This window comes from Eptesicus fuscus, chromosome 17 (assembly GCF_027574615.1).
Source record: "Eptesicus fuscus isolate TK198812 chromosome 17, DD_ASM_mEF_20220401, whole genome shotgun sequence".
Classification (NCBI taxonomy): Eukaryota; Metazoa; Chordata; class Mammalia; order Chiroptera; family Vespertilionidae; genus Eptesicus; species Eptesicus fuscus.
In genome coordinates this window covers 12,872,804-13,932,500 of record NC_072489.1, presented here as the reverse complement: position 1 = coordinate 13,932,500, position 1,059,697 = coordinate 12,872,804, and the positions used below count along the sequence as shown (strand labels likewise).

The 1,059,697-nt window shown below is 47.6% G+C and overlaps 2 protein-coding genes, 2 long non-coding RNA genes, 1 other non-coding gene and 1 pseudogene across 27 annotated transcripts; 3 read left to right on the top strand and 3 right to left on the bottom strand.

Moving 5' to 3' along the window:
- Window positions 1-69,567: 69,567 nt before the first annotated feature.
- On the top strand, window positions 69,568-70,248 carry LOC103289575 (60S ribosomal protein L4-like; annotated as a pseudogene).
- A 39,427-nt stretch (window positions 70,249-109,675) lies between these two features.
- KCNMA1 (potassium calcium-activated channel subfamily M alpha 1) lies at window positions 109,676-799,498 on the bottom strand. 22 transcript variants are annotated; one of them, XM_054729031.1, is made up of 32 exons: window positions 799,121-799,498; window positions 597,200-597,361; window positions 453,169-453,230; window positions 396,145-396,238; window positions 395,253-395,364; window positions 340,877-340,952; window positions 329,518-329,593; window positions 326,730-326,900; window positions 324,830-324,921; window positions 307,567-307,677; window positions 304,899-305,004; window positions 302,927-303,009; window positions 299,359-299,428; window positions 293,214-293,369; window positions 259,437-259,546; window positions 246,743-246,811; window positions 237,686-237,772; window positions 231,608-231,684; window positions 227,954-227,962; window positions 221,239-221,412; window positions 190,567-190,660; window positions 176,791-176,914; window positions 173,229-173,453; window positions 168,630-168,822; window positions 138,221-138,334; window positions 137,401-137,481; window positions 133,387-133,517; window positions 122,845-123,039; window positions 120,884-121,002; window positions 119,107-119,331; window positions 116,766-116,794; window positions 109,676-109,915 (listed from the first exon to the last, which is right to left on the bottom strand). In XM_054729031.1, the coding sequence occupies exons 1-32, from the start codon at window positions 799,496-799,498 to the stop codon at window positions 109,761-109,763; spliced, it is 3,960 nt and encodes a 1,319-aa protein (XP_054585006.1). In that variant the 3' UTR covers window positions 109,676-109,760. The 22 variants fall into 22 exon arrangements, with proteins under 22 accessions (XP_054585006.1, XP_008143528.1, XP_008143529.1 ...); XM_008145306.3 differs by lacking the exon at window positions 221,239-221,412; XM_008145307.3 differs by lacking the exon at window positions 221,239-221,412 and having other exon boundaries at window positions 109,676-109,912.
- On the bottom strand, window positions 548,529-549,171 carry LOC129152031 (uncharacterized). Its single transcript, XR_008558753.1, has 2 exons — window positions 549,084-549,171; window positions 548,529-548,819 (listed from the first exon to the last, which is right to left on the bottom strand). It is a non-coding gene; the product is annotated as an uncharacterized LOC129152031 (long non-coding RNA).
- Window positions 626,824-628,724, top strand: LOC129152030 (uncharacterized). 2 transcript variants are annotated; one of them, XR_008558751.1, is made up of 3 exons: window positions 626,824-626,968; window positions 628,318-628,476; window positions 628,559-628,724. It is a non-coding gene; the product is annotated as an uncharacterized LOC129152030 (long non-coding RNA). The 2 variants fall into 2 exon arrangements; XR_008558752.1 differs by lacking the exon at window positions 626,824-626,968 and adding an exon at window positions 627,451-627,594.
- Window positions 799,499-920,928: 121,430 nt separating the features above from the next.
- On the top strand, window positions 920,929-921,008 carry MIR9223B-2 (microRNA mir-9223b-2). The gene has a single exon (NR_130517.2). It is a non-coding gene; the product is annotated as a microRNA mir-9223b-2 (primary transcript).
- Window positions 921,009-929,543: 8,535 nt separating this feature from the next.
- On the bottom strand, window positions 929,544-1,041,770 carry DLG5 (discs large MAGUK scaffold protein 5). The gene is made up of 32 exons (XM_008145304.3): window positions 1,041,300-1,041,770; window positions 993,665-993,733; window positions 981,906-982,068; window positions 980,204-980,347; window positions 979,353-979,536; window positions 967,549-967,808; window positions 966,092-966,404; window positions 961,607-961,791; window positions 959,978-960,103; window positions 956,594-956,726; window positions 956,027-956,154; window positions 955,296-955,471; window positions 954,879-954,982; window positions 952,232-952,324; window positions 949,855-950,874; window positions 949,056-949,179; window positions 948,604-948,748; window positions 947,135-947,247; window positions 946,438-946,527; window positions 945,992-946,142; window positions 943,898-944,060; window positions 943,679-943,812; window positions 943,053-943,199; window positions 941,762-941,945; window positions 941,029-941,177; window positions 940,052-940,222; window positions 939,024-939,220; window positions 935,925-936,068; window positions 935,573-935,700; window positions 933,722-933,831; window positions 932,599-932,708; window positions 929,544-931,241 (listed from the first exon to the last, which is right to left on the bottom strand). Exons 1-32 carry the CDS (start codon window positions 1,041,601-1,041,603, stop codon window positions 931,138-931,140), a joined length of 5,766 nt encoding a protein of 1,921 aa, XP_008143526.2. The 5' UTR covers window positions 1,041,604-1,041,770; the 3' UTR covers window positions 929,544-931,137.
- Window positions 1,041,771-1,059,697: the final 17,927 nt, after the last annotated feature.

Here is a 1,059,697-nt window from a genome sequence, read left to right as displayed (position 1 = left end):
TAATAATAATAATAATAATAATAATAATAACAATAATAGACAGCTTTTATTGAGTACTATGTGCCCACTGGGCTAAATGCTTTGTGTTCATTTCTGATTTTATTTATTTGGGTCCTCTCTCTTTCTTTTTTGATGGGTCTGGTTAAAGGTTTGTCAATCATGTTTCTCTTTTTAAGAAACTAGCTCTTGGTTTCATTGATCTTTCGTATTGTTTTTTATTTGTTTTGGTCTATATGTAATATATTTCCACTCTAATTTTTATTCTTTATTTTTTCTACTTACTCTGGGGGCCTTTTTTTGTTGTTCTTTTAGGTGTAGGGATAGATTGTTTATTTGATATTTTTCTTGCTTCTTGAGGTAAGGCCTGCAACGCTATGAATTTTCCTCTTAGGACTGCTTTCATTGTGTCCCATCGATTTTGCTTTGTTGTGTGTTCATTTTCATTTCTCTCAAGGTAAGTTTTTATTTATTCCTTGACCTCATTGTTAATACATTCATTGTTATTTAGCCTTCATGTGTTTGACGGTTTTTCAGGGTTTTTTTTATTTATTGTAATTGGTTTCTAGTTTCATACCATTGTGATCAGAGAAGATGCTTGATATGATTTCAATCTTCTTGAATTTATTAAGACTTCTTATATATCAACATGTGGTCTGTCCTAGAGAATGTTTCATGAAAAGAATATATACACTGCTGTGTTTGTTCTGTTTGGTTTTAACTATTTTCATTTCCTTGTAGCATTTGCTGCTAACCATACTATCCCCACTCCCATCTCCACTCCAAAAATATTCTCCCTTGGTTTTCCTTTCAGTTCTCTGACCAGCTTTTATCTCTTTTGGTGAGTTAGCTTTCTCAGTCTTCTCTATAAGTGTTTTTCATAAAATTCTCTTTGTCTCCCTGTTCTCTTCAGACACATTCTTTTTGGGTGTTCTCACCCATTATATGGTTTCAATCACAGCTACATACTAATTAGTCTCAAATTATTATATCCAGTTCTAAGCCCTACATTATTACATTCAACAAGCCACCCATTTGCATGTAGTGTTTCTAATTCATCATACCCCAAATAAATTCAATATCACTCTGTCTACATCATCTTCTGTCTTCACTACCTCTATTGACATCACTTTGCTTTAAATTGCCCATCTAGAATTCTTGGAATAATTCCTGGTGTTATTGATTGTATCTGAGGCTATAAGAGCTTATATATTATTAAATCCCCTACACTGGCACCTCAGCAAAGTGAAGAACCATCTCCTGCTCACCTCAGTTCTGAATAATTTGCCCTTCCATATTGTCAGCTCTGCATTCTGACCCAAACTACCTCTCCTGAGTTTGTAAACTCAGTGATCCAATACCTTTCCCTTAACTTTGGATCGTCTTCTATATTTGGTCTTATAGATGGTGGCCAGGCTGATATTCTTGGTTATCCTCTTAGACTACATTTCTCAGTTGGCTGTGCTCCCTTAGCTGGCCCGATGCAAATTCTTCTCAAGGTCCTACATTTCCCTAAGACCAACTTTCTTGGAACAGATGTCAGGGTAACCATTCAGCCATATTTGCCCTATCCCAAAGCATGGGTGCTTTATAGAGTCTACTTATAAATTTCTCATATATTTGTCCTCTTCTCTCTATTCCCTGTGCAACAGTAATCCAGGATTTTATTATTTTTGCCTGGAACTATTATAATAGTCTCTGCCTAGATTTTCTTTGTCTCTACCCAACCATCTGATTGCATTATTCCTCTGCTTCAAGCTATCAATTGCTCTTTATTGCCTATAGAAGAATGAATATACATTTCTTAACTTGTCATATACATGCCTTAATATGGTCCCTGTTTCTAGTCTTTTCTGCAACCAATTTGTTCCCAGAGTTGTTTTCTTTTTTCCTATTCCTGGTTCTTCTCATTTGATCTGTCCTGTCTTACTTGTTTCCTTCTCTCCTCTCCTCTCCTCTCCTCTCCTCTCCTCTCCTCTCCTCTCCTCTCCTCTCCTCTCCTCTCCTCTCCTCTCCTCTCTCTCTCTCCTCTCCTCTCCTCTCCGCTCCTCTCCTCTCTTCTCCTTTCCTCTCCTCTCCTCTCTTCTGCATTCTTCTCCAATTCTCTTCTCTCCCTTTCTTTCTCTCTCTTTCTATTTCTTCTCTCTCTCCCCTGAATCTGTAATGCCCTTTCTTCCTTACCCACCTAGAATTTATTGAATGGTTATACCCAAAGCCTCCTGTTTTCTGTTATTTTCTCTGACATATTTTGCCCTAGAATAATTTATCACTTTTATTTGTGTTTCTTTAACAGAATGTATTATATTCATGCCCTCAAATAACTGTCTTCTCTATTATACTACAAGTTTTTCAAATGCAGGGACTGTGTCTGTTTTACTTTTTTTTTCTAACTGCTAATTCTGTGCCTAATACAAAACATTCCTTGATTATTAGTTGGTTGAATGGAATTACTACAGTCTTTTTGATCAGTGGCCTGCAAATTGCAGCTAACAGGCCAGATCTGGTCCACTGCCTATTATTGCAAATAAAGGTTTTCTTGGCAAAAAATTGTTCCTACTCATTTACATATTGTCTATGATTCTATTCATGCTACATAGTAGAGTACAGTAGTTACAACAGAAACTATAAGATCCACAAAGGCTAAAGTATATACTATCTGGCCTTTAAATTTGATGACTATTAATTTTGGCCATTGAAGAGTATTCTTAGTAAATGTTAAATATAACTCTCTCTCTCTCTCTCTCTCTCTCTCTCTCTCTATATATATATATATATATATATATATATATATATATATATATATATATATATATATATATATATATACACACACACATATATATGTAAAATTTTCACACTTGACATTATTATTTCAATTTGTTTTAATTTGTTCATGCTAGATCCCCTGCCTTTAACTTTATCACAAAGAGAATGTTCCAGTAAGTGAGAAAAATATAATTTCTGTCTGAGAATCTCTCCAACTTCTCATTTTTTTTTCCTTGGGACTTTTGTTCTTTTATTTTGCTGAACCATTGGATGGTTTGGAAAAAGATTGCTGTGAAACCATGAGCTTAGAAGATTTAAAATCAGGCAAAAGATTTCACCAGGGAAATATATTAAAAACTGTATTTGTGGCCCAGATCTATAAGCCTAAAATAATAAGCCAGCACCACTGGGAAGAGTAGGCTTCCCAGCTGATGAGGAAGGAGGTGTATTCGGTGAATGCCTTGTGTCCCGCCACGTTGCTTTGGCAGGATGTTAATGGGATTACCCACGCTTCATTTGGAGAAGGCTTGGCCAGAATATATATCTGGATCGCACCTGAATGCCAAAGGAGAGCTTCCTACATCATAAACATCCCTGAGCCTTTGCATAGATGTTAAAACCTTGGGTGCCTTTGTTGTGGTCCTTAATTCTGTTAATCGCCCTAGGTAAAGATTAGCTGCTCTTGTCAATTTAATTCAGCTTCAAACAAAGCAACAAGGTCACTATTTCCCCCCTTCTCCCTCTCTCTCCTTCTCTCGCTTTGCCAGCAAACAGGATTGAGTTGTCATGTAGCTCTAATAGGCAGCGCAGGGAATCGTTAGTCCACCTCAACGCCCTGACTGATGGGCACTTCACTTCAATCATCTGCCTGAGCAGTAGTGGCCCAGTACTATTGACACTGTGTCAGCTGCGAGAGAAGATGCCTTAATCGGCCTCGACACCCTCTGCATTGATTTGACAAGTTGCTGTAATGACCTTCTTGTTTTTCTGAAGGATTACTGTTTACTCGGGAGGTGCTGCTGACTAAATGTACTGCATCGTCATGGAAACGCTGATGGTGGAGGCTGCCTCTCCACCGGGCCTGGGTGGAGGGTGATGGTAATAGGAGACTGAATATTTCAATGAACTGGTCTTTTCCAATAGTGCTAATTCCAGCCTATTAATTAGACCTACTCTGAAGAGCCAACTGGAATTAGAAATCAGCTCTGTAAGGTCCCCTGTAAAAGACAGTTTGCTACAAAGCACATTATTTTCCCAAAATTCATGCCTGGGCTTAACTTGTGGTGAGGAAGCTCTGCTCATTGCAACCACCTCCTGAAGGCACCTGGAAATTAATATCATTTACATATCATTGCAGGAGGCTGCCTCTTCCTGAGCAGACACGCCCTTTCATTAGAAAAGGGATAAAAATGTCCAGAAAGAAAACAACACTTTGAGCACTTGCCAAGTAACTGGCGATGTGTTAGCACTGTTCCATTTACTAATGAGAATTACTCTATAAATGTTATCTATTATTATTAGTATTAGTAATAGTATTTTTTTTATTGATTCTAAGATCCATGATTTGCCCATCTTAACATTTCTGAAACCAAGGATACTAATAAATCAATCTCAGTGTATGTGTTATCAGCCAGGTGGCAGTTGTGACATAGCTAGGAAAAAACGTTTCATTGACAAATAACAAAAACACAGTATCAGAGTGCCTTAGATTCTATAATACAGAACTTTGTAATGAGTGCTGTGAACAGATTAGTTCCTTGAATCCTTATAAAATCTTGTACAACTATATATTGCATTTGGCCACAAGTAGCATAGACCTACTTTCAGAAGATTGAACATGAAAGGATTTTTTTTTAATCTCAGATAACAAGAAGTCTAGAAGGAAGAGCTTGCTGGCATTGTTTCAGCAACTTAGGGATGTTAAAGCCAAGGTCTCAGCAATTCTCTTTGTCTTTTCGTCATGGACCAAGATAGCTGCTGAATCTGAAGACATCACATCCTAAGTGTAGATAAAAAGAAGAAATAAAGGCAACAGAGCATAGCTCTCAGCTGTATCAGCCTCCTTTAGAAGGATTTCTCTATGTCACTCTTGACAATTTTCACTGATAACTCATTGACCATACCTATCTGCAAGGGAGGGTGGGTCTTTTTAAAATCATGGCATATTGCCACACCTACCAAAGCTTGGGTTATGTTACTAAGAAGGAAGAGCAGAATGAATAGAGTGTAGACAATTCTGACTTGCCCTATGAGCAAGGTATTACCGTATGCCCATTGTGCATGCAATGAAATTGAAGCTTAAAGAGGTTAAGTGATTGAACTAGCACATGAAATAAATATTCTCTTTCCCAGGCTCCAGATAAAAGATAGGCCAAGCTTATAGAGATGAGATAAATTGCCCTCATTGCTACAAGTCTATCTTACCCTAGAATTTTAGCACCATGTCCTACACCACAAGTCATTCTAGGGAAAGCTTACATTCAGTGGCAAGATCATTTTGAAATGGAAGGAAGAACTGGGCTAGCAAATACAAATGGGAGTATTGTTTTCTTCTTCCAGGGACCCACCAGTGGCCATGAACAGAACCCATCTTTGTGGGGTCTGTGATTTGTTTGATGTTTATTGAGCATTCATAGAACATCTGGCCACTTTCCCAAGACTTGAATGGAGACCATCTGCCCAAGTTTCACTGCCTATTTTAAAGCTTATTGGCCAGGCAAGTGTTTTATCTCTTGGGCTCTTGTTGACTCCTGACTTCCCTGGGAAAGTCCTGAGCAACTCCAGCTGTGGTTTAGAAGATGCTTAGGAAAAAAGTAGTGGAGGCCTAGGTGGAAGGTAAGGGCTTAGAATCCCAAGGGTGGTAAAATAGGGCGAGCTGATTATCTGCGGTGATTGGAGTCTAGGCACCTGGTAGGTAAGAAGGAGGATGGTTTCTATTTTTAATTCACCTTTTCTATGGGAGCTGTTTTCCCTGCTCCTCATCCCTAATACACACACCATTCCATGTGGTTCTGATGGGGCTGCTAATCATGGGAGCCCTGGCCCTAAGTTGGACTCAAGTCACCAAGCTAGATGCAAAGTATAAAACGGTCCATGATTAGTCCAGTAACAGGGGGGTGATCCAAGTAGAGCCAATCAGAAACCTCCCTGAGATTCTGCATTTTGATACTGAAATAATGTTTCTCTTTAGACCATGAGCCATTAGTGTAAAGGCTTGGGGATGCTAACAACCATCTTTCTCACCACCTGGAGCTTATCGAGAATGACCCAATCATGCAGTGGGAAGTGAATCCGGACATGGCAAGACAGCCAGAGCCCTGACGACATCATCAGAGCACCTGAATCCAACAATGTCTAAAGCTGTATATCCTATAACCCATTTCAAACCTGATTAAACAAAGCAACAGCAACAGGATGAAGCACCACTGCTACAGCCAAGAGCTATCCAACTGGAAAGTTGAAGGTAACATAAACAAGGCGTTTACCCAGACTGCTTGAAAGACAAATAAGGAGTGAGTTGAGAAAAGAATGGTTCAGAATTGAGTTTAAGAACATGGAAGATGAGATATAACTTTTCTTCACACAGTGACTGTATATACACATATATATTATAGACATATGCACACACATACAATTATATACTGTATTATCACGTGGGTATATGTATGTCTGTACATATGAGTGCATGTGTGTATACTGTTATTTCTCAGATCCATTTAAGTGCTATGTGATTGAATTAATAGAGATTGCAAACAAATCTGAACTTTCTCAAAGGTCCTTTTTATCATTTTCTAAAGCAGTGAATAGGGAAAAAAGGTTGCCATCACAATCAGGAAAAAAGTCAATGGATATGTTCCTAACTGGTGGCTAACTGAAAACTCTCCCATCTCTTCTCCCAGATGGAGCTTCAGAAACACAAAGCAGATGCAGGTCCATAGTTCTTAAGGCTTATTCTTCAGACTGCTTCCTTTAATGAGTTAAAAATTCAATAAGAGCTGTGCATGTTGGAGCAGAATCAATTGTGTCAGCATTGTTTAAGTTTTTCACACTTACCATGTGTTTATACATGTGTTTATATATGTCTTCATGGGAGGACACGCGTATTCCTATGCCATGGTGGATGTGCTTTCTACATATATTATCAGGAAGAAAAATACAGGCACAGAGGAAATGCTCAACTCACTCATGCAACTCAGTTAAATAAATAATAAGATGACAGTCCCTAACAGTGATTCACTGTAAAACTGCTAATAGGCTGTATATCGTCTGTTATGCCCGTATTGTGTTACCACTGAGTCAAATTAAAGAGTGAGGAAAGTTAGATTTGTGTGTCACTTTAAATGGAAGCATGCTTCAATATGCTGCTTGAGCATAATAAAAGAATACCCATAGACCATCCTATGTTGGCGTGGTAATGTATTAAGCCAAGATAAATGGGGCAGTCGTCTGAAGCAGGAACTAATGATTGCCAAGTCAGCAGTTAATAAGCCAGGGGCCTGACACATACCAGGTTTTGAAAGAGAGAAAGAGAACAAGACATTAACAGTCTTACTGATCAACATCTGATGAGAATGGGAGAAAGGCTCATTGGGTCTTGCTAACCCTTACCTAAGTGAAGAGTCACTTCTTGTATTAGAGGTTGCACTGGTTGAGAGGATTAGAACTCCTTCCCTCCACACCTCCTCTCTATGGATGTCATTCTGGGATAGCCGCCAGAGCCTTAAGGTACTCAATGAAACATTCTTGGCAGCGGAAAAAAATTCAAAGCGTAATTCATGTTAGAGCTTAAATTATGTATTTTTATTTCCTTTGGTGTTTGGGGGATTTTTTTTTTTTTAATCTTGAAAGGTTTGTGCTTCTCTGCTATTCCAGATCAGAATATAATCTCATTTCGAGAGCAGGATAGCAACTTCGCACCTTTGCTGGGCCCACAGACCACTCCTTCCACACCAGAGTCTTTAGCCATGAGCTTGGTAGAAAAGAGTTTTGTATTTTGGTACCATTATGCTACCCCATCTATTGTCTTCTCTATCTTCTTATCTCCCATTCCACTTGAGTTTACTTCACCATTCTCTCACTCTCTCTCTCTCTCTCTTTGGTGTGTGATGTAGTTTCAATTATTTCTTTTTATAAATATACTAGAGGCCCAGTGCATGAAATTCGTGTATGGGGGATGTGTATCCTTCAGCCCAGCCTGCACCCTCTCCAATCAGTCCAGGACTGCTGGCTCCCAACTGCTCACCTGCCTGCCTTCCTGATTGCCCCTAACCGCTTCTACCTACCAGCATGATCACCCCCTAACCACTCCCCTGCCAGCCTGATTGATGCCTAACTGCTCCCCTGCCAGCCTGTTTGCCCCTAACTGCCCTCCTCTGTAGGCCTGGTTACCCCTAACTGCCCTCCTCTGCAGGCCTGGCCCCCCCGCAAATGCTCTCCCCTGCAGGCCTGGGTCCCCCTCAACTGCCCTCCCCTGCTGGCCATCTTTTGGTGGCTATCTTGTGTCCACATGGGGGCAGCCATCTTGTGTGTTGGAGTGATGGTCAATTTGCATATTACTCTTTTATTATATAGGACTAGAGGCCCAGTGCACAAAATTCATGCACTCGAGGGGGGGTTCCCCCAGCCTGGCCTGTGCCCTGTCACAGTGTGGGAGCCCTGCAATAGATTGCCCCAAAGAGGTAGGCCCTGCCCACCCATCCAGGGCTCCTCGAAGGATTGCCCCAAAGAGGTAGGCCGGAGTTGGGGGTCCTACATCCATGCGCATGGAGCCAGGAGGCAGGACCCCCCAGAACCCCCAGGCAGGCCTTGCCACGTGGAGCCGGGGGACCCCCAGGCAGGCCTCACCTCGTGGAGCTGGGGGACCCACCTCCTCCTGGCTCCGTGTGCAGAACTGGGAGGAGGTGGGACTCCCAGGCAGGCTCCATGCCACACATGCAGCATCAAGCCCAGCCCTGCCCACCTGCACATGCCTGCTGTGCGCACAGCCATCTTGTGACGGCGTGAGGGCATCACAGCGTGACAACCACTTAGGCTTTTATTAGTAAGGACTAGAGGCCCAGTGCATGAAATTTGTGCACAGGTAGGGTCCCTAGGCCTGGCTAGTGATCAGGGCCAATCAGGGCCTTCCTTTGTTCCATGCTGTCCCCTGGTGGTCAGCACATATCATAGCATGCAATTGAACTCCTGGTCTCCTGGTCAAACTCCCAAGGGGACACTTTGCATATTAGCCATATATATATTGATTTCAATAGAGGAAGGGAAAGGGATAGAGACATAGAAACATCAATGACACATTTGTGTTGACAGAGGATTTCACTGTATTTCCTCAAAGTATACTTGGAATTAGTATCTGGAATCTATCTTGATTCTATATCCTATTTGTTGGCACTTTTCAACACAGTGTCAAGAGAAGAGCTTCTTTTCCTGATGTTTTCCACCCAATTAACAGTGTGAATGTTAACATGTTAACAATGAATGCCCAAAATGTCAAACCTTTGTCCTTGAGTTTTGGCTAAGAAAGAATTTAGAGCCAAGACTCAAATGCAAGTGAAAGTTCATTGAGAAAGTCACAGAGGTAAAAGAAGTGAGTCGTAGAATAAATGGGCTCACAGAACAAATTACAGAGGCAAAAAAAATAAAAAAAGAAAGAAAGAAAAAGAAAAGAAAAAAAGGCCTTTAGAGCTTAAGAGAAGAAAAGCAAAGGTAAGCACTTTGAAGGAAGAAAGGGGGAGAAAAGATGTGGGCATGCTCCAGAGAGAAAGAGCCAGGTACTGGGTCCTCCATGTTAAGTGGTTTTATCTGTTGGGGATTTTAGGGAAGGTCTCCAGGGAAGATCTCCATGCAATATCCAAGGTGCATCCTTTCAGGGTCATGGTATCTACTGATTGGCTGGCGTCAGGGCAGGGGATCATTAGTCAATGCAGCTGGTCCTTATGTAAGTGGTGGTGGTGGTGTTACCCCATCTGATTTTGCTGCTTTTCTGGGCCTGGAGCTGAAATACAACTGAGGCCTAGATGCTATCTCTAGTTTGACCAAAACTCTCTCTATAGTCAACAGACCCACGGCTGTTCCTAAGATTATTTGGGCTTAATGTTTAAGGGAGTGGTCTTGCAAAGGTTTGTATGGAGTCATATGAGGTGGTTCTCAAGCTCCCTTGTTCCCCCTCTAAAAGGGTCTACCACATGACTACCAACATACCAATGGAGGAAAGGGCAGTGGAGGGTCCAAACCAAATGACCAGCGATATGAGAGGTTGAGGGGTCTAAACTTCATGCCCAGCGATATGCTAGGGAATAAAAAGGTCACTCTGGATGAGAGCAGCGATTTGCTGAAGTCTCTTTCTCACTCTTCCACTTCTCACCTCTCCTGTTGCTCAGCCCCCTCTTCTTTTTTCTTTTTCCACTTATTTTTCATTTCCACCTTTCCTCTCTTTTCTTTCTTGTCTATCTCTGTCCTCTCTTAACCCGCCATCCTCTCCACTCCCACAAGGACGACTTCCTCCGGTCTTCCCTCTCCTTTTCCTAGATGTTTCTGGAGTTATCACAACTGTTTCTGCCACAGAGTCTGAGATAGCCAAGATTTAGAAATGACTCTTAACTGCCACAGTTTTCAGCCCAAATAAAAATGCTAGGAAAGTGTTGAAGAAAATGAGAAATTAGTGCAAGTGAAGCCTTCAATGTTACTGTATATTGTTCACCAAACCTTAAACTGAGCTTCTTTGCTTGCTTCCAGCTGAGGAATCTTGTTACAAAGCTGTTCATGAAGCAGAGGCTGAGGGGCTGCCCAGGGGCGGTCTTTGGAGTTGCTGATATCTCAGTCGATCCCAGAGGGCCAGTCTCACAGGCATGCAGAGCAGACAGACCAGTTAGCGGAGCTGCTGCCTCGGGTCAGATGCTTCAGCCACGCTGGCAGCATGAGGGCCTTCATGGAGAGCTAGTAACCTCCTTGTGCCCGGAGGCTGGGTCAGCCCCTCACAGGTACTGATGGGATGATTCTGATGTTTGGTGGGAGGCTGGACAGGACTTCAGACATTTCCTTCAAAGTGGAAATTCTGTGATTGTGTTACCTCTTGACTTCACTGGGAATGTGCTGTACTCTAGGTCACCTCACCTTAGCCTCTAACCTCGAGGCCTTTCTCTCTGCCTTTTGGCAGACAAACCACGCCTCCTCTGGGTTTTGCCTTAGCCTGCACTCCTTCTCAAGTACTAACAATAAACCAAATTCCCTTCTTCTGATGTGGTCGTGATGGTGGGGGCACTGCCCACCCAGGCCTGTTGATGGTGACTTATAGGTTCAGATGGGGGTGAGGCTTGACTTGGGAGGGAAGTTATGGTGACAATGGACTGTGTCCTTCCTTGCCTCTCCTTTCATCAGAGAGCCCTCTGTTCCTCCCAGGAATGCTTCCTCCTCCCTCCTTAAAAACCAAACCCAATTCTCCCCCCACCCCCACATCCCCCAGCCAAACAGGTGACTCCTGCCAGGGCAGGAAGAGGAAAAGGGCATTGTCTGCTTCTACCCCTGGCTCTCCTTCATTTCATTGAGCTCACACGTTCCCTCTTCATGTCACTGAAAATGTTATTTATCGATCCCGCTGACAGCGGCAGTAAATAGAGCCTAGGCTGTTTTACATCGCTGATGAGAAGGCAGGCTCCATAACTCATCAGGCCCAATCTGATTCCACATCAGTCCTCTCCCCTTTTTCTCTTCGGTATCTCATTACAGAAATGGGAATTAACACACATGGACAGAAGAGAAATGAGTTCAGCTGCTCTCAGGGCTTGGTGGGAAGGCAAGCATCCTCAGTGGCTCCTTAAGAAAAATTGACGGACGAGTCAGCCCTCATCGAGGCCCATTAGCTGTGCCCTGATGACAACAGAGTGGGGTTATCACACATTCAGGCTTGTGCTGAGACTTGGGGATTAGAGCTAGAGAGCACCCCAACCACTTTTCTGAATCTCAGTGTAAAGCTGCGGGCCATGAGTTGCTCCGAATGGAAGATAAAATGGTGCATTTTCATGGAATGCCTATTTAAGTCAATATTTAAGAAGAAACTGTGTATCAAAACAAACACATGTATTTTAACGTGGAATTGACTCAAATGGACTTTTAATGGGAAATTTCAAAGAAATTTGACATCAGTCTCCCCTGAGGGTAGGGTATTGGTGGAGCCCATGCTGCATGGAGGCTGGGAGACCTAAGAGGATGTCCCAGGCCTTTGTTGCAGGACTTCAGGACATAGCTCCCTTCTCCCCAAACCTCACTCTCCTCCTTCATTAAATGGGGTGTGGGACCTGCCAGCCTGGGTCCTGGTGTGTATTGACAAGAGGGGAACTTTGCTTGTTGACATTCTTGTAAGTGGGATTTTCTGCAGAATTAAAGCAGAGGCTCTGCAGTGATTTCAGAAGGCAGAGGGCACAGGAGAAGGCAGCACGTTATAAATGGCCTCACCCTGTAAATCACAATTGGTACTATTATTGAGCACCTGCTGCTTGATTAAGGCCAGGCAGTGGGGGATGCTAAGGGAGTAAAAGAAAGCTCTGCTCTAAGGAACTCCATGTCTAACCAAGAAAATCAAACAAATGTCACCAACGTGGGACAACTGGCAAGGGACAGCAAGAATGTGCAGGTGGGCTGTGTGTTCAGGCTTTATAACAAAAAATAAGACAATCACAGCCAACCTTTATGGAGGTTGAGCATATGCCAGGAATTGTCCTCAGGGCTTCTATACTTCCTAACAAACATCTGAAACATAGCTTCAATTTATAATTCAAGAATTGAGCCCTGGCTGGTATGGCTCAGTTGGTTGAGTGTAGTCTCATGTACTGAAAGGTTGGCTGGTTGTATTCCTGATGGGGCACATGCCTGGGTTGCTGGCTCAATCCCCAGCAAGGGGCAGCTGATAGATGTTCCTCTCATTGATGTTTCTCTCCCTCTCCCTTTCGCTCTCTAAAATCAATTTAAAAAAATAATTGTGGCATAACAAGATGAAGAAGTTTGCCCAAGGTCCAATTATGTTTGCACCCAGATTTGCTAGAATTCAAAGCCCCTCAGTAAGAGGCTTTCCCAAGGAGTTGTGGTCATTCAGGGAGGAAGTTGCATGAACATTGTCAAGGAAGCCCAATTTTCTCCATCTCTCATTCTCTGAGCACTAGAGATCCCAGATCTCACATTGTACATGTTTTTTTATTTACAAACTAGAGGCCTGGTGCACAAAATTTGTGCACTCGGAGGGGGGGGGGGGGGCGGTCCCCTCAGCCTGGCCTGCACCCTCTCACAGTTTGGGAGCCCTTGGAAGTGTCCAACTGACGGCTTAGGCCCGCTCCCCCCAGGAAGCAGGCCTAAGCTGTCAGTCAGACATCCTCAGTGCTGCCACAGAGACGGGAGAGGCTCCCACCACTGCTGCTGTGGCCAGCTGTGAGCCTGGCTCAGGGCTTCTGGCTGAGCGGCACTCCCCCTGTGGGAGCACACTGACCACCAGGGGGCAGATCCTGCATTGAGCATCTGCCCCCTGGTGGGCAGTGCACATCATAGCGACCAGTCATTCTGCCGTTTGGTCAATTTGCATATTAGCCTTTTATTATATAGGATTAAGGGATTAAATTTTATTATCTCGTTTCTGGGCTTCTAGATACACTTGCAAAAAGGGAAACGAGGCATACTTGCCTCATTCTACAGAGGCTTCTGGAAGTTTTTGAAGTCTTTAATTTAAATGGAATAGAGAAGGGCATGCTAGAACCCTAAACTAGGCCTCATTTAGCTCTCAGGAGATTATGCCTTTTGTTTTGGAAAAGTAGAGGTAGGAAAAAAAATCCCCACAACTCATTCATTGCTTTGAAATAAATTTTAAATATATGTGCATATATACTCAAATGTAAAATATAGATTATTTACATATATAAGTCCAAGTATATGCATACAAGCACTTATCATTACTATCATTGTAATTTGAATGAACCTGCTTGAATTTTAGGATGACTTTCCCTTTCCTCTACTCAGAGTTCTGAGTGTTGAGAGGTCTGAAAATCCTACCTCTTTCTCTTTTCTTGGCCATCTTTAGAAGTTGCTGATGCCAGTTTCCCCTCTATTTCATAGCTCCTAACATTGCTTAAAAGCATTTCTAATTCCTTACATTGAAAAGTGGATTGCAAATGAAGTTTAATACAAAATGTTTTGTACCAAGAAATCTAATGCCCCGTTTTTCCCCCCTAATGAATGCCAAAATCATCACAGACCCAAGGCTCATGAATAATGTATATTGTCCAATTAAGTGCAAATGCTTTTCAGTTCTTGCAACTGGTATGTGATGCCAGTTCTGGCCTTAGAATGGGCACTGAGGTTTGGATGGAAAAAGGGTTGGGGAGGGTGAGTGGCTGTGTGCGTGTGTCTGACAGCTAAGCCCCCACAACATGTAGCATACTCATTACATCCTGGGAATTAAACTTCCCATGCTGCAGTCCACATAGGGATGTTTTCTGCAAACACAAATGGAACTTATCTTAAATTTCTAAATCTCCAATCCTTAATAGCCCGGGAGCTCTTGCTGGGTCGTGCTGTCCTCCACCTGTAAAACATCAACTCTAATTGGCCAGCAGACTCCTCTCCCCAGTTCGGTGCTTCAGAAGGTCAGCCTCTGGAGGCCTCCTCTCCAAGGAAGTGACAGCCGTGACCCTGTGGGCAGCTCATTTCATCCTTTTGGCTCCTGATCAAGAAGTCTTTCTTCACTAAGAGATCCAGGCAACCCTCTGAGGCTACTGAAGTGGGCGTGTTCTCGATCTTTCCACTGCCCAGAACACAGAGCCAGGGAAACAATGACATCAAGTCACTGCTTTCACACACCCAAGAAAGGTGGTCATCTCACATATCTGAGCTTCAGTTTCCTCATCAGAAATGGAAGATGGTAAATAACTGTTGTTGTGTCCCGGGTGGGCATATAGACTAGAAGTGGTGTTACCTGTAAATCCTGAAGCCTTGTGCGAATGTTTTGTAAGTCCCCTCTTTACTTTGAATGTCTAGACATCCTCACTTACAGTTTCATGACTGGACTTGACAAATCCCCAGGACTCGGGCTGGCCCTAGTCTGATTAATGTTGTTCATAAAAATATGCATCTATCAGGGTTTCCATTTGTAGCATTTAGTTGTGCCAAATAACAGAGCCAGTCAGTGGTTTCTTAAAATTACATGGTCTAATCATGGACGCTAGAGACAGAGTTTTTTTTTTTAATCTGAAATCTCTTCTTATAACTCAGGGCTGATGAGTGCTGCCCTACATTTCTCGATGGATCCAATTTAACACTAGACGAAGCAGTGACTCAGACTAACTTAAATATCTCAAGACGAGTTTCACCTTTTCCTCTGAGGCCGTATCAGTTCAATTGCATAAGTGCAAATTTATTGAAAGTGGTTTGGTGCTTAGCTTTTCTCTATTGGCAGTAATGGAGTTTAAATTTATAGCAGGCTGATGAATTTCAGATAAGAGAACCATTACCTTACAACAACATTAAGGAAAAATATATAACTCCGGTTGCTGAACCTTGAATGTGTATTGTTTGAATGAGGCGAGATGAATGAGGTAGGCTGACATGTGCAAATGCAATTCCTTTCCATCCTCGTGGTGCTAGCCCAGAGTTTGAAAGCATGGCATATTCCAGAGAGGGCTTGGGAGAGTTATGCATTACAAGTGCATTATAATAAAATAGCAGGAGTAGGATATAACCTAGAGGTGAGGATTCTCCTTCTCTTTAGTAATATAATTGGAGGTGTCTCCTGGCAATACACCAAGGCGGTTACAGGGCTTAGGTCATTCATTTGGTGCTTGTAATGTGCCTCTCCCATTTGTTAGTTTCCTTTCACTACACGACTCTGGCACTGAAACGGAGGATGCCCAGGCACATGCGCAAGGCCTTGGAGAGGTTGAAAGAGGCCTGGGCGTCTCCATTTTCTTGAGGTTCCTGGTATATTTAAAAAATACTAAAACAGGATTATAAAGATCATGTTAAAGCTTTTAAATTGTTATGCTGAATTAATGAAGTCTTAAAGATAAAAATGCAGTATTATTGAGCTACACTGAGATAATCACAGATCTGATAAAATAGGGGTTATGGATAATATTTTTCTATAGTGGAATACAATATCTGGTTGTGTGATAAACTTTATTTTTTCCCAGTTCAGTCACGAATCTCAGCAGTTGTATGAATAGCCTCATTTGGAGATAAAGTCTGAATGTGAGGTCTTTGTGGGTCTGGTTGTCAAATAGCCTTTCTGTTTTCCCATTCCATCCCATTCTCCTGTAGGCCAGTTACTTCTTTTTTTCTGGCTCATCTATAAATTGTGTGTGTGTGTGTGTGTGTGTGTGTGTGTGTGTGTGTGTGTGTGTGGCAGCGGTACAGGTGGGGGACTCTCAGTGCCACAATGGTCTGAAGTGAAACCCCAAGCCCCAGGGGCCACTGGTCCCTTTTCCCAGAATGAGAGGCATCCTAGCTGCTTTCAAAGAGAAGAGCAGCCCAGGCCAGCCTCCAGGAAGACCGCTGAAGGGGTGCTTTTTCTGTGGTCCGGCTTCTCTGTGGTCCTTTCTCTGGCCAAGGCCCCTTCTCTGCAGCTTGCACTGTGGAGGGCAAACCAGCCGCAGTTCGCCCTGAGGATGAGATGAAATGGAGGAAAAAGACATTTCATTTCTATGAATCCCCCTGACTTTCCTGAGCCAAAAGTGCCTGAGGGATGCAGCCAGGCAAACTGTCACTGTCATTTTAGACCCCGCACCTCTGGCCAGCAATCAAGAGATGAGAGTCCTGTCCCCCCGCCCACCCGCCAGCTTACCCCCCGACCCTCCCCAACCCTCCCCTGAGCTGGGTGGGTAGGGTTTTTTTCTGTGAGGCTTTCACTCTCTGTTCCAGAACACTTAAAATGCAATTAACTTTAAGAGAAAAACCTTAGTTTTCTGTAAATAATACCAGAGGGATTTATTTAGAATAAGACATTCTTTCTGTGGTTATATACACAGCAAGTTTGCAAGCAAAGGGGCTGAATCCAGTTGGCTAGTCATTTATTTTGAAAAGAACTGGCTATTAATTGAACTCAGCAAAGTTTGAATGAAATTAAATAGGCAAACAATGGGAAGCTTTGCCAGAACTTTTCCCAGCTCACAAACATCTTGTTGTGGCCCCGTCTTGGAAAGGTTGACGACTGTGGTCCCGTCTTATAATAGTCCGATAGAAAAGATCAGACTAATGTGGGCTTTAGTGGAAAACTAGTATTTCAAATGCAAATTGCAGAACAGTGTCCAATGCTGTTCTGAGAATGTCAATCAATTTTAATTTGAAGTCTTTGAGGCTCTGTCAATAACCACAAGTTGTTTGTTTGCTTGTCTTTTAATGTAAAGACAATGACAATAAAAGTAACAAAAACAATCATATTACATTTTGATTCATAGACAATTTTAAAAGTGAGCAAAAAATGTGAGATTATTCAGTTCAATTTATTTTATTTTATTTTATTTTACAGATGAAGAAACCGAGGCCTGTAGAAATGCCCCTCATGGCTTCCTGGGATGTAGATCCCACCCCATCACCTCCTTTCAGCATCTTGGCTCACAGAAATTTACATCATGGAGCTTCTGAATTAGGAGAGACATTACTTTTTTGGTTCCTTTTTAATTTTTCTTAAAACTCGTAAAATGTCATTCGAGTGCTTTTTAATTTTTCTGAAAAGCAGGAAATCGTAAGATTGATAAATAGTTGAATGTGAACCTGATGGCTTGATTAATTAATCCCCAAGATGAGGAACCACTACAATTCACATGTCAATTCAGACTATTTTCGGGAAATGATTTGAGTCAATTGCTAATAAAATTGAGAAATTTAGGAGCCGCTTTCTGACTTCCAAATGACAGGACTCATATTTAACTCAAGAGAAGTGACAGTTCATGACAACATAAAAAGTGCCATGAATTATTTTCCAGATCATGGGAAAATTACACATCTCCCCATTGAAGCAGCTCTCAGCTCATCAGCATAAAAATAAACAGCCTTCATCACACGCTAAGAAATCTTTGATGCTGTTTAAAATCTAGACTCTTTTTGAAATAAACAAAGAACATAATCCTCAAGAATAATTGTAATGATTTCATAACCTCATCCTTAATATAGAGTGATAAATGAACCTAGTGTAAATGATATTAGAGCTGACAGCCTATGGGGAAAAAACTGCATTGTCGTTCTTTGATCTAATTTTGTTACACCCTTAAGTTAGGTAGAGTTTAATTTTTCTTTTCTGCTTTAATTCACAGGCTGAGCTTTCCAATCATGTTCATATTTAAAAGAGCTTGTTTTGTATATCTTTACATAACTTTTCATTTCCAGTCAAACTCTTTAATAAATTTAAAGTTACATCTGGATATAACAAGACAGTTATTGTGTTAATGGAATACCAATGAAATTGCACTGATCAATATTTAATCTAATTAAGGTTGATACAAGGCAATATCATTATGTAATTAACTCAAAAACAGCATAAGTAATACAAGCATGTTTAAATTTTTATTAATATATTTGTTAAGAATTTTTAGATCATGTGGTTTTATGGGTTTACTTGAGAGATATAAAATTAAAATGTTTGTCAAGATGCTACTGGAGCAACTATTAAATGTGGCACTTAATCATCATAACGGTCCTTAAGATTCCGTGCAGTTCTAATAGGCTCACTAAGGATGAAAGATGGTTTTGCCACCAAGAGTCCGCATGTAAAATATTTCTGGAATGGTGTTTTAATTCTTTTTAAGTTCCCATGCCACTTTGCAAGGGTGGCGTATAACAGGGTTGGTACATGTAAGAAAGTGTGGGAAATGTTCAGTATTTTTAAGAACATTTCTTGAAGAGCTCTATATGTTGCTGGAGAGAAAAATATATTGAATAGTGAATATCATTGGCTTACTCTACATATACCTTATGGGATTTTAATATCTCAGCTTCACAACTTCCTGTAGAATTGTGACTTGGGGATTCATCTTTGGTGGAACACTAATTATCTCATACCAAGACCAGAATCGATTATTATGTTTTTCAGAGCTCCAAACTTACAAAGTCACAATATGGGAAAACAATTAAATGAGGACATTGAAGCCAATTCCAGGGACGGGCCATTGACACGGTGGTGAGTTTGGAATGCACATTTGTTCTGAGGAAGGTAAAGAATGAGTTCAAGGTTCTAAACTCACACACTCTTTTTTAAGGGTTGTGGCTCAGAAACTTCAGCGTTTCATCGTTCTCTAAATCCCACACCCAAATCTAGCGTCAAATCAGTGCCCCGTCTTCTTGAGTCTTCTCATTCTGTATACAAGTAGATGTGTTTAGAGACTCTTTGGCCCCTGTAACTGCTGGAACACCCAAAACACTGGGAGATGTTTTTATCCAAATAAATACAAAGATTGAATTTGGTAAAACAGTGGTTTTATTTCAAAAGCTTCCATGGCTTATCCCAAGCCTACCATTTTATTGTGGAAAGAATATAGAAGTTACTGGGACAGTTGATTTTTCTCTACCATTCCTAGTATGTAGATCTTGCCAAAATCTTAAAATGGCGTTACTATGTTTTTATCTCTGAATGAGGGAGAGTGGGATAACTAATACCTTAGGACTTTTCATCTGTCCTGTGAGTGATAACAAGTTGGTTGAGTCATCCTATATTATACACACAGCATATTTTACTTCCTCTCTCTTGAGAAGGGCTGCAAATGCTGAAGATGACAGTTATGGAAGATGAGAAAGTCATAAAAGTTGTGGGATAAAGATGTTCCAAATAGAAGTACACTTTTAAATACTTCTGTGTGACTGTGTTGGTAATGAAGCCATTAATAGGTGGTCCATGGCAAGCTAACAAGAATGGCTAAAAATGATTACTTTCTCTTCTGGTTTTTGTTTTGTTTTGTTTTGTTTCACCATAGTTAGAACTATCTTGAGTCTACAATTCTACAATTCTGGTTCTGTTATAAAACTTTTATAGCTAGACAGTTTTTAGGCCTAAGCAGTTGTAAAGGCAAGTGAGGGAAAGATTCACAACGTCCTTGGCTGTACTGAACCCAGTCTGATGGCCAAAGCTAAGGGTTCTGCAGTCAGTCTTGTACCTACAGGCAGCAAGCACCCCTGTGTAATGGTGGGGGGGAGGCAGGTATGGTGGGGAGGTGTCAGGGGAAACAGGAGCAGCACTTTACCAGCCCGACCACAAACTCCCCCTCCCCCCAGAGTATTGTGTCCTCAAAGAAATAGAGAATACCGGCATTTGTTTACCCTTTCAAATCAAATCTGACATTTTGAAGGTTCTTTGCCAATATAGGAACAATTAATCTTTATTTTCAAGGAAAAGGAAACAAAAGTTGCCAGCAAGAAAATGAGGAGAACTTTGGTGTGGAGCAAAGAACACAGCTAGACTCTTCAGGAGAGTTTCTGGGAGAGTCACCTCTGAATGTGATGGAATGAAAGTATTCTAACTGGTCTGTTACATTACCCTCAGCTTGTTCTCCCCAATGGAAAATGGGTCTGTATTTTCTCTAGCATTTCTGAGCCTTTCTTTATGTTTATCAGCTTTTGTGAAGTAAACTTTACATACAAAAAAATCAATTTTAAATGTACAATGTCATGACTTGGGCACACACGTATATATACTGTATAAAGTCATGGAACAACAACAATCAGGATATAAAATAATTCCATCACCCCCACAATTTCCCTTCTGCCTCCTTACAGTCAATCCCCTCCTGTGTCAGCCAGAGGCAACCACTGAGTTGCTTGCTATTACTATAGTTTTGTCTTTTCTAGAATTTTATTCCAATGAAATAATGCAATATGCAGTCTTTTGTATCAGGCTTCTTTGCCTTAGCATAATGTTTTTACAATTTATTATGTAGTTGATTATTTCAGGAGTTTGTACTTTCATGCTGCTGAGTGGTATTCCTTGAATGGATATGCTTCAGTATGTTTATCATTTCACAAATGAATACACCTTTGGTTTGTTTCCAATTTTTAGATATTAAAAACAAAGTTGATATAAACATTTGATTACAACTGTTTTGGCACACACGTGTTTCCATGTCCCTTGAATAAATAACTAAGAAGTGGAAATGCTGAATTGAATGGTAAAGGTATGTTTAACTTTACTAGAAACTGCCAATGTCTTTTTTAATTTTTGTATTACTTATTCTGATTTATTGATTTATGTATTTGTTTATTTATTTAATTATTTATTTATTTGTTTATTTATTTATTTATTTATTTATTTTCAATCACCATCTATGCTCTCTATGATCCTTCAGGATTCACCCACCCCCTCGCCCCCCGCAATCGCCACACTGTCGTCCAACATATTTTTGTTAAGTAGCTTTATATTCACATCCTCACTAGCGCTTAGGCTGAAAGTCTTTTTACTTTAACATTCTACTGGCTATGAAATAGTTTTTCATCTAGCTTTATTTTCTGTTTAAATTTTTTAGAGATGTTTGGCATCTTTTCAATACTTACCTAGTCATATATACCCTCTGGTGAAATATCGGTTCAAATCATTGGCCTTTTTTAAAAAAATGTATTTTCTTAATATTTAATTGTAAGAGTTCTTTATTCTGAATACAAGTCCTTCTGCCAGTGTATTACTTGCTTTTACATTTTCAAAACAGTGTATTTTAGAATTTTGATAAAACCACTTTATTTTTTGTTATGGTTAGTGCTTTTTCATGTGCCTTATCAAGCAAGTTTTGCTTAACTCAAGGTCACAAAGATTTTCTCCATTACATTTTTCTAAATATTGCATATTGGTTTAGCTCTTAATTTTAGTTCTGTGATCTAAAGTTTGGTGAGTTCTTTATTAAATCCTAGTGGCCCTGTGCATGAAATTCTGCATGGGTATGGTCCCTAGGCCTGGCCTGCGATCAGGGCCCGGGAAGAGACTGAGATGTGGTCAGCGTGCCTCATAGTGACTGGTCGAGCGGTCGTTCTGGTTGTTCTGCCGTTAGGGTCAATTTGCATATTACCCTTTTATTATATAGGATAGGGTGAGATAAGGTTCATTTTTTCAATATGAGGTCCAGTTTGTTCAGCACCATTTGTTGGAAAAAAAATGTGTGCTCTCTCCATTGAATTATTTTCAAACACCCTATCTTGGTAGGGTGTTTGAAAATAAGTTAATCACATAGTGGGAGACTGTTTCTAAACTGTCTATTCCACTAACTTATATGTCTGTCACACTGTTCTAATTATTGTAGCTTAATAATAAGTCTTGCTAACAGGTTACATACTCCAGTGATCCAATGATCTTCACTTTCAAAAATCGTCTTGAGCATTCTGGACTGTGCATTTCTATAAAATTTAGAAGCAAATTGTTAACATCTTTTGAAATCCTGCTGTGACTGTGGTTGAGATTGAGATTGCATTGAATCTCTAGATTAATTTCATAAAATTTGACATTAAAACATTCAATCTCCAGATGTATAACAAGGTACATTTCTTGTAATATTTTTGCAATTTTCAACATGTAGCTCTGTATTTATCTATAATATTACACATTTATGATTTTGAAAATAGTGTTTTTTCATTGCAATTTTCTATCGTTGATTGCTAGTGCATAGAAATACAATTAGTTTTGTATATTGACATTGTATCCTGCCATCTTTCTAAAACCACTCACCAGTTTGCATAGCTTTTTGCAGATTTCTAGGACTTTTCTACTTACATGATCATGTTGTCTTCAAATAAGTAGAGTGTTCCATATTCCTTTTAAATCTGTTCACTTTTACTTCTTTTTCTTGCCATATTGCACTAGATAGGATCCTCCATATGACATTAAATACATGTGGTGATAAGAGCAGACATTCTTATTTGTTTCCTAGCACACATAGGCATAAAGCATTCAGTCTAATGGATGACGTCAACTGCGGGATTTTGATCAAGTTGAGAAATTTTCCTTCCTATAGCTGAGAGAAGGTTTAAGAAGACATACCTAATTGGAGTAAGATATTATATTCATGGTTCTGAAGACTCAATTATTTATATTTTAATTCTTTCCAAATGGAATCACAGATTCAATGAAATTCCAATCAAATTTCCAAAAGGCTTTTTGGTAGATATTGAAGAGTTTTTTTCTAAAATTTTTACAGAAATGGGAAGGACCTAGAAATGCTAAAACAACTTTGAAAAAATTTGCTTAAAAAGTTGGAGGAATTATACTACCTGACTTCAAGATTTATAATAAAACTGTAGTAATCAAAAAAAGTGTGATATAAAAGTCAAGATAGATAGACAATGAACCAGAATAAACTAGAAATAGATGCCCACAGATATGATTAGTTGACTTTCAAAAAGAGCAAAAGTTATTTGGTGGAGAAAAACAGCCATTTCCACAAATGGTACGAAAAAGAGTTGATATAAATATGAAAAAAAGAACTTTAATTCATATCTTGCAATATTTATAGAAATTAACGCAAAAGTAGATTATAGATCTAAATACAACACCTAAAACTATAAAACTTCTAGAAGAAAATGTAGGAGAAAAGCTTCTTAGATACAATACTAAAAGAAGAAACCATAAAAAATGATGAATTGGCCTTTATCCAAATTAAGAATGTCTGCTCTTTGAATGATACTATTAAGAAAATGAAAAGACAAGCCACAGATTGGGTGAAAATATTTGCAAATCGCATATATCATAAAGGAAGTGAATCCAGCATGTACAAAGAATTCCAAATAGTTTCTCATAAGAAACAATCCAATTTTAAATATTTTTGAACTGTTATTACAGGGACAGAACAGAAGTCCCAATATATATGTAACAATGTTTTGGAGGAAGGAATAAAGAGAATGAATATCCCAAACATATTCCAAAAATAACTGATAATTTCTAAGAACTAAAGAAAGACGTACATCTTTAGATTAAAAGGGAAGACAGAGCAGGACTAGAGTACACACTAGTATTTGCAATGACACCATTGCTATATTGACATGTTGTGAGTACACCTCTGGGCATCAACAGTAAAGAGAAAACTTACTTATTCTCAAATCTTTGCCTCAGAACCAGCTTCAAGAATTCAGGTAACACTAGAGTTGCCATTAACAATATTGAATACAAAATCACAGTGGAGCAACTGAAAGTACAGGGGGAAAAAACATTTGGATTCTAGAATTCTATGCCTATACATACTGTCATTTAAGGGTAAGTCTGTAACTTCTAGACTGTGTCTGAAAATAACTACTTATTAGAGGATGAACTACATCAGGAGTGAGAATTAATGCAGACAGAAGCAGAAATATGTGTGAAGATATCATTAATAGAGAAATGAGAACAACATGTTAAGTCTAACTAAGTATTTAGTATGAAAAGAAAATAATTTTAACAACACTAATATTAACTAAAATTCCTGACGTTTTCCACATGGGCAGTGGAGGAGGCTTGGGGGAACAATTGAAGAAGATGAAAGTTTGCTATGCTTTTTACATTGCTCTGTTAGTTGCTAATTAACTGATTCCAAACTTTAAAAAAATACAACTATAATTAGTTATAGAATAGCTCAGTTAATGCTGTTTTGCCAAAACAGCTCTTGAAAAAGTATACCATTTTGGGGACACAACCCTATCCCACTCACCCCCCTTATTTTTTTATTATTATTATTTTTTTGTATAATGACTTTTCACATGAAAAAAAAAACACTAAGTAAATGCACTAAGATGTGGTATTCCAAAGTTACATTTCCAAGCAAAGACACATTTACCTATTTACTTGACACATTTTCTAGTCAGAAAATATCATAGGGAACAAATTTAAACTGCAGGTCGTGGTTCAATGAACCCAAACACTTTTATTGGTGAATATAGGCCATGTGGGAAGGATAAAGCGGAGCTGCGTCTTCATCTCTGCAGTCTGTTGGGTACATGCATTTTCCCACATGTTTCAGCATGCTTTTGGAGTTAGCCTGTATTTTCTTAGATTTTTTTTATTCTTTGATTTTCTTTTATAAGATTGAGTGCAAGATAAAACATGAGCTCCAAAATGTTAACAAGAGGTACAGAATGGTGAATGCACCTTCTAAAGTATGACCCCTTACAATTGTCCTTCACACACAGCACCCACTCTAAAATGTGCTCATCATCCTATGGTTAGTACAATAAATCTGCATTACATTATGTAGCCATTTTTTCAAATGGAAAATTATATGTGTTCAGAAACTTGGATCTACATAAAGAAAAAGAGTGTCAGAAAAAGAAAATATAAAGTAAAAATAAATATTTTATTTTATTATTTTTAATTTATCTAAACACCTGTTTGCTCAAAGCAATAAAATAACAATGTTTTGGGTAATTAAAACATATGATAAGTGAAATATATTACAGAAATTTCACAAAGGATGATTGGAGGAATTGGGAATACTCTAAGGTCCCTGCACTATATATGAAGTGTTGCAGTGTTACTTTAAAATAAATTTAGATTGTTTTTCATATATATATTTTGAACCCTCAGGCAATCACTACAACACTATTTGATTTGCCTTTTAAAAACATTTTAAAAGGAAGTATAAATGACATGCCAAGTGGAGATAAAAGAGACTCATAAAATACTCAATTCAAATCAGAGAAGAAAGAAAAAAAAAAACCCACAGAAGATAACAAGAAGCAAAAAAACAAATGTAATTTTTAGAAAACAGTTACAAAGATGGTCTGTTTTATCCATTTATATAAATAATCAATTTAAATGTAAAGGGTATAAGCACAACAGTTATAAGTCAGAAATTGTTAAATTGGAGAAAAAAAGCATAATTAGGTGTTTTCTAGAAGAAAGGCAGTTTAAATATGAATATTTGCACTAACGTAAAGAGATGGAAAAGGATATAACATGCTAACCAAAATAAGTCTGGAGTAACTGTTTTAAAGATAAAGAAAATTGCAGAACAAGAAAGATTATCATGGATAAAAAGAGATATTACATAATACTAGAATGTGGTCAATTTTTCAAGAACACATAAAAAATCATAAACATGTATGTACCTAACAAAAGAGCACCAAAGTACATGAGGCAATAACTAATAGGACAGAAGGGAGAACAGACAAGTATACTATTAAACTTGGAGCCTTCAATAAATCTCTGTCAGTAACTGATAGATCAAGCTGACCAAAAATCAGTAAAGATAGAGTAACCTGAGCAGCACTATAAATCAATTTGATCAAACTGACATATATAGAACATTCCATCAAAGAACAGCCGGATACACATTGTTCTTAAGTATACATAGAATATTCACCAAGATAGGTAATATCTGGGTCATAAAACACATCTCAATTTTTTTTTAAATAATAAAAATCCTATCATACAAAATATACTCTCAGATTACCACAGAATTAAACTAGCTGTCAATAACAAAAAGATAGCTGGAAAATGACCAAAATTTGAACATTAAACAATAATTACCAGTAGGTCAAATAAGAAGTTTCCAAAAAATTACTTTAAACTAAATGAAAATATAACATAAAAACTTGCAAGATGCAGAAAAAGGAGTGCTTAGAAGGAAATTTAAGGTGATAAATACACGTGTTAGAACAAGATTTAAAGTCAATAATCTAAATATTCATTTAAGAAAGGTAGAGAAAAACCAATTACACCTAAAGCAAGCAGAGGCAAGAAAATTATAAAAACTAGAACAGAATTTACCAAAATTTAAATGAGGAGAATAATAGAGAAAACAAATGAAACCAAAACATACTCCTTTGAAAAGATTAATAAAGATTGGTAAAACTCTAGATAACCTAAACCTGTAAGAGAGAAAGAAGAAACAAATTGCAAATATCAGGAATAAGAGAAGGTTCATTACTGCTATCCCCAAGTACATTAAAAGGATAACAAGAAAGAACTATGAACAACTCTATGCCCACAAATTTGATAACTTAGATGAAATGGGCCAGTATCTTATATTATATAAATTACTACATTTCCCTTAAGAAGAAACAGATAATCTGAGTAGTACTGAAACTATTAAATACTAGTAAATTGAATTCATTATTTAAAACCTTTCAAAAATGAAATCACCAGGTCCAGGTGGTTTTACTGGTGAATTCTACCAAACATTTATGGAAAAAAGAATGCCAATTCTGCAACTCATTTTATGAGGCAAGAACTATCCTAATACAAAAACCAGGTAAAGAAACTACAAGGAAGGAAACTACAAGCCAATATATCTCATAAACATAGACAAAATATTTTTTTAAATACAAGTGAATTGACTCCAGCAATATGTCAAAAGGATAATACAGTATACGAGGTGGGTTTCATTCCAGGAAGTCAAGGACGGTCTATGACACAGACATCACAACTTACACAAAAATTTATTCAAAATGGATACAGACCTAAATGTTAAATGCAAAACTATAAAACTTATAGAAGAAAACTTGTATACTATTGGTTTTGATGATGACCTTTTAGATATAAAACAGAATCATCTATGAAAGAAAAAAAAAATAACTTGTATATTATTAAAATTGAAAACTTGTTCTCAGAAATACATTGTTAAGAGAATGAAAAGACAAACCACACACTGGGAGAAAATATTTGCAAATCACATTCCTGATAATGGACTTGTATATAGAATATACAAGAACTCTTCAAACTCACCAATATGAAAAAAATACAATCCAATTAAAAAGAAGCACAATATCGCCCTAGCTGGTTTGGCTCAGGACAGAGAGTTGGCCTGCAGACTGAAGGGTCCAGGGTTTGATTCCAGTCAAGGGCACATGTCCGGGTTGCTGACTCAATCGCCAGCAGGGGGCATGCAGGAGGCAGCCGATCAGTGATTCTCTCTCCCTCTCCCTTCCTCTCTGAAATCAATAAAATTTAAAAATGAATAAAAATAAATAAAAATGAAAAGGAGCACAAGATCAAACTCATCAGCAAAGAAATATGCAGATGTCACATGAGTATATGAGATAACGCCCAACATCATATTATTTGGAAAATACAAATTAAAACAATAATGAGCTGTCACTACACAACTGTTAGGATAGCTAACAATAAAACAAAACTGACAACTGAATGCTGGTAAGAGAACATGGAGCAGCAGGAACTCTCATTCAAGATTGGTGGGAATGCAAAATGGTACAACTATTTTGGAAACCATTTGGCAAGTCTGGTGTTTTATTAGAGAAAACATTTTTAGCTTGTGTTAAAATATACATAACATAAAATTTACCATTTTAACCTTTTAAGTGTATAGTTCAATGGCATAAACTCAGTACATTCACATTATCATGTAGCCATCACCACTATCTCCAGAAAGTTTTTTTTTTAACTTTTCAAACTATAATTCTGTATCCATTAAAAAATAACCCCCATTCCTCCCTTCCTCAATTACCATTCACCAATAAGAGGAACTAGGCATTCTGGGAGAATGGCAGTTTTAAGGATTGAGGCAAGGACATACAGGATGAGCCTAAAGCATCTTGTAGTGTCAGAGAGTAAGGACGTGCTTAACAAAACAGAAAACCAAGAGGGCTACCTCGGAGGGACACAGGAGCCAACTAAAGAGCGTCCAATGGCCAAAGCCAAAGAACCTGAGCAACAAAAATAAATGACATGTATCAGAATATAACCCACGGTATAAATACAAATATCTATGAGTCTACATTAATATAAAAATTAATATAAAGAATAAATTAATTAATAAGAATAGAAAAGTTACAAGCAATACAGCAGTTACTCTCCCCTCAAGGAGGCAGATCATAATTCCCCACTCCCATAAGTGTGCGAGGGACTGACTTCCTTCTAAATAGTATAGTATGGAAAAGGGGGAGTAACTTTACAGTGGAGAAACTTGAAAAACACTACCTCAGCCATGTGATCAAGTTCAATATCTTCAGTGATAAGTCATATCAATAGCATACACACTGATATGATGTGATAAGAATGGCACTTTACAAACTCTGTGCTCTCCCAGGCACCCGTAACTCCAGTTTAATCATGAGAAAAATCACCAGACAAACCCAAATTGAGAAGCATGCTGTTGAGTACCTGATCAGAACTCTTCTACAGCGCCTAAGTTGTCAAAAAAAAAAAAAAACACACACACACAAAAAAAAACAAGGAATATTTAAGAAATTGTTGTAGTATGTAAAGTTCTAAGGAGTCATGATGGCCAGAGATAATGTTCTATTCTTGATGAAATCCTCAAACAGAAAAAGGACATTAGGTAAAAACTAATAAATCTGAATAAAGTTTGGACTTTAACAATAGTGAATCGATATTGGTTAATTAGTTTTGACAAATATATCACACTAATATAAGATGACTGTTTATCTCTGCTCTAGAACATGAATTATTTATTAAGCTCTATAAAATCCATGATATATTAATATTAAGCCTCCATATTAAACCCCTCGGAAATTTACTAAATACAGTAAGCAATAAAAAATATTTGATCTTTTGTTTCTTTCAAAGTCTGTTTCTCATGCTCCAATCTTCACAAGCCAGGACCGTTAAAGAACGCTCCAAACTCATTGTAGTGTGGCTGGGTAAGCTGAGCTATTGGTTTCAGACGAATCTTCCTTTTGTAGGTCATTGTGGAAGCTTGAGGAATCAGTTTTGTGAAATGGCTCTAGTCCTTCACTGTCTCTGTAAGCTGCCCAACAAAGAGATGTAGTCCTGGAGTGCTGATTCTAGAACCCATTTCAAAAATTAAGGAAGAGAGAGAGAAAACATCTCCAAGCAAAATGTCCCTGAGTTTTCTTCACAGCAAACTCCCTAAAGAGGGGAAGAAAAGTCCATTCCCAAGAGGATATTTTTATTATAAGAAGGAATCATAGATTATTGTATTTGGAAATATCTATGGACAATACTTGGACAAGATGTGAAGACCAAGCCCCAAGAGAGATTACGTGACTTTCTGAAGCTTATAGTTGTTAGATTCCAAAAAGAACTAACATATTTTTCTAAAATAGCATGCTTATGTTAGTCTTTTTCTGCCTTAGCAAATTTAACTTTTTCCACATAGCTGTTAAGATAACCTACTGATCACAGAAGCTAAATCAACACAAGGGCCATATCTCAGAAAATACCCCCAAACTGCCTCTCTTTTCATTATTGAAAACCACGAGATGAAAGTCTTTAATAACTCACTGCACAAGAGGGCCATTACTGTCAGCATATACCACTCAGCCCTATATTACAGCTTTTTGCTTCTCCACACAAAATAGCTTTGGAATTTACATTTGCTATAAAGGATTCAAGTCCATCACTATTAATTTTCTTCTACAAATTATGTTTAATTATCACCTCTTTCCACCTAGAAAGAAACTCCTCTTGTACTCTTGTCTCCATATAACTCTCCAGAAGAGTTTCGTAGGCATGAATCTTTTATGGTGATTTTACATCCTTTACCTGCCCTTCTCCCTGAAGCTCACACAGACACTCAGAGATATGGAATAAACAATATCCCATGCCGGGCTCCACATTTCCTGCATACATATGAAATTTGGTCTCTTTAAGCAGAAAAAAATAAAAAAGGGTATAACATTTTCCAGATTTAGCCTATGGACAATTAGGCTAGAAACATTCCACTTTCAGATTCAAAGCAGCTTTGAAAGTCAATCCATGATTGATTGCTTAACAGCTTATGCATTGTATCTACTAAAGAAACTTCTTGAGATTCAGCTATCTATAAGACGCTGAAAAAAGTAATCTTCATCCTTTCCCTCAGTTTTGGAGCCTTATAAAAACAAGTTTAAAGAAATAAAGAGAGCGAAATCCAAAAATTATATATATATATTTTTTCATTTAATTTCTATGCCCCCTTAGCACATGGTATCACGTAAATGACATGTCTTTGGAGTCAGAAACATCAGTAGTCAAATGATAATTCTACCAAATATTTATGAAACTTCAGGCAAATCACTTACCTCTGAGTCCCTGTTCTCTCAACTTTAAACATTAGCTGTTTTAAGTTTAACTAAGATTAGCTTGTATTATGCTTGGCATTCAAGGAATTCATATGTTAATTGTCTTCCACTTATAGATTCAATGAAGTAATATTTTTGTCTACAATCTTTTGTCTGCAACTGATCAAAACTCAACTCAAACTAGCTTATGCAGAAAGGGTATTTGCTGACTCAGGTAACTAGGAAGTCCTGGCATGTGTCTGGCTTTAGAGGTAACTGGATTAAACTTCCCAAACCATGTTATCATGGCATTGATTCTATCTCTGCTTGGAGTTGTTCTGAACATAAGCACTGACCAAATGCTTGGCAAAATAGCCAGTTGAATAAAGTTCTAGATTTTCAGCCCCCTCTCTTAGTAGTCATTCAGTAGAAAAACAAACAAACAAATAAAACAAACAAAAACCCTGCCTCCTACAACCTATATATCAAGTTCACGAAAGAGTCTAATTGTCTTTGCTTGAGTCGTTCACCCACCTCTAACTCAATCACTATGACCATGGGAAAGGACTACTCAGTTTGGCCAACCTGGGTCAGGACCTACCATTCTGGTAGAGAGCAAAGTAACATGATTTATAGTCTTATCAGGATTATATGATGAAATCAGAAGAATGACTATCCTATATAATAAAAAGCTAATATGCAAATCTACCAAAAGGCAGAACCACTGGTTGCTATGATGCACAATGACCACCAGGAGGCAGACGCTCAATGCAGGAGCTGCCCCCTGGTGGTCAGTGCGCTCCCACAGGGGGAGAGCTGCTCAGCCAGAAGCCGGGCTCATGACTGGCAAGTGCAGCAGCGGTGGCGGAAGCCTCTCCTGCCTCCATGGCAGTAGGACATTCCCCGAGGGCTCCCAGACTGCGAAAGGGCACAGGCTGGGCTGAGGGACTGCCCCCCCCTCCAGTGCACAAGTTTTGTGCACTGGGCCTCTAGTTTAAAATAATACTGAGGGGGGAATAAAAATAAGTACATGAAAAATTTAGCTTCCACCGTGCATTGTTGTCAATCAACAAATAAGCATTTGGTTTTTTCATAACCAGATCTTCTTTCTTCCCTTCTAAATGTTCTTAGTTAAGGATCTATAGTCTATGTGAGGGGTCAGCAAAATACAGCCCACAGACCAAATGTGGCCCAATGCCTGTTTTGTAAATTAAATTTTTATTGAAACATGCATTTCTTAATGAATTATCCATGGTTGTTTTCACACTACAACATCGGGGTTGAGTAGTTGCAACAGAGTTCTGATAGACTGCAAAGCCTAAAATAATTACTATCTGGCTCTTTTCAGAAAAAGTTTGCCAACTCCTGATCTATGTTACAATAACAAAGATAATGAGAGAGACAGAAAAAAATGCTTACTAAGAATATTTGTTTGAAATAAAATGGAAATATTGATGACAGATTTTCATGTAATTTGCATCCACCGTCTGTTAGTAATAGAAGTATTTTAGAAGTTAGAAAAATATATCTTGCCAAAAAAGTGTCCTCCACACAGTACATGCTCAATACATATTTTTAATACATATTTAACAGTAAAGCCATCCACTAAATTCACTCAAGCTCCCAAATTAGGAGCCATCTTATTCTTCCTTTTCCCTCGCAACCCACTTCATCCATACCTTCAAATCCACTTAGCTCTACCTACAAAATATACTCTGAATGCCTCTACTTCTCTTCATCTTTCAGCCTTCTTTCTAGTGCAAGCCAATATAATTTCTTTTCTAGACTGATGTAATGGTTTTCTAATGGGTCTCCCTGCTTACATTCTTACTCATTTACACTCCATAATTCCCCTCAACAGCCAAGAGGGGCCCTTTTAAAAACAAGTCAGATAATGTTGCGTCCTTCCCTAAAGCCCCCTGCTGGCTTCCCACTTTGCTTAGACTGAAATCTAACTTCTTGTCATTGGACTGCTAGTTACTACCTGAACTGGCCCTTGCCCCCTTCTCCCCAGCTAGCAATGAAAGCCACCTTTAGTTCCTAAAATATGCCATGCTCATCGCCACTTTAGGATTTATCCCCTTCCCTCCCTCTGCCTACAACTTTCTGCTCCCATCCTCACATGGCTAGCTAATTTTGCCTAGTACTTCAGGAATCAATTTAAAGGTCACCTCTTCAGTGGATTAAAATGTATTTCCCATAACTTTTATAGAATACATAATATTGTGCTATTAAAATGGATACTCTATGTTCTATCTGGTTACCATATGCATAAGAAGATTTATGTTATATGTGCCTACATAGTAATTGACATCCATAACATTGTTGTTTATAGCATCATCTATTTGTTAACAGCCTGACTTCCTAACATGGTCTAGGTGTTGATTGGAGTGATATGAACACAATAATATATTCTAGGTGAATGACATGTAAAAATGAGATATACAGTACACTATATATTTCTTATTTTCATAGACTTTGACTAACTGTTTCATAATTAGCTCCATCTCATTTATTTACCTCAATTACTAACGAGTTTTTTGAACTTGTGTTGAACTTAACAAGCATTGGCTACAATAGATTCCACACAAATAAGTACTAAGAAAATAAGATACTCAATATTCTGTTTAGATAACTCAATGAAGGTATATATTTTCATCTAGGAGCTGTTCAGGTAAATCAGATAAAAATCATCATCAAAACATCAAATCTCATGATTTTTTTTGAAAGATTGTAATACAAGAGGCATTAATTGATTTTCTGTTGCAGACCATACAGAGTTTTAATTAACCCTGACTATGACTTTGGTCCATCAGGGTGTTAGCACTATATAATATAAGCTTTTATTACACTACTAGAGGCCCGGTGCACGAAATTCGTGCACAGGGGGGGGGGGGAAGGGTGTCCCTCAGCCCACCCTCTTCAATCTGGGACCCCTTGAAGGATGTCCGACTGCCTGTTTCGGCCCAATCCCAGGATCAGGCCTAAACGGGCAGTCGGACATTCCTCTCACAATCCAGGACTGCTGGCTCCCAACTGCTCGCCTGCCTGCCTTCCTGATTGCCCCTAACCACTTCTGTCTGCCAGCCTGATCACCCCCTATCCACTCCCCTGCCAGCCTGATTGATGCCTAACTGCTCCCCTGCCAGCCTGATTGCCCCAACTGCCCTCCCCTGCAGGCCTTGTCACCCCTAACTACCCTCCCCTGCAGGCCTGGTCCCCCCCAACTGCCCTTCCATGCAGGCCCGGTCACCCTAAACTCCCCTACTCTGCCAGTCTGGTTACCCCTAACTGTCCTCCCCTGCAGGCTTGATCGCCCCCAACTGCCCTCCCTTGCAGGCCTGGTTCCTCCCAACTGCCCTCTCCTGCTGGCCTGATCGCCCACAACTGCCCTCCCTTAAAGGCCTGGTCCCTCCCAACTGCTCTCCCCTGCTGGCCATTTTGTTGTGGCCATCTTGTGTCCACATGGGGGCAGGATCTTTGACCACATGGGGGCAGCCATCTTGTGTGTTGAAGTGGTGGTCAATCTGCATATTACTCTTTTATTAGATAAGATAGAGGCCTGGTGCATGGGTGGGGGCCAGCTGGTTTGCCCTGAAGGGTGACCCAGATCAGGGTGGGGGTTCCCTTGGGGTGTGGGGTGGTCTGGGCGAGGGGCCTGTGGTGGTTTGCAGGCTGGCCACGCCCCTTGGCGACCCAAGTGGAGGCCCTGGTATCTGGGGTTTATTTATCTTCTACAATTGAAACTTTGTAGCCTGGAGCGGAGCCAAGCCTCCTGCTCGCTCCGTGGCAGCAGCCATTTCTGTTGGGGTTTATGTATCTTCTATAATTGAAACTTTGTAGCTTTGAGTGGAGGCCTAGGCCAGCAAGGGCAGGCGGAAAGCTTGGCTTCCTCCATTGCCAGGGAAACCCAAGCCTCCTTCCTGCTCTCTGTGGCTGTAGCCATCTTGGTTGGGTTTATTTGCATATTCACTCCTGATTGGCTGGTGGGCATGGCTTGTGGGTGTAGTGGAGTGATGGTTAATTTGCATATTACTATTTTATTAGATAGGATCACTGACCCCTGCTGATTCATAGTTATTCTGAATATCCATAAGTCCAAACCAATATATTAATGCAGGTAGTAACTAATATATTAATTCATAACCTTTAGGTATAGTTCTTCAGCCAAGTACTAGCCACTGTACTGATTATTTTAACCTTATATTTTTCCACAAAGATAGTTTGAGGATTTGGTCAAATACCATCAAAAAAGTCCAGGTACAATATGTATACATTCTTGATCTGTCACTGTAGGTTCCCCCTTACTGCTGTAAGTTTAATAAAGTTAGCTTTGCCTAGGCCACAGTTTTACTAGTGGTCCTTTGGGAAGTCAGCAGCCAAAACATCCAACTCAATAGGTATCAACCCTCTCATTTTCTGGCACCTTGCTGTATAAGTATACTAGGGATTTAATGGTGACTAAAGATGGCATTGTCCATGTAATTCTGTGAGGGAGAAGTATATTAATCAAACCACAGATACATAAATTTAAATTGTTATAAAGGAAAATAACAAGGTGTTGTGAGCACACATAGCCAGATAATGTGACACCTTTAGGGAGAATAAGGAGGCTCTATTTAGTAAGTAATGTTTGATCTGAGATTTTAAGGCTGAGTAAGTCTTAACTAGGTGACTTGGAGAAGAAAAGGGAAAGAGGAAAAAATAAAGGAAGGGGAAAGGAATAAATAAGGAAGAAGTGTTGAAGCAAGAAAAAGGGAGAGGGGGCAGTCTGAGGAAGAAGGGAAGAGGAAAGAGGATGGAAAGAGGAGGGGAATGAAACAGAGGCAAAGGAAGTGAGAGGGAGGGAAGAGCAGAGAAGTCTGAGAGCTTTCTAGGCATATAGAATATCTGCGTGATGACAACTGGAAAAAAATTTCCTTATGCTGTAATAGAGAACAAAGAAGAAGCAATACCAGATAAGACTGGAGAGGTCAGTAAGGGCAACATATAGGCATAATGGCCAGAAATGTTGTGCAATTTAACCTTTATCATTAGTGTATTCGAATGTATGTTTTATCATATCATCACTAACATTTAGTATTATTATGTTTTCATCTTTGTTAATTTGATAGATGAAAATTATCCCATTATTTCCATTTTTAATCCTTTGTTTACTGAACTTAAAAAAAGGCAATTTAATGTTTTCATTTTCTTCATTATAACTTATCTCTTCATATTCTTGGCCTCAATATATCTGTGGAGACTCCTGTTTTCTTATCCATTTAAAGAAGATATTGTATATTAACTGATATTAGTCCTTCAGCATAATTCTTACAAAAAGTCTTCCTAGTTTGTTATTGGCTTTTAATCTTTGTATTGTTTTGCAGATATAGAGAAAAACATTATGTTTATGAATCAAAGCCACAAATATTTTCTTTTTTTAACCTTCATCCAATGTTGTTTATTGATTTTAGAGAGAGAGAGAAAGAAAGAGAGGGAGAGAGAGAAATGTTGATTGGTCGCCTCCGTACATGCCCTGACTGGGGACAAATCCTGCCACCGAGGTATGCACCCTGACTGGGAATAGAACCTGCAGCCTTTTGGTGTAAGGGATGCCCGTCCCACCAGCTGAACCACCCAGCCAGGGCAAAGCCATGAATTTCTTCATTTGTGATTTCTGCTTTGCTTTTCTGCTTTAAGTCTTAATCCAGAGACTCAATAAAGACCTAAATGTTTTGAAGATTTTTATGATTTGGATTTCTACATTTAAATATTGAAATGTATAGTATTGATTTTGGAGCATGGCATTGGTTGAGGATATAACTATACTTTTCCCCCTTAATAATTTTCAAAATTTCTGCAGAGCCGTTTGTTGACTAATCTTGCCCATCCTCTCCCTACGGTTTTGATACCTCATTATTACATTTTCCTTTTTCAAATGCTAGAATCTGTTACAATGCCACCTATTCTATTTTATTTGTCTGTTTGTTTACCCCTGGGGCCACATTGATTTAATTATGACACCTTTACACTACGTTTTAGTATCTGGAGGCAGCCAGTTCCAGCTCTCACCTGGTTATTCCTTGAGCATAACAGTATCAACTTTTGAAGAAACAAATCTTTTTGAAGTGTTAATTTGGAGTGTGTTAACAGATTCACTTTTTAATATTGGAATGCCATCCCAGACACTTCACAATGCACATAAAGTATTTAGCTGCTAATTCAGGCTTCCAGAACTGGACCTGGAAATACTCAATTCCATAGGCCTGCCTTGGGCATCAGGTCTCAGCACTCTCAGCATCTGCTTGAGGATGTCTTTTGATTTCTGCTTTCTCAGATAAGAGGTGGAGGTTCCTGTGCATCCCATGAACCCATTTCAAGGATAAGATAACTCATGAGAAAGCTTTGTGGGCAAGAGGCCAAGCTTGGTCCTAGAGTTGGAGCTAGGCTAGGCCTTCCTGTGGGTGGCCATGGCTGGGCCACAGTTACAGCACTGCCCACTTTATCTTCATTGTCCTCCACACCTTACCTGGCCTCTTCAGCCTAGAACCTCCTAATTTTCAGGGTCAAGTTTTGTAAATAATATTGTGAAAGCAAATAATTCAATTCTCAGTGGTAGAGTGTTGGCCTGCGAACTGCAGGGTCCTGGGTTCCATTCTGGTCAAGGGCACATGTCTGGGTTGCAGGCTCGATCCCCAGTAGGGGGCATGCAGGAGGCAGCCGACCAATGATTCTCTCTCATCGTTGATGTTTCTATCTCTCTCTCCCTCTCCTTCCTCTCTGAAATCAATTTTTAAAAAGCCAAGACAAAATAATAGTCCTCCTCACCTTAAAGAGCTTAGATGAGCGGATCTTGAGTTTCTTCAAGAGCAGAGAAGGAAAAATAAATTTGGCACCGGTGTGTTCATCCTAGGTGAAAATAAGGAAGAGGGATGGGTGGGCTATGGGGTCAAATAGCTAACTTAAAAAAAGACAAAAGGAACAGGAGTGGACCCTTTAAAATGCAGCTGCCTCTCACTGTGTTTCATTGAGGATGAAAATCCTCACACTTTCTCAGATGAGATTCTTTTCCTCCAGCCGGGGTGCTGTGTGCCCAGGTCCAGCCTGATGGGAAAGGCAGACCCCAGAAAGGCCGCCCTGAAGGCACAGCCACCCTCCCCTCCTCTGAGGGTGGCTCCAGGTTGTCACACACCCCAGCAAACCCCAACAAGTTAATTTGTAATCTCAGGGGAAAATGACGGTGGCGCGTGCCTGTCACTGAGCGCTCTCCCTGCCAGTTTAAACAGCTGATTAGTTAGCGCCACTGGAATCGATCCGCATCAGTTCCACCTGCATGCACCCACCAGGAACCACTTTATTGTAAATCAATCATTCTGAAAACATCTCACAAAGGGGCCAGGCTTTGCTAACAAGCCATCAATCCCTGCTGCCTGTTGGCAGCACCCAGCAAATGAGGAGTGCAGCCAACATTTACTCAAAAACTATCTCTTCAGGTTCTTTTGAGCCTGGGCAGGGGGTGGAGAAGCCAGAATAGGTCAAGGCTCCCTAACGAAGCACGTGCTCAAGGCTGTGGATCTGTTTCCCCATGGAGGCCAACCTGTAACCAGGCCCTCCATTAAAAAATGGGCAAAAGAGGGTGGGAAGAGATTAACCAAAGAACATATATCCATATACACTGAGTGGCCAGATTATTATGATCTCTGAATGCATAATAATCTGGCCACTCAGCGTATATGTAGAGGCCTGGTGCATGAATTCGTGCATGGGTGGGGTCCGGCCAGCCTGGCCAGGGGGAGGGAACATGGGCAGTTGGCTGGCCTGCCTGCTGGTTGAACTCCTGGTCGAGGGGACAATTTGCATTTTAGCCTTTTATTATGTAGGATATATACTGAGTGGCCAGATTATTATGCATTCAGAGATCATAATAATCTGGCCACTCAGTATATGCATAAGTCATGGACACAGACAATAGGCCTGGGGTGGGGGGTGCAAGTGGGGAGGAGGGGGTCAATAGGGGAAAAAAGGAGGGAATTCTGTAATACTTTCAACAGTAAAGATAAAATTTTTAAAAATAAGCAAACTCCTTAAATGTTTGATATTGCAATAATTAACCTCTGCTCCCCCCTCTTCCTCCCCCAAAAATCGGCAAAGGGTTTGAATGGACATTTCACAAAGGACTATCAATAGATGGATGATCAAGGCACATGGAAAAGTGCTCAGCGTCATTCCTTGTCTTGGAAATGTAAATGAATACCTCAGCAAGGTACCTGCACCACCACCAGAATCACTCATATTACACGACTTTCAACACCCAATGTGGGTGATGACATGGAGCGTGGAGCAAACTGAACTTGCCCATGCTGGCAAGTGTGTAAAATGAGGTAAATACTTTGGGAAAAAGGATTTGCAATTTCTTAAAAAAACTAAACATATACCTTCCCTCTCACCAGCAATTCCACTCCTATATATTTACAAGAGAGAAATGAAAACATTTATCCACACAAAGATATTCATAGAGCTTTACTTAAAATAGCCACAATGTGGAAACACCTCAAAAGTTCATCAGCAGGTATGTGGATAAACAAAGTGTGGTACATCCATACATCGGGAGTACTACTCAGCAATAAAAAGGCATGACTTACTGATAATGAACATGGGCGAATCTCAAAAACAATATGCTGAGGGAAGAAACCTTCCAGGAATGAGGACCTTCTCTATGATTCCATGTGTATGACATTCTAGAGCAAACGGAACTGATCTACAGTGGGGAAAACAGTCATAATCGTGTTTGCCTCTGGCGGGGGGAGGGGATGATGTACAGGATTGCTTGGAATGTGGCGTGAGAGAGCTTGCTGGAGTGATGGTCATGTTGTATAACTTGATAGGGGTTTGGATAACACAGGTGTGTACATACATCAAAATTTATTCTCTCTCTCTCTCTCTCCCTCTCTTTCTCTCTCCTCCCTCCCTTTCAGTCTCTGAAAATCAATGGAAAAAATATCCTCGGGTGAGGATTAACAACAACAACAACAAAAAAGTAATGAAGGGTCCAGTTAATGTTTTTACATTGAATTGTGTGCAAACTTTCCATCAAAGCTAAAAGGTAAGAGTGGGTTGTAAATAAATGCTAAATTTAATTAATGATATGTGTGCTGAAGTATTGGGGGTGAAGTGTATCAAGGTCTGCAATTTACTTTAAAATGCACTTAAAGTTAAAATGAATCAATAACTGAACGAAAAGATAGATGGATAGATATGGCATAAAGCAAGTATAATAAAACCTAAGTGGGGGTGGGAAGGTGGTTCATTGTAAAATCCTGTCAACTTTTCTGAATGTTGGAAATTTCCCATAATACAGTGTTGAGTGTGGAATGAGGGGAAGAGTGATGAGAAAAAGGGTCATCCTTACCTGCTCAGGGGCTTTGTGTCCCGCCTGAGTGCCCTACCCATTGACCAGATCGGATGGTTACATTTTGACTATCCGGAAGACAAACCTGCCAGGTAGCACCAGGAACACATTCCTCGATGAAAAGATGTGCAGGGAATATTAAAATTGGTTTTTAGGAGACTTGTACAAAACACCTTCAACTCCTTTTAGCCAAAGAGATGGGACAAAGGCATTTTGTCTTGAGATATTTTCCTGCTACCTTGGTGGCTTCTATCTGAATCTCAGTATGTGGACAGGAAAGCTGGAGAGAAGCGCTCCCCTTCTGGGTCATGGAGAGCCCCACTGTTTGTGTTTGGTTCGAAGGCACAGGGGTAACAACCTGATTTTGCAGAATATGGTCCAGACAGCCTCATGCAGGCACAGCTCAGCTCATTTGCTGACAGATGATTGCATTGTCAGCGCCGCGTGGCTGAGGGTAATTGTGTCATGATGACTCCCTTGTAAACCCTGCATCAGAAGGCAAAACTCCAGGAGTAGTTAGAGCAGTGGGGAGGAGTCGATTTGGACTGCGCGGGGAAGCAGCTGAATGCCTGTGGCCCATCGACTTCAGTGGGGGCGTATGGAGGCACAGATGGGAGAACCTGCTTAAAGTCACTGGGGAGACAGTTATGGTAATGAAACTTCACAAGGTAATGGTTACAAGGTAACATGGTTAGAAGGAATGGTGGATTGATGAGGACTTGGCAACTGAGGGGAAACAGGATTTAAGGAGGCAGTAGGTGTATTGAAACTACAAATACTGATGTAGGAGTTAAGTGCCCAGCTGCTAAATTTAGCTTTGCCTGGGTTCAAGTCCCAGCTGGCCACTAACTTGCTCTGTGGCAAGGGGCAAATTACTCAAACTCTCTAGGCCTCTGTTTTACCCTCCCTGCAAAATGATTTGAATAACTGTAGCCCACATATGGTTGTTGTGAGGCTTGTGAGCAAGGTAAAAAGATGAGAATAATGCAGGGTGTGTGCTGGCGTCATGCAAATGTTTATTGTGACTCCAAGCCAACTTCCCCTCCTCTGGGCCTCGGATGGTCTTAGTTACAGTAATACAGAGTTAGGCTCCAAATACTACTCTCTGTTGTTTGGCTACTGTCTGCCTCCATTCTTGGAGATTCCTGTTCTGGGCAAGGGTCGTCACTTATCACAGTGAGCAGTGGAAGTGCAAGACACGAGCAAGTCTGTTTCAGGCTGAGCGAGTACTTCCTGAGGATTCTTTCAGGGAATTAAGATCTAGGGTCCCTATACTGCTGGGTGGTTATCTAACATTTCTAGGCCTTATCTTCCTCTTCTTAGAGTAGTAAGTTCACGTGTGTGTGCACATACTCCTAAACATGCATAAATGCCTGTGTGTGTTTGTGCATGTACACAAGCACATAACATGATGAAATTCATGAGAATATTTATGCCTTCTTTTTGGAACCATGATCTCATTCGTACTTTTAACCCCCCCTCTTACCCCCCAATAAATGTCTGTGCTTGAAGCAGAAACTCTAGACAGGCAGTAGGAAGTACATGGTAACCCCATAAGAATGAAAAAAGAGATGGAAAATCGACAAAGACAGACATCTGGGGTCCTGAATGGAAGCTAGAGCTAGGACAGCCCATTGCCTGAAGCTGGACTCATACGAGGCAAATGTGGAGAGAAATGTGCAAAGAGAGAGATGGTGGGAGCCATCAGAGCACTTGGGGATCTTCCCCCTGAAGCACCCATTCCTAAGCTCTGGCTGCCCTTTCTCAGACTTCAGATGCTTTCTCAGTCCTACCCTGCAAGCCGCTGGGGCTCAGTAAGTATGTGTTGAATAGATGAATGAATCAAAGGGGCTGATTTAACTGGGAACACACTTCAGTGTTGACCGTAGAAAAAGGACATGCGTTTACATACTCGCCCACAGTAGAGAAAGCAATTCCGTTACTAACACTAACAGACAATAAACTCAGGCTAAAACATGGCCATTTTATGAGACACTTGGCTGAGCAACTTGGCCTTTTCTTTTGTTGTTTTCTCCTTTCCCTTTCTACCCCCTACTGACTATTTGTAAGCACCACAGCATGGAATCCGGGCTTTTTTCTTTTTCCCTGAATCTCCTGGTCACTGTGTGGGCTATGGGAAGCCTAGGTTGGCTGATTAGTCATTTGTTTTTCTTTCCCTTTCCCATACAGTTGAATAACTCACTGGTCTGCAGGCTGAAGAATCTGGCATGTGCAAACGCTGCGTGCACAATGAATGGGAGTCTTCCTTGTCTGGAAAGGGGAAACAGAGTCGGGAATGGGGTTTAAAGCACTGAAAAGGCCAGAATTTGTCCTGACTCCCTGGTGGCCCAGTAGGTCAGAGAATAAATGTAACCTTGACATTTCTGGGTCCCTGCAAACAGGGCAGAGGTATTCAGGCCAGAGGATTAGTCAGTCTGTTCATTAAAACACATGAAAATGCCTTCACAATTTTCCCCGCAGGAGGCTGGAGAAGGGATAGCGAAGAGGGATTTGTTGAGAGGAAAAAGAGCATGCTGAAAGAAAGATGATGATTTTTGGAAGCAAAGAGAGAGGACAAAGTCAGATGCACGTTGGAATCTGTCTTTCGGATGACAGAGGGTAGGATGGGGGTTTGATCTATATTTAGTCTCCAAAGCTCAGAGCTGCATGGCAACCTTTGTTACTGCCAGCGAGACTCATGTTGGACACCAAACAAGGGCAAGCGAGGACAAGGACAGGACGGTGGGAGAGAAGAAACACAGAAGAGGGATGAGGGCACACAGGCAAGGGCTGCTTTGGGGGAAGGGAGCTCTCTCTGTCCCTCTTTTGTGAATATAAAGACAAGTCCATCACCCCGTGGCAGGCTGCAGTGATGAGAAAGATACATAATATGATGGAGCTTGGTAGCAGGCATGTGTGATTGAACAGACCAATGAAGAGATAACATTTGAAAGCTTTACTGCTCGGAAAGCTGTTAGCAAGCTGGTGTCCCCTTCATCATGTTTAATTTTACTTTTACTACCCTTCATTTGCTTTGACGGGTTGATGTTGCCATGGTGCAGTTGGAATTCTCATAAAAGTGCTGTTACCCTTTCAAGATGGCCATTTTTTTCTAGGGTTTATACCACATTTTATAGTTATGTCAGAAGGTTTACTTGGTTTATGAATTCTCCAAGCTCTAAGATTGCTCTCAGAAAACTCCGGGTCGCCTTCAGTTCTTGCCGTTTAATTTGTGCTCTTTTAACAACAGTCACATCTTGGGATGATGTCCCGACTTAATTAGAAATGCATCTGAGGGCTCATGCAAGTAAACAAAGGGCACACAGAGAAACCAAACCCCCTTTTCTTAGGTTATAAGCCCCTAAATATATGTAACTGTCTATATGCTACTGAATATTGCACTTGGTGCATAAAATTGTCATAAATAACATAACTATGACCAACTCTGAAATCTAATGATTAATATGCAACCATATAACTTGATGACTCCTTTATTTGCTTTCTAACAATCTAAGGCTGGCAAACTGTGTAAGAGGAAACCACTCTTCATTACATCCTATTGAGGAGCCCAGGCTACAGACTATGAGTAAGCCTTTGAGTAGGTCCTCAGCCTCATCAGTTATTAGTTAATTCACTTATTGAAGGTGATTTAATTAACCACCATATCTATGTCTAAGAAATTTAAGGAAGCAGAGAAATTCAAGGCACTGTGTACCACCACATGTGAGAGATAACCCAAACTGAAGTGGCCAAAAACAGCATGTAATTGCAAGAAATTTGTACCAAGATGCGTTATAAAACGTAATTTAAATAAATCAGAATGTGTTTTTGTGCAAAGATTTGAGGCGAGACATCAGAAGTGTATTTCAAAATCTACCTTTCAGGTTTATCCGAGTCAATAAAAATTTAGTTCACTCCTCCACGCTGCCTTGAAAGATTTAAAATGTGGGTGCAGTTTTGAGAAGTGGCTAGCTACCCATCTGTGTTAGTTTGCTTTGGTTGCTCCGACTAGCTGCCATAAACTCAATGGCTTAAACAATACAAATTGATTACCAGCTTCTGGAGGTCAGAGGTTGGAAATGGGTCTCACCGGACTACAACCACAGTGTCAGCAGGACAGCAGTCCTCCGAGACTCGGAGGAGAAATGTCTCCTCACCTTTTCCAGCTTCTCCAGGCTGCCTTCATTCCTTGGTTCATGGCCCCTTCCCTCCATCTTCAAAGCCAGCAACATCACATCCATTTTTCCAGCCACATCTCCGTTTCTCTTCTGCTCCCCTCTTTCACTTTTAGGGACCCTTATGATTCCATTGTACCCACCCAGATACTCCAGATAATCTCCGTATTTTAAGGCCAGCTGATTAGCAACGTCAATCCCATCTGCAGACTTCATTGCTCTTTGCCAGGTAAAATGACCTATTTACAGGTTCCATGCATTAGGATGTGGACATGTTTGAGGGGCCTTTCTTCCACCTACCCCACCATACATTAGAGGAGGCAAGCATGTCAGAGGACCCCAGGGAACAGTATGGAGAAGACTCTCACAGTAAATTGCAGTTGGATTGACCAGAGGTCTACTTTCCAATGCAAAGATTGTATAACACTTTAACACTGAATAAGGAACCGGATTTCTCTAACTTTAGCTTCCCAACTGGTAAAATGGGTGTGTAACATTTTCCTAGAGTTGTAAAGGCCTCGGAGTATTTAATTACATATACATAAATTAATTATTTAACTTTTCTCTATTTTACATTTTAATAGCTCTGAATTTTGCTACTAAAAATGACACTGCATTATAGATCCCCACACAGTGATAATTTCTGAACTGCAGTCATACTGAGTCCAATGGTGTGAACATCTTTAAGGATCTTGATACTTTCCAAAAAGGCAGCATAGATGCAAGTGTATATCCTGGAGGGAGCACAAGATGGGACAAATGAACCTGCTTGTGCTTAGTCTTCCTCAGTTCCTGGGGCCTGTTGTGATATGTTTAATGACACACTAAATGCAAAGGATTCACTTTTTATGGTATTCAACCAAAGAAACTTCAGAAAGGAAAAAAAAAAAAAAACACAAAGCCCTGTTGGAATTATATAGAAAAATGGTCTAAAATGTCAAAGTTCAGTGCAGGTTACAAAGTCCCCCATGATATTCATCATATGGTCATTTTTATGTTACACAGCCTCCCCTATTCAACTGATGTTAAAATCTAACCTCTATATGAAATACTAGAGGCCCAGTGCATGAAATTTGTGCACGAGTGCGGTCCCTAGGCCTGGCTGGCAATCAAAGTGTGAACGTCTGGCATGAAAGGGCAGGTCCCAGCTGACCTCTGGGCCCTGGGAAGCACCTGGGCCCCCAGGCCCCATACGCCCCCTTCTGCCTAAGTCATCAGGCCCCTGCCCAACTCCCTCAGCACCTGGGAGCTGGATGGCAGCCCTGTCCCTTGCCAAGGCCACTGGTCGCCATCTGTGGAGCAATCAGCGAGGCAATCTGGCCCTGCTCGCACCCGCCTTAGCCTGGTGCCACCCGCTCACCTGCTCCACCATCCCACCACGGTCCTGCTCTCATTGGGGTCCATTGGGGCTGGCAGCACCTCCACTGCTGCTCCACAGTGCCACGTCGCCAATGCCCACCATGTTCCATGCTGCCCCCTGGTGGTCAGCGCACATCAAAGCAAGCAGTCAAACTCCCAGTCGATAGTACAATTTGCATATTAGGTTTTTATTATATAGAATTAGAGGTTGGGCACACGAAATTCGTGCACAGGTACGGTCCCTAGGCCTGGCCTGCGATCAGGGCCATCTTCCCTGGCTGCCCACAGCCAGTCCCGCCCTCCACCGCCACTCATCCCAGGTTCTCCGTTTGCCTTCGGGAGATCAGAGCTTGTCGCCCTCTGTGTGTGGGGCAACTGGCGGGGTGGGGCCTTGGCCTGGTGCCATCCGCATCCCCTGCCACCCACCCCCCCAGTTCCCTGTTCACCATCAGGTGATTGGAGCCTGACAGCCAGAGGGAGGCACAGAGTGCTCTTCATAGTGACTGCTCAAGTGGTCGTTCTGGTCGTTCCGCTGTTAGGGTGAATTTGCATATTACCCTTTTATTATATAGGATGGTTCACTTGTACCAATACACATTTATGCCAGCAATGTACATTTAATGCATTTATTAACCAGTATTTATTGATTGATTACTGAATAAGTCAACTAAGTGCCATGCCCTGTTCTAAGAACTTGTGATATGTCACTGAAGGAAAATTTTCTCCCCTCATGGGGCTTCAGTCTAATCTATAATAATAAAAGCATAATATGCTAATTAGACTGAACACCCTCCTGGATGTCCTTCTGGACAATCTTCCAGAAGAAGCCGAGGCTGCGAGGACCGAGGTGGCTGCCACAGCTGGCGGGAACTGAGGCAGAGGCAGCCACTACAGTGGGTGGGGACCAAGGCAGAGGAGGCGGCCAATGCCATGGCGGGGGCTGAGCCCCTTGCACAAATTTCATGCATCAGGCCTCTAGTAGAATATATGTGGCTACTATTCAGATAAAGGCATTTTTAGAACAATGCTAATTTCACTAACCTTGATATTTTCTGCGGCCTAACTTGACCCATAAATATGGCTGGAGAACCTAAGTGGATCATATATTCTTAAATTACCTCCTACCAATGTCCATTGTCCCAACCATCCCTCTAGCTCAGTGGTTCTCAACCTTTTTAATGCCGAGACCCTTTAGTACAGTTCCTCATGTTGTGGTGACCCCCAACCATAAAATTATTTTCGTTGCTACTTCATAACTGTAATTTTGCTACTGTTATGAATCGTAATGTAAATATCTGTGTTTTCCTGTGGTCTTAGGCAACCCTGCTAGAGGTTCTCAACCTGTGGGTCGCGACCCACAGGTTGAGAACCGCTGCTGTAGAGGGGGTCACAACAACATGAATCTCTCACCACAACTGCTGCTGTATGGTTGGGGGTCACCACAACATGAATCTCTCTCCTAGAGATTTAAATACTGGCTTAATCATAGAAGACATACAGGAATGTAAGATGCTTGGTGCCAGGCTGCAGTATGGAGGGACCCACTGCTGTCCCAGAGTGATGGACCCACTGCTGCAGGCCCTGGGAGGGCCTTGGTTCCTTTTCTTCAAGTGGCCTAGTTATTTTCCTCTTCCTTGTAGTCTGTGAGCCCCATTATTCTTCTAAGTACCTTCTTCCTCAGACCATTGTTTTGAGCTTGAGCTTAGAACAGAGAACTCCAACAGATAGAAACTGGATTCAACCAGCTGTCCATATTGATTATAAGAAATCCAGTGAGGTGTTGATTAGTACTTCTTTTGATGACCCCAAAATAAAACCATGTTATGACAAAGAATAGGGTGCTTAGTCCCCATCTAATGAAACTTCTTATTTCTCATGTAAGGAAATTCAGGCCCAAAGTGGAAAAGAGACTTGCCCAAGTTGCCACAGAGGTTTATTGGTAAATTCAGAACAGTTTTATATACTTAGGTCACACTAACAGCAACATAATTTAGTTTATCAACAGAACTATCAGAGTTATTAGTGTACATTATGAGAAAAATAATATAACTGTGTGATTTTAACTATTTATAGGAAAGATTCTGTTTTTAAGTAATAATTATGAAGAACCCACATGTGTAGGTAGCAGAAGTGAGGGGGGAACCTATAACTGATGATCATATTCTTCCTAGGATCATAATTTTGCTGTAAATATTGGAAGAAGGCTACTTAATTAAATCCTGCTCTCTAATAATCATATTGGAATTGGTCAAGCCTTGGAACCTCATTGTCCTATGGTACATGACTTCTAAAATGCCCCCCAAGGCCCTAACCAGTTTGGCTCAGTGGATACAGCGTCAGCCTGCGGACTGAAGGGTCCCAGGTTTGATTCCAGGTCAAGGGCATGTACCTTGGTTGCGGGCACATCCCCAGTAGGGGGTGTGCAGGAGGCATCCGATCAATGATTCTCTCTCATTGATGTTTCTAACTCTCTATCCCTCTCCCTTCCTCTCTGTAAAAATCAATAGAATATATTTTTTTTAAAAATGCCCCCCAAGGATCCCCAGGCCCTAGTATTTACACCCTTGTAAAATCTCCCTGTGAGTGTCAACAGATTGATTTAGTGACTTATCTTTAACCGATGGGATGTGATAAGGTGATGTGATGAAATGCTATGATTAAAATTACAAAAGATTATGACTTTATCTTGCTAACAGACTCCCTGTCTGGCTGGCCTGGATAAAATAAGCTGCCATATTGGGGAAGCCATGTGGCCTACAGCCAACTGCCAGCAAGATCCTGAGGCCCTCAGTCCAACAGTTGTCAAGGCACTAAAGACTGAGGACAACCATTGAATGAATTAGGAAGCAGATCCTATTCCAGTAAAATCTTGATTGCAGTCCAATCAATGACCCAGCTAAGCCATATACAGATTCCTGACCCAAACATCTGTGAGATAATAATTCTGTATTGTTTTCAGCCACTACATTTTGTTGTACTTTGTCACACAGCAACAGTCCTTGACAGAGTGCAATATTTTGGCCTTTTGGAAGATTAAGACTTTTTTTTTTTAAATATCTTTTATTGATTTTTTCACAGAGAGGAAGGGAGAGAGATAGAGAGTTACAAACATTGATGAGAGAGAAACATCAGATCAGCTGCCTCCTGTACACCCCCCACTGGGGATGTGGCTGCAACCGAGGTACATGCCCTTGACAGGAATCGAACCTAGGACCCTTCAGTCCACAGGCCGACGCTCTATCCACTGGGCCAAACCAGTCAGGGCAAGACTTTTTTTTTTTTTTTTTTTTTTTTTACCATGGTTGCATAGAAAGTATGCAACCCATGGGCTATAGGTTTTGAACACTCTCAGGTTAACAGCCCTGTACAAACTGGCAAAAAGTGTCTTATGTCCTTTGGGTCCAACCAACTTTAAAGTAAAGGGTTGTAAATGGAGAATTGAGATATGCAACCTTTCTGTTGTTCACATGCAGAGTTTACTACCACTTAGAAACAATTCTGGAAGAAAGAAAGTTACGAATCAGTAGCACTAGTAAGAAAGAGGTTTGTTGAGGTATAGTTGGTCTCACTGGTGTCCTAATTGCACATTTTTATTTAGCTTTAGCCAACTAGCAGTTAAACACCATTTTAATTATGTTAGCATTGGAAAAAGAAGAGTATTTAGTTTGAGTTTCTTGTTCCAACTTCCTTTCTTAATTGCCTTTTCATTCAAGCCGAAGACTTATGGTGGCAGCCACAGCCCAGTTGAAAAACAATTCATTGTATCAGTGACTGGGCCTCATAACAGAGCACCTTAATAAGACCTAGTTCTGTACTTCCTGACTCCCCAAGATGGATTATGTTCATAGTCCATTATTTGAACGAGGGTACCTGAATTATGGCAAATCTATCTGAAACAGCATTGTAGAACTGTATTTTATCTTTAAGAAATGTATTTGATAAAAGTAAGATATTTACTTCTGTTGCAGAAAGGAATTTAAGCAGAAAAATTTCTCTCTAATGTTTGTTGAATCATATGAGAATGATGAGGGGAACAAGGTGATACATCAACCAACTAACTTGAAAAACTCACTTGTATTTTTATTTCAGGATGAAAGGCTGAGCTAAGGGTGCCCTATGGTATTGCATGAAATACTTTTCTTCTTTTTCCAAGTCATGCATATCACCCAGGAATTCACAAGGGTAGCATCTAGATTCTCTATTACTTAAATTTGCACAAGCATGCAATCAATTCTTCTTTCCTTTCCTTCCTCTTTAGGGCTTGTGAACAGAGTTGAAATTTACAGTCTTTGAGGATGGCAATATTTGTTTGGAATTATAGAATCATAGACTGTAAGAACCAGAAGGGACCTCTGAGATTATCTGGTCTGACCCTCTTATTTTTTAAGTGAGCTAACCAAGGCCCTTTGGTGAAAGATCCTATCTAGGACTGATGTGTTTTTTGTGTGTTTTGTTTTTGTTGTTTTTGTTTTTTAAATTGAATTTAGAAAAATAGAGGAAGGGAGAGGGAGAGAGAGATAGAAATATCAATGAGAGAGAGACATCATTTGACTGCCTCTTGCATGCCCCCTACTGGGGATCAAGTCTGCAACCTGGGTATGCGCCCGGGCCAGGAATAGAACCCATGACCTCTTGGTACATGGGAGCACAGTCAACCAACTGAGCCACTCAGGCAGGGCAGGATTGATGCTTTTAATGACCCTTGGAGCCCTGAACCAAAAGAGACCAGGGTCAGATTTCATAAAAAGCAAGGGAATCAGGGATCCAGGTAAGGAGTTTTAATTTCATTTTAGTTTATTTTTTCTTCTTAGTTGAAGGAAGTTAGAATAAGAATAGCGGGCTAAAGGACCACAGACTATGGTGGCAGAGCCCTGGGTTCTCAGCATGGCTCTCTAACTCTGTGACCTTGAGAAGGTCGCCTCATCTCTCAATTTCTGCATTGGTGCACATGGAGAAAAACAATAGGACCAGCCTCTTGGGTTGTTGTGAGGGGTGACATGATCTACTCCATGTAAAGCTCTTAGCACAGTGTCTGACTCTTCACAAGTGCTGAAATTCATTATTTGTAATTCATTATTATTTGTTCTTATTAGTATACCATCCTGACTCTGCTGATCCTTGCCAATAGCAAATTGCCTTGGGCCTCAGTCTGGGCACGTATAAATTCAAAGGATTTCAGCATTAGGAAACTCTTGATCTTGGCTCCTACTTCCTGCTGACCTCAGTTTGGAAACTATCTCCTCAGCCTTGAATGGCCTCTTTCACCAGCTTCCACTTTGGCCACCTACGCACTTCTGGACCAGATGTGTTGTGAGAGTCAAGCTTATAGTTGACCCTTCTCTGCTTTTCTCTAAGACCTAATACAGTGCCTGCAACTGATAGTAAATCAACAGTTTGCTACTGATTTATTTTTTTTTACTTCTAGAGACAAAGCAAGTTTGATGGATTCATGCACAAATAGAAGATCCTAGCTAAACAACAGCTGAGGATAATATACCATAAAGCTCTCTAGAGAGGTCATGATTAGTGCCAGTAGCTCAAGGAATACTGGGTATCAGTGCAAATGAAGCTGTGGGAAAGCTGGTAGGAGGAATATGAAACAAGAATTGGACCAAGACATCAATTAAAAAGGGGTTGAATGGGGAGATGAGTTTTAATGGAGGGGGAATCTATAGTGAGGGATTAGGTTAGGTCTACTGGTGGAAAGGAATTCACAAATATTTATTAGTCATTTTTAGTCATTTATCCCTGAGATAAAAGAACTGATGCCTTAGTTGATTTTTTAAAAGTATTTGACTTGTAGTTTTAAGCATGAATCTCTTTAGTTCCCAAGCATAGTGTGCTCCAGGGAGCGGCCCTGGGATTATTCCTCATCCTTCTTTTTCACCTTCCACAGGGCTTCCATGACAGGCAAAGGCTCTGGAGCAAACAAAGTGCAGTGCTTTGCTCACTCAGATAGACTGTCCCCTGTTGTCAGGGCTTAAATTTTAAATCATTCTGGCTGCTCAATGTGGAACCCAGCAAAGAACCTTTGTCAGGAAAAGGTCAGCTGCAGTTATTAACACAGAGTGACAACTGTACTTCAGAAAACAATTGCCCTCGCCTGTCCCTGCAACCTTCACAGAAGTCTTTGCTGACAATCTCTTTGTTCCTATATATTGTCAGCAAGATATTTAACAGCACTTTGTCGTCCATCTTGGCTCTCTCAGGAGTGTGGGTTGAGAGAGTGCCATGGAACTGGGGAGAAGAAAGGAAACAAAGAACATCTTAATCTCCAGCCGGATCAATTCAATACCACTTCAGTGAACATTTATTTATATTCTTATTTTTATTTTTCTAACAAGACTGATGCAACGCTGAGTCAGAACCAGGGAGTTTTAGAGCTAGTAGGTGTTCTACCCACACCCTAGGAACCTTGAAGAACCCTAAGATTCTTTGATCCTGTGGCAAATACTGGGCTCTAAATGGGGTCTATTCTTCATCATCCTATCTCCCTGAGGTCTCAGGCACTAAGGGGAGCTCATGGTTTCTGATGACCTCAGGTCAGGTCAACCAATGCCCTGCTGTGATATCGCAACATTTGGCATCCTGGCACTGCTTGGTGTCCATCATCATTGGATTCAACTGTGCCTATCTTGAATGGACAAAATAATGAATTTCTCTAGAATTGCAGAACCAGGTCAAAATGAGCAAAGCTGAGAGGATATTTTGTTTTATAGATGATGGGGAATGACAGGGTTAACACTTCCTGAACAATCCAGGTGGAGGAGAAAGGCAGTAATGCCAAATCCTTCCATGATTATGAGTTTTGTGTCTTACCCTAGCTAAGCAGGATTTCAAAAGCAGAGTGTCAAACTGTGTTCAACTTCTAAATGTGTACCTGTGGGGAGGGGGGGGTGGGGGGGGTGGTGCGGGATGGGTATTTGAGCAGGTGAACACGCTCATGTCTCCAAAGCAGTCATAGCTATGCACATAGAGGGAAGAAGAAGACCAAAAGCAATGAAAGGGGAATGACACTTAGGCTGTTGATAGCCAGTATTGTTTCATCTAAGTCCCCAATTCAAGTAATCACCATGAATTACCAATTGTTGATCTGGATGTTAGGATGAGTCAAGTCACTGCCCTCAGATTGGTGGAGGGCTTCTGTAGCGCTGGACATGTTTTCTTGGTGTTTTATACTACCACAGCCCCTGAACCAAGCCAGCCCTATATTGGGTAGATTTTATAGAAAGCTCTTTCCCCGGAATGGTGGTGAGAAGGGGGTCAGCTCCGGAGAGCATGTTGAGACTGGGAGAAGCTGTGACATGTGATAAAAAGATGAGCTCCCCGGGGAAATCTCCATAGGCCTGGCGCTAGCTCCGCCATTAGTCTTGTCCTCATTGGGGATGCACATTGCCTTTTTTCCAACCTCTTGGAAGGAATAATATATGATTTGGATATTACTCTGCTATTGACATGCTGGCATTTCTGCTTTTAACTATTTTTAAAGAAACAAGTAGGAGTTTACAGAGCTAAGTACTTAATAATCCTGGAAGACAGCTGAGGGTGGTTGTAGGAATGCATATTACATTTTATCCCAGTCTTTTCTCGGTCATTCAATGTACACCAAGCATCAAGTTTAGGGATTTGTACCCTATCTATACTCACAGAATAATTGCTAATAATATGGATTTTTTAATAGATGGGATTAGGAATTCCAAGTTAAAATCCACCCTTCTCTTCCCAACCCCCTGTTTCCTCCTGAAGGTGGGACATTTTTATTGCTCTAGTGAGGTACACAGGGCTGATCTGCTTCATAGTGGTTCAGTGTCAGGGACCATCATTTAACCTGAGTTTTCTCCAAATCTGTGCAATAATATGTCTTGCCAAAAATGGGTTCCCCTCTGTTTCATCCATTTGAATTTAGACACAAGTAACAAAGGCTGAGCTCATGTTTAAACCACTTTTTGGAGACGTCCTCAGTCATCACCTCTAACAATGTGCTCATTCTCTAGATGAGTCTGTACCACTTCAGGTCAATGACATGAATTTGTTTTCATTCCCAGTGCACAAGAGTGCTGAATCACGTTGAGGTAGAATAGAAAACTGTTCAGCTAGATTCAAAACAAAGATGTTCTTATTTACAATATTTGTAGTATTGTGATAGGATCATTTTAATTGGCTTTTTTAGAAAAACGAACTTGCCCATGTTTATAGAGTTTATATTCTTACTTCTTACACACTAATGATTATTTGCTTGCTTTTGTCATACATAAAGACTGAGACAAAAGAAATAAACACCTTACAGGGAGACTCACATAAGATAGAAAGTACAGAATAAACCTGCAGTATGATCCATTGCTCTCTATACTGTGCACGTGGCATGGTTGATTTTGCGGGGCGGGGGGTAGTCTGAAGTGTTTTAAGTTAATGTTTCAAAGAAAGAAAGGTTCTAGGAGGTACCCAGTATGGGACCAAGGTGTTTGGGGTTTGGGTTGGGGATAGACATGGGATGCTGAAAAGGGATGCCCATGTGTATATATGACTTGGCTTCCTAGGAGGAGGAGACAGACAAGCTTGAGCTGATGATTACATCAGGCCTGGGACCCTGAACATGAGAGAAGATGAAAAGGTGGGAAAATATCACATGCGCGTACACACACACACACACACACACACACACACACACACACACATAGTTATGGGCTGAATTGTGTTCCTCCCAAAATTGTAGGTTGAAGACCTAATCCCCAGTACCTCGGAATGTGACTGTTTTTGGAGATAAGGTCTTTAAAGAGGTTAAATGAGGTCATTAGGATGGACTCTAATTCAATACAACTGGTTTCCTTATAGGAAGAGGAGCCTAGCACACAGACACACACGGAGAAAAAATATATGAAAATACAGGGAGATGGCCACTGACAAGGCAAGGAGAAAGGCCTCAGAAGAAACAAACTCGGCTAATATATTGAGCTCAGACCTCTAGCGTCCAGAGCTGTGTGAAAAGAAATTTGCATAGTTTAAGTGACTCCATCTATAGTACTTACTAGGGGAGCCCTTTCAAACTAACACATACACGTGCACACACAGAGAGAGAGACACTTTTTAAAACTTTATACAAAAGAGGATCAGAATATAGTTTTGCAACTCATCTTTGTTTTTTATATGTTTTTTTTTTTTAAATTCCAAACCCACAGAAAAGAAGAAAGGTAGTATAATAACATTTATGTTCCTACTGTCAATATTTAACAAATCTTAACAGGTTGCTGATTTTGCTTTAAAACTTTCTTGAGGGCATAAAACATTTCAGTACAATTGAAACTCCTTTGATACTTCACCCAAATCCTAGTTTCTTTCCGAACTTCGAGATTATAGTTAGGAAGTTTTGTATATCTGTCCCATGTATATTTTTGAGAATTTAATGCATATATATGAATCCATAAAATTCATACTACTGTTTTATGTTTTAAATTTTTATATTAATGTCATCCCACTGTGTGGATACTTCTGTAACCTTTCCTTTAAGAACCTACTTTTATGCCATAATCACACAGTTGTCTGTAGTTGATTCATTTCATCTGCTGTATAAGGTTCCATTGAGGGATGCACCAAGTTTAGTCTTGTTTACTTGCTGATGGACTTTTGGGACATCTTCAATTTGTTGTTATTACAGATAGGCTTCAATAATTATTTTTGGACATGTCTCCCTGTGCACATGTGTAAGAGTTTATCTGGTGAATAGACTTATAGTGGAATTGCCAAAATATTTTTCAAAGTCATTAAACTAATTTGGCTCCCACTAACAGTGCACGTGAAATACTTATTCCTTTACTTCTTGCCAACACTTCTTTTTGTCAAACTTTCAGGTCTGATGATTACAAAATATCTAAATTTTAAAATTTGTCATTTTCCTGATTACTCATAAAGTTGCCTATCTTTTCATAGCTATTAGTCACCTTGCTTCCTCCTTTTTAAATGGCCCATTGTCACCTCAGAGCTCTTACTGATTGGTGTGCAAACTGTGTCAGTCATGTATGTGGCAAATATCTTCTTCCTGTTTGTGGCTTGTCTTTTCACTTTTTATGGAGACTTTGGTCAAGCAGAAGAGTTTCATGTAATCAACTCTTTTTCTTCATGACTTGTGCTTTTGGCGCCTTATTTAGGGGATCCTGCCACAGTCCTGTAAAGATATTCTTCTGTACTTTTACTGAAAAAAAAATTAAAGCTTTGATTGTCATACCTTTAATCTTTGGGGAAAAAATAAGAAGTGTGAGGTAAAAACCTAAATTTTTATTTGTGTCCATCTGACTAATCTGACTAACCAGTTATCTCAACCTCATTTACTTAGTATTGAAATCTTGCCCTGTTGATCAGTTCTGGCACACCGGTCACACACCAAGTTCCTATATAATTTGTGGCTCTAATGCTGGGCTACGCTGACCTATTGGTTAATTTTTTTTAATCTATGCATGAATATTGTGATTTCTTAAGAAGTATCACTTAGATAAAACATTACTCAATAGGCAAGTTCCCCCTCATTTTATTTTCAAAATTGGCTTCATTATTGTTATAATTTTTACCTTTCCATATGAATTTGAGAGCCACCTTGTTGAGTTTCATCAAAGATCACTGCTGCAATTTTGCATTCTTTCTAATAGGTCACACATTGAGGGAGGAAGGGAAACAAAACACGCTATTATTCCCTGATTTGTTTACACAAAAAAGTAGAAAATTAACAGAAGTTGGTGGCTATCAGCATACAGCACTAACCCAATGGCTCTGAGGAAGGGTGCAATTGTGGGTGTTACAGAATCTGAAAAACACAAACTTCCTGTTGCACTTCCATTCCTTTATACTTAAGGATGTTCTCATATGCCATGGAAGCCGTGCTCTATCCGGGGCAGTATTTGCTGACACTGTCTGTTGGTGGGTTTGGCATTTGAAAGCAGCCAAAAGGCAAGCATTCTTGGTCATTTTATTTGCCATCTGTGTGCTGGCATTAATAGTTGTTTTTCCTTGCACATTTTATTGAAATTGCATGTAATTTATGCACAAATTTAGAGAAAATAAAAATTTGAGAATATTGAAACATCACAAATAAACATAATATATCTCTCTATCGACTTAGATATGGTTCATGTCCATTAATAAAATGTATTTCTTTTATTCATGATCTTCTAATGGTGTTCTTACTGTTGGGAATTATATTTTGTAAATTGTAGTTTTGAATTGGTTGTTGCTGGCATATAGAAATACCAGTATTACTAAATTTTTATGTTGAACAATCTTATTATTTCTAACACTTTGTAGATTCTCTTGGATTTTTTAATGTAGAAAATAATATTCTTGCAACAAAGTTTGCCTCATTATTTTCAATACTTACAATTTTTGTTTCTTTTTCTTTCTTATTATGTTGGTTAGGAACTCCAATAAAATGTTAAATAGAAGCAGTGATGGCAAGAATCCTAAATTTGCCTCTAACTTGAAAGTTTTTTAAAGTTGCACCACTAAGTAAGCTGCTCTCAGTAAGTTTTTGAGAATATTTAATCCAATGGCGAAAGGATTCCTGTAAGGTTTGAGGCGCAGGAAACTGGAGTCGGGGACCACCAAGGCATATTAAAGGAAGGCTTATTCCACAGGAGGGAAAGGAGCAGGGACCCAACTGAGCTGCCTCCGCAGATGGAGGGGGGATGGAGAGAGAGGAGAGCAGTGCACGTGGGAGTGTGGAGCGGCCTTTTAAGGGAACTGGAAGGGGTGGGCCCCAGGGCACTCGGCACGCGCTGATTGGTGGATCAATGTCTTGGGGATGTCTTGGCAACAGATGCCAGTAATGTCATAACTCCGCCTTGTGGATGCATGCATGGGCTCTGGACTTCCCCCCCTGCCTCGACCTAACATCCCGGCCTTTTGGTGATAGGGGGGTGCCGAAATCGTCCTGGCTACTTCCTGCTGACCAGGGGCAAAGAGGGTGGGGGATGTTAAAGGCCAGGGTCAGGCAGAGGCGGGTTGAGGGGCAGCCAAGTGTAGGGATGGAGCAGGAGCTGGTTTACAGTCACCGGAGACATTTCCGTGATCCGGGAGCGGATGAATTTGAGGAGGCAGGGAGCTAGGGAAAAAAAAAGACACAGATGAGAATTAGGGGCCCTATCAGGGGTAGGATCCAGGTAGCTAAAGGGCTTTGGAGCCAGCCAAAAAGAGAGTTGTCCCAGGAGTGTCTTGCATGTAATTCTTCACTCAGCTTAGTCAGGGTCTGCACGTTCTGTTCCATCACTCCGGACTCGTTGATGTAGCAGCAGCATTCTTCTTGAAGGAACATGCAGGTTCCTCCTCTTTCCACAGTAAGAAGGTCTAGGGCCCTTCGGTTCTGCAGGGCTATTTGGGCTACCGATGTTACTTGCCGCTGCAGGGAGGCTAAGGAGGTAGTAGTAGACTCCAGGGCTATCTGGAGTTTGCCATTGAAATCCTGAGCAGAGATTATGCTGTTCCCGAGGGCCCCCCCACAGCTAGGCCTACAGAGGCAGCGATACTTACCCCCAACATGACAGGGAGGAAGGCGGCCCAGCTGGCCCGGGGGTGGGATGAAGGGAGCAACCAGGCAAGCTCCGACTCTCCATACAAGGTTAGTTGGGGAACTACTGTGACCCCGAAGCAAGGCCCGGGGTCAGAGGAGTTTATGCAGTTGCTTAAGGTGCCGTTGCACCAAAAGAAGGTACCCAGGCTGGCCTTGGTGGGACTGGTTGCAGTGTGGTTTTGGGTCTAGTTCCAAGTGACCCGTCCCACAGTTACCGGGTTGCTGGTCTGGTAGCATATCCGCGGGGGCAAGGTGGGTTCTGGAGTTTCGGGTTCCCTACACTCGGCTGCCCCTCAACCTGCCTCTGCCTGAACCTGACCTTTAACATCCCCCACCCTCTTCGCCCCTGGTCAGCAGGAAGTAGCCAGGATGATTTCGGCGCCCCCTATCACCAAAAGGCCGGGATGTTAGGTCAAGGCAGGGGGGGAAGTCCAGAGCCCATGCATGCATCCACAAGGCGGAGTCATGACATTACTGGCATCTGTCGCCAAGACATCCCCAAGACATTGAACCACCAATCAGCGCTTGCCGAGTGCCCTGGGGCCCACCCCTCCAGTTCTGCCCTGGGGCCCACCCCTTCCAGTTCCACCCTGGACCCAACCCCTTCCTGTTCCCTTAAAAGGCCGCTCCACACTCCCACGTGCGCTGCTCTCCTCTCTCTCCATCCCCCCTCCATCTGCAGAGGCAGCCCAGTTGGGTACCTGCTCCTTTCCCTCCTGTGGAATAAGCCTTCCTTTAATATGCCTTGGTGGTCCCCGACTCCAGTTTCCTGCGCCTCAAACCTTACAATTCCTTTGTTTTGCATTTTGATCTTTCCCTTTTTTATGTGGACTCTGAAAAAGAAGATACCTAACAGAAGGATTCCTGATGGCTTAACTCGGCTCAAATTAAACAAACAAACAAACAAACAGTCCAATAGCCTTTTCTACACAGGGCCCTCATATGCATACTATACTTCGGGGAGAAGTCTGCAATGAATTACCTGCCTTCTGCACTGAACTACCTGTCTGCACTGTGTTCCTGCCTTGCCTGATACAGGAGTTCAGGAGTTCCTGAAATCTTATTCAAATCAACAAGACTGAGGCTTTCCCCATCCAATTGGAGCTGCACAGATATATCCTCATCAGCTTCTTCACCAACCAAAAGAGAAGCTCCATTCTGACCAATCAGAACAATGCCTTTTGGACCAATCAAACTGTGATGAGTTGAAGTCCATATTAACATGAGGAAGGACCAATCAGAGACCAGAGGAGGGGACTTTTGTCTCTATAAATCATCTCCCCTGTGGCTCTGGAAGCTCACTTTCCCTTCCCACTGAAGACTGTGTTTCCCCAGCTGGTGCTGAAACCCCAGACATGTCTTGCCAGAGCAGAAGGAAGCAGACCAGAGCAGGTGAGAGCAGAGCTGTCTAGCTGGAGAAGGGCCTGGCCCCAGGACCACCTGGCCCCAGGGCTGCCTCACAGCATGCTGTTTTCACAGCTGTGCTGTATCACATTGAGCTGTTTTGCACTGAGTAAATTTTGCTTCTTCCTTGCACCCAAAATTGGGGATTCCTGTTGACCTTGGATTGGTGCAAGCAACCATCCAACCATCCGACCATCCATTGACATTTAAAATCCACAATGAGCATTAAATTTTATTAAATTCTTTTCTGTTTAGGAACATGACCGTATGCCCTTCTCTTTACTCTTTTAACCTGATGACCTACATAAAGAGATTTCCCGATATTAAATTATCTTTGCTTGGTTCTATCATACATAATATACATAATATAATATACATAATGTAATATACATAATGAATTTCTTAACATATGTATTGATTTAATTTAACAAATATGACAGTATATATTATAAATTTAATACCTAAATGCAATATTTAGATACTTAATATATTCAATGGCAATATGGTAGAATACATAGTTTTCTTAATAATGAACTAGGCTTGCATAGTTTTCAAAACCAAATAAGCAGGTAAACCATATACATCATATATATATATATATATATATATATATATATATATATATATGGAGAGAGAGAGAGAGAGAGAGAGATTTTCTATAGAAATATATATTTCTATTTATACTTTGGTGCCTGGGGCAGAATTGCAAATTTTATTTCTTGTTACCCAGACACAAGATGCCCTTAGGAAGCTGAGTTATTGAAATAGTTAGATTAAGAGCACATGTTGCTTCTAACTACAGGTGGGTAAGTGAGTATGTTAATGAACAGTTAAAGCATGACCATTTGATTTAGGAGAAAGATATAAAATAATTTAGAATTGTATTTCCATTCTTAAAATGTTAGAGATTGTGGCTATTTGTTACTGTAGATAAAATATATTATCAATGTAATATTTTAGCTGCATCTCACAAGCTTTTACATGCAATATTTCTACTAGGATTCTAAATGTGTCATAATTTTCTTTGTGGTTTCTTCTCTAATTCAAATGTTAAAGATAAGAATAGTCTTTTCCAAACTCATTTATTATCTTTCATTTTTTTATATCTAACTTTATTTTACTGTCAGTAGTAAAGGTTAATATAAATAATTTTAGAGGTATTGAGCTTTTCTTTTTGTGCTTTAGAGTTCTATTAGATCAAATAGAGTTTGAGAGGAGGTGGGTAGTTGAATATGTTAATGAACAGTTAAAGCATGACCATTTGATTTAGGAAAAAGATATAAAATAATTTAGAATTGTGTTTCCATTCTTAAAATGTTAGAGATTGTGGCTATTTGTTACTGTAGCAATAGGAAGCTAATACTGGCACTTTGGTGTCTGGGGCAGAATTGCAAATTTTATTTCTTGTTAGCCAGGCACAAGATGCCCTTAGAAAGCTGAGTTATTGAAATAGTTAGATTAAGAGCACATGTTGCTTCTAACTACAGGACAAACCTGAAGTATGCGGAGGCCTCCTGAATTCTAAGTTCCATTCCCCCGTGGGTGGTGCTTTGTAACGTTGCATAAAGACTGAGCATCACTTTGGTATTATGTCTGGCTGCAAATATCAAGCCTCCCATTTGTATTAGCCAAGCAACTGTAGGGAAGTTACCTATTTTTATTTATGTATAAAAAGGGGAACATTATCTATCTTTCAGATTTGTTTCAGGATTAAATGAAATTATTTAAAATTTAGAAACCTTTCAGTCAGTACCTGTTATGCAGAAACTGGTTTTTAAAGTATAGCCGCTAGACAGTTAAGAATTAAATAATTAATGACAAAATGGTGACATTTAGATGCATGATGAAGTCAATTTGTAAGTGTTTATTGAGCATTTATTCTGTGCTCAAGATGGTCTTAGATGCTGCAGTGGGTTTAAAAATATTTGCCCTGGAGGTGGTTACCAGGGAGACTTAGACCTTCTGTGGATAAGTACTGAGCAGCCCCTGTCAGCCCAGTTAGGCGAGATGTCTCGCTGATTCCAGAAGATACAGTGTCCTGGTGGAGGGTAGTTAGCTTTGAAATGTCAGTTTCCTTTCATGGTAAGAAATAAGTTCCTGCAGCATATGAAATATATTTAGTAGTGCTATTGAGGAATAAATCTTAAAAGACGCACACTTGAAAGGTTAATATTGACATCCTGTAAGACATAACTTTATACGCAGCACCACTATTGATCAGACCGTGACGGCTGGAGAGCGCCAGTGCAGGTCATTTACAGGAGGGCAGGCGAGAGCTCAGGTAACTCAGGAGCTTAGAGAAGGTAGGCCTTCCTCATTCCTTTCTGGCTGTGAACATCAATGAGATTACAATTAAAAGAAGATTCTCCAATTAAAAGTGATGTTTACTTCATTAATAAGTTGTGGGGAAAATCAGTGAATAGCCAAAACGTATCCCGGATAGAGGATGAGAAGGGGATATTCAGCTTGGAGAGCTGAATATCCAAAGGGAACTTTTCATTTCTTTTCTCTGCTGCATCTCAAGAGAACATCGAAGGAACCAGTGACTAGATCTGGCTGTTTTTTGCATAATTACACAAAGAAAAAGAAAACGATGTTATTGTGCACATCATTTAGGCATATGCCACAATACACAATAGAGAAATTAGATTATTAGGCTTGTTTTTCTTTAATTTTTCATTTCAAAATAATTTCAAAGTTATAAAAAAATGTAAAAATGGTGCAGAGAATTTCTGTATGAACTTCAGCCAGATTGTGTAAATATGAAGAACATAATTATCATAATCAAGAAATTAATATTGATACAATTTTATTATCTAAACCATCAATGGCCCACCAATGTCCATTTTTTGGTCAGGGGTCCAATCTGGTATTGTACATTACATTTAATTATTATGTCTCCTTAGTAACCATTAATCAAGAACAGTTCCTCAGCCTGTCGTTCATGACTTGGCACATTTAAAGGACCCTGGCCAGCTATTTTCTAGACTGTTCCTCAATATAGGTTTGTTTGGTAGTTCTTTAGGATTAAATTGAAGTTATGCCTTTTGGGGAAGAATATAACAAAAATGATGTTGCGTTCTCATTGGTGCATAATTCAGAAGTTTTACCCTTCTCTACCAATTCTTAGTGGCCAGTTCGTCCCACAGTTGGCCATGTTAACTTTGATCACTTTGGAAAGGTGATGTGCCAGTTATCTCCACTTGTTCTAACCCATTGCATCTTCCGAGAAGTTACTCTGAGACTACGGAATAGTCTCGCTTCTCATCCCACATTTGTTCCCACCCCCTGTTTTAATGTTCATTGATGAAACATACCTGAAAGGATCGTTACTGTGGTGATTTTCTATTTCCACCATTCCTTCTGTGTTTATTACTTCAACTGGAAGAAATAGCAACCCATTTCTCCCCCAGTTTGAAAACAATTTATTCAATTCATTATTAATAATAAAATGGACTAGTGAATTCTTATTTTATTCTTTATATTGTAGACAAGTTTCTGACCTATCCTTGCTGAACTCCCTGTGTTTAACATGTATATTTTGCTATTTTTGTCTCATTTCTCATACAGATGATAACATAATATAGAAATTCTTTGGATCTAAATTTTCGATATAAGTAAATGCTTGGGAGTTGTTTTTTTGTATGATGTGAGATGCAGATCTAATTTGATCTTTCTTTAAATTGGTTACCCAGTTGTCCCAGCACCATTTATTAAAAATCCACCTTAGCCCTGTTTATTTGAGATACCACTGTTACAATATACTAAATGTTCATATGTTCGGGGGTCTGTTTTTTTATTCTTTTATTCTAGCCCACTAGCCTGTTTGCCTATTCATGAGCCTGCCTGGTGCTCTATTAATTATAGTGGCTTTAGGATATATTTTAAAATGTAGTACGGCTAATTGCCCCTCCACATCCCCCCTACATGTTTTTCTTTTTTCTTGACTGTTCCATCATGTCTAATTTTCCACAATAACTTTAGAATAAACTCATCTAGTTTCAAATAAAACACGTGTAATGTTAATTGAGATGGTGCTAAAGTTATATATTAGTTTAGGGAGTGCTGACATTTGTATAAAATTTATTCAATCCAGTAACAGGGAATATCTTTCTATTTGTTCAAGTTTACATTGTCTCTTTCAGAAGTTGGAGGCATTTTCTTATAGAGGTTTTGCCATTTTCCTGTTGAGCTTACTCTTAACAATTTTATCTTCTTTGCTTCTATTGTAAATGGTGTCTCTCTACCATTGTCTTCTAACTGGTTATTGCTTGTGGGTCTAAGGGCCATTCTTTTCAGTATATTAATTTTATATCCTGTGACCTTCCTGAATTGTTATTTTTTACGTTAGTTCTGTTATTGATTCCAAGGTATATTATCATATCATTTGCAAGTTGAGGAAATTTTACCTTTTTAGTAACACATTCTGAGGTAGGGAGGTTAGGATCTCAATATATATTTATTTTGACTAACATAATTCAACCCATAACAGCATATAAATTTTAATATATATTCATAAGTTATACTTTAAGAAAAACTTTTTAGGTCTTTTATATTCTTATTCACTATTTTTTGCCCAATTGATATTTCTTGTACTCAAAATGATGTTTTAAAGTCCTTATTAGAGTGTATCCTTGCATTTCCTATAGATTTTGCTTCTTAAAGGTGATTGCTATAGTATTAAATGCATAGATCTCTATGAAATATCTTTATTGGGAATTGTGGCACTTAGTCTTTCTGCACTTCATTTAATGTGGTCTTTTTAACTTAAATTCTACTTTGTCTGCTATCTGATGTTTTTCTTTTACCTACTTTCATTTTTATTACAATGGTGTACCTTTGTCCAACTGTGCCTTTTTTAATGCATTTCTAATCACTTCATTTAGGTATGTCTCTTGTATATGACACATATAGTTAGGTCACATGAGACATTTTTTTTTTTATTTAATCCTCACCCAAGGATATTTTTCCATTGATTTTTAGACAGAGTGGAAGAGTGAAGGAAAGACAGACAGAAATATTGATGTGAGAGAAAAACATCGATTGGTTGCCTCCTGCATGAGCCCTGGCAAAGGCCATGTCCAGGGAGGAGCCTGCAACTGAGGTATGTGCCCTTGACCAGAATCGAACCCAGGACCCTTCAATCTGCAGGCCAACGCTCTATCCACTGAGCAAAACTGGCTAAGGCACATGAGACTATACATATATTTATATATAGTACTGATGTTTATGTATATTTATTTATTTAATAAAGTGTTCACTATCAGTTCTTTTTTATGTTTTCCCAATAACTCTTGGATGAATGAAGCCTTTCCTTTAGAAAATTCCACAGAAGAGCTATGGGTATAAAATTCTAAGTATTACTATGCTTAAAACATTTTATATAACTTTTGATGCTTCATAGATAGATTGAAAATTCTTAGTACACACTATTTTACTGAGTTGTTTTTTTTTTGTTTTTTGTTTTAACTACTGCTCTATTTTTGCCTTGCTTTTTATGTTGTGCTTGAGAAGTGTGATGCCAGTCTACTTATTTTACTATTGTAAGTTGTTTTACCTTTTTGCCAGGTTGCTATAAGATTTTTTTTTCTTATATTTGAAGTCTAATAATCCTACTGGGATATATTTTGGAGTTGATGTATTCAGATTCATTTTCCTAGGTACCAAATGTAAACTTTCCATATGTAAATACAGACTTTTTTTGAAAGTTTTCTTGGATTATATTTCTGAAATTATTTATGTTACTTTGTTTTGTTTTGACCTACTCAGACCCCAGTTATACATACATTATTCCTTCCTTTCCTCTTGCATTTTTACCACTTTCTTCTGGCTCTTTATTTATTTCTTCATATCACTTTTATTTTATTGGCTAGTTTCCTGAATCTTCTCAATGCCCTATTAAATGTTTACTTGCTACCATTCCTTTGGGCACCTTGTAATTCAGTGTTCATTTCTGAGCTGATTTGTTTTCTTTTTCTTCCATTTACTTTTTGAATTTAATCAATTTATTTCTTCCACTTTTTGTTTATTTCTGTTCTTAGTTATTCAATTTCTGAATCAGTGTACCTTTTTACATTCCCAAGTTCTTATTAATGTTATTTAAGAAATACGGAGCATTGGTCAGAATTTTTCTGTTTTATAGGGTTTTTTCTTTTGGGGGCAGTTTGATCAAATAAAATGATGCTTTCTTGTTTTATATAGTTTTTGTACTAACTTCTCATAGACTTGGTGTCTTTATTCTTCAATTTATTTTCTAGTTTGGGGATAGATTATAACATTCTTAGTTCAATGCCATTCTCTTAGTGAAGTAAAGCTTGGTTTGTTCAGTGGATGTCTATTTATGAAGGAGGTTTGTGTGTGTCTGATTATTTTGAGGTTTTGGGTTTTTTTTTATTTTTTGTCTTTCAGGAGTATACATTTTTACCACCCAATTGCCGAAAATAACTTCTGCTTTTTTTTTTTTTTTTGCTTTTTTTGTCCTTCAAAAGCTGTGCCTTTCAAAATCTGTTTCTTTTAAGTATACATTTTAAACTCTTCCTCTCTAGTAAGTGCTCTCATTTAGCAGGAAATGTTTTTTACATTTTCACACTTAGGGTGGGTTTCGCATTGTGGTGGTTCTGTTAGAGCAATTTTAGACTGGCTGCTAGCTCCTCTCTTCCATGTTTTCAGATGATCCCTGCTGACCTCAAAGGCCTGTGGTGGGAGTGTGAAGCTCTGCTCACTGGTATTTGATGTTTTCCCTTTTAAAAAATTATAATTGTTTGGAAGTTTGAGCATTCTCTGTTCTATATATGCTGAGGGTATGGTTTGCAGGGACAAGAAAGAGTGAGCGAGAGACAGAGAGAGAGAGAAGAGAAAAAAGGAGGAGGTGGAGGAGAAGGGAGGAGGTAGAACAGATACAGAAATAGATACATGGGAAACAGTGGCCTAGGCAGCAGTCATTGTGTTTGGCTTCCTGGAAACCATAGGTTTGCTTTTAATAATTCAATTGCCCTTGTTTTTCTAGAGAAAAAATGTTGTTTTGTCATAAAGAGGATTTCCTCAGCTGATTGCATTTGGGCTTTTCCTAATGATTCTTTTCATCATGTGTCTAGAAAAAAACATAAAAATGTACATCTTGATTATGTGAAGATATTGTCTTAAATTTGAATGCCAAGTAGCCGGGTTTTTGTTTAAGCTCAAATTTCCTTGCCTCTAACTTTTTTAAAAAATATATTTTTTATGGATTTCAGAGAGGAAGGGAGAAGAAGAGAGAGAGAGAAACATCAATGAGAGGGAACCATTGATTGGCTGCCTTTTGCACAACCCCTACTGGGGATTGAGCCCGCAACCTGGGTATGTGCCCTTGACCAGAATCAAACCCAGGACCCTTCAGTCCGCAGGCCGACGCTCTATCCACTTAGCCAAACCGGCTGGGACCCAAGTAGCCTCTTAAAATTACTTCAAAGTGTGTGTGTTTATAAATTTATTTATGTGTATATATGCAGATTATATGTGCACATGTTTCATATATGTGTGATACATCTGCTTGTATAACACTTTACTTCTCCCTTCCTGAGCTATCTACTCCCAGTGTCACACTCCTTAACTTGTAATATTAGTCTCTTAGTTTAAGAATCCTGAGTTCTAATATTCCATTTTTAAGAGAACTTCCTATATTTACAGGTCTTACTTTAATAGTCCTTAGATCTCATCTGATCTCATCAAAATTTTGGTCTCCAATTCATGAATACTTCTCTCATAATCCTTTTTCTCTCTGTCTTTACAGTATTTCTTTATGCAAGTGAGTCTATCATATATTGCTATAAGCCAGTGCTTGCAATCTCAAAAGCTTCCAGGGTCTGGCAGGAAGCATAAACAAGACAAACAGGCAAGACAGAACACAGCAAACACGAGTGGGGAAGCGAGGAACCAAACTGTCTCCATCCAAAGGCATCCAAATGGTTAGTTTTAAAACGATGTGTGAACCAAGCAAAATCTGTCTCCAGGCTAAATTTGCCCATTCACCTTTCACCTTATTTCCATTTATTGCTCTCTTCTAAAACCTCAACTTTTGTTGAACTCACTGTCTGCTTCCCCCATGTCTGCATCCAAGTTACTTTCCCTTTCAGCTCACTATCACATCCAGAGGCGCGTGCTCTGCACTGAGAGACCATCTTTCTGAACTTCCTAGAAAGCTCTCCATTCCTCTCTCTGAGAGATGACAATTCCATAGCTCCTCTCTATATACTTTCTTATTAGAATGCTTTTAGCTTTGATAATAGGGTTCCCAACTAAAATAGCTTATATTTATATATTTATATAAATCTACTTTCTAACCTTGGCTACTTGTTATCCTAGTTCTTTCATTCTTTCTTTCTTTCTTTCTTTCTCTTTCTTTTTTTATATGTTTTTTATTGATTTTCAGAGTAAGGGAGAGGGAGAGAGAGATAAAAACATCAATGATGAGAATTGTGACCTCCTGGTTCCTGGATCAAAGCTCAACCACTGAGCCTCACCAGCCAGGCCCTAGTTCTTTCTTTCATAGCAGTCACTACAGCCTACAATCACTTGGTTTTTGCTTACTTTTTTTTTTTCCATTTCACTCTACCAGAACATAAACTCTCTGAGGGGAAGGGCCACATCTCTTTTATTCACTAAGTAGTTCCAGGGTCTAGAACAATGTCTGCCATATATTAGGCATGTGTTAAATTAAGGAATTAATCAAGACAAATATTCAACATCTTTGAAATTCCAAGGAATCCAGGATAAAACGGGCTGTTGCAGGTAAAATCTAAAACAGGACTTGGCCAACTTTTTTTCTGTCAAGAACCAGAAAATAAGTATTTCAGCTTTGCAGGCCATCCAGTCCCTGTCACAGCTATTCAGTTCTGCTAGTACAGCATGAAAGCAGCCATGGGTAATGCACAAGGAATGGCAGTGTCCCCAATTGGACCACAGTCCTAGTTTACAGACCCCTGGTCTAGCTGAGCAGTCTTTGTATAAACCAAAATCCTGGGCTCACACTGCTGCTGATGGATGCTCAATAAATTACATATGATGCATGGCCTCTACCGGGAGGACATACATCAGAGTGGTTGAGAGTCTGGACTCTAGAGCCAGATTGCTCTGTTCAAGTCCGGGCCTTCCATGTACGTGCTATGTGACCATGGACAAGACACTGCCTTCTCTGCACTCCCGTTCCCTCATCCTTTAGTAGGAATAATTACAGTGTCTATGTTGTTAAGGGTAAATGAGGATTAAATGAGGCAATCTTTGTGAAACAGGTAAAACAAAGCTTGGCACATAACTGCTAGACATTTGTGTTGAATAAACGTGGAACAAGTCCTTTCAAAGCACTTTGCATACATTCCCTCATCTCCTTCTCACAGAAGCCCAGTAAGGTAGGTATTAGATGGTAGAAGAAGCGAGGTATTCTGTTTTAAAGACATGGAGACATAGGATTCAGAGATTCCAGGGTCACAGTTAACAGGTGATAGTATTAGGGCCACATAAATAGAATGTTTTAAATTTTGAGATTAAAAACTTCTGAAAATAAAGTATAATGCATTTTTCTACCCAATATCTATTTAAAACAAAGGTAACTGATAAAGATTGGCTTCTGCAGTGATTTCAAAGATGGCTACAAATATTCTAATACTCTTCTCATTAATTGGAAGTTCCTTCTCCTGAGTCTAGTTGAATTTGAGACTGCTTCAACCAATAGGATGTGGTGACCATAACTGGCCTTTTTCCTATGGGAGCCACTGGGTTGAGGGGAGCATGGCCCTCTCCTCTCCCTGCCATGGTGTATGCTCATCCACTGCCAGTGTGCTCCGAAAGGGAACATCATCTGACAAAAATGTCACTGTACCTGCTGTGTTCAAGGCTCCCAATGTGTGGGAGGCAACTGATCTATGTTTCTCTCTCACATCAATGTCTCTCTCTCTCTCTCTCTCTCTTTCTCCCTCTCTCTAAAGGCAATAAAAACATATACTCAGGTGAGCATTAAACAATTTTTAAAAAAGAAACTTAAGGCCTGGAATGATATCCAAAAGTCCATGCCTGTCATCGAATGGACCTGGCAAGGCAAAATGAGAACCCGTCATCATATCCAGCACAGGGGCCCTTGCATCATCAATAATGAGGACAAAGGTATCATCAAAGCCTTCAGAGGCATCCCTGCAATTACTCTGCTTAATGTAAGTGAACTGAACATCTTGAAACTTGCTCCTGGGGGGCATGTGGGCTGTGTCTGCATTTGGACTGAAAGTGCTTCCCGCAAGTTAGGTGATCTGTTTGACGCCTGGAGTCAAGCTGCCTCCCTCAAGAGTAACTACAACCTTCCCATGCACACGATGCTCAATACAGAACCTTGAAAAGCCCAGCCATCTGAAGAGCCCTCTGAGCACCACGCAAGAAGATTCCCTGAAGAGGAATCCACTGCAAAACCTGAAAATCATGTTGAAGCTAAACCCTTATGCAAAGACCATGAGCTGGAACACCATTCTCTACCAGGCCGAGAAACAGAAGCCCTGGGTGAACAAAGCAGCAGAATGCTAGAAGTCAAATCAGATAAGGAGGCGGTTCCAGGCAAGAAGCCTGTGGGAGAGAAGAAAGGGAAGAAGGCTGTTGGCAGAAAAAGCCTTTGGTGAAAAAAGGCTGCAGCTACCAAGAAATCAGCAGCTGAGAAGCCCACAGAAAATAAGCCCACCACAGAAGAAAAAAAGCCTATGGCATAAAGTTAAATTTCTTTATTCTGTAAAGGCCAAATCAGTTTGGACAGCTAATTTTGAATGAAAACCTGATCAAAGGCAGTGAGAAGGGAGGGGGGAGGCGGGGGGGGTGTCGCTATGTGATTCACAAAGGGACACTCAGCTCATGCCTTGCTCACTGGAGCACAGTCTCTTAGAAGAACTCTGAGCAGCAGTTGAAAAGGCCAATTACCCTGAGGCTGCCATGTTGTGAGGAAGCCCAAGCCACTTGGAGAGGCCACGCATAGGTGCTTACGTCAGTAGTCCTGTCTGAGTCCAGCTCTAAAGTCATCTCAGCCCACAAGCCAGACATGTAATGAGTCTTCAATCAGTTCCAGGCCTCAGGCTTGGAGTAACCCACACACAGCCCCTTAATTCTTCCCAGCTGAGGGCCCAGACATCACGGAGCAAACAAACTATTCCCTCTGGGATTTGTCTGAGTTCTTAAACCACAGAATCCATGAGCATAATAAAGTAGTTGATGTTGTGTGGGACTAAGTTTTGGGGTGCTTTGTTAGCATAGAAATATATAGAACAGCTTCTTTCCATATTTTCCTAAACTATAATTATAGTTCAGTGATCAATGCTGTTCTTCCTTTATTTCTCAGTGGCCTTGCTTTACTTCTACCCCAAAAGTCTTTTGAGTCATCCAACATTAGAAGGAGCAAGGATTTGAACCCAAAAGTCTTCCTTTAGAGCAAAGCTGCAGAACCCCACACTCTACTAGGTGGTCATAAGCAAATGATTTCATTTATTTAGGTCAGTTTTGTCTTCTAAAATGGTGAGCAGAGCCTACTTTGCAGGATTGCCATGAGAATCAAATAATATCACGGGTGTAAAACGGCTTTAAAGGAATTTAGGCTTCAGACCTTTGGCAAGAGACCTGGAGCAGAGGGCAGTTTTAATCTTCCTGGAGTTCCAGTCTTTCAAAAAAGCATTTGCCCAAACAAATCAATAGTGTTGATGCCACAGTGATGAGAAGAGCAAGCACACTTCTCACCGTACACTGGGGGCTCCTAAAACATCTCTGTGTGTGCAAGTGTCTGTAATTTAATAGTGGGCCAGCCTGGTGATTTTGAAACAACTCAAGTGTCTGACATGAGAGCGAGTGACAGTTCTTGGAACGAGGGCCATGAAATGCAAGTACATTGCAAATCACTCAGTCGTGCTGTCGGGGGAATCATCGTCACCATATATATTTTCTTCCAAGTAGTTTCCCAGCAAACCTTTCATAAAATTCATGGCTGTGACTGACCTCTGCTACATGCTTGCCTCCACAACTTCCCCTGCCCCCCTCAGATATAACCCAGGCTTATAATGCACTTGTGGCAAACACTGCTGATTGGATGTTGAGTGGCCATTCCCAGCCCCCTTCTCCCTTTCTGACACCTTCTATAGAGTCCAGAAAACCAATACTTGCCATCCCAGCTTCCATGCAGGTCGGGGTAGCCCGTGTCCATGAGGAATAGGCAGAAGTCTTCTGGGAGAGGTCGTTTATAAAATACTTCTCTTTCCTGACATAAGGACACATATTGGTGGCACAGCCTTTCCCACTTACTCTTTCTATTGCCTTGAGTGCATAATGGATGGAGGTGCAGCAGCCATCTTGTGACAACGATGAACATGTCAAAGTGGAACATCTTTGAATCAACCACCTCTCTCTGTAAGAAATAGGTTCAAGTTTGTGTAAGCCACTGCGGTTATATTTTTTTCACTTGCAGATGCAGAAAATTCTGATATAAAATTTGTGCCACAGGCAATGAACCATTGTCCTAAGTGAGCAGGTAACTTTTACTTTCCTGCCCCTTATGAGGATGATAGACACAAAAAACTTTGAGTGTAAAGTCACTTAGAAGCCACATACTTCTCTCCCCTGGAGGCTGGCCCATGGCTTCCTAGACAGTCCCTCCACATACCCCCATAGCTTTGCCACTTGGCTGGTTCAGACCACTGCCACAGCCTCCCTGATTTTCTTCTGTTCCCCATGGTGGCATCCTCCCATTCTCCACCCTGAAGCCATGGGGCTCTTTCTAAAAGCAAATGTCCACCCATGTATTCCTGCTGAAAGCAGCATTCCAGTGCTCACCCATGAAAGTCTGAATTTCTTCACTCTGTTGAGAAGGCCTTCCATGATGTGGCCCCTGTGTCCCTCTCCAGCTCTCCTGAGCCAGTTCTTTTACACTGGTGCCCCTCTACTATGTTCTCAGCTCCTCAAACTCTTAGCTGCAGTCATACGTATCTTAAAAATCTCCTCTCCCATTATTTTAACCCGTCTTACTCCCTCTCACCACAGATTTCTCTGACATAGATGTGCACAAGTGCACACACACACACACACACACACACACACATATACTCCACTCTAGATTTGTTATTCCTGTCATGTGTCCCCACAGCACTCTACTCCAGTAATTGGAGAAGCAAACACAATAAAGGCAAATATCTTTTTGACTAGATGGTCAGTCACCTCAGGGCAAGGCCTAAGTCTCTCTTGGTCACTGTTGTAAGGTCAGTGTCTAGAAAAGTGCCTGATAGTAGGCCTGGAACGAAGGAAGATGGAAGGATATTTTGATTACCTCCTATTCACTATAGGAAATGGAGGGATCCTCCACCCTAAATAGTAGATGGCCAAACACAAGACAGCAGACACCAGACATATGAAATAGACAACAGTACATTAGTCATTAATGCTCACAGCCCAGGGGAGGAGGACACCTCAGGTCATGCAGGACCACACAGAAATTGCACATGGGAGGGAATCAGCAGGGGCTGTGGGAGTCAGGTTTTGGTGGTGACAAGAGGCTGAGGAGACCCTGAGATCACACGGGAGATGTGAATGGCTTTCTTATATAATTTTACAATCTGACAGGGATTAAGTTGAACACCAGGTGGGGTGCAGCTGACCTGGCTGCTAGGGGGAAGCCTTTCTTGTTGGAAAGGGGGTATTTTGGCAAGAACAGGGAATCCATAGCCAGGTCCTTGGGGCCCTGTGAGGCCCAAAGCTATCTAGGCAGCCTTGAAAATTTAGGTCTTACAATACAAAGGGGAGAAGAAAGGATGGGGCCAAGGAGGAAGACAGGGAGGAAGAGGAAATTTCTCTTCATATTCTGGTCTTACTAAATTCAGTGGTTACTGTAGCAGACTACTTCAAGCCCGAAATTAGACAGGGCCACTCTTCAGTTACCAGCTGGGGCACTCGTTCATTGGTTGACCCAATCCCCATTTCCAAACTTCTTTCTTTATCTACTTTTCAGCGAGGCCTGGTCAAAGCGCTCGCTGCCCACGGGAAATAAGTGTAACTGTTCCGTGGGACTTCTGGAAAAGCTTCTGCTTCTTTTCAGTATCCTTTTCTCAGTATCCCTCCCACTTTGTGCCCACTGTGCAGCCATCCTATAAGCATCCTACATGATAAAAGCCCAATATGCAAATTGTCCCCTCTGGAGGTTGTTCGACCAGAAGTTCGATCAGGAGTTCAACCGCTTTCTATGGTGTGCACTGACCACCAGGGGGCAGCACAGAACATGGCAGGCGTCAGTGATGTGGTGCTGGCAGCAGGCAGCAGTGGAGGCACTGCCGGCCCCAATGGGCCCTGGCAAGAGCTGGACTGCAGGATGGTGGAGCAGGTGAGAGGGCAGCACCAGGCCAAGGTGGGTGCGAGTGGGAGCCCAATCGCCCTGCTGATCACCCACAGACAGCAACCAGTGGCGGTGGCAGCGGGGGCGGGGGGAGGGGGCGGTGTTTGGGGGTGGGGCCGCCACCCGGCTCCCAGGTGCTGAGGGAGCCAGGCGGGGTACCCGGCCACAATCAATCGCCCTGAAGGCGGTAGAGCAGGTGAGGGGGTGGCACCAGGCCAAGACAGGGTGCCAGATGGGGCTGCAGGGCTATGAGGCTGGGGGCACAAGCTGGGTCTGCAAAGCTGGGGGCGTGAGCTGGGGCCCGATCTCCGCAGGCCACCCAGAGGGACCCCACCCGTGCATGAATTTGTGCACTGGGCCTCTAGTCAGAAATAACCAGGAGAATCACAACGATCTGCACATCTCAAATAATCTGCATTTTATTCATCACTTCACAGGAAGATTTTGTATAATTGGATTTTACTTTTGCTGTATTCATTTAGGATTTAATCGTGAATATTTTTCACAAGTATCAGTTTGCTTGTCCACCTAGTATTACATTGGGTGAATATGCCGTAGTATATTTGACCAGTTTCATGTTGTTGTGAATATAAGCTTTTTTTGTTTTCTGTATTATTCAAACTTGCAGGCATTGCAGGCAGCGGAGCACGATGACGAGCTGCAATTGTGGTTGGGCGCTGATACGAATGCCCTCTGGGTTTCAGAAGACATGATGAATGGGTATGGAGCTTGAAGGGCTTGTATCTAGATAGTGGTTATATTTTCTAAGAAATGGTGGATATCGATATCCAAATATGCCTATAGGGCCCAGGACCCAAGTGAGCCGGGTGGACAGTCCACCTGTATGATAGGAATCAGGCCTGGTGAGAGCTGGGCTGGACGGAAATGGGAGAAGTATTACCTAAAGAGAGCCCATGCAGCATAGCTGGTGTGGAGAAAATAGAACCACCATGGGAGGTCAGGATGGCTGCCAGAAATTAAATAAATGAAAAATATATATATGGACATAGCAAGAATATAAAGAGGAAAATGAGAAATGAAAAATTACTAGTAAAAAAAAAGGATAAAGTATATTGTGTGGTTCCAGTCCAGGGCTGAAGCCACAGACACCCTGTAGACACTGGTCACCCCGGCACAAGATGCCTGGCTACAAGAGTGAAGGTGGATGTGAGAGCTAAAGGACCACTTCAATGAGGTAACCCTACTCTTATATTTGCATGTTTATTTCTCCAGCTTTTTAATGGAGTAAAACTATTTCAATGTGAAAAAAAATAAATGACTGTGCTTACTGAAGTGGGAAGGGAGGAGGGGAGCTTGGCCCTGCATTCGCTGTCTTCTTCTCCTGCCCCTGGTGGCAGCCCTTGGGAATGTTCAATGGATGTCAAGGGAGCATAGACAGCTCTGTGTCATTCCTTGGAGCAAAGCAGGACAGGATCAATTTGTAGTTTACTTGGAGTATCTTAGGAAATCTACTGACCCTCTCCTTAGTGAAAAAAAAAAAAAATGCCCATAAGCACATATTCATAAAATTTGGCTCACAATTTCAGAAAGTTAAGAATCCCACTTTAACAGCCGGAAACTGAGATTCAGGGGCCATTCTGCCTCTTCTCACCTCTCGGCTATTTATTATTCTATTCTTTAAAATTATGTTTTTGGATCCCAGCCTATGCCTAGACATCCAGATATGCGAAGGGGCCCAGTAAGTACAGGGGTAGAATCACTGAGGTACATTCTTTTCTCACCAATGAGACTAACATTGCTATAGCCAACAAGAGTTAAAGATCAAAGATGAAATAATAGGGTAATCATGACTATTATAGGCCCCCAACTATGTTGATTGCCCCATAATTTACCTGGAAATCTCCCATTTCCCCATCCAGGTATTATGAACCACTATCCTCACACAACTTCTTCCGTGGAATCCCTGTGCTCTAGGGGACTTCCCACACTACAAAATATGCCCCACTGCCTGCGGGATAGCCATCAGGTACTCATCCATGCTTCTCCTTTCTGAGCCTCATCGTGCTTTTCCCTATAGGGAATCTACTCATCTTCCCTGCCGCCTCACTCTATGTTTGTGAAGATGAGCTTCCTCCTGCACTGTCTTCATATGGACTCAGTCCCCACTCCCAGTTTTCTCATAAGCTGGACTCCTTTGCAATTGTGTTTCAACATGGCACAAGCCACAGGTAAAGCTTATTGGAATAGCAGGTCAAGGAAGAAAGACTACCAAGTAAATTAAAAAGTCAAAAAACAAACTTGATAGAACAGATACAAATACTAATGAAGATCAGGGAAAGACAAAAATAACAAGGGCCGTGTAAGTTAGGGTAGGGTCATAGTGATGCCTGGCTTTAGGTGAGGCCTTGAAGCCACTACATTTATAGAGCTTACCATGTGTTAAGCTCGGCTAAATATCTCACTACACAAGCTGTTTTAACCATAACAATAACCCAGCGGAGGCATTATTATTATGCTCACTTTGCAGACGAGGAGATTGAAGTTTAGAGATATTAAGGAACTTACTCAATATCACAGAATTAGGATTCAAACCCAGATCCATCTGATGTCAAACCTATTACCACACTCCAGAACATGTGATTGATAGTGTCTAGTACGTAGTAACTGCTCTATCACTATTTGTGAAGAGTGAATGCAAGCATGCATGAATGAATGAATGAAGTAGTGATGTGTGAATAAGAAAGTTCCTGGATGTTGTCATGTGGATTATACATCCATAGTGGAAGGTGGAAGCTTCAATGAAGAATCTGACTGTTGCAGATACTGAATCACTGATATTTATTGAATGTTTACTATGTGCAAAGTGCTTTAACACTTCAGGGCAATCTTCTTGAAGACAACAGAAATATACTGAGCACTAGACACTGGCTGGCACTGTTGGGCCTTCAGGATGGCAAATTATCCTCAAATGTTCACAGCCCAATTGCAGAAGAAAGGCCTGTAAGGTACTTCACGCCATGGAGAGGGCTATCTGGGGGGTTAATTTACCTACTCTCTACTCACCGTCTACAAGCATGAACAATCCATCAGGAGTTAGAGTTCTTTGGCTCTGGGGATTTTGTAGTGATCGATGGGCTCTGAATATAGTAGGAATCTACCTGCCCCCCTTCCCCAGTTCTCACAAACTCTGGGTAATAGACTCCCATATAGTGTGAGCAATTTACAGTATAATGAATTTGTTTTATTCTGGTTCAGTCTGGGCACCATGGCCCCTGCTTGCCTTCCCGTTGTTTTATTTACTCCTCCGTCATTCTCGTTTTGTAGCTATTCCCGTTAGCTCTTCTTTTCTGTAAGGTCATTCTGAGGACAGGATGTTGCAATGGCCAAGATGAGTTGTGAACAAGTGCAAGCCAGGTGTGTGTTGGTGATTCTCTCTCTTCTTAGGGGCTCTCTGAAATCTGGCCCATAAAGAAAAAAATATCACACGCTCAAGATTTAGAGCCCAAATTCCGATTTTGAGGTTGGTGTCATTCAAATGAATGCCCTGAGCCAGGCACAACAGAGCAGTTACTGGGAGAGATAAGGTGATTCAGTGTCATACCTTAGTGAGCTGTAACTCACAGGGGGTGGGGGGAGACATTTTTGTAACCACTGAAATGTGTAAGGCCAGCCTCAGCCCTATATATTGCTGTTTTCCACAATGGCTGTTTCCTAGAACATCCATCTCTTTCACCACGGGATGCTAGGGGCATTGAGAATTAGTCAGTTTGCTATACTGGCCTTGTTAACACTAGTGGCAGGACATTAATACAGGATAATAGTAATCACATTGGTGTTAAATATTTTCAGTACCAGGGCAATAGCTTTGAACCTCAATCTACTCCGTTTGATTAATAGCAATGCTGATGGTGGCACCAGGGAAGATGGGCTCCCCAGCTTTCTTGTCTGGATAGTATGAACACTCCAGTGCTAAATGCTTCATTTACTAGTATATGTGAATACAATTAAGACTAGCTTCTAATTATTTCTGACACATGCCCTTTAATGCTGAAGGCATTTTAAGTTACAGTGGCCAAAGGGTAATGCACCATAACAGGTTACAACCTCCCCAAAGATTACTTGATTGACAAAAAAAATATTTTTTTTTCTCCAACTGATTGACACAATGGCAGGTGTGAAATGATGGCCCAGCTTCTAGCTGTCCATTAGATCTTAAGTCGAGCAGGATTTGGCTTTAACAATGAGCTGGACAGTGGATAGTGTTCTTTGGGGGGCTAGAGTACCTAATGGGTCATAGGACAATTTTTCAGTCGAGTCTCTTAGTGCAAAAACTTGAGAAACTGTTTTTCAAAATTTCTTGAGTTTTTGGTTGTTGCTTTTTTCGTTGAAGGATATAACTGGAAGATATAGGTGTGCAATGAATTCAAAGGATGATCTCTAGCTAGAAGTAGAAAATTTGCCAGGGAGAAGTTTGTCTTTGCCAAAACCTTGGGCAAAGAGGTGGGGAAATGTGTTTACCTTCAAAAATTGGACCGTATATTTCAGCCATTCAATGGGATAGGGAGCCGATGTGTCTCAAGAACTATGATGTACTGTAACCAATGGCTATGCTTGGGAAAGGTTGCAGAATGGGCATCCCATGGTGCTCTCCAGTGCCGTGTGCCAGGAGGACAAGATTTCCTAGACCTTCCATGACTCATCTCCCACACTCCTGCCACTTGCTCTCTATCACTGCTTTAGTTTGGACAGAAAGTCTTCACATGCATGTTTGTTTACTGCAGCGTTGGAAGATTTGGAGGCAAGAAAACCATGGATTTGTAGTCTGCTGGCTCCTCAGGAGCTCTTAGGGAGCAATGACCTGGATTTTCTCTGTGTGTAGGCCTGATGAGCCAACAGGAGAAAGGAAATATTATTAGGTAAAGATGATTCTAACATTCCAAAAAGGCAAACCATTGTTTTTGCTTAAAAATAAACCCAAAGTGTACCTGTTCATTGTGTGAAGTTGAGTCAACAGCTCTTAGTCTTCCGGCCTTCAAGTTTTCCACCAAACAAAACCAAATAAAAATTCCCAGAATGTCTGCTGTGCATGATGATGCCAAAATTCAAAGAAGAATTCTTTGAATAAGTTGTAATACATATTCCATAGTGCTAAAGCATTTGAAATTGCATTCATCAAATGGTGCCGAAGTACAAAGAAGGGAATGATTGATTTCTCTGGGAAGGGAAAGATGACCTAGAGTGTCAAGGAAGGCTTACCGGAGGAGGTGATATTTGAGCTGAGGTTGAAAAATTAGTGTGATGGTGCCAGGTGAAAAACAAGGTGGCTTGGGTGGGAAAGGGGCAATGCCAGCCACTGTGCACCTAAGGAAGTGGTATCATGTGACCTTCATCTATCAAGAGTGTCCCAGCCAGGTGGAGAAGAGGGCAGCACCAGCAAAGCCTCCATGGGTACATTTATTACTCAGGAATTGTTTCTTGAGAATCTACTATGTTCCAAGCACTGGATTATGCAATAAATACCACGATGATGTGGATAGATTATTGATGTTTAGCCTCTTTTTTTCCTTTTCTTATTTTCGCTATTATGAATGTGATTAATATTATAGGAAAGGACTACTCTATGTAACATATACTGTTATATGTAACTTCTAAGAAAGTTAAAAGAATTTTTTATTTTATAGTAATTTTTGTTGTTGCCAAGTAGAAGGGGTCTGCTGAAGTATGGAATGAAAGGATTGATGTATTTTAAGATATATACATTTTTCCCCAAACTTCTAATTGTTGGTTAGTAATAAATTTCTTGTGTCAAATCACAATTGGCCACCCCTTCAGGTTATTTTTATAACTCTCTGCTGAGCACTGATTTGGGATATGAGTGAAGAACAGAGGAGAAGGGAAAAAAACTGAGGGTTAATGATGGACATGAAGATTGCGCTAGATAGCCAACACCTTTAAATACCATTACTTATAAGAAATGAAGTACCATTGCCAATACTTAAACTGGGGAGTGCCATTATCTCATGTAACTATTAGAAATACAATATTGGCAGAGGATAGCCAAAGGGGAGACAACACTGGGTGCTGTTCTGGGCAAGATGAATGTGAAGTGTCTGTAGGTGTTCAGGAGGGTCATAAAAGGTAGAACATTTTGAGAGGGAAATACATAAAAAGTAAGGAACCGCTATATTTTGAAGAAAAGGCAAGGGAAGGAAAGCCATTGAGGAAAAGACAAATGGTCGGAAAGGCAGAAGAAAGTAATGGAAGGGAACTAATATTTATCTAAGATCTGTTTCAAATCAGAAACTGCTATGAACTTAACCTGTGTGACAGCATTGAACCTTCATGGTAAACCTAAAAATAGTCTTATCCTACTTTGTGCATGTGGTTGAGATGTTTGGAAATATTAACTGACATTTTTTCCTGTAATTTCTTTGTACCCATTAGCCTTTTCCCATGTGACACTCATTTCTCATAGACTCATAAATGACTGCTAAAAAATAAAGTAGAAGAAAAAGGCTTTTGATTTTAAAGAGCCTAAGATTTTAATTTTCAAAAATAAATAGCTTTAAAGAATCTGAATGCCAAGAGGGTTGTGCCTCTGATTCTCGGGTACAGCCCTGGGAAGAAGGAGGCCTCAGGTAGAAATGGCACACTGTGTGTCCAGGGTAATGATCTATAGGTGGCCTCACAGAGTTCCTCAAGTCTAAACTAAGTGCAAGATCAGTAGGCAAATTCAAGTTGACACTGGCATGGACATTGGAACGCTTACAAGTTTCTTACAACCTGATAAAGCCAGGAAGCAGCACTGGAATCAGTACAGCCAAGAAGGGCATGAAACCAATTGAGATAGAGTTAAGCATGACAAGGCCTTGGTTTCAGGAATGAGGCATGAGTCAGGGGCAACCTGCATGAATTGACAATAAAAGACCAGATGGGATTGTGCATCTCAGCAGATGTCAGTATGGATAGATCCTGCCTAACCCAGGATCAGAAATCCTCAACAAAGAGCCTTGGGGGAAAAAAAAAAGAGAAGGCTTTAAATGAGTATCTGCTCCCTAGCTGCATTAGGGCTTTAAACATTGGAGAAAAATAAAGGAAGTTATATTTCTTGTACTCTTAAGCTTATGATCAAAGATTCATATCTACGATAATCAGTAAAACTGCTTTTAAGAGAAGAGGTTAAGGTGATTTCCAATGGTAGACAATGATGAGCTTGTATATAAGGTTAGGTCTGCCTGGATCCAGAATCCTTGCTCATGCTACTATTCCCCTTGTATTGCACATTCCCATTTTCTAGTCAAGAGAAAACTGGTCAGCTGTGTCAGAATTCTGGGGCTGACCAGGGGAAAGTCCCTTTCCCACATTTATTTCCCCCTGGTGCTGAGAGCAGATGATGAGTAAGTCAACTGAAGATCAGACCCAGGCCTTCATCCATAAACCTCCCATTGTCCCACCTACTTCAATAAGCCAGCAACAAAGTCACTCCTTCCACACATGAAGGGAAAGGTCCGAATTGGGTAAACATATAAGCTGAGGGAAAGAGATGTTAAAAAGAGTTTGCATTTTGCAGTAATTTTTGTGTTGCCATGTAGATGAGGTCAGCTGCAGTGGAGAAAGGAACAAATTAAAGTTTTGGTTTTGTTTGTTTGTTTTCTCTCTGCCCCTTCTCTCCTCCCCCTCACCTCTCTTTTTTTTCTTCTTTTTTATTTTATTTTTCAATTACAGTTGACAGTCAATATTTTTACATTAGTTTCAGGTATACTGCATAGTGTTTAGACATTTAACACATACTTAGCACCATACATAATTATTACAATATTATTGACTATATTTCCTACGCTGTACTTCACATCCCCATAACTATTTTTGTACTTCTTAATCCCTTTACCTTTTTTACCTAGCCCCAATTCCACCCCCCTCCCTCAAAAAATAAGTGAGTGGATAAAGAAGAAAGTAGCACACATATACAATGGAATATAACTCAGTCATAAAAAAGAATGAATTCTCACCATTTGCAACAACATGGGTGGACCTAGAGGGTATTATACTAAGTGAAATACATCAGACAAAGACAAATACCATATGATTTCACTTACATGTGGAATCCAAAGAACAAAGAATTAAGGTTTTTAAAGTGTTTATATAATGAAAATTTACTATATGCAAGAGCTGTATGTTAGTGGTGCTGAAAATGCAGCCCATGGACTAATATCACTAATATCACCTGCAAGTTTGTTAGAGCTACATGTTTTTAGGCTCCACCCCAATTCTATTCAATCAGAATCTTTTTAAAGGGGGCCCAGATATATATGTTTTAATAACCTCCTAATTAGCTATATGCATATTGAACTTTGTGAAAAGCTGCTATAGAAATATGAAAAGCATTTGACTAGAGATGAAGAAATAGATTATGGAGAAATATGGACCCAGGTGAGGTTGGAAATCACAAGCATGTAAAGTAGCCCATCATCGTGGTTATCACATTCCCAGTGTGTGCTCTTGATGGACAGCTTGGAGACAGATTTAAAGAGAAGGGTGGGATGTGTTGATGTAAGATACATGAAATATGAAGGATACGTTAGCAAAAAATCAAGAAGTTGAACCTGAGGAGTCTAAGAGAGTGTGGTTGATTTGTTTGAGCCACACTAACCACACGGGTAGGGTAGAAATGGCCCTAGAATCGTTAGATGAGGATCCTTAAAGTTGCCAGGTCTAAATGTCACTTGCCTGCAGTAAATGACAAGAAGGGTGGAAGGAAATGGTCAGATGAAAGTATGGTAGGATAAGTAGGAGGTAAAAGACAATGGAAGTCTTTGTGCTCTTATTCACAATTGATTCCATGAATTTTCTGATCCCACTAGGAGATCTGGTCACCTGCAACATGGAAACAAATTACTGGGAAAACCAGAAAAATAATCCCCTTTCTATAATCTCTGCATTGCCTTTATTCCTCTGTATCTCATCTCCCCTCACCTTCCTCAAATTCTCATTGTTTCCTGAGGATGACAAAATCTGCAGCCAGTTCCAGCTCCCCAGTTGTGAATTAAAATGGGGTATCAGGGTGTGCACATACAAGCCTGGCTTCTCCATGAGAGATTTTTTTCCTTTTGCCTATCTAGAGAAATCACTTGACTTCTGTGTGTTGCGTTAGCCCACTGTCATTAACAACAGTGGTGTCATTTTGATGTGCTCTGTGAGGCAGTGGGCGCTTTGAAGTTGAAAGCTAGAACAGACACAGATAAATAGCACTCTGAGCAGACTGCCATTGCACCTTTATTGCCAGCAATTATTTCACCGAGTGACACATCTGATAAAAAGTCAGCCACCTTCCTCCAGGAAGCATCCCAGTAGCTACAGCTAGGGACTCCTGCCTGATTTCTTTCTTTCTTTCTTTTCTTTCTTTTTTTTTTTTTTAATCAGGTAGAACTTGCTAATTTTCTGGCTGGAGCCTTGTGCTTCCTCCTCTGTGGTTTTGTCTGTTTCTAAGTCAGGGTCAAGTTCTCAACACTGGCCTTATGGGAGCTAGCACGGGTTCAAGGCTATTTCCTGGGATGGGCTATGTAGTCACCTTTTGATTGGTCCTTGCCAGGTTTTTCTTTGCTCAGTACCTCCTCAGCCTGTCATTATCCTTGACAGATTTCCTTTTTGGCTTTGGAAATGCAGATGTAATGTCTTAGAAACTGAACAGCTATGTCTAAGGAAGGCAGCATTTGATGAGCTGTTATCTTGATCACCACATACAACACTACGTCCATGGCATTGTCTGGGACAGCCACCAATATTAACTCACTCAATCTTCATAATCATGGTTGTAGGAACTATTAATAGTCCCATTTTTTCTACCAGGGAAACTGAGGAACTGAGGTGAAACAGCAGCCACACGGCTCATGGTAGGCAGAGCAGGATTCAGGCGCAGGCAGGTTACTACAGAGGTTACCCAGCTGCCTTGCTGGCTGCACTGTGCTGTGTGGAGGGTGTGGCCTGGCATCAGTACTGGGGGAATTGTGGGGAGGCTGGTGGTGTACCCAGTGATGAGTTAGAGGAGACGGAGTCAGGCTTTCTGAGGTTTGCGCTGAGATTTGTCCCTCTGTGTTTGTTCTGCTGGGATAGTTGTCTCAAGTGACTAACACTGGGACCCTCACTGCTTGAATAGTGACTTCCAATCACACGAGACCCACAGTGTTTTGGGGCCACTGCAACCCGAACCAGAACAGCTAACTTCTGGTTAGAAAATTGGACATGGGCAGGACTAGTTATACCCATCAATGGGGAGGTATCAGTGGCAGTGATGGAGTCATAGTCCACATGTGACTGAGCTTAAGCAGCTGAGAGAGGCTCAGGGACATGGAGGGTGTGAGGTAAAGATTGGAGCGGTGTGTCAGGGGCTGAGAAGATTATTGCTGGAAGATGTTCTTTGGAGTTGGCTGCCTATGGGTTGATTCTGTAGCCCTGACTTTAGTCTGGCTCAGATCAAAGGGTATTAGGAGCAAAAATAGAATATTGGGAACTGGCTATGGTTATGGGAAATGTGAACAAAAGGGGCCACATGCTGACCTGACAAGCTCAGGGAAGGCCTGCATGCAGTCTTGCAAACTCAGAGACCTAAAGTAACCACAAATGATGGTCTGAAATTAAACTTTAACTAAAAGCAGTTATGGTGGGTAGTCACCTCCTAGGCCGGTATCTTCCTTTTACCTTAACGGAGCATATTTTCTTTTTGCATCTATGATAACATATCATTGAAATGTCAGGGTCACTTGTAACTTTGCTTTTTCCCAGACCCCTCAGGGCACAACCAAATGCTCTGGGCACCAGGACAGATACCACAAATTCTTTCATTGTTATTGTTATTATGTTAATTGTTGACTGTTAACTAACCTGTGCCTAGTTAAGTAAAAGAAGCATGTGTCTATCATTTTACTTTTTATCCAATCCCAGAGGTTTCCTGCCTTGCTTTCTCCCGCCTCTCTAATCTATCACCAATGGATTTCATGTAACCCACCTATATCTCCTCTTTTGATTATAATGTATAAAAATAGGTTAAAAAACAAACAAACACCATTCTCTGGAGCATTACCCCAATCTGTTGAGATTCTGCTTCCCGGCAATTGTCGACAGTTTGGCTCAAATAAACTCACAAAAATTCTTTTTTTTTTTTCCAATTTTTTTTATTAAGGTATTATATGTGTACATATCTTACCATTGCCACCCCCCACCCCACTCCCATATATGCCCTCACCCCCCAGAGTTTTGCATCCGTTGGTTATGCTTATATGCATGCATACAAGTCCTTTGATTGATCTCTTATCTCCCCCACCTCTCCCTAACTTTCCCCCTGTAATTTGACAGACTGTTTGATGCTTTACTGTCTCTGTATCTATCCTCACAAAAATTCTTTACAGGTTTGAATGTTTTTTACACTGACAGAAATATAATCATGTTCTGTTAACTGTGATTGCCTTGTTCTGGTTTAAGAAAGGATGTTCTAACCTGGCTGGGAGTTGTAAGACCCTGGGACCTGGGAGTCAACCTTGGACCTGGGAGTCAATCTTGGAATGTGGTCCATTCACATTCAAGAACTGCCTATTATCATGGAAAGATTAACAATTTTGTTGCCCAAACAATGGAGTCTCACCCCAGCCTTCCTAGCCTACTTCCCCATGCCTGTAATCCCTACCTCCCCATGTAATGTAATCCTTGTCCTACCCTATATAGGCAGCTGTGTATGGGAGGTTGCAAAGCAGGTTTTTGTGGATGACCTGCTGCTCTTCCATACTGCCAGCATTATTGGAATAAACACTCATATATGATTCAGTTGGCTAAAGTAGTGACAGGCAGCCTGGAACCATTGGTTGTCTGATTTCAAGGGGAACATTTTCTAAAATCTCTACATCTCTGTCTCCAAACTTGATGTCTAATATATGGGAAATCCATAGCTGTGTACATTTTATATTTTTCCCACAAAACTTATTATTTGGGTACAATTCCTGATTAAGCTAAGGTATCAGGACCTGAAAGTTTTGCCCATGCCTGATGCCTGGCATGATCTAAGGACTATGTGTGAATTAAATGGCAACTTGATGATAATAACTAAGGTTTTTTCTGTTATCTAGAATTGAGGAAGTGTGTCTTTAGCCAGCTTCTCACTATAAATATGGCAAAATATTATTACTCCTCACCTCTTACTTTTCTTTTCCCATTCCTATTCCTAGTTGGAAACTGGGCTCTGGTAAAACTAGCTGAAGAAGTAGATTGCCATCCTAATATGTTTTAATTATGTTGAAAATATGGTAAGGCAAAAGTTTATTTTCCATGTAGATGTTTCAAATGTCAGTTAATTGTTGGCTTTAGGCACGTGCCAAAATTCCCACTAATTTCTAATATGGATTAAAAAAGGAACTATCTAAGGAGATGAATTTTCACAAGTGTTGAGAAACCAAAGAAAAGAAGTCATTGAGTTACAAGGAGATGGAGAATGTGAATTCAAAGCTACATACTGAAACCAAAACAGAGGTAACCCAAACATTTGGTACCTCCCAAAGTGAGCAGACTAAATAGGAAGTAGAGAAGAATGTATTATACCCAAAGATCTGGGGAGAGTCAGTATATCAGCCTTGGGATCTTGAGGCAGGGGTGGGAGTAAAGATGAAATAGTTGTTAGGTAAACAAAAACAGTGTCTGCCATCAATTGTTTAGGGGACATTTGTATCCATTCTTCCTTTTGTGTCTTACTAGAGGCCCGATGCATGAAATTCATGCAAAGGGCTCAGCCCCCCTCCACACACACACACACACACACACACACACACACACACACACAAACACACACACACAAACACACACACACACACACACACACACACACTTACACACACACACACACCCCGCCCTGCCATGGCAGCCAGGGCCCTCGCAGCACCGGCTTTGTCTGGAAGGATGTACTGTTTAATTAGCATATTACACTTTTATTATTATAGATTCTTTTCCTCCAGGAAAATTACTTCCTACACTTTGGGGACATATTTTCCAAGGATATATATTATAATACCATCCCCACATCCAAGGGTGGACATTTGATCCAGGATAAGGAATATATACCCTCAGACTTTTTCTAAAATAATCGTGAATGGCAGGTTGCCCAGCCGGTCAGTTGGAAGCCTGGAGCTGCTCTTGGCCATCACAGTGTGGGGGGGGTGGGGGGGGGCCTTGCCTGAGAAGGCAGCCAGCACAGAGGAAGCAGAGTCTAGGTAACAGAGACACAATTCTTACATCATTCCAGCACCTGGGTCCTGTTGCACCTGAAACCATCACCATGGGCTTTCAGACTCACAAGCAAGCAATTCACACCTTTTGTTTCAGTTAGTTTTAGTTATGTTTCTGTCCTTTGCTACTGACTAATATAAAACTGCACTTACTCCTTGGAGGCCCTGATCAGTTTTATAACTCAAAGTCTTTTTGTTTCCCAGCATCTAGAAGATACACACAGCATCACTAGGAAACAAGCATGTAAAGCACCAGCAATCAGCAAACATTTTCTTAAAATTCCAGAGTAAATATTTTAGGTTTGCAGACCAAGAGGGAAAACTGACCAATCACACCTACCACCATTTAAAATGTAGCCATTTAAAAAATGTAAAAGCCATTCTTAGCTCCTTGACCACAGAAAAAGTCAGCTGCCTCTCTTTGCCCTGCAGGCCCAACAACAACAACAACACAAACCAACCAACGAAAACAAGGGCATAGTTTGAACAGTCTTAGAGTCTTCCTGTTTCTGCTCGAACTAGAAAAAAAACATTCAATTCATTCTTATCCTTCAGGACTCAGCACCAGTTTCCTCCTTCCAGGAAGCTGTCTGTGACTGACCGGGCTGGGTCTACGTCCCTCTCTTGTGCTCATACCTCATCGTGCTCATAGCCTTTATTTTGTCCCTTCAGACATTTTGACTGTTAAAATCTGTGAAGTGGCAGACATGAAAACTGATGTAAGAATATTAAGATAAACACTCATGAAACGTGTACTAAACATAACAGTTAATGCATCACCAACACATTTGAGGCCCATTCTGCACCCTTCCCAAAACATGTCTGCTCCCTCCTCTCCTGGTGCCTATTACCCAGGATTTCGCACCAGCCATTCTTTGGCGTATTTTTATAAGTTTACGCTATCTACAGTAATTCTTGTGTACCTGGGGATAACATGGCTAAATAAGTTTAAAACTTGGTATAAAATATATGAGTTCTAAAATTTGCTTTTTTCCTTTTTCCTTTCTTGCTTTTTATTTTTTATTTTTACCTCAGGACTGTGTCTGCGTGAGCCATCAAGATTGATTTATGTGGCTATAGTTCATTAACTTTTACTGCTCTATTGAAATACATTTGCCGAATATACCACAATCTGTTTTTCTGTTGATGGACATCTAGTTTACTTCCAATTTTTTTTTTTTTCACCTGCAAAACTGTGCTTCTCTGAAAATACTTTGCCTGCCTCTTTCTGCACATCTGGCCGGGTCCTCTGTAGTACCTACGCAGGAGGAAAAATGGTTGGTTGTAGGTTATGTACATCTTCCAATATACTGGAGATGATGGGGTGAAAACCCCACTGTGGTTTTTTTGCATTAACAGATCATTACTTAAGTTGAATGTTTGTATGAATACTTTGACCATTTGAGTTTCTACTTCCATAAATTTTAAATTCATATCTATTTTTCATTTTCTTTCATTGGATTGTGGTCTCTCTTATTGATTTGGGGGAAATTATTTGTATATTCAACATACCTGTTCTTATTGACTATATTTGTTTTGTTTTTTGTTTTTTTCTTGTTGACTATATTTGTTTAAAAAAAAAAACTTCTCTTAATACATGACCTATATTTTTACTGTTGCTATACTTTTTTTCAGCTAAGATAATTTCTTAATATATTAAGGCAGTTACATGCATTTTTTTTTCTTTTCTCTTTGTTTTATACTTTTTTGTGTCTGAACTTTTTAAAGACCTTCCCAGAAAGACAGTGTCCCAAATGGCAGCATGAGGAATTATGCAGAACCTCTTCTGAGTGAAATAAGTATAACTGGCAAAATTTATTAAAAAGAAAAAAACATTTAAAGTCTCTTGACTTTGTTCTAGGGGCATATGGTAAATGAAGCAACATTTCTTTAAGAAAGTCTACCAAATTTCAGTTAAGACCAGTGAGGGTCTGTGGCACCAGACCCATGACCCATTCTCTCCTCCCCTTGCCCAGCTCAGCATGATGGAAGCACTACTCTGATTGGGTGTGTTCACAAAGCTGAGTCTCCCTCTCCAGCCAGTTCTCAAAGGCTACTGCATGTCAGCCTCCTAGTCCCATGTAGTGGAGGCTAAATTTCAGGTGAGTGTGGCCAAGAGATTAGGGCTCCCTTCCTCCCACCAGGCCCGACTTGTAGGGCCTCTAGATCATGTGTAACACACTAAGAATACTAGGGTCCTGCTTGCTGTTGGCTCAGCTTGGGTGTAAAGCAGAAGTTCCATGCTGGGGGAAGTCAGAAGCTGCCAGAGGCACGGCACCACCTGCACCAGGCTCATAAAGCAGGTGTTTCATTCAACAGAAGCCTGCCACTGCCCCCAACCCCATCCCCAAGAACAAAGAGCTGGCTCCAAAGTTCCCCAAGGGAACTCTATTTGGAACAGAGTATGGGAAAGCTCAGGACTAAGAGTACTCTTGAAAACAATGGAGATTCTGATGGCAAGTGGCACAAAAGAGGCTAGTATCTCCATGAGAGCACCAGCTAACCTGTATGGCAGCTAGTTTACTAGAAAGAACCAGGGAGAGACAAGCTAAGAAGATACTTCCTAGGGTTAAGACAAACCCCAACAACTTGCTTCTAAAACAATTCCTACAAAGTAGCTTTAGTTTAATTGGGTCAAACTATGGAGCAGTTTAAGCCCCAGGGTAATGTAAGCAAACAATAGAACAATCAGTGTGTAGTTCATGAAACCTGAAATGCTAGGTGTGATACCAAGAGAGGTCTTAACAAAAATAAATAAATAAATAAAAACATAATAACTGAAAATAAACACTAACACTGCTATTGTTGGCAGACATAATTGTGTCTGTAGCATATACAAAGGAATAAAGCCTTATCTTTTAACTCCTCACCACCTGTGTTTCACTACTGCCTTGAGCAGATACTTTGTCTTTAAAAAAAAAAATTTTAATAGTGTTCCTAGTTGATCTCAGTGGAACATTGGGAACCATTTACCAGTTTGTGATTATCAGAAATAAAAATAGCATCTCTGTCTTTTGACATATGAGTTTATGATATTATATATTAAATTTTATTTTTATAGAAATACTTTTAAAAATATTTAGTTGTTTACAGCAATGTTTTAATTTATGCCTTTTGAATATTGTGTCATACTTAAAATACCTTCCTCAATCTGATGGTTACTTTTCATGTCTGGTATGTTTGTTATTTACTATTTCTTTTTAATCCTTTAGTTAGTTAGCTTATTTAATGTGATTAGAAAACTTCACATGAGATTTACCTTTTAATAATTTTATATATATAATATAATATTCTTTACTATAGACACAACGTTGTACAGCAAATATAGAATTTATTCAGCTTTCAATTAATTTATTTTTTTTGCATAGAGTTAAATAGGCCATATATTAATCTTTATAACAAGTAATACTAAACAACAAAAATGTGTTGTCTCATAATTATGAAGGCTGGAAGTCCTAAATCAAGGTATCAGTAGGACCAGGGTCCCTCTGAGACTCTAGAGAGAATTCTTTCTTGCCTCTTCTTAGCTTCTTGGTGGTGGCCAACAATCTGTAGTATTTCTTGCCTTGTATATTTCATCATTCCATTCTCTGCCTCCATCATCACATGGCCTTCTTACATCTGTGTCTTCTTACATATATTTCTTCTTATAAGGACACCAGTCATATTGGATTAGGGACCCCCTATTCCAATATGGCCTCATCTTAACAAATTATGTCTCCAATGACACTTTCCCAAATAAGGTCACATTCTGAGGTATTTGAGTTAAGACTGCAACATTTCTTTTAAGGGAACATAATCTATATATATAAAATCCAAGTGACCCAAACGGCGAATGACCAGAATGACCAGTCACTATGACGCGCACTGCGGCAGCCAACTGGCCCAATGGGGGCCCTGATCGACCGCCCCCAACCTCCTGCCCGCCCCCCCCCCCCGGCTATCTCAGCCCCCGATTGTCCCCCCATCAGGGGCAGGGCCAGCTGGCCAACCTCCTGTGGCCCCTCCCCCTTGCCAGCCCTGCCCTGATCGGCCCCCATTGGGGCGGGCCAGCAGACCCCACCTGTGCACGAATTTGTGCACTGGGCCTCTAGTTTAATTTATAACAGGCATGAAGTTTTATCCCTCCTCCCCCATGACTACTCTATTATCTCAGTAGCAGTTGAATCACCACCTTTTCTCCACTAAGTAATGCCATCTTTATCTAATTTAAGTTACCAGGTATTTGGGGGAAATTTATGGTCCCTCTATTCTATTTTTTTAATCAGTCTGTTAAGTCAAAGCTGGTACTATAGTTTTGATTATTGTCACTTTATAATATGTCTTTTCCTTTCTTAATTAAATTTATTGAGGAATAGTTTACATACCATAAAATGGACTGATTTTTAACTGTGCTCTCTGTTAATTGTGCCAAATTTATATAATCACGTAACCCTCACTACAATTCAGATACAGAACATTTCTAGGTCACTCCAGGTTCCCCTCATATCACATCCCAGTCAATCCTCTCCTCCTATGTTTGTCCCCAAACAAATGCAGACGTGCTTTCTGTAGCTATAGATGTGTTTATATCTAAAGTTTCACATAAGTGAACTCATACAACATATATTTTTGCGTGTGTGCTGCTTCTTTGGTTCAGCATAATATTTGAAACCATCTATCTTCTTGCGTACATTACTAGTTCATTCCATTTCATTGTTGTGTAGTAATCCAATGCACGGGTACATTACAATTCTCTTTTACATTTGCCTTTTGATGGACTTTGAGTTGTTTCCAGTTGGCGTTATTATGAATTATAGTACTTGTATGAATATATGTTTTTATTTTTAGAAATCGGATTGCTGGGATTTACTGGAAGTGCATGTATAACTTCAGTGGGCATTGTCAAACTTTTCCAAAATAGCATTCTCACCAGCAATGTACATTTCTGGTTTCTCCACATCCTCGCAGCCCATGGTATTGTTGGTCTTTTGAATTCTAGCCATCCTAGTGGAAGTGGACCGGTATCTCACTCTAGTTTTAATTTGTCTTTCTCAGATGACTAATGGTATTAAGTGAGCATCTTTTCATGACATATTTTTAAGCTTATTATTAATATTTTATTTTAATTGCTTTTATATATTGCTATTTTTCCATTTAATATTTTTTACATTATATTTTACATGTATATCTTTTGTAATTGTACTTAGGAAGCTATTGACTTTTGTAGTTTTTTTTTTTTTACCTGGCCACATTATTTAATTCTTTTATAATTTGTTCTTGTTTTTCCGTTGATTCTCTTGGGTTTTGCATAGACATACATAATCTGCAAATTATAAAAACCTTACCTCCATTGCAAATTTGAAGACATTTCACTTATTTTTGTTGTCTGATAAAACAAGGTAGACGGAATAAATAAACTTAAATATTATTAGGTGTTCTTTCTTGAATTGTTCTTTAAATGGAAGACTTCTAGAGTTCTCTCATTATGTGCAATGCTGGTTTTTAGAATGTTGAGAGTGGCCTGATAAGAAATCAAGAGGCTTTGGGTCAGAAGCTGTTCTATCTTAAATCTCTCTTCTGTGTAGAGTGAAATCAAAATTTGAACTGAAACACACAGGACAACATCACAGTTCTTATTTGAAAAAAAACAAACCAAAACACAGAATCATTGATACCTAATTTATTATGTTTCAACCAAAGATAGATATTGAATTTTATCAAGTCTCTTTCACTCCCTACAGAAATATCATGATTTTTGCCTCAGATTCATTGGTATGGAGGGATACATTATTATAATTCCTAATATTAAAACATGCATTTTATATATATACTACAGGGTTTATTTTTATAATGTTTACTATATTTGAAGCAATATTATAAGTGAAATTTGTCTACATATTTTGTATGTAATTGGCAGTTTTATAAACAATGATTTGAACATTTCATAAAATAGTTGGAAGTATTCATTCTTTTTCTATGCTTTGCTGTAGCATTGAACATTTCTGTTCTATAAATTTTTGGTAGAATTCATCTGCAAAATTTTAGGCCTAACAAGTTGTTTCTTAGGAGTGACTGTTTCAACAATATACTCTTTTATTTTCATGGAAATAAGTAAATTTCTATTTATATCTCTTATAGTTTCTTATATTTTTCTAAGATTTCCATTTCATCTTAATTTTCAAATTTATTTTAACTGAGTAGAGCACACTAGAGATTAATATTATCTGTATTTGTAGTTATTTCCCATTCATATTTTTTATTTTATGAATTTGTTTTTCTCTTTTGTTATTTTGTTCTTAAAGCATTGCTTTCCTATCATTAGTTCTACAACTTTTTCATTGTCTAATTCATTGTTAATTTATTTTGCTTCTCTAGAGTTGATTTTATTTTCTTTCTCTTTGAATTGTATGCTGGATTTATTTCATTCCCTTCATATGTGTGTGTGTTTGTATGTGTGTGTGTGTATTATATATATTTTATATATATATATATATGTTATATATATATTAAATTAAAGGAATGAATTTCTCTTTGAGCAGAGTTTAAGCAGCATTCCTTAGATGTTATTTGCTAGATAATTTCTCAATTTGGTTTTAATATTTGCTTTAAAATTTAATTTTTAGTTGGGTTATTTTTCTTTCTGATGTTATTAATTATTAATAATCTTGCAATAAATAATGTATATAATTTCTACTTCTGCCATTATTTTCATCCTCACCCAAGGATATGTTTCTATTGATTTGAGAGAGAGAGAGAAAGAGAGAGAGAGAGAAATATTGATTGGCTACCTCCCATACACACCTGGACCAAGGATTGAACCCTCAACTGCAACCTCGTGTATGCACCCTGATGTGAACTTGAACCCACAACCTTTTTGGTATAAGGAACAACATTCCAACTATTGAGGAATCTGACCGAGGCTATGGAATTTATTGTGGGGTAATGTATACTATAATTTTTAATGTTTTTATTAATCCTGTTATTATTTTTATAGCCCTGCTTATTTTTGTCCACTTGGTAGTTCATGAAATGAGAGAATGAATTAATATCTCATACTAATTTGTTTCTAAATATTTATACTTACATTTTCTGTACTTTTGCTTTATGAAATTTGATGATGTGATATTCAAGTCTGATATCTGATTGTGAGATGTACTAGTATGATTGCATTGTACCTTTATTATAAAAAGTGCCATGATATTTTTCATTTAATGATATTTGTTCTGATGTAAAATTAAACATTCTCTGATATTAAGAATCTACTGTCTTCTGTTTAAAAAAAAAAAAATAAATCTAAATTGCCCAAAATGCCATTGCACACACATGCTTTTACTTTCAACTATTCTAAATCCTTTTTTTGTTAACATTTTTATACAGCATACGTGCAGGTTTTACTTTTCCATCATAAGTCTTTTTCAAAAATAAAGTTAGCCCATTTTATTTATTTATACGATATGTTCAGTCTTATATTTGCCATTTTCTATCTTTTTTATTTTTATTTTTTCTTTATTTTTCCCCATCACCATTTTTCTCCCCATACCCTTCTCTACCTCCCCATCCCCCGCCCCACAATCAGCACACTCCTGCCTGTGTCCATAAGTTCTTTGCTGTCTCTTTTGTTAATTTTCCATGATATGCGTATGTTTGCTTCGCTTTATGTAGTGTTTCACTCATGAAATTTCAGTATGTATGTGTGTGTGTGTGTGTGTGTGTATATATATATATATATATATATATATTCCATTTTTATTTATACCAATGGTTATCCTTTGAAAGCATATTTTTTTCTTTGATATAGTCAAGGGTTGTTTGCTTTTTTGTGAACAAGGGGAAAACTCTAATCGACAGACCACAATCCTTAAGACTCTTAGTTTTGGCCTCTCTCTTGATTCCATCCACTTTCTCAATGATGTCTCCTCAGGACAGCATCGCCTGTTCCATCAGAAGGAAGGAAACTCCAGATTGGGGAAAAAGGAAATAAGTTGAATGTCATAAAAGTGAGTGGCTTCTTAACTTAGGTATATGCATAACACAGAATAATAATATCCTGTATCTTTTTATCACTATAAATTAATATTTAAAAGGATAAGTTAAATTTATGTCTATTAATTATTTCTATATTTTACTAAAGAAAAGCAGGTTGCATATTAATATTTATAGTATGAGGCCTGTTTTGCAAAAAAAATATATTAAACATTTCTCTAGATAATTTTACATCTTTCTATATCTTAACACTGCTTTCACAATTGAGGGGGTTGAGAGGATAAAATAGTGTGAAAAAATTACTTCATTCCCTTGTCATTGTTTGTGGTGAGCATGTACTATTTTTTGAAATTTAAAAGAAAAATTTAATGAACAAATTAAAGAAATATATAACTTTAAAATAAATTATATAGGAAAGTCAACAAGAAAAAAACATAAATGAAAATGTTGGCAGTAAAAATATGAAAAGATACTTCAACTTTGTTCATAATTTACAAATTCAGCTCTCAGACTGGCCCACTCTCTGGTGGCTGCTCTGTAATCACTTCTGTTGTTTATTTGCTTGATCTCCAACCCAACTAATGAAAGAGGTGGTCCCACTCCCAGTCTGACCCAGGTAAACCAGGACGGCTCTAAGTCAAACACATAATTTTCAGGCCCTTTTCTGGTTATTATTTGGGGAGATGGGTGCAGGACCCCATTCTGGTCAATGGGACCTGAAGGAAAGTATACCGGGTGCCTTACAAAACGTCTCCTCTGAAGGTCCCATAGAGAAAATGCCCCGTTTTTCACAGGACACTGTCATGCCTGATGTGAATGCAAAAGTAACTGCAGTGACTGACCATGAGCACAGACATCATGAACTTGCTGAAGCAGCGGAGCACAAAAACGTAGAGCACCGAGACTCCTGGTAAAGAGGGCACATTCCCGCATCCAGCCCCGTGCCGAGTCCCCACTGAGCTTCGCACTTTATCAGATGATAGACACGCATGCCTTAGCCACTCTTAGCTGGGTATGCTGGTACTTGCAGTCAAAAGCGTCCTGGTTAATATAATATCCCCTGGTGAAGAGGGTATGGAAAACCAGAGACTCCGTGATAGATGGTAGAATTATGATTTAAGACACCCTCTGGGGGAGATAATTTGCCAGTATCAAATAAATTAAAGTGTTTTTAAAAGTGACAGAACAATTCCAGTTCTGGGAATTTATCCTACTGTTATACTCACATCTGTGCACCAAGATATATGCACAGAATGTTCACTGAGGCCGTGGGTGAAAGAGAAGACTGAGGAACAACCTAAATGTGAGTAGGTAAGAGAAAGGCTAAATAAATTACTTTTTCCCCCTTTAAAAAAATTTTAGAGAGGAAGGGAGACGGAGAGAGAATATGTAACACTTAGAAAGACTGATGGATAGATAAAAACAATCTGAACATTGTATTGTTTTTACAAAGCCATACAAAGTGTATATAAAGTGTACAGCACGCTATGCTTGGATCCTGCTTGAATATACATCAACTACTTCTGGAAGGTGCAAAAGTAACGTGAAACGTGATTGTCTACAAGGAGTGGAGCTCAGTGACTGAGACAGAATAGGAAGGAGGTTTACTTTTATTGTTTACTAAATTTATACTTCTTAAATGTGTGCCACTAGTAGGCATGACCTATTTTAATTCATTCATTTGTTTTTGTTTTAATGAATGAATGAATAAAGACCTTTGAAAGGCATATCCTTTCTTGAGAAGATCCCTTGATAAAAAGACTGGAACAGAATAAGGTCATGATCCAGACAGGCGCAGCCCAGTGGAGCCTGTGGGAGCGCAGGGCCTTGGAGCTTGGAGTTTGGCAGCACAGAGCTGCAGGCTCCTCCTGCGGGAGCACAGAGGGTGCTGCATTTGCTGGATATGCAGTTACAGGAAGAACAGTTGTGGTGGAATAAGACACATGCTTGCTAGCCTGGCAGGTCCAGAGCTCAACAACTGCAGCAAACACAGGACCGTAGAGAAAACGTCCCTGTGTCTCCTGCTTGCCTGCTGTGTACAACTCGTGGAAATAGGGAACCCTGAGATGCCGAGCGCTGGATGGGCTATGGATAAGGTGACCAGACGTCCCGCTTTTGGTGGGACAATCCCGATTTTTAACAATTTGTCCCGCGTCCCGCGGCATTTTAAAAAAGTCCCGATTTTTGGAAAGAATGCACGGCAAGCTAGGGAACGGCAGGAGAACAGGAAGGGAATATACGGTTTTCGGCGGCCATGTGGCTATATAGCCAGGATATGAGTTTTATATTATTTTTGTTAATTTTATAATGTTAAACTTTAATAATAACAAATAATTGTTGAGAACTGATTATCGAGAACTGCTTATCAAAGTTCACATTGTTGATCAGTTGTTAGAATTCGACCACCATTGTTTGGACTTAATGAACAATGGCATGTTTTGGGATTGGTAACGACGAAAACATTTTGTAACTGTCTCTCAGACGATACACATCGTACTGCGTGCTAGTAAGCTAGTTAAACAAGTGATGTCATTACAAATCAGCTATTCAGATAATTTAGGTAAGTAATTTATTTATTTATTTCATAAATACATAAATTTTCTTGAATTTAGCAGACAGTACTCGTATTATTTATATTTTACTAGAGGCCCGGTGCACGAAATTCGTGCACAGGGGTGGGAGGGTTGGGAGGATGTTGTCCCTCAGCCCAGCCTGCAGTCTCTCCAATCTGGGACCCCTCAAGGGACCTTCATTTTTTTCTCCAGGAGTGTGGTGGAAAAACCCTAGATCACCTTCTTGGATTCTTATAACCCAAATTACCAAGAACACTGCAAGTGGCAGCCTACAGGTAGCTTAGCCAAAGAGCGGTCAGAAAAGGTGTTTACTCTCAAACTGGTTTGGCTCAGTGGATAGAGCATGGGCCTGCAGACTGAAGGGTCCCAGGTTTGATTCCTGTTAAGGGCATGTACCTTGGTTGGAGGCACATCCCCAGTGGGGAGTGTGCAGGAGGCAGCTAATCTATGTTTCTCTCTCATTGATATTTCCGACTGTCTATCCCTCTCCCCTCTTCTCTGTAAAAAAAAATCAATAAAATATTTTTTAAAATTGCTCATGCAGCCCCTGGGTTGTGTCCACTGGGCTAGGGGCGTGTCCCTGCCACCCAGTGGTGGCTGCCAGGGTCTCTGCACACCCCAGAGGCCAGCAGCCATCCCCCTGTGGAGGGCTCTGGGCTGGGGGTGTGGACACAAACTGCCACTTGGTACTGGAGCTTGGAAAGCCTCTGGGGCAGGGCGGGAACATCCCCATATTCAAACGCCCTGAGGCCAGCAGCCAGCCCCACCATGGGCCCCAGGCTGGGGGCATGCAGGGACCCTGGGCAGCATGCAGCGGTGGCTGCCAGAGTCTTGGCACATCCCAGAGGCCAGCAGCCAGCCCCTAGTCATGGGCGCCTGGCTGGGGGCATGGCCCCAAACCGCTGCTTCATGCTCGAGCCTTTGCAAGACACTGGGGGTGGGGCGGGAACATCCCCTCCCGCCCTCCAGGCAGCTTGGCACCTGCACCCATAGGCTTTGAGTGGCCAGGGGGCATTCTGGGACTCTTGCCGCTCAGGACCTAAGCGCGGGCCTACAGGCTAGGAGGATGTTTCCGGGACCCAGGCCGAACAGCGCCCGCATATGCAAATTAACCGCCATCTTGTTCGCTCTGATTGGCTGTGGGCGTAGTGAAGGTACGGTCAATTTGCATGTTTCTCTTTTATTAAGTAGGATAGTGGCGGCAAAAAGTCTAGCGCCGGCCTTGAAAGTGACACTTACGACTTACGTTACGGCAAATTCAGAGGAAAAATAATACAAGTTAGTATTGTTATTATTTAGAAAGAAATATAGGTTTAAAATTAAAATAATTTTTAAAATATAGTTACTTTATAACAATCAAATTAACTTAATTTATAAACTAACAATAAAATATGTTCATGTAATTATGTACCTACTTACTGTGTTTTTAAGCAATATGTATATAATAATTTATAATATAATTTTAAATTATTTTTTTTAGATTTTTAACATAATGAGTAAGAAAAGAGGATGCAAATTCAATGATGATCTAAGAAGTGAATTTCCTTTTATTAAAAAAACCAAAAGCGATACAATATAGACCAAATTTTTAATCAAGAAACCCCGGCCCCGGGGCCGAAACCAGTTTGGCTCAGTGGATAGAGTGTCGGCCTGCGGACTCAAGGGTCCCAGGTTCGATTCCGGTCAAGGACATGTACCTTGGTTGTGGGCACATCCCCAGTAGGGGGTGTGCAAGAGGCAGCTGATCGATGTTTCTCTCTCATCGATGTTTCTAACTCTCTATCCCTCTCTCTTCCTCTCTGTAAAAAATCAATAAAATATATTAAAAAAAAGAACCCCCCCTCCCCCGGTCAATGGTGTCCCACTTTACCAATGTTAAAATCTGGTCACCTTAGCTATGGAGTGAGCAGACCTTCTTTCCCATTCTGGTAAAGTTCCTCACATCCTCTGTGGCCCTGGGCCCTTATTTATTTATGTTTCCTAAAAAGAAGTAATTTAATCCTTTTTTTTCTGATGATAATTAATTATTCATATTTAATCTACATAAATTTGAACAAAACAGAAGTGTCTAAGTGAAAAGCACAAACCCCTTACTTGTCTCTTAAGTTTCCCCCTTGCCAATCACTGTTTATGGCTTGATCTTTTTTTCTTCCAAATTTTAATAAATGCATAAGCTATACTTAATCATTTAACAGAAATGGGATCCTACTATACATTATGTTTTCTCCCTGTATGCAGAGTAGGCCAGGAGTCAGCCAACATTTTCTGTGAAAAGTAAACTAGTCAATGTTTTAGGCTTTGCCTGTCATACAGGCCCAGTTGCAATTACTCATCTCCACTGTTACAGCAGGAAATCAGCTATAGTTGATATATAATGAATGGGCACAGCTGTGTTCCAACAAAACTCTCCTTACAAAACAGTCAGCAGGCCGCATTTGGCCTATGAGACATAGTTTGTCAACCCCTTTATACATAAATCTACCTGATCCATTTTACTGGATGCCTAGTACTCCATTGAACGGATGAATAAATTCACTTAACTCATCCTCCGCTGATGGATATTTCTAGTTGTTTCCTTTAGAACCCCTCTTCCTCAAGCATTACTTACCAGTTAGCTGGCTGAGCTGATGCTCTCTCTGTCCCCTGCGGACACCCTCCCTGCTCTCCGTGGTGCACTGACATTTTATGTCCTGTGGTTTGCTCCTCACTCCACCTGCCTTCCTGTGCTTTCACCACCTGAGGGTACCAGCAGGCCCAGGCTTGTCTGAGGATGTGTACTTGCTATTGGCGCATGCAATTTAATTAAATAGCAATGGAAGTGTAAGAGAGTGTTGATTCTATAAAAACAAAGTTGGTTGATTTGCAAAGACCATATTAAACTAAATTGCTTTGAAAAAAATCTGTCAAATTAGGAATGGGTGAGATAATTATAAAGGACTGACACCAAAGAGCCTAAGGTGGGCAGTGGGTGTGAAGCGCCTACGTTAGCTCTTTGGACAGAGCAGGCCGAGCTGCCAGGGTGGGTCTGGGCGCAGGCATTGGTCTGCTTCCTCCACAGTTTTCAGAGGCTGCTCTGGACAGGGAACTGTCTTTGGCTCCAAGACTCCCCATGCTCCCGCCTTGCTCAGCCATCTTTTCCAGGTCTCTGTGTCTTTCTTGATGCTTTGAATCTCTGATTTTTAGCCTCTATTTTCAGACTCTGAATGTGGAAGGTTAGTAGGCATGAGACCCTGTTTCTTCTCTCCAAGGCCTGGTCCATTACCATTTAAAATAGCGGTGAGCCCGTATTTACATTTTGATGTTTCATGCTTTATTTACTTTGCACACTGTCTATTCTGTCCCCCACCCCCCCCGCCCCCAGTTTTTCTCCCAGGCAGAATCTATCTTATCTGACATTGCAAAGCAGTTAACATTGATTCTGGTGAATGGTCTACTTTGATTTTTGCTACAGGGAGATTTTAGCACAAATTCACATATATTGTTTTCTCAACAAATAGAAAAATATGTTCCACATTCATTGTGCTGCAGATGCCGAGCCTGCTATTTTGTAACTCACTGTCTCATCTCTTTTATTTGCTTTCTCTGTCACTGTCGATCTTTCCCTAATACTTCATCCTTTATGCAGACTCCTTCCTTGGAGCCGAATTTGGCAGTGGAGTTTGCCTAACTAATGGGGACCATATGCTCTGCAATTACATTCCCCAACAACATTCAGATTTGTTAGCAAATATTGGAAAAGGCAAGTTGAGAGACCGGAGTGCAAAGACTGTCAGGAATTGGCACATTCTGACAGGTAAGCCTGCTTTTGCTGACCCCTGTGAATGAATGAGTTCTGGTTTGGGCCGGTATTGGCTTAGGTAGAACAGGGGTTTGTTTTCGAAAGTATCAATCAATTGGTAGATTGTTCTTCAAATGGCTAAGTGCCTGTCTTATGTGTCCCCAATGGTATACTGTACTCACCCCATAGATCAATTTTTAATACATGACAATAACCTGTTTATTTTTAGGTTCCATTTCTCCCCAGACCGGAGATGGCGATCATGATGTTGTTCACTACTGTGTTCCCAGCTCCTGGGAGAGAAATGTAAACGCAATAGCTGTTCAGTAAATACTTGGCTGATGAACGAATGAGAATCTCTAGAATACATGGTGTCACTACATGTTAAGCATCGCCTACAAAGAACTCGGAAGTCTTTTCTCCTTTCCTTCAGGATAAACCAGCCTTAACCTGGGGAGCCAGCCTCCCTGAAAGAGTTCAAATTCATAGGATTCTGGAGAAGATTTAAATCATGGCCCTGAACTGGCAGCAGTCATTTTTAAGAGGTCCCATTTTTGCCTTGAGATGACGTTTGTCCATCGCTCTGTTGGGGATGATCGGGGGGGGGGGGGTGGAGGGGGGGGCAGGAGGAGTCAACCTTTTGCAGGCTGTCCTGATTTGCATGAGCTAAATGCGGGGGAAGGATGCCACTGTGCGGATGTCAAGAAGGGTAAGTAGCTTGGAAGCAGGTGGCTGAGGAGAGAAACGTTCTAGCTCTTCAAGAGCCTACCCGAAGGCTGCCCATTTGTCTAGAGGCCCGAATGCTGGAGTGTCTGCAGGAGCCTGTGGTGCCCACTCCGTAGGGAATCTCAGGCATCACAGCTAATGACTGACTCTGTTCTCCCCACTGCCCACTCCGGTCCTGGGCTGGCACCCCTGACACAGTCTTTAGAGAGGTGGGGGTCTACTTGTAATCAAAGCTGGAAAGGCAAGCCCACTGATCCTATGAGTCCCCAACTTTGCCTTTATCCTAGAGAGCATAGCAACCTGTGGGGAACTCAGGGACTTTGTCACTCTCACCCCCTACCGCCCCCCATGGCCATGTGGGTGCCACAGAGACACAAGAAACACTCCTTTTAGAACACAAATACATAAATTTTTAATCTGCGAAAAATACAAAATGAAACCATGTACAAGTTATGTACAAACCCTTTTTACAAGACAAGAGAGTGATCACTGGTTGTTACAGATGACGGTTGGGTAGATCATTTCAGAGCACCAGCACTTATCCTTCCCCCCAGTTCCCGCCCGGTCACAGCCGTTGCTTTATCATCACAATCATAATGCCAACCAGCGAAAGTTTGAAACACAGATGAATAAGCCACGCTCCTTTTCCTTAATGAACATGTCGGCTGACCTCGGTGTAAGCGTACCGTTTTTCCTTTGTCCCCTGAAGAAATGTTGAGTGCAGGTTTGGGTGTGAAGTGGGGAATTTCTTGACTTTGGGTGTGAAGTGGTGGGCAGTGGGCCAGAAGTTTTAGGCAGGTATGATCCTGCTGCCTCGAAATGGAACATTTTTAATTAGGATTTTCAGGCAGATCTCGGTTTATGTCTGAAATATTGCAGTTCTCGTCAAACGTGTCTCTGGCTGTACTCAGCGGTAGGAGGGGAGGGGAGCAGGCCTCTCTGGGGCCGTCAGGGGATCAGGGTGGAAGTGAGGGGCCACCACCTTGCTGGCGGGGCTCCCTTACTTGCTGGCTGCCCTCTCACACTGACCCTGAGTCCCCTGTGAGGACAGTTCTGGTTGCCTCTGGCAGGCCTGTGCCGGGGGCCACGTCTGCATTGCTAAGATCCTGAGCAGTGGGCCCAGAACTGCTGCCTGAGGCCGACACACTGAAGAGCTTTGGTGACACTTTCATCCCTGCTCTGGGGAAAAGCGAGGTGGAGGAGAAGAAACACAGACATCCTCAGGGGGCTAAATAGACCAAAGGAAACTTAAAAATACTTAAATCTACTTAGAAATTAAGGTCAGTTTCACCTGGTCAGAAAAAAACTCTTGCTTCTTGCTGCCTGTGAAGAAAAGCCACCAAAGCGAAGTGAGTATAACGTTTAAGAACCCTGACACCAAAGTTGCCCTGAAACCAGTGCTTCCGGCGGTGTATGGGGGTGAGAAACAATGGGGTGACAAGAACAGGGAAGTGAAAGAAGAGGCCCACCTCGAGATCCCTCTCTTTTGACTTCTTCTCCAGGAAGAATGCCAGTGACCTTGCAGAGCATCTGACTTCCACTGCCATGGAGCCCAAAGCTACACACAGCGGCTGCCTGTCTACCCTGAGCCAGGCCTCATGAATGCTCTGGGGATAAAGACAGCTTAACAAGGTTCCTGGCCTTGTCAAGTGAGTCCTTTTGCTACTGAATCTCCATCTCCGATACCCTTCACCTCCAACCATATAGATGACTCATCCTCTCAATCTAAAAGTTTCCCTCTCACGTTTCCCATTTTTCTGAATCTGGAGTACCCTAGATCTCTTACCCCAGGAGTGTCTACTTATTTTGTTCCTTTTAGCCTCTAAAATCATTGGTGTGGCCCCCTAACAGTCTTCTGCCAGTTGATTTTTCATATTTCCTCTTTTGGAGAACTCAGCCATTCTCCCTACTTTACAATCACTGCTGTGGACCCAACGTGCCAGTCCCCAGGGCCTTCCCTAATCCTCTCCTCAGCTCCTCACTCCTCATGCCTGTAAGACCTTCTCTTATTTATAGCTCTCATCTTCTTCCACTCTGGGCGAATCCAACATTTCTTCACTCTTCCACATGGTTCTTCCCTTGAGGTCCAAATTCAGTGTTCCTTTCACAAAGAACCTCTTCTAGAACTATAGTCATTGTCCCGACCCCCAGCCCACACACGAGCCCCTACAACTCCAGCTAAGCTGCCATCTCTATCAGGATGCCTAACACATATTGGAGGAAGAGAGTAGCTTCATAATGTTGAGATTTGACTTGGCGCATGCACCCTGAGAACTCAACACCACTGAGAACAGGTTCAGCCCTGGGCACACTCTCATTATGACTTCCAGGAAGAACTGACATCTCAGAACTTCCTACCTGACAACACACAGGCACTAGTGCTTATCGTTCTCTGTTTGGAACTTTTAGTGGCTTCCCATGACTTTTTAAACCAAGACTCAACCTCTTTGCTTGCCCCTTAAAACTGTTTACTCTCTAGCCCCTTCCCGAAGATCTCATCCTAGTTTTCCTCAGTTCCCCTATGTGAACTTGTCACTGTAGTAAAAATGGACTATATATTGAAATCACATTTTTATCAATAAGCTATGGCCATTAAGCCCCCTCACCCTGGAAAACCCTCACACTCCACATTTCTCAAGTCACTTATCGCCTATTGAAATACCTCCCAAAGCCATCAAGCACTATATTCCTTTGTATCTTCTCAACCCACATAGGTCAATGCAACCTCGCCCTCCTTTCAACCCAAAGCACTATCTCTTGCCATGACATAGGTGCTCTTGGCTGGCACTTTAAAATGCTGTTTATACCCTTACGTTTTGGTTCTTTCTTCCTAGCTCCTTGATGAATGTCTTGAGTTTGGCCTATCTCTAGATATGGAAGTCTCAGGCCAATTTTCTTGCTTAAAAAAAAAAAAGGCAAAAAAAGGAAGGTCTGGTACAGATAGTCTAACTGACAATGGCCTCTCAGTCTAACCATGTGAGGCTGTGATATCAGGGAGCCTTTGACTGTTGTAGGGACAAAGGGCTGCTGCTACGGGCACGTGGCCTGCTTTCTCTCTGTACATGTTCCAAGCAAGCTTACCATAGGATTGGCAAATTAGGCTTAGGCTCGGCAGTTCCTTGGGAAATAAGATTAAAGTATTCTTTGAATTGTTGTATGGCGATTTTTAAAATATTAACAACTAGTACAGCAAGGGGAACTACCAATCAAAACAGACTTCACTTAAACAACCAATATGGCCACACCAATACAAACCAGCTAGAAATCATTTCTAATTACTACTTTCTCATAAATAAACCCAAAGGGCTACCTCGCCTCCAATTAACATGGGATCTAAATGTTAAGTCATCTGTTCTAAATGAAAAAAAAAAAAAAAAATGCCCTTCAGGAACATGGGCCGAGTGAAAAGAGGGCACAAAGGTAATTTACCAGGTGAGCTGTTAAGTGAATTTTCAGTTCCTTCTGTATTTAAAAGAGGATGAGACAAACCCTAAATAGTAAAGGCCCTTTCGTGAGCTCTGGTGATTGGTGACTTTACCACCACTGCAAAGGCAGCAAATAAGAACAGAATATAACATAGACAGACGAGAAAGTGAGCAGATTCTGCCCTGGAACTCCATGTCCAAGTTGAATGGATTTCAACTCCTATGAGTAAGGTAGTTCACATCTCAGTCAATTGGTTTGGTATTCTTTTTGTTTTCTCTCTCTTTCTAATCTCTTCTTCCTTTTACCCCTTCCTTTCTTGCTTCCTTTACTGAGGTTCTCTTTCACAATGAAGAATGATATATCAAAATTAGACCTATTAATACAAGTAGCAAAGAGATAGCTAGTGTACTAATGGAAGAAAAAAAATCAAATAAACAGAGAATATGGAGTAAAGTGAGAAGTAAGACTGATTACTTCCTAAAGCCCAGATACCCACGTAGAAATAAAAAATGAAGAAAACTTCAGAAGTCCAGTATTCATGAGCCTCTAACTACATATTGGAAATTGGAGATATGGGTTAGAGGTGGAGGGATTGACCAAAACTGAACCTTGAGCCAAGAAAGAAGGCAGGCAGGAATGAGATTGCAAAGAAAACCATGGAACACACAGAAAAATCCAACCGATGTGTTCCAGGAGAATTTGAATTTTGAAATTTGTGTTTTGAGCCTAAAGAGACTCCAAAGTGTGAAGCATGACCCTAACTGCTGTGTGCCCAGAGCGGAAAGTGCACACTGCCCTCAGGAGTGCCGCCCGGGAGATGCAGCAAGGAGGACCATCCTGGCAGCCCAGGACAAGTTGTCCCCAAAGGCTGGGTCCCACGCTGCCACTCCTAACTCGGACCCTGTTCCCTCAGCTCTGAAAGGGACATTAGAGTCATCGAGATGAATCACTCTCATTTACAGAGCGGTCACTGAGACTCGGAGAGTTCAAGGACATTTTCATAACCCGTAGCTAGGTATTTGCAGATGTAGCTCTAGAATCCTCAATTAAACCATTAGTAGGAAAGTTGTTTCACATGAAAATATGCCCAATATTCTTATGCTTTTTCACGTCCCCCCTTTCCAATCTTAAACAGTTTGAATTTCCAGTTAATTTCAAGTCTTCAGTTACATTTTGTACAAAGTACATCATTAGCTGTCCCAACCTTTCAAAGGAAAGAGGTCTGCGTGCTCCCCCAACACGCCTTAGTCACAATCACTTTTATTTAAGATGTTTTCTATTGGTTCAAGGTGATGTTTTAAAGTAAAAAATTTCTCAGACCAAAGTGAAAACATTCTTAGAAAGAAAGATGATGAAGGTGATGATGCCTTTATAAGTAGGTGCTTCCTGTTTTTTAAATAGCCTGTTGGTGAGTCTTTGATTCCCAAAGCATCCAAGAATCTTTAGTTTGGTAAAACAGCGTTTCTGAACCGCAAGCTGGGATGGCAGATCAGACAGAGCCTTATGACCCTGACTGTACCAATGATGACCATCATTGCTCTACACTGAATTTATCCAGAAAGATGAGTTTGTCCTGGGGGTGGAATGAGCACGCCCTCAGGGCCAGAGAGTTCAAGGAACAGAAACAAACCGGGAAGCTCTGGCGTTCCTGGAGCCCTTCAGGGACCTTACAGTCTTGCTTCTGTTTCCTTTTCACTTTCAGCCTACCAGGAAGCAGCTTTTGTCTAAGGAGCGACCAACCGATCATTTGCACACCTCCTCAAACACATGCCTGCTTTTCTTTTCTGGCCAGTTCATTATTACAAAGGCAAACAGCATGAGCTTCCTGCTCCACCTTAGAAGCAAATGGATTCCCACTAATTGGTGTTTGGGGGGATGCCTTTGCTGTAGAAAACCATCTTAGCTTTTTAGTTTTTTTTTTAAAAAAAAGTTCAGATTCCAGTCTCCAGCAATGATGGGCAGGGAGTTTACTGCTTTCAGACTGACTGGTGTGGCCAGAGGAGGAGGAGAGGGCAGCGGGCAGGGGACTCAGTGGCCTAAGTTCCTCTAAGGTCATTTAGGTGGCCACCATCACCCGCCGGAGGAGACCAAACAGGACAAATTCAGAAATGATTGTCAGGAACACGAGTGGGGAAGAGTCCGCCAGGGTTCATGAAGGAAAGAAGAGCGTGGCTTGGTGTGAATGTGCTGAGAGAGCCCAATGCAAAATCATATGTAAAAGGAGGCCCGGCTCCCGGGGAAGCTGTCAAATCCCAGCCAGAGATCCGCCCCACAATGGAAACCAGGAGATGCCTAGAAGCCTGAATAGGGACTGCTGACGTCATTTTAGTCTGCTGAGTAGGCTAGCGATTGGTTATAAGTAGTTTTTAAACAACCCAATTGGACATACATTATATTCACAATACTTTGATAGAGCTAAGGCTACAGAATGTGACGACACAGTCTGACAAGTCACTTCAGGACGGCGCCTACAAGCACGAGGACGTTGGCTCCGCAGGGAGTGGACAGAGGCGGAAGCTCATTTTGCCTACGTTGTAATTGGAGGACTTAGTGGGCATATGTTTCCATGGTGATTGCATGGCTTGCCTCTGATCTGATTTGCACTAACGTACTAGTACCACAGGGTCATGGCCTAAAGAATTAATGGAATAGATATTATGGGACTTTGCGGGAGTATTTTGGTAAGTTTGGTTTCTTCAAGTGTCCACAGTTTACATTTTTAAAGAAAAAATAAATCACTATCACATCCATGCTTCTCCAGAGACCCTGCTGACTGTATCAAAGATGGATAATTTTGAAATTAAAAGACTTGCTCAGTCGTTTGGAATATAACAGCTGCCGGGACCACTGTACACTGGGCATGCAAGCGACAGCAGGGCTCTGAGACGTGGGAATTGTGTCTGGTGGCTAGAATGAATTTTGACCACAGTTTGAAGTGGCTGATACGTTTGATTTCATTGCTGGTAAGTTTCAAAGGCCTTTCCTAACAGTCTGTTTTCAGTGCATTCATTGCTTTCCCTTTGTTATTAATTTTTACATTGCTGTAGCAAGTTTGTGGGTTTTTGTCCCAGCGACTGAAAGAAAGCCCGAAGAGCTAAAATCTGGCAAAAGTCATCTCCTTGATTATAGAAAATGTCTGGCTTTCAAACAAAAATTCAGTGAAAAGAATGAATGTAGTATCACATCCTATTGTTACGCAAAAACGATTCATTGGTGTTTACAAACTTTCAGGCTAAAATCTCTGAGACTTGGGGCATGGGGAAAGCCCCCCCAGACCCTTTCATGGTTGAAATCACTTGCGAGGGTGGTTCAGAGCTATGAAGTGAGAAGCTAACAGCTGAGGAGTCCCCACCACTAGGACAATAGGCAGAGTCACGTCTCCTGTGCATCTGGTCCTCAGTGTCCACATGCCAGCGTGCTCACCACGCTCCGGGGCTGCCAGTGGCTGGCTGAACCTGACCTGGCAATTGTAGAAAAGCTGCGAGAAGGTCTTCCCTTTAAGTATATGAACGAAGGGATAAGAAATACAGAATGAAAACTAAAACTACAAAAATATGACTTTCAACTGTGAAAATAAATGTTTCCATTTATTAAGAGCTGGTGTCAGTGCAGCCAAAATACACACCCATCCAGGGAATTCACCTGCCCCCTTTCGTCTTCTTTTTTTGAATTTACTAAAATACATGTTTACATCATTGAACCATTAAAAGTTTTTTTTTAATAATCCATTTCCTTTCGTTATAATTAATTGTGGTGGTGACCATCATTCTCCCCAAAGAAAAAGAGAGAAAGAAGAGAAATACACATTAAGGAGTCTGGCCACATATTCATTTTGATTTTGCATTGTATAGATCTAGGGAAGATATTTGACAATGAAAAAAAAAAAGAAAAAATATATTTTCTTTCTAATAAATAAAAATAATTTAAAATGCTAGAGGCTATACATGACTATTTTAGTATATTCATTTATAAAGGAAATCATTTTCTTCTCCAAAATACATGGAAGCAATATTCAAGGCAGACAAAGAGAAAGATCTGTCTACTTTATCCTTCTTGCAAATCTCGCTTATCCTAAGGTTTCCACCAGTGATTCAGTGTGTAAGAGGAAGAAAAGTCACATCACCATTTATGAAGTTTGTCAGGCTTTAAAAAAATAGTTCTGGTCTCCTGGGAGTCAACATTCATCTTCAACTTCTCTGATTGGTGGAATCAAGCTGCTTGTGGATTTATATTGGTTGATCTGGTTAGCCATGTGGGTACTCATGGGCTTGATTTGAATGTTTCTGGGGTAGGCATTATCCGGTTCATCTGTAAACCATTTCTTTTCTGCTAAAGGGCAAAATGGATAGAGAACAAGAAGGAGAAATGAGAAGCTTAATTAGTTCTAGGGTAAAGCTTTTGGAAAGTTCATAGAAAAATGCAAAAAGGCAATAGATAGAAGCTGACAATGAAGTCGTTGCTAAGAGAGACAGTGCAATGTAGGGAGAACCCCAGAACCTGAAACATACCTCTGTTGCCATAGCAAGTGATGACCAAGGGGCCATGAGGACTTGAGGTACTGGGGGGAACCTCATAGAATACGGAAGGGTTGGAAAACAAATGCTGGTAATGTTCTCTGGGGTTCCTTTAGTGACCGGAAAAGCTTTGGTGGGAAGAAGATGCTAAATATATCAAATACTGGGTATAGTCATGGTACCAGAGGAGAGATTTGGGCGTCCATCGATCTGAGTGGAACGTAAGGGGCACTGTCTCTGCCGCAGAGTGAGTGATGTAGAATCTCACGCAGGGTCTCGGTCTCTCAGCCTGCACTTAGCTTTGCTAGTAAAAAGCATACTTCAACTTGTATCTCAACTGTTCCATCCTTCTATTTTGTTTGCAAGCCACTTTTGAGGGTCTTAAGTTAAACCCACAGATTTTGCTGGCCAATGAGATTATAAAGTAGAATAGCAACCAATGTTTTCAGAGGATTTTGAAATTTCAAGAAAAAAAAACTTGGTGTTGGTATAAAGTTATGAAAAGAATTCCTAGTGGCACCGTCTGAACTGACTATACTAACCCAAGCTGTTGACAAGGGGGGTCAAGGAAGACTTGGCATTTCATTTCCACCCTGGATGCAGAGATGGCAGAGGAAGAATGCTGAGTTGGCGTGTTCAGGGTCTGGCTGCAAGGCAATGGCCTGGCATCCTCTTAGCAATTCAATGCTAGTTTCTAAGACTTAGCCTTCACCCCGCCTCTTTCTAGGATAGAAATTTTCTGGAAAAGAGGCCATGTGTATGTTCTGGGCAAATAGGACAGTCTAACTTGGGAATCATATGCCTCCTTTTAGTGGCTTAGGATAAGAAAAGAAAAAAGGAGAAGCTTTCAAGCTCACCCATTGCTGTAGAGACAGTAACCTCTCCAGCCGCCTTTTCTGCTTCTCAGAGCAATTCATAACTGCCTTGTCGGTGGTCCTAAACTGCTATGTTAATAAACATTGCTCACCTGGCGTGACAGAGGGGGCTGTGTGTGCGAGCGCATGTGTGTCCAGCATCTACACTTAGCTGATGGCCACTTGGCTTATTTCTCCTTGGTCCATACTTTGTCTCACCGTGTCAAGTACACCAAGCCCTCGATGTCAACACTATGGCTGGAGGTGGGGGGTGCCTTGGTGCAAGCTTACTCACTACCCTTTGTTCAGCAGCTCGCTTTACCCCCCAGAAAACTTCCTGCCTCGTGGATCCTTCTCTCTTACCCCCCTCTCTCCTGCTCCGGCTCTCTCACCTATTATAATTAAGTTCACTTTGATTTGAACAGATTGGACGATAGGAATTCATAATGCTACATCCTCACAGCGAAGCTAACTGATTAAGTGCTTTAAATTATTCCCCCTGACAGAATGATAAAGTTACAATCTGTTCTGAGATGATCTACAGCTTGCCAGACTCCTACAGCTTCTTTCTACATTCATTTATCTTTTTGTCAAGCGGAGTTTTTTTTTTTTTTTTTCTTTCTTTCTTCCTGAGCTTCAATTCCATAGATCTTTTAAAGTCATCAGCACATCTGAATTATTAATGAGGCTTTCGAGGCAAGGTTCCTGATGGGCTGGTTAAAAAAGGTTGTATAGAAACCCGGGACTGTGTACACATCAAAATAATTTCAGCTCCATTTAAAAAACCATTTAGTTCAAGTGTGACATAGATGAACCATTATGCATTTGTGGAAACCAATTTTTTGTGATCTACGATTAAACTAACCTTTCAGAGAGGAGTAAAGTGTGATGGTTATCATGTTTTAAAAGCATTGCCAGGCCGCTGAAACAATTTCAAACTATGACTTTTTCCAGCGGTTTATGTGTAAAGATGATGTGAGAAGCGCTGCTTGCCTGGGCCTCCCTTGTGTTGGCCTCGCCACCATGTGGACTGGTTTGGCAAAGGGATTTAGTGCTAGGTTGCTCACGCCAGGCTGGAAGGGAGAGTGAACTCTGCACAAGAAAACGAGTAGGTCTTCTGGGTGAAAGACCTAAGACAGCTGCAATTTGCTGAAATTTTTACAGCTGCCGCCGACAATAATTGTTCAGAATTTAGTCTTTACAGTTCAATTCAAAGTTGGCATTTTGACCTTTCACGGCGGCAGAGAATATCAATTTCCTTCTGCTGCCTGTAAGAAAGAGAGAATTATTTCCCCATGTAATCCGCTCTCTCCTTCCTTTTAAATGTCTTGCCCTAGGAGCATTCTAAGCAGAGTAGCCCCTGTGTTTCGACCATTCGGCTGTGACACAAGTTGTGTTAACGCCCATCCGGGAGGCAAGCTGAGGTCTCCTTGTGCCTGAGACACAGGCTTTTCAATTTGGGAGGAGACTTGGTGAGCTAGGATGTGGAGGAAGTGGAAATATGTCAACGCTCTGAGCATTGTACTGGACTGTCTGGGGCGGGGCACTGCATGAGGAGCTTCTCCCAAAGGCTTCAGTGGCACACACACTTGATCGCCAGCCTTTCTGCTTCAGTGGAGAGAGTTTCAAGTATGACAATGACACCTTGGTTTAGTGACTCTTGCCTTCCAAAAAAGAAACCGTGACCATGGGTGGCTACAAAATTGGCCATAAGGAAGGGTGTTCAGGGAAGAAATTCAAAAGCGTGCTGAAGTAGGGGTCTAGGATAAATTCAAATCCCTGAGTGTATCTCCTGTCCTTGCCTCGGCCCACATGCCAGAAAGGTTTCCGGAACTGTATTTCACCCCTAAGATGAGAAGGGCGATAGGTCTGACTGAGAGGGCCTCCTCGCTGCCAGAGAAGAACAGCCCCGCTTGCTAATCAGCTTCCTGAGGATGAGTGCTGGCGTCCTCCCTGGGAGTACACAGGTGGCCTGCTGGAGTTAGGACGGGAGTGGCATTGCACAGTCTGTGGCAAGTGGCCCAGTAGAGCAAGATGAAACCTGGAAGTAACTGCAGAGAGATGCTGGTAAGGGAGCTGCACTGCCATTGGCAGATGCCCCTCTCCAGACCAGCCATGCCATGATGTGTCGGCATGGACAAGCAATGCGGTGTAGGCCAAGGAGACGGCCTGGGGCAGTAGGTTAAGCACTCATGGACCTGGCTCGCTCACATCCTAGTTACATGGCTCTGAGCAAGTTATTAGAAAATGTATCTTAGCTTTAGTTTCTCTTCCGTAAAATGGGGCCTACTATAGGATTGTCCTAATGCTGTGGCTTGGATAAAAGGGACTGGGGTCCATGAGTCACTTACTACAAGTCCAGATACAGGGTAAGTCAGTGTGAGCTGTTAAGGTTATTAGCAATTATTAGTAACATTAGCAAGGCATTAGACCATAGCAGCACAATTTATAGACTTAAGTTTTACATTCCACTCTGCTGCTTCCTAGTTAGGTGACAATGAATAAATCTATCCCTCAGATTCTGCATCTTTCACACAAGGATACCAACAGCATCTACATCTCTGCTACATAAGGGTGGGAAGTATCTTTCAGTATGACTGCAAATGAGCTGGGAGTAGAGAACTGAGGTATATAAATTGGCGGGGCGGGGGGGCGGGGGCGGTGACCTGAAGAATCAGAATTGCGGCAATAGAGACGACTACAGAGGAGGGTTTAGTTGGGTAGTCTTCATATGGAAGGTGAGGAGCAGGGGTGAACTGTCTGGGGAGGTCAGGGCTCCTACCCTCCTCTGGTACCTACATCTTTGAAATATTGGCTTTCGCTCCACAGGCACCCCACCCCACCCGCAAATCATCCCCATCTTCCCCTGCTACTTTCATCACTGAGACTGAAGGGTCCAGAATAGGGTCAGCATTTCCTCCAGCCACCAGAATATTAGGCAACGGTGGGGAAGGCCCCGATTTGGGCTGACATTACTGCTGGGGACCCAGAAGCAGAGAGACAGGCTGCACTGTGAAAATTGAGTCTCTTTGCTGGCTCCGTGGGTTGTCAGCACTGTGGGATTTAGCCTTTTCACATAACTACTCCCCAGAGGAGAATGCATTAAAGGGGAGACGATGATACAGGGAAGGCATTTGGAATAATTGCCCCACTTCTCGCCGTGTCACAAGCTGAGGTTTAGAGAGGAAGGGATTGAAAGAAAAAGATTCCATCCGGATAGACATAGCAGTTGAGGACAGAAAGAGCTAACAAGGAGTGCAGCCTTCGAAGGTGATGCTGTGTGGTTTCACATCGCCCGTTTCCGAGGGGCGGTCTGGCATTCACCCTCTGTCCTACAGACCCCCAGGCTCCCAGGGGACCCCACTCACACACAGTCACACAGTCTCCTTTCCTCTTCCTGGGCAGAGTGTGGCTATTTTATAGAAATGAAAGTCATTTTGTACCAGCACCAGAGCAATTTGTTTATGAAAACTATCTCACTTTGCAATTGTCCACTATGACTGCATTTGCCTCCTCTTCCTGAAAATTTAATGCTGCCTTTGCCAGGGCAGAGCAAACTGCCCCCTCCTGGCCCTCCATGCCTGGAGGGCGGAATTCACACTCTTCCCTTTCAGGTGGCAGGTGGCTGAGATAATCCCTCTCACTTCCCCAAGGAATGAATGTGCAGCCTCCTGGTGGGAGACAGGCAACCAGGTTAGTGACAGGTGCCCACAGCTACTTCTTTATCATGTTTTGACAAAGCAGGATGGGCTGCAAGGAGCTGGCTGAGACATTGATTTTACCCTGTCTGGACTTCCACAGGCCCTGAGTTTCTGTGCTCTTCTTTCTCCTTCAGGAGCCTGTTGCTATAGGAACCGGGCAGGTTGATTTAATTGTCTCTATTGGGATGCAGACACCTTTAGGCTTTTCCCATGCTGAAGAAGAACCAGGCTAAAGGTTTTCCTGGTCACCTGGGATCTTGGCTACGCTGGCAGAAGACACAGTCCATCTCCACTCACTGAGCTCGCAGGACTGTTCCCCTTTCCCAGGCACTGGGCACCCAGCCCAAGAAAGTGCCAACAGCACAGCAGCATCCTGAGAGCACCTACCGGCATCTGTTGTGTTTTTTAAGATAAGCCAATGGGGTAGAGATGGTTTATAAAATAATGAAAGATATAAAAATGTCTAAGGTCAGTGTATTTCAAAGTATGTAATGAGCACCTATTGTGAGTTAAGTTCTGGGGCACAATCTTTAGAGTTTATAATAGAATTTGAGACATTTCTGGACTGCGGTATAAATATAAATATACACACAGGGGTCCAGCTTTCTCTTTAGCCATTTGAACTGGCTTCAGGAAGGATCCCAAGTAAAATCATTAGGGATGTTGATGATTTCATTATCATCCGAGTTTTGAGGCTGTAGAGGCCTCCTGGTCTACCCACTTACTTTTAAGGTTTACCCCTTTTGAAGCCGAAAGCAAATTGGCCTGAATGGCTTACAAATTGCTTCCCTTCTAGAATGGAGCAGATAATTGAGCTTCTACCTGTTGCTCTGTTCAAATGCACATATGTTCTCTTCAAATAACTCACTTTCTACCCTTACCTACTCGATTCTTTTTTAGCGGGAAGAGGGGAGAAGAGAGACATAAAACTTGTATGCCTCCTCCCTAAGAGAATCTGAAGGAGGAATGGGAAGTTTGGGGTCACACAGAAAACTATGGAAGAGACTCTTTGTCCTATCAAGGAAAGTATAGTATAGTCGTTTTGGCTAATAAAATAGAAGTAATAATAATAATACCTTTTTCATCACTGAATATATTCATTACCCAAGTATAGTCAACTCTCAATTGTGTGCCCAAGTCCAGGGAAAACCCCCAATGTCATCTCACGTCACAGTCTGGTTCCACTCCATTCCCGTCACAATATCATCTCATCAGAGCTGCTAACAGATTGCATATAAAAGGCATTTTAGATCTACTTCTCTCTATCTGCCCAATCTCTGGTTGGAATTTAACAAATGTCTGAAAGGCAGGTGGCAGGAGAGACCTAGGTAATATAGAGACTGAATCGTTAGCCCCCAGATAACTGGGTTTGAGCTACTGAATTGCTACATACAGTTGAACAGTTTTAATTTTGGATCACACTGATCAAACATAAAGGAGACCAATGCTTTTGCCATCGATAACCCTCCTGGTTTCAATCGCAAGGAGGATGAAATATTACCCGAGAAGCAGGTTTGCCAAATGGAGTACTGCAAATTATTTTCCAGAAAAGTTTATCGCCTGGCATCATCACTCGATTTAGTAGGTCTTGCCAAGATAAACACAGAGATGTGGACAGACTGATGGGGGGCTGGGTTGGGGTGGTGGTAATGGGGGGAGGAGTGGAGGAAGCTGGGTTTTTTAATGGGAAAATGCTTTTGAACTTGGAGCAAGGTACCAAGGTGGGCAGGGAGGCCACGTGCAGATTTAAAGGCAAGCCAGATGGAGAGAAGTTCCCCCCAAATTACCCAACCCCAAACCCAAGAACACCAAAACAAACTCTAAAGGGTCTAGCAGTAGCAGCAGCACAGCCTCATTGCGCTGAGCAATTTAGAAAGTGGAGGGAGGAAGAGGAGGAAGGGAGAGGGAAGGAGGGAAAATGGGAGGGGGGAAAAAGCAAAACAAAAGAAATAAAACCACAAACAGAACAATATAAATAAAAATAAACCAATAACAGAATAAAATTTGTAACTCCTTTTTTTTTAATTTCACAAAAGTTTTCACAAGGACAACGGTATAGAAGAAAACCCCCAGCAGTGGCTAGGTCATGCAGAACCATTAATTGTCATACCTTGGCCCATTCTATTCATCCTTGTTGCACTTTAGAGAGAGAAGTAAGCTATGTGAGTTTTACAATGCTTTTAAACTGTCATATTTCCTGTTGAGCACTTTAACTGGCACATTCTTATAGTTATAAATGTTCTGAGGGCATTACTTGATAACCTCCTTTGCAAAGAAGGCATGAAGAGATCTTCATGATCCAAAACTAGGGCGTGTGTGTGTGTGTGTGTGTGTGTGTGTGTGTGTATACACATATATATATATACATATGTGTATATAGAAAGAAATATTTATATAGTTATATATAAAAAGATAGGTAGTTATACATAATATATAAATCAATATCTAGGGACAAAAATAATTTGGAAAAGAAAACCTTCCACTCATAGGGCTTTTAAATATACATGTATACAATTATTCCCCACCCCTTCACTGGTTTGAATACTGCACGGCCCTGCCTTTGGAGTGGGGATCAAGGTTCTGACTGAGCCTCACCATTTTGTCAGTAAAAGTGCTTGTCAATTCACACAGCAAGCAAATCTCCAAAACTACCATGCTTGGGGGAACAGGGCATCCAAAATCTAAACCCAAACCATTCACCATAAAAACACCTTTTCAGAGATGGTACAGCTCTGACATTTTCCTCCTCCCCTCCACCCTCTTCTGTTGGATGGGATTTTTTTAAAGTAAACATGTTAAATATGTATTTACCAGCCCAGGGCTAGCCCATCTGTATAAGACTTTGGTTAAGGTGGGGTGGGCCAGTTTTTAACAACTACTGCACTGCCTAAAGCGTGATCTGCATGCATAAAACATCTGACAACTGTATACTGAAAAGAGGGTATTTGTCTACCTTTCCTCTCATGCTTACTAACTGACAAAAAGGAAGAAAGAAAACAAAAGAAAAAAATAATTATACCAAAATGTGTTTGGCTCACTGTTGTACTCTCCTCCTCCTCCCCAGCTCAAAGTGACAAGGAGCAGTTGTCTATGACTGCCCTTCACCGGCCTACGTGAATTGGCTATGATTAAGAAATTGATGAGGAGGAATTTTTCCCACCAGCTTTCGGCTGTGGGACAGCCAGCGTCATGCAGCTGTACCAACAGTTGAAGGTGGTAGCTGGCTTTTGTCTCTGTTGAGTCAACTGTGCCTTGATCCTCCTACATTCCGATTTATTTAGCATGTTGGCTCCTAAGAAACAATGATCTGCTGCTGGCTTTATCTTCCTCTCTCGGCACCGTGGCCCCAGCCCTCGCTCCTACCAGGCATGGGGGCCCTAGCTAATCAAACAGAGGGGAGTAAAAAGGTCCCCTGAGAATGTGTGGAAAAATACTTGCTCTTTCCGGAGCATTATTTATTCTGTACATAAGGTAAGTAATTCACCTTTGAAAAGATGTAAAAGTCCCAGGAAGGCAGTTTTTAATGACTTACATCTGATATTTATGATACATATGGCTTTTCATCCCAAATGTCAAAAGTGAAAGAAAAAAAATAACTATTCATATGGCAGCGTAAGGAGACAGAATAACAATTTAATATGCAATCAAACCTCTTTGCACTTAAATTAAATGACTAGAATTTGATAGATCCACAAATGGAATACGATTCTTTCCTCCACTGTGAGGGTAGAAATGTTCATCTGAACTCCCCAAGGGAGCCAGCTCTGGGACTGAAGCCCTGGGTTAGTAGCTAAAAAACCTCAGATGTGCTCTTACAACAAGCAGAGACTTAACCATCTTGTACACAAATGGAGAAAGCTTTTCAAAAGCTTTGCGATCCTTCGGCCCAGAGAGTGGAAACATTCTATATGTTTTGGTTCCTTTTTGGTTGCTTGTTTCAAATAAACATGTGTGTATATATGACTGTGTATATATAAGAAAGAAAGGAAGGAAGGAAAACAAGAACAAAATCAAAACCCAGAGCACCCTGATAATCCCGATAAGTCAGACTGAACTTTTCTCCTACATCACCTTCCCTGACTAGTTCACTTGCTTTGCCTAAGTGACGGGGATCGCAAGCGCTCCGCTAATCTGCGACCTCGTTCCCACAGTGAGCTGTTTAGGTCTGGAGCATGCCTTTGGGTTATTGTCCCCCTAGAATCATTAATAACTTTTGGTCCTTCTGCTTTGTTGCTGTTGTGCTCAAGGGTTTTATGGTGGTGAAATAAAAATGACAACCACATGCACACTATCATACATATGCAAATATGTGTAAAAAAAAGGGGGGGGACTACAGGGGGAAATGGGGAGAGTTACTGTTGGAAACACCCACTGGGGAAATGAGTGGCAGATACAGTTTCACACACGGTGGCAGTGGATACACATATCAGAGCCGCTCTTCCTGCACGTACTTCTGTTTGTCTCGGGACTCCCGGGACTTGGGCCGGTTCGGTCGGTTTGCTGTGGACGGGATGGAGTGAACGGAGGAGCTCTTCTTGCTGGAGGACTGGGACGAGTGGGAGGAATGGGAGAGGCTGGCCCGGGACTGGCCGGCGTTGTGGTCAAACTGCATTAAGCAGAAGATCAGGTCCGTCGGCACGAGCTCAAACTCGTACGGGGGGTTGGTGATGACATACCTGGCCGGGGAGAACAGAGAGGTCACAGGGTGAGGACTGGGTGGAGATGTCACCTGACTCTGCATCAAAAGGAACTGCCTGGCTTCTCAGGTCTACCAGACCACCTGGAAGGTGGACTGATGATTGGTCCAAAGCCTTAAACGTTATCTTCCGAGTTGAACTAAATCTTCCTTTATTTAGCTCAACAGAGGAGACCAGCCGTGAGTCCTGACATCCCAAGAAGCCGAATCAATGCCGGTAATGGAAAAACCAAACTGTGCTCCCTGTGATCTAAGGGCCCCTGTCAACAATGTCAAGTTTGCTTCCCATCCTGAGTAGCCCAAGTGCACGCAGGAGGTTGCATGGACTGCACTGTGTCTTTCATTCTAGAACGTTCTGACAGTCCTAGACACACATCACAGGATCTTTGCTTACCAGAATGTAGCATCTTCTTAGTCCTTCCTCACTCTTTATCTTTTAAAAATCTACTTTGGTGGGGATTTGACTAAATGAAGAACATAAAACACCTCCTTGCCCATGAGTCCTGCTTTACCTGTGCTCCTCGGTGTGATCAGGCTTTCTCTGCTTCACACCAGACATGACTTTAAAAAAAATAACTGTTTCATTGACAGCAGTGGATCGCAAAGTGTGGTCCTCAGGCCAGAGATAACCGCATTGCCTGGGAACTTAAAAATGCCAATTCTTAAGCAACTGCACCCCAAACCTACTGAATCAGACTCACTGGGCATGAGGTCCAGCAATTTGTGGATTAGCAAGCTTTGCAGGTGATTCTCATGCTCAGTGAACTTTGAGAACCTACTGGCTACAGCAATCATTCTCAACCCTGCCTATACACAGTAATCCCTGGGCATTAAACAATTTTATTTTCAGTCCAGACAGGTTAAGTCAGACTAATCTGAGTACTGTTTTTAAAGGTACCCCCAGTGATTCTAATATGCAAGCTAGGCTGAGAAACACTCAACTCTATAGCACTGTTACCTGGGGTATATGTACACACACTGATTTTGATCATTCTAGGATGTCCTTTTAATTTGGGGCTGCTACGAATTTATCTTAATGCATATTAGAAAAATATAACTCGCATACATTTTTCTGCTTGTGGTGATAAGTATATAATTTTCTTAAAGTAAATATATAAAAGAAAATGAGTGAGTCAATTAAAAATATATTAAGTAAAAATGTAAGTGTCTAAGAGATGACGAAGGATTCATTTACCTTAAATACTAGCAGTATGAAATATCTCTACATTAGGCACCAACAGAATTATCCCAATGGCTGGAGTTTGGAGGAGATGCTCCTATCCAAATGTTTGTAATTAGGGGATAGAACTCTCCTATAAAACCTGAGTTCTTCCCACAATGTCTTCACATCTGCGATTAGTAATGAAAGAAAAAAAGCTTCCCATAACCTCCAAACTCAGTGCTGGATCCAATGTGAGCAGAGTGATTTGCTTGCTGAGAGCATGTATACAGGCCTCTGCCTTCCTAAGGGGACAGGCGGGTCATGTATGTCGCTGCATTTCGGTGGGAGAGCAGAGTAGAAGTATACTCACCTCTTCGTGCACTGGCTGGGGGTGCTGAGGTGAGCATCTCTCAGCCGGTAAATTCCAAAACAAAGCATATTATACGTTTTCAGAGCTTTGCAGAACAGATCACCATAACAACCACCATCCTGGGAGACAACAGACAATGGAGAGAAGCATCATTTTTATTGGCTTGCAGGGAGAGGTCCAGGGGGGAAGGGCCTTTTCAGGAATGCTTGTTTTGGTGTCTCCTGAGTTGGAGGGTCTGTGTCAAGGGACGGTGGCTGTAAAGGGAAATGTGGTTAACAGCCTACACCCCAAATTGGTGATTTTTTGGGATGCTGATAATAATGAGGTTTTCCCTCGGTTCTCTCTAGCTTTCCACTGTAAGCAGCGAGAGCTCTAAGGAGAAGGCACCTCTCCCTCACTTGGAGGGTGTGAAGCTTGAGGGTTGCAGATGCACGTTAGCTGGGGAGAAGAAACCAGCCCGGCAAATTGGTGATTATGTGTAGCCGCAGCGTGGCTGCAGTCACTGTGATCTGACCGTGGCGTCAAAGCCGCTCGAGTGATAATTAAAATCCCTGCAAGAAGAAAAGACCCCACCAGGTACTATGGCGACAGACTCCTTCAGGTAAGGACTGTGTGAAAAGCACAATTTACAGACCTCAGAGACGGCAAGAGTGGAAGGGAAAATGTTTCCCCAGGGGCTGGCGGTCTGCAGGCTGAATAACCGGGATTCACAGGCCTAATCAGTTCACAGCCACCTTCCCAGGGTCTGGAGCCCCATGTGGAATGTTAAAGCACATTCGTTCACTTGGCAATGCTGGCTTCAGGCAGCCAGGTGGCCGCAGGTTGGTGTTATCATTATAGGAAGGGCACTGAAGAATGACTTCCCTGGGGATAAAGTGACTGCCGTTGTCCTTCCTGTCACTGGGATTTCCATGGAGGCATATCAGAGAACACACACAGAGCCCAATTTTACCATTATTTAAAGTCTTGGTCCTTTTAAAATACCAGTAAGTATCTGATGATAGTTAAAAGAGCCACTAACTGCGGAAACTGCCTTTCAATAAAGCCCAGTCTAATAGGTCCCTGCCCATAAGCGAACTAGTATATGGTGCAAGTCGGTAGCAGGGTTTCAGAAGAAATGGAGAAAGTGACCCTCTCCTTGAGCGGTACTATGGTGTGTGCAGAGGGTTTATTGGTTCTCAAGACTTGTGGCTCCTCCCCTTGAACGCATCCTGGAGTAGGCTGGGAATAAGAGTCAAGACTGTATACTTCTGCCCAAGTGCTGGCACCGGTCCCCTCTGCAGCAGGGAGGGAGTGGAGGAGAGTGGCTGAGTCCAGCCTCAGATATTAGAAGACCTGCATCTGGAATTAGAGTCATTAAATGGTCCACAGGAAATGCTATTTGTTTGGCCTGTAGTCGTGGATGCACATAATTAGTGGTGGCGTTTTGAAATCCACCAGTGCCTGGGTCCTATGCAGACACCAAAACTCAGAAACCTGACGGCTGGGCATGGCCAGGAGTAATTTATAAAAGCTCCTCAGGGGCTATTCATGTATAGCTGGGCTTAAGTAGCCCTGAGCTATGCCAAGGTCCTTTGAAAGTGTTCCCAGAATTGACTGAAGGTTGGCATCACCTACTGTCTTCTCTCTCTTGGGAGGCGATACCTAAGGGATATGAGTAAGCCACTGGCTCTGGAGCCAGGGTTCCTGATGCAAATTCCTGATAGGACCAATCTTCCGTCTCTCCGAGCCTCAGTTTCCTTAGAGTGTCTGATAATAGAACCTACATCTAAGGGCTGCCATGAGAGTCAAAATGAATGATTACATGTAAAGCATAGCGCCCCACATACAGTAAACTGTAAACATTACTTCCTACTTACTTTAGAAGGTAGGAAAAAACAGATGCTTAGCTTGCCACAGTTCATTCGGACCAAGCGACTACCAGACAGCAGGCTGAGGTGACCTCTGCACAGTACACTCACCCCCAAGTCCGCAAAGGGCCCGTCCAGCAGCGCTAGCTGGGCCACGCGGCAGCGGTCCCTGTTGGCCAGCGTCTGGGGGGTGCTGTAGCCCCCTCGAAGAGCATTCTCCTCCGCAATCAGGGCCTCGAGCTCCGGCGTGGCTCCTCCTGTCACCAGGGTCCGGATCAGGGTGAGGATATTGTCATTGAAGTATGTCTGCAAGAGACAGAGAGAGGCGGGGGAAGTCCTTTAAGCACACCCCCCAAAGTCATGACAACTGGCATCCAAATTACAACTTTTCTTGGCATTCCTGTTTAAAGTTCTGGCCTGTCTCTTCAAATAATTTTATGTGGGAAGTGAAAAGACAGCAGCCTCCAATTATTCCATTATTTTCTCTCCTACTTGGTTCTGCCAAGAGAGCCTGACTTAAAAACCAATTCAGAGGATTTTTATTAAAGGGCTAAAGTCGAAATGATTGGTGTTTCCCATCATTGGTGTTGCCAGGGCTGTACATACCGCTTACCTGTGTAACGAAATGCACCTGGCCCAAGCTAACCCAAGCAGGGCTGCCCCTGAGGCCCTGTTGCCCATGTGCCTAGAAGCTGCCTCCCCCAACAATGGCAAAACTTCCATGTTGGTTGGCTCTGGCTGGGTAGCTCAGTTGGTTAGAGCATCATTGTACCAATATGCCAATGTTGGGGGTTCAATCACCAGTCAGGGCACACACAAGAAGCAATCTATGAATGCATGGAACAGCATTCAATGCTTTTCTCTCTATCTAAAAAATACCAAACAAACAAACAAAAAAACCCACACAAAACAACTTCTGTGTTGGAAGGAGATACCAAGGGCATCATTAAGGCCACATGCTCAACAAATCACACGCTTTGATACAGTCTAACCCAGAAATCAATTAAATATGCTAGAGAAGTTTATGGTGAGGTGCGTGTCCTGGTGTGTGCACTTTTGGTTTTTACATAACCTCAGGAGTCTGAGGCAAATACAGCTGATTAGAGAAGCTTCCTCTACGTGTACATTTGTCTCACATCTGACACAGAACAGATCTGTCAAGAGTAAAACAATGGGTATTTTAAAAGAATTAGTAGGATGTCAAATAAAAGCTCAAAAGAAGACATTTGTCACCCAGCCTAATTAGAAAAAAGAAAAAAAAAAAAAAAAACCTCAGTTAAGGGTCTGTACTCTATTCTCCCATGTAAGAAGAAATCAAACAGGCTAAATAAAATCCAACCAAATATTGCCGGTGGCTTTTGAGGATGTACGGGCCTTCGGGAGCAGGTTAGGAAAGACAGCTGCATTTTCACTTCAGCAGTTCCTCAAACAGGTTACCAGGCTACACGTAGTGGGGAACAAACCCAGTAAGGACAGGTTCTCATCCTGCTTGGCCACCACTAGGTCTATGTCTAGGGGAAGTTGCCTAGTCATTTTGGGCTTTTCTCATCAGTAAAATAAGCATAGTCATAAGACCAAGTGTTCATGCAATGAATTCTATGAGGGCTTCTGAGTTCAGATGAGAGCTAGTGGGGCTGAGTTCATTTTCCTCATGGAAATATTCACAAAAATACCCAAGTGATACAAAATTCCAAGATCGAAGGAAACTAGGAGTGTTATTCAGAACCAGTCAGACCCCTAGGAGAATGTATCCTCTACCAGAGCTCAGCTGGGCAGGGCAGAACAAGGATGAGTAAAGGAGGACATGATGCTAGGGTGTGCGTGTGCATGTGCATGTATATGTGTATATAATGGTGTATGTCTATTATCTGTCTGGATAGATTGGTAGGTAGATGGATTGATAGACAGATAGATGAATAGATAGATGGATGGATGAATGGGTGGGTAGATGGGTGGATAGATGGATAGACAGATAACATAGAGTGGTTAAAGGAGGAGAGTCAGGCTGTGGGTTCGATGCTGACCTCACCTCTCAGTAGCTGGGTGACCTTAGAAAGTTACTTATCACTTTTGTGCCTCATTTCATGATCTGTAAAATGTAATAATAGAGTGGTTGTAAGGACTGTATAACTGAAACATGTGAGGCACCTAGACAAGTGTGTACAGGAAGCTCTGATAAATACTTTGACCTGATAACAGAGACTCGGGGCCGTTATAATGACAGAAATAGTCAGCTCATTCCTTTTTAAAAAATCTTTTACATTTTTTGTATGGGAGGAGAGAAAGGCCATTCATTTCATCCTTGAATCCACACTTCTTAATCTGCCTTTATTCTAAGACCCAGTTTAGATCCCATTTAGGCCCAGGAGTGGCACCGTGAGGGTTGGAGTGGGAGCGGGAGGGGGGGGGGGCGGGGAACTGCATCCTAGGACATGGCTGCAGCAATGGGAGACAGGCCACCACATGGCTCAGGGCACATGTACAAACATTTCCAAAGTTTTCCAAGGTACATACTTGTCCCCACTGCCAGATAGCCTCGCATTAGAAGCAGGAGACCCCGCCTTATCCCTGCAGCACATTACATGGATGAGTGCTGGACACAGAACTTCAGCAAGAGCATCTGCATTATAATCACCCTTCCAGAACAAGGCCAATGGGGGAGTGTAATAGCACACATGGTGGACAACAGCACACCATGATCTTGTATACTGAAAAAGGGACCTCTCCTGGCTCAGATGTAGAGAGAGGGGGAAAAAGAGCCAATGTAAGTATTTTTAAAAAGGAACCACAGTATTTCAGATGTAAAGGAAAAGCATTCTGTTGACTGGTTAAATCAGTCAATGTTGTAAGAAGAAAAAGAAAAAAATTGTTTTGGAATCATAGTAAGTTATTTTAAAACTAGAGAGTATCTAATACTAACAAGTCAAAGTTGAGATCATCAGAATGTTTACTTCATATAACGTAATCAATATTTTATGTAAGGTCTTGGGATCAAACCTGCAACCCTGGCATGTGCCCTGGCCAGGGTGGCTCAGTCTGTTGAGTATCATCCCATGTACCAGAAGGTCACTGGTTCGATTCCTTGTCAGGGCAAATACCCATGTTCTGGGCTTGATTCCCAGTAGGGGGTGTACAGAAGGCAGCCATGGATGTTTTCCTCTCACATCAGTTTCTCTCCCTCTCCCTCTCCCTTCATGTCTTTCTAAAATTAATAAAAATATGTATATTTTTAAAAAAACAATCCTACTTAGAAAAGCATTATAAATAATATAATAGTAATAGGTATTAACCAAGGAAGTACAAGACTGGGACTCAGAACACTGTAAAATATTGCTGAAGGAAATTAAAGAAGATCTAAATAAATGGAAAGATATCCCATGCTCATGAATTGGGGGACTTAATCTAGTTAAGATGGCAGTACTCCTCAAAACAAGCTACATATTCAATGTAATCTCTATCAAAATCTGAAAGACCATTTTTTTTCCAGAAATGGATAAACTTATTGTAAAACTCATATGAAATAATAAACAACCACAAAGCCAAGACAATCATGAAAAAAAAAGTTGGAGGCCTCACACTTTCCAATTTTAAAACACACTAATCAAGACAGTGTGGTATTGGCATAAAGATAGGCATATAGATCATTGGAATAGAATTGAGTCCAGAAATAAACTCATACAGGTGTGGTCAATTGATTTTGAACAAGGGTATCAAGACCATTCTGGAGAAAGAATATAGCCTCTTAAACAAATGGTGCTACAACAACTGGGGCAGAAGAATAAAGTTGGACCTTACCTCACATCATAAGCAAAAATTAACTCAAAGTGGATCAAAGACCTAAATATAAGAGCTAAAACTATAAAATACTTAGAAGAAAACACAGGAGTATATATTTATCACCTCTGATTTGAAAATGGGTTCTTTGATATTACACCTGAAACACAATAAAAAAAAGAAAGAAAAAAAGATAAATTGAAGTTCATAAAAATTAAAGGTATTTTGTGTATCAAAGAACACTATCCAGAAAGTTCAAAGAAAACCTATAGAATAAGAGAAAATATTTGTAAATCATATATCTGATAGGGGTCCAGTATCCAGAATATATTTTAAAAATCTTATAATTCATCAACATAAATACAAATTATCCTTTTCTTAATGGACAAAAAAACTTAAATAAGCCTTTATCTCTCTTCCCAAAAGAAATACAAATAGTCAACAAACAAATGAAAATTGGATATAACACTGGATGATTTCATATTTACCTACTCATCTGGAAGGAGATATATCAAAATATTAACCACGCTTATCTTTGGGTTTTGGGGAATTTGGTTCATTTAAATTTTCTTCTTTATATGTTTCTCTGCTTTCCAAATTTTCCACACTAAGTACGAATAACTTTTCTAATAAAAATACAGTCAATGATGTTTAAACAAAGAGCACTGTAAGTTCTGCTTTGCAACGATACATCTAGAAGGTCAACATGGAAGGTGATTGTGTTGTCTGATCTTTAGGACTTGTTTTCCCTTCTGTGCTGAAATCAGTTACACTGAAACAATGTCATCTTTTTTTATCAATCAGTCGCTGACATTTATTGAGCATCTACTGATCCCTGGGTCTTGGTTTGGCCTGTAATTGTGTGCTATTCTAAGAGTGTGTCACTTTCAAAATTATCACTGAGTATAATCTCAGGGTGGGTTGCAGGGTTTTATGGGTGTCTGATCAGCTCTGTAAGACAACTCTGGACACAATTCTCTGCCCTCTGAGCTGGCACTGTGTCTGTTCCAGATCTCTGTCCTTGACTTCTCCATGCAGGCATCAAGGAGCAGCGCAGCGGGCAGCACCGCCTGCTATGGCAGAGGATAATGATGCCTTTCTGTGGCAGAGCACTCTGGCTCCTATTGCGATGCCTCTGTACTCACCTGCAGGAAGTACTTTGAGCATTGTATGTGGGTGTGCTCTGAGTATGCATCAAGGTCTCTGTGATGTGAGTAACTTGGTGGGAAGACAGTGCTTTCCCAGGAAAAGGATGTCCAGTTGGTTCAACTGGAAGTCACAAAAACTTTTATGTGACCATTCACAGAGCATACAACGGTCTTTCTGCACAGAAAGTGGCTATCTCAGCATCATGCAGTGAACCTGGTGCTAGGACCTCAAATGCCAATTGTCTAAGACTTTATTCTTGTGGATGTGCCAGCTGAAACAACCTCTCTACGGTCGCCTGACCCAGAAGGCACAATTCTCTTCCGGGTTAACAGAAATGCTAGAATTGACAAAACAATTCTAAAGGGAGGACTGTAACGTGTGTGTGTGATGCTTTGCCTCCCAGGCTTTGGTCCTGGTGGTCTTCTCTGGGCCTTACCATGGCCATGTCCACAACACCTGTCCTCGGAGCCTTAGGAGGGATCTTGCCCAGAACCTCCAGCCTGGCCTGACTAGTCCCCAGGGATGCTTTGGGCAGAGGTCTCTGCTATGACATATCCTGTGTCACATGGACATCAGGGAGCTTCTGAAAACTGAGGAATTGGGGTCCTGCTCAGTGCCTGGAATCAGGAGAGCTATGGAGTCTAAGGAACATGGGAGTCCTTCTTCCCACTACCATGGTCAGGCAACGTGGCACCCCTGATGTACAGACTGCAGAATTCATCTAGTATGGTTTTAATTCCTTGCTTTGCCATTCAATAACTATAACAATGGATTTTTTTCTTAACTTTTTGTTCTTTTTTGTGTGTGTGCCTTGTATTTCTCATCCATATAAAAGGATTTTTTTTTTTAAAAAAAGGACCAAAACCACACACACACACAAAAAGGAAACAAACCCAGCTTATAGGATAATGTTAAATAAGATAATTTGTGTAACTTCTAATGCACAATGAAAACTCAATAAAAGGTAGTTCATAAAAAGAACAACCAACAATCAATCCCCTTCTCTGTGCCTCTGTGTTCTCCTCTCTGATACCAGAGCTGGGCCACAGCATATGTGTGGCCCCTTGGCCTCTAAATGTTGATGGTTCTCAGATCCTGTAAGTAGACCGAGTAGTTGGCATTGAGGAAACCAACAAATGCTGGGGAAGGGCCATTGATTGCAACCTGGAACTCTGAGCCCGCAGCGCCATCTAGCCGCTCTGTGGACGCCCCTCTGCCAGCGTGTCTTCAATGCGCCTGAGCATCTTCCTCTTTTTATTTTTTTACAGTATAATTACCAGAGCTTATGTTTCACAGTTAATGCTGTCAAGGCTTTTAAACTAATTGGTCTTTTATAGAAAATTTAACTGAAAATTAACACATCTTTTAATAACATTGCCTTAACTTTAATGGCACTTTGCCTTTCGTTTATAATTGCTCTAAAATTGTCATTTTCCATGTCATAGCTGCCATTTTTTATATTTCCTAGTTTTCATGGTGTGGATTTTATTTTTAGTATTTTTCTTTCATGAGGGATGAGAACTATTTTATTTTTTTTCCAACCCTGGCCCTGCCTGGTCCAATGTGACAGAGTGGCATGTTCTGAGCCCAACAGAACGTACTACTGTTCGCCACGCTGACAACTCCCCAGCTTTGCTGCCCAGCTTGGAGGAGTAATTTGTTAGTGGACCTTACTTCACACGGCACTGGGTTAGCTTGGGCTCACTGAGAACTTGGTCTTCTCCATGACACCGTTCAGAGGTTCCGCCCTTAATGCAAGTACAACTAAGAGAGTCAATCATGTGCGTCCAGCTTCCCAAGGTATAATTCTACGGCTGCGAGGGTATCCAAAGGGAGCATCCTCTAACCAAGACTGAAGTGTCTAAGCCCAGACTTAAAACTTGACTGGACGTGGCCTTTTGTACTCAGCCTGTGTGGTGTGGCCGATGGCCTGGCCTGTCTGACTGCGTCCTGGTATCCCCCTCCCAGGTCTACCACATTCCAACCATGATGCTCTTCACCCACCCCCTCAGACAAACAAAGCCCAGCTCATCACTGCTCTTCAACCTTCGCCTTTCCTTTGCCTGGGAAAACGAGGCTCCCCCGTCTCTTCTGATTTTTCAGTGTCAGTGTCAAAGTTACTGCCTGAGGCAGCATGATTCTGACCACTTTGGCTAAAACAGGTCTCCATACCCACTGAAACTCTTTCATGTGCTTCAAATCAGCCATCCCTGCCTGATGGTACTCATGTCCTACGTGGTGACTGCTGCTTGAACTAGAATGAAGGTTGGGACAGTGTGAGGGCTGGGTCTTCATCTTTCTTCTTTACTGCCTGGCATTCAGTAAGCCCCAACGTACTGCTTAATAACAACAAGCACATATAGAGCTTGTCATGTGCTAGGTTCTGCACTAATCACTTTACAACCTTATCTCATTGAGTCACCTCAACAGTCCCATGACATAGATACTTTATCACCCCACTTTAAAGATAAGAAAACTGAGGCACAGAGAGGTTAAGGGAACAGAGACGGTAAATTGGGGTGCTGGGAACAGCATCCAAGCAGTTTGGCTTTTGAGTTCATGACTTTTCTTTCTAGGGAGACTCCCGGTGGAACTCAAATCCAGGATGAGGATGGGGGAAGTGGTAGCAGTGGGGAAAAGAAATCTGAATACCCATGTGCCCATTTCACCTCTAACTACAGAGAAGCTTATTTTCATGCGTGTGTGTGTGTGTGTGTGTGTGTGTGTGTGTGAGAGAGAGAGAGAGAGAGAGAGAGAGAGAGCACAGCAAGCTGGTGTTCTGAAAAATACAGTTTTTAGTCATGATCTTCTTAGAGGCATGAGCCCATAAGCATAATTATTCCCTCTTGCCACGTGTTTCTGCTGTTGATTTGTAGTAGAAAGCCATGAGGCCATGTCTGCAACATCCCTATCTGTTCCAGGATTGCCTGTGATGAATCAAAACATTATTCTTTTAACAAATGAAGCAGTAAGCAGCAGGAGTGGAGTTATAAAGGACAATATTCAGGGGATGTTTAGACACGTGATTAAATGGCAATTCTGGGAGGTGTGCTAGGAAAGGGAGAGCATCATCTAAAGAGACACGTGTGGATGTCCTGACGCTGTCTGTAAGCGAATGCCTGTGATGGACGCTTACCTCTGGCTCCTGCTGCTTGGAGGAGCCTCACTTTCTCAATTTATATTTCTGTCCACCCTGTCTTGGTCCTTGACACACTTGCGCTTTCTCTCTCTCTCTCTCTCTCTCTCTCTCTCTCTCTCTCTCTCTCTCCTTTTAATTAATTAAGGTTGGAGTGGAATGCAAAGAAATCACAGATAAGATTTTATCAGAAGGTGTAGATCCAGTGCCCCCACCCCCACCCCATGGCCAACATGTGTCTCCTTGGCTGTGTAGAGCTGAAGTTCTCTGAGGCTCAAAACCAGTTTTATTCCTTGGATCCAGGGCTGGTTTCATGGGTGTGTGGCCTGTGTTGTCACCCAAGGTCCATGCTCAGAAGGGCCCCTCACTTGATTTAATACCCTGCTGCCACCATTTTGAAATTCTTAATAATTTATGAAAAAGTGGCCTTGAAAATTATGTAAGCTAGTCCTGCCTGGCATATACTGAATGTCTGGTATGACAAAACATAAATAATTTTATAAATTTGAATTAAAAATATTTAATAATATATTTGCAATTCTGAAAACAAAAATAAACAGTTTAATCATCTCCTAGTGAGAACAGCCTTCTATAATCTCTCTAATTAGGATCAGAAGTAAAATGACATTTTCAAAGAGACAAATTACAGAAATCTGCTGGAAACGGAATGTGGAGACTAGAAGAACCAGTGCAGAGAATACCGTAGTGTAACAAGCTTGTCCTCCAGCTTCTGTCATTCGTTCCAGCGTGCTGAAGGAGGCTGCCCCAACTGAGCCCCACATCACCAGCAGGTGGTAAGGCTGGGCTCAGTATCCTCAGGCCATCAGGACGATCACAGCCTGGGAAACCAAGAGAGCCCCTCCCTGGGGACCACTTTCTTTCCTTCTTGGCTTGGAAAGCGGTGGTGTGGCTTGGAGCCCAGTCAGCCTTAATTCAGATGAATGCTGTTTTATAATTATTTTTAAATCTATAATTCTGATTTTTAACTCAGATATACTTGCAGTTGGACCACATTCAGCAATAGACAATAACCTAAATAAGTCTTAAAAAGCTTTATATTTTTTTCTTTCTTCAAATAGAGGTCCTTCTGGGATAGTCTTTGATGAATAGATGAGAATAACGCATATTAGCATATCAGTTGTATAACTTGTTCAGGAGAATAGCCTTCTTAAGCTCTTTAAGAAATGTATGTGTATAAAACCTCTCTGAGTTATGTTTATGATCTTAATGTGTTCAATAAAACTCTTTTTCATGGATTCTCCAAAGGTCAGTGTTTATCCAGCCTATGTCTGCATTTTCAAAAATTGCGAACTTGAGAATTCCAAAATATAGAGCCTTTTCTATATAATAAATTAAGACACTCAGTGGGAACATGTCACAGTCCGCAGGTTATGATCCATTCAAATGTCTGCTTTTATAGTTCAGGATGGCTCCATTAGCTGGGACCTATTTTTCAACTGTTCTTTACTTTTAGTCTCAAAAGTGAATAAAACACTGCACATCAAGTTATAGAGAAACTAAAGATGCTTTTGGTCCCTCCGCTCTCTGCCACCACTCCAGTCCTTCCCTGCCACAAAGAACAATTGGGGTCTGGCCCTCATGCCAGGTCCTCACGCCTGGTCCTCACGCACAACTTATGTCTCAGTGACTGGCACTGACCTAGGAGTCACCCTTGACACTTTGTTCTCTTCATATTCAACCTATTCCCAAGTCCTTTCAATTTACCAACAAACACCACTGAAATCTACACAACTCCCTCCTCTCCACAGTCCTATCCTAGTCTAAGCTATGGGAACCTCCTACTCAGACTTCCTGCTGCCACCCTGCCTCCTGAACCATCCTCCACACCCCAGCCCAGGCAGTCCCCTTAGAATGTAAACCTGATCACAACACTTTCCAGCTCCAAACCCTTCGATGCCTCCTCATCGCTCTTTAAATAAAAAGGCCATCAGGCTTGGTGGCTCAGTTGGTTGAGCATCATCCCTTGCTCCCAAAGGTTGCTGGTTCAATTCCTGTTCGGGGCACATACCTGGGTTGCAGTTTTGATCCCCAGTTGGGGCACATACGGAAGACAGCCGATGGATGTGTCTCATCTCTCTCTCTCTCTCTCTCTCTCTCTCTCTCTCTCTCTCTCTCTCTCTTTCTCTCTCAGCATGTCCTAGGATGAGGATAAAAAAAACACAAAACAACCTTGCCATGTCCCCCCATCCCTCTCTCACTGTGGTTCACCCACACAGGCTTTCTCTGGCTTCCTTGAGATTGTCAGGTTCAACTACCCCAAGGCCTTTGCATTTGCTTTCCTCTTTAGGGGGATACTGTTCCCCACAAAATCTCCCCTCTTTATTGCTCAGATTTTGATATAAAATGTGTATTATTTCTTTATGGAATCTCTCTCCAACCCTGAGACCAGGTCAAGTGCTCACCTATATTTATTCTTAGCCTTACTTGAACCTTCAAGAATTTGAATCAACATTTATGTGCTTGATAATATGATGAACGTCGGGATCCCCTTCCAGGCTCCACGGCCGCTCATGCTCCAGCCCCGCACCCCCTCATCCGGAAGGTCTCCACTCCTGGATCCCGCACCCACTCACCGCACTCATGAGAGAGTCCAGGACGCTGACGGCAAATGCTGTCCCACAGGCAAATGGCTGCGTGAGGTACAGTTCTGTGTCGGGGTCATCGTCATCGTCTTGGTCCAGAAACTGAACATTAGTATCGTTCACTAGAAAAAGCATAAATAAGAATTAGCTCAAAAAACTCCACACGGTCAGCGAAACCAGAGGAAGAGCAGGCTAGTGGCTTAGAAACAGCGAGGTCACTGGAAAGGAAAGCATGGGAGAAGCTGTGGATGGTCTGGGGGTGGGGCCGTGGGACTCAAGGGACTGCTCCTCCTGACTGTTCCAGTTTTCCAGGCCCGGAGGGCAATGCATTCAAGCAGGCTTGCCCCATGGCAGGCTGCGGGAGGACTAGCGGACAGTGCTGGTCAGTCCTTTGGTATAGTTTTAGAATCATGACCGAAAAACACCCTGCCGTGTTTTTTGGTAGCCAAGCCCTTTGAGAGACGGACATATTTCAAGGATGAGTAGCCAGGATTAGCCATGCTGGATGGTAAGTTTAGCCACAAGGAAAAGAAAGCAACCTATTAAGAGTGAAGAGCAATTGGCTGGGAGCACAGCAGAGGCAAAGAGCAAAGAATTCACCCGCAGGCAGGCACAGCCCACGCCCTGCCCCGAGATCCGCCTGGGTAGTGGCTGGTGCCCCCAGCCCTGAATCTGGGGGACACCCCACAAGCCATGCTAATACAAAGGCGACCCCACGTGGGGTGTTTGCCGGCTGCCTCCAGCAAGCAGCTGACAGAGACTGGCTGTGCATCCGAGGCGCCTGGGATGCCCACGTTTCTCCCTTGCCTCTCCTGAACAGCTGTCCTTCCTGCGCTCCAGCTTCTGCAGCCCTGGGTGCTGTGTTTTATTCCGTCTGAGGATTCCTCAAGGACTCCTCCAGCGTGTGCGTGCAGACTGATTGGCTGTGTCACTGAGATGCCTTTAACTTATTAAAAATTGAATGACAAATTCATTTCCATTGCCATCTTGACTTCAATGATCAGTTTTGCAGAGCAAGTAACAGTGGGGGAAAGACTGTGGTGGGGGAAGAGAGCACTCGTGATTTCTAGAATAATTGTTGTGCTTTTAGAAAAAGAATAGATTCGATTTCCTTTTTCGGATTCCTTTCTAAAGTATCAGTAGCTAATTCTCTTTCCTAGAGTAGTTTTTCCCCAAAAGTAACATTTTGGGTAACAATTTTTTTTCTAATTTTTGTTTATGTATTGTATGAATCAGAATAAATGATAATAGGATCAAAAGCTAGGCACGGAATTATGTTTACATGACACTTTCCCTAGAGAAAGATTCTAAGGGGGAGAAATCTTGACTCTGGTCTTCCTCAGTTTATCACATCCGGGTCCACATGGTTTCAGCAGCACTGAGTCACAGGCTCGTGGGTGAAAGTGCAAGACGCAGGGTCTGACAAGCAGGCTTTGGGTTCAGGCTCTGCACTAACTCCCTCTGTAGATCATCGCTGCACACCTCAGTTTCTCCCTCCGCAGATGGGGCATGACAGCCCCTCTTGTGAGGTTGTCAGGACACCACTATGCTTGGCCCAGCATCTTGACAGATGTCAGCTGCTCTAAGAATCACCTTTCTGACACTAAACCTTCAGTCCACCCCTTACGTCTGGAAATCCTCAGGGTTCAGAAGCCCATAAGGTCTACTCAGAGATTCTACCATGGTCAACTCATAGCTCCGCTCCTCCCTCCATGTACCCACAAGCATGCTGTGGGTTGGCCACTGTTGAGTCTTTCTACTTTGTAAATCAGAAAATGTGACCTGGGACAACATGCAGAGGACGTGGTTTTAATTACTTGTAATAGCTCAGGAGGGAGTGTGTATGGACACCTCAAAAGGAGAAGCGTCGATTACCTCTTTTCATGATGATGAGGAAGGGCTGGTACTAGACTTAGAGGGGAAGTAGCCAAAGCAGGGAGAGGTAAGTCTAAATTTTCAGTGAGCTGGGGTTAGAGTCACCGGTAACAGACTTTAGGGTGTGAGCCAGGGTTCAGTGAAAATCCTGTGCACTGTTCTGGGGTACCCAGTCTCAGGAGGAGGATAGCCAGTATGACCCTCATCCTATGTTACAGAACAGTCATTATGCAGGTGCTAAGAGGTGATTAAAACAATCACCCCAATAGGTACAAGGTCAAATACAACTGGGAAACAGGCAGGTTGAACAGCTTTAAAGTGGTCCTTCCTGTGGGACTTCTACGGGACTTTGACTCACCACCATCAATTGGAACTCTCCAAATGGGTGACGACTGGAATATACTACACAATTTTAAAAGTTTGTTTGACCTTGGCATCCTCTATGATTCTCAAATTGCATTTTGCTGGCTTGGAGTATGCAGAATACATCTCAAAACATGTAGTAGGCAAATAGTAAATATTTGTGGGGACTGGGGAGGTGAGGTGGTCAGAGAATGACTGTATGATTGCCCAAGGTGGTCTGACCACTAGAAAAATCGGGCTTAAAGTCGAAGGCACAGGCAATGGGCATCATGGGAACATGGGAAGTTCTCTGAGCTAATGGAAGACATCTGGTGAGGACAAAGTCCTCAGGAGACTCAATGATGCTCACTGAAGGCCTGAATTGTTGCCTCAGATTTGGGGCACCAAGCTGTTTCTTTTCTCTTCTACTAATCACAGAGCAAGGTGACCTAGCTAGCTGGCAGCACATGAGTTCCAAATGGGAAAAGCAATTCCTAAGGGAGAATTCTGAAATGCTCCGAAGGCTTCTGAGATGGACACGTTTGCATGGATTTTCCAACCAGAGGTCGTGCCTGCAGGAGCTCCTTGGCTCTCTGACAACACTAAGATTTGGGGCAGAGCATTCCCGAAACCGAGGCTCTCAGCCAACTTCTCTAAACATGAAAAGATACCTCTTCCACTGGGGGAAACAAAAAATAGTGTGATACTCCTCGACCCGAGCGAATTTGTCCTGATAAATAGCCACATCTACAATAATGTGGTGCTGAGTGGTGGACAATTTATTCCTTAGTTCCTAGACACCTTGCAAGCAAGATTACTGTGTTAAAAGCTGCTCTTTTATTTTGAAATATATTTGGGGGCCAAGAAAATGGCATGTTAGTTTCACTTGTGAGTCATTTGAAGGCAGGTGCTCCCACCTCTCTGTCCAGCCCTCCGCCGAGCGGCACTTTCGCTGTCTCTATTTAGAAGATCAATCCCCAGTTCTGAGACCTGCTGCTGATGGGCGCCTTTCAGAGGAATTAACCAAGTCATGGGCACCCGTGGAAGGGCTTGACAAATGCAGTCATGACCCGGCCCTTCGTCTTCCTGGTGAGTCAGTCCACTCTGAATCTCCTAGAGCAGGTTCTGGGCCAGCAGGGAGGGGTCAGGCTGTGCCCCCCGTGCTGCTAACCTCATCCTTGGCACCCTTCCTGAAATCTGCTTTGGAAAGAAAAGGTCTCCTAGGAGCCTGTTGCTTTTATAGCTTCAGAACCAGAGCTTCTGAGAAAGGGCCTAGTACGAAAAAAAGGCAAATAAAGTCAGAATAAAGGAAAATAAACAGCTGGAGGGAAGGCACTATCTTAGGTTTCTTATCTTAAAATTTTTATATTTTCCCTTTGACTTCCTCCGAGAGCTGTGAAGACATGTCAGTCAAGCTGACAGTGTGTTGGAAGAGGAGTATAAGGGAGAAGGCGGGAGAGCAGGGAGACACGTGGAAAAGAAAAAGAAAAAAAACACAAGGCCCAGGCCAAAGAAAATGCATTAGAGCAAAGATGCTTTGAAAACAACTGCCAGGTCAGATGGGTGTGATCAAAGGTTCCCTGGTGCCGTGTGGGGGGAAATCATTAAGAAAGGCCAGAACAAGACAGTCGATTCCAACCAGAGCCACAAATAAAACGCATTCAAAGCAGTGCCATGGGGTAGCCTTTCTGTTACAGCCGGCGAAATAAAAAACAAGCTGATGATGGCTGGGAACACCAACAACAGAACAAAAGAGATACTGATGTAAAGGAAAACAGTGCTTCTTACCCAGTTCAGTTATCATTAGAATGTGCGTCCCACTGTTTTTTTCCTGATTGACTGATACCAAAGGCAACTTGCCAGGTTTAGCTAATTGGATACAGCATTTAAGGGTTGGGGAAAGGGAGTGGAGGAAAGTACAGAAAAAGAAGAGAGTGAGGGAATAACAGAGGAAACATTCTAAAGTAAAGGGACCCGGGACCTGGACCATAGGTAGGTAACATTGATAGTGGAAGCAGGGAGTGACATGGCCAGGTGAAAAGTGGGATTCCACTGGCCAACAATCGTGGCCCTCAAAACCCCATCACTTTTGGACCCGAGTGGCATTCACTGAAAATGGCCTTTGTCTGAGAAGTCCAGTTAGGACAGATTTAATGTAGCGTTATGAAACATTAGGCCAACACTTCTCCCCAGTTTTCCAAATGGGATTTGTTTAGAGCTGGAACTTTGTGCCTCGGTGGAGGGTTCTGACTATAGGAGCTGTCCAGAGGTGCTTTCCATGAACATTACCATGAGTCCATGGGCTATGCCTTTCCTTCCTTCTTCTCCTTGCCCTGATTTATGTCCCAATTTAAAAGCCATCATCACATATTCCTTTGAAAACAGTGCCCAGATGAAGGAAACTGTCTATTCATCTCAGAGGAAACATAGATCAGTTTTGCCTTTTGCTAATCTGATATTTCTACACATGCTTTCTTCAATCTCCTCTAAACAAATCCCACTAGAGCCTACTATCTTGAAGGAGCTAAAAAAAACAGGCCAACCTCTTATCTGACATGGTTGGAAGAGAGAACCAAAAAGTCTGCCCACGGCTGCCGTTCACCCCTACCTAGTTCAGTGATGATGGGGATGTTGACCCCAGTTGTGATGGATGGCTGACGCAACATCCCGTGCACTGGGCTGTTGTCTGGCGAGGTTCTGTCCATTCCCGGAGGTGTGAACCCTGGTGGGATGTAAAAAGAGAAGGGAGAAAATTCAGTTTTGTGAAAAATTTAGAAATAATGAGAGTTCAGGGTATATACACAATAAAAAAAATGTAGCATATGCATTATTTATAGGTCAACAATTAGCACTCCCAGGATAAACTCTGATGAATTGATTTTAGAAGAACAAAGTAGGAGACTATTGGAAATAATTGTAGCCCACTTTGATAGTTCTCTAAAAACCGGTCTCTACAACAATTGTTGATCTTGCTCACAGAGTTTTGTTCCCCTCTCCATGCAGGCACACGTGAGAATTATACCCAAGGGCCTCCTTGAAGTTAGATGTGACCAGGCAACATAGGAAATGTTCTGACCCACGAAAAGTGAACAGAACCATGCATATCATCACCTCTGGTACAAATCCACCCACCGCCTGTCCTCCCAGACCATGGCAACCGTAGAGATGGCTGGGAAGCAGCCCTGGACAGCAGCCCAGACCCACAAAGCATTCTGAGTGAGGGAACAAGCAATCTGTATTGCTTTAAGACACTGAGATTTGTTTGTTGTCAGCACAGCATGATCTAACCTATCTTGTTATCATAAACCCATTGATTGCTTATTCTCTTGCCAGCGAGGCTTACCTAGGTTTTTGACACAGTTCTGGCCAAGGGGAAGCAGTTGACAATATGCTTGGGGGTTTTTAGGGGGTGTTTCCTTGCTTTTAAAAAGAATCACATAGGAAGAGAGATTCTCTTTTAATCCACTGGACATTGCTTTTGTGCCTGCAGTGCCTGGAACTGTGGCAGCCAACTCATAACTAGGATGGGCACCAGCTGAGGACAAAGTCAGATTAATGATATCGGCCGAACTGAATGATGAAAGACAGAACAGGAAGAGCAGTCCTTGAGTTCCTGACGAACCAGCCCTGGAACCCAAAACCAACTGACCTCAGGATTTCTTCCTACAGGAGATTCCATATATATATATATATATGGTTATATGTATAGAATAATAAGATTTCATATAAATTAATTATATATAAATTTTATATAAATAAATTATATATGTAAACTATATATGATTATATGTATATAAGATTTTATATAATTTTATATAAGTAAATTACATATATAAATTTTATATAAATAAATTATATATAAGCTATATACATACCTATATATCTATATATCTACATATCTATATATGAAATCTCCTGTAGGAAGAAATCCTGAGGTAAGATGGTTTTATACACACACACACACACACACACACACACACACATCCCTTTTGTTTAAGCCAAAATTAGTTGCTTTTTAAAATTAGTTGGGTTTTGTTTTTATACTTACAACTAAAACCATCCTGACTGATGCCTATGCCACTTGCTCAGAGTGGACCGTGAACTTCCCAGTGTGCCTAACACAGATCTCCTAACATAGAAGTGGGCACAGTGAACCGGAAAGTAGCCCACTTGGTTTATGATTTCTGTGGTCTGGGTTTCTTTGGGTCTCAGACCCAAATCCCAAGTACATATTAGGATGAGCTTAACCCAGCCACAATTTCAAGATTAGTGAGGGTGAGAAATCGTCCCAGCTAGGCTGAACAGCTTCCTCTTTAAGGATGTGCACAGATACATATGAACATGAGACATTAATTTACCTCACACATTCATGCAGTGAAAATTAATTTAACCGAGAGAAGCACGTGGCAAGTGGTGCATCAGCTCTGTGCTGGCTGCAAGGCCCCATCCGCTCCTCTACCTGAGAGGACAGGCAGACACCTCCACGCTGGTTTTTCTTCTTTGCCCTTGAAGGAGTGCTATGTGGGCTCATCAATGAATTCGGTGTTTACAGACACAAAGTCACTTGTTAAGTTCCCGAGGACAAAATTCCAAGTAGGTTGCGTGACCAGTCTCCCCACTTACTCTGCAGTAATGTGACACGATGGGCTTGACTCTGGCATGATGGTGTGTGCGACTCCCTCTCAGGAAGGAAATGACAGGTGCTCAATAACTGCCTGTTTGGGAGGTGCATGATGCACGAAATGCCAGAAAAAGATAAAAGTGTTTGCCTATTTTCTGCTCTTCCATATATAAATTTCATGCTATTGAATGCCATACTGTCAGAAAGAAAAAAAAAGTTTTATTTACTTTTCATTCCCTGGTTGCACTTAATGTTATTCTTTATATTGACATACTATGTACAGGGTAAGCAATTTTCAATTACAGCGTAGTGTCCACCTTTCTGAACTTTGGAATGCGTGTGTCTCAGCCAACCACATAACCAAGAACATGCATGTTGAATGCCAGCTGTTTCCTTGCCCCAGAATAGTGAAGGGGAAACTAAACTGTTTTCATCAGAAGTTTCGTTCAAAAGCGTGAAAAACTGCAAGTGACAGCTGCGCAGATTCAGTGGATGTGACGTTTTTGAATTTCTTCAACTTGACAAGTAAACACCTTAAATCGGCAATGCTATATGCATAATACATGGCCTGTATTTTGACATCCATCATCAAATGCTGACTTGAGAAAATACGGGTTTGTACGTCAAGGAATAGCACCGTAAAACAGGGAGAAATGCGGGTCCCATGGTATTAGGAAAACTGTATTTCATTACAGAACCTGCAACGAGCCAAAGTGTCCTTTTATTTCATCTTATTTAAAAATCCCATTTGCAGCTGTGAAAAGACTCAATCCCTTTGCATGAAACCTTCATTTAGAAATGACATGCTTGCTTCAAGGGCCTCTTTCATTTTGCTTTCATATTCCATTTTCCCCTTCAGTCACCAAGCCTGGTTCCATTAGCATCTGCAAACTGACAAACTATGGTGGGTGTCCAAAGACACCTCTCCATTAAAGGTCCCTCTCTCTCCTACGCATGACCCCAAGGACAGGGTGCTCTGGTTGGCAAGAAAACATCAGCAACTTTAATGTCTCTTTCTCTTTGGATACTTTTCAAGTCACACATTTTTAAGAGCAAAAAGAAAGACGAAAGACATAGACTCCGTCCTCCCCTTCCCCCCCTCGGATGTAGAGTTGTGTTAAAGATGAACAGAATTTATTAGCATTGTTTCTCTCACACAGGTCCTAATATGGGAACACTGTGGTTGAAATGGCAGATTCCTTAAGTGATCTTGGAGAGAAGAGAATTTGGCCACCTTCCATCTGAAGGGATGAGGCAAGCCCGCCTTTGATGCCACTAGATGTCATTTACCCCATTCGTCAGAGCAGCAGTTGATAAAGGGACAGGTCCAAATTGTGTCCAGGTCTCTGAATGCCTTCCTCCCATTGTTGTTTGCTGCAGTGGACACATCTTTGGTTGAACTTTAATTCTCTCTCCGCAGGGACACGGAGTAAGCTATAGGGATTCTATACAACTAGAGAAAGTGAAGCTGGGAAACACTCCTTTCATTAATTAAACTAACACTTGGGAAACTAATTTTAGAAACAACAATTTATTTCCCCAGAATAGGTGAGTAAATGACATTAGAAAGATGAAGTGAAAAATTCTCAGTCAGGAAAAGATTCAAGTTCAGTGATCTACAGCCCTGGCTCTTCCTGAGATGGTCTCCGGATTCTTTAAATGTGTCTCCATTGCTCTCTGCTGGTCATGGACAAGGGAGGCAAGCTTTGAGCTAAATGTGGCCTCCAAAGAAAACCTGATTTCCTTAAATTGAAGACCCCTCCCCTTTCCAATCCTCAGGGCAGATGTGGCCAGCTTAGGTTATCTGTTCTATTCTTTTGGCAGAGGCATAAATGGGCCCAAGCGGGCCCCTTGCCAAGCATGGTCGCTCCCTATGCTGTATGAGAACTTTAGGCCAGAGACTGGGTTTTCTATTTCTTTAAACTTCCCAGGTTGTCTACAGAAGGCCTGGCCAATAGAGAAGAAACAGAGTAGGCTTTATAGTCATACGCCATGAGTTCAAACTCTGCCTCATTCACTAATTAGCCACATAACTGTAACCATAGCACAAATTTTCTCCAAGCACCTGATTCTTTGTCTATAAACTGAAAGTATCTCCTACATAGGGTAGTTGTGAAGATAACATCAAATAGTGTGCTCAAAACATTTAGTGCAGCCCTGGCCAGTGTTCTCAGTGGTTAGAGCGTCAGCCCGAGCACCGAAGAGTCTCGGGTTCAATTCCTGGTCAAGGGCACATACCTACATACCTGGGTTCACTCCCGGCCCCCTGTCAGGGTATGTTCAGGAGGCAACCAGTCAATGTGTCTCTCTCACATCAGTGTTTCTCTCTTTCTCTTCGGCTCTCTCTTCCCCCTCCCTCCCTTCCATTCTCTCTGAAAAGCAATGGAAAAAATATCCTCATGTAAGGATTAACAAAAAATAAAAAAGTAAAAACATTTAGTGCAATGCTTGCTATAAAGCAAGTACTCAAAAATGTTGACTACTGATGTTAATATTTTACTAGGTACACGATAAATATTTGTGGATAGGCACAGCATCTATCACCACCCCTTCTCTATAGATAAGAAACCGAGGTAGCTTTTGGTAGCTTTTGTTTTTAAGGACAAGGATGCTCAGTCAACTTTATTAGAGAGGGGAAACCTCTAGCCAAAGAGCCATACAGCATCAAGCATGTAGTTCTCATCGGTTTTTGTTTTGTATTTTATTCATTTATTTATTTACTTATTTATTTTTTTTTTGAGAGAGAGAGAGAGAGAGAGAGAGAGAGAGAGAGAGAGAGAGAGAGACATCCATCAGCCACCTTCAGCATGCCCCCTACTAGAGATAGAGCCTGCAACTTGACCTGTGCCCTGACCGGGAATCAAACCGGCAACATTTTGGTGCATGGGGCAAAGCCCAACCAACTGAGCCACACAGGCCAGCGCGGATAGATTTTTTTATAAGGAATTTTCACATAGAGAAAATCATGGGAAATTAATGGAAATGCAATAAGCAATGTGATAAAAATATAGCCCAAAATATGTAAGAAAGGAGGATTTCAGAAACGAGGACAGCTAGGATTTTCTTTAAGTATTTTGAAGAATGTATGAAAAGTTCTTACTTTCTTATAGCAGCCACAGCACCTCTCTGGAGTGTTTTATTTTAGACCTAATCTTCCACTTCCCATTTCCACATGGGCTATGCCAGGGCTAGATGCACTCAGCCTCTGCCAGGGAAATTACTGGAAGGTTAAGTGACCTTTAGTTAAATTAGACAAGGAAGTTTCAGGATGGCTTTGAATTAAAGAATTCAATACAAACACTTGATCTGTTCCTAAGAAGTGCAAGGAGAAGAGACACTGGAATAAGGAGATCATCAAGGTTTCATTTTTATTAATTGTTTTGGGTACTTGCTGCACCCATGCACACAGGCACAGCATCTACCCGGCACCATGTGGGTGCAAGCAGAAAAAGACAAGATCTATTGCAGAATGGTTAGAAAAGGGTGCTGGGGAAATGTAGGCATGAGTGCACTAGAAAAGGAGAAGACTCGATGTCAAGGAAAGACAACAATGTTCTAGATCTAGATGAAGATAATTGAGAATGAAGAAGGTGGGCCTAAATATAAGCTCGAGAAAAAAAAATAGCTAACATTTATTGAGTGATCACTATGTACTAAATTCTGCTCATATAATAACTTTAGTTCACAAAACCATCCCATGTAGATAATACTATTTTACAGATGAGGAAACTGAAGCACAGAGAAGGTAAGCAATTTGCTCCAGGGCAAATGCAGAGATGAGCAGATCTCAGATTTAAACCCAGGTACCTTGTCTTCAGAGACTCCTCTCAGCCTCCACACCAATGTTCTTTCTTATTAAGGGACAGAGCTGTACTAAGAGATTTTTCATGAGCCAAGCTCATTTATTCCTAACAACCCTATGAGTGTAGGGATTGAAAATATCCCCACTTTGTAGATAAGAAAAATAAAATTCCGAGCAGTCTGATAACTTCATCCAGCATACCCAGGTGGTAAGTAGCTGTTGTCCAACGTCAGAGCCCACATATAACGGCGCTCCATGCTCCCTGCCCTCTGCGTGGGATGGTCTCCATCTCCACCCTGGCAGGCAGGTTTGAGGCCAAAGCTAGTGTTACTCTTATATTGTTTTCACTTTTAAAGAATAAATAGATCACAACAGGGACCCACTGTAGTTATGCTGAACTTGCTTTGGTATCATAGCACTCACAACTCAGCACATATAATAAATGCTTTATTACAGTACTTCTCCATAGAGGAAAACACAAAGTACTTTCTAAATCTTCCCTAGTTAAGTCCCCAAGCCCTTCCAGGGAGAGAGAGATGAACATTCTTATCAATCATGTCCCCTAGAATAGATGGAGAAATAAAGGTAAGTGCCTCCCCCACCCCCAAAGATTTAACATAAAGGAATTGGTTCAAAGGGTGGGCCGAATTATCTTTTATCGTGTGCATATAAATGATGGTTAGAAATCCATATGCTATGTTAAACTAGGGAAATAAATTAAGCCCAGTCATCTAGGTTTGCTGAGACAGGTATTCAATATGACGTTGTAAAAGGGAAAGATCACCGTTAAAAATGATCTATAAAGACATCTTAAAATCAAGAGAAACATCTCATATTACATCATCTATGAGATGAATTAAATTTCCTCTTAATGCCAGGGAAAGCCAAATGTCAGATGAAGTGAAGATCAATAAAAATATTTTGATAAGTAAATGCAACAATACTATTTAACACATGATTGGCAACTGCTAAAACATAAATTATCCAAATTTCCCATTGCTGCTTATGGGAAAATTATGCAGATTAGAACTTGATTAGGCTTATATCATGAGACTAAATTTGGACTTTTAATCTATTAAGCTCCAATAAATGAGGCATTTGAATAGCTCCCCTGAGCAAGCACAGTAATAGCCACAGCAGTCATTCTGCTGTACGTATGCCAACACATTCTTCAACGCCTGAAGTAAAGAAAATGCCATGTATACAAGCACAACCGCTTCCTAACTTGTTGGGGGAACTCCATGTGCACAGGATCGGTCTGGGAAGTAGATTCATGGAAAAGTCTGCAAGAGAAACCTGGCAAAGGGAAGAACTCAGTTGAACCTTCAGTGTGTTTTCAGTGGCTTTGCTGTTTGGAGTGCTGAGTCATGAAGGTCAGGCAGCTGACCAGTATTGACTCAATAAAAAACGATTATTTACCAAGGAAGCAGCTTCTCCTGACACTGCCCAACTGACCACTTTCCACTTGGAGCCCAAGGTGGAAGGAGCCCCCGACAGGGTGACAGAAGTCAATGTCAGGGAGGCAAGAAGGGGGAACTCCTCTGCCTATTTCAGCTGTGTTTTCTGCTTTATTCAAAGTAACTCATGTGCCTGGAGCTGACAACTGTCCCCACCCAGAGCCTAAAGTCAGTGCCTCTTTGCCAATCACTCATGTTAGAAATTAAGAGATTCGGGAATCCTCGAATCAACGGCTCCATTTTAGAGATGAAGAAACTGGAGCTCAGAGCAGAGAAGTGATAGTATCCAAGGTCACAGAACCGGAATGGGCTCACTGGCTGTTATCTGTTCCTCTTCAACTCCTTCCACAGTGTTCGGTGGTAGTGACGGTGGGGGCACAACCCTGTGCCGCCCTGGCCACAGAATGGTAACATGAAGCCAGAGAGCCTGACTTCACAGAGCCAGCAAGATGGTCCCCAGTATCCTGGCTGCATGACTCAGCACAGTTTAGAGATGGGCCTCACCCCAAGCTGGGGCCAATCTGTGTTCTCCCCAGGACACTATGCAAAAGATGCTTTGGATGCAAAGCCCGAAGGATGTAAGAATGGGGCTAGTGGTGACCATGGATGGGGCAAGTAATTCAAGAGGGGAAGAGAATGGCACAGATTTCTGATACCATCCAACCTCCTGGGCCAAATGTGCCCGCTTTTGATTTAAGCCTTGTTGAGTTGGATTTCTATCACTTGCAACCAAATTCCCTCAGTAATACAGTAACTGAGAAAAATCTCCGTTCTTGGTGAAATGGCGCATGCAGATCTTATTTTCTGCTGAAACAAGTGACTGACTGGCTGTATCTTCAGCCAAGGATTTTGTTCATTTCCCATGACCAGTGACAAGATGTGGGTCAATACCCCGGCCTTCAATTTCTTCTATTTACAATAAGTAACATTGATATTTTTTAATAGTTCTTTATTTTAGAGACTATATTTGAGGAATGCTTTGGAAAGATGGCTCTGCCTACTAAGTAAAGTACCTCATCTTTTTTAGAATTTGCATTTGGGGTCTGAGCTAAACTAAACAACGTTCTCTATAGCTATTTGCTCATTAAATTTCGTAAGATACATTCAGCACTTAGACAAGTCTCACACACATGGAACAAATATATTTGCAAGAGTCTCCAAGCAGACAGTCTCTTTCCTTATGATAAGCTTAAAGGGCTTACTGTATCTCAGAGGGGTCAGAGGAAGGAAAGAGGAAGGAAGGAAGGAAGGAAGGAAGGAAGGAAGGAAGGAAGGAAGGAAGGAAGGAAGGGAAGGAAGAAGGGAAGGAAGGAAGAAGGGAAGGAAGGAAGGAGGGAAGAAAGAAGGGAGGAAGGAAGGAAGGAAAGGAAGGAAGGAAGGAAGGAAGGAAGGAAGGAAGGAAGGAAGGAAGGGGGAAATCACAACTTAAACACAACTAAGACTACAGATTTGGAAAAAATATGAAAACTAATATTCACCTGGTCTAATGTCTTCCCCAGGGTGTCAGAGTGAATCTTCCACAGCTTCTCAATTGCTTTCTACCCCTCCTAATTGATCTTACAACTTTATTTATTTTTTTTTTAATATATTTTATTGATTTTTTACAGAGAGGAAGGGAGAGGGATAGAGAGCTAGAAACATCGATGAGAGAGAAACATCGACCAGCTGCCTCCTACACACCCCCTACGGGGGATGTGCCCACAACCAATGTACATGCCCTTGACCGGTATTGAACCTGGGACCTTTCAGTCCGCAGACCGACGCTCTATCCACTGAGCCTAACCGGTTTCGGCTGATCTTACAACTTTAAAATAAGACGCACTTTGACAATATGAATCAAATAACTTAAAATTTTACATACCCTTTGGCTTAATCAATTTCACATCTGAAAATATATGTATAGCCATAATTTCCCTCTATTAAAGATCTGATTACTGTGTTCATTTGTGCTTATTAAATAACAATGTTAAATTGAAAACACATGAATGTTTAGTTTTAGGAAACTAATTGTTAAGTATGCATCCACTAAAAACACAAAAAAACATTTAATGACATGGATAAATGGTCATAATAAACTATTTGTGGAAACACACAGGTCACATACTCATATGAATGATTCATTTTGAGGGGGAAAGTGTCTAAATATACAGAAACAAAACTATTGTGTCAACTTCTCATGTCTAAATGATAAAATGATAGGGAATACAAATTTTCTAAAATTAATGTTTTATTTGTGCAATTAGAAAAAAATATCAAAATTATCCTATATAATAAAAGCCTAATATGCTAAGTATCTGACTGTTGGACCGTTCAACAAGTCGCTATGATGTGCACTGACCACCAGGGGGCAGACACTCCAACCGGTAGGTTGGCTTGCTGCTGGGGTCCCGCTGATCAGGACTGGGCGAGATGGGCTGGACACACCCTGAATCTCTCCTGTAGTCCCTCCCTGGGGCCCTGATCATGCACCAGTGGAATCCCATGGCCTGGCCTGCACCCTCTCTCAATCTGGGACCCCTCAGGGGATGCTGGAGAGCAGTTTCGGCCTATCCCCACAGGCCAGGCTGAGGGACCCCACCAGTGCACAAACCCATGCACCAGGCCTCTAGTAAACTAATAAAGGAAAAAACCTAAAACTTTAAAGCCTCGTGTTATCTTCACGGCCGACAGCAGCAGGTTGACATGGTGGATGGGCTCACCTTGTTGAGCTGTCAAAATCCTAAAGGTCATTAGAGAACCACTTTCTTTGGGAGTTGGGGAAACTGAGGTTCTAGGATGGAAGTGAGCAGCCAAAGGTTACAGATTAAGAGACATTAGAAGAACAGGGCAAGCCCTAGTTAGTTTGGCTCAGTGGATAGAGCATCAGCCTGTGGACTGAAGGGTTCTGGGTTCGATTCCAGTCAAGGACACATACCTCAATTGTAGGCTTGGTCGCATGAGGGAGGCAACCAGTTGATATGTCTCTCTCACATCGATGTTTCTCTCTTTCTGTCTCTCCCCCTCCTTTCCACTCTGTCTAAAAATCAATGGAAAAAATATCCTTGGGTGAAGATTTAAAAAAAGAAAAGAAGAACAAGGCTATAAGAAAGTTTACAGGGTTCCCAGTTCTCTACTACTGCAATTTCCCACCACATCATAAGAGCTGCTCAATCTCGGAGCAAAGGTGCCAAGTGCTCATGTGGCTTTAAAGATCCCCGGAAACCCACAGTGCTCCACGCACATGGCTGAGGAGGGGGAAATAAGAACTGGGTTCCAACACAGGAGAGTGGCCCTTGCTGACTCTCATCCCTACTCCCACCACGCCTTACCCACTCTTCCCCTCTCTCCCCTCTTCCCTCTCAACCCAGCTCCTATACTCCTTCACCTCTTCCAGGAAGACCGCCTGGTCTAACCTGTCCCCTATTAGTTACTCATGATGATGTTATCCTCTGCACTTTCCCATTCCCGTTATTCACTATTTTAAACAGTATGGATAACTACTAATGACATAGTAATTACTAGATACCAATTTTAATGTTTTCAAAGCATTTTTAATGTCCTTTCTTTTAAAATCTGCATACCTGTTGGATTCTTAATTTCAATATGGCATGGAGTATGTCTTTTCTTTATTATTATTATTAACTACTCATTCCTGTCCTGGACTCTCCCTCCTTGCTGGCAGCACAAAAGGACAAAGGCCTCTAATGCCGGGTCTCTTCTTTTATGCTGGATCACATTTCCAGTAAACTAGGGGCGCACTGTGCCAGGGAAAAGGTAGACATACACAGCGCAAGACAGTGATATGAAGTGGATGCTAATAAAACACATAGAAACCTCCCTCGTGCTGCCAAGACTATATACCATTTTGTTTCCATTACATCAATTTTTTTCTCCCCCTTTTGTGAGCATTAATCAAAGAAATGCAAAGAGCTCATTAAAGTGATAGATTGACTGAAAATGTAACCACCTTTACATTATAAACAGTTTCTTTATGTTCTCGGTGCCATGGGCTTTGTTTTTCGGCATTTGTCATGTACTTCAAATGTCCTTTTACATCTGAAACACTCAATGCCAAATGGGCCCCAGTTGTTTGGTTTAGTACGGACCAATGGCCAGTGTAGCAAGAAGGAGAGCTATGAAATCACAAGCAAAGGAAAACATCCATATCTTAAGTGCACAGAAAATTAAGTAGTTGCAAAAGATGGATTTGCCAAGTGATCCAAGGCATTGCTGTGCAGGTCAGGAAAGCAGATTCCATCACCGGCAGCATTGGGCCAGCTGTCTCTGAAATGCTCTCAGACAGCGCCTCGCAGAAATAGCAGCCCAGCTTCCAAACATGTGATAGTCCTTTAAAATAGAGCACTAAATTTTCTCTTTTAAGTTTTAAAGGCTTTCTTGCATATATGTTTATGCTGGCAGATGACTATATAACTAGAATCTTGGATCTTGGGGGTCAGGCAGTCACACACACACACACACACACCCGCACACACACACACACACACACACACACAAACACACTCACACACACATACTTTTATTTTTTTTTTTTATTTTTTTTAAAATATATTTTATTGATTTTTTGCAGAGAGGAAGGGAGAGGGATAGAGAGTTAAAAACATCGATGAGAGAGAAACATCGATCAGCTGCCTCCTGCACACCCCCAACTGGGGATGTGCCTGCAACCAAGGTCCATGCCCTTGACCGGAATCGAACCCGGGACCCTTCCGTCCGCAGGCCGACGCTCTATCCACTGAGCCACACCGGTTAGGGCGCACACACATACTTTTATTAAAAGAAGAGGCTGATCGGTGCTAGCTTGATTTTGAGCAACTCTGTTTACTCCATGATCAATATCTGCGGACCACAACCTGAAATGAGCCATAATTTTACGGTTAAGAACTCCAATGCTGGAGCTAGACTCCCCGAGATTGAGTGCTGCTTTTTTCAGTTGCTAGTGTTGTGAACCGGGGCAATTTACTTAAATTCTGTGTCTCCATCTCCTCATCTGTAAAATGGAAGAGTAACATGTCATGAAAATTAAGTAATAATACAGGTAAACTGCTTACAGCAATGTCTGGCACTTTATTTTTTAAATATATTTTATTGATTTTCTACAGAGAGGAAGAGAGAGGGATAGAGAGTTAGAAACATCGATGAGAGAGAAACATCGATCAGCTGCCTCTTGCACATCCCCTACTGGGGATGTGCCCGCAACCAAGGTACATGCCCTTGACCAGAATTGAACCTGGGATCCTTGAGTCCGCAGGCCGACGCTCTATCCACTGAGCCAAACCGGTTTGGGCATGTCTGGCACTTTAAAAGTAACTTATTTACAATGATGAAGACAATGACAATGATGAGGATGATCATGATGATGATTACAATAGACTTGTAATGCTGACAGAGAAACAGAGAATCAAAAGACATGGGTTTTAGCACTAATTCCTTGTGAAAATTTAGGGGGAATCACTGTCTTATTCAAACTCAGTCTTCTCATCTGTAAAATTGAGGCAGACAAGGCAATGCCCCAATCCCTTCTGGATCCAAAAACTTTATCATCCCAATTCTGGGGCATCATATATAATATTGCAACCATAATAACTCTGGGTTTCATCACTCAATATTCAGGAATGACCTCATGTCACCCATGGGATTGTGTGTTTGTTTGTTTTTAAAGAAATGAAAGACACAAGCCCTCTCTTGCAGTACCCTGGCACACAGTCTGCATCAACAAACACACCAATATATGTACATATATGTACGTGAGCGACACACACTAATGCCCTGCACCATGACAACCCTGCAGCTTACGTATTACAACTCAAGGCATGACATCATATCCACTCTCAGGAGTAGCCCATAACACGTGCTCCTCCCTCCAGGGGCCCTCATCCACTCCACTCACTAACAGACAGTTTGGGTTCAAATCCTGCTGGGTGAACATAGTCCTGGCAACTGCTCTAGTCCTCGGTTTCTTCATCTGTAAAATGGGGATGACTCTAAGGTCCATTTCGGCTCTGAAATGTATGTCCCCTTGATGACGCCAAGTTTTTAAAAGTAAGCTGGTACAGAATAAAGTAGCAAGGAGAATCAAGAGGGTCTCTTCAGAGGCTCTACTGCAGACCTTGCCTTTCAATTCAATTTTATACCTTTGCCCAGAGAATGAATGAGATTTCAGTGCCCAAACCAATGAGAAGGATGTACTTTCTCCAAAGTTGCTATAATGGCTGAAAAGGCCATACATAACCATTTATTAAACAAACAGTATGGGCTAAAGGAAGAGAAACTGCCACAATGAGGCCCCTGGGGCCTGTAGGCGCGTACATAACAGTGGGACTCTCTCATAATCCCGGCAATACATCACCAGTTGTTCCATTTCCTTGAAGTTATCTTCATAATCAAGATGCTATCCCAGCCATTGTGGGCTTGAGAACTATTTTTAATTTTAATTTAAAGAGCAATTAAAGAAAGACAATGGATATGCAGGATAATAAAGTAAGTGATTAGCAGCATGCAAATGACAAAGGCTTAATGATTATAAGGTTCTAGTCTCTGAAGGGCTTGTGGAGAGAAAGCCCTTTCTACATGTGGTTGTTCAGCTAATGTGTCTCAACCCACAATTACAACATTGCTGACACCATTAGCCAGTGAAACAACATCACTTCGAGAAATCCTTGTTGCCTCATTAAAATGGAAAGGGTCAGGTAATTTACCAGCATTGTATGTCTAGTTTCCTTGTTGGTAATTAGCAAACATTACCCAGCACGGACTCCCGCTGGGAGCTGGAGAAACTCTGTGAAATATTAAAGAGGAGAGTCTTTATATTTCACTGGAACATTGAAACGAGGTGCAGGCATATTCTCCCTGTCACCCCCTTGCCTTTGGGAACATGGTTAAGAAGCTGGAACTCAGTCTTAGAGAGAAATATACAGAACGCACTGGGACATCACTGTCCAAATCGATACCGAGATTCCGGCTCTATCCTGGCAAAAAAGGTCTGTGTCCCCGTTTACAAAAGGGGGTGGGGTGGGGAGGACAGGAAAATTACAAACCACATGTTTATTGTTCTTACTTAGGTTTTTGTGAATTAATCTCCTTGAAATAGAGGAAAGAAGCTATAAAAAGTTTTCTCTTTGGAACGCTTTATGATTTAAATAAGCACCAGAATTGTTTATTCGAAAGTTATTTATATGTATTTTTAAATGTAGGGATTAAGGAAATATATCCCAGGGCCCTGACTTCCTGCTCCCCTGACTCCTAATGAAAGCTTCTATAGACATCGGAACCCAGACCCCGCCTGCAACGCCAGCCAACACTTAGTGTGTTGTCAGAAAGCAGAATGGGATCTTATTCTTTAAATGGAACTTTTGGAACATAAAACACATTCCAATAAATGTGAACAGAAAATTATGAATTCATTAAACTACTTTGGTATCTTGTGCTATATATAATATTTATATTCCGACTACTGTAAAATATGCTTTAATATCTTCAGGCAACTATAAGGACTTAAATATTTATAAAATGGCTAAAGATAAAGTATGGCCCTCTTATTCCTACATACAGATGATGTAAGGCGTGCAATCAAAGACAATAACGCTCTCTGCCCATTTGTCATCTTAAAGGAGCCGATCAACGCGCCATCCCTCGTGTGCCATCTACATAAGAGTTGTTGCCGACACAGGCAACTCCAGAGGACTTTGCGCCTTAAAAACTACCCAGAGTGCTATACTTCACAGAAAACGGAGCTTTCCGAAAATGGAGACAAAACAATAAATTTGCAGGCAAAACAGCTCCAAGAGGGGCTTCAAAATCCTGCCGTATTTATCTGTGGGACATGTGGGAGTGGGAAGCATTTTGATTTAATATTTCATAACATATAGGCCATTGCTTGCTTGCATGGTGTATAATTAATGCTCATAAAAAGGCGGGTTTCCTTTAAAAATTCCTCAGTATCCTTTATGCAAATAAATAAGAAAGAGACACGCCTGGACTTCCTTTAGAAACGTGGAAGAGCTTCATATAATCCCAATAAATAGAAAGCCACCATGAATGTATAATCATCTGGGGCCTATTAGGAGTAGGTTTATAGATTAAGTGTGAAACTTCAACCCTGACATGCTCATTATTTATCAACCTTGCTTGTCCTTAGACCCCGGGTCTGATTGATTTTCAAAAATTTTCCATTTCCTAAGCCCATTAGCATCCAGAGAACCACCTGCACCACCTGCCTTGATCCCTCCCCTGCGCACCCTGGTTTGTTTTCCCCACTCCTTCTCGATCAGGATGGTGTAAGACTGGGAACCACCTGGAAGTTCATGAGTCAAAGTTCATTTCTCCGATGCCCTGCATTTTCACAACACCCATTCTATGCTTTCCAATTAGTATTCTCAGTGAGGGAACCGAGAGACAAAGGGTATCAATAGTTGTCACAAGCCTAGTAGGTGGCATTGCTGGCACTCAAACCCAGGCTGCCAGTTCCAGAGCCCCCATGTGCTGTGATTTCAACTTGACTGGAAAGTGCTCATTCTACCTTGATGTTTTATCAACCCGTCCATGGCCATCACTTCTGGATTCTCACACAATCCTTCAGGGTATCTGTGTGGGGCCACTGTAACAAGCTCCACTTTACAGAGGGAGAAATAAAATCATAGAGTGCCTATCCAAAGTCAAATAACACATGACTTGACAAAAGCAGGATTTAAAACCTGCTTCCTTGACCCTACACAATTGTGGGGTCACTCTGACAGCCTGCTGCGATTCACCACAATAACTAGAGCAGCAAGGCCATCACTGAAGTCCCTCCGCCCAGGCACGGGAGCGCCATTGGCCAGCCTGTTGCTACAAAGCGTGTCCACCTCCGCGTGGCCAGGAAAGCTCTCCGGAGCCATTCAAAGCTTCCTGGAGCAGAAATAGAGATGTTTTCCTCCCTTTATAGAACTACTGTAGGTCTCAGTCCTACAGCATCCTGAGGCCCTGGGCTGGTATATGCAATAGGACCTGCAATGAGGCCAGGAGCGATCTAAAGGAATGAGATGAGTTACACTAGAGAATGCTTGGACAAATCTGACCACAGCTCCTACTGACAAGTTCAATGTCTTCGGTCTTTGTAACACTGTCCCAGTGCTCAGCTGTCAAGTGAGTGGAGAGTGAATGAAGACTGCAAGGAAAGGATGGGATATTTAATAAAGACATCAAGCTGCTTGATCTCATTTGAAGGCAAACTAAGAGAGAGCAGGCTGCAAACAACAGATAGCAGGATTAAATCATTTATTTGCTCACTCCACAAACCTCTACTAAGCATCCACGAGGTGCGAGGTGCTGTGTGAAGTGTTTAAATATATTTCTGACCGTTGGTGAAAGGGGGAGGTCAGTACGACACAGAACAGGCTGTTGCTTTGACGGCCTACCCAGTTAGCAGTGACTGCCCCTTGTGGTCATTTCCTTTGACACCCGAGAGTCATAAGCCCCCTCAGTTATGTCATTAGTAGATGCATAACCAAGTGCCCTTCCGTGAGTACACTTGGTCTTGCCTTCTCTCGGGCCTTGGCCTCTTCCGTCTGCCCCTTTACACGGGATAATCTTGGCTATTTTCAAATTCAACTCCACTTACTCTGGAGCTCACACCACAAACCACCCTCAACCCAAAGCAACCTCTGCCTTCTCATAACATATCGTGATCGTGGGGTGACACAATATTTGGTAGAAAATCCTTACAGGGTCCTCAATGACTACTATACTGATCTTCTAGAATTTGGAGACTAACTTCTTCCAGAACATTCCATGGAATTTGGAGACTAACTTCTTCCAGAACATTCCATTTATCCTTTAATATTCTATAAATCCATAACTAAGGACATTTATAAATCAGTTGGTTTATTTGCAAGGCAATTTTTAAGAAAAAAAAATGGTTTTAGGAGTTCACATGAGTTTTTGTCTATAAAAGAATGGATGAAGACAAAAACGCATGGGGTAGATGGCTGGGCTCGGTTGTTAGCTTCAGGCATGCACACTGTCCTAACAACATGTGAATTAAATGCATGTCTCAAAAAATTACAAATGATTCACATCAGGCATTTTACACAGTACTTCAAAATGTTTAGACTGTATATTGTTAAACATGTACACTCAAGTTGTACCATACTACTTATTCTGAGTGTCTGTCACATCTGCCTATACACTGAATGGCCAGATTATTATGATCTCTGAATACATAATAATCTGGCCACTCAGTATATATATTAGAGGCCCGGTGCAGGAATTTGTGCATGGGTGGGGTCCAGCCAGCCTGCCCAGGGGGAGGGGACATGGGCGGTTGGCCAGCCTGCCTGCTGGTCAAACTCCTGGTCGAGGGGACAATTTGCATATTAACCTTTTATTATATAGGATATACACTGAGTGGCCAGATTATTATGATCTCAGAACGCATAATAATCTGGCCACTCAGTGTAGATCCCATTAGCATCAAGAAAGCAGAGACCATGGGAAGGACAGGGACACTAATCTCAGGCACAGGTCCTAAGCCAAGCTGAAGCTCAGGACAAGAACTGTTGATCAACCCACCCTTATCGGGATCTCATCAGGGGCCTCAAAGTGTCCATGGGTTACAGGACTTCTTTTACAGCTGCACTTTCCTCCCTCAGGACAATTCTTTTGGATAACTTTCTGAGTGTAACATACCACCTGCAATCCTAGGCTTGGGGGTTGGACTGGTCTGTCCACTCTTATCTTCTGTTTTCCATGGAAACTACTGCTTGGAGAGTGGGATAAGGAAATAAAACCTGGAAATACTGTATAAGTTTTTAGACAAAATAAAACAAAACCAAAACCACACACAACACAACATCTGAGTTTCAAACTTTCCACTGTCTTTCTGACAGCTCCAAAATAAAAGCCTTATTAACAGGGGAGGAAAGCTCAAACAATTATACTATTCACAGAAACAGGCTATGCAGAGCTCTTCATACGTCTCCCAACTCTACTCCTGTTCTTCTGGGTGTTGTATCAAGAAAGACTGGGGTCAGGAGAGCTTTAGTGTCTCTGATGGTTGGAATGGGGAGGGCCAGGGACCCACACAATGGGGATGCATGGAGACAAGAACATTTAAAACAAACTCCAGCTCTTGGGTGCAAGGAGCAGTTTAAGAGTTGAAATGGCATGACTTGAGTTCCTCCATGTCCCTGGATGTTTGTCCCCAAGTGTCCTCCCTTGACCTTGAAAAGCACATACAGATTTAGACACGTGTTCTCTTTTGGGAGGCAGACTGATGTGGTGGGAAAAGCTCAGGCTTTGGGACCAGTTTGGAGATCAACTCCATGTCCTCTTGACTAGTTATGAGACTCTGGGCAAGTTGTGGAATTTTCCTGAGCCTCAGTGTTCTCATCTGTAAAATGGAGATAAATAACCTCTGTCTCAGCAGGTTAACAGGAAGATTAAATTTGATATTGCGTATGAATGTGCCTGTGCACAACTCACCTGAAAAACAAAAGGAATTTTAATTGTTTTAAAGGAGCATTAACTAGGCACCCAAGGTGTAAGGAAGAAATCAGCTCATGAAAGCCTGATGTTAGGAGTGCAGCCCAACCCCAACACCAGGCGACATCTGTTTTCTGTCTCTGAAGCTAAGATTTCCTTTCATTGCAGTTGTCCCAAGCTGGGCACAGTGTGGGGACGAGACTCCGCTCTGTATACAATTGGAAAGAAAGGGTTGTTTGGACCATTTTCACTGTTTCTTCCCACATCCACTCCCTAAGGGAGACCGTCAAGCACAGAGGGCCTCCAACCCTCACAGGCTCACAAAGTGGCCAGGCTTCTCCATCTCTCACTAGAGCTACTGTTGTCCTTGCTGTTGTTTTTCTTGCTCCCTTCCCTGGGACTCTCTTACCGGAATAGTAAATGGCTGTCTTCCGAAGATCTCTCAGGTGCTGAGAGATGCTGTGCAGGGAAAAGCTGAAGTCGTTTAGAAAACAGCTGCCATTGCTGCTTTTCCGAGACACATCCTCAGCACCGCTCTGAGGTTCGCTGGCGATGTCCACAGAAGAAATGGGACAGGGCAGCCCTCTTGGCCCCTGAGACCTGCTCAGAGCCCTGAGCCAGATTTGCTTTATTGTTTAGTAAGCTCTTTTAATGAAATGTACCACTCTTATTATAGAGGACTCAAAATAAGATCTAAATCACAAACCAATAAAAGAAAATTATTGGGCTGGGTATCTAAAGTTACTACCTACGGGCTACTCCAGTGTGGTATTTATAAATCTCTAAACAGTTAAGTATAATTGTCTTTCTGGTTTTTGCGACTGGAGCCAACAGCAGTTTCAGTTACAAGTGAAGAAAAATATTTTAGGGCTGAGCTTGGTTCGCTGGGCGGGTATAAAGAGGCACGGCTTCTCCCCCGCCACCGTTCCAGAACTGAGAGCGAAGACTGTGGGAATGAAATGCTACATGGGAGCAGCTGAAAAACAGTGCTTCTCTGATTTCAGGGAGGGAGAATGTGTGTGAGGACGTGTGTATAGGTATGTTGGCAAGAGAGCGGGCGTACAGGAAGCGAGGCTTTGGGCAGGGGGGAGGGGGCGCGGGCGGGAAGGTGGAAGAAGGGAGAAAACTGGGAAGGGCAGGTGTTGAAGGGTGACATGGGAGTTGAAGATGGGGGTGGTCTGTCACATGAATGGCAAAGCCAGATGTGCAGCTGCTCACTGCAGTGCCGGCCACTCCCGCCTCCAACACAAAAGCAGTGCCATTTGAGAAGGATGTGAAAGCTCCACTAAAAGACTCATTGTGACCCCACTCCCAGCAAACGCCCTGCTCTCCCAAGGGAGTAAGAATGTAGATCATTGAAAACACAGATCCCCATGTCATAAAAATCAAAATAAAAACACCAGAGACCCTCGTTACAAAGGACCACAGAACTCATCTCATCCAATTTCCTTCCCATCACAAAGATCATGTTAGTGACTTTCCTTTGGCAAATGGACATGTGGTGATAGGACCCTCGCTACACTTTTAGGCAGCCCTTTCGGTTCTGGAAATGTCTTCCTTATGTGGAACTAAAATCTGCTTCTCCTTTATCATTAGCCATCCGTCCTGATTTTGTGCAATGGAGCAGATGATAAATTGGCCCTTACAGCCCGCTAGCCCCGCTCTCTTAGCTGCTTGGCAAGTGACATGTTGCCCAAGCCATTCCCCATTCTGATCACCCCCTTGGCAACATTCTGGTGTTTGTCAATTCCTCCCTTCAGATCTTCATAGCTCTTGACATACCCCCTCTCAGACCCACCAGGACGAAACAATCACTGCTCAAAATAAATTATATTTTCATCAGTGAGGTTTATGCAGGCTGTCTTCAGTGATCATTTGAAACTTAATGCTCAGGGGTCCTCATTCCATCCCATCCCGTGGGTTTCGTCTGAAAGTTCCAGTTTAGGAAGGGCCCATTCAATCCTGATTTCTGTCATCCAATAATTCAGAGATTCTAATCCACATGGTCTTCCCCAAAGATGAACTAGAAGGCGCATTTCTCCTCTGGGACAGTAAAAGCAACCTCAGACTTTAGGTGCCCCCAATCAATGCCATTGCTCAAGAACCACAGCCATATCTCCAAGGACAAGGTCATTCCCTGCTTGAGGCTCTCACCCTCAGGCAAAGCAGAGCACCCATTTACATGTGGACATCATACATGCTTGTGTGCCTGTTGATGCATGTGTGTAAGCCACGGTGAATCTTTTTAACTTGGTGGCTATAATGAGGCATAGATTATAGAAAAATAAATTTAAGGAAGGCAAGGAAAACCACATAGTGGACATACGTCCTGAGTTGGGGCATGTGGCTCAGCTGTGGGTCCAGCTTCTATCAATGATCTCCTCTGCCCACTGCCAAGGTGCTCCTCACGCTTCTGTCCTTCCACCCTCCTTTCTCATTCACTCCCCTGAAGCTCTCCTCTGCGCCTAGAGCATGAGCAATGGAACGGCTCTCTAGCTCTGCCCGCTCCTGGCATGGGAACTTCATTCCCACCCTGTTTTCATGCCCACCTGCACTTTCCACCAACTCCACATGGAGATGAACCAGGCTAACACCCCACGCTACTGACACTACTCTCCCCACTGCCAGTCCCTCCACTCCTCAGGCCACCTCCTGTGATGGGCGTCACTGTCCCACATCACTGAGCAGGAAGCTCACATTCACAGTCTGTTTTACATTTACCACGTGTAACGCTAGAACCTCCCGTTCCTTCTCCAGTTCAAGGCCCCTATTCTCCTCTGGATAACTAGTCCTCACCCAGTGTCCCTGCATCCTCTTCTTTCCAACCTGGATCGATGCTTCATGGGGCTGCCAGATCAATCTCCCTAAAGCTCGGGTCCAATCCCATCACTCTCTTGCTTTGCAACCTTCCATAACTCCCCAGTGCCTACTGAATTATTTACAGCTTCCTAACGCAGAAATTCATAAAAAGTTATTTACAGCTTCCTAACTCAAAAAGAGAAAAAAATCCCCAATGCCCAACCCACATTTCAGCCTCATGTGTCCCTGCTGTCTTATACACACACTGGATTGCAGCCAAATTATACTCACTGCTGTCCTTCAAACAGTCCCCATGTACTGCTGCCCCCCGACTGCTATTCTTCTCTCTGACTGCAGCCAGATCTATATGTTTCCACCTGCTGAAATCCTATGCATTTCTTCAGTGTTTCTCAAACCCACTCTCTCTCTTCATGTCCCCAATGTTAGCCTCCACTGATTGTAATTCTCACAGTAATACACCAGCACTCTGAGGCAGAGTGATGCGTTTGCATAGGGCGTTGCAAGGACAAGGAGTGTCCTTTATGACCGCTGTCTCGCCAGCAATGCACAGCCTGGGAACACAACAGGTGCTTAGACGTGTTTGTGGAACTGGACAGACACCTTCAGGACAGGTTGCATGAATCAGGTGAATGCAGAGCATATAACAGGAAAGGGAACGATAGAGGAACCTGAACACCAACATCCAAATACAGCAGCGACACTGAAATACACGCGCTCAATTTCTCAAAGAGACTCTGAATGGAGGCTCTGAATGGAGCACACAGTGGCTCCGGGGTGAGCCATGCTGCTGTATAATAGCAGCGTAGTGTTGGACCTCAGCTCCACCACCTTTCAAAAGCTGTGGTCAGGAAGAAGGCTAGTGCACTGGGCAACCAGTAGCCTTTACTTATCACCTTGAGACATAGGACAAGGACAAGACTGACAAAAACAGTTAGCAGAAAACAGTTAGAGCCTGGCATTCTCACCACATTCCCCCACCTCTTTTTCCTCCACTTCAGGGTTTTCAGTCTTGGGAAAGCTAAAGCCTATCCAAAAATATGAAAGGAAGCCCTGGCCAGTGTTTCTCAGTGGTTAGAGCATTGCCTCATGCACCAAAGGGTCTCAGGTTTGATTCCTGTCAGAGCACATACCTGGGCTGCGGGTTCCATCTCTGGTCGGAGCCCATGTGAGAGGCAATCAATCTATGTTTCTCTCTTACATCAATGTTTCTCTCTCTCCCCCACTCCCTTTCCTCTCTCTCTCTCTCTCTCTCTCTCTCTCTCTCTCTCTCTCTCTCTCTCATCAATTAAAAAATAGATAGCCTTGGATGACGATTAAAAATATATACTATAAAAATGATGAAAGGAAGAAGGCAGATCAGTAAGTTGAGCCAACAGAGTTGTCCTAAAGAATCAAAATGGTTTAAAACTTAGGATTGCCAGGAGACCAGGTTAAAAATTATTACTTAACCTCTCTAAGTCTCCGTTTCCTCCTCTTTGAAATCACAATGGCAACCTCCTTACCTAGTACACTTCCTCTGAGGAGCACCCAGGGCAGCGTTGTCAGCCCTGGCTGCACAGGGGACTCACCTGGGAGCTTGTCAGACTCCCGATGCCCAGGTTGTACCCAGACCAGTTACATGACAACTGCAGAGGTGCACCTCAGGCCTCAATATTTTTTAGTTTCTCAAGTGACTGTAATGTGCAGCCACGTGTGAAAATTAATGATCTAAGAAATGCATATTGTCTTGGTTGCCAAAACACCTATAACAGCAGCGGACATCCATGAAGCATGAGCATTACGGTTGGTGTTGGTGATGGTGGTGGTGGTGGTGGTGCTCGTGGTGTTCAGAGGGCCTCTGCTTTAGGTTCGGAGTTCTCATGGAGAGGAACTGTTTCCAGTGAAACATCACCAATCTCTGCGGCAGCTCCGTATTTCCTTCTCTGAGGCCATCAAGTACGCCTCTCACTGATCAACCCCCCACCCTTCAGCTCTCCCACCCCTTGACTCCACACCTTTGTTCTTTGACCTCACAGGGGTGTAATTCTTGTTCCATTTTTGGCCTATTGGTCTATAAGCCCCAACTCTGATTTGACTTCTTCCTCTTCCATCTTGGACTAGGTGGCCCCTCATTTCAATATTCTCTCAACAGCACCATGGGATCTCTTGCCTCCTCTGAATCTATACCCCAAGCTAAAGCCAAGTTCTCCTTTATCTGCCCTTTCTGCCAAGCACTGAACAGAAAATTACACCTTCATGGCCCCACCCTCAGTTGGTGCTCACTAATACTCACCTGTGCTTTCCCCTACCTCCAGTCCTCCCTCCCCCTTCCATGTTTCCTGCGGTGTCTGCTCTCATCAGTTTCCTGTCCCAGCTGTCTACTCCCTTAACTCCTCAAGGAAAACAAAGCTGGTTGCTCTCTCTAGTTTCGTCTTTCCCATCCAGCCTTCTCCCTTTGAAGGCCACATCATCTTCTGCTTCTCTCTGTCGCGCTCACTATTATTTAACAACTCTCTCCTAGAGCTTCAAACTTTCCCTCTTTGGGATTTAACTCAGTCTACTGCAGCCAACAAATAAACCATAAAACAAACAAACAAACAAACTAAAACACACACAAAAAAACATTTTCTCTGACAAGATCTTCTGAAATATCCTATTTCTCCCCCTATCAGCACAAAAAGCAATATACAGTCTCCAATTCTCATCTTATTTGAATTAACACTCAGACCCCTGAAGACCGGTTTCTCCTGGCCACAGGCTATTCAGCTGTTCTTGCTTAAGGTCATCAACAACTTCCTGAAGGACACATGTACCGTTGCCAGCCCTCATCTACTTGACTTTTCTACAGTTTCTGACAGTGCTAAACACCATTTCCTTCCCAATCTCTTCAGCCCAACAAATTCTCATTGCATGTTAACTGTCAGGTCCTGTGCTGGAGGCACTAGGGATATGAAGATGAACAAGATGAGGAGGAATCCTCACCTCTTAAAGGGGTCACAGTCTACTCAGGAAAACACACATATCAAGACATAATTAAGATACACTCTAGTTTGCTAATCTGGAATTTCTTCAGCTCTTTCCTTTACCTTTCATATCACGCAGGTACACTCCTCTAAGTCTCTACCCTCAGCTCTTTTCACTGGATTCTCTCCATGTTTGTCCGTTCAGTGTTGATGTTCCCCATGTTTATCCCTTTTTAATTAGTTGGTGGAGCTTATCTCCCTCTCCAATGACTTCCAAGTCTATAGCTTCTAACCTAACTTTATCCCTATAGCCTCAATGACTTCCAAGTCTAAAGCTTCTAACCTAACTTTATCCCTATAGCCTCATGTTCTAATTTCCTGTTGGATAGCCCACAGATACTTGCAACTCAAATGGACCAGGACCCAATTCTTTATCTTCTGCCCCAATCCTGTTTCTACCCCTGGGTCCTCTGCTTAATCAGTTTTACATCCACCTCGTAGCAAACCTTGAAGCAAACTTATTCCCAATATCTCATCCTTACCCATCCCCACCTCCTTCCCGTCTGACTGGTCTTCAGTGGCTACTTTTTTGTTTCAGTTTCATCTCAGTTGCTGTTTTCTCCTAGATACTGACATCACTAAATCTGTACTGTAAGCCCTCATCCCACCCCTTGCAGTGCATAGCAGTAGTCTTCTTATGTAGTTCATGCCACCATCTCCTTCCACTTCTAAACCATGCTCATTTTTTGCCTGTTATCTTTTAAAAAGATGGATTTAATCATCATCTTCCTATAAATCCAGACCCGAGAAAAGCAACAAGCCTAGACCTGTGATGTCCAATGTGGTAACCACTGATCTCATAAAACCATTTAAATTTAATTTTTTTTAAATTAAAGGAAAGTTTAGTTCCTCAGTCACACTAGCCACATGTTTTCAACTCACTTTCAAATGTCAGCTCTTCGTGGCAACCTTCTCCACTCCTTGAAATGTATAAAACGAGGATGTGCTCCTGCATTCTAGCCTGGCCCTGGTCTCACTGCGCTACACCTGTTCATGGGGGTGCCTCCTCCACTCTCCTGAGCCCCTCAAGGACAGCGAGTGGCTGAATCCATGTCATCTCCGTGTCCTGACACGTTAGGGCCTGACACATAATGGACATTCCCTTTATTCCTCATTCTTTCCCTTGAGGGTTGAGCAGGAAGAAACAGTAGGATGCTCCTTTCATAACAATATGGAAGCGTAACAGGAAGCTCAAGCACGGGCTCCCTCTTCTCAGGTGCTGACTCCAGCGGCTCTCTGAGAATGGCCTTCCTCCCCTGCTCACCCTCCCTTCCAAGACCCGACTCAGTTCCTGTCCTTTAGAACCACAGGGAAAACGTCTGGCAAGAGCCACTGTTGTACCAGCTGATTTAAATTGAAATGTTTTCCCCAGATAAATGTGTGCTAAATAATACACCAGCTCTCCAGCCAGAGGGAAGTGACAGGCGCTCTGTAAATAAAGGCACTTAGTTGCTGGTAAAGAGCCGTAAAGTGGTTCTGAGCTGATGTTTGCTGACCAGCAAGAAGCGGCTTCACCTGCTTTATGTAATTGTCACTGCAGTCTTGCCTGCTGTATATTAAAACTGCATCTCATAGACCCAACTGTCACATCGGATAGACCATCCGCATGGGGTGTGCCATCTTCTCTGTAATTGTTTTCGACAACCAGCCATCACATCTCAGATCATTTTAGAAAGTGTCTGGGCTAGAATCCCCAGGCTGGGTCAGCTCTGACACCATGTGGGCTCAGATACTGACACCACAAGGGATGTGAAAAGAGAAGAGGGGAGATGAAGTTTTGTTTGTCTAGGAGACCATGCGGCATGCAGTGCCAAGTGTCTGAACATGAATCCCAATGAGGACTCTCCCTTCGCATTGTTAAGACACATTTTCATGTTACCTTGTATCAGGACAGAAAAACTCTCCATAGGAAAGTTGCACAGGGACTCGTGACTAAGCTGGTCCAAGAGCACACACGTCTTTCCTGAGTCCACATTTCTGTCCCACTGCCTTCTGGAGAGGTGGTGATGTAGCTCTCAGGACCAAGCAAACTATGGGGTTTTACAAGGACTACAGAAGAAATAGCAAGGACAATCGGGTGGCAGTGGCCAGAAATCTATGTAGTTAACACTTGGATGGAGGGGTTACACTTGATTCCCAAAGTGAAAGAGGAACAGGAATCCATTCTGTGCTCTGTAACTCCAATCCACTGGGACCTCCCAATGCCCGGGGGAATGGCAGTAAACATATCTGAGCCCCATGAGCATTGCAGTTGGTGAAAAGGGTCTCGAAGGGGGACAGTGTCAGGGACACTCAGCTCATCCACCAGGCCCCACAGGTTGGGATGGACCCCAGGAGTGGGTGCATTTATAGAGCCTGCCCCTCGGGGAGGAAGCCACTTTCCTCATGAATGCCCACTGCCAAGCGACTGTCTTTGGGAAGGTCAGAGTGTCACCAGAGAAGAGTATTAGAAACCAAGCACCAAGAATGAGAAGAGCAGTCGCAGCAAGAAAGGAGGGAAATACGGGCTTGGGGTGTCCACAGCTCCCGAGGTCTCTCACTGAGCAGATCCAACTGCTTGCTGGTGACTGGGGGACACACCCTCCATTCTACTGCTGCCTGGGAGCCTGGAAGGATCTCCAGAGCACATCCTCTGCCTTCCTGTGAGCATGGGTGCACCTCTCTGTACATATATTCATGTGTACATGTGTACGTGTGTGCTGGTACAAAAGAAGTTTCTCTCTCTCTCTCTCTCTCTCTCTCTCTCTCTCTCTCTCTCTCTCTTTTCCTTCAGGAAAAATGAACTCCATTCTCCTTTCCTCCTTATCTCCCATCAAAACCTATTTTTCTTGCTTATTTCTGTGCTAAAAACAGTAAAGTAGGTTTTTGAGCTTTGCGTGGGTATCTGAGAAGAGGATGATATTTTACCCATTTGGCCATTAGAGAGGATCTAAGAGACCAGGATAACGTTTGCGGGAGCTGGAAGGAACACCTATTTCAGATGCATATACAGTTGGATCTTGAACAATTCAGGGGTTAAGGTTGCTGACCTCCCATGCAGTTGAAAATCTACATATAACTTGTGACTCCCCCAAAACTTAACTACTAATAGTCTACCACTGACCAGAAGCCTTACCAACAACATCTACAGTTAATTAAAACATTATGCATGTTATATGTATTATATACTACTAGTGACCTGGTGCACGGATTCGTGCACATTGAAAGAAAATTAATTAGAAGATGGCTGGCGGGGTGGGACTGGGTGAAACGGGCCAGACATGCCCTGGAGCCAACCTCCCGCATCCCTCCCCAGCATTTGCAAAGTGAGTGGGGGTCCCTCTGGCAGGTGGGGGTCCCTCAGCCTGGCCTGCAGGGATCGGGTTAAACCTGGCTTTCCGACATCCCCCGAGGGGTCCCAGAGTGGGAGAGGGCACTCTGCATAGTTGCTGTCATACAGGATGTGGAACACAAACGCAAGTGTGCAGTAAACCAGATTTGGGGCCGACAGTGCCCCAGCAACAACATAACCCACAGCCAAAGGTAAAATCACATGGCCCCGTGAGGAATCGGGTTCCCTTCTCTCTGGTTTTGGGGTGCATCACCCGAGAACCACTGCTGCTCGGCAGCTCCTGCGTTGAATGTCTGCCCCCTGGTGGTCAGTGTGCATTATAGCGACCAGTTGGATGATCAGACACAATATATTAGCCTTTTATATATATAGATATATTATTACAATAAAGTAAGCTAGAGAAAAGAAAATGTTATTAAGACAATCATAAGGAAGAGAAAATACATTTACAGCACTGTATGTATTTATTGAAAAAAAATCATGTATACGTGGACCATTACAGCACAAACCTCTCTGTTCAAGGGCCAACTATATAACTAAGTTGTACATGAAGACTTTGATCCATGGACCTGAAAAATCCCAATGACTGGATTGGGAGGAAGTGGGCATCCTGGGGGGACAGGGGTGCTCTCCTGTCCCTTCTGCTCAGCCCCCTCCATCCACAGGGAGCACTTCTGGCTCCACTTCCTTCCCTTCCCCCTGCTGGTCCTGCCCGGAGAGGAGGAGCGCCTGGCCAGGTGGTCAGCATGTTCACTGGACCTGGATTCCTTAGTGTGAAGATTGATTGTGCCTTAAAGCCGTGCACATGAGTTACCTGGAACCCTTAGAATTCAGCTTCCAACCCAGAAGGTCTGGGCTAGGCATGAGATTCTACATTTTTTACAAGGTCCCTGGTGGTGCCCCGGCTGGAGTTGGAGGACCCATACGGAAGTACTAGTACTTAAAGGCACCTCGTAGGCCAGCTTGCTGTCTGCTCACAGCCTTGTCACCTCTGCTCTCTGCCTTCCCAGCATGCAGCTGGGTGGTAAGAGCTGTCCTCAAAGCCTGGCATGTTGCCCTGCCCTGTGGGTACCGCTGAGTTAGTGGACACCAAGATTAAGATGTGCAGGAGAGGCAGAGGATGAGAGAGGGGAGAAGTCTAAACTGGGCTTCCAGCTGTCCCCATCAGGGTTCAGAAAAGAATCCACTCTATTCCGAGTATAAGGAGGCTGACACCACCATTGGGAAGGCTGCGGGAGCAAGTCAAATGGGCCACCATTCGCCATTTCATTTGCAACACCAAGTGGAAGGTTCTCCAGAGCTTCACAGAAGATGCCGTGAGACTCAGATGCCCAGAGAAGCCCGCTCTCCCAACCTACTCCCCAGCACCAAAGCCGTGGTTCTTAGCAGGCTGCCCTGAGATCTGCTTGGAACCTCACGTCTGCGCAGGGTTTGGCTGCAGCGGCCTCCCTTTCTCTCCCCGTTCCAGGTCTCTCTCAGGCCCCGCTCTCACTGGCAGACTCCAGCCCAGACCACATAAGGAAGAGGATTCGAGGAACTACTGGCCCTGGCCTCACACCAGATGTCAGAAGGAGGTGGTGGTGATGCAGAATTGGCACAGGTCTACGCTGCGTGGAGCCGGGCTTTATCTCGTCACTGCGATGGTATCTACGCCCCAGCAGCTCGGGTTCCCATGGGCTGTGCTCCCTCTACCTTGGCTCCTGGAATGATGGGAATCAGGTCCTTCTCAGGCCCCCAGTGCCACCCATCCAGTAGACCACACATGACAATATCCTACAGCTCAGGGCAAGCCTACTCAGTGGTGCTTTGGGGAGAAAAATGCCTCCCAGCCTGTCCTGCTGAGGCCCTAATTAGAAAGGCTGTTACGGGGTTTTTGCTGTGCTGCCTGCCTGCGACTCCTCGGTGACATCTTTGCTTGTAGCTACCTGCCCAGGATCCCAGGGAAAATGACAGGGGAGATTGGGGCAGAGCCGAGGTGGCATTTAGCTCTACTGTGCTCCCTGTAGAGAATGCATGGGCTGATGAGCACCACCTCTTGCTAAAAGACTTTCGGTGCCCACACAGCCCCCTCTCTCCGGGGGCCACATCCCTTGGTTGGCATCTAATCACATAAAGCTTAACACCCCCGAGCAGCGACAACAATAGCAAAGCGTCGTAGAGGTCAATGGCAATGACATATTCTGGGGAGAAACGCTGTGAATTGCTCAGCCAGCGTCTTCCGGTGCTCTGACATTTAGTTGGTGACCCTGGTCACAAAACCACCGTTTGGGAAGGCTGAGGGGTGGCGATGTAAAGGCTGGTTCATTCCCCAGGGAGGCAGCGTGCTCTGAGCGTGGGTCTTCCTGCCTGGGTCCTGGGATGGCCAGGAGAGCCAGCGCCTGCCCCTTTGAGCGCCACTGCAGCGACCGCGGGTTCCACTGCCTGGCAGGCCGACGTGAGCCTCTGTGAATTACTGAGTGAAGGATATCCCTCTTGCCAGCCCTGTCCCCTGCAGGCAGAGGAGAGGACTATTACAGGCTGTCCTTACCTTGGGAATTCGCCTGCAAGACCCCGATGCTGTCATCAAACTGCATAGATTTGATGTTGAGTGACGCCAAGATGCATTCCTTGTCCTGCAGCGAAGTATCATCAATATTATTCTGATTGGCTGACAGGATAACGCACATGTCACAGAGGTTGATGTTGACGGCCCTTAAATCAGCCCGACTTAATGGCGTACCCTTTGGCAGAGAGGAAAGAAAAAAAATAGGAGAAGCAAAAGTGAGACCGAGGGACGAGAAGGAAAGAGAAAAAAAAAAAAAAAAAAAAAACAAATTAAAGATCGTGCTGGAGCTTTGGGAAATTATTTAACAAGTATCTTCTTTATGCCTTGACATTAAGCTGGCCTAACTGCATTCAGGGGAATAGGAGCTGTGTGCTAATCTAAAGGGTAGTCGGTGCTGATGGCAGCATTTTAGGCTCGCTCTCAATACTCAATCAAGCTATTACTAACAAACGAGGGAGGAATAATGCCAGGGTTCTACATCTCCTTCTTGCTGGAAATTGTCTTGATTTAAGGAACTGTCCTGTGGCAACCTCAGGCTTTCAGAACGTAACGAGGGGGTGGGTTTCAAGTGCCTGTTTATTTAATAGCAGGTCACTTCTGTCACAAGCAAAAGACAGCAGCTCCAAGGAGAATTTCGGATGCAGGCAAGGGGAATGGCCAATGAGCAGTCGTGAGGAGTTGGGGCTGAGACAAGGCTGCCCTCGGAGGATGTGGGAGGGGGGGCAGCTACATGCATCTTGCAAAGGGGAGAGGGAAAGGAGTGAAGTTTCAGGTCATAGAATTTTATTGCATATTTTCAGCAGAAAAAAAAATAAGGAAATCTCCTAATGGTCCAACAATATAGGAAAGACTAAACACGCCATGGGGCCTACATAGCATGGGAGTCTACGCAGCCAGGAAAGGGGCTGAAACCACTCTCCACGCGGGAATCGCCTCGGAAGAATCTCGCACAGAGGGATACATGGGAAAAGGGAAAAACAAGTTCTACACAATTTGAAAAGTATGACATCATTTATGTGAAAAGAATTCCACAAAATGAAACTATATGTTTATGAATCTATTTATAAAGATACGTACATTCAAAGAGAAAGTTCAGGAAAAATTCATACTACACTAATAACAGTAATTACCTCTGGGGAGGAGAATAAGATTGGGGTGAAGGGAAAAGTTTGGTTTGGATTTTACATACTTCTGTATTGCTTGATATTTTATAACATGAATGTGTTTGTACATTCTTAGTGTAATTAAAAATAAACAAAGCAGAAAACAGAATTTTTTAAAATCCTGAAACAACAAAATAGTGGGGAGGGGAGGACAGATCAGGGAGGTGATGACAGAGAGGCCAGGAAGGCAACCATGGTGAGGGGCGTGAACCCACTTGCTCTGTGTCCTCAGGAAGAGTCCCAGCAGGCCTCAGCAGGCCATCCGTGGCTGAGCGCTCAGGGACACCCCTCTGGAGTCCACACCCAGCCCCAGTCTCTTTGGTCCTCCAGCTGCCATCCAGCCTCTGCTTTGCCTGCATGGAGACCCGAGTAGCCTTCACCTACTGACTGTGCAGGGCCAGGGTTTGCCAGCCTCTGGGTACCTTTCTCTAGTTCTCCAGGAAAGGGGCCTTGAGAAGGTTGGACTTGGCTGTGGACATCAAGGCCATCAACCCTCTTTTATGACTTAGTGTCATTCATGATTCTCTCCTCAGCCCCCAGGATATTGCCACAAGGCAGAGCAAAGGAGGGAGAGGGTTCAGTACTGAGGGGCTGAGGAGCTACTCATTCCAGACTCTGGAGCATCATCTTTTGAGAGAAGGGGAAGGGTCCCCTCTCCTCCTGGGATCTCTTGGTACAAAAGAAGTTAGACCAACTTCCTGAGTCACTGTGTCAGTGCATAAGCCTCAACTGCCTGCATCCATATTCCTTTAATTTTCACCGTGTGGGGAATCAGCAGTAAATTGTGACATAAGACAATCCCTGCACAGCTGTATACGCGTGATTTCAAAAATTCAAAAAATACAAATGGCATACATAAAAACCCTCTGTGTTTCTGGGGGCTGGCCCTCCCTGTGAGGCACTGTTTAAACAGTGAAATATATGCAGACAGAGAAGGGCCATTTTGTACAAATATGTGGTATTTGAGTATGCTAAATTGTGGAGTGTCTGAAAAGGACCTGCAAATATAAAAGCTCATTCATATAAATGCAGGCAGGTGGGTGGATGTGTACAAGGGCGCGCAAAAGGAAACACACACACACACACACACACACACACACACACACACACCAAATATTACATACACACAGACTCATATAACCCAGCAACATAATAAACTCCTCACAAGGTACTTTCAGACCCTAGTCCATGTACTCCCAGGGGCCTACATGTAAGAGCCCACAGAGGAAGATAGTCATGGAAAAACAGAATCTAATCAACGTCTGAAATTCGCAAGCTGTGTATCTGTTTACACACTTCAGCGTGCATGACTGGTTTTCTGCAGGTGACTATTTTTAATTACCCGTGTTTATTAAGTCAGTGAGTTTTGGGCCCAGCATCCAAAAGATATCTGTCTATATTTTTCTCCTGTCTTTAAATATTTATGGAATACCTATCGTGCCAGGCATATGTAAGGATAAATGGTGGCTGCTAGTGCATATTACTTGTGGGTAGTTTATTACATATTTATTGAATTATATTTCTTCATTTTTTTTGTTTTTTCTATTTTTGAGGTTCTGGAAGCTGATAATAGAAATAATGAATTTCAGCTCCATAAGTGGGAAAAAAACCTAGCTTCCTAAAATGTAGCATCAAACTCATGTTCTTCAATTCCAGGGATGTGAACTTCCAAGAAAAATGTGTGGCAAACAAGTGATATTTGCATGGATGCGTGACACAGAGAACTGTATCAAATGTTGAAATGTACAACAATTTTTTGACATTTATGGCAAATATATTGATTAATAATTAGGAAGTAGTTGCAGGACTCACAGATCATGTATACCCTATCCTCACACTAAGTTGTAAAGTAGCAAATTTTCCTTTGATTTGGGTAGCAGTGTTTCATAATCAAGACTATCACAGGTTGCCCGGCCTGTGTGGCTCAGTGGTTTAGAGCATCGTTCCCGTGCACCACAAGTTCTTGGGTTCGATTCCAGTCAGGGCATGTACTTGGGTTGCAGGTTCCATCTCCAGCCCCAGTCAGGGTGTGAGCAGGAGGCAATCAATTGATGTTTCTCTCTCACATTGATGGTTTTTTTTTTTCTCTCTCTCCCTCCCTTCCTTCCACTCTGTCTGAAATCAATGGAAGAAGATCTCTTCAGGTGAGGATAAAATCCTATATAATAAAAGCCTGATATGTAAGTGTCCGGTCATCCAGTGACTGGTCGACTGCTCAACCAATCAAAGCATAATATGCTAATGATATGCTAAGACACTCAACTGCTCGCTATAACATGCACTGACCACCAGGGGGCAGATGCTCCGACCGGGAGGTTAGCTTGCTGCTGGGATCCGGACAATGGGGACTGAATGAGATGGGCTGGACACACCCTGGAGCACTCCCATAGTCCCTCTCTGGCTGGCCAACCTCCCGCATCCCTCCCAGCCAGCCCAACAGGGACTGGGAGAGACAGGGCTGGACACACCCTAGAGCCCTCCCGCGATCCTTCCCCTGCCCGATTGTGCAGCGGTGGGGTCCCTCAGCCTGGCCTGCACCCTCTCCCAATCCAGGACCCCTTGGGGGATGTTCGAGAGCCGATTTCAGCCCAATCCTGCAGGCTACTCCCCTCAGGAGGGCGCCAGATGCAGGGTGAGCTCTGCTGCAGCACCAGGAGGCTCTCCCGATTGGGAATGATTGGGCGAGAGTCCACAGCAGGCACAGTGGGGCTGGGATGAGTGGGAGCAGCAGATAGGAGCTGTAGGTGGCGTTGGACTGCGGGTTTCAGCCTGATCCCCGCAGGCCACCCAGAGGGGTCCCACCCCATGCATAAATTCATGCACCGGGCCTCTAGTAAATAAATAAACAAAAAAACAAACAAAAAAAGAATATCACAGTAACACATGTGCGGGCACACACACAAACCCAGGGAAACACACTGGGCTGCTAAATGAGTGACGCGGAGAGGCTGATCAGCAGAAGGGGTCGGCCTTCATAGAGCAAAAATAAATAAAGAGCTCTGTTAAATACATTTAGCTAAGAACAGAATGTGGTACAATCAAGATTCCCCCATAAATAAAATGATATAAATAGTTCCATAAGTAAAGTCTGCTCTAAGCATCATGCTATCGAACAGCACTGGGATTGGGTAGGCATGAGAGAGTGTTTAGACACTGACATGGTTAATACATTTGATACCAGCTAAACTTCATGTCTGAGGAGCGACTGAACTGGGCTGCAAATTCCTTTTAATAAGGTCCCCCAGGGTTTGGATATTCCTAGATGGAGCGTAGAGGAAGGGCTGAGTCCTCAGGCCCATAACCAGATAAAGAAGCAGAGGCGTGATCAAAGCTCCAACTATTATATCCATCTGGGATTTTTTGTGTATGAAAGGAATTTAAAAAAACCCCACCATCAATAATGTGACCTTGGACTTACAGGCAATATGGACACTTTGGGGAAGTTGTGAAGCGTCTCCCATTCCCGCTTGAGGTACTCAATGGAGCCCACGAACACGATGTGCTTGAGCTCGTGGTAATGAAAGTTGCTGGCACGGAGTGGCATCACCAGGTTCCGGAGGCCAATCAGGGCTGAGCTGACATCGCCAAAGATGCAGACCACCACGTGGCCACTCAGGACGGTCATGGCGGCTTCACTTCGAGTCTGCAGCAGGGAGAAGTGCATGAGCATCCAAGAGGAGACCTCCTCGGGTTGTGGTAAGAACTAAAAGAATCGCCTGGTTGGCATGGCTGGTGGTTGAGCATCAACCTATGAACCAGGAGGTCATGGTTCAATTCCCAGTCAGGGCACATGCCCAAGTTGTGAGCTCGATCCCCAGTGTGGGACATGCAGAAGGCAGCCAATCAATGATTTTCTCTCATAGCTGATGTTTCTATCTCTCTCTCCCTCTCCTCTCTCTTCCTCTCTGAAATCAATAAAAACATATTTTAAAAATAACTAAAAAATCATGAATATAAAGGATAGAGTAAACACACATAGCAAGCACTTGTTGAGTGCTTACTATGTGATATTATATGCTATAATTTTTATCTCAACAATGTTATACACATGCTATATATATTTATAATTTGAGTGTGTGTGTATCTATCACACTGGGTGTACTAAATATATTGAAACATATACCCGCACATACCACTACATTTTTTATAATGATTTTAAAAAGCCATGCCTATGAGCAGATCTTTCTTAATGGTTTTCAGGGGGAAAGTCAGAGGAAACAGCGATATTTATGTTATTTGGAAAGGGAAGACTTAGTTTCTACTAAGTTGTTGATAAAATGAGCTGTGTTTTTGCCCTGGCCAGGTGGATCAATTGGTTGGAGGGTCAGTCTGTACACCAAAAGGTTGCAGGTTCGATTTCTGGTCAGGGCATATACTTAGGTTGTGGATTTGATCTCTGGTCTGGCGTGTGTGGGAGGCAACAGATCAATGTTGGGGGTTTTTTTGTGTGTCTTTCTCTCTCTCTCTCTCAAAATCAATTTAAAAAATCATATCCTCTGGTGAGGATTTAAAAAAGAGAGAGAGAGAAGAGAGAGAGAGAGAGCTGTGTTTTCTGCCTCTCTTGCTGAGATGAGGATAAAATGGTCAAATCCTATGTTGGTCTCAAGAAATGTGAGTTCTCAGTTCTAGACTCATCCGTGAGATGTTAAGTACATCATTGCATCAATAGGTGGAACAGAATATCCTAAGCCAGGGATTAGCAAACTATGGCCCACAGGCCAAATCTGGCCCACCACCAACTTTTGTATGGCCATGGCTCGTGAGCTAAGATTGATTTCTATATTTTAAAATGGTTGGAAAAAACAAAAAGGAGAATATTTCACAATCTGTGAAAACTATATAAAATTCAAATTCCAATAAAATTTTATTACAACACAGCAGATTTTATTCATCTAGGTCTTGCCAATGGTTGTTTTTACATTGTAATGGCAAAGTTGATTAGCTGTGACAGAGAACGTACGTATGCCCAACAAAACCTAAATTATTTATTATATGACCCTTTACAACTGACCCCTGTCCACTGCAACCTTGGGGTCTCCAGCAGCATGCCTGGAGTGGCTCACCTGTGTAGTTAGTTACCAGAGGAAGATTCCCCAAAATCATTAAAAAGATCTAGAGCAAGATTGACAAGAGAAACGGCAGCCTGTGTCTTTCCCAACCCCTGTCCTGAATCTACAAAGGAGACAAATAAAAGAATCAAATGACCCCCATCAGAAGAGGACATCAGCTTCCCAGGAAATGCCATGTTAGCCACTGCTGGTGGTTTCGCTCACTGTTGGTAAAGGGAACAACACACGAAGGCCAGGTGTGGGCCTTTGTCTGCCTCTCCTTCTGGCCCAATACCTCCCATCTTGCCTGCCTGCCTGTCCACCCACTGAATGCCTGAGTAGCCCCACGTGGCTTATAATGCTTTGGGGGAGGCATATTAATGTCCACTGCACATATCAAACTCTGCTCCACTTAATCCCTAGAACTGACCCGTGTATTGATTGTTTAAATGCCAATATTGCAATTCATGACAATGTCAGGGTTATTATAGTAACCCCCAAGGAGGGGAAGAAGCTAGCTTTTACTCCCTGATCGTTAGACTAAAATAGGAGAAGTTGCCATTATTGGTTTCCCTCTGTAATAGCACAGGAACACCTAAGACACCAGCTGTAAGAAATGTTTCATAAACTGTGGCCAAGGGGGACCCACTGGGAGTCACAGCACACATCACCACCTCATGGAGTAGACCTGGAGTTGATTATCTTGGCTGCAAGAAAGTGTGTGTGCCTGGGTACCACCAGCAGAGGGTCAACTAGACTGTAAGGTGCTGTGATGGGGCTCCTAATTATTTTGAATTGCCAGACCACCTGGGAGCTAGCTCCCTTCAACAAGCCCGAGGAATCCAAACTGGGTCCGGAGGAGGGAGCAGAGCATTTAGAATAGGGAGGTGGGGAAGGCACCAGTTAGCAGAGTGACTGAGGGACAGAGGCTGACCCTAGAAACTTAGATCAGCCACAACCCCACCTGGAGTACCTTGTAAAAGTACTCAGCCCTAGAGAATCTGATTCTGCCAGTTTTAAGACCCACTGGAGAAATGATTCACACGTGCATCCTGTGTCTGCCTCGCATGCTTCAAGGCCCTACTCAAGCTGGGCCTTAATGGCCTCAAACCCGTGGAAGCACAACCTGTTTATATCCAATAAGACTTCCTGGACACTGAAATGCATGCCAGGCTTCTCCCTGAAATTTGAATAGCACTTTGTGCCTCTAAACATGTAGCTTTAAATGTATTGTTTCATGGTTATATTTTATGTTTCCTCTCCAGTTAGATTATAACTTCCTTAAGATTGAGGCCATCTCATTAGTAGCACTATTTGTCATCTTCAGCACTCCACCTGTCTACACTCTGTGCTAAGAAGGATCACAAATATGCGGAGCTATTGTCTAAATGCACACAAACTACTGTTATATACACATAACAATACAGGCAGTATTCAGATTTTTTCATGGCATTTAACGGTAATAATGATAGCAATAGGAAGCTTTGTTGAGTTATATATTGGGCTTTAATTTTCACTACAACCCTATGAGTTATGGTCATTCTCATCTCATTTTCTTACAGATAAGAGAACTGAAGTGCAAGGTCAAGTGACTTGTCCATGTCGGTGCAGCTGCTAAAAAGCACAGGCAGGCTCTGGCCCCAGAGCCACACCCACAGAAGTGAGGGTACCTATGTCTTCCCATGATGCCTTTCATAAGCATGTGATCCTATTGTAATGACTCCATAAATATTCAGAGATAGGAAATTCTACTCTTGGTTCATGTTCTTATGAGAGTCCTAGCTGCTTCAATATGTGTTCTGAATTTTAATTATTAAAAGTAATTAGCACCAGGGGCTGAATTATCCCACTTTGCAGTCAGAGAAACCACTGCCCTAGTGAACATAGCTTGGGACAGAAGCGGGCGGCATCGATTTGCGGCCTGTCACTCACCAGGATGACTTTCTCTATCTCCTTGGGTGCGCACCAGTGAAACATCCCAGTAGAGTCGTACTTCTTCACGTTGGAGTCCATGTTGTCAATCTGATCATTGCCGGGAATTAACAAGGGGTCATGCCTGGGGAGAAAAGGGCAGGAAAGCCGAAGTGGAAAATGTGATAAATTATAAATGAAAAGTGCCCCCCGAGTTCCATGGTGGAGATGAAGGATGCAGAGAATGTGGTTGTCACTGAAAGACATTCTTGTACTTGCAAACCCATCCTTTGAAAGACAACTGCCTCAAACCACCAGCACCTGGAAGTGCAGGAGACCTTTGTCAGGTAATAATTCTGCCATTCTCTCCTACTCCCCTTTGCTACAATGACCTTCACGTTATTTTGTGGATTTGGTCTCCCTTTTTATGAAGAGGTCACTCTTGGTCCTCCTCTCATTTGACCAGCTATCCAATTTCTCCAGTGCACACACACGCGCACAGTTCGTTGTTAGCATTGGCAATGAAGAGGAAGGAATAGGAACAGGGTTTCAATGCTGACTGACTGGCATGAGGATGGAAAGCCAATTACTCGCTCTTTCTGACTACAACTTCTGACGTGATTCTCTTCGCAGTAAAAGCTTTAACAGGCTGCACTTTAAATATTTTAGCAATTTGCCCAATCAGATTTTGCTCTCCCCGGCTGAAGCCCTTTAAAGATTCAGCAGCATGTCACTTCAGAGCAGACTGACTACCAAACGCCCACATCTGGAATACATAATTGCAATACTAAGCAACACTCTCTCTCCTTGCCTTGACAACTGCATTTGCACTAACTGTCCAATGGTGCTCCCCCCACCCACCTTCGCCTCCCAACTGCAGCATCCCTGCATGAGAGCCTCAAGCTCAGACACATCTTAATACACTTGTCTTGAATTCTCAGGGCTGCATTCACCCTCTCTCGCCTTGTTACTAGGGGAAAAGGAGGAGGCTTATACAGAGTCCTCCCCTCCAATGGATTGGCAGAGCCACACCGACATCCTTAAGCATTGCAATAGAACCAGGCAGGTCTAACGAGTTTGCAGCATAAGAAACATACTCCTGCGTGTTGGGCGATATCTGTGTCCAGATTCTGTCTCCAATAGTGGTTCTGTGCCTCAGGTTTGGGCTGGGTCATTTGGGTTGCCAAAACAATGACCACTATAATTGGAACAATGTCCCAGGCATCCCTGCAGTGGAGCTATTTTTCCTGAACAGTATTGTCCATTCAAGATCTAAAATATAAGTAGGTTTAAATTCCAGATATTTACTGTAAAGTGATTTTACTTAAGTAATCTACTTCAAACATCAAAAGGTGACCTTTATTTAGTTGACATTATTTCTCCCTCTGAACTTTTCCTGACACTTCTCACTTATATGTTCACAATGCAGACAGTGGGGCAGCCAACCTTCCTAGATGGTCCACAGACCTAGAGTTACACTTTCAGGATGTCTACCATGACCATCTCAGCCTCCCACCCCAACTTAGGATGAGAAAGCTCTTACTGTATTTATTTATTCCTGAGAATTTGTTTCCAGGCTGTGCCAAATGACACCAACCATGTGAAGCAACCCTGCAAAGTTATCTCCAATGAACATACTAAATTATGATAGGAATTGTCATGCAGGGTCTAAAGGAGAAGAATACCAACCCCCCCTCCCTTGGAATAGCATCTCAGTGGCTGGGTATTTGAGAGGTCTTGAGGTGTTATAAACCACCTGGCCACCTTTCAGATACTGAACTCAGTCAAAAATGATAAAATAAAAAGGCAGTTTCTGATAAAAACTGGTGTCAGATTAGGGCAAGAGCAAAGTTTGAATTTTTTGTCCTTGAAGAATATGTAATCTACACTAATAAAAGAGAAACATGCAAATTAACCATCACTCTGTATGCCCACCAGCCAATCAGGAGGGAATATGCAAATTAGAAGGACAAAGATGGCAGCCGCCCAGCTGCTCCAGGGGCTGAGTGGCAGGGCGGGACAGGACACCTGCTATGAGAAGGAGGGCGGGGGCGAAGGGATCTACAGGAGTGGCACTCCAGTTGCAGTGAAGACAAAGATGGCAGACTCTGGCCGGAGCAAAGCCCTGGGTCCCGGGTGCCAGAGGAAAACCGATGCTGGAAGCCAAAGGAAGGAAAGCCTATTGCACAAATCTCTTTGTGCAACGGGCCTCTAGTTGTTCTATATTTATCTATTCTCTTGGACAAGTAGATGGGCAGAGACCACCATAGCGAAAAGGCTTGAGAAAATGAGCAGAATGAACTCTTGAAAGAGGATCTTAATAAAGTTGACCTGAACATAAAGAGTCCTGTTTACTGGTTGGAGAAGGAAGATTATCTCAGGAAAGTTTAAGACCCGCCCCCAATGCATTCAGGAATTAAAAGATACCCAACAAGCACGCCAATGATAAATTCCTTTTAGACAATATGTGTCTTAGGAGAGAGGACACACATCATGTTTCTTTTTCTTTCTGGGAAGAAATCATTCCTTGGTAACACTGGCCTCCAACCCCCATCTTAGAAAAGTAAATAAACAAGATTTATGATCAATTACTCCTCAATGAGAGGAAAAAAGACAGCTTTTTAATGGCATGACTCACTAACGGGAGTGAGGATTTGGGGACACCAGGTAAAATTTGACACCAGGGCTGCGATCTGGATGGCACTGGGACATCAGAAACACCTGGGAGGTCTCAGCAGAGTGCCATGCTGCACACTGTCTCCCTACATGTCTTTCGGCTGGCCTAGCTCATTTAAGGATAAGCATCCAGAATTTTCCTCAAAGGGTCAGATCCGAGAACCAACAAAAAACTCCCAGAACAAATGTATTTCATTTTATGACCAGCCATGGCACCTGGAATCTGAACTTTGGTTTCTTGACTCAGCAAAGCAACCAATAAACATAAATCCCCTGTTCTGAGCCAGGAATCTAAGACACTGTAATGGCAGGACACAGTCCCTTATCAAAGACAGGGTCTCTCATAACAGAGAAAATGCCAATCAATAGTGTGACACACTGTGGTAAGTGTCATAGCAAAGCAATGTACAAGGTGGTATGAGAACACCAAGAGCAAAGCTGTTAATTGCCTGGCATTTGAATAACATTAAGGAAGGCTTCATGGGAAAGGTAACATTTGACCTAAGCCCTGGAAGGTGGAAGGAATCTCAGGGTATTTTAATTGTTGATCTATTAGTAGCCATTAAGACCATCTCAGAGAATTGAGGCCCAAATTAAAAAAAAAAAAAATGGCACCTAAAACCATGGTGGCAGATGTCAGCTATGGTATTACTTAACCTGGGGTATAGCAGACTCGGCCAGGCACACTAGCTGCCCACAGATGTGAATGACGATCCAGTGGGAGATGGATCGACTGATTGAGTATGACTGACCGAGAGCAGACGAGGAACAATGCATGCTATGTAGGTAGAACAAACACCAAGTTTCCGAAAAGGAGAAATGTTATAAAAATTGAAGCTTTTTCAAAAGCGAAATGAGATGCTTCCCAAGCCAGTGGATTTCTCACCACTTGAGACATTCCAGAGGAGCTGGTGATATAGAGTGTTTTATGACAGGTCGGGTAAGCCCAGAAGACCTTAAAGGTGTGAAGCAGTGTGCTCTCGTTAGGGAAAGAAGTGGCTAGGAGTATTTTGAAATATTGAACCATTCTTGGGCATCGCCAAAGCAAAGGGCATTGAACAAGCGAAGAAAAGTTGTTGATGTAAAGATGAGCACTAAGAACGTGGAAGACTGACAACTGTCATGGTGCCATTAAGGCTAGAGCTGGTCCTCACACACAGAATTCCACAGTTGGGAGGAAGCTTGGAGCGTGGTTCATTCCAGCAACACGAGACGCTGAACTACATTGGTCCAGACAGGATACATTTCTTTACCATGTCTTTCCCATAGCGATTTCAAGTGTTATGTTGGCTTATGCTGGGAAGAGAGCTTTGACATTGGTGAAGACTGAAGAATCAGTTGTCCACGGAACTTCTATATCTAAATTGAGGTTTTGGAAGTGTATCCATGGAAGCAAGTCCAAGCATTTGCCACTGAGCACAGCCAACATTGACAAGGTCAGGACCAGGAGAGGAACAGGGAGTTTGTTGCACATGGAAAAGAGGACCAAGAGAAGCATCCCCGAACCAAGCATCCAGCATCATGGGTTAACAAAATGGCGAAGAGAACAACTCCCACAGGCTCTCAGACAACTCCGCAATTAACACTTAGCTGGATGGAACCCAGAACGAGTAAAAGACACTGCCTTTCACATCCTAATTATTTTATGTATTTTCTCAACTCACAAGGTAATCCCCAATTCCCTACAATGCATGAACTCATGTCTCATCGGTTACTTACTACTTAGTCAATGCATATGCCTTATTTTAGGGTAATAGAAACCCCATGAGGTGAGGTATATCTGCTGCTGTATAGGGCTGAATTGTTAAGGGCTGAATTGCTTCCCCCACAAAGCCTGTATGTTCAATTCCTAACCCCAGCACCTCAGAATGTGAAGGCATTTTGAGGTGTGGTCTTTAAAGAGGTAGTTAAATTAAAAGGAGGTCATTAGGGTAGGTCTGAATCCCATATAACTGGTGTCCTTCTAAGAAGAGGAAATTTTGACACAGACACCTACAAAGGGAAGACGATTTGAAGACTTGGGGATAAGAGAGCTGTCTATGAGCCGAGAGCTACCTGGCACAGATCCTTTGTCCATGGCCTGAAGGAACCAACACAGCCAACATCTCAACTGAGGGCTTCCAGATTCCAGAACCATGAGAAAATATTTTGTTGTGGTACCCAGTCTGTGATACGTCGCTATGGCAGCCCTAGAAAACGCCAATGTGTACAGTATCACCCCACTGACGGCCCTGGCTGCCCTTCTTGCACCTTAGTCTCACCTGTTCCGTTAAGGGAGAAGAGCATCCTATCATCAGTTTACGAATGGAAAGATACACAATATCTTACTCAAAGAGCTTGGGCCTGTGTCCTTGTCCTCACCACAATAATCCACCATCCCCACCATTCATACATACTTAGGTCTACTCTACCCGAGTGGGAACTTCTCTCTGGTCTTTAACTTACACCCGAATTTGAGGAGCAATACCTATGAGAGCCCAACTCAACAAAAAAGAGGAAGCCCAGACTCTTGCCAGTTTATTTGTTCAGTAGAACCAAGAGTCTCTCTCCAAAGGGAGTGGTTTGGGGATCGATACCCTGCAGGACAGGAAAACACTTATTTCCTCAGTGACAATGTAACATAATGGCTCCAGCCCCAAAATGTCTGTCTTCCAGTCTTAGCTCATCTCCTACTTGCTACAGTGTGCCTTGCCTCAGTTTCTTCACCTGTAAAATGGGAGTATCAATCACCGTCATTACTTAGTGGGTTCAGCTTGAGGATTATACGAGTAAAGTCCTGTCATGCACGTGTGTATGCGTGAGAAACAGAGGGTAAGTATTGTGGCTAAGGTGGCACAGGGAGTGAGTGGGCGGACAGGCAAGGCTTTGGACTGAGAGGTCTCCTGACGGAAAGCCAGTGTGCCCCCATCCCGCCCCTCCCGCTTGCAGGAGGCAGCTGGACCTTGTTCGCTCTCCTTGGCAGTGTCTGAGGCCACTGTGCCCTAAGCTGCGAAGACAGGGAGACCAGCACCGTGAGAATTTATGAAACGCACAGCTGGCACGAAAAATTGGTGGGGAATGGCCCCATGAGCCCTGGTCGGGATGCTGTGCTCAGGGGAGCCTCAATCATCAGTCAGGAAGGGGGAGCTTTTGCCTGCCCCAACGTCTGAAGGCTCCCTTTAGGAATACTGCATTTTATTTTAAGCAAATAAGGAGGCCCAGTACCTTAAATGTTTCGTATCTATACTTGAATCTCTGCTCACACGTTCAAAGTTCACAGCTAAAATTAAGCAAATAAATAAATAAATAAATAAATAATAACATTAAGCATGCCTGACTTCAAATAAAGAAGAAGGGATTATTGTTTTGAGGTTTTTGCGGAGCAAGGAATGCCACTTGCCATCAATTAATCTCAGGAAGTGAACTAAATGCCCGGCTATAGCAGAAACCCCAGAAAGCCTGCCTCGGAGACAACAGCCTAAAGCAAACCCACAAATCCCTTTTCTAGCAAACCTGCTGTGAGGACGCTGTTATATTTTAAAGTTCCCCTTGCAGGCAAATAAAGCAAAGCCCAGGTTATTTTTTTCTGTGGCAGTGGGTTCAACGCTGGATTTCAGAAATTTACATTAAAGTAAGAGAAATCAAACAAACAAAAAGTTATGAAAGAGAAAAACAACCAGATTGTTTTAAAATTGTATCCTATCTCTCACTTGAGTTTCTGGACCTCATTTCTCATCACATAAGACCACTCCTGTCATCACAAGCATCCCATTTGGACTGGGGCCCACGCGGTGGTGGTCTACCTGGGAAATGCAGGCTTGGGAAAAGGGCAAGTTTCTCATCCGTCTACAGGCTTTTCATCCAAATGGCAAATACTAGCTTTTTGTTTGTTTGTTTTAAATATATTTTTATTTCAGAGAAGAAGGGAGAGGGAGAGAGATAGAAACATCAATGATGAGAGAGAATCGTTGACTGGCTGCCTCCTACACACCCACCACTGGGGATTGAGCCTGCAACCTGGGCATGTGCCCTGACTGGGAATCGAACTGTGACCTCCAGGTTCACAGGTCGATGCTCAACCACTGAGCCACACTGGCCAGGCACAAATACTAGTTTGATTGAGTATGTATTATGTCAGGCACTATAAGGACATTTCTGAGGCCTCAAAATTTGCTTCAAATGTTCTACTTGAAGCTGCCCTCCTAGTTGTCTCCCTTCCTGTAGCTCCTGAAAAAGTGAGCCACCCTCTTCTGGCGATAATGTTTGCATATCGGCCTCACCCCTTAGGTGGTGCCCCTTTGAAGGCAGCAAACTCCTATTTCACTGTTTGATGTATTTCCAGAGCCCAGCAGAAGACACAGTAGATGCTCAATAAATAACCAACTGACAAGAGGAGCTAATAAATAATTTCTACCCTCTGAACACTTTTTAACGAGTCAATGGAAACTCATCTGGCTTTTTATGGAGATGAGAAAATGTGCCCAGTGAGCTCCCACTCACCTTTGATATCTTGCGACAATTCTTTTCGAGAACAACAAGGATCTTGCACTATTTTTCCCTTTACAGGGACAGTATCTGAAGTAGGGCTTCGTGATCTGAAGGGAGACTCTGAATTGTCTGTAACAAGTCAGGCTGCCTGGAGTGTGCCTGGAGCCAGCGGCTGTGACTGTCAGCAGGGAGGACTCGCGTCTGATGTCCAACAGTGGTCAAGACAGGTGTTCTTAATTAAGTAACTATTTAGTGCTCCAATGCCAAGTCTGGACACTCCTGGGAGGAGGCCCCTGTCACTGCAGGCTGCTCTCGCTGTCCTGACTCACGTAAGCGGTGGTTCTCGAGGTGTCTCCCCACACCAGCCGCATCAGCATCGCTTGGGAGCTTGAGAGAAATGCCAATTCCCCGGCCCAGCCCAGACTGACTGGCTGAAGCTCTGCTTTAACAAGGTGCTCCATGATCCCGACACACGCTCAAGCTTGAGAGCCATTGCTATAAAGCTTTGCCCAGACGGAGAAATTACGTGGTGAGTCAGTCCTACCAAGATTGGCCACTGTTGGCAATATGCAGACTGGAAGTCCATGGTTCTATTCAGCAAGGCCAGGGCTCGAGTGAAGCAAGCGAGGGCCTAGGTGCACAATTTAAGGAGGAGCCACATATATCTCACTTCAGTCCTGACCCTCCTACTCAAGTGCAAATGATAGGACTGGTGACCAAAGCAGCTCCAGGTGGCCTACCCTGTGACTCTCCAGAACTGGAAAGTTTGTGTCAACACTTGATGGGGATCGCTACCCAGGATACCGCACAAATGACTCTCTCTTGCTGACCTCCATACCAATGAGCCAATCAGCAAATAAACATAAAAAGCAAATAAAATATTAGCTCTTGTAAAATACAATGCTTTTGTTTGCTCACCCTCCCTTCTTCCACTCCATAGAAGGCAACACAGCAGTTAGTAACTGAGTCCTCGAATGGAATGTTCCGGAGTCTCTGGTTGTGCTGGCTACAGGAGACTGGAGAAGATCTCAGGTGTCACCTCAAAGGGGCTCATATTGGGTTTTCAGCAGCATAAATGATCTGCCTCATTCTGGGGAGCATTTTGTTTCTGGGTGTATAGTATTTGCTACTATGTTGCAAGGATCCTCCTTCAATCATCTCTCCTGAGTGGTGGCTGCCCACTATCTCTGCCCTCATCTCCCACCAAGTGACCATCTCTGGAGTCACCTTGAAAACACCTTCACGCCAGGCTCTAGCCACTCTGCCAAAACTAGAGTCCTTTTCACCCTAGTTACATTATTTTTTCTGCCTAACAGGTAACCAATCAAGAACTACGGCCACCTAATGTGTCACCTCTTGTTAGGCAGCCACCATTCTCCGAGGGAGAAGGGAATTACTGCCTTTGTGTTGGGGAGACATCTGGGGGGACTGACGTGTCCTCAGTCCTAGAGGAGTGTGTACAAGATGCTCTGGGAGAGAGAGGACAGGATGACCACCTCCGCTGAGTGTGCCACATGCCCAGGTCCTGTGTCACATCCACCAAGTCTTGCATGATGAGACCCACTATTTCTTTCTTCTCCAGCCCCACGGAGGGCTGTCAATTTCCTATTTGTCTGTGCGTTAAGAGGTAAATTTACTTAGCCCCCCTATCCCTGCATTCCTTCTTTATTCTGCCCCCAACTCTGGCTGGGCTCAGGCCACTCTGCCATCTTCTCTTACTAAACCCGTCAAGCTGCCAGTCCTAACAGAGAGACCCCATGGAAGGTAAGAGTCAAAGGAGAGAGAATTAGCAAGCAGATGAGTTTATTTCACTTAATGATCAGTAAATGCCCAAGAGGATGATCTGTTTCCCTCAAATCACAGTTCTCCTCCCATTCAGGAAATGAATGTCTAGTATTTTCTCAGTCTCATGACGTGAAGCTCCCTCACAGTATTCAATTTTTCTGTTTTTGGGGTCGTTCATAATCCTTACCGGCCCAGCTGGGGACTATGACTTTGGCCAACCCATGGTGCATAAATCCTCACAACCCAGGCTTCTCGGTCTTTCTCAAAATCCCCTAGCTCCTGGGGAAATGGGAGTAACGTGAGCTGACGTCAGGGATGCTCATGTTATGTGGGTCCTTGGAAGACCCCGTAGCCACTTCCAGTCTGCTGTTCTACAGCAGGCTCTGGTGGTCTGGTGCCCCAAGGACCTTGGCAGAGGCTGGGTGGGCTGGGCCTTCCCTTCACACCTCCGTGTTCATGTACCACGTGTCCCTGTGGTCTCTTTGGGAGGCCACCAGCGATCCTCCCAAACACAAGTTAGGGCACTGCCTCCTCAAACACCTGCGAGGCTTCCCCAGCACCTACGAGGGGAGTGAGAGCTCCAGGGTTCACAAGCCACTTCCTGGGCCTGAGCACTTTCCCTCTGCCCTCCATTGGGACCAACAGTGAAGGAGTTAATGACACGGACGTGGCAGTTAATAATATGGGTTCAACTCTTCCTCATTAGCTACGACTTACTGGATTTTACTAGACCTTACGGCTGTGACTCGGCTTCCCCATCTATAAAGGGGAGGGCCGGGGAGAGTAATTCCTCCTCCTGCAGCTGTAGTTGGGATTCAGGGAGTTCACAGGCATGATGCTCTTGGAAGGATGCGTGGCCCCGGGTAAGCAGTGCACAGGGTAGGCAATATCATCAATAGAGAGTTCTCCTCCTCACTCAGGACCCGGTTAAATGGAACCTTCACACACACACAGGCTCAGAGGTGACGTCAGCTCTCTGTCCTCGGGGCCCGTGCCGGGAGCTCTCCAAACTGCTCCTCCTCTATTTTGCTGTATAGGCTGGTCTGTCTCCTCCATGAAACTAGCGTTTTCAGATGGACACCTGCCCTAACCCATGTTCCTTTCCTCCTCACAGACCCTCCGCACACCTGAATGCAGCAGGCTTTCGCTGAGCACCGGCTGGATGGAAAGGAATCTGAGAAAAGGCTAGAAGCAGTCGGCCGGAATGCGCAGCCTGGGTGGGTTCCATCTGAGGACAGGGCGTGAGAGCCCAGGCAGGGCCTCTGTGCTGTCCGCCCACACGAGAGAAGTATTCTCAGCCCAAGAAGCATCTGAGAAGCAATGACGGGGAAAGACTGCGTGTGGCTGTAACCTGGGCACGGATGTCGGGAATCCGTGAAGCCGCTGCAGCCGTAGGCAAAATGGTGCCCCACACCCCTTCTTTCTCCCTGGGGAGACCTGCTGGAGGGTTTTCATTGGCTGTTCAGTGGGGCTTGTGAGACCCCCAAATTAAGAATCCCGGACTTCGTTATTTAGAGACAAAGTTCTTGCCCGGAAGGCCTTACAATTGAGGAATCCCAGCTATCCTTACAGGCACAGCCCACCAGCGAGGAGGCCTGAGAAGTGGAGGGTGCTTGGCGAGTGCAGGGAAGCCAGAGCAGCTCCTAAAATCCGTCCATGTTGAGAGACCAGCAAGGACGGAGAGTACCAGGGTCCTGGGAACCTCTATGGCCCTCTCCCCCGGGGGCTGTGAAGCCAAAGGTCGCCTGTGATGACGCCCCTGGCTGGGAGCACAGACACTGGCCATTCGGCTCAGTCTGACTGCGAGAGTTGTTTTCTGTCAGGATGACTCAAAAACATCCTGTCTGATCCAGACACACAAACAAGGCTGTTCACCTAATGATTGCACAGAGCGATAAGTGACCCTTAGAAATCAGGGTGGGCCTGATACCAGGACAAAGGGAGACGGAGACCCATTAGTGCGGAGGCCCAGCCGGGAGCCTGTTTTATTCGCAGGAGCCACGGTGGTGAATTAAATCCCACCCTCGCCCGTCTGGACTCTGCGGCTTCTCCTGGAGCTACTGCTGTCCTGGCCCGTCGGCCCCTGAAACCTGCCCACACGCACAGTGAGTGACTCTGCTCAGACGGCAAGCCCCAAACGCATGTCTAAAAGCCCACTTCAGTACGCCCTTAGCTTCCTGAATGGGTTTTTCAGGATCAAAAGGAACAGGACTGGAAGTCCGGTCTTCTGTAAAGCAGAAAGGGAGAGTTTGGAGAGATTGGGGTGGGGGTGGAGGGGGGGGGGGGGGGGAGACTGGCGAAGCCACAAGGTGCTGCATGAGCCTCTGTTTCTCTCGATCAACAGGAAGGATGAAGCGACCACCAGCCCTGGCAGCCTCATCGCCAGGGCCAGATACCCCAACCCGAGCAAGCCCGTGGTCTCCACGGAGTGACGGGAATCGGAGCGGGGTTAGCACCTGTCCTTGCCCCCACAGCAGGGTCTGGAGAGCACCTGGCACTCAGCAAGTAACGGACGGGTGTCTGAGACTTTCTGGCTGGTCATGGGACGTGTTCCAGCTGAGCCGTGATTGGGACCCCAGTGGCGGTGGGGAACAGCACCGGGGTGACAGGAGCCCTGGCCATCGCCGCAGCCCACGGGCACCAACACCGGAAACGTGAGCTCTGCACCGTGGCAAGCCTCAGCTCACGTCTGACCACGGCGAGCAGCCCTGACGCAGCGCGGAACAGACAGCGCCGGCCCGGGCTGACTGCCTCCCCCGGCCCCTCGCCGACAGGCAATGAAAGCAAACCCCACTTTGAAAATCCTCCCCCATCATGCAAACTGACAGAGGCATGCTTTTCAAAAACCCACAGCCAATCTGTTGATCATTACTTATTTACAAAGGCCTTCGGGCAGAAAGTCCTGTAAAAACCGTACTTGATCCGGTATACACTGGCTTTTTCTACTGGTGGAAAAAAAGTCCCCTCCAGGCTACCTCAAGCCATCACTTTCTATTGCACATAAAATGTAGCGTGGAACACTAAAGTATTTAATATATATGGTATAATATATCTACAGGAAAGGCATTTGTGTAGAAGTATGTTACCCTGGATTTGGTAATTTCATGTTTTGCTGAAGGCTACGACTTAAAAAAGCTTCCACGCCGTACAGAGGACCTGTCATCTCGGCACCCAAGAGCCAGCAGAATAAAGAAGGACCCTTAAGCAGCAAAACTTTGACACAGCTTTGAAGCATATGAAAACAGTATAACTCCTCAGAATTATTATTACTCAAGATCAAAGAAATAAGCCGTCCTTTACATAGCAAACAGGGACAGGGAATTTGGCTCCAAAGGTTTCAGATTTTTTCAGACACTTCTCTTTATTTATTTATCATTTGCTTCTCTAAATTTAGGCAAAAGAGAACGCCTGAGCTTTTCTCTACTTTAAATGGATAAAACTATTAGCATTAGATAAGGCGATTACCTAAAGGTGAGGGGCTAGGAAATGAATGCCAGCAGGACATATGGCTTCACAAGGATGAGAAGCTTGGCGGTTGGCGCATTTCATTCCTCCTCATAAACTGCAAACCAACATGTAGATCAGTGAGACGCCAGCAAGACTGAGCGGAGGGGAAGGCAGAGGACTAGTGAGGAAACATCTCACAGGAAGAGATGGTGGCAATGGGAAGGACATGCGGCCGGCGAGTCCTCCATGGGACCTTGTGTCCTCAAGGGCATGGAGGAGACTGCCCAACTCTGTCCCAGAAAGGTGCTGGGGGCGGGCCCGGAAGATGTGAATGTGGTGGGTAAGGGGGGAAGGAGAGAAAAATCACCATCCATGTCCAATAACCAAAGGGAGAAGAGTGGTCAAGGCAAATGGAAAGAAGAAAGTAACTTAGCAATGGTGGGTGTCTCCATGCCGTGACCACTTGGGGAGAGCAGTGCCAGCCTGAGACCACCCCTGCGGCTCTGAGAGGCGAGAGAGTGAGGGCATTGTGGGGAATAAGCAGAGATTGGCAGAAGAAGACAGAAAAGGGAAGATAAAAGACAGAGGCCAAGAAGAGGAACAGGCTGAAATTTGGTTTTACTTTCTATTTCCATAGTCAAGATAGGAAGAAAGGAAAGGGAAGGGAGGGGAGGGGAGGGGAGGGGAGGGGAGGAGAGGGGGAGAGAGGAACGAAGGGACAGAGGGAGGGAAAGAGGAAAAGAGGGGAAAGAGGGAGAGAAGGAGAGAGAGAGGGTGGGGGGGGAGGGAGAGAGATAGAGAGAGAGAGAAAGCATACACTGTATTTCATAATTAATACTGCTTTTGGTCTGAGCTGAACAGGATTACTTTTGAACTTTGCTTTGGCAAGTCCACAGATTATTGGACTTTTTTTATCAGTCAAAATCAATTAACAGAAATTTGATTTCAGGCGACAGGATGAAAGGGGGGTAATCTTCAGGTTCCTTTTTGATTGTGATGATACATCGCACATATGGCCCTCAGTACAGACAGCCGCCCTCACAGGGGCCCAGCAGCAAGACTAGCCGGAGGCGAGCTGGCCCACGCGTTCCCGGATTGGTTGCCACCGTCATTAGTGCCACTGCTGGTTAGGAGCGACACGTGGACAGGACATGGTGACAGCTCCGCCTTTAAAGCCTGTGTATCTTTCAAACAGCTTTTCCAACTGTTTTTCATGACAGGATTTTTTCAGCTCTATCATTAACTGCTGACAAGCTGAGGGAACAAATATTCCAGCCTTTGAGAAGCCGTCTAAGACCCCATCCCTCCCTGACTCCGGCCTGCTGGGAAGGGGCGTGCTGGGCCTGGGCTGGTGGGGAGCGGGTGAGAAAGGGAGGGGAGGAGCTAGAGGGGACCCCCCAGGCCTGGGGCCCCTCTCCTTACCTCATCAGCTTGGGCGAGGAGCCGGGGGAGTTCCGCATGCCTCCATTCCGCTGCTTTTTTTTTGGTGACAGCGTCGAGGGCTGCTCATCTTCAACTGGAAATACAGGCAGCTCATGAGATTACGGACAGTGTGAGGGCAGACTGCGCAACACAGGCAAGATAGCAAAGGACACACACGCACAGCTCAGTCACGCACTAGGAACTCAGGGCTGCCTTTTGGACCCAGTGACAAAGACCCCTGTGTTAGTCCGAGAAGCCAGCTGAGAGGAGGCGAGAGCCACCTCTTTACACTCCAGTGTTTGAACATGCACTTGAAACAGACTACAACAGTTTGTACGCACCCTGCCGTAAAAAAAGAAAGGAAGTCGTGATTTATCCGCATACAAAATATAGTGCTCCAGATGGGGGCACGCAATCATTACTCTCAAGAGATCCTTGCGGTTACTTTGCTTTGCTGGGTAATCGAATGGGTTTTCTCGTAACCAAAATCAGAAATCAAGTTGTTTGGAAATAGCAGCACCCTAGCTGCCAGCGACCTCTGCTTCCGCAAAGGCACCGGCTTCCCTGGTCCCTGGTCCCTGCGCCAGAGGAAGAGTCTGGAGAGAGGCTCGGATTGGAGGCCTCCGCAGCCAACGTCTCAGTCACTCAGGACTGGGGCCATGGGCGCGTGCTGGCTCAGGAATCCGCAGCCCGCTCAGCCCTTGTCCCTCCACCTCCCCAAAAGGGGGGCTGCACACACGGGAAACTTTCCTAATTTATCAGGACAGTTGGACGGGGCTGCAAGGCTGGAGAACCGGGCAGGAGAAGGGCACCCAAACGGAGGAGGAGGAGGCCATTGAATGATGTCTCTGATGACGTGGTGAGGGGCAGGGAAGCGGGGCAGCACAGGAGGGTGGAAACCAAAGGCTGTTTCCCGAATGTCTAAGCTACACAGAGCGCTAAGCAATGTGAAGCTTGGCTCACACACAGCACAGCACACTCCACTGCCTCTGCCCAAAGACACCCAATCACAAGCTTTGCAGAGGTATCAGCCTGCACCATGCTTCTTTTTCAGAGAGTTGCTTGATAAATTAGCAGATGCACACCCGGCCCGGCCCCCAAGGGCATCGGCGGGAAAATTCTAGTTCCCCTCACCCCACCCCCACAATTCAGGCTAAAGCTGTAATGGCAAGAAGGAAAAGTAGGATCCTCGGGTTTGCATAGTTGACTGCAACACAGAGGGGGAGGAAGCACCCCGAAACCCGGAGTGCACAGCAGTTACCTTAAAGCTAAGAAGAGAAATATTAGCAGGGACGACATCGAAAGATGCTTGACGTATGTTAATGGCGTACAAGTCATGGGTTGGAAAGAAACTGTCACCTCAGCTACTTGATCTTATCCAGAATAGACCCATCTCAGCACATGCATTACATGGCACTTCCCTGAAGACCCTGAGTACATTTAGTGTGTCATGTATGACACGTGGTTCCATAAGGGATTACGGTCATCCAACGACCTTCTGGACCTGCCTCAAGGTATCACACTTGGCACCCGTCCCCATTCCACTGCCAGCCTAAGGTTGTCTAAATTCTGGCTGACACAGGGTAAGGGAACAAGAACGTGGTTCCAATTGAGAGCTACTCCAGAAGAAACAAAGGCAAGGAAGCACCTGTAAATGCCCACAGAACCACTCGCTCTGCCCCCCGCCCCTTCCCCCCAGAGGCCCGTGCTCAGGCTGCGACCGTATCAGTCACTTAGGGCTCCAGGCTGGAACCATGTGCCTGGGAGGATATCGCATCTTATCGGAAGTGAGTATCCACAGCAAATCACACCGAGACTAAACAGCACTTAAAAGATTAAAGGAAAGAAATACCAGCCACATAAATGGTATAGAAAAAAATCACTTAGGGTTGATATGCATCTCTCGGCGAGCAAACAGGCACTCTGAGCTTGACCTGAATTCATCTTGCTTTCACAGGACAGGGCCAGGCATCCCAGGCAATAATGGGGCAGAAAGGCAAGGAGACTGAGATTGAGAGAGAGAATGTGTGTGTGTGTGTGTGTGTGTGTGTGTGCGCGCGCATTTTTGCACTTTCCCCATCTTAGAATGGGGCAGAAAGTCTTACGCCGACTCCACTGGTAATACAAGGTCACCCTTTAATGTGGACCACTTACGGGGGACCTAGATTAGTTGAGTAGCATGCCAGACGAAATAATGTGTGTGCGTGGCCGTGGGACTCGTGGGGATGAAAGTTCTTTTCTTCTCTATCACATGAGCCTTTCAATGGTTCGAATGAAATATCCAAAAGGCTCTCGGACCTAGTCCACTGTGGCTAACTTGACTCAAAGCCGCCAGAGGTTGCCATGGTTTTGTCCATATTAGTTAGGCCCTGAACAGAAGTCACACTCGCTGGCATTTCTGTTGGATTCTTTTGCTTAATGTTTGTCTTCCCGGTTGCACTGGGCCCACAGTAAATAGCCCTCTTTGGTGAAGAGCCCATTCCCCTTGCACCTTGTCGCTGTCTGTTTACCTGCAGTGATGTTCAGAGGGAAGGAAGACTTGGCAAGTTGATACCTGTTAGCCAGCTCCAGGGAGACACCCCATTCTGCTGCTAAAGTTATGCCTCCTTCTATGCAAGGAAACTATTTATTTTCATTGCAAGTCAGAAAGATCATCCATCATATTCAGACTGCATTTAAAGTGGGATTTGTTCTCTTCAACGAAACCCATGTTCAAAGGTTTCCTCCTGCGCTCACGGCCTGGAAATGCAGATCCGCTCCCTGAAGAGACGGGGAAAGGTCCCCAGCTTAAACATGAACGCTGTGCAACGGAGACTATTACGATGGCTTAGATCCCACAAGAGCAGCAGTGATCCCTTCTTTCTCGTAAGCAGGGTATAAACCATATTTAATTATTATCCTTGACTGCCGGTTTCTGCATATTTAAAGAAAGCAAATCTAGGAAAACTTTCAGGTAAGCTATAAAATAAAATTTTCATTTCATGGCTTCTGTGACTACATGAGAGGAATAAAAACTGATTAAAGGGGAGACTGAAATTTACATACTTTCAGGAAAGGCACGTGGATTGACCTCATGCCGACACATTCACAGGTTCCTGGTTAGCCTGCTTTCTGGCTAATTACGGTACACCTCGGTCTCTGGCTCTCCCTGCTTCAAGCTGTGGAAGCCTCATGAAGATACGATCTGTTAAAGGAACCTGAGTTACCAGCTCCTTTAAAACACAAACAAGTTGAGGAATCCAAGGTGGAATTTTTATAGGGGCTGAACTCCCTCCAGTCTCCGCGTCCTCATAAAATCCGAGGGCTCGTTTGTGCACATCCCTAAGTATAACACTTAATGTGCTGCCGTAACTTCCCAGCGCCCGCCCGTCTAACAGGCCCTGCATCCAACAGTTTTACAGTCGGGAAGACTCAGTGCTAGAAAAATGTCAGGCAAGTCTAATGAGGCCAGAATCCCTCGGTTGGCGCTAGACTTTAATTTAAAGTTACAAGGATGTTTTAACATGTTTGCTTATACTTGACTAAAGAGGATTCATTATTTCGGTGACATAACCTCCAGACAACGTTCTGGGAATTGATTGAGGACGTGGTGGTAATTCCAACAGCCTTAATGCAGAGTCGAACATCTGTAACAACATTTTGCTCGACTTTTCATCGTCATTCTGTTTTCAAGCAAAAAGCAAGGCAATATCTTCCAGAAACACTGGCCAGGACTCTGGGCTTAGTTCAAAATGATCATATATTTTACTGGATTTTTTCTTAAAAGAAATCCTTTTTTTTTTATTGGCCTAGCCAGCTTGCAAACAGTGTATCAAGGTTCACCGATGCCTTTGTGGGCCCTTTGAGTCAAATGGGCAATGATTTCAACTTTCAGCTTTCCCAAATAATCTGGGGCCCCAATATACGATGAACCCGTTGCTCAGCTCCAGCCTAGGGCACATTCCTTCTTCCCTGTTTCCTCAACAGGGTTTAGGGGGGATGATGCCCTCTGAGACTTAAAGGTGAGTTTGTTGGCTGGAGTTAAGAAATAGTTCAAAGCAAATAAACTCAGAAATGTAATAAAAGGCAAACGACCCATAAACATGAGTTGACTGGCTATCTCCACATTACATTATTAGTCACCACATCTGGAGAAACCCACATCTGCACACACTTAGCAGGTCATTAGTAATGTCATATTCACACTGGAATCACTCAGAGTAAGAGGCATGCAAAGTGGCTTGAACGTAAAAGGCATCTAGCTAACAGGGCTCCCGACTGAAATCTTGAGCGAGCTGCGAGTTGGCGGGAGGGTAGTTTTAATTATTATTTATTGTTCTTTATGGTTTTCCTCTTTGGTATTTTGCTGCCCAGAATGCTCAATGCATGCTGAAATCCACGGTACTGCATCTTTCTTCTTCAACTGAGCTCAGCATGCTAAGGGGAAGCATGAGGGGTGCAGGGCAGTTGCTACACATTGGGGTGGGTTCCAGGACTCCTTCACCTGGCTTGGTCACAAGCTGAGAATTGTGAGTTGTGTTCTTGCACTCAAATGGGTCTTTGGGGTAGCGCGATCTAGCTTCCACCTTGACTGCCAAACAATAACGAGAAAAGAAAACGGAAATTAATCCTCCGTGCAGTTCTTCATTGGAAAAGTTGAAAACCAGCTTTAACATGAACTAGAATGATAGCTTTGAATTAAAATGGAAGTTCCTTCCTCACAGCTACATTGAGAGTTTTCTTTACTTTTACCCTGATGACTTCTGGAAATTCTTTTTGCTGTGTTATTGCCATCGGTGTCAGAAGGGATAATGTATCCAAAGATAATTTTATTTGTGCAATAATTTCCAAGCGCATGGAGTTCCACCCTGCCTTCCACATACACAGACTTGGAAAACTTAGTTCAGCAGAGAGATGCAAGCCCCCTCTCCCGAAGCCTGCTAAAACGCACCCCCTGACGGATCATTACATTCTGAGTCATCAGCCACAAGGTTAGACTACAGTTTTCATCTCAAACCACTGTCTTGGCCAGCCCCTTGGTTGCAATATCACTGCCTAACTTGCATTAAATGCCAGGGGTTTGCCAGTCCTAAGAAAGGGGGGTGTCCTTTATCCTTGTGTCACGAGGGACATCAGTGAAGAGTGGGTGTGTGTTTTCAGTCTTTCAGGACGTGAATGAGGGTACAGAGAGGGCAAAACTGCTGGCCTACAGATTGAACTGTGTGCTTCTTGATTTCTGTGGGTTTATCAGACTTTGTCCCCAAGAAAAATCCTACCAGTCACAGTATTACAGTCAATATGTAATTCACAATAGACAGAACTTCCAGGCTGACCTGTCCTCCCTCTGATACAGACGCCTAAGACTTTCGCCAGGGAGTCTGGGCTACTTAACCTGAAGGTCTTACAGCGCAGCCACGTTAGAGCGATCCCTGCACTGGAGCTCAGGACGGCACCTGCTTTACGGGGGGACATTTCCTGCCTCACAATCACAGACCCCCAGAACCCTGGCTGCCTGGCACACATACCAGGCTAGAGAGAGGGTGAGGGTGTCTCCTCTAGCCACGTAGCAAAATCAACAGCAACAAGAAACACAAATGCCAGATAAGTGACCCATTCGGTGTGCTGGGTCCTATACTTCCTGTGAAGGAGCACTTGACTGCTGTTTCAGGATGAGTCCCCTCGGAGGACGTGCACCTGCCCCTCAGTGAGGTTGGGCAGCCAAGCACAGCGAGAATAAGGTAAGACAGCCACGTTCTATGCCTAGAGGCTCAGTGGGCAGCTCGGTATCTGAACCTGGGGAGCTAGCGTGGGTGATGTCCTTGCATCGACAGTTTCTGCTCTGACAACCTTGGGATAACACCTATCACCAAGAACTTTGGTAAACACGTTGCAGTATTATTGATAAGATCAAGCCATAAAGCTATTTTTGAAAGATCACGGTGACTATTAACACAGTTAATGAAAAGATGAAAAGATGCTGCTTCTCAAAAGCAATGCCAGCCGAAACCGGTTTGGCTCAGTGGATAGAGCGTCGGTCTGCGGACTGAAGGGTCCCAGGTTCGATTCCGGTCAAGGGCATGTACATTGGTTGCGGGCACATCCCTGGTGGGGGGTGTGCAGGAGGCAGCTGGTCGATGTTTCTCTCTCATCGATGTTTCTAGCTTCTATCCCTCTCCCTTCCTCTCTGTAAAAAATCAATAAAATATATTTAAAAAATAAAATAAAATAAAAGCAATGCCAACAATAATATCTCCAACATAGAGCATATATGACCCCCTACAAGTGAGCCATGGCGTTATCACATACATTATCAGGCAAGATAATTTCACAGCTTCTACCTGAGAAGTAGACAATACATTTATATGGAAAACCTAGAGGGTGTAAGTTAAAGAAAAAACAACAACCTGCCATTATGTACAATGAGGACAGAAATCATCTGTAAGTACCCCACCTGCCCTGGAGTAGGCACAGGGAGCACCCGCCTGCCCACAGCGGGCTGAGGGGCAGGAAGGGGAAGGGGCAGGGAAGGGGAGGGGGCAGAGGAGGGGAGGCCTGTTGGAGCTTTTACATCTCTGGCTTTTGTGGAGCTAATACGAGAATGAGAAGGGAGGCTTTAAGGAACAATAGGTTATGTAGAAGTTAATCACAGGGTATATTTCTGGCTTTATTCACTGCCTAGGAAACCTGAATTGTGTAACTTTGAGTCCATCAACACAGAGTAATGAAAGAATTCAGCTCCCACATGGGAGAGAGAAAAACAGTATATAAGTGTGTTGACAGAATCTACATGACTTGCACTGCAATGTTCTCTACAGAAACATTGTGGGCCCAACGAATCTTCTAGAATCAAAGGGAAATGCCAGACTCACATTCCTGCATCCCATCGCAGACCACAAGCCTGTTCTATATGTATCTCGGTCAGAGTCCAACATTCATCAAAGTCTCTGTATCTAGAATCTCAGCCCATATATCTTCACTAAGAACTTGACCTGCTGTAATAACTTGCCCAATGCTCGGTTCTGCTCAGCATTTGGTAGAAAATTCCATCTGGTTGCCTGGCTTTTTTCTTTCTTTTTTTCTCAGAACAGACTGTCTCCATCAGCTCAAAGGCAAAGAAAAGGCTCACACAAAGATCACTCGGTATCTCAGAGATGAGATAGAGATGAATAAGCAAATATGCAACTAAAATGCACAATGCAAGAATTTTCCTTGAATTATGGCTATGGAGCTTGGAGACTGGGAAGGTAGGAGATGAAAGATAACTGTTACTTTGAATTAAACTGGGAAAAATACACAGGAGTCCAATAAAAACAGCCTCTTTACAACTTTCCTTTCCTTCTCTGACTACTCCCAACACCAACAAGTTAGTAAAGATTTTGAGGCCAAAGAGTGTACCAGACTCCTTCATGTAGCCCTGGCAGGGGCAGTGCGTGCTTGCGGGGGTTAGGGTTTCAGAACAGGGATGAAATGTGCCAAGCCCTTGGCACTAAAAGCTGCCTTCTTTCTTATATTTCTCAAGTTCAGGAATTAGTAAACTGTTGTCTTAAATGTGTTTTTGTATGGCTATGGGCTAAAAATAATTTTTACATTCTTATTTATTTTTTTAAGATTTTTTTTAAGAGAGAGAGGAGGGGAGAGGGAGAGAGAGAATGAAACATCAATGTGAGAGCAAAACATCGATCAGCTGTGCCTCCTGCACACCCCTATTGGGAATCAAGTCTGCAACCCTAGCCTGTGCCCTCACAGAATTGAACCAGCAACCTTACTATGCACAAGACGATACTCAACCAACTGAGCCACACCAGCCAAGATAGTTTTTACATTTTCAAATGGTTGGGGGACAAAATCTAAGAAGAAAAATATTTAATAACACATTAAAATTATACAAAATTCAAAATTTTATTGGGACATGGCCAGTCATTTGTTTACCTATTGTTTATATCTGTTTTCCCTTTACAATGAGAGAGTCAAGTGGTTGCAATAGAGACTGCATGGCCAAAGAGCCTAAGATATTTATTAGCTGGCCTTTGATAGAAAAGGTTTGCTGACACCCCCCCCCCCCCCGCCATTTACCTTCTCACAATTTTCTAATTTCCTGTCTTCTCAAAGGACTTTTTTTTTCAATCTTCCAGGATGACTAAACAATAAAGGACACATGCATGGAGCCCCTCTAAGTGAACAAACTTGGTGACGTTGGGAGGGACAGAGATAGTTTGGTGACTGGAATGTCCCTACCACCCAGCCTACTATTAGTCTTGCAGGTGCCCTTGCATTTGGGGAAACCAGTCAGGTGAGTTTCCCCTTTTCTTTCCTTTTAAATATTTTTGTTGATTTTGAGAGAGAGAGGAAGGGAGAAGGAGAGAGAAAGAGAAACAGTGATGTGGATGTGTGTGGCGAGTATCAACCAGCTGCCTCCTGCACACCCCCTACCAGGGATTCAGCTGCAACCTGGTCATGTGCCCTGACTGGGAATCAAACCTTCAACCTTTCGGTGCAGGGGAGGATGCCCAACCAATTGAGCCACACCGGCCAGGGCGAGTTTCCCCTTTTCCAACTCAAGCTAAGTTACAGCCATCCACCCTGCTCTTTGAGAATCAGGCGAACCACATCTACCAGGAGCAGTTCCTTGAAGCTGTCAGTGTGGGCTGCAAGTCCACCCTGCACGAGCCCCGACAGGACAACAGATTAACCATTAGGCTAGATATGTTGAAAATATACAGCTTCAACCTTTCCCCGGCTCGCTCAGAGCGATATATAGATGATTATTTCAAGCGTCAGCTGCCGCACAGATTTAAACCCCAGCACAATAACTCCTGGATTCATCTGCCCCTTGTCAAACTTGCACAGCATTCGTTGCAGGATACGCGGTGTGGCAGTTTCACTGTGAATCCAGAATGATCCAGACGGCTGCTGTCTCTTTGTTAACAGGAAGCCAAACTGATGAGTTTGTAATGCATTTCTTATCAAAGGTAGTTTCAGAAAGGGAAATGTGTCCCATCAGTTTGGCTGGATTTCACATAGACTAGATTATGGGCTTAATCAGAACATCTCTGTTATTTTCGTGAGGAAACAGATAATTCTGCATCCATCCCATTAAAATCACTTTATGCCAATGAATTATGTATTTATGAATTTATAATTATCCTTGATTTTTTCCCCTCCTGCAGTATACTTAATAAAACCATCAGCTGGAGCCTACGAAGCAATAGGGCTTAATAGATACAAGCATGCTGATATATTTTTCTCAGTGAATGCTGATCTTCCTGAGCTGTGTGTCTAAATTGATCATTGTGAAAAAAACGGGGTAGTAATTTCCAACTCACACATTTAACAAAGACAAAATGGACTGTGATGGAATTTATGGAGCCTGTAAAGGAACTCTTTTTCTGATATGGTTTATTATCAAGTAGATTCGGGCTTACTGTAGGACAAATCAGGTCCCTCTGAAATGCACCCAGAGAAAATGCCTGTGCGTTCAGGGCACCGTTCCTGGCACAGCGGAAGTGCCCATATGAGTGCTGGCAGCTGCCAGTCTTCTGTTGGGCTGACTGTTATACCTGCTACTGACATGAAATTCAGTGCTTAGATCCCAGCATTAAAAACGCTATTTATCCTCTCTTTATTTAAAATTCTGACCTTTTATTCATCATGGCGTTTCCCTGCCCCCCTTTTGAATGAAAAAAAATATTGCATTAAACTATCATCTATCTTAATTACTGAGGTTTTTGCTGGCCCCTTACACGGGGCGTCCACAGTAAACGCCTCCCTCCAGCCCCGGCCCTGCCTGTCCATCGCCCAGGGAGCTCTGCTGCTGGACCTGCCATCCCGCCTGTCTTCGCGCAGAAGGTCTCTTATTCCGTATCTGCCTGTGTGTCTGTTCGCTCCCCTGTGCCCAGCCGGGCTAGACAAAGACAAAACAAGCGTTATTCTTTTGATCGCTTCATGCTGCTTGCATGAGATTGGTAAGGAAGACCCTTGCCAGGAAGGCTGCCTTGGGGATTTACAAATTGTCAGACATCCAGAGGAGCGGAGGAAAGATCCTGCTGCCTCGGGCATCGGAGCTTTGCCACCTGCCCAGGGTGAGAAACAGAACGGAGCGCGGCGCAGGCCTCTCCTGGACCTTATGTCGCACCTCCCATCACACCCCTGGCGACCGCCGGGCCGATTTACAGTCCCGCTTTGGGTACAGGTTTTTATTCGCTTGTATGTTTTGACTCAGATGCTATGCTTCTTCTCTTTTTGTTTTTCCTCCCCTTAGACCGCTTCAAGTAAACATAAGGGGCAGAACATGTCAATCACATGTTCATTCCCATTTTCACTTTGTTACTTGCATCTTTTTAGTTAATGCTTGCCCCAATGATTCACGATTGAGACCAGCCTAGAACCTAATTGTGTATATGTGAAATGGTTCTCTAAACCATCAGCTGTTAGACAGGTAAGGGCCGTTATTGTTATTAATATCATTATTACTATCGGCTCATTCATAAACACCGTGTTTTCCATTGAGCCAGTCATATCAAAAGCCCCCGAGAATTCTAATATGTATTCCAGATGGCTGCCCCGATACTTTCTCTGAAACGCAGATAAAGGTAAAATGCATGAGATTTTAGTGCAACCCAGGTACACCACATGGCCCGATGAAGAATGTTCTGCCAGAACACTTTAGAAATGCTGAATGCTTTTAACCTTGGGAGGTAAGACCAGTCCCAGATTGTGATTTTACACTAAACACAGCATTTAGTATATTTCTTAAGGGCATAGTCACCTTCTAAAGGTGTTCTTGAACTACAAAATCATGATCTGTATTCCACTATAATTTATCCTCAGATGCATCCCGAGCAACATTCTAAAATGCTCGTCCGTCTATTTGGCCTGGGCCGCTTTCTGCTCATCACAGAGAACAAGGTGTGGAATGCAGGAGCGGGGCTGGCGGGGGTTCAGGGATGCTCTGGCCGCACCCTCTTTGGGCTACACTAAGATGACACTGACACCAGGGCCCAGGTCTGCTGACTTCCAATCCAATCACTTGCTGTCAGAATTCTGCCCATGAGAACAGCATGAGGGTACCAGCTTCCAGATTTGGGCCACCTGCCCTGGTCCCTCTGACCCTCACTAGAATTCTGATCTCAGATAAGTTACTCAACTCCGCAGTGTCACCAGATCTGTTGTTATCCCCACGGACAGATGCGGACGCCAGGATCCGGAAGGCTGTGGGGTGGAAGGAGATGACCGGAGGCCACATGCTGACAGCCCGGGACTGTGCGGTGTGCTCCGCCCGGAACTCCCCAGCTGGTACACAGGATCTAAGTCTGAAGATGTCCATAAAACAGTGACTTCTAACTTCTGCTTTAAGATCTTGCATAAGACTGGACTTCCGTTTCAGGAACTGTCTCATGGGGCACGGAGCTTACCAGCTGGTCAAATCCCCAACATTGCTTACTGCAGGCCAGCCATATGGTAGGCACCCCTCTTACACCTCTGGCCCTGGCTCCAGCAACACTCAGTGACATCAAGATTTTAAGATACGGGCGATCCCTCCACAAATGTCAACTCAGAATGAGCTGCAGGAAGTTAACAGCTAGGCACACAGGCCCCGAAGTTACACCGCAGGGTCCAAACCTGGCTTTGTGGCAAATTACCAACTTCGGTTTTCTCACCTATAAAATGGAAATAACCAGAGAACGTTCTTCATAGGGCTATTGTGAAATGGATTGAAAACATGAGCAATGCTTGTGAGAGTTTCTGGCAAGCTCTTGGTAAACGTTACCTATCATGATTATCTGGGCTTTGCAAAATCAACGAAACTGGAGCTCTCTGCCAGTGGGCCCTCACCACAATGTGCCTGCTGCCTTCTGGCTTTGCACCCACTCTCTCACCACTGCTCCAAACAGCTGGTCTGGTGTCCAAGCACAGAACAGGGTGAGACTCGCCACCTCCCGCACCGCCGCCCCCCCCCCCGCCCCCTTGCCCCACTCGCTGCATCCTGTTCAACTGTCACCTTTGTCCCATATTTCATATGGCCCCAATGAACTGCTCAGGTCAAAATAATTAGGCTATGCCAAGTGTCATAAAAACAAGAAAAGCCAGAAAATGTTTAAACGACCCTCAATTGGAGAAGGCTGGGACCATTCAGGGCAATGACAAATGAAAATCAGATGGAAACGTGGAGAAACCCTACCATTCCCTCTAAATTACAGGAAATCCATGCTGCCTGCTTGTGATGGGCTCTTTCCCTTGAATTTCTGGTGGGAGGTCATGGAATTGGGGCATGCACATGGGAGATGGGGGAGGGGCAGGGGAATGATGGGGTAAAGGGGTACTGACTCCTCCACTATTCCCGCCTCTTCCTTTCACCTACCTATTCTACTCACTCTTCAAAAAATAGGTTAGGCTGCCTCCTCCAGGTAGCCTTCCCAGATTACTATAACAAGACAGAATCCCTCCTTTCTTGGCATCCCATCTCACACCCCTCTGTTACCTATTTCTTTTGCATTAGACTATGTTTTCCATTTCATGTGTCCTACTTCCCAACTAGACTTATAAGCTCCTCTCTGGTAGTTTACAAATCTCTGAATACCTCATACTGCTGAGCCTCTGGTGATGTTCCTGATGAATATCTCTGAGTTGCTAGAGAGGCAGCACTGCAGGGGAGAGTCACAGCCCCGTGGTGAGGAGCCTGGTTCTAGTCCTGGCCTGGGTCAACTGTGAGGTCTTGCCCGGACACCGCCCCTCCAGGACTGGCATTCTTTATGTATAAAGACTTTTGCAACTCTGATCTGGAATGGTTCTGGGCTTAATGCTCTATTCTGCTACCTGCCGGATATCACAGGAGCCAGCCAAGGACCAGAGGCCCCCTAGCTCTCCAGGTTCACATAGTTATCCAGCACTTCCTACCAGACTCAACCCCAGAGCGCACTACAGAGCAGGAAAGCAGGTGCCTGAATCCCACTCAGACCCATTTGACAGACATCTCGAGGGTGGGAGCTGGGCAGTGCTTTTTCTTTTCCTATTTTCAAAAAATCTTTTAAAAGATACACAATAAGAGAGCACAAGTCTAGCTGTAGAAATGAGATAATATATGTATCCTATATAATAAAAGAGTAATATGCAAAATGACCCTAACGTCGAAATGTCCGGTCGCTATGATGCACACTGACCACCAGGAGTCAGACGCTCAACCTAGGAGCTGCTCCCTGGTGGTCAGTGCGCTCCCACAGTGGGAGCTCTGCTCAGCCACAAGCTGGGATGATGGCCGTGAGCTCAGTGGCAGGATCCTCTCCTGCCTCCTCTGCAGTGCTAAGGATGTCCAACTGTGGCTTAGGCTTGCTCCCCTGGGGAGTGGGCCTAAGCTGGCAGGTTGACATCCCCCAAGGGTTCCCGGACTGAGAGAGGGCACAGGCCGGGCTGAGGGGCCACCCCCCAAGTGCACGAATTTTTGTGCATCGGGCCTCTAGTGTGGAGATATATATATATATATATTGCCCTCCAAAAATGTATACACACACTTTGAATAATTATAAAGGCAGAGTTTATTAAAATACACTTCATTTTCAAAATTGAGCTATCAGCTGTTAAGGTGTGTATATATTTTGGGGACACCCTGTATATATATAATAATTCACAAGTGATACAGAATAACAGTTTAAAAGGTGTTATAGGATAGTGTCAGGTGAAGGCTAAATGAACTGCCTTAGTAAGTGCTACGAGGTCTGGGGTGGCCAGGGGGAAATTCTAACACTTGAAACAAGCGTGTGAGGGATAAAGATGTCAGCCATGCCCACCTGTGTATCCCCAGAATCAAACACAGGGCCTAGCACACTGGAGGCACTCAAACCATGATGCTGAGTCAACTAGGGAAGGGGTGCTAGGTGGAGGGAACAGCCTGAACTAAAGCAAGGAGGTGGGGAGTACTAATCTAGGGAACTGTAAGGAATTCAATGTGGCTGGAACAGGAAGATATATTTAAGAGTATAGACAGGGGTATAAGGGACAGATAGTGTAAGGCTTTAAACTCCAAATGACAGAATTGGAAAATAATGGGTAATAATCTGAGTCCTCTGAAAGTTGTGTGGTTGTTTTTTTTGTTTTTTTTGTTTTTTTTCTATTTAAATACTCAAGTTCAAAGAGGGCAGTGGGTGGTTTGCATCTTGGTAGAGTCTACCTTCCCCACCCCCCAAATCTGCCTCCTTTCTTTTGGGCCACTTAAAAGTTATAAGGGTCTCAGATAAGACACACACACATGTGTGTGAAACTGAAAACCAGGAGGCCCCTGGCAGTGGTCCAGTTCCACTGGAGGTCTCACTTTTATTCTGGAGAGTGTATTTGACAGGGAAATAAAGTTATTTAGGGCCTTGGAAAGGGGTCCTGTGAAATTCACAGGGCTGCTGCCTCGCAGCTCAGCCTGGTACATCCACTCTTGGCTGTGGACGGTTATTTCCTGTTTCAACACTCGAGTGGATCCCGTCCCCCTATAAAGGGAACTGGGAGGAAAGCCGTCAGGGTTTGACTTTAACAAGAAAAGTGATTGCAACCCATAGTTTGGAAAAAAAAATTTTTTTCAACAAAATGAGGGCTTTCAAATGAACTCACTGAGAAGGAAATGTTCCCTGATCCTCTACTCATTGGTTTTACCAAATCAATAGCACTTCAGGATTTTCTCTGTCAAAAGCAAGTGAGTGAATAAAGTAAGGATGTCCATTATACCAGTATTATCTGGATCCTTGACCTGCACTGTAGTGTGTCTAAAAGAAGTTTAAAAATTCAAAAGAGGAAATTCCAATTAGAGTATCAAAAAGAATGGTTTCAAATTCTTAAGTTACAAAAAGTGTAAAATATTTGCATTCAAAGTTCTTTATGATCTGGTAGGTCATACTTAGTAAAGAAAATAAATAAATGAGTCATCTCGGAAGTCTTTTCATTCTCCCCTTCCATCACCTCAATAAATCCACTGTCTCCCATACAGGCACACATTTACACCCAACACCCTGTATAAGAGGAATAGTGTAGCTTTTATAAAAACAAGAGTTAGTAAAAAGGCAGAGTTGTGTCTTTAAAATATAAAGTAAAAAGAATGAAAAAGAGGTGTGAAAAAGGGAACCACATTAACAGTATTTTTTTCCTCATTGATGCCCAAATTGATGAGCTGATTATCTTTTGTGTAGACAATCTTATTAAAACGAAAAACTAAACAAAACGAAACAACCCTCTGATTCTGTTTGTCAGAAAGTTAGTTCTGACCCAGGGAGCAAAGCAACATTCTTCCGTTAACCTGGATTCTAAAGTAAATCTTGATGAAAGAGCATCACATTAGAATTATTTTTCTATGGCACATTAATCCAGTGCATAACCCAACTTTATAAAACTGTCTCTCATTCTGTTGTAGAACGAAGCCTAAGGAATTAACTTGTATAAATAACTATTAGATAAAAATGGGGACTTTCCTCATAGTAATCAGATGGTGGGGGTAATGCAATCTTAGGGGTGAGAATCTTGTTTTGTGTATTTCCCTTTTAAAAACATAGTAACATTTAGCCCCACTGGAATGGCTCAATGGTTGAACGTCGACCTATGAACCAGGAGATCTCAGTTTGATTCCAGGTCAGGGTACATGCCTGGGTTGCGGGCTCTATCCCCAATAGGGGTGTACAGGAGGCAGTGGATCAATGATTCTCTCTCATCACTGATGTTTCTATCTCTCTCTCCCTCCCCCTACCTCTCTGAAGTCAATATAAATATATTTTTTAAAAAACACATAGTAACATTTATTTAACTAGGACTTGTACCAAATGAGTATTAAGGGAAGCAAGTTGGATTTAAAGAACCTTAGCAATTGAGAGGTATTGTCTTAGTAGAGGTGTATCTCCTCAAAATAGCAAGTAAACAAACAAACAGAAAAAAACCCTCAGTTTTAGACGTTCATTTTAGAGAAATAAAGGACAGAGAATCTGGAAAAGAAAAGCAGAAAGGGGGGCAATGGTAGTAGTCCCTAGAATACAGCCAGGTGGAGATTTTCATTTGTAGAAAAGCAGCGCCACCTGCTGGCGACCTGCAAGCCCTTCTGGTTTGTGGGCCATCTATCTTGCAATCTATGCATAAATATACAGCAGTATTTCTCAGCTGCTGTTATACATAAGAATTTTATTACCAGTCGGCAGATTTCTAACACACTGGTTGCAGTTTAATAATCCTCTATTACCTGAAGTATGGGTTATATAAAAACCTAGAATGTTAATTGTTGACAAACCAATTCTAATATGTAAAGCACTGTAAGTCAACCAGTAAATATCCAAATAAATCAAAAGGGACCGCTCTTTTGCTGCTAACAACGTGTTATTAAATACCACAATTTGATCACTTACATAAAAATAATTTTCATACATTTCAATGGACTAAAAAAGTCAGGAAAATGCATTATAATAGTACTGAGAGCTTTTCCTTCTTTACAATTTTGAGAAAAATATTTTTGCAAAGAATATTTTCCCTTTCTTTAAAAAAAAATGTACCTAAGCCAATGAATCATTTAGGAAATTTTCCCATATAACAAAACCTGAGTTATAAATAACTAAGATTACATCTATAAAATGTTATATTTTTAAAATGGCAATAGAGAAGTGTTGGAGAATATAAGTCACTGAAACAGTGAGCAGAGAAACACTCCCTGTCATTTGCAGAAAAAGATCACACAAACGAGATAGCAAAGGAACACAATAAAAGGAAGAAACAGGAATGTGATAGGTGACTCTGATTATATCTGCAAAGGAAACTGTGAAATAAATTAACACCCAGGCGCCCACGAAAGTCATATTATAGCTCCACTGCGAGGGATCGTTATGCAACACAGGAGGTTGGCGACTTTGTAAGAACAGAAATAAAGTGTAGGCTGTGAAGTCTGGTGGTGATAACTAATGACCACACTACTTACAACTCTGATTTGATCTCTAACAGAAAAAAATAAAAAAGTACTCTTCAGGATAGATGTATGCAATAGGGCTCCTATTTCTCACTTGAAACAAATAAACCCCAAATGGGATCAAAGGGCCCCAGTAAATGAAAAATGACAGTTTCTATGTTGCCCTGATTTGATCGCAAGCAAAACTACATGCTGATACCATTCCAGAGCCAGGAGGAAGGGGAGGGGAAGGGTGAGCGCCACTGCCCACTAAGCTGATGAGAAGCCCACTCTAATTTCAGAAAGTTATTGAGATTTAATCTCTAACAACAATAAAGATTGCTCATGCAGCAACCTAAAGGGTATCCCTTACACACACACACACACACACACACACACACACACACACACGATCAATCTTGCTATTTCCGATGGAAACTCTTTACATTCAGCTCTCCCGCGTGTCTACGTTGGGTGACACATATGTATAAAGAGCCCCAAATGCTGAGGCGCCTCCTTTGAGCCCAGTGTCTCTAGTAAGGACCCCCAGGAACTAGACTGCACGGGTCTCAAGTATAGAGCTGCTCATCTCCCACATCGACTGGTCACCACTTGCTGTAGAGAGCCAGTTGCCAGGAGTGGGCAGATGTGGAGGGAGTGGGGAATCTGGTGGAACTTAGGGTTGCCAAGATTTGAGCTGGGGGCTTGCCCTGCCTAGATCTAACTCCCAGAGTATCATCCAGTGCATTAGCAGAGCAAGAGCAGGTCCCTGAAGATGGCTGGGGCCTGGGGGATTACAGGCGAAGCCCCGCCTCCAGAGCAGTGGGGATGAATTCACGTGGATGAGGAAGCACAGGTGGATGAGAGAGCTGGTTGGAGTCGGAAGAGCACTGCAGACCTGAGAGGCAGATGTGGTGAGACAATGGGTTAGCCGTGCCTTCCCAGCGTGCTCCTCTGCCCATCGGACTCAAACACCCAACGACATATGGAAGGGGAATACATTTGCATCCCAGACCCACTATAGTGTCCAAATCCTGTGCCTGTCAGCAGAAGCGGTGGAAGAAACGTGTCACCTTCTAAAGAAGTGGTGATCAATTCTAGATCAAGCTACTCAAAACTGCTCCCGCCGCCACAGGGAGCAGCTGTTCAGAAACACATGTTTCGTTCAAGATGGTAGAAGCAAACAAGAAGAAAGATCGCTGGACTCAAGACACACTTTCCCCCTAAAATACATGCCTAATGAACTGTGGAAACACATTCTCAACTCAGTGTCTAGTATTTGGCAAATGTCTGTTGAATTCCTACTGTGTGCCTTGGTCACTGGGTGCAATACACTGAGAATCCGAAGACCATTGAAAGCCGTCTGTTGTTGACTTCTAAAAAGCTCCACATGGAAACCGCTCTGCACAGGGTTTACAGGAAGTGTTATAGGATTACAGGAAAGGGACCCATCAATTCTGATATGAGGTGGGCAGAAGGGCAGTAAAAGGCCTTCACAGAGATGACAACATCCAAGCTGTGTTTCAAGCAGAGTCAGCAAGCTTTTTCTGTAAACATCAGGTCGTAACTCTTTGGGGCTTTGTGAACCATATGCTTTCATTTGCAACTTCTCAGCTTTGCTGTTTTCACTTGAAAGCAGCTCTGGACAATATGCAAATGAGTGGCCATGACTGTTGTACAATAAAACTTTATTTACTAAAACAGGCAGTAGGCCAGGTTTGGTTTGCAGGCCACAGTGTGCTGACTCCTACTTTAAAAGATGGGTAGGCTGCCGAGACCGGTTTGGCTCAGTGGATAGAGCGTCGGCCTGCGGACTCAAGGGTCCCAGGTTCGATTCTGATCAGGGGCATGTACCTTGGTTGCGGGCACATCCTCAGTGGGGGGTGTGCAGGAGGCAGCTGGTCAATGTTTCTCTCTCATCGATGTTTCTAGCTCTCTATCCCTCTCTCCTCCTCTCTGTAAAAAATCAATAAAATATATTAAAAAAAAAAAAAAAAAAAAGATGGGTAGGCTCCCATCAGCCAGAGGAGGACAGGGACAAAATCCAGGCACAGGAAAACGTTATAGAAATACGTTAAATAATAAAAACAAGACATTTGAAGAGATTCACTATATGAAGGATACTTACATGGAAAACAGAACTAGACACATAGGTTGAGGCCAAACTGTGGAGGGCCTTGAAATGTCATGGTTGGAGGTTGTCCTACTGAAAACAAGGAGCCATCCAAAATTGTGTGTGTTTTTTTCCCTCTTTAGAACAGGATGATAACATGATCCAATATGTGTTTTAAAATAATAAACGTGGTGGAGGTTTGGTGGCAAGGGAGAATAATTAACTGGAGGGTAGCAGTGCTAGAGCAGGTGAGAAGAAATGAGTGCCTGAACTCGGCAGCGCACTGAGAATGTGAATAGGTGTGAAAGGTCATCCAGAGGACTCTGCCCTCAGTAGGGAGGAAGAGAGAGCAGGAGAGCAGAATCCTTATCAATACTCTCTCAGCCCATCTCTAGATTGTTCTCACATCAAGTCTAGGGGCCCACTCTTGGCCCGCCTCGTAGATCGAATCTCGCTAATGAGAAAATCAACAAGAAGCAGCGCCCAACTCTTCATAAAGCAATTTAGGACAGGTGATGATGGGAAGTCCCAACACCAACCAGACCTCAAGGATGGGTTGAGATCAAGACCACCATCAAAAAATTGTAATAGAATTTTTAAAAATGTCATCTCTCGCCACCATCTGTTCCCCTCTTGCTTGCTCTCCAAGCTTCCTGCCCTCTTCCAAGAACACAGGAAACTCACTGAGTATCTGTCTCCATGTCCCTTTTAGAGATGGAAAAGTCGTAGGGGCAATTTCAGTAAGCTGTGGAATGAGACCCTAAGTCACAGTTGCAACCACTCTCTGAGACAGGTCCTGTTGTTATCTCCATTTTACACATGGGGAAACTAAGGAATAGAGGACTTCTCAAACTTGCCCAAAGCGCTACGGTAGGAAGGCAAGAAGATGTCTATTCTGGGTTTGCCTAGATAATGTGAGAAGATGTCAGTGCTGTGAGAAGTGTGAAGATTAGTCAGTGCATGATGAAGGCATTACTCTTATAGCACTGGGCATTCACTGAGCATCCTTTGGTGAACATACCAAAGCATACCTATACTAGGCATGATTTCCAAAGCCCCCAAACATACACAAACCCACCCCTTCTCTGGCTTTCCTTGTTCTGACGTTTCCTACCATTTCAGGATTTAATTCCCTAATTTATATCAGAGAAAAGACAGGAATGTCTGCCTAACAGACACCCATCTTCCTCTAAGCAGAAGAAATCTGTGAAGCAGCCCTTCCAATTTCACATTTCAATCCACATCCAAAGACTTCCAGGCCACTTGACCCAACACCCTCCCTCGCAGTCTGCATTCCTGGCAAGTTGCATCCTGCCATTGTCACCGTGCACCTCTCCTCTCTGCAGGTCATTGTACCTCCTTTTTCAGTAACACCTGTTCAGGGCTTTGGCTTTGAAGCATCCCTGCTGGATGTGTTCTCTCAGTTGGATGTGTTACAAGCCATATGTGGAAATTTACTCATCTGCACTGAAGAAAAGGCCAGACCAAGCTTGGCAAAATACAGAGAGCAATTCAAACCCACTCATAAACAAGAGAACGCTTGGTGCAGCCTGAGGTCTCTGCGAGCAATTGAGAAAGCTCCTTGCCCTCTCCTCTCAAGCAGAATAAACAGAATAACGACTCTTCATAGCAATGAGACACTGAGCCTTTGGACACCGCCAGGTGGGAGGAATGTGGCACGGGTGCTGTTGGATCTGATCTGCGTACCTCAAGTGAGAGTCAATGGGCCTAATAGTCAGGAGTGGACTTGATGTTTCTCCACATTTGGGCATGCGATGTGGCCACCTGCACGTGGTGACAGCTCTCGACAAATGGGCCCCTTTGCTCATATTGGCTTCACCTGATGCATTAATATTTCTGTGCCACCCTGACTCACAGGAAAACGATCAGGTTTATCAAAATTAGTAAAACTGAATGCAAATGTCACTAGTCCTTGCTTTTCTAGGACAAATGCTGTACATACACATGTACCCTTGTCTCTCTTCACCTGAAATGTTGGTGAATTTTTGCCTGTGACTTTTTTCTGTCTTTGTCTTCTTTTCTTCTTCCCCAGTATTTACCTTCACAAAGAATACGAATTGTACCCACTAGTTGATAATTTTCAAGATCCTTCAGTTATGTTCTTGATTTTCTTGCCACATTTTCCCACCTAATCTTCTTTTATCCTAATATATTAGAGATATAGGTGTATTGTAAGCCACTTAGAGAGTTTTAGGAAATGTCACAGATCCGGGCCATCCTACTTCTGACATACCACCTTTCCTTTAACTGATGGTTGAGAATCCCTTCATTTACTCATCCTTTTACTCATCAAATATTTACTGACCTTCAGGCCATTTCCTATTCAAGTACTCTTGCCAACACATGAAGCCCAACCCAGGATGCCAGCATGCTACATTTCTGACCTTGGAGGGAAGGAAGGCAGAAAGCCTGCAGAGGCCAAAATGGAGAGGACTTTAATGCCAGCTGCCAGCTCCACTCCCAGGAGACGGCCACGCCGTCTCTACAGATGCCCCTCTCTGCACTGTCTGTCCATGTTGCGAGGCACGGGTCTTATGAGCAGTCTTTGTCACTTCACTGAAAGTCTCTCAGTGCTGTTGGCCATCAGTGCAGACAAGCCTTCACAGCTTCCACACTGAGCTCAGAGCAGAGGTTGCCAACCAGTGGTCCGCAGACCACTGGTGGTCCATGAGGTCCAAAAGGTTGGCGACTGCTGGCTTAGAGCTTTTCTCTGTAGCTACAAGATGTGGTGAGAGTCACCCCCCCACCCCTGTATTTAAGGGGGTGGAGTGGGGGCTTTCAGGATTACTAGGAGAGGCCAGGGGCGTTTTTCTCTTGCAGTTTCCTAGATTGCAGGACAGCTCCTCAGGAGGAGGACTGCATGAGCTGCTCAGAGAGGAAAGGCCACTGGGGGCTCTCCAAATCCTTCGCCTAGCTTGTTGAGCTGGACATCAGAATGCCTCCTCAAAGCCAGAGTCTACGGGCATGTCTAGAACCTCCCTCCACACGAGGCCTGTCTAGTTATTTACAAAAGGGACCTTCTCACTGAGATTTCAACTATGTGGGCCCAGCAATGCTGCTCCTCTTCGCCCATTTAGAGTCCTCCTGGGGAAGTGGTTGGCTGGGAAGACAGAACTCTCGTAAGCAAATGCAGGGACGGCTGAGTCCCTGATTATCTAGGTCAGTGGTCGGCAAACTCATTACTCAACAGAGCGGCAAACCGCGGCTCACGAGCCGCATGTGGCTCACGAGCCGCAGTTTGCCGACCACTGATCTAGGTGATTCAACATGCTGGTTTGGGAGAAAGCTGTGCCATGGACGTGAAATGCCACACGACTTCCCTGAACTCTGTGTGGCAGCGCCTCACAGGAAATGTGTTTTGGATTTCCTCTGGAGAAGGATAAGTGGTTGAAAACTACAGTGGATTTCAAAGAATGAGATGCAAAGTACTTTATATTTTTCCCTCTCTAGATGTAGAGTGACTTGATGTCTCCCTGAGAAAGCGGAGAGAAAAAGGGTCTTGTTGGCATACACAGGGATTTCAAAAGATAATTCCCATGAGCTCTAACTGAAGCTACCGAATGCGGCTTGAGCCAAGACCCTCAGGGCTGGTCACATATCCCAGCTGCTGGCCCCCACTTGCTTTGACTGTGCCACCCAGCCTGGGCCAATGGCATTCATGCCAGCAACAGAGCTGCTGCCTCTCTCGCCTTCAACACACTGAAGAAGTGAATCTTACTGGAAATGAGGAGAATGGTGATGGAGGAAGAAGGAATACTAATTAGAAGAAGGAAATAGATGGAACAGATCCACAGGACCAGGGGCGGGGGATGCAACCCTGCAGGTCTTCAGTTCCACCGAGACTTCAGGAAATTCTCCTCCACTAAGGAGGAGCCCAGGCAGGTATCGCAATGACTGCTAGGCCAGCTGGGGAGAATTATGCTCAAGAAATTTACCTAATGGCATTCAACGGCTTCAGAGCTATTAATTAAACATTATTTACAAAGATTTTAACTTCTTGGCTTATTGTGTGGATAATGTGCTTCAGCTGTAGAGTCCTAGTCTGCCGATCACGTCTTGGCCTTCCTCCCCAAGGCTTGTCGGAGCCGCTGGGTGTTGCCTCCTTCTGCCACAGCCTCCCTTCTGCTGGTCCTCACCCTCACGCGGGGTGTCTCCCAACTGGCCCCTGGGCTCCAGTCCCTTCTTCCACAGCTGCCAGACATCCTCCCAAAACACAGCCCCAGGCATCACTTCCCTGAGCAAACACCTTGAGTGTTTTCTGTTGTATTTCAGATGAAGAACAAAACCCTCACAGTCTCGCCCCTGTCCATACAGGCCCTGCTTACCCTTGAGGGCGCCACTCCCTGAAATCTGCTGCACGTGACTCAAGCACCAGCCAAACTGGGCGACGAGCTGTTTGGCCGGGGGCTCCCGACCTCCCCACTGGGATGCTTTTCTTGTGCTGTGAGGCAGAATACTCTTTCCTGTTCTCCAAGGCACATCTGGAATGTCACAGCCTATGGGACCCTCCCCTGCCTGACCAACAGGAGGTGATCTCTGGGCCTTTGCACGGCCAAGCACTTTGCAACTTTCTCTCCCAGCACTGCCCTCATTGTCTTGAGTCTTCATTACTGAAATGCTCATCTTGTTCTCCTTCCTTGGAAACAGACAAACCTCTGGGCCATTTTCAGCTGTGTAACTCAACCTACTCCACAGCCTGTGGCGCCACCCAGCTTGTTTCCAAATCCCAGCCCAGCACTGACTTGCTGCGTGGCCCTTGGCAGGTCACTTAACTTCTTTGTGCCTCGGTTGCCTCATCTGTACATCGCTCAGTTTACAGGTGCCTCAGCTGCTCATGATAAGGATTCAATTAATATTTGAAAACAACATAGAACAGTGCCTGCAATGCAGCAAATGCTCTGCGCATTAAATTTAACAGCATGCACACATGTCTCCATGTACACATGTACACACACAGGTACACACACAGCCTCGGTGTACTGGCAGAGTGCCTTACATCACATAGAGTGAAGAACACAGATTCCACTGAGTCTACTCTGAGCTGGAATCCAAGTTCAGCAGTTATCCCATTTCCTAGTATCCCCCGTTAACATGCCTGGGCTCCTGGGAGATGGAATGCATGGACAATAACAGCAGAGCTCTCTAAAGAGTAGCCTAAACTCAGACCAGGCAAAAACATCAGCCTAGCCTCAAAAGGGGGAAGCAGGTTCAGCAGGTCTCAGTAGGCCTCTCTCCTCACCAGTGACTACGATCCGTTTATAATCGCTGCATCGACTCCATGTGAAAGTGGTTCCCAGGAGCCTGCACTGAGCTCACTGCTTCTAGGCTTAAATGCAAGTCGGAGCCCCACACTCTAAGACCTTTCCTAGGAGCATGCTGGCACATGTCCTGAAATGGATGAGCCAGATGACAGACATGCATCTCAGACGAAGGAAGCATCCAGCCGACATGACGGGCACCACAGGAGAAGGGAGAATGCGGCCAAAGGTGCTGTGTTTGAGCCCCTCACGTCTGGGACCAGGAGGCGGGCAGTGAGGCCTGCGCCCCGCCCCCAAGCCTCTCTCCAGTGGCTTTACATCATTACTGGCCTGACACTCATTTGAGACAATGCCCAGTCACATCACAACAAATTAGCTACAGACACGGGATTGCAATCAACTCCGGGGCTATCCTGAGTGCGGGCTGGGGGATTCCCTGTCTCCGGGAGCCACACGCTCCCACAGATGTTTCTAAAAGCCTCTTCCCAGAGGCCCATTTAGAGAGAAATTAAATGCAACTTTGACTTAATTAACGTTTTAAATGATAATGAATACAATGTAGATTCATAGGAGGCATTTACATTGTGTTGTAAAATTGATAAAAATTTAATAACTCTTTGTTAATAAGTTATGTCTCCCCAGACCCATAAAGCCTAAGGCACTGCAGACTCCAGACTGGGTCTACTCCAGGCTCCTGGCACAGGTGGAGGAGGGAGCAGAGATGGACTTGACATTTGCTCTGAGCCGCTCTGATTCAAACCTCTGCTTGTTCATCAGGACTTCATTTCATTCAGTAAAGGTCAGGATCGGGCTCAAGGCAGAGCCTTGACAAGAGGGCGCGATGAAAGGCAGGCTGGCCCTGGCACCTGTCGCCCAAGATGGTGGAGGAGGGGAAGATGGAGAGCTAACTGGCCACCTGTCCCCCACCGTGGAGGTAAGACAGAATCCGCTGCCTGGTGGTAGGAGCTGTCAGGGTGAGTATTGTGACAACCGGCCACTGTCCTGAATAAAAACACAAACCTCATTTCCACGTCACCTTGCGTAGGGACCCTGATCGGCGTACTGGTGGCACGCCACCGTCTCTCCTAGTTTGTCCTTGAAGAGCCGAGTCACCTGTGAAAGCACGTCCCTGAAAGGGCGGTGCCCAAGTGCCGGGGGACACACCACGGACCCTCTCCTCTGTCTTCATCTGACCTTTCCTCTTCTTGTCTCCCAAGTGTTTCAAAGGATTTCTTTTGAAAAATTGGCTGCCATTTGCCTACCATTCCCTTTCTCTTTGATCTATACATGGTGCCACTTCACAGCATATTAATATTAAAGAATTCCACAAAACTACCGGGGGAGGGGGAGGGGAGTGGAGGGAGGCACAAGGTCCCAAAATACAAGTCCACTGCATCACCGGATGCGAAACGAAAAACAACAACAAAACTCATCTGTTCATTAAGAACGAAAACCTGGTTTGTTTGGAGTTCATCAGAGATGGGCAATTCAAGGGGTTCCTTTCACAGGAGGTGTCGCCTAAGCCTGGCTGCTGACTTACAATGCTGACTTAAAGAGCGCGTAGGAAGGCAGATCTCCAGTCGGCTCATTGCTAGACGCGGCCACCACAAAAGCAAGTGAGAGGCACTGGCTTCTGTAGCCTCGTCTGCTACCAACAAAGGTGCCCTAAGAGGCCATTCCCGGTACGTCATCAGTCTCCGGGGAGGGTTACATGGCTGCCCAGGCCGATTGCCTTGTGTTCACCTCACGAAACAAACCGTAAATGGCCAAATCAGGACATGGGCCATGGCTAGCTCAAGAACTAGAGTATGATCCAAAGGGTATCATGGGGGGTGAGGGAGAGGGAGAGAGGGGGGGGGGGCGGGGAGAAGAAGGGATGGGGGGAGGGAGAAAGACTAAAAGTAAAATAAACAAAGGAAATTTAGGATTGGGGAGCTGGAGGAAATCACCCAAAACTATACATAAAAGGAATGAGATAATGATAGGCTGTTGATGTTTAAATGCATAAATTAGATCTCCCTTTAGCAGGCATTGGAGACTGTCAGCACAGGGTGTGTCCTATTATGGACATTTTCCTTCCTAGAGCTATTCCCAACCTCTGCCCCAGTATCTGATGTCATGCACTTCAAAATGCCATTAGTTCACTCAAGTGGCTTCAGTTCTATTGATGATGTTAATTCTCTGCCTGTACAAACCAAAGGCTGCTCGGGATAAGCTGATTGTTGTTTATTATCTGACAAGACTCAAGATTACACGGAACTGGTTTGGGTATGTCTCCCTTCAACCCAATTGTATCGGACTTCTCGTCCCAAACTAACCCCTGGAGTCGAATGTCTCCTTGCATTAAATTTCTAGCTGAAGTAAAAGTCATGCACCATTTAAAATTAGCTACAGTGCTTTGGAAAGGGGCTTAAGCAATTGTGCAGGTTTAAACTATTAGCAAATGCAAAGGTTGGTGTGAGCGATCACACATGTACTTTAACTAAAACTATTTCCAAGCCCAAGTCTAAGACCTGTTTCTCTCCCAGCACATGATTCATTTGTCCATGCCACTGTCACTGACGGTGCGGCCAGCATCCTGTCAGGCAGGTCTCAGCAGGTTTGAATCAATAGGCCCTGTGTTGTCACTGCGTCATAATTTTAATTGTCCCTTTCTGTTAGACTTAGCAATCAGATCGCAGGCAAGACAAATAAGAAGAATAAATTCCGAACAGAGAACAAGGACCATTTTACAAAATTTTATTGAGGGGAAGTGGAACTGATTGGAACCTAAATCTATATTTATATGTGTGTCTGTTGCTAGACATATATTTTTATATTTGATGGTACTAGAACACAGCTGCTTGTAAAAAGATTTTTATGAGTGGTTTCAAGAGAGCTGGTACTCCCGCCGAGAATCCTCTGAAGTGGGAACAAAGTCGGAATAACCAGTCAGGGACGCTAGGTGCACCCCGCCCAGCCTACCTACCACCCCGAGCAACGCAGTCTTGCCCCAGGCGGGACAGCCTGGTGCGGAACCCTCATTGGTCACTCTGCCTTCCTTTTCTGACACTGTCTTTTAAGTCTTCGTAAAGGACTCCTTCCTCTTGGCAGATCTTTTTATCATCACAGTCTGGCACATCTCTGGTGAGATGAATAGAAGGAGACGCCCGTGAGAGCAGCCCCTGACTTAACGGAAGCCGATGGCGGTAATGGGCCACACCTCGGAGGAGAGGTGAGCGGAGCAGGCAGGTCCTGCTGTTGGCAGGCAGATTTCTAAAACTGTGTGAACACTTTAATACGTTACCACTCCTCTGGGAGCCGGCTACTTCTCTTCCCACTTCAGAAAACACATAATGGGACTTTGTGTTTCAATTTAATGTCCCTTGAAAACGGAAATCTTTCCCCTTATAAGAAAAAAAAAAAAGGAGTAAAGAGGGAGACGAAAGGCAAGAGAGAAACGAATTAGGCAGCCTCGGGAGCACGCTGGCTCAACGGGGAAACTGCGACCAAAGCGGGCTCCGTAATCGTATAATGACCTTTAATGAGTGTCTTGGGAAACAATACAGCCCCAGCATAAAAGACAAAGGGCAAAGCCCATCATGGCTCCGCTGACACTAATTCAAAATGATTTTCAGAACAACCAAAGAATGTAAGAGAAGTAATCTGATCCGCCCATCTGACCTCACTCTGATTCAAGGGCCCTTCTCCTGCCATTTCTAATTGTCAAACCCTCCACATTTCACATCTGCTCATATTTAATGAAAAGCCCGCTCTCACCACTGCTCTTTGAGTCAACCAGCTCTGTCACACGGGCACCACCCAACCCACCAGCCTCGCGGGAAGGCCGGGTTGCTGTTGGAGCTCTGCCAGGAGAATTCCACATAGAGATAGACGTTGTTTAATTGGAGAAGAAGGGCTTATGTGGGCGCATCAAGGGGCTCAAATTGGAATGGGTTTTCCTAACTTATTATTAATGGTCAAAGGTGAGTGATCTCACACAGGCATGGATGAAATCTGCTTTTGTTTGATGGAGTGACGACGGCAGAAAGACTGATGAAACAGGGGAGGCAACCCCCCCCCTAACCCCGAGCTGTCAGTACCAGTTAAGGCTTCCACACGCAGCCCGAAGCCCCATGATTTCCACGGTGGGGCTGATTTCAGAGGGGCAGGAAGGACAACAAGCTCCCTCACAGGATGTTTCTGAGAGCACAGGGCAATCCCAACCCAAGCTATTCTTCTCCTGGCCTCCATCAACACTTAAGATTAAATTGCAGAGCCGAGAAATCCCTCCAATTATGGCTTCTCCTGGAAAAATGGAAATTACACACACTGGGTATGATGGGCCTCACCCAGGTTTTGCTGTGACTGGAATGGGTGACCCTGGCCAAGACATGACCACAAAGCCCTAGCTCAGAGCCCGAGTGGCTCCTTCCTTTCCTCCACTGAACCTCTGGCCAAGGTTTGAGAGCCCAGCAATTATCTGGAAACAGCAGTTATGCCGTGGGCAGAAGGGTAGCCCAGTGGCTGACGGTTACATTCTCCACAGTCAGTCAAAGCCAAGTGGCCAACTGGTGCCACCACAGCTCACCCCGCCGCTCCTCCTCCCCAGCTCATGTCTCTGAAGCTGGCATCTTGCCACACTTAACAGACACACAAATTCTTTGTGTGGCAGTGACGGAGTACACCTTGGTAGTATCACAGGACGAGAGAGAACTCTTACGATGAGAATAAGGGGTAAGAATTCATACTGTGGCATCTGTAAGACACATTTTAAAGCGGACCTTCTTTCTAAAAGTTCCTTTTTAGCAACGTCAAGACAAGACTTAGACAGTCCCAAATCCCTCTCAGTGCAGCCTCCATTAGCTATCACTTTTACAAATGAGTCTTGTTCCTTGGCTCTGTGCTGGGGAGGCAGTGAATCATCAGTTTGAGAGGATGATTCTCAGTCCTAGATCTAACTTTTCCAGATGACGCTAAGACAGCTCAATGCACACATCACGCCTCAGACCTGAGCTGCAGGTACGGACACCAGCACCTGGCCTGGGGCCCTTCTCCACTGCACACGGTGAAGTTAGGACTCTCTCAGCCCTCAGGGCCTCGGTGTCACTGTCACCCAAGCACACCGGGCTGGGACCACCTTCCATGTCAGCACAGGTGAGTGGGGCCAGTTTTCTATGTGAGAAAATGCTCAAGAGCAGAGGGCCCTTCTCCATCCTTGTTGCCAGGGGGAATGAACCCAGCAGGTGGAAGTTTAATCCCACCGGCTTTGCGCACTTAGGGGAGACACTGGATGGCAATATGGTCACCGATAAATGTGTTAGTTGCTTTTAAGAGGAAGGGATGAAGCACAAAAGGATTGTCTTCTACCCCCCCCCCCCATGCTACCAAACATGTGAAGATAAGGTTGCAGCTACATTTATGGCATCCAGGTCCTCATGCAGAACCGCCGTCAGAGGAGCACCCCCTTCCCAGCGTCGCTCTGTACAAGCGGGAGCTTTCAGGGACATCACCTAGGAATCATGTCAACAATCGCCAGCAAAGCCGCGGCTGGGGACGGAGATGAGGGCTGTCTCAGGAACCTGGCACAGCTCAGCTCCGTCAGCTGCCAGCTCAGGACCTCCACGGGCCCTTTAACGGCCCTGAGCGTGCAGGCAACCAAGAAGGCTGACCCCAAGGGCCCGTGTGACACACTCAAGGAGCTCATGGAGGTTCGCTGCTTATGGTTTTGGTTATTCGGAATCACAACGGCTATACGATGCCTTAAACAGGGGGCTACATTTTTGGAAAAATAAAAGGTAAATTTGGAACGATGCTTTGAATTAGTCATCGTTCTGAGGGGGAGCTCCAGACTCCATCAGCTTATTTACTAAGAGGTTGGGAGAACCCTTTTTTTCAGCGCACAGGACACAATTTGGCGCTGGGGGGACGAGATACAGATTAGGGGGACACAGTCAAAAAATCCTCCTGCATTGAAATCCTGCTGTATTTTGGCAACTATCTAAACTCATTAAAAAGAATGTACAGTTAGAGCTGGCCTGTTCTCGCTACACCATTTTCCTTCCTCCCCTTCGACCCAATCCAATGGCTCAGCTTTCCCCAAATAGTAAGATAGGCATTTCCACACATCTCTATATTAATATTGAATTTGATTTGCTGTCACCTTCATTTCCATCTATATTTATTAAAGGGGAGAGGGAGACTGTCACCAGACTGTAACATCACAGTCCCACACGCTATTCCAAGAAGCACGCGTTAGCAGACGGCAAGGGAGGCACGTACACAGTGACACAGGCAACTGGGGCGACATATCACCACATACGAGGTCACACGGGGAAGGAGACTGACTGACAGAACCACAGGGCACGACACAAGACGGGGATGATACCACAGACAGCACAGACACCGAACTGTGTGTGTGGGGTTAAACTTACAGGCACGGAAACTGGTGGAGCAATCATTAACAGAGACAGAAGAAAGTGGGAAGGCTCGCTCACGGGTGTCCACGTCACCACGCACACGGCCTGACATGCATGAGCAGTCACGCTCAGAACGTCCGCAATCAAAACAACATGCCCGTCTCATTCTCTTGTAGATGGACATCTTGGCTATAACCGCGTGGTGGATGAGAGGAGAGGAAGAGCGGTAGTTAATGGCAAGGTCACACAGCAGGGCGGCTGGAAGGGAGCTGAAGGGATTGAACACAGGTCTTAGTTCACATTAACAGTCTTGACCCAGAAAAAAAATGCACAGTGACTGTTGGCAACAGTTTGGTTGTACAATGAAAAGAAAGCAGTGAGACTATAAATTGCCTTCATAATCCCCCAAGGCTGTTGTGTATGCTTTCTCTCCCCTCGGTGCAGGACAAGGGCAGGGGTGATTACAATCGGCGTCTTGGATGAGAGGAAGAGCACATTATAGACAGCAAAGATGTAACCGACATTTTTCCCCCGGCACAATTAATACAGGAGGACAAAATATACACACGGCCAATCAATGAACTGCTGACAGGGTACAGTAAATGGCTTTTTGCAAGATGCAAAACCAGCTAATATGTAGGCTTTCTAATTCCCATCCATTCTTAGGCACTAGGCAGAGCCCGGGCCAGGCTTTCATCAAATTAGATGTGAAACGATTACGTGTTAATATAGGATTCCAGGACACCTCTGCCGAACTTCCCCAGAGTGGGTTGACGTGATGCCTACAGGAATTTAAGTTTACTCTTGACAGAACAAATATCCAAATCTGTCCACATAAGAAATGCAGCTACTCAAGGCTAACGCTGCGTGGTTGACATGAAAGGCAGTTCAAAAATAAAACATCACCCAGAGCACAGGAGGGGCTGGTCTATTGGAATGTGTTCAGCTACTCATGGGCGTATTTTCCTCTCAAAGCTGGGAGGATCTGAAAATCCTATCGCCTTTTCTCTCCTTGCTCACCCCGAATTCAGAAAGCAATCGGGCTGTTGGTTAATCATTATTTTTTCTTATGCAGAAAATAGTGGCCAAAATAGATGAAAAATTATGAAACATGAAATAAAAAAAGAGCTCCCACGTAAGAGATTAAGACTCGCCCAAGCTAGTATTATTGGTTCTGCTGCGTGGGGACCCAACTCAAGCGCTCGCCTACAAAAAGGTGGCTGGACCTCACTGCAGTGGCTCTCAATGTCCTTCACCTTTACCCTCCACGCCAGTGTACAGGTAAGTACAATGAGAAGCTTCTGTACCTCCGTCTGAAGCTACAACAGACAAAAACGTTTGCTCACCACGGAGCCTGAACTGGCCTGCTTCCCTCCCTGGTCGGGGGGCGGGGAGAAGAATTCATATTTATCCGAAGCATCACAGCCAAAGAGTAACCGGGACTAAAGGGAGGTGTTATTCCCTGCGTCCACACCTTCCATTTGGAAATACGTATTTCCCCCCTTTCTTTTTCTTTGTGGAGCATGGTTGCACCCTCACTTTAAAATATGGCTTGTGGTTTTGCCCTCTTTGAATGTTCGCAGTCACCAGGAAGAGGGGTTTAAATCTCTCAAATGGGTCAAGTCCTGTTCTAAGACCTTTATGACTTGCCATCCAGTATATTTGTCAAGCAGGGGTCACGTTATGATTGTGAGGAACAGGCACTGGGGGAGATGAATGAGAGATCTCTTCAGCAGCAACTCCATTCCTGTGGATGCGGCTCACGTTTAAGTGACGCGTGCTTTTAGCATCCTGGCTAGTCAGTTGCTCAGACCATCGTCATGCAGCCCCAGCCCTGTTCAGTGTGTGGTCGACATCATTCCTGGGCTTGGTTTCTAGGGAGGCGGGGGGGTTCTACTATAGCATTTGAATCAGAATGGTGTGAATGCCCAGGCACCCCCAAGCAGCAGTTACTGAAATCAAGAGAGGGAAAAAGTCTTCAGCGGAAGACAGGAAAATAAAGTTATTTTAAATGCATCCAGATCTGGTATACAACTTGGAGACCCCTCGCTTGTTTTTTCTTTCCTTGTTCTCTTACTGGAAATATTGATTTGTTATTTACACAGAAGAGGGAAACAAAGATGATTTTTTGTTTCGCTGTAGATAAATTGTTTTGAAAAAAATTTTAATCAAATGCTGTAGCAGAAGAGAAGCCCATCAAACTCTGAAATGCTATGCTTCTCATTAGCAACAGTCCCTGGTTTTCATTTTCATCCTGCCATTTTGGGTTCATATTCAATAATAGAATCTGACACATTTATAGGGAAGGAAAGTTCTTATATATATACCATCTTGAAGGACAAGAGGAGGGAGGGTGGGGGTGGGATGTTTTGAGACGGTTTTGTCAGAGGTATGCCCGTCATAATGGGTGATTTAAACCTCCTACTTGATAAGGGTTCAGGAGGAGACAGCTTAAACCAGCGCCTCTCAGGGACTGTTTGCAACTGTTCTGCTGGCTCCTCTGGAGACCATGCATTGTTCTAAAATCTCATATTGTTAGCATGCAGGAACAGGCTGAAACTGGTCATCAAAGCAGCAGAAAACCATTTGCTATAAGAAGATTAAATGTTAATTATAAGCAGTCACATTCCAAAGCAGCATATGCATAAAAAGGAAAACATGCTATTACTCGCCATTGCTTCCAGTCATCGCTTTCACACTCACTCCAAATACAAAATAGAAATCTCAGGAGACAAACAAGCACCACACACACATACAAAAAAGAAAAAAAAAATCAGCAAGAATGATCAATGAGAGGCTCAAAGACAAGACAGAAACAGTTAAAAAAGATAGAGCTCCAGACGCTGACAAGCCTTTGCCAGTGACAATGTCTAGACCCAGGGGCCCCGCCTGCACGGGTGGCCCTTTTGTTCTGCTCTGCACGGACCCCCTGTCAGGTGTCTTCACCTATGCACTTCCAGGTCCACTTTCTTAAAAGGTCAGGCCCATCTGGTGGCACATCCACAGGCTCACAGGGTGTCCCAGCAGCAGAGCCTTCCTCTGGAAACTTTAGGCTCCTGAACAAGCTTTTGAACTAAAAACGGATGAGGGTATGGCTCCCTGGTGGTAGCTGTTCCAGGAGATGTGGACACTCTGGGTATAAAGTTAGACTCTTCGGTTGTAAAATAAAATTACATCAAAATTAAGTCATGGATCTTCGAATTTGGAAAATACTGCCCCTCGTCTCCCTCAACTCTCTCTCTCAGGCTTCCTAATCCTTTGGTTTTGTTTTAGAGAATAGTGGATTTTCAGAATCATCACTGGTATTTTATTTCCATTTCTCTGGGATTGTTTCCCTTTCTAGAGCTGATATAGGTTATAAGGTTAATTTCAGATAACAGAGTGCCATTTAAAATTCCCAAGGTTAGGTTTCAAAGAGCAACTTTGAAAGTTTCAGTATTTATTTAAAACAGAAGTAAATTTCATATCTACTCCCTGGCCACGAAAAGTGCCCTCTCTCCTTTGGTGTTTGCTCATTTTCTTTATTACGTAGTCACCCAATGCTCTTTCCTAAATCCCAGGCCTCAGAAGAGGGAGTTTTCCCCAGGATTTCAATGGTAATACAAAGTAGAGCTCTGAGGACATCTAGTGGACATGTGCAGAAGGGCAGCCAGTTAACATCCTCCCCGAACTCCCTGGCCCTTCTCTGCAAGGGAGCAGAAAGAGGACCCTGCAGGCCTCTAAGAACTGAAATGTGAGCAGTGGCATTTTAATTCAGCAGCTTCTCACGAGAGATGTTGAGGAAGCAGCAGGGTCAAAGGGCTGAGAGGAGCTAGGAGATGTTCCTAGAGTGGTCAAAAGTGGCACACTGCCCCCTGCAGCCATAGGCCCACTGCAGCCCTGGCTGGCAGGGTCTCCTCAAAGCCCCGAGGCAGCTTCCTGAAACGGGGAACAGACAAGAGCGCATCTGGTGGGTGTATAACACTGCAGCTTCTTGTCATTCCATCTTAGGGCTCTGGGAACTTTATGCTCAATGAGCCGCCCCCGTAGGCCAGCTGAGCTGTGGGAGAGCAGAAATATCAGCCCCTGGGGACCTGCTTTTCTCCTTGGCCCACATCAGAAGGTTCTTGTTCTTGGGCTGGTGCCACAGGTTCACAGAGGTTATGTGGTTGCCAAGAAATAGACCCTAGGTCTCACCTCCCGCCTAAGAACTCTGTCCTCATCGCTTTGTGGTTGGAGAGGAAAAAGCTTTTATGTGCTTTCCTCCACCACAAGGAAGTGAATAGTCTTCCAATATTTCCATTATGACTTCCTCATGCTATTTATAGAGCCAACATGTAAGTATGTCCCTAATGGCCACCATCAAAGGTTGACTCCTTCCTCGGGTGTAAAACTGGAAGATTTCTCAGACGTACTCTTGGACGACTTTTCCTGTATCCTCAAAGGTCGTGATTGTGAGGAAGGAAGCCTGTGGAGACGTGGCTGCTGTAGATGGGCTTTAGTTACTGCTCTTTCCTTGCATCAAACTGACAATGAGCTGTCAAACCCGGGCCTCTGCTGGCTTGCCCTTCCCAGCCAAGCCTGGCATGGAAGAGGGACGTGGAGGCCATCCTGTTCTCAGCACCATCTGCCTCCTGCATCCGCAACCAAATTGTCAGCCAATTTCCAATTGCACACCCTTAATTTCCAGGGTGGGCTGGAAGGGGCAGGAGAAGCAGTGCTGGGCTGAGAGGCTCAGATGGAGTTTTCCAACTCCTGGGGCCGGGGGAGGGGGATAGTTTAGGTTTTAAATGGAGCAATTCAAGGGGAAACTGTGGCAGGCAAGAAAAAAATCTGCCATTCAATTCATAGACACTTGTCAGATCACAACCTCATGTTTAAAATCAATCCAATGCGGGAAGGATTACTTCCAAGCCTCCACCCTGGAGCTGCGCCTCATATGCTCTTGCAACTAAAATTACAGGGAAAACATCCAGGGAAGAAAAAGTTCGCCGAGGTGTAAGGCGGAGGCGTTTGCTTGACGTGACACTGGGAATCAGAGGGCATTCTTTCAAGTCCTATAAATGAGCAAAATTCCTCCTATTAGCTTCTGGAGGGAGAAGAAAGGTCTTGCAGGTGTGTTTTTTTTTTTTTTTCCCAAAACGAAAGAGAGGGAAGGAAAAGCTAGTTAATGTCAGCAGCTCAGAGCCCTCCGAGCTGGTCGATCCTGCCCTCTCAACACCACATTGTGGCAGGAGAAGGCAGAGGGATTTGGCACTAGAGTTGTTTGTTGATTGACTGACATCAAGACTCCCCTCGGATTCTGAAGGATCACTAGATTCTGTCAGCGCTCTGCGGGTATAAAAATGGCCCTCAAGCCACCCTTGGGGGTGTTCTGCAGGTAAAGGGAGCCCGCAGAGTCGCTTCTGGCAGAATCGGGCATAGGACTGCGGAAGGTCACTGCTCTCTTTCGTCTGTACCCTGAGCATTCTACCCCTTCAGCCTCTGAAGACAAGCCAAAACCAGACGGCCAACCTGCCTCTTGCTGCAAAGGAGTCGGAGAGGACCAAGTGCTGACCTGTCTTCTCCACATCCCAGGGCCACTGGCCTGAACGGGGCTGCAGGCTGGCCCTCGTCTTCAGTGGTCTCAGGTACACGAGGGAAACCCCACGCTCATTTCTGGTGCCACCGAGAGCAGCATCGCTCTAAGCCACATGGAGACGCTGGCCCTGAGAGGCGCACCTCTGGGTGGGAGGGCCCTACTCCTCCAGTGAGTCAGGGCGCTCGGGGCCTCACATCCACGTGCTCAGACTTCTGCAGAGCTCATGGGTGAAACGGAACATTCTCCTCGAGCCACCTTTTCCGCCTTCAACAAGTAGATGTTTGCTAAACCAGTAAGCATCTCCCAAGATATCTGACTAACACCCGCAGAGGAACTGGGGATGTCCTAGTGGGTCCTGATTGAAGGAGGAACCTGAGTTTAAAGCAAGGGAACTTCATAGACTCATAGATTGTCGGAAATAATTACCACTGCGGGAGTACTTGTCTCCATTAAGGTCGTTTAGATACTTACAGTCGCAAAGCTGGGGTGTCCAATTAACTCTCTAGCCCGCGCTTTCTCATATAGAGAGGCACATATATTGTAATAAATACATCACTCTCTCTATAAAGTAGCTCCACACTTATATATAAAAATGTACATTTTTACATATAAAGTACTGTGGTACATATAGTAAATATATATATATATATATATATATATATATATATATATATCACAACACAGGAATAAATATATATGTAGTATATGTGTTTGCTTCAGGATAGGAATTCGAGCTCGAGAGTCGAGGAGACCAAGTGTAATTTATCAAAGGCAAGCGTGACAATGACCCCCAATCGATGAGGTGTCTGGAGCTACAGTGGTAATTACCTCAGCCTACTCAGTGTCCCCTCAAGGTTCTGAGACAGGCCCTCACGAGAAACACTGTTGTCAAGGTCTTATTTTCAAATAGAAAAATAAGACAGTGCCAGAGGCTGGCTAGAAGCTGGGGGTGGGGGGCGGACAGAGGGGGTCCTGCTCTCAGGTTCTCCAGCTCCAGGCTGCTCTGCAGACTGTTGGGTGAGGGAGTTGGGGCATGGGTCACTGCTACATGCAACATAAATACCACAAGGAAAAAAGAGACTGAAACTGTACAGAAAATAAAAGAAGAGTCTCTTCTAGAGAAAGACAGGGGGACTGGACTCCGGGCTGCTGGGAACCCGTGTTACTCACAATATATCACTACCAGTGTGCGGTTAAAATAGAGTAGGGGCCGTATTCCAAGGCAGCAAAGAGAAAAATAAATCAAAAATATGTCAATGATTAGAAGTTCAAGAAAATTCCTTCAAACACATCGATTTAGACATGACTTGTCCCCGAGGAGTCTACCCTTTGGCCAACTTTTAGAGGCTGGGGGAGAAAATGTCAATCATTAGACCAGGTTCGTTATACAGAAAAAGAAAATGGGTAAATGGATTCTGAGAGCTTGCTCCTTGGCCAGACACCAAAGGTGGCCCTCTTCCTTGATGGAGAGCTATGAAGAAATGGAAAGAAATGCAAGAGTTAAACTGTACTCCCACAGAATTGCCAGGCATGGAATGGCCACACTCGGTATTTCTCCAGAGAGTATGACATGAAACGTTCAACGTTATTGAACAAAAGTGAACAGGGGGATGGAGGCGGGGAGGACAGGGGAGAGCGGGGTTGGGAGAGGAGGGGTGGGAAGCTGTGAATGAGGACCAGTGACTGTCACCAGCTCTGCCCTTGTGGAGATGTATCACCCAGGGTGGATTATTAACACCTGGCCTAACAGATTTGGACAAATGACTCTGTGGGTCGGCTGCCCTCTCCAACTTAGGGCATCGGGCAGTGTGCATTCAATTCATTATTGACAATTCCAGCTCCTTCTAAGGCAAGTTTCTTTGCAACCAAAACCTAGCTCCCCCCATTTCCTAACCTGCCTGGTATGCCTCATGTTTAATAGCTCATTTATTCTAACCACCACTTACACCTACACACCTGCATCCTGCCCTCTGGGGCACAGGCTGCTGTGGCCTTTTAATTGGGAAGAACAATATTTGGGAAATTCTGATTGTTGTCCAACATGAACCTCACAGCTGAGGGCTGCCGTGAGATGGAGCCCACGTGGGGAGGAGGGTGCAGAGCGAAGGGAGTAAGACCCTGGCCGCACCGGCTTGGCGTTGGAGAGGCAGTCCTTCCGTGGCAATCTGTGCTGTGCATGATGGGAGCTCATCCGCCCCTCTAGCTGAGCCAATGTGAATGGAAATGAAGAGAATAAAATTATTTCAAACAATTATGCGCCTCTCTGTCCAGGATGATGTTAAAGGCCGCTGCTGTTTACGTGCCTAGAACCAAGATGGGAAAATGTCCTAGAGGCCAAATCCTCATTTCTAGGGACTTAAAATTCATCTGCTGGGTCCCACTACAGTCCCTCTGAGGAAGAGCTCAGCGGGAGTCCGACAGCTTTCTCTCCTCCCTCTGTTCCACTCCTGCCCACGACTCCGCTCTCTGTCCAGTCACCAAGGAGATCGACAGGAATGGATGATGTCATTTCCTTGCTTAAAAACGGCTATATTTATTGTAGGACTAAAGCCCACTTTTCTTACCATGGCACCCGCCTTCCTCTGATCTCATCTCGCACCCCGCTCTCCAATCCCACCAGCTCCCCTGCCAGGCTTCCTTCCCTCAAACACTGCAAACTGACTTCTACTTCTGGCCTTTGTCCCCCTCTTCTGCCTCCCTGGACTGGGCCTCGGGGTCAGGGCCACCTCCCAAGGGAGGCCTTCCAGATCTTTCTAGCTAAAGCAGCATCTCTGCAGGGTTCCTCACACCCTCAGGCAGTCTCCAATCTCTTCACAGCCCCTGTCTCTACCTGAATGGATTTCATTGTTTCTATGATCACTGTTCTATGATCATTCACTAGAGTGAAGGATTGGGGGCGGGGAGGGGGGCAGGGGCCCTGTCTTGTTCATCACTCCATCCCTAGCATCAAGAATAGCGCCTTGCACAAACAAGGTACTCAAACTCTAGGAGTGATGAATCAATAGTGCGCTTCACTGATGCCCCATGCGACCCAGTTCTCTGTGAATTATTGGCCTCAAGGCTCTCCTGCGTCTCCCCTCTCACGCCACTGCGAGACTCTCCTTACAAAGGGGTTCAGCCTCCTGCACTTGTCACTGTCTTACTTCCCCCTCCGATGGGGTGTTGCTTCTGATGGAAATGATCTGGGAGATGCCTGGTCTGCTGGGCTGAGCTTTGCTTTGAGCTCACAGCCAGTGAGGCAAGGCTGGGGTGGACCTCCTGTTGAGAAGGGCCTTTTGATTCAGGGACTGGGTTCGTTCTGTGTCTTAGCAACCTCAGACACTCTTCCCGATCTGTTGTCAGAACAGAAGAATGCTCAGCCCCCAAGAAGCCAGAGGCTCTTGTTCTGAGATTTCCATAAATATCCCTCTTGGTGGGTATCAGCGTTGAGAGGAGGGGGCTCTGTGTGTTAAGTCCATGAAGAAGGGGGAGCAAACCGTGGGCCCAGCTGCCCCAGACTCGGGAAGCAGGGAGCAGATTTCTAGACACCGCTCCAGACCCAGTGCCCCGCACAGGGATCTGCCCGAGGCTGCGTGTCTCTGAGCCCTAGCAGGGGCACCAGCCTCTCACTGGGTTGGCTTTTACTGTGCCCCTCCCCTAGGGGTGCAGTAATAAACCCTGTGTCCGCCAGTCGGTATGTCCCGGGAATGGGGTTCTCGGCTTGGTTCCTGCTCTGAAAAAGCACTTTGTGGGACGATCCTTTATAACTGCACTCCTACTCATCAGACCCACGGTCACCCACTTTGCCCTGTCTCCTGACCCAAACGTCACCGAGAGAGGCCTCGGGCAGGCCCGAACCTGACTGCTGGGTCTGTGTCACTCTCAGCCACCTCATCCTGTCAGTGACCTGGAAGCCTTAATTTCTTCTTTTTGTGAAACGGGATTAATAACACCCCCTGCCAAGTATGCAGGGTTATGGTGAGGAGCAAAGCAAATAATGATCCTAAGGCGCTTTGAAAAGACTAAACATAGGAAGGCAGGCGTCATCACCGTTTCCTCTAGGGTCGTGAGAGATCTCTATTAGGCAAGGCAACGTGATCACCGCCAACAGCACGGCCTTCTCCAGGCAAAGCCCGCTCCAGGCCCACTGTCACAACCACATCCCTGACGTCCTCTCAAGAGGCCCCACTGGCAGGCAGAAGGGGTTTGAGGTAGGCCGTGCCAGAAGCCACCGAGCCCAGTCTCGTGGACCCCAAAAGATCATTGGTGTCTGACGTTGGTCCCTGGGACAATGAGAAAATCCACTGGCCATGGCCAAGTTCTTTCCTTGGGCCAATCTGAAGGTATTGCAGTTGGAAGCTCGGGCCTTTGGTACCGAAACCTGCAGCCATCCAATGGGAAGAGTCAGCCCCATTCGGGAGACTGAGTCCTCACCCTCGGTTTCCTCTCTGCCCTAGTCCAGCCGTCTGTACCCTGGGCATTCCCAGACCCACTGGGAACCACGGTGCAGAAACGCCCTCCTCCACGGCCTTAGCTGCCCTCCTCTCCGCACACCATACTCACTGTGTTCGCCTGGACACCCCCCGAGGCGTCCTGTTAGAGACGGAGTGGGACAGGGCACTAGGTCTACGCCTAGGTGTTGGCGGTGGTGATTGTTCAACCTCTGCTCTAATAAAGCGAGGACAGGTATTTATTTCATGTCTCTTTAAACTGCTGGGTGAAACATAAACATATTCAAGAAAGCTCTTGATGTTTAGTGTTTCTTTAATCGGAAAAGGAGAAGGGAAATGAATTCGGGGCAAAGGAAGGAGAGAGGGAGGGATGGGGGAAAGAAACGCTACTTACGCCGTTTGCAGCCGCATTTTTTTATTCTTTTGGGATCTGTGATGTCATCATGACAGGCCTTGCAGTAAAAAAATGCCCTGGAGAAAGAGAATGGAAAAACTGACATGTTTCATAATCCGCCCAAATGAAATGAGCGCCACATTTCCTCCACCGTGGTGCCAAATTAATGAAACACGCCGGCCCTCGCTGCCTTTCATCTTTTGAGAGGTTTAGACGTTTACAGACGGAAATGTTTGTCGCAAGACCATTTATTTCAAACACAGGTCTCTGTGATTTGAGTTAGTGCTTCTTTTAATAAACTTTCATTTGAGAAGGAACTGGGGGAAAGGTTGCTGATGTGACCGTGAGTCTGCTCGCCCGTCTTTCACTCGGAGCGCAGCCTTCAGGGCTGCTCCTCGGAACCCGGGGCAGGCAGCCCGGGCCTCGGTGGGAAGGGAAATCCATCTCGGAAATCCTCCGTCTGGTTAACTGTAGATTAAAGGGGCACAAGGATGGCGTTCCTCAGTCAAATACAAATATCCGCCCTGTCACTCTGAGAGCGTCCTTGCATTTCAGGAGATTAGAAAGGGGAAATCAAAAGTGATGGGTCGAGGGGCTCCTGTCAATTTCCTTCTGGGATCGCATCACCCATTTTTACTGCAAAGTTGGCTGCACCAAGTCCCATAATCTCCGGCCTCGAGATCATATAATAACTGAAGGCTTTCTTCTCACCGAGGGGCCCAGCTCAGCTGACCACTGGAATGGGGTGGGCAGAGGGTATTACAGGGTTGGGGTGAGTAGAAAGAGGTCCAGAGACAGCAATCAATCAATGGGAATATCCCCTCATCTGACTTAAGTGTCAATATGTGATGATAAAGTGCACTGGCCATGTCCACGTTAATTTGGATGAGGCAGAATAAAGCCGAGCGCTATTTTAAATGCTCAGGGTCTAGAAAAACAGCCCCGGCCGGAGGCCTCTGTCCTCTCAGTACTGGGAGGTGCTAAAATTCACTGGAACAACTTCACAACCTTCTGAGTCTGGGGACTAACAAAACTCCTGGCCTAGCACCTTCCCCACTCCCACCACGAAGGTGAATGCCAGGGATAAACATGGCCGTTCCTTGACCAGCGCTATAAAGAAATAAACACAGTTCTTGACTACCTTATTATTCCCAGGTTCCTTTTCATGTTTTTCGAAGGACTGGCATATTTGGAAACCACTGCTAAGACTTTTGATCTGGAAGAGATCTGAGATCTTGCAGCCCAAATCCCTGGGTCTCGGTGTCCTCATTGAGAAATGGAGGAGGTGTCCTAACTGCCTAAAGCCATCCTGTACTGGAACCTGGCCAGCCCAAGCCTTCTAGATTCAAGCCCCGTGCTCCTTCCACCCTAATAGCTCATCCACTCTTTCCTCAAATGCCAGGTTTCTTCTATTTCACAAAAAATTAAAAGGAAGCTGACTGTTTGCCCTCAGTGGAAATGTGGCTAAAAACCCAATCAATGATGACCTGCCTCAAAAGAGGAAGTGTAGGACAGGAGGAAGCAATTGTGCTTCCATGTCCTTTGCCCATTTTCTCCCCCACATTTGATGTTCCTACTCATATTAATGATAGTTAACATTTACGGAGCACAGACTTTAGGCCAGGTGCTCTTCTAAGCATTTAATAAGCATTAATGTATTTTATCCTCAAACAATCCTTTGAAGGAGGTGTGATTTTTATCTCTGTTTTACAGGCAAGAAAACTGAAGAACAGAGAAGTTAAGCCACCTGCCCAAGGTCACACAGCTGAGTGGCAGAACCAGGATTCAAATCCACACAGTCTATTCCCAGTGCCCAAGGTCTTAAACACATCTCTACTAAAGAGATGATGAGGTGTGGTGACAAGCCTGAATAGACCTTTGAAAAGATAAAGCACAACTAGTTCATAAATCAAAGCTAGATTCTGAAAGTAAAATCCCCACAGGGACCAGACAGGTAAAGTTAGTGAGTGAAATGGGGTGAAGGTGTGGGTCTGTGGTGACCTAGAGACACATCCCCCAACTGGAGAGGGCAGGGTATGTAAGCTCCAGCTGATTTTTGCCATGTGGCACTTCCTTGCAAGCACCCTTGTTTTCCCCATCCACCTGTGCCTCTCTCTTGCCCACCTGGCACAGCCCCCACCTTACTGCACACCTGCATTGAGCAGCTGAGTGTTGCTGGGGAAACAACCTTGCTGACTGATCTCACTTTAAATCCATGAGTGTGGATTCCAGGAGCCTTTGTACACTTCTCAGGATCTACGCCCTATCTCCTCCTCCCACCTCAACCCTCTCTGCTCTCCTCTCCACGACCTCTCCCGCTCTCCTACCCCTTCCTCAAGTAGCCTTAGCTGGGGGCCTTGCCACTGACATCACCAACACCAGATCTGTGGTCTGCAAGGCTGGTGTTTAGGGTCCTCTTGTCCTCTGTTTTCTCATTGTGCTTGTCTAATGGGGGAGCCAGCAGGAGGCTGAAGGGTGAGAAGAGTCATTCCCCTCGCTACCAGCTTATAAAATGGTAGTAGCACCATCTCCCTCCAGAAGAACACAGCTCCTGGGAGGCAGCCTTTCCTACAGCACACCCTCTGCCTCGTTCTAACAACCCTCCTTCCCCTTGACTAGGCCTGGGAGTGGCTCCCCACTGCTATGAACTCTGGGTAATTTGCCATCCTTTGTGGGTTTTCCTTAACTCTTCCCACAACTTTATACATTTCCCTTTTTCCTTTTAAGTGTGTCATCTGTTTCTTGCTAGACCCTCACTGATACAGCATACAAATTTCTATCTCCAGTCCTCCTCTTTACCCAGAACTCCAGAATCTTAGAGGCAACTGCCTTTGTGACATCTCCATATACCCTACTTAACACGGCCCAATTAGAATTCTTCAATTCCTTCCACCCCAACTTGTTCCTCCTCCCGTTGCCCCATCATCCACCCAATTGTGGAAAGCTGGAATCTAGGCTCCATTCTTTATCCTTCTTGTTTCCTCACTTCTATGTCCAGTTCATCAGTGAGTCCTACGAACTCTCCAAAATGTATCCTGAACTGCTCTTACTTCTCACCACCTCCACTCACCCGTCTAGCCAAGGACATCACCTCTCACCTAATCTACCCAGTAGTCTCTGAGTCTCCTGGCCTCCCCTCCTGCTCCACTACATCTGACTCTCTCAGAGCACGTGCAAAGGCCTTTTAGTAATATAAATCAGACTACGTCACTGCCAGCAAAAAACCTCCCATGACTCCATTTGATAACAAATTCAACCTCTGAATATAGTCCTTCGGGGACTAGCCCTACCGTTCTAACTTCACCTCACCACTCTACTCCCCCAGACACCCTCTTTTTCCTTCAGTTCCCTGAACACAACAAACTTATTCCCATCATGTCTCCTCCTCCCTTCAGATCTCTGCATGATGGGTTCTTCCCCATCACCCCAATCTCTGCTCTATCGTCACTTGCTCCCAGCCACCTTCACTTACACTCAATCTAAATCAGTGACCAGCTGCATGAATGCTTTGCACCAAGAATAAACACAGCTGCACTTCTCCCTCCCTGGAAGGGAGCCCATGAGAGCAGGGACTTCTTTCCATCGTTTCCCTGGCACCTAGTACAGTGTCCCTGGAAGTGAGTGCCCTATTGACGTTTGATGGATGAATGAATGCTGCTCAGTAATGTTGGATCTGCATGTTTTTCAGGAGACTCCAACAAATAGGGATTTTTATATAAGATTAGTACTTCTTCAGCTTGGAAACTATTTGTGTGTGTGTTTTTTAATTGTGGCTCAAATCATGTCTATAAGCCAAACTGAGCCAATGAGGCACCCTTCTGTGACTCCCACATTAAATACTATGGGAAGGTTACTTAAAAAGCAAAATGCTTAGTGGCCAGGAGTAAAGGACAAGGGCCCAAATGCTTCTCCCAGAGTGACCTCGTTAAAACTGGAATCAGATGGTTTCATCCTCTTTTTTTCTCCCCTAAAATACTACATCCGAAAGTTTAAACCAGAATCCGTTAACTTCTTTTGTTGCTTTTTTGCAGCAGAGGGTGCAACCTCAATACGAGAGCATCATAATCTACTTTTCCATCTGCACAAAACTTGTTTAGTTTCATTCAGATCTCCCAAGCCCTTCTGTGGCTTTCTGCAGTCTTCATCTATTTGCAGTCCCCTAACTGACAGCTTCTGCTCTGACACATCACGCAGCCCGGGAATTACAGGCCGGCGCAGCTGATTGTGTCAGCATGTATTTGTGAAGACCATAAAGCACTGAAATGAGACACACTGCGCTCCCCAATAGAGGAGGTGATTTGTTTTTTGGACGGCCTGGTATTTGTGACATTCATTAGTGAGAGATGCAACAGGAAATAGAATTACACAAATGGGAGCCTCATGTTCTACCTGCTGTGCTCCTCAGCCCCCTGCCCTGAGACGCCGCTTCGGGCGTTGTATCTCCGTCTGGCCGTGAGCACAACCTTCTCTTGCAGAGGACGAAAAGGGTGTTCAGTCCCATTCCCCCGCCCAAGGTTCCTCTCAGGTGGACCCAGTTCTTGGGGTACTCCTAAGACAGTGGGGACCCTGAATCGGATAAAGAGGTTTTCCTCCCTCACGCCTGCGTAATGGGAATTTTGCAGAAGTAAATTTAAGCCATTAGATAGCTCGGTTTAAATTCTCATTGTTGTTGTTGCTTTTCCACCGCATTTTCCACGCTGAAAGCTGTTATGACTGGTGGCTAGTTTGCAAGAGTGCATGATGAGTAAGCACCAGCTGTCAAACATCATAGTTCTGTGCTCAGCATGTCAGGCTCAGTCTTGGCAAATAATTAAGAACGTAAGACTTCCTGGTTTTAAATCCTGGCTTTAAATGAGCAGTGTGGCTTAGGCAAGTTAGTTAACCAACCTGTGCCTCAGTTTCCTCATATGTAAAATAGGAATAGTAATGCTGTCTCATAAGGTTGTTGAAAGGAGGAAATGAGTTCATCAATGCCTGGTGCCTGGTACTCAGAACAGGGCTGCCACATATTAAACTCAATAGGTCTAGTAAATGCATGCGTTCACCAGTCACTGAGAGTCAACAAATGTACACGGCTGGGGGTTGGGGTGTGGCTTAGCGCACATAGGAACATGGGCTGACATGTGTTAAAACTGCTGCAGAAAGTCATACCATGCGACAACAGAACCAATTACCCCTCGTGAGGTGGTGTGATCATGTGCTAATCATTCGCCGAACGTTGTTTAGGAGCTGCAACTATTGGATTTAAATATAGTGGTCAATATGTAATTTTTATTTATGTTGACAAAATTACTACAGTGTTTTTCTCCAATATATGGCTTATTTGGTAAAATATGTTAAAAAATAACAATGAATTAATAACAAAAATATAACCTGCTAATTAAATTATAAGCTACTCTAGATTAAAAGCATTTTAAAATTAGCAGGGTGTTAACTTTCACATATGACATACAGACCGGAAATTTTGTTCATTAAATCCAAAGTCCATTAAATCGAGGTCCGAAAAATCGAGGGTTTACTGTACTAATAAAGGTGTCATAAACCATTGAGGCCAATGAAATCCTGGCTATCCCTGACTTCAGCCACTTACCTAGAAGGCCACAAATAGAAATATGGCCAGTTCAGTATTTCATCTGAAATTAATTCAAACCTTTAGAGATTCCATTTGGCACTTAAAGTAAAAAACTGATAATTCTCAAGTAAAGAGCGGTGGACGAGGAGTCAGTTGTCCTATGCTATGTTGTTCTGGGTCATTAAGCATCGGGGGCCTGCAACAATCAATTGAGCTCTCTGGAACTCTGGTTCCTTCCTTAGGAAATGAAGGAGGAGCTAACCAGGCCTTCCTAGCTCTGAAATGTTATTCTAAGTCAAAGATGTGGAACTAGTTATGTGAAGAGGAGCCCAGGGAAACATTTGAAAGCACAATCCCTCCTTCCTAAGATTTGTTAGGAAGATGCCCAAAGGCCTGTTAGGACGTTCTGGGGTTCAGGCCCTGTACATATGGAAGCAGGGCCACCTCAGGGGGTCAAGATGTTTAAGCTGGAATGAAAAGGAAGGCAGGCGAAAATAAACTCTTACCTTTTAACTTCTTTGGCATCACTTGCGATGAAAAATCCTAAAGTACCTTCTTGGATCTTAAGATGGTTTCCAGGATTAATTAATATACTGCTCAGTGAACAAAAACAAACAAAGAAGACGCATTTGTCAGGTCATGTTCTGTGCAAAATCTTGAAGGCTATACGGTATTGTTAACTGTATAGGGGGCCCACTAGTCTAATGCTGTCCCCAAAGATTTCGTCTAGAGCTTGAGGTTCACTGTCCCACACACTTAACTGGATAACGCCATCATAAAGCTTGGCTGTTCAAGTCCTAGGTTGGCATACTCCCAGTTGCAGAAATCAAAGCAAATCTAGGTTTCAGGGCCAGGTTTTTATAATGGGGTTGCCATCATGGGTTTCTGGTTTGAAGCAAAATTCCCAATAATGTACCCCTTAGAAAATGCTGTTGATGGTCAACACTGAGTGTTATTAGTCTAATAAAGCTATTGCTACACCGATTTTCAGTTAGATGACAGAGCATTAATGGGACCCCTATATGCATACAGAAACAGACATGTATACACACCACATACCACTGCAGGGAATGGTACAAGACACCCATACCAATGCAGAAGCAAGAACATCTGCATGACATGATAAGGACATGGAAGTGGATTCCATGTGCAGTCTGTGTGGATAGAACTGGGTCCACCACTGATAGAACAGTGAAAAAACAAAAACAAAATGCAAGCAATCAGAAATACTTAATGATTCCAGCCTGCTGTTTACAAAAAGGTAAGAGAGTCTTTGAATAAGGTGCATGTCTAGCACATACTGATTGGGGCAAACTGTAATTAGAAAACAAATGCAAATTACCACAAAAAGACTTCCCCTGCAGGGAAATATGAACCTAAATATACACTGTCCTATTTCAAAGTGGTATAAATAGATGAGCTGACCAAGTTGTGTCTGGACTGACAGAAGAGATAAATGTATCTAATCTAATAAATGGATGAAACAAACAAATTTCATTTTCTGCAGATCAAAAGCAGAATCCAGGAATGCCATACACAGAGACTGAGATGAGACTCTGGGCTCAATGGATATGGAATTTAGGGACTCTAAATTCAGCAACAGATACAATGGAAGGAGTTTGATCTGAAAATCAGGTGTTTCATGTAATAGATGTTTGGAATAAGGCTAAAGGAAGTCTTAAACTGCCTAAAACAATCAAAATGGAGGATGGCAATTAACATGTAATCCTTTTCTGCTGGTAAAATCATTGCAGAAAAGTGCTGTAACAGGGCGATGTGCCTGTAGCAATACAGGAAGGACCCAGGTGAACTTTTGTTCTGTTGGGAGAACGGAGTAGATCGTTATTGCAAAATAATGGTTTGTGGTCACAAGAACACCCCCTATTACCCATAACAAGGCCTGACAGAAGGAAACCAATCCCGTGTCACTGCTCTTATGAACACTAAATAATAGCAAGAGTCCACGAAGACCTGACTGTTCTTCCCTGGAACCCCAGGCAACAGTGAGGCAACAGCAGGCCACCCAGGGCAGCGCTGGAGCGGTCCCTCCCAATCACCCTCCACCAACGCTTCACGTTTGTCGCCCACCCTCTGACTTTTCATGATCGTGAGGAGAAAGGGGCCCAACTGATACAGGCTAGCCAGATTCCCCATTAAATGCAACGTTTTAGACGGACAGCATTCCGGACTTGGCATACTTTCTTACCCTGCTCCTCAAGGCAGTTCTTCTAGGCCCTGGCTCTGCAACCAGAAATTGGGTCCGAGCTCCAGCATGGCCTTTCAGTAGCTGTCTGACCTTGGGCAAGTTATAGCACAACTCTAGGACTCAATTTCCTCACCCACAAGATGGGGATGATGACCATCATAGTCTTCAGGGACATAATGCACCGAAGGCTCTATGTCTACTGGTTATTGTTCCTTTTATTATTTATTATTGAAAAAAAAAAAAAAGCCAAAAGGATGTTCCATTCTCAATGGAATCATCAGCTTTTCCTCAGTTGGCCCCATGACATGGAACACATCCTGCCCATGATTTGGTGAAGTTACAGGGTGAAGAACTAACTGTGCACTTTAGAAAAATGGACAAGGACATAATGAAAAATTCCAGGTACTTCTGGGCTCTAAAGGAGCTACTTCCTCAAAATTGGAAAGTTCTACCAATAGACATGTATTCATTTAAGAGTGTTAAAAAGCTTCCCTGGTGAAAAACAAATCCTATCATGATTTCAGCAACACAATTCAAAGAGGAAAATTGACAGGCATCAATGTCTTGGTGATATATATGCACAACACAGCCTCACACAGAACCTGCTTCCCCTTTTTTACATCACATGCTTCAGAAATTGCACTTCGATGGTCAACCCCACTATGCCATGGCGGTGATAGCAAGGTTCCTGACAATGAAAAGTCTCTTTCCATTGCCTCTGTTCTCTAACAGCTGGCCCACAGTAAGAATATGGGATTGTTACTCCACAGATGGCAGGCTGAGATAATTTATTACGCCTTCCGCTTGTCCTAGTCAAGTTTGAGGGTGGAGAGGAACGATTCAGGTATGGAACTAAGGCAGATCTGTGTTCAGATCTCAGTGTTGCTGCTGCTAGTGGTTGAATACCAGTACTCAGGTGCACGTGTCAGGCCTATAGCCTCAGGTCCCGGCCTTGAGCATGTGGATGGTGCTTAGCCTCACTCTCCTCATCTGAAAAATGGGGTACTGCTAAGAAAATTAAAGCACATACTACGTGCTCAGTGACTGTTACATAGTAAATCCTTAATACACAGTCACGATTAATAGTAGCAAGGTGATTACAGCACCTGAGAAGCAAATCATCTCTCACAACCTCACAGCTCCCATTTTGTCCTTGGTGCTAAGAAATGACCTATGGGCACTGAAAGACCATTGCACTGACAATAGTATCTGAGAGATTGTATTCCTGTGCAGTCCCTGTAGATGGGCTAATTTGGGCTGGCTTTTGGCTACACAGTAGAGTAGCTCTCTGTTCCTTAAACGGTATGGCTGATTGTATAAGACACTGGAAGGACCTCCAAGGACATCACTGACCAGGTGACTCCAGAATGTCCTCTTGTTCTCTGCTGGTCAGGGCTGAGAGGCTTTAAATCATCTCAACATGGTGCGTGAGGCTGAAAGGGTGTGTCCAGCTCTTGAGATAATGAAGGAAAGACATCTAGACACATAAAGAGGCTCTCTGGGTTGGATTGCATGCCTATTTAAGGGTTTGGTAGAGAAGCACGCTAGCCTGACCCAGGGACCACTGTATACACTACTCCCTGTGTAAGGGCACAGGGTTTCAAAGACTCTTTGAGGAAATATATTACTCTGTTTTTGATATTTCAGACATTAAGTCTTCTATACACATTCCAAATCTAGAAAGTTGGAAGTACCGATCCTCATCTTCTTGAAAATATAAAAAGATAAGCATCTGAAACAGAAGTAACTTTTTTTTGCTCCTACAAAGGGCCTGCTATCCTTAGAATGTGTTGTTGAGCTCCTAATGGGAATATGTAAATCTTTCCAAAGATCGTTGATGTCTTAAAATATCCAATGTTAGGTTTGTGTGTCCTGATGATGGCCAAAAGTCTCACTCCCTGGGCATCACTTTAAATCAGTCTCTGGCTCCAATTCTGTCTAATTCACTAGCTTATCAGACAGAGATAAACTTCAAGATGTGTCATGTGAAGAATCAAGAAAATCTCTAAGAAAAAAAGTCCATCTATCAATTAGCAGAATTCCAATAGGGACATATTCTTGGCGGGATGGACGTGCCCTGATTTCCAAGGACCCTATAAATTATCCTCTTCCTTCTATGATTTGTTAATTTCCACTGAAAAGATTCAGTGATAGATGGAGGCCAAGGGTTGGTGTGGTCCCTTCCCCAAGGATTCTTATTCTTTTTCTTTTGCTCTCAGACTAGTTTTGAATCTAGACTTATTCTTCAGCTCCTCGCTCACTATATGGAATAAATAGATATCTTTTGTAGGGAACTCATAGGTGTGTAAAGGAGTGAAAAGCATGATCATATTTTATTTACTTTTATAAATTAGTTTCTTATAGCAGCCAGCTTAGAACCCTGCATGGAATAGGCACTTTTCATAGTAATGAGTAAAAAAAAAACCTAAGTCATTGGTCTTAGTTCCAAAAGTGTGGCTTTCCCTCTCTACTAAGGAGAAAAGGAGTCACAGCTGATCTTTCAAAGGCCCACCTGCAGTTCCCACCAGGCCTATGGGAGGAACGACCACACTTCTTCTAGGGGGGTGGCAAGTGAGCTAACAATATCCCAGAGACATTAAGCATAAATATGCAAATATACAAATATAATAAATAGCTAGGTACACGGGGAGTTGAAGCAATTGATTTCAATATTGAAAACACCACTCACTTAGATCTGAAATATGTTCTTAAACGTAAGACACATTCCCCTGAAACTGGCTAGCAGGGCTCAGTGCACTGGGAAACACTGCTTGCCGGGTGCCCTCGGGAGGGGAGGGAGAGCCAGGTCTCAAGCTGCAGTGCATTTCACTGTGCATCTCTTGCTGAACTTGGGTTAGGGAGAAGATTTGGGGCTTGATAGGGTAAAACGATGTCTTCCCTTTCTCCACCACTTATGTATAACAACTGGGAAGCATCTTGTTATTTCTCCTCCAATTACCATGAACTTCACTTGTTTGCTGATTTGAGAGACAACCCATGATTAGTAATTCAACTGAAAGAGATATTTTTAAAGGAAACTCTTCTCCATTATGGATAAATATGACAGGTGTAAGTCTCTTTCCTCCCCACTTAGTTTCTGGTAGGTGTAATGTACCATTCCCTGAGCAATTACAAACATATCACATTCATGAGAGCATACTTTGTATTTGGTAACACTGCAATTATATCTGAATCTAGAAAGCTAATGGGACTTCATTACCTAGAACAAGAGAATAAGAACCATGTAGGACTTCATTTCATGCCGAGCCCAAAGGGATCATGCCACTGAAAGTGGCCTCTTTGACCACACAAGGCCATGTGCGATTGCTGTTGGGTGGGACTTTGTTTGAACCAACTGGTTCCCATCTCAGGGAGTACAGCTGCCTGGCAGTTTAGGGGCTGTGTTAGGGCACAGCCTCCAGAAATCCCAATTCTCAACTCTTGCTGCCTTTTTGGAACTTTTCATTTCTTCTGGGTGTTAAAATATATGCTGCCGGAGTCCCACACAACTAGACACACACACATTCCACAGTGTGGATTCCATGCTCAGCACACTGGAGCCCAGGGCACTTACACAGAGACAGCATCATAAAGATTGCTCCCAGTCGGTCAGACTCAAGTGACCTCCACTGAGGTCCACCAATGACATGTTTATCCTGATTCCATCCCAATAATTTTAGAAATGGCATTTCCAAATAGATTTTGCACATAAGGAAAATAGTGGCCGAATGGAAGGGAGAAGAAATAGTTCATTTGGCAAGGACAATGCTGGATATTTGGTCTGGGAACAACCCAAGTGGCTTTCTAGTACACTTTAGAACAAGTCATGCCTACATCACAACATGCCTTCACCACATGATAAAAGGACTCCAAGGCCAAAGCCAACAGCACAGGTGCAACCACTGTGGCCCTTTGGCGATGCAAAGTGTTGCAGTAACTTCTCGCAGTTGGATCATGTCAATAATACCGAACTGACAGGAAGCCACCTCTATTTTCACACATCTACTCACAAAACCACAGAGAACCTGACTTCGGAAAGAGTCACACACACACACACACACACACACACACACACACACACACTACAAAACAAACATGTGACAGTGATTACAACCACAGAGAAAAACAACTCTTGAGAAGATGAATAAGGAGGCATCTCAACAGTATGTTTTCAACAACACGCCCTTAGATAGAGAACACATTGAAGAAGCTGCACTGGAAATATTAACCCAAAAAGGTAAAAAACAAAAAAACTATCGATGAGGATCTGGTCATGCTTCATGCAACATATAACAGCAGCAAAACAGGTGAGGTCACACGGTGAATGTTGCGATACTTCATATTAAGAAATATGCCCAAATACACTCAGAAAAACAGAAGCCCTGAGTTCATCTCAATAGACAGTACTCATCGGAGTACTGCCCAAGAAATACATATGCAAAATCTGATAATCTAAATAAGTGTAAGGAAAAAGAGGTAAGTGTAAGGGCTTGGTCTCTGTTTTGTGGATAAAAGGACACGAATTCTGCTCTACCAACTGGGAAGTGGACACAAGGAGGCGGGGGTCACTGGGAATGTGGGTGTGGGATGCAGACAAATGGAACCAGAGTCTGGTGGACACCACGACACATCAGGACAGGACAGAAACAGACACCGAGGGCTGGAGAGAAGCGTCCTCCTTTTCAACTTGAATAGATTTGTTCCCATCATTGGTGCCATGACAAAACAGGATTGTGTCTTTTGGGTTTTTTTTTTAAGGTTTCCTGCAAAGAAGTTAGTGCGTCATCCAAAAGAATCAACAAATCAAACAAGAAAAGCAATGTGCTACTTTCAATTTTTATGTCCCCTAGTTGGAGAGGGATTTATATATAAATATACATATATAATTATATATAAATATATATCTATATATATACTGACAAGGGAGTGAGATTATATACACATATATATAATCTCTATCTTCCTGAATTCTTGACAAATAGTTAGTCCTGTGGTTAGAAGTGAAGATAGAGGGTGGAGGTTGGGAGGAAAGTTAACGAAGAGTGCATACCGCTTTCGGCTTCTGCAAAACGACAAGAAAAGAATTTAAAATCAAACAATTTGATAGTAAATTGATTGACACCAGAAGGAAAAGAAGGAATAAAACCTTTGTTTCAAGTTATTTGAAGGGTACATGTGAAAACAAGGTTTTTCAGCAAAGCATGAGAACAGTGTCATGGGGTGGAAGGACAAGATATTCAGGACAGGCTGGGGCGCTGGGGTGGACAGAGGAGCAGGGCTCTCGGATTTTAACACCTGGTCACTTCAAAAGTGTGAGAGGAAAGCAAATGGGACATGTTTTAATGCAGGGGGAAAAAATCCAAGTTATCATCTCAGGAGGGTCAAACACTCGATTCTTGGAGACATGGGTACTGTGTTTGATAAGCCCTGTGTTTTCTCACAGGCATGATCTACATTCCTTCAAACACACCTTTTTCCACAAGAACCAATGAGCTTCACACTGAGACCAAGCTGCATCTGAGAATTCAAGCTGGCAACGGCACACAGAAAGCCAAAACAAAGCCAGACAAGTTCTTTTCTCCCTTTTCTTAAAAAAAAAAAAAAAAAAAAATCTACAAAACTCTATCTGTAAATGTGGCTTTGTTGAAAACATCTCTGATTCGCGAATTAACTGGAGGGTCCATCAAAGGAAAGATGGTTTCTTCCAGGAAAGCTCTGATTTCTTTTTCTTAGAGTGGGGGCAGGGCTTCACCAGGGACCATTAGCAGCTGTTTCTCTCCCTCCTTGGGACCAAAGAGTGGCAGGTGGGAGAGGACTGGTCAAGGTTCAGAGTACAGTCTCTTGCTAGGAAATGACTCCAGAATGCTTGAGAAAGGCTATTCAGCATCACCCACATCAGGACACTTTGATGAGAGATGCACAAATAAGAGAGAACACTGAATTGTACAAAGATTTACTGAGTTGGCAACACAAAGAATATCATTTGCAACCCTCCTCCCCAATCCCCCAGGTACAGGTGAGCATCGCCAACAACATGGACAAGCAGCAGTCCCAGGAACATCCATGTCATCAGTTGAACAGCAAATAGCCAGGACTCCCAGTGGATTTTGCAAATAATATTCTTCACTTGCCAACAGGAAAAATATGTGTGTCTACGTACATATTTGCTAACTGCTACAGCCATGTTCTACACGTGGCTACCAAATCTACCGCTTTTTCTTCCTTTTGGTTGATTTGGATTTTCCTAATAGCTGAACGTTTGATCAGATTGACGTGGAGCAATCTGATCTGGGGTTGAGGTAACAGAGAACATTGGATTGACTTGCTTGCAATCCAGCGTTTTTTGTCATGGAGACACAGACTGAACATTTGGAGGTCTGGCTTTATTGGGTCATTCATCCAAATAATGGAAACTCCTTAAATGATCATAGCAGGAACCTTCTAGCCTTGCCCTGCACTCTGCGCGGTCATTCAGGTGTGTGTCCGAGGGTGTCTGCCCTACAGGAAGACTAACTGACTACAACTAGGAACAAACCAGGGATGTCATTTCAGAGGACAAAAGCCTGAACATGTCTCAATGAGTTATCTTTCTCCCAAAATGATTGATAAAAGTGGGGGAGAGGAGTGGCAGAAATCATCTCTATTTTATCTGTAACGCATACAGTGCTCCATCCACAGAATTCCTTGTTAATGTGACGCCTCCTTCTTCCAGTGTGAACTCATCTATTGACTGGGGTGTTATCTGTTTCAGCCAGACCCAGTGCCTCATCGGTCTCATTTGCACGTAATTACGTGCAAAATAAATAAATAAAGAGGGCTCCTGCCTCTGCGCCTTGCTCTCCCGGCTAATTTACATGAAGCTGATATGCTGCCACCTGGATTTCGGTTGCACCGGGAGAAGCACATATGGTCCACAATAGACTGCTTGTAATCCGGCTACCAAGAGAGCTCGTATCTCCCATCATGGCCCTGCCCCCTGCCTGCTGGCAATGAGGTCAGGTCCACCTGCTTTGTGCTCACAACCGTAAAAGGGGGTAAGAGGACAGTGTCTGACCCCACTTTTATGCAGAGCTGAAAAGGAAAAGTTGGCACCATCGGCTGGAGGGCTGGTCTCATCCCTTTCCCTGGAGGAACACTCTCAAGGCCCTGGGGCTCCAGATGCCCGGCGGGTCTGGGATAGAGACGCCAGTGCCTGGTCGAACACATGCCTTGAGATGTGTCCTAGGGTCTGAGAGGTGTTGCCTCAGGGTCCCAAGCAAGTAAATAATACCCAAGACAGAGAAGTGGACTGAACGCTCCCAGGATGCATGCTCACCATCATCAATGTGAGCTGGCCGCGGCGTCGCAGCAAACTTACCGGCTCTCTCGGTTGGCGGACTTGTACTCAATGGCTATCATTAGGAGCTTGAGCTTCACAAAACACAGCCTGCAATGAGATGGAGACACCTCCCAGTCAGTGCTTCTGAAGGACCAGGGCCACACAGCCAACACTATTATGACCCTTTCATCTCCTAATCCAGTCGTTATCCAAGGGAGCCTCATTCTACAGTCGCTGTGCCAAATGGACGGGGCTGGGAGTGACGCCTCCCGCTTCCCCATTAAAGCTGATTTCTTGCAAGCGATAAGGCGCTGAATGTTCAAAGTGCAAATTGCACTCAGGTCTAGATGTCTAGACACAGACCCAAGCAGGAATTGGTGTCTGGGGATCTGTGCTGGGCCAGATTCATTATTTTCTCGGTTGGGTAGTAAAATGTTAACTGCAGGGGGAGGGAGGTTTTTGGAGCAGCTGGACCTGTTATTTGGATTCCATTTTGGTCTTTTGTATAAATGGCTTATATTGTTGTTCCGAGCAGACCCCTGTGTGCTCGGAATGATGGTAATAATCCTTAGCTTCCGTGTAACTGCCCGGCACATGACTGCGGCACCGTCACTCCTGGCTCCAGCCAAGCTGTCCCACCTCATCTGCCTGCGGCTCTTGCCTGCCGCTCGGGCTGCTTTGAGGCCAGCTTCCTCCTCCCTTGGTGCCTTCACTGATGCAGATCCTGCCCCCAGAACATCTCCTCTCTCCTCACCACACTCCCATGCCCACATCCAATCAATCCCACCTTCCCTGTAGGTCTTCTGTGGCTACCGCTGCCCTCTGATTTTCCTTGTATTCTCAGAACTCCTCCAGCACCTTGTCTGCAACCACATCATCCAGCCCTTAGTCAACCTAACACTGGCTGTGCCTTCATGTATCTCAATTTTGTCTCCTCAACCAGCAGAAGTTCTGTAAGAGATCTGGACTGGTTTGGAATTCTCCACAGTACTGCACATGGAACCACCAATATAGACAAGCTCAATAAGTGATTTCCACTTACTGGGGTTCAATTCTAAGAAAATAATAAATGGTTCTATAAAATATTTTCTGCGTAAAGATGTTCAAGGTAGTAGTATTTATACACAGCAAAAAGAATTGAAAACAACCTAAATATGCAGTAACAAGGCAAAATGTATGATGCAATATGGAATGCATTAGCATTCAAAATGACATTTTAAAATATTTTTATTGATTTTATTTTTAGAGAGAGAATAACGGAGAGGGACACAGAGAGAGAAACATTGATGCGAGAGCGAGCATTGGTCAGCTGCCTCCTACATGCCCCCTACTGGAAATTAAGCCTGAAACCTGAGCATGTGCCTGACAGGGAATTGAACCAGTAACTTTTCGGTGTATAGGACAATGCCCAACCAACTGAACCACACTGGTCAGGGCCAAAGTGACATTTTGAAGACCATCTTAAGGTATAAGATCAACAAATAATATTATATGGATACAAATATGTAAATAACATGATACAATTAGGTGACAACATATTTATATACTCAGAGAAATGAAAGCTCACATAAATAAAAAAAAATTATTCTGTATAATTGTGTTTCTACAATGGGCATTATCACTTATGTTCCAAATACATTTGTATAATAAAGCAATGGTTTCCTGATAGGCGGGGAAGTGACTTGATGGTGATTTGGCTCCAGCATTGTAAGGGGGAGGATATGCTGGGTCACAGGGCATGGCCTTTCTCGGTGCTTTTTCATTTAGTCCCCACAATATCCCCAAGAGGGAGATATCAGCCCAGTTACTCAGACTTCGATGGATATCTCTACTTTACAGGTGATGAAACCAAGGCTCAAAAAGCTCATGTAACTTGCCAAGGTCCCCACCTACTACTTGCCAGATATACATCTTCATCCCTAGAAAAATGTGTGTTGGCAGAGAGAGGCAATAAGCAAATATATAAGTGAATTAATAATAAATTCCCAGATGAAGACAAGGACTCTGCAGAAAATAAAACCCCTAAGCAAACGAAGAGTAACTGGAAGAGTGTGTTATCTGTGATGGTCCAGGAGGACCATTCTGAAGACGTGCCACTAGATCACAGGGCCCTGGAGCATGATGGGAAGAAGCAGGCAATGAGAGGATTTGGGAAAGAGCATCCTAGGGAGTAGGAACAGCAAATGCAAGGGCCCTTGAGGCAGGAAGGAACTTGGGGTATCTGAGGACCAGCGATACAACTGTGATAATGACTGGGTCAGGAAGCCAGGCGGGAGCAAGGTTAGAAGACTTTGTTGACAAGCAGTCTGCAGCTTATTCCAAGTGGCATTTTGGGAAGCCTTGGGTTGGTTTTAAATAGCAAGGTGCCCTAATCAGATGCGCTGGATGTGTTACTTACAGGTAAAGTACCGATAAAGGCCTCATGCTCTCTGGTGGAATAAGACCAATTGCTCATTCATGCTTGTGAGGTCATGGTCCTCCATATGGCTTTCAACAGACAGTCAGATTTCAAAGGACCACTTCCAGGCAGGCGTGCCGGGGCTCTCAGTGATTTGCAGGTTTTCTGATTCCTGCCAGCAGACTCTAATGTCTGCTGATTACAGTTTGCTGAAACACCAGCCCAAGTACAGCTGGAAAAATGCTCTTCTTAATTTACGTCCCATAGAGCACCACTAACGTGTACCTTTTATGGGGCTGTTACTTCTGGAGCTTAAGCTGTTTAAAATATCAGATGGCTTATGCAGTATTTGTTGAACCAAATTACTAAGATTAAGTAACCATTTTCTAATGTAAATATCAGCTAAGTGCCAAAAGCTCAAGAAGTCTGATCTTAACTTAGCACAATCATGAAGAGGCCAATTTGCTGATATACTATGAGCAAAGACCACTCTGATTTGGGACTCTGGTAGTTCATGAGATCAAAGATCCTTATTGCTTTAACAGCCTGATCCTACAGGTGAGAAGGGAAGAAATGGTTCATAGTGATAATAAATAATATCTTTAAGCTACTATGATATCATTTACCAACTAGATATACGAAGAAAGGAGCTTTCTAATGCAGAAAAGTTGATAAAACCTATGTAGCCTTGAGCACCTTCGTAGCCTAGCAGATCTCTGAGTCCTCTTTCATAACTTACCAATCCCTATCTCAGATAATCCTATACTACTTTATAGAAGCCTCTCTTTAAGAAGCCCTTTGACCCAAGACATGCCTTTGCTCACTGGCCAAAGGGACAAAGAGGAGAGGGACAGAGTGATGTAAATGAAGTGATTACATACAAACAGTGCCAAAACCACAGATTTTGAAGCCCTTTTGAGAGTGCTGATCCCCCTCTCCTCGTATAGATGACAAACTGAGGTCCAAAGACAGGAAAGCAACTTGCTCAAGGTCCAATGGCCTTTACATAGAAAAGCTGAAAGTGGACATTAAGCAATTTGTTCAAGGTTAAACAACTTTGATATAGAAATGTCAAAAGTGGAAATCAAGTCTCAACGCAGAGTGCTGCACAGATGTTTCTCATCAAAGCAGAGGAAATGAAGGGGTGGCCAGAAGCCCAATGTGCAGACATGCTCTGTTTGGTCAGCACATCATTTTTTGTTTTTTAACTGGCATTAGATACCAACAGGTGATTTCATATAAAAACCATTTTTTGGCTTTCCTGGACAAATAAGATATGGCCACACTGACACTACATTTCCTATGACTACAGAGATTGGAGCTTCAAAGCACTTGCCCCTTTGGATGGGACATATGCTCTCCAATGTGCCACAGTCCCCACCACTCCCTATTGTCTCAGACCTCACTGTTCACTCTTTGCTGCTCACTGTCCCCTACAGGCATCAAAGATTTTAACCCCCACTCGAAAAGCATCACCTGGATGTTTGCAAAATATCAACACTGGGTAACCTACTATTTACACTGCTAGCAGAACTGTGTCTCCCTTGTTAAAATCACAGTTTTTCATTAGACACTGCCACAGAGAGCCGGCCAATGTCAGGATACTAGGCTGAAGGCTCAGCAGAGGTGCAGCCCCTGTTGGAGGTCCAGTGGGGAAAAGCAGATGAAGGCCAATAAACAGGGGAATGGGTGTGGTTTGGTGTGGTAATCCTTGATTTATACATCTCTCTGCCCTCTAGACTGAGTTTTTTCTGTGTGAGACGCAAGCTTTATCTCCCTGGCATTTTGCAAAGTGCAAAGCATAAGCCTCCCATAAATGCCGATTAAATAAATGTATGAAAGAATGGGGAGCAGAACCTCACGAGTGGCTGGAATAACACAGGAGAGATAAAGTGGTAAACTGGGAAAGTCTCGTTTAGGCAGAGAAGGCTTGGAAGTGAGTACAGAATCATGAAACAAGATGCTTCTTAACGTGTCTTATTCTTTAAAAGCACACAGATCGGGGTGGGGGTGTGCAGAAGGAAATAACAGCAGCGATGTGCTCTGGGAATCTAATTTTTGCCTTCTACCCACCATGCCCTGCTGTAAGCACAAATCTAAGATACGGACAGCAATTTCTCCTTGGGACCCTCTACAAACTATCACAAGGGGTTCGCTCCTAAGAATGTGCCTGCAGACTCCCCAAAATTGATGTCCTGAGATTAAATGTTTTACTTGCATCATTCGACACCATTATTTTTGGTAAAGCAAAATGGGCTTTGCCCATCTAATCCTTAGTCACTCCCTTGGCCTTACTCAGGCTTCCGTGTTTAAATGTACCCCTGACAGCGTGTTGAGAAAGGAGGCTGAGGGTGAGGGTGAGGCAGGGTAGGAGAGAAGTACGAAAGCTCTCCCAGAGTGATAAACAGGATGGAATCAGCCTTAAGTTAGCAAGAATTCAACTCTTGACTTCCAAAATAAAATGTCTCAATGTGTCCAATGCAGGAAGTTGTCCCTGGCTGCAAAAGTAATTACAGGGGAATAGAAACGACTCTTTTTTTTTTTTTTTTTTTAGAAAAAAATGCCACTGACACGAAAGGTTTTAAACCAGCAATCTGCAATAAAACTGTTGTAATAACTAGTTAGATTGCTTTCTTGGTAATTATTAAGTAGAGGTCTGTCCAACTTGACAATGACATTATACAAAGCCCCCCTTCTTTTTACTGCCAACATCGTCTGTTAACTATAGTAGTTTCAACCCAGATGTTCCTGAGCAAAGGCTCTTAAGAATTAGAGTCCAACTGTTTCTACCTACCCAGAGGGAAATGGATTGTTCTTGCCACTAAATCAGCCCCCTGGACTAGAAAGATTGCTGCTAGTGTGAATTAAGCATGGAAACCTGTCCTAGTGTGTGCACCTTCTACTTTGCTCAGGAAGAATATGCAAATGCATGGCCTGGGGCCAGGAGTGAGGTGGGCGAGGCCAGAGAGGCAGGGCTCAGTGTGCCTTCCATACCCAGCCCCCCAAAGCGCCCACCTCTCTTCAGTTACCCAGAGCCACCCTTGTAATCAGAGTAGATGCAGATGTAAACACTGGGCTTTGGGAAACCAGACCTTTAGGATGGAGGGGCTAGGATGAAAAAGATTCACATTTAGGAGCCTTGATTTAAAAATGCTAGGCTCCAGAGCCCTGATTGTTGTGGCTCAGTGGTTTAGAGCATCGGCCCGCATACCGAAGGGTCTCAGGTTTGATTCCTGGTCAAGGACACGTACTTGGGTTGCAGGTTTCAGTAGGGGCATGTGTGGGAGGCAACCAATCAATGTGTCTCTCTCACATCGATGTTTCTCTCTCTCTCCCTTCTTCCCTCCATTTCTCCCTTCCACTCTCTCCAAATACCAATAGAAAAAAATATATTGGGGTGAGGATTAACAAAAACAACAGCAACAAACAAACAAACATACAAAATGATAGGCTCTCAAAATGGAAACATCTAGTTTAAAAAAATGAAAGGGGGGGATCTGTACGGCTGAGCAACAAGGAAATGGACATCATTTGTGATTAACCCTCATGGAGCTGTTATTCAGATTCCAGTTCTGACAGGTGGAGTGAGAAGGCTTCAGAACAGCCAACCCTCAAATACTCACACTCACAATGATCTCCACTAGCACTCCCACTGAAGACACCTGAACTTAAAAATAATTACATTCTTTGATATGGGCAATCGACATTGGTCTAAAAGGTGAATGAATGCATTTGAGAAAGCTTTAATATTACTAATCAGAAACGTAAGCTCTGTGTTTGCTGTGAGTACACAGCATCAAGTCAAGCCGTAGCATAGCATCCATCCCATTTCCAACTGGACTGCCTCCCTGACCTTCCTGCCTCTGTAGCCTTCAGCGAAGGGGGTTCATAGCTCAAGATCACTGGTTTATTCACTAGCATGCACAAGGGTTACTCATGAGTACTGCTCATATATGTTTAGTCCTGATAACAACACCCCAAATAATTAGGTCAACAGGGCCAGGAGAGATAATTTTTTTCAAGCTCAGTCTTGAGCCTTTCCATAAATTCACATAAAATGCTCATTTCTGCAGTCTGGCTAAATACATCTATCCTATAACAATGGGGCCTCCTGGCTGCTTTCTGCTCATGTTCAAACGTGGGCATCTTTCGCTGAAGCCTGCTGCTGTCACAGACTCAGTGCACGCGGCTGTAGCTCCCACTGGGCAGGAGACCCAGCTTCCTCCAGGCGGTCTGACACGTTAGGCTTCCCCAAGTGGCTTCCCTGGGAAGACCTGCCTGCGCAGAACAACACAGGGTAAGAGCATGACGCCTGAAGGTTAGGACGCTGGCTGCAGGTGGAAGCATCGCCCCAGCCTCCAAGCTGTCTGAACCCAGCTCAGGAGCATCCGTGCTTGAGCCGGGCGTGAGGGCACAGCTCCCACCCGTTAGCACAGCGGAGACCTGATCAGAGCTCCCCGAGTTACCCAGGCACTAAATGCTCCGCATCACACCTGAATCTTAGCTGCTGCACAGCCGCAGGGGGACGGAGAGAGGCACGCGATATTGTAAATCCGTCTTTGGTCCTAATCCCCTCTGAACTGTAAAGCCTGATACAATTAAGCTTTTACGTTTTGTAAGTGATGAATGACGGACTACTATGCTCACAGTGAGGTTGGAACTGGAACACGGTGTTCTTGAGGCCAAGCCTCGCACCTATGGCTTCCTCGGGGCCCTCCTTCTCTCCCCGCCGCCCTCCTCTCCCCTGGGCCCTCACTCTCCTCCCTGGAGTCAGGGGTGTATCCTCCTATTTGCTAGTTCTCATGAGAAAAACACTATCACAGTTTCCCCCTGAAAACATCACATGTCAAAACATATCTGCTTTGCCCGGTCAGAGTGGCTCAGAGGTTGAGCATCGACCCAGAAACCAGGAGGTTGCTGGTTTGATTCCCAGTCTGGGCACATGATCGGTTTGCAGACTCGGGATGTGAAGAGGTAGCCAATTGATAATGTTGCTCTCTCACTGATGTTTCTATCTCTCTATCCCTCTCTCTCTCTAAAAATCAATAAAAACATATTTTTTAAAGAAAAGATCTCTGCTTCCTCTCCTCCTCTCATCTAAAGGGGAAACCAATTTGCTCTCATGGGGAAATCTCAAAAGCCCAGAGTGTTGAGGGAGTTCTGTGTGGTACTGGGTGGCTCCCAGCTTCCCGATCCCATGCCACTTAGCATCCCCTCTTCCCTCTTTCTTCCCTCTCCGAATCCATCCTCCTCACAAGGCACAGATCAAGTGCCATCGCTTCCAGGAAGCTTATCCTGGTCAGCCCAGCCTTCAGGAAGCTCTGTCTCCCTGTAACTCAGCATCTGCCCCCTTCGTGTAGATCCATCATACAAACACTCATCAATAGATGCTCAGCTGTCTCTGGGGATGGGATTAGTTTCTTAACCAGACTGCAAACTCTCAGAAGGCAGCCGCTATAGGGAAATAGAATCCTTTAGTTGGCATTTATAACTAGTGTTATTAATCTTTTACTGTGCATATATTTGATCAAATCTAATTGCAGGTTCCTCTAGAGATGGCACCAGGCCTGGCACACTGGCACTAACATCCCACATTCATAAATTATCTACTCAGTTGATTGGCTGATGACTGATGGCAGAGTTTTCTAAAGGGTAGGAGTAGATGTAACCTGAAAATGCCAGTGTAATTCTTTCCTTCCTCTGTGCTTCCATCATCTTTGATGGGGCAGGACGGAGCAGGTGGGGGTGGGGGGAGACAAAGAGAGGTGGAAGAGGGGAAAAGGACATTAGCTGGTTTTGAGAGGTAAGTAATGTCATTCCTCTTTCAGAGATGAGGAAACTGGGGGTAAGCACCGAGTCCAAGGTCAGCTGGTAACGGTCAAAGGGAGGAGGTACGCAGAAATCAAATAGTTTGTCCCAAATCATGTATCCAGCAACTCCATAGCTCGCACTGCATGACATCACACAGCATCTTATTATGTAAACTGCTCAAGGGCAGGGCACTTCCCTAGGAAAGATGGCCTCATACCCTAGCCCCTTGCTTTCATACCCTAGTCACCTGCACCCTCCAGTCACCTGCTGAGGAAGGTGGGGCGTGGGAGGGAAAGAAAGTGAGTGGTTTTCTGGTGTTCAGACAACAATAGATGGCATCCTCTCCTTCAGATCCCCAAGCTCCTTGGCCTTGATCTTGCTGCCACATGGGCCCAGGAACAAGCCAGCTATGCAGAACCAAGGGGGAACGCTCAGGAGTTGCTGGCCCCTAAAAGGACCATCTGAAAGGCATTCTGGGGAAGGTCCGGGACATGCCCACCATGACCTCCAACGAGGCCAAAAGGAGTGTTGCAACCTGAACTTCCCTTGGGCTTCTCTGCATTTAGTGTGTATCTGTTCTCACCAGCCTGAAATTGCAGTTATGATCCCTGGTGGAAATATAATCAAGATCATTATGGTTTTGGTGCCCCACATTGTTTTGCTGATCTGGGGATAGGGAGTGGGGAGAGCAGTCGGTGGTCTGGTTGTCTGCCTGGCGTGCAAGAGTGCAGTCTCCTTCCCATGTGGCTGGGGAGTGCAGGACACCCTACTCGGAGAAGGAAGGATGGCAAGGAGGCACACACAAAGGCCTGAATCTTAGCTTCAAGATGACGCCCACCCATGCCCCTATGCTTGGGCTAAAATCAGACAGAAACATTCCAGTGTCTGAGCCCAAAGTGGGGAATAAGAGAGGTTACCCCAGTCTGTGCTGTGGAGGGGTGGGGACTATGAGGGTTCCCAGCCATCAAACTTTGAATCAGAATCACCTGATTTGTTGGTAAAAAAATGCAAATGTGGGGGCCTTACCCCACAAACTACAATCTGAAGACATAGCCTAGAAACATCTCCATCTAATATGCTCCCAGGAGATTCCTAATTAGCCAGCCCTCATCTAGCAACTACTCGAAGCTGCTCCCAATCGCACAACGTCGGAATATTGGCTCTGCAACTTGTCTGCGAGGTGGCTTGGGAAGGGGCACCACTGTGTTCAGTGTATAAACCAGTGTCCTCATGTATAAACCAGGGATCATGCCACTAAGTCACAGAACCGTTATGAGGATTCAAGAAAATGTAACTGAAATATTTAGAAATGATACTGCATTGTATCTTAAATCAGTTACTGTTTTTGGAACAAAGCTGAGGCCCAGAAGTCAACGTCTACAGCTGCACCTCCCTAGGCCAAGAGAGAGCATCTCTCCACTTGAGATTTTTGAAAAGCTTGCCTTGGGGGGCCTTCTGCCCTGCCTGCCTCTCTTCCTCCCGCATTCTGTTCTCTTGGGAAAAGACCTTGAATTTCACCCCTTTATCCTGCCCCCTTGTCTTTCCCCAGAATGGCTCTCTCAGCTTCTAAGACAGCAGCGATATCTCCTGTGTTGCGATCCCACCCTGCGGAGGGGCATGCTGCCAGCCCGCAGGGAGAGCGCATTTATTTCTTTTATGCTTTAAGATGTTATGTGCTGCCTATTGTTTTAATGTGGTGCATAATTACAGAAACCGCTCTGAAAATCTGTGTATTTGATCTGTGCTTTATTACACCCAGAATATCCCCCAATTCTTTTTCGTCTACAGGAAGCAGCTTAAAATATACTTTGGCATCCTTTATGTCATCTTGAAATTGAGTAGCCAATTCTTACTGTAATGAAAATACGTATGCGCCTGCCCGGTGATATACAACACTACACTCTAATTACGGCTGTGCTTTAATTAACCTGAATTGAAGAGTGTTATCATTAAACTGCTGGTAACTTTGAATTATGGCTTTTCTTTAATTTAAAGTAGAAAACACAGATAATTAAGCCTCTAGATAATCAAATGCTTGAGGAGAGCTTCAATGTTTTGGGATGTTCCTAAATCTCATTAAATGTCCTTCCTTTATTGATTATTTCTACCTCTGCCGTATCGTTGTGTTAAACGAATAATGGCACTAAGTTGAACACATTCTCATTCACATCAGACGGTTTTTGTTTTATTGTGTTCCAGACGCCGTACCGAAAAAAGACTAAATTCTCTGACAACAAGGTGTGTCTGAGGGATTCGCTCCTCCTCGGGACATGTTCTAAACTTAAAAATCAACCAAGGGAAGGATTTTCAGCAGCCACCAGTGTCCGGCTCTCGAGCTGGCTCCGCAGGGCAGTGAGGTTTCACACTGCCCCGTGGGTCGGCGATGCAGGCTCCGGTGTCCGCAGGCCAGGACTGGGCTGGAAATGCAGACCTGGCCTGGGTTAGGTGGCCAGGGAGGGGAGGGCCTGCGCGAAACCTTCTCTACAGCAAACTACAGCCAGTAGCACTCAGGGGAAATGCAAGTCCTGTGTTGGATCATCAGATTTTCAGAAGAGGCCAAAAACTACTTTTTATGTAAAATACTTCTATTTTGAAATTCTGGCAATTGACTTTTAAAAAAATGAAATACTGTGGTGGGCAAATTCCTGGTCACATTTAGCCCGTGGGTATCCCAGTTGCTGATTCCAGGGCGAGCAGCCCTAACCCTACAAGTCAGCATGCCTGTGCTCTGATTTGGTTCCCAGGAGCAGTAGAGAGGCAGGGGGCGGCAGGCTTTCAAGGGCGCACTCATGTTCGATGTCAACACAGGTCAAGCCAGGGAACATTAACAACCAAGGAAAGGGCTTGGAAGACTCCCTGCCAATGCCTCCCACGCCATAGGAGCCCTGGGCTCTGCGGTGTGCCCACACTACCCCTCCTCCAGGCACAGGAGGCCACAGCTGCTGTTTGTGAGGCAGCTCCTGTTAGAAGTCCCGAATTCTCAGCGCTTCCCGTGCTAGGCGGGCCAGGCTCCAAGGTGGAGCAAGTCCCCGGAGCCGGCCTCAGTGCTGCAGGGTGCAGTGCCTCTGAATGGTTAATGTTTTTCTGTTTCAGAAAGAGAAATCGCTCTCAGAGACAGGAGACCATGGGAGTTACAATAGGGCATCCATTCTCAGAAAATAACTTCTTCCAAATCAATTACCTATTCACTTTTCCAGTCCATTTAGCATTTAAACTTTCGCATAGAGACAGGGTGAGAAATTTCAGTCAACAGCCAAACCACTCTGGATTGCTCAGGGTCTGGGCCAGGGACAGACCGAGCGCACCTGCTGTGCTCACTGACAGGCGTCTCCAGGTAAACCCCAAGCCCAGCCCCTCCCCACAGTGCACAGAACCGGACTGAGCCAGGGGAAGCCGAGAGCCCCGGGACCACCCTCCTCAGACCTCCCTTTCCAGAGGACTGGTGTGGTATGTAGACAGGCAGACAGCTCAGGGGAACAGCTTTTCTTCCAACGGCTCCCCAGATTCCCCTGTTTCTTCCCAGTTGGTATCAGTGAGGTTATCGAATCCCTTGCTAAGGGGTCAATGGATCAGGCTGAATGTTTCAATGCTTCCAGGGAGTTGGTGTCTTCACAGGGAACAAAGCCCCTGTTTGACTTAAACCCAGCATCTGAGATCCTAAGGGGCAGGGGGGAGGAATTTGAGGCATCGTCCTGGTGGTGGAAGTTTCTTGGGGTCCAGGACACCTGAAGCTCCTGAGGTCATACCCCTTCAGTGACACCTGTTCTATCTATGGCTGGGGCTGCCCTTGTCAAATCCGTCCTGCTGAGCCAGGGTCAAGAGAAGTTGAGCCTTCCTACTATCCTATAAAATAAAGAGCTAATATGCTAATTAGACCGAACAGCAGAACAACCATCCAGATGACCTTCTGGACGAAGCTGGGGCTGGGAGGGCCAGCCAAGGCAGCCGAGGCTGCGAGGGTCAAGTTCCTTGCATGAATTTTGTGCATCGGGCCTCTAGTTGTAACATAACAGTTGTCCATGTTGGGGACTTTTTTAAGCTCTCTTTCTGGTACCTGTGGCTCTGCATTTCCTTGGCAAATCACGAAGGCACTCAGTGCCTTCTCTGATGTCTCTATGACCTGACTTAATTGAAAGAGATTAAAAATCCTTTCATCAAGGGGCTAGCGAGATTTGCTAGTAAAATCAGAGAGACACGGGTTCACGCCTCCCCTTCATAAATATGTCTGCATCACAGAAGCATAATTCAAGATCTTCAGGAAAATGCAGTTCCTAATTTAGTACAAATGATGGACCACGCCTGAGGTTCTCAGGACTGGAGGGAAAAGTATGGCCAGCAGAAATCCCCCAGGCAGAGACCACTCAGCGACCCACCTTCCCATTCACTGCCCACGGCTGAGCCCGCAGGACACAGTCCTGCACTGTCCAGTGCCCCCACTGTGCCGGGCAAAGGTGGGCATCTTTCCTGAGGGGAACCCAGTAAATTTCCCTGAGGCCCGAGGGGCATATGGGCGTGGTCACTTACTCACAAACAGTAGGGAAGGACAGACCCACGAAGGCACTGGAGAGATATTCTGTGTACATTTCATTGGAGACTCCTTCCAAGTAGTATTTCTGCCACGTGTCTTCCTCAATCTGAAGGAGAGCAAGAGGAGGGTTTGAGATATTGCCAGAAGGCTATACAAGGAAAACTCGAGTTCTACCATTCTGGAAACAAAGGAATGCACTGGGTATGCGATGGTGACCTTCCTCAACAGCCAGGAACACAAGCACATCGCCCAGGTGAAGCTTTCCATGGCCCCGAATTCACGGGCGAGAAGTATGTCCCCCCTAAAGCACCCCTTCTTTTTAAGCCTGTCGATTCCCCAGGGTGTAGAGGCATGAGTGCTCACTGCCATACTGGTGGGAAGGTAAACCGATTGTTATCAATATTTATAAAAGTCCACATTCTCTTACACAATTCCATTTTAAGTATTCATAGCAAAGATACACGGAGGCAAGTATATAAAGACATATGTATAAGAAGCTCCTTTCTACTCATAAAAAATTGGAAATAACCACAAATGGTACATGTATACAATGAAATACAACGAATTAAAAGTTATGATGAAAATGTATATGTTAATATAGAAATTATGTAAAAGGGCACATTGCTAAATAGTGTGTATAGCCTGATCCTGTTTTTTTTTTTAATATTTTATAATTATCTGAATGCTTGTAAAGCCATGGAAAAATGTAGAAAGCTTTATACCAAAACACTAACGGTGGTTATATCTGAGATATACAATGACACTTTTTCTCTATAGATTTCCCTATTGTCTGAAGGCCTTTACAATGAGCATATTTATATTACAATGAAACAATGAACCTATTTCTACTTTGGAGGCGGGGAGGGGAATTTTCCCAAGCCCATATTGAATACCACAAAACATAAAATGTAGTTTCAGAGAGGTCTTACCCCAATTTTCATTAAAATGTGGGGGGGTTGCCTGATTAATCAAGATCAACTGGTTTTCCCAACAACCTTCTTCATGCTAAGAATTTCTGAATTTTTTTTTACCTTGCAATCAATCTTTAAAAATTATAAAGTGAATAACAACAAGAATGCTTAGCCACTCTGGGAGTTTGGGGATCTCATTGCTCCCCTTGCAATGCAGGCAGGCAGGCTGTGTCCTTGGGTATCTGTGAGATGCTGCCTCCCAAGTTCATTGCCACTGGAGGTTCAATAAGGGGAAGGATGAGAGGGACTTCCCAGCCAACGGGAAGTGGTTCTTAATAATTTCTGGTGCAGATATTGAATTAAAAGGCATCTTGCCGGTGGTCCAACGGTAAGTTAACTGGGTAACTTCAATGTTTGAAATTGAAAGAGACTTGTGAAGAGTGGGAAATGAAAACCTACTACATACTTGGTGACACTGTGGAATACAAAAAAAAACAACACAGAAATAATTTAGAAATAAATTGAATGCTCCCTGCTTCTAGGCTGTTTGCCTGCTTTGTGCTCAGTCTGGGTGATTAGATTGTGTTGGTTAACCTCATTAGTGGGAGCTGCTTCTAACCTACTCCCACACGTTTCACATTAGCCATGCTCCGCTGCTGGGTGCCGGCTGTTTATCTCCAAATCGGTCTTCCCCAGAGTGGGGTCTTTAAAAAACAAGGCACTCAACCATTTCTACTGCTAAACTGTATGATTTTAAAAATTAGCTGCAGTGTGTTGAGCCTAAGCACAAACTTCCTAATTTCCTCAAATCATAAGATTTCAACTTTTTTTTCTCAAATAAAAGGTATGCTGATTTTAAAAGCAAACATCATTAATTCTAACTAACCTGAAGAAAACCTAGTCTTTAGTAAATAATTTGAAATATAGAACATTTTGGGCACTATACCATCAAAACCTTTTATTGGTAAATAAGAGAGCATATGAGGGAATGCCAATGATAAGTCCTCATAGAACTATGAGAGCAAATTGTATTCTAATAAGAATTTGGCTAGTTCTTTCAGCAGGGACATTCAATTTATTTATTTATGTATGTATGTATGTATGTATTTATGTATGTATGTATGTATGTGTGTATGTATGTATTTATTTATTTAATCCTCACCCGAGGATATGTTGATTGGTTTGAGAGAGAGAAATTTCAGTGTGAGAGAGAAACATCTATCCTTTGCCTCCCATATGCACCTCCTGAATGCACCCCCAATGATTGAACCTGAAGCCTAGGTGTGTGCCCTGACTGGGAATGGAACCCATAACCTTTTTGGTGTAGAGAATAACATTCTAACCAACTGAGCCATCCGGCCAGGGCAGGGACATTCCTTTTATAATGTGTTCCACATGTTGCTAATTTAAATATTACAGGGATTTTCAAAAATAATGAAATGATCCTTTGTCTCAGTCATTTTTTATTATTGGTGGTATTCCTCAATTAATGTGGTTTCCATATTGTCCGTTTAGGTATGGTCAGGATTTTCATGCCTCTTTGTCCTAATGGAACTACTCTTTAGACCAAATTTTATTGTAGGTTAGTCACTAAACTTTTGAAAGTAGAAATAGATTCTTTGTGCAACAATAGTATTATGAATGTTTGTTTTGAACTTAGCAAAAATCATTTGTTTCACTGATTTGTTCATTCAGCAAATATTTGTTGAGCATATTAAGTATCTTAGAACCTGTTCTAGTTACTGATAAAATCAATTTAAACCAGTATTTATTTCCTCATATTTTTTCTCTTTGCCAGAAAAAGCACCAGCAATATCCAGCTATGACATATTTGACCAGAAACATCTGACTTTTACTGACTTTCTCCACATTTCTTTTTCTGCAAGTCTGCCTTTGTGGCTGATTTGAAATGCTTAAGGACCAAAAGTCAAAAAAGCTGGGAAAAAAATATACCTAACTTTCTGGAAAGCAAAATGCCTCTTGCACATCCATATGCAGACTCTCAGGCTGTATCTACAGTGAGGATATGGTAGCAGTGAATTCTCCGTATACATGCTGAGGAGTATAAATTCATAAACCAGGTTTCCACATCTTTAACACTGTTTCCATATGAATGAGTCAACATGTTTTCTGGTTTCTGAGAAATGTTTCACACACACACACAAAAGAAACAACAGCCCCCCCCCCCAAAAAAAAAACACAAACTCACTTAAAATGGTTAAGATGGTAAATTTTATGTTATATATTCTTATCACAATTAAATTTGTTTAAAAATCATATGTACCACATAAGAGCAGAAGAATCAGTAATTCACTACTATTGAGATGCCTTAATCCTTAGGGGGTAAGAATGACAAGTTGTGATGGAATAAGGACAGTCCCATCAGGAGAGTCAGGTGCAAGCACCCAGCCTATGACACTGCAGTGGTCACCAACCCAGTCAGCAGAACCTCACTCTCCATCCTCAGGCCAGGGTACCAATGGTGACTTCTTATTCAGGTTTACCTTTCTGTCTCAAGCATGGCATCTCTGACTTGGTGTGGAAAAGCGAAAGTGCAGGTTCCTTTTAGCTTTGTCAGCAGCAATGAGATGCATTCTCAGGAAGGGAAAAATAAGTGTAAAATATGTCCAGTTTAAGACACTGTGGTGAACACAGAGGAAAGGCCAGTGTACAAAGAGATCTAGAGAGGGTACAGTGAGTTTGGTCATTATGATTCACCTTTCACAGAAGACAACACTGGGGCACAGAGAGGTTAAGTAACCCACTGAAGGTCACAAAGCAATGAGTGGGACAAACAGGATTCAGAGTTCATGTTTTTTCTTTTTTGTTGTTGTTGTTGTTTTATATATATACATATTATTGATTTCAGAAAGAAAAGGAGAGGGAAAGAGAGATAGAAACATCAATGATGAGAGAGAATCATTGATTGGCTGCTTCCTGCACACCCCCTACTAGGGATTGAGCCCACAACCCCGGGCATGTGCCCTTGACCGGAATTGAACCCAAGACCCTTCGGTCCGCAGGCTGATGCTCTAACCACTGAGCAAAACCAGGTAGGGCCAGAGTTCATGTTCTTAATCACCTACCATATGACCTCTTGCTAGAAATGACAGGTCAATATAGGAAAGCAGTGATGCTAAAGTTTGGGGTCCAGGAAAGACTTTCTGTATATAAGCACCTAAGAGGGAAATATCGGATCAGAACACCCTCAAGGATTCAAAATCCTAACCCCTTGAGCCCATGACTTTGTGAGAGGCCAGCAGGAGTAACAATGATTTCGCATCAAGCTGAAAGACTTCAGGCCTCCTCGCAGAGCATGACAGCATCAATTCTATTCCATACAATGGAACCATCCGAGCCTCCAGTTTTTTCCTAAAATAGTACATGCTATTCTCCACATCTGTGTTGTCAACGTATTTTTAACTGTAATGTGAACACTTCCCTGCAGAAAAATGAAGGAATGGGACCAAAATGACTGAGGGAAAGGTGCCAGAATTAATTTGCCAGTCATTCAGCAATCTGTCAAAGGCAAAACATTGCCTGAGGCAGCACGTTGTCCTCCGCCTGTCCCATCAAACTCCAGCTGTTCCAGAAAAGCACCTAGAAAGATGCGCGGGTGACCTGTGCATCAAAAACCCACAGAATCCTCAGGAAGAAAAGGAATCGAGCCACTGGCCAGCTCGTCTACACTTCTCATGGTCTTATTCATGGGCCCTTCATTGTCTAATTTTTCAACCAGGGAGTTCCACCCCCCAGAAAATGGCTGTCTACCAATCCATGGGCTGATGGCTCTGTCATCAAAGGCACCTTCCAACTAGAACCATCCGCCTTGGCTCTGGGGGAAGGCACACCTTCTTGATTCCAATTCTGCACGTGTTACTAATGATCGGTCGGTAATGACACCTTTTCTATTTTATGCTTTCCCTGATGAGCGTGAAACTGTGTTTCTCTAATGCTAACAGCCCGGTGAATGTGGAGAATCAACCATCCTGACTGGGCTGCGTTACAAGCATCGCGAATTCTGTTCCAGCAATGAGTCAGGATAACCATGCTGATTGCAGCCAAATAATTTTGTAAAAGTCTATCCCTACCTCCAGAGTCATCTAAATAATTCCAAAGATGATCACATTCCAATCCTTATTTAATTGAAAACAAGTACACTATTTTAATCCAAATATATGTTATATTGCGTACATCAAAAATAATGAACTGAAAGGAAATTATGAAAACCAATGACAGTTATTTTAACAGCTGCAATAAGAAGAGGTGAGTCGTAACACACACACGAACATTGCCCAAAAATGGTCGTAGGAGGCCAGTCTAATAGCAGGTTGTTGTTACATTTATAATTTTTTAAAAAAAAGTATCGGAATTCTCAGCTAATATCCTGCCTCTAATAATGTGACAGTCTTTATAATGTGACCGTCTAAAACAGTGCACTGACATCAACTGGCCAATGTACCTTAGATCCCATCAAGACATATTTATTCTTACAAAAAAGAGAGAGTCCACAGAACGTGTCAGGCCCCTGATTACAATTACAAAGGGAAGCAGCATTTACAGGCTCTGGGCGGATGGAGGTGTGGCTGGTGATTAAAATGAGGGGGGTCACTGTCCCCTCCTTCAACAGCACAAGCACGCTCTGTCCCTGGGAAACATCTGCTTTCACGCTGTGTCTAAGGGTCTCTTGCTGGAAAGAACGATGTTGAGGACAACTGAATGTTGAGAAGACTTCATCCCTGGGCACCTGGGTTCTGTCTCTCCTCCGTTTCCTTCTAAGTTCCCACGTTAACAAACGTGCCCCAGTTGTTATCCATGGGCGTGTGGCTCTCATTCTCTCTCACTTCCTGGCCTCTACATTCTTCAGTATAATTACAACCCCCCAAACCAACTCCCAGAACTAAAAACAACACGTTTGAATCTTGCTCGCTTAGGTCCTCACAGGTGGCAGGACAGGGACTGCCTCCGTGCACAGCTTTCTGGGGGTGGGGAAACTGGCCATCCAGTTGAAACCGAAGGAAAGATGCAGAAGAGCTGGGGAACGAGTGATACTGTGCACCTTTCAGAATATGTTTCTTTCTTGTGCCACATTGCCTACCATGGCTGTCCTTGGACGTGGACGTGGGTCGGCGGCCCTTCTGATAGCAGCATTGCACGTTGGGGACTCCATAACCATTTGGCATCCCTCAATGATAGCCCATTTCAGACTGCATTGTCCAGAATGTGAGGGCAGGAAAAAAGGATCTCAGATTTTTCCAAAGGCTTCAGGACAATGTCAATTAAAACAAATTATTTGAGATCTGATGGAATGCCAGATAACTGGTTGCTTAAGCGCTGGACGAATAAATAAACAACTCCAAAGACACATTTCGGGGTAGACTTGAGCCAAGTCTCTTATTCCCAGACTAGTGGGCTGCAGACTATCAAATAAGATTTCTCCCATCACACATTATGAAAAAAATGAATCCATATGAGGTATTTAGAGAGAGAACAGACCACACCACAAAGCATTAGCGTACATGGCATTTCCCCACTATGTTCCCCCAGCCCAGATTATTTCAGAAGAAACAAAAAGTGCCAGAGGGACTGGAGGTAAAAGAATGGTTAGCAGAAAGCGTGATAGGAGAACTTTTAAAAAGAATAATTATTGCCCAGCCAGCATGGCTCAGTGGTTGAGCATCCACCTATGAACCAGGAGATCATGATTTGATTCCTAGTCAGGGCACATGCCCAGGTTTGGGACTTGATCCCCAGTAGGGGGTGTGCAGGAGATGGCTGATCCATGATTCTCTCTCATCATTGATGTTTCTCTATCTCTATTTCTCTCCCTCTCCCTTCCTCTTTAAAATCAATAAAAAAAATTTTAAGAATAATTATTTAGAAACTAGAGACCTGGTGCACGAAATTCATGCATGGGTGGGTGTCCCTCAGCCCAGCCTGCACCCTCTCCAATCTGGGACCCCTCGAGGGATGTCCGACTTCCCGTTTAGGCTTGATCCCGGTAGGATCAGGCCTAAACGGGCAGTCAGACATCCCTCTCACAATCCAGGACTGCTGGCTCCCAACTGCTCGCCTGCCTGCTTTCCTGATTGCCCCTAACTGCTTCTGCCTGCCAGCCTGATCACTCCCTAACCACTCCCCTGCCAGCCTAACTGATGCCTAACTGCTCCCCTGCCAGCCTGACTGCCCCTAACTGCCCTCCCCTGCAGGCTTGGTTACCCCTAACTGCCCTCCCCTGCAGGCCTGGGTCCCCCTCAACTGCCCTTCCCTGCAGGCCCAGTCACCCCCAACTTCCTTCTTCTGCCAGCCTGGTCACCCCTAACTGCCCTCCCCTGCTGGCCATCTTGTGGTGGCCATCTTGTGTCCACATGGGGGCAGCCATCTTGTGTGTTGGAGTGACAATCAATTTGCATATTACTCTTTTATTAGATAGAATAGAGGCCTGGTGCACCAGTGGGGGCTGGCTGGTTTGCCCTGAAGGGTGTTCCGGATCAGGGTGGGGGTTCCCTTAGGGTGTGGGGCAGCCTGGGCGAGGGGCCTGTGGTGGTTTGCAGGCAGGCCACGCCCCCCAGCGACCAAGCAGAGGCGTTGGTATCTGAGATTTATTTATCTTCCAAAATTGAAACTTTGTAGCCTTGAGCGGAGGCCAGGGCTGGACAGGAAGCTTGACTTCCTCCATTGCCAGGGGCAACCTAAGCCTCCTGCTCTCTCCAGCTCCATGGATGCTGCCATTTTTGTTGGGATTTACTTATAATCTATAATTGAAACTTTGTAGCCTTGAGTGGAGGCCAGGGTTGATCAGAGAGGGCGGGAAGCCTCCTGCTCCCTCTGTGGCTGCAGCCATCTTGGTTGGGTTAATTTGCATACTCGCTCCTGATTGGCTTGTGGGTGTGGCTTGTGGGCATAGCAGAGGTGCGGTCAATTTGCATGTTTCTCTTTTATTAGTGTAGATTATTTAAGAAAGTGTTACCTATATGGCAGAAAATGGGTGTGTTTTTTTCAATACATAGAAGACCTTCTACTCTCTTCTTATTTTTTCTCTAATCTAGCAAAGGTGTTTATGCTTAAGAGATGTCAGACTTTTTTTAAAGATTGGTCTAATTACTGTCTATCCAAATATGACTTTGTTTTTGCAATCTTGCTAATAGTTAATAGCATCCTCATTTTCACTTCAAATAATAAGGTTCTTAAAATACCCCTAAAACAATTCTAATCTGGTAGAGGGAGCAGGAAGTACATGCTCTCCCATAGGCTGAGCAACCTTCCTGGGAAACACTTCAGTCCCCCACACAGGATTTCCCAGGACAGAGCTCCTCAGCCCACGTGAGGTGAGGGACCAGGCTTTTATTTTTATTTCTAATATCTATTCTTCTGCAGACAAAAACTTATGAAAACTCTTTCAAAAACGAATTCCAAAACAAGAAGAAAAAAGAAATGAAAAGCAAGACATGCAAAGTACAACATTTTTATCATGAGATTCAACCAATATAAAATCAATCTGCCAATTGCTTTAAAAGTTCCAAAGCACTTCCTCCTGTGTTCTTCCTTATCTCTGGGTGGATGGGCGGCAAACAGTTCACAGGACCCTCCATGGATGGCGCCTGTGGTTGTGCTAGCCACACTCTACCTCACAAACCTTCCTTCTCCCAGTTTCCCCAGGTGTCTGTGAAGCTGAATTATTCTCAAGTAAGATTTTCCAAAGTAAGTGACTAATGGGTACTACTGTGAACATAAGAGAGAGAAGAGCAGGTTCTAGGGTATCCCCATTAAAACGGGGGTCATTTTGAAGGCAGACAATTTTGTCTGGATCTCCAGTGCCTGGAACAATGCAGGGATCATAGTAGTAGCTCAATGATATGGTTGAATGGATGAAATAAATTTGGGAAGCACTGGATTTAACAAAGCCAAATGGGACTTTTTAGGGCAATACTTGGAGTATTTAACACATTAGGATGAACTGTAAGTCTCCTGGGAGAAACTTGGTGTTTAGTCACAGAACCCACTATTCTAAGGAGCAGCTCGTGGAGATGGGCAGTGCTGATCTAAACCTTGCTCTCCCTTACTTCCTGCCTCGGGGTTTCCCTTGATCCTTCAGCACAAACAGCTCTCTCTATGGCCATTTCCAGTGGTCAAAGTCCAGCTTCCTTAAAGTTCACAGTGTGCGCCTCCTCACTGGCAAGGCTGCTCTGCATTTCCCCAGCTGATGTGCTCCGCCTCGCGTTAATGGGAACACTGATGGTGCCCACCTCCAGGGATGCTGGGAGGCTAGACAGATGACCCACATAGAATGCACAGAACACTGCCTGGCCCATAGGAAGCAGCCAGTACCTACCATAAGCTACCATCACAGCATCTGAGTCTCCTAACAGCTCACAAGAACTACAAGAAAGCAGAATTGGGAACATGAGCCCCTCCTTTGTGCACTGAACTTTGCATCTTCTAGAACAAGCAGCACGGGCCCTTGTGAGAGGTGCTTAGTTAATATTTGTTGAACTGAACTGAGCATGACAAAACTGGAGGAAGACACAAAATGACACCCACCATTTTCCCAGGCATCTAATCACAAACTATATCTCTTCATAGCATTTAGTGTCAGATGGTGGAATGAACCTACTCTGCCTCCAAATGCTGAAAAATTCTTCATTCTTGAGATCTAATAGGGAGCACGTGCAATTGGATCCTTTTTAAACTTCCCAGAAAACTTCTTACTATAAGCAATAGTCTTCTGAGAAATTTTGTCATCACAGAGCATCTTGGGCTACTCATTAGCAAGTGGCTTACAGTTCCCTAAATTCAAAACCCAATAACATGGAGGCTTGGATTTGAAAGAAGAAACTCTCAGAAGCTGGTGCATCACCAGTAACCGCACCGAAGTCCTTCCTCCTGCTGGCGAGGAGTCCCACCGCCACCCCTAAGGAGAGGAGCCCCCTTTCTCAGGCCCACGCTATCTTCCTCATGGGACTTCGCCCTTCATTTGTCCCTTGTCTTCATTTTATGGATTCCAATGTTTCCAATGAATCAACATTGGAATCGCACAACAATGCAACAGCAAATAGACTGAGCCCATTAAAGACTGTATTTGGCAATGCCATTACTTCTAAATTCTCAAATTGAGGCCAAAAATAACCCGTTGGCTGCTTATTTATTTATATATTTAGAACTTGGAGGAGATGAAACAAGTTAGAAAAGCATATGAGTCGGTACAGGAATTATGAGCTTGCTTTGGATGAGACAAACCACTAGAGCAGCTTATACTTCTGCAGAACCTTCAGAATTTTAGACAGTTTGGCGAGAATCCCACTGCATCCACTGATGTTAACACTTGGGGTGATTTCTCACCAGTGGGCACATCTAAGAGCTTATTTAACTAGTCTTCCGAGGCTCTGGGTCCAGTGATTGCGCATGGGAATCACCCAAGGTCTTAGACAAATGCAGTTTCTGATGCTGTGGTCCCGGGGTGGGGTCTAAAATTGCATTTCTGACAAGCTCCCTAAACAACACTGATGCTGCCCAAACAAGGACCACACCTGAGTACCAGGATCTATTCCCAAAGACAGTGAAGGAGAGCGAACAAGTATTTTCCATCATGTCCTTATGGACCAGAGATTAAGGACAATCAATCACAGCCAAAGGATTTGAGTTAGAGATGAAAAGGAATGTTTTCCAAGAGTATCACTAAATACTGGAGCCAGATAGAGCAAGATTGTAGCTAATTAAGTACAAGATGGGTATCCAAGTGTTTGGGTTGCTGTGGTAATTAGTCAAAACAATATTTCAAGGATCCAGATTTATCAGCATAGTCTCTCTCCATTGATCCAGTGACCCCACTGATAGCTTAGTCTCCATTTCAATGTGGGCTGTGTAAAGGGGGAACAATAATGTGGCTATATTTAATTCAATTAAAAATAAAGTTTCAGAAAATGGCCCTAATTTGTATCCCTAATTTCTATTCAACTTTCCCATTTTAGGACACAGTGCTGAGTGTGAGGATGAAAGCACTTGCCAACTCAGTCCCATTTTAGTGACAGCAGATTCTGAATACTTATGTCTCCTATCGCTGTACAATACGGCCTAATAAAGGCGAGCCAAAGAGACTAGATTTCATTTCAGAGCAAAGGGTTCGCCCATAAACTTTTGCTTTCTGGCTGAACAGAGCCATTCCGGCCGCGAGCATAAATTGTGCTAGCTGTAGGTATCAGGGCGATGGGGGAGCCAAATGGCTTATTTGTGAGCCAGGTATCCAAGGCAGAGGCACCGCTTTATTGTGTATTCATTGTTATCTGGAAAATCTCTTGCCAGCTAGAGAATATTTTTGCAGGAAGTTAGAAATGACTTCAGAAATCCCCCTCTGCCGCTTCCTAGAGTGGATGTTAGGCCTCATCAAAAAGACATTTGGTGCAGAAATTGAAAATGGGCAGCCTATAAATTGCTGAGGTATTTAGCTGGGTTTAGCAGTTTCCTTGTAAGAGGGACCATGGTCCTGCGTGCAGGAGCAATATACAAAGTACAGAAGCACATTCAGGTTCTGGGTTCAAATCCCAACCTCACCGAGTGCCTCTGGGCAACCTGTGTAACCCCTCCAAACCTCAATCCCCTCACCTGCAAAATGAGGACGACAGTGGTACCTACCTCCTAGGAAGGCAGCTGAAATGAAGTGAGACATGGAAAGTGCTTAACATAGTGCCAGATGCCAGGTGTCTTGAGGTGGGATCACACTAAACCATGAAAATTATTGAATATGCACCCTATTGATGTTCTATAAATGTCAGCTATCGTTTTAAGTAATAATGATTGATGATGATGGGGATGGGGATGGGGATAATGATGATGATGGTGAAGGTGATGGTAATGATGGTGGTGATGGTGATGGTGACAATGATGACATCCCTACTGCTCACACAAAGGAACACAGGCCAGTTAGAGGTTGGGCTTGTGATTCATGGCTTCCTGTTGTTTAGCTAATTCTAGAAAAGCCTGGAACATCACTGATTACCAGGTGATCCTCTGGCCTGAAGAGAAACACTAAGCAGCTTGAATCTGTCTCCTAAACAAAGCAGTGTTCTGGGATGTCTTCCCTCCTCTCCACCTCTCCCAGTGGCCAGCAAGTTCACTCTGAATAGGTACGATGACAAGAGATAGGTTAAATATTTGGAGGAAATGATGGTCTCCCAAAACGGAAGAAGGGCCATATGTGGACAGCAACTTTGAAGTGAGGCAGAAAGACTCAGCCTGGCTTTCTGAAAGGAGCTCCGACTGGATTAGCTCCTTCTGGTTCCTGGACTTGACTCTTGCCCACGTCCTTAAACTGGGGGCTCTCTACACTCTATTCTTATCTCTCATCCTCCTTCCCAGAAAATGGTTTTGCTCCTGGTTTCCAGCCTCATCTCGAGACTGATTTTGATGCCTGGAGCATCCTTGGTCCACAGGACAGGCATGCTAATAAACCGGTGCTTGTTCAAACATTATCGCTAAAAATACCTGTTCAAATTGTATTTGGAGGAGAGGCTGAGCACTGGATGGGGAGATAACCGAGAAGATTGGCCACTGGTAAGAGACCTCAGCCTCTCCTGGCTGCAGCAGTTCAGTTGGGCCCCCCTTCTGCATACTCCCTGCACCCACATGAAAGCCTGGGGTTATGTGGATTCATCCTTTTAGGAGGCAAGTTAGATAATACCTGTTGTTGCCTCAACATGCCTCTTGGGAGAAAGGACCCCATCCCTCTGACCCCAAAGAATTCACCAAAGCATTCCTTTCAACCACGAATTGTATGCCTCCTCAGAACAGTCCTGGAGGGCCCACTTTTCTCCTTGTTGGGTTTCTGGAATCAGTTTAGCACTTGTTATAGCTCAGTATCGCCAGAAAGCTGCCAGCCTAGCCCTCACCCTGCAGGTGTTATGAGGCAAGAAGAAAGAGAGGACTTGTGATGGTCCCGTTTGGGCAGGGAGAGGCCTCTCTGCCCCTATGCTCACTGGTCATGAGCAGTTTCGGTCCTTCAGGCAGGGCCCAGGGGATTGCTGCCCTCTGAGTTCTCACAAGTAACTCATTCCAGCACACAGTCTCCTCTCAGTTAATGCCAGCACAGGCTCTGTCCCGGGCAAGGCTGCACTTGTTAGATGGGCTTTCATTACATATAGGAAAGAATAGAGCGTCTCCATTCACTGCAGAGGCCTGGGAAAAGCCAGACAGATGCACCCAGCATCCCAGCTTTCTCTTGTCTGAGCAGAGAGAATCTTCCAGCCCCCAGGGCGGGGGTGGGTTCTGACAGAGGGGTTGGCTGAGTTGAAAGGGGAGTTGAAAGGACTGGAGTCACTTAGGCTGATGAACAATGTCTCTGCCCTAGAAAATGTATTCAAGCAGAAAATTCTGCTAACTCTATCTCACCACAAAGAGTTCCAGGGACCTCCCCCAACATTAGTCATTTACAAAGATGTCGGCAACACAGAAGTGTAAGCAATATAGGGAAGGATGCTTTTATGACACCCCAGAGGATAACTTTATATTAGGTTCATCCTTCTTTCTTCTCCCATTAGTGACCCAAGAAAAACCCAGTCCCAAGTCTCATCACAAACAGAAACCCAAATAGTACCACCCTCTCCTAAGAAGGAAGAAGGAGGTTAGGTGCACTGATACACTGATGATGTCTCCAACCACTTTGCACAGTGGATGAAGATAAAGCTCAGAAAGGTTGAGTGATCAGTCCAAGGTCTTGCTACAAATCATGTGCTCAATCAGTCTTACCACTCTTCTCCTACCCATTCCTTGGCCCACTGCACAACTACACAATTGTCCTCACACTATACAAGGGAGGGAGGGCTGTGCTGGCAAATTTAGATAACACAGTGGTCCATGGGGATATCTGAATAGGGAAATACATCCCAAGATCTCTGGATGATCAAGTCTAATACCTAATCTGAATTCTGAAAGGAGCACCAAAAATTCCCCCTCTCACTCGTTTTTTCCTCACTAGTCTATTCAAGGAGAAGAAAAAAAAATAACCAACCACAAAAATAAATGGCCATCTCACTACCAAACTTTAGCTAAAACAAGAAATGCATAGAAACTCCTTAAGAAATGATACTTCCCTTGTCACATATACACAAAGGAAAGACTTGATTCAATCCACTGTCCTAAAAAGCAATGCCATAAATATGGAGGCTAGGATGAAATACAGACTTCCGTTGTCAGACTGACAGCAAAGAGCTTTTGCAAACCAAGGTCATGGGCATAGAGATATCTGTTACTTCTCAGTGGGCAGAGATACCCTACCTACTGACACAGTATGGGGAAAAGGGAGGAAGTGATATCTCTCACTCACACGTCAATTAATGCCATCCACTTCCATCCTACTCCCCATTGCCTAGTGCATACAAAGCCCAGTGTCCAGGCAGGGCACCTGTATTTCTTTGAACTTAAAACCCTTATCAGTGGGACTGTATCATTCTTGTTACTGTGAAATACATGTGGCAGTTAATGATAAAAACTACAAAAATTATACCCAGCTGAAAGGTTTTATCTCATGCCATTTTTTAAGATGGCAGATAGATGCCTAAATTGATCTCGGCATCATTTGACGGGTGTCCCAAAGTTTCTCTAAATCAGCCAGATGAGTCGGAAGTTGAAACAGCGACCTCACATTGTTCTACCGGGAGAGGTGCTGGATTCCCCTGCCCCACGGTTTGCCACACCATTAGCCTGTGATGTAAAGGCGGACTACCTCAAACTCATCCCAAAGGGAATGATTATTAAATATGCTAAAGGACATGATGACAATGGCAGTACCTTGGAGGCAATAATCTCCCCGGTCCGGCTGTAAAGGACAAACATGGAATATGGCGTCTATGGTGCTCTCTGGGCTTCTGTTCTGGATGAGATGGAGTAAGCACACTCCCCCTGTATCTTCCACTAAATGCATCTATCACATTTGGACAGAATGCATGGAGCAGCTATTTGAAAGCTCTGAGAAGTAAAAAGCAGCTGGCAGATTAGGGGAAATGACCAGAACAGGAAGGACCACCAAATCAGCAGTGAGTTTACCATTGTTTTTCCTTTGGTATCCCTTGCCATGACCTTAAGGCAGCCCAAACCTCCTAAGTGAGCACCAGGATGTGAGCAGAGCAAGATCCAAGAAAAGCTCTAGTTTTGCCTCAAAAAGCAGTGCAGGGAATTCCTAACACTTAGAGAAAATGGAGAAAAACAATGTTTATTTTTTTAAATTATTTTCTCACACTCCACCCCTGTCCAAGCCATCCAGTGGTAATGGTAGCAGCAGCAGCAGCAGCAGCAGCAGCAATGGGAGCTGGAAGGAGGTAGGAGAACCTTCTCTGGCTAGAGGATTTGAGGTCCCAAGCGAGTGGGGCAAAGCCCTGTTATTTTCTTTTTAAAAATATGCTATTACTTTAATAGAGAGAGGAAGGGAGAGAAAGAGAGAGAGAGAGAAACAAAGATGTGAAAGAGATACATGGATCCGTTGCCTCCCATCGACCGGAGATTGAACCCGCAAGCTGGGCATGGGCCCTTACCGGGAACTGAACCTGCGACTTTTTGATGCATGGGACAATGTTCAACCAACTTAGCCACACCGGCCAGGGCAGTCTTGTTGCTTGTTATCTCTCTTTGTCCTCCCATTGGCTGTCCCCCGTCACTGAAATAGCAAAGCAACATTTTTTAAAGCCCCAGATTTTTGGTCAGAATATCAAAAAGGAAAACCCCATGAAATTGAAAGTTCCCTGGAGATCACAGAGAAAGAGGACTTGGGAAAGTAGCCCCTTGTAATTGTTTATGAATTTTTGGACCCACCCTGAGCTGTGTGCATGGATGGAACTGACCTTACACAGCATATAGAAATTTTGAGAACTAAACTCTAACATAGTCTATGGCCCAGTCTGAGGTGGATATGGGACAGATTCTAAGAGCAATGCCGATGCTTTGAAAACTCAACTACCATTGGAATCACATGCCATAGAAGCTTGGTCAGAACTTGCAGCCTAAAATCAAACAGGTCAATTTTGTGCCAAAATAAAATTATCAACATTTTTGTAAGATTTATACAAGTCTTAGAGTTGCATAATAAAATAATCAAGATGTTCAGGATATAATAAAAAATAACTTGGCATATGAATAACCAGAAAATATCTCAACTTGCATCTAAAGTCTAGATGGCACAGATATTAGAATTGTCTAAATAAGGGCCTTAAAGCTATTATAAAAGCATTTCAATAACTAAATGAGAACACATTTATAAAAAATTGAAAGATTGAAAGCCTTAGTAAAGAAACAAGATAAAATGAAGAATCATATGTAAATTCTCAATTTGAAAATACAATAATATATTATAGATGGGCTAAATAACGGAATGGAGATGGTAGAGAAGGGAATCAATAAACTTAAGTCAACAAAAATGGTACAATTTGAACAACAGAGAAGATTTAAAAAATGAATAGAGCCTGAGGGTCCTGTGGAATACTAGAAAAAGGCCCAGCTTTTGTCTTATAGGAAACGCAGGAGAGTAGAAATTGTGTGGTACAGAAAAAAATATTTGAAGAAATAATGAATAAAAACTTCCCAAATTCCACCAAAGATAAACCTAGCGCTTCAAGAATCTTAGTTAGCCCCAACAGGGTAACCCAAAGAATGCTCAACCAATCAGATGACAGGAAACCAAGGACAAAAGGAAAACATTAAAAGCAACCACAGAAAAACAACTCATTACTTATAGGTGAATGGTAATTCAAATAGCTATGGGTTTCTCATCAGAAATAATGAAGCCAAGAAGGACGTAAAACAACATTTTTTAGAAAATGGATTTTGAGAGAGAGAGAAAGGAGAAAAGAGAGAAACATCAATATGAGAGGGAAACATTGATTGGCTGCCTCCTCATGCCCCTCAGCAGGAATGGAACCCGCAACCTTTCTGTGCCCAGGAAGATGCCCAACCAACTGAGACACACCAGCCAGGGAAAAACAACACTTTTAAAGTATTAAAAGAAGAAGATTTGTTAACCCAGAATTTTTTATTCATAAAAAATGTCCTCCAGGAATGATGGTGAAATAAAGACATTCTCAAATGAAGAAAAAAAGTATTTGCCAGCAGACTGCTCTAAAAGAATTGGGGGTGGGGTAGAGATTTTGTTCAGACAGAATAGAATGATACCAAAAGAAAAGTTGAAATATCAGGAATGAAGAGAGAAAAATAGAAAAGGGAAATATCAGAATAAATATAAAATACTATACTTCTGTTGATTCTTTGAAATATGTTTGATGGTTGAAAGCTGAAGTAATAGTACTGTCTGATGGGTTTTCAATGTATGAAGATGTAATAATGCATAACACAACAAAAACCAACAAAAAAATGTGGAAGGTAAAGAGACCTGTAAATAGCGTTGCTATGAACACTGGGATGCATATATCCTTTCTGATTGGGAAAAAGTAGACATATGTAATACTTTCAACAATAAAGATTAAATATATATACTAGAGGCCTGGTGCATGAAATTCATGCACAGGGGAGGAGGGTCCCTCAGCCTGGCCTGTACCTTCTCGCAATCTGGGACACCTCGGGGGATGTCCAACTGCCAGTTTAGGCCCAATCCCACAGGCAGTCGGACATCCCTCTCACAATCCAGGACTGCTGGCTCCTAACTACTCACCTGCCTGATCACCCCTAACCACTCTGCCTGCCTGCCTGATCACACCTAACCACTCTGTCTGCCTGATTGCCCCTAACTGCTCGCCTGCTTGCCTGATTACCCCTAACTGCTCGCCTGCCTGCCTGATCGCCCCTAACTGCTTGCCTGCTTGCCTGATTGTCCCTAACTGCCTCTGCCTCAGCCCCCACCACCATGACTTCATCCCGAAAGACATCCAAAATGTCGTCTGGAAGGTCATTCGACTATCCGGTCTAATTGGCCTATTACATTTTTAATATACACTGAGTGGCCAGATTATTATGATCTCTGAATGCATAATAATCTGGCCACTCAGTATGAATTCATGCATGGGTGGGGTCCAGCCAGCCTGGCCAGGGGGAGGGACATGGGCAGTTGGCCAGCGTGCCTGCTGGTCGAACTCCTGGTCGAGGGGACAATTTGCATATTAGTCTTTTAATATATAGGATATACACTGAGTGGCCAGATTATTATGCGTTCAGAGATCATAATAATCTGGCCACTCAGTGTGTGTGTGTGTGTGTGTGTGTGTGTGTGTGTGTGTGTGTGTGTATTTAAAGAACAAAATTAAAAGCTGATTCATTGAAAAGATAAGCAAAATTTGTATGTAGTAAGACAGACAAAAAAAGAAAGACACACATTACAAAACCAGGAATGAGGGAGAGGTTATCACTTCATATCATGCAGACATTAAATGGACAATAATGGGAAATTATGAACAACTTTACGTACATAAATTGAGCAACTCAGTTAAATTAAACTAATTCCTCAAACCCCTTAAACTGCCACAACTCACCCAAGATTACATAAATAACCTGAATAGACCTATAACTATTAAAGAAATTGAATTACTCTTTAAAAACCTTTGGGAAAAGAAATTCAGGTCCAGATGGTTTCATTAGTGAATTCTATTAAACACTTGAAGAAAAAATAGCATCAAATTCTACACAATCCCTTCCAGAGAATAGAAGGGAAAACACTTTCCTACTCATTTTCTGAAGCCAACTAAAATCAGACATGGACAGTATAAGAAATATCCACTTGAAAACATATACAAAAAAATCTTCATAAAAACATTAGCAAATTAAATCCACCCACATATCAATACATATATACACACCTATACATGCGTATATACACATATGTACACATTTGTGTGCCTGAGTGTGTGTATCACATTTTGAGCAATTGGGATTTATCCTGGAATGCATAGTGGCTGGTTCACTATTCTCAAATCAGTCAATGCAATTCACCATATTAACAGTCTAAAGAATGAAAACAACATGATTATATCAACTGATGTACAAAAAGCACTTGGTAAAATTCAATATCGAAAATGGGACTACATCAAAATAAAAAGCTTCTGCACAGCAAAAGAAATCATCGACAAAACAATAAGAAAGCCCCTGCATGGGAGAACATATTTGCCAATGTTAGCTCCGATAAGGATTTAATCTCCAACATTTACAGGGAACTCATACAACTTAACAAAAGGAAGATAAACAACCCAATCAAAAAATGGGCAATGAACCTAAATAGATACTTTTCGAAAGATGACATAAGGAAGGCCAAGAGTCATATCAAAACATGCTCAAAGTCACTAATCATACCAGAGATGCAAATCAAAATGACAATGAGGTACCATCTCACACCTGTCAGAATGGCTATCATCAACAAATCAACAAATGACAAGTGTTGGCAAGGATGCGGAGAAAAAGGAACCCTCGTGCACTGCTGGTGGGAATGCAGACTGGTGCAGCCACTGTGGAAAACAGTATGGAGTTTCCTAAAAAAAACTAAAAATGGAACTCCCATTTGACCCAGTGATCCCACTTCTAGGACTATAGCCCAAGAAATCAGAAACACCAATCAGAAAGGATATATGCACCCCTATGTACATAGCAGCACAACTTACAATAGCTAAGATTTGGAAACAGCCTAAATGCCCATCAGCAGATGAGTGGATTAAAAACTGTGGCACATCTACACAATGGAATACTATGCTGCTATAAAAAGGAAGGAACTCCTACCATTTGCAACAGCATGGATGGACCTAGAGAGCATTATGCTAAGTGAAATAAGCCAGTCAGAGAAAGATAAATATCACATGATCTCTCATTTGTGGAATATAATGAACAACATAAACTGATGAACAAAAACAGATCCAGAGACAGAGAAGCATCGATCAGACTGTCAAACCTCAGAGGGAATGCAGTGGAGGGTGGGGGAATTGGGAGAGAGCAACCAAAGGACTTGTATGCATGCATATACTAGTAAGCATAACCAATGGACACAGACACCAAGGGGGTGAAGGTGTGAGTGGGGGGAGGGGACAGACAATAAGGGGATAAGGACACATATGCAATACCTTAATAAAGAAAATTTAAAAAATAAAATTTTTTTAAAAATTCAATATCCATTCATGGTAAAACTCTCATCAAATTAATAAAAAAGAATTTCCTCAACCTCAAAAGAAGGGCTAACCTTATATACCTATAGCTGACATGATACTTAATGGTGAAACACTGAATTTGGTCCCTCTTAAGAGTGGAGACAAATCAAAGACATGCTCCTTCACTCCTTCTATTCAACATCCTGCAAGAAGTGCAAGCCAGCACAATATGGTGGCAGAATACAAGGTCAATACAGGAAAATAATGTGTATTTCCACATACTACCAATGAACAACTAGACACTGAATTTCTTAAAGATGCCATTAAAAACAGGTCCCCAAAAGGTAATATTCATGTATAAACCTAACAAAAATGTAAGGGAATCTCTTTGCTGGAAACTACAAAACACTGATGAAAGAAGTTAAAAATTATCTAAATAAATAGACCATTTTCATAGATTGGAATCCATGTGGATGCTGATGCTCCCCCAAACTGGTCTACACGTTTAACACAATTCAAATAAAAATGTCAGTAGGATTTTTTGCAGATACAGACAATCTGATCCTAAAATTCATATGAAAAGCAAAAACACTAGACTAGCCAAAACAATTTGAAAAAGAATACACTTTGGATGGATCACATTACCTAATGGCAATTTTAAGCCACAGAGGATTCATTTCCAGATCTTGAAACCTAATGGAATTTTCTCATTAAATTTTGAAGGTTCTTGGGGCTGGTAGCTCCTTTCTCCCTTCTGTTTTCTTTCCTTTGGGATGAGAATGCTCATCACTGTTATCCTATGGCTGTCTTACCATGGTGCTTTAGAGGAATTCTGATTTTACAATTCCACTGATGGAAGGAATTTTGCCCCAGCATGCATTATACCAGAGTGTTGCCCATAAAGTGATTTAGATGATGAAACTTAGGACTTTAGAGTTGATGATATTTACATGAGGCTTTGAATTTGAATCCGTGCTGTAGGACTGAAACATTTAAGGATGTTAGGATGGGATGAATGTATTTTGCGTGAGGATCAATATGAATCTTTGAGGACCAGAAAAATGGTAGGCTAAATAATGACCCCCAAAGATAACCACGCCCTAATCCTTGGAACCTGGGACTGTTACCTTATATGACGAAAGGGACTCAGCAGATGTGATTCCGCTTAAGGATTTGTGGGTGTGAGATTATTCTGTACAGGCATACCTTGTCTTATTGTGCTTTGCTTTCCTGCCCTTCACGGCTATTGCGTTTTTTACAAGTTGAAGGCAAGATCCTCCACCAGCAAAAAAGATTATGACTTGCTTTATTGTAAAACTCATTTTATTATGGGGGTCTGGAACCAAACCCGCAGTATCTCTGAGGTTTGCCTGTATTATCCAAGTGGGCCCTAATTGTAATCTCAACTACGCTTATAAGGAGGCAGGTGGAGATTTGACAAATTAGGAGGAAATAGGAGATGTGACATCTAAGCAAAAGGTGAGAGTGATGTGAGGAAGGAGTCACGAGCCAAGGAATGCAGGCAGCCTCCAGAAGCTAGAATGTGCAGGGAAACAGCTTTCAGAGGAACCAGCCTTGCCAACACCTTGATTTCTGTCCAGTAAAACTGATTTCACGGGGAAAATACGTGTGTTATTACAAGCAGCTAGATTTGTGGTAATGTATTATAGCAGCCCTGGGACATTAATGCATACGCTTTCATTTCTCTTGGGTAGATATCTGTGAGGGCAATTGTCGGGTCACATAGATACTTTACATTTAACATGTTGAGAAAACTTCCTAATGTTTCAAAATTAAGAACTTTGATTCAGGAGAGACAGTATCAAGAAAATAAAAACACGGGCTACAGACTGGGAGAAAGTATTTGCAAAGCCCATCTCCAACCAGATATCCAGAATATGTAAGACACTTTTAAACCCGAAGTTAAAAACCAGACAGCATAATTTAAAAAACGGTCCCAACACTGATCACACTAAATGCTGGTGAAGATGTGGAACTACAGCAGCTCATTTATTGCTGGTGGAACTGCAATGTCGTACAGTCATTTAGGAAGACAGTTTGGTGGTTTCTTCCAAAACTAAACAGAGTTTTACCATATGATCCAGCAATCAAACTCCTTGGTGTTTACCCAAAAGGTTTGAAAACATGTCCACACAAAAACCTGCACACGGAGGTTTATAGCAGTTTTATTCATTATAGCCCAAATGTGGAAGCACCTAAGATGTCCTTCAATAGGGGAACTGATGAAAAAACTGTGGTTCATCCGGACAACAGAATATTATTAAGTGCTAAAAAATGAACTATCAAGCCATAAAAAGACATGGAAGAACCTGAAAACCATATTACTACGTGAAAGAAACCAATCTAATAAGGCTACATATGATTGATTATATATATATATATATATATATAAATATATATATATATATATAAATCATACATATGTATAATTTCAAGTATATGAAACTCTGGAAAAGACAAAACTTATGGAGAGAATAAAAAGATCAGTATTTTCCAGGCATTAAGGGAAAGAGGGTTCATCAATTGCTCAGTGGTTAAACAATGTTGATGTTGATAATGGAGAAGCTATGCCAGTGTGAGTGCAGGGGGTTATGGGAAATCTCTGTACCTCCACTTAATTTTCTTCTGAACCTAAAACTGCTTAAAAAACAAAGCCAATGACAAAAATAGGCCATACACTTCACAAAAGGATACACAGATGACAAATAAGCATAAGATGAGATGCTCAACATCATTAGCTATTAGGGGAATATATATTAAAAAACAATGAATTACCACTACACACACATTTGAATGACTAAAATTAAAGATACTGACAATACCAAGTGTTGACAAGAATGCAGAGCAACAAGAATTCTCATACATTGTTGATGCAAATCATAAATGGCATGGCCATTTCTCAAAAAACGTTTGTGGCTTCTTTTAAAATTAAACATTTATCCTACAATCCAACGATTCTACTTCTAGTTATTTGCTTTGGAGAAATGAAAACTTTTGTCCATATAAATTTCTATACAAATGTTTTATCAGCTCTATTCATAATCACCCCAAACTGAAAGCAACCTCAAAGCCATTAAAAGAATGCAAGTAAACAAACCAAGGCCCATCCATAAAATGCCATCATTTTCAGCAGTAGAAAGAGTGAAATATTGATACACACAATAACCTGGATGGATGTCAAGGGAATTATACTAACTGAAAAAGCCAGTCTCAAAGGTTAGATATTGTATGATTCCATTTGCAAGACATTTGCAAAAAGACAAAAGTATATTGAGAGAGAATAAATAGTGATTATCAGGGGATAGGGGTTAGGGGTGCAGCAAAGCTATGACTACAAAGTGGGGTTACTGAGACTGATTTATGTTATGAGTTTGATAGAGGTCACATGACTATACATGTGTTAAAATGCAGAGAACTTTGTGCCCACACATAAACTTTAATATAAGGTAAAATTAAAGAAGGAGGTACAGTATCTGGACAATTAAAATTACTTCTGAATCTCAGCGGGACTACCTACTTTAAGCACTTTCTATAAAGAAAAATGGCCAGAAGAAATGCTAGGTGAATGGAACTGGATTTCTCTACTAATCTCCAGAGGACATCAGTTCAGTGCCCCACTACCTGTGCCCAAATCCTTTGAGTTACTATACTTTATAATGGTCGGAAGATGCCTGCAAAGACTAAGGTTAGCTCTACCTTCCCTCTGAGAAGTGTTCCTTTCTTCCCTTTATCATCACTGTTTAACCCTCTAGATCTCACACCTTCTTTACTGAGACCTCCCTGTGTTGGAAATCCACCATCCTGCATTCTGACCCCCTTGTTCCTTCCTTCAGATGGTCAGTACTAAGTTCTTTTAGCTTTCTTACATTCATCTTCAACAAATAGGTCATCACCCTCTCCCTGCTCAGTGGCAGCACTGACTGGAGCAGCAAATTCTCCCACGTGGCAAGGCGTTGTGGTCTAGGGAAGACAGGCGAGGCAGCCTGGTCCTTTTCAGATTAAGGCACCACGAAGGGAATGGACCATTTTCCACCTTTGCAATGCTTCTTCATTTTTATATCATGTAGTTTGATGTGGTTGGGTAAACTGAGGACGCCACACTGACAGATATTGAAAAGTGATTTCTAGTCTTAGAAGCTTTGAATACAAAACCAAGCAGTGTTTCTATATGAAGCATTCCTCTAGAGGAAGCAAAGTGTAATAGCGGGGAAAGCGCTGAGCTAAGAGCATAGTGGATTCTGGCCCTGGCACTACCATTTCCCATACAGCTGTGCAACGAGAAGCCAGTCATCCTCCCCTTTCCTCCTCTCCCATTTCTTCTGCTCTACAGTCCCAACTGCTCGCCTGCCTGATTGCCCCTAACTGCTTCTGCCTGCCAGCCTGATCACCCCCTAACCACTCCCCTGCCAGCCTGATTGATGCCTAACTGCTCCCCTGCCAGCCTTATTGCCCCTAACTGCCCTCCCCTGCAGGCCTGGTCACCCCTCAACTGTCCTCCCCTGCAGGCCTGGGTCCCCCACAACTGCCCTTTCCTGCAGGCCCAGTTGCCCCCAACTTCCCTCCTCTGCTGGCCTGGTCACCCCTAACTGCCCTCCCCTGCAGGCTTGATCACCCCCAACTGCCCTCCCTTGCAGGCCTGGTCTCTCCCAACTGCCCTCCCCTGCTGGCCTGATTGCTACCAACTGCCCTCCCTTGCAGGCCTGGTCCCTCCCAACTGCCCTCCCCTGCTGGCCATTTTGTGGTGGCCATCTTGTGTCCACATGGGGGCAGCCATCTTGTGTGTTGGAGTGACAGTCAATTTGCATATTACTCTTTTATTAGGTAGAATAGAGGCCTGGTGCACGGGTGGAGGCCGGCTGGTTTTCCCTGAAGGGTGTCCCGGAGCAGGGTGGGGGTTCCCTTAGGGTGTGTGGCGGCCTGGGCGAGGGGCCTGTGGTGGTTTGCAGGCTGGCCATGCCCCCCAGTGACCCAAGCAGAGGCCTTGGTATCTGGGATTTATTTATCTTCCATAATTGAAACTTTGTAGCCTTGAGCGGAGGCCAGGGCCGGCCAGGAAGTTTGGCTATTAGATAGGATAACGTGATATACACACTTAGGTACTAGTATCATTTGAAAGTTCTTGACAAAATACCCACTATATCAAATCAGTGGTGGTTCCTTGCTTGGCATCCCCTAGGGATGTAGAATAATCACCTCAAAGGAACTCAAAGGTTCCTCATCCTTGTTGTGGGCATAGGTTACACTTGGTATCCTTTGGAGCATGATAACCAATAGATAAAATAAGGGAACCTGAGATTTTATTCCTAATGGTTTAATAGCATTTTGAGACTTGGCTTGAAAAATCACAGACGGTGGGTGGCACCTATAATACCTAAGTTAGAAATAGGAAGTGGGGAGGCCAGGAGGACTCGGCCTGTGGACAGGCAGGTGTGCTCAGAAATGCAGGCAATTAGTTAAAGGCCGATAATCTCTGAAAGAGCTCATTTTGATGTTTGACCAGAGGCTTAGCCAAGAGGGCCTCAAGCCACATGAATAACAATATCCTGGCAGCTGACAGGGGCCGGGTGAATGGCAGCCTCTAGATTTCATGGTGCGTGCTGGTCATTGTGGCGTCGGCTCCGTCCTCATGGGCACCGGCTGTTGTAAGTTATGCAATCTTTCTGGCTGCCCTCCCCTTTGTTCAGTCCATGCCAAGTGCCAAATAAAAGAATCCATATGTGATTACAGCTATAAAACCGAAAGGAAAATATTAGACAAATATATAACATTTTGGGGTTTCTAAGTTTGTTTTACCTTTAATGCTAGGCAGACAGTTTACACAAATCATTTTGCTGCAAAGTAAAGAATAATGAGTTAAATGTGTTCCCTGTCACCATCAATCATGTACATTTGCCTTTGATTGACCAAACACATAAGACACATGAAATGACTTTCTAATCATGTTAGGGGGAGAGAGAGAGGAAGGGAGGGAGGGAGGGAAACAGGGAGGGAGGGAGAGAGTGGGGGGGGGGGGAAAGATGGGGAGGAGGAGTTTCACCCTTTTTTGTTTTATCCAGAAAACCCATTGACATTTTCTGGCAATCTTCTAACATGCTGTATGGGCTTCTCTTTGCTAATAATGTTTGCCTTGAGAATTTGTAAAGGTCTGAGAACTGTTTAATTCAATGTTCTAGAAATTACCAGGGCCAGAGGGGAACGGAATCCCTGTTAATAGTTCATGGATTAAGACTCACTTCATTTGAAACCGTGTTCAGGGGAGTGATTTCCCTTCAGTGGGCGTTAGTCATTAGGGCAGAGCGGGCGGCACAGGGGAGGCCAGAGAGCCACTGAGAGGAGATTCAAGGGGAAGAAAAGATGCTCAATGATGTCCACCCGAATGGGACACTGAGGTTTAGCAGGTTCGTTTTAATGCAAGGGTTTCTATTATGAATTGTAAACTCCAACAGCACACTGACTGGACTCTCTGCCAGTCAGAACGGTTTATAACCAACTCTAACCAGCCTCCACACATCCTCGCCAAGGATTAGAACGCTTTGAATTCCAAGTTTCATGGAGTCAAAGTTTCATGGAGCCAAGTTTCATATAAATCTACAGGGAGTCAAAGCTCCTCAGTCTGGCAAGAGAACCACGTACGGTAGCAAAAGAAGACATTTCAGCACCCAAATCACCCCCAAGTGGAAGTTGCTGGTCCGGGCCGCACCCAGCTGTCTATATCAAAGACAGGCCAGGCTACGCTGAGGCCAATGTATTCCTTTGTTCAACAGCACTGAGGCCCTGGCATGAGTCAGGGGCTGTTCTAGATGCTGGGGCTTCACAGTGCTTACACAGTTTCACAGAAAAGAGGCAGTGACAGAAAGTGCCATGGAGTGCAAAGCCTGTGGGAGTGTAGCTAAGGATGTGGATGTATGTGGTGTGGAGGGGAGAGTGATGCAACTTTTAAAAATGCAGTTCTGATATTTTTCACAGGGAAACTTCATTCGCCCCATGAAACAAAGAACATCTAGGTCCTTCTAGAGAATGTGAAGTAGTACATTCCTCCCTGTGGGGGCCTCAGTAGCCCCAGAGCAGAGCGTATTCACTTTCTTCTTGATTCTCCTGCACTTGCCAGGAGAACTGTTGAATCATAAAGCAGCCCCTTATTAGAGGAGTGCCATCTTCATAAACCGGAGAACTCGGCACTGCGGAGATGCCAATTCTCCCCACACAGCCCCGAGCAGACCCACGCACACTGGCGCCTGACACGAAAAGGGGCTCCTGGGGTCCCAATGATGTGCTTTTTTTTAAAAAAATGTATTTTATTGATTTTTTACAGAGAGGAAGAGAAAGGGTTAGAGAGTTAGAAACATCGGTGAGAGAGAAACATCGATCAGCTGCCTCTTACACACCGCCTACTGGGGATGTGCCTGCAACCAAGGTACATGCCCTTGACCGGAATCGAACCTGGGACCCTTCAGTCCGAAGGCCGACGCTCTATCCACTGAGCCAAACCGGTTTCGGCTGATGTGCTGTTTCTTACTCTAGGTCCTGGTTCTCTAGGTGTTGGCTTTGTGGCTATTTAACCACATTTATTGGATGCACACTTTATGTTTGTATCTTATGGCTTTGTGGCTATTTAACCACATTTATTAGATGCACACTTTATGTTTGTATCTTAGGTGTCCATTAAAAGTTTGTTTTCAATCCCTTTTCTAAAATGTATTTCTAATGTTTTAGAGAGAGATCTCACCGAGAACTTAACACTGAGCAGACCTGAGGGTTTGATGGCGGGAAGCCATGCGGCTCCTAGGGGAAGCGCATTCCAGCCAGAGGGAGAAGCCAGCACAAAGCCCTGGTCCAGCCAAAGGGAGACCCACTGAGGAGTAGGAGAGGCCAACGAGGCCACCGAAACCTCGAGGCCTTTGCAAGGACTTTGTTCTGGTAAGTGGGATGCCTGGAGAGGTGTATGTGGGGATGACAGGGTCTGATTCATGCGTCAGAAGGCTGTTCTGCGTGCTTTATTGGAGACAGACTGGAGGGCAGGAAGGGGTAAGGTCCGAGCATGGAGACCAGTTACAAGGCTGATGCCATAGGAGATGGAGGATGGTGGTTTGGAGCTGATAGTGAGTATGTAGGTGATGAGAAGTGCTCAGCTTCTGGGCATATTTTGAAAGTTGAACCAAGAGGACTTCCTGCTGAAGAGAATGTCACACAGGAGAAAAAGAAAGGAGTCAAGGGTGACTGCGAAGTTTTTAGTCTGAGCAATGGGATGACGGCATAGCCAACGGTGCAATGGGAGGAAGCAGGTTTATAGTCAACAGGAATTCTATTCTGGATGAAGTAAGTCTGAGAGATGAGACATTCAAATAGAGATGTTGAGTAGCAGGTGAATAGATGATATTGGGTTCAAGAGAGAGATCTGGATGGGGATATAAATGTAGGTTTCATCTATATATCTAGAAGCTAAGAGAATAAACGAGATTATGAAGGAAGTGAGTATAATTGTATTGGGAGCCACTTTCCACTGATGAGGATATTTGTAGAGGTCCATTGTTGGGACACGATCTGTGATTAGGGTGACATTGTCCATGTGTGTGGAATAAGCAACAACTGTGTCTCCTATCTAACTCCCATCATGTGTGTTTACTTTGCCACACAAACCCTCTATCCTGGTATTAGTGTTCTCTCCTGGAAGGTGAAAGCCACCTTGGTCCCCATCTTATCGGAGCCCTGATCCCATTTCAGAGAGCCTTCACCAGCCTCCCCACTTCCACACAGAGTGGAGCCCTGCTTCTAGCAGGCCTCCCTCACCTGGATAAGTGCATCTGGTCAGCAGAGCTTATACCCACCAGCCAATAGGAATTGCTTATTGTCTCCAAGAAGCACCCACCTAAGCCAGTTAGCTTTACCCCCAAGTACAGCAGTGCCTGATGTCAGTTCCATCTTGGGAGCCTAATTCATTTCCCCACCCTGACTCATCCCACCCTAGGCTAACCCCTCATCTGCCTTGATACCGTGACCTCTGTCCTTGCAGAGGTGCCAGAGAGAAAGGCCAACAAGAGCCACAGGATGGGACTGGGAAAACATGTGCCCACACATCCCAGTCTGAACAGAAGCTTCTCAGCACCTCGTAGCCAGTCTGACAGTCCGATTAGCACACTGCCTGGAGTGTGGTAGGTGCCCAGGGAATCTCTACTGAATCCACAGTTTCCATAAAGTAAACTACAGAAAGCTAAGATTCGTGCCAAGATGAGAGCAGTAGCTAAGTTCCCTTTTATCGCCGATCCTATTTCCTCTTGGTCCTGGAACCCATTTGCCTGGGTTCGAACAACTGATTTGCTCATTCCAACTTTATGCCCTCACACAGGCCACTCAACTTGTCTTAACCCACAGTGTCTGCCACTTTAAAGCGGAATTAGTAACAGTGCCAAGTTTGGGTAGGGTCATTGTAATAATTGAGTGAGATAATGCACATAAATCATAGCGGAGGGCTTGGCACATTGTTAGGACCTAGTATACTTCAGCTATTATTAAAGATTCTTGATTTATATATCCAGCTCCTAAACCATGTTTTTATATACGCATATATTCAAACACATACACGCACATAAACATAACCCAAAATAAAAGTATTAAAAATGATTCCTTTGGCTACAATTATTGCTAGGATTATGTATTGCTGAAAGTTTATCTCAACATGGTAATAACAATAATGAACAAATGGTTTTATGTCCAGCAAAGCCACCTCAGCCAACATACAAGCTGAATAATAAGGGTCTGATTTTCTTAGTGCTTGCTCATTCACAAATAGGAAATATGACGGAGGAGACTGCATTGTGATCAATATTAAGTAAATTTCACTACAATTCCAAATCTTATAAAATAGGGAAAAATTTAAAAGGCATATTACATAATTTCTCCATTTTTGTAACTGATTTATCCACCCAAGAAATAATTACAGAATGCCTGCCATGTTCCAGGCTGTGTGAAAGTGTGTGTGTGTGTGTGTGTGTGTGTGTGTGTGTGTGTATAAAATGGTAGATTAGTGGAGTTAAAATAGTTGGCAATCCTGGAAACAATTTAAATGTGCTCAATTTCAAGACTTAGCGTAGACCAAAAAGAAATTCTAAGAATTAATCACCCTCTAAACACACACAACACCCCCATACACAATTTATCATGTCCAAGGACGGCTAATCCTAGTAAGAATAATAGCACAATTCACAAAAATAGCAGGTCAAGCCCTGATTTGTAACCAGATATGTTGGAAAGTTAACTATTACATGGTAAGACTCTAAAACCAAAATAAAATAAATCAATGAATCTTATGTTATATTCCAGTGAGGAAGCCAAATAGAGGAGAAGAGTGGCCAATTCTTCAGGGAAGAGGCGGGGGAAGATAGGCTACCTCGGCTCCTTGTCCTGGTCTTTACGGAAGACACTAGGGAGAGTCTCCCTGGAGCCTGAAGGCAGGAGGTGGGAGATCAGATAGTGGTAAATGAGCAGGACATTCCAGGCCTGGTGGACAATGGAGATGTTGATAAGTCACAGGAACTAGAACATTTGCCTTCACTCCTTAAAGGAACTCTAGGTAGAGACTGGGTGTCATGGACAAAATGCTTAACCTGTCACTAGCAACAAGGCACTGCACCGGAGGTCCCCCTGAGTGGCCAACCTGAGCCTCCTTCATAAAGGTATTGGCTATAAAGTTAGCATAGATTTATTAAACAAATCCCAGCACATCAGAAACTGTAGAAAGCATGCCTCAAGTGGAACAAGTTAAGTGCAAACTTAAAAAAAAAAATCATTACCCCAAAGATGTGGGCTAAAAACAAACAGATTTCCAAAATTTAGATCTATTCAGAGAGAACATATCCAATATGAGAGCTAGGTTTTCAGGGGCAATGACTTGGGGCCCTGGGGTGAGGATCTTTGAAAGGGACGTTGCTGAGGGGATAAGAGAGTGCTCCCCCATATTTCCTGCTGCCTCTGGGCTGTCTCTTTAGTGACTGCTCCATACCAGTAGCCCTATCTCTTTTGTTGAGCTTTCACACCTTCACTTTCAGTCCTGGCTTAAAAAGCCTGGAGGTGAGTCACTGTGCCTGTGATACATCATCACTGTTTCAGTCTCCTTCCTCTCCCTTCTCACTTCAGGAGGGACTGAACACAGTAGGTGCTGCCGAACCAAGAAACAGACGCTGTACCTGCCCCAGGCAAGGGAGAGGTGAGCTCACACCCCACCTTTGGCTTCCAGAACCGCAAAGTGTGCTCAAGGGATCAAGTGGTGCCAAGCCCCATCCGGTCCCCCTCCACCCTAATAGGACGGCCTGTCCCTGTGGAAGTGCTGATGGATTCTCTGAGTAGGACAAGGGGGGCATTGGGGAAGGAAGCAATTTCTGGAAACAATAATCCGCTTATAGATTTCCTTTTCCATCTGCCCCCTAATAAAACAAGTGAAGGCTTTGCACCCCTGGAATGGGAGATAATACATACAACTTTCTAAGGAGAGCTTCGCTGCGGTGTTTGTTATGAACTAAAGGAGACAGAAGAGGACCTGGGACTTGAGGGCAAGTGCATAGAGATGATGCTGCAGAACGGTGGGCATGCGCTTAAGGCCGTCCTATTGTTAATGAGAGAAATAGATGACTGGAGGCCTCGCTCTTTCTAGGTCATGCACTTAGCAAATTGACCTAGACCACCTGAATGACACAGGGCCAAATGCAGAGAGCTACCCCCAAACACAGAGGCCTGGCCGTGGACAGAAGCAGCACAGAAACATAACCCCGGGAGGGAAATGTGTTTTCAGTTACACCAGGGCCGGGCCGGGCCTCTCCCACAGGCTCTTCCTAAATAGGAACTTGGCAGTGGGCTGAGTTGGGCTGGAGGGACGTCCTTGGTGCAGAGGTAAGGCCCTCCAGGGTCTTGCGGGAAGCTGGACAGAAGTTCCTTCTCCCCGCTGGTAACAGCCCTGCAGAATCAGCGTCACCTCCACTTTACTCATGTTCCTGACAGGTGGCTCTAGTTTCACGCAGGCACCGCAAAATCAAAACATGCGCATGTCAACAGCCCATGTGCAGCGGGGCCCTGCCAAGGCCGGGTTACATCAGCACCAGGGAGCGGAGGCCAGGCCTTCGGGCCTCAAGCCTGGGCCTGTGGGAAACTCCCTACAGAAGAAACTACCAGAGCTGGAGGGACAAGCCAGAGGAGCTCTCCTGGTGACCACCCTGGGCCTGGGCTCCTGGTGCTGAATGGAAGAGCCTGGGAGACACAATCTTACCTCTGGCGGGGGCTGGCCACACAGCCCACCCTGCCGCCTCCATTTCGCCGCATTCTGCTTCCTCCAGGCAGCGGACTAGCAGCCTGGACTGAAGGAGCCACTTAAAGGAAAGCGATGTCCTTGCTTGTGAGCTGGGTCTGAGCCAGGACATCAGTGAAGTGCAGGTCTTTGGGCACATAGAGGCTAGAAGAATTTCTTTAATCAAAGCTCCCATTTGCTAAAGTGATTGAAGGGACTCCAAGGCAAGTTGTTCTTATCCATAGAGGAATGTTAACTATAAAGTGGCTAAATAAAGCCAATGAGGTAAGAACAGTAGGTTCGGGCCTAGAAAAATATCCTGTTCTAAGTCAAACAACCCGTGGAGGCCGGAGATGAGAACTGATACAGACTTTTAGTCCATCACCTGCATGCCCATCCTCACCACCCATCCCTCTCACCGCATCCAGGTCCGCCTCCTCAACTCCACCCAGACCTTCTCTCTGGTAGCGGGTGCGGCAGCAATGGCAGCGAAGGCTGGAGGGCTCATCACACCTCTGATTTTCAGAGCTTTTGGCCTCCTTTGTGGGACCTCCTGGTGACTCACTAACTTCCCGCCTCAACCACTACCAACTCAGGAAGGTGAATGTGAAGAAATGAGTAACAGGCAGGGCAATGTAAGGCCAGATCTTGAGCTAACGGGTACCAATGCCAAATCAGAGGGACCCAAACTAGACAAGTTTCACTGAACCGGTCCGGCCACCTTGCCTGTTGAGGCTGAGAACAATCCAAGGATAAGGACTGATGTTCTCATTATCCTGAGCTCAAAGGACCCTCTAAGTAGGAGCCTGGAACCTCAACCAATGTCCTAGAAACATGCCTGGCCTGGCCTGAGAGGACAGATCAGGTCCAGCAGGCAGGGGCCACGAGAGGGCTGCCCAGGGAGCTCTGTGGAGTGAACGGCTGACAAGGAGATGAGCATATCCAGGCGGCCTATCTCACGGCGGAAAGGGCACCACTGCTGAGGACTCAGTTCAGCGTTTCACTCGCCATTCAAATAACCGTGGCATGTCAGCCCCGCTGGCCTCCTTGATTGTGCAGAAATAAATAAATGAATTATGTTGTTGGGGTTTGGGCTTCAGCACAAACACATGGTCTACATTTATCCGCACAGTGAGAGGTCCACCCGCCACTTGATGTAAAAGAGGAAAATGATAATTCTTTTCTTTAGGCGCTCTGGTGCCATATGGAATGTATATAAATCATATTTTTGTTTTAACAGCGGAGGCTTTGTTGATAGATAAACATGTGGTTTATCTAAAAAAAGAGAGGATTGTGCTTTGAACAATCATTTAATGGCCGTGGATGTGCCAAATAAAAATAAAAACATAATTCTGAAAGAAGTTGGCCCCTTGCCCAAATCTGTAACAAGGAATTTCTCCTCAACCGAAGCGGTTGAAGCCCGTCGATCTGGTTTGAGTTTAAGCTGTGCTCTCTACTCAACCCCACGACAAATTGAATCCGGGGCTAATGTGCTCTAATAGGACAAGACGTTACCTTTATGAATGACCTCATGGAGAAGAGGTTGGCGAGCATGGTGGAGAGGCCCTGGGCCAGGCAGCTCTGGGCTATGAACCCCAGCTTCAGCTCCGCGAGGCAGATTGCATCATCACCCTCTTTCCAGTTCCAGCTTGGGATGTTTAGCAGATGGGCCTGTGGAAAGAAAACAGTTATGAGACCTTCCTTTGTGAAACGTTCAATTGTTTAAAGTCTCCCCCGGGAAACGCAGCGTTGCCCAGCTGCAGGGTGATCCAGACTCGTCCTTTCTTCCCTGGGCCTGGGTCGGGTGCTTGGTGTTTTACTAAAATCTCTTCATCAGACTCCGATCGCCCTGGAAATTGCTTCTGTACCTACCAAGCCAGAGGCCTCCCCTAGGGTTTGTCCTTTAGCCAAATAGAGTCCAGAGGCAAATCCCACTTGTGACATAGGCCTATGCTACTAGGATGAAGGACTAGATTGCTCATAAATTGGCTCCTCAAATAGACTCTGATACTATCCAATGCCTATGTATTATTTTATCTGCCTTCCAAATACTCCAGATCAGTGGCTCCCACGCTTGAGTGGCCATCAGAACCACTTGGAGGGTTTGAACAAGCACGTTGCTGGCCCCTTCCCCACTGTTCTCGATCCCCTGTGTGTAGGGTGAGGCTGGAGAATCTGCATTTCTAAAAGGGCCAGGTGATGCCGAGCTGCTGAGCTGGGGACCACACTTTGAGAAGCACTGCCCTAAATCATCAAGCAAATCACAGCGTGGACATGTCACCATCTGTTGCAGGTGGACGGATCCTCTTCAACAGTTAGGTCAGCACTGAGATCAGGGCCCAGAGCATGCTCAGCCAGTTATGTTTAAGTGGCATGAAGCACAGTCGTAGGTGACACACTGGATGAAAGAAACAAGATTCAAAAGTTCTCCAGAGTTGGAAAAATGGGGAGGAGGGGAACAACCAGAAAAGATTCTAAAGGCCTTAATGTCAAGTAGAGCATTTAGGCTGAGAAAAATCAGTTCTATAAGTTCAAAATGAGAAGACCTAACTTGGCAGCAGACATGAGGAAACAGAAAAGAAAAAACTTAAGTGTGTGGGTAACTAAACCCCAAAGAGAGGCCAACTGTGTGAGAAATTGCAATGAACGCCAATGCCTGCTTGTTAGAAATGGTCTCCAGATCGAGGAAAACGAAGGTTCCATTCTGATGTGAACGGGTCAGGCTGGTTCCAGAAAACCTGATTCAGCCTAACCGTCAGATTTAAGCGGGGAAGCTGACCACTTGCATCACTTACAGAGAACACATGACAAGCACGAGCAGAGGTGTCGGTTCTGGACAACCCCTTCTGAAGAACAACAGAGAGAGGCAGCAGCGCGGGGCCTGAAGGTCTCGCCATCACGGAGCTGCTGCTGTGATGAAGAGATTAGGCTTGTCTTGCTTTGTCCCAGGAGCCAGAATTGGGACTGAAAGCAGTAATTTTGGCTTGTTTTATAAAGGAACTTTCTGAGGATGCAATTTGTCTAAGAGATGGAGAAGGCTGCCTTCATTGCAAGGTTTCTCTCCCTAAAAACTCAGTAAGTGTCCAAGTCCCAGCAGAAAGACCTCTTGCTCTGCATGGAGAGAACCCCTAGTGCCGTAAGCCAATTCCAGCATGTCAGCGGGGTTGAATCATCTGGGATGGCTAAAAAGCACCTCCCCCAAACCTGAATAGTATAATCACTTGCTGCCAGACAGCTCAGGGCACTTTATTGCCTCCTGTTGGCCAAACACCTGAACAGCTATAGGCTCTTCCCCCAAACTGACAATGCTTCTCTGCCCTACCCTTTGAAACCTGACCCTTTGAAGTGTATGTCTCCACCTTGCCTTAGGACAAATTGTGTTAATAAAAGCAAGGGTCCTAGATAAGGAGGCAGTCTTCAGTTCCTTTAGCTGAAGCTCCTCTGACCCCCAATGCCTTTCAAATTATCTTTCGTCCTTGGACTCCTTCTTGAATCTACGCATCAGCTCCTTTCTCCAGATTGCTGAACCCTTCGTAAGGCTGGGACAAGAACCCCGGCACCATAGGTCTTCCAATGCCAGACTTCATGGCCCTGAAATGACGATTTCTCTCCAAACAGGAGGAGCACCAACAAGGCTTCCCTTCACTCTCTGGACAATATAGGCAGTTGTATTAGAAGGGGATAGAAGACTCCATCGTGGAAACAAAGGGTGGGCCCTAAGGCTCCAGGCTCTGCTTTCAGAAATACCACTCTTGTGAAATTCCTTCTTGCAAAATCCAGTTCTATGGCAATCGCGTGCATCCTAAGCCAGCAGGAGTCTATTCCTGGGAGAGATGACTGTATCCGTCCTGATGACAGCACTGTTAAGACAGCCCCATGTGTGGGCCACAGAAGATGGCAATTTCCCTCAGGCTGAGTATCAGAGATTGTCCACACATCGTATCCTGGATCCATAACTAGCCCTGCCCTTTATCCCATTTCTCTCCCTACTCTTCATTGTCCAGATAAGGCCACCTTCCCCTCGACTTCCCTGGCGTCATAGAGAATAACATATGGGTCTAAGAGAAAAAAATATTAATTTGCATTAATATCATCTGAAAAGAATGAGGAAAATTAAATCTAACTCATGAACAATCAAGTCATCAAGCCCCAGACACTAGAAAACCTTCATGGGACCTTCAAAGAAACACACAGAAAGTTTTCAAGAGGGTTTCTCACATCCCCAGGTGCCATCCAGGGTATGAAGTCCAGGCTTTGGGTCCCTCATGTGCCCATCTGTTTTAAGTTCCTTAGACATAGTTTACATGTTTACAGAGGAAAGGCATTAATCTCAGGCTTCCTTTCTTGGCCCCAGTATCTTCTGCAATTGCAGGGCAGGGAGCCACAAGGGATGTGCCAAAGCCTGGGACCAGGGATTTCTGTGTGCATGAAGCAAAGACAGGAGATTGACCCAGGAATTAGAATTCTTGGTGTCTGGCAACTCTGTCCTTTTTCATTTGAGGGCAGTGGGGCCCAGGGGAAAGACCATCATTGTACATGGGAGTCCAGAGGCAAATCCTTCCAACCTAGAGAAGTAGACCTGCTGGGCAGGGTCACTGGGCCACTCATTATCTCAAGAAGAAGGAACTTAAGACAGTTCGTCCTGGGAAACCAGGAGAGATGAATTCCAGCCCCAGTCCCACCTCTCACTGTACATAAAATACAACTGGGGAAGCCACCATGAGGAGCAAAGAGGTCACATCAGAGGAAGCACTGTAGCACTACTGCCCAAGTATAAGGGTTTACAGGAGGAAGCTCAAAGAACTTGCATGTCCATCAGGCCAGCAGGACTCGGCTTCAAGTTCAGAAAAGAACTCGTTCACTACAGTCTGCTGGGGGAGAAAATCCAGTAAGAGCTAGATCATCAGGAGTAACACCTTTCCAAGATGTCATAAACCATTCTTTCCTTCAAGAGATTCAAGCCACTTACACTCAAATTAGAAAATTTCCTGGTCCATAGTCTTTCCATGTTCAGAAATGGCTAGGCTGTGAGTGTTTCCCTCCATGGAGTCTAGTGATATTAGACAGACCCACTTTGGAGAATATCAACCCTTCTATGAGTCCTACTCTACGGAGCCACAGTTTGGTTCAGTGGGCGGTGGCTCTATGTAAAGAGAAGGTGGTAGTTGGCAGCTCTGTCTCTTAGTTCGCTGGCTGCCAAGTGACCATTATTTGTACCCTCCAGAGTGGCTCTGAGTCAGAGCTCAGAGCCCCAGTCCGAAGTCACATTGAATGCTGAAATGCACAGATGGTCAAATGAGGACTCAATGACAGAATGGATGTCAAAGCTCTTCTAAAACCATAAAATATGACACAAATGTCTGATATTATTATGATAACAAACTCAGGGGTAGATTTACATGGAGAAAAAGCAGGCAGTTTCCCTATGTCCCTCTAGATCCTAGAATACCAGAATCATTTGGTCACAGGGGATTGAGATCCTTTATATTTTATACATGGCATCCAATTATGAAACCAACTATCCCTTGGAATATATTGACAGTGACATAAGTTTATACACACATACCATGTTCTTTCTGAAAGCAAGTTTTCATGGGTGGAGATCTCTGGTGAAGAGAAAGTGCCAAAAGAGGAAGAAAAATAATATTGAATGGAAGGTGGAGAAAAACATGTTGAAAGGGTAGGTAGGAGGACCTTAGGAAACAAGAGCAAAATTATAAAGCAAGGGGAAGAATGTCTGTTTGCAATTCTTCAAGGAATAAGATAACTAATAATGAACAGTGGTCTTTCTATTCTTTCTCTGGAAGAGAGAAAGGCAATGAGAGAGGAAAGGCCCTGTGTCCAGTCGCTCCGTCCCCAGCACCCTTACTGATCTTCCAGGGCAGAATCTTATAGTGATGTTTGCCCAACTCTAAACCCACACAGATGGGTGGCTCTAAACAAAGTGTGTTTAAAGCAAATAATCACAGATTGGCTGACGTCTTCACCGTTGTTCCTGAAGAGCCACAGTGCAGAGTCTGTGGGAGACCCTGAGCTCGCCGTGGCCATGTGAACACTGACCAGGTGCCATCTGGACCCTGGGTCTATGGAGCCGCTTGGAGTTTGACAGGAATCACAGCTGAAATCCTCCTTAATGTCTTGAAGATGCTCTATCAGCACTCACTGGAAGCAGGAGGGAAGGAACTGACATCCCTTTGTAAACATACAACATTAATTTTCCTATTCAATCTGAATTCAGCCCAAAATCTAAACAACGGCTTCAAGCACTCCCACACGAAATACAATTTCAAATCTCAAATGGAAGAAGGGAGTTCGTTACCCCAGGAGCTGTCACCAGCCATGGCCTTGCTAAGAAAATCCACCTCCACCTACAGGGGCTGCTGTCAGAAAACTTCTCTAAAGTGATGCTTGTGAGTTACCAATATCCTCACTGTGTCTCTTCAGTGTCCTTGGGTTTTCCAGAGACAAACAGGACACTGTGACCTTGGGTGCCCACCACCAAGCCCTCTGGCTGCAGCACAACACCTTCTGCAGTGGAACCACCTGCCGAGGGTTGGGCAACGGTTGGCAGGGGGAGCAGCGCCAAGGGTAGCTAGTCACCGACAGCAGGCCCCACTCAGCGACAGCCTCTGATGGGCTTCCACACAGCAAAATGGGGCAGCCCTTGCCAGCAATTAAGAAATAATGGCGTGGCACTGGCACATTTGGCAGAGCGGGGTCTTGTCTGGGTCACCTGACTGCCTATTTTGTAGGGAATATGGCCTGTAAGATGGGTCACACACTCACTCAAAACCCAGCAGGGAGTTATTCTGTTCACACAGGACACCTGGTTCCAGGTACTGCACAGCCTCGTTTCTAAGCCTCATTAAGGGGATAACTGGTTCCATATCAAACAGACACAAGTGCCACCTTCCCTCCCCCAAAGCTGTTTTCCTGGGAGTTTAGTGACCATTCGAGTGGAGGAGTCAACGCAGACTCCAGCATTTGTTTTCTTCCCCACCCCCCTGGTAAGCTCTAACACTAGGAAGATTCCATTATGTTTACTCTAATTTTCCTGAATTCAACCATGCAATTCTCATCTTGAATTTGAGAATGCCATGTTCCACATTCACCACCCAACATGTGTTCTGTTCACCCAGGTTCACCTGGTCTCAGATAGAAGAGTCCTATTTGGGACACTCTCTGCACCTTGAGGACTAAATCCTTGAGAGCACAAAACAGGACTTCTCTTTTGCTATATCCACTTGGGGATAGGGCGTCAGGCAGAGTGTTGACCATCTCGTAGGTGTTCAGTAAACACAAACTGAAGGAATTAGGACAGCACATAAAAATGGAAGTGTTGCAATGGGATCTGAGTGCAGCAATAATCTGAACCTGGAGGTCCCACAGATGCTTCCTGAATGAATGAATCGGTACCTGAAGGAGATTCCTTCCAGTGACCAACTGCAGACAAGGTGTTTGGACTGAAGAAATGTCCCAAAGAGGGTTTACCCACCACCCACTTTGTTCAGGCCTGTGGATTGCTTTGTTGTGTGTGTGTGTGTGTGTGTGTGTGTGTGTGTGTGCGTGTGTATGCACATGTGTTTGGCTGAATGGCAAGGGAGAAGAGACTAGACCCCCATATGCATCTCTGAGCCCCAGTAGGCTCTCACTGTCCTACCTTGTTGTGATACTGCAGCATCTGAGTGATGATTCTTATCTTCGGGTGGTAGTTCTTTATGGAGATTACTCTGAAAAAGAAAACATGAAAGCTGAGGCAGGGTTTACCTTAACTTTGGAGTCTGATGGGAAGATTAATTTGAACACAACCAAATGGAGTGAACGTGGGGCTAGCATCTAGGGCCATCCTGAGGGGTTGCAGGCATGGGGCCAAGTTAAATTGTGTTTCCACTACCGTATCCGTGGTAGTGTGAAAAAGAAACCACAAAACTGCCACAGAAGTGTCCTGGGCATAAAAGAAGAGAGAGGCCTGAGGTATGTGAGCATGTGTGTCCTGGGGGTAGGGGGTTCTGGGGCCAGGGTCAAGGTGTGTTGTCTATAGAGGCATCTGAAGAAAGCAATCTCAATTTATGGGGCCAAAGGAGGTTTGCAATCTCATACCCTGGGGAAGAGCCTAGAAACAATTTGCTGTGGATCCAATGCTCCAAGTAATAATTTGAGACAACAGTGACAAAGCAAACAAGCAACCCGACAAATGATTCTAATTGTCATACACATGACCACTCACAAAAATGATTTCTAAGTTGGGCTCCCAGGACGGGATTCTTGGCTCAGCCTTCAATGGCTAATAGCATCTAAATGATGACTTTGACCCTGGTTAGAATAAGGGGCAAGGCCTTTCGGAGTTCTAGTACAAAATCCTTCCAAACTGCCCTCAGTCCATACTCAGTATAGCTCCTGCCTGGGCCTCCCCATGATCCCCCTGACAATTATGTGCTAACAGGGGAGGGGCAGGGAGCAGAGGAATATAAACACCTGGCCTCCAGTCCCAGCTAGTGCCCTGGCGAACTGGTGACCTTCAGGAAATCCCTGGTCTCTCTGTGACCGTTTCCTCATCTGGACATCAGGGGCAACAGTACCTGCTTTATTTATTTCACAGGCTTGGTCTGAGCAGCAAAATGAAAGACCAGATGTGAAAATGCTTTGAAATCATTAAAAGCTCTCTCCACGTGTAAGTTATGGTTTTTGTCATTACGGACTCTGTCAGAGGTGACACTGTACATTTCCTTCTGTGACAAGGAAGGCTCAAGAATGGAATTCCATGGAACGGCCCACCGCCTGAGCCTAATCAGAAATGCAAGTGCATTTATTGTGACACCCCCCACAAACTTCCCACCCAGAAACCCTGCACTTCATCCCTGTGTCGTGCAAAGATGGAGAGAGGCCGCCAGGAGCAGCTGTGTCTGGAAAGCTCCAACTTGTGCACTTAGGAAATGGATCACACATAAGCCTCTCCTGCACAAATTCACCCTGGGCTTCTGCACTTGAAGGATTTCATTTTATTGTTGAAAAAGTCTTGTGTTGGCCCAAGCTTATAACTCAAGGACTTGGAGCCTCTGTCAACCCTCTGAATTCAGTTCACAGCCTCAGCCAGTTTTCTGCATTAGCTCATTTCAAATGGATCTTTGACATTTTAATTTCAAACAGGGCAGATTGGTCTCATTAAATTAAGGAGGAAGGAGGATTATACAAATAAGGGAAAGACAGAACCCATTTTTAACCCCGAGCCTCCCATTTCCTTGTGCTGCCTGGGCCTTAGTTCTGATTCTGGCTAATGGATGGCTCAGTTACATTTCTGATACTACCTTTGCCCAGTAATCTCTATGCCTTGGCATCATGCCCTGGTAACCTATATGTCTTCACATTAACCCTACCACAGGCAAGGCTTTTATGAGATATTGTGATGAAGAAAAATGTCCATTTCAAAGCTATTATCATTTCAATTGAAGGCAAAAAAAAAAAAAAAAAAAAGGTAGTGCCACCCTCAAACTTGTCTGTGGGGTCAACACATTAAGCTTCATCTTCTTTTGATATTTTGGATGAAATTTTGAAGATAAAGCCTAGTGCCTTAAAGTCTACATCTGTGTCACTTCATATGATGCAAAAACATGGTGAAGGAGTGAAATCCTAGTTCAAAGAAAGGGCAGACTGAGGCACCTTAACCGAGCTTGCTGTAGTCACTCTCCAGCTGTGACTAGTGAGGGGATGGACCCAGGTGTGGGAGCATGTCCTCACCCCACCATCTCCTGAAGCCTGGCAAGCCCGGTGCTTACAAGAGCTCATGCATCAACTTCCTTAAAACAACTGCACTAATCATATTGCCAAAGAAAAGCGAGTGGAAAGAGAACAATGCTCCAGATGTTGCTTGCCAGACACTAGGACCAGATGCTGAGGGGAGGCCTCTCTCATCCGAAAAGCATGGAGGAATCCCCCCACTTCATCGATGGGGAAGCACGTGTCACGTGGGGCCACTGATTAAAGGCACAGAAAGGAGGTTCCAGCATTGTGATGATGCAAAGGCAACTTCCCCAGCCCCCATCTTGGGACAGTCAGGGCAAATTCCCAGGACACAGTAAACTAAGGTGCAGGGAGGGAATCTTTGTCTAGACCCAAAAGATGGCTGTTCACAATTAGATAAGAGTTCCTGGGAATACAGTGGGAGTGACATGTTTTCTCTTAGGTCATCTCTTCTCCAGAAGGTTCTTTTTACCCCTCCCAGCTGTCTTAACTACTCTGCAGTTTATGCTACAGGAGGTAAGATTTCAAAAGGGCTTTAACTATCTGGAGCAAAATACCTTAACCTTTTAGGCATCTCATAGTAACAATATGTCTGGATATGGGTCTATGAAAAGAACAAAAAGAGAACAACAGTTTTCTTCTGAAATAGTGAGGGGTAGGAGTTGGGCAGAAATGGCCTCTGATAGGCTCAGCCTATTCGCAGGAAGCGTACTGGGAAGTGTTCTCCAAAGAGCGGCCCCCCAGATGCTCTGTAAAAATGGGGGTGGGGACTTGTAGTCAAATAGGTTTGAGAAATTCTCTAGAGCACATTATTTTTATCATTCATATTAGTATTAAAAGCACTGAGAAAGTTTTCAGTAAACAAAACTATTTCATTCAGGGAGATTGGTTGAAACAAACTAATTGGAGAACAAACTCCTCTTTGTGGGTGAAATGAATCCATGTGCTATAGACACACTTGGAAAGCTCTAAGATGGGGCTTCATCCCAGGCACTATTGAAATTTGGAGCCAGACCAATTCTCTGCTGTGTGCAGCTGGCCTTTGCATTATAGGATGTTGGGCAGCATTACTGGTCTCTCTACCTGCCAGGCATGCGCAGGACGACAACCCTAGTTATGACAACCAAGAACATCTACAGATGTTTCGAAAGGTCCCCTGAGACGAAACCACCCACATCCCCATTTAGGTATCTCAGGTTCATTCCCTCTTAGGAAATATGGTCACGCCCAGGTCATGCCCATCTAAATTTACCTTTCCTTTTGGTCCTGTCTAAACGATCTCAAACTCAAGATCCAGAGCTCCCATCTTCTCAGGACAAACCTCCTATGGACTATGCCTTGTGTCACTGCCCTCCACACCCAGCACAGCCTCAGCTCCCCCCAGGCCTAGGCAGGTAGCTTATGGAGGAGATGGTGTAGAGGACCCAAAGGGGAGCAAGTGGGCCACAGAGCCCTGAGCCCAGAGCCTTCCCCCCACCCGCAGAGGTTACCTCATGATGTTGGAGGCATCTTCAGCGTCGGGGTCTGCGCAGTACTTATTGGCAAGGATGAGGCACGCATCTGCTGACTCTATCTAAGACACCGAAAGGAAAACCACAGGCACAAACACATAAATAGCCAGGCTCGGTGGCAGTCTCTCACTATTGGCAACTCTTGAGGAACCTGGTGCTTTGCAAGGAAATTTTTAAAAAGAATCCTGAGAGATTATAGTTTGTGTCAAAAGTGTAGGTTGCAAAGTCTTATTATGATATAAACAATTCATCTTGCTGTTGGAGGGAACAGCACGTACCTTAGTAATTATACTGTTCATTTTGTATAGTCTTATGTGTGAGCTTCTCAGATTTCTTTAAAGAACAATGAACTAAGCCTTTTAGTACCCCCACCCCCGCCCCACCTCCTTTCCCCACCACGATCCTAATTTTTCCAGTGGGAAATGGAGTGAGGTGGGCTAAGCCCATCCACTCAGGTTACCAAGATAACTGAGGAGTTGGAGATTCAGTCATTTAGACTCCAACACTCTTCCTCTAACCCTTTTCACATCTTATCTGGCAAATAAAAGGAAATGAGAGTCCTGAACCAGTGTTGTTTAGTATTCAATTAGCATTCAGATACTTAAAAGACTACACATCTGTATCTATGAAATGATGTGTAACAGATGATCTCAAATTATAACTTACTAACTTATCTGAACATGAGCCCCAAATAGTTTATTCCTTTGAGGGGTTCGTGAGTAGTGCTAATAATTGCCTACGTCAAAATTAGGTCCAAGAACAATAACCATTTTCTTGAAGTTCTCATGAGCTTCCACAATAGCCATAACTTGGACCATGTCTGGGGAAAATTAAGATGAACTGGACTCCGTAAGAATTCTTATGCTGGCGAAGGCCTGCAGCCTGTCCCACTTGGCATGTTGTTCTTAGCAGACCCTCCTGCATATGGAGGGAGGGCGTGGTCTCCCCCATCGTACGTCACAGTGTCTCTGGTTTTCTTTAACAGTCCAGAGAATTTACTCAAGTCCTTTTGCCTTATTCATGTTTGTCCATTACATGTTTACTGAATGGTGTGGTGGTTGCAGTTAACATTAGATGTCAGTGGCTTCACAATTTCAATATACACTTAGTGTTGTGCAAACTCAGAGAGTGCTTACAAAATCGGTATGCAATGAGTAGAGTGGCAGAGGCCATTTTGTTGTACCCCATCCCCTTATAAGCCTCGAGTGTGCTTTCTAAGAAGATTCTACCTTAGCAGGTGCTGGAAAGAAAAATTAGCCCATTACAAAGTGATATCAGATACCTATCTGTTTAGTTCCACACCTTAGTCTTTTGGTGGGGGGAGAAGGAAGCTCAAAATGTTTTATGGCTTGATAAAATTTTTAACTAGAGGCACGGTGCACAAAATTCGTGTACTCAGGGTGGTCCTTCAGCCCGGCCTGAGCCCTTGGGGGATGTCCTACTGACAGCTTAGGCCTGCTCCCCGCAGGGTGGTCAGTGAATGACATAGCGACCAGTCATTCCTCCATTCAGTCAATTTGCATATTAGCCTTTTATTATATAGGATTTTACCCTTAATGTTCCTTTCTTATATAAATAATTGATTTCAGAGCTACATTGAGTCCTACTTAAGTATTCAAGATGGTAACAACTTGATTATTATGTTGTATGGGAGACTATTGAGTCCACACAACTAGTCTGCTTCCTTTAGCAGTGCTGATACTGAGGGAATCAGCAAAGGAAGTTCCATGCTCCAAGAGGTTCAAGTGTGGAATGCTCACAGGTGGTCTAGAAGGTGCCAGCAGAACCAATCCCTGGGGCCTATGCAAGAGTGATGCCAAGGTGGTGGTATCTAACTTCCCTCATTAGGGGTTGGGGGGTGACTCTTAGCCATCCTGGGAGGCATGTCCCTTACACTGAGGTGCCCTCCTCTTAGGTGGAGGAAAAGCAGAGGTCGCTTCTTCCTTCTTACCTTGACTCTTGCAAGATCATGTGGGTTGAGGACTGAACCCTGATAAAATTCCACCTGAGTAAAATGTCGTTTGAATAGAGCTTCCAGCTCCAGGTTGGGGGAAATGCTGTGCAGGGAGAGAAGAAACAGCCATTAATATGACAGACGCAGGCATTGCAGCCTCCAGGCCCCCTTCTCTTGACTTCCACAGAGGGAGACCTGGGAAAGGGCTTTCTCCTTCAAAGCAGCTCCCAAGCTTGTCATAAATAAAAGGCTTGCACTCAAGAGAGATAAAACCTACCTGAACCAAACCGAATACCAAGGCAAAATAAACAGGCCCAGACTTTCACCAAGTCTGAGGCATATGGGGTGAAATGTCTTCGACTTCATTATGAATGGAATCCCTATTTTATAAATAGAGAAACTGAGGTTGTGACATCAGGGTTAGCCACAGGTTCCCTTGGCAGTGCTGTTCCTTCCACCAAAAGCCTTTTCCCTGCTTCTCCACCTCATGGACTCCTCATCCCCAAAAATGTCACCTCTGTGCAGCCACACCCAGAGTTCGTTTACTCGCACTACTGTTCTTGATTCACAGGGTGTACACTATTCATCATTCTTAGGACTGAGCTGTAAGGACATCTTTCCACTGGAGGACAAAGATTAAAACACTGACTGACCAATTCATTCATTCATTCATTCATTCATTCGTTCGTTCATTCATTCTGCAGAAATGAACAAACCTACTCTGTATGGTACTATACTAGGCACTGGGAGGTCATATTTAGTTAGAACCTACTTGGTGCCGGGGATAGTGTTAATCAACACGACTAACATTTACTAAGTACCTAGTCTTAATAATTTTTAATGTTTTGAGCATTTACTGCATGGCAGATACCATTCTAAACACTTGCAAGTATTAACTCATTTAAACCTCAGAACGACACTAGAGAAAGATATGTTATTAACACAAAGCTTCAAGAGGTTAATTAACTGGGCCATCTACTATGATGCTGACAAGAATCGATGCTGGGGACACAGGGGAACCCTGATACTGGAAGCATTAGCAGCCAACGTGATTCTGACTGAAGCCCTGGGTGAGAGAAGAGGAGCTGCCTATGCAAATCTTTCCAGTCCCCCAGATCCAGTACGGTCATGCTTCATTCCTGAAGCTCCCCGGGTAATGCACGAAGCGGTGGACACTTCCTGGTACAGATGCCCCAGGCCACTCTGCCACCTGGTTAAACTGACTTCAGTCAGTTCAGGTGAGATCAGTGTTGTGCTCTGATGTCGCACATGTGCTCATCTTGAAATGTTCAGCCAACAGGAGGGCCAGACCTACTAGTACACATTACACTTCTCTTGAACCTTCTAATAGGCTCAGCAGAAGACGGGCCCCACAACTGGGGATCAGCAGTGAGCTCTGAACTGTTCTGTGGGTTCTGCTCCTGGGCCCATGGCCTGGCCAGTCTTTTCAGAACTTGGAGAAGTGGGTGCTGAGAAGAAAAATGCCGGTGCTCAAACCTGGTGACCAGTTTGGTATTGGTGAACAAATGCCCGAAGGAGGAAGGTGCACAGAATGGGAGCTTGTAGGGAGATCAACCTGAGTGGGCTCTTGGAGCAGGACTGAGTCCTGAGTGGTCAACCCCATACCGAGCCAACACCGACATGTAAGCTTTGTCCCTCTGGCAACTTTTGGCTAGGGCTGGTCCCTTGATGGCCCGTCTCTAAAAGAAAACGGAGCAATGCATGTCAACATGCTTGAGCCCCGCAACTCTCCATCCCTGTGCAGACTACCTTTTACTTAAAGGGGATGAGGCAAAGCTTAAAATCTCAACAACATTGAGCAGAGGGGAGCTACCTTGCTTTCCTCACCTGTAAATCAAATCTAATAAGACATAACTTCTAAATCGACTATGTGACCTAATATATTTTATATTTCACAATAATAGCTACCATTGATTGAGCAGCTACTGCATGCCTGATTCTGCTCTGTGTACATTACATGGGTTACTTCTTTTCATTCTCACAACAGCCCAAGGATGTAGGTAGAAACCACGATGATCTCCCCATCTTATGGATGTGGAAACTGAGGCCCAGAGAGGTTCAGCAAGTAATTGGTTGACGCAAGATTCAGATCGGGTATTCGGAATCCAGAGCATGTACTCTGCTCCCTCGGTTGATTAAAGAAGGGACTGTATGCACGGTGACCAGGGAGCACAGTGTCCCCCACTGAGGGTTTCTGGGAACCACAGTTACTGTGGTTATTAGTACCTTACATCCTGCTTCCTGTTATATTTTCCTTGGTCGCTATGTCACCCCTGCACTCATAAGGTATCCACACCATACCACTCATCATTCAGTACCAGACACTGGGGACACACATGGATCACAGAGATCCAGAAGTTGAGGGGACAGTAATGACATGTGTGACCCATAATAAACTCCTCTGTTATTTGCCAGAATCACCTTCACAGAGGCAGGTGCTGCTCTCACTGAACTAGTGTGTCACTGCCTTTCCACTGGTTCAGATCTTCCTCTGCAATGAGGCCAGCAGGGATCGTGTCTCATTCAACCCTGCCCTGCCCGTCCCCCCATGCTGCCCCCACAACACCACTCCTGCAGACACTCAGGGTGCCCCCTCGGGGTGTCTTGTTGGGTGGAGGGTCTCAAAACCACAGGGGCCTCTTACTTGTGAAGAAAGACGATCTCCACGTTGACATCGTCCCGGTCCTTGTGCAGGAAGTCCTTCAGGAAATTGGAGACACTCTCCAGAGTGATGTGTCCACAGACCACAATGTGCCTGAACGGGAGAGGCTGGTTAGATGAAGTGGCCCAGCGCGACCCAGGCACCCATGCCCAGCAGGACAGAGGAAGCGCAGGCGCAGGAAAGCATCGTCCCGGGGGGCTCCATGAGCCCAGCTCCCCTCCCCAGAGGCTGCGAGGCAAAGCGGCGGTGCTGGCAGGTGCTCTTCAGCAGAAAAGGCATATGGCGTCTCACCTGATGCTGCACAAAATCCTATTAAAGCCCAACCGTTTGGCCAAGTGGTTTTATGCATTTAACAATAAGTGACATTATGCTCGCGCTTAAACGCTGCATTATCAAGTCCCTTGCAGATTCCTATCGCTCCCTTTCTGCCCACAAAGCGTCCTCCCAGGAGATTTACTGAATGAGTCTTGGTTTATGACATAGAGCTTATCAGGTAATGAGATAACAAATCTTGCTGAAACGATGATTTTGTGTGTAAGGAAGCGAACTTTTATCAGGGTGGCTAATGTGCGGCTTGACACATTATGGGCTCTGTTGGCCATAAGCAGTAAAAAGGAAAATTTTGCATTTTTCTGCCATAACTCCTCCAACAATGGGGGCACGTAACACTTTACAGTAAGTGAGCATTACTCAGGGCTAAATGGGGACAGGATGCCTCTGGAATGGGAGATGAGCCGCAGACCTGTGTCCCCAGGCAGCTGCTTCCTTAGGGTGTCTCTGCGAGCCAAAGGAATCAGCCTCCAGATGGGGAGAAGCCAAGAAGAGAGGGTGCAGGCACTGTCTGCCTTGTCCCAGGGGGCGGGGACTTCTGTTCTGGAGATGGTGGCTGGCCTGGGGGAGAGGAGCCCCTCTTCCAGAACTGTGGGAACAAGAGTTCCCCCAACATCTCTGGGCTCCTGGACACCAGGCTATACTATGGCCACTTACTAGTACAGTCACTAGAAGGTGCTCGATCGCTCAGGACTAAGCACTTTGGTGTAGAGTTAGTGCCAGGCCCCAATGTCGGGACTGATAGATGAAACACGCTGGCTTAGAGTAGAGAGGTTGTCGCAAGGGACTCAGCCCAGATCCCTGTGCGCCTCGGGCCGCGGGGGACAGAGGCTGAATCCCTGGCTGGGCCATGAGGCATGGGCACATGGTGAACAAGAAGCACAGTAATGCTGTGGGAAAATGTAAAATGGCCAGGCCCCTTGCACTCCATAACTGCTCTGTGCACACTGCAATAGGCGGAAAGCGCATTGGCTGGAGGCGGCTCGTAATAGGAGGCATGATGATCACTTATGCAATGTTCCATTAGATGCCATTACAAAGCCTGCCCTTTCCTTGTAATTTGGTGCTTGACTAAGTATGTGAGAATAATGCAGTAAACTCATTGGTGAAAGGATAATGATGCAGAACAAAGAGTAAATCAATAATACGCGCGGTGCAGTTCATAATATCACCATTATGGACTGTTATTGTTACGGAGCTGCACTTAGCGATCGGCAAGCAGAGGCCACCGGGGAGGGAGGCGTCAGTGACTTCCTCAGAGGAGCCGTGTGAGCAAGATCACTGAGCTCGAGTCCGTGCCTGCCGGGTTGAGGGAGGTCCTGTGACCACCCATCCAAATTCTACGCTCAAAACTCATACACCCAGCACCTTCCTAAAATACACAGTATGCCTGAGTACATGATGTGAATGAAACACTTGGATTATATGCATTTTTATCACGTCATACCTTAACATGCTTGTTGTCACACATGTGCATCTATATGGACAAAACAGGCTGCACGTGAATTTGCGTGATCTCAATAAGATTTCTAATTGTGAACTTGACCTCTCCACAAATGACAGTGGGGCAGCGTGGGGACAATGTTGATACTTTCTGCCCACAAACTTCCCTGGTGGAGACCAAGGCCAGCATGGTCCAAGGTAAGGGCCCCTCTACAGGGATGTGAAAGGAAGCCAGATTTGATTCCCTGCTCTGCCCCGAGGACGTGTGATCCAGGGCAAGCTTCTTATCCCTGTTCAGCAGATGAGGGAACTGAGAGGTTAAAACCCCAGCCAGCTCCTGCCCCAGGCATTGCAAAGCCTACAGTTCTATACCAGTATAAGCCTGGTTATTATTCAAAGCTGGACTCAAATCAATGAGAGGGCCAGAGAGATGCCTGAACATCCATCCTTCCTATCCTGTGCGCAAAGAACTGAATGAACATCTGCCAGCATCCCCGCTTCCTCTTCCAAAACCATTCATCTCTAGGACAGCTGTATGAGAAGTGGAAGGGGAGGGGATGAGTTCACCCTCTCACCCTTGAATCAAAGGCTCAGCCAGCTGATTTATTCAGCCTTAGAGTCAGGGTTCTCTTAGTTGAAAATGTGCTGGGTACATATAAAATATATTCCAATGCAATCAATATTATCCCTTAAGCCTTTAATTAGCTTTCACTTCTCTTAAGAAGTAAGACAAATGCTGGCAGGAGACAGAAGGAAAAAAAAAAGGATTGACTTTTCTCATTTGGTGTTAGCTGTCCAATACCATTCTCGACGATTTAAAATATATGTCTGTTCACTACAGCATGCCTTCTGGGGTAGAGAGCAGTCTTTATCAAAAAGGGAGGGGAAAAAAATCTTCCTTCAACATAATTGGTATTTTTGCTCAGAAAAAGCGAGATTGATTGAAAGCAGATTGCCGCCCTGCCCGCGGAGAGGTATTAGGTACATTATGGTGGCAACCTTGGAGGACCCATATTGTTCCAATCTGTCCCGTATCTGATTTGAAGATTTACCGCGTCCCTGTTTTGTGCCAATAATCATTTCCCTCTATTTTGTTTTCCATACAGTGAACGCGATCAAGGAACCCACATATTGAAAAGGTTTGAATGCAGTTAGGATTGATGGATGGGAGAAGCTGCCTCTCCAACTCAGCATCTGCGTCAGGAGGCCGGCTCCCACCAGCCCGTCACCCAGGGAGCACGAGGGCCCTGCGGGAGTGCCGGGGTGGATGGTGAAAGGGGCACATTTATTTCCCAGAAGTATTTTCAGGAGTTGACAATTCCAGGGGCAGTCGTCTTGGGAAGGATGTCATCGAGGGGAGAAGAGAAGCAGCATTTCCTGTTAGTTGACAATGTAATTGAAATGCTCTAAGACTGAGAGCAGGGCGTGTCATCCCTGGACACAGAGTGACGGTCGTTCGCAGTGCATGGTTCAGAGAACGCCAAAAAAGACCCTCATCCAAAATTATCTCTGTCAGATCTGTGACACCCGCAAATCTACCATGTGAGATTCATTTAGATAGCCCTGTGTTAGCTCCGACACCAAGGAACGGAATAGTCCTAGGTAAGGGGCCAATTCTGCATTTCACAATTATGAAGTCAGAATCTCTGAGTGGCTGGTCCGAGCGCCTGGTCCATGAGGTTATCTTGAAAATTTATTTAAATAGAGATAATACATGAAAAGGGCCTAGGAAAAGGTCTGGCCCTTCTAAGCATTAAATGGCAAGATTCACGGGATACCCGTAAATCAATACGTAACATAAAAAGCTCCGAGGCCCATATAATCTCACCTAATCCTCACATAACCCCGTGTTCCTCTTATCTGCATATTTTCGGGTAACTTCTCTGAACCTCAACCTCCTTAAGTTATGTGTCCGAGATCCCCCAGCAAGTGAAAGGGACTTGCCCAGGCTGTGACCCTGTTCTCGGACCCAGTTCTCGCTGAGAGGAAAGGGGTGATGTGAAAAGGGCAGAGGCTGCGATATTGCAGCTCTGCTGGCTCCTGACGGGCTGGGCTGAACCAAGAGGAGATCCTCCTGGACACACAGAGGAAGGGGTGTCGGCGAGTCTTCGCTGGGCCAGGAGAGAGGCTTAGTGGGGGGCCTGCAGCAGGCAGAGATAAACCCCACCTAAAGCACCACAGAGATGCAGGGTCACTGGATTCTGGCTGCCCCTGGTCAGCTGGACCAGAAGGCCCAAGACAGCCAAGGCTGAGAGGCAGCACGAACTCTGAACCAAGTTTCAAGTTAAGCCACACAATTTGGCCACCCAGGGGCTGCGGCGCAATGCAGACGTCCATCTTTAGATGCTATAGGCTGTATCCGGCTCAGGACTTCCTCAGCCTGAGCACCCAGAGGAAGACAGAAATCTTGTGGCTCATTGACGCTGGAGAGTTTACAAAGGCAGCTGCTGCGGACCCAGAGCTGGACATGTTTAGACTGCTGCCATGGCAACCGCTGACTTCTAGCAGGCCCGGCCCCCTGGTTTGCGAAGATGGCCAGCCAACCTAACTCAGTAACCATTTTTTCTCTGATGTACTTTTTTGGTTTTTAAAGTTTTTAGTTCTGGGAACAAATCTTTATTGAGATAAATTAATGTTAGTAGCTAGGATTAAAAGGTCCATCTCAGATGCAGGAGGAAGTATCTGAAATGCCAAAATGGCATCTTGGGGAGAGCAGTTACTCACACAGTGTCTGGCCTGGGGAGAGTGTCCACAAACGCGGGCTGGATGAACCAGAGGTGGTAACGCTGGTGGGTCATGGAGCAGGCATGGCATGGAGGGGTGGAGGGTGACTTAGTCAGAATAATGTTTGACTGTTGTGATCGCTATCAGGGCTCACCAGAAAACTACCAGTTGCTTATTTCACGGGCGCCTCTTCACTCAATAAGTATCGCTGTCAATAACCATCTTCACCTCCCACACACTGTCCTCCATCACTCCGCTTGGAAGAGGGTCAGGAACGCTGGACGCCCGAGAGCTCAATGCCACTGTGCCTTTCAGAGTGGATAGCTCAGGGGCACTGCCTCAGGGCTGGAGGCGTAAGAGGAGAGGAGAGAGGGGAGCCACCAGACACAGCTTTTCAAGGCTCTGGGGAACGAGGCACCCAGAGCCCCTGAGGGTGAGCTTCCCTCAATGAGAGAAAACAAATCTACACACTTTTCAAAAGACTCAGGCAGTGTTGCTGAGAGCCGGCAGCCTTTGCAAAGGGCCGTGAGCATGGTGGGCTCCCTTGCACGTTCTCCCGTGTATCTTTGTGTCAGAACTGCCCTTGGCGAGTGTACAGTCTAGTGCCTGCATCGTTCTGCTGTGGACACTGCGGTCCAGAGACTCAGTGCCCAGTGAATGCCAGAGCAAGGGCAGGCCTGCCTGTGGTGTGATGCCCCCTAAGCCAAGGAAGCAACTGGTGCCGCTAGAAGAAGCTGGTCCTGGGTGACCTGGGACCAGTAGAGCCCTAGCACAGGGTCCCAGTTCTCTGGACCTGCCCCCGTTCATGCCATCCGTCCATCTTGTCTAGACATCTGCAACAGCCTCCTAATTCCGTTCATGTTTACTCTCCCCACAGCTCCCAACCCCCTCCCCCGCTCCAAAAAAGCTAAAACGAGAGGATGGAGGCAGATCCGACTGCATCGGGCCCCACGGGCCAGGGAGGTCCTACATCTCCCTTAAGCAGAGCCTCACTGAGGAAGATGATGTAAAATGCACAGCTCTGGGCTGTTTATTTTTAAAGATACTATATCCATTTTTACTGGAACAAGTATAAAGAACTTAAAAAACCCATAGCTATCCTGTCACAATAAATCATACGGAGTAAATTGAAAATCCTATACAGCTTTTCCTGAATACACTGTGCTCACTTTGTCAAAGAGCTAGATGAAATGTGGCATATATTGATCTCGATGTCTCTGTAAAACTATAATATTTATATCAAATACATATGCTAGAAGCTCTTGTCTTTCTGCTGAGCCTTCTAATCATGTTTCTCTGGTCCCACCTCCCCCCACACCTCCTGCCATTGGTAGCTGCTGCCTTGATGGGAACGCATTTTAAGAAGGACTTGTCCAAGGAATTCATCAGCGTTTTATCACGTAGAAAGCAGGGTGGGGTGGCAAGAGACCCCGAAACCCACATCACAGAGGTCAGTATTCAAAGTACTGCCCTAAAGGAAGAAGGCTAAACTAGCTCCTGCCTTCACACGTCCTCCTAAAAGACTGTCCCAAAGGATGTCCATGCCGGAGATCGTCTTCTGTAAACAAGGTAAACCCAGGTGAGTGGGCCCCCTCTTTCCACCGCACCCTGGGACCCAGCTCAGGACCCCCAAACTGGCTGGGCTTTCAAGAACTATATGTTGATCAATGGACTTGATGGCGGAGCATATGTGGCTAGATGACCCTGGGCCATAGTAAGTGTAGAAGAATTGAACAGTCAGATGCAAGCCTGTCAGAGCAGTGCCTGATTCTACCAGCTCAGGTCTACTACCCTGTTTCAAGTATGTGAGAGAACAGCACGTGTAAAAAGGACAAAAATGAAGCCAAAACAACTGTGAGCACGCAGCACTCCAAGCCCTGTTTTAACCACTTTCTGTTTAAAACAAATGAAAACACAAACACAAACAAACAACAACCAAAACAGCCCAAGGAGGTTAGGAGATGAAGTCATTTCCTAGCCAGGGCTACATCTAGGATTTTGCTAATCACAAAGGAAGGAAATGCCTTCTCCCTCCAAGTGAGGAAGAGAATGAAGTAATCATCTGATCCAGCTGTCAACAGAGCTGTTCTGGGGAGGCAGGCTGCTTGGCTGTTTCTCTAAATGGGGCAGAAGGTTGAGCAACTACATCCCAGCATCGCAGCAAAGGCACCTCTGGAAAACACCCCAAGGTCGGAAGACAGACTACTGGTCGACCCAATGGGAAACACTGGATATCCTGACCAGACCAGACCTTTCTGCAGGAAGGAGGTGCATCTTACCATCGGTAAGTGGTCAGCACCTGAGCCAGCCCAGAGGGATCTGTGACTGCACCTCCACCGTCCCAAGTCGGACCTCCATAATTGGACCGTGCACGAGGATTGATCCCCGTCTTTGTGGCTGGCTGCCTAAAGAGTGTTTCAGTCCAAGTCTTAAAACTAAATGCCGGGAACCTCAGTGTGGGAGACATTGGTTGCTTTTGCCTGTTCAGCAGGCATCCTCCTTCTGTCAACAGCACCTCATTTTTTTAATGCTTTATTGTTGAAAGTTTTACATATGTCTCCTTTTTCCCCCCTTGACCTCTCCCAGCCCGCCCCCGCCCCCAGCACATGCTCCCACCCCCTATTGTCTGTGTCCATGGTCATGCTCATATGCATGAATACAAGTCCTTTGGTTGATCTCTTACCCCCTGGGTAAGCACCTCATTTTTAATTGGAGAATCACTCCTCCCCAACCACGTACAGTCCTGGGCCCTTTAATCAACGTTCCCTGACCAAGCTCTGCCAATCCTGCTTTTCAGTTTCTCATTTAATTCTCACAATAACCTAGGATGCAGATATTACCACCACCGTTTTGGTTTCTTTCTCTCTATTCCTTCCTTCCTTCCTTCCTTCCTTCCTTCCTTCCTTCCTTCCTTCCTTCCTTCCTTCCTCCCTTCCTCCCTCCTTCCTTCCCTCCTTCCTTCCTTCCTTCCTGTCTCCTTCCTTCCTTCCTTCCTTCCCTCCCTCCCTCCCTCCCTCCCTCCCTCCTTCCCTCCTTCCTCTCTCCCTCCCTCCCTCCCTCCTTCCCTCCCTTCCTCCCTCAAGGAAGCAATAATATAATGGCCAGACTCTCACAAACTGCACTTCCTTGTCTCTCTCCCCAACCCCTCACTCCTCTGCATTTTATTCATCCCATAACTACAGACTTAATGGCCTTTGGCTATTTTTTAAATAAGCCAGTCTTCCCCTGACCTGACTCTTCCAATCCTGGCCGGCTCTCTGCGCTTACAGAAGGATCATCACACTGAACCACACTCTCCTCGACTCAGATCTCTCTCCACTTGGTAATGCTGCTTCTGAACAGGAGGGACTAAGAGAAGAGAGGATTAAGCAAAAGTCAGCTACCTCTTTGGGAAGAAGGTGAAATAGAGAATGAGTCCAAAAGAAATGGTTCTCGCCCTAGAGAGGAGACATACAGCTTTGATTTGCAAATTGAGCCCTCCCTCTCTCCCTAACCCCTCTAGGAAATCATGCCTCATGGCTTGAGAGCATGTGCTATTGGACTTGACCTTCCCATAATGACAATCAAGTTGACACACCCTGGCCTTGCTCCCCAGCCACACCCAAGGGTGTTGCCCCAGGTTTGCACACTCAGTTAGCCAGCCTGGCTGAGTAGATGCAACACACTTGCACAGGCCTCCGAGGCCTCCGGCATGTTACCCACAAAATAACTGGGAGCTGTCCACAGCTTCCAGGTCTCCGTGAGGCACAGAACTCCTCCCCAAGAGGGAAGGCAGGGAATGGAGCAGACCTCAGGGTGGCATCAGCCGCTCCCCATCCTTCCAAATCTCTCTGCACCCCTGTTACTGGGTCCATCATTAGATCCGTAGGCTTTTGGTGCTCAAGTCACCTGCCCTTACCTTTGCCCTAACTGCTCCAATGGGTACATTTAACAATTGGGAATTAGCGAATGCTTTTAGGAGCATTCCTTCTAAAATGCTTGCAGCCTTCATGTTGCTTTATAATTTCATGATTTTATTGAATAAAATTGTTGCCAAAATAGCATCTCACTGGGATGATACTCCTACATTTTCAAGCTTCTGTTTAGCTGCCACTGGCTTCTTAAATGATTCTGATTGCTCAATGTCCCAGGTACACTCCAGGAGAGCAATAATCACACTTTCTAGCTCATCCTTTTATTTATTTATTTATTTTACAATGTTTTTTAAAATATATTTTTATTGGTTTCAGAGAGGAAGGGAGAGATAGAAACATCAATGAGTGAGAGTCATAGATCCGCTGCCTCCTGCATGCCCCTTACTAGGGATTGAGACACCTGGGCAAGTGCCCTGACCTGGAATCAAACCATGACCTGCCGGTTCATAGGTCGATGCTCACCACTGAGACACACCGGCTGGGCTCTAGCTCATCCTTTTAAACACAGCACATAGCATGGTGCCAGGAACACGGCAGGGGCTCAAATACTTGTTAGTGGAGCAAATATGCTGAATGAGAGCTTTCCTAGATTTGCTCTAGATGCTAGCTGACATTGGGCTTCATGGTCAGTGGCCAGGGTCAGAAACCTGTCACAGAGATGGGCGTGTATGCATCTCTGAACTGCCTCTGTGTCCCCTTATTGAAAAGGTATAGAGAGGGGACCGAAGGTTCCTTTACTGACGATTGCCACCCACATCTGGAGCAGCCCTGTGGTTCCGGAGATGGGAACAGCCATTGCCATGCAATGCCAGTACTAGATGTGGAGGCTGGCTCCCTGCGCGTCACAGGATGAGGCTTCCAGGAGTTTCACATCGCATTAGCCCCTACAGATTTTTAATAAAAGGAGACACCAGACTTGGCCAGTTAGAAAGTTTCCTGGTTTGTTTTCAATGTATGATGGCAGCATCTGTGGGATGAACCCCAAATCTACTAAGAACTGCTGTACACAGATCTGGAAAGCCTTCCATCAAAATGAATGACATCGTCAGAAACAGAAAACAACACCACTTAGTCTCCGAGGGCCACGTGCATCTTTTGAATTTGAAATCTACCCAGCAAGGATTCTCCAATCAAATGTGAGGTTAAAGAGAAAGAATCTTCAGGGATTGTAATTAGAAAATACATATTCAGACTTCTTTTTTTAATGGAAGAATATTTAAGAGCAAAATCTAGGCTTACATATGACTTTGTGGGGTTTTTTTAGCCATGCAATTCATCTCCCACCTACATTTCTATTCTTGTTTTCAGAACAATAGCTGGAACATTTTGATAAGTGTGTGGAAGGGAAGAGAGAGACAGCAGGAAAGTGTGTCTGTGTGTGTGTGTGTGTGTGTGGGGGGGGTGCTTTCATTTCATTAGTATTATCAGGAAATTGATTTAATATGCATTCGAGTCTCTTTAAATCGAGCTTCAAGTTTGAAAGGGATTGAAGATGTGGCTTATAACAATCCAAAGCAGATGCAAAGAAAGAAGCACCCACATCCACACCCACCAAGACCCCTCTCGCTGCAAAGGAATACCTGGCATATTACATTATACGATACAGCATCTAATTGACACTTGCTTTTGGTATCTGTCCCTCGGTACTGAATTTCAGAAGTAGTCAAGGGGTCATTGTTCCAAAGTATTAGGGCAATCTCATTTTTTCCTCCCCTAAAAGTTTAATGCTAATCAAAGCAGAATGCCTAATCAGTCCAAGCTGGCCTGTCAGCATGAATTATCTGTTTGTCTTCTTATTTACTGTATCTGTCTGTCTACGGTTCTTCATATCTTTGTGAAGATCGGTTATTGGGGCCTGTGTTTCCTTCTGACTCGAATGGCTACCAGATGATCCTTCCTGGTGATATGTTGATGATTTGCTAATTTATGGTTTTTAAAATCTAGGAATCTGAAGACATTGCTGGGAGTTCAAGTTGGGGCTCGCATGGGCCTTGCAAGGAGAGGGCTGAAGGGCTCACTTGTCAAGGGATGGAAGTTTGTGTAAAAAGCAAAGCTTCAGTCACATTTCAACCAGAGCGGTGTCTGTGGGACAGAAATCGTAAATGACATCTCACAGGGAACCTCACTCACAAGAGCAGTCCCCCCACGCAGGCCGTGGGGGGCAAGAGTGAGTGCTGCCTAAGCTCCATGGAGACGGGAAAGGGAAGAAGGCCCCGGTGCTCAGCCCAACACACCAAGGGAAGGACCCTGCGTCATAGTCCAAACGCTGGGTCAGGCCTTCCCAGGAAGCTCAGCCACGGCCATGCAGCCCGCAGGAAGGCCATCACCTCTGGGAACCAGCAGGGGAAGCCTAAATAAGCTCTGACTTTGAACTGCCAACCACATTGGTGGTCAAATAATATATGATGTGCAGCTCAAGACAGATGTGACCTATTTGGAGGTTTTTATGGGTGTGTGGAAATACATCTATCCCCAGTGCCTGGCGTGTATCGAGCACTCAATAAACACATGTGGAATGGATGACAATGAGGAACTCATGTGAGCTCTCGTTTAGGTGGGGGTGGGCTACCAAGGGCAGATGAAATGAACCTTTGTAAGGAAATAATCTCTGTTCCTCCACAGCCGGTCATTGCAATTCCAATTTTTAAAAATGGTCGAGAACCACGGCGGGCAAAGCTCTGAGTGTGGCGAAGACGGTGAGATGGAATTCCATGTTGACACAAAAAATGTAGCAAAAGGGACGAGAAAGTGGAATCAGAAATGAACAAAGAATGCAGAGGCAGATGAGGAGCCTATTTCTGATAAGAGGGAAGGCAGAGTCTGATAAGGGCCCCCTAATCAGAACCGGGGCAGGTACGAGGATGCCTCACCTGGCGGGTCACAGGAGAGCACGGTCAGGCATCTGGACCCCAGAGAGACAGAGTTTAAGACTTAGTCCCATGGAGGGACAAACAAAGACCTCACAAAATATGAATTTTAAAACTAGGGTGCTCACTTCTTTTGGGGATAATGAAAGCTGGGTTCAGTGGCCACTGAACGACTGTAACATCTCCTCCCAGGTTTGTGCTCCTCCCTGGACCACCTGATGGAAGGTGAAGAATCCCTGTTTTGCTCTACAACAGAATCTTGGGTCTTGTCTCTGCTTTTAAAATGTGTGCCTGGTAGCTCCCTTGGCCACAGCCTTGCTCATTGCCTGTGACCTCCTGGAGACTGGGACCTCCCCCAGGACAGGTTCCCTGGGCAGCTTGCTCACCACCCATCCCGATCCGGTTCGCACACAACCCAGCAGTGTGCCTGGCACAGAGGTCCTCAGCAAACCTCCAGAACTGAATGAATGAACCAGTGGAGATAACAGGAGCGGACGGTAACTAACTGCTCTCTAGCGGTTCTTAGAGCTTGACATTTTGTTCCAAATTACTGAATACTCTTCAAAATGTAAGCATTTACATGAAAAATCACAAATCACCCTGTTTTAATTTTTTAATGGAAAAGCATAATAGGGTCTCCCCACCTCTGTGCCTTTGAGGCTCCTTCTTACAACCCTGAAAACACACGTGAGGTTGAAGGCAGATGGCCCTCCCTCCCTCCAGAGGGACACAACCCAAGGGCTGATATTCCCGCTCAGAGCTGATGTCCCCGGAGCCAGAGACCCAGAGGTGTGCTCTCAGGAGCTGAAGGGAGCAGGTAGATACCTCTGCCAGGGCAGAGAGGGCTCTTCCTAAGACAGAATGCAGGTGGGCTCTGCCCAGGAGTGGTCTAGGCGATCACTACCACCTACCATGGCTGGTCACCTAGGAAATGAACCCACAGAAAGGATGGAGCCTGACAGTGTTGAAACCCACAAATACTAGTAAGACACAAATCACACGTCGATCAATGATCTGCCTGCCCATTCTTGAGAGCTCCTCATTGTTAGAGGTGTTCAAAAGGTCAATTTCTTGTCTAACCGAATGAGCGGGGCTAATAGTTGTGTCCCCTCTCCCTGGAGCCAGGATCCTGAGAGGTAACAAATGATCAGAAGGAGGAGACAGGCCCAAGGTGACACCCCACTTATGGACAGTGGTGGAGAAACACGTACAATGATCAGATCCCTGAGTGTAGAGCAGATCGAACAGGGTCTCGAGAGATGATCTAGAGAGGCAATGTGACCCAGGGGCGCATACTGCCCCAGGTTAAATCCCTGGTTGAAGATCTGCCCTTCAGTAGCTATGGGACATCAGGCAAATCACTTAACCTCTGCGGTCCTCAGTCTCCTCACCCACTGCAAATGGAGATGACAACATTACCTCCCTCACAGGCTGCTGGGAGAATTGGAAAATAGGCAAGTGTGTGTAGTTATTACTATTGTCATGGAAGGCGGCCCTAGGGCTTTGTTCTACAGTGATTCACGTTCTCACTTCTGGAAGTCCAGAAGGAAGCGCTCTACATTTAAGTTTCACAGGCACCTTTCATGCATTGGAGCTAGACCCGGTTAGTCAGCGACCACTGCTCCCCCAGCCAGAAGGGGGCCCAGATTTCTCATCCAGCTGGCAACATTTCCTCCCAGTACATTATATTCACTTTCCTATTCCCTTTGCCTACTCCTTGTCCTGTTATTCGTCTCTCTCTGTGTGTCTTCTCAGTATTTGGCTACCAGGAATCCATGGAATAACCAACCCATCCCATTCTCCTCTGTCCCAAACACCTGGCCAAAGACACTGCCTCTGTCTCGGGCCCCAGAAGCCCAGCCTGGGAAATACAAGGTCTGGATGGCTCCCTGTCCAGGCCGCCTCTAACAAGGGGCTTAGCAGATGGATTCCTCTCTGTGGCCGATTATTTTCCATGGCCCTTGGCCATGTGACCTTAGACCATGATCTTGTCAGTTCTCATAAACTAACCAGGAGTGGGCTGAGTCACACACAGAGAGGAAACCTCTGGGGGAAACGGCAGGGGCTGTGGGAGGAAGGAGAGCAGGCTGGGATCCTAAAGGCCATGGGAGCCTCACCCCTGTGCTCCCCGCCTCGGAGCGGCTTTGGCATCACACGAAAGAAAGGAGGAGAGGCAGCGAGCATCCTAAGGAGGACGGCTGGGCTGCAGGCGGGCTACTCTTTTGAATAAAATCTGGGGACTCAGCCCAAGGGGCTAACTGTCCCCAAGACCTCCAACTTGGAAAAACTGCCTTCCTGGGTCATTCACTGGAACCCCTGGTTGTTGACACCCAAATCCCTATTCTCAGGAGCCCCAATACATCACCACAAGATACATTAGAGAAAAGCTGACACACAGAACACACTGCCCACACCCACTGCTGGCTCGGGCTGCGCTGTGGGAGGTCAGGTGTGGAATATGGAGGAGAGCGCTGGGCGACGCCTTGATACAGTGTTGACGGGGAAGGTGTTCTGGGGATGTGAAGGGAAATGTTTACATCCTGCCAAACACACACTGAAAATGAGGTGCCGAGGAAATCTTCATATGCTCAGATACTCTAAAATGGGGTGTTACCTAAACAAACCCCCAAGCTTCTCGGCCTAGTTTTCTTTTACTCTAAATAATCTTTGGAATTCAAAGTTGTGTGTCTCCGTGGTTTTGGGTCGCAAGTTACCTTGAGTTCTCCAAGGATGCGTTTTTAAAAGGGAGGTTATTCCTGAGTAAAATGCTCACCCATAAACCAATCCCTTAACTGTGTATATGTTTTAATTACTTTCTGGGCACTCGCTTGACTAAATCCTTGGGAGCAGTGTGCATGTAAGTGGGTCCATGAGTACAGCACATACATTCATGCATACACACAAACATGGGCGAAGCATGCTATTTTCAGAGTCTGAACTCTATCTTTCAACAAAGTTTAGCTGCTTTCCTTTTGCAAATGCATTTAATTTTATCTGGAAACTTTTTGACGTTAGAAATAGAACAACTGTAGTTTCTCATTATGTTTGCTGCCAGAACCCATGCTTGGTTGCTCAACTAAAGACCTTATATTGCTAATTACTACCACATGCCCGTATCCCAAGCGCAAGGGAACTTATTGATTCTGACAGCCCATTCTCTCAACACTGAATTCCAAATGAAAACTCAAATTTTGGCCAAACATAACATTTCATCAATCTTGTTCTACTGACTGGAAAAACAACATCAAACAAAGGGTGCTAATGGCCCTCTATTACCGTGCCTTTCCCAAGCTTATATTTTCTGATGAAAGATCTAAGTGACCAAAGGGCTTCTTTAAACTACTTAGTAATTAGCTTTTGAACCAGGAAACAATGCGCAAAGTGCACAGTCCCCGTGCTGATGACAGAACCTGCTCTCTGTCCGTAGGGTCGGCGACACTGGAGACCCAGCGAGAACATTAAAAGCCAAGTGCGCATTTTCATAAAGGGGATAGGAAAAAAGAGAGGGGGCGGGCATAAGCAGGCTAGCAGCGGTGATAAAAGATTACCGAGACGGAGGCAGAACAAAAGCCGCAGGAGCCTGTGATCTGAAGTCATCACCGCGAGGGGGTTGGAGTGGAAATGCCAAGGCAGAAAGCGCCGGATCAGACCAGGCCGGGGGTAGGCGCTGGTCTGAGGGCCTGAGCCGGTCACTGGCCATCAAAAGCTGTCAGCCACCAGGCCCACCCACACTGGGGTCGGGAAACTAATTGGGGGTGAAGGGGATTTTACGTGGAGCGAGAGTCAAGATATATTTTCAACCTGGACTTCAGGGAAATTGACTTCGGGGACAGTGATACGACAGGCTGGCTGGGACAGCGGGTGGGAGGCCAACATGGCCCTGGCCGTCGGAAGGCCGTCTGCTTTAAGGCGACCTGCCCACACTTTAAGGCAGAACTGAGAGAGAAGCTGTTTTCCTCTTGGCATGGAGCACATGACCGATGGAATCTCCAGACATATTTGGCCTTTTGGATGCAACCAGTGGCCCAGAAATCAGAGCAGCTTGGTTCTAATCTCATTCGGGCTGTCAGGGAAACAGGAGAGCAGGGCTCCATCAGAGGGGAGGTGGAGGCACGGGCTGGCTCCACAAGAAGGTGCCAACTGGCTCTCTCTCAGCCACTGTCCTTTGTTCCTTTGAAAGGAAACGGGTGTCCTGTGGGTAGTTCAAGAGAGTGAGCCCTGTTTTTCCCGCCTCCTCATCTTCTGAAGGGAGGACGGGCCACCCGAGTGTGGGGTGTGCTGGAACCGTCTCAGAGAGGAAGTCCGCGCATCTAACGGGACCGCCAGGCGAGGAGGAGGCGGTGAGGATGGAGGGGACACCATGGTGCTGGTTTGATTTTCTCTTAAAAAACAGAATCGGCTATTTAAGAGTTTACCTGAAAATGAATGAAAGAAGCCTAGTTCCAGTGCAGGAACTTCTGTAATAGGGAAGGGGCAAGAGTGATGGAAATATTCCGCGTCTAGATCAGGTGGGAGTGACTGGCTGGGCACACAGGTGCAAATGTCCTGAGCTGAATGATAAAGATGCGTGTGTACCTCTTACTCCATGAAAGTTAAAACAAAACACAAAACCTCAGAAACAAAGCTGTGCCCAAGAAAAGTCCTTTTTAAAAAAGGGACGGATGGTTGCTGCCTGCCCGGCCTCCCTCCAGCAGTGGCCGGAGAGATGGCGGCTGGCAGAGCACAGCGAGCTGAGGGCCGGCCACGTACTCGGGGGAAAATCGCTGGTGGGTCATGGACCTACATATTGATAACATGATGAGCACAAGTTGAAAGAGAGCCCATGGAGAAAGCATTCGTGTATGGAAAGCCAAACAAGACACTTCGGCCTTAGCATGTGGTGTCCTGACATATCAGAAACATATTATTTCTTGCCCACAAGGAATTGCAAGTGAGTAACGAGTCCCTGTGAGGATAAGCTCTGTGCCTCCTGGCTAAAGAGAACTGGTTCCCCGGTAGCCATGCCTTATAGTAGGCAAGGTGACCTTGACCTTGCCTCCCTGAGAATTCCTTGCTGGAGTAAGATCTCACATTACTGCTGCACAGATAACCCATAAAATGGCATCATCTTAGTGTGGGGGACCCGAGTGTAACCACCAAACCAGTTGGTGTGAGGAATGAATGAGCATGGTTTACTTGTTAGGGACCAGAACAGAAAATATGGGCCCAGTGATATCTACTGGGTTTATACCTGTGACATCTACTCCTAAATCTAGTCCTAGCCAATCTTTTGACCTAAAGGCTGAAATATCCAAGTCATTCAAGTTATCTATAACCAGTAACTTAACTGGGTAAGCATGATCCGGATTGTACACCTTTCCCCAGCCCACATTGTAAGCCCCTGCAATTTGCCAGATCCATAAAGCAAATAGAGCCCAATACATGATGGTTATTAAGTCAGCTCACAGTTTTTAGTGTCAGTTTCAAGAGGATATGTCCTGGTATGGCTGTTCAAGTTGAGGTGTGTCCACCTTACCCCGTGTGTGATGGGTCTAACCTCGCACCCCTTCCAGGATAAACCCATGTCTCTTGGAAAGATGCGTGGGGGGAAGTGGTGAATGAGCACAGGGCTGGGCAGTTGGTCCCGGTGTGACAACCTGGGTAACATCACACCCCACCCAGAGTGTGGCCCTTCCCTCAGAGAGAGGCCCGGGTGGGTAGGAGAGGGCAGGACTCAGGTGCCACCACCACAGGGACTCCTGGAAGCCACTCAACCACATCTTTTCTGGTGCAACCGACTTACTTTCTGCCTCCATGTTTGTTAAAAGTCCCGCCGAATTTATTCCGATTCAGGATGAGAGCAGCAATTTCGGGCACGTAGCGGGCAAACATTGCCTACATGCATGAAACAAAGAAACAAGAGCCAAAAAAAACAATGGCATGCAGAGAGGACCCCGCAGCGGAGGCAGCAGACCTCTGGATACTTACTTTCTTCCACTAACCGCACTATAGGAGCCCCCGTATTTCTTGCGGTTTCCTATTAACTCTATGATTTCAGGGACGTAGCTGGCAAACATGGCCTGAGGAGAAGATAGGAGACAGAAGAGAGACTAAAAAGACAGGCCAAAGAAAGGGGTGACCTTTCCAGAAGGGGGAGGGGGGGTGCTAAGGTCTGAAAACACAAAAGGATTAGAACTGCGAAGGTATACACTAATACGTTGGATTATAAAAAAGGCACAAAAAGGGTAAGCTCCTGAAAACACACAAGGCAAAACAAACATCAGCCAGCCTAGACAACTAAAAAGATCACAGTTGCTACTGATATTGCCCAAAAGGCAAATACAAAGAGAAAAATACAAAGGAGACGGGAATAAATAAGTTGACATCTAGCTCTTCTTCCTGAAGAAAAATAAGTAGGGGGGATGCATGCTGGGGAAATTACCCACTTACACAGGCGCGCGCGCGCACACACACACACACACACACACACACACACACACACGTGCACGCACACGCACGCACGCACACTCAGATTACTGCAGGGAAAGACCTTTCTAGTTAAAATCCAAAGGAGAACCAATGCCTATGAATGATTCAAGATAATAAACACCAAAGGAAGATTAAAATAATACAAACTTTTGCATTTTAAAAAAATCACTAAAAAGCACACAAGTAAACTGAGGAAATCACATGGGAGGAAAGGATAGCGAGGAGAAACACAAATCTGCCATGTTTTGTCCAACAAACAATGCGCCTGTGGCTGGATAAACCGGACCTCACAGACGCTGCGGAAACACTTGTGTTGATGTACACACACACACTCGTACATTTACATACATTTTTAAATGTATATGTCCTATGCATACAAAACAGAGAGATGTGTATGCATAGTGTAAATGCGTGTGTGGTGTACATATGTGGAAGCTGTGTGTGAAGTAGGATTTTAATCATTTACCTCACACGCAGCAAAAATTGAATCTGAGCCCGGCCAGTGTGGCTCAGTAGTTGAGAGTCGACCTATGAACCAGGAGGTCACGGTTTGATTCCCGGTCAGGGCACATGCCCGGGTTTCGGGCTCAATCCCCAGTGGGAGGCGACTGATCAATGATTCTCTCTCATCACTAATGTTTCTTCTATCTCTCTCTCCCTCTCCCTTCCTCTCTAAAATAAATAAAAATATTTTTTTTTAAATAAAAAGGTACAGTGAGCTGCTTTGAGAGACAAAATGCAGTCACTGCCACTGTATTGCCAAATGTCCCTTGAAAACGACAGCATAACCAGCCATTCTGATCTGCATAGAGCAGAAAAGCAAACAGTGAAACTTTCTGACTTACAAGGGGAAGAAACAACATCCCAGGTGCCACACTTGGTGACAGCCACCCGGACAAGACCAGTGGGCCTCCATCTCCCACATGGGGACCCCACTCCTTAGGGCAGGCCCCAGCCACAGTGTTTGTTGGAAGTTTGGGGAGGACCGTCAAGGGGCGGAGAACTCTCGAAACCGCAAACTGTCTATGGAGTTAGTTACCAGGGTCAGGGGACAGCAAGTGACCTTGCAGAATGTCAGATACTGAGTTACATTACTAAGGGACAGACACTCACTTAATAAGTGGGCAGCACTTTCTTAAGACAATTAAGTTTGCTCCTGGCTAAATGGCTGGCCCTGACAAGGGCAACACGCCTGGGTCTCTGGGAAACAAGTTAATACACCAGAGAAATATGCAGAAAAGTCCCCCTCACGCTCGGACCGACTTAGCCTGATTGTAACACTAAGGCAATCGCTTGCTTCTAGCACAGAAACACACTATCAAAATACACAGCTTTCAGGAATGGATAATAGGAGATATTAATGACCATAAAAACCAGCATCATAACAAAGAGCTTTTACCAGTCCCCCGAGGATGAAGAAGACCATGAAGAGGCGCCCGAGCGTGGTTTTCGCATAAACATCCCCGTAGCCAACAGTGGACATGGTGACCATGAGCAAGTAGACACATTCCCAGTAGGTAAGCGCCTGGTTGTTTTGGAAATTTTCCCATGGGTCCCCTGAATTCTCCACCTAGAAAAGGGTACAGGGGAGAAGAGGGGAATATTATGCTAGAGATATATATCCTATATAGCAAAAGCCTAATATGCTAAGTATCCGGTCGTCCGTTCAACCAACCAAATATAATATGCTAATGATATGCTAAGGCTGCTCAACTCCTCGCTATGGTGTGCACTGACCACCAGGGGGCAGACGCTCCAACTGGTAGGTTAGCTTGCTGCTGGGGTCCAGCCGATCAGCCTGAGCAAGACGGGCTGGACACGCCCTGGAGCCCTCCCATGGTCCCTCCCTGGCTGGCCAACCTCCCACATCCCTCCCCAGCCCCGATGGTGCACCAGTGGGGTCCCTCGACCTGGCCTGCACCCTCTCGCAATCCAGGCTGAGGGATCCCTCCCCAGCCCCCGAGTGCACAAATTTTGTTCCCCGGGCCTCTAGTGCTCTAGTGTGTAAATATATATATATAATTAGCCAGGTGCACAAAAGCTCCAGCAGGATGTTTTGGAGGGGCGGCCCCTCAACCCCAGTGCTGGCTGCTTGGGCTGGGTTCTGTGTGGGGCAACTGAGCAGGGAACAGGGAGTGGTAGGAACACAATTATGCACCGGAAGTAAACGGCCCTGGTCTGTTTTCCCTTCACATTGTTGAAGATCTGACACCAGCTGCATGTTAGGGCCTTGCTCTGGCCTTGCTTTATGGCATTCCCATCAAGGAAGGGGCCAGAGAGCCCTGCCCTGCCCTTTCTCAGCAAGTTCCTGCTCAGTCTCCCAGCGCCCCACTCACAGGCTCCCAGAGAAATCTAGGGCCTCCCGCAGAGGGTTCCTCCTTTCATCATCCCGCCACGGGCCTGGCTCCTCCAGATCTCACGCCCAAACCCCCAGCAGCATCTCCTGGGGCCTGGCTCGGCTCCCTGCTTTGCAGATCCTCAGCAACGGCTCCACCCTGAGAACCGCAGGCGGTTCCTGAGAGCACGAAAGGGGGCCCATGAGAACAGTTTGGTTTTGCACGACTCTTTAGGCCCAGGGTAGCCAACATTTTCTGTAAAAGGCCAGAGAGTAAATGCTTTTAGCTTTGCGGGCCATGCAGTGTCTGATCTCCATAGGGACAACTCAGCTCTGTATTGGTGGGTGAAATCGGCCAGAGGTAATACTGAAACTGAGGGAGCAGGTCAGGTTTAGAGACCTGTGGTCCAGGCTGCAGTAATACTGAAACTGAGGGAGCAGGTCAGGTTTGGAGACCTGTGGTCCAGGCTGCAGTAATACTGAAACTGAGGGAGCAGGTCAGGTTTGGAGACCTGTGGTCCAGGCTGCAGTGTGCGCGTCTCTGCTTTAAATGTCACAAACACTTTCAGTCCTCTCATCATATCTGATCTGCCAACAAAGCCGTGAGGCAGGTAGGAGAGGTACAGTAGATACTCTCAGGAGAGAGGGAGAGACGGCGGTTGGTTCTCCCTGACCAGTGCCTGTGATCCCTCAGTGTGGCCAGTGCAAGGGCACCCCAGGCCCACAGGCCCACGGGCCCCAGACCTCCACCTCTGCCTCTCCAGAAAGCTCCCAGAACCTGCCTGGTCCACCAGCTCACACATCACCTGTCCTCAGCTCACCATCACCCATCCTCAGAGCACATCTCACCCATCCTTCGAGCACACATCACCCACCCTCAGCGTGCCCTTTCTATGGAAGGTCCTGGTGCTGCTCACAGCAGGAAGGTGAGGTCACTGGCTATTGAAAATGACGAACCCGTCCCTATCTGTGATGCAGGCACTCGGCAGAATTAGGGTGATCATCAAAGGGTGATTTCGGCCAAGAATCCCAGCAGCATAAAAAAGTCTAGGTGGGGAACTTTCAGATCTAGTGACTGAATGAGAGCCTGGCTTCCCTTGGGCTGTGCTCCATGGGGTGAAAATCACATAAGTCCCTATGGTAGGCAGCTAAATGCCAGCTTCCACCCGAGGCAGAGAGGGGCTCCACTGGGGAGGGGCACCCCTACTCAAAGCTTCAGAGTCAGATAAGGTTCTCTCAGGGGTAACAGTTTGCGTTTGTCTGAAACAGGCTCCCTACAATCGCTGTGTTCCCTACAAGCAGGAAAAGTCTGCCCTGAGGAGGTGAGAACAGCTTCACTTCTAATACAAGGCTTTTAAAGAACCGCTCATCCATAAGAATTAACATTTTTTGAGATTCAGAATAACTTGACAAGTCATCAGGCAAGAGAATCAAAGGTGGCTTTTTGTAAGGGGGAAGTGAAAAGAAATTGAGGGATCTGAATGTGTTGTTTACAAAGATGTGGGGCAAACTTCCAACCTGGTCCCCAAGACATTTTCAGGCGTTTGCTGAGGGAGCATTGCCATCTTGTGGCTCCTTGCGGGTATTGCAGACAGAGTGAAAATGTACCCAAGTCCCAGGGCACAACTTGTGAGCTGGAAAACGCAGGATACTAGTGCAAACTTGACTCACCACTGGAACCAGTTTGGGGTAGAGGGTTGGAAACCCAGACAACGGTGCGGTTGCTTCCTCTTTTCTTACGCCGGATGGCTGGGCTTAAGTTTCTCCACAGTGAGAAACAATGCAGGTAACAAAAAGACTCAGAGGCTTGTTCCAGGGAAGCCAGAGCTAAGGCACCTGCGAGGCTACTTACCAAATGGATGAACCCGGCTGCGGTGAGCCACGTGCTGATAAAGATGGAGAGCAGATTCACCAGCTTGATGGAATTACTGTGCGGAGACAACAAGCAAAACCCCGGGTTACAACACAAGTTCCTGCTGGGGCTGCCTCTTCAGCGGACAGGAAGCTCACCCCTGGCTCCCAGCGCTTCCCTCACTGCCAAGGGAATGCCCCGAAGGTGGCATAAGTGGGCCATAAGGTCACATCAGGGCTACTGAAAGGTGCCCCTAAATTAACCCTCCAGTTGTGCACAAGGTTTTATTAATTATTGTTAACTTTTATTTTGAAAGTCTTTCAATCAACAGGAATAATCAAAGAACAGTATAACGAACCTTGTATGCCCTTCACCTAGATTGACTAATTAACATTTTGTCACCTCATTTGCTTTTCTTCTTTCTTTCTTCCTTTTCTATCTATCTATCTATCTATCTATCTATCTATCTATCTATTTATTATTTTATTTTTTGACTGAACCACTTGCAAGTAGACTGCAGACATCATGATTCAACCCCCTAAGTACTTCAGCATTCAACAGCCAAGACGGACATTGTGCAGCACAATCCCAATATAACAGCCGTGCCTCAGGGAGTTAACAGGAAGTCGTAAGGTCCTGGAATACGCACTCCCTGTTTAAGTTTCCCCATGTATTGATGTTTGCATTTTTTTCATCCTGATCCAGGAACTAACCAAGGTTCATGCGTTGTGTTTGGTTAATATGTTGCTTTAATCCAGGGGTCAGGAAAGTTTCTGTAAAGGGTCAGGCAGTAAATATCTTGGGCGTTGCGGGTCATAGAGTCTCCGTTACAACTCCTCAGAGCTGCACTGTAGGATTAGAGCAGCCTGAGACACATGGAAAGGAATGGATGTGGATGGGTGCCAATAAAACTTTATTTACAAAGCTGGCATGGGCTGCCATGGGCTATATAATTTGCTAATCCCTGCTTTATCCTCCTTTCACCTATAATTTACTTCCTTTTTTGTTTGTTTTTACTGACATTTAATTTCTGTGCACTAGTTCAGCTGTCTTATAGAACACCCCATATTGTGGATTCGTCTGATTGGTTCCCCGTGATTAGATCCTGTTTTAGTTCTTCTGTTAAGAGTATCTGCCTCCGATGGCATCACATCAGGAAATCCCAACTCAGTCACACAGGTGTAGTCACTTGGTTACCATAGGAACGTCAGATCTCTCCAGGAAAGGTGCCCTTTGTAATTCATCTGCAATCTATGCCCTGAGACTCTGAGACCATAAGAATATCCTGCTGCCCAACAACCTTATATCTAACTAAAGGCCCAGGGATGAAATTCGTGCACTGATAGGGTCCCTAGCAGCTGGCAGCTGCTGGCTGGGGCCTCCCTCCCTTCCCCCGGCCAGCCCCGCCCCCTGGTCAAACTCCCAGACAAACTCCTGGTCGAGGGAACAATTTGCATACTGCGCTTTTATTATATAGGACTAGAGGCCCAGTGCATGAAATTCGTGCATGGGAGGAGGGGGAGGAGTTTGTCCCTCAGCCCAGCCTGCACCCTCTCCAATCTGGGACCTCTTGAGGGATGTCCGACTGCCCCTTTAGGCCCGATCCCACAGGGCGGTCAGACATCCCTCTCATAATCCAGGACTGCTGGCTCCCAACTGCTCGCCTGCCTCTACCTGATTGCCCCTAACCACTTCTGCCTGCCAGCCTGATCACCCCCTAACCACGCCCCTGCCAGCCTGATCAACACCTAACTGCTCCCCTTCTGGCCCTGTCACCCCTAACTGCCCTCTCCTGCAGGCCTGGTCACCCCTAAATGCCCTCCCTTGCCAGCCTGGTCACCCCCAACTGCCCTCCCCTGCAGGCCTGGTCCCCTCCCCCCCCCCACAACTGCCCACCCCTGCAGCCTGGTCCCCCCCAACTGCCCTCCCCTGCAGACCTGGTCTCCCCCAACTGCCCTCCCCTCCCAGCCCAGTCACCCCTAGCTGCCCTCCCTGCTGGCCTGATCACCCACAACTGCCCTCCCCTGCAGGCCTGGGTCCCCCTTAACTGCCCTCCATTGCTGGCCTGGTCACCCCTAACTGCCCACAACTGCGCTCCCCTGCAGGCCATCTTGTGGTGGCCATTTTGTGTCCACATGGGGGCAGCCATTTTTGACCACATGGGAGCAGCCATCTTGTGTCTTGGAGTGATGGTCAATTTGCATATTACTTTTATTAGATAGGATAATGTCAGCACTCACCCGTGTTCCCTGAGTGGGTCAACTGGAACTCACTACATTTTAAGCTCCCTGAGAGGAGTCTTGTCTGTCTGGGTCCCAGGAGCAGTGAGCCCCTGGCACACAGTAGGGCTTCTATGAATATGTGTACTGAATTTCCTCTGCCATCTCTACTCCACTAAGCGTAAGGGTCACCCTGTCCACTCCCACTGAAAAAGAGCTCCTTGAATGCTGCTACCGGCAGGCCACTTCCTGCCCACAGGCTCCCTGCTGAGTGAAATGCTGCGCCCCAGCTCTGTCCTCCCATCTCCAGCACCGTCTGAGGCTCTAGGCTCTTCTTCCACACGATGCCTTCCTGCTCACTATGCCGCTGTTTATTACTTGGTAGGAACGTCCTCCCCCTCTACCCAAGTCTTTTGTTCAAAATCTGGTTCAATCCACCTCCCTCTGCACACAAAGTGGCTCCTCCTCTTGGCTCTTACCATTCAGACACTTGGTCATTGAACCCACTGGCTTAGACATCCTTTGCAATGTGGTTGTGGATGGCTATTTGACTCTGATCCCTAACAGCATCCTGTAGAAAAGAACTCTATTTTTATCTCTTTCAGTCCCCCTTACTGGTCCAATACCACCCCCCGGTGGTTCACCCATCATTCTGATCTCTGCCTCTTCCCTACTCTCTCTCTCAAGGGGAACCAACATTTAAATTCTAAGTGTTTAAGATCATAGTAATAGTAACGGCTAACACTTTTTGATTGTGCACCCCACCATTCTAAGTGCTTCACATATATTAACTCATCTAATCTTCATAATGACTCTATGAGGTCATCCAGAGGTCAGGAAACTGACCCAGGTTCACACAGCAAGCAGGAGAGTTGGAATCTGGACCCAGGCCGTGTGGCTGCAGGGTCTGCCCTCTTGGCCACACACTACAGAGCACCAGTCACCTTAGAAAGTCTCCCAGATTGCTAACAAAACTGTGCTTCACCCACACTCTGAGCACAGGAGATGCAAAAAGGTCGGAGAGTCCTGCCCCATGGGGGAGTCTGTCTCAACATATTGATTAACCTCTACACCTGTCACAGAAAAGGATGGAGAGGAAAATTCTGGTGACCACATCTCTCCAGGGGCCCCACATGGAGGAATGTTGATGGGGCTGTGGCCCATGGGATAGCCAGGGTTACAGGGGGAGCCCGCCCTGGAGGTCGTTGCCAGGATGGGCATGATGCCAGTGCCCAACTTTCCTTTTCCCTCAATCTCTTTCCTTTTACGTAACTGAGCAGAGGATCATGGTCTTAGTTTTCTAGAGTTGGTTCTGACAGTTCAGGAAAAGAATGAGCGTATATTTTCACTTTTGTGGGCAAGACTGATCTTTTGAAGTATGTACAACAACTTCCTTATGGTTCAAAACCAGACTAGAAAAACAACAAAGCCCACTATATCTTTCTTGGTCATTTCTAGCATGCCGGATTACAATAATGGCCTACAATAATGGCCAACTTTTACTGAGACATTATTATGTGCTAGGCACTGTGTTGAGTTCTTCATTTTCTTCAGAGTTTTCCATCTATACAGGGTTTCCCTTTGATGCAGGTGCTATCACTGCACCCACTACCCAGGTAAGGAAGCTGAGGCTTGGTGAGTAAGCAGCTTCCTGAGGAAACATGGTAGTAAGTGGTGGGGTCAGTATTCAAACCCAGGACTGCCTGACCCAGAGCTGCTGACCTAAGCAACTTGGAGGGACAGTGCAGAGTGTCCCCGTGGATCTCTTTCCTTGACGCTTTGCTTACCCCACATCTCTTCCTCTAGGGAAGCCCTGTGGATGGGCTGGGTGTCAATCAAAGGCCCCCACCTGTCCCTCCACTTGAGTGGCCTGAGCCAGGCTGACCAATGGAGGAACTCCCAGCTCTAAGAGCGATGAGGTAGAGACTATTAGAAGCAGTTTTCAGAAGCTAAGCAGGAAAGAATCTTTCTCCTGAGACATGGGTATGCTCTAGCGGCCACCTGCCTGGGCAAACGCCTGCCTTGGAATGAAATCTGAAAGACATGGAGATAGAAAAAGAACCCTGACAAGAGCAACTGAACCCCTGAATCAGACATGCCCAGTTCCCTCTTGGACCCACAGTCAGCCAAGGCTAGTGCGAGGTGGACTCTGTCACTTGCAGCTAAAAGCCATGTGCCTACAATAGAAGGGTTGATATCCAAAATGCTCTTGGAAAACCCAAAATCAGGTCTGGGACTGTCCATCTGTGGAAAGAGGGTGGATCCTGTACCACCCACTAGTGTGCTAACCAATTAATTCCGTGGCCCTGGAAGTTCTGCTATGAGTCTAGCACCGATCTGCCAAATCCTGGCCTTCATCTCCTTTTCTAGACACTAGCTACCAGGGGTCACGCCTCACCTCTAAGTAGCTGCTGTAGCTGTGAAGGAAGACCCCCAACTGGCCCTCACAATGTGTAAAATCTCCCTTCTAAGCCTCTCCCTAGGGCTGGCAGATGCTGCAGCTCCTGCCTTTTGTTCCCCAGAGCAGCCGGCCAGCTTCCTCACTGACCTTGCAGAGGCTTCTCGCTCTGGAAGAACTGCCACCCCACCCAGATATCTGCAGAGTGGAAATAAGGCAAACGCAGAGAAGGCACCCACCCAGCGAGCCACAGCAGGGGAGGCAACCCCGGCAACCAGTGTGCTGAGCACACCGCAGCAAAGTCACACCTCAGCCCGTCCCCCGTCCGTCCGCTTCTCAATGGGAAGCCAAACCAGACAGAGCCCTCCCGCCTCTGCCTGGTGAGCCCTGTAGGGTGCACTCCAGCGGTGGAGAGTGAGAAACCTGTGAACGGGTAGCCAGTGGCAAAGGGAGAGATCTCAGGGAAGCAGGGATAGTGCACTTTCTCAGAGGATAACTAAGCACCAAGTTGATGCACGTCCAGACTCCCAGGCCCTGAGGGCCGAAACAAAGCAGTGTCCCACCAACAACCGGGTAGAGCCTCTTGAGATATTAAAACTCTTGGAGTCTCTGAGCCTCTTGGTGCTTTGGAAAAAAACAAAACCAACAACCTAAATACGGTGATAATCAATCTTTAACTGATTAGTCACTGCAATATTAATAGTGCTTCAGGGGGCTCTTGCTGTGCATAGAACATTTCATCATTGTTGCTGAGAGAGTCCATACTCAGCACTGAAATCTGATTCCTTTTAGTATCAGCATCATTACAGATGCCCGGTCTTCGGGATTTGTTTTCCAAGTTAAAGTCCACGGCCAGGCAATCATCTAGAAGCTCTGTGTGAAAGACGCAAGGTTAACTCGTGGTGACGCTCTCCATCCTGTGAAACGGAACCTCACCAGATTGCACAGGGCTCCTTGGAAAAGGGGCTGGGGGTGGGGAGGGGGGCGGGTAGCAGAGATGGGGCTGTGTGCCCTGCATGGCCAAAGAGGCCACTGGAGGTAGTCACAGCCTCCATGGCCAAGCCCAGGGCTCTGATCCAAACACGGAGTTCCCAATGGTTAGAACAGCCGGCACTATTCAGATCCCAGCCCACTTCCATACCTCGAGGGAGGAATGGATTGCGATCTTATTATGAGAACCTGACACATCTGAGGAAAATCGGTTTCTGGGTTTTCCACGATCATTTCTGGGTCTCTCCAGTTCTCAGGAGCAATTAGAGAAATTCTCACCGGGGGGATGCAGCAAATCATCAAGGGCAGGCACGAGGCCTCTCTGTTCTTGTGATCAGTGTATCTGGTCCTCTTTGCCTTCAGTGTACGAAACAAGATGTGTTTTGGTTGACACTGAAAATGCCATCCAATCTCCATAAAAAAGGTGCAGATTTGTCCCTGCTCTGCCTGTCCACTATCCCCCTCTCTATTCCTGGCTGAGGGCGCCAATGCCCTTATTTTGTCTTATTGTGACCTTTGCTGCACGGATGTAAGATACCGCCCCGGAAAGTCCACCGGACAGCACCACTCAGGTGAACGTTCTGAACATGGAATGATGCAAAATCAAGTCTGTCCTTCTACCCCTTCAGCATCTCGAGCTCCCTCCTCTGCTCCGCCCGGCTCGCACGGCCTAAGGCCATTCGCTAACACTCTTGCCTGGACAGCTGCTCCCAGACTGGTCTCATCCTCTGTGGTCTTAGATGCTTCAAACCCTCTCTTTATACAGTTGGTGCAATAGTGGATCTTCCTAAAACGTAACTCTGATCACATTCTTCTGCTGAACACCATTCAACCACTCTCCCTGCCCTCTGAGTCAAATCCATGACATTTGCAATTTGGCCTCTACCTGCACAACCCTTAGACTCCCTATGGGATACTCTTTTTAAAGGACTTAACTTTAGAACTATTTCTGAGGTTATATACGTAATACAGTGCTTTCAGATCTCAAAATAGCCCCCTGATGTGTTTTGAGGTAAAAGATGGTACATGTATATCATGGAATGCTATGTGCAAAAGAAAAGCGATATGATAGAATATTAGTAATGTTACCTCAACCATCGGTGGTGTTGGAAAATTTTATTTTATCCTTTATGCTTTTCTATATTGTTGAGATATTTACAATAAGCATGTATTACTTAGAGAAAACAGGCAGTTTTCCTTTTAAAAGTTGCTAGGTGAGCCCTGGTCAGATAGCTCAGTTGGTTAGAACATTATCCTGATACTCCAAGGTTGCAGGTTTGATCCCCAGTCAGGGCACATACAAGAAACCAATGAATGCCTAAATAAGTAGAACAATAAATCTCTCTCTCTCTCTCTCTCTCTCTCTCTCTCTCTCTCTCTCCCGCCCTCCCTCCCTCCCTCTCAAAAAAAAAAAAATTAATTGCTAGCCAAGCCATGGTGTATGTGTGTGTGTGTGTTCTATCCTTTTTTAAAATATATTTTTTTATTGATTTCAGAGAGGAAGGGAGAGGGAGAGAGAGAGAGAGAGAAAGAAAGAGAGAGAGAGAGAGAGAAACATCAATGATGAAAGAGAACCACCGATCAGCTGCCTCCTGGAGGCCCCCTACTGGGGATGGAGCCTACAACCCGGGCATGTGCCCTTGACCAGAATCGAGCCTGGGGCCTTTCAGTCCGCAGGCAGATGCTCCATCCACTGAGCCAAACCAGCTAGGGCAAGTGTGTTCTATGCTTAGACAGTTCCTTACAGGCAGTGGACTAGGTTCCCTTGCCAGTCCCCCATCTACATACTGTCCCACAGGAAGTTCCTGAAATGGGCTGGCTTGCACTTTCCTCATCTGTCACTACCTTTATCACAGGGTTGTGGAGCTTTTGGTGAGTGTGTGAATATTAAAGAACGTGCTGTGTTTCAAATGTAACAGGCTGTTTTTAAGCCCTAAAGCTTTGCTGTTCTCCCATGCTTCCTTCCACCTCTCCCTTCCCTCGCCCCAGGCTGAGCTCTGAGCACTGCTCCTGGCTGTGGGGAGAGCGGCAGGAGAGCCCATGAGAGGACTTGACTACCCAGAACAAAGGCCTTTTTACGTTGAGTACATGACCAAGGCCTTGAAATCCTGACTTTCATTTGCAAGGCGAGGCCCTCGGCTGACCACAGCCATCCGCCAGTAACGCCCGCCTAGACCGGACCCACACAGCTGACCAGAGAGTCATCAGAAATCTTTAAAAAGTGATCGTTATTTTGAGCCACTGAGTTTTAAGGTCACTCATCGACAAGTAACAGATATGAGACATCCGGGTTTTTAATAAATAATTTTCCCCATCAAGTCTACCGCATGAGTGATAAATTTACTTAGGATACTGACATAGTTTTGTTTTGATTTTAAATATAACCTTTGAAATTACATTGTATAAAGGTTTGCTGTACAGGATGCAGTTGATTTGGGGACTTTGAACCTTGCTACATCTGTTAAGTCTAACAATTTGTCTGGATTTTCTCTTGGGTTTCCTCTGGAGAAAATCATTATTTGCAAAGTGATCCGTGTGTTAATGGTCAATATCTACTGCACTAACTGAGGTGCGGGCGGCAGCCCCAACCGGAGCTGCTTACTGAGTTCTCACCGCAGAGTCAGTGCCCTCTCGCCGGTCCGGACGGCGACACGGGGACTCCCTGTGCCCCTCAATAGGCCCGTTCAGTTCCGGGGCATGCTGGGTTCCCCTATGGGCTGGCAGTTTGGGGAAAGGGGGAAGGGCCCTGACGCTGTCATATTACTGATCGTTTCTTTCATCTGTTCTTTGTCTGCCATCCTGTTCACTCTGGTTTCCTTCTGCTACCATCTTAATCCTTCCTCCTTCTCTCTCTCTCTCTCTCTCTCTCTGTCTCTCTCTCTCTCTCTCTGCCCCACACCCACACTAATTCTCTGCCCTGTTTCTTCCAGTTCTGGGCCAAGCAAGGCACCCGAAGAACAGAAAATGAAACTGTAATTTCAAATCATCACTTCAAATCACACTTGCGAAGTCCCCATCCCTACCTAATGCCACAGACTGGCAGGGATTTGGCAGCAGAAAAAGCCAGACGAAATCCCCCTAAAGATGATTATGGGCCTCCACCCTCCTGGAAGGTCCCCGTGAAAGCAGCAGAGCGTAGAGGTGTCACTAGTAAACGCCCACAGCCCTACAAAAACCAAGGTGTCCCTTCTGTGTCAGATCTGCGCTTGGGGTGCATGGAAGCAAGGAGCCAGGTCAGGCGGGCACCCGGAGAACAGGCCCAGAGGGCCATTCTAAGTCCCCAGATTTCTAACGATTACATGAAGTTTTAGCCTGCGGCTGGTGATCTGGCCCTGGCTGCCTCCCTAACCTCTGCTTTCCTTGTCTCCACCAAAGAACCCCAGTCTCGGGAGCAGAAATCCCTCCAAGTCACCCCAAGGGCCATGTTCTCCCACCTGCGTGCTTTCTGCAGCTTCCTGGCTGGAAGCCAGCCCCTCCCTGCCTCTCACCCCTCCCTCTCACCGCCCCCTCCCCAGTGGCCCCAGAATGGCACCTGGCTTTCTGCAAGGCTTACCTAGACAGGCCTTTGCCTTGAAAAGGCGTTTGCCTGCCCCACACTCATGCTCAGCCCAGCTTACCTACCCTGAGCACCCACCACACCGCCAGCGGCCGGGCCGGCTCTCCCTCCCCACTGAGCTCTCTGACCCGGGACGCCAGCCTCACCCTACCTGCTGCAGGCACAGACGGCGCTCAATTCAGGCTTGAATGACTCTGTCACCTGCCTGTGACCAAAGCAATAGGAACTGGGAAAATCCAAGCTGTGAGGTTGTGAGGACAAGCACCCTTGACACTAGGGGTTTCATTCAGTGGGAAGTGAGGGTGCAGTTCTGGGAAACATGCTTTGGGTTCAGCGTGGCTGACCCCCCAACAGCCTGCCACCTCGTAACCCCGGCCTGGGGCCGCTCTGTCCTGATCCACAGTCACCTCTCTCCCCAGCCGCTGTCTCGCGCTCCTCTGGGCACCGGGAGAATGGACCGCCCACACTGGAGGGTTATCAGCTGACTGTTCACCAGAGATGCCAACCCCGTGGTCAAAGGAAAGGACTCTGCTCTAGGGATGGGAAATTGGGGGGCGGGGTCTCTGGGCAGGAGATATTTTATTCAGATGGCTCATCCGTCCTCCACATCCAGAAAAGGAGCCGCTGCTACAAGGATGGTGAGAACACAACTCTCCCCACGGTATGGTCTCCCTCGGGGTAATGACACCATCTCAAAATGCTGGTGTCAGAGGGTTAAAACTGCCAAACGGATGAGGTAGTTGTAAGACAAGGAGAGGAGACACTGTGCCGTGTTAGAGTGTGGATGGCTCCACCCGACACCGACCCCTCTAGGAAAAACAGCCCTCTCCACATACAGCCCCTGTGATCAGCACCGATTCCCCCTAAAAGGCAGTCCAGTGGAGCAAGCCCGGTGTAGGTGCACAGTGGGGACTGCTGGAGATGTTCATAATTTCAATTTCAAGAGGCATTAGTGTCCATTGCATAGAAGAGCCAGAAGAAGGTGCAAATCAGGGTTATTGTTCCTCCGAGGAATTACGACGATGGGCGATATTCACTCTAAGTCAGTAATATTCCATCCTCTTCACTAGAGGGCGGAGTGTGGGGTATGAAGTGTAGGATGGTGGGACGCACTATGGGAGACTTCTAAGGCGTTAGATTAGATGCTCACTCTAGCTTGGCTGAGAGGAAGTGGATTGACCTCGCATTCCCACAGAAGAATATGGAGGGAGGGGAAATCAGTGTGGACTTAAACCAAAATAAACAAACAAGACCCAAAAAGAAAGCTAGTAGTCTGGCACATTTGTTGGACGTGACAAATGTGGAAGTTGAGACCCAGAAAACGCTGCCAAATCCAAGGCCCCCCAAATGCAGGTGTGTTCATTACACATCACAGAGGGGCCCTGTGTCTAATCGTTCATCAAACACGTTAAGAGGAAATGGAACATTGGCAGTGAGCTTCTTAAAGTGTAATTTCCTCTAAGAGAAATTTATGGCCTGCACTTACTCTCCATTAGAGTACGTCTAACTTCTTTTATTCGTTTATTCATCAAGACAGCCCTGGGTTCAGGCCAGCCCTGGGAACGTGCAGGTCATCAGGAAAGGGACCTCGGGGGATGTTTCCTCCTGGTCCAGTGGAGTTTCCCAGATCATAACAGGAGCAGCCGTGGTGCATTTGCAGGAGGTGTTCAGGTATTCCCCAAAAGGCAATTCACAGCGCCAGCCCCAGGGGCTACGCTGGCTATAAAATGAACATCTGAAATGTACTTGGAAATGAAATGATTTTCTGTTTGCCATATGAGGTTTGTGATTGCCTCTCCAAAAGCATTGCTTCTATTGCTTTTACGGCCAGGTTCAATTTCTTATGTAGTGATGTAATAAAGGGGTGATTTAGAGCTGGGAGCGAGGACTTCCGAATCAATGAGCAGATGCATCTCTCACCTGCTGCGCCCCTCTCCCCATGATGCTGGGCTCATTTCCTGATTTTCAAGCCACCCGCGAAGTCCCAAAACTGGGGACACAGGCACAGCTGTTCCTCTCTTTACCATGGAGTCCCTGGCCCTGCTGAAGAGAGCACCCCAAGCCCTACTCCAGATCTCTGGGGCACGTCACTCTTGCTGTGAATAATGGAACTTTAACATTATCATGATGAAAGCGAAACACACCTGATATTTACAACTTCCCTTTGGGGACTGGAGTGAGGAAAGAACATCTTACCTTGTCTTAAGGATATTCAGAAACTGCAAAATTTCTGAAAACTGGATCAGTCTGAGAGCTCTTAAAAATCTCAAACCTAGAAAGAGAAATGAAATAGAGATGCATTATTTTCAGTGGGCGGTAATGTTCGCACCGTGTGATTTACAGCTGTCAGGGGTGAAGGGAGATGAAGTCCTTGCAGAAGATTCAACTGCCTGTACTTTGGACATAGTCCTTCATCCCGATTCTTCACTGGTTTAATCTCAGCTGCTGAACTGACTCATTAAAAGAAGCTGTTTGGAGCCACTGCGAAGGAAGGTCCAGCGGGGAGAGCCCGTTTAAGGAGGTCTCTCGCGTGTCCATCTGAGGCAGTGTTTCAAAGTTACCTCGTTGCCGGAGAGGATTTTTGTCTCTGAAAATGACTGGGAATAGCTCAGCGTAACCCTCGGAACCCTTATGCTAAGAGCAAATTAGGAACAAATCTGATAACCTGATGTCTTTGATGGATTTCTAAAGTCTTCGTCCTGATAAAATGAAGAATACTGCCCACTGCATTGTCGGTTTTCTAAGCTTGCACACCCCATAACTTCAGGATTCAAAAGTCTATAATTCAACTTCTACCAAGTATCAAGATAAACGTTCCTCCTTTCTAAATCAGCAACCTTTCTTGGATGGAGAAAGAGCCAGTGTTTCCAGGTGGCAGAAGAGAGAGGAGACAGGGGAAAGAAATACAACCAAGGATTAAAGAAAATTCAAATTGCTGTTGTGTTTTGCTGGCCAAGGGTGAATATATATTTCCACTGAGATCAGACTTGTGAGTCAGAAACATTCTGAGTCCCTGATGGGTTTTAATGCTTGGCCTACGTGCAAGAGACTGGCTTACTGGTGGCCAAGGGTTTGAGACACTTTCAAGGTCACATCCTCTCCCAAGAGGGTTTTCTTTAGCAGATTTCCCTAAAGCATTTTATTCAGTGCCTTGAAGTGCCGTGTGCTGCTGAACGCCGAGTGAGCTAAGCTGTTGACAGTGGGAGGCTTTTTCTGCCCCATATGTGAGGCAGTAAGGGGGCATCTAATGCACAGTGATGGGAAGGAGTGGTAGTGAGTCGCTAGACACCCAGGATGAATCAAAGAAAGAGGACAGACAGGAAGTTCCCCCTAAACAGCTCCCATTGGGCCCAGTTAGATTATTCCTTGTTCAGGCAAAGGTGCCAAGGAAAAGCTCATTTAAAGTCCATGGGCGTGGAGGGGTTCCTACTGCACAAAAGGGAAGAAAGGACAATAGCTCAAAGGGAAAATTTCTCATCTGACTAGGATTCCCCTTCACGAACAAAAGATTTTTTCAGAAAAAAATCGCCTCCTATTTTAAACTAGAGGCCCGGTGCACGAAATTTGTGCATGGGGGGGTGTTCCCCTCAGCCCAGCCTGCACCCTCTCCAATCTGGGACCCTTCAGGGAATGTCTGACTGCTGGTTTAGGTCCAACCCCTCTCACAATCTGGGACTGCTGGCTCCTAACCGCTTGCCTGCCTGATCACCCCTAACTGTCCCCCCTGCCAGCCTGATCATCCCTAACTGCTTCTGCCTGCTGGCCTGATCACCCCTAACTGCCCCCCCTGCCGGCCTTGTCACCCCACACAGTCTGTGTTCGGTTGTCCGTCCGGTTGTTTCAGTCACGATGGCCCCTGGCTTTTTATATATCAAGATGATGTTTATATTGTTTTTTTAACAAGAAAGTGCAGAGATGAGAAGGGTGTTGATGAAATGAAGACTTGGGAGTCCAAAGCGGAGTCCGAGCCACACTGATGAAAGGCTGGCATAACTCTGCTGAGAACTGAGCTCGACACTGAGGACAAAACCGAGACGTCATCCCAGAAACAGGGACAATGGGGACGGGGAGGAAAAACATGACACTTAAGAAAAGATAAATGGAGAGAAGATCACAGAGATCCAACCTGTGAATAAAATGTGTTCCAGAGGGAAGTGCAGGTGAGATCATCAGTTCGGCCAGGACATAATAGGAACGTACTTTCTAGATATGAAAAAAATGACGCGGGCTTCAAAGGGAAAACGGGTGGCCAGCTCTTAGAAACCAATGCTGTGAAGTATGACTTTGTTTCCTGTAAATATCAAGTATTAAAATAAAGCAAAAAATGAAGTGTCAGGGTGGGCAGAGGGTTACCATTAATGCAACTAAAATTACGTTGTGCACTGTAAGCCTTAAATGACACTCAAGCAGCACTCAGAATTTTAGGACCAGAAGCGTCAGACCCGGATGTGTACCCCCAACAAAGTAGTTGTTCAACAGTAAAGGCAACAAAAAGATATTTTCAAATACCCAAGGTCTCAGAAAATATACTGTTTGTGCAGAAGTATTTTCAAAGAAGTTTTCAACCCTTACTTAGTCAGAATGAGTCGCGGGGGCTAGAAAGTGTATTTTTATCAAATTGTCCTGTTGGTCCTAATGACTGACCTCACTACAGCACCACTGACGTGTGTTGCTGGGAGATAAAATAATAAATTTAGAAACTCTGGGTAGAGATCGACTGGCAACACTGAAACCAGTCAAGGACATAAGGATTCTTCAGTAATGCATTAGCCACTGTTGGTTTCATTCTGAAAATCCTGTGTGTGCATGCATATATATTTTTCCACTCATGGAAACAAAAATAGAATACAGATGACATAAACTTCAAACTAGATTTCTTTCTTCTTATCTTCAAGTGATGCATTTGCATCCTGTATTGCTTGTTTGTAGCTCACCACTCTATAAAGTGACTCACAAAAGTAAACGAGAATAAAAGCTTTCCTTTTCGATGAGGTATATGAAAAGAAGGGTAGGAACAAATGGATGCAGAAGCCACATGGCCCTGTACTCTTGCTAGAGGTAAACGGTTTGCCAACAAAAGCAAGCAGGGAGACACAATAAGATGAATAATGCATAAAAGAGGAAAACAAGCTGGCTCTCAGGAGAACAGTCATCCCAGGAAGGAAACCGGAGAGCAATGTCCCTGCAGAGGGACCGGGGAGGGCAGGAGCAGCGTCCTCAGGGATGGGACAGCAGTGGGCTGTGCCTATTTGAAGGCCTGTGCTGATCACATCCATGGCATAGGGTTTCATGAACACAAATGAGTTAACAACGTTCAAAATTAGGTTTTAGTCTGTGTTTTAGCCCTGAGGAAGCCAGACTCTCAGGAGAAGTGGTGGTCTTAAGCGTGTATCTTTCAGGCACAGTTCACAACAGCCCCTTGCTGCTTCCTGTCCTGGAGCCCTGGAGGTCTGTTCCCAGCACAGCAGCCAGAGTGGGCTGTGAGAAGGTGGAATGTATGATGTCACGCCTCCACTCCAAATCCTCCAATGCCCCGTTTCACGCAAAGTCCAAGTCCTTCCAGGACCTAAAGCAAGGCACCCCATTTGCGTTTGGCCTCCTTGTCCTCCTCCCACTTTCACTCTGGTCTGGTGTCTTCTTAGGTGACCTTGGCTGTGCAGCATGCTCCTGCCTCAGGGCCTCTGCACACGCTGTCCTCTCTGCCTGACCACTCTTGCCCAGATGGGCGCACGATGTGCCCCCTCACCTCCTGCAGGTGTTCACTCGTGTCACTGTCTCAGTGAGAACTTCCCTGGTCACTGTGTCCAGAACTGGAGCTCTCCCCTCGCTCTCCCTCCTGTCAGAGTCGACAGTTAGTTATTAAGGAAAGAAGAGAGCAAACTAAGTCTGATAAAGTCAGGAAATAGCAGTTTCACAGTCTCCCTGGCGAGTCACCAGCATCTTTTAGGACAACATCCTCTCTTGTCAACTAGGCAGGGCAGACAGCTTTATAGCCATTGGGGGGTTGGGGTGATGGCAGGTAAATGGCATCTTTCTGCTGGATGAATGGGGGAGGGGGAGATGGGGAGGGGAAATTCCTTTTATAAAGCACATGCGCAGTAGAAGCCAAATGGTGACCGAGAAGGAGCAGGGCACTGGCCTGGGAAAGTCTGGGGAAGGATGGAGCGGAGAGGAACACAGCCCCCAGGAAATCCAGGAAAGAGACCAGGTGCGGGAAAGCACCAGCACAGGCCGTGAAAAGCCAGGAAGGAGACCGGATAGTTTGAAAGAAAGCCTGCTCTTTCGCAAGCCCAAGGAAATGAATGGAGGCTTCGGGACCTCGGGGCAGCTGCTACCCTGCAGCCTGCCCACTCTCTCTGCCTCCCAGAAAGTGTTCTGTGGCCCGTCACTTGCGCTCTAATAAATCTTGCCAGTAAGGCTAAACTCCTCCTACGTGAGTGTCCCTGAAATTCTCTGCCCAGGAAACCGTACAAGAGCCCACTTCCTCTAGCAACACCCTATTACTTTACTCCTCTCGCCTGCTGTTCTTCTCTCCTCAGTATAAAGCACGTGCATCTTTTCATGTAATTTGCATCCTTTCCACTTGGCTCCAGCATCAGCTCCGCGAGGGGAGTGACATGTCTGGTTTGTTTGTGACTGTACGTCACATGCCTAAAATAGTGCCTGGCGTGAGGTGGGTGCTCAACAAACACCAGCTTGACTTGAATGAATACATCAGACTCGAGGATGAGTTAGATGTCAGAGCTAAAGGTTACATACTCTGCATCCGGAGCTACACCTTGCTTACTGAAGGGGAAAGCCAAGAGCTCAAGGTCAGGGCCGTGCTCTTAGGAAATATAAAGCAGCCTAACCAACAAGAGCCTTAACCACTGGTCACTCCTCGGCACCCAGAGAGGGTCCGGAGGGGTAGGGACAGCAACTCCGATTGCATACAGGAGGTCAGGAGAAGAGAGGGGTAGGATGGTCAATGCCTCAGTAACAAATTGTTCATCTTCTCTGCTCTATAGAACTATATTCTTATTCTTGATCCCATATAATTCAAAACCTCTGAAATACGATGACCTTCCAGGGAAACAGAAAATGGCTATTACAGAGTGGTGAACAAAATGCGTTTCTACCAAAAAAGATGAAGTATGGCTCCACCTTCATCAAATGCACCAGATTCAGATGGTTTTACAAGTGAGTTCTTTCAATCAGTCAAGAAATAGAGTTAAGAAATAGTGAACTTCCTTACATGGTCTTTGATTCCATAATCAATTTTTATTATCCTACCTAATAAAAAGGTAATATGCAAATTGACCGTACCATCGACCAGCACACAAGCCACGCCCACAAGCCAATCAGAGCAAGTATGCAAATTAACCCAGTCAAGATGGCTACAGCCACAGAGAGCAAGGTTTCCCAGGTAACAGAGGAAGCCAAGCTTTCCGCTAGCTGTTGCAGGCCTAAACCTTCACTCCAGCTACAAAGTTTCAATTATAGAAGGTAAACAAATTCAAACAGAAATGGCGGCAGAATGGAGCTTGAGAGAGCAGGCCAGGGTTGCCAGCGGCAACAGGGGAAGCAAAGCTTTCCACACACCCTGTCCGGGCCCAGCCTCTGCTTAAGGCTACAAAGTTTCAATTATAGAAGGTGAATTAACTGCCACAGAAATAGCTGCTGGTGGCGGAGGGAGCAGCAGGCTTGGCTCCGCTGCAGGCTACAAAGTTTCAATTGTAGAAGGAAAATAAATTCCAGATACCAGGGCCTCCGCTTGGGCTGCCAGGGGGCGTGGATGGCATGCAAACCACCACAGGCCCCTCGCTCAGGCCGCCCCATGCCCCAAGGGAACCCCCACCTTGATCTGGGACACCCTTCAGGGCAAACCAGCTGGCCCCCACTCCTGCACCAGGCCTCTATCCTATCTAATAAAAAAGTAATATGCAGATTGACCATCACTCCAACACACAATATGTCTGCCCCCATGTGGTCAAAGATCCTGCCCCCATGTGGACACAAGATGGCCACTACAAGATGGCCAGCAGGAGAGGGCAGTTGGGAGGCACCCGGCCTGCAAGGGAGGGCAGTTGAGAGGGACCAGGCTTGCAAGGGAGGGCAGTTGAAGGTGATCAAACCTGCAGGAGAGGGCAGTTAGGGGTGACCAGGCTGGCAGAGGAGGGAAGTTGGGGGCAAATAGGCTGGCAGGGGAGCAGTTAAGCATCAACCAGGCTGGCAGTGGAGTGGTTAGGGGTGATCAGGCTGGCAGGCAGAAGCGGTTAGGGGCAATCAGAAAGGCAGGCAGGCAAGCAGTTGGGAGCCAGCAGTCCTGGATTGTGAGAGGGATGTTCCCCCGAGTCGAACATCCCTCCAGGGGGTCCCAGATTGGAGAGGGTACAGGCTGGGCTGAGGGACAACCCCCCTCCGTGCACGAATTTCGTGCACCGGGCTTCTAGTATAGTAATAAAAATGGATTTTTCTATACTCTAGATTGGTTTAGGAAGCTGGTATTAATTAGCTGAACATAGGTAGCCCACACATGTAAAAAAATTAAAAAAAGACACCTCCATTACACTGACTAAGTATAAGAATCCTAAGCGAAACACTAGTATCTCATGAGCGAGACGATGTTAAATGAACAGCGCTCAGGAGCTATGGCTCAGGAGCTGTTGTAGGGTATAGAGCAGAGAAGATCCTTCTTCAGGCATCTTTATTCATCCTAGCTCCTGAAGAGTGATCTAGCCCAAGGTTATACCCCTGCCAGAGGTGGCCCCCAAAATGGTAAATGTGGGGACAAAGGCCTGCTGCCTTGCCTCAAATTGGGGCAACTCTGAGAGCCATGGAGCTGCAGAGCTCCCCCTGGGAGGGGCTGAGGCCTCTGGTGCAGCCGGGCTCCATATCTAGTTTCCTTCTTCTCTCATGGCTACAGATGACCATTAAAACCTACCCTGAAGCCCTGGCCGGTGTTGCTCAGTGGTTGGAGCATCGGCCTGCACACCCAAGGGTCCTGGGTTCGATTGCCAGTGAAGGGTTACAGTTTTGATCCCCGGCCCAGGCAGGGCATGTGTGGGAGGCAACCAAACAATGTGTTTCTCTCATCACATCAATGTTTCTCTCTCTTGCTCTCCACTTCCTTCCCTGCCTTCTACTCGCTCTAAACATCAATGGGAAAAATATCCTTGGGTGAGGATTAACAACAAAAAAGAAACTACTCTGGAGATTATATATCAGAAACTAAGTATTCTCAATATACAGGAGGGCACATTGGCAGTACTCAGTAAATGGTAATGTCATCATATGAATCTACATAACTAAAACAGAAAAGCCAACAAGAAGAATAGAAACACACATACACGGTATATAGTGTTATTGTAATTTTAAATTATTGGTGAAATGATGATGTTGACAATCAATTACGACTGAAGTGTACTATTATTAATTATTCCCCACACGCCAAACCTTTAACTGTATCTTATTTAACCCATAGGACAGAAGAAGACAATAGTTAAAGATAAACAGACTAGAGTGTCCAGAACAGAATTTGTAAGCAACAGAGCCCGATTTCAACCCAAATCTGTCTCCACAAACCCAAGCTTGTAATCAACTGCCCTGGCACAGACACTGGCCAACTGCCCATCATCAAGCACTTCAAACTCTCCTAACACTTCGCATTTCTCTCAGTATATAAATGCCCTTGCCCACATCCCACTGTATTTACTATTGTGGTTTACACACAAAAAAAAAAGGAAGGACGGAGGGAATATAAGAGTCCCTGTTTGATAAGCTCCAACCCCAAATAGGGGCTCATTGCTATTTTATTTTGCTCTCCTATATTAATAAATTTAATTATTTTTCATGTAATTATTAGGTCATTGTATCTTATTTTTAAAATAAAGTGGCTTTTGCCAGTGTACCTGTGTGTCCTTCTTTTCTTATTAATATATTTGAGCTCTTTTAAAATGAGGATATTATATGTTATATATCATCTCCCACGGGTTGTCATTCTTTTAATTTTGCTTAGGTGTGTGTTTTTTTAAGTCTAAAAGTTTGCTTAAAGTGAGTTTTTCTTTTCAAATTCTAAAGTTTACTGATGGTCAAATATAGTATATCTTTCCATCATTGTTTTATTTTTATTCAGTATTCAAAAATGGCTGCTTCCAACATGAAAAGGGATTTTTTATAAAAATACATCTACATTTTCTCTTTGAACGTTTAGGGCAGAGGTGCTAACCCTTGGTTGGACATTTAAATCACCTGGGAAACTCTAAGAATTACTGGTGCCTGGTCTCAAGTCAGCCTCCCCTCTTCTGACTCCATAGGCCTGGGCTCCCAGGCCCAGGGTGTGAAGGCTCTGAGGTGATTCTAATGAGCCATGGAGGGTGAAAAGCTTTGCAAAGTTTTTCAGTAAATGAGCAGATAGTACATACTTTAGGTGGCCTCACAACTACCCCCTCCGCTGTAAAAGATATGAACGCATGGCTACGGCTGTATTACGGTAAAATGTTACTCAAACAAGTAGACTGAGGGCCTAGTTTGCTACACTTGCTTTAGAGACCTTCGCCTGGGATTTGTTTACATTAGATGATGACTCCGTGGGGCTAGGGGGGCCTGAGATTCTGCATTTCTCACCAGCTCCAAGAAGTCACTGTTGGTCAGAGACCACACTTTGAAAACACAAGGCTGCAGGGCAGTGGGTCCCAGACTTTGTTGCCATGGCAACCACCTGGGGAATATAAGACGGTACTGATGCCTTCCACCCCCAGATACTGTGATGTAATTGGTCTGGGGTGCAACCTGGGCATCGGAATTTTTATAGCTCCCCAGATGATGCCAATGTGTAGCCAAGTTTGGGAACTACTGCATTAAGGTATCTTTTCTCCTTAACCTCCAGCTTGTTAATAAAAAAAATTAACCAAACTTAATGTATCCATTTATCGTGGTTAACATTGTGCCAAAGGGACCACGTTTTAATATTCTCCCCACACAACAAATTTCCCTCTCCCTGAGTAATCATTTGAGTAATCTGAAACTGGATCTTTACTTTTATTAATTTAAAAAATATGCTAGCTAACTGTAAGTTAGAAGAAATCAGTATATTGAGAGTCTATAAAGCAATGCAGTCAGTTTAAGATTTTAGTGAAAAGGTGATTTTAACAACACTAAGAGAAATATGATTTCTACTTTAGGGTTTATAATTGATAAAAAGTTTCAAATTATTTTATGGGGTAAACAATAACAATAACAAGGCAAACAAACAAGATAAAGTCTTGACAGATCCAATAAAAAACAAATAGAAAAAAGTCATGCACAATTATATACTAATTAAACCTGAAAAACTCAGTGAGGGGGGATGACTTCCCGAAAAATGCAAACTTTGAAAGTTGATCCACATATAAAAGAAAACCACCATAGAATAATAATCCTATCTAATAAAAGAGTAATATGTAAATTGACTGTCACTCCAACACACAAGATGGCTGCCCCCATGTGGTCAAAGATGGCTGCCCCCATGTGGACACAGATGGCCACCACAAGATAGCCAGCAGGGGAGGGCAGTTGGGAGGGATCAGGCCTGCAAGGGAGGGCAGTTGGGGGCGATCAAGCCTGTAGGGGAGGGCAATTAGGGATGACCAGGCTGGCAGAGGAGGGAGTTGGGGGGGGGAATCATGCTTGCAGGGGAGAGCAGTTGGGGGGACCAGGCCTGCAGGACGGGGCAGTTGGGGGGAATCAGGCCTGCAGGGGAGAGCAGTTGGGGGAGACCAGGCCTGCAGGGGAGGGCAGTTAGGGGCAATCAGGCTGGCAGGGGAACAGTTAGGCATCAATCAGGCTGGCAGGGGAGTGGTTAGGAGATGATCAGGCTGGCTGGCAGAAGTGGTTAGGGGCAATCAGGAAGGCAGGCAGGCGAGCAGTTGGGAGCCAGCAGTCCTGGATTGTGAGAGGGATGTCCGACTGCCTAAACGGGCAGTCGGACATCCCTCAAGGAGTCCCAGATTGGAGAAGGTGCAGGCTGGGCTGAGGGACACACATGAATTTCGTGTACCGGGCCTCTAGTTGAAATATAAATTGAGAAATGTATTAATAGCTTCCCCTCAAGGATTTTGCACCTATATACTTTCTTTTTAAATTCTTTAAAACATTTACATATGATTGAAATGCCAAACCATTATAATACAAAAATAGATGGAAAGCTATACACTTGTATTGTATAGTAAACATAAACCTGATACCCAAACTGACTTTCAAAACATAAAAGTAAAATACAGTGGAACCTCTGTTCTTGAACTTAATTCATTGTGGGAGGCTGTTTGAAAACCAAATCATTTTTTCCCATTAGAGATAATGTAATGAATTAATCCATTCCTGACCACCAAATGATTCCCTGTTTTAACCTTACTATATACAGTACATATCTTATGTACTATTTAATTATAAATACTTTAAAAACAAAAAGGGCATGAAATGTAAATGAAAATTTAACAAAAAGGAAATGAAATGTACAATAAAAACTTAAAATTTGTCCATGTAATATCATTAAAAGAGCTCAAAATAAGCAGCAAAAACAACATGAAAATATTCACAGCACAATATCTTGAGATGTTAACAGCAGTAAACTGACTCATACTCTGAATTCTCTGCTTTGTTTGTCGCCTGAGAGATGTGTGACTGATCATAGAGGCATCGGCATGGAAGAGTTGTTGGGTGGAGAAGCAAATTGTTCAACATGGGAGAGAACAGAGAACCGAGGTTTAAGTGTAATCTCACTAGGATTTGAGATGCTAAAATTCTACATAAAGTATCAACACATGTAATTAATAAATGGATTAAAATAATGATCAGAGCATTCTGATTAAACATAGCATATTGAACAGAATGGTTTGTATCTGCCTCCTCTCAAAACCTCACTAAAGTAATACTAAAGGGGAAAAATCTCAGTAAAATCCCATAATGACAAAAATACATAAGAGAAAATCATGTGTTGATAGATAAAAATTGGTTATCCTGTTAGAAATTCACTTGGCAGAGCTGAGAAACCGAACTTCATGTTTATTCAACATATATATTAAGACTACATGTATATACATATACAAAGTATATGTATATTTCCATGATAACAGAATATCAGAAATATCCTTGGTCAATAAATTTCAATAAGGAATTCCACAAGATTGAGGTGAGAGGAGGTAGTCATCATGAAGAAGAAAATAAATGTCCAAAAGATGACATGGAGTGACTGGTACTGGAAAGTGAGAGCCTGGGACAATGACTGACAGATCGGGGTGCCAAACAAGACCACCCAGTGTATAGCAGTTAGTGTGGGCATTTTAGTGGGTAAAGCAATTCCTAAGTGAACTGGGAACTCCTAAAAGAAAGAGGTGGCCTCCTGAGCTGCAAGACCAGCTATTGGACCAAATTGCTCTATGGCACACACACCCCAGAGCTCCTCAGACAAGCAAGGACAGCACCCACATATAGGCTAACAGAAACATCTCAAATTCAGAGAACAGCACAAAATCAAAAATCACCAAACATCTGCGGAAAATCAAATTTTCTTTGAAGACAGACACATATTCTATCAAACTGCCACTTGAGAATACAACATTAACAATTGTTAATTGTCTATTGACAACGTTTAATTGAAAAACATGAAGAGTTTGTGAGAAAATATATCAACTCAACAAAAATCGACTATTTATTTTAGAATTTAAAATTCTAAACATCAAAACTTTAAAAGACCAACTGAACACAAGAATGGACATAGCTACATGAAAACTAGAGGGCTGGACCATCAAACAGTGATCTCTTCACAAAGAAACAGAAGGATGGAAAGTACAAAAGTAAAGTTAAGACACATGGAAGAAAGGTGTAGAATTTTCAACATTATATAAGTGAGTTTCCAGAAGGAGGAAATCAAGGCAATGGAAACCAGGAAAACTTTAAAATAACGTGAGAAGAAAGTTTCCTAGAACAAAAGGATAACCTGCATTCTCAGATATGCCTAGATGTGGGCCTTCTTAAATTTTAACTGGTGTCATTTCAGAACATCAATGTGAGGATATAAAGCCCTCAAAGCAACGAAAATCAAGTACTGTCATAATTCTCTTGGATGCACTGAAGACAAGAAAACAAAAGAAGGAGAAATTACTTACTTTGAGGAAATATTTACTTAGCCTGGTGGAAGAAAAATAAATTCAAAAAAGGTGAGATCCAAGAATCAAAGTAGGAAAAGAGTAAAAGTAACTGATGTGTTAGCAAAATATTATAAAAAATAAATAATAACCATGATCTAAAATTAAAATCTCTAGATGATATTACATGGAAAATAAAGGTGTGGAGGAGAGAGGGCAGAGGAGGTATAAAAAAATGTGCAAAAGTTCTTGTCTTGCTTCAGGGAGATACTAATACATATCTTAACAGGAAATTAAAAGGATATATTTTTAATTATAAATTCCAAATCTCAGGTGGGGAAAATGAACAAAAAATTATCAACCAACTAAAGAATAAGAATTGTGAAAAACAATAACAATAAAAGCATATTAATTGGGAAATACTATTGCAACAACAAAAAGAGCCCAGACAGACCAGTAAACACAACAAAACTGAATGGATTAAATTCATCTATTAAAAGACAAAGACTCTCACTCAGATAATATAAAAACAGCAATAATGCATTCCAGATGCATGCTGTTTGTCAGAGACAACACCAAAAGCAAAACACAAAGGAAAGTTGGAAATGAAAGGCTGAAAATCTGTGCCAGAAAAATGCTTAACAAAAACAGGCAAACAAAGCAATAATGATACCAAATAAAGTAGCAGCTACTGTGAAAATGTACCAAAGGAAAAGAGCCACACTTCATATTGATAAAGGAACAATTCACAAAGAAAATGTCACAGTGAAAAAACTGTATACACCTAAGAATATACCTTTGAGATACATATAAAACAAAATCTGACAAGAATGCAGCAAAAACAAAAAGTTGACAATGTCACATCACAGTGAGACGCCAATGTTCATTTTCCAGAAACTAAGCAAAAAATAAGCAAATCTATAGAATATTTACATAACATTTAATTCTGTGTGCTATATTCATAGATATCTATCTGAATGGATGGACGGAAAAACACATATATTGCTCAGGAAACTAGGAACACTAGTTTAACAACGCTAGTCTTTATGGTACTTGTCTTTCTCTTCATATGTGGAATTTAATGAACAAATGGAAGTACCAAGCAAAATAGAGACAGACTCACTGACAGACAGCAAGTAGGCAAGCAGCTCTGGTGGGGGTGGAGGAATTGAGCAAAAAAGAAAAAAAGAGAGAGAGAACTCATAGACGGACAACAGTGTGGTGACTGGGGGTGAGGGGTAGAGGTAGAAGAGGGAATAGAGGGGATAAATGGTGATGGAAAAAATAAAATTTAATTTAATTTAAAAATAAATAAAATTAGAAAAATAATATCACTAGTTTTTAACAACTTTAATAACAGCTATTGAACAGTCACAAAAACTGAGTATGTAATAGTCCACAAAGAAATTTCATAAAATTCCAAAATGCAGAAATCATATAGGCCACATTTACCACAAAGCAAGAGAATAAGAAAATCACAGAAGGATAGGCAAAATCGACTGTATTATATAGAGAAGAATTTAATATATGATACAGAAGTCACACCATAAATCAAAAGTAAGAGGAACATTATGCACAATGATGGAATGACTGATTAACAATGGGGATCAATTTAAACTGTCACCTCACACTATAATTAAAATTAAATATAAATAATATACCATAGAAGAACTGAAAAAAATGTAATTACATATTTACTTGCCCTCTGAGGAATTTCTAAATGTGAAAGGAATCATAAAAACCTTTTAAAATAACTCACATGGCTCCCATCTCTCATCAGCCATCATAAAAAAAATCAAAATCCTACATGTCAAAAAAGTAATGAAGATAATAACCTACTAGCAAAATAATTTCATCAAATATGATATGGTTAGGATAAATTGCTATATCAAAAACGTGTCCATAAAATATTATACCAGTAGTTCATGATTAGGCAAAAAAAAAAATCATAAACAGGCACATCATTAAATAGGAAAAATAAATAAGTAGTAAACAATCATTAGAAATTATTATACTTGGTTGAAATAAAATGCATACTAAACAAAATTACAGTAACAATGTGTTTATTCAACTTAACTAGCAATGTATTTGAGTTTTGCTTGCTAGAGATGACTCTGCAATGAAATAGTCTTATAATTTGATGGTGGAATTGTGAATTGATACAGCATTTTCAGAAAGTGATTCCATATTATAAATCAAATTAATTCCATCTCTGGGAATACAGCCTAAGAAAATATAACAAAATATGGGGGGGAAAGCTGCAGGAACAAAGACATTTATTGCAAAATTATTCATTAAACGGGAAAAATTGAAAGCAACTTAATATCTAAAAAATAGGTCTTCTTAAATATAGTCCATCTTCTTTATGGGATATTATACATGTTGGAAAAATAATGTAAAATGAGAAAATGCTTATGATATGATGTTAAGTTAAAGAAAAGATGCAGAGAATAGAATGGCGGTTAACAGAGGCAGAGAGGTGGGGGGAAGGGAGCCATTTACTGGGTAAAGAGCTTCAGAATTGCAAGGTGAAAAGGTTCTGGAGATCTACTTCACCATAGGGTGACTATACTGACACCACTGAACTGTGCACCTAAAAATGCGGAAGATATAAAATTGTATGCGATGTGTCTTTTACAACAATAAAAAAGAGCAGATTGGAAACATTGAAAATAAAAAAAAGTTGCATATGAAATTCTCTATGATAAAACTATAAAAAATATAACTATATGAAAAATAAATAAAAAACTAGAAGAAAAGCATAAAATGTTAAAAATGGTTTGTTATAGAGGCAGGATTTTTTTTATTTCGTTAATTTTCCCTAGTTTTAAAATTTTCTTATATTAAAATTTCTATTTACATTCGCAATTTTGGGTCGCTATAGTTATAAAGGCAGGACTGGTTTGTGGGTCTTCTGGCTCTGAGCCCTGAGCCCATATCAAAGATTCGGCAACCTGAGGCCAGCAGAAGTTGTCCCCTCAGAGGGTCAAACGTGGCACCTGGGGCCTGAGTAACCAGGTTAGTGTCATCCTGAGAACCAAGGCCATGCAATTTTAGCAGTGGCGCTAGACAGGTTAAGGGATTTGGGACATTCTCAGATGGAAGCAGAATTGCCGCATTGACAGAGACTGAGGGATACACAGGTGAATGATAAGCCATTCACTGCTCAGGGTCCCATTATCCCAGGAAGAAAGGACCCAGGAGATTCCTGCAAGCAAAGCCCCATTGGAGACTGAGAAACACCACAAAAGTAAAAACACATCGCAGCCTGTGGTGGGAAGCCTGCCAGGGTTTTCCAATTTGCCGTTTTCCATTCCCTTTCACTCCTTAATCTTTAAATCCGAAGAGCTGAAAGGTTCAAATAAACCTCTGTCATTTCCAATCCCTCCAAATTATTATTGTGATGTCTGACAAGGTCAAGGTCATCTGGCCTTGCAGCCTGAGAGCTCAAACCCAGGACAGGAGACAGACACAGCACAAGGGGGTATCCCAGAGTGTCCCCTGCAGCCAGCTGCCACCCCAGGACCCCACCTTCCATGCCCAGCTCAGTCACTGGCAGGCGTCTCAGCCTCAGCACAGAGTGAATCGGGGCCTCCCGACTTGTCCCCCACCTGATCCCAGCCCCGCTTCCTGTCTGATGCATACTAAACATCAGTTGATAGTCAAACTGGGATTGTGACTTATTCATTCATTCATTCATTCATTCATTCATTCATTTATGTCATACATGTGCAGTGAGTCTGCACCACTCACTCACTGTTCCATACATGAAGGCACAGGGTGATGCTCCTGCTTCAAGACCTTTATTTGAATAGGGGGACCAGAAAGTAGAAAAACATTTTTTTAATAAACGAAGAAGCCTTATTGATTTTACCTCTTACATATATATGAAATAACTCACCCTTTCCCTCTTCACTGCCAGACCCAGGTCCGAGCCCCTGCTCCCCTAGTTTGCCCAGGAGCTTCCAAGCTGGTCTTCCTGCACCACTTAATCCCCCTTCCCCACCTGCCCTGCCGTCCCTTCTCCACAAAGCAGCCGGCATGCTCTCTGCACAGATCACATGGCTCCCAGCTGAAAGCCTCACCTGGCTCCCATCTCTCTAAAAGTGAAATTCAGATTCCTCGCCTTTTCTGGAACGCTGTACATGACCTAGTTTCTACTCATTCATGTCCATTCTCCTGGTCCTCATGCCCTCCACACTACCTCTGCTCCTCACACACTTCCCAGCTGCTTCTCAGCTCAAGGCCGTCCCTTCCATTCCTTTCTGGGATGTGCTTCCCCTAGTTCCGTGGTCGGCAAACTGCGGCTCGCGAGCCACATGCGGCTCTTTGGCCCCTTGAGTGTGGCTCTTCCACAAAATACCACGGCCTGGGCGAGTCTATTTTGAAGAAGTGGCGTTAGAAGAAGTTTAAGTTTTAAAAATTTGGCTCTCAAAGAAATTTCAATCGTTGTACTGTTGATATTTGGCTCTGTTGACTAATGAGTTTGCCGACCACTGCCCTAGTTCACTGCAAGGCTGACTCAACTGATGGAGCTCAGAGAGATCGCCCCGGGCCACCCACTGCCCTCTCCTTCCGTGTGGTCTGGATTGCTCCCTACAGTGACCTGATGTGCTTGTTGAGATGATCCCCGCCTGTATTCCTCAGCGGAACATCAGCGCCACGGTGGCCAGCTCCTCACATCCTACTCTCCCCTGCGAACACATCCTCTAGAGCAGGGATGACGGGCACACAATGACATTCGCTTTGGAAAACGAGTGGATAAATTTACAAGAAACCCTTTCAGATGAAAGGTAAAAAGGAAACCGTACAGTAAGTTAAACCTCTGGTTTTAGTCATTGCTCAACTCTTTCTCAGGAAATGGTCTTTTTCTCTTAGCTTAATAATGCCATCACCCTTGCTCAGCTCTCTCACTGCTTTAGCGCTGGGCCTCGTCGATGCTGGATGGCATCAAGCACGAGGCAGCTGGTTGGTGAAGTGAAGAAAGAGGGAAGATAACAATCCGACCAGCACACCTAAGGCCGTGGACACGGGGCCTGAAAATGTATATTCCAGACCAAGTCCTTGCGGATGCTTCAGCCCAAGGAAGAAGACTGACTAGGACTCGCCTGCCACGTGTGATACATGATTTTGCTACACGTGACCATACGACGCAGCAGTAGCTGGAGTTGCACTTGCCCACATCACAACCCTAAGCTGATTCCGCAATAGTCACACTTCACTCTAAAGAAGCTACTGCTGCATTAACCTTTCTGGAAGTAAGACTTCCTGAGGTTGGGGCTTTAGGTACAGAAATGCACATGGAAACCATTTATTGCAAACGCCTGTACATTGTGGATGCCCAAATAAAACCAAATGCCTATGGAGAGCAGTTGAGACAAGAAAATCCTCCCTGAGGAGTCTCCTGTGGTCTTCGCTGGGTGAGAAGAATGAAGCGCCACCCAAGACAGGCTGGGCAACCTGTGCCTGGGCCCTCTGAGGACAGGGAAGGCGAACTGAAGGGGCATTGCTGTCCCCGGAAAGAACAGATACAGCCGCTAGCTCTAAATGCCTCTTCTGAAAACGGTGACTCACTGGGAACGATGACCACTTAATAAAGGAGGCTGCTCCCGTCATCGGCCACGCTTTCCCCTACGTTCCTGAAATATATTCTTTAATATCTCAAAAACATCCAGGAGCCCCAGAGACCAGTTACACTCATCTAAAGAGGAAGCAGAGCGGTTCTGCCTGGCGCAGCACCTCCCAGCTCAGGGGCTGGCCACGCACAGGGGGTGGAGGAGGCTGTCACCCACCCACTGACTCCCCGAAATCCAGCCCGTAGGGAGGACACTTCCTCCCAGGGCAGCCTCCCGGAATGTGGGATATTAGGGGGGGTAAGTGCTGGGTTAGGGGGGTCCTTACCCCAAGAAGCGCAAACCCTGCAGCCAGACACCACGGACCGCCAGCCGTTCTGCGGTCCCTCCTCAGGAGCGGCGGGCCCCGACCTCACCCGGTAGCCCTTATGGAACAAGTCGCCCAGGGACTTCTTGCGACGCCTGGTGGGCCTGTAAACCTCGGCGCTGGTGCTGCTGGGTGGGTGATGGTAGACCAGAATCTTACTGGGGATCATGGCGGAAGCAGAGAGCTGGGCTGGGCTGCAGGTTCCTTCACATCACTTGTCGCACCAGGGGACACAGCGAGGCCCGGGAGGAGCCGGTGTCCCTCTGGCCAAGCTGCAGACAGGCCCTCCCGCCCGGCAGTGCGGCTCACCAGCACCTACGTCCTGGTGGAGCGAAGAGAGACTCTCTCCTCCCGCACCCGCACCCTCCAGCACACGTGCAAGAACCCAGCAGGCGCTGGGCATCAGCTGTAGCAAGGCGGGTGGAGGGAGGGGGCAGCACTCTGAGCCTTTATGTCCGACAAGCGGATCACTCGGCTGCACTCTGGAAATCACCACATAAGCTTCTTGGAACACGGTTTAGGGGGACGGAAGGAGAAAAGGCTCTCATTCCTCAAATCGGGGGGTATGGAATAGAACGTGACAGGCTGAGGTTTAGGGCCACTGGGCCATTTCTTTTACTTTAGTGACCCCGTGTGAAGATTGGGGGCTCATAGGGAGGACTCTATTATAGGACTAGGACATGATACCCAGCGAGGGAGAAAAACTGAATGGCTCCAACTCCTCCTGACCCCCTCCCGCCACAGCATAACCCCAATACACAGTCCTCTGCTAATCCTACATGTAGGACATGGAGGAGGGACTCTGGGCTTTCCAGAGGAAGAAGGGAGGGGACACTCTTGTTAGAGCTCCTCATCCGCCCCCCCCCACACACACACACCCACACTCTCCTGCCTGGTCATTCTCAGCATCTCCTCTCATTACCAACGCCAGTCTCCTCTTTCCCCCAGGCAGTGAGTGTGAACAACACTATAGCAGGGACAGGGAGAGGGAAAGGGTAAAAATATAAACTTCACTGTGGGCAGGTCACAGCCCTACTTTTAGCTGACAAAGAAGTCATCCAATGCCTGATATTTGAAGTGGGGAAAGCGATGTCAAGGATGGATCTATGTACTCAATTCACCCCCCAAATCCCAGACCATTTCAATCCAGTGCCTCCTCACACACTCCTACTCTTCTTAAAATCGGAGCGACCTCAAGTTGCAAGGGAAATGGAGGTTTTGGTCTGAGGTTTGAATATTTAAGAGAATTTTGCCTAATCTGTAGTTAATATAACTCCCCATCCCTGCCCATCTCATCTTCCTTCCCCCCTCCCTCCCATCCTTGCCTTTGTCCTCCTTTCTTTCCTCCTTTCTTCTTAAGCACTAACCATGGGGGGGGGGGGGGGGGAAGGCGGGGCAGAGCAGTCTGTAATTTGGCCCCTCCTTCCTTCCTCCCCCTACCCAACCCCCCATCACCAGCTAGCACTGCAGGGAATGTCACCAACATCTCCCTCCCTGTAGCCTCCTCTCATGTCCAGGGTAGCAGCCTCCGTCTGTCCTGCACAGCACGCGGGGCACCGGAGACCAATGAGGCACCCTGGCCCAGCACCCCCTCCTCTTCCCCAAAGTGAGAACCTGAGCTCAGCGACCAGAACTGGAATAATCCTCCCTAATCCTACTTCCCAGGCGGAGCCCCCACTGGGAAGCTGACGCATGTCCCGAGCTTCCCTCCTGCCTGCCATTTGGACCCACAGGGGACAGATGGCAGTCTCTGGTCGCTGAGGTGCCCACAGGGTTGATTCTGAGATGTGTACCCCTATGGACTGCAGGGAGGCCCTGAGCCAGTGTACTGTCCATGGCCCAAAGAAAAATAAAAGCGAAACCCCGAGTGTTCTATTGGAGCAAACCAGGAGAGGGCCCACCATCTGGAAGTCCGGAGGATGGGTGTGCCCAGGCCCCTGCAACTATGAGGCAAGCGAGGCACCGCGGGCACCAAAATCAAGGAGGCACCTGTTTTAAGGCCGGCCCTGCCTTTGCCAAGCCCCTGAAGGGAGCTCCCCTTAAACTGTGTACCCTGTATCTTTCCCTTGCCTCGCCCTCGCCCCAGCCCTGGCACCTGCAGTGAACCCACTATGAAGTTCTTTCTGAAATGGGCGCTGCATTTTCTGTCACCTATGGCAACAGATAAACACACGGGGTGATGATTTCTGCGAACAGGGAAGATCCATACAGTCGATTCCGAGATCGACGTTATCCTAACATTAAACTGCAGCAGGATTTCTGTGCCGGCGGCTTGGAGTAGAGACTGAGGAACACGGTGAATTATGTCTTCAATTACAGTTTACGAAGAACAGAGGCCGTCCTCCAAAGGGGCGCTCCTGATTGAGCGCTCTGTAAAGGCGGATGCGGAGCCCTGAGTCTGTGTCAGAGAAAACATTTTCACAGGGGCCTCCGGGGCCACGCAGTTAGCTGGGTTTAATTCTGATGCCCAAAATTAATTTAAGGTCAACCCAGAGGATGGAAATGAAGAGTGGGTTTGGGGGTTAATTTGCCACCAGGTGCCCCTCAGCTGTGCTTTGTTCTGATGCTCTATTAACACCAGGATAAACTTGGATAATCGGAGTCAGGGGTCAGCGCTTCCGTTTTCCGTAAAGAGCCAACCATAAACATCTCGGGCTTTGCAAGCCACACAGTCTTTGTCGAAACTGCTGGCCTTGGCCATTGCAGCATGAAAACTGGCCAGAGACAATATGTAAGCACATGACCTTGGCCATGTTCCACTAGAACATGATTTCCAAAAATAGGTGGCAGACCAGGTTTAGCCTGCAGGCTATGGCTTAATTACCTCACATTTGTTGACATTTCGGAGGGAGGATGGAAACGTTAATTTTGCAAGTTAGTGACAATCAGTGGTTCCTTCTGATCCCTGTAACACTCCTGTTAGCAGCTGATTGTATGGTACTTATATATTTTCCTAGCTTAGTTCAGGTATTTTTAAATAATTTCAGACAATGAACTCCTCGAGGGAGGTTAAGGTCTCCCTCTGTCTTCCTTGTGTATAATCTGTCATGCCTGAGGCAGCCATTAAGTTATAAAATCATGTGATCCCCTTACTGAAGGAGGTGAGTCAGATCTTTGGTGTTGGTATGGGAGGACTTGCAGACCTTTCTAACCTAAGTGGAGAAAAAGTCCCTCCAAAAGGATGGATTGCCACCTACCATGTGCTTCTAAGAAACCCTGACTAAAGCTCTATTAGAGCATCAACCTTGTTCGAACCAGTTAGCAGGTCCCGCTTTGGGATTCCAAAGTCCTTGGCTCACGTGCTATTTCAGCATTTTCCCTATACTAGTAAATAAATGGCTATACAACTTCAGTCTCCTTCTGTTCATACCCCCAATGCCCAGCAGAAGGTAGCATTCAATCACTATGTGTTGAAGGAATGAGGAAATGAATAGAAGTCGGGCTTAGCTCATAAACCCTTTGATATGCTAACGGCCTTTGCCAACTGGTTCAGGCAGTTTCCATGCTGTGTCAGGCAAGGATTTGTGCTGTCTGGCTCCTATGTCAGACCCACATTGGCACTACCTAGTGAAATAGAGTCTCCAATCTCAGCCTGCATCCCTAACTCCAAGCTGCCCCTGCGTACAGGAGGTCACGAATCCGACTGTAAATGGCAGGCCGACTGACATGCTGGTCTCACCGGTGCTACACACGGACTCTGAGTGACAGGGGATGAGGACTGAAACCTCCATCCTATCCCAGAAGCAGTGTGGAAGGCACAACGCCATCTGCTTAATGGCCACGTGGTAACAGCTGACGTCTGGGAAGTCCTTGCAGCATATTACTTCCCGGGTGAAGATGGATTACAGTTAGCGGCGACTCCTGACCCCCAGGAGACAGCTCAGACGCACAGGAACAACCTCACAGATAAGCCAAACCTCCGTGCGTTGGTCTCAGATGAGGAAAACGCCTGCCCAGACATGATTTATGTGAAAGTAAGTAAGGTCAGTCACTGCTTTATCAGCAGCAGGAGTGGGCGCTTTGCTCCTGCCACAGAGGAACTGAGGATGCATATGAACAGCACTCGTGTGGTTGCTCATGCTGTCTTCCTTTACCCGCCTGAGACGAGGCCTGAGAGTCCAGTTAGGGGGGAAAGGCCAGCCCTGACCTCGCCTACCCTCAAACGCCTTCCTTGAGACCATTTCACTGAGTGCACGAGGGGACAAGAGAAGAAATAAATGGGCACAAGTTGCAAACCCAGGAAACAGAGAGGAAAAATACAGATAAGAGAAATGGTCAGCAAGAAGTGACTGCATCCCTATCACACGCGTGGTCTTTTTCTGGGAGCTGTTAGGGCCAGGCACGCTATAAAACATGGTCTCCACTCTAAAGCAGCAGGAACAATAACGAAAAATAAGAGCAAAGATGAAAAACAGCATATCAATTATCACAATCATTTATTGGGACAGACTATGAATATCTTAAGAGTGGGGAGAGCAGGCAAGGCCCGTGAGGCAGAAATCCGCGGGTAACGCAAAACCTCACCTTGGTTAACAAGTTAAACTTCCTTTCATGGTCATTCTTATGTCAGAACTGCAGAGAGAATCAAAGGACACAATAAAAAAAAATGCCTTACGATTTCTGGTGGCTCAGGAAAGAACATCTGTGTGACACTTTAAAGAACCAGGGGGTTCCAGTCTCAGGAGCCCCCCAACACTATGTTGTCTCAAACAAGTCCATGACTTAGGTTTTAATGACTTAGGTTTCTCATCGAAAGGAAGGAAGGAAGGGGTAGAGAGAAAGGAACTGGGAGTATAAGTAATAGATAATCTCTAATGTCTCCATCAAATCAAATTTCTATGATTGTGTCTCTGTGCTTCTAGAGGTCACTTGTGAACAACGAAATGGTATTTTTTAAATAGCTCAAAGAGGAAAAGTGAGAATCATTCTTATGAAGCCGCAGTGTCTCTAGCCCCTCTGGAACCAGGAAGAAATGCTGCTGCGGAGCCCTGCCTCACTCCGTAAACTTCCCCGTGCGGCCGCACCCGCCTGCCCAGCCGGACCTGGGGCACTGGAGTGCTGGGCACACGGCTTATTAAGGTGCCTAATTTCTAAATGATCCCACTCACCCCGGAGGACAGATTTGGGCAAGATGTTATATCTCAGTGGCCTCACCTTGGTGAAGGATTTCTTTTTAGAAATGCTAATTGCAACTCATTAAGAGAGATGGTACACTGGGCAGGGAAGCCATTGAGTCAGCGAATCTTGCCGCATTTATCACAAACCACAGTCCTGGGTCCGGTGCATTTTTGGGTGGCGTGGAGGGCAGTATGGGAGCTGACTCAGAGGTCTGAGTGGAAAGGGTCTCCCAGGTTAGAAGGGGTCCGGAGTCCACCCTCGGAGAATTCGTGGGATAGTGTGGTTAAGGGCAGAGACTCTGAAGACAGGCCTGGACTGATTTATTGTTCAAAACTGAGTTCTTTTTCATCAGGTGATAGCAGCATGTAGGACAGTGCCAGGCACACAGTGCGTGCTCCACAAATGTGTGATTAGATTTAAATCCTGGCTTTCCCGTTTATTACTGTGATACAGGGTGTCTCCTATAACCTCTTGGAGACTCTGGGTGTTTGTGTTTTATTTAGTTTTTAACTTTTTTTAAAATATATTTTTATTGATTTCAGAGAGGAAGGGAGAGGGGGAGAGATAGAAACATCAATGATGAGACAGAATCATTGATTGGCTGCCTCCTGCACGCTCCCTACTGGGGATCAAGCCCACAACCTGGGCATGTGCTCTTGACCAGGAATCAAACCCAGGACCCTTCAGTCCGCAGGTGGACACTCTATCCACTGAGCTGAACGAGCTAGGGCTTCACCATTTTTTTTTTTTAATGGGATATCTCAGTTTGGGTTCCCCAGCAGCAGAACCTGAGCAAAGAATTCAACTGCGAAGAATTTATTTGGGAAATGATGCCATGAAACACCAGCAGGGAGTAGGGACATGACAAAGGGATGGGAAAGAAGTCAGCAATAGAGAGTTGATCAGGCAAGTCTCCTGGAAAACGGGAGTGGAAGCCTGCTGGCTGGGGGCTAGGCACAGCGGAGAAGGTTCTGGCAGAGCTCTCTCCCTGAGGGTGAGGGTGGAGCATCCTGCAGCCCCCACAGTCATCGCTGGCTGAGGGGACAACTAATGCCCAACTGCTTATGGAGCAGGCCAACAGGCAAGCCTCCGAGACTGGAGAAAACCCTCAGACAAAGACATGCTGACGCAGGAATTCAAAACCCAGCCACGTGCACGGCGGGGGGAGGACAGGGGATGTGGGGGAGCATCCGCATGGTCCGCCTCCTGGAGCAATAAAACTCTCTTAGGGCAGTGGTCGGCAAACTGCGGCTTGCGAGCCACATGCGGCTCTTTGGCCCCTTGAGTGTGGCTCTTGCACAAAATACCACGGCCTGGGCGAGTCTATTTTGAAGAAGTGGCATTAGAAGAAGTTTAAGTTTAAAAAATTTGGTTCTCAAAAGAAATTTCAATCGTTGTACTGTTGATATTTGGCTCTGTTGACTAATGAGTTTGCTGACCACTGCACTTAGGGTCTAGGAGGCTTAAGTGAAACAGTATATGGAAAGGACTTATGATTACTATTCTCTGCACTGTGCCTCCATGTCCTGAGGGCTCCCTGCTGGGAGGCCACGCCCGGTAGGAAAACCTGTCCCAGGGTGTCTTCAGACACCAGGAGGTCCAGAGAGATGCCACAGCCTGGCCTTGGGAACTGACTGCACCAGCACATAAAGGCTGAGAGTCCTTGCCGCTAAGAAACTCTAATTAAATGATGATTTCCCGTGCCCACTTGACCACGGAACTCTCTTTCCATAATGCCTGCCACCTTTCAGGCTAATCCAGAACCCCGTGAGAAACAGTCAGGAGAGAAGACTGCTGCATTTACCCACTCCATAACTTCCAGCTCACCCCCAAATTCCGTGGACAGCACATTCCCTTTGCTACGGGGACCCTCTGATTTCACCTCCTGTCTCGTTGAACTCCAATCCACACTAAAGCTCCCTCCTTTTCATTCCTCAGTTCATCCAAAAGAAAGGGCTGCCTGCAAGGTGCCTGGAGTTGGTCAGCAGCTGCCGTGGCCTGCTTGCTGCATAGGCAGCACTGCCTAATGGGCGGGAGGCTCTGCTCCCAGCTATGCCACTTACTAACTTTAAGGAATTAATAACTTTCCCAGCGTCACTTGTAAGATGGGAAAATGAGCCTAGTTCCCAGCTTGCTGCAAAGATTGCGAAGAGCCCAAAGCCTCACTCTGCAGCACCCAGCTGACCCTCAGTGAACCTCACCTGCCTTTCAACTCTCCTCTTCTAACCCTCCCATGGGAATCCCAATCTACGTGCCTAATGACAGATCCTTGTCATGTGAAGAAAAAAATGGGAGGATGAGAGGGTAGGAATGTTGAAATAATTCAAGCCACTCAGTGAATATCTACATTTATATCTGTAAAAAGTCCGGCTGCTACTTTCTGATCTCCAAAGTGTGTGTGTGTGTGTGTGTGTGTGTGTGTGTGTGTGTGTGTGTATTTACCTATTTATGTATCTACAGATAGGTAGCTACACAGAGAGAGAGAGAGAGAGAGAGAGAGAGGTAGGGAGGGAGGCCCCTGTGTACTACCTATCTATAGGTACATAGATAGATAAATATAAATATTTACAGTGCCTGGTATTGTGCTATGTACTGAGAATACAGCTCTGAATAAGACAGACACGATCCCAGGTTTCAAGGAGCTACAGTCTAGAGGGGCAGACAGACTACACACAGAAATAATCAAACTAACAGTGACAAATTGCTTCAGGTGATCCCAGAGTAAACACCCTTCCCTGGGGGCACTGTAGCCTGAGTGGTCAGACCACGCCTTTCTAATAAGGTGGCAGATCAGCTGAGAACTGACCTTGAGAATGGACAGAGGAGCAGGAACAGGTGCCACCCACCAGAGGGAGCAGGATGCGGCCTTCTGGGGCCAGGAAAGGGCGAGGGGTCAGCCTGCAGTAGAAGGGGCGGAGGAGGCCCCAGGGAGGCCGCAGGAGAAGGCAGGAGCCCATCAGGGTAGGCCCTGTATGCTGCAAGGAGCAGACTGGGTTTTAGTCTAAGAAAAGGCATAAAAGAGCTTAAAGCAGGTCTGTGTCACGATGGGACTGAAAAGATCCCTGCAAACGATTCAGGGATGAGTGTGAGCTTCTCAGAGCCCGCTTCCCGCCTGCTCCTTACTGCTTCCAAAAAGCATGATTCCATAGAAGCAAACAATGGGGCAGGTACCTTGCTGAGCAGGTTTAAATAACACATTTCACCCCACAAGCCCTATGAGCTGGCTGCAGTTGTCCCCATTCTGCAGACGCAGCAATTGAGGCACAAAGAGGTTCAACAGCTCGCCCAAGCTCACCCAGAGGTTAGGCGAGGGAGCAGGGCTTGCTGGCCTGGGAGGCAGTTTCTCCACCATTACTCTCTGAACGGAATCTGTATGAAGAGAAAGGGCCTGGGGGGAGGACCTCACACTTTAAAAGACTCAACTAAGGCTAAATATAAATGGGAACTCTAGTTCCAGCGGAGCGTGTTATAAAACCTTGACAAAATGAAAATAATGTAACTAATTAGTGAGGAGAAAAGCTGTGGGAGGAAATGTAAGTGTAGTAATTTTCTCTCCTTTCACAGCAGAAAGCTCATCCGTATTACATCAAATTAAAAAATAGAGTTAAAAGAAAACACGACTCCCCCTTCATTATTTTTCCAAATTGCCTTCTTGTAGTCATTACCAGCATGTCTTTGAAACCAAAAGGTACCAAAGTTTAGCAATTCCTCTATTTTTCTTCCTTTTTTCCCCTATGTTCAAATCAACTTAAATTGAACATTTTTATTTTTAAAACCGAATGTATAATTGAAACTCATTTTATGTAAGTTTTTGTTGATCTAACATTTACTTATCTAACATATAGAAAGATGTCTAAAATTATTTTCACCCAGTTATCAAAATGCTTGTTGTTGGCTTTAATTTATTTAATATCTTCTTCTTTGTATTTCCTGTGTTGCTTCCATTTCTTTATAAAATTTATAAAATAATTACTTTGAAAATGTATCACTAAGATGTCCAGACTCCTTTGACTCAATCACGTAAAATAAAATCTTCATGTTGGAATAAAATAAGAGCCTCTTTATCTTGAAGGGATTGGAAGCAGTGTTATGATTTCTGGGATGCCATGTACTGTGCCTTGAGCTAAACCAAGGTCTCCGGTCAGGGCAGCGTCTGGAAGGTCTACACACGAAACCGCAGTGTCCTCCAAGCCCCAGTGCCTTTAATGGGCACCGAGTCCTGGCACCTTCTCTAGGACCAATTCAGTGAGCCCTGGGCTCAGTCACCTGCATCACAAACGCTCCAGCAAGGTCCTTCTGCTCAGCGATGGGCTGCCTCTGTTCTTGCTGCTTCTGGAGCCCTGTGAGTCAGGGGGAGGCAGGAGAGGAGCCAGGAAAGTGTAAGGTCTGACCTAGAGAAGCATGTGATCATGCCAGGAAGCATAAACAGGTCCTCTACAGGGTCGTGATCAGATTTCTAAGGGGCTCAGAGAAAACGATCAGGAATAACTGGAATGAGACAGTACACAAGGAAATCATTCAGGGGGAAGGAAGTCGGGTCCCTCAAGAATCTTCTTTGAGGTGGAAGGACTGGATGCCTGAGGGGAAAATCAAAATGAAATAGGCAGAGCAAGAGAAACATATCGACCCTGGTCATTGGTTTAGGATTAAAAGATGTATGCCCTTTGATCTTCATAATAACTCCCTTAAATAGCAAAGGCAAGAGCTCACCTCCTTTTTTATAGGTGAGTTGCTCAAGGTCAACCAGAATGGACCACATCCAGGCCTCTAGATTCACATCCATGACTTTTTTCACCTGTTCACTGAGCTGGGAGGTCTCCTGTCTCTCTCCCACCACTTCTCATGTTAGTGAGATCTGTGTGAATCTGACATTCTCCATAGTCCTTCCATGGGTCCTAGCCTGCCCCTAGTTCCTTCTCTCTCTGGTTCCATAACAGGGTCGAGGGCCAAGCTTACTTAAAAAGCTTGCTAGAAATCCCATATATCGCTGAGCTGTCCAGCATAGCCCAGGGGAGGTTAAGTTTCTTGCTCAGGTTCAACGCAATTCAAGGTCAAGGGTTTGATAGATGCCAGGTATAATTTAAAGGAAAAAAGTGGGTCAAGGTGACAGCTCTCTTTTAGGTGAGGGGAATAGGGAGGAAGGGAGGACTGTGTATTCTGAATATTGCAGACTGGCCAGCCAATGTGTAAGTATAAGTAATCCTCATACCCCCACCCACCCTGCAAGAACTGTGCCAATAACCTTGACTAACAGCACACCACCCCTCCCATTAGTGCAGGTTTAGGGAAAAGACATTATACATAAAAATAACAACACTTTATAAACCTTCTGTTGTGTGAGTTTTTCCCCCATTCTTTCTCAAGGCAACTGGCTTGTATATAAATCACACTGTGTGCTAGAAAATATATGACACAGCTGTGAATTACAAGGTCATAATTTTGCCAGCAATTTCAGATGCTGCCATAAACCATTCAAGGTCTGAAGAGAGCTCTAATACATTTTTATTTTTTTCTAAGCCCCCAGAATGGCATTCTAGGCCAGCTATTAAAAGATACTTCATTACTCTACCAAAACCGTGAGATGTATCAGCTCTACCTAATACATAAAAACAAACACAGGGAGGCAGTAAAAATGAGGAGACAAAGAACATGTCCCAAATGAAAGAATAGAACAAAACTCCAGAAAAAATCTAAATAAAATGGAGACAATCCATCTACCAGATGCAGAGTTCAAAACATTGGTTATAAGGATACTCAATGATCTCACAGAGAACTTTAATGAAGAGAAGAAACATAAAAATGGAGACAGAACATAAATAATATGATAACTGAAATTAAGACTATATCAGCGAGAATCAACAGTAGATTAGATGAAGCAGAGGCTCAAATCAGCAATTTGATAGCTAGGTAGAAAATAGTCAATCAAAACAGTAAAAAGTAAAAAATCCGAAAAAATGAGGATAGTTTTACTGGGACAACATCAAGTGTACCAATATTTGTTTCCATCATAGGGGTACCAGAGTTAGAAGAGTGGGGCATTAAAAACCTATGTGAAGAAATAAAGATGGAAAACACCTAACCTGGTGAAGAAAATAGACAAGCTCAGGAAGCACAGAGAATCCCAAACAAGATGAAACCAAAGAGGCCCCTACCAAGACATTATTACAACTAAAATGCCATATGTTAAAAATAAAGAGCCAATCATAAAAGCAGCAAGTGAAAGACTACAAGGGAGCTCCCATAAGACTGTGAGCTGATTTCCCAGCAGAAAATTTTCAGGCCGGAAGGAATTGGCACAAAATATTCAAAGTGATGAAAAGCAAGAACCTACAACCAAGATTACTCTACTGAGCAAAGCTATCATTTGGAATCAAAGGTCAGATAAAGAGCTCTCCTGACCAAAAAAAAAAAAAAAGATAAGGGAGTCCACCATCAAACAGGTATTACAAGAAATGTTAAAGGGACTTCTTCAAGAAGAAGAAGAAAAAATAAGATCAAATGTAAATGACTTAAATATGCCAATCAAAAGACATAAGGTGGTTGAATGGATAAGAAAACAAGACCCTTACATATGCTGCCAGCAAGAGGCTTCAGATCAAAAGAAACACACAGGCAGAAAAGAAAGGGATGAAAAAAATATGTTTCATGACAACAAAAACAAAAAATGCTTATACTAGAAAAAAAAAATAGACTTTAAAACAAAGGCTATAACAAGAGACAAGAAAGGACCTAGCAATTCTGCTTCTGAATATTTATACAAAGAAATCCATAACACTAGTCTGAAGAGACATGTGCATCCATGGGCTCACTGCAGCATTACTCACAATAGCTGAACGAAGCAACCTAAGTGTCTATCAACAGATGAATGGATAAAGAAGTGGTTCATCTATACAATGGAATGTTACTGGGCTATAAAAAAGAATGACATCTTACCAACATGAATGGACCTAGAGGGTACTCTACTGAGTGAAATAAGTCAGAGAAATATAAATGCCATATAATTTCACTTACATGTGGAATCTAAAGAGCAAAATAAATAAACAAGCAGGCCAGAGCAGGCTCACAGATACAGAGAACATTTTGATTATTGCCAAATGGGAGGGGAGTTAGGCGGGTGGGTGAAAAGGTAAAGGGATTAAGAAGTACAAATTTATAGTTACATAGTAGTCATGTGGATGTCAAGTATAGCGTAGGGAATATAGTCAATAATATCATAATAACTATGTATGGTGTCAGATGGGTATAAGATGTATTTGGGTGATCATTCATAAGTCATATGTCTAAACACTATGTTGTATACATGAAACTAATATAATATTGTCCTAGAGGCCCGGTGCACAAAATTCGTGCACAGGGGAGGAGGGTGTCCCTCAGCCCAGCCCTGCACCCTCTCCAATATGGGACCCCTTCAGGGATGTCCGACTGCCTGTTTAGGCCCAATCCCACAGTCGGACATCCCTCTCACAATCCAGGACTGCTGGCTCCCAACCACTCGCCTGCCTGCCTGCCTGATTGCCCCTAACCACTTCTGCCTGCCAGCCTGATCACCCCTAACCACTCCCCTGCCAGCCTGATTGACACCTAACTGCTCCCCTGATGGCCTGACTGCCCCTAACTGCCCTCCCCTGCTCGCCTGGTCACCCCTCGCCTGCCAGCCCGATCGCACCCAACTGTCCTCCCTTGCAGGTCTAGTCACCCCTAACTGCCCTTGCCTGCCAGCCCAGTTGCCCCTAACTGCCCTCCCTTGACAGCCTGGTTGCCCCTAACTGCCCTCCCCTGCAGGCCTGGTCACCCACAACTGCTCTCACCTGCAGGCCTGGTTGCCCCTAACTGCTCTCCCCTGCTGGCCTGGTCACCCCTAACTACTGCCCTCCCCTGCAGGCCCAGTCACCCCCAACTGCCCTTCCATGCAGGCCTGGTCACCCCTAACTGCCCTCTCCTGCAGGCCTGATCCCTCCCAACTGCCCTTCCCTGCTGGCCATCTTGTGGTGGCCATCTTGTGTCCACATGGGGGTGGCCATCTTTGACCACACGGGGGTGGCCATCTTGTGTGTTGGAGTGATGGTCTATTTGCATATTAGCTCTTTATTATATAGGATGTTAACTGTAATTAAAAATAAAAATACTTTTTTAAATGGATACTTCATTGCTTGCTTTTGTTTTAGAAGAGAAAGTCCATATCACCATCCCCTCCTTCCTTTTCTTCCATGCCATATCATTGCCTTCTTTCTTCTTAAAGTACTGGGCATCAGCCTCAGATAGATGTTCCCTCAGGCTTATTAAGAGGAAAATGAGCTTAGCGTTGGGCTGTGAATTAGAAAACTCCCCAGAGAAGCACCATTTGTGCCCAGGAAGGGATGTAGGCATGACCTTGGACCAGGTGGTCCTGTTAAGTCTGACATTGAAACTTTTTTCCTGAATCTTCTGTCGTTGCCTTCCTCCTTCTTCATCTTGAGTTATACCTACTTTCTTGCCTCCCCACTCCGCCCCCCCCTTCCCCATTTTCAAGCCTCTGTTCATTTGCAAACACCAACCCTCATTTTGACTTTCCTATCCTCCCCTTTCCTAGCTGGCAAAGTCCTACTTCAGACGCCAAGAACCACCCAAAGTGGCACCTCTTTTGGAAAGCCTTCCATGGCATCTGGAGTTGTCTCTTCTCTGCTTCTTCCCAGAGCAGGGCAGTGCTATACTCAGCCCCATGCCCTGGAATTCTTTACTTACTTATCTCTTCCCATGAATGAGCTCACAAGCCATGCCCCTTTCTTTTGTCCACTCATCCATGCATTAGTCCACCAAACACTGTAACTTCACTAAGACTTAACACAAAATAGGTGCATAACAAATGCCTGTTGAAAGAAACAAAGTGAAGTGAAATGAAGAAATGGGCAGATGGATAGGTGGGTGAATTCCATTACTGTGGGTCCATAGGAGGTGGTCAAAGAGAAGGACCATAAGGGGCTAACAGGGAAGGTCTCCTCCAGTCAGTTCCCCAATCTTCCCCAGGGGCTTCCGCTGCCTGCCCTCCTGGGAGTAAAACCCCCCGTTATTTGCACCACCGATTCATCAGCTGCCTCCAACACAAACACTCAGAAATATGCAGAGCAGTCTACTCACTGGCTCCCCAAAGCAGCGTACAAATCCCTCCCCCTGCTTATCTCTTTCTCTTGCCTGGAATGCCCTTTCCCCTCCACTCCATTTACGCAAAATCTACCCATGCTTCAAGTCTGACTCTCCTAGCCAGTTCCCATTGAACAGGCAACATCTCCCTGCTTTCTACTCATGGCACTGTGTGTACCATACATGTGGCTCCTAACCACAGAGCACTGCCCCCATCTGAACATACACCTAAACTCAGTCAGCACTGAGAAGGCAGGGGTGTGCTACAGCTCTCACATCACAGTGGGAATGCGATTGGGGAGAGGCCCCGGATTCTAGCCCTGGCCCAGCCACTCACTAGCTGTGGGACACTGGACCAACCACAGACCTCTTGGAACATTGCTGACCACATCTGCCAAAGAGGGAGTACAGTAACAACTACTTCACAGTTGATGAAATAAAACTGGGTTGGCAAAATGTTTTTTTTACAAAGTTAGCAGCTACAGAAATGTTGTATGTCTTACACGTAGATAAACCCATGCCGTCCCAACAGGCCCCAGCTTCTGTTGGTCACCAAGACCACTCCCTTCCTATGTCACACTCCTTTGGCACCGAGCTTCCTTTCAGATTAAGAAATGAACATTCAGACAGGAGACTCTCCAGCACCTTATTTAGGTCTACGTTCACTCTCAGCATGAAAATACACACAGGGAGTGTCGCTCTTGACTTACAAGCCTATTATTTTTAGGAGGCCCAGTCCCTCCAAGGCACTTGTATCCACTTGGTATGGTCAGCCACTGGCTTGGTTTGCGCTGCCCATTGATGGAAACACCGTCTGCCCACTCCAGGGTCCTTGCTCAGGTGATTGCCTCCAAGGACAGATGTGAGGAGGGAAATGAGAGCTTTTTACTGATGTGTGCCTTCATTCATTCAGGGCAAGGTGAGCAGGACAGGGGAGATTTTCCATTTGGACCCATTGGTATATTCCACTGGCTTTAATATTAGTTACAACATCTTGCCAACAAGATACTTGATCTGAGAAGGTCAAGAATACTAGATTCTATCATCCAATAACTACCCTACTACCTTGAACTCAATTATGTGTATGTGTAGGTATGTGTGTATATCCTATAATCAATACATGGATAAATGTTAATTATATTCAGTAAAGAGTGCATTTTTATGCATTTCACTGTCTATCTTCTCGTGTTGACTGTTGTATTATTATTTAACTGTTCATTCATTCCTCTGTTATGTTTGCTCATCAAAGACTTTAAACTCCCATCGTAGACAAGATCTTTTGAGCTCCCATATCCATAACTAGAGTAAGCTACTGTAGGCTGAAACTGTATCTTACATTCCACAGTGTGCCCGGCATGACAAGAATGGTGTTACAATCAATCTGTTAATGACACATTCATTAATCTTAAATTGGATCCCCAAATCCTGCTCTTATCTCCTTCTGCCTTCTTTTTTTCCAGGCTTCAAGAGGCAGGCTGACTCTACTCAAATTGTTATTACTTTGGGCCCAGTCAAAAGCCCCTAAAATTGGCAGTCTGGGTGGCCCCGTTCCAAGCATCCTTTTATGTAAAAAGAACTATAATTTGATGAGCAAGGAACACTGAAACTGACTGCAGCTAAGGCAATTATTCTCCCACTAGAGGCCTGGTGCATGAAAATTCATGCACGGGAGTGGGGGGGTCCCTCAGCCCAGCCTGCCCCCTCTCACAGTCCAGGATCCCTCAGGGGCAGGAGGCAACCAGGTGATCAGGGGAAGGTGACGCCCCCATCACACCTCTGCTGCTGCCACTGCCAGCAGTGCAAGCCTCAGCCGGCCCTGGTTATCTGAGCCTCGGGTGGCCCTGGGCAGCTGGGCAGCCACCATCCAAGGCTTGCCTGCACCTCGGGTCCACCCTGGGCGGCTGAGCAGCCAATATCTGAGGCTTGCCTGTGCGTCGGGCCGGCCCTGGGCTGCTGGGGGGCTGAGGGTGGGTCCAGCCGCACCATGTGCCTGCCACCACCCTTCCCCTGGTGGGGCTGAAAGGACTGGGGGACTCAGGCGGGGCCGAGGGGACTGGGTGCTGCCATCTTGTGGCAAGTGGCACTGCCATCTTTGTGGTGGTGTGACAGTCAATTTGCATATTCCCTCTTTATTAGATAGGATGCAGATAGTGTTGAGGACCAACAGTTCTAATAAGCAAACTCTCTCAGACAATTAAGTTGCTGCGTAAGGACATTTACTCAGGAATCCCCGAAAGTATCCTGAAAGATAGCAAAATTGTTGGTGATGAAGAAGAAATAAACTACTAGCTGAAGTATAATAGATTCCTAAATTAATACTAGCCAGAACTAGACAAATAAGAAAAGTGTTATACAAAACCTTTTAAGGATCTAATTTCACCTTCCATTTTTACTAATATTTTCCTGGATCACTTTCCATCATTAGGAAATAAAACAAGAGAGGGAGTTTTATGGTTTTCTGAGTACAATGTAGAGATAACATCTTTGCCTCTGGTTTTGATCAAGATGAAGACTGGGAAGATCAAGCTAAATGAGAGGAAGTTGGAATGTGTTTTGCTTTTCCTACGTCCTCCTCTCTAACCTCTAAGGAAGTTCTCTAAGAACCAGCACTCTACAACAGGCACAGGATGAGCAAGAGAGCTGGCAGAAAGTTTCTGAGCATCAGACAAGCAAACTGACGTAGAGACAGTGGGAAAATCACTCCATCCACATTGATTTTTCCAACCTGTAAATAGGGAACATTTGAAAGATGCTTGTGACGTCTGGAGACTGTAGTCCAGAAATTCCCAATTGATTGTAGAGTGCTTGGTATACATGCACTAACTGGACTGGGGTCTTATTCACTTCCCAATCATGACTCATCCTTCAAAGATCTGACCTGCTGAGGACAATGACTGTGCCTTTATGCCGGTGACTAATCATCATGACGACTGCCAAGAGAGGCTGGTCTACCGATTCTGTCTCCCTTAAGAAATACAGAATTAATTATACCTGTTCTACAAATATAAGAATTAAACTTCATGCGGAGAAATCCTTAAAAATCACCAAAGACTGTCTGGCTGGCATGGCTCAGTGGTTGAGCATCGACCCCACACACTCTCCACAGGCTTTCCTCTGACTCTAGAGGACTTTCAGGAGATGTTTTCCAGATCAGACTTGCATATTCAACCTCCTCACATACTACTCAAACTCTTGGCCGATGGGGCCCCTGGCTCCCGGGGCTGCCTTTCCAGGGCCTTGTCCCCATCACTTTCAGGTCCCTTAAAAGAAACTGCTTCCAGCCTCTCCCCTGGCCACTCCCAGCCGCCATGTACTCATCACTCAGACTTTGATGCAGACAACACCACCTCCATGAAGCTCTCCTGTCCTTCCAGAAGAATACTGATGACTCCCTCAGATTCTGAGCCATCTGAGGACCAACACTGTCTTACTTCTGTTGCATGTCCAGTGCCTGGTACAAAGCCTGGCACAGAGCAGGTACCTAATAAATGCTTGCACAGATGAATGAATCAATCCATCAAAATCCCATAAAACCTTCACTGTAACAATTAGTCTACACCAGGCGTCCTCAAACTACGGCCCGCGGGCCACATGCGGGTGTTTTTGCCATTTTTTTGTTTTTTTTACTTCAAAATAAGATATGTGCAGTGTGCATAGGAATTTGTTCATAGTTGTTTTTTTTTAAACTATAGTCCGGCCCTCCAACGGTCTGAGGGACAGTGAACTGGCCCTCTGTTTAAAAAGTTTGAGGACCCCTGGTCTACACCTACAGCAAGGGTTGTCAGCTACAGCCTGGAGGCCACACCTGGCCTATCACCTCTGTCTGTCCAGCCTGCAAGCTGAGAATGCTTTCTTTTCCTTTACATTTTTATATAGTTAAAAAATATGACAATAATATTTCATGAAAATTGTATGAAAGTAACATTTCAGTGTCTGTGAATGACGTTTTGTTGGAATACAGCCATGCCCATTCTTTCACAGACTGTCTATGGCTGCTTTCACACGACGAGGGCAGAGCTGAGTAGCTGCAACAGAGACTGGGTGGCCCCCAACGCCTCAATCACTTAGCATCTGGCCCTCTGCTGAAGCTTGCTGATGCCTGCCCTGTAGAACGGGACACGGGCACCCTTATCCCTTGGTCATTCGCTCCATGGTTCACTCAAGTGTTTCACTGGGTTCTGGGGATAAAACAGATCTGAGAAAGGCACCTGCATTGACAGGCTGGGTCTGCAGCAGGAGAAAAAGACCTTTGCAATTACAAGTCTGATGACTGCAAACAAGTGGTACCTGGAGTGACCTTCCATCGGACACTGGGAGTTACTCCAGTTGTGAAAGATGGTCGAATCAGTGCCCGAACTCTATTATGCTAAAGCGGCCCTCTCTTCTCCTTCCCTCTTTCTGCCCGAGACTCTTCATTCTCAGTTGTGTCTCTCTTTTAGATTGACAAACTTCTGCTCCCCGTGTGACCCTCATTTTCTTATGACTCCAGCACCTAGGCCAATGCCAGACACATGGGAGACACTCGGCATCATTGTTGAATAAATGAAAGAATCAATTAGTGGAAGAAATGTGGGCAAATTCATTGGCATCCCTGAGCCTCGGTTTTCTCATCAGTGGAATGAAGGACACGATGTTCCCCAAGTCCTTCCAGTTCTGCGCTCTGCAGTGCCTCGTGTCCTTAGAGCTGGCCCCCATCTGCTGTCTGATTCACTCATTTCCATGGACAGACGGCAGCCTCCTCTGCCTCTGCAGCCTGATGCGCCGTCTCCTGAATGACACATGAACCCGGCCCAAGGCAATGCAGCCCACACCAATCCATTCCACAGATCACTGCCGGCAGGGAACAGGGAGTGCACCTTGGGGTTTCAGCCAAGGTCTGCTCAAGGTCTTTGGCAGAAAGGGTGGCCAGGCAGAACACACACCAGCAGAGAGGAGAAATGACACTGACTTCATAAACTGGCCATTCGAGCTAAGAACCATGAAGGTTTCCTTCCCACGCCCATTTTTAAGTTGCTACTCCAGGACGGGTGGCTGCGTTCAACAACATACAAATCACCCCTTTGCTGCCCCCACCTCCACATACAAGTCCCTGATCTGTTTTTGTTTGTTTGTGTGTGTGTGTTTTGTTAATCCTCACTGGAGGATATTTTTCCCATTGATTTTTAGAGAGAGTGGAAGGTAGGAAGAGAGAGAGAGAGAAACATCAATATGAGAAGGACACATCCATTGATCATCTCCCCCACATGTCCCAACTGGGGCTGGGAATGGAACCCACAACCCAGCTACCTGCTGTTGACTGGGAATTGAACCCGATACCCTTTGGTGAGCGGGCCAGTGCTCTAACCACTGAGCAACACCAGCCAGGGCATTCTGATCATTTTTAAAGGTCATGGAAACATAAGCAACTCTGCAAACCTGATTCCTGGGTTACTTTGTAGCCCGTGTAGACTCTGGAATCAGTTGTTTTCCTTCGCTATCTAGACCCATGCAAGTAGTTTGGACAAAAGGACATTTGTACCACGGGTCGTTTGTTAATTTCACCCTGTTCACTGCCTGGCTCTACAGCTCCTGCAGCCAGATAAGCGGTGCTCCTGGACCAACCACAAACGCTTCCAGGGTTCCTGTCAGCCCTGCAGAAACAGAGCCAAACTTGGAGCGCATTTCCTCCTTACAAACCCTGACCTCCCTCGGGCAGCAGGGCATCCGGTCTCTCCCTCCTGGAGCACAGCTCTTACCTCTCTCCCAGATTCCAGCTCATCTTTTTTACCATCTGAAATACGTGTTTTCAACTTCGGTGAGATGAAGTCCACCCGAAAAGTCAAAGGTAACGACAGAAATGTCACAACAGGAACACATAGCTTTGTCTTCCCTATCGATACAAGCAAGGACAGCTCAGGACAAAAATAGTCACTACTTTTTTGGGCCTTGTTTCATATTATTCTGCGTCCGCTATGCGGCTAGGAGTGAATCGTATGGAAAGCTCTATGACCTTCCGCAGAAGTGGCCCGTGGGACCCACCCAATGGTAGCCAATGGTTATTTTATGCTAACTCACCTCTCAGAAAACAGAAGGAAACAGTGAGGCTAACACAGTGCGGTCCTCATTAAAATCTCCGTTCTGCTTCACGGACCAGTGCCGCCTCACTGGGGTGCACAGAGTATGACCACGCTCAAGTGCACGAACAAAGCTCCCGTTTCTGTTTAGGTTTCACAAACATCTATTCAGAATCTGTGCGCCCTTTCATTGTTCAAAGCAGACAGTCTGACATGTGAAAAGGAAAGGGACAGAGCCTTCAATATTTCTGTCAAATCGAAAGCCAATTCAGTCCAAAGACAGAAGGAAAATAGCCTATTGGATCTGGAAAAACTATGCCAGCAGCAGTAGACAGTCCTTTGGGGAGTGAGCCCGGTAAGGTCCTCACTCTTGGGCCAGGCAGGACCTTCCCTTCCCCCCTCCCCCCCTCCACCCCCCGCCTTGGACCTGCACTGAGACTGGGTTGTGTATGGGGAGCGGTTCTGCACACCCGGCCTGACCGCATAGGCCTCCTTTTCAGAATCCTAGCTCTTGGCCCTGACATTTGTCTTTTTCCAGATTTTACACGTAGTCTGGGAACCTTTTGAGGGATAGGTTATCTTCTAAGAGTAAAAACTTAGGGCCTATGTCATCGGAGGTCAATTAACCAGGATTCAAAAAGAGAGAATTCTGAGCCTCTATGTTTTTCATTGCTCCTTTCTCCCACTAGGTGGCAGAACTGCACAACAAATCACTCAGAGCAGTAGCCTGGGACCAGGCAGTGTGGAAGTGGGGGAATTCAGGGAGTCTCTGGGGGCTTTGCCAAGAGGACAGACACCTGGGCAGGTGAGTGCAGGGAAAGCCTGGGACATCTGCATTCCCCACAGGTCCCCTTGTGCTTACAACGGAGCCTGGGTCCCCCCTCCCCACTTGACCAGGCGCATTTTTACTGAAGGGAGGCAAGCAAAGGCTATTGCCCAAAATGAGTTTTTTAAAAACAGAAAGAGTAAGTCCTCAGATAATGCACAATTGCTCCACATGCCATCTGAAAGAAAGACTTCTGACCGAATTTGCAAATTCAAGCTAGAGTGTTTTAAGTGTCCTGAGATAGTCACCTACCATGTTAAGAATTTGTATTTGTTTTTCTGTTACCAGCAGACAGCAAGTCATGGGCCCTTCCTTGGATCACAGAGGGGTAGGAATGAAAACAGTCCAAGATGACCATTTCCTGTAGTGAAGACACCGGAAGCCCTGTGTCCTAAGCAGAGAATTAATGCTGCGACCTATATCGGTTTCCAAGGGGCAAGTGACTGTGGCCAAAAAGAATTAATCAGAGGAGTCAGGGGAAGAAGGCGAGGAGGGAGGAGAGGGGGAGAAAAGTGGAGGAGAGGCGCTGCTGGACAGTGAGGTGTCAACAAGGCAAGAACAGCCAAAGGTCAATGCTACCCTGTAAGGTGGGTATTCACCTTACAGCTGGCATCTGGGTTTGCAACCTGGGGTTTATACACTTGCCTTTCCCACCACTGGGGCAAGATATCTTATTTAAGTTTTAAACTCTAAGCTCAGTAGAGCAACCAACACATTACATTTGTTTTGTTTGCTAAGTGAATGAATGAAGATAATCATCATCATGACAATGGCAATATTTAATAGGGTTTCTTAATCAGGGCTGGAATCAGGGTAAGGCAATGAGGCGTGCAAGGAACAAAACTTAAGGGGGCGCTGCTCACTTTTAGGACACGGCCTCCTCCGAGTTCCCTTTATACCATTTGTCAGTTTGGTTTGCAGGCCTCATCTCAGGTATAGGGTTTCTAAGGATTTCTGTCTCTGATCACATAAAAGAGCTAGCGCGGTTAACAGCTCAGGCTCTGAGGTCACAAAGACCCGAGTTCAAATCCTCGTTGCATCAGTTGCTGGACTCACACAGCTCAACTGAGATCACTCAACTCTCTCAGGTCCCAGTTTTTCTATCATCTTATAGAGCCGTTAAGAAGATTAAATGAGATAGGTATATAAAGAGCTTAGTCTCATACGTGCCACATAACACATGGTACCTCTAATAATAATAACAGCAAAAATAAGACTTCATTTTATTACTATCACATTTGTAACTGGTTTCAGAAAATTGTTCATGTCCAGTTTATCAAGACCGATTAGGAACTAGTATGTGCAAAACACTGTGTTAGGTATTTAGAGGAATTTAAAGGAATGTAACATGTAGCTACTAACCTAGAGCAGGAAGCAGATCACACACTTTTGTAAAGAGCCAGATACCGATGGCTTTGGGCTTGTGGGCCCTGGGTCTCTGTCTCAGTGTCACAGACAATATCTAAGTGAATGGGCATGGCTGCGCTCTAATACAACGTTACTTACAAAAACAGGCAGTGGGCCAGATTTGCCAATTCCTGATCTGACTGATGAGCCATGACATGTACATATTACTTACAAAAATACAGCCAACATCAGAAGACCACCCCTGAGAGATTTAGGTGGTAACGGTTTTAAAAGAGGCACAGTCATAACTGGTTGAGTTCAGGTGGGTAGGTAGAGAGGATGGGCGAGCACCTGCTAGACAGGGGACCCACCAAAGTCACGGAGATGGAATGTGTTTGTGCTTGGGGTGAAGTGGCGGGTGGGTAGGCTGGTTGGAGGAAAAAGGGGAGAAACTCACATAGAGGCAGACAACAGGAGCAGGAAGGAAGGCTGAGTGAGAAAATAAAGGGCTGTGAGACTGAGCAGGGTTGACTGTGCCCCAAATCTGACCAGGGGGACATTTTTAGATCCACTCAGGAAATAAGTGAATCCCTTTGTGAGGTGGGTGGCGAATTTCTTACTTAGCCTTAAAGAGAGAAGATGGATTTGGTGATATGAGAGCAAAGTGGCACTATAGTGGTATTCAGTATTTATTTCGAGTAATATGATGTATTCCATCAGAAATGCAGCTCTTCTTGTCACCCATCACTTGCCCTCACTGTGGTGAGCAGGTGCAGGTCCAGACCTGGGCACTTCAGTGTCTCCAGGTAGGATGAATGGGAAACAATGTTTGTTAAGATAAATGATCCCGGGGGTGGAGAGGGGTCAGGCCCCAAGAGAATCTTCCTTGGGGGGAGGGCACAGAGGACTCTGTCCTGGGGGTGGGAGGAGGTTCAGCTTCACCCCAAGATTAGACCCCTGGTTCTCCATGTGTGGCTCAGACCAGCAGCAGCAGCCATCGCTGGGGAACCTGGTAGCGATGCAAATCCTCAGGCCCTACCCTAGAACTTCTGAATCAAGAACTCTTGATACAGGGCCAGCAACCTGCACTTCAGCCCGCCCTCCAGGTGACCCTGATATAGGCTGAAGGTGGAGAGCTGCTCCTCTCGCTGGAAGGGGCAGTGTCCATGTTCCATCCATGAACAGAGAGTGGGACTCAGCAGGCCTGGGAAGGAGCTTACGTGTTTCCTGCATTGCTCCTTTAGTTGCCCAGGTACTCAGGTGTGCCCCTGAGTTAAGACCCACCCCTGTGCAGGGCTTCTTGACCCTGGCTGCGTGTTGGAATTACCCAGAAGACTTGGAAACATTCTAATGGCCGAGCTCCACCCCAGCGGTTCTGATGGCCTATCTGGCTGGGACGAGGGGAAGTTCAAAGCTCCCCAGGTGACTCTAATATACTGTGCATATACTTACACTTCATGTGTAAGAACCACCTGGGGAATGTATTATACCAAGCCCCCTAAAGTCTACAGGTTCGGGCCTGGGCCCAAGAATTTTTATTTCTAATGAGTTTCTAGGCAACGCCTTGGGCTGCCCACCACACCTCCGTGGCTTTGCTCTCGGGGGAATATGCATACTTTCTAGATACCTGAAGTCTACTTTGGGTTGGGATGGCCAAATCTCCTGCCTCTGTTCCGCCTCTGAATTTCTATACATTTATTATTGTTCCTTATAAAATACCCATCCGGTTAAATCAACATCTTAAAGGCAAGATTTTCGTCTTCCCCATCTGAGGGCCACTCCTAGGAGACAGTGGCTTGCACACAGTAGGTATTCAGTTGGATAAGTGCAGCGGTGTCTCAGAGCTGCCTCCTGTGCTCGTGTTCTCCCCACCTGCTCCGCCAGCCCGGTCAACCCAAAACAGTCCTGAGCCCTGGAGAAGAAGCAAGGCATCTCTCTTTGAAAATGACGTGGAGGTAAATACTCGCCAGTCCTAGAGGTTTAGATTGCTCGGGGAGGCTGTTCCAGTAACACCCAGATGAAGTACAGCCATCTGGAGAGGTTCTGGCATTTACGAAAACCGACTGCTGAATTTGCTCCTTGAAGACATTCGTTTTGGGATGTAATTTCCAATTTGGCATAGAACAGAGCTGTGCAACTCAACGAGGATTTAGAGTTCTGCTATCCACAGAGGGCATCTTATTTAAAGCATGTCCCTGACGAAGCGACATCAAGGGGACGGAACGGGAAATCTCTTCTAGGGGAGTCATTTCTCTCAAAGCCGTTTCAGCTACAACAGCTACAGAACCGCCATCAGCTCCCTGACAAGGTCTGAACTTGGAGCCCACCGCCTCGCCGGGGCGGTCATCTCTCAGAGCCCAGCCACGGGGACAGAACCAAATGCGTTTATTTCTCGGGCAGCCCTACAACAATCCATCCCAGAGTTATTCCCAAGATGCACGGTGCCATTGCATTTCCTCCTCCAAAATAATAATAATAATAATAATAATTATCTCAGGCAAAGAATAGAGCCCATGATCTCGAACATACTGTTTCAGGACGGACCAACCATAGTGACATGGATTGTTTTTTATTTATTTCACCCCTTGTGTACAATAAACCAAGCAGCTCAGAAAAGGAGGCTGGTAGAAAAGAGAAAACATGTTTTTTAAAATGTTTTAAAATTTAAAAACAAGTAGGGTGGAGGCTGGTGAGTTACAGAAATTGTATTAACTCACCCCCCCTCCCCGAAATGGACTGATTGACTTTTCTTCTCAATTGACTTTCTCACCTGGGGGGACCAAAGAAATTCTGTGAGGGAGCCTCTGCTTTTTGTCAGGAGACTGGGGGAAGGAGGGAGCTGCATTCAGTACTTACTCTGATTGAACAAGACCACTGACTAATTCTTTGAAGTGTAATTCTTAGGGCTAATTAATATTATAGTTTGAGAGTCGGCATAATATAGCATTGAGAAATGTGGACCTTGGAGGTAGACTGCCGGGTCCAAAGCCTGGCTCTGCCACTTACTATGTGACCCTTGGCAAGTTACTGAACCACCCGTAGAACCACCTGTGCCTCAGTTTCACCATCTATAAAATGGGGTTAAAATGACCCAATTTCGTAGTATTGTTTGGAACATTCCCTGGGATAATTATGCATTGCATATGTCAATGCACATATATACGTATACATATCACATACACATTTACATATACTATGAACCCATGCACCACTACTCCGATTCTAGAAGCACTTTCTTCTCTTTTAGAATGTTCTCTCTCTGTCTCCCTCCCTCTCCCTACCCCCAAAGACATCTGGGCCCCAAAAGAAAAGCCACACTTTTTGTTACTATTTTAAATAAAACTACTAACTATCGGGAGAGGGTTATCAGGGGCTTTAGAGAATCTAGATGTCCAGATGCCTGAGGTTTGGGAGCAGGTGACCGCCCGGCTCTCAAAGGCCCTTCCTTTCAGACCTGGGCCTTGGGGGGAGGGGAGGAGGCGGGGAGTTCATGGTTGTAGTGTTGGTCCGGCCATCAGATATATCCCATGGGGGTGCACAGTGGGCCGCCGCCCACCTCTGCCAAGCACAAGCTGCCCTTTGAGTTTGAGCCAGTTTGTCCTCCTTTTCCTCCATCCCATTAATCCCACATAATCTAGAAAACTCCAAGTAGGCCTGTAGGGGGAGCCAGAGGCCTCTCCTTTCAGAGCTCAGAAGTCCATTTCAGCAGCTGCTAGCTCTGGGGAAGAACTGGGACTGGAGGCCGCCCAGGGCCTCTTTTGTGCCCCCGCTGCCCCCCCCCCCCCACCCCCCCTACAGTAATTTAATTTGGGTAAGGTGATGAGGAGTTTCATTTTGGTAGTATACTAATGATTATTCTACACCCGCTCAAGAAAGTTATTTACTTCTTTTAGACATTGGTACTTTCAATAAAAATCACTTCCATAAACTTTTGTCCAGCTACTAGTGTTTGAAGACTGTCCTGGGAGCACAAAAGGAAAAACTGTGGTGTGTTCCATCACAGGCTCACGGCCTGGGCCTTCCTGGGCGATGGAGACGCTCGGTGCTGTGCAACAGCACAGCCTCGAGCCACGTGGAGCTCTCAGCTCTTGCAACAGGATGACTGAGCGTCAGAGCTGGGGTTTAATTTTGATTAGTGTACAACCAAATAGCTAAATGCGGCCAGTGCCCACCACAGTGGACAGCACAGTGCAGAGTGGGAAGCCGTGCTGTTTCAAGCACAGTCCCCTGACCACTGGGCATCTCCTCGGGCTACAGAAATGCAGAGTCCCGGCCCCCACCCCGCCTCCTGAGTCAGAAAGGGCACTCTAGCAAGATCAGGCGCTTCACATGCCCACCCAAGTGCAGGAAGCATCTTCTAGGGAGGCATTCCCTCACACTCATAGTTAGGAGACATACACCCTTAGTGCATGCAAATGCAATTGGGGACCATTCCCACACGCTGAGCCTAGGTCACCCCGCCACCAACCCAGAGACTTCGACTTAACTGGCTGGAGGTTTGGTCTAATATCCTGAGTTTTCAAAGCTCTTCGGGGTGGGTGGAGTAACAGACAGACAAAGGACAGTGGTTCTCAAAACTGGGTGAACAGCAGGATCACCAGGAGGCTGTTGGATCAAACTCGGAGAGTTCCCGACCCACTGGGTCTAGGCTGGGTTCTAAGAATCTGCATTTCTAACAAGATTTCCAGAGCTGCTGCTGGTCTGGCAATCACACTCTCAGAACCACTGGCTAATACTTTTAAAAGCATGGGCTCCAGAGCCAGACTGACCTGGGCTGAGCCCTGGATCCATTTACCACCTGGGAGAGTTCCCTTAACCCCAAACCTGGCTCCCCAAATTGTAAAACAGCCTCAAAGTATTTAATCTCTGGCTTGGCTGTGAATATTAACTGAGATAATGCCCAGGAGATGCTGAGCCCAGTGTCTGCTCTTAATAAGCGATCAACAATGGTTCATTATCATCATTATTGTAAGACTCATTCATTCATTCAACAAGCGCAGATTATGTGCCGGGAACTGTTCAAGACACCGGGGACACAGCAAAAAACAAGCCGGCCACGGTCCCTGACACACTGAGCCGTGGACGTGCATCCTAACTGCTTATCCCGCTCTCTCAGCGCCAATCATAAAAGCACAGGGAACAAAGGTCAGGGAGGAACTCACTCCAGCGGGAGACTGGAAAGCTGCACAGGAGGCAGAGTGAGGGCTGAGCTCAGCGGGGAAAGGGCTGTAACCAGAGAGGCAGGCGGGGCAGAAACTCACTCCTGACTGGGTACCAGGAAAGGTGCAGCTGGCAAATGCCCCCCAGCAGCTGGATGCAGCGGTGTGTGTGTGGGGGGTGGAGGGGGGTGAGTGAGGGGGAGGGGAGGCTGGGAGTTAGGCCTGCCTGTCTGGCTGGGCTGCCCAAAAGGGGCTGCCTCCACTCTCTGTTTTTGTTTTGTTTTGTTTTGTTTTGTTAAATCTCAACACACTGAAAATAACCGCTGTCCGAAAACAGAAACCAAGGCTTCCACTCTCAATTATTCTCACCAAGTGCCGGGCTGGTTAAGGTCAGGTCCAGGTATTAACCTCACCTCACCTGGGGTTCTTCAAGCCAGGGAGTGGCCCTGGGCCAGACCCCTTCTGAAGTGGACGAGCATCAGTGAGACCCGAGACTGCAGACGAGCCCCTGAAAATGCCCGCTCAAGGGGAGAGTGAGGTTCAGACCCCATTCACCGCTTCCCCTGGGAACATGGTGGCATGCCACCAAAGCTCGTTCACCTCTTGGCACTCCAAAATTCTGGCCTCTCTCTGCTCTTTTACATGAACTCAGAAAGGCAGAAAGCAGGAGTTCTGAGAAAGGAGGGCTTTTAAGCAGGGGATATGCAGACCTAACTCGTGCCCTCAGTGGCTGCAGCCACACAGAACGGGGTGCCAAAGCTGGGTGTAACTTGCTTAAGAACCATGGATAGAAAACAGGCATGTCTGTCTAGACAATTAAAACACAAACAATGCCCTAGCTGGTTTGGCTCAGTGGATAGAGCGTTGGCCTGTGGACTGAAGGGTCCCAGGTTCAATTCCTGTCAAGGGCACATGCCTGGGTTGTGGGCTTGATCCCCAGTAGGGGGTGTGCAGGAGGCAGCTGATCAATGATTCTCTCTCATCATTGATGTTTCTATCTCTCTCCATCTCCCTTCCTCTCTGAAATCAATAACAATATATTTAAAGATAAATAAATACATAAATAAAACACAAACAAAAAACCCTACATGCAGTGAGGATATAGGGAAGGTCTCAGGCGTGCTCACACAGCAGGCTGGGACAGTACAGGTGACAAGGGTGCCGCAGCCCTGAGCGCCTGCCAGAGCTTCTGGCCTCCACGCTGTGCGGAGCCGCTCCTGCAAGGGTCCCAGCTCTGGGCTCCCGGGCTCTATGCCTTTGGGCAAGTTACTTAACCCCTCTGAATCTGTGTCCTCTTTGGCAAAATAGGCAGAGTAATGCAACCCCCCCCAAAAAAAAAAATGTTCGTGTCAATCCTTAGAACCTGTAACTATGGTAACTTACAGGGCAGAAGGCAATCAAAGTAGCAGGTAAATTAAGGTTGCTAACCAGCTGACTTGAAGATGGGGGACGGCGCTGGATTATCCAGGTGAGCACCTGGTGTAATCACCAGGGTCTTTAGAAGGGGAAAATGGAGGCAGAAAAGAGAGTCAAGAGGGGATGACAGAGAGCAAGAGAAGAGTGAAGCCCGTGAGGAGACTCAGCCCACCATGGCTGGCTCTGACGATGGAGGAGGGGGCCGTGAGCCAAGGATGTGGGTGGCCTGCGGGAGCTGGAAAAGGCAAGGGAATGGAACCTTCCTCAGAGCTCCAGGAAAAGAGCACATTGTTACCTTAGCCCAGAGAGAGCTGTGTTAACTTCCAACCTACAGAATGAAAGACAATCAATGTGTGTTGTTTTAAGACCCGACGTTTGTGGCAGTTTTACTGCAACGAGAACAAACTCACCCCTCGCCTTGCAAGGTCGTGAGGCTGATGCCTGGCACACGGAAAGGACACCTCTTACCTAGGATGGTGTCCTCCGTGGCCACTTGCTGTCCTCCACGCTGGAGACTGGCTCTGTTTCCCACTGAGGGCTCCCCAGCCACAGCCTCAGCCGGCGCCCCGCCCCGAGGCCGCCTCGCCTCCCCCGCCCACAGCAGCTCTGTCTCCTCTGAACGCCCAGGGCCCTGACAGGCTGTACCTGGCAATTTGGGACTTAATTACAGAGCGGGCAGTGTTACCTGCTGTTGCTGCCTGTGTGTTTATTTTGGTTCCACAACTAGATTGAAGCCTTCGTCTCAAACAGGAACGATGTTTTGTCCTTTTGTTGCTGTTGTTTTTAAGAACCTGTACTTTTTTTTACAAACCTGTTTTTATCACCTTATGACACAAACACGGACTGCCCAGGCATATATTTATAAGCAGAGAGCCTAAGTCGTTTTAATTGCCCTATGGCTGGGCATTAACTCTTTTTTTATTTTTTAAAGGAATTTTCTAGTCTGTAGCAGAGTTTGCTGAAGGTTCTACAGTCTAAGGGCCAAGGCCAAGTCTAACATGGACCAGGGTCCATGACTGTGGCCCCTCACTAGCCTCTGATTTGCTCCGTCAGACAAGAGGGGCCCGAGGATGTTGAGAATCACAGTAAAGCAAGGCCAGAGCGGCCAAGCAGGTGGCCCTCCTCCCGGTGCTGAGCACACAGTAGGTGCTCCGGAAAAACGGTTTCACTGACTGGCCAGGAAGTGCATCATATTTTCTCTCCTTTCTTCTTTTAACCACACAAGATGCCCCTCGACAAAAATATGTAAACACACAAAGGAGCCACAGCCCACTGGCCTTCCTTAGGGATACAGTTCCCAAAAGCATGAGACACACAGAGAAAAGGGTTCTCCCCAGAGCATATCATTCACGTCTCAAAATAAGACACATCTCTCATTTCCAGGCCCACTTATTTTAAGGAGGTAGGAGAAAAATTTTGTGAAAGAAACAGAAATGAAAAAGCTGGTGTGTGGGAACAGGAATTAAAAAAAGCAGCGACGCGCTGCCTGTGGACGTGCATGTCCTCACGTCCTGCTGCCTTATTTTGGTTCCTAGTCTGGTTTGTTTTCTTCTCTGGTGCTCTGTTTTTTATTTTTTATCCCTCTTAATCTTCACCCGAGGATGTGTATTTTAGAGTGAGGAAGGAAGGGAGAGAGGGAGAGAGAGAGAAACGTTGATGTGAGAGAGAAACATCCAACAGCTGCCTCTTGTACCTGCCCCGACCAGGGATGGAACCCACAATCCAAGTATGTGCCCTGACCGGAAATTGAACCTGCCACCTTTTGGTGTACGGGACAACACTCCAGCCAACTGAGCCACCCGGCCAGGGCTCTTCCCTGGGGCTTCCAGGTCTGCCAGGTAGGTGAGGAAGAAAGAGAGGCCCGGAGTGATCATTAAGTTCGTCCTATGTACCTAGTACTTTCCTCACATTACCTCACTGAATCCCCACTTCAGCCTCATGAGCTGAGTGCTAATACCCCTATTGTGCAGGTGAGAAGGCGGAGTGTAAACAGGTACAATGACCTTGCTCAGAGTGACCCAGCAGCAAGTGGCTGAGCCACGATGTGAATGGAGGGGGTGGAGCCAGCACTCATCTTAGATCCTCTCTGCTGGGAGGCAGCCCCAGTCTCCCTCAGGTGAGGCAGAACTGATCCTCCAGTGGCTAAGGTGCCCCAGGACTCAGGAGACACCTGCGTTTCCCTGGTCCGAGTGGCCACTCTAGAAACTGGGCGTGGGAAAGGACATGCGGGAAGAAGCCATGAGGGTGTGTGTTCTTTTTTGTTTTCTTTTTAAATATATCTTTACTGATTTCAGAGAGGAAGGGAGAGGGATAGAGAGTTAGAAACATCAATAAGAGAGAAACATCAATCAGCTGCCTCCCGCACCCCCCCCCCACTGGGGATGGGGATGTGCCCTCAACCAAGGTACATGGCCTTGACCAGAATCGAACCTGGGACCCTTCAGTCCGCAGGCTGACTGACACTCTATCCACTGAGCCAAACCGGCCAGGGTGAGGGTATGTGTTCTTAAATAAGATCTGTTCCCTGCCTGCCCGCAGTGAAGCCCTCAGTGAGTGAGAAGAGATGGAAGGTGCAACAGCTGGATCATCCCCAACCCAGTTCCCCAAACCCCAAAACTCTCCAGGGCAGGACAGAGGGGAAAGAGCGCAGCCTGAGGATGGGCATAAAGGCAGACCAAATCTGGGACAAAGCACCTCTTTCATCACGCCCTGGCAATGTGACCGTGGACCAGCCAGTTAACCTCTCTGAGCCTCAGTTTCCTTACCTGCAAAATGGGGAACATAGTAGAACCAGAATAAATGTTAGCTTTTATTAGTAATAGACTATCAAAGGCACGAAGAATATGCACAAAAAAGGAAGTAAATACCACACTATCTATAATAATAAAAGTGCAATATGCTGATGCCTGCCGGTGGCCAGAGGGAAGCCTGGGTCCCAGGTGCCAGCAGGAAGCGGTGCCGGCAGCCGGGGGAAGGCAGGCCTACTCTTGTACAAATTTTGTGCATCGGGCCTCTAGGACTATATGATAGGCAACCATATATTAACAATAAGAAATCAAACGTGGTGAGGGTTACGCTGTGGGAAAGACAGTGTGGGGCGTCACCGCCCTCCCTGTGTTTTAGCCCTCAAGTGCCAGCTGCAGCCCAGACCTCTGTCGGGGGAGGGCACGGAGGTGTGAGCGGGAGAACCAGGAGACGCACTTTCCTGCAGCTCAGCCCAAACCTCAGCCAGTGAAGGCAGCACCTTTTCATTTCCCGAGAGGAAGGCGGCACCTCCTGAAATGCCCCATTTAATGAGGTTATTCCTTCTGCTTTACATGCCATAGCGCATGGGAATGCTCATTTCACCTCTGGCAGCTCGCTGGTACAATACTTGTCTCTCGGTGTAATAACCCATGTATTAAGTCAGACACGAGGCCCGCCTTGAAATATTATCACACTGCATGCCCTTCCGCAACAGGCAGACCAGTGCTCAATCTCACCCAGGGGCTTGGTTACCGAAGAACAAGAAGTGTTGTTATTCGAGGTGTTTTCTCCTACAAGAGGAGAAAGGTTATTTGTTTATTGTTATTACTAATTATCATTACCATTATTTCAGGGCCCAAAATGTCATTGGGCTATGTTTTTTCAGGAAAAGTGCCTGACACATGGTAGATGCTTAATAAATATTGTTCAATTAATGAACAAATTGAAGCACATTTAGAACATTTTTTGAAGCGCAACCAGAATAGGTGCAAAATGTATCTCATGTTCTTCCCTGTCCTTTTTCTTCCCCCTTTTCTGTTTGCTCTGATAGATTTCATTAGATCAGAACACACCTCCAAAAATCAGGACTAAGCCCTCCACAAGAAGGCATGGATTCTTAAAACACCCAAGGTCTCCTGGCAGTAAGACACTCTAGAGCACATTTCACTCACAAGGCGGAGGCTTGGAGCCATGCCCTTACCCGGGTGAGACCTGCTGGCTGCAGAAGCGTCTCCACCACGGTCAGGAAGGCGTCTCCTCTTCATCTAGGACCACAAGGCCCCAGGTAGCATGGACCCTTACATAAAATTCAAATTCAGGAACTATGAGGACTGAAAGTAATTATGCCAACCCTCCCATTTTTCAGATGGGAAAACTGAGGGTCCAGAAAAGAAAAGTGGTTGTTAAGTGCACAGAGCATAGCCAAGAAGAGAAGGCACATTCCTTTTCTTCCATCCTTCTTCCTTTCCTTCCTCTTTCTCACTCTTCCCCCTCTCTCCCTTATCCTTCCTCTCTTCTTCCTTCTCTCCCTTCCCTCATTATTTGTTTCTTTGTTTAAGTGTGTGTGTGTGTGTGTGTGTGTGTGTGTGTGTGTGTGTGTACTCTTTGCAATGGGATGGTTAGAAAAAGCCCTGGTTAGCAGGAAATGTTGGTGATTTAATTTCACTAACTTCCCAGTCCTCCCCAACAACCTACATCCCAAATTTCCTATCAATACAAGCATCTCAGAGACTTTCTGAGCTAAAAGATCCATAGAGATTGCCTAGCCCAACCTTTAGTATATAGATGAAAAACAATAGGTCAAGTGATGAACAGTGAGTCGCTGGGTCACAAAGCCATCTAACAGCTAAGCTGAGGTGTCTGGAACCCTTGGCTGCAGAGCACATCTGGGTCATACAGAAGCATCTCTCAGATTTGCGTGTAGCTCAACGGGCTCATTGTGTTGGCTGGAACACCCAATCTGAGCAAAAACATCTCAAATCAAGCATGAGGAAAGTGGTAGAAAATATACCCTTATAGGACACACACACGTGTGTGCATGTGATTATTACATATACTACATATAAAAGATGCTTATTTTTAAAAGTAGAGACCCGGTGCATGACATTCTTGCACTGGAGAGGGCAGGGGGTATCAGGCCTAAGCCAGCAGTCGGACATCCCTCTCGCAGTTTGGGAACCCTCGCTCCTTACTGCCTGCCTGCTCGCTGCTCCTTACCACTCAGCTTGCTGCTCCTTAGTGCTGCCACGGAGGCAGGAGAGTCTCCTGCCACTGTCGCTGTGCTCGCCAGCCATGAGCCCAGCTTCTGGCTGAGCAGCGCTCCCCCAGTGGGAGCACACTGACCACCAGGGGGCAGCTGCCACATTGAGCATCTGCCCCCTGGTGGTCAGTGCACATCATAGCGACTGGTCATTCTGGTCGTTCTGCCGTAATGGTCATTTAGGCTTTTATTTTATAGATATATGATACTATGTATATAATAAATTCACAGTGCTAGCAAGAACATCACAATATATTGCTAGTAGAAGCATATCTTGCCACAATATTTTTGAAATGTTATCCATCAACATCTGTACAAAGTAAAATACACATATTCAAGTCCTCTCCCAGGAACCTGGAACTACCTATGCAAATAGAATTGTACAAATTCTATTGGATGAGCGTGTTTATTAGACCATTGCATATAGTAGAAGAAGAAAACAATCACATGGTCCATCATTAGGGTTATGGCTGAATAAACTGGGACACAACAATATATGGATTTTTGTGCTGAAGGGATGTCCATAATTTATTAGTAAGAAAACCAAATTTTTGTACAATGTGATTCACACAATTATCTTGTACAAAGACCACCACTTCTAACACACTATCGTGTGAACATTCATGCTTTCTGTGGTGGAATAAATGTGAAGGAAAGTTTTGGTGTCCGTTAATACTGAGAAGCCCAGAGAGCAGGCAGGGAGGGGGGCAGGAGGATAATATGATTAATATTTTCTTTATGTAAGCATTTTTGAATGTTTATAATGACTATAATATACATATACTAGAGGCCCGGTACACAGATTCGTGCACCGGTGGGGTCCCTCGACCTGGCCTGTAGGGATTGAGCCAAAACCAGCTCTCTGACATCCCCCGAGGGGTCCTGGATTGCAAGAGGGTGGTTCTCGGGTGACACACCCAGAATCGGGCTTCCTCCTCCCTGGTTCCAGGTGCATCACCTGAGAACCACAGCTGCCAAGTCACCACAGCTCGGCAGCTCCTGCATTGAGCGTCTGCCCCCTGGTGGTCATTGCGTGTCATAGCTACTGGTAGGATGGTCAGATGATCAGACGGTTGCTTAGGCATATATATATCAGGGGCCCAGTGCACGAATTCGTGCACCTTGAAAGGAACTGTGGGCTGCGAGGCTGCTGTGGGCACAGGGACAGGTCTCAGCCCATCCTCCGTGCCCCTGCCCGGCCCCTCCTGCCATCACGTGGGAGCAATGAATTTTCAGTAATCACCAGAGGCTTGCCCCAATGACAGCGATGGGTGCCCTGCCTTGGTCTGGTGCCCCCACTCACTTGCTCCACCATCCCACCACAGCCAGCATCAGCCATGTTCTGTGCTCTGGTGCCTGCTGCCAATGCCCGCCATGTTCTTCACGCGCCTCCTGGTGGTCAGTGCACTTCATAGCAACTGGTTGTTCCACCATTATATATATATAATAAAAGACTAATGTGCAAATTTGGGGAGAGGAATCAAGTTAAGATAAAAAATTCTGAGAATAAAAACAGATGGAACCCACAAATTGTCCTCCAAGTCCTGCTTCAGCCTTTCTTCTTCCCCTGTAGACCCCTGGCAGCAGAACATTATTCAGTGAAGCAAAGAGAACCCTAAAGCTGTTTCTCTAAGCCCTGCCACAGTCATCCTCTGAGCTGCCCTAGTCCTGATACAGGAGGTGACATGGAGAGTAGAGACAGAAGGTGACATGGAGAGTGGAGACAGGAAGTGAATAATATACATAGTATTGATTTCAGAGAGGAAGGGAGAAGGAACGAGAGATAGAAACATCAGTGATGACAGAGAATCATTGATCGGCTGCCTCCTGCACGTCCATATTGGGGATCAAGCCTGCAACCCAGGCACGTGCCCTGACTTGGAATCAAACCATGACCTCCTGGTTCGCAGGTCGATGCTCAACCACTGAGCCACACAGGCCAGGCAGAAGTTCTTCTTTTAACACAGGAAGGAAGCTCAGTCTTCTTCAAGGCAAGGAGTGACTCAAGATGCTTTACCTTATCCTGCCCACAAAGGCACTATTGCTATAAATAAACCACGCAGGTCCCACTCTTTATAAAACTGAGAGGTATGTAGAAGCTGACTCCAGCAGGCTGGCCTTCTAGGCACCTGAACCAGCTACTTGGAAAGCTGGCCTTGTCCCCATGGGCTTATTTGCCCAGCACTAACTCCAAGTCGAATACAAAGTGACAGACCCATGCACGCAGAGATCCAGCTGTGACAGTGATGGCCACTAGGCTTCCACAATGACAAAACCGCATCACCTGAAGCACAGGCTATGCAAATCCTGTGGTCTGGTGCTCCAAGGAGAACGGCCCCCATCAGCTTCTAACACTCCAGGAGTTGTACACATTAACACACACAACTTCCTTTCCACAGAAGCAGCCCAGCCCTCCGACCCGCCCTGGAGTCTCTATTTCAGCTACGGCCCGGGAAGCAGGAGGAAGAAGGGAAGAGGGGCTCACTTACCAAGCCAACTTCTGTTTAAGTACACAGACACAAACACCGGGGGGACCGTGAAGAAATCCACCACAGAGTTCACTTCCAGCCAGAACCACAGCTTGTCGTTGGCTGCAATAAACTGGGGGAAAGAAAAGAGAGGAAAAATGAGAAGCTTGGTGCCCGCGATCAAAATATACTCTGCCAAAGGCTATGTTTTGGTTTCTTGTGGGGATCTGGAGTGAGATGTTATATTCTTCTCATATCTACACCAATTACATGCTATTTTTTTGTCTTAGAATTCAGACAGCCATTTCTATAGGCTGTTCTTTTATTGCTTGCTCTGTTGGCTTTGGAGAAGCTCAGGCAGTATATTTTTCTGTGGTTTTCAACTGCATCAGAGGGAAGACTCTCTAATGTAAATAAAGCATATATGGACGCATTCATTCACACACACACACACACCTCTGTAATCCACCTCTGTACCACTCTTGTCATAAACACTCCCAAGCCCCAAATTCTGCTGCCACCCCCCTCCAATTCCACTGCTCTCTCAGGATTCAGCTAAGTGAGCCCTGATAAACAAAAATTTGAAGGTAAAAAGCACTTTTATAAGTTCTGTTTAAGGGAACAATGCCCTCCTGTGTGAATAGAGGGAAGAGAAGCAGTTGGCCAGTGGAGGCATAATCGTTACTTCAATCCCCATTTCTCCCCCTGTGAACACAATTAACATGTACTTCAGAAAATGCTGCTCTAAGGAAAAGGCTCTCCCACAGACTGAAACTCGGGGCGCAGGGCTGCTGTGTCCCCTGGGAACGCTGGGCTTTGTCTGCCTGCGAGAGCAGACGCTGGTGGGGGATGGCCCTTGGGACCAAGACTTGCACCCCCCATGGTGATACCAAGCAGTGTTGCTCAAACTTACCCGCAAGCCAAAGTAGAGAAGGAAGAACACGTTGAAAGCCATGTCGATCTGTAATGTGAAATCTTTGTAGAAATTCTGGCAGGATTCTATTGGGCTATTAGACAGGAAGAAGAAAGAGCATGGGGTAAATGAGAGGCACCATCCGGTCTCCCGCAGGCTGCACAGTGGCGGTGCTGGGGTAGAGGACGCAGTGAACGTTCATTAAATAAAGCACTTGGTCTTCCTACCCCCTGTGATAATCAAGCAAGCACTGCCAAGGGGTCTTTCCATTCAACCATTCAGTCTTTTGTTCTGTTATTTATCGTTGTAGTTTTCTATCTCTATATATTATTTTTATCACCATTCAACACTTGAACTAAAATTTTAAAGAAGGTCATGCAGACACCTTGGAGGAAGGACAAGCAAGAGACACTACCAAATTCCTTAATTTCACATTAACCCTTAAAGGACTGACTTCTTTCCTTTGAAGGACACGTCCCACGGCTGAATACAGTCCCTCACAGCCTTCAGCACGTTGGCAGTGGGCCCCATTTCCAATTAAACACGGTGGCCGTGTTTGGAACCTTTTTAAAGCCATCAGCTGATGAACAGAAAAGGACCCAGGAGCGTCTCAGGAAAGCTGTGGAGGAGAGGATCCTGGCTGAGGGTCTGGGGAGACTAAGTGTGGGTTCCTGTGCGGCATTCTGATCCGGGGAGAAGCATCGCCTAACTGGCAAAAGTCGAGGCCATTAAACCAAAACGTTGAGGCAGTACTCTAAGGGTTAATTTCATTTTTCTTTTCGGCATGCAGGTTAATTGGCTCTGTGTGTGTCAAGCAGCGAATGCGAACCCCAGCACACTCTACTTTGCTCAGGAGTAGGCAGATCAAGAGTGTACTACTATACAAACTGGTACGCGGCTTCCGCGTGCCTTCCCGCGTCACACTGATCCGAGGATCAGTGTGTGGTAAGTCCCAAGTCTGGGGCTGGGTGGAAAGCAGGAAAGACTCATAAGCATCTCAGAGCTGTGAATGAAAATTCGTAGTATACTGTTATCAGTAAGCAAATGGTAACACTCAGGCCAGGAGCATAACGAAGGTGAGGTGAGCAAAAGGGGGGAGTGTGGGGAGAAGTAAAATACTTTCCCCAGATGGAAAGCAACCTGGACCTCCAGGCCAGGAGAGGGGGAGCTTGAGAAATGCGGGATGGAGGATTTCCGAGTATTGCCACTTTGGAAGTCGCTGTATGCAATACCAGTTAGTATAGTTGCACTTCTGTAAGGACAATGCTTAGTTGTTCAACAGGCAGGAATCTGTGCAGTACGGGAATGCAGGGCCCACCTAGAGCCAGGGCGGGTCAGTCTGTGGGATCATATCACATGCACTGGATTTATCCATTCTTATCTCTAGCACAGGTCAAACATGCCCTTTGTCACCTCCCAAGTCACAAACAGGAGGAGAAAACCTCCAGCAAAGCATGAGGAGAAATCTACATTTGCATTTACAAACTAAGGAGACTGAACAGAAAACAAACACTGAAAAAAATGGCTCTTTTATAAAGGAAACAACTACTGGGTTTTCACTAAGGTAAGGGATTTGGAGGAAAGACAATGAATTTGCTTAGTCCAATCCTGAAAGGAGACAGGAGAAAAAGCCAGACATCACAGCCTCGCTCTTTGCCTGCTCTCCTCCATCGGTATCAATTTAAACAGAAAAAGGAAAATGCAGATCTAGACTTAATGTGACATTGCTGCAATTCCCAAGCCACGATGGCATTTTGTTTTGTTTCAAGAACAAAGCCAGCAAGGTTCCCAGGTGCCAGAGTCCTTAGCTACTCTAGCTGCAGAGAAAGAAGGCACAGGAAGTCGGCTGACCAGAAATCCACCACAGATCCCAAGGCATGAAGAGACCATGCATCCCTTTGCTACTAAAAAGCAAAGGTGTGTGTATGTGAAAGAGGTGAGCAAGGGAGTGAGGCCTGGGAGCTCTGTTGGTAAATATCACACTCACGTCTTCATGTGTGCCAACAGCAACTTAGCTGTGCGTTATACATTCATATTCATCAAGACTGATGGGTATAAATTCATATTCATCAAGACTGATGGGGACAGAGAAAATCTTGGTGCCTAAGTCTATTATGGGAAACCCACCATCACTTCACCAAGGACAAATGATAACCTTACTATTACCCTCACAATAGCTATTGGAGTTACGGATGGCAGATTTGGGGGTCCTGTGAGTTCCCTAGCTCCTCTTATTCCCATGGCTCCTGTGGATAATTTGGTAATTACCTTGAAATACATATTGTAGGGAACGTGCTTGCTTGGCTGTGGAGAGGACAGAACAGTGTGGGAAGAGATGTCAGCTCAATGCCATTGAGGATGTTTTGGTTCAACAGAAATGGAAGCAGATGTTCAAAAAAGTATAAGGAATCAGGCTGCAGCAGCTTCTTCCCACCGTTCCATGCCCCTTGCCATTTCTGCTGCTCCCTCCTATGCTGCCCATTTCCAAAGGCAACCATGAGAGAGGGCTGATGCTAAAGGACATGGTGTTGAAAAATATACCTCTGCAGCACCTCTGATTTACAGAGAACAATGTTGAAACCATAATAGACCTTTTTTTCTGTCAGATTTAGAGCCGATTTAATCATTGTTTCATATCATTCCTCGAGTCCTAGACTTTGAGCTGAAATAATAAAGGGAGTAAATTATGTGCTGGTGCTGGCAGTCCTTCCTCGCTGGAGCTCACCAGTAAATGAGCACACTCTGCCGAGATGAAGGAGTGGGAGGGAAGCAGGAAATTGGGGGACAAAAGAGGGCGAGCCCCTGGGGCCCAGGTAGGACCAGAGTAACGAGGAAGTCAGTTTTCTACCCCTTTTAGCTCTTTAACTTGCCGAAGAGTGCAAGGAGGAATGTCCTGCTGAATTTTCTCAAGTGGCAACGGAACTGTTGACCAGGATCCCCTCCGAGATCAGTCCTCCCAGGGCCTCTGGTCCATGGACTCACACAGTCAGAGACCAGGAGGGGAAGTTCTACGTTCCCCAGATGGAAACGACTCAAGGAGAAGTTCATGGATCTCACAAGAAGAAACTACAAACATAATTCAACAAACGGAAGGGTTGGTTGGCCATATCAGCCAGGGTTTCTTTTCCTCCCGAAGAGATTTTATCTTAATGATTAACGTTCATTGTAGGATGGGACAATTACATAGAAACTCCTCTTCCTTCTTGTGTAAAGTAGGAGAGTTCCTTGTCTAGACACACAGAAATTCCAAGAGCTAGAAAATAAATCACTTTTTTAACAATTAAGGAAAGGACTCGGTTACACACTTAAATTTAAGTCGCCATTCTGATGAGCATGCCCACGGAAGAACCGGCTTTTTATGGACCTGTGTTACCAATTAAAAAAAAAAAGTGGAGTTTTAAGAATTGAAATAAGGACACTAGTTTTAATCCTGGCAGTAGAAAATGGACTTTCCTTAAATTGTCCTTGGTTAATTAATGACAATAATTAGAGGACACAAGATACTTGGTAAGCTGATGAACTATTTATTCCTCAGTTCTTAGAGTCCATGGATCAAGACTGATACTAAAACCTTAGGCAAATGTTGGTTTTCACCTGGACCCCTGGGGGCACGTTCAAGAAAGGCCTGCCTCCTATGGGATGAATATTCAGTGTTAGATAGAGGTTGAAATACTAACTCCCATTTCCTCCTAACCATCAACAATCATATCTCAGAATTTAGCTCTCTCTATAAAGGAAAAGAAGATTCACGCAAAGTGGGAAATATATCTCTTTCTTCATCAATTTAACAACACAATGTCCAATGAGGCCCATGAGTAGGAACAGTCTTTCCTGAAGACGGACTTAAGGACGTGTCTTTCCCAAGCACAAGGCAAGCCATAGTGTCCCAGGTCCTCTTTCAAAGGGCAAAGGGGGGAAGACAAAAATCTCACTTCCAGCCGTTATTCCTCTGGACATCTGCATCATCTCCAAGAGGGAAGTAACTGCCCTCTCTTCTCAGCCTCTAAACTTCCCTGTGGTTCTCTGAAGTCCGTTTGCCCTCCCTGGGTCTGGCTGTCCAACCCTGTGAAGATACCTGTTCAGGACAATGGTTCTCAAACTTTAGCGTGCACTGGAGGGCTTGTTAAAATGTTGTGGGCCCACCTCCCAGGGCTTCTGAGTTGGTAGATCTGAGAGAAGGTCCTGAGAACTTGCATTTCTAACGATTCCAGAGGCTGCTGCTCATGTGGGGACCACCCTTTGCGAACCACTGCTCAGACCTTTCTTGCGACTACACACTAATTACAGGGGCTGCTGCTTGAGAAGATCTGCATTCAGACCTGAACGAGATGATCAGGCATGGAGACCACCCTCAGATAACCAGCTGCATACCACCTGACGAACTGCTGAGACCTAAGGGTTGGACAGATATTTTCAGTTTCAGATGTGGACGCCGGGGAAAAAATTAAGACGATTCAGGGAAGTAATTACAACACTGCTATGCAAGCTTCACCAATGACATTCCAATTAACCACCAGAGCGTGCCCGGGCAGCACATGTGTAGTTTATTTAAAGGAAAAATAATGATGGGGAGGTTATCAAGAGCATTATCTGTAAGAGGTAAAGAAATGTTAAGGCAGCTTAGGCACAACAACAGCAAACATCGGAGATGATTTAATAAATAACCACAAGAGAGGAAAGGGACTAGTGAGGCACTTTCTGAAATAATTTTCAATATTTAAATTCTCCTCACTCTTGTGGCTAGTACCTTTTTACATTGAATGGAGCCTTTTCAATTTCCACCTGGGAAATTGGACTACCAGAGTTCAGGCCTACAGCACCAGAGACAGGGATCAATACAAAAAGCTTAATGATTCCAGACTCTTCTCCTAGTCCTACCTCTGCAATGTGGCCAGATTAATTTAATTAAAATATGTCATTCATCCACCATCATGGCTCCCTCCTGCCTCATATATCTACTCAGCCTGGCTGGGAAGAAGCTCTAAAACCCGGCCTCTCCCTGCATCTCCCATTTTATACTCTGCTACGCTCTAGCCAAGCCCTCTGCTACTATGAACTGGTGCCTTCGTTATTTCCTGAGTGTGACCCACATGTTCCTAATTCTAAAGCTATGCTTTTGCTGTGGTCTCACCAAATGCTCCTCCCTCTCTGTGCTCAAACCTTAGGCAGCCTTCAAAGCTACTGAAAAGCATGGCTCGGCAAATTACTCATGCCTCACTGATCTCTCCCACCTCTGAATTCCTATAGCATTAGGAGCAAGGAATTCTAAACTGTCGTATAATGTTGATTATTATTTAATTCAATGTAATAATGCCTGGCAATGGTATAGAGTTTACATATACTCTTCCACTTGGTCCTCCTAACTTGGCAAAATACACTGAGTGGCCAGATTATTATGATCTCTGAATTAATCTGGCCACACACAGTGTGTGTGTGTGTGTGTGTGTGTGTGTGTGTGTGTGTGTGTGTGTGTGTGTGTGTGTGTGTATACACAGAGATTAGAGGCCCGGTGCATGAATTTGTGCATGGGTGGGTCCGGACAGCCTGGCCAGGGGGAGGGGACATGGGTGGTTGGCCGGCCTGCCTATTGGTCGAACTCTTGGTCAAGGGGACAATTTGCATATTAGCCTTTTATTATATAGGATATACACTGAGTGGCCAGATTATTATGCATTCAGAGATCATAATAATCTGGCCACTCAGTCTAGTACTGTGTTATCATCCCTCTTCTGCAGAGGTTCAGCAGAGAAGCAGAGGTTCAGCACCCCTCACCCAAGGTCACGAAGCTAAGTGGTACAGAGACTCAACATCCTTTCTGCCATACCACCTCCTCCAGATGAACTGCAAGATCCTTGGAGATAAAAAAGAACATAAGACATTGTATCTGCTATCCACAGATCCTGGTATTGAGCGTATGCAAAAATGATGGGATTGACTGATTTATGGAGGAGGTAAAACTGTTCTATAAAAAATTCATTCATTTGTTGAATAGTCTGGGAAAGTCTAGAGGGAGCTGAGCTATCCAGCCTACATCTAACCCTTCTCTGTCAAGACTGTCCTGTGGAACATTACAAATCCTCAGAAGTCCTTCCTGGGATCCTGAGTAGTAGTGGCATCATGAAGGCTAATCCCATCAGCTGAGGGCAAGTTCCTTCACTTACAGCAAAGTAATTCCCAGTTATCCAGATGTTTAAAGATGGATGACCCTCAACATGTCCCAATTTTCTCTCACCCTCTCCTATCCTACAACAAGAATGAACATAGTCATGGATGATGATATTTAGATACTTTGAACACTTCTAATTATGGACTAGACAATCAATAAGCATTGCATCACATTCCATTCTATAAAATTTTTTAAAATTATGAAATCATATAGTCATGGATATTATGGAACAGGGGGAGAAAATCAATGCTTATTGATTGTCTGCAACAGGGGAAGAAAATCGAAGTGATTTGAGGGTTAGTAATTTTGAAATTTAATAACATCTGTATTTATTGGGTAAGTTAAGTGCCTCAGTTTTCCTGCTCACTAAATAGGAATAAAAGCACCTAACTAAGCTGAATATTATAAGACCAAGAAATTCTAAAAGGGAAGCAAGTCTTTGCAATGTACAGTGGGCCCTTGAACAACAAGGGTTTGAATTGCACAGATCCACTTATACGTGGATATTTTTCAATAAATATGCACAGTACTATACATGTATTTTCCTTATTACTTCCTTAATAACATTTTATTTTCTCTAGCTTACTACTAGTATATTGTAAGAATACAGTATATAATACATATATACAAACTGAGTATTAACTGACGTGTGTTATTGCTAAGGCTTCCAGTCAACAGTGTAGGCTATCAGCAGTTAAAATTTGGGGAGTCAAAAGTTATAAGTGGATTTTTGAGTATGTGGGGATTAGAGTTCCTAACCTCTGCATAGTTCAAAGGCCAACTGTACTCCAAATTAGAAATCAATATTTTCACTCATATAATTTTAAGTCTCAGAAAACTATCTTGCAAGCTAGTAACAATAGTGAATTCAGTGTGAATGAAATGATACTAAGTAATCATTGAGAAAATAATAATCTGTTTATAAAACATTATCTTCTAAACTGGCCAGTACCCCAGGACTGTCCAGGTCTTGAATAGATCAAAGTTGAAAGCTTCCTATCTTTTTGCTTCTCTCAGTGCCCCCATTTCAATGACCTTGTCAGAGCTTTGGAATTAAAAGTTTATATTTTTAATGTTGGTGCTTTTGGTGTTTATCCTGGATGGGGCCAATATTCAATAAATTGATTTTTATTAATTTTAACCAACAGAATCAACCCTGTTCTGTTGATCAGCATTGTGACTTTATCTCAGAATGTATGGTAGTAGTTATTGTCTAAGATGTTATCACTGATGGGTAAGTTTGTGTTCAATCAGTAATCAATACTGATGATAGTAACATCAAAATGAGCCCTTGGTTCTATCTTAAAACATGTTGTTGTTTTTTTATCTTTCAATGGTTCTAATGTGAATAGAAAATACTTTTTGTTACTTGCAGGATTGATCTATCATGATCCCAAGCCAGATGGTTAAGTGGCTTTGCTGGGAAATGTTCAGTTATGGGTGTGTATCAATAGGTCTATTAATCACTTCTGACAGCACCAGGCTTCTAATTATGCCTCTGCTCAATTGTGATCCAACAGCCACAAACATATGCCTCATTAGGGTCATGCTGAAATTAATCGGAACAAATGGGTAAGTGGTATATGGACCCTCACTACTCTTTGTATACTATGTCTTCTTGAGCTTTGATTGATATGGAGACTCCTGGATCAGTAGCAATAGACTTCAGAGCAGTTGTTTGGCTCAGGGTGTCTCCCTGAGTAATTCGTTGCAATAATTGAGCATTCTTCTCAGAGACAAAGAAAATTACATAGATGGCTGATGGAGAGAACAAAATATGTCAGCTCCTTATGCATTGGATTTCTCAATGAAGCACACAGATAATTTGTTTTCATGAAACTCAGATGATTAAATCCCTTTCACTTTCTCATGGAGCTCTTCTAAACGTGGGCACAAGACTTCAGTATGCTATCTGAGCTTAGGTTCTCCTTCTCATCTTCATTCCATATCATATCTTTTCATCCACTGATGCAGCCAAATAAGCAAATCAAAAGCAAAGTGTGGGCCTTATAAGTTAACTTCAAAAGTAATTAGCAGATAGGTAGTTTTGGAGTTCAGTGGAAGAATTAAAATCCCAGACCTATCAGTTATCAGCTGTTCAATTGTGGACAAATAATTTGACCTCTCCAAGCTGTGGTTTTCTCATCTGTAAATTGGAGATACAGATACACACCTCAAAGGCTGTGATGAAGATGAAATTGAATAATGAGCAAAAACCAAACTCTGAACAAGTGGTAGTTATTTTAAAAACTAAGTTAGTAATTATAGTGACAATAACTGTTTATAGAAAAATGCCAAAAAAAAATCTCCAAGTGAACAAAAAACTGATAGAGAAATCAATCATTTCACACTTTACTTTTCCATCTGTATTTGCTTTATCGCCTACTTCTCAGGTGTCGCAACATAATTCAAATGCCCAATAGAATGTGCAGTGAGCTTTGGTGTGATTGTATATATTGGAGCATTAACTTTGGGTAATATTAAGGAAGAAACACCAGGAAAATTACATTTCCATGAAGGCAGCCATAAATACTAAATAACTAACCAAAATTTCATGAGAGAGAAGCCATGAGTCACTTTCACGCGTGGCCCAGGGAGATTGTGTGCTCTCCTTTCTGTGGTCTTCAGCAGAGGAGAGAGTTCCGTGTGCCTGGCTGGCGTAGGTGGATCTGAAGGAGACCAGGGGAGGGACCAGTCGTCAAGATACCTCTTCCAATTCTCGTCCACAGATATGTATTTTTTCACTGTTGGACTCTTGGAATGATGTCCAAGACAACCTTCCCTCTAATGCTTGTTTTCTCCAGCTTGTCTACAGACTACAATTATTGCAATCACAGTTGTTACCAGAGTAGAATTAGTGTTCACACTTGCCAGCAACTTTTATGTAATAAATCAGAGTTAAGCTACTACATAGAACAGTCTTGCCAAATGAGTGCTGCTTTGGTTTACACTAAACTGTCTGAGGAGTCCTGACTGCCTCCTCCTCTCTCTCATGTCCCTGCCTCCACTGAGCTAGCCATCTCTCCTTCAGTAAAACTTGTTTAGTAAAGACGTGATGAGTAGAGGGTTCAAATAGTACTCAGTGCACTCACGCTCAAGCACAAAGACTAAGAGCTCTTCAAGGGCAGGCTCAATAGCCATGTATAGATGTGGGGTGGTGCATGTGGGTAGGGGTGTACCCACATGCATGCGCGCACATGCCCCCCCCCCCCACCCACACACACACAGGCACAACCCAAGGCCCTCTGGCTCAAACATACACTCTCTATCAAACCCCACTCTGGGACCACCCACAAAATAGGACAGCCTGGGTGAAGTGATTAGAATTGGAGGGAAGAAGGGAGAGGAGAAGTCCCAAGTCTGAAAGGAAAGCAAGGAAGCCAGACACATGCCTGGCACGGGAGCAGGCCCTCTGAGCCTGGAGCCACCCTCCTCTCAGGCCTAGAGACCTGAGGAAACAAGAACAGGGGTTCATCCTGCTGCGCCTCTGCCTCCAGGGCCTTGTTCTCGGATATGAAATGTCATGCATGTGTGAAGAAGCCCATGCACAATAATCTCTAAACTGTAACAGCCAAGAGTCAGCTCCTGGACGCTGGGGAGCAACTGCCTGGTGTCCTCCTTTCTTAAGGAGAGAGCAGCCATGAGGAAGAGCCTGGGACAAGGTTTCAAGGGGTTTGGGCCTCGAGCCTTCCCGGAGAAGAAACGCTCCTAATTGCACAGAGAAGGGCAGAGGCTCCTAAGGTGAAGCCTGAGCCCTCTGTTTACAAAGGCCGTGCAATCGGAGCAAGGCTGAGCTTGTGTACTGGGACTCCCACAGCATAACGGGTTCAGGTCACTGTGGGTCCTCTCCGGCCTTTATTGGGTACAGACTTCACGATTCTTCTGCCTGAGCCTCATCTCCAAATGTTTGCCTTGGACTCATCTGGGCATTCCCTGGTCACTCATTCCCTACATCCCCTACTTAGCTTGCACCCTACGCTTTCATCCTTGCCTTCCTCCCTGACTTTGACATAATCCTAACATACCTGGATAACCTGACCTTGACAATGCCTTTGGCTATGGGTCATCCTGCAAGGACTTAGAGTGGAGAAGCCAAAACTACTGACTCCACCACCAGACCCAGCTGGTTCTGGGTCCCAGACTGGCAGGATAATCAGATGGGGGTAATGAGGATGCCTTAGACAGATGCCTTTCCTATTCTCTTCCATGGACTTCAACTTTGGCCAACAGCCTAAGAGACCTACTTACTACAGTTTCAACCTGCTCTCTCCCAGCCACACCTGGACACAACCTGAATGGCACACAGTCCCCTCAGTGGTCTCATTCAAATGGCCACACTTACGAAGAGTGCTAACACCAAAGGCCTGCCAGGTATTGATTTCGGGAGGCCCGAGAGCATTGGGAAACAATCATTACGTAAGGCAACAGTCACTCCATCTATCTGTGCTTCACTTTGAAGAATAGAAAACACAGTAACAAAACAGCTGCATAGATTCACCACAAGGACACGGCCATCAGGAAGAGTTACACATGAAGCCATACGTGAAGCCAAAGGATAATTATGATAGCTCTGTTTCAGACATCCTGGGGTGTTTTTGTGTTTTGTTTGTTTTCTTTTACTAAGACACCGAGAAAGACCTGGTACAAGTCTTCCTGACAACTGGCGTAGAAAACAATTATACCTTTATTACACAATGCAATGAAATAGCTGTGTCTTAGCTCTGTCTTTGGCTGACAGCTGAGGCAGGGACGTTTTGTATGAATTCCTATTTAGGAGCTTTGTTGAGAGCCCAGCAGCCTCGCAGCCAAAAAAGAGAGCCGAGATGTTGCTGATTGGAGCCCTGAGCCCCTGAGCACGAGCAGGAGTCACACTTTAGGAATGCCGTAAAGCGACTGGGCAGTGCAGCCCAGCATCGCCCCGGAAAATCAGAGGTGACAGTCACCTTCAGAAACAAACTGTCATCATTAACAAGGAAAATGGGAAGGACTTCTTAAATCCTATGATGATGCAAGCAGACCTTCAAGTATACACTTAACTTCCTTCTCAACTACTTTGTGAAAATAACTCATCCCCTGGAACCTTTCTTTGCCTTCATTCTTCTCTCTCCCACTTGCTTCTGGTTAGCATTGGAAATCACTTATTTATCAAACTTCTCCTGATCATGCCACAGAAATAAGAGCTCTTCCCACCCTAGAGTGCTGTCCACTTGATTCCAGGATCCAAATTTGGAAAAGAACATCATGAATGACACGCTCGCTAACCTGCAGTTCCCCTTTTAATTCTGTCGCCATACCTTTGATTTTCTCTAGCGCTATTTTCCCCATCACCTTAAAACATCTCTCTGAGGGACCCAGGAGGCCCGTAGGAAGCTGATTTCTTATGACTTTCTCCTTTGTCTGCACGAATGGACCCACTAATGCCCTCTCTAGGTTGGGATTTCAGACACTCGTTCATTTTATCCGGAAGCACTGTTTTGCTGAGAAGGAGGAATGGGTCCTCTACTGAAGCACCTCGCAAAGGAGAACCAGTTGTTTCCTTTAGCCGCCCTCCCCACTCCAAGCCGGAAGCTCTGGCAAGCGAGAGCATTTCAACCCGCTGGTCAGGACCTCCAGCTCTTTACAGGGCTGCACTAGAATCCCTCCCAGCTCCTCTGGAAAAGGGCAACGCTCCCATCCCAAGGACCTTTAAACTGGCGAGCAAAAGAACATGTGATGACACTGTAAGCAAAGTGTTGCTACAGGTGATAGCATGTGTTTAATAGAACAGAGACAGGGGAGTATGGAAACAGCTACCAGCTACTAAATCCCCCTGACAGGAGGGAATCACGATTCTTGAGGAAAAATCAAAACAAGATAGGAAGCCTTCATTTTTGTGTCATTATGATTGCTTCCTGCAGAGTGTCAATCTGAGGGCCCTGGCAAGCTAGTACCTCCAGGATTTCTCTAAGAAGTTTATTCCTACCCGAGGATTATCAGAGTTGGGCAATGCCCACCTCTCATCTTCTTTGAGTTGCAGCCAAGGTATGTCTAAAATGTAAGGCATCTATTATATGAAACAGCAAAAATTGCAGTAAGAAAACAGATCCTGACCATCATGTTTATAAAAGTGCATTCTGAGAATAAAAGAAGGAACCAACACATGTTTAAAAAGAAAAGCAGTTTTAAAGAAAGTCATTAGGCAGCCCTAAGGCAAAACTGTATTTCAAGGAGAGAAAATTATCACAATTTCTATTCAGTAATGCTGAAAGCAGAGCCAATATTTTACATCTATCAAATTTGAATTAGTGACACCTCTGTTTATACAATAAACTAAGACAAAGACCAATGATTGTATTTTCCTGGGCATTTAGCTTAAGAGGTGTTTTTTTAAGTATAAACATTTGAACACTTATTAGATCTAAACAAAACCCAACTAGGTGCCTGGCCAGTGTGGGTCAGTTGGATGGGCATCATCCCTTGCCCGGAAAGGTTGTCAGTTCGATTCCCGGACAGGAGGTCAGGACACATGCCCTGGTTGCGGGCTTGACCCCAGGTAGGGAGCCTGCAGGGGGCAGCCGATCAATGTTTCCTTCTCACACTGATGTTTCTCCCTTCCTCTCTCTCTAAATATCTATCTATACACACACACACACACACACACACACACACACACACACACACACATATACTTTTATTGATTTCAGAGAGGAAGGGAGAGGGAGAGATAGAAACATCAATGATGAGAGGGAATTATTGATCAGTTGCCTCCTGCACACCCCCCATTGGGGATCAAGCCTGCAACCTGGGCATTGCCCTGACCAGGAATCGAACCCGTGACCTTCTGGTTCATAGGTTAACACTCAACCACTGAGCCATGCCAGCTGGGCTAAAAATATATTTTTTAAAGCCTAGGTAACATTGTTCAGGAAGATGTGAAAAGTATCACAATACCGGTCCCCTTTGGGCACATATCACTAGTTAAGTTGTTACTTGGAAAACTGACCCTCACTTCTAAATTCCTTGTTGTTCACCTCTGCTCAGCACATGCCTAAAAACAGATTTATTTCTCTTTCCCAACATTCTAGTCTTGAATTTTCAAGGGACAAGGTGGCCTTTGTGGTGTCACAGCAAACTGGGGACCCACAAGGACGTCCAAAGAGAACCCTAAGTCTCAGTGCTTCAGTCGTCAGAATGCTCGCTGTCCATTCCATGCATGCGCCCAGTGCTCACACGTGTGGTCCAGGCCCTGGGGGAAAGCACGAGGCATGCACGGGCCGTGCAGGAAAAGGCTCTGGTTAACCTGGAGCAACAACCGAAAGGGTGAGGTTGCAGCATGCAATGGAAACCACAGCTTGGCCTCAGCTGCCATGCAGAAAAGACCTACATCAAAGAGTCTGCAGTGCGGCTCCTGGGTGAGAGTCGACATGAGAGAGGTGAGTTACTTCAGCGATGAAAGACACGGGCACAATGTTCAAACCACTATCAATAGGACACTGTTCAGAGTGCCGCATTACACGTGAGAAGGGGCAGCTTAGGGACAAGGAGGGAGACACAGGGAGGCAAGGGAGGCCAGAGCTGGCCACTGCTCTGATGAGATGGTGTCGCTGCCCACCCTCGGACGCGTGTCTTTGTATCATGTGTGCTGCTGTGACAAATAACCTCATTAGAGTCCTTAACATCAACCCCAATTTTTAAGGCATCAGTTACATCAAGAGGCACACCATGATTTCCTGTGGGTACAGTTCATTCAGAAGCAGGGCTGGGCGGATGAACAGGAGACAGGAAAGTGCCAACATCCTGCACACTTTGGGTACAGAGTTCATGGTGACACCTGAGGCACAGTCTGGCGCCGAAGGGACCCCCCAGTCAGAAAGCTCAGGGTGGTACAAGGGTAGGTAACTCAATGCAGCTAAGACCCCCTGAAAGCCTCCTATCACCCCGAATTTGAACCCCCTCCCCAGGGAGCCATCTGTTCTTCATCTCAGCATCATGGCAGGCCAGCAGAGAGTTCCCCACACATACCTTGACCATTTCATGGAACCTTAGTTACAGGTGAGATTCCCCAAAGGTTTTTTTTTTTTTTTATCAAAATCAACTGATCAGAGAAAAAAACACATTTTAAAGTTCTTCTTAGTGGAATAAAAATACTGCTGACTCAGAAAGGGGCCATGGAGCTGCCCTCTGAGGCCACACGGGACATCTGAGAACTGCTTTTCTAGGAACTGCCCGCTTACCATGACCGCTGTCTTCTCCCCCAGCCCACACCCCACTCCGCCTCGTGATCCCTCACACCCTCAGCACAAGTGAAAGGATGGTGTGGCGTAGCCCTCACGCACAACCTCCTGGTTCTGACTGGAAATGATGAGAGAAGAGCAGATTTTCCTCTTCAAACGTTCTCCTTCTCATCCCCTGTACGGTGAGCAAAGCTCTGAGAGGGAGCTCGGCCCGGGCGCAGGAGCAGGGCGCTATCTCAGCCCTACATGCCCAGCGAGAGCTGGACGCGCCCCGACTCCAGCAGCCCTGGGCGGGCAAGGGCAGGCGGCGCTGCACGGAGCTCCGGCTTCCTCCCGCACCGCCCTCCGCATGCCTTGAGACGCAGCTGTTGCCACTGATCACAATTTATTCCCTCTGATGGATTAAAAACTTAAAAGCCGAAGTTGAACGACACATTTTCCAAACAATGATGGTTTTGAATGAAAATAGAATAGTCTGTACATTCATTCAACACACATCTCCAAGGCTCCTCTGTGACAGGCGCTATGCTAGTTCTAGGGACATACCATCCAATCAGAGCTGGTTTCTGCTCTTGAGTCATGTCCCATGGAGCAGAGGAGCCTGCCCGGATTCTGATGTTTGAAAGCGTGACGCAAGAGTGGCTTTTCTAAGTCCCGCTAGCTATCCTGGATGACCTTGGGCATTCCCCTAACCTCTGCGTACCTCAGTCTCCTCGTCTGTAAATGCAAATACCTATCTCCGCAGGTTGTTGAAAGGAATAAGCGAGTTACTAACTGCTGCTGCGTTAGTGGCTGGCACATGGTGAATGTATGCCACTTTTATCTGTTATGATCACTGGCACTCAAGTACCAGTGAGAATCAGGGCTCTGGACACAGAAGGCGGGCTCTGCCTAACTGTTCAGGGTCTCGGTGGGTGATGAGTAGAAATCTGTCAGGGAAGGAAGGCAAGGCAAGGTATTGAAGCAGAGGATGGGGGTGGGACGAAACCCAGAGGCACAAGAGGACACAGTGCATTGTGGGAGTGGAGAGGGCGCCCACATGACTGGAGCCTAAGAAACCCAGAGGACTGGCGAGACTGAAGCCGACGGGAGACCCTGGGGCACCTGAGAGCCTCAGCAGCATGTCTAGTCTTTATCCCACAGAAAACGGGGCATGGATCCAAGTTTACTGTACATGGAGGAGAATGGTGCCATTCAGTATCTCTGTGTTGTAGGAAGTTAATGCTGGTGATGCTACAGAGAAGGAATTGGAAGCAGGAGAACGTGGAGGAAAAGAGGTCAATTAGTCAAAATAAATTCCGAAGGAAAAACATCACTTATGCAAATACTCAGATGAAAACTGTTACTGCAGCACAAAGTATCCTACATCCTGGGACATGCCCCTTCTTCAGGGCAGGATGCTGCCAGGACTTCTTCAGGGAGAGGGATTAGACCTCTGGCATCTCTGAGCAGTGACCCCAACCACGTGTTCCTTCTCCTACCACAGACCTGCACATCTAGTAAGTTTTTGTGTCAAAAGTATGTTTCCTCATATTTTGAAAGGACCGAGCCTATTAAGAAGCCTTTCTCTCAGTTATTTAGAGAGCAGAGTCAAAACTATAATTAGAATCTACATGTAATGAACAAATTTCAGTACCTTGAATGGGGGGTACCTGTACATACCAAACACATGGCAACAATTACAGACAAATTACATGTAAACACACAGAGTCATGCAGAAGAGTCATAGTTGATACCCTCTTCCATGCCTCTACTTTCTCTGCTAATTTTCTAAAGATCTTAGTTCTTAGTTAGCAATGCCACCATGCCATCACACTCAGCTGCCTTTGAACTATTGTCCATCAAATGCTTTGTCCACCTGGGCTTCTATGAGCATGAAGAACTGGCTTTCCCTCAGAGTCCTGCCCTCAGGGGTGTAGGCCTCCTCAGCTCACAGAGGGTGCCTGAGAATGTGAATTGTGGGGGCTGTAGTTTTCCTTTGGTTGGAGTTAAAACGGCAAGAGGGAAAGTACCATTTCTGATAACATGCTTTCACTTTCAAGCATCTTCAATGCCCACTTACTAGTAGCTCAGCAAGTGCGGCGGGAACTCTGCCCTCAGCTGATGAAGCAGAAATAGGAACGTTTTGTTTATATACAGCTACGACCATGTGCTCATTTGGTGAATTTTCACGTGTTCCCAGTCCATTCTAAGTTGGAGTTTCCACGAAGCCAGGACGAGAGCACAAGTGCTGACACGGGGGACAAGGACCCCTGCACTCAGGCCTGTGCAGAAGAGAACGTGGGGAACTGAACTCACAGGAGGGACACAGGCTGCTATTCTGCAAAGTGACTGCCCCTGTGCTGTTCGCATGCGCTCAAGGAAATGGTCCTCTGAGCAGGAGGCTTTTTTGTGGGACAGCCACTGGCTCAAGTTCAAAGAAGAGTGCCCTAGGTCTTAACTGAAGTGAAAAAAAAAAAAAAAGAGCCAATCCAGGCAGATGTTATCTCTGGAGAATGGAGGAAGAAGAATGTCTGTCATGGGGTGGTGGGGGCGGGGGGGGGGGGGGGGATGGGGGTGGAGTGTGACTTTTTCTCAACTACCTATTGTCTCTCCCTTTCTCTCCCAACTGGGTAAAAAGATGGACACCCCACAAAAGCCGTTTTTTCCCCTACCGCTGCCCCAGTAGGTGAGCAAACACAGACTCCCAGAACTCGGAAGACTTAACGATATAAAGTAGCATCTGGGCCTCCTGAGCTTCCTCAGGCTACTCTCCTGGTACTTGTTGGAGGGGAGCCAAGTGGGAAATGGCAAGAGCCAAGGTTCCCGCCCATCTTTCCCAGCGACACAGCCAGCAGGTTCAGCTGCTCCTACCCAAACCTGCCTCCCGCCAGGAAGCAATGAGGACTGCGTGCCTTCACGTGTGCACCTGTGTGTGACAGGCGAGCACCGCCACGTGGAAGAACTTGTCAGTAGACAGCAAGTTTGCATTTTGGTCCACAGAACCGACCAAGGTTTGAGGATGCTTTTATTTGGAAACTGGTGATTCTTTACAAACTCACACTCTATTTGCAGGTAATCAACTAAATAACAATTTCTCTTTGGTTGATTTTAAACCTCAAAGTCATTTTAAATTAATATCATTTTAAAAGTCATTAATGGGAACTTATTAAAATGTTGGTGTCTATTTTTCAATTTGTTTATTTCTTTTAAAAATTTAGTTTCTCACAAGGGAGACTTTTATGCCGATAGAAGAGTTCTATATTCTGATAAGGGAGGAAAAACACAAATCTACATGTGATAAAATGTCCTCAAACTATTCCCAAAAAAGTGCTCCAGCAACTGGCAAACACCCAAAAATGGTCTGTACCTGAGCACAGTATTGGGCCAATGTCAATTCCTGGTTTTGACAATATACTGTGGCTGTGTAATATACAGTGCTAACATTGGAGGAAGGGTACACGGAAACTCTGTATTTTTTTTTTTTTTGCAATGTCTTGTGAATCTTAAACTATTAAATAAAGTTATAACAAAATAATCAATCATTTTGCCTGCTTGGTTTTACCTTAGCCTGGTGGCAGGCAAGTGCTGTATTGGGGGTGATATAAGCCTCAAAAAACATACAAATGGATTTCTTTCGCAAGCATTGATTTGGCATCCGTTATATGTATAGTATTATGTTCAATTCCAATAGATTCAAAAGCGTTATAAGAAAGACTGGCCATACCAATCAATATTAATGAGCTCACTCCCTTTCTCTGGAATACTAATAGAGGCAGAGATGTTATTATCTAACATGCAAATTCTCACAATCTCCCAAGACAGAACCAAGGTCAATAAATATCGATCATTAAGGTGACAAGGAAGCTTCTGGAAGGAAGCCACAGTGATCTCAGGTGAGCAGGGGTCAGGCAGCAAGCTGTGTTGAATAAGCCGTCAGGACCTCCCCACTTAACATGAGGCCGGTCCTGGACCAGCTCTCCTGTAGCTTGTTTTCCAGCCTCTCTCTCCCTCCCGGAGCTCAAAGCTTGCTTCGTTAAGGTACAAGCTGATCACAAGAACTACTTAAATTGTTATAAACAACGAAAAGGCTTCAAGAACGAATGTGCAATTGTAGAATTACAGGTAAACTGCAAGTTTGAAGAAGAGATATTTTGGAGTATGGAGGGGTGGTCTTTGAAACAACCCCAATCACCCAGGGGTGGCCCTCTGCTCTACCTGCTGGAATAATGCAAGTCTCTGGGAGTGAAGCCAAGGCCAAATGCGGCAGTAAAGATGGAGCCTCAGAATGCCAACGACTTCACAAAACACGTGTCAACCGTTTTATCTTTTTGAGAAGCTACTACCTCTAATAGAAACAGAAGAAAAATAAAGAAATGTGCAAAGAGTAAAATCTCCTGGAACTAAAATCTCAGCAAATCAATATCCAGGAAGGGCCAGTTCTGACTCAAGCATTTAAATCATTTAACAGTGACTTTCCCTTTAATTTGCCCATTCAAACCAGCATATATGTTGATGGCTAACTCCTAGTCATCACTCTCCCTAAATATTAAATTGATTAAAAAAAAAAAAAAGGATTTTTTTCTTAAACAGTAGTTAACTGTAAAAACATTTAAAATCACTAGCTACTGAAACATCATACTCTGTGTAAGCAGTTCTAAAATGACTATCCGTAGGCCGGCCGGCATGGCTCAGTAGTTGAGCGTCGACCTATGGACCAGGAGGTCTTGGTTCAATTCCCAGTCAGGCAATATGCCCGGGTTATGGGCTCAGTCTCCATTGTGGGGCCTGCAGGAAACAGCTGATCAATGATTCTCTTATCATTGATGTTTCTATCTCTCTCCGTCTCCCTTCCTCTCTGAAATCAGTAAAAATATATTTTTAAAAGTGCTTTAAAAAAAGCTTAAAAAATAAAAAGACGATTCATAGTTATGTACTAGCTAACAAATAGTAGAGAAGCAAAAACCTAATAATATCCATTTATGATGAGTAGCAACAAAATTGTATAAATCAAAATACCCCTTTTGCTCAGCTGAAACTATGAATATGATATCATAGTGTGAACAAAGCAAAATAAAGCCGTTCAGTGGATCCATTTGCCCAAGAGCCAGTTTCAGCAGAAGGGAGAACACTTGCTTACCTTAAAGCTTAAAAGCAATCCCATTAAATATACAATACTTTTGCTCAGCTAAAAAAGTGCCTACTAGTGCTAAGACAGTGAAGTGCGGACAGCATTGTCACTGTTTGAAATGAGAAAAAATAATTTAATGTGACTGTGTACTAATTCACTATTAAGTCAACAAAAGAGTTTTTCAAACTATCAATCTGACATGGAAGTCATTGCTTTTCCACTTGGTAGAGATGTTTTAAAATCCACTCGGTAGAGATGACTTAAAATCCGTTGAGTGGAGTTGTGAAGTTTTGATGAGTTAAAATAGGGCAAGTGCTTAGACAGTGGCTTGCACACAGTAAGGAAGGCTCATTAACTGTTACAGGCCACACTGTTAAGTGTAAAGCCGCAAACCAAGCCCCTGTCTGTTGTTGGGTAGATCTCACTGCAAACTGGACCTCTTTTGCTTCCATATAAGTTTCCTTCACCGCCCATCACTCTCCCCATCTGCACTCAGCTCAAACCACACTCACCTCCTCCAAATCCCCACCTTTCTGTCCATGCCCCCTGTAAGGTAATGTCCACAAAAGCTGAACACTGTGTCCTGTTCCCTCCTTCACCAGGGCCTCAACTCGTTCCTGGAATATGGGAAGTACTTCAGAAATGTTGCTAAATGAATAAATAAGTAAATGGAGAACCAACGGAAGAAATAAAAGAATGGGAGAGAGGAAGAGAAGGATGGATGGAGGGAGGATTAAAGTCCTAGCTCAACCTTGTTAAGATTAACTTCAGGGTCAACAATAGTTTGCTAGTGTTTTCCTTATCATGAGGTGGATCACACCTCAGTTCCCCATCATATATATGACTTGGTACCCACATCAAAGGATTTTCATCTCTATTATTCCAACATAAGGAGTCACTTGAGAATTTAATATTCTATAATACATCACTTGGGAAGATGTTTAACATCTAATATTTTGACTTACACTTGACCACATACTTCCAATCTCACTTGAAGGCAAAATAGAACATTAGCTTGTCAACTGCCTTTCTAAATTATGTGAAAAAGGAATTTACAGCCTGCCCCATGTTAATCCAAAGCTCTTCTTACCATGTGCATTAGTAAAGATGCATTCCTAAACACACTTGAGATCACCTATGCAAGTCTCCCACACATAGAGTGTGCTTACAACAATGAAGTTGTCCGGGATTCATTAGATACTGGCATGTAACAGGATGTATAATTTTGGAGTGAAAAAAAAAAAAAAAGGACTCTGGATTCAGACCAGGGGCTCAAATTCTAGTCCCAATTAGCAAACATGTGACATCAGGCAAGGTATTTAACCTTTCTGAGGCTCCCTTTCCCCATCAATCAAATGGAGAAAATCACAGGTGTGCTACCAAGCAGAGTAATGAGGTAAGTTTGTAGAGGGCTTATCTTTGCACATAGCAAGTTCTCAATAAATATGGAAACTGCTAATAGGCCGAGAGAGAGCAAACTGCAACTAAAGTCAGAATCCCTTAAAGACACTTAGCTAAGCCAGAGTGTGACCGCGTGAACACGGTAAATACCGGCTGAATGAATGGCTGGTTCCTGGTGACTGGCCACCCAGGAGGCGGCCCTCCCTCCCTTCCTTGCAGATGTCTGTTATGTAGAATCTCTTTCCTTGAGCCTATTCTAGCCAGAATCGCATGTGTACCATAGATGCTTACTGAGGGAAGTGCCTCCATAAGACAGTGATGCTAGCCCCCGCCCATGCCTTCATGCACCAATACACCGCCCTTCAATCTCTGCACTGGCGTTTCTGTTTAGAAGAGCCAGCCAGGAATGACCAGCTCTGGGCTAAAGACTCTAGAATGCAGATTATCACAGCTCAGCGGGTTGACTTGTGTGTGTAAACTGCTTATGCACCTTCTGCTCTCGTTAGGAAATAGCTGCGGCTGCTTAGTACCAGCACATCTGCTTGCCATGCTCCTGGTTTCTGACAAGGAAGTCAGAGGATGGCATGCCACACTGTTGCAAATTTGCTGATAATATCGGGTTAACCTTATCTGATCTGGTGGATTTCTGGAGATGAGGAAACAGATATACGGGCTGCAAAATCCCAGCCTGACTCCCCTCTCTTAGTTCCAATTTCAGTGGATTCGCTTGCTCAAATTTCCAACATAACTGGACTGCCCTCTCCTGGGTACCACCTGCCCCAGCTGCAGTTTGACCTCAACAGGGGTTAAACCTCCAGGCAGGAATGAATGCCCATCATAGCAGAGCAATAACTGAAACACAATCCTGGGGCTCTGGAAAATCCGAAGGGCCGATGTATAGGTCTAGGTCAAACTCCCTTAGCTTGACTGTCCATATCAAGGACTCCCATAGACAAACCCATCGCATTAGCAGGCCTTTGTTTTAGATTTAAAAGCACATCTCCCTCCTCATTTGTATTATTGCAGCTATGCAGTCTGTTCATTTTTAAAGTGCAGGCAAGAGCTAACCAAGTACACTGAACCCCAGTCTGACCCTCAATAGCATCAACATGTATTTTTATAGTGTCAGTAATGCACCAGCCATTATGTGCACTTTCGAAGTAATTCTTGTCCTGTCAACCGCTGTGAGAGCCCAGGGCAGATGCTAAGCAATCCAGGCGCTCAGTGGTTATGCAGTACTTGGCCAGCCCAGCAGGTAATTTTCCCTAAGTATGTGTGTACTTAAATGGCACCTTCCAATTATATCTCTTTGTGAGGGTGCAAATGCGGCAGCCCACACTCTCCAGATGTGCGCACGCTCCCAGCTCCCCCACCCACAGGGTGCTCTCCGCCTCCCTCTTGGGGAAGCATTGTCGAGTCCTCCTGGGCACAGAGGCTGAGAAGGCTGACAGGTGTGGCCTCCACTGTCCTCTGCTCTGGCTCTAGACTCAGGCAGACAAGACCACCCTCTGAGATGCCTCCAAAGGAACAAAATGGGCACCTGTGACACAGCCCTGCACCTTCAAGTGTTTTATAGGCTCCCAGCTCACCACTACCCACCACTCGAGACAATTCAAGTGGAAAACTATAAATACTAGTTATTTCGTGTACCAAATACTGGGTTTGTCTCCCGTTCATGTTTGGTCTCACACATTTAGCCTTGAAAAGAACATGACATCACGGGCTCCTGGCCTTAAAGTTCTAGTTTCAGAGAACAAGCTCAGAAGGAGTTTGGGGAACTAGGACCATGGGTGAAGGAAAGAAAAAGTCAGAAATACTGCAATGGGTTAGGTAAGTAGTGAGATTCAGATCGTAAATCTGAATCTTCTCAGTACTAATTCTGTCTCCACACTAAGTCATACTGTACTATATTCAATTACTAAATGTCAAACTTCTCTCTCCTCCCTCTCCCCTGCCCCCCTTCCCTCTGTCTCTCTCCACCCCCTCTCATCAATCTCTCTTTCCTCACTCTTGCTCTCTCTCCTTCCCCATTTCCTGTAAGGAAATGACAGCAATATGCTCTTCAAGGCATGCCGAAGTCCCATCAGTATTCTTTATTTTTATTTTTTTAATAAATATATTTTATTGATTTTTTTACAGAGAGGAAGGGAGAGAGATAGAAAGTTAGAAATATCGATGAGAGAGAAACATCGATCAGCTGCCTCCTGCACACCTCCTACTGGGGATGTGCCGGCAACCAAGGTACATGCCCTTGACCAGAATTGAACCTGGGACCTTTCAGTCCGCAAGCCGAAGCTCTATCCACTGAGCCAAATCAGTTAGGGCTGATCAGTATTCTTGACTTCACTCACAATTCTTAACAACACACTTTGTGGCAGAAAAAAAGATGAGAAACTTCCAGACGAGGATCCCTGCATGACCCTCACAGATCTGTCCAATTCGCTGCTTTCCTTTCACTGGCTCACTGGTCTCATGAGCCTTCTTCCTTTTCTTGTTGTCTATTCTCGTTTTCAGGGCAACTGACGGCGTATGCAGTTCTGAATTTTATTTTAAGTAATTAGTAGTTGACTATCGTTTGTGCAATTGGTGTAATTAAATCTAATTATATAATTGATGGAAGACTGAGTAACCACATAATTAGAATGTGCAATAATGACTGTTGCAACCCCATCGTTGTGACGCGCAATGACACAATTATGATGTGTAACAACTGGTCTAATTCACAGGGTTCCCTGCAAAGAGTGACAACAGTGCGAGTCCTGCACGGTGGAATGCAGGTGAGGCCGGAGACCTGCAGAGTAGCTTTCAGCTTCTAGACCTGGGCTTCCTATTCATCTTCATCTCACTAACCTCATCCTTGTGGTCGGCGCTCTGTGCAAATCTAAGGCAGCAGCTTAGGAGGCCTGAAAAAGGTACTCATGAGGGCAAAAGCAACCACCCTTAAAACATAAATGCAAGGGATGAACTTGAATTTCTGAAATGTGCGTTCCTGCATGTCAATTTTACATTCAAGTTGTAATCGGGGTTCAAGAAACAGGGTGTCCAATGTCTGCAGACCACACGCACAATTACCAGTGGGCCTGATGATTAGGACGGGGGACTGAGCTCCTGGCTCTCAGTCTTCCCCCCACTCACCTCCTGCCATCTTCCTGATGACTGCGACAGGTGAACCATGGAAATGCGGCCTCTCGCTGTGGCCTCTCCCTTTACCGCACGCCACCCGCCCACGTCCATGGTTATTCTCTAGGCCAGCAGTATCAGCAGCAACTGCAACACATCTGGAATCTTGATCCCAAACGCCCCATTCTTCAACCACAGCTCCTTACTCCTTAGGCTCACCTGCTCAGAAATCCCACACTGGCATTTTCCTTCAACCTCAGAGACATCTCCAAATCCCCAACCCCGGCCAGTCACTTGCTCCCTGCCACACCTCCTTGTCCAGCCCAATTCCCACAGTCCTGCACCTCACCCCTATGCAGCCATTCTCCATCCCTGACAAAAGTCCTCCCGATGACGGACTTAACTCTTCCTCAGTTCCACACGGACCCCTGAGCATCGGAAAATCCCTGGATAAAACCACGTAGCTGAAATGACCGCTTTCCCTCTAAACTCATGGTCTCACACAGCAATTGACACTCTATACTGACTGCAAACTGCTATTTTTCTGAATTGGTTTGCTCTCCAATTTCCCAAGGCCACTATTCATGGTTTCTCTCCTCTCCTCTAACCTCCCAGGTCCCATCGTGCTCAGCTGGTGGCCTCACTGCACAGTTCATTACAAATAATAAGCGAAATCACTCTTTTTCCTCCCCGCAGCCCTCCAGCCTGCACGTGCACACACCTCGTGCTTCCTGTTTGCCTGCTAACGGCCACGCCCTCCCAGGCCCTTGTTTCAGCTTTTCAGGGTCTGTGAGGCTCTAGCCATCTCTCCCTCACTACCTGGGTGCTGGCTGCTAAATGTTAACCTTGCCCAGCATGAAACAAAACCCTCCTGACCCCACATCCCACTCAAATACTCGACTTTCACTGTCTGTACTGCAGTCAGATTTCCAAAAGAGCCCATCACTGTCACCCCTCTTGGCCCACCCCCACCATGCGCTGGCAGCACCTGTCAGGGACACCAGCACCCAGGCCGCAAACTTACCAAGGACTCTGGGCTCCTGTCCTCCCTGATGTCTCAGCAGGATGGGGCAGGAGACCACTTCCTCCTCCTGGAAACACTGCCTTCCGCAAGCTTCCACTATCCTCCCGCCCCCGCCAGGTTCTGATACTTCTCAGTTTCCCAGGCAGGCTGCTCTGTGGTACCCGGACTCTAAATGTTGGGACACTCCTCCCTTCACCCTGGGCCACTTTCACCTCTTTCCCTAGATCAGGGGCGGGGAACTTTTTTTTCTGCCAAGGGCCATTTGGATATTTATAATATCATTGGAGGGCCACACAAAATCATCAACTTAAAAATTAGCCTGCTATATTGGGTCAAACATTTAACGTACTCACTCGTGATGCCTTGCCAGGACCAGACCAAATGATTTCTCGGGCCTTATATGGCCCGCGGGCCAGACGTTCCCCACTCCTGCCCTAGATGACTGCACTCATTCGAAATTCCTCTCTACGATCCTGAAAGGTTAAGTCCAGGCCAGGCTTTCTTCTAAGCACTGGAGTCTGATATTTAACTTCCTCCTTGACATTGACTCCTCCCTGTCTCACAGCCTTCTCAAACTTAACATGTTCATGATGGTGGTCCTAATTGGTCCCCAAACATCCTATCCCCTCCCCACAATGCAATGCTTCCCTTCTCAGTAAATGGCACCACCTCCACCTGTTATTCAAGACAAACACCAAGAAGGCCCTTGATCCCTCCTTTCGTTCACTCCATAAGCCAACCCACCAGTGGGTTCTGTCCAAAATGTCTCTCTCCTCTTGGACGTCCCTCCTTTCCCGCCTCACCAGGTCAGGTGCAGCCACCTTCTGTTTGACTGGTCTCCTCTTTTAGCTCCACGGCATGATTACAGATTGCAATTGGTTTTTTATATTTGTCTGTTTTATTGTTTGTTTCCTGCCTATCTCTCCCACTAGATGATAAATGGTCCTTGATTGTGTTCACTGGTTTTCTGGCTCAGAGCACCCAGAACGGGATTAACCAGGTCATCAAGTTTCCATGGAATGGACAAATGAATGACAATGGTGTTGGCACCAGTAAGCTGCAGAGTATGCACCTCATGTAAACTCCTAAGGGTCACTATGGACGCTGGAGACAGAACAGAGCTCATAAGAAAAGAAGCTAAATGTTCTTCAAAAGTTAAACAAAGAGATACCATATGCTAAAAGATACCGTATAAATTGTGTCTCCCCAAAATGTATACAGGGAAGCCCTAAACTCCTATGTGATGGTACTTGGAGATGGACCTTTGGGAAATATTTAGGCTTAGATGAGACCAGGAAAGTGGGGCCCTCATGACAGGCTAGTGCTCTTATAAGAAGAGACACCAGAGGTGGCTGGCTGGCTGGAGCTCTCTCTGTCCCTCCTTGGACATTTATGTGAAATGTCCAAAATAGGTAAATCCATAAAGTCGGAAAACAGATCAGCAGGGTAGGGAAGATTGGTAGTGGGGAATGGGGGTGACTAATAATAGTTTCTTTTGGGGGTGTTGAGAATGCTGTAGAATTACATTGCGGCGATGGATGTACAACTGTGAATATATCGAAAATCAATGAACCATTTTAAGTGGGTAAATTTTATAATATATGAGATAGATCTCAAAATAGCTGTTAAAAAAGAAAAACAGGAAGAAGAAGGAGGAGATTATACATTATACATATTCAATACTCAATTTCCTTGAATCTAAGTTGTCATCAATAAGAAGATGGGCCACTATTTTATGTACCACTAAGAAGAAAAAGACCTGCCAATTATAGCCCTAGAAGCTATTAATTGTAAAGATATTTCTTGTTTTCTGGAAAAATGTATCTTTAAATTAATGAAATGTGGTAGCTCTCTTCAATTCTAGGAATCAGTTCCTGAAGTCTTCTAAATAGGAATAAATTCTTTCAGCAGAAATTCATTAACCATTAACTCATTCATAAGAAGAAAAAAAGAACATTTATGAAATGAGTATTATAAGCTGAACATTAGCTTTGCATATGACTTTGACTTGGACCCTCACAAGTACCCTTCCAGATAAGCATTATGTACTCATTTTACAGACGAGGAAATGGGCTACAGATGGGTGAATAATTAGTGCATAGCAGGGCTAGGCCTGGAAGCCATGTCTCTAAGTCTCCACTCGGCCACCACATTATGAATGAAAAGCTCAAATGAGTAAAACTTGTTTTTTTAATGAACACTATCTTTTCCTGTATTAACTATGGAGATGTAGATTCCAAGTCAATCCCCATCACTCATCCCTCACTTTCTCTTGGTCACCTCCCACCATCAACTCAGATACATTAAAGAAATGGGATTATGATCTAAAAACAGCAAGAGTGGTTTTGGCCACCGTCAAGCTCTCTACCTTCAGGATTTGGGTTTGCTATGAAGTCTCCAAGAGCTGCAAGAATGAAAACACAGAGCAATTAAAGATGACACTGACAGAACAAAGTGGAAAAATCTTTTAAATGAGAAAAAAAGTAGTATGAAATGCAAGTGAACCTCAATTTATGGTGCAGATGTTTTGCTGAAAATTATGTATAAACCAAATTGATTTATAAACAATCTTGTTGTAAATTCAACAAGAACACTGTGATGAAATCTTGGGATGGAAACTTTGATAATGAGAAAAATTTGTACTAAGAATAGTTAATTCCCAATCTCTGTTTTGAGTTTCTTTTCTTTTCTTAACTTTTCTTTTTCTTTTCAAGTGGTGCCCACCTATAGAAAAATATTCCCTATCCGCTTTAGACATTTAGTGGGCAGAAATGTCATGGGACCAAAAGATTTTTAAGATTTTTAAAATGTGCCTATTTACACTATTTATGAGTCATTTCCATAATGTTTTAAATATACAGTTGACCCTTGAATAAAATGGAGGTTAAGGGTGGTGACCCTTTAAGCAGTCAAGAATCCATGTATAACTTTTGACTCCCCAACTTTAACTACTAATCGTCTACTGTTGACCAAATGCCTTACCAATTACATAAAGTCTATTAATGCATATTTTGCATGTTATATGTATCATGTACTGTATTCTTACAATAAAATAAGCTAGAGAAAAGAAAATGTTATAAGAAAATCATAAGGGAAACACATTTACAGCATTTATTTTAAAAAATCCAAGTATAAATGGACCCAAGTATGAATAACCCCCATGTTATTAAAGGATCAACTGTATATATCAACACAGTGGAAGAGCAGAAGGAAGAGAAAGAGGAAGGGTAAACCCTGGAAACAAATTCCAGGACCAAAACTGGAGGGAGGGGGTGAGGGGAGTGGGCTCAGAGGGGAAAAGTATCTCCCTCGGGTCCCCCAAAGCTCTGAGCCACTCTCTCCACAGCACCTCGTTCCCAGGGGAGCCCTATGGCCTCCCTGCACTTACAAAGCACTATGTCTCTGGTCTTCTTCTGCGGTCAAAGGTCATAAAATGGCCTTTACACAGTACTTTAATCAGAACTGTTGCATTAAAAACAACAACAACTGGATTTCCAGAAGCAACTGACTGAACAGGAGAGCTGAAAGACCTGCTTCCTGCTTCCTGTTCCCACCACCGTTGAGTAGGTGTCCCCTGCACACAGGTCTCCCAGGCCCAGGACGCCTTCCGGCACCGGGTCCAGCAGATTCCCCTGGCATGTTCACCTTGGCCCAGGAGAAGGCGCTTCAGAGCTGAGCCCACCACGTGCTTCCACCGCCTCACAGATAGGCAGTGCCACCTCCCCCAAACCTACCACAGGCCTCAAAAAGCCAGAATTCTAAGAAGGTCCTTTCCCTACTGTAGCTCAGATGTAGCCTGTATGAGACTGTCTTTTGTCCTGAAGTTACATATTTTAAGGGCTCTGAGCCCCTTCACGGTTTCTCAGCACTCTCATCTCTTAATCCAGAGGAAAGTGACAAGATGACCCCTGGCCTGTCACTTGTCACCAGAGCTCTGACCCACTGCTGCCGAACACTGAGCCAAATGCCCCGCCCAGCACTGTGCTGAGCACATTCACTACCTTATCTCCTCATCCCTGTGACCACTCCACTACCATCAGCTCCTTGCTACAGGTGCAGAACCTGAAACCTGGAGAGTTCAAAAAAGAATAACAATAACTAAAGTCCCTTAAGACAGCGGTCGGCAAACTGCGGCTCGCGAGCCACATGCAGCGCTTTGGCCCCTTGAGTGTGGCTCTTCCACAAAATACCACGGCCTGGGTGAGTCTATTTTGAAGAAGTGGCATTAGAAAAAGTTTAAGTTTAAAAAATTTGGCTCTCAAAAGAAATGTCAATCGTTGTACTGTTGATATTTGGCTCTGTTGACTAATGAGTTTGCCGACCACTGCCTTAAGAGCACTGTTCTAAGTATTTTCATATGTTGACTCAATTACTCCTCATAGCAACCTTATTTGTGTTATGATTTATGTTATTGTATTCATATTACAGAAGAGGAAACTGAGGCCCAGAGAGGAGGTTAAGCAACATGCCCAAGTTCACCCAGCTCACAAGTGATTAGGCAAAATTTAAATTCAGGCAATTTGACACCAAAGATGTGCTTTAGCCTCTAGGCTGGCTTGTCAAGGTCATAGCAATGGTCAGGGCTAGAGCCAAAAACGCCCTGTTCCACATGGTCAGGATCTAGAGACACAGGACTAGCTACGTGCTCTATAGTCTCCAGGTCACTGGGGAGCCAGATCTCCTCCGTAGCATCTCCAACGACTGGCCCACAGGGTCTGCAATGAATGCCTGGCCTTCCTCAGAGCCAGGCTGGAAAAACATTTGATGATCTTGTTTCTTTCTGAATTTTCAGGAGATTAGAAACTTCCAGCAGAGGTAATAAGCTGTATGACGACATTCTGGGTCCTTCTGGTGTGTGTAAAGGAGCCACTCTCACAATGGTGTCCAGGGGGCATCTCTAAACACAAGGAACAGGAGCTTACACCAGGTAGCCTTCCTGGTGGGCTGGAAACTCTAGCTAGGTTTGAAATCGAAAACTTCTCAAGCTCTGGGGTCTCATCCTCTTTACCCCTGAGCCATATATTTTAGTTTCTGCTAAAAGGTCTGCCTGTAGACATAAATGACACCCAAACTCATGAGTTGACCTGTTTTCCCTTTCCATAAAAACTAGACATTCTGGGAAGTCTCTAGCAGGCACTGACCCAGCCACCAGCATCTTGGTTCTACAAACAATGGCCCCAGGGAACACAAAATCAGCACTTCCTCACCCCCACTGATCTTAATAGAGAGTGGGTAGGCAGAAGGTTTATAAATCAGATGAGTCATTTGGTTCACCAAGGGAGAAGATAAATAAACCAACACTCCAATTAATTTTAACCTGCAAAGAAAGTGCTTGTGAGTGGTGCTTCAGCCAAGTCCGCAGGGTCTGAACAACCTTAATTATTCACAATGCAAATTGCTCTCACTGCTTGCTGGATAATTCCTCAATACCTTCCATCCTGCTTCCACTGTCCTTCACTCATCCTCCCATCCTCCGTTCTCAGCATCCTGCTCTTTATTCCAGAAGAGCCAGAAGGAAATTGCTGGAAAGGGCCTTCCAATCACTCAGTCATTCTCTTTAAAAAATCTTGATGAATTGTTTACTTTTAATGAATCTTCCAGGACCCTAATTAGATTAACCTAGGATCCTAGGGCCTGGCTCAGTGGTTGAGCACCAACCTATGATCCAGGAGGTCACGATTTGATTCCTGGTCAGGGCACATGCCCGGGTTGCGGGCTCAATACCCAGTGGGCAGCGTGCAAGAGGCAGCCAGTCAATGATTCTGTCATCATCCTCTCTCTCTCTCTCTCTCTCTCTCTCTCTCTCTCTCTCTCTCTCTCCCTTTCTCTCTGAAATCAATAAAAATATATTTTTTAAATAAAGAGGTTCTCACTCTCTGCATTTCTGCTTCCCAAGGCAAAGCTGCTCTGCCCTTCAGAAAAACAAACTAACAAACCAAAGCTTTAGCCTCATGAGCTGAGATTAGGTCAGAGATTGGAGCCCACCACTCTCTGGCCGAGGTTGCATTATGAATTGGATTGTGGGGTGCTAATGCAGGTGAAGGTGTATTTAAATGATCACGCCATTTCTCGTTGGCTGTGAAGAGAAATTTGGAAGACATAGTGGTCATAGTTTTTCCCATCAGACCGTGCTGTCACAGAGTATGTTTGGTTTTCCAATGACACTGACCCAGCCATTTGTTCATCTTGGCATGACTCTGGTGATCCCTGCCCATCTGTGCTGTCATCTTTAAAGTCCTTATTATCAGCCTCACTCCCCAGCTAGAGAAGCTATCTGTCCCCAAAACAAATTTAAAAGGAGGTGAGAGGATGAGGTAGGACCTGTCGATGATGAACCAAAAATGAGAGCCAGGGAATGGGGGGCGGGGGGGGCAGGGGGGGGCCTCTTTGGATACCTTCTTAATTGGCCATGCAGACATAACGACAGGAAACTCCAGAGGGAGGAGAATCAGGCCCACCGCAGGGCTAACAAAGCTCATGAGTCCATTTCTCAAAGGCAAGTGGTCTGCCCTCTCTCCTGGCTCTGACTGATCGCCCTGCCGCCTTCCTCTCCTCAGTCTGGGGGTGGTTTCTTAACAAGATCCCTTCACTGGGCAGCGTAGTTTCAGAGAGCACAGCTTCAGTGAGCACTCCCAGGCACAGTCATGGTCACCTGGCAGAGGTTCTGCGCAGAGTGAAGAAGGAGGTGGGGAGTCTTGCTGGTGCTGGCGCACGTGCAGAACCAAATGGCCCACAGGACGAGATCTAGGTCAGTACTCAAGTGAGTGGGAGTCCTCACAGCTTGGAGCATCGCCTGACACCAGAGAAGCTGCAGAATGGATGAGTCCAGGAGCCAACTGTGCCACTCCCAGCAGGAGCCGGTGGCTGCAGGGGGTGTGGACTGATTTCCACACCAGGCCTCTGCTCCTGACCTGCTGTGAGGCGGGGGCACGGGGAGGGGTGCTTCCCATGAGTCAGTCGATCTCAGTCTCGGCCTGTCTCTCTCCTTTTGCCATATTTGCTGCCTATCCGGAATGTTACAGTTCCATGGACCCAGACACACCTGGGGTTTGGCTGATCTAATTAGCCACAGATGAGTCTGTTCCCAAAATAGGGAGTCAATTATTCTAATTTCTGTTCTAACCAACAAGGCATGACGTAGGCCCAAGGCGCATAACCCCAGATTGGGAGAGGAGACGCATGCCTTCTGAAGGGTCCTCAAGGCTTTCGATCCTGCATGACTGTGACTCTGAAAGTCGTGTCCTGAAGATGGAGCTGAGCGCAGGGACAGACAAACCTTCCCTTGCACATAGCTCCCAAGTCCCTGAATCTGAATGGAGGGCACTGGTGAACCGGTCTCCTTTGGGATGGTCCTCACACTGCAGGAAAGGGCTGTGGGGTAATCCCAGCATCTACAGCCGAGCCCACAAAATCAGGGACCACTTCCTTCTGACACCGAAGACCAAGACCCTGTGGGAAGACACAGGGCACAGCCCAAGCATGAGCTCCCCAGAGCTGCTTCCCCTGACCCCAAGGAGGTGCTGACACTCCCTCCCCTCACATCACCCTGCCCTAGGCCCACCCCTGCAGGGCATCTACACCTAGAGCTGGAGTTTGGGGATTTGGATCATAGTGGCGCTGCCCATTACCTATGTGATGTCGGGAGCGCCTTAATTTCTCTAAACCCGTTTTCTCATCTATGACATGAGAGTGATGAAAGCACCCACCTCAGGAGCTTGTGGTAAGGCTTAGATGAGTTAATAAGAAGAAAAGGGCCCTAGCCGGTTTGGCTCAGTGGATAGAGCGTCGGCCTTCGGACTGAAGGGTCCCAGGTTCGATTCCGGTCAAGGGCATGTACCTTGGTTGCGGGCACATCCCCAGTGGGAGGTATGCAGGAGGCAGCTGATCAATGTTTCTCTCTCATCGATGTTTCTAACTATCCCTCTCCCTTCCTCTCTGTAAAAAATCAATAAAATATAAAATAAAAAGAAGAAGAAAAGGGTTAGAACATAGGAATCACTCTGTACACTTTCACTGTTGTTTTGCTGCCAGTACTACCAGTTGTCAAATTCCATGTCAGACTATGAAGCCCTTAAGGGTAGGAAACTTTTCCTATTCCCTTCCAGCACCCGGCACAGAACATGATGCAGAAGAAAGTTCAATGACTGTCTGATAGATGAATGAATGTTGTCAATCCAATGGACAGTGCTGGACCGCTGACCTCAGCTTCATTGAGGGGTGATTGCCTGAGACCTTCCCTGCAGGATGCTGACAGAGGGGAGAATTCAGTGAGCCACCAGGCAGAGAGGCACTGAGCAAGGACAGAGAGAGGGGCATGGAGTTCTAGCAAAACAGACTGGCACTGACTTTGACCAACGGGCTGTGCCTGGGCATCTACATTTCTTCTCAGTCCATCTATTCATACATCTAAACAGAAGCTGAAACTATTGGGAAGACAGGGTATCATTTCCAGAAGAACAAGGTCAGAGGGAGCATGACCCATCTTTCTCCACCTGCCCCACAAGGCTCCACCAGGACCAGAGAAACCAGCAAGCTCTCCGCTGGCTCTGCTTCTGAATCACGGCAGAAGCCAACTGGTATTCCCAGTCGTTCCCCGGGCTGTGCTGTTGCTTCACACCCACCTGGGAGCCAGTCCTCCTTCGCATGGGCCCCAGCCGGCCGTGTCTCCCATGCCTCTCTGAACCCATGAGGCAGGAAGCTTGTGACTCTCCCGAAGCTAGCCACAGGAAGCTCCACGGCTGGCCATTGTGTAACCATCACTGGAGAGACATCTGTGGCCTTCGTCCTGTGGCCTCTGGAGGAGGCAAGATGGGACCCGGCAGGCAGCCAGGGAGCCATGGAGGCCATGTGCCCAAGTGAAGGAGGGTAACTACACCCATTGAACTGGAACTGCTCTGAGTGTCCTTTGTGTTTTAGACAGGGTATTTCGTTGTCTTTGAAATGCCAAATAATACTGAAGAAGGCCATGTTATTTTTTTAATATATATTTTTATTGATTTCAGAGAGGAAGGGAGAGGGAGAGAGAGAGAGAAACATCAATGATGAGAGAGAATCACTGATTGGCTGCCTCCTGCACAACCCCCACTGGGGATGGAGCCCGAAACCCGAGCATATGGCCTGATGGGGAATTGAATCATGACCTCCTCATTCATAGGTCAATGTTCAACCACTGAGCCATGCTAGCCAGGCGGAGGACATGCTATTTTTATGAATTTTCAGAAAAGGTCATGGACTAATAAGAGGTTGAGAACATGCCTGGAGGCTTCTTGCCCTGCTGTGTGTCCTGTCACTGTTCTATTTATAGCTGACGTCAGTTGCCTTACTCCCGACAGTTACACGCGGAAACAACATAGCAATCCAGAACTGACGGATGTATATGTCCCTTCAGCCTACCTACCTCTCTCAGATCTAGAATAGTCGGGATTTTCAGCCACTGTTAAAAGAAAGGAACTGACCAAATGCACAGTCCAGACACCAAGATCCTCATCCCTCTTTGTCCAAGAAACACCGTGTTTGCCCCACCTTAGCTGAGCGCCCAGCCTGCCACTCCCCCAGGCATGAAACAGCACCCAGAAGGGCCCCGCCACCACCAACATCTATCAGGGTGATTTGGTGAGGATCAGCACTGAGAGCGATTTCTTGCTCATTCATCATGGGCAGTCTGTCGAAAACAATCTCATTTCAAACCCGTCCCAGAGAGAAAAGAAGTGACAAGTGGCACTAAGTAATCTACATCAGGGCTGCTGGGAGTCATTTATCTTTCCTTCGCCCCGCCCAGGACCTGATGCTCTGAGGAGAGAGGAGGAATAAATCAAATGGGCTCTGAGAGAACCTGTTCACCCACAGGAGGGGCTTCAGATAAAACAGAGGCTATGGGATGGCCACACACTCCCGGCGGTTCAACTCGTTTTGGTCCCTGTTTTACGATCACCGTCCAGAGGAATGATTGCAGCATCTCAGAGGGGCGTGCCTCCCTCATGACCAAATCTGCTCTCTGCCTACTTTTAGTTAAGCTTAAAAGCCAGAATTCTCCTTCTTCGGGAGTAATTAAGGGGAAAGCTTATTGCTTTTTATATAACCCAGCCTCCCCTTTGTCTGGGGCAGCGTTTCCTTTGCCAGACTGTAGCATGGAGTCTGTGGCATATTAGCTAACAATTCTGTGCATGCCGTTTCCACTGACGTCAACGCCCTGGAAACAGCCAGACTATCAAGCAATTTGTGGTCCACAGTGAAAAGCAGGAGATGGAAAATTTTTCCTAAGTTCCTGGCTTTTTTTTTTTTTTGGTAATTAGTTGCAGATAGGAAAAGCGATCAATCACTCTTCTTACAGAGCCTCTGACTAAACCCAGGTTCTGGTCCTGAGGTTGGCCAGCCCTCAGAAGGTGCCTGTGAACTTGAGTCCCATCTTTCTAAAGCTCTGTCAGTCTATGGCTTGGAAGGTACAGCAAAATGCAAATTATGGCATAAATGCTCTACCTCCTAGGAACCAATTTAAACAGAACCACCTTTTAGAGGGTAGCCCCCGCCAGTTCTCACAAAGACTTACACTATGGCTAATTATACTTCATGACTGTAATAGTTCTGTTTCCAAAATAAATCACTAGGTTTTATGTGTATGACATTTTAGGATCAACTTATCCCCAAACTGCTTTCATTTGCTGTCAAGGGGTCTGAAAACCTGGCTTGGAAAGAAATAATACATGATTTTGCCCAAGACAAATGTAGGAATCAAAGTTAAAGATCTGGATTCAAATCTTCCTTGTGCACTTCAAGCAAGCCACTCTGACCTCTCTGTGCCTTGGTTTCCTCATCCGTACAATAAGGTTAATATTGGTACCTACCTTGTAGGCTGCTATGTGGATGAATTGAGGTGATACTTACAAGGGGCTTAGCACATTGCCTGGCACAGAATAAACATTAAATTAAATATTTTCAGAAAACTCTCAACCAGAGATGAATTAGGGGGTGGGCCAACTGGTCAGTTTCCTGAAAGGGGGAGCGGTATCAATGTATAAGGTGCCCAAGAAATGTAACAAGATGGGAAACTGGGATTCTCGGCAAGAGTACTTACTACACATGATCAGGAAGACTACTTGGGAAACCCCTGTGAGGAGCTAAGACTCTGTAGGGACAAATTCAAAGACCAATAGAGGGTCTCTGAATGGCTAAGGCAGGGGCCAAGGCCTCCGAGGTACCTCTGGAATTGTTCTCTTCCTTCTCCTTCTCTTCCCCCACAAAAGCTGTCTCCACCCTGAATAAGTGTTTAATAAATACGTAGAGGATGTCAATGTGAAGGCATGGGAAATCAGTAGTCCAGGCATCTCCTTGTCTATCACACTGAGCTAACTGGGCATTGGACCTAAACACCCTCGTTGCTTTTTTCATTCTCTCCCACTATTCAGCCACCTCCAGTGATGAGAAACTCCAACTGGGGCCACCGTGGTCATGTGGCACCTCCCTCCTCACGAGGCACGGGTCCAAAACCCTCACAACCACCAGAGCCAAACCCCAAGGGGGGAGTAGCCTTCAGCCCTCACTGTGTGGGAACCTTCAGTTCTGGAAACCAAGAAAAGAACAATCCACCATGCACACTCTATCACCAGGGCTTATCAACGAGTGTTACCTGGGAGATGTGGCTGAAAAGTGTCTGTGGGGATGCATGTTTATATCATAGTAATATAAATAGTTGTCGACTCCTCTAAAGTTAATGAAGCATCTTGTGGCCAACAATTTTTCTTTTTTCTTTTTTTTAAAGAATGATAAGAAGGCCGTGTTCTGGAAGGAACAGGAAGATCAATAACCATTCCAAGCCCATCCGGACCATGGACATAATGGAAAATAAACAAAGGTGATTCATGTCCCTGAGGAATCTCAAGGTTGCGAGTTAACCCAGTTTACCTTCCCAATTTTGTCAGGCCACTTCATCTCCCTCTCCCCCATCAAGGGGTATACAGAAACAGAATAAATATATTAATCTAATGCTTTGGCAGAAAATCCAATGCAAAGAAAACAGTCTATGATAAGGCCCAATACCAAAAAGAAGAAGAAGAAAAATGTAAAAGCACTGTGTTTAAAATCCATCTCTTTCCCTCTACTGGTGCTCATCACTGAGAAGGAAATCATTTATTCAGCCCACTGTCTGCCAGGCATGTGCTAGAAAGTTATACACATCTTGACCCTGGGTTGAGGGGGGCAGTATCATGGCCATTACCCAGATGGAATGACCAGACTTACAGAGATGTTAACTTGCCCGAGGTTATACTCCTAGAAAGAGGCAGGCCTGGATGTGAGTCCCAACTTGGAGTCCAACCCCTGAGCTCTTCCCGTGTTGCTCTGTTGACCCGCCCCTAAAGCTGTGGTGGGAGGTGGCACACCCCCCCCCCGAGATGAACTAGGGTGGGATTCAAATGCTGACCAGGAGCTACTTTTACTCTAGAAATCAAAAACAAACTGCAGTGGCTCTAAGCGAAACAACAAAAGCTAAAAAAAAAAAGAAAAGAACAAATATGGGTGAGGATGTGGACAAATTGCAATCCTCGTAGATTGTTGGCGGGAATGTAAGTGATGCAGCTACTGTGGAAAAGAGTTTAGTGGTTCCTCAAGAGTTAAACACAGAATTATCGGATGACCCAGCAATTCCACTCTTCGGTATATAAGAATTGAATTAAAAACAAAAATTCAAACAAATACTTGGGCACAGATTTTCACAATAGCCTAAAGGTAGAGACAAATTTTCACAAAGGCCCATCAATTGATGAATGGATGAACAAAATGTGATAAATCCATACAATGGAGTATTATTCAGCCACAAAAAGGAGTTACATACTGATACATGCTACCACGTGGATGTTCACATGAAAAATAATATAATAATTAATAAAAAATAATGAATAAACTCTGTGTTTTGCACACTCACAACTATAACCTTACTTTTGCCCCACTCTGAATTATGCTCAGTGAGGGAAGCCAGACACAGAAAGTCACATGTGTGATTCCATTTATATGAAACATCCAGAAGAGGTAGATCCATTGAGACAGAAGCAGATCATTGCTTGCCAGGGGCAGGGAGAGTGGGGGGATGGGAAGTGACTACTTAAAGAGTATGGGGTTTCCTTTTGGGGTAATAAAATGTCTTGGAGTTAAACAGAGGTGATGGTTGCATAACATCGTGAATATACTAAATGCTCCTGAATCATACACTCTGGTATGGTTAATGGTTAATTTTATGCTATGTGAATTTCACCTCAATTAAAAGCACAGCCAAGAGTGCTACAGTGAAGAAGACTATTTCACAAATTGTCTAATCCACTCTGTTCTCTGTGGACTGGGAAAGTGAGCCACGGAGTTCTAGCTGCCTCACCTAGAGTTACACTGGTAAAGTTGGCACCATCAGGATTAGAAATGGACCCTCTGTCAACTAATTTAACGGAACTAGTGTTAAATTAGTTTCTCCAAGGTCACTAGAGGAAAAGGAGAAAAATGCTGAGGGAAACATATCTTCGCCAAGCACCCCTGAGTGCATCAACTCCTGCCCCTCTGGCTCAAGGTTAAGGTTCCTGGGAAGGCTTCCTCCACCCCCACCCCAGGGAACAGGGCCTTGAGCGTCTATGTGCACACAAGCCACAGAGAGTTCCACATCATGGAACAGCCCCGACTCCCCTCAACAGAGCTATTTACATGTTCAGGGAGAGTCCACTTCATTTGCTTCTGCTTGAGGTGAAGCAGGTAACCTCAATTAACAATCAGATTACTTCTTGAGTTTCCAGAGCTTGCTCATTACCGAAGCCACTGTCTCCCAGAAGGTCCCTAAGTAACTCAGATTTTAATATGCCTGGACTGACAATTTTCTTAGCCTGGGCTTCAGTTGGGACCAAGTGACTGGAGAAATGATGGTTAATTTGGCCATAATCTTGCTGACTTAATCAAAATTTGGTAATACTCAAGACTCTGAAATGACATTTTCCCTTCTTTAACTACTTTTACACGTGACTGGGAGAAGGTTATGTTTGATGGACATGTTTAAGATACATAAATTCTTGAATAGATTCTTCCCTACTTACTCTAATCACTGATCTCTTTTCACTGAACAAATTTAGCATCGGCATGAGAAATCATGAAGCTAAGGGTTCATTCTTCCTCCTCTGGCTTGGCTTTCTGAAATGTGGGGTTTGAATGTTGCTTCACATGCAAAAGAATGCATGTGAAGGTGTGGTGAGTGTGTGTGTGTATAATGAATATTTTTCCTTGTTAAAAGGCACGACGAAATTGATAACACCTTGCAATCCAACTCTCCAAAGAGTTTGTAGCTCTTAGATCTACCACCAATCCTTCTCAACGTTTCTACAAACTGTAACTGAAACTCAGGTCTTCTGGGAGGAAAATGCCTGCTATTAAGGTCGACAACCTAGAAGTCACCCTCGATTTCTCTGTTTTCAACTGAACAGCCCACTGTGCCTATGCCACCTCCCACATGTGCTCACCGCCTCCACTGCCTCCATCCCCGCCCCAGGCATCATCCTCTCAACTGGGACTAATGAAGCGGGCTCCTGAATATTCTCCTTGCTTTTATCTTGCAACCCACACTTAATTCTCCACATCACAGTCAGAAGGACTTTTTTGGTAACACTTCTATTGAATGACAATTAAAATACCATTCAATTCACCCATGTAAAGGTTACAATTCAATGGCTTTTAGTATATTCACAGATTTGTACAGCCATCACTATAATCGATTTTAGAACACTTTTATTACCACAAAAAGAAACTCTATACCCTTTAGCTATCAATGCCCCATCTTCCCACCCCTGTAAACCCCAAGCAACCACTAATCTATTCTCTATCTCCCTATATTTGCCTATTCTGGACATTTCATATGAACAGAGTAATAAATATTCCTGTGTGACTGGCTTCTTTCACTTAGCAAAAATTTTCAAGGTTCATAAATGTTGTGGCATGTGTCAGTATTGCATTCCTTTTCATGGCCAAATAATATTCCATTGCATGAATATACCACATTTTGTTAATCTAATTGTCCATTGTTTCCACTTTGGGGCTATTATGAATAATGCTGCTATGAACATTTGAGCACAAGTTTTAAGTGGACATATGCTTTCATTTCTCTTGAGTATACTTGGGAGTGGAACAGCTGTGTCCAGGGTAATTCCATGTTTAACTTTTGAAGAAGTTGTCAGTTGGCCTTCTAAATCTGCTGCATCCTTTTTTACCTTCCCACCAGCAACATACAAGGCTTACAAATTGTCCACATCCTCATCCTTGCCAAGCCTTATGAGCTGTCATTTCTATAATAGCCATACTAGTGAGTGTGAAGTAGTATTTCATTGTAGTTTTTATTTGCACTCACCTGATAACTAATGTGTTGATGACTATTTATCCTTTGCTCGGTTTTTAATTGGCTGTCTTTTTGTTACTGAGCTGTAAGAGCTCTTTATATATTCTAGATATGACTCTTATCTGACACAGGATGTGCAAACATTTTCTCCCATTCTGTGGATTTTCTTTTCACTACTTTGATAGTGCCCTTTCAAATACAAAAGTTTTAAATTTTGATGAGGTCCAATTGACCTATTTTTTTGCGTTGCTAATGCTTCTGATATCACACTGAGAATTAATGCCCAAATCCAATGTCACAAAGGTTTACCCCTAAAAGGTTTTCTCCTAAAAGTTTAAAAGTTTCTGCTCTTACACTTAGGTCTTTGATCCATTTTGAGTTAATTTTGTATGTGGTATGAGTTAAGGGTCCACCTTCTTTCTTTTGCTTGTGGCTATCCAGTTGTCTCAGAACCATTAAAAAAAAATACTGTTCTTTCCCCATTAAGTGATCTTGGCATCCTAGCCCAAAACCAGTCACCTATGATATATGGATTTATTTCTGGACTCTCAAGCCTATTCTGTTAATCTAAATACCCAGATTGGCTTTTTAAAAGCAGAAATCACATTATTCATCTCTGAAAAACAGCTCAACCCCCAGCCAAAATCACTTTCTTTTCCAAGGGTTCCTACCCAGAGACTACAGACTCCAAAGAGGTCCTTGGGGAATATTAAGAATCTATGAGCTTGGATGAGAAAAATTACATTTTTATTTTTATTAACCTCTAACTCAAATGTAGCATTCCTTTCACCATAAATGTGGGCAAGAAACTAGAATATTATTAATGATACCTCTGACTTTTTTAGTAACAAAAATCCCAGCTATTTACATATAAGACTATCATTGATATGGATTATCTCAAAATATCGTTTACACTAATCCTATTTTAGAATTATAGGGTTGTATTAGAACTTGTACTTGATCTTGGTGATAATGCATTAGTCAATAGGCACATGTACATTCTGAAAACTGTATTTCAATATAATTGGCTTTCTTATAATTCAATGTTTTTATATTATGCATTTATAGATATTCTGAAAAGGGAGTCATGGTCTTCACTAGACTACCAAAGGAGCTCTCAGCACAAAAAAAGTTAAGAAATCCTGCTTTTCCCATTAGTGTCTTAATTTTCTTCCCAGCACTGATCATCAACTGAAATTAGCTTATTTATCTGCCAACGTGTCTCCCTCTGACACTACAATTGGAAGTGCCTAGCGCTTAAAACAGTGCCCGGCACATAATAGCCATTCAATAAATATTTATTGAGTTAATTACTGAATCATCAGTAATTCTCTAAGCAAGAGCTAAATCATCAGCTTAATGAAAATAAAAACTCCTGATACCAAGGTAGTGATGCATAATTCATCCTGAAAGTAATTTCCCATTTATAACATCAACCAGATTTAATCAGCGCTAATATGTCCTATGTCCTGTACTATGTGCTTTACATGCAGTATCTCATTGACTGTTCTTAGTACCAAGGAACAGGAATTATTATTATCCATATTTACAGTAGTGGGAACTAAGGCTCAGAGAGGTTAAGTTCTCTTTAAGGTCACACAGCTGGTAAGTAAGAGAGGAAAGATTTATCACCAGGTCAACCTGCCTCCAGAGTATCAATCTTTAACTCCAAAAGATAAGCCACTTGGAGGGACAAAAATAGTAATTTCAGAGAAATATGTTTCTTGCTCTTCAATTGAGAAAACCGAGATGCCGGGGAAAAAATCTGCCCTAGGACGGGGAGTTCGGCAGAGATTTCCAGTAAAATGTTCCTTCCACTGTCCTGTTTATGAGCCACAGCAGGAAAAATCCATAGCAAAAACACAGCAGGACTGGGCCTCACATGAAGGATGAATTTCTGAAAAGGTTTCATTTGCAAGCACAATTAATACTAACAGGCATTAACCGAGGTCCGTTCTTGTCTTTCCTGGAGACCAGCTTGCTTCTCTAAATATTAGGGCTCAGCCTCATTCAGGACATTAAGCACTTCATTAAGCCGAAATCCACGTTAATTTGATTGCACAATTACCAACTGTCTCTGGCTGGAGATGGTCTCATCTGTCAGGTGGCAAGGGGGCAGCGTGGCCGGATGGCGTGCCGGACCTGCGTTTTATCCCCAGCTTGCGGTCTCTCTGTTTTCTGGGTGTGACCTCCTCAGGCCTTACAGCAGGAAGTTAAATTGGAGCAGGGAGACAGATGTTCTCCTTACCAAAGTGGCCAAGGGCACCTGTAGGCCCATCTATCTGGTCTGCAAAGGAACAGGGCACAGGAAGTGTCCTGGCCACCTGGAGATGGAAGCAAATGGGGTTAAATGGAAGGCCCGCAGTGCCCAGGGCAGCTCACCCACACGAGGAGCAGACATCCGGGTGGCTTACTTCCTGTCCCCTGTGCCCAGTTTCATTTTACCAGCTGCTGGCTCACCTGACGAGCTATCCAGCCTGAGTGTACGCAGGGGCCGAGGAGATGGATAATCACGTTGTTTTCCACAGTGATTCTGCTGACATTGACACACCCTGGAAACCCCAGACTCGGTGAAGTAGCTTTCCCCTCTCCTCTGAGACTCAAGCCTGTGCTCACAGGACCCCCCACCCTCCTCACTGACTCGGCTGTAAAGATGTGAGCTTTGCCCAGAGACAGGTGTGATCTTGACCCGCACTTCTGGAAGGCAATCTCTAAGCCCTTGGGATGTCATGTCTGATAAAGGTCTTTGCCTGGGTGTCTTGGGTCAGGGAGATAGTAACAATGTGAAGGGGTGTGTGTGCGGCGGGGGGGGGGGGGGGGGGGGGGGGGGGAGGGCCTGGGGTAACCACACCAGGAAGTCTAACAACGTGATAAATGGTGAAGGGCTTGGAGCCATGTGGTATCTGTCAACCTCCAAGATGACTAAAAACTGAGGGCAGACTCCAAGTCTAAGTGATTGAACCCCAAGAAAAACTCTGAACACTGAGGCTCAGTGGGCTTCCCTGGCCTTATTCCTCAACTTTAGTGTGTTTACACCTTGTCTCTCTAAAGACCTGATGAAAAGCTTCAAAACCCACCTCCAAAGGACAACAACATCTAATACTTTTGTGGCCACTTCCATGCCGGGCACTGCACTAAGAGCTTTTACATACATCGCCTCATCCTTTCCACCCAGGACCCCAGCTAGGTATTATCCTTGTCCCTCCTCACCATCTTCACCCATGTCACAAAGTGAAGACCTCACACCTGGGCAAGGTTAGCTCACTTGCCTGGGGACACGCAGCTATAACGCTCAGGCAGAGCAGGACCAAGCCCAGGAAGGCCTGGCTCCAAATCCAGCTGCTAAGTGCTCGGCGCCACTGCCTTTCCTTCGCACCCACTGCCATCCAGGCCTCAGCCTCCAGCCCATCTCACGGTCCCTCAGTGCCCAGCGCACACACTGGCTGGGGAAGGAGGAAGCCGGGGAAGGAGGCAGTTGGAGCAGCTGGAGCAGCTGGAGATGGTTTCTCTTCAGCCAGCCAGCGCTCTTTAGCAAGCCTGGGTCAGGACCTGCCTCTGCGCAGCCTCTCAGCCCGTCTGTCATGTTCTCCTCGCTCATCTCAGGGGAGTCTCCTTCTTCCTGGTGGGAGTCTCCTTCTTTCCCGGTGCCACTCACCCCTGCCTGCTTCTCCCTGCCCCGCCTTCCGCTCACCAATTAAACTGTCACAGCCGGCTGGCTTGGAGACAGGTGCGGACAGGAAGACATCTAAGGGACAGGGCTTCCTCCGAAGCCGCTCTTCTGTTTTCTGTCAAGCTGGTGTGAAGCCTGGCGGGAGGAGCCCACAGAGGTCCCCAGCGACTCTCCAGCTGTGGGTAAGGCACAGCCCTCGGGAGAAGTGGCAGCTGCCGGCACCTGTCTGGGCAGCCCGATAGTGCCCGGGTCCTGGTGCCCCAGATGGAGCTTGGATGGGATCTCGGCTGGAGATGATGGCCTCCCTGATTTGCAGCCTAAGGAAGGAAATCTTCCCTTAAAAACAAGAGCTGACCCACAGTGTTAGGAGAAGCAACCAAAGTGTGTCCAGGCTCCGCCCTAGGGACCCCTCTCACCCCACATTCGTTCAGTGTTGCCTGGAACTAAGCATGGGGCCACCCTTCCCTAGATTCATCAGCACCGTCCCCACATGTTCAAGGTTGCAAATGCAGTTGGGAAAGGGGGCACCTGCTCAAGGAGAGAAAACACACCGCAGTGATTTGTAGCAGGAGGGGGTTGGCTCCTGGCCCTGTGGAGACTGCCCTCTGTCTGCCATGTGACCTTCATGGCAAAAGAAACAGGAAGGAGCAGGTGAACCAACCGTACCCAGCAGGAATCCTTGGCTTGGGGTCCACGGACAATATCAGGCTCCCTGACCAGCAAAATCCCTACAGCCTCATCCAATTCCCAAAGGGGTGCTGGCCCCACAAAAGAAGCACCACCATTGCACGTGCGATCCACACTCATCGCCTGCTCCAGTTTTCCTTCTGTAGCTTCCAACTCTCACTCACTGGTGCCTCAGCCAAGCATGCGCACACTGGCAGCCACCAAATGCCCTCCTGGCCCACCCCCCAACCTCCCCCGACACTGGATAACGGAGTGTTCTCCAAGGCACTGATGGGCCGCCCGGAGCACGTCTGTTATTAATGCCGCTCCTTCAGACCTTGACTTCTGACACCTGTTCACACCATTCTGACGAGGGAAAATCCTTAGTGCGCTCCTCACCCACTTCCTTGTGCTGCTGCAGGAAAAAGCAGTGCCGGGTGGAGTCCTCTAAGAGTATCTGCGTGTTCCCCTTTCTCTCCATCCCGTCCCGGCAATTCCCTCCGGGGCTCCAACATCACATGCAGTGGGTCTCACACTGGATGCTGAGCATCTTCGGTGTGCGTGGCGGGGGGAGAGGTGAAAACACCAGCTCTCGAGGGAAGAGATGGGCTCTCTGTCTGGGCGTGAAGAGGAACATGGGGCAGAAGGACATGTGCCTTCAGTAGATCCCAGCATCTAGCAGGCAGGCAGGCCCTGGAGCCACGCCCACAGTTTCTTCCTGAGAGAATCATGACAGCTGAAAGGGGGATGAGTGTTTTCCATTCAGAAACCAGATGATGAAACAGCTGGGACCTGGGGCATTCTGGGTTGTCTTAATGAAGCCATCATCTTTTTCCCAGCTCTGAAAATACCTACGCTCTAGACCAGTGGTTCTCAACCTTTCTAATGCCGCGACCCTTTAATACAGTTCCTCATGTTGTGGTGACCCCCAACCATAAAATTATTTTTGTTGCTACTTCATAACTGTAATTTTTCTACTGTTAATGAATCGTAGTGTAAATATCTGTGTTGTATGTAATCGTAATGTAAATATCTACAGCAGCGGTTCTCAACCTGTGGGTCGCGAAGACGATCAGAAAACACAGAGTCGCCTAAGACCATCGGAAAACACAGATATTTACATTACGATTCATAACAGTAGCAAAATTACAGTTATGAAGTAGCAACGAAAATAATTTTATGGTTGGGGGTCACCACAACACGAGGAACTGTGTTAAAGGGTCGCGGCATTAGGAAGGTTGAGAACCACTGCTCTAGACTCTGTACCCAAGCACAGCGAACGCTGCTCTAACATGAACCACCAAGTTTCCATGCAAAAAGTGAAAGGCTGGGAGGTGTGGGTGGAGCTGAGATTTGGGACCACATCTGGGAAGAAAGGTCCAGAGGTGCTTCCAATTTTGTTTTGAAGGGGCCACAGCATGAGAATCGAATAAGTAAGTGTTGACCTCAAGGCCCAGCAAACTGCAAACTTTAAGGTTGACGAAGTCTACAGTCAGGCTTTATCTGTGTTAGCCCATGTCTTCACAGCCACACATGCCAGAAAATAAACCAAGTTTCACATCATGTGTCCGTATAGCCACGTAAGTCAGAAGATAATCTTGAGCAATTGTCAACGCTTATACGCTTAGTGTCACAACTCTGTTTTGGTCAAGTCAACACAATGGCAAAGCAGACAGCTTTGGGCCTCTTTTCTCAAAAAGAATCTGACAATTTAAGGGGGTTATGTTCGCTTCCATTTATGTCCTGGAAAATACACTCTTGTGCACCTAGCAACCATGTTTAAAAAGCGCTTGCAGCTCTTAAACAAACAGAGTGTATGTTTATGAGGTCCTCGCGCCGTTATTTTCAGGGATGACGTAGAGTTCGTGCTATGCAGCTTTGGGGATTTACAGTAAGTTGTGGGTGATTTATTGCTGTGACATACAGTATTTGCCTAGAGAAAAGTGGGCACCGACTTAAGCAGCCTTTGTAAGTGTGTTCCACTGGAAACAAGCTGGAGCAACTAGAGGCTAAGGTCCCTCATCCTGGAGAGAGAAGGGGCCCTCTGGGGGAGATAGAAGACTAAGAACTAAGGCCATTTTCTGGCACCCAGGGAGCAGAACTAATTCAAGACCAGAAAGAGACACAGATTAAAACAGAGGCTGCAAACGGGAGGCCCAAATGTGGACCACGGCGGTGTTTGGGTTGGCTTGAGAGTGCTTTAAAAGTTTCAGCATCCTGGGTAATATTTTAGAACTGGAGATTCGACATACAGCCCAGCCTCCTCTCTTTTCTTTGGATCAGGTGCAGATCTGGTTGCAAGAGTCTGCATTACTGCTGGACACAATCCCCTGGCCCTGGGGGGCATCAGGGGACACTGAGCTCTCCGCTCACCCCAGGCCTCCCTGGACCTGCTCCCCTCTTTCTCACATCCGTCTGCCTCTGCCTCCTGGAGTGTGCAAACCTCAGAAATAGGAAATGCTGTTTTTACAGTGGTATTCTCAAGGAACTGATCTCCTAAGGAGACCAGGTTCATTTTCAGGGTTAAGAATGGCCAAAGCACACGTTTCTTAAAAACTCAGCAGAAAGGCAACATGATTAAGTGTTTGTTTCTTCATTGTGGACATATCCACAGGTGCCATTATGGAAAATGTTGGGTTGCAGAAGCTAATATTCCCCAAAGCCGAGGCATAAGGCGTGGTTTGCTATGAAACGTTTGTCTTTATTTTTGTACGATGGCACGGGCAGGGGTGTGGTGGGAGGCATCTATCTCTGGCGTGTTTTCTCATCTGTGAAAACTTCCAGACGGATGGGGCTGACAGGCAAGGAGGGGACAGCACCAACTTCTCCACCAGGCACGGCGGGCTCGGTGCCGGTCCCACCCAGGAAAATGTCTTCATTTTAATTTGTTTAAAGTCAGAAGAGAAAAGTCACTGTAACAATAATGAATATGTAATAATGAATCCAGCCCGGATTATATTCATCTTTATCCAAACACAGCCATAAGATAAACTGTTGATATTCTTTATGAGAAAGGAACCCAGAAGGCACACAGAGCTCATGAAAATCCCAGTGGGCCCTCCAGGCTCACGCCGGCTCCAGACAAACAGCTCCGGCCGGGCTGTGGGCTTTGTGGACGGCTTTCCTCCCTCCACATCCCTGGATGCTCTGCGTGTGGCGAGCTCATAAGCAAGGCCCCTGAAAGGCATAGTGCCTGCTGGCCGAAGTATCAAAAAGATGGAGTGGATTTCTTCCACTCGGCCACTCCTGGACATTTCCAAAGCTTTTCATCACGTGCACATGGAGAAGAGGAGCATCGCCACCAGAGACAGTCTGCTTCTCTGACTGCTTTGCTGTCCTCGAAGCATTCTCAATCCTTAACCTCAGTAGGGCTTCCGGTCAGGGCTCCTTCTGGACTCAGCACACACCAAAAATATAAGCCAAGAGGCCGAGTGCAGGTTGTCATGACAGCCCCACTGTGGAGCCTAGACCCGGGGAGACTGTTTTCTGTCTCCTCAACTCAAAACCTCCCCAGAGCAAAGCTCCCCATAAACATCCAGCTATCTATTCAGCTTCTCAACCTCCAGCACTTATCATTAGCAATGCTCCTATTAGTAATTGATTATATATTTCGCTTGTTACCTTGTTTTATTATCTTATTTTTCCTATATTTTTGTCGGGACATTCCTGATCCTTGTAAATTATATATAATAGCAAACATCTCAATGGAAAAGAGCCAGTCTTCTGCATCGTATATAAAATCCCCCAAACCTAGCAACATGCCTTGCACACAAGTCTGTACCTAATGGAGTCTGTTACCTGCTACTGAGAGCACATGTACAGGGCTCTCAGTGTCATCCCTGTTGTGATGATGAGACAGGTTGCCAGTCCCTTCATGCTAAGCTTTCCCATCGGTTTATAGGTGGGACAGGATTGCACCTGCGCGCGCACGCGCACACACACACACACACACACACACACACACTCCCACCTCCCAAGTTCTGGGAACAGTGACACATGCATCAAAAAGTCCCAAGGGCATCCTTGCTGCAAGGGACTCTATTTCTAAACCACGAATGACTCATCACTGACCAGGGTCTCCCCAAAGTGGCAGCTTGTCAGGCTGACAGAAGGAAAGACAAGGGGATAAAAGCAGAGACAGAGGTCACAGTTCCACTCCTGTCTGCAGCCCATAAATCCCATGTGGAAGCCATAATAGTTGCACCCATACCTCAGCACCGCCATGGCTGTGTTAAGCATGAGCTCTGCCCTTGTGTTTCCATTAAAGGACTCTGAGCTCCTGTCACTCCAGCTGGCTCCCACCCTGCTCTCTCAGCAGATGCTGAAGGCTCGCCTGGTGTGACTTCAGGTAAAGGACTGGGCTGTGCCATGGGGAGAAGCTGCAGCCCTCTCATACCACTTGTGGGTTAAGCACACACTAGTTTAGAAAAGACAACTAGCTGGGTCTGTAAGGGGATGCATTCTCTTCATTTGCCCTGAAGTAATCATTCTTTTATTTTTAATTTTTTTTTATATTGTTGGTTTTTGTTTTTTTCACACAGAGAGGGGAAGGGAAGGAGAAAAGGGAGGGAAAGAGAGAGAGAGAGACATGGGTGGCCTGTCTCCTGCACACACCCTACTGGGGATGGAGCCTGCAACCTGGGCATGTGCCCTGACCTGGAATCTAACCTGTGACCTTTTGGTGCATGGGACCATGCTCAACCAACTGAGCCATACCAGCCAGGGCGGAAGTAATCATTTTTTAAAAGAAACAAGAGGCTAAGACAATGTCCGCTCATTTAAAGCTTTCTTTTTAAATTCTGGAGATGATGAGGAGAAAGAATTCATTTTGATTTTCGAAAGTACAGTAGATACCATTTATATTTATCAGATAGTGTTTTTACAAGATAAACAAATAAGCAATTGGGCAAAAATCCTCAAAGGTTTTGCATAGCAAATTCCAAACAGGCCACACGAATGTGTTCAGCCTTGTTAGCCTTCCACAACAGAGTTCGTGAACTCTTACTTCTCCCTCTGAAGTAGTACGGGGGAGGGGGGAGGAAGGAGTAGCAGAGTCATGAAATCAGGGAATCCAAGGCCCCTTGCCAAGGGGGGTGAACTAAAGTTTTCCCAAGCAGCCACCTGGCCGGGTTTGATTTATTCCACCTGAGAAGATCACTATTCTCCATGGCCCCAAAGTTCCCCCACGATAACACCGTGAAACCCCAGAACTGTCATAAAAGGTCATGATTTCCTTCACTATTCAATGGATAATACTCCTTGTCACATCTTTGTTCATTATTTATTTTGTAGAGAGAAAACAACAACAAGAAGAAGAAGAGATGAAGTAGAAAGGGGCCTGGCTGACAGGGCAGTGCTCTGACTCTGACTTCCGGCTCTAACCCTGCCCCTGGCTACTGGGGTGACCTTGAGCAGGTCACTTAGTCCTCATCATGCAGGAGAGGAGGCTGAGCCAGAGAATGGTCCCAGGTGGACTCTGACACCTCTTCCAGTTCTAACATTTTATCCTAAAGTTGCCTTTTGCAGCAAACCTGGGAGGTCCATCTCCATCCTTTCTCTTTCCTAACAGAGCCCCTGATTTTTTTCCAAGGAAACGTCAAAGATAAGCAGTTCCCTCCTACACACAGTTGCAGGGGATACTCTACCACAAGGTGAAAGAAGTGAGGAAGCAGAGGCCCTTCAAAGTGTGGAGGGGAAGGAGGGAGAGTGCTTACCCTCTTGGCATATTCTCCACCCACCTTCTCTTTATGTTTATTTGGAAAACTAGACGAGGTAGAACAGCTGGGTGAGGGTCTCTCCCAGGTCAGAGGATCAATTGTTGCCATTAGAGGTTAAATTCTGAAAGGGAACAAGGACCTCCCGATGGGAGTTATTTACAGCCTCTTTGCCCCTAAGGCGTCTCCCCCTCTGCCTCCCTCCAGCATGCTCAGCTCCTCCACCACCTGACACCCCATTCTTTCAACAGCTGCTGGCTCTCCTGTTGTGTTCCCTTCACAGATGTGCATGGCTGCTCTGCACATCCTGCCCTTGAACTTTCCCTACCCGTAATTTTCCAAACCAAAGCCCAGCAATAAAAATGTCAGGGAGAGAGGAAGAAAATTGGGGGGCGTATTTTAAAAGGAAAAAAAGAATAGGGAGATGTTTTACACATACACTGATTCGTGTTGATTTCCTCGACAAAGGTTAAACACTGGCCATGGCTTCTCAAAAAAGAGAAGGCGGAGAGCTGAAGCGCATTTCTCAGAATCCCACCTCGAAGGGCCCGGTTCCGCAAAGGAGCTGGGCACAGAGCCTCCTCTCTGCCTGGGCTGCCCAGCTGTTCATGCTGCGGGGCAAGGGGTGTGCGAAGGGGGACAGTTACAGGAGCGTTCACTGTACTTTACGGTCTACAATACATTGGCATGGAGGTGGCCTACGCTGACCTCCCAGCTCTGCCGGGTGCCTGCCAGGAGGGTGGGCATGTGGGAGGCGCCGTGTCAACCCGTGTGCACAGTTACTAAGAACAAGCCTGGAGGAGGAAGCCAGCCAACTAAAAATCATTGTAAAGAACTCCATGGAAACATCTTTGGGCCACACTTTCCTAGAGCCCATTGGTTTGACAACACTAACTTTCTAGGCACACAATGAAGAACTACCTAAATTCTGCAACTCTCTCGTGAGATACAATAACCTATCTAATGGGACGCAGGGCCTCTGCCGTTATCTCCGTTAGCGTGGCAATTACTGGCACAGAGAACTAGGTAAGCGGGGAGGGCAAAGGGTCTTTCTGCTGAGGAAGAATCCCTTCAGCGAGAAGAGCCCTGGAGAAACATCTTTCCTTGTTCTCTGCTCCCCTGACCCCAGTCCATCACAAAATGCTGCTACTCCCTGAGATAGAAGAGAAAATAGTCTTAGTAAACCAAATTCGGAAGAAACGGATCAGGGTCCAAAGAGACATCAGACAGCACATGTCCGAGGGATCTGTCCCACACGTTCCATGCCGTAGGGAGAAAGCTGTCATAGGACCCTCATCAGCACTGCTGACTTTCAAACGTGGCCCCAAAGGTGAGAAGTGGGGAGATGGAGAACGAGAGGACAAACAAGACAGGTGACTGGGGGGAGAGGAGGTGTGAGGCTAAGGGGCCTCTCATTCTTGCAATTCCTCAGTAAACCCATTTAGTCCCTTCCACAGCCTGGAATTTCACTTCTTGACATGGAAGAGCGATGCTTTGAGACATGCTGGACTCAAACCCCGGCTCCACAATTTCTTAGCTACGTGGTTTGGGGCAAACGTTGCAGCTTCAGCCTCACCTGTAAGTGGGAATGCTGTACTACCTGCTCTACGATGCAGTTTGAAGACTTTAATAGGACTGCTTGTGTTATTTATCTTAAAGTGCTTAGCACTATACTCCATACCAGGCATGTGATCAGCGAATGTAGTTCCCTCCAACCCCAGCCCCTCCCTTCCCTCTTGAGGAGAAAGTCTTGGCTGAGGGAATGAGAGGCCTGGCCTGTGAAGACTGGGGCAGGTTAAGCAGTTGGGTGACTGGCCATTTCTGCTAAAGCTCTGGGTATCCTTATTACATCAGTGGGGCCAGTTTTATTTCCAGAGACCATAAAAACAGTCTGGTCATTTTCTATTGCAATCTTAAAAACAGTTTTCCTTGACCGTAACTAAACATAGCAATTTTAGCGTGTGGAAAATACTCAGCATTATCACTCTGAAGATGCTTCAAGTGAATGAATGGATACAAAATGAATGAATTACTGAACACAAACGTAAACTTTTCAAGACTAGGGCAAGGCCATTTTCACATCATAATCCCGCTGTTACCTTGGCGTCCAGCCCTTAAATGAGATCGCTCTCCAAACCCGGTGCTGCTGTTCGCTCCCCTCTCCTTACGGCCACATCCCAAATGGCTGCCTGTACCAGAAGCCAAGAGAAGATACCAGAAGCCAAGAGAAGATACCAGAAGCCAACAGAAGAACCAGAAAGTAGCCCCCCACTGCGGACCAGCCATTCTGGAGTAAATGAAGTCATTAAGGAAATTTTTAACAATGTGTGACCTTTCAGCTTTACTCTGCTAACAGCAGGTAGCTTGCCTTGCATAGACAGGAGTCTGCATTGAAGTCACGTAAGCAGGATTTGACCTTCATTTTCAGTATATGCAATATTAAATATTCATAATCCACATAACTACAGCCTAAAAAGTAGCAGAGTTTAAACATGAATCAAAGCAATAAATATATTCACAGGTGAGTCATCCTTTCCCAGAATGCTCCTGGAAAAGGGCAAATTCCCAGGGCCCTGAGCCTCTCTCTCTTCCAACTTCCTCTTGAAATTCTAGAAGCAGCAGGAACTGCTGCATTATGCAAGCCATGAATCCTGCACTCACACTGGCATCGTGGGGCTTTCTGTTCCCTTATCTATTAGGGAAGAATCACTGTTCCTATGTCAAAGGGAGGAAACTGACAGGGTTGGGTCAGCCATGATGACATCATCATCTACAGGACATCCAAGGGCACTTTTATTTTTTAAATTGTTTTTGACTTACTGTACATTTTTCAAAAAATCTTTGCTTCTCCGAATAGCAGAGTGTGTGAGAAGAAAGTGTTGGCATAAACAATGAGAGACATCAGAATTAGGAGTTGGAGTGAGGCGTGCCTTAAACGGGGCACAGCACCTTTAAAAAGAATGGAAAAAAAATGGAGTTCCTGCCCAGCTGGTGTGGCTCAGTGGTTGAGCATCGACCTATGAACCAGGAGGTCATGGTTTGATTCCCGGTCAGGGCATATGCCTGGGTTTCAGGCTTGATCCCCAGGGGGGTGCTTGCAGGAGGCAGCCAATCAATGATTCTCTCTCATTGATGTTTCTGTCTCTCCCTCTCCTTTCCTCTCTGAAATCAATAAAAATATAGTTTTTTTAAAAAAGAAATGGAGTTATTTTCTTTTGGACTGTAACTGTCTCCTGTGGCTAACTGATGGGTACCTTCTGGGGGATGGGATTGCTGTGTGTGGCGGGCTTAATGCATCTCTGAGTCTGTTAAGGAATTGACACTGATGTCTGTCCAAAGATTTGGTGGAACAGGCTCCTCTCCTATGTGGGAGCATAATTTTAACACAGTTTAAGGTAATTCTCATTGGCTCTCAACTCCAGGAGTCGTGAGGACAGTCTTTCTTAGCTCATAGCAACCACTGGAAGCTGTGATTCCTCTCTGGTGATCACCGGGAAAAGTAATACCCAAGGAAGGGCTTCTCAAAGCCTTAAGTGCAAAAAAACTGCTCAGGGATCACCTTGGCCTAACAACGGAAAATAAAAAAAAATGTGTAGTTGAGAATATATATCTGGAAATAACGTACCCACCGCCTCTTGATAGCAAATAAGCAGCGAAAGGTTAAAAAGATCATGTGCCCTTCAACTATGGCACTTTTCAGAAGTGCCGGCCTCACCTGCTGCCACACAGAAGTAGAATAACCACCCAGCCCACCTGTCCTCTCGCACAACCTGAACTGGCCTGTCTTGACACTGAACCCGCACAGCCTCACACCTTGAACTTGTGTTGCCATGGTATTCCCCACCATCTGGGGGAGGCCAGCTCTGGTTAAAATTCACCAAAACACGTTATTTGACTGACAATGTCTGACCAGTTAGGTTCACGCAAGGGAAGGCCTATAGATTGTCTTTTAAGTTATTCATTCATTTGAAGGGTATAAATACCAACTAAAATTCATCTGAAGAATACTGTACACTTCTTTTTTCCAGGATAATGATTTCATATAAATTCTAAGAGAAGTTTAAAGATTTATTTCCAAGATGCTCATTTCTTTCCAATAGCCAGCAAAACCACGAGAGGGTAAAACTGATGACAGTTTTGAATGAAAAAGATGGATATTAAGAAATTATAGCCTGGTTACCTAGATTCCATTAGCTTTTTATGTGTGGATAGAATCTCACTTTATCTTGTTCACTTTTCTTGATTATAGTTATTTTAAGAGATTACTTTTTTATTCCTGAACCTTTAGACTTATCATAACAGTTATCTTATAGAGTCTGTTTTAATTCCTCTCCTTACTTAACTGAGCATGCTTGCCAGCTGTCCCCAGAAAGATGGCAGACTCCCTGGTACTGACTATGCCGATCAGGTCACCCCTGGGACAGAACCTTGGGGTATGGTTCCAGAACCAAAGGAAGAAATACAAATGAACATTGGAAAGGGCGACATAAACATCAGGTCTTCCCATGTACAGAGTCTCTCTCTGCCAAACCACACAGTCTGGTGACAGAGAGGAAAGACCGAGTTTAGGAGGACGCCACAACAGTCCCCAGGGAGAGGGAGGACAGTCTTGGTTCTAGGATTGTTGGCACTTTGCTGGGAAAAGCTGAGAACAGAATGGAAGGTCCATTCTTGGAGTAGACTCTCTGCAGAACCAGAACCAGAGACGACCCCCAATGCCAGCTCCCCAAGGCTTAGCAGAGCCAGAACAAAGTCCAAAGGGCCCTGCGGTCGTGCGCGGTGCCCAAGGAGAGGGTCTTGCCTGTGGTACTCCACCAGGATCTAAGTACAAACGGCTGCCTCACAGTAGACACTGTAAAAAAAGACACAATTCAGACCCATCCAACAAGAGCATTTTATTTTAACAGAAATACAGAGGAGCAAGAAGAGAGGCAAAGGAAAGAAGGGGCCGAGGCATCTGTCCTTCTAACGATAGCCACACGCACCTCCACGTCAGGGCTTGCTCTGTCTGGGGCACACAGACTGCATGCCCAAACCCATTTCCTGAGCCCTGGCATGGAAACTGGCAGGGGATGCACCCCCCAGGATGTGCCTGGGGAGAGAATGGAGAAATAAGACCGAGGGCTTTAGAGTTCTTTGCTTCAATTCAATTATGGTCAGAATGATGAAGAGGAGATATTTGGAAGGGGCTTACCTTCAATGACATACCACTTGGAGTTTTCCAGACTGAAAAGCTCGTCTTCTCTTTCTTGGCCAGGGCGAGCTGGTGGAGGAGCGTGTGGAATCTCCTCTCCTGAGAAAGTTTAAAGGACCCTCGCCCTGCGCTGGGCCAAGGCAGCCCCCGCTGGTGCGTGGGGAAGGCTGAACGACCTCAGATTGTCAGACGTGGCTGATTCCCAGAGACAGGTGATTGGAGCTGGTGTTTTCTTTATCTTCCCTAACATGATATTTTGGCCTTGGCATCCAAGTCACAAAATCCTCTGGCTGGTGACCAGATGCCTCTGAGACATTCAGAGGTTAGGCGGACATGAAATAGTACCATCCCGAGACACAGCGAAAGAACGCTAAGCTCAGAATTCAGACACACATTGAGGGTCTGCCAACAGGGGCATCGAGCCGGTTTCCTGGGGCCAGATGCTCATATGCAGCCCCACCAGGGACAGAGTTCAAGGAGCTACAAACACTCTCACAGTGAAAAACACAGGCAAAGAGCTCAAGGCCGCTGTCCAGTGTCCAGCTCATGTCACCACAGACAGGCCGGCCAGACCCGCTCAGCTCCAGTTTCCCAGATGCTGTCAGCATCAAGATTGCAACAGAATCCCTGGAACAGATGATGCACCCGGGTGACGCCTGCAGGGACCAGGGCCGATCTGGCCACCACCCGGCAGCTCCGCTCAGCGACCTCTCCTGCCTCCTACAAAGCCTTTGCCCTCTGTGGCACAGGCCCCACCCCAGGCTCACCCTGAAGCACCAGTTCACTCAGCTGGCACCCGAGGGTCTGTGTGAGTGTCCACTCTAGGAATTCTCAGATGGCCATGGTCTCCACCTCTGGGAGTCATCAAGAACTCTGTCCCATCTCCTTCCTCCCGAGTCAAGAAGCACCAGCGAGCGATGCTTCAGCTGAGTATTTACTTGGCAGGTACGAAGGACAGTATCACGCTTTCTAACCGACCTCAGGTAAGATTAAAGCATTGAAACCCTAATGAGCAAAGAGCCCTACCGCCATGGCAAGTATGGCTCAGACCCTGGCCAGCTGGACACTTAAACTTCCCAGAGTTTGCAAATGCACAAAACTCTCTGACCCTCTTGGCCTCTTCAGTGCAAATACTCAGGAAACAGTTATTTACACATAAACAATACCCAGCACTCAGATACCCCTCCCTCCCTGTCGTAGCCAGCAGAGTCCTTCCTTGGGAGAACTTGCTTCCCATTCAGAAAATCAGCACCAATAGCCCCACCTGCCTCTAAAAGTCTTCCATGCTCAGGGGGCTCTTGCGAAGGTTGATGCTAAAGCAACGCATTGATCGATGTTAATAAGGACTCACAATTGTGTCAGAAAAACAGGGCAAGACAACGGATTTGAATACTCACTTTGACGAATCTATGAAGTATATTACAAGTGCACCAATGCTGAGAGCAAAGACTAAGACAACCTGCAAAACAAGAGAGAAATGCGTAACTTAAGGGCGGAACAACACTGGGATTTTATTTTTTAACTTTATGACACATGTAGCCGCAGCTCAGAAATTTGGTGCCAGGTGCTTTCTGGGACCAGCCTGGAAATTTCCATCCTTTTGCTCCCCTTATGTTGGCTCCTTCCTTACCTGGCAGTGGGCAGCAACCTCGCTGCTGGCCAACAGGGGTCAGGGCAGACTCTTATATCCTAACGCTTGGGGGGTTTTTACCTGGCCCCGTAATCTCAGGGTGGATCTTCTCTGCCACCAAAGTTAAGACACTTCAGTGGGAAAAGAGCAGGGAAAAATTTGGGGTGATGCAATGTTTCATATTATATGCAAGTTAGGCCCCAAGAGAACGTAAATACAGGAATATCAATTTTCAGCAGCTTTAATGAGGTGTAATTTACATACTACCATAAAATTCACCCATTTTAAATGTACAATTCAACCAATGACTTTGAATAATTACACCAAGTTCTGCAACCATCACCATAGTCTCACTAAGATGCCTCGTGCCTGTCAATCCTCCTTTGCTAGCGGAGCCCTAGACAACCACGAATTCGCTTTCTGTTTCTGTACAAGAAATAGCAATTGAAAACCAGAAAGTTGGACTTGGCTTTGGGTGGCGAACACACAATACAATATACAGATGATGTCTTACAGAACTGAAACCCATATAATTCCACTAACCAATGTCACCCCAATAAATTCAATACAATTTTTTAAAAAGGTCAAATTATTTCTAGGACCATACACATCTTCTCTTTCCCACTCATTCCTAGAAGCCAGGAACATCTAGCTATAGCTTTGTCTTTTCAGAACCTAACTGCTCATCTGGGCAAAGTAGTCAATCCTTTTAGGTAGAGATGATCTTACAATGTTGCTCTCAAGTTGTACTTATTTCAATAAACTCATAATAAGATGTGGGAAGGGCACAAATTTGCTGCTTGTACAGATATCGACGGGGGTGGTAGAGGGGGGCCAGTTCTAAGCATTTTGGAAAGCGATTAAGTGCAGAAAACCAGATAAGGTAGCACGTGAGGCCAGCGACATGGCAATCCTTGTTCTCCTTCACACTCTTCACTCAAAGGTAATCACCTCTGTTAGAAAAGACAGCGCAGCATTCCCTTCCGAGGATACCTGTCACACCAAAGTCCATCAAATGAATATGTAGCAGATCGGGCCGATACTGACACCTCTCTGCTCACTCCACATTCTTATTTGTTTATTTGATCTTTCACGGAGGAGAGCCCTGGTCCAACCGGAAGGATGTTCAAAGAGAAAACAGACGCTAATCTTGAGAACAAAAAGTAAACACCACCACCCCATAAGATGCCAGGGGCAACAGCTACCTTTCAGACCTGCTAATCTCCTACCGGAACTGCAGGGTGAAAAGGGTTAGAAGTGTCAGTCTCCGCGGAGCATCTAGGAACATCCCTCTGGCATTGGCTGGTGCAAAGAGATAAACCTCAATTTATGTAAAGACTATGTAAGAATCAAGCCATGTTTGTGTGTGTGTGTGTGTGTGTGTGTGTGTGTGTGTGTGTGTGTAAGAGACAGAGAGAGAGACTCGCTCACACATTTCTGTACTTGTGTGTGCACCACAGTGGCTGACAGAAATGAAATCTGCATATTCATTTAGAACACTGCAAAACTCCATGGAGCTACAGGGAGGGAGGGCGAGCTCCATATTTAAAAGCTGATGGTTGAAACAACTGGACCCTGTAAAGGGACTATGTGATTCTACAGCACCTGATAAATCCTCCTCATGAGAGGAAGTGTTAAGACACCACTGGGGCCTATTTTATTTTTCCATTTTGTTTTAAAAACTAAAACATGTCCCGGTTGAATCCAAGGAAACTCCTGCAGTCTGTCAGTAATTACCATGGAGCCGGTGCAAACACCCTGGCAGCCACCTGAGCCGCTCCCCTCACACTCACTCATTCACTCATTCCTTGCAAAGGTATGCACAAAAACAAAACAAAAACCGTGAACAACCCTCTGCTTTTCCCTCTATTAGCTGAATGAGGCCGCAAAGCAAACAGCTGAAGATTAATTCTGACCTGTGCTGCTATTTCTGAGACACAAGCCTTAGAGCCTGGCTCTGACCTCATTCTCAGAATGCCTCAAAGAGAAGGGGCGTGGCCAGGACAGAGGGAAAGGACCTCTGCTTCATTCATGAAGCTGATTCAAGATTCATCCCTGACAATCTGGCTGCATGTGTGTGTGCCTATGCGTGTGAATGCTGAGCACTGGCCAAGCTGGAGACATGGGCTCATTCCATTAAAAGCTGGAGAAGAAAGGAGAGGAAAGGCAAGGTGGGGCGGGGGGAGGGGGAAGGGGGAAAGAAGGGAGGAGGAGAAACAGGAAAGGGGAAAGAAAAGGAAAGACTGTCCTTGCAAAAGGCATCTACATCGTTCCGAAATGAGCTCAGCATCGCTCTCCTGCAATGGGGATGACTCCCCAGGCTTGAGTGGCCAAAGCAGCTAACACTACTTTCTCCCAGCTCCCCTCCGCCGGCCTCTGCTGTGGGAAACCCTGTGCAGCTTATTTAAGCAAATCAGCCAGTGGCAGGAGGGAAGGACTCCTGCTCTCCTCTTAAGATGCAAACTCACATATCAGCCTCTCTCTAACAGGCAAGAAGGGAAGAAGTCCAGGAGGTACGCGGCCTCCAAGTCTCCAGGGACTGAGGCTGCTGCTGAGGGGACCTGAGCTCAGCTCCTAAAGCTCAGCTGGAAGGCTCCCTCTCCAGGAGGTCCCAGTTCCCACCCACCGCCGGCCCCCAGGCATGAAACCATAGATGGGCAGAGGGTCTGTTCTCTGTACTGAAACAACTGTGCATGTGATTATGTTTGTTTGTTTGTGAATCCTCACCCGAGGATATTTTCCCATTGACTTTTAGAGAGAGTGGAAGAGAGACGGGGAGGGGAAGAGAGAGAGAAACATGGAAGAGAGAGAGGCACATCGATTGGTTGCCTTCCACATGCGCCCCGACCCGGGATCAAACCCGTGCCATTTTGGTGTACGGAACAATGCTCCAACCAACTGAGCCACCCAGCCAGGGGCTGTGCGTGTGATTTTTAAACCTGATAAATGCCTCTTGATCATGTCAGCCTGGATCCAAGTGCTGCAGAAAATACATTAACCCTATGGATTTGGCCATGAAGACAGGAAACCAATAGAGATTCATCTTCTACAGGCCTAGCAAAGGACCTCTCTCTCTCAGTCTTTCTCTCTCTCTCACACACACACATATTTCTCTCTTTGACAAATCCTCCATTGGCTGAGAAGCCTACTCTAAATATAAAAAAAAAAATCTATTTCATCACACAACGTGATTCTATTTTAGCCTAAATGGTAATAGTTATGGTATAGTGCACCCCCAAATAGTCATCCAAGTATTGGTTTCACATCTGCTATGCATAAAGCCCTAGGACAAACAAAGAAAACAGTCCACTTGGAGTCATAAAATATACCCCTTCTGCAGTCCTCTTTACACAGATGAATCCTATGCTACAGCTAGTCAACCATCTGATCAATGCATATGCTATGATTTGGTGGAACACACCCAAATGGAGAAGAACGAGGAGGGAGGGGGAGAAACAGGGCTCTGGTCTCAATATCCTCCTTGTTCTCAAAGTGTCCCTTCTTCCTACGTATCCTCTCCTCTCGTGCCCCTTCAGTAAGGAGGATGGCCATGGGGAGTCCCTCCATGCGCTTCCGCAGTCCCAGGGATAAGGGACACGGAAGCCTGTGACATAAGATGAGGCCAAGAGAAGCATAAAAGCTGAGACAGGAAGACACTCGCCCTCCAGCAGCTGAGTCACAGAATAAGCTTACACTGACCAAGCGCTTCCCAAAGCACCGTCAGCAAACAAGAGCTTGTGAACAGTCAGACGGAGGGGATAAGGTGAGCGTGCCCTCTCAGGCCCCGGTGCCAGCCTTCACTAGAGCCCGTCCAGCCTTCCTCACCTTTCATAGTCCAGTTTCACCAAATCACCTTGGCTACCTGCCTGGTGCTCATTGCCATGTGCTTAGATTTACTGGAAACACTGCATGCTGTATGGTGATACTCAGCACTGAGTGATGTTTACAGAGTGTGAGATACCTGTGTGAGATACCTGAACACAAGTGATTGGATAGAGATGTCTTTAAAACAATGGTGCTTTTGAGTAATCTATTTTCAAAACCCCAAGACCAAACATAACATGTGTTTGCACAGAATGCCAAGAAAGCACACACACACACACACACACACACACACACACACACACACACACACACACACACTGTACTAGAAGAATGCCTGTCCCTAACACCTGACACCAGCCGCCTGAGAGAGAATATTCACAGCCACCTTCATGATGGAAATTCCAGCAGGCTCTGAAGATTTTCCAAATGTCCCAGAAAGTCCATGAAAGTGGAAAACAGCAAGGCCAGGGCCGGAATATCCGCCCTCGGGGCACTGGAGCTCTTCAAGGAAAAACAGACCCAGTGATGAGAATAGGGAGGGGAATGGATCAGGAACAGAGATTCTTCCGAGATGCTGCCCATTCTAGAGCCTGGTTTCAAGTGTCAGGTTTGGGCGCTTTCAATCAACATATGAGGCTCCTTGGGCTTCAGACAAGCATTTAAAGCAGGGGCTCACAGAGGTGACTGCGACCAGGTGTGTGATCACCTCAAGAGCTTTCCTTGAAAAACAGAGATGCCCTCCTCCATCCTGAGACCAGAAAATCTCGAACCTGAGGGAGGGGAGGGAGCTGGACACCTCTTATTTTTAACAAGCTCCTCCAGTGAATCTGACGTGTGGCCAAGAATGGGAGTCACTGAATTAAAGCCATTAGGGGAAATCACTTAGCTCAAGTCAGAGATTAATTTACAAATGTCTCCTTAGCAATTAGCCCATCAGAACATATGCATGAGGCCTGCAGGCTTGGAGAATCGTGCTAGGAGTACTCTACAAAGTACAGAGAGGAAGATGAATTAATTCTCTCCCAAGCAGGACTTATACATTCTGCTCAGCTCTCAGCAGAACAAATGGCCCTAATTAATGATTCTGCATGTTTGATCGGGGCCTAACCAGCTACTGGCAGCAGCCACCCCTCAGAACATGGACAATTTCCTATATATGATCCCGAAGGCACATGACTTTTTAATTGAGGGATAATTTATATTCAATTAAAGCCACTATCTTAAAAAAAATAGGCATGAGAGCTCCTAAGGCAAAACAATCTGGGGACACTTTGTTTATGGGGGACAACATCATTCCAACACCCAGCTCGTGCCGTCTGGTCTGGTGAGTCTAACAACTCCAGCGAACGGGCAGCCAACGCCTAGGCACGGGCCTCGAGGGGGAGAGAGGAAAACAGAAAACTAAAAGAGCCTCCCAGGCCTCATCTTCGCCTTCAGCGAGCATGGGATCCAGAAGCTTGAATGATTCAGGAGGCGCCTGTGAAATCGGTAAATGCTACACATACAGACAGACACCGGGAGATGCCTACGGGGACCGAGAAGTGACACCATCACTGCACAATCAGACGGGGAAGGGGAGAAGGGGAGACCAAGGAGGAGGAGAGGGCTCCTGACACTCCCGGTCCACCTGGCTGTCCCAGGGGAGGACGACACCAGGGCACCCTGTGACTGACACACCCCGTGACTGACGCACCCCGTGACTGACGCACCCCGTGACTGACAGGGGAGAGCACAGACTCCCATCCGGAGGCGGCCTGGCTCTGAATCTCAGCTCTGCCCCACGAAGCAGTTCGCTCTTGAGCACATCACTTCATGTCTCTGGGGCTCAGCTTCCCAGTCTGTGAAATGGTGGGACTGGGACAGATGGTTATCAAATGGGGACCTGGACAGGTCATTGCTTACAGGGAAAGAACTACAAACTTTTGGCTTAACAAGGCAGCCTCTTTTACGCCAACTGAAAGCCATTTTTGCATAATTATAATAATTCAGTATGATGGCAATGATGTGTTACTAATCTGTGTCAGAGTTGCTGTTTCTTTCATAAATCACAAGTGGGAACTCCATGGACACTCCCGTTCATTGGTGTTTCCAGTGGGCAATCAATTGCTCACACAGTTTGACATCCTGCACAGCAAACACAAAACCAGAGGGGTCACTGTGCCTCAGCCCTGACGAGGTTGAAGGAAAAGGAGGGCGCTCTGACAAAGCACCCTCACCTCCTGCCTCTGTGATCTCTGAAAACCCCACATCTTTGTAGGTTTCACCCTGAAAGCTCATACTCTGAGTTCAGCGGTTTCTTCAAGGGATAAAGGCAAACATAGTAACATGTTTTTCTCATCCCTAAACCCTTAATGGTTCCCAACAGTATATATAATCTTGCTACCAAAAAAGGTATTTTTGTCATCGTAAGTAACAAAAGATTTGTAAAGCATAAAAGCAATGTTTTGACAGCGCCACTTAGATATACAAGGGTCCCCTAAGTTCCCAACCTAACATCGTGGTGCATTTCATTTGACTTATGCAAGTGTTTACACAAAAATGCTGTAAATGGATTCCCCGGAAACCAAGACTCCAAACAATAGCATAGTATAGATGTATTCAAGACGAAATAAAGGAAAAAGAAAGTGATTTCAGGAGTCAGTATTTAGAATGACAGCATTAAAATAAAATACGTGGGATTTCCAGATAAGAGTGAGACTATGTAAGGAAGCCGAGATAAAGTGCCTGTGAATTGTGGGCATTTAAATCTGGTGCCTCCGAAAGTGTAATATATAAAATGCAATACTAGTTAGTGTAGAATGGACTGGATTTTTAGGACACAAGACATTACTAGAGAGAATCCCTTCAATTGCTTCAAATAATGTCTGTGGCTTTTGGTATGAAAAAAATAAACAACATCCTTGACAAGCTCACAAAACCCTGGAAAGCTGGCCCTTTTCTTTCCCTCTGGCTTTATCTTACACACTCTCTCTCTATACTCCAGTTAATGGAACTTTCAGTTTTTCTTATTCACCACATGGCCAGCACCAAAAAAGAATCCTACCGCAGGGCCTTTGCATAAGCACGCCCCTCCTCCTAGAAGACTTACCTCCCCTCACAGACTAGTCATCCTTCAGATTTCAGTTATACTGTCACTTCCCAGCCCACCTAACTTGGGAAAGTCCCCTATGAGCATAGTCTATACCTTGTAGCACCTGGCACCCCAGAGGCTTTATATTTCTTTGTGCAGTCATTTGATTAATTCCTCTATCCTCTGCTGGGCTGCAAATTCTATAAAGACAGGGTACATGTCGTTTTTGACTCATCACTACATTCCCAGAGCTAGCAGTGCCTCCATGTTTGTTACACGAGTATTTGGAGGAAGGACTGAAGATTGAGTTTGGAGACTGGGTGCAGTGAAAGTATAGGAGAACTGGAAGGATATGGACGCTCAGATGTGAGGAGTAGTTCCCTGTGTGGGGACCCAAGGGACGGCTGGCTGAAGTGCATCGTCCTTGAGAAGGTCAAGGGTCTGGGACACTCAGGGGATAGATAGAAGATTCGTGTGCACAGGCTCAGGCAATGGCTGGAGCTGAGGTTGACAGCAGGAAACCATCCTGAGCAATGGAGTGCAGGCAGGTAGATGGCAGCATCAGGAGGGTGGGCGGAGTGAGGACTCAGTGGATGGAGGATGCTCAAGAGTAAAGGTCTCGCACCAGGATGGCAGGGGCGATGGAGGGCCGGGGTGGCCAATGGTCCCTGGACTATAAAGAAATAAGCAACCTCCACAGAGAGAAGTGGGGAAGCTGCGTCTCTAGGAAAAACAGGTTCAATTAAAGTGATGCACGTCAGAAGCCTTAGGTGAAGAAGATTGGGATCAGGACCAGGAATCTGTGGAAATGGAGTAAAACACATGTCTGTCCTGAGGAGGTGAATTCATGTATAAATAATGCATTAACATATACATATGCATATATGTGTGTGTGTGTGTGTGTGTGTGTATACACACACATACATATATATGTATATGTATAGATACACACACACAGGTTGCAAGGGACACAGAGATAATAAACTAATACTCTACTAATCAATCACAAAGTTGGGTCTCTACCAATATATATTAACCACTACATTCCCAGCAAATGTATTTCTGTCCATTTTCAAATTAGGTAATTTCAAAATTACTACAGATAAAAAGGAAGCCTAGAAAATAATAGGGCTCTTAATATATATATATATATATATATATATATATATATATGATATTTAGTGAGAGAGAGGAAGAGGGAAGGAGAAAGAGAAACATCGACTGGCTGCCTCCTGCACACCCCAACAGGGATCAAGCCCGAAACCTGGGCATATGCTCTGACTGGGAATCGAACCCATAACCTTTCCGTGCACAGGACAAAGCCCAACCAACTGAGCACACCGGCAATGGCAATAGGGTTCATTTTGAATATAACTTACAAAGAACAAGATTATTAGAAATCACACATTTGCTGGAATACGTACAAAATTAAGTGCAATAAATGGTCTTTTTGGAGAGGGAAGAGGAGAATGTAGCTAATAAAGATGGGTATAAAGGGTCTGAAGCTTGTTTTTTTCTGTTCCCCACAGAAGAATCTGCAGCATAAATCAGGGCCCTGGTTGACATACTCTAGGGCCCGAGCTGTGTGCACTTCTGCAGCACAGTGTTCCCTGACTGTCACAGGAGGGTCACCTGTCCTACACCCTGGATTTTACTGACCATGCCCATCTCATTTTTGCACAACCTAAAAATACAGAAGAGTTGAATGTGTTCCTTCAAGGCCTTAATGTAGTATAACTGAAATGAGAAACTGAAAAAGTGGACAGCAATTGTAACATTAAGTCTGAAAAAAATTCCCTAAAACCTGTGTTCCTCCTGAGAGTTGAGGTTTAGTGACACTGAAATCTTACATCACTGCATCATAAAACTCAACAGGTTGGTTTCTGTATATTTTTGCCAAGGGCATTAAAACTACATTGGCAAGCAAGATGAAATCTTCCACTTGCGGTCTAAAGTGTGAAAGGCCTTTCCTGTCTAATCACTGAAAAATCCGGGGGAAAAACTTGCATCTGCTGGTAGAGTTCCCAAGTTTGCAGCTAATGAGCTTTTGGAACAATTATCTGGCTTAAACGCATGTGGGTTTGGACAACTGGGTTTCAATTTAATTAGGTTTATAGGACAAGAAAAATTCTAAAGCACTGTCAGGTTGCCAGTTGCCACTTACTGTCACCAAGGACTAAATTTATGGTCATCTTTGTCCTGTTTCTCGAGTCTTGGCAGTTTTTATAGTACACTAAACAAAAGCATGGGATTGAAAGCAGGGACTCAAACAGACACTTGTATACCCTCATAACAACTTTATTCACAATGGACTAAAAGTGGAAGCGACCCAGTGTCCATTCACAGAAGAATAAATAAACAACATGTAATATATAGATAGATATAGATACAGATATAGATGTATCTGTATCTATCTATATATTACATGTTCAATCCCATGCTTTTGTTTAGTGTACTATATAGATATATAGATATATAAACATATCTATAGCTATCTATATCTATATCTATATCTATATCTATATCTATATCTATATCTATATATCCATCCAATGTAATATTATTCAGCCTTAAAAAGGAAGGAAATTCTTATATACTAGAGGCCCGATGCACGAAATTCGTGCAAGAGTAGGCCATCCTTCCCCTGCACCAGCTTCCCTCCAGCCAACGGCAGGCACCTGGGACCCGGGCTTTCCTCGCAGTCCCAGTTTCCTCCAGAAGGTCGGCCGGAAGGATGTCCGGTCCAGTCTAATTAGTATGTTACGCTTTTATTATTATAGATGTTCCCATATGAATGAACCTTGAAGGTATTATACTAATTAAAATAAGCCATACACAAAAGGACAAATATTATATGATTCCACTTATAAGAGGTACCTGGAATAGTCAAATTCATAGACACAGAAAGTAGAATGGTGGTTGCCGGGGGTAGGGGGAGTTACTGTTTCATGGGTATAAAGTTTCTGTCTCGGTTGATGGAAAAGGTCCAGAAATGCATAGTGGTGACAGTTGTACAACATTGTGGATGTACTTAATGCCACTGAATTCTACACTTACAAATGGCTAAATGAGTAAATCTAATGCATGTCTTATCACAATAAGGAAATGGAAGAAAAACTTTTGAGAACCTGCAAGTAGAATCCAGCAGTATATTTACATCTCAAAACTCAAAACAGAGTCACTCGCTCAGAGGGATGCTGATGTCTCTCCTTTCGAAGGCAGCAGGCCCCTCCAAGAACGCTGTTACACGCCGTTACACAGAAGGGCCTCTGCCCCTCTGAGATGTTGGATCTTGACCCTTAGTCAGCTGGCATTTCTTTTTTAGTTTCCAGAATCCATTTCCATTTAGCCAGAGACTTTCCATGGGTCTCCACCTTCCCCACCACCACCCATCCTTGTCTATTACTGATGCACAAAGTGAGCTATAAATTTCTTAGGGATCAGAGATGCTAACTGGAGCCAGAGCCTACTTTGTCTTTTGGCAACTCTGGCTAAAGTCCCAGATATGATTGGGAGTTTTAAAAGAGTGTACCTTTTACCACAATACAAAAAAAGATAAACTAAAATTTAAAAAAGGACTGTGTCCTTGGCTTATAACCACTTTAAAAACAAAACAAACTTCTCTAGAAGATGATGGAAGAGACACAGGGCATCTGCTCTCCAAGTCTAAACCTCAAGGCCAAGCTGCAGTAATGACTTGGCCACAGCCCCTCAAGGGCTTGGTGAAACCTTGAACTAACAGGCTCTTTGTTGTTGTTGTTTTAAGGTTACAGAGGGTTGAAATCCAGGTCTCTAAAGAGAAGGAACTAGCCAACATGTCTCCTCTCCTCTTATTTATTATTATTTACTCTTGAATTTTTATAGATAAGCTACCCTTTCTGAAGGAAGTAGAAAGCTCCAAAGCATCCCCCCATGTTCACAAATCCCCACTCCCAAAGCCTGGAAAATCAGAAGGCAGGGCCAATCAGCAGCACAAACCTCAACACATGCAATTATGTTGCCCTAAGAGAGGGCTAGGATGCCCCATCAACCCCTGCATCACTGTTAATTTAGAAGGTTGGGCCACAGCCCCAGCTCCTACAACGTCCCGCAGATCTCCCTGTGGCCCAGTGAGGATCGGATGCTAAGGATGCCGCACAGGGTAACGGGAGTTCTAGCTTACTGAAGACTAACACTCAGAAAACCCCACGCTCCACTTCATGGGCACATGCTGGGGTAAGTGGGAGATGGCAGTGAGCATGATCAGCTAACACAAGCTTTCCTGCCTCTGTGTAAGCCTCAACTTACTTCAGAAACAAAAGAAGAGAAAAGCCCATTGTCTGGAATGCCCCGTGTTTTTTCAAGGTCATTGAAAAAGATGAAGAGCATGTGTCTGCTTCGTACTTGAGCATATCTGACAGACAGACCGGAAACACGGTTAGCACGTCAGCAGTGTAGGGGCCAAAAGATGTAGGAAGAACTTTTTATTTCCTATTTTTATGAGCTTCAACATAGTTGTCAAAGAGAAATCAGAGACCTAACTGGTTTGGCTTAGGGGATAGAGCATCAGCCTGCAGACTGATCCCAAGTGGGTTTGATTCAGGTCAAGGGCACATGCCCGGGTTGCGAGCTCGATCCCCAGTAGGGGGCATGCAGGAGGCAGCCAATCAATGATTCCCTCTCATCATTGATGTTTCTATCTCTCCCCTCTCCTTTTCTCTCTGAAATCAATAAAAATATGTGTTTTGTTTTGTTTTAATAAATCTGAACTTGGGTGGAGTCCTTAAGTCTTTTGTTTGAGTTTTCCAGATTTTCAATTTCTATGTGTGTGTTGGGGTGGGGGGGCGCATCACCTTCTCAGGTCAGGGTTTAAGGGCTCTCTTGTCATAATCCACCCGTGCATTTCATCACAGCCTCAGCCTGATCACCAAGTTCCCTTCCTCGTCCACTCCATTAAAGGATCTTTAGGCACAAGAATTCACTCCTAAGAACACCCCTCATTCATTCCACTCCATTGCTGGGTGTCCACTATGGACTCAGGGCTGAGCTGGCAGGGAATACAGAGTTGTAGAACGCCCCTGCTTTATTGAACTCAAACTCTAGTTTTCATTCTTACCCAAAACAGGATGACAGAGGCAAAAATGAATTTCCCAGCATCAAAAGACTTTCAAGACATTTATGCCCTAGCCTAACAGTGGTTTGCAAACTGGAATGTGCATCAGAATTATTCACAGGGTCTCTGAAAACACAGGTGCTGAACCCATCCCAGAGAATCTGGTTCCGGAAGTCTGGGGGAGACTGGGAATTTGTATCTCTAATAAGTTCCAAGTGATGGCGATCCTGCTGGTTCAGGGACCATATCTTGACAACCACTGTTGTAAACCATCATAAAATGAAAAATAAATTATCCTTTCTTTCTGAATATGGATGGAAAATCAGTTTAAATTAGTTATTTTAGATTTGTGCTATTCAGACAAAATTTCCTTCAAATGTCTATAAAAAGATACTTCTGAAGCCACTTTTGATAGGAAAGAAGGCTTTTGATAAGGAAAAAAAATTGGTTAGAATTCTTTATCTTGAGATGTTATACCAAATCACTTTCACACTCTAGTTCGATGGGCTAGAGCAGCGATTTTCAACCTTTTGGATCTCCTGGCACACATAAACCAACTACTAAAATTCTGCTGGATGCCAGCTGCAAAGCGCTGGTGACAAGATGTTGTGTTTTTGTTTTTAATTAAGTTGATGTATCGTCGCCACAGAAAGCTAGCTCATAAATTTAGATATGATGTCACCGTTACTAATAAAACTAGCGAACCCCCACTTCCAACAGACTTAGATTTCTGAAGCCCTACTTCCACCCAGGATTGTAAGGCTTGCCCAGGTGTGTGGCTGAGGAGACTCTGGTCTCCAAAGAGTAATCGGAAAGCACCATAAGTAGAAAAGGTGAGCTCATCCATAAACTAGGTCCTTTGTTTTTGGAAAGAAACAGTGTTGAAGAAGAATAGCTGCCCCTGTGGCTTCCAAAGCAAAGAACCGAAGGCCAGGCCTCCGCACGTTTTGCCAGATGTGTGTAAGAGGGAAGGCAGACAAGACCCTGGTCCAGGCTCCATCCCTGCAGGAGCCTCTGGCAGGACCTGGCCTCCCTGTGTGCCCAGTGCTCACAGACCTTCCTAAGGACACAGGAATGCCTGGCACGTCTCTCCAGCAGCAGCCCCGTTTGCCTGGTGAAGTTGCCTTTCTAGATTTTTCTTGAATGCGATTTCAACTAAACAGGGTGGTTGGACTTAAGTCTTATATCTTTTTCTTTTCCTTTTTGTTTCTTCCACTGAAACATCAAGCCATTCAGACCCAAATGAGGTGAAAATTCTTCCCCTTCCCTAATCCCCCTCCACCTGCCGCTCCGCTGAGGGGCCTGCAGAAAGGTCCTGAGAGGACATTAATCAAAGCACTTCCCACATTCTCTACTGCCGACACCAGTTTCCTTCTCAGTCTCTGGCCTGTGGTTTCTTTGAGGGGTGAAAGTGTGTCCCCACCATTCACTATTCTTTCCACAAATATTTACTGAGCAACTACTGCATGCCAAGCTTTGTGCTAGGCCTAGATAACAGCAGAGAACCAAAGAGGGCCTTGCCCTCATCAACCTACAGTCTAGAAGAGAGCCAGACACTCAACCAATGGTCACACTAGAGAATAAAAACTGTATGTGGTGCCCGGCCGGCATGGCTCAGTGGTTGAGCATCGAGTTATGAACCAGGAGGTCATGGTTCGATTCCCAGTCAGGGAACATGCCCGTGTTGCAGGCTTGATCCCCAATGTGGGGCATGCAGGAGGCAGCCGATCAATGATTCTCTCTCATCATTGATGTTTGTCTCTCTCCCTCTCCCTTCCTCTCTGAAATCAATAAAAATGTATTTTTTTAAAAACTGTATGTGGTAAGGAGGACTCTGAAGAGAGGAGAGGAGAGTTTCATGGACTGTGGGGTCCAAAGAGACTTCCTTGAGGAAGAGGATGAGGAGTTAACAAGACAAGCATTTCACACAGGGGAAAAAAAATACAGCACGTCCAAGGCTTCTTACCACTGGCCCATTCATATTTTCTGAGTGAACAGAGGGACCAAGATGGTGTTGTACCCTCACCATAACAGGGCAGGGTGAGGGCAGGGTGAGGGTGGGTGAAACTAAGCAGAATTGAACGAAGACCCACTGTGCTCCAGGAGGAAGCGATATCCCCATTCTGAGTGAAGAAATGGAGGCATGGGGAGCTTGTGCAAGAGGCAGAGCTGGGCAACAGATCCAGGTTTGACTCTCTGCCTTTGTTCTTTTAATGTATGACACCAAAGCTACTCCCCAAATTAGGGCCTCTGAGACCTCCAATGTCCCAGAAGCCGTCCCCATCACACTGCCCCTTTGAAAGCTCTGTGGACTTGCACTGCTGTCTCCAAGTTCCTTAGTGAAGACAGGCCCGGCTGGGAGGCTTTCTCGGATGGTCCTGATGGCATGACCAAAATGAGGACACAAAGGGTAGGCACTGACCCCTCTTTCCCCCCAAACTACAAGCAACCCTCTCTCCCATCTCTGAGGAGATTATGTTTCCTGCTTTGTGGTAAACATCATCTTTGTTAGTAGCATATGTACTTGTCTTATACCTCACACTGAAAAATTCTTCTACAAAATCCCAATCTAAGAGGGAGGATCACCCAACAATGGAATGGGCTGCTACAGGTGGTACTGGGCTCTCTGTCCCTGAGGATATTCAAGTAGATTCAGATCACCAACCAGGAATACCACAGAAGGAATTCATTTGTTATATCAGCTGCTGATGCCACTTTAATAAGCCAAAGTCGGAAGCCACCCTGACAATAGTCTGCATGCCTATGGTGATTATTCTTCCCAGGTTTCCTGATGCCCTGGAATAATTATTAAGAACACCCCATTTCACTCTCAAGGTGTTCTGTGTAGATGACAAAGAATCTGGCCATCCAATTTAAGACACACTTGGACCTTGGAGAGGCCCAATGCATCCTGACCCAGGTGCTGCTAAATATTCAGAAGACAGCAAAGGAAGGTTTGGAATTTGTAGTGTTGTCATAGCCACGTTAGGAGAACTTCCTGTTCTCTGCAACTGACATACCATGATCTGAATGACAACAGCTAAAATTCCATTATTTCTTACATAATGATGGCTGGTAATTTAACCAACGACTAATGAAAATGTATACTTAAACAATACTGGAAGACAAAACCTATTCATCATATAACTGAGAGTTGGCACCCTTTGACCAACAGCTACCCATTTCCCCATCCTCCCAGCCTCTGGCAACCACCATTTTACTCTTTGCTTTTCATAGTTCAACTTTTTTAGGTTCCATATACAAGTGAGAGCAGATAGTATGTCTTTATGTGTCTAGCTTTTTTCACTTATCACACTGTCCTCCAGGTTCATCATGTTGTCACAAATAAGAGAACTTCTCTCTTTTTGTGGCTGAATAATACATATATATATATATATATATATATATATATATATATATTTTTTTATCTATTCATCCATACATGGACACTTAGGTTGTTTGCATAAATCATATATATATGCATTTTCTTTATCCATTCATTCATACATGGACACTTAGGTTGTTTGCATATCTTGGTTATTGTGAATAATTCTGCAGTGAATATTGAAGTGCAGATATCTCTTTGAGATACCTATTTCATTTCCTTTGGCTATGTAGTCAGAAGTAGTATTTCTGGATCATATGGTAGTTCTATTTTTAATTTTTTGAGAAACCTCCATACTATTTTCCATAATGGCTACACCAATTTATAATCCCACCAACAATGCGCCAGGGTTTCATATAGTGGGCCACAAATAAGTCTTAACAAATTTAAGAAGACTGAAATCATATCATCTATCTTTTCCTACCACATGGTATGAAACTAAAAATCCATAAGAAAAAAATTTGAAAGTTCACAAATCTGTGTAAATTAAACAACAAGTCATGAACAACTAATGAGTCAAAAAATAAATCAAAAGGAAAATAAAAAAAGTATCTTAAGACAAAAATGTGAACACAACATAAAACTTATGGGATGCAGCAAAAGTAGCTCTAAGAGGGAAGATTACAGCAATAAATGCCTACACGTTTATAAAAACAGCTCAAATAACCTAACTATACTTCTCAAGAAAATAGAAAAAGAAAAGCAAACAGCCCAAAACTTAGCCAAAGGAAGAAAATAATAAATATTACAGTGGAAATAAGTGAAACAGAGACTATAAAGACAATACAACAGATGAATGAAACTGAGTTTGAGGACTTTTCCACTCCAGATGGCAGAGTAGGTAAATGCTGGGTTCACCTCCTCCCACAATCACGTCAAAATTACAACTAAATTACAGAACAAACACCCTTGAGAACCACCTGAAGAATAGCTGAACAGAGCTCTTATAACCAAGAATATAAAAAAGAAGCCACATTGAGACTGGTAGAAGGGACAGATATGTGGAACAGGCAGGCCCCACACTAATGGTGTGGTGGTTAAGAAACGAGAAGGAAATGTCAGCTGTGAAGGTCACCCATGAAGAGTAAGGGGTCCCAGCCCCACACCGGGATTCCCAGTACAGGGTGCCAATGCTAGAAAGAGAGGTCCCCATAACTTCCGGGTGTGAAAACCAGCAAGGATTGGGGCTGAGTGAGATGGAATCCAGGCATTCCTCTTAAAGGGCCCAGGCATGAACTTACTCTCTGACAGACTCACTCACTCTAAGCTCCAGAGTTGGGGCAGCAGCTTGAAAGGCACCAGGGACATAAGAGAAACTTAACTGAAGGGGCAAAGGTCAGGGCAGCTCACTCCTGGGACAAAAGTGCTGGTGGACACTATTGTTCCTTTGTTGGGCCCTCCCACCATCCAGCTGAGAGGATAAGGCAAGCGCCAAATCTGAGTCTCCATTAACTAAGGCTATCACTATCCTGGTGATGCTCTGACATCCCATCCCACCCAAGTTGAGTGCCCGAACTGAACCTCTTCAGCTCATGCAGCAAACTTTCCTAAAATCTCTCAAAGGTGCACAAACCCCAAGCAGGCAGCATCTGGCCTTGGCATGCCCCAAAGCTCTTGCTAAACAGCTCCAAACCCAGCACTAGTGGCAACCAGCCTCAGTTCACAGCTTAGCCTCTCCCAGGTACCTCCAAGGCCAGCACAGGCAGCAATCACCTGCAGATCATTTTGTATTCCCACCAAATGGCTCCAGGCTGAGCATAGGCAGCAGCTGACCTTAGCCTGCACCAGGGCTTTTCCCAAGAGGCCCAGAATGAACACAGCCAGTGGTTGGCTTCAGACCATAACGGAAAATCATGCAACCAGGTCCACAAATAACACACCCAAAGGCACAAATAACACTCTGCAGGAACCAGAGCCCTGAGAGCAAATCTCACCTCATAAGGTCAGCTCCAGCACGATGTTTTGTCCACTGTAGTCATGGCCATTTCTCACAGCCACTCAACCTGAGGGTCAATCCCTCCCGCTGACATGCCAACAGCAATCAAGGCTCAACTACAACATCAGGGCACAGACCACCCACACAATGGACACCTGTGGGAGCACCCAGCTCAGGTGACCAGGAAGACTGCTCCACTGGGCCCCACAGGACACCTACTACATAAAGCCACTCTGCCAAAACTGGGAGACATAGGAAAGCTACATAACACAGAGAAAGAAACACATGGAGTCAGCTAAAATGAGGAGACAAAGGAGCACGTTCCAAATGAAAGCACAGGATAAAATTCCAGAGAAAGAGCTAAACAAAACGGAGACGAGCAATCTACCAGATGCATAGTTCAAAACACTGGTCATAAGGATGCCCAGTGAACAAGGGGAAAAGTAGATGAACTCAATGAGAATGTTAACAAATAAATTTAAAAAAAAACATAAAAATGGAGATAGAAATAATAAAAACAAACATACAGAATACAATAACTGAAATGAAGACTACATTAGAGGGAATCAACAGATTAGTGGAAGCAGAGGATCAAATCTGCGATTAGATGGACAAAGTAATGAAAAACACCCAATCAGAAGAGAAAAAAAATATTATATTTAAAAAGAGGATAGTTTAAGGGATATCTGAAACAATATCAAAGATACCAACATTTACATTATAGGGGTACTAGAAAGAGAGGAGCGAGAGCAAGGGTTAGAAAACCTATCTGAAGAAATAATGATGAAAAATTTCCCTAACCTGGCAAAATAAATAGACATACAAGTTCAGGAAACACAGTCACAAACAAGATGAACCCAAAGAGGACCACAGCAAGACGCATCACAATTAAAATGCCAAAGGTTAAAGATAAAAAGACAATCTTAAAAGTAGCAAGAGAAAATAAGTTAGTTACCTATAAAGGAGTTCACAAAAGAATTTCAACTGACTTCGTAACTGAAACTTCACAGACCAGAAGGGATTAGCACAAAATATTTAAAGTGATGAAAATCAAGAACCTACAACCAAGATTATTCTACCCAGCAAGGCTTTTGTTTAGAATCAAGGAGAGATAAAGAGCTTCTAAGACAAGAAAAAGCTAAAAAGAGTTCATGACCACAAAACTAGTATTTCAAAGAAAATGTTAAAGGAACTTCTTTAGGAAGAAAAATAAATAAAAACATGAATAATATAATGGCAATAACTACATACCTATCAATCACTACTTTAAATGTAAACAAATTAAATGCTCTAATCAAAAGATATAAGGTTCCTAAATAGATAAGAAAAGAAGACCCTTACATATGCTATAAGAGAACAACTTCAGACTAAAAAAACAAACCCACAAAATGAAAGTAAAGGAATAAAAAAAAAATATTTCATTAAAACAGAAAAAAAAACTGGGGTAGCAATACTTTTATCAGAAAAAATAGACTTTAAAACAGGCTATAAAAAAAGATAAAGAAAAACACTTCATAATGATAAAAGAATCAATCCAACAGGATGATATAACCACTGTGAACATTTATATGCCTAAAATAGGAGCACCTAAATATAAAAAATTGGCAGACATAAAGTGAGAGATGGACAGTAATATAGTCAGAGTATGACACCTCACTGACATCAATAGATAGATTATCCAAACAGAAAATGAACAAGAGACAGTGGCCTTAAATGACACATTAGACCAGATGGACTTAATTGACATTTTTAGAGAATTCACCCCAAAGCAGCAGGATAAATATTATTATTTTCAAGCACTGGAACATATTCCAGTACAGACCACATGTTAAGCCACAAAACAAGTCTCAACTACTTTAAGATGATTAAAATCATATCAAGTATCTTCTCTAATCATAATGGCATCAAACTAGAAATCAACTACAAGAAGAAAACTGAAAAATACAGATACAGGTAGAAGCTAAATAAGATGTTACTAAACCATGAATTGGTAAACAACTAAATCAAGGAAGAAATTAAAAGATATCTTGAGACATATAAATGAAAACACAATAAGTCAAAAGCTACTGGACACAGATAAAGGAGTTCTAAGCGGGAAATTTATAGTAATACAGGCCTACCTCAAGAAATAAGAAAAATCTCAAATAAGCAATGTATCCTTACATCTAAATTAAGTAGTAAAAGAACAACAAGCAAAACTCAAAAGTGATTAGAAGGAAATAATAAATACCAGAGCAAAAATAAACAAAATAATCCTTTAAAAAACAAAAATCCATAAATCCAAGAGCTGGTATTTTTTTAAAGGTAAACAATATTGATAAACCTTTAACTAGACTCATCAAGAAAAAAAGAGAAAGAAATATAATTAGAAATGAAAGATGAGAAGTGACAACTCACTACAAAGGATTATAAGAAAATAATACAAACAATGATATGCCAACAAATTGGACAACCTGGAAGAAATGAATAAATTCCTAAAAACATACAATCTCCCAAGACTGAATAAAAAAGAAACAGAAAATCTGAACGGAACAATAACTACTAACAAAATCGAATCAGTTATAAAAAAAAACACACAAAAAAAACAACTCCCAACAAACAAAAGCCCTGAACCGGATGGCTTAGCAGGTTAATTTAACCAAACACTCAAAGAAGAATTATCACATATCTTTCTCAAACTATTTCAAAAAACTGAAGAGGAGGGAAGGCTCCAATGCTCATGTTATAAAGCTAACATTACCCTTATTCCAAAACCAGACAAAGAAATTACAAAAAAAATGATAGGCTAATATCCATGATGGTCATAGATGCAAAAATCTCAGCAAAATATTATCAAACCCAATTCAGCAATACATTGAAAAGATCATATACCATGATCAAGTGAAATTTATTCTGGCATGCAAGGTTTGTTCAATATCCATAAATCAATTAACATGACACACCACATAAACAAACTGAAGGATAAAAATCATAGAACCATATCAGTAGATGCATAAAAAGCATTTTACAAAATCTAGCATCCATTAACGATAAAAACTCTGAGCAAAGAAGGAATAGAGAGAACATGTTTCAACATTATAAAGGCCACATATGGCAAACCAACAACTAACATTCTACTTAATGATGAAAAGCTAAAAGTGTTCTTCTTAAGATCAGAAACATGACAAGAATGTCCACTTTCACCACTTTAAGTCAATATAGGATTGGAAATCTTAGCCACCGCAATCAGACAAGAAACAATAAATAAAAGGCATCCAAATTGGAAGGAAAGGGGTAAAACTGTCATTTTTGCAGATAATATATTATATAGAGAGAACCCTAAAAATTCCACCAAAAATATAAGAACTAATAAATAAAGTCAGTAAAGTAACAATGTACAAAATTAATATTCAGAAACTGGTTGCATTATTGACACCACTAACAAGCTATCAGAAAGCAAAATTAAGAAAACAATCCCACCTACAACTATAAACACACTAAAGAAAGAAATTAAAGAAGATACAAATGTGCTCATAGATAGGAAGAATTAACATTATTAAAATGTCCATTCTACCTAAAGCAATCTGTATATTCAATGCAATCCCTATCAAAATACCAATGATATTTTTCTCAGAACTAGAACAAATAAGCCTAAAATTTAGATAGAACCACAAAAGACCCTGAATAGTCAAAGCAATCTTGAAAAAGAAGAACAAAGTTGGAGGTATCATGCTACCTGATATCAAACTATCAAAACAGAATGGCACTGACATAAAAACAGATACATAGAACACATAGATATATAGAATAAAGTATCCAAAAATAAACCCATGCCTGTATGGTCTATTAACCTATGACAAAGGGGGCAAGAATATACAAGGAGGTAAAGACAGTCTCTTCAACAAATGATGTTGGGAAATTTGGGAGACACATGCAAAAGAATAAAACTGGATCACTTTCTTATAACACATGCAAGAATAAACTTAAAATGTATAAAAAAATTAGATGTAAGACGTAAAACCACAAAACTCTTAGAGGAAAACATAAGCAATAAACTATTTGACATCACCCTTAGCAATATTTTTTGGATATGTCTCCTCGAACAAAGAAAATATAAACAAATGGCACTACATCAAACTAAAAAGTTTTGCACTGCAAAGGAAACCATCAACAAAAAGAAAAGACAACCTGCTGAATGAGAGAAGTGCTCTCAAATAATATATACAATAAAAGGTTAATACTTGAAACATATAAGGAATTCATACAATTTAACACCAAAGGAAAAAAATCCAATTTAAAAATGGGCAGAGGACCTCAATAAAAATTTCTCCAAAGAAGACATACAGATTGCCAATAGACATATGAAATAATGCTTAACACCACTAATTGTCAAGGAAATGTAAATTAAAGTCACAATGAGATATCACTCACATCTGTCAGAATGGCTACCATCAAAAAAATCAGCAAACAGCAAGTGTTGCTGAGGATGTGGAGAAAATGGAGCCCTCATGCACTGTTGGTGGGATTGCAAATTGGTGCAACCATTATGAAAAACAGTATGGAGGTTTCTCAAAAAAATTAAAAATAAAACTACCATATGACCCAGCAAATCCACATCTGAGTATTTATTCGAAGAAACCCAAAACACTAATTCAAGAAGACATATGCATCCCTATGTTCATTACAACATTGTTTACAATAGCCAAGATATGAAAGCAACGTACGTGTCCACCGACAGAAGAATGGGTAAAGAAGATGTGGTACATATAAACAATAGGATATTTCTCAGCCAAAAAAAAAAAAAAAATTGAAATCTTGCCATTTTCAACAATATGGTTGGACCTAGAGGATATTACACTAAGTGAAATATGTCTAACAGATTTCACTCATATGTAGGATCTAAAAAACAAACATACAAAATAGAAACAAACTCATAGATACAGAGAACATTTTGATGGTTACTAGATGGGAAGGGCAGGGGGGGATGGGTGAAAGAGGGGAATGGCGTAAGATGTACAAATTGCCAGTTATAAAAATAGTATTGGAGATATAAAGTATAGCACAGAGAATACAGTCAATAGTATTGTAATAACTATGCATAGTGTCAGATGGTACTAAACTTATTGGTGTGATCACTTCACACGTTATATAAATTTCTAATCACTATGTTGTACCCTGAAACAAATAATAATATTGAATGTCAACAATAATTGAGAAAAAATTTAATTATAAAGAAAGAAACTGAGTTGTTGTTTTTTAATAGATAAACCATGGACAACCTGAGCTAGACTACCCCAGGAAAAAAAGAGTAGACAAAAAATAATAAAATTAGAAATAAAATAAAAGGGTAATGCCAGAGGGAAGCTGGTGCCGGCAGCTGGGGGAAAGAAGGCCTACTCTTGCACAAATTTACGTCCATTGGGCCTCTAGTTAGAAATAAAATAGAAAACATTACAAGTAATAACATAAATATTTAGGGTCGTAAGAGACTACTATTAACAATTATATGCCAACAAAGTGGATAACCTAGAAGAAATGGATAAATTCCTAGAAACATACAAGTTTCCAAGAATGAATCATGAAGAAATAGAAAATCCGAATAGACCAATAACAAGTAAAAAGACTCAATCAAAATAAAAATCTCTCAACAAATAAAAGCCCAGGACCAGACAGCTCCACAGTTGAATTCCACCGAACATTTAAAGAACAATGAACACCAATCTTCTAAAACTCTTCCAAAAAATTGAAAAGGAGGGAATACTTCCAAAGTCATTTTATGAGACCATTATTGCCCTGATACCAAAGCCAGATAAGGACACTCCAAGAAAAAAAATTTACAGGACATTATCCCTACTGAACACAGATGCAAAAATCCGCAACAAAATGCTAGCCAACCAGATTAAAGAGCGGGTGCTATTTCTAAGGAACACATTAGATGGCATAGGATGGGCTGGAGCATAAGGACACACATGGGTGGCTCAGTTTCGGCAGAGAGGGTGGCTCTGGTCTGCTGCCGCGTAAGCAGAGAGATTCCCGGAACACAAGCCCCAGTAATTACTAACCATAAAGTGACCCCCAGGAGACACTGCACAATGCAGAGAAACACAAGCCACATTTTAAAAAGTAAAAATTTTAAAAGTGATATTCATGTTTAGAATATGTTATATTGAACACAACATAGACAAAATATTTTTACTTCAACATGGAATTAATGTTGAAAACGAGTCATGAGATACTAGAAACAATCTATACACCCAACATGTCCACTACAATACAACACAACAGTGTCCCGTGTGATGCAGTGGCTGCTGCACTCAGTAAAAATGAGTCCTACTGAAACAACGGAGCTGTTCAACAGGAAAATGTTACACTGCTGCAGTTTTGAAGTTTACATTGAAATTAGTTCAAGTTAAATAAAATGTGAACACTCATTTCCTCAGTCCCACTACCCACATTTCAAGTGCTCAACAGACACATGCCAGTGGCTGTTTTATTGGACAGAGCTTGCAGGAAGTTCCTGTGGGCGGCACAGCTCTGGACCCCTTAGCCAACGAACAGATCCCTATTCTCTTTCTGCCAGGCCAGGAAGAGGACACTCACCTATGTTCTGAGTGACGCGGTGCTCACCTTCCCATGGAAAGGAAGCACAGTGGTGAGTGTCAGAACTGCACCCAGACACCTGCCAGTCATGTGACCTGGAGTAGCCCACCCTTTGTGCCTTGGTTCCCTCATCTGCCAGAGGAGAGTAAGAAGACAATCTACCTGCAATAGTTATACAGATTAAGTAAGTTAATGTTTGTGAAGCACTCAAGACAGTGTCTGCCTGGTCAGAAGTGCTCTTTAAGTCAATGTTAAATAAATACATATCCAGGACATCGGCAGCCGACTGGGCACTGAGCACGCTGGTATCCTTCATCCCAGAATGATCTGACTGGAAGATGGAAAAGAATCTCTCGCCTGAAAACACCTACCAACCTTCTGGCTGCCACTGTCAATCACTGATTCACTCAGGAAATATTTACTGACTTCTTGCCTTGTGCAAAGCACCACGACCTCAGGCCTTGTGGGGAAAGGAGCTCAGGTAGGAGATGTTCTCAAATGTCTGTCCCTTTCCCATCCTCCACACCATGCCTTCCTGGTCCTCGGAGGCAGGGATAGCACACCACCCCTCTGCAGGCTCTGTCTGCTTGGGATCTGAGCTCAGGCCAGCTGCCCTGAGGAGCCCCTCCTGGCTCCCCTTTCTAAAGCTGCGTCCCGAGTGTGTGAGCGAGCATGCACGCAGGCCCCGCACACTGCTTCGCTTCCTCCTGAGCTCAGCACGCCCTGAAATCAGCTTGTCTGCTTATTTCCTTGCTGTTCATTGTTTGTTTTACCTCAAGAGATCAACGCTATAAGGTCCTTGCTATAACCCCAACACCCAGATCAGAGGCTGCAACAAAATAGGTGCTTTACGTAGAATTACTGAATTAATCCTATATAATAAAAGCCTGATATGCTAAGTGTCTGGTCGACCGGTCAGCCGTTCAACCAATCAAAGTGTAATATGCTAATGATATGCTAAGGCCACGCAACCACTCACTATGATGTGCACTGACCACCAGGGGGCAGACGCTCTGACCAGTAGGTCAGCTTGCTGCTGGGGCCCGGCCGATCCAGACTAAGCAAGATGAGCTGGACACGCCCTGGAGCCCTCCCACGGTCCCTCTCTAGCTGGCCAACCTCCCATGTCCCTCCCCGGCCCCGATCCTGCACAGGTGGGGTCCCTCAGCCTGGCCTGCGCCCTCTCACAATCTGGGACCCCTCAGGGGATGTTGAAGCACCAGTTTCGGCCCGATCCCACAGGCCAGGCTGAGGGACCCCACCGGTGCACGAATTCGTGCACTGGGCCTCTAGTAAATAAATAAATGTATGAATGAATAAATCCCCTCCTTGAGGTATACATTCCACAGCCTATCCTTGCTTGACACTCCAAAGCACATTTCATTTTTCACATTTTGAGGACATTCCATTCCATTCCATTCCATTCTACTTGATCTATATGCTTAACTACTCTTGTGTATGTGTCTTGTCTCTCCAGCTAGATGACAAGCCCCTTGAGGCTGTGTTACCTTCTTCATGCCCAGCAAAGGCACATCCTCGATGAACACTTGTTGATGAACACGTGGGATGTATAAAGCAGAGTCCTTACACTGATGTTCTTGGTCACACTCAGTGCACTATTCCCACAAATAACAATTTGTAAAATGACGTATATATTGCCTATGTTATATATGTAAATAAGTTATATTTCTCATTGTAACCGAATGAAGCTATTTTTTAACTATTTTCCAGTCCAAGAGTAAAACTGTAAAGAAGAATGTTAAATGTTAGATCATTAAGTTGGTTTTCTTTAATTAGATGGCAGTGTTTCAAAAAAGCTTTGAGTCATCTGTAAGATCCTTTGCTGGGAGCACACTACAGAGGCACTTATCTTAGCAAACACATTTCTACTGCAAATGATTTGTTCCAATAAAGCTAATCCTTGGCAAAGACCTGCCATTTCTTCTACACCAAGAACAATACATGGAAACATGAGCTCCGGAGAGGAGAAGGCTTGAAAGGCCCTTTATAAGAAATCACCAAGATATATTCCCCGAGGCAGAGGAAGCATCGATCCTTCTCCCTCTTCTCCAGTTTCAAGTCCAATGGCACTTTCAGTAAATATTTTCTAAGATAGCTATAAATAAGTCCTCAAAACGTATAATAAAGTAAGCTATGGACATGAATATACACCCATATTTTCTCTCTCTCTCTCTCTCTCTCTCTCTCTCTCTCTCTCTTGTATTTTCTTCCTTCCTCACCCCCACCCCAATCTTCTTAAAATCAGGAGGTTGGTCAGATGCAAACATAAATTCAATTTCTATGAAAGCTGAATTCTTGAGTGATTAAGCGTACAGACCAACCATCTGAAGCGGGGAACATCCATAAAGGCTAAATTATTTTCGGATGCACTTCCTACATGAAGGGTCTATTATGAAAAGCTGTTGTACTTGCAAGACGAATTCACATTTATGCAACTCATCTATTCCTAGGGAAACGCAGATGAAATTTTTATAACAACTTGAAAAGGTTTATGGAATGGACATAAAAAAAAAAAGATCAATACTCTAAGATTTTAATGTCAAATGGAGACAATGGAGAAGATGGTCCAAAGCAAGGAGTCAATTTCTAATAAAATGTTTAAAAGGGAAGAGTTCATCAGTGGAGCAGGGAGAGACCAGTCATTCGGGTGAGGGCAGTCGCAGCCGCGGGAGGGGCTGCTGGAAGTGTGGCTAAGCTGTGAAGGAACAGTGGGCAGAATCTGAAGGCTGGAATACAGTCCACTTATAATCCCATCGATCCACACCTACTGATCTCCTTCCATACGCTGGGCAGCAGCCCCAGCACAAGGAGTATTGCAGAGAACAAGGGACAAAGGCCCCTTATACAGCTGAGCTGGTGGGGAGAGGGCCCTTTCTAGAAATTAGCTGTGACAAGACATGAGCAATCTGAGGTGTATGCGTACATCCAGGGGAGGGAGGGGTTTGTGTTTCCTTTTCTATGCCTTCCCCTTGAGCCTTGAAGGTTTTCTTTTAGAGGACATCTAGAATTTCTCCCGGCTTTGTGTCATTTGCCCTGCAAATAAGGATTTCCTTCTCACAGAGTCTGTCTTTTCCTTTCTCCTTCCCTCTCCCCATTATTAACCTTGGGATGCAGTTAATGACCATGACCCATCATCAAAGATTTCTCCTAACTCCTTCAAGTGTGACTGTCCTCATTGTTGCCTGCAGGTACAGCCAGCTGGGAACCTCACGTTTTGTATAGGTAAAACCCAGGCTGAATACATATTGCCCATGACGAAAATGTATGCCTCTCCCAGGACCTGGGACCCTAAGCCACTCTCCTCCTCCCCAAACCCTCCGAGGCAGTGAACTGCCCACACAGTTCATCCCAGAGATGTGTTTACTAGTAATCAGGGTGCCCTCTCTCCACCCCAATCAAGGAACCTACACAATTACTGAGCTAATCATTTAAATGATGCTACTGAGAAACAAAGCCATTTTCCTTGTTAGAAATGTATTTGCTGTCTTATCCATTTATTTCTTTCCTTGGCAGTGCTCTGTATTAATTTATTGCCCAATAAAGCACAGACACTAGGGAGTTGCTGAGCCATGCCTAGTGCAAGGCCCACTATATTTCATCCCAGCAAAGCCAGCCCGGGCCAAAAACTAACATAAGCACACTGGGCAGCACAAACCTTGGCTGGCTAACCCTGCCTCCATCTGCTGTCCCAGAGACGCACACGGGAGGCAGCTGTACAGCTTTTGGGAGAATGCAGGTGATGGATAATCATGGGTTGTCAGAGGAAATGGAGTATGTTTGGTCTGTTAGCCAACTGCCCTTGGGTTTCCTTTCTATTGGATGGTAAACCTCACTGCCACAAGTGACCGGAGGGGGGGGGGGGTTCTGGAGGGAGAGAAGCTGGGACAGGAAATGATAAAGGTGGAGATGGGGTGGGACTCGGCTTGCCAGGGTGTTGGCCATCCCTGGATATTTTCTCCATCTAGAAATGATGCTTGTTGCTTCCTTTGCAGTTCACATCCAGTGCATAATCATGTGCCCGTTCAGATCTGTGCTTTAGTGCAAAACCTTGGCAATGATTATCTTGTGTATGAAAGGACTTACCGCCTGAGAATCTTGTTCATGGATGGTCACCAGGTGGTCATGGATGGTCAACTACATAGACAGCAGGTTCTTCCTATTCGGGTGGCTTTGACCTCAGGGAGCCTTTACCAATGGAAAGTTCATGAGCAAAGGCTTGGGGGGCTGTCGGGACTCCCTTCTTGACTTTTTGACTAGCTCCAGCCTTGCAGGAGGCTCAAAGAGGAATGAAGACAGGAAATGTGAGCCCTTGCTCAGCTACCTGATAGTGAAGGAGGAAGTCTTCTCAAGGAGAAGGATTCAAAGGAGTCATTGAGCCAGGCTGGTGTTGCTCAGTGGTTGAGCATCAACCATGAACCAAGAGGTCAGCGGTTAGATTCCAGGTCAGGACACATGCCCAAGTTGCGGGGCTTGTGGGAGGCAGCAGATTGATGTTTCTCTCTCATCAATGTTTCTATCTTTCCGATCACTCTCCCTCCCTCTCTTTCTAAAATCAATAAAAATATATTTAAAAAAAAAAAGAGTCACTAAGTGTTACTCTGAGAAGGAATCGTCAAAGTCATCTAGCCCTGGACCTGCATCTTAGTGGAGAAAACTGGGCCCCCATGAGGAATCGTCTGCCCAAGGACCACTGTGAGTCAGAGGCAAAAGCAACATTAGATGGATGGAAAGGGCAAAGCCCTCGGGTCTGCCTTCAATTTGCCACGTCCCAATGGTTTTCCCCCAGAGCGGGTACACCTGGCCAAACTACTCACAAACACAGGGCTTATAACACCACAACACACCCTACAAAACAGATGGCCACCATTCACTTCTGCAGGAAGTTCTCAGCGGGGCTACCCTGGGCTGCCCTTATTACTCAGCAGAGGGTGCAAGGAGCATGCAACCCTGCCACCAGGAGACAGAGAACGGCGAGGGAGGCCCAGCACTCTCTGAGGTCCAACCATTCATGCAATCCCCTGTCTTCCACTGGTATCATCAAATGATGAGCTTATGCCGCCTTCCATCTCTCCTCCCAGGGTCCCGGGTGCACACGGAGGAGGCAATGTGGAAAAGCCGCTCATTTTGCAGAAAGGTCCTCAATTTCCTGGAGAAAGCGAGGACATGTGCCTGTGGGAGTCCTTGCTATCCCTGCCACATTCCACATTCCTGCACCTCTTGTGCACTGCCCTCACCCCTCTTCTCCACAGGCTCAGATCCTCCCTTGTGAGGCTCTATTCGTGAAGTTCCTCCTGCCACTCCTGTGCCCCCACACTGTCCTTCTCTGAGCATGGACACGTGTATGTATCATGGACCTAGGCTGCTTCTCGGACCAGGCATAGCCCGCACGCACAGAAGAGGTGCCTGCCATCCACTTCTATTTAATTTTATGATCACCTCCAAAACTAGACCCTCGGGAGCCAGGGCCATCCTTTGAGTACCTTCCACCAATGCGGTGAAGCACCCCTGAGGCCACCTGCGCTGGAAGCTCCCAGAGGCCCCTGCGAACATGCAGAGATCTAGGCCCAACCCCAGACTGGCAACCTCAGAACCTTGATCCAGGTGGGGGATAACTGCCGTGGGGTGCCTTGCACAGCACCGGGCAGACGTGGACATGAAGGAACGCTGGCTGGCCTGGCTCTGTAAGCACTGGTCATGGAGAAGGGGCTGGTCTGGAGTCAGGGACCTGATTTCAACCCCACCTGAGTGGCCAACAGTTTCTGGGCTTTGGTTTCTTCACCTCTAAAACAGACTCTGTGGGTTGGTGGCTCATGGGTATGAAGTTCCCACACAGATGCAGGCATAGTGGGGACTCAGTTCCAGGTGTTTGCATTATGCGTGGGGTCTGTGCAGGATTCACACAGGTCAATCCAGTAACTAACCGAGCCAAACCCACAGGGAGTAGGTATCAAATGGCTAGTGACAAGGCCTGGTTTTGGAGTATACTAATAATAGAATAACCATAGAGTAACTTGTATAATAAATATAGCATAATAAATTCATATCATATTAACAGCAGCAAACAGATATATGATACATAGTTTGTGCCAGAAACTATGCTAAATATTTTACTTATATTAACTCATTTAATCCCCACAACACATTTCCGAAGATAAGTATTATTGTTATTATTATCATCCCAATTTTTATAGCTGAGGAACCTAAAACCCAGGCTGCCAGGTCATTTGCCCCACATCCCGCAGCAGTAAATGGTGCAGAGCTGGGGTCCCTATAACCACCACTGCTTCCTGAGCTGTCTGCTGCCTGCAGGTTCAGCCCTTCTCTTTGTAGTCTCTGCCCTGGGAGCTGTGGAGTTTCGCTCAGCAGGTTGTCTTTGCCTTGTAGAGAGCTTTGCTTTGCCCTGGGAAAAGCCCTCCTCCCCCAGGAAGGAGAGGAGGAGTTGAGGAGCTGCCAACTTGGCCTTACCACCCCCTGGCAGTGTTTGCTCAGGGTGCTCCCGGCCAGGCCCTAACAAGAAGGAGCATCCCCTGGACCTCCACTCCTAGGAGCTCAGATTCCAGGCCTCTCTCAATAAAGAGGTCAACTAATGCAAAATGCAGACACTGCCCTGAGAGCTTTCCATGATGCAGTGGGGCCCTGGACGGGGTGACTGTCCAGCTAGATGATGCATTTTTTAAAACTTCTAAATGATTGATGCTGCCTCCCGAGGGACGGGAACTAGCTGAGAGGATTGCATGGTCCACATGGCAACCCGTCAGAGAAGCTGCCTGACCACAGCACAGGCACCGGCACCCAAGATCTGCCCCTGACGACTCACTCCAGGGGCAAGGAGCGTCTCCTAACTGGGAGTGGCATTCCTTCTGGGCTTCATCCTCTGGGCTTTTAGAATCATTAGAAGGGCCCTGGTCATGTATCCGTGGAACTGGCTCTACCTTCTAAATAAGTTTAGATCTCAGGTCTCACCACACCCACTGAAACAACCAACTCCCAGGCACCATCATCTTCACCAGATTCTTACACTAATCTCCTAACTGGTCTCCCTGCTTCTACAATTGACCCCAAGCACCAGGGTTCAAAGGGAGGCTGCCCATTTGCAGTGCTGCCTGAGAAGTCTACAGTTAGACCCATGGATTTGGGTTATTGAAATCTTTATGTTTCTAATAGTTCATCCAAGGAAAAAACAAAAAAGAATAATAGAGATGTTTCCTTACCATCCAAACAATTAAAGGGTTTTACCCTTCCATTAATCAATGCCAGGAGCTGCCCATTCAGCTAAATCACATCATGCCCCCACCCATGCAAAAATAAGCCTGCCTTATTTCTCAAGTCAGTCCTGCTGATCACATGTATGTAATCAGTGTGCTCTGTTGCGACAAACTACACAACTTAGTCCAAGTCTAGCCCATGACACTATCATTTAGGAAACTGGAAAGAATTTGCTCAACTCCTATGGAGACTCTAGCTACTTTCTGGGTGCTTTAGAGGACAAAAGAGAAATATAAAATATGATTCTCTGTCTTAACAAATATACATGTCTCACGGGGAGACAAAATGTATACCCAACAAATAGACTGACAATATATTGTGTGTATGGTTAAATGGAACCATCCGTGGGAGAGAGAATTAAAAATCTTAGGAATTGAAAAGTAGATGATCAGTGTGGCAAAAATAACTGTCAAAATAATTTATCAAAAGTAAGTAAAGTGCCCTGGCTGGTGTGGCTCAGTTGCTTGGGCATCATCCCATGCATCAAAAGGTTGCTGGTTCGATTCCCAATTAGGGCACATGCCTGGGTTTACCTGGACTCCAGGTTGGGGGAGTGCCATGTGGGAGGTGGCTCATCGATGTTTTGTTCTCACATCGATGATTCTTTCCCCCACTCCCTCTCCCTCTCTCTAAAATCCAATTTAAAATAAGTAAGTAAAGTGATAACTGTGTGAAGTAATTGAGTCCCAGCACAGCTTCCCAAAAAGCAACAGATACTTAGTGCACTGGATTGAAATGCTGCAGCTGTTCCCCGATCCTGCATTTGTCTGGAAATAACAAAGCAGGCTCCAAAACCCAGCCTCATCCAAGTGCGATGGAAACTCGTCATGACAATGAAGACAAAAATAGTGTTCCCTGCCATGCTTGACCACTCAAAGCAAGTTAACAATTGAAGTAAGATACGTGGGATTTGGTGCAGTAAAAGTTAAAAACCACATGACTTAATTTATAAAAATAACATTACCTCGGTCCAGGGGAAACTGAGGGACAGTGAAGTTATTAAAGTGTCACAGCTAAAGGAAAAATACTCTTCCTGCCGCTGCTAGTCAGTGTTGTGAAGTGAAGCTGAGTTGACACATAACATACTACGGTGCAAATGTTATAGACATTCCTACATGAATGGCTTTTCCTCATAGAGTGAAAATGTGGTATGCAGTTAGACAGATATGAGCAGAGAACAAGGACGATGAGGCAGGTACACAAGGTCACCAGGGCAGAAAGCCCAGGGTGCCTAGCAAAGGGCAAAACTGGGCAAACAAGGACCTCACACCATGGGTGACCTTTCCTCCCCTAGCATATCGCTGGTCATGTGGTTTACATGCCCTGACCTTTCATATCGCTGGTCATGTGGTTTACAACCCCTGACCTTTCATATTCCTGGTCATGTGGTTTACACCCCCTGACCTTTCATATTGCTGGTCATGTGGTTCAGACCCTCCCTAACGTTTCCTCCCCTGGTATGTCTTGCTAGACATGCGGATTAGACCCCCTTAGAGGGGGAATGGACAAGGAGGCCAGAGAATAGCCCTTGAGCATTAAATCCCCAAGACAATGAGGTTCTGATCTGCATCAAATACATCTAGGCCTCAGTTGTTTCAGTTCCAGGCCCAGAAAAGCAGCAAAACCAGACAAGCGATGCCATGGCTGACCTCAGGACCAGCTGCACTGAATAATGACTCCCTGTCCTGGCGCCAACCGATCAGTGGAGACCAGGACCCTGAAAGGACACACCTGGGAAGCTGATGAATATTCTGTTGAGATCCTCCTCTGAGGCCTCCCCTAAAATCCTCACCCTTAAAAGCCCTTAGGACTGAGGACTGTTTCCTTCCCACTTGGGAGCACGCCCCTGCCTTTCCCTTTCTCCTCTTCTCCCCACCTCCTCCCTAGGTGATTACCTCTACCCCTCTCTCTCCTAAGCTCCAAGGGCCCTTCTTCGGCCTCTGTAACTTGGTTCCTGAGCCCATTTCTTCTATGGCTCACTTCTTCCACGTCTGTGACTTTCTAAATAAGCCTTCTCTTACAGTTTGAGTCTTGGCTCAGAATTCTTTCGTAGCCAGAACTCAAGTACCGAGGTATTTGGTCTGGTGTGACGCCACTGGTATAACACCTGGTGCCATTCTCACCACCAACAAAAATATACCTGAAGACCCATCGTGATTAACAAGAACAGTTCATTCTAGACACGGATCTCGAAAGCATTCACACACTTTTTTTTTTTTTTTTTTTGCGGGGTGGGGGGGCGGGGGTAGGGAGGGGGCGTTCCAGCATTTTGTTTCCACCACCTTGGCGCTAGGCCAACCGAGCTGCGCCTGGCAGAGCGGGAGAATTCCATTAAGTTCTGACAAGACTAATTTTGAATTTATAGCAAGTTTTAAAAAACAACGTGACACTCTACTACATTTAGAATAATTATCCCATCAGCAATTGACTTAAACATTTTAAAGGAAAGGAAAGAAACTGGGGTGGCTGTTTTAGGCTTTTTTATAACGAAAATGTTAAGAGCAAATTCCAAAGCAGCCATTGAAAATACGTAATCCCACGCTGGGGTCCCCACCTGCTGCCCTGGAAATGAATGGTGGGAAGAGACAGGAGATGGACCACACATCTACCCAGAGTAGGAATACAAAGGGCAAGGATGAACAAATTAATAACACCACTTTGCAGTTAACCGGTACCTTTCATCAGGCAATCTCCTTGTACTTACAAATAATACTTATTTTCCTGTCTCAAAGAGGCAGGGAGATAAATGGCAAATCCAAAGGTCACAGAGGAAGTGCGTAATGATTTTAAGAATAAAATCCAGACCTTGTTCTCTGGTCTCTGTTCTAATAGGTTCCTCCCTCCAAGCCCCTCACTGCATCTCACCCTTGCTCTTCAACCACCTACACAGGTGTCTTTTTTGGTAAAATACATTTTTATTGATTTCAGAGAGGAAGGAGAGAGAGAGAGGGAGAAATAGAAGCATTAATGTTGAGAGAGAATTATTGATGGGCTGCCTCCTGCACGCACCCAACTGGGGGGTCGAGCCAGCAACCCGGGCATGTGCCCTGAGGGAATCTAACCGTGACCTCCTTGTTCACAGGTCCATGATCAACCTCTGAGCCACACTGGCCAGGCACATTGTCATTGAAAATGTCCAGAGTCTTGTTCCTCCATAGAGAGCACCAAATACCAAAAACTACTTGGAACCTAAGGGAAATCTTGTCACCCTGAAATCTCAACTGGAACAACAAAGCTTATCTAAATTCACCAGTGTGCCAGAGGCGCCCCAATCACCAGTGCAGGAGAAACTCGTGGTTTCATAGAAAAAGATGCATTGTCAGACTAGAGAATACCCCTTTGGTTTTCTCTTCCCGATTGCAGGAAGCTATTTTACAATTCTGTAAATTGTAGATAAATGATAGCAAAGCAAATAAGTCTTGTCTGTAGACATGTAAATTCTGTCCTTTCCCAGAGAGGCTCATTTGACTTCCCCTCCCCCTGCGGAAAACACAGCTTTGCCTCCATGGCACAGTCATTCTAATATTCCCGATGGATAAACGTGTCTGCTCTTTTCAACTGCTTATCATACCTGCCTGGTTCCCTCACTGAGTAAGACGTAGAATAAAAATGTTAACATAGTTTCATTTCAGTATCTGACAGTCATGATTTTACCCTTTTTGTGAAAATTATTTTTTAACACCAATTCCACCTTGGAAATGCTCTACCCCAAAGTTAGAAACACAGATGGGAACAGCCAGAGATGTTAGAAGAAAATTGGTGGAGAAAATAGAGGCTGAAAATTCCCCTCGCTCAGGGTAGAGCTGTAAATATCTGAATGCAAAGTAGGGACATATTTTTTCTTATGGGAACAAACTCATAAATTAGAAAATATCTGTAATTGTATCTGCTATCTTGTCACGGCCTACATCTTGTTAACTCAAATATAAAACAGGCTACCTATATCTCAGCTCTGACAGATGCCAGAGGCGGGGCCGAGTGCCATCGGAAGAAGCGACGACAGTCCTGACAAAGCTAATGGGAGTCAGGAAAAGGCGATGGACACAGCCTCATTCTGGGGCTGATGGCTTGACAAGAGGGATGCAGATTCTATTTGAGCCCTTTCTTGTGCCTTTACTCAGGCACCCTTGGGCAGAGTTCAACCTACCCAACTGTGTGCAGGTGGTGGCCCTGGATAGATGACACTCATAGCTCAAGACCCTGAACCATAAGAGGAACGTGCAGCTAGAGGGCAGCTGCTACCGAGCAGGGCAAAGGGAACCTAAGAGGCTGAGCTGATCTTCATCACCGAGGTCCACCAGGATTGAAGACACTCGCTAACTCTGTGCTTCCTGCTCCCATCACCCATAGGATCTGGTGACTGCCCATGACTGGGTCAAGAAGTTAGCAGCAATAAAAAGAAATGAGGTACGGATACATGCCACAACATGGGCATGCTTTGAAATCAGTATGCTAAGTGAAAGAAGCCAGACATGAAAGATCACTTATCATATAACTCAATTTATATGAAATGTCCAGAATAGGCAAATGTGGAGGGCTGGAGTGATGCCGATGACTTATTAATAAAGGGACCAGGAGCTCAAGGAAGGAAGACCCAGGGTAGGTTAACAGGAAGGTCAGCCTCATGGTTGTGCTTGATTCTCCCCACCCTGATTGCTGGCTAGGTCTGCCACTGACTTTAAAATAGACTCTTAGAAACTCTCTTTTTGGTTACTTTCACAGCCTTTCTTCCCAACCTTTTCCCACTTTCATTCTATTGCTTGGATCTTATCCCTCCTCCCTCGTTCTTTCTCCGACAGAACAGGGAACAACCTCATAACGGAACACAATTCTAGGAGGAGTACCCTGCTCCGCAGGAGAACAAAGCCTGTGCATTGCCCTGACCCTGGCATCTGGCTTCCTCCCCTCCACAAACCCCACCACATTGGCCTTTCCTCCATGACCCAGGTGTGCCTTCCTCCAGCCTCCCACTTGGCTTTTGCTCTGTCTGGAACGTTCTCTCTGACTCTCCTTCATCCACACCTCCTTCATCAGATGACCTTAATTCATCCTGCAGAACTCAAGCCTTGCCGCTCTAGAAAGCTTTTCCCAAATTTTAATCCACTGACTCTCACAGCAACATTTCCCGTGTGCGCAGGCACACAGGGCAGACGTATCTGAATCCTGTGAGTTAAATCCACATACTAGGACTCGGTTGACCAGATGATGCCCAGGTAATCCGAGGAGAACCGACTTTTCCTGTGGAATAGTTTTTCATCCACTCTGCCCTTGCCGCAGTCAAGACCATCTCCCTGCCTCCCAGCCTCCAGTCCACAATAACAAGAGCTAGATGGTCTGATAAGAAACACCAGTGGCCCCGAGGACCTGCCCCTAACGCAAAACACACTCCCGCCTCTGGCAGGATGAGCTTCCCTGCTTTTGGGGTCAGAACAGGCAAGGCCAAAGCTCCCTTTGTGGAAACATGTAGTAGTGGAAAACACGGGCTTTGGAACCAAACAGACTGAGGTTATATACCAGCCCTTGCTCCACGTGTTGGTATTCCAGCCCCCTGATTGGTGATAATGGGTGAATGAAAGACGACCCTGGGAATGTAGACTAGCACGCCTGCCACACAACAAGTAGTCGGAAAATGTCCACTTTTCTTCTTTTTTTTTTTTTTTTAATATATTTTATTGATTTTTTACAGAGAGGAAGGGAGAGGGATAGAGAGCTAGAAACATCGATGAGAGAGAAACATCGACCAGCTGCCTCCTGCACACCCCCTACTGGGGATGTGCCCGCAACCAATGTACATGCCCTTGACCGAAATCAAACCTGGGACCTTTCAGTCCGCAGACCGATGCTCTATCCACTGAGCCAAACCGGTTTCGGAAAATGTCCACTTTTCTTACTTCATCTGCAACTTCTCTCTTTCTCATTTCAACCAGACTTTGTCTTTCCCCTTCTTTCAACCTCTGGCTATCTGGACAGAACTTAAAACCACCTTTCTCTGGCTTGAGGAGGCTGAAAGAGGTAACATTGCAGGACAGCCATCCACCGCAGCCCGTGGCCCTGCTGCCGGAAAGAGCCCGAATGTCCACACAGCCAGCAGGTGTGCTTGTCAGGACAGTGACACTCAGACTGACAGCTCAACAGGGGCGACACTCTCTGCATCAGGTTCTTGATAAAACCCAGCGAATGCCAGGAATTCTCTCACCCCTTCCTATACGTGTCCCTGTAGGTGAAAATGAGTCGGTGGGAACTCAAGGAGGATGGAAGCATGCTGGACCCTGGCATGGAGGGCAGGCCGAGGAGCACAGTAATTAGTGAGCAGCTCTGTCCACTTAGGTTTTCCTCAGATACTTAACTCAGAGCCTACTATGCTCAGGGTGCAGAGGCAGGTGCTGGGGATACAACTGGAGCAAAGCAAAACAGTGGCTACTTTTAGGACACTCAGTTTACTGGGGGAGGTAGACACTCACCCAACAGTCACCCCCCTGGAGCCAGTGAACCCACCCTGAGATAAGAGCGTGAAAAGACGGAACACAATTCTAGGAGAGCTGCTTTCAAAGGAGCAGGGTGAGGGGAAGTGTCCCCAAAAAGAAGCACTGGAGGTGGCATTTGAAGGAGCAGGTGCTGTCCAGGTAAGAGATGTGTGATGCCGGGAAGGGAGATGAGGAGAAGAGAAATTCACTAAACGGAAGGGCAGTATATGCAAGGACCAGTGACAAGAAAGAGTCTGAATATCCTGCCCTGGCCAGTGTGGCTCAGTTGGTTGGGTGTTGTTCAGTGCACCAAAGGGTGCTAGTTCGATTCCTGCTCAGGGCACATGCTTGGGTTGCAGACTCAATCCCCAGTACGAATCGTGCAGGAGGCAGCTGATCAATGTTTCCCTCTCACAGTGATGTTTCTCTCTCTCTTACTCTCCCGTATGCTCTCTAAAAATCAATAAAATATTCTGTAAAAAGAAGAGTATGAATACATTGGAAAATTGGGCAAAGCCAGAACCCAAACACTGAGGAGGAGAGGGAAATGGGTGGCCTGGGAAGAGGAGGAGGATTCCTAGTGGTTTGGAAGTGGTGACCGGGTTACAGTGTGTGATGAGAGGAGGGGGCACACTGGAGGATTCTTTGCTGGAAATACGACCGCACACCAAGCAGCTAGAACTAAAATACCTAGGACTAAATCCCCCAGGCCTCTTGGAGAGCAGACTAAATGCAACTGAACAGAGGTTGAGACTGATCATTGATTATTATTTTTACTTCTTAAAATGGCTGTGATACAGGCACAGTCAAATGTTTAAATTAGAGCAGAACCAACTCTGTCTCGGCTGTTTTGTACTCTTTCAGGGGAAACGCTATTAGGCTGAAAACACTGAACTAAAATAAACGGCAGCATTATTTCTGTGTAAACGTATGTAATTGCCTTTTAAAGAATTCTCAAATTAAGGTTATAACAGCTAATGATAAACAGTCATTTATTTCTCACCATCTCAGAGAATGCGGCCAGCTCTAACAAACTGCCTTTTTCAGTTTTCTCATAAAATGATCTAAATGGACTCATTGATCACGAGTTTCTATAAGCATTAACAATTTGTAAAATGAGTTAATTATGTTCTTGGAGGTTTAATAACACCTACCAAGTTAAGTAATATCCTTAATGGTCTTGAAATTTATCCAGAAACTTATAAAAAGGAGTAAATGCATTCAGCAGAGTCGAACATCATGTATATTTATAGAAAGCATATATTATCCTACAATGGTCGTGCTAAATATGTAAAAGCACTGCTGATGGACTCTAAATCAACTCCACTTGCAAAAGGATCCTCCTTTAAAGTTTAAAAGAACCTTCATATTAATGTATAAATATTGACATATAGTCACACTGAGCATTCCAAATCCAAAGGCGTTGGCCATCCAGACTTTGAGAGAAAGAATAATGAAATCTAATCGTCAATGAGCCAAGTAGAGATTTCAGAACATCCATGGATTTTCTGTGGTCGCCAGCATGAAGCACAGAACAGACAGTAAAACAGGTGAAAATGAAGATGTCACCTGCGGATGACATATGGGTCTCAACTACCTAAATTTAGGTTAGGGCAGTGGTCGGCAAACTCATTAGTCAACAGAGCCAAATATCAACAGTACAAAGATTGAAATTACTTTTGAGAGCCAAAGTTTTTAAACTTAAACTTCTTCTAACACCACTTCTTCAAAATAGACTCGCCCAGGCCGTGGTATTTTGTGAAAGAGCCACACTCAAGGGGCCAAAGAGCCGCATGTGACTCGCGAACCGCAGTTTGCCGACCACGGGGTTAGGGTTTTCTCTCCCCTTGTCTTACATGTTTTTCTTTTTGCTCACTACAAATTCAATTTGCCACCAAGTAGTAAACTGGAATGACCAGAGTTTTCTCTTATTCTACTTCCCTGGTTGCCTGCCCGGGGGTGTTATTAGGTGTGCAATGGGATGTAGCAGAAGAATGAAGTGCCAGGCTTCGGGGTGAAATTGTTCAAATGCTGGCTCCGCCCCTAACCATCATATGTCCTTGTAAATGCCAGTCATCATCTCTAAGCTCCAGCTTCCACGTCTTTAAAACAAAGGGATTGTAATAATACACACCTCACAGAGTTGTTTGAATGATTCAACGTAATCCATGAAAGGAACTTGCTTAGCCTCTGTAAGGGTTAGCCATCGTCCATGTTTACAAAGAGAGAGGAGCCATCTCCACTGCCTGCCCTGAGTAAGCGCTCATCGTCCCCGCACCAGGCTCTCCGGACCTCGGCCACTCATGTCCAGTCCCCACAGACAGCATGTTACAACTGGGCTCCACCTGGACAATTGGTTATGTAAAGTGTTTTTCTTTAAACTGCATTCTTCCAAATTTACCTCTTAAATGGAACTCTGTTACTACCAAAAAAACGGAAAGCCTATCTCACTTACCATAACTAGAAAGGAGCCTTAAATACACAGCAAAAAAGAACCCCTAGATAATTTAGATTCTGTCCTGATACTATTACCCCAGCAAAGACTCCCAGCCTGAGGCCTGCGGTGGCTACACAGTTCATAGAGGCGTTGAGACACAAGAGGACCAAGGGGAGACCTTCTCCCTGTGGTAAACGGAACACGTGAGCGTATCATGGTTCTGGGCCAGCACATCATCCAAAAAATATCCTGGTGACACCGTCTGTCACAATGTCATCTAGTGACTTCCATCGCAATTTGTGGGGTTTTATGGATAAACAAGCGTGCTCCGGGGCAGCAAGGAGCACTTCCAATAGTCCCTTGGAGGGAAGGATCCCCATTCCCTGTAGCCCATTCACTTCTAACATTGCGGAGGGAGGCACTGGAACTCATCACATGTACAGACCTGTACATCCCCTGGTTGCAGGAACATCACTGGCTTATCAGTAAGTCTGCAAATTAGATGGGGGTTGATGTGTATGTATATGAGGGGGGGGTCTACTTAAACTCTATGCTTCCTCAGTCAGACCCCCATTTCTCCTGAGGTTAAGTTTCTAAGCTAATGGTTCAGACCTTTCATCGCTGTCTACAAATGCCTTTGACCCAAATATTGTGTGAGTCCACTGTACACGCGTCTTTTAAAAGACCCGAAGTGGAAAGCACTGCCTGTTGAGGATTAGAGTAGACATGTAATCACGTTTCATACTGAGCTACGGCTTCATCCAATACAAACGCCACATTCACTTAGGAAGGGTGTCTGCGCAGCAAGAACAGGAAGGGACTGGAGGACGGTGTCCTGAGTCAATCTGCTCAGCAAATCCGAACTCGTGCAGCCACAGCTCAGGGTTTGCACCGCTCCAATAGGATGAATGGAAAGGCAGAGACAGACACGTGGAGGGAGTCCCTTTCCTGTGTGTGCAATCCACTCCCGCTTCTCCACACTCAAAGTGGGGGGACATGCTACACAAATCGTCAGAAATAACCCCCCCCTCCCAAGCAGCCCTCGCATTCAGGGAGCCTGCGCCAGGAAAGCCGAGACTGCACACCTGCACAGAGAGGCTCTGATCGGGCTGTGCCTCCCCCCTGCCTGTCACAGTCACTGTAGCAACGCGAGATGATGCTGCCTGCTCCAGAAACTCCATCTGGGCCAGAACATCCCAATCTGAGACCCCACATTAGACTACAGATGGCTCTATGTGGACAGTGGGAGTGCTCTGATTTGTGGACTGAGCAAGAGCCAAAACTCTGAACACCTGTGTGTCTAAGAAGATGTATTTCTAAGTCAAGGGCATTTATTTTTTGGATGGGAGTTGGCATGAGATGGTGTGCAAGGAAAGCGAGGCTTCCTGGAAGGGGTGAGTGCTGGCGGCTGAGCGCTGAGCGCGGAGACACCGCGAGCTAAAAGCACAGCCAGTGCCCGGCCCCACTGCCAGCACCTTACTCGGCAACTCCAAGGGCTGACAGGTCCCGGATCACTCAGCAGGCAGGCACACTCTCGGGCAGAGGAGTCCATGGTGCCTTATCTTGAGCTCTACTATTAACAGACTTGTCATCACTAAGCCCAGTTGTTAGTCACTGGAACAATTTGATGGAAAGAGAGAACACTAGAGACAAACAAGCTGACCTAGATGGGCTGGCAAAGGGGATCAAGTGGCAATAAACTCTGTTATCTCTGCTACTCAGCGAACAAAAAGTCCTTGCTAAGCAAACATCCCGGTTCACTATGAGCTACTCCACGTACCATATACGGCGATCGTTACGCAGATACGTACTAGTAAGCACCACAAAAATATGCTTCGCACTAAAACTCTACTGAAGGCAGTAATGTCTCTCTCCAGTGACTGGGGTTTGTTGATCTAAAAAGCACTGACTATTTTCTTGACGAGGCATGAGAATCCAAGAGATTTCCGTGAACCACGTGCCCAAGAGCAAATGTGTGCACAGATCATCTGGTTTCTGCGTTGTCGTGTCCAGTCCTGCATCTACCACAGGGCACATCACGAAGCCTTTGTAAACCGCAGCTTTCTTCTCCGTGAAGAGAGACTACTGGACTGCTCAGCACTTCTCGGCCTGAACGTGGAAACACTGGGGAGGAGTCCAGCTATGGAGTCCCCAAAATTAACTTACAACCAAAGGCTGGTGTTTGGTGTTTGGTAGCTGCTTTATATAAATTGACTAACGTAATCTTCACACCAATCCTGACTGAATCCTCTTGTCATCCCATTTTACAGATGGGGAAGCCAAGGTTCCGAAAGACTGACAATTGCCCCAAGGGTCACCCAGCCAGCAAGACCGAGATAAGACATGGAACCCGCATGGTCTGGCTCCAGAGCTCTGCTCTTAATTGTTCCACCTTAATGTCTCTCAGTGACAATTAAGAGCAGCCATCAGTTACAGCCAATTGGCTGACTGTCAATTAGAGGAGAGCTGAGGCTTAAGGTAAAAGGCTACTCGCACCCTCATTTCAACATGTTTTCTCTTACTTTTTTTTTTGAGAGACCAAAAAAAAAAAAAAAAGGAATTCCATAGCACAGCCTGAGGCTTGTGTCTCAAAAGTGAACCCACTGGCTGGACCAGAAGAGAGGCTGACAGGCATCTGCTGGCCAGAGGACATGGTTGGCTCCATCCAGCTTAGCCAGCCACAGGGTCTGCGACTCCTGGGTGCTTTGAGCTGCAACTTGCTCACTCCCCTTTTGGGCAGCCCGACACCCTGCCTTGCAGCCCTGACAATCCTGGGCCCAGCCTCCCAGGAAGGATCCTGACAGGCTTATCTCCTCCAGCGCCCGGGAAGTCTCCTCTTGGCTGTCAGATCGAAATCACCAAACCAATTCACCCAATTACCTCCTTGGCAGCAGCACACGGGGGCGGCTCCTTTTCCTCCCGGAGCCCAGCAGTCTCTTGCCCCCATGCAGACACCCCCATCCTCCTGGCAGAGCCCAGCCTAGAGGCCTGGGGACCCGAGGGCATTAATGCGATGCCTGCCACCACCACAAGCGTGTGCGGTCCGTGTTCTCGAGGCCCCGTGGCGCCAGCACACTTGGCTAAAAGGATAATATTCTGATCATCAGCAGGCATCCCGAATTCCAGCCGGCCTTCCTGCCCGCACACAGCCTACACCTGCACTCATGCAAGAGGAATGCACAGCAGCCAGAAGGTACCAAGGCCCCACTAGGTGTCAGTGTCTGGGACAGAAAGGAAGGTCTCCAAGCCGCCCTGTAGTTCCTGTCACCACCTTCCCAGCTAAGTTCTCTTTTAAGCAACGCTTCACCTCTTCCAAGCTTGCACAAAAGGAGCAGATAATGAAATAATACAGATGACCCCAAGGGTGAATAGCTGCTTCAATCAAAAGAGGCTCAGAAAAGAAGCCAGTCCCAAAGGTCACCCACTGCAGATTCTACTGCTCTGGCATTCTCAAAAAGACAAAATTAACAGAGACGGGAAGCAGGCCATGGTGGCCAGGGGTTACGGGTGGAGGGCAGGTGCTTTACGGGGTGAGGGAGCAGTCTGCATCCTGATTATGACGGCGGCTGCATGCATCTCTGCTGAAATTCACAGAACTGGACACAATGAAAAAGTCCACTGTACTGCATGATACATCATAAAATAAAAATGTTTAAAAGGCCCATGAGTAGGTTTTTCTCCAGAAGATGGCTTTTTCTCGTATTTTTAAAGATTGGATCACATTTAAAGTATTATTGGTTATCTAACAAGAACTTTAAATGGCTATGGTTGCAGTGGAGATTAAGTGAAATAATACGTTAAAGTGTTTTTCAAATAAAAAGGTCGTGGAAGAAGTCGTAAGAGCGGTAATGGGTGGAAAAAGAAATCAAATTGGACCCTACAACCTCCCACAGGCTGAGGATCTGGGGCTCCCACCCCTGCTGCCCAGGCCACTGCCCCTTAGAATTCACCGTCCTCATGTGGGAAACGGGCCCCTGTGGGGACTGTCCCTCCACGTACTTACGTTCTATTGCACAATCACTAGTGCACAGACCCAGCAGTGGGAGTTAGATGCTTCCCTTCAACACTCAAAAGGAGGGTCTTGTCCTTTCAATCGGAAAGTTCTGAGGTCAGGAATGAAGGCTGATGAAACTGTGGTCTGTGGGGAGTTGCACTTTCTGGCACCCTGGCGGGCCTCTGCGAAGGAAAGCGCGGGACTCCCCGCCTGAAGGGCAGGCACCTTCAGAGCAAGCAGAGCCCTGTGTCCCGCCTGCCTGACTACCCCTCCGGCTCTGTGCACGGATCGGGGAGAGTCGCTGCTGTGACAGCCGTGGGACAGTGTTCACCAGTGTCTCATGAGGCTAAGAGCGGCCGTAGGAGAAGACCGAGGTTCAGCACACAGGATGTTCCCCAGACATATGGCCTCCTTTTTTTCCCTTTTAATCCTCACTGAGGATATGTTTTTACTGATTTCTAGAGAGTGAGGAAGAAGAAAGGGGGGGGGGGGGGAAAGAGAGGAGAGAGAGAGAGAGAGAGAGAAGAGAGAGAGAGAGATTGCATACACGCCTTGACCAGAGATTGAATCCAAAACCTTTTGCTGTACTGGGGTGGGGAGGAGGATGGGGGGTGATGGACACTCCAACCAACTGAGCCACCTGGCCAGGGCAACAGCATTCTTTAAAGGGGCCCTTCACCTGCCGACACACAAAGCACTCAGACAGAAACCCGGGAAAGTCGGCAGCACATGCAGGCCACACCACGTTCCTCCTGACCCACAGCCTCCTGTGCCTTTATTTCCCATGAACTGAGCACCAGCCCCCACGGGCTTTTACCTTCCTTGCTGCAATTCAATTAAATTAACTTCCAGAAATGCCTTAATTGCAGGTCAGTGTCCTTGTTACATTAGAGGTTTAAATGGATGTCCCTGCCTCGAACCTGCTGAGATGTCCAACACTCAAAAGGACTTACAGAGCTTGGTGAAGCCCCAGTGGACCTGCACATTTCAACGGGGAAAGCCGCTGCAGAAAAGCACGCGCCCCCTAAAGCCGTCTGGGCAGACAACTGTTATTTTATTGTAATGCAGACAACCCTTAAAGGACAAGTCCTGGGAAACCCACGATTACTCCTGTAGCAGGGCAACGTGTCACAACAAGGAGATGGACTAATCAGTGGCCAGCCACTGCCCTTGTTCCAACCACATTCTTCCGCGGAGGGTAGTCAGCAGGCGGAAGAACACTGCAGAGACTGGGATGAGCCAGGGGTGGGGCCTGGAATAGGGACCTCTCAGCCACCTCCCCATGTCCGGGAAAAGGAACGGGACGGAGCCACAGATTTGCCAGCGCTGTGCTCGGGCTGTTTATCTCACTGTTTCACGCTCCCTCCGAGGTGTTCTTAGCCCCACCTTACACACAAGCAGGGGCTCCAATGGGAGGATCAACTCCCCAGTCATGGAGAGAGATCACAAGGAATGTGGTGTGGAACTCAGCTCAGTCCCTGAACACCCTGAGGCCATGAGTAAATCCAGGGCCCCGGGAAGGGTCCCAAATGCAACCAATTTTAAAACTGAACAAAGGAGTGAAAGTTCAAAATGGTCTTCAAAGGAACTCCTCAAGTAACATAACACTGCACATACAGAAGCGTCCTCGGGCTCAGATTAAAGGGCTCACGAAAGAGTGTTATTTCCAGAAACAACCCTTCTCCCTTCCCCCGGCTAGGGCAGCGGAGAGAAGACACACCAGGCTCAGGACCTGTCGGGGTCACAGGGAGCAACAGGCATGCCCAGGCCTCAGAACCCCTCCCTTTTAGGTTCCGCATTTTCACAGGGATCGGCCCCATCAGAACGGATCCGTGTGGAATGCTGTATTCCATTCATCCATGGGTTCAACACAGAGCAAAGCACCAGTAATTTGCTATTCTCACAGGGATTCCCCCGGACTGTCTCTTGCTCTGTTCCGGGTGACAGGGGCTGACCCCCAGACCACTTCCCTGGGGCTCGCTTGCCAGCAGGTTCAATGCTGGGAGCGCTTGGGGAGCCTGGCAGGTAGGAGGAAGGGGGAAGCTGAGTGGGCCGACCCCTCCTCCCTCTCCTCTCTCTCTGCTTCAGGTGGTGCCTCCACATCACCACCTCTTCCCTTTGTCCCACCTGGCTCAGGTCTGTCTCTTCCTAACCCCAGGTGGCCCTGTGGCGGCCGGCCCATTTGGCCTTTCCCCTCTTCCTAACCCTGGGTACGTTCCTGCTCTTGAACCACCTGTTTTCCTGACTGGCTGCTGACTTCTGCAGGAGTCAAAGATGACTAACCAGATCCCTGCCCTCTCAGAAGTTGCATCCTGGTGGGGAGAAACCCACAGGGCAAGAAAATAATCAACGACACCAATAAGTAATAGCTCCTGGTTGAGTTAGGGTCATGAAGGAAATTAGGAGCAAGGTGGCAGGAGTCAGGGGTGGATCAGATGGCGAAGGGACATTTCCCCCAACAGCTGAAGAATGCAGTGGAACCCACCGATGCAAGGCCAAGGAAGAGCAGACAGAGGAAACAGCGTGACAAAGGTCCCGGTGCAAACCCTAGCTCAGTGTGCTGACCGCGCCAGTCACTCTGGCCAGTGTACAAGGAGCTTCCTTATTGTCCATAGAGAGATTCATAAGTGCCCCTCCCCCAAAGTGCTTCCCCGTCCAGGTACAATGCCCATGTAAGACATAACTAACCAGCCCCTTAATGAGGGACAGAGCGACAACCACAGCTCCTGAACCATGGTTTTGGGGGCTCCACCTGCTCTGAGGCCGAAGGAGAAGAGAGGTGACCACTGTGTGCTGACAGACTCAAAGGCACCGGTGGCCCCTCCTCTGCCATTCTGGAAGGTTCCTCGTGTACCCCAGCATGGCTCTGCATTCTGACACGGTCCAGGCAGCTGTCCAGACACCCATTCCAGGACTCGGGGCTCAGGATACTTCACCTGCCTCCTCGGGCTCCAACAGCTCCAGTTCTTTCTGTTACACCAGCTGGAGTCTCTCTCATTTTCCCACACTGACAGGCCGAGGCTGCCAAGCAAGGTGGATGAAAGGGGAAACTAACTGCAGTTGCCACTGTCCATTTTCCCCCCGAAATGCTACTAATCTGGCATTTAGGTTGTTTGCTCCTTTCATCAGAATGCCATTAAGAAATCTCCGCCGGGTTTCTGTACACAGTTTTTCTCTAATGAAGCATCAAATCTCTTTAACAAACAATAGCTGTGTCACAACCAGGCAGCCTGGCCCCAGCCAGCGCGGCTGCAATCTCGGGCACATGCAGCGCACGTTGCAGGTCTGTTCCTCCCAAAACAGCGACTCCAGTCAGTCTCCACACTGTGTGGCTCCTGTGACTGCCGTGACAAGAGACACAGTGCAGCATCCCCAGCATTTGCCACAATATCTTACAATGTGATGCTTTCTGAATCTCCCTGTGAATGCACAGGTCCGTCCTGGTTGCAACTCTGGGTCGGGGTCTGCAGTGTCACTCACTGAGCAGGGCACTGCCAAGCATATTACTTGGCGACCAGGCACCAGGGTCTCTGAGTGCATGCTGATACATCCTCTTGGGAGGCAATGTGACAATAACTATCAAAGTTTAAGATGAATGCAACCTGGCACCCAACAAGGCCACGCATAAGAGTTTACCCCATAGTGTACGGGCACATGTGTGCAGAGACAAATATAAGAAGGCATTTTCTGATGTTTTGTTCTTCATAGCAAAAATTAGGAACAACCATGAGGTCTCTGAATAGGGCTGGTTACGTATATTCTGATACATGGACGCAATGGAAAGCTGTGTAGTTGTTAAAAAGGGCAGGTAGCCCTGACTGGGTAGCTCATTTGGTTAGAGCGTGGTCCGGATACACCAAGGCTGCAGGGTCGATCCTCGGTCAGGGCACATACAAGAAGCAACCAATGAATGCATAAATACTGGAACAACAAATTGATCTCTCTCTCTCTTTCTCAAAATCAATTAAAGAAAAGAAAAAAATGGCAGGTATATAAATCCTGATATGAAGAGATCACGAAGAAATATAGTAGTGTGGAAATGAGCTGTCAATTGCTTTTAAAACATGGGCCAATTGCCCTAGCTGGTTTGGCTCAGTGGATAGAGCGTGGGCCTATGGACTGAAGGGTCCTGGGTTCGGTTCCAGTCAAGGGGTACATGCCTGGGTTGCAGGCTCGATCCCCAGTGGGGAGGGGGGCGTGCAGGAGGCAGCCAATCAATGATTCTCTCTCATCATTGATGTTTCTATCTCTTTCTCCCTCTCCCTTCCTCTCTGAAATCAATAAAAATATATTTTTAAAAATGCATGAGCCAGTTACATATATACACACGTATGTAAGCAAGCGTCAATGCTTGTATATGCATAGATTCTTACTGGAAGATACTCTAGAAATTGATAATATACCCAGTTCTCATCTCTGAGAAGCAGAAATGGAGCACTAGAAACCAGAGGCAAAAAAGACATTTTTAAATACATCTGTTTCTGTACTGTTCCTTTCTTTCTTTCTTTCTTTCTTTCTTTCTTTCTTTCTTTTTTTTTTTTTTTCCAAGTACATATTTTATCTTTTAAAAGAGCAAATACAATATTCCCTAAGGCTTTGGTGAATGAAACAGAGAAATCACTGACTAGAAGTTGTAGTAGACCGAATAATGGCCCTGAAAAGAGGCCACATCTTAATCCTCAGAACCTGTGAATGTCACCTTACTTGTCAAAAGGGACTTTGCTGGTGTGATTAGGTTAAGGATTTCGAGTTGGGGAGATTATCCTGGATTATCCAGGGGGATGATAAATGTCATCACAGGGTCCTATAAGAGGGGGGCAGGAGGTCAGAGCAGAGAGGATGTGACAATGGAAGCAGAGGTCAGAGTGATGTGCAGAAGGGGCCATGGGTCAAGGAATGCAGGCAGCCTCTCGGAGCTGGAAAAAGTCCAGGAAGCAGATCCTCCCCTCGAGCTCCGAGTCCTGCCCACACCTTCATTTTAACCCAGGGAGACTGCTGGTAGACGTCCAACTGCCAGAACAGGAAGGTAATATTTGTGATGTTTTAAGACACTAAATGTGTGGTGATTTGTTAGAGCAGCAACTGGAAATTAACATAGGAATACTTAAAAAGAGTCTAATCCATGCATCAGAAGGGGGACATTCACACAGGCTTGCCCCAAATGGTGACTATCAACCCTGATCGATCTTTCTGCTGCAGACACGACAGGTTATCCATAACTCCGCTGGCTACATGAAGTCTAATGAATAATAAGCATCTCCCTTAGTCTGATCCAGCCGCCGTCCCCATGCTCACACCAGGGTGAACTCAGCATCTATCTGGCAGCATTGCTACTCCCTAAAGAATGGCATCTCCACCCTAGCATGTGTCAGTCCCACTTGTCAGGCAGGTGACTATTGGGAGCAAACAGATGGGAGGTCCTACCTACCAACCGACTTAAAGGGGGCTATGAAATGTCAGAGGAATGTGCAGGGGGCTAACGTGGAGAGAAATAAAGCTTTTTCTGGGAATAGGAAAAAGCCCATTGTGACCTTGAACTGCCCCTCTGCCTTGAACCATTCACCTGATTGGTACCCAAGACATCTAAGGAGGATGCAGACTGGGCTCATTGCTCCAGAAGTTAAAACCACCCCCCACAATGAAGACTGAGGACCTACTGTGAGGAGGACTTTACTGAGACACAGAGGAAACTGTGAAGTGAGGTTTATAATCACTGCCTCCCCCTGGTGTCCGGAGGACTACATAACCAAGACAGGTTCCCACTGTCTCTTGTCCCAAGAACAGAGCCAAACCAGGTGTCCCTATCACACCCAACATCATACAAGGTGAAGCCCACCATCGCAGCCTTCATTTCATCTACAGTATGTTGTTGCCAAAGATCTTAGGTGTCTGACACATGAGATTATTAAAGAGCTAAAAATACAATAGCAGGAACCTCAACGGAAACTTACAGCTATTTTCTTTTTCTGTTTGGGGAACATTTTCTTTCATTCAAATGACAGCTTCACCCAAGCTCCGTGGTTGTCGTGCCTGGTGCTGGTGTGGCTTTGGTGATTTACAACCGGTTGGGTCATCTCATTAAGTCAAAGGAGATTAGTGTGTGAACCCATTTTGTAAACTATCAGGCACATGTCTGGTGGCAAGGCTAGTAAAACTCTAAGTACACTTATAATGAATTTGTGCTCTAAGACAGATGGTACAGCACGGGCAGCCTTTGCCTATGAGAGGAAGAGAAATATAAAACACACTTCCTTCTTCAGCCAGATTTATGTGCTCTCCCCTTCCTCAGCCGCTTTGTTCCCGAGATCGGCACATCGCAGGCCCGGAGAAAGGAAGATGCTCGTCCTCCGCCGGTTCATTTCTCCTGCCTGGGCTCCAAGAGGGAAGCTCAAATGAAGAGATCTGTGCATGAACTGGCCCCCAAATGAGTACACAGAGCAGCCCCACTAGCAACGCCAAACAGCGAGGATGGACACTCACGGCAGCAAATGGTACCCATTCCAAAGGCCTTCAGCAGGCCCTTGCAGTTGTCAAGAAACTAGCAACCTCTACTCCTATATCCAAACCAGCTTCATGAATTCAACAACACAAGAATTCAACAGCAGTTGCAACCTAGTACGCTCCGCTAAACCGGAGAAAGCAGGTCAACCAAGAGAACCGAGTGGCCACAAATGCCCCTCTAAAGACAGGGGAAGAGGTATTATTTATTGGAAAAACAAACAAACAAACAAACAGCTGACTCTAATATCCAGAAGAGTTTAGGTCCTACCACATCACGTATCTCCCCAAAGTCCCCTCATCTAAAGGTTCCTGCCACTCCCTGCCTGGGCGACAGCAGGGCGAGACAGAAACAGCCCCGGCATCTGTGCTCTTCCCAGTGCCCCCTGGAGTGATGCCACCACACCCACAGCAGGCGGGGCACCTGCACTGGGCGGGGCAGGGCGGGTGGGGGAGAGGCTACAGGAGGTCTGCACAGTGCCCAGCGGGGGCAGGCTGGCCCGGGCAGAGGGGATCCTGCACACCTGCCCTGCAGGCACCCCAGGGATCTGCACTAAGTGTCACGGGGCCCCCCTGTTTACAGTAAGTCACACTTTGGAACAACCGATTGCTGTTGCTTCTCTCTACATTCATGTTCACCAGCGCTGCTCTACAGTCATGCAGTGCACGGCACAAAGGAGCTTGGGGCTTTCTGAGTGTGTATTGGCAGAGCCAGCTGACTATTTTAATTGAGACTGAATGCTGAAATGGGACTTCGGAGATGTGATAGAGACCACACCTCCAACACCCCCAGCCACCCCAGCCCACGCACCCGACTTACTGCCGCACCATGTCCCTCTTTTAGACAACCATCATCCCAACCCCAGCTCAATGCCGCAAATACTGATTAAACCAACCTAAAACTGTCCCCGTGAAACAGCATTTTAAGGCACGTGGGAAGGGTCCTATGGAGGCTGCTATTTGACAGCCCAAATGAGCAGCAAAAAGGACCTCACCAATCAGGCAGCAGTCTGGATTCCCATCTGGCCCAGGCCCGGAGCTGCGCAACCCTCTGGCCCTCCTCCAATGAGCTGTGAAATGTTTTTTCAAATTCTAAGTCCAAATGGACGCTTTCTGGAAGTCACTGGAAGCCGTCAAGCTTTGGGAACAAGTGTAAGTTGCTCTTGAACTTTCCATTACCCAGGTTGCTCTGGAATGCAGCTCCGGGGAGGTGCAGCTCCCTTCGCGTCAAGGAGCTTGAGAAAAGGAGAAAACAAAGGAGGCGAAAGCTGGGCCAGGAGGACCCAGGCAGGAACTCCGAGCTGCAGTTTTTTGCGGGTCCAGGTCAGCCTGCAGCCCACCCTCCATCATTCCCAGCAGGCTTGTGGAGCAGACTGCCACGGAGAGCGGAGACTTGTGTCCTGGAAGCTCAGCATCAAAGGCCCCAGAGCTAGAAGGACCTCCTCCATCAAACAGACCCGGGTCAACGACTCTTCATGACGCTTGGACGCAGGTGGAAGAAGCACCAGGGAGTGGCGGGGAGGCCGCTCACTGCGCAGGGCATTCTCTCTGGCCTGCATGTCCACTCCTCTCCCTTGTGCACAGCACCTGGTGAGGGACCTCGAGCTGGATTCCAACCCTATTCATCCCTCCGCCGCACTCTCGTACAGGGGTACAGGGCCAGGAGGAGCGATTGTGTGGGATGTCCCTGCGACGGGGCATTCAGGGCCCCAGGTAGGGGAAAGCCATCTCCACAGGCTTTGGGGCAGGGAAAACATGAGCAAATGCAGGGTTGGCTCTGACCACATTTTCTGAGCTACCTCTGAAAACCTAGCTTCAAATTCCAGTGCCATCATTGCCTGCTCTGTGACTATAGACAAATTACTTAACCTCTCTGTGCCTTATCTTCCTCCCCCATAAAACAGGGAGAATAGGAGCACTTGCTTGGTAAGGTTGTTGGGAGCATTAAATGAGCACATTTTTGCAAAGCACTATGTCACTGTTATTAGATCAATCCCAGGAGTCACATTCTCTAAGATCTATCTCATAATATCAGTGCATATTTTAATACATACTTAATATAGAGTTTTCTCCTATCCCTATCTTCCAAAAAGGCAATTATTAAATTCAGCAGTGCATCGTTATTTTGAGATGGGAATAAGACCTTGAAGGCAATTTTAAGCTGGAAATGAAGAAATCTACCTCAAAATTACCCTTTCTTCCTAGCCAGCTAAGCTCAGATACCAGGATAGTAACCCATTTTAAATTTTGCGGAAATCTTTTGACTTACAAATGATTTAATTCTCTAAAGCAACCATGCTGAGAATGCGAGATAAGGTTTATGCTGGCTTAGGCATGGTGAACAGTGGGGAGGAGCTTCAGAAGCAAGTTTCTCCTAACTCGTTAGGTAAATCTGCTTCTAGGTAAAGTAGATTCACTTTTGAGGAATTTCTTCCCCTTGCTTTTCCCTCTTGCATCCAGGCCAAGCTTCTCTCTGTTTTGCAGACCTTGTTTCCACTCCATCTTTTCTTTTCAGAGCCACATCCAGCAAATTATAAACATGACTCATTTCACCAACCACAAGGAGAATTAGTGTGAGCTGGCTCCAACACCCCTTTAATTGACCCCCTAGAGAGGATGCGCACACATTTCCATGTGCATTTAGCATTGGAAACCATCTGATTGGGCACTAAATGTTTTTTAAAAAGCTATAGTAGGCATCTAAGATGGTATTAAATCACAACAAGGGAACATTTTACAAGGGGTTAATGTTTTGAATCCATCCAAAAGCAGAGTCCCTGAGAGTCTGGGCTGCATGGTGGCAAATCCAAGCCAATTAAAGCCAAGCCAGTAACCTCTGGTCCCAGATGCCCGGTGGGAGGACCCGCCACATCCTGAGGGCGCCCTGTGAGCAGGAGTTGGGCTGGGTCCTCTACATGTACTCCCTCATTCCTCCTCAGAGTCACTGGGAGGTAGGGTTATATTCAAGCTCCCACAGGTCACAGAGAAAATAAACAGCAGACCTGGGTTCCAACCGTGGTCCCCCTGACTTCCACTCCTCTTCACACCAACCCACAGATCCAGACCCAGGGAACGGGTGCTCCTCTGAATTCCCCATGCTCTGGTCCAGAATTCTGGTTTTTGCATAATTGTATTGTTCTCCCTTTAAACCTCTTCTAAAACACTAAACTAATGCTGTCCTGGGACCAACCCTGGGTTCAGATCCCCAGTCCACCACTTACAAGCTATGTAGCCTTGGGCAAGTTACCTAACCTAGCTGGCCTCAGTTTCTCCACCTTTCATATGGAATAATAATACCCACTATGTATGAGTTAGATAGTGGGTATTATTCGAATTACTAGAAGCCCAGGGCATGAATTTGTGCACCAGCTGGGTCCCTCGGCCTGGCCTCTGGGATCAGGCTGAAACTGGCTCTATGACATCCCCTGAGGGGTCCCGGATTGCGAGAGGGCACAGGCCAGGCCAAGGGACCCCACTGGTGCATAATCGGGGCCAGAGAGGGATGCGGGAGGTTGGCCAGCCGGGAAGAACCATAGGAGGGCTCCAAGGTGTGTGCAGCCTGTCTCACTCAGTCCTGATCAGCCAGACCCCAGCAGCAAGCTAACCTACCGGTTGGAGCGTCTGCCCCCTGGTGGTCAGTGCGCATCATAGCAAGTAGTTGAGTTGCCTTAGCATATCATTAGCATATTATGCTTAGATTGGTTGAATGGCCAACTGGACATCTGAACACTTAGCATATTAGGCTTTTATTATATAGGACTAGAGTCCCAGTGCATAAAATTCGTACACGGGTAGGGTCCCTAGGCCTGGCCGGCGCTGATCGGAGCCTGCCTTCCCTGGCTGCCAGCTGCTGGCTGCTGGCTGCTGGCTGCGGGACGCCGGTCAGGGCCTTCCTTCATTCCATGCCGCCCCATGGTGGTCAGCACACGTCATAGTGAGCAATCGAACTCCCAGTCTCCCGGTGGAACTCCCGAGGGGACACTTTGCATAATAGCCTTTTATATATATAGATGAGAATATCAGATGAGTTCATTTATGATGGCGTATAGAAGAGTGAACAAGAATTGGCTGTTCCTTCTCACCGTTACTACTATTCTCTCCAGCCTCACTGTCTAAGTAGCTCCATTATTGCCTTTTCAAGGGTGTGTGTCTTACAGACCTCTTCAGGGCATGTCCCATTCTTCTTTTATCAGCTCAGGGCCTAGCTCACTGCAGGTGCTTAATGATCAGAGTCTCATAATGGAGCCTGAAGACTACTGAGGGCATTTTCCTAAACTGAAGATACTTCTGACAAACTTCTACCACTTAACCCAGCCATCCAGTTCCCCACCCATAGCCTCCATTCTAGAAAAATCCGTAAGTGATGTAAGGCTAAATCCCTTGTTGCCCCTGGACCTCCACACCCTTCTAGTGTGGACCAAAGGTAGCTCGTTCCTCTGTGCTATGCTCTAACCTTGCCACTCAGTGTGGCCTGCAGACCAGCGGGACTGACACCCCGCCCCCCCGACCCTGAGAGCTGCCTGGCAATGCCATTCATGGCCCCACCTCAGGCATCAGAATAGCTGGAGCTAAGGTGCAGGAGCTATTTTAGCAAGATTACAAGGTAATTTTCATAAGAACTGTGAGGCTGTAGGCCACTTGTCTGACTCCCTAACTGCACATGAAAATAATCTGGGAGAGATTTTAAAAACACTAAGGAGCAGACCCCACTCCCAGAGAGTCTGATTTAATTGATATGGGGGAAGGGTGACCCATGCATTGGGATTTTAAAAAGTTCTGAGTGTTATGCCCTGGCCAGGTGGCTCAATTGGTTGGGGCATTGTCCTGTACACAAAAAGGTTTCAGGTTTGATTCCTGGTCAGGGTCCATACAAGGTTATGGTTTCAATCCCTAGTGGGGCTGCATATGGGAGGCAACCAATCAATGTTTCTCTCTTACATCAATGTTTCTCTCTCCCTCTTCCTCTCTCTCTAAAAACCAATAAGTTTAAGTGGTAGAAATTTGTCAGCATGCTCTTATTGGTTTTTAGAGAGAGAGGAAGGGGGAGAGAGATTATAAAAATAAAGGTTCCCAGTGTTCTAATATGCACTGATAGAGACTTTCTCACTAGCCCTCCTTGGTCCTCAGCACCCCATCAAAAAGTGTTGGTCATACTCCCTTGTATTTAAGTGACTGGCTTCTTAAAATCCATTTGGTCCTGGGAAAAAACACAGTTTTTCCAGTTTTAGGTCTTCAGAGACAAGCTGTGTAACCTTAGGCAGTAAGAATTTTAGCAATCACTTATTCCAGGATGTGTTCTAAGTACATGTTAACCTAAAAGTTGTATCTATTAACAATCTTAATATATAAGTTCTACTATTGTCCACATTTTATACATAAAAACACTAAAGAAAAAGAGGCTAAGTAACTTTTCCAATCTAGCAAATTCCATATGTTGAGCTCTTGAAGTCTTAATGGTTACTATACTGTTTCTCTTTATCAGTAATAAAATTGAGGGTTATGTTCATTGAATCTACTCATTTCCAATCCCATGTATTGACTTGAAAACATTATCAGCTTTTCATATTAAATTAGTTTATCATCCTGATATCTGAGATACGACTGACAGTGTGACCGATGTCTTCACACCTTGACCCAAAGGAGTAATAAACATACTAAGAAATGCTAAGACCAATACTAATGAATCATTGGGACATGTTAATGGGCCACAGGACCATACAAGTCCCTCAAATCACACCTTAGCTGCCTGATTTTCTGGCTCATGTAGCTGGACTACCTCACCCTCCAGAAATATGGAAAAAAAATGGTAGAAGTGAAAATGGGAAAGAGGAAGTATGAGGCCACAATCTTCACCCTGCAGGCATCTTCCTCAACTAAGGCGGTCTTTAAAAAGAGTGAATGTTATTAGCAAGGCACTGGGGGAAAAAATATTATCTTGCCATCTGTGATCACTTAGCAATGCCCAATAAGCATCACTCAGAAACTCTGAGGTTTCCAGAGATGATTCCACTCAAGTCCCCCATCCACTCTGAGTCACACTTCCTCCAGCTCCACAGCAGAGCGACCCTGAGACCAGGTCTCCACACTCCACGCCCTGGTCCTTCAGCCGGAGCAGGGAACCCGGAGCCACCTAGAGGAGGCCCCTCTTCCTGTTGGCTTAATTCTGGAGAATGAGTATTCCAGACAGGGCCAACACGTGCTGAGATGGTAAAACGATGATGTGGGGGTCAAAGACATATTTGTTTTTGTCTTACAACACCCAGACGTGGCTCACTGGTCACTAGCTGCCTGATCTTGGTCCTTCCTGAGTAACTTGGCCCCTGAGTAACTCAGTACCGAAATCCAGTGCAGCCCCAAGCAACCAGCTAGCATTTGTCCAAAGGGCAGAACTGACTGCTGCTACTTAAAGATACTACTGCTCTTCTGGCTCTAAAATGTATAACAAGACAATTTCCAGAAATACCAACTAACATCTGTCCTCCCCATTGGCTGTTCATATCCAGTAGGCCCTGGAGGCCAACCGGAGGCCAGGAGAGACTTTCTCCAGACTAAAGAGAAGCAGGTAACAGGGGGAGCAAGAGATTCACATCCTCCTAGTGGCAGTGAGAGGACGGGACCTCAGAGGGGTGGCTGCAAGGTACCCTGGGACACACCACCAGTGCAGGTTCCCAGGGACCCAGGCTCCGTGTGCAGCACAGACACAGCGAAGACAGTGCCCACAGCAGATGCTCGCTAAGCTCCAGGTGGACAGAGGAGCAGACCACTGCTCAGAGCACAGAGCACGGACCTGAATCAGAAGGAGCTCTTTGGAAGTGAGCTCCGGGGACTGGTGGTATGGCTGCAGCTCAATGACGACATCAGTGTAAGTGGCATGGCCTTACTCCTCTCATTTCCCAGGGAGTTAAAGCACAGGCAGACATCATCTGCATATAGTCAGGTTGTGGGCAAGGCCAAGTGCAACTTCCATGGTAAATATTTAAAGTAGCTTCTCAAAGACAAAGCCCACCAACACACCCCTGAAGACCCTGCTCTGCCTCCCCCTCCCTCTCCACAGCTCCAGCCTCCAGTCCGATGCAAAGACCACAGATGCACCTAATGCACCAATGCACCCAACTGAGGCTCCAAAGAAACCTCCAAGTCAGAGCACCTGCAGGAAGAGAATAAAACTCCAAAAAAGAGCTGCAAAAGGAAGAGGTCACCTCCAAATCAGCTTTCTGAGGGATTCCTCCAACGACTGCCCAACCACGGAGGGGGAGCCCTGGAGTGGGGAACACAGCAGTCTGTTGGGGAGCAGGTACACCCGCCTCTGGCACTTAGTGCCATCCAGGTAAGGCTCCTCCTCCTGGCTCTCTAAGGGGCCTACTGGGGCCTGACTCCCGGGAATCGATCCCTGAAGCACTCCACGAGGACGACCAAGGATGTTTAACATGCTGTGCGTCTGCAGTGGTAAAATGATCACTAACAGCTAGGACAGGCTTTCTCATTACATCTCATCCAATCCCACTCGGACCCCAGGGCTCACAGAAAGCAGGCAGAGTGAGGGCAGGGACCACACCTGCCTTCTTCATGCATCACCCGCAGGGCCTGGCCCCGTGTTGGCACTTGATCGACCCTCAATAAATAGCAGTGAAAAAGGAAACATTCCCATTGAGAAGCGAGGACATTTTAACTCATTAAATGTAAATGACCTGTTGACGGTCACAGAGCAAATTAGAACACTTGAGTTCTGGTCCCTTATCTTCCACTTGACCCCCAGTGCCATGTGGTTATATCCTTGAAGCCGTGATGAATGAGAAGGACATCGATGGTGAGGTTGGCAGCGAACATGCTCAGCACTGCTTAGGTGCAGGCCCCCGTGGGCACTTTCTCATGTAACTCATGTAATTTAGGTGCTAGAATCCTCCCCCTATTTCAGATGAGGAAAAGGGGCCCCATGGGCTTGAGCCAAGCTCACTAGGCCAAGTTCACTAGGCTAGGAAGAGGCAGAGGCCGTAACACTGCAGTGGCCGCACACAGACGCTGCATCAGGAGGCCTGGGTTCAAATCCTCACAGGGTCTTGATTTAGGATCCTGTGCTCTGTCTCATCCTCTACTCTGTTCTCCTCTTTCCGAAGACCACCTGGTTTAAGATCCCCAGGAGGAAGGGTCCAGGGGTGGCCACTGCTTGGGGGGCCCACGTTGAACATGATGTGAGAGCGGTGGACACGATGTGTCAGCACCGGACGTTACCATAGAGTAATCTTCCCAGACTTCTCTGGCCCACCCACCAGCTGGAGAACTGGTTAAAACACAGGTGGTGGCCCCACCCCAGGTTTCTGAGCCACAGAGGCTGGGGCCACGCCTGGAAATCTGAATTTCTAACAAATCCCCAGGTGATACTGCTCCACAGACCACATTCTGAGTAGTACCACCATCTCTGAGAGTTTTTGAGCCAAACCTCTCATTTCACTAATGCAGAATCTGGGACCAGAGAGGCTGACTAATTGGCCCAGAGCCCCCAGCATGTCAGTAACAGAGCCAGGGCCAAAAGCGTCATGACTCTTAGTTCTCACTTTGTTCCCACTGTACCAGGCTAACCCTAAAACAGCAATCATAACCACTGTGTTACTTACAACTCTGTTGGAGTACCAAGTGCCTTTCCTATTCCATTTCCTTTACCTTCACAATCGCCCTATGAGGTTGTGGGCAGTGGTCACGATGTGTAGAGGGAGGAAGGGAGGGTCAAAAAATTAACAACAACAAAGGTTGGCTGAAGACCACAAGCTGTGGGTAGAGCTGGAGTGCACCCAGTTCTGCCCAGCTCAGGGCTGCCCCGTTGGCCTCTTCAGCTTCAGAAGGGAACTCTCTCTGCCAAGTGTTGAATGCAAAACGCACATACCTCTTAGCTTCCAGGAAGGAGAGGCCTGGAGACTAGGGCAGAATTAAGATAACAGAACAGTGAGCAAATAATTTCAAGATTGTGTCCAGGGGGATGGCTAGCAGAAAGGCTCTGAGTCCTAACCACTCAAACTCCTCTTCCCCTTCTCTTTCCCACGTGTTTGACACCGCAGCCCTGTAATTCTGTCCCCAAGAGTCCTGGCCCTCTGCAAACAAAATTAATAGCCTGCAAACTCTAAATGGGTGATTACAATCTATAAAGCAGCCTATAAAACGACATCCTGGGGATTGATATTTTGTCTCTCCCACTGATTTCCACTACAAATTTGCTCAGTTTATGAGTTGAAATAGTTTCTTCTGCTACGCACTTGGGCATAAAGCTCATCTAAAGATGGAAACATCTGGCCGAGTTGCCTGGAGCTCATTTCACCCCCAGCGGTCAGAGGGACCCAGCAGGAACCTGTGAGGAAGTGCTAGAAACCCAAGGGACCCACAACCTCTACAAACACACCCCGATTGCGGCTGAGTTGTAGGCTCTGTGCTAGGTCTTGAGCAGAAGCCAACAAGCTCGCCATGGTGAGTGGCTGGAAGGAGGACAGAAGAGGAAAGACAAACATTAAACATCAAGCAACCGCAACAAAACCTCCCCGGAGAACATATGGTAACTCCTAAGGTGCTACCAAGGAAATGTGCAGCAAGCGGTGAGGTATGGAATGGGAGCAGCCATCCTGGTCGGCTAAGAGATGATCCAGGAAGGATGAATAGGAGGGAACCAGGCGAAAGGTGGGGACATCCCCAGCAGAGCGATCCACATGGGTAGAAACCAGCTGTTTTTTGGTTTTCAGTTACTTTATGAGTAGCACCTGGAGAATGAGGAAAGTTCAGGAGCAGACAACCCTGATAAGGAAACTGGATTTTCTTCTAAGTACAATGGGGACATGTAAAGAATTTTTAAAGAGAATTGACATAATCAGAAAACCATTTTTAAAAAGTCCTCCAGGCCACTGTCTGAAGAATGGATTTGATAGGGAGGGGGTGCCTAGGAGGGAGTGTGAGCAGATTTTCAGGTTATGATTTCCGTTGTATGCTCAAGAAGTAATGGTGGCCTGAACTAGGTGGCAAATGAATGGGCCGCAGTGAGATCTAGGGGCTTAACTGGTACTCAGCACAACTCAGGGCACAAGAGATACATGGTGATCATTCCCTGACTCAGCCCTGAATCCAGTCTCATTAGCCAGGTTCACAGCTGGAAGTCACGAAGCAGCCAGTGTCGGTACGAAGTCAAGTGAGCATCTAGCCAGGCCACCATGGGACATGTATGGCAACCCCAGGCAGTAACCAAGCCATATAGGACTCTTGGCTTGTATAAGGACACAGAAGGCAAACCCTTCTTCTTTCTATTTAACCCAGGCCCTGCTATTGCCTCAGGCTCCAAGTGCATCACACACGGGGTCAGCAGAGGCGGCATGACCCCTACCACGAGGCTTTTCCTATTGGCTATGCAGGGCTCTAGTTCTATATGGCTCATCCAAAGCTAATCTCTGCCAGAAGTTTCTCCCTTTATGCTCCAAGGACATTTATATCAGCCCTATCCTGCTTAGATCCAATTTGTAACAGTAATTTGTACTATCTTTATTGTTGTCTAATAATTGCATGTTCATTAATCACATTTCCCAAGAAGACTCTAAACCGCTAGAAGATAAGCAGAGAACACCCAGCAGTGTGATGCCACAGGGGAGTGCAAATTAAATACCAGGAAACAGAGTTGGTTGGCTTGAGAGAAGAACATCTGAACTTGGAAGAGAGGGAGATACCAATGCGACCATGGTGATGCCAGATAAACAGGGAAAAGTGAGTAGGGGGATGGGCTCAGAGCCCTGTGCCATCCACAGTTGTCCCCATGTACTGGCCAAGATAGCTGTCACTCCCCAAGTGCTTAGGGATGGTGGCTTCTTTGAGCATTTGTTCTGGAAAGAAGTCCTCCATCAATCAGATCCTCTCATTCATTTTCACACACTGTGCACCCCCAGTGCCATGCTGAGTACAACCCACATAAAAGTACCACTGTGTTTACAGCACAATCACGGGCCAGTCCTTTCCGTGTCTCCCCCGAGACGGAAGGAGAGACCCCGCTCTCTTACTCTCAAACATTAGCTTGGCTTACAGAAACGCATTCCCATTCCTTAATGCCTGCTGTGATTCCAGGTAATTCCTCTAAGTGCACTATTAAATCCCAGCAGCTGTTCCAGATACCAGCAAAGAAGACAGCTCCGGCTGCTGCCTCGTCAGAACTCAGGAATGAAGCAAGCCAGCTGGTGCTTCCCTAACACTGCGTTGTGGCCAAAATGGCAGCCAAAGGGTGGTTTATGTGGGGGTCTCTCACCACCACACATACCCTTGTCCTGCCCTGAGTTCACTCTGATGTCTCTGGCTGGAAGGCTTAAAACTATGAGCCATTTTCCAGACATACTCAGCTGTGTTTATCCTTGAGAGCCCATGAGAAGGAACCCGAATTTACCTTGAGCCCCTACCCACAAAGCAGCCCCCACGTGTTGGAGTGCTGCCTAAGGCCTCTCAGCTAGAAGGCAGCAATGTCAGGATTTGAACTCTGGTCCTATGAGCTCCAAGCTCCATGCTTCCCTACCCTGCAGTGTCCCTACCGCTCTGGGAGCTACTCTATGTCCCTTACCCTGAGGAGCCTGACCATCTCAACAGTATGTTCCCCATCTGGGCCAAGCACGTGCCAACCCAGTGCATAAATATCATTTGATGACCAAATCTGGGTTTCTTTGCTGGACCCAACATCAGCATCTTTGCACCTGCTCCTTTCCCAAGGAAGAATTTTTCCATGGTGCAATGACAAAATGTGCAGCCAGCAAAGGGGACCATAGACCCGCGTGCACACACAAACTTCTGTCTTCTAGCCCCTTGGACTGAACAACCCCCTGCAGATGTTTCTGTAACCCAGGTGCTTCAGAGGCTGGCAGCACCGCGCTGACAGCAAAACACATCTGTCTGAGGAATTTCCATTTAAAGGCAAGTTCTACAAAAGCTAAGCCAAGCAAGGTATCCAATCAACAATAAAGGTACTCCCAGCATGAGGCTTAAAGTCAGCCTCCCTTCCCAGGTGGGTAAGAAATAGACGGATACTTTTCATTCCCCAGCACTCCAGACTGTGCAGCTCCAGTTTTCCCAACAGGTGCGTGCATTCTCTCCAAAAAGTGTGTTTTTTCCCTACCCACCTCTCCTCTGAGTGACTCAGCAGCATGTGCAGGGAGGGGTGCTGTGCGGGAGGGGTGGGGGGCTGCCTCTGTTCTAATTCCAGGCTAAGGAACAGCCTCAGTCAGGACAAGAAGCCTAGGCAGGGAGTTAGGAGACTGGGGTTCTAGACCTGTTGTTGATGACGGGATGGCCTGGGTAGAGTCCCTACCCCTCTTTAGCCTCAGTTTACTCATCTGTGATTTGGGGGCTGAATCGTCTCTGATGTGTCAACTCAGCCATGACTCAATTGGCCATACAGAAACAACCTTTCCTCCCCGTTCCACCTTCCTGGACAGAGAACACAGGACATGAGCTTTATGGGTTTGGAGTTGTACGAGGTTGGATTTCAGCTAGTTCTCCACTGATGGGTGGGATTCAAAAGTCGTTGAAGGCATGGGGGGTGCAGGTGGTACAAACAAAGGTGTGGAGGGAGGGCTGTGCATGGCAACTATAAAGGAATTGCCAGGGCCGATACTCTAGACAGTGTGCACTGTGTACGTACAGCCCAACAGGCCTGTAAAACAGTGAAACCTCTTCTACTGGTTGGCAAACAGCCAATGACCAATCCCCAGGAACGCTCCCTCAGGTGCCCCTGCAGTTCCATCCCCCATCCACCCCACCAACCCCAAGATCCAACAACAAAAAGGTTAACCCCTGAGGTCTAGATCCAAAAGGCGCCCATACCATAGCACCCCCAGGCCAACCCAGAGCAGCATGGCACATTTGTTGAGCATCACCAAATGTCAGGTACCCTGTTAGACAAATTTTCATGCATTACTTTCCATAAGCTTCACAGGAACCTCTGCAGAGTAAGAAACTCAGCTCTGGAACTGTTAAGTGGCTTGTCCAAGGTCATGTTGCCTATGAGTGGAAGTGGCAAGACTTGAACATCGACGCAGGCCTGAGTCCCGGCTCGTATCATAAAATCCTAGTTGCCTCCAAGCAGTTTTGGCCCATGAACGGACAAGATGAGGAGGCAGCAGGAGGGCACCCCAGGAATGTGTGTGATGGGCCCACTGAGGTATCTAAAACCTGATACAAGAATGATGGTAGATAGCGGAACAAATTATTATGGGAGCATATGAAATCACTTCACCAGACAGTCTTATAAACAAGGGCAATGAGAATAGGCCCAAGGCAGAGGGATAGATGAGGTGACTGGATAAGACCCTTCCCACCTGGTCCCACATGAGCAGGAAGCCTGTTGATTTTTAAGGCCCCAATTTAAAGCAATTTAGGAGACTTAAATATGTCTGAAAGCAAAATACATTTCCTCATCCCCCCAACTCCAACTCTCCATCTGAGGTTTCCCTCTGGCAGGTCCGACAACCAACCTTTCCAGCCAGAGCTGCTGTCAGCTCAAAAGTTTAGTTCTGGCACCTAAGGCTCAAGGCTGGTCTTTTCTCAAAAAAGCTTCTTAAATCCTGCAGGGATCTCTGGCAGAGGAGAAACTGGTCTAAGAAAGGGGAAAGATCAGCCATGATGCACATCCTGGGCCACTTTGCCAAGCCTGTGCCATTTCTGTGGGCAAATGTCTGCTCCTCCTCCAGCTCCCCCTCCTAGCAAACAAGGTGCCTGATCCCAGTGCCCCCATCAGGGCCCCACAGCAGAGCCAGCAGCAGCCCCTGTGGGAGGAGCCAGTCAGTGGGGAGAGTAGCCTGTTCTCTGGTTTCCATGGCAATAGATGCTCCTTCCTCCCACTCTCCTGGCTCCAGGGAAAGACAAGGACACCCAAGAGAAGACAGTAGCAACCAAGGGGAGAGAAGAAGCAGCAGGCCCCTCCTCTTGGAGCCCAGACAGCTGACTCCCGACAAGTTGGCAGTTACAGCTCTCACTGACCTTGGGCAGCCAGGCCCCAGGTCTGGACCTTGGCTTGCTCATGTGGAAAAGGAGAGAGCTGGACTAGAGATGATCCCGCAAAACCTTGCCAGCTCCAAAGCCCCAGGGTCCAGCGGCTTGTCTAACAAGACCAGTCACTGGAATGGCCTGGCCTCGTCTGCAAACCTTGGTAAGAGACATCACTAAGCACGGGAATCTGTTTGCCTTATTCGTTCCCCCAGCTCACAATGGTCTGTCCTCCAGGAGATCACCTCAGTGGGCCCATCACACACATTCCTGGGGTTCCCAGTGCCCAGGTCTGCTGGGGTTCACTCAAGCCTCAGTATAGCAGGTGAGCTGGAATGTCATGCTACCCCACCCAGCCGTGTGCATTCTACCCCGCTGGAGTCATTTGGGTTCAACCCTCAAGTTTCGGTGTGCACAACTCTCCAGGTACTGGTCCTTATCATGACTGCTCCACTGAAGAAACCCAAAAGAGAAGAACCCGGAAAGAGGTTATTCCACTTGGTGAGGAGCATGCTGGGGTGAGATGGCTACGGGGATTGAGCGACATTCCCCAGGCAAAGGTTAACCCTGAGCAAAGGCAGGGAGCTGTGGATTCCCACTGTCCCTCGGGTTTGGGGAAGCATTTGTAATTGTGGTTGATTGGCCTAAAGTGGAATGAGGGGTGCAGCATGAGATGAGGGTAGAGCGGAAGGACAGAAATGTGGATGAAGAATACCAGGTTTATTGACATGCTGGGATTCCCAAGGCTGCACTGAGAGGGGAAAAGGGAGTTCAGGGACTGGAAGTACAAGCTATGTGCCCATGCTGGCTTTCTGGGAAGTGGTGAGGGGACTGGAGGGAGAGGGGACTGGCCCTTACTCAGGGCAGATTGTCACTCAGCCTCCCCAGGAGCCTGCTGTGGGGCATGCTTGCTCCCATTTTATGCACGAAGAAGGAGCAACTCAGGGCCACGGAGTGACTGCACCTAGCCAGCCAGCTTCTCCTTTCCAGGAGTGTATAGTCTTGCTGGGCAATAAAATCAAGAATCATGAAAAAATTAGCCCCCGATTCTAAAATGATGTGTGGCTGTCCTCCCCGCTGACCTGAGGGGTCCAGAGGCTCAGAAAGGTCAATACTGAATGGGACAGCTTAGGACAGGATTCTCGATGTAGGGGAGCCTTCAGGGACGCCCAGCCCCACTCCCCGCCCTGGCCCAGCATACTCTAACTCATCTGGGAAATGGTGAAGCAGAGCATGTCCAGGCCTCAAGTCAGGAGCTTCCTTAAACCCTGGCGCAGAGCTGGTCTAAACATAAGAAATCTGATTAGCTCCCAACACTGAGCAATCTCATTGTATTAGTCCCTGCAACTTGGTCCACAGGATGAATGCTCTATATAGGAAGCTAATTGGGGCTCCTGATAACTGTGCAAGGGCCCAAGAGGGGCCAGGGCCTCCCACTCTGACAGCCTTTGTTTTCAATTGTATGCTCATTTTGAGTTGGTTTTTATTAACATGTTAAACTCTCCATTTTGGACTAACACTTTAGGCCAACTAGCCAAGGAACATCACAGAGAATGTGCTGGAGATGAAGTCTAAGGGTCCTCCTTCCCAAGGGGAACCCAGGGCAAGCAGCTGCTGGGACCCTCACAACCCAAAGACACCTAATCAGTGTCTCTCTCCCTAGGAACTCCTGGAGATAGGACTGTGTTGTATTACATTACATAATACGGCCTAGCACAGCGCCCAATCCATGGCAAGTAATGAATGGAATAAATGAGCTATTGGATCAGTGGATGATTAATAACATAGTTTTCAGTCAGCCAACAACGTTATCAGCCTGCTGCACATAGAATTTTGCACCCTAATACTATAGTAGTGATTTACATTGGATTCACAGAATTTGGGGTTTAAAAGAGAATTTGAATTAAGCTAATCCGGTGGGGCTTTTTAAATTGTAACCTATTCATGGATCATGAAATTAATCTATTTAATGAGTCCTGACCATCATTTTATAAATGAAATTAGAATGGAATGAAGCGGAGGGGAGGGGAAGGAGGACAGGGGAGGAGATCAGGATGCATCACATGTAGTAAGGGTAAGTACAGATGAGCCAGGCTTGTACTGGTGGAGTACTGGTGTGTATATTAGGTGTACCATGTCTTAATACATCCAAAAGCCACCGATTCCACTACTTTAGAGTCCACATCTGGAACAAGTGATTTTCCAGCCTTTCTGAGAGCCTCTTGTTATAGAAAATGAATTTCATCCAGAAGCAACCTGTTCACTTATAGACGGTCTGCGGGAATTACACGGTTCAGAACACACCACATCACGCAAACACATGCAAACCAAAATAGTTTTATGAAGCAATACTTACTCTTACTATATATAATGACATATACTATGATATTTTATTTTCTTTCTTTTTGTTATTGTTGTTCATCTTCACCCTAGGATATTTTTTCTATTGATTTTTTTTTTTTTTAGAGAGAATGGAAGGGAGGAAGGGAGGGAGGGGGGAAAGAAATATCGATATGAGAGAGACATATGGATTGGTTGCCTCCTGTACACACACCAACTGTGCTGGGGATCGAGCCTGCAACCCAGTTACATGCCCTTGACTGGGAATCAAACCCAAGACCCTCCAGTGTGTGGGCCCACCTTCTAACCACTGACCCACACCAGCCAGGGCCTCTATCTTATTTTTTTTAAGGATGTGGTGATGACCTATTAAATAGATTTCACAAGCTACTGATGCACTGAACTAGATGCTGTCTAATACTCTGAAAATAGCAGGCTGGGGTTCTGGGAAGAGTTTCACATCAATCCCATTCCTTTTCATTATGTTCAGCTGCATGTCCACATTTGGCTGTGTGCAAAGGAAGATAACCGCCTGGTGAGCTGGAGCCCGGCTCACGGAGGAGTGGTCACAGTCTCTGCCTGTCCGTTATTGACGCCATGGGCAAGCTGGCTGAGAGGAGAGTGTGAGCCTTGCACAGAGCATGCTAACAGCTCCTGCAAATACGTAACTATTCTTGGTTCTCCTGCTGATAACACAGTGGCCATCATGTGTTTCCTCTTCAGGTTTGAAGGCAAAAGCATTGGAAGATTAAAAGTTAGAAGCAAAGTTTGAATGGTGATTTTTTTATTCCCCAACCCAACATGGGAGATGTCTTTGGAGAGCCAACCTAATCAAATAAAGTAGAATCAATTTACTGGAGACATAATCCAACTTGCATAATTGTCCTGGCTGGTTTTCACCACAGCTGTTCACAAAGACATGGTTCATTAAATAATGAAGTCTTCATCACTCTCCTTCACTGGGCTGCAATTCTTTTACCCCACACCATCAAACAAGTGCCGCCTTCATTCGGACGCGGTGCCGCGAAGCGCCACTGCGGTAATCGGGGGATTTATTTTTACGACACTTGATTAACTAGACATCATCAATTGCATCTACTAAAAGCCACTGTATCTTCCCCAATGGAGAAGCCCTTACTATGTAATCACACTAGGCTGTGGGCTCCCTCTGGACAAGGACCACATCCCTTGATCTTTTTATTTCCAGTCCTAAGCAAAGTGCCTGGCATTTGTTGGGAGCAGAAAAAATGTGCATGGAATCCAGAGGAAAACATCTCCAGTTCGGATGCCTCAGGGCCCCACAAGAGCAAGTCTGGCAGCCCTGCTTGCAATGAACATTTGGTCTCGAATCGTGTCCCCCTTCTTTTCCAGTTTGTTAATTTTCCACTTGACTGGACCAAATTGTCCAAGTTTGCAGGAAAGCAGACAGGACTCTCAAAATCTCCTCTGGCCAACAGGAGGTACAGCAATGCCAATTTTGCTGTCTTCATGCTCAGAGGCACACTTAACCCCTCTGGGTGGCGGGGAACCTGTGCCAATCTCAGGCTTCCAAAAGAATGCCACTGCTCAAAAGAGGCCACTGGAAGCTGGGCTGCCTAGAGGTAGCAACGACCTTGTCCATTTTCTGAGGTGTGAGAAGTCAGCCAGTTGGTTTACAAGCATGGGAAGGAAGACATTATACAACGGGCAGATTTATGGTTTAGACCAACTCACACTCATTCAAACAAAGATGGGTAGCCCCACCTCCAGAACTTCTGACTCAGGAATTTGCTTCTCTAACAAGTTCCCAGGTTGATGCTGCTTCTCTGGGCACCCCACTTTGAGAAGCACTAGTTTAGACTGCTGATTACAAGCAAGGCTCTGGAGCCAGCTAGCTAGATTGGAGTCCTAAATCCGCCATTTGCTAGTCTGTAATTTCAGGCAAGTCATTTAAGTCCTCCCAGCCCCATGACGCCAAGTGTCAAACCAAGGCTCCAAGAGCAAATTTCTCCCAAGGTGGTTTTGAAGGTCAACAGAGAACATCCATTGGTTACCAGAGTGCTTGGCAGGCAGAAAGGGCTCACAGTTAACCACATAAGGGAGAAAGTAGGAACATGCCCTGCCACCTTTGCTGCATGAACCTGGCCAAGCTCTCTCTGTGCTTTGTGTTTTCATTAGTAAATCAGGGCATGGACATTTTATAATGGCTGATGGGGCCTTTCCCCTAGAAGCTTCCAAAGCCCTTTGCTCCTTCACCTACCACTCAGCACGATCCATCAGTTCAGCCTTCCCAAACACACCCCATCACTCAGGCTTCCCACCACCAGGTCTGCAGCCAGGCAACTCAAGACTGCCTTGAAAGCATGGCCTGACTCCTTTGCCCTGAAGGTCTTCCCCTTTGGCTGTACCCACCTGATTCAGCTAACTGAAGCTACGGGCCCTCTTCCTCGGCAGGACAACCTTGGATCCGTCTTGCCGAATCCCTCCTGCACGCTGCCACAATTTTGTTGTCTCATTTGCAACCAGCTCCACTCATGCCATTCACTGGCATTCTTCTGTGGTTGCACTCTAGCCTGGAAGATGAGTGGAGCTCATGGAAGTGTCTGGAGGGGACAAGTATGATTCCATGGGGACTGTGTGTTCAGATCGGCATCGGAGGATGTGGCACACCCTCTCAGAGTCCAGTTGGGGAGAGGGGGACCTTTGGAGGAGGTCTGAAGTTCAAATTCTGCACTGAATATACAAAACTCACTGCCCCCCCCATAGTTTCATTAGCCCCATCGCAGTCCCCCGCACCAGCTTTCTGCTGACAGCTGATGACAGGAAGAGCGCGCCTGTTGGCACACGGCTGCTGTGCATTTTACTTTTATCAGATGTTGGCAAAATTTCCCCATCAAGGAAGATAAATTTGAGGTGATATTAATAAACATCCAAATGCGGAGATCAGATCTGGCTGTGCTCTCAGTGATCCAGCAGCAGTAAGCCGTTCCCAGCCAGGGAGCCTGGAGCTGAAGGTTCTGCCGAAAGCGTTCTGAGGGCTAGACTCTCCTAAGGTATTGGGGAGGGTGGGTCCCTGACAAAAAGAGCCCTGAGTAAATGTCACTCACCATTGTTTTGTACCCAGAAAGTGCTGTTTTGTACCAATCACCTCATTCAATGACCACAAGCTCAGAGAGGGAGGTGCTAGTTTTAGGCGAGGACACTCCATCTTGGAGAGGTTATCCACCTGCCACATCGGCCTCATCACATCGGCGAACACTGAGTGCTTTCGGGTGATGGAGCTTAGGATTTTTGCCTGCATTTTCACAAGCCCATTAGTTCAGCACTATTACTATCCCCATTTTGGAGTTGGAACTTGAGGCTTAAATGCGTTGCTCGAGGTTACACAGCAAAGATGCTTAGCTGGTATTAAAGTCCGTGTCTGTTGGACTCCGAAACCCGTGCTACCATGTGCTGCCCTCACTATGGGGGTGTCGCAGGGGACACCACAGAGAAGCCCACTCCCCATTATACTCCACGCTGTGGCATCTGGTTCACCTGTGGTCCTACCTTCCCATAAGAAAGCAGCGTGCAGGTATGTGGGCCACGTCTCATTGGAGGTGCAGCCCCAGCTTTCAGTGTGGGCTCTTTAAATTCTGATACATAAATGCAGTGACGGGCAGGCCCTACTCACATTCTAGAAAACTTTACAAATGGGTCTCACTCCACATTCCTTTGGGAGAGTTAAATTAGGCACATCAAAAAGGTGAGTTTAGCCCAGCAGGTGTGACATGGTGGTTGAGCGTCGACCTATGAACCAGGAGGTCAGGGCACATGCCGGGGTTGTGGGCTCGATCTGCAGTGGGAGGTGTGCAGGAGGCAGCCAATAGGTGATTGGCTCTCTTCATTGATATTTCTGTCTCTCTCTCCCTCTCCCTTCCTCTCTGAAATCAATCAAAATATACATATTTTTTAAAAGTGAGTTTAAAGTTCTCTAAGAGAGCTTGGAGCAAGGCAGTGTAGTCACTGAAGAAGCAAGAACTCAGGAAGTCCTGCAGAGGGGAGAGCTGGGCACCCAGGCGGCCATCAGCAGGCGACTTGTAATGATCGTAACAGCAAATACTTCCTTACACAGCATGGCCAAGTCTAAGCCTTTAAGTCCTTTACAGATGTTAACATATTTAATCTTCATATCAACCCATTTTAAAGGTATAAAAGTGAGGCACAGCAAGGTTGAACTACTTGCTCAAGTGCCCAGGAGTCATGAGTGGTAGAGCTGTGTTTGAACCCAAGCCAGCTAGCTGCGAGTCTCCCCGCTCACTGCCTCCCAGGCGTGGGCTGTGTGCAGAGATGGGACACCTCCCTGAGAGTTCGAGACACCAGGTCTCGAGCTCGGGCTGAGAGGAGAAAGCTCTGAAAAGCAGCAGCTGGAGGTTAAATTCTGAGTAATTAACATGTTTATCCATCATTGAGGAATTGTTCCCCAGAGAATTCAAGTGTCATTTCACTGCGCGTTTAATTCAGGAACGCTTTTACGGTGGCTTGCCAGCTAACGCTAAGGGGGAAGGGGCTGGCAGCTCCCTGACAGTAATGGGGGCGGGGGGAGCGAAGCTTCTGCCTGGGCCAGCAGAGTGTTACTGCCCAGACTGCCCCCAGGATGCGCAGGGCTGCTCTCAGCACCCCAAGACTTGGCGCAAACAGCCGGCAGCACCTGATAAGAATCATGGTGGGTGGGAAAGGAGAGACCACACAGTCACTAGAGAAAGAGGCGCTGGGCCCAGGCCAGATTCGGTCCTGGCTGCACCACTTACCAACTGCGTCACCTTGGCAAGTGACTTCCTCCACTGCACGTGTGAAATGGGGATAATGATATGCATCTTCGGCTGGAGCTCCTCCCAAAAGCGGCCCTGAAGGCCCAGATGTGGAGCAGGTGATTCATTAGGAAGATGACCCAGGGAAGCACCAGGCGGAGTAAGGAAGTGAGACAAGGAAAGGGGGAAACCAACACCCAAGGCAGTGATGAGCGCGGTGATCCTGCTGCGGGCAACTCCAAGAGGCTGTCCCCCCAAAGGTGAGGAAGTCGGGCCATCTACTCCACCAACACCCATCACTACTAGAGGTCGCTGCTGGGGGTTCACTCCCTGGCTCCTCAGACTTGCCCCTCACAGAGAGAGAACAGCCTCCGGCAGGAGATGCAGGGAGCCATCCGTGTGCAGGAGGTCCATGCCCAGGCCCACCCTCCAGAGACCTCTGGGACAAGCAGGAAAGCTGGACACATCCAGGAGAGTGAGAGCAAGGTCCTCCTCTCCCAGCGGCTCAGCCCCACCTGCCACCACTGTCTGCAGTGACTCCAAGGGTGACCTGCTGAGGACAGACCTGCCTCCCGTCTGTGTCTGGGGGAGGCTCAGAGGGAAGTCCAACAGCTGAAGGTCGGTGATGGGATGACATGCAGTAGGCGGGAAGCTGGGGAATGTAAGGATTTCTAGGCTGCCAGCCTCCTCAGGTCCCCTTGTGGGACCTGGAGGTCAGAGGTCAGTTCCTGAATAGAACTGCATTAAGTCTAGTGACACTGATTGGTCTGTTGAATGATGTTTGCACACCATCTCTCTCCCTGGTGCTATGCTGGGCACTGGGGGTGCAGAGGTGAATCAGATACTGCAGAGAGCCAAGGAGACAGTGAAGGAGAGCTGGGCAGCAGGAGGAGGGAGAAGGACAGGAATGAATGGAGGAAACCAAGTGTCTCCTTGGGAAGGGCACCGAGCAGGCTCTTGTCTATCCCTAATCTTTGGTGCAATTCAGGGCTCTCCTCTATGTGGTCAACCACACCTTCCCATATCCTCCACACCCCCACACACACTTTGATTTGTGGATCATGTGATCATACAACAAACTTGTATGTAGTGGTTATGTGTTCCTTGTAGTCTCCAAGAGCTTTACAAAATATTAACTCACACCAGCCTTAAGCGGTTCTACAGAGGAGGACAAGGAGCACAGAGAGGTTAGGGAACTTGCCCGCAGTCACACAGCTGGTAAAGAGCAGAGCAGACTGCAATCACAATCCTCCCGTCCACCATCATCCTCTCTCTGGAGCCTTCCCTGCCAGAGCGTGAGGCCCGCTCTAAGCACTCCCTCACTCTGGGTCTGCCCAGGGGCCCCACACAGGCTGCCCTATTGTGTTTTATATCCACACACATGTGTTTTGTCTCTCACTAGTTTTTAATCTCCCTGAAGAGTGAGACCATATTGCCAATTTCTATGAATTCCCAGAGCATCATAAATACTTCTGAGTAATGGTAAGTCCCGAGTACCTCACCCTATATGTCATTCTGAATATCACATATGACAAACAAGCCTCCGGCACACAACTTCAGTAAATTCACAGCCATTCTCAAATGTGTGCCTTTTGCTAGAGGAGAAAGGATCAAGTTGGATAGCTGTGCTTAGTGGTGAAATTCCCCTGAAGACGAGCTACTTCTCCCACAGACAGGAGAGCAGCTCTAAGAAGCCGGAGTCTTGAGGATATTGTCAGTGAGAACACCGGCAGCAGCTTGTTATTAATTAATTAATTCTCAGCTAGCTTTATCCCAAGTCATCCAGCAGAAGCAATGAGAAGAGATTTACAAGCTGTGTGCATTTAAATTAATATTTTTAAATGACATGAGTGTATAATTAATACTTTCAAAGAACACATCCACCGGATCAGGCAGTGTTGTTTTAGCCCCTGTCCATATGCCTCTGTTTTTAATTCCTTTCTGGGAGGAAGACAACAGTCCTAAGTACGTTTTGTTTTCTTCTTCTGTGGCTCAATATAACCATGTTCTTTCTGCTTCAGTAAATCATTACTAAAGCTTCAAAGAATTCTTGGAAAGTTCTAATTCCATTCAGTCTTTAGGAGGAGAAGCAACCTACAAATGCCAAGAACTGGAGGCTTCATCCACAAGGATGTTTGCCTCAGGAGAGCAGCAACCACATGGATCAGGATAGGCAAGGTTATGCTGCAGTAAGGAAGAACCCCTAAAGCTCCAAAGACTTAACATTTCATCATGTATTGCTCAGGCATGCAAAGTCACTTAGGGTCTGGTGGCTCTCCAAAGTCACTTCTTTTAAAGAGATGACTCGGGGACTCAGGTTGGTTTTATCTCATGGTTCTACCATCTCAACACCAGAGCTCAGTGATCACTGTAAGAGGGTAAAGGAGAGCATGGGGAAGCAGGCAAGAGCTTTTCCCTCACCCAGAGTAGAAGAGACACACGTCATTTATGCCCACAGTGCACCCAACTGCAAGGGTCCTTGGAAGGAGAGGCCATGGCTATCTGGCCATCATTAAATGTCTGTCCACGGCGGTTCTCACTTAGCAGCATTGGGACACTTCATGATGTTGTCATCTACGTAACAACTCTGGAATTCCAACCCTTAAAGTCTGTGCTCCAAGTTCATCATAAAATTATCACAAGATGACAAGGGGATCCAGAATACTGCACAGAGCTCACAAGCAATGTGGCACACATGTGCTTATTAGAACCCCAAGGTTTCTTCTCTTTGTCCTCTGAATATCCCCAAAGTGCCACATGGAACCATTTCCTGTGCTTTGGCAAGAGAATAGACTCAAGGAGGGTCACCCTGAGCTTTTGATTACAGCCCTGCTCCTCAAAAGCAGAATAAAAGTTGTCAGGGCAGGAGAGGGAGTAAGGACTGGCCGAGATCACCTACACAGGGAGGATTTCACTGCAAAGTTTCCCTCTGCCTGGAAGCTGAAAGAACAATGGGATCATTGTTCTCACACACTGGAAGGAAGACCGATTGTTAAAAACATACATAGACTCTGGAAATCCTAATCCAGTCTACTTGGTGTGGAGCCCAGAAATCTGCATATTAATAAACAACCCCAGGTAATCCTGATAAACAACCATATTTAGCACCCACTGCACTGGAGGAAAATACAAGGTCCCGCTAGCACTAGGATTGACTTACTCAGTTTTGAAATAAGAGCCAAGACCAAGTAACTGATGTGGACCAAACCACCATCCCACTAGGTCAGCATACCACTAGGCTCCCATCAACATTGATGGAGGGCACAGCGGCTCAGGCGGGTCTTCATATTGAGAACAGATTGGCACCACAAAGGAATGACTGGCCCCTCACCTGGAAACAAAGCTCCCAGGAGTTGGGTATTCCCCTTTAATGACAAGTGGAAAGCCCTAGAGAGATGTTTATAGGATTGGGAGAATAGGTTTGAGGTGGGAATGAATTCTAATGAACAAAGCCATTGCCAATAGTAGGCACTGGCCTTTCCATCCCATGCCAGTTTGGGAACCCACCAGAACACAGGCATATGGATGGGTCTAGAAGAGGAAGACTTTGGTCCAGATTTGTGTGTTTGCCCTCCCCAACTGTGATTAGGCCCATCATTTCACAAGAGCATAATTTTGCATCAAGAGATTTGCCATGCCTACTGAACTGTGAGAGGGATGATATGAATGTGTAGATGGCTTAGGAGAGCTGAGAGTACTAGTTAGTGATTAAAGAAGGGTTGCATAATATATAGCAGATATATTTATATGTTTTCCAGTTCTCTCCTACCTCATATATCACTGTAAAACTTTAATGGTCAAGTATCATATCAGACCTGGGGAACTCCCTCTTACTATGGAATAAGAGACTTAGGGCAGGAGGACTCAAGGGTAAGGGTTTCCCAAAGTTGGGACTAGGCTTGAAGCGGTAGAGCCACCCACTGGCCCAGCGCCGGTCATGGGTGAGTCTTGGATACAATCTCTGGAGAAAAAATTCTAGGGGCTTCTCAGTGGTCCTGAGGCTAGGTTCAGAAGTTGAGTGACCAGATCAAGTCTGGGCAAGATGAGGGTAAGAAGCAATATCTCTTCTGAGGCTCCTGGGGACAGAGTAGGCACTGAAGCAAAAGGAATGTTTCCTCCTTCTCCAGCACACCCTCAACTCCACCAGGGACCACAGCAGACTCCTGGAGTGGATGAAGACCAGACAGTGCTGTACCCACTGGGCACTGCCCTCTCTCCAGCAGCGCAGCAGCTTCAGGGTCAGGCAGACATGGCATCTCTGCCACTTCCCAGCTGAGAAAATTCTCAAATTCTTCCCGTTTCCTTGCCTATAAAATGGGACCACTAGGGTCCTGAAAATTAAATGAGTAATGCAATGAAAGAATCCAGTACCCAGTACCAAGCCTGGCACATTACAAGCATCCAAGAGCCCAAGGTCTTAGCTTCGTCACCTAGAAGAGCACCTGCCCTGCCCATGTCACGGAGCCACTGGGATATGATCAAAGGGAAAAAGCCCCGAAACTATGAAAGTCCTTGTGCGGCAATATTGGCGGTTTCCATCATGGCCTCAGCGGTCCTGAATGTACATAGCAGAAGTGCAATCCATGCCCCATCCTGCCTGGCAATGCTGTTTGTTAGTAGCTGGAAAGCTAGGCCTAGGTGGCAGCATTTCAAAGCATCCAAGTCGTCTGGGCTGAAGCTGCAATTTTAGGGTTACCAAGGAAGCATCCAGGGAGAAGCAGACTTCTGAACAATCAGTCTAGTTCTGGGGAATGTGTGTGTGTGTGTGTGTGTGTGTGTGTGTGTGTGTGTGTGTGTGTGAGAGAGAGAGAGAGAGAGAGAGAGAGAGAGAGAGAGAGAGAGAGACTTTGAACTGACTAGGAGCCTTCCCTTCATTATCATGCTGATTTAAACTGCCAAGATTGCAGCCTGGCCAGGTCACTGATGAGGAAAAATAGAAAAACAGAAGGCAACTCAGGATGCAAACACCTCATTTTTGCAGGGCACTAAATGAATTCACCCTTTTGCTAAATGTCAAGTTAATATTTCTCTTGGCACCAGCTGTGTCCCTCTCTGCCTCCCCTATGGTGAGCCTGGCCTCCCAGGAGCCCTCCCTTGGGCAGCCACCCAGCCTCAGCCCTGGGACTTGAGAAGAGGAGGAGTGGCTGGCACAGGAGGCACTGCCACACCCAGTTCAGCGTTGGCGGGGAAACAGCCCTTGTGTGGAGTGCGAGCCCCTGACAGCCCTGAGCTCTGGCAGTGGGAGCTCTGGGCTTCTAGCCACAGTTCAGGCAGCTGACCCAGAAGCATGGCATCAACAGAAGTTCTCTCCATCCTACTCACAGTCAGGAGAGAGACAGGCATGGAGAGAGACTATCCACCTTCCAAGCCAGGTACCAGTTGGGACCTTGTGCTCGCCTACACAGCACCAATAAGTCTCCTGTCTCCAGGCCACTCTGGCAAAATATCAGCAGCGTCTCCCTAATGGATAACCAGCCCAGGTCACTCCCTCTGGCTTTCAATACAAAGCCCAGCCCTTAGCCGGCCATTGTGAATTGAGGTTGACCCTATTCCTCTGAATTCACATGGTCCCTTGAGTTTGCCCACTGCCCAGCCCTTATCACCCAGAATGATCATTCTCTAATTTGGGGTCTTCTCCCCCATTCCTCGGTGCAGGGTCTGTGTCTCTGACCTCTGCATGCCCAGTGCCACCTTGCACAGGGCCTGGAACAGGGAAAGTGCTCAGGAGCAGTTGGGAGGTAGTTTATGCATTCCTCAGACCACTCTCCACTTTGCTCCCTGGTCTAACCTCTTGCCCTCTCCACCCCAAAACCCATTCAAGTGCTCCTACTCTCTAGACTGTCCTCCCTAGCCTGCTTGTTTTCACTGTCACGGCTTAGTTCAAGGTCCCTGCAGGTCTCAGCTTCTCTAGGAAGCCTCTTCCTGTTTTGTTTTTTTCTAAGCTTCTGTTGTAACTGCACCCCCCCCCCATGTGGAGCTTCATAATGAAGGGCTTTGTAATAGTTACATAATGCCTCTGAACCTAATTTGTATGTTTTCAATTAAGACACAATATAGATCAAGCACATAGCACAGTGCCTGGCACATAGTAAATGCTCAAAATAGTGATCTCTGACAATGATGATAATGATGGTTATGATAGTGGTGATGGTGATATCCCTTTATTTTATATCTCAGACTTCAAATTACCAATCCCCACTTTGAGGGAAAGGACCACTACTTACTTTGTATTGATAAGCTTCAGGACATATAACATAGTGCTTTATTCCTGATGGAAGCTTTACTGACAATAGTAATAATATTGATAATTTATGTCATTGATATTAATGATGTTTTTAGGGTCAACAAAGAGATGGGGTGGGGATTGAGCTCTCACTGTGGGCCTTGGATTCTTTTGCTGTAAATAAATTAGTTTCTAGAAGGATCTGAGTTTCCATCTAGTGATGATATTGCAATTCTGTGGTTATTAATGAGACTAGTCAACACCAAAGTGAACCTGCCCTCCATCCATACAGGCAGTCCCTACTCAGTATGCCTGGGCACACAAACGCAAGCGTGCCAGTGGGGACATGGCAGGGAACTGAGATTTATGTTGTCCTAAGACATCAGTTTTCACTGCAACATGCAAATGTTTTCTGTTTTCAGGATGACTACAGGCAGCATCACGGTTGACATTCTCTCTTGCAACAGCGGGCTAGCAGCAAATGGTGCAGCAAAACGATCCACACTGAAGGTGCTTAGTAACCCTTCTGCCTGGCACACCCATGGTGTGCTCCTGGGGCCATGTTGGATGACCCCTGAGGCAACTTTACCAGCCACCCCTGGCTTCTGGAGTATCACTACCCTCTTGTGTGGGCAAGACTGGATCAGAAACAGAACATGGCACTGAGAATAAAATCCTATCAAACACCAACCACATCTCTTACATCTCTGCTTGGAAATTGTTATCTCCCCTTTCCACCCTGAGGACCCCATGAGAGTAGACATGGGATGACCCCGAGGTTCAGAGTGTAAGCTCTGTTCTACTACTTCGACCTGACTGGGTTACCTTGAGCAATTTACTTTTCCTCTCCATGTCTCATTTTCTTCATCTGTAAAACTGCAATAGTTATCCACATCCCTGAGTACTGCTGTGGTTGTGGTGATTAAGTAAAATAATACATGCAAAGCCGTCAGAGCCGTGCCTGCTCACAATAAGCACTCAGTGGATATGTACTGTCAGCAACAGCATTTAATGTTATTGAATAAAAGGTAAGCACTTATTCATTTCTCTGATTTTGGCAACAACTACATTGAAGGACCAAAATCTCAGGCAGGCAAATCATACTGTAAGGCAAAGGGTCAAGCCTGTCTAGTCCCATTAAGTCCAGAGAGGGAAGAAAAGGGTCAGTTGCTGACTGCAGCTTATCCTTGGAAAATGTTTAAAGCATTATACACTCTGCTGTCACCATGTGTGTGCTCAGACCATGCTAGTGCGACTTTCTATAAGGCTTAGAAAAATGTCCTATGGAAGGTACACTGAGCCAAGAACATGGCTGTAGACTAACATAGTCTACTAAACTAAGACCCAGACCCCTGTCCAAGGTCCTGAAAAAGAGACAAGTGGACAAAGGCTGATGGGAAGACATCATTTCTGAGAGACTGCCAAACATGAGACAGACTCTTTAAAATTATGTTCAAATAAACATAATTATTGAGAATAGATGTGTTTGGCTTAGTAAATGGGCTTCCCCACCTATTGTGCTCCTGATTCTAAACTTGTCACCGAAAAGAACGGCATAATGCGTACCAGAGCTAACATAAATTACTTGGAGAATCATTGGCTCCCCTCTGCTGACCTGGATAATAAGAAATTGAAAAACATGAATCTCCTATCCTGAAGTGAGTAAATTCTTCTATTGTCTAATTTACCTACTGCAAAGAGGTGGCAGGGAATATTTATTGAGTTAAGACTGTAGAGTCAAACAGCTTGGATTCCAATCCTTACTCCTCACTTATCAAGAGAACATTCTGGTCAGGTTCCTTCACTTCTTCATGTTTCTGCTCATTAATCTATACAAATAATCATAGGAACAGTACACAACTTATGAGGTTATGTTAAAAATTATAAGTAAGATAATAAACTTAAATCACTTAGAAAGTGCATGCATCAAAGTAAGAACTCAGTAAGTATAAATATATTCTTAATAATGTTATAGTTGTCTTTGTTGTTGTTATTATTCCAAATAAGGCTTAACAAAGAAGAAACCTTTTCCCCCTCCTACATCTTGGTTTGCACAGATGCCCTTCCTCTCTCTGCTCCAATTATCTGCTCCCTTCTATCCTCCTCCTGAGCAAAATGTAAAGACAGACCAAATAAGAGAGGAAGTTTATTTACTCACCCACCCACTGAACTGAACATAAAAGGAACTCAGAAATGTCTTTAAACGGGAGAGAGTAAAAACTCAAAGGCCACAATTCCCCTAAAAGCCATGAAGAACCTAAGTGCCCTCTGTTCACATCACAGCAGAGGCCCTCTTCCCTTCGCTCAGCCATGCTCGAGGCCACCCCCATGTGCTTCTTTCTACATCACTCCATCAGCCTTGAGAGGAGCCCAGCAGGCTCTCAAGGCTGACACAGGCTGTGCAGGTCACCAACGCCAAGGCCCCAATTGATTGGCTCCTTTGAAAAATGCTCAATGTTTCTGACCCACAACCCAGAAACTCCAGCAGTCAGAATGGAAAACAGGCAATGATAATGACCCCATCTGATCTTGAACTCACAATACTTTCCTAAACACTGCTGTGTACCGTATTCCCTCAATCTTCTTATCATTCCTCCCAAGCAGGCAGTTAGTGGCACCCACATTATACAGAAAAGGCAGTTGAGGCCCAGAGATTGATGTGACTTTCTAAAAGTCACACAGATACCTGGGAATGCCAAAGCTACACAATGAATGCCAAATTCAGGGCGGCCCAGGCTGGCTCATTGGCAGCAAGGTTTAGTGGGGAAAGCATGGATAGCAGCCAGGGAGAACTCTGTTTGAATCCCAGTTCGAACACTTACTAGCTGCATGACTTTGAGAAAGTGACTTAACCTGTGAGGACTCAGTTTCTCATCTATCAAGTGGAAATAGTATCTTCCATTCAGGATGTTGGAGGGTGAACAATAATGTGGGCAAAGAACTGAATCTGTTGTCTGGCACAGAGGTGGGATTAAATAAGAAGACACTATTGTCATCATTGCCACTGTCAGGACAGCCCAGTCCTCTCGCCAATGTGTAAAGCCACATGGAATCTATACTAAGGGAGGAGTAGCATACACTGGCTTCAAACAAATGCCATGGTTCCACTATCTCCTTCCCCTCCACCCGCTCTGATGTACCCATCAGTCATATGCCTGAATGACAGAGAGTTCAGTTATCACATGTGGCTTATCTGGGAAACTTTTCAATCCTATACTGGCCTGACCCAACCCACTTGGCATACTCCCAGCTCCTGACTCTGACTGGCAGCAGGTCTGAGCATGAGGGATGTAATAGCTAATATCTTAGAAAATCCTGTTCATCCGTACGTTCAATTTATACAATAGAGCTTTATGATATATGTCATCGTGGTAACAATGGATCAATGAAACAATCCATTTCCATAAACAATCCTTCCCATCTTGGCTAGCAAGAACCAATAAGGATGAAACAATGCTGAAGAGGTACGCAGTGAAGGGCATTTTATAATCATTGATATTCAAACACCAACAAAGTCCTCATTTTTATTTAATAAATATGGCAACAATCAAAAAGATAAGCTGCCCCCTTCCACAAAATCGTCCAATGGAGCACTGCAGAGCCTTAAAGAATTAACTTCGGATTATCTGCTCTTCTGGATGTTCCAGGCTGCTACTTCCTTTCATTGAGTGAATAACCAAGAGATGTCTGTAATTAATTCAATTAATCCACTCAAGGCTACAACTATTCACAGCACCAGGGCCCTAAAAATACCATGAGGGACAAGCCACCAGTGTGCGAGACAGATTACAGAGGCAATGACAAAGCAGAGGCGGGCCAAGTGCTCGGGGCTGGGGAGCACAGAGGAGGGGGGCTTTCCCTGAACTCTGGACATGCAGCTCAAAGCTGAGACCTAAAAGGTACAGAGGAGCTGGCCAGAGGAGGAGGCGGGGAACGAGAGGAAGTGCCTTGGGTCAAGGAAACACTTGGGCAAAAACCATGTCACAGAAGGACCTCAGGGAAGCCACTGCAAAGACATGAGGTGGTGAGCAGCGAGTGATAGCCTGCCAATGGAGCAACTCCCAGCCACCCACTCAGGAGCTGGAGCCTCCCCAGCTGCCGCCACCTTCTGCTGGAGGTGCTGGTTCCAGATGCGCGGTTCTGCCCAGGGTGGTGGATGATTGGGTGTCTCCTGCAGGCTCAGCCCTGAACCCCACCTCCCCACCTGCTACTGTAACCCTAGCAGCCCCTCCACCTGCTTCCCCAGGTGGCAAAATGGCCTGCCCTGCCATCTGCTTGCCTTCCCAGAGCACCAGATATGGGACAATGGGGATTCGTGGGGTCACCAGGCAGAGCCAGGTTGGGAGCAACAGCAAGCTGAACACATCTGTGGGACAGCAGCAAGGAAGGCGGAAGAAGACATGTTAGGGATTGAAAGGAGGGAAATGGAAACCACAGGAGCGCAGGGCTCTCAGAAGCAAGTCGTTTAATCAGCCTCATCCCAGCTTCCGAATCTCAGGCAAACACAGAGAGATACTAGACTCACTGAGCCATGAGCCTGATTAGATGAGCCTTTCACACACTGTGCAAGGTCCAAATTGTAGAGATTTTTAGCTCTTTCATTCACTGCTGTGGCCTCCTTCCATTCAGTACTGGTCCATGGAAACAGCTCACTAAACATTTTGGACGTCTTAATCGTAAGACGCTTAAAAAATTGCTCCTTCTCTAAATACAAATGACTGAAGATATTTCTGTTCTACGTACCAAGGATCTTTACAGTGTAAATTACTCGGGCAATTACGATGTATTTAAGGATCCTTATTCTAAAGTTATTAACATTTCATCGTCCCTGGTTTTTCAAAAATCTTTGCAATCTGGCCCCAAAGTAATAGTTGACCTTCGTTACTTCTTCATCATTTTCTTCATCACCACCATCAACAACAATTATAGGAAACACTTATCACTGCCTGCTGAATACCATGGACTTCAATAATAGGTGTTTGGGGGCATAAAACCAATAGGATGCCGAGGTGCCTGTCCTCACACTGCCTGTCTGATGGAAGCATTCAGATACACTCACGTATGAAACATAGACTGTGTCTATTGCGAGGTTAAACCAGTGATGTCTGATAGAAATGTAATAATGCAAGCTACATAGGCAACTGAAATTTTTCTCCTAGCCACATTGAAATTAAAAAGAAGCAGGTGAAATTAATTTTAGTAATATTTTACACAAACCAATATATCCAAGACATTGTCATTTCAATATGTACCCAATATTTTTTAAATTTTACCAATGGAATATTTTGCACTCATTTTTTATACTTAGCCTTTGCCTATGTACATGACAAAGCATATCTCAATTCAGACCGGCCATAGTGGTCACCATATTGGGCAATTCAAGGTTACGCCAAAGGGCTTTCAGAGAGCAGAGGAGAGGAGTACCTTGCTGGGCAGCAAAGTCAGGAGAAGGCTCCATGAGAGTCACCCCTCCTCCCTCCTTTCTCCTCTTCTTTCCTCCCCTCCCTATATCTTCCCCTTGGAAGCCACGGTGATGGTTGCAGGGATGAATAGTGCCTTATTCTTTTAGGCATAGTGGGAAAAGGTCCAACCCTATTCCACTAAGGAGAGATCTGGGTCTTTGCCCATGAGCACTAAAATAAGACTCCTCTGATCTCAAAAGCAAAGTATATTCAGGCCTTAGGCAACCCTGGGGACTCAGAGTTGTTCCCAGCCCTTGTGCGCGTCACTTACCTGGGAACTTTGCAAAGGAAAGATGCCACTAGCACACTCCCCCAGAATCTGGTCTAGAATAAAGCCTGGGGATTCTAGCACCTTTTAATGGCTTCTAGGTGGTTCTCATGTGTGTCTAGAACTGCAAGCTGCTGGGCTGGAAGGTAGGCAGTGCCACGTGGGGAGAGGAAAGAATGACCTGTTACTACAGAGGCTGCTGTCCTCAGTGCTGAGCATTGAGCTGCATGTTCATTTCCTCACTGGCCCATTCTATACCCCTGTGAGAGAGGGGTCACCAACCCCACTTTACAGGTGAGGAAACGGAGGCTCCGAACGCCAAATGGCTTTTCCAGGGTCACACAATTAGCAATTGGCAAAGAAAGAAATTCAAACCTGGTCTAACTAACTCTAAATCCCACATTCATCCCTCCTAATCAACCCTTGTCCCTCCCTCATTATGAATCCTGCCCCCCAGATTGCCCACTCCAATCTTGGTTCATGGTTAAAAACTGGGATGAGAATGAGAGAATGCAGATAACCAGGCAGGCAGGAGCTCAGGGGAGAGTTGGGAAAGAAAAATGATAGTGATGCATCAGGGAAGGAGAGGTATCCTTCATAAAGGGCCAGCATTTCCTGGGAGACTTTTGTAAGAATTGAAGAGAATTATCGTAAGAGCACAAGGGAAGGGAACCAATACTGATCACAAAACTTACTTGGGAGTTATGAGAATGAGGTAGTGATGGGAAAAGCTTCCCCAGAAAAAGTAACCATCATCTAGCTTCCTGTCTCCTCTCATCAATGGATACACTGGAAAGAAGGCCGAAGAATACAAGAAAAAATAAAAGGGGCATAAACAAAGATTTGCTCTCTTTCTTAGAGCTCTTACCCTGTGAACTCACCAATTAGTAAAAAATTAACTCAGCACTTAAAATGAAAATGGAAGAAAGAGAGAGAGAGAGAAGAGAGAGAGAGAGAGAGCAGAGGAAAGAGAGAGGAGATCTGGTAATAATAGAAGAGAAATCAGTCTTGCCTGACAGTATTTAAATTGAATGTCTGTGAGCATGTCTCATAATTTTCAGGGAAAGTAGAAGCTATTAAAAAGTCAATGCACAAGATTAAAATTTAGAATGCTATTTTAATAACACTGAATTCTACTCAATTTCAAATGGCTGTCATTTTTAAGCTCCACCAATTTGAGAACATTTGATTGATGGCGCTGGGAGCTGAGTGATGGGAAGCCTGAATTTGGCAGGTCAACTGGCACAGCCAGAGAGAGAGGAGCTCTCGTCCTCAAGGAACTAAGCTGGCCAGGTGGATGAGCCAACTCCAAGACTGTTTACCCATCTGTCAAACAGGACTAAGGCTGTCCTACCTAAAGGAAGAAGTGGGATACGGGGACAAAAGAACCACTGTCAAAAGCAAAGTACTGTGAAAACCAAGAACACATCCCACACCTGCCTTGCATGGGACCTATGCTGGGTCACTGGTTCAGATCCACCCCCTTCTGGAAGTTCCCTCCACCACACTTCCTATTGCTACCTTAGAGAGTACATCACCACACCACTGAACTAGTCAGTGCCAGGATAAAGGCATGCCCAGAATGCTCCGGAAGTCAGAGCCAACTCATCGGGCACCTTCACTAGACCTGCCAGCGAGAGCCTGAAATTTGGTTCTGTGTACCAGCACTATGCCTGATAAGACAGTGTGCAATTCTTCAGTAGGTATCTGTGGGTCTCTCCTTGCCCTTAGGAGTAGTGACCTTAGAGCAACAAATACATATTTACCAAACACATAATATGAGGTGCTCGAGAATTGTGAGACTCCCCCAGCTCTCCTCCACTACAAGAAGCTCTAAGCTTAGAGGGTGGAGCTAGCTCTTCCCCTCCTCAAGGAAGCTCAGATGTGCCCCCCTCCCCCAGAGACCTGTCTAATGCATGTATTGTCAATGGTGGTGGCACCTCCTCCAAGGGGGCAAAATTAGTATTGAGGGGAGGGTGCAAAAAGCCCTACTTCCTTTATGCATAAGCATGGGTGCACATACAGTACATAAACAGATATATAGTATATCCAAGACACTGAAATTTCACTGGGGGGATGATTACGGAAAAAGGGTTTTTTACAAGTCTCTGTAGGCAGGCAGTAATGAATTGGTTGAGAAACACTTGTCTGATGTTACTACCAATCAAAACAAACATGTGGCCTCTCTCATGCCCATCTCAGCTGAGCCTCTTATCACCCGTCTCTTACATTTCCTCTCTCATGTCTCTTCCAAATCAATAATATGGTATTTTTAAAAATTCTGTCAAATCCACATTCATTCTTCCTAAACTCCCTTCCCGGCCTCTTCACTGATCTAATCTGCTGCCTCTCCTGGGATGTGAGTGGTGCAGCTGGCTGCAGAGAAAGCAGGCACTGGAGAGCTGAGAGACGCCAGTCTCGGTTTTCCAGACACGACAGATTGTGCCCATAGCCATCTCCAGTGGCAGCAAGGCAGGAAGGAGCTGAGCCAAGTACCCAGCCTCCATCCATCGCCCCCCAACTCCATTCAGAATGGTGCAAGTCAAGGCTTGCCTGCAACTTCCATGAGAACTAAATGAGACACACACACACACACACACACACACACACACACACACACACACACACACCAGGGAGAATAATCACCTTCTCGCCTCTCTTGCAGCTATGGATGGGTATGTCAAATACTGTGCATGGTACGAAGCCTGATAAGAAGGAGGAGGAAAGAGCTTAGCTTGATGTGGCCCTTCCTCTTTTCTTCCTACCTTAAAATACAACTCTGAAGCTTCCCATCTGTCTTGTAACCTTGAGGGCAAAGTCAAGAGAATCTTAACATCCTAGAGAGGTCGACCTTGACATGACTTAACAGCTGAACTAGCACCAGCAACTATCTATGTCTAGACTTCATTTTGTATAGAAAAATGCTTTTCTCTGTTGTTACCTAAAGCATCCTAAGTAACATAGGGATCAAGGGTAAAATGCATAATACTCACCAATCTGCCCTCCCTCATTACAAACACATCTCTACTACAAAAGAGGATGCCTTAAGCCTCTCAATGTCTGGGCATGCAGGGGGTAGGGGGTGTCAGGGAGACTTTGCCACATTGACCCACACTCCTGAGTTCATGGTGCCTCTGCAGTCAAGTGGGCCTGGGTTCTAATCCTGACTTCTCACCCCCCTCTAAAATCTGTGTAACCTTAGATAAGATACCTGACCTTCCTTAATGTCCTTTTATTTTTTTTACTATAAAATGAAGTTGAAATGGGTGATTACATCATAGTATTGTTGCCTTTAAAGATTAAATGAAATATAATATGCAAAGTGCTATTTCAGTGCCCGGTACATACTATGTTGTCAGTGTGTCAGTACTTGATCCCTATCATGATGATTTCTATCCTCCCTTTGTGGGTCTGCATAATTATGAGTTTCTGTGTCTAATTCCTCAACTCTTTTTCTAAGAGTTTTCTGGTTTCCGGTCTCACTCTAATTCTCTCATCTCTATTTCCCTGTGGGTGTCTCTACCTCTATCTGGCTTCTCCTCCCTCGGACCTACTCCCATTCATTGCCCCTGTGGAGGGACACAGAAATGTGCCCAGCCTGCTCAAGTTTCTGAAAATCTCCATGCAGGCCCAGTCGCGGTCTCCGAACACGGGCCCAGGGTCCTCTGAAAATAGGGGTTCTTGCTGCAGCTACCAGGTTTACTGAGGCCGTGAGCTCAGGGGGTGAGTAGAATCCATGAACCTTGAGCCCCAAATGCAGAGAGTGGAACTTCCCAGATGTGCCTCATGTCCTGAGAGGCCCAGTAAGGGCAGCCCTGAAGGTCAAGAAAGGACCCAGAGATTGTGCCCTGCTCAGCCTCTGTACCTCCGATCAGAGCAAAATGCCAGAGCGAGCTTTCTGGGACCTCACAGCCCAGTGCACACAGGGCTCTCCCAGGCAAGCTGCCACTGCCGCTGGGGATTCACTGGGAACGGGAAATGTGTAGACTTTAAAAATCAAGCAGCAAATAACTCCAAGGACATGGTTGGGGAAAGGTTGGCTTGTTTATTTTTCAGAAGACAGGCTGATAGAAGCTGTCCTCTCTCGGGTCAAAGGAAAGCCCTTCCCCAGCTCTCAGTCAGACCCCCTTGTGTTCCTTAGTGACTGTGAGGGGGACTGGTGGGGAGGGGGGGCAGGGACAGTGTGCTGAAGAGTCAGGGGTTTTAATGCCCCTTCACCAGGACTCATGTTGCCTCCATGGCTGCATTTATCAGCTGACTGCCCAGATGGAAAGCAGTACCTGTGTACACAAACCCCCCACCATGCAGGGGCCCTTCTCCCGCTTGCCTCTCTAGGCTTCCACAGCACCCCAACTTCTCCCTTTGGTGAAGGAGGCAACTCACCTTTAGTAATGAACAAGGGCTAATGTTCACTCAGCAGGCATCTGTGCAGGCACTGTTGGTTCTAAATGCTTTCCAGGTACCAGCCACTGAAATCCTCCCAGCATCATGAGAGACCACTACCCTTTTCTCATTTACAACCAGGGCCGAGGGCCCACAGGGGACATGTCCGAGGTCACACAGCTACTAAATGGCAGAGACATGTTTGAAAGCTGGGGTCTGCCTCTTTCATAAGAGCATCAACAATAACAAGAGCAAAATACTTTTAAATTAATTTTTAATTAAAAATATCTACATAGCATTTACTACATGCCAAGCACCACTGTAAGTGCTTTACATAGATTAGGTCATTTGCTCTCACACCAACGGCCTGGGGTAACTTCTATCACTATTACCCCCCTTTACAAATGGAAGTGGAGGCCCAGGGAGAGGCGATGACTTGACTCAGTGGCCTGAGTGCTCCAAGGTCTGAAGACTGTGAGTTCAGGGTTCTGCTCACCGCAGTGCCAGCTCCCTACAAGCCTGGGGACCAGCCGCAAGCAAACATCCCAGGAACCAGCTCCAACCTGCTCCGGGTCTGAGCACGCAGACCTCAGTGGTCTGAGGACGGACCACCCAGCCAACGTGTCCTCCTCGGACTCACCAAGTGTGAAAGGTGCTATTATCATAGAAGTCAGGCCGCTTGCAAACTACAGAGGTGACACGAGGTAAATTCATTTTCTTCCTGTCAAGAGAAGCTCAACCAGGGCATAATCAAAAGCTAATGTGTGCGCCTGTGACTGGCCCATCACAGGGGTGGCACATAATTGAACAAGCCCTCCGTGCCCAGAGGAGCAGAGCACAGCCCCGTCGCTGGGAAGTGTCACTCATCTGGCCAGCAGACATCAGTGTTTAATGACATTATGGAAATGTGCAGAAGGGCTGAGGACAGGACAGAGCTGGGGGAGGGGCCGCGCGACCTCAGAGAGCTTCAACCTTGAGAAGAGGACCATCTGGCCTCATCCAAACCGGCAGCTTTTCTCGGGGACACCTCCTCTGGGCTGGGCCCATTCCTGCCTCCTGGACATAGGGCTGCAGTGTGCTGTGGCTGCACCTTCTGGCTGAATGGACCCCGGGAGGACCCCAGGTGAGCAGTGAGGCCAGGTCTGCAGGTTACTGAAAAGCGTGTCTAGGGGCCGGACAGCGGTCAGGCCCTCTCCTCCCTTACAATCGATACCAACGGCGATTCTCACATGCCCCTTACTAGGAGCCAGGCACTTTTCTAAGTGTTTTACATCTAATAATTTGTTTAATCGGAACAACAATCCTATGTGATAGGTACTGCTACTCTGTGGGTTTTACAGATGAGGAAACAGAGGCGCAGATACACCTGTCCAGGTTCACACGGGTGGTATCTTGTATTTAAATCCGTGCACTCTGGCTCGGAAGTCCTCTGCCCCAACCATACATTCTACTGCCTCAGCCAAACCCTGAAGTGGGGCCAAGGGGATGGGAGATGTGACCGGGTAGCAGGGGAGGTGCCTCCCTGGCAGCTGGCATTCATTCACTCACATTCTTATCAGGCATCTTCTCTGGACCAGATACTGTTCCAGGCACTGAGGATACTGTTCCAGGCACTGAGGATACTGTTCCAGGCACTGAGGTTACAGTGGAGCATAAACAGATGGGAGAACACAGTCCAGTAAGAGGACACAGATACTGTATAAACAGATAAACAGCATCATGTCATAGAACGGCAACTATGATAAAGAAGTCAAAACAGGGACGGAAGTCAGAGTGACTAGGGCAGGAAGAGGAACAGAAGTTACAGGGGTGAAAGTGAATTTTAATAGAAGCAGGCCTAGCCAAGGCTGAAGAGTTCATGTGGCTTTCAGCTGCCTACAGAATATAGGGAGTAAGCAGTCCCGAGACCCTCGAGAAACCGGAAGTTAGAGACCCAGGAAGACAAAGGGGGCGGGACTGGCTGCACCCACCCATTGCAGGGCCCAGACTGACCAGGCTCTGCTGCCTTGCCCAGCACCCTCAGAAGCACCCAGTCTCCCTGGGTGCCATCTTAGGGAAAGGATCACCTGCCTCAGCCCAGAGTGATACCCATGTCCTGGTTCCATATCCTGCCGAACCACAAGAGCCAGAAGCGTACCGGCGCAAAAGGAATATTTGGTGAGTCTTACCACCCAGCCCCAGGCCCCAAGGGGACACTAGTGGAGACAGCAGAACCGCATGAGGGCGCAAGCCCTTGAGGTGGAGCCCTGCCAGGCCAAGAGGCCAGTGAGCCTCGAGGAAGAGAGTTAATAGGTTTTTCCAAATGAATGGCCCTTTAATTTCAATTCAACGAGGTGAGGGGATCGCAAAAGAAGTCAGGTGAAAAGAAGGATTAATCCATCCATCAAGGACCTTTGGTGCTGAAAACATCAAAAGATGAATTCATTTGTGAGCCATAATAATTCACTACCGGGAAAAATAATTATCTTGAAGCTTGTTTGGCCCAGAGTCAATCTTTATTTAAGTACTTATTTTTGGCTGCTCATCCTGCTTGCCTCTCTCAGAAACGTAGAGTGCTTTCTCTCTCCCTCTTTTCTTTTTCTTTCTTTTTTTGGTAAATTCTAAAGACTTGCTTATTTCAGAACCATTTTTATGTGGAGTGCCTGTTTTCCCTCTCCCTTGTCCCTCTGTGTGTTATTTATTGGTCCTCACCTAATCACTCACTTCCTAGTATTCTCTCTCGTTCCCTTCTTAGCACTTATCACTGTCTTAAAATATATCATTTATTAGCTGATTGGCTTTTTTGATCATCTGACTCTTCCACTGAAATGGGTAAAGCGGGACCTTGCCTGATACCACTGGCTAGATCCTGACACCAGACAATGAAGAGCCTTGAATCAATGAATAAAAATAGACTTACAATGACCACATGGAGCTCTTAGTCTTTCTTAGTCCTCATAGAACATCCATGTTCTGTTTCCGGTTATTCCCATTTACAAGTGAAGAAAGTGAGGCATAAATAATAATTAACTTGCCCAAGGATACAAAGATAGTAAACAGAATAGCCAGCATTTGAACCCAGGCAGTCTGGCTCCAGAACCCATGTTCTTTTTACTTCGGTATTTAAGAAATATTTGTATATTGAATGAATAGCTGCCTTCCTCTTTCCTTCCCAGAGTTATGTGTTTTCAGCTTTTGCTGGATCCCCTGTGTCAGGCATGGTCCTAAATGCTCTACTCACACCATTCAGGTGAACCCCACATCCTCCTGCTCTCCCTGGCACCTCATTACCCAGCTGAGGCCTCCCAGCTCCCATGGCAGACGGTGCCATCCGGACCTGAACTCATGGACCCGGCTCCTTCAGAGCAAACACGCACAAAGATTCCAGAGGAGGTGCTTCCCCTGAGAAGCCAGTGGCTGACACCAGTGGGGCCAGAGGACCCCCTCCCTCCGTCCAGAAACTGAATCCCAGAGAGAAGTTATGGATTTCATGCCTGTGTCCAACCTTCCACCCAAAGGAACGTATAATAAACAGCCTGGAGCACCAATTGCTAGGATGGGAGGGAGGAGAGATAGAAAGTAAACTGCTTTTCCTACTAAACTGGCTCTGAGAGGGGAGAACAACCAAGTGGGTTAACATGGAAGCTTCACCATATAACACGGGTCGCTGACTCTCCATCAAGCACCGCCTCCTCGCCCACGCTGCTCCCATGGCTCACTGTCTGTGACGTGACTGCATGGTTCTGCCCGACCTCATGCTCTATGCCCAGGCCCTGAACCACACCTGGCACACAGCGGGGGCTCAGTGAGTGCTGACTGGATGAATGAATGAAGGATCCGCTCTCTCTCTGACTGGCTTTACCTTCATCCCCATCCCCACCACAGCACAGCTGCAACTTGGCTTCATCCCCCTGGACCCAAGTCTTGGACACAGTCATGGACTGACCAACCTTGGATATGTTTTCCCCTCCCCAGCAGGGATGCTTACAGGCCCCTGAGCCAAGGAAGATAAAACAGGGCTATTCTGGGGAAAGTGCTTAAATTGAGCAGTAAAACTTTCTATTCCACATGACCCACCCTGGCATGCACGAAGGCTTCAGTCTGAGACTTCACAGACTCGGGCCAGCACCAGGGAGGGACCGCTGAGCAATTCAAAACCCAGTCATGCAAACCAAGTGAGCTTTCATGTCAGGGAAGCAAACACATCCTAACTGCTCAGCACATCCAAATCAATACTCCTTTAACAACCCGCCCGGTTCTTCCTCGGACTCTGAAAGCCAGCTGAGTAGGAAAAACCTGGAGGCAAACTTGGCTCTCCCTTGCTTTCCTTCCCTGCCCCCATCCTAGCACCCTGCATCTGGTTCCTCCTGGCATTTTGTTTTCTCTTGTCCCTCAGGCTGAAGGGCGTCCACAGTTTTGAAACTGTTAATTAGAATCTGTCTGGAGAATTGAGATTAGGAACGCACTCTAACCCTCCGTCATCCTGCAGTGCATGGAGTTTCTACCCGGTCAGCTGGAAGACTGGCTGGGCGCTTCTTCAGGTCATCTTGCAGGAAAGTGTCTCTCTGGGCACCTGGACTGTTCCATAGGTAACAGACTCTTTGGTCACTCCCTTGGCACAAGCTCTAGCCCCAGCCACGCATGCCTGTACAAATGGGCCATCATATCTGATGGAACTGCTAGACCCAAGACACATTGGTGCATCCCTGCTGGAAAATCAACACTAAATTTCTGCCTTGCTCTGCTGGTTCATAACCAGTGTCCTCCAGCCCAAATGACAGAACTGCCCCACATATGATTAAAATGTCCACTGCTGGACTCCCTGCGGACCAAGGAACATATCCATGCCCAAACCCTGCATGCATCCTACCTAGCACGTGGCTCTACAGGAGAGGGATGAGAAAGGTATTTCCAAGGGGTAAGGCTGCCAGGGTTTGAACCTCAACTTTACAATCTGTAGCTTTAGGACCTTGGATAAGTCACTGAATTGCAAAGAGCCTCAATTTCCCCATCTGAAAAATGGAAACTATAGATCTCCCAGTGCTACTACTATAAGGATGACATGAGGTCACACATGTAAAGCAGCCTAGTACAAAGCCTGACACAGTAACACTATGCGCTGAGATTTACTGAGCACTAATTATATGCCCAGCCTTGTGCTTGACCCTCACATACATTGTCATTAGCCCCACTGCACCCATAAGACGTGGGTATTACCATCTCTATTTTATACCAGAGAAGAGTGAAGCCCACTGAAGTCAAGCAACCTGCACAAAGACAAGCAGCTAGGGAGGGGTAGAATTAGGATTTGAACCCAGGGTCCACGTAGAGGGTGCCTCCTACAGAGCTAACAGCACGCCCATGTCTCAGGTCCCCATCAGGAGCTGGTTGAGACGCAGCTCTACGGATCCGGAGCATGGGTATGGTGACAGCAGGCCTGGGTTTGAGTCCTCTTTGTGTTGTGTGACTTCGGACAAGTCTCTTTACCACTGAGGTATGCTCTCCTTCCTCCACCATAAAGCAGGGACCACTGCAATTTCCTTGTGGGTCTGTTGTGAGGCTTAAATGAAACAAGGGTGCTTTGCAATCTTTTACCCAAGGTGAGATCCTTATGCTCCATGCTCCACAACACCAAGAGAGGCCATTAACAACACTTGGCACCACGTTAGAAGCTTTCAGTGATTAATAATTAGTGATAATAATCATAGCTAACGCATACAGGACATAGAACATTTCAGGAACTGGCTAAGAGCTATGAAGTAGGTACTTTTATTATCCCTTGAGCTGGCCCCGGTGAGTAACGCATCTACACTGCACCCTGCAGGTCACCAGCATCCTGCTCTCACTGGGAACCACTGGGATAAACAGAGGCGAGTTTGCCAGGTCATGTTCCTACAGGACTTTAATAGGGAAATGTGCTTGGAAAACATCAAGAGGGAGATAGTATGCAGCCTTCCCCGAACTCCAGGGGCACCGGTATATCCTGAAATATCTTGTCATAAATACCATCTCTGAGTCATTTCCTCTACATACAACAGCCTCCCTTTGGCTGCTGGGCACATCAGGTAGAAGCAAAAGGACAGAGAAGGGACAGCAAGTAGCCAATGGCCTTCATCCTGTCTTTAGTCCTCTGGTCCAGATCCACAGAGGTGTGTCCGCCTGCAGACTTGGCCACCCACAAGCCACCGTCTGAATGACAGGCCTCCAGAGGCCCCCGCGAGGGTTGAGACCGGGAAAAAAGGTCAGCCCGGCACGGTGCTGGGCAGCAGAGGCCCTCGTCAGAGTCTGCTGAGAATCAACGGCCTTTTTAACACAGGTGTGACATTCACCTGGGCTGTTGGGATCCCTCTGGTGGGAAAGAAGGAGGTTTTTCTATCCCTGCTCTTATTCCCAGCAGGCTCCGGAAAAATATTCCTCTATAGCTGATTAAGTTTGAAAAAGAGAATATTGAATGTTCCTGTAGGGATCTGACAGAACAGGGGCACGTTCATTAGCTGCTGAATTTCCCAGTGACTCCTAGAAACTGCCACAATTAAACCAAATTAAGTGCTGCCGTTCGTTCCACGGATAGGCTGCCACTGTGCTCGGGAGTGTATCTCTGCATCGTGGCCTTGCAGAGGAAGGCACTGGAATTCCACACAAAAGCAGCATCTCCCTCCCTCTCGCTCGCTCTCTCTGCAAATCCAAAATCTGGTGCCAAATGCCTTGGAGCTAATTCTAAAACCGGGAAGAGGTTTCGTAAGGTTACTAAGACGGTATTGGCCTTTGAGGAGGAGTTTCTTTGCTCTGCGACTCACTTTCTTAATGCAATCCTTGGAATTCTCCCCTATCCTCCCAGTGACTGGGCCAAAGTAAGCATCACCCCCATCTCCAGGGGGTACAGGGAGACTCAGAAAGTGGCTCCCAGCCCACTAGGTGAGTCAGCAGGGAAACCAAGTTCAGAAAATTAGCTCAACACCTTCCCTCCCCATCATCTGATTTCCCCTATGAGAACCTGATCAGCAGTTCTTGTGCATATAGAGTCCATCTGAAAATCATTAGCAAGGGTTAGACAAGAAGCTACAGCTCTGGATTCTTTGATTCCAGGAAGAGTGATGACATTTTATTGAGTGTGGCAGTAACTGTCCCTGAGATAGAGGCCAGCCATTCCAACTCTCTGAGCCTACAATCAACATTTATTTGGGAAATTTTGCTGTTAAGCAAAAATTTTAAAGATCTTTAATCTTCCAGTGAGTCTTTACATAGATTTATTTATGTGCCCATTTCACTGACAAGAACACTAAGGCACTGGGCACATGGAATGCCACTGAGTCAGGAGTCCTGCAGGGCAACTGTGCATTCATCCTTGGGCAGGAACCGAATGCATCCGCTGACGCTGTAAATGCAGTCTTTTCTTTCAGGTGACAGGGTGAGAGGCCGAATGAGCAAGAGGAGTCTCATGAACCTGAAACAGAGATCACAGCAGGTGTTTCCAGCTGCTCATACCTGAGTTTGCAAAGCAAACCAGGGCAGCCTTGAGCACGCAAGGTACGCAAGCCTCCTAAGGGTCTTCACAGCAGAATCCCTGAGGGGAGCACAAGCGACTGTGAAGACAGGTGACATGGAGGCCAGTGCTCAAGAACTCTGACTCTGCCTGGAAACTGTGAGACAAGTTCTGTTAGGATGCGCTCTACTCTAGAAAAGGGCCTGGGAAGAATCCAGTACCCACCCCACACATGACCTGGGAAAGTCCCTTCCTCTGCGTTCCTGTAACTACAAACCCTCCTTGAATTGGGCCAAGCAGTGCGAGGGCCGCTCTCTCTACTTAGGTTGCCTCCATAATTCCAGGGGCAGAACTGAGTCACCATGGTGACCGGAGGACACAATACCCAGGCTGGTGCCTGTGAGGGCAGAGTGGATGATGTTCCTGGACACTCATGGAGACTCGGGCCAACTCGAAGGTTACAGGAGGGTTTGGGGACAGAGATTCAGTGATCTGTGTTCCACTCTTCTTTCAAGCACACTCCACTTTTATCTGTATTATATGTTGGGTCCTATTCAAGGTGTCACTTAAACAAATAATTTGAAAGATTAAAAAAAAGTTTGGAACCCATTAGGATAATGCTCTGGGGGGGCTTTATTCAAAAGGCTGAAAATATACCGATATTTTTATATTTATTAATGTGACGTATTTAAGGTATTGCCAATTTTTCAAGAGCTTTGTCAATGACAGGAGACGAGAAATTTCCATCTCAATGATCTGTGAGGGAACTAAAGGTCAAAGGGCACCAAAACAATGACCCCTAACATAGATTGAAAGTCCTAGGAAGTCACAATTAACTCAAGACGACAAGGACATTTGGGGAAGATTGCCCTCTTGTCCTGAGATTTCTGGGCCCTGGGAAATTCTACAGATATTCTCCACCCAATTCTAGCCTGTTTGGTAAGCCAGCCACAGAGATGTGGAGCATAAAGACCCGGTACTCACCGGAGGCTCTGGGCACTGCTGAATACACTCATCTCTGGAGGCACATCAGCTCTTCCCGGCACCAGCTCTACCACTCAGATCTCTGACCTCAGGGCAGCTGCAGACCCTCCCTGTTGCTTTGTTGTTAGCCCAGTCAGCCAATGCCAACCAGCTTTTCCTTACTCCCAAGGACAGAAGGATTCAGAACCCTGCTCAAGCATGTGAATTAAACTCTGCAAACTCATTAAAATTAGGCATTTTCAGAACTAGGTCTGGAGGGTCCCCAGGAGGTCCAAAATCCATGCAATGATGTTCATCTCCCTGGACCTGGTACTATTGAGTAAGATATTGATATTTAGCAACAAAACAAACAGCAAACACCATCCTCATATTATCAAAAGGAAGTCTGTTCTTCCAGACATTTCTGATGCCTGCTTTTGGGAGACAAATGAGTAGGCTGAGTCGTTCTTAAGTAAATTTGCCCATCAGAGTGGTCCACAGCCAGAAATGTTCAAGTACAGATTGGACACGAATATTTAGGTGTTTGACCAGTGTTTGACCTGCCTGGCAAGGTCGGTGGATAGTCTTCCCGGATCCCTTTTCCTATAAGACAGTGATGGCGAACCTATGACACGCGTGTCAGCACTGACACGCGTAGCCATTTCTGATGACACGCAGCCGCATGCCGAGGATGAAACATTTGCTGCTCCTGAGGATGAAACATTTGCGAAATAAATGTTTTTTCCTCAAAGTGACACACTACCCGAGTTATGCTCAGTTTTTTGGCGAAGTTTGACACACCAAGCTCAAAAGGTTGCCCATCACTGCTATAAGATAAACAAGATACTACACTGGCTCTCTGGCCACGCCCATGCCAGTCACCAACAGGAAGAAACACATGCCATCCAAGTTCACGGTCCATATTACCTAACAAAATGTGCATTTGTATTTCTTTATAAGATAAAAAAATCCTATGTTTATTGACTATTCATGCTAGATCAGGGAACAACAGTCTCTCATTTCTTCTGGTATTCAGGTCCTCGGGAAATGCAGGAACAATGCATGCACAGGGTTAAAAGGAATCTTTCATCTGTTTGCAGTACCATTTAGCTAATGCTAATACTCTTGTGCCCGGTCCCCCTCCCTTTCTCCTTAGGCTAAATGCTATCCAGCACAACTTTCTGCACCTACCCAGGTGCTCTCCACCTGTGCTGTGCAGTGCGGTAGCCACTGACCACATGTGGCTGTTGAGCACTTGAAAAGGGCTAGAGTGACGGTGGAGCTGAACTTGTCATTTCAATGAAATTTAAATAGCCACACGTGGCTAGTGGCTACCATATGAGAGAGAGAGAAAGAGGGAGAGGGAGAGGGAGAGAGAGAGAGAGAGAGAGAGAGAGAGAGAGAGAGAGAGAGAGAGAGAGAGAGAGAGAAACATGGCTACATGGCTCTTTCTGTAGTGAGCACTGCTTGTGGTCAGGGACTCGGGAATACACACAAGGAGGTTACTAGAAGTTTGAGTCTTCTTGCTGCTCTAAGGTCTCAACAGAAACTCCTTAGCTCTCCCTCTAACATCCATTAGGGAGAAGAGCACGTGCACATAGAGCAGCGACAAAAGGTGCAGACACATTAGAGGCGAAATACAGATGCAACCTGGAAAACTGGTTGATAATTCAGAAGGCGACAGCTCTCCCTGGCTTAGATGGGGAGCCAAATGCCAACTGGGAAACATCAGTCTCTTCACGTCCATGGGAAACAACTCCCTGAATGCAAAATTAGAACTTGGTAACTATTTCCTGATCCAGCCCTTTGTATTTTTCATGAAGCTTAAAGGAGATTAATGGCACAATCAGGATATTACCAATGAGAAACACATGCATTTCAAAAGAGGCTGACAAATGGCCTCCAAGCCTCCAGGATGGGGAGGGGGGAGTGTGTGGAATGAGCCCTGGACTGGGAAGCTCCTTGTCATGGGCCTTGCCTGGTCCTGAAAGTGACCACCTGCCAGGACACCCTGGGAAGGCATTCATTCAACCCTCCCTGAGACACCCCCCCCCCCAGGTAGAAGAAGGAGCCCCATCCTGAGGAGCTGTGCGGTACAAGGGGGACAATATTGGCAGCAGGCACTCCAGAAATGATAGAGCTCTGCTCAAATGACTCACATTATTATTAAGCAGTTCAATCAGCATAATAATCATTAATAATGGCCAACATTTATCAGGTGTCTGCTATGTGCCAGATAATATATATGCAATGTCTTAAAGTTACAGCAACCCCACAAGCTCTATCTAATTATTATACTGTCAGTGCTTACTAGACATGTCAAGTGTTTACTGCACATTAACTCATTTAATCCTCACAATAGCCCTACAATGTGAACATTATTCTCATCCATATTTTACAGATGAAACAGTGGAGGCCAAAGAGGTCAAGTGACAGTTATCACCCTCCTAACAAAATTGGCTGAAAGGCCAAATGGCTGGAGGAAACCAGAAAACAGCCGAACCAATACAAGACTTGGTGACAGCTTCCTGATCTGGATCTAGTGAACGATAGAGCTGGAGATGAACCCAGGCACAGCTTGTGACCAACAGAGCCAGGATTCAGACTCGGGCAGTCTGACTACAGTCTGTGTTCTTCCCCCTGGCACACTGCCTCTTAACAGTGTCAGCAACAGGGCTTGAAATCCAGGCTACCGACCCTCAACCACTCTCCCAGGGCCACCCTACCTCTGTGATCATCCATACACAGTTTGCCAGCTCTGGCTAATGGCCTTGCATATTTCTTCCTCTCATCAGTGTAGAGGAAAAAAGAAAAAGAAAGGAAAGCCACCTTTCTCTGCCATTCATGACTGAGAAGAAACTGAGCCACTTCAGTGGGAAGGGGAAAGTGTGGCCTTGGAGTTTAGGAAGCATTCTAGAAAATGCTGTATCGGGTTTTTACCCTCTTTGATAAAAGCAGCTCTGTAACAGACCTAAGAGACCCATTGCTATAAAGTTCTAGAGCATCTTGTGTGGTACTTATGCCTTCGTGCCCAAAGCACCCTGGTCTGTCCACAACATTCACCATATACTAGTACTAGTAGAGAGTGGTGTCCTAAGGCAAAGGGCAAAGTAAGTTGTCCAGAGGATAAGTTAGGAGGAGACAGCAGAGTCAAAAAGGTAGTTCAATGGCTGAATGCCCAAAATCAAGCCTAGAGTTTGAGGTGCCACAGAATGAGCATTAAAGGTTATGAGTGGTGGGTATGTGCCACCTTTACGGCTCCACAGAGAGAGAGTATACAAGCTCAAATGCTGTTGTGAACATTTCTTCGATGTCTACCCAGCATCCGTTGTCCACTTCCTCCTTCCATCTGTCTCCAAAATTCTATTTGTGGGTCCAGGTGGCTCCAGGAAATTGACTCCATCAATGTACTTGGTCCCTTAGCAACAATGACTGGCTCAAGGCTGGCCATGTGACCTAAGCAGGGTTACTCTCAGATCTCTGGCTGGGAATGCTAGAATAAAGCTACCTTTGCTTCCTAATGGGCATGCTCCAGGGGCTTGGTCAGCCATCCTAGGGCCCTAACAGGAGCCAGCCTTTGCTGTAATATCATTGCATAAGAGAGATGGAAAGAAACAGGCCCTTGGTGGTATTGCTGAGCCAATGGATTAAGCCTTACCCTCAGATAGCCCTAATTCTGTGCTTTTCAATTAGATGAAACAATAAATCCCCTTTATTGCTTAAGCCAGTTTGTGTTGGGGTTTCTGTTCTTTGCAAGGAAAGCATCTGAACCAATACAAATGTATCACTTTGGCCATCCCATAATATGAGAAGTCAGATTCCAGGTGACATTAGATCCCCTGAAACTGGCAGCTCCATCTCATATACAACTCATGAATTCAAGGTGGGGGGCAGGGAGAGAAGTGGGAGACATCTGTTATACTGTCAACAATAATAATAAATTTTTAAAAAAAACAACTCTTAGTTAAAAGAACAAATTCCTTCTGTACCACACCCACATGGGAAACTCCTACTCACTCTACTCACTCATCAAGGCCTAGCTCAAATGTCCCTTTCTGCCTCCTAGACTACACTCAGGCAAAATTAATCACTTCCTTCTGTTTTATTTTTTATTCCCATTGAAGCACATTGCTTATTCTTTTACATAACTATAAACACACACCAACTGCATACTGCTCAAGGGCAGAGAACATGGCCCAGGCATCTTGTATGCACCAAACTCAGTACATGCACCAAACCCAGGCTGCCTGACCTCTGAAAAGTCACACAACACTCTGACCCTGTTTTCTCTCGTGGAAAATAGGGCTGATCATATGTCTCATATGGCATAACAGACAGCTATAGGGATGGCATAAAAACTAGTATAATTACTAAATAGTTCAGGTAGTAAAATTAGATAGATAGGTAATTTTTAAAATATTCAGCAGCTAATAGCTCTCAATTGATGGCCAAAAACTACTATTAAGCCCAGAGGGTGGAAGTGACTGTGGGTGGAGACACTGAGCACAGAGCTTGCCCTGCCTTCCAGATCAGGTCTGAGTTGGTAAATCAGGTTCTGCATGCCCTTCCAATGTCCAGGAGCAAGATGGCAGGAGGACCATGCCAACAACTGAGGTACTTTACAGGAAACCAAACCGGAAGAAATCACCTAAGAGGATCAGCTGACAATCATGGGTTAGCCCCAGATGGGCCCCTCAAATCCACTTGGCCAAACCACATCACAGCGAACAGTTATTGTCTTCACCTCCCGAGCATCCGTTGCCCTTTCTGCTAAGAACACTCTCCCTTCACTCTCAGTCCCTGTGGTCCACTTCCACCCTCCAGCTCCAGGGCTGGGTGTCCACCAGGCTTGCCCAGGAAGAGCACTAGACTCATCTTCCTAGCCATGGTGATTGGTTCAGAAATGAGCATGGGAACCAATCTGTTCCAATGAGAGTCAGTTCTGGGACTTTTGCTGGAACGTGTGAATGCAACACAGAATGTACCTTCCCGCTGAGAGCTCAGGGTAGGCAATGAGTATTGCATGCATTTGATTCCATTGCACAACCCCACGTGGAGAAAGCTTGCCCTGAGTATGAAATTGACACAGAAGAAAGCAGAGGCATGAGATGGAGGAGAAATGGAGTGAAAGAGTGAGAGCAAGAGAACTAAGGACATCATCCAAGTGTCTGGAATGAGCTAACTCTGAAGCCAAACCCAACGTCTAGGCTTTTCCATTATTGGAATGATCAAATACACACACACACACACACACACACACACACACACACACACACACACCACACACATCCTTTTTTTTTATTTTCTTAAGCACTTGAACCAGAGTTCGTTCACTTGCATACAGAACATCCTGGGTCATCCATGCAGTTACCCTGGTGAGGTTTTCTTTCAGTTTAACGGGTCCTGGCTTTGCCCCCTGACACTCATGGGCTTTGGGACAGTCGTTCTGGCAGCACCCTCTGCTGTCCTCAGAAGAGGGCCTGCTTAGCTCTGCTTATGCAGAGCCCACCGAAAAGGAGAGACGATGGGTTTCAGCTTGATTGCAAAATCTGGCCTGATAGATTCCACCCACTAGTTTTCTCTTCCCCGTCCCCCTGGCTCCTCTCTAGCTGGAAAGAGAAGCATTTCTGAGCAAACATCTTCATTGTTTATCTAGCAGAGCTTTTTTATTGGAATATGTGCTTTATTTTTAAAATTAAATTTCCCAGGAGATGCAATCATTTAAATTAAGTCAAAAGCTAGTATTTCTTAAACTTCTGTTTCCTGTATACAAACTGGTGTGTTATACATTCCAGAAACTTCCACAGTTATGGAAAAGGCCCTCAGTTTTAGATTCATTACCTAAAACAACATGAGAAGGATTAGTCACAAACATAATCTGGGAAAATGCAGAAAGAGCAGCCTAGGAACTCAAATGTCAGCTGAGGAAAGAGTACCTTAAAAATAAAAAGCAAGGTGAGTAAGGTGGGCTGGGCCCCGGAACACCAGCATGGCGTCATGGCGAGCTTGCAGCTGATCACATTCAGGATATACAAGCAAAGACGTGTTCGTTTCTGATGCCTTTTTCCAAATACAACATTTAGGCACAAGCACAATATAGACACAACATGAAAGTAGAAGGGCTCTTTCGAAGAGGGGGCATTAAGGAGGAGCACTGCGGATCAGCTGAGACCTGCCCGCCCCAGGACTCCCTGCAGCCCAGCTGAGAGCCACAAAGCCGGTCGGGTCCTCCCTCCATGCTGTTCTCTCCAGCATCCCAGAGCTGCGCACCTGGCTCAGTTGTGGCTGCACTCATCCGAAATCCTTCCAGGAAGCTTTCAGGATTAGACCAGTCTTTCCCAACTCGTGGTCTTTTATAAGCAGACATGGTAAAAAGCAGGACTTACCGTATTGGCTTGTCTGTAGTAGATCTGGTTAAATATATTTACCAGTCTCCTTCCCCACTTTCCCATGCCCAGCCACCAGAGCAGGAATTATCTACAGGCCAATGTAGATGAGGTCTGGAGCCTTGATTCTGGGGCAGCCACGGAAGGCTTCCCAGAGGAGGTGACAGTGAGTGCAAGGGAGGGAGACTGGGAAGAAGCAGAATAGGCTTTACAGATAGGGAGGGAGGCTTCCTAGAACTGTCCCCTCTGTGGGCCTCCTGGGATGGGGAGGCCCAGCCCCTGGAGGAGCATGTGTACATCCATCCCTGAAAGCCCTCCTTGTTTTGGTCTCTGATTGTCTCAAGGAAGGAGAGAGTCAAGGCTAGCAGGTCCCTCCATCTTGACCTCTGCGGTGCTGGGGTGGGTACTCTCCCTTTACGCCACCCTAAAGAGAGTGCTTCCCTGAGCACCCGGGAGATGGGCACCCTCTGCACACTGGAGGTCTTTGGGTTCTTTTTCCCATTTTGCTTGCTGCTGCTCATCTTCCCATCGCTTCCCAGAGGTGTCTCTCAGGCCTCCAGAGGAAACTCGGGGGACGGTGGGTCAAGCTGCTTCCGTTCCTTCATGCTGCAGCACTCTCCAGCACACCCAGCCCCGCTGAGGCACACAGAGGGTGGGAGGGAGGGACTAGGGAGCCAGGGCGCTGGTGCACCAGGGCCCCAGCCTGCTTACTGCCAGAGCCAGGAAGCTGGAATGATCTGGGGCCCCACCAGCTTGGGGGATTTCTGAACGAGTAGCCCTAGAGCTCTCTGAAGTCCTGCGCCAAGGTGCTCCGGAGGACGAGCTGGGGTCAGAGTCACTGAGATGTGGGCACAGACCTTAGCTCAGTAACATTCCAGCTATTTGACTCTGGGCAAGTCATTCAACCTCTCTGGGCATTAAATCTCTCATCTGTAAAGTGACTACAATGCCTGTGTTGCAGGGATGTCCTTAAGATCTAATGTAATGAAGTCTAAATTGATTTTGGTACAAAATAGTCAATTGGCACATGATAGCTATTCGAATTGATATTAGTATTACTATCATCATCATCATCATCATCATCATCATCACCATCATCTTTGGGGAAATGACCTCAGCCATCTCTAGATTATTCAACCCTGTTGACATGCTGGAATTGGCTTCCAGCACCTGAAAAGGATGCATAAAATGATTGCTTGCTGCCAGACAGCTCAGGGTATTTCAATCTACATATTTTTGCCTCCTACTGGCCAAACACCTGAACAGCCGTAGGCAATTCCCCAATCTGACAATGGATTGTGTATACAAAATCCTACCCTTTGATGTGTATATCTCCACCTTGTCTTAGGACAATTTGTGTTAATAAAAAGCAAAGGGTCCTGAGACAAGGAGAACTTAGTTCCTTTAGCTTAGTCTTCTCTGACTCCCCAATATGCCTTACAAAATTATGTTTCATCTCTGGACTCTTAATTTACACACAGTGCCTTCTTCAGGTTCCTGAACCCTTCTAGATGCCAGATCAAGACCACCAGCAATCATCATCATCACCATCACCACACCAGGCCCCAAGCTTCCCAACCCTGAATCCAAAGCCCTTTGGTCTAGTGGACAAGAATGGGAAGGTAGAGAGGCCTAGAGAAGTCCCAGTGTGTGATCCCAGCATGGACCTGCCTCCTGGTTGGGTTTTCATCTCCCCCGAGCAGCAGGTGTCTGGCCAGCCCTGGACTGACTTTCAGTAGAGACCAGGAGGGCAGACCAGGAGAACAAGACTAACGAGAGGCCGAGAGCTCGGTGATCAGAGGCAATAGGAAGGATGTTCCCCCTAGCACCACCACCTCACATGCCACAGCAGAGGAATTGCAGAGAGGAGGGACAGCAGTCAGAGGAGAGCTGAGGGGCTGCTGGTCAGCACACTGGCCATCAGCAGTAGCAATGGCTCCAGTGGGAGTGGCTCAGGACTGTCTGCCACCAGGCAGGACACGGTGACCACTGCCCCTGGCTGTGGGGGGAGGGAGGATACACTGAAGAAAGAATGGATTGGGAGAGTCCCAGTGTTGCCACTGGCCTATCAGCGGGCTGTCATTTTCTCCTCTGTGAGGTGGGGTCAGTGCGCCCTCCTTGCCCGCCTGCCCTCTGCCAGCCTGCCAGGAGCCTGCCTGAGATAATGATGTGAAAGGTCTTTGGGGAGGAGAGAGCACAGGGGAGGAGGCCGAGGTGCTAATGGGCAGCCAGGACTGCCAGCAGCCAGCTGTGGAGACCCAGCTCAGCTATGAGTGGGCTCAGCTCCAAGGGAACAGAGAATGGGCAGCCTGGTTGGGTCAGAAACGGCGTTTCCCAAGCCCATGTGGCAGCTTCTGTGTGCAGAGTTGAGGGAAGTGCTTGGGTCCCGCCTGGCTGTAAGTAGGCCCTCCAATCCCTGCTTCTGAGAGCCCAGCAGTACCCAAAGGCAGCTCAGCTCCAGGACACATGCTTGGGAGCCGGGCATGGCCAGCCCTCTCCCCCACAGGCACGCATGCACAGGGAGTTGGCGCAGGTTGTGAGACAATGTGGAAAGATGTAGAACGCTTTGTGTTCAAATCCAGGCCATACCTGTGTCTTAGTCCATCCAGGCTGTGATAACAAAATCCCAGAGCCCAGTGGCTTAAACAACGCCCACTTATTTCTCACAGCTCTGGGGGCTGGGAAGTTCAAGGTCAAGGCACCGGCACATTATGACTGGTTCACACATGGCTGCCTGCTGTGTCCTCACATGGTGGGAAGGGCAAGAGAACTTTCTGGGGCCCCTTGTATGAGGGCACTAGTCTCATGAGGGTTCTGCCCTCAAGACCTAATCACCTCTAAAAGGCATACCTCCTAATACTATCACCGCATGGATTAGGATTCAACATGAGCATTTGGGAGGGAGGACACACACATCCAGTTTCTATCCACCCCGTATTGCCCATGTGCCTTTCAGAGTTGCATGTAACCCCTCGGAGCCTCAATTGCTCCTCTGTGCAATGGAGCACCACTGGGAAGGACACATGGGCTGGCATGAGGAAAGGGCAGAGCCGCAAAGATAGCAGACGCGCAGTAAATGCATGATAGTCTTTGGATGGACCCTGCCTGACATCCTGCCTCACACCCAGCTCACAGGGCACCTGCAGCCTTGCAGGACACAGGTGCTAAGGCTGCCTCCCTCAGTTTCCCTTCTCTTTCTCTGCCATTGCCCCTCTTCTTATAAAAAGACATGCATCGGTCAAATGTGCATCTGACCCATCTCTCCAGGGCGACTCCTCCTATAAAGAGGAACACCGCAAAGAGCCCTGCTGGTCTCTGGGCTAAGCCATTTACCGCTGAGGCTGGAGTTGGGATTGGGGCCACGTCGCCTTTCCCAGTGCTTGGGGTCCTCCTGTAGGTAGGAGAGATGCACAGCTGGCTTAGTGCGAAGGATCATTCAGTGGGGACGGGTACGAAGAAGCATCCAGCTCACTAGGCCAACAGGCTGACAATTTTAATCCTGACACTGCCAAGGTGACTCACAACATTGAGAGTAGTGTTTCTTAAGATTTTTTTTTTTTCTGAACAATATATGGGCCTCCTAAACACAATTTACTCCAGCTGACAGCACACCTGCACTGTTCCTCTTCCAACCAATAATGGAATTAAATCATCAATTTGGAATTCTGGTTCAGGCCCCCCAGCTGGCACTTCCCAGATTCCCACTGCCAGGGTTCCTCACACCCAGAAGCGTGATGGGCCTGGGCCATGGAAAGTCAGTGACTTTGGACCAGCAGGTCCTCATGGAGCCCAGAGGTTGTAACACCCATGAGCCTGTCCCCAGCTCCACAGCAGGGACCAGAGTCAAGGAGAACCAAAGACGATCGGCAAGGCCACCCTTGCCTTATGCCAGCCCCCGCAGGGGTGAGTGCACAAGCTCTTCCCATAAAAATGGCACTTGTATTCTTAGTAACCTTTTATTCAATTAAACTTCACCTGGTCCTAATAAACAGATTTACATTACTTCTGGCTAAAACCTTCCTATGGCTTCCAGTGGTGCCCAGGATAAGATGCGAAGTACTCCCTATGGCCTTCAAGGACCACGAGCTCTTGTCCTTCCCTCCAGCCCCCTTTCAGGCAGGCTCCTACTCGCTCACCAGACTCGGTCTTCCAGGCCTTATTCCTCCTTCCTCGAATATATGCAGCTGTTTCTTGCCTACATATATAGGACTAGACACATGCTCTTCCACCTTTTTGTCCAGCGAATCCCCGCCCCCACTTCTGGTCTCAGCTCAAATGCTGCCTCCTCCAAGAAAACTCCCCTGAATTCTCCCCAAAGCAAGTTATTCCCATTTTCCTCTTTCCTCCAGGTCTTTGAGAAACAGACCTATCAATACGCATGTGTATATACTTCTGAGTTGAATGTCTTCTCCTTGCCCACCACGTCCTAAGCTCAGTGAAACCATGGACCATCTCTGAATTTCTCCAACCATTTGCAGACTGTCCAACCCTAGGAGATTCTCAGCAAATCTTCACTGAACAAATATGTTCATTTATTCACTCGATTCTGCAAAGTCTGCCTTCATTCATTCAAAGAGCTTCCATGAACCATGAACTAAAAAAACACCATCAGCTGGTTGCTCAGTGGTTAGAGCACCAGCATACCAAAGGGTCTCAGGTTCAATTCCTGGTCAAGGGTGCATACCTAGATCCCCGCCCCAGTTGGGGCATGTGTGGGAGGCAACCAATCAATGTGTCTTTGTCTCCCTCTCCCTCTCCTCTTTCCCCCTACCTCCCTCCCTTGCACTCCTCTCTAAAAACTCAATGGAAAAAATATCCTTGGGTGAGGATTAACAACATCAGAAAAAGAAACCACCGTCTACCGAGCACTGTACTGGAGGCTGACATTAGCTCATTTATATTTGTAGTTAGTAATGCTGCCATATTTAAATGAGTAAATCCTAACTCCAGAAACTAAGTAACTTTTATAAGTGATGGAGCCAGCAAATGGCCAAACCAGAATTGGAACCTCTGGCTCCTAAGTTCTTGCTGTTTCCACCAAACAACACAGGTGACAGTAGCTTGAGTGCCAGGCCTGAATAGGGGAGCAAGTCCTCACTGTGCTGGCCCCGCCCCCAGCAGCAGGAGCAGATCTGAGTGGCATCACCCTCCACACCTCAGCAGAGGCTGCTTGGGCAGCAGCGAAATGGAACTGGCATATTTACCTGCCTCGGACGAAATAGAGTTTTTACTTAACAGCAGTTGCTGAAATAACTTGGACTATAAATAAACAGGAACTGGGCTAGAATCTGAACCTGCTCTCAAGCTGACTCCTTTTCCAATGAAGCTGCACAAAATCCAATCTGCTCCAGCGGAAGGAAAGGGAACAAAGGAAAAAGGCTCTCAGCCTCCGTGGCATTTTAACCAAGGATTAATTGAGGTTGTATACTGCACAAAAGGTACTGTTGGGGAGGTATGTGCCAAGAAAACTGAGGCGCAAGAGCCCAGTGCACAGAAGGATCCATTAAGGTTATTAAGCAAAGCAAACTGAGGGCAAGGGCACCTGAGCACATGACAGAGGCCTCACAACTTCATTCCCCAACCTCGGAAACAGATGCCCCTTGTCCCAGAGGGGCGCTGGCTCCTCTCACTGCCTCCCTCAAAGGTACCACAACCCACTCCAGGGCAAGCAATGGAAATTCCTGGATATCTTCCACTCCCAAACCTTCAGCGACCCAGATACCCTTTCCAGGGACCTTCCAGAGATGAGGCTTTAATTGACTTGTTCAAGATCCCTCAACAAGGCAGCTGTCAGCTGAATGAAGCCCAGATGTTCTGGCTCTAAAGAGCCTCTCATTCAACAGAACTTTCCTCCACAGCCTCCTCTGGTTGGGGGCGGAGGAAGGGCAACTAGGAGCAGGTGGTAGTTGGGCTTCCCGCAGACTGGCCACTTGACAAAGATGCACCCTTCAGTCCTTCACAGTGTATCTGAACCGACACTTGACAGCCACATTGTGTTCCCTCTCTCCTTCCCTGCCCCTTCCCTTCACCTCCATCCAGCCTTTTTGAGTGCTATCCTCACCCTGGGGTGTGAACTTACAGCCAACTCCCCAAAGCATCCTGAGACTCTATTCCTGTGCTTTGCGCTCTGGGACAGTGTAGGCCACCCCACATGTCTCTCTCAGGATGGGTAAGAAACTCTGGTGGGTAAGAAACCAGCTTCCTCCTTGCTTTTCCACTGACAAAGTCTATAACCTTAACTCCCAGGGCTTCAGTGATATTACCTGCAAGATGGGGAGAAGAATCCCTGCCCAGTGCCTAACAGAGAGTATCTAAAGAAAATAGTGCAAAAGAGCTTTAAGAAAAGAATAAAACTCTGACAGAATTTGCTGAGGCGAAGAATTCAATGTATCTTCCTTAGGAACTCCTAATTTCTAGGGTTAGTTCCAAGGAAACGGTTTGCTAATTGTCAACAGTGACAATTGATGAAGTATTTGTTGAAGTCTTTTGCCCATTTTTCAATTGAGTTGCTTTTTCTGATAAATTTTGAGAGTTCTTTATACAGCCAGGCTACATGAGGTCCTTCGTGAGATATGTGGTCTCCAAGTACTTTCTTGCACTATGCAGCTATTCTTTCCCATTCTCAAAACAGTGTCTTTCACAGAGCAAAAGGTTTCAATTCTGATGAAGTCCAATTGGTCCACTGTTCTTTCATTGATCATCTTTTTGGTGTCATTTCTAAGAACTCTTTGCCTAACCACAGGTCACAAAGATTTTCTCCTATGCTTTCTTCTACAAGTTTTATTGTTTTATACTTATATCTGTTGTACATTTTGAGTAAATTTTTGTATGAGTGTAGAGTTTAGGTCAAAGTTTATTTTTTTGCCTTCAGAATTCCTATATCAATTCCATTTATAGAAAAGACTTAATTCAGCCATATTATTTTTGTTGGGTCTATTTCTAGACTCTCTATTCTGCTCCACTGAGCTACGTGTTTATTTTTTTACCAACATCACATTGGCTTGATACTATAGCTTTATAATAAGTCTTAAAGTCAGGTATTATTTTTTAAATATATTTTATTCATTTCAGAGAGGAAGGGAGAAGGAGAGAAAGATAGAAACATCAATGATGAGAGAGAATCATTGATTGGCTACCTCCTGCATACCCCCTACTGGAGATCGAGCCCACAACTCAGGCATATGCCCTAACTCAGAATGGAACCATGACCTCCTGGTTCATAGGTCGACGATGCTCAACCACTGAGTCACTGTGGCCAGACATAATTTTAAATGTGATTCCTCCAAATATATTATTTTTCAGAATTTTTTAGCTACTTTAGTTATTTTGCCTTTCCACATAAATGTTAGAAATTGGATTATTTATATCTATAAAAAAGTCTTGCCTAGATTTTGTTTGGAATTGTGTTAAATCTATATGGAAATTACAGGAGAAATTACATCTTTACTGATGAGTCTTCCATTCCATGAACATGGTATATTTTGCCATTTATTTCAGTCTTCAGAATCTTCATTTTAACAAGATCCCCACATCAGCGTTTAAGAAGCACACTACTCTAGTGTAGGAAGCACAGTGCAACCATCTGAGAAGAGAGACATAATATGGATGCCTGGGTCCCACCCAGGCCAACTGAATAAGAATCTCTGAAAGTGGGCGTAGGCACTGGAACTTTTCTAAGTTCTCCTGATGATTCTGAGCAGCAGCCAGGTGTGAGCCCCTACTCCAGATGCAGAAAAGGCTTATGAGAATCTGGGTTCCCATGGCTCTGGCCCCATGCTTATTAAACCAGTCTGACTGAGGCCATCAATTCATTCCTTCCCAACCCATTTGACATGATCACCTGGGGATAAGGGTGTTAGCTTACTGAGAATTTTCAAGGAGCAATTTTGATTGGTGAATGGACCAAACTCCCTCTGTTGGTCCAACACATCTCCTATACTTAAAAAGTGCCTTTCCCCATCCAACGCATGAACTCGAGCAAGACTCCAGAATTCCATCTTCTGGCTGACACCTCTCCAGAAGTCTCTCTGGAAGTTACTGAGGCAGCAGGAGGCAGAGGAGAGAGAGAGTGTGTGCATGTGCAATTGCATAAGTCTAATCAATAAGATCTGTGACCCAAAATACTTGCTTCATAGCTTTCAAATCCACCTCCTTCCCTTGCTGAGTCAGAGCAACAGACTGGTATTTAAGAGAAAAACCCTTCTCTAATCTCTAAGGGCAAAGGGAAGTTTTTCAGTGTCTTTTTCTGCAGCTCCTCGGAAATACTAAATGCACATCTGGATGGAGGGCATGATCCACTGGCCCCCAAAATATAAACCTACTGAATGCTGTCTGAAGACAGCTTTGATTCTGTTATTTTTTTAATGGATTTGGGCGAGAGAGGAGCTGGTGCAGATAAAAATGGATGTAAAACTTAATGCTTCCGTTTGGGATGTGCACCAACCCCAGCCAGACAAAAATAGACTCAACACATCAATAATATTTCTCTTTGAAGCTGCAGGTCCTTTGGGGGGGGATTATAAACACTCACAGAGGACAGAAGGACAGAAAGATATGAAAACAGCAAAAACCGCATTCCAGGCTTCCGGGTTGGGGCCTCAGTGACAGCCATGCTGGAATGCCTATTTTGTAGACATTCATGCACCTATTTCCCACAAAAAGCCCTTCCAAGAATGACGAGAACACATCCTTTCCTGCAGGGCTGCCAAGTTCACAATCAGCACTTCTGCCACTGCCTGAGGATGACATATCTCGGATTTCTAGTTCTGTGTTTGAAGCTAAGCAAAGCCCTTTAGAATCATAAAATCCCAACACACAAATGCCTCCATTGCAGAACCACGGCATGCTGAGGTTGCACCAGGCAAGCCCTGAGGTTTCCTCTCTCGCTGTTCTCTAAGAAGGTGGAAGTGACCTACCCAAGGTCACACCGTGGGTTAATAGAGAGCACAGGGAGGGACTCAGTACGAACCAAAACAGTAGTGGGGTCCATGTGAAGGACTTGGCCTTTGGAGTCTGACTAACCAGGGATCCAATACCAGCCTTGCCATTGACCAGTTCTGTGACCTTGACCTCAAACAAGCAGAATATAGTAATCTCTAGATTACTTGGTACCTTAGAGAATTAGAATTAGTAAGAATATGCTTGAAGGATCTGGCACACAGCGGGCACTCACTGAACAGCTGTGACATCTACAACCCTGATCTCCCAACTCCCAGTCCAGTGCTCTTTTCACAGGCCCCACCATATGAAGACCCAGAGCCATTCCAAAAGCCCACTTAGGTCAAGGTTCGGTCCCCTGCCCTCCTCACAAGAACAGGCCAGCACCAGCCAAGCTTCCTTAAAGACAGTAAGGAAAAGAAACTGGAATCCTACTGTCCTCCCGACCCTGAACCAGACCCTCCCTCCCTTTCCTTTACTTCCCCTTCTGTTCTGCGGCTGCGGTTCCAGGTTAGGGTGAGCCCTGATCAGCATTAATTGTAACCCCAGGCCACAATGCGCATGACCCTGACCCTGATGCTGAGGCTCCTTGACAAGTTCTCCCGGTCAGCACCCCCATCTTCCCTCCACCCAAGCACCCAAGCCTGGAAGGACTTTCAATGACCACACTGTCCACAGAGAAGTCACACACTGGAACCCCACAGGTCACATTTTCTTGACCCATGAAGTGATTTTAATTTTTTTACTTAGTTGACAACATATAAAGAAATAAAAAACGGCACACTTCCCAAAAACGTAGATTTCTGACTTCCCTTAAAAAATCACAAACTGGCCACAAACTGTCAGCCAGATCTCTGAGACAGCTGCTCCCTCAGCTGGGAGACTCTCACTCTGCTGACCAAGGCCCCCAGCAGGCCCTCTTCCCTCAGTGCATGACCTTCCGAGGTCAGCATCTGAGTCTCCAACCCTGACACAATCTGGGCACCCAGTTGCCCAGCTGGACACGCAGGTGCTTCGCCACCTGGCACGCCGCACCTATTCAAAGTCTCCTCCCAGGGTCCCTGGGAGATCTCCCTGCTTAGAATGCCTCTCTATTCTGCTTACTCAACCCAATCGACAGTATCTCCTCTCCAGAGACTGCCAGGCTACAGAGCGCTCTCCTTCCCCCAAAGACTTGAGCAGTCATCTTACCCGCTATGCACACTGATGGTTTTTCCTGAGTGTGCCCTGTTTCCCCAGCTAAATGTAATCTTCTTGAGCAGTTCATCAGGCCAGAGGGCAGCCAAAGGCTTTGCACAGAGAAGGTTCTGGACAAAGCTGAATTGTTTGGTCAATGTTGTCATCACTGCTCAGCCACAGGCGGGGCTCACCCACCTCTCCAGCCTGTGTGTCTCCATTCCATCCATCCCCATTTCCTCCCCCAGATGCTCCTAGAACCCCAATCTCCTGAAAACACTCCGGTAAGACTAGGACTTGTTTTATGCTCCACTGATGAGTGTTCTATCTCTTCTCCCTACCTGCACCCCAGGGTCAAACACAGAACTTTCCACATGTTAGAAGCTCAACAAATCTGCTTTAAATAAAAAGCATCTGCCCTGGCCGGTGGCTCAGCTGATTGGAGCATTGTCTCATACACCAAAAGGTTGCAGGTTCGATTCCCAGTCAGACCACATACCTAGGTTGCAGGTTTGATCCCAGGTCAGAGCGCGTATGAGAGGCAACCCATCGATGTTTCTCTCTCACGTTGATGTTCATTTCTACCTCTCTCTCTGTCCCCTTCCTCTCGCTCTCTCATATCAATAAACATATCCTCAGATAAGAAAATAAATAAACAAACAAACAAACGAGCAGCACCTCACTTTTTATTCCCTGCACCTTTGGGCATGCTATTTACCTGGCCAAGCATGTCCTTCCTCTTCACCACCCACCCACTGTGGGCGCTTGGAAATCCCGTATCTAATGTTTCTGTCTTGGTCCTTTTCCCTTCCCTTACTCTTCAAGACCCCTCACTCTAGGCTCCTTCGTACTTTGCTCTTGCCTGTCACAGCTGTTACCAAATAGTGGTGCAATTATCTGCTCCAAACTGCCTCTCCCATGGAGGTCAAGTTCCTCCAGGGCCAGGACTATGTAACCTCCTCCCATGTTCCTGTCCAGGGCTGACCAGCCCACGAGGGAGGTCCTATGATCCTCATTTTGCCCATGAGGAAATGGAAGCAAGAACCAGGCTCCAGGCATGAATGGAGAGTGCAGAAAGAGGAAGGAGGGGGAGAGGGTGTGGTGGCAAGACTGGGTTCTACTATCAGGAGGAAGGCACAGGAAGGCAGCACGCTGTAACCGCCGCCCAAGGAATATTCATCATCTGGGAACGCGCCTATGTTTGCTGTTTACTATCAATTAGAGGCTCAGAGTCTGTGAAGTCGCATGTTCGTGTGTGTGCGCAGTTTGGCTCAGTAGGAATACAAACGATTTCTGTTCAGTAGAAAGGATAATCCTGAGTTTATTATTTTATTGCCTTGTAAGACATGAACTGGTTTTCTATTGAATCTAGCAGTCTTATTCCAATGTTCTTGAAAATAATAATTTCCTCATAGAGTTGAGCACCTTATGGAGTTATTTCCAAAAGTTAAGAACAATGACAACAGCCAACACTTATCCAGCCCTAGGTATCAAGCTCTATTGCACTTAATTCTCACATAATGAGGTATTGTTACTAGTCCCATATTGATACTAGATCATTTACAGATGAGGTTTCAAAAGCTAAAAGTGTTTTTTAATCAGGAGACACTACATTCATGCCTCCATCCATTTTTTTCCTCACCTGTCTACTCAACCATCTCCCCATCCATCCACCCAGCTAATACAAAACAATGGTGGTCCTCACTTCCCCTGTGGATCTATCGAGCTGACTGAAATGGCATTTCAAAGAGGCAGGGATTGCTTCTAGCTGGCGGGCCCACGAAGACTTTCTGGAAGACATGCCATTCTGAGCTTGTCCCTAAAGGTTCAAGCAGGTTTAGAGAGGGGTTACTTGAGCAGCCTCAGCTGAAGGCTGTGGGTGGCAGAAAGGACTGGAGGCAGGAGGAGGGGGACATGCACAATGACCAGTGACAATGTGGCAGGCTGCGTGAAGGGTGAATGGCGGCCGGTAGAGACTGAGAGAGAGATTGATCGGTCTTGATGATGTCAATACCTCATTGAGAAAATGATACATTTCCCTGATCGGATGCTTCTCCACACTCACTCAGACCTTGTATGTTGGTAAATCAGCAGACACCTTTTCCTGGGTGCTGTGATCGGCTAGGGCTGTGCGCTCCAGCTACCAGTGTCCTGACCTCTTAGATGGTAGAGTTACAACAATCATGGAAGGAATCTACGCCAACCTCTAGCCTCCCTTTCCCAGCACGTGGCCCTGAGCTAATCTGAGCCAGTCTGAGCTCACTTTGCAAGCAGCTGTCACAAGGCGCTACATCAAAAGACTCTCGGGGCCCAAATATTTAACAACCAGAACACTCCCTCCATCCATCAGTTTGGTAATTCTATCCAAGAAAGAAAGAAAAGCTATCAGGGTTTCTTTTCTGGCCCACTCGTTTCTTATAAACATGCCAGGGCCATTTACAGCTCGCAACTCCCTGCTCTCTAAACATTTACACATTTCTCCCGCTTAACACGTCCTTGGCCGTTTGATTAAGTGGTAGGTCACAGGGGCTGAAATTCAAGGCCTTGGAACTGTTGGGTTTCATCCAAACATGCTTTCGAATGGCATCCATGCCAGCCACCCCCTCAATAAACACGGGATCAATTACTCCGTCAGACTTGCTGAGGCCTTGCTCTCCCTACACCTCCTCCCAGAGGTACAGGAGGTAGGGGACGCTCAGACCTGAGGGCACTGTACCAGCTGGGCTCCCCGTAGGCCAGCCGGCAGGTTTCCTCACGACCGCGAGGGCTGAGTGGGTGCCAGCGTTTCACAAGACCCCGAATCCCGGAGAAGTGGGGTCGAACACTATGTCTATCAGGGGAAGGAAGCTGCCCAAACAGAGCTTCCTGGACTAGGACCTATGAATCTCACCCCAGGCCCGAACCAGGCACCTATAGCACCCTGCCCTGCGGGAGTGTGCCGTCTCGTAGGACCGGTGCAGCCTCTGGAGACATCACAATGGCCAGCTGAGAAAAGTCTCGGCCGGGAGGGAGCCATGTGGGTGAAGAAGGGGAGGCTTCCTGGAGGAAGCGTGGGGAACTGGCTCAGAGGCACGGAAGGGCTGCAGCGAAGGCCCAGAGCTCCCACAGCGCATCTCTCCGGTTGCCGGCCTCCCATTTCGGAGGCCACTTTGAGGAAAGGGAAGCGCACAGCCTTCAGGGTAGGGCCCCCGTGCCTCCCCTACCGGCAGTATGACCCGCAAGTTTCTCCACCTCTCAGAGCCTCTTTCCTCCCCAGCAAATGGGGTGCTGGGACATACCTCACAGGGTACCACGGGGAGGACTGGCTGTGGAGGCCCAGGTGTGCTCCTGGGGTTCTGAGCAGCACCTGGCACAGCCCTCTGTGCCCGCATCTATCACGCCAGAGTCTGGGCCACTTAGTGTGAGCACTTTAAACGGAGACCAAGCCTCCGACTCTAACTGCGGCGCCTCAACCCAGTACCTCAGCCACGAGGAAACGGTGATGGACACAGGCCCCTGCCAGGACGGACTCGCTGCCCAGGTGCTGCAGGGCCAGCGGCAGCCTCTTCGGGGCTTGCTCAGCGGCACAGAGCCGCCTGGCCCAAGGTCACGCCCTTCGGGGGCAGCCCGCCCCCTGTGACTGACTGGGTGAGGGGATGTCAGCCGGGCCCACGCTGGCAGGTCAGCTAGGCTCCGCTCTCCCCTTGGGCGGCTGAGCTGCAGCAGGCCCACAGCACACCTGACCTCAGAGCGGCCCGGCCCCTCGCCCTCCCCCAGGGCATTGGTCCCGTGGCCGCTCCCTGATAAACATCCTGCGCACTCCACTCTGTAACAAGCCCCGCACATGCTGACTGAATCAATGTCGGAAGCAAGGCCCCTGCTAAACCCAGCGTTTCCCAGACCCCGTGTGCCCAGCCAGGGGTCTGCCCCACACCTGACCCCTCTAGGTCCTAGGTGTTGTTGCTTCTGGCATTGCCAAGAGTCCAGGGCAAGCCAAATGTCACGTGGCAGTGCTCTGACCTCCCCAAGGGCCGCACTTCCACCCGGGAAACTCCCCCACCCAGGAAAGTCAGGGACACTGTTGGCTCGCACCCGGGCTGAGAAAGTTCAGGCAGAGTCTGGGCTCTGTAGACATTCTGCACCGCAAAGCCGCCAGGTTACAGTTCCCCGTGGAGCTGGGAGAGCCAGGCCTGGGCGGGAGACGGATGGAGCAGCAGAACACACAAGAGGGAACCCCACAATGGGACAGCCACTTCCTTTATCACCGGACGATTCATAGAAACATGCAGGTGAAGAATGGTCACCTGAGGCCATTGCTTGGAAAGTCACTGAAGGAGAAGCAAAGCTCCCACCAATATGAGAAGAACCAGAAACAAGTTACTTTTTTTCCCCCATTGATTTTAGAGAGAAAGGAAGTGAGAGTGAGAGCGAGAGAAACATCAATTTGTTGTTCCACTCATTTATGCGTTCATTGGTTGATTCTTGTATGTGCCTGACCGGAAATGGATGATGGTCTAACCAACAGAGCTCCCCGGCCAAGGCCCAGAAACTTTTTTTTCCCCTAGAAGATAAATGGCTAATTGCAAAATAAGCATTTTATCAACTGCCACATACTTTTTTTAATTCAAAACACACACACACACACACACACACACACACACACACACACACACACGAAACGCTTCACTTTTTAAATGAAAAATTGGAACGTTTAGATTCAAAATGCCAGTAGTGAGGTGAGGAAGAGGAGCCTGGGCATAGCTGCCTGGCACAGAAGGGGCAGCTGAAACAGAAGGGGGTGCTAGTGAGAGCTTGACAGGTGTGTCCACGGCAGGAGCCGAGCCCGAGCAGCCTCCTGGGCTCACTGTGTCAGAACCAGCCTGCCTTAGAAGGCCCAGCGCACCTCTCCAGCCTGCAGCCGCCGCCCCACACCGGCTTCCTCCTGAAGCCAGGGGCTGGCTGAGACGGACCCCTTTCTCCAGCTCCCATCATGTCCTCACAGAGAGGGCCCGCTCCCTGTCACATTCCCCAGGAAAAGATGGCCGCTCCACAATTTCTGCTGGCAGGTTGGCACGATAAAAGAAGTAGGCCAAAGAGAATCAGCTGCTGGGTCTTCCTGCCAGAGGAGGGGACTCTGATTTTACAGGAGAAAGTGCAGACCTGACAGGCAGTATCCACCGAGATGGGCCCTCCTGGGCATGGTGGAAATGACCTCCCTTTCAAAGGGCTTGCAGAGCCCTAGCTGGTTTAGCTCAGTGGAGAGAGCACCGGCCTGCGGACCAAAGGGTTCCGGGTTCAATTCTGGTCAAGGGCACGTACTTCGGTTGCAGGCTTCTCCCTGGCTCAGGCCCTGGTAGGGGCTCGTGCAGGAGGCAACCAATCTGTGTGTTTCTCTCACATCGATGTTTCTCTCTGTCTTTCCCTCTCTTTTCTACTCTCCCTAAAAATCAATGGAAAAATATCCTCGGGTGAGGATTAACAACACACACACACCACCACCACCACCACCAACCAACACCAACAACAACAACAACAAAGGGCTTTCAGAGAAGGCTGGCATCAGATCATGGGCACACTGCTCTATGGGATACCCCTGGCATTCCACAGAACTCCTGCAAGGCCCGTGGGGGGGCATGAGTGGAGCTCCAGCATCCCCCCCTCCCCACCACATAACTAAAGCAGCTAGGTTTTTGTCAGTTTACAGAGAGCCAAGGGCCTTTAAAGGTGTGGAGGCCATGGCCTCAGATCTCCCTGGAGATCCTGGGGAGCAGAGGCCATGTGTCAGACGCTTAGTGGCTGTGCAGCCCTCAGCACGTCACTCAAGCACCCTGCGCCCAAGTTCCTTGTGCAAAACAGACATTACAACAGTGCCTACCTCCTGGTCTGGATGCGAGGTTGAAACGAGACACGTCCCACTAAGTGCTCCGTTCTGTGCCTGGCTCATAGTGAGTCCTCAATAACTGTGAGAGCCACTGGGGAACATGATACCTCTTTACGTGAGCATCTGCCCTTTCCAGTGCCTGGAGCTGGAGATGAGCTGCGAATTCTAGGGATACCAAGGTGGAGGGGCTTTATTTCTCTACTGAGTCAAAAAGTGCCCAACATTTAAAGTGCTTAAAACCTGAGCAAACAGGTCATAGCTCTGCCAATGTTCAGTCTTTACCCAGTGGTCATCGAGTCCTGGTCCCAGGGTGCCCTGGAGCCAATGGGCCATGAAAATAAGATGCATTGTCCCCCCTGCCAGGTGAAAGGGTTTCACGGGGACCCAGCAAGGTGGTGAGAATGGTGCTTTTCTGTAGATCAGGTGTGTCTACGCCTCCTGCCTCCTCATCGCCACCCATCTCACAAGTGCCTGAGTTTTGGGGAAAAGGCTTAACAAGGAAAAGTTGAAGCCATTTGCTTTTGTCTTGACTCTTCATGGAGAGGAAGGAGAATCTGTCTCTGCTAAGCAGGTGCACTGACTCGGCCCAGTTCCCCATTCTCCAGCTTCAGCGCAATGGGGAGTGTGAGCCTCCTCCCGCCACGTGCACTCAGGAGCTACCCTGGCTCCGGAGCCTGGAGAGCTGGATTAGGTCCACTGCCATTGCCGACTTGATGTACATCAGAAGACAAGTGACATAAGCTCTCTGATCCCCCGCTTCCACACTGTAAAGAGTGATCTTCGCTCCCGGGCTCCTTACTTTCAGGACATCTATGATGTTCGAGTGTCAAATGAGATAGCGTAGAAGACAGCACCTTGACAAGTGAAAAGCAGTGTATGCAAATATAATACACTACTATCTTTCTAAACCAACTAATCTAGGGTGATCACTTGGCAGGAAGAATGTAAGGAAGTGATTTCAACACAGAATTAGTATTCGCTGTAGGACTCTCTGTAGTGCTGTGAATGACAGCTCTTCGCCCCATCCTCTGCTACCAGCTGAAAGCTTCACTCCATGGCCCCTCCACATACCCTGGTTTCCATTGTTCAACTGCGAACACCAGGATGAGATGCTGATAACACCCTGGGTAATTGTCTGGTTTCTATTCACAAGTTCTCAGTTTGCGAGCATTGTTTCATTTGATGTTTGAGGAATAACAAGGCATTCCCTTGACACTGTAGAAAATGGTGTCTGTTTAAATATTTCCATTGTAAATTGAGTCATTAATAACCAAGAAAGACAATCGACAAAGTAGGAACTTCTGGACACAACTGGTTAACAGAGAATTGTAAGCATTAGCCCCATGCCCATCAGGGGTCACTGTACAATAGGGGATTGGAAACATTTTCTGTTACTAATTAAATAAGAAAGCAACTTCATGTTATTACATTTTAAAGAGAGAAGAATTAAAATCATCAAAAAAACTTTAAATTAAAGCATAAAACTCTTCTACGCAACAGGCAATAAGAGCATACTTGAATTCTTTTTCATGGGCATTGAAGGGATATTAAGAGGTACGGAGAGGGAAAAGTAAAGAAAAGAAAACAATCAGATAAATATTTAGGAGGAGAAACAAGAATGATAGAAAAGAAACAGAGGAGTGATTGAGAAAGGCCTCTGGGATGCAGACCGCAGAAGCAAATCAGACATAGGTAAGAGAAAACCATCAACCAACCAAACAACAACAATAAAATAAGAAATGCAGAGCAACTTTCATAAAGCAACCTCTAATTTTGGAAGCTTATCACTAAAAGCTTTGAAAGCTATAGATTTACAATTTCAGGAGTTGAAGAGTATGTAACCTTTTGCTAACTGCTTCCTGAATGAGGTGAAATCACATCAAGACTACATCCAGCTCCTGGGGCAGCAGGTCCTCATCCCGTCTCATAACGCCAAGCTGTATTATTTCTCAGTGTAAACATTTCATGTCTGCATGGGCCAGCATTTCCATCAGGGCTGCCACTGTCTAAGGCAAGCTCCTCTCCTGCCCATGCCACAGTTTTCTCACCTGTAGGTCCATAGGATGCAGATGAACGTGGTACCCACCTCATCACAGGGATGCGAAGATTAAACAGAAAACATAAGGAAAGCACCTGGCATCATCGGTGCCATTTAGTAACACCTTAATAAATATTAGCATTTGTTATTAGCTGGGGTTACAATTCACCTCAAAGGTAGAAAAATCAATGTGTGTATATAGATTAAACACAAATATTTGGGAAATTTTTATCTCCTTATCTATAAGTGCTTCCTTTATCAGGTTGAAGGCGTCATATTTGGCATCCTCCTCCTCTCATAGCCATCACAAGGATGTTCATCAATTTCTACCGAAGACACACATTGCATCTCCCTCCTGCCTCTGGGCTTCCGCACTGAGCCCTCCAACTCCGCTTGATGGGTCCCGGGAGTCTCCCGTAGGAATCCCAGTCTGGACTCGAATTTTTTAAAATATATTTTATTGATTTCAGAAAGGAATGGAGAGGGAGAGAAAGAGATAGAAACATCAATGATGAGAGAGAATCATTGACCGGTTGCCTCCTGCACACCCCACACTAGGGATGGAACCCGCAACCTGAGCATGTGCCTTGACCAGGAATCGAACCATGATCTCCTGGTTCATAGGTTCAACCACTGAGCCACAACAGCCGGGCTCAGCCTTTCCTAGGCCGGGCTGGACTCGAATTTTGAGAAGCATTTCCCTTGTTTCGGGTCTTCCTTCAGCCATGGTTCAACCACAGAAGCACTCTGGTTTCCTTCTTGCATTTTCCTCTCAAAGGAGCCCTTTCATCTGGAGTCCCTGGCAACGCTCCTTTGAAGAGACTCTGCATTACTTTCCTGCTCAGCCTCCCTCAGGGAAGAGTGAAGGCACATTTCAGCAACCTGGCGGAAAATGTTCATCCTCAGTGCCTCGGTACCCTAGTCATGAACACGTATGCCCTTAAATGCACCCACACACAAGCTGCAGGTCCACATCCAGCTGCGATCTGAGCACACAGTAGGTGCTCAGAGGAATGCTCAATGAAGGATCATGTCGCCTTCACAGCTTGGCTCTGGCAGTCCCTTCCTTCGGCACCCCCGCTGCCCTCCCCTTAACCTAGTGAAACCAAATGCTACTTAGTAAGAAAGACGCCTTCCGCTTTGAAGAAATGATGCCTGAACAGCCACCCTGCCTGCTGTTTACAAGTGGCGTAGTGGGCATCATGATGTGAAATGACTTTCCTACTTCAAAAGAGAAAAAGCAAAATGTCCCAAAACTTATGACCTCATAGAAAGTAAATATTTATAGCTTAGTCCTGGGCAACTGTATGCCTTTCTGACCTTAGAGTCCCATATAGGGTGGAAATGGCTTTCCTATTTCTTTCCAAGGAACTCTGAATTAGACCCACTATGCTGTCATCCATTCATTCAGCAGATTCTTTCATTCATATATTCCAGGAACTAGATGCTAGTGATACAGCAGTGACCCAAACAGACAAAAATCCCTACTTTTATGGGCTTAGTGTGGATTCTAGTGGGAGCAATGGATGATAAATGATAAGTAAGCAACTGGTGTGCTATATAAAGTGTTATAAAGAAATTGAAGAGATGGACAGGAAATAGAAGTTATTTCAAATAGGGGAAATTTATCAAAACTAAAAGTTAGAGGAAATATAAGGAAAACTCAAGAAAATGGGATGCTTGACACTAATATGCTGTGAAAATATGTGTACATCCCTCCGAGCTTCCGTTTCTTCTCTGCAGGACCCTCTATAGAACCTCCTGGCCTTGAAATTCTCTGTTTCTAACAATGGGTAGCAAACTTTTTTTTTACTCACCCAAGGATATTTTCCCACTGATTTTTTAGAGAGAGTGGAAGCGAGAGAGAAAGACAGAGAGAAACATAGATGTGAGAGAAACACACCAATTGGTTGCCTCCTGCACTTGCCCCGACCAGGGCCTGGGCCGGGGAAGAGCCTGCAAACAAAGTGTGTGCCCTTGACCGGAATGGAACCCAGGACCCTTTAGTCCGCAGGCCAACGATCTATCCACTGAGCCAAACTGGCTAGGGTACAATCCGTAGCACTTTGAGCTGTGACTAGAATTTGCCAAGATCTAAGGTTCCTAAAGAATATCCCACATTCCATGGAGATCCCAACAAACCCTCCCTGTCTGCCCTTGGCCTCAAATAACTAATAACTGTGAGGACAATAACAGATTCACTTGTTTTATTATTTTAGAGGTTGACTTGAAAACTTTAAACCCAGGTCCTTCTCCCCCTCAGACACCTCAGCAAACCCTTCTGATAGGCATGAACCCCTAGAAAGGCCATAACGTGGGGCTCTGAAAGCAAGGATGCTGCGTGACCCGGCTTCAAACTCCCGCTTATCCGGAGCCATACACGTGAGCACAGCGGGCTGCGGTTCAATTCCCTCAGACCTGGCCAGGTGCCCTGGCACCCAGCAAAGGGTTTCCTCTTGGTGGATCTTTTCTCCCTCTTTCCTTCCCAGGGAGCAGATGCAATGCTCAGGAGGAGGCCCTTCGTCTAGGAAAAGCCACCTTGGGACCATCCAGAAAAGGAAGGTGATCTGTCAGCACTCATCCCCACATCTGATTAAAAGCTCCCCTCGGGGTGATTCCTCTGGGTCTTGGCATCAGCACTCTGCCTGCCGGAGGAGCTGGGGTGTGCAGGTTGGGGGGACCTGGAGACTCAGAGAACAGCTACTTGCCCCACACAGTCCCTGACGAGAGCTGGGCTTCATTCCGTTCGCTCTATGTGCCAAACACAGTTCTAAGGGCTCTACATGAATTAACTCAACTCACAATGCTAGGGAGCAGGTGTTCCAATGATTCCCATCATACAGAGGAGGCAAAGGAGACACAGTACTGCAGCTCGTCCAAGGTTACAGAGTTTGTAAATCGGGGGATACCCCAGACCCTGTGTTTAACCACTAATGGTACAGAGAACCCTGGTTTTGTTCAGACCCTGGCCTCACTCCTGGGTCGACCTAGTTAGTCTGAGCCAGAAACATGTCCTGGGGGCTTCTGGGAAAGTGGTCCAGACTCATAAGAACGGGGCCTGGAAGAGATGGTTCCTTTCCCATCAGACTTTATTTTTCTTTTCACTTTTTTTTAATTGTGGTAAAATATACAGAATGTAAGACTGATCATTTAACCTTTTGAAAAAGTATGTTTTTATTTATTTGAGAGAGAGAGAGATGGATGCGAGAGAGAAACATTGACCCATTGCCTCCGGTATGCACCCTGACTGGGGACCAAACCCACAACTTGGTTACGTGCCCTGACCAGGAATCGAACCACCAACCTTTCTGTGCCTGGGACAACTCTCAACCAACTGGCCAGGGTGATCATTTAACCATTTTTAAGTAACAGTTCAATGGCATTAAATACAGTCACATTATTGTTCAACCATCAACACGATCCATCTAGGAGATACAATTTTAAAAAGTAAAAAGAAACAGGTAAAATAAATTTTAATATGACAACTCACTTAACTTAGATTAGGTTCTGGATAGATTGTCTAAAATATTATCATTTTGAGATGTGATAAATATGAAAATTGTGAATCAGTATTAATAATATTTTGGAGCCTTTGTACTAAATTTTTATACTAAATTTTACACTGACAGCACATCTTAATTTGGACAGGCCATAGTTCAAATGCTCAATAGCCACCTTGGGTGAGGGCTCCCGTTGGAACAGCCCAGGTCTGGAGCTTCTCAGGCCCGTGCACCCTCAGCCAGCCCAGGGGGATCCCCAGGAGACAACAACAAGCCATCTGTTTGTGAAAGGAATGCGCATCACCGTCAGCTCCCCGGGGCAGTGCGTGATTCACTGCAGGACCCTACATGGTATCTGCCGCTAAGGAGAGCTGTTCCTGGAGGGGCAAATCTTGTGCCTCCGGCCACCCACCTGCAGGTCCATCTCCAAAAGGAAGGAGTGACCTCAGCAGTGGAGGTAGAGACGGTACCTACGTAGCCGCTCAGGCACTTCCAGATTGAGCCAATAATAAATAAGCACACGCCTACGTGGATAGGAAGAAGTGTGTGTGCAGGGCTGAGGCAAGCAGTGGTTGCTATGGAAACCAACCAGCCTCACTCCAGACTTTTCCCTGCTGCCTTGCTCATTCCGTGGTGATGAAGCCCAGTGGAAAGGCATTGTCCCGGTACCTATGGAAACCTTCCAAATGGGCCCATTATAAAAAAAGTAGACCAAAGAGGAAATGGTTACATACCTTTTCCACCTATCATCACATCCACTTGCTGTTACCCAAAGGAGAAGAAAATAAAACCACCTCTGCCTCAGAGAGAAATGGCTGGGAGGGGGAGGCATTGAGGTATGACAACAGGGGTGAGGTGGCCCCAAAAGAGGGAAGCAAAAAAACTGCCCCAACTATCCACCAAAGTAAATGCTTGACTGGACAAATGGTTATGGCTTCCGGGGCTTACCACCTGCCCAACCTGATTCAGAACTGCTACTTCCTCTACAGCAGATGCCTGATTTGATCTCTCCCTGGAGCCACACGTCTTTGGGATCTTCCAACTCATTCTTTCACTCATTCATTCGTGCCTTCCCTCGTTCGTGAATGAGAAGCAGCATGTACAGTGGAGAGCACTGGGCCATCAAGTCACAAGAAGCAGGTTTAAGTTCTAATTCTGATGCTTATGGGCTGTGTGGTCTTACCTGGGTTATTAAAAAATCTCTGAGCCTTGGTTTTCTCATCTGTAACATGGGGTGAGAACAGAATGTTTGTCACTTGTCTTCCATACAGTTACGGTCAACATGTTAAGCTATTGACATATATCTCTCTCTTTTCTCCTAGACTGTGAGTTCTTTGAACATCGAAACCATATCTCATTCCATTAACAACTGCTCATTAACACCTGCTGAGCAGAGAATCTGGTACTTCCGGATACTCAACAATAGCAGTTGAATGAAGAAATGACAAAGTGCTTTCACGTGTATTCCCATCCTCCCTCTCCCTCTCCGAACTTCTCTTTTTAAATTTCATTCTCCCAGCAATCTGGTTCAGGACTGTTTCAGCCCAGTACAAGATAAAGGGATGATAACACAAAAATACATGATTCCTATTCTCAAGGAAGTTACAGTTTACTGTATTTGTTTAACAAACAGTTTATATAATATTTAGTCTGTGCCAGCTACTGTTCTAAGCACTTTATAAATATTAGCTCATTGAATCCTCATCATAACCCTACAAGGGCGGTACTATGATTGTCCCCGGACACTGTCCCAAGGTCACACTAGTACATGGCAAAGCAAAAGTTAAATTTAGCCAGGCTGGCTCTACATCCAGTGCTCTAACCATTGAGCAGCCACCCTTAATAGGGCACATAGGTCCCCTGCACAAGTGCACATGAGCAGTGTACAGGGGTGTGACTTACAGAGGAGGAGACAACCCCATACTGCGGCTTCCGGTTGAGTAGAATTTGAAGACAGGCAGTGTATGGAAGAGAAGAGAAGAGAAGAGAAGAGAAGAGAAGAGAAGAGAAGAGAAGAGAAGAGAAGAGAAGAGAAGAGAAGAGAAGAGAAGAGAAGAGAAGAGAAGAGAAGAGAAGAGAAGAGAAGAGAAGAGAAGAGAGGGAAGGCCGCCTGGAAGGAGGGCGGAGCCACGTGAGAATGAGCCTGACCCCTGCACAAGGAGTCTGGCTCTAGGCCATGGGAAGCTGCTGAAGGTCCCTGAGCCATGGAAGAACTTCAGCTGATTTGGGGGGAAATCCACCTGGCAGTGGTATGCACAGTGGACGTAAGGGACGAGATGGGACAAATGGGAGTGATGTAGCAGCTGGGACAGCAGATGAAGGAAGAGGTCACAGGACCTAAACCAGCACAGCGAGGCAGGAGCATAAAGGGGAAGATCGAAATCAGTTTCCCACCAAATCATTCGAATCAGAAACGAGTTCCAGAAGCACTCCCCGGGCCCTTGCTTGGCCACCAGTGGCTCGCGGGCTCTGTTAGCACTGGTTTCCGGAGAAGGTGAAGGACGCAAGGGGCTCCCTTGAGCAGGGCGTGGCAACGCAGGCTGAGCCTTCCCTGTTGTGTGCGGCTGGTTACTGAAGCCAAGATGGCAAATTCGATCCTGACAAAGAACAAAGAATCAGGCCACCTAAACGTGAAGGATAGCCTGGAACACAAACTGCACACAGTCCTGTCTGTTATATTGCCCCATGAGTCACAGGCCCAAAATCCACCCAGCCTGGGCCTCATCGCCAATGGCGCTTTCTACTGCAATTCCCATGGCACTGGACGGGGGAGCAAGGCTTAAGGGATGGATGAGGAGTTGGGGAGTAAGTTATGGCTCAAGAACACGATTTGTTGGCCTTTTTCCAAGCCCTACCAATTGTTTCAATCCTCTCTCCAGCTGCAGTTTTGCAGAAATTCCTGAGAAGGCTCTGTCTGACATCAGAATGAAATAGATGCTAGGGTGTGGACACAATAGGTAAACACATAAAATTGGAAAAATAAACTTTGCTTTGACAAAAGTAAAGTTTTCCTTATCGATCATATTTAAAGCCTTAGAATCCCATTTTCATCTTGATGGAGGCAATAAAATCTTCGCAACTTTTATGGCTCCCAGGATGAGGCTGAGGACGCTACCCGGCTCCGACCCTGCAACTCTTGCAGACTTTTAAATTCAAGTCAGGGCAGAAATGCTTCTGGTCAGAGGCAGAATGTATTTTTATCTTTGTAAGCACAGCCATTAAGATGTGAGCATGAATACCTGAAGAGATCAGACATTAAGGGAGAAAACAGGAAGAAATAGAAGGTGAGGCTTCTGAAGCAAGAGAGGGAGTGATGACACATCAACCCCTACTGAAAGCTTTTTGCAGCGACAGGGGAGTGGGCTGAGGGGAAGGCATCTGCAGGGACTGGGAGGATGGGACCCGGGAGTGGGCTGAGGGATGCTCTGCAGTGGGAGGGCAGTGAGCAGAGTGTCCTCTGTGCTGGCAGTGGCGTCAGGGTGGCCCTAACAAAGGGGGAAATGGTGCTTGGGTTTCTGTTTGTCTAGAATCTCCGCAGACCTGAAATCCACCCCCTCGGCTTCTCCAAACGCTGAAGAAAATCTCCAGAAGGGAAAAATCTGAAGCCAGGATACAGCATGGAAAAAAAGAAAAAGAAAAGAAAAGAAAGGCTCATACCGGAAGCTGACAAATCCCTGCTCCTCTGAGATCTAACCTATGGTGCTGGAGTATCAAATACTAGACAGAGTCAGGAAACATGGGTTCTTGTCCACATGCTGCTTGGGACCAACTGGGTATCCTAGGACAAGCCTGACTTTAATCCCACATGAAGCAAGCTTTAGGGAAAGTGATCTAGAACAAAGGAAAAAAGGGCACAATAAGGCATAAATAACACTGGTCCTGCCACCCTCCAATCCATTCCTCTTGGCAGAAATCACTCATCAGGCACAGCATCCTGCAGAGCAGAGTCCCAGTTACTCTTTGTTGCTGAGCCTTGAATCTTCAGCAAAGCATTCTGGGTAACCACCACCAATTGATTCCTCAGAATGGGCCCAGGAGATGCGACTTGCTCACCATCCCTGGACTAGATTCCTGCTAATCCTTGGACACCAAAGCTATAACATGCTACATGTCACCCCCTCGGCTTCTCCAAACACTGGGCTCTTTAATAATTTTCAAATGTTTCTCCTTACAAATACAGGGTGGGGAGGGCAGAGATTAATCAAAGAACTTACATGCATATGTGCATAATCTATGGACACAGACAATAGTGTAGGGAAGACCTGAGGTGGGGTGGGAAGCAGGTGGAGGGGATCAATGGGAGAAAAATAGGGGACATCTGTAATTTTTAGATGTCCTCTAAAAATAGGGGACATCTCAACAATAAAGGTAATTTTTTACCCTTAACAACATTCTACTTCTCTTTCGTCCTTGCCTTTTTGCCAAATCTTAGCAGCCAAGCTATGAAGGAAAAAAATAACAGTTTGAAGGCCCTTCACTCAACTGTGAGTCGGAAGCTGCAAAAGTGACCTTGGACTTTTTCCTTGAGCCTCTTTACCTTACGTTCCCTCTTCCTATTAAAAAGCTCCTACTGGGCCCAATGCCCCCTCTACCCTCCTAAGGAATTCATCAAGGGAGAGAATTCTATTCCTTTTCAAATGTTTTAAGAACAAGGAATAGAAGGCAGCCTGGGGAAGTTCAAAGGCATTCGATTATTACCCTCAGTTCTTTTGAAAATTATTAAAGAGCCCAGAATTAGAAATTCAGATTTCCTCCAGATCCCTGAGAACAAACAGCTCACTTGTAAGTGGCTTAATGTGTCTGTTTAATGTACACAAAATTATCTTTCAGGAAGGCGGATGGTTTCTCATGTCATTTTGCACCTCTAAAATATACCACCTATGGCAAAAAGATGGGGAATCAAGGTCTGATAAAATCTACAGCAGAAATAATTAGCACCAAAGGCTGTGTCTGGGGGGAGAGTGAAATGAAAGAGAACCTGGTTACTTATTTGTTCCCTCTCTCGAGATTTCTCCACCGCCATTGGAAGACTGGGCGGGTGGCTTGCAGAATCGCCTCTGGTTTGTTTGCTGGAGGTGACCCTGCTCCCACAACACAGCAACCTCCTCTAGGCCAGGGTGCTATGGAAACCTGCTTTGGTGCTGGAAGTTTTGGGGGAAAACAGCCAGATAACCTCATTGGTTTGCAAAGTGGGCACAGGTCAGAGGAACAGTGACGTTTTGTAATTTAGCATCCCAGGATATGGACAGTCTTTGCTTAAATCTTGGTAATTAAGTTGAAAATACTTGAAATAGCCAATTGAGGGTTTGTTGAAGTTGGGTTTTTTTAAACATTTTTACTTATTTTTAGAGGGAGAGGGAAAGGGGGGGGGAGAGAGAGAGAGAGAGGGGAGAGATCGACATGAGAGATTGATCCACTGCCTCCTGCACGCCCCTTACCCAGGATCAAGCCCTCAACCTTTTGATGCATGGTGGGACAGGGTGATGCCCAACCAATTGAGCCACACCTGCCAGGGCTGTTGTGGTTGCTTTTTAAGTTCATCTAAGAAGTTCGCCTAAAATGAAACTGGATTTGGGGAACATAAGCAGAGCCAAACCCACTCGTCACGCACAGCATTCACACTCTTGCTATAAATTCAGGGGTTCTCCTGGCATCTCCCACCGGCCCCCTGGGTACCTTGCTCCAGAAATAAAACCCAGCTTCCATCACAGAAGTGTTCCCTTCCCTCCGCCCCTCCTGGGTGCCACTGCCCGTCATGATTTTAAAGAAATGGGCCTCTTATGACCTGTTCGCAGGTACACAGAGAAGAAGCCACTTCTGCCTCCGGGAGAGCGTGGACTTTTAGGGATGAGACAACTTGCTTCAGCGGCCGTCCTGACAGAGCAATGCAGACAGCCAAGGACAGGCATCTCTCCCCCAGGGCTCCCCAGGCAGAGGCTGCCCAATCAAAGGGGGCTCCTAAGGTTATGTCGGTGCTAGTGGGGTTACCAATGTGACTTCTTCAAAGATCCTCAACTGTTTGGAGATGGCTCAAGGAGGGAATTCAAGACTGGCATGGGTTAGAAGAAACAGCTCCTCCCGGGAGGACCTGGCCCCTCCTCCCAAGGCATCCTTCCTCCCACCCCACTCTAAGGTCACAGGCCCTACTCCCACTACCTGACGCTTCCCTTCTCTGTAGATTGTAGTCCGCTTGGAAATGAGTCTGGAAGGAAAAGAATAGTAGGAGGGGAGTGAGCGGCAGGGGTCCTATCACACAGGGAGAATTTGAGATTGTATTCCGAATGGAATGCTACGCCATGGGAGGCCAGGCAAGGCACCCCTGAGCTCCAGCAGCTGAAAAAAAAAAAAGACTATTCTTTCCCCTTTGCAGCTTTCCTAGTGCCTAGCACAGTGCCAAGTGCACGGTCGGTCTGCGCTAACCCCTTGCTGCCAGTACAGGGAATGAGACAACATAGAAACATTTGGGGCTACAGAGAAACACTGGCAGGCTACTGCTCTCCCCTCATTTATCCATGGCGACACCACGGCCTTGAAAGAGAACTGACTTGTCCCAAGTCACCAGAAAGGTTATGGCAGAACCACGATTAGAACCCAGTTTTCTGCCCTGGCCGGTGTGGCTCAGTTGGTTGAGCATCACCCCATGCACCAAATGGCCGCCGGTTCCATTCATGGTCAGGGCACACACCCAGGTTTCCGGTTCTATCCCCAGTTGGGGTGCGTGTAGGAGGACTGATGTTTCTCCCTCTCTCTCTCTTTCTCTCTCTCCCTTCCTCTCTCTCTAAAATAAATAAATAATAAATGTTTTTTTTTTAAAAAGAACCCAGTTTTCTAATGACCATCGTCCCTCAGATGACAGTGACTGGCATTTCTATTCTCACATCCCAAGTCGACCTCAAAAGCCGTCACCAATCCCCAAGGCCAAGAGAGGCACGTGGCATGAACCCAGGTGAGCAAGCTGTTTTCCTCTTCCTGGGGATCTAAGCTTTCTTCTGGAGATCTAAGGTGGCCAAGAGACCAAGCTGCCTACCTCGTGGCTCAGAGGGAGGCAACAGCCTCCTGGCAGCTGCCCTGGGTGCCCACGCAGGTGCCCGTGGGATTAAGCAGTTCCTGAAAACAGCAGCTTTCCTTTGCGGGAAGTTATTTTTCACTCCTGGCGCGTAAGCCCAGGCACCAGCTGCGGGAGTGCCCAGCTGATGTAATTAACTCCAGAGAGACCCAGCAGGCCACAGAGAGGGTGGTCCGGGCCCCTCCTGCCGGGACCCCTAGCCCCACACCTTCCTGCACCAGTCGGGCTCAGAGGCTAAAGGCCCCTTGGCAGCCAGGGGGCCAGCCGCCGCTGCCTCTGAAACTGCCTTTTTGTGATGCGGCCTCCGTTTCAAGCTATTTTTAGTGTAAGCAAAGCCTGAGTTTGAGGACGGGCGGGCGGTGTGCAAACAGGGTCCTTTTTTTCCTCTCTCCTTTTCAATGAGCTGTTCCCCGTTTCCCTTAGGAAATCGCTTCACCAACAGCCACAGAAAGAAACGAACAGAAAAAGGAGACTAAAAAGAGAAACGGGAAAAGGTCAGAATTCGGCATCTCTGCTAAAGCAGCCTGGGAACAGTAGCCTGGGAGGTGAAAGCAGGAAACCATCCGGATTAATCCACTGGATCCTGGATTCTTCCCCAGTGCACGAAATCAGTGCACCCCGTCCATTCACTTTCTGGATTAACCACCTTCAATAAGCAAGGAAGGCCCACAGGTCTGCTGGCCCAGGGAGCAGGCCCGCGCCGCCTAAGGGGAACCTGCAATGCCCTAGCCCAGTGGTCGGCAAACTCATTAGTCAACAGAGCCAAATAGCAACAGTACAACGATTGAAATTTCTTCTGAGAGCCAAGTTTTTTAAACTTAAACTATATACGTAGGTACATGGTTATTAACTTAATTAGGGTACGTGGTATTTTGTAGAAGAGCCACACTCAAGGGGTCAAAGAGCCGCATGTGGCTCGCGAGCCGCGGTTTGCCGACCACGGCCCTAGAGAAAGATGTGTGTCCCCTCAGGCCTGTCAGCTGGCTTCCCAGCACTGCCATACCTTCCATGCTAGCGCCAGGCCAATTTTCTGCACTAAAATTAACTGGATGGACAAAAAGATGGCCTGGTGCTTAAGAGGCTGGGTGCCTCTAATTGAGCCTCCGAGTGCCCTAATTCCTTAAGAGAGGCAGAGCGGCAACTGCCCTGTCCTAGTTTCCTCACCAAGCAAACACTAGAGAACATTTTTTGCAATAAAATTTTTAGGTCAAAGGGTAGATTTCTGTTGTTGTCATTCCCCTGAAGTAGTCTTTTTTCTGAAGAAAAAGGAGGAGGAGGAGGAGGAGGAGGAGGAGGAGGAGGAGGAGGAGGAGGAGGAGGAGGAGGAGGAGGAGGAGGAGGAGGAGGAGGAGGAGGAGGAGGAGGAGGAGGAGAAGAAGAAGAAGAAGAAGAAGAAGAAGAAGAAGAAGAAGAAGAAGAAGAAGAAGAAGAAGAAGAAGAAAAGCCTCTTTCTGGCCCAAGACCCTAAAAATGGGGCTCCCTGTGCTCCAGACTGGGCTGTTTGGGGCTGCAGGCACGAGGCAGCCTGCCTGCTCCTAAACATAGCCCACTGAACTAAACTGGGAAGCGCAGCTTGCGTGTGGTCCCAAGCGTGACTTTCCGAGCACGTGCTCCGGTGCCGACAATGGCTGGCGACTTTGTCATCATCGTCATGGCTATTTTTGAGTCTCCCTGCTAAACAAACTTCCTCGCGGCTGAGATGCAGGCCCTGAGGAGAGTCTCAATCCACCAGGCTATGTTCTGGCAAACAGGGGCTAAACCATTGCATCCTCTGAAGGCTGTGGGGGGAAAGCTGGGTAAGAAAACTCTCCCAGCCAATGATGGCAGGCTCCAATTCCTGCAGAGTCTCCAGGGGGCGCCAGCTTTTACTGCCTGGGAAGGGAGGGAGGAAGGGAGGGGTTTAACCTTAGTTATATAAACACATTAGCACAGACCGGGTCCAGAATATGAGATCAGGACTGGAAGAGTCGACTCCCAGCACCATCCAAGGACTGAGGGACAGGCCACTTCAAATATCTTGCCACCCAAGAGCATTGTAGCAAAATACAAGCATAACATTTTTGCTGTCAACTCTTCATGCAGATTTCGCTGGAAGGACCAACATGTGTCCAATGCCTTGACTAGCACCTGACACCAAGCAGGTACCTCAGAAATGTTTGAAGGGATGATGAACGGCTCAGAAATGCCTTGCACGGGCAGTAGGATCTCTGTCCTTATCTTGTAGTGACGTAACACACTTCCTTGCATCCATCAGCTGGGTCTGAGGTTGCTGCCAGCCAAAACGAATGCTAAAGACACCTCCCCACGTAGTCTTATGACAAGCCTTCTGACACCAGCCCTGTGTTTGTCCGCCTCGCCCCACACCCAGGGAGGACAGGACACGGGGACCACAGTGAGCGCACTTGACCCTCTTTCCGCACACTCATCTGTCATCCTGCCAAGGCGTTTCCTGTGACACGCCGCCTACAATGCACAGCTCCCAGGGAGACTCCAGCCCTCCGCTGGCCCCCTGCCAGCTGGGAAAGGCTATACGAAGTGAGAATTTCCTGGCCGACTTGACAATGGTGAGTCAGGCTGCCATGAGCCAGCTGCAGAAGGGACAGGGCCTGAATTGTGTGCCTGGAGCAAAGATCAACAGCTGGCTAGACCCAAAGCAGGGCCTGGGATACTCGGACCCCTTTCCAGCGGCCATGCCAGAGCCAGCTGGCCATCTGAGGGGATGTCTGAGTCTGGTGAGGCCTGGGGGCGGTTCCATCTCTGTAGCAGGAAAGGATGTATGCTCCACTCATCCTGCATCCCCAGACCAGCTCATTTCCTCCATGACATGGTGACTGGGCCCGCACAACTATACGAAAATAGTAATAACTAATGCTTATTCAGCACTAACCATGAAAGAGGCACTATTCTAGACATTTTACATCCATTGATGCTGCAAATCCTCAAAGCAACACTAAGAGGCTGGTACTGTTATTAAGCTCATTGAACAGACAAGGAAACTGAGGCACCAAAATATGCAGCGACCAGCCCAGGGTAAAAGCCCTAGAGAGTGGTGGAGCTGGGGCGATTGCAGAAGCTGGGTTCAAACCGCCCTATTGCCCCACACATAGCAGCCCTCCATGTCCCAAGACCATGGCATCCCAAGGACACATGTCCCAGAGAGAGAGAAAAGGCAGGAGCTGGAGACTTGGGATGCTAAGTGCTTTTTTTTTTTTGGGGGGGGGGGGGGATGCTAAGTGCTTGACCTAGCCTCCTCGTGGTCCCAATCAAATGAGAAAGAGACACAAATCAAAAGAGAGTAAGAGTCCAGCTCAAAAGGGGCTGGATCTGGGTCAGCAAAAGGGCGGGACTCCTAAGTCCCAGCCCCAACAGAGAAGCTGAACCAGAGGGGACAGAGGCAAGGCGCATGGCTAGGGACAGCAGATACCAAAGTGCCCTGCCTTACCTATCGGCACCCACTGACTGGGCGCTACATTCAATCTGCGTGCTGGGGAACAGCAACAAAAGTCTGTGGACTGGATGGATGGATGCATGGATACAAGTGGGTGAACAGACAGGGGGGTGAGGTGGAAGGACAATCCCCCCACCCCGAAACCCCAGAGAAGGGAGGCAACAAGCGGCTCTTCCTCTCTCCAGAGCTGTCGAGGACTGATTATTGAAACTGTCCTTCATTTTTGCAGGGGAGGTCAGAGAAGCCAAAGCACCAGCTAGTAAATTAACAGCTGCTCTTTACAGAAAGCTCTGGAGAGGCCAGCACACAGCACGTGACCTGCAGGCCAGCGCAAAACAACAGCCAGAGCAGCTGACGCCCGCCTGCAGGCCTACAGTGGGTGCTCGCCGTGGTAGGGACTAGACGCTGGGCTGCCAGGTGGGGCTTGGGGTGCACTGAATGCTGGGGATGCAGGCGGCAGAGGGGGAGACTTAGGGAGAGGCCTGCTACAGAATTTCCACACACATTCCACTGACCATGGGAGGGGAAATCTATGCAGAGCCAGCGGAGAACCTGCTGTGGAACCCGGGGGCCCCCTCCCTGCCTCTGGGCTCTGTCTCCCCATCTCTCTGCATCATTTAGTTGAGCTTATGGAGGTCTCTATGAAAAGAGGGTAGATGGTACATCTTACTTAGCCTTTCCTTGCGCCATGAGGAACTGTGGAGCAGTCCCACTGACCGCTCAGAGAGGGAGAGTGGCAGTCACAGAGCAGAACTTGCTGACTTAGTTCGGGGGTTGGCAAACTTCTGTACAGGGCCAGACAGTACCTATTTCAGGCTGGTGGATATTTCAGACTCTACTCCATTCTGCTGTTGCAGTGCATTGCAAAGGCAGCTACCGAAATATGTGAGTGAGCATGGCCGCCTCCCAATAAAACTCTGTTTATGAACGCTGAGATTTGAATTGAATTTCAAATAATTTTCACAGGTCAGAAAATATTCTTCTTCTGATTCTTTTAAAAAACGATTTTAAAATGTAAAGCCCGTCCTTAGCCGTGGGCCCTACAAAAGAGGCAGGCAGCCAGCACTGGGCCCCGGGCCCCCGTTGGCGATCCCTGGTCCAAAGCTTCCCCAAGTGTGTCCTCTGTGATGCCCACGGGTATTTCACGGGGAAAGAGCTCCAGGGAGAAACAGGCCTGGGGAATGCTGGGGAAAGGACGCCCTTCTGCTTCTTTCCTGCAGGGCTCCTTCGAGCCCGACGTGCTGATACACACTGGCAATCGCGAACAGGCGATGAGAAATAGTCTGTCCGAGTTCCAGGGAACCACTCCTATCCTGGAACATCTCCTAGATCTAGTTCCTGTAGAACCTAATGAGAGCAAGAGGAGGAAGTCTGACCAACAGTGCCACCCAAGGGGACCCTGCCCCTCTCTGACCCTCTCCAGGGACAGGCAGCTCACGACCGATCGTGGTGCCTGCTGGATCCAGGGACTTCTCCAACTCGTGTTCTCTCACCCGGTGATGGTGGCTCACAAGTAACAAATGTAGTGCCTCTTTCATCAGATGGAGACAAAATCTCATGTTTAATAATTTTATAAAGAAAGCATACCTTCTTTGTCTTATTGATTCATATAAGCTCTATTTATGAACTCTATTTATGCACAGGATAAAATTAAGATATGAAGTTTATATCAAAATATAAACTCTATTTATGCACAGGATAAAATTAAGATATTATTAAGTACTGGAAGAGAATAACCCTATGTTTCCTTCAAAAGAAGTCTTACTTAGGGGAGTTAAAAAAAAACACACAACACTCAAGCAAAATCTCAATTTACTCCCAACTGTGCAGAGAGCGGGATCTACCTGTTCATTATGGGGCATCACTATGGGGCATTCACAGTAGAAATACATGCCTGTGAGGCCGCTAGTCTTTCTGCCACATAGGGCTTTGTAGGTGATATAAAAAGTTCATGCAGATTTGTCTGAAATGTAAAAAAAAAAAAAAAAAGTGGAGCCTGGATGAGAGGACGAGAGAGGAAGATGGGAGGTGAGCTGTGTGTGAACGGGCCACCAGGCACCATGAAGCAGAAAAGCAGGGGGTGCTGATGAGAAACGTCCCGGGCACCATCAGCCACCCAAAGGGAGAAACGATGGCGATGGATGTCACCTATTCGATTAAGCGTATGCCCCTGTGCACCTCCACTTTGCCGGACTGCTCCAGTTTCAGGGGCAAACAGCACAGCAGTGAGCGCCTCTGGTTAACTCTGTGAAACCAACAGGATTATCTCTATTTGAAAGGTGTATTTGATACATATTTTCTTTGGGGCCTGGGAGATAAGGTAAAATAGCCAGGCTACGTATATAACATTAATGTGAAACGCCACACCTGCGGCATCTTTAGGAAGATAAAGGAAAAGACTGGCATTTTTCTTCCTCCTTACTTCAGCTAGTCATCCTGCACAAGGTAGAGCAAGGAGCATATGTTTTCAGTTCACGGATTACATGTGGATGCATCCTGGAGAAATATTCAAATGTAGTATAGTACCATGGGAATGTGGGGAAAATAACCCAAAGAACAATCCTAACGTCTCCATCTTTGCTTAGGTTTTAGCAAGACCAGTCTTGGAAGAGAAGGACAAAACACCAAATCAGGAGGGAGCGGGGCCGAGTGCAGCCCAGGCAGCGTAGACACTGCCTACACCTCGAGGGGAAGTCATGAGTTTCCCTAGGGAGACAGTCACTCTGAGATCCGCGTGGAATTAATATGAATATTCAGAAGCAACGTACTAACGTGGATGGTGTGAGTGTGTGTATCCGTGTGTCTATAACATCCCCCATCACAAATGGGCTCTCTGGTACTATCACTCTTGTGCTATCTTATCATAGAAAATTTCTTCCTAAGGACTTTCTTTCAATTTCTCCCTTTCAATTCCTCCCTTTCAATTTCTTTTTAAAAAATAATACAATGTTACTTTATTTTATTTTTTAAAATATAGTTTTATTGATTTCAGAGAGGAAGGGAGAGGGGGAGAGAGATAGAAACATCAATGATGAAAGAAAACCACTGATCAGCGGCCTCCTGCATGCCCCCCACTGGGGATTGAGCCTACAATCCAGGCATGTGGCCTGATCAAGAATTGAACCGGGATGTCCTGGTTCATAGGTCAATGCTCAACCATCGAGCCACGCTGGTCAGGCTCAATTTCTTTATTTATAAAATAAGGAGATGAACTAGACCAAATGTCAGCAAACTCTGGCCCATGAAATAACTCTCTGGCCTGCCACCTGTTTTTGTGAATAAGCCTGAATTGGATCACAGTCCTGCCCATGTATTATCGGTGGCTGCTTTCAAAACACAAAGGCAGAGTTGAGTAGTTGTGTCAGAATCCCTACAGTGTGCAAAGCCTAAAATACTCACTATCCGGCCCTTTTACAGAAAAACTTCCCAACCACGAACCACGCTATCACTAACACTGGTTTCGGCTTATGTTTCTCTAAAGTACAACCAAACAGGCAGGCTGACTCGGTGTGTTTCTTGCCTCCTTTATCTATATGCACCGCCTTACTCCTAGGAGGATTTCCATTTGCTCGCAGACTGTATGGAGCACATACCCACATACATGGAAAGTTCAATAGAAGAGTGAGGAAATCAGGACAAAGGGAAACTGAGAGGAAAAACACAGAGATGAAGCCAGGACTTGTGAATACACAGAAAGCAAACCCTGAAACTATTTTAAATGGGCCACTAACTTGACTCCAAGCAGCCAGGACAGAGAGAGAGCCATGATCCCTCTCCCAATTTAAACCGTTCACTCGAGGCTCGTCAGGAGGACCACAGCAAACCCTGGCAGAAAGCGCTACCTATCCCTAGTCTGCGCACACAGTGGATGATGTGCCGTGTAGTGAACAAGTCCTCAACCATGCCCAAGCGGCCGGGAGGCATCCTGACTTCACTCTCGGCTACCGGGAAAGGCCCACAGTGCAGGCCTCCTCAAATCCCAGTGGGGACTGTATCAGCAATTCTTCCAGGATGTTGCAATAGTTTGAAATAAGCATGTGCCACTTTTAGATTCAGAAAATAATTTAGAAAATAAATATTTTTAATTAAAGAAACAATAAAGCAAGCAGTAACCTTTGCAGCCTGGTGTTCACTTGGATGCGGACCCTCAGCTCCAAGAGAAGGCTCTGCCCAGTCTTGCTGTTTTTGTGAGACTGGAGCGTGAGTATGGAGGGAGAGACAAGGCAAAGACAGGCTATTCGGAGACCTGGTCAAGGACTTTGTACCACTTTGATGGTGAAGCTCTAGGTGTTCACTCTAAAAAGCACTGGTGAGCCCTGGCTGGTGTGACTCAGTTGGTCGAGCATCATCCCATGCACCAAGAAATTGCTGGTTCAATTCCCAGTCAGGGCACATGCCCAGTTAGGGGCTCAATTCCCAATGGGGGAACATACAGGGGGCAGTTGATGGATGGTTCCCTCTCATCAATGTTTCTCTCTCTCTCCCTCTGTCTCTCTCTCTAAAATCAATAAAAACGTATTTTTAAGTCTATATCCTATCTAATAAAAGAGTAATATGCAGATTGACCATCACTCCAACACACAATATGGCTGCCCCCATGTGGTCAAAGATCCTGCCCCCATGTGAACACAAGATGGCCACCACAAGATGGCCAGCAGGGGAGGGCAGTTGGGAGGCACCAGGCTGCAAGGGAGGGCAGTTGGAGGTGATCAACCCTGCAGGGGAGGGCAGTTAGGGGTGACCAGGCCAGCAGAGGAGGAAAGTTGGGGGCAAACAGGCTGGCAGGTTAGCAGTTAGGCATCAATCAGGCTGGCAGGGGAGTGGTTAGGGGGTGATCAGGCTGGCAGGCAGAAGCGGTTAGGGGTAATCAGGAAGGCAGGCAGGTGTGTGGTTAGGAGCCAGCAGTCCTGGATTTTGAGAGGCATGTCCGACCCCGGTGGGATCGGGCCTAAACAAGCAGTCGGACATCCCTCGAAGGGTCCCAGATTGCAGAGGGTGCAGGCTGGGCTGAGGGACACCCCCCCCTCCTCCATGCACGAATTTCGTGCACCAGGCCTCTAGTCTTAAATAAATAAGAATAAAAAGCATTGGTGAATGGAGATGCTCATTAGTCATTTTGCACATTGAGCTCTACAACTTTACATCTAGTTTATCATTATAAATAATTCGCACCCTCATCTCTTGCTCCATACTTTATGCCCAGTGCCTAGAACAGTGTCTGGTGAGAAACAAGTACTTACTGAATAAACGATGTGCTCCCCTGAGATCCCGGACAAAATGGGAGTCTACAGATATGCTGAGGTTGTCCTGTCAAATCCTTCCCCAGCTGGGCCTTACCCACAATGCCCCAGCTTTGAGACTTTCTCACCTGTGACAATGAGACAGGTGAAAAAAGGGCCCAGATGTGGAGGCTAAGCCCCTCAGCCATGCATCAAGAAACACAAAATAAAAATTGAAAAGGGAGCCCAGCCCGTGCTGCTCAGTGGATTGAGCATCGTCCCATGCACCAAGAGGTCACCGGTTCGATTCCGGGTCAGGGCACATGCCTGGGTTGCAGGCTCAATCTCCAGTAGGGGACATGCAGGAGGCAAACAATAGATGTTTCTATCTCTCCCTTCTCCTTTCTCTCTGAAGAAAAAAACACAATAAAAACGAATCTTTTTTTAAATTTGAAAAGGGAAACTGAACAGCCGGTGTCTAGTCTTGCTTTAGCCCTGTTGTTGGAAGGATAACATGCAGACAGCTCAAGACAAACACAGCCTGGGTTCCGAATGGGCAGAGCTGCTTTCTCTGCGCACTGAGGCTTCCGTGTGAATTTCCTTGCTCAGAGCAAGGACATGCCTCTCCCAGAGGGCAGGCCTCCTCTGGACTGAGGTGCCAGCTCTCGGTGCGGGGACCTGCTCGCTCTCAGGGCACCTGGACAGGGTTTTCTCCAAGGAGACCTTCGGAGAGCAGCTGGCTTCCTGGGCAAGGAGGCCTGGGCAGACTGTGCATGGCCACGCAAATGTGCAGAGAATCCGGCCAAGTAGCCTTAGGACCTAATTGGCTCAGAGACAGGAAAGTCAAAATGTCACAGCCAAAGCGACAGCTGGCAGAGGCTTAGAGAAGAAGAGGCATTATCTTCAACTCGGAAGTAATGACACGGAAAGGGCACCGCACAGGGAGTCCGAGACCTGTGCGCACCGGCCGGGAGGCTGGTATTCTCGGCAGGTCGTGGCCTTTCCTGGGCCTTGCTTTTCTCCTCTATAAAATGGAAATAAATTCACTGCTAAGCCTGGCTTGCTTGCTTCCTTGTAATGAGCCCGGACAACACCACAAAACGGGAGACACAAAAACTACCACAAGGTCCTTACCCTTCAATCTGATCATAACGTACAGGGTCTCGCATTTGCCCAGCTCACAAGTCGCTCCTGTGACTGTCAGTGGTAGTATCCAGGTGGATGCTGGGTGCACTTGGCTTGTGACTCCCCTTCTACAATGTCCCCCACACCCTCCTTCCTGCCTCCACGGGTTTGTGTCAGTTCAGGCCTTGCCTCTCCAGGTCCGTCCGCTGAGTCCAGTCACAGTGTCGGGAGCTCACCATCCCAACTGACCCCCCACCTCTGAGCTCCTGCCTCCCCAATTCCGTCTCCATTTGTCCACTAGCTCTCTCTGCACAACCACCAACCAGGATACCCTTCCCTCAAAATCTCCTTTCCTACAAAATTCCGTCCAAATTCTTCTGCTTGGCATTTGAAGTGTGGACAAGCTGTCCCAGCCCACCTCCCAGGCTCACTTCCCCTTGGGGGCCTTTGTGTTCACAGCCCAAAGGGCCTCCTCTCACCAATGCAGCCCCCTTCCCTGCTCCTGCGCTCCTCCTCTCTGCTTAGACGTTCAAGATCCTGACTCGCATTTCAAAGCTCAGCTCAAATGCTCTCTGTTTTATTCGGTATTCTCAGGTATTCTCAGCTTCAGGCCCACTAAGCGGCCCCTTCTTGTTTTCAAGCTCACATACATTTTTATTTTTCCTATCACAAGTATGTGCTTGGTGCATCTTGAAGTGGAAGTTTCAGCTCAAAGGTTTCCCTCCCTATGACAGCCTTCTTGATCCTCCCAATTCTCCATACTTGGCTCCCCGACCCCAACTCGCACTCCCGCAACCCTCCTAGCATGTCTCCTCCAGACATGCCATCAGTAACTTCCATCCACAATGGGAGCCGAATCAGTCCTTGCTCTCCACGGGGCTGAAAGGAACACCCAGAGTCCATGCTCCGTAACTCCTGGCAGATGCTGATGAAGATCACCAGAGCCGTCTGCAAGGGCACCTGGAGCCGTGGGTGCTGCACATCTGTGTGACCGAACTGCCTGCTGCGCCTCATCCACCATCAGCACCAGACACCTAGAAGGCACTGCCTCCACGTCGTCCCACATCCGTGCCCAGACCCAGAATTCAACGTCTGTACGTTTCACCCGTAGAATCCACTCACATACAAGCATGAGAGCAATGGAGACAACTGGAAAGTTGGGCAGGGGTCGGGGGGAGACAAGGGTGGTGGTTACAGAGCACAGCCCACAGCCATGCCACCATCAGGACCTCATCAGACACCCAGTGCGGCCAGTTTTTCCTGGACTGTGCCCTCTCTATCTTCCTCCACGCAGCAACTGCCTCGCTCGTTTCTCTCTCCTCTTTCCTCCAAAATCCCAGCTTTAAATCTCTCTCCTTTTTGTTTTGCTACCAATTGACATCAGCCAGACCCTTAGAAGGCTCAGCTCATGAGGGGTCCCTCAGATAGCAGAGCCCCGTCCTCCCTGAAGGCTGCTTGGCCACCACCTTTGTCACTCAGGCATGGCATTCAGTGTCTCACTCCTTCCCTCAAGCTGTGTGCAAGCAGAGTTCTCAAACATGAAGTAGCGTTCTCCCCAAGAAGGATTCGACGGGTGACATGTTCACAGCCTCCCTACATCTGCAGTCACCTCCTCGCTGAGTTTTTGCCATGAAATGTCAGGGGAGATTCCGTCCACCTTCCAGCATCCCTGCCTGATCTTCCATCCACACGGCCGTCGACATCCCCACTCACTCTGCCTAGGAGCCAAGTGACTTGTGACCAAGCCCCAGTCTCAGGGCCAGGAAGGGCAGCCCATATAAAACAGCTTCCAGAATTATAAGAAGAAATTATTTGGAATGCAAGCCTTCTCAGCGGAACTCCTGACCAGAGCAGACCCAGAAAAGCCAGTGGGCAGGGCTACCCCAGGGAAGGGCCCACATGTGTCTGGAGCATGGCCTGGCCAGTGACCAATTTGTGTTTATTTATCTGGCCTTTTCTTGCCTTTGCCCTGAAAGATCCATGTCCACGGTCCCCCTCATTCCCAGGCAAACTGGGCTGCTGGTCACTACAGGCTTGTTAAGAACCAGAGGTCATGAGGCCAGTCAGTGAAGCCAAGCTCCATACATGCAGATCAGAGAGAAAGCAGGAAATGCGGGGAGAGGGGGCAGGATGGGCCCTGGCTGCAGACGGGGCAGGAGACGGCCTCGTCAGGAAACGGTCACAGGAGCAATGATCCAGGAGGCTGCCAGTGAGTTTCATCAGCGTGAGTGAGGGTCTCCCCCGTGGGCAGGACCCAGATACCACAGGGCAGGAAGGCAGAAACTCCTAGCAGTCGGAGGACAACAACAACATCCCCAGGAGGCCAGCAAACACACGCGTGTGCACACACACACACAAACACACACACACTCAGAACACCCTGAATCCCTCCCCAACAGGCCCTCTGTGCCCCCAGTCAATGGCCCACTCTGCAGACCACGGGCTCAGATGTGCATGAACCCAGCCTCTCCTCCAGGACCAGAAACAAGCACTCGCTGTTCACCCCACCTCCCCATAGCCAGGGGCCTGGAGATGACCCTGGGAAACATCACATCCCTGTCAACAAAGGGACCATGGGCCAGGCAGCAGGTCTCCTCGCGTGAGGAGGGGGTTGAGGACTCACCAGGACTCGGCCGGTCAGTGTCTGGGCGGAGATCATCACCCCCGCCCAGTCCTTCACGGAGGTCATCCAGCCGACCTCGGCTGCCACCACCTCCTCTTTCTCGTCCGCGGGCTTGAGAGTGCCATCAGCCTGGCTGGAGCCATTGTTAATCTTCTGGGCCTCCTGGCAACAGAGAGAACAAGGGTTGAGACATGTTAAAAAGATGGCCGACCTCAAAAGGTCAAAGGGTCCTCAGTTCAGGTAGGAACTGGATTGGAGGTTCAGGGGTAGGGAGAAAGGAATGGGTTGTGGTTTTAATCAGTTTTTTAAATCTTTTTTTTTAAGAATCTTTTATTTATTCTTAAAGTATATTTGTGAAAGAAAGAATGACAGGACAGCTCAGGAGGAAAGGCGTTTTGACTGGGGTCTCTCTCCACCCGCCCAACCTCGGTGCCCTTCTTACGAGAGTGCCCAGTAGGAAACCCTCGTTTCCTCATCTCCATCTGTGTGGCTCCAAAGGGGCTGACAGACCCACATTGGCTCCAAGAACTGGGACTGGTCAATCACATCATCCCATCCCCCCAGCAACAGTGACTGGGCCACGGATGGTCACAGGATCCACACAAGCCCAATTCAACTCCAGCCCAGGACTTTTGCTGGGAAAAGCAGGAAAGGTAATCCTTCCCTGAGAATGAAGGCAGCGCAGAAAAGTGATAAAATACTGATGTCACCATTTGAACACCTGAATCCAGCTGTGCCTGAAATCCACCCCAGACCTTTTCCCTTACAGGAGACAACAAATTCCCCTTCATGTCCTCAAGTGTGCTTGAGGAAACAAGGCTGGCACCCTCAGACAACGGAGCCCCGCCCTGGGCCCTAAACTGAACTCTTGTGCATGCAATGTGTCCTCTCTCCCCACAAATACTCTTCTCCCACAAAGGGTCACAACTTGCTCCCTCAAGTCTTTGCTTAAATATCACCTTTTCAATAAAGGTCTTCTCTGGCTACCCTTTTAAAATTACAACCCTGCCTTGCCCTACAGCACAGCCGTTCTGCTTTATTTTTCTCCACAGCGTCAAAACCTCTAATACACTCTATAATTCACTTACTTACTTCATTTACTGTCTGCCTCCCCCAACTGCTGTACCATGAATGCCTAAATGAGTGCCTGGCAAACAGTTGGCTCAATAAACATGGAAGGAAGGAAGGAAGGAAGGAAGGAAGGAAGGAAGGAAGGAAGGAAGGAAGGAAGGAAGGGAGGGAGGGAGAGAGGGAGGGAGGGAGGGAGGGAGGGAGGGAGGGAGGGAGCAAGGAAGGAAGGAAGGAAGGAAGGAAGGGAGGGAGGGAGGGAGGGAGGGAGGGAGGGAGGGAGGGAGGGAGGAGTTATGAGTATCAGCCCCTCACTGACTATGGAACCTGTGCTTAGGGTTGCCAAATAAAATACAAGACACCAAAAAAAATTTGAGCTTCAGATAAACAACAAATAAATGTTCAGCATACATATGTCCCCAAATATTGCATGGACATACTTACACTAAAATGTATCCGTTCTTTATTTAAAATGTAACTGAGCTGAGCCCCTTACTCAAATACCCACTGAAATTATTTTTGTAGATACAGATATTTTGAAAAATGCCCCTGGAAACCATTGTGAATTGGAGTGAGGGGGAAAACCAAAAGGCAGAGGTGAAAGTCTTTGTCTGCAGTGAGCAAGGGTGGGGCAGAGTGAGGAGAGGAGAGCTGGGAGCACCGCTGAGTCATCCTCCTGGGGACCCGCAGGCTGGCAGGAAGCTGCTCCAAGGCCTGCTCTCCCCACCCTGGCTGGGGAGCTGGGAAGACAGAAACAGCGCCAGCAACACAGGGTGCTCATGTTTTATTTCCAAGTGAGCTGGGCCCCACGGAGCTAGAACAGTCCAAGAGGGGAGCAGAAGTGGCTGTGGTATATTTGGGGGCCACCTGCTGACATCTGTGGAGCCCAGTGCCAGAGCCACCTAGGGCCAGGCTCAGTGGCCAGTAGGACCCCAAGTGTCAGCCATGTGCAGACTCTGCACAGATGGGTGTCCTGGAGGAGGAAGCCCTAGATTCAGGGACAACCTTAGTAACTGAGGGTGCAGATTCAGCTCCCCCACCCCTGTGGGACCTGCCCTGCAAGATGGGGCAATATTGATGGGGATGAAACAGCACCTTCGGGCCTTAATACACGTTCAATTAATTAGTCCCACAGCCTCCTGCTTCTCCTCCAGCCACTGACACTCCAGCTGTGGCTCTCAAACTTGAGGGGGCTCAGAACCACTTGGAGGACTTGTTAACCCCATGCTGGGGGCCCCACCCCGCACCTGTATTTCTGACAAGTTCCCAGGTGATCCTGATGCTGTGGTCTGGGCGCCCCACTTTGAGAACCCCCGCTCCTGTTCATCCTGGCATGGCTTGATCAACCCTGCTCTGATCTGAACTAGGACCTGCATCTGAACACCCAGCCCTTTCCCAGCCCCTCCCTGCACCCGGCACAGAACCAGAGAGCCTGGGTGGACAGGGAGGAGCTGGGCAGGGAGAAGGCCCTCAAATCAGAGGCTTTTGTGTTTCCTCTTGAGCAGTGTCTCCCAGGGACATTTCTGACCTTGTGGGGGAGGCGGGGTGACTGAAGGGCTAGCTCTCTGCTCCTCAACCCATGGGGGTAGGATTCCAGCCACCAGGCCGACCCTGGAGGAGGGAGTCTGCAAGAAAAGGGCCGGGAGAAGGGGAGGGGGGGCAGGAAGTCCTCTCCAGTCACAGCGGTTTCAGCCCCTTAATAATTCACAGCACAAGCCTATATGGCAGATATGGCTCTCTGGCCAGCCCTCTCACCTATTGTTTCACAGGCATTCATTACCTAATTACTTCACCATAGGCAAAGAAAAGCACAGACCAAAGGGAGATAATGCCCTTGTTATTATTTGCTTACACTGGGTGCTGTGAGCTTAATTGCACGGGTGGGAGGCAGGTCTGGGGGAGTGGCAGGGAGAGGGAGCCAGGAGGCCTGAGCCCCACAAAGCCTGGTGCCAGCGGGCCAGGCTGTGCTCCTGGCCTGGAGGAGAGGGCCTCTGCACTCTGACCTCGCTCTGGCCCAAGCATCCCTTTACAGGGAGCAGGGACTGTAACCCCATGCTCAGGAGAGGGGGGCTGGGACACACAGGGGGCGGAGAGGTAAGGCGCAGAGCCCACTGTAATGGTGACTGGCCACCACTCGTCAAGCCAGGCTGGGTGTCAGCAGCTACCAATTAGACGCTTTCTATGCGTGATCCTGATGGGAGCTTCTAATAAATCCAACAGGAGGCGGCATGAGCCCCATTTTACAGAGAGGGCAACTGAGGGCAGGTATCTCAGGGGAAGCAGAGAGCCCACCCACCACGGACAAGCAGACTGCCGTGGGCACGTTAGCTCCGGAGCCTCGGCCTCCTCCGTGTAAAGGGGACAGGCATGCCGGCCCTTTAAGGTGGTGGCCCAGCTTATGTGAGATAAGCAATGCCCAGCGCTTGCCATGGTGTCTGGCACGTGGCAGTCAGAGCTGCCGAGAGGGAGTGCCCACTGCCCACTGATGGGACTGGTTGCCCCTGAGGGTACAGTGGAAGCTGCATTCCTACAGGTTTCACTGGCCCAGAGTGAAACCGTAATAAACACTTACAGAGTGGAGGGTAAACGGTGTAGGTTCTAACGGCTTTGACCCTTCACTAGGTAATGGGCCCCTGGGATGTAAGGTCCCCGACTTCTAGAGGGGTTCCAGCAGGAGCTGTGTGGCACTCCCAGGTCAGCCCTGGACCGAGTGACCCATGAGATCCCTCCTAACTCCACGCTCCACTGGGGACGAGGAGACAGGACCAGAGAGAGGTGGCCTGCTGGGCCCCAGGACACTGCCTCAGGGGGACAGCGCTTGGTCCCAAACCTCCACTTCCCACTGCACAGGAAAGAGGCGACGGGGGAGAGGGGCAGGGTGACATCCCGGAATGTGAGGGTCCTGCTGTAGCTACGCCCTGAGAAAGGGGCTCAGTCTTGCTTTGGAGGCCACTCCTCCCTCCAGCCGTGCCCTCTCTCCCACCAGAGTCTGTGTGAAACGAGCCACAGCTGCCTCCGGGGACAACATGGGACAGCATCTCATCTCAGTGCCCAGACAGTGAGGAGGGCAGCAGGGCAAGGTGACAGAGCAGGAGCCGGGGATCTTGGGGAGCAGGCTGGCCGGCAGTTCCCTCACTCCAGTCCACATGGGCCGCCTCTCACATGGCTGGGCCCAGGCACATGGTTTCACCCACTTTTTTGCCTTCTCCCCATTCTTTTCAGTAGCATTTGCCCTAGGGACTTCCTGTTGACATGGCCACAGAGGTCCTCACCTGTCCTGTCACTTGTGGCCAAGGGCCTGACCGACCACATCACCGGTACTCACTATAGGAAGCGCCTATCTGTTGGATGTTTGGACATTTCCTCTGAGTCACCAGGTCAAAGACTAAAGCTGGAGAAGGGACCTCAGCAACACCTTCAGATGCCAACCCTCCCTCACTGTAGAGATGAGACCACTGAGGGCCGGAGGCAGAGAGTGTGGGGAAGCCACATGCTCGGGGTCCCCCACCCAGCCAGGCAACCCTCAAGCCAAGACGGAGACCCCCAGCTGACTCTGTCCCTTAGCTCTTGTTGCCTCCCTAGCAAGAAGCCTCCTCCAAGTCTAGCCAAGAGAAGCCCTCACTCCCAACCAGCTCCCGCCTGCAGCCTGCAGCCTGGCATTCCCAGGACTGCCAGAGGCTGCCCCCTGGCCGGGCCCCAGGTTTGGGTGCAGGGGCCACAGCAGGAGCAGCCTTTCTTGTTCTCGAAGGACTAGCTTTTCCCAGCAGTAGGAGCGGCCCTGACCCAGCACCAGAGAGCCAGCCCATTGTAATCCCAGGACCCCACAGCCCCACCCTCAGACCTGGGCCTTGTCTACCCCTATCCTTCCTGAATTAGACCCAGTACGCAGGAACTTGGGGTTTGTGGGGTGGAGGAGGAGCTCTGAGGACGGAAGGATACCCACTCCAGGCCCAGCTTCTCTGCATGTCCGTGGACCAGTCACTTCATTTCGCAAAGCCTCTTCTGTGGACAGTGCTGAGGGCAGCCTTGTAAGCTGGACGGGGGAACCCAGCACTTTCTGAAGTGCCCACTGCCTGGTGAAGGTGGGCAACGCTGGCATTGCCGCCCCCTGGCTCTGAGCAGGAAGCAGTGCTGCTCTGGAGAAAGGGGTCCCGGACCCCAAAACCAGGCCTCACACAGCATATGGTTCAACAGACTCCCACCCATCTGTTTACTGCCCTGCACCCCAACAAGATGCTGGGATTGCCAATCCTGCCAGGTGGCCACCATGCTGGCCACACCCTCCCTGTGAGCAGCCACCATACCTGCTCCTGCCCAGCTGGACTCACTCACCCCGGGCAAGCTCCTACCCACATCTGTGAGGCCAAGCCAGGTGCCAAGGCCTCCCTGGGCATCACACCTGCTGAGTGACTGCAGCGGGGGGTCGGGGCCAGCAGCCAGGAGGATTCCAGAGCCCCCTCGCTGCTCCCTCCTGAGGCTGCCCCCAGACAGGAAGTCTGTCCCAGGTTTAATTGTCTCGGCTCTTCAAACACCGGCTCCTCATCCCAGGTCTGGGAAGTTGCTTCCGCACTGATCATCCGGGAGGGAAGCTACTCCTAAAAATGTAAATCAGATCCTATCACTACGGTGCCGACACCCTCCTGGGCCTTCTCGTCCCAATCGCAGCGCGTCATCGACTTCACTCCGTGCACCCCTCCCAACCCAACCTGTCCCACTCCTGCCATCATCCCACGAGGCTCCCACTCCCTCCCTCTCTCCAGCCACACCAGCCTCCCTGCGCTGCCAGAACGCGCCAGGCCCACCCGTCCAGGGCTGATGGCATTGGCTGCTCCCCCTGCCCAGATGGCCACGTGGCTGCCCCCTCGCCTTGCTCGGGCATTGATACCATATTAGTGAGTGCTTCCCTGCCCGCCCCATTGAAAATGACAGCCACCCCACCCTGATCACTCCCCATCCGTGCTCTGTGCCTCCTCGGAGCATTTATACCACCATCTGGAAGCTGCATACTTTAACTATCGTTTACTGCCTGTAAACTCAATGAGAGAAAACAACTGTCTCCTGTCCTCAACACTGACAGGTTAGGAGCTCAGAGTAAGCACTTGACAAAAATCTTAGTGAAAGTCAGGGAGAGAGGGAAGAAGGGAGGAAGGGAGGGAGGGAGGGAGGGGAAGAAGGAGACCTGCAGCCAATAGGAAGTCAACTCTTGGCAGGCACAACACCTAGAATAGAGTGATTATTAATAAGTAGCGATGATAACAGCACTGGCTGCCGTTTCTGAGTAGCATCACAGTAACTGTGAGGCAGGTAAGAGCTCACTCAATGGCCGTGAGGGTTAAGTAGCTGGCTCAGGAGGGCTCAGCCGGAATTTAAACCCAGCTGTCTGACACCAAGAAGAGACAAGTACCTGTCCTGACATCCTCCCGGGGACAGCAGGAGGAGCAAACGGGATAATGTGTGCGGAGGACGGGCTGCTGTAAGTGCCCATGAAGGGTTAGTACCATAAACCCTGAGCACTCAATTCACCCCACGCAGTCTGGGTACCTCATGTACCACAAAGGCCCTTCTTCAAGGTCCCCGGGCCTTGAGAGGGCGGTTACATCAAGGACAGAGAATCACTGTTTCTTTCTCCGCCAAGAACCAGCTCAGAACCATAAATCACCCTTCCTGGAGCAGAGCATCGAACTGGAAATGAACGTGGCCGAGTAGACAGGCCGTGAAGCCCTCTTGCTGAGCACGGAGGTTCCCCATGCGGATGCCAGCCGAGAAGAGGCAGCCCCCCTGGGTGCTGCCCACATCCCAGGGGCTGTATCGCCTGCCCTCTCGGCCCAGCGCCCTGAGGGTCTGCTAGGAACAGCCTCCCCTGATCCCTCTGGGGCAGAGCAGAGCCCACCAGGGACACTTCCATCTCTGGAAGCCCATGCCTGGACCCTCCACTTTATGGCCTCGGTACCACGGAACATTCCGGGGTGCTGGATTTCCAGGGGGCTGTTGGGGAAAAAAGGACCCAGGAAATCTCCACCTGTCCTCTTCTTGTGTCTTACTTTGTCCTGGTTGACATCCGAAAGACATTTCCCCTGAGTCTGCACTGACAGGTTCTGCTTCTGAGTTATTTCTCCTTTCTGCCTGGAACCCCCATCCTCATTCCATCCCCCTCTCCCTGCGCTCTCTCATCTGTCAAAACTGACCCAGCAGCCCCGCATGCGGCTGCCCAGAGCTCAGTACCAAGCAGAAGAGCCTTGCTCTCCTATCAGAGGGATGGCGGAGGTGGAGAGCTCTGGGCTGACTTGTCCCGGTTCTTCAAACACTGGCTCCTCATCCCGGGTCTGGGAGGCTGCCCCGCACTGATCTCCACTGCGCAGTTCCCACCTATTGAAGGTTTGTGCTAAACCACTTCTCTGTGAAGGGGTTTTCTGTGGGAGGGGAAAAAACGAGTTTGAAATCCATTCAGTACAAATCCATAGGCCCAGTTCAGCTTTGAGAAGATGCTTTATTTCCTGGCAATGGTTATGACATTCCGTGGCACAGCTGGCCTAAGACAGAAATGCCTGAACTTCAATACCCACAAACCACTGGGGCTTCCAGTGCCTCCATGCGGGCCATTGTCCTGGTCCCGCTGCCCCGGGTCTTCACTGGGCCTAAACGCTAGAGCCACCCCCACTCCTGCCAAACAGGCCAAGAGGAAATGCCCTGGCAGCCCCTTGCACATCCTGGCCGGGTGGCCCAGCCAGGGGATCCTCCCAGCTACCGAAAATCCTGCATATTAGGGATTAGTCCGATTACCTTAAGCGGCTCAAGCAAATAAAGCATAATGTGGGCACCACCAGCTGGGATTTTCATGAGAGAGTTCTGCAAAGGGAGAGGAGGGAGGAGGTGGTGGCTCTGACACCCAGGGGCGGGGCAAGCAGGGCAGCGGAGGAGTCGGGCTCCACCCAGAGTCTTCCTAAGGTTCTCGCTGCTAGGAGCTCCCTGAGCCATGTGAACAACTGCCCTTCATCAGTCTTTGTGGGAGGAAAAAGGTGACAGCAGAAAAGGCCAGCTGACCTTTAACAAGTCGCTTACCATCGCTGTGCCTCAGGTTTCCCTGTCTCAAATTCAAGGGGCTGTGCAAACACTCCCCAAGGTTCTGTCCGGCCTGACCTTGAGGTCTGAAGTGTAAGTCCCTCACTAACGCGTGTCTGGCGGTGTGAAATGCTCGGGGAGGGCAGTGCACCGATGGGCCACCTTCTCTACTTGGTGCTTTAGCACCATCTTACACGTCTGAAAGGCAGGACTGCTATGAGGCCCACAGACGTCTGGTAATTTCCAAGGTCACTCATCTTGTTAGTGGCAGAGCTGAAATTGAAACCCAGTCTATTCTGAGACTGAAGGCCATGTTTTTCTTCTGTCCCTTACTGCCTTGGGATAGGCAAAAAGTACAAGAAGAGAAGGGATCTCCTTATGAAATGCTGCTTCTTACTGCCACTGAGGCAGTCACCCTATGGGCTTCTAAATAACTCTGCACTACAGACACCTCAATCTGGATAGCCATGAATGGACAGGGAGCTGGAGAAATGGCCGAGGGTGGAGGTTCCAACCTGGGAATGGAATGACCCATTAGACATAATATCCATGGGAAGTGTTCACCAATGGCCACATGTGCTGCTCAAAATTAATGTCAACCCCACACTTTCAGAACCAAGACATACATCTCAGTTAATACCTCACATCTGCCCAGCCTGTGTGGCTCAGTGGTTGAGCATCAACCTATGAACCAGGAGGTCACTGTTCAATTTCCGGTTGGGGCATATGTCCAGGTTGCGGTCTTAATCCCCAGTGTGGGGCGTGCAGGAGGCAGCCAATCAATGACTCTCAGAAGGCAGCCAATCAATTATTCTCTCTCCTTATTGATGTTTCTATCTCTCCCTCTCCCTTCCTCTCTGAAATCAGTAAAAATATATTTTAAAAAAATACCTCACCTCTGCAAAATTATTATTTCCTTTTCCTTCAATCAGCTTAATGAAACGGGAACATAAAATGACAATCCAGAGTTCATGTCAGGGCCTTAGAGACTTAGAAGGGGACTAGCAGAGACCTCAGCGCTGCTCCCTCAGCCAGAGTGACCTGGGCTGGGCGCGTGTCAGCCTGCTCACCGGCAAAGATGCCGTGGCTCTGCTGCCAGTCTGCAGGGCAGCCTGACCTGCCCGGGGAGAGCAGCTCAGGCACCGCCCAGGCAAGAAAACCATCACAGCGGCCCGGTGGGAAGACAAACAGCACATTTGTTTTCCAGCAGAGCAATAACTTGTAATCGCACCAGGCAAGTCTGAGGCAGGGCCGGAAGTTCAGATGGATTACTAATGGGTATACTTTTCTGAATGCCCTGTGTTATCTTGGTTAATCCTGTTCACAATACTGCACATTAGGCTCCATTATCCCCATTCTGAAGATGAACAACTGAGGCACGAAGGCTTTCTGAAGATCCATGGTTAGCACCGTGGCTTTATTGAGGCCCAGTAAGCTCCATCCCAGTCCCTTTCCTTGTCCGAAAAGTCTTATGTTTCATGGAAAGGCGATTTAGTACAACTTCTGGTTTCACGGAGAGCACTCAAGGCCCTTCAAAAAAAAAGTTTTTAAAAAAGGAAATGAATCTCAGAGTCACAGATATGTTGAGGTCAGAGCTGTGAGAGGCCTTAGAACTTGTGTGGCCGGTTCCCTTCCTTCGTTAAGGAAGAGCCCAAGGCCGCACAGGGCAGAAGCACAAGAAGCTGTGGAGAGCCCCACGAGGCCGAGAGATGGCCCGAGAGGAGTGGGAAGCAAGTCACTCCTTCCTCGCCTCAGTTTCCTTCCTCCACGAGCATCTGTAAGAATCCACCATGATGATGCAGGAATGCAAAGCCCTTTGGTGGGGCGCAGTTATTATCAGCTAAGCGCCAGGCAATGCACTTGTATGACCTTGGACAACGACTTCCCCAGTTCTGATCAGCTAATAACAAACTGATCAGGCTGTGAATCCATATTTTCCAAACAGCAAACTTGATCTCTGTCCACTTCACCCAAGGGGAGGCCTAATCTGGTTTCTAGTCAAGACGGACTGGATATGGATAACTAAGGAAACTTAGTTATGAAATGGGTAACTCGAGGAAACCCACCCTCATTTTCATAAAAGAAGGCAGACATTTCCATGCCATGGCCACGTTAGCTTTTATGACTCAAGTTAGTGGAGAAAAAGGCAAACTGAATCAAAACAAGGGTGTGAACATGGTTGAGGAATGCTCGAATGCTACCCAAAGATGCCGAGTTTAAATCCTCAAGCGACCAGCTCATCTTATCAGAGGCGATGGGCCCTCCCCTCCCTCTGTCCCACCTTCTCCTGGCTCCTGAAAAGCAGCCCAGGACAATTGGGAAATGTTCCCACTTCCAGAAAGGGCTTGCTAGAGAGGGAGACAGTGGACGGGTCAAGAGGGGAGAAGCAGGAGGAGGAGGGAAGCCCGTGGCCACCTGTGAATCGGGAAGCGGATCCGGTTCGGGTGCGAGGATGGTTCACTGGCCTCTGGTCCTGTGGTCCCTGAGGGGTGGGCCACGGCTCCAGGCAGCAGTCTGAAAATAGATGCGGCAGCACAACGTAATGGATGTGCCAGGGAAAGCCGCCCACACTCCTCTCCAGGGGAAAACTGTCCTTTTCTGTAACGCGGTGCCATCGCTCTTTGTTGGGTGAGAATATGCCCTTTTAATGAAACGACGCTGATGACAGAGCTGGGATTTGACAGCTTCTTTTTCATGCCCTTGCTTGTCAAAATAAAAAGCTGGCCACCCGGTGCTGGTCTCTATGCTTTTTAAAGTTTAATTTAGGATCTCAGGGGAAGCCTAGGAACCATTCACTGAGTCGTCACTCTGCAGATGGGAAATTAAGGCCCAGAGAGGCCATGCTCATAGGCCCCAGTGTATGTCTGTCACACCCATTAGGGACAGCCTCAGGGTCAGGAAAGGTGGGGCCTAAGGAACAGAGACAAGGTCCCTAGGGGTTCCAAGTGCTGGCCTGGAGAGCAGGAGAGAAAGGAATGCATCAGTTTTCAGGGCTCAGGGCCATTCCAAAGGGTCCTGAGCTCCTGGACTCACTGCTGGGTCCTGAGGCCCTCCCTGCCATCTCAGCAGAGAACCTAAACCACCTCCCTGGAAACAGTGCAATTGTTGCCAGGGCCCCAAACCATCGTTCAAGGGTAGGTGGAGAGAGAATGTACCAGCAGACAACAGATGGGGTGAATTGCTTGTGGGTGAATGCTGCCCTCCAAGTCAACAGGCAGAAGCAACATGGAGTGAAAAGGTGACTTGTGAGCCATCTAAGCTACAGCCCAATGCCCAAACGGAACAGGTCACTTCATCCCTCGTGGCTGCAATTTCCTCAGCACGCTTCCCACCACGGACCTCACATGGGCTGTGCTCTTCTCCTCCAGGCTCCACTGCAGTGCGACGCATGCTCCAGGGGCATGTGGCCCAGCTGCTCACTGCACAGCCTCAGAGCTGGAGCAGTGCCTCGCACAGAGTGGGAAGCTGATAGTGCGTTACAGAATGACTGAACCAATGCTGGGTGCTGGTTGTCTTCTGCTTTATTTTCACTCTGTTCATATTTTCTGGAATCTCACAAATCCTCCCCAGTTCCCACCGTCCAGACAGCACAGAACTCCAACTCCTCCCAGCCTGGCCTTGGGGCCCGCAGCCTGCCCGCCCCCTCTCCTCACAGCCTGCTTGCCCACCAGAGTTCTCTGATGGGGCTCGGTCCTCCTGACCTCCACACCTTTGTTGCCTGCTTCTCCTGTTCCTGGGACGCCCTCTCCATCGCTCTCCACCCATCTTCATCTCCTTAATCAAATCCCAGGGGCCCACTAAAGTCCTCTCCCTGCCCCAACTCCAGTGTCGGAACCTGTCCCCTCGCTCAGCATGTCTTTTTAGCCCTCACCGATTGGACGTTTTTCAGCCTCTTCCATCTGCTGGACTTAGATGGGGTTTGGCTTCAGGTCAAAAGAGCTGTCAAAATTAGGTCGTCCCACTGCCTTTGCCAATGACCGCCATTCAGGAAATCAATGCCTAGCAAGTCAGAGACGTGAGGAGGCAGACGGATGGCTGGGTTACCAGGCTCACTGATACCCTCAGGAGGAGCCGTGTCAATGGCCACGCCCTGTGGTGGCCCAGGCTCCGATCTCCAGGGCTCCACACGGCTGCCTGTCTCCCCCTGCTCGGGTTCTGCACCCCCCGCCCAGGAGGCCTGGCTGAGCTCCGAAACCTCAGCCTCCTATGTGCCTGGTTCCCACTCTAGTCTGTATCTAGTTTTCCAACACAGCAGCCAAATGCAAGAGTCCAGGCTGGCTGTTAATGTGAAATAATAACAATAATTCAACAAATAGCCCGGGAAGAGGGAGGGGACTTCTATTTCTATCGGGTTCAGATGGCTGCTTCTTCTCTTTCTAGATCCCTGAGGGGAGTGAGGAACAGAGCCCCCCGGTACTGCAGAGCCTCAGCCCTTTTCTTGGCACCCCTAGACCCATCAATCTCCTCCTTGTGGCCTGGGACCGCCCCCAACCCTGAATGTCAGGAGAGGCTAAGCAGCTGTGAGAACCTTCTTTCTCGAAGGTTTTTCCAAAATTATATCAGGTTTCTTTCTACCCCAGCTCGTCAGCGGGGACTCTTTTGCCTAACATGGTTGAGGAATGTCTTAGAAACCGGTGTAATTCGGCCTGGCTTCAGATGCGGTTTTCCACCCAGACAGCACACACCGAGCGTCTGGACGTGCTGGCTCCTACCTCTGGGGCACCCACACCCTTTCCCAGTCTCCGTACCTCGGTCAGGAGGGCCCACTTCACAAAGCGGCGGGTGCAGCCCAAGGAAGTCAGATACAGAAAACAAGCCAACGGGAAGCCTAAAGGTGCATACACAGGGCCTCTCTTCCCCCCAATTTTCTGAATTTGCAAATCTACTTGTGATGCACCAATAATTAAAGAGCAACAATGCACATAAATTTCGGAGGGCACACGCCGTTCTCCTGGAAGAGAGGGCAAAGCCTTCCAGCCTGCTCTTCCAATGCAGATTACTTCTCCCCTCGTGCCTGTGCAGACTGGCCTCCTTCCACAAATACAGACTCTCACCAAAGGGGTCCAAAGATAATTGTTAGAACATGCAGTTTCCGAAAGATTACTGAATGTCAAGATTACTGCTGAATTATTTCTGAACTGTTGTTCGTCCTGCTACACCCTTGCCTGAGGACCCACAACCTCCCCCTGGACAAAAAGACACATTTTCTTCCGCCTTAGTGCTCTGTCTCCTGGGCTGAGAGGGCCACACCAGGTGGGCAAGGGAGGAAGGTAACTTCTAAATCTCCAAAGTCTCCGACTATGAAGATCGAGCAACTGCAGTGAGATAAGGGCACTGTGGTCATCACCTGAGCCCGTACCTACACGCCCCAGGTTTCCATGACAACTATCAGTCTGCCCCAAGCACTCATGAAGGTGGGATCTCCTCTGTGTGGGATGCTCTAGGTCTAGGAGAAAGGTCAGAGTGTCACCTGAATCCCCAGTCTTTGCTCTTCTTCATCTTCTGCAGCTGTTTTTCTGACCCGAAGCTGGACAGAGATGGTTGTTACTAAGATTTCTTAGCACAGATACATCGAATGTGAGCAATAAGCCGAGGAGAAGGGACACATGGGAAAGCTCCTGGGGACACTGGCAATGCTCTGCTTCTTGATGCCGTGGGTGGTTACATGGATTCTCACATGATTATTCACCATTTTGTACTTTTATATGTATGTGCCTTTCTGTATATTTGTTTTATTTCACTTTTTTTTAAAAGACTTTAAAAAATGAGTCAGCCAAACTGTTCTTCAGGGACCCATCATGGTCGCCCACATTTGTTAAGTATCCTCTGGCACAGGACGGCGGAAATAACCCTGTGTCAGAGCCTGAACAACAGGACCAGGAACCAGAAAAGCCCCACTGAAGTGACTGGTCTCCAGACAGCCAGGAGCCAGGCACCAGCCAGAAAGGGAAGTCAAAGCAGAAGTGAAAGGCGATGAGACAGTCACAGGCTCAATGGGCTAGAAAACCCAAGAGCAGCTGCTCTTGCCCTGAGGTCATGAAGTGAGGGAGGCAGGGCCCTGGCCATCAGAGAAACAGTGAGCCTGCTTCACACGGCCCTGCCAGCCCCCTCCTTAGAGGTGCTCACGGCCTCAGCACAACCTCGGCACGGCCTCGGCCCGGCCTGGATTACAGCGTCAGGCACATTAAGCAATCCGGATGTGAGACAAGTCTCCAAACCAGCTCTCCACCCTCCATGAGCCTCCACTTACCACTCATTCCGGCCACACTGCTCCCCTGGTCCTTCCCTGCACACACCTCACACTGTCACCACCATCCATCGTTATGTCCATATTGGAAATCTGACACGCCCTTCACGATGAAATTTAAAAGCCACCTCCACCATGAAGCCTCTACAGATCTCTTAATTGGAATGGACATCTCCCAGTGGTGTTCACGCAACACTTCCTCTGTCCCCTCAGAGTGTTCTTTTTTCTTCTAGTTATTAGCCTCATTCCATGTAACCACTATGGATACATCCATCATCCCCCAGCTAAGAGTCTTAAAGTCAGAAACTGGATCTTATTAGTTCTCATATCTGTAGAATATGTATATGTATATGTATATGTATATGTATATGTGTATGTATATGTATATGTATGTGTGTGTGTGTTTGTTTTATTTCACTATTATATATATATATGTGTGTGTGTGTATATATATATATTTTAATGTCTACATCTAGCACGGTGCCTAATGAATATGCAGCAAGCACTCAATGTTTACTAAGAAAGCAGAGTCCAAGAGCATGCAGGCCAAGCACTTAGGCTGCCAAGGAGCACACAGGGCCTGGAGGGAGGGAGGGTGAGCATCACAGGGAACCTTTACACCTCACAGCCATGCACTTCTCTCCACCCTCTCTCCCCTAGTTCACGGCTAAGCTTCCTAATTACTAGCACGTTAACCACTCTGGCTCCAGCCCCCATCCATTCTCCACACTGAAGCCAGAGAATTCTCCCAAAGTGTAGACCAGTCAAATCATTATTCCTGTGCCTAAACTCTTCAATGAGTCCCCATTGCTCTAGGGGTCAAGTTCAAAGTCCTAGGCATGGCCTTCCAAGGTGTTCTTGCATAGCTGGCCTCTGCCTGGCGTCTGGCCACGTGTGGGGCCACTCCTGGCCTCACCTTCTTTATGCTCCAGCCATACTGGACTTTCTTCCCTCCCTTCAATGAGTGGTCCTCTTTTCTGACCCAAGGATTTACATGTACTACCTCCTTTGCCTGTAACAACCTCTCCATCCAATCACATTCCAGACTTCTAACTCATCCTTAAGATCCTTCTCCAGAAGCCTTCCCTAAAGCCCCTGACCCTCCCCTGCCACCCCCCCTGCACCACCACCAGGTAGAGCCCCAGAACCATGGTCCTTGCACTCTTCCCCCATAACACTCAAGGCACCTGCAAAGACTTGTTCAGCCCCTCTTTGCTTCAAACCGTTTGCAAACTGTTTCTGTAAAGGGTCAGAGAGATTATATTCTGGGCTCTATGGCCTATACGCCGTATGGTCTCTATAGCAACGACTCAATTCTGTCGTAGAGCAAAGTGGCCGTAGACGATATGTAAACACATGAGAGTGGTTATGTTCCAATAAAATGTTATTTATGGACACCGAAATTTGAATTTTATATAAGGTTCACATTTCATGAAATATATTTCATTTAAATTGTTTTCTAACTATTTAAAAAATGTAAAAACCATTCTTAGCTCACAGGGTATACAGAAACAGATGGCAGGCCCGACTTGGCCCGCGGCCTGCAGTTTGCCGCTCCTGCATGAGGCTGTAAGTTCCACGGAGAGAAACTCTGTCTTGCTCGCTGATGTATTCCCCTAGCACCAGGCCTGCTTCTTAGAAGGTGATTCATAAAAATTTACTGAATGCCTTGCAGTGTGGACAAGAGCAGTGTTTGTGATGTGTACTCTGCAGAACGCCAGTCCAATGGGATACTTGCACAAGAGGGACAGCTCTTTCTTCAACGAAATTTGGAAATGCTACTGTCCCCTTCCCAAAATTGTCAATATCAAGGGCAGAAAGCATATCAAAAGAAACTTGTTTGATTCAGATCAACACAGTGCTTCCCAAACTCATTGTATCAAAGAACTTTCTACTTTAACCCAAAACATCTACCAGTAACCATGGGCAACCGCATTAGAAAGTACTGCTGTGAGGAAAAAAGGCAATGACTTAGAAGAATGGTTCTCAAACTATAATGAGCATCAGAATCACCCGGAAGACCTGTTAAAACAGACTGCTGGGCCCCAGCCCAGAATTTCTGATCCAGTAGGTCTGGGGTGTGGCCTAAGAATTTACATTCCTCACAAGTTTCCAGCTGATACTGATGCTGCTGGTCTGGGGACCCCACTTTGAGAAACACTGATCTGAAAAAAAGGACCTTCCAGGCATAGGTCCTTCACCTGAGGATTCCTCCTGCTTCCAGTGCCTGAATCCCAGGAGAAACCCAACTGACCACTTCCTCACACCAGCTGAAGAAACCTTGACCCACCTCTCCAGCATTAGGGCAAGGCAAGGGAATGGGTTACACTGTGTCCCCCCAAATTATGTTTAAGTTTTAACTCCAAGTACCTGTGAATGTGCCTTTAATTGTAAATAGAGTCTTTACAGACATAATCAAGTGAGCCCTTAACCCAATATCCCTGATGTCCTTACAAGAGGAGGAGAGAGGGACACAGGGAAGAGGATGCCATCTGAAGACAGACATAGGAAGAAGGCCATGAGGCGGCAGAGGAAGAGACTGGTGTGATCAGCTACAAGCCAAGGAACGCCAAGCGTGGGCCGCCAAGCATGGACCACAAAGGGTAGACGGCCAAGGGTGGACCACCACCACCAGAAGCTACAAAAAGGCAAAAATGGATTCTCTACACAGGTTTCGGAGGGAGATGTCCCTGCAAATCCTTGATTCTTGACTTCTGGCCTCCAGAACTGTGAAAGAATAAATGTCTGTTGTTTTAAGCCACCTAGTGTAGCACCTTTTCCCCCAGACAGAGTGCCCCTTCATCATCACAGTGCTCTCTCTCTCTCTCTCTCTCTCTCTCTCTCTCTCTCTCTCACACACACACACACACACACACACACACACACACACAGAACCAAGATGAAGCTCTGGCCAAGCCTTAACTTTGGTGGGTGTCCATATGAAATGCAAGAGGACAACTTGCTCAGCTCTCTGATCCTTTGTCACCTCTAGCTGGTGGGTGTTTGAGCTGGGGTCTCTCAGGAAATTAGATGACCTAATGAGTATGATGTTTTGTTGGACTCCTGTCCTGGGGCTGGTTTTGGCAAAAAGCATGTGATTTACTTTTTAGTTTAAGAAAGTCAATAAGGCCCTGGCCAGGTAGCTCGGTTGGTTAGGGCATCATCCCGATACGCCAAGGCTGAGAGTCCAATCCCTGGTCAGGGCACATAAAAGAAGCAACCAATGAATGCATAAATAAGTGGAACAACAAAGCAATGTTTCTCTGTCTATCACTAAAAATCAATCAATAAAAAAAATTAATAACTTCTTAAGAAGTCAATGAATAAGTTAAGGAGACTTGGCTTTCCACCATCCTGGCTCCACAGGTCCCATTTCTCACCCGGAGATGCTCACAAGGGCTTCCCAGTCACATGTAAAGAATGTTTACTCCTCTGGTCTGAGCTAGAAATGCCTTCTCTAATTGATACGGAAACAGATTAGCAGTATGTATTTTCACAGTCTGAGTACCCTGGTTTTAGTCCCAAATTATACCCCTCTCCTTTGGAAATAAAAGGGTTATAATTTTTATTCTCAAAAGAGGCAGGCATAGTTATGTGCCCAATACCTTAGGAAGGCGCCAAGAAGGGAATATGGACACAGCTTGTCATTGTTGATGGACAGAAAGGGGACACCAGGAAGTGAAGAGTCTATATTCTCAAGCTCAGAGGCCACAGAATGAAAAATCAGAACCAAACAAATGCCTTCCTTGCCTCTCCAATCCATGCCAACCCAGGCTGGCAGCTCACAGGAGCTGGTGTGAACCTGAACCGCTTCAGGTGTTTTATAGATGGGCCAAGCCATGTTTTCTACTCTATCATGGGATTTTCAGGAGGTTTCTCCCACTCCAAGGCCCTTGAAAATAAGAGAGGGTTCTGGTTCTTTGAGATGGCCAGGGCAGAGACACACCATCCCCCCGGACATTAAGAACTGTCCCCTTATCTCTTCTAAGGCCAGTATCCAGTTTCCAAATGTCCAGTTGATCATGAACAGCACGTTAGCCTTCAGCCAGGAGAGTGCACTTCCAGAACACTCACATCTCGATGGAGTGGAGAGCTAATCTCGCCAGAGCAATGGTGTGCTGCCACAGGGCACAAGGAAGGAAGGAAGGAAGGAAGGAAGGAAGGAAGGAAGGAAGGAAGGAAGGAAGGAAGGAAGGAAGGAAGGAAGGTCTTCATTGCTAATCCCCGAGGCCACCTATGGGGATGCAGCCGATCTCTTTGAGGAGAGCAAGGCTCCACAACCATCTGCCTAGGCTCGAGTCCTGGGCTTGCAGATTTGTCTCACTTCGTTTGTTTTGTTTGCATTGAAATCGAATTTGCCATGCAAACCGCAGCAGGTTAGCCACCCTCTGCAGGGTTTTGTGAGGATTCTGTGAGCTGTGTCTGGTACATTACCACCAACTCATCCATCACTTACTATGGCCAGTACAAATCTAAGTAACGCACATGCACTAATCCTTTTCCTCCTTATAACCCTTATTAAGATCCCCCACTCTGCAGATGAGGACGCAGGCACTGAGAAGTCAAGGCACTTGCCCATGGTCACACGGCTCCAAAGCTGACGAGCTGAGCCTAGGCAGACGGCTGTGAAGCCTTGCTCTCCTCAAAGAGACTGGCTGCATCCCCATAGGGGGCCTCGGGGGTTAGGAATGAAGATCTGTATTCCTTCCTTCCTTCCTTCCTTCCTTCCTTCCTTCCTTCCTTCCTTCCTTCAACAATGTCCTTGTGTGTCACTCAGAGAGGGAGTGCTCACAGTAGCTTCTCAGACAATAAAATACAACCTCTCCTTCCAGGAGTTGAAGATCTATTAGGGCAAATAAGACAAGTGCTCAAAACTAAATAAAGGTAGGTATGACCTGGGAGAGGAAGGACGAGCGTGGAGGAGGCTGTTAAAAGGCAGGAGACAATCTGTGGAACAGGCTGATTTCATGAAGGAGGCGAGAGGAGGTGGGATTTCTGCCGAGCCCTGAAGGATGGGCACGGTTTCGGCAGATGCACACAGCACGGCTCAGTCTAAATTAGGGCCCCTTTGTTCTCTTTCTCCCAGGAACCCATTTGTTTCCTTTGTTGGGCTCTGCAGCTACAAATTCACGGATATGTGGGGATTTATTTGTTTAATGCTGGTGTCCTCACTAGACCGTGTACCCAGGAGGAGAGGCAGTGTGCTACCGTGTTCGCGTTATCTTACACACCCTGGGCTTCGAACCCCCTGGGCCTGGGTCAGAGTAGGCACGTGAGAGGTATTCCTTGAATGAAGGAATAAAGCCATAAATGGATGAACAAGGAGGCAAGAGTTGGAGGGCTAGTGGTTGCTTCCAGGAATGACACATATGTGTCGAGACAATGCCCAGAGCCACCGCTGCAGTAATCCCAATCCTGTTCCCTCACCTGAGTTTTCTCTCCTGTGGGAATCTTTTCACGACCACTCCACCTCCCCTAAGCTTCCCCCCCACCCCATTCCTAGGATACTGCTGTTCAGGATCCTCCGTCATGTTTGTCCACAGTGCTTGGGGGAGACGCGGGGTGCTGAGTGCAAGTCTACAAAGGCCTGCCTTCTCACTGTCCTCATTTGCTCCCCCTGGGCAACTGCCAATCACCCACACCCACCCTGGAAGCATGGGTCAGGGTGGGTCCCCCTGGAGGGGCCCAGGACCCCCTTGCTATGGAGAAGGCTGAGATCCTTAGTTTCCCTGTGCTGAGCTGGATGACTGAGAGCCCTGAGGATTCCTAGTTTTCGAGGACTTTCTTCCAAAGACAGGAGGGCATTTACCAGTAAAAATGCCTGGCTCTCTGCTGGGCTGTGCAGCCAGTTTAGAAGCCTCTTTAACAGCATTTCGAGGAAGGGCCGGCGTTTGTCATGAGCTCTCAGTCCAGGCAGGGCCTTGGCTTCTGAGCCTGAGAGAGGGTGAGCCAGGCCGGGGCCAGAGCAGGCTGCTAACACATCTCAGACCTCAGCAACACCGACCAGGCCTGCAGGAGCCATCAGGAAACGGGTCTCCGTAGCGGACGCCTGAGTCACGCCTCGGGTGAGCCCGGGGCGTCACAGAGCTGGTGTGCTTCAAAACCCTCCCTCCGCCCAGTGGGGAGGACAGTCCCTTTCTCAGGACAAGGAAACGACTGAAGCAGCCACATCTTAAAAGAAAACAGTGGCAGCAGGCCAAGGACACAATGTGTCCACTGGGTCAAGAGCACAGGCTTCAGCCAGACCAACTGGGTCTGGGGCCTCGCTGGACCCCTCCTTCAGTATCTATTTCCCCATCTGTAAAATGGGCATGATGTTCCTCACGTCACCGGACTGTAGGACATACGTCGAAGACTTTACACAGTGGCTGGAATATATTTACAGCAAGAAAAGAGTTGTCAATAATCATGATGAGAAGAATTTAAGTGGAGTAATTTTCAAGGCCTGCTTCTAGTCTTGCCTTGGGAAAGCTTTCTGTTAGGCAAATAAAGCTCCGACGACTCGTTTTTATATAACAAACAAGTATCTATAGTGGCTCTGTGCCAGGCATTGTTCTCACCATTCAGTAAACACCAACTCAATCCTCAGAACAACCTTATGCAGTGTGTACTATTATTGTGCCCATTTTACAGATGAGGAAACCCAGCCACAGAGGTTAGGTGGTCTACCCAAGGTCACAAAGGTGCAAAAGGATGAGTCAAGCTGAGATTTAAACCCAGGCAGATTTAAACCCTGGAATCCATGCTGTTAATAATGGCTACATTACACCGCTCCATTCTTGTTCGTGTACATGTTACAGCCTCTTGTCTTGTTGGGCAACCATGGGCTCTCTGACGGAAAAGGAAGAATCTTGAGGACCAGTAGGAGCCTCCTCTCTAACATTTTGGAACTCCCTGAAGTACCTAAAAGTATCCAGCTCAGAGCAGGTACACAGCCACCCCTTGCTGACTAACCTGCCCAGTCCTGCTGTGCCACTTGCCGCCTTCCACCCATCCGCCAGCTGAGACGCAAAGAGCCGAGCCTGCATGCCTCTCTCTGGAGCGTCTGCTGCATGCCAAGCTTCCCTCCGGGGCAGTGCTGTCCAACTGTGACCACCACCCAAAGTAAGAAAGAGGTTTTACATCATGACCCGTACACATCTAGCACATGAGTAATTGCAGCAGAGGACTCACGGAACAATGCCTAACCTTATTACAAGAGATGCACTTTCCTATCTTCCTTTTCTTTAGCATTGGTTGCAACCCGCTAAATTGATTTTATAATCCACTTAATGGGTTGAGGCCATGACTTGAAAAGTAATTCTTCGGGGGGTTCATTTCTAACATGAGGCACGTGCAATTTCTGAGCGCAATGCATAGCAACTCTCCCCCAAGGAAGAGCTAGACAGCCCTGCCTACTGAGGGTGAGCACCATGGTGCTGCCACAGCCTGGATGCGCCCTGGGACCCTCCCCCGAGCCCTGCACCTGGCTGGAGTGCTGAGCCTTGGAGACTGGGTACAAGCTGGGAGCTAAAAACTGGGAGCTAAAGGCTGGATTCAAGCCAGCACAGAATTAAAAGCGTGGCTTTAGAATCTGCTGGAAATGAGTTCGAATCCTAGCTCTGCTATAGTTACGAACTTCGGCGGGTTCTTAACCTCCCTTGAGCCTCACTTCCCTCACCTGGAAATGGGGGTTGTTAAATCCCCCGCCTCCCCCCTCCCGCCGAGGGTGAGTGTGTGGATTAGCTGAGATGCAGAAAGCCCTCAGAAGACTGCCAGGGCTCGTAAGACTGAATGGTGCTGATCACTGGTGGTCTTTGCAGCCCCCTTAACCGGCTCACACACCTTACAAGGGACTTCCCACCCTTCTCTGAGTCTCCACATTTACAGACCCTGCAACATGCAGAAGAAATAGCAGCCCCCCCCCCCCGCCCCCCCCCCCAAGCACATGTTCACACTCAAATGGCTGAACCAACTAAGCAAGGGCTCAGGGCTTCACCCATTAAGTCACCCATCACTGAGTATCCTTTTAAAAAAGGTGTTTCCTACACTTTCCTCCAGGGCCAGGGAACAACACAGCTTGTTGCATGAATTTCACTCATTCCATCCCATCTGATACCTCTGGACACAGGACAAAGCTCCCTCCTCCACGAATGGGGAAGACGGAGATGGGAACGCCCAGTAAGGCTCCCCCGGGGCCCTCCTAAAGGTTCCGTCCCCGGCAGCCGGACTGTGAGCCTGCCATCACTGCCCAGGCTGCCTCCCGAGGGAGGAGCAAGCTTCTCGGGGAATAGCTCAGACCCCTGAGGATAGCCAGGCCCCTGCGATGAGAACAGGCACAGCACTGATGGGTGCAGGGCAGGCAGGCAGTGACTTTCCACCTTGGGTGGGACACTCAGGTGGCCCAGTGGTAGCAGAGAATCCTTAGACAAAGTGACTTCTGAGGCCGGGAGGAAGCCGGGAGGCCTCCGGAGTGCACCCTGAGACACAGCGGGCTGGTTTCCCTGGAGCCGCCCGCAGGAAAATGCGTTTCTGTGAGAGGCTAATCAGTCATGACAGCGCCTGCTTCAGGTATAATTGCGCAGGGCCCCTGTGGGTCTCTGGGTCAGCCCGCGATGGAATTTCCATCACCTGTTGTGTTTTGGCCACTGGAGGAAATGCGTGCTGGGAGAAGGAGGAAAGGGGGGAGCAGGAAAAGCTGAGTAGCCATAAAAACCACGTGTGATTTGAAAACTTCAAAAGGATGAGGAAATCTGGGAGCTGGAGATTCTTCCTGGAATCAGCTCCGTCTGCGGGAGCAGCGTCTGGCAGGCTGTGGGCTTTGAAGTCCAAGTTTCTCAGGCAATAGAGCAAAGTGAGCGGCGCAGCTTGGCCACTGAGGATGGAAACAGGACCCAGGGAAGGGAGATTTCGTGTTCTTCTCACCTAGACACCAGCCCATGAGCCGCCATAAACGCCAGACCATGCTTGCTGACCATATGGCTATGTGGACATGTGGGCCTTGAGCCAGGAGTAGGCAGGTATCTACAGGAGGAGACAGAATCGCCTCTCCTGCCCTCCAGAGAGCAATGCCATTCAAGAGCCAGAGATCCCACAGGGTACACTGGTGTACCAAGTTAGGGAATATCACCAAACCACCCAATCCCCCAAGTATTAGAGCTGGGGGCGGAGGCTTCAGGGACTACACAGTCCAGGGTTTCTCAACCTCGGCACTATGGACATTTTGGCCAGATAAGCCTTTGTTGTGGGCATCTGCCCTGTGTTGGAGGATGTTCGCAGCATCCCCAGCCTCTACCACTGGATGCCAGTAGCACCCCACCCCCCTTCCCAGTTGTCCACAGTCTAGGCAACTGATATGTCACCAGGCACTGCCAATGTCCCGTAGGGGACAAAATCACCACCGGTTGAGAACCACGGATCGGGACTAGTAATTCCACAAGTGTTCCGTGGTCCACTAAGTTTGGGAATCACTGAATACTGCACCCCCTTAGCTATTCTCCACACTAGTGTGTTAAAGGCCCTAAAAGTTCTCTGCAAGAAGAAGAAACCAATTTAGCAACTTGGTTTAAGCTCATATTTTAACCTAGTATTTTGCATACTTTCTCAAATAAAACCTCTTTTTGTTATCTATTTACAACTTTCAGAGCTAATGTCCCAAAGAACACATTGTGAGATTTCGATACATGTGTGTACGCGCAGGTGCGTGCGTGCAACATACCAGGCAACCCATCCTTCCCCCAGCCAGCTGAAGCAATAAGCCAGTCACATTTCTAAGCCCTATTCACAGGTGAGTGGCAGTGCCACGTCTGGATTCCTGATTCCCAGCCTACCTTCCCCTGCACAGATTGTTGGCATGTTACCCACAGCAAGATACAGGGGTCAATCCTCCCTGGGCTGTGTCACAGTTTGGTTCTACCAACACCATCAGAACATCCACCTAGGAAGCCAGGGCTGGTGAAATAGGAGCATGAATATTCCTCAGGAGAGCAAGCCAGGCTGCACTCCCTGCAGGCAGGTCGGGAAGACCTCACAGTGGTGATCACCCAAACTGCGGGCGGATGCAGGGAGGTGCCACTGTCTCAGCATCACATCCACGCACCCCTCACCAGCCCTTCTAAGTGCAATTCCCACCAGAGTCGATCCACCTAACTCTCCTGTGTACTGATACAGTGCACCTTTGTATAGTGGCTGCTACAGAGTGGGCTGGAAGGGGTATGTCAGTCACCAGAGGCCAAGGCCTTGCCCATCAACACGCTTGACTAAAATTCACAGATCAATTAACACAATCAGTCTCCCCTGTCCCGTCTGTCTCTTCATGGTTTCCTTGGGTCACAGTCCACCACGGCTCTCCCAGGCTCCGAACAACTACATTTTGGGAGATGACAGCTCTTCCTTCCTGGAAGTGTCCCCCGTCCATCTCTGCATTTCCACTATTTCCAAGAGATAAGAGATTAATTTCCAGCTCAGATCAGCTGGCCCAGTGACCCTCCTGAAGGCGGCACACCCAGGTGCCAGCTTCCTGTGCCTCTGGGCCGCACCACATGCAGTGGCTGATGGTCTCCAAGAGCAGGCACTGGAGGGCCACCGAGGGGCTCCCATTCTCAGGCTGCAAAACAAAAACATGATACGGAGAGGGAAACTGTCGACGGTGTGACGTGCTGCAGTTGTGCATGGGGGTGAAATGTAATCGTTACCGCGAGGCCTCCGGTGCCAACACCCACGCGGCGCCGGGGAGCGGAGGAGGATGCCAGGGATTGCTCTGGTCCTTTGTGATTTGCCAAACAGAAGGGTGTAGGGACAGAAAATGGGGAAGGGTCTAAGCGCAGGGCAGGCTGGGCCCCCATCCTGGTTTACCAAGGCTCCAGCGGGTCTGAAGGATACAGAGGTGACCGCAGGAGAGGCTGCGCGCTCAGCCCGGGGCAGCTGCAGCCAGCGGGTGCCTCAACAGCTGCAATCGGAAATCCAGCAGCAACTGCTGGAGTCTGTGCTTCTAGGGCACTGACAGCGAAGACCTGGAGGCTAGGCCCCTCCGATGGGAAAGGCATGCCTCTCACGCTGGCAGGATCCCAGACTCAGGCCCGCATCTTCACTCCCCTTTCTCCTTCCCTTCCCCTTTGCCGCACCTTTGAGGTGCTGGGACGAGGGCATGCTCAAAGATAAGCCAAAGGGACTTTGCCTCCTTAAGCTCCTTTATTGCTTTGCACAAATCTCACACAATCACCCAGTGTTCCTTCACTCCATCAGCCCATTTTTATTGGCACTATTCTAGGTGCTGGGCATATGGTGCCAAGCACGACAGAGGGACGCCCTGCGCGCTTGTTGATCGGATTCCATTATGGCGCCTTCTTCATAAAACCTATCTAAACAGCGGTTGTCCTGATTTTACTTCCTCGTTTCGCAACTGCGGAAGCTAAGGACAGCCATCGAGTGTCAGACCCAGGGAACGTCCAATGGGAAGAGGCCTTGGAGATGAGCGTTGGTGTCACCCTCACATCAAGGACCAGACTGACACCCAGAAATAAAGAGACTCATTCATCTGACCCCAACCCCTCGATGGCCAATGAGAACACAGAGTCCTGGAAAAGTGACAGGCCCACGTAGCATCACACGGGAAGGTGGTGGCTGAGTCAGGCCCAGAAGGCAGAGAACCCAAAAGGACCCAGCTTTTCGCCTCCACTGTCAGTGTAAAGGGGGGACCTTATGGTACAACTTAAAAAAATGAAAGTGTTGAACTTTCAACATTGTTTTTAATTATCATAAAGACCCAAAACAGACTTTGCTCCTATACCTGGGCAGGAGAGATCGCCAGAGGGGCCCCAGGGGTGGATGAGGAAGAGGGGTGAGGTAAGGGACCGAGTGAGGGTCAAGGAGGGGTCAAGGTCAGGGATAGAGTAGGAGCGGGGAGGACAGGCTAGGGGGGTCTGTTCATAATAAGAAGAAGTACTGACTTCATACTTCAAACTGAGGAAGGTCAGGGGCTCTGGAATCAGGCAACCATCATGATGTCTGCTTTAATTTTTCAAAACAAGTGATGTCCGTTTTTGACAGGTCATTTTGACATCATCAGTCCCCACAGCGGCATCAAGCCTGAGTGCAGCACAATGTCCTATTGTCCCAAGCCGGCCCCAGGCTACACAGGTAACAGTGACGCAATCAGAGCCACATCCGGCCACAGAAAGCCTCCCCCTGGGAAGCTCAGCAAAATATTTTATGTAATCTCACTCCCCAGCACAAGCCCTAGCTGCCTGCCTCTTTGCAGTAACACTCGAGGCTGGCCTCAGAGCGTGGGAACCCCGGGTGGGGTCTTAGGCACATTCTCCGACATCTGTGGGTCAGGCTCTCCTTCGGGGCCACGCTCCCCATGGCAGAACCGACTGCTGGGATGTCAGAGGCACCAGAAGAGTAGGCTTCCTGCCAGGCTGGGGAAGAATGCTGGGTCCTGGGCAAGGATCCTGGTCTGGATCGTGTGGAATAGAGCTGGAGGCAACCATGGTCTGGAGGAGCAGCCATTACCACGAAGCCCCTTCCCTCCACTTCTCAAAGCCCAGGAGGGATGCCAGCTCCACGGTCCACCCAGTGTGAGGCCGCCTGCCTGTGTGCAGTGTGGCAGGGGCACGGGAACCCAGTGCCAATTCTTCTGCATGAAGACATGCCACAGTGTCCTCAGAGCCCCCAGAGCCCGGGCGTGGTGGCTCTCACTCCCGAACCCCCAGGCCCAGCAAAGATGCTGGAAAACCCGAGGCCCGCTGACGTGTGTTTAATCGATGAATAACACGCCGAGGTCCTTGTGCAAGACGAAAAAGATGCTGCCCTGCCTTCCAGGAACTTTCTGGCTGCCCGATGTGTTGTCAATGGTGAGATCAGAGATGGAGTCCAAATCAGTGGCTTTTAGACTAACCCAGAAGGGCTCAGTCCTAACCGTGCTGGTCACCACCGCCCCGAGCCATGTGTCGCCTGAGCTATCAACTATACTGACGCTGTTTCCCTAAGTGAACGTATATTGTTGAATCGGTGAATGTGTTTTAATGAAACTTTGTAAGACTACCACATGTAAAACACAAGGATTACTTGTGGGGGGAAAAGAGAAGGAAACCTTAAGATAAGCACAATGCAAAGCAAAACCAGATCACGAAACTCCAGTGAGACGCTGGCAGAGGCTCCCGACCTCGGCGGCTGCAGGGACAGGCGAGCACTGAGACGTATTCAGGCTCAGCCTGAGACTTTCTCCTTGATCAGCAGGCTGCAGGGAAAGTGCAAGGGCCTCTTCCTCCCGCTGAGTCAGGTCCTGCCCTTGTAGCCGGCACGCCCACTCCCCATGCTGTGCTCCCTGCGCGTGGGGAACCCTGAAGCCTAACCAACTCTCCAATTTCTGTTAACACTGGGCCGCTGGCTGAACTGGGCTTCCAAAGTTCCTGCCCGCCTCGCCTCCTGAACACCCTGCAATCATTAGGATACAATGAGGACACAAAGAGAGGGCGAGAGGGTGCCCAGTTCACCAGCTGGCAGTGACAGAGGGAAGACTTCTCAGTCTTCAGTGATACCATGGAACCCACATCCTGAGGCAGGGGAGGGCTTTTAAAACGCTTGCATTCCCAATCTTAGACCACGAGTAGAATTCACCAAATTACCCCCCAAGACATGGAGGCTGTGAATCAGTGTTGGCAGGTGCAGAGAGTGTCTGAACCGGGAAGGGAAGACCGAACTAGGGCCGGGCGTCCTTAAGAAGCTGCTGGAGGCGGCGTGCGCAACTGGCCACTCCAACGCCCATTCCTAAGGAAATCGTGAAGGCCACAGCCACGCGGGCCTTCACGGGCCAGTACCTGGGCCTGCTTCTCAATCAAGACCCAACTGGGATAGAGTTCCCAGAATCCCAGGCAGAACTTGGCAAAAGGAAACTTACCAGGTAAAACTAGAGGCGTACCAAAGCGAAGACTTACGTAAATCGGAGTTGACTATTTACAGTACAAGAAAATTCTCCACTGTCCAAAAGCCATCCTTTGTAGTCCAGCTTCCCAGGAACACAGAAGTGTTTGTTAACAGGTTATTAACTCTTTGGCAGGTTCTCTAGCTCCAAAGAAAACGTGTAGGGAGAGGAGGGGGACAGAACTGAATCCCTGCTCTGTCTGTCTGCCAAGCTTCCAGTAAAGGGCTTTCCATACAGTATCTGTTAATTAACCCTCCCAGAAGGTGAGGAGTGATCATCTGTCCTTTGCAGAAAAGGAAACAGCACAGAGAAGTACAGTAACTTACCCAAGGTCACACAGCTACTGTGGCACCAAAAGCACGGGCTGTTTCCAGCAGCACACAGCACGGCCTTCCCAGGGAAGTGCCATTTGCATTATTGTCACAGTGTACGGAATACGCCCTACAGTCACTGAATTGAGTGACTGTAGGGCGTATTCAGTCACACAATTCAGTGACTGTTTGAAATGAACATAAATAAATGCTAGGAATGCCATACACAGTAAAGATGACTCAATGGAGCTTAAAACTTACTAAAAACGTATATGGATCAGAGGCGTCAAATACAAATTATCTGACTATGCTAGGCTAGAAAGAGAAGAGATTCCTCGTGTCTAAAACCCTACCATTCCAGTCCTAATTCTTCACACACACACACACACACACACACACACACACACACACACGATCCTTCAGCCAAAATGTCCCATTTGAGTAGACTGAAAGGCAAGGACTAGGGAAGTGTTCCTAGCTTTCCATGATGCCCCGCCCCCACCACCCCACCTCCCACTGCCCCCAGGATCTGGAACTTGTCTGGCTGACCAGAGGGCAGAGCAGAGCGCTTGTTACCAAGGATGAGCCTGGGCTGCTCTGAGTGGGAGCGTGACTTATCCTCCTTCAGGAGGCAAACTCTGGACGTAGGATGGAAGCATTGATTACCCAGCGGTTATCAGGTGGGGCAGGATGGGGGGAAAGAGAAAGGAAAAGACAGGGAGGGGAGGGAGGAGGATAGGGTAGAACGCAGGAAGCTCAGTTAAAATATACTGTCAGTAGCACAAGATAAAAATAAAAATAGGTTTTTCAGTAATTTAAAGCATTTTTAAAAATAAAAGACATGCTGGTGGGATTGTGACTAGTTTTTAAATGACTTTTAGAGTTATTATTACATCATCTTTACGACTTTAAAATTCTAGAGTGGAAAGGTGTAAAACATTCATGGATAGGAAATTCAGAGGGACTGCCAAGGGGAGCGTGGTCTGTGATGGTTTTATAAAACAGTATTACATGCAGTGCCTAGCATCCTCCTGGGAGGCAGAGCCAAGGCCCATTGGACCAGGCCTGAAGGATTTCATAGAGCTTGAATGGGCCCTCTGATGGCAGGGCCTAGATACCCCCAGAAAGAGAAAGGGGTACAGAGGGGAGATCTGCACTGGGCGCCAGGACCGACCTGTCAGGTGGGATTTGAACGCACCACTCGACTCTGATGCTGGTGTGCTTTCCATCACCAGGCCCAGGAATGAGGAGGGAGGACTGTCGGGGGACTTTCTCATCCGGGGCCTCGTGGCACACCTCAAGGGAATGTCATTTCCATAGACAACTATGCAGATGGCCCCCCTGGGGCCCTGCAGAGTGGTGGCATCCTGGCCAACCCCAGTCCATCGGCTCCGGGGCAAAGGTGTTCAACCATGAAGAACCCAGCTTTCGCTCGGTGCCCCTTGCAAAGTAAAGACCCTCGGTGGACTGCGTGTGAAAAGCAAGGCCTTGGGGCCAGGCTGCTCAGCACTGGGGTCTCAGTCCTGCCACCCTAGGCTCCAGTACTTCCTGCTGTGTGACTCTAGGAAACGCCCCTACCCTCTCTGGGTCAGAGCTTTCTCATCTGTACCAATGACGCTGCACCAAAACCAAAGAACACGCGACCTGTGTGCTGTGTCCACGGCCGGGCAAAGGGGAAGCAGGCCCACTGAGGCTCGCAGCAGACGCCACGCAGCCCTGTTCTAAGCCTGCCCTTTGCACAGGTTCATTCACTGAGTCCTTCCAGTAACTCCGTGAGGCCTGTGCAATTTTTATCCACATTTTATAGGTAAGGAAACTGAGGCACAGAGAAGTTCCGTTTCCTACGGTCACATGGTTAGTAAAAGGCAGAGCAAGATGCCCCTCAGCAGCAGGCTCTGGAGTCTGCCCAGGCCATTGCCATACAACGCCGCCTGCTACAGAGGCCTAAGGCCCTCTCTGCCCGCCAATAAGACTCAGCCCAACCGAGGTGGCAGGACAAATATGAAGATTTAAATGTTGATGAAATATTTAAATAACCCTTTGAGATAACAGTGGAAAGATATGGCCTGGCAGAGCATGATTAACTGCCAAATGCAGCCAACCAGACAGAATGGCTCTAAAGGTCCTGGAACAAAACGGTGAGGTCATCCTGAGATTGCAGGAAGCCCAGGAGACTGAATAGGAACTGGCTTTTGCAGGGTGAGCAGGATCTGAACAGGCGAAGAAGTGAGAGAGCATTCTAACAAGAAGTAAAATTCATAGAGGGAGCCCCATATCTGAAGAGGTAGGGGACCCCAAATGACTAAAGGTGCTTAGAAGAGCAGGACACATAGCTGAAAGGGTAGGCTGAGGCTGGGCCTCGGGGTAACGTGGACTAAGCCAGGCCAAGGAGTCTGAGCCTTACCCTGTAGGGAATAGGGAGCCACGGAGGAGCTGGAGTGTGGGGGGAGAAGTATCATGGCCAGCTCTGCAGGTGATTAACTGGACTCACGAGGGGGTGCCAAGGAGGAAACATGATGCATTATTACAGGTGTTCGGCAAAGAGCTTTGGGGTTTTGACAAAGAAAAGTAAGAGATTGAGGTCATGATACGCCTCAGAAACCAACTAGGGAGGAGACACCTGAAATCTTCCGTTGGGCGTCTTCTTCCCAGGACTCTTTAGAACTTGGCATTCTGTGCCATCGGGGAGGTAAGCGAATAGGACCCCAAGAGTCCCCCAGGGTCATATCCAGTGAGCAGGACTTTAATGCTATTTTTATCCTTCTGACCAGAAACACACTGGGAAGAAATGAAGCGTGAACATCCACAAGAGGCTCCAAACATCCTTCTCCTATTAGCCATGAGGCGACCCTGCAGACTCACCATATGGCCCAGCAGCCAGTGGCCCCTTGGGATCCTGGACAGGTTCATCCACTTAATTATTTGGTGACTATAAATAGAAAGGCTGGACAATAGGCTGAGATTCCTCTGTCTTGCAAACAAAGGCAGGGTCCCCAGTTGGCAGAATGAGGAGCATGGGGTTCCCCTCAGCCCAGCCAGGCCATTCCCTCAGGGTGAACCAGAGCCTGAGGCAGCGTCAGAAGAGTGGGGATCACCTGGGGCCTCTCCTCTCCCCGCGGAGTGGGCAGAGGGGAAAGGGGGCCGGGGAGGGGGGGGGGGGGGGGTGTCAGGAAAGAGGTCACCCAGGAGACTGGAAAGGTCCATTTGCTTTGAGGTCAAGATCTAGCTCTGGTCACCCCAGACCTTTCCCACCTTCCCACCCATGTGCCATGTTCAGCCATTGCTCTGGCCCCATCTCACTCCCAGGTTATCAACTGCCCTAAGTTGACCCAGAACCAGGAGGCGAGCTCAGTAACATTCAAGGGCAGGAACAGCTGTCCTAGATTCCTGGTGCCACAAGGAGAAGCTTGACCCGGGGACCCCCTTCCCCTCTCCTCCTGGACCTGTGCCACCCCACACCTCCATCCCCAGCCGTCACTCCTGCCCCTCTGGTCTCCTCGCCCTCCGAGACGGGCTTTTGGCATGTGCACCTTAGCCCTCCCTTGCCCCAGCTCCCAGGTTCTCCTCGCAGACCCCACAACCCCAGGGGGAACCAGGTTTGCGGTGACATAAACCTGGCTTTGCCTTCTGGTTCTGCTGCTTTACTGGGCACATGGCTGAATGGTTCAGTGCCTCAGTCCCTTCAACTGTGTGATGGGCACAATAATGGTACTGACCTCTGGGATATTATGAGGACAGGAGAGAGAGAGAGAGAGAGAGAGAGAGAGAGAGAGAGAGAGAGAGAGAGAGAAAGAGAGAGAGAGAGAGAGAGAGAGAGAGAGAGAGCACATAAGGGTTTCTCCTGGAGCCTGGCACGTGGCACCGCCCCTAAGGCGTGTCACTGGCAGCTCTCAGCTACATCCGCCCCCACCCCGGAATACACAGGGCTCAGCACTGTTCTAGGACGGGCTGGTTCTCCCCACCCCTTCCCCTTCCCGCCCCAGCAGAAGCCAGGTGGCACATTGGGCATGTCCTTGAGACTCCCGATCGTGTCAAGTGGGAATCTGAACACACTTCCCTAAGTGTCTGACACCTGCTGTTTACCCTGCCTAGGCCTTCCTCCTCCTGTCCTGGCTCAGGGGCCACCCTCGCCACAGGTGGCCGGTGGGCAGGAGAGCTCTCCTTCCCAGCTCATGTTTGCTTTTCAGCTAATGTGTTTACCCAGCGACAGGATACCAGGGACCAGCCGGGATCGCTGGGATCCAGGAGGGGTTGGGTACACACGCAGAGATGGGCACCAGGTGAGAGAAAAAGCCCTTACGGGCACTCGTCTCCGGCTGAGGTCCCTGCCTCCACACACGTTTTCCGAAAAGGAATGTCTTCTGTGGTCGCAGCAGGCTCCGGCCACTCTTGCCTGCAGAGGCGCAGTTTCTCTTCGTCTGGAAGCCCTTGCCTTCATGGAGTCCGCCACAGACACCTGCCCACCTCAGAGCCATCTCCGAGCCCCCTGTGGGCATGTTTAGAGCCATGTCTGGGTTGTAGTTGTGGCTCGGACAATTCTTAGGGGAGTTCATTCAAGCTGGTCTTCATGGGGCCAGGGACCTGGGAGAGATGTCTGCCATCAGAGAGACTGACAGCCGTGTGAAGTGCAGAGGCCTGAGCACACGAGGAACCAGGTCTGTCTGGCCCGGCACCGGCTCCCAGGTGGAACAGAAAAGAATCAGGCTTTGCAATCAGAGGCCAGAGTCACATCTGAGCTGGCCACTTCCTGGCCCCGTGAATGCTGCTGACCCATTGAACCTCTCTGAGTCTCCATCTCCTCATCTGAGAAACGGAATGAAAAACTGCCTTCCGCAAGGGGCTGTTCTGAGAATACGAGGATGTAATTTAGAAAAATGACAAGCACATAGTAGGAGCTTGCTTAACAGGGCTGAGATTTGCCAGGATGCAGGAGTATTGTGTGATCTATCCAGACTCCTGCTCTGGGGAGACTGGAGTCCTGAGAATCATCACTGTTTCCCCCAAAGTAAGTTCTCCAAGGATGGGCAGCAGCGAAGAGGAGGAGACCTCTCCTCTCTTTTCTTCGAAAGCTGCTGGTAGCCAGATGAAGGGTGGTGTAGGCGGCCAAGCAGCTAGATCCTTAAACAGCAACGGAGGTCTTTGATTGGAATTAATAATGACATGGCACCTGTGAGCTGACTTGGAGCCACTTTACTTTGCCACATGGCAATTATATTCACTGTCCTGTCTGCTGGTTTGTGAGATATAAAACGCCATGCAAACGCCTCGGTTGTCTCCATGCTCAGAGGGGGAGGCTGTCCCAGAGTGGCTGTCAGCCCCGTGTTCCAGCCTCTCCAGAGGTGATCCTGGGGCTCCCCAGGCAGTCCTAGAGGCCCGAGGACTCCCTGCCCAGTGGTATCTGCTGAGCCTGGAGGGACAGCTGGGCAGCCTGTCCAAAGGTGAAGGCTCCCTCTGAGCAGGCGCTACCAGGGTCAGGGCCTTGAAAAGCCTCGCTGGACAGCACAGGGGATTCCCAACACAGGTCATCAGCAAGAGTGTCACCAGCGCCGCTTTTTCCCAGGTGAGGAGCAGGACATGAGGCACTATAAACAGGCCCCGTGCCACACCGGGAGATTTGGTTTCCATAGCAACCCAAGGACAGCTGCACAAGGAACTATAAGATGTCCAAGGCTTGTCCCCGACAGAACCAGAGTGCTGGGATCCCAATAGCGAAGACCCCCAGCAGTGCTGGGAGATGGAAAACATCTGTTTCTGTCCGTTTCAGGAACGCCCAGGGAAGCCATACAGGGAAGAAAGAAAAGAAAAAAAAAGGCTATCTCAGCTTTCTATGAAGGCAAGCTCCAAGAGCACCCTGTGTGCTGAGCTGATGCAGGCCCGGTGAGCTGAGCACTGCAGGGAGTTTAAAGGAAAATAGCTGTGCCCTCCTCCCCCAAACCCTCCCCCCCAACACACACACACAATGCAAGCACACACAGGAAAATAAAAACATACACAGGTTCCTATGGTAGATTTGTACATCAGAAAAATAGCAATGAATGACCAATTTCAACAAGATCCTTTAATAAAAATGTGTACTTAACATTACCTTTGGACAGTTCTATTACTATACTAGTATTGATTTTTAGAGAGATAGAGGAAGTGGAGGGGAGGGGAGGGGAGGGGAGGAGAGAAACATCGATTTGTTATTCCACTTATTTATGAATTCATTGGTTGATTCTTGTGTATAGCCTGAAGGGGGATCAAACCTGAAACCTTGGTGTATTCCAACAACACTCTAACCAACTGAGCTCCCCAGTCAGGGCCTATAGGTGTTCCTTTAACTAAGCAATTATTTCCTAAGAGAATTCAGCACGGAATGTGAGGGAGGGAGGCGGGGAGAGAGGAAGGGACCTGAAACCCAAACCCCGCACCAGGTAGAAGCTGCACAATTAGCAGCCAGCGATCTGATATGGAATAACTCGGGAAACTTAATCACACGGCATGGCACCCGGGGCCTGCTCCCTGTCCACAGATGTCACCACAGTCATCCGTCAAGGCCAAGGGGTGGTGAGCCACAAACAGGCCATGGGGCCGCTCTGTCTCTGCTCGTTCGTCAAATCCCAAAATACCGTGATGACACCCAAGCCAGAGCTTCTGAGGACACGCGAGGGGAACTCGGACTTCATGGGACAGGGACCCAAGGCATGGCCCCAGAAGCCAAGCAACAGCATGAGCAGTAGAGCCAGAGGACGGATGGCAGGAGGCAGAGAGGAGCGGGCGCCTGTGAGAGGAAGATGCTGAGCGGGAAGCACCTGCCAGATGATGTGGTTTCCCTGTTCTTCTCAAACACCTGCTAAGGAGACCAGTGACGTGAACACGGCAACTGCCTACGGAAATCCCTCCCCCCGCCCAGGGCTGTCTGAGGAGTCAAAACTGCAGGCTGTCAGGCCCAAGACCGGCCTGTCTTCAGCTGAGGGCCCAGGCCATATGGATGCTGGCTGCCAGCTTCTCCCGGATGCCAATGAGGACAGCCCCTCCACACTGGGAGGTGGGCGCCCTAGCCGGATCTCTGCCACCACCTCAGAGGAGTCTGTGAATGAAACGGGCGACCAGGCTCAAGGAGGTTCTCGAGGCCCCAGGAGTCCCCCCAGCCCCCAGTCCCAGGCTCTGCAGGAAGAAGCAGGTCATCTCCCCAGGCGCCAGGCAAACTGGCTGGAGGACACCGAGCAAGGTCACCCCAGGTCACTTGGGGAGACACAAGCCAAGACTGGCTTGGCTTTCACTAAGGTGATCGCTAAGAAAGCAAACCACCGGGAAGTCATACGCAGGCCCCGTGGGCTTTCTTGTGGTGACAGGGCCTCTGCCTGCACATCCAAGCTGCGAAGGTTTCCAACCGGCCTTGGCTGTGCCGTGCTCGGTCCCACCTCCACACCTGGGCTCCTGCTGCTCTGCTCACCTGGACGCGCTGCTCGCCCAGCTCTGCCTGCGGCTCCGGGACACCCAAGCCTGAGGTCTCCTCCAGCCCCTTCGTCAAGCTGCTCCTGCCCGTGGCAGTGCCCTGGCCTGACCCCCTGCGGACGGCCTCCACCTGGGGCTCCATCAGGTCAGCCTTGGCGACAGGAAAGGGCTTTACCCAGGGCCACAGGGACAGTCCTGGGGACTACCTGCGGCAAGCAGCCCTTCTGGCCAGAAAGGGTGGACACTGTTGGGCACTGACAGGATCAAACCCAAAACCTTGGCGTGTGCCCTTGGAGCTCCCTGCCAGGCTGGCCGAGGCCTGGTGGGGCCTGCATCACCTCCACTTGTCTCTCTGGCCCCCTCCTGCCCTCTCACAGGCACTGATCCCCATTAAACATCCTGTGTCTGTTTCTAGGGAACCCAGTCTGCACCAGTGTCCATTCCTCTCAATGGTCAATGGTTGGCCATTATTATTATAATCCGGGTTTCTCCCGCAGAAGATGCTCGATAAATATTTGAGAATCGTTTGGAATAATTTAATGTTTCTACTTGTGGTTCGAGCTCAGGCAGAGCTGCCTCCCTCCCAGGCACTCAGAGCAGCTGCCCACCGGGTAGACCCCAAGACAACGGGGCCCTGGAATGGACCGCCATGAAGGGCACGCCTTCCCCTGGCTCCCTGGCAACCACCCAGCACACGTCTCCTTCATTTCGGACGAGTAGCCCGAGGACCAGGTGGAGATGATTCACCTGGGATGTTTGGATCCTGGGACCCAGAACAGTGGTCGCTGGGTCCTCGGCGTTCTAAGCGATGGCCCCGCCCTTTTTCCTGGAAGGTGGCGCCATCTCATAGGCAACGCCACCAACAAGTGCAGCCTCGCTCACCGGGCACTTGAGTCAGGATGGCCTGGCGGCGCAATCATGTTAAAAAGGTTACAATTAGAGACGCTGTTAAAACAGCCCTTTTGGCGTCACTGAAGATATTTGCCGAGTTTAGTGCGATATAAATAGCAGGATTTACGGTGCCATGCCTATCATTTTGAGCAGGCTGACATGCCAAGGGGACACTCAGTGAATGCCCATCCAAGCTGGGGCTTTTCTGGCCTGGTTTTTCTCTCCTTAATGTTAACGTTCTCAGGAACAGTAATCCAGGGTGTGTCCATCCTAATAAAGGGACGATGGTATCCTGCTACTCAGAGGGCCTGGACAACCACACCAGAACGTAAGCCGAGGGCGGGCGGGGGAACATCCTCTGCTCCCCAAGCTGCTGGAAACACTGCTTCCTGCTTGGGGAGTGCATAGTATTGTGCATCTCTCAGCTCAGGTGGAAAGCAACCTTGCAGAGAAGGGCCGGCATTCATCAGAATGAGGGGACTGCTTTCTAGCCGGATTTCAGCCTGAACAACAAAGATGAGCATTGTAATAGCACCCCCCATTGGCCAGGTGCTCTGCGCACACCCATTTCATCCTCTCACGATCCAACAGGGCGTTGATTGGCGCACCCATTTTACAGGTAAAGCAACCAAGGCCCGGGGACCGCATAACTGATCTACATCACCGAGCTATTCGGCAGCAACAGCCAAATGGTTTGGCTCTAACGGGGCTTATTTCTGAACAGAGGAGGCAGGTTGAGGAGGGGCACTTTTTACTTTTCATTCCATGTGCTTCTGTTTTATTTAAATTTGTTATAAACAGCAAGTCTTCTTGTCTTACTTTTTAAATCTTCAAAACATCAGAAAGAACTTATGGGCAAGAGAAATGGTCCTACTTCTATAGAAAGAAAGAAGTATCATAATTTGACAGTGTCTACCAACAGCCATACACGTTTCTGTCCTTTGCTACAATAATGCCATTTCCGGGAATCTATCCTGAAAAACTGAGCAAAGACAGACACATTTATATGCAAAAAAAAAAATGTTTTTATTATGAACTGTTACTTTTAATAAGCAGAAAGAAACTAAACGTCCAACAACAGAGAAGACTGGATGGACTTCCTTGTGATGGACTGGCGGGTGCCATTAAAAATATTCTTGAAATAGCAGTAGCAACAGAAAGGAATGCTTATTACATATTTTTAGGTTTAAGAAGTAACAAGTAAGTCTAACTACCAATGCAGATAAAAACCTAAAATATGCACCCCCTCCGACATGGAGGGTGACAAAGGCTCTTAGAAGAGTAGGTAACCGTGCAGAGAAGTTTCAAGGATGAAGGTGGGTGGGTGGGCAAACAACTCTTACTTTTTATTTTATATCTTTATGAATTACTTGAATGTTTTCCATGTGTTGCTTTTATTTTAAAAAATAAACATATGTAAAGCTTTACATATATTATGATCCAATCATGTTTTCAGAATAACATTTTGTTATAATAATAAAAGACACCAAAACATGACCTCTGAATTGCAGAATTATAGGTAAGATTGCTTTCTCTTTATATTTTTGTGTGTGTTTCCCAACTTTTCTACCAGAGACATGAATTTTACCATAAAATGCCTGTTTTAGACTTTAAAACATCCTCCTAGTAAGAGGATGTGCTACTTCTAATGAGGACCTTAGAAATTTCCGGTTTCAGCCGTCATGTCTTGCCTCAGACCCACCCCAAGGGTCACACTGTCCTGAGTCCAGCGGAAGAAAGGGCCACCTGAGACCCTTACAAGAAGCCAGCTAGCACAGTGGCCCCCAACTCACACCGGCTTAGCCTCACATGCCAGCTGAGGCCACTCCCCACCAGCCCTGGGCACCTGGTACAGAGGCCCCCAGAATTAAACAGGGAAGAATCTTTCTCTGATTTCCACCCTGAGCAACACAGTGGCTGGAGGACATGAAACAGGTTTTTAAAAGGAACCTCTCCGCCCTGAAGGTGACCTGTCCACCCATGGGAGGTCACATCTGCGCTGTGCAAAGCACTGAGGGGTCACAGAGATGACCCAGACGTGGACCTGGCCCTCAGAGGAGGGTGCAGTCCAGGAGAGGAGGCGAGGTGTGTCACCCACTCAAATCCTAGACAGGAAGTGACCAGAGCCCTAGAGGCAGAGGGGAGGATGAAGGGAGTGGGGTTCGGAGGAGGAACGCTCACGTTCAGCCTGGGGGACAGGGTGGCTTCCGGAAGAGGTGGAACGGAAACTGGCTAGAAGTCTAGGTGTCCTCAACAGAGGCCAGGTGCTCACCTGCCAGGTGAGGGCAGCCTCGGCAGTGTGTGGGCCACACGGGTCTGAGGACTGCCCCTCAGCTGCCAGGCATCACCTCGTCCAGTCACCTATATTTCCAAAGACCTACGTGCCTGTTTTTATCTCCCCGGGCACACAGCTCAGTCACAAATCGGCAGTAAACAAATCTATGGATATTTACTAGATTTTTTTGAAATTCACGCGTCTTTTCACCACAGGAAACTAGACCTAACAACTGTTTTCTGTGAAGCACTCCTGGCTCTGGCTAATTCCCCACTCGATGGCTCCCTCCCACCAAACTCTGCTAACAGCAGTGAAAAGGAAAGCACCGGTCCTGTATCTGCTCACTGCTTGGACAAGAGCGGGCCTTGCCAGACAGCAAAGGGCTCTTTCGGTAAAAGACGGCAAGACTCTCCCTTCTTCCCTTTGGCCCCCTACCTGGCCACCAGGAGGAAGGTACCAGCCTGATCCTCTCCCCGCCTGCCCTGCTGCCATTCAGTAGGGTCAGCCACACAGCCAAGTAAGACTAGTCATGCCTCATGTGGTCACCCAGACACACGGGGACCGTAGATCAAGGGTGGTGATCACACTGAAGGGGTGAGTGAGGTGAGTTCGCAGGAGAGCAAAGCACGTAGACATCTAACCAGGGTTTTTCCCTAGAGGAAGTCAGTCTGGGGCGGGGGTGAGGCGGGGGAGGGGAAAGGGGTTTGTGGTGGGGGGGCTAAGTTCTATAAAAGTTATTGGAGAATGAAGTGAGTTAATGTAATTGGAGCGAGAAAGACATTTTGATGGTGATGAGGAGGCGAGGGGATGATTTATTTGTAATGGACAAGGCTGTACCCACCCGCCCGGTGGGACATTATACACACTGTAGACATGCACAAGGTTAAGCACCTTCACTGGCAGACACAGTGAAGGGACAATCCTGCCAGGGCCACTTCCTGTCTGCCCACATGTATGGCACTGCCACAGAGCTACTGGCCCTCGACTGCCACTAACCTCACCTGCACACTGGGGACTGCATAATCTCTAAGTTCCCTTCTAGAAACGAGGTCTTTTCCGGGAATAAATATTCACCCTCCATCTGCTTTGAGGGTTGGATGGCGTCTTTTTTCAATGCAGGGACCAAGAAGGATCGTTGTCTCGCGTACGCGCTGTTTTTGTTTTGCTGGTTTGAGCTGAAGTTCCAGCTCCGGGACCCTCTCGGGTCAAGATGCTCATCAAGGTGCTGGAGAATGTGCCGTCTCCTTTAAGGGCCAGCAGACCTTAGCTCAAACTTAGATTTGGGGAATTTCCTTCATCTCGCTGTAGTTTGCTCATGGGGAAACCTGGGATAAGGGCACCTGCCTAGCAGGGTTGCTGTGCAGACAAAGGAAATCCTGGTACGTAGTGAAAACTTACTGCCATGACTTAGGCTGAGCCATGGTAAAGGAAGCCCCACAGTTGGCATCAGTTCCTTAAAACCTGGTGGTGCCAGCTCGACCTGCTAATCTGGGGTCCAGGTTGGCTCCTGTGACCACCACCCGATTCCCTAAGGGCTCACAGTACCCGCCTTCACAAGCCAATCAAATATTCCCCCAGGGATAAGCCCAGCCCCATTAGAATGGCGATTCTAACGCCCACTGAGAAACGCTTGCAAGAACGAGAAGTTCCAGAACACTAGGCTGTTCCCCACTATCTAGAGGAAGAGCAGGAGCTGGATTGACTCCCCTCCTGAAACAACTAAAAACCCAGGTTTGCACCCACTGGTGCTCAGGAGGGCAGGGCAGGGACCCCTGAGAAACAGAGGTGCCTCACAACTGCCCAGCCTCCAGCCTAGAGCGTGTCCAGACCCCAGCACAGAGAAGGGGGGCCCCTGAGCAGCAGGGGTCTCGCCGAGCTGGGAGACAGAGCTGGATGCCAGAGGAGCCCAGGCGGCTGGAATCCACAGGGCAGGGCACCCGAGGGGAGAGCCGCGCAGACAGCACTGCAGAGGCCAGCAGGGCGGCCCGAGCGTCTCCAGCCAAGGACTGGTCAGCACAAGCATGGAGGAAACTGCCAGAGCGGGAGAGAAGCCCCCTGAGGAGCACAGAGAGCACCCCGGCCTCACATGGAGCAGGAACAGGTCACCCCCAGAGCAGAAAACCTCAGAATTCATGGGCACTGGCCAGTACAGTTATGGGTTGAGCTGTGTCTCCTTGAAAGTCCTATGTTGAGGGCCTAACCCCAGTGCTTCTGAAAGTGACTATATTTGGAGATGGTCTTTAATGAGATAATTAAACCAAATGTGGTCATTAGCGTGGGCCTTAATCCAATATGACCGGTGTCCCGGGGAGAGGAGATAAGGATCAGACAGCACAGGCGGAGGGATGACCATGTGAGGACACAAACCAGGCAGCGGCCATCTGCAAGCGGAGCGGACAAGCCCCAGAAGGAGCATCCCTGACTGCACCCCCATCTCCCAATCCAGCCTCCAGCACTGGGGGGAAATCGAGTCACACTGCTTAAGCTCCCGGCCTGTGGTATTCTGTATGGCAGCCCTCGCACACTAACACAGGTACTCAGGAGGCTCTTGCCTCTGAACGGGGAAAACTTAGTCCTGGATGAAGGCAGCTCTGGTCCCACCTCACAAGCTTAAGAAGCGACGCCCAAAAGGGTCATAGTTTCCATGTAATGTAACCATGTCCCGGAACAACAGGAGAATATGTACAGAGCACTAACATATCCAGCACCCAACAAGGTAAGATGGACTGTGTCTGACATCCGTTGGCAAATTATCAGGCATGCGAGGCAAAGGAGTAGAAAAACACAGGCCATCATGAAGAGAACAATCAAAAGATGCCCCAAGCAATTCTGCAGTCACATCCACCGTGCACGTCAAGACCCTGCCACAGAACCCACCTGGGCCCACAATGCCTTGTGAAGTGATTCTCCAGGTCCCTGCTAGAGACCTGCGCTATCTTTTTAATTCTAAAGAGGGTCAATCTACGCGGAAAGGACAGAGAGAAAACGCTATTCTATCCTGTTTCTCTGTCTGCTAACAGTGTCACCTTCCCGGCGGCGTTACCAGCCCGGCTCGTTCATCTTCTCACTCTGGCCTATCACCTTACAGAGTCTGTGGCTATCTTCCTCTGTTTTCACCAGTTTCCGTTCGTCCTGTGTGTCAGCCTTCCCGAACGGCCCTCGGTTAGGTGGTGCTGCAGTCCTCATTCATCGGGGCTCTTAAAATCAGAGTTTGTCCCTACTCACTGCATCTGAACCTGTCGGCTTCTTTTCATGCCTGCGCCCACTCCTGCTTCACTTGGGGTTAATGATGTGACTATTAACGAGTGGCACATACGTCACATGCCGTGTGTAGAGCCTTCCACCGCTCGTGGGCTCTACTCTCTGTCGAGGCCCTCCCATGAACAGCTGTCTGCAGCAATCTAGAGGGACAAGAAGTACAGAACCGGCCCACGCACCCCAGGCTCGTGCTTCACAGTTCCCCATGTGTGCGCAGGACCATCTGCAATTTGTCCAGAGACTGAGCTTCCTGCCAGGAGGGCACGGGAGAGAGCTGGCCACGCCCCTGGGAGGGGGATCTCCTCTACCTTGCAGCCGTCCACCCTAACTTACCCCCTCTCACTCCACATTAATCCTTGTCCCTTCTGAGTTGTAAAGTTCCAGACTAACATACCAGCATCGGTCTCTCTCAGGTATTCATGCATTCTCTCATTTAAGTAAGGAAATATTGATTGGGCACCTACTATATGCCTGGCAACACGCTTCAACCCTGTATCCTTTTGACCCTCACAGCAACCCTGAGATGTAAGATAGACAGGAGCCATTGCCCCCATTTTAGAGGTGAGAAAGCTGAGGCCTCTAGAAGAGAACAAGTAACCTGTTCGAGGTTACGCAGGGAACGAAATGTGGAGCCGGGAACGTGAACCCAGGACTCCTAGAGCCACACTTCACATGGACACGACTTGTTCACTAGAGTCCCAGCACTGAACTGGTTACAGCCATGTCGGAATGCCCCCTGCCCTCCCTGCCCAGCCTGCTCCAGACCTCCTCAGCACCCCCTGTTTTGAGTGCTCCTTTGCAATCCAGAGAAGCAGTAACTTTTTCCTCCCAATTCATTCACATTTGATGAGGTCACAAAAAATTAAGGTGACCTTCACTTAATCTACACCTGCCCTCTCTGCTAGGGTGATGGGGTAGCATCAGGCAGGCCTGAAGGATCCAACATAAACTCCGGCAGGGCACAAGGCCACTCCCTGCATGCTGTGACCCTCCCCCTTCCTCATGAGCCACCTTCAAGGACACGTCCGTCAAACCTGACTTGCACAGAAGGCCCGACCCCCACGAAAGGACAGGCTGGAGAAGCGCCGGCCCCTGGGTCAGTGCAGAGAGCCGGAAAGCAATCCCCTCCCCCATCACTGCCGTGCAGAGTGGAAACTGGGTCAGAGCTGGCCAGCCCATTCATTTAATCCAAACTCCCCCTGTCCATTCAGCTTTTAGTCTTCGGAGCTTTCAGTCCAAGGATGCACTATTTCCTCTACAAAATAAATTAAGCCCTTGCTCTTTGATCTCAGGGCTTTTGTGCAACTGATGGACAGGACAGAAACAATCTGCCGTCCTGCTGGCATCTCAGACACACACACACACACACACACACACACACACACACATAGTGCAGCCACTGCTTCAGGAAGCAGAAAGCCAGCTTCTGGCCACCTGGCAGACATCCTGTTGAGAATGGAGCATGGCTAGGAAGGAGAGCTGCCACCCATTCACCCACTAAAGCAAGAAAGTCTGCACGAGGCGCTCCAAGCCCAGCCACGGAGTCAAAAACTGTGAGGCACGAGCTCTCATTTGGCCACGTAGACCCATTTTGTGGAGTTTTTGTCCTCATTCCCACCCCAGGACCTTTGCACGGGCTTAGATCCCCATCTAAGATGATTTCTCTCCGCATCTTGGAAAGCTAACTCAGCCCTTACGTCGCAGCTTAAATATGAACTCTCCGGAGAACCCTTCCTCGTCAAAAGCAGCTCGCATACACCACCCTCACTGGTCTATCCCATCGCCCTGTTCTGTTATCTCCTCGGCATGCATCACAATCAGAAATGATCTTGTTTGTGTTTTGTTCTCTTGTTTATTTTCTGACTCTACCTCTACCACCATGACAGCAGGGTGTCATCCATCCTGATCCCCACTGTCTCCACAGCAGTTAGCAAAATGCCTGGCCCCTGGGAGGTGCCATGTAACTGTTCAGTACAGCAGGGAGACTGAGTGAAGGAGAGAGAGTCCTATTTCCAGTGCCAGCTCTGCCTGCCTCGCGCTGAGCGAGGACCAGCTTAGTGGCACGGCCGCCACGGGGTGCAGGATCCGCTGAGGGGGCAGTCTGTGTGCCGGAGATCAGGAAGGCTGCCCGAGAGCAGGAGGCACACGGCTGGCTCTGGGGAGGCACAGAGCGTCGAGGGAACTTTCCCACAGGCTTGCTCAGCCCGGACAACGGAAGGACCATGGCCGGTTTGCAGAAAGGACCCTAGAGCAAGAGGACAGGCGCTTATGGGTGTTTCTCTGAGCCCTTGGGTTTCCCCTGAGTGACACAAGGTGGCTACAATATTTACTATGTCAAACCTTTCAGTGGGTACAGAGCAACTTCAGAATCTGAAGAAAGATAGCGACTCTTTCTTCTAGTGAAACGCATGCACATGCAAACCGACAAAAGGGTGCCTCCGTTTCCTGGAGGTGCGTGGACTCCCGGCAGCTCATCCACAGGCCCCGGGAGGAGAACGTCTCAGCTAAGGGCTCGCTCGGGCCCCATGTGGGCCATTTGCCCCTGACCCCTCCTCTGCAGACTACGCGCCCCAGCTCCCTTCCTCCGCCTGCTGGTGGGTCTGGCCAACGGGAACACAGGCAGAGCCTGGGCGGCAGGAGGGGAGCATCCGGGGTACTTCTCCCATCAAGTGGGTGGTGTCCACTGTAGCTCCACCACCTCTGGGTCTCCGGCTCTCCCAGAGTCCCTTCTGTGGCCCTGCCCACCCAGCAGGCCCCCCAAGTCCCAGTATCCCCGGGTTCTGCTGGATCCCGGCCTCTCGACACCAGGCCCCTGTGCCTCCAGCCCCAAGGATGCCAGCAGCTTCCTGCAGTTGCTATTCTCAGGGCTGCTTCTCCCTTTCCTGCTTGCTTTTGATCTCCTCCCACACCTCATACCTCTCTCCCCATGTCAACTCCTACTGCTTTCTGGTTTCCTGAGTGGCCATTCTGGGAGGCTCTGAGCTTCTGAGAAACGCAGGTCTGACGTGAGGAACAAACCCCTAGGAAGTTGGAGGAGACTAGGAGAACTATTTGCCTACAAGGGCAATGCCCCCAGCCTGTCCAGTTCCCTTCCAAGAAAGAGCTAAAAATGGAAAGCCTCGAAATCACCACCTCGTTAAGCTGTTTACTGCCTTTCCTTGGATGTGCAGCCCTGAGCAGCCATCCGCTAAATCACGCTCCGATCAAGGGCAGCCGGGGTGAGTTTTCCCAGCGTCCCGGCCGGGAGCTCGAGCTGGCTGCGGAGTGTGCCCTGCCAAAAAGGCCCAAGAATGCAGGACAGCTCCAGGGACACGCATCGGGAGCCTGCCCAGCCAGGAGCGCCTGTCCTGTAGCATCAGACACACAATCTGGATTCCGTCAGCCACGAACAGGATCCTTCCACCCAGGGAGGGCGTGCAGGGGGGCACGGAACCCTAGAATGGCATCTTCTCATTGTGCTCGCTTTTTTTATGAAAGCCCTGTCTATGCTCCCTTAGTCCTCTGAACCATTCGGCAAGGCGAGTAGGGGGGCACGGAGCCGGGAGTGGTGGCGGGGGGGTCATAGTGCCCCCTGGACCATCCTCACTGAAGACTGAGGCACAGGCACAGGGAGGTTCGGGTGGCGGGCCCCAGGCCACACAGCCACGCACGCAGAGGCAAAGCCAGGATCAGAACCAGCCAGGGCAGGGAAGGGCTTTACCCCCTCCCCCCCACCTCCCACGACTTTCACACACAAACCTCAACATCCTATGAGTTTGGGCCCCACCCAGCTGCAGACCCGAGGTGGAAATTTCAGTGCAAAGTGAATCATATGAAAGTACTGATATTCAACCATTTTTTTTGCTTTAAAAAAAAATGGTAATTTCCTGTGGCCCCAGTGAGTAGTTTGAGGGGTGACTCCAGGGATGAAGCAGTCAGGGGGTGTGTGTGAACCGTCAGGACACCACTGCAGACCACCGAGGCCCAGTCCTGCTGGGGACCTCGGGAGGAGGGCCAAAGCGCCCTGCTCTGCCTGGCAGACACCAGCCATGTCCACTGCTCACACTGAAACGACCTAAAACTGAACACTCAGCTCCTCAGTCTTACTAGCCACAGTTTAAGAGCTCAGTGGCCACAGGTGGCTGGTGGCTGCCACGTTGCCCAGCACAGATGTAGGCCGTTTCCACCCGCACAGAAAGTTCTGTGGGCGGTGCTGGTGTAGAACATGAATCCGAGCTGTGCCGTCCGAGAGGCCAGAACCTGGGCTGTTTATACTCCCATCGGGGTCTGGGATGGGGCTGCTTGGAGGGTGTTGAGTCTGGCACTTCCGGCTGTCCTGGCTCACTCTGGCTCCAGGCAGCCAGGGCTGGGGAGGGTGCAGGCGGTGGGAGCAGCTGGGTGGGATGGGAATGGAGAGTGCTGGGGACACAGGCAGGGCGCTTACGGTGTCTGCCACATTCAGCAGTGCCCCCTGCACATACCTCTCCACTCCCGCCGAAGCCCCTATGGGTAGAGGTGTTTTCACAGCTCCTTCCCGATAGGACTGGGGCCCTGAAATCCTCTGCCTGGAGAAGCCGCTCTGCCCTAGACAACATACTCAGAAAGACACAACCCAGGCCTGGCAAGCATGTACGATCTACAGCAGACGGCTAGGACACCGACCACAGCACGTGGCAACTGACGGAGAACACTGACGGAGAAACTCAGTTAGGCAACCGGCATGAAGCAGCCCTCCGGGCAGTGCCGGGAGTGGCACGTGTCACCTCCAATGATAACCTAGAGCTTAACCAATACAGTCTGGAGACCAAGTGCCTCCATTAGGCAGGCTGGTCCCCGAATAACCATATTATGGCAATTTCTAAGTACAGCTCTCAGACATCACAGGCCTGATCAAATGCCTGGTAGACTCTGAAGACCAGCACTCACAATCTCCCTCTCTGCCGGTCCTCCCTCCCAGGGGCCTGCTCTCCGCACAGCATAGGGGCCGGAGCTCAGGCCTCCTGGAGCCTGACCGCCTGGGCTCACATCCCATCTCCTTCCTACTCCTGTGGGGCCTTAAGTACATTTCTGATATCTCCGAGTTAGAGTTTTCTCATCTGTAAGGCACACACAAGAATAATAATAACAATAATAACAATAATAATACCTTCGAAATAGGGCTATTAGGAATAAATGAGTCAATATTTGCAAAGGACTTAGAACAAAGGGTCAAATTTGTTCTGTAAAGGGCCAGGTAGTATTTCAGGCTTTGTGGGCCATGTGGTCTCTGTAGCAATTTCTCAACTGTGCCCAGGAGCCCAAAGTAGCCATAGGCAATACGTAAATGAATGGGCATGGATGTTCCAATAAAACTTTATTTATAAAGTCAGGGGGTGGGCCAGTTTTCCCTGCAGGCCATTTCTTAGAATAATACCAACCCCTAGCTTAGAGCAATACCTGCCCTATAATAAGTGACATATTAATGTTTGTTAAGTAAGTAATTAAAGTATGCTGTGCTCTCCTGCCTCTCAGATTCTTCCTGCATTGTTTCCTCTGCCCACCCACCCCCCTTCAGCTATTTTTTGGGGCAAAGCGCAAAAAGCCTCCCTCTTTTTTCAGCCTCATCCCCAGAACACTGTGCTTGCTCTTCTATCCGGACACTTGTCCCAGACTGCCATTCGTGGAGTGACTTGCTCAGCTGTAGAATGTAATGGTTCCAGTAGATGAGAAGATGACCCAGTGTCTTCATTTTATAGATAGGAAGCAGGGTCCAGAGAGGCCAAGTGACTTCCTCAAGGTCACACAGCAAGGGTCACCACCAGACACTGGGTGTCATGAGTCTCAAGTCAGTTTGGTCTTAGGGGGCTACGATATTGGGGGGAGGAGGCACAGAGTGCCCGGCAGTAGAAGCTTCACTGCCGACCATGAGCTCTTCATTTCCAGGGGCCATTCCAGCCTGGATCCAGGGCTGGGCCAGGCCCCCTCCCCAGAGGCTCTCACCTTCTCTCTGGGCACAGTATGTTGGAGATTTGTCCCCACACGAGGCAAGTCGGGCGTGCTTTTGAGTTTCTGGTGCACCCAGTGTGGGACGGGCAGATGCTGAAAGAAGAGGAGTTGGTCCTGTTTGCTGTTTCTTCCTCTTCCTTCACCTGAGAGTAATACCCAGTGCCCTCCGTGCAGAGGGGATGCACAGGATAGAGACCACCCACAGGACACATGCCCCTGTCCCTTCGCTGTCCTGGGCATCGGGGGCAGACCCCAGAGCAGCCTGGACCTGGGGCTGTTTGGCTGCCCAGCACTGAGGGGGGCCAAGAGTCACAGCCCAAAGCAGGGTCGCAGACACACAAAGTCAGACACATACACACAGGAATGTGCACACACACACTCGTACACATACTCTCATAGGCATACACACTACACATGTGTATACACACAGACACAGATACATGTACACACAAGCATGCATATTCACACAGACACACACATGCTGACATTGACACATAACACATATACACATGAGCACACAGATACACAAACATACAAGTACATGCACACGCTGACACATAAGCACACACAAACATGTACACAGAGACATACACACATATACATGCACAGTAACACATACACATGCTCACACATATACCTAAACATGGCCATGTACTCACACAGATCCACATAAGCAGGTACACATGGGCACACACATACGCACACACTGCCTGTCGCTGTAGCTTTTCCTCGTACAGATGTGCACAGCGTGCTTTCCCAGGAAGGTGTGTAAGGTTGCTGAGAAAGGGACTGTGTCCTGGTCACTCCCTCCCCACTGAAGGCGCTTTCACGCCCACAGCATCCTGCCTGGGGCCCTGAGCACTGCTGGTGCTCATGCTTAACTGGTGGAAGAATGAATGAAGCTGTCACACCCATGGGCCTAAGTCCATGGGCAGAGCTTGGTTCAGAAGTGCTGCCCCCCGACCATGCCTTCACCAGCCTGCCCAGCGTGGGAACCAGTCTGCCCCTTGCCAGCCTCTTGGGGGCGTGCTGCTCCGTCACACCACTGCCAGAGGTGGGAGAACCCGGATGAAACCCAAGCCAAGTCGGTGGCAAGACTTGTCTAGGGTGTAGTCAAAGGTCCCCCTGGGGTGGGAAGGGCGTGGTAGAAACCATGGCTAACGTGGCCCTGGCAGCCTGGTCCCAGCAGGCGGGTTTCCAGCTGAACTTCATAAATAAAACCCAGAGCCCAGAGCTCACTCTGCCTGAGGGAGACAGGGACATGGCCCCCACGTGGCTTCCCTCCAGGCCACCGTCATGCAAAACAGTGGCTCAGAGGGAGAGTCCCGGCCCTGCTCGACCTGGAAGGTGTCCCTTTTTCATGGCCCCTCCCAGGAGGGACGTGAAGGGCTCCTGTTCTTGGCCCCGCCACACTGCACTGCCAGAGCCTGACCTGTCACCTGCTCTGGGCCCCAGCGTTCCTGCCGCATCTACCAACTGGGTGAATAAACGCTCCATCCTAAACGCTAAGGATGCGTGCCAAGGAGAAAGGACTCTGCTCAGGAGCGATGGGAGCGAGGTGGGGGCACCTCACAAAGCCTGCGGAGGAACATGCCTTACCCGCACCTCCCCGATGAGCAGAGGAGCGCTCTGCAAGTTAAGTAATTGATGGAGCTCGGTCTAAAAATACAAACTAGGTTGGCACTCAGGGTGGTTTATTGCTCCAAGAGGGAGTTAATTCAGGCACTCGGATCTCCGTGGGACGGGGACTGCGTGCCTAAAGCAGGAGCCTCGTGAAGGAGGCTCGTGAGCCAGGGGACCTCGCAGAAACTGGGTAAGACGGGGCGTTTACTTCAACCCTGAGCAAGATGAAACCAGAGAAAACGGGCCGGGGAGCAGGGATGGCAGCCCAGGCCTTCGCAGCCCAAGGAAAGAAAAGTCCGGAAAGAGTTGGGGGCACAGCAATCAGTAAGGAGGTGCGGGTGGTCCCACACAAGACGGCGTTCTCGCTCCCACCGATTGGGCTGCAAGACCCAGCCTTGGAGCTTTACCGAGCCCCTTGCTACTCCAAGCGAGGTCCCAGGCCAGCGGCGTCAGCACCACCTGGGCCCTCGTCTGGAATGCTGACTCTCAGGCGACCTTGGGTGGACCTGAGCATCCGAATCCCCACAAGATCCCCAGGACATTCCTGTGCACACTAAAGCTTGAGAGGCACTGGATAGGGAGTCAAAACCCCTGAATTCTGCCCAGCTGCTGCCTTCAAACTGCCCTGTGATTGGGTGGGAACCCCTTGACCTCTCTGGGTGCTGGAGTTTCCTCATCTCCTCATTGGGGCAATGATGCGAGTGAGCCTTGTTTCTCTCCCCTGGGTTCCGTCCAGGAGGCTCAGGTCAGACCCTCCATCTGCAATCCTTGGAGAGGTGGGAGGGCCTTTGCAGAGAAATGATCTCACACCCTACCAGGCTGCTCCCTTCCCCCTTCCTACGTCATCAGTGCCAGGGAGGAAGGCAGGGAGATGATCCTTGAAGGCCACACTGAGACCAAGAAGATGGCCTCCTAATTTCATTTTAAACCTTAATTGCTCTCAATTTAGGGGGGAAAAAATGAGAGACAGCTTTGCTAATGCAAATCCGAGACGAGACATGCTAAGTAAGGCAGGGCATCCCATCTAAAAATTCCAGGTCTCACACTGTCCTTTGCTTTCAAGAATATCAGGTCTCAATACTGAATTCCCATTTAACAAATAGGCTTTCAGGGCTCAGAGAGGTTAAGTGAGTGGGTCAAAGTCACTCAGCCAGTGAGAGGCAGGGTCAGCTCAAGAATCCAGCTCCCTGCCTTCTAAAGCAAACACTCCTACGGACTTCAGGGCACCCGTGTTCTTGACAGACAACCCAGACTGGTGTGTGGACAGTAAAGGAAAAGCCATGCTAATTTTGGTCTGAGCTGAACAGAATTGAGAAGATAAATCTACCATGGGAGGAAATGACATCACAGAGCTTAGATAAAAAGCTTCTAAAGTATTGCTTATCTTGTTTCATCAAATTCATGCTTCCCTCCATTAGCTCCAGGTGCTGAGTGGACCAAGCACCTGTGCTCCACACAGGACTGTAATTGGGTGTAAATCTATCTAGGGAGAAAAAAAAGGAATATGGTCCAAATTCTAAACCAAAAACAGGAGAGAGGCTTAAGTACACTCAAAATGGAACACATTAGTAATTCAGATGCTAAGTTCTGAAAAAGCCAGACCTGAGTCTTCTGGTCCCCACCTGAGTGCCCAACATCGTCTCTGAGGATGCTGGGAGTAGCGGTGAGACCTCAGCAGAAGCCGGCTCCTAGCCCACGGCTGGTTCCGAGAGTGCTGCGAGCAAACTGCTTGGCCTTCCCAGGCTCTGGGATAAGTGCAAAGCCAGATGGCAAATGGAAAGGCATCTGTGATGGGCCGCCCTTCTGCCCCAGGACGGCACCTCTGTCGCAGAGCCACCTGGCTTCCCCCAGACCTGAGAAAGCATTATGGTGTCCATGGAAATGCTTGGGAATTTGGGGTTGGAGGAGCCTGAGTTTCAATCCGGACTCTGCTATTTACTAGCTGTGCCCACTCTGAATGAGCCACGTAAACTCATCGAACCTCAGTTTTCTTATCTGTCAAATGGGAATAACCATGGGACAGTATCAGCCTCAAAGGGCTGTATGGAGGATGAAATAGATACCATATACAAAGCACCTCATTGAAGCCTGGCAAACAGCAGGCATCCAAGGAGTGTTGGCTCCCCACTCTTCCTGGGAATGATCTCTTCCTTCACAGATTAGATTAGGTTAGAAAGTGGGCCAGTCCCTGCCACATTCCCTGTTCCATCCCTCAGCCCAGGGCTGCTCCATTGCACAACTGCAGGGAGCACTGCCCACACTGTGGTCTTAATGCACATTCCACCTCGCCAAGGCTGAGCAGTCCACACCCTGCCTCCGCCTATGTAGATGCTGGAAGGAAAGGACAGACCCAGATCGGTCCTGGCAGGAACGAGACCACCCCAGGAATTACTCCTGGCAGGGGCTCGGCTGGCAGCAAGTGTAAGCCCAGGAAAGGCACACCCTTGGCAAGAGCATCAGGGGCCGACCAGCTGCTAAAAGCAGAGGCAAAGACGGGCATGTGGCTCAGGGCTGATCTGCCCATCCCCAAGCCAGATCTCCTTGCCCCTCTGAAGCCTGGCTGCTCAGACCTCACCCCTCACACTGCCTAGCACAGGCTCCCCCTTCCCCTGTCTCCCCAACTAGGCAGTAAGGTCCCCATGGGTAGGGGAGTGACCAGTGTCACTGTGGCCCCTTTAAACTGAGTGCAATGAGAGAGCCAGGGTCTGGGTCCTCTGCTTTGGGCAAGCCATCTAGCTACTTGCACCTGTTTCTGCAGCTCCAAAGGAAGACTGGCTTCCCCTTACCTACTCACCTACCTCACAGGGTGCTTAGAAAGCCCCCGAGCCCACTTCCACTCACAAACGATACTTGAAGGCCACACTGAGACCAGGAAGATGGCAAACGTACATTGAAAACCTACTGTAAGCCACAGGCTGTGCAAAACTCTGGGCGAGCGGTAGTGGAAAGGGCAGAGAGGACGATCCCCGTCCTCAAAGAGCGTATAGTCTAGTGAGAGACAAAGACCGGTCAACACACAAACGTATATGTCATGTGTTAAACTGTGACAACCTTCAAGAAGGCTGCAATAATCATAGGAAGAATACTGCACGAAGAGAAGCTAAAGATAGCTCTAGCCAAAGAGTAAAGGGCCAGAAAGGTGAGAGAGGCCAAAGGACATGAGCAAACAGCCCTTCTATGCAAGAGACTTCTGTACAGTTTGACGTCCATGCACAGAACTGAGGCCATGCAAATTATGTCGTATGGATGGTGGCGCCCACAGGGAGGCAAGTTATCACCTTTGATTTGGAAACCCTGGAGAAAATGAAGCCTAACTCACATCAACAGTCCTTAAAAGAAAAGGGGGAGGAAGAAAGGAGAGGGGGTGGAGGAGATAGGAAGAAAAGGATGGGAAGATGAAAGAAAAAAGAGAAGAGAGAAAAGATAGAAGCTTGTGCCAGGGAAAACCAGCTGGAAGAATACAGAGGCTCTTCCAAGATCTCAGGGTGACCCCTGGACCTGCATGGGAAGGACACCACTTTACAAAGCCATTGCCACTTCTATCTGACAGGCATCAGCACCTGCCGTGGCTCCTGGCCCTACATATCCATCCGCTAAAACAAATCTTACACTGCACAGGCTACTGCTATGCTGCTGGTAGGCCAGGACAGGCTCACATCAAATAACTACCCTTTAATCAGCCCCTCTCCTGACTGCATGTTTTATGGTGGGAAGCTCATCCACTGTGCAGTCATCTGTGATGATGTTGGCTGAGTGCCCGATGTAATGCTGGGCTATTAGAAGACCCCAAGGGGTTCTGGGCGCCCTTGGGACAATCCAATAAGGTTTCAGACATTACAATGTAGTTTGGCTTAATATTCAGCCATATAATCAGATGATAGCACTCTAGGTCACAGCAGCCAAGTTGTGGGGCCGTTTGGAGATGCTGGAGACCATAAAAGTCACCTTCTACTCCAACGCCTCCATTGGCACATAGGGAAGGTAAGCTTGAGGCATTTGACCTTCCCAAGGTCACCGTTGCTTCCTTGAAGAGTTGAGACCAGTAACCACATTTTCAGACTTGGGAGGAAGCAGAGCACAAGTGGTCCAAGACCCTCAGAGACTGGGGAGTCCTGAAGACTCAGGAAGGCTGCCCACAGGGGCAGGAAGGTGCAAGAGACCACTAGCCAAGTTCTACATTCACAGAGGGCCTCAACTTTAGACCTCCAAGCCACCCTGATGAGGTGATACGTACATCCAGGGAGATGAGCTCCTGGAATGGGAGAAAGATACCTTTGCCCATCAAGTTTAGACTTTTATCCTGTTATCAGATCTCATCCCTGGCGGTAAAATCGGAATTGATGTTAAGTTTACATATTAAGTAATAGTCCTTTCAATAGCATAATCATATTGAATTTGGTTTATTTTCTTTTTAAAAGACCTTCTATATTTAATGCACTTAAATATTTAAAATAGACCACCCTGAGCATAATCCTGTTTTGAAATTTCTTCATTTTTATTTTCAATAAGCACAGAACTTGGGGATTCTGGAGTCAGAATGCCTGACTCATGGTCTGTAACTATGTGACCTCGGGCAACTTACCTAGCCTCTCTGTGCCTGCTATGGGATGAACTGTGTCCCCTTCAAAAAATTCCTGTCGAAGTCCTAACCTCCATCCAGTACCTCAGAATATGACCGCATCTGGAGATAAGGTCTTTAAAGAGATGATTCTGTTAAAACGGGGCCGTTAGACGGGCTCTAATGCAGCAGGACTGAGATCCTTCTCAGAAGAGGACATCTGGACACAGACAGGGCAGAGGGGAGATGCCATGAAGACACAGGGAGAAGATGGCATCTACAAGCCAAGGAGAGAGGCCCAGAGCAGCTCCTTCCTAAGAAAGGACCAAACCAGCCGACACCTTGGTCTCAGAGGTCTGGCCTCCGGAGCTGTAAAAGATCAATTTCTGTGGAGTAAGCCGCCCAGTCCGTGGATTTGTTATGGCAACTGGAACAAAAGAACACAGAGCCGGCCCGCCTCATCGGGAAAATGCAGAGCAATAGTCCCTTCCTCACAGTCCTGCTGAGCAGTTCCTGGAATTTAATGTTTCTTTTTTGTTGTTGTTTTCTTTTTTATTGATTTCAGAGAGGAAAGGAGAGGGAGAGAGAGAAACATCAATGATGAGAGAGAATCATTGATCAGCTGCCTCCTGCACAACCCCCACTGGAGACTGAGCCTGCAACCAGGCATATGCCCTGACCCAGGAATTTAACCATGACCTCCTGGTTCATAGGTCAATGTTCAACCATGCCAGTTGGGCTACTACCTGTTCCTTACACTTCTTACTAGCAAGCAGCCTTAACCCAGCCTGGTCTTGGCAAACTGTTTGATCTCACTCTTCAGTGGGAGCAGAGACTTACAGATGAAGCAGAGAACATTACATGCTTCAGGCAAGCCCAAACGCCTCAGGATTGATTCTCCTTCACCCCAGTACCTCAGAGCAAAACAGTTTGATTCCCAGACCTGCCCTCAGGGGACTGTCCTTCTGCCCCTCCCACTCATCTGTCACTCCCACAGACCACTGCTCTAGGGCCCGCCCACAACACCCCCTGCCTCCCACTTCTCCCACCCAGCACTTTCCAAGGCCCAGATAGGAACACTGACTCCTCCAGTTCCTCAGAGTTAGACAACACAGGATGCTGCTACAGGCCATCCAAATCCCCAAACTATGGGAATCGAAAGCCTCCTCTTCCAGTTTATTGGCGGGGGAGGATTTCTGGTCAATACGGTTTACTTTGCAGTGAGCTGGAGAGTGACATGGCTCTGGACAGCGCTCCTGGCCACCCAACGATAACGCAGCCTGTTGGTGGAAGCGTGAGAGCTGTGTCTTACTTGCAATTTGTCTAACCAAGGGCCCCTGATGGAAACAGTTACCAGAGGGGACTCCTGGGAGCTGATTACAAAAGAACGTCCACCCTAAGAAAAAGTCTTATAAGAGGGTACTTGAGCCAAAATGCAATAACTGCTGGGAAGCAAATATCAATGGACTGAGATACTGCTCCAGAGAACGGCAATTCTGCCGCTTATTTTACACATTAGAATCAACGGGAGAGATGTAAGAAGGGTTACACGGAATCCACTGGTGATAGATTAGGGAGGTGGGAGAAAGCAAAGTGGAGAAACCTCTGGGATCGGATAAAAAGTAAAACGAAGAGACACACTGTACCTTGGTGGGTACAGGAAGTTAACATTTCCAGCACAGAGATGGCAGGTGGTGAAACACGGTAACCGTGAGGGGCTCTGTCTCACGCTCTGGCCTGGAGGGTCTGGAAAAGGAGCTTACTCCGACATTCCAAAGGGTTGTTATCTTAGATGCTCAAAGACAACAGACAACTTCACAGTTAACGATGGACCTCTGTCAAGGAAGCTACAGGCCTAAGACATGACTAAGGCACCGTGACCCACATTTAGTTAGGAATCTTTAAGTTCAAACCTCCCTGTGTGGTTGGTTACTTTCGTCTCTGGGTTTGTCAGGCCCACCTCCCCTGAGCTTATCAGGTTGAATATGTGGCCCCTTTCTCATCCACAGAGCCTAGAACAATATAATCGGAGGTGATGGAAAACTTCCCACGGGCGTGTGAGCTTATCAAACGCTGCCGGAGAAAATGCTTAAGACAGGCCGATGAAGAGAGGAGCACAAAGACCTTCAGAAACCAGCAAGGCTTCCAGCGGGATCACCATGAACCCAGAAGCTTGGCCAAAATGTGAAAACCCCAGCCAGCCCTTTGCTGCCTCAGCAAACAAGAGCTTCAGTGACTGGGGCTGCCTCCAAACCTGGATGGCATTGGTGATTAAAACTAAGGTCATTTAGAAACCCAGAAACGAAAGCCCTTCTGACTCCGGAGGGAATTTTCATTTGTTAATGGATTTTCCTGCTGACGCTTAGTGGAAGGATAGCAATTCACCATGGGTTCGAGGCCAAATATAGGGCCACGTAAGCCAGGAAGTGGCTGATATCCCCTCTGTCTTTCTTCAACGGCATCAAGGGCGGGCTGTCTGGGGATGCAGTTAAAAGAAATTAATCAGCTAATAGCTGATGAAGACTAAGGATGCTGCCAAGATCATATTAATCCCATCAGTCACCATGAGCAAGGTGGCATAGGTCAGATGCCTCCTTGTGCCTCTGGCTCTCTGGGCCTCTTTAGGAGGGACATGGGATTTGGGGCCTGGGGCAGAAACCCCAGGGCCATCTTCTCCGCGGGTCTGTGCCAACTGTGTGGAGGGGTCTAAGAGAAAGAAGCGGGTGGAATTCTCTGTTCCTGGGCCAATTCTGGAGGCCTTAGCAATGGAAATATATTCACTTAGCCCACACATGATAATGACTGCCTACAGGATGCCATGGCCACAGTGAAAACTAACCAGGACTCAGTTTCTGCCCTCATTAAGTTTATGGTCCAGGAAAAATTCTGGTTGAGCAAACCAAAGAGGTGATGGCACAGGATTCTGTCACACTGGTTGTTGTAAAGGGAAGATTGGGGATGTGTGATATTGTGATTTATAACAAGAAATATACAGGGTGTCCAAAAATGTATACACACACTTTGAATCATTATAAAGGCAATGTTTATTAAAATATATTTAATTTTCAAAATTGAGCTATCAGCTATTAAAGTGTATATACATTTTGGGGGGATACCCTGTATATTTGGCCTCTAACCCCATTCCTGGCACGGGGCTCCTAGGAATTTCCTAAATGCTGAGCACCTAATCAAGTTTTTTTGATATTATGCTAATGAGATGACCTCTGGGATGCCCCCTGTCACCTAAGGATGGGGCTGGTTGCCAGGGTAACCAACCATTCTAATTAGAGGATTGGAAATTTCAGTCCCACCCCAGCCCCCACCTCAGGAGTAGGAAAAGAGGCTGATTGAGTTTAAGTACCAACAGCCAATGACGTAATAACTGTGCCTGTGTAATGAAGTCTCCATAAAACCCAAAGGACCGGTTGGTTCAAGGACATCCAGGTTGGTGAACATGTGGAGACTGGGGGGAGAGGGGTGCACTGGGAGAGAGCATATGTCCTGAGCATGGGAGCATCCCCAAAAGCAGTCACTCACACAGGTTTGTGTCTTTCCACAATGCGAGGTTTATTAGGAGAGACCTCCCCAATAAGCCAATCAAGTCACTGGCAGGATACACTCAGAGGGGGAACATAGCAATAGAAGCGACCAGAGCATCTGGCTGCTCCTGAGTGATATTCTTGTATAATAAACCAGTAATCTAATAAGTAAAATGTTCGTTAGTTCTATGAACCATCCTACAAACTAACCATACCCAAGGATAGCCACAGGTATCACGTGGACTTGCAACTAGTGTCTATGATGGGAGGCGGGGGAGTCTGTGGGCTGGGCCCTTAACCTGTGGGATCTGACACTGTCTCCCGGTAAATAGTGTAAGAATTGAGTTGAACTGTAGGGCACCCAGCTGGTGTCTCTGAGTATTGCTTGGTGGGGGGAAACCCCACACATTGTAATTGGTGCCCACAACCATAGCTGATCAAAATCAGGATTAGTGTCAGAACTGCGGGATGGTGCCCCAGATGAAGCTCCCACTTGGAGGAAGGGCATGTCAGAAGGACCCACACCTTATCCTGAGCACCCACAGCTGCAGAGAAGTCGGTGGCCATCCAAGGCCTCTGGGCAGGCACTCCCCTTTAGAAAGCGCCTGTGCTCACAAAGGTTGCTCTTTGCTGAGGACAAAGAGAAAAATCTAATGCCTGGATCTTATTTTTAGCTTCAAGCGAGGAGAAGATTAGAAACAAGCCACTTGGACTATAATCCTGATCAGCCTGAAGGAGTTATTTAATCACTTTAAAGCCTGCCCCCAAGACCTGCCATCTTGCCAGGGTCTAACCTGGGAAACTCACGTTTCATTTCAAGCGACAAGGACTTCTCTAGAAGAGCCACCAAAAGCTTTTTCCCCAAGAAGTGAAATTTCCAGGCATTTGTTGGCCCTGACACTTGGACTATCCTGTGGTGTCCTTTAGGTACTGTGAGCACAGCTGTGCCAGCTGAGGAGGTAAGAAGGCTGAAACTGGGTGGGAGTGGGAGTGGGTTTGAGGGCTATACTGCCCACAGAAACACACGCACATACATGCACACTACATACACACACTTCATACATATTGACAAAACACACACATACATGCACACCCTTCATACACACACTTCATACATATAGACAAAACACACACATACATGCACACTACATACACACACTTCATACATATAGACAAAACACACACATACATGCACACACTTCGTACACACACTTCATACATATGGACACATCACACACAATCCATATCCATACACTACATAGTTTGCTTTCTTGCTTTTAATAGAAAATAGAGAATTTTAAGAAGAAACAAAAATGGTGTTTAGACAATTAGCCAATCCTACCGAGGGCTCCCATGCAATATCTTCTAAAGTCTGATTTTCCTACATCTGAAAACGAATTGATTTCTTTTTGTTCTGTTATTATTGTTAGGCACTAAAATATTAATATCTGTGCACACAAAGGCAGCTTCCAACGCTTTCATCCGTGACATTTTGGAGAACTTTGGCTCTTGAGTGTATCCACAGGCATCGCCCGTTTCATCTTAGAACAACTAAGGGGGCAGGAAGCACTCAAGGATCCGAAGAGTGAGGGCAGCACTCACGGTCTCACAAAGACTAGGTCAGGTGCAGAGCTGGGTCTTGAGAGCACATGACCCTTCGGTGACACTGATGGTGTTCACTGTGAGCCCGGGGACACTGCCTTGTACAGGGTGCACCCCACACACACACACACTCTCCCTGTCAGGGGCCCCTACAAATGGGGCTGAAGGAATCCCACATCCTCAGGCTGGGCAGGAGATGGGGCTGGGGAGTACAAACCAAAGCTGCCCAGAAGCTCATTTCCCAGAGAAAGCACCCATATTGAAGCTCTAGGACCTAGAGTCCCCACGGGGCATGCCACTGCCCCTCACATGGGGCAAACCCCCCCTATCAGTACTCCGCCTACACCTTTCTCCTTGCCAAGCCTATAGCACAGGTGCCTAAGGAGTGATTTCTTTTTAGAAGTAGCCCGTTTTCCCCAAAGTTCCTCAATGAAGGTCAGTTGACTACTACTGGCCAAATCTCATTTGGACCCGGAATTGCAGCTGTCCCCGGGAGTCAGGCATTGAAGGAGGTCCTGGACCCTGGGACAGAACATTCGAATCCCTCAAAAACCGGGGTGGAGCTCTATCCTGAGAGGAGCTGCTGCAGGGTCAACAGGCTCTTAGCCTGAGGCAGCAAAGGCCAAGGAGCCCTTTAGCTCTGTGTTCACGGTCTCTGAAGACCTGCCAAGTGCTTAGACTGTCTGTCTATCCCAAGGGTGGAACCAGACCAGAGATGGAAGATTCAGAAAGAAGACTGCTCCTCTGACTTTCCTAGGACAGGATGGACCTCCGTGAACGGAAGCGTGCTCCCTGGCGCTGGAGGCATTGAGAGGAGGTGGGATGGTCCCTCGCTGGGGACACTGGAGCAGTGATACAAGCACCAGGTGGGAAAATGGGTTGAGAGCACCTTTCTCCAACCTTGAGAGTCTCTAATTCAGCAGACTGAACACAAAGCTGCTGGAGGCCTCCTGGTCACCTACCTGCAGGGCTCTCCTCTGGGCCTAAAAGTAGAATTCCCAGAGTCCTGTTCCAAATTAGATCCTTAATAACATGTCACCATGGCTATAAATATGTCTCTTTGAGGGCCAGTTAATATGATTATTTTAATCAGCTACACTCCCTAGACGGGCTGCCATCTCCCCCCTCAGTCCTAACTGCCTTCTGAGCAGGCTGGGATCGCTGTCCTCACTCCAAGCAGGTCCAAAGAGCAGCGAGGTGAAGGTGGGGGTGGCCACAGGCAGCCCCTTCCGCTGCCCCTTCTCTAGCTTCCCTGGGACATTCGGTGCATTCTGGGGATCTCTCTTGATCATTGACCAAGACTCCCAGTAGAAGACAGAGTTGAAAACAGGAGTGCCCACAGCGGCCAAACAGCAGAAGGGTGTAAGTCACACACAAGGTCATGGGAGAGGGAGTGTTAGAGACTGAATTATACACCCAAAGTCCATATTTTGGAACTCTTAACTTGCAGTAACTCAGAATTCAATTGTTCTCGGAGACAGGGTCTTTAAAGAGGTGATTAAGTGAAAAGGAGGTGATGAGGGTGGGTGGGCCTTAAGCCAACCTGACTGGTATAAGAAGAGATCCGTGCACAGAGGGAAGACACAGGGAGAAGACGGCCATCTGTAAGCCGGGCTCAGAAGAAGGAAGCCCTGCCGGCACCTTGAGCTGACCTCCAGCCTCCAGAACTGAAACACGAATGCTTGTCTAGCCATCCAGTCTTGGGTTTTGTGACAGCAGCCCAACCAGGAAGTTTGGTGCATGTCCTGTCTAGAGGCTTGACATTTTTATCGTTCCCTCTTTCTTAAAGACTCGCCCAGCCAAACAAAGCAGGGACCTGGACCTCGCTTGTACCAGTGTGTGAGCCCCGAAAGGGATTCAAGGAAATAAGGGCAGGAGGGTGTGTAGGAGGAAGGGCCCCCGGCCATTGGGCAGAAGGGCTGCTCATCCCAGGCTATTCTAACGATGTGGCCATGAGCTATTCCATCATATCAGTCCCCTTCCATCATCAGTTAACTGAAACAACTGGACCACATGACCAATGACATCCAACACTGACACTCATTCAGGGTCTAAGGCTTGAGGACTGGAGCTAGCAAGATCAGCTGTGGGGCACAGCCCAGACGGGAGAGGTCCTGGGGGACAGAGTGGGATGACCTCCGGAGCAGCACACAGAGGTGGAGGGGTGAGTGGTGGGGCTGTTGGACTGTTTCTTGGAGCTAGAAGCTTCAGTGCATGATCTGCCCTGTCTCATTCCTCGGTTTCCGGGCGGCATGGCCTTGGGCACCGCCCCCCCCCCCACACACACACACACACAGCACCCATAAAGGAGACAGTAGAAGCCTTTGTGGTATGTACCAGTACAGTATCGACCACATCAAGCCAGCTCGGCATTATTCAGGGACAAGAAGGAAGGGTGGGCACCTCGCCATAGCTTCTCAGCACTGATGGCCACATCTCTCAGAGTCCCCACAAGGCAACTCCCCAGCAAGGCCACGTGAGTCCTCAGTCAGAGGTGGGGCTGGAGTGCCCAGCTCTCTCCACCACAGTCCTGCACACCAAACTGCTGCGAGGCCCTAATGACACTTCATGAGTGTGACCCTAAGTGAGATGAGGCAGGGAACGGACTGCAATGTGCCTCTTCCGACGGACCCTACAAGGCGAGACTGACAGTATGAAGATGGCTTGTGGATGCCTCCCTGAGACTATCTATCCCCCAAGCATTATCATTCCCATCTTACTGATGAAGAAACTAAGGCTAGGGGAAGTGAAGGAAGACACAGGGCTTGACCTTGAACAAGTTTAATATCTTACCAAATTACATGCAAATGAAGTTGTGTAGCTGGCTTTCAGAGTCGCTGTGTGTTCTGAAGGCTCCAATTCAGAACACACTATCACCACATTTCACAGATTCAAATACTCTCAGACGGGGAAGGGCCCTGGGCAACCACAGATCTGATTCCCCTGGTCTATAGGCAAGAAACTGAGGTGGGGAGCATCCCTTGACCAGGGTCTCACAGTGAGGCTCTGGCCAGGCTAGAACCAGAGCCCAGGATGTATTCCTTAGACCACCCTGCCCTGCCCATTTGCCTTGAAAATATTCCTCCATAAAAATGAGCGAACCACCAAGAGCAGGTCTTCCAGGACATGTATTGGGGTGGCAAGAAGTTTCCATCCCTACTCCCCAAATCTGGGTCCTTCCCTCCCCACCTCCCCCACCACCGCTGCACCATGCAGGCCTCCTACAGTGACTTTGAGCAAAAAAGCAAATTTGTGGAGTGTTCCTCTTGCAGAATAAAGCTGCTGGGAGAAGCTCGGAGGACCGGAATTAGAAATTCTAATTATTAGAACTCTCTGAACACGCGGAAGGACAATTTATAATTAGCACATGTCAAAAGGCCATCCCCAAAGGAGATGGATTATAAATTAGAAAACAAAGACTTTGAGAGAGGGACTGGGGAGCTGGGCTCCTCAGCCTCCCAGTCTCCCTACAGCTCCTAATCCAATCTGCTTCCCATCCCTCCATGCCCCACCCCTCCTGCCTCTAGACAGGACATGCACCCTGGCCTCTCCCCTGCTGCCTCGCCTGAGTGCCTACCTGCTGGGGGCTCCTGATCCCCAGCCCTCCGCCCTTTGTACCAGAGGTCCTGCCACTCCCCTGGAAGTCCTTCTGCACAGGGACCCCTCTATTGGGGACTCAAGCAGCTTTAAGCCCAAGTCTTGAGCTGGTTAGAGGCTTGTCGCTCCTGCCGTCGGGAGCTGCAAATAAGGATTGAAGGACTGGTCCCTTTATGAGAAGAAAGCCTCCCAAGGACTGATAATGTCATTATCTGCTGCACAGGTGCCTGGGCCAGGGTGGCCTCTCTGCCAGAGCTGCTTTTGCAATGAAAGCTCCGGGCACTCCCCTCCCCACAAAAGGGACCAGGAAAGGCCAGCGTGGAAGGGAAGGGGATCCCCCTGTTCTTACTTGAATGAATGAATGAATGAATGAATGAATGATGAATGATGAATGATGAATTGTATGCTGACTTACATGCCATAAATATTTTTGAGCGCTTCCTGTGTTTTAGTCACAGCATTTGAGACCGCAAGGGGAAAGTAGTCAAAGATACAGAAATAAATAATGTAAGACCCTGCCTTAGAGGAATTCACATTAGCACAAACTCACTGGACAGGTTAAAAAAAATTTTTTTAAAGGAACACCAAGAGAACTGGCACCTCGAGGCAGCGACACCTGGTTTTCCGGGAAAAGCCCTGAGCTGCGTAACTTGCCTCATGCGGGTCATTAATCTTCCTTGAGCCTCCATCACCTATTCCATGGAGATAATCCCTACCTTGCTCATCCCACAGGTGTTGCTATGGAGACACATGATAAAACACAGCAACAAGCCCTTTAGGAAATGTCTATAACACAGACATGAACCAATCTTTCATAACATGAACCAATCTTCATTCTGATGACTGATAATAAAAAGAATATCCTGTTTTCCCACATTCCCTGGTCTTACTCAAGATGGCACCCAGTTCCTTGGACAAACATCCCTAGAGAAAGACAATTTATCAGGCCTCATGTGACTGTGCTTACCAAGGAACCTTGTAGACATTGATATATTTCCCAGATAGTGTTGCCCGTAGGAGAAAGAATGCATTTATGTGTAGGAATGATTAGAAGGTTTTGCTCCAGGAGCAAATGAACTCCATTTGTTTGGTAGTGGCTGCTTGGAGCACTGTGTTAGGATTCTGAGCCTGCTTCTAGGCTTAGCTGGAAAAAGTGTCCTGACAGATTAATGATGTGTGTTATGAATAAGGGACAGGAGGTAGCACTCTGTCATTTATGACTTAGGCAGATGATACTCCCACTCAACCACACTCATTGTATGCATTTATAGTTGTATCCTCCAGGCATTCAAGAGTTAGCTGAATTTTGATCAATCCCCTGAATCTAATTCTTCTACATGAACTGTTAAAATTAAGTTCTCTCAGCCAGTAAAGCTAAAGGCGTGACCTCAGCAGGAAATGGTTACCCTTAGGAAATCAGCTAGTCTCTCGGTCCCTGTTTAAATGTCCTAGCATGTCTCCATCATGTTTTCATAAACTGAGAACACGTCTCACATATCTGGGTGCCATCATCTGGGGTCTGAGGAACGTGGGCACTGCCACATAAAATCACCCAGGTAAAACACCCTGCAGGGACCAGACACCTCTGGCCTTTCATTCTATGGCATTTTTAAAAGTCTTTGCAACTTTCTGCCTTCACCACTTCTCAGGAAAATGAGTTCTCTGAGTTTATCATGGGCTCAGTGCAGTGGGAATTCCTCCCATTTGTCCAAGATTCACCTGCTCAAGTTTTAAAGGGGACCTCTCCCTTGGCATGCCAGCATGTGGTGAAGCCTTACTTCCTTGGTGGCTCTGCTCACATTTTATAAAACTCTCTGAGTCTGTGCTGATTTCAAACAGAGCTGGGCTGCAGTCAAGACCTGAGCTACTTACGAAAAGGAGAGCTGAGCAAGCGAGCGCTGGGATCGGGCCGCGAGGGGAAGAGAACTGGCTGGTCCAGGCCCAGCAGCCGCACCAGGAATACTCCTAACACAAAGGGCCTCAGTGAGTCCTGGGGAGGAGGGGCCCTGGGTGATCTTACATTTGCAGGTAGGACCACAGATTGCTGAGGGAGGAGGCAGCTTAGAACCCACTGTGGTTACAGGTGTAGAAACTCGGGCCTCCAAACTTAACCTGCCCACAGTCCTGGTACAAGCCAGGGATAGCAACTAGAGGTAACAGCATCACAGAGTGCATGTTCTTAAGTATTTCATACACATGAAATACTTAAGTGCATGTTCTTAAGTATTTCATACACGTGCCTGTTTGCTGCTGCAGGTGGTTCCTGCCTCCGTCTTCCCATAGTGTCCTCAGTGCCCAGTCTGCGTCTATAAAAGTCCTCTCCCTCTCAGAGCTAAAAGCACATTGTCTCGAAATCTGCAGATAGTCAAAGTTTTTAAAATAAACGAACAAATGAAGTGATGTATATAATTCTGCAGAAAGATGTTCAGTGCAGTTCTATTTATAATAGAAAAAAAAAAGGAATACCTAAATGAAGAATATAAGGAAAAGCGGTGAGTATCCATATCATGAGATATTAGTCATTTTAAAATATGTTTACAGAGTCTCAATCTCACGTGAAAATGCTGGTAAAAAGATGATGTTAATGAAAAAAGCAGAACACTAAACTGCACATGCTCTATGATCTTGGCATCATAAAGAAAAAGGGTGGTAATGTTGTTGGGAGAAGATAAAGAAAAACGTCAGTCGCATGTGATCACTGGTGATTTTATTTCTGCTGCTTTGCACACTTCTGTTCTTTGTAGATACTTTACAATGTGCCTGTAGGACTTTCGCAGGCTGTGGGAGGGGACTAAGAAATGGAAACGAATGTCCACAGCTAGGATTGGTCCTTGTTGGGATTCGGAAAGAGACAGAGCGTGTCTCTTTTCATGTAGAGAAGTTGATGAAACAAAGAGACACAGGTGCTGACCGAGGAGGCAGACGCTCCCCGGGGCCCAGCTGGCCAGGCCCGCGCTGGCCGTTTTCAGCGCTGAGCACCCTGCTTGAGGACATCTAAACTGTGGCTCTGGGTCTAGTCTTTGAGGCTGGACAGTTGTTTGACTTTCATGTGTTATCTCTCTCTTGCTGCCCTCGGCTGAACTGAGAGCTCTTTGGGCAGAGGGGGTACCTCCAGAGCTAAGCCTAGAGACTGTTTCCGTAATTGACACCTCGGGTCTCGGGAAATACTTGCCCATAGAATGACTGACGGAATAGGTTAAAGCGGGGAGTGGTCCCATGGGGCACCTTGGCCTTTAATGAAGACAGAAGCCGGATGGACTCCTTCAGGACCCACTGACCTTGCCAACCAGGATGCCGATGTATGGCAACTGTGATGTTGGCGTTAGTCCCTGGCAGGACTGAGCACCAGCCAATAACCACAGGGCACTCAGACACCAGGATGTGTGCCTCACTTCTCACGAGACCTGGGCTGGCTGCAGGCCAGTGACAGGGAAGGGCTGGCCCTGCCCGCCTCCCATCTGGCCACGAGGATCCAATTCCAGTTTCTGACCTGCGGTTGGTCTGGCACAGTGACCCAGGGTTCCAGCCGGCAAATCCCAGTCATAAAACTCGGGTCTGATCCGCTGCGACCCACGAGGCGCCCTCCTACACTGCAGCAGAGCGGATCTTCCTCCCGCCAAGCCAGAGGCACTCAGACGGGCATGCTGACTCTGCTGCACCATTAAAGCGCCAGGCAAACAGGGAAGCAGTGCCCCTCTCCGGCCAGGACACTCAGCAAATGCAGGCCGGGGAGGAAGCCTTTAACTTATCCTTTAAGCCTAAGCCTGCCCCCAAGATGCTCCGCATGTGCAGACAGTGGGCTGCAGCTCCCACTCCGAATTCTTTGGAAACCACCGGACTGCTGCGGGCTTCACCCAAGTGCTGGCCCCGCCCCCTGCCCTGCACGGGTTTCACTCCCTGACAACCCCACGCACAGTAACCCAAGTTTTATGAACCTCTTCTCTCCCTGTATGATGAACATATTAAGGCACACACACCACACACATACATACATAGTGAATGCATATTTTCCTTAGGGGCTGAGGTCCAAGGACTTACATTTTCTGCATCTAGCGGAAGAATGAACCCCACAGCCTTGAATTAATGAGTAAATGAAAAGTGTGCTTGTTAATGGGCTGCTCAGTTGATAAATCTAAGGAACTGGAGGCAGCAACCTACAGAGAATCATCTTCCTCCAAACCACGCCTTTCCAAATCCAAGAAGATACTCACCTCAGGCACAATGTTACAGAAATAAAGTAATACAGAAAGTAATCATTTCTTTGAACCTACTAGGTGCTAGGTACGAAGCACTGGCTATACACTAAGTGGACAGATTATTATGATGTCTGAACGCATAATAATCTGGCCACTCAGTGTATTTGTATCTCAAATGGGTACCAAAAGTATTCTAGGCTTTTGCTGGAGATCAACCACCTGTTTGCCCTGAGCTTTCTATCAGCCAGTGCAAAGGGGAAAAGTGATCAGGTGCACGATTTATAGTATCTTGGATATCAAATAATTGAGGTACTCAAGAGAAGTACACTGAGTGGCCAGATTATTATGCATTCAAAGATCATAATAATCTGGCCACTCGGTGTATATATCTCACACAACAGTTGTAGAACCAAGATATTATTCCCATTTTATTGGTAAGGAAAATGAAGATCAGAGACCATCCAAGGTTGAGAATACTGGAGATGGGATCTGTTGGGATAACGCTTCATACACTGTCAAGGGCTGCTGGTCTTAGAACCGCCCTTGTGGACCACAGCCTGGCCAAAGTCCAACCCTCCGGGGCAGAGAGTCAGGGACGGCACCCGGAGCAGGTGGGCTCTGCAGGACTCGGGCTGTTCCCGGGGACCAGGTCCCAGGCAGAAAGTGACCGCCCTCACTCGCCGTTTGCTCAAGTGCTCAGGAGACAGTTCCCATCCTTCAATTTTATTTAATCAAAGCAAAGAATTCATAAGAACTTGCAAGCATTCATTCATCAGGCAGATTAAATATTTGATAACCCTGCAGTTTAATTTTTTATGGCCCGGTGTGTTCCAGGGACCGCTCCCAGGGAGGCCACACTGTCCCGGGGTCGGAGCAGCAGCTGGAGGAGGCAGCAGGAGCCTGCCCTGACCGCAATGAGACACTCCTCCCGGACCCCGGGGCCAAAGAGCCACAGCTGCTGTTCTCCAAACTCTTAAAGAGATGCTATCAAAAAGAGAGGTTGTGGGAAGGGCAGGCTGAGGACCCTCACAAGGTCAGGGAGGAGCCCGGTGACCCAAAATGCCCCGTCTCAGAGAGGGGAGACAGCCTCCTCCTCCTGTCTCTTCCCCACACATGGGATAAAGCTTCCAGACAAACGTATGACCTGAAACAAGGGCAAATCACCCTGTTCATCTTCCTGCCAACTAACAGCACCACGGACCGTCCTTGACATTCACTCGGCCCTTCCAGCCACACTCACAGGCATAGAGGTCCTCCTTAGGGCGCATTAGAGTCTACAGAGAAGGAAGAACATGGAGGCAAGAGCGCTTCCCAGCCTCAAACTCTTTCCTCCAGGCCTAGGTCTCTCCCAGACCTCTGATGACCTTCGAGACGAAATTCCAGCAGATTTTGTCTCATCCACCCCAAAATGCTCCAATCTCATGCAGCATGCTTTCAACCCTGAACTGCCCCCAACTCACTCTTATGCCCCCCAGTGCCCTTCCTTCCTCCTCCCCCAGCATCCCCTCTCTTCCTCTCTGCCCATCACAGTAAAAGCCGGCAACTAAGCATTCAGCTGACACCCGGTCAACACCATCCAGTGAATTTCCTCAAGGGTGCGGAGGGGCCAGGAGAAGAAACTGTGGCACGACGCAGCCAGCAGAGATTTGTTTTAGTTTCTTGTTCATTGGCTATGCCACTAACAGCATATCAGAAATCTCCCTGCTCCAACTCTTCTCCCATCCGCTCCCTTCCACCCTTCCAGGGGAAGGACGTCCTGGCATTTGCTGGAAAAGTAGAGAAATGCCACAGCAGAGCTCAACTCATTTTTCCTGCTGTCCCTATTCATCATGGGCCTAATGAGGAGCGTGGCTGTGACACGGTTCTCACTTTATCAACGTGCGGCTCATTGAGGCCGGGGAGGAAAGTGATGGGCCTCTCCCCCCGGAGAGAAGAGCGATGGCCTGCTGGGAAATACCAGGGTGGAGGGCTCTCTCCCCCTCCCCCAGGATCTTCGGCTCTATCTCTGCTCTGCAGACACTCTCACGGGCCCGCCATACTCTCAAGGGGAGACAGGAACCTTCCAGCAACCCATGCGGCCAGCTCCAGCAGCTCTGGTGATGGATGTGGTCACTGGACACAGACAGGGGAAAAGTGGGAATGCGTGGGAAGGGAAAGCTGCTTGCCCCTTTTCCTCACGTAAAAACCTGGTGAGATTATAAGCAAAGCTCATCTCCACAAGAGGTGACACATTGCAAAACAGCACGGAGACCCTGAAGGGGAGTAGGCAGATCCTCTGATGTCTTGGGACAGCCACGGGAGCCATTAGCACCATGACAAAAGGACACGCTGGACAGTCCCCCACCCTGCCTTCCTCCAGGAAACCACAGAGTTTTCATGACTTGCAGGTGACATTTTAGTCAAGGATCAACCTCAGGACACAGGGGGAAGGAGTTGAGGACAGGACTTGGGGGGTAGGATCCAGGTGGGAGGGAAGATAAATGGCTCAGAGAGCAAACAAAATGGTCCTTGAGGCAGAAAAGCCCTCTGGGACCAGTGTGGTGGGACTTCTGACTTTCTTTCATCATTTGGGAGGAGGGGAAGTATTTTCCAAGAGGGACAAAGTATGAGCCACCTCAGTAACTAATTATCTAGAAATTTCTCATATTTGATTATTTTACAAACTAGCAGCCCGGTGCATGAATTCATGCACAAGTGGGGTCCGGCCAGCCGACCCAGATGGGGGCCCATCAAGGTGGGCCAGCAAGGGGGAGGAGCCGCGGGTGGTTAGCCAGCCAGGGAGGGACCGCAGGCGGGCTCCAGGGCATGTCTGGCCCGTCTCACTCAGTCCCAGTTGGCCGGACCCCAACAGCAAGCTAACCAAGCGGTCAGAGCGTCTGCCCCCTGGTGGTCAGTGCATGTCATAGTGACTGGCTGACCGGTTGACTGTCTGCCCCCTGGTGGTCAGTGCATGTCATAGCGAGCAGTTGAGCGGCCTTAGCATATCATTAGCATATTACGCTTTGATTGGTTGAATGGACAACGGGACACTTAGCATATTAGCCTTTTATTATATAGGATTACAAAGCACATTAGGCACTTTATCTCATCTGATCCTGTTAGACGGGGGTTGTTATCCACATTTTACAGACAAAGAGACCGGGTAACAGACCTAGGAGTAAAGGAAGTAGGAGCCAGACGTCTCTGGGCCTCGTTCTTATGGAAGTTGCTACCACCCCAGGTCAATTTAAATTAATGACCAAAATAATAACTGATGCTGGATATGGAGCCTTCTATGAGCTCCGTGTGGTGCTAAGCACTTTGAATCAGTCATCTCCTATTTCAGTCCTCATACTAAAGTTGGGAGAGAGGTGCTACAACCCTCACTAGTCAGATGAGAAAACCAAGACCCTGGGCCATCAGTAACTTACCCAAGGCCACAGAACCAACAGGAGCCGAACCAGGACTCAAACTCAAGCTCCTGCCAGTGTATCTCTGCCTATGCATCAGAATCACCTGAAGGGCTGGTGACGGCGTGCTGGGCCCCACCCCCAGGCTGATTTTGGGGTCTGAGGCAAGGCCTAGAATTTGCATTTCCCAAAGTTCCCAGGTGATTCTCACGCTACAGATCTGGGGACCCCACTTTGAGAACCACTGCTTTCTCTAACACTGCCTCCTGTCACCCACCAGCTAACAGGGTCATCCTGGCAGAGATGTGATGAAACAAGGTGTGCAAACAAGGCGTGACTGCAGGAAGCGACCTGCCCGTGTACAGAAAGCTTTCTTGAGACTCGTCGCCATAAATGGAGCACACATCCCCCACTGAGTGAGACACGTAAGCACCATCTGCATCACTTACACATCAACTGAGGGATGTTCTACGCCATTTACACTAACACTCACTCTGCTCCTCATCTGGACCACCCCTGCTGAAAGAGATTCTGACATCTAACCCCCCAGCCATCAAAGATGCCTTCTTCATTAGCACGGAGAGCATTGCAGACGAGCATCTCCCATCGGTGCACACCCTGACATGTGTCTGCATGAGCATCAGGTGCCTTCTGCCCTAGCATTGCATACAGAGAAGTATACACAGAAATAGTCACTTTAAAGGATAATAAAAGTAAGTAGAAAAAGATGTTTTAACGTTTTCTTCCCATCTTCCCAAGAGTAGCTTTGGGCGCCCCACTTTGGAGACTGCTGGTCTAGAATTCAGTGTTCCCGCTGCACAATGAACCGGTCCCCACCTCCAGGTCACCCGTGAGGACTTGTTCATCGACCCTCGCCCCTGCTGAAGAATCGCTGTGCTCTGTGGTTCAGAAAAAGTGAGCTCCGTTTTGCTGACTATAAGCCCTGAGAGTGCACATCCTGCCCCCAGCCCATCACAAGTGCCCTGTAAAGACCTTTTAGCCAAAGCTTCTCCGCTTCTCTGAAAGAGGACGAGGAGCCCAAAGAGAAGACAGCAGCTGCCTACACAAGTTGTGTCTTAAAGGCGGAGAGCAGGAGATCACCGCCTCGCTTGTTCAGGCACTGGGAGGAGAGAGCAGTGGACTGGCACCAGGCACCAGGGAGCAGGCCCAGGGATCGGCCTCCACCAATAACTATGGATGGGCTTGGGCATGCTGTGTCTCCCCCGACACCACGTCCTTGCCTATCAAATGAGGTATAAGGTGACCAACCGTATCCTGGTTTCTGGTGTGACTAGGGTTTCCCAGAATGCTAGGCTGGCGGGGCTAAACTGCAATGATTTGTCACCCCAGATGTGAACCAGGTACCAGCCCTGGGTGCTTGTCATCCCCACCCTGACCTCTGATAGAAGGTGTCCCAGGAGAGCAGGAGGGAGCCTGAGGCCAATCCCTGCTGTCAAGGGCTTTGCAATTCTACCAAGGTAGAGATGATAATAATAATAATAATAATAATAATAATAATAATAATAATTCAAACCAAATTAAACATCCATATCAGATCAGAATAGAGAGTGAGAAGAGGAGCTAACGCAGGCTGCAGTAGCCAGGACAGACTCTATGGGGAAACCAAGGTCTAGGAGTTGGCAGATTGAGCACAAATCAAAACAGGCCCTTCTGTCTCCCTCACCTTCATCTTTCTCTCCCCCTCCCCACCCCCACCCCCCAAGGCCACTACCCTCAGGAGCAGAACAGAGAGAAAATCCAGGTTTCGAGTCTCACTGAATCCAAGCCTGATGCTACCCTTCTGTTTTTGGAGAGATCTTGAGATAGTTACTCAAATTCCCACAGCCTCAATATTCTTTTATTTAAAATGGGGTCAATTACACCCCACTTTTGAGGGTTGTTTTAAAGACTGAATGCAGGGAAATACGCAGAGAACCGTCTGCGAGCATGCGCTCCATCAATATTGACTGAGCCTAATCTCTCTTGAGCCTTCCCGGTCTGCAATGAATGGAAGGTATTTCCTACAAACAGTGCTCGGCACACAGTAAGTGCTCCGCGAGTATGAGCTACTGTGAATATCTGTGTTATTAACGATGGGATGGCAGGCCCAGTTCTGCTCCTGTCTGCCACTCCGGAAGCTGGAGAAGAGGAGAGCAGGGTGTGTGGAGAGAAAGTCACAGGGAAGCCAGCCCAGGCCCCGGGCAGAGCCCGAGGGTTCCTCCTGACCCTGTTCAAGAAAAGGAGCACTTTTCCTTTGATTTCAAGTTGGAACTCACAGATAGCCCTGAGCTGTCCCCATGGAGCAGCTTCCCTCACGCCTCTGGTTCTGAAGAAAGGTACCCAGGCCTCTGCCCCCTGCTGTGAGGGCATGTTCCCTGGGGCATGACAGGCCCAGTGCCCAGGCTAAGCAAGCATCAGCTCAGGGCCTCTTAAGGCTCTTGGAAATGAGCTTTCTAAGAGCTCGGCAGGTGAAATGTCAGCTGCATTAGAGAGGGTGCGCTCCTGCTTGAGCAGGTCTCCATTCTGGTCAGCCCCAGAAGGAGGCATATATAATAGAATACAAGTCAGTGAGTCCACATACACCTGGGCCTGAAATCCCGCCATTAGGGATTCGCTTTTTTGATACTGACATCTTTTCTTGGGTAATAAATTGCATAGTTGTTGTTGTTGTTGCCTACCATGTCCCTAAAACACACTTAATGAAAGTAACATTGAGATGCAAATTATTTGAGAAGGGCGATAATCTAAGCCCTCACCTGCAGCATCACCATCACCAGGGAACTTGTTAGAGACGCAGAGTCTTGGTTCCTACCCCAGCCCTACGAAGCCAGGACTCCTGAGGATGGAGCAGGTTCTTGTTTGAACAAGGCTCCAGATGCTGCAGATGATGCTCAACTTTGCGAACCAGCGACTTCATCAGAGCCTTGTGCCATATGCAGCGACTGTGTTCTCTTCTGTGTACTTGCTCAACATGCGCTTATTGAGCACCTGCACAGCACAGGCCAGGTGTCTCCACGGGTCCTCAGGTGGCCCACGGGTGTGCACAGGCGGCAGGAAACGTGGTGACTCCCCTAAGTAGTTATCCTCGAAGACCTTCAAAGTTCGTTCTCAGTCAACATGAAGAAAGGCCACTGCACGGAGGTGTGGCCAGCTGACTGTCCTTCAGGGGCTGTCCTATGCATTGTAGGATGCTTAGCCTCCACCCACCAGATACCAGTAACATGCCACCCAGTGATGCCAAATGTCCCATAGTGGGTGGGGGAGGAGAGGTAAAATAATGCCTGATCAAGAATTGGTGGGTTAGAGGTCTAAGGTTCCTACCTGATGTCTAAGGTTCCTACCAACTTTAAAAGTCAACAATTTTGGCTTTACGTGTGGATTTGTAGAAAAGATTCCTCTCAGCCCTAGCTGGTTTGGCTCAATGGATAGAGTGTCGGCCTTTGGACTGAAGGGCCCTGGGTTCGATTCCAGCTAAGGGCACGTGCCTGGGATGTGGGCTCGATCCCCAGTGGAGGGCGTGCAGGAGGCAGCCGATCAATGATCTCTCTCATCATTGATGTTTCTATCCTACTGTTCCTCTCCTTTCCTATCTGAAATCAGTAAAAATATATTTTTTAAAAAAAGAAAAGATTCCTCTTAAATATCCAGGTCTATCAAGAATCCAAGATAGGATGTGAGCTACCAATGTTTGATCACGTGTAAACTTTTGTAAACGTGCCCCCACCTTTTCCACCCCAGCATTCAGAAACCGGCGTGACCATATTCCAGTGACTCCAGCTTGCGATGGGCTTACAGACAGCAATGATTTGATAGCGCCCCAAAATGAAATCACCCTCACCCCGACTGAAAGTGATGATTATTAGAACTTCTCAGGCAAACACAGTTTTTATTAGCTTACCACTAATATAACTACATCTACAAATACCTGTAATGTGTGGAGTGCCTACTACACCCCAGGAGCTGACTCAGCACTGTGCATGCATTATGTGGTTTAATCCTCACACTAGCCCTGGAGGCTATGCTTAGTCACATTTAGTAGTTGAAAAAGTAGGTTCAGAGAGGTGAAGCCATATGCCCAAGGTTACAGAGCCCACCTGCCTCCCTAGCCTGTTTTCTTTCCACTATGGAAACGCCCCATCACACACAGCTCCCACAGGGAGAGGAAGTCCCTTCTCCCTGGGCCTCCATTTAGGGTAAAACACTCAGAGGCTTTCCTGTCCAGGACCCAGATCTCTGGGGACCGTCCAAGGCCAGCAGGCCCAGCGCTGCAGCCAGGGTGTTGGGGATGCATTCCCTCCTGGGGCCACACAGAACCCCAGGCCTTAGGAGGCCACATACACACTGCACACTACCTTGTACCTGTTTCCTGACCTTGCTTTAACCTTGAAACACTCTTTGTAACTCCAGTGCATGCGTGTGTGTGTGTGTGTGTGTGTGTGTGTGTGTGTGTATTTAGCAAGCACTGCTAATTCCCTTTGTTCTGTAGCTTGCTCTAAGGGAACCCACATTCCCTGTTGTATTATCAGCGAATGGAGAAATGATTGGTTTGAGTTGCCTGGTAGCCCGGCCTGGAGCAAGGGCCTGGCACATCGTGCCCGTGCCCTGGGTCTGGGGCACCTTGAGCGGGGCTGCCTTGCTGTTCTGCGGCCCACTTTCCCCCTTGGACAGCGTGCTGAGCGAGATGCCCCCATGGTGTGATATTATTACCTGGCACACCAAGGAATCAGGCCACTGCTACAATGAGGCCACCCTGCCCCCCAAGATTCTTAAAAATTCTGCTCCTCGGGGCAGGACACCAGGCAATGTAGGGCAGCCACCGCTCCAGTTTGCGGAGGGATGGAGATGGAAGAGGGCATCGGGGGGTAAGCAGGTAATCACGTCTCTGGGACACCCAGCAATGACAGAGGAACCACAGAGACAGAAGGCGCAAACTGTGGGGGAAATGGGTGTAAATGCGCGCGCACACACACACACATGCGCACGCACGCACGCACACACACACACGCACGCACACGCCAGGTCGTCTAATTTTAGTAGCCAATCACCCCAGCAGAGCACTTTACAAGCAGTTATTTTGAGAAATGCTATTAGCCACTGGGTTATTTTTAATGCCCCTTGTGGGATAGGCATTTGTGACACAAACAGCAGCTGAAAGGCAGTAAACTCAGAGCCTCGGATATACACAGGGCGTAGGGCCACCCTCCGGGGACAGCAGACGGAGGGGATGGGTGAGCACCCCGTGCCCTGCTTTGTGACAGCGCTTGGCTCCCCAGGGACGGGCGCCAGGACTTGAATGAATGAGACATCTGTACAAGCCAAGCTGGTAACGGCCACGACTCAGAAATGATCCCCATGAGCACGACTCCCTCAGGATCTCCTCACAGCCCACAGGCCACGATCCAGACCCGAAGTCCAACCTCACTTCCTCAACTCAGCGTTCCCAGAGACCTGCTCCTGCCCCCCCCCCCCCCACCTGACGCCCCTCACTCTCTGCTTCCCCCTCCTCCTGGTGCCCATGATGACCCCTCACCTGAACGCCTCCTCCCACCCCCCTAATCCAGCCCACTCTGAGCTCGCTCTGTGAACACTTACAATGGAAGCTGCCTCACCTTCGGGGCACTCCACACCCAAGCCTCCTGCGGTCACCCGCGCACTCATTCCACGTGGAGAGAGCTGTGCCGGTTACTGAGTGCTTACGAAAGCCAGGCACCTGCCAGCCCTTTGCAAAGCTCGAGGAGTTCTCCTAACGGTCCTAGTTGTAAAGATGAGGAAACTAAGGTATAGAGGCATCAAACCCCAGCTCCACCCGCACCTTGGAATCTCAGACAGCTCCTTACAACACTCTGTGCCCAGTCTTTCCCGGGGTTCCCATGAGGATGAAAGGGGTGAACGAACCCTTTAAAGGTGCCTGGTGCACAGCGGGCACAGTCTATGGGTCAGCTCTCTGCACTGCAGTGGAGGGAAGGGGCCAGAGTGTTTTAGCCTAACATTCACCGATGCCTGCAATGCTTTGCGTGCTATGCTGATGCTCACAAAAACCTTGCAAAAGTTTACAAAGAAATTGAGTTAAGAGATGTGAAGCCATTCCCCTAAGGTCAAAGCCAATCGATGGAGCTTTGAACCGATGGTTGAACACAAGTCTGAGTGAGTTTTAACTAGAATCTTCTGCTGCCTGTCTTGTCTCTCTGGAAGCAGTGATGTGACATGCCCCTCAGCTCCTGGCACGGGGGCAGGCCCTGTAAAGGAACTCGATATCCAGTCTAGGTTTCTGGCAAGGCTTTCTAAATGAGGGACCCTGGCTGCAGGCCCTCCCAGGGCACCCCTGGCTTATCGCCCCCTTCTGCGCCCGTGTCCGGGCTGGCACAGTGCTCCGAAGGCAGAGGGAAGGGGGCAGAGCTCTCAGGAAGCCTCCCGGAGGGCCAGGCCTGGTGTTCCAATGGCAACAAGCTGCCCAGGGGGACGCAAAGCCTGAAGGTCAGGAATTTGGGACAGGCCGGACATGCCACCGTGTGCTGGAGAAGCCCAAATTGTAAGGCGTCAAGTGTTAGCTGGAGACAGGATGACAGAGAGAGTGTAAGCCCCATCGCGCAAGTACGTGTGAGTGAATGGAGTGTGTGGTGGCTCCATTTCAGGCACCAGGCAGATTTATAAAGCTCATCGCCCTCCTCAAGTTGCCGGCAAGAGGCCACGTGTTTAACGCCATGCCGGTCAATCAGCACAGGAGGGGAGGTGTGCCCGAGCGGGGGGGCGGGGGGGAGCCCGGGGTGGCAGCGAAGAAGTTGTCCCTGTCCCTGGTGGCTCGTGGTCCTAGCCGAGGGCACAAGACTGACACCTATGAAACGCTGAGGGCACCATCAAACACAGAACTCTGATATGGTGCCAATCAAGGTACCACATTTGTTGTGAACCTACTATGTGCCAGGGACCCCTGTGTCTAGCTCTGCTTGTGAAACACTGAGCTGATCACTCCACCCAGAGTCTGGGTGTCCTCCCTTGCATAGTGAGGTCACTGGTAAAACATCCCACAGGCTGGTTGAATGAGGCAGGAGGTAAGCCCGGTGCAAATGTTGGCTGACCCCGAGCAAGGGTGACCAAGACAGAGAGAGGTCTTTGCCCTCTTGGAGCTTGTCAGTCTATAAAGGAGATGAAATCTAACTTGAGAAGGCAATAAACACAGCCGAGGGCTGGCGGATGAAATACACGGCTGGCAGTACCCCTCAGCAGAATGGGATGGAGGGCTGTGAATTCCAAAGAAACTCACCGCATGGCATCTGACTTTCAAAGGCAACCTCTGTTCAGTCTCAGTATCTCACCAGCCAGACCGGGAGCTCCCCAGCAACCACGTCCCAGGCTTCACTCCCCAGCCCCTCCTGAGCCTCCTCTGCCTCGTTCCCTGTGGGCTCTCCCCCAAAGCTGCCGATCTCGAGAAATCTCCCTGCCCGGGAAGCTCCAGGCACCAAGGCTGGCGAGGCCATCTGCTGAGATTCTCAGCGAGCATCAGACCGATGCAGAAGCAGCGCCCTCCTTTCAGGCCTAGAAGCCCAGCTGCAGAAGGTGGCACATGAATCACCTCCCATGCAGCTGTGCCCGCCTGACCACACGGCCTGGCCAGCCTCGGTACCATCCTGGACCCCAGACTCTTCCCTGCCACCTCAGTGCCAACAAAACCCTATCGATCCTCCTCACCAGGGGACAGGACTTCCAGTTAAGAGAGCACCTCATGGCTGTTCTAGAGAATATTCCAGAAAAAGCACCCTTCAAAGAAGAGATCTGAGCTCTTTGTCAGGCCAGTGGCACAGAGCAACACCACGTACTGAGGACTTGATTTCACAACCGCGCTGTGAGGTGCAAGGAACACTCCTATTTTACAGGAAGGTGACCGAAGTTCAAAACCATCAAGGGGGTGTCACAACACACAAAGGTGAATAGGAGCGCGGTGCCACCCTCTCTGCCCCACCAGGGGCACATTTCCCCCTCCTGCTGTCTACTGGCTGTCGTACCTGGTGCCCCGTGGGTACCTCAAAGTCAACCTCGCCAAAGTTCACCTCACTGGCTTCCCCTCCTCAGGTTTCCCGCTCTCCTCACCAGCCCTGCCCCCTGCGCTTGCTCTTCCCGTATTCTTTCTCCTCACTAGGTCATTGCCATCTACTCTGCTGGCCAGACAAACAAAAGGTCTGTGCAGAGGCCCAAGCATGGCGGCGAGCAGCATCAGAGAGCAAACCTCACACTGGCCTGGGGAGTTAAGTACTGATCTGTACACGTCCTCCTGCTGGTTTCTGTCCTCTCAACTGGAAAAACCCTGCAACCTCCTTTCCTGAACTTTCTCAAGCAGCCAGTGCTGTAGGATCAACTGTCATCTACGAATAATCAAGTCCAAGGGGGAAAGAGCATCCTTTCTTAGCCTGGGAACGAAGGCCATTTGCATATCACATTTGATGGCCCTGGCGTGTCAGGTACCTTGGTGAAAATGACTGTCCATCAAGTAAACCTAAAGGACGCGACTGTGCCTAATGCCAGACACAGGTGGATAGAAGTGATACACCAAGCTTGTGACCCTGAGGCTGAGTGAGGCACACTCAGTGTATTCCTGACACTGCTCCTCTCACCTCCTGATGATGACCCAACGCCACAATGAATCAATGACACTGCATACCCTGGCCTGAGTTCCAGAAAACCCCAGCCAGGCTTCTAAAACCCAAGTTCCCAGCATGAGGACCATGTGGGAGATCTCCTGAAGACCCACGCTTCATGCTCAAGTATCTTGATCTCCTGAAAGAGAGCACAGTCCACCCTGACCTACACTCCCAGGACCAATGCCACCGAGCCACAGAATGTGAGGCTGCAATGGCCTCATTCAACTCAGTGTCAAATCCAGAGGCCCCAGTCTCCTCCTGCTAAGTAAGAGCTGAGATCTGAGTCGGGGAGAAAGGAAGAAAGAGGGAGATGCACCTCGTAGGTGAGTGGAGGAGAAGTCAGGAGGAAGTGGGCACTTGTCTCCCATCCCCGCACTCACAAGCATGGGCAGTAGGGGGAGAAAGGCTTTGGAGGGAACTGTCCCTTTATGAGTCGCCATGGCAACATGAGCAGAGGCTTGCAATGCCTTTCTGCCCAGATTCCTATTGACATGACCAAATGAGCTCCGCAAGCCTGGGAAACGTGCAACAGCTCCAAAACCTAGGAATGGGCGCCATCACTGTGTCGGAATCCTAAAAGAAGCTCTTTTCTTCTTACGTGATGAAGGGAGGAGGCAGTGAGGCCCCTTGGGCAGCCTTACTTTGTGCAGAATGCTTACGAAACAAGGAGCACAGGCCGCTGAAGAAGCACACATCAGAGCTGCCTAGATGGGGAGGACTGACCGGAACAGAGAGCCGGGCATGGGGAGGTGAAGCTGCACACCAGGCTCCTCCTGTCACTGAGCATCCACAGCGGCATTTGTCAGCAGCAGCCCTGGGAGGGCCAGGAATCACATGGCAGGAGCACCAAGGAGTAAACTAGCTGGGGGCAGGGACTTGTCCCTGACGTGGCAGGTGGCAGCTCCAGTAGAAGGACAAGTTCAAGCACAGTTTGTACCTGGCATGGTGGCCAGGTCAAACAGCAAGCCAGATGCAAACAGTTGGCTCATGGTGTAATGGGTTCACCAAATGCAGAGAAGAAATAACACGGGGATTAAGTTTCCCTTCTGGAACTACTCGTGGCTCGAGGTCACCGGCCCCGCCTTACAGTTCGCTGGGTCCTGTAAGTCTTCACTCCATCAGCCAGCGCTCTGGCGTAACAGCCGGAGGAGCATTCTACCAGCGGGAGGTGCCCAGCAAAGGGACCCAGGGGAATCAAAACTCCCTATTCACAGGCCAACACAGTCCGAGTTCATGGATGAAAATCACAAAATTCTCCCACCGGTCAAAGACCTGTCAAATCATTCTTAAACACAAAAGCAGACAACACAGTCCTCAAAAATAGAGATTTGAAAAAGCGTTACTGGTTAGAAAGACATTTTGTCATCACGGCTAACGGCACAGGCTCTGCGGTGAAACCAGCCAGCCCTGAATCCTGGCCCCAGCACGCTCTACCTGGGAGAGGCGAGCAGGGCTCCACCTCTGCACATCTGTTCCCCAGTCTACAGAGTGGGGACACTCACAGCATTGCCTCTCAGACGTGTTCTAAGGATTATATGGGGTAATGCAAGCAAACAGCTTAGCACAGAGCCCACAGCATAGCAAGTGTTCAGTGAACAACTCTTAAGATAATTGAAACATCGAGAAGCCATCTACTCCGTGTCTGCAATAAAAGTCAAGAGAACTTCTCCCTGAAAAAGGATGTGCCGTGAAGGACAAATTTTAAAAGCACTCCCAAAATGTAGAGGAAGGAAGAAAAAAGCAGAAACACAGTGAGGTTTAAGGTGGCAGGTTAAAGATGACAGACATCAAGGCAGTCAGTTCAGAATGAACTGAACTGAAAAATCATGAAAATACAAGAAAACTTTCTAACACTAAAGACAGACCTAGGTCCGAAGGTCCAAAGGCCCGCTGATTACTATATGGTTTATGTATTTATGTCACGATGAAGTATAAGCAATCACACCGAAGATGGCAGGTTACCTATGAAAGGAAACCTCAAGCCAGACTCTGACTTCTCCCCTGCAAACCTCAACAACAGGGCCAAGCTGTGGTTCCTGCTGGAAGAGACAAAGTGCAGTAAATCAGAATGAATTTTCCAGGAATGCTATCTAGGTGTGGAGCTCTATAACCTTTGCCGACAAAGACTAATCAAAACAAGGAAGTCACTGATAGGGATGGCCATGGTGACAAAGGTCTGGCAATGAACACTACGATTCATTTGGTCTAGATAATTGTGGTAACTGTGATATATTACAAATCAAAATGAAAACTAAAATAAAACTTTTTAAAAAGAAGATAAAAATGTAAAAAATTTAAATGTAAGAATAATACAATAGAGATTTAAAATATCCAACTATACAATAAAGGCATCAATGTAACATTATAGGGGTAGGGAATGAAAAGAAAGAAAAACCGTTATTACCCTACAGCAGTGGTCGGCAAACTCATTAGTCAACAGAGCCAAATATCAACAGTACAACAATTGAAATTTCTTTTGAGAGCCAAATTTTTTAAACTTAAACTTCTTCTAACGCCACTTCTTCAAAATAGACTCGCTCAGGCCGTGGTATTTTGTGGAAGAGCCACACTCAAGGGGCCAACGAGCCGCATGTGGCTCGCGAGCCGCAGTTTGCCGACCACTGCCCTACAGGGTCGGGAGTCAAAAGATGCTGTTTCATTCTGCACATTATCCATGAGCAAAATATGGTTGAAGAAAATTTTAAAACCAAAAGTCCAATTTACTAGAGAAAAGTGAAAAATTAAATTTTGAATGGTTCATTATAGCAAGACAAAGGGAACAGAAAAAAAGACATTAAAAACAGAATCAAAAAGCCAAATTATATTCACTTTTAGAATGAAGATTTTAAAATATGTGTATATACTATCTAATAACAAGGGAATATGCTAATTGACCATCACGCCCTCACAAGATGGTGGTGTCCACAGCCAATAAAGAGGGAATATGCTAATTGACTGCCATGCCCTCACAAGATAGCGGCACCCACAGCCACAAGATGGTGGCCCCCAGTCTCCTCAGCCCCGCCTCATCCAGCCTCAGTTTCTCAGTTCCCTCAGGCCCACCTCATCCAGCTGGAGTCCCCCAGTCCCCTCAGCCCTGCCTCATCCAGCCAGAGTGCCCCAGTCCCCTTAGCCCTACCTCATCCAGCCTCAGTCCCCCAGTCTCCTCAACCCTGCAGGGGAAGGCAGTTGGGGGCAATCAGGTCAGCAGGGGAGGGCAGTTGGGCACGATCATGCTGGCAGGGGAGTAGTTAGGCATCAATCAGGCGGGCAGGGGAGCGGTTAGGGGGTGATCAGGCTGGCAGGCAGAGTGGTTAGGGGCAATCAGGCAGCCAGGCAGGCAAGTGGTTAGGAGCCAGCAGTCCCAGATTGTGAGAGGGATGTCCGACTGCCGGTTTAGGCCTGATCCCTCGGACATCCTCCAAGGGGTCCCAAATTGGAGAGGATGCAGGCTGGGCTGTGGGACAACACCCCACCCCCGTGCATGAAGATACACACACACACACACACACACACACACACACACACACACACACACATCAAATATATGGATAATATATGGTGAATAAATATATACAACTAGAGGCCCAGTGCATGATTAAATCATGCACGTGTAGGGTCCCCTAGGCCTAACCTGCCATCCTGGTGCCAGAGTGGACAGGCACCCAGCTCCCCCACTTTCGCTTTCAATCGCAGGGGAGCTGGGTGCCTGTCCGCTGGTGCACCAGGCCTTTCAGAAGCCTCTGGCGCGGCGGAGGCTTCTGAAAGGCCTGGTGCCGGAGCAGACCGGCACCCAGCTCCCCCGCTTTTGATGGTCCGCGGCGGGACGTGGGCTCGCTGCCTCAGAGGCCCCTTCTGTGCCACAGCACAGCCATGGTGCAGACGCTGAGCTCACGCCCCTGCTGGCAACGCGAGCTCAGCGTCCTGCCAGCCCAATCAGCCACCCCGGCCACCCCGAGTCCTGCCCCCCCCGCGCCTCCTGGCCAATCGTGGGCATAGCAAAGGTACGGTCAATTTGCATATTTGTCTATTATTAGGTAGGATTATATACATTTTATTTTAAAAATACCCTAAATAAAGTGATAAATTATAGCTATTGTGAATAGACAAAAATACGTCAGCAGAAATCAAGTAAAAGCAATGATGCCAGGATGGAGGCACTGATATCCAGATCAAAAAAAATTTCAAGTTAGCCCTGGTTAGAGAGAGTGTTGACCCACAGACTGAAAAGGTCATGGATATGATTCCCTGTCAAGGGCACACACCTGGGTTGCAGGTTCAGTCCCTGGCTAAGGTCAGGGAGCATGGAGGAGGCAACCAATCAGTATGTCTCCCTCACATCAATGTTTTTTCTCTCTCTCTCTCTCTCTTCCCCTCCTTCCCTCCTGGAGGCCTGAGGTGGGAGGCAGGACAGGCTATAAGGGGTCAAGAGGAGAAAAAAGGGGACATATCTAATACTTTCAACAATAAAGATTTAAAAATAATAAATAAATATACAGGGGGGGGAAATATTCTCAGGTGAGGATTAACAAAACAAAACAAAAAAAATTCCCCAAGACATAAAACATTAAGTTAGACAATTCAAGAGGCTTTATGTTGATAAAGACTATGATCCAGAGTGTCTAAACATCACAGACTTTATGTACTGATCAAGAACGCATTCAAACACGTAACAGCGAATTGTCAAAAATAAAAGGAGACAAGTGAGAGGAACACAGCCGTAGTAGGAAGAGTTTATCAAACTGCTACTGCTCTTTCATAAATTAAATTGGCCAAGATGAAACACAATTATGAGTGATCAGAAGGATGGCATTTGTGATAGGAGACGCCAATGCGCTCATTTCACAGGTGAGGAGACTGCGATGGGGAAGAGGAGTAGAATAGAGAATAGTGGTTCTCAAAGTGTGGTCCCAACCCACAGCATCAGCATCACCTGCAAACTTATCAAAAATTCATGTTCTCGGGACCATCCCAGGCCCAATCAGAATCAGAAAGTATGGGGTGGGGCCCAGCCCTCTGGGTGGTTCTGATGCAGGTTCAAAGCTGAGAATCACTAATGCAGTGATTACGCCCATAGGCTCCCAATGCCAAGAGCAATCCGACCCCATTTAGTCATTGCTGGGTTACTTCAGACAAGATGCTCAACCTCTCTGTGCCTCAGGTTCATCATCCACAAACTGAGAAAAGTAACAGTGGCCCCTCCCCTGCCCCACCGCCTTTGGTCTGGCTGTGAGGATGGCACGAGGTCACGCCTGTAAAGCACTCGTGGTCCCTGCAGTGGGAGCACGCACTAACACTCTAACTCCAGTCAGGATGCGCGGCAGAGCCTGCCTCGAACCCCCTGCTCTCCTGCCTCCCGGTTCAGTGAACCTTCTTCTGCGCCCACTCCTCCTGCCTGTGCCCAGGGAGGATGTGCCGCCCCCTGACAATGAATCCATGCCATCTCATGGTTGGTTCCTCGCCTGCTGCATGAGGCAGCACCAATACCCCTCACAGGCTCTCTCCAACAGGCTCTTTCCAGCAGGAGCTGACGCTGAGTGACTCACTGAGCTTGTCATTTCAGGACTCCTTCCCCTGCCCACACACTGCCCTCCATCCCTGCCTCCCAGCCCGTTCCTCCTCCCTGGCAAGTCTGCGGAGCTGGGCAGCGACACACCCAGACCCCGAGCCCTGGTCCCTACAGAGGAGACAAAGACAGCACACGGGAGCCCCAGGCACATGGCACACGGCAAATTCTGTGTCTGTAAGCAGACCAGAGTCAGTGTGTCCTAAATGAAAATGTTCCAGAGACAGGAGACGGTTTTTCTCCTCATGCAAATGTAATTCCAACCTGCCATGTGGCAGGGATGTCACTGCTGCTAACTGTGGCAGCCTGATTAGATCAGGTGCTCAAGCCTTTTAGAGCTACAGGTGCCCAAGGAAATCCCCCCCGTCTGGCAGGTGAGACATCGGAGGCACAGCAAAGCTCTGAGGCAACCCCCAGGCCACACAGCAGAGCAATCTAGCTTCGAGGACTAACAGACATCTGAGGACTCCACTACATCAGGTTGCCATGGAACACAACAGCTGCGGCGCCTGGGGAGAGAGAAAAAGTCACGAGAAGAGAACTTTCTACCTGGCACTCCCACTGATCATCGTGCTCCTGTCACAGGAAATGCTTTTCTTTACAGCACTTTTCTTACAGGGAAAATGCCTCCTGTGCTGCTTCTCTCGCAGTTCAGTGTGCCTAGGAGCTGGGAGACTGAGGCCAGAACACTGAGCAGCCGCCTCGGAGTCCTTCCTCAGGCTACTTCCTCCATTCGAAAGCCTGCCCCTCCTCCTACCTGCCCCAAATCTCCCGCATTTCAGAGCCTTAGCGCCCTCTCCTCCAGGCAGCCCTCTCTGCACACTTCATCTTGCTCTGCCCTCTTCCACCACGATGCCCTGGAGGAACCAGAGCTGGGGTTTAACCATGTACCTACCATTGCTTATCCTCAGACTTCGGCTGTGTCAACTACAGAAGGAGCAAGCATGGCCCCTACCGCTCTGACACCCCACGGACACCAAGCAAAGGACTAGGTCTGTCTGATGGCGAAGCCTGAACTCTCACCTCCCCACGTTCAAATTTCACCTCCATCACTTACCCACCCTGTGTGATTGGGAAAGCCCCTGAAACTCTCTGAGCCTCAGTTTTCCCACCTGGAAAATGGCAATACCACCTCCTCCTAGGTTGCCATAGAGCTTCAAGCGCCCTAATAGATACTGAGCTGAAGTCACTATAATAAAAATGACAACGATGCTGATAAAAGTAAGTACAGCACACGTATTTTTAAGTGCGGTTTGATTTGTCCATGACCACTTGGCAACTCTATTAAAGAAGCGTAGACAGGGAAGACCTTTTTTGGCTAAAATGTTGCAGATACATAAACTCCAAACCCTCTAGGTCAGGGAAGGAGACTGGATGATAACAGACTTCTTGGCTGAAAAATGTAATCATGAAATCCATCTTCCAAGCAAAAATTAACTTAGCCACCTCAAGAAACTCAGGGAGCCCTGGCAGGTGTTGCTAAGTGGTTAGGATATCATCCCACACACTGAAGTGTGGCAGGTTGGATTCCCGGTCAAGAGCACATACCTGGGTTGCAGGTTTGATCCCTAGTCCAGGTCCAGGCATGTGGGGGAGGCAATCAATCAATGTGTCTCTCTCACATCGATGTTTCTCTCTCTCTCTCTCTCTCTCTCTCAAAATCAATGGAAATAAGTGTCCTCAGGTGATGGTTAACAACAACAACAAAAAAGAATATCAGGGAAGTATACAAAGAATAGTTCATAGGGGAAATTATCATCTTTTCATCTTAGAGATCAATATGGGTTTTTTTTTTAGTAATGAATATATAGAATATATTTAGTAATGAATATACAAAGGCACCAAAGACTCACCCTATCTGGGCTGTCAAGTTTGTTGGAGAAAGAGGCCCAATTCATAGGAGAAAAATACATCAATAAACACCTGAGCGTGGCAGCACTTTACTAGTACAGCAACCGCCCCCTTATCTGCAGAATGTGCTCCAAGGCAAACATAACCTTTCACTTAAAGCAATTTACGGCTTCTCTTTGGCAAATCCGAACTGCCAGCATCATTAGTCTTGCGCCTTGGGACCATCATTAAGTAAAATAACGGTGACTTGAACACAAGCACCGTGATGCTGCAACAGTGATCGCTGCTGTGAGTAACGGGTGGGGAACCTATGGAGACGCTGGGCAAAGGGATGACTCACCGTCCAGGCCGCCGAGCGGGACAGCAAGACTTCATCACCCGACTCGGGACAACGCGCAACTAAAAACTTAGGAGTTGTTTATTTCTGGAATTTTCCACTTAATTTTTTCAGATCACGGTTGACCACATGTAACTGAAACCACAAAGTGAAACCACGGGGAAGGAGGGACTATTGTAAATAGCTGACCTCATATCTCAGAGTCAATACTGGCCCAGCTGAAGCAACTACCTGGAGCAGAATCCTGGCAGCCTTCCCAAAGGCCGATTTCTTTTCTTTTCTTTTTAATCTTTATTGTTGAGAGTATTACATATGTTCCCTCCCCCTTTGCCCCCCGCCATTGACCTCTTCTAGCCCGTCCCACCTCCCACCCCGGGCCTTCAGCACCTATTGCTGTGTCCATAGGTTATGCATTTATGCATACAAATTCTTTGGCTGATCTATTTCCACCCACCCTGCCTCCCCTGCCTTCCCTCTGAAATTCCGCAGTCTGTTCCATGCTTCTATGTCTCTGGATCTATTTTGTTCAGCAGTTGATTTTGTTCATTAGATTCTACAAATGAGTGAAATCATGTGATACTTGTCTTTCCCTGACTGGCTTATTTAACTTAGCATAATAATCTCCAGGTTCCTCCATGCTGTCTCAAAGGTTAAGAGATCTTTTTACTGCTGCTTAGTATTCCATAGTAAATGTACCACAGCTTTTGTATCCACTCATCTACTGATGGGCACTTGGGCTGTTTCGAGATCTTAGCTATTATAAATTGTGCTATGAATATAGGGGTGCATACATTTTTTCTGGTATTTCTGGTTTCTTGGGACATATTCCTAGAAGTGGGATCACTGGTTCAAATGGAAGTTCCCTATTTAATTTTTTTGAGGAAACTCCTGTTTTCCATAATGGCTGCACCAGTCTGCATTCCCACCAGCAGTGGACTAGGGTTCCCTTTTCTCCACCTCCTCGCTGGCACTTGTCATTTGTTGATTTGTTGATGGTAGCCATTCTGACAGGTGTGAGGTGATACCTCATTGTCCTTTTACTATGCATCTCTCTGACGATCAGTGTGAGCATTTTTCCATGTGTCTCTTGGCCATCTGTATGTCCCTGTGGAGAAGTGTCGATTTAGGTCCTTTGCCCACTTTTTACTTGGCTTGTTTGTCTGCCTTTTGTTAAGCTGTATGAGTTCCTTATATATTTTGGCCAAAGGCTGATTTCTTGATCCCTTCAAACACTGTTTTAATACACGTCATGGTTGTTTTCTTTCTTCTAAGGCTCAGAGAGGTAGTTCAATCCCTTAAAGAGAGACCACACTCTTACCTCTCCCCGCAATATCAGTGGCTTGGAGAGAGGGGTCAGGTCACTTATATTCTAGACACAACCATATATTGGAACCCCCACCCATCCACCCAGCTGGGCATTCCATGAGACACAGAGTTTAGTTCTAGGCTCCTAAAAAAGATCCAGAAAAGCCCGGTAGCTTCATTTCAAATTGAGGAGGTCACTAAATTCACAGCATTTTTGCAAGTAACTTTCTCAGAAGATCCGCACATCCTCTGGTGCCCAGCTGCCCTTCTGAGTCAGTAGATCACTTCCGGGATCCGGCCATCCAATGCTGGTCCAGCACCTCCTATGCCCCAGGCGCTGTTCCAGCAGGTAGGGACACAGCAGTGAACCCGGCAAGTCTCCGCCCACAGGGAGCTGGCATTCTTGAACCCCAAAGGAGCAAATGGCAGGTCCACTCCCATGTCTGAACTGCTGAAGGTGCTGTGGGACTCCCCGGTGCAGGGAGGGGTCCCTGAAAAATAGTCAGGAGGTGTCAAGCAGCTTCTTACATGAGTTTCATCACAATGCCCTTCTGCATCAGGTATTACTTCATTTAATGAGTCCGGCCCTGAGGGAGGGAGCATGTGACTTGCCAAGGTCACACAGGCAGGCAATGGTCAGCAGGACTGAAAGGAGGGAGGGGGTGCAGGGAGGGGCAGGAGCGCGGGTCACTGGGGGTGGCACTGGAAGGTCTCTCCACACGGGGGTATGGCTGAGTAGCATCACTGGCTGAAGTACTCTCAGTTGTCCCTTGTTGGTTCTGTTCCTGCTTGAAAAGCGTGTGTTTCTCACACCGATCCCCTCGGGCTTACATTTCACTATGTCATCTATTCCACGTGGACTTTTCACAGTTTATCAGATTTCCAGCAGTCATTCTCCCTTGGAAAGACAGCACGAGTGTCCCTTCCCCATCGTCTTCCGGATACAGGGTCTACATGGGGAGGGATTCGAACCCCACTTTCCGCACTCGCCAAGTCTACCCTCTCCTCTACAGTCATCGCTGCAGACTGTGACTGCCTTACAGTCCACACCCGCAGAAGGCTGGCCGTGGGCTGGGGAGGCAGAGATGGGGACACTAGTGACCAGGGGTGGGGGTATGGGGGCCGGGCTGAACTAGCCCAGATCCTTGCAAACTTTTTCATCACAGTCCCGAAGGCGAGAATACTGACCCCCCTACCTGGGAGCCTGGGTTGGACGCTGGGGGAAGCCTTCCCCAGGCAGGAAGCGTTTTTAAAGTGTTGTATTTTATCTGCTAAAATGTATGCATATTTACATTCCTCCCCATGATAAATGTGACTGAATGTTAAAGGATATTTATTCCCAAACCTTCAAGAACTGGTTCTCCAGGAAAATGTGCCATGTTTATTCTCGGTGAGGCCCTGGGCTGTATACTTCTAAAGCTAGGAAGTACAGATCCATGACACGGGTCCCCTGAGATCCCATGACCATCTGTTCATTCATACCATCCACTCATTGATTCATGGCCCAGAGGAACTCCAGGCTAGCGGCTGGCGGCTGAGTCAGCAGCTCTGGAGGCCATCACCCCCCACCTACCCATGAATCACTAACCCACTGCCCCTTGCTGGTGCCTGGAAATACACATGTGCTCTGAAGGGAAGTGGTACCTTGGCAGCAAGTGGTCACCAACAGGAACCAGTCCAGGTCAGGGCAGATCAAATAGTGAAGTTGAGAAAACAGTGCAAATAAAGGTCAATCACCACGGAACACCCTCAGCCCTCTGTTCATTTATTCACCAAATAGTACTGCGTATTTGCCATGTGCAAGGCAATGCACCATGGCAATGTTGAATCAGAGCTTCACGAAGTTCCAGGAGTGAGACTAGAGAACTCTAACAGAAGGTACTAAAGTTTAGTGCTTTAAAAAAGGCAATGGGGGAGGCGAGTGCTGGTTAGAGGAGGGAGAGATCACTTCTAACTTGAGCACCAAAAACAGAAGCATCCAGAAAGAGCTGGCTTTGGCCCAAAGCTAAGAATTCATGGGACTTAGAGATGCACAGACAAGGAAGTAGAAAGGACAGAATAAACTAAAACATGAGGCAGAAAATAGAGATACAAGGACAGAGAGTAGTGATGTGGGCTGGCGGCCAGGAACATTAAGAGGAGGGGGAAAAGGAGGAATTATGGAGATCTTTGAACACCAAGAAAAAATGTTTGTGCTTTTTGTTTTTCTGCGGCTAATGAGGAGCCGTGAAAGAGTATCTGATGAGGAGAGTGAAACAATCAGCTACCATTTTGAAGTTTAATTGGATAGTCAGATGTATGACGAATCAGAAACGAGAGTCATGAGGCCAGCTGGAAGACTACTGCAATGGTCTGAGCAGGCAGTGACGGAAGCCCGAGCTAGACCAGAGGCAGCAGCAATGGAGAGAGGAAATGCACTCAAGGAATAGCTGAGGCAGGGCTGTTAGGATCTGGCAAAGACTAGAAAAGGTGCAAGGGAAAGTTGGTCCCTGAAAACCATGCTGCTTAGGAGAGAGAAACGCTTGTTCCCATTTCCTCCCAGGGAAGCATGGTGTGACTCCCCATCCCTCTTTGGTGAATGTAACCTCACTGGCTCCGGTGGAGATAGGAAACTAATTAGACTTTGTTCTAAAAGTTCTGAAACCACCAACTGTGAGCCTCCTGGAACAGACCCTGGTCATCCAGCCCATGACTCATCCAGCTTCCTCAGGGCATCTCCATACCAAGAGGTGCAGCTCAAGGGAGCCCCACTCCCCTGGGCGTGGTTAGAGCCGGGAAACATGTCCTTCCAGAACAATCCAAAATCAAAAGGAATTTTCAGGAAGCTTTCTTAGGGTTTACTGTACCCAGAGAGAAACCAAGGACATACAGTTGATATTTCCAAGTATCGAATGTGTGTGTGCGTGTGCGTGTGTGTGATGGGGGAGGGGCGGTTAAATGTGGAGAGAGAGAGTTTTCCCTCTGAAGCCTTCAGCTCCCAACCAGCTCCTAGGCCCCTCCTGTCACCCATCACAGAGCTTACTTCCAGAGGTATAGGCCATTCATTCCAGATGCATGCTTACGCAGTCAGCCCCGAATAAGGAGCAGTGCACTATTTCCCAAATGGGCTGGGGCAAGCAAACATTTGTTTCTCCAAACCACAAAAAATTTTAAAAGTTAAAAAACAGAAAATGCTTTGCAGCCTTTAAATTAATTCTTTTCATTCAAAAGGTAAATGGCTATATGAAACAACACAGGAAGATATACACTGAGTGGCCAGATTATTATGATCTCTGAACGCATAATAATCTTGGCCACTCAGTGTATATCCTATATAATAAAAGGCTAATATGCAAATTGTCCCCTTGACCAGGAGTTCGACTAGCAGGCAGGCCGGCCAACTGCCCATGTCCCCTCCTCCTGGCCAGGCTGGCCGGACCCCCACCCATGCACAAATTCATGCACACACACACACACACACACACACACACACACACACACACACACACTGAGTGGCCAGATTACTATTCATTCAGAGATCATAATAATCTGGCCACTCAGTGTATATATATTCTTACAACTTAGTGTAGTTCCCTGTTGAATAGAAGACGTCCATGAGAAAGGAAGCAGGCACTGTTTCCTCACTCCTGAAAATGTTATACCGGGGTATATCAGAGAAGAGCAACACAAGACAGCGTTCGCATGTTCCCTGTCCCCCGAAAGGAGATGTAGGGGCCAATCAGGCGGCTCCGTGAAGGCCATCCGACCAGCTGCACAGACTGCTGGCCCTGCAGCAGCCCAGAGCTGGACTGGCAAGCGGCCCTGATAAATATCTCTAGTGAAACCACAGCGCCAATATCAAGGGATACGCCTGAACTGGCTGTTCTTTCCCGCAGGCGGGCCCCAAACCCCTGGCCGTTCAGGCAGCTAACCAGCCCTTGTCCTGGCTCGCCAAGCAGGCGCCCACTCACGCCCAAGACCAGCTCTGAGATCTGAAGGGACCCGCTGCCGTTCTTCCTCCCTCTGCATCCTCAGGCATCCTACGGTAACGGGGAAGCTAATGGGAAAGGACACGTTCTCACACACTCCTGGGGAGGCTGCGTGGAAGCCACATGACCTTTCTGGAAAGCAACTTGGCAATGTGGATAGCGACTCTTGAGAGACCTTAACTACAGCCCAGCCTAAGACAGTGAAAACCTGAAACTCACTTACAGGACCAACGACAGGGAGATGTTACAGAGATTCACCGCCTAGCATTTAATTACGTTACAGTGCAGCTACTTAAGAAACTAATATGCATCATTAAAAAGTTTCTTTCGAAGAATTGTTGATGAAATGGTAAAAGAACTGAACATGTATCTAAATGCAGTAAAATAAGATTGCTGCGAAATATATCCAAATATTAACAGCAATCATCTCTGGGGTGTCACTTTCATTTTTATACTTTTTAAAAATTATGGTAAAGTATACATAACATAAAATTTGCCATTTTAACTATTTTCAAGTGTACAGTTCTGTGACATTAAGCATATTCATATTGTAGTGCAGCCATCACCACTACCCATTTCAAGAACTTTTTCAGCTTCCCAAACTGACACACTGTACTAAACAATAACTCCACCTTCCCCAACCCCCACCCCAGGCAACCACCTTTCTCCTTCCTCTCTCTATGAATGTGACTACCCTCGGTGTCCCATATAAGTGGAACCGATCTATGTGTGCTTTTGCAACTGGCTTATTTCTCTTAGAATAATATCTTCAAGGACCTTCCACATTGTAGCATGTGTCAGGACTTCCTTCCTTTTTAAAGTTGTATGACATTCCAGTGCGTGTATATATCACATTTTGTTTATCCATTCTCCTGCCAATGGACCCTTGGGTTGCTCCCACTTTTTGGCTACTGTGAAGAGTGCTGTTATGAACGAGAGCACACAAATATCTGTTGAGGTCCTTGCTTTCATTTCTTTGGGGTGTATACCTAATAGTGTAATTGTGGGAGCATATGAAAATTCTTCTTTTTTAACATATTTTTATTGATTTCAGAGAGGAAGGGAGAGGGTGAGAGAGATAGAAACATCAATGATGAGAGAGAATCATTGATCAGCTGCCTCCTACATGTCCCACACTGGGGATCGAGCCCACAACGCAGGCATGTGCCCTGACCCAGAATCGGGCCGTGGCTTCCTGGTTCATAGGTCAATGCTCAATCATTGAGCCACACCAGCTGGGCCCAAAATTCTGTTTAATATTTTGACCAACTGCCATTCTGTTTACAACAGCAACTGCACCATTTTATATGCTCACCAGCAATGCTCAAAAGTTCCAATTTCTCTACATCCTTGCCAACACTTGTTATTTGCTGTGGGGCGAGGATAGGGGGGCTTATAATAGCCATCTTAATGGCTGTTTTTGGGTTGTTTTACTTTTATGTATTTTAGGAGTTTCCTACCAGGAGCATGTGTTATGTTTACAATCAGAAAAATAATTCATGTTGTTTTTAAAACTGTGCTGAGCATAGGGAATATGGTCACTAATCCTATATAATAAAGATGTAATATGCAAATGGTCATTATGCCGTGAAGCTTAACGACCAACCGCGTAATGACTGAATCACAGATCAGCAGGAAAGTGGGGCAGCGAGCTACAAGCAGGCGGCAGAGAGCTACAGGAGAGGGCAGGGCAGCAAGCTATGAGGGGGATGGGGGTGGCGAGTTACAGGAGGGCAGGAAAGCTGGCAGAGAGCTACTGGAGGGCAGCAGTGAGCTACTGGCGAGCTACTGGTGCACGGATTCGTGCACAGGGCTACTAGTACTTTAATAACTACGTATGGTGTCAGATGGGTACTAGACTTATGGGATGATCACTTTGTAAGTTATATAAATGTCTAATCACTATGTTGTAGACCTGAAACAAATAGAATATTGTATGTCAACTGCAATTGAAAAAATTAAAAACTGTGCTGGGGAATGGCTCATCAGATGCTGCCCACCTCATCCATCAATGCTGCTGGCTAACTCAGGCCTCCCTCCCCTGCCCTTAGCCAGCACACATCACCTCACAGCTGCCCCTTGGGGGGTCCGGTCCTCTGTCCCATGAGTGGCTCCCGTCTTCCTGCCCAAGCTCCATGAGGTGATACAGAAAGAGGAAGAAAAGAGGTGTGGGGCTCACACAGTGCTGGAGTGAAATCCAAGCTCACCACCTGCCAGCTGTAAGAAGAGCAGTGTCACCTACCTGTGCCTCAGTTTCCTCATCTGCTACTTGAAACTGATGATACAACCCCTTACTACTGTAGGGCCTTGCACTGTGCCTGCCATAGAGTAGATGTCAGAGAAGGCCTGATCCCTATTCATTTCTGGAATTGGCCACAGCTTCCTCCACAGGAAGGAACACAGCACACCTACCCGTAAATACCACTTAGCTGACGCTGCGCTAGTCCTCATGCACTGAAGCCTGGCTTTCCAAATGCAATCTCCTGCAGCATATGGGGGTTGGTGTGGACCCCAAAAGTGTGAGCATCAGCTGGAGGGTTTGTTGAACCACAGAATGCTGGGTCAATCCTGGCCTCGGTTTCTGATTCAGCAGATCCTGGTCAGGGCCTGATAATCTGCATCTCTAACAAATTCTCAGGTGACTCCACCTTGAGAACCACTGAGACAGACAGTAAAAAGTCCTCACATAAAAGTTTAACACGACATAGAGGACGCCTACTTTCTGCAACACCAAAAAAATCGAGTCTCACTCAGACCTTGACACATCCATTCTCTTCTGGGACAGGTTCCTAAAGGACGCATTTCAGAGTAGCTTGAGAAGCAGGCTCCGGACCAGAAAAGAGCAATGTGAATCCCAGCACCACCACCGCTGGCCGGAGGAGCCTGGGCAAGCTGCTAAAGCTTCCCAAGCCACAGTTTCCTCACCTCTGACATGGGGATGAGCGTGGTAACATCCAGCTCACAGAATGTCTGTGATGTCCAAATAAAGCATACAGGATAATGGGGAGAGTGCCGGGCACTTACTAAGTGCTCAATAAATACTGGTTATTCTTTTTGGTAATTTTGTTATCTGACCACCTGATCTGCGGGAAAATTCTGCATGGTGTCAGGTGACACTTTTTAAAGTCAGTGGCTATGAGAGATGTTGGAGTTCACTCCTCCACCCACAGCCTCACACAAAGTGCACCTGCTCTCTTCGCGGAACCCACCTGCCCTCCTACGCTTGTGGCATTGGGCTGGCCTCCTACACACAGACCCCCACAAGTATCTGTTAGTGCCGGCTGGTCAGCGACCTGGAGAAATCCAAGGTGTGCTCAAAAGACCGTGGAACCACAGGGAAGCTCCATGCTGTCTACCAAGCTGGCCCTATGAGGAAAGAGGCTGATAAGGGCTAAACTGTGTCCCCAAATTCATATATTGAAGTCCTAACCCCCAGTACCTAGAACATGACTGTATGTGGAGACAAGGTCTTTAAAGACGTAATTAGATTCATACAAGATTACAGTGAGCCCTGATCCAATATGACCAGTGTCCTCGGAAGAAGAGAGGAGAACTCAGACAGATACAGAGGGGGGAGCACGTGGAGACAAAGACACACAGGAAGGCAGCCATCTGCAAGCCAAGGAGGGAGGCTTCGGAAGGAACCCGCCCTGCTGACACCTTGATCTGAGACTGCCAGCCTCCAGAGCTACGAGAAAATGAAATTCTGTCGTTTAAACCACTGCTGCAGGCGGTAATTAAGAGGACGTGACTGCTGGTTGACCTGTGAGCTGGACCCGAGCAATCAGGGGCTCCCTACCCATCCCCTGTTTTTGGAATGTATGTTCTGCCCACCATTCGCACAGTGGGAGGCGTCTGCAAGGACGTAGCCTGGATGGAGTAAGGTGTTGTGGAGACCATCTGGACGGTGTACATGACTGAATCCAGTGACGGCCTCTATAAACTTTAAGATTCTGGTGAGCAAGTGCTGAGGTCTACTGGGCTTGCCAAGACAAGCTTAGTAAGTAATTTCCCTTGCTAATTAAACCTGCCACCTACCAGGCTGGAGTGGCCTGCCTCTTTCTTCGGTCTGTCCTTGTCCAGGTGCCAATTTGCAAACTAACAGCCACCCAGTCCGTGGTATTTATTATGGCAGCCCTAGCAGACGAATACAGGGGCTCACAAGGATGCCCTCAGCTCATGACGCAGCATCACGTCGAGCAAGGAGGGCAGGAGGCCTCCTAAACACCACAGCCCGGCTCTGGGTGCAATTTTCAGCCTTGCTGCTCACTGGCAATGGGGCACGTCCCTGGTGCTCTTTGAACCTCTGCTTCTTCCTCCTCGCCAATGGGACTGTTGTAAGGACTGAGACAATATATCGAAATTGAGCCCCAGACTCCAAGCCACGGTTGCACCACTTACTCTCACCAGGGTAGGTGCAGCAGCCTCCAAAGAGGGCCTTCTGCTTCTACTCCTGCCCTCACTCCCTGGTCTCACCGCTGCAGGAGCATGCTTTTAGAAATGTTAATCAGATCACATGCAAGCTACCTAAACCCCTCCAGCAAGGCCCCATCACACTGGGAAGGAATTCAGACTCCACATTACTGTCTGCAAAGCCCTATAAGAAAAGGCCCTGCCAACCTCCTTCTGTAGCACTTTCCCCCGCCCTTCTCCTAAACGCTGTTCACAGTGGCTATTTTTTTTTCTGTTTCTGAAATAAGTCAGCTTATTCCTACCTCAGGGTCTTTGCACGAGCTTTTCCCACTAGCTCTAATGCTTTTCTCCCAAATGTCCACCTGGCTGGCTGTCTCCTCCTCAGAGAGGCCTTTCCCACCCACGATAAAGAAAAACACTATCCCTTCACGATGTTGCGTTCCTAGACATTAACAATGCTTATCTTCGCTGCACTGAGAGCTGCTTCCCAGAATGTGTCCAGGGCCCAGAAGGAGCTGAGTGAATACGTGTTGCCTGGAAAATGCTTTACAAAGTGCTGCATAAATGTGTCACAAGTGCCCGAAAGAGCCAAGCAAGTAATTCAGAGAAAAGAGGGGCGGGGGGAGGGAAGAGGAGGATGGACAAGACAGGGTGAACATGAGGGTCTTCAAATGGTGATTTAAGAAATCAACCAAACAACGCATTTTCTTAAATATGTGAGGCTTGCAAACCGTACTGACGATGCCTTTATTCTATTCAGGCTCCACCTGCTCCACCCAGCCGAGCAACCACATAAATGACAGGCGTGCAGAGGCCCCTCCTTGGGGTGGCCTGGGAGGGAATCCTGGCCTCACAAGCAGGACTGACTCCCCCCCCGCCCCTCCTTCATCTGGACCCTTCTCACTGCAGCTCTGCCCGCCTGGGGCCCGCACTCCCGAAGCGGGCGGGGCTGTGAGTCACAGATGGCCCACCAAGCCGGTGCCAGCAGAGCGCCACCGCGCCTATCTTTAGAAGTTCTGCGGGCTGAAAAGTCAATCTGCCCTGGCACCCAAGCCGGGAGCCGCCTGCTAACATCACGGTGGGCAGCATGCGGCTTTCCCCCGCCCGCCCTGGTGCATCGGGCCTTGCTCAAGGTCCGGAGGGCCTGGCAGAGCCACCTTACAGGCCGCTGCAACCACAGATGTCCTGGTCTGCCCTCACCAGAGGTTGGCTAGGCCTCACCAGAAGCTGCAGGCAAACACCGGACCTTGGAAAGTACTGGCAAGGCGGAAGCAAATCCCTCTGTGTCCTGGCTGCCCAGCTGGAACATTCCCCAGGTGGTCATCTGACACCTAATCCACGAGTGGCCACATCAAAGCAGTTTGCCCTGGAGGTGTGACTTCAGGCTCCTCCTCAGAGTGTGAACACAGCTCCCACTTCACTACAGACCTCAGAGGCAAGTCCCAGGGCCTGCCTCCTCCCAGCAGGTCCCTGGGCTTCCCACTTCCTAGAAATGACCACCTGTGAATTCTAGAAGCTAAGGGGAACCCCCTGCTGTGGGGTGTGAGGAAGGGGTTACCATCTCTTCAGACCCTTAGGGTACCAGTCACGTCTCTTCTCTTTCTACAAAGACTCACTGAGTCCCTGGCGTGGTGAGGAGTAAGAGGAGAAAGGAGGCCCTGGCTCTGCCCGCCCTCTGCACCAGGGAACTCTGTGCCCAGCCTTTGAGATTTTGGAGACCTCTGACCTTCTACCTCTGCACCGTGTCCAGATGCCATTCTTACTACACCAGTCAGCAGGGCCCACACCCACTCCCTGCCCATTATCCTATCTAATAAAAAGGGAATATCCTATTGACCATCATGCCCTCACAAAGATGGCGGCATCCACAGCCAATAAGGAGGGAATATGCTAATTGACTGCCATGCCCTCAAAGATGGTGGCGCCCACAGCCACAAGATGGCAGTGCCCAGTCCCCTCAGCCTTGCCAGGGCAGCAGGCGTGTGGCCTGCCTCTGGAGTCCCATAGTCCCCTCAGTCCCCCAGCCTCCAGGGCCAGCCCGAGGCACAGGCAAGCCCTGGATGTCTGATGCCCAGCCACGCAGGGCCGGCCCAAGGCTTGCGCTGCCAGCAGTGGCAGCAGCAGAGGTGTGATGGGGGTGTTGCCTTCTCCTGATCACTGGGTCACCTCCTGCCCCTGAGGGCTCCCAGACTGTGAGAGGGAGCAGGCCAGGTTGAGGAACCGCCCCCCACTCTCCAGCGCATGAATTTTCATGCACCGGGCCTCTAGTTTCTAGTAAACACTAAAATCCAACTGCTCTGGAGCAAATGGAAACCGAGAGGGGCTCCCACTGGCTTCCAGCTGAGAGATTAAAATGACCCGGAAATGCTAAAGGATTCAAAAGCCATCTCTGAGGACCTGCGGGAGTATGAGCCTACCTGTTTGCTTCCCTAATGCAAAGCCAGGCTGCAGTTCATGGCCCACCTGGGAGCCAGGCCACAATGGGAAGTGAGAAACTCTGCACGGGAGGGGCCTCAACGGCTCCACCCAGACCACAAATGTCCATCTTCAATCTTTTTTTTCCTAGAAAAGCTAGAAACCCAGTTTTTATTTCAAAAAAAACCCTCACTTTGTAAATGTAAAAAAAAAAAAAAATTAATGCAAAAAAATAAAGCAAAATATTATAAAACTGTGCGAGCCAAACCAAACACACCTGCAGACCAGCAGCCTGTTCCTCGGAAAGCGAGGGTGGGTTATGGATTCTGGGGAGCACGTCCAGGGGCCTCCATCCTTCCCTGCTTCTCCGTGGCAAGGCCTTCCTGGTCTGCGTGTCACACAGCAGCACAGGCCAGAGGGCGAGGCCCGACCCAGGAGCCAGGAAATTCGGCTGTCACACTTTGAGCAGGGAACCAGGGTAGAGACAGGGGATGACAGGGGTCGCTGTTCCAGGTGGTCCCAGACCCAGGGATTGAGGAGGGGGGAGCCACAGGGCTCGTCCCCATGACAGACAAAGTATTTGGGAGCTGCCTTGCTCCCTTCTTGGCCCAGCAAAGAGCAGGAATGCAAAAGTAGACAGGACCAGAGCCCCCAACCTTAGGAACCCCCCACCATACTCCATGCTTTTGGGTGTCATTTCCCAAATGCTTGTGGGCCATCCCTCTGGCTCTTTCCTCTCCCTTCCTCTCCCTCGAGGCTAATTCCTCTCCTTCCTGAAGATTCTGCTCAAGTATCGGCTCCTCCAGAGAGCAACCCCCTACGAAGCACCTTCCCGCCAGCCCCTGGGTCCAGCGGCCCGCCATGCCTCTCAGGGCACTCAGGATACTCACACTTCCGGCTGGCCACCTCACTTGCCGGGAGCTCAGCCAGAGAAGGGCTGGTCTTTCCATCCCGCATCCCGGCAGCCAGCACGGGTATCTCAGAACACGAAGCAGCTCTGTGTCGAACTGAACTAGGCAAAGTGTCCAGGAGCCAAGGTCTGGGCACCGATGTGTGCCAGGTGCCATGTGAGGTGCACAGAGGCCACTGAGATGAGTCCCACGCATCCAGGGGCTTCGGGGAACCACAATCTTTGGGGTGACAGATGTTTAAGAATCCCCCACTAAGGAGACCCCTCTTCGGCCCCCACCCATGGCCGCGCCGCCGGTCCTCTGGGCTCCCCCTCTGGGCTCCCCCACACCCCCACACCTGCTGCTCCTTCTCCCTCTCTGCTCTAAGCCCAGCTGCTCCTAGCTCACCTCCCAGAGCTTTCCTCACGTCCTGTATGAAAGAGCACCCTCCTCACCATCTTCCCCTCCCCTCCTTACGTGTCCTGCACTGTCACCGTCGGGCTCACCCTGTTTCCTAATTAGCGTGTGTACGCTCCGCTCCACCCCTGGGCCAGAAACCCGTGCGCGCAGGGCCTGCGTCTGCTTCGCTCCCTGCAGTGCCTGACACATGGTGGGGCTAATAAAGGTTGGCCGAATGGATGGATCTAAGGAGAAAATAAGAGCCTTACAGAAGCACTGCAGGAAGCCAAGGCCTCTGAGCCTCATACAGGCCCAAGACGCAGCTGGACCCCCTAACTCCCTAACTCCGCCTCGGCCTCCTCCTTTGCTATCAGGGAGCAGGACGCCTGCAGACCTTTCCCTTGTGAACCTCCGCACGTGTCTGTGGCCCCAGTGCCATGAAGCGGGTCAGACGCCCCTCCGTGTCAGTGTAAGAGGACATAATGGGGTGTCCATATGAGGGGCACAGGTATGGAGTGAGCATCTGAGTGTAGGATGGACAAAGGGGTGGAGAGGCCCACCCTCGGAGGCGTATCTGCGGAGCTTCGGGGGTGCCAGCCTGGCCAGGGAAGGATGTGTGTGGGCACGAGTGAGTGTGGGCAGGGATCTGTGTTAAAAAGGCGAGAGAGAGGAAAAGAAGGCAAGCACGCGAGGTGTGCACACACGTGGGAATGCAGGGAAGGCGTGTTGGTAGGAGAAGGTGCTGGTGCAAACTCCGGCTGGAGAGGCAGAGACGGGGCCAAGAGGGCATTGCCTAGGGTCCTCAGTAAATCTCCTCCCTCTCCCCTGCTCCCTGACCAGCAGCAAGGAAGACACAATGTAACGGGAACCCAGGCCTCCTCCGTTACAGGACCGGAAGGCAATTACACAGCCCCTGGAATACAAGGCCAACACCGGCTCGGCGCAGAGGCGTCAGGGCAGCACTGGGCACTGTACCATGAGCTGCACGTCCAGTGAACATCGCAGCCGGGGACAGCCAGGCTCCAGGTGCTGACCACCTGCTGGCCTTTCTGCTGAGCTGGGGCTCACGGGGCAAGGAGGCCTGTTCCCTGCCAGCCCCTCCCATCAGGCCACGGGACAAGGACACAAATACCTAGGAGTGTTCTCTGCCTCTCCACCTCCTCCCGCTACGCGGAGAGGGAAGAAAGCATGCCTGCTGCCCAGAGCCAGCACCGGAGGGGACGAGACCTGGTGGTGGTCCCAACTCTGTCCTCAAAATCTGGGTAACCTCGCTAGGCACCCGTCCCTTGGTGACATGCTGAGCAGGCTTCTGTGGTCACAGAAGGCTGGGTTAGGGGCGGGGGTCAATGAGGAGGGAAGACAAATTTAGCTGTCTGCCACTTCGGCGTCAAGGACAACGGGCTTGTGTTCGAATCCCCCAGTGACTCGAGCCGGATGGTGACGGAAACAAACGGGGAAAACCCAACAGAGGGAAGCCGCGCGTTCTTGTGTTCCTGCACACTCAGTGAAGATCATCTCCGGTTGCTAGGCACCGGCTGTACACACACGGTTACTATTAGAAAGTTAATCATGGAAAATGCTGAGGTCTCTTTCCCCAGCCCGGCATCTCTCGGCTCCACGCTACAATTTCATCTTCCATCTAACGTTACCGGACAGGGCCGCTGGCTCCGTCTCCTCCCTTGTCCCAGGCTTTCTGACCTTTCCATTCCTCAAGCCGCACGCCACGTCAGCCCACAGACGAAGCCACGCCTGGCCCGGGCCAGCACGCTGACATTTTCCATGGACCACGCCAGCCAGCAAAATGCTCAGGGGGATTAAGACAACTCGCTCCATCACCCAAGTTGCTCAGGGAAGGGAAAAACAGCACCGGCCCCACGTTGGCGGCTGACGCTGCCCACAGCCGTCTCTCCGAGCCGCGAGGCCGGAGCTGCTGCCCTGCAGCCCAGGTCCCCCTCGCCCTCTCCAAAGCTCACGGAGAAGGGAGGCATGCGGGAAGGCCAGCCTCGTAAAAGACTTGGCTCCTACTTGTCAGCCAACACCCCGGTGGGCAGATAATTGGTTTTGGGGTTTTAGGATTATTTGTGGGCACTGGTTCCCATTCCATTAGCCTGGATAACTGAGAGGAGACTGCAAAAGAGTATTAACATCCAACTAAGGTCACTCAGCTCCCTCCTGCTGGCCCCCTCACCCATAGACTGAGTTATTGTGGCTTTTATTAATAATAGCAAGAACAATAAATGCCATGCATGTTTATAAAGCAAAGGAATTCTGCTATTGCGTCAAGAGTTAAGGACTTCCTTGGTGAAGCACAAAATGAACAGTGTTTTTCAAAGTTCCAAGCTAGTGATCTCCTGGCAGCGGAAGGGCCTTCTGCTCGTCACACTACAAGTGAGAGCAGGGATCTGTGTGAGGTGCGGTGCGGGGCCTTGGCTGGCTCGGGTTGGGTTCCCAGCTCCACAGCTGTGTGACCTTGGGCAAGTCGCTTCCCCTGGCAGGCTGGCTCTCCCATCACACAGGGAAATGAAGACTCAAGGATAGGATGCAGGTAAAGGGCTTGGCACGGGGTCCAGTACCCTTAAACATGCTCCTATTGTAATACTTATTATTAATGGCAATAACATCTCAATTATGAAGGTGTGAGCTCTTTGGTCCCCATGCAGATACAGGGATGGGGACGAGAATGGCATGTCCTCCGCCATCCTTCAGCCTGGGGTGCACACGCACTCACCCCAGAGGGGGCCACTGATCACCAGGCACCATTCAGCTCTCTGCTCCCGGAGCTACAGCACCTCAAGCCCACTCCCTCACCCTCCTTCCTGCCCTCCCTCCTGTCCTTCACTGAGAAGAAAGGGCACCACTGGCCCCAATATAATGGTGTGCTGTATCCAAGTAACTTTTTCACGGACTGCCCTGAGGGCAAGGCATGGACTAGAGCTCAGATGAGGTCCCATGCTGGTGTGGGCAACATGTCCCCAAAAACCTGGCTCTGGGAAATATCTAAATCCCAAAAGACTCATTTGCAGAAAATTCTTCCAAACTTCTCAGTGCACTGATTCTACCAAAAGCCTAAGAGCTTTACTTCTCATTTGTTTATTCAACAAATATTTACTGAGCATCTACTATATGCCAGGCTCTGGACTCGGCATTTGGAATACCGGGGTGACCAAAACAGCCAAGGTCCCTCTCCTCATGATGGGACTTGCCATGAAAGGTTAGCAGACAATGAGCAAGTCAACAAGAAATAATTACAGATGTGATAAGGGCTTTGAGAGAAGCAGATGGGGTGCTGAAATAAATACAATTGTACTTATAGGTTGTTTTTTGTGTATTTTCTGTCTCCCCCCCATAAAAGTTAGCTCCTCAAGGGCACTGGTTTGTGTCTGTTCACTACATATGCCTGTGCCTAGAGCAATGTGTATGGAAGCACAGAAAGTATTTGTTGGATGTGTTGTTAGGTGGTCAGGAAGGCTTCTCTGTCCCACATGTCTAGGCTTTAAGCTAAGACATGACCGATGAGAAGGAGCCAGCGTACAAAAGCAAGCAGAACAGTGATCCTGGCCAAAGAGAGCAGCATGTAAAGGCCCTGCGGTATGCCAGAGCTTGGCATGTTCTTTGTGGTCAGGATTCTAGGGGCAGATAGTGTCCGAGACAGACGGACACCTTCGTGTCACCCTCACCCAAAAGCAGCCTGAAAAAAGGTGTAGATGCAAGTCTCTCGGGGCCCCAACTCCTGGCCTCCACTTCCACATCTGGTTTCTCGCTCTCATCTGCTTTCCTCCGTTTCTGTCCTAATTCCTACTGGCAGCAAAGTGCAAGGTTAAAGGTGTGCACACCAGTGCCGGAAGCCGGGATTTCAACCCCAGCTCTGCCACTGACTGCTTCAGGAAGGTTACTTCACCTCTCGGTGCTTCAGTTCACTCATCTGTAAATCGTGGATAGCAGAGAAGCAATTCTGTGAGCTACAGCAAGGATTAGTCAAGTTAAAGACAGGAAGCTCTTAGCTCAGGCCCTGACACATCGGAGGTGCCCAATAAACGTGAGCATTATCGTTACCCCTATTTAAGCATCATCGTTTTATTACTAAAGTCCCCTTCTCCACCCACCCCTGGGAGTGATGACTGGGTGGATGATTGACAGCCACTCTGGCACCTCATCCAGATTCCCAAACACCTGACCCCTCTTGTCTTGGGGTGGCTATCAGTCAGATGTGGCCATCCCAAGTCGTCACTCAATACAATGATTTTGGGGGGAGCCGAAGAGGACTCAGGGCTCCCCATGCATTCCCAGGAGCTGTTTTCAGTGGACTCCTCTGGGCTGCCCAAAGCACACTGGTGCAAAGTAGGGGGATTCTGTGATCATACTTCAGGGGCTCTGCAACCTTGCCTGAGACGTGCATTTCCCCATCTGACATTCTTTCTTTTATTTAACTTTTTTAAAAGCACCCCCAAATGTTTTGCCTTTTCAGATCGTCTTTCCTCCCCCTCGATACCCCCCACCTGCCGCCAAATCCTCAGTAGTTTCAAAATTGAAATAACTGTTGGGAACTGCATTTAAAGATGCTAATTTAAACATGCACGTCAGACAAGGCAAGCTGGAATCGTTTTCTTAGCAACAGCCCCTCACCCACACCTCCCAGCTGTCGCTGCCCAGGAGCAGGGCTTGAGCAAGCTGGCAGGGAGTGGGGTACCTAGGGAGCAGAGTCTGGGGGGCCTCGCTTAGAGCCTCTGCCCTCAGAGGGTGATCTCCAAAAATTCAAACTCTGCCAAGCTTCCAATTGCTCAAGAAACGGGTCCCAGGGCAACCAACTGTTTAAGGAAACCCGCTGGATCACATTTTGAACTTACAGAACTGCTAACGCAGAGAGCTCTCATTTCCTTTAATAAACCCCAAATATTCCCTCTGAGTAAGCTTCGTGCATTAAATAGCAGCAGGTACTCTCAACATGTGAGACTCCTTTTCCTGTTCATTTCATAAACATAAGGGGCAGAGTCCCATCTCCAAGCAGCAATGTAAAATGCCCCCTCCTCCACGTGGTCTTCCTGAAACACCCCTTCAGACCTTGCTGCAGCTCACAGAATTGCTGGCACACACCGTCTCCACCTAGACACCTTGAGAAGAGAAGCCATGTCTTACTCAACTCTGAATCTTGCCTCCACACAGTATCTGCCAGAATGCTTGGCACAGTAGGTGCTTAATAAATAGTTACGGATTGTTAGGTGAATTACTATATAAATGCAAGAGAGGAGCTCACCCACTTGAAGGAACCGTAAAAATGAAAGCAACACTGATGTTAAAGGAGACTGCTCCCGGTTGGTCTCACTGGAAAATACAGCTTTTCACAAGTTGGGTTTGCTTAATGTGGAGGCATATGGAAGACACAGGCTAAGACAGGAACTGCAAGCCAGAGAGAAATTCCCACTGTTTGATGACATGTAGGGGAGATGGTGTCAGAAGGAAGATGCTGGAGTCCAGAAATGCTACTGTAAGAACATACCTGGGCCTCGTATCTCAAGTTACGTGTTTATTGCAAGAAATGATGATGGTCTTCTGCTTCTTGATTTGGGTATTCGTTACACTGGTATGTTCAGTTTCATGGATACATAGACTTGGCGGTATATTCACTTTTCAGTCTCATCGTATAGTTCAATTTGAAGGAAAAGAAATGATTAAACAATATTTCCCCCATGGACAGGTACCTTCACTGTCCAAGTGAAGTCAACGTGAGAGTGGGGTTTGTTTTACCAAAGTTCGCTCTACAGGGAACTTGGCGGCTACCACCTACAAAGTGAGATAAGTCTCCACTGTGCAAAGGCAAGCAGCGGGATTGAGATAGAGAGAGAGAGAGCGAGGAAGGCCTGAGTAATCAAACAGATGCAGAGATTTCCATCGGCCGCTTTGATGAACTTTGTTCTTCATCCCCAGACCGACCCGCCTCAAGCATCTAAATGCTGAGGAAGCCAGGGATGTGTGCAAACTACACTCTCTCAGAATAACAAGAAGGCTGCTTCAGATGTGTTGGAGTTTTTTACTCTCAAGATCACAGAGCGACCAGAGCCTGGAATTAGACACCTCAGCACGTGGTGCTGTTCTGAGCACTGAGTGATTTACAGCCCCGGTGACTTGGTTCTGGAGGAGAAAACAAAAATGTCAGACACACCGAAGCAGCTGTGAGTTGCTTCTTGGCTTTGTTTAGGGTGGCACCCGGGGACTGAGGGATCTGCGTCTTGTTATTCAGGAACTGCTCCCCACCCACAGAGCGACCTTGACAGTGAGAGGAGGCTCTGACAAGTGCTCTGAGGGTTAAGCAGGAGGCAAGAGTAGGACACACTCCCTCTAGACCAGGGGTGGGGGACATCTGGCCCAAGGGGCCGTATAAGGCCTGGGAAATCATTTGGTCTGGCATTAAGGGTGAGTGAATTAAATGTCTGCCCAAATATAGCAGGCTAATTTTTTAAGTTAATAGTTTTGTATGGCTGCAAATAATGTTATAAATATCCAAATGGCCCTTGACAGAAAAAAGGCCCACCCCTGCTCTGTACACTGGGGCCAAGGGCAGTCATGGACAACCTTCACAGGCCTGAGCTCCAGCCTCCCCCAGCACCAAGGGGCTGTGCCACCAAGACCACCTGACTCCCTAACCAAGTCAATGCCCAGCCACCAAGACCACAGTCCCCCAATGAGGCCAGAGAGATTTGCTCTCAGGAAGGTGGGTGGTTTAATTTTGTGGTTGTTGGACAATCTTGTCTAGGAATCGTTACCATTTTTTTATAGGCACCTTGTGCCGGTTAAAATAAGAAGAAAGCTATGTGTTCTGGGCATCGTGCAGTTTTAGTTGACACAATCTGACATGCATTTATGGAGTACCAGTTGTGTTCCAGGCACCGTTGTAAGTCTTTGGAAGCGGGCCTGACAGAGAATACGAAGGATGAGAACTCGCCCAAAAAGAGAAGACATACCCAGCTCTGACCATGCCTTCGTGGGTTGCAATTAGGTCTCTTGTGGCTGCCTTGAGGCTTCTATACTGCACTTCTCAGGGCACCCAGAGCGTGCAGGGTTACAGACACAGTGGCTGATCAGTCAATTTACTAATGAAAATGACAGGCCCACATAGAGTCTCCAGAAGCCCTCCCAACCTTCCCCCACCCCGCGTTCTGGCACTCTTCCACAAGCTGTGTGACATCAGCCAGAATATCCGCAAAGCCCACGGTACCTGCACGGTTGGAACCTGGGGCTCCAGGGTGGATCCGGTGACTTTGGGCAAGTCACCCCCACTCTTGGGGTTTAGTCTCTTCAACTGTAAAATGAAGGGATTGGAATAGATCGTCTCTAATTTCCCTCCCAAGTGCTAGCGTTCAATGTTGCCTTGTGCATCCAGGTAAATGGGAGCTGCCTTTCACTATTCATGAACGCAAGAGACAGCCAGGCATCAGCCCCCTCCTTCTTCCTAGCATGGCCCATTTTGTTCAGGTTCCCACCCTTCCCTGCACTGCACTGAGCCTCAGGTAAGCTGAGCCCATTCCCTCCCAGCTGCGCCCTGTCTAGTCTATGTCATTGGGAATTCCCACTGACTGACTTGGGGAGAGCAATTGGCCTAGTTCTGGTCAATGAGACAGATGAAGACCTTGACTTGGGGGAGGCGGGGGAGTGGAAGGCTCCCAGAAAGAGTTCCTCTCTCTATGAAGCCCTCACCAGAAGAGATGTCCGGATGTGATGCCTGGAACTGCTGCAGCCACGAGATGAACCAGATTTAGGATGAAACTGTCCCTAAGAAGGAGCCAGAGCTTCAGCCATCACTCAGTCACTGAGCCATCCACACCCGACAGCACCCCTCCCCAGACCCCAGCAACTTCTGATCTTCTTATGGGAGATACCGTCCTTACTCTTTAAACCAATTTGAGTCTGTGCTTCCATTACTTGCCAAAAGCATCCCAGCTACTGTAGTGAATCACCAATGTGAAAAGAATGAAAGTATTCTGAGACACACTTAACACCAAAGCTATGCTACAGACACGTGGCTGGATCTCCCTGTAATGTTGGAAAATGTGCTTGGATACCCTCTGGATGGAGGTTGCCCCCTCAGAGAAATCTCTGATATCCCTTCCCTTCCTTCCTCATAAGCCAATAGCACTTATTTGTAGTTACTTTATTCATCTAAGTTTTGTGTGGTTGCTTAGTTTCTAGACAAATGAGTGGCCTGAAAATTCCAACAAGAAACAGCACTGATTGCCCTTCTCCATGGCAACAATGGGCACAGCCATGGACTCCGTCACAAGAGCAGCAGAGGCAGAAGGTGGGATTCTGTGTTGTGTTGGTGGCTCTGCGCTCTCGGAGTGTCATTCATTTTGTTCCAGCTGTGAATGAGTCCCACATTTCCCAGTCTGCTTACTAGCTGAGACAGGTCTCAGCAAAGTAGCAGAGAGAGACATGGCTGTCCTCCTCTCCTCTCCTCTCTCTCCCCACCCCCTTCACCCTTCTCACCCACTCCCCACGCTCCTCTCACCAAGGTAACAAAAGAAAAATAATTAAGTCAATGAGTATTAAATGGTGCTACCACGTGCAGTAAAAACACGTCCCATCTTACACTGCCATTTCCTTTTTAAACCCTTGAGGGCATTATGGGCAAATCTAGTGAACAGCACTGGAGGGAAATAATGCCACACGTGCTCCGGGGCGCTCGTCATGTCCCTTTAAGACCAGGCCCCCTGCTCAGTTCCATTCTAGGCCAGAGCTCCAGTTTCAAGCCTGCGGTCCCCTTACTGCTTCATGCAGTATTAATATGGCCCTGGCAAGCTCCCAAATTTGCATTGTCAACCATAATCTGGGCCGGCTTCCACAGGACAAACTGGTTTGGGGCTCCCTCTTCATGTTCCAGGAGGGCCTTCCCTGCCCCCCGGGTCCCCCACCTTCAGCCTCAGCCAGGGGAGACCACGGGGGCTCAACACACACTTAATAGCCCCAACGTGGAGTATCCTCTGTGGGTGCTGCTTCCACAACCGCAGATGCAGCGGACTGTCCGGTGAACAGCCCCAAGGCGGGGAGCCCTCAGACTCCAGAGCCCGAGGCCAACGCACGGTCACCCCTGCAGGAGGCCCAAAAGCACCACGGACACCCCAAGCTGGTGGCCCCATGGTGCTCCTCAGATCTGCTGAAAGCACTTGCTCTCTCTCCCTCTCACCCCGTCAACCAGAGGGGAGGTTCTTTCTTTCGTACTATTTCTAGGAGAGCCCATAACCCGTTTTCATTCATTAAAAGGAAGAGAGATGAGGCTGGCAGCAGCTGGGAGAGGGAGGGGAAGGAGGAAAATTCAAGGGGGGAAAGGATGGAAGGGTGGAAGGGTGAGAGTACAGCTGAGTGCGCCCCAAGGCAGCCCTCAAACCCAAGGGCTCATGTGGGTTCCACGCTGCACACACAGCCTCCCACCACAAGTCAAGAGACCTCCCCGGCTCAGCCTGTGACCTCGGCTGTGGACACACCCCTCTCTGAGGCATCATCTGCTGTGTCAGGAAAGGCTCTGGAGACAGTCTATCTGGGTTCAAATCCCAGGCGCACTACTCAGGAGCTGTGTGACCTTGTGATTGTAAAATTCACTTCCTTTTCTTCCCACAGTCTAAACAGTTGGCTCTCCAACCCTCTCACCAGCAGGTAAGACAAAGAAACAGGGGCCACCATGCAGAACAGCCCAGCAACGCGAGACTTCACATCCCAGTCCGGGGTCCTGTTCTAAGGACACACTTCAATCAGTGGAGCGATTGCCGGTGACGGTTAAGCATGACGGAGGGAAGAAAGATCTTTGGGGAAAGACCTGAAGATGTATCTCAGCCACTCCACTGTATGTGTGTCCTGGAGTAAGTCTCTACCTCTCTGGGTCCATTCTTTATATAAAATAATTTTTAACATATAAATAATATAAAATGGAGTAGAAGGTCTCCAAGATCTCTTCTAGCTCCATGGCTAATTCTATAACGACTAACACTTGCCCTGGAAGGATGGGGAAAAGTGGCCATTTGTTCGGATCACTTAGCAGAACTTTCGGCTGGGAGGGCACAGCATCCTGTTGGGCTGATACAAAGGGCAAAGTTGAGCTATGGTCAACTTTTCTCTTTGAGCTTCTTAAACCAGCACCCTACACCTTCTCCGCGCCGGGAACACACAAAAAGGCAAGACACCCGAATTCTCCTCCTACCACGTATCCTGTATTAGGCCATTCTGTCCTACTCGCCCACCTTCCTGATTTCTGCCATGTCGGTATACCCTGCACTAAAATTCACTGCACCCTCTTCTTTAAATCTACTTTGTCTCACTTTACTGTAAACCAGTGTTGTCCTGAGCAATAATATATGTGAAATCACAAGCTCAGATGTGCTCGTTGTATTTTTTCACAAGCGCATTCAAATGCACAACTGTAATAAGAAATGCGGCCGTGTCCCACCTGAAAGCGCCCACCAGCGCCGGGAAGCTGCACAGGACAGTGTTGCTCACACGGTCTCCGCAGCGGCCCTCTCGGCTCAGTGCTGTCCCCCCCATGCTAGAGAAGGCGAGCTGAGGCTCGCGAGGCCAGTGTTGGCGGTGACACGGCCGAAAGCACCACGGCTGGACTTCAAACCCAACATGCCTGATTCCGAATCCCCAGTCTCTGCCTCTCCTGCAAGCATCCAGCCTGTTCACGGGCTACAGGGTGAATAAAAGTCAAGAGATTAAAAATAATGCTGATGACCTTTATCACCTATTCTACTTAATCCTGTCCTAAGAGCTTGACAGTAAGATTTTCCATGATTATCTGAAACAGGAGTCATTCATCTATGCATAAGCAGAGCTGACAGCCAGAATACCGGAATGGAGAGGAGAGCCCTCCGTGAGCCCAGACGGGTCAGCTCCATGGACGGGGCCGCTCACCCACACGGGCAAGGTCACCGTGTATTCCCCACCTGGGCGACGCGGGGTTCGGGCTGTCCCGCAGGCTGCACCACTGCCCTGCCAGCCTCCCGAAGGCACACAGCTTAGTCACAAGGGACTCTGGCTGTGCCCGTGTGTGACTCAGCACACATCGCAGGCCTCCCGGGCAAACAATGGCGAGAGCACGTGGCTCGGTGGTGTCACCCATGAATGCAGGAATGCCCGGGGCCTTCACACCAAGCCAGCAAAGAATAGGGCTTCCATCCCAGCCTGGAAAATGTGAGAACCGGGAGGTCCGGCGCCCAATGTCATCTGCTAGGGCAGCAAGGGGAAACAGCGCCAGGAAAAAGGCAGCGAGGGACTCCTGAAGGGCACTCAGCTTGTCAGAACCGGCTGGACAGACGTGCCCGTCTCAGGCAAGATCCCTGGCCCTGGAATTGCACAGCCTCCTACAGAGCCAGCATCCGCAGGCAGCGCCCTTCTCTCTGCCACACTGGGTGGAGGAAACTGTCAATGACAGGGCCATCCCCTAAATTCAGGAATCGATCAGTATAAGTGGAGAGCCCAGTTACCCATACGAATTCAACAACAATAACAAGGGAAAATGAAGAGGAAAACGACCCAGCTCATTATCCCTCTGAATTGGTTCCCAGTGACAAGTCAACATGCAGTAGAAATAATCTCCTACAAAAAGGAGTGATGCGGGTGCACTGAAGTGGTGCTCAGAGAGGAGGCTCGCCGTGCGTTTCAGCACCATGCACAGCCCCGTGTGTCACACAATATGTCAGCTGCAGACGGATCCCCAAGCCGGCATGTGCTAACAAGTCATTTGACTCCAACCAGATGCCTTTGAGCCTTCACATGACATGTGCAAAAGGGGCAGCTTCTCCCCCACAGGGCGCAGGGCTCTCGGGACCATCTGACCACTGAGTAGGGCAAAAGGCCGGCAGCAGATGAGAGACTGACCAGCAAACGAAAAGACAGATGTGCCCCATACAGAGCATGTTTGCTGGGTGGTCAGTCCATTTCTTCCCAGTTCTTTTCTTTCTCACTGAAGCCTGGAAAACAGCTCCATCCAAGTCTTACCCACCAAGAACCAGCCAGTGACCAAATCCCACTCAGAGAGAAAACACAAACACTAAAATATTGCATGTACAGATTTTTTTTATTAATCCTCACCGGGATGTTTTTATTGTTGTTGTTTTTTAGAAAAAGAGAGGAAGGGAGGGAGGAAGAGAGAGGGGAGGGGAGGAAGAGAGAGAGAGAGAGAGAGAGAGAGAAACATTGATGTGAGAGAGAAACATCCATCAGTTGCCTCCGTGCACAGGGATGGAGCCCACAACATAGGTATGTGCCCTGGATGAGAATTGAACCTGAAAACTTTTGGTGTACATGAAAACATTCCAACCAACTGAGCCACCCAGCCAGAGCTATTCTGATTGTTTTTAAGGCAGAATTAGAATTTCCCTGGTGAGTTTCCAACACCAGGTGGTGGTGGAGGTGAAGTGATGGGCAGTTAAATTATTTACAGCAGAGTTCTACAATTTTTTCATTTATATAATCTCTTGCCTATAAATAAAGCAAACAAGACATAAAGAAGCAAACCACGTCTTAAAAGTATCCCAGATGATCAACAGTAGAGCCAAAACCAGAGTCCCTGTAGAAAAAAATCTAGTTGTTTTCATGAACCCCGGACAGTATGAGCCCAGGACCCTGACTTGAGCCCAGGACATCGGGGTGATCCTGAAAGGTGTTCCCCAAATTCTACCGTGCCGCTCCAAATATGTTCTCTTGGCAACGTGAGACACTTCTGTTCCTTGGTTCTTCCACCACCTCTAATTATTGGTTCTATAACTCTTGCCGATGGCTTTCTCCTCTGCAGAAATAGAACTCAGCTGTTATACTCGGGACAGACATAGCAAGTGCTTAAATATGTTTGTAGAATGAATGTGCGTGTGTTTCTGATGAACATGAACTGATCATCCACACTGCGACAGGCTCTTGCCTTCCTCACCCTGGGAAACCACCCAGGGCTGCGACTGTGCCCATTGTGTCCTAGGAAGGTCATGCCGTGCATGTGGAGGGTTCAACAAGGTAAGACACAACCCTGACCCCAAGGAGCAGAGAGCCTAAGGGAAGACAAGCCAACACAGAGGCTACCTGGCACGGCAGAAGGGGCGCTGGGGAAGCTGGATTTCTCTGGTCTAGTTTCCCGGCCCCCTTCAATGGTTAATGGCTTTGGACAAATAACTCTCCAAGCCTTGACTGCTGTGTCTGCAAAAACAAGCCAAACAAAAGGAGGAGGAGCATCCCAGGGCTAGGAACATGCAGGGCTTGAAGAAGGGCTCCTGAGGATCCCAACCTCCTCCAGTGCAAGAACCAGTCTTTCTTCCATATCTCACCCCCCCCCCTTTGTGCCGGGCTCTGCCCCTCACTCTCCTCTCCTCTACCCCTAAGATTCACCCAAAACTATGAAGGGGCCCCTGACTATCCTACTCCTGTCTAAGAGCGGGAGAACCATTCCCTGTTGCTTCATCTATGCCAGGGCTGGTCCACTACACTGCCCCATGCTGGCTCTGGACCAGCAGCCCTTGCCAAGGGCACAATGAGCCACGCCAGGCTTCCTGTCAGGGAGTTACCAGGCCTTCCTGACCTCTCCTGGGTATGACCAATCCCCAGCCTCACACTCCCCCTGGAAACCTAAATATGCCATATTCAGGAAAACTTCGCTCAAAGATTATTGCTGCTGTCTCTATATAAAAGCCTAAGTGACTGTTTACGACAGGTGACAGGCGACCAGATGACCTGATGACCAGCCGGTACTATGATGCACACTGACCACCAGGGGGCAGATGCTCAATGCAGGAGCTGTCTCCTGGTGGTCAGTGCGCTCCCATAGCCAACCTCCTGTGGTCCCTCCCCGCAGCCAACCGGTCCCCATTAGCCCCAATCGGGACTGGGCCAGATGGCCCTGATCGGCCCTAATCGCCGGCCAGACCGAGTGACCCCACCATTGCACTGGGCCTCTGGTCTTATTATAAAGCCAAATAGTACCAAGAGCCTAAACATCCCACACCAGAGAAGGCTGAGAAATGGTGGACAGCCATCATGAATAGCATGCAGTCGTACAAAACGTTTGTTATAGTAATGGAGGGTGGGAGAGGAAGCATACAAAATAGGATAAAGAGTCTAATCATAGCTAAGGAAATTGCAATAATATGAAAAGCTGTACAAGAGGCTTGAAGGAAATGGATCAAAAGGTAATCAACAGGTGTCTCTAGGTAGAGAGACCAGAGACAAAGACCCTCCTCTATCTACATTTATGTATATTTATAACAGCAAGCTATAAGCATTTCCTTTGAAACACATCTCATTTCTCATGGAGCAACATAAGCTCAGAAAGATCATGAAACCTGGCATCAAAAGATCTGGGTTCTAGGTTCAGATGTGTCTGTCCCTAAAGGCATGTGACCCTGAGAAGTAAAAAGCCCTTCATTTTGCCCAGCTGGCATGGCTCAGTGATTGAGCGTCAACCTAAGCACCAGGAGGTCATAGTTCGATTCATCGTCAGGGCACATGCCCAGGTTGCAGGCTCCATCCCTAGTGGGGGTGGGGCGGGGCCATCAATGTTTCTCTGTCATCATTGATGTCTCTATCTCTCTCCTTCTCCCTTACTCTCTGAAATCAATAAAAATATATTTTAAAAGAAGCCCTTGCTTTCTATTTCTCACCTATAACCTATACCTACAAACTGCAACTTACACCTACAACCTACATCAGCAACTGATAACCAATAACTACACCTGCAAACTAAACCCACATTTACAATTACAACCTACACCTAAAACCTATATCCACAACCTACATTTATAACCTACAGTGACAACCTGTAACTACAAATTATTATTCTTACAAACTACACCCACAGCTATAAGGGTTGTGGGGATCACCCAAGTGCCAGTCTTTGCATGAAGATGGTATATGAAGGTGAGGCATGAAGTTCTTATAATTTCTTGCGATCTACACACATACATACTGCAATATCAACAGCATATCAGTTCACTGAGTTGGATCCTGATTCCAGAAGGCAACGCTAACTTGCCAGAAAATTCCTTTCAGGGATCAAAAGTCACCATGTGACTGCTGTTCATCTACCCAACATTTCTCAGGGCCTATCAGGTTTGGTTCAAGAGGCTTACCACATTCCTTTTAAAAATATAGATAGAAGAAGCTTTAATTCAGTTTAAAAAAAAAAAAAAGACAAAGGAGCCCTGACTGGTGTGGCTCAATCGGTTGGGCATCTTCCCATGCACTAAAGGGTTGCCGGTTCGATTCCAGGGCACATGCCTGGTTGTGGGCTGGGTCCCGGGTAGAGTGCCGGAGGCAGCCGATCCATGTCCCACTCTTCCTCTCCCTTCCTCTCCCTTCCTCTCTCTCTAAAAATCAGTAAAAATATTTTTGTGGAAAAAAAGACAAAGGAAAACATACTGGCAGGTACATTTGTGTAATTATTCAGTTTGGCAACTACCATTTGTCTAGAGACAATGATTTAGAATTGTCCCTTGTATAAAGTGCAGCACAGAGAATACAGTCAATAATACTGTAATAACCATGTATATTGTCAGATGGATACTAGACTTACTGGAGTGATGACTTCATAAGGTATATAAATGTCTAATCACTGTGTTGTACACCTGGAACTCACATAATGTTGTATGCCAACCCTAAGTGAAAAATACGTTTTTTAAAAAGAACTGTCCCTCAGGTGAGGGCATAATAGCTGGCATCTGGGAGCAGAAGGAAGACAGCAGCCTTTCTTCCTAAAGTCCGAGGGCAGGGGCTTTCCCAAAGCTACATCCTGCTGTCTTTCTCCCCAGTGCTGCTCAGAAGGCATTGAAGGTGCTGTCACCAAGACTCAGAGTCCCCTTAGACAGAGGACCTCTCCTCTCTCTGGCAGAGGTCACCTCAAAAGTCAAGAACTTCTCTCCCCTGTCTAGCTGGTAAGTGCAGAAGAGGTTGAGGCCAAGGTTGGGGTGTGATCCCTACTCTCTGCTTCCCTCTGAAGCAGAGTTTAAATTCCAGCTCCACCAGGTACTGGGAAGTGACCCTAAGCAAGTTACCTTACCTCACCAAGCTTCAATCTCCTCACTGGTAATAGTAATACCAATATTTTTAGCCCTTAGAATGTGCTAGATACTGAAGCTAAGGGCCTTCCATCTGCGAATGCCTCTATTCCTTGCAACAGCACCCTATGTCGAGGACAGCAGGGGGTACTATTACTATCACCCCCATTTTAGACATAACAAGGGGGAGGCACGGAGAGGTGAGAACGGGCTCAGGGTCCTACAGCCCGCTGGAGGTTGGGTGGGATTGAAACCAGGCACTCTGTCTCCCATGCTCTTACCATTACACTAGAAACCATGTCAATTGGAGCGGGGAAATGTCAACTGAAGGGTGATCATCTGGACTTTAAAAGTCAACTATCTAAAACACTACGGTAAAACCTCAATAGAAAGCGTATCACCAGCTTCCTGCCAACACAGCCAAACTCTGCACCTTTCTCTCAACAGCCGTCTTGGCACTGCTTCCTGCTGGCTACAGGGAGGAGGCGTGATTCAGCAGAGCCAATGACTAGGAAACACATAACAAACTCAAAGTTACTGCACAGTGTGAGGTCCCGGGGCAGAGGCTGTGTCTTAGTCATTTCTGAGTGATTTTCACAACCTGGTGTAATGCCTGGCAGAGAGCAGGAAATCAAAAAAACCTCACTGACTCTCGTTCATTTCCTTCAAAGGTGCCCCTCATTATTTTGTGTTCATGGCTGTTTCTCAGAGACAGCCCTAAACACTGGGGATCACCAATTCTACAGTCTGCAAGGGAACACACAGAACCCCAGTACTGAAAGGAACCGTGTCCCCTAACTCCAATACTCACAAGATCTTTGAATTCTCTCAAGAACCAAGCTTCTCTTCTCCACCGCCTTCCTCCTCCTCTTTTCATTTCAGTGGCAACAAGTGCCCTCCTTTCAGTCGGTCCTAAGCCAGGCCTCACCAGACGCCACAGAGCCACTCACTGGGCAGAAATAGGTTGCGTCTACAGTGCCCACGCCATGGATGGAGGATGCCCATTGGCCCACCTTCCCCGCACAGACAAGCACCACAGCTGGGCCTGAGGAGGCCCTTCCATCGTCTGAGACACGTGAGCTTGCTCAGCGAGTGTCTTCCACATTCAGATCCTCCCATGACTGCAAAAGAATAAAAATCACCCTGAACTCTGTTTCTTTTAATTAGCAATTCAGAATTGACTCGATGATACCTGAAACCTCTCAATGTCTCTTGTTCTCCATCTCCCCTTCTTCCTCCTATTCTGCTTTAAAAAGAATAAATAATGTGTAAGCCCTACCAACACTGAGAAACTGGGAGCGATCTGTTATGAAGAATATAGCAGATCCTAAGGAGCCAGTACGGGTCTCAGTGGCAAAACTGACCCCACTGTCACCCAAATCATCACAACGAGCCATTCAGATCGGAACCCCCCCGCTGCTCCTCCTGGGCACACACGTTCTTTACGCCTCCCCCTCACTCTGATTTTTTGGTGGGGCCCCGTGGGAACAGAATTGTCTTCTGTTACGATGATAGATGATAGATGAGCAGGCTGCTGGCAGAGCGGAGCCTGTGGGGAGGCACTTTACACACACACACACACACACACACTCACACTCTCATACACTCACTCACACATTCACACACTCTCATAGAGATACACTCACATACCATACTAGTACACACACAATCCTCATCCTACATACACACTTACATACTGTACACATGCACATACACATTCATATACTCTACACACACTCACATACTATATAATACACACAATCCTCACCTTCTCACATACTCTACACATGTGCATAGACACTCATATACTCTACACAGAACTCTACACACATACAATCCCCACCCTACACACAAATGCTATACACAAGCTATTCTACAGCCTACTCACACCTACTCTATATATGCTATACCCTACTCTCACCCTTGGCCACCAGCACCCAGGAATCCCCACGGTGGTCTTATGGGCCAGGACTCAGCCCCCTCTCCCCTTTAAGCTCTTTGGCCACTGAAGCAGCCCTGTGCACCCTTTCCTCTGTCCCCTTCCAACTGTAGAGCCATCATTGGATCATTATCCCCACCTGGACCTCTTACTTAGCCAGATCTGAGTCCAAATCCCAGCTTACTAGCTATGTAGCCTTGCAACGTCACTTAACCTCTCTGAACCTTAATTTCCTCATGTGTGTCTTGGACAGAGCCAGCACCAACCTCCAGGGCCAACATGAAGCCAGTCTTCAAAGCCCAGCTAGATCATGAGTCCCATGTCTATAAACCCACAAATGTCACTACCCTCTTCCTCCTCCATGGACACCGACCCCCCACCCCCACCCCCCCGGATCTTCCCACAATCTAACGACTAAAGGGTTAAAACCTGACCAAACAGGGGCCTCCAAGATCCTGCTCCAGCTCCACAAAAACACCGCATCTAACTGATCTATGCACGTGAGAGGCTGGTTGTTAAGATCCTGATTAAGTGGGATACTACATGGGAAGTGGTTAGCACAGGCCTGGCTCGGAGTCCCTGCTTGATGCATGACTTATCTTCAAGGCTGAGCTGCTCTAAGAGAAGGTCCCTCCTCCTACTGAACAGTGATCTGTCTCTATCATATCACCAGCTGTGGCCCTGCATTTACCCAGGAGCCTAAACAGATTCCAATTCAGGCCGATTGGTCCAGGAGGACCCCTGGGAAGAGACTAGGGACTTTGAGATTACACCATTCATATACCTGCTGCCCCCACCCTAGGTAAGCAGCAGATGTCCCTGAGGAATCCTCTTCTCTTTCATTCTCCCCCCACCCCGCTGCCCCGCCACCAGAGCCTGCAAGCTGATTCTCTCATTCGCCCTTCCCAAGCTCCCTGGAAGGTAGGTAGCAAGGGCAGATGTGGCTTTTTACATTTACAGATGTTGAGGCACCCAAGTCAGAAGGCTTGTCCAAGATCACACAGTGAAGGATCTGGAATTAAAACCTAGGTTTCATGTTCTGACCCCTAATCCATTAAAATACCTGCAATTCTAATTTCACAGGTTAGGGAACAGACACCCAGGGAAGGGAGTGGCCTAGGGCTTTCCAAATAAGGTATTGTGTGGAGGGCAGGCAAAATTGAGGCTGGGGGACCAGAACTCTGTCTTCTCAAGGGTGGATAGGGGATAGAGGGCCCAACTCTGGCAGGGTCCATCATCCCCAGGTGTCCCCGTTCACCCTACTGCTGCCTCCAGGGTCCATCAAAGGTGGGCCACTCGGGCACTGGGGAGCCATACTTCTCTGTTCTGTCCTCAGTCTGAGAGCATCAGGCATGGGTGTTGCCCTTCTTAGTCTCTGCACCATCTACCTCTGGGAATGCTGTGGCCGCGGAACGAAAACAGAGCAATGCTCGCTGCCAGCCCAGCCCTGCTTAGTAATGTGCCCTTTGCATTCATTGCCAGGGGAGCAGTGGGAATACAGCTGCGGTACCTGATGGTACATCTAAAAACAGCCATCTGAGGGGGCCCACAGACTCCCACCTGTCCTCTCCCAGCCACCCCCCTCTGGAGAGGGGCGAGGAGCCGTTTCTTTTTTCTCCCACCCCAAGGAGATCAGTATGTTGTGTAAAAACAACTCCATCCAGCAAAGCTCTACTTTACACCTACCTCCATCTGGACTGTCCCTCCCAGCATTCCACTAATTCACCAAGAATTCCTTCCAGAATCATGATTGATTTCACAGCACGAGGCTGCCTCCTGCCTACCAAGCCCCAGCCAGGTGGAGCGAAGCAGTCACATCCATGCTCAGCCCAGGAGCTTGGGGGCAGGGGGGCAGAGCCAGAGGGATGCACACCAAGAAATGGCTGTCAGGGGAACGAGGCAAGATAATGAGTCAAGGCTGGAATGTTTGAAAGGGAAGTTCATTTGGGATAACAGCTACCTAGGATATGCTTAGGGCTTTGCAAGATTTATCCCACTGAATACTCAGGGTGGCATTTTACAAATGAGGAAACGCATGTGAAAAGATGTTGTCATAAGCTCAGGGAAGAAAGGCACCAGGACACAGCGCTACTTTCCTACAGGCCCTCCTGTGGGAAAAACGGTCACTATTCCGGCCAGAATTTCTTGTAGATAACTTCCATGATGTTCACTTTCCTGATAATGTACTCATGCATAAAAATAATGCTTAGTGGTCCTCAGGGTAAGAGAATGATATTAATATTAATTGCATTGTTGGTAGTACTAAGAGTAGCACTAGCGACTGAAAATTATTATGCATTTTAATGACTATTGGGCACTATGCTGGATACTTCACATACAGTATTTCCTTAATAATTCTGTATCACTTTCAATGTCCCTAGAAAAAATGCTGGTTATGTACGTACGTATGTTAAAAATTTCAGTGCAATCACAAAGAGAATAAAATATGATCTACAGCTTGTGAACCAGCAAAGGAAACATGAAGGGGATGCAAAACTATCCATCAACGCGAGACAGGAAAAAGAAAAGAGGAGCCAAGAAAAGGACTGTGAACAGAAACCCAAAATAAAACAGTAGGAGAAAAGCTCAAAAATTGTATCAGTGATTACAATAAATATAAATGAATTAAGTTTGCCTATTAAAAGACTGAGATCATCAGACGAAACATTTGAACAAAATTCAACTATGTGATGGCCACAAGAGACGTATCTAAAAGAAAACCTTTCTAAAAGGCTGAAAATAAAGAGACAGAAAAGCACCCGTCAGGCTAACGCCACCAAAATAAAACCGGCATGACATGTCATTGATGTCATTCAAAACTAGCTTGGGTCCTCAAAACCGTGGAAGGTGGATTTGAATTCCCTGTTTTGCAGAAGGAGACTGAGGAACAAAGAGGTTAGGTTACATGCCAAGGGTCCCACAGGCAGCTGGGACAGAAAGAGGATGCACACGCAGGTTTCCATTACTCCAGACCCCATGCTTTCAACCAAAACACTTTATTGTTCTAAGTAGCATTGCCTTGGGAAATAGTTAGTGGGTGGAAAATACATATTCCATAATCAAGGCTTGGAGTATGAATGAGGGAAATGGAGAAAAGGTCATGAGTCACTAAAGAAGAAAAAAAAAAAATCTACTGGTTCTCAATCCTGAAGGGAGATGAGCGAAAACACCCAGGGGCCAGTGATCTGGCCCCCACCCAGACTGATTATCATCTCCAGGGGTGAGGCCCAGTCATCAGCATTTTAAACGCTTCTGAAGTAGCTCCCACATACAGGGAGCGTTGAGAACAACTAACCTGTACACATGCTCAAGGGCAAGTCTACTAAAACAAAGGGTACTTTTAGGTCGTTGTGAAAAGCATAAACTAGATGACCCTCCAACTTCATCCCTTCTGCCTGCAATTCAAAAAAGAAATAATTAGAATAAGGGGAGGTATGTGACCCCCCTCCTCTGCACAGTGAGGGGAAACCACATCTGGGAATATCTGAGAAAAGAGCTGATAGAAACCATGAGCTGACACCCACCACACACACACACACACACACACACACACACACACACACACACTCCCCTGGTTCTTGAAGAGAAGAGAATCACAGAATCTTAGGGGTGGAAGAATCTTATAGGAAACTTAAAATGGCTCCTAGACTTGGCTGACCGTTACAACTGTCTTGGAAACTTTGTAAAAATATATTCTGTATTCTACCCCTGGGGAATCTGATTCCATAGGTCTGACTCAAGCCTGGAAGACATTATTTTTTAAAACATACTCAGAGAGGCTTTTGGAGGGAGCTAGCTAAATGGAGTCAGATCACAATAACGCCATGTCCCTAGGCATAATTAAGGAAAAAAAAAAAAAGCCAGCGATCAAACAAGGAATGCCATCAACATTTAAAGATGGAGACCCGGGGTGGGGGTGGGGGACAGGGTTTGGCATGATTTGTGAGGTTCTTGTCCCTACCCCACCCCCTGGAAGCAGTCATTATTTGTTAGGCCCAAATCCTGAGGCTTTCCACTAATTACTGCACATTTGGAGAGAAGCAAACTATGCTCTTACTGTTATTTTTTTACCTTTTCTGACTTGATAGGGACAAATGAGAAACTACTAGGAAGTGGCTGTAAAGCAGCGAACGAACACATCTCTGTCCTAGCAGCACAGGCTCCAGGGCTCAGTGCTTAACTGAGGGGATCATCTAAATGTCAAGGGCATCCCCTCACGGAGGACAGCACGTCCCCTAAGAGTAAAATGAACCTTGGAACAGGACTTTAACAAAGTCTTCTGTGTTCCTATCCAAAGGAACACGCTCTTACCCTCCTCCATCCCCCGGGTTCCCTATAATGCTCCAGGCACCGCAAATCATCTCAAAGTGCAGCTCAGATACCACCACAGAGGTTTGCAGTCGGTTACAAAAGGAGTCACAAAGCACTTGCCCACAGTATCAGAGCAATTAGAAGGACCAGACAAAGCTGCCCAGGTTCAGCATGAGCAAGATCATGGCACTTGACACAGACTTTGGGGGCGGGGGGGGGGGGCGGAAGATAAAGGGGCGGGGGGATAAGGAACACAAAAGATGAAGAGCCAGCCCAGTCTGGAAGAAAACAGAACAAAAATAACAGAGGAAATTTCCTACAAGTGCTTAAAGCAATAGAAAGAATTAATCAGAATATATGTTCAATAAAACAAGAAAGTTGGATTACCAAGAAGTTAGATCAAAGCTAACAAATTGAAGACCAAAATAACCATCATTTCAGATTGCTGAATAAACTGGAGACAGAAAGAATGCAAGTGAAAACTGAACTGCTGCATAGGGGGAAGGCTCGGGACTAAAGTACGCTGGAACTCATTAAATATTATCCACCTTAACAAGGTAAAAACAATGCCATTACTAAAATAAGGCAGGGAGGAGGGAGTGCGTGAATGCTCATTTCTTCCTCTTTTATAGCAAGGACTCAAGGTCTAAAATTAAAAGTAGTTGTTAACAGAAAGGAATGACTTCAACCTCATATTGTTTATAACCTTAGTGAGATCTTTCAGAAAATGCCTGTTTCAATGAAGAGATCGTTATCCACAACTCAGCACTGCTTTTGGATGTATCCTCTTAAAAACTTAAGCAAAGTCTGTTCATATTCTTTTTTTAAATCAGATGTAGAGGGTGATCCTATTATTCTAAGATCACCCCTACCAATCGATGGTCTCTGTATCCTTCCAGCCATAGATGGCCATAGAAAGGTTCTTCCATGGTCTTCTCCTTCTATTCAAGGTGGCTATTTCTAGTTAGTGAGGCTTTGAATTGTTCTTAAAAATTCTATTTGAATATTGCTGTTGCCTGGATTACTTGTAGCAAACATTTCAAAAACAATTATTATTTTTAAGAAGAAAAACTCCCCAGTGGCTGCGATGCTCACAGCCACGTTGGAGGACCACTTCCTCTCGCCCAGAAATCTCCCTGCACCCTCCTGAGAAGCCATCTCCCAGCTGTGGCCAAAATCTCTGGGGTGAGGAGGCATTCCCTGTCACCCAACTGTCCCCTCCCACTGCAGGGCAACTTCAAGTTTACAGGGCAGCTAATTTTCTTGCCACTGCTTTCCTTGCTATTGTATCTTCTGGCACTAATACCTACTTTTTATTGAATTGCCCCGCTCTCTTGGGAAAACACCAGAACAGTCTGACTGCTCTACGTATGTCCTTGCCTTGCAATATAGGAAGACAAAAATCACGTGAGTCTCATCTGACCAACCTTCTTCCTCCCCAGCGATCCCAGACCAGGTGCTAAAGAAAAAGAAGAGACTGCATTTTCTCTGCCCCGTGACAAAGTCATTGCATGATGAATTTAAAAGAAATCGAGATGTTTCTAAGATGCTCTACAGGAGCCCCCCAGGCAGCGGGGCACAGGAGCCCCCAGGCCTTGCCTGGAACACATTCTCCCAGGACTGCGCCCTTCTTAGCAGGGACTTATTCCAAGGAAAAATTCTGCTGCCTTGGTTTTGAACAGAGCTAGGCAGGCCTCCATCAAAATGCATACCTGGCCCAGGCGGCATGGCTCAGAGGTTGAGCATCAACCTATGAACCAGGAAGTTTGATTCCAGGTCAGGGCACATGCCCAGGTTTTGGCTCTATCCCCAGTGGGGGGAAGGGGAGGGGCGAGCAGGAAACAGCCAATCAACGATTCTTTCTCATCACTGATGTTTCTATCTCTCTCCCCCTCTCCCTCCCTCTCTGATTTTTTTTTTTTTTTTTTTTAATGCAAACCTGTGTTGGCAGCCAGGCCATGGAACAGGGCCTGGAAAACGTGGCTTCATTTCTCGGCATAGGAACAGAGATCCAATATAGCTCAGCCCAGTTGGGCTGATGACCCCACTGCCCTGTCCCTAAATCCTCTGCAGTGTTCTTGGAGTCACCTCCAGGTCCCGAAATCCAACCGCCCAACCCCTCAGGCACATGCATTGCTCTCCAGTTCCTCCCCAGGGCGCTCCTCAGACCGTCTGGGACCTCATTTATCCCGGCAGCCCTGGCGCTGGCAGGGAGGGGAGGCACCCAACACCACGGCCCAGAAGGAACCTCCGCAGGGAATCAGTCAAAAGCCAGACACTAAAATTACATTTCTCACTCCCTTCTCATTAGGAGGGAAGTCTGTGTGGGGCTGGCTGTGATCACACACTCTCTGCCGTAAGCGAGAGAGCTCTCAACTGCCTCCTCCTCCTCCTCTTCCTTCTCCAGTCCTGCCCCCTCTCCATGCCTTCAAGGCCCCCCACCTCCACTGAATCTCCAGCTTGCTGCCTCCCACGGGCTCACGGCATTGGAGAGGCACCCAGCTTCCTGGGGAACCTGCAGAGAGCTCTGGTCCACCCGCCAGGGAGAGGGTGAGCCTGCACGGATACACAGGACTCAGCCCTTCACGGATACACAGGACTCGGCCCTTCACGGATACACAGGACTCGGCCCTTCACGGATACACAGGACTCAGCCCTTCACGGATACACAGGACTCGGCCCTGCCCGGATACACAGGACTTGGGAAGCAGAAGGAGACCATGTTTGGACAGAACAGCAAAGGAACATTTCAGCCTCCAAGAATCGACAACACCACCAGTGCAAGGAGAGGGGCAAGACAAGCCCTTCACAGCAGGCAACTGCAAACAGCCCGAGTCCCAGGCCTCTCCTGTCCCTTCCTTCTGGAAAAGCTCACACAAGAAGGTTATTTCCCAAGAGCCTCAGACATGGCGCCGCCTGGCCCCTGTGCTGGCTGAGTGTTTCCAGTGGGGAAAGCAGGGACAGGCTGGCTCTCAGCAAGGCCTGTGCACCATGCACAGCCTGTCTTTTCAGGCCTCCTTCATGTTTCAAAACTTCACTGCTGGGTGTGTACTTGCCAGGGAAGCACACAGACAACCTCAGAGATGTTCAACCAGATCTGGATGTTACACCTGGGTTTTTGTTTTCCTTTCTTGGGCACCTACTATGTGCCAGGCACTCTGCTCGCTGCTCTGCACACCAGCTTCCATGCAGTCCTCCAACAATGGTGGAGATGGTATCTTCTCCCCCTTGTCCAGGTGAGCCTGGAGCTCAGGCTAAGGAACTTGCCGGAGGCCATTACAAGTGACGATGCACGGCAGACATAAATATAGTCCCAGAAACCATGATCTTCCTGCCACACCAAGTGGTTTCCCTAAGGAGTGCCCACGGAACGCAGCCCAGCCTGGATCATCCATCAGAGCAGAGGAAGAACACTCCTCTGTCAAAATGAAGGATGCTCCCAGCAAGGGTGTTGAGCTGGGAGTGTTCGAAGTTCCATAAACATCTCCTTGTGCAAAGAAGAGCTGAAAAATCAGGCTGGCTCTGCCTCAGAGGCCAGAATCCAGACACCTCTCCCAAGCCTGCTTCCCCATTGACCTGCAATCCCACCAGGAGTTACTAAGAAATCCTGCGGGCTTGGCTGAAAGAACAGAACTGGTCAATTATATTTTATTCTCCCCACTAAACCTTAAATAGTATGCCCAAGTCAGACAGCCCTTGCCTTTCATTTTTCTTGGCTTTAGGAAGGCAGAGAGGGGAAATGGAGCCAAGAGCCCAAGTATCGGAGCATTTATAGTAATCCAGCCTCGGTCAGGACAGGGCCCCCGCCCGGCACCACCTCTGTGTGGCTCTGCCAGATCCACTGGATCGGGGGTGAGAGTCAGCCCTTCCACCCACAGTAGACTTCTTTCCTCCAAGGCCCATCCATGAGCAGGAGGGTTTTAAAGCAGAGGCTGAGGAGTCGACGTGGATCGCCTTCCTCTTAGGTTCTCTGACTCAGGTAGTACCAGGCCCAAAAAGACCAAAGGAAATGGGCGGACCCCAACGATGATCACTGAAAACAATAGTTGGCAAACTAATGGTCCACAGGTCAAACTTGGCCCGTTTGTGCTTGCAGATAAAGATTTATTGGGACAGAGCCATGCTCATCTGTGATGTATTATTATGGCTGAGTCCATGCTACAAAGGCATGGCTGAGTTGCTGCAACAGCATGGCCCACAAAGCCCAAAATATGTATTCTCTGGCCCTTTACAGAAAAAAAGTTGCGTCTATTTAGAAAAACTTTCAGAAGTGGTTGGGTGGATTGCTTGAGCTTTTTAAAGAGCAAATAATATCTCTGGAGTATATCTGCTACAGTCTTGCTTGGAAGGCAAAGGACAGAAAAAAAATGGCCCTGAGGTCTCTTCTAGCCCCTCAGGAAGCCAAAAAAAGGGGCAGGGTGCCTGGTACCCAGTGCTTCAGATGACAACATATTTACAGAAGGGCGATCTATGCACCATCTTGGGGAGGCCAAACCATCACACCTCGTGCGACCACGCAGCCTGATCCCGCCCCACATCTGGCACCGATGGCCTAAGGTGGACAGTGCCTGCTGCAGGAGGGCGAGCAGGCAGCTACTCCACCCCACTGGGCTCAGGGGCAGGAGAAGCGTGCCCTGAAGCTGTGCCCTGGCAGGTTTTCATGCAACAGATACCACAGCTCTGGAGCCTCCAACTCACAGCACGCACACAGATCGGCCCAGCGCAGCGGGGTGTGTGGGATCTGGAAGCTGACCAGAGAGCTGCCACCTTTTATTTAGCCTCTGCTCCAGCCTACCTACGGCAAGACTCTTGAGCGTGGCAACAGGGTATTGGGGCAGGACCACTGGACCGGGACTCGGGAGACTTGGGGTCTCATCCCAGCTCTGCTGCTGCCTCCTCGTGCAACCTTAGGAGACTCCTTTCATGTCTCTGGGCCTCAGCTTTTTCTTCTGTCAAATGGGTTAATGCTACCCGTTACACCTAATGCACAGAGCTAGTCATTTAACAATTACTGAGCAGACATTGTTCTAGAACTTGAGTATAGTATAGCAAAAACAAGACTGGCAGAAGTCCTGCCTCATGGAGCTTACACTCGGGTTGGAACGGAACCTAGTAAGGGATGCGCACAGGAATGCTCTGAAAACCGTGATGCACTCCGCTGCATCATGATGGTGGCCTATCTTCCCACGCCAGGCCGTGTGCAGGCTGGATTCACACACAGACCTGCTGGGAAGAAATCGCTGACCACAGTCATGGACAGGAAACTGTTCTGGACACTTTGTAAGTATCAAGCCGGCAATCACAAGCAGTCCTCAACGCTGAGGAAGGCACCGTAAATACGCACACGCTACAAACAGCAAGCTGGGGCCAGAGCAGGGAAGCCGCTCCCCCAGGGTGACAGCTGGTAAAGGCAGAGACAGGACTAAAACTCAGGCATCCTGGCCTGGGCGCACGCGTTTAACCACTCCCCATCCTGCCTCTACTGAGAAGGAAATGTGAGCGTCCTGCCCCTTCTGGTGTCTCCTCTGCCGGGTAATGGTGTTGAACTTACTGTTGTGACAAAGAAGAGGAAGCTAGGAGAAAGTGTCCCCGAATGGGGAAGGGAAGTTCTCATTCACTGTTTCAGTCACAGAACAAGACGGCTCCAACAGGAGAGCTGTATCCGAGGCCTGAGCTGACCAGGAGATGGTCCATCAGCCCTCTCCCTGGATCACACTGTCCTGGCTGGGGATTCCCAGGAGGGCATGTGTCTAGTTGTGGGCAGTGAGCAGTGACCCCAGCCCAGGGAGGCAGGGGACTTATGAGCTAAGCGGGAGAAGGGATGCCCTGTCAGGCCGTTATCTGGCAACGCGCCCTTCCGTTGGTTTCCCTTTCGCTACCCCCTTTTTCAGTAAAGAGTATTTAAGTGGCAGGCCAGGTTCCCAACACAATATAAGAAATAAGGAAAGGCTGGAAAACCATGCATACACGCTGGATCCATACGGTTCAAGGAAAATAGTGCCCCCTGGAAGCTAGTATCTCGGTGGCAGTCCTCGTAAGTGAGAAATCCCCCCCACAGGAAGGTAACACTGGGGAGAGTCAGGGGCACAGCCACCTCTGGCCCACGTGGAGCATTTTTGTCCCTTGCTAAAGTTGAAGGATAAAGTGCTACTGTATTCAAGGGTAAAACAGAAGAGGGGGATGCTAAGCGGGGCGAGAGAATGGAGTGTGGAGCAAAGGATTCAGATTCAGGGGCTGTGCGGGGACCCCCACCCAAGCCATGCAAGAGACTCTCCCGAGCCGGGCGCTGATGCTCCTGTCTGGGCTGCTCACCACCAGGGCCCGAGATGAGCAAAGGAGAAAGGCAAAGAAGACAGAGACATAATCCGCCATTTAGGGAAACCCTGGTGCATCCGGTTGGGAGGGTGGGGTGTCGGGGAAGACAGGACTGGCCGTGCTCCCAGGCCAGATAGGCTCATCTCTCCCGGGAGGCTCCCATCTGATACTGGTTCTGGCTGGGGCTGCCTCTCTCGGTGCCTGCAGCACAGACATGAGCGTGTTTGGCCCTGAGAAGTGCCACCGCATCCAGCTCGCCCTTCATTCTGCTGCTGGAAGTAATGGAAAGTCCCCGGGACCTCAAGCTCCCTCTGGGATTTCCCACTGTTCTCTCCTGCCTCACTTTCCTTTTTATCTGGGATTAACATATTGTTGTGCCATCTACACAGTTGTCAGCATGCCTGTCTTAGCTTTGTGACCTCATGTAGACCCACGGAACAGAGGAGCTGGAAGAAGCCTTGGAAAACATTCCCCAGCAAGCATCTCAGATTCGGGCATGCCTCTCCCCGGGGAACTTGGCCGTATCTATGTAGAAGCCAGCAAGGCTGGGGAGAGGCAAGGGCTGCACATGCTCAGAGCACATTTCTATCTGTTTCTGCTTTTTCAAGCTATGTGTCCTGGTTTGGGGATTTTTGTGTATGGTTACCATTAGGTTTATAAAAAGTAAACTTGCATATACGTATACCATAGGTGTTTTTTTTTTCCTTTTTAGTGCATCTGATCTTCATACTCCTTTACCAGTTCATCTTCATCCTCACCTTTTATATTTTGTGGTCACAAATTATCCCTGTTAATGTGGTAAGTTTTTTGGTGATCTTACTCATAGTGTTGTGACCTTATGTTCTTTGTTTTGGGTGGAATAACTCCCTTGAGTATTTCCTGCAATGGAGGTTTTCTGGCGATAATATCCCTCAGCCTCTATATGTCTAGGAATGTCTTTATTCCGACTTCATATTTAAAGGGTATTTTGCTGGATATGTTACTCGTGGCTGGTTATTTCCCTCTTTCAGATATTTGAATATTTGGTTCCACTCTCTTCTGGCTCGTAGAGTTTCTGCTGAGAAGTCGGATGAAATTCTGATGGTCACTTCCTTCTTTTCCCTGGCTGCTTTGAGAATATTTTCTTTGTCATTAATTTTTGACAGTTTTAATACCAAGTGCTTCTTTGGTTTTAAGTTTTTGTTTTTTGCTTTAAATATATTTGTATTGATTTCAGAGAGGAAGGGAGAAGGAGAGATGGAAACATCAATGATGAGGGAGGATCATTGATAGGCTGCCTCCTGCACGCCCCCTACTGGGGATCGAGCCTGCAACCCAGCATGTGCCCTTGACCATAATTGAACCAGGGACCCTTCAGTCCTCAGGCCAACACTCTATCCACTGAGCCAAACCGGCTAGGGCCCAAGTGCTTCTTTGGATTGAGGTAATGAGGTGTTCTGTTTGCTTCTTGGATTTGAGGATCTAGTTCTTTTCATAGGTATAGGAAGTTCTCATCCACTATTTCTTGAATAGGCTCACCATTCCATGCTCTCCTCTCTTTGAGCACATTTTCAAAAATGGACCAATTTTATGGTAAGATTTTGGCATGATTGTTAACCCTTTGCACTCGCTTGCTTTTTTCTCGATTCCTTTATTCTACTTGGGATTTAATGCTAACCGTGTCGAGTCACACTCGACATCCGAGTGCAAAAGGTTAAGTTTGTGAGGAAAGATGCTAAAGCACTGTGAGAATAAGACCTAAGATCCTGAGACAAGCAGAAAGGGCAGTCTATGTGGGGTACCAGTTTTATATGCTGCCTTCAACCCAAGCACAGCACAAGCCCTGCTCCCAAAAGTAAGGCCCCAACCAAGATTTTGGTGTCAAGGTACACCAAGCTACTCAGGGGACACCCTCATGGGGTATAAAATTGATTCAAAAATGTCAGGAGGGAAAACACCATTTTTACATTAAATGGAACACACACACACCATGAAATGACAGGGCAAATCTGCACAAGTTGATTATGTCAATGTGCACACAGTGGGTGACTATATGGATTACGCTCTGGAGGGAGGGCGGTGGGGCTCAGGCACCAGTGGCCAGCAAATCCACTCCAGCCATCACTAAGACAGCAGAGATGGATGCACAAGTCACCCTCTCCTTCCGGGGATGGCTGTGGGGAGTTGATTACACAGAGGGGACTACAGTTTTAAGCTGAGAGATGCCTACAACTTCCAGCCCCACTGAAAGGCTGGAAGCGGCAAGGAGGAGGTCGAATGTCAGCGACAGAGGCACAGGCCTCCCTGAGCCACAGTGGGAAAACACTCCCTGGACAGATGGGTCATTTCCACATGTATCTGAAACGTGGAGAGACAATAAAGGGGTCTGGGTGCAGGCCAGGAAGACTATACGCAAAGAGATGGGAGAGTCCTCCGAGGGAGAGTCCTGCCAGTGCGGACAGGGCAGGAGAGCACACGGGATCGTGTGGAAAGGGGCGGCTCCGAACGAGCGAGCCTCTGCTTTGGGGAAAGGCAGCACTCGAGACCTCCATGAAACATCAGCCCAGGTGAGCACCCTAACCCCTCCATTTACCAGCGGTGTGACCTTAAGGAGCTTATCTAATTCTCTGGGTCTGTTTCCTCTTCTGAAAGCAGGGACAATCACTGTGCACACACCTGGTGGGGGTGGAGGGAGGACTAAAAGGTTCATATAAGGCCGTGGTCGGCAAACTGTGGCTCATGCGGCTCTTTGGCCCCTTGAGTGTGGCTCTTCCACAAAATACCACGGCCTGGGAGAGTCTATTTTGAAGAAGTGGCGTTAGAAGAAGTTTAAGTTTAAAAAATTTGGCTCTCAAAAGAAATTTCAATCGTTGTACTGTTGATATTTGACTCTGTTGACTAATGAGTTTGCCGACCACTGACATAAGGTCTTCAAAGCAGGACGAACAGTTTCCCTGGTGCTAAGTTACAGCAAGTCTGCTGGCTCTCTAAACCTCCGAAAGCCCAGGTTAGGTGGCAGGGCCCAGCAGAGAAACTGCCCCAGGCTCCCTGAACGCCGTCCTGGAGAACAAAGTCCTCTCTGATGAGGTGAGGAAGAATCCACAGAAATTGCTTTTGCAATTTGGAAATGAAGACAACCAAGAAAGCATCCAGAAGAACCTTTGCCTCCACTTATGAGCCCACATACTTTCCGAGGCCTTCCTGTTCCTGGAATCGGAGCCATCTGCAAAGACTCCTTACCCTTGAAAGGCACTGACTTTGTGGTCGGGACGCCAAGCCCACGGAGTCCACGGTCCTGAGCTCACTCTTGGAACAGGCAGTTCCTGAGGAACTTGGGGAAGGTGGGAGACAGGAAGAGGCAGGAACAGCCCATCACGAAGGGGGTGTGCTGGCTGGCATTGACATCATACTAGCTCCTCCCACCATGGGAAAGTGATATCTCTTCTGAAAAAGAACCATTCCCTCATGAAAACTCTACCCACAGTACCTCTTCCCTCCCCATCTCTTCAGTCTGACACACACATCCGCACACACATACAAACATGCACACAGGTGTATACCACAGGAAGATGTATCAGGCAAAAAATTCCCGGGACTGAGAAGAGGGGGCATTCATTCTAGGGAAGTGAGCTGGGTGACTAGGGAACAGACAGATGGGAAGATGTACTTCAGGGACAGATCAGACCAGCAAAGCCCTTCCCCACAGGCCAGGGTGACTATATGACAAAGTCACAGGGCCTTCCGTGCTTCTTGGGACTTGATTTGAGCCCAGACAAAAACTCTATGGATCAATAGTCACTTCTGACTATTATAAGAAGTGAGCCTCCAGGATTGAAGACCCCAAGGGTCAGGAAAACAATCCCAGAAATGGAGATCTGGAAGAAAGAACCTGAAAGTTAGAATCAAGGAATGGCTAATGTCCCTTCTAATGAAGAAAATAAATTTACTTATTAAAATGACAATCCAATGTCACCTGTTTTTCAAGCGTATCTTTCCGAACCAAATGTAAAAAACAACTGTAAAACTCTAAGTTCTGCTAGTTCAGCCAACTTCATAACAACAACAGCAAAGTCTAAGGGGTTCTCCTAGCTTCAAGCAGAGGCCTGTGCCGAGTGTCCTGGAGTGTTCCAAGATCCCAGCCCCCACGCTGGCGTTAAGAATGATGTATGAAGCAATATAAAAACATCATTTTCCATTTGGCACAGAGAACGTGGTACAAGCCTGTGGTGGTTAAACTAAACAGATGAAAAGGGAACAACAGTACAGAGCTACAAACCTAGCTTCCCCATGCCCCTCACACACACACACACACACACACACACACACGCCTCAGGAGGGTGGCATCTAGAGATGAAGTTAGTGCTAGAGAAGCCAGGAATCTTGGTTGCATTTGGGGGCCTCTGGTTCCATGCTAGAATCAACCAGGTAAACCCCAATGAACTGTTACTATCAAAGAACTAATTTAAGCAAACACTGGCATTCTATGCAGGAGCAATAGCAAAATGCAGGATTTTGAAAGCATTCTGAGCTCCTCTCAGAAAAAGGCTGGACAAATATCCAGAGTGGATACACAGCATGACCAGAGAGAAGGAGCTCGGGCTTCTGTTTGAGGTTCTAAGCCACTTTCTACCACATAACACCTGGGGCACGTTGGGCAAGCCACCCAATCTCACTGAGCCGAGCCTGTTCCTTCACCTTTAAAAATGGAATTGTGGTTTTCAAAGTGATTGGGAGGAACTGAAAGTTGTTCTCAGATGACAGACCTCTGTCACCTCTCAAGTGTTCCTTGAAAGTGTCCATGTTGCTGCTGCTGCTGATGATGATGAAGACAGTGATACAATAAGGTCACTCCTCACTCATCGCAAAGCCATGACCATGCTGCACCCGGTAGAAGCCAGGATCCTAAAGGTATGGACAGATCCATCCAAAGGATCAAGATGAGCACGATGAGTCTCTGGGTCGTGAACACACTCAGCCAAGTGCCTCATGCCCAACACCAGGGCACCATCTTCCATCAACACCCAACAGTCATGCTGCAGTGATGCATGCCGATGAGCCAAAACACCATCACCGGGGAACTCCCCAGCTCCAGCCCCTGGCCCGTCCATCACAGGCAGACTCACACTGCAATGCCTCCAACTCACCTCCTGTGGGCCCGCTGAGGCGGAGTCTGAGAGCCGCCAAGGGAATGGAGCTTGTGTGCTATTTGATGGCCCTCTAGCTGCAATAGCAGGTTGATTGGAGACTAATATAAATAACTCACTCAGATAATTCTGGCAATTAAGTCTGGCCAAAGAGAGAAGATGGATGTGGCATACTCTGAGCGAAGAGCAGCACAAGAGGCAGGTTTCTGAAAGGTTAGGGAGAGCTATGCAAGGAAATTAACTCCAGAGAGGTTCGCAGGGAATCCGGGGCCCTGGGCTCATTATTTCAATCTTGGCAGCTGTCAATCACTGCCAGAAGGCAGTTTAATCCTGCCCCAAAGCTTTCAGGAGCACTATGAATCAAGGCCCACCATCAGCCTTTTAATGCCGAGTCCCTGCGTTACGGGCTTTCTCCTGCTGGGAGCGCACAAGCTCCTCCTACAGAGCGTGTGTCGGGCATAATGGATGTGTGGACAAACACAAATACTCAGTCAGCCAGAGGTGACAGAAACACATCTATAATATTAGCCCAATTGAGTTTATGAGAAACAAGTGTGCAGTTCAATACTGTTTATATGGTTCATGGGAGACTCTTGGGCAGTGACAAAGAATATAATTCTCATCCTCTTTAGGGTTTCCCGAGATGAACAGGAGATGTAGAAAATACAGTAATAATGTGCCATTAGGAGAGGGGCTGGGTGTCTCGAGATCCCCCTCCCCCATGTTTAAAAAAAAAAAAAAAAAGGAAGTCACCCGCTCACATTAAGAATTTCAGACTGCCTGGAAATGACTTTTTTGTCTTTACACCATTCTCTAAGAATGTACGGTAAGCTAACGTCCCAGTCTGAAATTATATAAAGATTGCACCAGTCAAATAAGACATTTGAGTGTGCAAATTATAAGAAATGCTAAATAACAGCAATACTACTTAATAGCAATTACTTAGTTTCTTTCACCTTGACCTGAATAATCTGCAAGGCTTTCTCGAGTTCTCTATCTCGTTTGACCTTCACAAAAAAACTCTGAAGTGGGTATCCTTACCCACCGTCTAAGGAGAAGGAAACAGCTCAGAGAGTGGGTCCTTGCTTCTCCCGATTTCAGCGGACTCCTGGAATGTTTGTGATTCTGGCCTTACAAAAATAAGCACACAAGTGGTGAGACAGACCTCCTGGGTCAGGTGCTGCTGGACGGCACCTCCCTCGGAGCACAGACCTGCAGAGGCAGCGGGGTGCCAAGCACTACGCCTCTCCCACTGTGTAGATAGCTATTCCATCAGATCCATTTGATCACGGTGATGCTGAGGTGGGGTGGCAGGATGAAGGTGGGGGTGGGGGAAGGGAGTACCCTGAACTCTGACCCATGGTTCACCAGCATAAACGGAATGCCAGGAAGCACCTTAGAAGACCCGTGTCCTACGGGAGAAGGGTTGTCCACAGCCAGCCCCTGGCAGTCAGGAACCTGCTGCATCTCAAAGGGGCCTCAATGGCAGTTCTGCAGTTCCAAATACGACCTCTGCCCGTCCAGATGGAAGATGGAAAGGGCACGAAATAAACCGAAGGAGAGACTCAGAAGTAAGCGTCAAGCAGGCGTCTCGATAAAACCCCTCGCACCATCCCCACTTGCTGGGCTTCAGGACCTCCCCAAGAAACCCATTTTCTGATGAGTCAGTCTCTCTTTAGTGAGGCCGTAAGCCACCTTTGAGCCTTAGGTGGCGAGTTGCTGCCACAACTTCACCCGACGGCGGCGTGCCTGAGGCACCGGTGCTGCCCTGGGCTGGGAGGGGCTGACTTCCGGCACAGGCTTCAGAAGCCTGATGGGCTGTTGCTGCCTGGGCTTCAGCCCCAGAAGGCTAGTCACTCTCCAGGCCCGTGGAGAACCCAGCCCATCAACACTCAGCAGGTGCGCAGACCACCCGCAGCTGGTCCACAGAAGTGGGGTCTATGGTGGTCTCTTTGAGACAAACTAAGGCAGCAGGGCATATGCCCAGGCGGAGACGGGATGGGTGCACTGGTACAGCTCTACCAGTGCTAAGAGGCTGAAATGCTCTTTACATGTTAGTAAGTAGCCCCTCCCATGAACTCTACCATCACCCTGACCCCTCCCGGGACCCCAGACCTCCCATGACCCAGCAGCTGAGGAGTCAGCACCTGGTGCAGCAGGTGGACGCTCTTCCAGGACCGCATTGGTGTCGGGGCCGTGCACCTGTGCACCGATGGGCGTGCCATGCCATCCCTGCATGTGCCCAGTCCTCGTGCTGCAGCTTGGACCACTGTGCCCCACTGGCCGGAAGGCGGACGGACCCAGCTCTGCTGAGAACCAGCTGGGAACCACACTGTGGACTGTTCTCCACAGGGTGAGAGGGGGTCACCCAGCTCTCCTCATCATGGAGGGACCCTCCTTCATTCCCACCCGGACTAGGGAATGCTGGGGGAGAAACCACTGCCCTATGCATACTGTCTCCACACCTTTGAGTCTATGTAAATACCCACTTGTTTTCTAGGAAGAAAAATAACAGAAGCAGCAGCTCCTGGCTACACCTCTGAAATTAAAAAATCTGCTTGGTATCAACAACCATGTATTTCCAAATTTCCAACTATGTATTTCTCCAGCCAAACACAGAGAAGCCACCACTCCATCCATGGCTGTCCCAGCGGAATCAGCACCAGCGCTCAGGGCTCCAGACTATCACGTGGCCTGGTGTGCTAGCAGGTTGTGGCCCAGGCGAAGGTCATGAACCGATTTAACAGCTCACAAACATTTCAGCCAAAACGGAACAACGTAGCACAGAGAGTGGAAAGCACTGCATATGGAAGGTGCCGCTGCATAAAAGTTCAGTCCATACACGGATGTGTGTATTGGGCTGAAAAAGAAAATGGACCTCTTACTGTGGGTCTCCAGGAAAACAATCAAGTCTGAAAGCCCCCAATCTAGCTAAGCCAGCCTATCCCTGAGGAGGACACTGAGCCCAGAAGGGCAGGTGACCTGGGCAAGGCCACCAGGGAGGTGCAGCGTGGGGTGGTTTACAGCCCCGGCCTTCCCTCCTCCTCTAGAAGCTCTGGCTCTAGACACGAGTACTGAGTGTCCTGGGTGCTAAGTAGCTGGCTCTTCAGTCCCCAAAAGCTGCGCTCAAGTGCTCTCTCTGCAGTCGTGACTTTCACCGGAAGACTGACCTTAGCCCCTGACGTCCTGACCCTGACTAGGAACCCCCGAGAGAGACCCCATCCCCTCAGCCAGGCTGCGTGAGGTGCAGTTTGGGCCCAGCCTCCACCTGGAGTATCCTCTTCTGCCACCTCCAAAGTCCCACCAGCAAAACGTGGGGACGCTGGGCCCCAGAGGGCCTTCCAGCAAGGATCCTCCAGCACATGTGATTCAAGGGTCCTTTCACCCTGGGGCCGCTGGGAAAATGAGGGGACTGTGTGCTTTGTGAGAGCCTGGCACAGGTGAGAGGCTCCAGATGTCCAATAAAGCCCCGTGATGCAGGGACATATATTAGTATCGCCCGCACTCAGAGCTATCGCTTTGGGGCAGGGGCTGGGGAGGCCACATGCTAACCTGACAAGCTCAGGGAAGGCCTGCTTGGCCATCTTGCAAACTTAAAGACCTAAAGTAACCCCAAAGGATGGCCTGTAATTAAAACTTTAACTAAAAGCAGTTTATAGTGGGTAGTCATGTCCTAGGCCGGTATTTTCCCTGACAAGGTCAATTTTTACCTTAACTGAGCCTATTGTCATTTTGCAACTAAGATAACATGCCTATGAAATGTCAGAGTAACCTGTAACTTCCCTTTTTCCCCAACCCCTGGGGCACAACCAAATGCGCCTGGGCCATAAATTCCTTCATTGTTATTGTTATCACGTTAATTGTTGACTGTTAACTATCTGCACCCACCTTAAGTAAAAGAAGTATGATCATTTTACTTTTTATCCAATCCCAGAGGTTTTCCCGGTTTGCTTTCTCCCACCTCCCTAATCTATCACCAATGGAGTTCAAGTAACCCACTCATGTCTCCTCTTTTCATTGTAATGTATAAAACAAGGTGAAAAACCACCATTCTCCGGAGCTTTATCCCAATCCGTTGAGATTCTGCTTCCCGGCAATTGTCGAGAGTTTGGCTCAAATAAACTCACAAAAATTCTTTACAGGTTTGAATGTCTTTAGGTTAACAGCTTCTACCATGTTTATTCTATTCTAAGCATTTCATATGTATTATTCACTCTCACCATCAGCTCACTGAAGTAGGTGCTTATCCCCACTTTGCCAGAAATGAATTAAGAAAGGCTACAGGACGTGCCCAACATGACACAGCTCATTGGTAGCAGAGCCAAGGCTTGAACCCAGGTGGTCCAGCTTCAGAGCCCGCCCTACGATTAGCTCCATTTGCAGGTGCAGAATCAGAGACCCAGAAAAGCTGCATCAGGTGTCGACTCCACCCACAGACTGTGCTCGTACGCCAAGGGAAAGGTCAGTATGTTGAACAACCATCAGGATGACCGTGGGTCGAGGCCAAAGACCTTGAGCCTTCAGTAGGAGGTGCAGAGGCTTTCAGGGAAGGAGCCCGAGTGATGGAGACACTCGGAGCTCGGGGCAGTGCCTACTGTAGCCAGAAGGGAAGTTTTTCAATAGGCCATCCATCGGGAGCACTACAAACAGCCCAGATAAAAGAGCTATAGCTCCTACTTGAATCTGTGAATCTGCTTTGTTAATTACAGGGTGGAGAGTCTGGAAAGGATCCTCAAGCACATTTGATTCAATACCCTCGATTTACCGATGAGGAAACCGAGGCTGCTGCGTGAAGCATCAGGCCCACGGTCTCGCAGCTGGTAAACGTCAGAGTCAAGGTGAAAACACGGAGGCCTGGATGGTGCTCTGAGGGTTCGTCCATGGTGGTGTGTCCTCCCTCCATCCATACCAATTCTGCTCAGTAAATAAGTGTTGATGATACACATGTCTGGGCCCAGCCCGCAGCTGGTAGGCCACACCCCAACCATCCCAGGATCCTAGAAGCGGATCTTCAACTGCCCAGGTGTCCACCAGTGACTGTGCCCGCCTCATGGGTATTCAGATTTTTTTTGAGGAAGCACCTGAATTTAGTGTGACTGATTTTAGCATCCACTGGAGGCGGCTTCTAAATTTACCTCTGACATCCGAGGCTGTCTGTTGCACAAATGTATACTTCCTCGGAAGATGTTGTCAGAAACAGTAAAATTGACATACATAAAACAGCATCTTCATACCTGCATAATATTGAACTGTAAGAGTAGAGTATCTCAGAGTAAGCCTTAACCACAACACCCTTCAAAATCAGCTACAGCGGTCAAGGACTGTCCAGATGCTTCCTGCCCAGATTTTTTTTAATGAAAATTCAAGTGTCCCCAGTCTTATTCTCACTTGCCAAAGCAATTCCCTGGGCCTGGCAGTTATCTGATCATTTGGGAACTGGTCATTTGGGTTCTAACCTGTACTCTATGTGATAACACACCTTGTAGAAGCTAAAGTTGCTGTTAGTTTTAATCCCCCGCCTTTGCCTATTCCAGGAGCTCACGGTCAGTCCGCAGGCCTCTCCTGTACTCTGCGTATTCCGCGGTGCCAGGAGAGGGAGGGGCCTTTCGCTGAAGACATCCGACCCAAGTAGACCTTGCGAAGCAGCAATGCAGTGGGACCCAAACTGACACGTACACACAACCTTCCGTCAACACGCCTGCGTCCCCTGCCAGAGCAGATGGGAAAACATTACTCTTGTGCCCTGAAAGTTTCCATTCTTGATCTCAGCCCAAAGGTAACTTCTTTATTTTTAAACTTGAGCAAAAGAAAAAAAAAAACAAATTCAACTATTTTTGATTCATGCCCCTGGGCTAAAGACACACTTTGTTCTTGGTTAAAGCAAGGTGAGATTTTTTAAAAAACACGCAGGTAGCTCAAGCCCCCTGAGCTTCGATCGCCCAAGCATTCCGACTAGCTAGTGTTCACAGTGGCAGCGCCTTTGCTAGGAGCTCAAAACCAAAATTCAACAGCCAGGAAAGAGGGAGCTGGGTTCCACTTCCTGTGCACTCGTCCCGAGTTCCACTACATACTTTAAAGAAACCCACAGAATTCTGACGTGTGTAAGCTGGTTGATCGGGCCTGATGTGTTTCCTCGTCTCTAGGTGAGAAGGTGGTAAGGAAACCCAAGGGCTCATCCTACAGGGAGCAGTGATGGGTCACCTGACTGCTCACCTGCTCTATGCTCATCCATCCTATCCAACTCCAGCCCCGCCTCCCACTCTATTCCCTCGCCTCTCACTCCACCCAGCTATTCCCAGTCCCCATGGAGGATGAGGAGTGAGTGCCTGAATGAGAAGCATTAAGAGTGCACATCACCCTTTATCTAACCAGCCCTAGTCACCCACGTACCTCCCTGATCCTTAAAGAAGCCCCTGGATTTCAGCCCCAGGAGTCTCCTCCTCACTCTCTCATCCTACCTGAACACACACACTGACACACGCTGCAGGCACAGGGTGGAGGGCACGGTGAGGGGGCCGCATCCGTCCATCCTTCCATAGAGCTGTGTGGCAGACACACGGCCAGATCCCAGAGCCCAGCCCTGGCTCTGCCACTTACTAATGGGTGCCTGTGAGCAAGTTTCTTACCACTCTGCAAATCAGGGCCATCACATTTGTCCTGCCTGACCCATCGTGTTGTCATGAGAATCAGGGAGTACCATGGATGTGAACGTGCTTTGTATTCAGACCTCAATATAAACACATATTACTATTAATAGGCACATGGTGCAGCACAGAGTGGTATGTTCCTTTAGGATAAAGTCCAAGAGATACTGGCAGTGAAAGAAAGTGAATAACACCAGGCAGAAAACAAGGCACTAAAAGAGAAGAGAGTGACTGAGATCGGTAGGGCTCCAGCCAAGGGCGATTCACAGTGACAGAGCAATCAGAGAAGGCTTCCTGGAAGAGGAGGCTTTTGTACACAGCCTGGAGTGGCTCTCACTGTGTTGACCAAAGGTGATTTCATACACACCCTTACCCTAGACTGAGAGCTCTTCAGCGCAGGGGCCTGTTTTGTATGTTGCAGTTTTCCCAGCCTCTTCCTGGCACCAAGTTGCCTCAGAATAGATGTGTTGAGTGAATGAAGGGAGTCCTGAATGATCAGAAATCTGAACATCTAGGGGAGGAGGAGGGAACCCCAGATAAAAGCAAGTGTGTCATGAAGCCTGGCTCAGGGCACACTGTAGACCAGTCTAGTCCAAGAGGGCAGACAAGGAATGGGGGTGGGGAGAGAAAGCAGGGTCAGGCCCTGACTTTGGGGTCCAGGAGCTTAGGCCTCTGAGCACAGAGGGTAGAGGAGGGAGTTCAGAGTGACTTCATGAAATCAGCATTTGGGGAGAGGGGTCGGGCAGCTGCGTGTAGGACAGCCTGAGGACAGGGCGAAGTGAACCTGGCAGCGCCGTCCGGAGGCAATGGCACTGACTCAGGCAGGCGGCGAGAGGGCCGGGATCACTGCCTCCCCAGCCGATCACGCTTCTGGCAGCACCGTCTCTACCAAACAGGAGCTCCACCAAGGGCCACCCTTGGCGACTGTCCTCATCACACTGGACCTCGAGTGTCCTCTAGTCCTCCTGCCCCGCACCAGCACCGCTTCCTGCCGTGGTCACCTTCCCCCGCCTGAGCCCCTCTGAGCACAGCCAGTCCATGTTTAGATGACAGCTCCTTAGCCCGCTCTCCCTTAAAGGAGATAAACAGTGATGAGGCGGGCCGGGTGGGGAGGAAGGGGGGACAGAGAGAGAGCTTGCACTGCTGAGTACATTTTCCCAAAGTGGGATCTTCTCAACCTTCTCAACAATTTTATAAGCAAATATGTTCATATGACAGCTAAGACTCTGACAGAAAAAAGGTAGAGGAAAAGCGTGAAGGAGGCCTGGTGGGTTCAACCCACATTAAAACGATGTCAGGAAGTAAACCTGGTGGTTATGAGGTGGGCGAGGGAAGCTCTGGGCTCCAATTCGGCCCCTGCCACTTACTAGCCTGTGATCTGGGGCAACTGGACTCTTTGGGAGTCAATTTCCCCATCTGTGAATGATGCTAGTGGTAGTCCCCCCCCCAGCAGGGCAGCCCTGGGGATCCTATGAGTTCCTCGGCACAGCACCTAGTGCCCAGCCTGTGATGGGTACGTGGCCAGTGCAGCTGTTAAGGGTCCTAGGCTAGAGGCTGTCTCCAGAGCACAAACTACCTCTGACACCTGAGGCTTGTGAGCCAGGGCCCTGCCCCGTGGCTGCCCCTCACAGGTGAGCCCCCCACCCCACTGGAATTCCAGGATGAAACCTGCCTCCCTCGGCCCTAATTCTCTTATCAGAGCACACAGCACGAGCGGATGCCTCTTCCCCATTACAGACCTTCGGATGGGAAGGCAGCTGCCGCGTCTCCAAAAAACAGTCTCCTCTCTAAAATCCTTCTTTGTGCTTCTCTCTCTCTCTTCACTTCCCTATGTTCCCCTGCTGCACAGAGGAGATTAGGCATTAGAGCTGGGCACATAAGAAGAAAATATCTTGTAAATGAAATAGCAAGAAAGGGCCTTGAAATTATTGCTTAGGAATATCGTGGGCTCAGGAGCCCTATTCAAGTGGGGTCCCGTTGACCTGAAGCTGTAGCCCCCAGGGGACTGTTTCCGCACCGCGGCCCCAGAAGCCCAGCTCAGGGACGGTGGAGGTTGACTTCAGGTGTCCCTGGTCCCCAGGGTCCTGCTCTGGGCAGCCACCTGGAAAGTCCCGCAGCAGAAGCACTTCTCGCCATGCATGAATGCTGTGGGAAACATTTGAAAATAAAGTGTCCAGTTACTGCTGGCATTTCTGGAGCGTCCTGCTGCTGGCTGCAGCTGTCCCACGCAAGGCCAGTGACGTCACCCGCAGGCCTGACCGTGCTGAGTGCCAAGGCTGGGCTGGGCCATGTCACTGGGGAGGGGGGACCCGGCCATTTCCTCCGGGAGGCCAGCGCTGCTCAGGTTCCCTGCTCCCCTCCTGGGTAGGATTCTGTTGTCCTGACTTGGGCTCACACCAGGAAAGATCCAGAAGCTATTCCAAGGTCCAGGACAACCCCAGCGGACAGCTTCTAAAATCTTACTATGTGCCAAGCATTGTCCTGGGACCAGGCAAGCCCAGACGAGACCTACCCCCCAAACTCTCACTGTACTCATTTGCTGGGATGAAAGAATGTTCTGGCACTCCTCTGCTAAAGAGGGAGAGAAAAGAAGAAAGAGGGAAAAAAGAAGAAAAAGCCAAAAGAAAAAGAAGAATGGTGGGAAGAAAGTGAAAAGAGGAAAAGAAGGGAAGGGGACAGAAGGAGGGAGGATGAAGGGAAGAGGGTCTAGGCCCAAGGCAGGTTTGCCGGCTGAGCATCCCTGCCCAGGAGCCGCTGGTCCTCCCTCCTCCCCACCTTCAGGAGCTCGGCCCTGGGCAGTCCTGGAAGGTCTCCCCTCTGGAAGAGCCGACAAAGAGTACAGGACACAGGATGCTTGCAGGACGAAGTAACAGATTGGGGCTGAGCCCTACCGTGGAGCCCTACCGTGGAGTTCAAGCTCGATGCAAAGTTCAGATTTCCCAAGGGTTGGGATTAGATTAATTGGGGATAGGATTTGCAGGCTGTGCTTGACCAAGATCCATATCTGTCACCATATTCACCACATTCAGGCCCCTCTCAAATCCAGAACCCCGCCACCCATCACCACCTGGGATGGAGGCCTGGCCCGAGCCTCGCTGCCGGGAACTGACTCCTCGCTGGCTGCCCGCCTCAACCATCCTGCCCTCTCCTCACAGAGCCGCCAGGCTCCCCCATCAGCTTTCAGATGAATCTGTGTAACTCTTGGGTAATATACAAGTCCCTGGAGCCCCTATCAGCAATTATGTACACAGTCCCCTTTCTCATCTGAGGAGCCAGTTTAATTAAAGGAGAAATTGCAGGACCCTTCCCAAGAGAGGAGGTGGCAGAGACCATGTGGTCTCCAGAAAAAGGGAAGTGAAGGGAAAAGGAAAACCAAGACTCTGGAACACTACTTAATAGAGGGAACCTGTGGGGTCAGATGACACAAGAGGAAACAGAATGTGAGAAGTTAAGAAGTAACCCAAGGTTACACAGCCATTCTATGACAGCCTGTCTGGCTCCCAACGCTGTTTTCTTTCTGTTATAATGCATTCAATCCCGAAAAACTGTGCAAATTAGTTTTTTTTAATGTTGTCTTTGATGTATCCTCATTCAGGATTCCTATCTTTAAAAAAAAGTTAATTTTTATATGTTTTTATTGCTATTTAGAGAGAGAGGAAGGGAGAGGGAGGGAGGAAGGGAGGGAGGATGGGAGGGACAGCAATGTGAGAGAGAAACATCAGTCAGCTGCCTCCCACACACACCCTGACCAGAGATCGAACCCGCAACCTGGGTACGTGCCCTGACCAGGAATCCAAATGGCGACCTTTTGGTGGGATGACGCACAACCAGCTAAGCCACCCCGGCCAGGGCTAGAGTTTCCATCTTAATGTTTCTAATAAATAGAAATTGTAAATGTACATGTCTAATGCTAAAGATCATATTTTCAATTTCAGTTATGTTTTTTCATTTCCTATTTTATTTTTCTTCAAATACCCATAGATTTTTAAAATTAATGTATAGTATTTATTGCTCATTTTTCAACTGCTTTTTTAATTTTATTAACATCTTAAATACATTGTATATCCAATAGGTCTTACATCTGAAACCCTTGGGTCTGGCCCTATAGGTATTGTTTCTGCTGACATTCTCTCATGGTGACTTGTTTCCTCATCTGTTGTGTCATGTGAGGGTAAAACTCGTATCTGAGTAGCTGGGCTTTGCCTACAGGAATTTTTCAATGCCTGAGCCATGAGTACGTCCCTCCAGAGAATTTTCATTTGATTCTCACACACACTCTGCAGTGCTCCAACTCAAAATTACATCACATTAGCCCTGGCCAGTGCTGCTAAGTGAGTAAGAGTGTTGGCCTGCGCACGGAAGGGTCTCACGTTCCATTCCTGGTCAAGGGCACACATGTGGGTTGCAGGTTCCATCCTCACCCCAGTCTGGGTGTGTGCGGGAGGCAACCCATCCTTGTGAGACACATCGATGTATATATATATCCTCCCCTCCCTCCCTTCCTCTCTTCGACTATCTCTAAAAATCGAGTGAGGATTAACAACAACAACAATTCCATCGGATCAATTTCTCAGCTTGGGGTTTCCTGGGTCACGCAGGTAGCATAAGTTCACACCTGAACCTCATGAAGGGGCTACGACTACACATTCTCGGAAGACAGTGTTGCATCCTCCAACACCAAGCCCAAGTCCAAACGGGGTATTTCCCTTGTCGGCTCCGTTGCCCTCCGGAAGACGCCTACTGGACCACCTGCTCCTGAGGCAGCAGACCCCCGGGGGCTGGCCTCATGCAGGAATCTCATTTCCAACTTCCCGCCTCACAAGGGCCCGTGGACCGGTCTCCTGGGCCTTCGGAAAGGCTGCACTTTCAATGCTGGTTTTGAGTCTGACGCTGCCTCGCCCCATCTCTTTGGGACATAATCAAAGGAGCTCTCAGGGCCTGGATCTGTGTCCTCTCCTGTCCCACACTGGAGACTGGATATCCCTTCTCTCATCACAGGAGCCCAGAGTCCCCAGGCCCCTCGAAGGTGGAAATGTTGAGGTCTTCACTGGCAAAGAAACAAGCAGCAGCCGCCTCGAGGTTCTAATGACCTACAAGGTGGGTGATAATGAAGAAGAGTGTGTTCTGGGGAGCAGGCAGCAGTTTCTATTGAGGGGCATCTGAAACATCATCGAGAAGGAAGGCAGAAGAAGAAAAGGGACAGAGCAGGTGTGCAAAGAATACACAAAGAATGCAGAGGCATCCCTGTCTTTTTACTTTGCTTGGTTATTCCTCATCTGCGGCAAAACAAAATAAAAGTGACACCTTTTCACCTTTACACACACACACACACACACACACACACACACACACACACACACACACACTCTGCGCCGTGGGCCTTCGTTAAAGCTGGAAGTGAGTGCATCGTTAAACTACAATTCTGTTTCCTGAAGGAGCCAGACCCCATGGAGCACCTTGTATGGGTACAGATCGCTACAGTTTCCGAAGAGCTTTCACAGCCATCGCTCACTTCATCCTCGCAAACACCCTCCAGGGTCCACAGCACAGCTGCTAATGGTCAGCATTCTGAGGACGGGTCCTCTGCACCTTCCACCATCTACCACTCTTTCCTCTCAAACAGCATCCACTGATGAATCGATAACACACTCACACATTCCAGTAAATCCACAGGTCCACAACCCCTCATCCCAAACCCGGGGCCAGGTGTGTTTCAGAATTCCGAGTGTTCACATTTTGGAGAATTAATCGGGTGAACCCATGGGGTTTGGGCAGCCACTGTCACATACGCTGCCAATTAATTCTGCAGTGGCACCATGACCATTCGGACTCGGCTGGATGAATCAAGACCATCTATAGCCTCACAGCAGTCCAGGGTTGGTTTGTCCCCACATGAATGATATAAAAAAAACCTCGATTTTCAGAGCTTTGGGGATTTCAGAATTGTGAACAAGGGGTTGTGGACCCGGGTAAATGAATCCTCTCTCAAAAGACCCCCACACTGAAATGCTGCAGCCCCGAATCTTTGGGACTCAGTCTCAAAATCCATGCTCTGGTTTTCAAAAGAGAACAGTGACCAGGAGAGGAGTGAAGTGCCGGGGTGGGCGGGGCCCAGAGAGCCTGGCCCAGCCTGGAAGCCTCGGGTTGGCAGTGCATTCAAGAGAGCCGGAAAACGTGGGCACCAAACCACAGAACATGGCAGCAGAGGGCCCCAAAGGTTCTTAGCAAAGTCTCAGGTGCAATGGCAGGTTGGTGCAGGGTGTGGCAATCAGTGAGGCTGGATTCTGGTCTCAGATTTGTGGCTGAGAGATGTATAACCTGAGGCAAAGCTTCAGCTTCCTCTATTGCAAAGGGAGAGAGCTAGGCGCACCAGCCACTTGCCAGTGGCAGGATTTAGCCCACGGGTTGATCATGAAGTCTACTTAATGGATTATGAACAACATTTTAGAATAGAATAGAATAGAATAGAATAGATCAAGTTGGCTCATGTATTAAGAACAGCCATTATTTCATTAACTTGTGTTACTGTGAGATTGTGTATATTACACATATATAAATACATACAGATAGGTAGATAGTAGATATACAGATACATGCATGCACACATATACACACCTAATACAGCATATATATGTGCCTTTTTGTGTATATATATTCATATATATAGTCCCAAAAAATGTATACACACTTGAATAATTTAAAGGCAGAATATATTTCATTTTCAAAAAATAACAAAATCTACAGCTATCAGCTGTTTAAATTGTGTATACATTTTGGGGGGACACCCTGTATATATGCACATATACTATACAGATATACAATATACACATATACACAATGTATGCTATATGTTTCTTATTGTGGAACATGGTTGAAAAAATTTCACATTTACTGTGCTACATTGATTTTCTGTGAATCTTTTCAGAACAAATGTCCTGTGCATTCTTTTTCTGGTGTCACACAATCCAGGCATTCTATTCAACTCATCCCAGACTAGAAATCCAGAAGTCTTCGCTAAACTCAAGATGTGCTTTAATGATGGGGACCTGACTCCTAATTCTGCCTCTGCTGCTCGCTCACTCTGACCGCGGGCAGGTATCTCACCTCAAGGCCTCAACTTCCCCATCTGTGAAATGCAGAGATGGACCACCACAGACCCCGGAGCAGCTGCTCATGGCAAGTGGGAGAAATGATGACACGCAGCTCCTGGGTGGTCCTGAGGACCACGCAAGGTAATACTGAGAACACGTGGTAAATAGCCTGTAATTTCGTGTTGAAGATTAAATTATGATTAATTTCCATATCTAGTGTTTCCTGGTCTGTTTCCTGATGACTCTGAATCTGCATTTATGATGCACATGCAGTTTGCCCCTTATATTTGGAATACATGGCTACTTTCAGGAGCCCCTCGGCCCTGGTCGCTGCAGGATCTGGGGCTGGAGAGCACAGCCACCACCTCTCTCCCGCCCCGTCCTGGACCTTGGAAGGCTCAGCTGGTCTCTCAATAAATTACAACCAGAACTCTGTGTTTGTTACCCCGCTACCTGGGAGACGGGCAGTGGCATAGCAGAGGGATTACTTTGAGTAAATATTTCTCTAAACCTCACTCTGGCCACCACCAGTTCTCAGAACGAGGGGGCCCAGATCCCCAACAGCCCTACCATCCTCATCCAAGAGACCCTGGGGCAGTGCAGACTTCATCTCCCCAGCAACGAGCAAAGGACCCCACTAAAGGCAAACCCCAGAATTAGGCACTGGTGGCAAAGGCGGGCAGCAGGGAAGAAGAGAATGCCTGTATTGGGCTCTCAAGGAACCAGCAGTAGCCTTCCCTGGAGTGGAGCTATTGAATCAAGCAGGGTATCGCCTTTACGGCACTTAGTACATGGATCAGCCAGCAACCACATTACATTCCACCCCCGAGACCACAGCGGGCATCCGCTCCCACCTCCCCCAGCTCAGAATCTAGGGCACACCTTTCCTGTCTACCTGGGTACCTGGAGGTCTCAGGGCTCCCCAAGGCACTTTCACATTTCTGGCAGGCAAACAGGTTATGCTCCCCAATTCTACCCAATTCACAGCTAAGAATGCTGGCATTTATTTCACAAGCCTAAGGACTGGCTCTCAATCCTGGCTGCACATTAGTCACCTGGGGAGCTTCTGACATTCAGTGTCCCTGCCACACCCAGAGGCTCTTCGGGGACCCAGGCACTTCCCTTGTTGATCTTCCCAAGTGATTCCAGGGTGCCGCTGGGGCTGAGGACCAGGGCTCTCGCTCCTGGCTGTCAGTCTCACCAGCCCTGGGAGCCATCTGGAAGCTGGTAAAACAGCCCTGCCCACCCCCGTGTGTTCTGATTCACTGGCCCTGGGCTGGGGCCTGAGAATTCCCATTTCTAACACACTCCCCCGTGAGGCTGGCACTGCCGGTCCGGGGAAAGGACCAGCGCTCCCTGGGGCTCCAGGCAAGAAGCGGAGCTCTCAGAGCCAGTGCTCCAGGCCCGGGGAACAGCCTCAGTGAGCTCAGCGGGGGGCTGGCGAGAAGGCTCCTGGCTCGAAGCACCGGTCCAGAGCAGTCTCCTCACCTCTGCTTCCATGTCACACCTAGGGCCTTCTCCATTCTCAGACTAGCACTCAGCAGGTCTGCGGTGGGACCCATGCTGCTGGTCCTCTAACCACGCTGTGAGTAGCAGGGCCTAGACCAGCATGCCTCACTCCTGGGCCCACGTCCTTCCCTGTCCTCTCACTTCAAGCAGGCCTGGGCAGGCAACTCGCCCTTTCCCTAACAGACCTGCCTCCTTGACACGTCCACTCCCATGTCCTTGCTCTGAGGCACAGGACAAGGCAAATAGTTCCCTCTCCCAGCAGCTCCCAGGTAACGTGTCTCTATCTCCACCCCTTGATCTCTCTCGATACAAGGCAAGCAATTCCCATCCCTTTAACTCTTCTTCCTGTGTCACAGCAATCACAGCTCCCCACTGGCTAACACTCAGAACCCACTGGGGCACAAGACAGAGGGGCAGGAAGCAAACAGCATTGAAGGAGAGGGTGCCATGGGGCCCTCAAAAGGGGCACTAACAGCTGGATAAGAGGACTGCCTCCCATCTTTAGGCCGCAGTGTTGCAGGGCAGCAGTCCCCCGCACCCCGTTCTCTGGGTGACGTGTGTCAGCCCAGAGATGCTGTGGGACCTGCCAAAGTCAAATGAGAAGATATTAACAACGACAACTTCCGATGTCCAGCAGTTACTAAGTGCTAGGCATTGTGGGAAGTGCTCTACGGGTACCGCCTCATTTAATTCTACCAAAACCCCAAGAAATGTTCATAACTATGTACCTCATCTTACTAACTAGAACAGAGGCCTGCAGATGGGAAATAACATGAAGTAACAGGATGGAACAGAGCTGAGATTTAACCCCAGGCAGAAAAACCTACACTCCTAACTGGCACACAGTTCTGTCTCATCAAAGGCTGGAGGGAACCAAGACTCAGCACTCTTCCAAGTCCAAGGTTTCCATGGTCATTCCCGGGTTGGCTGTGTCCACAGTTGTCCTCATGCCATTTCATACAATAACAATTTCATTACACTTAAGATACCAGGCTATTCTAAATGATATATACATATGTGCCATAAATTATCCTATATAATAAAAGGCTAATATGCAAATCGACCAAACAGCGGACTGACCAGTTGCTGTGATGCACACTGACCACCAGGGGGCAGACACTCAATGTAGGAGCTGCCCCTTGGTGGTCAGTGCGCTCCCACAGGGGTAGTGCCACTCAACCGGAAGCCGGGCTCATGGCTGGCGAGCATAGCGGCAGGCCTAAGCCATCAGTCGGACATCACCCAAAAGCTCCCGGATTGTGAGAGGGTGCAGGCCGGCTGAGGGACCACACCCCCTTCCCCAGTGCACAAATTTCATGCACCAGGCCTCCAGTGTTTATCCTATATAATAAAAGGGTAATATGCAAATCGATCAAACAGCAGAACAACCGGTTGCTATGACATGCACTGACCAGCAGGAGGAAGACACTCAATGCAGGAGCTGTCCCCTGGTGGTCAGTGTCCTCCAACAGGGGGAGCGCCGCTCAGCCACAAGCCAGGCTGACGGCTGTGAGCCCAGTGGCAGTGGCAGGAGCCTTTCCCGCCTCTGTGGCAGCGCTAAGGATGTCCATAGGGAGCAGGCCTAAGGCGTCAGTCGGACACCACCCGAGGGGTCCCGGACTGCTAAGGGCGCAGGCCGGACTGAGGGACTCCTTCCCCCCGCCCCCCCAGTGCATGAATGTCATGCACCAGGCCTCTAGTAATTATATAAAGGAATAATCCTATATAATAAAAGGCTAATATGCAAATAGACTGAACGGCGGATTGACTGCTCACTATGATGCAAACTGACCACCAGGGGGCAGATGCTCAACGCAGTTGCTCCCACAGAGGGAGCACTGCTCAACCAGAAGCCCAGCTCACAGCTGGCAAGCACAGCCATGGTGGCAGGAGTCTTTCCCACCTCCGTGGCAGCGCTAAGGATGTCCAACCACTGGCTTAGGCCCGCTCCCCACAAAGCTGTCAGTCGAACATCCCCCAAGGGCTCCTGGACTGCAAGAGGGGGCAGGCTGGGCTGAGGAACACCCCCCCAAGTGCACAAATTTCGTGCACCGGGCCTCTAGTTGTATATAATTGTTTAATTATAATACATAATCTACACATAAAGTATATTATCTAGACACTCACTTAATATAGCATCCTTATTAGGTAGATGTCATTAAGACCTTCAATTTATAGGTGAGGAAACTGAAGGACGGAGGGTCTGAGCTGTTCCTTAAACTGAGCCAGGTCTCACAGGTGGAAAAGCCAGCCTGTTTCCCAAGTCCTGCTATTGACCCCCCTCCTGTTCCCACTGGCTTCCTCTGACTAAACTGTAAGGGCACAGTTCAAGGCTTCTAGGAGCTCTCTGTGCCCACAGCATGCCCAGCCCAGTGGCTGAGTCCTTTGTAGGTACCTTGATAAATGCCTACTAATGAGCAAACAGGTGCCTCTGACCCTATTTATAGCTCCCAGCATGGCTGGCTGGCTATAATTAGCACAGCCTCCCTCGGGTCCGGAGCTGGACTACACCCGCAGGTCCAGAGGCCAGCAGCGTGGGCCAGAGCATCTGGACACCCAGCAAAGAGCGCTGGTGACACGCAGGAGGACTCTCAGCCACGGGCCTGTCTCTTGGGTGGGACGCTGGTCCAAAGCGTTTCCCCATGGCCTCCACTGGCCCTCTCTCCATTCTGGGGACTGATTTCTCCAGGCATCTCCCATAAAAGCAGAAGATGAGTGATCATTTCCTATGAGGATCAGGAGACCAGGATTCTGGTGCTGGCTCTGCTTCTGATTAGCCCAGTGACAAAGGGATTCCTCTTCCCTGGGATTCAGTCTTGCCTCTTAAAATGAAGAGGCCAGCCAGGTCCATTGCTGAAGTGCCTCCCCAGCATCTCACAGGAGCCGCTGGGGAAGTCCTGTGGTTGGGAGAAATGCCGGGAGGCTCTAGAGATGGGCCTAAGGGATGGTGCGGCCACCATGAGGGAGACTCTGACCCGAGGCCTGTGTGATCCTCAGGCTGCCCGTGCTGCACTCACCGTCTCCTCCCGCGCCCTCAGAGGAGGCATCTGTGTTTTGCAAAGGAGGCGAAAGTCCCAAACCCCAAGCAGGTAAGGGCGAGAACAAAGCCCAGAGCCGCTCCTCAAGCTGAGCCATTACTGAGGCTTTCTTCATCCTCCACAGTTCTTTGCCAATGGCCCAAAAAAAGGCTGTAAATTTCTGACATTGCCCTATCAAAGCTAACAGTTATCAAGCCCTTGCCAGGTACCTAACGTTTTGCTACCATCTTTTTATTAAATTGTTACCGATTGATTTGAGAGAGAGAGGAAGGGAGAGAGACAGACAGACAGACAGACATCAATTTGCTGTTCCACTTATCGATGCATTTATTGGTTGCTTCTTGTATGTGCCCTGACCAGGGATCAAACCCACAACCTTGGCCTGTTTGGACAACACTCCAACCAACTGAGCTCCCCGGCGAGGGCTCATCTTTTGTAAACCTCCCAGCAAGCCATTTTGCAGGTGAGGAAACTGAGGCCTGCAGGTCACACGGTCCCCACACTTAGGAAGGCCCCACGCACCGCTCTGATGTCACCACTGTAAACCCCTTTTTAACAAGGAGCCCCCCGTTTCACTTGGCACTGGCCCCTGCACGTTAGGTAGGGTCCTGCTCAGAGTAAAGTGGCTCAAGTCACATGTTCACTGAGCACCCAGGCCACCAGACCCCAGCACCTGCCAGCCCAGCTACGACACGGTTAGAAGTTACACTTGTGATGTGCCCCTTGATTCTAGGCTCCCAAAAGGCAAAGCCAGGACAGACCCTAGGACCTGTCTCACACCCAAGTCTGGACTTCTATCCCAGGCAGGACAAAGACTCCGTGGCCTGGGCCCATCAGCCCCTGAGCCCAATGTGCCACCACTCTACCTCCTTGGGGAACAGATGTTCATCCTCACATCCCCATTCACTCTGAGTCGCAACTTTGGGCTGGTGACTAGGATGTGCCCAGGGGCTACGTGAGGGCTGCCCTGCCGCCCTGGCCCGGCTCTCTGGCTCTGACTCCAGATTCACACACACCTTGACAGCTGAAGGAAGGGTTTCAAAGAGCACCTGAGCTGTAGCAAGGTCAGAGAAATCTAGGACAGAGGCCGGTTCTGCAAGCCGTGACAAGTCTCCCTTATCCAGGCAAAAAAAAAACAGCCATAAAAAAAAGAAAGGCGCCCGGCCGATGTGCCTCAGTGATTGAGCTTCGATCCATGAACCAGGAGGTAGCGGTTCGACTCCCGGTCAGGGCACATGCCCGGGTTGCGGGCTCCGGTCCCAGTAGACGGTGTGCAGAAGGCAGCCAATTAATTATTCTCTCTCATCATTGATGTTTCTGGCTCTCTCTCCCTCTCTGAAATCAATTTAAAAAAAAATTTTTTTTTAAGTAAAACTTCCCTTTTAATTCAGCAAACCAGGAGACCTGCCCTGGGGATACAGCTCTGAGGTTGCACTTTCAACTTTTCCAAGGGTTGAGAAGACTGGCAATTTCCCCAGCAAGATCAAACGCGTCTCCACCCAGCCCCAGCAGGGCAACAGCAGCTCCATCCCCAAGCCCTGCGCACAGCTCGCAGCTCCAGCTCCGAGCTGCTTGGCCCAGAGAAGGGGGGTGGGGGGGGAGGTCGGCGGGTGGATCCTTGACACTCACTGGCTGATGGGCCTTGGCAAGTTACTTACTGTCCTTGTCCCTCAGCTTCCTTTTTTGTAAAACAACATAACAATGCCTGCCATACAGGGTTGTTAGGAGGCCTCACCATGTTACTATAAGTGGAATAAGAGCGTAACAATGGCTGACAATTAGCATTAATATCATCATCTTCAAGCTGGGATTTAAGAACCTGAAGAAATGCTCACTCACCAGGAAGCGGCCTGTGCTTTGCCAGGCCCCGAACCGCTACCCTCTGGTCTCCCTGAGACAAGCAAGTGGCCTTGCCCTCTCATAACTAACCTGCGAGGAAGCGCCTGCCCTTTGGGGGCCTTCTTGACCTGAGCGGTTGAGGCCTTGGCAGACACCCAGGTGTTTGGCTCCCTATTAGCTTTCAGATGGAACTTTCTGCCAACTTTATTTAATAGACATGTGACTGCTTAGCTATGGGCATGGCCCCAAAGCATGGGGCAGGCAGGCAGCCAGATAGGAAAGCCACGCTTTCTGTGTGATTTGTCGGCCCCCATGAAGGGCTACCGGCCCCATCTGCCGACTTGCACAGCAAAGCCGACTCTGGTGAGATGAGATAATTCCAGCATCTCCTTCCCCGCCTGCTTCAGTCAGCAGCGCTATGGGCCTCCAACCATCTTTCGGCTACAAATATCGTTCACGGGTCTAGACCAGTGGTCGGCAAACTCATTAGTCAACAGAGCCAAATATCAACAGTACAACGATTGAAATTTCTTTTGAGAGCCAAATTTTTTAAACTTAAACTTCTTCTAACGCCACTTCTTCGAAATAGACTCGCCCAGGCCGTGGTATTTTGTGGAAGAGCCACACTCAAGGGGCCAAAGAGCCGCATGTGGCTCGCAAGCCGCAGTTTGCCGACCACGGGTCTAGGACGATCATGACTAATCAGCAACTCTACACCAAACACACAAGCAGGGCTGCTCTTGCTGACTTCTGACCACTCAGAGCCCGGCCCTCCTGGTTCTGGCCCCTCCTCCTGGGTCTGCCCTTCACTCTGCTCCCTGGGTTCCCAGGCTGGGCTTCCTCCTGGTCAGCCCCATCCCGGCGGCCCAACCAGAACTGATTCCACTCTGAGCAGTTGAAGATCATCAGAAATCAGGTCAACGTATCCCTGGCCCAGTTTCACAGAGAGATGAATGGGGACACAACTGGCCACTGGGATTCAGGTGCTGGCAAACCCAGGCTGACGGAGCCTGGGTGGGTACCATTTCTCACACGGGGACTCCAGCTCAGAAAGCAGCATCTCTGGGACTGGTCTAACACCCGAAGAGTCTAGTCCCACGGGGGAATGATTATAACAGTTTGACCTTAGAGCCTATGCTGATATGAATTTCTAAGATCTGACATCTAAGTCATCAGCTTCAGCTTCGTGATAAAAAGCCCATTCTTGAGGGAGACTGGTCCACCTTTCTCTGATGAACGACTTAACATTTCACACAGGCAGAGCAGGATCAAGGTAGTCCTGGGGTTTGGAGTAACCTCCTTGGTTTTGTGGAGAAGAAAAGGGGAGGAGATGAGGTGTTGGTGTTCTATTCTTTATTCAAGTTCAGCCTCAGTACTAGCTCCACAGGAGGAGCCAACACATCCAACCCCACTGCCTAAAATCCTGGTCTCCGACCCTACGTCCTGACCACGCCAAGACAGTAGACACTAAGGAGATGTAACCCTATGTAGAGTTTCTAAATTTTTTCCATTTCTGAAAAGTAGCCTCATTCATAAATGACACCCATGGGGGGGGCGGCGCCTTGATTTATGGGGTATGATGATTAACCTCTGTTTCCTCTTTCACATTAATATTTAATCATACTTAAACGAGGACCTGATTTGGTGACAATTTGTTGATTTCTTTGGTTGCTTAGCTCAATTACAAAACCCCTCAGAGAGCAGCAGGACTTGGGTACCATGCCAGTCAGCAATACGGGTCAGAGAAACACTGTCCGTCCACACTGCTGTTCTTCTAGTATCCCTGACTGCCTTGGGCCAGGCCTGGGTCCCCCCCACCACCTACTCTTCCCCAGCAACGAACACCAACGCTCCAAACTGCAAATAAGAGCATTCGCCTTCAAGACACAGAAGGTGGTACAGTTAAGTTGTTCAATAAATGTTTTTAATCAAGGAAATGCTCCCTGGAATCTAGACCAGGGTCAGTCAGTACCAGACGCTATCTCTGATAGAGACACCAAAGGTGAAATTGGGAGAGGGCCTGGTCATCTGATACCACCTCAGAGGTCAGAGGTCAAACTCAATCCTTCAGACCCTGAGATGTTCCACAGAGAAGCCTGCCCCCCCCGCCCCCCCCCCCACAACACACACACACACACACTCCTGCCCAAGGGACACCAGGATCTTTCATTCCCTGCACAGTCCTCACTTCCCCACTCTGGCCCTTTGCCTGTGGTCTTCTCATCCTGAAATGCCCTCCCTATCCTTCCTAAGCTGTCCCCCAAAAGATGTGCTTGCTCCCTCCTTAAAATCTCCACAGCCAATCTTCTGTACTCAACATCATTTTAGTGAGCTCAGACCACACACCAGACAGTGTGCTGGATGACAGGGGACCCAGAGGAGAGAAACGCATCCCTGCTCTGAAGCTGCTCACGCTCTGCCCAGGGAGGTGAGCAGAGAAGTGAATCACTGCCACTCAGGGTGAGAAGTGGCGGTGCCTGGGGCCACAGTCAATCAAGAGCACAAGGTCAGGGTCAGTCTAGCAGGCATGAGTCTCTGCTTCACAACAAACCAGCTGCATGAACGTAAGCAAGTCACTCAACTGCTAGCATCTCGGTTTCCTCTTCTAGAATTTGAGAACAAGTATGGTTCTCATTCATCAGGTTGCTGTCATGATTAAGTCAATTTATGCAACTGAAGACGATGTTTATTGTACTCAATCAATTCTGTATGAAGTGAAGAAGACAAGGGAAGGAATATTGTTGATTTAGTACCAAGCTCTTCTCTGATCCCTTTCTCTAGAATGGCGTGTGCAGATGGCAGGCTCTCGACAAATACTCGTTAACCTGGCTTGAGCATGCTCTGTACATTACCACCTTTTTTCTGTCCCCTTTAGCTCTTGCATCTCTGATTGTTTATAAAATATATGTCCTTCCAGAATGAGCTCAGATGCCACCTCTGAAGTAGGCTTCCATGCTTCGTAAGCCCCCAGATGAGTGAGAACACTGGTCTACCACCTTCAGCCACACCCTCTGTGTAGGTAGAGTGTGTGCCCAGCACACTATGAGCTCCTTGAGGAAAACACTGAGTTCACCCATGCTTTTACTCACCCGTGCCGCATCTCTGACGGCAGAATGCGTGTAGCTGTGCTATTTCCGTGGGGGGGACACACCAAACTCCTTTCGGAAGCTGCTTTCTCGTGAGCACATGAGCCAGAGCGGCCATCCAGAGCGTCACTTTTATCAAAAACGGAAGCCAATCTGCCAAAGCACACTTTATAGCACCATGAGATGGAATATCCAAACCAACAGTGCTTATCAGCACACACTTTCTCTCTCTTCTATGTAATCAAGGGCCCCCATTTTGTCCAACGTTTTCCTGAAATCGCTATGTAACACTCACCCCTTCTGAACCTGAAGCCAGTCGGTGTCAGTCACCGATGCCAGGAGAGACCCTATGCCGGGTTTTTGTCTCCATTCATAACACAGGGCCACAGGGTCACGTCACTGGGCTGTTCCCACCCATGCTCTTGGTCCTGGGGACGATGGAGAACATTGCTGCGAGCGTTCAGACACAAAGGCACTCTCGCACGTCTGACGGCCTCTCTTGTGCTCCAGGTGAAACACGCCCTGCTGCTGTGAGGCCAGCTCCCTGTCCACATGCCTAGGGCACAGCGAACAAGTCCACTTTCTGATAAGTAATAGCTTTTGTTCCATTCCATGAACCAAACAGAGGTGCCGTAATAAATTAAACGATTTGCGCCCTCATCAGTAAATAGTCAGTGTTATTGTTTATTAAAAAGCTAATAATCCATTCAATTTTTAAATTAAGCAATAAGCCTCTAAAATAATAAATTGAATAATTAAGCTGAATACTAATGGAGGGAAGTCATGAGGGAGGTGGGGAGTTTGAGAACCTACGTTTCTTTCCTCCACATACCGTGCTAATAATAATGGAACAATAGGAAGGGGGGCCGTTATCCACATCCCACTGGAGCTCCCACTCGCCAAAGCCAAGGTTCACATATCTGTTTCGGTGGCTGTAAATCCCTAAGGAGATGCAGAGTTCTGCCACATCAGCCCTCACTGCGGACCCCCCACTGCGGTTTTATTGTTTCATCCCTCTCCACACAGACTAAGAATTTTCTGCTCCAGTGAGAGAGCCCTGACCACCAGCACCCGGTTTACAACTCTGATGGGCAGTCTATACCCCACTCTCTGTGCCTTAATAAAGAGACGGCATCCTCGGGGTCCAAACAGCCTTGCCCAATGGTTCGAAACAAAGCGCTATTTGAAAGTTGTTGTTTTTTTTAATATAATCTTCCGGCCTCACAACCGGGAGGCAGACAGGAGGCCTGAGCACTGTGTGTGTGCAGAGACTCCACACCAGGGTCGTGCCGTCCCTCCCCGAGGAGCAAGCAGCCCTCTGAGGCTCAGGCTCCTGAAGACAGGCTGCAGAACGCGCTGGGCACAGGTGAAACAGCTGCAGTCCCTCCATCATTGTAAATGGGAAAGCGGAACTCATTCTACAAGCTAAACCCTCTCCTACATTCTTAAGTGTCCAAACAAACTCTTCCCAGCGGCATGCACTTCGATGGCTCTGCATTACTGGGATAAGCCAGCCAAAGGGAGAGGAGAAAAGAGGCTTTTTGCATCAGCCTAGGGAGGTGAAAGGAAGAAGAAGACAGCTAGAGAGAGGCACCCGGACTCGCCTGGGTGGGCTCTTCCCAGGGGGCTGACGCTCAGTGTCTGGGCTGCGAGGTCCACAAACGTGAGGACGTCACAGCAGAATCGGAAGGCACACAGCCGGCCTGTTCCCGATAGCGATCCCTGCTTTCAGAGCAGGTTCTGCCTCCCCGAGCACCTTCATATCTGTATCGATCAACAAGCAAACATTTACTGAGAGGCTACCAGGTGCAGGGCCTGCTGCCGGAGATAATCTCACCAGCACATCACCTCCTGGCCATAACCTCCACACAGATGTGTGCTACTCTGCAAAGAAAAAATGAAGCCCAGATCTGCCCTGGAGACGTTTCCAGTTTATTTGAAGAGACCAGAAAGAGTCCCAGAAGAAGATAAACGCTCCTGCAAAGCAACCCTAGATCAACTTCGTGCTCCTCAAACTTTGGTCAGAAGCATAACCACATGAGGAGATGGTTAAAAACTAAGAGGCCTGGGTCCCACCCTCAGAGGTTTGACCTCCTTGCGTCTGGGGTCTGGGCTTCTGTTCTTTTTAACCAGCATTCACAAGGAGTAAAAAATAACAACAAAAACACTAGACTGGTGGCGAATGAGACAGTCATTCATGCAGGCCACGGTCAGAGGACTCCAGCAGGGCCAGTGTAAGGGGGACCTGCAAGAGCAGACAACAGAGAAGCAGGAAGAGGGCCGGTCGGTTGGGGCGAGGGTCCCAAGCAAAGGTACAACCAATATGTAGGAGACAGAATGCGGAAGATCCTGGCTGCAGCAGGAAGCTGCACTGGAGGAGCAAAAGGTCAGGGCGCACAGGTAGGGTGGGATCACAGTAAGAAGGTTCATGAATGACAGGCCCGGTGTGCACTTTAGCCTGTAGGTGGCAGGGGAGCGAGAGTTTCAGGAAGAGAGAAGTCCAGTGCTAATCGTCAGGAAAACCAGAAGCTAGGCCTACGGTCCTAGTAAGATACTTTAATATCCTGTTCTAGCCTCACCCCAGATCAATGAACTCAGCAAGGCGGATAATATGATCGTCTTTCTACAGACAGAAAGCTGGCACAGAGCTGTCCGGCAGGGGGAAGAAAGCTGGCAACGCCAGGCGGCCAGGTGGCAGCTCCAGCGCTGCGCCTCAATTTTTGACAAATCCACCCACTGCATTTAGAGCCCAGTCAACACTTATTTTTAATAAGGAAAACTTTTCATTAAAAACAAATTACTGCCCAGCCAACATGGCTCAGTGGTTGGCTGTTGACCGATGAACCAGGAGGTCACAATTCAATTCCTGGTCAGGGCACATGCCTGGTTTTCAGGCTCGATCCCCAGTGTGGGGCGTGCAGGAGGCAGCCGATGAATGATTCTCTCTCATCATTGATGTTCTATATATATCTCTCTCTCTCCCTCTCCCTTCCTCTCTGAAATCAATAAAAAAATTTTTTTTCTTTTTTAAATACAAGCCCTGGCCCATGTGACTAATTTGGAGCGTCGCCCCGTACACCAAAAGGTCGCGGGTACGATTCCCTGTCAGGGCACATACCCAGCTTGCAGGCTCGATACTTAGTCAGGTACGTACAGGAGGCAACCGATCCATGTTTCTCTCTCACATCAATGTTTCTCTCTCTCTCCCTAAAAATCAATGAAAACATCTCCTCTGGTGAGGATTTTTTCTTTTTTTTTTCTTTTTTTTTTTTTTTTAGGATTTTTTCTTCATTCCTATTAAAATACCCTGCCTTTTGTTACAGAAGATCTTCCACTATGAAAATTGCTTTCTGCATGACCTGGGGAACAGGTAACAAAATACATTTACGGAGCACCTGTTATGGAGCAAGGAATGCAAGATGCAAAGAAAAATGAAAACTCCATTCTTGTCTTCAAGGAACTCTCCTTTTCACGCAAGGGCTGGCAAACCTTTTCTGTAAAGGACCAGACAGATCGTCGATATTTTAGGCTGTACAGGCCATTGGGCCTCTGTGGCAACTATTCACCTCTGCCATTTTAATGCAAAAGCAGCATGGATAATCCATAAATAAACAGGCGCAGTTGTGTTCCAATAAAACTTTATTTACAAAACAGGCAGTGGGCCGGATTGGACCTGCGGGCTCTGATTTGCTGACCGCTGATCTAAGTGGGTAAAATAAACCTGTCCATGACGACTTATGAAACAAGACAGGTGTGTTATTAGTAAAACAACTTTGGAGCACAGAGGAAAGAGAGACCAATTTGTTCTTGGCCAAGGAGAGCTGAGGAGATGCCCGTTGAGGAGGGCAGGTCACAGCCATTCTAAGTCTCAGCTAAAATGGCGGGGGTGAACCAGAAGCACACTGCTGTCCCTCTTGCTCCCACGTTGTGTGATGTGGACAACCCAGGCCCCCCTGCCCGGTCTTCCAACGGCACAAACAATATGGTCTTTCCAAGCTTCCTCATGCCTGCCCCCACCTCTACCATCAATGTGTGAATCCTCCTGAAGGAATAACAATTCCTAAATGATTCTGGAAGTTTAAACACACAGGCGCATGCGTAACCACTCTTATCACCACTGTGTGTTAAGTCCAAACATAATTTAATCATTTATCTCCCTAAAGGCTTTCTCACTCTTCAGAAACGTTCTCTCTCTGGTAGAGAACCCATCTGCTTCTCAGCACAGACTCCAGTGAGACTCACCTGTTCAACTTGACCAAGAACATGGAGCCAGGAAGAAAGCAAGGGTGGCCACACACCTCATCTGCCCCCGCGGAGCTGGTGCCAGACGGGAAAACAGAAATAGAGCCACGGAGCCCAACAGCAACACCTCCAGCGGTGCCAACAGGCAGCGGGCGAGGCCCAGGCAAATAAACACCGTTAGACAGCCTGTCAATACAGGACACATGCAGGCCTCAGAGTGGCTTCATCCCAGCGGGCCAAGGTCAACTGTCAAAGCTTAGTCAGCCTCCTCTTCTGGGGTCTCAGACTCCCCTGACCAAGACTGCTCACGGTACTGAGCAGTGAGACCAGAAGCCAACAGGGCAAGGGCAAACAAAAAGCGCCCACAGACTGCATTCCGGGGCAGCAAAATGGCTGTGTGTGATTCAAGCCCCACCCCCCTGGGTAAATCCTACCCCACTTAAGCCTGACCTCCTCCTCCTCCATGAAGCCTTCCTGGCTTTTGTTAACTGGCCGGGGCCTGTCTCTCCTCCCCACACGTAGAACAGTGGTTCTCAAAGTGGGGTCACTGGACCAGCAGCATCAGCATCACCTGGGAACTTGTTGAAAATGCAGATTCTCAGGTCTCACTCATAGAGGAAGTGAATCAGAAATTCTGCGGGTGAGACCCAGCCATCTGTGTTTTAACCAAGTCTGCTGGGTGATTCGGGAGCAGAACGGAGCCTGGGAACCAATGGCAGGGAGTCCAGATCCTAGACCACTGTCTGCAGCATGGACACCGGCCTTTCCCGGGCATTTCCCCAGGCTCCTGGTCCACAGGGAATGTGCATTTATTTCAGAGCCTGGCCCTCAGGTGTCCATCAGGGCCCCACTTGCCCAGCACAGGGCTCCACAGCAGGCTAATGTATTCAGCTAATAACTGTGGCAGTTCCTGAACTTGAGCTCGTGTCATCACCATGTTATGAAATCACAGAATCTGATGCTCAAGGTGCTTCAGGGCCCATCCAGCCTCACCGCCTCTGAGGCTCTGCCCGGGCCCAGCTGTTCTGCTCCGGGTCTCCCTCCCTCAGGTTACACGCCCTGCTAACACTGGGAAGGGCACAGCCTTGTCCACTCACTGGACAAATAATGACTGAGCACGTGTGCCGGGCACTCTGGTGGGGGCCAGGGTACATCAGCGAACCGGACAGGCTACGACGCTTGCTCTGAGGGAGCCGACAGCCCAGTTCAGGGAGAGACCCAGTGGACAGCAAATACAATCAATACGTGCCAACCACAAGGAGACATCAGACAAACCCAAACTGGAGGACAATCTACAAAAATAACTAAACCATGCTCTTCACAAATGTCAAAGTCATGAAAGATAAAGTCATTTTGTCACAGATTATTAGAAGAGACTAAAGAGACATGACAGACAGGTCCAGTGGGGCCCTGGATTGGATCCTGAGAAAGGGAAAGGGCATTCGTGAGAAAACGGGCGACCTTCGAAGGTCTCAGCTTACTGCGTGGTTTAAACCAGCACTAAGCCCTTGGGGTCCAGCCGTGCCCTGTTACATGGTTGCCTAAGACAGCGGTCGCCAACCTTTCGGACCTCACGAACCACCAGTCGTCCATGGGCCACCGGTTGGCGACCGCTGGTCTAAGATGTGAGCATTAGCGAGGCTGGGTGAAGGGTAAACAGGAATCTCTGTACTAATTTGCAACTTTTCTATTTTGGATATAGAATCCAGTCCAGAAAGAGGGATCAACGTGTCAGGGGGTGCCAGTCGCATGTTGAAATTGAGGGGTTCCTTAGGCCTCATCTCGAAGGTGACATGGGAGCAGGACCTGGAGGCAATAAAGGAGCCAACCAGTGAAGCTTGTGAGTGAAAAGGTGGCAAAAACTGGTCTTTCCAGGATTTCTGCCCACTGATCCTTATTCTTCTAGCAGACTAAGCCTGACCGCTCTCTGAAAACTTACAGCATCACTGGTTCCCCTTTGCCTTCTCTCGAGAGGAAGCCTCGCTGTCCTGCAGCCGCACCTCCTGAGTGTGCCCTGGAGGCCGGCACCCCCGGAGAAGGAGTCAGAGAGGGCACAGTGGGAGCGGGACCGACAGGGACCAAGGTCAGGAGCAAGGCCACCCCCGCCTTCCATGTTCTGGAATTGCCCTGGTCTCCTTTTCTTGCCAGCAAATGCTTCAGTTCCTGCTCCCTTCTCTCTTGGACCCTGTGCCCAAGCATCGAATCTTCTCTGAGCACTGTCCAAATTTGACCAGAACCTGGAGCAGGGGAGCAGGGAGTGGGACCAGTGTGAGCAAGCAGACATGAGTCAGCGCTGCAACTCCTCCTCATGACTAAGCATCAGAGTTCCTGTTTCCCGTCTCTTCAGAAAGTATAGGGCATCACAACCCAAAAAGTATGAACAGCCCACTCTGGGAGTCTGAAGCCCTGGGTTCTAGGGACCTCAGACAAGTCTCTCCCCTCCAGGGATCCATCAGTTTCAGCATCTATGAAGTGATACAGTTGAATGCGTTAATCCCCAAGATTCTCTCCGGGACTAGCATTCCATGATCATGAAGCAGCAATGAAACCGCACAGGGCAAATGCAGCTCTGAAGGGCAGTGTGAGTAGTAACGGCAGCGGTGATCAGATCTGCGGTTTTCCACCCCAAATGAATCACAAGGATTGCAGACGACCGTTGTTACTATTAATAAAGTAATATTGCAGAGTGCTTTTCCATGTATGAAGCGCTTCTGTGCATGTTATCTTTGTGATCCTCATAACAACCCAGTGAGAGTGGAAGAAAAGGGATTTCTTTTGTGCGGATGAGAAAACCAAGTTCAGCAGCCATTCAACGAGGAACGACAACGCCAACAAGCCCTATCACCCTTCCGATGCCACCTCTTCTTTCTGCTGCTTGATGCTGTCATTGTTCCCACGGCAATCCATGCCACCACCGAGGCTTCTGTCTCTATAAGCTGTGACCAGGTCAAGGCATTCACACTATAAGGAAACCCGGGGGAAGCATCCAGCGTGGGCCCAGCCCTGCCTTGGCTCCATCCATCCAATGGGCTATTGGAGACACAGTCCTTGCCCAGAGGGGTGGCGGCGGCATCCCACCTTTGGTTCCTGATGCTCGAAACGGAACAGATGAGTTATCACAGCCCACATGTGGATCTCACTTCAGCATCAGATGTTTCAAAATCATTCAGTAAAGGGAATGGGTGCGTGAGGAAGAAACCCTAACGTCTATGCTAGTGTCCCATGCAAGTGATAAAAAAAGGGGACAATGGCCAAAGTCCAGGTGAGGAACAGCTCCTGGAAGCTCCAGTTCGTGGTGGGTCTACCCCATATGGCAACTTTGGCCGAGCCTTCCTACCATAGCAGTACCATCATCCCCAGCCAACTGACTGGAATTTACAACAGGCAAGAGACACCTTCTGCCTCTTACCACTCACCAGCGTAGAGGATGGCTCCGGCCAGCCTCCATGGTCCCCTTTCCAAACAGCCCCGTTCTCCCAGGCGCAGAGGGGGGCCCAGGCATACCCAGAGAGGGTGACTGTGCTCGTGTCCTGTCAGAAAGGGCCAGCCAGGTGAGCACTTTGTCTCCAGCCCACTCTACACTCACTCACCTTGTGTTCATATCAACGTGTCTCCCCTTGCGTAGGATGCCTACCTTCCTGGGCCTCAGCAGGCTTGGCTCCAAATGGGGGTGAAAAGCCTTCCTCTGACCTCTCCTTCACAGGGTGAGGTCACACCGGAGCAGACACTCTGAAAAGCTACAAGTCCCACAGGGCGCCCAGGGACCAAGGCGCACCGAGCACATGGGATCAAAAGTGACCACCTGGGGCACGTGCGGGCCTCCACTGCCCAGCCTCCCTCCACTTAGATGGGACACAAGACAGTGCTGGCCAGTGGAGTGTGGCAGAGCGTCTGGCCCATGAAACCTTCCCACAGACCATCCTCTCCTCCCCTGTCCCATCAGCCAGCAGAGGACCCAGAGGAGGCCTCCAGGGACCTAGAAAAGGCAGAGCCACGGACAGAAGGAGCCTGAACCCTTGAGCAGACATTTGGGGAGCTGCCCCATTGGATACCCCCACGCCGGTGTTAGTCATAAATGTTACAGAGGTGGGAGAAGCCCTTTTATTGCGTTAAGTTACTGGAGTTGGGGGATGTCTGAGACAGCGGTTAAGCTACCTGGACTTGCATAAAAACTGGCAGAGCCGTTGCTTCGAAAACTCTCACAGTGGGGTTGTAAATTCAAGCAAATGGAAACAGAAGTTAAAGTAGCAAACAGCCAAGTTTCCTCACGTTGCCACAAACCAGTGATGGAGTAAAAGTGAGACCATATACAAGATGATCCCAAGCTAATGGACGCTAGGGCCCGACAGCTCTCCGTTATGTCTGCATTTAACCTGTCTGAGGAATAGTCAACATGCAAACGCAATCTACTGTTCGCTGCTAAGACATCCTTTCTTTTCTCCAACACCTAGATCTTCACTCCTGACAACGAAGATGCTGTGGACCGACCTCTAACTGGTCAGACAGGTGAGGCGATCGGGTCACAGTGTCCCATATCCTCACTGTGGACGGGCCAAGCCTGAGGGGCCAGAGAAGGGACCAACAATCCAGCAGGGAAATAAAAAACGGGCACAGGATTAGAAAGCCAGTTCACCAACACAAAACAGAAAGAGCTCTTGAACGTCTGAGGAGGTGTTTGCCCTTTCTCATGAGAAATAAACACAAAATAAAATAGAAATGAGATGCACCATCGCACCCACCAGATGGGCAAACTCAAAGAGTGCGCCAAGGCCCTGTGTAGTGGAGGGTGTGGGGAGAAGGCGCTTGCTTTCCTGGCCCGTGGACGGGGATACTGGTCCCTCTACCAAGGGAGGTGGATTCGGTAATGCCTCTCGAAATGGAAACAGCGAATCCCTTTTGATTCAGGGGTTCTACTTCCAGAAATCTACCCAACAGATAGTCTCAGGCACAACCTCACTCACTGTTTGAACTGTGACAGGTGGGAAGCGGCCCAATGTCCAACAGTGCCTACACCTCACTCAAGCCCACGCGGCTGTCCGACAGATGAGGAGGCTGCATCTAAGCTTACAAGATCCCACTCCGGAACGTCATGCGGGGCGGAGAGCCGAGCAAGTGCACACCCCGCGCGCGCCTTTCTCCCAGCAGGCCGTGCTCGCAGGACGGGACACTCAGAGGGAGCCCAGCCTTAAGATGCCTCGGGAACACGAGTCGGATCTGACGAGGTGTGAATCTGTGTCCCCGCAGCTCCTCGCTGTTGTGCTTATTTTAGGCACACGGAAAATTAGCCGTAATGCAAACAGCACAGCAGCAGCTGTGTTTTCATCTTCTGTCTCTCTTGACATCACAACCATCAACCGAGCTCCCAAAAAGAGCAAACGATGCTGTTGCCGGCAGCAGGCGCCAGAGGCCACACACCTTCCCACCCGATGACGGATTCCGGAGCTGCCCTTCGGCGTAGGTGTGATCTGCCCGTTTTTGCAGACTAGCTATTCAGCCACTTGGGGACAAAGCCAGCCATCGGAGATTTAAGAACAGTTCTACAACCTTTCTGGGGGGAAATCCAACAAGATCTATTCAAACTAACTATGCATATGCCCTTGACCTAGAAATCCCACACTCCAACACAGAGAATGAAAGCCCAGAGTGGAAGGCGCTGTGGCAGTGGAGGAAGGAACAACCTGACAACCGCCCAAACGCCCGTCAAAACAGAGTGGCTGCATCCACTGTGGTACATGAATACGTGAAACCTGAGGTCTCTGCCCATGGACCTGGAGGGGTGCTCATGGTGTGTTATTAAATAAGAAAAGCGCTCAGATCCCGCTTTCATGAACCGACCAAACAGCCCTACACAACCTTTCCTCCTCCGGTTCTCCCTTCTCCTCTGCGATTCCATTTCCTACCTCTTTTCCTATCACTCCCTCTGCTGCAGGTGACAGAGCTCATTACCAGACCCCACCTGGCCCCAGGGCCTTTGCACTTACCCTCAGCCTCAGGACTCCTCCACTGAGATCTTCATGGCTATCTCTCACCTGTCCCTTAGGTCTCCCTACACAAGCCTCCTTCTCAGTAAATTCTATCCTAATCTCCTCTTTCAAAATTACAAAGGAAGAAGGACTTCTCCTGCTTTATTTTTTCTCCACAGAACTTATCATTGCCTAACACTCTATGATTAGATGCCCCAGCCCTCTAAACTGCAAGCTCCATGAGGGATTTCTGTCTCTGGTTCACTGCAGTACCCCCAGCATCTAGCTCAGCGCCTGTAAGTGCCCACCGACTGAACAGAAAGCCTGTTTGCACATCTTGCCATGGGCCTGGAGAAATGAGTGACAGAATTTACACCAGATGCTTAGCACAGGTGGGTGACGCCGCAGGAGAGAAAAGGGTGGCTGCAGAGAGCTGTCAAAGGCTACCTTCTCTCCTGCGCATGCCCTTCCTCTCTATATTTTTTAAACCCACAATAACTGGACCCACCCAATTCAAACCTATGTTGTTCAAGGGTCAGATGTGTTATTATTCCACCAGTTCTGGGAGCATATATTACTGTTATAACTGCAGAAGCAGCATTTAATAAAATTAAAAAAGCAAAGATGTAAACAGGACTAAGTGAAGGCAGAGTGAAAAATGCAAAGTGAAGAGCGAGGGAACCCAGACTTGCCCCCCAACCACAGGACCCTCTCTGCCCCCACCCCCCCCCCCCGAGTCTCAGGACGGACCCCTCGGAAGAAAACCCATCCCTCCCACATCACACACACCAGCTCACTATAAAGGACAAGCTGTTGCTCCTGAAAGAGTAAATGATGTTGTTGACTTGCTGTAACCTAAACTACATTCTAGCCTAAATGTAAGTGCTTCTGGGCCTCCCCCCCCTCCGAGCTCCGCCACAGCTGCAGATGGGTAATGAAGAACTGACAGCACGAGTTGCTAGGGATGGTGATGTCTGAAGAAGAGCAGTGGAGAGCAGCAGACAGGAAAAAGCGTTGACCTGGGAGGCCAGGTCCCAGCTCTTGCCTCCTGTATTCATGGAATGATCTTGGGCAAGGACACTCTAACCTCTCTGAGCCACGGGTTCCTCCTCTGTAAAATTCAACATTAAAAATATATATATCTTACTCATAGACACAGACAGTGCACTGGTGGTTGCCAGAGGGGAGGGGGTTGGGGGACTGGGTGAAAAAGGTGAAGGGATTGAGAAGTACAGATTGGTAGTTACAAAATAGTTACAGGATATAAAGTACAGCATAGGAAATACAGTCAGTAATATTCTGTAACTATGTATGGTGCCAGGTGGGTATTAGAGATATCAGGAGGATCACTTCATATATATATAATAAATAATAGAGAAATATGCTAATTAACCAGGATGCCGTAACAGGTCGACCAGACAGGAGGAGGTTGTGCACGCAGCGTCGGGGGCAGGGTAGCAGGGGCCTCCACAAGCCTGTGTTGGTGGAGGGCCTGGTCAGCAGCTGCAGAGGCTGCTTCAAGGGCCGGAGAGAGAAGCAGGGCCCAGGGAACCAGGCAGGGCCGGACCGGCGACTCCAGGGTGAGCCAGGCAGGACCAGACCAGCGACTCCAGGGTGGCCTGGGGGCGGGTCTGACTACGCAGCTTGACAGCAGACAGCAGGGCCTGCTTGGCCGTAGCCACGGCGGCCCGCAAGCAGGCAAGCACGGCACGCAGGCAGCACCCAGCAAGGCCTGCTTGCCCATCACCATGGTGACTCAGGAGCAGGCAAGCGCGGCCTGCAGACAGCACCCAGTAGGGCCTGCTTGCCCATCACAGTGGTGTGGAGCAGGCAGGCCCCACAGAGAGCAGAGAACCATGGGGAGCAGGCATAAGCCGTCAGTAGGACATGCCCTGAGGGCTCCCGGATTGGAGAGGGTGTAGGTCTGGCTGAGGGCCAACCGCCCCCCCCCCATGCACGAATTTCGTGCACCAGGCCTCTAGTAAGTTATATAACGGTCTAACCACTATGTGGCACATCTGCAACTAATACAAAATAATACTGAATAAACTGGAATTGAAAAACAAAACTTAAAGTTCTTTAAAAAAATATCTGCCTTGCCCCAGTGGGCTGGATTTTTGAGACAGGGCTTTTTACTACACAAATGTAAGTTAGGATGCCACATGGGATAATGTCAAAACCTCATACTAGACAATGGAAAAGATACCCTCAGGTGAGGATTAACAAAACAAAACAACAACAACCCCAAACTACATAGAGCCTTGATTTCCTCAACTCTGCTTTCTAGTTCATTGCTGTGGGTCTATTAGGAAGCCATGAAGTTCTTTTAATTGAGGTAAAATTAGTATATAACATTAAATAAGTTTCAGGTGTATAACATTGTCACTCGACATCTGTATACACTACAAAGTGGTCTCCACCAAAATCTAGTCACCATCCTTCACCATACAATTGACCCCCTTCACCCACTGCACCCACCACCCATCCCCCTACCTTCCCCTCTGGCAACCTCTGAGCTGTCTCTATATCCATGAGTTCGTATTTGTTCATTTGTTTGTGTGGTTCTTAGATTCTACATATGCGTAAAATCATGCAGAAATATCTGTCTTTCTCCATCTGACTTACTTCACTTAGCATAATATCCTCTAGGTCCATCCATGTTGTCACAAATCGCAAGATTTCCTTCATTGTTATAGCTGAGGAGTACCCCATTGCATACATATACTACATCTTCTTCGGCCAATCGCCAATAGCTGGACACTTCAGTTGTTTCCCTGGCTTGGCTTTTGTAAATAACGCTGCAGTGAACATAGGTGTGCATGTGTCTTTCCAAATTAGTGTTTTCTTATGGAAACCATAGATTTTTGTACTTGACCTTTGGCCACTGACTGAACTGTATTGCTTCTCATATTTATAGATTTAGAGTCTAGAATTTCCTCTAGCTAGATGATCATATCATCAGCCAAAAAAAAAAAAAAATGACACCTTTATCTCTTCCTGTCCACTGCTATGTTTCTCTTACCTTTCGCTGGTCTTATTGCACTGGCTCAGGCCCACAGTTCAATGTAGAATAAGAGAGGTGGTGGTGGGCATTCCTGTCTTACTCAGAACTTGAAAGGAATGTGTCTCACATTAACCTAATATTAAAAATAGCATTTGCTATAGATTTTAGTAGCTATCTAGCATCAAATTAAGGAAGTCCCCTTCCATGCCAAGTTTGCAATGTTTTTTTCATCAAGTGCCAAGTGGATTATGTTGAATGCTTTTTCTGAAACTAGAGAGATCACCACACCATTGTTCCCCTGAGTCTGGTTTCATAGACAAATGCACAGCCCTGGACTCCCCTGACCCAATGCTGACATCCGGGTCTCCCATCTCCCCCTGGGCACCGAAGCCTCGGTTGGAAGAGAGAGATGCCCTGGTGGTAACTTTTCAGGTTCTGATGACTCTTGTGTCTACTGTAGACAGAAAAAGTATAGAGACTCACTCTTGTAGCCTGACCTGGAGATCAGAGCGGCCACAGAATGCACGATGCCATTTATATGAAATGGCAGGACAGGCAAATCATAGGGACCAGAAGCAGTCTTGTGGCTGCCAGGGCTGAGCGAGGCGGGAATGGGGATAAAGAGTTTCTTTTGGGGGTGCTACAAATGTTCTGTAATCAGAGAATGTGTGTGTGACTATACCGTAAACCATTTTACAAGGGTAAACTTTATGGTTTGTGAGCAATAAAATTCAGTAAAGCTGTTTGTTTTTTTCAATTTTGATGGGGGGAGAGAGAGAATATGAATGTACCAAGTTAGGAGGAGCTTCCCTGCCCCACATCTTAACACCTGTCATGTCTGCCCTGGGCCCTCAGACCCTCCTCGCTCCTGGCAGTCCTAAAGGGGTGGGACCGGCACCTCACACGCTGTCCTTCCGTTGTCCAGACCTGGGCAGGCCCCTCCCGCCAGGCCACTGCCCTCCTCCCTCCCATGAAGCAACCAAGGCAGGCATGGGAACATTCTCGGAACATTCCCAGGAAACACCTCTGGGAATATTTATTCATCTGGTACAGAAGCTCGGCGCTTTTCCCCAAGCCCAGGATGGGAAGGACATGAAACCAGGGGGATACCTCGCTTCCCATTCAAGTACGGTTTGGGCTGCAGGGATGACAGACTTCAAAAGAGACAAATCCGGCACAGAAACTGCTGGAGGTTCCATTAGCAAGACAGAGCAAAAAATAGGACTCACATCCCCCTGGAGCCCTCAGGGCCCCTCATTCCGCTAAAAATAAAGCCAGGCCTGGTATTTGTGATGCCAGCGTTCTCAGGAGTCCTGCAGGGCCAGCCTCCCTCTGGGCTTCCTCCGAGTTTCCTTGCTCCCCTTTCTCCCCAACTTCAGCGTGGATTTCCACAGCACCAGGGGACAGCAAGGAGTCCAAGACCGAGAGAAATGTTCCCACGGGTCATGAGGCTGGGACAGATTTCTTCTGATGTCCCACTTCAAGATGTGACCCAGGGCTTCAGAACCAAATGCTGTGACGCTTCAGGGGGACAGGGTCTGAGCATCTCTGTTGGTGTGGGGGCCGGGATACAGATCTATTCAATGATGGGAGACCCCACCCCAACCCTCTAGGGTTCTGGCCAGTATTTAAGGGAAGGAGCCAAAAGTATGGGGGCAGCCCTAACTGGTTTGGCTCAGTGGATAGAGTGTCGGCCTGCAGACTGAAAGGTCCCAGGTTCGATTCCGGTCAAGGGCATGTACATTGGTTTCGGGCACATCCCCAGTAGGGAGTGTGCAGGAGACAGCTGATCAATGTTTCTAACTATCCCTCTCCCTTCCTCTCTGTAAAAACTCAATAAAATATATATATTTTTAAAAGTATGGGGCAGCCCTGGCACATTTGGCTCAGTGGTTAGAGTGTCAGCCCACAGGCTGAAGGGTTGTGGGTTCGATTCCAGTCAAGGGCACATACCTCAGTTGCATGCTGGATCCCCACCCAGGTTGGGGCACATGAGGCAACCAATCGATGTGGCTCTCTCACAACAATGCGTCTCTCTGTGCCTCTCCCCCTCCCTTCCCACTCTCTCTAAAGTTCAATGGAGGAAATAGCCTCGGGTGAGGATTAACAACAACAACAACAAAAGTGCGGGGGCAGAAGGGGACCAGCTGAGGCAATATGCCAGCCTGAGCTCACACCCACCCCTCCCATTACACAGCAGCAAGCGCCACCTCTCCCTCTTTCCACAAGCGCCCACCCCAGGGCTGCCCACTCACGCAGAACCATGCGTCCAGCTCCCTGGGTTCCAATCCCGGCTCTACCCCTTAGCAACAGTATGAACTTGGGTAAGTTACTTCACCTCAGTTCTCCGCTGCTAAAATAAGGGCAATAACCTCTCACAACCCACCAGGTTCGTCCGAAGCTCTTGCAACCGTGCCTGACACAGAAAGGTGCACAATGGGTGCCAGTGATTATTGGCGACCCCTAACAGTGTGTCTCCAGGGAAGCTACTTGATTGTCTGGGACCCCTACATGGCAGGATGTGACCCTTTCTGACCTTGGGGAGGTAAATGCTCTCAGTGCCCCCCCTCTCCCCGACCCAGTCCATGTGACAGTCACACTGTGAGTGGTGAGGACAGGACTGGAAGATGTGTGCAGCCCTAAGCACATGCTTTTAACCACCTGCACCAAACACCTCTGTAAGACCCACCGTGGGCACAAAAGAGCCTTTCCATCAAGGACAGGGAAGTAGGAATTAAAAAATACAATAAAATAAGCCTCTTCAAAAAGCCATCAGCAGGCATGGCATTTACCAGCTTTGAAAAGTTACCCAGTTCTCTCTCCTCTTCAGGGCCTCTGAGAAGGACTTATGTCAGAGCTGTCATTCCCTCCCTAAGGATGAGAGACAGCTCCCAGGGGAAGTGGCAACTGGAAACCAACACTTCCCTCGGAGGGCCTCCCGGTCCCTGGGAACTCCAGGTCCCGACCTCACGACCCAGCCCCTTCCTTTCACGGGCAGCGCGGGTGCCCACCACATGCCACTGTGACCCCCGGAGGCTCTCAAAGGCCTGGCCCGTCTGAGGCGTGGCTGCAGGAACACAGCGGCCATAAAACAGCCTGGAGGTTGAGCACAAGGAACAGCCATAAAAACCCGCAGCTCTAACAGCAGACAGCCAGCGGGCAGCAAAGCCACTAGCTGCTCCTGCTCCCGGGAACCACAGCGGGTGTTTCCACCAGGTCCCCACCCGCTGCACCAGAGCCACACACGGCAGGCCCCCAGAAGACGCGCTCACGGTGCTCACGGGCGGCCAGGGCTGCACCCGGGCCCTTCCCGAAGGAGGTGGCACAGGCAGCACAGGAGAGCCCTGGCGCCCTGCCTGCCGCCGGGAAGGGCTCTGTGAATGGCACCGTTCAACCCTCCTAAGCCTCAAAGCGCCCCGGCAAGCTGGGCGTGACTCCTATCTTTCAGATGGGGAAACTGAGGCTCTGAGAAGACGCACCACTAGGAAGTGACTGCACGGGGCTTCCAGCCAGATCTGTCTGTCCCCAAACATGGGCTTTGCCCATCCCACGCTCTCAATTGTTCCTGGAGAGGCCCAGGGCCGGGCCGTCGGGAATGCCAGGACGGAACTTGGCGGCCTCTCAGCCCTCTGCTGAGTGGCTTTCCGACACAGGGCCCATCAGCCTAGAGGGCAGCCTCCCACACCTGCCAGGACAGTCCCGTGCTGTCACAGGGGTGGGCCCCGAGCATCCTCCCCACACTCCCACCATGGCCGGGGATGGGGTGGGCCCCAGCTTGGCCTGTCCTAGGCCAGGCCCCGCAGGCCCTCGGGTCCGACACATGGTAATGAGCGCGGAAGTGGCTCCCTAAGTGCCGGTGTCTACCCACATTAGCTCACTGCATTGGCACACAGTCTGTGAGGAAGGTGCCCATTTTACAGAACACTGAGATTTACAGAGGATATAAACTGCCTGACCTGGCAGAGCAGGGCCGGCCACCGCCTGGCCTCAGGGACACACCCACTCAGTGCCCACCCTCCCAGCCACACCGCGATGGCTGCGACCCAGGTATGTCCAGGCACCCCTTCCACCCTCGCTCCAGACCTTCTGGCCGCCCCGGCCCTCTGCTCAGGCCCTTTGCAGGTAAAGCCGCTGAAAGGCCAGGCTGGCTGTAAGCTGATGGTCACCCAGCCCGGCCCCGAGTCCCACTCCCACTTTGTCTGGAAGGAGGCGGTGGCCAGGTACAGGCACCTCGTCCAGAGAAAAGCCAGACCCAGCAGTCACTGACACAGCACTGCTTAGAGCCAAGAAAGGCCTGTCTGCACCTGGCACCCCTTCTTCCTAAGCCCTTTCTGCCCCCCCACCCCATCCCACTCCCGCTGAGGGAACCTGCAAGTGACGTGGGGCCCTCCCTTCCTAAAGCAGGCAGAGCCATCAGGGGTGGACCAAGTTCAGCCAACTCTTGCCGTCTTGGTCGTTCCGTGCCTCCTTGGGCACCATGACCGTGGGGAAGACCCTACAATGCCTCTGGGGAAGCCGACCTGCCCAGAGACCCTGGCCCCACCTGAAGCTGCCCTTGGCAGTGGCCAGGATCAGCTCTCCATCCTAGGAATTCAGAGTCACCTAACCAGACCAGGCAGGAATGAGGTGTGTGTGATGCTGGACTTGGGATGCCTCTAGGCGTGATCTTTAGCAACCTTTTGGCAAATACGGGATTTATGGGATAAAAGGAAAACAGGAGAGCAGGGTAGGGAAGAAGCTGAATGTCAGGAAAGGGTGAGAGGGTGCTTCTGAGACTCCGAGGCAATGCCCAGCAGTGAGGAGGGGAGGTGCGGGGCAGCTAAGGCGGAGGAGGGCAGTGCTGGGAGTCGGGCAGTGCTGGGAGTCGGGCCAGCCCCTCACCTCTGTCTGCAAGGTGCTGCTCCCCTGCTGAGCATGCCCCTTTGACTCCCCTATCCTCTTCTCCCTTAAAAGCGTCATTCATTAACACACAGTGGTCAGCTAAGATGCCCCCCACACAATGCCTACATCCTAATCCCCAGAACCTTCAGGAGTTTCTTACATGGCAAAGGAGCTCTGTACATGTGATTAAATGAAGACTCTGAGCAATGGGGAGAGTCTCCTCTATTAAGAGGAGGCAGCGTAGACGTGACCACAGCAGAGCACATAAGTGATATGATGGTGGAAGCAGAGACTGCAGGGATGTGCTCTGGAGATGACGGAAGGGGCCACAGCCGGGAACACAGGTGGCCTCTGAAGCTACAGAAGGCACAGTTAGGCTTCTCCGCTCAGCCTCCCAAGGAAACCAGCCCTGCAGACGCCTTGACTTTAGCCCAGGGAAACAACTGCAGGCTTCCCACCTCTAGGCTGGCAGTAGAATAATCTGCAGTGCTGAAGCTACTAGGTTTGTGGTAATTCGTCGCAGCAGCAGTAGGAAACTAATACACACTCAGTCCACGGAGCAGTCAAGGTGCTTTCTCCACACTCAGCACCCTGCTGGCTCGGCCTCCCTAAGTCCTCCCCATCCTTCAGATTCAAGCCCATGCCCCCCAGGAAGCTTCGTTGGGGCCTCCGAGACTTCAAACACACCGATGCCTCTGCACATCCTCCTCCCAGCCAGGCTGGCCAATGCCTCCTGTCCTTTAGGTCTCAGTTCTGCAGAGAAGCCCTTTCCAAGCCCGCCAGCTGGTGAGGACAGGCCTCTACCGTATTCCTGCCTTTCATCCTACTCTAGACTCCATGTGTGTGTGTGTGTGTGTGTGTGTGTGTGTGTGTAAGAATGAGATCATCTATTCGATCCAGGCCCTGACAACAGGATTAGTGGGCCCTGAAGGCAGGGATGTGGTTGTCTTGCTCACCCCTGAACACATCCCCACCCCAAGGCAGACGTCTCTTTGGACCCCTTGGCCTGGAACTGCCTTATTCAGCGTCTCTTCTGAAACAAGCCATTCCATCGCTGCTGAGGTGCGGGTTGCATGGTGCACGCCAGGTCTTTCCTCTCAACTTCACAAACTCCCTGAAAGAAGACCCTCCCCTCCTACCCACCCGCACTCCACCACCCAGCGAGCTCCACAAACAGACACCGTGTGTTCATCTGGCCTAGGCCTATAGTCTCTGAATTTGGCTGACCACGTTTACAGAGAAAAGGGATAAAAGTCTCTGAATAATTAATTTCTCTTTAAAAAATAAATAAATAAAAAAGACAGCTGATCGGCAACCTCAGGCCTGAAACAATGGGAAGTCTGAGCTCAAATTTCAAAAAGACGGAAGGAGATAAAGCCCCAGACTCCAAAGCCTCCAAGGATGAAGCTCCCCATGACCTTCAGGCCAGGGTCAAACCACCCCAGGGGAGAGGCTGCAGGTAAAAGAACGTCTGGATGAGCCAAGACACACTGGGGAAAAGCAGAAACCAGGTGGCAGCCACCATCAGCTCCAACCAGCCCGAAGCCCACCCAGGCCCACCCTCGGCCCCGCACGCTGCCCCCAAGCAGAAAGGCCTGTCCTGACTACACACCACAGTGCCTCAGTCCCCTCACCCTCTTCCGTTTTCTCCATTGTTATCTCATTCATTTAGTGATCGATGGCTGAGTATCTGCTCCACCCCCGTCCCTGCTCCCAATCCAGCCCTTTTCCTTGGAGTTCTCCCAGAGCTTCAAGCAGTGCCTGGCACATGGGGTGCTCAAGAACGCAGAAGGAACCCTCACTGCACCTGTCCAGAAGACACAGGGGTATGGAGACAAAGGCCCACCTGCCCTCACAGAGCCCATCTGTGACATGTGTGCCACACACACACACACACACACACACACACACACACCGACAAACACAGAATCTTTTTCTTCCCCAGCCACCAGCAGCCCTGTCTGTTTCATGATGGGAGAGATGAGAATACAGAATCCTGGAGGTCAAGCACAGCACATCCCAGTCACAAACAATCCCCTGGCTGAGGGAGAGCCACCAGACACAAAGGCCATATTGTGATTCGATGGACAGCAAGTGCCCACAGAGACAGAAAACAGACTGTCCAGAGGCTGGGAGCAGGCAAAGCGGGGAGTGACCACTTAACGGGTACAAGGCTTCCTTCTGGAATGATGAAAATGTCCTGGAATTAGACAGTAGCTATGGTTGCACAGCTTTGTGAATATACTTGAAACTACTAAATTGTACACTTTAAAAGGATGAATTTTCTGTCAATTAACAAGAGAAAAGACTCACTGGAAAACGCCACCGAGCGGTCAGGTTCTCAGGCTCTGGGGCCAAACTGTCTGGGCTCAGCTCCTGGCTCACGCCACACACTGTATGAGCTCAGGCAAATTACTTAGCCTCTCCGCACCTCAGTTTTCCTATCTGTAAGTTGGGGTAATAATTGTGCCAACCTCACCAGGGCGCTATTTAATTTGATCACATGTAGGGGACTTTGGTTGACTGCTTCAGAAACTCCCACCATCCCCCTTCCTTACAGACCCTGTTTTTCATATGGGGTCTTTAAGGTTCTGAGGACCCTGACCACACCCTCACCTGACCTCACCCACCGTTTCAATTACATGAGCCAATGAAGTCCCTTTAATGTTCAAGCCCATCAACATCACCAGCATTCCCACTGAAGCATAGTGGTCCCTCCTTTGGAAAACTGCTGTTTGAACTACTCTGTTATTCTTAGTCTCTTATTCTGTAGGTCAACACTGTTATTTTTAGACTGTAAAATAACTTTGTTTTTAGCTTGAATAATAGAAAAGATAAACTTAATTGTCTGACCTTGCAAGCTAGCCATCTAACTGATACACTGATATTGATGCCAGGTGCCTGTATAGATATGATACTCAAGGTTACAGGTGTCTGTATAGATATGATATGTACTCAAAGTTACAAGTTGTCTGTATAGATATGACAGGTGTTTGTTAGATATGATATGTACTCAAGGTTGCAAATTGTCTGTAAAAGTAACTTACACAAGGACCCAAAAAGATATAAAAAGAGAATGCTTCCTCCTTTGGGTGTTCAGAATGTGACAGAGGTAATCTGCTCTGAACCTGCGCGCAATAAAGATGACTCCTAACTAATTGGCTGATTAAGGCGTCTTGTCCAGCTCGCTGATTTGCGATGCACCACCTCCACTTACCATCAAAAGCATCACAACTGATTCAGCTACGTAGGCTCTCCTGACACATCCCGAGTTCTCAAAGTGGGAGCTACTGCGATTTTTTCCAAACTTCTCCGAGGTTCTTCCCCGAGGTCAGTGTTCACCCAGATGCCCAGAGATGAGCACTATTACCTTATAACCTTATAACCCAATTCTATGTGCCTGCAAGGGGAAGCCACAGGCAACTTCATCGAGGGCCCTGAAATCAGTGCACACAGCAGCACTGCTGGGTGATTTACTGTGTGCTCAGACAAGACGAGGGAGGCCGGGGAAAGAGTGTAAGAGAAGAAAAAGGCTCTGTGATTTATAATCCAACAGAGGAGTTTGTAATCTAATCTGCAAGCCAGGCTCAAGGGTCACAAAACAGGAAAGCATATATTTGCCTCGTTACATGATTTAAGCAATTCAACAGCAAAAGCTGAAAGGATTCAAGAAAGAAAAAGAAATGGAGTTTGAGTGGCTTTCTGGTTTTCCTTGGTTCCCTGTGTTCCCACAGGGCCTGTCCAGACCCGAATACCCTTCCTCCAAGACCGTGTGGAGGGAAAGCAGACCAGAACCCAGCACCAGGCCTTCGTCCAACAAACCCCAAAGATAACACACGTTCTGTGTACGTGGCCAGAGACCCAGACATTCTGGGACCTGCTGGCTACAGTACTCGAGGCCAGTCCATTTCTCCTCCCCCAGCTTCTTTTCTTCTCCCCTCTCTTCCTCACAGTGCAGCAGGAATGTGATTCATGAAACAATTATTCTATGGGATCCAGGGGCAGGGGGAGGCGTCTCCGATGCAGAGAAAGCAAAATATAAATGATGCAAAGAGAGATCAAGCTGCATGAATATTCATCTTTTCCCCTTGTGATGGAAACCTGATTTGTGGAGCGTTCTCGGAGCTCCGTTCCCTCTGAATTCCTCCCAGCTCTCGTGGTCGGGATATCCCATCCTTGGGCCAGATGCTCATCACAGCGTGGACTCTTGCCTCCAAGAACTGGCGGTTACACAGGTGCGTACGTAGGCAGCATTCACCAGCCCTTACGCCGAAGACCTGTGCATGCCCTGGGTGTATAAAGACCTCCATTTAAAAAATGAAAGTGAAAACATTTGCAGGTTCCTTCTCCTCCGTCCTTCAAGGCCTGTTTCAAATTGGACATTCTTGACCTTGCACTCTTCAGCACTACCCCCTCCCCTTGCCTCCAATGCATCCCTGACACACTCCTGGCCCCAAAACAAAACAATGAAGGTAAAGAGAGACCCACTGAAGCCATTTGCTCCCAGAAAGACAAAGCTGGCCTCCCCCTCACCTGGCCTCCCCACCAACGCGGCCCCACCCTGCAGAAAGGCATACAATAGGTGCTTGTATAGTGTTAATTGAGAGAGTAAATTACAAATGGTCTGGAACTCTTGACCACACAATAGGGCTGTGCCTTCCACCTCTTGGGATGCCTCCGTGAAGGGGGTGATTCCTCAACCTCTCGGAGTCTTAGCTCCTGCAGGGCACCTGCCCTTCAGGGTTGCTGTGAGAATGTTAGATGCCAAGTGGCCAGCTCAAACTGTGACTCACTATTCGCTCAGGAAGCAACAGCTCCCCTGCCTCAACCTTCTCCCAGCCACAGCACAGGGTTTAAAATTCCCCAGAAGCCCCCTAAACCCTGGATGACTGCAGCCCAACCAGCCCCACCCGTGGGTGCTCTGTGCCTCTCCGATACACTCTGCACCCCATTCAAGAACTCAAAGCCATCTGGTCCCAAAATAACGCTTCTGTCTAAAATCAGACCCAGTGTGGATAACAAGTCAAAAGACGGTTATGGATGCCTTTGGGCCAAGTGAGTTTGGCTACCAGAGGGCCATCCTCAGAGGAGGCGGCTCAGGCTGCAGGTGGCCCACGAGGCAGCACAAGTGTGCACCGCGGGTTAATTGGCAGCAAACAGATGCCGGATTCGTTCCCACGTGCAGCAACAACTACACGCGCTCTGCTCTCTGACGGGGTGTTTGCGTTCGGGCTAAAGTCGCCTCCTCCGTCCAATTTGCAGCAATTCGGCTCAGCACAGTGCGACCAGGAACTTGGCTCCTTTCAGGACGGCTGGGGGCTGGCCTGACAAAGGCCCCTTCACTCGGGAACTGAAGGAAGAACATGGGGTGAGTGGGGAAGAAAAGAAGGACTGTCCTTTCATCAGACAGAGGGGAAGACTGTCTGCAGGTGGGAAGCGGCCATCCGACACGCAGAGCAGACAAAATACTCTTTCTCCTGGAGAAGCTGGGCGTGAGAGGCTTCCGGACCCCAGGCCAAGCCTCTGGGAAACGGATGGGGAGAGGCTACCTTCACAGGCCCACCCACCCCTGGCACCCTCACCCTGCCACTGCCCAAGCCTTGGCCCCCCTGAAGGCAGCCTGTCAGGCCAACCTCACCCGCAGGCTAGACAGAGATTCAGTGCCCAAGACATAAACGTAACCAGTGTGGCCTATTAGTCAGCTCATCAGCAAGCGTTGTTGAATGCCCATTTGTCCATTCATGTGCCCAGTGTCTGCCAAGTGCCCACCTCGGGCCACTCCACAGGCTTGGCTGCGGGGATACAGAGGTAAATGAAGCCCACAGCCCAGAGCGTGCCGACTCCTGAAGGATCCACAGTTAGGAGCTTACAATCTAGCACAAGAGCTGGGCAACGTAGAGCAAGGTGGGATCCTCTAAAGCTTGTCCCCACCCCTTAGCATAGCACTTGGGTAAGGTGAGCCCACAGTGGCCTTGGATACATCTGCTTCCGAAGGGGCATCGTTCCACTGGACTCACAGTGAGAACGGTGGCCGCTGCTCTCACGTGCGAGGTCGAGCTTTCGCTCTGATCTGCGTCCTACAGGCAAGGGAGGCTGAGGCTTGGGGAGGACAGACCACTGGCCCAAGACCACACAGCCCGTCAGTGGGAGAGGCGAGAGCTGAGCCCAGGTCCTTGTGCCCCAAGTGCCATGCCCCTCTCCCCTCACCACCCAAGCAGAGGAAGGAGCACCCATGTCCCCCCTCACCCAGCCCCAAGTCACCCGTGGGCTCCCCCAAGGAAGCACCACGTGACCGATGACCCAGGGATCCTCTTCACAGCCTGGCACGGTGTGTGACAAGTTGCCAATGAGCAAAATATTTGCTTAACCGAAGGAATGTGGCAAAATAAACTCGAGGTAAGAGGAGGTGGGAGGTGGGAAAGAAAGGCGGCCCAGTGTCTTCCTGGAAGGGTCAGTGAACACAGAAGATGTTTTTGTTGCCTCGGAACACGTAATCCCCAGGAGAGGAGCAAGTCTGAGCACAAACAGCAGATGTTATGTCCACCTGGGGGTAGGCACCGGGCCTGCCGCGGTGTGTCACAGGGGCTCCTAAACAGGGAAACGTCAAGTAAGAAATAATCTCCCCCCGCTCCTCCCCAGGTGAGGAGCCTGAGGTTTGCGAAGGCCCTTCTTCTGGCCCTTACAGCCCAAGAGGTCCTCTGGCCCTTTCACAGCTCAGCAGCCCCTGCAGGCATTCTCAGGACAGAAGGCTGGCCAGGACCAGGACAGACGGCCCACCAGACTCCAACGCCTCTTCACAGGCCCTCGGCCTTTGGGAGAAGCACTCTCCAGGCCCTCCATCCCTTTCTACCTCTTTTGTTCCCTCTGCCATTGTCTCCATCTGCCTGAGGCAGTGGAGGGTGGGCGGGGCAGGGCAGAACATTCAGGAGCAAAATCAAAGTTCTTACAAAAACAGGGTATCCCTGGAGCTATAAGAGACCCTCAGGATCGCCTCATCCAACCTCGTCTTTCTGGTGGGCAGACAGAGGCCCTTCAGAATTAACCGTTTGAAAGTGAGGTCACTGGTACTCCAAAAGTCTTCCTTTCTCTCCCCTCCCCTCTGTTTCTTCCCATCCTCCTCCTTCTACAGGGGAAGGAGAGAGAGCATTTCTGACCCCACTTTTCTCTTACCCTAAGCTCTGCCTCCATATGTAGTGTCCCACGGAAAAATCACCACCTCAGTGTGGACACGTCTTGGTGCCCCCGGCTCCAAGCTGCCTCCTCCTCGTCCCAGTGGCATTCTCGCCATGGCTACCGATGGAGGAGAGGCGTCTAAAATAAGTCAGCCTCGCCTGGCATAGCAGGCGCAATCTATTGAGCGCCTAAGAGGTTCTGAGTGCTCATAGAGATCCTCACAAGAACCATACAAGGCAGCTATTTTTAGTGTTCACATTTCACCCATGAAGAAAGTGAGCTTGGCGAAGTGAAGAGGATTGTCCAGAGCCACCGAGCTAGTGCCAGATGGAGCTTGGATTCCAGCCTGCCTTTGTCCAACTCTAAGCTCAGCTATAAAGTTCACAAGCCTGGACTTAAGAGACCAAAGCCAGCATTCACATGAGTGCTGCCCCTCTGCCGAGGGGAGGGGGCGGGAATCCCGCGTCTGCTCCAGCGCTGCAAAAACTCAAAGCATTTCTGGATTTGGAAATCATCGACAAATTTATGCCCCACCCAGAATTCAGATTCAATGCATCATAATCACATATTTGGGAGACCAGAAATACCTTCCCCTCATTGGCTTTCTCTCTTATTCATTACACTGGCCTGGAAGCTGCCTCGGGAAGTTTCCTAAAAGCCAGCTCACCTTCAAATGCTGAGATGTCACTCTAGGAACATTCAGGAGAACACACCGATGCCATCACAGGCCTGTTCCCAGGAGACCCTCCCTTTCCAAGCAAGGATGCAACACTCAGCCTGCCTGTCAGTCCTGCGCTTGTTCCCAGCATTCTGTGATGCTGGGCACTGAAGTGCATTGGCAGAAATAAACAAAAAAAGGTCCCCGTCCTCTTGGGGCCCTCGACAGAGGGACTATACTTCAGGCGATTTTGCAGAGGACCTCGACTGCCCCAAGCACCACAGATGCAAAAAATGACCAGCATACAGTCTCACACTGCAGGAACGCTGCATGCCAGCAGGGGGCAGGCATCCCAGCCACCCCTCCGGAAGTTGGGTGGACTAGAGCAGCAGTCGCCAACTCGTGGTCCATGAGGCCTGAACGGTTGGCGACCGCTGGACTAGAGTGAAGAGTCAGGGAAGGTGGAGTGGCCACCTTGAAGGTGGCTGTCCATGTTAGGAAGAGTCATGGTCTATGGTCCACGTTAGAGAAAGAGTCAGTCACCCAAAGGTGACCAAAGCGAAATAACAAGAACAAACGCTCACATAGCACTCACTACGTATCAGGTGCTACTCTCAGCAATGACACCTATTATCCTCCCAACAACTCCAGGAAGTGGTTACTATTATTAGTCCCACTTTCCAGGTGAGTAAACTGAGGCACGTGGAGGTTAGGCAACTTGGCAAAAGTCTAAAAGTCTGCAAGTCGCAGAACTATGGCTTGAGCTCAAGTAGTCCGGCTCCAGAGGGCATGCTCTTGATAACTACACTGAACTAAGGAGAGATGATGCTCATTTGGACATGTAGTAGGTTCTGGTCCACTGGGTCTTAGAAAAGCAGCCACGTTACTCCTGTTATTACTCACGTTCGCTCCCCTGTTATCTCAGCAGTGAACTCTTGAACTCGCTCTGCTAAAACATGATATCTGAACTGGGTAGGACGGGCTAAGATGACATCTCCAAGGCTGAAGCACTTCACCCCAGGGAGGAAGACCAGCCTCCGCCATCCCTCCCCCTTACGCTCTTCATGTTCTAGGCAAAGAGCCACTCAAGGTAACATTCAGAGCAGGAGAGCGCTAAGGGGCAGCCGTGCTTCCATCCTGAGGAGCCCTGTGACTCCACCACCCTTGTTACCATGGAGGAGAAGAAAGGGCTGCCATGTGGCCACAGCCGAGATGCCCTTTTCTCTTTGGAATGTGGAGAGGGGAGGCAAGGAAGCTCCTTGATCCCCTTGTTCCTAAAGGCGTTTAAGAAGCAGAGTCAAGCCGGAGGCAGGGACAAGGGGAGATTGAAGGAAGCCCGGAGCAGCACAGGAAGTGGCTCAGAGTCAGCATCTGGAGCCAGAAAATCCTGGGTTTGAAGGAACGCTGCCACTTATTAACCAATGCCCCTTGGGCAAGCGCCAGAACCACTGTAAACCTCAGTCCTCAGTTTCAGCTCATCTATAAAACAGAGATAACAGTAGTAATCCCTACAACATAGGCTTTTTGAGATAATTGAGACACCATGGAGAGTGCGTCACACTGCATGGGGCAGCTAGCAGTACCCAGTAAGCATCCAGTGTTGCTGCGGGGTCATGGTCATCATTAGCTACAGCAGAGCCCGCTGTGGATGGCAGAAGCCCTTACCCTAGTATTCTCCCAGCATGGCAATCCAGAGCCCTTTCTGCAGTCTGGGTGTTCTCCAAATCCATTTCCTACTCCTCCTGGCTGCACTACTACATTCCCCAGGATCCCTTGCAGCTAAGGTACCATGTGACTGAGTTCGGATCACTGGACTGTGTGGGCAGAAGTGATGTGAATGACTTCCAGCACTACTCCCACGAAACCACACCTCATGGTCCTTCCTTCTCATTCCCGTTGTGTCAGCTGGATGCCGAGGATTCAGCAGAGACCTGCAGGGCCCCCTAGAAGATGGCAGATCCAGAGGTGTAAGCAGCCAAGGTCCGTCTCTCCACGTGGCACCTCATCCTCCAGGGCCCCTCCATGTGGCCTGGATGTCTCAGGGTGGTCAGACTTCTTACATATGGTGGCTGGCTTCTCAAAAGCCAGTGTTCCAAGAGACCAAGAGGGAAGCTGCAAGGGTCCTTCTACATGCTCTCAGAAATCACAGCATCCTTCCCACCACGTTCCCTTGGTTAGGAGCAAGTCACAGAGCTAGCCCTGACTCAAAGAGGGGACTACCTGTGAGCATGAACACCAGGCATTGTGCTCACTGATTCTTTGAACACTAACGGCCACATTATTATTGATCCCCTTACTACCCAGCCTCCAGGACCCCCTGGAGGAGGCAAATGAGTTCAAAGGAGGAAAATGACTGGGCCTGCCCACAAGGAGCATCAGATGGATGGTGCTCACATGGGCAGAGAGGACAAAGAGAGCGGGAGGATCAGGAGAGAGCAGACCTGACTCAGGTGGTTGGAAAACACCTGTGGCTCAGGCCCGGGCACCCTGCGGTGGTGGCCAGGCAGCTCCGCAGTAAAACCAGCTCCTGACCGTGCCAGCTCAGCACTGGGACTGCGCGGCAGTCCGGCGCACCAGGCCTGGGAAGGGGCAGTGGATTGTGGACCTGTTTACTCTGGCTCGACCTCCTCACCCTGGACCAGCAGGCACCATGACCAGCAGAAAGGCCAGTTATGCAACCGCCCTCGCAGCAGGCTGCCAGCCTCAGAGACCCGGCCTGGCTGCCAGGCCTGGTGGTGCGACTGCTGTGGCCTGGGCTCGGACTGCCATTTTCCATACAGGCGCAGGATGCTCTGCTGACAAACACCTGGGGACAGCGGGCGCCATGGGAGCGAGCTAAAAATAGCACAACTGGCAACGGAGAGGCCTTTTCTAAATCCTCGGGGACCTGTTTTTGCTCATCCATGGGCCTTAAGACACACATGGGTTGGCACCTGAGCATTCTCTCCTCTCAAAGAACAAGTGTGGAGGCCTGGGAGGCCTCCTCCTCCAGGTCGGCAGCTGCACAGTGGTCAGAAGTCACAGAAACAGCCTGTCCTGGGGGCTGGGCCCACCTTCACACCCCCACGTCCACTGCACACTCTCTAGCCACCCCCCGTCTGACCAATTCTCGGTGTTTTCCAACTTTTCTGAATCTCAAGTGACCTATGTTTCTCTTACTGTTGGGCCTCGCACTGTTTAATTTCTCAGCGAGTGTATTACACCAGCCCAGCCGGACGCCTAGAAGAGCCACACGCGTGGACGTGTGGGCCGTGAACTGCACAACTCCGGGGCATGACTGGTGACCACGATGTGAACGGTCCCCCCGCAATCACGCAAAGTGGCGACGGGCGTTGCCAGGGAGGAAACCGTGTTTTACACAACCCCGAGCCCTCAGAAGAGGACAATCATGCAAACGAGGACGCATGGACTGACCAGCTCATTTCTTGCCTCCAAACATTCCACGTACGGGGTTTGGCAGGCACCAGGCCACAGTGCCCAAAGGTCTAGAAAGAAATCCATATTGTGATACAATAATGCATTTCCAGCCATGGAGGTGGAAAAGGGCAAGGATCGATCTTCCTGAGGCAAGGGAAGATTCATGGCCACTGACTGGGTTACCTCCGCCTTCTTCGGAGTGTGCAGATTAAACTGTTTGCCCCACCGACATCCGAAATGCACTTTATTTATAACAGATCAGGGAATTCAAATATATTTGTTTGCTTTTCACAGAATGCCCATGCTTTCAATAACACAGCTTCAGAGTTTGAGATATGAGCAAATGGCATGTGGACATAATTCTGCATCAGGATGGTTAGGGTCACAGCCTAATGACAAGACTGCTGGTGGGTGTCAAACATCTCCCATCCTCCAGATCTCCTGTCTCCTGCATGTGCGTGTGCGCATACACACACACACACACACACACACACACACACACACTCCTCTCAAATTTCTAAAAATATGTTTGAATTCTGCAGACTACTCCTCATACCTTCCATGTATGTGTTAATATTAAAATTCGTGTTTTTATCAAGGAAGACCAATAGCCAGAAAAATGCCCCAATATGTACTCCATGTCTCACATATTCCTCTGTGCAGGGACATGGGTACATAGTTCGTAAAGCACAACTGGATTATCTGATGTGAATGCCATCGCAGCCCTGGAGATGTACGGTGAGCAACCTGCACGGCTGCACACAGCACACTGCCTATCAGGTAGACAAGGTAATTCCCATTTTCCAGCAAAGGAAACCAAGACTTTCAGAGATTCAAAGGACTAGGTAACCTTTAAGGTTTGTTTCCATCCTGAAAGAACAGAATTCTCTGAACTGTCAGAGGGATCGCACATCTCATCTGGGGTTGGTGCCTGAGTCTCGACACAGTGACTCCTCTCTTCAGTCTTATCTGGGGCCTGAGCTGCTCTCACTGTGTGCAGGGCTGAGCGGAGCAGAGCCGACCTGCCGCTGCAAGAGGTATAATTCTAGGCACACAGGGCAGGGGTTAGATGTAGCCCATGGATGGGCTACACTGTCTCCTGCCAGGATTGAATCCCGCCTCTGCCCCTCTCTAGTGTGTGACCCTGGGCAAGTTATTCAACCTCTCCATGCCTCAGTTTCCTAATCTGTAAAGTGAGGATGAGAATATTTATCATGGGGCTGTTATGAGGATTAAATAACACATATAAAGAACTTAGAAACTACCAGATACACAGTAAGCATTCAATGCTTACTATATAAAACGTTTTTAATAATTTTATTCTCTATGCCTCAGTTTTTTAATCTGTAAAATGGGGATTATAAAAGTATTTGCTCCATAAGATTGTTCTTGAGGTTTAAATCTATATATATAAAACCCTAATATGCAAATAGACCAAACAGCAGAACAACAGAACAACCGGTAGCTATGATGTGCACTGACCACCAGGCGGGCATCAGCCACGGAGGGATGGTGGAGCAGATGAGTGGGGGTGCCAGACCAAGGGGGGGCACCAGTCCTTGTCATCAGGGTGAGCCTCTGGTGGGTACTGAGAATTCTTTGCTCCCACATGCCACCGTCCCGCCCAGCACTCGCACCCTCTGCTGGCCCAATCACTCCGCGCCGTCAGCGGGTGCGAGCAAGGGCCGGCGCCTTCAGCGTGTGGGAACGGCGGCGGTGGGAGCTGGGCTGCCAGCAGAGAGAGGACCGGGGCCTGCGGCGGGATGGGCCAAGACCCACCCCTGTGCCCACCACAGTCTCACAGCCCACAGTTCCTTTCAAGGTGCATGAATTCGTGCACTGGGCCCCTAGTAACATAACAAAAACATAAGGAGTTTTAACACAATACTTGATGCATAGCAACTATTCAAAAAAACATTTTTCCCAAAGAAAACACTCCAGTCCACATAGAAAGACTTACCAAAAGAAAACACCACTAAGTGTGGAGACCAATGCAATGCCCGAGGAGGAAGAGGAAAAGGCTAAGAAGAAATGTTTGAGAATCAAGTGCTGTTTCCTAAATCAGGTGACAGAGAGGATATATTAGCGATGAGAGCTCTCTGTTTTCAATTCATTCTCTCTGAGGTCAGGAAGTACAGAGGAGCAGAGTGAGCAGGCGCTGGTGAGCTGGGGAGGAAAGAACAGGCACGCCTCACTTGCCAGTTTCTCTTTCCACCATTAAAACCGTTTCAAAGCCCTGCCTAGCACTTAAATAGCATCATCCCTAGAGATAGCTGTTTCAGTTTCATTACAGACTGTGTTCATAGCATACAAATAGAAGCCTTCATGATTTTATTAGTTTCCATGCAACTCAGGAGAGATTTGCATGATAACATTTCAGCTCCTGATTTAAAGAAGGGGCCAATTAAAAACAGCGTGCTTGCACTGCCTGTCACTGGGAAACGAAAAGGTTGCCCGAGTTTTCAAATGCTGTCATACATATCTGGTTCCTGGCCACAAATCAAGTGTTCAGCACTTGTAGGATATGTCTGCCCCCGCCCCCCACCCCCTTTCTCCCCGGAAGTGTTAAACTCTAAGACAGGAAAAGCTAAGGAAGTAATTTTGTCTGGGGTTCCTCAAGTCCTACACAATCACCAATCCACTCAATAATACTCAAAGGTACCTGGTACTCTGTGGCTCTGGGAAGTGTTCGTGTAAGGCAGTGGTCGGCAAACTGCGGCTCGCGAGCCACATGCGGCTCTTTGGCCCCTTGAGTGTGGCTCCTCCACAAAATACCACGTGCGGGCGCGCATGTACAGTGCGATTGAAACTTCGTGGCCCATGCACAGAAGTCAGTTTTCGGCTCTCAAAAGAAATTTCAGTCGTTGTACTGTTGATATTTGGCTCTGTTGACTAATGAGTTTGCCGACCACTGGTGTAAGGTATCTGTGACAGGTTAAAATTTAATACATGGCCCGGGAGCATAATCTAATTGATGGTATGTAACCTAAGAGACTATTCAGTAAGTTCTGCCGTACTAGCAACTGATGAGTTGCGGAGTCGGGGTGGAGTGGGGGAGAGGTTCAGAAGTGATTGAGTATGTGAAGATCACCCCTTCAGACACTCCCCTTGGCCACAGAAGCTGCGGTCATCTGGGCCCCCCTCCTGGCAGCTGGACTGCTCCGAGGAACAGGGCTGAGATGAACATTCTTGTTCTGGGTTTGCTTCTGAGGCAGGTTAAGAAAAAGCATCAAAGTTAAGTTGATTTGCATGACATTCTCTTTAATCAGATGTTTCTTTTTATGCCCAACCTCAACACAGCCAGGCCTATCACAGTCTATCCTATAATTGAAGACCTTTTTATAACTTTTCCTCCACATCAAAACTTAAAATTTAAACCTCAATAGTAGTGTGGCTATATCCTTAGAAGTAACAACATAGTCACAAAATCCTGTTTCTGAGACTTTTTTTAATGACAAGTTTGCTGGTATTTCTGATGGGGCCTGTGTCCCCAGATTGTAATTCTTAGATATGCCATCTCATCAAAGCCAATACTGAAGTTTTGGGTACGTGTCCATCAAATGTCACTCTTGTGATTTCTAGAACTGCTCCATGATCCCACTGCCCTGAGTAAGTTACTCCTGGGTTCTTTATCAGGTACAAGGAGAGCGCTGAAATCTGATTTAAGAAATGCCTGTGTATGGAAGTCATTGAGTCGGAGAGCATGTTAACATATGAGAAAACTGGGGCCCAGAGACGGTGACCAGCCTAAGACACCACAGCCACACACACAGCAGCATAAAAAACCCAGCAGTCCCTTACTTCCCTGTAAGAATAAACACCATTAAACTAGAGTCTGTGGGCAGAAAAAGGGTTGTTCTGTCTGCTCTTCTGCTCCCGGTGTGGATGCCATCGAAATCGAACCAGGCCCACCGGGCACTTCTCCTGGGACCGCCAGTTACCAATGCTCAGAGGAAGGATGGTAGCCGCCCCACCAACAAAGGTGAGCGCCGTGGTGGAAATGTGTCTGGGAAGGAAATGTGCCCAAAGATAAGGGGGGTCACCTCTAGGAGGTGGGAATGGAAGACATGTTTCCCTTTTAAAAATAAATTGTGGTAAAATAGACAAAATTTACCATCTTAACCATTTCTTGGTGTACAGTTGAGTACACATCATTTTACATTCCCACTAACAGTGCACAGTGTGTGCAAACCTTCACGTCCTCGCCAACACTAATTATTTTCTGAGTTTTTATACAGCAGTCATACGAGTGGGTGTGAAGTGTCCTTTTTTTTTCAAGCATATTCGCATTGCTATGCATAACTTTTTCATTTTGCAAAACGGATATTCTAAACCCATTAAGCAACTCGCCATTCCCCAGCCCCTGGTAATCTGCAATCCACTTGCTGTCTCTACCAATGGTGACTACTCTCGGCACCTTATGTAAGTAGAACCATACAGTAGAACCTTTATGTCTGGCTTATTTCACTCAGCTTAACGTTTCCAAGGTCCATCCGTGTTGTAGCACGTGTCAATTCGTCCTTCCGTTTCACCCTAATACTCCATCGCATGTATATACATCCATCAATGGGCACTTGGGCTGCTTCCACCTTTGGGCTGTTAGGAACGATGCTGCTGTGCACGTAGGTGTACAAATATCTTCTTTTGGATCTGTGCCCAGAGTGGATCTGCTGGGTCATAATTCTAGTTTTTTAATTTTTCGAGGAACCACCATACTGTTTTCCACGGTGGCTGCATCACTTTACATTCCCACCAGCAATGCACAGGTGTCCGAGGCTCCCCAGCCCCGCCACCACTTGCTGTTTTCCGGGTTTGACAGAGCAGGCACACTAGCGGGAGTGAGGTGTGAGGTGTCCTTTCCTTTTAATGCCTCTGCACTGTCCACATTTTCTATAAGGAATATACTGTGCATTTAGAGTTAAGGACAAAAGTGTAAAACGCAGAAATTGCAAAAGAAATTTTATGGGGAAAATAGGGTTGCACATGAACTTAAGAAAAGCGTTTCTTTTTTAAGACTTCTTAAAGCCCATGACTTCTCTGTTGGGTTCAGCTGGAGATGCCATCCCATAATTTTCAAGAATCTTCCCAATGATCAGCTGTGCGGAATGGCCGGCGGAATGGCCATGACTCCTGGGCAACTCGGACAACCCCTGTGAGCCCGGGGAGGAAAGTGCTCCCAGTGCACAAAGAAGAAAAACAATGTCTGAAGCTGTTGCCAGCTGAAGTTGGCCATGAAAATTCCCAGCACCTGGTTAACCCCCTTCTCTTCCAGATCTTTCCACCACGCCTCAGAGCCCTCATCTCTGGTTCTCCATTTGATGACTGCCCCACGCCCACTTTCTCACCTTCCAGAGCCACAAAGGGTCCACTCCCCGAAGTCACAAGTTCAATCAGCAACTTCTCACGAAGAGGAGCGAGATTCCGCTTTTATATAACAAGCTCACAGGGAAGATCTCGGGAAGCCTCGACCCTGGTGCCTGGGTCACAGGCCCACAGGCCCACACGAGCCATTAATCAGATGGGACTTCCCACTAGAAAAGCTACAACCTTCCAAAACTGCAATCACTCTTTCCACTGGTCTTTACATATCGCTTCACTCCTTGGGGGTAAGGTCCCTTGTCACCATTTACGTAGTAAGACAAAGAGACTAAAGCAAAATCCATCCGATTATATATTGATCCAACCTCTAGCTTCCATAAGAGAAGTCCTCACTTCCTTGGTATAACCACCTCCCTGCATTCCTGCCCTCCCTCGCCTTCTCCCCCTGTACGTTCTCTTTTCCACTCTGGCTTCTTCCTGCTCTGCACAACAGGGGAAATGGCAGCGCCAGTATCTGGAAGCCCAAGAGAAGAGAAGAGATGAGCAGTTGGGCAGGAATGATCTTCAATTCTAGGCGGCACTTACATTTAAATGACGCAAAAGAGGCTCAAGACTTGTCTGTTCTCTTTCCTTTAGGCAGAGCTGACACACAGAAAGCAGAGCCCAACTTGGGCTTCTTAACAAAGGATCCACGCTCCACATCTGGATTTTTGGCATGGCCCCAAAGCTACATCTGCTCTCGGCCAAGCCCAGCACTACACTGTGAAGGAAGATGAACTCTGGAGACACAGGCACGCACCATAATAAAGAGGCGACCTAAGGGCCCAGGGGCAGCCAAAACCTCCACCCACCGCTTCTGGACAAGACCAGACAGATTTCAGAGGGCACAGTATAAGAACCAATAGCCGGAATGGGCCATTTTCCCAAACTTTAAAGAATGGAGCAAAAGGACACCCCAAGAGAGAGAAAGTGTCCTGCACAGGAGCAATACAGGTTAAGGGCGTTGTATGTCTCAACAACGTTGCTGACACCTCAATACCGCCCACCTCTGGGTCTTCCTGGGCTGGATTTAGAATGTGAAGCCTATCATCTACCAAGACTTGTTCCAGGGGTCCTGGAAATGAACCAAAACAAAGAGGGACGAATGCAAGGAGAAAGATCTTTCCATTCATTCAAAGGGGCGGGGGATCCCCAATGGAATGGTGGCCTCAGGAGATGATGGACACCCTCATCTGCACTGGCGATGGGGCAGAGGGCTCCCAGCGCGGCCCAGACACCAGGGTTCTGAGGCTTCCTGTGGTACTGGGGAGGAAGCAGGCCCGGGCCCCGAAGCCCCCTTCCACCACTCTGACTTTGTAATTCCACGTGCTTCCAAACTTGCAAGATCAAGCCCCTATTGTTGTCCACTAACCTCCAAACTTCAGCCCCTCTGATCCTGGACTTGGCAGAAACCACTAAGGAAGAAAGGAAAGAATGATGAGCAAAAGGAAGGAGAAAAAGGAAGGAATATAGGCTTTTCTGCTAATTGCCTGGCAATACCCAGAGTGCACGGGGATGTGGCCCCTGAGAAAACCTGGTAGGGGGCAAGGAAACAGCATAAAGAATACCCGTCACTGAGATGTTTTGAATAACTACGCGTTGGGCCATGGAAAGCATTAGATACACAGGACATGAGATCTTCCAGGGAGATGGCTCGGAGGCCGGCTTCGCGATGTTAAGTAGACCCATTGTGGACCTGGAATGCGATTACATTTCCAAATTGGCAATTAGACATAATGTCCCAAAGACAACCACCTAATAATGCCAAAAACAAAGCAAATTTCATCTTCAAGCTGCCATTCTTTGGAAGCTGCCCTTCCATCCCCTGCCTGACTCATGCACCTCATGTACAACTGCTCGTCCTGAACTAAATCCTTGTCACCCACTGGTCAAGAGAGAGCAGGCGGTGTGGACAATTAAAATCCAGGAGTGACTCAAACAGCACTTGGTCACCAAATCAGCTCATCTCATTCACCCAGAGTTTCTTCATAGCTTCTAACAAATTACAGCCCCCGCAAAAAAAAAAAAAAATACAGCAAAATGTGTTTGCACCTACTACATTCCCACCCAGCTCCCAACTAACATACGTGCTTGCATTTATAGGACTCACTTCCCGCCCTCAAGGGGTTTGCAGGCAACTCAGAGATCAGACATGTGCATGCCCCATGAGAAGATAACTGGGCTCTTTTGCTTGTGACCCTGTCAGCTAAAAGTCAGAGCTGGGTCTTATAGTTCCCCCAGCACCTAACTCGGTATGCAGGATACACTTACCGTGCAATGAAAGCAGAAACCACCACCATGATAACCATTCGATCTGAGCACTGACTGTGTGTTGGGCATTCTACTAAGCCCTTCTTCACCTGGACTGCTGGAGATGCTTGTGGGTCCAGTGTACTCCGGGCCCGCCCTTGGACAAGGGACAACAGAAAGAGCACAGCTCAAGGAAAAGCCCCTGACAGAGTGAGCTGCGACAGACCTTGCTGCGGGGAGAGGAGCTAGTCTCCGTTTCCTCAGCGGGGTTTCTTTCTTTTTTTTTTTTTGACATTTTTTTTATTGTGGTATTATATGTGTACATATCTTACCATTGTCCCCCCCACCCCACACCCATACATGCCCTTACTCCCCAGAGTTTTGTGTCCATTGTCTATGCTTATATGCATGCATACAAGTCCTTCGTTGATTTCTTATCTCCTCCACCTCTCCCTAACCTTCCCCCTGTAATTTGACCGTCTGTTTGATGCTTTACTGTCTCTGTATCTATCTTTTTGTTCATCAGTTTATAGTGTTCTTTATTATCCATAAATGAGTGAAATCATGTGGTATTTTTCTTTCATTGACTGGCTTATTTCACTCAGCATAATGTTCTCCAATTCCATCCAGGTTGCTGCAAATGATGAGAATTCCTTCTTTTTTATGGCAGCATAATATTCCATTGTGTAGATGTACCACAGTTTTCTGATCCAGTCATCTGCTGATGGGCACCTAGGCTGTTTCCAGATCTTAGCTATTGTGAATTGTGCTCTCAGCGGGGTTTCTGAGAGGGGCCACGGGAGGGCTGCACAGCACAGGGCCACCCATCTCTCCGCACTCGGCCACCAGGCCTCCAGCTCAGTCCTTTCCAGTTGCACCTCTGCCTAGGAAGGCCCACCCAGGTCCCGATGGAAAGCCAGGCGGGCGGTATTGCTTTGCTCTGACTTCAAACACTCCGGAGGGAGCGGCCAGCAGCTGGCTTCCTGGAGCATCACCACAGCGCAGCCTTGGCCACACCGCGAGCCTTTAATTTTGCAAGAAGGTGGTTTGGCTGGGCAGCCATCCTGGACTTCAGAAAGCCTCTCCCCTTGCAGTGTGCCCAGCTGGCAGGAGGGAGAGCCCACATGTTGACCGCACACAGACCACACCCTGTACATCTGCAGAACCCTGCTCTGGCCACCACAACCCTACCCCAAACCAGTAGCGCCAGTGGGTTCCTGGGGAGCAGGCGCCTGAACACTCAGCCTTAGCGGGAGGCGCCCGGGCTGAACCGCAGCACCTCAGAGAGGCTGAGCGGTTTTCTCGACCTGGCCATCCAGCGCAGTGACCCTCCCGCTCCTCGTCCCTTCCCACCGCTGAGGAGTGGGGAATGTCCAAACTTAAAAATAGGCCTGTCTTCGGGGAGGGGCTGCCTGGAGGCTGAGGCCTGGACCAGACCCTCGCTACTCACACTGTGGTCTGCGCAGCACGGCCCTGCCAGCGTCCTGTCAGAAATGCAGGATCTCGGGGTCCACTGTGGACTTTCTTAATCAGAACCTGTACTTTAATAGCTCCCCAGGTGATTCATGTGCCTATTAAGGTGCGAGAAGCCCCAGGATTAGACGGCTAGATGCTCTATCCAGCCGTTGGAGGGGAAGATCTGACACCCCAGTTGAATATTCCTTGAGCCTTCTATCCAGAATGCTGGGTCACCCCTGCCGCTGGAAGGTGGGGCCTTTGAGTTTCCTTCTCCACGTGGCCAGGGCCGGATTCCACCCACTCGGGAAGCATTTCAACAAAGGAGACACGCGTGCCCCCCACGGCACACAGAATGGCTGTGGGATTGCAGAGGTCCTGCTCCAGCCCGATCTGGCCTGACCCCCACGCATGACTCCATGAAGACCAGTGCTCTCAGCTGGGCCCCAGGAGCTGTGGCATCCCAACACAAGTACAGTTTTTTCCATGGGACTCCACAGCTCTGGAGTCCCAGGAAGGTGGTGGCGGCTGCTGTGATTGGCAGGTTAGCATGGCCACTGCCTCTGTGAGCAGGGACATCCCTGCTGGCCACTTTGGGAAGGAGGTCCTGGCATTGCAATCCACGCCAACCTGATTGCTTCAGCACTAGGCTTCTCTGCCCTAGTTGAGGGGGTGAGGAGACAGGGAGAAAGCAGGAGAAACCGACAAAGCTGGCATTACCCCTGCTGCCAGGCACCCAATGAATGTCCCCATTCAGGGAAGAAGACAGTGGTGAAACCACTTGGCCTTGACCTAGGAATCCTTCCTCCCCCAGGCCAAATGCTAGGGCGGTTCTTCCTTTCCTCCTGATGCATGTGTGGGCAAGGGCCCTGGGCACTGGAAGCAGGGCCAGCCCAGGGCTTACAGTTGCCGTGTCCTCCTAGGAAGTGCTGTAAGATGGAGTTAAAGGGAGTACCTATCCCATAGGGCTGTGCTCTATTCCAATCCCCAATTTGCAGATGAGGAAACTGAGGCACATAGTAGTAAAGTCCTTGCCCAAGGTCACAGGCTGACTCTCAGGTATGCACAGCAGGCTCGACATCTAGGCAAGGCTGCTCTAAGTGAGCAGTCAGGGGCAGCTTAACCAATGTCTCTCCTGCAGGATTCCCCCAGCCTGGGCTCTCCCAGGGGCACGCAGGTATGCCATGACTCTCCATTTTCTCACAAGGTAACTTCAAGGGCAAGTGCCCCACAGAACTCACTTCGGGAAACGCTAAGGCTGGTCCAGGTAGAGAGCATCCTGGTGAAGACACTGTTACCTTATTGGGGGAGCAGGTCTGTGAGCTCCAGAATGGGGTTAACAGGGATGAACAGGGCGCCGAGCTGAATTCTTAAAGGAATGGCTGCACCACTGCAAAACACACTCTGAGCTAGAAACTTCACCCAGTCTCTCAACTCCTTCCACTTTCTGACACTGAATCAGAGAGCAGGAACGGACATGAGGAGCCAGAATTCAAGGGATGGGGGACAGCCACACCTGCCCAACAAACCTTTCACTTCTGATGGGTCTACAGCTGCTGGAGCCCCATCCTGTCAATGCTCATCCAGGGACCTCCACACCGTAATGCACCAGCCATCCTGCCAGGCCTCATCCACAGAGCCTGCCTTGGCTGCCCCTCCCCACTCTGCCAGCCCTGCAACAGCCAAATGCCCAACCTCAGGCTGAATTCAGGGTTTTGAGATTCCTTCTGGCTCAAAAGTTCTATTTGTTGTAGTCTGTGCCCTCCAGGGGCCAAAGGTTAAGGAACCAAGAGAAAATAAACTCACCACTCGGTGGAGCTACAGCAGGTCCCATCTACAGGAGCCCGGCTAACTGCCAGGCATTTGCTGGATGCTACATGCCCATCGTTGCCATTCCTTATAAGAACCCTACAAAGTAAGCATCACTGTGCTCTTTTTACAGATGAAGAATTCAAGGCTTGACATGGTTGCCCGACAAAGACGCCCTCCTAATAGATGTGAGATCCAGGATTTGCACGTGGGTCTGACTGTAGTCTCTACTCAAGTGTGTATTTCCATAGAGAGAGCCAGGCCCGAGAAGCAAGAGCTGCCTGGGTAAGAGAAGGTCAGCTGGAGTGGGACTGAGAACTTCTCCAAGGCCTACGTGATCTCATCCAAGGAGCCTTTGAAGGTCGTCCGATGCAGCTGATCCCCAGGACGCGCGAGACGAGACACAAGGGCCGATGTGCATCGAGAATTCAGAGGCCCTGAAGCTCCAGCCCTGATTGGATGCATCAGGCCAGACCCTGGGTAATTACCAAGCCATAATGGGATCTGATATTTATATTAGTCAGGAGCCTGACAGAGAACACGTGTTGTTTTTTACAGACACAACCATGGAGACAATACCTCAATAATTCATTACATGCAGACCAGCCTCAATCAAGCCCAAACTTCTACAGGGGGAACAGCTCTAGCTCAAGGGCAGTAGGGAGGCCGCCACATGAGGCCCCTCAGCAAACCAAAGCTCCCCAGGAAGCCGGCCTCAGCTTCCAGACCAATTGAAAGAAAAGGAGGCTGTGTGCTGGACGAGGGGCAGGAGATGGAGAGAAAGACACAAGGGGAGGTGGGGTGGACGGGCTGAATTCCTAAAGGAATGGCTGCACCACACTCTGAGCTAGAACTCTACCCAGTCTCTCAACTCCTTCCACTTCCTGACACTGAGTCAGAGAGCAGGAAGGGACATGAGAACGCAGAATTCAAAGACCACATTTTAAACACAGGAAAAGAGACCAGAGAGGTTAAGTGACTTCTTCAAGGTCACGGCCTTCTTCAGGCTGCCAGAGCAGCTCCCTGTTCACACCAGTATGCTGCTGGATTGGACCTCAAAATGTCACAGCCCAGTCAAGAGAGAGCTCTGATGAGACCCAACAGAAAAAAAAAAAAACAATGTGACCAGGAACAGAAAAGGGCACAGCACTGAAACGACTGTGTCCAAGGTCCCAATAGGAGGGGAATGTGATTCATGGTCCTATTTATTTCCTCAAAAGAAAAACCCACACACAGTTCTTTTCAAAATAATGGAGTCATTCACCATTTGGGATTCAGAGGCCAAAGGTACCACCGATGCACCCACAGTCCCAGGGTTCCTTTGAACAGAAAGGATGGTGTGGTCCCAGAGGCCCAAAGCCTGTGGTTCCACAGCTCCCTGCCGACTTACCTCCGGGGCAATTTCTGATGCTAAAAGGACCAGCCTCCCAATGGACCCCAGCTCCTGGTCAAACCACCTTGGGACTGAATGAAGGTGAGGGGGAACACCTGTGAGGACCAATAGCATTCTGGGGAAAAGCAGCCCAGGTTTGCTTGAGAAACCCAGCAGTAAAGTAATTATTCCAAGTTCAAGCCAAATGCACTCTTCTGTACTACCAAATACTTAGAAAGCAAAAAGAATGAAGGGCAAAAGGTTCATGACTGCAATGGACACCAAGGGTAGAAAGAATAGTTTACAAAAGGCCTAAGTTCTTACCACTGGGGATAAAGAGCTGGCTACACACGGTTTAATTGAGCAAATCAAGGGGCAGGTAGAAAGAGATTCTGGGCGTGGCTTAAAACAAACTCTGATGGTATTAAAAGCGCCCCCCGGACCTTGTTCTACATCGCCTCACATCTTCCCAACCAACTGCAAGCATCTCTGATTTTTTGTAGAAATTTCTAGTTATGTCAGCTCAGCAGGTCTTAGAGCTACAAAATATAGCCTCCTTGTAGGGATTATTTTATTTTTCTAATGACCATTGCCAAAACTCTATTTTCTTGAGAAAACTGACAGAAGTTGTGCTTGGTCATCATTCAGGAAAGCGATTCTTTATGGGAACGATATGATTAGCATTTCATCCCGGGCACTGCAGTGGCACTGATGTATATATACCCTAGAGCAGAAAGATGTTGGAGAGTGCTTAAAACCCCAGGACTTACAGAAACACCCAAACTTACTTTGATTCATTGAAAAACAAAGTTTTCATTATCATCAAGATTGCCCAGTTGCTTATGGATAAGGAGACTGTTAAAAAGTTCAGCAAAATCACTCAATCACTCAGTCTAGAAAACATTGTAGATGCACACAGTCATAAGCTATCTTTCCCCTCAGGGCAGACACTGAAGCTCAGCAAAGGAACATACACTTCAGGGCTGAAGACTCCAGGGGGGATGCGGGGGAGAGGGAAGGGGAATGGAGGAGAGTAAATGCATGGATAAGAAGGCCTATGAGTGAGCGGCAGTAAAGGGAAGAGCAATGCTAAGGACAGGGTCTCAGGGTCTCATGGTTAGGATTCTGCTTAATCTGGTGGCTTCTCTGGGAATTGGGAGGTTTTCCACCGTGACAAGTAAGGAGAAACCTCTGGCTGAGGCAGTAACTCCAAAGGAAACAGGCCAGCCCAGTACCTGAAGGCTTCCGGAGAAGCGGGAGAGGGAGAGAGGGAGGGCTTTAATTGTTCTCCCTTATTTCCAACACACCAGCATTTTCCAAAACACGAACGTGCTGCCACAAAACACAGCTGAGCTTCAGCACCCAACAGGATGTATAATTAATGAGGAGAGCGGGGTTCGGTTCACCCTGTGTCACCCAGAGCCCCTGTTTCCCTACCTCTTCCTGGAGCGACTAAGGAGCCTGCGACAAGTTGCTGTGCCCTGTGGAAGTTTTGAGGGGCCCTCGGATGAACTTTCCCAGAAAAGGTGTGAACATTAGGGATCTCGCTCTACCTTGCACTGCTCCCCTAACCCCCTCCATCTCCCCTCCCTCTGAAAATGCTGGCCCTGGGAGGTCCCCCAGGATGGGAACTACTCAAACAGAAGGCAGCTGGGGTCACTTTTTTCCAGTTCTTTCTTTTATATTCTGCAGTTTTCTATGCCCCCCTCACCTTCAGCCAGTGGGGGCAGGAGGGCAGAGGTCAGTCTGTAGCGACCCAGCGACAGACCAGGCAGTGAGCCTAGCAACCGTGCTAAAGCCAGTGAGCCTCGGGGCTGGTGGGCGTCTCTGCGCCAGGAATAGCCTAACCCCACATCCAGCCACCTCAGAACCGGAGAGGAGGCTCCGCGTGAAGCCGCGGCCTCCGCGGCTCCCAGGCGGACCTCCCGCCCCAGCTCCACGTTGCCGGTGGCATTGCCAGGGACCTAAAGGAGGTGGCATGGGGGCGAGAATACAGATGCCCCAGAAGCTGGGGTGGGGGTGGGGGTGGGGGGTATGTTCCACGAGAATATCTAAGGGATGAAAAGGGGGGTGACATCAGATGTGTGACCTCGCCACACTCCTAAAGTGCCAACCTCCCTGAGTTACCTCCCAAACTGGGGTACATCTCCCCAACTTTTCTCGCCCACACCCAGGTTCCCCCACTTCCTCTGGCCATGTTCCTCCCCAGGGATTCCTATTCCAAAAGGTTCCTCCTTTGCCGAAAAGACTTTCCCTTTCTTCTGACTCCACGAACTCATCTCCCAACAGGTTTCTAAAGTGCGGCTGCCGTGCTCCCCTCGCCCACCGCTAGGAGCCGAGCGGCGGCGGTGAGCCCCGGGGCACACGCACCCAGCGCCCCCAGCTTCCACGTTAGCTCTCCCTACCCCGCAGCACAGCGCTCGAGCGGCACGCGTCCCCCACCCCGGCCGCAGCCGCAGACAACCCCTACAATAAACAACAATAAACAAGGGAGCGGGATGGGGAGTCCGCGTCCCGGAGCGCACCGGCTGGGGGCAACTCCTCGCCTCCGCCGCGCCGCCCGCTGCCCAAATCCGAGGGCGCGGGGAGAGCGGAGGGCAGGGGAGGCGGCGAGGCGAAGGCAGCCTAGGATGGAGGGACGCGCGGCGCGGTGAGGAGCGAGGAGGTGGGATGCTGGGGACGCCGAGAAGCGGCGGGGCTGGCGCAGGGGACGGGCGCCCAGGGCGCGCCTTACCTTCGTCTTGCCCCCGCAGTGGCAGCAAACGGTCCACAGGTACTTGAGCGTCCGCCAGAGCAGGATGATGAAGAGGCCCCCGAAGAAAGTCACCATGGAGGAGGCCAGGAAAGCCCACCACATGCGTTGGCCCCGGCTGTCGCACGGCACCTCCATGGTCACCGGGATGATGAGCGCATCCATCTTGGGCTCGTGGACCGAGGACGAAGAAGAAGAGGAGGATGAAGAAGAAGAGGAAGAGGAGGAGGAGGAGGACGCGTCTAGGCTGAGATGGTTCGCGTGGATATTGCTACTCATTCTAAGACTGCTGCCTCCGCCGCCGCCGCCGCCGTCGCCGCCGCTGCTGCTGCCGCCGCCGCCGCCGCCACCATTTGCCATAGCTAGCAACGGGCAGCGGGTGCAGGGGCTCGGGGGAGCTCCACCCGCCGCCAGCGCCACCCCGAACACCCATCAACAGCCATATTGCTGCTCCTGCTGCCGCCGCCGCCGCCGCGGAGCGCGGGGAGGGGGGCGGGGAGGCGCCTGGGCTCGGGGCGCTGTGCGCGACCTGGCGGGGTGCGCGGAGATATATACAGCCAGCCGCGCCGCCCGCCCTCCCCCCGGCCGCCGGCCCGCCCGCCCGCCCGGGGGGGAGGGGGATGGGGAGCGGGGGCAGCTCCCCCTCCTCCGCACGCGCCCCGCTCTCCCGGAGTCGCGCTGGCCCGGAGCGCGGCTGTTGAGGGGGCGCCGCGGGCTGCCGCGTCCGGGGTCTGCACCGCCCCCGGGCCCGCCCCGGCTCTGTGCGCGGGCCCGGGTGCCCTCGGCGCGGCGCCGCCCGCCGTGCGACACGCGTGTGCGCTGCGCTCTGGCCCGGGACCCCCTCCCCGCGCGCTATTCGCGCTGCTGACGAGCCGCTCTGAGCTTATTAGGCGGCAACTCGTTAATAATGTATAATCGGCCCCCTCCGCCCGGACGCCGGCCCTCCGCTCGCGGCTGCGCTCGGCTCGCGCTCCCCGCCCCTGTGCGCACTGGGCCGCGGCAGGTTCATCGCGGCCGGTCGCCGGGCGCCGCCGCCGCTAGCCCACGCTCCCCGAGCGCGTCGCCACCGCGGAGCCTCCTCGGCCCCCGCCCGTTCCTCCTCCTGCCTCCTCCGGCTCCTCCTCGTCCCCGTCCTCGCCGCCCGAGCCTCTTCGGCGCGCGCCCCGCGCTCCCCGCGGCCGCCAGCAGCTGCAGCAACTGGAGCGGCGCGGCTCAGCCACCCAGGCGGGAGGGAAGGAAGCTCGCGGTGCGGGGCGCTAAGACTCAGGGCTGGGCAAGGGGCAGGTTGACCCCTCGGCAGCGGCCTGGCACGCACCCCTGCCACTCCCCAGTGTCCGAGGAAGAGCGCCCTAAGCCCAGGCACTGGTCCTCGCAACTCTTTCCAGTGTTCTGCGCCCCCAGCACAGCTCCCTGGAGGTCCCGAAAAGGATGGGTGGGCCCCCATAGCAGGCCATTTTTCCCAAAGGAGACCCCATTGGGGAGGGGAGGGGTGACCAGCTGTGGACTGGATTCCACAGGCCTCACGCCTTAAGATCCTAGATCCTGGGCCTCGGGAGGGAGGAGGGCCCTTCTTCAAGGTACACACGCTAGTTCGTCCCCCACCAACCCTGAGTTCGCTCCTCAGTCCCCCCTTCCTAGATTCTCCTGGGCCCTGTGCGTGAAGGCAGGGCCATCGGGAGGCTGGGAGGCTGGCGAGTGGTCTGCGGCCTTGACAGCAGCAGGTGGTTTTTCTCCTGAAGCGACAGAGGCTGCCTAAGAAAGTAGACAAGGATGGGCAGGGGGCCTTGGCCTCGGGGCGGCGCCGGCTCCAACCTGCAGTTGAGTTCCCTAAAGTCGCTTTCTTTTATCTAGCTGGACTCCATGGTGTGAGGAGGGCAGCTACCATAGCAGAAGGGGTGCTCCAGGCTCCATTCAAGCCCACCTTTCCCCACCAGGGTCTTCCCTCCTCCCCGCTTAAAGGTGAGAGTCTGGGTTTGTTCCGCAGCCTTTATCCCTTTACCCGGAGGGAGTCCCCCTTCTGATGTTCTCAGAAACTTCGCCCCCCCCCCCCCTCCGTGTGCTACCAGCTGGGCTACAGGTTCTTCCAGTGCTGATTAAGAGGAAGATGATCACACTGTCCCCTCATTGCCCACAGTGGTTTCCCCAACACTTCCAGCTCATTAGTTTAAGTCTAATTGGAATTCTCCGGTTCCTTCCAGCCCTTCCTGTGCTGAGGGGAAGTTAGCATCCTTCATTGTATAGGCCGACACTCTGCCTGAGCCGGAGCTCAGCCCCGCCCCGCGCCCTTGAAGGCCCTGGATGCTGGAGAGGACCTGGCAAAGGAGGCCGCGCTGGGCAGAGAGGCTGAATGGGATGTTTGCAGCTCCTCCTGCTTCATTCACAACATATTCGTTGCGTTCAGGACACACACCCATTAGAGAAAAGCCAAGGTCAAAGGGGGGAATGGAATGAGATAGAGTTCTTGGTGTTTGGTACTCGAAAGCAGTATGTAAAAAAAAGCTACAGTCTTTTCCAGAAAATGGAATTGTCATGCGTTTGGTACCTCCAACCTTGTCTTCCAGGTCCAGCAGCCACTCTGAAGGCCTCTCTGCCCAATCAGTCCCACCCAGCAAAGGCCCTGGGTCTGTCCAGCACTGGGGAGGGGGTGGAGGTGGGGATGCTGTGGGGATGTGCAAGCAGATGACTGTGGCCTTGAGGTTCCTGGGTTCATTAGCCTTCTAAATGGCTGTAGTTTGCAGCCTTTGGACCTCCTTCTATGTCAGGAAATTTAAGGGTTTTCCTTAAATCAAGTCCAAGATTTGAAATCTGAAAACAAAACATGCATAACATAAAAACAGCAGCAAAGGATAGGGCATTTTCCCCAGGGGATAGAAAACCCCCATCATGGATTCCCTCCCCCGCAAAACTGAGCTTTAGAAACCAACAATCCCCTCCAGGCTTCTCCGGACTTCCCCACCAACCTGGGTTCCGCTGAAACACCATCTGGGGCTCTTAGCAACAGGCCACTGGTTGCTGTGACTTCCGTTACCCCAAATGCTGGATCCCCAGCTGTGTTTCTCCTCTACCATCATCTTCATCTCAGCATCCTTCCAGAGAGTGCGGGAGGCCACTAGACACCACCTCCTGCTCTCTTCATCACCCCTGCCTGTGCTGATTGCAGCTTTCAGCAACTTCTGTGTTATCAAAACCTGGGCTCAGTTGGTATTCATCAGAGACCCTCGCTGTGCAAGTCGGTGTCCTGCCATCCCTACAATCTCAGTCCTTCGCTGCCTCCCAAGTGGCCTGACTGGTGGGCACTGAATGAGACAGCGCTGCCACTCAGCACCATCCACAGAAATAGACCTCCTCAGGCCTTTCCCAGCTGCCTCCTGCTTTCTTCTCATCCACACACTTGTGCACCAGGTTCAGGAAACCTTGCACCTGGCCTCACCAATTGAGGAAGAGTTTCTGCACAGGCAAGATGGAACTTCAGACTTAAAAGGGACCTAGGGACCTTTCATTCATTGTGTTTTCTCATTTGTAAATTGGAATAAACACAGGAATTGCCCCCCCACACACACACACACCTCAAGGGTCATTTGTAAGGATAAAAAGGAAAACATACAGATGTTTTGTGTAATCACTGTGACCCAAAAACAGACAGCCACACTCAGACCGTTTCTTCTCACTCCCAAGCCAGCACGTGTGCGTGCAAGCACCACGCCCTGAGGCAGGTGCGTTCGGGCAGAAAATTGTTGCTCCCTGTCCCCACTTTGCTGTTCTACATCCCGAGAGCCCTTCTCTCCGTGGAAATGAGAACTGAGGCCAGTCACCCTGCCCTCTGCTGCAGCTATTACATGACAGCCTGGAGGGTCCCCCACAGCCAAGCCAGGATGGCCTCCAGGGCCTGCAGAGCCACTCCAGCCTGAATGGCCCTCTGAACCCTGACACATGCCCACTCACTGCCCTCCCGCTGCCTGGCACAGCCGCAGACGCGTGAAGAGGATAGAGAAACACTAGGAATAGCCCAGTGCACCTCACATCTTGTAGGTGTGTCTGCAGACTGGGAGTTGAGGACCATTGCACAAGCAACTGAAGGCCTCAACTAAAGTAGAAATTTCAACTTCCTCTGTTCTGCAAACAACGCAGGTCACTTATGTACTTCTAACTACATTTACAAATGTGCATCTTCATCATGTGAACATGGGCCTGTGGCAGCTTTCAGAGCAACCCAGAGTTTCAAGTTTCTAAAGAATCTAATCTGAATAAACCCAACTGATCGAAAAGAAATAAATAAAAGTGCATAAGCATAGAAACTGAAAAAGCAGAGTGGTTGAAGTAATAGGCAAAAGGAAGAAAGAAGCTCATTTAATTAAATTTTGGCCCACCATCATAATTAATGTTCACCAGGTCTCATTTATCTGGGGCCTGGACCCAGTTGCAATCCTCCTGACATCAATCTTAGTGATTTTGCTGTGGAAAAGCCAGGCGGACTCTGTAAGTGATGCAGCGCCCTCTGGTGACGCTTTCTGGCACGACATTATTTTGTGAATGTTTGAAAATGGGGTTCATTAAAAGTCAGAAATTTGGTATGAAAATTCCAAAGAGGAAAGTCCTGCTGTAAAAACATGAAACCACAATAATAATATCTACTTGCCATTCGCACCAACATAAAAACTGTTGTGATCAAGGCGGTAACAGGGCTCATATTGTCACCAGGATTTAATGTCCTATCTTCTAAGCTGTAACTACCATTGATAACCTAATGCTCCTTAAATTACCATTGTGTTATCTTCTAAATGGCTAATAAATCTCTTCCCTTCCTTTAGTCATTATAGTCTCTTTGTGATGTAAGAAAGGGCAGTAGCTCTTCTTCCATCTTATGGGTAAGGAAATGGAGGTTTAGATCTGTCAGGTTACTTGCTGTGACAAGAGTGCCTGTAACTTTAGAGTAATTTATTTCTTTATGATTTGTAATGACAGAGGAGTACTGCAGTGGCCCACTCCTTAAAACCATGCACTAGCCCAGTTGCCAGAAAGGAGCATTGGTTTCCAGGAGAGAGAGAGACTCAGAGAGCAAACTTTGAGGGGTTATTATAAATGCTAGAGGCCCCGTGCATGGATTCGTGCATCGGTGGGGTCCCTCAGCCTGGCCTGCAGGGATCGGGCCAAAACCTGCTTTCCAACATCCTGAGGGGTCCCGGATTGTGAGAGGGCTCAGGCCAGGCCAAGGGACCCCACTGGTGCACGATCGCATCAGGGCTGGGGAGGGACCGGGAAAGGGCTCCAGGGCGGGTCCGGCCCGTTTTACCCGGTCCAGATCAGTTGGACCCCAGCAGCAAGCTAATCTACTGGTTGGAGCGTCTGCCCCCTGGTGGTCAGTGTGCGTCATAGCGACTGGTCAAATGGTTGAACAAAGGATCAGACACTTAGCATATTAGGCTTTTATTACATATGATTCATTTTAAATTTATTTCTGCCTATAATAATAACTCTGACTCATAGAGAATTTGGATAACAAGTTTCATTAAAAAATATAAAAATCCCCTACAATCCCACTACCCACAGATAACAATTACTAATATTTTTATATATTTCTTTCATACTTTTTTCTTGGGTGCATATTTTTGCAAAATTAGGGTTGGATTGAACATCTAATTTTTATCCTATTTTTCCTTAACATTAAATTGTAAACATTTTTCTCCATATCATTAAATATCACAGAAAATACTTTTTAAAAAAGAATTGAGTATTCCATTAGATGGCATACTGCTGACATTTTGGTTTCCAAAATTTAACATCTTTTAAAATAAGTCCTAAAACTACGTGTAAGTGAGTCACAGTTGAGAGGATGTCTGGAGAAGATTTTCACTGATATTCTTACATACTAGACCCAGTACCTGCCTTCCAGAGAGGGTGCACGTGTGAGCCAACCTGGCTGAGGAGTACCTCCCAGCCTGGCCCCAAAACTCTGGCCTCCTATCAACCACTTCTGAGGGAAGAATGTGTGGGCCAGGACATGGCACCGACAGAAAAATTCTCCCCTTTTCTAACCCATCAAAGCTAGAGCCTTTGGGGAAAATGGTATCTGTGGTCCTACCATATCTCCCTTAGTGATTGTCCCCAGTGCTAGCCAAGACACAAACGTGCAAGAACACAGTCTTCACTCCCCTGGGCCAAAGGGGACCTAACTCATGCACTGTGCCCTGGTTAGAATTCCATCCCCTCCACTCCGCATGCCTTCCAGAATAACAGTCTGCAAATTCCCATCTCCCTTTTATCAAGGTTGCCCCTCCAGAGCGCCAGTACTACAGACCTCGCTTCTGGGAGGTGGGCGGGGCAAAACAGCACATCCGTTCCCACTGGAAGCGGCCAAGGGGGACAGCTTCTCTTTGGAACTACCCCACTTGCTGTTCTGATTTTCAGACCAAAAGACTTTCTAATCCTTTTCGTGGATGGTCGCTGACTTGATTTTGCAAAAGCTCTGGTTCAAGATCTGGGCCGTCTAGGACTCAATGGCGACGTAAAGGTGTCTGTGCAGATGCGCCCGGGGCTGATCCTGCCTAGTCGCTCTTGGCACATTTCAAGTAAGGACAACGCTGAGACCCTCTTTCCTACTTATAAGCCCTCTCGAGAATAAGAAGAGACAAGGCCAAATTCAGACACCTCTGGGGGTGTCACTGGGTCCTAATTCTGACTCTTCCCTGGTGTCTGCTTTGGCATAATGTTATCCAAAGCTGGTGCCTTCCTTCCACACAGACAACTGGCCTCCCTTAAAGTCACATGCCTTCTTCGGCCTTAGTGTCTATCCACGGGTCCCAGGCTTCCCAAACAAGAGAGAATTTATGGTGTAAAGACTTATAAACTATGGTCCTTTCAGGAGAGGTAAAGCTGTCCATGTGAAACCAAGAAATCCTGTCATTGCAATATTTTTTCCAAACAAGATAAAAACCCAATCTAGAAGAATAAGCCATAAGGAGACACAATCCAATACACTGGCTGCTGAGTTTAAGAAGGAAATTTATTAAAAGTCTTTGTGGAAGGGGCTTGCCATGTTTCATCAGAAGAGCACTGATAGATTTCCAGAAGGTCTGAAGCACATTCTAGCAATGCTGCCTGGGGACGGGGAGGAGCGGTACATCCCCACCAAGGCCAGGACCTGCGCCCTGAGTCAGCCCCCCAAGGGATTTCCCAGGGGACTCTGCAGGGCTGTCCTAACCCAGAAGGAGAGCTGTGCCGCTTGCCTGGCTCTCCTGGCGAGTCCAACACGGAGACAAAGGCCTGTGGTTCCCCCAGGTGCTGAGGCCACCGATGTTGGGAGCATCCACGAGGTGCCTCACCAGCTCTTCCACCCCGGAACCTCGGCCACAAGCTGCGTGAGCATGAACCGTAGATACTTCAGGTCCTTTGACAAAGACACCTGGCACTGTGCAGGCTGTTAGGGACGGACAGAGCGGCAGTGGCTGAGGCTCTGCTTTCAGAAAGCCTCCGGGAGCACGGGGACACCGTGCTCAATGCATTTTCTGCCGGCGCTATGCTGGATTGGAGGCGTGCAAAGCACATCCTTTTGGTTAGCTATACATCGCATTTTGTTCCTCCCTCCTTATAACAACATTGAAAGGTGTGAGTTGAACAAGGTAACCCATAAGCTGCCCTGACATCCCTGGGAACTCCCTGGGTGATGGAGAGTTACAGCTTTTGATGTGACTTGTGCTTGGCGCTTCAATCAGGATTGTCTGATTGGAGACAGATTAGTTGGTATGCATCAGTGGCTTTTATTTCAGCAGGAAACACGCATTCTGTTTAAAGCACAGTGGCCCAGATGGGAATCCCAGCCCCTTTCGCATTAGCATAGAAAGTCCATGGTTCATCATCTGGTGGCCCATTGAAATGACTCTTCATTAAGTTCAATGGGGAAGACCGCTGAGTGAGAACAAATCTAAAGACTGAACGGGACGTGCCCCCACGTCGCACGAGCCGGAGGGCTCACTCTGCTCTCGCCCATGGGTCCTCCAGGGTCATCAGCACCCAAACTTAACGCAAACATCCCCCCAAGTCTTAGATTGCCTGCACAGTTTTTACCACATCATCGTATGGTATTTAGTATTACCTAATATTTATCTCCAGCTAGCTCCTTTCATTTACCCAAACTAATTTTAAGGGAAATTCCAGGATGCTACTTGTGTAGACAACCAGCATTGCCATGAATAGGAGATAAGTGATAATAAACAAAACGGAAACAAGTAAATAAGATGAAAATATAAATAAATAAGTAGAAGGCACCTGTAAAATTAGGCATAATGAGTAAAAACAATGTGAAATCAGAACTTGGGAGCATCCACTCAAAGCCTTTGCCCCGAGGCCTGGACTCCCTTTGCTTTGCTAACAGGAAATGGGCAAATGTTACAAAAAGAGCTGGTGTTTCTAGGCCTTTCCACAGGGCAGTGGGCAGCAGCACCCGCCCTCTGCCCCTCCCGGGGCACCCAGCCTCTGCCCCCCGGCCCCTCTGAGAGGACCTGAGAGATCATTGTGTCTGATTCCGTTGAGAGGGCAGGAGAGTGAGGCTTGAGAGACAGTAAGTAACACAAACTGCTCACCGGTGACCGAGCTGAAGTTAGAATCCACTCTCCCCTTCCTCCTCCGGGGCCTTTCTGCCCCTCCGGTGCCACCTGGTCAGCAGATGGGCCTGTTAGGGACCCGGTGGGGGGGGGGGGGGGCGGGGAACTTTATTCCCTCGTGCCTTCTGCTCCCAGCAGGTCTCAGAAACCCTTTCTTGCTGACCTTTCTTTAAAGTGTTAATCTGGGTCTCTGCGCCCCATGGGGCCTTATGCCCCACTGAGACCCACTCCCAGGTGATCTCAGAAGTGGCCTTGGCTTGTGACAGGCACCAGGGATCTCACCTTCATGACATCTGGGCCTCTGTGCATCCTGCAGTGGCTGGGCATCCCAGTTAGCCCAGGAAATGCTCCCCAGCGGTGGCCTTTAAACCCAGCGGGCACCTGTCCGCCCAGCTCCCCAGCCTCTGTCTGGAACCCGGGCAGCCTGAGGCCCAGCAGGGAGCTTTGCAGAACCTCTGTGGAGTGAGCCCCTGGGCTGCAGGCGAGCAGGACCTTTGCAAGGCCTGGGGGGTGAGGGAGAATGGCCGGGGTGGGTGTCATGCTGGGCCTTTGGAGCAGGGAGGCATTGGGAGGCGGTCAGAGCTATAGATAAGTTCACAGAAGCCAGTGTGTGGCTTGGGAGAGGAGCTAGGAAAGCAGAGATGGACAGGGAAGAAGCTAAGTGCAAAGTTAAAGCAGAGAGAAAGGAAGAGGTGGGGAGAGAGAGAGAGAGGGAGAGAGAGAGAGAGAGAGAGAGAGAGAGAGAGAGAGAGAGAAGGCCAGAGAGACAGGAAGATGAAGGACACACAGGGGCCCCAATTGGGGGCCTCTTCTGGGTGCTGCCCTTCCCTGGCAAAGCACAGACAGGTGGCAGCTGTGGTAGGAGTCCTAAAGCTTAAGCAGCCCAAAATAAATCATTTCCCTCATAAAGGAAGGACACAGTCCTGGTAGCAAATTCCTGGCAGGTGAACCTCACCTCCCCCCACCCCCCCACCCTGGTCCCTATTCCCCAAGCTCCCATCGCTCTTTCCCAGGGAGACTAGCTGCTGGAGATGCTGGGTCTGCCTGCAGCACGGACGTCCCGCCCTAAAAAGTCTTGGGGTTTGCATTGATTTGGGGGGGGGGCGCGGTGAGGGTTGGAGTGCAGGAGGTGGGACAGAAATCCCTTCAGGATGTATTCTATTCTTATCACCAAGGTGAGGACTGACATTAGTAGGACCCGGGAGAAACAATATCTGGAAGTTGCCACCCAGCCGGGAGAAGGTCCAAACAGCCAAGCAGTGACTCCTCATCGCGATCGCCAGCCTGCAGTGTGACCTGGTGTCGAGAATGCCACCCAGCCCGGCCTCCTTGCCCGGGAAAGGGACCAGACACTGGGCTCTCCAGGTGACTACACAGAACCTGAAAGCCAAGGGCGGAGCAAGCGAGGAGACATGGCAACCTAGCATGTCCTATTCCGCTTCTCCAGGGCCCAGCTCCTCAGCCCTGCAAGGGAAAAAACATCATTTATTTATTAGGCCAATAGTTATTAAGCACCCACCATCTGCTGGGTGCTCTGTGCTATTGACAGGTTCAGTACACAGGGTGTTCCCATCCCAGCGGCTCTCCCCACACTGCAGAGGGCTCCCTGGAGGTGCGGCCACGTATATGAGAGGAATTTTCATCACAACCCCGGGAAAGTGCTGGCCCAGCCTGAAGTGACTACATGTTCAGGCCCCAGAGTTCAACAGAGCTGGGTTCAGGTGTCAGCTCCGCTCTGCTCTCTGCCTGTTGGTGTGGGTTAAGTTTCTTAGCTTCTTGAATTTCAATTTTCTGTTCTGAATATTAGGGAGAATAAAAGTGCCTCCTCAATGAGGTTTGATGAGGACCGAATAGAAGAACCCAGATAAAGCCCTCAGCACAGTGCCTGGCACACGATAAGTCTTGGCCTGCTACTGTCCTTTGTTATCATTAATAAGAGAAGAAAAGTGGTTCTATAAATCTATTCCCACTGTAGCAGAGTCTTCATCCCCTGAGGCATGCAATAAGATACCTCTTGCCCTGGCCAGTGTGGTTCAGTTGGTTGGAGCATCCTCCAATACATCAAAAGACGGCAGTTCGATTCCCAGTCAGGTCACATACCCAGGTTGTGGAGTTTGATCCCCGGTAGAGGCACGAGTGGGAGGCAGCTGATTGATGTTTCACTCACATCGATATCTCTCTCTCTCTTCTTTCTCCTCTCTCTAAAAATCAATAATAAGAATAAGAATAAGAATAAGAATAAGAATAAGAATAAGAATAAGAATAAGAATAAGAATAAGAATAAGAATAAGAATAAGAAACCTCCCTCCACCCTGTGGCCTATCGCAATGTTAATCTTGTCTCTGCTCCCCTATCTTAACCCAGGGATGATCGCATTCTTGTTTACTCATCTTTGCTTGCTCAGTGTTCTCTCTCCTCCTGTGACTGAAGGGTTGTTCCATCCCTTCTCCTCCCTTTCCAGAACCCTTACTCATTTCTTCCTCCAAGGCTATACATTCTCTTGTATGTTTCAACAACAAAATCTTACAGACTCATGAGCAACAACTGCTTAGAGGAAATGAGATAGAGAAATAGGCCCCCTTCCCAAAAGGGGAGTCGGGAGATTTAGCTATCTTTTTGGTAGGTTGTCAGTATCATTAACAAGAGTCTGGTTGGCATCTAACATGCAATGAAAGTATATTAATTGCTGAGAATACAAAAAATTTTTAAAGAAGATATACATCCTCAACTCAAGATGGGAAGAATTGCCAAAGATAAAACCTCATTGAATATGAAGTCACAATCCAAAATTTCAAAACCCATGGGAAAAAGAATCACATCATGAACATATGTCACTAGACAGAAGGAAAGCAAGATCAGGTAAGACTGCCAAGAACTTGAGATAAAAGAATATGAAAGAGAACATAAAATTAGTAATTTTAAATTATTAAAGTTATAAATGAAAGAAGTAGAAAAGTGGCAGGAGGACATAATAAGACAAACAAAAAACAAGCAGATTTGGAAAAGAACCCAAAAAAACTTAGAGTAAAAAATGTTTTCATGGCCACTGAAATTTTAAAAATCAGAGGGTAGGATAAATAGCAGAGTAGACTTGGCTGGACTATAAGAATTAGGCAAATAAAAACAGATCTGAGAAATATATCCAGATTGTACCATACAAAAAGGTAGAAATAAGAGCATTGATACAGCAGGCACAACAGATAGAATGAGAATGTCAATCATATAGTATATCTAATGAGAGTTCCAGAAAAAGGTCACAGAGAATGGGGAGAGATAATATTCAAAGAGATAATGGCTGAGAACTGATGTAAAACAAGAATTCAGGAAGCACAACTTCTAAGCGGGGTAAATAAAAACCCACCTACAGATGCTTTGTAGACAAACTATAACTCACCAAAGTCAAAGAGTAAAATATTAAAAACAGCAAGAGAGAAAGAGAAAGTACCTGCAGAGGAATGACAACCAGTAGACTTCTCAACAGCAAAACTGAAACCAGGAGCAGTAGAACCAGATCTTCAAAGAAATGAAGGAAAATAACTGCCAACCTAGAATTCTATACTGAGCTACGTTGTGGCTCAGCTGTGAGGGTGAAACAAATGTTTCTAGACAAATGAAAACGGAAGGAACCTGCCACCAACAGACACTCCCTGAAAGAATGTCTCAAGGATAAACACTAGGAGGTAAGAAACTGAAGCCAGAAGGGAGGAACGAAAACGCAGCATCAGTGAGCAATAATACTGACTACTGAATGGGAAATACTGAACAAGCACTGTTTCTAACCCAACAATAATGTTATAAATGTGGGCACTGCCAAACCAGATGGAACCAAAGTCCTAGACACAATAACATGTTAGACAAAGACAGTGCCTCAGGGCTGAGCATATCAAGTGTCTTAGACTGTTCATAAGAGGTAGGAATTAACCTGAGATTAAGTCCAGTAAACTAGGTAAAATATTAGGAGTAACCAGTGAAAGAATAAAAAATGGAATAGATAGCTCCCAAACCAAAGAAAAATGAAAAGGAAAATAAAGAAGGCAGAAAAGGGGGGCAGGGTAAAATAGGATAAACAGAAGAAAATGGGAGAACCCTAACCGGTTTGGCTCAATGGATAGAGCGTCGGCCTGCGGACTGAAGGGTCCCAGGTTCGGTTCCAGTCAAGGGCATGTACCTTGGTTGTGGGCACATCCCCAGTAGGAGGTGTGCAGGAGGCAGTTGATCGATGTTTCTCTCTCATCGATGTTTCTAATTCTCTATCCTTCTCCCTTCCTCTCTGTAAAAAATCAATAAAATATTTTTTAAAAATGAAAACAGTAGACTATACTCAAGTATATTTAAAATTACAGTAAAAGTAAACAGATTCAACTCACCAATTAAACAAAAAGAGTTATCTGATTAAGTTTAAACTATTTAGGAATGTACTATTTCACAAAACCACATCTATAATTTGAAAATCCAAGAAAGTTGAAAGTAAAGGACTGGGAAAAGATGCAACAGAAAAATTCTAATCAAGAGAAATCCGTTTAGCTGTTTTATTATCAGACAAAATAGACTTTAGGATAAGAGTAAGTAGAACTGACATAAGTGTAATGGTGGGTGAAGAAGTGGAGCCACTGCAAGCTGAGAAAAGTGCGTGAGCAAAGACACAAAGGGAGAGTGTGCCTAACAAATCTCAACAGCCCAAGTTCAAAGTGGGGTAATAGAGAACCTTCTTAACATTATGCTCTGTTCTTTTTTAATGTATATTTTAAGCATCTAAGCATCAGGTACCATGCTAACTATTCTATATTCATTATTTCTACATCTTCAATAAATCTCACAATGTAGATGCTTTGTTAATCAGTACAATTTTGTTGCAGAAAACAATTTCAATTTAAGTGAAAAGTAAGGACAGAGATGGATCTCCCATTAGAAAAACCCCACAGAAGAAAAAAGAAAGAAAGAAAGAAAGAAAGAAAGAAAGAAAGAAAGAAAGAAAGAAAGAAAGAAAAGAAAAGAAAAACCCCATGGAAGGATTCTGAGTGGTCAAGTTTGATTGCAGCCCCACTCCCCAGCCCATGTGAGCACAGGAGGGTGGCCACTGTGGATGGACCATCATTGGTAAAGTGTCTACCCAGCCCAGAACATGGAGTATTATCATCATCAAAACTCTCAACCAAAACCTCGTGACTAATCTAGGGAAGGAGCACTTCTCCAACAGAAGGATACCGACAAAATGATTGATTCTACAAGAGTCGATTTCACTATCATCGTTTCACAAATGAGAGACCAAGTGACTTGTCCAAAAGCCCAAAGCTCCTTCATGGTACAACTGATGGAAACCAAGCTTTTTTTCCCAAAAATGGCTGCACTTTTTCTCCAAACAATGGACATAGAACTTCTTACAGAGCAGGTTCTCAGAATTTACGATAAATGTTTTTAAAGAAACTATTGCATGTAGTGACAATTGACCACTTTTCTTCATAGTCACTAAACGTTTTGGGACAATGAATCTGAGAGCCAACAACCCTATAGCATGTGGGCCCTCCCAGGGGCCCTCCACAGGTACCAATGAACTGGGTACCCTGATTCTTCCTCCTGTTTAGCATCCCTTTGCACTAACCATTTGTACTGTGCATGTCAGCCCTGAAATCATCTTTGTTTCACAGCTAATGTGGTCCAGTGTCGCCCTGTCCTCCCCACAGCACTCAGGTAAGCCAGTAGTTAGGTGTTTAGATTATTGGCTTGAGGTTATTTGGCTAAAGCAATTATTCTTAACAGTTTTTGACTCATGGAGCCATTTGGAAAATTGATGAAACTGTGGGATTTCACCACCAGAGGAAAGAGAATCAATGCCTGTTTGCACATATACACAAAACCTACAGAGACTCTGCAGACCTCCTAACGTGCATCCACGAATCCCTAGGATTTAAGAAAAGCCTCCGCAAGAGTAAAAGGGGACTTCTTACCCCCAAGAGATAGTGCTGGCATGCCAGTTAATCACCTTGAAAACTTTCGGGCTGGTGCATGTGTGACCATCTTAAGTGGCCATGATGTGCCAAGCCTTGGAAGAGGATACACCCCACAGTCTGCTATTGGCCACCCAGATCCTGCTCAGTTGAATTCCTGCCATGTGCCAGGGACTGCTGGCCACAGGTAACTATTCTATATACATTATTTCTACATCTTCAAACTAGACTAAGACCCTGTCCTGGATTTCTAGGAGCTCAATAGAGATGCATAAGGAATGATCACTCCAACATGGTCAAAGCCATGGTAGAGCCATGCAGGGGCCCTGTGGGAACACTGGTAGGAGGGGGAAGTAAGGGAAGGTTTCCCAGGAGAGAAAGTCTCAGTGGAAAGAAAATCAGGTGTTTTCTGGCAAAGAACTGGAGATGAGGGAAGCATCCCTGATGGTAGGAACAAGAGCAAAGATCTACTTACATGTGGAGTGACAAGTGCAGGGAACTCTAAACAGATTGGTATCACTAGAGCAGTGGTTCTCAACCAGGGTGATTTTGCCACCCCGCCTGACCCCTCACCAGGGACATTTGGCAATGTCTGGGGACATTGTCACATCGGAGGTGGGGTTAGGGGGAGGTTGCTACCGACATCTAGTAGGTGGAACCCAGGACTGCTGCTAGTCATACTTCAATGCACAGAACAGCCTCTGAGAACAAAGAATTATCTGTTCCAAGAGCTGAGAAAGCCTGCATTAGAAGGTCAAGTGTGTATGGGGGAGTGGTCACCTATATAGGAAACCAATATTCCTGTATCTGTGGAGCTGCTGCCATCAGACCTTGCCCTCCTTAAAGTAGAGATCAAGACCTGCGCTGCTTCAGCAGAAGGAAAGAGTGCGAGAGTTCTCCCCTCTGTACAGTGAAAATATAGATAAATTTTTGGAGCCAGTTTGGTCTCTCCACTTATACCTCAGTTGTGTTTGTTGAACAGGACGCTTCTCTATCCGACCCCAACTGAAACTGACCTGGGGTCGTGTTGAAGATGATGTGCTGCCCATCCCAGGCAGCAGCCTTTAACCCAGGAGATCCATGAGTTTTGGTTTGCCTGGTCAGCCCACAGTGGGACACAGGAAAGAGAATTTGAAGCTGTTGCCAAACATGAAATCAAACATGACCACTAAGACAGGTGAATTCTCTCTGCAATCCTGGGACCATTTGGGGTGGGGTGGGGCGGGGAGTAAGAAGATTCAGATGTAACTGTGTCTCTACAGTGACGTCTCAACACTGGGGATATGGGAACAAATTCCTTCAAAGAGCTGCCAGGAAGCAGGCTGGAAACTCTATATGCAAGATCCCCAAACTCCACAAAATCATAGGAGCAGCATCTGACATGAGTTCGCTGAAGGTGGATATAGAAAGAGAGACTGCCCACAGCATAGGCCAATGGGAGAACCACTGCCAATGTGTCACTAGCTGGGGAGACTTCTGGGCCTCCCTGACAACCCACAGCTCTGTGGTACCTGAGACCTGCAGTGCTTCTGAGGCTGCTGATGGAAACCCCCTGGAGGTGGTCAGACAGAGTATCCGGTTTCAGGGACTGGATTATCAGAGTTCTCTCCACCATCATGGCATGTGTGCCCCTTGACAACGTTGCAGGAAGCAGCATTGGTTTCCAACATATCCATCACTGAGAGGGAAAGCCAGGTCCCCACCAACAAGCTTTACCAGGAAGAGGTCAAGGAACTCTGAGAGGGGACTTGGTTTAGCCAGGGAGACTTGAACTGTGACCTCGTGCTCAGAGCCTGGGCGAAGAGATGGCTTCAGGGGAGAGGATATTCTGGGACACTTTTAGCTGTTGGTTACAACATAAAAACATTGCTTTTTCTTCTTCTCACTACAATTCTGCATCCAAACATGCTAGGCTGGCGGTGGGAAATCAGCTGAGATAAGAAACACAGAACACAATGAGGCCATTTATCCTGAAACAAACAGGTCCTTCAGCTTCCACAAGACATTTTCTAACGCACCCCTCCTGGGAAGCACTTGCAGGTCAATTGTCTCCTTCTCTGGGCTCAGAGCACCATTCACTTAACAACTGTGTGGGAGTGACAGTCACTAAGCATGGTGCTGGGAAAGGGTGGTTTGGGCTCCATTTACAGAAACACACTGGGCACTGCAAGCTGTGAATTCCTCGATGGAATCTTTTGACAAGCTTCTCCTTCCACCTGGGGACCCAGCGGCAGACCTGTGTCCTGGGAATTGTAGCCTGAGACTTCAATCTGCCAAAGGCCAGCACTTTTCCTTCACAGCATATTCTCCACTTGCGGTCCCTTCTTTGAAGTAAAATGAGGATGGAGCCTCTGGACCCTATTTTTTACACATCCTGCGACCTAATTGTTTTTACAAACAACTTTTCATTCGACTGTTGGGTATCTTCTGGGACCATGTAATTACCAGCCCCATGTGCAGGTCTAAGCACACAGCTCTGAGGTTGCGTGAGCACAGGAAAAGGTTTTGTTGTCCATACGTGTGTGTATTGCCTTCGTTGCCAAGTTATTCTTAACTTGTTAGCCAGTTTAAAGATGTGTTCCATAAACAGCTTCTTCTGGGCTCCCTCCACGGTGGTGGTGGTGGTGGGGTCCTGGGTGGGTATTTCAGGAAGGCTGGGAGCAACCACAAGGAAGCATTATGCCTAATCACGGCACTTGTCTGGATCGTGTTGGAAAAGTGCAACCAAAAATATCTCCTGGACACAGACTGACCACATGGCCTGAGCAGCCTGGTGGTGTCCAGGTGTTTAGGTTTCTCCAAGAATGGCACAGGAAAAAGACTACGGAAGTGTTGCTCTCTCCTCAGAAAACAGCCTCGTCAGTGCCAGGGGACACTAGACAGTGTGGAAAATACAGAGAGCTCCCCACCTACCACCCGTACCACAGAGCCGTGGCATGAAGGGAAGTGTGACAGCAGACAGATCTGGGTTCAAATCTCAGCCCGGTGCCTTTCCGGAAGTGCGGCCTTGGACAATTTGCAGAACACCTCTGATTGCTAGTTTCCCCATCCACAAAAAAATAAGATCGTTATGCCCATAAGGTGTGTGGTGATCAAAGACCAAAGATATAAAGTATTTGGCAAGCATCCATCCAGAACCTAGGAGACACTTGAGAAATGGTAGCTACCTATTAGAGTATTATTGTAATTTTATTGTTTTCTCATTGTTAATTCCTCATAGCTCTCTAGTGTGTTAGAATTTGCAAAGGGCATTCCTAGCCTTTTTTTTTTTTTAAGAAAATCTGACTCATTAAATCATTCGTGCGGCTAAAAATATCAAAGCAAAACAATATACAAATATGCAATGTCAGTCTAGCTCCCACCCTGTCGTCCACTGCCTCCCTGCCTCACCACCGCCCTGCAGGCAACCACTTAAGTTTCTATGTATCCTCCAATGTTCTGTTATGCACATACAACATGCATATGTTCAGATTTCTCCCTTTTCTTACACAAAGGTAGCATTCTACTTACACGATTCTGCTCTTTGATGTTTTCACCTTACAATAAGCCTTCACTATGGACAGATCCCACTGGAGTTTTTCCACTTTCCTCTCTCTTTCACACACACACACACACTCACACACACACACACACACACACACACACACACATCTACATTGCATTCAGGGAGTAGCTGTATCCTTGTTTCTAACCAGCCCCCTCTGGGCGCACGTGTGGGCTGTTTCCAATGCCAGTCTCCCGTGGGTCCTGACACTGCTGCAAGGAAGACCCTCCCTCAGCCATCATGATTCTGGGCAAGAGCAGGCACAGTCCTGGAATGGCCTCCGGGAGTGGGGTCACTGGTGCTAAGGGCATGAGCACTTGAGATCCTGATGGATATCGCCACCTGCTGTTGGCATCAGGCGGTACCATTGTGCACACCTTCCAGCAACCTACACTGTCCCTCTGCTAGTTATTCGGCACATCTCCAAATGTTATGCCTAGCCACTGTTCCTTTTCTTTTCTTTGACAATTTAAACCATTTTTGTGTGCGATTAAATGTCATTGATTACATTCACAACGTTGTGCAACCACCACCACTATCCACCTCCAGAATTTTTTCATCGTTGCAAACCAAAAGCTCTGTACCCACTAAACAATAGCTCCCTGCCCCTGCTAGCCATCCTTCTCTGTCCATGTGGTTTGAAGGAACCAAGACTCCTGCCAAGCCGCCTGAAATACTCCCACTTGCTCTCAGAACCATAACATTCTTTTAATAAAAGGGAACAAAGACTTTCATTGTATTATGAGAGATCAGCCTGGTATCACACACACACACACAAAAAATGCCCTGGACAAGGAAACCAAGATCTTTAAATTTTACATACTCTTGTGACTAACTCATTTCTCTATGCAGCTTTCCATGTGGGGTGGGAGGTGGGGGTGCCAATATAACTCATGGTGTATGGAGTTGAGGGGCTCAGAAAGGGAAGCGTGGGCCAAATGATACATTTATCTGGTTACTTGACTACAGATGAAGCCTAGTTGTCAGATACACAGTGGGTGAATTTATTTTTGCATCAGGCAAGTACTTAGTTTTCTAAGTCCTGACATTCTGTAGGCACCTCCCTACCAGGACTGTCCTCTTCCCAGACTCTGCAGCCCTATGGGAAATTCCTGGTTCCATGTTCCAAACCTCATGAGGACCAAAAGCAGGGGGCAAGGGGAAGGGGATAAAGAGGCTGCAAGAGAAAAGAAGGTGGCACGAAGTAGAAGGGACAGTGACTGATCACACAGGTAAAGTGCTTGGCAGAGGACCTGGAGCCCAGTCAATGCTCAGGAGATGTTGATGCTGATGCTGATGCTGAAAATGATGATAATGGATTAACTTCCTTCAGGATCAGTTGCTTGAATGGTCACTCAGCTCCTAACTATAGAGCTGCTAATTTCCTTACAGTGACCTGGAATCTGTCCCCTTCCAGTTCCCACCAATAGATCTTAATTCTACCTCTTGAGTCACCCAAACCTCGTTACTCTTCCAGATATATACACACATCAGTACATTGAAGAGAGCAGTGATGGTTCTTTCTGGCGTCTCCTCTTCCTAGTTGGAGTATACCACCATTCTTCAGTCATTCTTCATAAAACTTGTTTCTAGATCCTCACCAAGTGCTTTGATAGATTGAAACAAGGGAGGCAAGAGAGAGCAGTTCCTATACAATGAAGGGAGAGGAAATATAGCTGAGGAGCAGGTAAAATTTGATGGGCCCAGAGACTGAGAATGGGATGAAAAATGAGGGATTCCTTGGGTCCGAGGCTCAAAGCAATGGCTTCCCAGGTCTCACTCCAGAGGGGAGATGCGTGAGGGCACCAATACTAAACTATCTATTGGGTTAGCCCTGTGCCAAAGGATGCCACGACTTGATAGGGCTCCACAGCTGAATCCCTGGGGGATCTAAGTAAGGAGGCTCACAACGCCCTCTCAAAGTCGCCTTTGCTATCTATAGGTGGAGAGTTTAGCTGTGATATGAAGACTCTGAGCATCGCATTACAGGGGCCATGTCTCACCAGAGCTGTCTCTCTCTTCCCTGTGATAAGATGGACACAGTGCAGGACAGAGTGGAGAGGCGACGTGCCGGAGAATGGGGAAGAGATGCTGAGAGTAGCATTACTTGCTTCCCCTGGAAATCCCTGCCAATTCCAGAGCATGTGGGGGAGCAAAAACATCAGCGTCAGGACCCACTAATTGATAGTGGTTAATAGGCTGGAAGATTCCTGGTGTTGAACTTCAGTTAGATAATATGCACATTTTTTTGTCCTATGTGATTTTTCAGCTCAAGTTATCCAAATACTTAATCTCTGTTTCAACTCAACAGCTTAATTTCCTAAACATTCATTCTTTTCTATTGAAAAAATATCCTCCATCCATTATCCATGCTTCACACATCACTCTTTACTTCAAAATACCTCCTCAGAGCAAATATCACATCAACATGCCTTCTCCACTGAGCCCAGCAGCTATTTCAAGAAGAAAGGCAGAGGCAGCCTTTGATACACAGAACAAAGCACCAAGAATGTTTATGGCCACTCGTGTCTACTCTAAGGGTGTCACCACACAACTATGAGAAGAATAGTAGTCATGGGATCTCTACTTTTCCCAGTTCACTGACCACAACCAGTGGCAAGATACCTGATCAGTGTGAACAGTCTCCTATTATATCATCAGCCTGGTTATTTCTGCATACCAGGATAGCTGGGGCCCTGGGAGGATTCGCCATCACAATGTGTGAATGTGGAGGTGAAGTTCAGGCTCTATTTTTTGCCTTGGCCCCAGCTGGAGGACATGAGTACTTGCACATAACCAGCCTCGCCCTCTCCCAGCAAATACTGTCTTCACTCATTCTGCCCAATTTCCGTACCTCTCTACCTTCTCTTTTTTGGATGGTAGCAACTGCTCTTATTAGTCAATTCCACCGCTCCTCGCTTGATGATCTTCCAAGACAAATGCAGAAGCCACAGGAGGCTGGAGAGGTGCCCGAGAGGACAGTTGCCCGACAGAACTTCAATTAATTTCTCAGATTGCCATCAGGACCTCCAACATGGAGAGGAGCTCAGGGTCCAAGCCTGGCAGGACACTTAGCTGTTGTCCTGGGTAGACATTTAGGATGTCGGGGCCTCTTTCACCTTTGCCTTTCAACATGATTTCAACACACACACACACACACACACACACACACACGCACGCACACGCACACACACGAGGGACAAAGCTTTTGAATTCTACATGTTTCCTAAAGTTAAGAGTCCGAATGAAAGGAAGGTGAGAAAGGCAAGAGGCAGTCAGAGACAGACGCAGAGTGAAAGCTGAGAGGCCAACTGCAGGTTCTGAGAGAACACTGTTCCAGGTCAGGCTCTGGTCCACCTCCCACATTCGGACCCTTAACTGAACTCGCCCCTCATCTTCAAACTTACACCTCTCCTCTTCTCCCACATTCTATTTTTTTTTTAAATCTAGAGTTTTTATATAAGAAGCTGACAATCTGGTTGAAAGAGGAGCAAGTGAACTTGTTTTGAAGCTGCAGTTTCATATTAAGCACATTGTTTTGATTTTAAATAAAGACTTAATTGGAGTAACTGATGGGAAGGATCAGGGTATTCCCACACCCCAGAACAAGCTTTGTTCCAGTCAGTCAAGTTACTCTCTTTCCCCTTAACTCCTGATGTTCATGCCCACATTCCTAGCATTGTTCCTCTCCCTTCCTTCCCCTTACCTGGGGGCGGAGGGAACTGCATAGACCCTCACTGGCTTGGCTTCTCAATGAGACCCAATTAAACACCACTCAGTGAATATTATTCACTTACTTGGCAGCTGGGCATGGTATCTGGGTGGATGCCATGCACTACTTAGCAAGGCCTGACTCTATACTGGACTTTACAGCTTGCAAAGCTTTCACCTCCGGTATCTTATTTACTCTCACAGCAACTTTTTATGGCATCCAGGAGAGAAAGGGTCATCATCCCATCTGAAAGATGAGGAAAGAAATAGGCTTGGCAGCTTGTGCACAGATTTTAGACACAGACTTCAATTGAAATTCCACCTTTAATAGCTCTTGTTTTGTGTGAATTGAGACAGGTGTGTCAGTTTTCTCATCTATAAAATGGAACTACAGTTACCCACATGGCAAGAGTTTTGTTAGATCTAGAGATAACAAATGTAAGGTGCCTAGCAAAGTATGTGGAATGAGAATAAGCTTCTAAATGGTAGCAATGTTGATGATGATAATGATGATGGTGATGTGGGTGATAGGGATCATGGTAGTGTTGGTGATGATGATGATGATGATGATGATGATGATAATGGTATTGTTGTTGTTGATGATGATGCTACTGCTGATGGTGATGGTGATGGTGGTGTTTGTGATAATAATGATGGTGATGATGATAGTGTGGTATCGGTGATGACAATGGTGATGTTAATGGTAATGATGATGATGGTAATAATGTGTTGTTGGTGATAATAATGATGGTGATATTGATGGTGATGATGGTGGTGGTGATGATGATGGACTATCATTATGACAAGATGCTGGTAGTGGTTTTGTTGTTTATCTATATTTTCTAATTTTTCTACAGATAATCAATCATGACTAGTATCATTTAAGAAAAAAGTGATTTTCAAGTCCTTTCAAATACTCCTGTTGAGCACTTTATTCTTCTACTCTAGAGCAACACGTTAGTTCTGTATAAAACCCATTATGAAGCCAGCAGCCATGGGCAGGTGCTGTCTGAATGCCTGACCACAGCCTCCTTCCCCTTGCTTGGTCTCACTCACCCCACATTCAAGTCCAGGTAATTGTGTCCAGCAGCTACTGGTTCCCATGTAATTGTCCCCAAATTGCTCCAGGTGGCCTTTCTAGGCAGAGCTCTTCACAATTAGTCCTCACAAGGAAATATTGAAAGACAAGTGATTGTTCTGGGGAATTACTTGTCAGCAAGAAAATACAACTCTGATAGGACATAATAGAGGCCATGTGTTAATTACAATCTGCAAGATGCTATCGCATCATTTCTTAATCCACAGCTCATTAGGCATTCCAGCCTCGGCTCTCTGTCATTACTGTGGGCTTGTTACAATGGGAGAAGTAAAAGGCATCTCAAATGAGGACAATTTTAGGACTGTGGGGACGCACCCATATGCACATGGTCAGCAAGCATCTTCTTAATGAGCCTAATTCTGTCTTGGGTCCAATGTACCACGTGTATACCTTTGAGGGCAAACACACACACACACACACACATACACACACACACACAGGCACTCAGACCATCTTGTGAAAAATATCCAATTTCCTGATTATATTTCTTCTAGTTTCCCTTCTTTGGAATTTTTTAAGCAACTAGGAGTTATTCCTTGAGATGAGAAACCAAATTCTCAATTACGTATGTCCTCATGGAGTTTGTAATGCAGTTAGGGAGAAAGGCTCAGGGCCCGCAAAATGAGGCGCTAAACAAGTGCCAGCAGGAAGAAAGGAGGGTATAATCACATTCTAAATGCTCCCCGCATTCTGGGGCGGTGATAGGGGGCACTGTTTTATGTTATTAAGCAAAGAGTAGAGGGTGATAAGAGGAGTTAGTTTAAATGTTTTTGAAGGCCAATCCAGACTCTTCGGAAGCCTGTTCTTTCTGAGAAACTTCACTGAACTGGTTTAGCCTTCCGGGGTCTTACTTTCTTTTAGAAATCAAAGGGAGTTAGCCAGGGGAGTGATAGGTGAGGGTGCACACGTGTGTGTGTGTGTGTGTGTGTGTGTGTGTGTGTGTGTGTGTGTGTAAATCCCGATGAGGAACGGGATCAGTCTTCATATTGCTCATCTGAATCTGATGCTCTTATTCTCTGGGGTATGAAGGGCTGGGGGTCAAATGGGTAGAAGTTAGGAAGCTAGTGATGCCCTTGGCCTCAGGAAAGGTTAAAGGGAACTGGCTCCCACATCTTGTTTTATAACATATACCTCATCTTCCAGTTTGGCAAGGCCCTTGCATAACCTTGATGAAGGATTTTTCATGCTTGCTGAGAATGTACATTTGCGGATGCTTGTCTACAATTTAAGGTGCCCAAGTGCCTAGGGGCCGTGACCTCAGATTTAGTTCCTCGCTGTCCATCCATAAGTATGAGCCACCACTTTCACTCTATCCCACCTCCCATGCCAAGTCATTTTAGGACCAGCCATAGGGGGCCAGTGCTGGGTCAGCTCTGAGCAATGGACAGGAGGTTTACAGGGATTAAGCAAGGCAGGGGACACCAGATTTTGTTTCAAAGTGATAGTCACCAGGATATTGGATTGCCTTTTAAGGAGCCACTAATGGAGATGGGGTGGGAAGTGGCCAGCCCTTCGGAACAAAATAACTCCTGAAGATTTTCCATCCTGATAGTGAAATTGAGTCGCCCAATGGCAGGCAGCCACTTGGGATTACTGCTCCACTTTGCTTGTTTAGAGGGGAGTCAATGACACTGGAAGGACTTGTCCCAGGGCCAAGGATGGGAAAAGCCACCAGCAGTGCTCTCTCCAAGTCTACATCAAGGCGGGAAAGGATGTCCACTGAGCACCCCAACTCCCTGAACCCACAGATCACCGTGTGGAATAGGGAGCAGATAGAACGTGATCCTCTAGACTGTCGGGGGTACCAGGAGACCCTCTAACCAGCCTGTACACCACCCAAATGCAATTCCTTCTCCACAGAGAGCCTGGGAGGCTTTCAGGGCCCCGAGAACCCTCTCTGGTGAAAATATCCAGAGAGGCACAGGCGGGGCGCTGTCGCGCTGTGGGGGTTGGGAGATGGAGGTGGGCTGCAGAGAGTGGACCTGTGGCTGACTGAAAGGCCTCTTGGGATCAGAAGCCAGTCTGGGCTCAGGGAGGGGGGTGAAAAAAGTAGCCAAATTCTATTACTATTTCACCAAGGCCGGCTGTTCAGGGCACATGGCCTTCAGTATTGCTGACTCAGAAGCTACCCTTTAACACAGAGCCTAGATTTAATCCCTCTCATCTCTTCTTACAGCCAGACTGAACTGTTTACCCATCCTTCTCGGAGCTGCTGTGTCCTCCGGCCTGCTTCCCCTGGCGCCATTCAGACCGCCTCCTCCAATTCACCTTCCGGCAGCCTCCCCGATTCTGTCCCCAGATGGGACCCAGCACCCAGCACAGCCACCCTAGACTTCGTAGGCATTAGACCACCCATTCCTGGGGGAGGGTGGCAAAGAGCATGGGCGCTGCAGGCCCCCAGGTTGAAATTGCAGCTCAGACACTGATGAGAGAGGTGACCTTGTGCTTCTCACTCTCTGAGACTGTTTATGGGCATCATTACAGCTCATCCTTGAGTTGTGGTGAGAACTAAGTGAAATATGATGTATGTAAAGTGGCCAGCCTCTGGCCTAGCACATAGTAGGTACTCTCGTTCTCTCCTCTGGGACATCCCAAAGTGTCTAGAACAGGACTGTGCGTGCAGGAAGGGCTGCCCAGGGCCCAAGGCCCAGTGCACAAAGGCCTGCGTTCCCCTCCATAGGACCACCAGCCAGGGAACCAGACTCAGCTCCAGGGGCCAACATTGCCTCACTGTTCCCGAGGCTCCCGGACACCACGGGTTAGGCCTGCTCATCTGGACTGTAAGCTGAGGAATGTCCAGGTGGCCTCCCCTCTACCCACCCCCCCACCCCACAATCCCCAGCACCACCCCACCTTCCCAGACTCCCACTCACACCGACCCTTTGCTGTCAGGGGCAAAATCAGTGGCAACTTCTGAGAGGCACAACTTCCCTCACTCACGCTCCTCTTCCCCTCAGCCATCAGCTTTTGAAAAAGACACCTTTCATTATCAAGATGGAAAACCTTCAGAGCTGCTTCCCCAGGGATGGTCAGGGAGCAGTAGCTCAGCAGGACAGAACCCGACGGCGCGGCGGAATCTCGCTCTGCCGGGCGTTAGCTGGACAACCTAGAGTCCGTCACTTAACTCCTCTGAACCTCCTTTTCCATGTTTGGGAAAGAAGAATTGAGGAAAGATTTGCAGAGTTTTCAGTGAGAGAATAAAGCGAGATTATGCATATGAAAGGGCTTTGCTGCCCCGCTGGTGTGGCTCAGTGGTTAAGCTTCGACCTATGAACCAGGAGGTCACTGTTTGATTTCTGGTCAGGGCACATGCCTAGATTATGGGCTGGATCCCCAGTAAGGGGCGTGCAGGAGGCAGCCAATCAATAATTCACTCTCATCACTGATGTTTCTATCTCTCTCTCTCTCCCTCTCCCTTCCTCTCTGAAATCAATAAAAATATTTTAAAAGAAAAAAAGGAAGGGCTTTGCTACCAGAAAGTCTGCAAACTGTGAGCGGCAGTTATTGGGCACTTTTCACAGGAGACAGCAAAGGGCTATCTGATTGTGTCACTTCACTGACCACATGTTGGTCGAACGTTTCCTATGTGACACGCAGGGCACTAGGCTGGAGGGAAATAGCAGTGACCCAAAGGGCCTGCCTCTGCCCTGGAAGAGCTGTTCTCATGGGGGAGGTGGGGAAGGCACCCTAGGCCACAAGATCAGGGGTGGAGCAGGAGCGGTGGAGGTGCTGAGGTGGCTGGGGTGACTGGGGTGTAGAGTGTGGGCTTTCCAGCAGGACTGCATTCCCCAGAGACCTCCCACAGCAAGCCCTGCTCCCTCCTCTGAGAGGGCTTGATAATAGCCAAGGGATGGCGAGGGAGACCCTGGGAGGGGTCAGGATCAGGAATCTGCCCCCATCATCATTGTTGAACATTGTTCTGGGAGTGTAAGCCAATACAATTAGATCTGGAGAAAGATAAGACGTAAGTAAATCACAGAGGAGGAAGCAGATTTTTTGTGTGTGGTTGTTGTTGTTTTTTTATTAATCTTCTCCGGAGGATATTTTTCCATTGATATTTTTAGAGAGTGGAAAGGAGGGGGAGAGACAGAGAGAAACATCGATGTGAGAGAGATACATCGATTGGTTGCCTCCCGTATGTGCCCCAACCAGGGCCGAGGATCAAGCTGCAACCCATATGTGCCCTTGATCGGAATCAAACCCGAGGTACTTCAGTCCACGGAGTTCAATCCACTGAGCCAAAATGGCTCAGGTGGAAGCAGATTTAAAATGATCTTCGGATAATATAATTATACAGTGCATACAAATCCATTGGAAAACTTAAGGAAAAAAAGAGAATTGAGTTGTGTGGTTTCTTCTTATACAACAATAGCCGGTTAGAAAATACACTGGAAGAAATGATCCCCTTTATAAGAAGAAAAAAGATAAGACACCTAAGAATGTATTTCACAATAACTGTGCAGGAGCTATATGAAAAAAGTGTTAAACCTCCAGTGAGAAATTTTAATAATATTTGAATAAATTGAAATACATATTTTCTTGAATAAAAAATTTCAGTGTTGTAAAAATTTGTTTTCCTCATGCAAAGCAATCCTGGTCAAAGTATCGACATAATTTCTTTTAACCAGACAAAGTTATTCAAAAGTTCATCTGGAAAAATAGATGTGTGAGAATACCCCAGGAAATGATGGGGGAAAGTAAAGAGAGGCTTCCTCACCAGATATTTTTAAGTATTTATTATAAACCTACAATAACTAAAATACTTTGTCACAATGCATTAATAAATAAACAAACTCACAAAACATGAGAATCCATATATAAACCCAAATGCATATTGGAATTTGGTATATGATAAAGATGTAATTCAAATCAGTGATAAAAAATAAAAATATTATTCAATAAATGGAATGGGAGTGACTACCTAACCAATTAGGGGGGTGGGGAATCCAATTAAGCTGGAAACCATTTTTATCTCACACTGAAATAAATCACAGATGAAACAAAAAATTTAATAAAAAATATAAACTTTAAAAATTCTGGAAAGACACACCTATGGCTTTAAAAAATAATGTTGGGGTAGGGAGATTCTCTCCAAGTATAACACAAAACTCAAAAGTCATGTTTTTAAAAGAAGATGATGGTAAAAATATTTTTAATCTGTATGGTTAAAAAGTAAATAGCATGGAAATAATAAAAAAACAAACACTACACATACTTAGTATATAAGTTAGAAAAAGCTATTTCCTAGGTATTTTGTGTACTAGTTAGGGGAGGCTGATTGCTGTGTTTTTTTTAAAAATAGAACCTAAGAAGAAGAAAAAAAAGACCCTAAAATGCATAATAGTTCAAGCCCCGTGGTTTCAATTAAACCCTACAGAACAGGGCAGCTTCTGCACTCTCTCATCCAGAGACCAGCCTGGCACAGGCCTTTTCAGCCTCAACTCTTGGCCTCAGGAGGGGAGGTGGTGGGAATCCTAAAGTGCTAGGCCTGGCAGTAATGGACATGGATCATGCTCACAGCCCATTGGCTGGAACTCAGTCACATGGCCTCACTACCCTAAAAGGGGCTGGAAATGGAGCCCCTATCTGGTCATCTCTTCCAGGGCAATGCCACACAATGGAAGAAAGAGTGCACATTTCTGATGAGCACTCATCTATCTTGGCCTCATTATAAGTTTATGTCACAGAAAATCAATGGGCAAATATTGCCAAATTAAATAGTTTCACAAAACTATTTAACAAAGACAAGCAGAGAATGGATATGAACTCATCATTCATAGAAAAATAAGTACAAATACCCATTAAACACATGAAAAATGCTAAAGTTCACTCAAAATTAAATTAAAATGAAAACAGTAAGACATCACTTTTTATTTATCTAACTGGTAAAAATGAAAAAGGTTGGTTATAGTTGGTGAGTGGGTGTGCAACACACTTTTAAATACTGTTGGTGGGGGTATAAATTAGTGTAACATTTTTGGAAAACAATTTGGCAATATCAATAAAAATTTAAACACATATTTTTATTCGACAGTAATTTCTCCCTAAGAAATGTATCTTGTAGATATACAGATTAAAGTACATCAAGGTATGTGAATAAGAAAGCTTATTGAAGCACTTTATATATTTGCAAAAAAGCAAAATGAAGAAACAAAAATAGAAATAATTTTTATGTTTACCAATAAGAAACACATGGGTTAAGACATATGGTACAATGGCTACTATGCAGCATATAAAAAGAATGATGTGGCCCAGCTGGCATGGCTCAATGGTTGATCGTCAACCTATGAACCAGGAGGTCACCGTCTGATTCCTGGTCAGAGCACAGGCCCGGGTTGCAGGCTCAATCCCCAGTATGCAGAAGGCAGCTGATCAATGATTCTCTCTCATCATTGATATTTCTATCTCTCTCTCCTCTCTTCCTCTCTAAAATCAATAAAAATATATTTTTAAAAATAATAAATAAAAAGAATGTTGTGGAGCTATTTGTGCTAATATAGAAAGATCTCCAAAATTTGAAGAAGGAGCTCACTTGTTCAGTCTTCACCTGATGGACTTACCAAACCATGTGATACTCTTAATTCCTCCACAAAATACCATGTGATGACCATGGCCCACCCTCCAGCATACCAAGGCCCTTCTCCAACAAGTTGCATAGGACGCTTAGAAAGAATCAATTGTGTTTGGTCCCAAATCTATTTATGCCTGTTGTACTTATTATTGTTAATTCATAACAAATACTACAAAGACTAAGTATGATTACAAAAATGAGGGTCAGTTCTGTAAAAACTAAGGTGAATGCTTTGAAAATGCTCAATAAAAGTGAGTTTCTAAAAAAGAAGCAGCAAAAATTATGTCTAAATAGGTGTGAGTGAGACAATTACTAGTATAAAAGATGGGGGGTGAGAGTTCTGTTCTCATATCTTCCAAAATATCTTTAAATTCTCATTCCACATTAAAGAACTATAACTGCAAATGCACGACAGACGTGGTTTTCGCTTTAAGGCAATATAGGACCCAATTGGCTGGGACACGCTCCAGAGCCGAGCCTTAGCCCCACATCACAAGTTCACCGGGTGATACATTTGTAGGTGTGATACTGTTATTATCGTTATGTGTTTGTTTTGAAGGATCCTTATCTTTTAGAGATGCTGTACCAGTAAGCATGGGTTGCCATAACAAAAATACCATAGATTGGATGCCTTAAATAACAGGAATTAAGTTATTTCTCACAGTTTGGGGAACTGGAAGTCCAAGATTAAGGTGCCCAAAATGTTGGTGCCTGGTGAGAGCTCACTCCTTGGGTTACAGATGGCACCTTCTTAATGTGTCCTCACGTGGCCTTTCCTCCCTCCGTGCATGTGAGTGGAGAGACAGAGGAAGCAAGCTTTCTGATATCTCTTCTTAAAAGGGCGCTAATCCCATCATGAGGGTTCCACCCTCCTCTAACCCTAATTACCTTCCAAAGGCCCCATTACAATAGAGGCAAGGTTTCCACGTATGAATTTTGGAGGGACACAGTTTAGTCCATAGCAGGCACAGACTGAAATGTTAGAGATCAAGTAAAATTCCATCTGGAATTTTCTTCAAAGTAATCGAGTTTTGGGGGGACAGATACAGATGAAACAAACTTGCTGTTATTCAGTAGTTTCTGAAGCTGGATGATGGGCAGAAGGGGGTTCATTATACTAGTCTGCCTATTTTTCATATGTTTAAAATTTTCTGTAATAAAAAAGTTTTAAAAATTGCCAGATGAATATATGCTCGTGTATTACAAGTTAGAATCAAATGTTTAAAGCATGTTTATATACATTTTAAATTACCTCTTACCCTGCTCTTCAACCCCACTGACAGCATCAGAGGAGAGGGTTCAGCTACATCATTGAAGGAAATGGGAAAGGATATGGTACATTATTGTTATATGACACTTAAATATGCTGGTAAAGGCATCCGTGCATATTCAAATTTTACCCCAACACTCAGGCACAAGAAACATTACCTTTTTTAGTATTTTTCTGAAACCAAACTCAACCTGTGCTCAGTCCCCATCCTGCGAAGGTGATAAAAACGTTCATCTCAGACATGGGATTTCTTCTCATCCCATCCAGTGGCCCGACAGGGAAAGCAATTATCATTGCTATCCTCCTCCCCACATCATCAAGGTGGGCAGAGCACAGTCCCCTGAGGGCTTGTCTGGGGTGCCTGGGCCCACCCATATTTTTTTCCATTCTGTTTAGAAAGTTTCTGTTATTTGCTTTGTTTTAAGCAGTGACCAGGATCATCTGACCATGGGCAACAATATGTTTCAAGAATGTTACAGAATTAAAAATAACACATGTAAAGAGAGCTGTTCACAATGCCTGGCCCCCGGTAGGTCTTCCATAATTCATAGCTATGACTATTATCATCATTGTTCCCTTTTTCCTGTCCCTTCTCTTCCTTCCCCTCCTCTGGTGAAAGCACTTTAAACTACAAAGGTTAACTGGCTCTTCCCTGCCTCCCAGCTGTCCAAGCCGGGCTGCTAATGAGCAGAGGTTCCTGGGGATCAGAGGAAGAGGGGAGGCAGGGACTCTGCTTGGACTCCCTCGAGGAGAGGCATTCTGCAGGCCTGGCCACCTGGTGCTATGGAAAGAGCATCCCTTCTAAGGTGCACAGCTGGAGGCCTGGCCTGGCCCTCTGGTTCTCCCATTTGTTGGCTATAAATACTGGCTTAGCTGAGCCGCTTCCTCTTGCTGGGCCTGTTTCCTACCAGTTCAATGAGAGGATTGAACTAGATAGGATTTACTTTCCTTTATAGCCTTTTCATTCAACAGATACTCCATGGGTGCCTCCCTTGTGCCCACCTGGCCTGGGCAGAGACTAGAGCTATGAATGAGACCTGGCAGGCCTTTGCAGAAAGCTCTGCGGCCTGGCTTCTTGGAGTCCATGGCATGTTTCTCCAGGGCCTGACCCCTGCTCAGAGGCTCTTCCAGGGTCTGTTAGAAATAGACAGAACCAAAGGCGAAGAGATCAGGCTTTGATGGACCCCCCCAACGCTCTACAATGAGAAACCCAGATGACATTCACAGCTCACCCGTGTCGACAAAAGAACATCCAGCCCAAGAAAAGGTCTTATAAGAGTCCATTTGAGCCCAACTGACAATTGCTGGGAAGCAAAATCTCAGGGGATTGAGAAGATACTCCTGAGGATGGCTGTTTTACAGCTTATCTTATACATTAGAATCAAAGGATGAGACTAAGGGAGGTTACAGGAGATTCACTGGTGGTAGAATAGGAAGGTGGGGAAAAGCAAAGTGGGGAGAATCTCTGAGATCGGATGAAAGAGAAAGTGGAGAGGCCCATACTCCTTTCACACGGGAAGGTACAGGATGGTTAACGTGTGCAGCACAGAGCGATGGTCTTCAGGGAACAAGATAACAGCAAAGGGTTCTGGGGTCTCTGCTCTGCTGGGCGGTTGTGCCCTGAGGGGTCTGGGAAAGAGGATTACCCTGACATTTCCAAAGTACGAGCATCTAAGATAGGTGCACAAAGACCATAGACAGGCTCACTTAAGGTAAACATTGACCTTGGAAGCTACAGGCCTAGGATGGGACTACCTGACATCACTTGCTTTTAATCAGGAACTTGTATGTTCAGACCATCCTGTGTGGTTACTTTAGGATTCTGATTTTGTAAGGCCCGCCATGCAGGCCTCCCTGAGTTTGTCAGATTTGTTATGTGGACCCTTTGCATCCACACCCAGATCAGGGAGAAAATGTGACCAAAGCCAGTGAGTCCCCTGCCCCTTGCCCCCTCCCTCCTGCAGCTCCCAGCAGGCTCTCAGATCCGCCTGGGGATGCTGACAGGCAGGCACAGGGAGTGAGGGTCCTGCCTCTTAAGCCCCTGCCACAGCCATGAGGTCATTCAGTAGCTGCCAGGAAGGGGTGCAGGCTCCCACCCAGCTGCTTAGGAGAAGGGCAGCAAGAGGGCTGCCAGGGAGTGTATGCTGTCTGGGAGGGTCAGGTTCAAGGGCATGGGGGCATGGGCTATGAAAACAGATTGACCCAGTGGTCCTAACGGACATTCTGCCTCTGCTCTAATGGCCTAGCTCTCGGTCAGCCAACCCAAATATCCCAGGCCCTCACCAAGCAAAGTGGACCCAGTGAATAAAAACTGGCAGCCAGGCCTCGGAGCACAGAAAGCCAGCTCCTGCCAGATCCTATCTGCTTCCTGTCCTTTGAGAGAGGCCATCGCTTAGTTCTGAAGCACGCAGGCACTGGGCCACATGGCTGGGTTCAAATTCTGGCTTTCCCGCCTAATCACCATGTGATCCTGGGCAGTTACTTCACGGCTCTATGCCTCAGTCTTCTCACCTATAAAGTGAGATCATGATAACAGCATCTGCCTCATGGGGTTGTTGTGAAGATTAAAAGGAGTTTTGCACTTTTTAGTATATATGTGTATGTGTGTGTGTGTGTGTGTGTGTGTGTATTATATAATATATATAAAATTTCATTTAATCCTCATATATATAAACCACATATATTTCCTCATATATGTAATACACTAGAGGCCCGATGCACGAAGATTCGTGCAAGAATAGGCATTCCTTTCCCTGGCTGCCGGCACCAGTTTCCCTCTGGCACCCAGGACCCGGGCCTTCGCTCTGGCCGCTGCCTCCTGCCTTTGCTCGGGGGCCAGGAGCCGCCTCCCGCCTTCACTCTGGGCCAGCCACCACCATCTTTGTTGCATTAATTTGCATATTTCCTCCTTATTGGCTGTCAGTGCCTCCGTCTTTGTTGCAAAGTGATGGTCAATTTGCATATTCCGTCTTTATTAGATAGGATATGTGCATGTACCACTCAGAACAGTGACTGGCACACAATCAATGCTCCTCATAGCTGTGGTGATGCTAGTATTATTACTTTGTGAATATTATTTCTTTGTGAATATAGTTTTTATTTTATATAGCATGTAAGCTTACAAATTCCCTTCATGTTCATTATCTCAAACACATATTTGTAAACTTTATTCATTCATCCACTAGCCAGTATGTTTCATGAGAGCAAGGACTTTTTAATCCTTTTATTCATTGCTGTATCCTCGAAGCCTAGAACAGTGCCTGGCACAAAATAGATGCTGAATAAATATTTGTTGAATGGATAAATGGATGAATTCACAAACATTTATAAAAAAACCTATTATATACCAGGCACTGAGGCTTCAAAGGTTAAAAGCTATGGTAACTGACCTTTGAAAAAGATTTAAATTGACTGGTACTCACTTGTAAATGACAGGCACTGCCCTGTGAAATACCAGCCACGGGCGCAGCGGTTCTAGTACTGACTTTGCCACAGTGTCCCCGAGGGACCAGCCCAGCCCAAGCAGAGATGCCCAGAGAGCCTCCCGGGAGGGCTCGAGGGAGGAATGGAGGCAGGCTCTGCGTTTAGTTACTCTGTCAGTAATAGGAATGTCTGTTGTCTACTGGGTATCATTATGGTTTTGTCTTGTTTTTACCAGTATGTCTTTTAATGGAATCTTTGTTTGCAAACCAATGTTCGGCCTATGGGAAGCTCTCAATGCGACAGACTGGAGGCAGGGGGCCGGGGGCAGGGGCACAGATGGGTCCCAGGAGATCTTGGAGCAGAAGCCCAGCAGCGAAGCGTGCTTTTCCCAACCGGCTGACACTTGCTTATGGGGGAGCCCTGCCCCATGAAAGCCCACCCCCAGAAATCACAGAGTGAAGTGAGAAGAAATGTTAGAGCTTCAAAATTATTCTCCAATCAAACACCTCAGTTCACAGAGGGCAGAACAAGGGTGTGAGGCTACAGGGAGAAGGCAACGGACAGGGGGCACCTGGGAGTGGTGGCTGAGCGGCGTTAGAGGAATCGCCCGGGGAGGAGGATGTGCCCTTTTCATCCATTCCTGGCCCTCTGATGATCAGAAGGAGAAAGCCTCATGGGGAAATCTCTTCCACATCCTGCTGACACCTGCCATCTGCATTTTGACCTACACAACAGGGCAGGCAACAGTGTCCAGCTGGGATCTGATCCCTGGCTAGTGTGTGGTGATGCTGGTGGTGCTGGTATTCTAAGGCTTTCCCCCTATTTATAAGATGCAATTCTCTCTCTTTCCTTTATGGTATCAATTTCAATTTTTTTTTAAATATTTTTTTATTGATTTTAGAGAGGAAGGGAAAGGGATAGAAAAATAGAAACATCAATGATGAGAGAGAATCGTTGATTGGCTGCCTCCTGCACACCCCCTACTGGGGATCAAACCCGCAACCCAGGCATGTGCTCTTGGCCGGAATCGAACCTGGGACCCTTCAGTCCGCAGGCCGATGCTCTAACCACTGAGCCAAACCGGTTAGGGCTCAATTTCAATTTTTTCAAACATATATTGATTTGTGTCCAAAAGTGAATTAAAGAGAAAAGTATATGAATAATTAACATAATGATCACAGATATGTCCAAAATCTAAAATACACACACACACACACACACACACACACACACACACACAAAATCCCTGCCAAGTACTTATCCAGTCTCTTCTTGGGTACCACCAGTGATGGAGAGCTTACTACCTTTCAAGCTATGGTTGGACAGCTCCAGCTACTCAAAATAAGGAAGTGTTTATTTAATGTTCCTAGTAACAACAACCCACCCCCACCTCGGCCCTGTTCCTGCCCCTTGTTGAATGGGCAGGATCTGGGCATCCTTGCCAGGCATACCTAGGGCCAAACCCTGTGGGTCATTGGTGCCTGATACAGGACTTTGGTGACAGGTCCTGGATCACACTGAGGTCTCACCTGGAGGCAAAGAGTTTTCTGTCTCTGAATCTGCATGTGGATGGAGGGTCAGGAAAGGGCCAGGCAGGCCAGATGGCCTCCTGCCCAGACAAGCCTTGCAGGGAGCAGCCTGCCTGAATGCTGTGAGTTCTGGGGCACAGAGAGGGCAGGGATGAGAGATTGGACGCCCCTGAACACAGGCCGCTAGGACTTCCTACAAGTCTGGGTGTTCGCCTCTGATACCAGGGCACCTTGAGGCCCTGGGTCAGCCCCGAGGTTCTCATCGCCGCCCCTCCAACCAACCACACTCAGACATACTCACTGACTTACTGGGCCCTGCCCACGAAGAAACAAAGTCTCCCTTCCCACAGCTGGCTCTGGGCCCATCGTTTTCTGGCCTGGCCATCGTGGTTGAGGGACACCGTGGCCCTCATGCTACTGGGCGAGTCCCTGGGCACCTCACCATTCCAGGTGTGCTTCCTTCCCTTCGCTGCAGGAGTCCGCCACCTTCAGCAACCCCTGAGGGCAGCTCCCGCTCACCCTCCTGACTGCCCTCCTCCCAGCCCGAGTCCCCAGCTGCCCTCTCTTCCCCCTGTGTGGTTCGGGTCACCAGGCCCCTTTCTATGCCCCTGGCCCAGATGCCAATCAATACACATGGAAGAGATAGCAGCCCACAGACAGCGGAGGTGAAAGTCTCCAGGCTGTGTATGCAGGTCCCTCTGGCTGGGCACTGGAGCCATCCCCACCCCCTCTGATGGCCCAGAGAGTCCCAGCCCTGCTGTGACATTTATCCTGCACCCTCCTCTACCTCCACACAGCAGGGCCCCTCCCCTCCCCCAACAAGAGTCAGCGAAAGTCATTCTCTGCCAACTGGGGGAGCCCTGAAGCCTGTCCCTCTAGGCCAGTGGTTCTCAACCTTTCTAACGCCATGATCCTTTAATACAGTTCCTCATGTTGGTGACCCCCAACCATAAAATTATTTTCGTTGCTACTTCATAACTGTAATTTTGCTACTGTTGAGAACCACTAGCAGGCTCGCCTAAGACCATCAGAAAGCACAGATATTTACATTACGATTCATAACAGTAGCAAAATTACAGTTATGAAGTAGCAACGAAAATAATTTTATGGTTGGGGGTCACCACAAAATGAGGAACTGTATTAAAGGGTCGCGGCGTTAGAAAGGTTGAGAACCACTGCTCTAGACCCTAGAGTCTAGGGCAAGCATGTCAAACTCGTGGCCCGTGGCAGCATGTGGCCCCCAACAAATATTTTGGCGGCTCAGCCAATATGTAAGAAACATTTGAATAAAAAATTCGTAACCTAATTTTTACAATATCCTGTTATACATAATTATTAATAACGAACTACAACGTTCGCTAATGACTGATCACTGTAATCATGCTGCATTCATTTCCCTTACACGCAGGCGCACCATTTCTCTCCACTAATACCAGCAGCGAATATTTTAGCAGCTGATGGTCGCGTCATTGGTCTTGGACTGACTTGTTTGGTGTGCGCAAGGGGAAATATTTCTCTTTCGGAGAATAAGAAAAATAGGTTTATTTGCGTTACGCTTATTAATTTGTGCAGTTATGCAGTGCCTAGTAAGTTAATGTTCAGGAAAAATATGAATTTTTATTAAAGTGTCCTATTAGTTCATGTTAACGATGACTCATTTATTTCAGCCCTTTGTATTCAGCGTGTCTCTATTGAGATAAACCTACGTTCCTAGGAAAATTGAAGCTTTTGTTTTTTTGGGGCCCACATCAATCAACTTAAGCCCTGCTTACTTGGCCCGGGTTAGCCTTTGAGTTGGACATGCTTGCTCTAGGGGCTCTCAGCCCGCAGAAGCCTTCCCTGGCCGCACCTCGGAGAGGGCAGGCTGGGAGCTCGTGGGGACTGCCCAAGCCTTGGTGACGCCCTCTCTGCAAAGTGTTCAATGTGGTTGTTCCTTCTTGAGCCTTTTTTCAACTGATCTGAAGCAAGAAGGGAAAATGTGGCTCTGTACCCCTTACCCAGAACTTTAAGCTAAAAGTGAGGTAGCTCCTACTTTCTAGCTCAGACTTGATTCAAGCGTCCTGTAATGTTCACTACTGGTCAGAGCCACCAGACCACCCAGCCCAGGCCGTGTGCCTGGGTCAGTCCTCAGGGCAACCTCCGCTGACAGTCCTTAGACGGTACCAGCCTCTGCTGCCCTCCCATCCCCCGGGCAGAAAGCCTGCCCTGGGAGCGCCCATCACACACGCCCAGAAAGGGACACCGTGGGAAATAGTCCACCCAGCCCAGGGGTCAGATGCGAGCAGAGGCAGGTGGAATGGAGCAGGCCCTGCAGCAGCCATCATCCCTTCCCACTAGTCCCTGCTGCTCACGGGCCGTGGGAGAAGCCGGTGATGTGAGGAGGAAGAAGATGGAAATCGCTGGTCCCAAGGCTCTCCCCTCCTCCTGAGGAGTGGGAGCTTCCAGGGGACCCTTGGCAAAGCCAGTTAGAGTCTTTCATAAACAGGCAAGATGGACTTATGATTGGAAATATGATCAAGCCCTGGCCGGGTGGCTCGGCTGATTGGAACATCACAAAAGGTGTGGGTTCCATTCCCGGCCAGGGCACATACCTAGTTTCAGGTTTGCTCCCCGTCAGGGCGGGTATGGGAAGCAGCCAATTGATGTTTCTCTCTCTCTTTCTCTCTCTCTCTCTCTCTCTCGCTCTCGCTCTCGCTCTCGCTCTCGCTCTCTCTCTCTCCCCTTCCCTTCCTGTCTCTAAAATCAATTTTTTAAAGTGGTCAAAAGACCAGTTGCTTCGGGCATGGGGCATGAGAGGGCTTTCTGGGGTGATAGGTTCGGCGTCCGCTCCCTCAAAAGAAGAAGAACTGTAAATAAGTAGTGAGCAGTGCTGTCCCACCGAACACTGTGGGGAGGGGAATTTCCTGCATCCGTCTTGTCCAGTGCGGTCCCCACCCATCAAGGTGGCCGTGGAGCCATTGAAACCTGGTGACTGAGTCGGGCTTGGCGACACACGGCGCTCACAGATCCACAGGGGCAGGGCGTGTCTCTTTCGGACAAAGGCGGACCGTGGGTAGACAGTGGCTAAGGGACTCACCCAGGTCCGAGCTCGCCAAGGGCCGGAGGCTCCAAATCTCCGGATCTCCGGGTTCTGAGTGGGCCCGGTTCCCTCCAGTCCCAGAGAGAGACAAGCCTGGGGCTGGGGGCGAGGAGAGCACTGGATGGAAAAGGGGGCCCAGCTCAGGAGGACAGACTTCATCCTGAAGGGACAACCTTCGGCTTAACAATGGCAACACCGGTCCATGTTTACACATAATTTTATCCAGCGCTTTCACACACACAACAGCTCATTTCACCCTCACAACTTAAAAATGTCCATCCTTCCTCCCTTCTTCCCTCCCTCCCTTCCTCCCACGGCCCTCCCTCCCTCCTTTGTTCTTTCCTTCCATGCTTCTATCCAAGTGGCCGCACAAATGCAGACTGCAGTGAACTGCCGGGTTTGGACTCTCATTCACCAGGCATCTGACTTAGGAACGTGGTGCATTTTAACCTCTCTGTGCCTCAGTTTCCCAGCTTGTAAATCAGGAGTAATACAGTACTTGCCTTGCTGGAATGTCATGAGAACTAAATGAAATACTCAATGCAAAGCTTATTGTTGTTGTTGTTGTTGTTTACTGAGCTTATAAATGACAATGGGAGCACTGGAGCTGGGGTCAGGGGCCAGTTCGGAAGCCGGAGGAGGCCAGGGCCTGAGGTCAGAGCTGGGTGGAGTCTGGACTTAGCAAGAAGGGAGGAGAGCGTGATTGGTGAGCTCTGCCCCTGAGCCTGCTGCACTGCCCTCAGGCTTCGCCCCGAGAGAGGGATTAGCGTTTGCTCTCCAGTCTTCCGCCTGGAAGAGGTCCCCTTAGGCTCCTCACCTCCACATCCAATGACTCATCTCCCGAGGCCGATAGGCAGCACGTGCCTCTGCCCTGGGGCCTGCAGCCAAGAGGGGCCCTGCTCCCACAGGATGGCATTCCCGTCCTGGAAAGGGACTTCTGGGCCTCCTGCCGTCCCAACAGCCTGTAGGGTGGGAAGATGGAAGAACCAGTCCCTAGTACCCCGTGTGTGTGTGTGTGTGTGTGTGTGTGTGTGTGTGTGTGTGTGAGAGAGAGAGAGAGAGAGAGAGAGAGAGAGAGAGAGAGATATTACATTTACAGAGCATCACACTTATGAAATCCTGGGAGGGTGGGTACTTTTTTCCTACTTTTTGAGGTGAGGGCTGAGTTAGAGAGGGTCACATGACTTGCCCTGGATTGGCTACATTAAATCTTGGTGTGTGTTATCCGCCTCCCATCGGTCATTACACGTCTCGGAAGTTCCCTGAAAGCCCCACCCTCAGCAGGAAGGGCGTTGCTGAAGCCACAGCTGCTGTCTTTCCAGCAGGGTCTCCGGGCTTTATTCTCCTTGGCCCCGTGGCCAGGCACTGCCACTGTGCACCGCTCTGGGCAGCCTCCCCGCTGGTGGATGGCACATTCAGGTCCAGTGGGCAGACCCTTGGGGAAAGCCTCATTGTGCTGGGCACGGCGCCTGGGGCAAAGGGGGCGGGGAATGGAGATGTACGAGGGGCAGAGGCCAGCTGTGCCAAGGTAACAGGCACCTGAGCTTAGACACCAGGGCTCCAGGCTGAGGGGTCCTTGTGTCCACCCCTGGGAGAACAATTGGTTGATATTTTGGTGGCGAAGACAATGCTTTGTACGTGTGAAAGTCGGCATCTGAATCGTGATAGCAATAGCTTTCACTGTGAAGCAACTCTTGCTTGCCAGGCCCTGTGCCAGGTGTCTGACATAGCACAGCCTTCACTGGGTCCCATCCTAACTGACAGAAGCCTGATGAAATAGACCCGCATCTCCATCATCGCCCCGCTCAGCTCCTAAGTCGTGGGGCCGGGATTTGAACCCAGGCTGTGCGATTCCAGAGTCGGTGCTGACCTGTCAGTGTGGGTCTCACATGATGAAAGAGCTTTTCCTGCGCCTGAGTGTGCCTGGCACAGACCTGAAGGTTTCAGGGCATTTTCAGAGGCAGTACACAGTGGGGCTTCTCACAACAGTGTAACTAAAATCCCTCTTCATTTTGTTCACCAGTCCCCTGCCACGCCCCACTGCAGGTTGTGGCCACATTTCCACCCACAGCAGTGCTATCAATCAAATAAAATCTGCGTGCGGAGGAGTCCGGGCTGCCCCTGGCCCCTGAACGTCATGTTCCATTTGGTGGCAGTTCAGAGAGCTCCCAGGCTGTGCCCAGGTCATATCACCTCAGGTGGAAGGCACGGGGCCTGGAACGAGGCTCTGTCCTTTAGCAGTCGTGTGACCTAGAGTGGTCACTTCAGCTCCCTGCAGTCTAGTTTCACCCGTCAAATAGGCCTAGAATCCCGGCCTGCCCAGCACAACCGGGATGACACCAGAAGGAATGGCTCAATCGCTGACTAATCACTCGCTAAGCACCAGGCACTGTTCTGCTTTAGCCGAATGACCCACACGGCAAACCTGGGAGAGAGGTAGCATTGCAACCCGCATTTACAGGTGAGGACGCTGAGGTCAGAGGGACAAATGACTTGTGAGGGTTAGACAGCTAATAAAGGACACACGCATGTTCATCCGATACAAGGCCTTGCCCTCAAAAATCAATGCTTACTCTGTTCAGGAGATTTAAAAAAACAACAACAACAAAACAAACAAACAATAACAATGCTAGCAAAGAACTAGAAACTCTACCAAAAAAAGACATATTATATTTGAGAAGGAAACAAATAGGAATTCTAGAGCTGAAAAATACAGCAGCTAAAAGGAATAATTCAATGAATGAGTCCATATAACTAAACAGAGGATTATTGAATCAGAAAACTAGTTAGGAAATAATTATCCAGAGTGAAACACAGAGAGAAAAAATACATGGAAGAATACCAACAAAGGGGTTAGAGACAGATTAAACACGGAGAAGGTGGAATATATTTGTGACTGGAATCTCTGAAAGCATGGAGGGTGAGGATAAGACAACAAGAGAATCTAAGTGTGCAATGGCTGAGACGCTGCCATGATGATGAAAGACACCGAGGCACAGGCTTAAGAACCCCTGTAGCCCACAACGAGCAGGCTGTGTTAAGGGACAGGGAATAAAACACACCACACCTCATAGTAAAAGTGTCGAGAATGAAGGACAAAGAGAAAAATCTTAAAAGTGGATAAGTGGAAAAAAACAGGTTACCTTAGAAGAAACAGCCATCGGACAAACAACTGACTTCTCAGAAGCAGCAGGGAAGGTGGGAGTGAAAGGACTGACAGCGCTGAAGAACTGGAAGTACCTGCAGCCAGACTCCTGTGCTCAGCACAGAATATCCCCCAAAATGAAGACAAAACGAGGACATTTACAGGCCATCTGAGGACATTTTTCACCAGCAAAAGGGAGTCCTAACGGGGATTTCTCCAACAGAATAATGATTCTGATTGAAAATTGGAGATGCAGGAAGGAATGAAAAGCAACAAAAATCATCAAAATGACCACAAACTGTTTCAACAAGAAGAATAATGTGTCACTAAATTTAAAGTATTAAAAAAATTAAATATATGCCAACATGTAAGTCAAGAAGGGGATAAATGGAATTGAAATGTTCTGACAACCTTCCATTGGCCAGAAAGATGGTAATATTCCTAATCAACATTGGATTTTTTTATAAATCAAGGATGAAGGTGGTAATTTCTAGGGTGAACAGCAGAAGAATATTACAATTTGGTTAACTTCTAAGTTGATAGATAATAGAGCTTGAAAGGAATAACAACATATTCAATAAATCCAAAAGAGCAGGAAACGAGGAAGGGGAACTAGAATGGGCAGGAAAACCAGAAAGAGCGTAGTAAAGGTGGTAAATTGAGCCCAACTGGCGTGGCTCAGTGGTTGAGTGTTGACCCATGAACCAGGAGATTGCGGTTCAATTCCCAGTCAGGGCATGTGCTCAGGTTACCGGCTCAATGCCCAGTGTGGGGCATGCAGAAGGCAGGTGATCGATAATGATTCTCTCTTATTATTGACTAGAGGCCCAGTGTATGAAATTCATGCACTCCATGGGGGGGCGGTCCCCTAGCCCGGCCTGCACCCTCTCCCAGTCTGGGGCTCTGCGATCAATCGCCCAGCAGAGGGAGGCCCGCCACCGGCTGGGGCTCCGCGATGGGTCACTGTGCAGAGGGAGGCCCTGCCCACCTGCTGCAGCGTCGCCGGCCGGGTAGCCTGGGCCTTCCTCTGCAGAGGTGATCATGGGGTGATGGAGGGGCCCCCTGACCAACTGCATTGCACCTGCCTTGGCTGGCCTGGCGACAGTGCGTGTCATAGCATGGTCTTCTGGAAGGTCGACCAGACAGTCATTCTGCTGTTCAGTCGTTCAGTTGATTTGCATATTATGCTTTTATTATTATAGATGTTTCTATCTCTCTCTTCCTTTCTCTGAAATCAATAAAAACATATTTAAAAAATTACAAAATGGTAAACTTAAACTCAAGTATATCAGCAGTTACATTAAATAATTAATGTTACTAATTTATCATTAATATGTTTATAAACTGTTAGTACAAGAAGAGGAAAGGCAGAGGAGGGTGGATGGGTGGGAAGAGATCAACCAATGAACTTGTATGCATAAGCATAACCAATGGACACAATCGGGTGGCGAAGGCCTGGGGTGGGAGGCAGGTGGCCTGGGAGAGGTCAATGGGTGAAAAGGGGGACACATGTGATACTTGCAACAATAAAGAATTTTTAAAAAGAGAGAGTGGGAAAGAGATAATATTTCAATAAATAAAGCTGGAATATTGGATATCTGTTAAGAGGAACAAAATGTAACAACATCTACTTCAGACTTCACACCAAAATCAATTCCCAGTGCATTATAACCCGGAATGTAAAAGCAAGCAAGAAGCCTCTAGCAGATAATATGGCAAACTATCTTGATGGTTTTATAGTAGAAAAGCACTTTCTAATCAGGACCCAAAAGCAATAGCCAATAAGGGCCCCATTAAATTAAGACTTCCTGTTCATTAAAAACAACACTAAAGGTTGAAAAGACGGACCACAGAGTGGGAGATCTTTGCAACACATGTCACTGATGATGGAATCCTATCCAAATAAATCCAAAAGAGCAGGAAAGGAGGAAGGGGAACTCCTACCAAACCTCCTACAAAACCGCAAGAAACAAACATTCCCATAGAGAAGAGCAGGAGTCTTGAACGAACAATCACAGAGGAACTCAGCCCCATTCAATATCAGAGAAATGCAAATTAGCATCACAGTGAGGCTTCACTATATGCCCACAGAACGCACAAATACAAAAGGACAGAGACTGACAAATGCACAGGAGTGACAAAAACGTACAAATGAACACTGTTGAAACTGATGAACGCAAGAGTGGGTGAGGATGGGAGCACAGGGCCTCGTGTTAGAGAAGGAGTGCAGCTGGGTTTGACCGCGTTGGAAAACAGGCTGGCACTCTCCTAATATTGAAGACAGGCATAGCCTAGAATTTAGCAGTTCTGTTTCGAGGTAGAACAAGATGCATATTCATAGCAACGTGAGTGTTATAGTCCCAAACTGCAGATTACTCCAAAGGCCATTAATGACAGAATGGAGAAATATATTGTGGTAATTTCATAAAATGGACAACTATACCAAAATGGCACACTACTGTCACTTATAAGTATATGCATTAATTTCAGTGTTAAGACACATATTTCAAAATGGCATACACAGTAAGATTCTATTTACCTCTAGGAGAAAGGGGGGAGGGAGTGAGGGGGGAACGAGGTGGGGTTTGTGGGATGCCAGCACAAAGTGACAATTACACGTGTGATCGCTTTTTTATTGACCCCTAAAGGTTGCATAGTAAATTTTTCTGAACGTGTGTCATAGCTCAAAATAAGTAAACGTGATTTGGCTAACTGGTTTGGCAATGAGAACTACCTTTGCCATCTGGGATATCTGGTAGGCATTTTCAAAGGTTTGCATGAAAATATGTTTAGAGCTTGCACTGAGACAAAAGAATTTCATCAAAAATATTGTGTTGGTAAGGGTAGATTGAAATTTATGTTTGGGTTTTCCCAACTCATGTTGTGACTGTCAGTTTAAACAAGTGCCCCTCTGTGTAGGAATGAGAGGGTAATTAATGGTCATTGGACAGGTCTTGATACACAGCCTTTCTGATGAACTTTCCAGAAATTGAGAATGTGAATTACTCAAATGACTGGGTTGCAGATCTTTTGCAAATCAATGGTTTCTTGTTCTTTACTTTCAACAAGACTAAAAGAGGACTTAGCCAAACTATTAGCTGATAGGATGTTAAAAAAGGTTTTTGAGATATGTCACTATGTGATTTTTCAGCATGTAACTCATAAAATGTTCAAAGAATTACATGGCAATGCTATAATACAACATGTTCCATTCCTATTGTTTATGTGAGGTTTCCTAGTGCTTACTTCAGTGAAAACAATCGCTAGGAAGAGAAATGAGCTGAACCCTGTCTCATGCTAGCAATAAGTAATAGTCCACCATGGATAAATAAACCAGTTAATTTCTTAAATTGCTAAATTCATGTTATTAAGAAATAGATTTCGAATTTTTTACTTTTATGTTTTTATTATTTATAAAAACTTAATTTACCTACATTGTTTTTGCTCAGGTGTATATTCATTGAGATTATAATATAGCTCAATCCCAGACAAATTTTCAAGCTTTGGAGATATCGATGGCCACAAGAAATGAAAAGAATGTTTTCACTGTGTGTATATATACAGATGTGTGTAATTTTATTCCAGAGACAGAAGGTAAAGTAATCTGTAAAATACTTTCAAGCATAAAAAATGTTAAAATAAAATTCTCTAAGTTATGTACTTAGAATGGAAATAAAAGTTCAAGAATAAAAACGAATGATCTAAAATTTGACTGTTAAAAGATTTTGCTCATGTATTTTTAAATAGATGATGGTAACAAATTACTATGAACTTTATGTTTCTTTAAATACATTTTAAAGTGATGTGACAGTTTTAGAATGTTAACAGTTTCAATGAGTCTGAATTACACTCTTTGCAACTATTTAAGGTTATAAAAAAATGTCAGATGTCAGTTTAAAAATGCACACAGGAATACATGGTTTTTTAAGCCCAATGGCTTAAACAGACGAATGGTTTATGCTCTGACATGAAGAAGTTGGAGACAGACAGTCCCAGTTGTGGCAGTTCTTAAAATCATCAGAGGCTCAGGATGCCCTGTCCTGCCATCCTTGGGAGGTGGCTTCTACCCCCAGGGCCACAATATGACTACTGGGGGAGTAGACATGCCTATGATCTAGGAGTCTCAGGGAGGGGCCACTACGGCTTTCCCAGGCCACATCCACTGGCCCTGCCTATCTTCCAGAGAGCCTGGAAAGGGGGATTTTTCAGCTGGGCATACTGCCCAGGGTCCTGTTACCACGGGAAAAGGTGAGAATATATATTTGGTAGGCAATCAGTACTCTTAGTTACATGGAGTATGACCCCATGCCCATTAAATTTTATACATATATGTGTACTTACACCTTGCTATGCCTGAAAAAGTATTTATCAGCATATTAATGATTGGTCACTGTGCAGAGGAATTTCAGGTTATTTTTACTTACTTCTTAGCATTTTCATATATTGATTTTTTTAAAACCAATAAACATGTAATTCTAACAAAAAAATTTACAGATATTCTCATAAGTTAAAAAGAAGCAAATTGGAAGAAAGAAAAAAAAATCCAAGATTAGAGTCAACAGACATGGGTTTAAATTCCGCTCTGCAGTGTGACTGAGGCATGTATCTTAATCTCTATGAACCGCAAAAGGAAGCCTGGTGAGATTTTTCTATTAACTTCTGGCTTGTGTTGTTTCTGATGAGAAGTCTGTAGTCATTCTTATTTTCAGTCTACCATATGCAATTTCTTTTCCTCTAGCCACTTTTAAGATTTTTCTCTTTATTGCTAGTTTTCAGCAGTTCTCTGATGTCGTTGGTGTGGTTTTCTTCATGTTTATTCTGCATATATTTTGTTGAAATTCTCATATTTATATATTTCTATTTTTCCTCCTATTTATAAAAATTTCAGTTGTTATTTCTTCAAATATTTTTCTGCCCCCATCATCTTCCTGGTGAACCAATTGCATGTCTGATAGATCAGCTGATATTGTCCCACAGGTCACTGAGGCGCTGCCAATTTTTTTCAATGTTTTTATTTCCCTCTAGACTCCCATTTGTATAGCTTATATTCCCGTTTTGAATTCAGTCATCTCCCCTTCTGGTGTGTCTAAAGTTTTGATTTCAGATATTCTATTTTTCAGTGTACAAGTTATTTTGTTATTTTTATCATTTCTGTCTTCTTATTAAGTTCATGTTTTCCTTTAAGTTCTTGAGCATATTTTTAAAAAGCTATTTGAAGTCAATGTCTGCTAGTTCTATCATCTCTGCCATTTCTAGATCTGTTTTTATTCACTAAATTTTTCTCTTTTTTAAAAAATTATTAAATAATGCCCATTGTGAAAAATATGTTTTGAGTATTGGAATTTGTTGTCTCCCTCTTTAAAATGTTATTTTGTTCCAACAGTTAAGTTACTTCTGTGTCTGCCTGCTACTTTCATAGCAACTTTTTAAAGCTTTGATAACGTAGGTCTGGACTAGCCGATACTTTGGGGCTCCTTATTGGGGCTCCTTGAAGCCCTCTAAGCTGTGGTCTTTTTGAAGGCGGTACTGAATGCTCTGGTGTTCATTGTTCTCTCTATTTGCTTGGTCAGAACCCAAGTCTTCCAATCTTGGGAGGGCCAGGTCAGTATTATTCAGCCCCTGGTTGTTGTCCGTTTCCCAGGGTCTGTTCTCTGGCCTTCTGGGGCCTCCCTCTGCACGTGTGCAGCTTAGTGTTCAGCCAGAGACTAGAGGGGGTCCTTTTTTTGCCTCCCCCACACACTTGGTTTTTATTGAGATTTATTCACACACCACAAAATCCACCCTTTCAAAGCGTGTAATTCAGTGCATTCTAGCATACTCCCAAGCTTGTGCAACCATCAGCACAGCCAACTCCAGATTATTTCATCACCTTAGGGCAGTGGTCGGCAAACTCATTAGTCAACAGAGTCAAATATCAACAGTACAACAATTGAAATTTCTTCTGAGAGCCAAATTTTTTAAACTTAAACTCTATAGGTAGGTACATTGTTATTAACTTATAATTAGGGTACTCCTAAGCTGGCCTTTGCTAAAAACTCTAGGGGCCAAAGAGCCGCATGTGGCTCTCGAGCCGCAGTTTGCCGACCACTGCCTTAGGGGGACCCTTCCGCAGATTTCTGGAGCTCCGTGTCTGTAGAGCTCTCTCCTCTCTGATACTCTGCCCCACGGATTCCAGACGCCTCAGCCTCCGTGAACTCAAGGCTGTTTCCCCAGCTCAGTGAGGCTGCTGTTCTAGGACACACCCCCTCCGCTCCTCCTGGGCCTGGGAAGGGCCTCCAGGCAGAGCCAACGTGGTCACAGGGCTCCTCTCTCAGAGCCCACAGTCCTCCACTGTCTGCTGTCCACTTTTCAAATCCTTTTCTGGTTTTGTAGTTATTTATGGAAGGAGGGTTAAGCTAACATAATTACTCCCTCATAGCCAGAAATAAAGTCTCCGTTTATTTGATTTTGGGGATTAAACAAGCTTAGCTTGTCATGGTGCTTGGCTAGGACAAACACTAAACAAATCACTGTTGTTATTGACATAATGTTTTGCATATTACTGAAGTGGACATCGTAGTTATCTTCTCCATGTCTCTTCTCCCATTCTCCCGTTATTTAGTAGCCACAGAATTGAAGAGAGGGAAGATGTTAGCTTAATTACAGCTCACACTGGCCCCATGTTGTCCTAACCCAATTGGTGTGGTTCCATCTCCCTTGCCATGCTGATTAGCTCAGTGAAGCCAGACCTAAGCTAATTTGTGCGTATGCTCCTGACCGTGTGGATGGTCTGGAACAGGGATTTTAGGAGTTAAGGGGAGAAGACTGTATCTGCCCCTCTCTTAATGTTTCCCTCCTTTGAAGGAAAATCCATTAATGTGGTTTCTGACCTCTCTCAAGCCCTTTACTCACCTTGCCCCGGGAGAGGCTAAGTAATCCACCTAAATGGGGATGGGGAGGATAAACTGGGCATGCTCAGCCCAGCTGCTGCTTCCTCCTAGGAGTCGGCTGCCCATAGAGGCTGAACAGCCCCCTCTGTGCTCGGCCCTGGAGACTTGCTGGCCGGGCAGGTTTTCCACGGTGGGAGACCTTCAGTGGGAGAATAGGTGGTCCTGGTTTGGGGGTTCTGTGTTCTTACCCTAGGTCATAGCCTTCAACACTATCAGGACCACAGGTAATATTTTACTCTTATAGCTCAGAAAGAGACAAGGAGTGTGACCTATTGGGGCCTCCTCAGAGACCGTAACGGACATGTGACCCAATTCAGACCTGTGAGATGCCAGGGCAAGTTTGGTGGGTGGTTTGGGAAAATTTTTCCTCCTCAAGACTCTCTTTTTAAAAAAAAAAGTTTTTATTGATTTCAAAGAGAAAGGGGGTGGGGAGAGAGAGAGAGAGAGAGAGAGACAGAGAGAGAAACATCAATGATGAGAGAGAATCACTGACTAGCTGCCTCCTGCACACCCACCACTGGGGATCGAGCCTGCAACCCAGGCATGAGCCCTTGGCCGGAATCGAACCTGGGACCCTTTGGTCTGCAGGCTGACACTCTATCCACTGAGCCAAACCAGCTAGGGCTCAAGACTCTCTTGTACTGGGGTTGTAATGAGCATGTGTATCCTGCAACCCACTGAGCACCAGCCTCAGGGTGAGGCCAGCCTGGAGGAGGAGGGGGAGAGAGCTGGAGGCACAGAGAAACACTTGCCAATGCCTGCCCAAGCTTGAGACTTTCCGGTTGTAGAAACAAATATCTCCTTTATTATTTAAACCAGTTGGGTTTGGCTTTCTTTTACTTGTTCACTAAAAACATCCCAGCAGACACGATCCCTATTCAGTTTAAGAGTACTTTTACTTATATTATCTCATTTGATCTCCTCAAAGTAGTCAAGAGTTAAACAGTAAGTCCTGGCTTAATATTATCATAGGTTTAACAACTTTAAGCAAAACGATGTATGATGAAACGAATTTTGCCATTGGCTAATTGATATGAAAATAGTTCGGTTCCTACAGCATCTTACCAACGTTGTCACAGAACGTTCTCCAAGGACCTGCTGTCGTAGATCAGGAAATTGAGAGCTAGAAATGTATCAAGATCACATGATAGAAAACTGGCAGGCAGCAATGGGACTCACACCCAGGTTTCCTTACTCTGAGATCAGTGCTCCTCCCCCTGGACCACACTACCCGTGTGGATCTCCAGGCAGAAGGCGTGCTGACAGCTTAGCGCAGTGTCCACCATAGATGTCCTACCAGGGATGCACCAAGGCTGTGAGGCTCACACCAAAGTGGGTGGAGACAGTGGTCTCCCAGGTCACCACCCTCTGTCCCCATCAAGCCTGTGATCTAAGGCTGGGTGGGCCTCAGAACAGAGACCCCAGCAATGGGGATGTGAATGGGGACCTTGCCTCAAATGGAGAGACCCCTGGAGAAGCCGAGGTGTTTTCAGAGAGGACAGTGCCAAGGAAATTGGCAATGAGTCTAATTTGAATCCACTGAGTCTGGGCCTGAAGCAGGCATTTATAAATTAAGCTTAAAAGCTAAAAGGATTTATTTTGAGAACACCAGAAGCAGCAGCATCCAGCCTCAGGATACCCTTCCCCCAAGACATTCACTGGCATTTGAAATTCTACCATTGGCGCCATTCCCTTAACTTTGCAGTCAAAATGCACCAGCCACTCGCCCCTCACCACCCCTGGGGAGCAGTGAACCATGTTACGCATTGATAGACATTTACTCTTTATTGTGATGGTTGGTTTAGCACTCCTTTCCTGACAGACTTGGAGAGGGAGAGTCTTGTGCCAGATAGGAAGGGTCCCCAAATGGAAGGGTCCCGTCTCCATGGCATTGGAATCACCGGCTTTCTGCGGGTGCTTGGCCTCCTTCTTGCCTGGCCAGGCACAGGGCAACTAGCACTGGGCTGGAGAAGAGGCAAACAAGCTCACTCACCTAGTCCGATGCTTGAAGGAATTACTCCTTCCCCGCCACCTCCCTCCACCGTTCCTCCTTGTTCCTCTCCACCACCCAGAAGAGAAAAAAAAAAAAAAAAAAGCCAACAGGAAGAAACATCTCCATGTCCACCCATTGTCCTCAGAGGCTCTTTCGTCCCCGGGTCTGCTTTGATGCCAGGGGCTGGGCTGGGTGGCTGAGTATTACTGTGATCGGGAGGGGCTGACCTTCAGCCAAAGGTGGAGGCCACAAGCAGTTGACTTGCCTATGGCTCTCTTGGGGCCACTTGGGTTCCCCGGGTTTCATTAGGAGGAGGCAAGAGCAGGAGAAACAAAAGTGAACTGTCCAGGCTCCTGGGGCGGACATCGCCAGCACCCCGAAGTCAGGGGACAGCACTGGTCACGTTGGACAATAAAAACCCAAAATATCTCTCCACTGGAGTCTAACTGACAGCCCTGCTTTGCATCTGGGCTCTACCACTCCCTACGTGTGACCTCAGACAAAACGTAGAATCCCAGCGATTCAGACTCCTCCTTCACACAGCGCTCTCTTCCATGCCACGATCCACATTCAGCACTCAGCACAGCCTGGAGCACAGCCTGGAGCACGGCGGGTGCTCTTTAAGTGATGGCTTATTCTCACTTGTCTTGGGGCAGGGAGGGCAGGAGATGGGAAATATCGCAGAGAGAAGGCAAGTGAATTGTGTGTGTTGGGGGGGGAGGGGGAAGGGGGGCTGCATAGGCACATTGCGAACATTAATAACAGCATTGCAAACGTTGAGTAAACGGCCAGGTGCCGGCTGGCGAGCTGTGTAACAGGCTTTTCCATGGGATCTGAGGGTCCTTCCAGGACTTTGACCGAGCTTGGGGCCGAGACCACCTTGATTGCCCTGATACCCGTGGCTGCCTCCCCAGGGAGATCATCCCACCCTGAAGGGACAGCCTGCTCCTTCGGTTCTGAGGCACCACCACTAAGCTCCACACTGTCCCTGGGGCTGAGAACCTCGCTGAGGAGGCTCAGTGGGATTTCCATCCCTTGGAGAGTGAGATCTTGATCCCAGGCCCGGACCGTGACAGGCCTCAGCTGTTATTTCTTACTGTCCACGTTCAGGGTGCAGCCCTCGCTCAGAGCATCTCGGGCTCAGGAGAGCCCTGATGCCCAGCCCAGGACAGCCCAGCTCCATAAGAACTGCAGGGACACCCTGCTGCCCCGGGAAAGCAGGGACACGGAAGGGAATGACAACATTCTCTGCTACAGTCTTATGCTCTCCTGGGCCTCTCTCCTTGCCACGAGCACCAGAGATAGTGCCAACAACTGATGCTTGGGGGGAGAGGGGTGCGCGGGCACTAAAGAGGCCTGAGGCTGCCTGCCAGCTCCAAACCAGGGACAGCCACTGCGGGAGCCTGGCCTGACCTGCAGACGGGCGCCATCGCCTGGTGGTGAGCGGGACTGACGCACTCCTGGTCTTCCCTCTCCTCCACATCATGGGGCTTTTCCAGAGCTGTGATCCCTGGCCTCTGGGAGGGATGGAAGGGGTCAGACACTTACACACAAGGTCACCACACAGAGTTCATCATCTGGCTGTGGAAACGCACCAGGGCAAAGGAGCACAGAGGTGACCACGCCAAAACATCAGCCAGGAGAGGCTAAACATGCAAACAGGCCACCTGACTCAGGGAGCAGGGGAGGGAGAGGCAGGCGGGAAGGCCTGGCTGAGGCTCCCAGGCGGAAGGTGCCTTGAAGAGCTGCCGGGTTGAGTGCGTGCCCTTTAGAGCTAGCCTCGCGGGGTTTGCCTCTGGGCTCCTCCCTAAGCCAGGTGTGTGACGTCCAGCAAGCTCCTGCTCCTCCCCGAGTGAGGGGCACTTCCTGATTCCATGAAAGAGGATTAAGAACACTTGCCCTGCTGTGTTGTTGTGACTAAATTAAATGATAGTTGGGGGGGACTTGACACAGTGCTCAGAATAGAATCTATTCTCAAAAGCAGTTCCTCGATAACAGGGATCTGCCCTGGCCGGTTGGTTAGAGAGCCGTCCCAATACGCAAGGTTGTGGGTCCGATCCCCACTCAGGGCACAAACAAGAATCAACCAATAAATGCATAAATAAGTGGAACAACAAATCAATGTTTCTCTCTCTCTACCTTCCTCTCTCTCTCTCTAAAATCAATAAAACAATTAGAATAGGGATCCAAGGCTCTGGAATAACAACTTTTTAAAAATATAAATTAAAACCGATTCAAGTTCATTCCTGTATGAGCATCCCTCTTAGCTCTTACTGGGAGAAAGGAGTGGAGTGGCCACCGGCTGCGGGAGGGCCCACAGCTCACCGTCTATTTCACGTAAGCTGCAGCGTGAGAGACCCTGGGGGCTGGGAGGTGGCCAGGAGTCAGCCCGGTACTGATGGCCTGGGAGACTCGCTCACTGTCCTGTGTTTGCCAGGCACAACTCGTGTCATCCTCACAACACCCCTGAGTGGTGCCTTTAGTGTCCCCAGTTTAGAGATGAGGAAGCTGGGCCACCAGAGGTTGGGGGAGCAGCCCACGGTCACACTACTTCCAAATAGCGAAACTGAGGTGGGAGCTGGGCCGTCTGCCCCAGAGCCTCTGCTCCAATCACTAGGCAGCACCTGCCTCCGGTCTGGGCACAGTGCTCACTCCTCGGGGAGAAAATGGCTGTCCCGAGAGCGGAAGCAAGTCCTGGGCAAAGCCAGGAAAGTCATAACTTGGAGCTTTGGTTTTTTTATTTTTTTTTTTTTAGACACTTGAGTTCTCTCTTTCATCCAACTTGGGACCCAGAAAGTAAAATCCAGCACCTCTCCAGCAGTGGGAACTGCAAAAGGTGAACGAAGGACCCTGTTGGCAGCCAGATTCCCACCATGTGGCAGAGTATGGTCACGGCGAGAAGCAGCGAACCCATCACACAGAGAGAAGCGAAGACGGGATTCTGCCAGCAGCGTCAAGCTCTGGTCCAGGCCGTGCCTGAAGTCGAGCTGCACTCTGTCCTTTCAGATTTTGGTTGTTTACATTCGGGATTTGATTCCACAAGCCAATAAACTCCCCCTAAGTCCCCAAGTTTTTATGAGTTGGTGTTAGTCACTTGCCATCAAAAAGGGTTCCTGCAAAGCAGGCAGCATGCAGAAGCCACAAGCTGAAGCCCAGGCGATGGGAGGACCAGGAAGGACCACAGCGAGGCACAGAGGAGGCGAGGGAGGCGGGCAGGGCACCAGGGCGCAGACCTCCTAGGCCCCCAGCACCGTCTGCTGCCTGGGCTTGGAGCTCCTGCCCTGGACTGCCCCCAACAGCCATGAAGCATGGCGAACTGGCGCTTTCGAACATTTCCGTTCCAAATGCATGTGAGTTTCACAGCCTTCTGAATTCCATCTGCAGACCCTCATTGATAACACGCCCTCCTCAGAAAAGGTTCACTTCCAGGAAGTCCTCATACCAGACAATGCCCATCCATCAGAACCCTGAGTCTCTCCTAAATGCCTGTTCCTGGTCCCTGCTCCACCGCCCCACGCCCGTGGGGTGTCTCTTGGAAGGCAGATGGCATTAGCTCAGCGCGGACCCCAACCCAGCCCTCAGGAAGGTGGGACTGTTGGTGAGTCAGTAGGGTCTGCGCCGAAGCATCTGGTCCAAATTACTAAGACGAAGACATCGTCAAATTGCTCCCAACCCCAACAGGCAGCACCCCGTGCAGCCACCCCAAGGCTGCTGCTAGTCAGGAGTGCATTTCAAGTTAGCGACAGGGGAGGCATGAGCAATGAGCACGGAATGATCCTCCTCCTGAGAGAAACTGGGACCCAGGGAGGCCTCATGACTCCCTACAGTCATCCCACCAGTCAACAAGGGCGGTCTCACTGGGAACAGGTCTCCTGGTGCTGTTCCAGTCCTGGTCCAGGCCCACCTCATCATCCTGGAATCGGCATCATTCACCTTCCCCACCTTCTTCTCCCTGTCTGAGTTTCATTGTCTTGGAGCTCAAACTAGAAGAGATGGATTCTGTCACTCAGGCATTTATTGACTCACTAGAGGCCCGATGCAAAAAGATTCATGCAAGAATGGGCCTTCCTTCCCCTGGCTGCTGGCACCACCTTCGCTCCGGCCCGGAGCCGCCTTTCTGCCTTCCCACACTGCCCAGAGGCCCCAAGCAGCTGGGGCAGTGCGGAATGCCTTTTTGCATCGGGCCTCTAGTGAGTCAGTAAATGCCTGAGTGACAGAATCCATCTCTTCTAGTTTGAGCTCCAAGACAATGAAACTCAGCATCCCGCCCCCAGACACTAGGCATCTGTGTATGCAAATCAACCCAACATCTTTGTTGGGTTAATTTGCATACTCACTCCTGATTGGCTGGTGGGTATAGTGAAGGTACAGTCAATTTGCATCTTTCTCTTTTATTAGTGTAGATTCACTCACCAAATCCTTCCCATCCAGTGTTATTAGGCTCTTTGATTCCAAGGAACAAAAATTGACTCTATCTAAATGAAGCAAAAAAAAAGAAAAAGTTGTTTTTAAATTTATTTGGAGAAAATGAAGAAACTCATTGCATTGGAGAAAAGCTGAAGACTTGGCTCTGGGGATCTTAGAACCAAGAATCCCTGGGTGGTCGGTCCCTTGACACCCATCCCTGCACCCTTCACCTCCCCACCTCCACCAGCAGACAGTTAGGTGCCAGCGGTTCTCAATGCTTTGGTGAAATCCAGAGCTAAACTCTCAGATGATGCTGAGGCCCCTTTAACACCAGCATGCCCTGGGAAAGACAAGTGCCATATGATTTCACTCATATGTGAAATCTAATGAACAGACTGAGCTAACAAGCAAAACAGAGACAGACGCATAGACAGAGAGCAGGCTGACAGCTGTTGGCGGGGGTGGTGAGGGAGGGCAGGAGTAAGAGGAATTGAGCATAAAAGAAAAAAGAGAGAAAAACTCACGGACAGGGACAACAGTGTGGTGATTGCAGGGGAAGGTGGAGGAGGGTTCTGGGTGGGAGACAAAGGGGACGGACGGAGACTTGACTTGGGGCGGTGATCACACAATACCGTGTGCAGATGATGTAATATAGATTGTACACCTGAAACCTGCATAATTCTGCTAACCAGTGTCTCGCCAATAAATTCCTTACAAAGGCGGGAAGAGTGCCTAGGCGGCTTCCTAAAACACAGCTTGCTGGGGCCCACACCAAGCTCTGGATTCTGAAGTCAGACCCCAGAATGGTGCACTCCTAACAAGCCCCAAGCGATGCTGGTGCTGCCTGTCCAGGCCCCTGCTTTGAGAGCCACCACTCCTGGGAATCGGAGCTTGGGTGGTGGGCCACTCTTAGCGGGCAGCCTAAGCCCCTTGAGAAATAGTCCCACCCGGGCTGCGCTCCATGGGATCAGCAAGCCCCACAGGCTGCACTCAGTGGGTCTCCACACAAATCAGGATACTGTGACTCAAAGGGGAATGGACGCTAGTTGGGCAGGAGAAAACACAGACATTATTGAGAAAGTGACAACAGGCCCCAAATGTGGGAGTCACTGCGCTAAGCCCAATCACCAAACCAAGACTAAATACTTAATTACAGCTCCAACCTCTCCGGGGAGTGGAATCTTAACCAGTCGATCTGGAATTGCCTGGTCACCATCAGCGAGGTAATCTGCCTGGTAGACCCTGCTGTCCCCCAAGGAAGGTAATCGTGCCTGAAACCATCCACTCTTTGCTAGAACCTTCCCTGCCCTGCCCTGCCCCCTTCTGCCAATAAAAGTCTCTTCATCGTGTACAGCTCTGGGGAGCTGCTTTCTCTTATTAGATGGGGTGCTGTTTGATACATGAATCATTGCAAACAGCCAATGACATCTTTAAAACCTACTCGGTTGAATTGTGGTTCTCTTTAACAGTGTGCATTACTTAAATATTTGGCGAAGACTCTAGGCGTCGCTGGGTTGGTGTGTTAAGTATCCCCCAGTTACTTCTACTTCCCAAGGTGCACTGATGACCCCCCTCCCCCTTGTAATCTTAAGGGAGAACAGGATCTCCCTCTTTGCAAGCCTCGTGTCTGACAATGCTTTCACTGTCAGTACCGCAGCCAAAAGCGGGAAACACTGTCCGCCTCCCATGGAGCCTCACTGGGCAATCAAAATGACACGTGGTTCTGGATGAGGTCTCTCCAGCACGCACCGGGAGGCCATCACCTCCCTCGTCCTGTTAACATGCCTCTACCAAAGCAGCCTAAGTGGTGCTGGCTTTCTCAGCAGGCACATCCTACCACTGACTAACTACGTTATTCAAAAATATTTCCTGAACATCTACAGAGCACCCATCCCCGTGCTGTGCAGCCCAGGGTGCAAGAGCCGCCCTTAGCCATCAGCAGAGCCCATCTTGGGAGGGAGGACCACAGGCCGAGCAATCTGGCTTCATAGCTCTGCCTGGCACTCTTGAGCCTCCCCCTCCTGCAGCAGATGGGGGCTCTCCCTCCACCCCCTGTAAGCGTATGAGTGGTCAGCTCGGTGTCAGCAGTGGGGAGAAGAGCTGAAGCATCAAGTAATCCTGAGTTGGAAGGAGCCTTCGTCCAGACATTGCCTTTAACAGAAGACACTGGGCCCCAAAATGTAAACGCATTGCCCAAGGTCACGCAGTTGATGGCTGACAATCGGGATCCAGAACCCAGGTCCCCTCCTGCCATGAAGCCCAGTGCTCTCCCCACCATCCCACCGGAGGAGCGGCTGCCATGGAAAGAGAAAATGGGACGCGTTTTGCTCCTGAACTAGTCCGCTCAGGAGACACTAATGGAAAAGTGCTAGGAAATGCTCTCTATATATCATTAAGCAATTGATGCAATCTAAGCAATATATCAGGGGGAACCTCGGAGCCTGGAATGAAAGGGCCTAAGACAGAACATTCTTCAGCGCGGCCGAGCAACAGAAAAAGCAGGCAGACATAACTCAAAGCTCAGAGAGCTTTTGTTGTTAAACTTGCGATGCCAAGGGGTGCGACGGGAGAGACAGGGCGCTGGGGCCAGATGCATTAAGGTGATCTATGAGTCAGGCGGTCCAGATTCAATTACTCCGACAGAAAATATGGCTCTTCGGCCAGCTCTACGGGAAGAGGAGAGGACTGCCTCCTGGAGCCAGAGCTACCCCTACATGTGCATAAGAGCTGCAGGCGTGGTGTGCATGGGCGCCGAGCGTCTGGGAGGGTGCGGGGAGCCCTCCTCCCCGAGCACCTGACTGCCTGGCGCTGTTTTCAGAACGGGACTGCGCTTCCTGCGTGGTAATACTAAGCGCTGACACGTGGCAGCACTTCCAGCTTCCTGACGTCCTAGGTGTTAACTCTGTACAAAGACGCTATGGGCGGCACCATCACTACCCCAACTTACATATGAGTAAACTTGTAAAACAGCGCGTGTAACTGAGCTGGACTGAACCAGGGAGTCTGGTTAGCAGCGCCTAACCTCTCCTCTGCACCACCACGGACCAGAAGGAGGGCTGAGTGCTGCTGACGCCCCAGTGTGCTCGTGTAAATCTTGGACCCCATCTGAGCTTTCCAACCTGAGCTGTTGCTCACCAATATCACCACAAAGAACCTCAACAAATGCTGACAGTGTTTTGTTGGTTTGTTTTGCTTGCTGATTAAAGAGCTCTTGTGTACAGCCAAACTGCAATGCTTTCTGTTTCTTAAAAGATTTAGAATTGGCACATCAATATAGCACAATGCGGACTTGCACTTGACCCTGAGCTCAAGGAGTGCCCACCTCTGTGCCGTAAATGAGCCCCAAGGGTGACCAGTCCCTTTCATTAACACTCCCTAGCTTGGCGCCATGCTGGGCACTAGGGGACACCAGTGGATTAGGGGTGATCTCTGTCTCCGGGGCTAGAGCGCTAACGACGGCTACACTACAGCACCGAGTGGCTCCGAGGAAGTGTCCAAATGCTTCAGGAACAGAAAGAAAGAGAACCTAGCTCTTGGGCGAGCAGCAGGAAGAGAAGCTCAGCAGGAGACTGGGTCCGACTGCAACAGCTAAACAGCCTGAGGTCTCCCAGGACATGGGAGACTAAAGGTTCGAGGTGGGGGGAAGCTGAGAAGGTCACCCTTCCAGGTACATGGAGGGGAGGTTGGAGGGGGAAAGGATCCGTTAGAGTCCAAGCAAGAGATGAGGATTAAACCAAGGTGGAGGCACTGAAGATGGAAAAGATACGATGGATTTAAGGGGAGACAGAGGGGAGATGTTAATGGGGCTCATTTTCTCCTGTGGGGTTCACGTCAGCTTCAAATTTATTTGCCACAAAACTAACTTTGCGTCTGTATCTGATGGTGGCTGAAGAATCATGGAGACCTGGTTTTCAGGTCAAGCTTCTAGGCCACGCAAGTCAGATGAGAAGACCAGACTTCAAATCATGTCTGTCTGCTGTGGGCAAGTGGCTTACATTCTCTGAAACTCAGCCACATCCCCTGCTCCGTGAGAACCATGCTATCTCCCTCTGAGCCTGTATGTCCTCCGCCCACTTGAATGCCAGTAGAGCCTCATCTCACTCCATCTTTCCTAACAATAATAACTTACAGCATCAGCCTCCAGCATTTGCTGAGCACTGACTATGTGCCAGGCACTATTCTAACAAGCATTGGCTCATTTAGCCCTCACACCACCTTAGGGAATAGGCACTATCCTCATTCTGCAGATAAAGAAACTGAGGCAAAGAGAGATGCAGTAACTTGCCATCTTCTCACAGAGGAGCAAAGCAAGGATGTGTATTCAGTAGAGCCACCTCTCATCATTGCCTCCGCACCTTCCTACCCTTGCGTACAGGAATCCGGGCCAGGAATCCGGGCTCTCCCTCCTGTGGCTCCAAGATAACCACAGTCCTGCCTACCGGTACCACATGGACAAAGAACAAGCTCAGCTCTCTGCTGTCATTGTCAGGTGCTGCCACAAGGTGTCAGTATTAAAAGCCAATCCTACAAGGTTGGTTCAGGTAGTCTGTTGGTGGGGAGCTCTTACTGGTTCAGGTTTCTGTACAAACTACAGTGGGGTCCCAAGGCTTAATTTCTTCTATGTTCTCACCCATGTGCTTTGATACTGTTCTTCAGTTCACACTGGGAGTGGGTGAGGGGGGCAGGGGGAAGAGAGGCAGTGGGGAGCTTTGAATCTGTGGGGCTTCCAGCCCCTTGTTGGTTCCGAACCCCCAACCTGTTTCCTTTCTGGTAGGTCCCTTTTGGAATCCTTGGGGTGCTTTCCTACCATAATGCCACGATCAGGGCATGCCAACGGACCTCACTAAGTCCACCTAACTTCAAGTTTCAGGGAACAACTGGACTTGGGGTCCAAGTGAGTTTACACACAGGAGACCCTCACGAGGTAACTTGTACAAACTGGCTCACCCCCACTGCATCTGACTACTACAGAGAGAAAAAGCATTTTCTAAAAACACACACACATTGCCCTGACTGGTTTTGTTCAATGGTTAGAGCTTTGGCCCGAAGACTGAAGGGTTGTGGGTTTGATTCTGATCAAGGACACGTACCTGGGTTGCAGGCTGGATCCCCTGCTGCAACTGAGGGTGCATGCAGGAGGCAACCAATCAATGTGTCTCTCTCACATTGATGCTTCTCTCTCTCCCCCCCCTCCGCCGCCCCACCACTCTCTCTAAAAAAAAAAAAAAAGAGGAGAAAATATCCCCAGGTGAGGATTAACACACACACACACACACACACACACACACACACACGCACATTAAAAAGCAAACAAAACAAGATACCCTGTTGTATGTTTTTTTCAGGATAATGGGTGTCAGTTCCCCCTGCCTGTGCATAGCGAGCAGAGGCTCAGGTGACTGCTACCGAGTGTACAGTTCAGTTCACTGACAAGCAAAATGCTAGAAGCTTCTTTATGTCTAAGGAGGCCATCACACTCTTTGTGGCCATTAGGAACCCTCTTCTATACCAAGTAAAAGCTGCCACAGCAGAGGTTAGGACGGGCCAAGGCCTTATGGAGTGCTGTGAGGTTTCTTTGTGGACTTATTTCAGGTTGACGAGTGTAGTTTTCTCTCCTGGGAAGAGACAATCGGAGGTTGAAATCTACTATAAACACAAACCTGTTCATCCAACAGAGGGCCCCAAGACTGATCCTCAGCAAAAGCAGGGGAATAACACGGAAAATCAGATGCATCCTATGGTGTAACCATAAGTAGTCACAGGGTTAGCAAAGAAAAAGACCAGATACTCGGCTAAATTTGCATTTCAGATAAACAACCAATAATTTTTTAGGATAAGCATGTCACCTGCAATATTTGGGACAAACTTCCTCTAAAAAATTATTGGTTATTTATCTGAAAGTCAAATTTAACCGAGCATTCTGTATTTTAGCCATCAACCTTAATTCTGAAGTATAGCCATAATCAGAAGCAAATCCAAGTTCTAAGATAGCAAAGTCAAAGGTGCTAAACTTCAGTTAAAATTCACTTTGCTATGAAATACTGAGCAAGCTTTCTTTAATCTAAAACAGTGGTTATAAGTTGACTACATATTAGAAGCACTGAGGAGTTAAATATATAGATATTAGAGCGGCTTCCTGTGACTGGCGGGGCCACAGTTCCCCGTCCCCATTCAGGTAGCCAAGCCTCTACCAGACCCCTCCTAGGTCCTGGATAATAGCAAATCAAATAAGGGAAAAACTGAGGGCTTGACAGCTGGATTCATGAACTTAAGAGTTATTCAGTTTAATAAGCGTAGGCTTGATTTCAGTTTCAAATCTCTTCGAATTATCTAAATTGAAAAGCTTCAGCTCAGTGACAATAGAATCTATGGAGGTCTAGACATGTTAGGAAAAAACCTTTCAAATCTCACACATCTCCACTTCAGTGGAAATAAATGGAAATACATCAGCACCTTAGGAGCTTTGAGAAAGCTGGGATGTCTGAGAAGCCTGGGTCTTTTCAACTCTGAGTGTCTTCCAGTTCCTGCCCCAGCTGGCCTACCTGGGTGGTTGTGACCCACCTGGGTGGCTGTGACCCACCTGGGTGGCTGTGACCCACCTGGATGGTGTGACCCACCTGGATGGCTATGACCCACCTGGGTGGCTGTGACCCACCTGGATGGTGTGACCCACCTGGATGGCTGTGACCCACCTGGGTGGCTGTGACCCACCTGGGTGGCTGTGACCCACCTGGATGGTGTGACCCACCTGGATGGCTATGACCCACCTGGGTGGCTGTGACCCACCTGGATGGTGTGACCCACCTGGGTGGCTGTGACCCACCTGGATGGTGTGACCCACCTGGGTGGCTGTGACCCACCTGGATGGTGTGACCCACCTGGATGGCTGTGACCCACCTGGATGGTGTGACCCACCTGGATGGCTGTGACCCACCTGGGTGGCTATGACCCACCTGGATGGCTGTGACCCACCTGGGTGGCTGTGACCCACCTGGATGGCTGTGACCCACCTGGATGGCTAGGACCCACCTGGATGGCTGTGACCCACCTGGATGACGGTGAACCACCTGGGTGGCTGTGATCCACCTGGATGGCTGTGACCCACCTGGATGGCTGTGACCCACCTGGATGACGGTGAACCACCTGGGTGGCTGTGATCCACCTGGATGGCTGTGACCCACCTGGATGGCTGTGACCCACCTGGGTGGCTGTGACCCACCTGGATGGCTGTGACCCACCTGGATGGCTGTGACCCACCTGGATGGCTGTGTCCCACCTGGATGGCTGTGACCCACCTGGGTGGCTGTGACCCACCTGGATGGTGTGACCCACCTGGATGGCTGTGACCCACCTGGATGGCTAGGACCCACCTGGATGGCTGTGACCCACCTGGATGGCTAGGACCCACCTGGATGGCTGTGACCCAGAGCATCGAGAGGCCCCTGACTTAGCTGCTGAGTAGATGGGGTGGACAGTATGGACGACAAAAAGGAGGATGCCCAGGACAGAATGGGAGCTGTGCAGTGAGACCTGCATGTGCAGTGCTTGCACTCCAGGAGAGAAGCCTGAAACGGTGAATCTAGCAGCTGATACAGGCTACACAATGTCCAGTGGCCATCCTTTCTCTGAAGAGAGAGAGCGGGGCAGAGGGGGAAACATTTGCTCTCCAGTCATTCACTATCCTTTGGAATGTATTCTCTATATTTCCAGGTTTCATTTCCCCTTGAAATGTAAGTGAATTTTCTCAGAAAGTAAGATAGAGAAATCCCCACTCCAGAATGCAATAGTTTGGCTTGGGGAGGTGAGGAGTTTGAAGAAGTCATATTGCCCTTTAATTGGGAGTGATGGCTCAGTCTTAACACCCTTTAACTCCCTTTAATTCAGGTATTAATGATTTTATTCAGAAAGCACGTATGGTGCAAAGCCATGAAAATATTTACCTCCTGACAGATACAGACTTAGAGGATACAGTGAGAAGGTCTAGCATATATGTTTTACTGGTGTGTCCCTCCCCCTGCCAACCCCCCAAAAAAGAGAGAATGGGAAGAGAGGCAAATGTAGAGAAATAGTGACTGAGAATTGTTCAGAACAATAAAAGATGCTGCGAGAAACCAGGATGGTGGCATAGGTAAACACCTAAACTGCTGCCTCATACAACAATTTCAAAACTACAACTAAAAGACAAAACGTCTATCACCCAGAACCATGGGAAAGCTGGCTGAGTGGAAGTTCTACAACTAGAAGGAAAGAGAAAAGAGCATTGAGATGTGCACAAGCGCTGAAAAGCTGAGGTATGAAGGCGCGCGAATCAGGCTGGTGGCGGGCAACTGGGTGTCCTGCTTTTTTTAACCTGAAGGGAGACAAGCTCCAGATTACTCTGAACTCCAGTTTCTAGGGAGACGCTGGGGACCCAAATTCCTACAGGGAGAAGCTGGACTGTCTGCCATTGGCTCGGAAAGTGAGGGTGACTCTCTTGCAGAGGTGTGCCCAGCAATCATTGTTTACTGCGCTGGGGCACGGGACGCAGGGACTTGGAAACACGGAAACACAGAGACGGCTGATTAGCAGCCATCGCTGTTTGCCATGCCCTAGCCTAGTGACTCCCTGAGACCCAGCCCCGCACAATCTACAAACCCACCCAAGCTCCACGCAGCGGCTTTTGCATATAAATGGCCTGTCCTATCACAGCTTAACCTAACAAACTGCAGCTCTGGTCAGACAGCTCCAAAACCTCCAAACCCCAAGCAAAGAGGAGAAAACTGTAGTTCTCGCTGTAGCTCCTATTGGGTGGCCTCAGACAGTAGCTGACCTGCACCCCATTGGAGATTCAGAAGCTAGTGTACCAAGTGGTCAGTGTGAGATGACACCAGACTTCAACTCCTCACATCAATAAGTGACACATTCAAGAGGCAGACTCAGTGAGCACCAAAGCCCCACTGAAACAAGTCCTGCCCCATAAGTATGTCTCCAGCACAGCAGTTCTTCCATTATAGACATAGCGGGTCCTCACAGCCAATTGGCCTGGAGGTCAATTCTCCCAGTGACACCAACAGCAATCAAGACTTAACTACAACAAGGCTGTACACACAGTCCACAAAGGGGTGCACCAAGAGTGTCCACCTCAGGTAACTTGGAGGCCAACCCACTGGCCCATATAGGACACCTAGCACACAAAGCCACCCTACCAACTTAGGGAAGCAGCAAAAATGCAGAGACAAAGAAACAGATCACAAATGAAAGAAATGGAGGAAAACAAACAGCTGGATATAGAGTTCAAAACCACGGTTAAAAGGTTTTTCAAGAATTTCCTAGAAAAGGCCGATAAATTTAACAAGACCCTCAAGGATATGAAAAAGGACCAACTAGAAATTAAGCATACACTGACTGAAATAAAAAATATTATACAGAGACCCAACAGCAGACTAAAGGAATGCAAGAATCAAATCAAAGATTTGAAATACAAAGAAGCAAAAAACACTCAACCGGGAAAGCAAAAAGAAAAAAGAATCCAAAAATTTGAAGATAGTGTAAGAAGCCTCTGGGACAACTTCAAGTGTACTAACATCAGAATTATGGGGGTGCCAGAAGAAGAGAGAGAGCAAGATACTGAAAACCTATTTGAAGAAATAATGACTGAAATGACTCCCCCACCTAGTGAAAGAAATAGACTTACAAGTCCAGGAAGCACAGAGAACCCCAAACAAAAGGAATCCAAAGAGGACCACACCAAGACACATCATAATTAAAATGCCAAGAGCAAAAGACAAAGAGAGAATATTAAAAGCAGCAAGAGAAAAACAGTTAGTTACCTACAAGGGAGCACCCATACGATTGTCAGCTGACTTCTCAACAGAAACTATGCAGGCCAGACGGGAGTGTCAAGAAATATTCAAAGTGATGAACAGCAAGAACCTACAACCAAGATTACTCTACCCAGCAAAGTTATCATTCAGAATTGAAGGTCAGATAAAGAGCTTCACAGATAAGAAAAAGCTAAAAGAGTTCATCAACACCAAACCAGTATTATATGAAATGCTAAAAGGTATTCTTTAAGAAAAGGAAGAAGAAGGTAAAGATAAAAATTATGAATAACAAATACATATCTATCAACAAGTGAATCTAAAAATCAAGTGAATTAAAAATCTGAGGAACAGCCCTAACCGGTTTGGCTCAGTGGATAGAGCATCGGCCTGCAGACTCAAGGGTCCCAGGTTCGATTCCGGTCAAGGGCATGTACATTGGTTGCGTGCACATCCCCAGTAGGAGGTGTGCGGGAGGCAGCTGAATGATGTTTCTCTCTCATCGATGTTTCTAGCTTTCTATCCCTCTCCTTTCCTCTCTGTAAAAAATAAAATATATTTAAAAAAAAAAAATCTGAGGAACAGAATAAACTGGTGAATATAATAGAATCAGGGGCATAGAATGGTAGTGGATTGATAATTCTCAGGGGGAAAAAGGTGTGGGGGGTATGAGAAGAGATTGGACAAAAATCGTACACCTCTGGATGAGGACAGTGGGGGGCAGAGGGTGGGGTGGGAACCGGGTGGAGGGGAGCTATGGGGGGAATAAGGAGAAACAATTATAATAATCTGAACAATAAAGATTTATTAAATTTAAAAAAAATAAAAATAAAAGATGCTGCCATGTTCTGAATGTGTCCCCTATCCCCACCCCCACTCCCAACAATTTCATATGTCTTCATTCTAACCCTCAAAAATGATGGTATTAAGAGGTGGAGTATTTGGGGGGGGGGGGAGTGCTTAAGCCATGAGGGTGGTCCTCATGAATGGAATTAGTGCCGTATGAAAGAGGCTCCAGAGGCTTCCCTTAGCCTCTTTTACCATGTAAGGAGAAGGTGCAGCTAGGAACTAGGAGGAGGGCCGTCACCCAGCCAAGTCTGGTCATGGTCCTGGACTACCAGCCTCCAAGACAGCAAAAAATCAATTTCTGTTGTTTATAAGCTACCCAGGCTATGATGTTTTGTTATAGCAGCCTAAGAGAGATGCCAAACCACATGTTTAAGAAGCCAAAGACATCCCAGGCAGAAAGTTTTAAAAAGAAATCCACATCTACACATGTGATGGAGAAACTGTAGAAAATCAAAGACAAAAGAAACCTTCAAACAAGTCCCAGAGTGTGCCATCGAGCCTGACAGCTGAATTCCCTAAAGAAACAATGGGGCTAAAGAGACACATGAAAACATGCTCAACGTCACTAATTATCCGAGAGATGCAAATCAAAACAACAATGCAGTACCATCTCACACCTGTCAGAATGGCTATCATCAACAAATCAACAAATGACAAGTGTTGGCGAGGATGTGGAGAAAAAGGAACCCTCGTGCACTGCTGGTGGGAATGCAGACTGGTGCAGCCACTGTGGAGAACAGTATGGAGTTTCCTCAAAAAACTGAAAATGGAACTCCCATTTGACTCAGTAATCCCACTCCTAGGAATATATCCTAAGAAACTGGGAACACCAATAAGAAAGGATATATGCACCCCTATGTTCATAGCAGCACAATTTACAATAGCTAAGATCTGGAAACAGCCTAGGTGCCCATCAGCAGATGACTGGATCAGAAAACTGTGGTACATCTACACAATGGAATACTATGCTGCCATAAAAAAGAAGGAATTCTTACCATTTGCAGCAACCTGGATGGAATTGGAGAACATTATGCTGAGTGAAATAAGCCAGTCAATGAAAGAAAAATACCACATGATCTCACTCATTTATGGATAATAAAGAACATTATAAACTTGAACAAAAAGATAGATACAGAGGCAGTAAAGCATCAAACAGTCTGTCAAATTACAGCAGGAAGGTTAGGGAGAGATGGGGAAGATAAGAGATCAACCAAAGGACTTGTATGCATGCATATAAACATAACCAATGGACGCAAAACTCTGGGGGGTGAGGGCATATATGGGAGTGGGGTGGGGGGGGGGGGCAATGGTAAGATATGTACACATATAATACCTTAATAAAAAAATTGAAAAAAAAAAAAGAAACAATGGGGCTAGGAGACAGTGGAATGACCGTCTCAATGTACTGAAAGAAGATAACAACAGATAATTCTTTGCCCAGAAAAAAAAAATCAACAATAAATATATTCAACAAACAAAACCTGGGAGTTCACCACTATATACCATTATTCTTTAATATGGAGCAAAGAAGTACATGTATGGGTAAATATAAATACCTATTGAACAAATAAAACAATAGTAATTACACACACACCCTTCTCACTTGTTTACCCTTCCTAGTGTTCTTCTTTCCTACTGATCCAGGCTTCACCAGGTATTATTGCCCTTTAGAACTTCTTTTATGATTTCTTGTCATGAAAGTCTGCTAGATCTAAGTTCTCTCAGCTTTTTTCTGTGTGCAAATATCTTTAATGTTTTTCATTTTTGAAGTATGTATTGTGAATAATTTTTTTATTTCAGCATTTTAAAGAAACCATTCCTTTTTTCTGGATTCTACTGTTTCTGACAAGAAGCCATCCATCATTTGTATTATTATTAAATACATGTGTCCATTTTTTCTGACAGTGCCTAAGATACTCTCTTTAATTTTAGTTTTCAGCAAAATGACTCTGTGTGTTGGTATGGGTTTCTTTGAATTGATATTACTAGGATTTTCCTAAGTTTCAAATTCTGTGAATTTATATTTTTCATTACTTTTTGAAAATTCTCAAGCATAGTCCCTTCAAATATCTCATGTGCCCCATTTTTTCTCTCCTGATCTTTCAGGAATTCTAAATATAAATATACTATTTGATATTGTCCTACAGTTCTCTAAAAACCTGGTGTAACTTTTTATTTGGGTTTAAATTTTATTTAATTTTCCTTTCCTTATGCATCAGCATGGATAAATTTTATTAGTCTGTTTTCAAATTCACTGATCTTTTTTGCTGTTGTATCTAGTGTGCTGTTAAGTTCTTCAAATGAAATTTTTCTTTTACTTGTAGATTTCTATTTTATTCTTTCATAGAGTTTCAGATTCTCTGCTGAAATTTCCCATTTTTTATGCATTTTGCGCATCTTTTCCACTGAACATTTTAACATGTTTATTTTAAAGTTTACATCTGCTGATTCCAACATCTGGATCACTCCTATTTCTATTGGCTGTTTTTTCTTCTTGATTATGGGTCACATTTTCCTGCTTTTTAAAATGTCCTCTACATTTGACTATGAGATCATTTGGAAAAAATTGGTCCAAATATAAATACCTATTGAACAAGGGTGTTCCTTGAAGTGATCTTTCTCTATACTCCTTTTCTCTCCTTGCTATTTACTCAGTGAAGACCTAGTTAGAAAGAAGTAGTAGGTGAGTATTTCTAGGGGAAATCTGTCTCTCTCCCCTCGTTCCCTCACCTTCCCCACCACCAGGCCAGAGCCATGAGGTTGGTTAGGCCCAATGGATAAGAACTGGCAGGTGGCTGCCACTTTACATTAAGGTCTTTGGGTATTTTAATACATAATGCTGACTTATGCAAATTTCAGCCAGTTCAGCTAGTGCTTCATCGCATCTTCAAACACCCCCTCTCTATGATGGGCTTGCTCTTCCACCCACTGCACACCCATGATGAAAGCATCCATGTCTCTCTCTCCTAGAGAGGGCTCTATACTCTGAAATATACAGTAGTTGGTTTTTAATTTTTTGCTTCCTCAGCCTTCTGATGTGTTTTAGCAACTATGGTTTTGTAGCTTATCAGCTTCTCACATTGTTACAGTAGGAGGAATGGTCTCCTGCAACTCTGATATACTAACTACAAGTGCAAGTCCAAATGGTTTTCAAAGAGGATTATTAATTGAAAATATGGAGAGACGTGGTTAGAAGAATGCTTCTGGCATCTGTAGACTATGAAAGTGTCCATCTGCTCTCCACACCTGAGTCCTTGACTCAGGGAGAACATGCAGGTCACTGGTAGGTGTGTACCCTGCTGAGGAAGCCCAGGGTGCTAACGTGCCCACTGCAACAAAAACGCGTCCTTGAAAGGCCGGCTCTTTTAAAACAGAATTTGGGGCGTGGGGCAGAAAAAAAAGAATTTACTCCAATTTCATCCAACAGGATTTTTGGTGTCATTTTAAATGCCCTTTATCCTTATCACAATATATTTCCACTTCTTAGTCCACGCTGAACTAGAACCAAGTCCAGAAACCCGTTTCCCTAACAAAGCTTTGGAGCCTGAGATCATTTAACTTTCCGTTCACTAAGCAAACTTAACTAGAGTTTACATGATTTCACATGAAGAAAACTGGAAGAGAAAGGAGACTGCATGAGAGAGAGGCCCTTTGCAATGACAATTCTTCTGAAGCCAGAGAGAGAATACACAACCTGAAACACAAACCTTCCTCCCCAGAACTGTCCGTCAACTGCTCTAGGCCTCATCAGGTACAGAGACGGAATTCAGTAAGAAATTACCTAAAACTTTGTATTTATTTGGTTTTAAATGGTCTAGAACATTATGGCCACAAAACTCTTTAAAATCTGATGAGGAGGCTGTGGTGGTGGCCACGGCTGCATGAACTTTGAAATGCCCCAGTCCCTCCCAGGAACGGACAGAACAATTAGGACTACAACAAAACAAAACAGCACCAAAAGGACATTTCTAGAATAGGTGGAGCAGCGCTTAGGAGGAATAAAGAAGGTCTTAAGGCAGTTAGCTAAGTTCCTCGTTAAGAGAGTAGAAAGAAAAGAGCAGTTTAAACCCAAAATAAATAGAAGAAAGGGGGAAGTTAGGGTAAGAATACAAATAATAAAATAGAAAACCAATTAAATCAAAAGCTGCGTCTTTTAAAAATATAGTAAATTTGATAAACCTTTAGACTTATAAAGGAAAAACACAAATTCCCAGTGTCGGGAATTAAAGAGGAGACAGGTCCTACAAACACTGAAATGATAGAAAGGAATAATATAAGCAAGTTTATACCAATAAGTTCATCAGCATAATGAAGTTATCTGTTTCTTGAAAGAGGCAAATTACAAAAACTAACGTAAGATGAGAGATTATCTCAATGATACTATATATGGAACTAATCAAATTCATAAAAATAAATAAAGAGATACTCTTTTTACAAAGAAACACTGGTGACATCTATGAAACATTTAAGGAGGAAATAATACCCGCCTTATACTAACATTTTCAAAAAAGAAGTGAACAGAACCCTTTCCACATCATTTTATGCTGCCAGCATTATCTTGATAAGAAAAAAAATTAACACAAGAAAACTACATACTAATATCTCTCATGAACATAAATCCTTAACAAAACATTAGCAAACTGAATCCAGCAATATATAAAAGGATAATATATGTGACTTAGCAGGGTTTAACCCAGGAATGCATTGGCTTAACATTTGAAAATTCAATTTAATTCACAAACTTAACAGGAAAAAAAAAAAAGAGGTAAATCATGGTCATCACAAGAGACACAGAACAAATTGAACAAAATTAAATATTTATAATTTTTAAAACTCTCAATAAAATATTGAAATAGAAGGGAACTTTCTCAACCTAAAAAGGATATCTTTTTATTGTTGTTTGTTAATCTTCACCGAGGATATTTTTTCCATTGATTTTTAGAAGGGAAGCAGAAGAGACAGAGAGAGAAATATCCATGTGAGAGTGACACATTGATTGGTTGCCTCCCACACTTGTCTGGACCAGGGCGGTGGATTGAGCCTGCAACTGAGGTACATGCCCTTGAGCAGAATCAAAATCAGGACCCTCCAGTCCAAGGGCCAATGCTCTAACCACTGAGCAAAACCAACTAGGCTAAACGGATATCTTTAAAAAAACTATAATTATGTCTCTGAACATTCCTGAAATGTAAAAAGATTTCAATAAGTAGAGATGTCATATTTAAGGACTAAAACAGTGATTTTCAACCAGTGTGCCACAGAATTTTTAAAACATGCAATACTCGACTATTTAGACAGGGGCACTGACCTCTTTTCCCTTAGATTGTCAAATAAAAAAATGACAACAGCCAACACGACAATAGCCATCTTGTATGATTGAATCAAAATTATGCATATTTTTGTCAGATCAGCAAATAATATATATTTTTTGGTGTGCCGCAGAATTTTAGTAATTAGTTTATGTGACATGGGATGGAAAAGGTTGAAAATCGCTGTGGTACCATAGACAGAGGGGCAGGCCATGCACGGGCTGTGCAGAGGATGTGGGTGCTGGAATCCAGGGCGCCCTGTGGACTCCAACTAGCTCCCTGAAATGTGTGGGCACAGTCCAGTGCCCAGAGGTGGGCTAGGGCTGCATCATCTCCAGGCTTTCTGATGGCAGGTCCTGTAGCCTCCCTCTCCCCGCTGACCCTGATACCAATTGGTATGGAGATGCAAAGAACCTATAATAGAATCTGAAGGACTTACACTAACCACCTGAATTTAAGTTTTGCTATAAAGCCATAGTTATTAGCAGAGTAGGGAACTGGCTTAAGGGTAACCATGCAGACTGATGGAATATCAAGTCCAGAAATGGACTTCATACATATATAATCAGTTGACTTCCAACAAAGGTGCCAAGATAATTCAATGGGGAAAGGAGAGTATTTTCAATAAATGGTGCTGGATTAACTAGATACTCATATCTAGTTAGGTTAATCAAGTGAATAAAAAATCTGATGAACAGAATAAACTGGTGAATATAATAGAATCAGGGGCATAGAAAGGGAGTGGACTGACAATTCTTGGGGGTAGGGAGGTGTGGGGAGTACAGGAAGAGATTGGACAAAAATCTTATACCTATGGAGGAGGACAGTGCGGGGGGGAGGTAAGGGCATGGGGTAGGGTGGGAACCAGGTGGAGGGGTGCTATGGGGGGAAAAAAGAGGAACATATGTAATAATCTGAACAATAAAGATTTTAACCTTTTGCACTCGGATGTCAAGTGTGACTCAACACGGTTAGCATCGGTAGCAGCTCTTTTTATACTCTTTGAATGTATCAATAATTTGAAATATAAAAAAATCCAAATAAATAAGTTTGTATGAAAGAAACTCCAGTTTTTTATTCTACTGCCGCGCTTTGTAAAATCTGGGGTATTTAAAAAATTAAATCCCGAGTAGAATAAAGGAATCGAGAAAAAACCAAGCGAGTGCAAAGGGTTAAAAAAATGAATCTCAATCTTTACCTCACACTATACACAAAAATCAACTTTGGATACACTGTGTAATGCTTATAACAACTTTATTCATAACAGTAAAATCTGGAAATATCCCAATCCAAAGCAAGTGAATGGAAAAAGAAAATCTCCTGTATCCAAATGATGGAATATCACTTGGCAATGAAAAGGAAAGAACTATTGACAAATGCAGCAGCATGAATGAATCTCAAAAACATGATGCTGAGCCACAAAAGAGGACATACTGTGTAATCTATTGATACGAAGCCCTGAGAAAGATAAAGCTAATTTACTGTACAGAGAGCAGATCGGTGGGGCTGGAGGTGGGTGTGGGGGTTGACTGCAAAGGGACATGAGGGAAATGTCCTTTACGGCATTGTGACGAGGTTTGCAAAAGTTGAAACATTTGTCAAAGCTCTTCAAACTGTACCTTTTAAATGAGCGTATTTTATTGTGTGTTCGTTACACCTCAACAAAAACAATTTTTAAGTCAACTGTAAAGATAATTTCTGAATGCCATGTCACCCAAGGCCTACCCTCTTGTGGTGCCAGGATACCTCTCCTTAGTTCTCGATGTTCAGTTCAGAAATTCATGCCAGTGCATAAAGACAGCACTTGCCAGCGCAACATTTCACATGTCCTTCCTTCCAGCCGCTTTAACCATAGACATAGAGCCTTCCTCAGCTCAAGAAGTAATCCTATTTTACAAATGGAGTGAGCAAACATACTCTGATCTCTACGCCGAACAGGTAGTTCCAAAATACCATCCTCCGCAAGGAAGCATCTCACTTACACCAGAAGCCAGCCAGCGTCACTCTCGCTAAGTCTGAAGTGGAAACTTACTCACTTGAAGCAATGGGCCCGGGCCCACTTGCGAGTGAAATCCGACCCAACTGACTGCTCACAGAATGGACCAGCTCTTACAGTCTCCTCTCCTAGGCTCCAGCCTCCTCAGACTTGCAGAAATGATCTCGCTGCTGCTGCCTCGCTCATACGGTCAGCTGTATCCCCTGCTTGGAACGCCGCATCTGACTTAACTCAAGTTCAGCGTAATATCCCAGTCATCCTCAACAACACAGTTTCTGAGGACATTAGAAAAAAGATTCACATTTGCAAGAAGTAATCCTCGCAGTTTCCTTCTCAGAGACTGAGTACCAATGTGAAAGGCTTGGGAATTTCATATTGAAGTTTTCTCAGTCGTTAGTCCTAGCAATAGACGGGGAGCATTCTTGCTTACAGCCCCGTCACTTGCAATTATTCCTTCTGCCTTACCAACTGTTCTCCATGATCTTGCTAAGAATCATCCTCGAATGTGCCTAGAATTGTTCTCTGTATCAAAATGCTTCTTCTTTCCTGAAATTAACTTGCGGCTGGTGCCCAGCAGCAGTTTTACAGGCTGAGAAGTAGCAGACACAGCCCGGTTCAGGGAAATCGGAGAAGATATGCTTGCTGCATTCAGGCAGACACATACGTGGCTACCTGAGGAAACACGCAGTTTGGCCGCCGGGCACACTCCTCAGGGAGTTACTCGCTCTGTACCGTAAGAGTTGCTAGAGCTTCTGGAGAATGGCCCAAGAGAGGGACTTGGCGATACAAGGACTTTAAATACGTGCAGTTAGAGTTCTCGGGTCATAGGCTTGAGTGTGAGCCTGATCTCAGCAGTATCGTTACAGACAAAGCAGTGACTGAAGACAGGAACAGGTGGACTTATGAGGACAATGCAGAAGCTTATAGTGAAGCATAACAAAAAGATGACTCGGCTTTCTGAAACGAGAGGGTGTCAGTGATTAATCCTTGCCCTCTCAGCAGGAAGCTTGGACAACCTCGAAGAGAAAATGGGGCCCTTTTTGTCGGGAAGGCTTAATGCAGATGACCTCATTACAGAGCTAGTGCCAAGGCAGAAAGACTTCAAGTCGCCGGCAGATATTTCTCTAAACAGTCCTGCAACATCAGACTTTACCAAGTGCTGGCAGAACCGAACCTTAAGGAATTCGTGATGCCTTTTATTCGAATGCACTCCATGACCGCCTCTGCTACTCAGCTGAGTCATGTTATCGACAAAATAGCTCAGCAGATTACCTCTCAAAACACGTTGTCCTCAACCTGGATTATGAGTCTTGGTGTGATGCCTTCCGGCCTGAGCTTCAGGATCCTATTTGCGCTGAACTGGACAGACTCTTCCCATCCGAGTGCTTCTTCCAGGTGGGTTCATGGATGCCAGCTGTCACAACATTCATTACTCAAGGCAGAGTCAATCCCCCGGAACAAGGAGATGCTGGGCTTCCTGGGGAAGACGGGGTCACTGCTCTACAAGGTGCTCTTACTAGGAGAGAAGGGACGAGACAAAAATCATGGACAAGTATGACAGGCTGCTTGGAGGCTCTGGTTCTGGAAGAACTAGGGTTCAATGGAGACATCATGGGCCAAGGGGACAATCAGACTCTCATAGTTAAGACACCTTTAACAATGACCAAAGAAGAACGCAAAAAGGAGCTACTGGAAACTTTAGCAGGGGTCCTCAAACTTCTTAAACAGGGGGCCAGTTCACTGTCCCTCAGACCATTGGAGGGCCGGACTATAGTTTAAAAAAAAACAACTATGAACAAATTCCTATGCACACTGCTAAGTTGGCTGCTAAGCAGGACAGGCAGCAGCGGCAAAAATACCCAGCGGGCCGGATAAATGTCCTCGGTGGGCCGCATGTGGCCCGCGGGCCGTAGTTTGAGGACCCCTGCTTTAGAGAGCAGAGCCCTTGAAGCAAGCTTAATCCTTAAGCCCGAAGAGTGCTGGGCAAGTGATATCTTATGTAAATACTAGGGGCCCAATGCACAAATTCATGCACCTTGAAAGGAACTGTGGGCCGTGAGGCTGCAGTAGGCACAGGGGCGGGTCTCGGACCATCCTCCACACCCCCACCCGGCCTCTCCCTCCACGGCCCCTGGTCCCCTGTCTGCCCCACTCCTGGCCCCACTCACACCCACTGATGGCGCAGAGTGATTGGGGCCGGCACCAGCAGTGGGTGCAAGCAGGGCCGGCGCCATCAGGGGGTGTGAGTGGCGGCTGCTGCCCCAATCACCCCTCAGGAGCAGGGGTAGGTGGAGAAGACTTCAGGGGCGATCAGGGCCAGCAGCCGCTGCTCGCACCCACTGATGGCACCGAGCGATCGGGACCGACACCGGGCACCGGCAGTGGGTGTGTGTGGTGGCTCCAGTGCCAGCAACAGGTGCAAGCGCCTGGCAGGACTGTGGTGCATGGGAGCAAAGAATTTTCAGTAACCACCAGAGACTCGCCCCAATGATAGCAACCGGTGCCCCGCCTTAGTCTGGCACCCCTGCTCACCTGCTCCACTCTCCCACCGTGGCCAATGCCCACCATGTTCCACACATGCCCCCTGGTGGTCATCACACGTCACAGCAACCAGTTGTTCAGTTGTTCCAGTTGTTTCGCCGTTCGGTATTTGCATATTAGCCTTTTATTATATAGGATGGTAAGAAGATGTACCTCTTTGGAGCTCCTATCCCAAACTTCTTAAAAATATTCTTGAGACTCATAGACAGCACTGGAGAGGTGTACCCTAACATCTTTTCAAGACTGTCCTGTTTAAGCTCAGGCTGCCTAGCTTCATCTCAAACTGATTACACTCCTTGGCCTTCGCTAGTGGCCAGTGTCCTTGTCTGTGTCATTGAAATCAAGGTGCTCCTCCTTTAACAGATTTATGAAGACTAGTGACCCGGTGCACGAAATTTGTGCACATTAAAAGGGGATTAATTAGAGGAAATAATTTAATATTGCTATTTGCCCTTTCTCTATAATAGAAGTGTCAGAGATGAAAGAAAATTAGTAAAATGTATATGAAAACCTTCCTCCTGTCAGAGTCTGGGGCACACCACAGGACCCAGAGTCAAGTCCCCGCCCACCCACATGCACCTCAAAATCGCGTGAGACCCAGACCTGGCTAGCCCCCTCCCATTGGGCTAGATCCAGACCCAGCCAGTCCCACCCTTGTCAAGCCCTACCAGGCAGGGGGTGTAGCCTGAGGTCCCCCAGCCCATACCGGGGCAGAGGATGTGCCTTGAGGTCCTCTGTCAAACCCCACCAGGTGGGGGGCATGGCCTGAGGTCCACCGTCAAGCCCTGCCAGGCAGGGGGCACAGCCTCAGGTCCCCCGGCCCAGCACCTGGAGGGGGGTGCAGCCTCAGGTCCCCCGTCCAGCCCCGCTGGGTGGGGGGCATGGTCTGAGGTCCCCTGTCAAGCCCAGCCAGGCAGGGGGGTACAGCCTCAGGTCCCCTGGCCCGGTGCTGGGACGGGGGACACAGCCTCAGGTCCCCTGTCAAGCCTCGCTGGGCAGGGGGTGCGGTCTGAGGTCCCCCTGTCTGGTGCCGGGGTGGGGGGAGCGGCCTGAAGTCCCCTGTCAAGCCCCACCTGGTGGGGGGCGTGGCCTGAGGTCCTCCGGCCTGGTGTTGGGACGGGGGGAGCAGCCTGAGGTCCTCTAGCCCAGCACCAGGACGGGAAGCGAACTTTGAGGTCCCCCGTCAAGCCCTGCTGGGCGGGGGGCATGGCCTCAGGTCCCCAGGCCTGGCAGTGGGGTGGGGGGTGCAGCCTGAGGTCCCCCAGCCTGTCGCAAGGGTGGGGGGCATGGCCTGAGGTCCCCTGTCAAGCCCTGCCGGGTGGGGGATGGGGCCTGAGGTCCCCTGTCAAGTCCCATGGGGGCAGGGGAGGGCTTAGCCTCAGGTCCCTGCTGATTACTTATTAAGGCTCCTTATGGGAATTTGGCCTCAGCTGTGGGTGCAGCCATCTTTGTGATGGAGTGATGGTCAATTAGCATATTCCCTCTTTATTAGATAGGATAGCCCAGTGGTCAGCAACTCCTGCACTCTCAAGATCTTAGAAACTGAGTTTAGCTTAACTTGGAGCACTATTTATCCAGGGATTCCTTTTTCAAAACTGCCAACTGAGACTACTACTCACATGCCGCCATGAGGAGGCAATCCAGCGATTGCAGCATCTCATAGGCTGGCCGAAGAGATATTCTTATCATTTGCTCAAGAAGGTAAAGAATTGGATACTCTTCTTGACTCAGGTCAATCGCCCAAACACTTGGAGAGGTCGTCCTAAGCCATATTGCCCCTCTTCCAGGACTACTTATATCTGTGTCATTTTGGTACCTGAGGCAAAAACATAGAGGTCAAGTCTCTTCCATAGCCAAGTACATCAGAGTTGCCTCTTACATACCAAACTCTTCTCCAACCCTCAGGTGGGTTCCTAAGGCTGTTTATAGTCTACTTGATGTCAATGAGACCTTCGATCTAGCATTTAAACTCAAGTTGACTCCTGTTATAGCTTAGCCAGACATATCACTCAGGGAAGTGCTCATTTCTAAGTTACTTCTTGTAGGGATTGCGACAATAAGTCCTAATGTCACCCAGCTAATGAGGAGGCTAAACATGACCAGGGTTGATAGTCAATGTGTGCAAGCACCTGACTTAGACTCCTTACTAGGGATGCTGAAGCCCCTCAGCATAATCAGACCAACCATCACTGAGGTAAAGAAAACCATGGAATTTTGCCGAACCTCTCCCTGTCAAGCTCAGCACAATGCAAAGTCCTTACTCACGAGCCCCAACTGGCACCTTGTCCGTGTGCCTGAAGGCATGTGCAGCAGTGTATGTGCCTGAAGTACTTGTTCTCTCTTGTGATACTCCTTCTGAGGTCATTCTAGACCCATGCCATGTTTGTAAGGTAATTATGCTAGCTATCTGGAAAGAGTTATTGAGGAAGATTTGTGTGGTGCTACACAAGAAAATTTGTTATCTGATTTTTCATGTGCCACCCTTTATTAGCGCTCAGCACTACTATGATCATGCCCATTCCGGAATTCAAGGAGCTATCACATACTGTGCCTTCGAAGAGCCTGAATTGGCGGGGCCCTCCAGACTTAGCTTGTAACAGGGTTACTCTGGGATAATAAGCCCATGGACCTGTCAAGAGCTTCTTATATGCATTTGGAGCCTGGTGATTTGTGTTCCTCAGTGTGTCCAAAAACTGACGGTATTTTCTGTGCCATTGTTGATGCCACATTGTCAGTACTCGATGCTGTAGAGTGTTACCCAATTGTTGCCAAGCATGCTCTCTCGGTTTGGATGGTCTGATTTCTCACGGGAAGTTCTTGTTGCTCCAAGGCTAACCCCATTGATCCAGCAACTCCATTGCTATTTGGAGATGCTTCGCAGGGCAGTGAAAATGAGGGGGAGGAATGCTCAGACTTACGTTTGCCTGCCCACAGCTTCTGGGGGTGTTCAGGTTTCATTGTTTGGGGAAGGGCTTTGTATATGAGTTCAATCTGATGTCCTTGACACGGGCTGGGTTGTTCCACCTTCTACTTTGGCTCCAGATAGGATCTCACTACTGCTGTGATCTAGTAACCATTGGAACCATTAAGAAAAAGAGATTCTAATTTCTGCTCATCCCTGCCTATCTCTGTGCAGATATACTAGCCCCTATATCTGTGGTCCTCAAAACATCAGTCACTTGGGACTTGGGAGGCTTGTTTAGAAACTCATCTCCCCAGGTCCATCCCCACTTGTAGGTGGTTGCCTGGTACCTGGCATTTAAAATAAGCATCCTAGACGCCCCCAGACCACAATTTGGAAAACATGCCCTCTTTCATTTTTTAAAATTTCTTTATTGATTAAGGTATTACATATGTGAACTTATCCCCCCATTACCCCCCTGCCCTCTTCCATTGTTTTTCTCCTGGATCAGAATCAGGCCATGTTTGGCCATCTGGTAAGAGGTCTGAGATGGCTGGAAGTGGCACTGGCCTATCAGAGGCAGATAGTGTAATGTGCTTTCAGAGAAAGGATACCTAGGTTTGAATGCCAGGTTAATCTCTGATCAAGCCACGCTGCCCATCCCCCACACACACACACTCCCACCCTCCCCCCCACCCCCCAGGGAAATTCAGTTAAAAAGTCGTTGCAGGGTCATTGGTGAGGACCAACTGAAAGTTCTTAAATAACTGCCATCAGCAGCCAGTGAGGCTAAGCCCCACCCATGTTGCCAGGGCAACCAGGCTTGCTGAGCCTGGCCCAACCTCCCAGAACCCCAGTTGCCACTGGGTCCAGTCAAGAGAGGAGCGCAAGGGTACTGCTCCCCTCCCTGAGACAGGAAAGAGGCTTGAAAATGGGCAGGGAAACAGGTGGTCCCGTTAAGGGTTTAGGGAGCCAGGGTCGCCTAAAGGCAGGAGCTTCCTGAAGCTATATTTCAGAAACTGGATCAGAAGGAGGCTCAGAGCTGTTGCCAGGCCTGGGAGGAGCAGCCATCAGAGGCCACGGATGGGGAGAAGGTTCTGCTCAGTCCTGAGGGGAGGAAAGCTACGCCCCATGGGCCCCCAGCTGGGGGCAGGCCCAGGTTTTACATGAAAGTAGATGAAGTGGCATGGGGCATGGGGAAGGGGGGATCGGCAAAAGCTTCATACTGACCTATATGAAGATATTAAAATATAATAATAGAACCAACACTAAAGAAATGGAAAGGTAGTGGAGAGGGAGTAGAGGAAGAAAATCCCAAGTCTTAGCCTAAGGAGGCTGGAGTAGCTAACTGCACAGAATGTGGCTCTGAGCTCCTTGGCAGCGAAGGGCCTAGCAGAAGAAAGCATCAGTACCAGTTTTTCGGGAAAGGAAAGTAATTTCCCGACTCCTGAGCAAAGCAGCAAGCCACAGCTGCTTATTTTTCAGCATCCGTAAGAAAAGGAACTCTGACCTCAGAGAGATGGTAGTGAGGGGTTCGGAATCAAGGAAAGGAGGAATAGTTTCGTTCAAAAGGAAGAAATTGACCAGAGACTATTGCCTTGAAGCTAATGAAGCTTAACTTCAGGACCCCGCACTCACAGGGCCGCTCCTTGAGTTCCTGCCCCTTTTTCTGTCCATCCAGAGAAGACCGCACAGATTTGTGGGTTGTTTGCTTTCATTGATTTTTACAAATTCAAATCAACTTGTGGATACAGTTAGGGGTTTTGCAAAAGTGGCGAGTGCTCTCCTAAAAGCGTACGTTGGGAAGTTAGCCTGGGAAGCACTTGCACCTCTCTACAGGCCACAGCTGCTGGGAAGGAGCTGGCTGGGAGCACTGGGAGCACAGGGAATGAATGCCTCATGAGCTGCTGTGGAGGGCAGCAGGGGTGGAGGGAAGCAGGAGTGGAGGGCAGCAGGGGTGGAGGGAAGCAGGAGTGGAGGGCAGCAGGGGTGGAGGGCTGCAGGGGTTGAGGGGAGCAGGGGTGGGGGGGCAGTTGGGGTGGAGGGCAGCAGGCCAGGCAACAAGAGGCTCAGCCTCCCCGTCCCCCGCCCTCCCATACACACACACACAGGCCTGGCTGCTGTTCTCTCCTTCTCAGCCTACCCAGGATGCCCTGCTGGAATATGGGAACACTGGGGGTAAGATCCCTGGGGGTAAGGGGACCCATGGATGTTTTTATATTCTAAATGTCATTGAGTGACTTAATAAATGGTTTGCAGAGATTTGCCCGGCTGCATTGTGCAAGGAAGCAGTAGACTTTTACAGGAGGCCCGGAGCACTTTGTACTTCTCCTACTGTACTTACTTTGCCCACCTCATTTCACAGCTGTTGTACTTAATCCCCTCTCAACAACTGGCCCACTGATGCTAGGGCAGATCTTCCCTGCTTTGGCTCCACCCGGGCGCTCTTCTGTCGTGCACAATGTACACGTCAGCATATTCTTGGGGGTTTGATTCTAACAAGTATAGGAAGTAGGAGACAGTGTGAGCTCTGAGCATGTTTCCGGTTCTCTTGTAAGAAGACACTTACAGGCAAATGCAGCCCTGCTCCCTGACCAGTGAAGCAGCACATGAGTTACAATGGTTAGAAGCAGAGGTGGGCGCAGGTTTTATGTGGGCTGGAAATCTATAAAACTGGGAGAGCATTGAGAAAAATAATGCAAGATGACAAATATAAATTAAGGCCCAGAGCTGGGGAACATGGGGGTACTCTGAAGAACTTCAAGGGTAAAAAGCCTGTGGTCTTTGCCCGTAACTGAGGGAGGTGTCAAACAGATAGCACTTGAGCTTGGTGAGCCTTGAAAAACGGGCAGAATTTGGAAAGAGCAAATGGAAAAGGGCTGTGTGGCAGGAGGAACCGATTCAAGAACACCAGACACCTGCAGGGCAGCCAGTGAGCAACCCAGTCCACCTGCACAGGGACTTTGCAAACGCAGGCCGGGAGAGGAAGGCTAGGAGCCAGCTCGGCAGACTGGGGAGTCCTTGAGTGCAGGCTAAGGCGTCTGAATGGTATTTCACTGCTCGGGGGACCCATGGATGTTTTTATTTTTTAAATGTCATTGAGTGACTTGAATAGATAAATGGTTTACCGAGATTAGCCCGGCTGCATTGTGCAAGGAAGCAGTAGACTTTTACAGGAGTCCCTGCTTGGGTGATACGGGCCTGAACCTAGGTTGTAGCTGTGTGGGAATAAAAGAAAATAACCAATTCATTGGGCTTTGGTGAGTTAGGGACCAAGAGGGGAAATTTTCCAAGATGATTGCGGTGTCTTCGAGTATTAAGAGGTCTGTACCATTAAGAAAAATGGGAAGGTCAAGAAGGAGAACAGATTTGAAGGAGAAAATACGAGGATTTTAGACTTTTGGGCTTGAGATGGTGAGAGAACCACGGATTCTGAGGTGCTCACCTGATGCCTGGCATTTCAGGAATGGAGATTTGCCATTTGGTAATCAGAGTATTCACCTATTCATTCATTCAGCATGCACTTATTGGTGACATGTGGCACACCCAGGTCTGTGTTAGATGTCAAAGGCATGTAAAAGATGAAGTTTCCCCTCCCTTTGAAGAATTCAACTGAGTGTATCAGGAGAGAAGAGAGAGAGGTGAAACTGGTTGTTAGGCGCAGGGTCGGTTGGGTATACAGAAAGCCACCAAGACTGAGAAGTGGTCTGTGACATCTGGCATCCTGTTGTTTTCCAGAATTGTTGTTTTGACTTGCCACCATGTGGCTATCCCACTAACTCTCTCCCACTCCACTCGTGTTCCTCCCCGAACAGCAGACTCGTCTGAAGAGAACGGTGCTCCCAGAGACCACGACTGTACTGCAGTCAAGGGTCCTCAAGTCAAATGAGTGGTATAGACAAGGTGATGCCAGGTCACAGAATGAGAAACCCTGGAGCAAGGCTCCTGACTCCTGGAGGAGGTGGGACGGGGGCTGAATCCTAAATGATGGAAGGGGAAGGCTGGCCTGGCCCTAGGAGATAACAGCCAAACCCCATCCACTAGAAAGTACCTGATACTGGGCTAATCCTCTTCAACCCATACAACCTCAGCTACGCGGAGGAGGCAGCCTTCCCAGTAGCAGCTGCATTAAAACTGGGAGCGCAGTCCTGGGAGGATGGGGTGACCCCATGGGGAAGCTCCCTGACTTCCCTTGTGTGGTTCCCTCCGGCTAGAATGGCTTCCCCAAGAGGCAAGCATTGGAAAGGGAAGGGGAAGCAAGGAGGGCCGCAGGGTGGGCAGACAGGAAAGAGGGGCCCCAACCATCTTTGTAAGAGGTCGAGCTTGTACCTGTAGATTACCAGGGTCCAGGGAGGCGTGGGCCACACTTCCAAGATGTCCAAGTGCATCTAACCGGCCACGTTCTAAGTGGAAGGCCTGGTCTTAGCAGTGAACTGACTAGAGCTATTTTTGCACCTTAAACTAAACAGAGGCGGCCTCATGTACGACATCGTGTTTACCTTCTATCACTGAAGAGGGTTTCAATGTCCTCGCTTCATAATATCCCTTCTTGAACTTTATATGTGCATGTGTACACACATAATGTTTTCAAATGTAACACATTAATTTTAGGCATTTTGGACCCAAGCAGCAACTGTCGAGGGCCATCTGAAACCCATAGGGCTTGATTTTCCTCTTACCTGCCGGCCAGGCAGTGTGTCTGCACACTTTTAAGAAGAAGCTGGCCACTGCACACCTTCACAGCCCGCCTGGAAACCCTGTTCCCCACGAAGCGGTCCTGGCCTCTGCGTCTCCATGGCTGCCTTTAGTCTCGTCAGGATTTTCTCTGCCTTCCACACATAAAGTGAAGCCAGGAAGAGCCAGAAGAAGAAAGAAAAGCATTATTGTATGTCAACTAGCATTTAAGATTTTTAAGAAAAGAAGGAAGAAGTAGCAATCAAATTAATTTTGCCACTAATTCCCACTTGGCCACCGGGATACAATATGATGCTGGTGCTGTGATGAGCACAAGGGTTTTTAGTCATTTCCATAAATAGTCACACCTCATATTAGTGGACAGGTAGCCCATCTGGCAAGGAGAGCTGGTCACTTCTTGGTCAATGAAATGACACACTGTCACGTGCCGAATGAGGCTCACACTTGTCCAGCCTGAGGTGAGGCTCCGAGGCCACAGGGGCGGTGCCTGTCACTTCTACTGCCCAGACCCAAGCCCTCGACAGACTCTCACACCAAAGAATTCTGCCCTCCTTGCTGCTGAGGGAAACTTGCTCAACCATGTAAAGCTCACTCCTAATGGGAAACAGAAAGGGGTTTCAGGTATGAGGTAGGCCCCCTTTATTTGTTGGTTATCAGATATTTCAACAAACAAACATCCTGAGGATGAATATCCATACACTCCCTGCCCAGCTCTAGCAAACTCTGCTTTTTTACTCTTCCTGTTCAGATCTTTTTATTTAAAAAGTCAAATCCTGCTGATGCCCATGAGGCTTCTATTCTGGCACGAGGACAGATAGGATAACCGGGAGAGCTTCCCGTAACAACGCACCTAGAAAATGTTGAGGACAATTGATCAAACATATTTTTAATGCATAGCTGAGCTTGCAAGAGGGTCAGGGAAACCTGTAGGGGCCGAAACGCCAAGGGGACGAGCCCCAGAGCATTCAGCATCAGCAGCTGCTCTAGCTGCCCAAGGTTGGACGTGTGGAAGGATGGGACTTGTGTTAGGAAGCTTGATCTTCAATGCCCACACAGGGAAGGAGACAGGAGCCTTTGACCTTGCTAGGGGGCGTTTGAACTCAGACATAAAATTGCTCTAAAAGCAATGCTGTCAGCTAAGGGGGAAATGAGACAAGTTTACACAGGAAGAAAAGGGTCTGTCTATCTTAGCCTATATGCTGGGGAGGAAAGTCTCCCTGGAGAATTCTGAACTGTGGTCTAGGACTCATGGGCTTTGTACTGTAAATACATACTACCCTCATATTTGGGGAACTCAGAAAATTGCCACTGTGCTGATGATCGCCCTAGATTGCCCATCATAAGCAGGCGAAGTATCTCTGTGTAGGACTGATGTCAGAGGGGCAAGTCCCAAGGGGGCCTGCAAGCCCTGAGCCAAGGGGGTTCTTGCCTTCGTGTAGGAAAGAATTCAAGACATGAGTCGGACAGGAGGTTAACCTGGAAGAGTAGGTTTTGTTGAGCAAAGAGAATAAACAAGAAAGCCACTCCATAGAACAGCGGATTCTCCTCCTGAGACAGGAAAGAGGGGCCCCAACCATCTTTGTAAGAGGTCGAGGTTGTGCCTGTAGATTCTGTGGAAAAGTGCCGGTATGGGGGAATAGTGGAAAGATGTTGGGGTTAACTTTAATCCTCACGTGATATATTTTGTGGCCTGTTTTCCTTTTGTGTCATGGGTTAACAAGAAAATATGGGGGAGGAGCTATTAATTGATCTCTGCAGGAATTTTCTTTTTTCTGAAGGCGGCAGCTCATGGGCTGCTTGGGTCTCGGGTCACGGGTCAGCACAGGCCCCTGACTTTGACTTTAGTTAATTTATATAATTCTCATACCCCTCTCCTACTTCAGGACCAACCCATAAGCCAGGCTTCACAGATGAAGAAAAAAAAAACCCTGCTGAAGATAAACGCATAGTCCAGGATGTCATACACTTAAAGAAACAACCCACCCCTTGGCCCAGATTTCCCCCCTCCTACTATGATTCTCCTGCTATCCACTACCCTCTGCCCCTGTCAAGCAACAGCGGTAGGCCCTGAGAACCTGTGCCCCTCCCCTATCCTGCTAACTCCCCAAGAGTAAGCAGGAAATTCTTGACAATTCCCATGCATCATTTTATCCTTAACCTATACTGTGCAACTCCATAAATAACATATACATTTGTTTGTACCCTCAAACATACTGATAAAGATGATGTTACCTGGACCACGCAGCAGGCTCAGTCCAGAGGCAACGAGTTACGCCCGCTCCCCTGGCCCAGCACAGCCTGCCAATCTCCAGCTCTGCAAATCCGAGACAGGGGCGTGGGAGAGGACAGGGCTGGCGGTGCTGGGCCTCCCCCGCAGCTGTGAGGGCCTGCGCAATCTTTTGGAAGCCTAAGTCCCAAAGCAGCTTTCTAGTACACTTCCTGAATTTAAAAATATTTGAAATGTTTTCATTTTCAGAAGAGTCTGTTTTAGACCAGTTTGTAGAAGGCAGGTGCTCTTTTTGGCCTAGCAGCGAGCACAGCACTCCTTATCACTAGGACTTGGTAAGGATGTAACTTCACCAGCTGAGCAAAGATTCCCGGTTGGTTCTGTTAGGCAGTAACTCCCAGAACTCTCATCCTGCCTCAGGCTACCTGCAAGTTTTGTTTTGTAACGTGGGCTTCTCAGCATTGCTTGTAACAGACTTTTTTTAATAAAATGAATTGATAGGCAGGGCCCTCGGTGGTCCTGGATCTGTCTCTTGCTTCAACAGTGTTTGCATGGAACAGACCAGGGACATCCCTTTTTCCAGCCTCTGACTGACTGCCCTCCAACCTCTTTTCCAGTCACCACCTTTGGAATCACCTCAGCCTCCGAGACCAGCCAACACCCTTTTCTACCTTAACTCCTATTGCCGAACAGCCATGAGCTCCCAGATTCATTGGTTATTCCACCGAGGTGCAGGCTGCGGTCAACCGCTGGCAAGCCTGCACCTGCGCCCCCCCCCCCCCCCCCCCCCCACACACACACACACACCCCTACCTCTCTCTGGGCTTCTATTTTGACCACAACGATGTGGCTCTGGAGGGCGGGGGCGCCTCATCCCCGGGTTGGTGCAGAAGCGCGAGGACGCTGAGCGGCTCTTAAAGATGCAAAACCTGCGCGGTGGCCGCGTTCTCCTCCAGGACGTGCAGGAGCCTTCCCCACATGAGTGGTAACACTCAGGAAGCCGCCATGGCCTTGGAGAAGAACCTGAACGAGGCCTTTGGAGCTGCAGGCCCGGGTTCTACCCGCACAGACCTCAGCTCCGTGACTTCCTGGTGAACCGCCGCCTGGCTGAGCAGGTGAAACTCCTCAAGAAGATGGGCCGCACCTGGCTCACCTCCGCAGGCTGCGGCCCCCAGGCTGGGCTGGGCGAGTATCTCTTCGAAAGGCTCACCCTCAAGCACAACTAGGAGCCTTTGGAGCCCAGAGGCCTTTGAGGGGCCCCTCTGCATCCCCCTGGTGTCTGGCTTTTGCCCAAGCCTCTGCCTGAGCCTATTAGGCATCCTTCTAACCACCCTGAAGCCCTCTCCCATGCGTTGGCCCAGATGGAAACAATAAAGCTCCCTGCAGCCCCCAAAATAAAAAATGAACTTACACATTTTAATAGGAAAAAAAGAACTCTCCTGTGTGTCAGGAAGAGAATTCTTTATTGTGCTTCAGCTTCCCAGTAGTGTCATTAAGAAGTCATTTTAGCTGTCATTTTTAAGAAATCGGCATTAATTGGCCATTGCAGGCTGTTCCCAGTCTCCTCCCAGCAGGGCTCACCTTCAGCAACCCAAACATATATTCCAAGCGTCACTGCAGAGGAGAACTTGAACTCTGCCTCATCCTGGTTTTGTTGAGCAAAGAGGATAAGCAAGAAAGCCACTCCACAGAACAGCGGATTCTCCTTCTGAGACAGGAAAGAGGGGCCCCAACCATCTTTGTAAGAGGTTGAGCTTGTGCCTTAGACGGAAGCAGTCCCACCTGAGAGCGGGTGGAAGGCCCCGGTCCAGGCTGAAGGGCTGCCCACCTGCAAAGGGCGGCGGAGGACCATCTGGGGAAGGAGTGGGCCCAGGGCATCTTTGTGATTCCCTCAGACTAGTTCCGTGTAGGTGGGGAGCTGCAACTGGAATCCCAGCCAGGAATGGGACTGGAGTGAGGGACATGGTATTGGGGCCACGCAGCCCAGCCAATTGCCATCGCCACCTCGGGTCTCTCTGCCGCACTTGGCTGCGGAACAGGTGCAGTGGCTGGGAAGCTGGCATCTTCCTCCAGGATTCTCTCCTGGCGCCTGGTTCTGACATTTGAAGCCAAGCATCACATCCCCCTAAGACGTCTTGGGTCTGTGCAAGGCCTTCCCAAGACAGCGGCAGGGGCTGGAGTGGGGTGGGGCGAAGCGGGGGAGGGAGTGACCGCTGCTCAGCTCCTGCACAGGGCGAGCACGTGGCCTGCTCACAGCACGTTTTGTAGCATTTTCGTGTCGACCTACTCCTGACCTTATGCTTTCCAGATAGGTAGACTGGCCCAGGATCTCCCCCTGGGGACTCCTCGTGCCATTTAACTTGCCTGAGAATCCCCGAGATTGCTCCGCCGGGGTCCCTAGACTCTGGGGGTGAGAGTCAGGAACCAGCCACAGTTTTGCAGTTTATCCGCTGCTGCTGCTTCTAGCGTGTACCGTGTTGCTGCTGACCACTGACCCCAAACAGTGAGACACTTGTGCCCACAGATAGGATGGTGTTCTTGATGGTTCAGATCCCCATGAAGACACAAGCGGCGGCAGCACCCCGTGTGCCCAGCTGCTCCGCCTTGTCCTGGGGCTTAGCCGCGCGCGGGCCATGACAACGCCTCCCTGGATACCCTTTCCTACGACAGCCCTCAGCTGCAAAGGCCTCCAGCTGCGAACAAGTCCCCGGAGCTTACCTCCCCACAGGCGCGCACCCTGTTCTCTGGCCTGGGCTTTTGTCTGCGACCTTTTACCGCCATGTGGTCAAGGCTGCCCATTCATCTCACGCGGACACAGCTAAGGGGGATCTCCCCGGAGGTTTCTCCCCAAGCAAACACCCTGATTTGAACTCCTGCCTACACACAGAAGTAGCAGGACACAAAAACTGCAGCTTTATTGACTAAATATTTGAAAAATACATCGATTCCACCAGACAGCCGACTCTATGTCTATTTCTAGCAGTCCCTTCTAGTTAAATTCTAAAAAACTGTTCTTGAAAATAAACCCTTAAAAGGATTTTTTTAAAGGAGCTTTTCACCCTCACAGTCAATGATGTCCGCTTGGGAAAAGGGACCACCTCCACTTCCTGGGGCTGGGGCTGGGGCTGGGGCTGGGGCTGGGGCTGGGGCTGGGGCTGGGGCTGGGGATGGGGCTGGAGAGGTCAAAGCGAAGGGGGTATCATGCTTTGCAAGTTCTAAAACCAGAGGGCCTCTTGTGAGGTGACATTTTGAGGACTGGTGTCACTGTCCTAACGGAAAGATGCCTCTGTCTGCAGATTGGGCCTCATTTAGGGGTACACGGGGCATGGCCTAGTAAAGGTCCCACAGCCCTCTCTGGCCCTTCCCTAACGGCTCCTGTCAACCCTGCCGATACCGATGTAATTAACTTACTGATAACAGGAGGTGGGGCAAGGGGAAGGCCAGACACAGGCAAAACACGGGGGAGAGGGCTAGACAGAGGGAAGATGGACGCAGACCCAGTGAAGTTGGGGTGACATAGGGAAGATACTTGTCTGTCAGTCACACCTGGGGACAGAGATGGTTGGCCAGAATGGGCGTGGCCACTGCAAGCGCTGGAAGATTTGGGAGATTTAATCCATGAACAAAGAAATTTGCTCTCTTGTGCTTTGGGGACTCTCAGGACTCTAGTTGCTTGGGGCGTGCTCTCCTGCATTCGCCCATGTGGCCACTGGTCATGTGACCCCACACACAGAGGACTAACAAACGTAATGGCCTGAGGCTGGACTGGTCCCGGCTCCAACGTGGAAAGGGAACTCTGGGCACTGGCTCTGCTTCAAGCTTGACTGAAGCCCCAGGTGCACTGGATTAAGGAAAATGGGACTTTAGGAACCCGATAATGTGATTCCATGAAAATAAAGCTTTCTACCATATCTCATCCTTCTGTGGGGGCCTCCAGAAATGCTTCTTCCAGCAGAACCCCAAGGACCCCACCTCCACCAATAACACTGCTCCGTGTTGGGAGCGGACTTAGCCAAGGCTGGCTATATCAGGCCTCCAACCATGTCATTGGCCGGCACAGAAACCGCCCTGAGGGCCCATCCTGGGGGCAGGGCATATGGAAACTAGAAAGGCAGCTATTCCTGCCCTCAGGATGTCCCACAGTGAAGGGAGACCTCAGACCCCCTGGCGCTCACCAGGACTGGCTCCGGGTCCTGCTTAGTTCTCTTTCCTCTGGCTCCCACTTCCCTTGGCAAAGCTATGTCCTTTGCTGGATCAGCACACCCGCCTGCTCTTCCAGACACCGTCCTCCCCCCAGGCCCGGTCCAGTCTCCAGGTCTGGTTTGAGGATGGCCACTTCTCAACCTCCCAGCAGGCATGCTAGGAAGGGAGTCAAGAGCACAGACTCTAGCTGTATGACCTTAAGCAAGTTTCTCAACTTCTCTGTGCCTCAGTTTTTCCATCTGTAAATGGGGAATAATATTTACCAAATAGGATTACAAGTTAATTTTGATGAAATACTTAGGAAAGTACCTGGCACATGGTAGGGACCATGTAACTGTGGTCATTGCCTTTATTACTGCTTCCTCAGGACACCATATTTCACCCACCCCTTCTAATTGCTCATTCATGGTGGTGACAGAAAACTAGTTTGAGGATCTCTGATCTGATACACAGAAACCAGAGACACGCTCACCCTTACCAAGGATCCCACATTGTCCTGCAGAACAGAGGCCTATTCTTCTTGCTTGAATTGTAAGGCCGAATCCGAGCCGCCCTGCTTTCGTTGTCAGAGGTAAACTGGTATTTTCTTTTCTGTCTGCTAGGACAGCTGCTCTAGCAGGCCAAGTGCAGGGCAGCACTGTTCATCTCGTCTTTATCATTGTGGACCCTGAGAGAGAAGGCGCCTACAAGAAGGGCTCCCGCTGGCTAACTGGGCTCAAATGTAAAAATCAGCCTAGCAGCCATTGCTCACGGGCCTCTCACGCCTGCTTCTGCACTGTGTTTCTGCCATCTGAGCCTGGGGCACCAGGGAGAGGGGCTGGCGGTAGTGGGTCACCCACCCATGCTGCTTATATGCTGCTCGATGTATGGGCGTCGTCTATATTTTTGTAATTTATGTACCTTGTGTGCGTGCGTGACATTTCTCAGCAATACAGATTCCAAAAGAGCAGCTAACGGGTTACTTGGGCAGTTTTAATAACCATTGATTGCTATACAATATTTCTTGTGTGCAGAGTCAGAGCTCAAGAGTCACCCCTGATTCTATGAACAGGTTGTGGTGGCCAGGCAGACGTGCCACTTGATCTCCTTCAAGAGGACCTGCTGTGGGTACAGAGTTCCCCGCAGACTGACAGCTTTGGGCTCCAGAGGCCACGCCCCCTGGGGCTGCTCCGGCAGCTTGGGGCAGTGACTGAGCGAGGCAGAGGGAGCGCGGGCTCACTCGGGCCAGAATGGGGCTCTTCTGAAGAGCAGCTGTTGCTCAGAGCCTTTGGCCCGGCTGAGATTTTCTCCGAATTGTACTGCAGCTTTGAGGATCTTCCTCCTCAGTCCTTCCTTCCTGCTTTCCCCCGCAGGAGTCGGATCTAACTCCAGCTCCAAGGCTACTCTTATGCCCACCGGCCCCCATTGCCCTTCACCGACATTTTCCCAATAAACCTCTTGTATGTCTAATTCCATATTGGCATCTGCTTCGCGGGGAGACCAGCTGTGTTCCAAGGCTTTCCCCTGTGCATCCTTTGAAAAACTGAGGCCACTCTCAATGTGTGATTTCCTATATCTTTTCATATTACATATTTTGAGCATTCTTCCATGCTACTACATGTTCTTCAAAACGGGCCTATAAAACAGCTGCCTATCACATGTAATGAATGCACCATTATCTTATCCGAAGACCTTTAGATTCATGGTGTACATTTGTTATGCCCGAGCTGCCCAGCATGCTTTGAATATCCTTCTTTCCATTTGGAAAACCCCCACACTCGTGGGCCCTGCCTCCCAAGCTACAAACCCACATTTTCTCAGGCTCCCTCGCAGGTGGGAGCAGGGATGGCCCTCCTGGTTCCACATGCAGAAAACCTAACTTAGAAAGAGCAGTGCGTTGTGTGGGGCACGTTTTCTGCCATTGGCAGTGACAGAGAGGCTGGGCTCCCCAGGCAGTGGTCCTGACAGAGAGGCTGGGCTCCCCAGGCAGTGTTCCTGACAGAGAGGCTGGGCTCCCCAGGCAGTGGTCCTGACAGAGAGGCTGGGCTCCCCAGGCAGTGGTCCTGACAGAGAAGCAGGGCTCCCCAGGCAGTGGTCCTGACAGAGAAGCTGGGCTCCCCAGGCAGTGGTCCTGACAGAGAGGCTGGGCTCCCCAGGCAGTGGTCCTGACAGAGAGGCTGGGCTCCCCAGGCAGTGGTCCTGACAGAGAGGCTGGGCTCCCCAGGCAGTGTTCCTGACAGAGAAGCAGGGCTCCCCAGGCAGTGGTCCTGACAGAGAGGCTGGGCTCCCCAGGCAGTGGTCCTGACAGAGAAGCTGGGCTCCCCAGGCAGTGGTCCTGACAGAGAGGCTGGGCTCCCCAGGCAGTGTTCCTGACAGAGAGGCTGGGCTCCCCAGGCAGTGGTCCTGACAGAGAGGCTGGGCTCCCCAGGCAGTGTTCCTGACAGAGAAGCAGGGCTCCCCAGGCAGTGGTCCTGACAGAGAGGCTGGGCTCCCCAGGCAGTGGTCCTGACAGAGAGGCTGGGCTCCCCAGGCAGTGTTCCTGACAGAGAGGCAGGGCTCCCCAGGCAGTGTTCCTGCCTGTTAGGTCCATGCCGACAGAAGCCAGGCGACGTTGAGAGTTTAAGGCATTTTATTGCATTCTCTCACAGCCGGCTGAGCCCAGTGTGTGGGTGTCAGCCCTGAGGGAGTGTCTGTGTGCAGAGTCAGAGCTCAAGAGTCACCCCCAGCCTGTGGGGGGAGCTCCTGAACAACAGGAGTCCTTGGAAGATAGCAGGATGTCTGGGGACGCACAATTCAGGCAGAGGGGGTGCCCGAGTCAGCCGGGGAGTGTATCTGACCTCCTGTAGGTGCAGGCCGTGTGCTTTGAGCTCGAAAAAAAATTATAACAATATTTCAGAAAACCTGTCCAAGCGGGAGAGGCCAGGGGTAGTATATCCTAACACTGCCTGTTCCTCATCTTTCAGAGACATTCGCTATGGTTGTAAGGACGTAGCAGCCCCACTTATATCCTTCCATGTGGGAAATTCCCCACATAAAAACCAGAGGTGAGTGTTTAAAGTGACCCATCTATTGTTGGATCCAAAACACTGGCTGAGGCCATTTGACTCTTGAGGAAGTGCCCCAAAGTTATGTACAGATGACAGGTCCGTCTCTGAGAGGCCAAAGATGAAATGGTCCCCAAAGATGGGCTATCAGGAGCACTGGTTTTATAAGCTCTGTGAACTTGGCCCTAAAGCCTGGTCCTCTCTCTTATGGGGCAAGCAACCAGCCTGTTTCCTTTAACACTGTGAGGCTTCACTGTTCCTTTAAGAGTAGAATTACATAAATGCTTTTAAGAGCAGAAAAGCTATGGAAAACTAAGTCACCAAGCCTATCTAATAAAAGAGTAATATGCAAATTAACCATCACCCCGCTACACCCACAAGCCACACCCACCAGTGACGCCCACCAGCCAATCAGGAGCGAATATGCAAATAAACCCAACCAAGATGGCTACAGCCACAGAGAGCAGGAGGGAGGCTTGGGTTTCCCTGGCAATGGAGGAAGCCAAGCTTTCTGCCTGCCCTTGCCGGCCTAGGCCTCCACTCAAGGCTAAAAAGTTTTAATGATAGAAGATACATAAATCCAAACAGAAATGGCGGCAGCCATGGAGCTGGAAAGAGCAGGAGGCTAGTATTAAATAAGTGATGGTTCTTTCATACAAATAAATACTCTGCTTGTCATTGTGAAAGGAACGAGGCAGACCCACATGCTACGATAAGAGAAACCTCTGTGGCATTAGGTGGGGAAAGATCAGGTCGGTGGGCTGTAGCTTTGTTTAGGTAAAAATAGAAAGGGGGTTCAAATCTCTTTTCTGCTTGTGTAGACACAAACTGTCCTGGTGGTTCCATGAAGGAAGGGCAACTAAGGCAGATAAAAGTCACTGCTTTCTAAGCATTCGTGTGAGAAGTTCTAACATACCAGCCTGCTGTTGGGGGATAAAAAGCCAGGCTCACTGTCCAGACCTAAAGCTACAATATTCTGCCATGTGCATCAGCTGTATCTTACTGAAGCATTTCAATGGATTTTAGCACTGCACCTCTGAAGAGTTGAGCTTGCATTCCCCTACACAATGCTATTAGCACCCTAACTTCTGAACCAATTCCCTAGTATCGTTCCAGTCTAACTCCATATTCAAGTCTCAATTGTTTCCCAAATGTCTCTTACAATGTCTTTCTTGTATTTGGTTATATAAATCTCTTGCCCTAACTGGTTTGGCTCGTCAGCCCGTGAACTAGGGTCCTGGGTTTGAATTCCGGTCTAGGGCATGTACCTTGGTTGCAAGCTCCATCCCCAGTAGAGGGCATTCAAAAGGCAGCTGACAAATGTTTCTTTCTCATCGATGTTTCTAACTCTCTATCCCTCTCCCTTCCTCTCTGTAAAAATCAATAAAAAATATATTTAAATCTCTTAAGATGCTTTTTTTAAGTTAATATTTTATTATATACTAGTGGCCTGATGCACGGATTCAGGAAAGAAAATTAATTAGAAGAAATAATATCACTATTTGCCCTTTCTCTATAATAGAAGTGTCAGAGAAGAAAGAAAATTAGTAAAATGTATATGAAAACAGTATATAAATTGAATAATAAATAAACAATAACATGATATAACAACAACAAAGACATAAAAATATAACAAAAACATGATATAAAAACATTGATAAAAACAATGACATAAATTGGTTACACTAATTCTAATATCTCCCTGTATACCACATTAAGAGTAAAAACACTTTCAGAGTGCTTGACTAATTTCCCTTATGATGAAGTATTTACAACTTTAACGTGACAAGCTCTTCGAGCTCAAGAGAAAGCAACATATAACTGACCATGTCTGAAAATGGGTTCAAGTAGGAATATTCCTACTCTGTCTAGAGTTTGTCCTTGTGATTTATTAATAGTTATTGCAAATGCTGGCATCATGGGAAACTGTCTTTGAATTAATTTAAATGGGAGGACAGTGTCAGACCAGGATAAATCAATTCTTGGAATCAAAACAACCTCTCCTTCTGCAGAACCTGTTAACACTTCAGATTCGATTGTTAGGTCGCAATCTTTTGATAATAAAACTAGTACCATTACAAAGATCCCATTTACTATTAAGATTTCCCAGTAGCATGATGGAGTAATACTATTAAGAAATTTGATGGGAAAATTTTCCTTTTCAGCATCATCTGTTAATCTCCATCAAGTATATCCAAAATTTCTTCATTTAATTTATGAACATGCTCATTTTTGGACAAAAATTGCACATTTAGATATATTTTTAATGTACCTATAGATATATTATTTCCAAAGGTAGCTTCAATAATAGATCTGTTACAAATCATTTCACGGGGGATTTCAATAATACCCATTCCTAAATGAAAACTGCTATCAAGTTTGCCATCTCCAAGTTTTACTAACCATTCACTATAAGCAGAATCCTCTGATCTCATATTTGTTTTCAGAGACAACTGTCTGAAACATCCCCAAACACTACAGTACTTTAAACTCATTTGTACTATGGCTGATCGCATAGCATGTGGTACAATACTGAGATATTGTCAAAAATCCCCTCCGAGAAGGAGAACTTTCCCACCAAATGCAACATTCAAATTCATAATTTCTCTTAGTAATCTGTCTATGGTGTTTATAGCATGACTGGATGCCATGGTGCATTCATCAATAATGAGAAGTTGGGCCTTTTTAGTGGTTTCAGCAACTTCACTGTTTATATTGAGTCTATAAATTGAAGTTTCATTTAATGGAATTGGTTATTTATATTGGGAATGAAAGTTTCTTCCACTGAGAAGTAAATTTGCAGCAATTCCTGTAGACGCTGTAGGTAAAACAGTGCCACCATGACCTCTAATATAATGTATTAAAACTTTATAAAGATACTAGAGGCCTGGTGCATGAAAATTCATGCACTAGAGGGGGAGTCCCTCAGCCTGGCCTGCCCCCTTTCATAGTCTGGGAGCCCTCAGAGGCAGGAGGCGACCTGGCGATCAGGGGAAGGCGATGCCCCATCACACCTCTGCTGCTGTCACTGCCGGCAGCGCAAGCCTCGGCCAGCCCTGGTTACCTGAGCCTCGGGCCAGCCCTGGGTGGCTGGGGGACTGAGGGGACTGGGGGACTTCGGAGGCAGGCACGCAGAGCAGCCGGGCCTGCCTGCCACCCCTGCAGGGCTGAGGGGACTGGGCGCTGCCATCTTGTGGCTGTGGGTGCCGCCATCTTTGAGGGTGGGGCAGTAAATTAGCATATTCCCTTCTTATTGGCTGTGGGCGCTGCCATCTTTGTGATGGCGTGAGGATCAATTAGCATATTCCCTCTTTATTAGATAGAATGTTTTTCCACTACTGCCTGGACCATCCAAGAAAAAGCATTTGGGCTGTACAGTTTGATCTTTGATGGCTGAAGTTATGGTCTGAAAGGCTGCCAACTGTTCATCGTTCAGTTGATCAAAACCTCTGCTTATTGTCGCTCAAATGATTCATCACATATATTTGTATTCATTAATAAAGGATAGTCTGGAAGTTTGAAATTCAAACATTTCATTCCATACAATGTGAATACTTCTTGAATTTAGTTAAGGGCATGCATTTCACAGTTCACACAGGCACCTTACCTTCTCTTCAGAGTAATTTCCAACAAAATCTTCAATAAAATGAGATTTATTCTCATCCCATAATTTGTCTGCATCAGAAGGACATCCAAACATGCATATATATGCAAAAAGTTGCCATAGTTGTTTGGGCATATTAAGGATGATCGCATCATCAATCGTTATCTTTCCAGGTAGTGTTGTTGATTAATAATCCTTGATGTTTAGCAGCTTCACAAAAAGTATCATAAATTACACCTCCTATAGTTCACAGATCAGCAAACTTATTGCACCTTTAACATGCAGAAGCAAAAGTCTAAGGTAATATTGTTCTGGTTCTCTAAAGCTCACAGTGAACAGTTTACCTAATACTTTATTCCCTCCCTTTTGGCATTTTCTCCACAAAGAATTATTAAACACATAATGTTGTGGAATCTCCCACAGAATGTCAACAAAAACAACCAAATTCATGATCGACAATGACAGATCAAAACACACTCGTGCGATTGGCGCCAGCGAGAGCTTTATATGTATCGCGCATGTGCAAGTCAATGTTTATTTTTAAATTGCCAGTGTGCATCATATGTACCAGCCGGTCGGTCAGTCAGCTTGTCGGTTGGTCACTTAGCCTTTTATATAAAGAAATAGCATTTAAGACACCAGGTGATTGTCTTGTAGAATATCCATTGTAGATTTGCCTGATTGTTTCTGCATTCCCTAACTTGCTATTAACCAGCAGCTGGATTTGATGGCTTGATGAGATCCAGGTGAAACATTTTGGGCAAGGATATCTCATAGTGATACTGTGTCCTTATCTCATATTGCATCTTCATCACAATACCTGGTGTTTCATTATGAGAGATTGAATATGCTAATAGACATCAGCCAGGCCATACGCAGAACTAGGGCTTGGACCCACAATCTGCAGCCACACAATCCCTGAAACAATGACCCCAAATGGCCAAGAGTTGAACATACCTGCCAGCCTCCTTAATTTTTGCCCTGGCTTCCAGCTCAGCAGGACAAACAGAAAAAAAAAAGACAAATCTGCCCTCTAACCAATTACATGGGATGCCCCCTGCTAACTCGTCTGCCTTCAGCTTCCCCAGGCTAAGAGACTCTGACCAGAGCCTCGGAAGCTTTCCTTTTCCACGATACAGCTTTCCCACTCCCCGCCTGCCTCAAGTCTCTGCCAAAGGAAGTGTGTGTGTGTGGGGGGGGGGGGGGGGGCGGGGGGTGCTGACCCCCCCTCTGTCACAGCAACCGGGAATAAATAGCCTTTGCTTGTTCTTGAGTGGCCTTATGCCTACAATTACTGCCTTTGCCCAGTGTGATCACAGTGAAGGTGCAAATAGCCAGACGGCTCACTCTCACGTTGTCAGTGCTCTGCTGTACCATTTGCGTGTTTTGCCATGCGCCTGTTAATTTTGCAAGAAAAAGGTGGTTTACTTTTTCATCTAGAATTTATTTTGATCTTAAATAAGTGCTTCCAACCAACTGTGCAATTTGAAGCCAAATTTTGCATATCTGGCCTAATAAATCAAGATGAGGGTGGTGTTGTTTTTATATGATAAGGTTCGGCCCTCTGTTCATTAGAATATGTAGTTAATGACATTCTCATTCAAATGAGTTTCATTTTAATTTGAATAAAAGAAGGCTACAGTCAAATACTGACCATTAAAAAATACAGAACTTCCTCCTGGGAAGTGTGAGTGCAGAGCAGACGGAAGTCACCTGCACCAGCAGCGCTGGCATTGCCCGAGGACCGCGGCCGCAGGGCCCCGAGGAGGCAGCGCTGCCTTTTCCCTCCGTGGGCAGCAGCGCACACTCTCTCCCTCTCTCCCAGGATCCTTGAGGGACAACACCTGGTGTCCCTTTCTCCAAGCTCCTTCCCTCACGCCTCAAGGTCTCAGCCAACACAGCAGGCTCAGGAGCTTATATAAGCATTGGTGGCCACTTACTTGTTGCCTTCCATCAGGAAATGACACCTCCTGTAACCTCGGGGTGTACAGGACCACACCACACACAGAAACACTACCCACAGCCCAAAGCAGGGCCGAGGCTTCTCTTAGTCCCCACCCCACAGACGGGCACAAAGCAGGGCTTCCAGTCTGGCTCCACTATTTTAAAGGACCTTTAAAATAGTTTTCTTTCCTTTTTTAAATAACACACTCCCCGTTGTCAACTGTCTATGAAAAACAGGGGATGACAGTAATTCACACAGCCCGAGGGATGCCCCCCATACAAACTCCCAACCCACCCCAAACACCTGCCCCGCCTCTGGCCTCCTCTGAGGGCTGTGTAGCATTTTAACAGCATCTCCTGCTTCCCTGTCGGGGCAGTAGGCTCCATGTGATGGGATTTGAACTGCAGCCCACCTAGCGCAGGCAGGTCACTGGCTGTTCACCTGGTGCACGCTGCACTTTGGTCTCAACTATAACAGCTTCATTTGCCACCACAGTGGCAAGTGCAATGTGAAGCAAAAAGCGACACCAGCATTTGGGGTTATGTGAAAAAAGCAAGTCACAGAACACTGTGTGTACTCCTTCGGGGGAGAAATGGGGCATTCATATTCCATTCAGCTGCCATCTGCATCAAGCAGCAGTAGGAATAAACTGACAAAAATGTGTTCTCTTTCTGGGATGAGGGGTGGAATCAGTGTGTACATATGTATACCTGTTCTACTCTTGAAGCAGAAAAATAAAATTAAAATTAAAAAAAAACTCCTGATCACCAGAACCTTCAAGAGAGACATCTTCTCAGGCAAGGAGCGAACCCCTATTCAAGGAGCTACTGGGAAGACAAAATCATATCCATGGACTCAAGCCCGAATAACCAATTTAGGGGCTGGGACAGTGACCCACTCGTTCCTAGTGATGCCAGAATGTCCTTACCCCTTACCAGGACAGGACCTCCTCAGCAAATTACAAGCCACCATCTCATTCCAGGGGGAGGGAGCAAAAGTAGCCCTTAATGCCAGACCTGACACCGTGCTCCCGACGTGTCCGTTAAGCGAGGAATACATCCTCACAGAGGATCCCGGGGAGACTATGTCGGCCCAAAGCGCCTCACTGGTCCAGGAACTACAGCAAAAGATACCAGGGGTGTGGGCTGAAGGCAATCCGCCTGGGTTGGCGACTCACAGGCCCCGATTGTAGTACAGCTCACTAGTACTGCTGTTCAATACGGGTTAAGCAATACCCAATAAGCCAGAAGGCCAGGAAGGGCATCGCAGTACATATAAAAAGACTGAAGGAGGCGGGATCTTGGTGCCCTGTCACTCCCCGTGGAATACCCCTTTGCTCCCTGTACAAAAACCTGGGACGGAGGATTTCAGGCCAGTTCAGGATTTAAGAGAAGTCAACAAGAGGGTAGAGACTATACACCCAACAGTACCCAACCCTTATACCCTCCCGAGCCTGTTACCACCGAGTCATCAAATATATACAGTCCTGGACTTAAAGGATGCCTTTTCTCCTTGCCGCTGGCCCCGTCCAGCCAGCCCATTTTTGCATTTGAGTGGATGGACCCTGAAGAAGGGGAATCGGGACAGCTGACCTGGACCCAGTTGCCCAGGGATTTAAGGAACTCTGATGAGGCTCTCAGCCAGGACTTAGGCACGTTCCAGAAAGAACATCCAGAGGTCACCCTACTCCAATATGTAGACGACCTCCTCCTTGCCGCGGCAACTCAGAGTAAGTGCCGGGAAGCCACTGAGACCCTGTTGAGGACTCTAGACAAATTGGGGTACCGGGTGTCCGCTAAGAAAGCCCAACTTTGCACCCCGAAAGCCACTTACCTGGGGTATGAACTCAGCAAAGGAAAGAGAACTTTATCTGCTCGCCGAATACAGGCTATTTTGAAAATCCCGGTCCCCAAAACAAAGAAGCAGGTGCGGGAATTCCTAGGGGCAGTAGGGTATTGCCGCCTTTGGATATTAGGTTTTGCAGAGATGGCAAAACCCCTTTACACCTGCACCGGGGGAAAGATGGAAGAACTAAACTGGACTGAGAATGAGACTAAGGCTTTTCAGGCCCTTAAACGAGCCTTAGTCAGTGCCCAGCATTGGCGCTGCCAGACCTCACTAAGCCATTCCAGTTGCATGTGGCAGAGGCCCGGGGAATCGCGAAGGGGGTGCTAACCCAGCTCTTGGGGCCATGGAAGAGGCCTGTGGCATATTTATCCAAGAGACTAGACCCTGTAGCTGCAGGATGGCCAGGCTGCCTGAGGGCGGTAGCGGCCACAGCCATACTGGTCAGAGAAGCCTCAAAGCTCACCCTTGGGCAGGACTTACAGGTAGTGGCCCCCCATGCCTTGGAAACCCTTCTGCAAAGCCCGCCTGAGTGGTGGCTTTCAAATGCCCGTATTACCCAGTACCAAGTGCTCCTGCTCGACCCTCCGAGGGTGAGTTTTCTTAAGACAGCAGCTCTAAACCCTGCAACCTTGCTGCCGGATGATGATCCTGAACAGCCCCTCCACAACTGCGTTGAAACCCTGTCCTCGTTGAAAAATCTTCGAGAGGACCTGACTGACCAACCCCTCCGAGACCCGGATGAGATTTTGTACACAGATGGGAGCAGCTTCGTGGACGGAGGGACCAGGTACGCGGGGGCAGCGGTCATGACAGCCGATAAGGTAATCTGGGCGCAGGCGTTGGGGCATGAGACATCGGCTCAGAAGGCAGAATTCATTGCCCTCACCCAAGCGTTGCGGCGGGCAAAAGGAAAAACAGTAAACATATATACTGACAGCCGATACGCCTTTGCTACGGTTCATGTCCAAGGGACCCTATATCAGGAAAGGGGACTTCTGACATCGGGGGGAAAGGAAATTAAAAACGTCCCGGAGATCCTTGCCCTCCTGGCAGCCCTCTGGCTGCCAAAGGCAGTAGCAGTCATACACTGCAGGGGACACCAATCAGCTGACACTCCGGAGGCGCGAGGAAACGCATTTGCAGACAAAACAGCAAAGGAGGCAGCCCAAAAACCAGTGGGGCCTCTACATATCCTGCCAGCTCTCCCGACAAAGGTCTTTGAAGAGACCCCCGTCTATTCAGAGACTGATAATGAACTGGGAAAGAGACTCCAGGTTAAGGAGGTATCTGGAGGATGGAGAGAATTGCCCGACACCAGACTGTTCATTCTGGAGGCCCTGGGAAGGGAACTCATTTCTCAGGTCCATCAGAGCACCCATCTGGGGGGAACCAAGCTGGTAGAATTGCTTAAACGAGACTATTATATCCCTAAGCTCTTCCAGATCTCAATGGACATTGCAAGGAGATGCCACGTCTGTGCACAGGTAAACCCTGGGAGATACTCCCCCTTGGCTCAAGGAACCAGACTCAGAGGAAGAAGTCCTGGAGAACATTGGGAAGTAGACTTTACAGAATTGCCTCCAGGGCAGGGAGGATATCGATACCTGCTGGTTTTTATTGACACATTCTCCGGCTGGCCAGAAGCTTACCCTACCAAGTCTGAAGCAGCACAGATAGTGGTTAAGAAATTCATCTCAGAAATTATCCCCAAGTTTGGCCTACCTGTTGCGATGGGGTCCAACAATGGCCCAGCATTCATTGCCCACATCACTCAACTATTGGCAAAAATGTTAGGCATAAGTTGGAAATTACACTGTATCTATAGACCTCAGAATTCAGGGCAGGTAGAGAGGATGAATCAGACCCTAAAGGAAACCTTAGCAAAATTAAAACTGGAGACTGGCGAAAACTGGGTAAGCCTCCTTCCTTTTGCCCTACTCTGGGCCCATTGTACCCCTTACGTAAAGGGCCTTACCCCCTTTGAGATTCTGTTTGGCCGACCCCCACTGCTGCTTCCCAAGCTAGGGGAAGAAGTGTTGGCATCCCTCTCTAATCACAACCTCTTAAAGTTCCTACAGGCCTTACAGTTGAGTTCCAGACTTAACCACCGGCTGGTCCGAGAGGCTCACCGAGACCCACCCCCTGGGACTACACCTGCACCACCTGCATTTCAACCAGGAGACCTAGTGTGGGTGCGGAAGCACGAGCTTTCATCCCTGGAGGCCAGGTGGACTGGACCCTTCACTGTTGTCCTCAGCACCCCATCAGCGGTGAAGGTTACGGGAAAAAAGCACTGGATACATCGAACTCAAATCAAGAAGGCGGAATCAGAGGACCAGCCGGAGAGATGGACCATCCAGCGCACCAAGGACCCCCTGAAAATCTGACTCCGAAGGCAGTCCTCCTGATCCTGATGTGCCTGTGGCCCATCATGGCGAGTAATGCCCACCTGAGGGCTAATTACACATGGGAACTGACCCAGACTGTGGATGGGACTGTTATAGGTCATACCACGACCCCAGGACCCCCCTCAATAGAGGCTGACTTATGCCGATTATTTGGGGAAAGTTGGAGAAAGCCAGAAAGCAATGCCCCCTACATTTCCCCAGCAGCACATGGGGCATATCATGTAGGGACGGGTTATGGGTGTGGCACCCTCCACTTAGAACGAGGACTTTGGCAAATTCAACATTATGTCTGCCCAGCCGAAGGCAGCCCTGAATGTGGAACTGACGGGGACTATTACTGTGCCCAATGGGGTTGTGAGACTATGGCACTGTGGACTAACAGAGATCCCGCCATCCAGTTCAAGAGAATAGTCTGCCCGGGCCCCCTTCCAATAACTGTATGGTAGGAGACTGCAATCCCGTTATCACGCCCCTAAACTGGTGGGAGAAATACTGGGATGCGGGAAAAACTTGGGGACTGAGACTGTATGTAGCTGGGAGGGATCCCGGGGTCCTCTTCACCCTCCAGAGAACCCAGCAGACCCCAAGGAAAAACCCCATCGGGCCTTTAAGACCCTTAGACCAGGGGCTGCCTCCAATACAGCCACTGAGGCCCTGTCCCACACCACCACCTCCCACCCAGAATAATACTGAATTAACTCCTCTGACCAAGGTGACGGTGACCCTTGTTCCTAAGACTCATACTACCAAACCAGGCCGGAGACCTATCCTGGACACTCTGGATGCGGTTTTTAACTTTTTAAATCAGACCTCCCCAAATGCCACCAGAGACTGTTGGTTGTGTTTAAACCCAGAACCCCCCTACTACGTTGGGATAGGGGCAAATGCCACTGTTGGTTCAGATTCCTCAGACATTAGAAATGTTTCAATTACAAACCCCCCACAAGGGGTGTGCAGATGGGGGCAAACCCCAAAATTAACCCTTGGGGATTTCCAGGGACGAGGTACTTGTGTTATGTCCTCAGAGTTTGATTTATCAAAATCCCCCTACGGTGAATCCTGTTCCTCAGTACTGAGGTTTGGTCAGGACAATGAAGAGGAGACAGACCAGTAGCTAGTGGCCCCTGAAGGTACCTGGTTCGCGTGCACCACAGGAATCACCCCTTGTGTCTCTCCTCTGACACTGATGCACCCACGCAAGCCTTCCTTATGCATCTTGGCTCATATCCTACCCCAGGTGTATTACTATTCTGGGGAGGGAGGGTGCGAGCACCTGGGTCTAGCCCCTGGGCGAGTTAGTAGAGCCCCAGTAATTGTCCCCCTGCTTGTTGGTCTGGGAATAGCCAGATCAGCTGCAATAGGCACTGCAGCACTGGTCACGGGAGACAAAAACTTTAAGGAACTCAGCAGCCAAGTAGATTTAGACTTAAGCACCCTAGAGGAGAATGTGAACCGCCTAGAGGATTCTCTCAGTTTGTTAGCAGAAGTAGTCTTATAAAATAGAAGGGGTTTAGACTTATTATTCATGAAGCAAGGAGGACTCTGTATGGCCTTAGGAGAAACTTGCTGTTTTTATACCAACCAATCCGGGGTCATCAGAGAAAGCCTAAGTCAACTCAGAAAGAGACTCCAAAATAGAGAGGAAAAGCAAAGAACTGAGGGAAACTGGTATGAAAATCTATTTTCTTGGTCCGCATGGCTAACAACACTCCTATCATCTCTAGCAGGACCTTTAATCTTATTAATAGCAGCAACGTTTGGATCCTGTCTTATAGTCTCACCAACTATGTACAAAGGCGAATACAGGCAGTAAAGCTGATGGTCCTGCGTACTCACTGTCATGTCAGCACTGATGATGAAGAAATGATTTGATTCTCCCATAAAACCAGTGGGGAATGTTAGAGAGTGGGGATTTTTGAGCACTCCAGAGAGGCTGTGGACCATGCCCCAGATAGAGTTGTCAGTGCTGACACCAGGCCAGGCCTTGAGATATAGTCTCATGGCCCCTTCCCAGTTGCACCTCACAAAATAGCTTTGCAAAATAGAACACTGTCAGCTTTCTGAAGAACAGGATAATGCTGTAAATAACATGGTTGTCAATAGCATGACCCTGCCATTACTTGGGAAAAACTGTTTTGTCTTGGGTTGCTTACTCTGCAAAAACAGGATGTGTTTAATGTGCTTAAAAGTGGTCCTGCACAAAGGGTTGGGGCTGCTCTCTGGATTCTCTGCATGAAGAGAGAGCAGTCGCCGGCCGGCTATTAAAGGCTCCCTAAATTTTAATTTGGTCTGGACTCCAGTGGTCATTTACTCGCGTTCGCTCCACAACACCTGGTGGTGCCTGCTTACGGGCCTTCTGAACCTCTTCTGCTGCGGCCAGGATGGCTGGGTCTCACTGCCCTGGGGGAACCGCAGTTGTCCTGTGCCTGCATTGGTCTTGGTGCCCCCTTACTGCATTGGCTGCTGTCGTCTGGCATGTTCAGCAATATTTTGACTTGCTCAGCTAGTTCTTTCCCTGGGGACTTGGATGATCTCATGATGATAGCCATTATGGGCCTCCAATCCAGGGCTGCACACAAACCCAACCCATGTCTGGCTATAATTGATAGATTGCCAACTCAGTTCCTGCTTGTCGGCACCTATAGGCCTTCAGTTCCTGCTTGTTGACACCATAAAGGCCTTCAACCTCTTCAAACATGATCAGCACCAACAACCACCTTCTTTGCGGATCCGAGAACAATGAACACATGCATGTGATGACACAACTCCGATCGCAGTAGCCTGGCATCCTGAGCTCCTTCCTGTTCGGTGGCTGGGCACACCGACCTTTGCTGACTCGGTAGTTGGATGTAAACAGTAACCTTGACTTCTATGTGAATACCTGCAATCTCAACAGCGTCACGTAAGCCACTATGACACAGCATAGGAAATCACACCTGTTACGGGACTAAAGGATGGACTCCAGTCTGAAGTACTGCTTTAGCATGCAGGCATGTCCCCTCCTTGTGAGTGTCCCCGCCACGACCCGTGTGGTTCAGGGTTAGGGTTCTGGAGGAGGCCACACACAAATGAAAGAGACTAGACAAGAGAATATAAATGTGGGAATTGGGGGCCAGGCAGAAGCCCAAGAGAGGACTCTGCTTTGCTCTGACCTTGCCATCCTTTTTATTCAGGTTTGGGGTACACCCATAGCCTTAGGCAGGCAATTCCAGTAACAGGCAGACTATCTTATCAATAAGGATTTACATGATTGTTTGGTAGGGAAGTTGCTTCAGCTACCATTGTCTCAATTAGATAGGGAGTGGTTGGCTCTGACCTTTCAGAGCTTCAAGGTTGACCAGCCTTCCGAGTTCCTTGTCCACACCTTTCTGCCAGTGAGGACAATGGGCAGCTTCCGACACTCCCCTTCCCCAACTCCTGGGCCCTCTGCCTCGAACTGTTGGGGAGACAAATACACGGACTCTAAGGGACCCAGAGAAGTTCTTCTAATGGGCTTCCAGCCCACGCTCTTCTGCATTTGTAGACATTTTATTGGTCCCGTCCCTCCATTTATAAGGGCCAGTTACCTGTGCTTTGACCTGAAATAAAGCCTGCCTTCTGATCTTCAAGGATATGTACACAGATACACTCCTTTCATATTCAACTCTGACATTTTTGGTCTTAAACAATTGTATTCCCCACAAATGAGGATGACCTCAAGTAGCAGCCTCCTAGAGCAAAACCTACTCAGTGCAGACCCTGTCAACATGTAGAAATAATAGATTATTTAGGATATAAACAAATGTAAGTCTAAAAATTACATTCGTTTTTAAGAAAAAATGGAATTGCTTAGAAATTATAAAATGTTGTTAACGAAAAAAAACCATTGAAACCTGTAAAGAATTTTAGTGAGTTTATTTGAGCCAAAATGTCGACATATGCCGGGAAGCAGAACCTCAATGAATTGAGATAATGCTCCGAAGAAATGGTGGGTTACATCTGTATTTATACATTGCCATCAAAGGAGGGACATAGGTCGGCTACATGAAACTCATTGGTGATGGATTAAGGAGGTGGGATAAAGTCAACCGGTGGGAAACCCCTGGGATTGGATAAAAAGCAAAATGATGGACACATACTTAGGTGGGTACAGGAACAATTAACATGATAATGAAGGAATTTGAAGTATCTGTCCTGGCGCCCACCACATTTGGTTGTGCCCCAGGGGCTCCAGCAAAAGAAGGAAGTTACAAGTTACCCAGACATCTCACAGATATGTTATCTTAGAGGCAAAAAGGCAAATGGGCTCAGTAAGGAAGATCTAAGTTGATCTTTGTCAGGGAAGATATTGGACTAGGACCTGACTACCCACTATAACCTGTTTGTAGTTAAATATTTAATTTTCAAACCATCCTTTGTGGTTATTTCAGGTCTCTGAGTTTGCAAGACTGCCACGCAGGCCTCCCCTGAGCTTGTCAGGTTAGCATGTGGCTCCTTTCGTTCACAATGTTACCAAAAGCACTTCATTTCAAACACAAAAATGTACTAGTAAGTACAAGTTACTGTACTTCAAGAATAATGTAAATTTCTAAAATGCAAAAGTTAAACATAAAATATCTTTATTCTAATTATTAGCAGATAACTTTAATAGCAATAAACTGTTAGTGGGGGGGAAAAAAGAGCCACTGTCATTTCCAGCAAAATACCTTCTAATTTCAGGTTTGTCATTTTTGTTTCCATGGAGAACTGACACTAGCATGCACTGCTGCTGACCTTGAAGGAGCTTTGGGTTCTGTTCTTTTTTACTGCGATGTGTTCTGAGCTGCATACCAGATGCCAGTCACATCCCACAATGTGCTGCCGAAGCATTCAGTCAGCAGGTGGGCACCCGGGACCCTGCCAGTCCCACTTTTTATCCTCACAATCACTTATTCTAAACCTCTCTGTCCATCTTTGACTCAAGTAGGAGTAAAGTAGCTTAGCTAGTTAATTCCCTCAGAGCGGGTAGCATCTGTGAGAAGCTAAAGAGAGCAACTCCAAAATAAATGCAAGTGTGCTTTTATCCTGTAAACAAAAGAGGGCCACATGCTGACCTGACCAGCTCAGGGAAGGCCTGCGTGGTGGCCTTTAGTAACCACGAAGGATGGTCTGAAATTAAAACTTTTTAACTAAAAGCTGTTTATGGCCGAAACCGGTTTGGCTCAGTGGATAGAGCATCGGCCTGCGGACTGGAGGGTCCCAGGTTCGATTCCGGTCTAGGGCATGTACCTTGGTTGCGGGCATGTCCCCAGTGGGGGGTGTGCTGGAGGCAGCTGATCGATGTTTCTCTCTCATTGATGTTTCTGGCTCTCTATCCCTCTCCCTTCCTCTCTGTAAAAAACCAATAAAATATTAAAAAAAAAAAAAAAGCTGTTTATGACAGGTAGTTGTCCTGGGCCAGCATCTTCCCTGACAAAGGTCGATCTTATCCAGGACCCTGATGGGCTCTCAAAGAAATTTAACTGTTGGAACATGTAATCCTGGCTATTCTGTTAGGATGGCCAGTGATGCAGATGGTGAAAAAATCCACAAAGAAGAAGAAAATTGTTTTACTTTCCAAGGGAGGAAAGGGCCAGGCACTGATAGAGCAATACCAGCTTGAAGAGAGAGTGGCTTGGGCTTTGAAAGAGTAAGCAGTTGCTGTTGCGGAACAATAAGGAAGGCAGAGGGTTGTGTTAATTTAGTGATTCAACTGTGAGCAGATGCCAAGGGTTATCTTGAAAAGTTACAGTTGTTTGGTTTCCAGGAGGTGGTCAAGCAGGTGTACCGGTTAATAATGCGGATTTTGTAATCAAAGAAAACACGGTAATTTCAAGAGAAGCATCAAAAGTTCTTTATTCAAAGTAATGTCCATTGCTAGCTACACATTTCCCCATCTTTCAGGTACTTTGTGGATAACGTCCCAATAGAACTTTTCTTGTTCTGAGGCAAACCATTCAGAGACCCAACTTTCCACTTCTTTGAACGTTTTGAAGTGCTGCTCAGAAAGTGCTTGTGCCATCGAAGGAACAAGTGGTCATCTGAGGGAGCAAGGTCTGGTGAATACAGCGGGTGGGTTAATACTTCCCAGGCAAGACCTTTAATGTGTCTTTAACTGGTTTTGAAGTGTGTGATGGTGCGTCATCATGAAGCAAAATTACTTTGCTGTGTCTTCTGGCACATTCTGATTGTTTCACGATCAAAGCGTGGTTCAAATTTTTTGTTGTCGGTAGCGATCAGTATTAAGTTTCACCTTGTTTTAGAAGCTCATAATACACCACACCTTCCTGATCCCACCAAACGCAGAGCTTTGTCTTCTTTCCGAAGCGATTTGGCCTTGCAGTCGATGTTGATGGTTGACCTGGATCAACCCATGATTTTGTGCGTTTGGGATTCTCAAAATAAATCCACTTTTCATCGCCAGTCACAATTCAATGCAAAAAAGACTTTCTTTTGTGCCATTGAAGCAACATTTTACTAATGGCTTTTTGGTTTTCCATTTGTCTTTCGCTCAGTTGATGTGGCACCCATTTTCCTTCCTTTAAAATCTTTCCCATTGCTTGTAAATGATCGGAAATTGTTTGCTGAGCAACGTTTAATCTTTCTGCAAGTTGATTTTGAGTTTGACACACATCTTCATCCAATAATGCTTGTAATTGTTGGTCTTCAAACTTTTTCAGTTGACCTGAACGTTCTTTGTCTTTCACATCAAAATCATCACTTTTAACGCATTTAAACCAGCGTTCACAAGTATCTTGAGATGGAGCATGTTCACCATAAGCTTCCCGAAGTATACAATAACTTTCAGCAGCACTTTTCTTCAAAGTAAAGTAATGAACTAAAACTTCCCGCTCTTTTTTTGGCATGAAATTGGACATTTTTGAGCGTAAAAATATCTATGATGTTAATACCTTCAGCAAACTTGACATATGAAGTTTTAAAGCTTGTTGTCAATACAACAAAATAGCATACACATCAAATCGCATATCAACATATGTGTAACTCCATCTATTGAAAAAATCTGCTTTATTAACCGGTATACCAAGGACTTGCTGTATCAGCATTTTCCCATGCCTGTAACACTAGCTTAGAACAAAAGTTATGAAGTGTTTCTAAGGGGAGGTCTTTTGAAGGGGAGGGGGAACTAAGAGGGGGGAGAGGAGGTGGAGGTGGAATCCTAATCCAACTCCTCACTAACCAGAGACTTCTTATTGGGACTCATCCTGAGGCTGCTCAGCAGCAGGGAGGAGGGAAGGGTGAGTGCAGCCTGACTAGGCCACTGTTTGAATGGAGGAGCCAGCAGTCTTGGGGTTTCATTACCAGGTGCTGCTTATAAATTGTGGGAAACCCACCACAAAGAAAAGGAGAGGCCTGTTTTCTGTCCTTTCACTAACTTGTTGCAGTCAATATACCTACCGGTTTCTGGGAGCCAAAGCAGCAGGATTCCAAATAAGGTTCACAAGAAACGCCTGTGAAGAAGTCTGTCCACTGTGAGGGTGACAGGAAACTGAAATCGGATTTAGAAAAGACACAAACAGAAACAGAAACCAGCATAGGGCTGCTCTGAGGACCACGAGAAGGCATTTCCCCTTCTCCTTATTAATAGTTTGGGAGAAATTAAAATTACCATAAAAAAGAAAAAGCTTATAATTGATAAAATCAATCGGGAGCCGAAAACCAGGATTACAGGCTTTATTAGGGGAAAGAGACCTGCCGGGCTGTCTCACAGGGGAGAAGAGCAACACGTGCAGAGGTGAACATGCCTTTTGAGGGGAGGAATGGGAAGGAATGGGGGCTTAGTGTACTCGGCATGCGCTGATTGGTGGCTTAATGTATGGTCCCTATAAGGTACATAGTCACTCACTCAGGTACTTAGGGACAAGGGCTTAGGGCCGTGGTCGGCAAACTTCGGCTCGTGAGCCACATGTGGCTCTTTGGCCCCTTGAGTGTGGCTCTTCCACAAAATACCATGGCCTGGGCGAGTCTATTTTGAAGAAGTGGAGTTAGAAGAAGTTTAAGTTTAAAAAATTTGGCTCTCAAAAGATATTTCAATCATCGTACTGTTGATATTTGGCTCTGTTGACTAATGAGTTTGCCGACCACTGGCTTAGGGTATTTGGCAGGTGTTGATTGCCTCAGTAGTTACAGATAATGCATTCCGGTTGACTCAGTGGTCCCAGAATCTGGACAGCACAATTATTCTAAACTAGAGGCCCGGTGCACGAAATTCGTGCACGGAGGGGGTTGTCCCTCAGCCCAGCCTGTACCCTCTCCAATCTGGGACATCCCTCTCACAATCCAGGACTGCTGGCTCCCTACTGCTTGCCTGCCTGCCTTCCTGATTGCCCCTAACCGCTTCTGCCTGCCAGCCTGATCACCTCCTAACAACTCCCCTGCCAGCCTGTTTGCCCCAACTTCCCTCCTCTGCCAGCCTGGTCACCCCTAACTGCCCTCTCCTGCAGGGTTGATCACCTCCAACTGCCCTCCCTTGCAGGCCTGGTCCTTCTCAACTGCCCTCCTTTGCAGGCCGGGTGCCTCCCAACTGCCCTCTCCTGCTGGCCATCTTGTGGTGGCCATCTTGTGTCCACATGGGGGCAGGATCTTTGACCACATGGGGGCAGCTATATTGTGTGTTGCAGTGATGATCAATCTGCAGATTACTCTTTTATTAGATAGGATAGAGGCCTGGTACAGGGGTGGGGCCAGCTGGTTTGCCCTGAAGGGCGTCCCTGATCAGGTGGGGGTTCCCTTGGGGCATGGGGCGGCCTGAGCGAGGGGCCTGTGGTGGTTTGCAGACGGGCCATGCCCCCTGGCAACGCAAGCGGAGGCCCTGGTATCTGGAATTTATTTTCCTTCTACAATTGAAACTTTGTAGCCTGGAGCAGAGCCAAGCCTGGGGCTCCCTCCGAGGCCGGTAGCCATTTGTGTTAGGGGTTATAATTGAAACTTTGTTGCCTTAAGCGGGTGGGCCCGGCCAGGGTGTGTGGAAAGCTTTGCTTCCCCTGTTGCCAGCAGCAACCCTGGCCTGCTCTCTCAAGCTCCATTCTGCCGCCATTTGTTTGAATTTGTTTACCTTCTATAATTGAAACTTTGTAGCTTGAGTGGAGGCTTAGGCCTGGCAAGGGCAGGCGGAAAGCTTGGCTTCTCTGTTACCTAGGAAACCTTGCTCTCTGTGGCTGTAGCCATCTTGGTTTGGGTTAATTTGCATACTCGCTCTGATTGGATTGTGGGCGTGGCTTGTGGGCGTGGCTTGTGGGTGTGTTGGAGGTATGGTCAGTTTGCATATTTGTCTATTATTAGATAGGATACCTTTGTGATATTCTGCCAATATAAGCCAAATGTGGCAAGCTTTTTGGCGCTGCGAGATCTGGAGCATGTTGCTCCTCGAAGCCACTGGCCTTTAATAAATGACTCCATAATTTGACTTTTTGAGGCGTCCTTTGTGAGACTCGGGTACAATACAACAGTTCAATGTATAGTCCATATAAGGTGCCTGGTTAGGAACTCAGGTATGTCCAGGCCGCAGGTGCAGGTTACATCATACTCCACCCACCAGTTGGGGGAAGGGAGGATCTATCAATAATTCCATGTGTGAGCCCCTGTAATTCTCCTATCTTTCCAATAAATAAAGTAGAAAAACATTGAGATTTGTACAAAATCTCAGAGCTGAATATGGGAGTTATACCCAGACATCCTGCAGTTCCAAATCCACACCTTATTATCAGCCATTCCTGTGACTGCCAATATTTTTCAGTAATAGACTTGTAACCGGATCATCAGTGGGTCCAGGCTGCCTGTTACTATTGGAGCCAGTTTAGCAGAGACAGGGTTGAATCACATATGAGTGTTTATTCCAATAATGCCAGCAGTATGGGAGAGCAGCAGGTCACCCACAAAAATCTGCTCTGCACCCCACTATAGGCCAGTTGCTTATATTGGGTAGAAGGACAATTACATGGGGAAGGGGAAGCAGGCAAAAGGGTATGCCAAATGGGCAATTTACAGGTAATGCAGGCTGCTCATTTGCAAAGGTCTGCCGGTATGCAAAGCCTGGGGGTCTTCAAAGGGCCAGCGATATGCAAAGGGCTGGGGGGGTCTGGTTTCTGCAACTAGGTTGTTAATCTTTCCATGATAATAGGCAGATCCGGATGTGGAGGATGGGCCGGATTTCCAGGTGAGCTCCCAGGTCCCCGCATGCAACACCCAGCCAGGTTAGAATGTGCCTTCTTGAATCAGAACAAAACAATCACGGTCAACAGAGCATGATTAATATTTCTTAAATTATAGCTGCTCCCCAATATTCTATTTCTGCCCCTATCATTAGTGTCCCTGGAGATACAAACTTCCCTGTCACTCATGGGAGCGAGGTTCTTATATCTTTAGAAAACGAGTCTTCTAAGATTCGCACAAGAGAATGAGATGTGGTAAAAGGCTTTATTTGCATGGAGTTACATCCTCAGGTTCCAAAGTCCCGTGCCCCTGTAACGCCCGGAACGCTGGCCGCACTCACAAAGCACCAAGAGATGCCTCTCATGCAAAAAGCAAAGGGTTTATTGGTACAGGCATGCCCGGTCCCACAACATACTCTGAATACAGAGCAGAGGTTGTGGGCCCCGAAGTAGGGTTTGAACACAGGTTAAATACACTTTAGGGGGCAGGGTCTTTCCATTTTACAACCCGGTAACTTTCCACTGTGGTTTTCTGCTTCCTGGAACAATTAAGACAATTAAGTCTGTTGACATACAAACATTTTTCTTTAGGTATACACAAGCTCTTGGTATTGGGTTCCCCCCAGCCATAGATGGCTATCTGGTTTCTATCTCAAAGTTCTTGGCTGACTTATTCTAATTGTCTTCAACTGACCTTGTCTTCAACTGACCTCAGGCCCTTACTGAAATGCTGGCTTTTATGATTTTACAACTCTTCATTCCCCCCTTTTTCTGTGGCCGGTCTCTAATCCTAGAGACCTTCAGATTCATCTAATGCTGAGTATTGCTGCCTGATTAAAGTGATGCTGGTGGGCGAAGGGCAAGGTTTGGGCCCACAGGTATGGGGACAGCTTCCTGTCTCAGTCTTATTGTAAACCATAATCCATAATCATAGCCCGGAGTATAGAATCTAAGACCCCATGTTCTGCCCTTATACCAGGACAGTAGATTCTCTGATTTTCTCCCGTTCTCAGTGAAGGAAATGTTTAACCCGTTACATAGAATGCCTGTCCCACAAGGGGCTGGTATTTCACAATCAGTGCTGGATCTTCCCATGATATTCCTCAATACCTGTATCCAGTCCCTTGGGGAACCTCGTATTCACTAGGCTGCCCCTGTTTTTTCACACCCCCAAGCAGCACAATAGAGATTCAGGCCCCCCCACAGGTCCTTATTTTTCCTCGTTCCCTCCCTTCCTTGGGGCATACATAAAATTCAATGTTACCGAGAACACACCCCTGGCGGGAATCACTGCACCCTGAGGTATGGGTACCGCTGGGATGGTGCCCATGATCTCGTATGAGCAGGGGGAGTTTGGTGGGGTCTTCTACTGCTCCCAGATCCCAAGTGTCTAATACTGTCAGTCTTTTCTACCGTCCATTCTGGTCCCGGCTGCTGCGGCGCAGGCTTGAGATGGGAGGCATGGATCCAAGACGTGATGTCATCTACTTTTACTGCTGTCGGGGTGGTCGGCAGCACCACGTAGGGTCCTTTCCACCGGGGCTCTAGGCTGTGAGTCTGGTGTCTTCTTACGAGTACCGAGTCTCCGACTTGGAATGAGTGGGGCACTCTAAGGTCTCCTGGTTGATAAGCGGAGGCCAACGGCTTCCAGACAAATTACTGGATCCCTTCCAGAGCCTTTAACCTGGCAAGCAGAGGGGTATAGGGTAATGAGCCTTTACCTAGAATGGGTGATATTCTTGAGACCGGAGGTGGGGTTCCATACAGAATTTCAAAAGGGGTGAGATTGTACATAGAGGACGAGGGCGTGTTTCGAGCCCGAAACAGAGCATAAGGCAGGAGCAAAGTCCAGTCCTGAACGCCAGTCTCTAAGGTCAATTTAGTTAAGGTCTCCTTAATGGTTCTATTCATTCTCTCTACCTGCCCTGAACTTTGGGGACGATAGGCACAATGTAATTTCCAATTAATCCCCAACACCCTGGCCACTCCCTGACTTACCTGGGCCACGAAAGCAGGTCCATTGTCTGACCCAATTACCTGGGGCAGTCCAAACCGAGGAAAAAGTTCTTCCATAATCTTCTTTACCACCACTTGGGCTGTTTCCCTCCGGGTGGGGTAGGCCTCTACCCATCCTGAGAAAGTATCTACAAAAACTAAGAGAAATCTTAACCCATACTTGGCTGGCCTGATTTCAGTAAAGTCCACTTCCCAGAATTGGCCAGGCCCATTCCCCCTTAGTCTCTTTCCCTCTGAGGTTTGGGATGGATGTGCGTTCACAACCTGACAGGCTCGACAATTCTTAGCTACTTGTTCCGTCAACCTCTTGTTTTCTGTAGCCGTTAAGGAAAAGGGTTGTTCCCTCAGCAGTTCTTGCATTTTTCTGGCACCTAGATGAGTGAGCTGATGAACATGCTGTAAGTAGGAAGTCGCCTGTTGTTCCTTACTCTCAGCAGTTATGGGTGTCAGGTTCTCCTCATGAGTCTTAGTCACTAGTGCTAGAACTTCTGCCCCTCGAAGGGCTGCTGCCTTTGCTTCCTCATCTGCCCGCCGGTTCCCTGCGGCTATGGGGTCTGATCCTTTCTGATGACCGGGGCAATGGACTATAGCCAATTCGGTGGGCAGCAGAACGGCCGCCAGTAGCCTAAGGATTTCAGCCTTATGCTTAATGTCCTTTCCGGCTGAGGTTAGTAGTCCTCTTTGCTGGTATATGGCCCCATGTACATGAGCAGTAGCAAACGCATAGCGGCTGTCAGTGTAGATGGTGGCCTTTTTTTTTTTCCTTTAGCTAATTCTAAGGCTCTCGTGAAAGCAATTAGCTCCGCTTTCTGGGCTGAGGTCCCTTCTGGCAGCCCTGCTGACCATATGGTCTTAGTTCTGCTGACTACCGCCGCCCCCGCATGTCTCTTACCATCTCGCAGGAAGCTGCTACCGTCCGTGAACCAGGTTACTTCTGAGTTAGGTAATGGAAGGTCCTTCAGGTGGCGGCGAATTCCTGCTTCCTCTGCCAAGATGTCCTGGCAGGAGTGCAAGACCGGATTCGCAGCTTCGTCCGGGAGCAGGGTGGCAGGGTTTAAGGTAGACGGGGGCCTGAAGGTTACCCGATCCTTATCCAATAAAATGCTTTGATAATGGGTGATGCGTGCATTTGAGAGCCATCGGTCTGGGGGCTGCCTGATGACGCTTTCCAGAGTATGCGGGGCTATGATGGTCAATTTTTGTCCCAAAGTCAATTTGTTAGCGTCTTTGGCCAACAGAGCGGCGGCAGCTATAGCTTTCAAACAGCGGGGCCATCCTCCTGCTACTGATTCCAGACATTTGGACAGATAGGCCACTGGCCTCCTTCAGGGTCCCAAGGTCTGAGTTAGGACTTCTCGGCTCAACATTGGGGAGTGCCAGTGCTGGGGCTGACAATAGGGCCCTCTTGATGTCATCAAAGGCCTGCTGCTGTTCTGGCCCCCAGGAAAATTCCGCATCCCCTTTTAGAAGTGGATAAAGTGGGGCGGCTAATGACGCAAACCCCGGGATCCATAGTCTACAGAACCCGGCCGTCCCCAGGAACTCTCGGAGTTGTTTCCTGGAGGCAGGTACGGGAATCTGCACAACAGTCTTTTTCCGTGCCTCCGTCAACCACCGCTTTCCTTCCCGGAGAGTATATCCTAGGAAAGTTACTTCCCGCCTACATATCTGGGCCTTCTTAGCTGATGCCCGGTACCCCAGCTGAGCAAGCTCTTGCAATAGGGAACGGGTCCCATACTCACATTCCTCCTGAGACGGTGCAGCCAACAGTAGGTCGTCTACATACTAGAGCAGAGTCACCTCCGGGTGTCGGGTTCTGAAGGGACCCAGGTCCTGGTGGAGGGCCTCATCGAAAATGGTGGGTGAATTCTTAAAGCCCTGGGGTAGCCTTGTCCAGGTCAGTTGCCCCGCTATCCCGGCCTCTGGATCAGTCCACTCAAAGGCAAACAATGGTTGGCTGCTTTCACAAAGCCGTAGACAGAAGAAAGCATCCTTCAAATCTAATACAGTAGACCAGGTTCTGTCAGGTTGGAGGGTGCTTAGAAGGTTGTAGGGGTTAGGTACAGTGGAATGTATGTCCTGTACCCTACTATTAATCTCCCTCAGATCCTGTACTGGTCGGTAGTCTCCCGTTCCTGGCTTCTTGACAGGGAGGAGTGGTGTGTTCCAGGCTGACTGGCAGGGCCTCAAAACCCCCTCTTGGATTAGCTTCTGAATATGTGGTCTGATTCCTTCCCGAGCCTCCCTACTCATGGGGTACTGCCTGACTCGAATTGGGACTGCAGAGGTCTTCAAGGTAATCACCATTGGGGGTTGATTTTCTGCCAGCCCTAGCCCGGCTTTCTCGGCCCAAGCATCTGGGTATTCCTCAAGCCATGCCGTCATGTCCTGGACCTTTTGGGACAGTCTCTTTTCCAATGGCCCTTCTCCTTGCAATATGCGCACTGGTCCGAGTCCAAATTTGACCGCCATCGTGGACCCAGGTCCCCTCCCTTTCTACTTCCTTTCTCTTGTGTTACTAACTACTGTGGCCAGGATTTTAGTCAATGCCTTGTCTCTCCTCTGTCTCCCTTTTGTGAAAAACCTTGTCTGCCTCCTTAACTAGGTCTCTGAGAGTCAAATCCTGGAGCCCATCAAGGCACCGTAGTTTACGCCTTATATCCGCAGCTGATTGGCCAATAAAGGCCATGGCCACCGAGGCCTTCTGTTCCTCTGATTGTGGATCAAAGGGCGTAAACCTCCGATAGGCCTCCATTAACCTCTCTAAAAAGACTGTGGGCGATTCGGGGGGCCCCTGAACGATTTCCCTTACCTTGGCCAAATTGGTGGGCCGCCTGGAGGCTGCCCGGAGACCTGCCACAAGAGCCTGGCGGTAGGAGGACAGATGCTCCCTACCTTCCGGGGTGTTAGGGTCCCAGTCTGGGCGGCGCAGGGGGAAGATGTCGTCAATGTGGTCTTGCAATTGCGTTGGTTGTCCGTCCCGCCCGGGAACATTTTTCCGCGCCTCTAGGAGCCTAGTTTCTCCCCTCAGTGGTGAAGAGGGTTCCCAGGAGTTGCTGACAGCCATCCCAAATGGGTTGACGGGAGAACATTAAGGGCTCCACGAGACCTGTTAACCTAGGATAGGGCGGAGGAGAGTCTAAAAGGATCAGATCAGGTTGTGAGTCCGGGTGGATGGGAGGGGCCGAGGGCAGCGGGGAAGGGGTAGCTGGTTTCACAGGCAACATCACGGTCTGCGACGTCGTCGGCAGGGTCCTGGGGAGAGAACTGAGGAGCCAGAAAGGCTTTCTGACCAATGATCCAAGGTCAGGGACAGAGGAGTGGAGGTGGACTGACCCATGACAAGAACCATACAAATGACAGTAAACATTGAACAGAAGACAAGGACGAACACAACACGCTCAGACAAAAATCCAAAAGGTCTCACAGCACCAATTGACCTGGCTGGCAACAGAATTTCAGAGTACTCTAACAGATGGGAGGATTCCAGGCGCCCCTGGGCCTCCCCAGATTGGAGGATTCCAGGCGCCCCTGGGCCTCCCCAGATGGGAGGATTCCAGGCGTCCCTGGGCCTCCCCAGATTCCACCAGGGCGTCCCCCGGGGATGTGGCTTGCGACCCGAGGACACGTCTGTCGTCGCAGTCGGGGGAGACTTACGCCCCTCCCCGACAGCCACCAGACCAAACAGATTTGCCAGCCTTAACCCTCAAACTAAACAGCAAACAGAAGACAAGGACAAGCGATCGCTATCCGAGAGGCGCCATTACTTACCCCAAGAAGCGTCTGTTGGAGCCTGAAGGCGGCTGCAGCAATCTCGGTGGGACCTCCAAATGTAACGCCCGGAACGCTGGCCGCACTCACAAAGCACCAAGAGACGCCTCTCATGCAAAAAGCAAAGGGTTTATTGGTACAGGCATGCCCGGTCCCACAACATACTCTGAACACAGAGCAGAGGTTGTGGGCCCCGAAGCAGGGTTTGAACACAGGTTAAATACACTTTAGGGGGCAGGGTCTTTCCATTTTACAACCCGGTAACTTTCCACTGTGGTTTTCTGCTTCCTGGAACAATTAAGACAATTAAGTCTGTTGACATACAAACATTTTTCTTTAGGTATACACAAGCTCTTGGTATGGGTTCCCCCCAGCCATAGATGGCTATCTGGTTTCTATCTCAAAGTTCTTGGCTGACTTATTCTAATTGTCTTCAACTGACCTTGTCTTCAACTGACCTCAGGCCCTTACTGAAATGCTGGCTTTTATGATTTTACAACTCTTCACCCTTAAACCAGTCCTGAAAAGGGTGTAGCTGGGCTTCCAGTAGAGCCAACAGAGGGCCAGTGACCAGAGTGTCTGTTCCATATTGGAGTTGGGTCCAGTGTAGCATCCAAGCTAATTAAAGTCCTTTAGTTCATTGTGTGGAGCCCCACATGGCCGTGGACCACATGGACTTGGGAGCGCAGGCCCCTGCAACAGGAGTCACAGGAGCGTAAAAGAGTGTGGTGCTTTGTCTAGAAGTTTAAATATTCACGTTTTGCATGCTTGCAGTGGCTACGCCCTCCGGACCACTGACTCCCTTCCAGGTGTGATTGACAGACAGGTAGGTACTTTCCCATATCACTCAGACCTTACTGGGTATGCATCTAAACTGCCTTTGTCCAATCCCTTCCCCCATTGGTCAGCGGAAAATAGACTTGGAGAATGTCAAACTAGCAAAGCTGTATAAATGGCATGCATGTATTATTTTAGTCTTCCCCTTTTGCCGAAACCGATCATTGTCACTAATAGAGAAATGTGAAAAGGGAATCCGGAAGGCTGGTTAACCTTAATTGCTCTGAATGGTCAGAGCTAATCACTCATTGTTTAGTTGAGACATTGGTAGTTAAAGCAACCTCCACCTGTTAGTCATATGTAAATTCTTGCTGATTGTCTATTATTGGAATCTCCTGCCTAAAGGATATGGGTGTATCTCATAACCTTAATAAAAGGGATAGCAAGGCCAGAGCAGTGGGTAGTCCTCCCCCTACAGGTGGACTCCCGCCTGGCCCCCCATTTCCCAAATTAATTCTTTTCTAGTCTCTCTTCATTTTGTGTGCGGCCTTCTCCAGAACCCGAACCCTGAACAGGAACCCTGAACCACGTGGGATGTGAAAGGGGCTCCCACACCCTTTGCTCCTTTTCTGTTCAATAATAACCAGATTGTTACAATGGTATAATGGTAGCTATGCCTTTGGTGTAGCTCACAACTTTAGAATGTTGTGGAAACAACAGGCCTTCTTAATTTTTTAAGTCAGCCCATAAAGAATGGAAAATAGGTTGCAGAATGATTACATGTTATACAGAAATTAAAACAATTGGCAAGTATCAAAATTCTAGGGCATTCTAAAGAGGCCACCATGGAAGCAAAATGAAATTATTTAGCTTATTTTGCAGCTAAACCTGTTTTACCATTCCCAAGGGAAATGGACAGAGGTTCCATATACCCAAGGCTTTATGGCTCTCAGAGGTGACCCTAATCTATGTGCTGTCTATAAACTAGTAAAATATTCCCAGATGGATAAACACTACAAAAATGGGTGAATGGATTTGTCAGTCTGTTGCCAACATTTGGGTGGCAACCCAATTATTGAGGTTAAATAAATAAATATGTGCTGTCCTTGTTTTACAAATGCAGTCTTAGTGCCAAAGGTGTGGATCAAGAACATCCCAACCCCAATAAGTCCTTTACCTTCCTCAAGGAGCTCCCCTACTCATCTCAAGTGGTTATAGATAATTGACTATGAAATCAAAATTCTAGGACATTTGAAATGCAAATAGCTGGACTTCATCAAGAACTCTTATGTGGGCCATCTTTTAAAATGCAAATGTTGGAAGGTGATTCTTTTCCAAAAAAAAAAAACTTAGCCATCTAAGCAAATCAATGTAACTCATTTCAGCTATTCCTTTCTAAATTAGTAAATTTGATAAATTTATTACATCTCTAGATACTTTGAAATAACATGAAATACTAAGACATTGATTGCTTAGACGAGTCTTGGGTTCGCCTGCTCTTGGCTTTTGCTGCAGAGGGGCTGTGGGGAAAACTTGGAGCTATTGATATAAATGCCTAATACTTTCTTAGAGGTGTGTTTCTTGAAAGTGCCAATTGAGAAATCTATGTTTATAAAGATTATGAAATATGTTCATAAAAGTCAATCTGGGGAATACTGGTTGCTTAGTTTTTTGGTTATCATTGGAAATTGAAGTTTCTAAAAATTAGAAATTCTAATAAAATTGGAAAGAAGTTATATGGTTTTGGTAATAGAAGGCATGAGATATAGAAATTCATTTTTGAGGGAAAAGGAAGAAAGCGAGTTGTGTTAAGGATAGTTATTTCTGAATGGGCAAGAAGGTTTGTGGAAATTACAGAAAGGTTTGTAAAGGGTTGTTAAGACTATAAAAGTTTGTGAAAGTTTTAAGTTTATAAAAAAAGAAACCCAGCCTGGCTCTCTCCTGTTGCTTAATTCCTTACATAGTAGCCAAGACTTACTTTGTTGCCACTACTCATTCATAGCCCTTGACACTTTCATTGAAAGTCTCAACAGATCTATCTGCTTGGCATTTAGAAACTTCCCTCCCCTTTTCTAGTCTTCTTAAAAGATGTAAAAAGCAAATAAGAAAAATCCTGTGCCTTCTCTACAAAAATTAGGAACTCAAATTATGTGTATGGTCTTTATGTGTTTGTCTATGTATTTATTATATGTAACTAGTGCCCCGGTGCACAGATTCGTGCACATTAAAAGGAAATTAATTAGAAGGTGGCCAGTGGGGCGGGACTGGGTGAGAAGGGCTGGACACACCTGGAGCCAACCTCCTGCAGTCCCTCCCTGGCTGGCTGGACCTGGGGCAGCACTGGGGCTCAAAGGGCATCTGTGGAGTGAGTGGGGTCCCTCCGACAGGTGGGGTCCCTCAGCCTGGCCTGCGGGGATTGGGCCGAAACCAGCTCTCTGACATCCCCCAAGAGGTTCCAGATTGCAAGAGGGTTGTTCTTGAGTGATGCACCCTGGAATCAGGCTTGCTCCTCTCTGATTCCAGGGTGCATCACCTGAGAACCACCATTACCGAATCACTGCAGCTTGGCAGCTTCTGCATTGTCTGCCCCCTGGTGGTCAGTGCGCATCATAGCTACCGGTCGGATAGTTACTTAGCCTTTTATATAAATATATAGATGTGTTTTCTGCCTCTGGATGGCATTACTAGGGTGTGATATTTTATTGGCCTAAAGAGATTAAATACTTATCTAGGTTAAGCAGGATCCTATGATCGGGACAAAATCCTATCTAATAATAGAGTAACATGTAAATTACCATCACTCCGCTACGCCCACGATTGGGCGGCGGGAGGCTGGGGGGAGGGACTCAGGGTGGCCTATCCGGCCATTGAGAGGCACGGATCCGCTGCCACTGAGGGGGGCTACCCTGCTGTTGAGAGGCGCAGGGGGCGGGACTTCCACCCCCTGCGCCTCTCAGCGGCCACACCTCTCAACAGCAGGGTAGCTCCCCTCAGCGGCCACGGACCATCAAAAGTGGGGGAGCTGGGTGCCTGTCCGCTGGTGCACCAGGCCTTTCAGAAGCCGAGCCGGAGGCTTCTGAAAGGCCTGGTGCACCAGCGGACAGGCACCCAGCTCCACCGCGAAAAGTGAAAGTGTGTAGGGGACCCTACACATGCATGATTCAATCATGCACTGGGCCTCTAGTATTTAATATTAAAACCAGTTTAAGTTTGATTCATGTCTTTTAGAGTTATTACCATAAAATATGTATTTGTTTTACCTAGATTGACAAGGAATTTATGATATAACTAGACGCCCGATGCATAAAGATTCATGCAGAATGGGCCTTCCTTACCCTGGCTGCCAGCATAGCCTTTGCTCTAGCCTGGAGCCACCTTTCTGCCTTTGCTCCACTTGGAGCCGCCTTTTCACCTTCCCACGCTGCCCAGAGGCCCAGAGTGGCTGGGGCGGTGCAAAATGCCTGCGTCATTGCCATGGCGATGACACAAGTGTCCTGCCCCTGGCCACTGGGCACCTGTGTATGCAAATTAACCTGCCATCTTTGTTGGGTTGATTTGCATACTTACTCCTGATTGGCTAGTGGGTGTCACGAAGGTACAGTCAATTTGCATATTTCTCTTTTATTGGTGTAGATCTCTTTGTTAAGTATATTTGACAACTTTCTCAAAGTTTAGGTTTTAAGAGATTTTTTAACCAAAAGATGACTTTGAGTTATTCCAATGGGCCTTGAAATACCTCAAGGATTTATTTTCTCTCTTTATAAAAGAAAAGCTTTTAAACTAATTAGGCCCATTTAATATGCTTGAAATTACATGGGAAGCTTTGCCAAAATAATGATAATAATAATAAAATTGTTCTATTTTTCTACATATATTTTTATTAAAGTGGGTGTTATAAAAATTTTATCTTGCCCTAGGAAGGAACTTGCAAAGATTCAAAGCCAAGTTAAAACAAGGAGCTCACAGGGGTAGCAAGTGTCCTGTCAGTGACACCAGGCAGGCCAAACGTGATGGTTCCCTGTAGGGGCATCCGGCAGTGGTACTTTGGACATCGGGAGTTTGCAAAGTTGTGTATTGAATCATATATATATATATAATACTTTATATTATTCTCTGTCATTCTACAGTAATTATTATTTACCAAGAAATTGTCTTGAAATGTTATGTCTTACAAAAAAGCAAAGTTTTTTTTATCAATTACATTATAATCAAACCTATAACTATGCTACTTTAAGTTTTGTCATTTATAGACAGTCATTGTTTTACTCTGATGCATTTGCAGATATGTTACATCTTTAGAAAAATACATGAAAAGGACTCTGACTTGCTCTAAATTAGACGTTTCTAAGTAGGTCATATCTTTGACCTAGATAAAGATTTATAGAACTCTAAGGAATAACTGAATTCATGAAAATACTGGCAAATAATCAGAATAAACAAAAAAAATGGTTATGGGACTAAATGAACTGAGAACATTTATTCTTATGACTGTTTTAGTATTGCTGATTTTTAAATCTTTTTGTTTTCCAACTATAAGGAAAACTAAAAGGAGACATTCTGCATTATCATCAATGGCTCATTAACAAGGTTATAGGGACTGATAAATTAGTAACATTCATTTCACAGTGTGCTCCCAGCAGACAAAGATTTCAAAGACCACAACTTACAACCAGGAGATGTTCGTCTACTTAATTAAAGACTCTCTCCAACAGTGCTGGAGGGGACCTCACCTTAACAGTGCCTACCCGCAAATGGACATCTGCCCCTGTCTCTAATACTACCCTCTGTCTACTGCTACAGTGGAGATCAAAGACTCTTCAAGGATGAAAAGCCCAAATATCAGACAGCCATCCGGAGACACTGACAAGGCCTGTATACCTACAAATTAATGTTACTAATAATTACTATAATTATTATACTTGTTTTTTAGCCTTTTCTCGAACCCATCTCATGCTCAGATTATAAAAACTAAAAAGGTGTGTGTTATGCCCTCAAAACTATAAGTGAAATGTCATATTAGATGCAAAATATATAAAAGTGAGACAGGTAACAAAACTTGGATCTCATAATAATAGCTTGAGATTAGAAATAATCTAGAGTGTTTTTCTTAATAAAGACCCATAAGACCTAACTGCCTCCCATTTACCTGTCTTTCACTTTGGAGGAAAAAAAAAAAAATTGGCCTTGACTTCCATCCAAGGTTATAGTCTTGCCCCATCCCCAATGATCCATCGCTCAGCAAGACAAGCGCTAACACTGAGATTTCCTAGGAATGAGCCTTCCTAGCACTGTGGGACCTTGTTATCCAACCAAAAGGTTGATCATCATTGCATCCTTTGGATTGCTTTATGGCCAAAAGGGGTATGTATGGACAAAAAGGGGACACATGCTAACCTGACCAGCTCAGGGAAGGCCTGTGGTGTCAGGAACCAAGAGTCGGTCAGAGGATTAACTCTGACCTTCAGTAAGTTACTGAAACTAGGCCCACTTCCTCTTGCCTGAGGACAAAGCATTTCTTCTGTAGCCGCACTTCAACCGCCACACCCTTTATCTATAGTTATGACTTTAGCCGATTATCTAGGTCAGCCCCCACCCCTCCTAGGTATCCACCCTTCTAGAAATCACATATAAGGAACGCTGTAAAAATAAAATTTTGAGGCTTGATCAGAATCCCTTTTGTCTTGCCTCCATTCTTTGCGTCCCTTGTCTGTCTCTCATTCTCTTAGGTGCGCTGCCTCGGTACCCCCGTTAGAAGACCCCGCAGGTCGGGGAAACTGTGGGGTGGCCTTGCAACCTCAGAGACCTAAAGTAACCACAAAGGATGGTCTGAAATTAAAACTTTTTAACTAAAAGCAGTTTATAGCAGGTAGTCATGTCCTAGGCTGGCATCTTCCCTGACAATCTTTACCTTAAGTGAACCTGTCTATTGTCTTTTTGAATCTATAATAACATATCTTTGGATTGTCAAAGTAATTTTCCTTTTTCCAGACCCCTCAAAGCCAGACACCACTCTGTGGAGACCACACATCCCCTATTGTTATTGAGTTAATTGTTGACTGTTAACTAGCCCATACCCACCTACTAGTATGTAAAAGATGTATGTGTCTGTCATTTTACTTTTCATCCAATCCCAGAGGCTTCCTCATTTTGCTTTCTTCCATTTCCCTCATCTGTCACCAGTGGATTTCATGCAACCGCTTGCATCTCCTCCTTTGATTGTGATGTATAAAATAAGGGGCAAACTTACCCTTCTTTGGAGCAATATCTCAATCTGTTGAGATTTTGCTTCCTGGCAATTGTCGACAATTTGGGTCAAATAAACTCACAAAAATTCTCTATAGGTTTGAATGTTTCTTATGTTGACAATCCTAAAGGTAACATGGCAAAAAAAGGGATGAGGGTGGGGGACTCAGGCTATTCATTCTAACGGCCTAAAGCCTCAGCGTCTTTATCTGTAAACTACAATCTCCACATAGAAGTTTCTGTAAAGTTAAATAAGTCTATAAACACAACAAACTTAATCCAAATGGCCATTTGCTGAGAACTGGCTAATTAATTTATTGGCTGTTTTTTGTTTTCTTATGGGTCAACTCGGCTAGGCTGCAGTCCCCAGTTACTGGATTAGACACTACGCTAGGTGTTGCTGTGAAGGGATTTGGCAGATGGAGTAAGAGTCCCCAATGAGACATTACGGATGATCTCAGGGAGCATCCTGGATAACGTAGGTGGGCCTGGTTCAATCAGTTGAAAGGCCTCAGAAGCAGAAGCCTTAAAAGCTTCCGTGAAAAAAAGAAATTCCACCTGTGAACAGCAGTCTCACCCATTCCGGTGAAACCCATCCTGCTCACACTCTTCCCCTCCGCTCTGCCTCAGACAACTTCAGCCTACGCCTGTGAGTTCCACCTGCCGTGGTCTTCCTGTTTTGACCACTGGCCCTATGGGTTTCAGGCTTGCTTAGTCAGCACCCACAATCCATAAGCAAATTGCTTGTAATAAATGTGTACATTTACGTATATACTGTACTGGTTCTGCCTCTCTTGTTGAAGCCTGACTGACACCCACTAACTGGAAGGGGATGCGCCTGAAAGGAATGAGGTATGCATTCTAGGCCCTTCCAGGCCCCACTGAGAGTAATACAATAGTAAAGGAAATGAAAAGGTATGTTGATAAATAAACTTAATTTTGCTCCTCTATTAAAACAAAGTAAATAGCCCGGCCAAAGTAAATAGCTCAGTGGCAGAGCATTGACTCATGCACCTGGAGATCTCTGTTTGATTCCTGGTCAGGGCACAGGCCCGGGTTGCAGGCTCAATCCCCAGTAGGGGGCATGCAGGAAGCAGCAGGTCAATGTTTCTCTCTCACTGATGTTTCTCTCTCTCTCTCTCTCCCTCTCCCTTCCCCTCTCTGAAATCAATAATAAAAAGAAGTACATTATAGAAAGAGGATTTCTTTTAAAAATTCATAAATCTATAAATAAGGGGAGAGCAGAGAGGCAACAACTGCAAAGTTGTTTTAGAAGCTGAAAGCAGGTGGACCAATGGCAGCACAGTGGAGAGCAGGGATGCCATCGATGTCCAATGCCTTCCGATCCCCACGGTCCAGCAGAACAGAGGCCCATTCCTCTCCCTGGCACTGTCAGGCCGAATCCGAGCCGCCCTGCTTTCGTTGTCAGAGGTAAACTGGCATGTTCTTTCCTGGCTGCTAGGACAGGTACACACAGGAGTTACTCTGCAGGCCAAGTGCAGAGCAGCACTGTTCGACTCATCTTCATCCATGTGGACCCTGAGAGAGAAGGCGCCTACAAGGGCTCCTGGTGGCCAACTGGGCTCAAATGTAAAAAACAGCCAAGCAGTCATTTCTACACGAGCTCTCACGCCACTTGCCCCTCAGGGAGGAGGCTGCACTGAACTACCACCCTCTGCACTGTGTTTCTGCCATATGAGCCAGCCTTACATAGGAGTTCCTGGAATCCTATTTTCACCAATAGGACTGAGGTTTCCCTCATCCAGTCAGAGCTGCACAGGTATATCCCCATCAGCTTCTTCACTGATCAATCAGAGCAGCTTCAATGAGGACGGTCAGTGCCTTTTGGACCAAACTACAAGGCATTTGAGTCCTCATTTGCATGAGGATGGGCCAATCAGGGATCAGGAGTGGGTTTCCTGTCTATATAAGTCAGGTCCCCTCTGGTCTGAAACTGCACTTGCCCTTTCTGAAGGCTAGTCTCCCCAGCCGAGCGTAAACACTGCAACGCTGAAGCCGTCTGCCCGGAGCGAGCGGAGCGGGCAGAGCAGAGCTGTCTAGCTGGAGAGGGGCCCTGTCTTAGTTTTCGTGAGAAAACTTCCCAGCTTGTGCCAAGTTGAAGGAAATGGAATAGCCCTGGAATTTGGAATCAAGGAAGTCTGTTTCTCACAGGCCTTCTTGAATTCCATATTTAAGCCATCCCTCCACTGACCGAACTTCTGCCAGACAGTGAGGCCCTGGTCTGTGGAGAGCGCTGCCACCTGAACTCATTGTGTGACCCCCCTGGTCCCAGGACGCCTACAAGTCCTTGCTCACTGACCCCCAGAGGGGCTCTTGTAAACTCCTAGCTTCACTCTGACCCACAGGTCGCATTCCTTTTTCTGGCCAACTTCATCTAACAGCGGCAAAGTACTTCTTTCCCGCGTGGCTAAATTTGTGCTTGATGCCTGGTGTTTTCAAAACTGAACTGCTTCAAAATATCTCCAGTCGGGGTAAAAGCAGGAAACAAAGACATGATTAAACCACCAGTCAGTGAGTAAGTACTTCACTGGGAAATGGGGAGGATTGACCGGGCTGGGCATAAGGTGGTTCTAAGGTAGCGTTGTGCTCCTTAAAGACAACATCCATCTTATTCTTTGGAGCATACGTGTATATTATGTGTGTTCTTCTGTATGTATGACACATTTCACAGTTTAAAAAACACATATAAACTCGTAATAGCCAGAACTGCCGGGGCAACACCGAGAGGCTGGAGACCAGGTTCCGGAAGGCGTGAGCGGAGGCGAGCACGGACTGAGGGAGGGAGGGCGAGGGCACTCACCGGCTAGACTCCCAGGAGAAGTGGCCTCGGAGAAGGCCCAGCTGCCCCAGGCCCAGGCTCGGAGCCTTTCCCCTGCCACAGGACCGTCACTCCCAGGCCAGCCCAGCTTCCCCAGGGGAGTGCCGCTGCCTCCGAGCCCTACCCTGTGCTTCCTCGGTTGGCATCCGTGACCCAGGTGGCCCTCCACCCTGTTAACTCAACGCGGGCAGCAGCTCAGCTTCCTAGCACCCAACTGCAGTTGGCCACTCTGCTCGGCCTCAGAGCTTTGTCTCAGCCAAGAAGAGGCCCGAGGCTTTGGGCCAGGGCTTGGCTCCTAACCCAGACTCCTTCCGTTTCTGTCCCTAACCACCAGGCGTCAAGCTCGCCCCCAGCCTCCCGCAAAGCCACGTGTGTCAGGGCTCCCGGAGCTGGGGTTTGCTCAGCCTCTGCAGGGCCGGGGGCGGTCAGCACAGGCGTCAGCACAGGAAGGGCCTTGGAGATCACCTAGTGACCCAGGGGTCCTCAAACTTTTTAAACGGGGCCAGTTCACTGTCCCTCAGACCGTTAGAGGGCCGGACTATAGTTTAAAAAAAACTGTGAACAAATTCCTATGCACACTGCACATATCTTATTTTGAAGTAAAAAAACAAAACGGCAAAAACACCCGCATGTGGCCCGCGGGCCGTAGTTTGAGGACGCCTGAGTATGTGCTGTCTTTGGAGGCCCAGGCATTGAGGCCAGTAGCAATCTGTCCAAGGCCTCACGGCTGGAGCTGTCAGCTCTGCCTTTCTAGAAAGACCTGAGCCCGCCTGCAACAGACACCGACCTGGGCGGAGACGCAGGGAACAGTGCCCCCCACCCCACCCCCACCTGGTCTCAGTGGCTCAGAGCTGAGCAGGAATCCCCTCCCCGGGCTGCTGGCAGTGTGCCCAGGCTGCCCTGCACACCTCGGTGCATCCCGAAAGCATGTGGTCTCAGCAACTTGACTGGCCCTCCCTCCATTGTTAAAAGGTGGAGTGAATTTGCCTTGTAATTATAAAAGAAAACTGTTTCCCATAGAAAATTTGGAAAATACAGAAACATCTAAAGAAAATAAAATTACTCATCATGCCCCAAGTGCAAACTGTTAAGGTTCGGGCAACATGACTGAGCCCTTTAAAAGAAACCGGTCCTAAAACAAGCAGAGTCCCTGCATACATTTACCTGTAGGTGACAAAATTGACACAGCACTGCCCCGAGGACGGCGCTGCGTCTGGGCTGCGAAGGAGGTGCGAGCAGCTCTGTGATGGATGCTTGTGGGTAGGGCTGTGCCCTGGTCCTAGCCAGCGGCACCGGCCCCACACAGCTCTAGGCCTCCGGTGGCCACCGGGGAGGCTGAGTGTGGGTCCACGATGGAACCTGCAGGAAAGGACAGGGGTTGGCCTGTCCCCACAGCAGCAAGAGGCTTTTCCAGGCCCTCAAGCTCCTCCGCAAGAGAAGAGGGCTCCTCGGTGCCCCAGGCCTCGGAGCCTTTACTGCAGCAGCCTGGCATCCTGGCTACTTTCCCAGCCTCCCCGCCCCTGGAACACAGGCTGCTCCAGAGAGCCCCGCAGTGCTGGGCATCCTCACAGCCCCGCCAGGCTGCCCCCCTCGCTCCAGGCTGGGCCTTCCCCCTGCAGACAAGACCTTGGCTGGACACATTATGGGGTCCCTTCCCCTTTGCTTTCCAGGGCCCAGCCAAACCTACAGACCTCAAGGGGAGCACCTGAGGGCAGGATCTGAGTCTTGCAATCAGCCACGTGGTTGCAACCTCCCCCACGCTGTGCAGGACAGATGGGCGGATAGAAGGATGCACGATGGTCGCATGGGAGGGGAGAAGGGAGTCAGAGAGAGGCTGATGCGGCAGGAAAAGGGGCTCCTGATTACACTGGAGCTGGAAAGAGCCCACACATCCGCTGGCTCCTGCTGCCGGGACGAAGGGATTTAGGAAGAAAGGGAAGTGGAGGGAGCAGGAAAAGACGGGAAACAGTGAAGTACAGGCGCCTTCATCACAAGTTACAGAAATTGACCTTTATTTATTGTACTAAAGTCTGTTTTGCTTTTGATACAAAGTAAGGTTTCATTACAGAAAATCCCAGTCTGTCGGAACAGTACCTGTGCACACTGTACCATCACAGTCCCACTGTCTGCAGCTCAGAGCAACGCCCCGAGTGCGCGTAAGACTCGAGACAGCCTCGTGTCTCAGCTGTCTGAGCTAGAAACTTGTACCTGTAAAACAAAGGGCAGCATTGAGGACCCACACGTGTCTCTTTTTGAACAACTGTGCAAGAAAATATATCCCTTTTTAAAAAATGTCAGTATGGCTAAACTACCATCTAGTGTCTAGAATTACAAAGGATAAAATGAAATCAAAGATTTCTTGCTAGTAAAATGAAATGTTAGGAACAGTATTAAAATATAGGCCCTACCCCAGTGACACACAGAGCCCGGTACAGTACCTATTAACAACAGGACGCACAGTTTAGGGAGGAACCACATCAAATCTGCAGCCAGAGGTACCCAGCGTCAGAAGTGCAAAAAAAAAAAGAACAAACAGAAGTCCCAATGAAGACATCCTCAAGGAGCACTGGGCATGCCGGGAGTGCTGCAGCCAAGACTAAGAGGTCCCGCCCGCTTTTTAGATTTTGACGGTGACAACACTAATCACTAGGCTTCCCCGAAGACTCTCAACTCAAAGTTTGAGACACTTTTTATGTCCAAAAGAGCTGACGTGTCTGCTCCCTCTACAGTTTGAGAAGTACCCTGCAAACATTGCACTGAGAAAGGCTGTCTCTATTTACAGAACCCACAAAGGACCAACGGCATGCATCGGCTTGGCCTCCTGCCAGAACCAGTCGTCAGCGTGAGCCCGAGAGGCTCCGAAGGAGAGAGAGAGGCGGAAATGATAAAGGCAGGTGGAGGAGAGATGAGAGGGCGTGCAGGCAGGAAGGAAAGTCTGAGACGAGTCTGTGAGATGCCAGTGTCGCCTGCCCTGGTGCGGGCGGGGAAACCACTGCCGCTGGCGAGTCGGCCCCACAAAGGCACTGGTTCTGCCACCACCAATGTCCAAGCATCTGCCATGGCGATGTCGTTCCAGGAGAGATGCCACCGAGGAGTAGGTTTTTCAGAGCTCTGGTCCCACCACGAACCTTCTAGAGCAGAGCAGCCCATTGAGGTTCCAGAGTTATTTCGCTGAAAACAGGAACAAAACCAAAACACGAAAGCAACACGGGATGGACAGGGGCAGGGGCTGGGCACCAACAACATGGGCCGTTCAAGTAAACAGAAACAACCAAATACTTAGAAAGGCTTGTAAACTTGTGGTATGAAAGGTTCTCTGCAGCATCTCGGATCGCTGGCCTCGGAAGGCTGGTGTGGAACCTCTAGCAGAGTCCTGGGTGGTTATTGTTTTGTCTTAAAGCACACGTGTGAGGAAGACGGTCTGCTGGGCTGGGCCCGGGGCCACGCGTCTGCGGCCCACTGTCTCAAAGGGGAGCAGCTGGGGCCCTGCTCGTGGACCCTCCCCCGGTGCTCATATTCCGATGGACTTTCAGTTAGAGAAGCTGAGCCAGGCCCGACGCTGGTGACAAGCCGCCTCCGTTCCCAGCACAGCGGCCTACGGCGGGCAGGCTGGAATCCACAGGACTTTGCTCTGCTCTTGGCTGACCAAGGCCATGATCTGATCGCAAATGCTCGACAGGGCTCCTCCCTGGACGACCCCTGCAAAAGAGGAAGACCCCAGGTGTGAGGCAAATAAATACACCCTTTACTCTCTGTTTCTCCGCCTACTTTGAGCTCCTGCCTCTCCCGTCCACTTTCTTCCATCAGCAAGAAATTGGGGAAGAAAAAAGAAGAGTTGAACACAAATCACTTTGGCTTTGTATCTGTCTCTCTGGTCCACTGTTCAGTAGGACGCTGAAAGCATGGGCTTAAATGAAGGTGGGTGTCAAACTTTGCCAGGCTTCCCCGGCCCGTCACAGGGTAACCGGATGTAACTCTGGGCATCACATGCGAGTAGGCCTGGTGCCCAGTCTTGCCCCTGGGGAACCCACCATATCGAAAAGCCATTTGGGGGCGTGTTATGAAGGTCTGATCCGCAGCAGAATTGTGCAGCAAACAGGGGTTAGGAGCTGGATATCCCATGGACCAAGAGGACTCCCAGCAAAGACGTGACATTTCCGTGTATGTCCCAGCCCTGCTCACAGGCTTTCGACACCACGGGCCCTGAGACACCAGCCAGGGCGTTCAGTGTGCTCCACAGAACACGCAGTGGACAGAGCGTGTCTCAGGTGCCTGTCACAGGCATGCACAGGACTTGCTGGGGAGCGCTAGAAACTGCTATAGACACGTGACAGAATCTGTGGGTCTGCTGAATCTAATAAAGAAGCAAGGCCTGTATTTTATACGTTTGGAGTTTTAAATCCTCATTTCTCTAGTAACTGTTATTGTATTTGACTAAAATACTGGTCTGTGGTGGACTGGAAATTAACACACATACACATACACAGGGAAGCACCAAGGTTGGTTCTGAGAACCGCTGCTCGCGAAGCACAGATCCCAGCAGCCTCCATGCTACCGACAATCAGTGATTGGCAGTCCACACCTCTCCGCGAGCACCCTCTATTAACCCCCCACAAATGACTAACGTGGAGGAGGCTGAAAGCCATAGGGTCAGCGACAGCCAGCAGCTGGAGCCAGGCCTGTTGTGGTTTGCTCTGTTTCAAAGACCAGGGATGGTAAGGTCGCAGCTTTTCTTCACCAAACCTCAAGGCAAAACTGACCTGCCCGGGGGGTGCTGGGAGCACAGGGTCACGGCCACTCCATGCTGCCTCCCGGGAACCTGGAAGCTGTGCTACAGGCTCTGAGACACACCTGCCACTGCACACGTGACAAACCTGGGTGGACAGGCCAGACCATGGCCTGGGGCCAAATCAGGGAGCTTTACCTCTCAACCTATTGAATTCCTGCACTGCCCTGTGCCTGCCATCAGAGCATCTGAAATGCGTGTTGGCAAGGGTATCACTGGCCCCCAGCAAGCATGGGCTGTGCCACGTCTAATTCTCTTCGGGACACCTACCTGTGAAGTACCTACTGTACTCCTGCTCAATCTTCTGAGCCGTCTCAAACTGCTCTTTGGAATGCCTCTGCGTCACCTTGTCCTTCAGGTACACGGGGTCTCTCTGCTCCCTGTGGGGACATGCAGGGAACTGAGTGAGCCTCGCGCTTCCCCAGGCCCCCCTCTTCCGTTCCTTTGTCCAGAGTAACAGGACCGCCACATGCTCCCTTTGTAAGCATAGCCGTAGCCTGCAGGCTCCATGGGGAGCTCTGGGCAGAGGTGGAAGGGGGCACCCCCGTGCACGCACATGAGCAGACACCCCAGCAGCCCCCGAGAGCAGGTACCAGAAGCTTGGAAGCACAAACGGGCAAAAGGGAGGGGCCTTGATGAGCTGTTAGCCCAACTAGAGGTCGGGGAGCAGAGGCTCACCCATGACAGCCTGCTTCTGGCGGAGCTGAGCGCCCAGGGCCCCTAGCTCCTGTGTCCTGTGGGCACCCAGCTGAGGCCCCCTAGCTCCTGTGTCCTGTGGGCACCCAGCTGAGGCCCCCTAGCTCCTGTGTCCTGTGGGCACCCAGCTGAGGCCCCCTAGCTCCTGTGTCCTGTGGGCACCCAGCTGAGGCCCCCTAGCTCCTGTGTCCTGTGGGCACCCAGCTGAGGCCCCATAGCTCCTGTGTCCTGTGGGCACCCAGCTGAGGCCCCCTAGCTCCTGTGTCCTGTGGGCACCCAGCTGAGCCCCCTAGCTCCTGTGTCCTGTGGGCACCCAGCTGAGGCCCCCTAGCTCCTGTGTCCTGTGGGCACCCAGCTGAGAGGCAGGAAAAGGGAATGGGGACAGGGCGGGAGTGGAGCTCTGCAGACAAAGCTGGACATACTCAGAGCTAGGGCAGCACCCAAACAGGGCAGAGGGGGCGGGCAGGGAGGGGCTGAGCCAGGCTAACATTGCCCGGCTCTGAACGTGAGACAGCAGCTTGAGGCGGAAGAGTCATTCCCACATGTGCTGCCTATTTCAAGGCCGACAGGCTGGTCTCATTCTTCCACCCCCACCCGACGCCCCAGCCCCGCCACCCGTTGCCCCAGCACCACCACCCTGGCTGTGGGAGCAGCAGCCCATCCAGGCCCCAGGCCAGGCCCAGGAGCCGTCACCTACTTGATGTGCTTGGCGCTCTTGTAGTGGATGAAGATGACGATGGGGTAGATGTGCATGTGGTGCAGCCGCTCGATGGCGTGGGGGGCGACGTCCAGCAGACAGTGCCAGTTCTGCGGGGGGCGGGCGGAGAGTGAGCGCCAGGGCCAGGCCTGAGGGCCGGGCCTCGGAAATGTCGCAGGCCTTCTGGGACACCTTCCGCTTTCGCTGCCACCAATGGGGCCCATCCCTCCCCTCACAGGCTCTGCCTGTCTCCACAAATGAACACCAAGTTCTACCCGTGAACAAGGAAGCGAGACCATCTCTCATGAAGACACGGCATGACAAACGGTGGGGAGGCTAACCCCAAACTCTCTGCCCACAGATGTCAGCGCTGATGGGGTCAAGGCTGGGCCAGTGCCCAGTGGGGGCTGGATGGACGACTGCAAACTTCCTTTCCTGCCTTTGCCCAGATATGGGGAACTTTTTAAGCGCTACCCCACCTTGCCCTCTGATGAGCAGGGCCTGTGGTGGCGGACGGGACTGTCTGTCTTTGGGGGACTGTGATTGAAATGTCCCAGGGTCCCCTGAGCCTCCAGACAGAGTGTGAGCCAGAAGAAGCCCACGGCACCATGCCTATGGCTCTCCCCACTGTGGGCTAAGTGCCTGGCGCTCATCACTCCGCCTGGGCATCTGCACTTACAGCTCTAAGAGGCCCGGGAAGGCGGGGCCTGAGGAGCACCCACAGCCTCGAAGGTGCCTTTCCCACACGCCCTGTGATCTGTGATGTCCACTTTCCCTTATGCAAGTGGACCCCAGAACCTCCAGAGCCTAAAGACCCACAGCAAGGGCTGCTGGCCCACCCAGGGGCAGGGTCCTGACGGAAGCCCTGGGCCCTGTCCCAGCAAAGGCACAGGAAAGCTCTCGCCCAGCTCAGCAGACGTGTGTGGGACCCAGCTGCAGACCTTCCTGGAAGAGGCACCTGCGCACAGGGTGACACCTGCATCCCTCCCTCACACCCCCTACACATGATGACTCCTGCACTCTCCCCTACATCCTGTGCATAGGGTGACTCCTGCACCATCCTCTACACCTCATGCACAAGGTGACTCCTGCACCCTCTCCTATACCCCATGCACAGGGTGGGTGACTCCTGCACCCTCCCCTACACCCTGTGCATAGGGTGACTCCTGCACCATCCCCTACACCCCATGCACAGGATGACTCCTGCACCCTCTCCTACACCCCGTGCACAGGGTGACTCCTGCACCCTTCCCTACACCCGGTGCACAGGGTGACTCCTGCACCATCCCCTACACCCCGTGCACAGGGTGACTCCTGCACCCTCTCCTACACCCCGTGCACAGGGTGACTCCTGCACTCTCCCCTACACCCGGTGCATAGGGTGACTCCTGCACCCTCCCCTACACCCCATACACAGGGTGACTCCTGCACCCTCCCTTACACCCCGTGTACAGGGTGAGCACCCTCCCCTACACCCCATGCACAGAGTGACTCCTGCACCCTCTCCTACACCCCATGCACAGGGTGACTCCTGCACTCTCCCCTACACCCGGTGCATAGGGTGACTCCTGCACCCTCCCCTACACCCCGTACACAGGGTGACTCCTGCACCCTCTCCTACACCCCCTACACATGATGACTCCTGCACCCTCTCCTACACCCCATGCACAGGGTGACCCCTGACCAGCTTCCTCTTCATGAAAGTGGAAGCACAGAGCAGCCATGGGCCAGCCCCAAGAAGGCTCATCCGGACTCAAGAGCATGGGTGAGCTCACCGAGGGTCTGGGGCTGCACGGGGCAGCACCCAAAGGCTCCAACAGGTGCAAACCCTCAGTCTGAAGCAACGGGTACCTTTTCTGTGATCTCCTTTATGGAAGCCACCGTGGTCACGTCAAAATGGCCACTCCTGCGCTTGTAGTCGACAAACAGGCAGTCTTTGACGCCTCGCTCGATGGCCTGCTGGGAGGCCTTCATCACCTCTGCAAAGCAGACACAGGCCTCAGGAGGCGGCACCGCGGAGCACCCTGCGGGGAACTCCAGGGGGGCCACTAGGACCCAGTCCTGCCATCCTCTCTCCAGAGAAAGAGCCACAGGCTACTCACCGTCTAACCCAAGTCAGAAGGGCTCGGAAACAGTGTGGGATCGGCCCAGGAGACTGAGGGAAGGGGCATGGGGACGAGCATGGGGGGGGGGGGGTCCTTACCCAGGGGGCATCTGCAGAACTTGCTGGGCTCCTTGTTCACCAGCATTTCCTTCACCACGTCCAGTAACGGCCCCAGAATCAGGACGGGCCTCAGGGAGGTACAGTCTACTTTCTGGACCCGCTGATAGGCAAGGCTCACCGAATCTGAGGGAGGGAGAGGGGCAGTGTCATGGTAACCGCCTGGGGTGAGGGAGGGAGAGTGGGTGGGGACACAGTGGTCCTGTTCTTGCTAACTCCAGGCAGGCTCACCCCTACACTCCACAAACCCAGCACCAGGCAGTGTGGCCAGCTCACCAAGTCTGCCTGGGACTTGCCTAGTCTTAGCACTGGAGCCCCACATCCCGGGCACAGCAGGGCACAGTCATTCTGGAGTCCAGCACAACTCCCAGTCTGTGAACACCCAAGCATTTCAGCACTTCGTCTGCTGAAACCTTTCCTTCTGTCTTAGGCCTGCTCACCCACCTCCCTATTCATTCTCTGCTCTAGGGATCTGTTGCCCAACAATGCAAACATACTTAACGCCACTGAGCTGGATACTTAAAAATGGCTATGATGGCAGATTTAATGATATGTGTTTTTACCACAAAAATATAAAATGGCAACTAAAACTAAAATGTGCAATTTCTGAAATAAGAAGGAGATGGATACAACAGCAGAGTGCATTGTGAATAGGAAAAAGGTCAGGAGAAAGCACCCGAGCTGAAGCAGGAGAGAACAATATGGAAAATGTAGGGGGGAGTGTAAAACACATAGGGGAAATGGTCAAAGAAGTAAGACAGAGCACTGGCTGGTGTTTCTAGGTAGTTAGAGCATTGGCATACAAACCAGAGAGTCATGGGTTCGATTCCCGATCAAGGGCATGTACCTGGGTTGTAGGTTCAATCCCTGGCCCTGCTGCTGGTCGGGTACAGGAGGCAACCAATTGATGTGTCTCTTTCACATCAATGTTTCTCTCTCTCTACCTCCCCCCCTCACTCCCTTCCTTCTTCTCTTCCACTCTCTTTAAAAATCAATGGAAAAAATATTCTTGGGTGACGATGAACCAAAAAAAAAAAAAAAAAGATACAGAAGGAGAGGAAAGAAGAGCACAGAAGCAGTTTTAAAGAAACAGTGGTCAGGCATTTTCCAAATGACACAATTCTCCAAACTCTAAACATATGTGCACTTTTCCGTACATATATCATCTATACTAATAAAAGGGTAATATACTAAGTAGATCGACGTCTTCTGGACGACCTTCCGGACATCCTTCCAGACAAAGCCATGGTGGCGGAGCCGAGGCAGAGGTGGTTAGGGGCGATCAAGCCAGCAGGGGAGAGCAGTTAGGGGGATAAGGCTGGCAGGGGAGAGCAGTTAGGGTGGTCAGGCCAGCAGGGGAGAGCAGTTAGGGGGATCAGGCCAGCAGGGGAGAGCAGTTAGGGATCAGGCCAGTAGGGGAGAGCAGTTAGGGCAATCAGGCCAGCAGGCAGGTGAGTGGTTAAGAGCCAGTGGTCCCGGATTGCAAGAGGGATGTCCAACTGTCCGACATTTCCCAAGAAGTCCTGGATTAGAGAGGGTGCAGGCCAGACTGAGGGACCCCCCCCTCCCCGCCCCCATGCACAAATTTCATGCACCAGGTCTCTAGTACTTCAATAAAATGAAAAAAGAATTAGTCACCATGGGTTAAAAAAAACCCACAAAACACACTACTTACAAGAGACGTTTAAATATAAAGCTACAAACGTTTAAAGTAAAAAGATAGAAAAAGATGAACTGTGTGAACACTAACCAAAAGAAAGCTGGTATAACAATAACATCAGACAAAACAGACTTTAAGGCAAGAAACATTACTAGAGATAAAGATGTACAGCTCATGATGATAAAAGGAACAGCTCACCAGGAAGATATAACAATTCAAAAGCTGTATGCACCTAAAGACAACTTCAAAAAACAACTGATAAACTAAAAGGAAAAATAGACAAATAGCTATTTTTCAGAGATATTAATATATCCACTGAGCACACAACAAATACACCAGAGATGATGTCTATGGGAGAAAGGGAATGGGGATATTGAAAGTGGAGATCAAAGAAATAAAAGAAGAAAAGAAACAAAATACTAAAGTGAGAAATCCAGGAGGTTGGCAGATTTTTTTCTATTAAGGGCAAGATGGTAAATATTTTAGGTTTTAGAGGCCAAAAGGCAAAATCAATTACCCATAAAGCCTGTCTTTCTTACATTTTACTGTGTAGGAACCAAGTCTCAGCAAGCAGGCAGTGGGCTACACTCGGTCCAGGGGCTGTGGGATGCTAACCCGTATCCTGACTCAGAGTGACAGGGAGCCTAAGAGGGGGAAGGAGGGGAGAGAAGGAGGGAAGAAGGAAGGGCTGCCTGCCTTCTGCTGCTCACTGCCACCTCCACACCCAGAAGGGCTCCTGTTCTAGGATAGCGGACACATTCCCGGGTCCCAGGAGCAACACACACAAGCACCTCCTGCTTTGTGGGACGAGCACACCCTCTCCTCAAGGGCAACCCGCCAGGGGATGTCTGACTCCCTAATATGCAACTCCAGGCCGGTCAGCACCCAGCCCTGGGAGGATCTTGTAAAAACCATTAATGGACACAAAAGTGAGGCCAGAAAGGGTCAAAGATCTGCAGAGACCGTGGTCCTTGGTCCCCACCAAGTAGTGCCTGTCCTTCCTGACGGACAGAACCTGCGTCACGGGAGGCCAGGATGTGCCAACTAAAACCCTGCCTGTTTCACGCCCTTGCACATGAGAAGCTGCAGGGTGGGGCTTCTGGGTGAGCTGTTTCAATAGCCACACTCAGCTGAGACACACTTTCCTCCTTCCTGCTGCCGGGACATGGGCGTGATGGCTGCAGCTGCAATGACATGTGGTGACCATGGGGAGGCCTTGAGGAAGGAACCCACATCCTACAGACGGGAGACTGAAGACAGTGGCACCACCATTCCAACCCAGACACCTAACTCTGGACTACTTCTGCGCATAAGCAAAGTAAACCTCCTCTATCTTATTTAAGCGCTTGTTGTGAGGATGCTGCGGTCAACAGCAAACCCCATCCTGAAAGCCCGTCGGCAAAGTGAGCTCAGCCACTTGCCTTCAAACAGTGGAATGGAGTCATTGGAAAAGGTGTCCAAGGCGAGGAGGTCTTTCCCATCTTTGGACCCGCTGCGTTTGTGCTTATGTTTTCTTCGAAAGAAGGACCTTCGCGCAGCCGCGGACAGCGTCTTTGAGGCGTTGCTGTCATCTTTGACTTCGGACATGCTGAGCCTCCTGGAGAATTCTTGGTCCATCCTGCAGCCACAGGGAATGGCAGAGCTGGGAAGGGCCCATCTCCCGCCGCCCCCCCCCACCCCCTGCCCCTGAGGAGGGCGACGGCTGGAAGTCCAAGCTCCGCCAATACTCCTCTGCAGGCCTCCTGGGCACTTCACCCACCCATGCCACCGAGGAGCCCTGGAACCACTGCTGTGGGACGAGCTCTCAGAGCAGGCAACGTCTATATACAGATGGCGTCAAAGGACCAGGACGGCCTTCGCAGGGAGGCACTGCAAGCTATGCGCCCTGCCACAGAGGAATGGGGCTCTGGTGCACACGGCAGCACGCACGTCACGCTAAGTGAAGAAGCCAGGCACGGAGACCACAACTCTATGATCCCTTCCCTACCAAAGCCCAGGACAGGGAAACCTACAGACACGGGAAGTAGACTCGTGGTTGCCTAGGGCTAGAGGAGGGGCAGGGAAGGCAGAGCGGGGCAGCTAAAGGGGCTGGGGCTTCGTAGGCGATGAGACTGTTCTAAAATGTGTGGTGGTGGTTGCACATATCTGTGAATATACCAAAAGCCACGAATGGTACACTTCGAGTAAATGTATGATATGTGAATTATACCTCAATAAATCCGTTAAACATCTTAAAAAGCTATGTCTCCTCAGTTGCCACTGTGCTTCTGTACTGCGCGGACTCACGCACGGCAGTGACTTACGCTAGGAGCAGCTTTCAGACAGCGATTGTGGAAGACGAGTCGACCAGAAGCCGAGATGAGAGGCAGAATGAGTCCTCCGTCCTGGGGGAGAGTGCCACAGGCACCACCCTGCCCCGCCCCCACGTCCTCCCCCACAAAACACTCACACGTATTTGCTGGGGATCTGCCCGCGCTGGATCTTCTGGGCGTTCTCGTCCAGCTGCCAGGCCATCCAGGACCCAAACGTGCCCTGGGGCAAGGTGTCATCGACATAGAGGATGTCGTCTTTCTTAAAGCTCAGCTCATGCTCCACCTCCGCCAGCCGGTCGTACAGGGCCCTGCGCCAGGCGACGAGGGAGAGGATCAGGAGCCACAGCCTCGACAGCCAGGCCCCCGGGGACGCTCTGTGCTCGGAGCTTTCCCAGACCAGGGTCAGGAGCTGCTGTCTCTGCTCGTCCGAAGAAGGGAGCGGGCTTTGCTAACGGGACAAAGCAGCTGCCTTTCCTCCCTGAGAACCAGGTGCCCTGGCGGGGGGGGGGGGGGGCACCTCATGCCATCAGGCAGAGAACTTGCCAAGGACCAAGGCCGTGTTCACCCCTCCATGAGCACCTTTCCGTCTGCCTTCCTCCCCGAGTCAAGGCTGATGGTTCCAACATACTGGAAACTCCCCAGGATGGAAACATGTCACCCCACCTCGGAGGGGGCCCTAGAGACAGGGACCCACACCTCATGGTACACAGCTGACCAGTGCTCTTATTCTTTCTGTGGCCTCAGCTCTTAGGGAACAGGAAGGCAGCTAAGAGCACCCCCTAAAAGCTGCCAGGTGCCCGTCCCCCACACAGTGAGGACACTGTGGACACACTGCGGAGGATCGGCCTTCCTGGGTCGGGGGAACATGGGAGAGGAGGGCAGCCCACAGGAAAATGGGCTCTTCGGTCTCAAAGGCCCCCAGGCCCCAAATCCTAAAGAGGGAGCCCATCTGGCCCTACGAGCCCTCAAGGGTTTTTCTAAGTCACAAGCACCCCCCATGGGATGCAGTTTGGGGCCCACCCTTTGGGGTGAAAACAGAGACATTTACCAGGAACAGTCTCCATCGAAAGCCCCTCCCCTGGCCCCAAATCCCTGGAAGCCCTGGCACCGGCACCTGATGTAAAAGCTGTCGCCAGGCAGGCCCTTGACCTTGGAGAACTCCTCTGGGCGGTACTGCACCTTCAGGCGGACGCCATCCTTGGGCTTCAGCATCTCCACGTAGACCTCCTCCACCGTCTTGCTGCGCACGTCCAGACTGCCATACTGCCCAGGGACAGGGAACCGGGGTCAAAGGGCAGAGGCCAGAGCAGCGTGGGCACCCATGAGGGGCAGATTGTGGGATAAGGTGTAGGTTCAACATCCCTTAAAGGAGAACCTGCCTGCCTCCCCTTTGCAGGCAGGGCTGGCGCATCTGCCTGTGTCCGGTCTGCCCTCCACAGCAGGATGGAAACACGGTACCCCCACCAAGGAGGGGTGCTAGAGACAGGGACCCATCCCCCAGGGCACACAGCGGAGCGGTGTTTTTATTCCCTTTGTGGCCCGGGAGAAACCCTGCTCAGTCCCTCAGCAAGTAACGCCGCCCTTCATCTTGCCTACACGGCTTGTATTTCTCAAGGCCTACAACCCGGCTCCCATCAAGCAGGAGACCCGGAGGGGCAGACACCACGCTCGGCAGATCAGAGTCCTGCTGCCGACAGGAGCCGAGCACTCCCCTCCAGACAGACGCCAGTGCCCAAGCGGGCGCCCGCCTCCCTGTGATGGCCCAGAGGGTGTTGGCAGCTCCCTGCCCTCCGCCGCCCCCTGTGAAGGAGGAAGCCTGATGTGCAGACAGAGCGCTCAGAACTCACCTCCAGGATGAGGTCGCCCGGCACCAGGCCGTCGGGGCCCTTGGCAGGACTGTCGTCCTCCACCTCGGCCACGAACACCCCGTGCAGGTTCCCACCACACAGATGCACTCCGAGCTCCAGCTGGGACTTCCTGACAAAGACAACTCGTGGCTCTGGGGGCTTCTTGTTGGCATCTCCCACCATCCTTTCAGGAGAGAAATGGAGTTCCTTCAGCAGGCCCAGGAGGAGGGCAGGAACAAGGCAAAACAGCGGCCAAGGCCCCAACCTGTCTGCTTGCTCCCGTGTCCCCTGAGGTCTCAGAACCCAGGGAGCCGGGAGGTCCCACTGCAGGCCCAGTTCTAGTGAGCTGCTGAGGTTTGGCAGAGGTGAAAACGGGGCCCTGGTCGCAAAGCCAGTTGGCAACAGAGTGGGCATCAAAGCCCCTGCTTTCTGGCCAGCTGCCAGCCGCGTGCCTTGGGCTGGGCGTCGCTCCCACAAGGTGGTACTTGCTTTCCTCACCTTGTTCTGCCCGAGGACGGTGAGAGCCAGTCCCACTGACCAGCACACAACTCAGGCGGCACAAGTTTACTGAGCAGCTTCTCAGCCCAGGGACGGCACTGAACCGTGGAGAGTTCCCATGCTATTGAGGAACCCATGGTGCAGTGAGGGAGACTAAGGTGCTGGCAACAGACCGAGCGCAGGACGGGGGACGGGGGTGGAGCCCGAGGACAGGGACCTCAGGGGAGAAGCCAGGTGATGACAATGCGCTGCAGGTAAGTTCCAACGTGACAGACCTGGTGCTGAGGCCACAGAGCTGGCCTCACGCTGAGCGAGGCCGGGCTTGGCTGAGGCCCCACCATGACAGGGAACAGTTCCATGCAGGGCTGCCTGCCCTGGCCCATGTGGCCTCTCCCTGTTGCCCCTCCAGCTCCCATGTGCGCCCCCTCCTCCTGCCCACAGCAAGGCTGCCCGCTCCTCTTGATTGCTCTCCACGCTCACCCTTTGCACACCTAACCCCTGCTCATCCTGAACGTCTGACCCAGCTGCCACCACTCCCTGCCACACTCCTGACGGCTCCCTCACGGCCTGCACTGCCCCCCTAATACGTACAAGAGAAACGAGGAAAGCAAGAAAGGGCAGGGAGGAGGAGGGGAAAGAGGAACGGTGTGCTCCCCGCTGGCTTGCTGTGCGGTCTGCAGCACGGCTGACACCCTGTCCAGTGCCCACGCCTCTAGAGGACGTATGTGCTCAGGCCACGACAACGACCCACTGAGGCGCACGGGAGGAAGGCTCACAGCGCGCATTTGCTGACCTGGAACTGGGGGCGCTCTGCTTGGCCGGGGGGGTGCCAGGGCCCTCGTCCTGCTCCATCAGCGGGTCAATGCCCGAGGGATGCTCCGGGACCGTAGCACTGCTGCCCTGGAGACTGGAGTGGGTGCTGGCAGGGTCCAGGTGGGAGCTGAGGACACAGGACGGGAAGAATAAGGAGCAGCACGCAGCCTTCAGCAGCCGGAGCCACTCCCTCTCTGGTGGCGACCAGGCTGGGCTGGACACAGGGACCAGGCTACTCAACCGCACATCTCGTCCCCGTTGCACAGCTGTGCAGTGCTGGGTGGCAGGGGCATTTCCGCCCCTCATCTGCCCTGTAACCCCCAGCAGGAGAACAAACACAGGCAGTGCGTGCTCGTGGACAGGGGCTCTGGGTGTGAACCCCCTCCGGCCACCACACCCCCAGGTGTGGGCCTCCTGCGGCACCGGGGGACCCATTCATCCCTTTCCACACCCTTTTTCAGGAGGAGACATCTTCCCTCTAATATGTCCTTTTTCCAAAATCCCGGGCTAGGCAACTCTCCCCGTAGGGCAGCAGAATGCCCTGGTCTCCAGTGGGGAGCTGTGCACCTGTGCGCCCAGATGGCCCCTCAGAGGCCAGGCCCTCACCTGGACCGGGAGTGGCTGCTGAGCTGGTGCATGTGCGGGTTGTACTGGGCCAGGATGGTGATGGTGTCACACTGCTGCCCGATGATGAGCCGGGCCTGCTGCTCCGTGGCGCTCCGCAGGTTTATGCCATTGAACTAGGGAACACCCAGAGTGAGCGGTGATGTGGCGGGATGGGGACACGGGGGCACCGCTTCTCCAGGCAGGGAGGCTCCCGCTCACCTCAAGTAACTGGTCCCCATACTCAAGGCCAGCCTGGTGAGCGATGCTGCCCCCAGTCACCTTGGAGACGTAGACACCGCCCTTCTCTCCACTCACGATGGAGATGCCCAGGGGCTCCGAGCCCTTCTGCAGCTTGACATGGCGCGGCTCCTCCATGTAGGGCCTTGGAAGAGAGACAAGAATTTTGGGGACTGGGACCTAAAGGAAGGGTTTGGGGAAGACCTGAGGCGAGGCATGCAATCAGCTATGCAGAGAGGGCCAGGGAGCGCCAGGCGCTCCTATGTGGACACAGCCGGATGAGAACACGATGACCCACCTTTGTATGACAGCGATACACATCCTCACAACCTCATGCTACACAAACACAACACCCCAAATGGTACGGAAGCACCCAGACACAAAGACACAAAGAATAGTCCGTCTGAACTATACTAGCAAATACTAGTACACGCAGGAGAAAAGCACAACGGTTTTCACGTGAGATGAGCTCCCTTACAATGTGCAATTTACAACCCCCCAGTGGGGTCTAAAGATGCCTTCGGAGGAACAGAAAGGCTTCTGGGATGACATTCACCCAAGAAGAGACAATGAAGTGTCAGTGTCTGTATTTACCGGAACACAGGCGGAGGTAAGATGACCATGGAAATGAAGCTATTGCAAACCCAAGCCACTAAAAAGGGAGCCTCCGGGAGGCGCAGAGCAAGGCAGCGGCCATGCACTCGCAGGCCCGGGGGGAGCTGACCACGTGCCAAGGGCCCAAGGGGCTCGGCGGGGCCTCAAGTCGGCCAACCTCAGACTCCTCAGGGAGGAGCACCTGGGCCTGGCAGCCACGGGCAGTCTCAGGAGGGATCTGTGCTGGTGACATCTGGAAGGTGCGAAAGGTTAGAAAGGAGAGGGATGCTCGGAGCAGGAGGACAACCACAGACTCCTGGAACACAAGACAGAAAGACAGCCACGTGACTGCGCTTCACGCTGCCTTGAGCTCTCCCTTTCAGGACAAAATCATGGCCAGAGGCCTAGGTAGGACCAGTAGGAGAGCCATCCCCTGGGGCTGCCCTCCAGCATGTGGGTGGGGGTGGTCCATGTGGATCCATGTGGTGAAGAGAGGCGGGCGGAGGGCAGGCCCCGAACCACCCACCCCTGCCACCTGAGGTGCAGCAATCTCTCAGATGCCGACATAAACACCCTTCCTGACTGGTCTCTTCTCTCCTGCCCCAAGTGTTGTCTCCTCCCAGACTCACCTGCTCTGCAATGCCTTCCTCGACCCTCCGGCTCAGACGCGTGAGTCCCGGGCCTGCACCCTCCATCACTTTGAGGCTCAACATGTATTAGAGTCCCAGGCAGTTTAGTTTTAAGAACCCTTAGTGATGCCCTAGCTGGTCTGACTCAGTGGACAGAGCATCAGCCTATGGACCGAAGGGTCCCGGGTTCAATTCAGGTCAAGGGCACGTACCTCGGTGGGAGGCTCCTTCCCGGCCCAGGCCCTGGTTGGGGCTCATGCAAGAGGCAACCAATCGATGTGTTTCTCTCACATCGGTATTTCTCTCTGTCTTTCCCTCTCTCCTCCATTCTCCCTAAAAATCAGTGGGAAAATATCCTCGGGTGAGGATTAACAAAAAACCCTTAGAGAGCAACCACTCCAACACCCTCCTCACGCCCCAGCCGAGGGGGGTGGCATCAAGGCCCAGGCCGGCCTGCGGGTGTGGCAGCGTGAGTTTCTGGCCCAGGCATCCTCAGTCCCCCTGGATACGCTTTCCTCTGTCCCACCTCCAATCCACACATCTATCTCAATAAAGAGCAGGTAACTGAATCGTCAGAGCCACACAATGGACGCCATGAAGCCTGACAAATGATGCCAGGACTTGCTGACACGGAACAATACTGAGGACATGCATGGCTGAGCGGACGGGCTGCTGGGACAACACATCAGGGAGTGCCGGGTGACCCACTCAAGGTGGCCTTGGTCTAGGATCAACTCAATCAGAACCCCACCTCCCCCTGCTCCTACCAGGTGCCTTCCCTTGACAGCTCTGGCCCATCTGGGGATGTGCTACCCATCACTGTGCCCGGCATGGACGCCCGGGTCATGCTCACCTGTCCTTTCTCCGCTCCCCGAGGGCCACGGGGTTGACTGCAATTCTAGGCAACGTGGAGGCTGAGGTCTGGGACTGGCTACAAGAGGACAGGGTGTCGATGTTGAGGGGTGACTGCGGGGGTGTGCTGCATTCAGAATGCGACAATGAACCTGCCAAAAAAAGGTGTGGGGTAACACAGGGCTCGATCTTGCATCTCAGCTCTCCAGCAGCCAAGACCCAGAGGGAGACATGATCCAGACACGTGGCCCCACACCGCGGCCACGGCTCGTGGCCTGGACCTCAGACGCGGGCTCCACAGGGCCTTTCCACCCCCACATGGCCAGGCTGAGCTGGACTCCGTGTTTACCGACTGGCTGGACTGAGAAGGCAGTCACAGCCCTGCCCAGGCACTCCACTCAGGGCACAGTGTGAACAGCAGGGGAGGGCGTGCTGGGAAGGCCTCACCTCTGTCGGAGCCCACGACAGACCGGGGGTATCTTGGCGTGGATGGGATTTTAATGCGCTCGGCCTTGAACTGCAAGTTGCTTGAAGACCCTGTGTTCCAGAGGGGACAGAGCTTTAGGCCTGAGAGTAAACACCACCCTCACCCTCTGTGGCCATGACAAAATGCAAAGCAGGGCCCTGCCACTGATCCCCGAGGGGCCTACATGTGGCTCAGGCGAGAAGAGCAGCTACCGAACGCCCAGGCTCTGAATGAACTGTGCAGACCCAGCCTGCTCCCAAACAGACTCACACAAATCTCACTTCCGTCTCGGAACAGGGGCAGCAACCCAAGTGAGAGAGGCAGCTGCTCACCGGCTCTCACAGCCTGGGCACCGCCACACAGGGCAAGTGCCAGCCTCCACTCGGGGCTGCATTCCCGTAAGTAAAGAGCACTACAGGACCCCCCCCCCCCAGGATGACCGACAAGCTCAGGGGCGGGAGCAGGGCTCCCGGGCCAAGGGGCTGCCAGGAACAACTGCATGGCCACTAGGAAAGCGAAGAGCACAACAGACGGCCCAAGGAACTGTGCGGTGCAGAGCCGCCCTGGGCCCGGGAGGGGAGGCGCCACGGAGAGGCCACCACGAGGCGGGCATGATGCCGCAGGTGGAGACGAACAAGCCGGGACTGCCACTGTGACAAGGCTGAGTGATGCAGTTACCAAGGCGGGCGCTGGAGGGCAGTGAGTTGGACCCGTGGGAGGCTCGCATCTCCGAGTAGTCGCTGCAGGCCCTGTGGCTCAGGTCCAGGCTCAGGCGTCCCTGGTGCTGGACACTGTGGGAGAACCAGACGGTGAGGGGCCAAGACTGGACGCAGCCCCTGGGAGAAACACAAGTGACAGGCAGCAAGGCCTCCCTCCCTGGGCTGGCAGAAGGAGACCTGGAAGCCACTGGCTGTCAGCTGAGGACAGCAGCCTGCCCGCAGCCATGCCAACGGCACATCCACGAGGGCCCTGCACGAGGGAGAGAGGGCCACACAAATGGAGCAGGAGCGGCCCACCCACCTCAGCCTCAGCCGGGGTCGGGTTCTCTGGAGGAAGGGCTTCTACAGGGAAAACGGGCTCTGAATCCTGGGGGTGTGGGGCGCGGGAGTGGGCAGAGGGCCCTGGGGAGGGACCCAGGAGCCTCCCTCAGGAGAGCGTGCCTGGGAAGCCAGAGGGCAGAGAGCCCAGGCATCTTCCGCGTCAGGCCCAACGATGGCCTTTCTAACAGCATCATGAGACCACATCTCTTCCTGCCTTAAAACCCTCCAGTGGTTTCCACTGCACTCAGAGTAAGACTCCAACTCTGTATTATGGCTGCAGACCCTGAGGGCTGGTGCCCTGTGACCTGGGCTCACCTCCGACCCACTCTACCTTTGTCTGGCTCCCCCACTCTGTCCCAAGAGCCCATCACACTGCTGTCAGGGGCCCAGGCACAGCACCGACAGCCCTCCTTACGGGGACTCAGCCCACGTCCTGTGCAGCTGGCCTACAGCAGCATCCTCCCACCAGGCGGCCTCCCCACCATCCAATCTAACTCTCCACCGGCTTCCAACTCAGGCCAGCTCGTCGCCTTGTTTTACGGTTTCAGAGCTACTGAGCACCATATGGTATCGCTCTGTTCATGTTTTCCTATCTGCCTCCCACACGTGAACACAAACGCCACGAGTAGAAGCTTGTCTACTTAGTTCTCCACTGCATCCCCCTGGAACTAGAAGAGTCCATGGCACGCAGTAGGTGCTCAATAAAAACTTGTCAAATAATTGAATGAATGAATGAATGAATGAATGAACAAATGAAGTGACCATTTTTTCAGACTCAGTTTCCTCATCTATATAAAGCAGAGACACAACAGTCCTTAGCACCTAGGGTTGCTGTGGCAAATGAGATGGTATTTACAAAGGTCTGAGCACAGTGCCTGACGGTGAGCGACAAAGTACAGGCTACCATCACTATCACCTTTCCTTAAATACATTTTCAAGCTCCACATTGGTGAACCCTTTCCCTGGGGGTCCCAGCGCTGCTGAAACCAGCCCCTTCCAGCTGGGCAAGGAAACCTCTGTCCATGAGCCTCTCCATGCACCGGTGGCTTTGTGTCCAGGTAGGCTTGGATGGCGGGGGTGCAAGGAGGGGTGGGAGACTTCACATACCTGGGATGCAAAACCTGGGGGCCGATCTCTCTGGGGACGGGTGGGGAGCTGCAAGGGCCAACCCTGTGGCTGCGCACAGTGTAGATGGGGTTCCTCAGGATGGAGCTCACAGTGGTGCTCGGGGTCATGCTCCGGGGAACGGTGCCTAGAAATGGGCGGGGTAAGAACCAGCTCCCCAAAGCACCCAGCCAGCCCACAGCTGTGCGAGCCTTTCTCTCTCTGCTGCTTCCTGCTTCCCAGGCCGCTATGGGAGAAAGCACTCTGCAAAGCTAGGAAATGTCACTGGCACTGACTAACATCACCCAGACAGGGCAGCACCTGCTCGCTCTGTGGACCTCGGGGCTGAGGACACACAGCTGCCCCTTGAAATGACCGCCTCCACTGCCCCAGGCACTGTGCGGCCCTGGGGCCACCAAGACCCTCCTCCGCCCGGCCCTGCCCGGCTGACTCACCCACAGATGCCTTGCCGGGGTAGAGCGGGGGGTTGCTGTGCCGGCTGGAGTGCCCTGGTGAGTAAGGGGACCACTCCGGGAGCTCTGGGGAGACTTCTCCACTGGCTGAGACCCACTTCTGCTCCTGCAGAACCAGAGGCAAGAGGGAGTGGCTGGAAACAGGGAAACGCATAGGTGTTTACAAGCAACTCTGTCCCTTACACACTAGCTCCTCCCACTTGGACACAAAGTGACGGTCAGGAGATGTCCTTGCTCATTCAAGTTGCCTTATACACCTGGAGGGAAGAACTGCCTTCAAAAATGCTCCGGAAGAAAACCACAGAGGAAGGTCCTGTGCTTTCCAATAAACAGGCTGTGTGGGTGCACAGGTGGACCATGCATCAGAGCTGGTGAGGCTCTGTCTGCAGAGCAGCTCTCCCTTCCGGAAATGACTGCACCCCCGCCATGACCAGCCAGCCTGTCCTGCTGCCAGCTAAGAGTCTCTGTGCAACCCCTCCCTGAACCCCTCAAGGCCGGTCCATGTCACCTGGTTTTGTTGTACAGTTTCAAAAGCTTCTTGTTGAATAAGTAAATTTAATGCTACACCCAGGAATGTGTTTTTCTCTCTTGGTGTCATATCCCCAGGAACGTGCACATCTACGTGACTCTGCAAAGGAAGGCTGCTCCCACTGGCATCCACCTGCCTCCCTCCGCTCCTTCAGGTAGATGCTCAGAGCCAAGGAGCCAGGGCCAAGCACAAGGCTGGCGACGGCCAGCTACCCCTCCCACCCCCCCACCCTCAGCCCAGCGCTGGCCCTACCTCCAGGAACTGAGCAGGGATCACCACTGGCGCGAGCTTCGGCCGGAAGCTGGGCGCAGACTTTGGCCGGCGACGCTTCTGTCCCTGCTCGTCCACCTTCTGGGAGGTGAGGTCCTCATCACAGGACTTCTTGGCGGGCAGGTAGGAGGCGTCCCCGTCCGCTTCAGGGTAGTAGCTGGAAGCAATGCGGACCCTGGCCTTGCGAGGGGGCGAGGCGTGCATGGCTTCCCCAGGGTCCACGTCGCGAGGCAGGGCACTTGGGGGGCTGGTGGACGGGGAGCTGCCCACCAGAGTGGCCTCGGATTCGGAGCTGGTTTCTAGCCTGTGCTGGAACTTAATGGAGTCACTCCTCCTGGGAGGTTTTGGGGGCGTCAGAGGCCCCACCCTCTTGGAGGGCTGGGGGGAATGAGCAGGCCCAGGGCCGGGGAGCAGGTAGTCTATTTTGGGGGGTGTCTGGGGGCGTTTGAAAGTGTTGGGGTCGAAGATGGACTTCCTTTGCTTTGGCTTCTTGTAAACAGAGAGCTTCTCGGGCGCTGCCGCGGAGCTGAGCACGGCCTTGGGCCAGGTCCCGCCGCTGTGGGAGCCCTCGGGCTCGGCCTTGTCCAGGGGAGCCTCGGTCGCCCCGCAGGAACCAGCTTCAGTCTCGAAGGGCAGCAGTGGCCGCCGGGCACACATGTCCCCCAGCCCATAGCCGCGCTCCCCAGAGGCATCTGAGCGAAAGGAGCTCAGGCTACGCTCGGAGGCGCTGGGACACGTGTGGGGGGCGGCTGGGAAGGGCCCCCCAGGGAACGGCTTGTGCAGGAAGGAGCTGCCACCGCCTGGGGGGCCCGGCTCCTTCCTGTCCTCCGGCCTGTCTGTGCAGAAGATGTCCGTCTGCGTGGAGTTGTTGTGCTGCATCAGGTTCCGCTTATTCTGAGCCTGGACCTCCGGGCCGTGGGCTCGGAAACTCAGCATCTTATCCGAGTCCTTGATGTTTTCAAAGATGTTCTGGCCACTCCATGAGGCGCTCTGAGGGAACACCTATGTAGGAACCACGGAGGAGTGAGAAAGAGAGAAAAAGACGACAGAACCTGGCGTTGCCACTGAAACTGCCCCTGCAGGTAGAGCAACGGCCAGAAATGGGCCCACTTCCCAGAAAGCAGGCACATATGCGCACGCGTGTGCGCGCGTGCGCACACACACACACACACACACACACACACACATGCATCCTCTCCCTGACCGGAGGCTTTCTCACAGCCCTGCTCACTGGGACCCACAGGAGAGCCGTACATGCTCTTGACTTTGAGCACTTTTTGAAATCACCTGTATAATGCCCTGCATACTTTCTAATATTACTGAGTAAAAGAAAGATTCATTAACAATACGTATCTTTTAGTATTCACGTAATGGAATGTCACTCAGCAATAAAAGAGATGAGCTATCAAGCCGTGAAAAGAAGTGTAGGAAACTTAAATGCATATCATTAAGTGAAAGAAGCCAATCTGGGAAGGCTACATTCCAACGAGAAGACATTCTAGAAAAGACAGAACGATGGAGACGGTCAATGGTCTCCAGGGACAGGGCTAGCGAGAAGGGGATGGACGGGTGCAGCCCGGAGGAGCTTCCTCACGGTGAAGCCAGCTGTGTGATACTGCAGTGGGGGACACATGTCCTTGCACATTTGTCCAAACCCACAGAATGTACGACACCGAGAGTAAGTCCTCATGTAAACTGTGGACTTTGGTTAATACTAATGTGTTAGCATCGTGGCAAATGAACCCCACTAATGCAAGATGTTACTAACAGGGGAAGCAGAGGGAGAAATGTGAGAATTCTCTACACTAGTTCACCTTTCCTGTAAACATAAACTACTCCCCAAAAAGTCTATTATTTTAAAATAAATTTTTAAAACTTCGCTTACTGAAGTAGATGGGCCTACTTTTCCAACTTTCTATTAATCTTTTCAATTATGTAGAAGAGTTGATAGAAAAGTACAATGAATACTCATAAACCCACCATTTAGATTCAACAATATTTCTATATCTGTCAATATTGCAGAACATCTGAAAGTAAGTTACACTATGACATTTCATCCCTAACAACTTTATCACGTACTTCCCAAAACTAAGGTCATTCTCCTCTGTGACCCCAATACTGTCATTGCTCCCATGAAAATCTACAATTCCTTAGGATCAGCTAATTATTCAATCCAGATTCAAATGCACCCCACTACCCCCAAAATGTCCTTCACAGTTTTTAATTTTTGTTTTTAAACCAGATTCTGGTTGGGGTTCATGCGCTCGCTGCACTTCGTAAATCAATACCCCTTTTCCGAGTGACACAGCAGTGGAGCTGCGGCTTTGCGAGAGCAGGGACGGGAGGGCGGGACCCTTACCTTCAGGAGGGAGAGGGTCAGGGAGTCCTGGCAGCTGCGCAGCAGAGACTCACACTCATTCAGAGACTTGTTGTCCAGTGCGATGCCATTGATCTAGGGCCAAAGAGAGAAGCTGTCAGGCCCGCCGCCAGGACAGTGGGCCTGGTTCCGTAAGGTCCCCAAGTCTGCAGCTGGCGGAGGAGCAGCCCTGCCCGTAAGGCCTGAGGAATCCAGGCAAGGGGCTTCCGTGGCACATGGACCACACAGCCTCGAGAGCACTCTACAAGAAGATGTGTGTCTGACTAGGACCAGGACACCAAGGTCACGGGGACAGCCGGCTCTGCTTCCTGCTGTGTAAGGTTGGACCCGACTCGGAACGCCTTCGTGCACAAATTGGAAGATAGTCACATGAGTCCCCCAGGGGCGGGAGGAGACCAAAAAACGCAGCCATGGTGTGGAAGGCCTCTGCAAACTAGAAAGTACCACGTGAGATGAAGTATCGTCATTGTTCACAAAGACACACCACCACCGCTTCTGCTTGAACTTCTGTCCACATCCCTCTCGGGTGTGCTCCAATCTTAGAAGAAGTGTATGAGCAACAGGCGAACAGTCAGACCAGGCTGCACCCACACCGGGAGCATGACACCCAGCAGTGGGAAGGAACAACAGCCAACCACACACTGTACCATTCTACTCAACTACCATTCTCGAGGTGACAGAGGTATAGAGATGGAGAACAAACTAGTTGCCAGGGCTTCTGAATGGGGCAGCGGGTGTGGGTGTCACTATAGAGGGGTAACAGGTAACACGAGGGAGACTGGTGGTGGAACAGTTCTGTCTTGATTTTCTTTGGTTACCTAAACATGATCAAGTGACAGAATTAAATACACACACTGTACTGTCAACTACCTGGTTTTAATATTACAGCTATGTAATATATACCCTTCACCCAGTTTTCCATTAGGGAAACTGGTTGAAGAATATATAGGAACCTCCCTATACTACTTTTTAAATATTAATTATGAAATATTTTAACTGAATTATAATTATTTCAAGGTCAAAAGTTTAAAAAACATATGCAGAGGGATTATTTTAGAGTGGTGGATTACTTTGGTTGTTTTTTTCCTTATAAATTTCCCATATCTTGAAGTTTTTCACAATGGCCATGTTGCTTTTAACGTCTGGAGCCCCCCCAAACCTGAAAAACACTGGCAAAGATGTGAGGTGAGGAGCTCCCACACACACTGCAGGTGGGGTTGAAAAGGCCAGGGCCTGAGGGGGTGCAGGGGAGGATCATATCAAACGTTAAATGCTTATCTGACCCAGCAGTTCCCCGGCCCCAGGGATAACCCGCCGTGGCACACTCTCGGGGGGCCCCATGGGGCCCGTGGAAGGAAGGATGCAGCAGGTGCCATGCAGCACAACTTGTAAAGGCAAAGATGCCCCGAGTTTCCGCTGGGGGCGCAGCTAACAGCCTGTGCTGCTGCCGCTAAGGAACCTGCAGTCCCTGCAGGACCCCGACACAGCGAGGAAGAAGCGCAGGGCGTGCGTCACAAACAAAACAAGGCTAGCGGCTCGGTCTACGATGATCCCATCCGGTTTTGTGTGTGTGTGTGTGTGTGTGTGTGTGTTTAAGTGGAAGATACCATGTTTTGAACATTTCTGGAAGAAAATACAGTGAATTGTTAACCATGGTTACCATGGGAACTGATTGGCGATGCGTCCAGAACTGGAGGAGTTACTGCCACTGTGCCGGTTGCAGGGACTGGATTTTGGGGGTGGGGGGGGGCAGGGGGTGTCATGCACACGCATATGCCTTCACTTTTAAAGAGTTACTTACAAAGACTAAACGTGCATGCTCTATGACTCAGCCCCCGCACGGCACTGTGGGTGTGGTCACCAGGGATCTGCTAAGTCTCCCCACAGTGGCTGCTGCACACAGGTGACGTCCATGCAGGGCTGTTTGCAATGGCAGAAACTGAGAACAACTCCTAGGTCCATCAGTTGTGGAATAATTTAAACTACCACGAGGTAGACAAAAACAGTAAGGATCAACTTGGAAAGATATCCACAATGGCAAACTGTGGATAACATTAGAAGATTCCATTATCGTATCGTAAAAAGCGAACAAAACCCCAAAACCCCTATCTGTGCACACAGATCTGCACGAGCCCTTGTGGTCTGGCTGGGAGCACATCTCCAAAAGCGGGTAGAGATGCCTCAGGAGCAAGATCACGGGGAAGAGGGGACCACCACTTTACACATTTTGGTATTGCTTGAATATTTTACTGCAAAAGAGTCTTACTTTGGTAATAAGAAAATAAGTTTTAGAAGAAATGGATAAAATATTAAATAAAAAAAGATTTCTATAAACTGATTTTTTTTAAATTGGCCTCACTATGCATTCATATATAGAATAAAGGTTGTAAGAAATACAGTGAAAATGTTAACAAAGGTTATCTACTCCTTCCTAAACCTTTTCTGAACTTCTGAATTTTCTACAGTAAATAGAAACATACTATTAGAAGGGGGGGAAATCATATTTAAATGTTCACGTTTAAAGAAAAAGGCAAATATAAAAACTGTGTTCATTACGTCTTGTTCACACCTCCCAAATTTGAATCTAACTGCCTATATGTGCAGCGGACGGCCCATCCTGGAGACTTACCGCCACAATCCTGTCCCCCACGGCAAGAGACCCCTCTTTGGCGGCGGGGCTTCCGGGCACCACGGCGGCAGCATACACTCCATTCTCCAGACTGATGCCGCTGTCTGTCAACCACAGGTGTCCCCAGTTAACCCCGCCCAGGTCGCATGGCCCCTGGTTGTCCCGCCTCATCTTTGGGAGACGCTCTTACGAAGTGCCTGTCCATCCCAGCGGCCCCCCAGGCCAGACCACCCAGGAGCTCAGGGACGTGTGCTCTGGGGAGTGACTCAGACAGGCAGGACCCGGGACCCATGTCGGGAGAGCACATGGGGTACATTCAAGCAGCATCAGCACCTCAGCCCTGGGAATGAAGTGCACCCGAAACACAAGGAGGGGCCCCTGCCGTCTGACGCCTCTGCCCAGGCCACGGGCCGCTACCTTTCTGCCCACTCAGGCTGATGTGCAGGGGCGTGACCACCTTGCCGCCCAGGGACTTCCTCCGCCGCACGACCATGTTGATGGCCCCCTCCCCGTGGAGGAGCGCCTTGAGGGCCTGCTTCTTGTCCTTGTTGATGAGGTCCACGTCGTTGATCCTCAGCAGCCAGTCATTGACCCTGCGGAGGACAGCCCGCTCAGTGCCCATGCAGGCCTTGGGACCGGTGGGCCGCTCAACTGTTCCCACGGGGAGCCGAATGCCAGAAAGCAGGTGCCCCACGTACACACTCAGAAAGAGTCCCCCTTCCAGGATGGCCGAACGTTAAACTCGCAGGTGCTGGAGCTAGACTGCCTGGGTTCAAGGCCTGGCTCCGCCACCTACCAGCTGAGTGGCCTAACCCCTCGGGGCGTCAGTGTCTCCATCTGTACCATGGGGTAGCACCTACCTCATAGGATTGTAAAGATTAATGAATTATTTTAAGTACTTAAACCAGCAATGAGCACACAGCACTATTTTCTCATCATTGGTATTTCATGGAATGAGCATGCAATGCACATCATACGCTCTCACACATGGCATGAGCCCTTTTCTACCCAGAAACGCAAACGGGATGTATTCATTTAACTGCCACCTGGCTCTCTGGGGCCTTCCACTAAGCCAGGGGAGCCAGGGGGGCCAGGGGGGCCCCACCCTCCCCACCCTCCCTCAGAACTTGGGCTTCCTCAACTCTTACCGTAAGCGGCCGTCTGCAATGCTTCCTTTGTCCACCTTAGTGACAAATATGCCGCAGTCCCCGGGCAAACAAGGCTCATTCACACCTTCCGCCATATCGAACCCCAGTGCCTTCAAGTCAATGTCCTCCTGTCGAAACAGCAGCAGCAGCCGCACACTTTACGAAGCAGTGATGAGAAACACGTGGCTATAAACCCCAAGCCACGCCCTCTACTGTGGGGCTGCACCTTCGCCATGATTGACGGGGCACTTAGGCCCCAAGCAGCAGCCTCTGAGCTGCTACAACCTGCCCCTCTCAGCCACTCAGACACACGTCGCCACCAGCACCCCCCCCGCCGGGGCCCTGCTCCTCCCTCTCTGTTCCGTGTGCCGTGTCAGCATCCGCCACGCAACTCAGGAAACCATCTGCTATAACCCAGCTGGAGCAAGTGCCGGAAAGGATGCATTTGCGCCCCGGGAGGAAAAGCTGAACCTCCAAACTAGCCACTGGGACACTGGGGGACACAGAGAGGGCATCCAAAGTCTTCATGTCAGGAGAACGGGCAGAAAAGACACGATGGAAGCTCACCGTCTCCCTTTCAAACTCTACAACTTCCGTTTCCCACTCCATGGAATCTGTGTCGATGGCCGAGTCGTGGGAGCTGTGGGCCATCAGCTGCCGGAAGCGGGCCTCCTTTTCCAGCTGGGATTCCATCTGCTCCCTGTGAAGAGAGGGGGCCATGGCCATGGCCCTGTGAGAGGCGAAACATCCCACCCAAGTCACAGCCTGGAAACCAGGGGACCCCCAATGGGCTTTCATCTCGTCCTTCAGCCAGCTGCCCGACAAATCTGCAACCCAGGCCCAGGCTTCTTGGATTTCAATGGGTTTTTATACCTTTTTTTGAAAGACTCAGAAATTCTTCTCACATTTATCTAGAACAGGCGTCCTCAAACTACGGCCCGTGGGCCACATGCAGGTGTTTTTGCCGTTTTGTTTTTTTACTTCAAAATAAGATATGTGCAGTGTGCATAGGAATTTGTTCATAGTTTTTTTTAAACTATAGTCCGGCCCTCCAACGGTCTGAGGGACAGTGAACTGGCCCCCTGTTTAAAAAGTCTGAGGACCCCTGATCTAGAAGTATCATGCAGTTCTATGAAAATGCCAGCAAGACATTTTCATAGGTACAGACAAGACTAACGTTTATAGGGAAAGGCAAAAAAGCAGAACAGCTACACTCATTTAGAAAATGAAGAATTAGGTGGGAGAAACCACTCTGCTCCAATTTAAGAGTTTTTCTACAGCTACAGACTCAAGGCTGAGGGGAACCGCCAGGAAGAGAGACACACAGATCAATGAACAGAAGGAAGGATCCAGAAACAGCCCACCGAGTACCAAAGGTGCAGACGTAAGGGAACAGAGGAAGGATAGTCTTCAACTAATGATGGAGCCACTGAACATCATGGGAAAAAAAGAATCTCAACCTGAACACCATACTTTACTTAGAAATTAACTCAAAATGCATCACAGATTTATATGTAAAAAATAAATTATAGCCCGGCTGGTGTGGCTCAGTGGATAGAGCGTTGGCCTGTGGACTAAAAGGTCCCAGGTTCAATTCCAGTCAAGGGCATGTGCCTTGGTTGCGGGCACATCCCCAGTAGGAGGTGTGCAGGAGGCAACTGATCGATGTTTCTCTCCCATTGATGTTTCTAACTCTCTATCCCTCTCCCTTTCTCTCTGTAAAAAATCAATAAAATATATTTTAAAAATTAATAAATAAAAAAATAAATTATAGCCCGGCTGGTGTGGCTCAGTGGTTGAACATAGACCTATGAACCAGGAGGCCACAGTTTGATTCCCAGTCAGGGCACATGTCCAGGTTGTGGGCTCAATCCCCACTAGGGGGCGTGCAGGAGGCAGCCGATCAATGATTCTCTCTAATCACTGATGTTTCTATCTCCCTTTCCCTCTCCCTTCCTCTCTGAAATCAATAATATATATTTTTTAAAAAACTATAAAACTTTTAGAAGGAAAATACAAGAGAAAAATCTTCAAGATCTAGGGCTAGGTTAAGGGTTCTTAGACATAACATAATCCATTGAAAATAAAAAAAAAATTTTAATCAATAAATTGGACTTGATCAAAATAAAAACTTAATCTCTCAGAAAGACCCAGTTAAGAGGGAAAAAAGGAGTCAGAAACCTTGTCCTATCACTTGCATATAATGCCCTTCTTCCTAAAACCCAGGCCCAGACCACCTTCCCCGTTCACTAGCCCTGTCCCAGGGGCTCCTGGCTGACTCTGGACCAACTTTTGTTTCCTGCCCCAGTGAACAGCTCCAGGTCCACACCTTGGCTGGGCTGTGCTCTCATTGGCCAGCTCTAGAATGCCACTCAGCCTCCCCTGGGCCCCGCCCCAGCCCAGCCCACCCCTGTGCAGCCGGAAACTGGGCATTGAATGTGACTGCACTCCTCTCCTCCCTCCCACGGGGCACCTCTGCTGCTCCTGCAGGCTGGGGGCTTCCTGTGCAGCGGCGCGGACTCCATCACCAGCACCCCGGTGAGAGAACTCAGAGGAAAGGAGGTGCAAATACAACTGTGCTGCACAAGGAAAGGAAGCTGACTTCTTCAGATGGTCCAGGCAGCCTGGCGCCAGGAAAATGGAAACTCCTCCTGTCTAAAGCCCCAGGGGGTCTAGGCTGCACCTTAATTGGATTCCATCACTTGCTAGATCCAATGTGGGTCCCTGGAGAGACTGTCGCTTTGCAACCACTGAGGTTTTCCTTAGAGCACTCAAGGCCCAGAGGTTCCAGGTTTCTATCTAATGAATGAAGTGCTCTTCTTCTGTTAGATGTCACTGATGGGAAGGGGAAGCTGCACGCCCTTCAGAAGGGCGCAGCTCAGCGAGCAGGGCTGGCACACTCCCACGCCCCTGCCTCTCGCCTCCATCCCTGGGAAGCTCCTGGCACAGACAGAGCCGCTGCTCCTCAACCAGAATCTGGTCCTGGGCTGCCGTGATGGCTCCTGGGCTCTGCAATTTCTCTCTCTCTCTCTCTCTCTTTTTTTAAAAATATATTTTATTGATTTTTTTTTTTACAGAGAAGAAGGGAGAAGGATACAGAGCTAGAAACATCTATGAGAGAGAAACATCGATCAGCTGCCTCCTGCACACCTCCTACTGGGGATGTGCCCACAACCAAGGTATATGCCCTTGACTGGAATCGAACCTGGGACCTTTCAGTCCGCAGGCCGACGCTCTATCCACTGAGCCAAACTGGTTAGGGCTGCAATTTCTCCTTTTAAACTTCGATATTTGTATTTTCAATCTACTGCTTAGCGTCACCAAGCCTTAAACAACACCCTGGGAGCTCTGCTGTCACAGAGGGGGGTTATCTTACATTCCAAACAGTCTCTTCCAGATGGGCATCCGAGTAACACAGCAGGACAGACTGTGAGTGGTCGTCATAATTGCCTGCAAACTACCACAACCGTCATCACTCTGCTCCTTTGTACTTGTCTCTCTGATGGGCCTGCCTGTGGTCTGTCTCCTTCTGTGTGCCGTGAGCCCCACAGGGCAGGGACCTGGCCGGCCTGCTCGGCCGTCTCCCCTGTGCCTCCCACAGGCCTGACCCAGAGCGGGTTCAGTTGATGAAAGAGTGAGGGAGGGAGGGAATGGACAATGCATGCTCGCCTGTGCCCAGGTGGGCTGCCTTGAAGCAGGCCCTTCTTCCTATATGCCTTTGCTCACAGCGCACACCTCCATGTGCTCACCAAAGGGCCACTGCCATCTTCTCGGCTGGTCTAAGAATTTCTAATTAACTCTGCACGTGGAGGCAGCATTTGAACCCATCCTACAGATTGACAGAATAAGGCAGAGAGAAGGAACAGACGGCCAGGCCCTGCCCTGAGCGGAGGGTGGGCACTTCCCTCCCAGGTACACGCGCAGCCCGGGCAGGCGCCCACCCCAGCGTACTTGAGCTCCTTGAGCTCCCGGCTGACGTCATTCTTCTGTTTGCGAGTGTCGTCCAGGCTGCGCAGGGCCTCCGCCAGCTCGGTCACTGCCCTGTCCCGCTCCCGCCTCAGGTTGTCGCAAAGCGTCCTGGCAGAGGGCACAGGGCAAGGTCAGCATAAGGGATAAGGGACGCAGGACTCACGGCCTGCAGTGAACACCCAGGCGCCTGCCTTGCCCCAGAGGCACAGGAATGTTTGAGAGTTTGGAGGAAGGCCATCAAAGGCCAACCCCACTGAGGGGCAGAGGCGACATGAGGACCCAGGAGAAGAGACCCCCCACCCGTTATTGGGCAACAAGCACTGGGTTCTAACACCCAGTGCTCACCCCAGCGCCTCACCCTCAATGTGCCGGGGTTAATGACCACCCTCCCCAGCCCACCCAGCAGGCCCTGTGCCCAGCACCGACCAGATGCCTAACAACCCACATGAGGCCTCTCAGAGCTGCCCCCACCCCACGACCAGACAGGAATCGTGCCTCGCGCCTCTCTGTGGCCTGAGCTCTGCGCAGGTGCAGGCTGGACAGCTCCGCTAAAGGACATGTGGCCTCCAGGACCTCAGGACCAGCTCAGCTCCTCAGAAAGGAAGCGGGGACAGGCGGCGTGGCGGCAGGGCGTCTGTGCTCCGCGCCACCTCCGGCACTACACCTGCCACTGGAAGGACCCTGAGAGCTGGAACCCCCCTCCATGGCCCCAAGTCCCCCCCACCCTGAACCCTCACCTCCTGGCCAGCCTGCATGGACATCAGCCTCTCCTTCAAAAGGCCACAAGGGATCTTTCAGAAATTCTCAATGACCAAGTCCTTGCTCACTACCAACACCCCACCCCAGCCTCTCCTGGCTCTCCCTCAACTGGAACCCACTCCTGGTTCCTTTCAAGCCCTTACAACTGCCCCCAGGACACTGTCAGCTGCCTGCTCCGACGCCAAGGGCGAGACCTGCTCAGTCACACCCACGTCCCTCCTGCCTCCACATCACACCTGTGCTGATGATGGTCGCTCAGGCCGCAAAGCCCGTCCATCCCATGTGGGAAAATCCCACTCATGCTTACATTCTCGCTCGGATTCCATGCTTTCTGGGGAAACCTCCCCATCTGCTCCCCCTGCCCAGTGCCCTGCCTGCCCCCTCACGGCCCTGGAATTCCGTTCACGCATCCTCCTGCCTTCCCCTCTGCCCTGGCTGGCAGAGCTGCCCGTGGCCCCCACAGGCATCACCCCACCTGGGAGCTTTGGAGCTGTCTCCCAGGATCTCCTTGCTCAAGGGACCTAAGATCCTGGCACATAGTAGGGGCCCATTAATACTTCCTGGGAGAATGCAGTTCTGACTGTCAGTGTCATCAGCAGCCCCCTGAGAAACCAGCCTGGTCTCGGGCCACCCCACAGGGTCTCAGTGCACACGGGATCTGGGCGAAGTGCAATCGACGCAGAGATGCATGGAAATTCTAATGCTCTGAGGCGAGTGGGGCGTCGCCCAGGGTGAGAAGGGAAGAACCCAGCCACTCTCACCTTACCTGGACCCGTGGCGAATGACTGCGGCCCTCCCCACAGACCCAGGGTGCCAGGGGGACCCGAGCCCACGCCGCCCAGGGCACCGTACCGGATACTGTCGCGCTCGGCCACGATCTTGTCCCGCTCCTGGAAGGCCCAGTCCCGCCGGCACTTGGCCACGTCTGCCTCTTGGAGGGCTTCCTTCAGCTCCTGGCACAGAGCCTTGCACTGCTTCCGAAGGGTCTCCGCCTCCTTGTTGGCTCTCCCGGCGTCGATTGCCACTGTGTCTTTGATCTGGTGGGGACGAGGAGCCAGCAGAAAAGGAGGTTAATGGGCCTTCTGGCTCAGGAGTACCATCCGATGGACGGGTGCCGGGGCTGGGCTGAACTCTCGGGAGCCGGATGGAGGGGAACACTGGGGCCCCAGCCAGAGCTCACCCCTACACCCCCTGCTGCACCCCTACCTCCCAGTGACCTTGCACCCCACAGCCATACTCAGACCCCTAGTGACATTAGCCTAAGTCCAAACTCTCACCACTCCACACAGTGCCTGGACTAGAACCCCAGTCTCTCTCAGCCAAGGTCTCAGTGGCCCAGGGGGGCCGTCTCCCCTGGAGGGCTCGCTCCAGGCTCCACCCTGCCACTTACATGGCTTGTATCTCACAGGGAGCCACCATGTCGTTCTAAAGTGCCCCTGTGAGCCCCGCCTGCGTGGCTCAGTGGTTGAGCATCAACCTATGAACCAGGAGGTCACAGTTCGATTCCTGATCAGGGCACATGCCTGGGTTGCAGGCTCCATCCCCAGTGGGGGTGTGCAGGAGGCAGCCGATCAATGATTCACTCTCATCATTGATGTTTCTCTCTCTCTCCCTTCCTCTCTGAAATACATAAACAAACAAACAAAAACATAAATAAATAAAAATTTTAAACAAAAATAAAAAATGAAGTGCCCCTGTGACAAAACATAAAGAAGCAAGGCCCAACTGCAGTGAAGGGTGGAGGTCCTGGTCAGGGTCATGTCCGACTCTGGCCGCAGCGCAGTTTCTGTACTCTGGTTTTTGTAGCCTGGCATCCTGGGTTCCTTTCCCATCTGAACAGGCAGCAGTTTTGCTGGTGAGGGCCTGTGTATCTCAGTTCGATTTAAAAGCTGAAATCGGAAGCATTTGCATCTTGACGCCTCCCCAGAGCATTACACGCTCCGTTAAAATTCAAATCCAACCCTTAGAAGTGCTCATACAGAAGCTCCCCTGTGCCTCTGGTCCTTGGAAAACACGGGGAAACGATCAAGCAAGTGTCTACTCCTACTCTCTCTCACGGGCTTCCTGCTCACGGGCAAAACACAAACAAGACCGGGGAGGAGCAGACCCTGCATCTCCGCCCTGGACTCTGCGCCCCTGAGTGACAAGCGTGAGGAAGACAAGCACACAAGACGGCTTCCCGGCCCCACAGCAGACGGCAACACGCCTCCGCGGAAACACGCCCCAGAGACCTCGCAAGTTCAGCCAAGAGACGAGGATGACGGAGACAGAGGGAAATGCGTGCAGTCGGCTTCTAACTCCCCCTCATCTCTCACGTCCAGAGTCAGGAGGAGCTGGGGGGGGGGGGAAGGGGGGGAGTCTGCACAAGAATAACACCTTAACTCGAGAGAGTGACAGTGTCACGCTCTGCTGAGACACTCCCCAGGATCAAGTCATGCCAAATGATTTCAGTTTTTATTTTCCCCACTTTTATGCAGTGCTGAGTATTTGTTTAGTTTGATATATTTAAAAAACCAATTATTTTTATTAACTCTAGCATGAATTTATTGTAATGAGTATTAGGTTTAATAACGTTTTCTTAAATTTGTATTTTACTCAATGTTTTATATTAACATAGTTTTCTATTTGAAACGTGTTAACATGTGGTTTCAATGAAAGGTCTTTCCTTTTGGCCCTGGATAAGCATCTCGAGCTGAAGGCTGGAGGTGGAGACAGAGAGACCGACGCCAGGGGATCAGGCAGCACCTACTCTCCCCCCGCCCACCCCGTCTCCCCTTCCTTCCGCTGGGGCCATCCTTGTTAGTCTCCAAAATGAAAACACCTCCAAAACACTGTTTCCTTCTGAGAAACGCTGGAAGCACAATACTTGGTTTTATTGAGAGGGGAGAGGAGGAATAAGGTATCATTAAAAGGGCAACAGAACTGGGGAGCTGAGGTCCCTTGTCTGAGCCCCTGATTACACCAATGAGGAACCTCAGGGTCCAGGAAGTGACTGCTCCCCGATGTCCACCCAGGGGAGCTGAGCCCACACCCCAGGTCCCCAAGATTCTTGCCCCTGTGCTTCTTCCTCCACACCATGCAGATCTCACTCTGCAAAGGCACCACGCGTGATGTCCTCTGGCCACCCTGGGTGACCTTGGGGCGACAGGCTAAGGAAGGGATGGGCTGGCTTTCACAGGACACTCACCCCACCTAGACCTAAGGCCAAGGAGAAAGGCCTAGGGGCAGAGCCCACACCAGCGGGTCTCGGGTCTCGTCAGGCCCCAGGGAGATTAAGAGCCTCCCACCCACACCTTAGAGCCAAAATGGCCCGGCCACAGACCTGGCCTGGCCCTCTTGGGAGAGTGGGGACGTGGTCTTGGAGAAGCCACACAAAGCGGAGGAGGAGCTGAGGGTTTCAGCTCTGGAACCTGCCCGGTGGGAGTGGGGGCGGGGGCTCTCCTGCCTGCTGGCTGGATCGGTGCCTGGAAAAGATTCCTGCCTCAGCTGACAGGCAGACTTGACACCCAGCCAATGCCCCCTGCGAAGCCGGAGCCGGGCTCCAGGCTGGAGGGCACGCATGGGTGCGGGCAGTGGGGGGACGGGCTGCCACCAGATGCTAGCACTCGGAAGTCAGCGGTTCTTCATACTTCTCGGTGCTTTCCACATTCCTACAAAGGGCACGGTTAACCTCCTAGTGTCAAGAACCCCTCCGCGTGGGCCGCGTCCTCTCCAGGCTCATCTCTTATGTGTCTCATACGTCAGCCTTGACTTTCTAGTGTAGTGACGGGCTGGCTCCGTCATTTCCAAAGATTTCCTCTTCATCATTTTGTTTTCCTTATTTGATAACAACATTTTCCCAACCATTAAGTTCTCAGATGCCGGAGTGTGAAAACCAGGAGTTGATAGTTTTTCCAGGACAATTACCATGTTCTAATATATTCTATTTGCTTATTAGAAATTCCTTCATCACGGCCTTTTAAAAAATTCATCGAAGTAAACTCTCCTTTTCACAATGAGGAGCCTTGACGGTTTGGAAACGTCTCACTCCCTTGATATGAAATTGCCATTAGTTGGCCCATTTTTGCCTACAGAACACTTTCACAGGGTTCCTGACAGAGTAGCTAATAATCATCTTAATAATAAAGATTCAAATCATTCCTACTTTGTGCGGGCACTAATCTAAGTACGTTTTCAATATTAAATCATGTGCTCGCCACAGCCCCCTGAGGTAGATGCTATCCATTATCATTTCCATTTTGCAGAGGAGAAAACTGAGGCCCCGAAATATAAGAGGTCACATGACTGAGAAGGCCCACTCCAAGCACAGGGCCTGTGCCCCTGGCATCCATGGCCCCCGCACTACCTGGGCATCAGGAGATGTCACTGCTCACAGAAAGCCTCACAGGGCCCTGGCCATGCCTCAGGCATCAGCCCTGCCTCGTGCTGGGTCCAGAGGCTCTGGCTCCCACAACCCAATGCCCGCCATCCCCTGCCAATGCGCCCAACCTTTAACAACCTACACAGGAAAGTAGAATGGAGAGGCATTTCCATGGGAGAAAGTCTGCTATGGTCAAGTTCAGCAGGTCTAAACAGAGCCACACACTGACCCGCAGGATGGGAAGGGAGCCTCAAATCAGGAAGCCGGCAGGACACATCCGCACTTGGGGTGAGGGGTGTCAGCAATGAAGCCAAGGGGCCAGGAGGCAGGATGAAAAGGGTCCACACGGATCCATCCCTCAGGAGTCAGGCTGAGTGGTATAACTCTAATGCTAGTGAGCCCCAGGCCCCAACCCCGGAGGCCTGTCCCCCAGGAAGCAAGACTGTAGAAGGGCCTCTGGCACAGCCTAGTATACCATCTTCCCAGTAGGCGCTGCTGCCCCTTAAAGAGCAGACCCCTCAGATGCTGGGAGAAAGGAGCCCTGAGCGTACTCTTCTGACTCATGAGGCCAAAGGTACCTACGGCTTTGGGAAGTTGGCCTTGGGAACTTCCTTCTTAATGAGCAAGTCTTCGAGATACCTGCTGGCTTTCAGCACAAGACTGACCAACGATGACTTAACCAAGCGCTCGAGTGTGAGAGTGTCTGTGCTTTCTTCCTACACTGTGAGGAGTGGAGGCTCAGACCACGCGGGGCCTCCCCTTGCATCCCTGTAGCACTGATTAGAGCCGGGCCCTGAGCGCAGCGAGCGCAGCCACTTCCTGGGCAGCGCCCATGACCCAGCCAGCACGCAGGCCTAAGAGGAGAAGCCCTTCACTCCAACTTGGGAGCAGGCTGCTAGCTGGACACCGTGTGCACCGCAGCCCTTCCTCCCTCGCCGCTGTCCCAGAGTCTGGGAGGCCAGCGCCCAGCCACCTACCTGCCGCAGGGCCTCCATCTCCTCGCTGGCCGCCTTCTTCTCCGACGTGCTGCTCTTGAGCTTGGACTCGGCCAGCTCCACTTCGGTCTGCAGCTTGTCCAGCTCGGAGATGACCTGGTCGCGCTCGCTCATGATGAGCTTGTACTCGCTGTACACCGCGTCCCGCTCCTCCTTGTACTTCTCCGACTCCTTGGCGGTCTTCGCCTGTGTGGTCCTCAGCTCCGTCAGCTCCGACTGCAGCAGCTCCATCTCCCACTGCAGGTCCTTGTTCTGGGCCGTGGCCTTGTTCAGCTCGTGGTGGATCGCCTCGAACCTGGGGAGAAAGGCAGCCAGGACATGGGGGGTGGGGGGCGGAGACCTGCCCGGTCAGCTCTGCCGTGCTGGACAGTCAAGCATGAAGTTTCAAGTGAGGTCATTCTCCGCGCCCCCAGGAGGGAAGTCACGGAGCACCAGTGCCCGGGACCGGGAATTTTTCTCAGCCTTTACAAATACCGAAAGTTGAACTGAGGACTTCATGTCCCTGCTCTGCTAGGAACAGCAGCAAATGTCTTCCACAGTCAGCTACATGATTATTTTAATGCTGGAAACACAGCATGGGAGAGATAAAGTGGCCTATCAGTCATTTCATCCCACCACCTCACTTTACAAATACAGAAAGTAAGGAGATGTAGGGGGCTGGCCCAGAGGCACCGGGTTAGTGTGAGAGCAGAGCTCAGCCCTTCCAAGCCAGGCAACCCTGCAAGTTAAGAGCCTGCGGATCCAGTGGCATTTCTGAAAGTGTGTCCTTAGAACACCCACCCCGCATGGCGCTCCATTAAAAAGAAGGAAAAAAAGTATGTTCTTGGATGATTATGTTTGGGAAACACTGCATTCTGCCTAGTGCTCAGGACCAGCGTGAACGCTCTGAGAAGTCCCGCATGGCAGACACCTGTGTCTGTGTGCAACCTGGCAATTCCAAAACCTTTTTCTATCCAGAGAACACTTTTCATAAGAAAGCAATGAGCGCTCCAGGGAACTGGGATTCTGCAGAAATGTACTTCACAGAATACTGTTTGAGACCAGGGCTCACTTCCCTATGGATTTGATACCTTAATAAAAAATTTAAAAAATTCTGGAAGAAATGATGCCTAGGACAATTAACTTTGCAATTTGGTAGGCAAGTGACTGACAGAGGGGAGAGGCTTGTGGGAACCCTAGGAAATGAGACGGTCAGAACACCCCAAAGTTGTTCAAGAGAGGAAGAACTTCTCCCAAGACACACTGAGTGTCAAGAAAATGCTTCCTGGAGATAAGCACTTTTTGACTGGAAAAGCGCAATGGCGGTGCTGCTCTCGCTCTCTGGAAGCCTCCAGGAGCCTCACAGAGAACTACCCGCCCACAGAGGCCAGTGCCCCAGAGCAAAGAAGGTGCACCTGGCCCTCGGGGCCCGTGCCCCACGCTCGGGGCCTCGCTCCTACCTCCGCAGGGAGAGGGCACACTGGTGCTGCAGCTGGATGGCCGTGTCCCTCTGCTGGGTCAGCATGTCCGTCTGCTTCAGCAGGCGCTGGTTCTCCTCCTCCAGCTGCTCCAGGCGGCTCAGGTCCGAGTTGTGGATGGCAACCTTCTCGCTGTACCTCTTGCGCAGGGCGTCGTAGTCCTTCTTGACCACCTCCAGCTTGTCCATGGCCGTGTCGTACAGCTTGCTGAGGATTTCTGACGACCCGTTGTGCTTCAACACCTGGGACCAGAGAGTCACACTCACCAGGGGTCTGGGGGGCAGGAGGAAGGACAGACGGACAGGAGGAAGGTTCCGGAATTGCCGGGTTGCACACAGACAGGTGTCTGCAATGCGGGACCTCTCAGAGCCTTCACTCTGGTGCTGAGCACTCTCACCTCCCGGTGCTGGGGGTAGAACTGCTGACCAGGGAGGGGAGGCCCCGGGATCTCAGGTGACTCCACAGCCCTGCAGTCACACTGGGTGACTCATTCGTTCGTAAGCATTTGGTAAATAGTGCGCTGAAGGGAGCTACCCAGCAGGCCCAACTTCCCTCCCTAGAAGGGCTGCTTGCACGTCCACCCTTGGCTGGCGCCTGGGAACCTGGGTGGCAAGGAGTTCCCTACACGGATACAGAACTTTCCCCGGGTGAGAACAGGGACTCCCAGTGCCTGGAGCAGGTGAACAGCGTGGCTCAGGCTGAGCACCTGCTTTCTCTGGGAGTCTGAAGTCTCAGCACATGTGAGGCAGCAGTGCCTCCGGGGCCAGCCCCAGGAGCTTCCCGAGCACCACTCCACCCATGCAGTCCTGACTCGGCGCCGGGGCCCTGAGCGTGCCCTGGGACCTGCACTGGTTTCCTCTGGACGTCGCCCCACGCACCTCTTCCTTTGCTGATTTTGCTTTGTGTCCTTCCACTGAAATGAACGTTAGCCGTGAGTAGGGTTATATGCTGAGTCCTCCTAGGCCAGTGGTCGGCAAACTCATTAGTCAACAGAGCCAAATGTCAACAGTACAACGATTGGAATTTCTTTTGAGAGCCGAAAACCGACTTCTGCGCATGGGCCACGAAGTTTCAATCGCACTGTATGTGCGCGCTCGCACGTGGTATTTTGTGGAAGAGCCACACTCAAGGAGCCAAAGAGCCGCACGTGGCTCGCGAGCCGCGATTTGCCGACCACTGTCCTAGCCCATCAAACCTGGGGACCAGCAGATCTGAGAACCCCCAGCACCAGCACCTGACATGTTCTAGATGCTGGTGATGCCAGACAGGACACAGACAACTGCCGCTTGTGCCCCTCTAACCCTGGAGGAGGATATGAATGCACAGATGGACAGACAGACAGAGATAAGTAGGTAGATAGAAAGGAAGAGCGAGAGACCAAATAAAGTAACTTCCGGGCACAGTAAGAACCATCAAGAAAATAACGAATAAAGTAGGCTAATGAGCAGGAGAGACCTTTGGAGCAGGTGTGAGAGAGGCTAAGGCTGAGGAGGTCAATCAAGAACGTGATGCAAATGAAGAGCAGCAGCCCAGAGCGCGCCTGGCAGAGGGGTGAGCAGCGCCAGGGCCCTGCGGCAGGAACGCCCAGAGTGTTCTAGGCACAAAGAGAAGGGCAGGACAGAGCGAGGGGAGCCGTGCACAGGAGCAGTGGGTTCAAAAGGAGCCTGACAGGCTACACGGCTTCAAGGCTCACAGCCAAAACTGTGTCCTGAGGGAGAGGGGAACCCTGGGAGAGCTTTAAGCAAGAGAGCAATTACAGGTTCGCTCGGGGCACTGTCTTAGAGAAGGAAAACAAGAAGATGACTCAGGAGGTTGTCAGGGGCCTGCAGAGGTCGTCAGGGGAGCTGCTAGCGCACGTCACTCCACCTCCCGGCTCTCTGTTTCCTTACTCCTCAAAAGATAGGTCTGAACCAGAAAAGCCTGCTTAACCGTGCAAGCTCCAACAGTCCAGGCATCGCCTGGTCCTTCAGCGTGGACCCCGGGTTATCAGATCGCGCCGGCCAGGGAACCAGAACCTGGAGCTCCTGCACACGGGCACGCCTCCTCTTACGGCACGTCGCGGTGGGGCACGTCGCGGTGGTGTGTTCTCTTACAAACTGAAGGCAACACCCCTGCCGGCAAAGAGACACGGCTCGCGGCATTGCGGTGATCTGGAACAGAACCTGCGATATCTCCGAGCTACCCTGGGTAGGGTTAGCCCTCCATGAATACGATTCGCACGAAATGCCCAGGAAGGGTTCATGAGGGACCTGAACCACAGAGGCCAGGAACAGGAGCGTGTCCCTGAGACACACAGCATTAGCTCTGGGACTGCAGACTAACGCAGAGGGAGGGAACCTCAGGAATCAGCTCACTCGGGGCGTTTAGTCTTTTTCCTTTTTTAGGAAGGAAGGAAGGAAGGAAGGAAGGTAGGAAGGAAGGAAGGAAGGAAGGGAGGAAGGAAAGGGTCTTTCCTTCAAAGGAAATCTTACAAGGACACCAAAATACAAAACTCCTCTGGTAAGAGGTTCCCTGCCAGTTAAAACCTCCACCGCTCTGCACGAATTGCTCGCTGTGCAGAAGGACCCACACGCAGAAACAGCCGGAAAACCACTCACCCACTAAAGCCCTTTCTTAAAACAATTAGTAAGTCTCTTCCAAACATAAAGAAAAAGCACAGCAAATAAAAGAACAAAATTCTAAGTACCCACCACTTAGCTCTAATCTCAACATCTCGTCGTGTCAAACTGATTTTCAAAGAAATACAGTATTACTGGTGTTGCTAAAGCCCCCAAGGCACCCTGCTCATCCCATCGCCCTCTCCCCGCCCCCCTCCTCCCGCAAGGAATCGCTCCCCTAAACTTGCTGCCGACCCTCTCCCCGTGGGCGCAGTGGTATCTGTGCTTCTCTAAGGGCATCGTGTGTGCTTCCTTTACCTGACGTGCCTGAGACTGAGTGCAGGGGTGCAGGCAGCATCTCCCGGTATGAAACCACATTCTCCCTCTTCTGTCGGATGAACATTTGCGTTGTCTCCATTTATTTTGGGGGGAGGCGGGTTCTGTGGGGTTTTTTGGCTGTTATAAACGATACTGCCATGAACACTGTTGCACACGTCTGCTCTCCCACGCCTGAGGGATTTCTCTCTGGCAGCAGAGCGGCCCCGTATTGGGTATCAGGACGTGGACTTTTTCACCCCTTCTAGACAACATCACATTGTCCACCAACGTAGGATCGACCAGCTGTGGGCAAAGTTCTGAGAGTCACCGTCCTCAACACATCCTCACCAAGACTTCATACTGTCAGATTTTTCCTTTCGTTTTTAATTGTGATAAACCACACATAAGTGCACATGTCAGTAGTGTTATGTTTAGTCACATTGTTGTGCAACCAACTTCTAGAACTTTTCATCTTGCAAAACTGAAACTCTGGGCCCGTTAAACAACAACTCCCCACAGCCCGGGAAACCACCCCTCTCCTCTCTGTTTCTATGAACCTACGATAGGTACACCTCACAGAAGCGGAGTCATACACTATCAGTCTTCCTGGGACTGACTGATTTCATTCAGCATAATGTCCTCAAGGCTCATCCGTGTTGAAGTATGTGACAGAATTTCCTTCCTCTGGAAAGACAAGTGATATTCCACTGCATTCTGATTACTAAAAAGACAGAGCAGCCCTCCTTATATTGACTATACACATTTTCTCTACCTCTCTCTCTTCCTTTTTTTTTTTTGTAGGATTTATTTTTAGATTCCAGGTACTAATTCTTTCCTAGTTATATTTATTACCAGTATCTTCTTCCAATATGTGTCTCTTAAATTTTCTTGTAGTACCTTCACTATACTAAACTTCCACATTTTAATATTGTAAAAACTATCAATCATTTCCATTATGGTTTGTGCTTTGGCAGTGTTTTTTGTTCTTTTAAATACATTATATTGACTTCAGAGAAGAAGGGAGAAGGGGAGAGAACTGGAGAAACATCAATGCATCATTGATTGGCTGCCTCCTGCATACCCACATTGGAGAGTGAGCCCACAACCCGGGAATGTGCCCTGACTGGGAATCGAACCATGACCTCCTGGTTCATAGATCAACGCTCAACAACTGAGCCACATCGGCCAGGCTGGCAGTTTTATTTCAAAAGTTCTTTCCTTCCTACCTTGAGACCAGGAAGGCATTCTATTATTTTTATTAAAGTATTAGTTTACTTTTTACATTTAAATCTTTGAACTACATGGAATATTTTTTTGTGTATGGTACGAGATGGAAATACAACATTACTCTTTCCCATGAGTCCCCAGACAAATTAGAACCGGGTCCCTGAGTGCAGGCAATGACAGCTGGAGGACACTGAGGACATCGCCTGACACAGTGCCCATCACTGAGCGATGAGGAGGGTGCCCAGGGGACGTGTGCCCACACGGAGCCAGTGGAGAGCTCTCCTGGCTTCCGGGTTCACCAGTGCCTTCTACTCACATCTGGACAAGTCCAGCTTCTCGGACGGATTGCCCTGACTTGTGGGCAGTACCTTGAATGTTTCAATTAAAAATCATTTCGCCAGGCCCAAGTGGCCCAGTGGTTGAGCATTGACCCAAGAACCCAGAGGTCACCAGTTCGATTCCCAGTCAGGGCACATGCCCAGGCTGCAGGCTAGGCTCAACCCCTAGTAGGGGGCGCACAGGAGGCAGCCGATCGATGACTCCCTATCATCAATGATGTTTCTATCTCTCTCTCCCTTTCCCTTCCTCTCTGAAAGATATATATATATATATTTAAGTCATTTTAAATTTTTTACTCTCTAAATATCCCCTAAGCCAGGTGAAAACCCCAAGGTCTCCAAAGGAGTCAACTGGTTTCTGCAGAACAAAGGCACTGCTGCCATTCCCGGAGTTCCCACAAGGTGGCAGCCCTGCGCAGACCTGGCAAATGCTCTCCGGCAGTCCCATCTTTCAAGCTTCATTAAGGCGGCCTCGAAATGACACAAACAAAGACATTGTTCTGGCGTTAGCCAGCAGAGCCCACCCCACCTCCACGATAGAATTCGCGATCTACACCGTGCCTTGACCTTTCTTCATGGAAAATAGTCCCCCACGAGGAGCTTGGACCTCGCTGCATGGCAACCCAGAAACCAACAGGGCAGGTGGGTCACCAGGTCCCAGTGAGACGGGATTGATCAGGAAAAATCCCAGAACAGACCCAGGAATCCCCTCTGAGGCTTACCGCACCTGTGATAACATGGTGGGATCCAGGAACTGGGGGGCCAGGGGAATCAGGCCGATAACCTGTGCTGTTTGGGCCAGGACTCCAGCCATTCCACAGGTGGAAACTGCACGAGAAGGCCTGCCTGAAGGTCTGGCCTATTGTGAGTTGAAACCGACCTTCCCCAACGTCTAACCTCTAGCTCCCAGCCAGCCCGGAGTGCTGCAGAACAACCCTTTCCCACAGAGCAGCATCCACATATTCAAAGAGGCTCCTGGGCCCCAAACACGTCTCAACTTTTGTCTAGAAGAGGCCTTAGGACATGCCTGTGCCAAGGTAATCGAACGCATCTGAAGAAATCTGGGGAAAGCACAGCCAAAGTTAACTCCAGAGAATTCAAAAAAACTATCCCATTAGTCTAGGATTTTTTCCGTTTTATCATTAGTCTAGAGGCCCGATGCACGAAATTCATGCAAGGGGCTCAGCCCTCACAGCCACGGCAGCTTGCCTCAGCCCTCGCAGGCCCGGCTTCATCCGGAAGGTCGTTTGGCTGTCCAGTCTAATTAGCATATTACGCTTTTATTATTGTAGATTATGTTCGTAGTAAGAAGTTGCACATGCGCGCGCACACACACACACACACACACACACACCAATCCAATGCTCAGCTTCCCAGCCAAGTCTATACTGGAAGTCCAGATGAGAGAGAATTGAAACTGGGCCCAGAATTCTCAAATGAGAATGCAGTGAACTTCTCGTCTCGGGCAGGCAGCAGTCTAGAGATGCCTGCCCTCCAGACGGTGCGGAAGGGGCCTGGGAGGCAGGGTAGCAGTGTCACCAGGGAGGCACACAGCCGGGTCTGGGTGCATCCACGCGGCTGCAGCCGCAGCCTGAGCAGCTCCGCACAGAGAGCCCACACAACCGCCCTAGCCTGGTCAGAAACGCATTTTCTCTGGGCCTCTCTGGGAGGCTATGAAACTCCTTTCCTGGGATATCTGGAAAAAGTTAACTTTCATGAATCACCAAAGAAGCAAGTATATTTAAAGGCAGGGTCAGAGCCAGGAAGTGCAGAGAGAAGTCTCCTGAGGCCTTATACATTTTCCAAATAAATTGGCAGAACCTACTGATAGAGAACAGCAATGCTTTGGACCCTGCAATTTTACCTCTAAGAATCAAATTTTATCACACATGCAAAAGGGAGCGCAAGGACCTATGTAAGTGTGTCCCCCAAAAAAGCATTTGTAATAGGGAAGTAGACAACCACTCTCAGCACATGCAGAGGGGGCCAGTAAGTTATTGACACCTAAACTGTGTAATATCTTGTTGGATGTTCCAAACTTACAGAAAATAGAAGCAGACCTAGGATATATTCTTAGATTTTTTAAAAAGCAGATAATAAAAAACAAAGTGTTGCAGGTTTAGTAGGGCAGAAAGTGTCCCCAGGGGTGTAATCCCGCGGTTCAGAGAGGTCGGTCAGCTCCAGGGGGAGCCTGGGGTGGAGGACACTGCACTGCTGTCTGAGGTTCTCTTCTCTTCTTACCGAAGCATACAGGTTGCTGTGGTAAAGTACGACGACGTAAAAATACCCTCCACGCTGCGCCCCCACCCAAGCTTAGCAATCTCTGCCCAGGAGCTATGGACATTTTTGACCCAAATGAGAATTCAAGTGGTGCATTCTGACTGAGAAACCCTGGAGATGGCATTGCCACGCTGCAAACACACACACACACACACACACACACACACACACACACACACACACGCTCACACAGACCACCTGTCTGCTGCTCTCAAGTGGGAGAGGGCCCAGGCCCCTGCCTGTGGCGCCGCACCCCCACCCCCACCCCCACCGGGGCTGCCTCATTTCCTCGGAGATCAATCATGCAGAGGGCTGGGAGCCCCACAAATCCCTCAAGCAAACAAGCAAGTCAAACAGCACCATTTACCCCGCAAGGGCCTCTTCAAGTGAACAAGGCGTGGGAGGAACCAGGCAACAAAACCGGCCTTGTCCAGCAAGGGCAACCTTTGCCCCCAGGCCCGTGGGGAGGAAACCTGGGCCTCCCCGTGTTCCCGGCTTCCTCAGCTGCTGACCTGCCAAGGCCGGAGCTTTGCTCAGCCAGGCACCTACCCTGGACCTGGGTAAGGTGAGGAGGCCCAGGCCGGGGGCAGCAGGTGGCCTGGCAGCTCGGAGAGCCCCCCCAGCTGTGCCTCCTCTCCTCGTGGGGGTCCCAAGGTGGCACACGGTAAGGGGCACCGGTCCCGCTGAACAGAGCTGGGGAAACGCACTGACCACTATAATAAACGACCCCCTCCAAGGGTCACAGCTGTGGGGAAAGAAAGGAGAACAAGGAACAGAGGAGGGGTGGGGGGAAACTTCCCCGCCATTTGTGGGAAGAGCAGGAAAGGGGGGTGGGGGTCATCTCAGGCTGGCTGTCTGCACAGCCGTGAAAGGCCTAGGGAAGACAGGGATCGGGAGGCAAGGAAATTTTTGCCTCATGAGGGCTGATTTTTTTAATTTTATGACAAGGCGATAATTGGAGTCTTTTTATTTTGAGATATAATTCACAGACCGTACAATTCACCCTTTAAAGTGCCCAATTCACTGGTCTGGGGTACAGTCACAAAGTTGTGCAGCAACTACCACTATCTAATTCCAGAACATTTTCATCACCCCAGAGAGAAACCGGTCCCCATTAGCAGACACTCTCCATCCTCCCATCCCTCAGCCACTCTCCGTCTCCATAGATTCCCCTGTTCCGGACATTTCCTGTGGATGGAATCATGTAATACATGGACTTGATCTTGTCACTGCCCCTGTGCCTGACTCCCCACCGCAGTCATCCTCACCTGCCTCACGCGCTGGGTTTCTGCAGAGGGTTTCTGTTGGGGTAAAATGGTTTGCCTCTGAACAACTGAAAACGCACAGCCTTAACCCTTTGCTCTAGGAAGCTCGTGGACATGCAGGGAAATCCAATGCATTCAGCAGGGCACTAGCCAAGGGCTGGCACAGCACTTTCTCCTTGTGCCTCACTTCGCCCCTAAAGCAGTGCTCCCCCAGCACCGCCACCCCGGTCCTGGTCCTGAACGGTTAGAGGGACAGAAGGAAAGAGGAGGCAGTGGAGCCTGGGGGTGTGGGGGGGTGGGGCGGGTGGCGCAGGGAGACTGCAGCTGGGCTCCTGCTGCCCTGGCCTGCAGGTCCCTCCCCTCCCACAAACCTTCCCATAACCAAGGCTCTATCAGGGCTACCAACTCTCGCCCAGGACCAAGTCCCCTAATTAGAGGGCTCACGAAGACATGGGCTAAGTCCCCAAGTACATCACCTTAGGTCCCTCCGAGCCTGCACTGGGAATTCCGCGTAAGACTTCAACAAAGACCACAGAAAGAAAATCAAACACAGAAGCCAGTTCTTCAGCAGTTTAAACGGGAAAATACTGAAAACAGCCCAGGAGTCCGTCAGCAAGGGGCCCGCTTGAAGCGATCACAGTGCGTCTCTGTGACTCAATCCTCGGCAGCCATGACTAACTGGGAAGTGGGCTTTGTCCTGAAGTAGGACGGTGCACACACTATACATTCAGCAAGAAAAATGTCACAACAAAACAGACGTGTGGTTCCATTCTGTGAACTAATCTAACAAGACACAAGGGTTCTATGTGCACACATAACAACCTCAAACCTTCCACTGGTAGTGTGCTCAGAGTGGTTACTTCTGGGGGTCAGACATCAGAAGGAATTCTACCTCTTATTTTTAAAAGCCTGTATTGTTCGATTCTTTTATTAGTGAAGTGCATATTAATTTTGCAATTAAAAAAGTAGTATAAAAATGAAAAGAAAGTTCTGCCCTTCCCCTTTTTGAACAATTTGATCTTTTGACCCAACAGCCATGAGTGAGGCCGAGCAGGACCTAGAGCCATAGTCGGTGTGTAGCTCTCGTGGAGCCCAGAGTGGGCATCAGGGCCTGCACAGGATGAGGAGGGACCAAGCACAGGCGAGGCCTGGGGGAGGGAATGCACAGAACATGGGCGCCCAAAGGGGTAAGAAGGGAACGAGTGGGAAGGGAGCTGGAGAGGAGATGGGATGAGGGTACACAGTGGGGCTGACCAAGTAACAGATTACGAATAATAGGAACCAGCCGTGGCCGGTGATGCTAAGTGATTAGAGTGTCGGCCCGCACACAGAAGGGCCACAGGTTTGATTCAAGGGCACATACCTGACCAGGGTTGCAGGTTCGATCCCCAGCCCCAATCAGGGTACCTGCGGGAGGCAACTCACATTAATGTCTCTCTCCCATCGATGTTTCTCTCTCTCTCTCTCTCTCTTCTACTCTCTCTAAAAATCAATGGAAAAAAATATCCTCAGGTGAGGATTAACAACAACAACAAAAAACCCACACAATAACAGGAACCAAGTTTCACACTGCTGTAAAAGGGAATTACAAAAACTGGGAAGAGTGAACTAGAATGAACCCTGTGGTATTGTAGCATTGGACTGGATCGGGAAGTGTTAGTGTAAATCCCTATTTCCCATATATATATTACATATTGAGGATATAGACACATAAGGGACAGGGAGAGGTGTAAGTGTGGGGGTGCAGGGTGTCCACAGACATTCCCTACTCTGTCCACTGAGAGGCCCTGGGAGCAGTGATACCCCAGGAGCTATGAATACACCCAGCATTCAGTTCTTACTGCTAAATACTATTCTCCACTAAAAGGAATGAAGGCTCTTTGAAGAAATGGCTGATTTTCCAGGACAAGGACAGGGAAATTATAAAAGGGGCTTGGAACATCTTGTGCCAGAGAGCAAGGCAGCACTCAGAGTGAGGAGGACGTGACAAAATGACGGAGAAGCAACCTTGAAGGGGCTCCCGCTGAATAACACAGCAACCATGAGCTAATAGGTAGGTGGGTAGGAAAACAAGTAACTTTACAGGAGAGAAGCCTGGAGACACCCCCTTAGTCATACGACCAAAGTGAACAGCATCAGTAACAGGCCCTATCAAGCCAAGTCCCAATCAATAGGATGCAAAGAGAAGAAGGCAGCATCACGTCCGTGACGGTCCTGACTAAGATGCTCAGAGGGTATCAAACAGTGAGGATTGCCTAAATCCAGGTGGAGGGACAGCCTACAGAATAACCGGCTGGTAATCTTCCAAAGCATCAAGGTCATGCAGGTCAAAGCCAAGGAACTGTTCCAGATTTTAAAAGGCTGAAGAGATGTGGGGAATGAACGCAATGCTTTATTCTGAACAGGATCCTTTTCCTATTACAGACACTACTGAGACAATTAGCAAAACGCAAAGGGGTCTGCTGAGTGGGTGGCAGTCTGTACACTAACTTCCTGATGGGGCCTGTGTTGCTGTTGTACAGAACATCCTTGCTAGTCAGAGGTACACGTTAGCGTGTTCAGGGCTGATAGGGCATCAGGTTGGCAACGTACTCTTGAATGATAAGGGGGAAATTCTCTGCACTGTACTTAAAACTCTTCTGTAAGCTGGTAAAAGTTTCACAATTTAAAGCCAGAGAGAAACCGGTCCCCATTAGCAGACACTCTCCATCCTCCCATCCCTCAGCCACTCTCTGTCTCCATAGATTACCCTGTTCCGGACATTTCCTGTGGATGGAATCATGTAATACATGGACTTGATCTTGTCACTGCCCCAGTGCCTGACTCCCCACCGCAGTCATCCTCACCTGCCTCACGCGCTGGGTTTCTGCAGAGGGTTTCTGTTGGGGTAAAATGGTTTGCCTCTGAACAACTGAAAACGCACAGCCTTAACCCTTTGCTCTAGGAAGCTCGTGGACATGCAGGGAAATTCGATGCATTCAGCGTGGCACTAGCCAAGGGCTGGCACAGCACTTTCTCCTTGTGCCTCACTTCGTCCCTAAAGCAGTGCTCCCCTCCTCCTGGGCTTGCCTTCCGACCTCACAAAGCGAACCCTCTGTGGACACAGAACATGCCACCAACCCTGCCATGTCCCTGGGCAGCCGGGCAGTTCCGAGAGGAGAAGGGGCCACCATCACTCACAGCAAGCCAGGCTCTGACTGGCCTGCCCCTCATGCCTTTGTCCACGCGAAACAAGAGCTGAGCAAAGCAAAGAAACTAACTTGTAACGCAGAGAGCAGCGAGAGCAATAGGCCACACGCCCACCAAAATAACGATGATAACCACTCCGTCTCGTATTTGCACAGGGCTTTAAAGTTTCCAAGCTTCTCCAACTGCAATCTCATGGGATACGTACAAAGGAAAGAAGCTACAGCCCCCCAGCCCTCTAGCCCCAGAATAAGTCTAATTCCCGATACACACTGCATAGCGCCTCCTTCTTGGTAGCCCTTGCAACATTCGTAATGATACACGGGTACCTGGGATTATTTTATTAACATGTGTCTCCTCCAGGGGACTGAAGAGTCCAGAGAGCAAGGCCTGAGTGTTTGCTCACATATCCCAGGGCTTCACATGAGGCGAACCCTCCAGAAATACTTGCTAAATTATCAGGGGGGTGGATGGATGAGTGGCTGGGGGGTTGGGGAGGGTGAGCGACCTGGGCCTGGGCCTGCACCCAGCACCCAGCACCCAGCACCCAGCACCCAGCATCCAGCCCACTCTACCTGCTGCTGCTGGGCCCGGAGGTCGCCAATCTCCTTCTGGTCCTCCTCGTGGAGCCGCTTCATGTCCTCCCAGGACTGCTGCAGCAGGTTCCGCTCCCGCAGCAGCTGCCCGTTCTCCCGCCGCAGCGTGTCCACGTCGTCCTTCAGCTGGGTCTGGTCGCTCAGGAGCCGGCTGTGGAGTGTGCTGAAACCGCCCCCCACAATGAGCCCCAGACAGCCCGCACCCCCACCCCAGGCATCACCAGCCCCTCCCGGGCCCCTTATACCCATACCCCAGCCGGGAACCACAGAAGCTGGGTGCCAGCGCTCAGGGACAGGCAAAAGCCTGCTGTCAGCCAGACGCCAGAAGGACCCAGACCACTTGTTAAAAACCTGACACCAACAAGGGTGCACAGACAAGGGGGGCTCCCTGGGACAGACCTGGCACCACCACGTCCTGAGGTACTTAGGTCTGAGCAAATATCAGCAGGTGGGCAGGCAAGTACCCTCAGAGGGGCACCGGGAGACCAGGAGGGAGCACGCCGCATCTGCCTCTCCTGTGGCAGGAGCCGCAGCAAAGCCCTGGACAGCGACCCAGAATCCCAGGGATCTATCTGCCCGGCCCCCTGAATCCCCTGCTCCATCTCCGCCGACCACCCTGCTTCTGAGGCTACAAAGATGGTATGAAAGGTAAAAGCCTCACTTCGTGCTTGGGAAAACTGAGGCAAAACCCACTTGCTGAGGCACACTGCTGGCCACATGGAAGAGGCAGGACTAGAACCAGGAGGCCTGGCTCCAAGTCCAGAAATGGGGAAGGGTAAGAGGCAGCCATTCGTGAATGCCAGAGCCCTTGCCAGGCAGGCCCCACTCACTGGTAGAAGTCGGTCTCCTTGGCCACCTCCTCACACCTCTTCAAGGCATTGGTGTGCTGGTTCTGCAGACTCTGCAGGTCCGACATGGCCCGCACACACTGGATCTTCAGCCTCTCGTAGTCAGGGTTCAGCCTGTGGTAGGGCCTGGCCCAGACAGCAAATGGCACCGTGAACACACTGACAAGGAATGTCTCTTCCCCCGAAGCCGTGTCCTAGGTCACCCCAGCCCAGTGGTTCCCAAATACCAGTCTCCTACGCACCACAACTACCAGGATGCGTGTTAAGTTCAGATGCCCCGGCTACACACAGGCCAACAGAATGAGAATCCCCAGGATGGAGGGACCCTCAGCTGCCTGAGCTCCCTGCATGGGCCTGAAGAGCTGAGAATGTACCATCTAGGAGCTTCTGGGAGACCTTGTGACAGGCCTAGGCACACAGTGGGTCCACCAGAAACCTATGATGAGGTTTCTTCTCTCTTTAGACTAGTGATTCTCTATCTTGGGTATACATTAAAACCCCCAGGCCAACTATATCAGCACCCTGGGATGGGAATCAGACATCGGAATTTTTTTTTTAACTTTCCAAGGGATTCCAATGTGCAGCCAAAGCTGAGAAAACTGGCAGGGTGCAGTGGTTCTCAAAGTGAGGTTCCAGGACCTGCAGCATTGATATCACCTGGGAACTTGTTAGAAATGCACATTGTCAGGCCAGCCCCAGACTTCCTGGATCAGACACTAGGGAGGGCAGGCTAACTAGCAAACTGTGCTTCAACAGTAAGGCCTCCGGGATTGCCGTGCTTACTCGAGTTTGAGAACCCCTGCCCTAGAGCAGACATCAGCAACCCTTTCCTGTAAAGGGCCACACTTTAGACTTTGCTGGCCACACGGTTGCTGTGGAACCACACACGCTGCCTCGGTAGCATGAAAGTAGCCATGGACAACATGCACGCTGGCGCACCGTGTCTTCACGGCCCTGCCTTTGTGCCATCTGATTGGGGCATTTCCTCATCAGAGCAACCTCAAGGAGCAGGCTTGCAGCCCGACATTCCCCCAAGAGGAATCTTCCTCGGGACAAGGCACACACTCTGGTGCTCCTAAAGGGAAGAAGCTAAAACACTGAGGACCCCTCCAGCATCTCCTGGAAGGATAAACCACTCTGCATCCCTCCTCCTCCTCCATGAAGCCCCCCTGGATCATGCAGGTGGGTAAGGCCTCTTCCTCTGCCCCAACCCTTGGACTGCCCTTTCCTGGCAACAGGAGCAATGAAAGATTGTCTTCAAAACAAAGAAGCCAGGTGGGATATATTCTTCCTAATACACATACATGACAGCATACAATGAATGTGTTTTCATGCCACATAAAGATCCACCCAATAGGAGACAGGCTGGGGTCTTCTGGGAGACAGTGGCACATGCACACACACAGACACACACACACACACACTCACACACACACACACACACAGACACCACGGTCAGGGGCCAAATGTATGATAGACACACCCACATCTTTCAGTCCTCGAGTTGTGTGATTCAGGCCACGGGCTTCAATTTCCATTTGGAAGAAGCACAGCAAGCCTGTGCCCCTCCCCGCTGGAGCTGAGGACCCCCCGGCGGGGAGGGGATGGTGATGGTACCAGGATAATAACCCTTGCCCTTTGGCAGGTTGGTGAGTGTGGGGCAGGGGAGCTGGCTGATCTCTACCTCTTGTCAAAGGTCGTGCCGTGAGTGGCGAAGGCCAGGCGCTTCCGCAGCTCATTCCTCTCTCGCGTCATCAGCCGCAGCTGAATGGAGAGGTTCTCCACCTTCTCATTCACTTGGCGGTCAGTGAGGAGGGGCGGTGGGGACGGCGCCTTCCCGGTGGTTCCTGGCAGGAGGGAAATAACAACGTGAACTGGCATTTGGAGAAAGTCACCGGCTGCCAGGCACCGTTCTGACTCTCGGCTTGCATTACTTCGCCCAACGGCCCTACCAGGTGTATCCTGTTAGCATCGCCCTTCAGAGATGACAACACCACGTCAGGGAGTAAGAGACGAAACAACAACAAAGCTCAGGCGTCCCCGAGCCTCCCGGCACTCGCCGCCCGCTCTCCCGGCCCTGGCGGAGAACCCCGAGCACCTCCACTCGTCCCAATCCCGCCAGGACACCTCCAGGATCAGCTGTTTCGGCCCTAATCCTCGCATCCTCGCCTAGTCTGGAAACAGTAACTATCACCCACCCCTGGGCATGGAGAGGCCCAGCTGAGCCCTGAGCAGAGCAGAAGCTATGGCCTGAGGAGGAAGGTCCAGTTGGAACCCAGTGAAGCTCCGAGGACCAAGGTGACTGGCTCCAAAGCTGGGCCCAAGGGCTGGGTCCCCATCCTCCCCTGACCGGGGCAGGACACTTCCTACAGCCCCCTTCTCTGAGCCATCCCACTGCCTGAAGGACCTGCCGAACAGCCCCGGTGTGCGGGCTTGGAGGGCGGTCAGGGAGAGCTGCCCACGGTTAAGTAAGTGTGACGTGGTGCAGGGAAGTCGTGGGGGCTCTGGTGGCCCAGCCCACATGAGGCCCTCAGCACCTGGGCCGGGACGAACGCGTCCTGAAGGGAGCCCCGTGCCTCCTGCTATTACTAGGAACAGTGGCCACTGACAGCACCTCTGACAAGACCCGAATCCTTTTCTAACAGGACAGCCCCTCACTCAAATGTCCGGGAGAGAGATGAGTCCATGCTGCTTTTATGTTTAACTCTGTCCATATGTTCACCTGAGATGCCCTTGACCCTCAGGGAGCCAAGGTAGGTCAGGAACTCAGAGCAGCCTTCCCATTTCATGGATGGGACCCAGGAGGCTGACTCACCCCAGCAGCCCTCGAATGTGCGAAGGGCAAATGCACGTCTTCTGACTCTGCCATCCTGACCCCCCACACCCCCAGCTGACCCTTGTTGGCTGGCTGTTCACAAAAACCAAGTGTCCCCACCAAGACAAAAGAGGGGCACCCGGGTGTGGCCTCGCATTTCCCAGGAGTTCCAGGGAGGATGGGGAGCTCCACGCTGTGGTGACAAGCCATACCCTGGTCTGAGGTAGGAGCCTCATGCTCAGCTTAGGTTACCCAACACTGGTACCCCAACCACCTAAATCTAGTACCCCCCGTAGTGCATGTTATTTTAAAACCACCACACCCTACGCCCCAGGACTCCTGTACTCCGGGCCAGAACTCTGGGGTCAGAATGTTCTCTAAAGTGGGGCCCAGATCAGCCCTTCCCATCTTCCTCCCCACATGGTTCTGCTCCACAGCCTGACGCTTTCCCTCGCCTTCCCCCAAACACCCTGCATCCTCACCCCTGCCCCCGGAGTTTTGGGAAAAGGCTTGTTGCAGCTGTGTGTGGGCTGCATAACTTCTTGCTCTCTGGCAAATGAAGTCACTTTTATGAGGTGAGCCCAGGGCCAGGTCTTCACTGTCATCTGATTTGCATCACTTACGAGGTTCTCACAAGTGGGGCTTCCTCTGGACATGTGTCCGGTGCCCCTCCGGGAGATGCCCATGAGTCACCCTCTGAACTCCGGGGGAAACTACCTGTGGAAGACTGACAAACCTAAGCGAGTGGGATGAAGAGGCTCAGAGAGCACCCGGAAAGGGGGCAGTTAATGTTCACAGCGCAGACAACACAAATGTCCCAGACATTAACTCCAGCTTCCCAACAACCCCAGGCGGGTACTAATATTGTCACCCCATTTTACAGGTGAGAAAATTGAGGACCAGCAAGGTTAGTTCATCAATTCAAATAGATTCGGTGCACGAACACTGCCATCACGCCTCCCTGCCTCCCAAATGACAACCATGAGTAGCACTTACTTCGTGCCTGAAATGCTTTCCATACATCATCCCATCCAATCCCCTTAAGGAAAATACTGCTGTCATTCCCATCTTACAGATCAGGACACCCAACCTTGTCAAAGCTAAGCAACGCGCCCAGGTCGCTGAGTCAGTAGATGACAGCACTGAGCCTCCCTCTACGGACCTGACCCCAGAGCCAAGGCCTTAACCTGAAAGTTCCCAAACGTTTTGATGTTCGGTCCTCTCTATACTCTTACACATGACTAAGGACTGCAAAGAGCTTTTGTTTACATGGGCTACATCTACCTAACACTATCTACCAGATTAGAAATTAAAACTACGAATTCTGAAAATCTAGTTTTAAAATAAGCAAACACCTACTACCTATTTACATAAGATTTTTTATTTTATTTTTTAATAATTATTTTTTAATATTTTATTGATTTTTTACAGAGAGGAAAGGAGAGGGACAGAGAGCTAGAAACATTGATGAGAGAGAAACATCGACCAGCTGCCTCTTGCACACCCCCTACCGGGATGTGCCCGCAACCAATGTACATGCCCTTGACCGGAATCAAACCTGGGACCTTTCAGTCCGCAAACCGATGCTCTATCCACTGAGCCAAACCGGTTTCGGCTACATAAGATTTTTTAAATTAAAAATGAACTACCCTTTCTATTACAAAACAAAAAATGCTGTTAAGAAGAGCAGCACGGTGGGGCATCCTTATGCCGCTTGGTGCCCGGCTTACCTCGTGTCTGTGCAGGATGGCACGCCATGACGAACCTTCAGAAAACCCCACCCACAGTGAGTGTGTGAGCGTGGAGGAGCAAGTGACACCTACGTGTCAATGAGAAACGGTTTGGACCTCACTGGCCCCTGAGGAGACCTCGGGGACACTGGCCATGCTTTGAGAACAGCCGCTCGGTGCTACGCCCAAGCGCACGAAGTATCCGAGAAGCATCACATCTCGAGTTCGGGAACAAAAAACCACCAGGGGCAGAGACCTGCCTCCAGGGAGATCAGGATTCTCACCCCATGTCACACATGAAGAGACAGAAGGTGCATGTGTCCCTTAGCTTCCGCAGAAGCTGGAGAGAAGCAGCAGGAGAAAGCGGGGACCATAGCTCTGTCACCATGCACAGCCACGGCCTCCGGTCCGTCCCTAGCAGGGTGAGGGTCTGGGGCAGTGGATCACGCAGACGATGAAGTGAGTGCCCACATTTGCCCACCACAGCCTGGCGCTGGGTTCTGTGCTAAACCCTCCATCCTGACCTCCTTCATCCCCACGCCACCCGCCCAGGTGCCTGCTATTACCACCCTGTGAGAAAATGACGTCCAAAAAGACTGTGCAGCTAGGGAAGCAGCGGACCCCACACAACACTCAGCTCTAACTCCAGAGCCAGGGCCTCCCCCTGCGCTGCACGGCCTCCTGACAGGGGCGCCTCCTGTGCCCCTTCTCCTGCCCCAAGGCTGGAGCACACAGGAAACACAAAAGTGAGGCCGCCCAGGCCTGAGAAGCCATCAGACAGCCGCTCCCTGATGGGGTGAGTGTGGCCTGGGCACCCCTGTGCTTCACAGTAAGGAAGGAGGAGGACAGAGGAGGCCACGGGCCCTCAGGAAGAGTCCCCAGATGTGCTAAGCCAGGAAGTTCCAAAATAACAGCAAGTTCTGCAGAAAACCCACTCCACCCCAGTCAACTAAAAATAAAGATTTCCCCTTTTACTTCCATCTCAAGGTTGAAAGGAATTTGGAAGATGATGCTGTCCTCCCATCCAAATCGTTAGCAGAATCCCCCAAATGCCATCAAGACTGTTTGAACCCTCCACAGTGAGGGAGCACACTCCTTCCCTCACACAAAGCCCATCCAATCTTTCCCCACGGAGTGATTCTCTGCGTGAGTTAAAAGCTGTCCCTCTATTTCCCCCACTGACCCTCGCTCTGCCCCAAAGGGCCACAAGGTACAACTGCAATTCCTTTTCTACACAACAGACCTGCAAGTACTGAAGACAGCTATCAAGTCCCTGTGTCACTATCAGAACAGCTGACAGTAAAAAGTAGCAACACCAGCCCTACCTGCTTTGGCTCAGTGGATAGAGTCTCAGCCTGCGGACTGAAGGGTCCTGGGTTCGATTCCGGCCAAGGGCACATGCCCGGGTTGTGGGCTTGATCCCCAGAGGGATGTGCAGGAGGCAGCCGATCAATGATTCTCTCTCATCATTGATAGTTCCATCTCTCTCTCTCCCTTCCTCCATGAAATAAAAATACTTTTTAAAAATTATTTTTTTAAAAAGTAGCAACACCAAATGCTGACAAGGATGCAGAGAAACTGGAATTCTCAAACACTGCTGGTAGGATACACAATGATACAGCCACTTTAAAAAAACACTTCGATAGCCTTTTATAAAGTTAAACACACGTTTATTGTACTACACATGATCCCACCCCCCGCCAAACTATTTACACAGGAGAAATGAACATTTATGTTCACGCAAAACCCGCACACAACTGTTTGTAGAAAGAAGCTGGTGAATGGATAAACAACAGCATTTCTACAATGGAATACTACTCAACAGTAAAAATGAATGGACAACTGATCAAACTACCAATATACACAACAGCATGGGGAAACCACAAATGCCATGTGTGCCATGTGAGAGAAGCCAGACTCAGGAGGCTACATACTACAGCAAGCATGTCAAACTCGCAGCCGGCGGGTTTGACATGCTTGTACTACAGGATCCCATTCATGATACTCAGGAAAAGGTAAAACTCTAGCGGCAGGAAGAGGTCAGTGGCTGCCAGACGCGGGGGGTAGAAGGTGGAAGGCAAACTACAAAGCCACAGAAGGAAATGTTTCGGGTGAAGGAACTGTTCTGTATCTTCATTGTGACAGTGGTTAAATGGTCAAGAGTTTGTCACAACTCATTGAACTATATGCTAAAAGGGATAAATGTTACTGTATGTAATTTATACCTTAACATAAAAATGAAGTTAAAAAAAACTACAGCTGTGGGGCCCTAAACTGAAGCCACATCCGAGGAGTGGAGTGGCTGGTGCAGAGATGGGAACTGTGAGCCCTTCTCCAGTCGCTCAGTCCTGATAAACATCTTAAATAACGAACAAATAAGAGGGAATTGTCCAACGTATTCCAGAGAGAAGGGGGCAGCGGGAAGAGATTAATCAATGAACGTAAATGCATACATGCATAGCCCATGGACAGACAATAGTGGGGGGAAGGCCTGGGCAGGGGGTTGGACTGGGAAGACAGGGTTAATGGGGGCGGAGGGGAACACCTGAAATATTTTCTACAATAAAGGTAAATGTTTTTAAAAAGTGAGTTGTCAAAAAAAATCCAAATGCCACTTCTCTCTCCTATCCAGTCCAGTTGTTCTTTTGGACTCAAATGCTAAACTGTCCATTCTCCCCAGCTTCACCCCTTCTTCCCAAGTCTGGAACCCACTTAAAGGCAGATTTTCTTTTCCTTTTTGGTGTCCCAGACGGGATTCAGGGGGTAAGGGATGTGATCGCACTGAATGGCCTCAAAGGGGTGGAGGGAGATGCAGGAGAGCTGGCACAGGCCCTGGACTCTGGACAAAGAGCCATCACTCACCTGGGCCCTGGCGTGAGGGGAGCAGCAGAACCAGAGCGGGCAGAGCCCTGTCTCCATCACAGGAGTCCTGGCTCCTCCTCCTTGTTGCCCCAGCTGATGTGGCCACCCCCATAGACCACGAGGCTCAGTGAGCAGCCTGGCAGCTGGGTGGGCTTCTTGGCCATAGCCCCTTTGTCCTTGGCTCCCTCATCACCACACTCCAGCAGCCAGCCCCAAAGGCTGCCCCTCTGTCTTATTTACAGCTGGACAGGTGGCAGCTCTGCTTCAGAGCCCTGTGGCATGGTGCCAGAGCCAAGGAGGACGTTGGTAGTGGCTAAATGTGGTGAGGTGGAGTGAGGATGTCCAGGTAAACTTTCTGGCCACCTCCAGGCCCTGGCTGTCAGGGGAGAAGCAAAGGAGCAGCAGGACGAGGTCATCACTGGCAGCAGGCAGCAAACCCAAGCCAACCTCCGCTCCAGCCAGGAGAGCCAGGGCCAGCGGGAAACAGCCCCACACCCGGAGCCAGTGCTTCTGGAAGCATCTTAGCATCAGGAAAGAATTTGTTAGAAATGCACATTTCAGGCCCCACTCAGACCCACTGATCAGAAACCCTGGGGTGATCCCCTCCAGGTGATCCTGATGCCTGATAAGGCTAGAGAACCTCTGGTCTGGACCAAAGCTGCATTTGTGGCCCAGCATAGCTTTACCTTCCTTGTTTTTTGTTTGTTTGTATTGTTTTTTGTTGTTGTTTTTATTTCAGAGAGAGGAAGGGAGAAGAGAGAGAGAGAAACATCAATGATGAGAGAAGTCATTGATCGGCTGCCTCCTGCACAGCCCCTACTGGGGATCGAGGCTGCAACCCAGGCATGTGCCCTTGACTGGAATCGAACCTGGAACCCTTCAGTCCGCAGGCCGACGCTCTATCCATTGAGCAAAACCAGCTAGGGCTTTTCCTTCCTTGTTTTACTGGCTGTCCACCAGCCACTGCACTTAAAGGCATCACCCTTTGATGAAACGCAGGGAGGGCCCCTTCCCTGACTATGGAGCCCAGGGTCACGGCCTCCTTGGTCCTGCAGCCTACAGCTCAGCTCCTCCCAGGACTCAGGGAGAGGAGGTGAGATTCCAAGCAGCAGCTGTAGCCTTGCCCTGCTCCCAGTTCTCCTCCCAGATAAGCTACTTGCTCTGAGTCCTAAACTCAGGATCTGCTTGGCAGAAACCCAAGCCTAGACACACAGAGCCAGCCGACTGCTTCCTGAGCCATGCCTTGGAGGCCCACCTGAAGGGCCCCCTCCCCGAAACTCACTCTGGAGCACTCATCAGAAACAGCTGCTCCTTCCCGGGCTGTTCTTTTCTGTTTCACAGGGCAGAATGGCCAGTAGCTTATCTCTGCTGCCAAGGTCTGAATGTTTGTGTCCGTCCCCCAAATTCCTATGTTGAAATCCTACCCCTGAGGGTGTGATATTAGGAGGTGGGTCCTTTTGGGGGTGATTAGTTTATGAGTTTGGAGCTCTTATGAATGGGATTAATGTGTCATAAAGGAACCCCACCCCCAGAGAGAGCTCTCTCCCAACTCTGCCAGGTAGGTCCCAGCGGGAAGCTGCCATCACTGAGCCAGGAAATGAGCCTCACCAGGCACTGCAGCTGCCTTAGCACCTTGATCTCGGACTTCCCAGGCTCCAGAACGCAGAGAAATAAATGCTTGTCTTTGAGCCATCCGTTCTGTTAGAGCAGCCTGGATGGACTGAGACACTGGCTGGACTCTAAGGTCAGGGGCCAGGCCCCAGTGGAATCCCTACGAGACGGAACGCACGCTCCAAGAGGAGAGATGCTTCTATTCCTCTGTTGAACTGAGAGAAAACAGGCCCCTGGTCCCAAAGGACCAGAGAAGGAAGGGCCAGAGGGCGCACGGAGTCGGGGTGCAGCCCTGCCTCCACCTTCCCTGTCAACCAGAAGCTGCGCTGTCAAGAAATGATCACTGGGACACGAAGGACGCCCTCAGGCTCCGTGCCCTGCCAACCAGCCGGAGAACTCTCTGTTCAATGAGAAATCCCTCTTGTTACTTCAATTTGGATGACATTTAAGCCTCATCTTATAAATGCCACCCGAGAATGTCTCTACTTAAAACTTCCCCAGTTATTCGCGACGAGAACTAAAAGGCACCAGAGAAGTCAGGTGCAGATGTATGGGGAGGAAAACACGTGGATTGCCTGAAAGGAGTGTGCAATCCCAGCAGAACCCTGGGGCCTCCCCGTGGGGCAGGTTCCTTAGCAAAGTGCTGCACGGGATGGAGGAGGGCCTCGAAGAAGCCACCACACTCAGCTGATGAAATCTGCCTGGAGCTTTTTACAAAGATGGCGAAGAAGGTGCCAAAAGCTAAAGAGGAAGCCCCTGTCTCCCCCAAAGCCGAAGCCAAAGCAAAGGCTTTGAAGGCAAAGAAAGCAGTGCTGAAAGGCGTCCACAGCCACTCAAAAAAGATCCGCACGTCACCCACCTTCCGACGGCCAGACACTGAGGCTCCGCAGGCCGCCCAAATATCCTCGGAAAAGCGCACCAGGAGAAACAAGCCTGCCCACTATGCCACCATCCATTCCCCCTGACTACCGAGTCAGCCCTGGAGAAGAAAGAAGACAGCAATACACTTGTGTTCATTGTGGATGTCAAGGCCAACAAGCACTAGATCAGACGGGCTGTGAAGAAGCTCTATGACATTGAGGTGGCCGAGGTCAGCACCCTGATGAGGCCTGATGGAGAGAAGAAGGCATATGTTCGACTGGCTCCTGACAATGATGCTTTGGATGTTGCCAACAAAACTGGGATCATCTAAAATGAGTCCCGCTGCCTAATTCTAAATATAAAAATTTTACACTGTAAAAAAAGGAAGGAAGGAAGGAAGGGAGGGACGGAGGGAGGGAGGGAGGGAGGGAGGGAGGGAGGGAGGAAGGAAGGAAGGAAGGAAGGAAGGAAGCTGCCTGGAGAGACCTCAACAGAAAGACACTGCAGCCTCTAAAACCATTAGTTGGCAAAGGCATGGTGAGGTATCAGTGGGATCAAGCTGGAGAGCCGAAACGAGGCAGACCACCTAAGGATCTAACGCCAACCAGGGGACCCAACGTTAAGAAAATGTTATATACTCAAGGTTTCATCTACCAGCTTCTCTTATGCTGAACACAACTTGCCATTCTCTCCCCAAATGTTCTTCGTTAGGGAGATAAACATGGAAGAGCAGAGGCGATATTTTCATTCTAAGACCTTCCTCTTGCCTTTCCTTAGGTTCAAACAGAAACAGCCAGTCTCCGTCTGACTTGCCAGCGCCCCCGGGGAAAGGGAGGGCTGCCGGCACTGGGCGAAGGCTGAGCCAGGAGGGATTCTCCAGGAGGGGCCGCCGTGGTTCCCCGGCTGACCCCACCATTCATTCCACACCCAGGGCCGGTCCATGGCAGCCCCCACATTCCAGTTCTCTTGCCAGGGCTGAGGTTAGGCCCACCCAACCCAGACCAGGAGGGCGCCTACACACGGGGCCCACGCTCAGAGCTTCTGATATAGCAGGCAGGAGGTGGAGCCTGGAACCTGCATTTCTAACATGTGCCTGAGGGCTGCTGGTCCAGGGGCCACACTGGGTGAGCACCGGTTCAGACACAGACAAGCGATTCGGTGAGAGGAGACTAGGCTGAGGGAGTTCTGGGGAAGGCTTCTCTGCTCATAAGGAGACAGCCCTCTTGTCCTCTGGACTGTTCATGTGACAGAGATGTTTTTACCTGCTCTGTCCAGTACGGTAGCCACTAGCCACAGGTGGTCAGACAGCACTTGAAATGTGGTTAGTGTGACTGTTGAAACTAGAAATTTTATTTCATTTTAATTATTTTGAATTAAAAAGCCACCTATGGCCTGTGGCTCTCATAATGGACATTAGGGCCCGGGACACTGTCCCCATCAGCCTGAGGGGGAGGACACCACACTTTGGATGCTCACTTCTTACTGTTCAAAGTCATGCATTTCTTTATTGTTAAAGGCGGTGTGAGTCGGTAATCCCTGTTGCTGCAGCCATGAGGACATTCACATCAGCCGGTGAAAAAGTGGAGCTAGCCGAAACCGGTTTGGCTCAGTGGATAGAGCGTCGGTCTGCAGACTGAAAGGTCCCGGGTTCGATTCTGGTCAAGGGCATATACATTGGTTGCGGGCACATCCCCAGTAGGGGGTGTGCAGGAGGCAGCTGGTCGATGTTTCTCTCTCATCAATGTTTCTAGCTCTCTGTCCCTCTCTCTTCCTCTCTGTAAAAAATCAATAAAATATTTAAAAAAAAAAAAAAAAAAGTGGAGCTAGCCACCCAAGGACGCGTCACCTGCATGCAGAAGAGCGAGAGAAGCAAACCCTGTTCCTGTGAAGTGAAGAGGGTTGGACCTGAGGGATGCAACCCGGTCTTGCAGCATTAAGATCTGGACACAGCGTGCTCCCTGTCTGCCTGCTAACAAGATCTGGGGACACTGATGACCCCTCCATGCCAAGGACCACCAGTGTGTGCAGAACTAAGTACTGACAAGGCTTCTTCCAGGCGTGCGAGGTCTGGAAAAACACCTCCTGCTCTAGCTCGCTGTAGTTTAAGCAAGACCTCTCTCTGGAGCCCCCTTTTAAAATGCAAATGCTCCCAGGAAAGGTGCTGGGTTAAGCCTTGAAGTGGATGTGAAGTTGAATAAGTTAGATCATTGTACCTTGTTCCCAAGTAACAGGAAGCCGGAAAAGGGTGAAGCATGAGAGAGGCAAGGGGTACAAACTCAGGACTGAACCAGTTCACAGCTTTACAAAAGCCGCACCTCACTGCTCTCCTCATCCCAACTGCACACCCCATGTGCTTCCTGAAAGCCAGTCCCAAGTTCGAAATTCCAACAATCCCATCATGCAATCAATGTGTCTCCTGGACCCAAAGCAGGAAGGATAAAGTGATAGAGACTCAGTAGCTCTGAATTATGGTCCCAGAAGAGTCCTCCCTGAACCCTACACAAGATGAGGAAACCTGTGAGGGGCTGAATTTTGTCTTCCAAAAAGAAGCTCAAGTCCTAATCCCTTGTAAATGTGAATGTGACCTCATTTGGAAATACGGTTTTTACATATGATCAAGTTACAATGAGGTCACACTGGAGGAGTAAGGAGGGCCCCTAAACCAATATGACTGGTGTCCTATTAAGAGGAGAAATTTGGAGAGACACAGAGAGAGCATCATGTGAGGAAGAAGGCTTGGACAGACTGGGCGATGCACCTACCAGCCAAGGAACATCGAAGACTGCTAGGAGCCGCCAGCAGCCAGGAGAGGCCCGGAACAGACCCTCCCCTGAACCCTTCAGAGGGCACGGCCCTGCCAACACCACACCTTGGTCTCAGACCTCTAGCCTCCGGAACTGCGAGAGAATCCCTTTCTGTCGTACAAGCCATACTGTCTGTGGTACTTCCTATGGCAGCCATAGCAAATGAATATATAGTAGTACCCCTACTGTACCTGTCTCCCCTTCTGATCACTCTGACCTCACTTTTTGTAAAAATGTGTAACTGTCCCCCCCTCCGCCCCCGCACAGACCCTAAGATGCACAAGCCCGGTCATCTATGGTCACCACCACATCCCAAGCCCACTCTGGCACCTGGAGGGGTCTCAGCTGTCACCCAGAGAGCACACGGCCAGCAAGGCCTGCCCCCCACAAGCTCTGGAACCTCTGGCAAGAGACTCTCCTCCCTGAGTGGAAATCTCCCTGTAGGAAGGGTGGCCTTGGTGGGGGACGGGGGAGCTCACGGAGAAGTCCTGTGCCCTGACAAGTGAAGAAACTGCAAAACACGTGCCTCCCTCGGCACCCACCACCCTTCTACGGCCAGAGCCAGATTCCTGCCCTCTGCACGAAGATGACATATTGCTGACGAGAAAATGTAAATGGAATAAACGCAAGATAAGCCCATGAGTAATATCAAAGGTGAGGGCCAGCTTCCCATCCCATGGACCCGGGGGCTGCCCTGGCTCACACCCAGACCCTGGCCCGCCGGCTCTACAGGAAGGAGGGGCCAGGAGGTGGTACTCACCCACACTGCTGAGGGAGCTGCTGCTCTCGGAGTCGGAGGGCATGATGGACAAGACGCTGTAGGTGGAGCCTGGGGGCAGAAAGGGAGAGCATTTGTTACTAACCCCAAGGGGCCTCCTGTCTATACCCCAGACCACTGCCGGACCAACTGACCTTCAGTCATCACCAGGCTGAGAACCGGCACTGCACCAGGGGCCAGAAACCGAATCCCAAGGGCCAGGCAGGGCAGGGCCGTCAGCAGGGACGAGTCTTTGGTGTCTCTGCCTTGCCTCTGCCTCACCTTCCGCACCCTCAGCTCTGGAGGCTAATGTATGTGCGGGCAGAGTGGAACTTGTAATGCCAGCTGGCTTCCTACTGGGACATCTGGGGAAAGCTCAGCGAGGGAGCATGCCCAGGTTAAATGCAGTGAGGAGTCCCCACAGATTAGTATCAGTATAATTCTGGCTTCCATGCAGAGAGTAGCAGCATAAATTGACCGTCGGTGAACTACCTGTGGTTTTTGCCAGACTACTCTGTTCTTAGGTTCTAACTGTATTCAAGCTCAGTCCTTAATAATTTAGCCAGTGTCTACCTCCTTATTAAAAGTTACTCATCAAGAGAGAAACCAAGATGGCGGCATAGGTAAACACCTAAACTGCTGCCTCGCACAACAACTTCAAAACTACAACTAAAAGACAAAATGGACATCATCCAGAACCACAGGAAGGCTGGCTGAGTGGAAATTCTGAAAAAGAAAAGCACACTGAGACTCAGAGAAGCTGCAGGAGGCAGAGGTACTGAGACACGCACGCAGGGAGGACTGGCAACTGAGTACGCAGCTGGCTTTCTCAAGCGGGAGGGAGACAAAAGCTCCTGACTGCACTGAACTCCAGTTCCGGGCGAGACTCTGGGGACCCAGACTCATTAGGGGAGAAACTGGACTGTCTGGCAGCCGGCAGAACTCGAGGGCGGCTTTCTCTCAGAGGTGCTTGCAGCGATTACCACGGGACACTGAGACACAGGGGCCTATTAGGGCAGGGCTGACGGGAAACCAATGCTATCTGCTCCACCCTGAGACTCCGCCCCATCCAAGCTGAGCACAGAGGCTTTTGCAAGTCTTGTCTCATAAGGGTGTCTCCAGCACAGAAGTTCTCCCAGCATAGACACAGCTGATCCTCACAGCCAATTGGCCTGGAGGTCAATTCCTCCCAATAATACCAACAACAATCAAGGCTTAACTACAACAAGACTGTGCACACAGCCCACAAAGGGGTGCACCAAGAGTGTCCACCTCAGGTAACTGGGGAGGCTGAGCCACTGGGCCCTATAGGACACCTAGCACACAAAGGCACTCTATCAACTCAGGGAAGCAGCCAAAATGCGGAGACAAAGAAACAGGTCACAAATGAAAGAAATGGAGGAAAGCAAATGACTGGATATAGAGTTCAAAACCACGGTTATAAGGTTTTTCAAGAATTTTCTAGAAAAGGCCGATGAATTTAGCGAGACCCTCGAGGATATGAAAAAGGACCAACTAGAAATTAAACATACACTGACTAAAATAAAAAATATTATACAGAGATCTAACAGCAGACTAGAGGATCGCAAGAATCAAGGCAAAGATTTTAAATACAAAGAATCAAAAAGCACTCAACCAGAAAAGCAAAAAGAAAAAAGAATCCAAAAATATGAAGACAGTGTAAGGAGCCTCTGGGACAACTTGAAGCGTACCAACATCAGAATAATGGGGGTGCCAGAAGAAGAGAGAGAGAGAGATACTGAAAACCTATTTGAAGAAATAATGACAGAAAACTTCCCCCACCTGGTGAAAGAAATAGACTTACAAGTCCAGGAAGTGCACAGAACCCCAAACAAAAGGAATCCAAAGAGGACCACACCAAGACACATCATAATTAAAATGCCAAGACCAAAAGACAAAGAAAGAATATTAAAAGCAGCAAGAGAAAAACAGTTAGTTACCGACAAGGGAGCACCCATACGATTGTCAGCTGATTTCTCAACAGAAACTATGCAGGCCAGATGAGAATGGCAAGAAATATTCAAAGTGATGACTAGCAAGAACCTACAACCAAGATTACTCTACCCAGCAAAGTTATCATTCAGAATTGAAGGGCAGATAAAGAGCTTCACAGATAAGAAAAAGCTAAAGGAGTTCATCACCACCAAACCAGTATTATATGAAATGCTGAAAGGTATTCTTTAAGAAGAGGAAGAAGAAGAAAAAGATAAAGATAAAAATTATGAACAACAAATACATATCTATCAACAAGTGATTCTAAAAATCAAGTGAATAAAAAAATCTAATGAACAGAATAAACTGGTGAATATAATAGAATCAGGGGCATAGAAAGGGAGTGGCTGGGTCCGGGTGCGACCATGTGTCCCTGGATCCGGATGAGGCCTCGTGCACCTAGGCCCGGGTGAGGCCACATGCCCCTGGGTCTGGGAGAGGCCAAGCGTCCCTGGGTACGGGTGAAGCCAGATCCTGGGTCCGGGTGAGGCCGTGCGCCCCTGGATCCATCCGGGTGAGGCTGGGTCCCAGGCCCGGGTGAGACCACGCGCCCCTTGGGTATGGGTGAGGCCACGTGCCCCTTAGTCCGGGTGACGCCGTGCCCCTGGGTTCGGTCGAGACCAAACCAGAGGGAGTCGGACCTCCATTACCACCATTTGTCCACCATCCAGAGCTGAGGGGTCAGTGCTGACATGTACACATAAGGAACTACTGGACAGTGAAATTGGGTCTCAAAAGAACTGTTGGTCCAGGGGGAAGCTCGCTACAGATTGATTCATTTGCCTGTCAGCATAACTATTATTGCTCGTCTCACATTCAGTTCTTATTAGTATATATCTAGTGACATATGATCTCGCTCATCTAGGGGAAATGATGAACAACATAGACTGAGGAACAAGAACAGAACCAGAAGCAAGGAGGCATCGATCGGACTATCGGGCCTCAGAGGGAGGATAGGGGAGGGTAGGGGGAGGGTGGGGGGAGGGGGAGAGTTCAACCAAAGGACCTGTATGCATGCATATAAGCCTATCCAATGGTTAAGTTCAACAGGGGATTGGGGCATGCGTGGGGAGAGGGGTGGGATGGGAATGGGGGGATGAGGACAAATATGTGACACCTTAATCAATAAAGAAATTAAAAAAAAAAAAGAAAGGGAGTGGACTGACAATTCTCGGGGGGGATAGGGGTGTGGGGGTGTGGGAAGAGACTGGACAAAAATCGTACACCTATGGATGAGAACAGTGGGGGGGAGTAGGAACCAGTTGGAGGGGAGCTATGGAGGGAAAAAGGAGGAACAATTGTAATAATCTGAGCAATAAAGATTTATTAAATAAAAATAATAAAATAAAAGTTACTCATCAAGTTTGGAGCAATTACACTGTCCTCGAAGCCAGGGAGTAGCACCTTTCATTGTTGTTGTTGTTTGTCAACACAATGTTATAGACACACAACTCCTGGCTACAGACACACAACCACTATGGTTTGGTTTGAATTCCGATATTTTCAGACAGGATATTTGCGCCTAGCATCAGGAAAAGCCTCTGGGTCAGGAAACCCAGTTTCTGAACCCAGCTCGTGTCCAGGCGTGAGGAGCTGGGTGATGCTGAGCAAATCACTTCCGTTTTCTGAAACTCTGTCCTGGTCTGTAAGATGAAGCAGTCAGTCAAGCGGCTTAGTCTTACGGGGGGTCCTGCACCTGCCTCACCTCAGCGATTCCACTCTCCACTGAGCTGTGCCTTGCTTATCAAGACTATGGGTGACACAAAGTTAAGAGGGTGAACAGACTCGGAGACTAAACTGGGAGTTTAAAAAAGCACAACACGCAGAGATGGTGGGTCAATCAAAACAAGATAATGGAGGAATGCGATGTTTTGTTCCAAAAGAACTATAATGAAGAGGGGTGTGTACTGGGCATGGTGGGTGAACTCAGGATGGGATTTTAGCAATAAAGCCTTTGAACAAGCCTTAGGACTTAAGTGTCAGAAAGCGGCCAAGAACTAATATCTAGGGCTCCAGGACCAGAAATGTGGGGCCAAATTTAAGGGGTTCGCTCCCATCTCTATTCTTGACTAGCCACCCCATACATGCAACACATACTCAGAAGGGAAAGGAAAGAGAGATGGGAGTAGACTGAGGAGAGGGAGAGAAGGAGGGGAGGGAGCAGGAGAGGCCCCAGGGGAAGGGGAAAATTGTGGGGGGAGAAGAAAAAGACCACACATGGAGGGCAGAGAGATGGCCAAGCGGTGCATCTGAGCTAGCAGGTGTGCCCACATGAGAACAGATGAAAGGAGAGAGAACGAAGAGAAGAAAAGGGGGACTTTGGTAATGGCAGAAACTAGAACAGTGGCCAGGAAAGACCAGTGACCTCATCATCACATTTTGTGAGACTCTCTGAAGAACCTACAGGTGTTTCGCGTGGATTGAAGAGATGGAGTTGGGGAGTGGGCCGCTGTTTTGTCTTCAAGTAGGACTGTCAGAAGGGATTCCATTTGTTCCACATGGTCTCCCGCAGCAGCGCTGGGAACAGCAGGGAAGTGTGGAGAAAGCTCCAGGTCAGGGTGGCCAAGCAGTCCGTGCTGCCCCAAGCGCCCCTGGCTGGGAACCAGAGGGGTCTTGCACATCATCAGAAGGAGGCCAGAACCAGAAAACCCTATTCAGCCCTGAAATTCCCGGGTGCTACTAAAACATGAACAGCAATGTTCAAAGAAATACCTCCTGTATTCCAAGTTCAACCCACACTGAATTTATTTTACTGTCCATTCAACACCTCTGCATTTTTGTTTTAAACAATGAGCATCACAAACTTCTCAAATGATCTCTCTCCCCAGATCATAAATGTCGAGTGTTGTGTAGGGATCCACGAAATAAAGTCAGATGCAGTTCAGGCAGACCATGACATCTTCAAAGAACAAGAGGGCAACACGATGCCTATTTTTAAACCCAATCGCCATTTTCTCAACAATTTCTTTCATTTATGGGGGCAAGGAAGGCTAGCCAGCTGGTAGGCCGGTGGACTGTTTTCAAAAGACGCCAACTCAGAAAAGCAGGCATAAATAAACTCTCCCACTCACACCTCCAGGTTCTCCGAGTTCAAGCCAATCCTGCCTGCAACTTGGCGGACAGGGCGCCCGTGCTCGGCTGGACGCTCCCTGTAGGAACGCCTCGCTCCTTCCTCATGCTGGCATCAGCAGTGCCCTGTCTTCCAGTAAGCAGCCCCTCCGCTGCAGATGGTCTCTCTCCTCCCCTGTGGCGAGTTTCCACTGTTAATTAAACTTGGCAGACAGCCTTCTCTCTCCCCGCCCATCTCCCACCCCAGCTGGGGGAGTCAACTGGCCAACCAACACATTCTGTTCCTCTCCCCTGTCCCCGACGTCCTGCCGGAGCTCTGGGGCCTGACCCAGGGACGGTGTGACATCTCTGCCTGCATCTCTGGGCATCACCACCCCCGAGTCAGCTGGCAAGGTTCCTGGGAGCTACGGGTGGGGAGCCAGCAAGGAGCGATTAAAATTGGACAGGGCCCAGCTTTTACAATGTTCCCAGGGCCTTAGACGTCATTCGGGGGGTGGAAAGGGCCCGAAGACGACATTGTCTTGGTCATGCTTTGTCTCTGCGGCTACTGTGGTCTTAAAAGGCCTGTGTGGTCAGGACTTTCGGGAATTGGCACAGGAGTCACGCTCCTCCAAAGTCACGTGGTCTCCTTTCCAAGCCGGTGCTTCTGAGGGCGGGTGTCAAGCGTCATCTACCTCTGGGATTTCACAATCAGATCTAGAGGCCACCGGGAGTCCTGTCTCACAGGCAGCCTCTGCCCCTCAGAGCCCCTCACTCTTGGCCATGTCCAAGACACCTGCACCCCACCTGTTCTGACACCTCCACATCCTCCACTTCCAGGAGAGGCTCAGCGAACGCGCTCCCCCTGCACTGCCCCCATGCCCACGGACAGCAAGCACTGCCCCCAGGACATGCCCCGCAGCCTCATGCACGCCTGCGCAGAGGTCCTGCCAGGCCCGGAGAAAGCTGATGATCTGGAAACCTTTCCAGCAAAGGAGAGCAGAGCGCGCGCCCCGGGGGTTCATGGCCTGGGAACCAGAGAGGGGTTCTTGACTGTAGGAGTTACCTCGGAGCCTGGTCCAAGTGCAGGCTCTACCTGGGCAGATCAGGGTGGGGCCTGAGATTCCGCATTTCTGCCAAGCCCCAGGCCTGGTCTGCAGTCGGAAAGAATGCAGGGTCCGTGGCTGGCCAGGGCCAGCAGGTGAACGCAAACGACGTCAAGGCGGAAGGCCTGGAGAGAGCGGCACCCTCTGGGCCGGGCCCGGGCCACGCACCGTCTGCGCCCTTCCCGAGAGCACTGGGGCCCCTGCACATTGTTTACTCTGTGACTCAGCCCCACGGGGTCACGGAGACCTCTTAAAAAGAACTTCCAGTAAAGTCACATGAGCGGTAACCCGCCTGTGGGGCCCGAGAGAGACAGAGACTCGTCCCTCACACAGCGCTCCATTCACCTGGAGCCCGAGAGGCCGCGGTGACTCACGCTTTCTCACGTGAAAGCTGCAGCGCTGAGAGACGTGTTCCAGCCGGGAGCCAGCCCAGAGGGTGCACTGAGGCTGGCCTGCCAGCTGCCCTGAGACAGCTCAGGTCCCAGGACGATGTGCACCACCCCTCCCCAAAGCGCCTGAGAAGAGAGAGGGAGAAGGCAAGCTACCATCCCCTCGGGGCTCTGTGAGAGTGGGGAGGTGCTGCCTGGTCACAGGGGGGAGTCACCACCAGGCCACCTGCCTCACCCTAGACCGTCTCCTAGCTCACACCAGAGGAACCGCAGCCGGCACACAACCGACGGAGGGCTCACCGGCCACCGGCACGGCACTAGGCTGGGTCTGGTGGGAAGAAGAGAAGCTGGGGCTGCGGAGGGTGCTCCCCTGCCAGGACCCTGCACAAGTCCCTTCCCCACTCTGCGCCTGGGCCCTTGTCTGTAAATCAAGGCGGTAATGAGTAGAATGCCGATGGGGCGCCAGCCGGCCTAGGTTCAACTCCCAACTCTGCTACTTAGCAGCTCTGTGCCCTCAGGTAAGTCGCTCAGGCTCTCCCACCCTCCCTCCATGTGCTTATCTGTAAAATGGGATAATAGGAGTACTTACCTCATAGAGGATCAACTGCATTAATGGGCAAGGCAGGGCTTGAAACAGCTCCTGCACAGCCAGCACTCTGTTAGCTGCTGCTATTATGGTCAAACCAGACCTTCCAACCTGTCCTCAATCCCTTGATGACCTAAGGTGAAAGCTGTACTAGCGTGACGAGGCCACACAGTTCCCCATGACAACTGCTGGGCTGTCTGAGCCTCACTAACCATTAGTGCCTGGATGTGTAAGCACTGTGCAAGCTTGTCTCGGTTCGTCCCCACGCCAGCCCTGAGGCTGTCCTTAGCCCCACTTCAGAAAGGAGGCAACTAAGAGTTAGAAAAATTAAATCACTTGCTTAAGGTCGTGGTAGAGTTACTGGGGGGTCAAACAGGATACAAACACAGGGAGTCTAGTCCAAAGCCTGCACTCCTGATCCCTCTACACCAGGGGTCCTCAAACTACGGCCCGCGGGCCACATGCAGCCCGCCGAGGACATTTATCCGGCCCGCCGGGTGTTTTTGCCGCCACTGCCTGTCCTGCTTAGCAGCCGACTTAGCCGTGTGCATAGGAATTTGTTCATAGTTGTTGTTTTTTTTAACTATAGTCCGGCCCTCCAACGGTCTGAGGGACAGTGAACTGGCCCCCTGTTTAAAAAGTTTGAGGACCCCTGTTCTACACAATGCTGCTGCCCAGCTCTGAAGGTGGAAGAGCAGTCAGGGGAGACTTCATGGAGGAAGGGGCCTGGAGTTGGCCCTGGAGGATAGTAGACTTGGGTAACCACCTGAGAAGCCAGATCAGCCTGGAGGAGACACAGGCAGAACCTGTCACCCTGTGCAAGTGCCAAGTCTCAGAGTGAGCCTGTCCCCTCCCCACCCTCCTTTCCCCACCGAGAGGACACTCAGCAGGCACCGGAAGCTGAGCTGAACATAGGAACTAAATGTGGGCAAAAGAGAGGGCGAGGAGCCATGGCTTTATGTCACTGGCCCATACTGGGTGCAGAGGCTGGCCCCAGAGCGGGGCACCTTCACTCGAGAGGACCTCAGGAGGTGCTGGGAGGGTGGGTTCCTTTGGCTGCTAAGAAGCCCTCGTGAAGAGCCAGGGCTCAGGGCAGCCACACTCCACCTAGGGCCGCAGCCCCCTTTCCTTTAAAGACATGGCCCACGGCTGTGGGTGCCGAGACCCAAACTTGGAGTCTGACAAGCCCCAGCCTTTCAGGGAGGGATGAATGACTGGCCCTGGCATGGAGCAGCCACAGAGGCTGGGGCTTCAACCAAGAAAGCCTTCATGCACCCTCCACACCCAGCTCCGGGTAAACCAATCACCTTCTCCCTGACGGACACAGGGAGGCTGGCGACACAGCAGAGCCTGCTGTTATCTTTGGGTCAGGAGAAGATTCACCCCCTAGTATGCCGAGCACACACCCCTAGGTGTCAGGTCTGTAAGCTAATATTAGTTCTCCCTCACTGAGATATAGCTGCAGCTGCGCACAATTTTGGAAGAATAATGAACTTGCTAAAATACCACAGTAATGATGCTTATTTCCCATTTTCCGTGGCCATTTATTGACCAGTAGTCCATCTTTTAACGTGAATGGGGGTGATGAATGGGGTGTCCATGTCCCAGGTAACTGCAAGGTGTGCAAGTAACATCTGGGTGGGGCAGCATGAAGGACTCAGGGCAGCAGGGCCTTGCGGGCCATAAAGCGGACACTGAGTTTAGTGAGGAGAGGAAAACCTCTAAAGTCTTTGCGTTGAGGAGAGACATGGTCTGAATTACACTTTAACAGGATCACTGGCTGTTGCTGCATTACATACTGTCCATGGGGAGAGAGGGTGGGGGGAGCAGGGAAACCAGCCAGACAGCAAAGGCAACCGTCCAAGGGAGCTGTGCTGGCGGCCAGGCGGGTGGTGAGAGTGGAGCTGGTGAGGGGGCTGGGGCTGGGCGACGCTGTGGAGGTAAAGCAGGGAGGGTCTGCTGACAGACTCAGTGTGGAATCGGAAAGAAAGAGATGTTAAGGATGACTCCAAGGTCTCGGCCTGGAAATGGAAGGATGAGCTGCTTGTCACCGAGATGGGGAACCTTGCAGGAGGAAGAGTTGGGGTGGGGGTAAGGGGTCACGAGTTCATGTTTCACCAAATTAATTTGAGGTAAGGACAGACACCCAAGTACAGATGACAGATAGGCAGGTGGAGATACGGTCTGAAGTTCAGGGGTGAGGCTGGGGCTACATCTATCATTTGGGAACTGTCAGCATATGCTCAGTATTTAAAGCAATGAGTCTTGATGGTATCACAGCCCAAGGAGGGAGTATGGACAGGAAGGGCAGTGGAGGCGTCCAAGGAATAAGCTCTGAGCGCTCAGGGCTAAGGATGAAAAGGGAAATCAACACAGACGACAAAGGAGGGGCAGGCAGGGAGGCTGAAGGGGAGCCACCTGGCCAAGTAAAGGGACGGAACACAAAGGCATGTGGCAGGGGGCTTAGAGGTGGGCTGAGATGCCCAGGATGCTCCATGGTGAAGGGAAGATGGACACACACCCTCCTGACTTCTGATCAAACTGTACCTGCACGCCACCTACCCCCTGCACGTTCCTGGGTATCAAAGAGACGGATGGACATGATTCAGGAAGTGCTAGGGAGACGCACCAACATGTAGTATGTACCTTCCATGTTTTGGCTCCAGTTTTTCTTGAATGTGTTACCACACCCTGACTACTCACAGCAGCTAACATTTATTGAGTACTTGTCACTATCTATGAGGATTATTCCATTTAATCCTCCTAAGAACCCTATGAGCAGACTATTGACACCTCATTTTCTAGATGGCAAAATACTGGCCAAGTAACTTGCCCAGAACCACAAAGCTGGTAAGTGGCAGGTCCAGATTCAAACACCACTCTTATCCACTAACGCTATGCTACCTCCTTTCCAGCAAGATCAGGAAAACTGAAACTCACCAATCCCTTGCCCCGACGGACAGCAGAGGAGGAGAGCAAGCCATCCCCTTGCTCAATGACAACGTTCAGGTGAGAAGCATCTAGGAATCATGACCGATGGGTCGGTAACTCTGAGAGGCAGCCGCCAGGAAGTGGCTTATGGGCCAGCGTCGGTGCTGTGGCCAAGGTTATCTTTCCCAACAGTGGAAAGGAAGAAAGGGGAGAAAGCTGGGTTCCAGTCATCTCTGCTGCAGGCCTGTCCTCTGCTCCTGGCTTCAACCCCTCCAACCATGTCACTCCTCCGGCCATCAGCTAATCCTGGTCCACCCAGGGGAGACCACTACAATCTCGGGAACAAACTAGATAAATATTTCCATTCCGGTTCAGAAGGCAGCAGGAAATAGAGTGAACCAATGGGGTTTGGGGAGCCTGATCATGATTCCGATGACCAGACTGCATGCAAAGAACTGCAAAAATGTCTCTCTCCCACTGTCCTCTTAATGCCATGTCATCCTCCAAATGGCCATTTTTCATTAATCTCAGATCAGGGTAAGCGGAGGAGTCAGCCAGAGGAAATGACAGCTCAGGGAACAGCCCAAGTCTCAGGGCAAGAGCTGGAAAGGCCACAAGGACATGACCACCCGGGCTGGACAGGCCAGGGACATTGAGTCCACAAAGGCCAAAGAGGGCAACTACAAAGAAAAGGTCTTGTCTTCATCAGCAACTGTTTGATGCTCCATCTTCCTCCACCAGCATCAACACCACCCTCCTTATCTGCGTTGTGTGGTGCCTTGAAGATTACTGATCACCACGGCAACTCAGCCTGGGTCTCTAGGATTCTGAGATCATGAGCAAGCGCTCACTTCCCCCCACACTGCCCCAATATTCCTGCTGAGTCTGAAGACCCCTGCCACAGGGGTGGGAGGTACAAAGTGACTCTGCCCAGGGGAAAGGCCCAGGATCAGGAGCTGGATGGACCTGGCTCTTCCTGGCTTGGCTATTAATGGGTGTCTAGGGGGGCAAATCATTTTCCTGAGCCTCAGTTTCCATATCTGTACACTGGGGGCTATAAAAAGTATTTATCTGTAGATCACAGATTGTTGTGTCAAACAAATACTAACAGATGTTGAACCTGCATTTTAACTGTGAAGGAAGGAACTGCTCACGAACGTTATGTTCTAAGCTGCTCAGGAGACCTGCGTCTCACTGTTCCCTGACGGCACCACACCTTTCCCAGTTTCCTTCATTCTTCTACTCTTTACTGCTCAGCTCTTCTCTTCCCAAAATTCCATCTACTTTTTTTTCTACTCTTACTCAAAACACAAACAGAAACAACAAACACAAGGGAATGAGTAAAAAAGGAAGGCCTTTGTTAAGATTCCCACATTACACAAAGTGATCTACAGACTCAATGCAATCCCTATCAAAATCCCAGTGACATGTTTTGCAGTAATAGAAAAGCCCATCCCAATTTTAATATGGAATCCCAAATAGATGAAACTATCTTAGAAATGAAGAAGTAAAGCCAGATAACTCACACTTCCTGATTTCAAAACTTACTACAAAGGTGTAGTAATCAAAACAGTGTGATACTGACATAAAGACAGACCACTGAAAAAGAATAGAAAGACCAGAAATAAACCTTTGCATATCAGGGGTGGGGAACCTTTTTTCTGCCAAGGGCTATTGGATATTTATAACAACATTTGAGGGCCATACAAAATTATCCACTTAAAAAATAGCCTGCTATATTTGGTCAAACATTTAATTAACTCATCCCTAATGCCGGACGCTCCCCACCCCTGTCATAGATGGTGAAATAATTTTTGACAGGTGCCAAGACCATTCAATGAGGAAAGGACAGTCTTTTCAAGAAATGTTGCTGGGAAAACTGTATATCTACATGCAAAAGAATTAATTTGGACCCTTATCTAATACCACTTATAAAAATTAACTCAAAGTGAATCAAAGTCTTAAAGGTAAGAGCTAAAACTATCAAACTCTTAGGAAAAATACAGGCAAAAGCTTCATGACATTGAAATGGCAATGATTTCTTGGTTTTGACACCAAAACATATTGGACTTCATTAAAATTTTTTAATTTGGGCATCACAAGACACTATCAACAGTAAAGAGGCAACACACAGAATAGGAGAACATATTTAAATCACAAATTGATACAGGGTATAGGCAACTCCTAAAACTCAGCAACAACAACAACAAAACCTGATTCAAAAATAAGCAAATAACTCGAATAAGTTATATTATTCCAGAGAAAGTAAACAGTCAATAAGCACATGAAAAGATGCTCAACATCACTAGTCATTAGAGGAATGCAAGTCAAAACCACAATGAGATACTACCTTACACCTTTTAGGAAAAAAACAGAAAACAACAAATGTTGGTGAGAATGTGGAGAAATTGGAACTCTTGTGCACTATTGCTGAGAATGTAAAATGGTACAGCCACTTTGAAAACTAACATGGTGGCTTCTCAAAAAAAATTAAAAATAGTTTTACCATATGATCTAATGGAGGAGATGAGAGAAGTATTTCCAATATACAAAGGGGAGTGCGTCTTTCACACAGAGGCAGCCCTCAGGAGAGAAAGCTGATCTTAAGTAACAAAAGAAAATATTTTACTATTTTGTGCAAGGAGAAAAACACAAAACCCATAACCACAGAGTACAGCACCAGCCCCCAAAGTTCCCAGTTTCCTCCTAGCTCCTGGTCCTCTGGCCATCGGCAGGTAGCCCTGACAGCAAACATGCCCAGTCTCCTCCCAGCAGATGGGAGACCCCAGGCCTGCAGTGTGCTTGCTCTCCCCAGGCCCAGCTTAGTTAAAGTGTGAAGAGTAAGTGTTGGCTCCATGCTTTCCAGCCACACTTCAGCCTCCTCAGAGAGTAAGGGAGCCCCTACACCGCCCAGCCCTAATGTTCTACAACTGAGCCAAGTCACACCAGGAGGTGTGCGACTTGGGCAGCTTCGGCACACCGCCCCATTTCAGAACCGTGCATAATAGAAATAACTGCTGTAAAGGGTTGCAATTGCACCACCTCCAAAATTCATGTGTTGAAGTCCTAACCCCCAGTCCCACAGCATGTGACTATGTTGGAGATAGGGTCTTAGGAGAGGTGATTAAGTTAATATGAGGTCAGTAGGGTTGGCCCTACTCCTTCTAAGAAGAGGAAATTTGGACACAGACGTACGTGTGCACACAGAGGAAGACCATGTGAGGACACAGAGAAAAGACAACCATCTGTAAGTGAAGGCAAGAGGCCTCAGAAGATCCCAACCTGCTGACACCTTGATCTCTGACTTCTAGCCTCCAGGACTGGGAGACAGTAAATGGCTGCTGTTTGAGAGCCCGCTCCCCCACCCCCAGGCGATGGTACTTGTTGCAGCAGCCCTACCACACTAATACAGGTGCCACTGTGCCACGCTCCGTGCAGCCCTTTCCCATATAGACATCGTCCCCAGTGAGAGCCTTGAAAAACCATCAAATGAGCGTGTGTTCTTACTTAAAACTCCCCGCACTTCAGCAAAGAGGTACTGCTACTAGCCCCAATTTACAATGGCCCTGAAGTTCAGAGAGGTTAAGGAACTAGCCCTGGATCAATCAGCTACACTTGAAGTCAGATGCACCCTGCACCTTTAACTACTTCTGAGCTGCCTCTAAGCCAAACTGCTCCCTCTGCCCATTCTTCACCCACCCAGCAGGATGGCCCTGCCCACCAGATGCCCACTGTCTGAGGCCACTATGCCTTCTCCACAGCCTCAAGCCCCTGGCAGACACATAAGAGAACTCAGGGTTTCTATCATGTATAATCCTGGAATCTTTTCCTTTATTTTTTTTTCCTTTAAAATGAGCACTACTTTGATAATCAGAAAAAAAAAATTATTCTTAAGGAAAAAAAGTTAACATGGTTAAGGAATTCTATCAAAACTTCAGCCTGTGTGCAAATAAGTAAGTGATCAAGGGAATCTATTTGGACAGACTATTAAGATTTTTATTTTTTTTTTAATATAAGCCTTGCCAGTGTTTCATCACCTGATATGAGATAAGGAACTTACGGGGGCAGAAGTACCATCCCAGCCAGGCCCTCTCCAGAAAATATGTATTTTAAAAGCTCGTTCTATTTCATCCCATTTCAGAAAAACAAAGAGGAGACCTTGGGGGACAGATGAGCAGGCTCCAAGGCGACATGCAGCATGTACACTTGCATAGGCAGGGGGCAGGACTAGTCAGTGATTTTCATCTGAAAATTTGGATTTCTACTGATGGACGGGACTCCTACACGGAGCTACCCCAGGCCTGCAGCCCAACAAAGCACCAATCTTCACATTTCCTGGGCCTGCTGGCCCCCAACTTCCTTGTTTAAATGGAAACTGTCAGACGGGATTTTGTGCAAACATGCGCTTTCCTTGGGGGCAAACATTCTGAGTCTACAACTTGTTCTTTCATTTCCTAAGCTTTTTGTCCATGGCAACTACATCAAAGATGAGAGACGCGGGTGGGGAGGGAGGGCTGTTGGGAGCACCAGAGAACAGAGCAAATTGAATGCCTAGGAGGCAAATGCACAGGAGCCTCTTTGCCCAGCCTTAAGGGGTCAATCTCAGAGAAATGACCTCAGAAGGGTCCACTGGGAAGCGACAGCTCCCCCTTCTCCTGCAGCTCCTGCCGGGATGCCCCAGACTGAGTTAGCACACCTTCCCTCCAGATGACCTGCAGGTCCTGCAGAGGCAAATGGTATCTCACATCGGTTCTAGCTGTGCCTGAACCACCATATCCAGCATAAAACTGCCACAAATGTGAGAGGCAGGAAAGAACCAAGAGTTGCAAAATTCAGATCCAAGGTGGGGGGCAGGGACACAAAACCATGATGACAAAGGAAAGAGTTCCCATATGAAAGGATTAGATGAGGGGGTTAAAATAATTACTAATATTCACTGGGCAAAACTGTTGGACATAGTTTTAGTTAATGACACTGATTCTTCTGGAACCATTTTAAAGGGTCAGCCACTTTTTCACTCTAAGATCATTCACTGGAGCCTCTTAAAACAGTCTCAAAAGACATACGTCTGTGCCCAAATCTACCTTTACACCACCAGTGTGTCAAGCAAATGAAATTCTGAGGCAAAGACATGTAGGACCATCCCAGCCCCTGTTATTGAATGTGTCTTGCTCTCAAGTTCCAAGCGTTAAACCTAACTAAACCAAGTCACCTAATATTTACCCAGTTCCTCTGAGGTGTATGGTCTCTTATAATGTGTGGTATATTTGGGGTTTGTGTTTGGATTCCCTCAAGATAACTAAGGAAGACTTGTCACAATGGAAACATTCGAATCTCCCAAAGTTTCACTTCCCCTCTGTTTGCATCTCAAGGAGACCTGGTGGAAAACCAGCTATGCAGCCGAGCCAGTGTGGCTCCGTGGTTGAGCATCAACCTATGAATCAGGAGGTCACGGTTCGGTTCCTGGTCAGGGCATATCCCCAGTTGCAGGCTCGATCCCCGGTGTGGGGCATGCAGGAGGCAGCAGCCAATCAATGATTCTCTCTCATCATTGATGTTTCTATCTCTCTCCCTCTCTGAAATCAATAAAAATCTATTCTAAAAACAAAACAGCCATGCAGAAGTGCTACACCCCACCGGTACCCTCCCAGGCCCAGGCCAAGCAGAGAACTGACGAAGCTTCTTGACGTAGGCACAACAAAAACACAGAACACACTGCCTTCAATGGCAACCAAAGGGCAGAGGAGCAGTCCCTGCAAGTCTGTGCCCCGTATCATCAAGAAAAACGGGGTCTGCTGCGGGCCTCCCAGCTCCCTGGGCCCTGCCCAGCCTGGAAGGCCTGCCTGTGCAGCCACCTTGCCCATGCCGAAGGCACCCTGTCCACCGGCTCACCACAAAGGCCACTTGTTTCCCATGAGTGCCCAGAACACTGGCTCAACCAGTTAGCCCAGTTGGGGGACTGTGGTCCAGGTGGATGGGCAGTGACAAGGGCTAGCTGTGACCTCAGCAGACAATTAGCGAAGCAGTATCAAGTTACCAAGCTTCGAAGGTCACCTGCCAGGCTGGGAGACTACGTAGGATTCACCTTCCAGACCCAGGAAGGGGTCAGGCAGGGTCAGTTGCAGGCTACTTCATCCCTCTACACTAAGCATTGTATCCTCTGACACGTGGGGGCAGGAGAAGAAAGATAGTCACATGAATGCGTCTAGAACTGGTCACATGAGTAACCTGGCCAGGTCTTGGGGTATATGGGGTATGGGGTTAGCCCTCTGAGGGGGGAATGTGTGGGGACATGGTTCAGTGGACACACGATGGCGAGGAGCACCCAGTGGGTGGGGCACCAAAGATAAGGAACATCTTCAAAGCGCAAGAATATCCCAAACCCAAGAGCATCGCTGAGACCTGCTGAAAGCCAGTCCCATCTCTCCCAGCTGTTCTAACGGCGCCTGAACCACCGTGTTCAGCGTAGAACCGCAACTAATGTGAGAGCAGGAAAGAACCAAGAGCTGCCAAAAGAAAAAAAAACAAAGGTCTGGAGAACAGACTGCTGCCTTTGCATGCCCAAAGGGTGATGATGAGAAAAGGGGAACTTATAGACAGATTAGGGTCAAAACGCCAAGGCTAACAACTGGCAGGACTCACCGATGAGACAGGCGAGCAGCTTCTCAACGCGGGTACCCCACCACTGCAGCAGCCCACCACCACTCAGGTGCCAACATCCACCTGGCCGACTCCACGCCTTCTCACACTCGTCACTTCTCTCTACTGCCACCATCCCAGCGACACCTCTCATAGCTCAACTGTTTCATCCACTTCCTAATTCTGCTCGGGTCTCTAGGGCCCCAGCTCAGGCACCTACCACCGTGGACAAAGTACAGAAACCCTCTCACCTCCGCTCCTCATCTGCAATGGCTCAGAATGACTAAGTGAGCCACAAATGTCAGGTATCTCAGCATCGGTTGTTCCAGCTGCTGGAATGTCACTGAGCCCCACCTCCCAAGAACGCCCCCCAGAGCCCAGCTCTGCACCATCTCCAAGCACCCAGGAGTCCCTGGCTACACAGTCAAGCCTGCCTGAGGCTGACACTTAAGGGTCTTAGAGGGCTGGGCCCAGCCGGTCTGCACCCTCCCACTGCCCCCTACCTCCACCCAGGCCTCCCAGCAGGCTACAAGGACAAGTACTCCTCACTCTATGTCCATGCCCACGTGTTCCCATCTCCACCATCACCACCACCTCTACCAAGATCCTAGCCATCCCTCCAGGCCCAGCTTTAAATGGAACCTCTCCAAGGAGCATTCCAGATCCCTCCATCAGGAAATGACCTGTTACCATTACGCTGCCTGTTCCTCCCTATGGTTCTAACTGATGTCTACAGGCCTGGCTTCACCTATGAGATGGGACCAGGGCCGGCATCCTGCACTTGAGCTATAGTCTCCAAGGCCCCATGCCTGGCTTCACACTCTGCGATCGCCACCTTAAAATTCTCAATGACTTATGAGCAAGGGGCCACACATTTTCACTGTGCAATGGGACACACATAATGCCTTCAGTCCTGCTAAGGACTTCTCAAGGGCAAGGCTTCGTTTATCCCTCAGCATGGCCCACAGCAGCAGCGCCTGTTACAGCAGGGATCCATGCAGGGGAAGGAGGTGACGCCCAGGTGTGCATGCCCCAAAGAACAGCAGCGCCTGTTAGAGCCGGGATTCCATGCAGGGGAAGGAGGTGAAGGTTTAGGCATCTGCTCTATGTGAGCAGTTAATAGAGGTCCCACCACCTCAGCCACTCACCTTTCTCCCTCCCTCCTCCACACACACACACACACACACACACACACACACACACACAGCAGAGAGCAGCGATGCAGAGAGCAGCGATGCACCTCGGGTCGTTCCCTATACCCACATTCCCCTCTGGTCCGCACTCATATCAAGAAAAAGGCCTGGACACTACTGAAAATGCTGCACCTCCGAGGGCTGTCGAATGCAGGGACACTGACTGCGAGTCATCGGCTTTGCCGCTGCTGCTGGCTGTGTAACCGTGACCACGTCCCTAGCATGAGGCCTGGAAAGGGAGAGCCCTCAGGGACAGGGCCCTCTCCGCCTTTCCTGCCCCTGCCCCTCCTTCAGACCTGGTCCCAGCCCTGCCCCCACCTGCAGCCTGGCTCAAGCGACTCGGGCCCACAGCGACCACCTCTGCTCTCACAGTCCACATCTGTGGTGCCCACAGGCCCAGACTCAGGAGGAGAGAGACACCCACAGGCCTGACACAGCCTTAGGAACCAGGGATGGCAGCCACTTCCCTGGGACACCCCACTAATGGGATCACACCCAACCCTGGCTCAGACCCACAGCAGCACATCTGACACATGCCCTCGATCCCTCCCTACCCCATGACCCATAAGCAACCTCCTGGCACCGGAACACAGCAATAAGCCAGAGCAACTTGCGAGAAAAACACTCCCTGGCATACAAAACAAACGCATTTGTCCCATCAGAGGGGTAATTGTGAAAAGATAAATAGATAGAACACAATAGGCTCCTCCCTCTAACTGACTTGGGAGCACTTTCAACATAAAATTTTGGTTGGCGCCAGGTGTGTTTTAACCCCCAAGATAACACTGCTTTCATGAAGAACCACAGAACGTAAAAGACAGGAAGAGAGACCCCGAAAATCAAAATAGTGCAATGCACCCATTGGCAGGTGGGGAAACTGGCTCCAGCAGTCCCAAAGACTGCCTACTTTTGAGTTCCTAGACCCCACCATGCTCTCCTTGGACACTACGCCAGTGCACCGTATAAGCACTAACTGCTTACAAGCTGCCACCCCCACCAAACTGTGAGGTCCCTGACACCAGGGTGTCACCTCTTTCATTTCTGCAGCTCTAGCATCTCTCACAGGGTCAGGCCACCGCAGGTGCTCAATAAACAACCTTGAAGAAACAAACAACCCACAGGGGCATCCCAAAGCCACAGTGTCAGGAGCAAACAGAGCTTCCTGTGTCACCTACTTCCTGCTCTCTTCTCAGACTGCAGGCGGCAGGTGCTGGGTAACTGGGGGGAGAACACGACCCTCAGAATGGCAAGACCAGCAGGCTGCGTGCTGCAGGGTGAGGGCCCTGGCCTGGAGGCAGACCCGCTGCCAGCCTGCCTCTGACACTGGCATGCGGGCCACGTCACCACGGAGCAGCTCCCTCTCAACCTCGGTTTCTTCCATGCTCAACTGGAGGGTTAATAAACCTCACCTTGCCGGCCTGCCAGTATCGGAGCAAGGAGGCAGAAAGGGAGTATGCAGGGCCCCGAAGACAGTGCATGAGTGGGATGAATCCCCAGTAACGCCACCGCCGCCTCCTCCCCCACCAGCTCCCCGGTGAGCAGGGAGGACAGGAACCAGCAGCCCCACAGTCCAGATGGGGAAACAAGGCCCCGAGGCCTCGCCCGCCCGCAGTGCCCTGGAAACCCTGGTGCCACTCCTGCTCTCACTGACCCAGGCCAAGGAGCGGGGGAAGGGTTCCCGGGGTGCCAGTCCCCCAGAGAGCAACTCCTGCCAATCCCACATCCCTCTGGGCAGCCATTCCTGGCTGTGACCTGCCAAGCTCACAGCCAGTCCCAACGCCACAAGGAAGCACTGGCTGAGGACCACCCCATGCACTGGGCAGAAGGGCAGAAGTCCAAGGAAGTTCAGATAGCCAAGTGAGAAACAACTACACCCCGTGGCCTGAGAGTCACTGGCCCCGAGTCAACATCATTGACAGCCGATGTGGGGGGGAGGGAGCAGTGTCAGACCCCACCTGCTCCCTGGACCGATTCTCCCGTCTCCTCTTCCTGATGTGGCCACAGACGGGTGACCTCTATCCTCAGCAATCAGAGCAAGCAGACAGTCCTCAGTTTCTAAACCCCAGGCCACGGACCGGCTTTCACACAGGGAGCTGTGGGGCGGAAGATGGCAGAGACTCCCGTCTGTTGGTACCCACTGCATGTGGTTAGGGGTCTCCATCACCCACTGAGCATCTGAATCCTAGCCTACATGCATAAGGACATGCGTGCACATACCAGGTAACTGCAGGGACGGGCACATCCTGGCTGGGTGGCCAGCGTGGGCTCTGGAGCCCGCCTGCCTGCGGGAATCCCAGCTCATGCCCCTTCTGTGTGGCCAGGGCACCTTCCTTAACCTCTCTGTGCCTCACTTTCCTCACTGGTGACACAGGAACACTATAAGTACCCGCCTGCCAGGGTTTTTGTGAGGATGAAGTGAGATAACGTTTGGGGCAATGCTTGGCATAAAATAAAAGCTCCGTTTTCCCCCAGCACAATGTTAATAGTGTCGCCTCTGGGATTTTGTGTGCTTTTCTTTTTCCTTCTCCGTTAATTAAATTTTCTACATAAATGTGCATGCCTTATTGTCAGCAACGAATAAAGCTTCATGTTTATATTTTTGAGATGGAGTCATAAAAACGACTCAGAATTCCAAGGCAACCTTCCTTCCAAACACTCAGCACTGAGGCCGCCCTCCCATTGCCGCTCTATCTTCAGGAACCCCCTTTAGGGCAGGCGCTCTACTGCCCAGGCAGCCCCAGCCTTCTCAGCCCCCGGGCCCCACACCTCTTCTCCACCCCTGCCCATCCCAGTAAATTCAGCCTGGCCTCCTGGGAGGTCCTCTCTGCAGCCTTCCTCCTTGGGACACCAGCTTCCCTGACCCCTGCCCTCCCCTATCTGGTGCTTGCCCATCCCTGAGCAAGACCGTCGTGAACCAGTTCCAGGGGTGAAAAGCTGGCCAACCCCACAATGGACAGTCCTGAGGGCAAGGCCACCTCCTTCCTCTGCAATTTCAAGGCACTCACCCGAATTCTCTTCTTGGATCCTCACTACAACCCTATGAGTGGACGATTCAGGGAAGGGAAGTGATGAGCCAGTCCCACAGCTGGACCAAAGCCAGTCTGATCGATTCAAATCAAGGGCTCATTCCCGACACTGCTTCCCCGAGGGAGGCACAGGGCAGGCCCCCAGCTAACAGACCCCAGGGCCATCTAAGCGCTGGCTCCACAGGGCAGCACTGCACTGGCCAAGGTGGCACCTCTCTCTCTGCTCCCTCCCCCCACACCTCCGGCTCACTGCTCACTTCCCTCCTCCCTCGCTGGGCTTTGGTCCTCCATGGCCCCACAGCAGCCATCAGCCCTTCTGGGGGTGTCCATAGCTAAGGAGGCCAGTGACAGGAGGAGGAGGGTTGGGGTTTCGTAGCAGATACTGCTGGTTTTTCTGTTTTATGTCAAATGACCTTTAACACTCCAGGCAACGGTACTTAAAAGGGTTGAGCGCTGGGTACTTACAAGAATTTAGCAGGACAGTTTAAAATGTCCAGACTTGGAGGTGTCAGATTTCATAAATCGAAGCAATTCAGAGCACATGTGCAAACCGCACGCTGGGACTCCGGAGAGGCCTCTCACTGCTCGGCTCACAGACTCTGAGAAGAGAGAGACCTCCAGGCCCTGCCCAAGTTTCAGGAATTCTAAGGCTGTCTAGGGCAGCGGTTTCCTTAAACCAGCGGTAGCCAACCTTTCAGACCTCATGGACCACCGGTTGGCGACTGCTGGTCTAGGGGACACTATCAGTAGCATGTACATACATGTCTATATCATAACAATGGGTTCTAACAAAGCTGTGTCAATCACTGGTAACTGAGTTTATAATCCATGTTTTTAATAACATTAGCATAACAACCAAATAAATGTTTATCAGAGCCTACATTTTAAAAACTGTATAAAAGAACAGAACAGAGAACCCAGAAATCAACCCAAGCCATTATGCTCAATTAATATTTGACAAAGGAGGCAAGAGCATACAATGGAGTCAAGACAGTCTCTTCAATAAATGGTGTTGGGGAAATTGGACAGATACATACAAAAAAATTAAACTAGACCACCAACTTACGCCATACACAAAAACAAAACTCAAAATGGATAAAGGACTTAAATGTAAGACAGGAAACCATAAAAATCTTAGAAGAAGCCATAGGCAGCAAAATAGCAGACATTTGTCGTAGCAATATCTTTACCGATGCAGCTCCTAGGACAATGTAAACTAAGGAGAAAATAAACAAATGGGACTACATCAAAATAAAAAGCTTCTGCACAGCAAAAGAAACCATCAACAAAACAACAAGAGAGCCCACTGCAGGGGAGAACATATTTGCCAATGTTATCTCTGATAAGGGTTTAATCTCCAAAATTTATAGGGAACTCATACAACTTCACTAAAGGAAGGTAAACAATCCAATCAAAAAATGGACAAAGGACCTAAATAGACACTTTTCTAAAGAGGACATACAGAAGGCTGAGAGACATATAAAAACATGCTCAAAGTCACTAATCATCCAAGAGATGCAAATCAAAACAACAATGAGGTACCACCTCACACCTGTCAGAATGGCTATCATCAACAAATCAATAAACGACAGTGCTGGCGAGGATGCGGAGAAAAAGGAACCCTTGTGCACTGCTGGTGGGAATGCAGACTGGTGCAGCCACTGTGGAGAACAGTATGGCGTTTCCTCAAAAAGTTAAAAATGGAACTGCTATTTGACCCAGTGATCCCACTCCTAGGAATATATCCCAAGAAATCAGAAACACCAATCAGAAAGGTTATATGCACCCCTATGTTCATAAGCAGCACAATTTATAATAGCTAAGATTTGGAAACAGACTAAGTGCCCATCAGCAGATGAGTGGATTAAAAAACTGTGGTACATCTACACAATGGAATACTACGCTGCTGTTAAAAAGAAGAAACTCTTACCATTTGCAACAGCATGGTTGGACCAGGAGAGCATTATGCTAAACGAAATAAGACAGTTGGAGAAAGATAAATATCACATGATCTCACTCATTTGTGGAATATAATGAACAACATAAACTGATGAACAAAAATAGATCCAGAGACATAGAAGCATCAAACAGACCGTCCAACCTCAGAGGGAAGGCGGGGGAGGGAGGGGGGCGGGCCGAGTTAAGAGATCAACCAAAGAAATTGTATGCATGCATATAAACATAACCCATGGACACAGACAGTAGGGGGGAGGGGGGGGAGGGCATGTGCTGGGGGGTGGAAACGGCCGGGGAGAGGTCAATGGGGGAAAAAGAAGACATATGTAATACTTTCAACAATAAAAATTTTAAAAATAAATAAAATTAAAACTCTATAAAAGGCCTGTTTAGGACAATTAGGGAGACTTAAATGGACTGCACAGTAGATCATGTTGTTGTATCCCCACTGAATTCCTTGGGTGTGCTAAGGGTGGTGTGTTAGGTAGGAGCACACCCTGGTTCACAAGTGATGTCCGCGTCAGTGTTTCAGGGTGAAGTGTCCTGATGTCTACTTTTTTCTAAATGAATCAGGGGGGGAAATGTATGTGAATATATATGGAGAGAGTCACAGAATGAAAAACCAAATATGAGGCTGTTACCCACTGGTGAATCTAGGTGAAGACTATGCAAATGTTTATTGTGCTATTCTTTCAACTTTTCTGTGGATCTGAAAATTTAAAAAACAAAATATCAGAGAGAAAAATAGTACCATTAGAAATTTGCTTAAAACAAAAATTTAGCCCAGCCAGTGTGGCTCAGTGGTTGAACGTCAACCCATGAACCTGGAGGTCATGGTTCAATTCCCAGTCAGGGCACATGCCTGGGTTGCAGGCTCAATCCCCAGTAGGGGGCATGTAGGAGGCAGCCAATCGATGATTCTCATCATTGATGTTTCTATCTCTCTATTCCTCTCCTTTCCTCTCTCTGAAATCAATAAAAACATACTTTAAAAAAAAAAAGAAAAATTTAAAGAAAAATAAAATGGTTCATAATCCCAATGCCTAGATAATTCTTTTAAATAGTTGCAATATAACTGTGAATTTGAAAATAGGTGAGTATGGGGGTTTGGGGGTTTAGTGAAAAAGGTGAAGAGATTCAGAAGTACAAATTTGTAGTTATAAAACAGTCACAAGGATGTAAATTACAGCATAAGGAATAGAGTCAATAATATTATAATTACTATGTATGGGGCCAGGTGGGTACTTGAAATATTGGGGGGTTCAAATTGTAAAGTGCATGACTGTCTAACCACTATGCACCTGAAACTAATCAAAATATTCAATGTAAATTGTAATTGAAAAATAAAATTTTTAAAAATAAATAAATAAAAATAGGTAATACTTTGTGTCCAGCCATGTTTTATCTGCCCAAGAAGGAAAATGTCCTAAGAGAATTTTTTTCTCTTCATAAACCAATGTATAGGCAAATAAGGAATAATCCATTTTTAAAAGTGTACTGTATCATTTCTTAGTGTAGAATGAATTTTTTCCTTAAGTATGTGATTCCCAAAATGAGGGCCTGTGCAAAGACAGGAGATATGGGGAAGAAGTCGGAAAATATTATACCAGAATATTCTGGTCCCCTTGCCTGTGGGTCACCTGATGATGGTGGTGGAATTTCCAGGCGGAGCTCACCCCTCCATCTCCACTGCCCACAGACAGCGCAGCCTCCTGGGGCTCCCGAGGCCCTCAAGAGTCCTGTGACTGCCCACCCAGGGCCCGGGAACACGGAGCCACCCACCCGAGACCACTCATGACCACCCAGCTTCGAAGCAGCACCTTCTGCAAGGCGCCAGAACAGCCCCCGCACCAGTGACTGAGGACATGGCTCAGAGCAAACCCCCACCCTTAGGCTGAGGTAACCCCGTTTCCTCATCTCCATCTTGCTCCCCTACACTTAGACGGCAATTCCTGCGGACTTAGATTTTCTCAGAGAGAGAACGCTGCTAACTGCTCACTGGGATTATTAAACTGTCCGCAGAGCGGGGGCTGGTGACAAGGTGAAGGAGACAAAAGTGGAGGATCACCTGAGCAGGGCTGTCCTGGCAGCTGGAGGGACTGAGAAGAGAGGCAGAGACACCAGGGCAGGCGCTGAGAGGCTGCGGAGCCCGATGGCTGCTTATGGAAGCCGGGAGAGGGCTGCTTCTCCCGCCCGTCGAGTTCTCTTTTAATCCAACCCCAGACGACACCGTCTGGCAGCAGCACAGGAGCAGCTCCTGAGGCACGGGAGGCACGAGGGGCCCTGGTCTCTCCGTCAGGCCAGGGCTTGCCCGTGCTCCGTGTTCCGTGCTCCCGAGGCGGTGAGGCCCTGCTCCTCCAAGGCCTACTTCTCGACAGGCCTGTGCATGCCTGGGACAGCGAGGCCGCGGGGGAGGGAGCGGAGGGAGCTGCCGTGCTCTGCAGGGTCCCCAATACCAGATGCGAAGACCTGAGAGGGGAAGGCACTGGCCCAAGGTCACTGAGCAGGCTGGCATCATGCCAGGATTCCCCTTCTACCCAGATGTGGCAAAGAGGGTTGCAGCTCAAGAACAGCTGTGATCAACTGGCCGTGGTGAGCTGCCTAGGATTCTGAGCGAAAAGCATACTGGGACCCCGGGCAGGCTCAGCAGGCAAGAGCATCTCGGCTGAATGGCCCCAGACCTGCCACTCCTCCGTGAACTCTGACAACTCAGGGGCCAGCCTGGAGTCAAGCCAGCCTGACTTCTGATCCCTGCAGTCACTCAGGACACCGCAGCAGCATTCTCCAAGGCACCGCGGGCTTATTCCTGCCCCCATGCAAGGTGGCCTCTGCCTGCCTCTGCAAACGTCCATCTCCCACCCCCACCTCCAGCTCAAAATCCACTGCTGGAGCATGTGCGGGAAGAAGGTTGGGAAGGAAGGGGCATCTATCAGGAAGTCTCGAGGCTGCAGGATCGAGCGGCAGGAAACCCGTCTCCTTAACAGGAGGTGCGAACTCGCCTTCCTCCCACTCCCACAGGGCCCCTGACAGAGCCACCCAGACCCTCCCGGCTCGGGAGCTCACACCTCCAGAGGCAGCTGTCGCATCGCTGACCAGTTCTCTGTGCACAGTACTCTTCCGTGCCGGCAGCTGAAATCTGCCAGCAGGAACGGGTAGCCACACTCAAATCTAGTGGCCCCATAGGCTGCTCAACCTCCGTGGGTGGGCCCTCTGGATCCCAAGCGCCAGGGCAAAATCCTAACTCACTAGCTTGAGAGTCTGGGCAAGTAACTTCCCTTCTCTGTGCCTGTTTCCTCATCTGTACAATGGGGACAGCAGCCCCTCATCTTTGGGTTCCTGGAAAGACCCAGGAGACATCCATGTAAACTCCCAGGCACCCCGCCATAAATGGTCATCAATGTCTACCATCACACCACATTGCTGTCATGGTCTGCTGCCCCTCACCTGACACTCACCCCACTTTCTCACAACCAGACTAGCACTGTAGCCTCCGTTAGGGATGGCTGGCTTACTGACAACCCATTTCAGCCCTAGCCCCTTCCCCCAAAACCTCTGACCAGAGCTCAGACAGGCCATATGGGAAAGGACGGACAAGAAGGGCAGCTGGGGACCATGACGTGGAGGATTCTTCTCATCTCTCCTGTCTTGACCCATGTCTCTAGCCCCACCATCCTAGACTCCCAAAGGATCCTCCACCAGACCAGACCACCAAACACACACACACACTTAGGCAAATAGATACAATCTATGAATCGTATGAATCCCATGCTCCACAATTTTCCAGGGCTCCCTGTGACCTACGAGGCCAGTCAGAAAGTCTCACCCCAGCCCTGAAAGGAAGGAAACAAACATTTACTGAGCATCTCATGTTGTGGAAAGTTGTCAGCTACATACTCTACATGTATGACACCATTTAATAACTCCCTCCAAGGTAGGTCTTACTACTGCATCTCACAGGGGAGGAAGTCAGGCTCTGAAACAGTAAGCACTTTGCCCAAGCCACACAGCTCAGGAGCTTCAGAAGCGGGCTCGAGGCCAGGCCCTGCCTTTTTCTCCGGCTTGGCTCCCCCAGAGGCGGAGACTTGGGCAAAGACTTGGCGACCACTGTCCAGTCTTCACAGTGGTCGCCAAGCATGCCTGGCACCTTCCTGGCTCCCTGCTCTTCCTCAGGCTTCTCTCCCCACGGCTGGAATGCAGCTCCCCATCATCTGTCAACTTCTACTCACCCCTCAAAGCCCAGCTCCCCAGTGTCTTCTCCATGAGACCGACCCTCAGCCCAGCGACTCCCTTCCACAGACAGAACCAGTCCCTTCCACAGATGCATATCAGAGCACAGCTTACCAGTCCCCAAGACAGCAGCTCCCTAATGGAGATCATTCATCTTGTCCCCACCACAGCTCAGTGTGTTGGCCTGAGTAAGTGAATGAATGATCTCCCTTCTAGACTTACAGACCGGGACACAAACACAGTGAGAGGCGGACTTGACCTTTGCAGGGACAGTTGGTAAACAGCAGGTCTAGAGTAGCCTTCTGGCAAACAGTTCATTCTCGGCGGGGTGCACGTGAGCGACCCCATCAGGACTACCGACTCCAGTGGCAGGAAGCAGCACCTCCACATGGTAAAGCGGCGGTGAGGGCAGCATCAGGGCTTCTGGGAGCCACACTGCTGCGGAGGGGTCTCTGGGCCTTCTGCACCCACTCCTGGCCCTGGCAGGGGAGCCCACATCAGGCTCAGTCCCGGGCCTCCTGGTACTCTCACTCCTGACACGGGAAGAGGCAATCCTGGGCTCCTCTCTGCTGTCCTGGACAGAAAGACGCCAGGGCCTGGAGGGGCCTCGGCCAAGCGCACCCTGCTCCAACAGTTTATCAGCCCTGGGTGCCCTTGGGGAAGAGGCGGAAAGATGAGCTCTGCGTCCTGACCCACTTTTCCCAGAGCTCCCTGGCCCGGCCCCGTGCGCTCCCTCTCACCTGGGACATCAGTAGGGAAGCAGTCACACAGGTATCCGTATAGAGCGTACTCTGGCTCATCACAACCACTCTGAGACTCTCACTTTACAGATAAGGAAAGTGGTGCCCAGAGGTGGATCTCTGAACGGTGCTCTCCTCCCGCTACTGCCTCCCTGACCCCCATGAGCATCCCAGTTCTCCCTCTGAGGAGACAGAACAGACCTGCTTCCCTGCTTCTTTCCCCGGGCAGGCTCGGACCCCGAGGAAATCCCCACCCTGAAGGTAAAAGCCTCCTCAGCGCTGGTGGGAAATGCAGCTGCTGAGACCAGCCCACCCCCAGGCTCTGCTTCAGGAGACCCGGGGTGGGGCCCAGGCGTCATCGTTTTTTAAGAAACGTCCTAGGTGACTGAAGAAGCCAGTCCCAACCCACACCTGGAGAAACGGGGGAGTGACTCAGGATCAGTGCCATCAGCCTGGCAATTTGTATCAACAGCCTTCAAAACATCCACACCCTCTGACCCAAGAGCACCACTTCCAGGAATTTATCCTGAGGAAATAAAGACGAGAGCAAAGATCTATCCATAAGGATGTTCACTGTGGCATGATTTACACTAAAAAATGGGAACTCTCTAAATCTCCATCGAAGGGAACTTGTGACCTACATCTTGCGAGGGCAATACCATGCACCATGAAAAATGACTCCTTTTTCACTTAAAAAAGAAAATCTATTAGTGGTTATCTCCGGTAGTAATATTACCTTCAAGTTATTTCCCTTTTGATTATCTACCTTCTCTAAATTCTCTACTGTCAACCTGGCTCATTACATAACATTTTTGAAACCACATAACTTTTTTGTTTTAATTACCAGCATCAGACCTAAAATGTGAAGCCCAGTTCAGTTAGAACAGGAGGAATTGTAGACAGCAACTATTTCAACCATGAAGATGACAGAACTCCTTCCCTGACTTGCCTGATGTTCTACCTGAAGCCCTGAAGCCCGGCCTGGCTCAGTTCGTTGAGCATCATCCAGCACCAAAAAGTCACTGGTTCAATTCCCGGTGAGGGCACGTGCCCAGGTTGCAGGCTCATTCCCAGGTCGGGGTATGTGTGGGAGGCAACCGATCGATGTTTCTCTCACTCCCTCTCCCTTCCTCCCTCTCTGAAATCAATAATAATTTTTTAAAAACATATTTAAAAAATGAAAGTCCTACCTGAATACCTTCAGCAGTCAGCAGCAGCTCATTCCCTTCCCTAGAGCAGTCAATATCTAGCAATGTAAAAGTTATCCCCCATCCTGAACAGGATTCTACCTTCCCCAAGTTAAAATCTCCTGTGTCCCGAATGCAGTTTGCAGTACATGACATCACAGGCCCAAGAAACACAAGGAACAGGGCCGTGTTTTTAATTAATTGACTTACAGGACGAGCACCCACACTTTCCCACTATGGCCAAGATGAGAATGCGGGGTTTTGCAAGCATGGCTGATGCATATTCACAATGCCATGTTTAAATCAACTCTTGCTCCCCACAATCACCGAAATGATTATTAAAAACACCTGTGTCCCGACTGCATTCATTGTTCCCTGAACAGTTGCCCCACCCCCACTTCATTGGGCAGTAACTCTTCACTGAGGCCGTTTGGGGGTGAACAAGCTGCTTAAAGTTGCCGCCGAGGCCAAGACAAGCAGAAGCCTCACTGCTAGAAGCTGAGGGATCAAGTGCAGCCCAGACACCAAAGGCCTTCCCTCAAAGACAGCAGCAGGGCGGAAAAGTGATGCTTCTTTCCTCCTCCTCTTGTTTTATTTCCTTTTATTCCCATTTCCCTTCCCATTCTCCTCCTCCAAGCCCATAAGTGACCATTCTTTGGTGTTAATCTTTTTCTTTGTATTCTTGCAAACTGGGTATTGTTTTGTATTCATCTACATACCAGCACTGCGTTACTCTACTCTAGGTCTTACTTTCTCACTGAGCTCTATGCTTTATGACCCATGCCACTGCCATGTGTGTCTCATCAGTCACTTGGAGCTGCTTCAGAGGACTGCCAGCCCGTGTCCACCCATCAGCTCTCCCAGGGATGGACCTCTCCCCATAGGCATCTCCAGGGACCGGTCCCCTCAGGGACCTGCATGAGAGCCTGTGGGGGGGCGCGGGGATGGATTTCCAGGCTCTCAAGTAGGGTAGGGCTTTGCAGGAGCTCTGCCAAAGGCTCCAGCTCAGCTGCATCAGTAGAGGGGAGTGTCCGAAACCCCACACACCACTGTCCATTGACAACACCCAGCTTTCTAGTTTCTGCCAGCCTAGGAGATGGAAAGAAATAGAGCTCATTGTGGATTCTTACCAAACCTACTAGAACCACGCCTGCTAGAACGGCATCTGCCACAATAAGTTGAGCTGAATGGAAACAATTGCTCATTAATAAGAATCCTCGTAGGGAGCCCTCACTGCCTTGAGTTGTCACAGGCTGCTGGAGCACAGACATCACACACTGGCTTGCACAATGCCATGGGTCCCGCCCGCCTGCTCCGGTAGGCAGAGGCTCCTGCCAAGGAAGCCGACTGCTGGGGGTAGGCGGCAATCCAGTGGCGCTCTCATGCCACTTTTATTTGCAATCACACGGTCCTGCTACCTGATGACTGTTACGCACAGCTCCTGCCACAGGTGACTGCCATGTGACCTGACAGCACCTGAAGCAGTCTCTACCTGTTCCATGAGTCCCAGCAAGGTCAAATTGCTCTAGAGGCTGCTCACCGCTTCCTCTTAAATTTCTGTGCTAACGTCAGCACGGTCCAGAAACCAAGAGCCTGAGCCCAGCGCTGATCTGCAGACCTCACCCTGAGTGCGGGATACAGCGCAGGAACAAACCAGTCAACCTCTCCCGAAAATCACAATTTAATGTGGCACTGCAATAGCCACGGGACTGGGGCACTCAGAAAATAACAATGACAGCTTATGCTTACATAGCGCTTACTGTTTGCCAGGCACTGCTCCAAACACTTCACAGACAGTAACTCCCTTAATCCTTACCGTACAAGGCCCTATTATTACCCTCATTTCATAGATGAGGAAACAGAGGCACTGAGAGGGAAAGTAACTTGCCCAGGGTCACAGTAAGTAGCAGATCCAGGTTTTGAACCCAATTACTTGACTTAGATACAGACTCTTAACAATCCCACTAAACTGACTCCCAAGTGACCTGGCCTCCCCTACCTGTTCCCTCACTTGTAAGGTGGAGTAAGGACCCCCAAAGGGTTGCTGATGAGATCAAATGAGAAAGTAAATACAAAAATAAGGACAAGGCATCCTGTGCAATAGAAACACCACCTACACGACACACAACCGGCTCCATCCACCCACCCACTTCCACACCAGCTCTGAGGAGGAGGTGGTGTCATGGACCCCAACAGAGAGATAAGGATGAGGCTTAGGGAGACTATGAGAGCGGCATGCGAACACAGCTAGACTTACTCATTCCCGGTCAGCCACCTTACTCCTCAATCCCTCCCTTCTCCTCCGCAAAGAGAAGGCCAGCAGATGGGAACTGGTCTCAAGCTCCCCAGAGGACTCCTGGACTCTGGTTTCTAAACAGCCCAGCTGTAATTCTCAGACTTGAAAGTTAGGAAAAAGATGGCTCTCCAATCCATCTAACAACTCACAGAAAGCCGATCAGACACACACACCTCCCTCCGGGACTCTGCAAAGGCCAGTCGGACTATCCTCGGGCCACATCCCATACATGACCCTCCTCCTTCATGCCAGCTCTGCCACTCCTCTCCAGCCCAGCTCAGGCAGCCTCAGAGACCCAATCGCAGGAGAATGACTGGGAGCAGCAGCCTGGCCGCCCTGTGTCTGCCGGGGCTGGTTAGCCTAGCCTTGTCTTCCCAGTGCCTGCTGAATGCTTGCCTCCAGCAGAAGCCTGTGCTTCCCATAAAGACCCACTCTCCAGCCCTGGCCAGTGTTTCTCAGTGATGCAGGGGTCCTCAAACATTTTAAACAGGGGGCCAGTTCACCGTCCCTCAGACCGTTGGAGGGCCGGACTATAGTTTAAAAAAAACTATGAACAAATTCCTATGCACACTGCACATATCTTATTTTGAAGTAAAAAAAAAAAAAAAAAAACCAGCAAAAACACCCGCATGTGGCCCGCGGGCCGTAGTTTGAGGACGCCTGGATTAGAGTGTCGGCCCATGCACCAAAGGGTCGGCAGGTTCAAGTCCCAGTCAAGGGCACGTACCTGGGTTGCAGGCTCGAACCCCTGCCCCGGTCAGGACACGTGCGGGAGGCAACCAGTCGATGTCTCTCTCTCACATCAATGTTTGTTTTTCTCTCTCGTTCTTTCTCTTTCTCCTTCCTTCCTCCCTTCTATTCTCTCTAAAAATCAATGGAAAAAAATATCCTCTGATGAGGATTAACAAAAAACAAACAACAAAAAGATCCACTCTTCAGAGAATGGATTCTCTCCCAAGTCTCCTCCCTTTTTCTGCGCATTGCCTTGGCCAGGCCTGCCTTCCCCCGTGCACCCATCCAGCCTTCCAGGCATCTGCCCGCGCCCAGCTCACCGCACGCTGTCCGTGGGGCGGCCTCACATGCTCTGCGTGACCTGTACTGCGGGCTACCTGCTCCAGCAGGTTTGGGCTTTCCAATGAGACAACAAACTCCTGGGATGCAAGAATCATCTTCTTTTCACCCTTCTGAGAATCTTACAGATTTGTGCAACCAAAAACACTTGCCATTTGCTATAAACCAAAAAAAAAAAATGGCAGGTGAGGAATAGGAAGTCAGTAGGCTAGGCTGCTTACTTCTGGCAGTCCAGGCAGATTAGAGAAGAGAGCAACCCAAAATGAAAAGCTCCAGTGAACAATAGGATACGCATTGCAGCTGAAAGAACAAATCGAAGTCAGGGCTTTTGGTCTGGGCCTATGGTGCTGATCATGGGTGATGCTGATGTCTCTCTCATCTCTACACACTCGGCACTCAGCAGAGTCACAGACCAGGTATATGCTGGGTGGATGATGGGGTGGACAGACAAGTGGTCGGCCACCCGAGAGGCTGTGTGATCTTGTGCAAGAAGACACTGTGACCAGCTCCTCTGAGTTTTCAGGACAACCTTTATATGAGGGAGGCTGAGGGCAGAACAAGCTTACATAAAATCCCACAAAGCAAAATTCCCTAGAAAGCAAGGTCACTGTTTTGTTCCCTCTCCCTGGGCTCATAAAATAGGTAGAAAATATGACAGGATTTATAATGGTCATCTGCCATTTTCTATCAAAAATTAGGTAGGAGAATAGACAGGCGTATGTATTCTCTCACACACAGCCCCTAAGTCTAAGCTGCTTCAGGTTCAGCTATATATTTTTTATTTTTTCCTGGGAAAAAGACCGAGAACCAGCACACTTTGGTTTTGTTTACTTTCTTGCTTTTTCCTGGATCCAGTTCCCACTGAGGTTGGCGTGGGGGGGTGGACCCAACTCAGTGTCCTAGGGCCTTTACCCTCTTATCTTTATTTCAGGCTTTTTCCTCTGAGGCAAGAGACTCAGTGGCGTCATTTTCCTGCCTGAACTCTGTCCTGTGACTAAGCAATAAGAAGCCACAGCAGTCAGCCCTGGAAGTGTTTTGCTGTGTCACAACAAGAATGGGACAAGGAGGTACCTCCTGCCAACATCAGACCCATTAGCTGACTCAGCACTTAAATTCAGATGTCATGACCTATGTCTGCATCAAACAGTCGCCCCTACGTGACAGGTTTTCAGAACACATCTGCTGAATGAATGAATGCTGTGACAAGACAGGGAGGGGTGTCCAAGGCTAAGGACATGGACATCTCCACGGGGACTTTCACAGGCTGGCCCAGAGCACAGAACAAACACAGTCTTTATAAAGAAACTGACAAGCACTCCAAAACCTGCCCAGTCTCTGAGCAGCTGGCGGCCCTGAGCAAGCTGACGAACATCTGTTGGCCTGGTTTGCCCATCAGTGGGATGTAAATACCTCTTACACAGACGGATAAAAGGTTCATTTCAATGGTCAGGAATGAGAAGCTGCAGCACAACTCCACGAACTGCAATGCCCTGTTACTTGCTCACCCTCACGGGAAAGGCTGGTGCCTGCAGAGCCATGGCCCGGATCAGGAAAAACCAGACTCCCCGCCCAGCCTGGGGCTGGCAAAGATGCCTTGGAAGGAACCCCCGCAAGGGCAGAAACCTGGGTCCTGGGTCCAGCTCTGCCAGGGGCATGCTGAGATCCCGGCGGAGTCCCTCTGTGTCTCTGGACTGCTGTTTCTCATTTGTAAAATAGGCAGTTTGGGCGAAATGGTCTCTAAGACCCCTTCCAGCCCTGATACTAAACAGTCTTAAGCTGCTTAAGAAACATAAACAGGAAATGAAAGTTCTGGCCAGCTGAGATGAAAACGAGGTTACCCTGAGTAAGAAGAACAGAGCTTCTCAGAGTATCAAAAAGGTCATTCAACTTTTTTATGACTTCTGACATCAAAATATAAAAATCCAGTCTCTTCTCATTTGTTTTCTGATCACATCACTCACCCCTGGCGGGATGGGTTTTCATCACTTTTGGTCAGCAGACTCACAATGGTCAAATGATGTACGAGATTTGTCTGGGGGGGTCCCAGGCCACCTTAAGGAGTCAGACAGATAACCATTCAGATAAGTAACCTAAAGTTGACTCAGAAAGAGGCCTGAGAGCCGCCTGAGAGACAGGCCACACCTGGAAAAATGCTGTGGGCACAGAAAACACACCCTGGCTCGAGACAGCCCACAAAGCAGCAGCAGGAGTCGCAGGTGATTACCTCTGATGGCACAGCTTCCCACGCAGCAACTCCGCCCGGCCCACCTGAAGAGCGCCTGCTGGCTGGGGCTCATTTATGCATCCATGGCTAACAGTTCTCTTATGCAATGTACATGTAGGGCCAGCTAGGGACCATATATGTTTTTAAAAACAGACTAATTTTTCAAAAAAAGTAACCACTTCCCACTGCAAAAGGACCACCTGGTTGGGTTTCACTCTGCTCCCTCCCATATCTAGGTCTTGGGACAAAGAGAATGGGTTTTTTTATTAGCCACACTGTGGTCATTTTTGAGAGCCTGGGTCATCCTGAAAGGAAACCTACCAAGGTAAACAGAGGAAGCAGAGGAAGACAAGAGTATCTCATGGAAGCACAGCTGCCACCAATTGCAGCTGCCGTGTCCACCTGTGACTCAGCACCTGCGCTCAGGCCAAGGAAGGTAAGGCTTTGGGGTGGGAGGGTAGGGGGGCCCTGGGGAAGTGCCTCCCGGAGGCCACAGGAGGGGCAAGCTCCAGGCCTCCACACCTGACTGCCACAGCACCTCTTGGTCTGTTTTACGCAGCTGGCTTTTCTGTCAGAGTCCAGTTAATGAAAAGGGCCCAATCATAAAGAACGTTTACACTTCACATGCTCCTTCATTTAACTGTTCACAACAGCCCTGAGAGGAAACTGAGGCTGAAGAGGCGTCCGGTCAGACTCCACAGCCCATTCTCAGAGTAACCACGCTGTGCTCGCCCAGTGTCCACTTGGACTCTCTGGGAAGAAGGGTCACCACCTAGAACAGTCCACTCCAGAGAGGGATGGCAATGGCCATTAAAACAAGCTCTTCCTTAAACAAAAGGCCCAGGAAAGCCCTAGCCGGTTTGGCTCAGTGGATAGAGCGTCGGCCTGCAGACTGACAGGTTCCAGGTTCGATTCTGGCCAAGGGCACGTGCCCAGGTTGTGGGCTTGATCCTCAGTAGGGAGCATGCAGGAGGCAGCCAATCAATGGTTCCCTCTCATCATTGATGTTTCTATCCCTCTCTCCCTCTCCCTTCCTCTCTAAAATCAATAAAAATATACTTTAAAAAAAAAAAGTGCCTGACACATAGTAAGTGCTCAAACGATGTTATTATTTAAAGAAAAAGAAAAAAAGGCCCAGGAAAGGGGAGCTGTTAGGGATTATAAAAGAGGCTCAGAGGGCAACATCAACTAAATGCAACATGTGCTCCTTATTAATCCTAATTTGAAGAAACCATCTATAAAAAGACATTTCTGAGACAAGGAAAACTGAGCATCAACTGGCTATGAGGTGACATTAAGAAAGTATTGTTAGGAGAAACCAAGATGGCGGCATAGGTAAACACCTGAACTGCTGCCTCACACAACAACTTCAAAACTACAACTAAAAGACAAGACGGACATCATCCAGAACCACAGGAAGGCTGGCTGAGTGGAAATTCTACAACTAGAAGGAAAGAGAAAAGCACACTGAGACTCAGAGGAGCTGCAGAAGTAAAGGGCAGAGGTATGGAGTTGCGCGCATGCACATGCGGAGAGGGCTGGCAACTGAGTACGCGGCTGGCTTTTTCAACCCGCAGGGAGACACAAGCTCCTGACTGCTCTGAACTCCAGTTCTGGGCGAGACTCTGGGGACCCAGACTCATATGGGGAGAATATGGACTGTCTGGCAGCAGATAGAACTCGAGGGCGGCTTTCTCTCAGAGGTGCTTGCAGCAATTACCGCATGACACTGAGACCCGGGGGCCTCTTAGGGCAGGGCTGACGGGAAGCCATTGCTGTTTGCTCCACCCTGAGACTCCGCCCCATCCAAGCTGTGCGCAGAGGCCTTTGCATATGAATGGCCTGGTCCTTTGAAATCTAAACTTACCTAACAAACTGCAGCTGAGTCAGTGAGACCCAGAACATCCAAAAGAAGGCCCAAGGCCCCACAGCAGCTTGCATTGCTTCACAGCTGGGCCTCATCTGGGCACCTCCAAAACCCAAACAAAGAAGAGGAATCTGCAGATCTCTCTGTAGCTCCTGCTGGGTGGCCTCAGGCAGAGGCTAAATTAGCACCTCCTTGGAGATGCAAGAGTCAGTGTACACAAGGGTCAGAGTAGGACCATCCAGATTACAACCCCTCAGATCTGTAAGGGACACATTCAGGGGGCAGACTCAGTAAGCACCAAAGCCCCACTGAAGCAAGTCTTGCCTCATAAGGGTGTCTCCAGCACAGAAGTTCTCCCAGAGTAGACACAGCTGATCCTCACAGCCAATTGGCCTGGAGGTCAATTCCTCCCAGTGATACCAACAACAATCAAGGCTTAACTACAACAAGACTGTGCACACAGCCCACAAAGGGGTGCACCAAAAGTGTCCACCTCAGGTAACTGGGGAGGCTGAGCCACTGGGCCCTATAGGACACCTAGCACACAAAGCCACTCTATCAACTCAGGGAAGCAGCCAAAATGTGGAGACAAAGAAACAGGTCACAGATGAAAGAAATGGAGGAAAGAAAACGACTGGATATAGAGTTCAAAACCAAGAAACAGGTCACAGATGAAAGAAATGGAGGAAAGAAAACGACCGGATATAGAGTTCAAAACCACGGTTATAAGGTTTTTCAAGAATTTTCTAGAAAAGGCCGATAAATTTAGTGAGACCCTCGAGGATATGAAAAAGGACCAACTAGAAATTAAGCATACACTGACTGAAATAAAAAATATTATACAGAGATCCAACAGCAGACTAGAGGATCACAAGAATCAAGTCAAAGATTTGAAATACGAAGAAGCAAAAAACACCCAACCGGAAAAGCAAAAAGAAAAAAGAATCCAAAAATATGAAGATAGTGTAAGGAGCCTCTGGGACAACTTCAAGCGTACCAACATCCAAATTATGGGGGTGCCAGAAGAAGAGAGAGAGCGAGATACTGAAAACCTATTTGAAGAAATAATGACCGAAAACTCCCCCCACCTGGTGAAAGAAATAGACTTACAAGTCCAGGAAGTGCAGAAAACCCCAAACAAAAGGAATCCAAAGAGGACCACACCAAGACACATCATAATTTAAATGCCAAGAGCAAAAGACAAAGAGAGAATCTTACAAGCAGCAAGAGAAAAACAGTTAGTTACCTACAAGGGAGCACCCATATGACTGTCAGATGATTTCTCAACAGAAACTATGCAGGCCAGACGGAAGTGGAAAGAAATATTCAAAGTGATGAATAGCAAGAACCTACAACCAAGATTACTCTACCCAGCAAAGCTATCATTCAGAATTGAAGGGCAGATAAAGAGCTTCACAGATAAGAAAAAGCTAAAGGAGTTCATCACCGCCAAACCATTATTATATGAAATGCTGAAAGGTATTCTTTAAGAAGAGGAAGAAGAAAAAAGTAAAGATAAAAATTATGAACAACAAATACATATCTATCAACAAGTGAATCTAAAAATCAAGTGAATAAAAAATCTGAGGAACAAAATAAACTGGTGAATATAATAGAATCAGGGGCATAGAAAGGGAGTGGACTGACAATTCTCGGGGGGAAAGGGGTGTAGGGGGTGCGGGAAGAGACCGGACAAATATCGTACACCTATGGATGAGGACAGTGGGGTCGGGGGTAAGGGCAGAGGATGGGGTGGGAACCGAGTGGAGGGGAGCTATGGGGGGGAAAAAGAGGAACAATTGTAATAATCTGAACAATAAAGATTTATTTAAAAATAAAAGCTATAGACATGAAAAAAAAAAAGTATTGTTAGTACTGCTGGTTGTAAAAATGGTCTCCTGGTGATGTTTTTGTTAAAGGCCTTATCTCTTAAAGACACTTCCTTAAGTATTTTGGGAGCGAGATACTGAAAACCTATTTGAAGAAATAATGACCGAAAACTCCCCCCACCTGGTGAAAGAAATAGACTTACAAGTCCAGGAAGCGCACAAAACCCCAAACAAAAGGAATCCAAAGAGGACCACACCAAGACACATTTTGGGGGGTCGTGATATGCTCTCTGGGATTTGTTTTAAAATACTACAGAAAACAAAAGTGGTTGGAAAGTTGGGTGTTTGTTATATTATCCTCTCCATCTCTACCTATGCTTGAAAATTTTAGACTATAAAGTTCAAAGGGAAAGAAGGAAGAAAGGCCTTTGCTTAAGTTCAGCTCAAGTCTACCTTCCAGTCAGCCCATGTTCCACTTTCTGGGACCAAGTCCACTCCTTGAGAAGACAAGAGGCTTAACCATCTCAAAGAATAACCATCACGAAACCAGACTTCATTCTTGTCAAGCCACACTGGGGAAACTGAGGCCCAGAGAAGTCACACACCTTCAGCTCACACAACCAAAAAATCTACTGGCCCCAGAATCACATGTGCCCATTTCAGCCGAATTTAAAAGAATGGGAAAGTTCCCCACGTGAGAGAGCTGAGGGAAAATTCGAAAAACAATGGTATATTTAATGTTTCTGTTCCGTGCACTAATGCTGAAGTTTCCCAAAAGCGCATTCCTCAGAACACCAATGTCGCAAAATGCTCAATGAAGAAGGATTCTGTGGTCAAAGCAGTTTGGGAAACGCTGCCTAGTGAACCCACTCCAGTGAAGCCCAAAGCCACTGGCTGGTTGGTGTTCTCAGGAGGCTCCCAGGAGAGGAGCCCCTGTGACCTGCTCAAACCAGCTCTGGTCAAATGACTTTGACCACAGAACCCTTTAAATGAGCAAAACCACCGACATCCCACCAAACCAGTCTTGAGATGTTTCCTGGGGAAATGCTGACCTAAGCCTTTTGAAGGAAAATCATGAGAGCTAGTTCCCCTGGAACAAGACTAAAAAACCAAATCCACCCTGAATGGGATAAGGAGGAGTGTCTACAAAGCAGAAATAACTAACATACTTCAAGGCCTTTGGGGATGGAGCTGTTAATACTGAAACCCAAAGGAAATGTGTGAACATCCCTTGGCTGCCAGATATGAATACTGCTGGGATTCTATGGTTAGTAACTGCTGGCCTCGAAAGAGCCATAGAAGATGACTGAAACTAAATCTTTACTTAAAGTCCAAAGGAACTGTCCCGAGACTCCCAAAATAGGTCTGGGGCGGGGATACACAATTTTAGAAGAAAAAGAAAAGAAAATATTGGTACTAAGACTCCAGCCAGGCCAATCACCCCCATGTCAAGGAGCTGTGGACAGTATGGCTTTCCTTTAAAACTCAAAACAAACAGTATGGCAGTTCCTCCAAAAATTAAGCACTGAATTGCCTCCTGAGCCATAACCGCTGCCCCCCCCCCCCCCAGGACATATATCCAAAAGAACTGAAAGCAAATTATCAAAGAGATATTTGTATACAGCATTATTCACAATAGCCAATAGGCAACAGCGACCCAAGTTGATGGATGAATGGATAAACAAAATGTGGTCTATACATACAATGGAATATTACTCAGCCTTAAAAAGGAAAGAAATACTGTCACATGCTACAATATGGATGAACTTTGAGAATACTGGTAAGTGAAAGATGCCAGTCACAAAAAGACAAATAATGTATGATTCCATTTACAGGAGATACCTAGAGCAGTCAAATTCCTAGAAACAGGAAAGTAGAAGGGTTGTGGCCAGAGACTGTGAGGAGAGGAGGATAGAGAGTTACTGTTTAATTAGCATAGTTTCAGTTTTGCAAGGCGAAAAAGTTCTACTGATAGATGGTAGTGATTATTACGACAATGTGAATTACCACGGAACTGAATGCTGAACAATGATTAAAATAGAAAATTTTGTGTTATGTATAGTGTGCCACAATCCTATATAATAAAAGCCTAATATGCAAATCGACTGAATGGTGGAACAACCGGTTGCTATGGCGTGCACTGACCACCAGGGGGCAGACACTCAATGCAGGAGCTGCCCCCTGGTGGTCAGTACGCTCCCACAGGGGGAGCACCACTCAGCCAGAAGCCGGGCTCACAGCTAGTGAGCGCAGTGGCGGTAGCGGGAGCCTCTCCTGCCTCCACGTCAGCGCAGCACTAAGGAGCAGCAAGCCGAGTGGGAAGAAGCAGCGAGTAGGCGGGCAGGAAGGAGCAAGGTGTTCCAGACTGCAAGAGGGATGTCTGACTGCTGGCTTAGGCGGATATCCCCTGAGGGGCCCCGGACTGTGAGAGGGCGCAGGCCATGCTGAGGGACCCCCATCCCAGTGCACAAATTTCGTGCACCAGGCCTCTAGTTTTAACTAATAGAAAAAATGGTTCAAATAGTAAATGTTATGTTATGTATATTTTACCACACATACACACAAAAAGCAAATAGGTTATTACCCTTAATGTGAAATAAACATCAAGGTCAACAGTCACCAAGGGTTTAGATCTGGATGACTGACATGAAACGTTCCAAATATCTCTGTTGAGTTTAAAAGCTTTCTGTAGCACTTTCATGAAACTCTGTCACACAAAAAATCAACAGAGACACACAATTTAGAGATAAGCAACCTGCTTCAGGTAAAAGATGGAAAAAGATGCAATATCCCAACTCAATTCACCTTAAAATTCCTGCTGAACACACCCGGCATCCCTACTGCACAGACTGACAGCAGCGCAGCCCTCTCACTCTACGTGGCTCTGGTCTTCCCAAAGTTACAGGAAATACTGAAGAGCCCTCACACTGGCCTGCAGAATGTATAGGCAGTTGGAAATGAGGTAGAACAACAACAACAACAAAAACTAAAGCAAAATATTTCTCTGCTGCTCACTTTTTCAGGAAATAGAAAGCCAGAGTATCAAAAATCACTCAACACTAACTCCAAGGAAACAGTAATCATGGTACAGAGCTGGAAGAAGCCTCAGAAATCTAGCCCAGCCCTCTCACCAAGCCTCCTTGGACCTGACGCCTCCTTGGAAGTGCCGAGGATCCCACAGGACTGAGCATGGCCTCAGTCATGCTAAACTTCTGGTTTTACTGTTGTACTGAAAACACACACATATACACACACAGAACACACGTGCCAGGTAGTTATAAAGCTCATCCAATGCCAAGATATTGCAAAGTTAGGAACAGATACCATCCAAGACTCTTTCGAGGACACCGAGCTGACATTCAAATTCTAAGTACAGAAAGGGGAGGGCTCTCTAATCCTACAAAAGGCTCCATATGGCTCCTGGCAGCCAGCCCCACCATGCCAGTACCTGATGGGTGACCTTGGGAACTTCAGACGCCAAAGTCACACCACCTGCTTCCATCACAGACAGACTGTGGGTGGTGACATCTGTGTGTGCATCTGGGACTCACTCTAGCCTTCCTGCACTCCCACAGCCTTCTGCCCCTGTGAAGTCACCACTTAAATGATTGCCAGGGGGAGAGGGAGGGTGGAGGTGAAAGAGGGCATAGAGGGGATAAATGGTGATGGGAAAAATAAAATAAAATAAAAAAGAAATCTGCACGTATTTCTGAAGAGGATCGGGTCTTACGCAGGATCACGCCACACATTGTACACACAGCTGATTAGTCATCCACTCAACAGAAATATATTGAACACCTATCTCGGGCCAGGCCCCATTCTAGGCATTAGGAACAGAACAGCAAATTCAGCTCATGGAGATGACATTCTACTCTCGGTGACCCACAGCCACAGCTAAAGCATCCCTGCCATCTGTTCAGCATGGTTTACAAGGAGCTCTCCCATAACCCTCGGAAATATCAGGAGAATCCCAGGTTTCTGGTTCTAAGGCTGGTTCTGGGCTGTATTGCTCACCACACTAACAAATGTTCCTCCTCTCTTCTTACCACGGACTGTCAAATAGCATAGTGAAGTAGTTATTGTTTTATTTTGTAGAGTAAGCTCAGAAAGGTTAAATGCCTTGCTCCAAGTCTAAAACCTGGTGAAGTCTGCCCACCTCCCCACTATCCCACTCTAGCAACGGCCTCACCTTCTAACTGCATCATCACACGAAGGTGCGACCACATATCACGGACATTCACCCGGTGTTTTACCTGAACAATCTCCTTCCCGCTCTTCTGCCTTTGGAGAACTGCTTCTCCCCACTCTAAAGAACCAATCACAGCATCCCATCACCCAACCCTATTGGTTGGGTCCACTGCTGGGCCAAGCTTAGTCCTCTAGCCCTGGCCACAAGGACTGGGCCTCGTATGGACACATGACCCTTGTCAGGCCAAATGAAATCCTTCCAGGAGGTTTTTGTGCCTGGACTAACTGGATAGAGCGCCCTTTCTTCTCTGGTCAGGGGCTGTGAAGATGGAAGCCCGGAAGCTGGGGACCATGTTCTAGGAAAAGAGCGCAGCATTCAGGATCAAGCACCCAAGCGCCAGTTCCCCCAACCCATCCCAAGGTTTTGAAATATCATATAACAAACTTCTCTTTTCTGCCTAATACAGTTTGGGCTGAGTTTCTGTCACTTGCAAGAGGCACCCTGAACTAAGCCAGAGAGAGATAAATAAATTCTGCCTTTCTCTTAGAAAACTCTTCTCAATCATCACTTCCGAGTTCCTCCACCTCTTCCTCTCAAACAACACAATCAAGAGAAAAACTACACTGGTTGGAACTTTTATTTATGTTACTGTCCCTGCTGACCCTCCAGGGCAAAGTAGATGAAGAAAAGGTGGCTGGTACCTAAGTGAGTAGGCAGAGAACAAAAGGCCCAGGTAACCTCTAATGAATAATAAATAATCCACACCTGACTATCAGCAGCCAACTGCACCTGTCCTACTGGAAAAACCTGGCAGGGTTATTCCTTTAAGAAAATTCCTCCAGCTTTAACTTCTGACAAGTGCACAATGCCTGAATTCCAAGAGACGCCAAACCCCTCGCTCGGCTAGCCATCGTGGTCCTCCAGATTAGCTCTGCATCCCCTGCGCTACTCAGGCTGGCCTAATTCTGCAACCTGAAAACACACTGCTCCTCTGAGGCTATGCCTACCGCCCAGAACATCCTCGTTTCCTTCTGCGTGTTCAAAGTACCCCTTCAACACCCAGCTCAGGCTCCGGTCCCTCCGTGAAGCCTCCCCCAGCATCCCCAGCAGCGGCTGCTGTCTCCATTCTCTTCACTCTGGTGAAGCCAAATCAGCCAGCTCATTAGGAAACTAAAGATGATGCACTGAGGGGAAGAGAAGAAACATCCAGCTCGGAGCACACACTACAGCAAGCATGTCAAACTTGCGGCCCGCGGGCCGCATGCCTCATTTATTTGGCCCGTGTTAGCCTTTGAGTTTGACATGCTTGCACTACAGGGACTGGCGGCAATCACCAAACTCGGCCACTTCTGCCCCACAAGGGAGGCCTGCCGTGGGGAGCCCTCCACATTGAGATGGGAATTAGAGCCCCGAGGGGTGGAGGAGAGTATTTGGGGAAGCATGTAGCATCCAGAGCTTTAAAGGGAGGAAAAGGCCTGCTTGTATTGTATCACTCAATTGATCTGTCTCATAATGTCACTCTCCCGAGTGTCCCATTCCCCCAACGAGGCAGTGAGCTGCAGGCTGGAATTACATCCTACGCACCCCTGTCTCTATCTACACCCTCTGGCCTCACCTGGAGCAAGCACAGAGCCGGGCCCTTCAGTCCTCTCCGATCACATTCCGCCCTCCCAGTGGCTGAGGCAGGCAGTGTAGTTCACTTAGCCCATCTCACAGATGAAGACACTGAGGCGCACAGCCAGGAAGGCCCTCACTCCAGGAACAGACAGGCAATGTTCCTCAAGTGAGAAAACCCAGATGTTAGTAACTGAATCAAAGCGGGGGGAAAAGACCGTGTGGGTTCCAAGTGAACAAACAAGATCCTGGTACAACTGTGGAAAAACCCTCCAGGCTGAGCCACTCAGACAACAGTTCTCCCCTAGCTCTACCATCAGCGGGGGCAGAGACGATCACTTCCTCCTTACAGACCCACACAGGGACAAGGAAAGGCTGCATGAGCCCAGGGGTCCCCAATGCAGGAAATGCCTGCAATTATAGGGGGAGGGCCGAATCAGGTAATAGGAAAAGGTGTCCCCATCGCAGAATCAGGAACTGCTTCCCCTTGACTCCAGCTCCTCTTTGCCCTGCAACTTCTGTCCTGTCCTCACACTCAGGGATGGGGGCACAGAACCCAGCATAACGCAGGAAGGCATCACTCATCTCACTGGGGTCGCCACAGGATTAAGTGAGATACTAAAGCATGCAGTAAGATGCCATATGCTGAAGAGCAATGTACTGTCAATCTTGATATAGGAGCCCCCCTGCCACCAGAAATAAAACAGCCCTGTATTTTCTTAGCCACTTTCATACTCCAAGCCTAAACATGGTGGGTTATAAATGTCCGGGGCTCTAACTGAGCATGAGCAGAACAGATGGGTTTGCTGTGCTCACCTGCCCAGCTTCCTCCCGGTTCCAGGGCCCAGGTGGGGGGCTGCCACACAGTGTTTGCCTGCAGCACAGCAAACCCACAGCATACAAGTGCCAGGCAGGGGATGGGCATTCTGGGCCAAGGAAGCCCATACTGGGTGGTGCCACCACCTCCAATATGGAGATGGTGACAAAGGGACCTTCCCTTGATGCTTTGGATCCTTACAAAGCCAACTGCTTCCTCTCAGGATCCCACAAGGGCCTGGCTCTAAGGCCGACCCATAGCAGAGCCGTGGACCTGCAGGCAGAGTGGAAACTGCTGGGAGAGCAAGAATGCAGGACACAGTACTGGATTCCCCCGACTTTGGCTCCCTGGGGATGAGACAGGTACATCCACCCCTTCAACCATAGCAGCGCTTGTATGCACTGAGCTCTGCCCCATAAGGGCTCCCTGGCTGAAAGGAAAAAAAAAGTTGGAAAACCACTGCACAGTATGTCATCCTTTACACTGACCCCAGCACTCTACTGTTTGCTTGCACATCGTGTCCCTCTCCCCCAGAAGGTCTAGGTGGCATCTTGTGACACCAAATGCTACCCTATTCTTTTTCCTAAAGTATTAACTAAAATAACTTAACTTCCCCTTGAAAATTATTTTCCTGAGGATTTCATGACCCTCTGCAAGGCTATAGAACTCTGCATTGTAGTAAAATGCGGGTCTGAAATCACTACCCGTGGGCATAAAATCCAAACTCTATTCCAGGGGTCCTCAAACTACGGCCCGCGGGCCACATGCGGCCCGCCGAGGACATTTATCCAGCCCGCCGGGTGTTTTTGCCGCCGCTGCCTGTCCTGCTTAGCAGCCGACTTAGCCGTGTGCATAGGAATTTGTTCATAGTTGTTTTTTTTAACTATAGTCCGGCCCTCCAACGGTCTGAGGGACAGTGAACTGGCCCCCTGTTTAAAAAGTTTGAGGACCCCTGCTATTCCATTCCTTCCTCACAGGTCGGGAGCAGCTCCTAGAACTTTGGTCCTGTGAGGCCCCATCTTCTCCACCAGGCAAGGCAAAGGGGAGACCTAAATAATGGCAATTCACCCCTGTACGCCAGATACTACGGCTAGCACTGATTCAAACACACCCCAGCAGGACTTGACTCTGCACTCCAGCTTCTGGGATTCCGCGATAAACCTGCTCCTTCAAAGACATATAAATGGAAAGCAGGCAGAAAGATAAAAGCAACTTAAAAGGAAGAAAAAAAAAATTACCGCAGTGAGATTTCCCTCTGTCCTTATCCTTCTTTGCATCTTCAAAAACACCATTCCAAGAGAGGGCTGGGTTTGCCCAGAAACTCAGATATGATCGTAATTGGGGGACAGAACACAGGTGTGAGGGGTGTAAATGCTAGAGTCAGCAACCCAAAGTGGACACAAAAGGGCCACCAATAAAAAGATATGCTGTGTGGCCAGCCATTTAGTTCCTCTGTATGTCAGTCCCCTTCACTATAAAAAGCTGAGGTCCAGAGGGCGAGTATACATCAGAGCTGTTACCAAGAACAGCTTATAAAATCATCCCCTTAATAAGGGAGGCATTTAACAGCCTTATAAACGGGTCTCCTCAGCCTTGGGCCTACAAGTTGCTAAAGGCAGTCTTTTGGTCCTTTCGGTTCACTCTTAAAATAAGGACAAGACATAGAAACGGTAGCACTTACCGCTTCCTGGCTCCGAACAAGTTAAATAAAAGGGTAGGTCACAACTGAAAACTACTTCGAGCATTTTAACCACTCCAAGCCAGAGTTTTCTCTCTGGCAAGGTAAGAATAATAGCTCACAGAGTAGTAACAATTAAACGCGATAAACCAGTGTCCCTACCACAACAGTAGGTGCCTAATAAATGCCTGTTCTCTTCCTTCCTCGGTGCTACACCTTCCTGGAGCTCCCTTGTCTAAAATACTGGCTGTCCACACTCCCCAACCAGGCCAGTCCAGGCCTACCCCTTGTCACAAATTCCCAACATAACCCCCCCACACATGAAAACTCTCAAATCCGTCACCCACCACCCAAGGGAACCAGCACCAGTCTTCGCTGTGGCACAGCTCAGCGCTCAGGGAGGGATCTGAGCCCCAGCAGCCACTACTAGGATTTTCCCATGGTGCAATGCAACTTCCCCAACTTTTCCGGGCCCACAGTTTCCAAAGAAACCTAGCAGGCATTGTGCACAATCAACCACAAGTTTGGGCTAGCAAAGGGCTTGAGCTCTGGGCAGAGGGAGCGGAGAGAGGCAGAAAGAGAAAAGGCACCAGTGGTCCCGAAACCAGGTGGCAGGGACCAAAATTCAGGACTCCGGGTCCTGGCCCAGGTTCCAGTGTTCCTGTTTCATTAAGTAAAGGCTACCAGGGGCTCTCCAAGGGCCGGTGGGCGGTGAAGAGCCTCCGAAATGGGGCTGACAGCCATCCCTCTGCGGTCCCCAGGAGGCTGGCCCTGCTGGACCTGGTGGTCTCGGGGGGACCCTGCAGCCCTGGCCCCGGAGTCCAGGCCTGCAGTGCGGGCATTGTTCCCGGCCCGGGGAGGAGGTGTGAAGCGGAGTCCCGGCAGCTAAAGGAGGGAGGCTGCCCCGCGGCCCGCGCCAGGTAGAGCAGTGGCCCGCCCGCGCTCCCCTCCGAGGGCCGGAGAGAGAAGCGGCGGGAGGCGGGCCGCGCGGCCGGGCGGGTGGGCCACTCACCGGCGCCCTCGGCGGGCTGCGGCGGCCCGACGACGCCGTTCAGGTAGAGAATGGGCAGCAGGTGGGGCTGTGTCTTCTCCAGCGCCGCCCGCAGGTCCGGGAAGTGGTCTCGCTCCTTGGTCAGCAGCAGCTGGAGCAGCAGCTCCGCCTTGGAGCCGCCCGCCTCCGCGTCCAGCCGCCGCCGCTCGCCCGGGCTCAGCGCGCCCGCGGCCTCGAGCAGCCCGAGCACGGCCTCCACCTCCGTCATGGCCTGGGCCAGGCTCTGCTGACACTGGGCGAGCAGCTCCCGGCGCTGGGGCTCCATGGCGGCGCGCGCGCCCGCCGGGCGGCTCCGGCTCCCGAGCGCCCGCTGCAGCCTAGCGCGCCGGGGCCCGGGGGGCGGCGGGGGCCATGCGCGGGGGCGCGGGCGGCGGGCCCGGTGACGGGCGGCGCTCAGCGGCAGCCGCCTCCCGGGCTCAGGAGCGCAGCCATGTTGGCTGCGGCGGCGGCGGGACTGGAGGAGGAGTAGGAGGAGGAGGAGGTGGAGGAGGAGGAGGAGGAGGAGGAGGAGACGGAGGAGGAGAAGGAGGCGGAGGTGGAGACGGCGGCCGGGGCGCGCCCGAGGCCGGGCTCCAACGGGCATGCTCCCTCTGCCCCGCGAGAGAACTCGCCCGACACCCCGGCTCGGCCCTCCCCAAACCAGATCCCAGCTCCCAGGCCCCCGACGGCTCAGGCTCGGCCCGGCGCGTGCGCCCCCACCGCTCCCCCACCCTGTCCCCTTACCCGGGCGTCTCTGGCCGGTCCCGATGGGGTGGGCAAGAGAAGGGATCCTCGCCCCCAGACAGCTCAATCGACCCCCATAGTCCCCCAGGCCCAGGTGCCGCAGGGGGTGAGAGACACGGATTTAGGGGCCACGCAGGAACCCCAGCCCCTTGGGCCAGGCACACGGCCATACCTCAGACAACTGGAGACCCCCTCAAACAAAAAACCCTGACCCCGATCCAGGGTCTCCTAATATGAGAACTCCAAAATAAAGCCTGGAGACAACTGAGGGTGATGGGGCTCCCCTAAACTTGGACATCTCCAAATTAAGACCTCCCTTGAGTCTGGGAGAGTTCCCCACCTCCAAAGAGCACGTACATAGAGACTTTCCCAATCTAATCCCCAAAGTTTGGTTCATCGGGATCTTTCTCCTCACCCTCATTTGAGATGGGTTGGTCCCCAGAGTCTAAAGGGGTTTGGATGTGGGGAAGAGGAGGGCATGTATTCTGGGTGAGAAAGAAGGTGGTGGGGGTCTGCTGTAGAGCCATTCATCTTTTGGGCAACAGAGGAGCTCTCCCTGCTAGATGTCACCCCCAGATTCTAGCTAGTCTGGGGAAGAGGCAGATCAGTGGGCTATGGAAACCTTGCTTCTGTGATGCCCCCAATGAGGGTCTAAAGTCCTGCTCCAAGCGTCTCCTGCCTCCCAGCACAGCCCTTTGTAAGCACATACATACCACTAACTTCAGAGGACAAGGTCCTTAGAAGCTGGAACCCCACTTGCTCGCAGTCACCCCACCACACTGGTGTACTGTGGGATCCCAGGGCCACGGCAAATGTGTTGTGATGGGTGAATCTCATGTACAAACACGGGGGGCCACAGGTGCTTTTCCAGCTGATACGTCCCTCCCGCTCCCATCACTTCCTCTCCTCCCCCCTAAAGCAAAGTTCTCCTTCAGATTCTCATCTTTAAAGGGGAGGAGTAGCTTTTATTTAATGGAAACAAACTCTCTATATTGTGGTTAGAACAAGAGTCCCAGACTTTGCACTTCAGTTTTGGGTTTCCCTTTAAGGAGATGGACATCGTGGGAGCAAACCGATTACCCCTGGCTGAATTCTGTGTTCTCAGAAAACGGGGTGGAGAGTGTATTCAACCTGGGGTCATGAGCCTTGGGTTCATGAGTAAGCTTCAGGGTGTCAGGGAAGCTTTTAAAGTTATCTGAATTTTTCTGTGGGTAGTTACGTATATTTCTAGGAGAGAGGTCTGTAGCTCTGATCAAACTCTTTAAGGGCCCCCTGACCCCAAATGGACTCCGAAATGGCAGAAGGAAACCATTTTAAGCTGCCTCCCTGCTCAGAGACTGGGCTGCTGTGGCTGAGCAAGGTTCCAGGAGAGGAGAGGCTAGTGCACAGTGCACAGTGCCTGGGTCCAGACCGGCTCCCCGGCTCCTGCCGCCCCCTCCTGCCCCTGAGAGACGGTTCCCCCTTCTGGCCACCACTTCCCTTACAGCAACTACAGAGCCTAAATCATCCACGGAGGCGCCCATCCTTCAAGACACACCTGGACCTCTGCCCTTAGATGGATTAACTAGAAATCTAGGGGGCGGGAGGAAGGTGAAAAGATGGGGGGAGGTGAGACTCATTTGGTTTATGGTTAGAACCAACAGTAAGTCCCCATCCAAGGCAAAGGGTACCTGAGACGGGAGGGGGCGGCAGGGAGGCACCATCTCCCCCCCGTAACCCCTAAAAGGAAGGTGGGGAGCATGTGTGTTGTCCCTGGAAGCCTTCCCAGGAAGCAAGCGCTGAGGACGTCCATTTGCTCAGAGTGCTTCTCCCAGGGGCTGTGCAGTGATGGACACTACTTTCAACAAGCCCTTTATTGGACACTCGGGGGTTTTACGCAAAACATAAATTCTGGAAGAAATAGTTTACTTTCGGAATACATTCAACTTCAAGGTCCCTTGAACCAGTGATTTTGGTATGACCTTGAATTCCTGTAGCATTTTATAGCTTCAGGGCGCCTTTCCACACACTATATCCTTTGTGCCCTGTTCCGGGTTGAATTGTGCTCCCCCTTTCCCCCCTAAAAAAAAGATATGTTCAAATCCTAAGTCCCAGTACCTGTGAATTTGACCTTATTTGGAAATAAAACCTTAGCAGATGTACTCATGCTAAGATGAGGTCATAGATTATGGTAGGCCTTAATCCAGTGACTGGTGTTCTTGTAAGAAGAGGGGAATTTGGATTCGGGCACACACAGGAGAACCACGTGAGGATGGAGGCAGAGGCTGGACCACTGAGGAATGCTGGCAACCACCACATGGAGAGAGGCCTGGACCAGCTTCTCCCTCGGAGCCCCCAGAGGAACCCACCCCAGAAGGAGCCACCCTCCGAAATCGGCGTTTTGGACTTTTGGCCTCCAGAACTGAGAAGAGTTCATTTCTGCTGACTTAAGCCCCGCAGTTCGTGGCGATTGGTTATGGCAGCCCCAGGAAATGAGCACAGTCTCATCACATGGGGGTGGGTATGAAGGGCAGAGATGGGCGTCTCGTTTTACAAATCCCCCTGTCACATCGCTCTTTCACTAAGAATTTCTCTGTAGATTTACCCTTCTTTTCTGCTTTCTTCTGCTCGTAGGAAAAGAGGGTCTCTCTTCCTTGAGAATAGCCTTCCCATAGTCTGGATACAACCCCTGCACCCTACTCACACTGACACACACTCTCACACACACACACAAACACACTCACATTCATTCACTCACACACACACAGACACACAAACACACTCTCACTCACTCACACACTCACTTTCACACATTCACACACACTCTCACTTTCACGCACACAGACACATTCACACATGGACTCCCTCTGCTCTGGCTCATGCCTCCCTCCCCTTTGTCAGCAAACAGGCGGGGGGGGTCTTCCATGCTCAAAGGACCCCTTCCCTCTCCAGGACCTGACATGGTCATAGCCCACTCACTCCTCTGAAGCTTTCTAGTCCAGCTGTGCCCAGAAACTGCTCTCTCCGCATTCACCCCTCGCTGCCTCCACTGCCTCCAGCCTCCGCTCTGACGGTGTCATGCCCCCCTGAGAACATCTTTTCTCCCTCTCACCCTCCTTCCCCACTGGCTCCTTTCTCCCCACAGCTGACTCTCCCCACATCCTCCAAGGAAATCCCTTTGGAGCTGGGCAGACAGGAGCTCAGCTCCCAGTGCTGACACACACTGGTTACTGACCTGTCCTGGGCCTGTGCCTCTGCATGCCTAAATTGGGAAGGTGGGGTTATTAGGAGAATCCAGTTAGGACTTACACAGAGCCCAAGCACAATGCCTGGTATCTGGCAGACATACAGACACTCCTAATGTAGTGTTTGAGCCTCAACTTCTGCAGTCGGAATGCCAGATTTAAATACTGGCTTTGCAACCTATTGTCTGGGCACTGTTGGGTAAACCTCCCCGTGCCTCAGTTTCCTCATCTGTAACTTAGGGGTATCAATGACAGTATCAACGTAGTTAGTGCTCAGTCAATGGTAGTTGTCACTCTTGTGGCTTCTACTCTCACCCACCTGAGCAGAAAGACTCTCCTCGGCCTCTCGCAACAGGTTGTGAGCGGAGGTTTCCAGGCCTGTGTTAGGTGCTCAACAGATACTTTGTAATTAATAAGTGACCATATGAATATGTGAACTAAAGAATTTTGCACTGAAGCTCCTTTAAAAAAATAATATCTGCTGTAAGTGGAGAGGTGGGGAAGGAGGGCACCTGACAAAGGAGGGCATCAGACGAAAAGGGGGAGAGGTTCACAGACTCTCGTGCCCCAGGACGTTTGGGGCAGGTGGGGAGCTCAATACTGGTGCCCAAACTCCACCCACTGCAAAGCCCCCACCTCATGGGGGCTAAGTAACAGGACCCCCATTCTCTCCTGCCTTCCCCTGCGTGCAGGCTTGGTCCATCAGACCCTGCTAAAGACCCCGCAGTCAGAAATCCAGGCTGAGCTAAAGGCACCAAAGTGAATGTTGCTCTAGAGCAGTGGTGGGCTTTTTGAGTTTGCTGACCACTGCTCTAGGGCACAGCCCTTCCAGGTTTCTCCAAGCACACTCCTACCTGGAAGAGTTAACCCTTTGATTCAGAGCCCTTTCTCCACATTTCAACTTACATGTTACTTGCTTTAGGAAGCCAGCCATGCCTTACCAGCCTCCTCTCAGAAGATCTAGATGTCTCTGCTCCTTGCTCCCATTGCAACTTTTACCTCCCCTTTATTAACATCTATCAGTGTATATTGTTAAAATAGTTTACTTCTCTATAGCCCTCTAGTAGAAAGACTGGCCCCCCAAAGATGTCCTTGCCCTGATCCCCATAACCTGTGACTATGAAATATTTTACATGGCTAAAGGGACTATGCAGATGTGATTAAAGTTACAGACTGAAGTAGGGAGACTGTCCTGGGTTATCCAGGTGGATCCAGTATAATCACATGAGCCCTCAAAAGCAGAGAATTTCTCAAGCTGAGGCAGTAGAAGCAGAAGTCAGGGAGAGTCCAAGCAGAGAAGGGTCTGACTTGCTCTGAGAGGTAGGAGCCCACAGGTAAAGGACCAGAGAGAGGCGCTGGGAATGAAGGCAGTCTGCAGCTAACAGCCAGCCAGGGAACAGGGACTTCAGTCCTACAGCAGCAAAGAACTGGGTTCTGCCAGCAGCTTAACGGGCCTGGAAGTGGGTTCTTCCCACAGCCCTCCGACGAGAGCCCGCTGGTCAGCACCTGGATTTCAGCCTTGTGAGACCCTGAGCAGTCCAGCCAACCTGTACCTCTGACCTACAGGGCTATGAGATACTAAATGTAGGTCGTTTTAAAGCTCTAAGTTGGTGGAAATTTTGTTATGGCAGCAATAGAAGACTAGCAATCCCCAAAGACTAAGCTCTGCGGGGACAGGAGCGATAGTAACTGGTCCACTGTCAAACCCCGAGTGCCTACCATAGCGCCTGTCATTTGGTGGGCACTCTAAAACCCGTTAGATGGAGGAAGGGAAGCCTCCTCTTCCACCAGACTGGCTTTTGGGCTAATTACTTAAGACATCTTTGAAAAACAGAATCCAGTTCTCCACCAGCGATCAAAGTGGCGGGAGGGGGGTGGGGGGGTGCATTTTCAACCAAGGATGCCTAAGAAACTGGGTCTCCTCTGCAGGCTGAGTGACCTGGGGCCCCAGGGGCCTCTGATCCTGGAGTTTATGTTTCTAACGGAAAAACAACAGTCGATCTCTGGAGAAATGGGTCCAGCTGCTCTGCTCCCCATGTGCAGTTCCTTTGACAGTAAGCAAAGCAGTCTGCAAGCGTGTCTGCACATGTGAGCATGCATGTGTTGTATGTGTGAGCATGCATGGTGTGAGCATGCATGTGTTGTATGTGTGAGCATGCATGGTGTGAACACGTGAGCATGCATGTGCGCCACAACAAAGTGTGAGAGCATCGTGGGCAGGAGTGGGACTGTGTCAATGTGAGTGTGGGTGTCTGTGAACACAAACTGTGTTACTTAAGAATACTTGGGCCCTGGCTGGTTTGGCTCAGTAAATAGCGTGTCAGCCTGTGGACTGAAAGGTCCCAGGTTCGACTGCAGTCAAGGGCACGTTCTTCAGCTGTAGGCTCCCGGCCCTGGTTGGGGTGCATGCGGGAGGCAACCAGTCGATGTACATGGATGTTTCTCTCTCTTTCTCTGTCTCTCCCTTCACTCCCTTTCCCTTCCACTCTGTCTAAAAATCAATGGAAAAATATCCTCAAGTGAGGATTAAAAAATAATAATAATTAAAAAAAGAAATGGACAAAACAAACAAAAAATGAATACTTGGATGTTTGTGAGTGAGGAAGCAATTCTTTCTAGGATGGTTCCCCAACCGACCCTGGGAATTGCAGGTGGCCCAACATTCGAGATGTGACATTTAAAAGGATTTTCTTGTGAATTGTGCTGCTATGAACATAGGGGTGCATATATCCTTTCTGATTGGTGTTTCTATTTTCTTGGGATATATTCCTAGAAGTGGGATTACTGGGTCAAATGGCAGTTCCATTTTTAATTTTTTTAGGAAACTCCATACTGTTTTTCCACAGTGGCTGCACCAGTCTACATTCCCACCAGGGTGGCCTTTTCTCCACATCCTCACCAGCACTTATTGTTTGTTGATTTAAAAGCTGTGGTACACAATGGAATACTACTGGGATGTAAAAAAAAAAAAAAAAAAGCCCTAGCTGGTTTGGTTCAGTGGATAGCGCATTGGCCTGTGAACTTAAGGGTCCTGGTTTGATTCCAGGCAAGGGGCACATGCCTGGGTTTCGGGCTCCATCCCCGGTAGGGTGCGTGCAGGAGGTAACTGGTCAATGGTTCTCTCTCATCATTTACATTTCTATCTCTCTCTCCCTCTTCTTTCCTCTCTGAAATCAATACAAAATTATTTTTAAAATAAAATAATTTTTAAAGGATATTTTACCTTCTGCAACAGCATGAATGGACCTGGAGAACATTATGCTAAGTGAAATAAGCCAGTCAGAGAAAGACAAATACCATATGATATCACTTATATGTGGAATCTAATGAACAAAATAATTTAAACAAAATAGAAACAGAAGTATAGTGTAGGAATCCCTTTCCACGTCCCGCGTGGTCCAGGGTTCCGGTTCAGGGTTCGAGTTCTGGAGAAGGGCCGCACACAAATGAATGGAGACTTGAAGAAATTCAATTTGGCCATATGGGGGGCCAGGCGGTAGTCCAACTCCAGTGGGAGAACTACACTCTGCTCTGGCCCTGCCATCCCTTTTATTGAGGCTATGGGGAAAACACCTTAGGCAAGATAAACAGAAATCTACACATAGTCCTTAGGAAATAACAGAGACTTACATGGGACAAACAACGGTGGAGGCTCTTCAGCTAATAATGTCTCAACTAAAGGGTGAGTGGTTAGAGCAATTAAGGTTGTTGACCAGCCTTCCTGGCTTCCTGTCAACATCTCTCTTTTAGTGAAACTGACTTGTTTCTGGCAGTATAGGTACATAGAACAGAGTGGCAGTTGTCAGAGTGGAGGTGGGGTTGAGGGCTGGGTGAAAAAAGGTGAAGGGATTAAGCAAAATTCACATATATATAAAACACATAGACACAGACAACAGTATGGTGATAGCCAGAGTGGAAGGGAGGTGGGGGGAGCTGAAAGAGGGCAAAGGGGGGGAGGGTAAATGGGGTTGGGAAGAGACTTGACTTTGGGTGCATGGTGCAGTGTGCCATGATGTTTTGTTGATTGTACGCTTGAAACCTGTATGGTTTTGTGAACCAATGTCACCCCAATAAATTCCATTTAAAAAACTAAAAGAATAAAAATAAGAGTTCCTTAAAACAATGAACTCCTCCAGGATACTGAAAATGAAGTACTACTTATGAAAATGCCATGTTTCCCACAACTGTTTCGGGCTGCTATGCCAATGAAATGAACATACCTGTTCAGAAAAAAATTAGTTTACCTTTGGCTATTGGTAGCTTCTCAAATCATGAAGACATTTTTCCTCGGGGCTCCTTTTGTTCTTAGTTCAGGAACAGCCCAGAGGCAAATGCCCTAAGATTTTAAAACAGGACATCTGAGAGGGCTCATATCTAGTGATGAATCTTGCTCAGAGTGCCCAGTCAGGGCAAAATTCTGAGTTCAGAAATTCAAAGCATTTGGGAACCTTAAAATGGATTAATTAATGATTAATAAATAAATAATTAACTAATTACTGAATGCCTACTGTGAACCAGGCACCAGGCTAGGCCCTAAGGCTACCACCTCCTTTTAGCAATGAAGAGCCAAGGAATTGCCCAAAACCACACAGAAGCCCTGCGAGGATTTACACTCATCACCTAGGTTCATTGCTCTCCGTCCTGGAGCCAGGCCCTCCTTTGCAGTCTTTAATTTCAGTCTTCCTTCCTTCTGGATACCACCCAAACTGCCTGCAGCAACCCTGCAAGGCTTACGCCCAGCTCCTCCCTCCTCCCCACCCCCCATTAAAACACTCCTACGGTGTAGCTCTTCTACAGAAACCAGTTGGAAGCCATATTTGGAAAGGATCTGATACTAACTGATAACTTCCTGGTTACTTCTCCCAAAGAGTTGGTAGTTTGACAACAATTCGGCTGAACCTCAGGTCTGAGCAGCCATCTGGGTGAACCCTACTGGGTCAGGACTGGCCACATAGTCTCAATCCATGCTCCCTCCATCCATTCTTCAGACCACAATGCTACTTCCTCAAGAGCCTTTGCTAGTTCCCCCTTGCCTGCGGGTGGGTCTACGCGCAGCTCCTTGGGTAGGTATCCTAGGCTTGCTATCTGCTAACTTTATCTCCTCACCTCCTCAGTGCTCCAGTGACCTACCCACTCTGCCCTCCCCTTGGGAGCCCACTCCTGGCTCCTCTGCACCTGTACAACCCCCTCGAATCCTTCAGGGCCAGGAACCACTCCTGCTGACTTTACCTGTCCCTCCCCAGAACTAGAGAGATGTGCTTACACCTTGAAGCTCTCTCCCCCATTGCCATTATCTATTTCTTCGCATTGTTCATCAGTCTCCCTGGGATGTGTTTCGCCACCCAAACACACTGGGGACAGTGGCCTAGCCTGCTATTTCTCTCAGATCCCTCGCAGTATGGCTAGGATAGTGAAGACCTAGAGGAGGCACTTCAGAAATACTTGCGATGGAAAGACCCCAGGCCAGGGAAAGTGGGCAAAGCAGAGCTCGTCTCCTCGAGGCCTCGGTTTAAAGGTCTCTTCCTCAGAAGCCCGCCTGTCCTGGCATCTCCCCAAATGATCAAAATTGGTTCTATTCCCTTTGAGCAGCCATTTTTCCTCCTGGCACTTGTCACACTTTACCTTATTTCTTTTCTTTTTTTTTTTTTAATATATTTTATTGATTTTTCACAGAGAGGAAGGGAGAGAGATAGAGAGCTAGAAACATCGATGAGAGAGAGACATCGACCAGCTGCCTTCTGCACACCCCCCACCAGGGGATGTGCCCGCAACCAATGTACATGCCCTTGACCGGAATCGAACCTGGGACCTTCCAGTCCGCAGGCCGACGCTCTATCCACTGAGCCAAACCGGTTTCGGCTTTACCTTATTTCTTATGTGACTGTGTTGAGTCTCCCACTGACAAGAAGCTCCACTGAGCACCTATCCAGTTCACCTCTGCATCCCAGCATCTAGTCTGATGGATGAGAGTCTCAAAACTACCTGTTGAAAGAACAGATTAGAGAAAGAGAGGAGATACCTGCCTCTGGTGCCTATGATTCTAGACCAGACTCCAGTCTGGAAGGACCCGTATCTGTGGGGTTGCTACAACCCCAGCCCCAGAGCAACTGGCAGTTCCCTTTTCCCGAGTGTTCAGTGCACGCCAGGCGCTGCACTGAATGCTTCCCCCGCAGCCCCCAGTGACTCTGCACCACGCCCAGAGGTACGACCATCAGCTCCGTTTTACAGATGAGGGGCCTGAGGCTCAACACTCCTACCCCTCCAGGCCCCCCTGGCTGTGGTGTCTCCCATCTTGCAGGGGAGAGGATCTGAAGTGCAGGGAGTGGCCCAGAAGCCTCAAAGATGTTTTGAAAATGCACCAAAACTACCCCTACCCTCAAAGGAATAAAATCCAGCTGCTGTAGAACAAGTTAGAAATCAACAGGGGTCCTGTCTGTGCAGACACAAGTAAAGTAGATGCAAATGGCCCCTGGGCCTGGTCAAGCCAGAAACAGCATGTTAGAATGGACAGTGCTTGGGGACTCTGGTTTGGGTAAATCAGAATCCCATCTGTGCCCCAACCCTTCCGGGGCATTCCAAGTCCTTGAACCCACTCTCTCAATCGTCTCTCCCTCCACAGAGTGGCGAGTGGCGGTAACGATGCCTCAAGTTCACATGGAGCTCAGAGAAGCAGCCCGCTCAGGCCCACGAAGATGGGAAGTGATGGAATCAGGGTCACATCAACAGCCTTAGGAGCAACTCCCCCAGGTGTGGGCAGAGCCAGACCCCGTTTGTGCCGATGTAGCAGCTGGAGAAACAGCTGCGGGGAACGCTGGCCTCCAGTTTCCAGCTGGGAGCCACCAGCTTTCCTGGGACGCTCCTTGGTGGGAAAGCCCCGCCAAGGCTGTTCCCCATGCCAACAGCCTCCAATCAGAGCGCACCCCAAGTCCTCCCCTTTTCCACCATGAAACTTGACCACCCCACTAGCCACCAAAAAAGCAAGCCATGGCGGCTGGCTCCCTTGCTCTAGCAAACTCAGAATAGAGAGCCTCCGCTTACTTCCCTGTGGGTGATCTTCATTTATTTCCGCACCTCCTAATTGTCTAATTGCTCTGTGACTCAGTTTTCTTACCTGTAAAGTAGGGTAATAACTCTGGGCATAAATCTTTGGGAAGGAAACTGCCTTGGATTGTGGGGGAGCTTCCTAATATTATCCCCTCCCTGGGTCACCTCTGATCTCAATTCAGCTGCCACCTAAGCGACGGCCCTCTTGTTCTTAGCACACCTGAGTGTATCCATAGGTGCGGCTCCTTTGTTGTTCTCAAGAGAGGAACCTAAAGCGCAGGCAGGGAAAGTGCCTATGGAGGCCTCTGAGAAACCAGTCTGTCTCCAGTTTCTCCCCACTCGCTCCCAGACTCCAAAAGCAAGTACATGAGCCTTTTCTGGAACTCCACAGGTGTCAGCGTATACACATGGTGAAACGAAGCAGGCTCCAGAGAGCCAAATGCACCCAGGAGTGAGTTACCAGGAGCCATGGAAACATCCCAACCAGCGCAGGCCAGTCGTGGCCTGTACGGAACTCTGCCCTCAGCATGTGCTCCCTCCTTGGTTTTTCAGGGCGCCCCCCACAGCCTCCAACCATCTTTTTTTTAAATATATTTTATTGATTTTTTACAGAGAGGAAGGGAGAGACATAGAGAGTTAGAAACATCGATGAGAGAGAAACATCGACCAGCTGCCCGCAACCAAGGTACATGCCCTTGACTGGAATCGAACCTGGGACCTTTCAGTCCGCAGACCGACGCTCTATCCACTGAGCCAAACCGGTTTGGGCTCCAACCATCTTTTATTCAAGGAGGCTGGCTGGCTCCAGAGAGGTCCCTTCTCCTTTTCTGAGGTCAGCTTCACCCAAGGCTGCCCCACCTTCTCACTGTCAGACGAAAGCGAGAACACAATGGCAACAGTTACCATTCTTTTTAGCACCACGCGGGGCACTATTTTAATAGCTTCACATGCCAACTATTAATCCTCAGAACAACTCTCAAAGTGTGCACCATTATTAGCAGGCCCACTTCACAAACGGGATGTCACAGAGAAGTCAGATGATTGCCCAAGGTCACATGACTAGCAAGAACAGCGATGAAAAAGCACGCCCAGAGCTGAACTCTTCCCGCCTCACTGCACCGCCTCCGAATGTTTTCAGGTTAACACAGATGCTCATAGAAGAATCCTTGGGTTGTTTCAAAGTTGGGAGCAAGATTTATTGACGTTTCAGAAAAATGCTGGGTTCTATCTCATTCGTTCTTAGTTCACTTTGGACCCACAAACATTCGCTAACCAGCAAGAAGTTGGAGAGGACAGAAGTGAATAAGGCCTTCTCTACCGTGGCCAGTCCAGCACTTTCCTGGGAATGAAGAGGCCACCCTGCTAGTCCTCCCACCAATCACGTCTAGGCCTCCCAGATGGTGAGATGTGTCTCACATTCAGAAGAGAAGAGGGCAGAATGTACGTGTCACTGGACAATACATGTGACACCAGAGGGGTGAATTTGACATCCGGATTCTTGAGTTCCATACTAGACCTGTGAAGCCAGGCCTTCCAGGGCAGAGGTCTGGAACCTGCACCCCAGATGAATCTAATCAATAGTCTGGGAGACAGTGACCCCAGCCCTGGGACTCTCTGAAGTCCCTTTCTAGGGACAGTCAATGCAGCCTGTATTTTAAGCTGGAAGAGCTGCACACCGACCTATGACCTGCATACGGGCCCTAAGCAACAATCCCCAGTGCTGGGTGGAGAGGGGACAGAGCCGTGGGAAGGCTCCTCTGGGCCCCCAGGTAGATGCTCCTTTAACCTCACCTGTACTAGGATCCAGGTCCTGAAGGCGCGGGGCCAGATGAGGCCAGTTGGTGGAGACCTGTCTGTCCCCCACTACACTCTGAGCTGCAGGAGGAAAGAGGCCAGGTTTGTTCATTTTTATTGGTTAACTCCCTCCTGTCACCCTCTCCCTCCTTCTGACACTGGGACTTTCAGTAATTGTCAGCTGAATGAATAAATTAATGACAGAGGGAGACAGACACGTTAACAGCTAACAGTAATTCGAGCAGAATGGAGTAAGTGCTAAATGGTGGTGGAATGAGTCATTATTGCTGACAGGGAAGGAAGAGGGAAGAGGCATTCATCCTCTCTCCCCTGCACTGTCAAAACAGACTCTCAACTCTGCCTCCCTTCCTGTCTCCCCCACATTCGGGAGAAGGCAGAATGTGCATGCCTAGAGGTTAGACTAACTCCAGAACAAACATCCACATGGTCACCCCCTCTCCCACCCCCAGAGTAAGAAGTAGAACCTGGCCAGAACCCCAGAAGCCTCCTGCATGCTCCTCCGGGACAGCCCGTCACCCCCTCTCCGCTCCTCCAAGCTCTGTCCTGAGTCTGCTGTGGCCCATTTCCTTGCCTCTTTTTGTAGATGGGCCATGAATGTATGTCTCGCTGGATAACACATTGTCCAGAGTTGCCCCGTTTGGATTTTCTATGACTGCACAGTTTCTTCTGTGGCTTGCTGCTTCTGCGCAACATGATTTTTTTGAAGGGTTGCCCGTGTAGATGCCTTGGTGGTAGTTCATGCCTGCTCATTGCTGCTCATTCGACTCTGTTATGTAAACACCCCTCGGTTTACTTAGCGGTCCTCCTGTTGGTGGTTATTGGAATTGTGACCAGGCCCTGGTGATCACTGACAAGGCTGCTGCGTGTGACTCCTAGTCCACGGCACAGGTCTGCTACCGGGCTGTTAAACTGCTTCATGGAGTGGTCCCTTCCATCTCGCTCCCCTCTCCTCTGCACGAGGCCTGGCTGCTTAAACTCCCATTGGCTACTTGAGTGCCAGCTGTCACATCTACATGCCAGCTAAATAGAAGGAGGAAAGAAAAAGAAAGTTTATCACTTTTTCTTTTAAATACACTTTCAGAAAATTATACAGGACACTTCCTCTTATATCCCAGTGGCCAGACTTAATCTCACGGACACAACTACCTGCACCTGATCCTAGAAGATGTAGTCTTTATTCTTGGTGCCCTTAATTCCCCCTAAGACCTGGGAGTTCTGTCATTTAAAGACGAGATAATGGATTTGCAGGACAATGACCACTCTCTGCCATAACTGTCCTTGCTCACAAGAGAATTTCCAAGCAGTTCTGCCTAATACTCTCACTACACAAACGCACACGCATTACGTATCCCACAACACAAAATGCTGGTGAGCCATAGACATATTTAACAGGCCACAGCCTGAAACATTGATAAGTATATTCACATTGTCGTTCAACTAGTCTCCAGAACTCCAAATGTAGCCGTCGCATCCACATTTCAGCTAGCAGGAAGGAGAAAAGAAAAAGGTTTCATCACTTTTTAAATTCACTTTCAGAAAATTCTGAAACGCTGTTCACCTAGGAAACTGTGGAGCCCACAGGACCGAGTTAAAGTGAGTTTTCCCCAGTCTTTCATCTTACAAACCTGAAACTAAACCCATTAAGGACAACTCCTCCTTTCCCTGCTTCCCCCAGCCCCTGGCAACTACCCTTCTACTTCCTGTGTCTATGAATTTGACTGCTCTCGGTACCTCGTATAAGTGGAATCATATACTATTTTTTTTTCTGACTGAGTTATTTCACAAACTCCTCAAGGTTCATCCATATTGTAGCATGTGATAGGGTTCCCTTCCTTTCTAGGGCTGAATAATATTCCATTATATGTAGAGGCCACATTTCATTTATCCATTCATCCATCAGTGGACACATTGAGTTGCTTCTGCCTCTTGGCTTTGTGCTATGAACATGGGTGCACAAATAACTCTTCAAGACCATACTCTCAATTCTTTTGGGTGCATGACCAGAAGCATAGGGGTATATGCTGGATCTATGGTAATCCTATGTGTAATATTTTGAGGAAGCACATATTACTTTCCACAGTGGCTGCACCATTTTACATATCCACCTACAGTGCATGATGGTTCCCATGTCTCCATAGCCTTACCAACACTTGCTATTTTCTGTTGTTTTTTTTTATTTTGTTTTTATAGTTGTCATCCTGTGTGTGTGGTGTTTTACTTTTTGAAAATTCTTGCTAAAAAAAAAAAAAAAAAGCCCAGCCAGTGTTGCTCAGTGGTTGGGGCCCATGTGTCCCAGGTCAGGGCACATGCCTGGTCTGTGGGCTCGATCCCCATTGGGGGACATGCAGGAGGCAACCAATCAATGATTCACTCTCAACATTGATATTTTTCTCTCTCTCTTCCTCTCTGAAATAAAAATATCTTCTTTAAAAATTAAAAATAAAAATAAAAATTCTTGCTAAATGAGCTCAGACCCTGACATATCAGAGTGTTTATGGAGTGAATGAATGGATGAATGAATGATGAATTTGACCACAACTGGGTGAGGTAGTTTGGTTTCCAGGATATGTCCTATGAAGAAATAGTTTCCAATAGGTCGGTGTCTTGTCCAAGGTCAAGAGCCTGAATTTGAACTGCAAGACCACACACTCTGTACAGAACAGTTTTCCTCTGAGCTCCAGGGGTTTGTTCCTGCCTGCCAGTCCCCAAAGGCCCATCTTCCATCCTCCTGGTGAGCAGCTCCTGCGGGTGAGGGCGAGGCAGCTCCTTCCTAGAGTCTCCTCTCCAGACTGGTTCCATCTTGCACGAGGCACACAAATCCAAGAAAAAGAAACCTGCTGGCTTGCAAAATCCAATTACCCCAAGCTGCTCCCCCTGGGTGGGGGGCCCACCAGGGATGCTCTATGGCTGCCACAGAAGCCCAGCCAGCTCTCCCCTCCCACCCAGCGCTCAGTGGGGCAGAGCGAGCCGCAGTTCAGCAACACTCCCAGGCCCACTTGAAAGCTGAAACAAGTGACTGCCACTGCCGGGCAGGGTGAGAACTCCTCCGGATGCCTGCAGGCTTATGCTGGGCTGACTCACTTCCTCACCTTAATTCTCCCCTAATACCTTCCCTTTCTCTCCAGCTTTACTCCCGGCACCACTGTTTGAGTGTGGAATGTCTGGTGGAGCTGAGCAGGTGGGTCAGCTGCGCTGTCTGCCCAGATATCACAGGCCTGACCCTGACTGGGATAGAGGATGTGGGGGGTGAGAGTGGGGAGGCAAAGTAAAGCCAGGATTGTCTGCTAGCTCTGAAGTGCAACCTAACCCCTCAGCCAGTTTGATTCTGCAAGCCTGAGCACAAGTCCTCCAGGCAGGAGTCCTGAGGGCCAGGAGCAGGTGGAGGATGGAGCAAAGGATAGAGAGGAGCAGAGGAAAGGGTGGGGAGCCATGGCTGCTTTGGGTTCCAGACACTTCCATCCCATGCAGCCTTCCCTGGGGAAGCTCCCACTTGCCATCCCTGGGGGAACAGGGCTGCATCCTGAAGGTCAAATGTAAAGGTTATGTTATGTGTGCAAGTTTCCTGGACGAGTCTAAGGAGGTCTCGCTACTAGCCTGGGTCTGCCTATTTGAGAAAGTACCACTATTCCTCTCACCTATGCTCTTTCCTTCCCTGTCTATTACTAAACCATACTTTTAGGATCCTGGATTCTTCATCTCTATCTCCTAAGCATTGCTTCCTGAATCTACCTGCCTCAGCTTGTACATGGTAAGATAGAAATCACAGCAAAGTTTTAATTTTTTTTTAAAGTTCTTCATTCATATAGCTCAGAGTCAAATAGTGGTGTAAGACAGGAAAAAAAGAGCCCTCTCCCTCATCTATACGCCTTACATTTTTATGACTCATTCTTTTGGCATTTATCACAATTTCCTAAATAATGTAGTTGTATTACTACTTCATGATTTTTCAGTTTTAGGCACTACTTACTGCCTTTCTCATTCCAACAACCCACTCACACTTCCTGGCCCCCATGCTCCCAACATAGCCATGTAATAATTTGGTTAGAGCGACAGTCAGTGTTTACATTATTACCACCAGGTAAACACTATTTCCATGTGTTTACACAATAAGCCCTGGGGTGGACTATGATTACTTCTCTTTTCATGCACATGTTTTTATTTCCCCTGGAGTTAATAATTATAGCCCCTACTCCATTCACTTAGTTTTCTTTGTACTCAATGCCAAATGCTTCCAGTTATTGAAATCTCCCCTCAGTACATTCAGATGACATTCCACCAGTTTTATTTTCTTGAAGACATCTCTCCTGGAGCTTTCGGACCTAGTTTGATTTAGGCTGGCTGCCCTCTAGGCTTGTTGCATTGTGTTCAACCTGCAATATAGCCACTAATATCCTGGGGGATTCTCTCCTGTGTCGGATTCCCGCTGTCTGTGTTTTCTTGGTTTAATACCTTATTTTGGTGAAACACATCCTGCAGCATCCTCATGAGTCCATGAAAAAAATATTTTTTTTATCTCAAATGACTGAAAATGTCTTTTTCTACTTTCAAACTTGATTGCTAGTTTGGTTGGGTATAAAATTTGAAATTGGGGATAATTTTCTTTCAGAATTTTGAAAGCATTGCTTAAGTATCTTCTAACTTCCAGTGCTTCTAATAGACAGTCAAGACATTCTAATTCCTGACCTGTTCCCCAATCCATTGGGAAACTTGTGGGATCTCCTGTTTGTTTTCAGTGTTCTGAATTATAATGATTTGTCTTGATATATGTCTATTTTCATCCATTCTGTCAGCCACTCAATGGGCTCTTTTAATCTGTCCTTCGGTTTTGAAAAATTTTCTTCATGTACTTCTTTGATCATTTCCTCCACTCCATTTTCTCTGTTTTTTTATTGTTTTGTTTTTTGGGTTTTTTTTTTTTTTTTCTGAAACTCTTATTATTTATAAGGTGAGCCTCCTGGAGAAGCCCTCTGATTTTCCTGTCTATTCTCTCCAACTTTCCATGTCTTTTCACTACTTTCTAGGAGATTTCCTCAATTTTCTCTTCTAATACTTCTATACTTTTAAGAGCTCCTTTTGCCTTTTTTTCAATATATTTTTATTGATTTTTTTAAGAGAGGAAGGGAGAGGGAGGAGAGAGAGAGAGAGAAACATTGATGTGAGAGAGAAACATTGATCAGTTGCCTCTCACATGCACCCTGACCAGGGACCAAACCCACAACTTGGGCATGTGCCCTGACCAGAAGTCAAACTGGTGACCTTTTGGTGCACCAGTTGGTTAAGTGGGATAACACTTAACCAACTGAGCCACACTGGCCAGGGCCCTTTTGCCTTTTCTTTTCTTTTCTGTTTTTAATGTATTTTTATTGATTTCAGAGAGGAAGGGAGAGGGAGAGAGATATAGAAACATTAATGATGAGAGAGAATCATTGATCGGCTGCCTCCTGCATGCCCCTTACTGGCGATCAAACCTGCAACTCGGGCATGTGCCCTTGACCAGAATTGAACCTGGGACCCTGCAGTCCACAGGCCGACGCTCTATCCACTGAGCCAAAC

Bases quoted from the DNA above. Each gene is read 5' to 3' on its own strand.
- KCNMA1 (XM_054729031.1), bottom strand. From the start codon at position 799,498: ATGGCAAATGGTGGCGGCGGCGGCGGCGGCAGCAGCAGCGGCGGCGAC. The intron at 453,231-597,199 runs GTGAGTCCTCAA...CTTGTTTTGCAG, and splicing joins CACTGACCGGCCGAGTCCTG to GTTGTCTTAGTCTTTGCTCT. The intron at 303,010-304,898 runs GTAAGAAGGAAG...TCGGTGTCTTAG, and splicing joins ATGATCTTGCAAGAGTCAAG to ATAGAGTCAGCAGATGCGTG.
- DLG5 (XM_008145304.3), bottom strand. From the start codon at position 1,041,603: ATGGAGCCCCAGCGCCGGGAGCTGCTCGCCCAGTGTCAGCAGAGCCTG. The intron at 936,069-939,023 runs GCAAGTGGCTGA...TCCCTCCCTCAG, and splicing joins CTCCATTCCACTGTTTGAAG to ATTCGGTGAGCCTTGCCTAT. The intron at 932,709-933,721 runs GTAGGTGACGGC...ATGTCCCCACAG, and splicing joins AAGAGCGCCAAGCACATCAA to GGAGCAGAGAGACCCCGTGT.